General features: G+C 41.7%; 4 protein-coding genes across 11 annotated transcripts in view; 2 read left to right on the top strand and 2 right to left on the bottom strand.

The window, feature by feature from the left end:
- The window catches only part of CADPS (calcium dependent secretion activator), a 479,847-nt gene extending 221,284 nt beyond the window's left edge, over positions 1 to 258,563 (top strand). Inside the window, exons 6-32 of one of the 6 annotated variants that reach the window (XM_081283083.1) lie at positions 1 to 53; positions 55,793 to 55,904; positions 65,362 to 65,501; positions 79,239 to 79,305; positions 90,113 to 90,221; positions 98,548 to 98,760; positions 112,309 to 112,445; positions 115,894 to 116,081; positions 130,144 to 130,245; positions 131,620 to 131,683; positions 132,296 to 132,419; positions 135,077 to 135,145; positions 136,026 to 136,043; positions 145,741 to 145,839; positions 148,973 to 149,079; positions 155,764 to 155,920; positions 156,956 to 157,097; positions 166,319 to 166,465; positions 169,845 to 170,000; positions 174,360 to 174,507; positions 182,875 to 182,889; positions 184,094 to 184,168; positions 185,083 to 185,166; positions 210,295 to 210,327; positions 218,341 to 218,448; positions 253,729 to 253,833; positions 257,323 to 258,563. The exon at positions 1 to 53 is cut by the window's left edge and continues 69 nt beyond it. In XM_081283083.1, coding sequence (XP_081139209.1) covers positions 1 to 53; positions 55,793 to 55,904; positions 65,362 to 65,501; positions 79,239 to 79,305; positions 90,113 to 90,221; positions 98,548 to 98,760; positions 112,309 to 112,445; positions 115,894 to 116,081; positions 130,144 to 130,245; positions 131,620 to 131,683; positions 132,296 to 132,419; positions 135,077 to 135,145; positions 136,026 to 136,043; positions 145,741 to 145,839; positions 148,973 to 149,079; positions 155,764 to 155,920; positions 156,956 to 157,097; positions 166,319 to 166,465; positions 169,845 to 170,000; positions 174,360 to 174,507; positions 182,875 to 182,889; positions 184,094 to 184,168; positions 185,083 to 185,166; positions 210,295 to 210,327; positions 218,341 to 218,448; positions 253,729 to 253,833; positions 257,323 to 257,502 — 2,952 coding nt within the window. In that variant the 3' untranslated portion in view covers positions 257,503 to 258,563. Of the gene's footprint in view, positions 54 to 55,792; positions 55,905 to 65,361; positions 65,502 to 79,238; positions 79,306 to 90,112; positions 90,222 to 98,547; positions 98,761 to 112,308; positions 112,446 to 115,893; positions 116,082 to 130,143; positions 130,246 to 131,619; positions 131,684 to 132,295; positions 132,420 to 133,412; positions 133,449 to 135,076; positions 135,146 to 135,249; positions 135,289 to 136,025; positions 136,044 to 145,740; positions 145,840 to 148,972; positions 149,080 to 155,763; positions 155,921 to 156,955; positions 157,098 to 166,318; positions 166,466 to 169,844; positions 170,001 to 174,359; positions 174,508 to 182,874; positions 182,890 to 184,093; positions 184,169 to 185,082; positions 185,167 to 210,294; positions 210,328 to 218,340; positions 218,449 to 253,728; positions 253,834 to 257,322 lie in introns of those variants that run through there. The other 5 variants (XM_081283086.1, XM_081283084.1, XM_081283085.1 and 2 more) reach the window with 5 other exon arrangements.
- Positions 258,564 to 281,217: 22,654 nt separating this feature from the next.
- On the top strand, positions 281,218 to 285,614 carry FEZF2 (FEZ family zinc finger 2; the record flags this gene model as incomplete). Its single annotated transcript, XM_081287345.1, has 6 exons — positions 281,218 to 281,357; positions 282,264 to 282,361; positions 282,724 to 283,630; positions 283,972 to 284,106; positions 284,297 to 284,429; positions 285,355 to 285,614. Exons 3-6 carry the CDS (start codon positions 282,782 to 282,784, stop codon positions 285,612 to 285,614), a joined length of 1,377 nt encoding a protein of 458 aa, XP_081143471.1. The 5' UTR covers positions 281,218 to 281,357; positions 282,264 to 282,361; positions 282,724 to 282,781.
- Positions 285,615 to 322,017: 36,403 nt separating this feature from the next.
- On the bottom strand, positions 322,018 to 336,041 carry CEP15 (centrosomal protein 15). Its single transcript, XM_081288100.1, has 5 exons — positions 335,912 to 336,041; positions 334,525 to 334,608; positions 332,497 to 332,620; positions 324,328 to 324,402; positions 322,018 to 322,418 (listed from the first exon to the last, which is right to left on the bottom strand). Exons 2-5 carry the CDS (start codon positions 334,575 to 334,577, stop codon positions 322,284 to 322,286), a joined length of 387 nt encoding a protein of 128 aa, XP_081144226.1. The 5' UTR covers positions 334,578 to 334,608; positions 335,912 to 336,041; the 3' UTR covers positions 322,018 to 322,283.
- Positions 336,042 to 358,363: 22,322 nt separating this feature from the next.
- PTPRG (protein tyrosine phosphatase receptor type G) lies at positions 358,364 to 1,073,524 on the bottom strand. 3 transcript variants are annotated; one of them, XM_081285863.1, is made up of 30 exons: positions 1,071,501 to 1,073,524; positions 895,910 to 896,014; positions 663,680 to 663,859; positions 649,705 to 649,853; positions 574,105 to 574,200; positions 520,557 to 520,623; positions 498,119 to 498,276; positions 486,459 to 486,651; positions 464,305 to 464,489; positions 461,021 to 461,129; positions 454,093 to 454,142; positions 451,555 to 452,338; positions 435,112 to 435,241; positions 421,657 to 421,743; positions 409,184 to 409,275; positions 396,974 to 397,065; positions 389,238 to 389,334; positions 384,864 to 384,946; positions 384,546 to 384,680; positions 383,514 to 383,648; positions 381,594 to 381,766; positions 379,786 to 379,921; positions 379,145 to 379,291; positions 376,846 to 376,939; positions 376,201 to 376,277; positions 375,631 to 375,759; positions 372,322 to 372,468; positions 371,545 to 371,687; positions 363,451 to 363,586; positions 358,364 to 362,759 (listed from the first exon to the last, which is right to left on the bottom strand). In XM_081285863.1, the coding sequence occupies exons 1-30, from the start codon at positions 1,071,583 to 1,071,585 to the stop codon at positions 362,613 to 362,615; spliced, it is 4,341 nt and encodes a 1,446-aa protein (XP_081141989.1). In that variant the 5' UTR covers positions 1,071,586 to 1,073,524; the 3' UTR covers positions 358,364 to 362,612. The 3 variants fall into 3 exon arrangements, with proteins under 3 accessions (XP_081141989.1, XP_081141988.1, XP_081141990.1); XM_081285862.1 differs by having other exon boundaries at positions 435,112 to 435,244; positions 1,071,501 to 1,073,520; XM_081285864.1 differs by lacking the exon at positions 421,657 to 421,743 and having other exon boundaries at positions 435,112 to 435,244; positions 1,071,501 to 1,072,904.
- Between the last annotated feature and the right edge of the window lie 79,909 nt (positions 1,073,525 to 1,153,433).

The raw sequence follows: 1,153,433 nt of genomic DNA, 5'->3' as shown, positions 1-1,153,433 counted from the left end.
GTGGAAGGAGGGGAGAAGCTGCAGACGGACCAGGCTGAGGCTTCTAAACCAACGTGAGTGGGGTTCTCTGTGATCCATCTGGAGAGGGCTGGCGCCATCGGTTCCGTCTTGGCCAGCTCCAAGATCAAAGTCGGGTTTCCCCCAGGAGGACAGAGCAGGCACTCGCCTGGTTCATTTATCCAACAAGATGACTTGACTACATGTTTAATTTGGCAGCCACAATAAAGGTTCCAGTCCCTTCTAAACTGAGAACACTAGGGAATGGAAGAAACGGCCTCGTTTCCAGGATCTTTACATATTCTTAGATTGCTTAGCTTCACCGTGTGTGCACGAGAGCTTGACATAAATTGGTTTTGTTATCTTTTCTTTTTTGGGGGGGAAAGAGGTACTGGGGATTGAACCCAGGGCCACTTGACCACTGAGCCACCTCCCCAGCCCTATTTTGTGTTTTATTTAGAGACAGGGTCTCCCTGAGTTGTGCAGGGCCTCACTTTTGTGGAGGTGGTTTTGAACTTTTGATCCTCCTGCGTCTCATCTTCCTGAGCACTGGGATGGCAGGCGTGGGCCACTGCACCCCGCTGGTTTTGTTATTTTTTCTAACTACTATTTGGTTTACAGCATAATTTTTTTTTTCAAGATCTTTATGAGTCCCGAAGTACATTAGCCAGACAGCGTGTTATAGGGGACACGGGACATTAATTCATTAGGTCGACACAGTTTCCTGCCATGTGCACTGTGTCCAGGTGGCATGGAGGAGGGGGAAGGAGAAGGTCCCTGTTGCAGCCATGCAGTGCTCACAGGTTCGGGCGGCATCAGAAAAACAGAGAACTGTAAAGGCAGCAGCCCTCTATGGCTCCATGGGTTCCACGCCCATCAGTTCAACTAACTGGAGTGCAAATGTCTGAGGGAAAAAAAAAAAAAGGTCTGAACTGAACCGGCACAGACCTGTTTTTCTTTTTCTTAAACCCTAAACTACACAGGATAACGACTATTTCCATGGCACTTACATTGTACTAGGTATTGTAAGTGATCTAGAGATAATTTAAAGTACCCAGGCAGATGTGCATAGGCTATATGCAAATACCATGCCATATTTGTAAGGGACTTGAGGACCCATGGATTTTGATATCTACAGGGAGAAAAGGAGGAATCTGGAAAGGAGCCCATCCCTCTAGGATATGAAGGGTCAACTAAATTATAAATGCTGAGAAAAAAAAAAAAAGTCCTTCAAGATAGCAGGGACACTTGAACCAGTTTGTGGGGACACAGTTAGGCCTTCCTTAGGATACCTGAAATGTTTAATATAAATTATGAAAGTCAAAGAATGGAGGTGGAGTGGAGAGCAACCCAGGTGGTGTGAACAGCTTGTGCCGAGGTCCTGTGGTCAGCTAAGGCCTGTGGCAAGGAGGAATTCAAAAAAGGCCAGCGGTGCTGGAGTTTGGAGAGGAAGAATTCCCTAAGCCACCAGAGAGGCAGGCAGTGGCCATCCCAGAGGGTCACGTAAGCCCACAGAGGGGAAAGCTTAGGGATGCGTGGTGGGATATGTGTTTTGGAAGGATCTCTTTGGCTGTAGAGGAAGGGGCCCCGAGGTGACGCAGGAAATCACTCAGGATCCTGGGACCATGGTCAGCAGGAAGGGTGATGGTTAGTTCACTTGGGTCAATAGAATCTCAAGCCTCAAGGATTCATGAGAGATCACTGCTGTGTTCCCTCCCCACCCCCTGCCTCGGTCCCTTCCTTTCCTATCTCTGTGAAGCCACCTAGACTAAGGAGCACCTTTTGTTGATGGTGGGAGTGGTGGGGGTGTGAATTCATCAGAGAGTCCTCAAAAGAGTCCCCTCCACCAGCGGCTCACTGCCTGGCCTCCCCCAGAGCATCCTGAGCTGTTTGGCGGAACAGGAATCACTCACCAGGATGTTCAGACAAAATAGTTCAAAGAAAACCCTGAAGTTTCCCAGGATGCCGGAGAACCAGGGCCTCGTGCCGTCAAGGGGTCCTCCGCATCAATAGGCAAAGCCTGGGGTGCTCAGAAGCTGGGTGCAGTGAATGAGAGCGTGGGGACCCTTGTCTTCAACTTGAGTCCACGCTGACAGTGAGGGCCACCTCTTTTGCTCTACCATGGGTAAAATCCCAGTGTCCCCTGCAGTGCCTGCTCATGATCAACACAGTGATGTTAAGATGACCACTTATAGGTGCTTTTGGGGGGAAAAAATGAGTGGCACTCGGGGAAAGAAAAACATATTTAGTGTTTCTGACAACCTCTAGAGAGGCTGGGCCCAACATGGTGTCAGATAAAGAAGGAAAGAGAAAACCTGCGATGTGCCTAACAGGCTGCTGCGTCCTGGGGACTATTTCGACTCAGTGGCGATTCATGTCATTTTATTGTGTGTCACAGCTTCAGCTGGAAAAGGAAATGATGAGTTGATTTTCCTGTGTTTACAAGCATTTAAAACAATTTCATAAACAAATGGAGACAGCTGGGTGTCCCCACGCAAAACACTCATAGCTCACACCCCTCTTTATATCTGACCCTACGTGAATGTTATCATGTCCACACCCATCAGCTTCTCCCACTGCAGCAGACATGCACTTTTTCTTAAAGATTCCTCTTTCATCATTGAGAATTATTCAAATCCTACAGAGGGTTTGTTGATTACTTTTTTGGTTTTCATTTTGTTTTTGTTTGGTACCAGGGATTGAACCCAGGGGCACTTAACCACTGAGCCACATCCCCAAACCTTTTTTAAAAATATTTTATTTAGAGACAGGGTCTTACTAAGTTGCCTAGGGCCTTGCTAAATTGCTGAGGCTGGCTTTAAACTTGCAATTCTCCTGCCTCAGCCTCCCGAGCCTCTGGGATTACAGGTGTGCACCACCACATCCAGATGGTTTCAATTTGTAGTGCAGGCTTTTAAAAAAAATGTAAATTTGTTCTTTTTAGTTATACATGGTAGTAGAGTATACTTTGACATATCATACAAACATGGAGTCTAACTCCCCATTCTTGTGGTTGGACATGATGTGGAGTTTCCCTGGTCATGTGTTCATATATGAACATGGAAAGTTCTGTCCCATTCACTCCACTGTCTTTCTTATTTCCATCCCCCTGTTCTTCATTCTCCTTTGTCTCATCCAGTGAACTTCTATTCTTCCCTCTCCCCCTTATAATATGTTGGCATTCACATATAAGAGAGAACATTCAGCCTTTTGGTTTGGGGGGATTGATTTATTTCACTTAGCATGATAGTCTACAGCTCCATTCATTTACCAGAAAATGCTTTCATTCTTCTTTATGGCCGAATGATATTCCATTGTGTATATCCACATTTTCTTTATCCATTCATCTGTTGAAGGGCACCTAGGTTGTTTCCATAGCTTGGGTTTGTTATCTTTTCTTTTTGGGGGGGAAAGAGGTACTTGAGTATTGGGAATTGATCTGCTATAAACATTGATGTGACTGTATCACTGTAGTATGCTGATTTTAAGTTCTTTGGGTATATGCCAGGGAGTGTAATAACTGGGTAATTCCAATAATGTAAGCTTTTTAACCAAGATCAAGCCCAACCCCAACTTGCTGGTAGGAGCTACCTAACATTGTGAGCCAAATCTTTCCAGATGAAAAGTGCCATAATTAACTCATAACATCTGCTGTGGGTGAGGAAGAGGTCCAGGTACCCTGTATTTGCTGGGTCTATGGTGTCAACAAGGTCGACCCAGAGTCTGAAATCTGGGTGTTTCTTCACACCTTCCTTTCTGCTATTTTGATTGTCCTTAAAACCTTTCCTCACCTTTCTCCAGATGCTCTTCTGTTCCCTGTACCCTTCTTTCCCCTTCCCTTGGTCACAGCTAGTTCTAGTGGCCTTCCTCGCCTTCCCTTTCCCCGGGAGGATCACCCGGGCTGTTTGTCCGGATCTGTTTTCCGTCTGCCTCCCGAGTTTTGATTTACTTAGAACCCTACATTTCTTTTCTTGGAGTCTTTTTTTCCCTCCTCCTTTTCCTCCCTCTCCACCCACCTTCACTTACAATTTCTTCCATCCCTAACCTCCAGCTCTCACCTGGGCTGCTTGATGTTGATTGTCTCCCTGGGAGGCTCTCTGTCCTTGGTGCTGATGACTCTATCTCACCATTTAATGATTGTAGGTAGCCCTTCTCCTGCCCTGTTCATCTTCTGAATCTCGGTTTTTACTGTTCTTACAGCTTTTCATGCCCGTGCTCTCTGTGACCATTCTAAACCAAAATTCCACCTAACCCCGCTTTGTCTATCCCGCATAAATTATTATCACTAAGTATGACTTGGTACCTGCGATCAGAACAATATTGTCTATTGCTTACAATATTGAGGAATGTGGTTTTGGTCTCTCTCTCTCTCTCTCTCTCTCTCTCTCTCTCTCTCTCTCTCTCTCTCTCTCTCAAGTATGGTCACAAATTCAGGAGTGCATTATATAACCCAGGTTGGCCAAGAGAATTCCCTTTAGAACTGTAATCTACAGAGCCCTCAAGAAAAACAAGGGCAGAGTTAGTACCATGGTCAAGTGAATTGCAGAAATTCAAGACATTACATCTAAGTTATCCATAGTGTATGTTGGCTTGAACCTGCCAACAGTAAATAACCCTGTTTAACTTTATGTAATGTTTAATGATTTCCCCCAAACTTCTTTGAACTAATACCTCTTCACATCCACTGGAAAACACTGGTCTTTGTTGTCAAATGTAGTCGTGGAGAATTCTGCGCTCTAACATACCCTCCTTTTTTCCAATAACATTTCTTCCTTGGCCACCAGAGCCTTGCCCAGCATATATATTGGATCAGTTGCATAATATAAGAATTCTGTGCCCGTGAGTTAAATATATTTCATCGCTAAAGAAACACTGTGACAGGGGTAGAAGGGGCCAACTTTTATACTCAGCTAAATTACCACCCCTGCTCACCCTTCCTTTAATCAATCCGCTACTTGTGGGCTATTTTTACCATATCTCCTCTCAACTGTTTTTCTCCCCTCCTGGTTTTCCCCCCCACACACAAAATGCCTTTATTTTATGTATTTATATTTATGTGGTGCTGAGAATCAAACCCAGTGCCTCACACATGCTAGGCTCTACCACTGAGCCACAGCCCCAGGCCCTCTCCTGGGTAAAAAAACCTCCAAAATGGGAAGAGCCAAGAGAATATATGATCAAAAGTTTCCATGAGCTAGACTTATTCAAAATCATGGCCTTCATTTGCAACATGCTGCATCTGCTTCTTGTGAGAAACCAATGAGCAGAAGGAATCGAAATCCTGTTATTAGTTGAGGAATCTCAGGAAGGCACAGGAATGAAGAAGGGAAATTCTTTGTGGATTCGGAACCAGGTACCTTTGTCCAGGTCCTGTGAGGTAGAGCCCCGCAGCTGTTCTTGCCATATGGAGATGGTTTTCAAAAGGCAATACTCCTTTTTTTTTTTTTTTTGGTACCAAGAATTGAACCCAGGGGCCCTTACCCACTGAGCCCCATCCCCAGCCCTTTTTTATATTTTATTTAAGAGACAGGGTCTCGCTGAGTTGCTTAAGGGCCTTGCTGAATTGCTTAGGGCCTTGCTAAGTTGCTGATGTTGACTTTGAAGTCTTGATCCTCCTGCCTTGGCCTCCTGAGCTGCAACAATACTGTGACCTCTGCTGATGAGAGGTTATGTTAGGTGTTACCCAGCGGGCATCGGGTAACATCAAAAAGGGTGAAGAGGAAGTTCCTCCTTTTCCACTTGATTTTCAGTTCTTCTTATCTGATTAAAGAAAGGAAAGCATTTTAATCTGGGGTCAGAGGCTCCTTGACAGCTCTTCAGGACTCATATATGCACCAGGATCCAGCTGGGATTTACACAGCCTCCCCCATTGTGCTTAACTGTTGTCCGTGGCTGGTGGGGATGCTGTGTCCTTTTGTGGCAGTGACATGTCTTCCTTTTTAAAGAAATATATTAACATTTTTAAAAATGAATTCATTTGAATAAGATATATTAAGTAAATAATAGCACAGGTGGTACCTAGATTTGATAAAAAAAAAAATTGTCCTGAAAATATCTTGGGTTGAAGTATAAGAATAGCAGAGGCTGGGAAGCTGATGAGCAAATCACTTTCATTTAGAAAAATTGATCTAAAGTAACTTGACGTATTCCCTGATTCGAAAGTAGGCTCCAAAATCACAGTCTTTTTTGGTGGTTGGGGGCCGTGTGAATGACCTTCTAAATGAAGCAGGCCCTGAGGATTAATCTGCATAGCAAATTTCATCCCAGGAGAGGGTTGGACAATCCAGCATGTGCAAAAACTGCACCTTCATATTTTTTCTCCCGGGTTGCATTCAAGGGGTTGGAGCACAGGAGATTTTTTAGCCTGACCTGTCTCCCCTATCATCATCACAATGCCATCAACTTTAAGGGAATCCCCACTGTCGATTGTCCCCAGGGGCTCCTTTGAGGCCTTTTTCTTACACTAGGCATATTAATATGCAATGGAGGATGCCCTTCCCATCCTTTTCTTTTTTTGGGGGGGAGAGGGTGTAGTACTGGGGATTGAACTCAGGGGCACTCAACCACTGAGCCCCATCCCCAGCCCTTTTTATATTTTATTTAAAGACAGGGTCTCACTGAGTTACTTAGGGCCTCACTAAGTTGCTGAGTCTGTCTTGGAACTCGCGATCCTCCTGCCTCAGCCTCCTGAGCCTCTGGGATTACAGATGGGCACCCCCATGCCCAGTTCCAACCTTTTCTTTAGGGCTCCTTGAAGAATCCCTTGCAGAGGCTGCCTACCACACATGGTTGGCCCTTCATTTCTTTCTCTTTCCTGGGTGCAGTTGTTTATCCTGCCCATCTCCCCAGGTACCTAGTTTATGAGATACTGTTACAGCAAGAACTGCTTTGCCCCAGTGATGGACATCCCCTGGCCCAAGCGAGAGTCCTGTCTGATCTTCAAAGGGGAGACTATTCCTGTCCCCTAGGGTCATAAACTGACCATGCTGAAACCTACTACCACAGGCACTGAGGATTAAATATCAGCACATTTAAAGACTGTTGCTGAAAAGAAAGGAAGTTTAAGCTAACACATCTGAAAGTATGTCATTCTGAATTGAAACCAAAGATGCCACTGGCCCTTTGATTGTTAAACAAGTCCACCGCCCCCTGGGAAGCCACAGGCTCCATGATGTATGGATTCTATTATTGCCAGGAGTGGAAAACATACACACACACACACACACACACACACACACACATACACACAATCAGACTGCATCCTGCCATTTTTCAAGGGAACAAGTAATAAAATGCCCTGACTGAGAAATCATGCCACAGCTCCAGATTTGTTTTCAAGGACACTTCATCTGATGAGACCACGTGAAAGCCAAAGCCAAACCCAAGGCAGCAAGCAACGTTCTAGAATTTTCTTCCATGAAATAGATTTGTCCAAAATGGTGCAACACAGAATGTGGGCCAGACTTCTGATGCCCAAATTATTCATAGAAATGGAATTCTGTTAAATCGCCCCCACATCGAGTTGCAAAGTCAGAAAAGGAAGTTACTCCTTCTGATGGCTTTGTCTTGTGTACCATCTTCTCAATAGGACTACTTCCTTTCTCAATTTAACCAAAAATATTTTCTGCGTAAAAGGCCCTTGGAATGGTGTAAATGGAAGCAGAACATCTTCTCTGAATGGATCCTTTGAAATGTTGATGCAAATGAATAATATGGAAGGGTGGGTGTTCACGTTCCCTCTGCAAATGTCCATGGAATGTTTATTTTCCTTGTGTCCAGCTAGCACTGGAGCTAGAGCTGGGAATGATATATATCAGGCCTTGACCTTGGAGTCTCTCTCTGCTTCCTTGTGTCATGAACATTCTAATCGAGGACATGGGCGCCAAGCAAATTAGCCAATAAATTTGTTAGGTCATGTCAGATTGTAATCTGTGTTCTGAAAGAAATGAACAGGCTTCTATGACAGGAAGTCATGGAGCATAGGCTGCCCCAGTGGCCATGGAAAGCCCTGGGGTATGTGAAGCTTGACTTAACACCTGAGAGATGAGAAGGAGCCAGAGAAATATCATTTCTAGCAGAGGGAACATCAGGTAAAAAGGTTTTGAAATAGAAAGGGATGTTAGGATTTGGGTGGGAGGTGTCCCCCAAAAGCTCACGTGTGAGACGGTGCAGGAAGGTCCAGAGGAGACATGACTGGGTGGTGAGAGCCTTAACCCAACCAGTGAATGGACCCCTGATGGATTAACTGGGTGGTGGCTGGAGGAGGTGGGTGTGGCTGGAGGAGGGGGCATTGGGGGCGTGGCTTTGGGGTCTCTATTTGTCTCTGGAGAGTGGAGTCTCTCTCTGCTTCCTGATCACCATGTGAGCTGCTTCCCTCCACCACACTCTTCCTCCATGATGTCCTGCCTCCCCTCGAGCCCCGAGGAATGGAGCCCGCTGTCTATGTACTGAGACCTCTGAAATCCTGAGCCCCCCAATAAGCTTTTCCTCCTCTATAACTATTCTGGCTGGATCTATTGCACACATATATTTGCCAGCTATTAGTGACAGAGTGAGAGATCATACAGACATAACCTTTGAAGTTGCAGAGACATGGGAAAGAGCTGATTGGAAAAAATCCAATCATTTGGGCACAATGATATGTTATCCAGGAGCCACCGTAGCTTCTGAGAACTTGAAAAGCCACTGCATAGAATAAGGAATGAGACATCCTGAAAAGCACCTGCTTTCCTGTGGACCTTCCTCAACACCCCACGCTCAAGTTCACGGTGGAGAAGTCATCTGCGTAGGAGAGACAGTGTAGTGGGAACACAGATGCAATTTCTCTTGTTCTCCTTTCCTGAGAAAAGGCTTAAGTTTCCTTCAGAGTTAATTAAGTCAGAAATGGTAAAAAGCCAACGCTGACCCAGAAATTCAATCCTGCTGGGCTCCCAGAAGATGTGTAGGTTGGGAGGAAGGAAAATTATAATCACCGTTTGAGCTGCTTAGAGACAGTTTCTGCCTCTCAATCGAGAAAGTTTGGTCCAGAAACCCCAACATGTATGGAAGAAAAATTTGTCAGCATGAAGGGGAAGGTCCACTCACTGGCAAGACCCAGGCAGTCAGGTAGACAGTAGAAAGAACTGGGGTGCTAAGGAGCAAGCTTCAGAGAGTGAGCTCTGGGTTCTACACCTGACTCCATCACAAAGTTACCAGCTTTCCAGCCCCTCCAAGTCCTGATGAGGAGTATCCCATCCCCCTTCTACCTCAATTCTCTCCTCTAGCTGGGGGAGGAATCATCATAAAAGAACCCAAGGAGTGGAGCCTGCTGCCTATGGACTGGGACCTCTGAAACTGTCATATCTTGCATCTGACTCAAAGACGGTGCAATTTCTCGAATAGGTAGGAGTTCCACAATTGGATGATCAAGTACAGGTTGGAGTTAGATATTGATATTCCAGGATATAAGTGTGAGAAGTCCAAGAAATCTCTGATTTCATGAGTCATTTCATCTTAGATTCATAAGCTACCAGGTTGTACTTTTCAAAATAGCTCTTCAATGGGCTGGGGTTGTAGCTCAGTGGCTGAGGGCTCGCCTCGCACAGGGGAGGCCCTGGGTTTGATCCTCGGCACCACATACAACAATAAATAAATAAAACAAAGATATTGTGCCCATCTACAATTAAACATTTTTTTTTTCAAATAGCTCTTTAAGGACTGACTGACTATAGGCCATCTCCTTTCTGAATGCCTTGCTGGAAAAGATCACCTGCCACTTGTACTATGGTGCAATCTTGGTGTGGGGATCCATTAATGTATGTGGAGGTCGTGGAGGTACAGCTGGGAACTGGCACCATCCACTGACCAGTCTAAGCCAGGTCTTTTATTCCTCCATAAGGATTAATGTATAGCTGTACCAAATTTGCTCTTGCTCCAAGTAAGTAGAGATATGTCTTTTTTCCCCCCCTTGGTACCAGGGATTGGAACCAACAAGTGTTTATCCCCTGAGCCACATCCCCAGCCATTTTTTATATTTTATTTAGAGGCTTAGGGCCTCCCTGAGTTACTATGGCTGGCTTTGAACTCTCGATCCTCCTGCTTCAGCCTCCCCAGCTGCTGGAATTACAGGCATGCACCTGGCTGTAATTACAGGCATGCACTTTTACAGAATGTTCCACACTGACATAGGAGCAACACCTAAACCAAATCAAAAGAGGAAATTAACACATTCGCTTCCCCTTCTCGGTCTCATCTCCTCCTTGGTTTTCAAGGCAGATTATACTGTGCTAGTGGGAAAGCTTGCTACTGATAAAGGTATTAAGGAGAAAAGATTTCAAGAAATAACCCACAGTTGAATCCAACCCCACAGAGCAAGTGAGCCGCTCTCTCTAGATAATGTCAGTGCTGGGTCCTTGGAGTCTTTCAGGAGGATAAATTTTAATTACATGTAAATAAGTCAGGCTCCACTCTAGCTCTACAGTGGAATCTTGGACCCAAGACTCCTCCTGACAGATGCAGCTGAAATAGCTGGTGGAAAATGCAGATTTTGTGCATACGCTTTAAATAATATTTCTTCCGTGACTCCTCTGTATAAGATACTGGGCTCCATCTTATTATTGGGATCATTTTTAAAAAAAGAGTTGATGCTCTTCTGACCAAAAAATTAATGTGTTAATTGCAAAAATAGAAAAGTTAAATATCACTCACAATCTCCACACCCAGAAATCCTCACTGTAAATATTTTGGATGTGTTTCTGATTTGCTTTGCTCAATTTACAGATGCACCCACACCCACCCAAAGATATATGCACATGATAGGTAATCTTTACCTTCAACTATGATGGGAGCTTTTGGATAAATTCCTAAAAATGGTATCATTAATTCACAGCAGATTATTTCCTCCGTGTTGAGGAGTGGGGTAACCAGCTCAGCCCAGTGTCCTCAGAATTTTCCAGTCTTAGCCCTGAGAATCCTGCATCTGGGATAAACTGGGACAGTTGTTCTCATTATTTGAATGAAGACTTGTACTCATTCTCCATCATCCTGTATCTTTGATCTTGCTGATTACGAGAGAATCTTAGATGTTACAATTATGGTGGGGGTCTCTTTGGTGGGGGAACCTGGAGGATGCATCATCCTAGGGGTCAGTGTAGGGCTGGAAATTGCTTGCTGAATTTGTTTGGGGGAGGCCTCTCTCTTTTCGGCTTCCACCATAAGGAAGCTGTCTTTGTCTCTGGCAGACTCAGAGAATTCCTTTCAGCCTGCAAATTCGAGCCTGGAATTAAGACACGGTTCAGCTGTTTGTATACAAACAGCAAGCAACTCTTTGTGCTCCAAGTAAAGTCACTGCCCAGCCTCACTGAGCAATCTTGGTTTGCTCCATTTGTCTGGATACATAAAAAGCTGCATGATGAGAATTATTATATTAATAACAGCAGAGTGCTACTTCATGTGACTAAGCAAGCAGATTACATCATGGTGCTTGCACATGGAGGTGAACGCAATTAACGTCTTAGTTATATTTATGCAGGATTCTGGGTATAAGCAGCAAGAGAAAGCAAAACTGTGGATTAAAATGTATAGCAAGAGGGCTGGGTTTGTGGCTCAGTGGTAGAGCGCTCACGTAGCATTCCTGAGGCACTGGGTTCGATCCTCAGCACCACATAAATAAAATAAAGATATTGTATTCACTTACAACTAAAACGATTCTTAAAAAATATACATATAGGGAGAGACATATACAAGAATGCAGCTTATTGTAGGAGACTTCCAGGGCTCACAATAACTAGCAATGGTATATCTTTTGTAAAATCGAATTTTTGTTCATGTTTTCTCCACTTTCTTTAACGTATTAGTGATCAAGACACTAAATCCATATTGTACATGTTAAATCAAGTAAAAATGGGTGTGTCTTGCTAAACAGGTTTTGGAACCAAGGTTAATTCAGGTGGGTTTAATTACTGTAAACTAAGATAACCTACCAACTTCATTGCCTAACAACTAAACTTTTTTTCTCTACATACTAAAGAAAAACATACGTATTGTATGTACGTGTATATATTTTATATATATTTTTCAATATCTCTCTATATCTATCCATCTCTATCTATATATCTCCAGACCTACTTTGCATTCCAATGTAGATATATAGATAGATATTTAAAGTATATATATAATATATTATTACTATATTTAATGTATTATAGAAAGATAGATATTTAAAATTATATATAATGTATTATATATGTATAAAATTTAGAAAAAGGACTCTGTTTTCCTTTGGGGTTTTATTTATTTATTTTTGTTGTTGTTGTTGTTGTTGTTGTTTGTACAGAACCCAGGGGTGCTTAACCATTGAGCCACATCCCCAGCCTATTTCTTTATTTTTTATTTTGAGACAAGGTCTTGCTAACTTGCCGAGGCTAGCCTCTAACTTGCGATCCTCCTGCCTCAGTCTCTGGCACTTCTGGGATAACAGAGCTGAACCATCATGCCCGGCTTATTATCTTTTCTTAACAAAGCAAACCAAGTAAAAGATTTGACCTGCATTTGAAATGGAAAATACTCAGAATTTAAGAAATAACCTTGAGGACACTCTAAACAGAGAGGCAGTTAACAAGGCTTAATTCTAAACCTAGGTTGCCAGGTGACTGAAAACACAAAGTCTCTTGAAACTTACACCAAATACCTTGTTAAAAAGTGGGAGTAGCTGGGTGCAGTGGTGCATGCCTGTAATCCCTGAGGCAGGAGGATTGCAGGTTCAAAACCAGCCTCAGCAAAAGCACGGTGCTAGCACCTCAGTGTGACCCTGCCTCTAAATAAAATACAAAATAGGGCTGGGATGTAGCTCAGTGGCCAAGTGCCCCCGAATTCAATCCCCAGTACTAGAAAAAAAAAGTGGGGGTTAATCACATAAAACTCCAAGCCAGTCGGCAGTATAACATGTTATTTACCCTGATTTTTTTTTTTTAGTTCCGAAGTTTTGACCACATGTATGAATGTTCTCTGCATGAGCTTAAACCAGTAAAGGTATAAAGACATGGCTTTTTCATAAGAGTATTTACTTTAAAAAGAAAATGAGGAATCATGGATCCACAAGTACTGTCAATTCAACCAAAAGATATGATTTGATACAGAACTGCTCTGTACGTGCTTCAAATCTCCAAACTCACTTCACATTCTGATTTAACCTATTTTTATCCATTCAATAAATGCTTTCATACAAATATGTATTCCACACTGCCCTAAGCACCAGGGTTATAACAATGAGCAAATCGACACTGTCCCTGCTCTCAGCAACACTGTATTCTGAAGGAAGGATACCTAAAATAATTAGATAAACAAATAAGATGACTTCTTAACACGTGAATCATAATAATCAAGGTGACCTGATGGCAAATTACTGGCTGGCCAGGAAGTATTTCCAGGAATGTGCTGTTGGAGTTGACACTTCAATGTCAAGTGCCCAGACCACTGAAAATCAAAACAAATAACAATCAAGGGGGAAAAAAAGAGCCAGTTAAAAGTCTCCAAAGGGATCTGAAGCAGTGGTGCACACCTGTAATCCCACTGACTCAGGAGACTGAGGCAAGAGGATTGCAAGTTTGAGACCAGCCTCAACAATTTAATGAGCCCCTGTCTCAAAATAAAAACAAATCAATAAATAAAGGCTGAGTGTGGTGGCACACACCTGTAACCCCAGCGGCTTGGGAGCCTGAGGCAGTAGGATCACAAGTTCAAAGCCAGCCTCAGCAACTTAGTGAGACCCTATCTCAAAATAAAAAGTTAAAAGGGGTGGGGGAGGGTGGGGATGCAACCCTGTGGTAAAATATCCCTGGCTTCAATACCCGGTATCAAAACAAAAAAGAAAGAAAAGAAAAGAAAACCCCCAATGTAGGAATTAGTTTGTGATACCCAAGGACAGAAATTCTAGCATTGTCTACAGAATGAGCAAGGGGTAAAGTAATAGAGTTAGGCAAGGATCCCCTGGTGGAGAGCCTTGTAGACAATGGAAAGACTTTGTTTTTCATCTTAGGGCAATAGGAAGCCCTGTCACTTCTCACTCAAAGGATTGCCCTGGTGCCTGTGACTCTGTTGACCATGGATTATAGAGAGAAGCAGAATTCTAAATAGTTCTGCAAAATTCTACTTCAAAGTTGAATGGTAATCTTCTGGGAGTTTATTTTAACTATTATGCTTTGAAAATCATGTCTAAGGATATACTATTTAACATCAGAAAGAATTGCAGTCCTGATCTATTCTACAACACATAAGTCTCAAAAAAATTATGCTAAGTAAAAGAAGCCAAGTGCAAAGGTCCACAGTTTTAGTCAGCTTTTCGCTGCTGTGACTAAAAGACCTAACAAGAACAATTGTAGAGGAGGAAGAGTTTATTTGGGAGCTCCTGGTTTCAGAGGTCTCCGTCCATAGACAGCAGGCTCCATTCCTCAGGGCTCGAGGTAAGGCAGGACATAACAAGGCTAGTGATTGTGTTAGAGATAGAATGGGTGTGTGTAGGGATACGCGTGTGTGTGTGTGTGTGTGTGTGTGTGTGTGTGCATGTACACCCATGTGAAATGGGCATAATGAGGACAAGAGAGGAACCAGGTATAGCATCTGGGTTTGGGAGGTTGAGCCATCAGTTGCATTTCCTGAGTTACCGAAGAGCGGGTAATGCATTTGTTATCACCTGCTAAGTCACCATCAGTACAAAGCATATTGCCAGTGATGTTACTAGATTTTGCACACAGTAAAAAAAAAAAAAAAAGTTTTTTAATTAAATATGGAAGATTCAGAGTTATCCTTGTGTTTACAGCTCTTTGATTCCTTTGTGCTTTGACATGTTTGTTTGGAATCTGGAAGACAAGGGCTGTGGGATGGCTAATGTGTACAGACAATCCCATCGAATCCGCATCCCGCCCTGCCCACATCATGGTGCTGAGCCAGGGATGGTGGCCAAGGCAGCACTTACTGCTGTGGATACTGACACCAAGCTCCATGCCTCTGCGTACATCAGAGAGCACATCTTTCCGATCTGGTTATGCCCAAAGAAGCAAATCACACAGCAGAACACCTTCCTAAATTGTTTCTTTCTAATTTGTGAATCTGAACCAAGGAGAAGGAACGCCCTGCCTCACCTACCATAGAGAGGGCATTATTACTGTGGAAAATGCATCTGCACAAACTTCTGTAGGGCAAAGGGTGGACCAAGTGATTCATGAACATGTTATTTACCCTGAGGTTTCTCGAATTTCATGGGACAGTTTGAGACTGGAGAGGTTTGAAATCCCCCAAATCTTGGCTTTTTGAGGAATCCTGCTTCCTCACACTGGTGTTTTAAATATTGATGGTGACACAGCTCAGATGATGAAGGGGAGGGGCCATAAATGCATGCTCAAGTGACCTTTGATGATCAAACTAAATCTCAAAGAGAAAAATTCACAGGTTAAAGTCTTCTGACTCTCTAGATTGCTTAACCAGTGGCACAGGTGGAACTAATGTGTATAGAAACATTTGTTAAAATTCTGTAACACCATATAATTAAAGAAAAACATAAAATAATGGTGTGTTTTAAAGATCTTCCTATTATCCTGAGAGCATTCTTCTGTTTAGTAATTTCTATACTTATAGCTTCAATATAGTTGATGTCTTTTAGATTTGCTAAGTTTGAGAGTTTCAGTTTAGTAAACAGACCATAAAGTAGGTCTTATTTGCTTTCTAACAAATAAGGCAGAACAGCTTGCCCACGAGGGATTTAAATCATAATTTACATTTAAGTTTATTTTTATAGACAGGCCATAAGCACAATTTGCAAAGCTGGATAAAACCGAAGCACTAGAAAATTAAAAAGAGAGATTTATTTTTCCCCTTAAAATTGCACTCGGTTGTAATTTAAAAGTAACTGCTTTAATTATACAGAATAATTGGATTAGGTGGAGGTTTGCATAATTTGTCAGAATCAGAATGTGACAGTTAATGTTTGTTCTTCTGTTGAAAGCAAGATGTGCGCGCGCGTGCGCGCACACACACACACACACACACACACACACACCCCTAGAAGGGAAGCAAAATGTAACATGGGGATGAATCAGAGGAATTAAGAACTTAACATTATATAAGAGTAAATCCTCATATGTACATATTAATGATGAGGTTTTTGTAGAAAAATCTATCCCAAATAAGCCTTGGCAAAGCATTAGCACATCGTATCTACTCGTAAGACACCCTCCCTTTTTCAAATCCCACAAATCTTCAGCATTCATTACAGATAAATGTGCAGGGGCAACATTGGGTACGTCTCTCCAAAACCTGCACCCTTCCTGCCCACCCTCCCAGCACGCCTGTTCACCACCGCTGCCTGTATTGGTTTGATAGTTTTCTTTAAATTCATGCTCACGTTTTAAGTGAACTGTTGGATGAGATCTTGTTCCATCTGATTATAAATAAAGAGCAGGTATAAAAGCAATTCAGTGAATACAGAAGATGTTAGTGCATTCTAGACTGAGTCTGTTTTCTGCAGAACAGTACAAGGCTCCAAATGCCAACTGCCCCTTTTGTCAAACAAAACAGCTTAGCCAGTTTAAGACATTAGAGGTAGCAGTGGTGCTGTCCATGTCTGTTGAATAGTCTAACTACACTCTGTGATTTCCCCCGCTTTGTGGTCATCCGCTTGGGTGTTTTTTTTTTTCTAGAACATTCCATGGTTTCTTTTCTTCTGAGGCCAGCCTGCAAAGTGATGAGGATGAGAAAGACATAGTGAGTTTACTGAATGTGGACACTCAAGGTGAAAGAAAGAAAATGTTTTCCTCCCTAGATGCCTTTGTCTTCTAATTACCTAAATAAAATATCAAATGCAAGTGTTAGCTCTTCAGGCGAATAGCAAAGCAGGCTTTGTGGGGAAGAAAACACTTGACAGAGGCTCTTACTTTTATCTATATTTTGTTTGGATATATACATTAGCATCTTATTACAGTCTTTAAAAAAAGCCAAGATCAAAACTGAGATCAAGAAGTTCCCATGCTACAAAAAACAAATAAATAAAATGAATAATTTTCTTTGATAAATGTCAGTTAAGTATCTACAATAGCACTGTGTAATGCCAAAGATCAAAAAAGAAAAAGAAAAGAAAAAAATCTTGTCCTTTAGGATGCAAAACACACTCTCAAGGAAAGATACATAACTAAAAAGAACCAATAAAACAAAATAATTCCCATAAATTATTAATGAATATAAAATAGTAGGGATTCCATTCTGGGGAGAAATGCAGATTCCTCCTTGTTGGGAGGAAAAAAGTATCCCCAAAACCTAGAATCTTGGAAGTACCAGAGCACAGAGGGAACCTAGGTTCAAAAAAGGTATCAAAGGAGGAAGAGAAGAAAGTGCCCCGGGTTCAATCCCCAGAGTATTGAATAAGCGTATCTATAAGAAGGAGGAGCTCTCTTATTGATTCCTTGCTATTCCCCTTCTCCCTCCCTTTCCCTCCCACCCCTAGTCCCTATCTAGAGGTAATCTTTCTCCCACACTCTCCCTCCAATAAATAAAAAATAAGAAAAATAAAAAGTTATTTTGTTATATTAAAAAAAAGAAGGAGGAGGAGGAGGAGGAGGAGAATTCAATCAATCAATCAAGGGGCAGGGAGAACCTTGAAAATTAAACTAAGGGAGGGAACATGAAGGAACAAGTATATTTAGAGGAGACAATGTGAAATCTGCAGACAGCAAGCTTGTGAACCTCCGTGAATGGAACCCAGCCCCCAGGTTGACCTGTTTCCATGATGTCCCACCCTGAGTTACAAATGCCAGAATAAAGGACCCTGCTTGGCTCGTCCTAGGTCAAATGCTTATCCACAGAGAAGTCAGCAGTGGCCAGGAAGACAAAGTCACTTACACAGACCAGGCCACTGGAGGCCCAAACCAGTGCCCAGAGATGAGATCAGAGAGAAGACTGCCCTGCGCTGGACACTAGTGTCCACCTCACCTCAACCATTCTGTGAAATTGGTCCTAATAGGAAGAACCTTGAGTGTTCTCAGGAAAGAAAATAGAACAGTCTGTGAATTCTCAGTAAAGCAGGAGACAACTTTGTTGGAAGAGATGGGCAACTAATCTCTCAGCTGGGGATTTTTTTTAAGAGACTCTAAGAGAATGGAGAAGTTTTAGAATCTTTTTTTTTTTTTTTTTTTTTTTTGGTGTGTGTGTAAGAAATATTACCAGTCATGGTATAAATGGTTCTTTGCAAAGAACTGTACTCAGCAGGAAACAAGTCATCTGCATTTTCTGGATATCTTTTTTTTTTTCTTGCAGACAGATGGGATGGTCTGATTCAATTCACCAACCAATGGAGCTGGGAAGGTATAAAAATACATTGGGATGGAAATGGGGAGAGAAAAATGGAAGGACGGAGATTTAGGGGCCAAACCTTGTCTCCTACCCAAATGGGAAGAGACAAACAACCCCATCGTTCCTCTGAGCTGTGCAACACCTAGACCTACCCAAAACATCCCTTCCACTGTATGAAAGTGAAGGATTTGGCCAAGGTTTCTGTCTCGGCATTACTGACATTTGGCAGAGCGCTGTCCTGGGGTTATACTAATGTTCAGCATCATCTCTCGACTTTAAGTTTTAAAAGGCTCTGCAAACTTAGAAAGAAAGGAAGAGAAAGAAGTCTATAAATACAGGCAGAATGGATGCCAATAACACCTACACCCCCGTGGTGACAACTCCCCCCAAAAAATGTCAGCCGATATTGCCAAATGTCCCCAGAGAGGGAAAGGGCAAAGTCACCTTGAGAAGCATCAATTTAGCCAATTCCTTTCGTCTGTGATGTCAAACCACTTGAATGCTTTTTTGTTGACTGAAATAATAGTTTGAGAAAATGATTGTGTAGCAGCAGGAAGTGACAGTTCCTCTCCTTTGTCCTTGCTGGCCACATCTTGAGTGGGAAGCTGCATTGAAGACATAGAGCCTGGTGCTTAACTCAGAGAAATCATCAATTCGGGACCTAACCTGTCTCACACTGTTAACGAATGGTGACCAATGTGCCAGTAGCAAGAAAGAAGTCTCAAAATTATTGGAAATCTATTTAGAGCCTGATGCTTAGGTCATATTAATCTTCTTACATGCCCAAAATAAATAAAAATTTATTTGGGTCTAGTCCATTTCCTGAGGGGATCCAGGGATAGAACCTGATGTAAAGGATTCAATCTGAAGCAATGGAGGGATTGTTTCAGTATTCATTAAATACAAGGAAGTTATCAGCCATTTATAAAGAATAATAATAATACATTCCATTTCTAATCTCACCATCTCCCTTCCCTGCTTTTTGGTCTCTCTAAGTGTCAGGTTCCTTAAAGAGTAAGACCTGGACCTGGGTGTGATGGCACACCCCTGTAACCCCAATGGCTCGGGAGGCTGAGGCAGGAGGATCACAAGTTCAAAGTCAGTCTCAGCAACTTAGCAAGGCCCTAAACAACTCAGTGAGACCCTGTGTCTAAATAAAATATTTTTTAAAAGGCTGGGGATGTGGCTCAGTGGTAGAGTGCCCCTGGGTTCAATCCCTGGTACCAAAACAAAAGAATAAGATTCTGCTTCAGCCTAGTGTCTGTCCCTGCAGGGTCATTTTAGGTTCATGGCATGGATACAAGCCTTGAACCCACCTTCACTCCCACATACAGAGACCTCTTCCCAGAGAAGAAACATGGAATTTTATCGAGCTATTTTTACATTTCAGATCACTGTTGTGCTTTTCTACAAAGCAGGTTCATTGAAAAAAATAGCCAAAATATATTTTTGATTCCATATGATTGTTAACTATAACTACAATTCCTCTGTACTAGTCAATTAACTCTAGATGGGTGAATGTGAACGGGAGTTCAGAATACAAAAGACATAGTTCGTTCTTAAGCATTTCTTAAACCAACTAAAAATGTTTTGGAGCCAAAATGTTTCTGCAGTCAATGGAAATATACTTGGAAACTGGAATTTAAATGCACCTCGGCTGAATTGCAGCAACACTCTTTGGAGGTTGACTGGCGACAAAATCAGGGACGCATTTGCAGCCTGGGAGTGCCATCTAGTGGCTAAATCCTATCGCAACCCACAACTCCCCTGCCTTTTTTTCCCCACTAAGCTTTACCAACGTTTTATATTTGTTTCACAGTGTCTTATCCGGGATCAAATCATCAAGCAGGTCAGTGTATCTATGCTTCCAAGTTCAGGGATAACTGAAGAATTATATAAGAAATAAGGATCCCTAAAAATACCAGCACTAGCGGGGCACGGTGGCTCAGGCCTGTAATCCCAGTGGCTCGGGAAGCTGAAGCAGGAGGATCACAAGTTCCAAGCCAGCCTCAGCAACTTAGTGAGTCCCTAAATAATTCAGCAAGATGCTGTCTCAAAATAAAATACAAAAAAAGGTGGTTGGGGATGTGGCTCACTGGTTAAGTGCCCCTGGGTTCAATCCCTGGTACCAAAACAAAACAAAACAAACAAAAAAAAAATACCAGCACCTATGTTTGGCCCTTTCCATTTGTAAGACTTTAAAAAAAAAAAAATTTCTTATTTAATCAAGGCTGGCTGCCTACCTTAAAAATTCTTAGCTAAAACAGGAAAGCCTAAAATAACCATGTCTGGACAATAAATTAGATGCACATATATGCATATGACTCTGATGGTTCAGTTTTTAGAAGAAGTTTGGTTGGCTCAGGAAAAAGAATAAAAATGAATAAAACAAAGACCCGGTACACAAGTAACGATGCTATGTTGGTCCTGTTCTCTGTAGGGTCCCTACTACTCTACGTGGTAGAAAGACAGTAAATGTGTGTAATTGAGAGTGGGTGTCTAAGAGTCAGAGACTTTTTACTCCATTCCATTTCCACCCACCGCACACCCACCCCATCCCTGGTGCTGAGGATCAAACCCAGGGCCTTGTGCATGCTAGACAATGCTCCGCCATTACCCTGTGTCTGCAGCCCTTCCATCTTTCCATCACACCCAAATCCTCTGAGATACAGGGAGGGCCTACTCAGTATTACAGCCCTGGACCAGACGCCCTGAGGATCCAGACCAGCTGCAGGCCAAACATCACCAGGGAACCAATTACAGGCAACCGAGACATAAACTCTACACGGTTTGGGTAATTACAAGAGAAGGGAGCAAGGGCTGGAATTTTCCAGAAAAGAGCAGACAGGGGGATGAAGAGCCATTACTAGTAGAGACAGCAGTCTCAGGAAAGGTTTGAAATGGAGTGGGATTGTGGGGCTTGGGGAGAATGGTCAATATTAGGAGTGAGAAAGAGGGAAGTTGGGAGACTGGGATTCTGCCAAGCCAGTGAGCTTTCCCATGCTTTGAAAGTTGGTGTTCTGCTGTGCCTCAGTGGCACATCAGCTCAGCTCCCTGTAAGCGACTTCTGGCCCCGACATCCTCTCTTCTCTCCCCTCCCCATCCTGCCTCCACCCATCCAGGTAACCATCCTCTAGACTCAGGAATGAGCCCAAGGAGGTTCCCAGAATGCAGCACTCAGAGTTTGCTCCCCAGGGCCACCTGTGGTTCCCCCACATCCAGAGATTAATCTAGACTTAATTCACCCAGCATGGCCTGGAGGATCTACGACACTTGGAAACAGAGACTAAAGGGCAGAAATACAGATGCTGGGACCCCGAAGGGGGTGTGCGTTCATCCAATCCAACTCCCTCCTGCCACTGCTAAATGGCCGGCCAGAGAAGGCAAGCGCTTAGGCTGTCACAGGATTAGAAATGCAGCTGGAACCCGGGCCTCCACCACCAGCCCCGGCCTGCTCTCAAGTCCTCGCTAAGATGGGGGGATTCTGGCCAGGCCCTCAGCCAGAAGGACAGGTCCAGAGGCAGGCTCTGGCTGGCGGTAAAGGCCAGGTCTAACCCAAGAGCCAGGAGCACTGCTTCCAAAGGGTGCTGAGTTTGCTGCATGCCACTTCTACTCCCAGCAGGTGGGCACTTCTGCATTAGCACAGGTTTTTAATCCCGACTATGAAGCCTGTCTGGTCCTGAGTTCCAGCTTCTCTCCTTACCGGTCTGGTCACCTGGAATGGGTTCCCTAATTTCTTTGAACCTCAGTTTCTTGCTCTATGGCATGGTATGACAGCTGTTCCACAGTTAGTGGTGACAGTCAAACAGCATTCAGTGTTTAAAGTGTTTAAAAGGGTACCTGGCAAATTGAATGCTCCATACATGTTAAATTATTATTATTATTATTTACTGAATGATGTTTGAATGATTTTTTGCCTTTTTAAAAATTTGTTCTTTTTAGTTACACATGACAGTAGAGTGTATTTTGACACTTCATACATACATGGAGTCTAACTCCCCATTCTTGTGGTTGGACATGATGTGGAGTTTCCTGGTCGTGTGTTCATATATGAACATGGGAAAGTTCTGTCCCATTCACTCCATTGTCTTTCCTGTTCCCATCCCTCTCCTTTCCCTTCATGCCCCTTTGTCTAATCCGATGAACTTCTATTATTCCCTCTCCCACTCCTTTATTGTGCGTTAGCATCCACATATCAGAGAAAATATTTGGCCTTTGGTTTTTTGGGATTGGTTTATTTCACTTAACATGATAGTCCCTAGTTCCACCCATTTACCAGCAAATGCCATCATTTCACTCTTCTTGATGGCTAAGTAATATTTCACTGTGTATCTGTACCACATTTTCTTTATCTATTCATCTGTTGAAGGGCACCTACATTGGTTCCATATCTTAGTTATTGTGAATCGAGCTGCTATAAACATCGATGTAGCTGCATCCCTGTAGTTTGCTGATCAAAACCCAACTGAAATTGGGTGCAGTGGTACACGCCTGTAATCCCAGAAGCTTAGGAGGCTGAGGCAGGAGGATCCAAAGTTCAAAGCCTGCCTCAGACACTTAGCAATGCCCTAAGCAACACAGTGAGACCCTGTCTTCAAATAAAATACAAAAAGAGACAGGGGGTATGGTTCAGTGGTTAAGCACCTCTGGGTTCAATCCCCATTACCAAAATAAACACACACACACACACCTGAAGTCACACTGTTGGCCTTGAGTTCCAGCTTCACTCCTTACACATCTGATCATCTAAAATAGGTTCCCTAATTTCTTTCAACCTTAGTTTCTTGCTCTGTGGCATGGTCATGACAATAGTTAGTTGTGACAATTAATATATTGTATTTAAAATGGTACCTAGCATATTGAATGTTCCATATGTGTTAAATTATTATTATTATTATTATTATTATTATTATTATTATCATCATCATCATCATTATTATTATTATTTTAGTTATGTTTAGCTGCATGGTCTTGATCAAGTTCCTTCAAGCCTAAATTTCAATATCTTCCTCTGTAAATTGGCAGTAAAGTCTCTCCCTTGCTGTGATCATGGTGTTTATTTAAAAAGAATAATGCAGAAGAAATACTTAGCACAGCACTTAACACCTAATCAGCCCCAATCTGTGTCTGTAAAGAGTGAACTCCAAGCAGTCCCTAAGTGAGAACAGTTTTTCAGTCCTACCTGACATCCCTGCCCTGCCAAAGGAGGGCCTGGACCTGTTTGGTTAAGAGATTTTTTTTCCCAATAGACTTAAATAAAACCCAGTCATATGAACATATCCCAGTTCTCCAAGAGTTAAAAAAAATCCATAAAACTCAATAAATAGTGTATGAGGTATTTTTTTTTGTACATCAATAAATGCAATGCTCTAGCCACGCAGAACAGTCTTTCTACTGCCAAACAAATAAAGGCTGCAAAATAATCCATAATCAGAACCTCAAATGAAGACACGCATCTGGAAGCAGCCTCTGTCCACAAATATTGATGAGCTCCAACAAGGCACTCAAAGAGAGGTCACCAGGGGCAAAGGGGATAAAATAGGACATCAATCAACAGGAAAATATCTGCTTGCATTAGGAAAACTGTTACACTTCAAAAAACTGAAACAAGTAGTACATTGAAAATGTGTTTCTGATCCTTGTAAACTTCAAGTCTTCCAATGAGTCAAAGGGTGAGATGCAAAGACCAAAAATTAGCTAAAAACAGGGGTCTTTACTGATTGCTATCATCTTAGCCAGTTTTCTGTTACTGTAATGCTATAACTGAGGCTGCATTGTTTATGAAGAACAGAAGTTCATCTGATGGTTCTGAAGGCTGGGAAGTCCGAGAGCATGGCATGGCATCTGGTGGGGGCCTTCTTGCTGTGTCATAACATGGTATAAGGCATCCCATGGTGAGACATAGAAAACATGCTAGCTCAGGTCTCTTTTTTTAAAATATTTTTTTAGATGTTGATGAACCTTTATTTTATTTATTTATTTATATGCGGTGCTGAGAATTGAACCCAGTGCATCACATACGCTAGGCAAGTGCTCTACCACTGAGTCACAGCCCCAGACCTCAAGTCTCTTTTCTTATAAAAACCAGTGATGCCATCCTGAGAGGAATACCCTCAGGAATTCATGGTATTCTAACTACAGCCCCAAGGCCTCCCATGAATTTAGGGATGAAGAATTCAACACAGGAACTTTTCAAACAATAAACAAAAAGGCATCCTCTCTTTGATGGGAAACAAAGAAAGACTGCAGGTAGTAGAGAAAGATTCCTCTCCCAGCTATCACTTAAAAGGTCCCACATAGAGACACATTTTTCTGATGCAGGCCATGATTTTCAAACTGAAATATTCATGGAACCCAGAGTCCTATAGCTCAATAGGGAGCATCTTCCTGTTAGATGAACTTCCCAGTAAAATTTAAAGCATCAATTTTATGTTAATACAAGCAGCCATATTCTGGAATGCAATGCAAAATTTGTAGGTTTTTCTTGAATCAGAATATTTCTAATCAATGTTGGGACTTCAGAGGGTACCACCAAGCTCCGAAGAGTTCATGTTTGCCCTTTACTCACCTGGACCATTAATGTTAGAACCACAGAGGCTAAAGGAATTGGCATGAATGTTCCTCCAATAAAATTTCATCTGCAAACCCGGACAGCAGGCTAGACGTGGCTCACAGGCCTTAGGTTTTTTTTGTTGTTGTTGTTATTGTTGTTATTTTGGTTTTTTTTTAACCAATCCCTGGATTAGGTCATCCCCAGCCATCAATACCTAAGTGAGGTTGAATTATTGTACAGCAGTGTTGAATATTAGCTCTTGAGGTCAGGGACCTTTCCTATCTAGTTGCTTTTGAAGTATCTATTACAGAGTGTCAATCTACTAGATTCTAGTAAATGAACTGAATGAATATATGAGAAATTTGAGGTTCTTAAACTAGGCAAAGTTCTGAGAATCTCAAGGAATGGAACTCAGGACAGATAAGGTTGGATTAAGAGTTCTTAATAAATGACTAAATAATGGAGTGAAGGCAGCCCATTTGGAAGAGTAATATGTCAGGCTCTGAGCCCGTGAGTGAGCCTCAGAAAGGAAGGACTGCATAGAAGATGAGAGGAAAATGGAAAAGGAGGAGGCAGATGATAAAATATTGATAGACAGAGCTCTGCTCTGCTAAAGCCTTCTGTTGCTTTTACCAGAACACTAATTCTATTCGCTTGGACTAAGGATCGTATCATTCCGTATAACTGAAGAGCGAGGAAAGTTGCAGGCATGGGTGAATGCAGATCCTCAGATGGTGTCATCAACAGTGTCCCTTCTCTCAGCTGTTCTCTGGGTCGTCTTCATTTTTAGGCAGCTCTTTCCTTGTGGAGGCAAATGGGTTCCTGTCAGTCATTCTTGAGCCACATTCTATGATATAATAACCCCAATAGAAGTAGGATCCCTTTCCCCGTAGTCTCAGCCAACATGTGTGGTTGACTCTCACTGAATCACCTGAGTCAGGTTTCCACTCCTGAACAGTCACCATGACTCAGAAGGCAGTATCAGGAACGGCCACCTCACTTCATGGGTGGGGGCAGCTTCACCCAAAGCACATGAACCAAGGTCAGGCAGCAGTGGTCCCCAAGTGGTTCAGTCAGCTCTTTCACTGCTGTGATGAAAAGGACCCAACTGGAACAATGTTTAGAGGAAGAAAAGTTTATTTGGGGGCTCACAGTTTCAGAGGTCTCAGTCCATAGACAGCAGGCTCCATTCCTCAGGGCTCGAGGGGAGACAGAACATCATGGAGGAAGAGTGTGATGGAGGGAAGCAGCTCACATGGTGATCAGGAAGCAGAGAGAGACTCCACCCTCCAGAGACAAATAGAGACCCCAAAGCCACGCCCCCCAGTGCCACCTCCTCCAGCCACACCCACCTGCCTCCAGCCACCACCCAGTTAATCCCATCAGGGGTTCATTCACTGGTTGGGTTAAGGCTCTCACAACCCAGTCAAGTCTCCTCTGGACCTTCCTGCATCGTCTCACACGTGAGATTTTGAGGGACACCTCACATCCAAACCATAACACAAAGGAAAAGTTGAAATGTTACAACCAAAAACACGGACAGGGATGCTGAGCAAGCAAAACAGCCCATGTCCATGAACTTTTCCTACTTCACCAATTTCCCCTAGGCAAGTCGGCCTGCTCTCTGACAGCCCATTCATCCTACCAAACCGTTCTCCAGCAGCCTGGGCCAGCCGCCCCCCTACAGCCACCAACACTTCCCTGCAGAAGTAAAGAACTGACACCAGATTGTGAGACGTTATTACAGGGATACAGAGCAGAGCAGCCTCTCCCTCCCTTCTGCCCATATTGCAGAGCTTCCAGGTTGTAGGATCCTTTAGCTTCTCTGCTCCTCCTTTCACCACACAGGTCTAGTTCCCTTCCAGCTTCTCTGCCAGCCTAGGAGCTCCATGAAAGGAGGGACCAGATCGTGTCTGTGAAAACCAAGCACAGCAGTGCTAGGTAAATATTGACTGATCAAAGAAATGAGAGCTTGAACTTTACCCTGAGAGCAAAATGAAAGTATTGACAGATGTTCACTAACTACTGATTTCCCCTTCCCCTTTCTGGTGCACTTTCTTTGCCCACCCCAATTTTAACCATTTTATGACCCATTCTGGTTGACACCCTCCCCCATGACAATTCCCAATCCACCCCCACCCATGGTCTCATTGTCCTCTGAAACATAGTCCTCTATCATCTCTGTTAATTATCTATAGACTCCTAGCATGCAGCATTGGGACATTTCTTAAACTGAAGTAAACTGTTTAGGTCCTCTGTGTGGTTATTCAGTTGTCCAGGTAATGACTCAGGTTTTTTTGTTTTTGTTTTTAATGAATTAGGAGAGAAACTGGATGCTAGACATCTTTGTACACCCCTAAAACTTAACATTGTGGTTTATGGAGAGTAGATTATTTTTATGGTTTAGATGTAAGGTGTCCCCCGAAAGCTCAGGTGGGAGACAATGCAAAAACGTTCAGATGGCACCCAATCAGTGCCTCCATCCCCTGATAGGGATGACTGGATAGGAACTGTAGGCAGGCAGGTTGTGGCTGGAGGATGTGGATCACTGAGGTAGACTTTTAGCCTAATATTGTGTCCTTGTTGAGTGAAGCAATCTCTCTCTCTCTCTCTCTCTCTCTCTCTCTCTCTCTCTCTCTCTCTCTTTCCTTCCTGGTCTCTCTCTCTCTCTCTCTCTCTCTCTCTCTCTCTCTCTCTCTCTCTCCTTCCTGGTCTCTCTCTCTCTCTCTCCTTCTCCTTCCTGGTCTTTCTCTCTCTCCCTCTCACCCTCCCTCTCCCTCTCCCTCCCTCCCTCTCCTCCCTGGTTGGGGTGTCCTGAGCTGCTTTCCTCCACCTCACTTCCGCCATGCTGTTCTGCCTCACCTAGGGCGCAGGGCAATGGAGCTGGCCGTCAGTGGACCGAGACCTCTGAAACCGTGAACACCAAATCAACTTTTCTTCCTCTATAATTGTTCTTGTCAGGTGTTTGGGTCACAGCAGCTAAAAAACTAAATTTAAAAAAAAATGTCAAAGAATGTTTAGGGGAGATCATAATCATACACCTTTTCTCAGAGTACCAAGATATTGCAAAATCATAAAACTTAAGATGTCTGATTTTTTTTGCAGGATTTTTTAATAGGTTTAAAGGAACATTTGAATAAAACCAATTATTTTCATAACAGTGTGTCTAAATTCCAATAACAATGCATAAGTAGACCATATCCTGTGGTAAATATATGTGGTCTTGGAGACTAAAAATGTCCCTCAGCCTTGGTGAGTCACTATGACACCCATAAAATAGAAGTAGTCAGACCACTATCTGCAAGGGCTGTGGGAAGGATCCAGGTAGGTGAGGGATACACAGTGCTGACACTGTGTTTAGGACACAGTAAGCATTTAATGTCACTGTTGTTAAGAGTATACAAAATGGGGAATTACAAGCCAGAATGCTATGACAGGATCCAATATTACAGAAAAAGCATTGACCAAGCCAAAGTCATTGGACAAGACCATCAGATGACAGTCTAACTCCTGATGGTCAGATGTGAATACAAATGAAATGCTCAAACTGTCCCTCGACACACTTGCTAAAGTATAGTTCAATCACTCACTTGTGTCACTTGTCTTATTTTTTTTTTGACATTTTTCCCTCTCACCTGCCTCTCCCCCCTGCACAGATCATACCTTTGTTTTCTGCCACCCTCTCATGCAGAAGAAAACACTGCAACACTCTAAACACCACCAATATTTGTGCCTGACACAAAACAGAAAAAGAGGGGAAAAAGAGTCTGAACCAAACAGCTCAGAATTGCCATGTGAGACACATGTTGCATTTTTAATGATGCAAATAATTCATTCAAATTAAGTGCAATCATAATAGATAATAAAATTATCATTCCCGGCTTAAAGTGATGAAATTAGTCACCACAATTCTATGAATTTTCTCAGATGATTTATGGAGGAAATGAACATCAATCATGGTTGTGCTCAGAATGATCGGCCAGAGCCTAAGCTACTGGTGGTCCGTTGGGGAAAGGGAGGGTGTTTGCAGACCCAGAAAAACGATACGTGGACTTCTTAGGGGGAATGGAGGCTGGCGTTGAGTTGGACAGTGGTGGGCAGTGGCCTCTGCTCTACTTCATTGTGAGAAAGGAGCAAGGCTATGCAGCAGCCATCAGAAGGTTCTGGAGTTGTCTTGCTATTTCTGTGAATCTGGAAACTGCAAGATTAGTGTCTGAAACACCAATGGTTGCAGAATTCCAACTTTCAATCCAGTTATTTATCGCATTTTACTCTGAGATGAAAGGGCTTCTTCTGCCACTCCTTCATTCTCTGTTGCCATTATTCTCTCTCTCTTTTCTCCCCTCTCCCCTCCTCTGTCCCTCCCTCCTCCTCCTTGCTCTCTCTCTCTCTCTCTCTCTCTCTCTCCCCTCTCTCCCTCTGACCCTCTATCTCCCTGTCTCCCTCCCTGTCTCCCTCTCTCTCTCCCCCACTCTTCTCTCCTCTCTTCCCTCCTCTCCTTCTCCTCCTCTTCCTCCCTCTCCCTCTCTCCATCCCTCTCTCCCTCTCTCTCCCCCTTCTTTTCTCTCCTCTCTCTCTTTCTCTCCTATTTTCCTTCCTCCTCTTCCTCCTCCTTCTCCTCCTCTTCCTCTTCCTCCTCCTCCTCCTTCTCTCTCCCCCTCCCTCTCTCCATCCCCCTCTTCCTCTCTCTCCCTCCCTCTCTCTCTCCCCCTTCTCTTCTCTCTCTTTCTCTCCTATTTTCCCTCCTCCTCTTCCTCTTCCTCTTCCTCCTCCTCCTCTTCCTTCTCCTCCTCTTCCTCTTCCTCCTTCTCCTCTTCCTCTTCCTCTTCCTCCTCTTCCTCTTCCTCCTCCTCCTCCTTCTCTCTCCCTCTCCCTCCCTCCATCTCTCTCTCCCTCTCTCTCCTCCCTCTCTCTCTCCCCCTTCTCTTCTCTCCTCTCCCTTTCTCTCCTATTTTCCCTCCTCCTCCTTCTCCTCCTCCTCTTCCTTCTCCTCCTCTTCCTCCTCCTCTTCCTCTTCCTTCTCCTCCTCCTCATCTTCTTCCTCCTCCTTCTCTCTCCCTCTCCCTCTCTCCATCCCTCTCTCCCTCTCTCTCCCTCCCTCTCTCTCTCCCCCTTCTCTTCTCTCCTCTCTCTCTTTCTCTCCTATTTTCCCTCCTCCTCCTCCTCCTGCTCCTTCTCCCCCTCTTCCTCTTCCTCCTCCTTCTCTCTCCCTCTCCCTCCCTCCATCTCTCTCTCCCTCTCTCTCCCCCTTCTCTTCTCTCCTCTCTCTCTTTCTCTCCTATTTTTCCTCCTCCTCCTTCTCCTCCTCCTCCTCCTCTTTCTTCTCCTCCTCTTCCTCTTTCTCCTCCTTCTCTTCCTTCTCCTCCTCTTCCTCCTCCTTGTCTTCCTCCTCCTCCTCCTCCTCTTCCTCCTTCTCCTTCTTCTCCTCCTCTCTCTCCATCTCCCTCTCTCCCTCTCTCTCCCCATCTCTCCCTCTTTCTCCTCCCTCCCTCTCTCTCTTCTTCCCCTCTCCCTCTCTCCCCCCTTTCTTCTCTCCTATCTTCCCTCCTCTTCCTCCTCCTTCTTCTTCTCTCTCTCCCTCCCCCTCCCTCTCTCTCTCCCCCTCCCTCTGACCCTCTTTCCCTCTCCCCCTCCCCCTCTCTCCCCCTCCTTCTCCCTCCCTCTCTCCCCTCTCTCCCCCTCCCTCTGTCCCTCTTTCCTCTCCCTCTCCCTCTTTCTCCCCTCCCTCTCTCTCTTCCCCTCTCTACCTCTGTCCCTCTCTCCCTCTCCCTCTCTCTTCTCCCCCTCCCCCCTCCCCCCCTCTGTCCCTCTTTCCCTCTCCCTCTCCTTCTCTCTCCCTCCCTGTCTCCCCCCTCTCTCCCCCTCTCTCTCTGTCTCTCAGGCTGGCCTCTATCTGTTGGACCCTGAATGCTCCCAGCAAAGTGTGAAACAGGAAACCCTTCTCCAGGGCGCTCTTCTTCTGGGCTCCGTTCCCTGGAGCTGGAGTGCAAGGTTCTCAGAAGCACTCAGGCCTCCTAAGCTGGACTGACTTTGTTCAATGGAGACGCGAGCTAGCCAACATCCATGCAGCCCAGGTTCCCTTCTTAATTTACTAAGTGACACCATCCCTGTAAAGCACTGTGCAAGGCTTCTGGTGAGCACGCAGTGCTTTGTCATCACCACCATCGTCTGCCAGGATTGGAAGAGTCACTTCTAACGTCTGACTCAGAGTCGCTCTTGTGGAAACTCCTCCTTGGTGGACATTCCCGTGGACATTATTTCTCTAGCCTAGTAGAGACTTTGAGGAAATCTCCCCCCCCCCTTTTTCTTTTTTTTTACTTTTTAAATTTGATCTAGTTAGTTACACATGACAGTAGAATGCACTTTGACACATCATACATAAATGGAGGATAATGTCTCCTTCCTCTGGTTGTACACATCAGTTGTGTAATCATATATGCACATAAAGTAATAATATTCGATTCTTTCTACTATCCTTCCTATCCCAAAACCCCCTCCCCTCCCTTCCCTCCCTCTAACTAGTCCAAGGTATCTCAATTCTTCCCCAGCTGCTGCCCCCTCTTATTGTATGTTAGCATCCACATATTAGAATATTTGGCCTTTGCTTTGGGGGGATTGGCTTATTTCACTTAGCATGATAGTCTTCAGCTCCATCCATTTACAGGCAAATGCCATCATTTCATTCTTCTTTAAGCTTGAGTAACATTCCATTATGTGTATATATACCACATTTTCTTTATCCATTCATCTGTTGAAGGGCATCTAGGTTGGTTCCACAGTTCAGCTATTGTGCATTGAGTAGCTATAAACATTGATGTAGTCGCATCACTGTATATGGTGATTTTAAGTCCTTTGGGTATAAAGGAGTGAGATAACTGGGTCAAACTGTGGTTCCACTCCAAGTTTTCTGAGGAATCTCCATACTGCTTTCCAGAGTAGTTGCACCAATTTGCAGTCCCACCAGCAATGTATAAGGGTACCTTTTCCCCCACATCCTGTCAACATTTATTATTGCTTGTATTTTTAGTAATTGCCATTCTGACAGGAGTGACATAAAATTTTAGTGTAGTTTTGGTTTGCATTTCCCTAATTGCTAGTAATGTTGAACATTTTTTCATATATTTGTTGATTGATTATATTTCTTCTCCTGTGATGTACCTGTTCCATTCCTTAGCCCATTTATTGATTGAGTTATTTGTTTTATTGTTTTGTTTTGTTTTATTTTGTTTTGGTGTTGAGTTTTTTTTTTTGAGTTAAATATCCTGGGAGATTGATACTGTATCTGAGGTGCTTGTGGTAAAGATCTTCTCCCATTCTGTAGGCTCTCTCCTTGTGTAATGAATTGGGAAATCTCCTTTTGAGGCCACATCCATCCTCCATGCAAACCATGATTTTGAGACCTTTCTTGTCCCAGATAAACAATTACATGCTCCCTGGCCTTACCTTGCTCTGATCTGTCCTGTTACATTCTTAACCAATTATCATCCTAAATCGCATACAGCTGATACTTATCAAGGATTCTCAGAGGTAACTGGCACTACGCTGAGCCCTTAAGATTTTACCAAGCCCCATGGCAGACAGAGATTTGGAGGTGGATATGGGAGCATTTATTCATGGTCCTTCAAATCGGCAGTAACTCAAAAGAGAGTTCATTCATTCACTTAGCAAATGTTCTCAAGATGCTAGCCACCGTCTAGCATCTTGAGAAGTGTACCGTCTCATCGAATCCTCACAACTGTAAGAGGTAGACATTGCATGTGCTCCTGAATGACAAGAAATCTGAAGCTTCAAGATTCAGATGGCTGTTAGCAATTTATTGACACCAGCATCTGACATAGGAAACCCAGGCCTGTCTGATTTCGGAGACCCCCTCCCCAGCTCCTACGGACTTACACAGTGACCCTTCCAATCCTCCCTGCAAAGGTACCCTCCTATTTTCTCCAGCATATATCGCCAAATTAAATGCTTACGAGGGCAACGCAGCAGAAACAGAACACAGAGCCTGGGCTGGGAAGGTCAAGCTAGGGGAAGCTTGTTCTTTCAGTCAACAAACTTCATGCCACCCAGGTAGAATGTCTTGTCACATCCAGTGGCCAGGCCCTGGGATCTCTGCCTTCAGGCAATCATCATCAACATACTTAACAAGTTCCACAAATTGAAGTACTGATCTTTATTGATCTTTCCTAGAGCTTTGCTTCTAAATAAAGACAATTTCTATGTGATATGTGGGCACTGACTCTGATAATGGAGTCAAAAGTTGCATTTTTTAGCCGGGCATGGTAGCACATGCCTGTAATCCCAGCGGCTCAGGAGGCTGAGGCAGGAGGATCATGAGTTCAAAGCCAGCCTCAGCAATAGCGAGGCCCTAAGCAACTCAGGAAGACCCTGTCTCTAAATAAAATACATAAAAGGGCTGAGGATGTGGCTCAGTGGTTGAGTGCCCCTGAGTTCAATCCATGGTAACCCCCACCAAAAAAAAAAAAAAGTTTGATTTTTGGAAAAGAAGAAGTCAAAAGATCCAGGGACTCACAAAGCTCAGCTTAGCTCGGGTGTCCTTCTGACCTGATCATGCCCCGCCCGCAGGCCCATGTCTAGCAGAACTCTTGAGTATTCTGATACCACCCTAAGATCCTACAGTCAATTAATCAAATTGACCAAGAACAGGACTGGAACCTAAGGAAGAGGGGTCACATCTATCTTTCAGCAAATGAGTGGCTTTTTTTCAATCTTCATATTTGTAAGCGTCAGTCTCTGTGTCTGACCCTCACCACCCCATAGCATCACGGTGAGGATTAAATGATGTTATACGTGGACATTTGCTAAGTGAATGAATGAACTCTCTTTTGAGTTACACTTGAAATAGTGCCTGGCTCAGAGCACGTGCTCTGTAGATAGAGGCTGGTAGGCTGAATTGATGGCCATTGTGGTGACTATGATTAAAATAATTATCTCACCCACCCTAGAGTAAAACAACAATCTAAGATGTTTCCAAGCCTTGTGAGAGACAGAGCGTTGGAGGTGGACCTGGGGACACTCACTCATGGTTGTTCGGATTGGCAGTAACTCAAATAGTTCATTTATTCCCTTAGCAAATGTTCTCACCATGCTGGGCATACTGAGACAAAATGACAAAATGAGGACCAAAAGTTCAGGTTCCTCCCTTCTGATGGTGTGTTAGTCAGCTTTACATCGCTTTGACCAAAGATACCAAACAAGAACAACTTAGAGGAGGAAAAGTCCATTTTGTCTGATGGTTTCAGAGGTTTGGTTTGTGGTGGGCCAAGTTCACTGCTATGGGCCTAAAGTGAGACAGAACATCATGGCAGAAGGGCCTGATGAAGGGACACTGCTCCACTCACAGTGGCTGGGAAGCGGGCAGGGAGGGGCCACAGGGAGGATGCACTCTTCCAGGGCACGCCCCCAGTGACCCACCACCTCCCGCCATGCCCCACCTGCCTCCAGTGACCATCAGATCGGATGGACTGATGGGGTACCCCTCATTTCACAATCCACTCATTTCACCTCTGAATATTCCCGCATTCACACGGGAGCTTGGTAGGGACATCTCACATGCAAACCATCACATAGCGGTGCTCCCCTGCCTCATTCCCCCCTTACCTCACTAAAAGAGGGACCAGAGAAAGAGGTTTTGCAATTTGATGGCGACCCCTCCTCTATGTGGGCTCCATTCAAGCAGCATGTCTTCATATATAGGATGTGCCCTGGCCACCCTGCCTAATAGACCTCTTCCCTGGCCACATTCTGCATCATGACCCTGTTCTCCTGTCTTCCTAGCTACTATCATTCTCAAAAATCATCTTTATTTATTTGGTTAGTGTCTGTCTTGCCCAAGCGAGGTGAAATTCTTCCTGAGTTCAAAGACCTCCCCCCCCCTCCTTATTCATCAAGTTTCTTTCCAAGCCTAGAACAGTGCCGGGTTCTCGGTATAGATTGGACAGGTGGGTGGACGGATGAATGGAGGAGCAATAGCAGAGATGACAAATGAGGACTACCAATGCTAGACCAGGACTCCTTCCCTTGTCCCCTGGAAATCCCAAGAGGGTGGCACCATCCATGTCCCATCCATTCCCTGTTATCTGCAATGCTATATTACGGCTCCCATCTCTTATCTTGCTCTTCTCACATGGCCAGGATAGAAGTCCTTTCTTTAGCATCTACTAGTCCATCTTCATTAGAGACCCAACAGCTCCATTTAGCAAGGAGTCCCTTATTTAATTCATTGACCTGGACTAAAATGGATGGAATCAGAGGACTCAAGATCCTCCTGCCTCAGCCTCCCAAGCTGCTGGGACTAAGGCGTGCACTGCCACACCTAGCTCTGTCTATGTTTTGAAGACAGGACCAAACAGATTTGTTGAAGTACTAAGTGTGGAACATAAGCACCAAAGAGGTCTCACAGACAGCTCAGGTTTTCTTCTGAGCCAGCCAGAGCTCACATTTCAAGCCACAGATCTTAAGAGTTCCCTATAGGCTGCACCTGGTTTTGCTTTCAGCCACTGAATTTTCCAAAACATTGGGCCTCAATGTGGTGGAAGCTTTAAAAAAATAAAACGGAGCTGCTGATAGACAGAGTGACGAGAATGCAGAAGCACCCAGGAGCTGATGGGCTCCAAATGGATTTAATTGCATATCTTGTACCCATCTCTAAACAAGGAAGAGGAGGACGCTGGAAATAAAGGAAACCGGCAGACTTGATGTGTCATTTAAAAAAAAATTAAGTCTCCACTGTTAAAGTATAAACTAACATTTGCAAGGGCCTTAGAAGCATTAAAAGGTTTTTATAACCATTATCTACGCAGGGGGTTAAAGAAAAGGTTTGTTATTGCCAAATGCAGAGCAAGTGAGCAAACCTCCAGAGCTGATTGCCCCTTGCACTAGACATGCCAGGTACGCTTCCTTGGGTCTGCCCTCCCTCAAGTTCATGTCCCCCCAGCTACCCAGCAAAGGAGAGTGCAAATACCCGTCAGCAGGTGACATGTGGCAGGAAAATCTGCTCACTTACTGAACCAGGGCAAAGGGCATCAGGATGGTTTTATTGAGAGGAGGTATATAGTTGGCATCAGAAGAAATTAAAATTAATTCTGGCTCTTATCATTGGGTAACCCTTAAATTTATTATTTCAGAATGAAAACTGAAGATCCCATCATAAAATTTTGGGTTATGTATGTCTGGGCCTCTGACAGTATGACCAGCAGGGCCCAATGTTTGTCAAGAGCCTTGGAAATTATCTAACCCTTAGAGGGAAAGGTATTAACTCTGAATTATATAAAGATGACTTACAGAATCATAACCAATATTTCATTAAATTCAATGATTATAGTATAGGTTAAAAATATATAAATGTATTACCTATTTATAACCTATAACATGCATTTATAACATAAGTTATAAATTTAATCTGTCAACTAGTCAATTGCAACTCAATTCAACTTTCATACAGTTTTTTGTTATTTTGTTGGTAAATATTTCTCACAGATGCTCTGGGGTACCTTTTAGTATATTTAATATTATGTGGGGTAAGAGTACCTAGGCCTGGTGGGGAACTTAAAATGACCCAGTGGTCGATGTAAAGAGATTCAGCTCCAGCCGGGAGCAGGATGCACACCTGTAATCCCAGTGGCTCAGGAGGCTGAGGCAGGAGGATAGGAATTTCAAAGCCAGCCTCAGCAAAAGCAAGGCCCTAAGCAACTCAATGAGACCCTGTCTCTAAATAAAATATAAAATAGGGCTGGGGATGTGGCTCCATGGTCGAGTGCCCCAAGTTTAATCCCCAGTATCACACCCCCCCCCTAAAAAAAGAGATCCAGATCTGGCGGGGGACATAGGCAGAATTTTGGCTCTGCAGAAATGGTGTCAACCTATCTGGGTCTGGTTGAGTGATGCTAATATTACTTTACAACTGAGATCCGTCGCTTTTGAAGAACAATCCTCTGCTTCCAGACGGGACCCATGCCACCCATGCAGTTGCCCTTCAGAGTGCTTTCCCAGTGCTTTAAGACAACAACCCAGTCTTACAAAAGGGCATTTGGCCAGCTGGCCCCCTTCCTCATTTCCCTTTGAGACTTCTGGCGGTTTCTCCCAAATGCTGAACAGAGAAAAAATAAAGAACAAACCTCCATGCCAGTCTCTGGGGAAAGCCGTGAGTGCATTTCATAGCATGTCCTCAGAGATCCTCTCTGTAGGATGATGGGAACTCAGCCTGTGGAAGCAGTCAACCTTTTCCCAGTGCAAACCAGCGGCAGCTCCCATAATTCCCTCTGCCAGAGGCAACCAGGGGGGTCTCACGGGATGGGCTGACTGCTTGGAGGGCAGTCAAAGTCCTAAAAGATCAGCCCTGAACCTCTCCAGTGCTGCTACCTCTGTGTGCCACCATAGTTTGTCCCCACTGGGACAGAGCCATAATGTCAGGGACACTCAGGGGTGATGAAGTTGACTTTATGGTTATGGTATCCACTCGAGGGCATTATTCGGAGCACTGTGATGGGGTTGGGGCTTCCCCTGGGAGCTCTGGAGCACTAGAGGTTTGAGAGACGTTGGCTGCCTGCCTTGGCCCTGGGAGATGTTGACACACTTGCTCATTAGGAAACCTAGACAGTGGCTGGGGCAGCCTTCACCAGCACCATCCAGTTCTCACACTGAGGACGAACTCTGCTTCATTTGACACAAAACAGGGAGGTTATGTTCAAGCCAGCAAATTCATTAGGCAGGTATTTCTTGAGAGGCTGCCACAGATTTTACATGACTATGTAAAGATCTGTCCAGGCTCTGCAAATTGTGATATTCCAACCAAGGACTCCAGACCAATCTATGGAACATAGGGTGAAACAGGATGGTGCAAATAATTAAGTACCAGACAATGGGGCTGTATGGGTTAGCTACATCTTCATAACAAACCACCCCCAAATTCAGTGACTTAAAGCCACCATCATTTATTCTCATTCAAATGGTTTCAATGAGAATGTGCAAATTGGTCTGAGGTTGATAAATCCATGTCACGTTCAGCTGGATGGCTGTACTTCAAGCTGTGGGTCTGACTGACCTTGACTGTACTGTACGTTAGGCTCTGATCTATTTAATGCAGCTCACTCTGGGATCCAAACTGAAGGGACAGCAGCTTCCTGAAGGAGGCCTTGATCCTTGATCATGGTGGCAACAGAGGTGCAGGAGGGTAAGCCTGACCCCTCAAGACTGTGCTTGCATCACATCGCAGGTGCCCTGTTGGCCAAAGAAAGAGAAAATGGAAATTTTCTAAATGAAGTTGTAGGAATGTATATTCTGCCCAGAAACCAAGCAGTCACATGGACAAACCCAACATCCATGGGGCCAGGAAAAAAAAACGCTGTCTTGGAGAAGGCAGAAGAGAATGGATCTTATTGAACAATAATCTGATTTACATCTGATGTCAGAAAAGTCTGGTGAGGGAAGATTGGAGAATTGGGAGCAAGAAATCGAGTTCCAGGCACTCAGAGAACACAGAAATGAGTTTCTAGCACTTACTCTTTTGGTCATAGCTGCCCCCCAAAAATCAAACCCAAATTCATATTTCAATCTCATTTTGACCAAACTGAAAAATACACACCACACACACACACACATACACACACGCACACGCAAACGCACACACATTCAGGAAACATTTGCAAGGCCAGTTTCTACCTTAGTCTTTGATTCTAGTGCCAGTGCTTGGACTAACTTGCTTGGAGATATCACGTAATAATTATCACCTCAGTTTCCATTAAGAACATTTATGCAGGCCTTTCTGAGAATCAACCCGAGAAGCATTTTCTCATCTAACATAAGAGAGAGATAAAAGACAGGCATTATAAACATTCCCATCTTACAGGTAACAAAATAGAGGCTTTGAGAGATTCAGACAGAGACATAGAGTCACTTAGGTAGAAGATGGTACAGCTGAATGTGCATCTAGGCCGGAGACCACAAAACCTGCATTCTGAATCCTGTGCTCCGTGGAAAATGCTAGTTGCCCTTGATCTTGAGCTTGCAGCTGGACTTAAATACACAAGCATTACATGGCACTAAGTGGCTCTCAGTTACTTGGGGGTCAAGCAGATAGGTAGCCTGTGAGATAGAAGCTGTCAATGTGTCCATTATACAGACATGAAAACCAAGACCTGAGAGGTCAATGAACTTAGGTAGTTTATAACACACTCTGGGGACAGAAACAGAAGAGCCTGACTGCACGATCCCTTCCCACTGCACCAGCTTCCTCATTTGTAGATGAGGAGTCTCCCCAAGTGGTCCTCGGGACTTTTTTCAACTCAGAGTCTAGGTCTCTGCCTCTCCCAGTTGTTTTTCCTCATTTGGGTCAAACTCTCAGTGGGACTGGTTGCAGTGCCTTAGAATTTGCACCTTATTTTGTGATTCCCCTGGCCCAGGCCTCTTGAGAATCTTGGCCAGCTGTCTGCAGTGTGGATTCTATATATCCTTGTGTCAGCTGCAAGCTTTAAGGTGTCCTGAGACTGATTCCACTTCCAAAGACACAGCTAGTGAGTGAGACAGCCTCCCAGGTTTTTATGGGAATCACGGGTTGCAATTATAATAACCAGATCAAGTTACAAAAGCTATTATGAGAAAACAAGCAGTGTTGGAAATTAAGAGTTGGTTGGCTGAGTCACTGACAGGAGAAAATGAATGAAATGCTCTCCCTGCTCTTCAGCAAGCAGTTCGTTTTCTCTGAAGATCCTCACAAACTGGAAAGTACAGATTTTTGGAAGAAGTCAGCTAGGTGATGGAGATGCAGAATTCTTTTTTTTTTTTTTTTTTTTTTTTTTTTTGGTATTGGGGATTGAACTCTGGGGCACTAGGCCACTGAGCCACATCCCCAGCCTTATTTTGTATTTTATTTAGTGACAGGGTCTCACTGAGTTGCTTAGGGCCTTGCTAGGTTGCTGAGGCTGCCTTTGAACTCAAGATCCTCCTGCCTCAGCCTCCAGAGCCACTGGGATTACAGGCGTGGGCCACTGTGCCCAGCAAGATGCAAAATTCTTGATGGGAAAGAGAGAGCCACCATGCCCAATGACAACAGCTCACCTCCTTCCACCAGGACAGGACATCTTTAGAGGCCTCACTATAAGTTCCACTTCAGAGAAAGAGACACTGTCATTTAAACCCTGTGATAAACCCTGTGATGAACCCTGATCTCTGTGATTTTAGCTTCAGACAGGTCCTCCCCACGCTACCATGTGACTTAGTTGGGAATTTTTTATTTTCCTGTTGACCACCTGTATTTTTTTTCCCTATGAGTCACCCCTCAATACATAATGCATGCCAAACTCTCAAAATATCCAGGTTCTGTACTCTGTTGGCTTCCGGTTTCCTGCCCAGCCATCTGAGGAACTCAGAAGTCCTCATTCCCCTCCCTGCAACCCAAGAAAGAGCTGAACAAGCTGAATTGCAGCAGCTTTTCCGAGATCCATCAGAGAAGTGAGTCCACAGGACAAACCAGCGCCAACCGGGAGTCGGACAGTAGATACAGAGGATCTCCACTGACCCAAGCAGAGGCTGCTGGTAGTGCTAGGTTCCTTTTTCCCAAGATGTTAACAAAATTTGCTTTCAGCAAAAATTAGAAGACATACTAAGAGATTTTTAAAAATACAGTTTCAAGAGACAGAGTGATTGTCAGATAGGGCAGAGATGTTGGAATGACCTGACAAGGAATTTATAACACATATGATCAACACATTAAGAGCTCTCTCTACCACCATCCCTAAGTTAGGGCGGTTCACCTGACAGCTTTTCGACTTTACAATGTTTGAGAGCGATACCCATTAAATAGGAACTCTTCTTCAAATTTTGAGTTTTGATCTTTTCCCAAAGCAGATGATAGGAGATGCCATACTCCTTGGCCCAGCTGGGAAACCACAGGGACTCGCCACTCCCGGCCACCACGGCCCTCAAAAGGGGAAATAGCTGTGCTCTGCCACACACCCTGTGGTTCAGCCAGGATGTTTGGTAGCAAAGGTGCATCGAATGCGTTTCCAACTTAGGTTCGTTTCAACATTCAGTGGATTTGTTGAGACCTTACACATCCTAAATCAAGGAGCATCCATAGAGGGGAAAAAAGTTGACAATACACAGGAAGAATAGTGGTACAAGCAGAGAGAGAGAAACTCCAAGAAATGTTCCAAAGGAAATGCTAGCAGTCATATATATCTCCTTTCCCACTAAACAGTCAGCCAACAGACTCTGCCAATGCCTTGACCAAACACATATAGTTGGTGAGAAAACAAGGGTTGGCATGCAGGTCTCCTATATCTGCATGAAATGTTGTATGTGTGATTCCCTCCAGCCCTGATTCAGTGGACATCATTTGAATGATTCCTCTGCACCGGGCACTGAGCTAAAGACTAGAATACAGCAGTGAGCAACCTGGACCCTCCTGGCCCATTAGGAGGCTTATGATCTAGATTTTTTTTTCTTTTTTCTTCTTCCACCATGTCAAAAAAAAAATGCCCTCGGATAATCAAATATTGGAAAGTTTCACTCTCAACTTGAATCTCAGCTCCACGGATGTGCGGAACACACCTGTGCCCCGCGGGGAGAAGCTCATAGTCCAGGGACTCTATCTCTTCAGCAGGTGCCTGTTGAGAGTTCCTGCGTGCTAGGTGCTGTGCTAGGTGCTGTGCTAGATCTGGGGATCCAGTGATGAATGAAATAGATACAGATTCTTGCTCTGGTGAGTTTACATTGTGGCTATGGGAGACAAAAACAAATAAGATGTCAATCCTATAATCCTGCAAGGTTTGTTGTTGGTGGAGTTTTTTGTTTGTTGGTACCAGGGACTGAACCCAGCAACACTTAACCACTGAGCCACACCAGCCCTTTTATTTTTTATTTTGAAACAGGGTCTCTCTCTCTAAGTGGCTTAGGGCCTTGCTACTTTTCTGAGGCTAGCCTTGAACTCATGATCCTCCTGCCTCAGCCTCCCCAGCCTCTGGGATTACAGGCATGTGCCACAGCACCTGGCTCCTGCAGGTTTTTATTCCTTCTTGGTGTGGTTTTACCTGGCAATCCTACTTCAGTCTCCCCCACCCTCGTCTCGGTCCTTTCAACCTCTCTTTTCCCCTTTATTCTTCTTCATAGCAATGGTCAGATGTGTGATATAGGTACAAGGCCTGAAGGTTCTGGTGATGGGGGTCCAGGAGGACCCAGAGAAGAACACAACAATGAGGTCTGGGTGGCCAGGAGTTCCTTTGACTAAACTGGGGAAGCCTTCGAAAAACAGAGGCGAGGGAGGAAAGTTCCAGCTGAGGTTTGGACACAGTCAATTTCAGATTCCTGGAGTGGGGATGTTCCGTGGATGTGTCAAGGAAGCCAATGGAGGTCTTGGTTTTCTGCCTCTCAGAAAACCCAATCTCTATACCTCAAATGCCTCACTTACATAGGTAAGCGGTGCCTTAGCTTCCTAGTACACCAAAGGCCCCAAATCACAACAGATGCACTTTGATCCCACAGCGGATCTGTTTGGAGTAGGAGACCATGCGGTCCAGCTGAAAAGCAAACCAAAAAATTTTAATGCAGTTGCCACCATGCAATGATTCCCTTTTTCTCTTAGCACCGAGACCCGAGCACTTTTGTTCCTGGAAATGACATCTCTCTCTTTGGAAAGCCCACAGTTCATTTTAGGAACTGCACAGATTTCACACCCTGCTCACATGAGTCGTATACCTTGAATACATGCAAATCCAGTCTTCAGCATGAATTATGGCCTGATGCTGAGCATCACCATGGCAACAAATGACATCGCCCCCTCCTAACACCCCAAGCACCAACCTGCACAAACCCCAATCCTCCAAGGGTCCCAATGTGTCTAACATGGATGTGTTCCTGGCTTACACAGACATTTGTCAATATCACTCTGTTGTCAAAGGTTTGTGGTGGCTGTTTACTGTCATTTGGGGAGGTATATTCCCTTTGTGGCAAATTATTTTTATTTTTATTTATTTTTTTGTTCGTGGGGAGAAAATTCTAATGAAAATTACTGTATTTGATTAGCGACATTTGTTGATAACATATGGTCCAAGGAGGCTTCCGCAAATAAGAGGCTTTAAATAGTAAACAGAAATGCGCTGCAGCCGAACAGATGCTCTCTGCAAACACACAGTACGAGGTTGCTTTACACCGTGGATCTCTCTTGGCTTTTCCCTCATTTTCTCGGCAGATCAAAGTGCTCACTTTCAAAGCAGTGGCCCTGTTCAGTAGATTTGCAGAAATAATGTGCTGTGACTTTAAAAGGCACCCCCCCCACATACACCATGTTGGAATATAAATTATCTGCTACTCATGTTTATTATTTGATATTAATAATGATGTAGTGTGACTCAATGAGTCAGCCTGCTAGAGTAGATCTCAAAGCAGCATTTGGACACCATGTGTCTGAAACGTTCTAGTACCTAAGCTCCAATTTATTAATATGCCAGGAGTGCTGGAAAGAATTCTGTGAAGAATTATGAGCAGCACGTTAGATCCCCCGGGGGGGAGCTGTTCTTCCAAGTTCAGGTTTACAGTTGGTCTTTGTAGATGTGCTGGGTGAGCATACGTCTGCTAATGAAAAGAAAATTCTCATTAGTCTTAGCAGCTGATTTTACTGTTTTTTTTTTTTTTTTGGTGGGGGGGAAGAAGGTACTGGAAATTGAGCTCAGGGTCATTTGATTCCTGAGCCACATCCCCAGCCCTATTTTGTATTTTATTTAGAGACAGGGTCTCATGGAGTCGTTTAGGGCCTCAATTTTGCTGAGGCCAGCTTTGAGCTTGTGATCCTCCTGCCTCAGCATCCCAAGCTGCTGGGATGACAGGTGTGCACCACCACACCTGGCCTGATTTTACTGTTTATAACAGGATTCTGAAAACTTTTTCTAGAAAGGACCAAACAGGACAGGTTTGGGGGTTATTGGCCATGTGCTGTATGTGGCAGAGACTCAGCCCTCTCACTGGAATACAAAGATGGGCATAGACAATGAGTGAATGAGCTAATGTGATTGTGCTAATAAAACTTTATTGATGGGCATGAAATTTCGAATTTCAGATAATATTCCTAGTTCAGAATGTTATCATTTTTATTTGATTATTCTTAGTTGATTCAGCCATTTTAAAAATGTAAAGACCATTCTTGGCTCATGAGCATGGCTATAAGCAGTTAGCCAAACTTGGCCCCTAAGCCAAAGTTCACCAACTCCTGTCTGTATTCCTAAAATGAACACTTAAATTCTTCCATGAATTCTGTGTGTCAGGTATTGAGTTAAACATGGTATGCACAATAGCTCATTCCCAATATATTCTTCCTTCTTTATTTTATTTAATTATTCATATTATTTTATTTGTCTACTTTGGCACCAGGGATTAAACTCAGGGGTGCTTAACCACTGAACCACATCCCCAGCCCTATTTTGTATTTTATTTAGAGACAGGGCCTCACTGAGTTGCTTAGGGCCTCATTAAGTTGCTGAGTCTGGCTTTGAACTTGCAATCCTCCTGCCTCAGCCTCCCAGGCTGCTGGGATTACAGGTGTGCACCACTGCATCCAACATATCCTTTCTTCTTAACCCCAGTTTAAGATGTAAAAACTGGGAGAAGAAGGACGATGGCAGAATAGAGGGGTCACTTCCTTAGTGGCCCCCATGCCATGAACCAAGAAGAGCTCTCAAACCTAATGAATGAAATGGAAAATTAAATACAAGAGGCCTACAGGACCCCAAATATACAAAATTACAACAGATCCACACCAAAGCATATTATAATGAAAATGCCTAACATATGGAATAAGGATAGAATTTTAAATAAGGATAGAGAAAAATACCAGATTACATATAGGGGAAAACCAATATGGATCTCAGCCTATTTCTCAACCCAGACCCTTAAAGCTAGGAGGTCTTAGAATAACATACAACAAGCTTTTAAAGAAAAATGGATGCCAACCAAGAATTCTGTATCCAGCAAAATTAAGCTTCAGATTTGGAGATGAAATAAAAAACCTTCCATGATAAACAAATCTTAAAAGAATTCACTAGAGAGCTTGCACTACAGAACATTCTCAACAAAGTATTCTATGAAGATTAAATGAAAAAAAAAGTGAAAACCAGCAAAGGGAAGAACTACACTAAAGGAATGAATTGTCAATCAAAGGAGAAACTAATTCAAGTTAAAAACCAGCAATAAATCAAAATGACTGGGAATACAAATCACATCTCAATAATAACCTTGAACATAATATGGCCCAAACTCATCAAGCAAAAGACATAGACTAGCAAATTGGATTAAAAAACAAGACCTAACAATATGCTATTTCCAAGAAACTCACCTCATAGGCAAAGATATCCACAGACTGAAGGTGAAAGGATGGGAAAAAAAGGTATCACTCACGTGGACTATGTAAACAAGCAGGGGTTTCCATCCTCATATCAGATAAAGTGAACTTCCAGCCAAAGTTAATCAGAAGTAACAAAGAAGGAAATTTAATACTGCCTAAAGGAATCATACATCAATAAGACATAACAATCATAAATATCTTTGCCCCAAACAATGAAGCAGCTACATACATCAAACAACCTCTTCTCAATTTCAAGAATCAAATAGACCACACCACAATAATATTGGGTGACTTTAACACACCTCTCTTACCACTGGTTAGATCCTTTAAACAAAAAAAAAAAAAGAAACTGTGAAACTATATAATACAATCAATAATTTAGACTTAACAGACATATTTGGAGTATTTCATTCATCAATGAGCAAATACACCTTCTTCTCATCAGCACACAGATCCTTCTCAAAAATATAACATTTCTTATGCCACAAAGCAACTCTTAACAAATCCAAAAAAATAGAGATAATACCCTGCATTCTAACAGATGATAATGGAATGAAATTAGAAATCAACAATGAAATAAAAAATATTAGCTACTCTAACAACTGGAGTCTAAATAATATGCTATTGAATGACCAATGAATAGCAGAAGAAATCAGGGATGAAATTAAAAATGACTCAACAGTAAATGAGAATTGTGAAACAACATATCAAAATCTCTGGAACATTGTGAATGCAGCACTAAGAGGAAAGTTCACTGCATTTAGCGCATTCCTTAATGGAATAGAAAGTTGACAAATAAATAATCTAACATTACATCTCAAAGCTCAAGAAAAGGAAGAATAAACACCCAAAGTAGTGGAAGACAAGAAATAATTTAAATCAGAGCTGAAATCAAGAAGAATGAAACAAAAGAAACAATTCAAAAAATTGACAAAACAAAAAATTGGTTCTTTGAAAAAATAAATAAAATTGTTAAACCCTTAGCCATGCCAATGAAGAGAAAGAGAAAACTCAAAGTACTAAAATTTGCATTGAGAAAGGAAACATTATAATGGACATTACTGAAATACAGAAGATAATTAAAAACTATTTTGAAAATTTATACTCCAACAAAATAAAAAATCTTGAAGACATCAACAAATATCTAGAGACATATGACCTATTCAAACTGAATGAGGAGGACATACACAATTTAAACAGATCAATTTCAAGCAATGAAATAGAAGACACTCTCAAAAGCCTACCAACTATGAAAAATCCAGGATCAGATGGATTCTTAGCCGAGCCCTACAAATTAACACAAGTACTCCTCAAATTATCCCATGAAATATCAAACTCATTCTATGAAGCTAGTATCACCCTGATACCAAAACCAGACAAGGACACATCAAGGAAAGAAAATGTCAGACCCAATATCCCTGATGATCATAGATGCAAAAATTCTCAATAAAATTCTGGCAAATCCCATACAAAATATATTAAAAAGATAGTGCACCATGACCAAGTGGGGTTCATCCCAGGGATGCAAGTTTGGTGCAACATACAGAAATCAATAAATGTAATTCATCAGATCAATAGATTTAAACACAAGAATCATATGATAATCTCTATTGATACAGAAAAAAGCATTTGACAAAATACAGCACCCCTTCGTGTTCAAAACACTAGAAAACTAGGGATAACAGGAACATATCTCAACATCATAAAGGCTATCTATGCTGAACCCAAAGCCAACATTATTCTAAATGGAGAAAAAAATGAAAGCATTCCCTCTAAGAACTGACCAAAACAAGGATGCCTCTTTTCATAACTTTCATTCAACATTATCCTTGAAACTCTAGCCAGAGCAATGAGACAGAAGAAAAAAAAATTAAAGGAATATGAATAGAAAAAGAAGAACTCAGACTATAATTATTTGCTGATATGATTCTATATTTAGAAAAACTAAAAAGTTCCACCAGAAAACTTCTAGAACTAATAAGTTCAGTAAAATAGGAGGATATAAAATTAACACCCATAAATCAAACATGTTCCTATATATCAGTGATAAATCCACTGAAAGAGATGGCCTCAAAAAAAAATAAAATATTTGGGATTCAATCTAATAAAAGAGAGGAAAGATCTCTACAATGAAAGCTACAGAACACTAAAGAAAGAAATTAAAGGAGACCTTAGAAGATGCAAAGCTCTCCCATGTTCTTGGATAGGCAGAATTAATGTGGTCAAAATGGCCATACTACCAAAAGTGTTATACAGATTTAATGCAATTTCTATTAAAATCTCAATGACATTCTTCATAGGACTAGAAAAGGCAATCATGAAATTCATTCAAAAAAATATGAGACCCAGAATAGCCAAAGCAATCCTTAGCAAGAAAAGTAAAGCAGGAAGCATCACAATACTAGACATTAAATTATACTACAGAGCTATAGTAACAAAAATGGCATGGTGTTGGGACCAAAACAGACTCATAGACCAATGGTACAGAATAGAAGACACAGAGACAAATCCACATAAATACAGTTATCTCATACCAGAAAAAGGCACCAAGAACATATTGGAGAAAAGATAGCCTCTTTAACAAATGGTGCTGGGAAATTTGGCAATCCATATGTAGCAAAATGAAATTAAACCCCTATCACTTGCCCTGTACAAATCTCAACTCAAAGTGGATCAAGGACTTAGGCACTAGAATGAGACCCTGTACCTAATAGAGGGAAAAAGTATACCCAAATATGCATCATGTCAGCTTAGGAAATAACTTCCTAAACAAAACTCTTAAAGCACAAGAAGTAAAAAATGAAGAATCAATACATGGAATGGAATCAAACTAAAAAGCTTTTTCACAGCAAAGGAAACAATCAAGAACGTGAAGAGAGAGCCCACAGAATGGGAGAAGATCTTTACCACATGCACCTTGGATAAAGCATCAATCTCCAGGATATATAAAGAACTCAAAAAAACTCAACACCGAAAAAACAAAAAACAAAACAAATAACCCAATCAATAAATGGGCTAAGGAACAGAACAGGCACTTCACAGAAGAAATACAATCAATCAACAAATATATGAAAAAGTATTTAACATCTCCAGCAATGGGAGAAATGCAAATCAAAACTACACTAAGATTTCATCCTGTCAGAATGGCAATCGTCAAGAATACAAGCAACAATAAAGGTTGACAGGACGTGGAGAAAGTTTCATTCATACATTGCTGGTGAGACTGCAAATTGGTACAACCACTCTGGAAAGCAGTATGGAGATTCCTCAGAAGACTTGGAATGGAACCACCATTTGACCCAGCTATCCCACTCTGGTTTATATCCACAGGACTTAAAATCAGCATACTACAGTGACATAGCCACATCAATGTTTATAGCAGCTCAATTCACAATTGCTAAACTATGGAACCAATGTAGGTGCCCTTCAACAGATGAATGGATAAAGAAAATGTGGTATATATACACAATGGAATATTACTCAACCTTAAAGAAGAATGAAATGATAGCATTTGCTGGTAAGGAGATGGAGCTGGAGATTATCACACTAAGCAAAATAAGCCAATAAAAAGAACCAAAGGCCAAATGTTTTCTCTGATAGGTGGATACCAATTCACAACAAGAGGGTGGCTAGGAAAAAACAGAGGGACTTTGGCTTAGACAGGGGGAGTGAAGGGAGGAGAGTTAATATGGGGTAGGAAAGATGGTAGAATGGACCGGACATTACCCTATGTGCATTTATGATTACATGACCATGGTAACTCTACATCATGTACAACCCAAAGAATGAGATGTTAAACTCCATTTATGTATGATGTGTCAAAGTGCATTCTACTTCATGTGTAACTAACTAGAACAAATAAAATAGATAAATAATTTTTTTTTAAAGAGAGAGTGAGAGAGGAGAGAGAGAGAGAGAATTTTTAATATTTATTTTTTAGTTCTCGGTGGACACAACATCTTTGTTGGTACGTGGTGCTGAGGATCGAACCCGGGCCGCACACGTGCCAGGCGAGCGCGCTACCGCTTGAGCCACATCCCCAGCCCAATAAATAATTTTTTAAAAGGTGTAAAAACTAAGGCTCACTGTCTGTTAAGTGTTATCATATCTACACATGGGGTCTCCCGAAGTAGAATGTCATAACATGAGGACACAGCTCTTATTTTACTGACTTTCGGACCTGCAAGAGTATTCATACAGTAATTTGCTCATGGTAGACATTCAGAAAAGACTTCTTCAATGAAAAGCTCATTAGAGGCTTAACACCTAAGCAACAGAAGTTAGAGTGTCATCTAAAGCCATGTGGTACTTGTAGTCCGCTGTGCTATTCATCTATTTAGCCTCCATCTTTTTACAAAATTATTTATTTAGAATAGACACATCTTAATACACACGCCTTCATATTTGGAGGTACCAAGTGGGTGGGAATTTCCATGGTCTTTGCTTATGTTCTTGTGTGTGGAAAGACCAGAGGTCAGAACAATAGCTCATTGTATGACCTGGTGGCGTTTCCTAGCATGGGAGCTATTGGTATCTACAGAGCTGTGGGCCTTTGGCCTCATGAGACAACCATTGTTTGAGCTCAAAGGCTCATCCCTGGCTCCTCAGAGAGCGGTCACATTCATAGTGTTCACTGCATGCACTCCAAATATTTGGGCTGCTCCTAGCAAATATCAAGTCTTCAAGGAGATAGAAGTTCTCTGTTGAAGGAATCAGTCACATCCTTGGTTATCCCATCTCTCTGAAAGCCCCTGCATTTTGTGACATGGATATTCTGAATTTATTACTAAATAAATATTTATTGTGTGTCAGGGCCTGTGCAGGGTACAGGAGACAGGGTTTTAAGAAAATTATTTCTACCCCAAGGTATTCACCCTGGAGAGAAGGAGACAAATGCATGCGCAGATCATTGCTAAACCATACTTGAATACAGTGTTGGGAGTTACCTAGAGCATAAAAAGGCCTATGGTTCAATGCATCGACTTTGAGATTAGAAATTCTGATTTCAAAGCCCAGCTCCTGAAATCCTGGCCCAGTTATTTAACCTTCTCAAACCCAAGTCTTTCTATTTATAAAGGGGGGATAAAAAGGAAAGTATTTTGTTGACCTGTCAGAAAGATTAAATGAGATAATCCATGATAAACCCTAATCCCAGAGCCTGGCAAACCATAAGCACTCAACAATTGGTGGCCATTTTTAACATTTTTATAAGCTACCCATAAGGAGGCAGATATGATAGATACGTAGAAGAAAGAGACCTAACCCATTTTACTTTATCTACCTTCTGTTCAGAGAGAAGTTAGCTACCTTTTCCAGCCTGGGCTTGCAATAAACATTATCAACTGCTAATCTTCTCAAATCAGAATGCAATCGTATGCGGGTGCCATGGCCCATGCCTATAGTGCCAGTGGCTCAGGAGGCTGAAGCAGGAGGATGGTGAGTTCAAAGCCAGCCTCAGCAACTTAGGGAGGTGCTAAGCAACTCAGTGAGGCCCTGTCTCTAATAAAATACTAAAAAGGGCTGGGGGTGTGGCTCAGTGGTTAAGTGCCTTTGGTTTAATCCCTGGTACCAAAAAAAAAAAAAAATGCAATTGTCTTCCAATCCTGGAAAATTTTCACTAAGAGAGAAATTCATTTTCATGACTAGAGCAAGAGGAAAGAGATGGGCAGAGAAAAAAGCAGCATTGAGAAATAAATCCATTTATCTACGTGTGGCCCCACCAAAAGACCAAGGTTTCTGATGCTTCCTCCCCTGGCTAATTTGTCTACCACCAATGTTGCACTCTGTAAGGTGTATTGAACATGGGAAATAAATCCACAGTTAGAAGTCAGAGTGGCCCGAGTCCCGCCAATCTTGAAACAGAAACTGCCCTTCGAGTTTCAGAGATCCTTTATGTTCACTGCAAAGACAAAAAGTACCTAGGGTGGCAGTGTGGTGACGGTCTCAGAAGGTGAAATCAGGCTACCATTCACTCCCTGTGTGTGACCTGGGGCACACTCTCTATACTCTGTGAGCCTTGGTTTCCTCATCTATAACTGTGGGGGTATAATTGTGGACGTCTCACAGACTGCTAAGAGGGTTGCAAAAGATGTAATGTACCCATGATTGTGGACACTAGAGATAGGCATCTGTGCCTTGCACACAATAATCTGAATAGATCCTTGCTGGCTTATTATTTAAAAAGAAAAAATAAATCCGGTTCTCTCTGTGGCTAGAAAAGACAAAGAATGGACATTTTCCTGACTTTTTCCCTCTAAAGGAAGAGGGACAGGAAAGGATGATTAAGCCTGGCAGATTCTTCCAAGAATCATTGACACAAAAGAGCCAGAAATGGCTCCCACAGAAGCCAATGAGCAGCTAGGAGCAAACAATTCCCAATTTCATGGCCGATATTGGTCCAGGCTAACCAGCCTGGGGTGGCATCTGGCTCAGAGCTGGGTTTATGGGTATGCGACCATACAGCTGCACTAGTTATCAGGGACCCACATCTGGTTTGATGCCATCTTGCAAACCTTTTTTTTTTCCACATTGCAGTTCTTGCTAATGGTATCTTTGAAGCTATGTTCATAAGTAACATCCAGTGATAATGAAGCATGCGTTTGAGTGGAGGAAAAGGAAAGGCTTTGTACCTCACGACGTTTCATGGCATTTTTTTCATGTGTTTTTACTTTGCACCGGGCCCCAAAGATGACATAGCCTGTCCTGATTAGGCTAGAGGGTCTCCTTATGTCGGCTTCCCTGGGCCAGCTCACTATGTCTAAGTCTAATAGATAATTCAGGGTGAACCAAGGCTCATGGCAGAAAGACAAAAATATGATTGCAGACCTGGTGGAAAGGAAAAGTGACTTGGTGTCAGGTCGCAGGGGGCTGTCAGGTAACTTCCGGTGGCTCAAATTCTGTCCAGCGAGCAGGACCTCAGAAACCTTGCATTATTACCCTGGAGTCTGAGTCACGTTACATTTACCTGCCTAAGGAGCAGAGCATGCTTGGGTGGCAACAGGGGTTCAGGCAAAGTGCTCAGCAGGCCAGGAGATCCTTACAAACCAGGCCAAAGACAGTATCATGAGGATACAGGTCCCCTGGGACACTGGATTTCTGTCACTTGTACGGCATAGTGTAAAGCTTCTCATTCCAGAATCCTTTTGGCTTCCAGGGGCTTGTTTTCTCATCCCCAGGACCCAGTGTGATGAAGGCTCAAAGAGATTGATAGTCTAATTAATCACAAATAATAAACGAATAGTCACTGTCATCAGTACTGCTGATCACTAGTAAGGCTTATCACTGACAATCATGACAATAATATCAGTAAGAACTATAACTTGGGAATTAAGAGATTTGCCTTCTTCTCCAGTTCGGTCTCGATCCCCTGGAATAAAACAGACTTTGCTTTTCTCTTTAGTTTTCTCACCTGTCGTAGGGCAGCTGTCGTAATTGCATTTACCTGTGTAGTAGGAATGTCAGTATCCATCTTGCTTTATTTGCATGGGGTCCAACACTTAAGACGTGCTGGACAAACATGTATTAGATAGATGACACAAATGTAAGTGACCCCTGCTTTATTCGAGCACACAGTTAGTTTGGGAAGAGAAGGTAGCCAAAATTTGTTGGTTTCCCATCTTGTTCCGAGCCTTTACAACTACTCTGTGAACTGAGCTTATTTTATAGCTGAGGAACTTGAAGTATAGGAATGTTAATTCACTTGTCCCAGATACCCAAGTTTACATTGTAACTAAGCCAAGGTTTGAGCTAAAGATGTCCGGTCGAAAACCTTGTTATGTGACCTTAACTAGAACAGAGGTCCCCTTCTCTTAGGGACGTGCTGCAGATGCTGACAAACCATCAGTAGGAGTTTCTGTCTGTACTTGAGCCACTCTGCAGCTGGGCTTGGAACCTGTCTCTCTGTTCAGTCTCAGGCCCGCCTCTGTGTCTGCTCCCTGTTGCTCTTGTGACGGTTGTGGTTTCTAATTGGGGCACCTGGCTCCCCACAGTCTGAGGCTCGCTTGCTGACTCCCCATAGACACTTTCTGTCTTTTAGTTCAGTCAACGGAATCAACTTGGTGGAGTGCAACAGGGGGACTAGGAGTTAGGTTTCCACAGTTGACACAGGAAGAGATACAAACAACCAACAATCAGAGGGTAAGATATCAAGCTTACTAGTCGCCAAAGAAATACCATGAACAGGTAAATAATGACAAAACAGGGCAGAAGATAGGTGAGGAATGACGCCAGGGCAGGGCAGGAGGAGACCCTTTGAATAGTGCTGTCATGCCCATATGGAAAAGATAGTAACTGCTTTCCTGGAAAGGTTTTTGGAAATAGGTATCATAAGCCTTAGAAGTGTCTGTGGATGTACACAGTTCCTGCAATATCGTAAGAGCTCTGAACGTTTGTTGGTGAATGAAGAGATGTCTCCCTTCTAGGTCTGTATCCCAAGGAAATAATCAGTGATAAAATCAAAAGCTAATGTCCAACTGAATTTCAATGAAAGAACCAGGGTTAAAAAGAAAAAACTATAATGTATCCATAGGTGTGATATTATGATGTCATTTAAATAATATTTTAATAAATATTTTACAATATAGAAATTATTGTAATGAGGGGAAGTAAAAAAGTTTCATATAAAATGTAGCTCTACTCTTTCCTAGTTCTGTAAATGAATATACATTTTGCATCATTTATTCATTCAGCAAACATTTATCACATCTCCTATGTGTCAGGCACTGTGCTGAGTTCTGCGTATTCAATATGCACCAAACATATATGGTCTCTGCAGTCATAGAGCTTACAGAGTATGCACGGGTTCTGCTATTAAACTATCACACAAGTTAAGCAGACCCAATGATTGCTAGAATGTGAAATGAGAAATTGTTACAGAAAATCATGGCACTGGAAAGAGACAAATGGCCCTTGGAGATGCAGAAGAGCAAGGCTTATTCAGCTGAGCACCGCCCATTTTTATGGGGAGGGGTACCAGGGATGGAACTCAGGGGCACTTAACCACTGAGCCCCACGCCCAGCCCTATTTTGTACTTTATTTAGAGACAGGGTCTCACTGAGTTGCTTAGGGCCTTGCTTTTGCTGAGGCTGGCTTTGAACTTGTGATCCTCCTACCTCAGCCTCCCAAGCTGCTGGGATTACAGGCGTGCGACACCACACCCAGTGAGCACCACCCTTTGTTCCCAGTATCTTTTATACAGTACAGACTTCCGTGTTTCAACACTTTCTCATGCAAGGAGCCTGATCCCTCTGCCTTTCTCTGGTTCCTCCACAGCTGCTGAGCAAGTGTGATTACAGAAGCAAACTAGCAGGTTGCAGCTACTAACAGAGATAAAAAAGAAACATCTTAGGAAGGAGTTGATGCTTCAAAATGAAACAGTATGCTAAAGAGTTTCAATCTGGAACCCAATTTAGATTGACAGATACACAGACATCCAAGGTGGCATGTTGGCTGAGCCCCAGAGAGGTAGACAAGTGAAGGGTAGGGTAGAGAGAGACATTCCCAACTGAGGGAGCCACACATGTCATGGGCCTGAGGCAGCAGAATCAGAAGCCCATAAAAATAGAGTGGATGACTGGGAGGTCCTAGTGCAGGCCTGGATTGTAAACCATGTGCAGAGGCACGGGAGGCATGGAAGGGTTTGGGGCATGGGCTCAGTGCTCTTTAGCTACCACTCCCAGAAGGTCTCTCTAACTGCAGATACAGAATGAGTGAAGGTGAATTCTCTGTCAGACAATGATGGGAAAATGAAGAGGCACCCACACAGGGCCATCAGAGGCTCACGGGAGCCAAGCCCTGCACTCCATCCCATTTCCTGGTAAACCAGGCTGAGATGCAGATCCTCACACACCTGAGCAGGGACTGGCAGCTCCACATTCTTATCCTTGAACTTTCCATCCCTCTTTCAAGTTAACAGGATAGATCTCCATTCATTCCATTTGGGGTGGGGGGAAGGGGTGCTACTGGGGATAGAACCCAGGGGTGCTCTACCACTGAACTAAATCCCTAGTCCTTTTTATTTTTTATTTTAAGATAGTGTCTCATTACATGGCTGAGGCTGGCCTCTAACCTGTGCTACTCCTGCCTCAGCCTCCAGAGTCACTGGAATTACAGGCTGTGTCACCATACCCAGTCACTTGTTTCTTTTTTAAACTCATCTCCAAGTGCCAGTGGAAATGGGGCTCCCTCAACCCCAAAGTCTCATTTACAATGAGACTTTAGCTAAAGTGAAGCCTCATTTCAAAATTAAAAACTTTAGTTTCCAAGGACTAGAGATCCAGAATATGAAAGAAATTTTTAATAGATTCCCTGGAATAATGTGTAGCTGTAGCAAATACATGGGGGAAAGTTCTCACCAACTTGATTTCATGCTCATTCCAAGCGATTCCTTACCGTGCTCTGTGAAGACCCTGGAGAGTTTCTAAGCATCTGTCTTTGCCTTTGCCTAATAAGTTAACTAATGCTTTGTCTCTCTGGTAGCTTTGGGGAGGATGGCAGGAGGGTGTGGCGGCCATCCTGCATTCACTCAGCCTAAGGAAAGAAGGAAGATTCCACACTGACCTCTCTGATTCTTTGTCCACAGCTGGGGCACCCAGGGTGACTTCTCCACGACCCACGCACTGCCCGCGGTGAAGGTGAAGCTGTTCACAGAGAGCACAGGTGTCCTGGCCTTGGAGGACAAGGAGCTCGGGCGGGTAAGTGCTCCCTGTCATAAGAGGTATCCAAAAGAGCTCCACAGAATGGGCGTTACGGCGGTGTATCCAACACACAGGTTGCCAAGAAGCAGCACTGCCAAGTTCTGAGAGGCCCAGCTTTGGGGCCTAGCCTCTACTCTACATGAGCTGTGTGACCTTGGGCAGGTCCCTCAACCTCTCTGAACCTCAGGTGGTTCTCCTCTATAAACCTGAACTAACAAGAGTGTGCACTGGAGAAGTTAAGAAGGGATTCTCAACATCATTGGGCCCAGACACCCTTTATAAGCAAAAATTTGGAATACCCTTGACTATCATCATATACAATTCTCAGATTATAGTTATATACTCATTTAACAATGTTAACATTAACATAATGGAATAAAAACGGGGGAAGGGAGGGCAAATTAGTAGTAAACAAAAATTCAAAATGAAGCCAGGTGTGGTGCATACACCTGTAATCCCAGTGGCTCAGGAGGCTGAGGCAGGAGGATTGCAAGTTCAAAACCAGCCTCAGCAACTTAGTGAGGCACTAAGCAACTCAGTGAGAGCCTGGCTCTAAATAAAATACGAAAAGGGCTGGGGATGGGGCTTAGTGGCCAAGAGCCCCTGGGTTTAATTCCCAGCACTCCAAAAAAAATTTCAAAATGAAAATACTCTAGTCCTTAAGAAGCAGTAGTTTGCTTGACCCCACCTGGAGAGTCACCATGAAGGTGACAGCTACCAAGCCCACTGTGGAGTGTTGCTGAACACCAGTAAACTGATTGACTGCAGTGGTGAGCAACTCCAGGCAAAATGTCCTTCATTTCGCTGGAAAAGTGCCAAACACGCTTTGATTTGAAGTGTCGGAGGCAGAATGTAGATTGAGTTTCTTGTAAGCAGATTTTTCCATCCCTGTTCATATCTGATGGCACTATTCAAAAGTCAGGTGGGACACAGGACAGCTCCTCCTTCCAGAGGAGCATCTCACCCTTCCCTGAATGTTGAACAGGCCCCACCCATTCAATGCCAGCCCCATTTATTCTGTCAACCAAACTGTCCTCCAATGTTCTGAAACATCCCCAGGGGTGGTACCAACCCGCTTGGGAACCACTGGGATATCCTAGAGACACCTCTCTTTGCATCCCAGCTTTTGATCTGCACCGAGCAGCCACTAATACTTTCAGATGTTGGATTTGTCACTTGCTGGCTTAATTTGTTCCATCACCCCATACGGCTTCTTCCGAGTCTTCCAGAGGCATAGATGCCTTCCCTGAGTACATGCCAGTCTCTGGGGAGCCCTCTCCTAACTGCCATCTGCACCACAGCATCCCTCTGCCCACCTTCTCCAGATGAGACAGAAAGGGAGAACTCAGAAATCTTGGGAGAACTCAGAAGTCTCCCCCAGTGAATTCTAAAAGCTCCTTGGGAATAGGAACGTAAACTATTTTGTTCTCCACCCAATACCCAGTGTGCAGCAGAGAGACTTTTAATGATTTGTTTCTTTGTTTATACTTTCAATGATTTGTTTCTTTGTTATTTTGTTATTGGGCTGCCATAACAAAATACCACAGACTGGATGGCTTGACCCCGGGAGATGTAATCTCTCACAGTTTTGGAATCCAGAGCATCCTAAATCAAGAGTCAGGAATGGGCAGGTGCAGTGGCTCAAGTCTGTCATCCCAACAGCTCTGGAGGCTGAGGCAGGAGGATCGGAGGTTCAAAGCCAGCCTCAGCAACTTATCAAGCTTGTAAGCAACTCGGTGAGGCCCTGTCTCTAAATAAAATACAAAACAGGGCTGGGGGTGTGGCTCAGTGGTTGAGTGCTCCTGGGTTTAATCCCCAGCACCCCCCCCCCCAAAAAAAGAGGAAGTTCCTCTTTCTGGGAAGCATTCATTTTTCTGGATTTTAGATGGGCACCTTCTCCCTGTGTGGGAGATGGGACATATTTTCTTTTTATAAATAGGTCACAAATCCTGTCAGATTATGACCCCATCTTTATGACCTCACTGAGCTTTTTTTTTTTTTTTCCCTTTTGGCACTAGGGATTGAACCCAGGGGCACTTAACCAGTGAGCCACATCCCCAGGTTTTTTAAAAAAATATTTTATTATTTTCTTTAGAGACAGAGTCTCATTGAGTTGCGTAGGGCCTCACTAAATTGCTGAGGCTGGCTTTGAACTCTCGATCCTCCTGCCTCAGCCTCCCAAGATGCTGGGATTACAGGCGTGTACCACAGTGCCCAGCTTCATTTAGCTTTGATTACCTCTCTCCAGATACAGACATGTTGGTGGTTACATATCTTCAATATATGAAATTTAGGGGAAACGATTTAGAGTTCATTCATACTGGTTGGCTGCATAATCCCTCCTGAAGGCATCCTCTCTGCGTCTCTGGTCTATCATCTAGAGAAACGTGGGCACCCCCAGATGCACGTGGCACACACACCTGGTGGGACCAGCCAGACCTCACTTCCTGTGCTTTCCTTTTCCTTCCCTTTGTGTCTGTGATTTTTCTTTCCTTTCATCTGTAGGTTTTCCCTGGAATCATATTTCTAAAACACAGATCACAGACAGAGGCCAAACAAAAAGTAAATAAGGCTAAGAGCAAAAACAGTGTACCTCCCCAGAAAGGAGGGGACTGAAGGAAAGGGCTTAGCTGTTTCCTTTGAGCAGTGACAGGTGTTCACTTCTGTCTGTCGGGACACAGAGCAGGAGAAGCAGGCTGTCTTTGTCTTTTCCTTCTCTTTTCTCATGAAGGCAGATGTCAAAAATCACGAGACTCTCAGGATCCAGCCTATGGGTGTTGGCAGAGAGGCATGGAACTGGCCAGTACAGGGAGACTCCCCTTGGGTCCCCGGATGGGCTGCACAGAACACAGGGTGCCCAGGAAATGGTCTACAAATGCCACAATACAGGTGATACAGGCACTTTCCTGGTTCTCCATCATTTCCTCTCAGGAGAGCTTAAAGCCATGAGTTCTTCAAATTCTTTGTAGTATAGATGGGAGAACTGATTCCCGTGGGACGAAAGGGGCCCCCAGAGCCCCCAGGTCAGGGAGGGGCCTGTGCGTCCTCCATGCCCCACAGGCCAGGCTCAGCCCCTCAGGGACCCTTCACAAGTGTGCCCACCGAGGCAGGGACTTCTCCCTGGTCTCACTGGTGCAGAGAAGCACAGGACCTAGGGGGTTAAGTAGCTGACGAGGAATGGAGGCAGCTCAACTCCAGGGGACCTTCCCTACGCCACACTGACGCTCTACAGTGGTGAAGCCCTAGGCTCTGCGGTGGCCGAGGCCCCGAGCTTGCCCCAGACCACAAGGCCACTCGTTCCTGGATGATTGACACTTGCTTCACGCCTAAGAAACTTCCACCATCTTCATGGGGCTGGCCTGCCTGCCTCCTCCTGCTGGCTGGGCACACTCTGCCACCGGCATCTGAACAGGTGCTCAGATGAGCCAAGTGCTTCTCCTCCCCAGGGGCTGGCCCTCTGCCTGAAAAACTCTTCCCCACCTCCCAGGCCTTCCAAAGCCACACACGATCTCTCTGAGCAAATGCCAGTCCTCACTGCCATGGACCTTGGGCACCACGGCAGCCCTCTGCCCACATCCTCCACTGGACTGATCGCCAATGAGACTGGGAGGGAGAGCTGACCCTGCTGGACTGAGCAAGCTCCGTGGGGAGACAGCAGTGCTATCTTTTTTTTTGAGGGGTGGGGTACTAGGGATTGAACTCAGGGATACCTGACCACTGAGCCCCATCCCCAGCCCTATTTTGTATTTTATTTAGAGACAGGGTCTCACTGAGTTGCTTAGGGCCTCGCTTTGGCTGAGGCTGCTGGCTTTGAACTTACAATCCTCCTGCCTCAGCCTCTGCCTCAGCCTCCAGAGCTGCTGGGATGACAGGCGTGTGCCACCCGTGTGGCATTGCTGTCTCTTTTTAGGTGAGGTTACTCTGGGGACCCTATGGGAGAGTGCTTCTGTGTGCTGATTCTATCAAGTGGTAGCAGAACCACATTGCAAATCCAAGTGATCCATTCAACCATTTTTAGTCTGTTTCTTCTTTGCTAACTATTTTAATTGAAGAAATAATCCATGCAGATGGTTTAAAAATAATAAAAACGGATACTAGTGGAAACTAATGATCCCTGTTTTGGTCAGCTTCTTCGCTGCTGTCACTAAAGGACCCAACCAGAACAGTTTTAGAGGAGGAAAAGTTTATTTGAAGGCTCACAGTGTCTCTCAGTCCCTAGGCAGCAGACTCCATTCCTCGGGGCTCGAGGGGAGGCAGGACATCATGGAGGAAGAGTGTGGTGAAGGGAAGCAGCTCACATGGTGATCAGGAAGCAGAGAGACTCCACTCTCCAGAGACAAATAGAGACCCCAAAGCCACGCCCCCAATGCCCCCTCCTCCAGCCACACCCACCTGCCTCCAGCCACTACCCAGTTAATCCCATCAGGGGTCCATTTACTGGTTGGGTTAAGGCTCTCACCACCCAGTCATGTCTCCTCTGAACCTTCTTGCATTGTCTTACACATGAACTTTTCTGGGTCATCTCAAATACAAACCATAACAATTTCTTTCACCTTGACCAGATACCACAATGAAAATGTTTTTTGCATTGAAAATGAAAAATATTTTTTTGTAATTCCTGGCATATTCTTCCCAAAATATTCTCTGCACATACATTCATAGCATGTGTGTGTGTGTGCATTCCTCTATTTAAGAAAAGAAAGCACAACTGAAAGTTACTTTATAACTACTGCTCTATCCATCAGTTGGAACATCAGCATATTTGGAAATGAGTCCATTGAGTTCTTTTTTATAGGGCTGTATAGTATTCCACTGTGCAGATATATTTCATTCAATACATCTTCTGTTGATGAATTTTTAGATTATTTCATCTTTGGGTGCATAAAGAATGCTTTGGTGTGTAGCCTCAAATTTATTTATTTTTTCTTGCATATGCCTACAGGATAAATTTCAAAAAAAATATTTTGCTGAACACAATTTGAATTTAACAGTTACTGCCAAACTGTCCATATGCCATTTTATACCTCCACAAAAGGCATGAGAGAGTGCCTGTTTCCCCACACCCAAGCCAACACTGCAATGTTATCAAACTTTTTTTCCACAAATGTGATTGCAGGCCTGCTGTGCCTAATCATTAGTGCCGTGTGCCGAGTAAGCAGGGATAAAAGCAAACAAAAATCATTAGCCTCTCAGAGCTCACAGGGCACAGGAATAAAATCCAGAAATTTCTGTGCAGTGTGGTAAGTGGACAGAAGTCAGTCTGAGGAGCAGGGATGCCTTTCCCAGGGCATGCAAACAGGTAGGGAGAGAGATCCAGGCTCAGCTGTGGAGATCAGCCAGGTGAGGGCCCAGGGTAAAGCAGTCCCCAGCCCGTTCCACTACATGCCCAGGTGACTAGGAGAAGCTGCAGCTGGCTGGGGTGCAGCCTACTGCAGGGGGGCTGTGGTCGCCATACCAGCCACCCCACATCAAAGCCCAGCACACATGGGCCGTGGCTGAGATGACAAAGTGCTTGATTAGCAGCCTGGAATGTGCAGATGAGGTGTCTGATCTGCCCAGGGCTCCCATGCCCCCAGAAGGACCCTCATCACTCAACAGGGCTGACGCTTATACAGGGGCGGTCAAGGGTGGGGACCCAGATGCAAGAGAACCGCAGTGACCTCATCTCTCCACCCACGCTGCAGAAGAAGGCTCCCCAGGGAGTGACCACAGGGAGGGGAAGGAGGTCACTGTGGAGTGACCAGGAATAAGCGGCAGCCATTTGCATCTTAAATGGACACCATATTGCTGGTGGGACACACGCCCAGGATCCATATGGTGGGAGGCTTGTTAATGAGCTCCGGGTGCCCAGGGCACCGCTCCTGTCCTACTTTGCCAAGCGAGAAGGAGCCGAGAAGCCAGCCAAGGACCTTTCCTGCTGCCTGGCTGTGTCTCTCCCACCAGCCCTTCCCTGCCACTCACTACCTCCCAACCTGGCCACTCCTGGGCCAAACTAGCTCAGAACAGGGGGCCAGCTTCACTGGGTCCAGCAGCTCCCTCTTCCCATCTCCAAAAGTGTCAGGACTCCAGATCTAGAATGCATTGTAGGGTGACAGGTGGGCATCCTTAAGGGAAGGGAGAGTTCTTCCCAATGCCATGACACCCCGAGTTCCTCTTTCACTTCCATCATTTGTCCTATGACATATTGGCCCGGAGAGGTTTGCTAGTGCCAGTTTTGTGAACTTAGACATTTACACATAGTTGTCCAATTAACCTTCACAGAATGATCAAAAGGCCTCAAATGATCACAAGCAGAGGGTTCTGATTTGAAGGTGACACTAGTAATGCAAGTTTTAGGAAAAATAGAAAAGATGCCAGAGTCACCACCCAGATTCAGCCTGCGGGGCATGACCACGGAGGACAAGCTGTCCGTCAGGATGGTGTGACAGTATTTAGAAGACTCCCAGAACTATAGGGATTTACTCTATTGGGTTTACACCCAATGTCATTAACAATGCACCTTGCCCTAAATAGAGATGATCCCTTAAAATATAGCTCCTCATAGAACATGGCCACAATGACCAGCAATGATCACTCAGTACCCTGGGGACTGGTTCCAGGACCCCCTGCAGACACCAGAATCTTTGAATGCTCAGGTCTCTTGTGTAAAATGTGTGCTGCTTGCATATCCTCTACTTTTCATCTGCTTTAAACCATCTATTACTTATATTACCTAATTGTTCTAGTCAGCATTTTTGGTGCTCTGACTAAAGGATCTGACCAGAACAACTGTAGAGGAGGAAAGGTTTATTTGACAGCTCACAGTTTCAGGGGTCTCAGTCCACAGACAGCAGGCTCCACTCCTCGGGGCTCGAAGTGAGGCAGGACATCATGGAGGAAGAGTGTGGTGGAGGGAAGCAGCTCACATGGTGACCAGGAAGCAGAGAGAGACTCCACTCTCCAGAGACAAATAGAGACCCCAAAGCCACGCCCCCAATGCCCCCTCCTCCTGCTACACCCACCTCCTCCAGCCACCACCCAGTTAATCCCATCAGGGGTCCATTCACTGGTTGGGTTAAGGCTCTCACAAACCAATCACAAGCCCTCTCACATTGTCTCACCCGTGAGCTTTTGGGGGACACCTCACATCCACACCATAACACTAATAGATTGTAAATACTATGTAAATAGCTGTTGTTCTATTCTGTAATGTTTAGGGAAGAAAGACAAGAAAAGGTCTGTACATGTTGAGTGCAGATTTATTTCCCAAACATTTTCAATCTTTAGTTGATTGAATCCAATTTTCTTGCATCTGGGTCCCCACCCTTGACCGCCCCTGTATAAGCATCAGCCCTGTTGAGTGATGAGGGTCCTTGGAACCTAAGGATACAGAAGGCCAAGTGTACTAGAAATTAGGGATTTTTTTTTCTTGATCTCTATCCCATCATTTTAAAATTTCTACATTTGTGTCTATCTTTGATACATATGATAAGGTAGTATACGAATACAAAGTAAACAAATTTAATGTTAAATGTTGGCATCTGGGTATTGAGCTCATTGCTCAAAAAATATTTCCCTGAAGTAGAGCTTGATCAAACATCTTTGGCAGCCACTGATCTGGAACTCCAGGCCTTCTTCTGTTTCAACCACATCATAAAACACTGGGGAAACTGGAATTTTGTGTTTTGCAAGAAGTTATCAATTTTCTTTCATCATCGAGAGGGAAGTTAATGGAAAAAAGGGTCAGGCCCCAAAGAGAGATGGGTGGAAATATCACACAAAGGAAGCACGTTGCAGTGTTTCTGCCCCAGTCCCCTTCTCTGAGCCCTTATTCAGGTCACGGGGAAGGCCATGTGCACCTGTCCTCCAAGCACAGACCACGCTGGCAGGACTGAGCAAAGCTGAGGCTGGACCAGGAAGGCCAGAGAGTCCACTGCTGAGACTTCGCGTCTCTTCTACCCTCTCCACTGGGGAGAGGAGCCCAGGAAAGGAACCTGCTTTCCCTGCACCTGGGGAAAATAGATGCTTTGAAAGCAGCCCAAGCCACCTGAACAAAGCTGGGCACACTGCCATCGCAGGAGAGAGAGCCCAGTGTTTATTGTGCCCATGTTTCCTTAGCGTAGCTCTTCCAACGACTCCACTCTTCCCCGACTGCATGTTCTGCAGATTCTGTCTGGTTTCTGACAACCAGAGTTAGAAAGTGGATTGCCCAGGTTGTCCACTTCTCTCTCACCTCCAGCCTCTGAGGCAATGAGAACCGAGGTAGGACACCCAGGTCTAAGAGCCATCTCTGACATGCACCTGTGAAAAGCATTTTCCTAGAGCTGATCTCTCACCAAGCTACCTATGCCTCCTTCCATGCCAAGGCAAAGCTGGGTGGTGTGGGACAAGATTGCCAGTCCAGGTGAATGGGGCTGACTGATTTGTGACCCTTAAAAGACCCCTTTCCCTTTTCTACATCTACTTTTTTTTGGCCGGGGGTGGGGGGCAGGATTGAACCCAAGGGTGCTGAACCACTGAGCCCCATCCCCAGCCCTTTTTTATATTTTATTTAGAGACAGGGTCTCATTGAGTTGCTTAGGGCCTTTCTAAGTTGCTTAGGGCCTCACTAATTTGCTGAGGCTGACTTTGAACTCACGATCCTCCTGCCTCAGCCTCCTGAGCCTCTGTGATTACAGGTGTGCGCCACCACACCTGACTTCCTTCTCGCCATCTTAACACTTCTTATCTATTTGATAACATCCTTTCTATTTTCCTCTGCGGGTTTTGAGGAATTTCTCTTCTTGCAATAGTAAAAGATATCCTAAAGAATGGGAGGGGCTGGGGTGTGGCTCAGTGGTAGAGCACTTGCCTGGCATTTGTGAGGCACTGGGTTTGATCCCCTGCACCACATAAACAAATTAAATAAACAAAATAAAGGTATGTGTCCATCTACAACTAAAAAAATATTTAAAAAAAAAGAATAGGGGGGAGAGGGTTTAGTGGTAGAGCACTTGCCTAGCACGTGTTTGATCCTCAGCACCATATAAAAAAATAAATATATAATATTCTACAATTAAAATGCACACACACACATATGTATATATATATATAGAGAGAGAGAGAGAGAGAGAATATAGAAGGAAGAAAGGAATGGAGTACAAGTGGTCTCTAGCATGGCCTCTTTCATTCATCTATATTATTGGATGATGGTAATAACGCTGTTCTCTGATCAGGGTTTCCTTTGTGTTTTTCAACTTTGGAAAAGCAACAAAAAATCACAAAAGTCATGATCCTTACTTTTTTTTTTAACGAACTTGGTCAGGAAAAGAGAGAAGGGAGCAAGAGAATGCCCTGTCTTCAGGCCTGGCCAGCCTCTGTGAGTAGATGACACGTCACTCCACATCTCAGCAGCAAAGTCTCTGATCCACAAAAACATGCCCATCGTGATGCTTGTATTGTCCCACTAACACGTTTGTCCCTTTGTTCCCTACAGGTCATCCTCCATCCCACCCCAAACAGCCCCAAACAGTCTGAGTGGCACAAAATGACAGTCTCCAAAAACTGCCCCGATCAAGACCTCAAAATCAAACTTGCCGTCCGGATGGATAAGCCCCAAAACATGAAGCACTCTGGGTAAGTGTCTCGTCCCCATGTGGTCATGTGGGACACATGTCCACTCCTTTTCCAAGACAGAAGTCAAATGAGGGCTGGGCACGTAGTTCAGCAGGAGAGCAGGTGCAGAGCCCTGGCCGGGTACCATCCCCAGCACTGCAAAAAAATAAAAATTAAAAAAATGAACAAAACAAATACAAGACTGATCTTCAGAGAACTACATGGAAGGAAGTCGAAAACATTCATAAGAGGTTATTAAAATATTTGACTGGGAAGCCAGGTGCAGTGGCACATGCCTGTAATTCCAGCAACTCGGGAGGCTGAGGCAGGAGGATCTTGAGTTCAAAGCCAGCCTTAGCAACTTAGGCCCTAAGCAACTTAGTGAGACCCTGTCCCTAAATAGAAAATAAAATAAGAGCTGGGGATGTGGCTCAGTGGTTAAGTGCCCCTGGGTTAAATCCAAAACCAAAAAATTTGACTCTGAAAGTTACTCTGAGCTTCCTCACTTCTGATGATCTCTGTATTGGCTTTTTGGCCATCAACAGAGAATAATTTCCTTCTCTTCCTCTGAGAGGATTTCCAGTACTATTCAAACCCTGCAGGAAGCATGCGAAGGGGTCTAGTGTGGGGAGTTCTTCTGGGTCCCATGCCCCTTGTCACAGGCCTAGAGCTCATCCAGACTACAAATCACCCACTTGTGCCCCTTGGTCAGCAACTGCCCCCGTGAGCTGGGAGCAGCTGCTATAGCCATGTTGGAGGAGGTCAGTTCCCACTGGAACTTTCTGAGGGTTTGCTGCCACATAGAAATGAATGAGCAAAAAAATAATGAAAAATTGTGATTATCTTCATTATCTTAGAGGTTGTAGTGGAATGAATAACTAGGTAAGTTCAAGGAGGACAGAATAGGACAAGAATAGGTAAAATATGGTTTTATTTTACAAAGCCACTGGTGAGCAATGAATTCCTTAAAAACACAGTCAGACCCAAGGTGGCCTACATCAGGGGTGAACAGCCTAAGCTGCATGAGGAAGTGTTTATTGATGACTGGGCCTATGTTGACACGTGGCCTATTAAATAAGTTGGGAACAGTTGTGCTGTGTAGTGACCTAGGGACGTTTATCAAGTGCTCTGCAGGGGCTATTGGCCAACCAGCTATCATTCTGCTTGGCCTTTCTGGTCACCAGAAATGTCCCCTTAATTCTTTTCCTTTTTTTTTTTTTAATGAATTCTCTTAGGATAGGGCTCGAAGTGGTAAGCCCACCATGAAAACTGAGGATTATCTGTTTGTAGTGGAGGTTTGGGGAATTCAGACACCTGAGATCAAGGCCTAACCATGTATTAAAGCAAGTTGAAACAGAAGTTCATGCGGAGTCCAGGAGGGTGTGACAAGAACAGGAAGAGAACATCCCCTTGGAGGAGAGCCCACCACAGAATGCAGTCAGAGAGGAGAGAACAGGGCCCTCCCCCTAGGGCCTCCATGTTCTTGGGAGCAACCAAATCCAGAGAGGCCAGGGAAAGATAGCTACCTGCCAATCAGGGCACAGAAGGGTTCAGGTCCAGAAGACTCCAGAGAGAGCAGGGCCACGTGTAACCTGGAGAAACAGAACAGAACAGAACAGAACCCAGGCTTCAGTTTGGCCTTGGAGAATTTGCATTGAACTTCCTTGAGACCAGATTATTCCCAGAGCCTGAGATGGAATTATGTCAGGATGTGGGGGAGTGGGCCAGGCCCTGAGTACACACACAGTTGGTCCTTCCTGAGGAACTTCAGCCAGTCTTTCCTCAAATTGGCATCTCAGAAAGCTTTCTTGAGGTCAGCTCTTCTTCTCCCCTATCACACTCCTAGCATATATTCCAGAAACATTAATGGCATTTCTCCCTAACACCATTTCCCTTTCAAGAGTCAATATCCTAGTTTCAAGACAAAGGAATTGAGTATTCTGTTCACTTCCTATAGTATTCATTTCCTTCCACAACGAAAGATCCTGCAACCTTAATAAAACCTGGGTTCATAAAGACTCTGTTACAGTTTAGATATGAGGTGTCCCCCAAAAGCTCATGTGCGAAATGATGTGAGAATGTTTAGAGGCAAAATGATTAGATTGTGATCAGTGGATGAATCCCCATGAATCTCCTCACAGGGGTTAACTGGGTGGTAACTGAAGGTGGGTAGGGAGCAGCTGCAGGAGGTGGGTCATTGGGGTATATAGTTTGTCCCTGGTGAGCAAATCAGTCTCTCTCTCCCTCTCTCTCCTCCACCCACTTCCCTTCTTGAGTCATGACCTGAGCTGCTTTCCTCCACCACACCTCCCTTCAATGAACTTCTGCCTCACTTTAGTCTAAGAGCTTTGGAGTTGAGCATCCATGAGACCCAAATACACTTCCTCTCTTCTACTTGTTCTTCTCAAGTCTTCTGGTCAAAGTGATGAAAAAGCTAACTAAAACGGAGTCTGTGAACATTTGCTAAAGGAACCAGAGTATGAGTGAGCAGGAATGAATGGACAAGGAGGAAATGGCAACGGAAGAGAGAATGGTAGAAAAGAGAATAAGAAAGTGAATGAGTAGATCTGTCCTCTCAACTGCTTCTTTTTAATTTCCTTAAAAGAATCAGTACCTCACCCTGCAGCCTGGGCCCCCTGGAACACTGAACTAGGAGTTTCATAAACACTATTCTCCACAGCAACACTTGGCATGGGTATTGGTGTCCCCATTGGACAATCCCACTTCCCACATTCTCTTTCTTCACAGTTTGAAAACTGAACTAATCTATCTGGACTTCGGAATTTTTCTGTTGACTTTTTTGTAAAAATTAATAAATGTGTTTCAGGCTACCTTGTTGTTCTAAACAACTGAAAAAATATACAGCTTCCTTCTGTCAGATGCCATAACTAATTTGTCTGCTGAGGCCGCCATTTTAAAATGACCAAGAGAGCCTAAAATACCTCTGAAAGTGAGCAATGAGTTCCTTTAAAAACACAATCAGACCCAGGGTGGCCTAAATCAGGGGTGAACACCCTAAGCTGCATGAGGAATGATTCAGGGAAAAATAAAAAATGTTCATGGACAATATTTTTTTCATTTAAGCTTAAAATAGTTTTATTGAGTCCTATTATGTGGGGAAGGGTGATAAAATTATCAAAGCAACATCACAGCTTAGAAAATGAGAGGTGGGGGAATTTTTAAGAAGCATGGCTAAGATTATATATATATATATATATAATATCCACTTTAACACATAAGATGAAAATCAGAATTACTGTGAAATATTCCTCGATGAAGTGAAACAGATCCTTGAATGAACCACAGATCCATCTAGAATAACCTTATTAAAGAGAAAAATGCCAATGAGAAAAATCAACACTGTTTTTTTTTTCTTTCTTTTCTTTTTTTTTTTTTTTTTTTTTTTTTTTGGTCTTAGAACAGGGGTATCTGGGCACATTTGAGAATTAACAACTTCAAAGTGGCTTTCTAATTTTTCATCTTTTACCTCCAGATGGTGCTTTCAAGTTCCAGAAGTATCTTCACAGCCACTTTCTCATTTCATCCCTGAGACAGCCTTTACAGGAATTGGGAAAGATTGCCCCCCCCCCATCTTAAGAAAATGGCCCCTTCCTCCACCCACATGCTCAGACCCACCACCTTGGAGTCCTCTTTGACAAGTCTCATTCTTTCTCACCACACGTCTCATCCATCATCCAGTTCTGTTCGCTCCACCCTCAGGATCTTCTAGAGCTCCCCGCCCATCCCCACCTCCTTCTCTGCACTGGGCCCTGCGCCCCCTTCCCCTCTCCCCTTCACTTGAGCTGTTCCCCTGTTCCTTACTTGGCTTGCCTGCACTCTGTTTCTTACTCTGAAGCCAGGGTGGTTTAAAAAAAAATAGGAGCCTGATCCTGGCATCTGAATGCTAGGAAACCTCCCATGAGTCCCCATCTCTTTCCAAGTAAGGACCAGCACTGTTACCATGGCTACAAGGCCCCGATCGCTGACCTTGATCACCACTGCAGCCCCTGGCCTCCTTGGACCTCCCCAAAGAGGTTCCCATCAGGACCCCTGCCCTTACTGTTTCCCCTGCCTAGGATGTCCCCTTTCCTCCATTTGGACGTCCCTATGGCTCACCTGGATCTCTGCACGTCTCTGCATCTTCTCAGCATGTCCCCTTGGCCCCCTGGGTCATGTGTCCCCTCTCTCCCGCCCTTTCTTCCTTTGCTTTTAGCAGCACTCCTGTCCTATCCTACCCTACCCTATCCCATGTGTTTCTTTGTTCACTAGTTTATTGTCTTTCATCCTTACTAGGCTGTGAGTTCCTTGTTGGAAGGGACACTTGTCTCCTTTGGTTGCAATACCTCGTACAGGGTTTGATATCTTGCAAAACTGACTATTGATTGCATAGAAAAATAAGTGAATGAATGAATCCTCCACTTGACAGATAGAGAAACAGAGGGATAACATGGAACAGGACTCACCCAGGTGAGAGTGAGCCTCAGTCCTGGGTCTACGTTTGTTTACTCCTCTCAGTTCCATCTTAACCAAGGACTAAAACACAGTGTTCCACGTGGCTCTGCTTTGGATTCATTCAAGGAACCACAGTACACCACCCAAGAGTCAGTCACAGATATTCTGATTTTCCATCTACGTGCTAGCAAGCCTCAAAGGAGACAGAGTTTAGAGCCCTCCATCATTAAGATCCCCCTTTCCTCTTCTGTTTTCCTAACTGTGCCTCTGCTCTAGGATTCTTTGTCCTTCAAAACCATCCCAGTCCTTTGTCCTCCCCGTGATCTCCAGGACACCAGGACTGCTGGCAACAGACACTCAAACCAGACTGCCTAGATTTTCGGGATTTGATTTTATCTCCCTGGTTAACTTCCTAACTCTAAATGCCATACCAAGTGGTTTGACCTTGTTGTTCACACATTCTATATTCTTCCTGGTTTTCTAGCAATTCTTGAGAGAAGGCTATCAAAATCTCTGAGTGTGATTGTGGATTCTTGGTTTTTTTTCCTTCTGACCACTCTGTTCATTTTTGTTCCGTGCATTTTGGAGCTTGGCTATTTGATGCCTAAGCATTTAAATGATTATTTCTTCTTGATGAATTGACCTCTTTATCATTATGAAATGGTCTTCTCCATCCCTGGCAACACCCTCTCTTAAATTTACTTTGTGGGACAGGTGGAAGTGGAAGTTAGGTTTCCAAAATCTAACGTTAGCATGGGGAATCCTTTTTTTTTTTTCTTTTGATCTTTGTCTTCTGTCTTAAGAGTTCAAATGTGTCTCTCTCGTAGGCAGTATAGAGTTGGATCTAGCTTTTTAAACCTTATCTGAATCTCCGGATCTTATGACCGATATATTTAGCCTATTTATATTTCATGTGATTACTGACATGGTTTAAATTGATCAGTTTGCTATTTGTCATCTTGCTATTTGTTTTCTTTGCCCCATCGGATCTTGTTTTCTTCCCCCTGCCCCCTTTTCTACTTCCTTTTGAAATAAATGAATAATTTCAAGATTCTATCTTACTTTCTTTATTGTGCTATTATTTCTCAATGCCAATCAGGTCAAAGTGCCCAGAATGGAATCTTTGGCACCACCACTTCCTAGCTCTAGGCAACTTGCTGAACTTCTCTGAACTTCCTTTTCCAGCATAATATGGAGGTAGCATGGTGCTTATCTCATGGGTTGTGGTAAGGATTAAATGAGTTACTCCATATTGGGCACCTTGAGCAAGGTTTGATGCATGGTAAGGGCTGGAGCCACACAAGAGTGGTTGGTGGTGGTGGAAGCTGTCATCTGTGTTGTTTGTCCCATCCCTTTGCACTCTCTTCCCCAAACCATGCTTCTTCCTGCTGGGCAGCTGCCCCACTGGTGAGGCAAATACAGCCTCCCAACCCTCCCTCTTCTCCTGCACTCCCATAAACGAGCAGGAAGCATCCCAAGTGAATTTCTGTCTCACTGTGACCTCTCTCCTTAAAAGAAATTCTCACAAGCAATTTCTAACAAGGAGCAAGGATCAAGAGATCTGTTATATGACATGGTCACTTTGGTTAATAATCATATATGGTACACTTGAAAATCACTGAAAGTATTTTGTAAGTATTCCCATTATTAAAAAATGATGATTATGTGAAATAATCACAAATTATCTAACTTAGCCATTCCACAATGGCTAAGTTATATATAAGTGGTATATATACCTATTTCAAAACATCTGGGTATATATACCACCAATATATATATAATTTGTATATGTCAAGTAAAAATAAATCTAAAAGATTAAATCATGAAGTCATAAAGAAGAAAAGAAAGCCAGACATGGTGGCCCACACCTGTAATCCCAGCAGCCTGGGGGGCTGAGGCAGGAGGATCACAAGTTCAAAGCCAGCCTCAGCAAAAGCAAGGCCCTAAGCACCTCAGTGAGACCCTGTCTCTAAATAAAATACCAAATAGGACTGGGGATGTGGCTCAGTGGTTGAGTGCCCCTGAGTTCAACCCCCCACTACCCACCCCCTGCAAAAAAAATGAAAAAAGAAAAATGAAAGACCCTTTCTCAAAAGCCCCTATGATGCTCCAGGCACTGAGGTGGCACAGGGACATGGAGACAGCAAATGCAGCCATTCCTCCCGCAGGGCCAGGCCACACTCTCCACCCAGACCAGAAGAGCACCAATGCCAGCGACTTTTGACTTCAGGTCCCCTGACGATGAAATGTTGGCCCATCTCTGGTTTCCATGTCCCCTTCAGCCATCCTGACCTGCATAAGTGCCAGGAGCAGATGAATCTGGAAAATGTCTTTTCCCTGCACTTGATGATGCTCATTCCAAGGCATCCTAAAAGAACACGCACCATAAGCCATTTTCTCCATGAGTAGTTACTAAGCACCCACCACGTGTGAGGTGGGTGCTAAGCACAGTAGATGCTTAATGAGCAGATCTATGCTGCCATATGAAGTTCACAAACACCACACAAACCAAGACTGTCCTTGTGTGTGTGTGTGTGTGTGTGTGTGTGTGTGTATACAAATAAAAAGTTACAAGCATTACCACGGTGCTTCCCTGACATATTGCTCCAGGGCAGAGGGACACTGAGGACAGGGTAGTCCTTCATCACTCAGTGACTTTGGGGGATTCAAAACTCTAGGATATAAGTTCAACCCAAACCCGTCTTCCTCTTCTCTTTTTAGTCCTCGCTAGCTCCCTCTCACATAGCTCAGATACCCTCGGCAAATGACAGAGATGCCAATGACACATTGGCATGGCTTTCATAAGATGCTACAAGAAAAGGATAGATTGGAATTGGGGTGTAAAATATGACTCAGAGCTCTAAAACCAAACCTTGCTTGATTTCCCAACAGATGTACACCCAAAAGCCGAATATAAATTCAAATAAGGAGTCCCAAAGTGAACCCTTTATAAAATTGATAGCTCTGTGCTCTTTCTACCACGGCTACCATTTCTGCTGCTATGAACATGAACATGGCAACAGGAAGGATTGACATCTCTGGGATCTCACTGCACTAAACCCTGGACTCACATAAACTCCATAAATCTTCTCAACCACCCTGTGATACTGTGTGTTATGTTATTCCCATTTTACAGCTCAGAAAACTGAGGCATAGGGCAGGTAAGCCAAAGGAGAGTTAATGGCAGGAACAGAATCCCAACTTAGGAGCTGGGGTTGGGGCTGGGGTTGGGGCTCAGTGGTAGAGCACTTGCCTAGCACTGAGGTTCGATCCTCAGCACCACATAAAAATAAATAAAAGTATGTGTCCATCTCCAATTAAAGAAAGAAAGAAAGAAAGAAAGAAAGAAAGAAAGAAAGAAAGAAAGAAAGAAAGAAAGAATTCACACTTAGGTATTGCCCCAGTCTGAGATATAATCAGTAGACCCAACTGCCATGCACAATACTGGAATGCGGATTTATCGAAGACAAATCCAAATTTCCGAATCTCCAGACAATCCAAAGAGAAAGTCGAGGGTACACATAGAGAGATCAGGCTGCAGGGAGAGGTGCTCGAAGGGAGAGCCACCTGTGTGTCTGCAACCACAGAACTGCCATCTGCTCCAGGTACCGCACATTCTGTTCGACAAACGTGTTTCAACCCGAGCAAATGCAGAGCCAGCCCTGACTACGGAACCAGGGCCCTGCAGCTCTCAGCTCTTCTTGGTTTCCACACCTTCTGGCATGTGCCATGGTCGCAAAAAATCCCCAGGAAAACCTCAGAGTGAAAGCCCCACCCTCACCCAGAGACAGTAGGACTTTCCCAAGGAGAACTGATGTAGGGTTTCTCGGATCCCATCAGCTTTTTCTTTCAGAAGCTCTTAACCAGAAAAAGATGAATAGCCATTCATTTTCTAAAATTTTTTTAAATTTGAATTTATTTTTAAAGAATCCATAAAAACATAAAATTGTACATATTTACAGAATCCCATGTAATGCTTCAGTGCTGGTATACATTGTATGGGTTAGACAGCTTTTGGTCATTGTAACCAAAATATCTGACAAGAATATAATAAATCTCTCCTCCTAGGAGGCAAGAGGATCGCGAATTCAAAGCCAGCCTCAGCAAAAGCAAGGCCCTAAACAACTCAGTGAGACCCTGTCTCTAAATAAAATACAAAATAGGGCTGGGGATGTGCCACAGTGGTTGAATATCCCTGAGATCAACCCCCCACTACCCACCCCCTGAAAAAAAAAGAAAAGAAAAATGAAAGACCCTTTCTCAAAAGCCCCTATGTTGCTCCATAAATCTCCTAGGAGAGGTTTATTTTGGCTCATGATTTCAGAGGTTTCAATTCATGGTTGGTTGACTCCATTCCTTTGAGCCTGAGGTGAGGCAAAACATCATGGCAGATGGGTAAAATGGCAGCCAGAAAACAGAGAGAGAAAGAAAGGAAAGAAAGACGCCAGGGACAAGATATAGTCCCCAATGTTACTCCCACCCAGTGACTGTCTTCCTCTAACCACACCCCACCTGCCTATATTTTCCACCTTCTCTCAATAGTCCAGTCAAACCACTAATCTATCAAATGGATTAATCTACTAATGACTTAGAGTCCTCATGATTCAATCACTTCCCAAAATCCCCACCTGCAGGATCTGGATGTTGATGCATTGGGGACCTCAAGTCTTCAACACACGCTCTTGGGGAATATTCTACATCCAAACCGTAACATTATGTAATGCTTAAAGTAAGGTATCACTGCTTATCACATTTTTATGATGAAAACATTCAAAATCCTTTCCTCTAATTCTTTGAAATATATATACGTACACAATTATTATCTATAGTCACCCTACTATGCAATAGCACCCCAGAGCTTCTTGCTTCTTCTACCTGTTCCTTGGTCCCCAGAAGTCATCTTCTCTCTATCTACCTCCATGTTCTTTATTCAATGAAGAAACCCAAGTTTATCATCCAGAATGGAAAGAGGAAGCTCATGGGGGAGAGGCTGCTTCAGAATCAGACGGCTCTGAGTTTAGCTTCTGGCCATACCACTCACCAGCCCTGCACACGTGACTTAACTTTCTCAGCCTCAGTTTCCTCAACTGTGAAATAAGAATAGTAGCCAAGCAAGGTAGTTAGTAGTAACTCTGTGCTTTCTGGGAGGTATTAGTCCAAGAATTTTGTATTTGTGCTTTAATCCTTTCCACCTTTCAAATAGGTACCATGGTTATAATTATGCATTACAACAGTACAATATTATTTTCATAATCATCATAATGGGGTACTAGAATTATCCCCTTTGTATGGATGAAAAACTGAGGCAGGATAAGTCTAATAATTTGTTCAAGGTTGCAGGGACCCTCATGCAACATGGCTCCATCTCTGAGCCCTTAACCCCTCCTGTGAGCATCATAAAGTCATGTCAATGCCAGGATGAAGGACAAGGTAATTATTCAATCTGAATCCCATCCTGTGGTTTCTAGTGAACTCCTTTTTCTCTACTTCCATTCTCATCAATGAAATCTATAAACCCATTCATTAGATGTTGTGGCTTGTGAACCCTGTTATGTAGACACAAGGTAAGAGGAAAGGGTAAATAGTTAGTAGCTGCAAGAGAAAATTCTGGAAGAGAATGAGACTATTATGATCATACCAGCCATTTATTAATCAAAATACAAAATTTTTTTCCCATTTTCTTTTCTTTTTTAAGATGCTGGGGATCAAACCCAGGGCCTATGCTAGGCAAGTGCTGTACCACTGAGCTATTACCCCCCAACCCCCACATTCTTAATTTGATATTTATATAATATACTTCCCTGTGTATAAAAGTCTGAAGAGATTTTTTAACCGATTTAATGATTATTTACTGCTAATTATACATTTTTTCTTTGGACACAGATATTTCATACTAAATTAATATTTATTATCTATCTACCTCTTACCCTAACTCATGCTTATATTTCACAAGTGCTCTCTCATTGACTCCTCACAACAACCCCATGAGCAAGGAGCCATAGCTGCCCTTGTTCTACAGAGCAACAAGAAAGGTAGCCGGGCACAGTGGCACATGCCTGTAATCCCAGTGGCTCAGAAGGCTGAGACAGGAGGATTGCAAGTTTTTAGAGAAGGAAAAGTTTATCTGGCTCATGGTTTCAGAGGTCTCAGTCCATTCCTTGGATCTCAAGGTGAGGCAGAACCTCATGGCAGAACAGTGTGGAGGAGGAAAGCAACTCAGGACATGATCAGGAAGCAGAGAGACAGAGGCTTCACTCACCAGATACAGTATAAACCCCAAAGGCACACCTTCTATGACTGCCCTCCAACTAAACCCTGCCTGTCTACAGCTACCACCTAGTTAATCCATATCACTGGATCAACTACTGATTAGGTTGCAACTCCCATAATCTAATCATTTCACCTCCAAATGCTCCTGCATCATCTCACACATAAAACGATGCACACAGCACGTCCAAACCATAATATATCTTTTGTGTCCATTTCTGCCATGAAGTCATTATTATTTCAAAAAGGCTAAGAATACTGATCAGAACAGCTAGGTGTTCCATGAAATGACATTGGAAGTTGGCCTTGGCAGTAGCTTGGGGCTAATAAACTTTCCAGCCATCCAGCCATGCTGGATGGTGAACCTCAGCCTCACTCCAGCCCCCATCTGTTCTTGCCTGATCCCCTGCCACTGTCTCCCCATGGTCTCTCCATTTTCTGTCTTGCCCCTTCCACCTGCAGGGCATTCTCTACCCAGCAGCTGATGTGATCATCTTAAATAGAAATGTAATTGTGACCAGGCACCGTGGCATATGCCTATAATCCCAGCAGCTCATGAGGCTGAGGCAGGAGAATCTCGAGTTCAAAGTCAACCTCAGCAAAAGTGAGGCCCTAAGCAACTCAGTGAGACCCTGTCTCTAAATAAAATACAGGATAGGGCTGAGGATGTGGCTCAGTGTTTGAGTGCTTCTGAGTCCTGAGTTCAATCCCCAGTACCTCCCCTGCAAAAACCCTTCCATCCTTAACTAAAATGAGTGTACTGATTTACCCTCTTAGAAAAATCAGTCCAGCTACTGTGTAATGAATGCAGCATAGGGGCAAGATTAAGGGGGAAAGAAAGGAGGCCTCTGTCATGGTCCACATGAGGATGGTGTGACTTGACTGGGACTCACATTGGGGCTGGAAAGAGGTGGGATATACTTTGGAAGGAAAGCACAAAAAGCACGGTGATGGATTGCATGTTTATAGACGGCATTTTAAAATCTCATCAAAATATTTATAAAGATTGCTCTGGTTTCTCAAAAGCATAGCACTCAAAATCAAATGAAATATAACAAACAGCCCATAACAAACAGCCATCAACCACTTACCCACTATCAGGAACCCATAGGATTTGAGAAGGAAAAACAAGACTCTATGCCAGGAATTTAGAAAGAAGGACCAGGCTTCCTGCCCTCAAAGAGCTAGCAGTCCCAGAGGGACAATAAATATGATGAAATCATAGCAGAGGAATAATTGTGACCGCAGAATTATCCACAAGCCCCAGAGGTGATGACATGGAGGTGACGGTTTAAATTCAGGAAAAATATAAGCCCTAGCATGAGGACCAGCAAGATGGCAGAGTTACCAGATGTGAAACATTCTGTGTGGTCAGGAATCCCAGATAATACAGCCCAGGCAAATTGAGTCTGGTGAAATGAGCAGGTGTACAAAATGAAGAGTATTTTGTCCCAGGGCAAGATGCTAGACCTGATCCCTCTAAGCTGAAGTCCCCCAAGTATTTGTGCCACCCACAATACATAAGATCATTTCAGTGACATGCAGACTAGCATGCATTAAATAAGTACTTAGGCATTCTAATGTCTGCTATATGGTGTGTCGAGTCTATGCCATAAATTTCCCTTCAAAATAAATCAATTCATGTTAGGTAAGTCAATTTAAAGAAAAAGCATCAAGTAAATCATACAATAGGTAGACAGATGTGGGCCAAGCCATGAGAGTGGAAAGTGAGAGGCCATCATTTGGGGCTCTTGCATGTGGACAGGGGAGACCCACTGAGAGAGTTTGCACAGGGAATTGGTGTAAGAGAATTTGCAGATGGTGGGGTTCGTCTCATGGTCAGGAACAGGATGGAAATCCTTCCTGTGTGCCTGAAACTAATTAATAGGATTATTTTGTTGTCCACAGAAGCAAAAATCATGGATAGGGACTAGAATCGTGGAAATGGGAAGTGGAAGATTGAGCCATGGAGAAACTTTCCAGCAGATAGAATTTTCCAGAAGGTAGAAAATCCATTGCACTTGGAAACTGAGGAATAAGCATGAGGAAACAAAGGGACTCGGGATGACTCCCAGGTTTCTGTCTTGATGTTCTGAGTTGATTTTACAGGGGCATGGGGTGGGGGGCAAGCAGGGAGGGCCTAAGAGCCCCTAAAACAAATCAGACAGTCAAAATTTTATTTAGGTGCATTCTTCCTTATGTTCCAAAAATGGAAATTCAGTCTGCTTCTAGGTGAATGAAGGTTTAGAAGTCGTCCAGTAGGTGTGTGTTAGCAGGTGATGCCAGTTGTGCAACTGGAGAATTTGGATGTATCTGAGTGTCACCAGATCTCTCTCCTCCCTTCAACCTGGAGAGTCTGCCAAGGGCCAGGCTCACCTCCTTTATCACTTCCAGGTCAATGTGCAGGGTCCACATGCCCAATGGGGAATTGGTAATAGTGATCTGAAAATCTCCAGAGTACTTTGAGCTATGCCTCTATAGTTTTTAACATTGCTTCTTATCTCACTTTTCTATATAAAGACAAATTTCCACCAACAGAAGAACATTTGGAAAAGGGAGATGCCCTTCGTTGGTATGGAACTTCCTTCCTGTAATATGCCAGAATTAGAGCAAACGATAGCAAGGGAAGGTTTTCCTGAAGGACGCCTGGCAAGAGGTGACACAGGCGGAATTGTGAGATTTTGCACTCCACCCCACACACACACCCCAGCCTTGCACAATATCTTTCAGGAAATTCCCTACCTAAAAGACTTTTTAGCACATAAACACATTAAGTCACCAGGTGGTTTTCCAAGGTGCTTTCTGGGATCAGTCAATGCATCTGATTCAAGTCTGATGTTGGGACACAGCTCCTCCTGTCCATGGAAGTGAACCCGGCCTGCTGCTCCTTGTTCTCTACTATCTAGAGCTCCTAAATCTTCATTCTGCTCCTGGGCTCCTGCATTTCCAGTGAAGGAGCACCAGACTTCCTGGTAAAGTGTGTTCTCCTGTGCTCTCACTCACACATTAATGCGGCTCTGGTCTTTCTCTTTCCCCTAGGTATTTATGGGCCATCGGTAAGAATGTCTGGAAGAGATGGAAGAAAAGGTTTTTTGTGTTGGTGCAGGTAACTCTTTAACTCAGTCTTAAGAGCTATCCGCAATAAAGATGTGCGAGGAAGAATGAATGCTTTTTTCACTGAGGTGTAGCTTACATACAAGACACAAAGCTCAAACATTGTGCTAGATAAATTTTTACAGATGATGTATCCATGTAAACACCATTCAAAGAAGGAAACAGAACATTTCTAATACCTAGAAGGCTCCCTCTTGCTCTTTTTCCTTTTTGTATCACTTTAACATTTTAAAAAAAATCAAGGAATGCCTGTTATTTTTTTTTCATTCTAACAATACAGAAGTATATCAAATAAATAAGGAGAGAAGGCCTCACTCTGCCCAGTTCTCTGGCAGGGATGGAGGAGGACCCCAGAAAGGAGCCAACATGTGTCTGGTTGAGACAGCAGGGATACTGACATTGTCTTCAAGTAATTTGGTATTTCCGAAAGCCCCGAGGTAAGCATGATGAGCAAGACCAAAATTTAGTCGGACTTTTTGCACCTATTTCATTATTTAATAGATTCAATTTGGAATTATCTGGAGGAGAATACTTCACTCTCTTAGTGAGGGGGCTTTCAGAAGTCTTCAGCAATGCCCCCATAAGCATGTTTGATAAAATATTTTTTTCCAGATCAAAGCTAACCGTAGTCTTCCTGTGTCTCCACAACTTATTCATACCAGCTATTATAGACATTTTTCCACATTTACACACATAGCTCTGGCTCCATCCGCATTTAGTTCTGGATCCATACCCTGTAGAATTTTCCCTTTTTGATGGACTTCTGGGCTTTCTCAATGTAGGTTATTATTAACAATGCCGTCCTGATATCCCAGCAGCTTGGGAGGCTGAGACAGGAAGATCTCGAGATCAAAGCCAGCCTCAGCAACTTAGCGAGGCCCTAAGCAACTCAGTGAGACCCTGTCTCTAAAGAAAATCTGAAAAAGGATGGGGATGTGGATCAGTGGTTAAGCACACCTGGGTTCAATCTCTAGTACCAAAAAAAGAACAATTCTATGAGGAACACCTGTGCATCTATAGCTACTGAGGCAGATGCATATATTGCTATTAATGATACATGGTAATATAAAAAGACTATCTTGGTTCTCTTGAGTATTGTTTCTAAGACAGAAGTTTTTCAGAAATAGTAATGGTGTATCCTTGAAAAGCCTTTTTTAAAAAAAATTATTTTTTGTATCAGGATCTTTTAGTTACAAAAGAATTCGCCATTATTTATTTCTAATTTGCAGACTCCCCCAGAGTATATACACTGCCATTTGGTTTGCAAACTTTTAATGTAAGCTGTACTTGGAAAGACCTCACAGAGTGAGCCAGCTTGTAATTCAGTGACAAGTGGGGCTCACTGGGTTACTTGGCTAGTATTGAGAATACTACCAATCATGAAATCTCACTATAAAGCAGCACCCTTCTAGGTCTAAGTGACCTTGAAAGTTCCACCAACCCTGAACTTCCACTCTTCTACTACTCAAATACCTGCTCTTCCACTATAAGCATCTCTGCTTATAAGCAAGATGCCATCTTTGCTTTCATAATTGCTACAAGGTAAAGCAAAACCATAAAGTAAATTAGCCAGAAGGAAAATTTGGGAATGGTCCCCATCCCCCAAAATAACCCTTAATTAAGCCATGGAAGACATTCCATTCTGAGATGCGTTCCATCAGTCTGTCAACTTACCAATACTTATTGAGCCCCTGCTTTGTGCAGGGCACATTGAGAGGACATAGACAAGAACTAAGAAGTCTGGTCTCACTTCCAGAAAGGCCATCGGTTAGGGTTTTTAATATACAAACAGCAGAAATAGACTCAGCTAATTAAGTTTTTTAAAAAAAGAAAAGAATGTACTAGAAGGGTTGCAGGTGGCACCCAGGATTCTTGAAAAAGCTGAAGTCCAGGATGTCACGAGTGTGGTCCTAGGTCAAATGGGTTCTGACCATTTTTTATTCTGCATCACTCCACTGCAGGGTCAAATTCCAGAGAGAATCAGATTGATCCAGTGTGGGTCATGCACCTGACTTTTAGCAAGGGGAAGGGGTTGCATTTTGACTGATGATCCTAGTGGGCTATTTCCAGTGCAAACTGAGGATGCCCAGAAATGGGCGCTGGGCAGGCAAAAACAGCCAATGTCTGCTTTAAAGACAGCACAGTGTAAATAGGGAGACAGGCCATGGAAAGAAGCAGTGCTGGATGGGGTGATTCTTTCCCCTCCGTGCTTCCTGTACTTTTGGCAAAGCAACTTCTCTTAGAATCCCTTGGGAGGGTGCCTGGCCTCTCCTAGTAGGTGTTGTGCTATTTCAAGACCAGTTCTGTTTCTGATTCACCTCTGGCCTTCCCTTTGCCACCACACCTATACACACTTCCTAGCCAGTGTCTGCTATGGGCATCCGGGACCTGTTTGAAGGAACAGGAAGAAACAGAGAAAAGAACAACTCAGGCAATGCCTGGCTGGTTCTGAGAAAAGACAGAGCACGTGGCCTGGACAGTGGGTGAGACATCTTCCCAGAGGAACTGGACAAGTGACCTTTGTCCCATGGCATGGATCTCCCCTCCACCCTGAGGCCACCAGCAAATGCTCCATGGGATGCGTGACTTTCCACCAGGAATCTTCCCAATGACAAAGTGCTTAGAAGACTTCGCTGATCTCTTACTTTGGAAGAGACTTTAGAGGGGGAAACTCTTTAGGAAAACAGCAAGAGGAAATGGGCCAAAAATCTCAGCGGAGCCGTGTCTGTGCAATCTGTGCTGGACCGAGAAGGAGAGAAGGATTTTTTTTTAGGCTGTGCAACTGGAACACAGATGTTTTAGGCCCTTCACACTGAGCCTTCCTCCAAGAGAAGATGAGAATCACACAGTAGCTCCAAAGCAAGCTGTGTGCTCACTTCTGAAAATCATAAAAGGGCATCTAAGGCTCGGCGGTTTTCCTAGAAAGGCAGAAGAGATGAATTTCAGGATTTTGTGAGGTTTTTTTCATGCAAGTCAGATTCTGATTCATTTTGAAGAGCCATTGAGTTGCGCTGGGTGCCTCCATCCCCCAGGTTAAATATCCCATTTCAACCTACATCAAATTCCTCCCTTACACCCTCAGGGACCTGCAGAGGTGAAATGACAGCCCCATCATCACCAAGTTAATGGGGAGCCTGTATGAGAACTCAGGTCTTCTGTCTCCATCTCTGCCCTATTTATTTATTGCAACAATGCCTAAATCCAATTTTGGTGGCCTACCTAAAAAATAGCGTTTGTATAATTTGGGAGATTTTTCCATTTTTTTTTCTTCTCCCCAGTTTATGTGATCCCATTGAAAAGCACTGTATCAAAATGATAAAGAGAAAAAAAAAACCCCCACTCCCTTTAAAATAACCTCAGTTGACAACAGGGCTGCAGGAGACAAGTTCAAGGTCACCCATCCTGGCCCAATTCAGAGGAAGCAAAAATGGGCCAGGTTGTTTGAAAAATGAATGGCCGTCCAGGCAGTGAATATAGGCCCTCCAATAGCTGCATGCAGTGAAGAATATCATTTGTTGGACATGACAATGATTTCTAGTTTTGTTTTGTTTTGGTTTTAGCCACACTGACACTCAAAATGCTAAAGTGAAACTAGAAGACCTAGTCTGGTCAAATCTGTGAGAAGGTGTGGGAGCTGGGAAGGGAGCAGACTCCCCTAAATCTGCCCTGGTCTCCCAGGCAGCCTCAGTGGGATATGTTGGGGGGACATTATTTAAAAAAAATGAAATAGAATAGTTATTAACCCAAATGACTTTCTGTGTCTTTGTTCCTCTCAGTTCAGATGTTATGTCTTATGCAATCTATTTTATAGAGTTAGCAACCCATAATTCCCAAAATACTTGTGATTTTATACATTAAATTTAATACATGGGCTGGGGTTGTGGCTCACAGGTGGAGCACTCACCTAGCATGTGTGAGGCAATGGGTTCGATCCTCAGCACCACATAAAGTAAAATAAAGATACTGTGTCCACCAAAATAAAAATATATATATTAATAAAAAATTTAATACAGAGGAAATGGTTTGAAAACCCTAAAAGAAAGAGAGGACATCCAATATCAGTATCCCCCGACAAACAGTCTACTTTAGTGTTTCTTACACACAAGTAGTTAAATCTTCCCTACATGAGATCCCTGCCTAATTCAAATACTAGGGGAAGAAAATGATGGATGATAAAAAGGTATCCTTCTAGCCAGGGACAAAGGACATCATCAGAGGGGTGTTGAACCCAAGCATGCACAAGGCCCTGGATTCGATCCCCAACACTACCAAAAACTCATACCCATTTAAAGATAAGGAAACTGTGTCACAGCAAAATTATGTGGATTGTCTGGGGTTACACAGCTTGTAGAAACTTAATGGGTCTGAAAATCAAATCCAGTCTGTACAGCTCAAAAAATGTGCCTCCTCTACCACGCCAGATGGCCTTCTTGACGTCAGTCAGGAGTCTGGGATTGACATGTTATAATCCTTTGTTCACAATCACATCACGTTACAAATGGTCCTTAGTCCCCAGCAGTTGGGTGCCTCATACCATAAAAATTTTGTCCATCCTCAAATCTTGGTTCATTCAGCTACCTTATGAATACCTTGTCCAGCCACCAAGCAGGCCATATCCTCAGGTCTCACAGTACCTTACCAGAGCTTAAATTAAACTATAGAGCCACAGTAACAAAAACAGCATGGTATTGTCACCAAAACAGATACATAGACCAATGGTACAAAAGACACAGAAACAAACCCACATAAATACAGTTATCTCATACCAGAAAGAGGTACCAAAACTTACATTGGAGAAAAAATAGCCTCTTCAACAAATGGTGCCAGGGAAACTGGAAATGCATATGTAGCAAAATGAAATTCAACCCCTATCTCTAACCCTGCACAAAACTCAACTCAAAGTGGGTCAAAGAGGTAAGCAGTAGAACAGAGTCTGCACCTAATAGAAGAAAAAGTAGACCCAAATTTCCACCATGTTGGCTTGGAACTAATTTCCATAACAAGACTCCTAAAACATGGACCTCTCCTGTTATTATTTGTCACAATGAAAATAACACTAGTCTGAAATAATGTGATTAATGTCTATGCTTGACACAAGGGTAGAAATCATGTCTGGGTTTCTGCATCTTTATTTTCCTGAAATGAACACAATACCTAAGTATTTACTAAATGAGCAAATGAGCCATAATAAAGAACTCATTTCTAAAATACATGTATATGGACTTTGGGAAAAACTGGTAACCAGAGCCAGTAAAAGCTACCACTGATTAATTCTCAAGGAACAGCAAGAATAGGGATTTTAGAAAAAAAATGTATCCCACTGTTAAGTTATACATCCAAGTATTTTAATCTTTTATAGACAGAAGGGGAAGGAACTTCAGAGACAATACAGGGCCAACCTTATTAAATCACAACTGGATTGTTCTTGATAAATACACTGGTAACTCAGAGGCAATCTTAAAGGTTTTGGATAGATCCTATATGTTAGAACAGTGAATCTCAAATATAAGTATACATTAAGAAACATCTGAGACATAATCCCAATGGCTCAGGAGGCTAAGGCAGGAGGATCCAAGTTCAAAGCCAGCCCCAGCAACTCAGCAAGTCTCAAAATAAATAAAAAGGGCTGGGGATGTGGCTCAGTGGTTAAGCATCCCTGGGCTCAATCCCCAGTACCAAAAAAAAAAAAAAAAAATAGAAATGACTGAGACAATTATAAAAATGTAAACTCTTAAACTTCACCCTGACCTGAGTTTGTTTTGCTTTTTTTTTTTTTTTTTTTGGTTGGGGGGGTGTGTTCTGGTTTTTAGTGCTGGCCTTAGAACCCAGGGCCTCCAGGTCACGCACTCTACCATGAGGTAGGGCCCAGCCCCCTGACCTGGGAAACTGATCCAATTGGTCTGACTTAAAGACTTTGCCTATTCGAAACTTTCCCCCACCCCAACACACACAATGCACTACGGCAGGTGGCCGCAGGAGGCTGCAGGTCACCTTTTTCTACTTTAAACAGGTATCTGGCAAAGAGCTAAAGGGGTCCCTGTGAATCACAGGTTCAGCCACCCTTACAATAAAGCCTTTATGGCCATCTCCTCAGAAGTCCCAATAGCCAGCAGGTGCAGTGACTGGCACACATCAGTAATCCAGCAGCTTGGGAGGCCGAGGAAGGGGGATCAGAAGTTTGGGGCCAGCCTCAGCAATTTAGCAAGGCTCTGTCTCAAAATGAAAAATAAAGAGATGTTCTTTCCTGAGAGTCCCTGAGGTTTCTTGCTTCAACTTGTTGGGACCCAACCAGGTGCTCCATCAAGCCCCAGCCACTCAGAGCCAGCAGCCATTCACCACCTCTGCACGACACCCTTGAACTGACTCAAGCCATATGCCTTGCAGCTGCCAGCCAGGTAGACCGCGTCCACCTCACAGGTGCAGTAGAACTGCCTCTGGGACCCAGAGGCCACCATCAACTGCCAGATCTGCATGGAGCACTAAGCCTCTGACCTGTTCGTGTCTTACTGCTTGGACTGTGATCATGTGGCTTTGAAGAACTTTGCAGAGAACTTAACATGCTGAAAACAGATGGGGCTGCAGAACCAAGGAGGGACCCCACCAGGTGGTCGAATCTTCCTTCAGGATGTCACGAAACCAGGCCATGAGGACTGGGAGACTCGGCTGAATGCCAGGGAATGTGCTTGGTGCTTGGGAAAAAAGTGTCAGCCAGTCACTGCTGGGACTACACAAACTGGCCACTGACAAAATTGACCCCAGCTTTGTGTGACTTCATGGAGACTCCTTACCTGAATTAGCAGGTGACAATTATCAAGAAATGAGTTGGCCACGTAACCAATTTGTGCAATCTGGGGTGACAAAATATCTCTTTGACAAGCTGTTTTAATCAGAATTTTGCTGTTGTGACCAAAAGACCTGACAAGAACAATCTTAGAGGAGGAAAAGTTTATCTGGGGGCTAAGAGTTTCAGAGGTCTCAGTCCACAGATAGCAGGCTCCATTCCTCAGGGCTCCAGGGGAGGCTGAACATCATGGAGGAAGAGTGTGGTGGAGGGAAGCAGCTCACATGGTGATCAGGAAGCAGAAAGAGACTCCACTCTCCAGAGACAAATAGAGACCCCAAAGCCACGCCCCCAATGCCCCCTCCTCCAGCCACACCCACCTCCTCCAGCCACCACCCAGTTAATCCCATCAGGGGTTCATTTACTAATTGGGTTAAGGCTCTCGGAAACCCAGTCATTTCATCTCTCAGTGTTTCTTGCATTGTCTCACACGTGAGCTTTTGGGGGACACCTCACATCCCAACCATAATACAAGCACACCCTGGGAGACAGTGATAATGAGAGCTAAGCCTTAGACTGACTTCTCCATAGCCACCAAATAACCTCCCTGGTCATCAAGGCAATGTATGCATATTGGGGTTATCTTTTCTACAAGTTGTACCAAAATATCCACTTAAGTACTTTAATTTCTACCATTTCTTCAAATAAAGAAACTTGGTAAACCTTCCCCCGCCCCCGCAAAATAAATAAATAAATACATAAAATAATAAAAGACTGTGGAGGTAGCTCAGTGGTAGAGCATCCCCAGTGATTCAATCCCCAGTACTAGAAAGATTAAATTTTAAAAATCCTTGCCAAGCACAGTGGCACATGCCTGAAATCCCAGTGGCTCAGAAGGCTGAGGCAGGAGGATCACGAGTTCAAAGCCAGCCTCAGCAACTTAGTGAGGCACTAAGCAATTCAGTGAGACCCTGTGTCTAAACAAAACACAAAAACAGGACTGGGGATGCCGCTCAGTGGTTAAGTGTCCCTGAGTTCAATTCCTGGTACAAAAAAAAAAAAAAAAAAAAAATTCTGAAGTCCCAACACCCCATCCTTGATTTTACAAGAAGTTATATACAGCTAAAAATCCCAGTGGTGTCAAAACCCTCGTCCTTTAAGCCCTCTCTCTATAGGGCATTGTCAGAGAGGTTTGCTCTCCTCTGAGCTCCCTCCCTCTCCCCGTCTGCCTCTGGGACAGGGGTGGGGTGACTGACTCTGACTTCTAAGATGCATTCTAAGCTCTGCCAACGATATTGGCATTATCTCATTAACCTTTCATCAAAATGCAATTTTAAGAACTTTTACTGTGACAGAAAAGTATGCATTTCACTGAAAATTGCTTTCACTTAGTGAGTCTTATGGAAATTTAACAAGCAAAAGTTCCTAAATCTTTGCCGTGCCCCCTCCCTTCAAGTGCTGTAGAAAAACGAAGTTTCCCCAAAAATTTGCAAAAATTAAAATCAGTCAAAGATCCTTATCCCCTCCTTTATGTCCTAAATTTCCAGATCCTCAGTTTAAAAAAAAACGCTCTTAGTAAATCAACTCCTATTTCTAAAGAAATCAATCCTACTTCTATAAAGAGATCTGAAGAAACCAAACTCCCATCAGTTTGCCAGGCGCAACTTCACAGTCTAGCCAGAAGAGGGCAGCAGCGAACAGCGGGACAAGAAGCAAGCCACCAAAACCAAAAGGAAAAAGCCCCAACAGTGCAGTAATAGTAAATGCAAGAATTTTGTAATAACACCCTTCTGTTGTGATATTTTTCTAATCTCAAGTGAATATTAGCACCTCTCTGACTAATCGTATTAATGAACTATATCATCTTTCACGTCGCCTGATGAAATAACAGGCATAAATCCCCACTGTACCATTCAGCAGCATCTGTGATCACCATCTGCAGGTGACCTATCCGTGTGCCATCCAGAGGACCAGTCACAGGTTGGAACCCCCAAGTGCTGTGCCTGGAATGACATGTAACTTCAGGGGAAATGTCACTGACCTGTCCACCTCTCTAGAACCAATCAGATGTAATTGGGGAATGTCCATTATATGGTAGCTTTTGTGTTTTTTTTTTTTTAAGAGAACCAAGATGCAGGAACCCAGGGTCCCACCTTGAAAGGATTTATAATCTACTAGGCAAATAGACCCGCTGAGCTACATATTAGAATGTTAGTACAAAAATACAAGGAAGATGCTTACATAAATACAGAAAGTGGGCTGGGGCTATAGCTCAGTTGGTAGAGTGCTTGCCTCACATGCACAAGGCTCTGGGTTCGATCCCCAGCACAACACACTCCATAATTCTCAAGCAATAATAAAATACAAATCAGATGGAAACTCAGGGACTTATGGAACTGGGATGGGAGTCAAGTCTTTCATGCCTGGCATTTTAGAAGCAGGAGATGTTGTTGTCATTCTGTTTATTACTGCAAATTAATTCAGGTTCCCTTACCAAGTGTCTCTTGGAATCTGACCTTCTGTTGCCCATAGGATCCATCAGGGTCTTGACAATGTCAGAAACAGGTTCTTGGACTCCTGTGTTATAAGGAAAGTCGAGTGGGAAGGTAAAGTTTTAATCAGGAACCAACAGAGGGCAGCAACACACAATCCAACCCGCCGGAACATATTTTTGAGAACACCTTTCATCCTGCTCCATGAATTTCAAGATCGGACAGCCAGGGAGATGCTTATTGGGCTGAAGAACACCCATTTCTTATTTTCATTTTAAAACAACAACAAAAAAAAAAGACTAACCTCACCATTGAGGAGACTAAAATTGTCCCCAGCTGGGATCAAAGTTCACTTCGAAAATGTCTCCTTGAATAAGGGGGTGACATCTGACAGCCACGGCTGGTAACTCTGCCTTCGAGCTCACCCGCCAGTTGGGGTGGGCCCAAGGGAGAGAATCCAGGCTGGGTCTGGATGCACGGTGACAGGACGACAGGGTCCTGAAGGTGGCCCTGCAGCCTTGCACGCCCACCCTGCCCTGGCAGGGACACTGCACGTCGGGCAGAGTGAGGGCTGCCACTTAGGGCACCAGTGACAGGGGCCGTCGGGGGCTGGGGATTGCTCCACTGTGACCAGCACCTAGCGATGGAGTGCTCATTGCTTGTGACAGCATGTCACAACTGTGCTTGTCTGAGATGAAGGGAAGACCGAAGCAACCCAGAACACTCCTGCAGTGAGGGTGGGAGCAGAAAAAGACCTGCAGAGCTTGATGCTGAGAATAGGCCTGCACAACTAAAATGCTGCTTAATAAGGCTGAGTCAATGCCTGGTCTCTCACCTGTGTCTGCAAGTGTGTGTGGCAGCCTCAGACAGGGCCCTGGTCTTATTAGGGAGAACCTACAAATTGCCTCCATTCAACCAGCTTTGCTCCACAAAAATGACAAGTGCAAGAGCCAGGTATGGTGGTGCACACCTGTAACCCCAGCAGCTCAGGAGGCTGAGGCAGGAAGATCAGGAGTTCAAAGCCAGCCTCAGCAATTTAGCAAGGCCCTAAGCAACTCAGGGAGACCCTGTCTCTAAATAAAATACAAAATAAGGTGGGGGATGTGGCTCAGTAGTCAAGTGCCCCTGAGTTCAATCCTTGGTAATGCCCCCCCCAAAAAATGGCAATTGCATATATCTTAACTCAGGTATAATTAGAACAGTGATTATGATAATTATGTACCCTTCTGAAGTACTTTCTAAGTGCCAAGATGAGATTCTAATGCATGTGTGAACCCATTCAATACTCGCCATAAGCCAGTGTAGTAGGTGCTAAGATCATACCTAAGCTACAGATGAGGTGATGGGGGACTAGAGAGGTTAAGTAACTTGCTCAAAGACACACAGCCAGAAGGTGGCCAAACTTAATTTGAACCTAGCTGTTGAGTCCAGAGCCTCAGGGGAGAGGCTGTGGTCAAATGGAGAGGGTCTCTCTGGGGCAGATGGACTTTAAAAGAACCACCTCACAATCTGCTTTTCCTTCCCAGGTCAGTCAGTACACATTTGCCATGTGCAGTTATCGTGAGAAGAAAGCTGAGCCTCAGGAACTTCTACAACTGGATGGCTACACTGTGGACTACACTGACCCCCAGCCAGGTACCTGCCCACCCTCAAGGCCATGAAGCCACAAACTCACTCTTCTTAAATCAACATTTGCCGGGTACTTAACTACTTGCTGGGCACAACGAATCCAGTTTATAGAGGGTTTCACAGGTGATCCTGATGGCTTCAGTCCCCATTTTAGAGTTTACATCCTGGCTGATCAAATGCCATCCTCATCTAGGATGTTGGGGGTTATTTTGGGGGGAAAGGGGGTACCAGGAATTGAACTCTGAGGCACTCCACCACTGAGCCCCATCCCCAGCCCTCTTTTGTATTTTATTTAAACACAGGGTCTCTCTGAGTTGCTTAGCACCTCACCATGGCTGAGGCTGGTTTTGAACTCACAATCCTCCTGCCTCAGCCTCCGAAGCCACTGGGATTATAGGCGTGCGCCACCATGCTCAGCCAGGACATTGGGTTTTACACAGGGATTCTCTGGTTAAAAACCCAAAAGAAAACAGCTGTGTTTTTATATTCTGTACCTGTAACTACATCAAATATAGACTATGCCGTTTGATGCTAAAAAGTATTACTGAGAAAGAAGTCCCCAAATTGCATTTCGTGTATCTGTTGGTGTGTGTTGGTTTTCACCAGTGGTGAGTGGCAGATATGTCTTTGTGACCCAGTGAACCCACCCCCCATACACCCACATAACCCTAGCTAGAATCCAGGTACTCACCAAGGTTAGCAAATGGGACTCAGAGAAGCAAAAACCTCCCTAATAGTCTCTTTGCCAAAGACACCAATCCATAAACACAGACATTGATGCTCCTGAGTCTCGTGTAATTACGGGAACCGTGGAAATGGTAGTTATTTCTTGTAAGTTCTACATTGCCCAAGTTCTATATCCTGCCCCCTCACACCTCTCCCCCTACCCATTTTAACTTTTTCCCAGAAAGAAAAAAAATGAATAGAAATCAGCCTCAAAGAACCTTCAAAATGGGGGTGGGGGGTGCGAAATCATTTCAGCATATTAATGAACCACAAGCACCAACAGCCCTCTCCCAGAGAGGTTTATTTTTATGCCAAATCTGCACAAGCATTTCCAACCATACTGCATTATTTGGCCCAAAACCTTTTTTTCTACTCCCATATTGCTCTTCCACATGCAATGAAATACACATAAAAGAAAAAAATAAGAGTATAAGAAGATGGGGTGTTAACCTGAAAAGGTGTGGCAGGGACCACTTGGCCCCGCCCACTTGGAGACAGGGATCCGCCCCACCCCTTTGGACTGCCTGAGGTTAACTGGCCTCTCACCAGAGTCTGAGGGCAGAGCTGACCACGTAGGTCGTGAATTCAAAGCTCTGCCTGGAAAGACTTCATCATGAACATGAGCTGGAGTTTGAAATGAAAAATTTCACAGAGCCTGTCATTGAAAGAAGGGGGTCCAGAGTTACAAAATCCCCCATCCGGGCATTCCCCGATGGTTTGGGTCCTTCTTTAGTCACTGGGTCCTCTTCATAGACTCAGTCATTTCTAAGACCTGCAGCTTCAAGCAAGAAGCTGAAAGGTCAGTATGAGAAAGAAAACTCAGACCGTCCACGGACAGTAATTCCTCTTAAATTGGTCCTTCTTTCCCTCTCTGCAATCGCTTTGGTCCTGACCACAATCCCACAAAGTGGAGGGGGACCTGGATCCCCATCCCACTTTCTAGCTGGGGAAAAAAAACACCCTGAGATTCTGAGCGATCAAAGGCATCTTCATGATAGAGCTTGGACTTGGGGTCTAGCCCAGGTTACCTTATGGCACTTGCTAGGTGCCAAGCCATCGTTGTTATTTATCAGATGAAAGCAAGACTGTCTCCCTTCAGCAGAGGAGGAGGCAGAGTTGGGGAGAGAGCTATTCTGTGGACATGCGGGAAGAAGAACTGTGCAAGTATATTTTTAAAGCTTCTTTTATTTCTTTTTTTTAAAACATTATCCCATGAGATATAGTTTATAAATTCCTTTACAAAAGTGGAAAGTAAATTGATTATGTTCCTGAGGATAATAAGCAGACTCTCCTCCCTGCCTCTCTCTGTGCCAAGTCCTATTTATTTCCCAAGTACTGTCGCCACCGCATTAACGTAGATTCACAAGTATTCCCTACAGCCTCATCTATAGCAAAGTTAAATAATAAATGATTTTTTTTAAAAGTAACACCAGAATAATTTTAAAAGAAAGCTTCACAGAATGGTCTCACCCCACTTTTTTTTTAAATCCTGGAAATTGGACCCAGGGATGCTTTCCCACTGAGCCACATCCCCAGACTTTTTTCTGCTTTTTATTTTGAAGAAGGATCTCACTAAGTTGGTTAGGACCTTGCTAAGTTGCCGGGCGCTAGCCTCAAACTTGCAATCCTCCTACCTCAGCTTCCCAGGTCACTGAGATTACAGGCATGCACCACCACTCTTGACTTGCACCCACTTTTTGCAAAACAAAAATGGCATAAAATTTGCAATACTTATGCAGTGAAATACTGTAATGTTTGATAGAAAGTGAAGATTTTAATATTCACAACTGTCATTTTTTAAAAAGTCTAACACAGAATTATTATTATTATTATTATTATTATTATTATTAGGCAGTGCTAAGGATTGAACCCAGGGCCTTAAGCATGCTAGGCCCTGCTCCATCACTGAGCTGAATCCCCAGCCCCTTAATGCAGAATTTCTTATAAAGTGCGTGACAAAAATAAAACTTCCTTTTGGGCATGGTGGCACCCATCTGTAATCCCAGCCATTTGGGAGGCTGAAACAAGAAGAATCTTAGATTCAAAGGCAGCCTCAGCAACTTTAAGATGCCCTAAGCAACTCAGCGAGACCCTGTCTCTAAATAAAATATAAATAGGGGCTGGGGCTGGGGCTCAGTGGTTGAGCACCCCTGGGTTCAATTCCTGGTAACAAAATAAAAAATAAATAATAAACATAAAACTTCCTAAGTCCCACTTCTAACCTATGAACCAGAAAGAAAGAAGGAATAATTCTCATATTTAAATAACCATTGTAGGTAATTCCTACATGCAAAAAAAGTTTACCAGATAGAGATCTAAGTCCTGCATATTTAGCCAAAGTCCTCAGAGATTTGAGGGATCTAGTCAACCACTCTTTGGAAGACGGATGCAAATCTTGGAGGACATCAGGGTCCATCTTTGCCTTTCCCACCCCTTACCCAGGTTGTTAATGGAACCCACTGGTGGAGATGTTAATGGACTAGCGACCATCATTGCCCATTCTTTACCATACAAAGAATGCAACTGGATGTCTTTGCCTTAGGTTCAGCCCAGGATCCAGATGGTCACCCATCAAAAGCATCTGTATTGCTAGGCACAGTGGCACACACCTTTAATCCCAGCAGCTTGGGAGGCTGATGCAGGAGGATTGCAAGTTTGAGGCCAGCCTCAGCAACTTAGCAAGGCCCTAAGCAACTCAGTGAGACCCTGTCTCTAAATAAAAATATAAAAAGGACTGGGGATGTGGCTCAGTGGGTAAGCACCCCTGGGTTCAATCCTGGGCACCAATGAATAAATAAATTTGTGCTAAATAAATTACACCTGTTTAGGGTCCTCAAAATGTCAATTTGGGGAATTGTTAAATGAGTGTATGTGAGTCTCACTTAGAAGCTCCTCCTTTTGAGCTAAAAAAATGAAAATGTTTTACTTACCTTTCTCTGGAATGATTTGAAGAGTGCATTACAGTGTCTCACTTCCCCAAGCTATGTAATCATCCAGTGAAAAGACATTCACTTAGAATAAATAATTCCATGGTGCAGTATGTTGAGCAACTAAAATAATCATTGACAACTCATATAGACCCCCTTCCCTGCTATAAATAGGCTACAGTGAATACTTATTTAGTGCAAGTTATTGGAAAGGAGTCCCTCCCCACCCCAGGGAGCTGGCCAATACACCCTCCCCTGGTCTGCCTCTCTCTGTTCTCAGATGTGTCCTTGGGTCTTGGCAGGTCAGCATCCGGGGGACTGTGCTCTGTCTTCTCCATAGAGAGGTCATAAAATGTCCCACCTTATAAAAATTTACAGCATCCGGCCCCAGGAATCGCTGCTTTGACTGATCCTGCCTTGATTATGGCCCACCCTTAAGCATGCTAGGCAAGTGCCCCATCACTGAGCTGCATCCTCAGCCCCTCAATGCAGAATTTCTTATAAAGTGTGTGTTGGAAATAAAACTTCCTTTTGGGCATGGTGGCACCCATCTGTAATCTGTTCCCTTTGTGTCTTCCTCTCTTGGCTCTCATTCAACTGCTTTGCTCTTTCTCTCCTTGTTGGTGTTGCTGTGTGTCCTTGGTGTCTTATAGCTCAGCACTTAACATCTATCAGCTCTGCACCCAAATAGTCGGGGTTAGAAGCCTAGCTCTGCTGCTCCCAGGCTAGCTTTGGGTCCAAAGGGTAGTTATCAATATCTGCATGACTCAGTTTTCTCATCTGTAAAATGGGAATACTAGCACTTATATCTTAGGGTTACTTTTTTTTTTTTTTGGTACCAGGGATTACAGGGATTAATCACAGGAGCACTTAAACCCTGAGCCCCATCCCCAGTCCTTTTTATATTTTATTTAGAGACAGGGTCTTGCTGAGTTGCTTAGGTCCTCACTAAGTTGCTGAGGCTGACTTTGAACTCGTAATCCTCCTGCCTCAGCCTATCCTAGGAGCTGGAATCACAAGCATGCACCATTATATCTGCCTAGGAAATTAAATGAAAACCTGAAAATTTAGCATCTTTCTTTGTCTCTGAATGACCACATAATGGAGAGGGCTCTCCAATTCCCAAGGTGACCCTGGTTGTCTTTCTGACAGTAGTACCAGGAACACTGTCTCCATCACCAGCAACAGGCCCTGGGGAAGGGAGACAGCACCCTTCCAGTGAAAGCTAGCCTGACATTTAGTGACTGTAGCAAGGTAGCTTATCCCAAGTCTAGACTACAGTCTGCCAAGCCACTCTTCTTTTAAATGTTTGGTATTCATTTTTCCAGACTGACAGTACCCCTCAAAGCTCTTCTCCTCCCTCACTTCCAGAATTTTCCTTCTTGTTATACCATCCATTAAGTTCACCGGATTTCCCCAGCTCATTAACTATCTGCCATTCTCCCCAAACTATACATGTTTATACCCATCCTAAGAAATGAGACAAGCCAGGTACTGTGGTGCACACCTGTCATCCCAGTGACCTAGGAGGCTGAGGGAGGAGTTCAAGGCCAGTTCAAGGCCAGCCTCAGCAATTTAGCGAGGCCCTAAGCAACTTAGCAAGACCCTGTCTCAAAATAAGAAATAAAAAGGGCTGGGGATGTGTCTCAGTGGTAAAGTGCCCCTGGGTTAAGTCTCCAGTACCCCCACCAAAAAATAAATTAGACAAAATATCCCTCATAATCTTAATCGTCAAAATGCTTTTATTAAAACTTGATATTGTACCTCTAGACTCTCCATATAAAGAAACAGCTGTTTATTGTCCGCACACCCTGGTCTTTCTAAGTGAGAAATTTGCAAAATTTAGATCGTCATCACGATGGAGAAGTCTTACTATCACCAGAAATCGCTTCCAATGCTAATGTCAGACCGGACTGGACCTCACTAGAAATTTGGAGATGCCAGTCACTCATTTAAACTCCTTTGAACTTTGAAGTGATATTGGGATGATGATGAGAAACCTGATGAAGCTTTGTTTCTAGATAGAAAGTTCCAAGGGACCCAAAATACACATAGGGTTCTGGAAATAGATGCTTCCACCTACTGATTTCAACCTTGAAGACTGACTATAGAAAAAGATGGATTTATAGTATATCATTCATTCAGTGTGTGTTTATTGAGCACCTACTGTGCGTTCTGTGTTGTTCTACTTACCAAGCAAACAGCAGTGAGTGAAACAGAAAAACCCCCATCCTCATGAAGCAAAATAAGTGATGCAGTTTGCTGGAAGGTGCTAAGAACAATAGGAAAAAAATAAGCGAGATAAAGAGAGATGGAAATAAGGGGTAGAGGCCAGAAAAGGTCTTGTTGAGAATGTGAATGTAAGCAAAAAATGTTAGGGAAATGGGGATGGGAATCATGCAGATATCTGGAAGAAGAATACTCTAGATTCAGAGAACAGCAGATGCAAAGGCCCTGAGGTGAGAACATGCCTGGGTGTTCCAGAAACAACAAGAGATCATTGGTTTTGCAATGAATGGAGCACAGATGTGCATGAAAGAAAGAGAAAACTCAAGGTGGTGCCCATCAATGTAAGCTCCGGGCTGTGTCAGAAGCTAGGCTTTCATCTCAGTGGAATGTGGAAACTGGCATGTTTTGAGCAGAGAAATAATAGGATCCGACTCTCATCCTAAACCCATGACTGGCTGGCTGCCATGTTGAGAACCCACCATCCATAATGAAGCTGGAATCACACAGATCAGATGGGACGCTGTTCAAATAACCCATAAGAGGGGTTTACAGTGCGATTCAGGGTGGCGTCACTGGAGGTGGAAGAAGCCACGTTCTGGTAATGTCCTGAAGGTAGAATCATCGAAATGTCCATCCATGCCCTTTGGGAGAAACCAGAGAGAACATGAAGAATGACTCCTGGATTGGGAACTTGAACATCTGGAGAGACAAGCCCCATTTCCTGAGATGAAGAGGAGGTCAAGGAGAAAGACTAGGAGTTCCATGTTGCAGAAGGCAGGCTTGGGATGTCCATCAGATACCCCAAGGAGAAGTCCAGGAAGCCACTGCCACCCAAGTCCAGAGCTTAAGGGAAAAGGTTCAGGGCTCAGGAAGAAACATGAGGACCTTCACTCGGCATAGTCCTGGCACTGAAAGTTTAGGTAGCATCGTGGGAGTGCCGTAGATAAAGAGGAGAAGGGGTACAAGGAGAGAACTCCAAGGTGCTCCCACATTTGAAGGTCAGGATGAGGAGGAGCAAGGTAAGCAAGACAAACAGCAGCCAGGGAGGAAATCAGTTTTCCTGGTAGCCAAGTAAAGAGAGTGTTTAAAAAGAGAAAGGAGTAACAATTCACAATAGCTAAACTGTGGGACCAACCGAGGTGCCCTTCAGCAAATGAATGGATAAGGAAAATACACAATGGAATATTACTCAGCCATAAAGAAGAATGAAATGATGGCATTTGCCAGTAAATGGATGGATCCAGAGACTGTCATGCTAAGTGAAATAAGCCAATCCCCAAAAACCAAAGGCCAAATGTTCTCTCTGATATTCAGATGCTAACACACAATAATTGCAGGGGGTGGGGAAATAGAAGTTCATTGGATTAGACAAAGGGGAATGAAGGGAAGGGAGGGGATGGGAATAGAAAAGTTGAATGAATGGGGGACATCACTTTTCTGTGTTCATATGTGAACACATGACCAGGGAAACTTCATATCATGTACAACCACAAGAACAGGATTTAGACTCCATGTACATATGATATGTCAAAATTCACTCTGCCGTCACATATATCTTAAAAGAACAAATTTAAAAAAAAAAGAAGAAGGGAGAAAGTGTAAAATGCTGCTCATTAGATAACAGAAAGAAATTAGAACTTTGACCATCAGACTCAGGGATGGTCATTGGTGGCCTTGAAAAGAAAATTTCAGTCAAGCAGCAGCCTGATTGGAGGGAACTTGAAGCCCAACAGGAGGAGAGAGAGCCCCTTCCTGCTCCAGCTGTGGTCTTCACACCAGCATCCTCTGGAGCTTGTTAGAAATGCAGAATTGCAGCCAGGTACCATGGTGCACACCTGTAATCCCAACAGCTTGAGAGGCTGAGGCAGGAGGATCGCAAGTTCAAAGCCCTAAGCAACTCAGTGAGACCCTGTCTCTAAACAAAATACAAAAATAGGCTGGAAATGTTGCTCAGTGGTCAATGCCCCTTAGTTAAATCCCTGGTACCCACCCCTGGCCCCCCCCCAAAAAAAAAGAGAGAGAGAAAAGAAATGCAGAATCCTAGGCTCATTCCAGAACCTACTGAGTCAGAAGCTACAGGGGATTCTAACATGTACTAGAATTTGAGAAGCCTCAATAGAGATGCCCCTTTTGTTGTAAAGAGAATAGAACAGTCCCTGAAGGGGAGACAAAGGTCAGGAGAGGTTTTGGTGGTGTTTTTAAATCTGAGGGGAAATTGTAGGGCAGATGTTTGGTGACAGTACTGTCACCAGTAGGATTAAGGAAGGGACATGAGCCAGGCTCTTTAACACCATGGTCCCACTCGGTGGCCAAGTGGTTCTCAGGCTCCCCATGGTAGAGTCAAATCCATGGCTCCTCCCCTCCCCTGGCCCAAGGAGAAGCTTCAGGAGCTGCCTCCTAAGGGCTGAGTCTCGGCTCCGCTGAGAAGTTGTATTTCCCTCCTCTTTCAGGTTTGGAAGGTGGCCGAGCCTTCTTCAATGCAGTCAAAGAAGGGGACACAGTGATATTTGCAAGCGATGACGAGCAGGATCGCATCCTGTGGGTCCAGGCTATGTACCGGGCCACTGGACAGTCCCACAAACCGGTACCCCCGACCCAAGTTCAGAAGCTCAATGCCAAGGGTGGGAACGTGCCTCAGCTGGACGCCCCCATCTCTCAATTCTGTAAGTAAATATGCCATTTCTTAAAAGCGTAGCTCTGTACAGTAAAGTGATCTTCCAAAGTTGAATGCAAAAAAGAAAAAAAAACTAGTTGCTTTTATATTTAGGTTTCAAAAAAATCATGTTTTTGGAAAGCATATATGTAGGTGCATTCAGGGCAAAAGTTGGGAGAAAATATCAGTTGAAAATAAATTTTAAAGTGCAATACTTGACCTTCTCCACCAAGGACTGAGCGAAGCAAAGTCTATTTCGAATGTATTTTTATCTCTTTGTCTTTCTTGGTGAGAGAGTTTGGAATTCACAAACAGGTATTTGTTTGAGTTCGTCTTCAAATAGAATAGATTAGGGATGACCCTGCTTCATTTCTTCCCATTAAAAGTTATTCAAAAATAGGGTTGATTTGAAATAAACTAAAATCTGCAATTTAGAACCATTTAAAAATAAATGATGACATTTTCACATGCAGTGGGAAGAAGGGAAAAAAAAAAAAAAACATGGTACCTAAAATCCCATGCTGAGCGAAAATATCAGACTCCAAAATGAAACCGTCTCCTTAAACAGCCCCAGTTCAGGTTCTAGTATCTTCACTGATCTCTGTAGTGGTTTGTCTTCTTCCCCTTTGCCCTTCCCATTTCCTACCTATGATGGACCCCAACACTTCTGATACACAGGGGAAGGCAAAAGCCATCATAGGCTTGGAGATATTTATTAAAACAAAACTGGAGACATCAAGCATGCAATGTTGCAAATATTGACCTCCAAGTGGAGACTGTGCCTTACCCTGAATATCAAGTCGACTAGGGACAACTCAGGTCCAAGTCATTTTTCGCAGTGGTCATGGGGACCTCTGACATCAGCCTGGAGCCCACTTACTGAGTCAAGTTCACTGAACAATTATCTAGAGAGGAGAAACACTTGTAAGAAAGATGCACCAGGTCCCTGCAAGAGCATCCGCCTCCCAGTGGGTACCAAACCAGGCAGCCAAGGTGATAAATTGATAAATACCAGACAATGATCAATGTCTGATAACCCGAGTCAGTTGTATTCGGGTGACTGGTGGGAAATGAGACATTAGGCAGATAGACAACCAAGGAAATCTTTTCTGAGTCCAGGTCCAAATTCTACGGTGTTGGCCCCCCAAATACCTGAGGATTGAGAATTGCAGCCAAAGGAAAAGCAGGTGCCAAGACCCCCCCAAAGCTGTCACATCCCCTTCAGCAGTGCTTTCGGTTTTCCCCTGTTGCTCTTAAGCAAAAGGTGGAAATAGATGGCATAATTTTGCAGCTCTGATGAGTAAATTCCCTTTTTTATGAATTCCACTGCTGTGTCCATTTTTGCTGGACAGAGCTCTGCTCTTACCATAAAATCGAGAGCAGACCTCTATTTTGAATGGCAAACTCGGACCATCTGGTGCTTCCAGGAAGTCCTGTTCAGTACTAGCTGTTTCTTCAAGGAAGAAGCCTTTCTATGGTGGAACCAGATAATCCCAACAGCTTTCCACACAGAAAGTCATGAAAGAGTAGGAAAGACTTAGAGGTCGGATCTGGGAGAGATGGGCGGCCCTCCTGCCCCGACCCCCACCAAGCTCCCACTCCCTGGCTGTTTTCTCTCATATCTCCTGGCACCTAGGTTTATGGATAATACTGAAGAGAGCAGCAGTCATTGATTGCGATCAAAGCATAACGGATGTTCATTTAATTTTTCTAAACAAAAAGCAACGCTGCCTGATAGGCTCATTTTTAAGACATTTGGGGAGAATACCTTCCCACACACCTGAAATGGAACCATCCCTGTACAAGAAAAAAAATTGTAATGATGATCACCATCCAAAGCAACGTCATAAAACATACATCTTGGAATATTTGGAAAATACTGGTTTTATTTCCAAATACTCTCCGATTCTTCGGAGATCATTTCACTTTGAATTTATTATCTCTGTTCTATAATTGGCCCAGTGGAGGAAATTCATCTCTATTAATACTACATAGTTTGTGGTTAGCCCCACTTTTTTATCACAGGTATAGGGAAGACAAAGGACACTCATAAGTAATATTAAATGACAAGGACCTGGAGGCCGAGCTCAGTGATAGAGCACAGGCTGAGCCTGGACAAGGCCCTGGGTTCAATTCCCAGCACCTTCCACCCCCCCCCCCACACACACACACACAAAATGACTGGTGACAGAAGCGACTGTGGAAGGGTGACTTTTCAGGAAAATACACAGGGGCTCTTGCTTGAGATTTCTGCCTGTGATTAGGATCGCTAGCTGTTAGGTATCAAAAAAAGGTGCAATTGGATACACACAGCAAGATCCACGTCACTACCCTGTTTAAACAAAGGGGGATTTTAGTAAATGGGGCATCCAGCAAAATCCTAAAGATTCCATTTGGGAAGAATAAAGAATATCTATCATCTCTTGAGAGTATATAAAGTACATTGAGAGATGAAGGAGAAGGACACTTAACAATACACATCTGGGATTTATTTATCAGAACTGGGTTGTAGGGTCACCTGCTTCTCATGCAACTCCCTACTGCTCAGGATTTAAAATTCTCCAAAGAGCATGAGGTCCTACTGCATGTACCTGTTTCTACAAAAACAAGGCCACCACCAGGTGTGGTGATGCAAACCTATAATCCCAGTGGCCCAGGTGGTTGAGGCAGGAGGATCACAAGTTCAAAAGCCAGCCTCAGCAAAAGCGAGGCACTATGCAACTCAGTGAGACCCTGTCTCTAAATAAAATACAAAATAGGGCTGGGGATGTGGCTCAGTGGTTGAGTGCCCCCCGAGTTCAATCCCCAGTACCCCCCAAAAAAATCATACTCAGAATAAGTTATGATTGTTTTTAGTTTTTAATTTTTTTATGCTTTGTAGTACCCATGACCAATGCATCCCAGTTTGCCCAGGTCTGAGGGACTTACTGTGCTAAAAGCAGGGAAGACTTGGGCAAATCACAATGCACTGGTCACCTTAAGTATGCATTGACACTGGGTTTGACAGAGCTCCCCACATATAAAGCTTGATATGTTTGATAGCTATGTTTTGAACTTAACAAATAAAAGCAGCTGTGAAGTAATTGTGAACTAACCTGATGGTTTCTAAGTCATGGGAACAGAAGCCAAACTTGCTGGAACTCTAGGTGAAATTTTATTTAGTACCTGAACTAGCAAACATGGCATCCAGCAAAATCCTAAAGATTCAATTTGGGAGGGATAAATAATACCCATCATCTCTTGAAAGTATACAAGGAACATTGAGAGATGAAGGAGAAAGTCAGATAACATACAGATTTGGGATTTATTTGTAGGGTCACCTGCTTCTCAAGTGACTTTCTTTTATTTAGAGACAGGGTCTCACTGAGTTGCATAGCACCTCACTTTTGCTGAGGCTGGCTTTGAACTTGAGATCCTCCTGCCTTAGCCTCCTGGGCTGCTGGGATTACAAGCTTGTGCCACTACACATAGCCTAAGTAGCAAATTTTGATTCTTCATTTACATTGGTTGACTTGTATTTTTAAAAAATCAAGTATTGCATTTTAAAAATGTTTCCTTGACTTCCAGAAGGTAAGGGTCATTTTTAAATAATTACACATATCTCATTAAATCCTGTTTTTGAATACTTTTTCAGAGGACTTGCCATTCTTGCTAGTGAATGATTTTTTAACACCTTTCAATAACTTTGAAATTGCTTTATTAGTTTTTACTCTGCAAAAGGGGAGCTATATAGAAATGTTTTGAGGGCTAGAAAGAAAAGAAAACACTCCAATCTCATCATGAACTAACTGTTCACCAGAGACACTTGTGAATGGGACATTTTCTAGCTTGGGAAACTTGGGAGTACTTGGGAATTTTGGGGGTCTCTCTAAATTCAGTTTAATGGCTTTCTTGGTACAGTTTGTATATTTTACAATTTCAAAATGAAAAGACACATCTACGAAAGAGTGGAGTGGAGTGTTGATATGGAATTATTTTAAAAAAAATAGATCCTGCTATTCATTCGTTTGTGTGGGACTCTACAAAGATTCTGGGAGGGTTCCATCAACCTTTAACACTTTTTTGTTCTTTTACGGTTTTTTTATGTCTGTTGTTGATTTATTTTTTTTTCCTTTTTAGTTAAAATTCTAAAAAAATAATAATAAGTTGGTACCTAGTTACCCAACTTTTTAAATAAATCCTTGCAATTCTCTAGTTTTTAAGGCCAACGGGGCTCCCATGGAGAATGTCCAGATCAAAAATCGAGCCAAGCCACCATTCCTTATGCCAGGTGGCCGCTCACGAAGACACCCATTGTGTGTTGGTGAAAAACAGAACCCCGGTTCTCATTTGGAGCAGGGTGGGCAGGAGGGGGTACTTTCAGCTTGGACATTGGGTCAATGATTATTTGATGTATGACTCACCCTGAGTTATTGTAATATCATTTTTCTCCACTAATAACTGTTAACAACATCTGTGATGCCCCAAAGATGGATGTTTCAATGAATAGTTCATTTTCTTTTTGTCAATCCTTGAACAGTCTTCTATGATTAGTGGGGCTTGGGGTTACTATTGGTTTGGGGGAGGTTGATTTCATTTTTCTTTTTCTTTTCTTTTTTTTTTTTTTTTTTTTTTTTTTTTGGTTATGTTGAAGTTTTCTTGTTTGATCTTTGCTCGAACCCAAGAACGTTAGCTGCTAGGTTAGAACTCCTGTCTGCTTTCCTGAGCCTGTTGCTAGTCTTTATGTTATTCTGGTTTGTTCCTTCTTACCCTGCTAACTTCTAGCTGGACAAAAGGGTAAGTGGTCGTCTGTAGCTAGCACAGCTCAGATAATCCGACTCGATTATCTGACGCCTGCAATGTGCTTCTCCCCCTCTCCTCTCCGGTCTTCCTCATGTCTAGACCTCCTAGTCAACTTTTCATGTTATTTTCCTGACCTTAGGTTTGAAATGTAAGCTTCCATACTGAAACTCGGATGCATGTCACGTGTGCATAATTGCCTTCTCTCCTTGGCTTGCATATTGGCATCAAGTGATCCTCTGGGTAAAGCCAACCATGAGCATCTCCTAATTCTTTGTCATTCCAAGATAATTAATTGACAGCCCAATGGAACGGCATCTAAGGCCTTTGCTTCATGGAATTCCCAGCTACCTGACTGCTTTTAATGCCTGAAAACAGATCATTTGGCACTTGGAGAATGCGTTCTTGTTGTTGTTGTTCCTTGTCTAATTCCAAAGATGAGAATGGTCAGTGCACCCAGGGTGTGGTGACTATGAAAACCTTGACCATGGAAAGGTAGGGTAGGAGACCCGAAGACCTTAATGGAGCAAAACTTTTTTTTAAAATGCAAAATACAATGAACAAAGTAAACTTAAAAATGCAAAATGCAACCGGTCGAGTACATTTTTAAGATGTTCAATTTTCCAAATGCACAATGCAATTCATCAAGTCGATTTTAAATTTTAAAAATGCAAAATAGAATTCATAAAGGAAACACATCATTGGAACACTAAAGAATTCCTTCAACCTGACTAAAGGTTTGATTTTTGAAAGGAGAACTATACTAAGTGGGATGGCCACACATAAAAATAGCAAATCAAGGACTCCGTGGAGTCCAAGCACCTTAGTCGCAAATGCTTTGGATTTTCAATTTCACAGTGCCAGAGAGAGTTTTTGACCTCTGGTCTCAAATGTCATCCTGCTCCTCCCCCAAGAACAATGACAACAATAACTTTTTGAAGGTCATTTGTATGTGTGTTAATATTTCTAAAACTACATTTGTAAGAGAAAAAGAAAGATACCTGAAAACTTTAGAAAAATCTTTCTCTTCACTCTTTAAAAAGAGAGCATATAATTCCTTTATACGTGTAGGAAAAAGCTACTCACCAAAAACATGTTGACTGAAGATATGATATTAGAAGGAACTAGAAAAATCAGTCAAGAGAGCAGGCAAATATGTATTTGAGTATTCTGAATGCTGATTTAGATGAAGTAGGTCACATCATTCCTCCTGACCATTCGATAATATTCCTTTGTTCTAATTCTTTGGGTTACTTTAATTTGCTTTTTCTCCCTTTTTTTTCTTTCTTTTTTTTCTTTTCTTTTGCATAAATCTACCCCTGGCTAGCAGACAGAGTTTTTTCACCACGCCAAGCGGATACTTAATTTCACTTTACTTTCTTTTGAATGTCTGATGAGGCATTTTTTAAAAGCTTACCATAGAATGTGAACTTAGTGGGAATTTAGGATTTTTGCTATATTTTTTTTTTGAGAATGAAAGGATGGATGAATAGATGACTGAATGAATTCTGTTTTGAGAGAATTTGCGCAATGCATTGCTATCCTCATAGATTTTCCAGTTTGCCTTCATTCCTTTCTATAATTTATCTTATGAGATTTTTTTTGCTATATCTTCTTGTATTGTCAACTTGCAGTTGCTATGTTGCAGAAAAGAAAATATCAAAGAATGAATTCAATATTAACTTAATTTGCATGGCCCAAAACCACACTGTAAATCACATTTCTTCTCAGTGTTTAAAATAAATGACGTTTTAAAAGGATAGACTCCTACAATCAGGTCCAAAATTTTTCCAACATCGGGATATGATCTAAATAGACCATATGAAATGAAGGTTTGTTTCTTTGTTAACTACTGCAGACCCATTTAATGTGCTATCCATGAATCCGTTGAGCATTTTCATGTCATAGAGTGATTTACAGTATGATTCGTTACTAATTAGTGAAGCAAAAAAAATTACTTTCATTCATGTTGTAAACGGTCTGAAGATGATGATTTGCTAATGTAAGAATTACAAGCAGGGAAATTACTTGAAAAAGTTAAGAATTATGCAGGAAAAAAAAGACAAATCTCTAATTTATTTGTTTTGAGATCACTGACAAAAATCTCTGATATGATTTTTACTCAAAAAGACTGTCTAATAATGAATTCTAAAAATGAGCACTAAAAGAAACATCACATGTTTATCCCTTTGGGTGTATTACCATGGTAGTTTTAAATCTGAGATTCCTGCAAAATGCAATACGGCCCTTGAGAGCTTCGGAAGAAGCCATCCTCTCTCAGCCATTCTGTGTTAGCTTGGTTTTGTCAGAGAGTCTGCAAAAGAATGAAGTTATTTCTCGATTAAGCGGTCCACCCCGTGTGCCTCACTTGGGGCAGCGGGCTTGGAAGGGCCAGTCTTCTGCTTGCTGTGCAGAGCTCAGGCAGAGCACAACATCCCCTGATGACTTGACTCTGCCAAGGAAAACTCTTCTAAAAAAATCTGTAAACAGCCAACTGCCATCAATCATTGTCATTTCTTTATTCCATGTCTTCTGATGAAGCTGACTACTGTCATTGTTCGTTATTGTCCAAACCATACATTCACTCTTGTACTGTCAAGCGGATATGACAGGCACACATTTTCCATATAAGAAAAGAGATACAAAGTCACCTTTTAATTTGCAGTTTGGGTTCACAGATGACTTTAGAGTTACATTAGCTCTTCTCTTGCCTCTAGCATCTATCAGGAGTAGCAATAGCCCTAACCGTGCTCTAAATTGTGATGATAAAACAGCTACCTCTAGCTAACTATGGAAGGGATTCGTGAGAGAACAGAGTCTCTTTCGGACAGTTTGCTAACAGTACAGTTCTAATTATTTTCAACTGTAGAATTGCTTGTTCACCAGCCCATGAAATTTTCCAAAATGTGATATTACCAAATAAAAAGGGAGACTTGACCTTTTGTTTTTAAGCTGTCAGAATAATAGAGAAGTCTCAATAAAATAAAAATCTGAAAGCTCTATTATTCCTGCAAGAAAAGTACATGCATTTGATAGGCATTATTGCAACTCTATTTAAAATATATATATATTTATCAGAAACAAAATCACCTGAGTATACTTGCACTTAAGAGATCATGAAAAATATTACATATTTTTTCCAGTTGTGAGGGGAAAAATGAAATGAATAACGAACATGAAATGAACCCAAATATCATAATTAATTACAGAGCAACATAAATGGCAGGGTGGTCTGTTGAGGGCCATTCACTTGAATTTTCACAAAGCAGATGAAATGTGAGTATAAACATATATAATGGTATCACCCACCTCCACGTAGGAGCCAGTTTCCCTCCCACATTTCTTAAATATCAAACCAAAATTGTTCCCAGGAAAACTTGGGATAAAGGTTTTGATGCATTTCCATTTGAAAGTGTACCTGCTCCCCATAAATCTGCCTGTCCATCATTCTGGTTCTGGATCCTGGATACCATTAATAGGTTTAAGGTTCTTAATGTAGTTTAGGGACCAATATTCATTTTACTCGCTTTAGTTACAAGTCAGTCTCCTAAACATGCAATTAAACCCCAGAAATGAAACCGGCAGCATTGTTTGGCGAGTGTGTTGATTATACCCTTGCTACAGAGCCTAGGCCACTTTTGGATCATTTGGAACCCTTGCAGACAAAGCCAGACTTGAGAACTACTTCCTAAAGCCAGGACTGGAAAAGGTAAAAGTTAAAAATTGGTTCTTAAAGTGCAGTCAATTCTTGATTTCTTTTTTTTTTTTAATCATGTTAATGAAAAAGAACATGAGTACATATCTCCCAAAGCAAGAGATAATCCAAACATCACTGGGATTTTAAACAGCCACTTTACCCTCCTGATTCTCTTTTGCTCAACCTAACGTTCAAATTCATTTTCATTCTCTTGACACATGCCAAATATTGGCAAAGGAAATGATCCCTGTGTCCTGAATTCAGGAATTGACTCTCTCATGCTTTTGCTCTGGGCTGTTTTCTCCCCTGATGATGTCAACATTGGAGTTTTTTTTTCCTTGAATCCACCAATTCCAATTATTTTGTACAAGGAGAAATGAAGTTTCAAAGAGCATTTGCTTTTTCACGTTCGGCGCTCTAGAAGAACAGACTGGGACAGTGCAGGAGTGACTATGTGGTGTTGCTTGGGAAGCGCCCACAAGTTCTTTGAAACAGAATTTGGAACAGCTGGACCACTGCAATGTTTTATTTTAAAATAGACAACATATGTAATGCATATGGTCCTAGACATGTATGGAGACACAGGCAGACAATCTGAATGGTATCCAAAGACACCTGCACCTAGAATTCTGTTTCCTTCTATAAGATTTTTTTTTCCCCTAAGAGCACATGTTCCCACTTTTGGAATTGCAAGATACCATCTGAATCCCCATGTGTGTGGCTCCTTAATAAAGCCAATGAGAAGTTGCCTGCAACGGAGTTGTCGGAGTCAGTGAGTTAATAACCACCTCCTGAGGACTCTCTGTTCTAGAAGCTCGCAGGGGAACCCCCAAGTTGGAAACTGCCCTTGAGGAATGCATTATCTACCAAGGTGTTCAACTGTGTGCCTCTGTCCTCATCACAGAGAAACTGGAACACAACCCAGCAACAACGCAGAGACAGGACATAGGAATTGGTTATACAGGGGCAGAGCACATCCACAAAGCAGAGAGATTGGAAAGGAAATCCAGCTTCCCAGAAATGATTCAAGAAGTAAGGAAAGATGGAACATTAGCCATAAGGCAGAGTCATCTTTGGCTCATGAGCAACTTAAAACAAGTGCCTTTGCAAGCACTAAGAAGCCTGCCTGATTACACCTAACTAACATTTATTGAGCAGCTAGTATGTGCCAGGTGACTTCCAGGCACTTTTTATGAGATCCCATCAACACCCTCCATGGTAGGCTTGAACACTGTCTTCCACTCACCCAAAGGGACAAGTAGACTCAGAAACATTAAGCAACTGTCTCACACTATATACCCAGTACTGGCAGATCTAGCCTCCAGCTCCAGTCTTTGTGATATTCCTAAACCCTCCCACTTACCTCCTTGCTATCTATCTCCTAGCAAATACACTGTTCCTAAGGAGGTTAATGTAACAATATTTCATAAAATCATGAGATAGAAAACATTTACCGATAGGGTGAATTTGTTTATTTTGATGAAATAAATTCCCTGTTTTAACAAATATGCAGCAAGGACCTACTAGTAATCCCAACAGTTAGGGAGACTGAGGCAGGAGAATCATAAATTCAAAGCCAGCCTCAGCAACTCAGCAAGGCCCTAAGCAACTCCATGAGACCCTGTCTCTAAATAAAATATGAAAAAGGGGCTGGGGATGGGGCTCAGTGGTTAAGCACCGCTGGGTTAAATCCCTGGTACCAAAAAACAAAAACAAAAGTACCTACTATGTGCCAGGTACTATGCTAGGTGCTAAGAATATAGTGGAGAACAAAAAAAAAAAAATTGAAATCCCTGCTTAACAATAACAATTGGATCCCTTTCACTTATACTTTGAAATAGCATTCCTGGTCTATTCTCTCTCTCTCTTTTTTTTTTTTTTTTAGATTATAATAAACTCAGAGAAATCTTCAGGATGTCCCAGGAGCCAGCCACCCTTTTAAGTACTCTTGAGTTATTGGAACAATTAAAATAATAAGCCTAAGTCTGAGTAAATGATAATTTTGTGCAAGCAAAAATCCAGGGGCTGCTCGTTTTGCTTGCTGGAAATTCTACTGCCTTAAGCTCTCCCACGTCCCCAGGTATGCGAAGGATCTTGAGGATACTTAAACTACTGTCTTCGACAGCAGAAGGGAAACTGAAAGGTCAACTCCTCTTACACGCAAGGAAACCAAGGCTGAGAAGAGAAACAGTTCATCCAGCACCTGACAATTATTTAAAAGCAGTTCGAACTAGAACCCAGACCTCCTCAATTCAAGTTCATTCCCCACGTGAATCAGGAGGAAAAGGAAAGAGAGAAAGAAGGGGAAAAGGAAGATTTATTTCTTTGGGGGGATTGAATCCAGGGGCACCGAACCACTGAGCCACATGCCCAGCCCTTCTTATCTTTGGAGGCAGGGTCTCGCTAAGTTACCGAGGGCTTTACTAAATTGCTGAGGCTGGCTTTGAACTTGTGACCCTCCTGCCTCAGACTCCCAAGTTGCTTGGATTGTGGGCATGTGCCATCTCGCCCTGCAGGAAGTTTTATTTCAACAGAGTTATTATCTGAAAAAAAAGATGCTAATTTGATACGCATTTTTCTGTAAGCCTGTTTGAAACATTGGTAGAAAAGAAAATTGTGCTTAAGACTCGCTCCTAGCCAAGTATTAGCAGAGTGGAGCTGTCTTCATTGAGCCCTTGGGATGGGTAGAGGGGTGGGGAGTGGGTCTGTAGCCAGGTCTCCCTAGAAGGGCCAAATTGCCTTTTCAGATCCATTTCCTAAGTGGCCCGAAAGGCAAAATAGGTCATCAGCAAAGTTTTCAAACGGTTTTAATAGATAAACAAAGAATAAGACACTTGAAACATGGGCCACATTTTTTCACAGTCACAAAAGAGGCCCCTTCTCTCTGAGCTAAATGACCAGTTGTACCGTCATCATTGAAGAGCGATAAATTAGCCGAGCCAAACTGGCAAAGTGAGGCCCCGGTCGATTTTGTCAGCTTGCAGCCTCTTCCGTGAAATCTGAGAGCAAGAAGCCAATGCTAGCCAAACTGCCTGATCTGTCTGTTAAAATCGGGAGGCAGGGGGTGGATGAGGCTTTTTTCTGAGGACCTAGCAGGATGAGCAATGTATGCACACCCCATGCTTAGTTTTTGTTTTATTTTTCCTGAATTAAGTTGCCCTGGGATGCACAGGGTGGAGGGCAAAGGTGGAGGGCAGAATCTGTTGGAGGAGATGGAGAAGAGCCACCTAGATAGCACCAGAGTCCTCATGTCAGGGGAGACACCTCAAGTTGGAGCAGGTTTAAGATGCTTGCACATCCAGGCACTGGAAGCATTTAGATTGCCCCCAGCCCAGCCCAGCCCAGCCCAGCACCACCTTCCTGACTGTTCGGACTCAGAAGGGAAATGTTTCAAGACCAAGAAACAAACAAAACAGAAGTGATCTCCCCAGGCGAAGCACCCAACCTCAGCTGGAAAGCACTTTCCTGAGATAGAATCTAAGGCAGTTAACACAGCAAAGACAATTCTTGCAGATTCTCTAATAGAATTCCTGCCCATGCGTAGCTCTTCCAAAAGCTTGTGTTTTATCATTTTAATGGAGCGATTTGGCTGTTAAAATACACATTCTTCAACTTGCCTTCTGGAAACCGAGGCTTTTTTGTGTGTCTTGGGCATAAACAACACATCTCGTTCAAACACTGACCACTGCTGCTTCTCGGAAATATGACAGAAGATTTTTAAAATCCAACATAAGAGGGTGTAAATCTCCCACGCCATGCATTTAGGTTTGAACAATACCCCAAATCAATAAGTGGAGAAATCATTGAATTAGAGTCACGCTGTCACCGTAACCCAGCTTACAGCCAAACCCCAAGCATGGGAGACAGATAGGGGGAAAAAAAACAAACTGCCTGAAGCAGAGACCACACATGAAAATATTATTCAAACACCCTTCCAAGTCAGAAATTGATTTTCCCCTTGCCCCGATAGGATTGCTGGTTCCTGGCAGGTCCCCGTACTCGAGTAAAATGTTGCATTCGAGGAGATGAATAAAATCTTGCTCCATTTGATATGAGATTATTTTTCTTCGTAGTCTGCATATCAGGAGACCGAGTGCAGATGAGGTGGAACGAGCCGATTTCCTTTAACGCAAAAGACCTTCATTCTACCTCCTTACGATTTGCTTGGTGGCACTCCAGTTGAATCCTCCGAGTTACATTGCCAGTGGAGGGTAGTATATGTTAGTTCCACATGTTGGGATTAATTAGTTAGCCCTTAGGAGGTTTTGCCTACAGCCCTGTGAGGAAAAGTGTGAATACATTGAGACGATTAATTCACAATAAATGGCAGATCATAGCCCTCGCTGAGTAAATTTCTGTTTGTCTCTTTCATAAGCTTTGCTCACAGACGAAGCACACTATAAAGCAATGCCCTTGGCTGTCACAAACTAAATTCCCATTTAGCTTAACCCTCCAGGTTTCAATGAAAAAAAGAAACTTTTTTCTTTTTCTTTTTTCTTTTCCTTTCCATTCTTTTAGTTTTTAATTTTGGAGGGTGGGGACTCAAACCTTTTAATGCTACACCAAATTGGCCACGGGGATTTGGAAGGGGAGGACCCAAATCTCGTCACTTTGCTGAAAATCAGCAGAAACCCTTTTTGTCCAGAGAATCCCAATAATTGTAGAGAAATTGCTCTAGACATAACCACTGGAATGGCAGAATCTATTCAAAACTTACGCAGCTAAATAGGCTGTTTTAGCAAAGATCCGATCTGCTTTCAGTGTTTTGGTGGAACGCAGGCGAAGTTCCAATCTCGTGTTTAGTTTTTAAAGAACATGAATGCACTGGCATTGTGATCATTTGATAAACATGTTGATGCCAATATATTTTTTGCCTACATGCAGTAAACTTAACCAGTTAAGTGATGCAAGTTGACAATGGGAGGTAAATAGATATATATATATCTTGGGATGTTGGTGGGAGGTACTGGGGAAGCAGCTAATGTTTGTAATGCCTAGTGAATTCCTGTGTATTTGAAATGTCAAAGAAAATGTGATGTGTTTCTCTAAATTGTGTCTCTCTCTACATGTATAAATGAACAGACGCAGATAGAGCCCAAAAGCATGGCATGGATGAATTTATCTCTTCCAACCCCTGTAACTTTGACCACGCTTCCCTCTTTGAGATGGTACAGCGCCTTACTTTGGATCACAGACTTAATGATTCCTATTCTTGCCTGGCAAGTATCTTCTTTGGTCTTACAGCACTTTAAACATAGCTTTTTTTTAATGAAATTTTTCTCTACCTTTATGTCAGAAGCTCTTTTCTCCATGATGGAATGGCTTTAACAATTGCAAATGTGTTCTCCATTTCCCGGGGTTGAGATAGTTTAACTTACCAAAGAAACAAGACTGAGCGGCAGGAAGTTCTCAGAAGAGACACGTCCAAGTCCCCAGCTTCCCCTTCATAGCTTCCCCACTTTTCAGCTGCTACATGAGAAATATTCCGGAGGGGGGTAATCGAGTTTGGCACCTGCTACTGGAGAACTTGCAAAAATTGCCTCCTTATCTTAGAGTTTAAGATGTCCCTCCCTTCCTAGCCCAGACCTGGTGCTCCTATCTCAAAAAGAAATAGACTCTTTACTGTGTCTCTTTTAAAGAGTGAGACGATTCAACAAATAAATTCCACTCCCCATAAGCCTTTATTGACGGGGGTTTGTTTGTTTGGGTGTCTTTCCTTTTTTCTTCATAATATTCAGAGTCTTTTTTTCCCCACCCTTTGAGGGAATTTTTTATGGTGCATTAGAAATTTGGAAATCCAGCTAACCAGCAGGAGTCTCAACATTTTCTAAAATCCTATTTTAAACCTAGGTTTAAATTAGTTAAATTCAAGGGAATGCTATTATGTCTCTTTTGGATTTCTGAAGATACATTTTTGGCTTTAAACTATCAAATTCAAAAGCCTAAAAAAGACTCGGTTTACTTCCTTCTGCAAACCCTCAATTATTACTTCATTTCTTAAAGGTAAAGGCTAGGAATCCCACTTTATAGATGGGAAAGATGAGGGGGAAACGACGAGAACGACTTCATACACAAGAAAACTCTCATCCCTAAATCCAAACACTGAAGTCAACGTGTCTTCATAGTATTAATATGGTATAATTAATTAAGCAAGCTAACACACTATTGATTTCAAATTTCTAATGCACCATAAAAAAATCCCTCAAAGGGTGGGAAAAAATTTCTAAGTTTTATCTTCACTGTATGCTGAATAATTTATATTTCAAATTCCTTTTTTTGTTTCTTTGGGTTTTTGGTTTGTTTTTTTTTTTTTTTTTTTTTTGGTTCCAGAAGCCAATATATAATATATAAAGGGTAAAAATCATCTTAAAAATAGAAATGGGATTCTGTGGAATAATTTATTAATCCATGTCTCATAAATGAAATGTTGATCATCTCAGGTTTAGAATCCCTTCATCGGAAGACTCTGAACTTTGCCAATTTGGAAAAGAACATATCACTTTGACTTCAATGGGGAAAAAAAGTTTACCTAGCATTGCAAGGCAATTTTTCTCAAATGTGTTTCCTACTATTATGTAGCTTACAAATTATAAATTGCAATTATGTAATTATAAATTGCACTTATGAAACTTGTAAGAATGTGCCTCTGCACTTAAATTATTGCCTGTTATGTATAATTCTCTTTCTCTTGAGGGATTTTTTTAAGTATATAATTTTCAAGATTTTTTTCCCCACGTTGCCGTTATTTAAAACAATTTTCTTTTGTTTTGAAATTTACTACAAAGGAGAATCAGCAATGCCCTCTTTAAAAAAAATTAAACCAAAAAGAAACATGAAATATTGAAGCTTGTTTCCATTAGTAATTATCGGCTTAAAAATAGGGTCCAAAATCCAAAATCATTTATGAGTAGAGTAAAATAGCCTTCTTCCCCCATTTATATACCTATATCTATTAATCAGCATTCCAGAGTTTCAGAAAATAACAGAAATTAAAAGAACTTTATCTCCCACTTCTATATATTCCATTTTCTCATTATTACAGACTTTTTTTTTTCAGTTGGTTTTGGAGACGGACCAGCAGGGATACATAAATTTTTCTGTGTCTTCGACTCAGTTCCTAATTGATATTTCTTCAACTCTTTTCAAAGCAGCTATTTTGGCATCTACAAAAGACTTGGTGTCATCTGAGTCGTAGAAAATATATTTTAATCTTTCACAGCAGTGTTGTTTCTAAGATTTAGCATTTGGGGTAGCAGATGGAGTGGCAAAGAAGTTGCCTATAGGGGCAGCCCATTGCCTCGACTACTCTCCCGCCCTCTGCAGTAACTTATAATTTGAAGTAGGAAAGATGCCGCCTTTCGTTGGATGCATCTCTCTAAGCTGCATGTTGTCAATCGAAGACTCCCCCCAGATCCCTAATGCAAGACTGGAGGGTCGCAAAGGCCCCCTTCGCCGCACTTCTCTGTCCTCTCCTCTCTCCTAGTCTCTTTCTCCTCTTGCCCTTTCTCTCCCAAGATGGAGCAACACTCAAAATACAACTCAGAGAAGACCCTCAAAGTAAAAAGGAAGTTCAGATTTAAAACAGTCCTAAATTCCCAATTTACCAAGCACTTCCTGAATTGGTTTATTTCTTGCTCAGCCAGCACTGAAACCAGAAACTGTGATTTCATTCAGGCTCAGCCCAAGGATGATCTTGAGCTGCACACATTTGTCCTTTCTGAGTACCTGTTCTCTTAAGCCCATGACAGAGGTAGTAATTTCTACCCCGTCATGCCATACCATCTAAGTCAGAGACCACATCTGGATTTTCTTTGATAGCAGAATCTCAGCTGGTCTTAGAGCAAATGCATTATAAGAAGACAATTACAGTGGGGACGGGGGTGGGGGGGACTGGAAACCAGGACACAAGAAGTTCCTCTCAGTTTAACTGAATCATTTCTGATTTACAACTGCAAAAAACATAGTCATGCTATCTCTTTGGAGAATTAGGTTATTAACTTCATTTTAAGATTTTAAGAATATTCTTCTAAAATGCAAGGATTAATGAGGCCCCAGTATATATGTAAGAGCAACTCTAATATTTCTTCATGTTCTGGATTAGAGAAGTAGAATACTTGGAATAAAATAGAACTGGATTTGAATCCTGTTTCTGTTTCGTAATATCTATGTGAGTTACTTAACCCGGATTTCCATTACCTTACCTATAAAATGCATGCCATATCTACTTCACAAGGTTGCTAGAGAGCTCAATGGAAAGTTCTTTGTCCAGCATAAAGCACTAACTAATTTAAGGCATTCATGTTATAATTTTTTCTTACCAGCAATCAAGATTTTGCTTAGCCCATGCAAGGTACCTGGTCTAGTGGTAGAGCCCTGGGTTTCAATCATACTATCTGCTAATACAGCTCACCCACTTATCAGGAAATCCCATGTCCTCTCTGCTCTGTTTTCCTGTCCATATAAGAGGGATAACAGAGTCTACCTTATAGGTTTTGGGGGAGAATTAAAACATGTAGTACACACAACGTGTTGAGCACAACAGCTGACACTTAGTAAGCAATCAGGGAGCTGATTTTTAGACCCCTTCCCCAGCCACTCTCAACTCTATCAGTTCTCCAGGAAACAACCTGTATTTAAAAGAAAGTCTTTCCTTCATTCCCCCCACAGGGCTGGTTCAGTCCTGGCCAGGTGTTTGTATTAGACGAATATTGCGCCCGAAATGGAGTGCGAGGGTGTCACCGACATCTCTGCTACCTCAGAGACTTGCTTGAACGGGCAGAAAATGGCGCCATGATCGACCCCACCCTTCTTCACTACAGCTTTGCCTTCTGTGCATCGCACGTCCACGGGAACAGGTAAGCAGGATTCTGGTGATGCTGATCAAAAAGCGGAAGGAAAGCGGAACCGGCAGTGATTGGTCACTGGCCTTGCTTTGACAACCATCCCTAACTGTCTGTCCATCCCCATTCCCTCAGTAGCAAGGGGAGCACACACATGCACACAAGACACCTACAACACACAGAACATAAAGGTCTAACTTAGTTTCTTCTCCTTTGGAAAGACTATAAGACTATTTTTTTAAAAAATGGCAAACAGGTCTTCATTTTTTGCGGGAGGGTACTGGGGATTGAACTCAGGGGCACTCAACCACTGAGCCATATCCCCAGCCCTATTTTGTATTTTATTTAGAGACAGGGTCTCACTCAGTTGCTTAGCACCTCAGTTTTGCTGAGGCTAGCTTTAAACTCGTGATCCTCCTGCCTCAGCCTCCTGAGCCACTGGAATTATAGGTGTGCACCACTGCACCCAGCCAAACAGGTCTTCTTGGGTGACCTCTGAAGTAAGACCATTCAGAGTTCAGATCATGGCTCCTCTTTTCACTAGCAATGAGTCTCCTTGGTAATAACCCCCTCAGTGCCACGGTTTTCTCATCTGTGAAATGGAAATGAGAGCATCCTCAGAGGGTTGTTGAGAGGACACTGGTGGCTATAAAAAGCTCAGCAATATGCCCAGAACACGGCAAGAGCTTAACAAATGTTTGTCTTTGTTGTTCCACTGTTCCTTCCATGAGTGTTTGGTGATTACTTTGTGTCAGACTCTCTGGTACACATTCGATATCAATGATGAGTCAAAATGAGGCACCCCACCAGGGCAGGGCTCCATGAGGATGAGTCCTTGGAAGACAAAGAAGAAAATTCCACGGTCAAATGGAAGCAGGAACATGACTCAGATGGAGTGGCAGGATGGTGGAGGGAGGGGGGAACCTCTCTGAGGAAATGATGTTGGAGCTGAGAACTGAATCGTGTGTAGGAGTTGAGTGGTTCCAGACAAAAGGAACAGCATGTACAACTGTCCCAGGCAAGGAGGGAGGCAGGCACATTGCAGGAGCTGAAGCGAGCTAGGTAAAGCCGGAAGGCAGAGATGCCGACGACACTTACCACGTTCCCTGGAGGTGGGAAGAGCTTTAGAGATCACAGCCACATTATAGATTTTACAGATGAGCCCAGAACGTCTAGTCTCCTGACTCTGTACTAAGTACTCTTTCTTTAGACCTTGCCCAGCTCCTGGAAGGAAAGATCCATGTTCTGAAAAAAAAATGCAAAGAAGCAAATAATTTAAGAACATTGCCATTTGGCTCTGGAGACATGGAATAAATTTCCACGCTGCCACAGCCAGTTTAACATCCCAATGTATATAGCGTCACATTAGTATAACGATAAGCCTACTATATCCCAAAGCACCCCAACCAACAGCCAGGGGAGGTGCACCCAGGGAGAGCAAGTGGCTCTGGAAAATCATCCTTCAATGAAAAATATAGTGGTTCAGGGAAGTCCAACATGGGGGAGGATCCAGAATGGACGACCTTTCTTTCAAATAAGATCTGAGTGTGTGCTCATCTTTACTCATGCCACAACTCTGAATTATCAGTTGGGTTTGTTCTGTGCTTTTCTTTCCTCCGGTGCTGGTAGATTTTTATGAAATGTAACTTCAACATTTAGAACTGCATAACAATAGCATTGTAGGTTTGAATATTTAACAGGCAACAGGGGTACCTTCAACTCCTGTTGTTACAAGATTCCGTAGCACCGCCAATGACCTTTTATTTGCATAAAAGATACTCATGAAAACTCTGATACCTGGGGTGTATCTGTGCATAATTCTGCTTTTTATAAATATGTACACTTTGATGACTATCTGTTACAGCCTCTTGGACTGAATTCTTTAAAGAGAGAGAGAGAGAGAGAGAGAGAGAGAGAGAGAAGTTGCATTATATTCTCCGGGTTGTCACACTGTATTCTACATATGTTACTGAATAAGAAAGTGTTATAAAATAATGAAGTGTTTTTGTAAACTCCCTGGTAAACATCATCATGAATTATGATACACATTGTCTGGATTTCATATTGTAAGACTGCCACTTGATTCACAGTTAGGTTTATACATCTTGTCATGGAAACAGTTTTGGATTTCTTATTTTCTTTTCAGTTCTGATTTTCCTTATGCAAGTTTGCATCTTTTTTTTTTTGCTTATTATTTTAGTTTAAATGCATTTGCTTTTGCTTTTTGATGCATCCTTCTCTTTCTTTCTTTTGTTGGTGCATGTTTGTGTGCCCTTGATTCTCCTGTGGCTGGCCACACTCTGCATGCCTCATTGTTCAACCACCCCTTCGCAAAAGTCAACAAATGCATGTGTACCTTAGTGGGCTGCTGTCAAATGCAGACTCTGCGGGGAGCAAAACTCCCTCCCAACCCGAACCAGAGACTAAAAAAGATACCAAAAGAGAATCCAAAAGGAAAAAAGAGTCCAAAATCCAGACAACTCAGGAGAGCAAAAGGTAAGAAGTTATGTGTGCTATGGCTTGGGCTTTGCAATGTCTTTGACCTTTCCCCATCCTTCCATCCATGATGTCACTTCTGCCTTTGCAAATAGCAAGTTTCATGTATTCCTGAAGTCTCTGTTGCTTTAAGGGTTTTCAAAGGTGTTTTTCAAAAAGAAAGAAAAAAACAACTCTATCAGTGAGCAAGAACATTGTGCATTGGGACTGAATTTGAGTCAGGTGTTTAGTGACTTTTAAAACATGTACATATTGAAAAGACTAATTGAGCAATATGTAAACAGAATTATGAGTCAGATTGCTTTTTTAGTGGCATCTAGTTAGGGACCTGGTACCTTACCAAGTCATTCATAATAAGCAACCCATGCTTGTAATTTTGAAATTATGTTTAAGGAGCAGATAAAATGGATTGGCATCAAATAGGCCTGTACTTTTATAGCATCTCTATCATTTTCACCAAACCCTCCTCAATTCCGAAATCATCTCCCAGAAATGAAACCTGTCTCAAATAATGATTTTTTTTTCGTTTTTGCTTATTTACTCACAGGTACCTACACAAAGCAGGAAGCACTATTGTATATCTTTATTTATATTTTTGCAGTGCTAGGGATAGACTCCAGAGCCTCATGCATGCTAGGCAGACACTTTTTCACTGAGCCACATCCCTAGCCCTTAAATAATGATTTATAACATCGACACAAAATAAAGCCTATCCATAAATTAATGATTATTAGTAGAATCAATTATATATTGAGGTATTTCTAAGTTCTAAAGGTTTGTTTACCTTGGTGCTATTTCCTGTGTCCTTCAGGAATTCTTTCTTTCTTAGCTGATACATTAGCGACTTTTTTTTCCCTTTTAGACATACTTATTATTTTCATGGTGATCTGTATGTCCTTTACCTTCCCCTCACCCCCAATGAATATGGACGCTTTAAAGTTTTGTCGTGGTGGTTTTAGAACTACTGATTCTGCTCCTAGCACTGCCAAGCTGCCCTAAATTCACCAACACATATTCTTATGCTTCAATATAAATGTATTCACTGAATATAAGCCCTGAAATGCATACAGTTCACTTGTAGCAGAGCAAATGAAAATGGAAACATTTGCTTTTGAAGGCACATGCCATGCTGTCCATCAGTGTATGCAGCCACAGTGAAGGCCAAAGAAAACCCTAATTCCATGTGGCCACCCATTTCCTTCATGGCCATATAAAAGAACGTGGGTGACATGCGGTTTCTGTTTGGGTTCCACTGCAAGGCAACAGTCAATTGCAAGCAGTAAGAGAAATTGTAGGTGCCTGATGGTCAGGCCTGGCAGAATCAGGAATCTCTAGAGGGAGCAGGCCTGGCTGCTGTCCAAGGTGCTGCTTTTGGAAGGATCAACATCCAGGCAGAGCAAGAAAGTCGAAAAGCAACACTTGCTCAAGCCTGACCTATTTGCTAGGCCATGAAAAACTAGCCAAATGGATCTCCACTGGTACTTTGACAGGCTTTACGTGTATTTCAGGATCTATGTTTGCACTGCATTTTTTAAATGAAGAAATCATAATATTCAGTATCAGTTGTGTGACCGCCTTACAGTTTACAGGGTACTTTCAAACATTCTCTCACTTGCTGTCAAATTCTCAGGTTAGTCATTTTTGCATCCCTTTTGCAAATGATAACCCTGAGCATCTGTAAATTTAAATGGTGACCCAGATATCCTAAGTCCACTGCTCTTCCTTTCATTGTGTCAGCACTAAAATTCTGAAGACCTGAATGTCAGAAACTGTTTTCTTTTTTTTGGTACCAGGGATTGAACCCAGGGATGCTTAACCACTGAGCCACATCCCAGACCTTTTTTACATTTTATTTGGAGACAGGGTCTTGCTGAATTGTTCAGGGCCTCGATAAGTTTCGGAGGATGGCTTTGAACTCATGATCCTTTTGCCTCAGCCTCCCAAACCATTGGGATTACAGGCTTGTGCTACCATGCCTGGCTGAAACTATTCTTCTTAAATTCAGGAGTGCTCTGTCTTATTTCTGTGCCTCAGTTTTCTCATCTGTAAAATGAGCAGATTTAGTATCTTAATATCCCTTGAACATCTAAAATTTTCTTGTAGGAGTTATGTCATAATTATAAGCACAAGACAATATGAACCCATCCACATATTTGATGTCTTTTAAGAAAGTGCTTCTCAACTTGGGGGTGATTTTTCCCCCAGAGGACTTTTGACAGGACTGGAGACAGTTTGGATTGCCACATTATACTATTGTCATCTAATAGGTAAAGGTCATGGGGATATTGTTATACATCATATGTAATGCACAAGAGAGTTCCTGCAAACAAGGCCCCAAATGTCAGTAATACTAAGGTAAAGAAACACCTGGAAATACTTTAAAATCCAACTCCCACCAGATGCAGTGGTGCATGCTTATAATCCTAGCAGCTTGGGAGGCTGAAGCAGGAGAATGGCGAGTTCAAAGCCAGCCTCAGCAACTTAGCAAGGCCCTAAGCAAATCAGTGAGACCCGTCTCTAAATAAAATATAAAAAGGGCTGGGGATGGGGCTCAGTGGTTCAGCACCCCTGGATTCAATCCCCTGGGTAAATTTTTACCCTTTTCCATAGATTTTGTTTTTCTTTCATCTGAAAGTATAATAGATACCCCTACTGATATTCTGTTTATGCAGTAGTAGCATGCACACCAGTCCAATGGAGGGTTTGTTAAAATTCAAAATATTGGGTCCTATCCTCAAATAATTCGATTCCGTTGGTTTCACAAGGAGCCAGGAATCTGTACTTTTAATACCACCCCACGATTCTAAGACATTTGTTCTTCAGATCATACCTCTTTGAGGTGTTGGTTGTTCAACTGGGCTGCATATTTAAATCACCTGGTGGGGTAGGATGGTGTGAAAATTCAGACGCCTGGGCCCCGCCTGCAGAGATTCTGATTTCGATCATCTGGGATGCGGCCTACGCATCGTGAATTTAAAATCACAGACGATCCTAATATATAACAAAGTTGAAAACTCGTTGATTGAGGGAACATTCGTTTGGGCCAATTCTTTAAACCCATCTTCTCAAAAGAGAGAGGGACAGAAAAGCAACATGTGCGCATGTTCAGCCGGTTGCCTTTGGCGATCATTGAATCCACAGATGTAAATTGCTCTATCTACTCATTTTGAAATCAGCTCCTAAGGTTGCAGTACTTAATTTTCACCATAATATTTTTAGTATTCTTTCTAGATGACATTTAGATTAGCATCTCTTTGGTCACTGTCCCACAGTGACAAGGCAATCAAACAGCTCCGGGGACTGCACCACCGTGCGTCAATGTTCCTTGGATCCCTTGATTATTGGGATTGGAAATTTTTCTCATTTACATTATTATTTAACATTTTCTTGAATGCCAGTGCTGCTCTTCACATATGGCCTGCGTAGAAAGTACATTGTATCAGCAATTAACAAATCCATAATGCCAACCGCCCCAATCCAAAATAAGCTGCATAGATTAATGAGTCTGCAAGCAGATGTAAGAGGGCATACATTCTTAAAAATCCTTTCTCAAAAATCTCTGCAAATGTGTCCAAAGAATCTTTGGAGAGATTTATTTGGAGCCACGGCGTTGCCCATGTTCAGACACCAATCGAACCCTAAAGGGTCAGGATTTAAAACCGTCACGTGGAACTTGCTCCACCCCTCTGTCACTCTGGCAAGATCCCTAAGTAAATAAGCAGTTCCTTTATCCACTTGCCCAAGAGAGAAACTCAGAAGCCACCTTGGACACCTCCTCCCTCTGCAGTAGGTCACTTTCAATCACTACACCCCGTCAACACTGTTGCGTATCTCACAGGTGCCTCCATTTCTTCCTGTCTCTTTTGCCATGACCACACTTTAGATCTCTATCTTCTGTTCCTTGCACCATAAAAGTGGCTTATTTGCCATGTCCTTGCTCCAGCTCTTGGCCCTCACTCCAAGTTCATGTCACATAGTGGCTCTTTTTATTTTTTTGTGGATGTCTATTTAACAGTAAATGAGTAAAATATATATTCCATTCTAATCTCTCTCTCTCTCTCTCTCTCTCTCTCTCTCTCACACACACACACACACACACACACACACACACAGGCATTGTGTCTGGTGCCTTTTAACTCTATTTCCCTTGGAGAGAAAAACAAAAACTGCGAAGAAGAACCAATAAAATTTTTCTAAAAAATTTAAACAGTGTTGTAGGGATAGCTGTGTTTTCTCTCTCTCTCAATGGAGCACATGCTGTAGCAGGCTGGCATAGGTGGGGCATAATAATAAACCCCCACATTCTTGGTCTCATGTTATGCACCATTGCAAGGTATTGCTGCCCTGTGAACATAAGCGCATCTCTAACTGGCCCTCCAGCTGTGGGCAGGTGTTGGTCTTGGTCATGGTCACCCTTGCTGTCTAGATTGTAAAGAGCCAACTAGGTCTAATAGGAAGTATTTATTTGTACGAGGGGAGGAAAGCTTTCAAACCCATTTCAAATAAAAGTAGGCATCCTAAGAGAAGATATCCTAAGAGAAGATATCCTAAGAGAAGTTCCCTTTTAGAGCATGTCTCCTTTGAAACCATGTGACTCGCTTCCTGGAGGAGACTTCCCCCTATGAGAACAGCAGGTTTTTCCTACTCAGACATGAAATCTTGTGAAATGTGCTGAATTATTGCTCCCATTTGCTCAGTCTTTCTGGACCATAGCAAACTAGTAATGTGTATCTTTCATCTTAGATTCCACCAATGTGTCTTCAACCTGTGGTCATTGAAATCATTGGTACAAAAGCATATATTGAGAGGTCCCACCACATCAGCATGAATGAGATACCAAAAAACCACTCATATTACTGTTCTGACCACTCGGTCCAACATAGGGTGAAACTTCAGAGTGGAAAGTAAAGCCTAGTTATATATATTTATCTAGGAATAAAGAAATCCGTCCCCTCTCCTTTTATTCCCCAAATGGAAAAATCCTTGTAGTACCAATTTTGGAAATTGATCCAAAATGATTAATGCGGTTTCGAAAATTGATCCAAATTGATCCATGCAATTTTGGAAATGGATCCTTTCCTGCATTTTATATTATTTCTCAAATCATCTGTTGGGGTCTCACTTCATTCAGTACCTGGACCACCCCTGAGCCCCTCTGATTAATGTTTTTACACCAAAAGCATCTGTATTCTTTGTGACTGTTCACTAGGGAGAAACTTCTGAACCTCTCTGGTCTGATGATAACAGAGTACATGAACCCTCTCCCTCTGTTGGGGTTGTAACTGCCTATTTGGCTAAACTGTGAACAGGTTAGAAAAGACCTTACCAGTTGAATTTTGGTCTCTCCAAGACTCTTTTTAAAAACTGACTAAGAGCCAACCCTAAGGAGTTACAAGGAACATTTATAATGGTGTAGAAATTTCGTGTTGTTGCTTCCTGTCTTACTCGTCATGATAGAAACACTTTGATATATTTGTTTTAGCAGCGTGTCTGAGCCCCAGGGCGTCGGGGCATAATTAGAAAAGGGCACAGACTGGAAGGAAAGGAGAGGGTAGGGGTAAGGCTGGCTTTCATAATGCAGTAGTGACTCTGGCTTTCGAGAGCCCTAATTATAATTTATAATTAACTCAGAATTATACAAACCATCCAGATGAGCAAGCGGGGATGTCTCCTTTGGAGAGGATAATGCTTTGGTGTGAACTTGAATTTGTAGTTATTAACTGCTTGAAAGAAACAAAGAGAAATATTCCACACTGAGATTAAATTCAATTGTATCTCTCAAAAAAAAAAAAAGTAGGGATAAAGTGTTGCCAGGAGAAGCAAATGTTTAAAACAAGTCAAGGTTTAAGAACATTTCGTGTAAATGTCCTGTTTAAAGAACCTTAAGAGGAATACGTAAGATATTCTGTCCCGCTCTGGCCCTTTAAGCTCTCGTGTTTCTGGAACAATTTAGTAGCAAGTAGGATTCAGTTATCATGCTTGTTTAAGGACATTTTCATGGATCCATAATGCGGTCTGCAGGCATGCATCCATTTGGAGAGAGAGAATATATCATGTTTACAGTGCCTCACCAACATATGTGGACATTTGCATTTGGAAATGGAACTATACTCTCTCTTCAGCTGGAGTTTTACCCCTCGTTGGGAGCGACCAGAGGCTTAAAGCTGGTTGTATGCAGAGCGGTGGGCCAGACGCTCCTTCCTCTTCTGTTGAATTCATGCATTTCTTTTCACACCTGGATTTTGTGCTACATCACCAAATAGATGCAATATCAGAAGATGTCAATCACTGTAAGCTTGGAATTAATTTTGCATCCCAGCCTTCTTTTGTGGTTGGGGGTGTACCGGGGATTGAACTCAGGGACACTCCACCACTGAGCCCCATCCCCAGCCCTTTTTTATATTTTATTTAGAGACAGGGTCTCACTGAGTTGCTTAGCACGTCACTTTTGCTGAGGCTGGCTTTGAACTTTCGATCCTCCTGCCTCAGCCTCCTGAGCTGCTGGGATTACAGGTGTGCACCATTGCACCTGGCTCCAACCTTCTTGAAAAGACATCTTACCTTACAAAAGAGGGTTCTGTGGCCCAGATTTCAGCATGATGTAGAGAACCATGCTTACAGGAAAAATCCAGTGCTAGGAATCCTGTGTATTCCTGTGGGTGTGTAACCGCCATCTAATGAACCAGAAGAAGTCAGATAGTTTTTAAAAACATACTGCAGCTGGAATTCCTTGTTCTTGCTTAATCTCAAATATCAAAATCAAAATTAATGTTTTGCATACAGAGCTTCAGCTCTATTGAATTAATCCTACAATAGGCATTCATTAATAAGCTCAAATCAGAAGCATTAGGGGTAAAGGGAAAATAGTTTGCAAAACCAGTAACCCAAAGGATTGGGGACCTGGGTTCTGATAGTTTCAATTGGACCAAAAAAAAAAAAAAAAGAAGGAAAGAAAGAAAGAAAACTGCAACTCCAGATGTATTATCATTTGTGACATGGCTCAAGATGGGAGACTGTGAGGAGAGTGAAGATGACAGAACTGGTGCTAACCACTGTGACAAGAACTTGAAGAGCAGCCGACGTGACATCTTTCCTATCGTGCTGCCGAAAATGTCAACTTTGTGAAGGACAGTGAGAAAATGGTTTGCCGAAAACTTGAAAGGTGGATTCCAGAGATGCCCGCTGTGTCACATGCGATATAGTCTGCTGTGGCCTGAGAGACCCACTTCTGGCTCCAGAGATGGCCTCCAGGTGGAAGACCTTCCGGTCTTCAGCCAGGCTCCAAAAATGACGGCGCTTGACCTGCATATTGTCTCAAGTTTGCAGGATCATGATATACAAGAAGTGAGTTGTTAGCCAGTGTGCAGTTAGGTGGAACCAGAGACCCAGGGGTTGTGTGGACGTGGCGTGCGTGCTTGTTCCTAAAGCTAGATTCAAAGACATCCACAGGTCTAGTAAATCTCAGATGCCTAGGGAAGGAGGGAATGTGTGCTTTGGGGACTTACATCAGCAACAGAAAGGAATTCTGGATAATCTAAGCAAAAGGTAGTTGATCGGGATGATTGCCAAGTATCTCAAAGGAAAGGAGCAGAAAACTGGAATTAAGGCAGTCACAGAAGAGCAAGAAACAGGACCCAAGCAGTGGTTCTGTGTTTGAACAACCTGGGAATCCTCTACAGACAGGCTGAATTGAAACATTGGGGAATTCCTTTCCTGACTCTAAGAGACAGTTAGAGGTCAAGGCCCATCTGTGGGCCACACAAATTCCACCTGTTTCATCTGCCTTTGCCTCACTCAGGGTAAAGATTCAGAAGAAGGTCCAGGTGGCTGATCTTGGAGTCATTCCAGCTTAGGTGGATAGTGACCGTAAAAGGGAAGAGCTGGCCCCTAGGGAGCACTTAAGTATTAGTAATGGGCAGCAGACCCCTAGGGTACCCACAGTGTGGCTGAGGGCATTCCTCCAAACTTAGGAGCCATTAGAATGTGGCAATGGATGCTAAAAAGCCAAAGCCCAGAACATGCACACTCAGCCACCAGAGAAGAGACCTTCAGGCCCTGAATCGTGTATTCTGCATAGACACTTCTCAGCCTGGAGTTTACTAGCTAGAAGTTTAAAATCCAGCTTCATCCCTCTTCTTCTCTCATTTTTTGTGACTCCATGAATGTTAAAAATATTGAAAAAAGGAACAGCACACAGAGCCAGTTTTATGACAATTATAGAAACACCCCCAAATGTTTCCAGGAAGAAAACAAAAACCGAAAAATACAAAAGCCTGGCCCCTGAGAGACACCCATTTCAGTTCCACCATTGCTATTTATTTTGCAGCCGGCGCTGCTTGGATGGTACCCGGGGAACAGTGCAGACGCCAGTTTTGCAAGGGATGAATAAGTGGACCATGTACCTCCAGTGGAAGATTCTGGTTCCAAATCCATCCCAGTCTTAGGGAAGTTCAGAAACCTGAATCAAATGGACCCTTTCAGCAGCTGGAAGAGCCTGCTCTGAGTTTGCTTGTTTGTTCCTCTAGAACTGTGGTTCTTAGCGTGTGGTCCTGGAACTCTATAAGACCAAAGAAGCTGCTGGCAATGCACATTCTCAGGCTCAGACCCACTGATTCAGAAACTCTGGGGTGGGGCCAAGTGATCGGAGCTGTTGCAAACCCTCCAGGGGATGCCAAGACTTGCTTTTGTTAGAGAACCACTGTTCTAGAAAAACTACTTATGGCTTCTATGGCAAACAGTGCTCCGCCAAAATATTGGACCAGGATTTTTCAATAAGTAGTCCTTTCAAGTCCTTTCAAACCTGCACAGTGAACCTTGACCAATGATAAGAAGTCAGTGGAAAAGAAATTGAATGTCTGACAGAGTTTTTAAAATAATTACATGAAACCAAACCAAACAGGGAAAGTTTTGTTTTTAAACTGATATGGTTACAACCTGCGGTCTTTGACCAATTAATTTCCTTGGGGTGGCGGGGCGGGGGTGTCTCCTCCTCAGTTCATGAAACAGCATTTTCCTGTTCCCAGTACCATTTCAGAGCAACCCTGGCAATTACAAACAAATTTGCATTCGATGTCAGCATTGAGATTTGTTTTATCACCTGTTTTTGCTAGCGAGCTCTGTACGACGTGCTCTACAGATTTAATGAGATCGGGTTGTTTTATTTATGTTAAAATAAAACTATTCACACCGACATAGGTGATCAAGGAGCAAATTAAGGAGGCTACAACAGTAAATTGGTAGTTGTTTACTTTTTCCAAGAGTGACATGAAGGCTGTAGAAAGTAGTCCGCAGAGAGGGTGATATGGGAAGCAGAAGCTTCTGTCCGATACCTTAATAATTACAAATGCAATCATAACAACAAAAGGCAGAAAACACAATCACATTTCACATTTGCAATAATATCCTTTGTAGTGAGGATGAGCTGAGAAGTGAGGTACATGTAAATGTTCAGTTTTTATCATCTCACACACACAAATGAAATAGCTGCCTGCCTCAGAAGGGTAATGAATGATTTGATTCACAGAGAGTTTGATCTTCTAATAATGGCTCCAGACATCTCTGGACTGTCCATGGAAATTGGTTTCCATGCTTTGGTTGTGGTCTAGAAGCCCCTCCCTGAATTATAAATTAATATCATTTTTCTCTGGGTTAATTCCACACTAAGAAATGCAATGATTTGTTGTTGTTGGGGGATTTGTTTGTTTGTTTGTTTGGGTACTACTGGGGATTGAACTCAGGGGCACTCAACCACTGAGCCACATCCTCAGCTCTATTTTGTATTTTATTAGAGACAAGGTCTCACAGAGTTGCTTAGCACCTCGCTTTTGCTGAGGCTGGCTTTGAACTCGTGATCCTCCTGCCTCAGCCTCCCAAGCTGCTGGGAAAATGAAATTATTTCAATGACCCCTTTTTCCCCAGTTAAGTGTGTGCTTGTACATGCCAATCATGGTATGTTCAATGCATTAGCAAACTGAATTTTGGGTAAACAAAACTCAAAGGCCAGGGCTAAAGTAAATTCTAACTTAGAAACATGAGAAGTTACCAAGGAAAGTGAAGCATGCATTTTGCAAGGACTAATGGGGGTCCCCCTGAGATTTAAGCACAGGTTCATGGATATTTTTCATGTAAAACAAAAAAAAAAATTTTAAATCAACTTTTTAACATCACATTTGAATTTCTTTTCAGAAAAGTTTAAGATAAGGACTCTTTTACCCAGATTCCATAGACTACTTGATACTTTCCATTTTGTTTCTCTTTGCCCATGAGTTTGGAGAAGTATGAAGAAATAGACAAATTTCTATTTGTTTTTGTTTTTTTCTTTTTGTTTTTCTGTTTTGTTTTGTTTATGAAGTAGGAGCAGAGAAATTTCCTCATTATTCAAATAGGACATTTTTATAATTTAGAGAGAAGGGAAGTTGACCAGTTTACCCCTGACAGGAGGGACTTTGCCATCCATTGCCAAGTCTTCTGTGCCCTCAGACTCTGGTATGATGTAAAGGATTTTCCCAACTTATGCTGGATTCCTGAAAAGGCATATAAACAAGACCATTTGTTTGGTCTCAAGACAACTCACATTTGCAAACTGAGTAATGATCTCATGGAAGTTCCATAGTGACATACCCATCTGCAGACTGGCTCAGCCCCTAGTCAAAAACCAGTCCCGATGAGATTCAGGAAGCTGAAGACTTTCAATGGGTCAGATGATCCTGCATCTAATTGGGCACAGATAAGTTTGGGTTACAGATATGTAACCCTCTTTATACTTTCAACTTGAACGGTCCATAACAAATTGGGGAAACGTGTATGTTTTCAGGGGTGACACAGAAACCTGATATGACTGTGATTCAACTGAAATCACTTCTTTACCCCAGGGTCTACCTTGTTATTACAATGAGCAGTCCTTCCCTAAGATTGGAAGATGGGTGGTGCTTCATTGAATACATGAAGGCTTCAATTCATCTGAACATGTAGTACTATAAACCAAATTTGAGCTATTTAGGGACATTGAACACTGGGCAAGTCAGACATTCAAATGCCACCTGATTTTCATAGGAATTTGTGTGCATGATTCAGGGGTCCCAAACTCAAGTGCCTACAGGAGACAGGTAAGAACAGATTCAAGATGTGGACCAGATGAGCACCCACCCCAACTGAGGGAGGAGCTGTTTGTTGATTCTTGCCCCTTAAGCCAGCTGTTCTGAATTTTCCAGAGAAACTAGAAATCAGAAGAGTATTATAAAGCTTTCCTAATTGAAGAAAATATTGGCAACTAGTTCCATTTTTTTTAAGCTGTGAGCCAAATAGAAGAAGTCTAGGAGCTGGACTTTGAAAAGCATTCCCTGGGTACATTTCACCATTTCCTAAGAAATGAGCTATGGTTCTGCAGATGTCCCCAAAATGACAACCCCCAAACCAACCCATCCTCTTTAGAAGCCTGCCCTGAATAGCAGGGCTTCTTGGGCAGTCACAGTGATCATTGTAATTGTTGCTTCTAAAATGGACAGTTTCCTCCTGCTAGAGATTTGCTGTTACAGTGTCAGCCTACAAGGTAGCTGTCACTTCATAACATGTCTTCCTTCAGGCCTGACGGAATCGGAACTGTGACCGTTGAAGAAAAGGAACGCTTTGAAGAAATCAAAGAGAGACTCCGAGTTTTGCTGGAAAATCAGATTACGCACTTTAGGTAAGGATCTGGGCTTGGACTGATAAGGAGGGTGAAACTGGGGAGGCTCGGTTCCCCTAAACCATCAATCTGTCAGCGATACATTGCATCTCTCAAAATAACTGAATGTGGAAAACCAGCCATTGAACATGGTTCGGCATTTCCAATTAAGTTCATTTTCTTTCTACTCAAAGAAAGAAGCCTTCCTTTTAGGAGATGACATTGGTCATCAGTCTATTATTAAAAGTTGAATTTGAAGCTTCTTTAAGTTCCTGATTAAAAGAGTTAAAAAAAATCAGTGAATCATAATACATGTGGGTTGGGGGGTGCAGTTCCCAGAAGTTTCTGCCTTGCCCACACCCCCAAAAGTAGGATGAGCTGGCTCTGCAGAGCAAGAGAGAGATTTGGATTCACCTGGGAGACCAGATATCCCACACACACTGCAGAAAGATCCAGTACAGGATATTTCCACCACAAAGCCCATTTCTCCCTTGGAGCAAATTGGGCATTTCTGATACTCTGCAAGTGCTTCTGGGCCAGAGATCTTGAAATAGAAAGAGTATATGTAATTTTTCCTATTTATTAAACACTTCCCATGTGCCAGTCACAGAAATCTATTAGCTTATGTTTTTAATTGGGAAGGACTTTGTAAGGTAGTTTGTATAGAATGAGAGCAGGAGTGGTTAAAGAACTTGACCGAAGCCACCCAGGACAGTGTGAGTTGAAGTCACCCATGCCACTTTCGGTATGAAGAGCAGTGGTTTAAAGAGCTCATGACAGCCTGACATAGCTCTTGGGGCTTGTAGGGTTACCTGACATATTTCTATCTGCCACCAAAGTCCTCTGCTTGAGGGAGCAAGATTTCAGTGGAGGATCCTTTGTTGATGACACAGGACAGTAAAATGCACGACCTACAGCCAAAGGTCCAATAAGAAGGAGAAACCTCAAGAAAGAAAAGAGTCAGGAATTCACTCTGAGCTCCCTCTTCTATTTCACGCATTATGCTTGGGGGATTTAATGTGTCTTTGAACTTCAGCCTGTTTCAACAAATTTTTGTAAGTGTCCACCTCTATAATAATAAGGGTCACCTTCGAGCAAACTAATGGTTTTGCTTCACAATAGAAATCTAAACACAGCCTTATGTCATCACTTTAAATATTCTTTTCTGCCGCAGACATTTGCAGAGTGCCTCTTTAGTCATTATTCACACATACACATATATACATTATATACACACATATATGGTGTGAATTCAGATTAACATAACACAATGTGACAAAATAAAAAGCATTTTCCGTTCCTCAGAGAGAGTTGCTATAGGAATCAAATCGCAGCATATTTCCTGCTAAAATGTAATCGATCTGGGCAACCTGAAGAATTTTGTGTCTTTTTTAGGTATTGCTTTCCATTTGGTCGGCCCGAAGGTGCTTTAAAAGCTACTCTCTCGCTCTTGGAAAGGGTAAGAACGAAAGTGAAAGACTGATAAGGAGACTTACACCAAATGGTAACGAAATAGTGTTGTTGAATGACCCACTTTGTCATTTCCAAAGGATTTCTTTACCGTTCATCAAACATCAGAATAAAAATGAGGAAACTGCCAAGTTGCTAGAAATTTTATCTCCGGACCCCCAAATAGTTAGGATAAGTTGAAAAGATGTTCCTGGCCCTTCCCTGATGGGTGGGTGGGCTTTGGCCTCCTAACTGTGCATTACCATTCTATGTTTTTGTGTTGTTGTTTTGGGGTTTTGGTACTGGAGATTGAACCCAGGGGCGCTTTACCACTGGCTACATCCCTAGCCCTTTCCTTCTTTCTTTCTTTCCTTAATTATTGAGACAGGATCTCACTAAGGTACTAAGGCTGGCCTCAAACTTGAGATCCTCCTGCCTCAGCCTCCCATGTTGCTGGGGTTACAGGCATGCCACAATATTTTCTCTTTAACCACATATCTCCATCATTGCTCAATGACCAGGAGGCAATCACAACTAATTTTAAACCCCAAACCTTGGAACAGCATAAAGGAGTAAGCCTGGTTCAAACCTTCTCAATAACCCCTTTTCTTTCTGCCTAAAGGTTTTGATGAAAGATATTGTTACCCCAGTGCCACAAGAGGAGGTAAAAACGGTCATCCGTAAATGTCTAGAGCAGGCCGCTCTAGTCAACTACTCGCGCCTCTCTGAATATGCCAAAATTGAAGGTAAGGTTCCCTTCTGTCCCCAGTTTTGAATTTAATTATACAATGTCTCCCTGGGAAATCCTTTTTCCCCCCCTATGGGCACCAGAAAACAGTGGTCCATCTGAGTATGTTAAGCTGAAACCTGAAAGCACTTGAAATCTAGAAGCTTCTTGGCTGTGGTCCAATAAATAAATAAATAAGAGGCTCAGGAGCCAGCCTTTGCGGGGAAGACTAGTGAATGGAGATGTGATAAGATAACTAAGGTCCTTATAAGAGATCACATTGGCCCTAAATGTCTGTTCTACTGCTAATATTCTCCTAGGAAAGGATTTGGTTAGATTGCTACCTGCCTTTCCTTCTTTAAACACAGGGAAAAGGAGCAGTCTCTTATCTCCTGCTGATAGCATTAGAAAAACAAAAACAGCTGAATAATGTAATGTCAAGGTTTAGCCTTAAGCCTTCCTTCCCCTTGAAAGTATCTTGTCCGAGCTGGGCACAGTGGCACATGCCTGTAATCCCAGCAGCTGAGGAGGCTGAGGCAGGAGGATCACAAGTTCAAAGCCAGCATCAGCAACTTAGAGAGGCCCTGAACAACATAGTGAGACCCTGTCTCTAAATAAAAAATGAAAAGGGCTGGGGATGTGGCTCAGTGGTAAAGTGCCCCTGGGTTCAATCTCTGGTAAAAAAAAAAAAAAAAAAAAAAAAAGAGAGAGAGAGAGAGAGAGAGAGAAAGAAAGTATCTTATCCTTTGAGAGCTTTTGAACTTGATGGCAGGTTGGCATGGAGCCCTAGATGACTCAGGTTGGCTTTAGATCTCATTCATTGCTACTAAAGACCTGGGATGATTGCTACCACTGCCCTCTCAAGTTTTAGGAAAGTGGTCACTGATGATCCTATAATCACCCAAAAGGCACTTTGAGTAAACTCAAGTTGAGAAAGGTAATGGTTCTCTGGGACCTGTTTCTTCGCAGAGGTATTAATCACTTTTCATTGTTACCCCGTTGGCTGCTATAGGGTGATTTGAAAACCACACCCAACTTGACCAGTGGTGTAAGTGTATAAATGTGGGAGTTTTGTGTGCAAAACTTGATGTGTCCGCATTCTGGAATCTAATGTTCTGTCACACACGAAACACACGACATCTGACCAAGTCCAGCAAAGGCACGTTGTCTACCTCAGGACACGACTAGGGAAGAAAATAAAATTTAAAAAAGAGAAAGAAACTAACCTACCACCCAGACCCTACCACTTTACCCTGCCAAAGTCCTTGTTTCCTTAGAGAATTCGGTCAAGATCATGTCAAATTTGCAGCATTCTGTACATCACATATTCTCCCTCTCTCAATTTTGTCTGTCTGATGATGCAAATTGTGTACCAGTGGTAATGAATTCATTGTTATGCATCCAAGGAGAAACACTTAAGAATTGGGCACTAAAAGGATGTTTATCAACTCTTGACTTGGTAATGAGTGATAAAAATAGAGGAACAAGAAGATTGATCGTGAAAGGGCTATATTAGCAGATAATTGTTCCAGCATTGACCGTCCCAGGACATAATGATTGCAACCAATGATTGCATTTGGTCAAGTGAACCAGGTACTGAATAATTCTAGGCAAGGACAGAGATGGGATGGGATCAGAAAACGTTTGGTCACCATGGCTGCTCCCTCGTAGATCTTGGTCTAGCGATTACTTAGTCTTTTGGTAAGATCTGCTCTCTTCTTTCAGATAAATAAATCCAAAAAACAAACTTTAAGATCTGTAAGTAAAAATGCATTCATTTCCAAAGTAGATCAGCTGGTCTGTAATTTCCTTTTGTGCCTCAATTCTTCTCGGTTGTGTTAATTATCTTTTGCACTGTGACTTTTAGGTCTGGGGATTCTTTGAAGAAACCAATCCTTTTTTTCCAACTCTCTTTTCAGAGAAGTACCTCATTCCACACTACCCGCTCTCTTCTGCTTCTCTCCTTCCTTGTCCGTGATTGGCTCAGCCACTTTTTGACGTGACCTCTGCAAAAGTGGCTGAGACCCCAATTTCAAAGCATGCTGGGATTGTTAATTCAGACAACCCAACATCCTCTGGCTGCATGTATCAGGTTTTCTTTCATGAACATAGTCCACCCTGGGCTGGGACATTGCAGCTTCAAAGATATTACTACCAGACAGCTTTCTTTCACAAGGTTCTGATCCTACCCTCAGAAAAGAAATCTTCCATTTTTTTGCATTTGAGCTCCCTCTGTGAGCATGAACAGCTTAGTGCCCTGCGAATTCTGGAAAGAAGTTGTAGTAATATTGCTGGCGACTATGTTTATGAAGAAATACCTCAAAGAGCCTTAGATACTAAAGTCTTAAATCCTTAGTATCTTGGAGCCGTAAATCAATGAGATTCTGTTTCCCCTTGACTCATGATGTTTTTTGGTCATTGTATTCTTGCCAACAACTCTAAAGAGACGTGTAAGATCATGGTCACAATCTCTCTCGTGACTCACGGCATGCTGAATGGTTAATCCAGTAGATTACCAATTTTTGAAACTCCTTTTTTTCTTTTATCTTGTGTTGATCCCAAAATACTCTGTGGCTATTTTCCTTTGAGCTAATGTAACATTTTCCTCTAACCTGTGACCTTTGACCTCTTTACCTCTGACCTAAGCCTCTTGCATGCCCAAATCCTCTTTTATAGGGAAAAAGAGAGAAATGTATGAGCATCCTGTCTTCTGCTTGGCCTCCCAAGTGATGGATTTAACCATTCGTGAGTACCTACCACCTCCTCACCATGCTTTCCTTCACTCTTTTCTGTTTTCATTATTTCAAGAAAAATCCAGGTCCAAACCAACTCACTCTCCTTGCTTCAAGTTTTTTAGCATTGGCTTGTCTGTTGGTTCTGTCTGTGAAACCCAGTGTGAGAAGTCCAGTCACTTTTTTATCAACCTAAAACAGGTTAGACAATTAAGCCATTTGTTTGTGATAAACTCAAACTCGTCTGTAAGTTTTTCAGTTCTTCTCTGTCTGTGACCTGAATGCATTTTTACTTTGCTTGTGTGTGACCCTAATCTGTAAAGTGCTTGTCACTGGTACACAATCCAAAGGTAGCAGCTAGGCTGGGGGAGCAACGCATTAGGTGTCAGATGAAGGACATTTGGGGCAAAGGAATGCCTCCTTCTCCACGTTGGAGAGGTCAAACTACTATGGGTACGAGATCACGTGAGGTGGTCCACTCTCTGTAAAAACTGAGATCTCATTTGCCTCCCCTCTGTTCTCTCTCAAGCTGGGAAGTTTTCCCTTGTTCTCTCTGGAGGGTTTGACTTGTCCTTTGTCCTCGAAGCTCTGGCTAGAACATATGACTTAATTGTCATTTGGAGAGTTCATGTATGTTTCATAGCTTGATTTCACATTAAACTTAATTTGACTAATTTTCTATTTGTGCAGCATTTTCCACCTCTGTGAAGGAGCCTTTTTTTGCTGGCCCCCACACTTCGGGGCGGTGGGAACCCAAGGGCAACCTTTGCTTTCCAATACCATGTATCACACATAAGTTGGGGGGCATTGTGGTCCACTTGCTCATTAATCTTGCATATGTGTTCTTGTTTCTCTCTCTCTTCTCTCCTTGTTGTGCTCTCTCTTTCAAATAGAGAATCAAAAGGACGCAGGTGAACCAATTGTATATGCATTATCGATTATCAGGACTGTTGAGTTACATTCAGTTTTTGTTTCTGTTTTTGTTTTTTTAATAGCTCCTTAAGGTATGTACTCCCAGAGAGCCATGCGGAGTTGCAATAATACTTAAGGAGTTAATTTGTGCTGTCTAAATACATCTCATGCCCATTTGATGTTGACCTTTATAGAGCAGAATTTCCATAAAGGCATAAGCTTTGTAGGAAAGAATTCTGGTTTTGCTGCAGAGATTCATTTCATCTTTGGTTTCAGGATACAGTGATTTGGCCTCATGCGCGTTAAAAAAAAAAAAAAAAAAAAACAAAGTTACTGAACCAAACGAATCTTCCTTTTTGCTTTTCATTCTCTCTCTCTCTCTCTCTCTCTCTCTCTCTCTCTCTCTCTCTCTCTCTCTCTCTTTGTTTTTAGTTTTTGTTTTTGGTTTTGTTTTCTGTTTTCTGCCCTATGGAGAAGTTTGTGTTCTTCGATGAGTGTTTATTGGCCAAGACAGACGGAAGTTGTGTCTGTGTTGTATCTTGTATGTATTCTGTGATGACGTAGAGGAACAGGCAAATGGAGCAGGGGTCATTGCTGGAAGTTTCCCAGAGAGGTGGCTCCTAAGAAGTCCTCTGGCTTCGAAAGTTTTCTTCTTGTTTGGTCCCCAAACTTCTGAGCCTATTTTGAGAGGAGCTCTGGCTAAAAATGTTCATAAATGTATAATATTAGTCATTATTTTTAAGACCTAAGAGTCTCAAAAAATAATAATTGTCAGATCTAGAGTTAACAGTTGAGCTTATTTCTGGACAATTCAGAGAGCATTTTTGAGCCAAGCCTTAGTTTAGCAGTAAATATTAAAAGACTCATAAAACTATGTTCAAGACACATGAGCCTGCACACCCCCCCTCTCTCTCTCGTGGGAAAGGCATTCATTCATTCATTCATTCATTCATTCACTGGACAAATGTTTAGTGAGAGCCCAACTTGACCCGGTTGTTCAAAGCCAGGTACAATGTAAACAAGAGGGAGACAGCTGTTAGCCTCATGGAACATATGTGTGTGTGTGTAATTGACAAATTCAGTACACTGCAATACCTGTTGGTTGAGTGTGTGTGTAAGAGTTGGGGTGCTGTCAGAAAAAACACAAAAGTCTTCATAAGGTGATAAGGCTTGAATTTCATCTTGGCAGAGATGAATCAGAATCAGTTCAGGGGAGCTGGAACTGAAGATTGGGAAGGCATTCTTGATAGAGAAAAATCTGTAAATAAGTAAAACCATATCACTAATCAAAAAAAAAAAAAAACTAAGGCTTACTTAATGCTTATCATACTCCTCGAATGATTCTACATGCTTTGTCTGTGTTAACACATTTAATCCTCAGAACCCCTTGTGGGAGACAGGCTGTTGTTGCTCCCGTTTTATAGATGAGCAGACTGAGGCACAGAGAGCTTAAACATGCACTTCGGGAAACATAAGTGGTAGAACCAGAATCTGAGCCCAGCAGAAGCACGCTCTTGACTACTCTGTAATTGAACATTCTGCAAATCAAAGTAGATGGTGGTAGTGGCGAATGTTGATGACAAAGGTAGGCATGGGGGCAAGATCTCAAAGGCCTTCATATGCCATAATGAGACAGAGCTCTGACTATATCTCATGGTCCAAAAGTTTTCAACCTGAAATCTAAGCCCACTTTTGCATGCATAGGATATTTTTCAGAGGAATGATTTCCCAGGTCTCACCCCTCCCCCAAAAGTGGCAGAGAGCCACCAGAGGTTCCCTAAGCAAGAGACAGCTTGGTGGTTTTCACTCCAGAAAAATCACACTAGTAGAAATGGGGAGAAACAACTGAAGTGCAGGAATAGAGGAAAACTGAATTTACAACATAAGGTCAAAGCAGAGATGGGTTTAAGGCTTGGGACATTGAAGCTCTTCTAAACATCCCAGGTCTCAATCACAATTACAGTCATAGCTTCTTTGCTGACCTTTACATTTTTGTTATTTTCTTCCTCCTCTCTTTTCAATGTCCTCAGGGAGTAGAGCACCAAAATCTGGGTGGGTATGGAGGTAGCAGGACACTGCCAGAGTTCCAAATTGGGTGAGCTGGAATGCGGGGACTAGAATGTGGCAGCACCTGAGTCCTTTAGTCAGGCGGAGCTTGAGAAGCAACAGAATCTGCAGGTGGCTCTTTGGTGGACTTGGGTGTTCTGGCTGGTGGCATTATTAGAAATTAAGAGTTTAATCACAGTATCTCAAAGAGGGGAAAGCTGCAAAGGATTGCTAGTATGTGAAAGAAAACCTGTGACTCCTGCAAATGAATTCTATTATTTTAAATACATATCCACTGAAACCGTCACATGTTCCCCACCAAGCAGGCTCTAAGAAAGTCGACACTACTATTGCTGTTTTGCCTCAATTCTTGGCTAAATACTTGCATAATTTTCTGAGCATCATAACGATTCCACTGGAATTTGAAATAAAGCAACTTTTTCCTTTGAACATGCCAAGGATTTCCAAAATTGGACAGAGATGACTTATAGAGATAGATATATGATAGAGATAGAAATAGGTGGGTGGGTAGATGGATAGATGGGTATATACAAACAGAGATATATAGCTAGATAAGTAGGTGGATGGGTACATGGATGAGTGAATGGTGGGTGGGATGGACGGTGGGTGGGTGGGTACTTGGATGAATGGACAGAAGGATGGATGGATGGATGAATGGATAGATGGATGGATGGACAGATGGATAAATAGTCATCCCATCTCAGGCCCAGGCACTGTGCTAAGGACTTTACATGGAGGATCTGATTGGATCTTCCTTTACCTTATTCCCATGAAGAAGACTTCATTATTGCTCCACATACACACGAGGGAGCTGAGATTCAGGAAGGTAAGTGAGTTTTTCAAGCAGAATTCAACTCAGATCTGACTAAATGCAAGCACCATAGTTTTTGTCTCTTTCTGTCACTCAGATTTTCTAGCTGAAATGGTAGACACTTCAATAATATTCATTCATTCAGTAAATAAGTCCAAAAGTACACACAACCTGTCACATAGGAAGACTACAAAATAATAAAACCATCCCTTTGGGGCCAAATTTATTTTCATCCTAAAGCCTTCCTGAGGGCAGTTGAGATTCCTGAAGATTGCCAAAGAACAAGGGACTTTTTTCTTGTCCAGTTGATAGAAACTTTGTAGAGTGAGTCATATCTATCCAGAGTACTTCCAAGCAGATTCTGTAGTGTGTAGGTTCTGTTTCTTTTCCTATATCAAAGCAAATGTCCCACAAGTCCAAGGCCTTTTCATACAGAGAAAGGACCAAGTCCACAATTCCCACTAGCCCACAATCCAAAGCCATCACTCTGCTTTCTTCCCAAGGGACCAGCGAGGGAGAAGCAGTGCCTGCAAGATCTGGGCAGTTCTTGGAGGAGGACAGCCCATGCTTCAGGTCTTATGCATGAGGAGTTAAATGTTTCTCTTTTCACCCTTTTTGTTTCAGTGATGCTTGCATCAGCGTTTCCAGGCTCAAATTATTCTGTTCTCTAGCACCTTATTTATACTTTACAAAAAGTGAGGGGGGCAAAGAGAAACATATTTCAAAGACCGTCATCAAGAAGGATTCTCAAGGAAGAGAATTTGTTGTCTCTCAACAAATGTGAGGCCAGAGTCTATTCTACTTCCCCCAAAAGATATGATGCCACAGAAATAACTGTCATTTATTGAGAATCTGTTGTGTGCTGAGTAGTTATATTCATATCTCATTTAATTCTTGCAAGAACCACATAAGCTTTTTTATGGACACATTTCATTGACTCTAAAAGGCCATCAGTCATACTATGCATACCAATGGACTAAGTATGAAACAATGCTGTCAACTAAATTGTGACAAGCAAGATATATCCAGATTTCAGAAATGTTAAAATGTGCTATGTATACTCAATTAAATAAGAAGCTATTCTCTTGTGCATGGAAATCAAGTGACTTTCCCAAGGTTAAACAGAAGATTAGTTGTAGCCAGATTTGAACATGAGTCTTTCTAATTCCACATTTTCAACTTATACACTATGAAATGCTTGAACTTTTCCAGCAACAAGATCCCAAAAAGGGGTTTCTCAAATAGTAAAAAATAAAATGTAGGGTTATTAGATAATCCCAAACCCTCATTTAACAGATCAGAAAAGAACCCAGATTAAAAATAAACTGAGTGACTTGCCTTCCACCAGACTCCCTTCCCCTCCATTCATAAGACTATAGTTCCATCCTCAACCCATTACCTATCCCAAGCATCCCACTATACAGCTGATGACATCCAGCATTCACACATTAGAACATAGTTGTGCAGATCCAAGTAATCAGCCCTAACACTCAGAGATTTGGGATACCAAAACTTGAACTCACTTGGCTCCACTGGGTTTTCTAATTTCTGTATCCTCACTTTTATTTTCCACGAAAGGTGCTAAGAATGATTGCTCCCCCATGGGACCATTTTGAAAATTAAGACACATATTCCAAATAAAGCTCTTAGCATAGGGTCTGGCACATAATATGCACTTGCTATATATACACATATACAGACTGTCATTATTTGTTCATTATTATTTAAAAGGATACTCTTCCAAAACCAAAGCTGTGGTACAGACATAGTTTTTTATTTCCAAAATGGAACATAAGACAGAACTTTCAAACTCTAATGTCCAGAGGAATTTTGTTGAAATGTGGATTCTGATTTATTATATTTGTGATGGAGACTGGAAGTCTGCATTTCTAACAAGCTCCCAGGTGATACTGAAGCTACTAATCCAAGGATGGCTCTTTGGGTGTCAGGAAATATAACAGGAGTTGAATTTATCTTTTCATCATACATGTCAAATAAAACGTTGCAATCTAGTTCTACCTACATTTGGAACATTCACTAAGTTCCAGGAGCTATGACAGGTAACAGGAAAGGATACAAGGAGCAAAAGCAGTCATGATCTATGCCTTTATGGAACTAATGTAAAAGTAGGCATAAAATAAGCAAATGTGATGATTATGGCAAAAGGGATGCAAGATGCCAAAGGAATGCAGTGCAAGAGGAGTATGCCCAGGCCAATGTCTTCGATGTATTGCATATTGGGGGCTAGTGCCAAAGGAGGACATCATGAAGGTCAAGGGCTAAGCCCCCAGTAACTGGCAAGAGTTTTATCTGACCATGTTGCTTGTTTGCTTATATTAACTATCTTAAGATGCTCTAAGATCCTGTCCAAGAGAGCTAATGGCTAAGTACATGAATGATTACTGGGGATTGAACAGATCCTTTTTTTTCAATTTTATTTTTTTATTTAATCATTCATTCACTTATTTTGCAGTTGTAGATAGACAGCATCCCTTTGTTTGTTTGTTTTTTATGCAGTGTTAAGGATCAAACCCAATACTTCACACATGCTAGGCAAGCCCTCTACCACTGAGCTATAGCCCCAGCCCTGAATAGATCCTTAATAGTGCTATTAAATCAGTATTCTTGCTATAGCAAGTGACCATAAAGAAAAAACCTCAAATAACTTAAGCAAGCAAAAGGCATATTTTTAGCTAGGAACTTCATGGAGGAATTGGACTCAGGAATGAAGAAGTTTAGTTTGTTTTCATATCTCCAACTGCTAAAGGCTTCTTTAACGTGACTCAGTGTAATATAAGTGTTTGAGCAGCAACATGGCCACAGTTATCCCCAGGCTTTTATCCAAGTTAATGACCCTAGAAGAAAAAGAGCTTTCTGTGTAAAATCCCAGATAAGAGTCTCATTGGCCATCCTGGGTCACATGAGAATATTATGAGCCAATCATAATATCTGATAATGGTGAGGGGGCACTCTGATTGGCTAGGCTAAGCTCACATGACTGCTTCTATAAGATATGTTATTTGACTTTCCCACTAGATCTTTATGGGGTAGAGGAAAAGCTATTCCATGAGAAACTTTTCTGCATGGACAAGGACAACCGATCCACTATAGCATCCATCCAGAATTAAGCTCACTTGTCTTAGGTGTAATAGCTTAGCCCACAGGACAAAGCCTAACTTTGAATACAAAAACACCAAATTGGAGAAGAAAACTATCACCCATAAGTGTCATTTTCCCCTTGTGGGTATATTTTATTTGAATTTAAATAAAAATATTTGGCGTCTGGGGATGTAGCTTAGCATTAGAGCCACCTGCCAATAAATAAAATAAAAATTATATATAAGAAATATTTTTTAATTATCTCACATCATCTTTAATGGCATTAAGATACCTGAAGTTGCTCTCTGACTTGGAAGTTGCAGTTATGTTGATTTTTACCTAGCATTTCAACTTAGTACATCCATTAAGTAACCAGGGGCTTTGGGAAAGAGGTAAATGGTACTATGTGGTTTCTGTGCATACTGAAAACAGAGCATTTTCTTTTCCATGAAAGCACTTTATTGGGCAGGACTCACTAAGGATCCCTTGACACCAATATGTGAGGACCTGCCCAGGGCCAGGCTATGCTCTAGGCACTAGAAAATAGGATTCAGGCCAGGCATGGCTGAGGCAGACGGATCACAAGTTCAAAGCCAGCCTCAGCAACTTAGCGAGCGAGGTCCTAAGCAACTCAATGAAACCTTGTGTACAAAATAGGGCCAGGATGTGGCTCAGTGGTCGAGTGCCCCTGAGTTGAATCCTCAGTACCCTCACCCCCACCAAAGAAAAGAAGAAATACAGGATTCACTGGGTAGAGGGGGAGACAGACATGTATGTATAATCTACTCTTGCAAATGACCATGAGCACTTAAATAGAGCTACAGACCAAGGATTTGGGTGCTTGTCATGAAGACACTGTCTTATTATGGCACAGGAAGGCATAACTCTTGCTAAGAAGGATGCTCTCAAAGGTTTCGAGAAGGAATGTGACGAGTTTGGATGTGTGCTTTGCAAAGATCACCATGGTGCTCCATGAAAGAGAATGAACCACAAAGCAAGAAAGGGACTAACTTAGGCTGGCTTGAGAGTTTTAGCAACGGAAGAGGTGGAGATAATGAGACCTGACTCACGTGCCCACCCATCTCGACAGGAGTGTGGGCATGTTATCCAGTGTGGTGGGAGAAGAGATCAAGAGATGTTTTTAGGGTAAAATAGACTATCCCATCCCACTTAGGTTCTTACGGAGAGGAGAAAAGATGGCTCAGATGGAAAAAAGTGGAGAAGAGAATCCATGATCCATCCATCTGCTTTCCTAACATACTCTTTATACTGCCCTGGAGGTGAAGCCTCCGGAAGCACATTCATGGAGGTTCCAGGGGATCAAGTATATAGCATGAACAGCCTCACCAATGGAACGATGTTAACCCCGAAGGCTTTGGTCCTTGTACCTATCATTCTAGGAGGCCGGGTGCTCTTTCCACCATGATGCATCTATCTGCTTGGCTTTCTGTTCCTCCTGGGGCTTTTATACACCCCACCCCACCCCCCAATTACAGCAAATTTTACAGGCTAGTTATTTTCAGCAATAGCATAGTACAAACACTGGCATCTTCAATGATACATCAATGGCAGGGACTTGGTAATAAGTGGGCTACCCATCTCTCTTGTGATATTTCAGGGACTGGCAGTTTGCTCGCTGGAAGCAGAGATGGTCAGGTTATTTAAGGGATAATTGGAGTGTCTCTGGCTTCTGGATGCTTCTCTTCCTTGGCTTAGCTGAGCATGCAGAGGAATTCTCTTTTTGTTTTTCTGTAGTCACATTTAATTCTCTCTCTCTCTCTCTCTCTCTCTCTCTCTCTCTCTCTCTCTCTCTCTCTCTCTCTCTCTCTCTTTCTCTCTCTCTCTCTCTTTGGAAGCCAAGCAGATTTAATTGTGTAAACATGAGCAATGGTAATTGGGTAAATGAAGTTGGAAACCAAGGTATGATGTTTTTGTTTTGCTCTGTGAGAGAAAAAAAAATAGGGAGCTTGTTTTTCTAGGGTGGCAAACCTCACTGTCAGAATTCTGGACAGACATTTGGCAGGAAGGAATCCGTTTATGAATTTCTCATCAAGACCCACTGAGCTAAAATACGTATCTGCTACTTCTCCGATTGTGGATCAACCCTAGAGATGCTTCATTGTAGTTTGATGCACCCATTCAGTTACCTGGGTGAGAATGGGTAGGAAGTTTCCATGAGAATTACACACTCAGGTAACAAGCATTTATTGCAAGAGCCACAAGTATATATGACAGAGATATACCTAACTTCAAGGCAGTGCTGTCAGCAAAATATAAGGTATGGACTACTTTCTCTTTTAACAATAAAAGGACCGGTTATTGTCTGCCTTTAAATAGTTATCATTTAAAGTTGACTTTGTTTCCAAATTCTATGGACACCCATTTTTTTCTCCTAAACAATTTTAATAAGAAGAAATGGGTAAAGATACTTTTTAGTCCTATATGCCAAACATCAAAGTGGTTCAGCAAGAAAAGTATCCCATGGAGTCTTGCTTTTAATAGATGATATTGCCAGAATATTATAGTTATCCATATCCCCCACTCTTTTTTCCTTTCCTATTAATGTCACTAGAATTCCACTTCCTATACGCCTGCCGTAAAATTCATTTTCCCAATTGAAAATTCACGCAAACCAAGAAGCAAACTTGGCAACAGAGTATGTCCCCCTCACTGTACAGATTGCTTTGTAAACCAGAGCTAGCAGAAAGGAGCGGGTCCAAGGTTAATGAGACATTCATTATGGAGAGAGAACAGTGGACGCCATCAGTGCACCGTGCCTATATGGAAGGAGAGGCTATTGTTACAGGATGTTTGCAGTGCCGATATTGTAAACCACATGACAGATGGGTCAAGTGCTGATTACGGTATTCTAACATTTGGAATAGCAAGTAACATATTTGATAAGCTGGCAAGTTTTTATATATGATTCAACCCACAATATAAAAGCCACGAGAATTCCAAATTGAAAATAATTAAATGAGCTGGAAACAATCAGATACCACACATTTTCCCCCAAAATGACAGATTTTGACATGTTGAAATTCCACAAAGGGAGCAAGAATATTTCCCAGCTAACTTGAACTAATAACGGCCCTTCGTCTGCTTTGGCAAAGCAATTAATTCCAGCCTTCTCACAATGTGGAGGTAACAAATAAACATTTGGAGGCACCTTAGACTTTAGATCTCTCCCATGCCTGCAAGGGACACCGAAAAGACATGAATACTTGGAATTTATAGGTGAGGAAACTAAACTAAGTAGCAGGTGCAAGGTTACCTGGAAAGCCGGTAGGTAGCCTATGGGGGTTGAGAAACCAAATCTTCCAACTATTCAGACATCATGTCCTGTTACCTGGTCACCTGAACGGAAGAAGCCGCTATTGGTACATAAGCTTTCTTCATGGTACAAAAGCATCTCTTCTTTGGGTCAATGATGTTGCCGTCATCATTCATACACATCCATCTAGATGAAGCATCCAGTATTTGCTGTGGGTGTCTCAGTAGGGGTGATACCAGAGACGCTGGTAAGAGTCTGTCAAATAATGTCACGCCTCTGTCACACGTTCAAGTAATGCCGAGAAAGTATCAGCTCTCCATTTGTGTTTAATCATTTGTTGGGTTGTTCTTTTCAGAGTTTGTCACCCTTTGTCAAAGTCACTTTGTCTCTTTTACTTTTTTTTTCTTTTTTTTTTTTTACCGCCTCTCTTCACCAACCTGAGCAGGTCCCCCGCCACCTCCTGGGCCTCCTCCTCCTCCACCCACCCAAACGCAGACCAGCATGTTATATCAGAGGCTCAAAGGCATGCCTAGGCCAACATCAAGTACTGTAAACTTATATTGTTCCTGTACTCAGCAGCTTTCTAGCTTAGTTGGCTTTTCTGTTCACTTTCCCTTCTTGAAATTTTGTTTCAGTTTGGAATACTAAGCTGAGGCTTGGGCTCTCAAGTTTAATGCTGTAGGTTTTGAGATACTCAAAAGAGAGCATTTATTTCCAAATGTCCACATTTTTTTTTGTCTAGCTCTGTCTGACATATGCAACATTTTCAAATCTCAATGTCAGCACAAAATAACATTGTTGTTGCATAACATTTTGCATGACAATTTTTTTATATGTTATGAGCTTCAATTCTGTTGTATGAAATGTTTCCTAAGTATACTGTATTTTTAGTTCTCTTTTGTCAGTGCTCCAGCTAGTGCAAGATTGGGGGACAGGAATATTGCAGTACATTTCAAGACAGCAGAAGTGATGCAAAAAAAAAAAAATCATTTCTAAGCACAAACTTTTCCTTGACCTCCGGGTGGGGGTGGGGGGGAGCGCTGAAGGATTTTACACAATATTTTCTTTAAAGACAACATCTCAGAGAAATCATGTCTAGTCTTTTTTTTTCCCCTCCTTGCCATTTAGCTAGTAAATCAGCTATGCAAATGAACAGGAAAATAGTACTATGTCTCGCTCAAATGGCTTGATCTACAGATAATGGAACCATAATTAATTGATGGTCAACGAAAGTCTGGCTAAATGGGTGAATTGGCAGATCAAGTGTTCTAGATTAAAAAGATTCTTAACCAGCTCACTTGAATGGTTGCATGTTCAAGTAAAATTGAAAAAGGTTTTATTAAACATACTGTCTGTATATATATACATCAGGCATACACATATCTGGTACATGTGCACACACTCTTAGAAAGCCTGTGTGCACATGCACACTTTATGTGTATCTATGGATTTCTATATTGTAGTCAATCTAAAAGTACTGCATATTAAAACAGATCTTCAGGTGGTCCTATCTTAAGCATCTTGGATTTCTCCAAACATAACAAACCATTCATGCTTTTTAAATTTATTTTTTCATTTCTGCATTGTATGTTAGATACAGCAAGAATCCCCTTAGATTTGGTGAGTATTCCATCCAAAAGGAAAATGCTCTCTGTTTTTAAAGTGAGAGATCTCAAAGATGTGTCCCAGTGGGATTTCCTGCAGATTTGTATTAATGTGCAGGCTTGTCTGGTTTCTAAAAAATGTATGTAAGTGTGTGATGTATGTATGTGGGTGTATGTGTCAAATGGGTAATAAGTATAGGATGAGGAATTTGCAAATTGATGTGTAAATGTGAATATCAACTAATAAAAAATAGTAGCCTATGCATATTTACTATCAAAATGCAAATACCTCACTCTACACATATTACCCAAACATATATACGCAGTATGTTTGTAGAAATGCCTGAAAGCCTATTAATGAAATTATGATAGTCTACTTATAAAATTACAAACAGATCAGGGGCCCCAAAAGCACCAGTCAATCTTTCTCCGAGTATTTCTTGCTCTGGACCAGGCAAGAGCTGTCAACACTCAACTTCCACATCTCCTCACTGGCTATTGGCCTTTCTCCATCTGACACATGTCTGATGTTCCCCCAGAACTCCCCTCTTCATGCTCCAACCAGATCCAGCCACATTTCCACCTGGGCATGGCAGAGACAATGGAGATTCCAGTGCCCTGAAAGCCCTTGTCATGCCAGCCACCAGGCCTGGTTGGACAATCTTACCCAATCCTCTTCTCTAGTCTTGGCCCCCAGGGACTCCAACGTTCTTTTTGCATTCTTTTCACCAAATTTATTTTTCATTAGGAAATCCTAACTTACTAATGATATGATAAGAAATACACAAAAGGAAGTTATGAGGCCTTTTACTATAAATTAGCCATCTAGAATTTTGTTTAATCTCCAACCCCTTCCCCCCAAAAAAGAACCTTTTTATGAAGTTTTTTGTTTGTTTTTTGTTTTGTTTTGTTTTGCAGTACTGGGATTGAACCCAGGGCTTTGCACAAACCACTGAGCCACATCCCCAGCCCTCAGCAGTCCTTTTGTGAACCTATATTCCTCCTGTGCAATTCTGCTAAACAACTTCTTTCCATTGGACCCCATGTGTTCTAAATGACTTTGAGGCTTCAAGGTCTGAAAGGGACTCAGCCGGAAATGCAAATTTCCCTGCAAGTTCAGTCTCACTGGCTAAGAGAATCCCTTGATGTTTCAAATATGATTCTTTTCTCCAATAAAAATATGGATAATTTTTTGGCAGTATCATGGCCTTGCCAAACATTGCCAAGTGCAGCTCTCTGAAGGCTGCAATGGAAAGCCAGGGATGGTTCAGTTTCTTCCTGGGCTAGGTGTGGTGCACAGAAGAGAAACTAAAACAAAAGAAAAGAAACCAAAAAACGAAGACATGGTTGCAATCTAATGGATAAATCTTCAATTAGAGCAACCAATGGCACAAACTACTACCACTTTGTGTAATAATCTATCTCCAAAATCCTTTTTGAGAATTCTCTTCTGCCTTCTCCATAATAGCCTGGAAATGTCTATTTTTTTGTTTTGTTTTGTTTTGTTTTGGTTTGGTTTTTTTTTTTCTTTTCAATCTCCTCCCTAGACAACTTGAAGCACACAGAACTTTAAAACTGCTTCTTCAAAATGAATATCCCAATACCAACATAGAATGAAAAAACTATGCTGTAGTATTAAATGCTGGATGACCATTCTAGAAAATAGACATAGCAGCCATCAAGATTAAGCTTCTGTTACATCTTCCCACCTCAGGTAGCCTGAACACAGACTAGAGAATGACATAGGATAGTGCTTTTATGCTGTCTTTAAAGAACATGTGTACAAAACGTCACTAAATTTGAAATGGGCTGTCATAGACTTAATATAGCTTCCTATGCAAATTTGAAGCTGGAGCACTGCTTTTTTCCTAATACCTATTATAACGATGGTGATAATAATAAGAAACGGCTCTATGGTTTGCTCACTACTAATTACATGGCACTTAACATTTGCATGAAACTTTTTTTTAAAAAAGTCAGTAACTATTCAAAATTTCTTATCCACTAGTTCTAATGGCCATGCAACTAGCCTGCCACGTTCGCTGAATTTTAACACTAATTCTTGTACTACAGAAAATGTAGGCCGGTTAATCACTCCTGCCAAAAAGCTCGAAGATACAATACGTCTCGCTGAACTAGTCATTGAAGTCCTTCAACAAAATGAGGAACACCACGCAGAGGTGAGCAGGCTCGGTGGGAAATGTCTCTGAGCTTCCCTTAGCTGTGGTCACAGAGCTGACTCAACCAACCAGGTCCTGAATCAGATGCCTTAACTGCCATTTTCTTTTAACTGGGCTTGCAAAGAGAATCAAAGTGGAAGTTTTGGAAGGAGAAGACTTTGGAAAGTTGCTTAAAGCAAGCACGCAGTGGTTGTGGGTTATACATTTCAACCTTAAGTTTTCAGATGTTTCTAGCAAGAAACTAATGAGGTGAGTTCATTTTAAAGTGAATTATTCAAGCCACATCTGGTTACCATTGTACAGAACACACAAATTCTAGTTTTCTTTCTTTTTATTTTTTATTTATTTATTTATTTTTGGTCTTTTGTGGTTGTTTTTTGTGGCCGCCACTGTTGTTTCAAAGGGTTCTTTGGTGTGTGAATCGAGAGCCATGTTTTTTTAATCTATCTCTGTAACTTATTCTTCTTGTACTAGGATCTCTTTTTTATTTATTTTAGATCACCTGGGTTGTTAAACGCAGTGACAGAAGCAAATTATTCTGTGTCGTTCATCTTGTCAGTTTCCTAATACACACCTAGATAAATATAGTTCACTCTTTTATTTTTCAAACCACTATAAATATTATGATTTTGATAATAATGATAAACAGAGATTTCAAGACCCACTAAATCCCAAACCTATATGGACTTAAACAACCCAACCCTCCAAGAAGTGATTTCTACATTTTATGATGATGAACAGTAATAGCAGTACTCATTTAAAATTTGAGCTTGAAAATCATGTCTCTCTTAAAATAGCCTCTTTTAAAATTACACCAATTCTCCTTCTGCATTCAGATTTACAGAAAAGGGGGAGGGGTAAAAGTGTTCCATAAAAGTTATCTCCCACACACCTAAAGGGATCATTCCCATGACTAACGGAAAACTGACAGACCAGTTAAGTGATACATAATACACCATAAATCCAACCAGCCCGACTAATGCCTGATTGCATATTTAAATTTCCTCCCTGTTTCTCTACTGTTCTATTCAATCTTGGCTGATCGTGGCAGGGGAAAGAGGTATGTGACTAAAACGAATGAACCGGCCACCTGCTGTCATACTCTGTGCATGCCCTTCTAGTACCATGTCTTCTAATGGGACTTTCCCCCCCTGGTGCTCCTGCTTTCTAACACTGACCCAAGGAATGTAACAGCAACTTCCAGTGGACTGCTTGTGACATGGGTGGCCCTCCACGGCAGGGTAAATGTGGGGTGATTCTCTTGTGTGTGCATGAAGCGATTGGTATACCAACAATGACTGCAGTTACATCCCACACACGCCTCCCACCTGCCTTGATTCTGTCCTTAGCCTGTGGTAGTTCCCTATGTCCGTCTGTACTTCCCTTTATTACAGCAAATGAGTCCCAAGCTTAGTAACTAGAAGCTCGTCGGAGTGATACTAATCTCCCTCTAGACTGTCTGTATGTGAGTCATATATACAGTATTTATATATAGAGAGAGTGCCGAAGAATCACCATGGCCCCGAAAGTCCCCTCTGAGGATGGGCTACAGTCCCCTTAGGTGGGAATCATTAACTCATACATCACCTAGCAAGGACCCTCAGCTGTGAGTGACATGGGACATCAAATCAACAACCTCCAGCCATGCACACCTGGGCTGACTTCCTGACCCATGAGTCGAGTTAGGATTTGTCTCTATCACACACGATGGTCTTTTTAGATCAGGGGCATTCAGGGTTCCAGCAATGGTGGTAAGTGTTTTCTTTCTGGGTATTTTCAAAATCATCTCCAGAAGCATGGGAGGGGGCTCCCACCTGCCTTCTCCAGATTTGAGGGGTCCAGGCTTTATCCATACATTTGTGAGACAAGGACCCAAGGAGGACAGTCTGTCTCAGTCCCCGCTGTGCTTTTAAGTGAATAACAGAAGAAAAACAATGGATACACTTGATTAACGATCAAGTTATTATCTGAGGCTACTACAGGCTAAGAAATGATGTTGAGTTTTTCTACATCTCTCAAAAGGGCCACCAAGGGAAAGTTTATATTCTAAGGAAGGCCTTTTTTACATTTCTAAAAAAGGGCTTTATCACTAACTGCTAAACATTATCCCACCTAGCCTCTCTAATCATCAACACAAAATATTTTAACTTTGTATATTTAAGCCATTTAGGGCCAGCACCATGGCACCTGCAATCCCAGTGGGTCAGGAGGCTGAGGCAGGAGGATCACGAGTTCAAAGCCAGCCTCAGCAACTTAGTGAGGCCCTCAGCAAGTTAGCCAGATCCTCTCTCTAAATAAAATATTAAAAAGGGCTGGGGATGTGGCTCAGATGGTTAACCACCTCTGGGTTCAATCCCTGGTACCAAAAATAAATAAATATATATATATATATATATAAATAAAAGTCATTCAGGAATACAAGCTCAAATACACACAATAAATTTGAATAAACTCAAATAAATTCGATTCTGTTTTTATTAGTACCTTTAGAAGTTAGTGAAGAGAACTTTAACACCCTTTGGATTTCCAGAGATCAAATTTTCTTTTAGATCAATGTATAGGATTATTTCCCAAATTAGTCATTTCTCCCCATCACAGAATCCTATTTATTACTCAGTCAGAGCTTCCTATGGAGCATCTTCTATCTGCTGAGGCAAGTACCCTGGTGCTTTGTGAGGGGCAGAAGGGAGCCTTGCCCTTCAAGGGAGAGAATGCAGGGTAGCAAGAACTCAGGCTATGTGCCTGAGAAGCTGTGCTGTGAATTCCTGCTGTGCCTCCTCCTTGCTTTGTTACCTTGACCTGGTTACTCAACCTCTCTTCTCCTATAAATTGGAGATACGGTGGTCCTTGTTAGGAGGCTACTTTAAGCAAAGGATCTGACCTTGTGCCTGACACACAGCAAGTAAAAGCTTGGCTATTGTGGTATTAAATATATGATTGTCCGATCATGCCAAGGACAAAACCTATATGGAAAGTGCCAGATGAATGAGAACAGACAGAAAGTGTTGAAAGAAGAGGGAGTCCTTTCATGGTGGAGTGGTCCTGAAAGCCCCCCCCCCACACACACACACACCTATTTATTCTCAACGTCCCCTTATTGATTGCCATCACCTAAGAGGCTTGAGGAAATTCAGATTTCCAGATCTCGCCCCAGCTCCATTAACTGGCCTATCCTAGGGAGCATCAGTCACTTTTCAAAGCTGCTCAAGTGATTCCAGCACACAGCCCAGGTCGAAAGTGCCAAGGTGCAGCAGAAAGGTGGAATTTTCCCTGGCACACCTCAGATAGGGTTTTTCTTCCAAAAAGAATGAATTTTTTTTTTCTCGTGCCCAGTACTCACTACCATTTTCTCTGAGTGCTCAGTAAACCCCTTAAAAAAATCATTCCCCTTAAAAAAAAATCATTAAGTCCTAAGCATGGGTCTTGACCATGAAGCCATGCTGTTGGGCAGTACTACACGAATGAAATTAACCTGCCTCCGTCCCAAAACAAATAAAAATTAACAATCTTTAAAGCCATATTTAATTCCAAGATAAAGCAATTAAATGTCCCAAGAGAAAAAAAAAATTGCCTTGGCTAAGAACACATTCTATACTGTGCATACATGCCATTTAGGGTAACAATTGTCACATTTCTCTCATTCTTCCAGTTAAATTCTGTTCAAAGAGCCTAATGCACATATGAATTATGCCTTCACATATTGTTGCTTTCTCTTCCTGATCTCTCTCTATGTATACGTATGTATATGTATATATGTATTGTGGTACACAGAGGGGTACATATATACATGTTAGTTTGTGTGCAAAATAAAGTGTGTTCAGTGTGGTGAACTGTACCCCTAAAGCACACAGCTTTGTCTTTGAATAGGGAAAAGCACTGGGTAAGTATTTAGAAGCCAATATGTGACTCTGAATATCTTTGGAAGAAGTTTATTGAGACTTCAAATACCCATGAACATTGCAAATTAGCTCCCCACAAACTCTGAAGATTTGCTCATGTACAAAAATAGCATTCACCTGTAGGAACAGGCACGAAATAAATAAATACGGATCATCCAATTTTTGAAGGCGTCCCTCAAACCAGTCACATACACTTTGTTCATTGAATTGATATTACACTTTGGCTTTTTAGTTATTATTGCCCTTGAGAGGATCTTTATCTCTTACTTGAGAGTCAAATTGGATGATAGGGTTTTTAAAAGAATTACCTTACAGAAATAGCTCTTGATTTTCACTTCTTCTGCAAGTCCCACATCTAAATTCTCTTGGTTCACTCAAATTTTAAATTCCCCCACCAACCTCCATAATGATGACCCATACCACAGTACTCACTGTTCTTTTTAAGGTTGCCAATCTAAATGATTATTATTTCAAGGACTGTAGACACTCGCTTGGTATTATATTAAATTACAACAAGGGATTACGTTCATTATAGGTGGTAAAATTGGCGTTTCTAATGGTCTCCGGTTTGTAACTTTTAAATAAAAGCTGGTAAAAACCAAATATGAGATTGGGTTAAGAAATTTTTAATTTCAGACATTTATGGTTTGTTTTTCTTTTGGTTTTTGGTTTGTTTTTTTTTTTGTTGTTGACATTGTGTCTGGAAAAGCAACGGGGTCTACCCAGCTTTGCTTGGCTCACCCCAAAGAAGTAGTTGATCAATAAAAGAAAAAATACTCACCTTTGTGAACTTTACAAATACCCTGGATCAGGTTTGATGAGAGTTGGCCCTCCATATAGGGTTAAGGGTGGGGATGGGAGTCCAGCAAGTTCTAGTATTTAGAGTCTCTGCCTAAGAGGCTGAAGGCTGGGAAAGCTCCGGGGGGGTGGGCAGGGGATTTCTTTCTCTGCTGGATTTAGTCAGTAATTAGAGAAGCAACCCCAGACTCTAGGTTTCTCACCCCAGATGGTCAAATTATAATAAAACCTCATCAGTTCAGACCCAAATGCTTGGAATCTGTGACAATACTCTTGCAGATGTGGCTTTTTTAGTTTCTCCTAAGTGAAATTTTTGGCATGATCTCAAACTTGCCCTTGAAATTCTAACTGCTCTTCTTACTAGGTAGAGACTTTCCATAGTTTTTCTATCCCATAACCTATGAAATTAAATCCCCCACTTTTAAAATTTTAATTTATATGTTAACATCCATAATTATTAGAAGAATTTTTTTAAAGTACACATTTGTGATACATGGGTATGATAACCCATGTAGACTTCATGAATACCATTTACTTTGGTGCCCAATTACAAACTATGTTCAAAAGCTGTTAAATGATATCTCTGTTAAAAACGCCAACCCTTTAGGCTAAATTTTGGTGACAGACCAGCATTTCTCTTTGCCATAACTCTGAATCCGTGAGGTTTTACTGTACATTAAAAATGGAAACAGCAGGTGTCTATTTCCAGTCAAGCCAACCTTGCAGAATGGTCCATGACTTGATTTTTTCCATTTAATTTGCAAACCAGCCACATGTTGATAAAGGAGAAGTAAGTAAAGTAAAATCTCACAAAAGAAGAGAGGTGGACCTCTGTTCTGCCTCCTAGTGGCTGATAGATTATCCCCTCCAATGACTACTAGATCACAGAAGAGCTTGGCCATTGAACAAACCCTTCCATTTATGGAATTATTTCCATGATCATCTTTCATATTTTCAAATCCCTTCCCACCTTTTTTTGGGGGAGGGGGGAGGGGCGTGTGAATGCTCCGGAAAGTGTTTCCAATGTAAATACTTTACAGCATTGAGTGGGGAGGCGGGGGGCTAGTGGGGCTAGCAATTTGTTTTTCTGCTCTCTTTGAAATCAGCAAAACAGGGCCTGTTGACACTGCCACACATTCTGCATGCTCTTTGCCAGAAATGATTAGCCAACATGCATGCATGCCTTTGAATTGCATTCACATCAGGCTAAGTCTGATGTGAATGATTGCCCTAAGACCCTGCACAATGTTTTCCAAGGGCCCATGTGCATGAAAATGAGTTACTTCACTGATATTTTTTGGTTTTCAATGTACATACATGTCCAACCCCCAGAGAAGTGAAGTCCTGATTTTACTCAGTGTTTCCTAGCTTAAGCCTGATCTTTCCTCCAGACCGGATGCAAAACCAAATACCTCCCTGCTGAAAGAGGACAATTGCAGTAATGGTTGCCTTGGACTTAGCCTGAAATAGAAGTAACATCCCCAACGTGTAGGGAAACACGAGTCCCTGAGTTTGTACGAGACCCTAGACAAATGAAGCCCCAGACATGTAGACTAATGTGATCGATAATGACCAATTTTCAAGTTAGACCAGCAGAAAACCCATAAACACAGTGAAGAAACTCCCCTCTTCTAATATTTTAGAGCAAGAACTAGCCACCAACGGTGATTGACAGCATGACTCCAAACCTACTGAGTTATTGTAAATTGAACAGAAGTTCCACGTCTGTCATTTCTACAGCTGCAACCTCTGACCTCCAGGTCAGAGAAGAGGCTCTCGTGGCAAGCCTGGGATCAGGAGGAGCACTGCCTTGGACCCCGAGAGCCCCCATTTGTTTCCAAAATGCTGTTCTCTTTACAATAAAAATGATCACACCCTGCTGGATGCATAGTCAATCTTGAACAGCGAGGGCTACAGATCACATCTTGTATCCGAGAGAGAAACTCACCGCCTCTTGTGTCTGTTGTTTTTCTGCCACATTTCAAAGGCCTTCGCGTGGTGGTCGGACTTAATGGTGGAGCACGCAGAGACGTTCCTGTCCCTCTTTGCGGTGGACATGGATGCAGCATTAGAAGTGCAACCCCCAGATACATGGGACAGTTTTCCGCTGTTTCAGCTACTGAACGATTTTCTCCGAACTGACTGTATGTATCATCTTGGACTGTTTGACTTTCTGGAATAGTGAGCAAACAGATTGCTAAAACATCTTTACCCCAATGAGACTATGGGTTGGATGGAGAGCTTCATGGTGCTCTTGTGACCTAAACACACATGCACACACCTCGAAGCTCAGGGACCTTCCCTTTCTTCCAGAAAGTGTCCTGTGACAGAGAGGCCCTCTCTTAACTGCAAAGAAAAAAACCCAAGAGCAGTGTGAGAAGAGGTGTCCATGCCTTGTGATTTGTTTGTCCTCCATCAAATGAATTAGCTCACCCTCTTCACACTGGGCACTGTTTATCAGAAGATGCTTTCTCGGTCAGAAATGATTTCTGGTGCAATAGTAACTGCAAGCAATTACAATGTGCCTTATGGAAATAGTAGCTATAAAATAGATTTTCCTTGCCTAGAGAGGGTGAGGGAGGAAGAGAGGGAGTAAAGAATGTTCTTTCTTCCTGGTAACTAAATGGGAGCTAGGTAAACATAAAAGATGGTGTGCATTAGCCAGGCACGGTGGTGCATGCCTGTAATCCCAGCAGCTCAGGAGGCTGAGGCAGGAGGATCTCGAGTTCAAAACCAGTCTCAGCAAAAGCGAGGTGCTAAGCAACTCAGTGAGACCCTGTCTCTAAATAAAATACAAAATAGGGCTGGGGGTGTGGCTCAGTAGTTGAGTGCCCCTGAGTTCAATCCCTGGTAACCTCCCCCCCCAAAAAAAAAAAATGATTGTATGCATTGCTATTGTGTTGTTTCTTGAAGGAACATCATTGTTTTTCCTTAAGTGACACAAAATGAGTAAAGTATTTTTGAATGTCATTCTCTTCCAAAGAGATTGAAGCATGAACTTCTGTTCATGTTCTTTTTTTTTTTTTCTCCTCTTTTATTTGGCAGGGGGGTGGGGACTGGCAGGGACCAGTTCCTTAAAAGCAGGGTATTTAATATAGAATGCCATCATCTCTGTGTGTATGCTGTACTTTGATAAAGCAACTGTGGGTTCTTACCAAGCTTTTGCTTCTCTGTTCTAGATAATTTGTGCAATGGAAAATTCCACAAACACCTGCAAGACCTGTTTGCCCCACTTGTTGTTAGATATGTGGATTTGATGGAGTCCTCAATTGCACAATCCATTCACAGGGGCTTTGAGCGGGAGTCATGGGAACCAGTCAAGTAAGGAAACCTCTTTTGATACCATCGGAGTTTGGGTGCAAATGGCTAGAGAGTCATCCAGAAATGGATTGATGGTGTTACATGACATTTTCATTGTTAGCCTGAATAGAAAGCAAGCACTCTATTTATTTCCTACCATGGTTCTCTTACCTTTCTTGCCCAAATGGGGTGGGAGGAAGAGGTTGAGAAATGTTTTATGAAGTGAAACCTTTGTTTTATTGCACAAAGTTTGATAAGGATGAAGTGATATAAACCTGGCGGTGATATTTGTACTGTATATCTTCCTCAAATTGTGTTACCCCAAGCAATTAGCATTTCCCAAAGTGTGTTCCATAGGGTTAGCAAATTTTTTCTATAAAAGGCCAGATGACTAATCCTGTAATTCCAGTGGCTGGGGAGGCTGAGGCAGGAGGATCTCGAGTTCAAATTAGCCTCAGCAATTTAGTGAGGCCCTGAGCAACTCAGTGAGAGCCTGTCTCTAAATAAAATATTACAAAGGACTGGAGATGTGGCTCAGTGACTAAGCACCCCTGGGTTCAGTCCCTGGTACCAAAACAAATAAACAGAAAATGGACAGATAGTAAACATTTAGGCTTCTTGACTCACATGATCTGCATCACAACTACTCAAGTTTGCTATTGTATATGAAAATACTTATAGACGACTGTGGCTATGTTCTACTAAACTTTATATACCAAACAGGGCATAGTTTGCTATTCCTGGGTTGGGCCCTTGAGACACACCTCAAAAAAGAACTCTACAGCCAGATGACTTCAGGAAACACTACCTACCGAACTCGTCCACCCATACCCTTATCCTGAACAGCCACAAAGCGGGCTAGTTTGCCAACTCTGAGATTCTAGTTACACAGAATCTTGCTCACCTCTGATTAACCCAGAGTTTCCTTAATGTACTGACCACAGTCTGCATTTTAAAATGGATTTTTCTATCCTGCAGGAAAAAATCACAGGACATCCTGTGGGTTGAGTTTGTTCATGTTCACCACTGTCTAGCACATCGTAGGTCCCATTTGATTGTGTTTGGTAGAGTCTGTGTCACCTCCATTCCCCAGCCAAGAAGAGGGCTGTGCCCCCAGGATGCCAGAGGCTCGGCCCCAGCCTTCCCTGTCTGTAAATAGAGATCCCTGTGTGGAGAGTTTGTGGTGTGGTTTGCAAAAGTCTAGTGAAGTCTGGTTCGGGCTTTTCCCTATCAAATTTTAGGTTTTGTTTTTGTTTCCTTTTACATCTTTGGGGCATAGCAATCCATATAGAACAAAGTGGGACTGGACTGTGTCCTAGTGACCTAAAGGAAGATAAATATTCAAGAAGCTTGTTCTCAATATGGAATCTTTGACCTGTTTTTAAGTGATTTCCTAAATTAAGATTCTCCCTCTAATATTCCACTGTATATGACTGACTGACTGAGCTTTCTCTGAGCCACGAGGAATGATTTCTAGCTTGCTCTACTGACAGCAAGTTAATAGGCAGTAACTCTTTATTTGCAAATGCCAAGAAATTTAAATTTTAGCTTATCATCCTTAGGTTGATAATGGCCTCTTGACATGGCCCTATTGCCTTTTTAACTCATGAGGATGAAACTGGATCCCTTGATGGTAAGGCATTAATGAGAGGCTTCTAATTTTTTTCTTTTCTTTCTTTCTTTCTTTCTTTCTTTCTTTCTTTCTTTCTTTCTTTCTTTCTTTCTTTCTTTCTTTCTTCTTCATTCATTCATTCATTCATTCCTGCCTGCCTTTCTTTCTTTCTTTCTTTCTTTCTTTCTTTTTTTTGTGCCAGAGTTGAGCCCAGGGGTACTTAACCACTAGACACATCCCCAACCCCCTGCTTCTTTTTTTTTTTAAGACAAAGTCTCACTAAGTTGCTCAGAGCCTTGCTAAGTTGCTGCAGCTGGCTTTGAACTTGAGATTCTCCTGCCTCAGCCTCCCAAGCCACTAGGATTACAAGCGTGCACCATTGTGCCCAACACTATTTTTTTTAATCACTCACTATAATCAATACAATTCTGCTTTGGAGAATAGCTTTGAAAATAAAATAAAAAATTTAAATGAGTAATACCCCCATTTTGAAAACAGAATGGTCTTGAAATAGCATATACTTATTTGGGTTTAAATGTATAAATGCCAACAAACCTTGGAAGAAATGATCAGTACCCTTCACTGTTCCTTAAAAGGCTTAGATTTAGGACCTCATCATCCAAGGCAAGCACTTGAACAAAACTCTAGTAATTTGCAAAATCGATTTTTTAAGCAGTCCCTACCCAGGGTCTGAGAATTGTCGTGGAGCTCTGTGATAATGTCACTGAAGTCAATTTATAATCTGTTAAATTCTTCAAAAGCCAAACATATGACTGCTATTCCTTTGGAAGCATTAAATATTTTTGGTACTATCAGAAGTAAAGATAGAATTGAAATCGTTTTCACAATTGGAAGTCTTAGTCTGGGAATGTTTTGTTGGGGATATTTTTTACTGAGGAAAAGAACTGGAATTGATGGATTGATGATTTAAAGATCTGAAGCTTCATAAAGGAATCAGAGTTGTGATTTTAATCACCTGGAAATTATGCAGATGCGCGTGTATATTTTAAGGAGTCTTTGCCGTCCAAAACTGTGCTGTTGGCGAGTGAGTGTGATTTCAGTTTGTTCAATTTGTGCTAAAATTGTACTAAACAGTACGTACCTTTCAGAGGATGTGGAGAGATTTCAAAGGACCAACTAAAACACAGACTAAATTAAAATTATTTGAAGCCACACACGTTTTATTAGCTGATTTGTAAACAGAATGAGGAAGGTATGGGACGGCTTTGTAGAATGGCAGAGGATGAAGGGTAAAAATGATTTTTTTGGAATCCTTTTCATCAAGCTCACCCAAAAAACAAGAAACTGACTTGGGTAAATTTAGATTTGCTCATTCCTTTCAGTTGGGGCCCCATGATCCTCCAATACACACACACACACACACACACACACACACACACACACCAGCCTTTCTATCAAACAATTGCTATCCTCAAATAGTTCTTGTTCTCCCACTTTTCAGAAGTCATGGTTACAGGTAAAATGAGAAAGACATTGTAAAAGCTATCTTAGAAATCACCAGTGTTCAAAAACATTAAAGAAAAACAGCTCTCTGACCAGAAAATGCTACCAATGTGTTGAGTTTGCTTAAAAAAAAAAAAACAGTGTTAAAAGTATTATTTTTCCTTCCAATTTCCTCATTTCAAAATAGGGCCCTATAAATGAAAAGGGAGATAAAATTATCTGGGCTTCATGCAACCAACGTTATTTGATGGAAAGGGTAAAATGGCTAAGTCCTGTGGTCATCTTTCCCCTGAAAATCCAGCGGCTGTCTTTCCATCTCTGGGAGGAGAGAAAAGAGAGACTATATCTATTTTCATTGTGCCATATGCAGTCCTGGCTGGGATCTCTGCACATTGGTGGAAGCTGCCCCCGCAGAGCTTCTAACCACAGCTGAAGGGAGACCTCTCTGGGATGTCCATCAGGATGTGTCACAGGATCACCACCCACAGTTGGGCAGGTGGTTTGCACCCCTCCTAGCAGCGCACCAACAAACAGGTGTACAGCATTTCCACAGCTCTTTGCTGTTGGCTCATTGCTGATCGGTCATATGGCCTTGAAAGTGGACGAAATCCCAGAAAGCACCTCATCCAAAGTCTGGTCGAGTCTAGCACCTGCCCCAACCCATCCCCAGTGCCTTTTCCTGACATGTGGTCACTCAGTCTCTCCTTGAACACTCCAAGCACAGGAATCCTTGGCTTCATAGTTATAATTTTAGGTTAGGATGGATTCAAATGGTAAATCTAAATGCTGCTTCATGATCTATGCACACAGTAAAGTCTGGGTCCCTCTTTTCTCAAAATGCACTTTTTTCCTTTCTGCCTGAGATATGCATATGAAAAATCTAAAACTTAATGTTCATTTCCAGATTGCTAATGATGTCAATATTTTAATCATAAGAAATATCAGACCAGAGACAATTTAGCAACGTGTAGATGGCCTAGTGTCAAATTGACAAGGATCAGATTTGGCATGGGAACTCATGTCACTAGATGACTTTGGGCCACCAAGATCCTCCCTCAGTTGATTTTGCTGAGACTCATGCAGTCCTTTATAAAACAAGCACAGAATAACCAAGCTCTTCCAATGCTCACATTCCTTCAAATGTGCCTCTTCATATCTGTACACATCTACACATTAGATTGTCACTATCTCAGCCTGGTACAGTGGCACACGCCTGTAATCCCAGCAGCTTGGAAGGCTGAGGCAGGAGGATCATGAGTTCAAAGCCAGCCTCAGCAATAGTGAGGTCCTCAGCAACTCAGTGAGACCCTGTCTCTAAATAAAATACAAAATAGGGCTGGGGGTGTGGCTCAGTGGTCGAGTGCCCCTGAGTTCAATCTCTAGTATCCTCCCCCTCCAAAAAAAAAAAAAAAAAGATTGTCACTATCACTTTAGCAGCTAGAGCAGGGATCTGGGATATAACCTATGCTCAGTGACTCCTCATGACTAATTGGCATACTGATGAAAGAAGTTACACAGGCTGAAGATTGTAAAGATAACAATAGGAAAGTGATGAGAATAGGAAAGAAGAAAAGATGCATTCCCCTGATTGCAGAGATTTCAATCTACTTGAGCCTGGGCAACATTCACACAAGAAGAATGACTAAATACTTACCAGTGAACAAATACCATAAGGAAGAAATTGGGAGATCATAGATTAGAGGGAGCGAACTGTGAGACCATGAAGGTAATGGCTTGGAGATTAAAATTTCAAAAGGGATAGGGGTGTTGGGAAAAGAGCATGAAATAGAAACAGGGTAGGAAGCAGAGTTTGCAAAAGGAACGAGGAATGTTCTGTTTGGCCATCACGATCTTGAAAGGAGGAAACAAGCCTTGGTGATAGGCTTGAAAGGTTCCAAAATCCCATGAAGTGTGGATATTAATTCTGTAGGCATTGCATCCTCAATTGGGGGCTTTATAATCCCCAAGCTGGTGAAAATTGGCATTTTACAGAGCATAGTAAAGTAGGTTAGTCTTTTCATATAGCTTACCTTTTCTTGCCCATTCCCACAAAACTACCTTTTAGTCCCAAGTAGTGATGTTTAATGGACTTTCCCAAAAAATGAGAAGTGAAAGGATAAATTTGTGAGACACCTGTTTCTTTTACATGCAATACATAAGCAGATAAACAGTATATCTGTGGTATTAAATTCCTATGGAGAAGGAAGTTGGAGGGGGTCATGAATGTTAGTCACTATGGACTCTTGAGAAGATATCAAAGGATGTCCATGCCCCCAAAGTAGGATTAAACCTAAGAACGTTGAGAGAGTTTTGATGCCCAGTGCACCAAGACAAGACAAGATACACCGCATAGCCGGGCGCAGTGGCACAGGCCTGTGATCCCAGCGGCTCAGGAGGCTGAGGCAGGAGGATCACAAGTTCAAAGCCAGCCTCAGCAACTTAGTGAGGCCCCAAGCAACTCAGCAAGACCCTGTCTCTAAATAAAACATAAAAAGGGCTGAGGATGTGGTTGAGTGCCCCTGAGTTCAATTCCTGATGCCCCCCCAAAAAAAGATACACTGCATATATTCATGCAAAAAATGGCTCATAAGAGTAGAACATGTTCTGTATATAGTCTTGCATAGAATAAATTCCAGGAAATAAGGAATGACTCCACCTCTGGTCATTCCCATCAATAGAAATGATTAGACACACACACAGCTATAAACATTCATCCACGTGAGAGAGTAGATGAGAACTTTTTTAATCCAATGCTTCACAGATGGGAATGAAATGAAAGTCATCCTTTTTCATCAGGGTCCCCAAAATGAATGAATCTGGTTTTTAAAAAATATTTATTTAGTTGTAGATGAACATACAGTATTTTTATTTATTTCTATGTGGTGCTGAGGATTCAACCCAGTGCGTCACACATACCAGGCAAGCACTTTACCACTGAGCTACAGCCTCAGCCCCAATGAATCTGATTTTTAACATGTATCCATTTTTAGAATCGCAGTTCACACATCTTGTACTATCCGGTGACATATAAGTTATGATTCTTAACAGAGAAGCATGACTAACTGGTTCTTAGATTATTGATAAAGGGCCCTCTTTAAACATAATAATTCATTACAACCACCAACAGCTCCAGGAGCCTGATCATCGGGACTGAGTGCAACTAGAACATTCTCCCCTTTCCCATGGATAATAGTGAAATATTATGCTTGCAATTCACCTCTTTGATTATTAATACGTTTTTAATACCCAAATGAAATATTAGTAACATCATTGATACACTCTATTATTTTGCTAAGGCAGAAATATCAAGCATGTTATATCATTTTAAAAGTTGACCATTATGATATGTCCCTGAAGGAAATGTCTCTATATGAGGCCAGTGCAGGAGTGTAGCCAAACTGTCATATTTTACAAATATAATATGCTTTGATTAATATAAGTATTTTTTTTAATTTTCGTGTGCAAAATGAAGCTCACTTCTAATTTGTGTACCCACCATCCGCTAATATGTTTAAATTAAGTTGCTTTTCTGCATACATTTGTATGTTATTCATTCCTAGCTACTTTTAATTTGCTCAGAATTGACATTTTAACTTTCCAGGCTGCCATCTCTAGGATCTCCTAATTCCTTGATCATTATTCAGTGTGTGTATCATTTAATGATCACATTTGCTTATATAGGCTTACACATGTCTCAGTGGAAATTGCTAACGGATTTGTTACATGGCAGTGTTTAAGACTGAGAACCACCAGGGACTGAATTCAAAGGCAAATTCCTGAGTTAAACAGAGACACACGGAGGGAAGAGTTCCATTTTTCTTCCTCTACTTAGTACTCATATTTAGCTCACCTTCTCTAGGCCATCCCCACAAATCCACCCTTTCTTTCCAAGTAGGGATGTTTAGTGGGCTTTCCCAAAAAGGAGAAGTATAAAAGATAAATCTGGGAAACACCTGTTCCTCTGACTCAAGGAGAGGATGCCAGGTTGGCAATTTTGCCTTCTAGAGTTTTCGTTCTACAGCCAGGGCTATGTCACCCTTGTGAAAGAGTAACTTGTTTCTGGAGGGTGTCAGGCGTCCAAATGATCTACAAGGGTCCAGAATTTCTGACTTAGAAAGAGGCTTGCCCTGCTGAGCAAGCCCCCAGAGGCAGCTCCAGCCCTCCAGGAGTCCTGTTAGTCAAACAGCTTCCCCGGGGCAGAGCTTCGTTGGCAAACCCTGCTCTTCTCCTGCAAGATCCAAAACCGAGAACCTCAATTCCTTTGCCAAAGTGCTGTCAACTCCACTTAAACAGGAAGGCTCCTCTCAGATGCGGAGCTGGGCTGGGCTCTACCGTGCCAGTGACTTTGGCTGGATAGCACACCCTTAAAATGCCACTCTAGGCATTCAGTGCCAGCTTTTGGAGCAGTCCGTGACATGGACTCTCCAGAGAGAGAGGCAGTTGATTCAAGTTGAGGGGTTTGTTTTGTTTTATTTTCTCTCTTTACTCATAAAACCACCCATCCCTCTTCCATTACATTAATGATCCATCTTTGTTGAAAAAAAATGAGAAAAGGTAACATTTTTAATATTTGGAGCATTTTTTTAAACTGGGTATTGAACCCAGTGGGGTTTAACCACTAAGCCACATCCCTTGCCCTTTTTATATTATATTTTGAGACAGAGTCTCACTGAGTTCCTTTAGGGCCTTGCTAAGTTGCTGAAGCTGGCTTTGAACTTGCAATCCTCCTGCCACAGCCTCCCAAGCCATTGGGATGATAGGCATGTGCCATGGTGTCCAGCAATATTTTCTGCATTTTAAACTGATTTTAACTTTTTATAGAAAAAAATGTGTAGCTTGATTAATTTTCACACAGTGAACACATCTATTTAACAATCACTCATATAAAGAAATAAAGCATCCCCAGCCTCCCCGGTAATCCTGGTTCCTTCCCAGACATATCCCACATCCAAGTGCACCTACTATGTATGACATGAAGTCACATTTGAAATCACTTTTGGTCCAAGAATTTGATATGAGTCCTGCATTTGGGATTCTTTTTTTTTTCCCTAGGTGTCTATTTCTGTATACAAACATTTCTCCATTGTACTTTATCTTAGTTTGGGGAGGGCAGAAAGTTTGCATTTTAAGTATTCTATAAAATTACTCAGAGCTGATCCTTCTTGATACGATTTCTTCTTCTTTGCCATCAACTCTGTCACCCCGTTGCACATACTTCCCAGCTTTAGAAATAGCAGTTGGAAAGAATTCAACTTCTGCATATCACCATTTTGTGTATGTTCAAGGGGATGAGCTTTCTATCCTGTCTTGTATCTAATACATGACCCAAAAAGTGTGTCTCTATGGATAATACCTTATAAATGAGACTAAGAAAGTTAATGTGCTCCATTGTTTCTGTTTTAAATTTTTCATTTATTTTTTTGATGGACACCTACTATTTATACATACATGTGAGGTAGGAGGTGATATTTTGATTCATGTGCACCTTGGGTATCCATGAACTGGGTGGTTAGCATATCAATCCTTATAGATTTTGTTTCCTGTGATGAGTACATTCAAATTCCTCTCCTCTAATTATTTTGAGATATTAAACACATTCCTATTAGTTATACTCCCCCTACATGAACACCAGAGCTTATTCCTCTTAGCAGACTCTAAACACGACACCTGTCAATCAACCTCTCCCCTACCCCCTCCACCTGTTCCTCCGCCTTTGCTGTCCATTCTACCTAATTCACAGCAGCCCCAGCCTGGTCCGCCCACCATGCCAAGAATTAATTCCATGAACTTCAAGTTCTTAGTATGAGGCAAGTTCTCTTCTGGACTCTTTTGACAATGGATTTGGAAACAGAAGGCCCCTCCCGAAGACACTGAAACAATGTGATCATTGCTCATGGGCCCTCTGCGAGGGTCCGCCGCCCTTCTGAGCCACTCCTTGTTGATTTTTTTCTGTTTGTTTCTCCATTAATGTGCATCATTTCTCTCTGCATCCCGAGCCACATCCCAGCTGCCGTCCGTAAGCTGCTTCCTGAAGTGTGTCGCTTGAGTTCTTACTGTTGTCTTGCTGTGGACTTAGCCGATTTATTTACAACAGTCGTTGTGCTTCTGCCACATCTGCATTGTCACTGTGATGGTATTTTTTTCTTTCTGTCTGTTTCTTCCACAGGAGTTTAACCAGTAACCTACCCAATGTGAACCTACCCAATGTGAACCTTCCCAAAGTACCAAATCTACCAGTTAACATCCCTCTAGGCATCCCTCAAATGCCTACTTTTTCGGCACCGTCATGGATGGCTGCTATATATGATGCTGAGTGTGTATTCAGTTCACATTAGATCTAATTTAAATTTAAGTGATCTTGGCATGGATATGTATTGTTTATTTCTATACATCCTATATAACAGAGATGGAGATGGATAATTAGACATATTTTGCTGATCATGCAGAGACAATATTGTTTATTTCTGGCATACATCATGTTTGTAAGACGTTTGCTATATATACAGCACTAACAATTTGTCTTACGCCCACTGAACACTTGAGGACTATGTTTCACTTCCTGAATTCTTTTGCGAAAGGATTTTACCCCCCACCCTTTTTCATGCAGGTGACATGACTCTGGGGAGTTAGTCACCCCAAAATAGTCCAGGAAACCTATTGGATAGGCTGGCCAGTCATTTCTGGCCTGATCCCAGTCTTAAAAGGGAAGCACACTTCCCTAGAAGCTGAGTTTTGATTTTTTTAAAAAATAATAATAATTAGGAGTCTAAGAGACTGTTAGAGCCACAAAGCATATTTCCGGTGTCAGCAAATGGCAGAATGTAGTAACAGTTTCCGCAGGACTAAATGAAAATTTCTGAATGGATCAAGCCCTAATAATGTCAATACTATGTAAAGATTCTTTACTAGATCAAGTTACAGTAAGGCTCTTTTGAGATCTAAGTAGCAAGAAGGTCTCTAAAATTGAAAATGCGAGATTCAGACCAGGCAATATTAAATTTGGGGTAGCCACGTCATCTGTGGTCTGAGATGTAGGGTCATCCTTCATCTCTGCTAATATCAGGGTGGGATGAGGTGAGTTTTCTTGGTGCCTGGATTACTTCCTCAAGTCCAGAGGTTCATGGGAGGAAGCACTGAGTAGCCATTTCTTCTAGCTGAGGAAAGTAATCCTCTCCCCTTTCTTCCTTAGCAAGAAGATCCAGCACCCCTAAATTCTACCTCAGGGAAATTAAATTAGAACCACGTGCATGATTTAATAAGTGAAATAAGGTTTAGCAATTCTATACCCTCCTTTGATCCTTTTCTTCGACCACAGCTAATTATAGGCCAGATAAGCTTTTTCTTGAAAGAATAAATTGGCACGTTTTCAAAGGAAAGTGTTATTATCAAAGGAATGTAAAAAAAATGATCTGAAACTGGCAGTGATGTTTTGAAATCTCGAAATCACGTTCGTCAGGACGGCTGTCAGCTTTTTTTTAATGTTCATAGACTCCAGGTAGAGAACAGGGCATTACAATGGCTTCTTGCTTGGCTTCTCCAAAGCTACCTCACATTTTTAAAAACCTCTAATTGCTCTCAAGTTCACAATGAAATCATATGTTCAACAAATTAAAGCCTTCCAAAACAAAAAAAAAAAAAAGGTATTTCTCAGGAAAAAAAAATCATCTAAGAAAAACATATCATATTCATGCTAAGATGACTCTATTAAAAGTTAGATTAGGTAGCATCTGTTTAAAATTTAAAAGTAAATATCTTAGAGCTTCTCTTACCTTCTTCTCTGCATGCTCTGTGACACCGTTTTTGAAAAGATATGAATCAAGACATTGTAATAAAGCAGATAATGGTCTCCGTTCAATTAATTAAGGCATGAGTGGGAACACATTTTGGTAACTGCTTAGCAATCAAAATAATCTTGGTGCTATTGCCTTAACATTAGCAGTTTATCTTAAAAATAAAAAGAAAATATTCTTTTCCTCATGTCAAAACTTAATAATAAGCTCTTCAAAGAAAAAAAAAACCTAAGAGAATTTTCTGAAACTCTGAAACCAGATGGGTGTCAAAATGTTGTTGTAATAAATACCAATTATTGCATTCATATGTACTTAATGATTTAAAACATAAACCATGCAGTTCCAAAACGGGGCTTAGACTAGACAAAGTTGGGGTTTCTTTTTTTCCCAGGCCTAGGATGGGACAGGGGGGAAAGGCTGAACTTCCGCAAAGAGACAAAAGGCTGAACTTCCGCAGAGAGACAAAAGCATCTCTTCTGCATGATGCTTACGGCAGTATCTGAGAAGGAGGCGTGGATTCTCTATCACCCACCAGGAAATGCCTGATTCCATATCTTTTCATGATTCCAATTTCCTCCTTTTGCCACCTTTCATTTTAAGGACGTGTTTCCATGTTACCTGCTCCTACGTGTCAGATAACATCTACGTACTGACCTCAGACTGGTCTGTCCTGAAAACATTACCCTGTCGGTCCAGGCCGTAGGCTCCCTCCTGGCATGTTGGGAGTTTGCCCCGCCCCCCCCACCCCGCAGTAGCTGTGTATGCATTTATGCACTAGCTATATTTCTCTCTGAAGCATTAATTCAATGCAGCTGGCATCTGTCACAATAGAAACACCCACTCTCATCTGTTTCTATAGACGATGTCAGAACAAGTGATAATGCATGGTGTGTTGGGCATTTTATAAATTACCGTGTTAGCATTAGTGGTATGCGAGGAAGAGGGTAGGGGGGGGGCGGCCACCCCTCAGAGTTCCAAAAGGAATTGTTACCAAACAGAAAGCCAGCAAAGGGCAAGATGAGAGTGGATCATTTCCTATACACAGGCTTTCCATGGATGCCCCAGGTAAAAGTCCCTTAGTCATCATTGGACAGAAAGGAATCACCTCCCATTTCCCCATCTGTACAGAGGACTGGGTAAGACAGTATGGCCGAAAAAAAGAGCTCAGGTTCTGAGCCCTGCAGCATTGCAAATCTCTCCAGTCCACTCACCTCCCCTGCCTCGACTCCCCTCCTCCTGGGGCTGCCTGTGCAGCAGGCTGGTCTGTGAAAATTGGAATGAGAATCAAACTGAACACGAATTTTGGGTTTGGGGTACCCAGGTGTCCCCCCGTCTTGATCCCCCCCACCCAGTTTCTTTCCAGCTCTTCAAGAGAGAAAGCAGGTCCTCGCTCACCACTTTGTTAGCACTAAAACCGAAAAGTCTTGTGCAATCTCCAAGAAGCCTCCGCTCTGGAGGGCAGCTGGGGAAGTGCATGAAACCCTGAATCTTAATAACTGCATGTTGCCATGTAGTTATTATCCGTGGAAACTGACTTCTCCCCCTGGTGCGTGGCCTTCATCTGAATCATCACATGTGTTAATGTGGTTATTGAAGGAAGGCTGATTTTTACCATACGCCATTCTCCTAGTTGCTATGGAACCAACCCCTTCTTCAGACGTCTCACTGGTCTGGAGTAATTGGCAGAGCAAAGATGACTAGGTCCTGTATGGTAAAACTCAAAAGCTGCGGTGGAGATTGCCCCCACCTCCACCGCCAACACGCGTCGTTTTGTATGTGGAAGCCACTGTTTGCCTAAAGCCTCCTAGCCCCCTCCCCCCCCCCTCGGTTGTCTCTGTGTTCATTTCTACAGAGCCTGGGGCCTACTGGGTGACTCTTGTCTTCTAATTCTTGTCCTGCTAGTAATGGATCAGGCACCTCGGAAGATCTATTCTGGAAACTTGATGCCCTTCAGACCTTCATCCGGGACCTGCACTGGCCCGAGGAAGAATTTGGAAAGCATCTGGAACAGCGGCTGAAACTGATGGCAAGTGACATGATTGAGTCCTGTGTCAAAAGGTAAGCACAGGTGGCTGGATAGATCCAGCATGTCTCTTCCACTGTCCACTGGCACCAGAATGGTGTCTTCTCTTTCACTGTGTTTGGGAGTTTAATGGAGACAGTTATTGTTTATAAAAGCCAGCTGGATCGCTAACTACCCGAATCTAGCTTGTATTCACCTGCCACCCATCTGTCCCAAACCCAAAATAACTTGGCTGCCAATTTTCTCATGGTTATCAGAACCATGAAGGAAAGATACACATGTTCTTCTTTTTTTTTTTTTTTTTTGGTATCTGGAATCAAGCCTAATGGGCATTTGACTCGTGAGCCACACTCCCAGACCCCAGCCCATTTTTTAAATTTAAATGTAAATTTTTAATTTTAGAGAGACAGGGCCTCTGTAAGTTGCTGAGGCTGGTTTTGACCTTGCGATCCTCCTGCCTCAGCCTCCTGAGTCTCTAGGATCACAGGCGTGCACCACTGCACCCAGCACCACATTCATTCTTGTTCATCTCTGTATCCGCATTATCTAGCAGTGTCTGGCACACAAAAATATTTTACCTAGTAAGACTTGTTAAATACATGAATGTATGTGGCTAGATGGAGTGTTGAGAGGAAAGAAAAAGAGATGAACAAGCTGGGTATGATGGTGCACACCTGTAATCCCAGTGGCTTAGGAGGCTGAGGCAGGAAGATCGAAAGTTCAAAGCCAGGCTCAGAAACTTAGGGAGTCCCTAAGCAATACAGTGAGACCCTGTGTCTATACAAAATATAAAAATGGGCTGGGGATGTTGCTAAGTGGTTAGCGCCCCTGGGTTCAATCCCTAGTACCAAAAGAGACAGAGAGAAAGAGAGAAATGAACATACAATTCTAGAGTATCCAGTATATTTGGTACAGGTGATTTTCCAGCAAAGTGAGGCTAGACCCAGTCCTGTCAATCATTCTGTATATGTGAAGTAAGCACCTATAGTGTGATAACTATTCATTGTCTCTGCCAGAATCTGATTGGGTATCAGGAAGTGGGCAGGAGACATTAAACATACACTTTACCTTCCCACAAATTGCCCGTTTTGTCACTGTGGCTTGTAGGATTAGGGTAGGACTTGGAACACTGTACTTGAAGTTCCTAAGCCAACTGTTCCAAGAAGGTAAGGGGAAGAGAATGAGGACGACATGCAGCCATTCAACAAAAACTGAGCTCCTCCCGTAGGCCAGACACAGTGCTGAGTCCCCAGCAGGCATGTTGAAAGAAGGACCACCTCCCTTCCCCCATGGAGCATCCATAGCTGAATATCAAGTACAGACGTGAAATCTACTGACTTGACATCCTCATCATCATCACCCTGCTTGCCCCAGGCACAAGCCCCAATTCTTTTTCCAACTTATAACTGTCCCATTATTTTTCCTCATTCAAAAAAAAAAAAATCCACTACAATACAAGCTGCACAGGCTACTCCAGCTCTCCAGATGTTGTGTAGTTTAGTTGATGGATCAGTTGTGGGTGATGGGAGCAGGGTTTGCCTGAACATGCTCCGAATTCATCATCTTATATTTTGGAAGAAGAAAAGAGGAAAAGAGAAGTAATAGTAATCAAAACAGGAAACCAAAAAGGCCAAAGAACATCATGACCCCAGGTAGGTGGACAGCCTCTTGGTGGGAATTGGGGAAGAACTGTGTGCCCTGGAGAATCTGGGCAGGTGCTCAATGCTGCTTCTGAAAGCTTATAGTCCTGGTGATCCAGATCCTGGACTTTGCTTTTTTCTTCTCACTTTTAGACCCAAGGACAGGCCTATTTCTCAAACCCACAGTTTCAAATTCCACCATCTCCTACAGAATCAGTATCCATTTTAACAAAAGCCATACTTTTCTGATGGCTGAACCCATCCACCATTAAACATCTTACGGGAAAGTTCTTTACAGCCAAAAGTCCTCCCCCAATCTGTCCTAGGGGCTGAAAAGCATTCGAATTAAGACTTACCAGCTCCTGCTCTAGGTACACACAATTGTGCAAAAAGACATTTATGTCCTCTGTTGAGAAGCCAGTCCTTTATGTCCTTTGCTCAGAGAAAAGAGGACAATATGAGGATATCAAAGGTAGACAGGACTGTTTTATTCCTTATCACATTACAGTCATCTTAAACAGAGGCAGGGCATGGACCTGGTTCCGTCAAATCTTCTCACTCTCCCCAGGACCTAGAAGCATGCTAGGATTGTAGGAGTTAAGTCACCTTTTATTGGCAGAAGTTGGGCCAACGCACTTGTATGGCTCCTGGACTCCTGAATTTCCTTCAATTCAGGCCCCAGTCACAGGCGCAAAGCAGCCAAGAGCAAACGCTGGTAGAAATATCATCCCTTGACCTCCAGCTTTAGAGGAAGTCCTGGAGAAACCCTTAGGTGTTTTAACCCATAACATCTGTGTTAGAAGAACCTAGAACCACCATGTTTCTCTTTGGGACAGAATAAAATAACCCCTGCTATCGGACAGTGGAGTGAGGATATTGTTTCACAGATGTAAATATGCAATGCCAAAAAGTCAGGCAGGCACTCTTCAGGTCTGAGCTTCCAAGAAATCGAACGCATCCATCTGACAAGACATTTACAGAGCCTCAGAGCCTAGTCTGTGTCAGGTCTGAGCTGAACACAAAGCCAGCTGGGTTAAGTGAACTCTCCATGCCTGGCTTTTGGGTCCCAGAGAGCCCTCTCAGTCATATTAATTCTACATTCATCTTGGTTTTCTCACAGCCCCACACTCCAAGGGCTATGAACAGTTCTCTTGTGAAAACAGAAGACGATTACTTCATTGGAAGGGAGCGATTTAGCATTTCCATCTCTCAAATTGGGCCGGAACTGGCACACAAGCCTCGGAAGATCAGCACAGGGACCTGTCCAACTCAGTTCCCCATCAGGCCTCCTTTTTCACAAAACTAGAAGAGGATGTATTTTCAGCATAGCTTAAAATGATCATCATGATTAGAAAGCTACTTCAGTGTACTGAGTCTTTAGAAGCCAAAATACATTTATCTTTAACATGATCATATAATCTATAGGGGTGTTTGGAGGGTTGGGTTGAGTTTTTTTTTTCCCCCTTAAGAACTGGGCTTCCAACCTTAGAAATTATACTTGGCTTCTCTGCCTGCACCCGGGGTTTGATAGCAAACTGGCATCCTTTCCTGAGCTAACTAGCTGTGTGGTCTTCCTAAGCACTGTTAGAAAACTGCCACAGATCCCTCTTAAAGCAGTGCCTCCTTGGTGGCTACGTGAGCTCTGGAACCAGACAGTGAACAATGCCGATAAGGTGCCTTAGATGAAAGGGACTTTCCTAAAGCCACCAATAACCCTTGCTTTCCTTTAAAGACATGGAACAACGTGACACCGTTCCCAGAAACCTTTTAAAATATAGCTAGGCCTTTTTACAATGCTGATATCAAGAATTAGATCTCACGCTTGTAAATACCAACTAGCCACATCAGATCAGGATTTTCCTGTGAGCAATTAGCACATTGCTGGTGTCCTAACTGGATGTACATCAAAATCAGGTTACATTAGATGATACAATGCTCCAATTGTATATTGTGTGTATCTTACAAGTGAAATCGACATAACATTGTATTTTAAATCTATTGGTTTTAATGATAAAAATACATTCTTATTGAAAATAATACATTGACATTGAAAAACAAAACAAAAAATACAACAGAAATTTCCTAGTCCCACACCTTCTAATCTCACGCTCCTCCCCAAAGGTAGCCTATCTTTAACGGCTTGATCCATTTCCTTTTTTATGACCCTTTAACAAGCAAAAACTGTTTTGGTTTTTTTGGGGTGGTTTTTTTTTTCAGTCTTTAAAGCAATGCAATAAATTTGCTGGATTTCCCCCCCCCCCCCTTTCAATCTTTTTCAAAAGCAGCAAGAAAGAAAACAATAAATGTCACTTAAGATTTCTCTCCACCATGAGGTGTTGAAGATTAGAAACTGCTTTTTTGTGTTGGTTTTTTTTTAATGAAGTGATTCAAGGTAGGCCATTGCCAATGTGAGAGATCTTACGTATGCTATAATGCTATAATCGGGTTTTTGTTAATTCATTCGTTCTCCTGCAATTAGGGTTCTCCGTAGCATGTAAACTATAGACAGAAATACGCCGAGCTACAGGTGTTCCGTGGACTGCCGAGAAAGGAAGGGTGTGCGTGGCTGTCTCCATGAATAGACCCTCCTTAGATGGGGAAGTCATTTAAAAGAGAACACATGTGAAGTCATTGTCGCTTGAAACTGATTACAGCCTTCAATTTTCTTTTTTCACTGGCCTCTCAGAAAAAATGTCTCTTCCACCTGCTGCCATCTGAACACTGAATTGGTCTTTTCCTACTTTGTTTTAATAGAACCAGGATTGCATTTGAAGTTAAGCTGCAAAAAACCAGTCGATCAACAGATTTTCGAGTCCCACAGTCAATATGCACCATGTTTAATGTTATGGTTGATGCCAAAGCTCAATCAACAAAACTTTGCAGTATGGAAATGGGCCAAGAGGTAAAAAAAAAAAAAAAAAAAAAACAGATTTTTTTTTCTGTCTCCATTGATCATGTAGAAGAAAACTTCACAAATTCCTTCCATCCACTCTAATCTGATAGTTTTAGAAATATACTCGGAACATTTGTAGATTAAATTGTGGATGAGTGTTCAGTATCTGTCAAGTAAATTTCCAAGGCATGTGCTGATGAGATTGCCAGTCGCTTGGAAGTGATTCTTGGCTGGAGCCAGGGTGGTCGTAAGGTTTCTTAAAGCTAAATGACGTTTGATGACCTTATTTATTAGGCTGGTATCTCCAAAAGATCTGCGTTTGCCAGCATGCAAGTCATTTTCATGTTCGAAGTGCATGTTAGCACTTGGAACATCTGGACAGCAGGAGAGCTCTTTCTTATATCGAGCAACTCCTCGGGAATATAACTTTAGCTCTTGCTGCTAATCCAATCCCCAGCCAGCAGGTTCTGAATGTCCAAAACAATTGCAGGCTTTCAATTTTCTATAGATTCGCATGGATTGTGAATCTTCCCTGACCAAAAGTTTTCGTCCTTTGCTAAGTTTCCAACTCCAAAGTGGTATTTAAAATGTAAAGGCGAAGGAAACAGCAACTCAGGCTTGATTAGAGATATCATGATCATTTTTCTCCGATGGCCTTAAGCCAGCTAGATATTCATATACCAATTTAGAATTAATTCAGAAACATTTCTGGCAACTGTGTGTTGTTGCCAATTGGCATAAATTGCTCCTAAATCAGATCTTTCGATACCAGCCTTCCATGCTCAGAATTTTTACTAAATTATATTTGCTCCCTATTTGTTATTTATTTTCTCTTTCAGCACCTTCCATTTTTAAATGTGGGTTGGTGGTATTCTCTTTCTGGCAAGATTTTCTTCAACCTTGTATCCCCCACAAGCGTGCTTCCTTAGCCACCCCCTGCTAACTTCTTCTCCTGTCTGATTCTGAGCCTTTCGCAGGGAGTAGGTTCTAGGTCTCAGAGTCAAATGCAGAGGCCCATAGTTCTCTTTCCCAGCCCTATTTGCTGCATATGAATGATCTCCAGCCGTGGTTCTCAAATTCCGTGGGGCATCACACTTATCTAGAGAGCTTCTTAAGACTCACATTGTTGGATCCCATCTGGAGCATTTCTGCAAGGGTCTGGGGTGTGACATAAGAATCCACACTCCTGATACCGGGCCTTGCTGATCCTGTAGTTCCAGAGACCACACTTTGACAACCATTGTTTTGGAGGCTCAGTTTCCAAAATTGAGTTCACAAGAAGGACTAAGACACTTAGACTAGTCCCCTGGGGGAAGGCCTGTGTTGGATGTCCAACCACTTGGATTCTTGCCCTGGTTGCTCTGCAAACTGGAGTTGGACAAGTCAGTCTGCTACTTTAGGGCTCAGTTTCCTCATCTGTAAAATGATAGCACTATTCTAGTTTTAGCCAGCTTGTTTTTAGCTGCAGAATTTGGTTTTTCAACCCTTATGGAGACAGCCAGCCTATGAAACTAAAAATAGAGCTGCTCTGGATGAAGGGGAGAGAGAGGTGGGGAAAGAAAAGGATACCCCAGCTGGTGACTCCTCTCTACCTCTTCACCCCCACATCCCACCTGAGCTTCTCTGGGGGGCCCTCAACACTCTCAGGCTTCACAGAGCCTTGTTTCAAGAAATCTCTAAAATTCATTAAAATTCCTTTGAGCCGGGTGTGGTGGCGCATGCCTTTAATCCCTGCGGCTCTGGAAGCTGAAGCAGGAGGATCTCCAGTTCAAAGCCAGCCTCAGCAAAACTAGGCGCAAAGCAATTCAGTGAGACCCTGTTTCTAAATAAAATACAAAATAGGGCTGGGGATGTGGCTCAGGGGTTGAATTCACCTGAGTTCAATCCTTAGTACCAAAAAAAAAAAAAAAAAAAAAAAAAACCTTTCAGTTTATACTTTCCAGAATGTTGTTCCTCCTGAACTTTTTTCCCTTGGAGTTGCTGCTGCTTTTTATTTAATTGAGATATAATCCCCATAAAATTTTCCCTTTTAAAGTATATAATTCAACAGGTTCAGTATATTCACAAAGTTGAACTGCCATCACTATCATCAATTTTAGGAACATTTTCATCATTCCAGAAAGAATCCAAGTACCTATTTAGTCATCACTGTACCCCTTCCCTTCCCAGCCCAAGGTAAGCACCAGCCTACTCTGCATAGACGTGCCCATTTCTAAGGATTTTCCTATTCTGGACATTTCATAGGTGTGGCCTTGGGTGCCTGGCTTCTTTCACTTAGCATAAAGTTTGAAAAATTAATTCATGTTGTAGCTTGTATTGTTCCTTCCTACTTATGACTCCATCGAGTAGATATACCACATTTGTTTGTCTATCCATCAGCCAGTGGACATCTGAGTTGTTTCTACTTTTAGCTATTACAAATAATTCTGCTATGAAGGTTCACGTGCAGTGTTTCTGTGAACCTATGTTTTCAGCTGTCTTGGGTATATATCTAAGAAGAGAATCACTGGATCATAAGGTCAATGTGTGTGTGTGTGTGTGTGTGTGTGTGTGTGTGTGTGTGTGTGTGTGTTACTGGGAATTGAACCCAGGGGCACTCTACCACTGAGTCACATCCCCAGCCCAGAGTCTTGCTGAGTTGCTGAGGCTAATCTCAAACTTATGATCCTCCTGCTTCATCCTCCTGAATTGCTGGGATTTCAGGCATTTGCCACTGTTCCCAGCCTGTTTAACTTTTTAAGGAAGAGCCAAACTGTTTTCTAAAGTGGCTTTACCATTTTATATTCTCACAAGTGATGTACATACAAGAAATCCAAATTTTCTACATGATTTTTTTTGGTACCAGGAATTGAACTCGGGGGCACTCTACCACTGAGCCACCTCCCCAGCCCTATTTTGTATTTTATTTAGAGACAGGGTCTCACTGAATTACTTAGGGCCTTGCTTTTGCTGAGGCTGACTTTGAACTGGCGATCCTCCTGCCTTAGCCTCCTGAGCACTGGGATTACAGGTGTGTGCCACTGTGCCCGGCTCCACATCTTAGTAAATACAGCCATCTTGCTGTATGTTTCATGGTGTCTCTTGTAGTTTTGACTTTCAGCACTATTTGATATCTTTACACTTGTTTATGGGTCATTTGTTTATTTTCTTTGAAGAAATGACTGACTATTTGTAGTCTTTGCCAAATATTTAAACTGGGTTTTTTTTAATGTTGAGTGACTGGAGTTCTTTATGTATTTTGGACACTAGACCATTATGTACATGATTTACAACTATTTTCTCCCATTCTGTGGATTTTTTTCCACTTTCTTAGTAGCTCCCTTTAAAGCAAAAAATAAAAAGGGGGAAAGTTTTTTTTAAGTTGAATGAAGTCTTATATATATATTTCCCTTTGGAGCTTTTTAGGGTGGGCATCTTAATTGCATTTCACATGGATGACACTATCCCAGGGTAGAAGAGGCTTGATACAGTAAAACTGGCCTTCCGTTCTGCTCCAGTGGCTGCTTCAGACCCTGCCCAGGCTGATTTAATTATGGCCTTATTTAAGGAGTTCCCACATATCTGGCCAGATGGCAAAACAATTCTTCCAAACAAATCAAGTGACTTTGATCTGAACTCTTTTTCTTTTTGCATTGGGGGCTTGGAAAGAGCAGTAGGTATAGGAGATTGTTTAAGATCCACTGAGAATCTGGTGAAAGTTAAGGAGCCACTTCTCAAGAAAGCAACTCTTACACACAGTGTTGCCATGCCAATTTCAGGATAGCTATGACCCTCCAGAGACCAAACCACAGATCCTGGTGAGAGATATCTAATAAGAAATAAGAAGTCACCCTTTCTTTCATTTTTACCACTAATCACATCTGTGTTAAAGTTGAATGACCTTGGCTTAACCTTGGAATCTGGTTTTCTAGAAGAACAAATTGTCTAGTGGTTTCATCACTTTGTCCTATGAACCCTCATCTTAATTACCAAATGCATGAACTTGAGAAAGCTGTTCACTCTGGTGACCTACTGCCACTGTCAAATGAAAGATACAGCAGGTGCCAGGCCTGGTGGTAAATGGCTATCATCCCAGCAACTTAGGAGGCTGAGGCAGGAGGATCTCAAGTTTTAGGCCAGCCTCAGTAACTTAGTGAGGCCCTAAGAAACTTAGGGAGACCCTTTCTCAAAATGAAAAAATAAAAATCGATGGGGTGGGCATTTTACATTTTAATGGAAAAATAAATATTTAAGATGGAAAAGTATGGTTAATAAATGTCACAGCAGCTGCCTTTAGATGAGACATTATTCCCATGCGGAAATTCAGGAAGGGATCTTAAAATTGGAGATTACATCACCTTGACAGCTTTTAGTTGTGGAGGGAGACGGAATCTGGGTGGTGGTGATCAAAAACTAGATCTCTAATATGGACTTACTCTCCGCACTCACAAAATACAAGCTACTTAAAAAATTTTAGGCCAATCTCATTTCTCAAAATGAAAACATTAAAATGTAGCTCAGTGATAGAGCACCCCTGGGTTAAATTCCCAATAACCCCCCCAAAATTGGGGTACATATTAACTTCTGGATGTAAGACTAGAAAGTTGTCTTGGGTTTAGCCAAATAGGAACATTCCAATGCCTCTTTATGGACATTGTTCTATTTGATACTGTAGAAAGGATTACATGTATTTTCCCCCAAGCTACTCAATGTTTTTTAATGAAAACAATAACTGAGGCTTTTCTCAGTTTTTTTTTTTTTGTTGTTGTTGTTCCAATATAATACAGAGAAAGAGATAGAGAAAGGGAGAGAGAGAGACCGACTACATGTTTTCATTAAAGGTCCATCCAATACTGCATTATAATCAATGGCTCTTATCCAAAGGATATGGTTTTTCATAGCCATATTATAAAGACCTACCGTGATATTTCTCCTGAGTATAAAGGAATCAGAGATACTTAAATGACCAGCTTGTGGGAGCAAGGTCCCTTCTGAGCTTAGAAAGCCAAGCATCTGAGAATACACAGGAGGAAACCAGAAGAGATTGTACTTCCTCCGAGTGATTTGGAGCCATAGCTGTGACTTTGAGTAGACCTTCGATGGAAATCCCATGAAAATGGTCTTTCCTCCTTTCCTCATTTTACAGAATGGAGATATTCATCTCCAAAGTAAAAATGATTTGTTAAAACCAGTTGACCAAGGATGACTGAAAACATCCTAAAATCAGGATAAGAATAGCTGAAAAACCCATTTTTTTAAGTAGCTTGTATTTTGTGAGTGCTGGAGAGGAATCCCATATTAGAGATCTAGTTTTTGATCCTGGATTCCACCACCCAGATTCCGTCTCCCTCCACTACTAGAAGCTGTCAAGGTGATGTAATCTCCAATTTTAAGATCCCTTCCTGAATTTCCGCATGGGGATAATGTCTCATCTAAAGGCAGCTGCTGTGACATTTGTTAACCATACTTTTCCATCTTAAATATTTATTTTTCCATTAAAATTTGTGAAGTACCAATAGAGAGGAAATTGTGTATTAAATAGTTTCTCACTTGGTCTAGTGTGTTTTCGTCTCGTTTCCAAGGTCAGATGGTCTTAACAGAAAGACAACATACACACAATCTGTTCCATGACAAGGCAAAATGTGCAGCGCAGGAAGTCAAGTGGAATGTTTTTCACGTCGTGATTGTGAATTTGCAGCAACTTAGCCTGTCGGAAGCAAAAGTGAACTCCGCAAACTTTCCACGCCATTGGAAATTTGTAGTTCCTTTGATAGCTCCCGCCATGATGGAGGGCCCCAGGGTAGAATTCAGGGTTATAGTAAAGTGAATCCAAGAAGGCTAGCAGAGACAGCTGGGAAATGGGGAAATGGAACTGGTGTGGTGTGCACACCTGTCATCCCAGCAGCTCAGGAGGCTGAGGCAGGAGGATCAAAGGAGTTCAAAGCCAGCCTCAGCAACTTAGCAAGGTACTAAGCAACTCAGCGAGACCTGTCTCTAAATAAAATATAAAAAGGACTGGGGATGTGGCTCAGTGGTTAAGCATCCTAGATTTAATCCCCTGAACCCCATACCAAATAAACAAGGCGGGCGGGCAGAATGGGAAAGAGGCTTCTATCAGAATGCAGATAGAACTGGACAATCAAATTACAAGGGTTTGGTGACAAGAGAATCTGGTAGCAGTGATGGTAACTAGAAGATGCCTTTATGCTAGAACTGTGTATCTCCCCAGAAAGAGCAGACTGAAGGCAGAGTCCTGTTGCTTCAGAAAAGCAAACCAGCCAAACAAGTCTCATATATCATAAAAAAATCTGGCAAAGGGGATTCATGCATTTTGTAATCGCTCCAAAAGGAATAGGAGCTGTTTTGATATTTATCCCTTTGCTACTTGATTAGCAAAGTAATTAATACCCTGGCCTACTATCTTCCCAAAGTAGATTTTACTTTAATTAAAATATAATTTGCATACAATAAAGTGTATAGATTTTAGATGAGTTTTGAGACGTGTGCCAACCCATGTAACCACCATGCTGACTAGGAGTGGTTGGACCTCAGTAATGACACTGTCACACAGCACTTGGAAGTTTCTAAACCAGATTCCCATATATGGCTTGGTGACTTGATTAGGTGAATCTGATTTCTACATTCATAGCAGTGATGATTCTAGTTCTGTAGCAGAGATAATAAAATAGACCCAGCAGTAATTGCCCTGTTCAAGTTTCCACTGGAAGTAAGAGACAGAATACTCAGATCAGGACACTTCTCAAGCAGGAAAATGAAAGGAAGGAAAGAAGGTAGGTTCATTATAACAGGAGAAAAGTGAAGAGCATAATATCTGTAAAGATCAAGTTTGGCATGGAAAAAAATCGAAGATAGGAGAGGTTCCCATAATCACAGTGTCCCCAACCTGCCTCCATATGAAAGGACTTGAGGTCCCCCCAGCTCCTGAACAGAAAGCATGATTCTCTTGGCTAAAAGAATGACATCATTAACTCCTCACACCAAGACCTGTAATCTTTCTCTTTGTATTTATCCCTTCAGCCAAGTTTCTCAAGAGAATATTTTGATTCTCAATGATGTTCTTTGCTTGGTTAGAAACCCCTCAGTTAGTATTTCATAATGTATCATTTTGCACACAGCTAGCTTCTCTGGCTTACTTTAAATCCCATAATTAATTTAATAAATGTGACTCATTTCTAGCAATGCAAAGAAAACCTAGCAGAGTGAAGCAGTCACATGGGGAAGGAAAGTCAAGATGTGATTCTGGATCTTATCTCAAAGACCTAAAAATGAATTTGGAGCCCCGTCAATATTCCTGAATTCTTTTGCTCCTGACATCTTTCTTTGTGTTTCTCGCACAGAATTCTGCAGATCAGTTTTCTGCATTTAGCTTCAGGTTTATGCTACTGACAAGTAAATCCTTTCTTGAATCTAGCAATCGAGCCACCTCAGTTCTGATTCACCAAGACTGTGCAAACAGGGTTTGGGATTTGGTTTTTCCTCTAATCAACTAAAACGAGGAGGAGGGTGATACATGATAAGATCCTCTCACCCCATCAGCTATTCAGTGACAAACGGAACAAATAATAACTTTTGAGCTGAAATTACGGTTGACAATATGTTTTCACATCTAGAACCTCACTAGGTCTTCAAAACAGACCTATGTGTTGAAGAACCTGAGTACCAGGAAAGGGTTTGGGCACTGTATTTTTTGAATAATAGGACAGACTGGCTAAGAATCTTTCTTCTTATATTTTTTTTTATTCTTGATAGGTTGGCACATACTGTACATGTTTACAGGGCACGTGGGGAATTTTGATAGGAATATACACCATGTAATGATCAAATCTGGGTATTTAACATAGCCCCTGCCTTAAGTGTGTGTGTGTGTGTGTGTGTGTGTGTGTGTGTGTGTGTGTGTGTGTGTGATGGGAACATTCAAAATCTTCTCTTCTATTTTGAAATACAGATCTAAAAATCTAGGTACAGTGTCTTCTCATTCCCATTCCAAAAATCATAAGAAGAGGGACTCCCTCCTCATATTGGTCCTAGGTCATGATATTATCTGTTTTGCTTTGTTTTTTACAGATAAGGAAACTGAGCTAGATTTTTGTAGGAAACGTGACTTCTCAACTTGGCACTGGGACTTTATCCAAGTCTTCCAATGACAAAAAGACTCACATATCTTTATTCATTCTCAGTGATTCTGACTGCCAGTTATTAGAATATCAAATCCCATTCCTATGGTTTATTATCTGTATGTTTTCATAGCTTCCTTTTTTTAATTTTGGATGGTTTATCTAATTATTTTTTATTTTTTCATATGTCCTTCTTGTCCTAATTTTCATTTGCATTGTTCCTTTGTTTTTTTTCTGTTCCTAATTAATCATCCTCTGAAAGTTTGCTAAAGAGTGGGTAAGTGTGTTTTCCTTTCCAAATAGCAATGTTTTGCATTGTTTCTTTTTTGTGTGTGTTAAGGAAAGACAGAATAATTGAAATGGATAGAAAATTGATCTAATAAATGTCAAGGAGCTGGCATCTCATATTTTGCATTGAAATCGCTTTTCCTTTTTCCCTGGCATGTATGGCAGATTTTTTTTGTTGTTATTTGTGTGGGGGTTTGTTTTCCCATTGCTATTTAAATTTAATCGACAGCCACAGTTAGAGAAATTGAAAAAATTCAGCCACTGTCTCAGAAGTTCTCGGTCTGGATCTGCCTAGGCTTGAATGGAGGAAATGGGTCACTTGCCATAGAGTTCACTGTTACGTTGCCAGGACACAGATTCCACATCTGTAGATAAAAGTGGGCAGCTCCGTGGCATGAACCCAAATCACCTGAAGGTTTCAGAACAATTTTTGCAAAACCAGTGTGTTGGTCAAATTCCCTTTGGATGGATCCAGTTCTATAAGCCACAATCTCCCCTGACCCCAGCAGTTTCCCAAAGATAATTTTCATCTCCTTTATTAGATTATTGTGGCATCTGGCTTTGGAAAATCCAGATCCACACACTGTCAGGCTGTTAAGCCACCCATGCACGTTATTGGTAAATCTGTGTGTGTGTGTGTCTACATATATCAGAGACATCTAAAGCCCTGGGTGAAATATAATGAGCCTGGTCATCTTTTAAAGAGTTTCAGATCTCTCTCCATTAAAGACTTGGAGTGAGAATCTTATAGATGCTCCTGGAACTATGGAAGTAAACTGGGTTTGCAGGCCAGGCTTTATTTATAAATTGTGTGGTCTAAAATTACCAGTGGCCAGGCTCAGGGGGCACACAGCTGTAAGACCAGGGGCTCAGGAGGCTGAGGCAGGAGGATCAAGAGGTCAAAGCCAGCCTCAGCAATTTAGACAGGCCTTAAGCAACTCCGTGAGACCCTATCTCTAAATAAAATACAAAATAGGTCTGGGGATGTGGTTCAGTGATTGAGTGCCTCTGGGTTTAATTCTCTATATAAATAAATAATTATTTTTATATATATTATTATATTACATACATTATATATACATATATACATATATATTATACATATATACACGTATATTATTATATATATATATATATTACAGTGGATGTTATGCCATCCCAAACATGCTAATTTTTTTTTCTGTGTTCCTTAGCATCAATACCATTCAAAAATAGACGAACTAATCGAAGAAACGGTTAAAGAAATGATAACACTCTTGGTGGCAAAGGTAATCAGCCTCTGGTGAAATGCTTCCTTATAATCAGGCTTTGTTCATAGCTTCATTTCCATTAAAATGTAGCACATTAAATAAATTTTAAAAAAAAAGTTGAACCGGAGATTTGTATCTCTCAGGAAACAAGATTGCACACCACCCAGCCGCAGCTCCAAATGATTTTCCGATGATTGCAAGCCGAGTGAAGATAAATTGATCAAGTGGCATATGTTAACTTAATAAGAATTTGTCCCCAAACGTTGCATGAGGTTATACGGGAAATGTTTGTTTTTTCAGCCCTGACAAAGTTAGATTTTTAAACACAGAAAGTTAAACGGTAATAAGGAATTCTGCCATCACGAAAACCCCTTTTTCTCTAGTTTCACATTCAGTGAGAGTCATAATAAAACATAAAAGTCAGATAAAGCTATTTCAGTCACCCTCATGAATTATAGAATTTTAACTAAGTAATACTGAATGGGAAGACATTTATATTTGCCAGTGCTAAACTTCTGTTTCCCCCAAATTACTGATAAAAGACAAATAAAAATAGATTGGATTAAATGTAGTGCTAATATGTAACGTAAAAACGGCTTTGCGCAGTTTTGGATTTTGAAAAGTGCATTTAATATTATCGCACGCTATGCGCAACGCAATAATATTTTGTCACTTTGCACTTCTGTAACCCTCTATATTTGCAATCACATAATAATGAAGAGAAAGCCGGATAAGTCAAATATTTCTGTGTAGAGGCAGAGCCTCTTCTTTTCTCCGAAGGTGGGAATCAAGTCATAGAATTCCCAAATGAGCCGAGGACTCAGCCCCAGTCTCTACGTGGTAGAAAAATATTGTTCTTTGTCATGAACAATTATGGTTTAAAATAATGATTTCTTTTTCTCTTCTGCTGTTTTTTTTTTTTTTTTTACTAGTTCGTTACTATCTTGGAAGGAGTCCTGGCAAAATTATCCAGATATGACGAAGGGACTTTGTTTTCTTCTTTTCTGTCATTTACCGTAAGTCAAGAGCTTCTTCCTTTCCTGGGTTTTGTTTTAGTTGGGGTTGGAGTTTGCAGGTGGGGTGCGGCTGTGCTTCTTATTTTGGGGGATGTCCATGTGTGTTAATTGAGATAAATTATTGATATGTAATATTAACATAAAGAGAATGATCAGGATGTTTCCTAATGGCAGGTAATCCAACATCATTGCTATTTCTTTTTCTTTTTTCTTTTTTTTTTTTATTTTTTTTATTTTGTTGTTGTTACCAGGGATTGTACCTGGGGGCACTGAGCCACTGAGCCACCTCCCCAGCCCTTTTTCATATTTTATTTAGAGATAGGGTCTCACTGAATTGCTTAAGGCCTCACTATATTGCTGAGACTGGCTTTGAATTCTCTACCCTCCTGCCTCGGCCTTCTGAGGTACTGGGATTACAGGTGTGTGCTACCACATCTGGCTCATTGTTGCTATTTCATTTGTGAGTGCACAATATGTGTATGAACACACACACACATCCCTCTATACGTCTGCATCCAAAGAGTTGCCCGACAACACCTGCCTTAGCTATCTCTGGCAAATCACTTTGTGTGGGCCACAGTTTCCTTACCTGTAAATGAGGAAAATTCCCTTTAGAGATTGTACTTGGAAGAGCTGAAGGTCTCACAGTGCTGCAAATAGTTTTATGTGGTCCTTCCCATATCAGGAATGCTTTCCTTGACTGGATTCATTTGCATGTGAACACCAAGAGGCTTCATGAAGCAGTCTGCCTTTCAGGATAGACCTGCCTGGGCTCACAGCCACGCGCTGCCTGACAGAGCCTCAGTGGTCTCTGCAGACGGGACATGTGTGTGCCGACTCTGGGTGGTTTCATGTATTCATACCTGCCCGGGACTGGGAACCATTTGCATTCACAACCTCTAGAGCAGATGACTAGGGCCTTTATAATGTCGAGAGGTTCCAATTCTGTGCCAGAATTGGGCTTAAGCAAATTTGAATAGAAAAGGCAACGTATGTCCTGTAGACAGGAGATCACTGGAGCAGGCCACTGGAAAGGCTGCTTCAGGGACCCAGTTCTCCACTCTTCCTGCTATCGGGCAGATAGTGCAGCTGCTTGTACCCCTCTCATTTTTGATAGCAGGATTTGGCTGGCTCTGAGATATTATAAGACAGACAATCAACTTAGGACCCCCTGTCTGTGAGTCTTTAATTCAGTCTGATTGTCAGAAGGATCTCCCAGATGGGTATTGAATGCAAGAAAAAGCCCATTACAAGGTAGTAGACAGCATATCACCATCTTTGGAAACTAACACCAATTCCATTACCAATATTAACCAACTGTGTGATCTTGAGCAAGTGTCTCACTCTCTCTGAGCCTGTCATCTGTAAGGGAGTAAGGGGAGGATAGGATCTATAGTCCCAGCTTATAATAGAGCTTATTAAATAGCAGCTATTATTAACAGCAGGTAACTAATATGGTTATTATAATATGCATATAACCTCCAAATATACCCTATTTTGCTCTTTCACCAGCCCATACTTTAATCTTCTAGGAATTAAAAAAAAAATGTTGGCAGAAAACAATTAAAAGTTTCTAGACAGCATCCAGTGACAAACTTATCTTGATGTGCAACCCTGACCTTCTCAGACATAAGGACTAGATTCAGTCCCAGGAGTGTGAGGACCCGATCCCTGGAGTTTATTGGTGAAGATGGGGTAGGACAGAGAGAGTGACAATAGAAATTCCATCCAATTTCATTCTGCAGAACCAACTTTAATGTGTCACAGCTAAAAGGAAACCTAGCCATCACACTCCTTTGACAAAGAAATGAAGGCCCCGGGAGGGGGAGTAATTTTTCTGAGGTCACACAGCAGTGGGCACAATGGGGACAGGAGCCCATGTCTCCTGCCAGCTTTCCCCCCTCCAGTGAACAGCTTCCTGGAGAGAGTGGGATTCAGCTGGCAATTGCCTGGCAATAGGAGGCAGATGGGCAAAAGAGTGGGGAAGATTCATAAAGAAGGATTCAGGGCACACGAGTGGGAAATATTAGACAATGTTTCATTTCTGGATGAAATCGTAGAAATGGAGAAAAGGGATCCAATAAATGCAACATTTGTGGAAAATGTCACCTTGATCCCTACCAGAGACATGGCTTTTTCTTGAATCTTCCTTTTGGGCAAATGTATTTACTGCCCTAAAATTGAACCCAGTGAAACCTGGAAAATTCCTCTGGTCTTTATGGTCCCCTCTGTCAATCCTCCAAGGGCCCCATCCTCATTTCAGACTTAGCAAGAGGACAGCTGGAAGGTGGTCCAGCAGCAGGGGGACGCAGGACAGTCTCCCGGGAGGTTTAGAGACAAAGACCCGGAGTGGCCTCTGCCGGAGTTCTCGGTCTCAAAGTCCCATCCCCTCCTCTCCCTTTCTCTGAGTCATTTTGCAGTCTCGCAGCCTGCCTAGCGAAGGCTCGGTAATGCCGAACACTTGGGTGCCTATTGCTGGGCCTGTAACTTCCCTTCTTAGTGACACTCCTCCCCCACACTTGGCCACCTCGGGGCCAAAAGCACCCACTTCTCATTTGCAGCCTATGTTCTCATCTCCTGCCAGGATTCCAGTATTAGAGAAGGCGAGCTGTGCTCAGAGGTGGCACATGGATTCTGAGCTCCTGCCCAAATTTCAGGGGGCCTTTCAAGGTTGCCCACAGCCCAGTTGGGTTGACTTCCCAGGAGCAGAGTGGAGGTCAGCAGGACGGGGGAAGAAGGAGCAGGTATCGCAGAAAGAATCTGAAACCCACGCAAGAACCAGCGAGGGGTCCTAGGACCCTGGACCAGCGCCGCAGAGACGCTGCGCACCTGCCCACCCACAGTGGGCATGATGCCCTTAATCTCGCTCCCATCTCTGATGCCATTCTTCAAGGATTACTGTGCACTTACCACGTCCCCACCTCAGCAGGCCTGCCAAGTATGAGCCATGTGCTCTGCCCCCCAGAAAGCTGACGCGCATCGACAAATATGCCACCCATTCCCCCTCTTTCTCCTGCTGAGCGCCTCCTTTCCTGGGCGGGCTTGATTTCATGGTCCAAGCCAGACATTTTGGAAAACGTCTGCAGTGGCACCGAGCAGGCAGGAATATTTATTTCTCGTCTCCATCTGCATTGCTTCCTCTCTTGGAGAGGAGTTGGGGGAGGAGGGAGGATGAGATGTGGCTTCCTCGTGCCAGCCCGAGAAGCGCCCAAGCGCACCCTCCTCTCCTCCCTCCGCAGTCTCGGCAGTGGTAGCAGTCTGGGATTTATGGAGGCAGGCGCCTCTCGAACTTTTCAAAGATCAGCCCAGTTGGAAGATGCGATTAGCAAGTATCCGCCCATTTCCGTTGAGTGCAAGATGTGCTTTTGTGTGGGAAGCTCGTTTGGAAAGGTCTGAGTCTTGTGGATAGCCTTGCGCTGTTCTTTTAGGAAGCCAAGAAGGGGGGCGAGCAGGTGCGCAGGTAGCTCTCCCAGAAAGTTCAAACGCTTTCCTCCGTCCTGGCCCAGGCATGAACCAATCAACCAGTTCTGGGATTCACTCACTCACTCACTCATTCATTCATTCATTCAATCAATCGATCATTCACCAGAACACCTTTGTGTCAGGTACCGTGCTAGGCGCTGGGCACAGAGCAATGGGCAGAAAAGATGTTCTCAGTCCTATTAGAGCTTGTATTTAGTAAAGGAGACAGGCAAAAGACAAGAAAAGGATCAAATGGAGGGAAGCATGGGCGAAGGATCTAAGCTGGAGGGCAAGAGAGAGTGGGAAGGGACATGACTTGGTTTAGGAGAATCGTCCAGTATCCCTCCTTTGAGGAGTCCTGAGCTTTAGGAGCCAACCATGGATAAAGAAAAAGGGAGAGGTAGGGTGGCACATGCCTGTAATTCCAGCAGCTCTGGAGGCTGAGGCAGGAGGATCACAATTCAAATCCAGCCTTAGCAAAAGTGAGATGCTAAGCAACTAAGTGAGACCCTGTCTCTAAATAAAATACAAAATAATGCTGAGATGTTGCCCAGTGGTCAGTGCCCCTGAGTTCAATCCCTGGTGTGCCAAAAAAGAGAGAGAGAAAGGGAGAATCTTCAAGAAAGAGCAGCAGCTGTGGCCTCCAGGAGGCAGGCAGGCAGGGAGCATTTTCACAGGATATTTTGCAGGTCACAAAGGGTGTTGGGGGTGGAGACCCCAGCAGAGAGGGCAAAGTTGAAAGACCCAAAAGCTATGATTTATTGAAGAGTTCCAGGGAGTCAAATGAAGACCTAGAGTAAGTCAAGAAAGACAGCCTGAAATAGGGAGACCCAGAAGGGAACCCAGCCCTGCCTCTTATTATGGAGCTGGGTGACCTGGAAGAAAGGACATCTCCTTGGCTTATGATTTCCTTCATGGATAGACGCTGACAGATTAGATGAGTTGGGAAGTCTAAAATAACTACAAGAGTACAGCTCCCATTGCTTAAGTACTTGCTAGGAGCCTGGCACACAGCTAAGTGCTTTAAATGTACATCTTCTGTGGAATCCTCAGAACAATTCCATTCCAACAGTGCTCCTTGGCAAAGAGGAAGCTGAGGCTCAGAGAGGCTAAGCCGCCCAGCTCCTTCCACTCAGCTGCGGAACTTCCTCCACAGAGGGATGAAGATGGAACAGCTGTGTTAGCTGTTCACAGCCCTTAGAAGTGAGCTAGGATCTCCCATCAAGCAAATCCATTCCAGGTGGTCACAAACATCACATAAAAGACACTCAGGACCCATTTTAGGACTGTCAGGAGACCAAAACCTACATTATAGCCAATCTTTATTTTTTTTTTGGGGGGGGGGGAGAGGTACCAGGGATTGAATCCAGGGGCACTCGACCACTGAGCCACACCCCCAGCCCTCTTTTGTATTTTATTTAGAGACAGGGTCTCACTGAGTTGCTTAGCACCTTGCTTTTGCTGAGGCTGGCTTTGAACTCACAATCCTCCTGCCTTAGCCTCCTGACCACTGGGATGACAGGCGTGTGCCACCGCACCTGGCTCAATCTTAAATCTCAAGTTCTCGTTCACCTTTTTTTCCCCTTTTGCCAGCATTAGAGATGCTTTGTCACTTAGGAATTTTAAAAAGTAGACCTGCTCCTCCTCACTAGAATCAGTAACAAAGGCTGGATTTGTTGTAAATCAACAGCATTGGCTGCTGAAGTCCAGAGACCTTGATGTCATACCTTCCAACAAGACTGTCACCTCCATCGATGTCAGCACAGGATCAAAGGAGTCCCCCTCTGTCCCCAGAACATGCTGATCAGGAAGCCTATGTGGGGTCGAGAGCAGCATGGGTGTTTTTCTCAGATGGTGTTTCACTGGGCTTTGTCTTTGGGGAGTGTCCAGAGTAGGAGATAAGGCTTTGTACAGTGTGGACTGGCAGTGGGTGACAAAGACAGAGAAGGGCTGGTCCACCCTCCAGAAATAACTTCATCAAATTATCAGCCACTGTATTCATGTTGTTCTGGTTGGTTGCTGGTCTATTTCAGACTGGAGGTGCCTGCCTGAGACACTGTACTCAACATTGCACTCATGGCTGGCATTTATGGGCTACTGTGCTAAGGGATGAACATGCATTTTCTCTCTTCAGTTTCAGCCACTCTGTGCAATAGGTTCCATAATGTTCCCCACTTTCCAGATGAGAGATGTTGAGTAATGCATCCGAAGTCACACAGCTACTAAGAAATTGACCCGATTATATTATTATATTGTATATATGTATGAGACCATCATAACCAATTTTTTGCTTATGTATATTTTTATTGGTGTATTATAATTGACCTAGTTGTTCAGCACCTCACCGTCTGAGTGAAATATTGTGTCTGTCTTATGTTTGCTTTGAAAGACATTCTGTTGTCTGCAAATTATAATAAAATTATAATACACCAATAAAAATATATATAAGCAAAAAAAAAAAGACTTCACCCTAAATGTTCTCCTCTATTATGGCTGGAATGATATTCCCCATAAATGCATGGAAACTCATAGATGTGGTCTATTAGTAACTCTTCCCTAGACGGTCCACTACCTGCTATCATTCCTCAGGGAAGGAATTATCTCTTTTTCAAATCTGACCATCAAAATTATTTTATAAGTAATTTATCCACCAGCCAGCCAGTTGTGCAATAACACCAAAGTAATGGACTCACAATATTCTCCACTTCCTTCAGCCCTTTCACCAATCTTCTGTTTTATATTAGCCCGTTGGCCCATGCATGTTTAATGAGTGCCTACTATTTGCTAGATACGGGGGGCTTAGCAATAAATAAGGGAGACAATGCCTCTTATTTACATTTGAGAGAGAGAGAGAGCTGTTTCCAACAAGATTTGTAAGTGTGATGATATTCGAGAGACAGAGAGAAGTAGCCATTGCAATGGGAATGTAGACCAAAAGGGACCCAATCTCATCTGGGAGGCCACTGAAGGAAATGGCATGGAAGCCGAGACCCACAGGATCAGTAGAATTTTGCCTATCAAAGAAGGAAACTCAAGAGTATCCCAAGGGACCAAAGCCTAGAGAAGAAAGGGAAGGCCTAGTACATTCTGGGAACTCAAAGTGCCTTGGGACCCAAGAACAGGCCACAGCAGAAGGGAAATGTCAGCCATGAGGTTCAAGAGCTACGCGGGACCCTGCTCAGGAAGGAGCTTGCCTATGGTGTGGGATTGAAGGGATTCAAGCAGTAATATTACCAAAATTGATTCCACTGGAGAAGTTCTGAGAGGTCACAGAGAAACTCGCTCCCCAGGATAAGCCAGGACCAGCTTGTGGTCTTCTGATGCTGAAGCTATGAGCCACCATTGGAAGGTGGCTGGGGAGTCACCATGTTTTTCTTCTAATACACTCTGTTCACGGTGGACCCACCAAAACCCCATGCTCTAGAAAGTAGAGCCATCCAACACTGATCTCCAGTGTCTGGTAGTGATTTCTTTCATCGGCCACTCTCCAGTGTTGTAGGATTTGACATTCACTTTGGGTCTGTGACAGATCGTTTTATCACCTAATAGGACACCCTCATTTCCAGTGGCTTCCTTGAAAATGCACTTGACAATTATCACACCTGCTGTCCAGAGCCACCCCGCAGGAACCTCCCCGAAGAAAAAGATACACATCCAAAGTTGACCATTCCCTTCATACTCTTTTGCAGACAACAGAATGTCTTTCAAAGCAAACATAAGATAGACACAGTATTTCACTCAGACGGTGAGGTGCTGAACAACCAGGTCACAGAAGTGCCAGCCATGAGAGAAAGACCTAATGAAGACCTACGTCACTTCAAACAGGCAATAATTGTTGCGAAATTAAAAGTTAGAGATTCTGCCCTGATTCTGACCCACAGGCAGTGGGAAGCTTATCACCATAAAGTTAGAGAGAGAAAGAGGCGGGGGCAGGGGAGGTGAGTAATAGTGAAAACCAGACCTTTGGAAAGGTGAGCAGGTAACTAGCCATTTCAGAGCCTCAGTTTCCTCATCTGTCAAGTGGGAATGCTGCTACTTCTGAGCCATTAGGATCGATGGACACTATAGGCCTTGCATGACATCAAATAGTAATGAGCATTCAATGCATGTTTATTGAGTGCCTACTATGTGCTCTAAACTGGGGGCTTAGTAATAAACGTTATGTGCTACAGTTAGAATTCAAAAAGAAAACAGTAGCTGTTCTGTAAAGAGCCATTCTAAACCTGACCATTAAGTTTCTCAAAACTATAAGAGAGTTACATAACCCATCATAACCCCATGCTCTTTTTCTTTTCTGTTTTTTTTTTTTTTTTTTGAACCCAGGGTCACTTAACCACTGAGCCACATCCCCAGCCCTTTTTATTTTATTTAGAATCAGGGTCTCGATAAGTTTCTTAGGGCCTCCCTAAGTTGCTGAGGCTGGCTTTGAACTCGTGATCCTCCTGCCTCAGCCTCCCGAGCTGCTGGAATGACAGGCATGTGCCATCATACCCAGCTACTCCATGCTTTTAATGAAGCACGTTCTCAACTGTTTAGCTTTAACATACCAGTTGTTTCTCCTATAAATAAATCCTATGCCTTACTCTCCGTAATGATAACAACCCAAATCATTATGACTTTTACATTTCAGCATATTCTTATATTCAGAATTTTGATGGATCAAAGAAAGATATTTTCCATTATGGTTAGTGTAGTGTTAGCAGTTTGAGTCTCATTTAAAATTTTCAAGAATTTTTCATTCATACCTCATTTCTAGAATCCTTCTTTATTCATCAAACTATTGGCTAGGGCTGGGGATGTGGTTTAGTGGAGAGGTGTTTTCCTAGTAAGCAAAGGGTCCTGGGTTTGATTCCTCCAAACCAAAAAATATATTGTATATTTTGGCTTAACCAGAATTGTATATCCCATGCTGTAAGTATAATTCTGGGGTAAATTAGGTTTATACCATGATGCCCTGAGGTTTTTCAATTTATCCAATTTTGCCCCTTTCTGAAGTATAATCTTGGACAGATTAGTTAACCTCTGACCCTCATTTAGTGATTTGTAAAATGGGGATAATGAGATACACATTATGTATTATGCTTAGAATTAAAAGATAAAATACTGCCAGGCACGGCAGCACAAGCCTGTCATCCCAGTGGCTCAGGAGGCTGAGACAGGAGAACAGCAAGTTCAAAGCCAGCCTCAGCAACTTAGCAAGGCCCTAAGCAATTCACCAAGACCTTGTCTCTTAATAAAAAATAAAAAGGGCTAGGGATTGGCTCAGTGGTTAAGTGCCCCTGGGTTCAATCCCTGGTACCAAAAAATAAAATAAAGTACTATGTACGTGGAATGGGATAAGCATTCAATACTTGCTAGATACGGTTATGGAAGCTAACAGTGTAGTTTTTATCACTAGGTAGTAAATATTAGAATCAGTTAGCCAATCAACCTCCATGTTCCCGATGAATGCCATAGGTAAATTACTGAATCAGGAGGGGTAGAGAGAGGAAGATCTTTAAAAAAATTAAAAACTATCTGGGTTGTCTAGAGGGTACTATCTAGGGCTCATACATGAGAAAGAACCTTGGAGATTTCCTGGTGAGTGTTCCAGTGGTGCCAGGTTCCTGCCTGCTGATGAGATCCCATTCTCGCTTCTTGTCTCTGCATGTGTGATGTCACATTGTTAACCTAAAATTTACCATGTGGAGAGTAGTTGCCCCATGGAAATTAGGAAATAGTACCAAACAGGGCTTGAATGGTGTGTGAGTGTGTGTGTGTACATGTGCCCCTTACACCATTATTCCATTGAGTACTTCCAAAGCATAGGACGTGTACTAACTAGCCCTAAGGCCATATCGATGTCAGATGCTACAAAAACTCAGCACGTCATAACACCAGCCACATTGTGAGAGGGTTATTCCCTATGGATTCTTTTCATCTTTATCAAATAGAAGGATTCCATTTAGTATTTCACCCTTCCCTAAAATTTCCAAATTTTTGTGTGTGTCAGAGAGAGAGAGAGAGAGAGAGAGAGAAAGAGAGACCCCTCAGCTTGGCATCCTCAGGAGGCAGCCATGTCTAGCTAGAACTTAGTAACTTTATTTAGATAGTATTTATTTTTACCCTTAATTTCTCTTATTAAGTGAGATAACTGATCTTCCATTTATAGTAGTAATATAAGAAGACTATTAAAGAAAGATGCTACAGATGGCTCATGGGCCGTGGCCAAAACCAAGAAGGTGGTGTTGACGCGGGAAGTTTGGGGAAGCTCAGAGACTTTCTCTCCACCCCCATTTTGCAGATGTGGAAACTGAGACCAGAGGAGGAAAATGACCTGCACGTTTGGTTCCGGAACATTGGGCTTCTAGCTCATCTATGTGTTCCTCTTTTTCACTCTTTACCCAAGAGGAGGAAAATAGGAGAAAACTCTCCTCTGTGTAACAGAACTGGGCTGACCATGACCAATAATTGCCCTTGACAGTGACGATGTAAATTATTTCTACCTTCAAATTCAGTCTGAGACAGCCTGGGGGCTGAGGGAGGGCGTCAGGTGTGACAAGTGACCCCTTCATGCAGAAATGTTACTCTTTGGTAACAACGATGGAGTCTCACCTGCTCAGCACGAAGGCCAAGCAGGAGCCGGGATGTGAGCATACTATGGCCCCCGTCCCCTGAGAGCTTACCATGTATTGGACTTCTTAGTGTTGAGAGACGTTCAAGAGGCAAAGCAAGACCGGGAAAATGCCAGAGGCAGGCAAGGGCTCCCACTTCCAATCAACAACAACAACAACAAAAAGCCTTCATGCTTGATTGAAGTTTTTACAAAATTAATATCTTCCAATTTGCTCTTCTGAGCTTCTTCTAAAATAACATCAGGTCCTAGACATAGACAAAATGGGACAGCCATACAGCACGGCCCTTGAGAGGGCCAACCTGGAGGCCAAGGGACCCCTGTTCAAATGCCAGCTCCATGATGCCATTAGCTGTGGGTCTTTTATGTAGTCACTTAACCTCTCTGATCCTCCGTTTCCTCATCTGTAAATGATGATGATCATCATCGTGCCCACCATTGCCAGGGTTAATCACTTATAAATCACTTAGCCTTCAGCTAGGCAAAGAATAAGCGTGCAAGTGTTGTCTAGTCTTGGCAGCGTTCAGAGGGCGGGTTTGGAGGAGCCCTTGAGACTTGGGGAGGAAAATCCTCTCTGGGAATGAAGGATTGGGACAGAAATGAGGAAAACTGGAAGAAAAACAGGTCTACTTGAATCGGGCATCTGTTCCGAAGCCCTGGGGGGGAAGAGAGATGAGAACATACACTTCCTGGATCTCGTCTCCGCGCACAGTACCCTGAGCAACAGGAGATGAGAACAATCCTCTTGGTTAATGAGGCTGCGGCTCCTAATGGGCGCATGGAACAGAATGCTTTTGCTTAATAGAGATCTTTTCCCTGCCTCTTGCCCAACTCCCTGGCAGCGCCGGCAGCCCCTTTGTTTAATGAAAGGTAGAGACTTTGGGAAGTATGGTGGGATGGGCTGAAGGAGGCATTACTACCCTTATTATTATGCTAATAGTTTAATCACAATCAATATTTATGAACATGCACAGAAACTGTGCAGTCCCTCGGCAGCCCTGCCACCGGGGTTTTATGTCCTCCCTCGTCTAAGGACATTTTGTAGGGAAGCCTGGGATCTCTTCTACAATCCCCTGGCCTCTCCCAAGTTCTGCCGTGGTTCTCAGAGGTCACTTCAGATTATTCATCAGGGTTGCATCATTATTGATGAGGTTTTATTTGTGCTAGGTGGATATTTAAATACCTTTTGGTTTTTGAAGTATTTTGAAGTCTGTCTGATTTGAACCTTTAAATTCTGGTCAATTATCATGTAGAAAAGATAGTAGTGGCCAGGGGCAGTGGCGCACCCCTATAATCCCAGCAGCTCCAGAGGCTAAGGCAAGAGGATCGCAAGTTCAAAGCCAGCCTCAGCAAAAGCAAGGCCCTAAGCAACTCAGTGAGACCCTGTCCCTAAATAAAATACAAAGTAGGGCTGGGGATGGGGCTCAGTGGTCGAGTGCTCCTGAGTTCAATCCCCAGTAGCCGCCCCCCCCCAAAAAAAAAGAATTGAATAAGATAGGGGCTGGGGGCGTAGCTCTGTGGTGAGCATTTGCCTGATGTGTATAAGGCCCTGGGTTTGATCCCCAGCACCACAAAAAAAAAAAAAAAATGGAATTGAATATGACAGTGGATATTAGGCATTCAGTTATTGGTAAAATACATCCATGCTTTTATATGTGACTAGCTATCAGATAGAAAGGATTTAATTCAACATTATTTATAAGAAAACCACAGTTAATTGCTCTTCCCAAGGACACAGCCAGTAATTCAAAGGTCAGGAGTAAGGGTGGAGACTTGACCTATGTTCTCTTTTCAGTCTCTAAAATTGTTTTCCCATTTTAGGCTATTTAGGGATATTGCCTAAAAATTATTTTTTAAAAAAAATAATGTTTCTTTTCTTTCAATTGCGATTCAAATTTCAAAAGCCATGGTTCATTTTTCTGAACTGTGAGGTACTCAGGAGAAATTTGGGGTGTCACAGTTCCCATGTCAACAATTAGAAAGTCCAGCCCTCTTAAAAAAGAAAGAGAGAGAGAGAGAAATGGCCTTATGGTTTGTACATCTATTTAGTGCTCGTGTTTTGTTTTGTTCTTTTAACTTTTTTTTCTTTGTTTTTGGTACCAGGGATTGAACCCAAGGACACTTAACCACTAAGCCACATCCCCAGCCTTTTATTATATATATATATATATTTTTTTTTTAATTCTATTTATTTATTTTTTTAAGAGACAGGATCTTGCTAAGTTGCTTAGGGCCTTGGTAAATGCTGTGGCTGACTTTGCGATCCTCCTGCCTCAGCCTCCCCAGCCACTGGGATTACTGGCGTGCACTCAGCTCCATCTGAACTATTTTCAAGTGTATAATTCGGTGACATTAAGTACATTCTCAATGTCATACAGCCATCACCACTATCCATCCCAGAGCCCTTTTCCTCCTGCAGTACCAAGCTCTGTGCCCATTTATACAGTGTTTGATTCCATGCTTTCAAGGACACAGTCCTCCACGAGTGGCCGACAGCGAGGATATGGCAGTCCCTCTGGTGGCTGAGTTCCACGTCCCCATTATACTGTTTTTGATCCATATTTGTTTCAAGGGTTCTGTTTCTCTCCAGTCCTCAACATTGGAAGGGGCTTCCACTGCAGTTGTCACTTGGCCCCAGGCAGGAGCCACTGAGGTTTGCACAACTGCTCACCCGCACACACAGTCCCAGTACATCCCGCCCACTCGCACATTCTGCTCACCCAAGCAGTCGGTCCCTCCGTTGGCACTTAGAATGTATTCATCTTCCCAAGATGCACTCAGAGCCTCCAGGCTGGGGTGGGGGGTGGGGGTGTCAGGTTTCTCTTTTGCCTACAGAGGATGCATCTCCAGACCAGGAATCCATCCTCAGAGACCTTGAGGAAATCACCCTGGGAAAGGAAGGGTCCTTGCCCACCACCACGCTGTTTCTCCCCTAGAGTCCTGAACATTCCACCATCATATTGTTCTTTTATCAATCACTTATAGGGAAAGTAATATAAGCACTTGGCTACAAGAGGAAATGGTACAGAACACAAAATGTTTTTAAAAGCAACAGTTCAGGCTGGGGTTGTGGCTCAGCGAGAGAGCACCTGCCTAGCACGTGTGGGAGTTGGGTTCGATCCTCAGCACCACATAAAAATTAGAAATAAACGTAGTGTGTCCATCTACAACTAAAAAAATACTTTAAAAAGAAAAAAACAAAAAAGCAACAGTCCTCTGACCTACTTTTTTCTACCCACAATCTTTTCTATCAGAAGGGATCCTCAAGCCCATGTCATAGCTAAACCTTCATGGCAGTAGATACTATTCTTATATAACTTTTTTTTTTGGAGGTGGGTACTGGGGATTGAACCCAGGGGTGCCTAACCACTGAGCTCCACCCCTAGTCCTTTTTTATTGTTTATTTAGAGACAGGGTCTCACTAAGTTGCTTAGGGCTTCATTAAATTGGTGAGTCTGACTTTGAACTCCAGATCCTTCTGTCTCAGCCTCCCAAGCCGCTGAGATTACAGGTGTGCACCGTCTCGCTTGGCATAACTATATCTTGACTGGCCAATTTTAGAGAGTATTTGTCTCCCTGAGGTAGTAGACAGAGTTTTAGCTCCCCTTGCCATTTTTCCCTTCTCCCCTGCCCTCCTTTATTAGTTATAATAAGGTACTGTTGCTCCCTTTGGTATCTTTGTAACTTTTACAATTGTTAATCTCAATTGTGTGTGTGTGTGTGTGTGTGTGTGTGTGTGTGTGTGTGTGTACCAGAAATTGAACCCAGGGCCACTTTACTGCTGAGCCACATCTCCTGCCTTTTTTTTATATTTTATTTTGAGATAGGGCTCACTAAGTTGGGTAAGGCCTCATTAAATTGCTGAGGCTGGCTTTGAACTTGGGATCCTCCTGCCTGTGCCTCTCGAGCTGCTGGGATAACACGCATGCACCACCGAGCCCAGCTTGACTTTTTTTTGTTGTTGTTATTGTTGTTGTTTGGCCCACAAAGTGAGCTTATTAACAACCATATTCTTTTCTTTGCCCTGCTTCCTCCTCCAGTTAATTTCTTGTTACGACATGGAATTCAATGACACACTTCTTCACTCTTACTTATAAATGTGATAACTCTATCAAGGGTTTCTTGAGTCTAGACCATCACTGTCCAATAGAACTTTCAGTCATGATGGAAATATTCTGAGTTGTCTAAAACACAGGACACCAGCCATATGTGGCTCTAAAGAGATGGACACATACCTTTTTTTTTTAATTTACTTATTTTTATGCGGTACTGAGGATCGGACCCAGTGCCTCACATGTGCTAGGCTCTAAAGCGCTTGAAATGGGGCGAGTGCACAAGGGTTGAATTCTTGCTGGGTGTGGTGGTGCATGCTTGTAATTCCAGCAACTTGAGAGATTGAGGCAGGAAGATCTCAAGTTCAAGACCAGCCTCAACAACTTAGGGAGACCTTGTCCCAAAATGAAAAATGAAAAGGGCTGGGATGTAGCTCACTAGTAAAGCACCCCTGGGTTCAATCCTCAGTACATTCTCCCTGGGTTCAATCCTCAGTACATTCTCCCCACCAAAAATAAGTTGAGTTCTTTTCTTTTAATATTTTTTTAGTTGTAGATGGACACAATACTTTTTTAAGAATTTATTTATTTCTATGTGGTGCTGAGGATCGAACCCAGTGCCTCACATGTGCTAGGCAAGTGCTCTACTACGGAGCCACAATCCCAAGCCCCAAAATTCTTAATTGTACTTTTAAAATTCATTTAAATTTAAATAGCTACTTGTAGCCATCAGAGAGCACAAAGTCCACGGAGGCCTTCCATCAGAAAGAATGATAATGACAACCAGCAGAAAGGACAATAATGATAACAAACTCATGTTTCTTGTCGTGCCCCAGGACTGTTCTGAGAAATCAGTTCATAACAACTTTTATAAAGGACTCTATTCCCATTTTACTGAAGCATCGAAAGATTAAGTAACCTGTCTAGGGACTGGTGAAGCTAGAATTTGACCCATGTGTCCAAAGCCAAGGTCTGTGCTCTTAGCCACTTCCCTATATTAATCTGATCTCATCCTGATTAGAAATCAGCACATCCTTTTTCCAGATACAGCCCACCTTCTGATCAATGAGACAGTCTCAGCTTCTCCTGTTATTGACAGCAGTGTTTCCCACGGAGGTTGTGTGCAGGGTGGGTGCCAGCCTGCCCCTTCCATGTCTGTTATAAAAAGCGAGCATAAAACTGGGAGGTGGAGGAGGGGTGTGGACATGTATATGGGCTCCAGGGAAATCAGCCAGGGGCTCACTGCCCAGGCACACAAAGGGTGCTCCTTCCGTCTGTACCCAGAGCCTGCCAGGCCCCACTGTTATGGACCTTTATATGAATCCTCCTCATCAATCCCCGAAACATCCCAAAGAGGGACAGATGTCACTAGACTGTTGCTGGGAATAATCAATGAAGTGGCTCCCCAGAAACACCCAGAACCCATACCCATCTATTTGCATTCCCTTTATGTCTGTACCAAATGTCCCCTACTTTCTTGTCTACTACCTGTGCAAAAAGTCTTTTGGGGGCCAGGGGTAACAGGGATTGAGCTAAGGGCACTCGAGTACTGAGCCCCATCCCCAGCCCTATTTTGTATTTTATTTAGAGACAGGGTCTCCCTGAGTTGCTTAGTGCCTCCCTTTTGCTGAGGCTGGCTTTGAACTCGAGATCCTCCTGCCTCAGCCTCCCAAGCCGCTGGGATGACAGCGTGCGCCACCACCCCCATGAAAATATTTCTCTAATTTTCTTAGAGATGCTAAAAAATTACAGTGATGAAAATTAAAAATCACTATAATAAAAATTACTATATTTTTCCTGGAGTCTTATTTCCAGAACTTCTATTAATGCTAAAATATGAAAGGCCTTTTGCTTTACTACGAGAGCATTGATAACCTTCTCAAGGTGTGGGAAATGTTTCCTCGCCCACATTCTCCCTAGAACCTGCCTAAATGATCCTCTAAGAGTCACAGGCATCTTTTTTTTTTTAATCTGGAAGGAATTTAAGGAGAAAACAATTAACCCACCCTCATTATAATAGATAAGAGGCCAGCATTGTAGTCATCTGGTCAAAATAGGCTTAGAAATTCATGTTTTCTGGTTCTTTCCATGCACACCACTATGGGAGAAGTAAAATCAGAGGATCTAGACACAACCCACAATATTCCAGCAAGAAAGAGAGAAAGTAAGATGGTCAGGCCTCTTGCCCCTGGATGTCTTCCCCTCAGAAGTGTCCTAACCAAGAAACTTCTGAACATACCCAATTGTGTGGTGTTTAAAGGCCAATGACCCCACCCACCAGCAAACATAGCCAATAGTCTTAACCAATGAAATTAACCCCTTTGGAAACAGGGGAGAAAGAGACGGTCAAAATAGCCAAGACTAATTGAACACTTACTATGTGCCAGGCCCTGTGTAAGAGTTGGCGTTCCTTAACTCTTCACAGGCACTAAGTGAATTAATTCAGGTAAAATACTTTGTATGGTGTCCCGAATGTGATTAGCATTTAAGAATTTCTTCTTTTAAATTAATCTATACAACCACCCCATGAGGAGGTGCTATGGTTTCTATTGTCATTAGCTCTACTTTCCAGAGAGGAAGCTGATACCTAGGTCAGTTACCTGACATCCTGCTGGTGTCCTCCTCAGAGTACAGGAACAAGAGACCCTCTAAGTTCTTCTCAGAGAAGCAGCAAAGACAGTTCCCTTTGAACTCATAGTGCCTAGTCACACTTTGCTTAATTGTTTCTTAAGAGTGCAAAAGCTCAGACAATAAAAAAGAAAGTTCTAGAAACCTCTATCCTGGGTACTGAACAGAGTATCACAGTCCAAATTTCCATCCAGTCTACCAGCTTTTATTGAGCCACTACTATACACCTGGTAGTGCAAACACTGAGGAGAGAGATGTTTCTTATTCCTCATCAAATCTATATTCTGGAGATGAAGATGGCAATAAATAAGAATTGAATGAACGAGAGATAAAAAGTTATTTTAGGGATGGTAGCAGCACCAAGTATTAATTTTACATACTGAATTGCCTTGAGTCTTTAAAAAAAAATCCACATCTCTAAGATGTCCTGGGTTAAAGAAGTGGAGAAAGAAGCCAAATAGCATCCTTTAGTCTTATTCCAGAAATGTCAAAGGCCAAACATTGACATGAATGTTGCTGGTCCTTCTAACAGTGGTGTGGTGTGCAGTTTGCAGGCAAAGGCAGAGAAACCAACTCTTATGAAGTCCCACAGGCAGAGTGGAGTCCGTGCAGAGAAGAAATCATTTCCTTGGTATTTTTTTTTCTTTTTTAAGACCAAGGGGAGAAAGAAAAGCTCGAGATGTCACTAATGCAGTGATATCTATTCAGATTTTTTTTCCCTTCCATCTTTGAGCCTTCCCCAGCAGATTTCTATTGGCAAAAAGAACCTAATCCACATTTTTTTTTGGGGGGGGGGTCTGTGCATTGATTTAATAGTATCAACCCCTGAGGTCCTCGTGGTCTGCACCTGGGTTGCTTTTTTCCCTAATGAAGCAAGAGAAGTGGTTTAAGCCCCTGCCGCGCTCCCTATCAAAGCCACACAATGATTAACTCAGGTCCCCTTATTAGGACCAAGTAGAAGAAAATCCCTTAGTCATCAGCATTGTGAAAATCCCAGGATGGTGAGTGTTCAATGAAAAGATTACCTTGGGCACCTGAGAAATAATGGAAGAGCTCAATAGACAGACCATTAAGCCCGTCCACACACGCTCAGTCAGGTGGAGGGTCGAGGTAATTAGCTGCGACATTCAGCCAGAGAATCCATTTTGGAACTTCTGCCCCGACTAGGTCAGTGTGGATAATTATTCCAATCCCTCTGATATTTTTCCTGAAGAAGCCATTTTAGGTTTTGTCTACACACACATACACACACACACACACACCTACACAAACAAGACTAAATATGACTAGTCAGTAAAAGTGGGTGGATGGATATTTTATTTAACTGAATACTAAAACACTTGGAGAATGAGAGGTCCAAAGATGTAACTTTTTTGTTGTTGTTATTTTCTTTTTATTTGTTCTTTTTAGTTATACATGGCAGTAGAGTGTATTGTGACATTATACCTACATGGAATAGAACTCCCCATTCTTGAGGTTGGACATGATGTGGAGTTTCCCTGGTCTGTGTTCATATATGAACGTAGGAAAGTTCTGTCCCATTCATTCCACTGTCTTTCCTATTCCAAACCCTCCTCCCTTCCCCTCATTTCCCTTTGTCTAATCCAATAAACTTCTATCCCCAACCCCTTATTGTGTGTTGGCATCCGCATATCAGAGAGAACATTTAGCCTTAGGTTTTCACTTAGCATGATAGTCTCCCATTCCACCTATTTATCCACATCATTTCATTCTTCTTTATGGTTGAATAATATTCCACTATATATGTATATATATATATATATATATATATATATATATATCACATTTCTTTATCCACTCATCTGTTGAAAGGGACCTAGGTTGGTTCCATCCAAAGCTGTAACTTATTAGTTGTGTGAGTTCAACCCACATTGTTTTATCTCTCTCAGCCTCAGTAGCTTCAACTGTAAGATGGGAATGTTAATAGGCCCTCTAAAAATATTAATATAGTTAATATTGTATTGAATATAAAATGCAGTATTTTTAACTTATATCCTGATAAGTAGTAAGCACTTTTAAAAGGTGACATGTTTGACTAGTTGTTGGAATGGACTAGTTCGTGTTTAGGAGAGATGGAACTTTTGGACATCATTCAAGAAGGGGGTCAGGAGTCTCAGAGCAAATGCCTTCACCCTCCAGCCCTAGTGTGGCGCCTTCATAGGAAATCCATGTCCTGGGTCTCGGGCATGTGAAAGCCCAAACAAGTTGCTCCCTGGTAGTAGCACATCTTCCTGCCTTCGACCTTGGTCTCCATCGGTCTCTCCAGCTGGGTCTCCTTTTCCCTCCTCCCTTCCCAGAACTGGCTCTGCTGGGGTTGGGGGCAGCAGTCTGGGAGCAGCGGGGATCCCTGATAGAGAAGAGATGTTTGTTCCAAAAAGCAGGAGTCCTGGGAAACGAGGTCCAGCTCGCAGTTCTTGCCTCTGTTTTGAAGCCATGGAATCCCTCAGAAGGGTTGCCAGACCAGGAGTCGGGGCAGACCCCTTGCCCTGGCCCTTGTCTCCTGCACCCAGGCACATGGCTTGGTCCCAGAGAGGAATAGATTGTGTTCCTGAAGGCTCTGGCTGGGGGACGTGTCCTCTCTCACATGCCCAGACTCAGCCATCCTGTGGGGGAGAGTAGATCTCTGGCCTCAGCCTCGATGGCAAGTTGTCCAGAGCATGATGTGTCCCCAAAATGACGGAAGGTATCCCAGTCAGGGAATCCCCTCAGATACTTGCTGGTAATCTGGGGAGATTCCAGAATCCTTTTTATAGCCAGAGATGACCAGCGGGCTAGGAGAGTGAAGGGAAACCTACTCTTGCCTCCAGGATGGGGCGCAAACCCTCCATCTACGCCAGTGAGCAGTATTTCCAGAAGCCCTGGTGAGACTTTAGCACAGAGAGTACCATTTGTCATTGTCATGCCCATTTAGGATGTGAGGATTATCTCATTCAGTCCTCCCAGTGTGCCTTGAGGGACATTATGATGGTCCCATTTCCAGAGAAGTAACTTGGTCCAAGTCACCACTCTAGAAAATGGCAAAGCCACACTTCCAATCCAGACAGTCCTAGACCCGTCCTCTAAGCCACTTTTCTGGGAAGATTTCTTTTGAAGTTAAAAAAATAAAATAAAGCTGGCTTCAGTAGCATACTCCTGTAATCGCTGTGGCCAGGGAGGCTGAGGTAGAAGGATGGCGAGTTCAAAGCCAGCCTCAGCAACTTAGCAAGGCCCTAAGCAACTCAGTGAGACCTGATAGACATGGTACCTGGTACATGTTTAGATTTTTCTGGCAATAACTTCAGAGCTCTAGGGCCTGGGAAGGATCTGATCACTCTTTTCTACTTAGAATGTAGCCAGCCAAAAGGTATAACAGATGATGCTTATGGGGAGCTGCTGGCATTATACGGGAAAGGGTTCAAAGGGACCAGAGTTCTGTCAATTTTTTCTTCACTATGCTACAACTCAATTGCAAAAAAAAAAAAAAAAAAAAAAAAAAAAGCCAATTACAACAAAAAGTAGAACTGATGACCACTTCCGACCTCAGGAGGAGGCTGAAATCAGAAGCAGGAGACAGACTGAGATGGGTCTCTCACATAGGAAAGAGCCACATGTAGGGCATCCTTCCTCACAGGGAGCGGGAGGGCTGGACCAGCAGAGGTGGCCGTTTCCTGCCAGAACTGTGTGGGGCTGTGTTTGCATCCTCTTCTGGGTCTTGTCACTTTACTCACTGTTCCTGATTCAGTGCTCGGGAACACCATGACCTCAGTGTAGTTTGATCCTACCTGGAATCTCTTTCTTTCTTTTTTTCCCCTAAGGAAGTTAGTTTTGTGGGGGGGTTTTTTAACTTTTTTTCTTAATATTTATTTTTTAGTTCTAGATGGACACATACCTTTATTTTATTTTTTGTGGTGCTGAGGATTGAACTCGGTGCCTCACACGTGCTAGGCAAGTGTTCTACCACTGAGCCACAACCCCAGCCCTTGAATCTCTTTCTCTGCCATTAGCTCTTCCTTTTTCGGGCAAGATGCTTGCCCCTTCACTGTCCTCATAGAACACACTTCCAGAATATTCTTTTTTTTTTTTTTGTACCCAGGATTGAACTCAGGGGCGCTTAACCACTGAGCCACATCACCAGCTCTATTTTGTATTTTATTTAGAGACAGGGTCTCACTGAGTTGCTTACCACCTTGACATTGCTGAGGCTGGCTTTGAATTTGGGATCCTCCTGTCTCAGCCTCCTGAGTGCTGGGATTACAGATGTGCACCACCACACCTGGCTCAGAATATTCTTTATCCTCATCATTGGTATCCTTCCTAAAATTCAATAGCTAGGAGGTTGGGACTGTAGCTCTGTGGCAGAGTGCTTGCCTAGAATGCATGAGGCACTGGGTTCGTTCCCTAGTACCACATAAAAATAAGTGACTAAAATAAAGGCATGTTGTGTATCTACAACTATAATTTTTTTTAAGAATTTAATGCCAGAACTAAAAATGATGTACTACACCTGCTCCTAAATAACAACAGGGTCATAGGGCCTGGCACAGTGGTGCACACCTGTAATCCCAGCAGCGCAGGAGGATAGTGAGTTCAAAGCCAGCCTCAGCAACTTAGGGAGGCTCTAAATAATTCAATGAGACCCTGTATCTAAAAAAGGGGGGAGGGGCTCAGGCTCAGTGGTTAAGTACAAAAAGATAAAGTAATAATAATAAAAGAGGGCCACAATTTCCCCTGCTTTGGGGAAGCAAGGAAGATCATTAAGACTAAGTGCAAGTCCGTTGCTGTCAAATAAAGATGAGCCTAAGGGACGGAAGGCTGGTCCCAGTCGCAGAGCCCCAGGTTTGCATTCACGACAGGAGCTTGCCTTGTCTTCCCCGAGAGGAAACGGATTTGACTGGTGTCCCTCTCTGGATTGGAACCGCATGTGCGTGGTAAGAGGAGAGTAGGCGTATTTAAAGGTTGATCATTTCAACTGTAGCAAAACTCCCACCAACTGCCAAGCATCAACTTGACAGAGCAAAGGAGGGAGTTTCTAGCTGAGAACAACTCTTGCCAGAGCCCGCTCTGACCAGCCATGCTTGAATCCCTCCAGCTTTTCCACTAGCGACGAGGCCATCGGGAGATCCCAGGGAGGAATTTGGGCTCCGGTGATCCCCTAGGAGTCTGGACTTCTTTGCCTCTTGGCAGAGAGCATGAGAAAACCCAATTCTTAAATTCTAGGCATTTTAGTTGGTTTCCTTGTAATTGGATTTGATTGCTAGTCCCCATTTCCCTTGATGGCTTAAAGAAGAAACTCTGTGAGAAAGTCCTGCATGGTGCAAAGTGATAGTACTGAACCTGAGAAAGACAGAAACAAGGCCCGGCTGTAATCCCAGAGGCTCGGAAGGCTGAGGAAGGAGGATCACAAGTTCAAGGCCAGCCTCAGCAAAAAGCAAGGCACTGAGCAACTAGTGAGACCCTGTCTCTAAACAAACTACAAAAAAGGTCTGGGGATGTGGCTCAGTGGTTGAGTGCCCCTGAGTTCAATCCCTGGTGCAAAAAAAAAAAAAAAAAAACAAGCCACCTTCTTGCCTGGACTCAATTTTGGAAGAGTCATGGAGAGGACAGATTTAGGATGAGGAATCCTTTAGTACAAATGGTAATCACACCAAATCTGGAAAGCTTTCCTGAAATCCCTCTAAAGGTCACAGGGACAGTTTCCTTCTCCCACCAGCTCTGGCAGGCTTTCAATATAGCTATGTTGGTTTTTAGGTTGACCAATCTGGTCTTTTCCTCTGCTTATTTCGCAAGCACCTTGAAGCCAGAACTGGCCACAGGCTTTCTCTCAGTCCCTCCCTTCCCAGATTTTCCCTGAGTTTCCTTTCAAAGTCAGGTAGCCCATGAGTCACAGGGAGATAACTGTTTGCAAGAGTGATGATACAACTTTTGCTCTCATGACATTTTGTGGGCGGCACACATGCAACAAAAGGTACTGAATTGCAATTGCAATTGGTGCTACAAAGAACAAGGGTAGAGCCCAGCACAGTGGCCCACACCTGTAATCCCTGCAGCTTGGGAGGCTGAGGCAGGAGGATTGTGAGTTCAAAGCCAGCCTCAGCAACTTAGTGAGGTTCTAAGTAACTGAGTGAGACCCTGTCTCTAAATAAAATATAAAAAGGACTGGGGATGGGGCTCAGTGGTTAAGTACCCCCAGATTCAATGCCTGGTACAAGAAAGAAAGAGAAAGGGGAAAAAGGAGTAGGTTTCTTAGAGAATCTTAAACCAAAGAAAACAGGAATGATTTGGGTGCTGGCAATAATTCTCCCCCTCCACCAACTTTAAAATTTACTAAGCACTTTCTCCCATATTCTCTCACTTGATCACATATAAGCCGCACAAAGTACGGTTTTATTATCCTATTCTAGAAATCTCATGGAGGCTAAAGAACTTGACAAGGTTTCCCCAGGGTCAACTGGCTGGGACACTTACCAAAATTTTGACACTTGGTTTTGGACTCTTTCTTAGGGCTTCATTATCTGCCATCAGGGGGGAGTTGAAAGTTTGGAAAGGCACACTGGGAAAAGGGGAGAGGATAGGACTCCTCGGGGTGACTTTCTGGGACACATTTGGATAAGGGCTATGAAGACTGATATCGATCTCAACCAAATGGTAAAAAACAAACCTCCCTGAAATGTCAGCAGATATTCTGACTACCCTGTGCCCCTGGCAGTCTCTGAAGTTTCTGGTAAAACTGGAAATGCTCTCCTACCAGAAATACAGTCCCTCCATGCCACACGGAGACACACAGAATATCAAACACGCTCCCTCAAACCCAGCAGTTCCTCAGCCTCTCACCCACGTGTGTCTATGAATCCTTAGTGACAGTGTGTCCCAGGCACCATATCCCAGGACTTTATATGCACTCCCCCTTTCACCAACCCCTGAGAGAGGTATTATTAGTGTCTCCATTTTGCAGATGAGGCCAGTAAGGTTCAGAGAGATGAAATAACCTGCCCAAGATCACACCGTTCCCAGTAGAGCTGGATTTGAACCCAGGTCTGACTCCAAACTCTATGTCCAAACATTACTCTCTACCACATGCACTCTCGCCAAACTAAAAATGAGTTACAGAGCCACTTCCTGCACTTTCCACCTGTTTTTTGTTTGGTTTGGTTTGTTTGTTTTGTTTTAGCACCTAAAACCAGAATGAGGCATAATAGCAGCTTTGGGACAGTTTTGAAAGGCTCTGGTACCCGACCCTCAGACACCATGTCCCTCTGGGTCCTTCACTCACCCCATTGCATTCCCTCCTCTTGAAGATCTAGGTTAATGGACCCTGAGAACTGACTGATTCAATCCAGGCAACCTGCAGCCAAATTACACCAAGGCCCAAGGTGTAAGAAGTGCCAGTAGGGGCTGGGGATGTGGCTCAAGCGGTAGCGCGCTCGCCTGGCATGCGTGCGGCCCGGGTTCGATCCTCAGCACCACATACAAACAAAGATGTTGTGTCCACCGAGAACTAAAAAATAAATATTAAAAAAAAATTCTCTCTCTCTCTCTCCCTCTTTCTCTCTCTCTCTCTCTCTCCCCTCTCTCACTCTCTCATTAAAAAAAAAAAAAAAAGAAGAAGAAGTGCCAGTAATCTTAGTTGCTTCTCTAGACTAGTGAACCCTCTATCCATCCGTTTGGGTTTAGCTAGAGTCATTTTTCTTCTTTTTAAAGATAGATGGTGCACACCTGTAATCTCAGCAACCCAAGAGGCTGAGGCAGGAGGATCACAAGTTGGAGGCCAGCTTTCTCAACTTAGTGAGGCCCTACACTACTTAGCAAGACCCTATGTCATAATGAAAAATACAGAAGGGCTGCGGATGTGGCTCAGTGGTAAAGTGCCCCTGGGTTCCATCCCTAGTACCAACCACAAAAAGAAAGAAAAAAAAGGAAAATAAAAATAAAGATAGGGGGAAAATGCAAATCTCCCACACCAGCCCCAGAATCTCAATCAGTAAAATTTTGTGCTCTTTCTCTCTCTCCTTCCTCTCTCTCTCTCTCTCTCTCTCCCTACCTCCAAAGCAGTGGCTAGGGATTTATTTTCTATTTTATTTATTTTTTTATATTTATTTTTTAGTTTTCGGTGGTTCGGTGGACACAAGATCTTTATTTTTATGTGGTGCTGAGGATCGAACCCAGTGCTGTGCGCATGCCAGGCAAGCGGGCTACCGCTTGAGCCACATCCCCAGCCCAATTTTTTTATTTTTTAGTAGAAAACATTTTATCTTTTCATACCTTTGTGTTTTCCCTGGTCTGTGCTGCGTGCCTGTGTGTTGTTTGAACTTGATCTGTGAACAAAAATATTAAACATAAACACCTGCCTCACCTCCGTTCTTCTTTCCTCCTTAGGTGAAGGCAGCTTCCAAATATGTGGACGTACCTGTGAGTATTTGAAAATTGCTTTTCGTGGGTTTGTTGTTTTGTCTGAATTTTTTTTTTTTCTTGTTTTGGCTTTGCTTTGTTGGTGCTGTTCATTACTTGCTGCTAAACTGTATATTCCCCACTTGATCATCAGAAAGAGAGAAGTCAAGACCCTTTCGTTAGTAGGATCTTTTTTCAGACCAGCGTATGGTTTCCTTCACCAGGAAGAGAGTGTTCCAGCTGCAGGGTAAACCTAGCTCACTTTCACTTGTCTTTTTCTTGATTTCTCTGGTTCTTTTCTTTCTGTTTCCATCCTGCTCACCTCCACCCCTTACATAAACATCTTAAGAGTAGAGCTCTGAGCTAGAAATTTGCACTAGAGTACCAGTATCTTTTTTTTATATATGTATATATTAAACAATATATATTAGTTATATATATATATAATATGTATACAGTAAATTATATTTATATATATATTAGCTGTAGGCAGACAGCATGCCTTTATTTCATTTATTTATTTTTATGTGGTGCTGAGGATGGAACCCAGTGCCTCATACATGCTAGGCAAGTGCTCTACCACCACGCCACAACCCCAGCCCAAACAGTATCTTTTTTAAAGCAAATAAATTCTGAATTTGTTCATTTGGGGGTCAGTTCTGCAGTTGTTTTAAGGAAACCTTACAAAAACTGCTTATAATTAGTGCAGGCCTCATTAATGGCGAGAGCCCTCAAAGTTCACAGATAAAGCACTCCAAGTTGCCCAAAATTTACATTTAAATTGAGGTTAAGTACTATACATGAATGCTAAAAAGTATGGGATTACCTGTGATAAACCAGGGTACATTTATAGACAGACTTTGCCCTGCCTATTAGCAAAATAAAATTGGAGAGATTTAAATATATTCCAATAAAGGAGGGAAGAAAATGATTCTGTTTCTCCATTTCTAACAAAAGAGGTGTGAGTCTATTATAAAATATTAAATTTAGAGAGCTTATCTCAACAGCCACCAAGGGTCTTGTACTGAGCATTTCTCATTCTGAACGTGGTTAAGTACCCTCCTTGTTCAAATACTTATTTGTTAAAATTTGTTTTTTTCTAAAAGGATTTATATTAACATTTAAATTCATTTCCCCAGGAAGCTAAGTGTGTAATGGTTTATTGGCTTATTCCTCTAAGGAAGACAAAATGGAAAATTGGAGTGAATTTAGCATTAGCATATATTTTGTTTGTTTAATGAAAGAATGTGCAATCAATAATTATGCTTTGAATTCATATAATACTTCTCATCAAGGGACCTCCGACTCCTTCGTGTAGGCAGAAGAATGGAGAATAGAAAAAGCTCACAAAACCACAGCAAAGAAGTTAAGCAATTGGCTTTGTCAAGCCCTAAAGTATAAACTTTGGCTTCATGGGGAGTCTCTGGCCCTGGTTCTCCATCTTTAAAATGGAGATACTAATACCAAATTCAATGGAGAACAGGCAGCACCTGACCTGGCACTCAGCAGACATGTCATCAGAGAAGGGTATGCGATGGTATCAATGTCCAAAGTGCAAGTCAGGATGAATGGCTGACATCAGCCCTGCCCTCCCCTGGTCTTCACCAGTGACCGAGATTGAAATTCTCATCTCCCAGTACAAAGATCTGGCATGTCAGTCTGTTTTCTGTAGCCCTCAAAGCAGAGGAGAGATCTCCACATGGAGATCTGGCTGGGTGACCCCGTAGACAAGGCCCATACATGGAGAAATTTGATCCAGCCACTGGTGCTACCAAGCTGTTAGGTTGAACCACATGAGAATGGCATTTTAGAGAAGTCGAAGATCAAGATCAGCAATTTTTAATGGCTCAATATAAGAATTCTTTTTCTCCTTCTCCTTCTCCTTCTCCTTCTCCTCCTCCTCCTCCTCCTTCTCCTTCTCCTTCTTCTTCTTCGTACCAGGGTTTGAACCAGGGGTACTTAGCCATTGAGTCACAGCCCCAGCCCTTTTTTATATTTTATTTTGAGACAGGGTCTCACTAAGTCACTTAGGGCCTCAATAAGTTGCTGCGGCTGGCTTTGAACGTGCAATCCTCCTTCCTCAGACTCCCAAGCCACTGGAATGACAGGCATGCACTCAGCTTAATAATTCTTACAAGCCAGATTCATATTTATTGTGAAGAAGGGGGTAAAATGGACTCTATATTAATATGAAAGTGTCCAGATCTCAGTCATTTAGAAAGATCAAAAGAGAATTTTCAGAGGGCTGGGGCTGTGGCTCAGTGGTAGAGCACTTGCCTAGCATGTGTGAGGCACTGGGTTGGATCCTCAGCACCACATAGAAATAAGTAAATAAAATAAAGGTATTGTATCCATCTACAACTTTTTTCTTTTTTTAAAGAGAGACAATTATCAGTTTCTGCACTCTATGGAGGAAAAAAAAATGAATCACTCAGTATGTCCCCAAATGTGATATATTTGCCATTGAAGATGAACAAAGTAATTAAGGTACCTATAACTACTACCACTGTATGTGCTGGGCACTGTTTTAAGCTCTTTATTTTTAGTCTTCACAAGTGCCCCACTTTAAAGATGAGGAAACTGAGGCCCAGAAATGTTAAATTGCTCCAAGCAGCACAGCCGGTAAACAACAGAGGTAAGATTTAAAGCAATGATCTTAAGCACTATGTCCTGCTGAAAGATGATTTTAGCACATAGACACCCATCTTTATTTGCATAGTTGAATCATGATTTTAGTATCAGAAAATATGATTAGCACATAAGACCCACGACTGCACCAGTTATTACTGCTTAGGAACAATGTTAAAGTTTAAAATTAAGTTCAACAATGTGTACTTTTATAGTTCATCATATTTTAACATGTCTGATGAATACATAATCATTTTATGGAAAATAGTAGTGTACAATACACACATAGACAATATGCACATAGTTTTTTGTTTTGTTTTGGGGGATGGGTTTTAGTCCTGGGGATTGAACTCAGGGGCACTTGACCACTGAGCCACATCCCCAGCCCTTTTTCATATCCTATTTAGAGACAGGGTCTCACTGAGTTGCTTAGTGCTTCCTGGTTGCTGAGGCTGGCTTTGAACCTGCGATCCTCCTGCCTCAGCCTCCTGAACTGCTGGGATGACAGGTGTGCGCCACCGCACCCAGTATTGTTTACATGTAGTAGATAATTATCATTTATTTCTGAAAACAATCCTATGAGGATTAATTAATTTCATCCTGTTTTACAGATGAGAAAACTGAGACAGAGAGGTTAAGTAGCATGCCCAAGTTCACCAGGCGAGTCAGTAGGGAGTAGAAATCCAGAGACAGAACTGTGGGTGTAGCTCAGTGGTGCAATAGCTTGCTTCATGTGAACAGGGCTCTGGGTTTAATCCTCAACACCAAGGGAAGAAATAAAACAAAAAGATCTAGGCTCTCAATTTGATTGTAGAGCCTGAGCTTATAGAGATATGGCAGAGTCTTCAGCATTAGCTCCTAAAAGACAATAGTACATGTCTCACTCCGACTCAGCCTTCAGTGACAGCAGTCTGGTAGCTCCCAATCAACTTTAGTAGGATCATTTACACCATGGGAATTGGCAGACCCTACAAATTGGAGCTTGTTTATCTAATTTTGTTGTTGTTGTTGTTGTTGTTGTTTTGTTTTTTCTGAGAGCCAGTTCATAAGTACTGGCTATCATCAGCAGCCCCCAAACCAGAATATGCAGTAGTTAAACTTGCAAAGATTTTTTTGTTTTGTTTTGTTTTGTTTTGTTTCTTTGCTCATTTTTTAATTGGGATTCCCAGACTTCACCTCTAGAGATTCTGATTCAGTAGTTCTGGAGGGGAGCCTGGAAATCTCTTTCTAAAAAGATCTTCATGTTCATCTGATACATGATACAAATTTGGAAACCAATGAATAAATCAGTGATATTTTTACCTTGGCTGTGTCATGGAAACATCTGGAGAGCTTTTATAAGTATTACTGCCCAGGTTCCTTGCCAGACATGTTAAAACAGAATCTCTGGGCAGCAGGTAGAGGTGGGGCCACAGGCAATCAGTGTTTATAAACCTTCTAGATCCTTCTTGTTTGCAGCCAGGTTTAAGTACCATTGGATACAAAGCCAGGCATAGTGGCGCATGCCTATAATCCCAGCAACTTGGGATGTTGAGGCAGGAGGATTGCAAACTTGAGGCCAGCCTCAACAACTTATGGAGGCCTTAAGCAATTTAGCAAGATCTATCGCAAGAGGAAAAATAGAAAGGGCTGGCGATGTGGCTCAGTAGTTAGATGCCCCTGGGTTCAATCCCCAGTACCAAAAAGAGAGAGAGAAAGAGATGAAGAAAAAGAACTGTTGGGTACAATCATTTCTCAAGTCATGGTTCAAAGTCTGAGTTCATCTGTGCCACCCTCTGAGGTTTCTGGCACATCATTTATTAGTTGAGTTCTGTGTAGGGAGTAGCAATTACTTTAGAGATTTGCCTCTTAATTATCCCCACTAGTGGAAAGAAGAACTGCTACCAGTCATTCCAACCATTGCATAATCCCCAAAGCATCTCTCTGTGTCTTAGATATAAGATTCAACCTTTCGGTATATGTAGCAGATTTGCATTCATCCTCAGGGCTTGCTTGGGATGCTGAAAATTTGGGTTTGTTTTCCCCATGCTCAGACGTATCCCAATGGGGGCTAGCTAAGTTGAAATGTCCCATTTTTCCTAAGCCACAGAATCACTTATTCATGAATCATGTCTTCCACACGTGGTGGTGTTAATTGTACAGATATATATTTATTGTATTTAAATATTTTCTAAAAATTATGTCAGATTCTGATTCTATCCAAGCCACATTTATAAGCTGTCTCTTAAAAGTTGATCCGACTGTGTATGAACAGCAATGTAATATAAAGTTTAATTTATCTAATGGTATCAGTTTTCCAGTCAAGTTTATTTTTCAGTTGTAAATACTTTTCAGCTTATTGTGTGTCGGCAGTTTAGATTTTGTTTTGATTGGAAATCTACTTAAAATGCATTATACATCGTTTCTGCATTTTTATTCCTGTGTGGGGGTTTTTTGTTTGTTTTTGTTTTTTTCGAGGTGTTTTTGGTTTTTGTTTGTTTTTTGGTACCAGGGATTGAACTCAGGGGCACTTAACCACAGAGCCACATCCCCATCCGTTTTTAAAAATATTTTATTTAGAGACAGGTTCTCACTAAATTGCTTAGGGCCTTGCGAAGTTGCTGAGGCTGACTTTGAACGCATGATCCTCCTGCCTCAGCCTCCTGAGCTGCTGGGATTCCAGGCATGTACCACAGCACCTATCCCTGGGTTTTTGACCAGGGAACTATCATTTAATCTTTCCTCAATGGCCCAATGGTGCAGGGCCAGCTCACCCTGTCCCCTTTTGTTCCAGACTCCAGTAATTAGTGAATCTTTGTGTCTCAGGGTGCAGTCTGGCAGCCTTGTCCCTTATGCTTGGCACTCCAGGGCAAAGGACAGGGCCTTCTTACCAGCACACCTGGGTTCCATCATTTGCCCATGCCCCATTCCTGGCCCATCAAGGGATGACAGACAAAACTCATTGGAATTGAATGTGAAGCTGGCTTAAAAGGAAGGTCGTTGGGAGTGAGAGTCTGAGGACTATGATAAGAGAAGTACACATTTTGTGCACAGGCTTTATTATTTTCATCTTGACACAGCTCCACTGAGGACCCTTTTTACATCTTGGGTCTCAAGTAGATTGAAGAAGTAGATAGGGCCCTGGTGTGATATAATATCAGGAAGGGGAGTCAGGGGCTGATGTTGACATTGCAATTTATGGCTTTTGAGACAATTTCATATACATTATTTTAGCTGATGATCATAACAATCCTTGAAGGTAAGTCAGGAACCTGTTATTAGTCCCATTTTACAGGTGGCATAACTGAGGCCCAGAGAAGTCTAATGATTTGCATAAATTCCAAGGGGTTTTTTTTTGGTGGGGGGAGGTGGATTCAGTAATAATCCATGCAGTGTGCCTGAAGAGCTTTGAAAAGGAGGTGGAGGTAGGACTTGCTCATTCATTCATAGATTTGTTCACTCTGCAATTATTTACTGAGCACCTACTATGTGCCAGGCACTATTCTGTGAGCTGGAGGTACAACAGGAAACAGACCAATGGTCCTTTATTCATGTATCTTATGTTTGGTGGGAGAAGACAGACGAAAAACAATCAAATAAATATACAGTACAATGTTAAGCTATTGATTTTAAAAAATATTTAAAAAAAATAAGAGTCAACCGAGCTTCTTAACTACCTGGGTGAGATGAATCAAACTAATTTTTTTTAAATCAGAGCTTTTTTAAAAATTAAATGAAATGCCCCTGTGAGGACAGTAAGCCTTGTTGAAAGAAGGAATGATGAAAATAGCATCCTTCTAGATGTCTGTCTGTAACATCATGGGTTCCTGATAGATCTGCTGAACTTGGCTTTGGATCGTAGCTCTAAGATGGCTGCGTGCACCCAGGAAAAGGCTGCATCTGCCACAAGTATCACAAGGGAAGAAATGGAAACAATAATAATAAGTTTCTCAAGTTCCCCAGGTAGGGGTCCCCATCCTTACCGAGAATGTCCTTTGATGTGCGGCTGCCAAAGAGAGAGGGGAGAGGTGCCAGTTTGGAATTGATAAGCTGACACTCTCATTGGAGAACCGCTATTGTTTCGTATCATAAAACTGCAACAATTATAGGACCATCATGGACCCTGCTCAATCCATTTGCTGAAAATTGCTTGAAAGTGTAACACTTGACTACTGTGGCTTTGGGTTGTCCTCATTGTTTTTCAAATTAATACCTTGTCATTGTTTCAGCGGGTGTTAAGAAATGTTACTAGCATCCCGGGGGCCAGGGATTGGCCCTTTGCTTGATAATTGTTTGCTTTGTATGAGGGGGAAAAAAAATATACAGTCCTACTGTTTCCAAACCTTCCTCATTTTCACCCTGGAAATTACACAGAAGTGTTAACTAACTTCAATTTGCAGTGCCTGACAGTCCCCGTCTTGTAGAGAAATGATACTTTGTGATCTAAGGTAAATCACAGTAATGAAAACTAATCTTTTTAGTTATTAGCAAACATACATATCTATTGTGGAAATTTAAGGGGTTTGTGGCAGTTCTGCTAATGACCCATATTACAGTGTTTTAATAGGTTTCTTTGGAGATAACTTTGATTTTGACATCTCAAGCGGTGTAGATCCTGAGATTTTTTTTTTCTTTTACTTCCTTACAATAAGTCATTGCCTGAGTACTGGATGAACCACCTGCTTACCTTTCTAGAAAATCTAATTTATTTAAAAATCTTCCCCTCCTCCCCTAGCTTGCTGTGGTTCTTGGGATTTTTTTTTTTAATCTTCAACTTTAAGGCTACATTAGAAAAGAAAAACTAATGTCTCCACTTTGTAAACTAATTAGCAAATTCTCACTCTATATACTCAGGTTAAACTATTCCCCAAAATGGACTTGGCCAGCAAGAGTTATAGTTTTCTTTCTTTCTTTCTTTTAATATTTATGTTTTAGTTATAGTTGGACACAATATCTTTTCTTATTTATTTATATGTGATGGTGAGGATAGCAAAGTGCTCTACCGCTAAGCCACAACCACAGCCCCTGATTATAGTTTTCTTTTTTAAGAGGAAAAGGAGACAGATAGTAAAGAATATCCATATGCATCATGGGGGTTTCAATGGAAAGCCAGAGAATATTTCTGGTGAAGATACAGTGAAGATTCATCCATTAGATAAAATTGCCAGAAAACAAAAAAAAAGAATTAATGGTAGGGGGAAAAAAATCTGCAATTCCAACTCTCCTCTTTGCCTGGCTTAATTTCTGAAAAGAACAGGAAGGGCTAATATCAATTCCTACCGGTCTGGGCTGTAAGCTGCAAACCTAGTCCCGCCAAAACGGTGCAGAGGCTAGGAGGGGCTGCGGGTGGGAGCCAGGACAAATGGGTCATCCCTGAAGAGTCACTGTCTGCAAACCCCATTTTCATGTTTTCCTGTTTCTTTGCAGAAACCTGGAATGGATGTGGCCGACGCCTACGTGACTTTCGTCCGCCACTCTCAGGATGTCCTGCGTGATAAGGTCAATGAGGAGATGTATATAGAAAGGTTATTTGATGTAAGTAAATGCCTTCTCCTCCTTGAAGACCAAGGAGGAGACCCTCCAAAATGTGACAAAATAAGAGACAGGAGGATAAGTCACATTTTGAGAAAATGGATTGCTCCTGATTTCAAGCAAAATCTTTTCCTCTTCCTCTGCCTTAGGCGCCTATCTGTCATGTGTCTGTTCTGAACCCACCCCTGGTGTAGCAGTGTCTCAGTCCCAAGGCTGTGTGTTACACGTAGGACAGCACGCAGGCGCGTCCCCGCACGGAGCTTGTGAGGCAGCATCTGTAACTGGCAAAGACCTGATCTTCCTCCTTGCAATCTGGCCTCGCATGAGGGAAGCTGGGGGGGGCTACCTCCCCAATACCAGCAGTGGAATGGCATGCAGATGTGCAGATGTGCAGTAAATGTCACATTATTATGGCTTCAAAGATGATTTCATTTCTACAAGAGCAGAAATCCTTAGCCCTGGGTTTTAGCAAAGTGGTAGGAATTGATATTAGCACTTTTTCCTGCTCTTTTTAGAAATCAAGCCAGGGTTTGGGCAACAGTGACTGGGCCAGGTGCCTGTCTGAACAGTGGTGCCCCGCCCCCACCCACTCACCTGAAAAAAAAATGCATGGAGAAGCAGGTATTCCAAAGTGAGGACGCTGGGCTGCCAGACCCAGGTCAAACTTCAGATTTCTTATTTCCACTGTGACTACATCTGCACAGCAAAGCAAGCCACCAAGGCAAAAAGAAAAAAAAAAAAAAGAATCTGCTTTGGTCTCAAATTGCCTGCCTCTTTCAGACCAAAACAGATGGGGTTGCTTAATATAGCCAGGTATTTTGCTTCCCATTTCCCCCCCAATTTGCCAGTGGAGACCCGGCCAGAGTGCATGGAAGCCAATGTCCTTGTCTCCGTGTGGCTCTAATTGTGCAGACTACTTCTGTCTCGTGAAATGTGAGCTCCTCCTGTCCAGGTTTCTTGTATTTTTAGTGCCAGCCCGAACATTAATGTTTTGGTCTATTATGGAATCCTTGTTTCTATATTTTTCTTTGATTGTGTTCACCAATTTACACTGAGTTTTTGTGTGTGTGTGCGTGTGTGTGTGCGCGTGTGTGTTTTTGTTCCATAGCTAAGTGAGCTCATTGTTGGCACCGCTTTTGGATTCTGCAGCTTCTGACTTTTAAATGCTTTGTCTTCCAGCTCATTTGCTTTCCTAGTGTGTTGAAAAGGCATTTCTCTCTCTCTCTCTTTTTTTTTCTCCCCTTTTCCCAATCGTCCCCTCTCTGTGTTCCATACCCCTCTCCCCCCCATCACCTTCCTGCACCACAAAACCCTTCTTACTTTTTAATTCCCACTCGTCCTCTCTTGGATTAAAATGGAACTTATCTCTCATGTCAAATGTTTTATCACATTATATCAAGTGGCATGAATTAGAATCAAATAATCTTCCTGTGTACATCTTCTACCATGACCCACATCCACTGAGAATGCCTCATACATACATAAAGCTCACCAGCGGGTCCTCTCCCTTCTCTGCATGTGCGCCTTTATCAAAGTCCTGAGCCTAATATATCTGGGGCATAATCCCCCCTCCCATAGGCATTGAAAACAGACAGGCAGCACCCTCGGGGTCTGCAGTTAGGAGTGTGGACACTCTTCCCCTCTCGGCTGAATTCAATTCCAAACCACAAATTTTCAAGAAGCCTGTGGATTGTTCTTTTCAATGCCTAGGTTGCCTTTTTTCTTTTCTTTTCTTTTCTTTTCCTTTGATCGGTTATCTTCTGATTCTCGGTTTTGTGTGGCCCGCGTATGCGTGTGCACCCCTGTATGCATGCGCGCGTGTGTATGCGCGTGCGTGCATGTCCCCGCACGAGCGTGTGTGCCATGATCTTGCTGGAACTTCAAAAACACCTAGTACTGAATTGGAGGCTTCGTCTGCAGTTTAACCTGAGACTTCATGGATATGAAATAATCCCCTCTTTTTCTTTCTTTCTTTTTATTTTTTTTTCTTTTTTGTTTTGTTTTAAATTTCAAAGTAGAAGAAGGGAAAAGAACTTTTTAAAGGTAGTCTTGCAAAAAGCCAGCAAGGCAAATGATCTCTTTGGGGGCTCTTTTTTAAGGAAAGGGACAACCCACTTTTGATGCAAAAAAGTAAAGAGTCCAGCCTTGGCAGCAGATACAGAAGATGAAAGTGGACATGCCTAACTGTGGGCACAGGCAGGCACATTTCCACCCCCTGGGCATGACTGCGAATGGATAACTGAAAGAAATATTACTAAGAAGATGCTTTTCAGAGAGCCAGTTATGTTCAGGGTCATTCAGGAATTCACCAGTGTCTCTGATTCCTCCACATAGTCCACTGCATGAGCAACAGCCTGGGAACAATTGACCTTCTTATTGTCCCAATTTTGTTTTCCCAATGGAGTCCCTAGTGATTTTTAAAGGCTGAGCCAAACTGACCATTGACTACATATCTCTCCCAACCCCACGGAGCAGTCATTTTTTTTTTAATTTTCAGGAGCTTATTTAGATATGAATTTCTTGGCCATTTACTTTTCTCCTTTCCAAATAATAACCTGATCCCCTAATTTACAGAATATATTGGTGCTAGGCAACCTAACTGATGTCGTGCAAAAAAAGTTATTGAATCTGTCAGGGATTTAAAACATTTGTCATTTTCAAAACCCAGAGCTTCTCAAAAAGCTTCATTACCATGCAGCCTCGGTAATTTAATTCAGTACTTACTGTTTTTCTATAATCTAGCAGCAAAACATCAGATTACCAACATGTTTGATTATTTTCGGCTTCTGTTTCCTCAAGCATCCTGTTTATTTCTTTGCATAGATGCTCTTCGAGACTCGTGTCCACCGAGCTAAACTAGAGGGTGGGAACATCAAGGCAGAAGGGGCCTGAAAGCTGCTGCCCTGTGTTTCTGGCTGCAACGAACTTATTCTTTAAACTTCACGATGGTGGTCCTATAAACAATTGGCAGAAACCTTTTGAGAAAGACTTGTTGATCTGGGAGGTTTTGCTTCCAAATTGTTGCATTTTGATAAATGGCAAAAATGAATAATAGCAAATTAGCATTTTGAATGAAGGGGAAAAATTTTATATATATATATATATATATATCTGTCTCTCTCTGAGATTGTTTGCTGGGGGGGGGGGGGGGTGTTGGTTCTGTCGTGTCATTCCCAGGTTCTGTTCTGCTGGCATCTGTCATTCAGAGGCATGTTCTAAGAATTCCTGTTGTGTTTTGAACTGTGTTTCAAGTCTCAGTTTTATTTACCTGGTAAATCCCTTGAGTTCTTACTATTTGGATTGTTTCCTTTTTTGCACAATTGAGTGTGCCCTTGGAGAAAAGGCTGGATGGCTTTAGTGTGTGTTTGTATCTGGGAATATTCTGCATAATAGCTGGTCACTTAACGGTGCATGTTCTGTTTTAGCGAGGCCCCCCCGCATCCAGTAATCTTGAAGTCACTTCCTCTGCCTCATCTTTGTACTTGTGGCTAGAAAAGGGTGCTTGGGGAAGATTATTGGCATAGTATTCAGGGCTCTATTTGGGATGTTCTGCATTTTTATTTTATTATGTAACGTAAGAATAGGCTTTCCAAATTCATCTTACCAAAATTTTTTTTAAAACCAAGCATACTCTAGCTTTATTGGACAAAATACGTTTGGACATAATATTGCATTACCAGATTATTTTCCTGCAACAAAAGTTTTCCCTGTGTATTGATCTAATTGGTTTGTATAGTCTTTCCATAAAACATTAACAATACTTTTTTGATAATGAACTTTAAATGGGACCTAACCAATCCAAAATAAAGTACTGATTAGAAAAGAATCTCCAAACTGTTACCCACGATATTTTAGATGTACATTTTTTTAATCTATATTGTTTTTCTAAAACTCATATATGAAGAATGGTTGCATATTGTTCTCACTTGCTGCAAAGTAAGTTTCTTCTATTTAGAAACAAAATATTCAGAGATTTAAATCAAGAGAATATTCCAATATGTACAATAACAATGAATTGAAATTATATTAAAGTGGTGAATTTTTAAAAGGAAATCAGATTGCTATCAGTCTCAAGGGGAAGCTTGCCCTCCTCAGCAATTATTGCTGATTTTTAAAGAAAATATAAAACATGGATATGAAATTATCTCCATGTTCCTGCAGCAGCAGCTAAGGAGAAAATCACAAGCTCAAGAAATAACTCGAAGATAGCGATTTCAAGTTGGAGTATCTATAAATCATGCAGATGGCTTCCTGCACTCCACCCCCCGCCCCCCTCCCGCCTTCTCTAGTGATTAATTCAACATCTTCCCCAAAACAAAAACATGCTTTTTGAAATGAGAGATCAGATCATCAATAGAAGCACCTAAGATTTTCAAGGTCTAAACAAAAATTAATTTATTTTCTTTCCTCCTTGTACTTCTTGAAGACACAGACTGAGAAGAAAATCAGGATTAAAAGAGATGTGCTTAGGGTGAATTCATCTGCTTAAACCTCACAGGCTCTGAGATGAGTGATTAAAAAGCCATCTCAAACTTGGATGGAATCCACACTGGTGGTGATGCTGCATGACGCTGGCTTTCTGCAGGCCCCCGTGTCATTGTGAACCGGACCCAGGGAACATTTGACTGGAGATGATACATGGATTATCTAGGTCAATTATACACTTAATCTGCCTTCTGGAGGATTAAGTATTTGCAGATTGACTCCGCATTTGGCTTCTCCCTGGCAGTTATCAGATCAGGAAAGGGCCCCTTTACCCAACTGCCTTTAAGAACTTAATCAGGCAGCGCGGTCAGATTCAGATGGAGCTGCTACTCAGTATTCTTTGCTTTGCACAGACTTTAATTTGTTGTTCCATTCTCGAATCGTGTATGTGTCCAGCACAAGAATGGAGTGACTATTTCCCTTTAAGGGGGTAATTCAAAAAAATGAAATCTGCCTATGGAAACATACTGGCAGTATTTGTATAGGAAATCACAGGTCACCTTATTTTTATGACCTTATTGACAGACAAGAGCAGATGTCAATCAAAGCAGGAGTCATCTTGCTCCAGGAAGTACTGAAGAATAGGCTACAAGGAGAGCAAACTGTTATAGCCATAATGTCCATCACCAGATGTCCAGGTGAGAGAAGTGACCTCCCAAAAAATGTAGGTTGCAGTTCTGGGGGTGCTGATTAAAGAAAATCCAGGTAAATGACATAGTAGACACTGAAATAGTGAGTTATCCCCTCTATCAGAGGTAAACAGACCTGAGTGTCCTAAATGGGAGTTACTGTGTGACAATCTCAGACCTTGCAAGCTAGGTGACCTTGGACAAGGTATTTAATCTCTCTCAGAGCCTCCGATGATTCATCTAGATAATAAACAGAGCCTCTCTTGTGGGGTTGTTGTGAGGCTGAAAGGCCATGCCATACGGGGCTGCACCTGGCTCAGAGGACACCTTTGGTAAGTGTCAGCCAACTCCACCCACCACCACCACCACCATCATCTTCATCAGCATCATCATTAATTGAAATGCAAATGATCCCCACCCCAGCCCAAAGCCAGCCCTGTTTTTCTTGCTAAACAAAACTCCATCTCTGTTCTATGGTGTGTCAGGATGTCTGTCACTTTAAGATGCTAAACTCATCTTAAGATGCTTAGAATTCCTTGATGTACAGGAACCTGGTAGTCTTTCTGAATTGTGCAGAACAGTGATGGTCAGGAGGAAAGCCTGCATGTAAGTCAGACAGGAGGAAGAATCCTGGTGTTGCCACCTCTGAGCTGTTGGGCCTCTGAGCTGTTGGACCTCAGGTGAATTTTTTAGTCTCTCTGAGGCTCAACATCTGCTTTTGGCGGGGGCAGAGGAGGGAATTGAACCCAGGGGCACTCTACCACTGAGCTACATCCCCACCCCCTTTTAATGTTTTATTTGGAGACTGGGTCTCACTACGTTGCTGAGGCTGGCCTCGAACTTTCGATCCTCCTACCTAAGCCTCCCAAATTGCTGGGATTACGGGTGTGAGCCATCAAAAAAAAAATTGATTTCTTATAGTTGCTGTGAGGAGTAAATATAATGTAATTAATATAGACTGGCATAGCAAATCATTTCTCATTATCCACATCATCTCTTAGAACTACTTGTTTGTTCAAGGGATTTTTGAAATGGCCTATTTCTGTCTCCCTTACTAAAACTGCAACAAATTAGCAAATAAATCAATCCACCTCCTGAACTTCAGAAGGAATTGAGGTAGGAGGGAGACCAAGGGAAGGAAAGATTCAGACCTTTTATTATGATGATGAAGTATTGTAGACATTCAGAAAGCAGAGCTGATGAAAAATAAAATTCAATTTTGTGTTCCCAGAACTCTGAGATGATTACCTGAATATTTATTCTTTCAGATTTTTTTCTTTGTGCTTATATACCTTATGTACCCTTTTCCCAGAATGAGTAAACAAAAAAGAGTTGCTTTCTCCAAGTTCCCATGCCAGTAAATGTTCAAAATTTCCATTTTCTCCCCTAAATTCTCTCTACAACTGGCTGGTTCAACCAAGATCTGACACAAAGTCACAGGGCAGGGTCGTGATGCCACCTCAGTCTCTTTTTGAGTCATTGCTGGTCCTTTTCCATAATCCTGACTTGTGCAAGGGACCACCATGCCAGTTGTTCTACAGACTGGAGGAGTTTATTACTATCTAAACATAGAACCGATTTGTTGAAGAAAAAAAAAATCATGCTGAATTCAACCAAGTACTTCTCTTAAACATAATTAGTAACTTAGCAGAATTCAACCCAGGGTTTTTTTTTTTTTTTTTTTTCAAAGCTGTTCTCTGAATGTAAGGAGAATGTCTGAAGCCAGTTTAAAAAAAAAATAGCGAAACTGGAAGAAACCCACAGAGGCCAGGTACTAGTTGGCCATGTGAAGAACTGCAAGGATTTTATTTCATGTAATAAGATACATATATCTGAGCTGAGTGGATCAATCTGAGGTTCCTGATCTCCAGTTTCTATGTCGCTGTAATTATTTATTTTTTTTCTTTCTTCCTTTTTTTTTTTTTTTTTTTTTTTGGTACCAGGGATTGAACTCAGAGTGCTTAACCACTGAGCCACATCCCCAGCCCTATTTTGTATTTTATTTAGAGACAGGGTCTCACTGAGTTGCTTAGCACCTCGCTGTTGCTGAGGCTGGCTATGGACTTACAATTCTCCTACCTCAGCCTCCCAAACCCCTGGGATTTCAGGTGTACACCACCACTCAGTAATTATTTTGGTGACATCTTGGTCTAATGTCTTTAATGCACACGTAGCCACACCATTAGGAAGGTCTCTTTGTTAATTCTAAGATTTTTTTTCCCCTGGGGTTATCAATCTGAAATGAAGCCTTCCAAATTAGTCTGATGCTTAACTTTTTCATATTCTTCAGATCAAATGTTAATTGAACTGTAACCTCATCTCTATGAGCCTCAATTATAAGGCTAGAGAGCATATTGCCAGTCTGCCAGGACATCCTGTAGAATCTGTGTAATGATAGATATTGGAATGGAAAACAAATCCAAAATTCAGTTAGGAAAAGGAGAGAGAGTTGATTGTTTCACCATTTTGAGTCTCCCCACACTCCTCTAATAAATTCTTGATTCTAAGTCATGCCCTAGGCCATGTATTAGAGCTGCAGAGGAGTGTCATTCCCCAAGAATTCAGGTACTGTGCAAGAGTCAAGGAAAATGGGAAGTGGATGGCCCATCCCTCTTACCTTGACAGGTAATGTTACCTGCCGTATACATACAAGGGGCAAACGTGCATGCATATGCGTGTTTATGGAGGGTGTATACTGTATGAAGACCAGGATGTGCACATCTGTTTCATCAGTGAGTTCCCTTAGTTAAAGCAAAGCATATATCCAGCCCCATTATAAGTTCTGTTCAGATTCTTACAAGTCCATCACAAGATTTTTTCCAAGCTCAAATTGCAGAACAATCAAAGTTTGTCTTCAAGTGTGTTACCCTCCAGGGCCACTCAAATACCCAGTGACTTCCTGCCACCCACCATCCAAATTTGCTTTCCATGGATTTAATCATTTTCATTGCCTTTCTTGGAGTACTTGCAATTTTAACAAGGTTTTTTTTGTTTATTTGTTTGTTTGGGTTGTTTTGTTTGGTTTTGGTTTTGGTTGGGGTTTTGTTGTTGTTGTTGTTGTTGTTGTTGTTGTTTGTTGTTTGGTACTGGGGATTGAACCCAGAGATGCTTAACCATTGAGCCACATCCCTAGCCCTTTATAATTTTTATTTTGAGACAGCATCTTGCTAAATTGCTAAATTGATAAATTATTGAGGCTGTCCTCAAACTTGCAATTCTCCTGCCTCAGCCTCCCAAATTCCTGGGATTATAGCCACCACACCTGGCTTTAACAAAGTATTTGACCAAAGGAAGAAAGGTTTTGTCTCTCTGTGTATCTCTCTGTAGGATGATAGAAGTAAACCTTATTAGGATGAGAGGGGAGATGACATGGTGTTTTGATGCTTTTAATTGTTCATTGCAATGAATCTCATATTTGAATCCTCTTACCCCATGGCCTCCACAGGTAAATGATAGCAATTAATTCCTTTGATTTGGGAGTCTTAGGTCTGGAAATACCTTCCACATGAACATGAGAATTCTTCTTTCCATGCTGAGAAGTTTCAGCATACAGAACAGATAAGGGGACATTAATAATTTGGACTAATCATCTAAAATGAGTTGATTCTACCTGAAAGGGATTGAGTGTTCATTATTTTTGATGCGGTTGTCCTCACAGATACTCTGGTGTAGCAAAACATCAAACAGTTCTCCTGTAATCTAGCTACATCCTTTCAAAGTCATTCACAGAAATAGATCTCATTTACTTTAGGACAAACCTTACATAAAACCAGCCGTGAATTTTCTCTGTAGCTTGTGTGCCACGGAGAGTTTTGCTAAGTGTCTTTATCAGAACAGCTTTCTGTGTTCCAGGAGACATTTGGTGAAGACAGTTAATTTGTTTTCTTTTCCAGAGGAGAATGTTCCATTAATCACTGTTAGAAGCCAGGCTGATTGCTCTATTACGTTAAGGTCACAGTATTCTTGTTAACATGACCCACACACTACTTTTGTGTCTTAGAAAAGATTTTTTGTTTTTGTTTTTTGTTTTCTGGGTTTTTTTCCCCCATACCACAGACTTAAGGCATAGAAGCAGAAAGTGACAGACTCTTATACATGCTATGCATGTACACACACACACACACACACACACACACACACACAGAATAGCCAAGGCACATTGTGTAGAACAAATATTATCACATTGTGTTGCAAGAAACGAGATGTACTAAATCCTCGGATACTTCCCGTTAATTAACCAAGTCACTATTTTCTCCCTGCCAGGCTCTGTAAAAGCTATGACTTCTATCAAAAGGTTTTGCTGTCTGTCAGCATCTAGACTCTTAACCAATCGCTCAATTTTTTTCTGCATGAATGAATTTAATGTAAGTTCTTGTTATAAGTTCGTGTTATTCAGAGTTCTGTCCATGGACTCTCAAGCTCAGCATTACCTGGGAGTTCATAAGAGATCCATCATCTCTGCCCCAGCCCAACCCCAAACAAGTCATAATCTGCATTTGAACAAGATCTTCTGGTGTTTCAAATGCATGCTAATATTTGAAAAATGCAGGTAAGATCAGTGACTTTCAAATTTATGTTCCCCATAACTTACAGTAAGAAACAAATTTTGAGTCAGGGTATAGCTCAGTGGTAGAATATTTGCTTGGCATGCAGAATGCCCAGGATTCAATCCCTAGCATCACAGGAAAAAAAAAGATTAAATAAAAATTCACTTTGCAACATAATGTATGGATATATGCACACATGTAAAGAAAAAAAAGTTTGTGAAACAATATTTGCCCCTTACTTCATATAATACAGTCTGATAATGTTCTCTTTCATCTTTCAAAACATATTGGTGATAGCAAATGAAACTATTTCACTGTACACTAAGAAGTTATAAGCCTCAACTTTAAAATGCATTTGGGCCAGACACGGTAGTGCATGCCTGTCATCCCAGTGGCTTTGGAAGTGAGGCAGGAGGATGGCAAATTCAAAGCCAGCCTCAGCAACTTAGCAAGACCTAAGCAACTCAGGGAGACCCTGTCTTTGAAAAATCAAAAAAAGGGCTGGGAACATGGATGATTTTGTTCCAAAAAAACAAAAAAAAAATGCATTTGGAACAAAATTTCTCACTCTTGGCTGCTAGTGACATTTTGAGCCAGATAATTCTTTGTTGCAGGTGCTGTTCTCTCTATAGAAGGATGGAGCAGTGTCTCTGACTTCTATTCTAGACACCAGTAGCAATCACAACCCCCCCACACACCAGTGGTGATATCAACAAATGTCCCAGGTAGGGCCAAATTTTCCCTAGGGGGCAAAATCACCTCCATTTATGAACCACTGATCTGGATGAACCAGGAAACTGGTCACTGCTAGATGTGTACAGGGAACCCTTCCTCTCCAGATGTCACAAGTCCCTCTGCCACCCCCACCATAACAAACATGACACACACAATGTAGCAACAACAAAGTCAGGCTTATTCATTGTTAAAATGATTACTAAAGAAGTTCATTTGTCAGCCGGGCACTGTGGTGCACGTCTGTGATCTCAGCAACTGAGGAGGCTGAGGCAGGAGGCTTGCACCTTTGAGGCCAGCCTTAGCAACTTTGCAAGGCCCTAAGCAACATAGCAAGACCCTGTCTCAAAATAAGAAATAAAAAAGGGGTTGGGAATATAGCTCAGTGGTAAAGTGTCCCTGGGCTAAATCTCCAGCACACTCCACCCTCAAATAAAAAGTGCACTTGTCAACCCAAGGAATTAGCTTGAGACCTAGTCTACAAAATACATAATGTCCAGAGGACTTCATGCAGTTACAGGAAAAGCTTATGAGACATTTCAAACTCTCTTCACCTCTCTCATTGGATCTTCCCCGAAAGTTCCGATAGGAGCCAAGGGGAGGAAATGTAGGGGCACGTTAGATCAGCAGTATGGATTCCCTCCATCCTTCTCTTTTCTTTCTTTCTTGTAATTATATGAGGATCTTGATTTTAAAAGAGGAAGAGAAAAGAAAAGAAAGGGGAAAAGAAGTGGTCGCTTCTACCATGTTGCTGCAAGTCATTTTTTTATGTGTATCCAAAAAACCTGAAAAGAAGGCTCAACTTCATTCATTCCAAATTCCCAACTCAGAAGAGTTAACATGTTGCTGCTCTTCTGTTAAACTCTTACTGCTGTTGATTAAAAGTCCAGTTGATGGAGCCTCATGATCCACCTACAGTATGAAGGTTCCTGGATCCAAAGACTCCCGAGGATAGTGTTACCTGCCTTTGGCAGAGACTTTCACTCTGACCATCCCTGGACTAAAGCCCGTCATATCAACAAATCTCCAGGTCTTACCCAGGAGGAATTCTTATTAATTACCAGATCTGTGTCCCAACCAGGGCAGAAAATCCCCTCTCATTAATTTTATAGGAGGAGGAAAGAAACTGTTTTAGAAAAGAACAAATAATATGTAAAATAAGTAACATTATTCATGAGTTGTTTTCTAATGAAACTCTCTAAAATCACCCTTGAAGAAAAAGAAATCTCACTCCCTTGGGTTCAGAAAATTCATTCTGTGGGCCTAGGAAACCTTCCTACGAAAGGAATGAGACTTAAGTGATTAGCTGCTTCCCTAGTTTGAGGAGCTCTAGACCAAAAGAAAAGAAAAGGAAGTTGTTGCTCCTTTTTCCACCTGGGGCGATTGTTCTGTAGAGGACATGGGGCCATATCAGGGGACATTTTGGGTTATCACAATTTGGAGGTTAGGAACATATTATTGGCATGTGGTAGGCAGAGGTTAGAGATCCTGCTAAAAACTGAAATACTCAGCATAGCTCTCCCTACAATCAATGACCCACTCAAAATGTCAGTGCTATAAGAGATTGGTGGGGAACAAAATGTTCTAACACCACCACTTCCTCCACAACCCCCCTTTTTTTTATAGTATCTGGAACTGAACCCCCAGGGTGCTTAACCACTAAGCCACACCCCAGCCTTTTTTTTATATTTTATTTAGAGATAGGGTCTTACTAAGTTGCTTCGGGCCTCACTAAATTGCTGAGGCTGGCTTTGAACCCACAATCCTCCTGCCTCAGCCTCCCAAGTTGCTGGCACTACCTTTGACTTCAATGACTTGGGCTGTTTGAGTTTTGACTTTAGGAAACCCTTATCATTATCATGTGAGTCCTTTTTTTTTTTTTTTAAACCAAGGGATTCTGGTCATTGCCTCTGAAGAATATTGTACGCATCAGATACCTCAGAAAATGATCTCAAAAGTCCTTTTGATAAGCTTCCTCCAAAAAACATCTTTTTAAGGGTTTAAGAGATAAAAACCCAAGGAATCATTAACACCTAACTTTCTCAGCTTGAACTTAAAGCTCACCCATGTGTAGTTCCCATGGAGCTTCAGTACTCCAACAAAATCTCAGATCTTGTCAGTGAAACGAATCACTGCATGTTTCCTCCTAGAAGATGCACCTTGGATCTTTAAGGGACAGGTCCTTCACATCATGCAGACGTTAAAAGCACCCACTTGGCATTCAAACAGCTCTGAGTTCAATTTCTGGGTCTGCCACTCACTAATGCTGTGATTTCAGGTACATTACTTTATCCTCCCTGGGGCCTCAATTTTCTCCTCTGTAAAAATGTGGATTAAACACAGTCCCCAGCTCTTTGGATTCAGATGACTAAATTGAGGCAGGACCTATAAAGCACAAACCACAGTACACGGCACATAGAAACTACTCAAGAAATAGTTCTCCTCCACTTCCTCCTTCTTTGTCTTCTTCTTCTTCTTTCCCTCCTCCCCTTTTCCTCTTCCTCTCCCTCCCCTCACCCTCCTCCTTCTTCTCTTAGAAGTGGTTGTGTAAAAACCAGCATAGAGACTTTACCCAATGCTAAAGTGGCCTTTGCGGCACAGAAAGTTAAAAGTCATGATAAATTCCACATCAATAGTATTTTAAAAGGCAGAGGATATGATATCAGGCAGCAAAAAGCCCAGTTGTGCCTAATCAAGCAAGATACAAATGAGAGGGCTGGGGGTATGGCTCATTGGTAGAGTACTTGCCTAGCATGCACAAGGCATTGGGTTCCATCCCCAGCACCAAAAGATAGAGAAGGAAAAAAGATTCCAATAAGATGAAGACCTCAGAGAAAGGGCCCTGAAGGCAGATATGGGATGGAATTTTACATTTCTAGGATTGGGGGAAAGGAACCAGGTAGGAGTTTATAATTAGACACTAAGCCAGGAGACATTTTGGCTTCCTCTGGAAGCATCCTGCTTCATCAACACTGTCTCCATTAGCCTTAGTTAGAGAGGCTTCTTTCTGGAGATGTTGTTGAAGAACACTGGGGTTATGAGGTCTCCAACTTAAGGGTATAGATATCTGCTTTGTAGGCATTTTCTGTTCTGTAACCTCTGGGGCTACATTTTTATGTTACTGTAGACCGTGTGCTTTCAATATGTGCTTCTTAATCCAGAAATGTGCGTGAGAACTCCTTATGTCCTTTTTTGATTTTAACAATGTCTTCATCCCAGCTATCCACCAAAAATCCCAAGTCTCTAGATCTAAAGGAGAGTTCAGACATCTGTTTGTTGAAGTTGGTTCCAAGAGATTGATCTGGTCCAAAATGATTGCATTAAAGAGGTTCTCCCCTGTGAGTGATTTTGTCCCCCAGTCTGTGTGTATGTGTGTGTATATATATATTTTATTTTATATATATGTGTGTGTGTGTATATTTTATATATATATATATATAAATATCCAGAGACTTTCTGGACTATCACAGTTGGCTGCTGGGTTGGGAGTGGAGATGCTATTGCCCTCTCATATGTGGAAAGCAGCAGATACTCTACAATGCTCAGAGACAGCCCCCTCCAACAACTACCTGTCAGGATGTCAATAGTGCAGAGGTAGATAAATCCTGACATAGAGAATAAAAGATACTAAAAGACATATTGATGAATAAAATGGACCCCATCTCCTGAAACTATGGGTGCTCCCTCCCCATCCCTGAAAGCATGGATTTTGCTTACCATTACATCAGAGTCTGGCATATGAAAGCCCTCAAGAACCATTTGTTAGACAGGTATTGACAGCTTTGTCAAATATATTTTCAATTCTATGTCTAATTCTAACTTGAAAATAGTAATTAAGCACTTTAAGGAATCTCTCTATGAATGTTTTGATGATCACTTAAGTTTTTTTAAGCCTACAAGATATGGTGCTCTGGTTAATTTAATAGGGAATGAATTATTGGGGGCCCATTTGATTCTCTGGTTAATTTGAAGATTCATTGGAAAACATTTTCTCTTTCATCTGCTTTTGAAATGATTTCTAATATGTCTTAGTTCTTACTGAGCATTTGAAGCAGAATCTAATTCTCTGGGTCAGAATATTTTTTATTTTTTTATTATGGCTTCACCCTACTTAGCCCTTAGTGACACTATCTGGTCATAAAGATGTGAAAAGAGTGAATTATCCAGAAATGCACCACTTTTAATTTCTTCAACTCTGAATACAATGTGTTGTACCTTTTCCTATTCCCTGTCACACAGAAGATACCATGCTCAGCAGTCCAAAGCACATTTTGAAACCTTTTTTTTTTTTTTTTTTTTTTTTTTGATACTAGGGATTGAACCCTGGCCTGCTTATCCAATGAGCCACATCCCCAGCCCTTTTTTATATATATTTCATTTAGAGACAGATCCTAGCTGAATTGCTTAGGACCTCACTAAATTGCTGAGGCTGGCTTTGAACTCATGATCCTCCTGCCTCAGCCTCCCGAGTCGCTGGGACTACAGGCATGTACTAATATGCCTAGCTGAAAGCTACTCTTTTGATTCAATCCCTAAGGGGACTTTTGCGGGGAGGAAAAGCAGCAACTTTCTCCTATAAGGTCAAGTGCAAACAGGGAGAGGAATTCCAGTTAATTAAAAGTTCTAACAAATGGCTGTTTAATAATGACAACATGATAACATTTATTTATTTATTTATTCTTTATTTAATATTTATGTCTATTTTCCTAACTGTACATTGCAGACAATAGCACCATTATATTCAAGATACTATACTAAATCCTCCTGGTAGCCCTAGGAGGGACTTTCTTGCTCTCCATTTTTTAGTTTTTTTACATTTGATTGGGGCTGATGAAAGCCAATATTTGCTGGGTGCTACCTGCGTAACAGGTTCTGTTCTGGGCAGTTAAATGTCATAATGCAGGTAATTTTTATGACTTCCTTGATAGGTAGGTAGTTTTTTGCAGATGAAGTTTTTCAGAGCCAGGCATGGTGATGCATGCTTTCAATCCCAGCAGCTCAGGAGGCTGAGGCAGGAGGATTGTGAGTTCAAAACCAGCCTCAGCAATTTAGCAAGGCCCTAAGCAACTCAGTGAGACCCTGTCTCTAAATCAAATACAAAAAGGGCTGAAGATGTGCTTCAGTGGTTAAGTGCCCATGGGTTCAATCCCCAGTGATTTTTGGTCACTGACTGGTAAATTGACTTCACCAAATTTAGAACCCTAAAAAGTGGTCCATCCTAGATCCAACCCTTTTCTTTCTGACCCAAAGAGTGGACACTTGACCCTACGGTCTTAGGGCAGTGGGGAAGCTGTACTATTCAAATATGTGCTTCTCAAATCCAGAAGTCCCTACTCCACTGAACGCTCTGCATCCCAAATCCATCCCTGGGTTTCTTACCTGAATAATCACTATTTCCGAATGGGATCTCAGCAGTATATGAGACAGAAATTGCCATTCAATGATCCTCAGAACGTGGCTTATTAGTCATGGCTTGTCCACTAACAATGACGGGAGTTGCATAGCTAATCAGAGAGACCCCCTTAATGAAAATTCACCATCCCCTGGAGCAGACCTCCTCCTGAACGTGAGGATGTTGTCACTGGGGTCAAGGTCCTTGAATGCTGGCAGAACCTAGGCCTAAAGATTGGGGGGGCGGGGGACAAAAAGCACCATGGTAGCCTACTCCGGGGAGAAACCTCAACTTGACCTAAAGGGTCTAGAGCACAGGAAGAAATCTCACACACCATATGTACTGCAAGAGTCCTTTCTAGCTAGGCCCAATGGAAGGGTTTCAGCTTTCGATCTCTGTCTCCCTCTCTTGTGAGATCTTTTATCCCCTAGGAACAAAGTTTAGAGATTTATTTGGGAGGGGGAATATGATGGTCACACAATGCCATTTACATCCCAGACAGTTGATAAATGGTTTAAGGTAGCAGCTTAAGTTCTTTAAGCAAAGCTTGACACAGTGGTATTATTAAACAACAATGCTCAAGATTTTCCTACGGGGCCCTGTTGATTCTTTTAACTTACCCACATAGCTAAGTTTTGAATGGCACTATGAGGTTTCACAAATCAGTTGTGCTTCACAGGGGAGGAAAAAAGTAATCCAAAATTACAGAATAACATGGTCATACAATCTGTGCATAATACAATCCGAGTTGCAACTAAATCATTACGTGGTCATTATCCAATAATGCCTAAGATGTCAGCAGTGTGAAAATTTGAGATCAGGTATCGCCCAAGCCCTTCCTTGATTTATTTCCAGCCAAAGCTTACAATAAACAATGTGACAAGGTGCAAAAAGAGGGAAAGGGGAAGGAAGGAGAGATGAAAAAAGCAGGAAGAAAAAAAGAGAGAAAGGATTTTACCCCCTTTCTTAAAGGTTTAAAGAGCCAACTCTTGAATGTAGCAAATCCCTTGGCCAGCGGAAAGTGGTGTATAATGCATTGTTTCTAAAGAGTTTGTTTATTCAAAATATGTCTGGTTTGGGTATTCAGGGTTCTAAGGGACTGGGGGCTCCAGGGCAGTGGCTGAGGTTAATGAAGTTCACTCCTGGTGATTTCCTAACGCCACCAAATAGTGGTGACTGAGCACAGGGGGACATGGATGTGGACGTGAGGGAATTCTTCCAGAGGCTCCCCCCCACACACATTTGGCCTACGTGGAACTAGACAAACGGAGGCCTGTGTCATTTGTTGGTGCAGATTAGAAATAAATGTGGGCATTCGGCTTAAAGAACTCACTGACGGCAACATGCCCAAGGAAATGTCATTATGTATTTAAGCACAGTCTTTGTAAGCTTGGCCAGGCAAGGAGGTTTATCAAAAGAAATATGTAAATAACACAACCTGCTTTATAAAGGCAAAGAGAATCGAATTAATCCAAGACATCCGTGGCATAATACTATTTTCTACAACTAGCTTATTCTTTTTATAACTTGAGACACAGAGCCTTGCGGTCCAGGGGGCAAAACAATGGCTCAAACAAAACAAAAACCAAACAAAACCCCAAAACGGAAAAAAAAATAATTAAAAAATAAAATAAAAAAACAAAAAAAGACCCAGGACATCCCTCAGTCCCTACCAAAGAACTCCAAATGAGTCTCCAGCCTCATGCCCAATATTATTATGAAATCTAACATTGTCGTAGCCAAAGTTGGCTTGGTCAAAGTCCACCCCCTTCCCCTTTTCTCTTGTGGGGGGGGAGGGGGAGGAGGAAAGTATTGGGAGAGGTGGAGGAACCAAGCCAATCAAAGTTAAAATAAAGTCTCTTTCTAGCAAGACTACTGTCTATAACATGTTGTTCCTTATAGAAAGTGGGATATGGTGGCATTTGCTTGATTAACTTGCTCGACAAAAGTGACAGCTGCTGTGGGTGCATGCGGATAAGCTGCACGGCGTAGTTCCGCCTTTGTACATCTGTCAGCAAAAAGGGAAGAATAAAGAGTGAAAAGAGACAAATTGGTCCCCAAAGACACTCCATTCAACTTAGGAGGTTTGCCCCATTCAAGCGCTCGCTGTGTGCCTCAAGTACTAAGAGCTTATTCAATTTCATTCACTCATTCGAATGAACCCACAAGTGTTTAATTTCTTATTCTGTCGCCTCAGAAAGGGGGGGGGGTGGTGGTGGTGGGGTGGAGAGGAAGGGGGAGGGAGCCTTGGGGAAGGGAAGCAGGCAGGGTGATCCGGGCCGCACATATTAACTCATGCTTTAACTGTCTCTGTGCCCAGGCCCTAGACCCCGCTGAATGCTTCCCTGAGGGACCTGGCGCCGGCTTCTTCCCTCCTGGCTGATGGATCCCAAAACCATCTGCAGATAGGAGGGACAACCAGCAAAACTGACATGTTTTACCTAGTGTCAGGGCAGTGGTCTGAAATTTGTGCCATTTACAGGAATGAGATGGCTGGTTCCCCCAGGGTAAGGTTTAGGTAAGCGATCTGGCAAATGTGTGGATTTTTTTTTTTTTATAATCCCAGAAAGGGGAGGAAAAAAAAAATTAGAGTCACACGCAGTGTGAAGTAGCAAGAGGGGAATATGGTTTCCTGAGATTAAAAATAAAGCAAGAGGAAAGGGCGACATTGGAGGCAGGGCCCAGTTGCACACGGTAGAAACACATGTTAACTTAAGAAGCAGCATTTTGTCTCTTTCCCCCCAATCCCTGAGCCCCAGCCTCAGAACCTGTTTTCTGGGCCTCCTTTAAACAGGAAATGCTATGGACACCAAATGTTTCCTTTGGGGCTTTGAGGTACCTCGTCCAGGCCACCTGTATGTCCACTGGGCCAGGTCGGGTGCCTTCTCTTTTGAAACTCAACACTCCTTCCAGCTCCTGGGACCACCATCCAAGTATCGTCCCAGCCCCTCCATCCGCCTTTGTTGACTGCTTTTTGGAAACTGCTCAAAGCCATCTCTGGCTCCTAAAAAGATCATGTTCATTCTGATGAGAAATCATTCCCCAAACAGCTCACGTTCACTAAGTTGCCACAGATCTAGTCTGAAAAGCTCTTAGAAGACTTTGGAAAAGTGTTCTGGATCCAGTGATAGTTTTTGAGGTTTGGTTGTCTGAATTCTGGGGCTCTGGACAGCACCTTGTACGTGGTTATCTTTGTGTTCTTTCATGATCTCCTTGGAAATTAGCTGTTGTGGTTTGGCCTGGACCTTTCCAATAACCTCCTTATCTGAACACGCTATATTAAGATTTTTCTATAGCACAGAAATGACGTGAGTATACAGGCTCTGTTTTTGCATAGTGAAGGTAATGATTGGAACCACCTCAGCCCAGGAAAACAGCTTTCTAAAGTCAGTGTGAATTTTCCAAAGTAAGAAACTTCAACTTGGGCTCTCAAAACTAATGATTCATTGTTATTACAGAAAATTAAATATGTGCAAATTATGAAATTAGCCCTAATATGGATAACCGACCCTGTTTTAAAAAGACAAAGTTGGCACTCAGCTTTCTCTTTCCGTTCTGTATATGAGTTACAATCCTTATTTTAGAGTACGATTTCTATAATCATTTCTATATGGTATGCAAATTGCTTTTTCAGTTGCTTACGTCAATCTGCTTGCGAATTAATGCATTTTAACTCTAAATGCAGTTCCCATACCTAAGAAGCAATCAGAGGAGTGGGCAGATGCTGTTGGAGAATAATCTGAATTCAGTTCATACTGAATCCTGATCCTATCTTTTAAGACCTTGTATGCATATCAGAGAATAGTTTTCAGATAAATTATTCCTACTTCTCACATAGTTAATAGGCAGTAAGGATGTGCCACCAAAACTAGAATTTCGTTCTCGACGTAATTGAGCTTTAAATGATTGAGCGGACTTGGAAGTGTGAATTTAGATTGTAACTATACATTTTCTCAAAACAGTGGGTTCCTTTGAGAGGACAGAGGCTAAAGGCATGGGGGTCCATTTTCTCAATGCCCAGGGAGGCCTAAGACTGAATCCCTGACATATCCAGAGAAAAATAGGCCGTGGGGCTGGCGGGGTGAAGATATTGTTAAGGGTGGTCAGTTTGTTAATGCCCAAACTGCACACCTGCCCTGGGAGACCCAGGTGGCAGACAAGGGCCGGTTAGAAGCTGACTGGGGCTTAATCACATTGGCTTTATTATTTATGTCTCTTGGAGAGAGAAATGGTCTGAGCTGAGAAATTTCCAGGTACCTGAGAGAGCAGTTCCTTTCCTCTCAGACACTACAGTTCCCTGGTCCCTTTGTTTAATGTGGTACGTATCCACCTCTGACATTTGTGACAAGAGCTGCTCTGTGTCACAGAACTCTTGATTTTGCTGTGTTGGGTCCCTGCTGATCAGCAGGGGGTGTTAGAACAGCGGGTGCAGGGCCCAGGTTCCTTCTTTCATTGAGGAGTTGACCACTGGTTACATTTTTATTCAATTACTTAGACGCTCAGCAGTTTCAGAAGTCATGTTGTGTCCAGGCAAGCCCAGATCTCATTTTGATATCTAAATTGGATTCTTTCATTCAGGACAGCAGGGCTTTGGGGGCTAATCAAAAGAGACAGAGAGGGAAGGTGTATTTCGCTATTTGGGTAGCAAGAGTTGAACAGTGGAAGGATTTTGAAAGAGTTTGCCTTGCTCTTCATTTACCTTGATATTAAATAGGGCAAGGAGTTCTAGGGGAAAAAAAAATTATCTATCTAGGAAACCCAAAGGCTCCAGATTTTCTGAGGTCAGAAGCAGAAAAAATATAATAAAAATTAAAAGCCACTTTATTACATATGGCTGATTACATTTCTTTCTCTTCCTTTGTCCTATAAAAGAAATATGTATCAATATTATATATCATAGAAGTGTACACTGAGGCTTAAAAAGTCACTACTTGTTTAGGTTGTTAGGAGAATTAAATGTATTTAATTCATATAAACCACTTAGACTAGTCCCTGGCTCCTAGCAAGGGCTCACTAAATGTTTTCTGGTATTATTTTTATTGAAATTGCTAATTATTGTTATTCTTATTGTCACTCTAGAACTTCTTCCCAAAGTGGGTTCCTTGTAGTATAAATACCCTGAAAATTAAAGTAAGTGGCTCATGAAAAGTGGCTCTTCAGTCACTTTCAGTTACATCTGAAAGACATAAAGTTAAATGCATATCTTTATTGCAGAACTTTTCAGAGAATTTAAGAAGTCGATGCCATGCATAAAGTCTAAATAGCCAGATGGGCACAGTGTCACACACCTGTAATCCCAGTGGCCCTTGGGAGGCTGAGGCAGGAAGATCGCAAGTTCAAAGCCAGCCTCAGCAACTTAGCAAGGCACTAAGCACCTTAGTGAGAGCTTGTCTCAAATTTAAAAAAAAAAATTTTTTAAAGGGCTGGGGATGTGGCTTAGTGGTTGAGTGCCCCTGGGTTCAATCCCATGTCCAAAAAAAAAAAAAAAAAAAAAAAAAAAAGTCTAAATTGACAATAGTAATAAGTTGGAATATATAGTATACGTATGTGTATTCACATACATGTCCATGTCCACAGGTCAGTGGAAAATGCAAAGCTAGAAAAGTGTATGCTGATATTACTTTTATTTTCTTTTTTAAAACTTACAATTAAATCTTAACCTGATCTTGTCCTGCGGGCATTTATGCCTGTCAATATGATAAAATTGCCACAGTTCCCCAAAAGAGCTTCCCATGTGGCCCCTCCCAGGTCTTGCAGGCGATACCTGGAGACCTGAGTGGACGACAGGACAGATCCCACAACTGGGGAGCCTGCTGGCCTTGGATGCCCACATGTTCATTTCTTTTTATTGGGCATCATTGTGTATCTTTGTGATCATTTTGAAGGCATGACACAACCCCAAATCCATTAACTTCAGAAGCACCTTGGATTCCAAAGGTGAAAGCTCTTTCCTTGCAATTTCAAAACAAGTACTCAACCTAGATAAAGAGAGGAGTAGCTTTGATTTGGAGCGTTGCAGTCCAAGTATATGTCACCATTTAAATAAATAAAAAGACACTAACTCTTTGGATTGGTACAGCTGGGCTGGGAGCCCTGCGATAAGAGGTCACTGGTGTGAGTTACTATGGTAATTGAGTAGTATCAGCAATAGTTTTGCTCTCATGAGCATTAAAGCACATAATAATAGGCAAACAACAGTGGTTAAAGCAAGCAGGTAGGATTACTATGTTCTTTTGTCAGAAGTATATAATGTCTTGTAGTCAGTTTTAAAGACTTCTCAACCCCCAAATCCACCCCCCCTCCCATCACCTGCTGAGTGATTTTGCGTGCTTAATCTCTTACCCTCAACTCCAAGCTCTCTGCTAATTTGAGGCAAATGGGTATTTCTGACATTAGATAGGGCGGCAAGGGAGCTCTGACCTAGAAAACCCGCATTCTGAAGCACGGAGCAAAAATATTCTTTCAATGATTTTGTTAAGATTCTTTTGAATGACAGGGCTGGGGAGGGGGGGATAGCTTGCACTAAAACCCGAGGTTACAGCCTCCCAAGGAAGACGTATTTTTTTTGTTGTTGTTTTGTTTTGTAGAACAAGAAAGAAGGAAAGGAAAAAAAGAAAGAAAGAAAAAGGAACTTGCCGAGCATCCCCACTCCCAACTTCCCCCATAAAACTTGTCACTTCGCATTGCCATCGCCACCCCAACAATAATCGCTCCGTGCCTATTGCTAATTGCAAGCACAGCTGAGGCCCAGCAGGGAGCCCTTGCACAGTCTCAGGCCTTTATACGAGGCTCAATCTGTTGTATGGCACTTGTTCACACACAAAAAAACTACCAGCAAAGGCAGAAAGAGGCAGAGTCACAGGTTTCTTGTAATCCCTCTGCCTCCCCGCTGACAGCCCAGCCCTAGAAGCATTCCTGGTTTTGTCCTCCTCTTTACAAAATCTGAAGTGACCTTAAGCTACTAGCATGTCAACTTCTGAATGCGGAGCTGCCGGCTCCTTCAGGTGCATTAAGGAGCAGGGGGGGCTACATCTGGCTTCTGCGTGTCTGTTTGCAGCACCCCTGGGGCGAGCTGTGGCTTCCTGTAACATGTAAAATATGAGTGTGAACTCAGGGTTCATGGCAAGGAACAGGAGGTCATGCCTCCATTCAGTTCTAAGTAAAGAAACTGGGAGTTTGCAGATGTTTTTCTGTATGTGTAATGACACCAACCCCCCTCCCTCCCCAGCCACCGAGCAATGGAGCGCCGGTTTTTTTTTTTATTTTTCTTTTTTTTTTTTTTTTATAAAATGTGCCACAATCAGTGTGCTACTTGCAGATTTATTCATATCAATTTTTGCAATTTATATATTCAGAGACAAGATTGCTATTTCGGCAACTTTATGTTGGATGTCGTACGTTTGCGTCTAGAGAAAGAGGGAAGAAAGAAGTATGTGGCAGGGAGGGGTGGGCAGAGAAAGAAAAGAAATTAAGTCTGTTCCCTGGGCCACCGGCTGGGGTGTTGTCAAGGAGACAAAGCATCAGACTGGAGGGTCTGTGTCCCCCTTTTGCCCAGCGGTCACTTCCTGCCCAGGCTGGGAGCTGGGACTTCTATTCTGGCCCACAAGATGGACCATTAGTGGCTCTTGGGAGGGGAGAGTGGGGTTTTTGGGGAGCAGGGAACAATCCCTTCAGTAGATGAGGCCCCAGGCCACTTGAAGAAAGGTCAAGAACAGGGAGGCCCAAGAACATCCTTGGTGTGGCCCCCCATGTGGGCCTGGCAGGGGGCATTTGGTCTTTCCTTTCTGCCCTGCCACCCTCTCAGATAAGCAGGGAATTAAGCCTCCTACGAAATTCCTGCTTGCAGAAATTCCCGTTCCCAGCCCCAAGCCTCACGGGGTATTTTCACGGAAGGAAGGAAGACATTGGTGCAGCGAACACAGAGATTAATCCTCCCAGGCCTGGGGAGTAAACGCTCCGCAGTGGGGCAGTGTTAATTGCCGAGCTTGGTGCAAAGATCATTTTGAGGCATTTAAGAAATACATGATTTTTATTAGTATGACTGTTCCACGTAGGAGTTATTTCTCAGCAAAGGGCAAAAGCTTTGCCTGCCTCGCATTATTAGCCTAATTCTACTTAATTGTTTCCTAAAATACGGGCTTCCTGAACACACATTCCAAACCTTAATAAGTCTGTTGTGGAGGGAATGATTCTAGATGGGGAGCTGTTGCCCTTTTGGACAACCAAAGTCTCTAAGTGACTGAGAGCTATTTGATCAAATCCTGCTTGGAAAATTGGGGGGAGCCCCTATGGGGGACAAGGGAGAGTCTATAGAAACATACAAAGTAACGTGGCAGGCAGTGCAAAAAAAAAAAAAAAAAAGGATTTTTTTTTAATGGATTCTTTTTTGGTTGGATCCAATCCCCTTTGAGGAATCTCTGGGCTTCATTTAATTATCTTTCACAGATTTAGAAATGTTTGGCCCCATGGCATGTTTTAAATAAACCAAATAAATGACTGAGCAAATGCTACCAGATTTGTTCTTTGTTCTTCACACTCTCAAATCTCGACCTTGAGAAACTGTCTCAGTCCTGGGATTAAATGAAATGCCCACATTTATCCTATAAAGAATTTTTTCCCTCTTTTTGGAAAATAGGGTTGAGTGTTCCCAGATAAGAATATATACACAGCTACCCGTCTGAACTTTCCTAAGCAAAGTTTCCTTTTCAGTATGAAAAATGATTTTGATTTCCCATTTTTTCTCTTCTGGTAGTAAAATTATATAATGTCAAATGTACCATCTTGATCATTCCAGAGTATACAGTTCCATAGCATTAAGTAAATTCACGGTATTGTCCAACCCATGTCTATAGCTCCTTTCATCTTGAAAAACTGAAACTCTATAATCATTAAAACACAATATTCTATTTCTCCTCCCTTATCCCCTATCAATCACCATTTCTGTTTCTGTGAATTTGACTTCCTTTTTTTTAAAATTTGTTCTTTTTAGATTTACATGACAGTACAGTGCATTTTGACATATTATACAGACATGGAGTCTAACTTCCCATTCTTTTGGTTGGACATGATGTGGAGTTTCACTGGTCATGTATTCATATATGAACATAGGAAAGTTATGTCCGGTTCATCCCACTGTCTTTCCTATTCCCATCCCTCCCCTCCCTTCCCTTCATTCCCCTTTGTCTAATCCAATGAACTTTTATTTTTCCTGCTCTCCTTATTGTGTGTTAGCACCCACTTATCATAGAGAACATTTAGCCTTTGGTTTTTTGGGATTGGCTTATTTCACTTAGCATGATCATGGTGTCCAGTTCCATCCATTTATCAGCAAATACCATAACTTCATTCTTCTTTTTGGGCTGAATAATATTCCATTGTGTATATGTACCACATTTTCTTTATCCATTCATCTGTTGAAGGGCACCTAGGTTGGTTCCATAGCTTAGCTATTGTGAATTGAGCTGCTACAAACATTGATGTGGCTTTAAGAATTTGATCTGTCTTGATTACCTCATATAGGGAAATCATACAGTATTTGTCTTTTTGTGATTGGCTTATTTAACTTGACATTATCCTAACCGTGCATCCATTTGGGGTTTATGACAGGATTTCCTGGACTTTTTAGGCTAAGTAATATTCCATTGTATGTATCTATGACATTTTGGTTTTCCATCCCTCCCTGGATAGACACTGCTTTCTCCCCTTGGCTATTGTGAATGATGCTGCTCTGAGCACAGGTGTGCAAATATCTCTCTGCGATCCCACTGTCAATTATTTTTTTGTATCAATTCCCAAAAGTGAAATTGCTAGATCACCCAGCTTTCAATAATGTTACCCACTCAGATTGTGGCAATGGTGGAAGGGTGGTATTTGCCTTTGGTTGGAAGTAGTATTTGCAACTGAAAATCACATTTAAGACTCTGTCTTCCCGTCATTGATGTTCCTGTCTTGAAGTAGATATCTCTGAATTGATCTTTGACTTTATTTTCTCATTCAGAGGTGATAAACTGTTCCCAGGAGTATCATGATTATTAGGAAAGAAAGCCTTTCAGAGACCATCGTGTCTCCTTGCAGATGACCGTCCACTTCATCAAGACAGGAGTTTGGGTAGCATAAAAGGGGATTGTGTTATTTGTGGGGTTTCATACAGTCTGGTTGATTCGGCAGCAGCAAAATCATTAACAGTCTGGCTTTGGCTAGCTTGTGTAGCTTGTTGTGACTGCCAACTAGTTAACCAAACCACTGAAAAAACACAGAATATATCTTCCTGAGAGAGATACGTGTAAGGCCCATGTAAGCTAAGCTTTGAATTAAGCTTACCTACTTGGTTGCTTTCTGGAAGGATCCTTCTAGACTCTTACCTCTCCTTGTATTCAGCCCATGCAATGAATATTGATAGGTCTGAGATGCATAAAGAATCCAAGTTTAGATTCACTATTTGGATCATTCGCTTGAAATTTGGATACTGAAGATCTTATTGTTGGATATTTCTCCACATTTCAGGTTTAAAGAGATAAACTTTGCTCATGTGAAAAATAACTGTTTATTTGAATAAAAGAATACCATGGGGCTGGGGTTGTGGCTCAGTGATAGAGTGCTTGCCTAGCACATGTGAGGCACTGGATTCGATCCTCAGCACCACATTAAAATAAAGATATTTTTTAAAAGAATATCATGATATTATTTAGGTCCTTTCCAAGGGGGTTAAAATAAAATTGCTCCCAAATGCTAATTTCCAAGTTCCTACAGAAGTAAGCATTTTAAGCAGTGATAGTTCAAATTCATTTTTTTAAAAAATGTCTTTTGCACTATCCCCCCCCCACCCACCCCCAGTAGGAGAAGAGGCTAAAGGCAAAGGAGCTTTATTGTCCCAGCTCCAAGTTGTAGGTGACTAGAGTGTGAGACGGCCACTGTCTCTTGGCCTGCTCCGTTAGTGAGTCCCCAGAGAGGTGCGGTCCTGCTTTCAGGCTTGGGCCATTTGAACAACTACAGCAAGCTTTGCAAAGACTTCCAACCCAAAGATGAGTTTTTACGCATCCAAAGAAATATAGAGGTAGGAAAAAAAAATCCGTCTTCAGTTGAAAAGGACATTTGGGGCGTTGGGGAAGGTCATGGGGCTACTCCAAGTCCTCCGTTTTGGATGACTGGTTTTGGCTTTGTGCTTTTAGCAGAGCGTCCTGAAGCTGTGGCTGGGAAATACCCATCTCTGATGGGTTTCAGAAGATCAGATCCTCAATGACAGTGACACTCAAGTGGGGCAGAAGCCATTGAATGGCTTGCCCTTTCCAGAAAGCATTCAGATGATATGCCCTTTAGAAAGGGTTTACTTGGACCTTGGGGAGCTCTGACAAATCCTGAGATATGAAGTTTTTTGCCTATTTGGCAGAGATGGCTTGAACGAGCCAGGGATTTTTTTGGTCATACCCTCCCTGAATCTTTGATTAGAACACTGAACACAGATCCCCGAGAGACTCATGGAGCGGTGGAATTGTGGCTTAAGGTGATCAGGCTACGGTTACTTCAGTAGACATTAAAAAGACCCTGGATGATATTTTTCACAGGTTCTTAAATTACCCAAATTGTATGGTAGAAACATGCACAAAAAGCTTTGAACGTGAAATATTTTATTACAGTATTTCAATGCGGCCATTTAAACTGGTGGTGGGAATATTTTTCCCTCCTCATTAATAATAACTCCCCTTTGTCACTAAAAACAAAGCGAAGAGCTTAGTCACATGGGTGTGGTCAAGGGATTATCTTCCTCTTGGACTCCTTGCCAACAGATACAATGTCATTTCTTCATTAGACAGGATGCTGAGCCAGTTTCTCTGATGGATGGCTGCGTTGAGTTGGAGAAAGGGTACTTTCCAGAAAAAAAGATAAAATCTTCCAGCTTTCACTGTGTCTCTTTAGTCCCCAGACACAGGTTGGTTACCACTCTGTTACCAAATTACCTGCTTGCTCAGGCATTTTTAGGAGAATGGGAACTGCTCAGAATGTTTTATACAGCTTGCCCTTGGGGAGATTTGATTTCTTCCTTATCAAGCAGGGTGGGATAACATGGCTCACGTCATAATGGCTAATGCTTCGTATGTGCCTGGCCCATTGAAAGGACTTGAGACATATTGACTCATTTAATCCCATCAACCCTCAGTAGGTTTTATTATTATCCCACTTACCAGAGGAGAAAACCAAGGCACAGAGAGGTTAAAAGGGTTCAATCAAGACTGACACACAAAGCCAGGCATGGGGGCATATGTCTGTAATCCCAGCAGCTCAGGAGGCTGAGGCAGGAGGATCACAAGTTTAAAGCCAGCCTCAGCAAATAAGGCAACTCAATGAGTCCCTGTCTCTAAATAAAATATTTAAAAAGGTTGGAGATGTGGCTCAGTGATTGAGTGCCCCTGGGTTCAATCCCTGGTACCCCCCCCCCAAAAAAAAAAAAAGATTCACACACAGGAGTGCTGGGTCAAGTGAATTCTGGTAGCCACCAGGATGCCATGCCTAGAAGACTTTTGAGTCCCTGATCCATCTCTTGCTAGCTACTACTACTTTACCTCCCTGAGCCTCTGTTTCCTCATCTGAAAAATAAAACTATGGGTGATCCAACTCTACTATGGCACTGTTTAGAGTTAGGCTATGAACTGTATAGATATTAGCTGCCTTGAGTCCCTGGTATATATGGTTTAAACATGCCAATTTCAAAGGAAATGCATATTTAGAATGAACACAGTTCCTGGTGAATTTTAGCTGTTGTTCAGGCTGAGGATATGTTCAACAGAGTCTTGAGTTTTAAAGAGATTGAAGTGACACACATCTGTAATCCCTGTGACTCAGGAGGCAGAGGCAAGTTCAAGGCCAGCCTCAGCAACTTAGTGAGTACCCCTGGGTTAAATGTCTGCAACACACACACACACACACACACACACACACCTTATTTTAATGGTACATATCTAAATATTATTCTCAGTTATAGACACAGGGCTGTGTGCCTTGGCGTATGTGTGTGTGGTTACACGTGCGCGTGTACAAATGCTGTAACTGTACATGTTTGGCCAGAGTGAGATACCTATAATATGCATGTTATACATCAGTAAAAATTTTTCTTTAGGAAAAAAAAAGAAAAGCAATAGGAAGAACTGAGTTTTGCACTGGACTGTTTTCATTATATATGAATCTACCTGAAATTGTTTCTCTGACAGCACTGTCCTATGACATCTTTAATTTTACGAGAGAAACATTTTTCCCCTGATGTGAAAACTCTTGACTGTTTTGCTCTCCCTTTTTTACTAAAACTTTTACAGCATATATAATTTTTTAGGACTGAAGTTTTGATCCATATTATACCTCTTTTATCTCTAACACTGTTAGGAAAACCCGAGCCATTGTGATGAAGGTAGCTTTGTATGCTTGTGGTGAAAAATCTCTCCCACTAGCAATTGCAGAGCTACCAACATAAAATAAGAAGAAAAGGTAGGACTTTGAAGAAAAGGAAAAACTGTGTTAATTCTAGCTAAGAAAGAATAGCCTGGGCTGGGGTTGTAGCTCAGTGGTGGAGTGCTCGCCTAGCATGCATGAGGCACTGGGTTCCATCCTCAGCACCACATAAAAATAAAGATATTGTGACCACCTAAAACTTAAAAATAAGTATTTTTTTTAAAAAAAGAATATCTTTCATCCTCTTACAAATTTTTCTAATCATTTCTGTCAAGCACAATCAAGATTGGTAGCCAGGTGCAATGGTACACGCCTATAATCCCAGCAGCTAGGGAGACTGAGGCAGCAGGATTGAGAGTTCAAAGCCAGCCTCAGCAACTTAGCAAGGCCCTAAGCAACTCAGGGAGATCCTGACTCTAAATAAAATACAAAATAGGGCTGAGGATGTGGCTCAGTGGTTAAGTGCCCCTGGTACCTCCCCACACCGTGTACCAAAAAAAAAAAAAAAAAAAGACTCTAAAGTCTTATAGAATGGTCTGGTCTGACAGGGGGTTTGCATAAGTTCAGGAGATAATAAATTGCCCTTGTGACGGGTGCATATGGAATACAGTACATGGCCCCATCTCCCGTCTGTTCCTTATTTCCATTGTCACTCATCTGTGAGATGTGTTTTGTTCTGAAAACAAATGTCCCCATTAACAGTAATGTCTCTTTAGGACATCAAATTAATATCCATATGTCAGGGGTCAAGAATTAAGACTTATTAAGTGATGGTGGCAGAAAAGACAACATCACTGATTGACATCGCTGATTGGAGATTACCCAGATTTAAGCAAAAGCCCTACACTGGTTCCTATGAACCCTTCCTTGTCCAGTGAGGTGCTAATTATTCATCTTGTCTCTCAATCCTGCATTTTTCTGGGGAATAAAGTTTCCAGTGAATCGAAGGGCAAATGCTAGGGAGGAGTGAATGAGTCACCTCAATTGCAAAATAGATGGAAAAATCTGATACATGTAATCATCAAGATCAATTCACATTTTAATACAACATTTTAAAAATCACAATCAATGCAAAAGAATCCATGGTGAATGAAATATCAAAGTTGTAATTAAAGTCAGTATTCAATCCTGCTTTTGCATTTCGCTGCCTCAAACTAATCCTGGAGGTAGTGAAGCTTGAAGCTACAAAGAGACATGTCATGTGTAAGGATTCCTCCATATGAAATCAGTATGTTTGCAGGCAGAATATGTGACCTGAGTATATCTGCCTGTCACTGACCTCAGCTTCTATTAGAAATGGACCAAGGGGAAAAAAAATGTTTTGTTGCAAACTTGAAAGTCCATATTATGTTTCTGAGAGTCATATGATGGCTAAATTTTATTGAGTGCTTATTATGTGGTAGTCACTGTACTGGGCACTTTACATAAATTATCTCTTTTAATGCTCACACTAATCCTATGAAGTAGGTATGGCATTAACCCCAAGAGGAGACTGAGGGTCAGAGAGTTAAGCAGTTTGCTTGAGGTTATCCAGATAATAAGTCTCCAACCCTGGCGGAAGCTGTACTTATCACCATGGGGTTTGAGAAGTCACTCATTCTTTGAATCCTTTTAACCGAAGACTTTAATCCAGAACAGTATCATTTAAAATGTGCTGTATGCACCCAAGATAAGTTTGGGTGATGATCTACCACGGCATGATTTTCCAACAGAATTGCATCGCTAAGAGTTACTCTGTGTTTGATAAGTCTTATGCATGGTATCGAAACAGTCTGCTTTCTCCCTTAGGGTTTTTTTTTTTAATCCCTTAGATTGAGAGACAGAAAAAAATAAATGAGAAATGATGATGGTGTCAGTTGAGGTGGGGGAGGAGACAGTAATAGTGACGACAGTGGTAGAGGGCTCACATTTATGGCAGCCAGTTACCATGATGCATGAGCATTACTTTATTTACTCATCAGAAAAAGACTAGAAAAAAACTGTTCCGTTCCCATTTTCATCAGGAAACTGAGTCACTGAGATTGTAAGTAACTTGCTTTAGATCACAAACTCTGATATATGTTAGGGCCTGTGCTTTTAACCACCAACCTGTAAAAAATAGAAAAGAATTAAATGGTAAGGATTTTGATCAGCCTTCCAGATCCTTTTATTTTTATTTATTTATTTACTTTGTACCAGGGATTTGAACCTGGTACAAATCTGAGCCACATCCCCAGCCCTTTTTATATTTTATTTAGAGACAGGGTCCCACTGAGTTGCTTAGGGCCTTGCCAAGCTGCTGAAGCTGGCTTTGAACTTGGGATCCTCCTGCCTCAGCCTCCTGAGCCACTGGGATGACAGGCGTGCACCACCACACCCAGCCCAGCTCCCTTTAAATAGAACCTTCAGATGGAGTTGCAGCTACTGGAGAAGATCCAGCTTTTCAAGGGCCCTGAAACCCAGGGACCATACATGTGATGGACATCTCTTTGGGTTCCAAGTGGAAAACTGTCACAGATTCATCCCCCCAGGGACATATTTTAAAGAAGCTCAGGCTACTGAAGATTTTATTCTCTACTGCTTTTTCTTTTTTCTTTTTCTTTTTTTTAGGATTAAAATAACCTTACTTAGGAAGATTTGAATTAATATACCTGAATTTAGAGAAGGCAACCAAGAAGTCGTGATTCAACTTAAATACGTAGTAGTGCATGTTGCTGGCTCGAAATTCTTTTTCCTCCCCATTTAGAGTACATTTTATCAAAAATTTAGTGCCCAGGTGTTAGGATAGCTCCAGAAAAGGCATATCCGAACCAAAGACAAAAACAAAATGGGGAGAACTTAAAATGTTTTATGAATTTCGTCTTTTGAAGAATCATAACAAATCTGCTGCATTAGCATTGATCTCAAATAAAGCAACCCTGATTAATAAGCATTGGGAGCCCCACGAGGAAGAGCAAGAATAACTCAGACACCCGGTAATTCACTGATAAATATTTAACAATTGGTTTCTAGGAGGGAGAAAGCCCTGGTCTGTGGCGTTTGCCTATGTCTGTGGTGTAAAAACCTCCTCTGTGGCCTGTTTCTAACTGTCCGCGTGGTGTCCCTAAATGTGGACTTGGGAGGAGATGCACGGTGCCAGCTCTCAGGACCAGCATGTGACTGTATCTGCATGGCGGGGAGGGAGAGGAATGGATGATCTGCTATTTCAGTCCACTGGAGAGCTTGCCGCTTCTGGCATCACTCAGTGTGTGCTTGGACAAGTCACTTGTCCTCGCCTCCTCTCCCAAGGGTACTCTGGAAGATCCCTTTTACCTCTAACATTTTTAAAGTTCTAGAAGGCAGAGCCTCCTGCTTTCTCCGACTTCCAAATGCCTTTAAGCGCCTTTCTGGAAAAACCAAGTTAGCTCTGTGCTGATTCCAAAAGTGCCTCCAATTTCATCTACTGAGCATAAGGTTTGGAAAGGAGTGACTTACTCCCTTTTGCCTCTTTAAATGTGCAGCCAATGGGGCATCATACATTTTTTACACTTCTTTTGCTAGATGTGAGATCCAGGAGGAAAAGCATGGATGTTCCAGGGTTTTCTTGTTCTCCTGGGGTGGGAATCTGCGTGTGAGGCACTGATCCCTTGCTGTATACTTTCCCTACCTCCCTACTCTTCCAGAAGCAGAGCAAGATGCTTGATAGCAGGCTACCTTTTTATTTGTATTTTTATTTATTTTGGTTTTTTTAAACTATTTTAAAACCACATACAAGAGTGGGAACTGCCTATATAAAATGAAAGGGGGGGGTGCTATTTTTTTTTAATTTCCTGAAAGGTGGCACGTCTCTCAGCAAAGAGAAAAAAGGCATGTTGCACAAGGCTTGCTGGCAGTGATATAAGCCAGCGCCGGTTTGTCTGTTGTCACAGCCAAAGCAAAATGCCACCTCTGCCTAGAAGCCAGAGTGCCACACTCCTCTTTTGTGTCCCAGAGATGTATCCATCATGAAGCCCTGGGCTTGTAGTTTGGCCAGGAAGTCACCAAGGTTGTTTTGAAGGTCATCTTCCAACCCCAGGAAGCCAAGGTCAAAGGCAGAGTTTTTTTTGTTTTTTTTGTTTTTGTTTTTTTCTTGACTCTCAAAATCATCAGATTCAGCAAACAAAGATGAAATTTGAGGCCTGGGGTGAGCCCAGGAGAGTCCCCAGTTGCCTAGAGTAAGGTTAGGCTGCACAAACACCCGTGACCCATGACAGCCCTGTCTCCAGACCCCTTCTTAACAAACCCAGATGCCATAGAAGCAAATGCTCCAGAATCCCAAGGCAGGAGGTGCCAAAAACACTCCCCCACCACCAACTACCACCAAAAAAAAAAAAAAAGTTTCAGTAAAATATTCTCACCCCTAGAGGGGAAAACCTGTCCATGCCTGAAGAAAATTGACCCTAGCCATCTCTCCCCTCTCCATGGGGTGAACTGTACATGTCACACACACACATGCACACCAAAAAAAAAAAAAAAAAAAAAAAAAAATCCCCCACCCGCCTGCTCCCTGGGGAGGGACAGAAGGTTCCTAAAACTGACAGTTTCGCCTCCATGATCTTTAAAAGAGCAGGAGTTGGCTGTGAGGCTTCAGTGCTGCCTCGATTGGGGTAGTGTGGTCTCTGTTGCGGCTGGGCTCCAAAGAGAGCCACAATTGGCTCTGATGAGCAAGGAGCCTAGCTAGGAGAGAGATTGCAAAGAGGGCTTCTGGATGCCATGGCTGAGACTGTGTCGTTTCTTGCAAGGTGAAACTTGGCAGTTCTACCTTGCAAGTAAAAACCCAAATTAATTTTTTTTTAAGAAATTAAGTCAGAAACAAGGCTTCAGAAAAACTGTGAGTGTTAGGCATAAACTGATTTTGGATGATCTTTAGGTGAGAAAGGGTGGAGTTACCATCGGAAACATGTTTTTATTTATGCTTTCTGAGTCCCCACTGCTGTGTGATGTGAGTGTGGTGTGTGTGTATTGGTTAGCATGAGAGTGTGCTTCCTCTCAATTCTCTAACCACTTTTTTCTTTCTTTTTCTTTTTCTTTTCTTTTTTCTTTTTTTGCCTCTTTTCTGTGCACACTTCATATAGATGCCCTATAAATAAATATATAGGTCCGTCCACACCTTTTCAGTTTATTTGTAAATTGTTTGGTATAAGCATCAGAGCGTAATGAAACCTGGTGAAGTTTAAAAGATTAGATTTTTTTTCATACTGACACTTCATAACACTGTTCATATGTCTCCGAGTGAGATTTATGAATATATGAGCAGTACTGCAAAATTATACTGCACCAGAGACTTCCTGCACCACAGGGGTGGCAGTCTAAAGTGACACAGCTTCAAGCATTTTTCACAGACAAGAAGCAAAATTTAACCCCCTTAAGGGGAAGTATGATTTCAACAGCTTGAAATGAGCTCATTTGTAAATGGGTTTTTTTTCCCCTTCTTCTTCCATAATTTTTTGGTGTTAATATTAAAACAGATTGCACAGCCAATATAAGGGCACATGGGCTGCCCAGAGCAGAGTTTGGCCCCTAAAGAGAAATAATCATTCATTGTCTTTATCAGAAACACTCCAACTGGGTAAATGGAGGTAAACGTCTCCCCCAGTTCATAAGGCTCTCAGCCTGATTCCCAGAATTGTACTTCGCAGACAGAGGTCCGGGGCTTTCCAAAGGTAAGTTGCAATGCACATTAAATAGTTCAGTGGAGAAGCCCCCATCTCTCTGGACATCCGAGACAATAGCATTAGGAAATCAGGAATGCTTTGAATCAACGCTGAGTAAAGTAAACCAATTCCAAAGAGAATCAGAAGAGCAAAAGGTGGACTATGTATGGAATGTCTAGAGTAGCGGAGTTCTACCTTAGCTTCAGAGTCCACACCACTCTCATTTAGACCCATCCAGCACCTTGCGGCTTTATGTGAATTAATGTTCATGATCTCTGTGCTTGCAAACTCTCTTTAACCACTTTGTTTCCTCCTGGAACAGAGCAGGGTGCTCAAACGTGGTCTGTTCCCTGTCTGCCCCGTCAACGCTCCACGATGCGTTGGCTGGAGAACTTCTGTCTCTTTTTCAGCAATGGTACAACAGCTCTATGAACGTCATCTGCACCTGGTTGACAGACCGGATGGACCTACAGCTTCACATATATCAGTTGAAAACACTAATTAGGATGGTAAAGGTAAAAGAAAAAAAAAATAATTATTCTCTTTTGCAAATAGCTTACTGAAATACATTTCATTCCCAAGCTGCAGAACTTCCTTAACACAAAGAATATCTACATACATATAAAACACATACAAGATGATTTCTAAAAGAGTTACCTCCCATAAGAAAAACCAATGAAATCACTTCGTGATGCCTGGTTAATTTTTATTTAGACTTTAATAAAAAGGAATTTGATATCTTTATCCAGATAGAAAAATACTTTTATGTATTTGCCATTTAAAAATACAACAGAGGCCACCTCCCTTGCTTTATATTTTAAAAGCTGGCTTTAAGTGCCGTTGATGCTAATCACATAAATTACGAATTTCACTTATGGTTTAATTAAATAAAATTTTGCCACAATTAATTTAATGGAAATATTTACCTCCAGCTATTTCTAAAGATGTCCTGTGATCATTATCAGAATGCAAATCAATATTGTTCTCATAGTTAATTGAAGTAGTGTCTCTTCCAAGGCGTGTATACAATCAAATGTAAAGGATCACAAAGGTGAGATAACATACCCTCAAAGTAGCTTTTTTTCCCTGTTCTTGTGTGTGTGCCTTGAACTAATGATAATTATTTCAGCGTGAAATCTCAGTGGTTTACATGAAATAATAAGATCACAGAAGGGGGTAAATACGTTTTTGATCATTTCAGTTTCCATTTGATGCTTCACCCGTGGAGGGTTTTAAAACATTCGTATGCAAAACTCCTATTCAAAGCACAAAGTCTCTTTTAAAATACTTGAACCCTCAAGGTAGCTGAATTTCTGGGGTTTTAACAGTGTGCCAAAAGTCTTCCCGGCATTCACCCCCACCCCATTTCCTGGTCCCTTTTGGATTAGCAACTACCCCCCTGAAGGTATTCCTGGACCCCAGTGCTGACTTACAACCAATTACTGTTTGGTTGTGTGTAATTAAGGAGCGTTATCATCATCTGCATTTGATCTCACAGAGCGTCTGCCCAGGAAAGGTTACAGGCAGCAAGAGTACTGTAGCTATTTAAAAAGAAACGTATGCACTTGAACTACGAACCTGTCTTTTTCCCTTTTTTTATTTTTTTCTTTTCTTTGCTTCTTCAAGGCAAACTCACTAGCCTCTTGAATTCCATTTTCTGAGTATGAATACGCCTGGGCAGAGTTGGGGTCAGATTTTCTGTTTGACCTGAAAAGAAGACATAATTTAGAATACCTTAAAAATGATCTCCCCATCACTGGTATTTCCAGATCTCTGTTGAGAATTCACCCCATTTAATTAAGAAATGATATGTCAGAGAGAAGCCTTAATGTTCACCATCTGCCAAACACACTCGGGTGCACATACATGCATGCGAGCACACACGAACCACAAGAGGGACAACACGGAAAGGTCATGCCACGGGAGTCCCTTCACTTTCACCAAAACCGGGCCCAGCTGAATGAAGGCCGTGACACAGGGGTAGGAAACAGAATTTCCACCTCTGTGCCAAGTCCATGACCCAGAGGTCTCCTTCTCCAGGGCAAATTTCCAAGGATATTTGGCTTTCTTTCTTGTCTCAACAGACACCCCGTTTATTCATCCATTCATTCATTATTCAGCAAGCATGTATTCATTCATCCAACACTGGGTAACGATGAGGCAAAACCCTCCCTGTGTATCACCAGATGGAGGATTCAAAAGTGACTAGACACGGCCTCTACCCTTAGGCACTCGGAGTCCGGTCGGGGAGCGCACTGCTCTGGAATTTGTATAAAGGGGAGAAATGCTAGAGCTGTTTTAGCTTTATTTTTTCTCTCCTGTTCCGGCAACAATTATGGTATTCTAAGTGGCCATAGAACATCTGATTGAAAAGTTCAAAAATTCCAGTTGATCCACTCATTTTCCGCCTACACCAGGACTCAGACTCCCCCTTCTTGTGCTCAAGGCAGAGACACCACTCAGGCACCGACCTGGCTTCTTCTTCCTGCTCTTCAGAAAACCTGCAGCTTGATCCATGATTTGGGTCGACCTTATACACCCAGTTCATATTAAGAGGGAAGGAAGGCTCTATGGGTAATCCTGCTGGAGCATTGGGCATAAAATAGCAAAGAGGGAACATAGCCATCTTGCACGTAATCTTACATTATGGGGCTTCTCTAAGCCAAGCAGTCATTGACTCTACATCATCATAATGTATGACCTTCAGAGGAGGTTGGCCTTGCAATTGTTAACACTGTGATTGCATTGGATTACTATTGAAAATAGAAATAATGGTCCGGCACAGTGAAGCAGGCCTGTAATCCCACCGGCTTGGGAGATTGAGGCAGGAGGACTGCAAGTTCAAAGCCAGCCTCAGCAAAAGCAAGGTGCTAAGCAACTCAGTGAGACCCTGTCTCTAAATAAAATACAAAAAAAAGGGCTGGGGATGGGGCTCAGTGGTTGAGTGCTCCTGAGTTCAATCCCCATACCAAAAAAAAAAAAAAAAAAAAAAAAAGAAAAAGAAATAATGGCAAGAGTGATACTGAAACAGGTTAACACTCCTTCTCTGGCCCCTTTAGCAAATTTCCTATATCAATAGGAGAAGCAAACAGCAGAATCAGTAGCTAAAATGATATGCAGTGTGATGAGCAGAATTGTAGTTACACAGAGACCTTTTTTTAAAAAAAAAATTATGAAGTAGACAACAGCCAGATGCTTCTGGTCATGTTCAATTAACACTAAGGGATTTCTAGCAAAACAGTCCTTAGGATACCTAAGGAAATCCGAAAGAAATCGCCTGAAGGAACAAAGAAAGAACTTGTGGTACAGTAATCCCAAACCATTGTTCTTGAAAAAGAGCCAAATTTCTTCCCTGAGAGCATAAAGTTGTGAACGGAATCAATACAGTTCTTTCCCAAGGAGATGAGAAATGAGTCACATGCTTGCACCATATTGATGAGGCATTAGCGCTCCATCTTGCCCATAATTGTTGCTGCCCGTAATAGGTTTCATATACCAATATACATATGTCTATCTTGTGAATGAGACAGAGGGATATGGCTCATGCAATTATAAGACTCAAAAATTCCAAAGACCAGACTGTAACTGAAATAATAAAATACCATAATCACTGGATCCATTATTTATACATTATAGCCCCTTAACACTGTCGATCATATTATTTTATACGAACCTAAGAGAAAGAACCAGACCCCCTCCCTCCCCCCACAAAAAAAAAAGAACCAAAACAATCATGGAACATTTCCCTTTATGGAATTGAATAAACACAAGCTTATGTTCTTTGCTTTGTCTCATCTAATACAGTTTATCCTGTCACAGTTTCTCATTTTCTGTCGTTTAATGAATCTCAGTTTTCAGTACAAGTGAAATCTGAGCACAGTGGCTTTTTATCTGGCAATGCATAAAGAGTGACATTTAGCAGAAGGTCACACCTGCTTTGCATCCTCTCCCTACCCACCTTGGAGACGGTATCTCCCTTATCATTTCATCTTTTCCCTCCTTAGAAAACCTATAGAGATTTCCGATTGCAAGGGGTCCTGGATTCCACCTTGAACAGCAAGACCTACGAGACCATCCGGAACCGGCTCACTGTAGAAGAAGCCACGGCCTCAGTGAGCGAGGGTGGGGGCCTGCAGGGGATCAGCATGAAAGACAGCGACGAGGAAGATGAAGAAGATGATTAGACCATTTGGTCCTTCAAGTCCACTGGGACTGTCCTGTAATCAATGCATGTCCTTAGTCTGTTAGTTAACTCCATTAGGGAATTTTCTGTCAACTACCATGCCCATGAGATGTTTACCAATACAATTGCCATTTTAGCTATGTGGTACCAAGATTAGCAAATGACCTTCCAATCCATTGGTTTCCTTATTTCCATGTCTATATGTTTACAAGCAATATGGCGCACCGTTCTTTAAATACTGTTTATGGAGAATACATAGTCCAACTGCTAGGCGGGTCTCTGTTACCAGCCAAGTGAAATGATGCTTCATTCACAAACTGTGTAGATATTGAAGATAAATGGATGTGAAGGCAAGGATGCTGGAGACTTTTTTCTTTGATTCATGTTTGTGGATGCTGGTTATTTAAATGAGTACATAAATAATTTAAGCACATAGATCTGTTTTTTTTTTTAAATAAACCAAAGGCCAGGCCCCAATAGCCAACTTTTGGTTCTTTCTGTTCCCCCAAAACTAAAAAAAAAAAAAAAAAAATTTTAAAAAATGGAATCCTAGCATCCTTGTTGGCCTATCCTTTCATCTATATTCTATCAATATAGTTAGCCATAAAAGGCTACATACTGGCAGATTAATTCTCTTAATTGCCACGGCAAAGGGGCAATCCCATCATGACTTAGCATGGAGCACAGTTCAGAGTAACTGTCTTCTGTCATAAAGTTTATCATCCTAAATGTTAACATTTTGCTTTTATGTTTCAATAACTGTGTATGTAAAAAAAAAACCCACCTGAATATTTAAATGACAACCCTAGACTATAAATGTGTTTATAATAAGATGTGGATATTTCCCTCGGTAGACTGTAATCATAATTTAAATTATTTTGTTCCACACTGTTTTTTATATCTGTCATGTACATTGCGTTTTGATCTGTAACTGCACGACCCTGAGGTCAGCTGCAGAGCGCTCTCTTCCTGTGTAAAGTAGTGGATCCATCTTGCTTTTGCCTTATATAAAGCCTACAGTTATGGAAGTGTGGGAAACTGTGGCTTCTCAATAAATAACCATTCAAATGTCCTGAGAATATCCACTGGCGTCTGTCTTCCTCTGTCTCCTTTGAAAGCCAGACAACAAGCAGAAAGAGAAAGGAAAGGGGAGGGAAGAGGTGGTTTTTCTTTTCTTTTTTAGTTGTAAATGACACAATATCTTTTTATGTACTTTTTTTTTAATGTGGTGCTGAGAATCGAACCCAGTGCCTCACTGGTGTGAAGCAAGCGCCCTACCACTGAGCTACAGACCCAGCCCAGAAGAGGTGATTTTTCTGGAGTGTGCTTAACATTCTTGGAGTGGGTTGTTTTTCAGATGCTTGTCATTTCTCCATGAGAGACTGCTTCGAATTCCATTAATTCAGACTCCACTAATTCAGGATCTGTGGGCATTTGGACATGTTGGGCAGATTACGCTTGCATTATAGGATAAATAAGGGTTTGCTAAGCAAGTGAGTAGTGTAAACGAGAGAAATGTTTCTCCTGTACGAAGAGAAGGCCAACAAACTGTTTTTAAGCACCACTTCAACAGCAGTGTTTGCATTCAAACAAAGTGTGTGCCAATTATATATGATTCTTATATATTTGTTAAAGCATCTCACTAGCTTCTCTAAGATATGGAGTACTCTTCTAACTCCCCAGCCCCTCTGAGCCATATAATCACCTATGTTTGAAAGAAATCAAACACATGTAGCCCTGTTGGCTTTATTTTTATGTCCCTAAATCAGGCTGACCTCTCCTGGGGGCTGAGGTTTTAGGGAAATGACTGCTTTTCTGAGAGGAACAGGTGAAATGGTCACTGGTTGTTCTCTGCAGAATAGCCCTCCAGTGAGCACATTTCACACTACTTGGTCTGCAGGTGCAAATCAGCAGCAATTCTGCCCTATTTATTGAGCAACTAATCTATGCCAGGCATTCTACATGTATTATCTCACTTAAATCTCCTGACAATCATAAGAGGAGAGGGTTGGCATTATCCTCATTATAGATGAGGAAATTAAGGTAAAAAGATTAAGCCAGCTTGCTCAATGGTTACACAAATCCATGAGAAGCATGAATCCAGAGATACCAACATAAAACTGTTAACACAAATAGTGGGGATATATCGTTCAGGTGTGAGAAAATTTTGATGCCTAATGGCTGGCACATAGTTAAGTTGCACTAGCAAACCCAGGACTTTTAAAAAATATATATTTTATGATATTTTGAGTTTTGAAACCAAAGCATATTTCTTGCAACAATTGCAAACAATTCAAAAATGTGCAAAGTAAAGAGGGAGCATCTGCCCAGTACATACGTGTTGGAAGAGAGAAGAAAAGGCTCAGGATCCCTGAGAGGAAGTAAACCAGCAGGTTAGATACCTAACCAAAGGGCATAAAGAGTACCAAGTCAGAAAAGAAGATGTCTCTAAGATCAAAGTTTAAAAAAATACAAGAAGGCAGGCATGATGATTTACGCCCATAATCCCAGTGACACTGGAGGCTGAGGCAGGAGGATCGCAAGTTTGAAGCCAGCCTCAGCAACTTAGCAAGGCTCAGAGCAACTTAGGGAGACCCTGTCTCAAAGTAAAAAATAAAAAGGAGCTAGGGATGTGACCCAGTGATTAAATGCCCCTGGGTTCAATCCTCAGAATGAATGAATGAATGGATGGATGAATAAATAAATAAACAAACAAATAAAACAGATTCATTCAAAAGGAAAATTCGCCATCATCTGGCACCTGAAGATCCTGTCAAAGAGCATCTCCTAGTGTAGTGATATGGTAGAAGGACCAAGGGAAGGAAATGATATCAGAAGAAAACAGAAAGAAAGCACTGACCAATTTTAACCCTGAGGTTATTCTTTAAAAAAAAAAAATATATATATATATATATATATATATATATGTGTGTGTGTGTGTGTGTGTGTGTGTGTGTGTATTTATTTATTTTTAAATTGCATTTGGACACAATACCTTTATTTAATTAATTAATTTATTTATTTGATGCTGAGGATGGAACCCAGGGCCTCACACAGGCTAGGCAATTGCTCTACTGCTGAGCCACAACCCCAGCCCAGTCCTGCCACAAACACAAAGAAGATGGCTTTGGCATCTTGAGCTTCTTCTTTATTTCTTTGATATCTTGAGCTTTCTATGTTTTCCCTTTTTAATCTGTTATTAAAATATGCATGAAAAAGAGTCCACAAGTCCTCAGCATACAGCTCAGTGAATTCATCCTAAAGTGAACGTGTATGTGGAACAGTGACCAAGCTGAGAAAAAGAACATACCAGACAGTCCCTGGCAAACCCCATGCCCCTGCACCACCCCAACCTCTGCTTTCTCTGGACTCCCCAAGGGAACCACCACCCAGATTTCTAATAGCACCAATTAACTTCCCTACTTTAGATCTTGATGAAATTACAGTCCCAAAAAAAAATATATATATATATATATTCATTTACATCTAGCATCTTCGGTCCTACCTTTTGTATTTGTGGTTCATTGCTTTTTTTTGTTGCTGCTTCCCGTCCTGATACATAACATACCATAACTGATGTATCTATATTAAGGTGCCATTTTCCATTTTGAGTTGCTGCGATAAATGCCCTTGTATAGCTCTTTGGGTGCAATTGCCAGGCCATAGAGCAAAAGGTATGTTCACCTTTAGAAAACACTGCCAGTTTTCCACAGAAGGTGAACAGAGTTTGTTCCCTTGTCAACGTCCCTGCCGTTCCCCATTCTCAGCGACATTTAGGTATTGTCCGTCTTCCCTGTTCACCATTCTGGTCAGTGTGGTGGTTTATGATTTTAGTTCACTGATCATGAAAATAAAGTTGATTTGCCTTTTTAAACCAATGGATTAGTTATCTGGGTAGCCTCTTTTGTGAAGTGTATGTTTAGGTCTCCCCCACCCCTTTTCTGGAAAGAGAAAAATTCTAAAGCTATTTGAACTGGGTGATGGAGAAGAGGCCATAGGAGAAAATGTCAGATGGATGGAGAAGAGGTCAAGGGAACCCGTGGCCGGATGGAAAAGCTTTTGCTCTGCTAATACTCAATCTGTGCATAGTTGTGTACACTCTGGTCGAGTACTGAGCTAGAAACACCAGGCCCTCTGTTACCTGACTCATCGGTCAGGAGGACCCTTGTAAAAAGCAAGTGTTATCTTGTCACTAATTAAAAGCATTCTATAACCCCCAATCTTAGAATGAAGCCCAAACTCCTTAAGGTGGTGTACAAAACCATACAGGACCTGACGCTTGCTGTTATGGTTTGGATGTGAGGTGTCCCCCAAAAGATCACACGTGAAACAATGCAAAAAGGTTTTGGAGGAGAAATGATTGGGTTCTAGCCTTAACCTAATCAGTGAATTCATCCCTGATGGAGGCAGGTGGGTGTGGCTGGAGGAGGGGGCATTGGGGGCATGGCTTTGGGGTCTCTATTTGTCTCTGGAGAGTGGAGTCTCTCTGCTTCCTGATCACCATGTGAGCTGCTTCCCTCCACCACACTCTTCCTCCATGATGTCCAGCCTCCCCTCCAGCCCCGAGGAATGGAGCCTGCTGTCTATGGACTGAGACTTCTGAAACCCTGAGTCCCCAAATAAAACATTCCTCCCCTAAAATTGTTTTGGTTAGAGCTTTTGGTTACAGCAGTGAAAAAACAGACTGAAACAGGTTACACAGAACCATGCAGTATCTGACCCTCACCTACCTCTCCAGCCTGCTCAGTTCACTCTGCTCCTCAGACTCTCCGGAATCATCCTGCCGTGCACCTTGGATTTTCCCACCTGGAGCTGTGTCCCCTGAACCACTTTATTTCATCCTTCAAATCCCAGCTAAACTCGGACTTCCCTTCAAAGCCTTTGCAAACCTCACCCTAAGCTCAGCATCTATTTTTTTTTTTTTTTAGTACTTAGCCTTATAAATTCTGCACTTCTCTATAGTGTTCATTATGCTATATGAGTGGTTGTTCACATCATCAGCATTTCCTGTCACCTTTCTACGCTTCAAGAAGGCACAGGAGCTGGGCATGGTGACACATGCCTGTAATCCTAGCAGCTTGGGGTGTGGGTGGGGGGCTGAGGCAGGAAGATCGTGAGTTCAAAGCCAGCCTCAGCAACTTAGCAAGGCCCTACACAATTCAGTGAGACCCTGTCTCTAAATAAAATATTTGAAAGGGGCTGGGGATGTGACTCAGTGGTCAAGTGCCCCTGAGTTCAATCCCTAGTACCAAAAAAAAAAAAAAAAAAAGTCCAGGAGGTACCAGCTTCCCCCATCTATACCCAGTTCACTTAAAAATGCAAACCACCAAATGAAGGCCAGGCAGATACAAATGGAACCCATCCAGTTGCCTTTCTTTTAGACCCTGTGGTCAAGGTGGTTTGAATCTTCAAAAGTCTCCTGTAGATTAAACGTTATAAGATGCAGAAGAGGAAGAAGGAAAGGGAGACTCCCTGAGCTGAGCCTTAAAGAACACGTAGAGAGGCCAGAAAAGGGACTGTGTCACCAGGCTGAAGCTCCACAGAGGCAAGAAGCTGTTTTCTTCTCTCATGAATCCACGGTGCACATAGTAAATGCACAACAAATACATGTTGATGGAAGGCATTAAGGAATATTTTCAGTGAGTTTGGGGTGTGCTGCTTCATGGAGAGATGTACACAGAGGCACAGGAGGGAGTTTGATGGGAAGAGGAGATGTCTTGGGGGGCATTTAGTTTCTTCTAGTCTGGGTTTGTTGATCTGCACAGCCAAGAGCTAACCAATATTTTTTTATTTTTTTCCACACATTTAAAAAAAATTTAAGTGAAAAAAAAAAAAACAAAGAGGACAGAATTCTGTGAGACAAAAAGTTCAAGCCTCTCCCCCACCAACCTATTTCCCATAAGTAGCCATTGCTAACAGATGGGCAAATAGTCTTCCAAATATGTTCAAATCATATACAAATATATGTCACATACATCTTATATTCTTTTTTTACAAGAATGGAAATCATCCTGGACCTACTATTGGCAAATTGCATTTTCTACTTCTCAGTGTAGGATTATTTGTATGTCTGCGCACAGAGACTTTCCATATTATTTTGGTCATAAATGGGATGTCTACTTGAGCCAGGAGTGTGATGAATTTAAAGGAGATTTTTCTGGTCAAAGAAGAAACAGGAGCAAAGTAAGGTAAACTGAAAATCCAAGATGAAGTTAGGATGGATCAAAACATAATGGAGGAAATGAGCCATCTGTGGAAGTGACCCAAGAGACTGTTTGAAAATGTGTGACTGGAGAATTTCTCAAACACCCTAAATCCATTCGCAGGCTGAGTGCACTGCGTTACAGTTGTCTGTTCACGTGTCTGTCTCTGCCTCTCTGCCAACTCCTTGAGGTTGGGGACTGTGTATCCATTTGTGCATACCAGCCTGAGATACAATAGGCACTCAATAAATGTTGATGGAATTGAATGGGTGACCATCAGACAGGCACATCTAGACATGATCTTGACCAAGAAAGCATAAACTAGGCATGATGGTGCACACTCCTGTAATCCCAGCAGCTTAGGAGGCTGAGGCAGGAGGATCATGAATTCATAGCCAGCCTCAGCAACTAAGCGAGGCTCTAAGCAACTCAGCAAGACCCTGTCTCTGAATAAAATATTAAAAGCGGCTGGGGATGGGGCTCAGTGGTTAAGCACCCCTGGGTTCAATCCCCAGTACCAAAAAAAAAAGCATAAAATCAACATATTGCAATTGTTCCACCTATAAAAGAATTCCAAAAGAGAGTGGAGAACCAGGATGGCTTTTCTAAAGCCATCCACCTCTACATCACAATGACCTGGATTTCCAAAGCAGGCAAGGACAATCAACGCCGTCATAAGTTTGGGTTTCTGCAAGAATTTCAGAAAGTCAACCAAACCACAAAGTTGTATCATTAATGACTTAAGCACAACATTGAATAAGTTCACTTTGTTTAAATTTTAAGATCCAAAGTATGTGGGTTCTTTGTGGCCAATTTCCATCGGAGACATGATTAACAAATCTCAAATGAAATCAAATTATGCACCATTCTGCAATTCTTGGTAAACAAAATTTTTTAAAAATCAATATTCATTTTTTATTCAAGGTTGTTTTGCTTCTTCATCTAAATACTAAAATTATCATCTGTTTTCCTCCTTCTGAAACCATGCATTTCATCTAAAGTTGTAAATCTGCATTGGTTGTAACTAAGCAAAACACGAGAGAAGGTCCAACCACAGTGCCATCTGCCAGCAGAGTTCTCTACCCTGATGACAGTACATTGAAGGTCACAGAAAAACACTGAGCAATGAATTAATCACAGCCACCAGCTAGCAGAGGGATGAAACGATTACAATTAATCACACAACTACAAAATAAGGGAAATGCAAAGCGAACCATAAGTCAAAAGTACACAAATAAATTATTTTTCTTAATTTCCTAAGAATGGATGGGGGAACGGCAAAAAGCAATTGTAAACATGGTTAAGTTGGCGTATTTCCCTGTGTCCATCAGAAGCAAATTGGCTTGTTTCCTGGGAGGTGAACACAATTGCAAAGAATAAACAAGGCTTTTGCTTGAGGCAGGAAATGTGTGGTAAAGACAGTACAATCCTCAAAGAGAGTGCTGGAAAATCTGGAATTTATCTAAAAGAAAATCGAAGGCAACAATCAGAAGACAAACACTCGTGCTATTTGGTGTCAATCAAAGTAGAGCTTCTGTGGAAGCTGTGGCTATGTGTCACATTCTGATGCCACCGTATTATTATAAAAGGGACCACCAAACTATATGCCTTGCTAGGTCTCCTCAAACACCTTCCAGAATAGGGCTTTGAGCCTAATAAATTCCTCTGCAGCATTTCGTGGGTCCACGAGTTGATTTGGAAATAAAAGTATCCTTTAAAAAAGAAAACATGAAGATTATAGACTAAAAATTCCAGAGCATATGGAGAGTACTGACATAGTATTTATTTGGAAAATTTGAACTCTTCAGAGCTTTAATTAAACAACAATTTCTGATTTTGTGATAGTGGATGTTGAACTTGTATGAAGTGATTTCTGGCGGGATAAAGAGATATAGTTTTCTCCAAAACTCAAAGGACTTGAATAGTTTTGATAAAATGATTCTGGAGAGGTTGGGGATATAGCTCAGTGGTAGAGCCCTTGTCCAGCATGCATGAGGCCCTGGGTTCAATTCCAAGTACTGAAAAAGAAAATATTCCCCCAGAATTATTCTGGAGAGATTAAGTCAAGCAATGACCTCCCCCACCCATCAAGAAATGTCAAGAAAATGGGTTTCTTGCCAGGTACAGTGGCACATACCTGTAATCCCAATGGCTCAGGAGGGCCGAGGCAGGAGGATCATTGATTCTAAACCAGCCTCAGCAACTTAGTGAGGCCCTAAGTAAGTTAGCAAGACCCTGTCCCAAAATAAAAAAATAAAAAGGACTAGGGATGTGGCTTAATAGTCAATGTCCCTGGGTTCAATCCCAGTACCGAAAGGAAGGAAGGAAGGAAGGAAGGAAGGAAGGAAGGAAGGAAGGAAGGAAGGAAGGAAGGAAATGGGTTTCTTTTAACATCATTAGCTAGTAAAACCATCTCTGATTCATTTCTTTTCCAACTTATATTCAATTCTTATATTTCATTTATACTAAGGCAAAACCTGTTTTCACTTTTAAGATTTTCTAAGGTGGTTTGTATCCTTCCACTGTAAGGAAGCCAAACCGCCTACCCTCTGTTATCACAAAGCTCTGAAACCAGGCTGCTATACACACAGGCTTCAGTTAATATTCTTTTGGGTAATGCAAACTACAACAACAAAGAGAACACGAGATGTCTGTCCCAGCAAAGAGCCTGAGAAGCCAGGGAAGAGGGCTGATGGCAAAAACAGAATTAGGGATGGACTCATCAGTAGACATTATGTAAGGCCTACTCCTCCCCCAATACATGAGGGAAAGATGACCCTTGATGTGGGCGAGACTTATACCCTCTTACTCCAAAGCACAGGGGCTTGAGCCACTTCTTGTAGAATATTGGAATAAAGATAAAAGCAAAGAGCTGCAGGATTTGTAGGGAATCGAGTGACAGATAATGCAGGAGCAATTAGAAGGAGGAGGATAAGAGCAGATTCTAGGCCAGGCATGGTGGTGCATGTCTGTAATCCCAGCGGCTTGGGAGGCTGAGGCAGGAGGATCGCAAGTTCAAAGCCAGCCTCAGCAACTTAGCAAAGCACTAAGGAACTCAATGAGACATTGTTTCTAAATAAAATACAAAAAGGGCTGGGAATGTGACTCAGTGATTGAGTGTCCCTGAGTTCAATCCATGATACCAAAAAAAAGAAAAGAAAGAAATGTAGAATAAAGTACATTACTAATACAGGTGTAGGATAAAAGGTTAAGTATCATCCTCCAATGTCTGTGTGGGTCCTCCTATCAGGGAGGAGTTGGGAGTGTTTGTCTATTTGTTTGCAGTGCAGGGGACTGAACCCAGGACTCACTCATGTGTGCTAGGCAAGTGCTCTAACCACTGAGATATCCACTCAGTCCCTCAAAAGGGTCCTTTACCTGGAGTGTTTGGCTAGGTAGAACTAGGTAGATCCGTGAATCCCATGGGGGTGGGGGTGAGAGGAAGCTTCAAATTGTATTAGTATTTGTGACTTTGTCACTAAACAGAAACCACAGATATTTTTATAGCACACTACAGTTGCAAAACTACAGTTATTAGTGTTTCTAAATTGACTTAGTTATTAGACCTGCCTCTAGGTCTTATTTGGTTTATTTAATGCATTAAGGAAGAAGCAAGCCAGGTGTGGTGGTACATGCCTATAATCCTAGCAGCTTGGGAGGCTGAGGCAAGAGGATTGCAAGTTCAAGGCCAGCCTCAGCAATTTAGCAAGGCCCTAAGCAATTTAGTGAGGCCCTGTCTCAAAATTAAAAAAAAAAAAAAAAAATTTTAAAGGGCTCAGTGGTTAAGCGTCCCTGGGTTCAATCCCTTATACCAAAACAAAAATAAAGAAGCATACCACAGATATTTGCACTCCAACATTCTTTGCAGCATTTTTCACAATAGCCAAGAATTAACCTCAGTGGGTACATGGATAAAGAAACTGCTCTGTTTGTGTGTAGGTGTGTGTGTGTGTGTGTGTGTGTGTGTGTGTGTGTGTAAAACAACGGAATGCTATTCAGCCTTAAAGAGAAAGGAAGTCATGTCATTTGAACAAACATGGATGAATCTGGAGAACACTATACTAAGTCAAATCAACTAGTCACAGAGGACAAAATCTGCATGATCTCTCTTATAGGTGTAATCTATAAGTGTTGAACTCATGGAAGCAGAAAGTAGAACAATGGTTACCAGAAGCTAGGGGTTGGGGGAAATAGGACAATGTTGGTAAGTGTCAGGAACACGGGATGAATAGGTTCCAGAAGTTTCCAGAACTTTAAACAAAGGAAGAGGAGGAGAAGCACTTGTATCACTGTATATCACACATTTATTTTTTAAATATTTTGATAACTATGCATTAAAATGATGAGTATCCTTTGAAATATTACATATTTTATCTTATTTTATTTCTTTATTTAGGTACCAGGAATGAAACCCAGAGGTGCTTAACCACTGAGCCCCATCCCCAGCCCTATTTTGTATTTTATTTAGAGACAGGGTCTTGCTGAGTTGCGTAGGGCCTCACTAAGTTGCTGAGGCTTAAACTCGCGATCCTCCCACTTAGCCTCCTGAGCTGCTGGGATTGCAGGCATGAACCACCACACCCAGCTATCTTTTTCATTTTAAAGCATTATTCTAAGAGATCCACAGGCTTGCCAATCTGTCAGAAGGCTCCATGGGGCAGTGCCACAGGCATAATCAAGCATTCAGGCTCACATAGCAAGGTCAAGAATCTTTCTATGCCAAAGATCTTCCTTTTCTCCATCTCACGCTTTCCTTCATTCACTGACTCTTTTTTTAAATATATTTTTTAGTTTTAATTGGACACAATACTTTTATTTTATTTATTTTTATGTGGTGCTGAGGATCAACCTAGCACCTCGCACGAGCTAGGCAAGTGCTCTACCGCTGAGCCACAACCCCAGCCCTCACTGACTCTTATACCAATTTCCTTAGCTACAAAATTGGGAGTTTGATAGTATCCTTTCTGTGTGTGTGTGTGTGTGTGTGTGTGTGTGTGTGTTTGCAGTGCTGGGATTGAACCCAGGGTCCTGCACACACTAGGTGAATGCTCTATCCCTGAGCTACACTCTCAGCCTCAGCCTCCCCTTTCCCTTTTTACAAAAAACCACATTGGTCAAACACATTTTCCTAAAAGAGAATCAAACCTTCAAACTGGCCCAAATAATTCAACCCATCAGTCTACACTTTATTTTGGCGAATACCAAATGGTCACATTTTTCTTCATAGATAGGGTGAGATAGTTAACAGCCAGGGGGCTTGAGGGTCTCAGCTGGCCAGTTAGAAGTTTCCACTCTGCCATTCAACTGAACCCGTGGCATTGGACTAACTGCTAATTCTCACCAAGCCTCATTCATTCCATCTGAAGTGAGGATAACTGGTCTACCTGCTTTATAAGGCCACCTTGTTGATATATTAATAATTCCTGCTAATAATTACTAAGCTCATATGACCAGTGTAACTCCACAGCATATACAATATTGGGATCTTAATTGGAACAAGTTATACCTATTCTATTTATATGAATATAGCATGTCAAAATACACTCTAGTGTATATCTAGAAAGAATAAATAAAATAAAAATATAAGAGTTTATTAGTAAAGCATCTCAGGATTGCAGAATGTTAATTGAATTAATTGGTTTCCATTGTCCCTTGAATTTTAAAAAAATAGTAAATTTTTAAAAATATTTGACTACTGCTACTACTACTACTACTACTAATAATAATAATAATACTAAGCTTACTGGGCCTGGAACATAGCAAGAAACTAACAACAGTTTCTGGGTAAAGAGATTAGAGATTGAGAATGGCAGGGGAGCTTCATTTTCATTACATACTGTATTATGTTGCCTGAACTCAATTAAATGTTCTTAATTATGATCAATACATCTGAGAAGTAGGAAAGCACAAACTCTCATCTACTAATAAGCCCAGAGTTGACCAATATTATTTTACTTCCTCCTTTGCTCTCTAGTTGAAAGATTAATCTGCAAACACAAATCAAAAGAAAATAGCACATCGAAGTATGTGAAATAAGCAGATGCCTAACCACAAGGATAACAAAGCACTAGCTGTAGCTCCACTTCCTTCTCCAAGCAAGCTCTCGTTACCTCGTTTCTCTGTACTACTTCCATGGCCACCCCAGAGGAACCTGTGGAGGTGGAGGTAGAGGTGGGAGGCAGAAGAGACTCTACAAGAAGTTGTTTTGGGGGTTTTTTGTTTGTTTGTTTTTTATGGTACAGGGATTGAACCCAGGGCCACTTAACTACTGAGCCACATCCCCAGCCCTTTGAAGTATTTTATTTAGCAACAGGGTCTCAATGAATTGCTTACAGCCTCACTAAATTGCTCAGCCTGGCTTTGAACTCACGATCCTCCCCCTGCCTCAGCCTCCCGGGCCACTGGGATTACAGGGATGCTCCACCACACCTAGCTCTACAGGAAGTTTTTATTCTATAAATTAATAAGTGTTTTCTCAATATCCAAGGAAAAGTCTGAGAAGATTCCTCCCTTTGGTTAACATCTAATAGGGAGAACTAAAGTACCAGAGTATGTTTAGGAACTGTAGAGTATAAAAACCCAGTCTGTGAATGACCATCAGGAACTAACAATCAGTTTGAGCTAAATTATTAAGAGTGCATTAGGGGCAAGGTCTGTATTTTATTATTATTATTATTATTATTATTATTATTATTATAATACCAGGGATTGAACCCAGGGATGCTTAACCACTGAGCCACATCCCCAGCCCTTTTTGTGTGTGTGTGTACATATATATATATATATATATATATTTTTTTTTTTAATTTAGAGACAGGGTCTCACTGAGTTGCTCAGGACCTCACTAAATTGTTTAGGCTGGCCTCTGACTTGCAATCCTCCTGACTCAGCCTCCTGAGCCACTGGGATTATGGGCGTGCACCACCACCACTTTCAGTCTTTTGATGCCTCAGCAAACCAAGTATACCTGCTGCTCAGGTGGTGGGTGTGACAGCAGGGACCCTGAGCTGAACAAGAGAGACCCCTACCCTCCAGGAGTTCATAGGCCAGAGGACTTATAGAGCAAAGATTTACCCTCAAAGAAGTGTTTAAGAGAGAAGCACAGCATCCAAAGAAGCAGCAAGTCCTTAAAATTTTCAACATTGCAGGGATGCTCTCCGCAAAACACAGGCTGTGGGAAACTCTACAGGTCTGGAGAAAAACTGATTTTTTGAAAGAAGTAAATTGCAAGGGGAAAAAAAAGAAAAAAAATACTGAGGAACCTATAAATTATAGGACATTAATTGGATCACGCTTTAAACAAAGGGTTTTTTTAATTATGATTTTTATAAGAAAATTGGAAATTCAAAGACTCTATTTGATTATGTTAAGGAATTAATTAATGTTAGTGTTTTAGACAATTAATGTTAGTGTTTTAGCTCCTTAATTTACATATAAATGATAAAGTATTATGTTTGGAACTTGCATTAGAATAATATGGGGAGGGAAGATGGGTACCATGGTGCACGCCTGTAATCCCAGCGGCTTGGGAGGTTAAGGCAGGAGGATGGTGAGCTCAAAGCCAGCCTCAGCAACTTAGCGAAGCTGTAAGCAACTCAGTGAGACCCTGTCTCTAAATAAAATATTTTAAACAGGGGGCTGGGTTGATAGGGTTGTAGCTCAGTGGCAGAGTGCTTGCTTATCGTGTGTGAGGCACTGGGTTTGATCTTTAGCACCACGTAAAAATAAACAAACTAAACAAAGGCATGTTGTCCATGTACAACTACAGAAAAAAAAAATTTAAATAGAGGACTGGGGATGTGGCTCAGTGGTTAAGCACCCCTCAGTTCAGTCCCTGGTACAAAAAAGAATAATATGAGGGGGGAGGGGGATATGTGGTTGTGTATGAATCAGGATTAGCCATGGATGATCTTATTGGGACTGGGTGATGGAATATGGGTTCATTATATTATTCTCTACTTCTCTTTTGTATGTTCAAAATGACTTGTAGTTAAGATTTGGTTGGGTTTTTAATCACTGGATGAGATTCAGCAGAAATCAGAGTAGTAAGGAAAGAATGTGGTTCCCTGAAAGATGGAGCTTTAACAGGGAAATCATCTTTCTCTTGTACTGTAAGTAGAGGCAGGACCTCTGTTCTCCTTTCTAGTACAACTGATTCTTTTTCTAGGCACGGTGAGAGGTTTAGATGGCTCCAGCTGTTCTCAGAGCACTCTTCCCTCCTGGCAGCCAGCTCACATCTGCAAAACATCTGGCCCAGCCCAAACACAGTTGTTTGGGAGCCTATAGGAGAGGCACAGATCACCTTGGTTTCTTCAGCTTGAGGCTAGATCTCCAGCTGCAAGTCAGCACCCACGTGCAGGACCTAGGACAGAAGCTCTAGACCTGTGCAAAGTTCGGCCGCCCATTTCTGATGAAGGGTTCTGAGCAAAGGAGAGTAAGGATGCTTCTCAAGGAAATGTTCAAAGCCTAAAGCAGTTGGGAAATATTTGGATGCCAAAAGTGATGTGACACTGGTCTCCTCTTTCTCTGGACTGTTCTCTTTCTGGGACATCCTTTCCCATATGTCTTCCTCTATTCTGTCACCCAGGTCTGCACCATCATTTGTACATTCCAAGTTCTCCACGATTTGGCAACTGAATCTGCCCTGGGCAAGAACACATGGGCAGAAATAGCAATGAGATACCATTTGGGACCTATCAAAAGATTAAAAAAGAAAAAAAAAGATTATGCCTAGTGTGTGTACAAGGTTCTGGGAAAAGAAATTGTCACGTCCTGCTGATTGGAGTGGGGATAAATATGTACCCCCTTTCTGAAGGGCAATTTGTCAGTTGGTGTCTAAGGCTTTAAAAATGTGTGTATCTCTTGCCATAGTGATTCCACTTCTGGGAATTTATCCTACGGGAATTAGCTATGCACAGAAATCATGTGTGAGAATGTTCCTGATGGAGCTATTGCAGAAAAATTATAAACAACCTCACTCTCCAACAGCAAAGGACTATTTAACTCATGTTGAAGACATAGAGTGAAGTACTACAGAGACATTAAAATCATGTCTTATTAGCATACTTAAAGTCCAGGAAAATGTTCATGCTAGATCAAATGAAAAAGCAGACGATAAAGCTGTATGTCTCATACGATGTCAATCTTGTGAATGCAAAGAAAGAACATACCTCAATGAATTGTCTGCGATTCCTGGGGAGTAAGATGACGTGCAGTTTTCATTTTATTCTTTGCAATTCTTTCCCAATTTTTTCTTTGGTAATTCTTGTCCCCAAATTTCTTTCCCCCAAATTTCTCCATTGGTTACTTTTTAAATCAGGGAAAAAAAATTCACCATATGTACAAAAACAAAAACAAAATAAGAATTTGGTTTTGAAGGGGTTCTGTGGTTGTTCTGTTTTGTTTAATGTTTTGGAGGTTTTTGTTGGTTGGTTGGTTGGTTTGATTCTTGGTTCATTTTGTTTTTGTTTTTTCCCTCTCCTCTTCCTAAAGGATCATTGTTCTCCTTTATTAGTAATTATTGTAACAACAGCACATTCTTGCTGAGGGCTTCCATTGACCCATCACCAAGTAATTGCTGTGCATTTTCTCATTTAATCCTCATCACTCTGTGGCCAGATAGGTGTTCATCTCCTGTGAAAGTCAGGCTCCTTGGGCTTTCAGAGAAGTTGATTAACTTGACTGTGGATACACAGCTAACTAATGAATCAGGCTTCTAATTTGATCTGATTCCAGAAAACACTCCCTCAAAGACAACCCTACAAAGCTCAGGGAGGAATTTGATATTGTATCTTTTTTATCTCAAGAAACTCTATGCCCCAGGGATACCCAAATCCAAGCACTCCAGAATTCTATCTCTAGAAAAAGTGCCAGGGGCTGAGCACAGTGGTACATACCTATCATTCCAAGTGACTGGGGAGGCTGAGGCAGGAGGATCACAAGTTTGAGGCCAATCTGGGCAATTTTCTCTGCCTCAAGAGAAAAATTTAAAAGGGCTGGGGATGTGGTCAAGTGGTAGAGTTGCTTGCCTTGTATGTGCAAAGCTCTAGGTTCAATTCCCAGAAAAAGAAAGAAAGAAAACAAGAAAGCAAGCAACAAGCAGGCCAGGTAAGGAGCTGCCAAAGGGTGAGTCTGCCTGCCCATCACTGGAATGCCCATAGAAACCCACTGCTTATTATTTTGGCCTGGAACTTCTGCCGGAGCGTGAAGTTTCTTAAATTTGTAAACTTCACTACCAGAGAATTATTCTGTTTGTTTGTTTGTTTGTTTTTTACTTTCCCCCCAACTCCACCACTTGAGAGTTTGTATCACCCTGTGTCCATTACCCAGCCTCCAACACTTGGCACATCAGTTGGTTTATAGAAGGCAGCTCTGCATGACTATTGGCTGCATGGCAGAATGTATATTCCATAAGGGAAGGAATTGTGTGAACCTTCATAAGGCAGCTAGATTGTACCAAGTGTAGAAAGTTTCAAAACAGGTGTGCTGGCTAACTAATGTAGGAATCCTTTCGCCTTAGGTCCTACCCCGTCTCAGTTTTTCAGAAGAAAGGATTTATCTTTTGAGTCTATCTGAATTAGGGCATCAGCCCTTCTGCACTCCTTATCCCTGCCTTAATACTTTTTTAGTTGTAGGTTTTTAGTTATCTGTCTTGAGATGCTGAGGTCAGATTTGCTACTGGAGTCACTGGCAGAAAGCAGCATGAATTTGCACAAGGGGATTATAGAGTATTTGATTTGGTTTTGTGTTCCAAACCTTTTTTTTTTTTCCTTTTTTCCTTCTAAAATAAACTTCCCCACTCTCTCACAGAGCAAAACAGCTAGTTTTGTTAACTGGGTCACTTGCCAGAGAGCCAAGATCCTGTCTTTTTCCCTCCTGGTCTTGTCAAGGGCTAAGCCCCATGGAGTTGAGGTCTAAGAACTTGCCAAAGCTTTCTATTAATGCCAGACTCTCTCATACCCTGTACTCCTGCTTTCAACCAGCTCCTTCATCTCTCAAGACAACCAAAAAGATGTGTCTCTGGGAAGTTTGGTGCAGTTCCTAGACCATTCATCTGGAGCCCTAGACCAAGGGCAAGGTACAAGTTTACAACTGCTACCCCTCTGCTCAAGTTGTGGGTGAGGACACTTCAAAAGAACTCCCCCGATAAAGCATACTTGAGCCCATGGAAGGTTCCGTTGGAAGTTGGATCAACTGTGCAACTCCAAAGACAACCATGTTGCAAGTTTGGATACAGGTGGTTTTCTAAAAGTTTGTATGAGAGATCAATTAATTGCCATGGTTATTGGGTCTATCAAAAGAAAGAAATTAAAGAAGCATTACTCAAGAGCCAGGAGAGGGGCAGTGTCTCTTTGCAGAGTTGGTGGCTGGGTGCAATTGAACATACTCATGTTGATTATTCATTTATTTAACAGGCACCTTGATATTATAATACATACATAGAAGTGTAAACGAAAAAGTGTATTTAACAAAGAAGTATAACATATACAGAGAGGTATACAAATAAGCATACACAGCTTGATAAACATTCATAAACCAAATCCCAGGTCAGGAAACATATTTTGATCAATGCCCACTATGCCCACACATTCGCCCCCCCCCCTCGCCGCTATTTTGCCTATTTGAGAACTTTTTCAAAAAGGAATCATGTGGTATCAAGTATTTAGATCTGACTACCTTTGCTCAACACTATATTTGTGAGACTCATTCATGACCTTGAGTATAACGGTAGTGAGCTGACCCTTACTGATGTATTTAGCATTTCATTTTTTGAACACACTACTATTTATTTATGGGTTCCAATCATACTGGCTATTCAATTTCCAATGTAGGGCTACAATGGTCCTGCTATCCACAGTCTAGTACTTGTCTTTTGGTGAACATAGATGCGCATTTCTGCTGGGTATGAACTTGGGAGTGGAATTGCTGGGCTGTAAATAATGGAAATACTCAAACTTGGTAGCTACTGCCAACTCATTTTTCCAAAGTGTCTCAATTTACACTGCACCAGAAGTGTAACCTAGTTGTTTAGATTTGGGTTCTAGGTTTGTAGCATGGTGCTTAGGAGTAAAGGCTCTAAAAACCACCTCTTTTAACCAGTTTTATGAGCTTGTGTTTGTTACTAGCCTCTCAGGGCCTCAATGTGAGAATTGACTGCAGTATTTAACTTAGTATTCTGCCTGTGTACAATAGTTACAAATAATCATCTGATAATCGATACCCTAGCTATATCCCCAAAGAGGAAGGATCTGTGTGTGCTAGGGAAGCAAAAACCAGATTGCCCCATTCTTGGAAGAGCTCCCCTGCGACATTTTTGTAGTTTTCCATTTGTGTTTACCTAAGTCAAACTTTGAAATTCCCAGGGTGCAGCAACAATCAGAGATCTTTACCCAGGTAAGGAAAAGATGGATTTCAGTTGAAGATGTGTGAGCTCCAGAGTTAGGAGCAATAAAGACTTTTCCTATTTGCATACACACACTGGCAAGTGCTTTCCAAAACTAAGCAAAATGAAGCCGGGTACTCGCTTTAATCGTTGGCAACGTTTTGGGTTCTTCTGCAAAACACCAGGCAATTCTGCTCTGCACTGCCCTGTCAAGTTACAGAAGTTTGGGGGAACCTGAAATCGGTTCATCTCACCCTTGGCCCCTGCTGGTCCCTCCTTTTCCCTGCCGGCTTAACTCCTGCTCTCAGCACTTAACGCTAATACCTTTGGGCAGGCTCCACGGCGGAGTTTAACCAGCTGCCAAGTTAAATAACGCAGAGGATCCTAAACCATCTTCCCAGAGAGTCGCAAATCAACGTCTCCCACATACGCAGGGCCCGACACTCACCAAAATGCCTTTTTATGTCATATGTGTATGTATATATAATAGCATTAGAAAAACATAATTGTTCCTTATAAATGATCATTTCCTTTGTGTTCACACCCAAAATCGGGTGCAAGTGGAAAATCCAGGTGCCCTGGTCACCTTCCTTCCTTGTCTGTGCCTGGATAACTGACACGTCCGCTTGTGAATTGCTTCGCTGGGAATATTGGATCAGATTCCTAATTGAATGGCATTTCTAGATTGTCGATAGTATATATATACACATACTTGCATGCATATACACGATAGGCATACATATGCATATATACGATATGCATATATATGTTTGTGATTATATATGCATCCAGGGCAGAGAGGAGAGCGCACCAAACTTGCACGGGTAGAGACTGCAGATCTGCTCTTGTGGGAGACTCCCTCTGGCCTAGGAGCACATACACTGCCCAGATTTCCGAAGACACTGCGAATGTCCTCTGATGTGATCGCGTAGGGTGTTGGGAGGATCCTGGAAATCATGATAGGTTTGTATCATCGCCCCTCCCCCGCCCCCTCCTGCCCCAGGCTGCAAAGCCGGCGGCCCCTGCTCCAGGGTAAAAACCAGTCTGGGTGCATTGAGATTTGCAGACTAGTCCCTGAAAGCAACCAGAACTGCAAAACAGCAGCGGGTACAGTGGGTCAGGCTCTCTGCCACCCTAGCTGCGAGCGGAGCAGCCTCCCAAGAGATGCAAAGGGCTGTGGCCCATCTGTCCTTAGGGGCCCAGGCCTGGGATTGAGCGCTTTCCCGAACCCGGGAACTCTCCGGGCGCTCTGGGCCTCGCTGGGCCAGGGTATCTAGGGCTCTTTGTCTCTCGACAGCTCTAATCTTGAGAACAACGCTCAGGGAAGGCGGAGGGCCCTTGTGCCTTGGACAAACCCGCCACGGGCAAGTCTGGTCCAATGTTTTCAATAAAATGCTTCCTGGGGTTGGGGGTGGGGGTGGGGAAGGAGGGTCACAGAAGAATTTGTCTTCAGAAGTTAATCTATTTTCAGTAGCGGTTAAGCGGGCACGCGGCACCAAGTAAATCAGATTTTAAAAGATCCTTAGGAAGGAAGGAAAGGGGTTAAGGAAGGAAAGAGGGAAGCAATACTTAAACCCTAAAGTTTGTTTGGGTTTGGGTTGGCTTTTCCTCACCACCCCAAACAACTCACGGGGAAGAGGGATGGAAGAAGATCAAGTCCACCCCGTGTGTGTTTCCCCCAAACTCAGAAGGTGAGTGCACCATCTCCCCCAACCAAAAGCTGACACCCTGGGAAGGTGAGCAAGAGGACGATATTATTAAATCAAATGACAAAATGATAATGGTTGAAAGAATGAAAAAGTGTCCCTTGTCATCCAGAACCAAGAGACACAGAATGACATTGCAACCCCTTTTTGGAGTGGTCTTTACCTTCCGTGATGCCAGAAGGGGCCCAAATATGTGAGCTTTTGCACAAGAAAGGGATTTTTCCTCTGAGGTTGTCTACACCGCAGGGAGGCATCAGCTAAGTAATTTGTCCTAAAGTGTGAGCGATTTCTGGCATTTGAAAGTATTTTTCTTTTTTTTTTTTTTTTTTTTAAGTCATCGTTAACAGTGGCTCGGGTTAGTGACCATAAAATGGCCAGAGAGAAAGGGCTGGAGGAGAAGCTCAGCTCTAGCCGGGCCAGTCATATTTAATATGCTTCTTACAATAGAAGCTTCTGTAAAATCAATAGACAGCCGCCAGCTGTGCTTAATACTGCGATTTCAATTAAAGCCCTGCGCTCGGGTCCTTGGGGTTGCGCCCAAATCCCCAATCAGGGGTGTGCGAGTTGTTTGACCTGAGTGTCGCGTCACAAGGCCACGAATCCCAGAGGTCGAGGCCCCGGTCAGGCCCCACGGAGCCGCAGGCTCTGCAGAGTGGGAAGGGAACAGGCTGCAGAAGGGCCTCAGGCTTAACTCTGGCGTTTTCCTACCGAGGCTGGGTGTTGAAGCCCCAGAGAAGGACAGATGGCGAAGAAGCAAGCGCGACTGGATTTGGATGGGGGCTCTCCCAACCAGGCAGGCCTGCAGCTGAGGCCTAGGCCTGGTGGCCCTGTGCGATGGGCACACCCAGTAGAACTGGGCGGGACCCTGCAGGCCTAGGTGTCCATGTTTGCCCCCAGGATGTCTGGGAATACAGGGGAAGAGAGCATACTGCGGCCTAGTAGGTCTCCCTTGGGCTGCGACTACCTACCTCCTGCTCAGGCAACAGATTGTGTCCCTCTCTCCATCCCAGGGCACCAGCACTCCCAAAGTGGACTTGTATGCTTGTCCTGGTTTGGAGAGAGACTCAAGTTCCAGAAGGTCACCAGAGCCCTGGCCCCCACTTGGTTAGAAAAATCACTGCTTTAAATGACAGGACATCATTAGAGGGCTGGTTCTGGGAAACTTTCAGTCCCTGAAACATCTGCTCAGTCCTGGAGTCTGGTGTAACCTTCCGTGTCAGGTTATCTGAGATCCCTCCCCCACAACATACACACTGAAAATATGTAGGCAGGGAAAAACGTCACCCCCCTAAACCCACAGAACTCCAACTCCCTCAAATTGTGAGATTTTAATTTCTATCATCCCTCTTTTTTTAAAAAAAGAAGATAACATTTCAGTCTCAGAAAAGAAAAAAAAATGATGCTTCCTAGGAGAATGGATATGGAGGGTTGGGGGGACAGCAAGTGGAAATCTCAGCTCTCTCTCCACCATTCACCGAGTTTCCCCAGTCTTCTATTATTCTGCCTGAAATCATCTCGTTTACAGAAAATATTTGTTTGCACTATTAGTTGGTACTGGAGTTAATTACTCAATGTGTTAACGTGAAGTAATATGTATAAAAGTAGGATCAGTGTTTATTGTGTGGGTGAGCTGTTGAGCGGTGCTTGAATAAACTGCAATTAGGGTTAGATAGAGATTAATTAACATGTGAGTGGCAAGGTGTAAAATAGTTTCCAACCCTCCACTTCAATATAATCTGCAGGCGAGGGAAGGAGAAGTTTGTGGAAGCTAATTAAATACTTTCATAAAAGCCAGTGTATTCACCCAACATTTGGAAAGAGAGGCACATTAGGGGCAACTTGTTTTTACCCAAATGTTTTCTTTCTGTGGAGGTAGCACTCATTTGTGATGCCTGGGAGAGAGAGATGGCTTATACAGCCACAAAAAAGCACTAGAGATGGCAAGGCAGGTTCACGGGAAGCCTTTGGAAGCCTTTCAGCCTGATGGAGCTTTCAAACCAGCAGATCTTTCAGCTGCTGCGGAGATCAACAATTACCCAATTTGGAAAAAGGGTTGGGGTGCGATGCTGGTGGCGAACAGGATCCACAGGAAAGTCGGATAGCAATTCAGGTTTTGTGAGGTTGCGGGTGTGTTGATATTGTTTCAATGTTGGAGTGAGTGGTTGGCTTCCTGTTTGGTGGGAGAGGAGAGGAGCCTGGGCTCTTGTGTTCCTATTAACATAGGGAAGGGAGTACACTGGGGCTGAAATTCAGTCTCTCTGAACATGTCCTAAATTAAATGGGCTGTATGGAAATTGTTCTCCTCCAGACGGGCAAGCCTCTCTCTAGCTTGGAAATCTGGAATTTGCCGGGGGTGGGGGGGCGGGTGATGTTAAGGGAACAGACTTAAGATTGCTGAATTTAGGGGCAGTTTCTGAGCCTGGCAAAATGAGAACATTAACCTCCTGTAGCCTCCCTCCAAGCCACTTTTCCTCAAAGACCTCTCTTTGTTCCTCTCTTCCCTACCTGTCCATATCTGGTCTGAAATAGCAGACAGAGGAGCTACAACTGGATGGATGGTAGAAGGAAAGAGAAGTTCTACAGGGGAAAAGGGAGTTATTTGCCAGCAGCTAAAACTAGCTTTCCCTGTCCCGTCCCTTGGTGGTTTGGGGGTGGGTGGGTATTTTGCACTGCTGTGGGGCCTAGGATGGGAATGGAACTCAGCCCTTCAAGACCTGTTCCTGAGTGAAGGAAAGGATCTGCCTCCACCAGCACTTTCTCCAGCTCCACATGATCGTGTGTCTTTGGAGATGGAATTCACTATCAAACCCTCAACGCTGTTTGCTCATATTATACCCACCGTAATCCTCTTAAACTGTGGTTGCGGCTACAAAGCTCGTGGTCTTGCAAAAGCCGGCTGGCAAGATATAATTGTCCCGCGAACAAAACCAGCCAAAAGTTTTCAAAAACCCCTGCACCCACCCCTCCTCCTTTCCTAAACCTAATTCTCTCGCTCGCTCTCTTGCTAGCCACCACCCCTCCCCACAAGAACCCTCAGCCTCGACCACTTTTGTTGTCGCCAAGAGCACCCGGCCTGTTGAAAGTGCTGGAGCGTCTTTGAGCAGTTTGTTGTGATACGCAGGTGGAATGGTCTGCAAACAGATGAATTCAGCCCCTCCAAACCAAGCGCGGAGCGCGCTGCTTTTGTGCGCTAGGCACAAAACGCTGAATTCCTCCGAACTTACTTGGGGCCTGTCTAGAAAAGGGCCTTTTCTTCCCTCTGCCTGTACCTCTGGCCACACTAAGTCTCTGCCCGCCCCCCTTCAGGCCCCCTCCCTCTCCCCTCTGATAATCCTTCTCTTTATTTTAGAAAAACACAAAACCCGGTTCCACGCGGTGCTTTAGTGGCTAAAAGTGAAAGAGCTGCCTTGGCAGAATTCAGCTCTATGAATCACTTCGGAAAATTGGTTCGACTGAATGGCCTTAGGAGGAAAAACGTTTTAATAGGATCCAGGGGAGGTTCTGCTGTTTCAATCTGCTCCTTAAACAGGTGGAGATTGGACCTTCTCAATTATACAAACAGTAAGTACCCATCAGTGGGGAGAGCTGCTCTCCGTATCCTCCCCGCACGCAGCCCTAAACCAGCCTCAGAGCCCGGTTTGCCTTGGAAACCCGAACATAAATCAGCAATTCGGATCGATTAGGATCTCAAACAGTCCTCTAGCTCTCAGGGCAGACATCCCCGGCCTCGGGCGGGGAGTCCAGAAAGCCGGAGGCGCACCCGCCCCGCGCAGAGGCCCCGGGGATCCCGGCCTGGCTCTCTCGGACGCTTCGAGGTCGTCCTTAGGCGGCGGGAGCTCTTTCCCGACCTCCGACGACAGCCAAGGCGAGCTCGTTGCTTTTGCATAAATTAATATTTCCCCATTAACAAGTTCCCCCCTCCAAACGCGACGCCCGCGTCCATGCGCCACATCCTAATGAGGTAATTATCATTTGCGCGTGTTCGGGGCTGGCGCCGGCTCCGTGGGTAAATGGCAGTTTATTAGCACGATGCCCAGCTCGGCTGCGGAGGGCTAAGGGATACTTCGGTGACTAGATGGACACACGGGGGCCCTTTGGGGCAGCGCGTCCGGGACTCCCCGCATTCCCCGCGTGCCCCCAAACCCGTAGGCCCCCAAAGTTGTGAATCACGCACGGAACTCTGCCTAGGTTTGGGTTTGGGCTGCCCCCCCCTTCCTTCCACCGGCAAAACCATCACGATTCCTTCCCCCTCCCCCCTCCCGTCTCTTCCCTCCTTCCCGATTCGCAAACCGCTCGCACTTTCCCGAGGGGAGCGCGGGCGCCAGTTGCCTCCTTTTAAAGTTTGAGGGGCGGTGGCGGCGGCGGCCGGCAGGCGCGGGGGAACACAGGGTCCGCTACGGGAGCCGCGCCGCCGCCCATGTCATTCCACTTCAAGTGACTTCATGTGATGTCAGCTGAATGTAAAAGACAGTGATCTCACGCGGAGGGGAAGATGTTTGCCATCAAAATGTGACAGAAGAGACACGCTGCATGGCTCGGAACGCATCTCCTTGGCGGTGGGGGAAAGAGGTAAAAGCGAAGGTGGCTCTCCCGGTCCTCTTTAACTTTGCCCCTTCACTGTCCAGCTCCCAGCACGCGTGGCGGAGGCCTGGGTCCAGGGAAGGGCTCAGGGGGGTTAATTTGAGGCTCTTTTCTCTTTTTTCCCCTCTCTCCCTTTCCTTTGTAAACCCTCCCCCTTCCCCCTTTCATAGTCCCAGGGCAGGGGCTGGTGGGTTCCTTGGCGCGCAGGGTTAATGGGCGGTAATTTGGTACCCTTGGGTGCACTTTGTTCTGCCTCTGTTCATTTGAATGCAAATGGGTGACCCGGCCCGACTAGGTGCTTATTAAATTGCGGTCCCCCCCCCCCCACTCCTGCCTTTTCCGGAATGCAGACTTAGAGGAGAGAGGCTGTGCCCCGGCCCAGCCTGGCTCGGCTCGGCTCCGTGCGCCATGGCCAGCTCGGCTTCCCTGGAGACCATGGTGCCCCCGGCCTGTCCGCGCGCCGGAGCGTCGCCGGCCACCTCCAAGACGCTGGCCTTCTCCATCGAGCGCATCATGGCCAAGACGTCGGAACCCCGCGCGCCCTTTGAGCCCCGGCCTGGGGCACTGGAGGCGGACGGCAGCCAGAGCAAGAAACTGCTCAACCTCTGCTCGCCGCTGCCCTGTATGATCCCCCTCCAGCCCCTAGGCTACGAGGTGCCGTCCAAGACACTGCTCAGTTACTCTGAGCTCTGGAAAAGCAGCCTCCGGGCGGGCGGCGGTGGAGGAGGAGGAGGCGGCGGCGGCGGCGGCGGGGGGGCCCCAGTGTGCGGCGCCAGCGGCTTGTGCAAAACCAACTGTGGCGTGTGCTGCAAGGCCGAGCTGGGCCTTGCACCGTCTGCACTGCCCGCGGGCAGAGTCATCAAGCCGCAGGTCATCAACCAAGCCGTGGGGCTGCCGGCCAGCGGCTCGCTCTACTACTTCAACTACCTGGACTCGACCGCATACCCACCTTCCGAGCTTCTCGGCGGCCACCTTTTCCCTTCTGGCCTCCTCAACGCGCAGGCTCCCACAGCTCTAGCTGCGCATCCCAAGCTCTTTCTGCTGGAGAACGCCAAGCTGGCCGGCCTGGCTGCGGACAAGTTCCCCCATCCAGCTCCCTATCCCCATAAGGAGCGCTTGCCCGCGCCGCTGGAACAGGTGCTGAAGGAGAACTCGGCCCTGACCGCTGAGCGCGGGGTCGTCAAGAGTCACAGCAAGTTACCCGGGGGCTCTGCAGACGGCAAGCCCAAAAACTTCACCTGTGAGGTGTGCGGCAAGGTGAGGCCCAAGGTCCTCTGGGGGCCGGGAGGGGCGACCGGCGAAGGCTGCTTCCCTGGGGCAGCCTTGATCACCCCTTTCTCCAGTTGAGGAGCTCTCCAGTAGCTGCGTACTCAAATTGGGTGCCTGGTTGGGCCTCAGTTTCCTATTCTGTAAAATGGGGATGCCTCTGTCAGCAGTCACACGGTACTTGGTGGAAGCAGACTGGGAAACACTTTGCTAAAGGGCTCTGGTTTCTGAACTGGGGTGTTGGTTGGGGGAGGTTGGCTGTGTGGCCTCCTGGGATTGGTAGCAGGCCCTCTGTGGAACTCGGCACAAAGCCCCCTCTTGTCCTTCTATAGGTGTTTAACGCTCACTATAACCTCACTCGCCACATGCCGGTCCACACCGGTGCCAGACCGTTCGTGTGCAAAGTCTGTGGCAAAGGCTTTCGCCAGGCCAGCACGCTCTGCAGACACAAAATTATCCACACCCAGGTATGTGGCCCCCGGGTCAGGCCTGGCCCGTGCACAACCTCCCACCCCAAGTCTGAGCGATGGGGATAGGATGGCCAAAGATTTTCCCCTTACCCTTTCGGGGAAAACCGTGTCCCTTTTGAGGTGTCCGGGAGGTGGCCTCTGCCCGGCGGTGATCTCAGTCTTACTGTGCGCGCGCCCCTCTCCGCAGGAAAAGCCGCATAAATGCAACCAGTGCGGCAAAGCCTTCAACCGCAGCTCTACGCTCAACACGCATATCCGCATCCACGCGGGCTACAAGCCTTTCGTCTGCGAATTTTGTGGCAAAGGCTTTCACCAAAAAGGTAAAGTGCCCAGCGAGGCCCTCTCCCCACCTCACCTCGAGACTTTACTCTGCGGGTTACGGCCGGTGGGGGGGACGGCAAAGAGGGATCTGGAGATCGGCAGCACAAAAGCCGAAGAGTAGAGCCGAGCGATTCTTTGGAATCCGGTCTTGATGGGTGTAGGTGGAAGCTTTCTGGCCAGGGTTAATAGACCTCCCTGTATTCCAGCCGGATGCACCGGGAGACTGAATTTGGGAGGTGGGAAGGAAGGAAGAGGGCAGAAGGGGTAAAAGTAGGAAAAGGAGAGAGTAAAGCCTTCCAGAAAGAGATTCCCTTTGTATTCGGCTCTCCCTTTTGAAATGGGAAAAAAAATATATATCTAGGGAATATCTGCCTCCTGGGAACAACTTAAGACTTGGGGGGAAACATGTAAGATTCCCAGTTCCCCAGGCCCCGTGCCCTGCTCAGATTTCCCAAGGCACTTTTGGATCTCCAGGTGGTTATTAGGAGACTAGAGGGAGTGACTTTTAAAAAAATGATAAAGGAAAAAAAGAGAGGGGAGGCGAAGGAAGCCTAGGTTCGTGCGAATTTCTTCGAGCGAGGCATCTGCTAGGAGAAGGACACGGTGTGTCTGGGCTGCGAAAGTTTTCCGGCCGGCGGAGCGCGGCAGGAGGGACGCTTCACCCGCCCCTGTGCGGGGCAGGGTAGGGGCTCGGGCCGGCTCCGCAAGACTCAGTGCTCGGTCCTTTAGGGGAGTGCCCCGGGCTTGACGCATACGAAGTTTGACAACTTCTTCACTCGAAGAGGTCGCGCCCGCCTAGCCAAGCGTCGCCTTCTTTGCGCGGGCACCTGAGCCGCCCCCTGGACGCCTTGGGCCCTCTCATTCCACTGCATACCCCTACTTTTTGTTTTGTTTTGTTTTGTTTTTGTTTTTGGTCTCCTGTAGGGAACTACAAGAACCACAAGCTGACCCACAGCGGCGAGAAACAGTACAAATGCACCATCTGCAACAAGGCCTTCCACCAGGTCTACAATCTGACCTTCCACATGCACACCCACAATGACAAGAAGCCTTTCACGTGCACCACTTGCGGCAAAGGTTTTTGCAGAAACTTTGACTTAAAGAAACACGTGCGCAAACTCCACGACAGCGTGGGCCCCACCGCCCCCTCCGCAAAGGACCTGACTAGGACAGTGCAGAGCTGAGAGCTACTGCCTTGTCCTCCCTTCCCGCCCTGTACCACCCCAAAAACAGATCACACGTATAAACTTATTTCTAAAATTAAAAGGAAAAAAAAACTATAGCAGAGAGGCTAATATCTATTTATCAAAACCAGCATATTTTTGGAAAGTTAAACGTTTCCTCGATGACTGGCAGCAAACGCGTGGCTCCCACCTTTGTATATTCAGGAAATTTATTTAAATCCAGTGCGCCGAAACGTATTTAATTCCAGGCCTCGGCTTCTCCTCGGGCAGCAGGTTTTTAACCTCAGCCTGTCACCGTGAGCGCCCCAGAAGAGCGCGGCGTTCCCAGCCATCTTTATACAGCCATGTAATTTCTCCTGTACAAGCGAACACGGAATATATACACATGTGACTCAATAAACAGAATCATTAGTGCGCGTTTTCTTTCCCCCATCCCCTCCTCGAAAGGTGAACTCCGCAACCCCAAAGAACGAATTCGAAATAGACGTTTGTAACCTTTCCCTGCCCCAATACGACTTCCTTTGGAGCACTTGGGCCCAAGGTGAGGCCCAACTGGTGTTCTTGCGGCGCTTGTGTGCCAAAGCACCCAGAAGCGAGGGCAAAAAGGCCTACATCCGCCTCCAGGAGGTGCCAAGTTTTTATTTGGTGACTGTTCAGACGCTTGGGATTCTGGGTGTTGCTTTAATTGGGTGAGAAAAAAAATTTAAAGGGTTAAAGTGACTGAATTTAGGGAGCAGCTTCTGGGTGCTCCAATAAAAAGCGGCGCGCAGTGTAAGGGTTAAAGGCCAGGACACTGCCTCACTGTGGTGCTTCTAGGCACGTCCCTTCCTCTAGGTAACTTAAGGAAGGTAATCACTGCTCCCAGCCTCCCCTGGCGGCTAGAGCTGGAGAATAAGGGACGCGAGAGCTTCCGGGCTCCCTAGCCTGCGCGCTTGGGCTGGGGTTGGCTTCCCGGTGCCGTGCGCCCTGCCGCGGGAGGGCGCGCCCGGGCTCCCCAAGCTCGCCGCTGCGGCTGCCGCCTCCTGGGTACTGATTACTGCGCAGTTAGCCCATTTCCTGAATAGCTATCTCCGCGGCCGAGCACGCTGATGAAATGATCTCACGCTTGCTTTCTAAGTAATGACCCAAATTAAGAGAGAAAACAGAGACCCTTCAAACAGCATTACATTAATCATCTAATCATTCCCAGGAGGGGGCCGGCCGCCGCCGCCCCGTTTGATCCGAATCTGGATAATCAAGAGCTCGGATTACTGGCGCGTCGCGCCGGGCCTGCCCCCCACCCTCCCCACACACTTTTAATATCCGCGCCGCGATTCAGCCCACGTCTTCTGGAACAATGTTACCCAGCGCCGGCAAGAAATGCGGCACTGGGCCCGGGAGTGTGCTTCCACGCAGCCTCCCCATTGAGGGGGCGAGGACAGCTGGGCGCTGACCCCACGCGGATTGCCACTGCGGGGGCGCCTATTTGGAGGGAAAGATGGTTAATGCAAAGGGCCACCCCCCAAGTATCTCTGAAAGTGACTTGAGTGTTGGTGAGAGCCCAATGCGTGGTACACAGTAGGTGCTCAGTGTTGAGAGCTCCAGTGGCTTCCACGAGCGAAAAAACCTCCTGTCCCGAGCACTGGTTCCCAGCCAGGAACCTGATCCATTCTCTCGGTTGTTGACAATAACCCGTAAACTGGCGCTGATTATTCCCACTTTACGGTCGAAGAAATCGAGGCAGAGATCATCTAAACGAGATGCACAGAGTCACCGGGCTAGGTAGGAAGGATTCAAACTCGAGCTTCTAGGCGACCAACGCTGCCTTCAGTCCTAATTGGTGGAGGAGGAATCTGGGGATTGGGGTTCCAGGGAATGACGCTCCAGGGCAGAGTAGAAGATCCGTCCTGGTCTCAGCGGACGGTTCTGTCCCCGGCCCCCGCCCATTTCGAAGACCCATTGCGCAGGGAAGGAGAATTGTCGATTTTGTTTGCACAGAGGACGGCGACAGCTTCCTCAGGCTGTCGCGGGGGTATTTTTAGTACCTCCGATTCAGAAATAGGAACGCGTACATTAGAATTCCATTTCCTGAAAGGAGAGCGTCCTCGTTTTTTTTTTTTTTTTTTTTTTTTTTTTTTTTGTATTTCTCTCCTCCCTCCCCCCACCCCAAGTCTGGGAAAACGCAGCCAGGGGAGGGGGGACGAGGAAGCCAGGGGGATTTTAAATGTTATCTCGTTCTGGCTACAGTTTGTTGAGGGGAGATTGGGACCCAAAGAAATATGCAGATTTTAAAACCTCCCAAATCTCGGTGCATGCTATAAACCTCAGGAAACCCCAGCATGGGCAGACGAGGAGGACTTGGCGACTACGGACGTGGTCGTCTTACTTTCCCCAAGCATTACCCGTGCAGATTGCGTGGGGTTTAGGGAGTCAGCTCTATCACTTGTTGTCGTACAATGTTTTATTAGCCTTAACTGACATTCCCACAGCCCCCTAAGTTCTGGGACATCTTGAGTACTCTATGATAGTCAACCAAAATCCTTTCCATTCTCTGGAGCTGGTCCTTTTGAAATGACTTCTGGAGATGGGAGGACATCAAGCCCACCTCCTTAAATAGCTCCAGAACTTTGGGCAAAGCAGACACCAGGATTTCGAATGCAAAGGGAGAAGTTGGCCTGCACATGAAAATCATGGTCAAGTTCTTCTCTTTAAGAAGAAAAAGATAAATAAAGAAGCCGGAGCATGCCAGTCAGAGAGATAACTTTCTAACCCGTCAAGTGAGAGAACTTTCTTTGAGAGAGTCTCCCTTCTGTAATAAGTTTCTACAGGAGAGAAACTAAAAGGGTCAGCCATCTCCTAAGGAAGAGAGAATTGTTTCCAGATTGGCAGTTCTGAAGAGGGGTGGGGATTGTTTCCTTGTAAAGGAGGCAGCAAATAAGATAAAACTCGTAGGTGTCTTAGGAGGTATTTCTCTCTTGGACTGCTCATCTCTGCAGTCTGGAAGACTTACTGTGGCTCAGGGGTATACCTGCTCAGAGTTCCTTGCACCCTCCAATCTCCTTGAGGATGTTCCCTTGTAACTTGATTGCTTCTTAACCTTCACACCAGCTTCTGTCAATCGCTCTCACCTGAGAAGGTGTTATTTCACATCTGACTGTAATTGTAGATAAACAGAATATTTCTGCATCTATAAGGCTTAGCTCTGCTTTCCATGGGTTTGAAGTCACTCCCGGGTTTGAACGTTTGGATTCCTGTCTGCTGTGGGGTGCAGGAAAGGATTCCTTCACCTGAAAAGCCTTGCAGGGGAGAGAAGGAACCTTGTGCCTGAATTACTACACACCTTTCACTGCCAGCACCAGTTCTGAAGCCAATGCTAAGCCTCTTCAATAATAATCTAAGCTGGGATTCTTCTTAGTTATTCACTATGCATCGGAATTAATGGGTGAAAGGCTGTGTTTTCTGATTTTTTTTCCCTTTCTTAATATTAAACTGTTTGCATGACTTGTAGCTTACAATACTAATAAATGACTTAAACAAGGTAGTCATCAGCTGCATATTAATATTCTAACCTTGATTAAATTGAAGAGGCCACCCTGAAAAAAATATTTAAAAAAAAATCTAGTTGCGGGGGAGGGGAATCCTGTCACAGACACAAAAAAGACTCCAATTATCTTTTCCCCTACAAGATGTTTGTTCTGTCCATGACTGCTCACACTTCAGCAATCTTGCCAGCAAGACTCAAAAAAAAAAAAAAAAAAAAAAAGCCTCTTCCAAAGCCACAGCCTTGTACATAACAGATTGTACAATCCCATTGCCTTAGGCGGGTTAGAGGTTCCTCTCTGCAAAGAGCGAAACGGAGAAGTTGCCAGATCCAGACACATTTTGGGGGGTACTGCGACCCGACCGTTCTTGCCTTGGCTGCAGAGGTGGGTCTTCAAGCCCCTCCCGCCTCCCCCTCCCTCCCCATTTTGCTGTTTGGCTCAGGAGAAGGTAGGGGGTGGCCTGAGTCAGGCTGTAAGTTACTGAAGAAGGCGTGTCCAGGTGTGCAGGTGGTGAATGGGCTCAGGGAGGGAAAGGGATGGGACAAAGTGTGTGTGGGGGGGTGCTGCCAAAGAAGGGACAGGAGTCTTAAGAAAACGCTGGGAAATAAACAACCTCAAGGCAGCTGCGTTGCCCTTTTCCCTGCACTTGCCTCTCAAACGTCTGAGCAACCAGTTTGCTCCTAGAAACATGTTAATTGCCAACGGAGCTCATTAAGGCATGCACATGCAAAACACAGCAAGAAAGATTAAATGGACAAAAGCGCAATAATGAACTGTCAACAATCGGGCCCATCTAGGAGACCAGGATCACTCAAGAATGAGGCATTTAGAGGCAACAAAGGATTGTCTGGGACAGGAAGAAAAGACGACCTAGACTTTTGTTTAGTCAACACAATTGATTACAAATGAGAGATTAACAGGATAGCTTCAGATTTTTTTTTTTTTAAAAGAGGCAGAAAAGAAAAGTCCAATTAAGTCCACCGAATGTTAACTACATTGCGTTCCATGCCTAGCCCCAAAGAAATTCTCATTAAACCATCCCTGGCGATCCCTTTTGGAAAGTAATTTGTCTCCCTGATGGAGCAGAGAAAGAGAATCGTGTAAAAGAAAGCGTTAGTTCTTGGCACAATGAGCTTAGGAGACACACTGGAAAGAGCCAAAGGGGGAGTTAATGAGCATCTGACAAACTGCTTGGATTCAGGCCTAGAGAACAGCGATGAAAAGATGAAATTGGCCAACAACTATTCTTTATATCAAACATAAAAAGGCCAATCTGAAATGGGGCTGCTCAAAACTGGTTGAAAGTACATAGCTCAAGAAAAGGAGCCGCGGCCAGGCCCCTTGGTGGACAGTGGACAGACAGTGTGAAGAACTCAACAGGCCAAGAGTTAGGAAAGAAGCCAGGAAATGAGCTCTCCAGCATAGAGCAAGCTCCCGTCGTGGCCCGGGGGGCCTCTGGAGGTGCTGATTTGAAGTTCTTGCTTCGCTCCCCCTCCCCCACCCACCCTCTGGATGTTTCTTTCATGAGTCAAAAATCTATCAGGCCAGCATTGGAGGGTTTCCCCTCCAAAAGTTCTGGTCTCTGGTAATTAGCCGTTGGCATGTGCCAAACCATCCCTTCTCTTCTAGACCCCTTGGCCCCAGGGGACACCCTGTGCTATCAGCACACACTCAGGTGGTTCTCTGTTCTCCTTTCTCGTAATGACCATTCACAGTTTTGACCCTCAAGTGGTTGGCTTCCTAATCCTGCATGAAGCAGAGGTGGCCAGGAAATGAGGACATTGATGGCACTTGTGTTTGTGGAACCAGGCATCATGGATTTAAATTATTTCTCATAATTGTGCATCTGGGTGAAGAATAGCTTTATTTTAATGTCTCCTTTTTGACCAAAGTAGGCCAAGGGTGTATGTCCATGTGAGACACATTATACTTTAATTAAACATAAGCATCCAGGTATTCCAAAGTCAGAAGCATTTGAGGTTCTTCTTTTTAAATGTTATTATATTTTTAGATTTATTTATTTTTATGTGGCACTGAGGATCAAATTCAGTGCCTCGCACATCTAGGCAAGCGCTCTACCACTGAGCTATAAATGCAGCCCCAGCAGCCCCAGTGTTTGAGGTTCTTTTACCAACACTGTTGAGAAGAGCCAGGTAAACAGAATTCAGAGGTGAGATGAGTGTTCAAGGTGAGTCTCCCAGCTAAGTAATCCAGAATAAAGCCTGTGATTCTTTTCCTTGTGTGCCCTGCACTGGTCCTGTCCCCATGGGGAAGATACTGGGAATTGAACGCAGGGGTGCTGTACTACTGAGCTACACCCCCAGCCCTTTTAATTTTAATTTTTAATTTTTTAAAAAAATTTTATTGGTATGGAGATTGAACCCGGACACACTTTATCACTGAGCCACATCCCCAGCCCTTTTTTTTTTAGTTTTTAAGACAAAGTCTCAGTAAGTTTCTGGGGCTCACCGTAAACTTGTGATCCTCCTGCCTCAGCCTCAGTCATTGGGATTATAGGCATGTGCCACTGTGCCCAGGTGAGTGCTAAGCCTGTGTTTTCTTTCTTTTTTTGCCTGTGTTTTCTTAAGGCCTTTATCTATCCATCCCATCTTTGAGGTGGGAAGGATGTCATTGCAGGTACTAGAGTATAGCATTTGTATCTTGATTCCAGGTTTTGTTCTTTTACTCTTAAATACTTGGTAGCAGTTGTCACATTTCTGAGGGCTTGGCTTACACTCCAGGCTTTGCTCATGCTTCGTGGAAAAAAAGAAAAAAAAATATATTGGTGTCTAGAAGTAAGGAAGGGGAAGAAGTCTACCAATTCAAAATAAAAACAGTCATCTAAGATTAAGGACCAGTTCTGGCTTTCAAAGCATGGAGGTGTGATAGAATCTAGAAGGCATGTGTCAGGAAAGGGAGAAGAAAAGGAACGATTCCATTGGAGGTAGACCAGAGCCTGATATATATATTTGGTTCTTTCTCAAAGCATCGTGTCTAAACCATAAGACCTGACCTATTCATTATTGTTCCCCTCATTAAGTCTTCTTCAGCCCTGAGTCTTATTTGCAGTTCTTTCTCCTCAGAGTTTTAGTGTCCCCAAAGTGGCTGGTGGTGAATTACCTAGGGGAGCATAATAAATGATCTATAAGAATAAAGGAAACTATGTAGTTTGGATCCTGAGATCTGATCCCAGAGCAGCTGAGTTCAAATCCTGTTGCGTCACTTACCCAGAAAAATCACTCTTCTGTTTCCTTGTCTGCAAAATGAGGTTCTTAAGAACACCTCGCTCCCAGGGCAATAGTGAAGATGAAATAAGTCAACATTTATCATTGGAGTCTTAGAATAGCAGCTGGCTCCTGCATGCCTCAGCACACCAGATTGGTATCAGTAAAACTTTAATGGAACACTTTATAAAGAAACCACCTATATTATCTTGTTCATTACTGTTTACATATGAATTGGGTAGGTCCCTTAGTCCCATTTTTATCATTTTTTTTTTTTCATGCTGAGGACTGAATCCAGGGCTTTCTGCATGCTAGGCACATGCTCTACCACTGAACTTCAGTCCTCCAGTTTGAAGGGCAGCAAACTGAGTGGTTGACAGGTCTGACTCCCTTTAGGTCACAGAAGTGGAACAGAATGGAGCTGGGATCTACCTTCAGATGCCTGTGAGTAAGTTGACACAGCTCTAACTGGAATGTGCATGATAATCACAACATTTTTGCTAAGAATGCACATTCTTGCACCTCATTTATCAAAATGTTAAGTCAACAAATCTCTCTGTAGCCCAGGAACCTGCATCCTAACAGATGCAGGTAGTTCCCCGACTTAGAAAAATACTGATGGAGCTAGATGAGGTGGCATATGCCTTCACTCCCAGTGACTAAGGAGGCTGAGACAGGAGGATTGCAAGTTCAAAGCCAGCTTCAGCAACTTAGTGATACTCTGTCTCAAAAACAAACAAACCAACAAAAAACCAAAACACTGAACACCCTTGTCCTTTCCACCAACTCATCATGATGCTGCCTTTAATTGATGAAATAACTTGGTTGACCGCTTATCAATTGACACACTTGATCATTCATTCAACCAACATGGCTTGAATACCCCTTATGCACCAGGCATTCTACTGGGCACTGAAAGTTACCAAGAGGAGGAGGACACAGCCTCTGTCCTGGAGGAGTTTATAGTTTAGCAGAGGAGAAAAACACATACAACAAAAATCCCAGCAGGATACTTGGTTATGAAGATGAAATTGGGCATTCAATCCAGTCTGGGTTGGTGTGTGCAGTGGACATCTGTTATTTTTGCCTGCTGATCATCATTCTCCGTCTGGTAACAACATCCAACAGTTCCTTTGGCGAAGCCACCCCTCCCCCACTCTCAGTCCATATGGTTAAGGTGGGAGCGGTTTCTTGCCTCCGTGGAGGACTTGTGACCCGGGCCGGGCCAATCAGAGCAGAGCATCTTCCTAGCCTGGGGCAAAGGCTCAGGATTGGGCATCTGACCCAAATGGGGCCAATGAGACGCCAACCCAGGACTTTTGCCCGAGGAGAAGGCTTTATAAGTAGGTTGACTGTTGATCTGGAACTCTGGTGTGGGCCTCAGTATTAGAGATGGACGGCGAGAGGAATCGAGGACCCCCGTGATGCAAACTGGATGCACAGGGGGACTTTGCAAGTACTTGCTTTGGTAGCCTCCCGGAGACTCCTGATACTGGGCAGGAGAAGTCCCAGGTGCCTCTGTAGGGAAAGAGATATCTAAGATGTCAAAGAGTAGCAGCTCTTAACCGTGTGGAGAAAAAGATACCTCGGGCAGCTGACGTGAAAATCTAGGAGGAGAAATAACTGGTGGCGAGTTGATGGCACCTAGATGCCATTGCTGTGGCTAAGTGCAATATCAACAGATCTGACTTTGAAACCGAGTTCCGCTTCTGCATAGCTGTGGGATCCTGGGCCAGCTAGAGGCTTGCTTTCTTGCGCCTCCTGAGGAACAGCAAGGAATCCACCACCCGAGGCTGTTTGGTCCATTCTGTGCAATGGGACCAGTTAACCACCTGAACCCTTCCAGGCATTCAGGTAAGTGACGGAAATTATCATAACGGGAAAGTTAACAGGGAGTGACTCACGGGCTAAGATTTCCTGATGGGTCCAATGGAGTGGTCTTTAGAAACTGGAGACATCTTAGAGCAGAAAAAGTACCCATACCCGTGCCCTCACCCCCCCCCACCCCCCCCCACCCCGGGCTGTTTTACTCTAGTGGGATTGTAGATGAACTATCCTAGGCTTTGGAGTCACGGGGAGCAGCTGATTTCAACACTCCCCAGCTGTATGACTGTGGGTGATTTCACTTAATATTGTGAGACCTGTTTGCTTAGTCTTTACAGCCTTTAGAACGAAGAGGTGTGTTCTATTTAAATGAGATAAAAATGTGTAACATGCGTGTCACCTGGGTGGGTATTGAATACATTGGAGCTACTTACTCTTGCTAATCAGGGCTGCTGTTATGACCACTTAAATAAACCTGGGACAGTTGGTCTGCAGAGCAATAGGACTCCAGAGTTGTTTAGCAAGTAAAGTGCTGTTGGGCTACAAGGGCAGGGACTGGGTTGACTGCTTTGTGCCTGATGCCTGGCTTGTAGGAGGTAACACTGAAATTAAGGGTTGGGTGTCAGCCTTCACTCCTCCCCCTGGGTGAGAAGGTTACCCAGCCCAGTCTTCCTAGCAGCTACCTCATGCTCCATCCTGTAGGAATTTGTTCCTAAAACATGTATAGAAGGCTTGCTGTGTGCTGAGAACTGTTGTAGGGGGAATACAGATGTAAAAACAATACCTTTAACCTGAAGGATCATGCATTCTGATGGATGACTAATGATAAACAAACCAAGACACATAATAATTTCCAGTAAGGAAGTAAAAGGGTGACCAGATAGGTCATGTCTGCGCAAAGGCTATCAGAAATAGGAGGTCAGTCTCAAGCTTGGTGGCACTTCAAGTGCCTGATGCACCCAGGAACTAAAAGAAGTATGGATGCAATTGCAATTGGTCCCTCACGTGGATCTGCTTGGATTTAAATTAAAAAATTTCCCCTCCCCCACCGCCCCCCATTGCCCATTGGTGGGTGGGTCCAGCTCACATCTGCTTGGGACTCAGCAAAAAAGGTTCCCAAGGGATACCACGGAAAACAAAGAGCAGTATAGGTCTTTGACCCATTTACCATTTTCCCACCGAATGGAATGGTAATTGATCAAAGTGAAAAATTTTATAGAAAGAGATGCTCTGCTGCCATGTTTTTTCAACCGTGTGTTTCCCAGCCAAGTCTCCAGATGGAATCACCGAAGCAACACATCCTTGACTTAAATGTGACTGTTTAACAGTTATATTGGGTAGGCCATATTTTTCTACAAGGAGGTGGTTGCTTGTCTTAGGAACCCGAGACTCTTAACAGACTTTTGGGTGAGAGCTTTCCAGGATACCACTCTTTCTCTCACACTTCCTGAAGTCACAGAAGTCAGAGACCTAGCTGGGGTGTCAGGAGATGGGAACGACACAGTGAACTGTTACACAAGCTCTGAGAAGGGCTGGGGCTGGGAGGATGTCTTGGTGCCAGTGACTGCCACTAATAACCCTTCCGAAGTGGAAAGATGCTTCAGTTGGTTGTTTGGGGATGTTCACCCTCCACTTCCTTTCTTCTGGTTATCAGCCTTCTGATTCTGCTTTGGAAGAACCGCCCTTGTCCACTGAACTCAAATCATTGCAACTGTGAAAGAATGCATGCCACTCTATGACCACTGGCCAGGGATACACATGGGACCCCAGCTGGGTCATATAGGTGCTTTCTGTGGAATTTGACCCTTGAGCAGAGGGCTGAGGCTGCAGAACAACTGAAGCTCATTCATTCCAAGGAGAATGTGAATCAGACATATCCAGAATGGCTCTCATTGCTGCCCTTCCCTTTGTGACATGGGCACTGCCATGTCATTCCTGTGAGTTTCTTTCCCAATTTGGCCAGAATTGTTTTCTGTGGTTTGTAACCAAAGATTAGTATTAATGACCCACCTTCTCTTTACGGTCCTTAGAAATGGAACATCTAAGGGCCAGGGGCTGTAGCTCAGTGGTAGAGCAATTGCCTAGCTTGTGTGGGGCACTGGGTTTGATCCTCAGCACCATAAAAATAAATAAAGGTTAAAAAAATGTGTTTTATTTTTTTTAAAGGGACATCTAAAGTTTAAGAGTAGGGAGCAATCTGGTGATTTTTTTCCCCTTTATCACTTTCATGATGTAGGAACAACTGGTTAAATGTAGTCTACTGAAAAAGGGGACCTCTCCACATAGACCTGAGAAAGATAGTGGCCTGCAGTCAGACTGTGTAATGGGATGAGGTCTGGTTTCTAGGGATTTGGCTTACAATTTTCTGCTTTGTTTTTTTGGTATTGAGAATTGAACCCCAGGGGTGCTTAACCACCAAGCCCCATCCCCAGCCCTATTTTGTATTTGATTTAGAGACAGGGTCTCACTGATTTGCTTAGGGCCTTGCTAAGTTGCTGAGGCTGGCTTTGAACTTGCCATCCTCCGGCCTCAGTATGCTTTGTTAACTGAAGAATACAAATCCTAAAAACTGGTGCACATTTGGGGCAAGAAGTTTTATTATTCCTTTTTTTTCCTTTCCAAAAATGAATTCATATAATTTCACCTAGAACTACATATGCTCTATAAGGATGTCAGTATAAATAGAAAACCAAAGGAAAAAATACTAGAAAAATACACTTGTCTACGAGGGTTACTGAGATAGAGGATTTGCTTCCACAAACATGGAATCTCCTGGTAACTAGGACAAAAATGGTAAGGACAAATGGGTTCTATTGTCCTGATGTTATTTGAGAGACACCAGAAAAGAACTTCCTGGATCAGATTGCTCGCAGGTTTTCTTTCAATCTCTCCTTTTTAAACTTTATTTTTAATAACTTTATTATTTTTATGTGGTGCTGAGGATTGAACCCAGGGCCTCACACATGCTAGGCAAGCGCTCTACCACTGAGCCACACCCCCAGCCCATACTTCTTCCATCTTGAATACTATGAAGTATGTGCTTATGACTCCTCATAGGGGCTTGCAAATCTTAACCTATAAGATCAAGCTCTTACAGGTTAGCATCAGTTTGGTTGTTCAGTAACAACTAGAAGATACCACCAAGTTCTGTCCTGGCACAGAATTTATGTGCAGAGGTCGGGGTTTGCAGGGGGCAGGTGGTATGCAGGGAGCCTCCTTTATCTGATGATTGTGGCTGAATCATGTAAATGCCTGTCTTCTAGTAAAATTGCCTTCTTGACCAGAATGTACGCTCATATCAATTTCTCATCTTATACATCTGTCATAAAAATGTACAGGGTTTCTCTGGGGAGGAAGGCAGAGTGAGTTGGATGTTCTGAGTGCGCCAGAATAAACATGGGATTTCAACTGTGGGTCTAGGATTAATTTGAAGAAGGTGCACTGGGTCTCTATGGTTTACTCTCAAATCTATAAAATTGACATAAGACCACTGACTATCTACTGCAAAGGAATATTGTGTTGGAAAAAGAATGTAGCGGTGTTTGCACTTGCCTCCCCAGAGGGAGGCTTTTTAGAACTCACAAGTGGCTGCTCGAGGCTTCAACTCCTCATTGCTTCTGGTTAGATCATGCGAAATCAATAGCTTGGGAAGTCAGTGTTATACATTCATCCTCTGGGAGAATAAATACCAATGTGTCTGCGAGAGAGGAGAAATTTGGGAGTTTTGAACCTCGCTGTGAGTTCTTGAGAGGTAGCTGATTTCCTCCTAGGTTTGGTCTTGCCCACTTTTACTCTGCCCAAGGGATGGGTATTCTTTATTTCTCTATTCCTTTGAATCTCTCCTTTTTGTCCTGGGAGTAGCGTATTTCAGAAAAGCCTTTCCTGGAAAGGCAGGAGTTCAGTAATCCTGATGGTGTGGCAATGCTTGCTAGAAGTTTGACTTACAAAGAGACATATATTTGGAAGAGTCTTTACTTCCTCCTCTCTTTGCCCAACCTAGATTTCCTCTGTTTCCCTCATTTCACTACTTTTTTTTTTTGGTTCTGGGGATTGAACCCAAGGGTTCTCAACCACTGAGCCCCATCCCCAGCCCTATTTTGTATTTGATTTAGAGACAGGGTCTCACTGAGTTGCTTAGCGCCTTGCTTTTGCTGAGGCTGGCTTTGAACTCACAATCCTCCTGCCTCAGCCTCCTGAGCTGCTGGGATTATAGGTGTGGGCCACTGCGCCCAGCTCATTTCACATTTCTTCCACTCTTTTCCTTCATAGTATTTATCACAAACAAGGTTCAGACTGTAGTTGTTGCAGGCTCCATGCTCTCAAACTGGGGAGCAGAAACCCAAAGGAGCAGAACTTCTATTCTGTCATGATAACTATAATTTATTTGGCATTTGCTATATACAGGGAGTTTGATGAATGTTGTTTTTATTTTATTGAACCAGAGGCACTGTACCACTGAGCTCCATCCATAGCCCATTTTTTAAAATTTATTTTTTAATATGAATTGTTTAATATTGCAAAATATCCCCTTGCCTCTGACTTACTATGATTAGAATAGGAAGAGAAATAAGAAAATGGTCACTTTTCAAATGAGAGAACAACACTCTGTCCTGAAAAAAATCTACTTCCATTAGTTGAGGAAGGTTTGACAAAATTATTATTAATTGTAGTGAGCCGTTTCTGCGGACTGCGGTCGCCATTACAAGATGGCGCTGGCTCGACTGTGGTTTGTGACAAACAACTCCTTAATTGGGAGAGTTGGTGCGTGGTTTTCTAACACCCTATGAGAAAGCTCCACGTGGCAGCTTCGCATTGGGGCTTGAGATACTTTATTAAGGCTGGTAGGAGCATTCGGGGAGAGAGAGAAGAGGAAGATGAAGAAGAGGAAGATGAAGAAAAGGAAGATGAAGAAGAGAAAGATGAAGAAGAGAGTAGAGTGGAAGAGATCTCGAGAACCTGAATAAACGACTGGAAGAAGATTCCCGGTGTTGCGTCTTCCTTGCGGGCAAGGGGGACGCGACAATTAATGTCTTTTTTTCCCTAAGTACTTTGTTGCTCAGTGCTTTCTTTTTGTTTCTTTAAAGAATGAATACCTATTCTTGATAGTTTTTAAATTCTAATTTGTTATATATGACAGCAGAATGCATTACAATTCATATTACACATATAGAGCACAATTTTTCATATCTCTGGTTGTATATTCATAGCCCTTTGTAAAAATTTGAGATGGGGGGTGGGGGTGGGGGTTGTGGCTCAGTGGTGGAGCATGTGCCATGCACGTGTGAGGCACTGGGTTCCATCCTTAGCACCACATGAAAATAAACCAAAAAAGGTATTGTGTCCATCTACAATTAAAAAGTATTTAAAAAAATTTTGAGACAGGATCTCACTAAATTGCTGAGGATGCTTTTGAACTTGCCTCAACCTCCCAAGTAGCTGCGATGACAGGCTTATGCCACCATGCCCAGTTGAATGTTATTTCAATTCTCCTAAACTTGAAATTGCATGTGTCATCATTTTAGTTGGGGGTGAACAGAGATATCCAAAGGCTCGAGTTTGACCCCAGCCGTGCCTGGCAGCATAAGCACGTGAAGCAGATGCAAGTCCCCAACTGTGTCCTTTTCACCTCCGGGTGATGTCTTCTCCCCTTCTGGACATGGCCAGATCTGATGCACCCTCAAAGTGTAGCTCAACACTGCTTCCTTCCAGGTGCCCCAGTTTTTTGTCTTTAAAACTCAAACCTTTTATTTTAATTTTTTTCTTGTCAGGGATCAAACCCAGGGTTGCTCAACCACTGAGCCATATCATCTGCCCCTTTTATTTTTCAAGATAGGGTCTCACTAAGTTGCTGAGGCTGGCCTCAAACTTGTGATCCTTCTGCCTCAGCCTCCTGAGTTGCTAGGACCCTAGGTGTGCACCACCACACTCGGCTCTCAAACTTTATCTATACCTCTTTTGTGATGTCATGAAAAGAAATTCTAGTTGGGTTAAAACTGCCATCTTGTACCTTGTGTCACCAATTTCATATATAGGTCCCTTTAACAGACTGGTCTGGCTGCAGACTCTGGCTATGAACTCAGCTACCTCTGTCTTCCTTATGCTCTGGAAACTAGCTGTGTGGCTGTTACTTCTCTCTTTCCTGCTAGAATATAAAGTCCATGAGGGCAGGGGCTGAATCTGTCTTGTTCATTAGTATATCACCAGCACAGTGCTTGGCCCACACTAGCTGTTCAGTAAATATCTGTTAGGAAACTTCAGTTCATGTCACTCTTTTGCTCACACTATCCAGTGCTTTACCACTGAACACTCAGAGTGAAAGCTATGTTGTTACTTATGAGGCCCCTACAGCATCCTTTCCCACCTATGTCTCTGAGCTCATCCACCTTCTTTCCCTCACTCCACCTATATTGGCCTCTTGGGCTATATGGGCTATATTGGCCTCTTGTGTACCAAGCAAGTTCCTGCCTCAGGACCTTTACATTTGCCATGCTTTCTTCTGGAACCATTTTCTCCATCCCTTTTCATCCTTCTCTTATGCTTACATCTTGCCTGAATAATAGTATCTTGGAAGGCCTTCCCCTAGCAATCTACTTGAAATGCAGAACTTTTACCTTCCTTTCCTTCTCCTTCCCACACACATTCCTTATTGCCCCTCCCTGTTTTATTTATTGTATTTCTTCCCCTATTAGATGAGCATCAGCAAGGATCTTCATATGTTCTCTTCCCTGCTGCATTTTTTCAGATTCCAGAATAGTACCTGTCACATAGTAGATGTTTAATACATATTAAATGGATGGCTATCTTGTCCCTTCTGATCTGCCCCATTATTCTTCCCCCTAAGTCTCAGCAAGCCTTCATCAAACATCGCTTCAAAGAATGACCAGATGCAACACTACAGTATGGTCCCTTCAAAGAGTATGCTGGTGGGCTGGGAACGTGGCTCAGTGGCAGAGTGCTTGCCTGCCATGCATCAGGCCCTGGGCTCAATCCCCAGCATTACAAAAAGAAAAAAAAATGTCAGGCCTATTGCATTGAAGTGGTGAAGATTTTCAGCAAACACTTGGGGACTTAGAAGAGCCACGCCTGAAATAATACTGCAAAGCTGTAGCTCTTTGCCTTTTGCTGGAATTGATGAATATAGCTGGTCACCAATGAAACAAAATGATGTCTCTGCTTGCCATTTTTCCCATCTCTCACCACTGACACCTCTCATGACTTCCTCTCTGCAAACTCCATCACTTTTCATTATAGACCATCTCTGGGCTAAGCAGCCAGCAGGCTTCTGCAAGTGGGGGCAGTTCTAGCATTCCTTGAATTCTATGAACTTCTGGTTTAGCTCCACTCTTAAGACAGGGAACAAAAAAAGCAATGAGAAAGTTGAGAGATTGAACAATGAGAGAATGAATAATGTCATTCATCGAAAGCAAAAAGCTGAGCTCAAGGGTTGCCTTAATAAACATGGTTTTTTAACAACTGAGGTTAAAAAACCTCAGTTTTTATATGCCAACTGGGCTGTGTGAGTCCACCATATTCAACAGATGTGTCTGAGGGTTTTGCATGGTGTGTGTGTGTGTGTTTGTGAGAAGAATCATTTTTTGTGGCACACGCCTGTGATCCCACCAGCTTGGGAGGCTGAGGCAGGAGGATCACAGGTTCGAGGCCAGCCTCTGCAACTTAGCAAGGGTGTAAGCAACTTAGTGAGACCCTTTCTCAAAATAAAAAATAAAAAGGGCTGAGGATGTGGCTCTGTGTTTATGTACCCTTCGGTTCAATCCTCAGTACCAAGGAGAAAAAAAAATCATTTTATCATTATCATATATATATATTATACAAAGGACCTCTTCACCACTCACGACTGCTTTCTTTGTGCCTCCAACAGCACCTCCTGGGTCTCTCTACCCTGCGTTTTCCAAGACTCGCATTTGCCTGTCTCCTGGTTCTGCCCACCCTCAGCTCTGAGCTTCACAAGCTCGGGGTTAGTGGGGGGTTCCAAAGATTTCATTGAAAAACTTAATGAATATAATGTGCCCCTTTCCTTCTTCATTCGTGATTTGGGTTGCTTGACCTAAATGTGAATCACACCCTAACTGCACTTCTTAGATAATTGATGAGCATAAAATGTCTCATGTCAACATTTTTTTTTCTAAAGAAATGTAGGGCAAAAATGTCTGCAGTATCTCTACTTCTCTGGTTGCCCTAATGTTTTCTTTCTTAGACAGTTAGATGTTAGCATGATTTAAATGCTCCCGGAGAGAGGTCTGATTGGGAATCTCGGCACTGGTTTGTGTTATCAAGTATGGGAATGCATTGTGGGTTTTAAAAAGAATTTTAAAACCATGAGTTTCTGTGAAAACTCACCTTTTGTTCGTCACAGATGCCCCTGAAAGCCAAATACTTTCTCAATCCCACTCCAGAATTTGCTTCTGTTCAGCAGTTCGACTGATCAGTTTTCAGAAATTGTAGGAGAAGAAAATAAATTCTGTCTCCAAATGATGTTTATAATCTCATATCTAAATTAAAACATGTCGATTCCACAGCAATAGTCACTATGGAAATAGAAACATATAGGACTCGATTCTAAATCAGGAGCATGTTTAGCTGGGTGGTATATATTTTCTGTCATGTTTTTAAAAAATCTGTTACAGTGTATGCATTTTCAAAGGCTTGGATTTGATAAGCTTTTAAGAAAGAGTACGTGTGTGGGTCAGATTGGAATTAAATGTACTTTGTACGGTTTCAAAATGGGGTTCTGAGATCTTGTCCCATAAATGAAAGTCCTGTTGCATTCCTAGACTTATTGGATGAGATAAAAAAAAAAAAAGCAAAAAGCATATGTGAAATAAACCCAGAGAAGCTTCCATGGCAGGCAGATATGCTTAAACATTATCTCCATTCAAATTCTTCTAAAATTCAAATGTTGTATTAAGAATACTGACAATTATAGAATAGATTTTAGAGTTTAAATAGAATTGCCACTCACATCACCATTTACACCTAATTATCAAGCTTAATTTAGTTTTTAGAAACTGTTTAAAAATATATTTGCTAGTTCAAAAAATTGTCAGCTTTTTAAAAAAACCCTCCAAGGTAATAATAGAAATAATTTATTCTAATGTTATAGCATGCAACAATACTTTAGGCTTATTTAGAAGTTTTAGAAGTTAAAAAAGCCTTTTCCCCCTATTCAGATGAAAAATAATAAGCCTTTTCCCCCGTCGTTCAGGTGAAACAATAATATGTCATCATCCTTTTAAACTTTTTTTTATTTTTCCTAGCCATGGCTTAACAAATAGTCCTTCAACCTGTATCAGCAGGGCCAGGCACTGTTTTGAAATCGAAGATTACTTCCCAGATCACAGAAAACAAACATATGCTGTGATCATTTTGCTTTAAATATCATAAGCCAAGCATATCACTCTTTTACATAAAATATATCATTATTCTCATTTTAAAATCACATAGTTCCTTTCTTTCAAGGAGCTCAAGATGTTTTTAGAGTCAAAACACATTATCTTCACATTACCCCTCTGAAAAACTGAAACCACGTCCTACCCACCTCTCCTTCCACCAGGCAGGCCTTTCCAAACATTAGAAATGGAAAAGAATTGATTTAGACACTCGCAGTGAAGACAGCAAGGGATAGTTCTGCTTGGTGTTGCCCAGTGATAAAAGGAAGGTGGCTTACTCTCCCCTTAACCATAAAAAGAACTGTTGCCAAATCTCTATCTTCTCTTTAGACTCTCTGTCTCTCCAAGCATGAGATGGGATCAGCATCTCTTCCTCTGCTGATACTTAACTGCAGAAATGGCTGGCTCATCTCCACTGTGCAGAACCATGTGGGGAAATACATGGGTCACACCATCTCATGGATGTGTTCAGAACTTTAGCCATTTGGACAGCCTTTTGAGAGTACAGCTTGTCTCGTCATTAAGCCAGAATGCTGAGATCTTTCTTGGTAGCAGCTGACAAGTTAACAGGCCTGCCTCTAAATGAATTAGAAATAATGATGTGGGAAGTGGAGGTGTGTGAGGTCCTTCCCATTTGTTCTAATAGGGTTAACCTACCTATCACTCCTTTGTCTATTTTTTCTCCTCTGTGTTCAACTCTGTTAATATACTTCAAAACTTTCCAGAGACTTTTGCCTTTAGACGCTTCCCTTGACATCACATGGACTCATACATTTATCTTTTTGTTTTTTGAACTGAGATGACCAGCTGTTTTAGAGTTGCATCGGTCCATTCTTTAAAAAAAAATTGATATTTAATCATTTTGCATAGATCCATTCTGAGTTGAAGCTCACAAATAATGGATTTGAAGTTGTGCCTGAAACTATAAAGCCTATGTGTCCTTTAGAACTCTTAGTTACAAGTAACATGCATATAAGGACACTGAGCACCTCATATTACAAGAAACCCGGAGGCAGAGGTGAGATTCTCTCAGATTGGCCACCTTCTCGCCAAGTTTGCCTTTAGGTTGGTTTAAAAAAAAAAAAAACTGGGCTGAGGATGTGGCTCAAGCGGTAGCGCGCTCGCCTGGCATGCGTGCGGCCCCGGGATCCATCCTCAGCACCACATACAAAGAAAGATGTTGTGTCCGCTGAGAACTAAAAAATAAATATTAAAAATTCTCTCCCCCCCCCACTCTCTCTTTAAAAACAAAAACAAAAACTGTTGAAGTTACAACCTCAGGAGCAGCTCCAGCAAATTCTAGATGAACAAAGTCTTTCTCCTTGGACCAAGAGAGCCTTTTTCAGAAATCCTGCCAGTGGTCTTGCTCTTCTAACTCATTGGCCAGAATGGTATCGTGTTCATTCCTAAAACATGAAATGGCAAAGAGAAGGAAATTGGCATGACTTGTTTAGATCAGTTGCCATAAATCCCCTGGAATTACCAGTTGGGGTGGGACAGCTTTCCTAAAGCCTTCGGTGGCTTAATAATAATAATAATAATAATAAAAGAAGGTGATATTGGAATAAAGTGTAGTGGTAGTAAGAAGGGGGATGTGGGTGGGAGCTGGGATAGACTGCTTTAGAGCCAGTCTAAAGTGTCTGCTAGTCTTGGCTCTGGGAAAGAGGAAGCGATTCACGGAGTCAGGGGAGACTTTTCAGAATTGATGGAAATTTTCCCCCAGGTTAGCAAAAGGAAGGTAGAAAGTGATATATTTATCCGTTGGATTACAGGGTTTTAAGAAATTTACATCTCAGCATAATAAAAGCACTCAATATAGATAGATTTTAATGTTGGAAATTCCCACTTAGTACAAAAATAGAATTTGTCTTTAAAAAAAAAATTCTTTTCAGTTTATATAATTCTCGCTTTGTAAATTAGCCACTCTAAGTAACAACAGAAATCCAACATTTAACCTTCGTGTCCAAAGTTCAGAATATTCTCAATGGGGAAAATTAATTAGCTGAAGTCATCTAAATACATTTTGTAATTTGTTTTCCTTTAAATATGATTTGACATTTAGATTAAACCCAGATTTTGAAAAAAAAAATGTTTTTGATGCTACTTGGCATGTCTTTGTACTACATTATGTGTTGCTGCAGAATTTACAAGATCAACATTTAGATGTCACCAGAGAGACATACATCCTTGTACTGTGATAGACATTAGCAGGCACTCTCAAAGTAGCAGCAGCTATTTACATTGAACTTAAAGAGACAACGATGGAAAATGTCAAGAAGCATTACATTTTTGGAAGTTGGAAACACGGGAGAATTGGGCTTTCTGTTTTGAATTTGCATTCAAGTGACCAGAGAGTGTCTTTTTGTTGTTGTTGTTAGAATGCTTTCTGTATGGGCAGAGCAGAGACCGTAGCTGGTGGCTCAAATCATGCTTTCCAAGCAAGAGACCACGAGTTCAATGAGGGGCTGACCCTCGGCTTTCTTTTTTCCTTCTATTATTTAGTTTCAAATGATAAGAAAAATATCAGAGGGCATTGCATAGAGTAGGGGAAGAATAGATATATTTCATTTGAACTTAATTTTTTCTATTATGAAACTTTTAAATATCTACAAAAGTAGAAAGAACAGCACAGATGAAGCGTCCCTAATCTGAAAATCCAGATGACTTTAAAAATCCCGAACTCCTGGGATCCTGACAGGATGCCATAAGTAGAAAATCCCACAATTGTCTTTCTGTGACAGATCACAGTCAAAACACAGGCACATAAAATTACCTTCATGCTATGTGAAGAAGGTATATATGAAACAAAGCAATTTTGTGTTTAGACTTGGGTCCTTTCCCTAAGATATCTCATTATGTGTATGTAAATATTGTAAGATAAAATCTAAAATATGAAACAATTTTGATCCTAAGCCTTTGTTTTTTTTTTTCTTGGTGGTGCTGGAGATTGAACCCAAGGCCTGTGCATTCGAGGCAATCACCCTACCAACTGAGCTATATCCCCAGCCCCCCATTGACCCTAAGCCTTTCTGATGAGCAATATTCGACCTGTATAATCAGTCCCACACACTGTCACCCAGATACAACAATTGAGTTTTGACCACAATGGTTTGTTCACATTCTGTTTTTGTTTTTTTTTAAATAAGCTGCTGTTTCTTTCCTGATATGTTTAAAAGCAAATACTAGATGTCACTTTATTTCATACTTTAGTCTGTGTCTTTTTTTAAAAAAAAAAATTTAGTTGTAGAGGGACACAATACCTTTATTTAATTTATTTTTATGTGGTGCTGAGGATTGAATCCAGAGCCTCACACATGCTAGGCAAGTGCTCTACCACTGAGCTACAGCCCCAGCCCTAATGTGTATCTTTTAAAAGGACAGATGTTTTCTTTTGAGGCACTGGGGATTGTACCTAGGGCCTTGAACATGCTAGGCAAGTGCTCTACCACTGAGCCATATCCCCAGGCCTTTTTAGTTTGAGACAGGATCTTACTAAGTTGCTGATGTTGGCCTTGAATTTGTGCTCTGCCTCAATTTCCCTAGTAGCTGGGATTATAGGAGTGTGCCGCCATATTTGGATAACATTTTCTTATAAATAATCACAATCTAAATATTATTGTTGCTATTGAAATCAATAATTACTTGATAGCATATAATAGCCAATTTATATTCCAATTCCTCCATTTCACTCTTTAAATAAACATTTTTAAGGTTGTTTTATTTGAAACTTTTAAACTTGCTTTATTTATGTGTCTGTACATCTGTTTGTACAGAGCATGGGGTTCATTTCTTTTCTTTTTTAAAAAATATTTTTTAAATTGCTGATGGACCTTTATTTAATTTATTTATTTATATGCAGTGCTGAGAATCAAACCCAGTGTCTCACACATGCTACACAAGTGCTCCACCACTAGGCCATAACCCTAGCCCTGGGGTTCATTTCTTAATGGGGCAGTCAAAAAATATTTTGGAAAGTTTTTGCTGAAGGTATTGACAATTTTTAGTTTGGGGAGAGAGGAGCAAACTTTGCTTTAAAAAAAAAAAATATATATATATATATATATATATAAATAAATAAATAAATATTTTAGTTGTAGTTGGACACAATACCTTTATTTTATTTATTTATTTTTTACATGGTGCTGAGGATTGAACCCAGCACCTCGCACATGCTAGGCGAGCGCTCTACCGCTGAGCCACAACCCCAGCCCAAACTTGCTTCTTTTAACAGGCAGTTTCTATAGGCACCAAAAGAATACAGTATATTTAAAACTTCTGCAGTCAATGTCTTAATTCTTCTAAGTTCAAAAATACTTTGACTTCATTGTATTTCCATATCAGAATGCATGTATTTTATGAATACTTGTGACATTCATCCTTAGAGGTTGCTTATTTAATTATTCGTGTACTTATCAAGTAACTAAGACTAGAGAGGATGTAAGATCAGGTTTACCTCATTCTCAGATAATGAATTTATAGAGCCTTGTCTGCCAAATTTTTTAAATATTTATTTTTTTAGTTAAAGGTGGAGACAATATCTTTATTTTCCATTTATGTGGTTCTGAAGATCCAACCCAGTGTCTCATTCATGCTAGGTGAGTGCTCTACCACTGAGCCACAATCCCAGCCCCTTGTCTGCCAAATTAAAAAAAAAAAAAAAATTTGTGGGCAAGATGACAAGACCAAGGGTTTTGGACTGTAATCTATTTTTACTCTTTTTCTTCTCTTCAGTTCAACAAATTAAGGAACAGTAAGACAGAGTTTTTCCTAGCAACTCTTTTCCAAAAGGTCCATTGAAATATCACCATTATACCTGTCCAGCCACAGGGCCTTTCCATATGCTATTCTATGTGTCAAGAAGAATGAATTTCCTTACCTACTGCCACTTACACTTTTTTATTTTTTTTCCTTTGAATTCAATCTCTGTTTCCCTAGCAAAGCCTTCTCTGACTTCCCTAAGTCATTTACCCATTATGTGCCTAAACCTCCATGGGTGTTAAAGCTAATTTGTGGCTGGGTGTAGTGTCAAATGCCTGTAATCCCAATGACTCGGGAGGCTGAGGCAGTAGGATTTCAAGTTCAAAGCCAGCCTCAGTAACTTAGTGAGGCCCTAAGCAACTCAGTGAGACTCTGTCTCTATATGAAATATAAAAAAGAGCTGGGGATGTGGCTCAGTGGTTAAGTGCCCTGGGTTCAATCCCTGGTACCAAAAACAAACAAAAGAACCCCCTAATTTGTGTTGCAGATATATATATATTCATTCCAGCAATTCATCTCATATCTCTTTCCCTGCCTAGAGTACAAATCCCATGGAGCGGAGGGCTGCCCTTGCTTATCATTTGAGCCTCAGCATCTATTCCATAGGATTCAAATACTTGATGTACACATGGGGCCGTTGAGGGACCGGATGCTCTCACTTGTACAGAAGTTAAATATGCAGACTGAAAACATCTTTATGATTAAGCATCATTATGCTCCTTTAGTCTCATTCTTATCCTGAGGTCCTGAAGAAGCAGGATATAGATAATTTATTAGGTTCCATAGTCGGTCTCTGTTGGTTTTTTTTTTTTAATGTATAATATGGTTTTAATGAGGGAACTTTAATACATTGTGAAAGGAGCTTACAGATAATGACTATTTTTCAAGACTGTAAGATCACTCAGTGTTTTAAGAAATACTTAAACTATGTGCAAGGTAAACTGTAGTCATGGAGAACTTCCCCATAACTCTCAAAGTTATGACTTGGTGGGTGAATGCGGTGGAATCATTGGATACAGTCCATGAGACTTGGCTCAGGCAGTCATTTCCAGTATTTCTGTCACTCTGTGCTTCCATCTTTTTTTTTGTACCAGGGATTGAACCCAGGGGTGCTTAACCACTGAGCCACATCTCCAGCTATTTTTATATTTTATTAGAGACAGGGTCTCCCTAAGTTGCTGAAGCTGGATTGAACTCGCCACCCTCCTGCTTCAGCCTCCAAGTCACTAGGATTTCAGGTCCGCATTTGCTTCTATCTTTATGCTCTAGCAAGACAGTCTTATTTATTCTTCAAATATGCTGAAGCGGGGTGTGGTGGTGCACACCTGTAATCCCAGTGGCTTGGGAGGCTGGGGCAGGAGGATCTTGAGTTCAAAGCCAGCCTCAGCAATGGCGAGGTGCTAAGCAACACAGACTGTCTCTAAATAAAATTCAGAATATGGCTGGGGATGTGGCCTAGTGGTCAAGTGCCCCTGAGTTCAATCCCCAATGCCCCCCCCCCAAAAAAGCTAAACAATTTCATGTTTCTTGCTGTTAACTCTGTTCTGATTATTGACCCTAAATTAATTTTCTTATACTTTATTATCATTTATTAATAAATATTATCATCATCATTATCATATTGTACTGGGTATTGAACCCAGGGCACTTTACTGCTGAGCTACATTCTCAGTCCTTTTTATTTAGAGAGAGGGTTTTGCTAAATTGCTGAGGCTGGCCTTGATTTGTGACCCTCCTGCCTCAGCCTCCAGAGCTGCTGGGATTACAAGTGTGCACTACTGCGCCTAGCTTCCTTATACTTTACAGAAAATACAAACACTCACAGATTTTTGTGTATTATTGTGAAATACTGAAGCGTTATAAAGATGAGGTCTCCTGTGATGATCTACCTGCTTCTGTGCCCTTCAACTTATAAATATGCATGACCTTGTAAGATGTAATGGTCATACTGTACAAATGAATTTTAGTGTGCATTTTATTTTATAAATTTTAATTCCAATTTTAAATATATTATACATTTTAAACATGTATTTTAGTGTGTGTGTGTGTGTGTATATATATATATATATAATATGCAAATGGCCTTTTTCACTTAAAAGTGTTTTGAAGAGGTGTTTGTATTGTCACATGTAGATGTACTTCATGGCTTTTAAGTATTCTATGATATTCCATTGTATGACTAGACAATGAGATTTTTTTATCCATTTCTCTCTGGAGGGAATCCAAGTTGTTTCTTATTTTTTAAATATTACAAACCAAGTTTCTGTAACCTTTTATTTTGGTACTGGGGATTGAACCTGGGATGCTCAACCACTGAGCCACTTCCCCAGCCCTTTTCTTATATTTTATTAAGGGATCTCACTGAGTTGTTTAGGGTCTCACTAAGTTGCTGAGGCTGGCTTTGAACTCACTAACCTCCTGCCTCAGCCGCCCAAACTGCTGGGATTACAAGCGTGCTTCACCATGCCTAGCTCTTCTTGTTTTAAACAGGGTTATATAGTACTTGCTTCTTTTCTAATTTATTGTAAGTACATTTATTGAGCACCTTCCAAATGCCACATACTGATAGAGGCTGATGAGAAGGGTGGTGAGAAGACAGATCTATGCCATCGTGGATGTTTCAGAGGGAGAAGTAGACAGCAGATTAACAAATGGGTACAGAGATACCATGTCATGCCCTAGGAACATAAGACCTGTAAGATGGTAGAGTTCTAGGGCCTGAAGAAGAGGAATCTTATTTTCGGAAAGGGTCATCAAGGAGGACTGTGCTAAAAGGTGAGGTTTGAGCAGAGACCTGAATGGAGTGAAGGAAGGAAGAGACTTCCCAGTCTACAGATTAGCAGGCACAGAGCACAGAGTCAGACGGGAGCAAAAGACAGTTCATGTGGCTGGAACTCGGAGGTCAAGGGGAAGAATGGTCAGAAAGAACATTGCAAAAGTAGCCAGGATCTAGACCCTGTGCAACTTCCCAGACAGTGATGAAGAGTGTCTATTTTCTTTCAAGGGTCATGGGGAGACTTGGGGTTTGGGGGCAAGAGAGTGTCATTTAGATGACTCTGATTGCTTTGTGTTTTAAAGTATGGAAACATAGACAACAGTCAAGTGGGTATTACGGTATCAGGATCATGGTGATGGGGTTGTTGAGGGACAGATATGGGACATTTTTTGAAAGTGGAGCCAATGTGACTTGCTAATGGATTATTTGCCGGAGGGGAAAAAGATTTGAGGTTAGTGTCAAGATTTTGACCTCAGTTCTTGGAGGGGTAGTGATGGCATTTTTCAAGGATGGAGAAGACTGTGGGAAGAATGGGTTAGAGGGCTGATTAGGGGTCTATTTTGGACATGTTAAATCTGACATGTTATTAGATATCTAAGTGCACAGCAGACATTCAACTCAAGGGGAAAATCTGGATGATACCATAGAAGGAATAGCTAGAAAAGAGAAGAGGGTTAAACACTGAGCTGTGAGGTACTTGATTATTTGGGAGAAAATATTCAGAGAGAAGGAATAGGAGCTGGTAAGAAGGGAGAGAGTGCTTCAAGAACCAGGGAATCATTTGTACTATGTTTTCTTTATCCATTCATCTGTTGAAGGGCATCTAGGTTGGTTCCATAAATGAGCTGTTACGAATTGAGCTGCTGTAAACATTGATGTGGCTGTGTCTCTGTAGAATGGTGATTTTAAATCCTTTGGGTGTAAACCAAGGAGTGGGATAACTGGGTCAAATGATGGATTCATTCCAAGTTTTCTGAGGTGTCTTCATACTGCTTCCAGAGTGGTTGCATCAATTTGCAGTCCCACCAGAAATGGATGAGTGAACCTTTTTCCCCACATCCTCGCCAACACTTGATATTTGTATTCTTGATGATTGCCATTCTGACTGGAGTGAGATGAAATCTTGGAGTAGTTTTGATTTGCATTTCTCTGATTGCTAGAGATGATGAATATTTTTTCATGTTTGTTGATCGATTGTATATCCTGTTCTGAGAAGTGTCTGTTCAGGTCCTTGGCCCATTTATTGCTCAGCCTTAAAGAAGAATGAAATTATGGCATTTGCAGGCAAATGGATGGAACTAGAGAATATCGCACTAAGAGAAATAAGCCAATCCCCCAAAAGAAAAGGCCGAGCGTTTTGTCTGATAAGCAGATGCTGGTCCATAGTGGGGCAGGTGGGTAGGGAAGAATGAAGAAAGATCTTTGGTTTGTGTAGAGAGGAGTCTGGGGAGGGATGGGGTTGTGGCAGTGGAAAGGGTGGTAGAAAACAGACATTATTACCCTCTATACACGTATGATTACACTACCGGAGTGACTCTGAACCATGTTCCTTCAGAGGAATGAGAAGTTCTGCTCCATTTGTGTACTATCTGTCAAAATGCATTCTACTGTTTAATGACTCCCTCGTTTTTTTGGTTTTTTTTTTAATCACTGAGGGAAAAAATCAGTTCATAGGACAGACATTGGTCTTAGTGCAATAGAAGGTATTGATGACCTCCACTTGAACAGTCTCGGTAGAGAAAATTAGAGGTCAGGAGGTGGAGTCACTCATTTATAAGGGGTGCAGGCAGGGAGATGTTGGTGTGGCTTCTCTGCCATGTTAAAGCTAAAGGCTCCTGGCTGACTTCTACTCATCTCTTAAAATGCAGCCCAGGTTTCTCTTCATTCCCAGCTTCCTTATCTCCCCAGCCCATTCACTGCCATTTTCCAGATTGGGTTAGAAGCTGTACCTTGGTCTTTCTAGAACATTCTACTTTACCTGTATAGTCTGCTGACTCCTCCCCCACCCCCCATCAGCCAAGAGCCCTGAGGCAGGCAGACTTTATCCTGATGCACAATCCCTAATCTGTCCTGGGTCTAGGTAACAGGTACTGTGGAATTGGCCCTGAAGAGGGAAGATGTGGTAAAAGGTAGCTTTGTTCTCTTGCTACGCTTCTGTCTTGCCATTTTTTTTTTTTTAGTTGTAGTTGCATACAATACCTTTGTTTTTATTCATCTATTTTTATGAGGACTGAACCCAGGGACTCGAACACACTAGGTAAGCGCTCTACCACTGAACCACAACCCCAGCCCCCTGTCTTACGGTTTTTTGCTGCTGGGACCAAAAGACCCGACCAGAACAACTGTAGAGGAGAAAAAGTTTACTTGGGGGCTCGCTGTTTCAGAGGTCTGGGTCCATAGACAGCAGGCTCCATTCTTCGGGGCTCGAGGGGAGGCAGGACATCATGGAGGAAGAGTGTGATGGAGGGAAGCAGCTCACAGGGTGATCAGGAAGCAGAGAGACTCCACTCTCCAGAGACAAATAGAGACCCCAAAGCCACGCCCCCAATGCCCCCTCCTCCAGCCACACCCACCTCCTCCAGCCACCACCCAGTTAATCCCATCAGGGGTCCATTCACTGGTTGGGTTAAGGCTCTCACAACCCAGTCATGTCTCCTCTGGACCTTCTTGCATGTCTCACACGTGAGCTTTGGGGGGACACCTCACATCCACACCATAACGGCTTCTGAATCTGACAAGTAGGAGAGTAAATAAAGTAGGAGCGATCAGACAAGCAAGGAATCATCCCTTTGATGCAAAAAATGGCACCATTTCTTGTAATGCTTATGTTGTTAATAGCAGCAGGCCAGGGCACTTAGAATCCCTGGTATATCTTTTTGTTGTTGTTTTGTTTTTAATTTAATTTGATAGAAGGTTAATGTAAAGATCTTTGCTCAGAGCTTTCCACTAGTTAGGGATGATGTTAATTCCATTTTGGTCTCTCAGCCTGTTAAGTTTAAGAAGTTAAAATATATAATTTGTGAGAGCAATGTTTCCTTTCAACCTAATTTTAACTGGTAATTGCTTTTCTGTGGTTCCTAGAGAGCCTGTGGGTGTGAACAGGGGAGACGGGAAGCTAAGAATGCTGAGTGCCCAGGTATAAGAAGGGATCCTTGGTGTGATCCCAATGGTGACTTAATGTCATATTGTTTCCATTTCACCATCTGTAATTTGATGATGTGTGGTATTTATCTACAATGTATGTTTCCTGGGAAAGAAAGATGCTTTGCAATCACCAAGTAGTAACATGCTTTTCAAGGATTATCCAAGTCCTCCAAGGAAAAAAATAAACCTTTGATTTTGGTATCCAGCTTCTTTTTTATCTTGTGTCATAAGAAAACGAGTGCCAAATTATTTTATCTGACTTGCTGCCTCACATTGTCTCACTTTTGATAAGTCTTCTCATCAAATGTACTTTAAGAGTCTGGTCAAAATGCAAAGCCTGGTTTTACCATCCCTCCAAAAAACATTTATTGAACATCTAATACCCTCTAGGCATTGTGCTTGGATTTGGGATTCTAAAAATGAGCATGCCTCAGAATACAACTCTGAGGACAAAGCAATCCTTGACCTACAAACTTTTCATACGTGTGTGTGTGTGTGTGTGTGTATATATATATATATATATATATATATATATATATATATATAATTTTTTTTGCATTCTGTTGAAAGTGGAGTATGAAAATCTGTTAAATATTTAACTGTAAGTTTCCCCCCAGATTCATCAACTATAGTACTCAGTTAAATATTAAAGTGGATTTAATGAATGCTTATAAAGTTACTGACTCAGAATTGCAAAGGCTGTTAGGCATTGTCTAGTTTTAATGATGTAGTAAAATATAAGGTGTGTCACAGTAGTAGTATTGAATTTTCTAGTAGCTACTTTATTAAAAAAAAGGAAACAGGTGAAATTAATTTTAATGTATTTTGTATTAATCCATGGAAAATATTTCAATGTGTAATTGAAACAAAAATTATTAACCAGCTACATTATTGTGTTTATACTGTCTTAGAAACCCAATATGTATTTTACACTTACAGCAGCATATCTCCTTTAAGAGGCTAAATTTTCACTGGAAATACTTTTATCGATATAGATTTCATAAAATTTACAGTTGAAAAAAGTAGACCCACATACCCAAGTTGTCCCAACCATACTTAAAATAATTGAAATTCGATTTTCTCAGTTGTACTGGCCCTATTTCAAGTGCTCAATAGCCACATATGGTGGTGGCTGCCATATTGGGCAGTGCAGATGTAGACCATTTCCGCTGTTCACAAAAAGTCCTGCTGGATGATGAGGGTCTAATTCAACTCAGTAAGGAAACTGAGTGACAGTGGTAGACCTGGGACTAGAACTTTATAAGGGGTTTCATAGATTAAAAAAAAAAATTACCCAGAACATCAGCCTTTCAAGTGGCAGGCATTCAAATGAATTTGAAAACATGGTGTATAATGCATTAATTAGTCACCCATTGCTTAATGATGGGACTTGCTGCTGAGAAAGCTGTCATTAGTCAATTTTGTCATTGTGCAAATTTCAGAGTGTACTTATACAAACCTAGATGGTACAGCCCACTGCACACCTAGGCTTATGGGGTGTGTATGTGTTCTCTCCCTATATGTATGTATATGTGTGTGTGTGTGTGTGTGTGTGTGTATAAATGTATATGTATAATAGTCTATAATGTATATTATTTGTAATAATATTATATATCATATATAATACATGTATAATAATATAATATAGATTATAGACTGTTGCTCCTACAGCTTTAATGAACAAAACATTGAGATTCATCAAGCCCAAGAGAAGATAATGAACACAGTCAAGAGATATGGTAGGGGCTGGGGTTGTGGCTCAGTGGCAGAGGGCTTGCCTAGCATGTGTGAGGCACTGGATCCGATTCTCAGCACTTCCTATAAATAAATAAAATAAAGGTCCATTGACAACTTAAAAAAATATATATATATACACATACAAACACACACACATACACACACACACACACAAAAGAGAGACACGGTAAACAGAAGTCCTATTGGCTGCTGCTGGTTATACATGGCATGCTGTTTTACAGTAAACTCTTCCTAAGAAGAAAGAGTACATTCAACTCAGTGAGGAAACTGAGTAACAGTGGTAGACCTGTGACTAGAACTTTATAAGGAGTTTCATAGATGTAAAAGAAAAAAATATATATAGTATAGTAAATACATAAACCAGTAACATAGTTGTTTATTATCATTATTGAGTATTAAGTACTGTGCAAAATTGTATGGGCTCTACTATTGTATGTCTTACGGCATGGTAGGTTTGTTTACACCACCATCCCCACAAACCTGAGTAATGCCTTGTGTGACAGCATCATTAGGTGATGGGAATTATTCAGCTTCATAATAATTTTATAGGACCACCATCATTATGCAATTTGTCACCGATTGGAACTTAGTTGTGCATTGCATGGTTGTGCTTATTTCTACAAGGAATCAACCTTGCTTGTATGTACTGGGTTTTCAGGGGGAAAAAAATAAGACTTAAACAAAATAGCTTATACTGTGGGTGTATTCAGGTCATATTTAGTAAGGGACATTTTTATTACAGTCAACTAAACACATAACACAAAATTTGCCATTTTACCCATCTTTGAACATATGGTTTAGTGACACTAAGCATGTTCACATTGTGTACCCATCCTCTGTGCATCTCCAAGAATTTTTTCATGTTCTCGAATTGAAAAAAAATCTGTGTTCATTAAATGCTATCTAACTCCCTGTGTTTCTTTCCCCCAGCCCATAGCAACCATCATTTTATTTTCTGCCTCTATGAATTTGATTATTCTAGGAACCTCAAGTGAAAGTGGAATTAAACAATATTTGTCTGTGTCTGGTTTATGTCCATAGCATAATGTCTTCAGGGTTCATTCAGGTTATAACTTGTGTCAGAATTTCCTTGCTTTATTTATTTATTTTTTTGTTGATACTGGGATCGAACCCAGGAGCACTTAACCACTGACCCACATCCCCAGCTCCCCACCTCCTATATATATATATATATATATATATATATATATATATATATATTTTTTTTTTTTTTTTTAATTTAAAAACAGGGTCTTGAAGAGTTGCTTAGGACCTTGGAAAGTTGCTGAGGCTGACTTTGAACTCTCGATGCTTCTGCCACCAGGCCTGGCAGAATCCTTTCTACAGCTGATTGACATTCCACCAGATAGCCAGCTTTTTAGACTTTTACCCATTGATGGACATTTGAATTACCTTTTGGCTATTGTGAATAATGCTGCTATAAGCATTGCCTACAAATACTAGTTAAAGTAGTGAGGATTTTTGCTTTTCATTCTTTTTTCATAAACCTGTTGATCATGCAACTTTCAAACTAGTAGCCACAAAAGTGTTGCTACGTTGGAAAACCCCAACTCCAGATCTTTGAATAGGAAAAAGAACTTTGTTACTGTCATGATATCTGAGAAGTGATGAAGTCTGCTTTGTTCTCTTGCATTGAGAGGCTGTGTTAGATATTCATACTGTATTACCCCTTCCTCACCATCTAATACACCACATACTCTTTTTTATGTGTTTATCTATACCTTCAACCCCTCTCTCTGTTGCCTCTGTTGGAATGTTAATTCTGTGAGGATGGGGGTTTGGTTTTGTTTGCTTCTGTATCCTTGGCATTTAGAACTGTGTCTGACACAGTAAACAGTCAGTAGGATCTGTTGAATAAATGAATGACTGGAACTCAAATTTTGCCCACCTTTGTGTTGACTGGCTATGATTTTAAGGGCGCTAGATTTGAGTTCCTTTGGCATATTTCAGTATTTCGTTTCCTGGAGTAGAGCATTCTAGTAACCCCCCAAATTGTATGTGTTACCTTCTAAATGTCTAAAAGTATGAACAATAAGTGGTATTGGGAGAGAAGATAGAGACGTATACTATAAAATCTGTAATCTTCTTTTAATTTGTACTGTCCCTAAAATAGTACTGTGTAAAATATCCAGAAACTTCTACGTTGATATCCTAGACTCAAATGAAAAACATTTCAACCTGAACAATGGAGGTCAAAAGACCAATTATCATAAAAAGAAACGCACTAAATCATCACTTTTCAACATAAGTGCATCTCATGGTTTCCTCTTACTGCAACTAGATATTGATTTTTCTTTTTCTTCCTGTGGTGAGTCTAGATGCCACTTTCACAGATCTCAGTCTTTGTCTGAGAATTTGGGTTTTTAAAATTGCAAAGACTTTCAAACATTGCTATAAACTTAGGAGGGAGCAAGGAAACCTGACTCTGCCAGGCAAGATAAGGTCCGGAAGCATTCTGAGCCTCTGGCTTTGTTGGAGTCGCCTTTCCTTTTCTTGGATTTTAGCAAGGATGTAATCTCGGTTCCAGTTAGAAAGGGCGATCACAATGCCAGATGTCAAATCCACAAATCAATCCTCTCCTTAATTGCCAAAGCTTGACACGTCCCATGTTGGCCTTAGAAAACTCTAAACGAGCTTTTATTAGCAATGGGGGAATTAAATTTCCTATGTAGACAAATTAACTTCTAAATTATAACAGAAACAAACAAAAACACACGTGGGGGTGGGGTGGAGCCCCTGGTTCCAGGATGACGTTTTCTCACAGTAATCTGTCTCCTCTTGAGTCACCTCCCCCTAGTCCACAGTTTTCCTCTGCACTCATTACCAGGTTACTACCTTCTCAGAAGGGTAGATTTGCATCTGAAACTCTTAAAAAGGGGGGAAAAAAAAGATTATCTTGGTTTCCTAATTAAAGTGGAAGCGGTAAAAACTAGAAGACTAATTGAAGAGTGTGTTAGGACATGTAGCATATTTGGCCAGTTCTTGAAAAGGGGCAGAATTCCATGGAGGGGGGGAATCCACAACTTTATTTTAAATTAAAAACATTTTTTTTCTTTAACAAAAAGGAAAAGGCTATAAATTAGAGTAAAAAGACAAATGAATACAGCAATAAAGGAAAATGGAAGAATGTATTTTGTATGTAAGCAAAATTCATGGCCAGTGCACTAAATTTTATGCACTAGAACTTAAATGGTTGCAAACCCTGGTTTTACACACACAGTTCTTGTATTCTGTGAAAAATGATAACATAATAAGTTTTTTATTAAGAATAAATATGCCCACACATCCACTTTATTATTTTTTGTGGAAAAGAAGGAAAGATAGTCTAAAATAGATCTTTATCCTCACCTCAGTCTTAAGCTGATCAGCTAAAACACCTGAACCTAAGCAGAGAAAAAACTGTCCATTTGACTTCAGTTCCACGGTCACTGTCCCCTCACAAAGACAACCAGATGTTTGTTTTCCACAATGTTAGGCATTTTTCCTCAATACTTAAAATTTACTTTTTTAAAGTTTGAAAGAAAACTGCAGCTCCTCTGATCTTTAGCATTTTCTAGTTTAATAATTTCATAGACCAGAAGTGTCTCAGCAGAAACTGAGGTTTGAATATTTATGCATTTGCAACAATCCAAGAAAGGCTTTAAAAAATTTCTTCGAATGGCTTGTATTTTAAAAACTCCCATTTAAAAAAAAGTGGGGGGGGGGAATACAGATTCATAGTTTTCACGGAGAATGGTGGGTTGAGTATGATAAGTACATTGATTCCATGGGGGAAGGGATAAGTAGATGAAATTTCTTTTTTCTTGATATTCCTACCAATTGTAGAAAATATATATATTTTTTTATATATGGTATTCAGCCCTTCTTCCCTGGAAAATAATATTTGGAAATTCCTATGTAAAGCTAATTTGCCATTAAGAGTACAAAGCCCTTTAATGGGATATCCAGGTCCCTATGGAATTTTTTTTTTTTTTTTATACAGACACCATGTGGTGCAATCTGTTACCATCTACAAGGCGGGTGGGGTGGGGGAGCTCTGCAAGGGCCAAGAATAAAGTCGTCTCTGGGAGTTTTTGAGTTATTAGTTAAAATGGGGGGGGGGGATTGTAAAGCTGAAACCTGAAAATACCTTCCTTTCTGCCCTAAATTGCAATTCAGGGTATATTAGACTTAGATACAATGACAAAACAACAAAAAGACCCAGCAAGTTAATCAGTTTAGGAGAGAAAAAAACCTGAACCTTTTCTGAGATGGTTACATTGCCATTCATTTTGTATTTTAATCTAATCTACTGGTGATTTAATTTACAGATCTCAAAGGAAGTGTACGCTCAAATATTTGAGGACGTTAACGTATCAACCACTGTTTAATTTTGGAATGTGCCTACTTGCTTGACACAATATTTTACCAGCTAACAAATGTTTAGTCTTTTTTTTTTCACTTGACTAAAGAGAAATAAGTTTCACATTGCTCCATTTCATTCACCTTCTTATGTGCATATGCTGGGGAAGATTGGATGTTAAAAAAAAAAAAAGAAAGAAAAAAAAAAAAACAACTTCCTCATGCTCCTTCCTACTACATCTAAATCTGTTTACCAATTCAAAGCTGCTAAAAAAACCTGCATTCTCCTGCTAAATCAACTGGATGGCTAGAAACCAAACTGTAATGTAACAGCAAAAAAATTTATCAATTTATTTTCATGACAGAACATTCTCGAGAAGGTATAAAATTGTTCTGGCCGCTATACCAGTTTTCTTATTTCTTCCTTTCTCTGTTTCCTTTTTTTTTTTTTTTTTTTAAAGGCTTTTGGCTTTTAAGCTGATACTTTTTATAGTTATATAACAGTTCTAATATTTTGTGACATTTTGTATTGTGACACCATAGATGAAATTGTTATCGGACTGACACTCTGTGCTGTTTATTCCTTAATTACAACTGTTAACACTGTAGAGAAGTGTGCTAATCTGCCAGCACATATTATGAAAACAACGTTATTGTTACCCACACCAACACCCACTCAACAGGATATTTCCAAGACGGTAGTTTAAAGGAACTTAGTAGAAGGATGGACATTTCAATAGTTTTTTTTTTTCTTTTAAGTTTGTCCTATTGTCCTTTTTTTTTTTTTTAAATACTTTACAATTTAAGTTAATTGAAATGTAGCATAGACCTTTTACTAACAGAGGCTGCCTCTACAGGTAGAAAATTACCATTTTCTTTCTAGTGCTCAAGTACTTGGTATACTAAGAATCTCAAAGCTGTATTGGGTTGTGACCTAAAGCTTTCTGACACTTATTTATTTTTTTTCCTTTACTGTCCTGGGGAGTGAACCAGAGGCTTCTCTACCACTGCACAAGATCCCCCAGCACTTTCTATTTTATATATTGAGACAGGGTCTTGCTAAGTTGCCCAGGCTGGCCTTGAACTTGTAATCTTCCTGCATCAGTTTCCTGAGTAGCTGAGATTATAGAGATGAATCACTGCCCCTGTCTTGAATAACAATCTTTTCAGAAATAATGAAAATAGAAGGGAGACAGAAGGACAGTTTAAAAATGAAAATATTAGGGAGGGATTATTTGTAGTCACAGGGTTGGCAATCCTTAAATAACCAAGTTAAAACCCAAAACCATTTTCAGCTCTGATGAATCTCCTTTTTCAAAACCAAATCTGAGCCTTCCTGAAACTGGCTACTTATCCACTACTTTACAATTCATTTCTTTCCATCTCCAGAATTTTGGAAGATGTGATTACCTGTGAAGCATGAAATTCTGTAAATCTATCTACTGATAAGCATTATACAAAAGTAGCTAAGTGTCCCTGTTTATACATTAAAAAAAAATATTAGGCAACTACCTTAATCTTCTACTTTTGTCCCCATAATAAAGTAATAAAAAGTAAAGATTCTAGAAAACTTAGAACCAACCTATTTAGATGAGAGTGATGTAAATATTTAAAATAGCACACACAATGCAGATTTAGTAACTTGTTTAATAAATAGTTCACCTTTAATATTAGTTTTTAACACTTTCAAGGGTTTAGTAGAAAGCAAATTCATGACCTTGGGATAGTAATAGATGATAACTAGAGACTTCTCAGTAAATTCTTCTGTATTCATTGTCATTTAGGAGTTAACTGAACAATATGAACCATGTTCAATTCCCAAAGTTCTTGCAATTACCTACACGTTCTTTATTCAGCTTTATTAAATAATTAAAAAAAAACAGGATGCAAAAAAGTTATTGCTGTGTCTCATTTTGAAGGGTGTTTTCTGCTTTATTTTGATTTTCAACACCAATAGGATATGGTGCTCTTCCTAAAAGAAACTGTTCCCATTTGGGAATATATTCTTCTACCGATGCCCAGTAACGAGTCTGAAAAAAAAAATCCAAAAGTAAAAAAGCATATCAAGCAATTGAACTTGGCTCTTCATAATAGTCTAAATGTTTATTCACTTAAGTGTGTGTGTGCGTGTACACACACACACACACACACACACACACACACACATATACATAGAATGAATTTCCTCTACAGAATATTTTATGTTAATTTTAGAAAAAAAATCTGGCTACTTACTAGTGTTAATTTTCAAATTTCTCAGTAAAACCAGAGCCTGGCAGGATTACAGGTTTTAGAATTTTATTGTGATTTTACACGCCCTCTTGTGGCCAACCTTGTGATTATTGCCAGTTGTGTCATTCATGGCTATAAATCATTAAATATGTTAGCTTAATGTTCCAGATCTCATACTAAATGATACCAAAATGATTACAGTAAAGTGGTCAAACGTGAATACTTTCTTCAGAATTACATAAAATGATTTGACCTGGGATGAGATCGGGAATGGAACTCTAACTAGTATGTTACAGTCTAGGAGTCAGATGGATTGGCCCCTTAGGTATATGGGAGATATGTATCCATTCTACCTTTTACAAATCCGTGACATTTCAAATTGAAATTTGTCTTAAATTTTTTTTTGTATGACCAAATACTATCAATACAGCTTAACCATTTTTTAATACACATAGCTGGAAATTTGAGATGCTATATTTTTATTGGTTTGACTCTAGTGGCGTCTGGCTTTAGAAGTTCATGTAACATTGCTGTGACTAGGAGCTGTGATGGTTTCTTAGGTAACCGTCCTAAGGAAACTAAAGAGAGCTACTGTGCAAAAATTCTTGCATCATACGAGACCATTTTCTATGAGATCAACACTACCAGTCCCATTTGGGGCAATGTATCCAATGAGTTGGATAGCACTAGGAACACATAATTATTTACACTGATCACTAAAAATGTACAGTGGCTTTGACAATTAAAAATGCTGAGGGATTCTCCATGTCTATACATCTATGCCTGTGGTCTCAGAAGCAGCCTGACGTTTTTAAAATAAAGGGTCATCCTGCTGTGCAAGACTAGCCAAGAAAAATACCATCCAAGGCCTGTGCTTGGGAGTTTCTCTGCCATTCACGGCTGGATTAACCCCTATTGTGTGGGCCCTGTGCTTGCCAGGGTAAGGTATTGGAGAATTCAACAAAGAAAGAGACGCTTGGAGCACGACATTGTACCACAGCTTTTTCTCTCTTCGATCACTGCCTTTTCTTATTACCCTAGATGACATACAAAATTGAGGGCAAAATTCTCATCCTTTAATTTTGAGTCCATTCATATCCCCCGTTGGGCAGAAAGCAAAATTGCCATTTGAAAAGGGTTATTAAAAATACATAATAGAACCTATTCTACATGTAGTAAATTCCCATTCATCACAAACACATTCATATACCAAATATGGTTCATTTTTGCAACCATCTTCTCACCCTGCTCTTGAACTGAGCTAAATCAAACAGACAAAAGCCACACTGTCGTGTATGATAATGTGTACTTAAATAGCTTTGGTTCAATTTTGGTGAAGGGACAGAACTGCTACTTCCAAGAGTTCTAACAGGAAAAGCACTCTGGTTAGGCATGCTGCTGCCTTAAGGTTTACATCATGTTTTCTATGATTTAACAGGACTGTTGTTTCTAAGGGATGAGGGGTAAAGACCTTTAAAAAAAATTCCATTAGATTAAAAAAAAAGTTATTTTCATCAAGATCCTTCCTAATTACTCACTACCTATAAAACATGGTATTGTGGATATAAAAAGATCAATTGAACACATCTTGCTTATTTTGATGAATAAATAAATCTGGGTAATACACACATGTAACCACTGTTTATTTTACAGTACCCTACTGATAGGGTGAGGTCTCGGTTACTTTTGTTCCCTTAAGAGTCTCACCTCAAGAGAAACCACTTCAGGCCGTGGATCTGGGTGAATCCTGGTCTGCAGAGATTTTTCTGCTGCTTCTATATCCTGTATATAGAGAGAACATTTTATCATCAAAGTGTATTTATGTAATACAAATGACACCTATCCTACCAGTATCTACACCCTAAATCTCTCACCTCAGCTCCTCTCTAGACCCACAGTTTTAACTGATGGAGGGACACTGAGGTAGGAGAACTGATTGTAGCTCAATTAACCAGCTTCTACTAAAGAGTGCAGGGATTCTGATTTTAAAATAGAAGAGGGGGGTGGTATTTTTACATTCTGCCTTTTCACTTTGAATAGCTGGTAAATGCCAGTAATTTTTGCAAAAAGAATTTCCTTTAAAAATGCTCAGAGCATTAACTTAGTTTTAAGATGACCTAAAAACAGCCAGATGAATGAAATAATCAAGAATCCAGGGACAAAAACAGATACTCAGGTCCACACTGTGCTAACTTTTAAAATGATGAGTTCCAGTCTCTCCTGATGATGCAAATGGTACATTAATTAGTGGCACACATTTTGTTGGTTCAGCATTTCATCTTTAAATTTTTTATATTGATGCAAACATTTCACATATTTAAAAGAAGTTCAGTGAGGTGCCTTAGTACTTTTTGCCAAGACCTTCTTACTAAGCTATCCAGATTTTGAGGACTAGATTTCGATGTTAATTTCAATGATAAATGTTATTGCTAGGTAGTGTATTATTCAGCTGATGGCATTCAAACACTGTGCTTTAATTTGTAGTTACACTGTGCTTTAATTCGTAGCTTAACTTGTAGAAACGTGTATTTTCTCTCACAGTTGTCAAAACACCTGGATAACTAAACTTATAACCTGGTACAATTTTCTTAGCTTCATACATGCATGAAACATTTGCCCAGTTATTGTAGGATTTTGCAAGTTGTTGCTGAGACCTTTGAACTTCGCTTAAAAACACTCCCCAAATTGGCACCTATTTTTGTCTGGTGTCCACTTACTACGTTTATCAAGGTCACAGAGGCCTGGCTTCAAGGCAATGCAAATTTTGTTTCTCCTTGGAGCTTAGTGAATTGATAGAAAAGAGGAAGTTCTCTTGATCCCCGTGCACGCATTGGAGCAATCTAAGTAGAGGGCTGTTGGACAGACGGAGAGAGATGGAAAAGGGCGTGGGAGTGGGGTGTGAAGAAGCCAAAGCTGAACGGGAGAAAAAAGATAGCAGATGGTAGCGGCGGGAGCAAGGAATGGGTGTGAAATGTAAAAGGGAAAAACAGGAAATTCCCTAAAGGGACTCCCCAAAGTTGCACAACCATTAGTGCACCTGCTGTCTAGAGGAAGGTGATTTGAGGGGGGGGGGAAACCAAAACATCATCAATTTGGGGTTTAAAAAATTGATCTAAATAATAGCATGACTAACCCATCTCATAAGTTTACATCTAAGATGCACACTGTAGAGTGTTTGATGCCAACACAACAGACACGGAAGCCTAACTCTTCTGTGATTGTGCTCAGATTTTACAAGGTCCTGGAAAATTATTTCTTACTTTTAGAAATCCAGTCACCAAAACACAAAGAGAATAATCACACCTTCAATTGTGCCAATATTCTAAGAACAGTTTATAAAGCTATTGTTAGTTGTAGATCTAGGTGTTACTAACACTGTAGACAGTATTATAAATGTTTTTCTTGAAGACCAGAAAATTAAGATGCTGATTATCTCTTTAGAAGAGCAGATTTGCAAACAAAAGAGCAGATACGGGCAGACGCACGTGGGCTGGGAAAGCAGGACTATGGTGAGACAGCCTTTCATGTCTACCCCAAGATTACCACATCTCAGAAAAGCCTCTTTCTTATATTTAGTGATATTTTACATAGATGTTTTTTGTTCACCTCCCTCTCCCTGACCCCTCTCTCTTACCTCCTCTTTCTCTTTAGCTGGCTTCTTTTTCTTTCCTTGCTTCTATGTGTGGGTTTCTTAAGAACTGTGATATCTGTCTTCATATTTTTACCCCATATCCTTTTAAGATTATGTCTCATCTAGTTCCAGGTATGTCTGTAGATGACTGGCCAACCTGGCATCCTAACCCTTACTTCTCAACCGAATGAAAGGAGGCTCATCTTTTTCCCACTTGAATGAGTGCTGGTGGGAATTCCTTACTCAACAAGTACTTACAAAGTCCTCTGACTTATGCCAAGAGTATATATCATTTCACTTCTATCCACACCTGTTGTGAAACTGCTTAAAAGTTCTAAAAAGTGTGTGCTTCTCATGCACAAGGTCCTAGATTCAGTCCCCAGCACAAGCATGCCCACATGGGTATATACACAAAGAGAGAAAAAGAAAAAAAATTCTAGAAGTAAGCAAGGCACAAGTTTTAAGTTGTCTGTCATTTTGAGTAGCAAGAAACCTTGTGAAATTCCATTCATCCTAGCACATGAATCACCCTTTTGTCCAGTGTATCTACAGTGTATATGCTATCTGCCTGTTAGTCACTTAGCAGTTATCTGGGTTATCAGCTTAGCTGCCACAGTATCATAGTGCTTATGTTTAAGTTATCCTCATGTAGTAGCCTGCTGCCATGTCACAATGTCTGTCAGTCACTTTACTTCATCTCATCATACTGGCATTGTATCAGCTCACATAATCATAAAAAGGGTGAGTTAGTATAAGATTTTGAGAGTGAGGGAAAGAAAACATTCAGTTTTTATTATGATATACTGCTATAATTGTTTCGTTATTCTTTGCTGTTGTTACTTTCTTACTGTGCCTAATTTATAGGCTGAGCTTCATAACAAGTTTTTATGTGTAGAAATAAATAGCATATATAGGATTAGGCATCATCTGCAGTTTTAGGCATCCTCTGGAGGTCTTGGAACATATGTCCCATAGGTAAGGAAGGGTCTACTATATGTAGTTATGTTGGTATTGGAAAATTCTTTGGGAAATGGAATTTAGGGTTTGAGAAAAAAAAAATCTATAGGTGCAAGGTTTTAAGTTAAGAAACCTGCAATCCTATAATTAAATTGGAAGTACTGATAGATGCTCTTGTATTTTATCTTTAAAAAATGATCAAATGAAGTTGTAATAGTCCTAGTGCCCAAATTGAGGGCTCTAAATATATTCCTTGCCAAAAGGAGCCAAGACTCCCTGAAGCAATGACCAATTCCTGGTGTGGGCAGCAAACATACCCAGTAAGCCTAGATAGATTACTTTCTTTCAGATAATTTTATCAAAGACTATCGAGATCATATCAAAGACATTCAGGAGCTAACTTGAAGAGGCTTCTACTTTGTAAAAGTGCCATAATTTAAGCATAAATAAGAATTTTAAAAATTGTAATTTTTTAGGTTTTCAAATTCCAGATAAATTTAAAACAAAACAATACCTCAGTGATCACCTCTGGAGGACTGCTGAAAAAACAATCTATTATTTTAAAAACTAAATATAGGACTGTGGCTGTAGCTTAGTGACAGAGTGCCTGCCTAGCTGGCGTGAGGCTCTTGGTTCGATCCTCAGCACCACATACAAATAAATAAAATAAAGGCATTCTGTCCATCTACAACAACAACAACAAAAAATTTAAATAAAAATAACTAAATATAGGGCTGGGGGTGTAGCTTAGCATGTGTGAGACCCTGGGTTCAAAACCCAGAACTGCAATAACAAAATACACACATGTGTGCACAAAGTCACACCATTAAAAATAGGGAAAGATCAGATACTCTGCATATCTTTTCCTATGTGAACTGGATATCAGTGTAACCAAGTAATCGAAGAGGGAAAGATTCCCTTCATATAAATAATCAGCAATTGAATGAGAAGGAATAAAAAAAATCTGAATATCACTCTGTGCAACCTCTAACATAGCAAGGCAGTGCTCATCAATGACTGCCAAATTACAAAAGGAGAGACATCCATCCATTGTAGAAGTTTTTGTTCCCTAAACTTCAAACCTATGTCTGCCAAGGCCCCTTGATCCGCCCTGTTGATACACTAGCCATTAGCCTCCCGTGGCTACCAAATGCTTGAGAAGTGGCAAGTCTGAGTTAAGATATACATAAAAATAAAATATACATGGAATTTTGAAGACTCAGAAAACATTTTTATAGCCAACATTTGAAATATTTTGTATATGCCTCACTAAAAAATTATTTTAGAATAATACATTTCATCTGTTTCTTGTCTTAAAAGGTGGTTAGTAGAAAACTTAAGTAACTGGCCATCCTGGGTGGCAGTTTGGTCAAAGGCCCCATTTAACTGCCAGCTGTCCTTCCAGATCACTCTTCAGAGGAAGCACTCATTGAATCTCTGATCTGTAGGAGTGTTTTCCTCTTCTTTCTTCCTCTGGCGTATTCTTCTGGCTTTCTCATGAGATGACATTACTTTCCACAGAACTGCCTTTCTGTGTAAAACTAACTTTTCTGGGGAGGTGATGGGGAGAAATTACAGTTTGTATCATACATGTATTTATGGTAACAAAATCCTGTTTCTCCTGAAATTCACACTAATTATACTTATATTTCTAAAAGGCAGATAAATTCCACTTAACTAATTCTAATAGAGGAAATGTCTCAGCCTGTGTTTTCCAAGTTAACTTCAGTTTATGACATTTATGACTGCACCCTGATTGTTTCTTCCTTATTTATATTCACAGCCATATATTCACTAATATGGTCAGATATTAGTTGGGATTAGTATGTTCCTTATTCTTTGATATTCTTGACAATTTATTTTTCCAAATGAATTTTCAGAAACTTACTGAGTTCAATGCAAAGTTTTGGAATTAAAAAAAAAAACTATAAAAAACTTTGTGACAAGTGACTTTAGAAAAACAATAGTCTCCCTATTTGGGATTAAGGCATATGTCACCTTTTAAGCTTTCTGCTAAATCTCGTGGTGTAATAAGTAGTTTTATAGTATCATGAATACCCCTTGTTAAGAGCATATCCAAATATCTTAGAATTTTATTGTTAGTGTGAATCTGATCTCTTTTCTGGTTGTATAAATAGAATTGCTATTAATTTTTGTACTTTTAGTCTGTTAATTTGACTCAATTCACAAAACTTAGCTTTTTAAAGTATATAACCATATAATATAAAATGCTGCTGTTGTATCTTCCTTTTCAAAAGTTAAAGGCCATTAACTTTTAATGTTTATTATATTGGTTACAAGATCTAAGAGGTCAAATGATGGATGATAATAGAAGCCATCCTTATTTGTTCCTATCATTACAGTACAGATTTTAATGGTACCATTTTTTAAGGCGTGTGCAGTACTTTAGAAATACCTATCCTAGAGGTAACTTAACTTGTGTCTGACAAGAGGCATTAGGATAGTTACCCTACGGTTTCCTCATCTTGAAAGAATTGGCCAGGATTAGGGTTTTTCGGTTTTTAGTGCAAGAGCCACACATCAAAGAAAGGCTGTGGATGGGGCTTTGGGCCAAATCAAGTCCATTTTTATTTATTTTGTGTCTTTAGAAAAAGTTTTAATGCTAAAAATGTTTTAAATCTTTTATGAGACTCTAATGTAATATCTGTCATTTAAAGTTTCTTCTGAGAGCTAAAGTAGCTCAGTGGTGGAATGACTCCCCTCCCCTGAAAAAGTTCTCTCCCATCTCAAAATTCTGTCATTAACTCCTATTTATTATAGTGACTTATATGGTAGAGCCATGAACATTATTTCCAAAATTGAAAAAAAATGGGGGAAAGCAGGATAAAAATCGTCTAATTATTCAAAGTATGTATTAAAAGAAAAGGGAAAAGACTACTTTTAGCAACAAGCACTATGTCTGATGTAATAGGTGCTCAAACAGTGGTTACTAAAAGACTGAGAGGAAATATACAAAAGTGTACTTAAGTCCAGATGGGTAGGATGGTATGGATATATAGTGATTCATCTTTTTCTTTTAAATGTTTTTTTTTTTTTAATATGAGAATATATTACTTTGGTAATCAGGGGGAAAATGCCATACCAAACTGAAGTTTCTCACAGCTATAAAACCAGGTTCATTATTTTTTCTTATCTACAAACACTCCTTGACTTATAATGGGATTATGTAAAAAAAATCATAATTTGAGACTACAGTGTGAAAATATATGTAAAGCACCCATCCTACTGAACATCCTAGCTTGGCCACACAGCACACTATAGAAAATCACTTGTTTCCCTTGTGATCTTGCATGGCTGGTTGGGAGCTGCCTAGTTCTGCTGCTGCCCAGCATCCCAAGAGTAGCTTACTGCATATTGTTAGCCTGGGTGTCAATTAAATTCACAACATCCTAAAGACAAAAAAGTATAAGCTGAACTATTGTAAGTAGGGGCTCATCCATACATGACAATTTCTTAGCTTTGCTTCTTTAAAAAAAATTTTTTTTTTAGTTGTAGATGAACACAATACCTTTATTTGTTTATTTTTGTGTGGTGCTGAGGTTCAAACCCAGTACCTCACAAGTGCTAGGCAAGTGTTCTATCACTGAGCCATAACCCCAGCTCTTAGATTTTCTTCTTAACTCCAGTTTTTCTATTCTTGATATCACCTTGCATCTAAATAGTAAATGAATCTTTCTTAAACACCCACTCATATGTTTCTGATATTAGTTTGTATTTTTCTTTTGCTTAAACACTGTCACTACTTTATTATCTCTACAATATTATCTCTGCATATTAAATCTCAACTTCTTTCGTCCCACAACATACATTGTTTCCTGTGAATCTGCACACTAGTTAGCTTGTAGTACCATGAACATTCATAAGGCCATTTATTTTTTCTGCTCTTGGCTCTTTTTGCTAAGAATCCAATGGAATACCTTTTTTTCTGCCTATTCAAATATAAATGAAGCCTTGCTTCCTCTCTGAGACCTCTCAGAATATTCTTCCTCTCAAACATTGTTATGTACCTATTATCATATTTCATATCATTTAGTGTTTAATCACATGAAGTCTCAGAGTTCCTGATATTAGGGAGTTTATAACCTTTTATCATCAACTAAGCCTTGATGATCAACTAATTACCTTCATATCAAGCACTATGATTTACAGTTATTGTCTCCACTTTCAGCTTCTGTGCATTCATCAAATACTTTCTCATTAAAAGGACACCACTTGAGAACCAAATATCACATCATTTGCTTCAGGTAGGTAGCAATCAAGCGTTCTAATTTAGTTTTTCTAACTTTTCACAGCAAATTCCAGAATACCCTATATATTTCCATTTAAAAATAAATATTGCTAACACCATTGGGCAAGTAAGACATATGGCAATATAGAATGCTTTGGTAGCACTATGGCTGTGACTTAAATTACTGTGGATCAAACTGCCAGAAGCTGAGAAGATAACTGAATTTTCCTCTTCCTTTATCCTCTAGTGAGGATAGAAGATAACTGTATCATGCCTATCGATGAAAATATTTAACAATAAAAAACTGAAAACACTGCTTTATAACTTAAATAATATAGTCTTACTACCAAATGTTTTAGTCATAGGATCTCTTGGAAGCTTGAATGGAAGCAAACTTTAGGGTTTTAATTATGGATGAAGCCACAATTCTGGAAGCAAAGTATAGCAAGCAGCCAAAAATGTTACACATATGATTTTACTCCAAATGGGCACATTGGCCAAATGGTGAGGCCCTGCGCAATCATACACTTTGACCACCTCCTCCATAACCATCAAAAGGATCTGGGAAATCTGCTATAGTAGACATGAATTTTGTGTGTTGACTGTGGTTCCAAGAGGGCAAAATCAAATTGTTCTTATTTTTATAATGCTTAATGGTTTTGAGTTGGATCTAAGCACATTACAGGTACTTTAAGGTCTTTCAGGATCTTCTTTCAAATGAAAGAAGATGGAAAATGGAAAGGGACACCTTCTGTTTCTTACTTCTTGCCCAATGGAGACTTTAATATTCCTTGTGTAGTTATTGATTTTTCTGGATGTTTGAAAACATTCATTTTTCATGAATTTTTTTTCATCTTGAAAAATGAGAACCCATATGTTATCTGTCTGATGAACATGGGTTTGAAACAAGATACTCCCCCATTAATTCTACCTATTACTCATTATTATTCATTTCATTATAAATGAAAATAATGAAATTCACGTAAAATGTTTTTGGAAAGGTGGGAAACATCTCTGTACTTAAGTCATGGAAGCTTACCTTTAAAAGACTAAGATTCCTTTTAAAAGCAGTCTCGGCTGCTTGCAGTTGTGATCCCTTTTCTGTGTTTTGATTTCCAAATTTATTCTGCATTTGTTGAAGTAATATTAATCTTTGTGACACTCTAGAAAAAGCGAAGAGTAGAAAGAGTGAAAAAAATTAAAAAGCAAACATTTTATTGCCTGCCCAGTATACAAAGCTCATTTCTCAATTGCATCTAATTTCAACTCAAACCTGTTTTGAAAGTCGGATATGTTGTCAACTAATGGGCATTGAGTAACTTAAGTAGTTCAATAAGTCTTAAGTCAACCTGGGTGAAATTATTTTTTATTTTCATTAACATATTCTTTATATATGCTTGTAAGTACATGCTTCTGTTTTTTAGCCTCTGGTCTTCTGAAATTATTTTAGAGTGTTGAAGATATGTTTTAATTTTTGGTGAAAATGCAAACTGTAATACATATCTATCTCCTTGTACACATAGTTATATATACCTCCCCACACACATACATTGATATAACTTGCTATATGAAACCTTCTGCTTAACACTTCAGTACCCCTGAATCTCATGTTACACATTTAGAATTGTGCTAAACTTCCATATGTTTGAAGAAGCAATAAAAATATTTTTTCCCTCTTTTTCCAAGAGAAAGATGATGGTTTGATATATGAGTGAGAGGCAGAGTGTATGTATGAATGCTGACAAGGTAAAACTGTACTTGAAGGAAGATGTAAAAAGTAATTAAATTCTCAAACTACTTCATTATATATAATATACTTAAAATTTTCTTGCTGCTCAAGTACTCATTTAGTCTTAAATGATAAGAAAATATGTCAGATGATTAAAAACACATAAGTCTAGCCATTTTCAGATAGTTGTGGAGGTTTTCAAGAAACACCATTTCACACAGGTGTCTTAAAGGTAGAATTAAAAACTAAGGACTTTGAACAATCATTTTGTTGGGGAGTGAGTAGGGAGACAGGGTTAGAAATTTATTTTAGAAAGCCAAGGAGAAGGACCTGGGTAATTAAGTAAATGAAAGTCTGAGAGCCCATAGTCAGAGGAGGGAGAGGACTAATATTAAATATAAGAGCAAGACTGGCTGCACAATTTGTAGGACCTGGTGCACAATGATTGAGGATTGTGACATCGGGGTATTAAACCAAGTTCAGGGCCAGTGACTGTGTAGGTCACATACCCATGAAGGCCCTCTGGTAAGAGACTTAGAGAAGCCCATGAACCCATTTTGTCCCCTCGTCTCAGATGTGGAACACCTATTAAAAACTTAAGTATAGTAAGTTTATATTTATACATAGTTACATAGTACATAATTATGTAATGATATAAATTAATAATAAAAATATAGGGGCTGGGGATGTGGCTCAAGTGGTAGCGCGCTCGCCTGGCGTGCGTGCGGCCCGGGTTCGATCCTCAGCACCACATACAAACAAAGATGTTGTGTCCGCCGAGAACTAAGAAAAAATAAATAAATATTAAAAAAAAATAAAATAAAATAAAAATATAGGCTCTAGACTGTGATTTTGAATCAGTTTTAATGCACCTTTTCCAATTTCACTGACATATTTGCAGAGTTGAAAATTGGGGACTTACTGGGTTAAGTGTCATTGTGGAGCTAAGGGGAAGAAGAAGAGTGAATTTATCTAGATATTAGTAACAAAAAGTAAAAAAGAAAAGAATTATACCTTTTAATCCTAGTTTTTCTTAAGAAACAATGAAAATTCCTTATGCCCAAATCTTTTTTTATATTTATATTTTAGTTGTAGTTGGACACAATATCTTTATTCATTTATTTATTTTTTTCAATTTGGTGCTGAGGATCGAACCCAGGGCCTTGCACGTGCTAGGCGAGTGCTCTATTGCTGGGCCATAACCCCAGCCCATATGCAAATCTCTTAGGTGTCAGAAAATTAAAATGACACACTTTCAAAATTTTAATCTTCACTGTGTTTCGCTAATGAAATCAGTATAACTTCTATGTTTGCATTATACTTTTTAAAAAAACTTACATTTCCTCATGTCTTTTAGAAAGGCGAACTTCTTGAGGGAAAAATGAAGTCATCTTTAATCAAAGCTGTGGCATAAGCTTTCTTCTAAAATAATAAAAACATTTAAAGTTACTTCTACCACATCCTCAGCTATGCAGTATTTGATTAGTATCTTAACCCATTGGTTCTTTCAGAGGAGAAATGGAAACTTAAGATATAGTAATGTATAAAATCAAAGAATTGCACTTAAATACATTTTTATTCAAGATGATTAGTTTTTCATATGCCAGATCCATCTAAGGACACTATGAGTCAGGTGAATTCAACATACTTAACATTTCTCCCTGTTTTTCTTTTTTCGAACTCTAACCTTCATCAGAATTAAAAACAAGCAGCTGGTACTAAAACGAATGAACACTTTATTGTATCAACAGATAGAAAAAAAAATCCAGTGTAAAATTCAAGGCAGGAATACCATTCCTTATTGCATGTGCACACACACACACACACACACACAAACACACACATAGACAGGCAAACAAGTATGAGAACCAACTGGAAGCTCATGGTCTTTCCTTTACTGGAAGACTGCCCAGTTCTACCACGTCTCTTCCAAATAGGAAAGTATTTTTTTTTTCATGTGTAATTGTAAGGAAAAGCACAAGTTAGTACCTTCACCTTACCCTGGCCACTGAGAGCTCTCATTTTCAAGACACACTTGGTTCACCTTGGTTAAAAAGCATGGATCAGTGCAGATAGAGCTCTAGCACAAAGCTTTCAAGAGCCCAAGCCTGAAGACACATCTGGACGGGCGTAAAACCAGAAGGTGCCTGACCTAAGGGGGGGGCGGGGTAAAAGAAAGGAAAAAAGAAAATTCCTTCCTGGAATGAGAATTTTTTTTCCTAAATTAAACACTGATCATGAATTAGCTGCCTGACTGACCAACATCCAGGCAAAGTCTGAACTCTTCATTCACACACAGCTTTGGCTGTAGAGCGTAGAGCGCTGAGCCCGGCCGAGGGAAGCCGGCGGCCAGCCTGCCTTCATGGGGTTTCCCTCCTAAGGCCTGGCTGTCTTTCCTCAGAACCGAGGACAGCATTCAGTCGCCCGCTAGCCGGCCGAGGTCGAATTACAGATATTTTCCTGCTAAGGCTAATCCTCCTCGTCGCCGCTTCTCTAGCGTCATAGAAACTAGAGTTGATTGATGCAGCACTGAGGCAAGACCAGAAAGTCGGTCCACGGCAACTTTTCGGTACCGGAACCGCTAGGGCGCTTCAGACAGGGCAAATCGCGCGTTTTAAACCAAGATTCGCTCCAAGTTGGCCCTTTGACACCCCGCCCCAACTCCCCCTTCTTCCTGAAATACTCAAGAATTTTTCTCATCACCCGGCTCTTCCCTCTTCCTCACCGGCCCTGCAGACATCCTATGCGGTGGTCTGATAGTCACGCACCGACGCACCACCGTAAGGACTTCGCTCAAGTAGCCCACCGACAAGCTCTTCCGGGAAAGCGCACTGCGCAGGCGCAGAGGACGGGGCGCCATCTTTATGCACGCACTTGCGCCACGACGTCACCACAGCTTTATAAAAGGCGCGTGTTGCCTGAGTAGGTTAGTGACGCGTGGCTGCTTTGAGGAGAAGGTTCGTGTCTGGTAGGCAGTGCGCGGGGAGGTGCCCAAACGGGTACTTAGGAACTTGGGGGGAGAAATTTCTTTTGGTGATGGCTGCAGTTTCAAACTCTTTAATACTGGAATTTGCATATGTTAAAAATACTTCAGAGGGTGGAGCTGGTTTCCTAGGAACCGCTTATGGAGAAAAGCTCTGCAAAGTAGTCCTAAGTGTTGGAATGAATTTCCCGCAGAGTTTATTCAGCAAATACCTGTGGAGTAGCCTGAAGCACCCTACCTTGGGTGTCCCAGCGCTGTCTGCTGTCTGTCTGTAGTTTGCAACCCCAGTATTAAATCCCTACTTTCTGGCTCCCTATCCTCTTCTTCCTACTTATGTTTCTGCACCACACAGTAATGTTTCATATACTTGCTCTTTTGTTTATGAGCACACCCACCACTAGAATCCAAACTCCTTAAGAACTGGTACTTTTGTCTCTTGGGGTGCCGTTTCCTCAGCAACTAGAACTGCTGTAGGTGCTCAGTATTTTTGAGTGAATGGGTGAAATATTCTCACTAAAGCTGTTTCATGGCTCAGGAGGAAAAGGGAAGGTACAGGCGATTGAGACTGGTCACATGAGCATGTGAAAATATGGCACAAGGAATCCCACTGTGCAGTTCTAATGCACCAATAAAAAAACAATTTTCCAGAGCTCTGTCTTCAGTTGGTAGGACTGTTCCATACCCTTAACACTTAGTAAAGATGAAAATAGATTCTGGGTTCCAGGAGTGAATCAGGGCTTTTGCATGGTTACAGGCATTTTATATTTTATGTGAGTAGGTAAATGAAAACTTTTCTTTAAGTCGGTAATAAGTTACATGAAACAGAATACTGAGAGACTGCGCATTAAAGCATTTGTACTTCACACAGACTTTGCTTTCGTCCCTGCTTTGCATATGTTTTCATAGCCGCATGGTTGGGACAAACTGGGGTCTTTCACCTTTGAGCCCAGCTTTTTCAGAGGTCATTGTCTGTCTTAGCGAGGAAAAGTTTGGAAAATTTCTTGTGACATTTAGGAAGATAGTAACCAAAAGTAATAACAGAGACTTAAAGGTTATCAAGATAGACTACTATAATTTATATTTTCTAGCATTCCATAGAAATGCTCCTCTAAAGGATTTACTTTTGTAACTCTCCTTGTGACATAGCAGTATGCTATGAAGCAGTGTGCACAGAAATGTGTACATGAGAGTATGTCTGGGAAGAGCATTGAGAACAGTGTTTTTTCATAGTTTTCACTAGGTTTGAAGGTTTTATTTCTGGTGGTAGGGTATTTAAAAATGGAGTCTTGACAGTAAGAAGTGGGAGAAATATTTGGAAAAGGTAAACTCCTGAGTATAAAAATGCAGACAGACAAGAAAGGCTTCAGGATGGAAAAAGAAGTGACAAACTTAGCCAGATTCAGCGACTATTTTATTTCTTTCTATTTCAAAGACGTCAAGCTATGGGGCCGGGGATGTGGCTCAAGCGGTAGCACACTCGCCTGGCATGCGTGCGGCCTGGGTTCGATCCTCAGCACCACATACAAACAAAGATGCTGTGTCCGCCAAAAGCTGAAAAATAAACATTTAAAAAAAAAAAAAAAAAGAGGGCTGGGGATGTGGCTCAAGCGGTAGCGCGCTCACCTGGCATGCGTGCGACCCGGGTTCGATCCTCAGCACCACATACCAACAAAGATGTTGTGTCCCCCGAGAACTAAAAAATAAATATTAAAAATTCTCTCTCTCTCTCTCTCTCTCTCTCTCTCCTCTCTCATTCTCTCCTCTCACTCTCTCCTCTCTCACTCTCTCTTTAAAAAAAAAAGACTTCAAGCTATAGTAAATTCTGTTATAGTTTACATAGAAACCATTTTTTGTTTTTTTATTTTTTTGCAGTACTCAGTATGGAACCTAGGGATGGTTACCCATTGAGCTACATTCTCAGCCCTTGGTTTACTTTGAGAGAGGGTCTTGTTAAGTTGCCTGGGCTGTCCTTAAACTTGTTAACCTCCTGCCTCAGCCTCCTGAGTAACTGGTATTATAGCTGTGTGCCACCACACCAAGCTATAGAAAGCCATCTTTTGTGTTTTTCTGGGTAGGTAAGTACAAAGAACATCAAGAACTTATAGCTGAAATGAAGCTGATTTTTTTTTTAACACTTTCAGGAATTTGATAAAGCAATCCAATTGCCTGTGTGTCTGCTTTTCTTTATTTTGATAAAAATCATTAGAATTTCAGCTTGTTTCATATTTGTACTCTGATCATTTGTGGGAAAATATTCTACACTCAATATATCTGAAATGTTTTAAATTGGTGGATTTTAATCAGAAATAATTTATAACCAGATACCTCTTTAGAAGTTTTTGTTAGTGAACCAAGTATCATTCTAGGTGCAGTTGTTACCTAAGAGGGGAACTTTGTTTTGTTTTTGTTTTTGTTTTTTGCTGGTCATGACTCAGTTCACTTTATTAACAAGAATAACTCAGTTCCCCAGGACATGCCCCATTTTTTTTCTGGAGGATTTCAGACTCCATGTGCTGTTTCTTTCTTTCTTTTTTTTTTTTTTTTTAATTTTTACATAAATGGAATATAATTTCTCATTTTTCTGAGTATACATATTGTAGAATCACATTGGTCATACAGTTACATACATACAAGTAATAATGTCTGTTTTATTCTACTATTTTTCTTATCCCCACATCCCCTGCCTTCCCCTCCTTTCACTTCCCTCTACCTAATCTAAGGTAACATTATTTATTTTTTGCATTACAATTCTTAATACACATAAATACCATGCTTTTGTATTTCTGTTTGTATATAAAGTATGTTGACATCCAATTCAAGTTTTCATACATGTACTTTGTATGATGACCATCGCATTCCACCATCCTTGTTACTTCCCTACCCCCTCCCTTTCCCTCCCACCCGACTTCCCTATCTTGAATTCATCTGTTCCTCCCATTCTTTCCTTCCCTATCCCACTATGAGTCAACCTCCCTATATCAGAGAAAACATTCGGCATTTGTTTTTTGGGGATTGGCTGACTTCACTTAGCATTATCTTCTCCAACGCCATCCATTTTTACCTGCAAATGCCATGGTTTATCTAAGAGGGGAACTTCTAACTCAGGGTCAGTAGAAATGAAACCAGCCAAGTTTGGGGAATACACAAAGGCAAGGTTTTAACTGGGGTTCCACCTGTAGCGAGACAGCATTAAGTGGAATACCAGGCTGTTTCCTCAAAAGATGTAAACTTGTGTTGTTTTGCTTGAGTTGGCTAAAATTCAGTAATTTTCCACTAACTGGGGCACTTCCAAAAGATGGTGGTCTTGTGAGAGCCTTGAACATTGAACAGTCATGGTCAGTTTATCCCAGGAACTGCTGAGTTACTCTTGCAACTGGTGCCATTATCCTGTGCAAACATCCTGGCCTTATAGCTTAATCTGGGACTTACGATAGGGCTGATTACTTTGATTACCTGGGCTGCTGTATCTGCTGAAAAAGCCCAAGAGCTGGGTAGTAGAAAACGCAAATCAGTTTTAATATGTCTATATTGAAGGCAGTCAAAATATCTATGTGCAGACCTGAGTAGACTCTGACCCAGAGGTTAAAGTTGCAAAGGAGAGAGACACAATATGAAGACAGAGATGTCAAGCCTTTTTATCACATTGCAGTAGCCGATCAGACATCTGCAGGTCCAAGTGAAGAATCTTTTTTCTGTAAAAGCAGGCTTCGGATCCCTGAAAAGTAACGGAGGAAACTTCTGTCACCATAACCTACATGTCAGAGATGTTATCTGCAATAAAACTAGTAGGAAACCAATAATGTATTGCCCAGTTTGGTTAACTTTAAAAGTCACTAATTTTGTAGGTAACTAAGAACAAGTGAAGCTAGAGGTATACTTAGATTTTCCCCCTGGTAACATTCTGTTTCTGTTTTTTTTTTTTTTTTTTTTAAAATCAGGTTCTCATGACAGGCTTGCTGAAAAGCACAAAGGTAGAGAAGCCACATGCCATGCACAAGGGATAATAGTTCATTGTGCTCATGGGGTTTATTTCATCATTCCAGCCTTTTGTTCCTCCATGGTGGTCCCTGACTATCTCACAATCAGATAAAACACTGCAGTAGAGAAATCATTATCACAGATGGTGCATACATTATAGACATTTTTGGCTAACAAGGTCTTGCTGATAAAACTATACTTAACCTTACAGATTTCCAATGAGAATTTGCATGTGCCTTTTCCTTCCTTAGGAAAGTAAATGAAAACCTCACCACTTTTAAAATTGAGTTTAGAAAAAATTAGAAAATTTTCACATTGAGAGCACACATAATTGTTGGAAATCATTTTTGTATGCATGGTAAATATATATACTTCTCATATTTCAGTAATTTAAAGCTCACACAAACATGTCAAAATATCCTCTATTGTTATGTACATCTAAAAAGAAAAATAAAAAAAGCTCGCACAGTTCTTTTGCCTTATACTGTTGCCTTTCTAGCCGTGTATAATTTATAGAAGTTGTGTTATTGTTTTGCAATCCTGTCTCTTTGATTTCACACTCTTACTATATTCACTAGTCTATGACTGTTGAGGGTTTTTTTTTTTGGACTGAGTATTGAACCCAGGAAAACTTTGCCACTAAGCTACATCCTCAATCTTTTTTATTTTTTATTTTAAGACAGGGTCTCATTAAGTTGGTTAGGGTTTCACTAATTTGTCCCTGGCCATGAACTTGTGCTCCTCCTATCTCAGCCTCCCCAGTTGCTGGGGTTACAGGCATGTGCCACTGTGCCCAGCCAGTCTTGAAGTAGGCATTTTCTCATTGTGTCCTTCCTGCTTGGTTCTTTATTCTCTCCATTTTTTTCCCTTTTGCTCTTATAATCTTGTAACTTTATTATTTATGATTGATTAAGCAACAAAGAAAGTTTTAAAAGCATACTTAAACTATGTTTGAATGGTAAGCATTGCCGCCATTCCTATCTTTTCCCCTATCTTTTCGCAATGCTTATTGCGAAATGTCTTGTCTGTTGAAAACAATAAATCATCTTGTACTAGCCAGCTTCATTTTTGTTTGCTATATGTATCCCCTTGAAAACTTTCATATGACTTCCTTTGAAAGAATGCAAGTTGCAGTTTTACTGCTTTGCAACTTCTTTGTTTTAGGATCTAATGATGTGAAAAATATAGTCAGAAAATGTTGTGGTTTAATGCCTTTGGGATAGTTAGTTAAATGAAGGACATAAGTATTTTTTTTTTATGTGAAAACAGCAAGAAGAAAATGTTCTCTCTTTTTTTTTTTTAAACACTTCTTCTGAATACATTGCTTCTAGGGCACTAAGTCTTATTTTCGAATCTTTTTTTTTTTCTTGTAAAAGTATCTCTTGATTTCCCATTATTTCTTAAATTGAAAACTGAGTGATTGTACTGATTTTTTATTCTTGTAAAATCCTCCAGTTTGGTTTTGAATGCTAATTTTAATGTCAGGGTATTTAAAAGTTCACTTGGTTTAATATATACTTGGGATTTGGATAGTTATCAAATTTTTTCAGGGGTTAAAAACATGAAAAAACTCCTTTTTTTGGGGGGGGGGTCTGCCTTTTCTGGACTCTGAAAAAAATACAAATTGGAGATCATAGAAACAGACCATGAATTTATTTTTAATGTATTTTCTTTAGTCCAAATGTGTATTAGATTGCTTATACTGTCTTATTTACATAATCAATAGTAGTGTTTTAGATACATTAAATGCAAGTCTTACTTTTCACTCAACTTAAAATGTTTACAGCAGGTACAATTGTTAATTTGAAAAGCTGAATAATGGTTTTAATTTTATAATTTTGTTGTCCGAAAAAAATATTTGACATGAAATAGAGGTTAAATGTGTTGGCTTATATGCCTAAAATTTTGAAGAAGAATAGTTAGAGGGGAATAGAAATGGATTCATTTTAACTCTAGATGGCAGTTAAACACAACTAACAAAGACCAACTTTTTTTGAAACACAGAAACACAAAAATAGTAAAACACACACATAAATGTGCATTTTGTCTTACCATCCAGTTAGTTATATTCTCAATGTGATGTCTTGCATTGATATACTAAATAAACATGTATAAAATGTAATTATACACAAGTGAAATACATGGTGGAGGCCTGTAACTGCAATTTTTTTGAGCTAGTAATAGTGTATACACCTGTGCATTGCTTGTATTTTCTTTTGTAATTCTTTTCCCACAGATTATTACACATTTAATTATTGAAATGTTCAGATGGAAACAAAGCCATTTTCATGAAAAAAGTGTACTGTTAAAAACTCAGAAATCTAGCATAGATATCCATGCATGTCTATTTGAGATTGCATTTTCTTTTCCTTTGCTTTGCGTTTTAAATACATTTTTATATGTAAGTATTTAATTCACAGTGTTGGCCTGTTGCTTCAGGGTACTAAAATTGTGTTTCTAGCATATGTATAAGGGAAAGGAAAATTGCTGGATCGTGGTTCTCATCTCATAGTCTCAGCTCTTTGAGTGTCTTTTCAATACACTTGTAGAATGGAATTGTCTCTTGTTTATGATTACCATATGCCATAGGATGTCTAGCACATAGTACAAAAAGGACTTAGGAGAGGCCTAAAGTGTCTCATCTGACTTGTCAGATGGCTTAGAAAAGGAAAAGTTTAGCTCTAAACATTTTTATTCTAGACTTTATGGGAAATAACTGACTCTCGTTGAAAGGATTTATTTGATTCTCATTTCTTGTAGTTATAAATTTATGTTTTGAGTCTGTCTAAATGGTGAATTATTGTACAGACCTCAACTAATGCCCATGTTGGGGGGCCTCACTGTCCTTACTCTTGTAGACCTTGTGAAGTTGTTGTAAGGAATGTTGCTTTCAAGAAACAAAGGTGTGGAAGTACAGATGAGCCTCTAGAATCTAGAACCTCATTGAACACTTCAGATCTTAGAATCAGTGATTACCTTCTAGGTTGTTTGTAGAATACATGTTGAGTAGAATCTCCAAGAACTGTAATCACATTGGAGAGCTCCTGTGACAGACTGAAGCCATTTCTCTGGGCTCCATACTTTTTGTAGCAGTTCTTGGTTCCTAATAGGTTCTTGATAAATACCCATTTAAAGTTGATATAATGATACTGCTGTTTTCTTTTTAAAAAGCACAACTAAAAAGTCTTATGTTACCCAAATACTGAAGTGAAAGAATTTATCCATTTCTTTTAGAGAAGCTTGTACTAGAACTTTTTAATTTTTTTAATTTTAATTAGTTATACATGACAGTAGATTGCATTTGTGCACTTTAATATATTATACATAGAGGGAATATAATTTCTTATTTTTCTGATTGCATATATTGTAGAATCACATTGGTCATGCAGTCATATATGTACATAAGGTAATAAAGTCTGTTTCATTCTGCTGTCTTTCCTATCCCCAAATCTCCTCCCCTCCCTTCACTCTCCTCTAATAAAGTAACTCTATTCTTCCCTAATGACCCCCCATTGTGAATTAGCATCTGCATAACAATAAATAGAATTCCTGCTCACCTCCCACAGATTGTTGCCTTGAAAGAATAAAAGATACCAGAGCTGCTGATTTTTAAAATCCAGACAAAAATATGACTTTTTGTGGAAAATCATCTTAATTCCTAGTATTAGTAAATAAGCCAAAATTTACAAAGCAAAGATTTTAAAACATACCAGTGGAGTGACAGTTTGTAAACTTTAGTATGTAGAATTCTCATTTTAGCTCATTTTTATATTTTAAAATTGATTTCTTAAAATCTTTTTTGCAATCCAATCATACTTATTTGAGGATATGATGTAGGATAGAAGAGCCTGGACACCTGAGGCATTTTTTTGAGTCATTTATTTATTTATTTATTTAAAATACATGACAGCAGAATGTATTACAATTCTTAATACACATATAAAGCACAAATTTTCATATCTTTGTATAAAGTATGTTCATACCAATTCACATCTTTATACATATACTTGTTTTTTTGCATTACAATTCTTAATACACATTTATACCACAATTTTTCATATCTCTGTTTGTATATAAAGTAGGTTGATACCCAATTCGTATCTTCATACATGTACTTTGGATAATGATGTCCATCACATTCCACCATCCTTGCTAATCCCTTGCCTCCTCCCTCTCCCTCCCTCCCCTCTTCCCTATCTAGAATTCATCTATTAGTCCTATGTTCCCCCTCCCTACCCCATTATGAGTCAGCCTCCTTATATCATAGAAAACATTCTGCATTTTTGGGGGGAAGATTGGCTAACTTCACTAAGCATTATCTTCTCCACCTGAGGCATTTTTAGGAAGCAGGTTTATTAACTGCAGGGTTCAGAGGAGCTATCTCCCAAATCATTCTCTGTACAGAGAAGCTGGAAATTCTTTGAACTTTATGCCCAGTGGGAGGGGGTTGAAGATTTACATTTTGTAGTTTTATTCTCAAAGAATTACCTTAAATTGAAGTTTTGGGAGTGTCACTGTGTACTACTTACTTTGTGTCCAAAAGCTTAAGTACTAAAGGACTGTGTGATCATTTCTTTATTAGTTTTGTCTTATGTTTTCTTCTACAGTCTTTTGTATGATTATAGTAAACTTACAAAAATGTGAATCGGAACTGGTAAAGTCCCCTTCTTCAACCTCCACACTGGCTTTCCATGGCAGGAGTAAAACCCACATTCCTGCAGGTCCTTGCTTGATCAGAGGTCCCTCTTAACTCTAAAGTCATCTCTTGTCCAGGTTCTGCCTTGTTCGCTGTGGTCTTGTTGATGCATGCCATGCTTAGTCTCATTTCAAGCACATATGCACTTTGTGTTCCCTTTGCCTTAGAACATCTTCCACAGAACTTTACACAGGTCACATCTTAAGAAAGGTCCTGCCCACTTCACCAAAGATAATCCCTTTTATCATAATTTCTTACCTTTATCATTTTTTTTTTCCTCGAACTGGGGATGAACCCAGGGGCACTTAACCAGTGAGGCACATCCCTAGCCCTCTTTCTGCATTTTGTTTAGAGACCGGGGTCTTGCTGAATTGCGTAGGCCTGGCTAAATTGCTTAAGCTGGCTTTGAACTTGAGATCCTCTTGCCTCAGCCTCCTGAGCCTCTGGGATTATAGGCATGCCCCACTGTGCCCAGCTGCTTTATAATATTTAATAGCGCTAACTTTTACCTGATAAATGTTTGCTTACTTGTCTTTTTAACTGGTATATGCATTTTAGGAGGGCTAGAGCCTTGCCCATCTTGATGATAGCAGTATCCTTAATACCTAAAACGGGACCTAGTCCTATAATGCTTAAACAGTTGCAAAATTAATAAAGTCTAGATAGCTGTTGTGATGTTGTATAGCAGAAGAGAGATTTCAAGATTGGGAAGGGCTTCGGACGGGGGACACTACAGATTATGGTCCAGGTGCCTCAGTGTGGTACAATAGACCTTTTGCCCCCCAAAACCCCCCAAAGCTTTTTCTCAGTATTAGAAATTTGACTTCCTATATTGTATGACAGAATTAAAAATGGTGTCAGACATGCTTTATAGAACTAAATTAAAATAAGTGACCTTTAAGTTTTGCATGTGGACTACAAAGGCGCAGAGATTTAAAATTACTGATGTGGTATTTGCTTTGCTTTATATTATCCTTAATATGGGTAAACTTTTGATAAAGAAGCATTTCACAGTAGAGACAGCACAGAAAAATGTGTTATATGGTTAAAATAGTTCAGCCTGTTGATTTTTTCTTGAATATTTTTTGTTATAATTTTGTTTTGCATGTGAACTTTTTTTTTCTATAAAAGATAACAGAGGTGGGTAAGAATGGAACATTCATTTATTTCATACACCCAAAATATATTTACCAAAGCTGTATAATTTTCTAGTTCAAATGAATTTCTGACAACTAACATACATTCAGATTTCTTCTAGGATCACTCCCCCCCCATGATAGCTTTATTATCTGTTGAGTGCTTATGTGATTTTATGGAAAAGTCTGTGAGGAAAAAAAATGTTGTTTATGTAAATTTGCTTCTCTTTCAACTTTTTAAATATATAAATATAGTTAATCTATAAAAATTTCTACCTTGATTGGTTAAGGGTAGACCACACTTAATCAAAACATGTATAAGAAAAGAAATACTGAAGTAGTAAACTCATCTTCCTATCCCAGACGTAATAGAAATTGTATCCCAGTTTGTGCTGTGATTAGAACTAAGAGGTGTGACCTTCACAATTGAAATGTGAGGGCATACTTCACTGGTATTTGGTAGAAAGGCAGTGTGTTGAAATAACAGTATTGCCAAATTAGAACTCCTGGGTTCTGCTTTGGGTTTGCTACTTTAGAACTCAGTTTCACTGAAGGAAAATATTGCTTTCTTTTTCTGCAGGATACTTATGAGGGCCAAATGAGAAAATGAATATGAAAGTGCTTTCAGAATTGAAAGGCACTGTAATGTAAGGTTTTCATGTTAAAGTGGCATTAATGGAAAAATAGATCTATTTTATTAGACTAATCACACATTTTAGTACTAAGTTAGTGTAAAAACCTTATAGATTATTTAATTTGTAACATGGATCTCTCCATGGACTCAGTTTCCCTTGATTATAAGGCTCTGGGGTGTTTGTTTCTGATTTACTATATGAATTTCTAGTTTGTATTTTCCCCTCCCCTCACTGCCTCCCTCCCTCCCTTCCTTCCTCCCTCTTTCTCTCTCCATGATCCTTTTCTTTTCTCCTTTGGTATTGGAGACCAAACCCAGGACTTTGTTTGTGCCAGGCAAGTGCTCTTACCACTGAGCTGTACCTGCAAACCGTGAGCTTTACTTTTTTGATTGAGTTTTGTGAACTGATTTTCCCATGTCTTTTAGACTCATCTTTTGTTCTGGAAAGTTAAAAAACGAATTCTTAAAAGTCACTGATAAGTAAATCTCAACTTAATTTCAAAACTCTTTTAAACTCTGAGTTTCCCCAGAATGTAGAATTAACAAATCTATTTATGTATTTCTTTAAAGCACAAAATAATAATACTGTTTAATCCCCAGATGTATGAAACAGATTCCACAATTTTTTACTTATTCTTTATTAAAACAAAGAAATTTTTCTTAATTAAAAAAATAATCTTCAAGAAAAAGTATAATACTATTCTTTCATTCTGTTTTGGTTTTCTTTGACTATGACAGATATACATAGTAGAGATTTAATAATGAAAGAATCTGTGTTAGATGGGATGAACTGAATTTTTAAACTTATTAAAATATCTGTATTTAGTTCCCCATTTGACTTCCATTAGGTCAGAAGGTGTCCTTTGCTTCTCTTTACGTTGTGTATGTGTGTGTGTGTGTGTGTGTGTGTGTGTGTGTATGAATGTGTGTGTGTGTGTATATTCCCCCCGCCCCATGGTGCTGAGGATTGAACCCGGGGCCTGTGCATGTGAGGCAAGCAATCTATCAACTGAGGTATATCCCCAGCCCTGCAGATATTCCCAATGAGTGTTCCACTCACAAAAAACCCCAACAACTTTCCCTAAGTCATACATTTATAAAGTAATGACTTTGTTACATAATACAAATAAGTGACATCCATGTTTTTTATTTTTTAACCAAAACCCTTTATGTCTTATCCCTTCCTTTATTCAGCAAAATATCTTTAAATCTGTTTTGAATATATCAAGATATTTAAAAGAGCTGTACTATTTGTATTTGAATTTTGCAATCATTCTGTTGGACACATTTTTAAGTAGAGTGAGTCGTACCTAAAGCAGCAGAAGAAAATTGTTACCTGTCTTTGGGAAGAAGAAATATGCTTTTGAGGAAGAAAATTGAGAAAACTGTACTGACTCAGACAAATAGTCCGTTTTAGTCTTTATTTAAGAGTCACCGTGGTGATGTACCTACATCACACTAACCATACATTGGTTCAGTGGTGAGACAGTCTTCAGTGACTGTCATTTTCAGACTAAGTCTAAACTCTTTAGGTTGATAGTCAAGTTCTTCCATGGTATACACTTCACTTATTTTTCCAAGTTCATCTCGTTTTTTTTCCAAACAAAAATTTTGTTTTTGCAAGGCTTTTTCTAACTTTCACACAGACGGAGTGTCCTTTATTATTATTTTGTTACCAAAGATTTATCTATCTTTTAATGCCCAGCTGAAGTATCATGGCCTTCTTGGAGCTTTTTGTCTGAACGCCTGTAGCATTTATTTCTATTAATATCTGTCGACTTGGGACCCATGATAAAACACCATGTATTGTTATTGAGTTTTCAGGTCTGTATCTATTTCATGTGTGTGCTTGTGTGTTTATGCATAGAGACCATGTGTTTTCATCGTTTCTAACTCTTACAGGACTTAGAATATATAGAGATAGGCATATAAAACATGTTCAATAAATGTTAAAGGGATCGTGATAGTTAACCTTTCTGGTGTTGTATTTCTTAGTTGGAAGACTGGTTTAACATTTAAGGATGGGCTGACCTCAGTTTATTCATAGAAGCTAGGGTTTGGATTCTTTTAGCCCAATAGCATTCTTGAACAATACTTCCATTTTGGAAACACTGACATGAGTGTTTAAAACATCATTTAGGAAAATGAACACTATTTAGTCATCATACATTCTCTTTATTTATAGAGTAGTCAGTAACTGAAAGCCCTCATTTCACATACTCCTACACAAGGGATTATGTCCCTGTCAACTTCTCATGTTAAAGGAAAACCATTCTGCCCAAGGCTTTTCATGTGTGCATTGGTCACTTGATGTCTTAATGCCTGTTTCTCTTGCAAGGTAAGACATAGCTCAGGTCTTCATTTTTCACCATTAGCTTACCAGGACAGCCTCTGCTTAACTAGTTGAGGAACAGATCTGGAATAAGTTGCCATAGTAGCAAGAGTTTAAGAACCAAGGGGTTCATCTTACTGTTAAAAAAGTTTTCATGTTAACTAGTCAGAAACTGTTTCCAAGAGAAAGTTATCGCCTGCATGTTGCATGAGAGCAAAGGGGAGGGCATTCTAAGGAAGAGGAGGGATGGGAGGGCTTGTAGGAGTGAAGCAGTGAGCATTTGGGTCAGTGTGTGGTTAGAGTGAACCTACCTGGAGCCAAGGTGTGAGCTGAAGAGGAGAGGAGATAGAGATGGGATAAATGGAAGTAGTAAAGGAGGAGATGATGATATTTTTAAAGACAAGAATTGACATTTTCAGACAGAACTGATCAATGTTCTAAGAAGGATTAATGAGATGAAGTGATTGGTTTAAGGGAAATTAAGAGAACTTTGTACTTGGGTTAGCTAAATGATTGTCAGATATCTCCATGAAGACATTGGCTTGTATCCCTTTTGCCTGTATCTGGTATGGCTTGCAAGTAGCCCAAGCGAGGCAAACTCATTTCTTCAGACTTTCAGCCAAACTGTTGTTTTAAAGATACACTGGTTATTCCTTAATAGTGGATTTAATCTTTCCTTTTAAATTTGTTTTTCTACCTCTTCAATGTGGATGTGAATCTCAGAATAGTCCCAGTGGATTTCATTAACAAAGCAATGAGATCTTATTTTAAAAGCATATTATCATGTAATTTAATAATTTGGTAGCTTTTCTTTTTCCCAATTATAACTCGTTTTTTTTTTTTTTTTTTTTTGTACTGGGAATTGAACCTGAGGGTGCTTAACCACTGAGCTACATTCCACCCATTTTTATTTTTTGAGACAGGGGCTTGCTAAGTTACTGAGGCTGGCATTGAACTTGTGATCCTTTTACCTCATCCTCCTGAGTTGCTAGGATTATAGGCGTGTGCCATCGCACATGGGTCTAACTCAGTTTTTACTTGATAAAAACTGATTTACTGACCTAAGTTTTTCCATCAACAAATACATTAATAACTTCTAACAAAGCTGTGATTAAATTGTACATGTAGAGTATCACATCATCTGGGAACCATACGTACCAAATGTTGACTTTCATTTGGAAAATAGAAGCAGTCTGTAAGGGTATAGCTTATAGTAGAAAATATTTTTTGTCCAGTCACATATTTATATCATTTTCAAAGAGTGACTTCCTATTTACTAGATGTAGAATTCTGGGTTGACAAGTTTTCTTTCAACACTTTAAATATGTTACTCTGTTTTTCTCTGGTTTATTTGGTCATGATACTAAATCTGATGTAGTTTTTCTTTCCTTTTAGGTGATTTTTTTTAAAAAATATTTTTTAGTTTTAGGTGGACACAATATCTTTATTTTATTTTTATGTTGTGTTGCGGATCGAACCCAGTGCCTCGTGCATGACAGGTGGGCATGCTACCATTTGAGCCACATCCCCAGCCCCTAGGTGATGTTTTTATGAATCCCTACAGTGGTCCTCAAGACTTTTTCTTTGTGTTTGATTTTCAGCAGTGCGAGTCTGCTAGGCCTAGCTTGCTTTGTGTTTTCTTTCTTGCATTTTTTTTCTTTGTGTGAAGTCTTTATTTCAAATACTTATCACTTATTATTTATTACCACAGGGATAATGATCACCCCTGCAGAATCTTAAGAACTGTGTGCAGAACTTTACAGAACAGAGGCAGCACTTGAACTGAACCAGGCCTCTGACCAGAGACTGGAGCTGAGGTGGGGAAAGGGAAGGGGGCGTATCTTGTGCTGCCATTGGCAGTGACAGTCCATATCAGCTACTGCTGGGGCATATCTCACGGTGGTCAGATTGTAGGGCTCTGTTTTTGGAAGATTTGAGTACAGCACAGGAGTCCCATTAGTCTACTTGGCTATACCCCTGGCTGAGGTGCCATTAGGTCCATGTCACTAAAATTCCTGGCCAGCTACATTCCCACAGCAGAGTCCCAAATTGAGGATCAAGTTCCTCTGGAAATCATTCCTGTCATGGCAAAGCATTAGATGTCCTGGAGCCAGTTTCCTATGTTGTCCAGAATTTGGGGGGCTTCATTTACCCAGCCAGTGGTGGCAGCCCTCACTGCAATCCTGCCGGAAGCCATTGATATCTTTGGGCTCCCTGATTTGTGTTTTCTAACCTCCTTTGATCTGTGGTTTGGTGCCACTAATTTTGGAAAATGTAGATATTATGTCCACAGATATTCTGCTTCTTGATTTTTTTCCCCCCTCTCCTTCTGGGATCCCAATTATATGTCTCTATGTCACTAGATACTGTTCCACATCACTTGGATTCTCTATACTGCTTTTCTGGTTATTCTTTTCCTATTTAAATTTCATTTTGGTTTATATATATTAACCTGCCTTCAAGTTCATTGATTCTAATAAGTTGACATTGTGGTATTATTTTTGCATTTACCTGACAAAGGTTTTTGAGTTTTTTAATGTTCTTACCTGTTACTCTTTTTATCTTTGATGAACCGGTTCAACTATTTTGCCTACATTCAAACATTGTTTCTTCTCATGTGGCAGGAGCCAGGTGCAGTGTTGGATGCCTGTATTTCAAGCTACTTGGGAAGCTGAGGTGGGAGGATCACTTGAGCCCATGGGTTCAAGGCTAGCCTGGGCAAAATAGTGAGATGTACATCTCTTAAATAAAAATAAAAATTTAAAAATTGCAGAAAATTAATAGAAATAAGGATGATTACTAAGTTTTTAATTTGATTACTTGAATAGATGCTATTGCTAATTTTTTAGGTGTCAGGAGACTGGAGAAGGAAAAGGTTAGGAGAAAAATTTGAGTTGTACTTTTGTCATGTTAAGTTTGGGATGCTTAGTAAAAACTATGACTTGAAATTGAAATTAAAAAAATATTCATTTGGATGTGAATCTGAAATTCATGGTATAGACTAGGGCTAGATGTAGACTTTGTGAGCTATTGACATATATCTTGTATGTAATTCCATGAGATTGGATGGAATGAAATCCATCTCATAGGGAGACTATCAATATACAAAAATAAAAAGGGGTTACTTTGGGGCTGGGGTAGTGGCTCACTGGCAGAGCGCTTGCCTGGCATGTGTGAGGCACTGGGTTCAATCCTCAGCACCACATTAAAAAAAAATACATAAACAAAAGTGTTGTGTCCACCTACAACTAAAAAAATTAGGGATTTCATTTAAAAAAAGAAAAGGTCCATTGGCAACTTGAAGAAGAAGAAAAAAGAGGAATTCTGGGAAAGTGAAGCTTTAAAAAATAAGTAGGGGCGGACTACTTTAATGGGAATGTGAGGCATGCCAGTGCTCACATGTTAAAGATATGAGATGAATCTGATAATGAAGACTTGAGAAATAGCAGATGCTGAGGTACAGAGAAATCTCTTCAAAGCCTGGGCAATTTTTTCTCAGCAGAAATACTTAATTAAGGGAGCTGGACTTGTTAGACCCCAGATGAGTCTCAGAATGTTCCTTACCAATGAGCTAAAGAAACATTCCAAGAAAAGCACAGAAATCAACTACCAAACTTCATTTATCTTTGTAGACAGGTCTGATCACTTTATCATCCCTCATGACTAACTGTCATCCTGCTAAATATTTACTTTGTGTTTGTTATCTACCTAACAGCTCTAAGTTCCATGAAGTCAAGGATTTTACTTTGTGGACTAATTTATCCCTAGCACCTGGAATGCCTCCTGTACCAGCTCTTACCATAATAGTTGGTAAATGTTTGTTGACTGTTTGGAGAGGAAGGTGGTATGCTGAGCAGTGATGCATGACTGCAGGTGCAGCTACTTGGGAGGCAGAGGCAGGAATATTGCAAGTTCAAGGCCAGCTTGGGCAAATTCACAAGATGCTGTCTCAGAATAAAATAAAAAGGATTGGGGATATAGCTCAGTGGTAGAGTGCTTGCCTAGCATGAGTAAGGCCTTGGGTTCATCTCAATACTGGGAAAAAAAATAAAAGAAAGTGCTGTTTTGCTGACAAACTAGTAGAGTTAAGAGTCAAGAAGACTGTGGGATGATGTGAAAAGATTGAGACAGTGGAAGAAAGGAATGGATCTTGTGACTGTAGATAACTCTTACAAGAAGCTGTGTTTTGTCATTATTTTTGCTGCTGCGCTGAAGATTGAATCTAGGCCTTGTGCATGCTCAGCATGTGCTTTGCCATGGAGAGACACCCCCAGCCCTTTCTAAGAAGTTTTACCATCGGGGGAATAGTTAGAATAAGATTAGTTAGAATAAGATTAGTTAGAGGATTCTCGGCATCAAGAGAAAGTATTGTAAGTTAGTAATAATCAGAGTATATTTGTAGAGAAGGATATATCTGATTCAAGTGAGGGAAGGCTCAAGTGAGGGAAGGCTCAAGTAAGAGAAAAGGACATTAAACAGGTGACATTCTTGAGAGGACACGAAAGAATGGGCCACCTATGAGTGGAAGATGGAAGATGGAAGAGCTTCCGAAGTCACAGGGATCCTTCTTCCACTGTGACAAGTGGGAGGCAGATGTGGATTATAGATGCAGGGAGGTTGATGAGATCTTAGGGCTATCTTCAGGCAAAAGCCAACTAAGTTTTTTATTGAAACTTCTTTAGGTAAACTTCTTACCCAGTTGTCAGTGGTGCTGCCATAATATATTATAGAAACTGTCCATATTTTTCTTTGGAGTATTTTTGCAGTATATAGTACCATACCATCCATTTGGGTTCATGTTTTATAAGCAGAAGAATATGGTAAGGGATGTTTAATAAGAGACTAGAGCAATTGCCAGCTGAATCTGTAGTCTACCCACTCCAGTGACATGGTCTTTAGAGACATGGTTTCCTGTGAGTCTAACCCAGAACATTTTCAGAACAGTGGGTAAAAGGGAGCTCTTGAGGGAGATGGGGTGGGGTCACCTGCTTTTCCTTAGTCCTTTTCAGAATTTGAGGGAATATTTAGGCCCACATACTTCTGAGAATAGGCAGGAACTCCTTTATAGGAGTTAAAACTCTTTATAGTTTAAAAAAAAAGCCTGGGATAATTTTGTAAAACCAAAGGATGGGTTTGGAACTATACAGCCTGGGTGCACACATGCACGCACCCACATAAGTCATTTAAGAAGTGAGAAAAACAAAAGAGGAAAAGTAGAAAATGCTGTCTAGGAGAGGGTTTTTGAGTTGGCCCAGGAAAAGCTTAAAAAATGAAGAACCCTGGGTAGTCTACTGGAATGTCCTATTGCAAAGTTCAGTTCAAATATTCTTAGGCAATATGAGAATTTTGTCCAACAAAAGGTATATTGATAAATATCATTGATCATTTTTTGTTTAAGTTCATGTGATCATGGTCTTTCCATGAAAAAATGATGTTCATACCCTATAATCCTATTACAACACCCCATCCTGTGTTAGCTTTTAAACAGTCACTGTAGAACATTGTGTTGGAATATATTTTGATATTTATTGTTAAAACACCAGGAATTATAAGAAAAATAATCACAACTTTGGTTATATCTCATTATTCTTCTTTGAGTCATTAAAGTTTTGACATAGGAACAGATGATCTTATTTGTCTGGTGAGGTACTCTAAAAAGATAGACTTTATTGGCTTTAAAAATATGTTCCTAAAACAGGAGTTGGCCCTCATTTACAGCTAGTTCATCATAATATAATAGTGAGTGGCTTACCAGGCCATGCGTCCAGGATGAGGGATGATGAAGGTTATGATAATGAGAATGATCTGTAGAAAGTACTGAGAGATGTGGAAGATTAAAACAAATCAACTGAGCATATAGACAATTTCACTGTTTATGTTGGTTTGTAGGATCCTGGGGGTACAGAAAGAGCTCTGTTGCTAGTGATAGAAACAGCATTCATATTACTGTGCAACATTCTGCAGTTGGGGCTTAACATTCGCAAGAATCACGTAGCCTCCTATTTCTCTCTTCTGAAATTAGGGAGCTTTTCCTTCTTGGAGCCAGGCACAGTGGCGAACCTATAATCTCAGCTGCTCTGGAGGGTGAGTCAGAAAGATTCCAAGTTTGAAGTCAGCCTAGGCAACTTAGTGAGACCCTGTCTCAAAAAAGAAGAGGGCTGGGGATGTAGCACAGTGGTAGAGCACTCCCTGGGTTCAATCTGCAGTACTATAGACAGACAAAAACAAAAAACGACGACAGTAAACCTTGGATTGTACCAAAATTGAAACTTTAATAAGAGAAATGGGCTTTAAAGTATCATGCATTTTTGTCCATTTCCTGTTTCTGCCCTCACTTTTGTTTCTGAATACTAGGATATAGGAGTTATTTCCACTGTCCACCTTTATCTCCATCTACCTCCCTTGGATATGATGTCATTTGGTGAGCCTCCTCACTGTGGAAATTTCTTAGTGTTAGACTTATTTCTTATTTACTTATGGTACTGAGGATTAAACCCAGGGGTGCTTTCCATTAAACTATAAATAATAATAAAGAACCCAGTTCTTTTTAATTTTTTATTTTTAGACAGGGTCTTGCTAAGTTGCTGAGGCTGATCTTGAACTTGCAATCCTCTTGCCTCAGGCTTCTGAGTTCTGGATTACAGGTGTGTGCCAAGGACAATATTACTATTTAAATGGGCAAGCCACTAGTTGACTTTTTGTTTCATGATTGATGATGGGTCTGCTAAGCAATTAAATAAAACGGGATTATAAGATACTAATGACTAATATTGAGTACTTGCTGTCTCAGGGTCTTTGCACGTATCCTTTACTTAACAGTTTGAGTTTCTATATTTCACAGAAGAGGAAAATGGCACGTAGGTGAAGTAACATGACCAAGTTACTGTCAGTCAGTAAGTGGCAGAATTAACTGGAACCTTGGGTGATTTGATCCCATGGTCCTTACTTTTGAGCCATTTTCCCCCTATGGACAGGTGCTTTCTAAGTTCAAATACCCAGTTTAATATAGAATGAATAGAATTTCGTGATCACAGTGTATAATAGGAATGTCTGTAGTTACTAGTTTTACTTGTTTGCTCATGCTGGTACAAAGTGTGTACTTTTTTTTTTCACTTTTTCTCTAAAAACCTAGAGCCAAATAAATATTTCTGAATAAATTGAAAACGCATTTTAAGACTAAGTTATTTTTGCCTTGTCTGACTTGAAAGATATCCCCAAACAAGAATGTAAATTGAGTAGTATAGTTATGGAATGACTTATGGGATGTTCGTGGAATGGATTCTAACATAATGTTAAAGATGTCTGTTTTAGAATGTTCTAAAGCTTTGCAAGGTCTGTTGGATATTACCACAAAATCTGGCTTTACACCTTGCAGATGATGTAGGATGTGGGGAAGGGAAAATAGTTATTGTATAGGCCTGTAGCAGCAACAAGTCAAATGATTTCAAATTACAACACATAAGTTATGTTAATTTCTTCTTTTACAATTTTTGAGCAAGATAATTGTTAGAGTCAGATGAACTGCAGCTCTTGTGATCTTCCTTGCCAAATTTCACTTCGTAATCACAAAATCTGATTGTAATTTGCCAATAGCCAACTCGTGGTTCCCATCTTCTAAGTTCTTTTATTTGATATTCCCAGCATAGGTAGGTGAAAATATGAAGTCAGTCTCTGAATCCAGGCATGATTATCACTGACTTATTCCTAAATCCTAGGATGTTTCCTAAGTTCCACAACTAGCTGTTTAAAAACTGGAGTTTTGGGGCAGTGCTTTTGCACTCTTATTTCTTTGCCTGTTCTTAGTAGTGGAAGTGGAGCTTCCTCATCTAGGGTTACATGCAGTATAGTAAAAACGATGTAATTAGAAAAGGGATTTAATTTTGAACAGTTGTAACTGCTGTTAAATGACATCATTTTGGGTGGACTCAGTGAGTTAGGAACGTAGGAAACCATTTGCTTTGTTCTGACTATTGGGACTTTAACGATGCAAGACCAATATAAACACTTCTGCTGCCCTTGGTGGTCAGTTTACTGGCCAGAGATGGAAGATGATCCCTTTATTTTCCCTGGGTCCTATGAGCAGTCACTGGTGATCGCCGTGTATAATAGGAGTGTCTATAGTTATTAGTTTTACTTGTTTGCTCATGCCGGTACAAAGTGTGATGTACTTCTTTTTTCATATTTTCACCTACCTATGTTGGGAATATCAAATAAAAGAACTTAGAAGATGGGAACCACGAGTTGGCTATTGGCAAATTACAATCGGATTTTGTGATGGATGATGGCCAGACATAAGGTGACAGGGAGAGATGTGATCTGGAGAGTCCCTACCCAACCGCAAAGGGAGAACTGTTTGAAAGGAGCTTGGAATTTGAATGTAAAGGTTTTCATTTTTTAAATGTTAGCAACTAATATGAATTTAAAAGAAAACCACAGGGCAAAATCAAGTGTGATTCATAGAACAACCAGGATCTACAGACTATCCAATTTGTGACCGTCTGATAACAGTGTTAGAGTTGCTGTGGGTATAGTGTGAGGGAGACTAGGGTCGTGTCACCTGAGAGATGCTTTCTGTTTTGGGGAATTGTTCTTCCATATATTCCTGGATGGGATTAATATACTGTTTTTTAAATTCTCAGTAACTTGGGGAGAATTAAATACCAGCTCTTATATGGAAAGAAAAAGTAGGTCCTTATTAGAAAGAGTTGAGCACTGGATGTGGAATCACTAGAAGATAGAATGGTAGCCCATAGGACTTGTGTATCCCTGTTTGGAAATGTCAGAATTCCCTAGAAGTAGAAGCAATTATATTTATCCTACATATATTTCATAGATCCTCCAAAAGTCTTGCCAGGACATATCCCTTATCCTAGATAGTAAGTGTTCAGAGGGAGAAATTGTGGCAGATGTAGTTGATACGCTGGAGAGAGTAGTAATTCTGTTGTCAGTAGGAGAGCCATGAAACAGATGAAGTTTGATTAATATGCAGGTAAATCTTTGTCAATTCCCTCCTTCCCTCCCTCCTTACTTCCTTGGATTGATTCCCAGGGGTATTCTACCACTGAGCCACATCCCCAGCCCTTTTTATTTTGAGACAGGGTCTTGCTAAGTTGCCCAGGCTGGGCTGGAATTTGTGATCCTGCCATTCCAGCCTCCCAGGTCACTGAATTACAGGCATGCACTACCATGTCCAGCACATTTGTCTACTTTTTAAAGGAGGAAGAAAATGGATAAATCAACTCGGCAAAGCCACTTCCTTTTGGTTTGCTGCCTGTGTAACAATGACTACTAATGTTCACTTCATTGCCATGAAAAATAAGACAGAGGGTTACTGGGTATTAATGTGCTGTTAAGGAAATCTAGAAAGCTGATTTTATCGAGTGTAGACATTCTCACAGAAATGCTCAGCACTAATGAATACATCAAAAACCATACTTTATTTTATGTATAGCAATACAATTTACATATTAAATAACACTATAATAGAATGATTTGATATAGTTTTAAACAGAAGAAAAAAGGGAAAAATTTCAGGTTACAAAACCCCTCCCCCCAGAACAAATTAAAAAAAAAAAAATCACTTTTCCAAATGGGTCAATGCAACGAATGTATTCGGTGACTAATTATGTCTAATTCCTATTGCACAAATGTTCAATGGAATTAAAAAGAAAGCCCAACTTTCACAATCACTGCCTCAAAGAAATAACACGTTGGATTCTTTTGGAATGCAGAGATGGTTCTTGCTACTTCAATACACAGAAAGTTGAATTCACATGTCCACCACAGAAAGAAAAAGAAAGAAAAACTATGACGGAGTTGAAACTAGAAAAAAATTAGCTTTATATGAAAATATAAAATTCTATGATTATATACCATAGATACAAAGTTTCCAGAAGATGCTTACCCAAGCAACAAAATATTTACAGTTTTAATGGTTTTAGCTATTTCAAAATGAAGTGAAAGAAACACGATTCGACATGAAGGGTGGATTCTTTAGAAACAATGGCTGCTTGCTAGTTTCAAATATCCTAACAAAAAAAGGAGTCACTACCCCAAATGTTGGAGAGTTGCGACATTTTATAAAATTGACTGTCTCCTTTTTTGGAGATGTTTATTTCTTAAAACTCAAGATATTTTTCTTGAAATTAATTATCCTCTGTAGAAAATGCTTCCCTTTGCAAATTTTTAACAAAAATACTAAAAACAGTTTAACAGCTAAGACAAAAAGTAGAGGCCAAATACCATTATTACAATTCCTTCCTATTTTTAGCATGCCTTCTTTCTAGAGATAAGGAAAGCCAATATTGTATGTTAAATGGCAACTAAGGGAGAAAGCGCAAAGGGTAAAGTGAAATTACAGCTGCTGGGGGAAAAAAAAGCAGGCATTTTTTCCCCCTTCATATAAAAATTCACTGGCACCACATGAACAGAAATTTTGGAACATAGGAGTTGAAAATGCATTTTCCAGTATAACTGCTAAATCCTTAAGACAACTACATTTTGATTATTTTCTCTTAAATTAGGATGAGATTGGGTCCCCCCCCCTTTTTTTTTTTTTTGCTTAGAATTAGTAATATGTATCTTTGGTAAATTGGTATCTATATTTTAATTTTAAATATAGTATATATGCATTTAAGGAAAAAGTGGTAACAAGGCAGTTGTGCTGTCATTAAAAATAATAATTAAAGTTATTTATGGATTTCAGTGTCACTCTGGGCTAAACACTCAAGCAGCTAGACCTTGAACATCATAACCCTTCTCTGCCCTTGCTGGACTCTTATTTGAAATGGACTCCAAGCCATAAAAAAATTAGGAAAACCAGTGAGCTACTCTCAAATTGTTTTGAAATTCAGACATTAACTTTTTTTTTTTTTTTTTTAAAGTGTAAAAGATTGGTATTGTGGCTATCAGGTACAAGAATGGTCTCCTGGTGGCAATGAGATGTCTTGGATGTCCAGCACAGCTACCTGGTCTGACTATAGTCATTCAGTTTTTTTTGTACGATGTGTGCATTCTGTTTACCTGGTGCTGAATTCAAACACACAGCTTACTTTCAATAGCACACACTGACTTCCAAGAACTATTTCCTTTCCCCTTGAGACAAGTGGTAAAAACCTTGTTATGTCCTTAAGCAATGTGTTCAGACACTGTCTTTGGAACTCTGTGCCTCCAGAAAAGATCTAAGTTTATTTTTTTGCCAGTGAGGAGTGACTAACAGTTGAGGATACACTCTGGTGAAGGGTGAGGGACTAAAGATAACTGGACTCCGTGTAGTGGGTCTGGACCACTTTGGCAAGATGGGCAAATAGGAATTGCTCACAGTTCAGTGAGTTCAGGTCTACAGACTTTGGTTCATGTCTGCTGTAGAGACACAGGTTGCCCACAGAGAACTTCTAAACCATTTTTATCATGTTTCTGTCCTGTTCACTAGCTGTTTTATCATTAATCTGTGCATGTAAGAGTCACAGAACAATGTTGGGGGGGTATGCATTTCAATGCACTGAGCTCTCTATAAATAGCACAGAAGGGAATACTTGCTATTTGCCTCCTAACCAGTGTTTATTAAGAAAAATTACTGAGAGACCATGAATTCCAATTCAAATGTTATTTCTGAATGTCAAAACCACTGCACTATCTACTGAAAAACATTAGCTCATATCAATGCCCTGCACAACTAAAATACCCCACTAAAAATCTCTATAGTTCTTGCCATGATCTGAAACTTTTCCTCTCCTACGTCCCTTCAGCCTCCAGGGAGTTGTAGGGTTCCTATGTTCAAGTGTTCCTTGTGTCAGGTAGAGTCACCTGTGGTGGGAGCAGCGGGCTGTGAAAGTGCCTATGTCTTCTAGTACACACGATTTAGCAAACTTTGTTCACTGGAACACTTTTACTCAAGATAGCCTATACAGTTCTTCAAAAGTAGATTACTCTTTGTGGTTGAATCTGTGTGATGAGAAGATAAGATTAACCCTGATAATTAGGTAGTTCATGAAAACTGTTGTCCTGGCCTATGCATTGAAACCCTTGGACTTGGCTCCGAGACCCTCTCTTCTTAGCAACTATGACAAACTCCATGTAGGCCAACTCAAGGTGAGTAGAACCTCAGTGCTAAACATCATTTATGTTTTAATGGCCACCCTGAAAAATATGATAGCAGTCATTGTGGTCTTTCTGTCCAAGTTTATTGGCACTAAAAATAAGCCAAGCTGTTTTTAATAGGCCCGGTTCTGATGATGATTTCAAGTTTGATAGAAGCTGATGCTCAAAAGCAAACATGCAATAGAAGAAAAGATTTCAACAAGTAGCTTATTTTTCTGACTAAATTTCTTAATAACGTTCCTAATTTTCCCGTTATATAGTGTGGACAAATAACTTCCTTGGGCTCTCTAATGGTTTATCAGCATCTTTTACTGAAGTGTGTATGTTCTTGAGACTAAACCACACAAAAGCATTCAAAGCGGTCTCCTTCTTTTAAAATGACTTGAAAATGTAGACATCACCTTTTGTTCAAGATTCTAATTGTCTTGTTCCCAATAAGATTTATCTAGGTGTGGAAATTTAAATAGTCCCCAAGACACCGGCTAATACAGTATTTTCAACTTAACCTTCCATAGAAGAATGTATGTACTTAAGGGATTTATTATGAAATATTTGGCAAAAAAAAGGAAAGCATGTTAACTGTATAGGTAGTTCTTATTACATTGCTATATGAGTAGGGGGGATTTTTAGAGAACTAGTTTCAAAAATCACATACTTGCACTAATTCTCATTCTCCTACCTACTGTGAGGTATGGTATTATAAACCAAGAAGCATTACATTAGTAGGGATTAACTTAAGGTTCTCATAACTGAGTTGTGGAGAACATTGCCATCTCGCTACAGTAAAAGACGGGCCCAGATTTTAGGGTGTAGCTATTTCCAAGAGTCAAAAAGGAAAGAACACACACTGTCCACATAGCTACTAGGAAAGCTGTAATACAGAGTTATCCTTTATTTTGACACATTTTTGTAAGCTGTGAATATAACTTTAAAACTAATAAGAGATATCTTGTTCACAAGAGGCAACTCTTAAGCCTTCTCATTTCTTAATGGCTCTCTTAACCATTAAAAATGGAACAATTTCAAGGCCATAATGTTGACAGACCTTCTTAGTAGCTCCCTATAGCCTGCAGTTCTAGAAAAGAAAACAATGTTCATCCACTCCACTAAAATACAGAAGGCATTCAGCATTGAACAGTGCCTGAAGAACAGGAGGGGAGGACCGGGAGAAGTACAGCATTGCCTGCTAGTAGAATGACTGCGTTAGCAACAATGACAAAATCAAGATTCACTGTCACAACAAAACCTTCATTGTACTGAACTAAAAAGTTGCATGTCGTCATGGAATGTCACATCAGGGTTTGCTTTAATATTAGATTATAGGCAGTAACACTGATCATATAGTGCAAACTAGGTAAAATTGCGTTTCACTGTGTGAAATGAACAGAGGTGCAAATGCTCAGTAGGATACCATTAAGACATAAAATGGCAAAAAATAAATATCAAAACTTTTATCAGTGTAAAAAAGTAACTGGGTTATTGTATAACCTAGAGTCTGGCAAAAAAGGCCTCAAAAAAGTTCTCTGTCTTCAGAAGTTTACAAATTAAGTGCCCTCTCAGGATTCCAGTCACACCAGAGACTCCATGCTCTCGGCAGGGTCCGATTCATCTGCAATAAGAACAGCACCGTTTTTGTCCACTGTCATGGGACCATTTCCATTTTCTTTAGTGCTGACCAAGCTGAGCATTGCCTTATAGACAAACTGGTATTGTTCCTGAAAAGTAAGAGGAAGACATTGTGAGCCAAAAGAGCTTAGTCATTTCACCTAAGATGAAAATACCAATGAAAAATATACTAAAAAGGCATAGGAATAGCAAAATGCTATCTACGAAAAAGAAACTGACTTGATGCTGGGCATGGTGGCACCTGTCTGTAATCCCAGCTACTTGAGAGGCCAAGGCAGGAGGATCTCAGTTCAAGGCCTTGAGCCTTGTTAAAAAGACCCTCTTTCATAAACAAAAAACCAGAAAGACTGGGATATAGCTTAGTACTACCCCCAAAACCTAAAGAGCACTTGAGTCTTATATAAAATTAAGATCTATATCATCTCCTCTTGATCTCTATTAGTCTGGTAGTTCACAAGAATAGTGGAATATCTACATCTTATAACAAAGCGTTCTGTACTCTAAAGCAGGGTCTCAATGGCAGCTTTACTGACATTTTGGGCTAATTCTTCCTTTGTTGTCTTGGGCACATGAGTATATTTAGTAGCATCCCTGGCCTCTACCCACTCAATGCCAGAGCACCTCTCTGTCCACAGTTGCAACAGCCAAAAACAGTCTCCAGATAGTGCCAGATGTTCCTTGGGAGCTGAATCACCCCTAGTTGACAACCCCTGCTCTACAGGCATAAGTTGGAGTTTCAATTGATGTTGTAAATGTTTTACATACATGCAAACTACTTACAATGTCTGTGAATACTCCAGGTCTCATAAGATTGATCATTTTTGCAACCTGAAACACATCCACGGCATTTTCATTCTCTAGTTGCTGGGACAGGGTAGTAAGGGCACATAACATTCCTGCTGAAACTGCTCCATACCTGGGGAAGGGGGAAAAAAGACACTCAGATTTACTAAGAGAATGTACTTACTGGAACAAAATTACCATCATGTATTTTCTTAGAAACGAACTAGACTGTTATTCACATCTATTCTAGAAGACAAACATGGGTGAACTCTGGACAGGGGGATTTAGAAACTTGCATAAAGGTGACATAAAGTTTATGAATATGAAATTTCCAAAACTGCTTCATCAGGTGCTTAGTTTGATATCTAATATGAAATAAGAGTTTCAAACGTAACTTGGGAGAGCTATAGATTTGATGAATAGTAAAAACAAAACGAGATCCTTAAGTTTAGGCTATTGGATAACTAGCAAGTGGTGAAGGGCTGTGGAAAAAAAAATTTGCTTTTTAACAATCTCAAATGGTTAGATGGAACTTATAGATGTGAAGAATAAAAAATAAGTCATGTACTGGATAAAGACATTTCAGTTAACCACAGACAACACCAATGACAGTCCTTAAGATTATAACGAAGCTATAAAATTCCTCTTGCCTAGTGATGTCATAATAATATCTTCATGGAACATGTTTCGTGTGTGTGTGTGTTGAAACTGGTGTAAACACACCCACTGTGCTGCCATCACATATAGAAGTACAGCATAGACAACTGTGCACGGTACAAAAATACTTGTCTTCATCACTTAGGAGTGAGAGAGTACACTCTGATGTTCCCACAGCAACCAAGTCGCCTAACAGTGCTTTTGGATATTCTCCATCCCCCACCCCCGTCAGACAGATGTAATCAAATGATCCCATTATTAAGTGACATGTGACTGAACATGGCTCAAAGTCTGAATTTTCAAAATTAGTTTCATCTAAATTATTTGGGACAATGAAGAACTTTCCAAATGAGAGGAGATTCCATAAGATCCTTAGAAAAATAAATTTGGTTCTCTTTGATTCACAAAGATGATCAGCCCAGGAATCTGTGATGGCACAGTGTTTCCATGTGTGTAATGAGAAAACAAACGGTTCAAGGTGGTATTGCTTGTTCACAGCAGAAGATAGATCAGTGTTTAGATGCCCCATGCTGCTGTTCTCTGAAGAACTACTAACTAGAGTTTCTGAAATCTTTCTTAAAATAAGATGAAAATATTATGTTTTCGTCATGAGAATGAAGTCCAGTTTAATCGTCACCCAATCTTTAAGTTTTCCAGAGGCAAAAATCTTAGGTACAGCCTTCCAGATTTAGGTGCTTCGATACATGCTGGCCCAGCTCTCACTTCCCCACTGATGGACGTTTAACTTGTGTCTGTGCACTTGAGCAGATGCCAGGAGTAGGACAGCTAGAGCAAAGGCTTGCCCATTTTTTAGTTTTAAAAGATACTGCCACGGTGAGAATACTTGTTGCTTCCTCATCCTTTTAAACTTTAAAATCTCTTGACCGTCTGTTAGGTGAGAAAGTGTATCTTAACCTTTTTATTTTTAATACCTTTATTTTTTTTTTAATGTAGTGCAGAGCATCGAACCCAGGGTCTTGCACGTGCTAGGCGAGCCCTCTACCATTGAGCCATAACCCCAGCCCCTCTTAACTTTTTTTTAATGAACATTTTGATTACTAGGAGAGCTTAATGTTTTTTACTGACCATCTGTATTTCTTTTTCTGAAATGGCTTACTATACTTTGGACAATTTTCTATTAGGTTTTTTTTTTTTAATGTATTTATAGGAGTCATTTTATATTGTCTGTAGTATATGTTGCCACTATTTTTCCCCCATTCTCTTACCATTTTATTATATTGGAGTATATAGTTTTGATACAATCAAGTTTATCAATTTTTTAACTTGACATTTTTAATGCTTTCCCTGGCCCAGTATTGTAAAGGTATTCTCCTGGGACTGGGATTGTAGCTTAGTGGTAGAGTGCTTGCCTAGCATGTGGAAGCACTAGGTTCCATTCTGAGCACCACAGGGGGAAAAAAAAAAAGCATTGAACCAGGCATGTTGGCACATGCCTGTAATTCCAGAGGCTCAGGAGGAAAATTTTGAGTTCAAAGCTGGTCTCAGCAAAAGCGAGGCACTAAGCAACTCGGTAAGACTTGGCTCTGTGGCTGATTGCCGCAGTCTCTCTCTCACCCCCCTGCCAAAGAAAAAGGTGTTGTGGCTATCTACAAGTAAAAATATTTTTTAAAAAATTCTGTATTTTCTATTTTGTTTAATTACTTAATTCATCAGAGTCTTTTTTTTTTTTAATATTTATTTTTTAGTTCTCGGCGGACACAACATCTTTGTTGGTATGTGGTGCTGAGGATCGAACCCGGGCCGCACGCATGCCAGGCGAGCGAGCTACCGCTTGAGCCACATCCCCAGCCCCATCAGAGTCTTGATGATCTGACTTTAGATATTTTTTTTCCCAATGGATAACCACTTTCCAGCATTTGTTATTAAATACTGATCTTTTCTCAGATATTACATTCTCACTTATGCAGCTTGTTTCTGAACTCTGTTCTCTATTTTTTATGCTGGTCCATGTTTGAATTCCTGTAGGTCTTAAATTTTTACATCTGATCGCTTTCTATAATAATTTTGGCTATTTCTTTCACATTGTTTTTAGTGTTTTAAATATCTTACAAATTTTTTTTTTCTGTTTTTGGTGCTAGGGATTGAACCTGGGGCCTTATGCATGCTAAACGTGTTTTAGCTACGCCCCAAGCCCATATATTATGTTCACTTATACATTCACTTACAGGTATTTTTAGCCTTTCACCCCACTCCATCCTGGTTTATAGTTGAGCTTGTATTCAGTCACAGAGCAAAATTTGGTTTGGAAGCTTGACCATAAAAAGCAGAGCCTAAGTTTTCACTACAAAATAAAAGTAACTGGTCTAGGCTTTTTGATAAATACTTACCATTTTTAGTTAGCCAAAAGTATTGAATGCTTCCTATTGACTTTTTGGAATCCCTTTCATAATGTCCTGAATTTACTAATAGATTTCTTGTGACATTTAACCAGCAGTACATCATCAGAATAAATCTTACTTTATAATATGCCATTCTCTGATTATATTTGGGTTTTATTAGACAATTTAAAGTTTCATATCCATAATCAAATATGTAAGATTAGCCTTTGTTTTTTCCTTGTGCCAGCCTTGTCTGTTTAAATCAGGTTTGCATAAAGTCTTATCTGTTACTGTTTAGATGTAGCCTCAGTTAGGACTTTGGGGGTTCTAACATTGGATAACAACTTTTTGTTTTTCAAATTTTAATCATTTATGTGTCAGGTGCTACTCCAGGTATTTTACATGTACCAAATTACTCCTCTCAGTAACACTATGGTGTGGATACTATTATTATCCTGACCTGAGGCTGAAGAAGCAGGGCATGTTCAGGTACACTAGCTGGTTAAGCTCTCATAGTTAAATAGAGCTTAAAATTCAGCTGATGCATGTCAATGGCTAAGAGCAGAGGTGGGCAATACTGTGTGTTCAGCAAACATTATCTTAATGTGCATATCATCAAGGCTTAAAATCAGTTATCAATAAATATCTATTTGTTAAATACACAAATGTACAACAGTACAGTGGCCTTCATGTAGCCATCATTCAGTCGCACCTGGCATAGGGATGCTCCACTTTCATCTGGGTCCTCCCCTCCCCTGTTGACACAATCCAGGTATTTTATTCATAATTATTTTAGTAAAAAAAAAACCTATTAACAATTCTCAAATGTTCTCAATGTAACTACAGAAAATGGTGGTTTTATTTTTTAAACCTTAATTTATCTCCGTTTTTCTTCACATTTGCCGAAGTTGTTATTAGACTTAAATTTTACTTGCTCCTCCTCTTTCATTACTGTTTGCTTAATTCCTTGTATTTTGGGGCTTCTTTAGTTGAAAGCCGTTTATCTTTAATAGATGTAACTTGGGCCACATATTTTTTTTTCCTTCTCCAGAATGTACTTTGCATTTCAAAAACTTAGGCTTTGGTTTCATCCTCCCTTTCTCATGTAGTCTTAAGCATTTTGCAATTTCTATTTTGGTTACCTCTTTAACCCATGAATTATTTATAAGTAATTATAGGTGTAAGACTTTCAGCTTCTAGGCATAAGGATTGGGGAATCTTATTTCAATGTGGGTTAATAATATTAATGCATTGTAATCAACAAGTGTGGCCATGTATGGCATCCAATTTTTTAGGAATGAACTGAAATTACAAATTTTGGCTTTTGTTGTTTAAAGTGTTGAAAAGACTGTGAAGTCTCTCCTTACAATTTCTTCTGGGTACAGACCTCTCTCTGATGCTATCAGAATAGCTGTGGCTTTCAAATCTCTCAGAAGGTTAATTTTGAAAAGTATCCTATCCCGTTGAAGATCTCAATGCCTAGAAAATCTCAGTCATTACTTCTTTGTTGTCCTGTCTCTCTGCAGATCACCTCTCAGGCATATGTTAGGATGTCTGTATTTAGCTTCCATATCCTGGTTTGATTTTTAGCTCAGCACATTCCACTACGAGCCTTTTACAAATAATATTTTTTCCTGCTTCATAACACATATTCTTAATTATTTCATAAAACCTTCCTATAGATCCCTGAGCATGTTATTTTAATCAACTCTGAACTTTGATTTGTTTTTTGCTTACTAGTCATGATGTTCTTTTTCCTCTGATTTCAAATTGTATTGAGTTGACCTTATGTTAGCATAGTATTTGAACTTTACTTGTTCTAGTGTAATAAACTCAGTGGCCCCCACCTTTAGCTCTTTAGAGCCAGTCAGAAAATTTGGATAACAATCCTTACCTTTGTGATGGAGTGTGCTTTTCCCTCGTTGAGCCATTCTTTACACTTACACACCATATAATATTTCACTCAATGTGTGACTCTGCATATGCCTAGGGTTAGCTTCCTGGCTTGCCTCCTATACAACTGCATAGGGCCCTTTGCCTCAATGGACCTGGTCCTGCAGTTGTTGTAATGCTGTGCATTTGCCATGTGGAGATTCTTCATTTTTTTTTTTTTTTTTTTTTTTTTAGCAAGGGGTCTCTATATTATGCTAGAACCTACTAACTATGGACTTGGTTCTGCCCGACACTAGAAGTCTACACAGCTCCTAGGCAATTCACTCTAACCTGTTTACGTGGGGTGGAGATCATAAAATTTCTTAGTGAGACGATTTTGAGATTATGGAAATAAGTGAATGTGCTGTGATTTGTGTGTATCTTTGCACTAGTGGGTACAGAGAGTAATCTGCATTTCTTACAAAATAGAACAGTATTCAAACATACTCTTTGATTTCAGGACCAAATCCAAAGGGTACTTACTGAGCTTTTGCTTATCTGGGCTAGATAAGTCAGTGCTTACTCTACTAGAAATTTATGTTGAAAACATGTTAAGATACAAGAACATGCACACATTCTGCTAATCCTGAGAATGGAATGAAGATCTTATCATATGTCAAGTAGCTCTGTAAGGGCAGCCAGTGTCTTAATAGGAAAAGAGTTTTGACTGCCTGGGTCTCCTGGAAAAGCCTGAAGCCACCACCCTTCCCCCAGTGGTCCTCAACTCATACTTTGGGAACTGTTGTGACATCCAATAGGAAGATAGATGTACCTCCAGAGTGAATAATCAATGTCGAGTACTTACACAGGAAACTATTCCTCATTCTGTGAGTAAAGGAGATGATATGGCTGGTGGGCTAATCTACAATTAACTGTCTACATAGGCTATTTAAAAACTTACAGGAATGATAGTGAATAGAGGATGCTGAGAGTACAACAGTTTGCCTTTAAGCTCCACTTGTTGTCTAAAAGTTGACTTTTGGTGAGGAATTTTATCCTCTGAAAAATGCCTTCCATCTGGTCTATAACTTGAACAGGTGTTATGTCTATGAAGAAGAAATCAGTACTGTGATGTTTATGTACAATAAGGTTGATTCTTTGGGTGTGTGCAAGGCAAGAGTGGTCATTCTTACTTTGGACAGAGCTTAAAAACATCCTGTAAATTGATCTTATAGTTTGCAGAAAAAAATGACTTAACAAGGCTCTGTGGATATAATTCCCATAGGGGCATGTATTCTTAAGAGTTTAAGTCATAACTTAATGTGAAGTACGCATTCATACAATAATTATCCAGATCCACTATGTCCCAGGCATTGGGCTTCACTCTCTAGAGCAACAGGCCATGTACACAAATAGTGCTCAAAGTTATTCCTATGTATCATGTCATACTATGACTGAGAATGTGACATTACCAGCTGTGGGGATGGTTTCGAAAAGTGACTCTTGGACTGTGTGTTAAATAAAAGGGACAAGGTGGTCTGCAGGAAAGTCTTCAGTGGAAGACTGGGATGGCACATGGAAAAGTATACGTAAACTAGGTTGTCAAAAGATGTTGAAAATCATCTTAAAAGAATGTATAGCGATAGGGCTCTGATGGGTTTCTGGTTTGTGCAGCTAAGTGAATGGAGAACAGGAGTGGGGATGAGTTTGGAGGAATGTGCACGCCACCAGGAAGGGATGTTTATAGGTACCAAAAGTATATAAGGTGGAAACTGAAAGTTATCTGGTGTTTTAGGACACTGCACTAGTGCTAGCAACTGTTGAAAAATTCTAAGTTTGCTCTTGAGTAATATCTGTTGAATGAATGAATCTCCCATAGATGAGAAATTAATTAGCATATTTTGGCAGTGGCTTTTCATAGTGTCTGCCTCTATGACACTTGCAGATCCATTGGGCTCAGCTTAATTTGCTCTTTGCCTGTTTCGGGCTAAGAGTAAGCTTTATGTGATTAATTCCAGAGGTGACATGAAAGCTAAACAGACAAGTGAATCAAATGGTTCTGTCTAGTGTTTTGCTGGTTGTTGTGGGTGGTTTTCTTTCCCCATCATGATATATAAGATTAACTGCATTAATGACTTTAGATTGACTTTTCAAATGTATTGTGACCTAGACGGGTGGGGCTCTAGAAGCAGCCCTAATTTCATGCTGAAACTACAGGACAAAGTTCCTTAGATCCAAAGCAGCTGCCTCGTTTAAACACCGATAGTGGTTATCACATCTCCAGGGATGGATCTTAGTGTGTTATTTAGTTAACACTTCAACTAGGATGCTTTTTTAATCTTGCTAATCATGAAGGTGCTAATAAATTGGAAGTCACTATTTTTAATTTTTGTGGTGAGGATTGAACCTGAGGCCTCATGTTAGTCAAGCACTCTATCTCCAAGCCACATGTCCAGCACTTTAAAGAGACCCTGTCTCAAGATAAAATTTTAAATTGCTCAGGCTGACCTTGAATTTAGGATCATTCTACCTCAGCTTCTCAAGTAGCTGGGATTATAGTCATGTACCATCACACTTGGCTAGTAATTGGTCATAGAGGGGATATACTGAGAAGTTGCTGATCTAGGGAGCTTCCTTGGAAGTAAGAGGATGGATAATTGATTCTACACTAGTTAAAGGGTGGTATGATTCTAAAAGATCCAGGGTTTTGCAATTGACTGACAAGTTGACTTCAGCTTTCAAGAGTTTGACTCTTCCATAAGATACTTGATAACCCTTTCCTTATTTAAGTGGAAAGATGCTGGGTTGAATACCATTCTGACCTTCAGAAGCCCTGAGACCAGGCACAAGTAATTTGTTCTCTGTGAGATTCATATTCTTTAAGTCCCCCAGAACAGTGCTATAAACCTTAAACCACATCATTATTATATAACTATCACTATTAAATAACTAAATCATACTTTTAAAAGGCTCCTTCTCTGACAAATGTCTGCTGAAATTCAGTCTAAGGAGTTTAAAATAAATGCAACTTTTCAACCAATGTAAATAGCTAATAAATAATGATGTGATTATTGAAATGTAAATAGAACCATAACACTTTGTGCAAGTACACATTAAAAGTAATCCCAGAGGGAGGGTAGCTTTTAAAAATTCTGCTTTCCTTTTTAACATACATAGCAATTCAACAGGGTCTGGGATTTTAAAATAAACAACAGATACATACTCATCGTGAACAATGGTGGGGCCATCCCTTGTTAAGGCCTCTTCCTTGATGACATTGATCAGTTCAAAGGTACTGCTTATGGGGGCGTCTGGGTTGGGCCATTTGGGACACTGGAAGTGCCGCACTTCTAGGACATAGTCATCCTGTAAACAATATGACATGAGTCACAGCCTGTCTATTGTTTCCTATCAGTCAACTGAATGAAACTTGCTCACTGAAAAGCTATAGGTTACTCTGAACCAATGTCAGGTTGACCAAACTGTAGCTGGTTAAAAAAAAAAAAATTGAATAGATCATGCTAGAATATCATTGTTCAAGTGACAGTAAATTATAAGAGGCTTTATTTCTTACTCTGATTTGTAAAATTAAATAAAAATGGGTTTAAGTGATCATTATTGAAAATGCTACTGTAAGAGCCTCCCATTCTTCTCACAAGAAAGTACTTATTATACACTAAATGTTGTTTACTAAAAAATCCATCATTGGCTCTGTAACACATTGCAAGGCTTACATTTCTGATGGCAAAGAAAATATTGAGCTCTAATTGTTTTTATAATCAGGTCAACAGAGATTTGCAGCATGCACTGTTACTTTCCACCTAGCCCATTGGAAAAAGCACGTATTTGAAGGAATCAAAAAGGGAAATGTACATATTTAAAACTGTCTTACTCAAATGCCTGGGCCTGTCTTGAGGGTGGCAAATTACTTCGTTATTACTTGAAAGAATGATCCAGAGCCAAGGTATGCCTATTACAGAGGAACTGAGGTTTCAGTTACCTGTGTAGCTTCAAGGATAAAATCATGAATGATAATTTGTTCTTCATTAGAGAGGCACAGTCTGTCTTTGCTGATAAGGGTGACAGTAAAGGCCTCACAGTTCATGGATTCTTCTCGACTTGGCCAATACACAAACTCATCTTCTGCCTTTGGAAACAAAGAAAAACGTTTTTTCCCCCCATCTTGCAGTGTTGTCAAACATTTGTTTTTTTAAATTGTCTTGCAAAATGATTTCTTAAGTTTGCCATTTCCCATACCTTTCTAGTTAGAATTATATCCCTTCCTAGTCATGCTGAGTTCAGTGGTGATTGTAGTCTACTATAAAATACATTTTAAGAACCATTTCCCAGCACCTCTCACATGTCATTGTAACAATCCCCAAACACTGGCTCCATTGGGGATGTAGGCCAGTTAATTTTATTAGTTTATAGTTGGTTAAGTACCCAAGTCATGCTGTGAGTTCCTAAGAATTATGTTATTAAAAAAATCTATAGTTGAATATTTTGTAAAGGATGTTTTATTCTATAAAGAATGCAACATGTTATGGGATACACATAGTAAAAAGGTTACTATGGTCAAAAACATTAACACCTTTTTTTTTTTGTGACAACAGCATAAATTGAGTTCAGTTTTAGTTCCTAGACTTATCCATTCCACATTTCTGCTACTTTGTATCCTTTGACAAACTTCTCCTTCCCCTATAAATACTGCTTTGTTCTCTAATTTTTTTTAAAAAATCAAACATTTAGAGAGTGTTCAATATTTTTCTGTGTCTGGCTTCTTTCACTTAACATAATGTTCTCCAAGCTCAATGTGGCGAATGCATGATCTGTGTCTTTTTGGGGGGCTGGAAAACACCATTTCAGGTAGTGTCTATGTTTTGGCTATTGTGAATATGGAAGGTCAGATATCTGTAGATGGTGGTGATGTCATTTCCTTTGGGTAGATTCTTGGTGATGTGGTAGTTTTCACTTTCTTACTAGAACCTCTCTGTGTTGTTTTCCATAACAGCTATTCTGATCTCTAGTTCCAGCAGCATTTCAAGGGGGATAAAACAGAAAGTCCTTCAACTTTACATTAGCTGCCTAAGAAAAGGGAGACAGGCACACATCTTCTCCAACCTATGTAACAATTAACTTTTTCTTAATTAACTCAAATGACAAATTCCAGTTTGTCTGTACTATGTACATATTTATGGGCATATTCCTGAAAATGCCTAGCTACTCTCATTGAAGTCAGAAATAATTCTGAATAATGTTCAAAACAAAGAAGGCTTTGTTTAATCCTACATGGTTGCATTAGAAATGAGCCAACAGTCCAATAAGACTTATCACCCTTTCAAGTTTCAATGTAGCTTATTGCCAAGTACATTTTTATTTTTAAAGCTCAGCATAAGGGGAAACAGATTAGCAATTGGGTTTAGTCTATACAAAAGAAGTCTAACTGTTGTGGGTTTATATTTTCTGTCCAAGGAAATGGAAGTATGGCCCCATAAACAGATATTCCTGGTATAAAGTAATGATGAGCAGGGCATCTAAATTTAAACAATGTACACAGATTAAGCATAGGACTAAGATCGGATGTGATCCCAATTAAGTTAGTCAGTCTTTCTGAGTCTTAATTTCCATGTCTGAAAAGTGGGAATAAAAAAAACTACATACCTCCAAGAAACAGGAATAGTAAATTACCTAAGTAGTTTAAAGGACATTAAAGACATTTTAACTATGGTGAAGGAAAGGCAGAAGAAAACTTTGGAATGGAGAAATCAAACTAGGGAATAATTATTCATCTTGAAAGACTAAGAAATCAAGTGCTGCTTCTTAATTCAGCAGGCATTCTGGAGTCATTATTTTGCTGTCAAATATAGTTCAAAGATGTCTAAGCCTTGATAACAGTGCTTTCTGAGTTAGGAACCAGTGACTTATTGCTACTTGTCTCTACCAAAACTATTTAAGACAATAAGAATCATCTAGAGCTCATTTTTAGAAAAACTGTGCAATGATGAAACTCTTAATCTCACAATTGAGAGCAGACACTTATTCTAGCCCAGCCTCCCGGAGACATAGATGCGTTCGATGGTGGTTCCTGTACCCTTGCCGTCCACAAAACATGTACCCCTTATTGGGTCCAGTCCATACAAAAGAGCTCCTGGTAGATACTTTATGGTGCCTGTCCTCTGTTAAGTGACAATAAGAAAATACTGACTCATCCAACAAATGACTGTTTTAACAACCCTAAAAGCCTCCAATTTCCACATGCCAAACTGAATAGACCCTTGTTGCCAGCTAATTTGAAAATTTACACTCCAGCTTTTGATTCTCAACTTTGCTGCCATTCCACCACACAGAAGCAGCCTTGGTATTCTGAAGCTGGAGCAAAATGCGACAAAGTGAAGAAGTTCCTACTGACTGGGCACACAGTCAAACGCATGTCATGGAGACTAGGGGTTCAATCACAGGCTGTTCTTTCTTGATTAAAAAACTCATTAATCTGACACTCATGGAGGCAGAGCCTCATTGTTTTTATCTTGTGGGTTCACATGTCCACATAGTAACCTTTTAAGACCCAGATAATTCTGAAAGTTAAGTACGCAGGAGATCTAAGAAGAAATGTGTAAATCTATTTTATAAATTTGTTCACCCATCTCTTACAGAGTTTAGGCTTCCATGGGGAATGACTAAAGTAGGGAAAGAAATTGTAGCTTACTCAAGATCTTAAGTGGGACCCCCAAAGCCTCTCTTCCCTGCAGGGCGTCTGACTTACCTATGGAATGCGGGGGGACCCTGATACATTAGTAGTACTTCTGATATGATTTTTATTTATTTATTTTTGCTCAGAAACAATCAATTGAAAGCATGAACTCTGAAGGCAAGATGACTTAGATCCAAATCCTGGCTCCAACTGTTTGTGCATGCTCTTGGACAAGTCAGTTATTTTCTCAGCTACTAGATGAGAGTAGTAGTACTTATGTCATTAAAGATGGTGTGAGGCTTCACTGGGTTAATATATCGAGAGTAAGCATGGTTACAGATTCCATACATGGAATATGACGTACAGCAGCTCAGCCGTCTAAAGTCACCTTTTTCTGAAACTTTCCACCACGCTGCCCCATAGAGTACAACTGAAGGGTAATGTCATCAGCATTAGAGAAGTAATGGAACACACAGGAATAAGTGAAGTGATCCCCCACAGAAAGTCTGTTTCCTCCCTAGCACCTACAGACAGTACAGCCCTGTGGCAAGGTATCAAAGTAATTTATGTTTGTAGCCTCCCGGGCTCATTAATATATAGCAGATGTACCGTACTCACCAAGCTCTGGTTGTCTGGCAGCATGACAATGATCTGCGCATTATGATCCCAAATCATTCGCCAGAAATCTTTCGTAGTATGCGGCAGAGGATGCTGGGTTATAATAAATTCATTGCTCCTGTAATAGCCCTTCAGTTGGGAAGAGGGAAAAATAAGTGATTATGAGGGTTCGCTTCTAACTTTATGACATGACAAAATATACTCCTGAAACAAAACAGCACTGTTTTGACCCCACTAAAATAACTGAGGAAAGCATTCTTCGATGTACTTCGGCTAACACGATACAATTTTCTCTCCAAGTGCAATTCACTTCAAATTACCCCTGCTGTTTTAACTGTAATTTCAACATTTATTCAAAGGTTAGATGGGTGACATTAATTCCTTAAGAAGCATTTTGCTTCATTTAGTTATTTTTGTTGTCCCATTGTCTGGTTAAAAATGTCAAGATACAGCAATCTGTTTGATATTACACAGAATATTTCAAAACCAGAATCTGTGGCATAGGTGGTATCTGTTCTTTTAACACCTTTCAGTTTAATGGACTTTATGTCTGACGGGCCGTTGACTCACCATAATGTAAGAAGCGTTAATGTAATCTGTGCCTTTCATTCCGGGCAATGGCGCAAGACCCACTCGAGCACGCTCCGCTATCACATGGAAAAAAATAACACCATATTATAAATAGGAACCACCAGCTCTTTCTGAGATTTACTTATCCTCTGGCTCCCTGTCCAAGACTTATACCTATATATTTAAAGAAGCTAAAGTGTTATCAGCTAAAACAATGTAAAATGAAATTTTACTGCACATGCTCAGGATAAACATTTTAGGAATCAAAATTTTTTTTACTGTGCAAGAGGTCTTCATAGCAGATCGCTCAGACTATTCAGTACAGACATGCAAGAGGGTTTGAGATTTGGTATTCCTAAAAGTATACTTTGCTCTTTTTTTCCATGAAAGGCTCCATCTCTCCAATGAGCAGCCATGCCTGTGTCTATAGTGCACACCCATAATGTCCTCTACTGTGTCCTGAGATAACATTTCTCGGTGAGCAGAAGATAGAGTTCACATCAGATGGATGACTGCTGGCACCAAAGCCACCCTTCCACTTTGCCTCAGTTCAACTTAACATTTGCCTCTTTACAGATTTTATGAAACCCAATTTAAAAAGATACCAACACACTGAACTAATCAAACTGATTGTTAAGATCTTACATGGTACGACGGAGGAGTTTCTGTTCTTTTCCTTGTTACATTCTTTCTGAGCACTAAAGCATTCCACGTATTTTGCATTACACTGTGTGACAAGCTGAAAGAAAAGCAACAATTTAGTCTGCATTCACGGGTATAACCAATAGTACCTATTAGGCAATTTGGAACAATATCAATAAGATTACTAACAACAACATTTTTATGCCCTGAAGAATGCTCTCTTGCTTCACTAGTAGCACATCTTTCTATGACCTTGATTGTGTCCTTGTCTTAGTTCTTCTGGCAGGGACTGTGTGTAGTAATGATTGAACTGTGTGGAGTTTTGCTGTTGCATAGGTTACTGCTATTGTGCATTTTGTCCATAATTCCACAGCGGCCCATAAGACTCAAGTGACTCTACTCTTGAAGATGAAGAACTTAAGTTCTGGGTACATTTCTGTTGAACTGACATTGTTCTAAAGCCGTTATTAAGAATCAGCCCGGTAGCCAGGTTTGGTGGCATACACCTGTAATCCCAGTGGCTCAGGAGGCTAAGGCAAGAGGGTCAGGAGTTCAAAGCCAGCCTCAGCAACTTAGCAAGACCCTGCCTCAAAATAAAATGAAAAAGGGCTGAGGACCTGGCTCAGTGATTAAACGCCCCTATGTTCACTCTCCCATATTAAAAAAAAAAAAATCAGTAGTTAGGTAAACAGGAGAATAATCGATCTGTTTTGTGTGGGTCTACCTTAATGAGTGTATGGGAACAGTCTTCAAGTGCTTTATTACTACCATCATACACCTTAGAGGTAATTTTCATGATTTAGTTTCTGATTTTTCCTTTTGAGTTCTAAAATGATTAGTGCCTGTAATAACCTGGATTCCAATTGAGCTGATTTCTTTGGAGAATTTTTTCAAAGGGATGTGCAAACTAATACAGGTGGAGTCTCCCTTATCCAAAAATGGGTAGAACTAACGGTGTCATATTCTTTAGGATTTTGGAATATATTTCTGTGTATATGTAAAATTTTGCATTTTAAAGATGGGAATCAAATGGCTTTACAATAGTCAGGATGTTTAACAGCTATAAATTTAAAATTGTTGTTAGGATTGAAATTTGTGTGTGTGTGTATATATAATATCTATCCTGAAGGTAATTTTAAACAAGGCTCATGGTTCTACTTGTGACATTATGGATTTCAGATTTTTGAATTAAGGATGCTGTCTTTTCAATTTTTGTTTTTTTGCACATAGTTCTACATGTGATTTCTTATATTGTGTCAAGATGCAAATAATGAGATGAATCTGTGCAGTTTTAGTTTTCACGGTAACACTTTCCCGTCTCTGAACTCTTCTTAAATTCTGCAAAAGAGATTCAAATGAAATGTTGGTACTTAATATTTTGTAAGAACTCATTTTAAACATTTAAAATGATAAATTATGTCCTCACAATTAATTGCCTCAAATGGTTTTGTAGTAGGAACATTAAGAGCCAGAAATTTAAAATTATTGTTAGGTTACTTTCATTGAATTCATTCCTATTTTCTTTTCATATCACCTGGAATAATTTGCTTGGCTGTCTCATTTCTTCAGCTAAGAGTCAAATGAAAGTTTCAGACTCTGGAAAACCTTACCATTGAAAACTGCAGATTAATTTTTTTGACACAAAATGAGAAATCACATATGGAACACTGTATAAAAAATAGAATTTGAATAGACTAATAAATAGGAAGGCACTCAGTAATTGGAAAGACAGGAGGCATTAGTAAGTTACAGTTACTTCTTTGAGCTTTTCTGGTCTAAATTTATTTGCCCTCCCAGTCCCTCTTTTCCACCTTTACTTCTGTCAAGTCCATATAAACTTTAACTGCCTTTGAACTTCACCATGTCCCCAAAGAAAAATAGCCATTTTAGGGAAAGTTAACTTTTCTATAGTATTGTTTGGTATAGTAGTAACTCTTGTAGTTTCTAAATTCTTTTGGTCTAGTTTTCTAAAAAGGCATATTTTGAGGACAATATATTTACAAATAACCACTGTGAATAAAGGTATCATTGCATAGTTCAGAAGAAACATCTTGAATACTCTTTTGGACCAGAACAAACCATTCAAGTCTTCTGTACCTTGTGGCCAAGATGATGTTTGTTTGGATACAGCTGTAAATTACTCAGAAGACAATACAGCACTGTACTGTCTACTTAAACACCACCAATACATAATGGTGGTGTTTACGTAGATACTCCTTCTATACATTAACGCAAAGAAGACATGATCCCAAACGCAAGGTGTTTTTCGCTTCCTTGCTCAAGAAGTTTTTCAGAGCACTACCTTGAATTGTTTTTCCAGTCGTGTCTTGCCTCCTACTCCTGGTATGAGGATGCTGTTGACATAGCTATGCAGCTGATTTGAAGATACTTCAGTCTCCTTTCCAAGAATGGCTTCCAACAAGGCATCATGGATGAAAATATACTGCTCCTGAAAGGTACGATATGGGGTGATCACCAGTGAGAGATGTGGAGGTAGCCAGCTGTTCACGAAGTCAGCCTTAGGTTAACTCTGCTCCCATAAGGGACTTCCTAGTGAGCTCCTTCAAGCATTTGCCACTAGGTGGTTCCTTTTCTATTATAATTCCACACCATGCCTGGAACAGGTGGTTCAATGCAGCCAGCAATTGAGAATGTGTGCTTAATGAAGGGCTTAAGACCCATCATCCACAATGTTTTCAGGCCAGAAAACATGTTTAACTCCCAAAGCATCTAACACAGCTCTTGATGCAACTTTATCTGATTACTGAGATGATGTTAAGATCCACATCGAAACAGAATCCTATGATCCAAAGAGTGGAATTGTGGTCAGTGTATCTTCTAATACAAACTGTAAATTCCTTCGAGCCCTTAGAGGATGAATCTGTCTCTCCAGTGTGGCTCAACTTTTGCAATCTCAAGAGGGCACTGGCGGTCACTCCTTACCTCCGTCTGGACGAGGTAGTTGCGCTGTGTCCTGATATGCTTCAGGAATCCCAGGACATTGACTGTGCTTTTATCTTTGATCTGTTGCAGCATGCTGTCTATCACAATGTAGGTACCTGTCCTGCCCACGCCAGCGCTGTAAAAAATGAAGGCACTCAACTAGGACTTTATCATTGTTCCCCCCCAATCCATGGTCACAATGCAAGTATCTAATGAAGTGAGAAATAACCCTCTTGTCTAGATAACCTAGTATAAATGACAAAGGATATTCACATAGATTACACCTCAAAACTTTACTAGGACATGTCTCACTTGACAAGGAGTACAGACTTTCCCATAGGAGCTAGGAGACAAAGGGTGTGCACTCGGCCTCCCTTGCAGCTCAAGCAAAGGCACGAGACTCCAGCTGCAAGGGACTGAGGGGCGTCTCATGGCAGCAGCAATCTCCACACCACGACTGGCCTGCTGAGGCACTGTGCAGGCAGCCTTTGAACTTGCACTTGGTTCTCCAACTCTCCCAGGAAGTCTGAGTATGCATTATGCTTTTAATAAACCCCTTTTCTGTGCGCCTGCCTCTGTTGCATACATCTAAGAAACTAATGATCTCATTATTAGACAGTTCCTATTTAAATAAGGGATGTTTTTCTTTAGTAATCGGTTGTAGAATGAGAATGGTACATTCAGAAAATTTGGTTTCTTATATTTGCATTTCTTAATTGTGATTTAAATAAATAGCCAGGAAGATCTGAATTCTGCAGTACTGAATAACAAGCTTGTTTGGGCAGAATGCCCCAGAAGGTTCCTGTCTAGCACAATACCTAGGCTGTTTGACACTTATCTCCACTTTAGTTTTTCACTAATCCATTTAGGAATCACTAGAGTTCTCATGGGATTTCAAGTAGAAGATGTGTTCTAACTTGTGGAAAGGGTTTGTTTTGTGAAAGAATCTTATAAGAACAGCCCAAAAGAAATGCTGAGAAAATGCCATGCAGCTCTGCGACATCAGTCACAGAATAAGTAACATCCATTTGAATACTGAAGCCAAACAAAAACCCAGAAAGTCAAGAATGCAATAGCAAATGAAATGTAATCAAAGCATTTTTAAACAGCCATCTAAAATTATTTGAGTTGAAGGAAAAAAAAAATAGGATTCACTTTTTGGTTTTTTGAGATGGGATCTCACCAAGTTGCTGAAGCTGTCTCTTCAGTCTCAAGGCTGAGTGGCTGGGATTACAAGTGCACCAGCGTGCCCAGCTCCAAGTGCCTTTTTTTTTTTTTTTTGTGGGGGTAACCAGGAATTGAACTCAGGGTCTCACTGAGTTGCTTAGCACCTTGCTTTTGCTAAGGCTGGCTTTCGACTTGCTATCCTCCTGCCTGGACTTCCCAAGCCCAAGTGCCTTTTAAAAGATATTTTGTACGGCATGTATAAACCAGAAACTTTAAAAACATCTTTTCATATGTACTGTAAATATTAGGAGGAACCTTACAGAAAAGCCATAATCTCTGGTGTGGAAAGGTCTTACAATAGGAACTTTTTATTAATAAGATCATTTTATTAAAACCAGAGATTCATCTAGTTGAGCAGATTTTTTTTTTCAGAATTGCAAATGATTTCTTAATGTGCTGGAAATATAGCTATTTGAAAAGACTACAGGTTTATTTATCCCATTTTTAGAGGAAGATTTGGCACAAGTAATCAAAACAGTAGCAGAGTTTCCATGGTCCAAGTTCACAAGGCCCAAGCTCCTGTTCAGCCCCCTTCATGTGTTGAATCCCAGGTAGAAAAAAGAGAAGGACACTGGCTCTACCTGCAGTGCACCAACACAGGGCCCATGTCTGGCATCCGAGCTGCTGAGGATCTCCTCACGAAGGTCAGGACCGGGAGGGCATACTCAGGAACTCCCATGTCAGGCCACTGTGTGTAGTGATACTGGATCACTGCCCTCTCGTTCTGACGACCCTTGGGATTTCCTTTCTGGCCCTGTGAATGGTGTAAGAAGACCTCTTTAATCTGCATATGAGCATTCTGGAAACAAGTTAAGGGTGTTAGGACCCATGCCCTCTGTTTTCATTCCCCCATGTGCTGAGCCAGGTTATTTCATCTTTGTGCCCAATGTTTTTCATGAAATGGAGTCATACTCTAGCATAACTCTAGGTTGTAAAAATTCCCCCCGAGATTGTCTCAAGAATGGGGTTGTAGCTCAGTTGTAGAGCACTTGCCAAGCACATGTGAGACACTGGGTTTACTCCTCAGCCCCATATATAAAGATATTGTGTTCATCTACAACTAAAAAAAAAAATCCCAAGAATGAACATTTAATTCTGGTCTTCTGGACTCTCCATAGTCTTAGAACTATCCAGAGTGCTGGTCAACTTCCTGCAAGGCCTCCATTTTCTAAATGCTGCCTCACTTAGCTTTTATCTGCCCAACTAGATCATGGGCCATGATCCTCACTCTTTGCCCACTGTCTCCAGAAGGGGAGACCTTCTGGAGCTGGAGGACAGGTTGTGCTGTGCATTCTCCAGGAAGTGAAGGGAAAACATTAAGTGTCAGATGATTCTCCATCTCTAGAATCAGAGGCAAGGTCTCATGCATCTGCCACTTTCTCAGAGTACTTTTCCTTTAAGGAACAAACCCTTTTGAATGAAAAGTCTCCTCTGATAGGTCATTGTGTGTACACTTTCATGTTTCTGCTTTTTCTTATCAGGATACAGAATACCTGAATTTCCTACTGATATCTCTGACTTAAGCTGTTTCTAGAAGAAGGTACAGTGGGCCTGTTTAAACACCTGAAGGGTTCCCATGCGTAATATGCTTTGTCTATTGGCTCTGGCTCACTTGGACCAACAGCTATATGATAGAGAATTCAGATACAGAGCTGTCGATTTTCGTGTATTTCTGCCATTTTTGGAAATAACTAGACATAGAAAGGACTGTTAATCTTGGATCACAGATGGGCTTCAGAGCCACCCAAAAATGTATATAAAGTCTGAGTAAATGTACATTCTTCTGGGACAAGGAGGCTACTATTTTATAACATTCTAAACATGTCCAAGATGCCAAAAAAGGTCCCACTGCTACAAACGATTGCCATATTACTGAGCTATTTATCTGAAGAACCAAATATTGTTGTGACAGTCGAGTTTCAGCCGGAAACTGAAACAGCTCAAAAGCAGCATTTCCATGCAGTGTGACTTTTCAGGCTATTAGTAGTTCTATAGGAAGGAGTTTATGGGTAAGTCACACCAGGAATCGGTTCTACAGGTTTCTTAATTCCATCATTCCAGTCACTTGTAATTTCTGTAAATTTCTAAAATGGGATATATGTGAGCTAGCATTCATCTCCCATTCTTACTGAATAGCAGAACTTGGTTTTTCATAAGCATCCATGGGACTACGAATCGAACACTCTTTGGGAAACAATGCTCTGAAGCTGTGAGGAAATTGGAATTAAAAAGTGACATCAACAAATAGATGCTACTGTATTTGCTGAGTGTTATGTTACCAAAACTTGAGAGAATGACTTCCTGGAAGAAAAGAAGAGATCAACAAACCAGCTGGGCCAGTTACATTCTATTAAGTGCTCTGCCAGTACCTCTCCCACCATACAATGGTATATCCAGAGACTTGTGAAAAAATGTCTCAAAAATACTTTTTTTATACTTGTATGAAAACCAACTTGGTTTTTAAAAAGACATCCTGGCAGCCCACCGAGTTCCCTCGATACCTTTTTCACTTTTGTATTTCTGACTGAAAAACGACGAACAGTGTAGCAGGCATGTACTTTTGTGCTCTTCAATGTGACAATTATGTTCCCATACTCCTCACTATTCTCTGTTGGCCAATATTGATCACATTTCCTCTGTAAGAAGAAAAAAGTTGTGAATTTCAAACGACCACCTTAAAACATTCATTTATTTGACTGAAAAAGAAATGGATGGGCTGAATGTGTCAAGGCAGAGAGATCTCTGAAGAAGCTAATGAACTGTGTTAAGTATGGGCAAGATCATCTGAGAAATGGGCCTAGTATTTATGATCATCTCTCCATACATGAAGAACTTTAAAGAGGGCCTAAGAAAGAAACCTATTCATTGAACCTATGAGACATGTGGATACGATGTATTATAAAGGGAATTTAAATGTCATTTGGAAGGCTGTGCTGGATTTATGGGAGGTCTTTCTGTTACAACTTGAGTCCATCAAAGATAAAATTAGGGATCCCATAATCAAAGTGAAGCACTAGTAGATTTTTAAGCAATGAACTGGAGGCTTAGCCTACCTTATTATTGTCCAAGCTTGTAATCCAGTACACTCTATTTATTGCTTTACATTAAAAAAAAAAATTGCTAAAGTCTTAATGATGGCCAGGTGTTTAAGCATTCATTGCTTCTCACTCCTCTACAATCCTGTCCTATTAGTACTTTCTTTGCTACCATATGCATCTTCCAACTTTCCTACTTTTTGCTCTTCTGTTGAATGTCCTTTCACCTCAAACATTAACTCCTTTGAAAGCCTCCGCACCAGAGAACGCATTCCTTCATGTTACAGCAATCTCCTAACACACCTCTATCAGCACATTTAATCCATACTTCGAATGCCCTAGCTCTCTTTTCCACCAGACCACTTTTATGATAAGAGCAAAGCAAACACATCTCTCTTCTGTAACTCTTTAAACCTGGTCAAGTTCCTACAGTACAGCAAGAACTCTTAAAATATTTTGATGGTGCATTAGTAAGATAATAAGCCAAGATGCTCTTACTCTTCCTTTCTCCACAAGGTTTGTAATCATGATGATGATTCCAGTATTTTGTTCCCAAATCATCCTCCAGAAATCTTCAAATGTAGACTTTAAAGGTCCCTGGGTGGCAATGTAGGCTTTTGCTTTGTTGTAACCCTTCAAAGATGACAGTACAAAGTGAGATGAAGGAAGTGTCACGGAAGACCGGTTAATAATTCAAGTCCCTTCCACATTGTGCAGGCTGCATTCTTAGTGAAAGCTCTGTGCGGTACTCAAATACATGCAAGTCTGCAGCTTTCACTGTTCAGAAATGAGTTTATAAGAATCTTTCTGACTTACATCAACATAGTTTGCATTAATGTAGTCACTGTGCTTAGAATCTTTTCCTGGTAAAGGTCTTAACTTCACCCTACTGTGATCATCTGTGGAGGAGAGAAGGCAAAAACAGCATTATAATTAAACCCAGTAGCATTCTAAATAAAAGACAAGGCAATCGGGTGAGGTGCCATCTATCAGAATGTCCTGAGAAAACTGTGGCAGAATAACTATTAAACAGAAATAAACATAGGGCGGCTACTTCCTCATGCTGTCACCTGTGGCATGTTCCAAGGCCTTTGAGGAACTACGCACCTATCTCCTTCCCATTAACAGACAGAAAAAAGTGACTGTTACGGAACAATTGTATTCAGTTGATACCATTCCCTGTCATCTCCACAGAACTTAAGCAACTAAAGAAACTAGTTATTTTAAGAAAAATCTGAGGTCAGATCTTAAGATCCACTATTTTTAGTTTAGGAATAAAACGGTTTGGAGTGGGGAGGACCATCATGTGTCTAGTTGCCTAAAACAGCGAGCTTAAGTGTTTCAAGAGAACAGAAGTAGTGAAGGGAAGCTGAAGTTTAAATTTTCTCTAGTAAGGAACAGAAAGGGCAAAAAGGTTGATGTTTTTTTCTTTTTTTTTTCCCCCTAGTCATCATCAAAAAGAAAAAAGGCTAGCTCAAAATGAAGTCAACTCAGGGATTAGCCTAGGGATAAATGACCTCAGATTCTACCAAGCACTTTTTGGAAAGCTCTCTATATTCTTGGAGCTTTGAATTTTTCTACTGTCTTTGTTATTCTAAGAAACTGTACAGTTGACATAAAATGCAAATGAAAATTTTGTTCTACAGCACCTGGATAACAGCAGCTTATGCCTCACTAGCCATTGTATTGTTATTTCTTAGACTGACAAACAGAGGTGGCTTGATGACATCCAGCTCTGAGGGAGAAGGCTTTTCTGATGTCGTGTTTCTACAACATTGCTATATAAAGGCATTCATATTAAGGGTAGACAAAAGTGACAAGTGATGTGCCCCTAGTCCAAATGACCAAGAAAACAACAAAACCCAGCTGTCTGGACTTGTCAAAATAAGATTCTAATTTGAATTTTTGAAAGTAAAGTAGTTCTTTTAAAACTTGGGCTGGGGTTGTGGCTCTGTGGTAGAGCACTCACCTGGCACGTATGAGGCACTGGGTTCAATCCCCCAGCACCACATATAAATAAATAAAATAAAGGTACCGAGTCCATCTACCAAAACAAAACAAAAACTTGAGGTAGTAAAAGTATCTTTATAGAAATGCACAAAATTGGCTATTAGAATAAATGGGTTCAGCAAGGATGTAGTATACATGATCAATATACAAAAATCAACTATTTTTATAAATTGTCAGTAGACAACAACCTGAAACTACCATAAAGTGAACAATTAGAATATATTTGTCAAAAGAAATACACAGCCAACTACAATTGATGAAAGAAATAAAAGACCTAAATAAGTGGAAAGACCACCATGTTCATGGATTGGAGGATAATATTGTTAAGATGGCAGGGATACCCAAATTAATCTGCACATTCAGTGCAATCAATCCCCATCAAAATAAACCCTAGCTCTTTCTATAGTGATAGACAAGTTGATCATAAAAATCCATATGGAAACACAACAGACCCAGAAAAATGAAAAGAATCTTGAAAAAGAGGACTCATAAGTCGTCTTTCAGGGCTCACAGTTTCTAGTTTCAAAACTTGTCACAAAGCTGTCAGTAATGAAGACAGTACAGTATTGGCAAAAGGATAGACATAAGATTGACAGAATGTGATTGTGAGTCCTGAAATAACCCATTCCTTCATGGCCAGCTGATTTTCAATAAAAGTACTAGGACAATTCAATGGGGGAAAGGAAAGTCTTCTCAAATGGTTCTGGGACATGAAAAGAATGAAGGTGGAATGTCACCATGTAACTTAGCAACTCTATTCCTATGTAGTCACTGAAAAGAACCTCGGACCACACGAAAAAATTAACTCACAGTGGATCAAAGACCTAAATATAAAAACCCAAACCATAAAATTCATGTCAGTGCTCAAATGGGATAAAATGGGATACCACTTCAACACCCAAAGGCTGTTATGTAAAAAATAAAAACCTTGATGTTATATTGGAATAGGCAATTCTTTCTTAGATATGACACCAAAACCCCTGGCCACTAGTAAAAAAAGAAAAAAAAATAAAGTAAGCCGAGTTTCACCAAAATGTGAAGATGTGTGCTTCAGAAGACACCATTAAACTGAAAAGACAATGGTGAAAAACTTTGCAATCTTTATAGTGGACAGTGGACCTGTATCTAGGATATTTGTAAAGAAACCTTGCAACTGAACAGTAAAAGAACAAATAATCCATTTTTTCCCCCAAAAAGCAGGTAAAGGGTCAAAACCAGACATTTCTCCAAGGAAGATATACAAGTAGCCAATAAACACATGCAAATCAAAATTATAATGGGGTCAGGTGCAGTGGGCACACCTGAAATCCCAGTGGCTCCAGAGGCTGAGGGAGGAGGATTATGAATTCCAAGCCAGACTCAGCAACTTACCCAGACCCTGTCTCTAAATAAAATGTAAAAAAGGGCAAGGATATGGCTGCGTGGCTAAGTGCTGCTGGATTCAATCCCCAATACCCACAAACAAAACTCTCCCAAAAGTAAAATGGGATACACTTCACGCCCAGAGGCTGTTATGTAAAAAATAAAAATCCATGTTGGTAAGGATGTAGAGACACTGGCCCCTTCACCTATTGCTGGTGCGGCCACTTTGGCTAACAATTTGATAGTTCCTCACCATGTCAAACTTGGAGTTGCCAGAGAACCTAGCAATTCTTCTCTTATGTATACCCAAGAGAACTGAAAATACATGTCCACATAAAGCCTTGTGTGTGGATGTTCACAGCAGCATTATTATAGCCAAAAAGTGGGGAAAATGAATGAATAACCAATACTTATATATCCATAAAATGCAGTATTTTTTAGCTATAAAAAAGCAGTGGATGAATATATGTATATGGGTACAACCTGGATGAATATTGATGAAATGGCCAGAATATGTAAGTCCCCAAAGAAAATAGACAAGAGATTGCTAGGATATGGGAGATCAGCTAACAGATATTGGGTTTCTTTTTCGGGGTAATAAAAAATACCCTAAAATTGCATTGTGGTGACTGTACAACTCTTGCAATATACCAGAACCCACTGAATTGTAAACTTAAATGGGTAAAATTTATACATACAGTAAGTGAATTATATCTCCCAAAAGCTTTATTACAAAAACTTAAAAGTTGTGTTCAAATTTTAAGTTTTGCGATGCAAACTCTATTACATAAAATTCTATATAATGTGGTCCTTATTGTATGTTAGAGTATCCTTATCTGAAATGTTTGGGACCAGATGTGTTCAAGATCTCCCCCTCTCCTCTCATTCTGTAATAGTTTGCATAGACTTACTGGCTGAGCATCCTAGTCTGAAACTTTTTGTCATGTCAGTGCTTCAAGGAGTTCCAGATTTTCATATTACCAACAATCTGTATTCGTCCAATGACCGAAGTCCTACGTGTCCATGAAAAGTGGCCTTGCACAAAAGTAGCCTAAAGTCTGAGAGTATTCTTTGAGGTTCTATATAAAAAATGCCTGTTTGTTTGAATCCCTAATCTCCAGCATGCCCTTGGCCCTGAAGATAGGCCTAAATGCATGGGCCAAAAGGACTGGAGGCTCATCCTTTAAGGAAAGGCCAGTTAGGAAGTCTTATAGAGACTGCCTGGAAATTCACTTAATTCCACCAATTTTTATTTGTATTATAAAAATTTGGGGGGCTGGGTTTGTGGCTCAGTAGTAGAGTACTTGCCTAGCATGCATGAGGTACTAGGTTCAATCCTCAGCACACAAAAATAAAATAAAGGTAACATGTTCACCTACAACTAAAAAATATTAAAAAAAAAAATGTTGATTAAGGGCTGCGGTTAGCTCAGTGGTAGAGCATTTGCCTAGCATGTGTGAGGCACTGGGTTTGATCCCCAGCACCACATTAAAATAAAGGTATAAAAAGAATACAGAAGAGTAGGTTAAAATCAAGGTCAAGACAGCCAAGTGACATCCAAGCTTTGACTCCCAACATCTGCTGTGCTATCACTTCACATGAAAATAGGCTTGGAACATTTCACATGGTGACAGCCTAACAAGAGGCTAAGGGGGCCGAACATGTCCCCACACTACTGAAGATGGTCTAAGGAGAGGTTAGCTCACAAATATCATTCTTTCTTGGCACCCCGTTTCTGATTGCTTGCCTGTCAGCTTAAACCCAGCATGAAAATGTAATCTCCTCAGAGTCAAAGATGGTTTAAAGTCTGTTACTCACATGCTAAAATGTTGATATATCTGTTTTTGTGCTTGTTATCTGGATGATTGGAATGTTCTGCAGTGATGTTCATATCAGCTGTACAGCGCTGGACTTCCTAGTGAAGAGAATGAACAGCAAGGTTTTAAACAGCCTTTAAAAAACAAAGAAGTTATAGTTATGCTCTGCAAAGCATGCTCAGTGATCCCTACCTGCAGCTGAAAAATTCCCATCACCTGGAAAAGTTGAAACCGTGGTAATACCAGAGCAGGACATGGCTCATGTACTTGTGGCGATGCTGATACAAACCTTGTGCCATACCAGTCACACAAAGGACCAGCATATATACCTTAGCACATGAGATGATGATAATTAACTGTGCACTATATTTTAATCATTATTTTACAACATACACCTAAGACAAGTCACTGTCATTTTAATAACTGCAATAGTGCCACGTGCCTGGTTTGCATCAAGAGGCGATGCTAAGTGACCAAGATCATCAGGTCTATGTTGTTCATACAAGGATGAAACTGCTGAATGACAGTTCTGAGAACTTGTTCTTATTTTTAAGCAATGACCACACACACACTGATAGACATTTTATTGCCTAGCACTGACAGTCACCAGGACCTCCCCAATCCTAATTTCTGATATAATTATAGCCATGATTGTAACAAGCATATGTAGAATATTAAGGTATAATGATTTCATTTATGAATTTATCCATCTCCTTATTCCAGCTTTTGACCTATGCATTGGGATTTAAAAAAAAAAAATCTCTCTGTTGTAGTCTACAAGAAAAAGATTCTGTAGCTACCAAATGTGAACCACAGAAAAGAGGCCTGAAAAAAAGGATGATGGAAGCAAAGACAGAGGTACAGGGGAAAGCTTAAACCAGGAGACGACAACAATTTACTTGTGTCTCAGAAGATAATGGGTATTCCCAAGAAGCACAGTTTCTACCATGATTTGAAATATATTCATAGGCCTTATGGTCTCATTTTATGAGACTGCAAATTGACTAAGAAGACTCAGTCCTGAAATGACACTAATCTGTAGTCTAATTGTCACGTCTGGCTTGGATATGCGTGGCCCTGACAAATTATTTGTGAACACTTCATTTCATCTAAGTGAACTTTCTTTAGAAAAACAGCAGTGGCAGAAACAATTCGACCACCGTCTTGGCCCTGGATATAAACATTATCCATTAGCCAAATACAAGGTTGCCGAAAAGCTAAGTTTTTCCACACTGTATGCTTCAAACCCAGGAAAGGACTGGAGTTAACTAATAAAGGAAGTCATTAGCACTGCACAGCTGCTCCAAAGAGCAGGAGCAAAATAACACAAAATTATCAGGAGAAATGTTTTACACGTAGCAGATGTAACAGAGTTTAGGAGTGTGCCGACTTTTTTTCACAAAGGAGTTGCATAGCAATTACGGATGTTTTCCACAGCATTTACATTAAGCATAATGAAAACAAGGAACTGGTTGTCTTTTATATTCTCAAAGTACTTCCCAGAAAGGAGTCCCCCTTCTCCCTTAAGGAGGGGCTCACTATAGTCAAAGAATGTCAAGTATAATAACAAAGGGTTACTATCTCTTCAAAGGAACTATATTTATGGACCCGCTGATTCTTGAAAATTATACACTGAATTTTTCATATTTGTGGAATTTCCCAGCTGCCCATTTACAAAACAGACCCACAACATTAATTCAACCCGCCTCTTTGGGGAGTGTTTTTGACGTGTTTACTGTTTCTTATCCTTACTAAATGCGATAAGCTCTGCTGCTTTCTATTCTACAATAGTTCATAACTAATGGTTTTGCAAACACTAGTTTAAAGGGCCTGAAGGCTGCCTTTGGCTCATTTCTTTTCAAAGCACGGGCAAAAAGTCATGAGTCTGGATTGGTTAACATCTACAAGAACATAAGCAATGTTAACTGTACTTGAAATAGTGGGACCTCCCTTTTAGAACTACTGTAAACACCCTTTAGAATTGTCTCAAAGGAAGGAAGCTTTTGCAAGTGGATTTGTATTCTGGATGGTATTAATTCCTCTACCTACAAATCCCAGAAACAAACTGACATCCTTGGGTTTGGGAAGTCATACCTCTGGCTTGAGCCTCTACGGGTTGAGCTGTTTAGAGATTTTGTTCTGAGAGATTTTTGCTTTTAGTCCTTTAGTCTCATTCTTTTTGTAATTGATTTTTCTTTCCCTGTTGTGTGGATCTGACAGCCCGAACTACACACTGAGGTTGGGCCTCTATTACAATGTACTGCAATTGACCAGGACAGCCTGGGAGCAGCTGTCTGCACGGTTTAAAACAGTCATTCAATATGGCCAAACTCTTTTGTTATCCAAAACCCTCGGTCTAATCTGTTGCCTCTACTTCACTTTTCCAATTATGTGAATGACAGAAAAAAAGCATAGGCATAAATAATGTTAAATCTGATTTTATTAGAATTCATGGGGTTTGCTGAAGGCCTTTTAATTTATCTTGTGGGTAATAATGTCATTTGTAATTCCTCGCAGGACTGTGTGGCTCATTTAGATGCAGATAATATCATCTGATCCTGGAGTGGCTTTTCTCCATCAAAACTGGCATTTCAGAGTTAATTTGATTATAATAGGTATTAAAACCGTTTAAAATGACACTGGCCAATGGAGTGTATATAGTAAAGTAACCTATTTATTAGCACTGATATTTTAAACTTGTTTGCATTTTCTCTATGTAAGAATCAAGTCTTAATATGAACAGTCGTACAACCAGAGGAGAGGACCAGTGGGAAGAAAAGGAGGTCTAACACAACAAAAATAGTTCATTTGCAAGACTACGAATTGAGAAGCTAGATTACTTCTTGCCTGGAGTTGTCAATGGGAGACGCTGGCTAGAGCATACTTCAAGACCTGCTGTTTTGCCTTCTGTGCTTCCATTAAAAAATAATAATAATAATAATAAAGCTGAACAAAACACATCTGAAATCTTTCACCAAGACAAGACTGAAAGAAAATACGTGGACCTGATGACCCCGTATTGGATTGAGCATATGACCATTGAGGCCCACGGCCGTGGGACAGGACCTGATCTACAGAGGACTGCTTGTCTCAGGTCATGATTGTGGCTCAGTGCTTGACAGGTGCCACATACTCCGCATCTTCCCACCTTTGCCCTCTTCCACTCAGGTCACGAAGTGCTGCCAGCCTGGCCACCTTCCATTGTGTTGACTTGCTCAGAAACCTCCAATTTCTTCACCAGCCTTTTGAGGTCCCAGCCATCTTCCACAAACTGCCTTCCCATGCCCTCTGGAAGATGATGGTTCCCTGTTCTTGGCTTCCCTGCCATTTACCTTGCTAAGAATGCCTCTTCTCTTCCCCTATCCAAATCTGTGTCTCTTTACCTAAAATGACTGCCTTTCCCCTCTGTCTCCATAGAGCACAATGTAGCTGGCCTAGGACATAGAATAATTTTTTTTCCATGTGCAGTTTTTGAAATTTAGCTAGTTCACTTTCTTCGCAGAGTGCCTCCTCTTAAACAGTTGTGTTTTCTTCTTCATAAAAAGGGTCTAAAATGTTTTTGATATCCAAGTCTAAACTGGCATTCTGACACAAAAGCATCACAGAGTCAATTTCTGCCCTCTCGCAGGCAGCAGTCTTGAGGCAGCATTACATCTCTGTCATATGTCATCGGCAACCCTGGAAGTGTCCTTTCGTGACACAAAGTGACTGTGGCCACTACTCCCTCAGAGCATGGGCTCAGGTGATTTAAGAAGATCAGCCAGCCCAGATTTAGCTCAGCTGGTTAATGTAACAGGGGCCATCCCCCAGAGGATCCTGTCAAGGAGCCTGGGACCTCTGGCTTCATCCCTATACCCAGTCTTTAAACTTCTGATTCTTCCAAACCTTGCCTAATAATTTTTCTGGTGCACAGAGCTTTGGAGCTCCCTCCTTTTGAAGGAGAGTGCTGCCACTGCATTTTTGGAGATGTCGTGCATTATGATGGTGGGGGCCAGGAAAGTGGCTGCTCATCCCTTAAAACCACCCTCGGAAGCCATTTCATGAAAAGGAAGGACAGCGAGGGTGAAGAGAACTCGGGTACTGGAATCATCAAATATTACCCTGAGACAAGGATTGATGTTATTGCCACTGACTGCAAAATCTTCTAGAGGTACAATGTCACCAGCTTTCCACAGTGTCCAAAATTTATCTGACAAGGACAAAATGCTAGCTTTCAGCATCACCTCTAGACAAAGACTCAATATTCCCAGTGAAGTTGTTTTTCTTATTCTTGCCGAAGTAGCAGAGCTCTGAAAATATGACAGCTATTCACCAAAATTTTTTACTTCCAAGATTTTTAAACCACATGGGGCAGAAAGAATGTTCACTGAAATAACTAATAAGAATTCCTAGGTGCCTTTCTCCTCTCAGTCCCTCAGAACTCCAGACCTGCATTTTAGCACTGAGTTTTGCTTTGTCCTGTTTTACTATAGTTGTGTAAACACTCTGACCAAACTATTTAGGGCAAGGACTCTACATTTTTTTCTTCTTCTCCTTTTCTGCCTTTCTTTATATAGCCTATTATTAACTGTTAACTAAGGCTGTTTCTTAATGTAGCTCATTACCAAAAAGGTCCTCATGCTCTCTTGATTTAAGAAGATCAGCCAGCCCAGATTTACCTCAGCTGGTTGATGTAACAGAGGATCTTGTCAAGGAGCTTGGGACCTCTGGCTTCATCTCTATACCCAGTCTTTAAACTTCTGATTCTTCCAAACCTTGCCTAATAATTCTGTTGGTGCACAGAGCTTTGCCATAGAGCTACAACCTTGGCCACTATGGTGAAGACTCAGTCCACCATTGTACCTTATGTCCAGAGAGTGGTCTCTGAAGTCCTTAGTAACTACTAGATGAGTTGTTTTGTTGACTAAGTGGTATTCTCTTTTACTCTATGACTGGAACCATGACTAATTCGAGGCCTCTATTCAGATGTTGGGTGAGAGTTTTGTTAATAACATCTGATTTTTTGTGGGACACTAGGGCTCAAACTTGGGACCTTCCCCAGTTTCAGGCAAGTGCTCTATGATTGAGCTCCATCCTCGGCCTTTTTGGAGCCAGGGTCTTGCCAAGTTGCCCAGGCTGTCCTGGAACTTGGAATCTTCCTGCCTCAGACTCCTGAGCTGCTAGGATTACAGGTGTGTGCCACTGTTCCTGTCTTGAAAATCAAAATCTGAGCTAGCTGTACAGGCTCTAGATCACCAGGACCAAATAGTATTCTTAAGAGGGGGCTCTTTTTATATTTTGCCAAGTCCTAGCTTCATGGCCAGTTTCAGAATGTCACTTGCCATCTTGGCTAGTTCTGCTTCTCACTTTGGCTCATTATATAATGAGAATGTGGATGGTCTCAGAATTAACCAGGTAGTTTTGAACCAAGACAGCCTTAGTCTTAAACCCTGCTGCTGCCATTCCAAAAACAGACACCAATGCCTTAGTTATCTCATGGGCAAAGTTTCCTCATTTGAGAGGTGAGGTCAGTAAGCCCTACCTCAGAGGGTATTTCTGAAGGAGTAAGTGAATGCTAGCCATCAACATTCCTTATATGGATCTAGAAATCCAAAGGTGAGAGTACTACTATCACCAAAATAATTAAAAATAAACCCTTTACTTTTTAATCACTACAATCTTTTTTCTGCCTTTCTTTATATAGCCTATTACTAACTGTTTATGAAACAACCTTAGGTGTTCTCTTTTTAAATGTAGCTCATTACCAAAAAGGAATAAATGCTTTTAAAATCTTTCAAATTTTGCTAAATTAGAAGGCAAGATTTTGTACTTACTCTGCCCTTTACGTTCCCCCTTACTGTTCTCTTTAGAAAAGAGAATATTCTTCCTAATCTGAATAGCTTCAATTTTCAATCTTTGAAGCCAGGAAAGATTGTGAGGTGACAACAGTAGAAAGATATGTCCTTCCTGCCTGCATTCCCTGTTCCACTCCTATAAATATCAGCAAACAATATTTAAACTACAAATTTCAGGGGAGGGGGCTAAATTTCTCAGTCTATGTATGTATGTATTTATTTATTTTTAAGGGCACAGATGCCCAGAATTTGTTAACCGTCATGATTTGGATGCAGCAAAGCCTATTTTAAGTCAGACTAAGTACACAGAGGTATAGCTGATTATTTTGAATAATTAAATGGTGTCAAAACCAGCTGTGATGAATAGCACTGGGGTCTCAAATCATAAATAATTGAGAAACCAGAGTTGCATTTGATCATCCTGATCAAGTTCTGCTCTCTAGAGGATAAATGTTTGTCCTGAATACCATCAACATTGTTAAATGCCTCAATATTCTTGCTCAGTCATCCAGCCACTACAGTCAATTGAACTAAATCACTTTAACACCACACACATTTGCTGTCCTCATGAATACAAAATGTTTGACTTAAACCATGTTCACTTTAGTTGAATAGGCACCTTTTTGGGTCGGCATCTAATAGGAGCATTAAGTACCTGACATGCTTTTGTTTGTTCCAGGAAACATACGACTTTGCAGAATAAATCACGAGAGTCCTTTCTACCACCTTTGCCCCTGTTCTGCTCAAAGAGATGACACAAAAACTAAGAGAAAGACTTAATTTAAAATGAGTTGTCAATATAATTGCCTTTCTGATAGCCTTTGGGGATTCCACATTTGCATAGAGACGGGATTTTTGTCCTATTTCTCATTGTTCCTGTAGGATGATTACTCCTCCCAGCTGTGTGGCTCCCGGATGATTCCCCAAGCACTTACCTCCCATCCCCTCACTTGAGCCCCAGAACCAATTGTGTAGAAAAAGAGATGGGCAGGTTAGCGTCATCACCGTCATTTCCATTTTAAAGTAGAAATGAGAACGAGAAAGGAACCGACTTACCCACAAAGCTAGAAGACAGCTGAGCTGCCATGAAAACTTGGCCTCCTCGGCACAACTCTTGCTGCCAGAGATGTGCCTTAGTTAAGCGCCTCAGTGAAGAAAAGGGCAGTCTGTTTAATAGCTCCTCATTGACACCCTGTCACTGCTGAACTGGCACAGAACCCAGAGTTGGCAGGATAGCGCGTGCTGCGCTCTACCTTGTTTCCTATACACCAGTTCTTAAAATCAGAAGGCTGTGTTAACCACGTCTTGTCTCCAAGGATTAATAATCATGCAAACAACCACCATCAATGATTTGCTTGCTTCTTAATAATTAACCCAGCACTTTCAAAGATGCTTATCGTGTATGTTTCGTAACAACTTTAGGATGTGGGCGACATTAGCAGCATTTTTTTTTTTTTCAATGAGGAAACTAGGGATCAGAGATGAAGTGATTGGCCCACGGGCTGTGAAGCTCACTACTGGTACAGCCAGCACCCAGTTCCTCACGCCAACCTGCTGTCTCCACTACACCACGTGCAGCACAGACACGACAAGGAATTGGGGCGCTTAACTATGACTTCCCCACTAGAAGGAAGGTGAAGAAAGAACACCCAAAAATCAACCCCCACTATCTGCCTCTTTTCAACCATTAAGTCTGTTCTTTCACAAAAGCACATGTTCAGGACCAGTGCAACCAATTCCCTTTCACATGATTTTTCTGGGAAGAGAATGGCTGTAAAAATCACATATGAAAAAAATAATCTCCAATTGTCAGTTGTTTTGTTATGCCGAAAATAAACTCAGGTTGACAATAATCTCTGAAGTAAGAGTTAATTTTCTAGAAACTTCCAGTTTTGAAACATACCTCAAAATCCTCAGAGAACCCGTGCTGGTTATTAGAATAGAGCTCCCCGATGTGTTTGACAAACTGTTTGACAGGAATGGCTTCCATATCATCTGGGGGAAGATAGCGAAATTCAGGGTCACACAGAATACTTCCATGGAGCAAACCATACTCATTTAAGACAAATACTCGACTTTTGCAAAAAGTGATAACTGCATTATCTGAAATATTTCCCATTAGGACCTTGAGTACCAATAAACCAGGTAAATAGTAGTTTTTTAAGAAGTAGATAATTCTCTTTACTTTTTATATTAAAGGCAATTTACAAAGTTACATGACATCATACTCTTAACTGAATCTTAATTTACCAATGGTACCTGTTTGCCAAAAAAATTTACCACAAGAATTTGTTTTAATTGTTCACTGGGGTTCTAGCTTAAATTTGGAGCAATTAACTTCTATTTCCAATCTTTGACGTTTATGTGAGCCTTTGTACACAGATCCCCTTGTACTGGCTGGCTCTGGGTACAATGCTATCTCCACGTGTTCAGGATTTTAGTTCAAGACAGCTGTGTCTCCATGATGCCAAATAATCAGTTTGACTAAATTAACTGGATTTGGGGGGTGTTGACAGACTAGGTATAGATTCAGGAAGACTCCACATTCCAACTTGCTGTAGTGTTGTCACTTCAAAAGGACATTTTCAGTTCAGGAGCCCCAAGTATGTCTTAGGTTTATTTCGGGAGACCCCCTCTGGTCCTCCTAAACAACAGCCACACCCACCTCGTTGGAGCTCCCGCCTCCGCCTCCCTTCTCCCTCGACCCTCCCCCGCAAATATTTCCTTTTAAAAATACTCCGCTGAATTTGAGATAAACAACAGACATGACATTTACTTTATTCAGAGTGAAAGATCTTTGGCAAACGCACAAACATCTAAACTGCCACAGATGCTTTTCTTAGCAAAGGGTATGAAGATCTGTATGTGTAAATGAAGTCCTACTTTGGCAAGAATTTTATAGATCCAGGCCTGACAATCTGATTTCTCTTCATCTGGTGACAGTTAACATTGACTATGTCATTCCTTCTCTACTTTCTTTTGAGAGAGCAAAGCTCTAGGGTGGCTTTTTGCATCTATTGACATTTTCAAACTTGAATCATCCTTAGGCGGAAAATAGCATCTCATACTTTGTTTAAGAAAGGTGATTTATATGTCCATAGTCCAAGTTGCTTAGCCTAGAAATACGTTACTTATCAAAGAGGCATTCCTTTGTAAGCACAACTTCTTTCTGTGTGAACAATTAAAGTCCTGATCATTTTAATAGGCAACCTTATGAAAAAAAATTGCCAAGTTATTTACAAATATTTCAGGATTGAAGATGTTCATGAATATGCAATCATTTTGTACGCCCAAGAAATCTATAGCTCCCATGATGTAACCAGCATTAACAGACTAAGCACAGCCAAAATGTTTCCCCAGAATATTTAGCAGATCGCACAGTTCAAGAAAAAAAAAAATTCCAAATTTATCTGATCACTTCACTTAGAGATGTTTAGAAGTAAGCGGATTCCATAGTAATGATCAAGTTGAGGAAAGGGTTAATATGCATAGAGTTAGGGAGTGTCTCAGGGATTTACACAAGGACTAATTCATCTTTGGACAGGAGGCAAAACGGCTGAAGACACAGCCCAATCCCCAAAACACAAGTTTATAAACCATATCAGTTCTCTCCCTATCTGTTTAGAAATGAGATACAATGGGTATAGTTAATAGTGCAACATAGAGAGGGCAATATTTATTCCATAATGTTACTTTGGAATTTTTGATTCCCAATAAAGCTGTAAGCCATGATTAAGGACGTGAGCTATAGTCTAAAACAGGAAAATGTCCATTTTTCCCCATAAAAGATTTTAAATATTACAGGATTCTAGGGTAAAATCAATGGCAATGAAAAGTCACAGCCCACTTCAAATCTTGACAGTCTTTCTGGTTAACCTTTTTTTTTTTTTTTTTTGCCCCTGCAAAGTGCTCAACAGTAACATCCAAGCTCATGTTACACATGCCCAGAAATGAATTTGCCCACTATTCCCCATAGCTAGAAGCAGTAAAATCCAGCAGAGCTCACTATGGTAATTGTGGAACTATGACTATTTTTTCCAATTTGTGTCTTTATCCAAGGAAGTCTAGCCACAGCCCTGGGGTTTCTAGGCACTGCCAATAACGTCATATAACTACTAGGCAGACAGATGCACATACAAATGCTTTTGTACTGACCTCCCTCAGCTACTCAGATATTACATCATTTTTCTCAAGTAACTGAGAGTTATAATTTGTTTTCCTCCATGTTATGGTGAATATAAGGCTATGACCAATTACAAGTACCAATTATTTTCCTCTCATAATTTTTCTATTAAGTTTGTCAGGAGATTATCAAGTTAATATGACTAGCAAAAGGGTCAGCAGTTTAGGGCAGCATCATAGGCCTGATCTATGCAGTTCTTATCTGGAAAGATCCTGGATGTTATAAGAAAATGTCCATGCAGAAAGTGTTCTTTATAGACAAATGTCTGAGTTTCATTCAAAGTTGTGGAACCAGCAGCAGTGCTAACTAGTGACCATGTACTTTGGATGCACTTTATGTGTATTAATATGCAAAGAGACAGGCACAGTTTTCAAACCCACCATGCTGTGAGAAAACAGGTCCAAAATAACCGAAGGCTAAAGTATGGCAGAAGAAACAAGTTGCAGATCCAAAAGGAAAGAGTGCTCCAATTAAGACAGCAAATGGCTGTGGTCTGGCCACAGTGGATGGAAAACGACTGGACACAGCATTGACTGAGCTCTCAGAACTCCACCCGATATTATGGAGATGGTCTCTGCTCAGGGGGTTGCGTGTGTGTCGGAGCAGAGATGAACACAAGAACGTCAGGGCACGCACAGTGTGCAAAGATGTGGTGAACGCTGAGTGCCAGGAGGAAGATGGGTTTGATGACTTGGGGAAGAATAAAGGTCAGTGATGTGGTGGTCGAAGCATATAGAAAACAGAGGCTGGACTCAAAGCAAACATGTTGTTAGTAACTCCAGCCTTGACAGGAGCTGGGTATGTATGGCATAACAAAGCCCAGGGTAAAGAAAGAGCGCTCCCACTAATTCAGCCCTTACTGGTTTCCAGAGACCGTGGAAAAGCTTTTTATACATTCAGGTGTTCAAGAGCCAAATGATGCAAACACACGTATCCTCACAGTCCATAAAAGAAAACTTGAAGCAACTTGTCCCAAGTGACACATTTAGATGGCAGAGCTAGGATCTGAAGCCAAGTCTACCAAACTCAGCCTGCAGCTCTATGCACCATAACATACTGCTTGCTGATCCTTGTCTCAAAGTACCACAGTTTGGAGGAAGACCAAAACATTGAACAGGATATCTTGGTTAACGTCCTCAAAATATTACTTTATAATTTTGTGCCAATGTTTTTATTTATAGAAGTTTCAGATATCTGAGGGTTAAGTTAGGCAAAAGCAGGACTACTACTTGTTACTACTAAATCACCCCATTATAAAATATTTGAAATACTCAAGTGACAATTGGTATCTGAGGAGTGAGCTTACTGCTATTAAACAGAATTATTTATGCTTACTTCCAAGATTTTAGATTTTTGTGGGTAGACTTAAGCTTGTAGGTAAATGCCTTTAATTTGAGTCAATCCAATCCACAACAAAAATTCCCGTATAAGTCTCTGATTTGGAGACACCTCTGTTAGCTTTCCATCACTGTGAACAAAATATGTGTTTTTTTTTTTTGCTCACTATTCCAGAGTTAGTCCATGGGTGGCCAACTCCATTGCTCTGGGCCCACGGTGAGACAGATCACCATGGTAGAAGGTTGTGGTAGAGGAGCACTGCTCCATTCATGGGCAGCCAGAAAGCAGAGAGAGGGAAGGAGCTGAAGATGACTCCTTCCAGGGCATGTCCCCAGTGATCAACCTCATCTAGCCATGTCCACCTGCCCATGGTTACTATACCACCCAGTCCTATTAAAATACGATGGACTGATTGGATTACAGTTCTCACAGTCTGATCATTTCACCTCTGAACATTCCTGCATCATTACAGGAGATTTGGGGGCACACTTCATATTCAAACCAGAAGAGTACTAAAAGCAGAGCATTAGAGGGTGAGCTGAAGACAGTAACTTTTTCAGAAAGGAAAGCACCAGAGCTCAGACAGTGTTGACCTCACACACAACGCTGCAGGTAATAAAGAACTAAGCTAATAAACAGAAGGCAAAGCTGTTTCTGTAATCTATGTGTGCCTTTCTCCTGTACTTGCGTCTTCAGAATTGCAAGAGGCACATCACCCACACTTCATGCTTCTAATGTACTCCTATATGTTAAATTTGCTTTCTCTTCATCTTAAAGAGGAGAAATAAAGAGAAACACTTTGTTTTATGCAATCTTTGGTTTGCTATTAGAAAGGAAAAATAGGCAGCTGAGGCTGATCCTGCATGTACACCACAGGGAGGAGCTATGCGGGCCCACCCTCAGTGCACTGCCCAGCAAAAGGAAGGGCCATTAACCAGGACCTCAGAAGAATTTGTGTATCTGTTACTCTTCTCAGCCCCCACTGATGGAATACTTCCTGGGATTAGGCAACCAGAGGCAATGGTGTGAGCAGAAAGGCCAGAGTACCTGGTGGTGACTCTGCCTCTCAGGGATTCCCTTCCCTTAGCTGTGAAATGGGAACAGCAACAATACCTGATTCGTATGGTGTTATGCAAAGTAAAAAAGTACTTGTAAGAGCGCTTGGTATTTAGTGAATATTTAACAGCTTTGATTCTTTGCCAGGTGCCACTTGCATTCAGTTGAACTCAATGACTTGGGGCTATGATTACTCTACAGATGAAGAAACTGACAGAGACCACGGGAGCCTGCCCAAGGCCCACTGCCACCGTCCACCAATAGGGCCAGGCTGACATACTACATTACCTTCCTACCCTACCTACATTTCAAAGGAACTTCCCGCTAGGGGAAAAACAGAAGGTTGAAATGACATGCTTTAAAGTTAAGCTTCAGTTACCTGGAAAATTCACACTGGTAGACTGGTCACTTCATGATGCCAGGTAATTAGTTACCTAGTTACAAGGTAACTAGTAAATAGTTACCTTGCTATCTTTGGCTTAAGGTCTACTCAAGCAAAGATCCCTACCTGCTTGCTTAGGAAGTATGTGGGTATACACATAAATACCATAAAGATTTCAGAGGTCCTTTAGTCCCCTGCTTTGCAAACAATGCCTGTAAAGTTCATTTAACCCTCAGCAGATCTTCAACCCTATCCCACAGTCCAGTTCACCTGGGGTCACATGGGAGGCCCTAGCACAGTAGGGTGCTTGCCTCAGAGAAGTGCTGCTCCGATTTCCTCTGTCCCCTTATCCCTCACCCCAGTCAGTCCCCATACCCGGGGGCTACCATCAGGTATTGTTAACCACTCCCTCAGTGGGTAGACCTTAGTTTCTAGAAGTTGGGATTTCTCCTCTTGTCTGCCCAAGTGCAGGCCTCTGCTCAGTAATGCCTCTGTGTCAACATAGGAAGATAAAGCAAACAGGAAATAAAGGAATATTACCAAGATTTTCATTCCTAAGCTAGGGCACAACAAATAGATTTTTGTCTAAATCAGTCTCTTAGGATACAAGGAGTGTTGTGGAGATTGGGACATTTTATTTCCTGACATAAAAAGAAATCTCTTTTTCATTTATGGCACAATGAAGTCCATAAGAAAGGGCTTCATTATATTCAAAAGACCAATGAATCTCCTTTGAAGATAATCTCTGTATAAATAAAATATGCCAACAAGGTTGGTTTAATCCCAAGGGTTTTAAAGTGCAGGTTTAAAGCCCCTTTCTATGCTGGCACCCTGCTGAAGCCAGTGACCTTCAAATTATTAAGATGTATTTTAACTGCTGGAAAGGCACGAATCATTTCTGGATTTCTAAGCCACTGGGTAGCAACATTTTGTTTTGTAATGTTCTTATTAGAAAGTTAGATTTTCTAATTTCCACAGAAAAGCATATGTAAGAACATTTGGAAAACTTTTGATATACTAACAGATTAATTTCATGAGCTAAGCCCTAATCTTAAAATGTAATTAAAGTCTAAAAGAATAATGTATACAGTTTATAGTTGACAGGTATAGGGAATGCTTTAGGAATAACTGTAGGAAGAATATTATTCAAGTTTGTTGTTTCAAAAGAATATTCCCAGATCACCAGATTTTTAAAAATTACTTGTCAATTTAAAGATAGTACAGTTCTTTAAGATAGAAATTTGTGACTTCAGTATCTTAGAAGATGGAAAGCATCAGAGATGACCAACAGCTGGGTTATCTCGTTCAATTGTGCTTCATCTTCACAGTGTTTTAACAATGGGAAACAAGTAACCACAGGATGTTTGATTTTCAAAAACCATTCGTGAAAAATATTAGGGGTCAAAACGTATTTCATTCTCTTGCATAATATACACTTGAATTTGTCCTCCACTCCCACTTTTCCCATACATCCTAAGAACAGGCACTATAATTCAGAATCTTCCCAATATGAAAGATAATGTGGATTTCATGGTGACTGGAGACTAACTTCAAAAGACTTCTACCCTGGATAGACACTGTCTAAGTTTTGCTACAATGCTCATCATTTTCCACATTTTACCCGAAGGTAGTGAGGTCAGGAAAAAAAATACCTCCTTTCTTTTAGGAAGACCCTGCCTCTTTAGAGGTAGCTTTCCAAGCTTGCAATATTTATTTTGAGTATAGTGGGGTATTCTTCATTGATTTATTTTGAATCAGTGCATTTTAGTTATACATAAGAGGAATTCATTGTGATATGTTCATACAGGCACATGAATGGTTTGGTTAATTCTATTCTGCTGCTCCTCCCCTTTCCCACCCCTCCTCCCTCTCCCTTATTCTCCTTCCTTTACTCCACTGATTTCTTATTATGAAATCCTTCTTTTAGAAAAGATTCTTTATTTCTCTCCAGCTTCTGCATTTAAGAGAAAACATCTGACCCTTTATTTTCTGAATCTGGATCATTTCATTTACCATGATGTTCCATCCATTTACTAGCAAATGACATAATTTCATTCTTCTTTATGGCTGGGTAAAACTCCATTGTGTAAGTATTCTCACATGTTCTTTATCTGGTCATCGATTAATGGACACCTAGGCTGGTCCCATAACTTGGCTCTTGTAAAAATGGTTATGCATGTATCATTATAGCCTGTTGCTTTTAGTTCTTTTGGATAAATACTGCAGATTGGTGTATTTGGGTCATGTGGTGGTTCCAATCCCAGTCTTTTTTTTTTTTTTCCTTTTGGAATTGGGGATTGAACTCAGGGGCACTTGACCACTGAGCCACATCCCAAGACCATTTTTGTATTTTATTTAGAGTTGCTTAGCACCTTGCCATTGCTGAAGCTGGCTTTGAACTCATGATCCTTCTGTCTCACCCTCCCGAGCCTCTGGGATTACAGGTGTGCACCACTGCACCTGGACATTCCTAGTCTTTTGAGGAATCTCCACACTGCTTTCCAAAGTCGTTGTACCAATCTGCAGTCCCACCAACAATGTATCAGTGTATCTTCTCCCTACATCCTCACCAGCAATTATTATTATTTGTATTCTTGATGACTGTCATCCTAACAGGAAAAAGGGAAAAACTGTGTAGTTTTCATTTGCATTTTCCTGATTGTTAAGGATGTTGAACATCTTCATATATTTTTTGGCTATTTGTAAAATATCTCCATTTTTAAAAGACTGTCTTTGCTCTATTAAACCAAAAGAACATGCCGAGGGTCCTAAATTACCTTTCATTTAGAATTAGTAAAACTGATAACTCAAAGTTCTTCAAAAATGACTATAAACTGCTCTCTTCAAGGGATGCATATCAAAAGTTTGCAAAGCTTTCCTTAATCATTTGCCTATTTTACAATACTTCTAACAGTGTGACTTACTGATTCCACTTGTGGTTTGAGATTTAAATCCTGAGCTGTGTATTTATGAATTTTAACCACAGCAGAATCATCCAAAAGTTGCTGATTTAATGTCTAAATTTCTTCAATATTTAACATGTCTGTGAATTGCTCCCTGAGTCATTTAAATCACACAGACCTGTGTTTGCAAAAGGAATGGAAGTGCAATTGCTGGGCTGGGAGTCTTTTTCTCGGAAAGGAAGAGTACAAAAATAACTAGAGAGCAGATATGCGAGGGAGGCTTTTTTTTTTTTTTTTTAATATGGAAGAAACTTCAACAGAAGAATTATGGAACTCCCTTCAGGAGGATAAAAGAGAATATAATGGAGAAATGAATGACCAGTGTCTGCTAAAGAATATGAAAAGGTTTAAGAACTCAGGAAAAAAACTAAAAAGAACATTACCTGCATTGGCAAATGCCTTGATTTAATGAGGCCATATCCAAATGAGGGGCTCTGAAGTTTTGAGGCAAGTTCTGACCAAGAAGCATGCCGAGCCATTTCTAAGTATCTATGCTTTGAAGTCACACCATGAATTCCAATGCTAGCTCCCCTATTTAGAGATGTAACCTTGGGCTAACTAAACAATGTCTCCTAACCTCAGTGTCCTCATCTGTAAAATGGGGATATCAACTGTGCTTGTTGCTCCAGGACTGTAGTGAAAAGGAGAGATTTGAATGAGATTCTGTGGGCAGAATAAGCATTCTATATAAGCTCTATAAATCTCTCACTATTTTTAGAATCATAACAATGGACTACTAAGGTAAAACATTCTAAACGACCCCATGAAGGTCTCTACAAGAGAAAGCTGTGGTAAAGGCTTTAGTAGAATGAAAATAACTCATGAACCTGTTAAACACTGTGGTTTTCTTACACTGAATTTTCTTATACAAAGTTGCACTGCTATAAGCAGAAGAAACTGAAAATAAATAGGATGAGAGATTGTTAAAAGTGCTTCATAAATTACGATGTTTCATGAATATAGCTATTGAACAGGACTGTGGGGGTTTTACTTAAGAAAAAGAGATTGTGGTGAAGTTGAAAGCTCTTTAAGAAAAGGATACTCGGGTAACTCTGCCAGCAGTTCGTTAGTCTAGGTGTGCCCCTATTAATGACCCTGCCCTCTAGGAAAACTTGAAGGAATCAGAAAGATGGACTTCATGATGTCATTGGGTGAGCCCTGTGACATCACACGGCTGTACAACATTTAAAGTAATTCACTTCCAGAAATGTGTTACCTTTCTTCAAGAGTGCACCTCCCATGTCAAGTGAAGCACAACTGAACACCAGTTAAAATTCAAAGAAATTTTCTTTCCATACACTCACACATATTATCAGTGAGTATCAATTAGGAGAAACTCAAATTGAAAGGGGAGAAAAAGACATGTGTGGGGTTGCCGAGTACTTAACATGGTAATTAAACCAGTAGCTGGCAAATACAGCAGGAAAACATTTCTGGCCTGGGACATCTACTCAAAAGATGCGGCAAGACAGGCAGAATTTATGGCATTGTCAGAGGACTCTAGTGAGCAGGAGATTAAAGCCCCAAAGAAGGAAAAGCAGTTAGAGACAGGCCACGCCTGTGGGTGCAGTTTCGAGTCAGGGAGGATTTTAACATGGCGGCCAAGAAAACACTCTTGTCCTTAAGTTTGGAGAGCTCCCACTTCTGTCGATGTGCATGCTTCCAAGCACTTGTCCACACATCATCTCATGTGGCCTTTCCAGTTGCCACAGGTGTCAGGCACCCTGTTCATTTCATAGATTCTGGAAACTAAGGCTCCGGGGGGGTTCACACATGGACCACAAGATTCATGGTAGAGCCTAAGTGACACCCTAGGTAATGTGATTTCTAATCCAGTGTTTAAAAAAAAAAAACTGAAAAAACAACTGGAAGTATTTCACTATATCCATTTAAAAATGGATTTTAGCCAGGTGTGGTGGCGTATGCCTATAATCACAGTGGCTCGGGAGGATGAGGCAGGAGGATTGAGAGTTGAAAGCCAGCGTCAGCAACTTAGTGAGCCAGATCTTGTCTCAAAATAAAAAATAAAAAAGGATGGGATATGACCCCGTAGTTAAACGCCCCTGGGTTCAATCCCTGGTACCAAAAACAAACAAACAAAAAAAACACAAAACTTTAATTGCACAGCTACTCAACAGCAATATTTATCCAACAAACCAGGCTCCCAGAAACTTCCCAGTGGTCAAAATTTTAGATGATGCAAGAGTATATGCATGTAAGTATATGCACACTATTGTGCAAATCTGGTGGATTAGACAAAACAGCTTATCCCATGGTGATGAAGCCCGATTCCTGTCTGCCTCCTCTCCTCTCAAGGTAAGAGGGCATTTCCACCCAAAGATGAAGGTTCATGGACAGGACCACATGGTAGCACAAAACCTAGCTCCACTTGTATGGCAATCATTGAGCAGCCACAGAATGGTCTGATAGAAATGAGACTTTTCTGTTCTCCTTCTTGCCCTGTGACAAGTTTTGATGAGAAGAGTTGACCAGGATGGATGGAAAACACAGACAATCTCAGCATTATTTAAGAAGTGAACATTTATAAACACTTAAAAGGTCAGTTAAGCTCCCTATCCTAATGACAACTACTGATACTCTGCAAACAAAGCTTCTCAACTCTGAGCTTCTCAACTCTGGCCTTTGAGAACTTGAAGGAAGTTTGGCTGATACTCATTCATGCATGCATCCATCAAATCGAGTGCCTAACTGTGTGCAGAGTGTTACTCTGGCACTGAGAATCTATCCACTTGCCCTTACGGAGCTCTCATTCTAGAGGGAAGGGACAGCAAACTTTAAATCTATTCCTAGGTGGAAGTATATAGACATGAGGCAGATAAGCAGGATGAGGGTGGCACCATAATAAAAGCACGGCCTCTGTCTACAAAGCAGTAATAAATGTCAAGATGGATAAGACATCTGAACAGATGTACAATGAAACTCAGCATCAGAAAGTTCCAATCTGGCAAACGGGAAAGGATACCACATAAAAAACGGTGGGTGAGATCTCCGAAGCCCACATCCTATTTGTAACAACTAACCTACCACCGAACTTTTAAGTATCTATGGCATTTTCTAGGACTCATACTCCACCAATCCTACTCCTAACATAGCCAAGTGTTTTATCCTGAGGACAAATGAAACATGCACCAGACCGACAACATATCCCTAGACTCCCATATCACATCCCAAGAACCAAAACGTCCAATATGAAGAGAAATTATTCTCAGATTTAGGAATCTTAGATGAAAACTTGCCTTTAAAAAAACTATCACATCTATACCCAAAGGACTTAAAAACAGCATGCTACAGGGACACAGCCACATCAATATTATAGTAGCACAATTTACGATAGCTAAACTGTGGAACCAACCTAGATGCCCTTCAGTAGATGAATGGATAAAGAAAATGTGGTATACACACACAATGGAATATTATTCAGCATTAAAAGAGAACAAAATCTTGGCATTTGCAGGTAAATGGATGGAGCTGGTGAATACAATGCCAAGTGAAATTAGCTAATCCCCCAAAACCAAATGCCGAATGAGTTCTCTAATTTAAGGATGCCGATTCATAATATGCTGCCTGGTTGTGGGGGGGAGTATTAAATGAACTCTAGATAGGGCAAAGGACAAAGGGGGAGGGAGGGGAAGGGAGAAGGCATAGGGGTAGGAAAGACAGTGGAATGCGATGGTCCTCATTACCCTAAGTACATGTATGACGACATAAAGGATGTGACTCTACTTTGTGTACAACCAGAGAGATGAAAAATTGTGCTCTGTATGTGTAATATGAATTGTAATGCATTCTGTTGCCATATATAACAAAATTTTAAAAAACGATCACGAATTATGATAAAAGCACAAATTGTTCATCCACATGAGACAGCCTGAGTAAATTACAAATGATTTTTGTATGAATTTACATTTTCCTACTGTTACTTTCCTTTCCTACATGGTGCCTCTGTGCTTAATATTAACTCATAGTTATGCATTCCTCTAAAGAGGAATTTATTACTTTGTTTTGATATGTAAAAGGAGCTAAAATTGCATTAATTACCCTTATTTAAGGATCTCTGACTGCACAAGCTTTGAAAAGTTATAAAAATAATATTTTTTTTCATGGCTACTGCAAAAACCAAGAACAAAAGAGAAAACAACCCATTGGAAGTAAGAGCAGTGTCCTACTTACCCGGAATAGGAATAATAGGAATACTTTCATTGGGGACCACCCGAGGTGAACTGCTATCTTCCACATAGAAATGAGCGGTCTGGAAACATTTTCTGTGAGGAAAACAGAAAAACACATTAATAGTGCAATCAGAGAAACACACTCGGAGTTCATTTTTTAATTATTTCACAGATTTCCCCAGTTTCCTGCATCACATAGCCCTGGGGGCAAGCCCGTGGGAAAGTTGCAAGACACAAGCAGCACAACATTCAGCGGACTGAAGCAGATAAATATCCATTTTATATCATAGCCACATCCAGCCCTGGAGTAAAAGGGGAAAGACTTGGTAGCCAACCACTCCAATATGTGAAAACTTGACTTGGACAAGGTATACTCACTGAACAAACCACAGGATCACCCCCGGGTTATTTTTAGATTTGACCTATTCTAAACCTCTAGCATCAAGTTCAAAACCACACCTCAGATGCCCTCCACGTAGTAGTCATCCAACAGCCCAACTCCACAAAAGCACCACATTGTTTGTGCTAAGCCAAGGCTCTTGAAGCCTCAGACAGCTCTCTAAAGGGGTCACAGGGCTTCCAGTGGGCAGACATGCCAAAATCTGAGGCCCTTATTAGATGGCGTCTAAGACAGGGGCCTGAAGCCCTCCAGTGTCCTCTGCTTATTTTTCTTTTTACCTGTACTTCAAGCAAAGCAGGGAGCACACGCTGGTCATCACAGGACAGGCAGCAAACAGAAAAGCCATCGGCAGCCTGCTCAGCCTCTGCCCACGGATGCTGGCTGGCCCTCAGCCTCCCAGCATCCGCGTCACTGCTCACTGCGGCCCTAATGAGCTGCCGGAAGCACAGGCTGAATATTTAATGAGGCTGCTCAGCGTGAATGGCTATTGTGACCAGAGAAGGGTCCCTGTTCATCTGGCGGAGGGGCTTTACAATAGCAGGCCCTACTGCTGGGTCTTTTAGCCAAGCAGGCGGCATCCTTCTGGTGCTCTGTGTCACTGGGATCTGTCCCACCCCTCTGGCGTCTCACACCAAGCAACATTTACACACACACACACACACACAATTTTTTTTTCTTTCTCTGTATTGGATCCAAATTTCAACTACTAGAGTAAGTCAACTTTTCCTTGGAGTGTCTTTGCTTGTCTAATCAAAAGCATTCTGGGATGATTCTGCTGGATATACTGTGTTTCTACAAAGTTGAAAAAGGGAATTAGAGGGTAAGAAGAAAAAAAAGAGCTCATACAGATTTCTCAATCTCCACTTTCTACTGGGCTATTGTAACCATCTCCAATTGGAAATGATCAAATGTGACAGTATAATGTGCTTTTCTGAAGTGGTGGCTATTCTCTGACAGAAAGTAGCTCGAACCAACTGTACATGTCGGTACTCTTCTAGAATCAAACCAGATTCCTCCTCCATACCCTTAGGGGGTCCTGAACATAAACAACACCAACTCTTGGCACATGTCACTCAGGACCACTCTTGTAGCTGAGGAACAATGATTTCTTCCAAGAATGACATGGCACTTGTAATCCAAACAGTTAAGAAAAGAGTTTCTCTCTTCATTTAGTTATCTTTACCTAAATTTGGCATTAGCACTAACCAGACTTAAGCTACATGGGTATGAAATGGGCATGAAAGAACTCTGGTGTGGCCACATCCATTAAATGAATAATGATGGAAACATGTCAAAAACATTCTGTTGTTTGAAATAATAGGTTTTTTCTGTTTCTAAATTATGTAGATTTTTTTTTTTTGTTTCCTTCCTGCCTCCCTCACCTCCCCAGTGAGCACAGACAACCAGAAACTGCCACTGAAGTGAAAACACAGGCCATGGACTTCACAGTGAGATGGAACCATAAGTGACTGGTGTCGAGCTAAGGCAAATTGGCTTTTGAAGAGTTAAAGCCTCACCATTCAATAGCCTCTAAAAGTGCCCTAAGTCACTGGAATGAGGGGCACACAATTTACCAGGCCAGAAATTATTAAAATAATTTCTATTTTAAGACCATAATTACCATGCCTATTCAGTTTTTAAAACATAACGTGAGTACTAGTAGAATCACGGCAGGCCAAGTCACTATTAAAGCCCCGCAACTTTGGAACAGACTGTACAGTAGCTTTGTTTATTTTCTGGAAAAATAGGCACATAGTCCAGCCGGTCTGTGGAACGAAAGGATCCACATTATCTTTGGGGTGGGGGGGGGAGCAGTGTGTACTGAAGCACATCACACTCCAGTGTCCCATGTTTTGCTGTTTATAATGGATTTTCCCTGGAGCAAAATAACTCTGATTGCCAGAGAAAAAGCACACAACTGCAGATGAGGGTCAGAAATTCCCGGACAAAGCTCTGTACATCTGCACCTTGCTGCACGTTGCGCACGCTTTCCTCCCATAAAAAAGACGTGGGTGGGCAGCTCGAGGCAGAACTTGGCAGGTGAGGGCTTCTGTAAGAATGACGGTTTCAATGCATTCAGGAAACTCTCATTCAGCATCCATTGCACCACACTGGGTGTGCAGAGAACATTCTCTACTGTCCGCAATCCTAAACCACTGCCTTAAACCTGGTGAAGCACTGGAGTAATTTATAAAGATTTACATAAGGATCAGATGAACTTGGCAGAGAAATTAGGAAACAAGAATGAACAAAAGGAAAAAAAAAACTTAAAATCACCCCCAATTCCTCTCCTTGTGATCATCACTGTTAATACTGGGGGCATATCCTTCCTCACTTGTCCTCATTTATTGAGTGAGTGCTCCTTGGTCATGTGCAATAAAGACCAGGATGATAGAAGACAAAAGGCACTGTCCTCATGACCATCCTGTTTTCCTGCAGAAAACAGCAGGGGTAGGAATCAATCACAAATTTGAAAACCAATACTTGCAAATAGTCAGAAACTATTTAAAAAAAAAAAAAAAAGAACTATGGGGTGAAGGAAGGGACTCTGCCAAGGAGGCAGCATTGGAGCTGGATGAGCTCTCGAGTTACAACGGAAGACCACTCTGGCAGATCCAGCAGCTAGTGGCAGCACCTAGGAGCAAAGTAGGCCCAAAAGATGTAGGAATGGAAAGGCAGTCAGAAAAGGCTGGACAGGAGGGTGGGAGCCTATCATGCAAGGGCCAGGAGCCCCCAAAGGGCCTTGGCTGGTGTCTAAGGGCAATAGAAGGTCAGGGAGAGCTTTCATCCATGGAGGGACACATTCTGGTTCACCTCTTTTAAAAACCTCATTTGGGCTGCTCTGTGAGGAACGGATTATTTGGCAGCAAGAATGGAACTAGGAAATCAATCAGAGGGCTGCTGTTGTAATGTCACCCAAATTCTGACAGATGGCCGTTTTCTGCTTTTTCAATTTTTTAATAACAAAGTGCAATCGAACTATACACATCTTCTTGATAACAAATACAGTTGGCATCCTCATTGCTAATGTTTTCTTAATCTTCCATTTCATGGAGATACTACAATGTTGGTATTTAATTTATTGCTTAGGGGTCCACTCTGACCCAGGCACTGATGAGGGTTTTTCACTACCCCACAATACTGTGATGATCCCTTTGCATGTTCCAATTCCCCACAGTGAGTTTAATATTTTAGAAAAGCAGCTGGACATTGCATTTTAATTTGCTCATTTCTGAGAAGTCCCATGGGGGGGGGGGAATTGTTTCTTGACCATTAGAAGTGTCTTAAGAAAACAAAACAAAAAAAAAAAAGAGCCAACAAAGGGATTTTGGAGAACAGGAAAAATATCCACAAGTTTTAGTGCCTCTAAAACTTCTAACCTGTGACAAGTTCCAACATGCAGGTACTATCTCCAATTCCAAATTCAGAGGAATGGAGACAGAATTTCTGAAATGGCTCCAGTGTGCATGGAGTTCCAATTTTCTATTTATCTTGATCTAATTCTCTTTCAACTAGCTTAACCCTAAAAGTTCCTTCAAGTGAAACAAGTTCCTGGGTCACCAAGAGCAATTCTCTAAAATGATCCTTACTTCCAGTGAGCACGTTTACGAAAGTATCATCAACAGGGAAAATAATGGGGCTCAGGATATAGCTGGGGGGAAAGTGCTAGCCTGGCATGTACGAGGCCTTGGGTTCTATCCCCAGCACCAAAAACTAAACCACCAAGGGGGGAAATGATGAAATAGATCATGTTTGGAACAAAGAAATGCATTTATAAGTTTAACAAGGTGTAATCCAATGGGTCTCCAGTATGCATTCTATATTTATAGCTTGCTTTTTTTTTTTTTTTTTTTTTTTAACTTCCCATCCCTCCAGGGTACTTTCTGTCCCCTATAGGGAACTGAGGTCAGGCAACATTAATTTCATTGACCCTGACTGCCCTATTCAGTATCCAAATTAGTTTTCTTCTGCTTTCCCTAACTGATAATTGCACTATATGTTTTTCTGATGTTGAGTTTCACAATTGAAGTTTGTAGGATCCTAATAATCAATCTCTCCCACATCCAAGTTTCAGTCAAGCAGGGGTTATTTAACCAGCAGAACATCTGTCTTTGGTTGAGGGAGTTTTTATTTTTGGGTACTGAGGATTGAACCCAGAGGTGCTTAACCACTGAGCCACCTCCCCAGCCCTTTTTAATATTTTATTTAGAGAGAGGGTCTCACTGAGTTGCTAAATGCCTCACTAAGTTGCTGAGGCTGGCTTTGAACTCATGATCCTCCTAATATTCATGTAGGCTGAGCTCCACTCCTGGTGGTTCTAGCAGAGTAGGCCTGGGGGATGGGCACAGCCCTGTGTATTCTGAACCCCCCACTCCCAAGGGGTCTGGTGTGTACTGTTCCTGGTTCAAAATGACTGTGACAAAGAGAATATGGTTCCTGAGAATCTCCAGCACTGCCACCAAGAAGCCATTTGGAAAAAAACCTGGAATGGCAGGTACCATTAAAGTGCCCAAAAAAGGCAAACGAGAATTTGTTTCTCATCCAATATGGGATCCTGCAGACATCAAGACTTGAAGGGTATTAATATAAAGATCTCAAATACAGAAAGAAAAGTTGTAGAAGTTGAATAGGAATTTCAAGATCTTCTGCTCCTCTCCTGTTTGCCATCCTGATTCTGAAAACTCAGGTTCTATCTCTCAAGTTAGAGCAACCAGTTATGCTACCCACACAGAATGTCTTTTCTCAGGTTACGGGAGAGACTTACGATTCTTAAATGAAAACCTTTTCTCCTAAAGTTACCCGTGAAACCATACTTGTGCAATAATTGTCTGAGAGCAAAATTCATTTTTGTTTCTATAAAGAAATTCAAGTTGTCAGTGTCTACTCCAATTTTAAGTGGTTCAGGATGTCCTGAATCCCAAGTGTCCTGATTTTTATAAAATCCACCCCATCAGCAAAGTACCAACCAAGAAAGAATGAGTGACATCAAATGTCTGTGGAACACGCTCAGATGGGAGAAAGACAATAGCCCATTGTGCAGATGTTATTTCCTAAAATGCAACAGGACAGAATGAAAGTGAAGTAAGTGAAGTGGGTGACGTGAATCTGTGGTCCCTAAACTGGGCACACTCTCATGCCTCCCACAGAGTGAGCACCCTGCTGCACAGAGTGGGTCTTCTGCTTAATGGTATGTATCTTTCCACTTTACTCCTGCATACGACCTGAAAGCATCTGATACTTGATCACGGATGGGTCACATGTTAGATCTATGCACGACTCCAAAGGAAGTTTCAAGTAGCAGACTGGGAACAAGCTGCCTACATTCTTCTTCATTCATATCCCTTCTTAAAAAACCAATGTGAGCACATATATTTTGAAAATATTTCTAAGAAATGTTCGACTAGAAGTCAAGAGTGTGTGTATGGCATCCTCTGCCATAGCTGATGGATTCAGGCTAGTGGCTCCCTTGGTTTCCAGCCCACACCCCACCCATGTGGGGAGATGTGGAGGATCGGCCGTGCCCTCATGGTAGGACTGTGCATGGATGTATGAATCTACCTTCTAAAAGCCCACAGGACATGGGAGACTTATGGTCTTACAGTCATGAGAATTTGCTCCTGGACTGAAATTCCTCGAAATAACTTTCTATCCTTTCAAATAAAGAAGATACTTGAGGATGGAGAGCTTTCCAGAAACAGCAACAAAAAATTTGACTCTTTACAAGGCAGAGTACATCTTCTAATGAGGATGCAGGAAGCATCCACCCAAATTAGCTGTCAATTCCAAGTCCCTGAAACACACACACACACACACACCATCAGCACACGACAGGGTCTGGGGGTTTAACTGGTGCTCTTGACTAATCATGCACATGCACATACACACATCTGCTCTGATAGTGCTTTGTAAGTATTAATACATATTCCAGTTCAAGAGGCTTATCCTTCAAAACAATAAAGATAACCTGAAAATCTCATGACTTCAATGCCCTCCCCCATTTCTTTCTTAAGGCATTAACACCCAGAATGACCAAATTTCTACACAAAAACTTTGCCTTTCTGTTTGTTTTTCCAGGACCTGTTCAGACAGTTTCTGATACGGGTTAACCATTTTCGCAGAACTAATCTCTTTTAAATCTCTGACCCTGTAACCAAGACTTACACAAGCAAAATGCTGACACCGAGTCCATAAAGGTCTTGAATTCCACTCAAGGTTCCTGTTTATCACGAAGCTCCTCTGAGAGTCGGCATCCAAAATTGCTTTGATGACAAGGGGCTTTCAAGGTCTATCGACTTCTTTTCAACAAGTATGAGATGTCCAACTAGTCCTATTCTGGGTCCCTGGCTTAGCCTAACAACGCTGTTCTCCATCAACACTGACTGTTTAGGTCCCGGGCTGGGAGGAGGATCTTCACCCAGTTTCCAGACTTGTGTGAAAACTCAGACCCACGAACAAACCAACTGTTGACAGGGTTAGAAGTCAAGTCACTATCTTCAAACTAAGCTCAATGGTTTGATAATCACAAGAGAAGGCATTTATTAGCAGCATGCAGCTCCAAATTCTAATTGCAGACTACAGCGGGCAGTTGGCTGAGTGGCTGACGAACATTAATCAAGCAATCCTAACTGATCTATAGACTGGCATTTAAATTGACAGTGGCATGTCCGCTAATCATCCCATTTATTCTGTGCTGTCAAGAACAGAAATCACATTACTTTTGCAAATGGCTCTGTTGTATGAATAAGAGCCACTCAGACACAGAAAGGTGGAAACGCTCATGTGCCTTCAAGGAAGATGATTGAGAACTGTGTTAAAAAGACATGGTTGATTTATCAGGGCAAAACATTTAAGCGACAGTGAGGAGGAGAAGGCTATGAGCATCGTTGGGCTTTCCCTCAGACAGGAGTGTCTATCTGCCTGAAGTGACTCTGGGGTTCCACTTGGAAAGGAGCCCAACGTAAGTTCTAAGTTGAGATCTTTCATACACAACAACTTGCTTGCTGTTGAGTTTTCTGTACTGCAAGTTAAGTGATTCAGTTTATACCACTCAGTTTACACTGGTGGTGTCTCCTCAGGAAGGGATCTTCCAAAAAGACAAATTCAGAAATCAAAACGTACTTCTGTTTGGCAGATTTTCCAAACCATAAAAGGGGACTTGAGATTGACAAACGGGACTGTGCTTCTGAGGATAATCTAACAGAGTGCTTCACATCAGGGCTTTCCTGGAAATCCTGGGGCACATGGTTGTCACAGCTTGGGTAAGTAGGGCTTCTCAGATAGGAGGAGGGGAGGAAAGCCAGAAAGGGAGAGAAAAAAGAATGACATCCTCAGACAGATGGATGGTGGTGTGGTTGGGGATGCAGATATTAAATGAGGAGAAAAATGTTTCCAGATATTTTGGATTTCACTTGGGTAGAGAAGCGTGCAAGGCAACTCCTGCTGTAGGTGGAAGTGATACAAATCTGGTTTCCGCAGTGAGAATTGTTTTGGGTGACTCAGGCTGCCTGTCATTAATGTCTTTATGAAGGTGGGAGAAGATTCACAGTAGACATGAAAGTGGTCAAGACAATGAACTCTCTTCTTAAACATGAGCTTAGCCAAGAAATTCTTTGAAGATAGGTAGGAATGACTGAAGTCGAAGCAACACTTTTCAGTAGATCAGAAAGCAGAGGCCACTTTTTAAGCCACATTTTGACAAGAACCCTAACAGGTTTTGTACCTCGGCTGGCTTCAAGAAGTGAGCCCTGCAGGGTATTTCCCAAGGCCCCCCAGGAGTCACCTAGAAAAGATGGCTTGACATCTGGGGCTTTGAGCAGCCGCCTCACCCTTTGGACCTGAGCCTGGAACGTTCTGAACATCTGGACTGAGGCTATGTCCCATCTGCCACTGTGCTAAGGGCACAGACATAACACCCACTGACTTGGGAACAGTCATGCTCATGCGATGGCCCAACTCATTTTGGGGAGGAGGTAGAAAATGAATTCTCATTTTATTTACTGCACATTATTCTTCAGTATTTATAATCTAAATGGTCTGGGAAAAGCCTTTTGGCAACTGCTTATTTCATTACCATCATGATGGACTGATTTGCTATAAAAGTGTTATTTTAAGAATTATTAAGTTACCATGTCCCTCTTTACTAAATAGTCTCTTACTAGTGTATTCCTGAAATATTTGGGACTAACAAGGGTGGGGGAGAATGTTGATCACACTATCGACCAGATTAAATTCCCAATGTTTTCAGAATTTACTATTAAAACTTGAACCCGTAAAAAATATTAAAAAAAAAAAAAACCAAACCAACAACCCTGGAATTGGAGACACTTTCTAACTCAAAATTTGGAAAACAGAAGTAAAAATATAGATACATTTGATAATATAAAAGTCAAAGGAGTATCAACATAGTTAAAAGGAAACTACTAATTGGGGAAAAATATTTGCAATCCATATTACTAATACAGACTCTCTTAATTAGAAAGAGACCAACAATACAAAGGAAAAATAAGTTAAAGTCATAATCAAATTTTATAGAAAACCAAATAGTTCAACCTCCCTTAAAAGGCAGCACATTAGAACTATAGGAGGATACCACCTCTTTTTCATAGATGAAGTTAGGAAAAAACGGCCAGCACACTGTTTGGGAGGCTGTAAAGGAACAGGCTGTAACTGGAACAGGAATCCATGGGTATCCCACCAGAGGTCAAAATGACATCACCCATGTTACAGCGTACCCATCCTGTGATACTGCCAATCTACTGAATTCACCCTGCATTTACATGTATCCACTGGCAGTATGACCTAAACAAAGTTATTCACTGTAATATTGTCTGTGATAGCAAAAGAATGGAAACAACGTCAAATACAGCCTTGGGGACTGCTTAAAGAAATCACGATATGCTGGGCATGGTGGCACACACCTGTAATCCCAGAAGCTTGGGAGGCAGAGGCAGGAGGATTGCAAGTTGGAGGCCGGCCTCAGCAACTTAGCAAGGCCATTAAGCAACTCAGTGAAGCCCTGTCTCTAAATAAAATATAAAAAAGGGCTGGGGATGTGGCTCAGTGGTTAAGCACCCCTGGGTTCAATCCCTGGTACCAAACAAACAAAAAACATGACTCATCTATACCGGAAAAAAAAAAAAATCCATGCTTCTGAATGAGAATAAGCCAATTATATATGTAGAGAGAGAAAATCATGTTAAAGTAGAAAAAAAGAAAAAGTAAGGGGCATGGTAGAATATGCAGTATTTTACTGTGTCAAAGGGGACAAAAGGGATATTATATTTGTTCCTGTGTAAGAGAATTCTGGGAAGAACAGCTGACTGACTAGCACTAGTGGCTACCTCTCTGGGAGCGGGTAGGAACAGTGTGGGTCGGCGACGGGCTGGAGAGAAGGAGTGTATATGATTAAGCTTTTTGGTTTTGAACTGTGTCAATATTACCTCTTCAAAATTTAAATTGGCTTTTTTTGAAAACTTGAACACTGGGCTCCGATTTTTATACTTTCGCCCTCACCTTTCTGAGAGAGTCATCAGCTCTCCCCTCTTAAGCTTTGAGCAATCCTCTCTACTCTGCGACTTAATGGGCACCCAGGGTTCCCTCTCCTGCCACATCAAGGGCTACTGAGTGCCGCGGAGGAGAGAGGTAAGTTCCAGAGCAGGAGCTCCAGTAGCTCTTGCAGCTGTTTGGAGGGTTCTATTTCAGGCATTTTGGGGGGCTTTTTCTCCCATTCCTGGCTGCATTTTGGATGTATATGCAGGCCAAGGGAGGAAATGAGAGGGAGAGAGGGGGCACAGGTGGGACACAGAGTCTGAGGGAAGCACTGCCCTGGTCCATTTCAGCTCCCACAGAAGCCAGGCTTTAGTGGGGCTTCCGCCCTCCAGAAGGCTATCACAGATGGGCAGCAAGGGAGAGCTGGGTCAGGAGGCAGCCCAGAGCACCATGGGACATAGTAGGACAGGACAGAGCGGGGCGTGGGCGGGTGGTTGAAGGTACATGGAATTGTAGCTTTTGGAGGGACAGAGCATGGCAGAGTGGCCAGGACAGGAAGAACAGAGACTTTGGACCCCTGGATCTCTATTCATCACTTCCTCATGGAGGAGCAACCCTAGGATGGAGCAGGGAGGAACAGGCTCAGCCACCTAAGCAGGTCATCTTGCCTTACCTTTACAGAGCCTGTTTCCTCATCTTCTCAACAGGGTGATGTAATCTGTACACTAAGCCTTTTGTATATGCTACCTCATTTAATATTCATGACAATCCTAGAAAAAGGAGCTATCAGGAGACCCATCTTCCAGATGAGGAAATAGAGGCTCTGTAACAGACTTTGTGGTATAAAGCCAGGAGGTGGAACAGCTAGGTGGAAGCACAGCTACCACCCTGCAAACCAATGTGCACTAACCGGTGTGATCCATAGCCAGAGGGTTTCTTTAAATACTCATGGCTTCCCAGGATGGTTCCCAGCTCCTAGACCCAGCTGAAGCTGACCTGTTGTTCTTTCACTCAGAAGACCAAGTGCCCTATAACAGAAGCTGTCACCAAGTCTCTTACAATTTGCAGTGTGACTATAACAAGCGCACCCCCACACTGGGGGCCAGGTACATAAGTGAGATAGTCTTGCAGGCTATAGCATCGTTTCTGGAGAGACCTCGAGATTGAATGGGCATGTATCTTAGTGCTGATCATGAAATCATGCCATTTATGATGCTACAGTGAAAAAGAAAAAGGCACCTTATAATGGACCAAGTATAAAACATTCAAGTGATATTCAAGAGTCCCTTTCTTAAGATGAGCTCTTTGCACAGCTGGGCTCGGTGGTGCACGCCTGTAATCCCAGTGGCTCAGGAGGCCGAGGCAGGAGGATCATGAGTTCAAAGCCAGCCTTAGCAATTTAGGTCCTAAGCAACTCAGTGAGACCTTCTCAATAAAATATCAAAAAGGGCCTGGGATGTGGCTCAGTGGTTAACTGTCCCTGGGTTCAATCCCTGGTACCCACCCCCCAAAAAAGGAACTCTTTGAATCTAAAGCTATAAAAGGGAGGGGGAACCTATTAAAGTTTTTATCCTTCCATTTTGAAAATGTTCTAGAAGTAAGTAAACATAATAAAATAGTTACATTACCCGGGCCAGTAATCATTCACTCCTTCTCTATAAAGCCAAAACTGCACTGTACTGTTTGAAAGAAGATAGGTCATGGACTTTCTCATTAATCTGTCACAATTCCTTTATTATATGGTATCAAATATCATAGGTATATCTGATTATAATGCATAGAAATTTTGTCAATATTCTGATTTATCTACTACCAGTGAACACAAATCATCCATGTAAAATTCCAAATGTAAGTCCTATAAATTGAAAGTAAAGATATTACTCATGACATAATACTAGTGAATTAGCCTACTTATCAATATTAAAAGATTATCATATTAATAGTATACAGTTTGCCTAAGATAAGCCTTACATAAATATTATCAAGAGGCTCAAGTGTGGTAAGATCATGAATTCATGACTTCTTAACATTTGTTGTAAGTCTCTCCAGGACAACGAATTTTCAAAGTATTCAAACTGTCTAGAACACATGCACTTTTGCTTATTAAAAAGTATTCACCCTTCTTATGAAAAAGCACACACATTTGCTTCCCTCTCTCCCCCCTTCCTACTCTTCATTCCTTACTTTTGAATAAATTCAGGTTTCAAAAAGATATTTTTCTCTTATACAGCTAAATACATGCATTTTTAAAAACTAAAAATAGCTCTCAAACATGCAAACATCTGAAAATTTGGAAAGAAAATGGATGCAGCACACACAGACACACAAACACAGGGCACCCCAGGATATACCTGTCTAGAGATACCCCCCCACCACTGCCAAACAAAGTGAAGCAAGCGCACGCATTACTCTACTGCTACCAGCTACCGGCAGGCTGAGCTCATATTTACAAGGCTTACTTTCAAGGGTTGGAATACAACAGGGGAGTTTCAGCTAGAAGACTTGAATCCCCAAGGCAACAAAACAAAAATTCCACAAGCCAGTCCCAGCCATCAAGACCCCCAATAAGCTTGACCGCCCCTCACCTGCTCCCCTTCTCTCCTCTCTCCCCAGAAGAAGGCACTTCATGGAAACGTCTGGGAAAGCCCTTGGACTTTATTTTGTTACACCCTCTAAATAGACAAAAACAAAAGAGAACAGGTGTAGAAGACAGTATTTCCAGTCAGCCACCATAAGCCCCACACAGGCCCTCCCCTTCCCTCTTACACCAAGATCCCAGTTTTCAGGCCTCCTTGGGATTCCCCCCACCAAAGGAGGAAGCTCACAAACAAAGATGGTGTGTTAGAGGAAGATCTCTGATGCTGAGACAGAAATGTGAAATGCAAACTTTGCTCTAATAGCATCTTATCTATCCGTAGGCAGCATTATCCTGGTATTAACAGAGGCAAGGATACTACTATCATGACCATGTCGTTCAGAGACCTCCTCTTCCACCTTCGGCAGCTTCCCTGGCTAACAGGATGGCTCAGAATTCCATGGGAATGAACAGAACCTTGCAGGAATCTCCTGGGGACCATTTGGGCCTCCTTCCTGCTACGGTTCCCTCTCAATTTCATACCATTAGACCAGTGGTCTGGGGTTTCATCTTTTCCCCATGCGTTCCTGTCGTCTCTGGCCACCTTCCAGATTCACAATACAGATTGTAGAATACATAAGGGACGCATCTCAGGGAGATGGGGACAGCAATTGGCAAGATATTACTATATATAAAATCCTATATTTAGTTTCCCTTTAAAATTTAAATAACCATAGCATATGACACTGAGCTACAGACTTTGAAAGAAGTACATATTCCACAGAATACCTGAAAGTGTCTGTTCAATTATACTTGATACCCCAAACCACCTGGGCTATAGGATTTCACATTACAATGATTCCTATTCTTTCTCCAAGTTCATCAGCTATAATGGATGCTCTGTTTTTTGGATGCTCTGCTGAATCTTGCATCAGGTAGGTAGATGCAATATTGAGTCACTTCTTGCTGGTTAGCAGCTTTTCACTTCAAGGAACAAACAGCCTCTAGTTTTTCCATATTAGGTTTTTTTCCCTTCATAAATGTTTTCCTTTCTTTGATAATTATTAATTGTGCATGGGGTAAAAGCACTTGGCACAGGCACCAGAATTTGGAGAAGCCAAAACTTGGGAGTATGACTACAAAGGGGGAGGGACTGCTGTAACTCAGAACTTCTTGTCTCCCTCTGTTGAGAACATTCCGGAACTACACCACTGTCCCCCTAAACGTCACGGGTATGCCGTGTGGCTCCGAACATTAATCTGAAGAAATCACGAGTGTGTTGGAATGTTTTTACAAATTTTCATAAAAACTTGAAATTTGCAGCTTCCTCAAATATTTAGACTTTTTCTCAACCCTTAGCCCTACTCTGAATTCTGCCAGATTCACTCTTTCTGGAGTTTTGGAGCGGAGCCGGCTATCTCCGCAGCTTTTCCTCACATACAATCACAGGCGCTTCAAACTACCACCCGCAAACTGACAACACTTCGCAGAGAAGCAAATGCCACACCATCAATAGCTAATGATCACGGGGGCTACCTGAGCAAATGCGAACCATCAACCCTGTGAGAGAAGGCATGGGATTCTGAGAAATTCAAAGCGGTGACTGCTCACCACACAACATCCAGGGAGTTTCCCCTTTCCTGAAAAGTGAGCTTGCTTCAAGGATGTTATCCATCTTCCCTAAGAGAGTGGGTCCAGTCTTTTAAGTATCATGGAGCTATGTTTAAACAGCAGCCTTCAGCTGTGTCTCCTGCCCTGCTTTTGTCTAATGACTGTGTGTTAGCCTGTTCCAAGAGCTTCCACTGGCATCTCAGGGCCAACTCGACAGCAGGGGGCCGGTTACTATAACAACTGACAGCTCTCTTGAATTCTGAAAGGCCCCCGAGTAGCCATTTGGGAAACAGTTATTGAGCAAAAAGTTGCCTGGGATCTGTGGCATTAGCTGCCACAATCTCCATGCACATTTGTATGGAGGCAAAAAAAAAAAAAAAAAAAAAAGGAGCCACCTCCTGGAACAGCTGGGGACCTCCAAGGCTCCCCTCCCCCATTCTGGTTAGCATCTCAGAGCAAGACAGTTTAACACCAGTGTCATCACAAACCCAAACCCTCCGAGCAAGCCATCTTCTTGCATCATAAACTGTGCTCTAGTTCTCCTTACTGGCTTGACACATTATCAGGCTTTGAAGAGCTGAATGGTAAAAAATTATTTCTAATGATTTAAAAAAAAAAAAAGGTCTTGAAATATAGCCACAAGTTCAAGTTCCAGGAAGAGAGGGGTGGCAGAGGCAGCCACCGATTTTAAAAGTGGGGCAGAGCGTTGGAAGGGGAGATGCCCAGTACATCCATGGGTCATTAAATGAGGTCTTATGCTGAAAAGATAGACGTGATCACATAAAGCCACCAAAAGTTCTTAGAAAGTCTGATCTTTCTCAACATGAAAACAGTTTTACGAAGACCTACCTTTCCATTCTTATTCTCTCAGCACAAGATGACACTGGGCAACTGGAACTGAAAACCCTGTGCCTGTGTACACACAGAATCCCCTGGAAAAGATCCCGATCATTCTTGTGGAAGTAGCTTTTGCTTTGCATACAGGAAGGGTGTCTAGAGGAGTTTGGCCCCTGGTGATATTCAATGTGCTAGGACTGAGCGATTCCAGGTCATTGCACACAGCTGCCTGACTAAACATTTGTCCTTTTTCTTTGTTCTGCAAAAGTCAGAACCCAAACAGCCACTCCTCCAGGAAGCCCTCCCTGACTCCCGCTCCTTCCCACCACACTCTGGCTGTAGTTAACATCCTGGAGCACATGGTTTCCCTTATCACCACGGCAGCCAGGGGGGCAGCCAGGGGAGTCGAATGTAACCACCCACAGGGGCCAGGTGTCAAAGAGCAGTGAGGGCAGAGGCTGGCAGACTGAAGAACCAGTGTCCCCTGCAAAGGGGCCACACACTTGGCTCCAGCCAGCCCAACAGTGCCAGAAGGGGCAATGAGGACTATGTTGCCTGACCTTCTGATTTGCCAAATGAACCCACAAAACTGGGCTTTCAAGTCGAGTCTTATTTCTAAAATAATTCAAAAACTTAAAATGATCAGCTGAATAAAACTGGCTGGGAGACCACTAGTTTGGAGTTTTTGACCTTTATTTGGGATGATCTTTATTTACCTGCTCATCTACTCCTTCAAGCTATACATATAACCCCCTGCAAGAAAGGATCCCTCAAATGAATCTCCTCCGGTGCCTGGCACAACGAGATTCATAAAAAGTGGTGGATGAATGAACAAAGGGAGGACTAAACAGGCCAGCCACACAATACAAAACCCCAGGCTCGAGGAACTCCAAAACCTTCGAGCTGCATCTTCCCAGAAGGAGAAATGACCTACAACTCTCTAGGGGGACAGGGGTGAAGGGCTCCCTGATGGCTTGCTCACCGCCCGTAGCTGCTCCAAGATTCAGTAACGTAGCATGTGTTTTGTGTTAATTCAACCATCACTAGTGATTTCTATTAGCAGCGTTTCCCCTTTGCTATCCCTCCAATGTCACCTGCTTAGGGAAATCCATTCTTATTGCACTGTATGCAAATGAAGAATAATCAGGCTTTCCTGGGGTGGAATGGGAGGAAACATCTAATCCAGATCCCTTCATCAGAAGTTTCGGCCACAGAGCAGATGGGTGTCGCTGCTGCTACTGTGGGAATACAGGAGGGATCTTTGTTCCAGTGAGGCACTGTGGTCAGTCATCCTGCGGGCCCGAGAGGTGTGTCACCACATGCCCACACTCCACTTCCTCGCGCATCTGTCTGTTTGCCCAAGTCTCTGTTATGCCCACATGAATCCCCCACACATTTGCGGTTTGCATCCCTTCATATTTATTACACTCCATCTCCCACTGAACATCCAGGAAAGAAAAAAAATTGCAGTGTCAACAGAACTCACTTGTGTTCACAAACAGCATTCCTAATGAAGAGGCACCATGCATAACAAAAATCTCAAAGTTTAAAGAAGGGACTCCGACTAAAAGAAACCCTTTTCTATGGGCTAAACTGGTGTTGATGGATTTGTCAGATTTACAGATGGCTCAAGTGGGACGTGCATTTTCCGGATCATAGTAGAGCATGAAACTTTTTTTTTTGGGGGGGGGAACAGGGTACCTCAAGGCTGCTCAGGCTGGCCTGGATCTTGCAATCCTCCTGCCGTGGTTTCCCGAGTAGCCGGGATTACATGTGTGCACTGCCTCGCTCAGAGCATGCAACCTTTCTGATATCAGATTTTAAAAAACTTGGTGTCAGATGTTACAATTTCCACATAGAGTTTCCAGTTCTCTGTCCCAGGACCCATGTAGTTAGCTCATACTTATGTGAGAAGTAAAGCTGGTTTATGCTTTTGGGAAGTCCTTTTCCAAGTTATGGTTAATAAGATACTAAATTTATCATCAAGGAAACTGACGAGCTTGGGACTGAGACCAAACAGGTTATATTATACAACATCAAAACCTTCTCAGACTAATGAGGATGTCACTGAGTAGATACATCCTTATTTAGCTTCCAGAATACCTAAGAATATAGTTGGTCCCTGAGGTTTTTCTTCCACTGATCTTGGCAATTCTAAACCCCAAGTACATACTGGTGACCACCACAATGAGAAGGTGGCGCAGGAGTGAGTTCATCTTCCTGCAGGTTTTTTTTTTTTTTTTTTTTTTGTGTGTGTGTGTGTGTGTGTGTGTGTGTGTGTGTGTGTGTGTGTCAGGTGGGGGGGCGGGTAACCAGGGATGGAATCCAGGGACACTTAACCACTGAGCCACATCCCAACCTTTTTATTTTTGATTTTGAGACAGGGCTAAGTTGTTTAGGGCCTTGCTAGAGTGCTGAGACAGGTGTTTTTTTTTTAACTATTATTTTTTTTTAAAGCTGTGGATGGACACAATACATTTATTTAATTTATTTATTTATTTCAATGTGGTGCTGAGGATCAAACCCAATGCCTCATACTTTCGAGGCAAGGGCTCTGCCACTGAGCCACAATCCCAGCTCCTCAGACAGGTTTTGAACTTGCAATTCAGCCTTCCAAACTCCTGCAGCGTCTTTTTGACAGGCGAACACATACAACTGGAGCTGGCTGTGGAATGAAGCGAATGCCGAATGTTTTCCCCCAGGCATGCTACTCCCTCATCTGAGGCAAGATAATGTGATGGGGAAGATAGCAGGCGAGGAAAAATCAGACTAGTTGAGTTCAAGCCCAGGATCCAGAGATTAATACTGTGACTTGGGCATATCACCTTATTTTACCAAGCATTAATCTTCCAATGTGCAAAATGGACACAATACTAACCCACTTCCTAAGATATGCATGCCAATTAGGTGGGAATATTATCTGCTAAACACAGGTCTAGGATGGTGAAAATTCAATCGAAGGTTTTTGGCTAGCCAGGTCTTAAGATGTACAAAGCCACTTCAAAGGCACAACTTGGCTCACCATAAGGAAAAGAGCTACCTTCGATGCAACTTCCTTTAGGATTCCAGGAAAAAAACAACAAAAAAAAATCTTTGCAACTGCATAATTCTAAGTGCACACAAATGCCCTTTTCATAGCAGCTAAAACTCTTCTACAGCATGCTGGTAATGAACACTCAAGCACATGGACTGTACACCAGGCACTTAGCTCCTCTACCAGCATCTACCTCAAATTATGAAAGCAAATCAAAAAGGAACTTTCCCCTAATTTTCCTCTCATCTCTGAGTGGCAGCAGCTACGCAGCTCCAAGTGTTTTCAGGAACATTAATGCCACAGAAACAGCTTGTCTTCATAAGGCAGGGGATCCAACTCTTGGAATATGCTTTCTATTAATTCAGAAGGTGTATGGTTACCATCTTGAATAGTAAGGCCACAACGGCACACTTCAGAAACTACCGAGTTGATTTCTTCATTTTTAAGAGCTCTGAATGCTTTCTAATTGCTCTGAATCATTTGCAATAGCTTGGAAACATTGCATGACTGAGGTAGACTACAATATTTACCAGGCACACAACAGGGCAGTATTTGCAGAATGAGGCAAGCTCTTTTAACTGTTCGTTTATTTTATTTTTATTAGCTACCCACCACATTTCTTCCTAGCTTCACTGCAACTTCTTCCTCATTATGGATTCTGGATCCTACATCTCTTCAAGGTAGACCTTTGCAAGGACCATTCAAAAGACAAATGCAGCAGGCTACCTGTAACATCCCTGCCCAAAGTATTAGAAAATACATTATTTCTCTGGGGGAAGAGTACCCTCCTACAGTGTTGGTGGGACTGCAAACTGGTGCAACCCATCTGGAAAGCAGTATGGAGATTCCTTAACAAACTTGGAATGGAACCACCATTTGACCTAGTTATCCAATTCCTTGGTATACCCAAAGGACTTAAAATCAGCACACTACAGTGATGCAGCCACATTAATGTTTATAGCAGCTCTATTCACAATAGCTAAGTGATGGGCACCTAGGTTGGTTCCTTCAACAGATGAATGGACAAAGAAAATGTGGTAGAACAATAGAATATTAGTTAGCCATAAAGAAGAATGAAATCATGGCATTTGCTGATAAATTAATGGAACTGGAGGCATTATGCTAAGGGAAATAAGCCAATCCCAACAAACCAAGGACCAAATGTTCTCTGATATGCAGATGCTAACACACAATGAGGAGGGGGAACAGAAGTTCACTGGATTAGACAAAGGGGAATGAAGGGAAGTGGGGGAATGGGAACAGTAAAGAGTAGAATGAATGAAACATAACTTTCCTGTGTTCATATATGAATACACAATCAGTGAAACTCCACATGTCCAACCACAAGAATGGGATCCTAATTAGAATAAGCTATACTCCATGTATCTATGGTATGTTAAAATACAATCCACTGCCACATATATCTAAAAAGAATAAAAAATTAAAGAAAATCCATTTCTTCCTATAGACCCACATTGCTACCTGTCAAAATACTGCTCAAATAGTCCCCCAGGGGACTCTTTGCCTGAAATCTCTCAGATATACAAATACCTGAGATTTGTACCCATACTTTGGGGTTCTGACCATGTATGAAATAAGGAGATTAATGACTGGCGCCCAACATGGTCACTTTCAGGAAACACACTGAATGCAGTGACGTCAATGGGCCTCAGTGTTTAAGGCTCTCTGCTGCAGTGCTTCCCAAACACGGGGCACTCTCCTACCTCATCTGGTATCCCTGGGTGTGTGGCCATCTGGAGCTAGTGATGAGTGAATGGGAGCGAAATGTCCACTCCCAGGCCCAGCAGTTGAGAGCCAGCTGCAATGTGGGGGCCACACACTCCCAGCAGAGGAGCCACCGTGGAGGACCTCAGAGCCCCATCAGTCATTGAGAGGGTGTGCAGTTAGGCCATGGGTCTCCTGCAGGGGCTGACGGAGTAAACTCAATACAGCCAGCTCTGAATTCACGAGGCTGCCCTCTGGGCTTCAAAGTCCTGCCCCTGAGTGGAGGTGGGGGCTGGGGTCACATCTTCAACCCAGTTACTCAGGCATGTCCTCCTCTGCAATTGCCTTCGCCCCATCAGGAGCTTCACCCAAACCAATTTCATTAACTTGACTGTCACACATTCCTTTTTTGGCCCAAAATGAATCTGCTCACTTGGTTAACCTACATTTCTACTATATTTAGCTCTAAACGAATGACTTTTCACTATTTCTAGGATGCTCTGTTCAGCTGAGCATTCCAAAGAATACACTTGGAAGGAAATTCCAGAAGTTCCTGACTATTGTTTTATGGAATGGTCCTATTACTAGAAATTGTGTACAGTAACACAATGTGATTACATTTGAGGGATGGCATTTCTTGAAAACTGTAAATTTCATTTTATTAAAAACTTTTAAGCACCTCAGGATCCAGAATTACATCTGCTCTGGTGGCAAATGTCTGTGCATCCATCTACCAGGCACTAGGAGAGGCATTTCCCACAGCAAACACCGAGTCCCCATGGGAACTTGGGTGGCACATTTTTAAAATCTATTTTTCAGAGGTGGAAACTGAAGCTGGTGAAGGAGCTTTCATCTGAGGCTGATTTTTACTGGCACCTCCCAGAATGCTCTGCTCAGGCATCATTTCCCAATTGCCCAACCCCAGGCAATACTAACACCAAGAATACACATCTATACACAATGGAGTATTATGCAGCACTAAGAAATGACAAAATCATAGAATTTGCAGGGAAATGGATGGCATTAGAGCAGATTATGCTAAGCGAAGCTAGCCAAGCCCTAAAAAACAAATGCCAAATGTCTGCTTTGATATAAAGAGAACAACCAAGAACAGAACAGGAAGGAAGAGCATGAGGAAAAGACTACAGTAAACAAAGACGAATGGGGGGAGAGAAACGGAGAGAGAAGGGAAAGCACATGGAAATAGTAGGAGACCTTCAATGATACATAAAATTATAAGAGGTTATGAGGGGCAAGGGGGAGGGAAAAAAAGAGAATTGAACAACAGCAGGGGAGGTAGAGAGGGAAGATGGGAGGGGAGAGGAGGGGAGGGGGGATAGTAGGGGATAGGAAAGGTAGCAGAATACAACAGTCACTAATATGGCATTATGTAAAAATGTGAATATGTAACAGCTGTGATTCTGCAATCTGTATTTGGGGTGAAAATGGGAGTTCAAAACACAATTTGAGTCAAATGTATGAAAGATGATATATCATGAGCTATGTAATGCTTTAAATAATAAAAAATAAATAAATAATAATAAAAAAAAAAGAATACACAGCATATCTGTCTACGTGCTTTATCTGTATCTGTGTTTTACACTCCAAGTCGGCAAGTTTTTTTTACCTTCCTAGAACAATTGCTCCCCTTTGGGGATGGCAGCTCCAATTATGTACCCTTCCTGGTTACACGGTGATGAGTGTGGTACAAACTGTCTCTGAATCCAGGCTGTGACTCAGGACCCATGTTCCCCCTTAAACATGAGGCAAGATCTCTCTCTGATCTGCCTTCCTGTACCCTGGGCTCCTTCAGTGCCTTTCAGTCATCCTCATGGCAAGGCATACATCCTTTTGGGTAGCATCCATTGCCTTCCTGATCTGACCCTTGCTGTCCCACACTCTGCTCTCGTGACAATGACCCACATCTGCTTGTAGAAGGCCAGGCTCTCTCTAGTGTCACCTCTTTATGTGCTCCTCCCTTGGCTTACATCTTCCAGGCTGGGTTGAAGCCCTTTTCCAAAAACTCTTCACACTCATCCATGTCTTCCAATGACTATGAGGGCCAAGGGACATCAACCCTGAATCACCAGGCCCAGCACAATGTATGGCAGGACCTCTAAGGATTGTATAAATAATAAAAGGTTGAAAATGGGTCCATGCTCATGCAATAGCACAAAATGCTTTATGATTTCTTAAATATCAAAATACTGAGCCAAACATTCTAAAGTAGCCTCCTTTCTGGGCCAGGAAGGTCCTTTGTAACCCCTTCTCCAGTTTTAAGTCCCTGGTTTTCATGGAAATGGCACCGACTCATTTTGGACACACATGCATACACACACACATTTTTGGGGCAGAGTTAAATTTAAGATTAGGCCCAACAAGAACAGAGGCCCGATTTGGGGGATGGACAAATGGTGTAAGTCATTCCTGAGTGATGCCATCTTGGGACTTACCTGGACTTTTTTGGGGGGGTGGAGTGAGAGATTGAACCCAGAGGCACTTAACCACTGAGCCACACCCAAAGCCCTTTTTAATATTTTATTTAGAGACAGGGTCTTGCTGAGTTGCTTAGGGCCTTGCTAAGTTGCTGAGGCTGGCTTTGAACTCACGATCCTCCTGCCTCAGCCTCCTGTTAATTGGACTATCAAAGGAAACATCTCTTTCCACGGGAGTGGAGAGATGTAAGTCGCACATGGGCCAGAGCTCACCATGTGTTGAAACAGGCCGAGGCCTGCTTCAGAGAACAGATCCCAGAAACAGACTACACCAGCCAATGCCTCCTGTTCTTGTTCAACCTCCCAATTCCAACCAGGCCTGACATTCCTGAAACTTCCTACTCCATGAATCAACCAACATTTTCCTATTCTGTGTGCTTAAGGCAGTGTGAAATGGATTTTTGTCAGACTGCAACAGAAAAGGGTTCCTTCTGAGCAATATGGTATGAGACAGTACTACCCAGTGCCTGGTCCACAGCAGGTATTCAACAAATGTCAGTTCTCTCTCTCTTCCCAGTTCAAAGAAAAGGGTTAGACACTGTACCCTGCACATAGATTCGTAAGAGCCACATGGGATGGTACCATCCAAGTGCTTGGCCCTCAAAAAGGACCCACTGAACGAAAATCAGAGAGCACTGACATCTTCATACAGTGGAACACGGGTGGGGAGACAGAATTTAGAGAGCCTGGGTTTCATTTCTCACTGCTTCTCCCATTGAATTGCAGTGTCAACGGCTCCAAGTGAACTCACCCAGCATTCTGGAATGCTAGCCACAAACGATCAGGCCCTGGTTGCGGTAGAAACTGCTGTCGCTGGGAGCTGGTGCCAGACCTGCCACCCGAGGAAATGACCCAGGAGGCTTTGCTCTGCCTTCATGCTCTACTTATGTCAAGTCTACTTGCCAATCACCCACTCTCACTGGGCCTCAGAAGGCAGAAGGGAAACAGTGCAGTTCCAGCTTCAACAATGCACGGCCAAAGGGACACGCACGTCTCTTCCTCAAGTGCCAATTCTCGACGTGAGCTCCCTAGCGCCGCTTCTTCCACATTAATAAGGAAAAAGTTGGACAGAAAAAAAGGGCCCTTGTCTCCTCCAGGCTTAGCCAATGCATCCATCCTGACACTAATTCAGTTTTATTTTCTTTGTGTAAGAATTTTTCTGTTTTGCATTGATTTTTGTGCTACTGGCTCTAAGTTTGGTAAAAGCCCCAATCCAGACTCTACTGATGGGGGCGAAAGCTCTGGCTAGTTGAAACCAAGCTATGTATATAATTTTGGAAAGATACAGGCATATGAATATGATTTTCCCCCATATTTATGTATATAATCTTTCCCTAGAAAACTTGTGTATACACATACATACATGCACACGTGAGCATGTGCTCACATACCCCGTTATAAAAATATTCTGGGCAGGAGCTGTTAATATATTTCCCATTTTAACTGAAGTTTTCAGGAGTCTCAACAGCTGTTTTCTCAAGGGAGGGCACACCTTGAGCAGTAGGGTTTTAAAGCCGTCTTCACCATGTCCATAGCCATATAGAAGGAGGTGCAATAAACGCTTGTTTTTTGGACCTTTGCCTGCTAGGTTCATGGTCTTCCTTGGCCCCTGTGATCTGCTCAGGAATAGGCAGAAGACCCAAGGTGGGCTGATCAGAAACAGTCCTGAAGAATTTGCAAAAGTACTGTGTACAAGATGCTTCCTTTAAGCTCAAATTGCTAAACGAGGGTCACGAGTGGCAGATTGCTGCGGGATCTCTGTGCTCCACAAAGGGAGAGGCTGAAACCTAAGCTGCAGAGCCGGGAGCTGGGCATGCGGATCTTTAACTTCCCACACTCACCTGGATGCACTAGCAGCCTCCAGACAAATATTTGTTAGCAAATCACTATTTGCTGGAGAAGGGATGTCAGGGAGTCTATCTTCCTGTGCTCCCTGGACACCAGGCACTTCACAGTCCCGCACTAGCAGCCTTGAGGTTACTCTGGACACCTGGGGGAGGCCCGAGAGGATCCTTTTCTTACCCCCCCGTTCTCAGTGACTGAGAACAGATCCCAGGACACACAACCAGCCTGTCCGCACATTCTGTTGATCCCACCTTTAGGATATATCTATGTGTCATTGCTGCTCACCACTTGCACAATCTCACCAGGGCCCCGGCCACGTCCTCCACTGCAGGGTCTCCCTGATGGACTCTGCTTCTCCCCTGGCTCCTCTTCAATCTATGTTTAGCACAGCCCCCAAGTAATCCTCAAGTCAGATCACAATACCCTTCTACACCCAATCACACTTATGTCAAGGTCAAAGCCTATATGTAAACAGTGGTCCCCAGGCCTCCTGTGACCTGATCCTCCTCTGCCCTGCCTCTTCCTGACACCCTCTTCTACCACTCTCCCTCTGGGCTCAAGTGCTCCAGCTATATGCATCCACTGGGGTAGTCCTGCTCCATGCCAGCCATGCTTCTGCCTCAGGGCCTTTGTACTTCTTTCTTCAGTTTGGAATGTGCTCCAGATGGAGCTCATTTGATCTCATTTAAGTCTTCCCTCAGGTATCACTGGCCAGTTAGACTGCTCTCGACCACTCTGAACACTCACCCCATGCCCCAGCATGCCCCCTCCTCTTTCCCGAGTTTTCTCCATTACATGCCTAACAGCTCAGGAACCGTATGTTTTAATTATTTGTGTGGTTTATCACCTGTCTTTTCCATTAAAATGCAAGCTCCGTGAGCTCGGGGATTTAGTCTGGCTCTGCTTTTGTATCACCAGGGCCTAGAGGACTAGCTGCCCATGGAAAGGGCTCAAAATTAACCGAATGAATGAGAGGGAGGGATGAAGATATAACCCTGTTTGTCATTGGAGACACATTTAAGGTACAGGTCGGAAGCTGCCTATATTCATCTGAGAAGTGCCAAGCGGGCCAGCCTGCCTCAGCTGAGCTGGCTGAGGCTGTACAACTGAAAAACCAGAACTTCAGCATAACTTGCAAGCTAGCTCCACAGGGTGCATCAGAAGTCACTTAAAAGAAGACAAAAATGGAAGGATGGCTTACAATCCACCTTTTTTTGGGGGTGGGGGTACTGGGGATCCAACCCAGTGGTGCTTAACCACAGAGCCACATCCCCAGCCATTTTTTAACATTTCATTTAGAGACAGGATCTCCCCGAGTTGCTCAGGGCCTTGTTAAACTGAGGCTGGATTTGAACTCTCAATCCTACTTTAGCCTCCAGAGCTGCTGGGATTACAGGTGTGCACCACCGCACCTGGCTATAGTCCGCCATTTTAATCTCCTAGGTCAAATGCCACATACCGTGCTGAATATTTTCCTAATGCCCCCCACCCAGTGTAATTTTTGGCAAAAAGTTAGAAAATTTTAATGTAAAGAATTTTTATTAGCTGGATATAACAAAATAAAGCATGGTCTCAGAGACACCAGAAATACCCTGAAACTTAACTCATTTTGCAGGTTCAGAAACCCAGACTCAAAGTGGAGATGGGATTTGAATCCAGCAAGCAGCAGAGCTGGGGCTTGAACAGGAATCTCCCCGATTCTCCAGCAAAACGTCTTTGGCAAAAAGTCCCAAAAGTGTACCTTAAGTCCCTCACCCTGAGAAGTGGCTCTGGCCCCTACTGTCTCCCAGAGTCAACAGGGTCTCCCAGGTGAGAACACTAGAAAAAACACATCTGTCTCAAGTTTTCTAAATGCCGAGGCCCCGGGGTTCTCCTCCCCAGTGAGGAACACCTGCCCAGCGCCCGCTGGGCCACTTACCTCCAGTAAACAAGGACGGCAATGAGGAGGATGAGGCACAGGAAGGTCAAGGCTGACACCACAATCAGAGGGATGATCCACTCCATCCTCCCAGGAGAAGGGCGGCTGATCATTCCTGAGGTGTTCTTCTCTGCTGCAAAGAGAAACCATCCCAGTTAGAGGACAGAGGCCAGCGGAGCTGGGCAGCCAGAACACAGTGCGGAGTTCCACATCCAGTTCTGTCTGGTTTCCGGAAAGCTGGGTGGCCCACTCTGGGCTGCCCTGTGGCAGGCGGGTGGGGTGGAGGAGAACGTGCACCTCTCTCCATTTCCTCGCCTGTCCCAGCCCCAGGACAGCCGGGCCTCACCTGCAGGGTGCATTCTCCAATGGCCAGAGGGACGGATCTGCTGGTGGAGCTGAGGATGTTTTTAAAGAGAGGGGTGTGGAAGGGATATGCAGCTGGACTCAAAGAGTGCTACCCACACCGAGGGGACTCTGGCACACTTGAGCAAAAGCGGTGAAGTTTCCAGGAAGGGACAGGAAAGGGCCACTGGAGCGCCTCCGGGGTTCCCCATGCGGGCAGGAGCAACACCACACTGCCATGGGTTTTGCTACTGGGACCAGGATAGGCAGCTGGGACTACAGGGCCACCTCGCTCCCCTTTCCTAAGGTGACTACACCCCGATTCTATTTTGGGAAAGCACCTCTCCCTAGCAGTCATGGTGGGGCGTCCCAGGTAAATATGGGTCTCCCTGCTCCCCTGGCTGAGGGTGTGTGTGGCACTCTGGCCCTGGAATCTCAACCAGTCCCAAAGACGGACCGACAGCACCCCCGAGGAGCTGGGGCACAGCGATATCTCGTCCTGTTGATTTCCACCACCCAGATCCCCAGCACTCCTGTCTCTCTCCAAATCTTGTTTCCCAACGTTTCCCTAGTTCTTGCACCTACCCGCGTTCCGCTCAAGGGCTCCAACACAATGAAAGATGGGGAGGCACCCCTCGCTCTCCTCGCAGCACAGGACCATCTCTAAGTAGCAGCCGCAGTCTCGGGGTCTCGGGAAAAGTCTACCCACTGGCTCAGGGTTCTCCCTGCTCAGGCGATACCTCCTACCCGCGCAGCTCCTTCCTCCACCTCTCCACTAGCTCAGCAGGAAATCCTATGCTCTTTTGAAGGGCAGGGCCTGGGAGTGGCCAGGTGTCTGCAGTGCAGGTCAGATGCGGGATTGGAGGAGCACAGGTGCGCAGAGCCCACCCCCGCAGGCGGGCGGCAGGAAGCAAAGGTTAACCAGGAAGCAAAGGTTAACCGGGACCCGCAGGGAGAAGCCCCCCTCAGGATCCCTAAGCTGCCTGCCGGCTGACCTGGGCTCGCAAAGATTCCACCTGCTCTGCAAAAATGAGGCCAGCGCGCCACCAGCCAACGGTGTCTCCCTGCAGGATAGACTAAGTATACGGCTAATCAGGCTGGGTTTCCAAGGGAGAGAAGGTGGGCTGAGCGGGAAAGACATAATTGGTGTCAGATGCAAAGACTTAAAGAGCAAGACTCCCCGAGTCACAGGAGATGCATTGCAGCGATTCCCGGGGTTCCTATAGTTACTTCACACCCAACACCTTCAAGGATTCAGTTGGGGTCCTATTTACAGGTAAGAAGATAGAGTTAGGGAGTGAAACACACTGATTACAAGCCACCCAAGAGCACCTTACTCAACAGGACCTTTATAAAAGTACCAATGCCTAAAAAACAAAATAAAAGTACAAATGGCTGCTCATTTCGGTCAACTCCAATTTTAAACTAGAAACACATTTGCCAGGCTCCTGTTTGTCGGTCAGGATGCTATACTCTAGGGACCCAGGGGGCACCTCTGTGCCCATGAGGCAGGTGTCACTTGAAGGAGAGGGGGTGGGCCTCTGAACCATAGCCAAACACAATACACGTGGCACCAGGGGAAACCATGTCCCCTCAGGGGCTCCAGGAAGTGAGGGTGAGATCTGAAGGATGAAGGGCGCCAGTCAGCTTGAATGTTGGGGAGTAGGGGTGTCCGGGAGAGAGCATGCCATTCAAAGGAGAGCCAGTAGGAGGAGGGGAACCCAGATGGAGACTGAGAAGCCAGATGAGCCAGGGCCTCGGAGGGAACTGGTTTTGGCCCCAAGGGAGGCGGACGCTCCTGCAGGGCATGAAGCCCGGGCAACACACAGCTCCTGGCCACTTAATGTTTTTTTTTTTTGCAAAGCAATGGCGACTGGCCAGAGAAACTACAGTTGCAAATGAGAATAATTTTGTGGGGCCCTAGTAGGGGTCGGCTCAGCCAGGCAATTATCTGGCTGGAGGTGGGGGCGTCTCCAAGACCTGGAGGTTCTGATAATGGAAAAAAATGTCAGGAGGGTTGACGACATAGGCCACAGGTCCAATTAGCTCAGTATCTACCCTGGGCAGCCCTCAGGTGCAAGGGGTCTCACAGGGTCTTTCCCACTCCCTACAGAGGATTCTTGCCTGTGCTACTGCTGGGTAGACGGAGATGCAAACTCCCTCTTTTACATCCTAAACCACTGAAAAGGACTCTCGGCCCAAATCATCCTTCACACAATTTCCACTCTTTGGACGTATCAGCTCCATGCTATTTTGGCCATCCTAAAAGCATCTGGTGTGAGGATCAGGGGCATGGTATGTTGTCCCTGAAATCACACATCTGTCCAAATAGCAGTGGAGGAGGCCTCAAGTTGGCAACAATTTGTAGTGTGAGCAACTTAAGGAAATCATCTGACAAAAGTTGCATTTTTTTTTTTGGTACCAGGGATTGAACCCGGGGGTGCTTAACCACTGAGCCCCATCCCCAGCCCTTTTCATATTTTATTGTGAAACAGGGTCTCACTGAGTGGCTTAGGGCCTCACTGAGTTGCTGAGGCTGGCTTTGAACTTGCAGTCCTCCTGCGCAGCCTAACAATTGGATCTTGACCCTGCCTTATGGCAGGCACTGGATTTGCTGGCACGAGAGCCAGAGCATAGTAGGGGTGCTACTGGGTTTCCATGTGGGATGTGATGAAGCCAGTTTTATTTCCATATTCACAGCATTGCTTTGCGCTCGTGGTAACAGGGGCCTGAAACTGGATTCCATCTCCAGGCGACCCACTACTAGAATGCTCCTGTCCCTCTTGACGAGCTCCACATAGCTCAGGAAGACCCTGAGTGCCTGGACAGGGAGAGCAAGGCCTGCCATCCCACCCTGGCCTCCTCTCCTGTCCCACCTGCTGTGTTCCAGCCACGCTCGCCACGTTGGTGACCACGCTGTGTTCCAGTCTCCCCTCTGCCTTGCTCCCTGATATTTCCTCTGCCAGGAATGACTTTGCCCTCTGGCCCCTGGAGGCTCTTTTTTTTTTCTTTTTTTTTTTTATTGGTTGTTCACAACATTACAAAGCTCTTGACATATCATATTTCATACATTAGATTCAAGTGGGTTATGAACTCCCAATTTTACCTCAAATGCAGATTGCAGAATCACGTCGGTTACACATCCACAATTTTACATAATGCCCTATTAGTAATTGTTGTATTCTGCTACCTTTCCTATCCCCTACTATCCCCCCACCCCTTCCCTCACATCTTCTCTCTCTACCCCATCTACTGTAATTCATTTCTCTCCTTGTTTATTTTCCCATTCCCCTCACAACCTCTTATATGTAATTTTGTATAGCAATGAGGGTCTCCCTTCATTTCCATGCAATTTCCCTTTTCTCTCTCTTTCCCTCCCATCTCATGTCTCTGTTTAAAGTTAATCTTTTCTTCCTGCTCTTCCTCCCTGCTCTGTTCATAGTTGCTCTCATTATATCAAAGAAGACATTTGGTATTTGTTTTTTAGGGATTGGCTAGCTTCACTAAGCATAATCTGCTCTAGTGCCATCCATTTCGCTGCAAATTCCATGATTTTGTCATTTTTTAGTGCTTCGTAATATTCCATGGTGTATAAATGCCACATTTTTTTAATCCATTCATCTATTGAAGGGCATCTGGGTTGGTTCCACAGTCTAGCTATTGTGAATTGTGCTGCTATGAACATCGATGTGGCAGTATCCCTGTAGCATGCTCTTTTAAGGTCTTCAGGGAATAGTCCGAGAAGGGCAATAGCTGGGTCAAATGGTGGTTCCATTCCCAGCTTTCCCAGGAATCTCCAAACTGCTTTCGAAATTGGCCGCACCAATTTGCAGTCCCACCAGCAATGTATAAGTGTACCCTTTTCTCCACATCCTCGCCAGCACTTGTTGTTGTTGGACTTCTTAATGGCTGCCAATCTTACTGGAGTGAGATGGTATCTTAGGGTGGTTTTGATTTGCATTTCTCTGACTGCTAGAGATGGTGAGCATTTTTTCATGTACTTGTTGATTGATTGTATATCCTCCTCTGAGAAGTGTCTGTTCAGGTCCTTGGCCCATTTGTTGATTGGGTTATTTGTTATCTTATTGTCTAATTTTTTGAGTTCTTTGTATACTCTGGATATTAGGGCTCTATCTGAAGTGTGAGGAGTAAAGATTTGTTCCCAGGAAGTAGGCTCCCTATTTACCTCTCTTATTGTTTCTCTTGCTGAGAAAAAACTTTTTAGTTTAAGTAAGTCCCATTTGTTGATTCTTGCTATTAACTCTTGGGCTATGGGTGTCCTATTAAGGAATTTGGAGCCCGACCCCACAATATGTAGATCGAAGCCAACTTTTTCTTCTATCAGACGCAGAGTCTCTGATTTGATATCAAGCTCCTTGATCCATTTTGAGTTAACTTTTGTGCATGGCGAGAGAAAGGGATTCAGCTTCATCTTGTTGCATATGGATTTCCTGGAGGCTCTTAATGACCCCTCAGTCCTGGCTTGAGAGTCACCTTCTCTGTGAGGGCTCACTAAGTCCTCAGGCTGTGCTATCTCTGGACAGCCCAGGAGACTTGAGATCACAGGGTCAGTCTCTGGCTCTGCCCCTTTCTGTGTGACCTCTGACCTATAACTCCAACCAGCCAGGGCCTGAAGTTTGTCACCTATAAAATGGGGTTAAAAGCACCTATTTCTTGTAATTGGGAAAATTCAATGACAAGATGTACAGAGAATGCTTAGAAGGGTGCTGGGCCAAAGGCAAAAGATAAGCATGTACCACCATCACCATCGCCTCATGCTGCTCTTACTGTACATGTCACACTCCATCATGACTATCCTTTTGTTACTATGGGTCCTCTGAGCAGGGCTGATTGGCATCTGTATTTAGAACAGTAATATAGCTCTGCCTCCCACTCACTGTGCAACTCTAGGTAAGTAGCCTACCCTCTCTGTGCCTTAGTTTCCTCCTCTGTAAAAGCAGAGAATACTACAGCCCGGTGCACCGTGGTGGTGTGAGGATGGAGAGAGTATGTATAGAACACTCAGAAGGTTTTCTGGCACTCGCCAGTTCCTGGATAACGTGAGCTGTTGTGACTGTCATCACCCCTGTCACCCCGTGATCTGCAGCAGCATGATCATCGTCACCGCTGCCTCCGTCACTGCTCTCTTTCTTCCTCACTAACGTCCTAGCATGGCAACAGGCAGATGGCGGTGCTCACCGGGTGTCTATGGCATCTGACTGCTCCCTGAAACGCCAAGTGCGTAAGTGACAGAAGTACTTCAGACGCGTGGGCCAGGAACTCAGGGGCTGCCTGGCTAGTGAAATGCTAGCACCTCCAAGTTGGCCCCAGATAAGACTGCACTGGAAACGTCTGTCTGAGGCACACACTGTGGCCCAATCCTGCCCCCAGCTGTCCCCGCGTCAACACCTCCAGAGACCCGAATGTACCAGAGACATCCCCCACCTTTTATCTGTAGGGATACATTTCAAGACCCCGGTGGATGCCTGAAACTGCAGATAACACCAAACCCTGTACCAATACATTTATGATAAAGTTTAATTTATAAATAAGGCACACAAGAAATCAATAACAGTAATAAAAAATAGAAGACTTGCAATGACATCATGGAATACAAGTTATATGAATGTGGTCTCCCTCTCTCTTGAAGTATCTTACTGTAAAGCAGATCTTAGCAACCTCAGCATATGATTTTTCCCCCCATACTGAGAACTTTAATTTCTGAAGGAAATACCTTACAGCTTCCCTTTGGCAGATCTGAATGGCCAACTTCCCTACTCTTGTGCTTTGAGATCATTACTAAAATCAGGGTTCCCTGAACACATGCACTGCGGTACTGCAGTCATTCTGATATTCAAGATGGCTACCGAGTGGCTAATGAAAAGGTGGATAGTATATACAGCATGGACACACTGGAGCAAGGAACGACTCCTACCCCTGGCCTGATAGGACAGTGTGAGATTTCCTGAGGCTACTCAGATTGTGTCCCATTTAAAATTGTTTATTTCTAGAATTTTCCACTTAAAATTTTCAGACCAAGATTGACGGCAAGTAACTATGGAAAATGAAACTGTGGGTAAGTCAGGGGACACTTGTATAAATCTTTCCTAGTACAACTGAAATAGTGTGCCTTGAGGGTATGATCCTGTACTTCAGAGTCAGGCAGACCTGGGCACAAATTCTGACTCAGGTCTGTGTATGGTTTTGAGCTAATGACTTCCCATCTTGGAGTGTCTGGTTTCTCTTCTGTCAATGGGAGACATAGATTCAGTTACCTTTCAGGAGATTCATGAGGATTAAATGAGATAATTTATGTGAAGATGACCGTAATTTATGGCTACATGATTTATAAGGCCAGATACAAAATAAAACCATGGGGTCCTTGTTCAAAGTTATTAGTTTCAGGAAGGGGACAGTATGGTGTAAAGGCAAACACAGAGCCCTTCTGAGTCCAGTGTGAGTGCCCAGGTCACAAAGCTGCTCCTGACCTGTCAGGCTCAGTACCTGACCCAGAGGAGGCACCTGGCAATGTTTACTTCCCTTCCACAGATCCAAGCAAGGGTCCTGAGAGGATGATAGGATCTCACCCACTGCCAGGAAGAGAATGGGGAAAGCAGTAGCAGCCGATACCCACCCCACGTGCCTAGACTTGGATCTTCCTGTGGGATCTAGCTGTCTCCTGCAGAGTCCAGTAATTGGGCTTCCCAGTTACTATATGACTCGTCTCCCTTCATAATGCCCAAGCCCTGGCCTGAACAGTCTTCTCTAGTTCATCTGGATTAGGCAGATTCCCCAGCAGGACTAGTCCTTCAATTCTTGTGTGCCACACACTGTGAAATGACAACCCACAGATGTGTTTGGCACAGTACCAAGTCCATTTATCCCCAGTAATTATTATTATATTGGGGGTGGGTGGATACCGGGGAGTGAACTCAGGAGCACTCAATCACTGAGCCCCAGCCCCAGCCCCATTTTGTATTTTATTTAGAGACAGGGTCTCACGGAGTTGCTTCGGGCCTCACTGTTGCTGAGGCTGGCTTTGAACTCAAGATCCTCCTGCCTTAGCCTCCCAAGTTGCTGGGATTACAGGCATGGCCACGACACCTGGCTTCAGTAATTATTTTCAAGTTGTGACTTACCTGCTGACATTTAAATATGAATTTACTTAACTATCAGCAATGGAAGCTTCTACTGGAAATGCTGAAGGCTGACAACAAGAGCCTGAATTTCCACACGGCAAACACATGCTGGAACCAAGCAATCTACTCTCTTTTTTTCAGACAGGGAGTCTAGCCAGTTTGCTGTAGTCCCCACTACTCCCCAACGTCACCTGCTGCATAGGCATTCTTTATCCCTGACTCTTACTGTCAGCTCACTCTAGCTGGCCTACCTTTGGGGTGCAGGATGGTACCCGGACCCAATCAATCAGCAGAAAAGCACTAACTCAGGTCTTTTAAAAAGGCCTCAAGATCAAAAGCAAACATCATGGTTTAATAAACTCCTGACCTTGACCTTGACATTAACTTGGCTCAACACAAGAGGCTGCTTCTGCACACAGCACCTCAATTTATTTTGAAAGAGATTTTATTTTTGACCAATAGGAAATTAACCATGCTGTTTCTCTGCCTATCCAACAAGGTGCATTCTCCTCGACGAATGTGACATTTTTCACACTCTCTCCAGGTCCGCATCTCACTGATCTGTCCCTGAGGCCTGGACTCAAGAGAATGGGCCTGCTTCAGAAATGTGTCCAAACAAAACTCGAAGCAAAACATGAAATATCTTTCCCTGAGCACATGCCGGAGGGAGGCAGGGAAGGTTCGAGGACCTCCCCCCAGCCTCGCCTCCTCCCAGTTTTCATTCCCAGCTTCCGGCAGGACCCAGTGAAGTGCTTCCATTCTGCTTTAAAAAAAAAAAATTTTTTTTAAAGAGAGAAAAGAAAAACAGTTTTCAGTGGCATATGTCATCACTGAATTAATGTTGTTTGCCTTTTACTGGCTTGGCTCTCATCCCAGTAGAAGCAAATAAAAATGGAGTACAATGTACTGTCGATGCTCTGGGTGGCGATGCACGAGATGGACCCACTGAACCATCTCCTGCCCCACGGTTAAGGGCTCAGCCTGGGCCACAGGGCAAGGACCTCTGTGTGTCGGGGATAAAAATAGCTTGGATCTGAGAGGGCACTGTCAAGAGCAGGGAAAAGCACGTTTCTGTGTCAGAGACATGAAGAGAAGGGCGGTTTGCACACTTGTTAATCTATAGTCTGCTTCCATCCCGGGCAATGTCGCATTTGCTCTCAGTAGCACCTGTCATTAATAGCCACCCACTGGAAATGAGGATGGCTGCTTCTTTGTTTGACTGTGATTAAAAAAACAAACAAACAAACAAAACCTGAGCACAGTGGCGCACACCTGCAATCTTAGCATCAGGAGGCTGAGGCAGGAGGATGTCGAGTTCAAAGCCAGCCTCAGCAACTTAGCGAGGCCCTGACCAACTCAGTGAGACCCCCATCTTTAAATAAAATATAAAAAAGGCTGGGGATGTAGCTCAGTGGTTAAACACTTCTGGGCTCAATCTCCAGTATGAAAAATTAAAAAAAAAAAAAAACATGACATAAAATTTACCATTTAAGCACTTCTAAGTACACAGTGTAGTAGTGTTCAGACTATATCCGTGGTTGAACTTCATCTTACAGAACGGACACTACAGCCATTAAACCACTCTCCATTCTTCCTTCCCCCAGCCTCAACCAAACATCATTCTACACTCTCATTCTATGAATCAGCAGGAACTTTCTGGAAATGGAATGGTATAGGATTTGTCTTTCCTGCAACTGGCTTATTTCTCTTTGCATGATGTTCTCAAGCTCATCCACGCCCCACCATGCAATGGGATTTCCCTTCACAGGGAGCATCCTATTCCACTGGATATATACATGCCACATTTCATTCATCCACTCATGTATGGAAGGCCACTTGAGTTGCTTCCACCTCTTGGCTATTGTGTAGAGCAATATGGACCCGGATGTGCAGATCTCTCTTTGAGATTCTGCTGTCAATCCTTCTGTGTCTCTGTACCCACAAGTGGAATTGCTGGATCACATAGTCATATTTTCAATGTTTTGAGGAACTGCTGTACTGTTTTACAGAGCAGTTACACCATTCTACCTTCCCACTAGCACAAAGGCTTCTCCACATTTTTACCAACTGTTACTTTCTGTTGTTTGAATACAAGCCATTCTAACAGGTATGAAGTGATAAAGCAGCTTTTTTTTTTTTAAAAAAAAAAAAACAGGGCTCTTGTAGGTTTGCATATCTATCTATCTATCTTTTTTTTTTTTTCATAAGTCAGCTTTTTGTTGCTGTGACCAAAATATCTGACCAGAAAAGTTTATTTGGGGCTCACAGTTCCAGAGGTTCAGGCCATGGGTGGCTGACTTCATGACAGAAGGGCACAGCAGAGGAAGATGCTCCACTGGTGGCACCCAGGGAGCAGAAAGAGGTGGGGACACGGTGAAGATGAACCCTTCCATGGCACACCCCCAGTGACCCACCTCCTCCAGACACACTCCACCTGCCCACAGTTACCACCCGGTCAGACCATTCAAACTAAGATGCACTGATTAGGTCACAGCTCCCACACCCCAATCATTTTACCTCTGAATATTTCTGCATTAACACAGGAGTTTCTGGGGGACACCTCATATCCAAACCATAAGCCATGCGCTTACCTAAGCCAACTACTACAGAGAAATGGTTGCTTATTGATTGCAGATGCACATATTCTGCTGCGACCAGGCCTGATCCCACGCCCATTTCCACGTGAGCCAAACTAGAGCCACTATTTGTCTCCACTTATTGGAGTCTGGAGTTGTCCTGAGCCAGGCTCCTTCACCATCTCCCACAGGGCCTGTTTCACCAGACCTATATAACCAAGTGACAGCCTGCCATTTCTATTTCAGTTAGATGCTGGGAAAGTGAGGGTTTTGCGAATTCCTAAATTAATTCCAAGCCTCACAAATACAGCCGGTCCTTAACCCACCAGACTGCCACCATCGACAACTGGGACCATCGGCGCTTGGTGGCAGCATCCTGAGGTTCTGAAATTAGTCACAGACAGAAGCCTTAGAATATCTTATGTCAAATGTACTGTCCTCCACAATCTGAATTTCTCAATCCAGTCTCCTCAGTTTTCCACACCAAGAAATGCACAATCCACCCCAGTTCAATGATCACTTTGGGGAAAGGAAACTTCCAAGGACACACATACTTTATGAAAGGAATTTAAACCATATGTGGCAGCTGAATGATCTCTTCATGATGCCTCAGGCGGACCCCTCCCGTCACACCTAGGAAAATACAGCCTGAAGAGGGGCAAACAGAATTCTAAGGAAAGCATCTCCCCCCAAATCAATCTGACAGTAACTAGACTTGGCTGAGAGCAACTTCAGGTAGTCCATACAAGTTCCTGTCTTCATTTATTTTCAATAACATACACTACATTGTTCCCAACAAGCTGGGTACCATATTCACGATTTCTGCCCTAACTCTATAAACCTGCACTAGGATCGACTTTTGTCGCCAGCTGTTTTTCAAAAGGAAACTTCATAATAATACTATAGGTCAGAAGCTGTATTAATGCTAACTTCGTCACTATAGGCATTTTGGACCTGGTAATTGGTTGGTGTGGTGCTGTCCTATGTGTTCCATGACATTTAATGGCATCCCTGCCCTCTCTCCACCAGAGGCCAGTGTCATCCTCCTCCCCAGTCATGACAACCAAAACCTTTTCCAGATACTGCCAAAGGTCCCTGGGGTGAGGAGAAAAATCACCCTGATATAGAACCTTTGATGTATATGGAAAACTCATAGCTTTTTGGAAATATACATTTAAAGAGCCAATTATTATTTCATTGAAATCATCTTGTGTCACTTGCTCTGGGAACTAGTGCCAAAGCCAACAGGGAGGACGCAGAGGTGGAGGAATGGCTCCCCTGCACTGTGGAGCCAGACCCGTGCTCAGATCCTGCCTTGCCCTGTGCTATGTGACCTGGGCATGCTTCTTACCCTGATGAGCCTCGGTTTCCTCACTGGAGTGACAGTAATAATAACAGTGCAGACTGCAAGGGATTGCTGTAGGATAAGTGACACCGGTAGTTGGTCTTTAACACAGGCACAGTCAGCAGGAAATGCTTTAACATACTCAGGCTAACGATGTCTTTTGATAATCAAATGTTTTCAAATTGGATTCTTTGGACCTTGAGGCCTCTAAAGAGATGCCTTAGGTTTCCCCCCAAAGAAGCAGGGTAGACAGAGCTCAGCACCCTTCATTCTGGCTCAAATAAGAAGAGCAGGCCAGGATCGTTGTCTAACTCTCCCTTTCTAACTCATGCACCATATAAAAGTAGGCCATGGGCTAGACTGGCCCTGTGGGCTGCAGTTTGCTGACTTGAGCTGGACCATCCCTTTAGTATCTGCCCAGGGCTGACCGGAAGAAGTGGTTGGTAAACCATCCACGAAACACTGTGGATATGTTGCAGTTCTGAACCAAATTTAATCCGAGTTTCCTTCATTCAAGCAAACAAACGTGGACAAATCCTAGCACAAAATGACGAGTCTGTAGACTGTGCTCTCCGCATGTGTTGCTGGGGCTTGCCACACCCCCACGCCGACCCAAGAACCCAGAATTGCATCAGATGGGTTTTTAGTCTGCCTCCATATTCAGGCAGAGGCTCCTGAGGAGGGACCATCTGCTGGATTTCCATGCAGCACACATCCGGCTGAGGGCTTTGCACTAAATAGATGTTCAAAAAAAGGTTGGTGAGAGGGGAGGAGATGACTGCAACACACGGGCATCCAAAGTGAGGCAAACCATAGCGGTCACCACTGTAACAGGAGCGGAGCACTGGTGGTTCCTGCCTGGTCCAGGGATACGTTTTTCTTTGGCACACGTGGAAAAAAACAAACAAAAAAACTTGGTTTTGAGATTTGAAGTCACTTAAAGCTGGAGGATTCTGCAATAAAACCTGAATCATTTGACTCACCAGGCATTTTCAAAGCAAGATGGAACTGTGAAGGCCCTCTTTTTATTGATATTATTAATTTTTTGGTACCAGGGATGGAGCCCAGGGGTGCTTAATCACAGAGCCTCATCCCCAGCCCTTTGTATTTTTGATTTTGAGACTGGGTCTTGCTAAATTGCCCATGCTGGCCTCAAGCTTGTAATCCTCCTGCCTCAGCCTCCCAAGCTGATGGGATTCCAGGTGTGTACCACCATGCTCAGCTGAGAAGGCCCTCTTGAGAAAAGGCAGGAGTTCCCTAGCATGCTGCAGACCTCACCACTCCGTAATGCAAATGTCCAAAGTCTTTTAAATTAATCACCACTAATATTAAAACAACCATTATTTAAGCTGAAAAAACAAACATCAAGTGGGAGGAGGTAGATGGGGGGCAGGATGGGATGGATGGATGGAGATGTAGCGAGTCCTTGGGGATCATGGACCCATGTGGGCTTGCCATTTTTGCCTTCAAGTTACATCCTTTATTAAACAACACACATACACACACACACACACACACACACACACACACACAAATTATTTCTGCTTAAACCAGGAACCAGCAAATGACAGCTCATGGGCCCCATTGGGCCCACTGCCTGTTTTTGTAGACAAAGTTTCCTGGCCTCCAATCACATCCACTTATTTCTTTTCTGTGGTTGCTGAAGCTGCTGGGAGGCAGAATGGAGTGGTCGCAACCAACACCTATGGCAAAGCTACAAATATTTACTATCTGGTATTTGCTGGAGAAGTCTGCCAAACCCTGGCTTAAACAATCTCCACCACCACTTTAAAATTCAAATTGCCTGAAATTCTGAAGGAAGCACCTCTTTGGCTTTAGGGAAGAGTGGATCTTCCCATTGGCATGGAGAAGCCAGATTTACCAGTGCCCAGGATGGACAGTTCTTCTTGGAGGTCATTTTTTTTTTAGTTGTAATTGAACACAATATCTTTTATTTATTTATGTTTATGTGGTGCTGAGGCTTGAACCCAGGGCCTCACATGTGCGAGGTAAGCCCTATACCGCTAAGCCACAACCCCAGCCCTGGAGGTCATTTTTAAAGCCAGCTAACTGGGGACTAGTCTTGATATGCTCTTCAATGTCCATGGATGTCTGCAAAAAAGACATGTTGTGCCGGGCATGGTGGCACACACTTATAATCTTAGTGATGTGGGAGCTAAGGCAGGAGAATTACAAGTTCAAAGCCAAGCTCAGCAACTTAGTGAGACCCTGCCAGAAAATTAAAAAAAAAAAAAAAAAAAGGGCTGGGATATGGCTCAGTGGTTAAGTGCTCCTAGGTTCAATCCCTGATACCAAACACACACACACACACACACACACACACACACACACACAGGGGGATTCCTCATAGTTGCCGTTATTCCTGCTGAGAGCACCTCCTTCCTTATCACCAAGAAGGAGGTGGATGCTCTTCTGTGGATCTCAACATGGCTCCTCCTTTATCCACATCACCCTTTGCACCAATGGGCTAGTATAATCTCCACATTACAGATGAGGACATGGAGTGAGTAAGGGACTGAGCTAAGATGATCTGATTCCAAAAGCCACTCTCCTCAAGACTATAAAATGTTCTCTAATACCTAGAGATGCACATGCCCCATATCTGGAGCTGGAAATCCCCAAGGTTGTCCCTCGTTTTTTTTTTTTTTTTTCTCCCCTTTCCCTGGAATCCGAATCCAGTGGCAGGAACTCATTGCCACCCACCTGGAGCAATCCTGGACTCCACACCATTTCCAGCCTATAGAGCTGTGACTACTCCCAACCAAGCTCTCAGCAGCCATATTTTTCGAAAGTATAGTCAAAGAAAGGTTTGAGGACACTATTTGCCAGAACCTTTAGTCTAGAGGTCAAACCACACAAGCTCAAAGAACAGTTCCAAACCCACCCCTTGTCTTGGGAGAAAATACAATGGATGGTCCTCGCCATATAACCAGTGAGTCCTAACCAGGGCTCCCCTATGATTTCCATGCAAAGGCCCAAGTGATCTTTCAAAAAAGTTAACGAGATGGACTCTGCCATTGGTTTCCCATTTCAAGTACAACCAATCCTCAGCATGGCCAATGAACCCCTCCCACACAGGACTTTGCCAGCCTCTGAATTCACGCTTCCCTTCTTCCCCCATGTTCTCACTCCAGTGGCCTTCTTTCTGATAGCTCCTCAACCCATCCAAACTCATGCCCACTTTAGGGTCCTGCTATAACTGCTGTTCCTGCAGCCTAGAATGCTCTTCTGTGGATCTCAACATGGCTTCTCGTCAGCACTTGGTCCACTGCTCAAATGTCATCCTTGGTGACTCAGGGTTATACTGTCCCTCTCCCTGACTTCAGCAATGAACACTATTTAAAAGTCATGCATTTGTTTAATGCAATAGTTTTGAGCTCCCCCATTAGACTATAAACCCCAGGAGAACAGAAGTCTGTCTTGATCTAGGGTATCATCCCAATGCCTAGTCCAGTGCCAGGGGTACAGTGGGCACTCATTATTTTTTTCTATGATGTCTTCAAGTGCAAGAAATTCAGCTTTCTCCCAGCAATCCCTAGAGGGAAAGTCATATTCATCAAGGAACAGCTTCATAAGGGGTCCATATTTCCTTCACTTAATTCCACATGAGGCTCCTGAGCACCTTTCCCTAAAGCTGTAACAAACTGAGCAACATCCATAGGGAGACCCCTAGTTTAAAAAATTAGTTCATACCAGCTTTAAGAGGAAAGTAATTCAAAACATGAAAATTTATTCTAAGTTGTATCTTAACATACGAGATCTCAGCTTTAGATGAATTTTAATGTTTACAAGTGCAAAAGCAAATAAATATTTACCAGTTGCCTTTTTTTTTGCACTCTTATAACTCCACAACAGCTTAGACACAAAAAAAAAAAAAAAAAGAAAGAAAGAAAAAAAATTGTTGCTAAACATCTTGTAGTCTGGCAAAACGAAGAATTTCTTATTAAGAAAACCCCTCACAACAATAACAACCCTTCATGCTATCGCTCCCTTGTGGAAACTATCAGAATGGTTCATTAAGAGTTGAGCATATGATAAATCAAAAAAGGAAAAAACTGTCACAGCAAGCAGAGGCCAGACCAGCCACGCCCTGGTCTGGACACTGGTAACTCACACAGCCAATGGCAGCTCTGGGATAGAGGGCCACATTTTGTGGTACAAGACCATGGACTAATAAGGTTTTAGGAGTAGATCCCTGTCTTCCTAATTCTCTTTGATGACATTGTGATTATTTTCTCTGTTATCATTTTATAATCAAAAACTTTAGTTAGAGGGCTGGGGTTGTGGCTCAGTGGTAGAGCACTTGCCTCCCACATGAAAGGCACTGGGTTCCATCCTCAGCACCACATTAAAACAATAAAAATAAATAAAGAAATAAAATAAAGGCATTGTGTCCATCTACAACTAAAAAAATACTAAAAACAAACAAACAACAACAACAAAAAAACCCTTTATAGTTAGGCAGTTTTCTGGCTTGCCACCTAATGACCTAAGTGGATGGCCCTCTACTATTCCTGCTACCCAGCTTCCTGACTTGTGCTCTAGGGAGCTGCTGCCAATCATCTGTCTTTCCCTTTATCCCAGGAGGCAGGCTCTGGGAGTCCTGGATGCAGAATCCAGCCAAGTGCCCCACACAACACTGACTGCCCATGTGCTAATTAAAGGGTTAAGGGATGAAATCTTCATGGGTAAACTTCTTAGGATTACTGTCTTTTTAATTCACTTTTCTCACTGCCTGGTTGAAGTCTTGGGAGGTACTCCAAGGCAAGGACATAAGTATCAAGAAGAGGATTATTTCAGCCAAGATCAGAGGCTAGGTTCTTTTATAGGAATAGAACAGGGAGACACCTGCGGTTGCACAGGCAAGGACACACACGCACTCCTCTTGCTCTAGGGGCACACACAGTACTGAGAGTCTCTACTACTTTCTGAATTTTCATCTTCCACCCCAGATTCTTATAAAAAGGGTTAGACTGGGTCCCAGCAGCACAGAACCTCAAAGGAGGACCGCCCCACTTACCTGGGTTGACAGTGATAAATTTGCTATCCTCAGAAAATCGGTCCCCTCGGGACCCAGGCTTTTTATTAGATGGTACTTCGGGCCTCTTGGGATCGCTGTCTGCATAATGTTCCTCTGTGGCTGTGGGGGGCACTTGGGTGGGGGTGACCACGTCCGAGTCCGGGCCTGGGGCAGCATCCCCTGCCCGGCCTGGCTGTTCTGTAGGGGTGGCAGGATGGTCCTGCCTGCGCCCCGGTATAGTCTGATGCCCGCCCTCCTCCGTAGTCCTGTTAGAAGACGAGGGGGTCGGGGTGGGCATGACCCGATTCTGCTCCTGGGTGGCACGGGTCACCCCGCTCTTCTCCTTCTTCTCTGAGTCCTTCTCTCCTTCCTCCTCGTGCTCCCGTTCTCCGTCCTCACTCTCGTTTTCCTCATCCTTCTCCCCATCTTCTGTGCCCTCGCTGTCTTTGGTGGGTGCCGAATCACCATCGGGTCCCGGAGAAGCCAGGGCCTCCGTGGTCGCAAGCACTGGCCTCACCGCCTGCTTGCTGGCGGAGGCAGCGGTGGGGAGGCGCGTGGGCCACACGGTGCTGGGGAAGGAGGAGATGCCCCCTCCCCCAAACCCCAGGCCTGCAAGGAGCGTGCTGGTGACCACTGAGGCCACGGTGGCTTGGCTTCCACTGGAGGAGGGGCCCATCCCGGTTGCCATGGAAACAAATGAGAAGGGGATGCCAGAGGACGTCCAGGTGGAAGATCCCGAGCTGATGGGGGCCATGTCAGCTGAAGAGGCAGGAGAGGCTGTGGGCTAAAAAGGTCACCGGGAGGTTGCAGAAGCAGCAGAGGAATGAAAAAGCAGACAAGTATCAGTAATTAGGACTGAGAATGAGACTCTGGTTTGCAAAACCTCATAGAGTTTGACTCATCCATCCATGTGGTCCCCCAATGGTTGGTGCAAATGTTGACCATGGGTGGCCAACTCTTAATTTAATGGTTTTATAAATAATTTGGATGCATTAAAACATTTAACTAGTGTAGCAAACACAATGTCACTGATGTTGCTCAGGATGAGGCTAGGTGGCACAAAAGTTAAACATGGCATTCAAGTTGACTTAAAGATAGTGAAAAGCGACAACTTGGCAATATTAGATAGTCTACTATTCTCAAGGTGACAAAGGGCACGAGTTTCATGCTTTTATGTCAACCATTGGAAATTCTGGTGAACACGTAGCTCTTAGGTCTGGAAGGGCCCTAAGGAATCAGGTCCAACTCCACCATCTTGCCCTGAGGGAATGGATGGAGAGAGAGGGGGAGTGGCCTGGCCAGGGGCACTGTGACACAGTCAGGAGCAGGAGTCACACTTTCCACTGCCAGCTCTGGGAACTGGCTTATATTTCTATCTTTCTACACTGAGCCCATGGACATGGTACCTTTCAGAGTCTCTGGGCTGGTCCATGTCAAAATCTATGCCCATGTAGATGACAACATTAACAACAATATCAAGAATTGCACTCAACAAGTGCCAGTTGTGTACCAAGGTTTTCCATGCTACCCTGGAGGCAGATCTGATCCTCACCCCATCTGAGGGTGAGGACAGTGTCCAGGAGCTTACCCCAGGTACAGAGCTAGGAAGATCAGAGGCGTGGCTACCTACTGGCAAATCTCAGCTCATCCTGATCACTGTACTCTGAGGCTCAGTTATGGAGTTTTATTCATATAAGGTATCTATCAAAATAATAAATTTTTCTCTGCCGAGATAGTTTAGTTCTCACAAGCTAGAATCCAAAATTTCATCCCATCATTTATACAATTCAAAACAATAACGGGAGCAACTCAGGTTTCTTGACTTCATCGTCAAGTGAAAACTTGGTACTTTAAGGAAGACCGGGTTAGCAAAGTTGAGTTCTGAAGTTCATTAATGAAGACAAAATACCACCTGAGACTTGACTTGATACAGACAGGTCAGGCTCCCTGGGCCCAGATTGATGACCCCTTCCTTGTTCTCTGGGTGATGCTGGGCATATTACTTTAACTTGATGAACCTCACTTTCCTCATTTGTAAAATGAGGAGAATAGTAATGCAATTTTGTGGCTGTTTTGAGAAGTGAGTAAAATAACCTGTGCCTGAAATTCAGAAGTGCTTAGTGAGTTTTCAGGCTATTATTGTTATAACCACCATGGTTATTAGTTGTATCAGGAATGGGGAAACAGAGATATTAATTCAGGCTCCAGAAATCTGCAAATCTCTGTAACTCTGGGCAGGTGACAAAGTCTTTAATTTTATTTTATGCCAGATGAAGGGCTCAGAACAGATTAACCCCCTTGTATCATCTGATCTCAGGGAACAAAAATAATTACAAAATTATACAATATAAACCTCTAACACTTTGCACAGCTCTTTTTCAAAACGTATCGAAGAGTAAATAATATAATTTTTCTCTATTTTAACCTCTTCAGATTGTACAATTCAACAATATCATACTGCCACCTTGTGGTAACACTCATAACTGCATGCAAATTAACAGCCACCCAGGACAAAGCAACCACTATTTCTTTACTTACCACTCCTGTTTTCACAATCCTGGTTCCCTGGAATATTCGAGTGGTATTAGCTAAAAAATAAAGGAATTGCAATGTAAACCACAGACCATTTTCTTGGGGGGAGGGGAAGTTCCAACAAAACTTTAATTGTGAACACAAATCTGAATCTGATTTTTATACATATATATAAATTATATATTACATATTTATGACATGATCACATGTCATAAAATATTCCTCTGCAGGTTTTGTTCAACCGTTTAGAAATGCAAAAAAAAAAATTTTACCACCACCACCACCATCAACAACAACAACCAAAACCCCAAATCCTTTCTTGCTTTCGAGTCATACAAAATCATGCAGAAATTTGGACTGTGATCCACAGTTTGCTGTCCCCTGTCTTAAGGTGCTGATTAAAATTTAAAAATTTTTTGATAGTTCTGTTTTAATATAGAGGAACAACTTCCATACAGTAAAGTACACAAGATTTAAATATACAATTCAATTTTTTTACATATGTAAACACCTGTGTAACACCCATTTTAAGATACCAAAAAAAGACAGCAAAATTAATTTTAAAAATGTATTTATTTATGTATCCCAATATGTCCAAACTATTATCATTTGAACATGTAGTAAATGATGTTTTTAATCATAAAAAAAAATCTAGACATTCTCTGGTGCTTTGCTGCTGTAAAGGTTTGCTTGCACCCCCCAACCCAGATAATATCCACTCAGCCCCAAAGTTAGCCTACATTCTACTCTGTCAGAATTTTGCCAATATTTGAACTATATTTAAATGAAATTATATTATTCCATTGTTCTTCTCAATTGATCTTTTTGGTCATCATTTCCTGTATCATCCATTGGGATTCTAATATGCCTCTCTTTAATTAATATTTTTATCATCTAAAAAATTAAGCAATGCCTATTTTTCTGTCTTACCCTGCTTTTTCTGGGAGGAGGGGTTCTGGGGATTGAACCCAGTGGCACTCAACCACTGAGCCCCATTCCCCAGCCCTATTTTGGATTTTATTTTGACACAGGGTCTCACTGAGTTGCTTAGGGTCTCACTAAGTTGCTGAGGCTGGCTTTGAACTCACGATCCTCCTGCCTCAGCCTCCTGAGCTGCTGGGATTGCAGGTGTGCACCACCATGCCAGGCATCTTACCCCTTTTGTATGTTATTATTCATTTAATTTCTCCTTGTGTTTTAAAATCTTAAGACATTGCCACTGTTTCACATGGTCAAACTATCTGATATTTAGCATTCATTATCCTTTCAGTGGTGCTCATTTCTTCCTGTAGTTTTGTTTTCCCATATGGTTATAATTAAACAGTGTAACTTAATTTTTTTAAGATAAAAGATACACAATATTAAATTTGCCACTTGATCCATTTTTCTGTGGGGATGTGGGTACCGGGATTTGAACCCAGGGGTACTCGACCACTGAGCCACATCCCCAGCCCAATTTTGTGTTTTATTCAGAGAAAGGGTCTCACTGAGTTGCTTAGCACCTTGCTAAATTGTTGAGGCTGGCTTTGAACTTGTTTGTGATCCTCCTGCCTCAGCCTCCCGAGTCACTGGGATTACAGGTGTGTGCACCACCGTGCCCAGCATGGTGATCCATTTTTAGGTCTATGGTTCAGTAATGTTAAGAATGTTATTGTGCAACCAACCACCACTACCATTTCTCTCTAGAACTTCTTCATCTTGGAAAATTGGAACTCTACATACCTGAAACAACTGCTCATTTCCTCCTACCCTCAACCCTGGCAACCACCTCTCTACTTTCCATTCCTATAAATTGAACTTCTCTGGACATCTAATATAAATGTCACCCTGTGTATTGGTGGTTTTGTGATTGGCTTATTCCGCTTAGCATAATCTCCTCGAGGACAGCCATATATACCACATTTTGTTTATCCATTCATCTGCTTCTACCTTTTTGCTATTATGAATAATGCTAAACAACAGAACTTAAAAACATCAAACACTGTGGTTATTGCAAAAACCGAAAGTGCTGGAAGAAGCGAAAAATCTGCCTCCTACATACACTGCACTGAAAAACTAGCCCTCAAATGCTAATTACCTAAATACCCTGTGCCTGCTACAGTTTTTACCACTACATCAAAAATGTCAAGTGACCTACATATAATTTTGTTTGCCTTGTAAGCCTCTTTAATAAATTGAGCCTATAATCCTAGCAGCTCGGGAAACTGAGGCAGGAGAATCACAAGTTCAAAGCCAGCCTCAGCAACCTGTCTCTAAATAAAACAAAAAAGTCTGGGGATATGGCTCAGTATTTAAATGCCTCTGGGTTCAATCCTTGGTATAAAAAAAAAAAAATAAAATCTTCTCCCAACATTGTAAAGGCTTCCACCTCAAAAACTCTCAGTTGAACATTGATCTGCAAAATTATGATGTTGGCAAAACTGGGTGACTTCCATACAGGGCAACACTTGGCTGGGGCCAAGGATCTGTCACCCCCTTTAGCTGGGCGCATGGTCTCACATTTCCCATGGAGAACCCTCCCTTCATTCACAACCTATCCCATGCCTGCCCCCCACCCCAGGCACCTGAGCGTGCAACCCCTTGACCTAAAGATACGTTCATTTTTCATAGTTGGATACTGAACTATGTAAAGAGGCTCATGTGGGGAAGAGATGGATCTAGAAGGCAAAGCAACTGGGTAGATTCCAGGTCCAACAAGGCAGCCATGGAACAAATAGTGTGGGTCTCACGGGGACTACAAGTGGCTTTCCATGATCATGGAGTTGCCCAGGCATCCAGACCTCAACTGCTTGGTCAGGTGAACACGCCTCCCTCCATTAACACAGGAAGGAAAGTTCTCAGGAGACTGGCCTTTCCTTCCCTCTAGAAAGGGCTCTAACGAAGGCCAATAAACTCAACAGTCACTCCAGCTTCGTGCCAGATTTTTGTTAGTCTTGCACAGTCTTTACTAGGATCAATGGTAGCTCTGGTGATCAGGAACTTTCTTCAAGAACTCTCAGATCAGGAGTCCTTAAACCTGGACCAGGGGCCTAATGGAATGCAGGGATGAGGGGTGGGTGTGTGTGTGTGACATCTATATTCTGGCTAAGCTCCCTACAGTTGTGCACCTCCTGTCGTGAAGGACACCATCTCAGCTGCGTTCTCAGGATCCATTGTTTTCACACTGCTCTGGCATTATAGCAGTTATTTGGGAATATCACTGATGTTCATCAATGCTCAGAAATAACAGCCACTCACAGGACAGCTGTTTGTCATTTAAAACTTTACTACAGTTAGCGAATATACTGCTCAATCTCGGATTGGTTTAAAATATTTTGACAACTGTATTTAAACATAATTGGTTCCTCTGCTATGTATTCTACTCACTGATTTAAAACCATTCTGAGGGAGGATCTGTGAGCTTCTCCAGGCTGTCTCCTGGGGTCTGTGACTCAAAGCAAAAGCTCAGGAACCCACCCCTACCCCCAGCCCTCTTCCTGTGACTGCTGAGATCTGGGAAATGGCTTGGAATACTTAGTCAGCTATTGTTTTATCCTTTCTTTGAACAGCTGGGCTACTGAGTCATAACTCTTTAGGGTGGTCCATGGCTGCACAACAATGATTGGGCTTTAGAATAAGAAAAGAAGTAGATGTGATGGCGCACACCTGTAATCCCAGTGGCTCAGGAGGCTGAGGCAGGAGGATCAGAAGTTCAAGGCAAGCCTCAGCAACTTAGTGAGGCCCTAAGCAACTCGGGCAGACTCTATCTCTAAATAAAATATTAAAATATAAAAAGGGCTGGGGATGTGGCTTAGTGCTTAAGTATCCTTGGGTTCAATCCCTGATACCAAAAAAAAAAAAAATTATAATAATAATAAGAAGAAGAAGAAGAAAAAGAAGAGGAGGAGGAGGAGCAAACTCTACTTAGTAGCTAAATGATTTTCTAGAAGGAGAAGGAGAAGAGGAGGAGGAGGAGGAGCAAACTTTACTTAGTAGCTAAATGATTTTCTCCTTGTGCATCCTGAACATTATTTCCCCATTTATAAAACACATAACCTTAGTGGCTGCCACCAAGTGATTAGTTCAGATGAAGTAATTTATGTAAAAATGCCTGGTAATGGTGAGCCACTTCAAAAATACCGCTTGTTAGTATTATGGCTATTATATTTACCACAGTAAGGTAAATATACTGATTATCTTCTATACATAAATATTGTAATAGTTACTACAATAAGGTAAAATATTCCATGTGACTTTCTCGAGTTCCCAAATCATATGCACATTTATTACTGTGTACAAAGCTGCTATAGAATTCTCTAACCTTTTTTTAAAATTTTTCTTTCCTTTTGAATCTTAAGTTCACATTGATGAATTTGGTACCCTGGCCTCTCTTGCTCCTAACTGCCTACACCTGGCACAGCAGAGAAGCTAAGTAAGCTTATCCGCATCAAGATCTAGGTTTTTACACTATGCACATGTGTTGTAGGAAAAAATGCTGAAGCTATCCTGGGCAGGTGTAAAGAAAGATCCCGCCCCTTGACGCACCTACAGGAGTAAGCACCAGGGCACACGGAGCAAACTCCTGTCCACCTCGGAGCAAAGATATTGGTAGACAAAGGAGACACCAGCCATTTTTAATAAGTCACTGTGATCAGACATTTAAAACACTCTTTGCTTTGAGTTTACAGCTGACAGGGCCTTTTTGAATTGCATTATATTATAAACATTTAATTTTTCAAAGTCAGCGTGAAAGCCAGGCAGCTCAAGGGCTATTCATCAGAAGAGGCAGCTCTGTAGATCTAGAGTTCTTGGATGGAGCACAGGAGAGGCCTAATCATGATTGATATGTCTGAAGTTCCTAGGCCCGGCCGTAGCAAGCTCCCAGTCTGCCCTCCCTTCTCTCTCCCCTTGGCTCATGATCTTAACACTGGGAAAGGGTTAATATATTCAGCGTATGGATAGACAGAGTGAGTGAGATTTACTTATGTAAAACCGCAATCATGCTAATTTTGACTAGTTTAAATAGAAAAGATGAGATCATTAGCAAAGAATAAATACTACGTGCAAAATTTTTGAGCTAGAAAGAAGCCTTGAAAGAAATCTAGGCCAGAGGGCCTCTTGCCCTGAGTTCAACACTTTTTTTTTTTTTTACATCAAACTAAAATACACATTGAGCATTGCTAATCTAAAAATCCAAAAATCCTCCCCAAAATTCAAAGTCCAAAGCTTTATAAGCACTAAGAAATGGTTTTAACTTCTGGATCATTTTGGATCTTGAGTCTGTGTTCCAAAATGATCCAGGATGCTCAGGATGTGTTCAGGATGCACAAGGAGAAAATCATTTAGCTACTAAGTAGGGATGTTTGACTGGTAAAGTCTATGCAAATACTCCAAAATCACCCCCGAAAAACAAAACTTTGAAGTGTGAAACCCATCTGATCATTTCAGATAAGGGATACTCAACCTGTATTAAGGAGATGTCAACAGCACTGCCAGTAATTAACACTATGCTAGTTCTTTAATATGCCTCACCTGTCACTCTACAAGGACCCAGTGAGGTTGGTACTGTCAATACCACCACTTTTTGGATTGGCAGGCTATATGTAGCTCCAAGATAAGAGATGTTCTCAAGAGTGGCACAGTGGCTAACTGGCAGCCAGGACTCATTGGAGACCCTCACTCCAGATCCCCGGCTCCAACCTGGCATTTGCCAGCCCTTAATGTGTGTGCCAGTCACCAGGGGCACCTTGTTAGAACTCAGATGCCTGTGACCATCTCCCTATGCTGATGCTGCTCATCTATGACCTATGATATGTTATAGAGGATTTCTGCATTTTTCAGGGACTCAAAAAGGTTAAGAACCAGTATCCTGGGGTGCAGGTTTCTCATTTTGGAAATGGGAAAGTTGAGGCCCCTAAGATGTAAAGATTCTGAGCAGGAAGGGCCTCAGACTGGCAGAGTCCCATCCAATGCCCTGGTCCTTACTTGTGCACTGCTCAGAGTGCCTATCAGAAAACCAAATCCACAACCTCTGGCCCATAGGGCTGCCTGTTTTTGGAACCAGTACCAAGATTAGGCTGGGGCAAGTAAGACAGAATGCATCTATCTTTATTTTAAAATTTTTATTATTATATGTTTGGTGCTAGCGATTAAACCAAGGGCAAGGTAAGCATGTATTCTACCTACCACTGAGCTACAGTATCCCAAGCCCCTCATCTTCATTTAAAATTCTTTGTACTGATTTTGTTTTCTTAAAAAAAAATATCCCATTAAATAGTTATGTATCTTGTTGGGCACGGTGGTGCATGCCAATCATCCCAGTGGCTCAGGAGGCTGAGGCAGGAGGATCATGAGTTCAAAGCCAGCTTCAGCAAAAGTGTACTGCTAAGCAACTCAGTGAGACCTTGTCTCTAAATAAAAAATACAAAAAAGCACAAGGGCTTGTCTGTGGCTTGCAAGTGGGAAAGGTGAATCATATATTTGGGGCTCTAGGTTTTTTTTTTTTTTTAAGTGTGGTGCTAGAGATGGAACCCAGGGCCTCATGCATGCTGGGCAAGTGCTCTTCCACCAAGCTGCATCTGAGCCCTGGCTACAGTTCTTGAGGGAACAATAGACAGAATCATGTTGGAAATCCAAAGAGGACACCTGCTAACACACTCTGACACGGGGCTAGACAATGGGTAGTGGAAAAGCCCACATGCCTGGTTCCTCACAGTTGGAAAATAACAATAAAATCAATAAGCCCAAAATTGCTTTGCTTTTCTTCCCCTCTTCTGACCTAGGGTATGTCCAACCTCAAAGACAAATACAAATTCCTGGGGCTTTCTAGGTGTGCTTTAAATGCCTACGTGGATCCTTAGGCTGGGTTTGTGTGTTCTTGTGCCCAAACCCCTCCAGGAAAAGGACAAAGCATGAACAGAGGGTCAGGTGGGAACGAGAGGGAAACCAGCCTTACCTTGGAAGAGCATCGTCTGGCTGAAGTCGCTGCGCATGTCATTCCGACACACGGCCTGGACTCGGAACAGGTAAAGGCTGTCGGGTGAGACATGGCTAATGGTGGCTTTCTGCAGGGGAAGAAAGAGGAGGCAGTGAGTTTCTTCTGAAAGCCAGGCACACTTTGTGCTCAAAAGTAAATCTGGATACCCTGGCAAATCCTGGCAGACGTGGTGTTCCCCACTGACCACAGCCTGCTTTGGCAGCAAAGATCACCTTGTAATGACCTTCCCCAGGAATCTGTCTTTAGCACTTAAGAAGAGAAGAAGTGACAACATCATTCTTTCTTTATTTTTTAAAAAATATTTTAGTTGTAGATGGACACAATACCTTTGTTTAATTTATCTATTTTTACACGGTGCTGAGGATTGAACCCAGTGCCTTGGACCTGGAAGGCAAGAGCTCTCCTGCTGAGCTACAGCCCCAGCCTGACAGCATCACTCTTGACTTGGAGGACTTAGTCCTCTTTATTGTTCACAAGGTCTGAATTTCTGTCACAATTACTGTACCATGTAAGCTATAATTATTGGTCCTAGATGGCCTCTAGAGTTATCAACCAAATAATCTCCAGAGCCATGCAGAGTGCAGAACATCAATAAGAAATTCTCTCTTCCTTTGTAGTTTGAGGGTCTTGTCGTATCCTGACTATGTATAACAGGGAGCACGAGGCAAGGAAGAACACTAGGCCACAGGTCATGAGACGTAAAGTCATCACACCACTCACTAGCTGTTACTCAATGGCTTTCAGCCTCTGCTACCTTCAACTGTCAAGTGGGAAGAGGAACAGCTACCTCATGGGTTCTTCTGAGAACTGGGTAACACAGGTCAAGCAAACCTTGTTCATGGTGTACCACACTCAACAGCAGACAGAGCACCACTGGTCTAACACAGGAGGTGGACAGGTCCAGCCTGCAGGCCAGATCCGGCCCCTCTTCTGTTTTTATAAATAAAATTTTATTGGCACACAGCCATGACCTAATTATTTATATGTTGCTGATAGCTGCTTTCACCCTTTAAACGCCCAGATGAATAGTTAGAAGAGACTGTATAACCTGTAAAGCCTAAAATATTCATCATCTGGCCCATTCTAGAAAAATGTTTATGAAACTCTGATCAAATATCACCATTATAAGAGCCTTTGTAGCAGGATTTGGTGGTGCATGTTGGTAATACCAGTGGCTCCAGAGGCTGAGATAGAAGGATCGTGAGTTCAAAGCCAGCCTCAGCAACTTAGGAAGTCCCTAAGCAATTTAGTGTGTGTCTAAAAAAAAAAAATCAATAAATAAAAAGGGCCGGAGATGTGACTTAGTGGTTAAGAGCCCTTGTATATGAGAAAATGGAACCTACCTAAAAAGCAGGTAGTACGTGTTTCCCCAAGAAATAAACAGAAGCAAGCAATTTCCATACACTCCTCCCAGTGGATGAGACGTCACTGACCTGTATGTTTTGGGCACAGAGAGCTGCCCCGTGAGCCTCCCCAACAAGGGCGCTTCCCTGGCACAGCCACTGCACACCTCTGATGGGTATGAACATCACTGTGGTGATGGCTGCTGCTTTTGCCTATAACACAGCTTCCAGATGGGAGCAGCAGGGCAGGGTCTTGTTATTTAACTAAGGCCTCATTTATCTCTTTTGGAAAAGGTGGTGTGACACACATGGCTCCCAAGTTTGTGGACAGGATGTGGCGAAGGGACCTTAGACTGAAGAATGCTATAATCGTTAGGTTCTGCTTTTAGGTTTCTGGAACCAGGGGTGGGAGCACAGCTTTCTGGCCACCAAGTCTGCTCTCTTGATGTACTGAGAAATTAAGAAAATTAATTTTGTGTGTCCCCAAAGAAAATAACCACCCCTAGAAATTCCTAGGGATCAAAACTGGCTGTCAAAGTGTGTTTCTCTCTCTCTGAACCTAATTTATGCCTCATTCCCTAATCTTCTGACCCATCTTCTGTTCAGAGCACAAAATCTTCACTCCATCTATGCAGGGATTTATTAGAATTCACCCCAAGCCAGTATCTGTTCATCTTTGCATGTTTAATTATTTGCCACTTAGAACAAGAAACCGGTTAAGCCAGCGCCTAGATAGTTTCTGCTGATTAATGCAAGCCAGCTTTACTTCAGAGAGGGGAAAATCCCTTACGGGCATCCAGTGGTGACAAGAGAAAGGTTAAAACACATCGTAACCTTGGGTGCCTTTCAACAGATTCCTCTCTGATTTCACGAGGGCTCGAGGGCTCGTCATTCCCTAATGTGACCCAGATAACAAAGTCTAGTGGGGAAATGGAAAATATAAATGGAAATGAAGTGAAAGATTCTCCATCGAAAGAAACAAGAAAAGTATTATTCTATAACTGATTGAATGGTCCCCGAGGACTCTGTATGGAGAGGAGGAAAAAAAAAAAGGTGATAACAGTCATTAAGAATCCCACTAGGTGCCCCGCATTTTCATGCGCATATACAATTACAGGCTTCCTTTGATTAAGGATAAATGTAGCAAATGTGTCACTTTGAGTTTCTGTGCAAGTGAAGACTACTGCTTGTTGGAGGGTTTGCTTTGAGAAGGTAGCTTCTGCATACACCATTAAGAAGGGGCCTTGTTGGGTGCCCAGTGAGAGTGGAAATGGGGTGTGGGGTTGGGGAACTGGGGGTTGGAGGGGATTGAGCCCAGGTCGCTCCCAGTGGGGTCAGATGATCTGGGACCTGGGAGCTGCAGAACAGAAGCTGAAGTTCCATGGCCACAAGGATCCCACAGGAAATGGGAGCATGTAAGATAGGACAAATGGGACAGAAGGGAATGGTGGGGACTGTGGTCAGGGGGGTGGTGATGTGACAGCAGGAAGTTGAAGGAAAAAAAGAGGCAGAGGTTGAGGTGGAGTAACTGTGATTATAAGAGTGAATACTTATGTAGCGCTTGCTGTAAGCCAGAACCTGGGGGATCCTTAAATGCACTAAGCATTTAATTTGTACAGTACTCCTATTGGATGAAAAGGGCCTATTGGAAGCTTTCTATTTGTTACTTATGGCAGCTAAAGCAATCAGTCTTGGAGGGCCACTGCAAAGAACAATTAACTAGCTCTTCCAGGTCAGAGTTCACAGATGCGAGGTCAGGGTGGAGCCCAGCCAGACTCCTTCCACAGTCCACTCCTGTGGCTAGTATGTGGGAGCATAGCCCACGGCAGTCCCTAAGCTCGGCAGGCCCCTCTGAAACTGCAAGGGCTGCAGCCCCTCAATCTGGAAACAGGTCCTTACCAAGTCTTTGTCACTGTCCTTTGTGAATGTCTTTTCTTTCTCGTCTTCGTTCTTGGTCCAGCTGTAGGAGATCATGTAGTTCATGATGGGTGGGTGGTAGATGGTCTCTGGCTGGCTCCAGGACACCTGGAGGGCCGTCTGGTTCAGAGGCTGCACCTTCATGTGGATGGGTGGAGAGCTGCAAACTGAAGACACAGACGGCCAGGCTCAGGGGGCTTCCGGCACAGTATGCCATTCCACCGTGTGCCCCCAAAGATTTCAACCACAAAAAGTTGAACTGATAACATGGCAAACACCCAGACTCCCTTTACCGAAATCCACCTACTACTAACAGATTTGGCCTCATCTGTTCTTCTCTTTCCACCTGCACGTACATACACATACACATACACCTGCTTCTCAGCTAAGTCACTGAAAGCAAATTACAATCATTTTGACATTTCCACCCTAAATACTCTACGAATAAGGACATTCTCCCACATCACCATTATACCACTGTCATACCTAAATCACATACTAGGATAAGCCCAACATGGTGGCTTATCTGTTATCACACCTGCTATCCCCACAGCTCAGGAGGCTGAGGAAGAGGATCATAAGTTCAAAGCCAGCCTCAGCGACTTAGCAAGGCCATAAGCAACTTAGCAAGACCCTGTCTCTAAATTAAAAATTAAAAAAAAAAAGGAGGAGGGGGATGTGCAGAGCTGGGGATGTTGCTCAGTGATTAATCATTCCAGGGTTCAATCTTCCAAGAATAAACAAACAAATAAATAAATACATGGTTGGATGGATGGATGTAGCTCAGTGAGAGATCACTCCTGGGTTCCATCCCCAATACTGAAAGAAAAGAAAAAAAAAGAAAAAACCCACATACTAACTCAGAAGTCCTATCTCATACATAGTCCATATTCAAATTTCTCCCATTGTCTCAAAAATCTTTTCTTGCTCCCTCCCCTTATCCTCTTTTAATCCAGCATGGTCAAATGACCCTTTCTCATGATTGACTTCTTGTTGTTGCTCCTTCTTTTGTGGTGCTGAGGATTGAACTCAGGGCCTCACAGGAGCCACATCCCTGGCCCTCGTGGTAAACTTTTTTTTTTTTTTTTTAAGGGAGAGAGAGGGGAGAGAGGGAGGGAGGGAGGGAGGGAGGGAGGGAGAGAGAGAGAGAGAAATTTTTAATATTTATTTTTTAGTTTTCGGCGGCACAACATCTTCATTTGTATGTGGTGCTGAGGATCGAACCTGGGCCGCACGCACGCCAGGCGAGTGCGCTACCGCTTGAGCCACATCCCCAGTCCCCGTGGTAAACTTTTTGAAGAAGCCGGGGCTTACGGAATGTCCCAACTACAACTGTAGGTGAGATTTTACTGTCAACAGATCAGAGTGTAAATAAATACAATTTAGCATGAGACCTTAAGTAATTTTGAACCAAAGGCACACACAAAAAGGGTGACTTTCTCTGGGGCAGCAGCAGTACCCTGCTTAACGATCCTGATGTGGGGTAGGAGGGCAGGCGAGGCTAATTCTTCCGTTTATTCCTGGTGGCTGGGAGATTTTGAGATATGGAGGGATCTACATCTATGCACAAGCCTACAAAAGGGCTGAGAACATCGAGTGAACCTTTACATGTCTGGGGCAGGCTTTTTTCCTGTCCACACCGGACCTCATGAACCAGATGATTCTTTGCTCCACCTGCTAAAGGCCAGGAGCTCCCTCCCCTTCCCACTGTGACAACTAAAAGTATCTCCAGAGACAGATGAATATATCCCCAGCAGGGACCATCTGCCCCCAGGTCAGAACCAGTGATCTACAAGGGGAAACAGATCCAAGGACAAGATCATGGGGGCAGAGCCGATCCTGAGAGCCAGTACGGGATGGAGGCAGGGGAGAGATGGGTGTTTTCTAAGTATATCTGAGGAGCACTTGACTCGAACTGTGGGCCCAAGGAAATTAACTGGGAAATTGGGCAAGAATGGAGAGCAGAGAAAGCATCAACAGGGACGAGGTTAGCAGGTGGGAGCAAGGCAGAGAAGAAGAGCCAGCAAGGAGCCTGGTTCAGGTGGACTTAGAGGCCAGACTCCAAATCTGATCTTTTTCCTATGAGACCTTGGAAGCCACTAAGAAGATCAGAACCCAAGAATGACAATCAGATTGTTGCTTGACAAAAAGTTCCACGTGCTGGGCAAGTGAAGAAGTCCCAGAATGAAAGAGGGGCTGTTCATGGAGGAGTGGAAGGTTCTAGAGCTAACAGCTGGTAAAGCTGTGAGACCTAGTGAGGGACCAGGTGAGCAGAAGGATGAGAAATGGAGGACAAACAGGCATGGGGTGCAGAAGGTGGGTAAGAAGGAGGTGAGCACTAGACACAGGTGGTGCATGTTGGTAATCCCAGCAGCTCTGGAGGCTGAGGCAGGAGGATCCTGAGTTCAAAGCCAGCATCAGCAACTCAGTGAGACCCTTTCTCTAAATGAAATACAAAATAGGGCTGCAGATGTGGCTTGTGGTTAAGTGCCTCTGGGTTCAATCTCTGGTATTTAAAAAAATTTTTAAAAGGTGAGCCTGCTTGAGTGGGGAAGGAGAACTCAGTTCTGACTGTGGGTGGAGCCGACAGCTAAGCAGCCTACCACCAGCCAGGCCCTCCTATTCCCACCAAGAGCCCCAAACCCAAGGCAGCTCTGGGGAGCAGGACTGTGTTCCAGCCAGAGAAGTGTGGGCCACCTTTCAGGTGCTCTGCTGAAGAAAGGCAGGGATGGGCTTTGACAGAGGCATCCTTTCCCCCCTTCCACTGCAGAACCACACCAGGCCAGTAGCTTTGTGTGACTGAGACAGGAAGGAAGGGATAAATTAATGAGGCTTCCCTACTGCCCGGCAGAACCCCAGGGAAGCATCGCGCTGCCTGCAGTGCAAATGCCACCAGGGCAGGGACATCAAACAAAGAATCTGAAGGGAAGCTTCTCAGATGCTCAGGGTGAAGTGACAGAGCACCGACACTAGGTGGCGCCAAGCTACTGTTTTTTAAACACTTCATAGAGGCTGTTTCTCAAGAGCTCCTAGAGGTTGGGGGAAAGGACCAGAAAAGGTACACACCCGCCCCCACCCCTTTCCAAATACTACTAGTGAACGGGGGAGATTTACATATGGGGAGCTTTCTGCATCTCAGAATGATGACCTCACTTCCATATCTTCCCTCACCTCCTACCATGTTCTTAATTATTTTCCTTTTTTCGAAGACACGCTCTTCCCCACTCCAAGAGGTGAGCTGCAGGAAAACGACATCTCTCTCTAGCAGTTACATCACAACCACACAAATAATTGTTTCATCCACATGCGGATGCAGCCATCCTTCTTATTTATTTCTTGAAATGAAAATAACTGGGTTGCTCTGTGCAGATTAAGATGATTCATGTTAATTAAAAAAAAAAAAAAAAACAACACACGGAGTACAAAAAAGTAAGAAGAAAGTTTTAAAAATCAGCCGAAATCTCAATGCAAATCTCAGATAACCCTGGAGAACATTCTGGGGATCAACATCCAGATAGAGCTCTATCGCTCATACATGTGGGGAAGTCCATAAATACCATTTGATGTAAATGGAAGCATGTGATTTGTAAGCAAATTTGCTGTTGCTGCATTTTGTCCAATAAGCCATGGGTATACTTCCTTGCAATACACAGGGCTTGATTATCATCACTTTGAGGGAAAGGGAAGAATCCCACTGCCTCAACCTATGAGAAAATATTGAGCTCAGATCTACAGGGAAGAGGTGTGGCCATTCTCTAATGGGAATCACCTGCCAGGAAGGGAATTCTGTAATTATGGTCTTGCAAAACCATGCTTGCTCCAGACAACACAACAGAAGAGTCTCAGGCCAGAGGGGACCACAGATTCTAGGCTAAGGAGCCCCTGCCCGGGATCTATGAGAAGCACTGTAGGAACAGAAGCTTCACTTTAGCTGTCTCTTTCTTCACCTTCCTGGACAGGGAGAATGTTTATGGGCACATTGGGACACATTTGGAGGAATAGAGAATGGCAATATTTTTTTTTCTCCATGAAGAACCAAATAGTAAATATTTTCTGCTTTGGTTTCCAGATTTCAACTACTAACTCTGCCTTTGAAGCACAAAGCTGCAAAGGTACTAAGTAAAAATGAGCCAGTGTGACTATGCCCAAGAAAATTTTATTTATGGACACTAAATTTCAATTTCCTATGATTTTCATGTGAAACAAAATTTTTTGTGACTTTTTTCCTACTGTCCAAAAATATAAAACCCATGTTTATCAAAAGATAGTGGCAGGTGAGACTTAGAAGATAATGGGAGAGGCTAAATTATTAACTGAAACAAGTTTATCAATTGCATATTATTATTTGTGTGTGTGTGTGTGTGTGTGTGTTGGGGGGACCAGGGATTGAACTCAGGGGCCCTTAACCACTGAGCCACATCCCCAGCCAGTTTTTCTAAGCTGCTTAGGACCTCACTAAGTTGCTGAGGCTGGTTTTGAACTTGTGATCCTCCTGCCTCAGCCTCCTGAGCAGCTGAGATTATAGGTGTGCACCACCGCATCAGCTCAATTGCAACTATATTCTTGGCAGTGAAGTCCACTCCTCAGTCCAGACTGACAAGCCAGCTCCTCCATGGAACTCAGATTCTTGATAGAATTTATAGCTACAGGGAATTCAATTACTGACTTTGTGGAATGAACTGGAGCAATCCCACACTGGAGTGGAAGTGCCCGAGGCTGGTTCCTTTTCTGCCTTGTTTGATACATATTTCTTGAATCTACAGCAGAAGCCAGCACATAGTAGGCTCACTAGAACAAATCTGCTGAACAACGTGTTAATTGTACATGCAATAAAAATCTTAGTTTAATACTGGCCAAATTAGATTGCTGTGATGTGTGCATGCACAAATATGAAACAACAAATCCATTATATATAACTATAATGCACCAGTAAAAAATGTGGCAAAAGAAATCTTGGTCCTTCTCCTAATGGGGAAGGCCTCTGTGACCCCCCTTCCTGCTTCCATCCCCGCAGCTTTCCAGGTCATTTGTCACTTGCTGATCTCTGGTCAGCCCCACCCCAGCTTCAGGGACGATCTGAACGTCATGTGGCCCCTCTGCCCTGTTCACAGTGTCCAGTACACTGTGTCCTCACCATCTGTTCCTCTCACCGGGCTGGGAGCACCCTCCAGGGCAGGGACCAAGCTCTTGGTCGCTAGTGCCCTGGGAAGAGCTCACATTTCAGAAAAAGAGATATCACTCTTCAGTCAGCACCCAGATGAGATTCCCATCTCCAGGATTAATGCCACACAATTCACTGCTGGGGGGTCACCTTCAGGAGCCTGTAGTTTGTGTGGAGATCATGCCCCCAGTCATTATTAACTCACACCTTCTGCAAAGGGATGTTTGCTAATTAGGAACTCCATTCAGTCTATGGAGGCAACAAAAATCCCAGAATGCTCAGCAGCTGGGGTCAGACTGCCAGGGGACCAGATATGCCCATCAAAGAAGGCAGAAAGAGGCAGCTTGCTTCTAAAGTCCTGTTTGCTTGCTCAGTAATGGAGACCCTTCCTTCCAACACAGCCTCCCTTGGAATTTCAAATATAAAGCAGAAAAAAGAAGCATGAGAGAGTTTTGCATTATGGGGGACTGAGCCCAGGGTTAATCCACTACTGAGCTACATCCTCAGACATTTTTATTTTTAGATACGGTCTTACTAAGTTGCCCAGACTGGCCTCGAACTTGCAATCCTCCTGCCTTAGCCTCCTGAATTGCTGGATTACAGCCGTGCTCCACTGCATGTGGTTGGCATGAGAGACTATGCATTGGCTCGGAAGAGCTGGTGTAAGATAGCCCCTTGGGTTCTCTAAAAAGTGGGTGAGTATATGAGGGACTGTCTTCCTCAAAGGGTCAGGGTGAGGATTACAAGAACTGTGGGTGGATAAACTGGAGGTTGTGGGCCTCAGGCATGGGGGGTGGGGGTGGCGGGGCAGCAAGCTCCTAGGCCCACTCAGTGTTTAAAAAAACTGGTATCTTTTATATATACATCTGGTAATTTGAGTCTGCATCTACATGCAGCAGTGTTGAGCTGCAGCAGCAGAACAATCATCTCTTTGAGACTAAGGGTGTATCCTCCTGTTTGTCACAGTCCCCACTGTTCCCTATCGCCTCTCTCAGCTCACCTCACCTGCAGCTGCCTGGCACCCAGGGCCGGGTGGGTTTTCTGCTGGCCTAAATCATGCACAAAATTGAAGACTATTAACTATGCAGAAGGTGCCATACCCAGTTCACTACACAGATATCCCCCATGAGGTGCCCCTGACACCTCCCTTCTCAAAAACCTGATTACAGTCTCACCAGGGTCTGATTGCTTTTCGCAGGCATCTGGGATGGCGCTAGCTGCCAGCTCTGAGGATTTCTGTCTGCACTCTGAACCACCTTTAATTATGATCCCAGGCTTCGTTAAACAATGAAGAGGCTTCTAGCAGAGCACCCAAGGTCCTCTGATTCTAAATCAATGTCAAGGATATTTTCTCAGCAGTTCCACAAGTAAATGCTAAGTCTCCCCCCAACACCCCACCCCAGGCTCTTCATCTGGGGCTTTAGATAAACTATGTGAAGCCCTGCGTCTGAAGGCCAGTGTCATCTCCAAGTGCCTTCAACTCTTTGGAGTGTAAGGCTCCTCCCGACCCCTCCCAGCATCTGGCCCCTCGAGCTTCACACCTGAAGCCTCAGGCCCACTAGGGACCAGAAGACAGAGAGCCAGGCTGCTTAAACAAAGTGGTTTGGCCTTCATTTCCCATTTCACAATGCTGTCAACAACAACAACAAAAAAACGAAGCCACTATGGTGAAGGGGGTTGTGACATCAGCCACCACACAGAAATGGCCTCTGAGGAACAAGCTGGACCCAAGCTGGCAACACTGTGGGGGAGGGGCCTGCCTGGCTCAGGACAAGAGGGAGCAGGCTGTCTCCTCCTCCAAGAGCAGAGGGGAACAGGGTGGGACAGAGCTGGGAGCCTTACTTCAGACTGTTTTGATGTCTGTCATTTCTGTGGCTCAGGAACCTGAGTCCTTCCTGGGAGCTTTGCAAAGAAATGGCCTCAGGGAAGGATTTCTCTTTTTGAAGGACTGTATCAAAGACATCTGGGTAAACACAAAGTCCCCAACAGTGGGCCACTGCAGGACTTCAAATCAGGAAGCTCCTTGCTCTGGGGTGTCACCTCTTTCACTGTCCAAGAGCTCATGAAGGGCAAACTGCCCTGAGGAAGGTGCTGGAATCAGAAAGGAGGGAATCAAAGCAGAACCCCACCTCGGGTACTTTTGGGATGTACAACTTCCAGACGTGATTGAGTGACAGCTATCTAGCTCCCACGTGCACGCAGCGCGTCCGCCTGGCCTGGCTCTGAGCACGCATGTCAGGTCACCTACGTGTTAGGATCAGACTGGTGAGGTTGGGGGAACATGAAGGTAGGAGAGTAATTCCATAAAGTGGGCCCACGGTGCTGAGCCCCACACACTTTCTTTTCCAAGAAGCAATTTGCCTGCACTGCTGGCTGCCTGGCCTCAGAGGACAGGACATGTCACATTCCTCAGCAAGCTACCTGTTCACTGCAGGAGAAATGCAGGCCCAAGGTAACCTGTTAAGAGACCCAAGTTACCCTGAAGGGAGAGGCTTCTGTGACCAGATCCCTAAACTCTGGAGATAAGGATGGTTCCTGCTAACCATAAAATCTGTAAGAATGTAGGTTAAGAATCCAATTAGAACTGGTGAGCATGTGTAACCTAGAGTTGCCCTAACATCAGGGACTTGAAAGTCTGATGACATTTTGCTGTCAGTCAAAAGTTAAGAGCTGGACCTGAGCAGGAATCTCTGGAAACTTCTGTGGGATTCCCCATAAAACTGGAGTGCAGGGGAGACACATTCTCCCTCTCTTCTCCGAGAGGACCCGCTCTTTCCCTTGAGAGTATCCCTTTTCCCTTTTCTGAGCTCTTCAATAAACTCATTCCTGCTACTCTGAGTGACATGTCTGAAATCTTGACTTGATAGCAAGAATCGGGGTGTGAAGAGGGGGGGGTCTTTGTGCTGCCTCAGTTTCTCAGAAGCCCCAACTTTGTAACACATGCCCACAGTAACCGACTCCAAAAGGTGGGTTCGAGTATCTTCCCCAATAATGATGAAGACACTGGGGTCCAGAAAGACCAAGTCGTTGAGTGGGGCCAAGGACACACAGTAGAAGGAGCATTCAGAACTGGAAGTGGGATAAAAGTGAATATAGGCTGGTGTGGCCCTTGATCTCCTGCAGAAGGCTGTCCAGCAGGAGAAAAGATACCAGTCATTTAATTTTAATCTCCTTTTTTTTGGCGGGGGATGGGCACGGGTGTACCAGAGATTGAACTGAGGGGCAATGAACCACTGAGCCACATCCCCAGCCCCTTTTGGTACTTTATTTAGAGACAGGATCTCACTATGTTGCTTAGGGCCTCACTAAGTTGCTGAGGCTGACTTTGAACTCAAGATTCTCCTGCCTCAGCCTCCTGAGCTGCTGGCATGACAGGCATGCGCCACAAGCCCAGCTAAAACAGACCTTCTTAACGTTAGGTTCCTTAGGGTCTCTGGGGAGAATTCACCCATTCTAGGAACCTGGATGGGGAAGAAGCACACAGGTATTCACTAATCTCTACAATGTAGCATCTTCTTACATTTCAAATGTCAACAAGATTTAGTGGCTTTAGAAGGTCAGTGTGACATCACTAGTTGAGTCTAACAGCTACTAGACCTGCTGCTAAATCTTGTAATTTAAATGTCTTCATCAAGAAACAAATAAATTAGTACATCAGAATCTTAAAACAATTTGATCACATCTCAGGATAATCGGCTTCCCATACAACCAGTCATATGTTACTTTATGCACATAAAATGGACGAATATGTCAAGAGGACCATGGGATCCACTGGAATGGCTACAAGGGTACCCGAAAGCTTACCGTATTTGACACACATGATACTCGCCACTGCATTGAATATATTCACCAACATTCCACACATCCTGATCTTGCATCACAGATGGTTTAGTAATAAATTATTTTTAAGTAATAACTGGCAGAATTTTTTGAAAAAATATTTACATAATGGTGGCACCCATTTTTTTTTTTTTTTGCCAAAATAAATTGGGATAAAATCTGTGTTGATTATGCAAGGAAATACGGTAAACGTTCCTGGCACTAAGGAATACGCATGCTTTTAAGGAAAATGTTATAGGGGCTCTGTATGAGAATTTAATAAGGGACCCTGATCTAGATTTGGCAGGGGGGGTTAGGGAAGTCGCGCTGAGCAGAGGGATTTTGGAGCTGAAATCTGAACAATGAGGAGCTGGGGATCTAGCTCAGTTGGTAGAGTGCTTGCCTTGCATGCACAAGGCCGCGGGTTCAATCCCCGGTCCCAAACACACACAAGAATAATAATAAATCTGAACAATAAATTGGTGTTAATACAGTGAACAGGGAAAGAAGCTTGGGTGGGTCAGACAAAGAGAAGGGCTGCAGAGACCCCGTGGGGGAAAACTGGAGAGAAAGCTAGTGTGTCTGGGAGCACAGAAAGAGAAGGACTGGGTCGAGATGAGGTCGAAAGGCCAGCAGGTGGGGAGCCAGGGTACCTCCTAGGGTGGGTCTGACTCTGGAGGCCAGACTGTGCTGGATGTCCACTTTGCAATGTGGGAGACCTTGGTTTCAGTTGCCCCAAGTTCTGCCAAGCACTAGGACAACTGTTTTCGAGCTTGAAGTCTTTGGTGTCTTAACTGATGTAACCTGTAGCATGAGAACTTTCTCCCACACCGTGCAATGGCCTCTCCTAGCAGCACCAGGCACTGCCGGGGAAGGCAGAGGCTGAAATGCGATTCTCCTGTGCTCCGGGCCTGTGCTTTAGACTTTCCCACATTACGCTATTCCTGACACCCCAGAGCCTTCCAGTCTTTTTTCCCTACACCATGTCTCTCTTCCTCTGCAAGCTAAAGGCCATGGGAGGTGTCCATGTCCTAAGCAGGAAAATAAAAGCATTGTTCAGCTCAGTGCTAGGGGGATGACAAAATTCATAACAATGCATCTTCCTAGCCCTGATGGACATTAACAGCTGCGTCCTGGATTTTGGGTGAGAAGTGGGATTCCAGGCTCTCGGGGCCTTCCCTGCCTTCAACTTTAAAATGCTGTGATTGCCTGCTAAGAGAGAAGAGGTGGACAGGCCCCACCTAGACTGAATGCAGCATCCTCTGCACAGTGTCTCTTCCCTTCCTCTGCTTCCCCCTGCCTGGCTGTGTCATGGGATCTGTACCAGAGACCAGGCAACGGCAGACACACACCCAGCACCCTTGTATTACAGGGGTTTCCCCTGGCTGAGACTCCTGATTAAACTCAGGTGCCCTTGACCACTGAGCCACATCCTCAGTCCTAGTTTGTATTAGTGCCTTGCTTTTGCTGAGGCTGGCTTTGAACTCCTGATCCTCCTGCCTCAGCCTCCTGAGCTGCTGGGATGACAGGAGTGGCAGCGCTAAGATGATATTAAAACTGTAAAGAAGCAGCTGGGTCACTTAAAACAGAGCCTGAAAGCTGCCCTTAGTGATGTGAGACTGATATCCAAACACTATCCAAGATCCAAGAGCCTATAAGCCGGCTAAGTGATCCCAACAGCCATGGCAAGAAATCGGCTAGTCACTCACACAGATGGGCTAAGATAGTCTTTCATTTAAATAACTTATTTAAGATGATTATGATTGAATTGGTCAAGATGTCCTCATTTGTTTTCCATCTGGCCCTTAAAATAATTTCCTTCTTAGAAACAGGCTTGGTACCTACTGTACTTGAAAGGAATACCTGACCCTACACCACACATTCACCAGACTGGCTCTGGAGCTCTGATTCTTCCTAGCTACCTGCTGCTCTCAGTTGTAGCTGAGTGGGGTGAAGTGGTAGGAACATTCCAACCTCACTGCAACCCCCTAATGGAACATTTGGATCCATCAACTTGTCATTTGGTAAGGGTGGCCCTACATTGTATTGTTTTAGGTTTTTTTTTTTTTTTTTCTGTGTTCAGGTAACTGACCTTGGTCAAGGGGTCCCAAGAAGCAAACAGGAAGCCATTTGCATGGAGACTGGACTAGGAATGGACAGCGCCCTCTAGTGTTCCTGGCTGGAAAACAGCAGATTTTGATGCACAAGGAAGAGACAGAGACACAGCTGTCCAGTAGCTGCCTCTAGCAAACAGGTCCATTAGCTGGAGGAGTTGGGCTTTGCGGCTGGCAGATGATAACCTGCCACTTTAAATGGTCAGCACATTTCTCATTGAGAAGGCTTCTGTCTTCTGGGAAGTGCAGAAACCACACGTGTCTCTGCACTTGATAACACCTGACAGCATTTAGTGTCATATACAGGCCAAGGCTTCTCTCTACAGGCACAGATTCGAAATGTGACAGCCAAGACATTCATTCCAGCTCAAGTCAGGGCTTTGGAACCATGAGACTGCCCAAGATAAAACACCGGGCCACTGCCTGTGCTAAGAGGAAAGGACCACTGGCCAGGGTCCCATCTGCTAGGTGGTCACAGATGTTCCTTGATTCTCAGGGACAGGCAGGTGAGACTATTTCTTATGCTACAAGAAAGCAAGGTTCTTTCCGTATTCTTGGGAAGTACCTGACCAAAAAACAACCTCAATCGCCTCAGCTTGAGAATAAAAACTGGGAAGAATGGGGAAGATAAATAGTCTTGTCTCCCGGCTTCATTCCTCCTGTGGCTCTGAGGAGCGCCATGCAAACATCCCGGAGCCTCATGCTTCACGGGCTGTGAATGCTAGTTAGCAAGGAAGGGAAGGCATGTCACTCTGGGAGGAAGGATGCTATTGGCCTTTATTAATTTCAGATTGCTGTTCACAGGTGCCCATGCAAATAAATCCAATGTCAGAGAAAATTCTGGTGAGCAAAGCAAAGCAGAAACAGGAGGAGGGGTGCTACCTTGGCCTTGAACATCAAACTCTGCCCACCTGCCTGGAGACAGAGGATTAAGTAATGAGGTAATATGTATAAAGTTTGAAAATGATTGACAGCCCCTCCTGTGGGTTCCCTGCCTCAGCTCAACAACTCCCAAGCCATGACAGCAGTGGTACCTGGGAGTATCCTGACAATGGTCCCTGTCACCCTAGGTGTCTTCAACTCTCTGCCTTTGGGCTGTTCCTTGGGATAGCAGGGAAAGCCCTCTCAGGATGAATGTTTCCATCCAAAGTGTTTTATGGTCCGAGTGGAAGACAGCTTCTCAAGTAGCTGATGCCTCTGACTGCAGGTTCTAGAAATGGCATGGAATCTAATTCCAAATGCCTAGCTATGTTCTCCCCACAAGAGCGCCTAGCATGGCGAAAGGTCAAATGCCCTGGTTGTGTCAACTCTTGTGGCAATAATCTTCTAATCCTGGTCACCTGCCATGCAAGAGTTAATAATCCATCCACTCATCCATCCATCCATCCACCCACACCTCCATGCATCAACCCATCCATTTCCCATTCATCTATTCAATACAATATTTGTTGAAGGATCATCAGTGATTATAGTACCCTTTTTCCAAGAGACGGGGCGGGGCGAGGGGACAATTCTAGATGGGACAGGAGCCTGAGGCTCTTGAGCACTGAGGACTGCAGTAGAGGAAGCCAAGGGAAGTGACGAGGAAGACGGTCTGGGCAGCGGGCAGGACTTAGCTGGTAGATCACATTAGGGGCCATGGATTTCTCTGGCAGGCTGCCACAAGGGCAAAGAGCCTGGCTTCACTCTTCCTTGAGGAAGCATGATCCCCTCCTTCTGAAATGCATTCTCCAATGTCTGTGTCATATAGTGGCTCTGAGTGTGCAAAGAGGCCACCACTATTCGACAGACCAAAAAGTACAATTATTTGCAGACTAGTTTCCATGTCCCAGACCTTGCACTATCTGTCCTGTGACTGCCTCATTTAAAAGGTCAGAGGCTGATTCGAGGTATTTCTATTTTAGAAACAAGGAAACAAAGGCTTAGATGCCAACTGGATAAGGTCATGTAGGAGTAAATGGTTGGCTGAGGACTGGAGTCCAGCTTTGACTGACTCCCAAATCTCTCCCTATATCTTTTTGGTACTTGGAATTGAACTCAGGGACACTCGACCACTGAGCCACATTCCCAGCCCTATTTTGTATTTTATTTAGAGACAGGGTCTCACTGAGTTGCTTAGCACCTCACTGATGCTGAGGCTGGCTTTGAACTCCCCATCCTCCTGCCTCTACCTCCCCAGCTGCTGGGATTACAGGCGTGTGCCACTGCGACCAGCCCCAATCTATATTCTAACACTGCCTTGTACTGGCCCATCAGTCACTAACGATGGCTGTACCCGGCTGTGTTCTGATGATTCAAGGCTGCACAAGCTCCCCCTCCTAGAAGGTCTCACCGTCCAAATCCCTACTTAGGTGCACCTGCCTCCCAGATACTGAACCCCTGACCAAGGCCTCAGTGACCAGTGTCCTGAGCCCCCAGAATAACTTGACAAAACAGATAAAGCCAAGTAGATAATGATGGAGGCCAGTGGTCCCTTCTTAGGAAGGAAAGAGCATTAGATCCCAGCAGTATGTTTAGTTCCAAATCCCCTTCATTCAGGAGTAATATATGATGTTGCTCAAGCCACCTGATGACATCTATAACAAAGAGGCCACTGCCCTTGGATCCCCTCTGTCCTGCAGGTGATGGAAGGAATGTAGAGGATCTTGGTTCACCACCACTTGGCTGAGAGGCTCCGGGTGAGCTCACCATGTTCTGTGGGTGCTCGACCGCTCAGCTGTTAGGGAGAGACTTGAGACTTCACTTCTCTCTTAGCTTACTCCACTCATCCCTGCCCAAATGCTCTGCTTCAACATCCCTTCCTAGCAGGTCACTTCTGTCTCTATCATGGTAATCCTCAGCGGACCTAGAATGTTCCCTGGCAGTCTCCAGCTGGTCTTGTGGACTCCAAATCCTCTGCCAACACTGTCCACACAAAGTGATAGGCTCACATCCCTGTTCAGGTCATTCTGTAGCACTGCTTAAAACTGTCCAAGGATGGACTGGGGCTGTGGCTCAGTGGTACAGCGCTCACCTACCATGATGAGGCACTGGGTTTGATCCTCAGCACCACATAAAAATAAAGATATTGTGTCCACCTAAAACTAAAAAATGAATATTAAAAAAACAAAACAAACAAACCAAAAACTATCCAAGGAGCCGGGCATGGCAGCACATGTCTGTAATCCCAGCAACTTGGGGATTGAGGCAGGAGGATTGTGAGTTCAAAGCCAGCCTCAGCAATTTAATGAGGCCTTAAGCAACTCAGCGAGACCCTGTCTCTAAATAAAATAGAAAAAGGCTTGGGGGTGTGGATCAGTGGTTAAGTATCCCTGGGTTCAATCTATAGTACCCCCATTTTTTTAAAGGGACAGAATCTTCAAAAGTAAGATAACTAGGAATATTCAGGGTCATAGCGCTTTCCTGTCCTGAAAGTTTCTGGAAGTAACAAGACAATTTTGGGGAAGAATTTCTGGGTGGGAAGTTGCCTATAGAGGAATGAAGCATCTATATCAGAGCTTCTTTTAGTAAGACAAAGTAACCCCAGCATATTAAAAATGATTAACCTGAAAATAGAACAACATTAGTATTTTCTCCAAAAATAGCAAAAAAAAAAAAAAAAAAGTGATGATTTCATGTCAAACTCATTTTTTTTTAAAGCAATCATGGGTTTACTTCTCTGTTTGCTAATTTAGGTAGAAAACGTGACACTCTTCCTCAATGTATTCTGATTTAAAACCAGCTAGTTACTCAGGCATTCTCACATGGAGGTGTGTGTCCTTAAGAACTGCTTTTAGACAAAACAAGAGGCAATCTTTAGCACTGAAAAATGGAGCTGAAAAAAGACATCCATCAGCAGAAGCCAAAACCATTTTCCAAAAAAACCAGCACGGACTTACGAGACTGAAGGGTATGCAGGCAGCCCAGTGTCCTCTCTATTTCCTCTGCTTTTATTACATTACACAGTGTCACTTTAATTAAGCCATCAAATCAAATTATCAGATCAAGTGCTTCTGATTCCACTGTGGGCTGAACAGGTTTCGTTAAATTAATAAACCATATGTTTCATGTTGTTGGAAGCAAAGTTATTTTTCGCCATTCACTGTTCCAAATATCTTCACAATGGACGGTATTCAGCACTTAATCACAGAATGCTCTTCCATGTGCCTGGGACAGGCTGCAGAATAACCGAAATGACAGCCCATTAAATCCTAAAGTCTGTCCAAGTTCCTTACCAACAAAGGGCAGAGTGGCGGATCGGATGTCCCTCAAACAACCCACAGAGTCTAAATATTGTTTCCATTTACTGGAAACTAAAGCGTTATATTCTTTACGGATGACACCCATTATGTCTTTCTTCAGCAACAATCCAATATTAAGATGACTTTTTCTTCCTTTCCCTTTGGTATCCTAGGTGCCCACGTCTCTCCTGCTTGGCACCAAAAGGCTGGATCCTGTTCCTTCTCTTCCAGTTCCTTCCATCATCCTGACAGAGGGCAGGATGGGGATGCATTTCCTCAGGCGCCCACCACAACTGTGCTGTAGTTTATGGTCAGAGCCAGGGGAATGAACAGGGTGGTGAGGGACTATGTTCCGTCTTCTGTGGCTCTGGCTGCACCTCTGATGTGAAAGATGATCAAGTGATAAGGGGACTTGGTAAGTAGACCATGACCAAGCTGAAAAAAATCTCTAATTGCTCTTAGGGTCTTTCGGTGGAATCAAAGAGCAAAACTGATCAACTCAGTCATGGGCACTACCACCATTTTGTTTTTCCCTTAATGCAGAGGATGGGGCCTCAAGAATGCTAAGCATGTGCTTTACCACTGAGCTGCAGCCCTAGCCCCATGACTACCTGTAAGACATTAAGCATTTCCCTTAAAAAAACCTATGATTTCTTCATCTTAGTCTGACCACCCCCTCCCTAGAGCAGGGGTCTGTAAACTGGGATTCCCAGGCCAAATCTGTTCTGTATCTATTTGTGTAACTCAAGTTTTCCTGGAAGACTTTTCCTATACCTATTCATCTGTAAGGTGTCTGCAGCGGCCTTCCTGCCGCTATGGCTACATTGAATCATGGCAACAGTGACCACTGGGCCTACAGAGAGTCTAAAATATTCACTATCTGGCCCTTAGCCAAGAAAGTTTTTAAATAACTCAAGCCTTCCATCATTAATTTATTTTCCTTTCTTCTGTGACAGCAGCCCACTAAATGTATACAACATCATAGTTTTCTTGAGCATTGAAAGCTATCCATAATGATTTAATAGAGAATGTCAATCCAATAAGCTTTGTTCATCTTGAATTACCCAAAGATTGCAGAATACCACCCTTGTCTTCTTGAAATCTTCTTCAAAATCTTTTGTTTTCTGTAGCAGGCTGTGTTGCATCTTTACTGTTTCCATCTCTAAGGTCAGTCATCTGAGTCCTGCAGGATTCTTAAAGACTATTAGCATCTGTGGGGGGATTTTGACCTACAGCCCTGTTGAATTACTCCAGTTTTCTTTGGAGGGGAGGGGGAAGGTAGAACATTTGGTCAGGTAGGGGTCCGTGACAGGTGCATTTGAAGCAAAAAGTAGTATCCTTAATCACTAAGGGAGTAAAATTAAAAAGTACATAACGGCCAGGCATGGTGGTACACACCTGTAATCCCAGAGGCTTGGGAGGCTGAGGCAAGAGGATCGTGAGTTCAAAGCCAGCCTCAGCAATTTAGCAAAGACCTAAGCAACTCATGGAGACCCTGTCTCTTAAACAAACAAACAAACAAACAAACAAAGGCTGGGTATGTGCCTCAGTGGTTAAGCACCCCTGGGTTCAGTCTTGGTACCAAAGGGGCGGGGGAAATATAGAAGAAAAGTACTTCTCATTTACTAGGACACCTGAATTTGAAAAGATGCACAATAACCAGTGTTGGCAAAGACACTGGAACCCTCATACAGTGTTGATGGGAATATAAACAGGTGCCACCAACTTGGAAACAGTCAATTCCTCAACACTATCAACTTAAGATCATGACAGGACTTAACAATTTTCCTGAGTTTATATCTAAAAGAAGTAAAAACACATATTTACACAAAAACTTGAATGTGAAGGTTCAGAACAAATTATTCATAATAGGAAAAAAAGTGGAAAGAAAACAAGATAATACCCAGTAATTAATACACGGACCAACAAAATTTTGAAATCTTCTTCAAAATCTTTGGATCAACAAAATGGGGTATACACAGATAATGCTACATGACTTGGCAGTAAAAATGGAACTAATCTTTAATACATGCTCTTATGTGCATGGATATAAAAAAATTGTTAAGTGAAAGAACCCTGAGATTAAAGTATTCTATGATCTATTTTTATGAAATGTCAAGAATAAACAAATTGCTATTATTTAGATGTAAGGTATCTCCAAAAGCTTTTGTGTTGAACAAATGTTGGAGATGACATGAGATTATGAGAGCTATAACTGAATTGGTGGATTAATCCACTTGATGGATTAGTAATTTCAAAGGACTACTGTATGGGGTGGTAGCTAGTGGCAGATGGGGCATGGTTAGAGGAATCTGGTCACTAGTCACCTGGTCCCTTCAGGGTTTAACTTTTGACTCTGGTGCCTGAATCTCTTTCTCTCTGCTTCCTGGCTCATGAGTTGAGCAGCTGTCCTCTGCCACACCATTCCACCATGGTCTCTCTCTTGGGCTCAGAGCAATGGAGTAGGCTGACCATGGGCTGAACTTCAGAGGCGGTGAGCCCCCAATAAATTTCCCTTCTCTAAGTTGTTTTTGTCAGGTATTTTGGTCACAGAAATGAAAAGCTGCCTAACACAGAAATCCTTAGAAATAGAAAATACATTGTGGTTGCCTAGGGCTGAGGGAGAGAGCAGGGGAGGGCTGAGGGGAAGAAGAACAGGGAGGGAGTGACCTGCTCATGGGATTAGAGATACTTTTTGGGGTGATGAACATGTTTCTGGTGATGGCTATACAACCTTGTGAATACATTACAAACCACTGAAGTGTACCCTTTGTATCTCAATAAAGCTATCAGTAAACCACAAGCAGAGATACTATTCAGCAATAAAAACAATGACCTACTCCTATATGCCACAACGAGGCTGACTCTTAAAATCCTACCACCAAGTGAAAGACCAAGACCAGAAGTTGCCTGGGGTTGAGGACAGGAGGAAGCCCTGACCACGGGTGGGCATGCACAACTGTCCGTGGCCATCAAATGCCCTATACCTAGACAATAGCTAGGGTGGCACGGCTATCGATTTACTAAAACTTACCAGACTCTATATTTGTGATACTTGAATTTTATGTACATCATGCTCTCCCGAAAAGCGTGTTAAAAAAAAAATAGAAGGGGGCTGGGCACATGGCGCACACTTTTAATCCCAGTGGCTTGGGAGGCTGAGGCAGGAGGATGGCAAGTTCAAAGCCAGTCTCATTAACTTAGTGAGGCCCTAAACAACTCAGTGAGATTCTGTCTCTAAAAAAAAAAAAAAAAAAAAAAAAAAGGCTGGGGACTTGGCTCAGTGGTTAGTGGCCCTGGGTTCAATTCCTAGTACCAAAAAAAAAAAAAAAAAAAAGAAGGAGAGTTGAGGATGCTGTTTGGTGGTAGAATGCTTGCCTAGCATGCAGGAGGCCCTGAGTTCAATCCCCAGAACTGGGGAGGAAAAAAAAAAAAAAAAGCAGATTTCCTGTTCTGCAGGGAGGAGTGTAAAGTGATATACACAATCACTTTTGGAACGGTCTGGCAACACCTAACCAAATATCAACATGTGCAGTTTAGGATGCAGCCATTTACCCCCAGATATATATATAGAGATGAGTCTCTATGTTCATGAAAAAGCATGCCCAAGAATTTTTCATAATCACTAAAACTTGGGGATGATCCAGGATTTTGTGTATACTGTAAGATGTAAACAAATTCTGGAACAGTCAACACTGAGAAATTCAGCAGTAAGAAAGAACCACATCTACAGGCAACGACACAGGGACACTCAAAACCAACAGGCAGCCAAAGCAGCATGACACACCGAAGGAACCGCCAGGTGATTCCAGGTACATGAAATGTATAAACAGGCCAAGCCACTTTATAGCATTGGTTACATCAGGATCAGGTGGTTGTGAGTTCGCTGAGGGGCTGGGGATGTTGATTTATTGATCTGGGCACTTGTGACTCATGTGTGTTAAGTTTGGGGATATTTATCATGGTATGCACATGTTCCATGTGACCTTTCTGTGTGTGCGGGACACTCTAATGTTGAAGGCTGGGCATGGATTATACCTATAATTCCAGCGACTCAGGAGACTGAGGCAGAAGGATGGCAAGATTGAGGCCAGCCTCAGCAACTTAGCAAGGCTCTAAGGACTTAACAAGACCCTATCTCAAAATAAAAACACCAAAAAAAGGGCTGGAATTGTGGTTCAGTCGTTAAAGCACCCCTGGGTTCTACCCTTGGTATCAAAACAAAACAAAATAAAATATCAAAGGAGTTCAGGAAATGACATTCCCAAATATGCTACTTTGGGTTCCAAATTGGATGCCAAATTGCTTTCCCTGGGTTCTCCTTATCTGCATGCAGACACATACTCTAGAAGGAACTCCATGGTCATGCATACCCTCCCTGGGAATCTCACCAGCCAGCAAAGACTGACTTGTATCCCAGGGGAGGAGACTAGGGGTTGGCAACATGCCCAACAGACTTCGTCACAGGCTGTTACCTATTCTTTAAGGACACATTTGCCTTTGCCAGACATCATTTCCTCTTCCCTCTCCCATCTGAGGGGAGTATACAAGCTCCCAGACCCCACTGCATATTTGGATACTCAATCTTCTTCAGAGTGATGTGGCTGTATGGCCAATACATTAGTAGACTTTCCCCCATATGAATCTGCCTATAGTTTATTTCACTGACTCAATTACCTGGGGGGAGGGGGGTAAAGAGAAAGTTTACACTCCCCAGTGGTTTAAAAAACAGAACTGTGTCCCGGATCTCTATTTTCTCTGTCCCTTGATCCTGCAAACTGTACACGTGGAAAAATGAGAATCCATACCCCATTTGAATCAAATGTATGATATGTCAAGATCATTGTATTGTCATGAGCAACTAATAAAAAATAAATAAATAAAATAAAATAACCTGGAAAATACAAAAAAAAAGAAATTATTTTAATATTCATACAACACAAGAGTCAGCAATGGGTATAAGGATATTTGGAATAAGCCTTATAAAACATAATTCTCCACATTTAAGGACGGGTCCATGGCACGGTCCAAACTCAGAGAAGGCCTATTTGGTAGAAGATCTTGCCCAGTTTGACACTTTAATGCAAGGAAAACCATTCCATTCTGTCCTGGCTAATAAAGGCCACTCTCTCTCTCTACACAGCAGATGTATCTGTTGCAGGCTCAACCTATTTATCAGTGCCACAGCCTCAGCAATTCTGAGCCACCAAATCTGGTACTCACTTGAGATATAAATTCTTCACCTTCTACATATCTCTTAAGAGTCCTCCTTCTCCCAAGCAAGTTCCCTTGGGAGAAAGTCTCTTGAGCTTATTTATTTTTTAATTTTTAGCTTAAAAAAAAAAAAAGTATCCCAAGTGAGGTTTTCCATGCCCACCTGACCTGAAACCTCTTACGGTTTTTAAGCTTTCTGAATTCTCCCAATGCCCCAACACAGTAATGCCGGCAACACAGTGTCAGCTCTGATGACTTGGATCTTAAGTTGAAATTGAGGAAAGCTGGCTAGGAGAAAAATCAGAGAGGCAGGAAGGGAAGGGTCACATGCCCCCACTTCCAATTCCTCTTCTTCCAGTTCATGTTCAGATAGAAGAGTCTGGAAATGGGATCCTTGTTCTCAAAAAAGTGTGTTCAAGCAATGACCCACTGGTTCCCATAGAATTCGCATACTTAAAAATTGGTCCTTTAGCTGGGTGTGGAGATGCTCTTGAAACAAAATCTGCCCAGTTAACTGATCACACCAAAGACCACAGTTTACACCCACACTGATAAATGACAAAGCTCTTCCCAGGTCACCCAGTTCTGAAGGAAGGGAGCACTGAGCTAGGAAATGCCCCTCTCTTCACACCAAAGGAAACACATGTTCATTTCATGCGAGAAAGCTGAAATGGAAAATATCAAGATGCTCGGGAAGATAAACTTTTGCTTATCAGATATGGGAGTTAGCTGTTGAATAGTGTTAAGCAGCAAGGGGTTTCCAGTGGGGGGTGCAGAGGCGGACCTGGAGCATTTGCTGCTGAGAACAGGAACAGGAAAGCTGCACACACGAGGGGTTGGGAGTAATGCAAAGGCAATGATGTTGAGCTCAGAGAAAAATGGAGAAATTCCACAAAAGTATTCTTCAAATGGCATTAGTTTTGAAGTATAAGGTAAAAATGCAGAGAGGATGACTGATTTATTACTTGTCAAAAGGGCAAATTTGGCGCAGTGTAATACTGGGGATGGAACCCAGGGCACTTATCCACTGAGCCATATCCCAAGTCCTTTTTATATTTTAGAGACAGGGTCTCCTTGAGTTGCTTAGGGCCTTGCTAAGTTGCTGAGGCTGGCCTCCAACTTATGATCCTCCTGCCTCAGCCTCCTGAGCTGCTGGGATAACAGGCATGCGCCACCTCATCTGGCCCAAATGCGTAATTGTTTTTTTCCAGGGTGGGAGGGGTGGGTACCAGGGATTGAACTCAGAGGTACTCGACCACTGAACCCCATCCCCAGCCCTATTTTGTATTTTATTTAGAGACAGGGTCTCACTGAGTTGCTTAGGGCCTTGCTTTTGCTGAGGCTGGCTTTGAACTCATGATCCTCCTGCCTCAGCCTCCTGAGCCACTGGGATTACAGGTGTGCATCACCACACAGGGTTCCAAAAGGGCAATTTGTAACATATCCATGTGACCCAGGTTTTTCCCACAGCCATTTCTATTTATCACCCAAGGCCAGTTTCTGCTAGCAGAGAATGATACACTCTTACACCAAGTTCCAATTCTTGGCTGGCTTTGAACTCCTTTGAATTTAAAGTAACTTCCTCCAGGACAATTTCTCCAACTCTACCTTTAGATGCTTCTGTCCCGAGTGGGTTTTCTAAGAAGTCGGCCATGTCATGGTTCCAGGCGTCCCGGATCGCAGACTTGGACACCACCCTGTCATTCAGTTCCTGCTGCGGTCGGAAGTTATTTCTGAGGTATTCCACCGACTTCACGTGGTCTTGCTGCTCCGTGGTAAAGATGGAATAAAAAGCCTCCAGCTGAACAGAGAACCAGAGAGGGGAGAAAAAAAATCCACATCAATGAAAAATGCTCTGTGATCCAAAGCAGGTGGGGGCTATAGGGACACAGAAGGGTAGGAAGAGCTGCTGGCAAGACTCATCATGAACCCGCAGGACACCTCCCAGGGGCTTATATGGCTATGGTCTCTCAGCTAACCTGGACCACTCTCCATTTAAGGGCTGTGCAGGACTTATTGGAGTCTACCTCAGATAAGGATCCTTTCTACAATGTTCCCTGCCAAGAACTATAGCATGAGGAACAGATTAAAGGTAAATCTGGTAGATCCTGGAGCCAAAGAGCCTGGGTGTGAATTCTACCTTCATTCTTTACTTGCTCTGTGATCCTAGCAAGTTGCTTAACTTCTCTGAGCCTCTAGGCCCTTCAATAAAATGGTAATAACTGTACGAGGATCTACCTGATAGGGTTTTGGTAAATATGAGACAATGACACAACACTCAGGGTACAGTGCTCAAAACAGTTCTTGGCATGCAATAAGAACTTGATGAATATTAATGATTTAGTTCTTATTAATAAGCCTCTTCTGACGAACTAGGATTAAGTTCAGCTAATCACCGAATGCATAGGTAAGTTGAACTGCCCAAGTTCTACATTACTCAATGGCTAGTCATGGACAAACTATTCCAGATTCCTAAAACTCAAGTTTCTTCATCTGTACAACATCTGTAAGAGTAGAACCTATCTTCTAAAGTTCTTGAAAAGATCAAATTTAGTAAGTTTCTTAGCACATAGTAAGCCATCCAGAAGATCAGCTGCTACTATTAATCTTAAGAAACACTTTCCATAAGAATGCTAGCAAAACTTTCAGTGAAAATGAAGAAAAAAAATCAGAGCTCTAGGATCACATTTTTATTATCAAAAGGGATTCTGTACATTCATACCATTAAGAAAGGTCTAGTCGGGCATGGTGGCACTTGCCTGTAATCCCATTGACTTGGGAGGCTGAGGCAGAAAGATTGCTAGTTCAAAGCCAGCCTCAGCAATTTAGCAAAGCCCTAAGCAACTCAGTGAGACCCTGTCTCTAAATAAAATATAAAAAAGGTCTGGGGATGGGGCTCAGTGGTTAAGTGCCTCTGGATTCAATCCCCACTAAAAAAAAAAAAAAAAAAGCGCAGGATTCTGTTTTGTTAGACAAAATGACTTTCTAAAATTATATGGAAGGAATTAACAAAGACCCTCTGGAGATGGTCCAGGGCAAGACCAACCGACATGATTAAAAGGATGGAAAATAAATCCTGCGAAGAAAGGTTAAAGAAAGTGGAATTGTTTAGCCTGAAGAAAAGGCAAGTAAGGAGTAATTTGATTAAAGGCCCTTGTATGTGGAAGATGCTGACCAGATCTTTCCCATGTCCAGAGAAGGGGGAATAAAAGGAAATTGGCTCAAATTAAAGCCACACAGATGTGAGTTGAATAAGGGAAGGAATCTCTTTTAACTCTCAGGATGATATAATTTAGCTTTTTTTAAAAACATGGACTGGGCGAGTTAGACTGGAAATATTCTGGAAGAGACCGCAGTGGGTCCTGAAATAGGCTCATCTCTGAGATGCCAGAGAGACGGGCTTGCAATATGGCTCCAAAGTTGGTTTCTTCTCTACAATGCTTGCTTCTTTCACAGCGAGCCTATATAGTGCTCTTAAGAAGTTTATTTCTGATGCCTCCAAAGAGAATTAGTCACCTAACTGTAAAAAGAGGCAGGTTCCGAATTTAACACACACACACACACACACACACACACACACACACACAAACAAATGCCTTCACTTAAATTGCACTTAGAGCTTAATGACATCCTACATCCGGCTTAAAATCTCGGGCTGCTTCCTGGTCATTAACTCAACTTGCCCAGATTTTGAAGGAAGGATGTGATGCTTCTGAGAGAGAACGGATGACCTGAATGATATTATATTGTCAACTGGATCACAGCTTTGCCTGACAGTCACACACAGCGGTTCCAGGAGGAGCACAAGCTTAGCAGACTCATCAGATGCCCTTATGTAGGTTGGCAGCATCCACAAAACCCTGCCATTCCTCTAAATGGAATGAAGATTGCCAGTAGCCTGTCTCTTTGGTAATTGGCATGCTAGGCCACAGAGTGGATACTGCCATGATTCTTGGTCTGCTGAGGGTAGTCTTGGTTTTGCATGTTGGCAGATGAGTGGCCGCGACCTGGGCCAGAAATCTATAGATGCATACTTCAGGCTGGGCCTGGATTTTCACCCCTGCCTTGATCTTCCATTCTGTTCAATTCCGGGGGTGGAGCACGAGACCACAATGAGAAGGTGCCTCCAGAGCTCTGCAATATGGGAGCCCATGAGGGCAACACAGACAAAGCTGTGTCCCCTGCCCAGTGCACATCTGTGGCCATTCATGTGCTTGACCCTTCCAGATCTGGGTAAAGGACTCCGATGATTCTTTAATAATGTATACAAGATAGGGTAGGCCTCCATTCAACACCAGCCCAGTCTCCCATTCTTTTTTTTTTTTTTAATTGTAAATACAATTTATTCACTTGATTTCACTGTGGAAATTTCCTTACATCATTAAAATTCTTTTGGGGGGTGGGTACTAGGGATTGAACTTAAGGCTACTCGACCACTGAGCCACATCCACTGCCCTATTTTGTATTTTATTTAGAGACAGGGTCTCACTGAGTTCTTATGACCTCGTTAAGTTGCTGAGGCTGGCTTTGAACTTGTGATCCTCCTGCCTCAGCCTCCTGAACCACTGGGATTATAGGCATGCACCACCGTGCCCCACCCTTAAAATTCTTTTTAAGTAGTTTTATAACCAGTCTCCCTTCTTAACTGTGGGCCCCTAATGATGTGGACTGGGTCTGATTCTCCAACTTCAAAACTTTTACTTTTGCTAACTGGGTTCAAAATCTTGTTTTTAGACCCTGCTGCACAAAGGTGTGACCTTGGAAACTTTAATTTAAACTTTCTATGCCTCGGTGTCCCTATTTGTTTAGTAGAGATAACAGCATTACCTATCCCTTGTGTAATTTTTCCAGTAAATGAGTTACTAGATACAAAATGTTTGGAATAATTTCTGATGAACAGTAGGTGCTCAGTAAGTATTGGTATTACTATCACTGTTATTCTTTTACAAAGAATGTGGCAACTATGATTTAATTCAGTGGTTACAACCATTGTAAAGTGCTCTGTTATCTTCCTTCTCTTCTTTATTTAACTTATTTATTTAGTTTTTTTTTGTTCTAGGGACTGAACCAGGACCACTTAACCAATGAGCCACATCCCCAGCACTTTTTAAATTTTTTTTTTTTTTTTTGAAACTGGGTGCAGTGGCACAAGCCTATAAACCCAGCAACTCAGAATGCTGAGGCAGGAGAATTGCAAGTTCAAAGCCAGCCTTAGTGACTTAGGGACACCCTGTCTGAAAAAATGGGGGTGGTGGTGCTAGCTCAGGGCTTAAGAGCCTCTGGGTTCAATCCCCAGTAACAAAAACAGAAGAATTATTTTGAGACAGGGGTTTCACTAAGTTGCTTACGGCCTGCCTAAATTGCTGAGGTTGACTTTGAACTTGGAATCCCCCTGACTCAGCCTCCCAACCACTGGGAATAATGACCAATTTATAACTTATATTTATTAAACCTACTATGTGCCAGGCACTTTGTTATGCACTTTAAAGACATTATTTATGTTTCTAACTTCAGCACAGTAACATTATTAATGCTATTATTACAATATAACATTAGTTGATATTTATTAAGCATCTATTATGTGCAAGGCCTTGTGCAAAAAGTGGTATGTATCTGGGAACAGTGGTGCACACCTGTAATCCCAGTGGCAGGAAGATCGAGAGTTCAAGGCCAGTCTGCGAAACTTAGTGAGGCCCTGAGCAACTCAGTGAAACCCTGTCTCTAAGTAAAATACAAAAAGGGCTGGGGATGTGGCTCAGTGGTTAAGCACCCCTGCGTTCAATCCCTGGTACCAAACAAAAAACAACAACAAAAAAAGTGAAATGTAGTTTTTGTTACTCAACCACCAGAGAAATCCCAGGAGATTGGTGGAGTTGTTATAACTAATAATGTCAGCAGGATTGACCAATAAGGAAATTGGTCTTTGTGACATTCAGTCACTTGCCTAAGGCCACACAGGAACCAAAAGAGGAAGTAAGGATTAAAACCAAGATCTAGACATGATGGCACACACCTGTGATCCCAGCACTCAGGAGGCTGAGGCAGGAGGATCGCAAGTTCAAAGCCAGCCTCAGCAACTTACTAAGGTCCTAAGCAACTCAGTGAGACCCAGTCTCTAAATAAAATACAAAAAAGGGCTGGGAACATGGACTAGTCATCAAGCACCTCTGGGTTTAATCCCCAATAGCCTTCCCCCCTGAAAAAAAGCAAACCCAGGTCTGTGTGACTGTTTCTCTGGCTCTCTGCCACTTCATGCCACGCCCTTTGCAGGCCCTCATTATGACTGAATATGGAGAAAGCAGAAGTCAAACAACTCCCTTCAGCTGACCCTGAGGGTACCAGAGAAAGGGAACCCAGCAAGGGCAGCAGGAATCTCCTTATCCTCTTCTGTACTCTGAAAAGAAGCCAGTGTGGACCATCTCAGAAGGACCTGGGTGCCATGAGTAAATGGCAGGTGCAAAATCAAACGCCTCCCCTCCCCGAGCTCTCTCCTTCATTCACTGTGCCCTCGCCCAGAGGTGGGTATTAAAACACTCAGATTTATCTTTGCTTTAACACAACTAATGAAGTCTTTATCATTTCGTAAAAATAAATGAAAGTTTTTATTTCTATAATATGAAATGGACTTTTTAACTTTTGAAGGGAATGTGTAAAACATTTCTTTCTTTTATCCCTGCTCGGGGAGTTGTAATTGCATTTTAACTGGTGCTGTTTCAAGAACAATTTTAACCTTGAATTGCAAATGGGTTGGCTGGAAGTGTGTATAAATCATTTCAACTTAGTTTTTATTATAAAAGTATTACAGGGAGTAATTAGTTTTTAATCTGTCGCTTCGAATCAAAGAAAAGTTGAAACCTATTTGTGCCATTCCTGTGCAGCAAAGAGTCCTTGTGCACAAGATGTGGGGAGGGGACCTTGTGGCTCAAAGGACAGAAACAGAGGTAACAGAATTATGAACCATTAAAAGAACGATAAGCACAATCCTTTAAGGGCGGGGGTGTATAGTGTCAATTAAACAAAACCAGAGTCCATTATTAGGATGGTAAGAAACCCAAAGATAAACATTAAGATATTGAAATGTCTCACTTAAGGTCACAGAGACACTTTGGCTTCTCAACACATTTGTGGGAAGACAGGGCAGGTCCTGTTTTGTGTCCCTTTATTAAACCAGACAGGAAGGATGGGATATTAAATTCCCCATAGCCTGGAGCATCCAAAGTTTTACTGACTGAACCACAGCTAGCTGCAAAAATGATATCTGACAACAGCCAGGTACATGGGGAGCCAGGTCCCTCCTGTGGCCCCAGAGTGTTTTCCGAGAAGATAGTTATAGAAAGAAAGGGACTTCACCCTCATTAACAAAGAAAGCTGTCTCTTTTGGATTGAAAATGGAATCTTCATGCCACTGTTCAGAAACCTTCTTTGTTCATATGCACCGCACATCACACAGTGTTGGAACAGAAGCTTCCTGAATTAAGGGACTTGCTGGTTGTCACGGCCTTGAAATCAACCTTACAGTGTGACAATCCTCAGCCACACACAGCCACTCCACTAGTAATGTGGCTAGTCTACATTGAAATATTAATATTTGGGATATATTATTAAAAATTAATTTCACTTGTTGTCTATATTTTTTTCAACGTGACTCTTAGAGAAAATAAAATTATGTGGTTTGCTTTACTAATACTGAGCCAGGCTGCCCGACAGGCATGGGGATCATTTAAAAACAGTAACAAAACACAAAATTCACCTAATTATTTTCCAGATACATCCTCTGGATCCAAGCACTTGTATTTTATGTGCACATCAACATTTGATCTTTCTTTTCTTTTTCTTTTTTTTTTTTTTTTTTGTACCAGGGATTGAACCTGGGGCACTTAAACACAGAGCCATATACCCAGCCCTTTTTAATATTTTATTTGGAGACATGGTCTCACCGAGTTGCTCAGGACCTCACCAAGTTGCTGAGGCTGGCTTTGAACTCCCAATCCTCCTGCCTCAGCCTCCTAGGCTGCTGGGATGACAGGTGTGTGCCGCTATGCCTGGCCTATTTGATCTTTCTAATGCCTCCACTTCACCATTTTGTAGATAAGAAAAATGAGGCATGGGATAGTGGAGAAGTTGAGTCATTTGGCCAAAGATCAGGTCCAGGAATGAGAGCAGGCAGTTTGTTGAAAACCTCTTTACTCTTATGACAGAGATAACTGGTTTAAAAGGGGTCATGTAAATAAACCTTTCCTATCTAGTTCAGCTTACCATTAGGGGGAAAGAAAAATCAAAGATTCAAGGGCAAACAAATTAGATATGTTCAGATTTCTTACTACCTTTATGATAGCACCCAGAAACAGCACTTAAAATCCATGCTGGAGGAGATTACAGACCATGTCACATTTCCTACAGAAGCAATAGCCCAGCCCTAGGTGGGATGCATTGGGAAGGCTGCCAACGGGCCAAGAGCCATCCTTTGAGAACCCCTGTTCTAGAATCAAACAAATCCTAGAACACTGGACTCCAAGACACAATCCTTTTCTCTGACTGATACCACAAGACCCAGGTGCTTGTCCTGGTCCTTTGACCTCCCATACCAACACTGAGGGTGCTGCCATTTTGGTTGGGTGCCAAGGTCACAGCATTTCATCCTGGGTATTTACAGCTGATGGTTAGTGTGGCCATAGTAGCCCATGCTGTCCACTGGCCAGCCAAGCCACTTTGGGATTCCCTTGACAATCCTGTAATTTCTGACTAGATCATCCCGCAACCCAGAGAGGCAAAATTCACTGACTAGAGCTGATTTAAGTGTCCAACTTGACTCACAAAAGAGAATGAAAGAGGACAGATAAGTGGCTGCTCATGTATACTCTGCAAGGCTTCAAAGAAAGTCATGTCATAGGTGTCACCAGCCTGTGCAAGCACTGTATCTTAAGGGGCGCTAACTCTCATCTCGATTACTTGCAGGCACCCCCCGGGGATGAAAGAGACAGAAGAGAGGGGACTGAGGCTTTAGGGGAACAGAGGAATGAAGGTCTAGGGATGTTTTCTTTCTGATGGAAGCAGACAGGGAATTCCTAACTACTTGGCTTCTCTGAATTGGCCATTTGCCTTTCTGAAATGAACATTCTGTGCTAAACTTCAGAAAGAATACCGGCCATGTCAGGGTGGGAAGGCCTGAAGCCATATACGTGGATGGCTAATGCTTCCCTGCCAAGGGCTGGCACAGCTTGGGACCTCGTTGAAGGTAGCCAGCAGTTAGGCCACGTGAACACAGGTATCTCAACTCTTGGGAGAGAAACAGGGATGCTTGAGGTAGTACCCAATGAGGCTAAATTAGGATATTTTGCAGTAAAGAAATTGGAGCTGGGCGCAGTGGTGCACGCCTGTAATCCCAGCGGCTCAGGAGGCTGAGGCAGGAGGATCGCAAGTTCCAAGCCAGCCTCAGCAAAAGCAAGGCCCTCAGCAACTCAGTGAGACCCTGTCTCTAAATAAAATACCAAATAAGGCTGGGGCAGTGGCTCATGGTCGAGGGCCCTCGAGTTCACTCCCCGCCCAAAAAATTGGAAATAAAATATGACTAATTTATTTCTTTTGTTTCCTTGAAACAGCATGCCTTAGAGAAGTCATGTATTGGAAGGCAAAGAAAGTTCCAATATGTCTCCCCTTGAGTATCACGGTGGTGGAGGTGGATGGAGGGGTAAATAGGTATTTACAAAGAGCTTTCTACGAGCTCCAGCTACCAGATGCCAAAATGCTTCTAATGATGAATACTTAACCAGGCGGCCAAGCCCCAAACTGTGCCTTAAGTTTGCCCCTGCTCAATATCTACGATAGCATGTGTTAATGCTCTTCAATTCTGTCTTGTCAAGGAACCCTTTACCTCAACTTTTTGTTTTTTAAACCTCATCCTTTACCTCAACTCTTACCAAAAAGTAGCTAAATCTTCTCTCTCTCCTTCACTGATTCTTTTCTTCAATACATCTTTCCTTCCTTCATTTTTTTCTTTCTTTGCAACCTAGGAATTAAACCAGGACTTTGCACAGGCTAGGCAAGTGCCAAACTGCATTTCTTTAACTTCCTTATCTCAAGCCTTGAAATCTTTGAAGATTTTTTTTTTTTATCCTTTTAAAAAGGATCCCTTTAAAAAATTCTTCCTGGGGCTAGGGGGTGGCTCAGTGGTAGAGCACTTGTCTAGCATGTGTGAGGCACTGGGGTCGATCCTCGACATCACATATAAATACATAAAGGTCCATCAGCAACAAAGAAAATATTTTTAAAAAATTCTTTTCTTGGGCTGGGGATGTGGCTCAAGCGGTAGCGCGCTTGCCTGGCATGCGTGCGGCCCGGGTTTGATCCACAGCACCACATACAAAGATGTTGTGTCCGCCGAGAACTAAGAAATAAATATTAAATATTTAAAAATTATCTCTCTTAAAAAAAATTCTTTTCTCTCACCCTTGCAGAAGCAAATATTGCACTGTAATCTTATTTATTCATTTATTTTCTAAGTAAAACAAGGATGGCTTCACCATTAGGAAGAAAACTTGTTTTTCTTGTTTCATTATCTCCCTATGGCTGGAAGATCCTGTTTGGAAGCCAAATTGCCAGGCCTTCCTTTCTCATCAGAGAGAAATGAAAATGACAACAACTCTCAAAGTGCAAAGGACCTCCAATGGCAGAAAGGACAAAAGAATGGGCGCCACACCACCTAATTTCATTGGGAAGGTAAAGAACTCTCCTGTCCCCATTTTCAGCTAGAGAACCTGCCTCATTCATCCCTGGTATAGCCATGCTAGATGTCTTGGGACACTATCTGGTAACCTGGATGACTCACTGAAGGATGGTCACAGGACCTAAGGCCAGCCCACTAGTTGGTTGGCCATCATCTTCTTAAATACTTCACATAGACCCAAACGAGTTAGTAGCTGCTAAATCTTGAGTTTAAAGGTCAACTGACACTAGGGCAATCACAGTGGCCCATGGAATCAAAAGAGAACAAGCTGGGCCAGGCATGGTGGCGCATGCCTATCATCCCAGCAGCTCAGGAGGCTGAGACAGGAGGATCGAGAGTTCAAAGCCAGCCTCAGCAACTTAGTGAGGACCTGAGCAACTCGGCGAGACCCTGTCTCCAAGAAAATACAAAACAGGGCTGGGGATGGGGCTCAGTGGTCAAGCGGCCCGGAGTTCAATCCCTGGTACCCACCCCCCTCCACAAAAAAAAAAAAAAAAAAAAAAAGAGAGAGAACAAACTCAGAAACAGGGACCTGAATTTTGCAAAACTAAAGAATGAATCACAAAACTGCATTGGAAACTCCAAGGTTTAAGAGGCCCCATGAACTAGGCCTGTAATTCCCAGTGACCCCTAGCAACTTAGCAAGACCCTGTCTCATATAAAAAATAAAAAGGGCTGGGGATGTGGCTCAGTGGTTAAGTGACCGTTGGGTTCAATTCCTGGTACCAAAAAAAAAAAAAAAAGAGAGAGAGAGAGAGAGACACACACACACACCTTGTGGTCCTTGTAAGACAGAACCTCGAGTTTCACCTTTTGATTATGGTCTTGCTCAGGATGAGACTCAATTGGCTTCATCTCAGAATGGCTTTCCTAGTGTTTCATTAACTCTTATTTGAGTTACTTTAAGTTGTAGTTTCTCCAAAAAAAAAAAAAAGGCCCAAACAGAATCCTCCCCAACCCTCTGTCTCCCATTACATCTTCCCTGCCCTCTCTGCCCTGGCTAGGAGAATCTTTAGACCGTCCCCAATACCAGCCAGGCTGCAAGGGATCTTGCTGCCTGTGTCTGTCGCTGCATGACTGGTATTATTGCAGAATTCCAGAATTTCCCCCTCCTCTCCACAATGTCCCTATTCTTATCTGCAAAGTTGACAGGGTGAGGATGAGGGACTCATTTCTATGGAGGGCACTGATAAGAACTTTCCATTTTTAGACAGTCCTGGTTGCTGAAAGTCCAACTCACTTTTTTCCAAATCCCACCCATTGTTCCTAGCTCTGTTTTCCAGAATTATGCACAAGAAATCCCACTCTTTTTCTATCTTGGTGCATGCTGAATTTTTAACAACATGTGCTCTCCAAGAATTCTTACCTTCTATCTATTAATCCTGATGAGGTAATTTAAAGGCCCCTCTCTCTGCCTGTGGCTCTCATTCTCCAGGCAATGCCCCAACCCCATTTCTGTGTCATCCATTTTCACTTGCAGTTGGTCACTCAGCCTAACCCTCCCTTCCTGTGAGATGTGTGCTAATCACAGTCAGAGGGAGGCAAGACAGGACAGAGGTCAGAAACATTGGGAGTTCTGGAATCCGACAAAGCCAAGTCTGGCTTCTGGCTTTATCATTCATTAACCGTAACTCCTCGAGCATGTCACCTGACCTTTCCTGTACCTCCATGACCTTGTGTGCCATGTGAGTGGGATCCATCTCTCAGTGCTGCTTTGCTACAGGCTAAGTTGAAATATGTAAAGTGCTTATTCAAAAACAAGTCTGACTGACGTCCATGGCATTCAGAAAGCACTTAGTCAAGGAAGTTTCATTCCATTTCTTTATGTAATTGATATTTTCATCTCTCTAAGCTATGGGTAGGCTCAGTGGTCAGAACTTGGGGAACGGATACCATGGCTGCGTTACCAGCTGTGTGACCCAAGGCATGTCTGCAAAGTCTCCTCTGAACAATGAGGTGCAAAGAGGATCCTCTGCATAAGGCTGTTGTTCATGAAGTTTAATTGGGTTAACATACGCAAAAAATTTAAAAGAGGCTCTGGAAAAACATTTCGTAGGCCAGGCGCGGTGGCCCACGCCTGTTTTCCCAGCCGCTCGGGAGGCTGAGGCAGGAGGATCATGAGTTCAAAGCCAGCCTCACAAAAGCAAGGCCCTAAGCAACTCAGTGAGACCCTGTCTCTAAATAAAATGCAAACTAGGGCTGGGGATGGGGCTGGGGCTGGGGACCTCTGGGTCGAGTGTCCCTGAGTTCAATCCCTGGTACCAAATCCAAACCAGAGATCATCCTGGATGATGGTAACTGCGTCTTTCCAGATCTCAGGCCGGCCATCTTTCTTCCCAAGCTCCCCTCACTGGCAGCCAAGAAACCATATTTTACATTTGACTTTCCTTGGTTTCAAAACAAGTCTGACTGAAATAACGAAAAAAATCCATGAAAAGCAAAGAAACAAGAAAATAAAAAAGTCCTGACTGGTGACATGCAAGGATGTCGGGCAGCCACATGGGTACCGGAGAGGTGAACGGGGGACCCGGGGGCGGACACCCACCTGGTGGTAAGAGATGGGGACGGGCTTCCGGAAGACGATCCACTCCACGATCTCGCTACAGGGCGGGGTGGTCAGGGAGCCCGTGTAGCGATAGTAACTGCCCAGGGACGCGGGCAGGAGGTCTCGCAGGACAAAGGGATCCAGGAAGGTCTCCTTCTCTGTGGAAAAGAGGCAGGAGATGGTGAGAGCCGCCATGCCACAAAGGTGGCCACGCCCTCCCCGCTGGTTGGCACCACCCCCCACACAGGTGGCCACGCCCCCCCGCTGGTTGGCGCCACCCCCCACACAGGTGGCCACGCCCCCCGGCTGGTTGGCGCCACCTCACCAGCCCTGAGAAGCACTGGTTCCGGGGTCAGCTGGGGGCCTCAGACACCAAGGCAGCCTTTCCCAGAGTGTGTTCTGAGGACGTAAGGACCACGCTATGCTTCGTAAAGAATAGATTCTGCTGGGTGCAGTGGCCCTACGCCTGTAATCCCAGCAACTTGGGAGGCAGAGGCAGGAGGATCAAGTTTGAGGGAGGCCAGCCTCAGCAACTTATTAAGAGCCTGTGTCGAAATAAGAACTAAATAAATAGAGCTGGGGATGTAACTCAGTGGAGAGTGCCCCTGGGATCCATTCTCGGTACCAAGAAATAAATAAAAATAAATAGATGATAGACTGAACAATGGGGGAGCCACATTAGAGTCCCTCTCCCACCTCTGGAAACAGAGAAAATACTATGCTATTTCCTGCAGAGATGAAATGGGCTGGGATTCGTTTAACCCACTCCTTCTCAGTGGCATTTCCCCACAGAACCCAACCTGGTCTCTGAACTGGTGCTCATGGAACACACACTGGGACACACAAGAGAATCACTGTGGAAAGAGAAGCAGGAGCCAAACACAACCCAGATTCAAGAGCTGGCCTCAGTTCATTACCACTGCACCTGAGGCTGCCCAAATCAAGTGAGGCCTGACCAAGGCACAGCTCTGAAGTTAAAAACGAGGGTCCCAGAGATAGGCTGCTTCCTGATTCACCTTAACAAAAGAAATGACATGTTTTTTTTTTTTAATTTATTTGTTCTTTTTAGATACACATGGCAGTAAAGAGATAGGCTGCTTCCTGATTCACCTTAACAAAAGAAATGACATGTTTTTTTTTTTTAATTTATTTGTTCTTTTTAGATACACATGGCAGTAAAGTGCATTTTGACATATCTACACACATGGAGTTTAACTTCCCATTCTTGTGGATGGACATGATATGGAGTTTCCCTGGTCGTGTGTTCATATATGAACACAGGAAGGTTCTGTCCCATTCACTCTACTGTCTTTCCCATTCCCATCCCCCTCCCTTCCCTTCATTCTCCTTTGTCTCATCCAATGAACTTCCATTTTCCCCTCCCCTCCCCTTATTGTGAGTCAGCATCCACAAATCAGAGAGAACATCTGGCCTTTGGGTTTTTAGGGATTGGCTTATTTCACACAGCATGACAGTCTCCAGTTCCACCCATTTTCCGGCAAATGCCATCAATTCATTCTTTGTTATGGTTGAGTAATATTCCCTTGTGTATATATACCAGATTTTCTTTATCCACTCATCCCCTGAAGGGCACCTAGCTTGATTCCTTAGCTTAGCTATTGTGAATTGAGTTGGTAGCATCACTATAATATGCTGATTTTAAGTCCTTTGGGTAGATACTGAGGTGTGGGACAACTGGATCAAATGGTGGTTCCATTCCAAGTTTGCTGAGGAATCTCCATACTGCTTTCTAGAGTGGTAGCATTAGTTTGCAGTCCCACCAAGAATGCATGAGTGAACCTTTCCCCCACATCCTCACCAACATTTTTTTAAAAAAATATGTATTTTTCAGTTGTAGTTGGACACAATACCTTCATTCCATTCATTTAATTTTTTGTGGTGCTGAGGATCAAACCCAGGGCTCCCCATGTGCTAGGCGAGCACTCTACCCCTGAACCACAATCCCAGCCTCCTCACCAACTTTTATTGTTATTTGTATTCTTGATAATTGGCATTCTGACTGGAGTGGGATGAAATCTCAGTACAGTTTTAATTTGCAAAGAGATGACACTTAAGGTGAGACCCAGCAATGACGCCTCATGAAAACTCTATGAGAAAATAAGGTACAGTCTGGATTAGTATTTGGCCAAAGTCACAGAGCAATTAAGAAGCACAGTTGGGATACAAGCCAGGTATTTTAACACCCAGGACTGCACTGATCTGATTAAAGGAGCTAAATAAAGTTAATTGGAAGAAAATCGAAAAGTGAAGGAGAGTATTTTAGACAGTGGGAACAATACGTGCAAAGGCCCCGAGGCAGATAGGAATCGTGTAATAAAGATTGGGCACTATCTTATAATTCTCCCAAGCAGGCTCAGTAGATCATCCAGGTTCCTTCGCAACTCAGAGAAAGTTCTAGTTCCTACTTGGATCTCTGGAGATGGAATCCTAAATTTAAATCTGTGACTCTGTCTTCATGCCTGTTAAAAATGCATTAAGACTATTAGAGTCCTGCTAATGCTTTGCCTTGGCTCCTAAACAGCTTCTACTATAGCTCCCAGGATTCTCCTGGGGGACCTCACAGAAGTACCTGTGCCTATTGGAATATTTTTTTCCAAGCTTCATACCTCTCCCTCATCTTCCATGTTTCATGCAGATGAATCAGCGCAGGTATCTGGCCCAATGCATCCCGAGGCTAAAGATGTCTATGTAACTGGAGGATGATACAAAAACCCCAATAGAAATTGACTCTATCAGAACGACTGTAATTCCCCTTTGAAAGAGATGAGCTGGACAGGACAAGACTTAAGGTTGATTTGCACTTTACTATATGTGCTAAGGCATGATTCTATTTATTGGCTTCAAACATTTAAATAGTACTTTCTCTTTTTGGTACTGGGGACTGAACCCAAGGGCACTCAACCACTGAGCCACATCCCCAGCCCTTTTTATATTTTATTTAGTGACAGGGTCTTGCTGAGTTGCTCAGGGCCTCACTCACTTTTCCTGAGGCTGACTTTAAACTTGTGATCCTCCTGCCTCAGTCTCCAGAGCCACTGGGATCACAGGTGTGTGCCACCACATGTGGCTTTAAACAGCCCGTTCTATATGAGCCAGGTCCCACTGTAAAAGCTTTTTACATTTTAACTTATTTGATATTCAGTATAACTTCACCAAGTTTGTCCTAGGATCATTCCCAATTCACAGAGCCCAAAACCAGGTATTTATGTTTACAATCCCTGACCTTCATAATCCACATCACTATGCTCTCCAACTTTCCAGATGTGGGCTTTAGGCCCCAGAAAAGTGACATAATGAGGCCCACGGTCACACGTGAGCAGTGGAGTAGTAATAGCTGTGATTCACAAACCTTCAAGAGCAAAGCTGATTCTTGCAGAGGTTTTTGCTACATTTTTTTTTTAAGGAAAAATTAAGTATTAACTAAAAGATGCAAAAGTCTTCAAATCACAGGGGCCCACGCCAGTTTCTGTTGGATCAAAGGTTGCAAACAGCGGGACTGTGCCTCCACCCACTGGCAAGGCTGGGCTTTAATTTAACCCTGGAACCAGCAGCCTACTGAGGGGGAAATCTCCAGGAGCGCACATGGCTTGGCTGGGAGAAGAAAATATTCTGGCCTTAGCTAAAGCCTCTGCACTTCCAGGGCTGTGTAAATAGCCAACAGGAATCCTGAAGCACTCAGAGGGTGCAGGGGGCTTGCCACCACGAGTGCACACCTGCAACCTTCCCATCTCCCTGGTGGCAGGTGAAGCTGGTGTCACACTGCAGCACACAAATCTGCCTTAGGGTCCGTGGCTCCAAACCAAAGGAGCAGAACAATCTGAGGTGTTTTCCCCCAAGGCCACATCCAGAAGCCCTGGTGAGCCCTCCAGAAGCAGCAGACAACCCCTGCAGAGGAAGGGGGGGGGGCCCTTGCAGCAGAGCTCCCAGGACCACACCCCCCTCCAGGAGGCCACCAGGTTGAAGAGCATCAAAAGTTAAAGAGGAAACACCAGGCACATCAGCAGGGGAGACTCCCTTTCAAAGGGGAACATGGGTACAGCAGGATCAGACTTGCAAATAATGTTCCTTCACTGGGCAGGAAACAGGAAGTGAGACCCCTGTGTGAATGCAGGAGGGCTTCTCTGTCCTTGACCAATCAAGGGCTCTAGAGGCAAGGTACAGGCTTCCACTCATTGAGTGCAATCAGGCCGGGCACCATGGCTTGTGCCTGCAATCCTTGTGGCTCAGGAGGCTGAGGCAGGAGGATCGCGAGTTCAAAGCCAGCCTCAGCAATTCATTGAGGCCCTAAGCAACTCAGGGAGATCCTGTCTCTAAATATATATATATATATTTAGAGACAGGATCTCCCATATATATATATATATATCTCCTATATATATATATATATATATATATATATATATATATATATATATGGGGTGGAGATGCGGCTCAGTGGTTAACCGTCCCTGGGTTCCAATGCCTGGTTACCCCACCACCCCCCTGACCAAAAAAAAAAAAAAAAGTTCAGATGGATGAGTGACAGGATGGGAGACCCAGACTGGGGGACAGAGGAAGAGGGCCTGGCTTCAATGCTTCTTCACACCACCACCATTGTTGGTATGGATTTTAGAACTCTGTGATTCACAAAACGGCTTGGGCTGCCCCAGGGAGTCCACACTTGGAAGTCCAGCACCTCTAAGAGCTCAGGGCACAGCCACTATGGCTGAGGCTGAGTTGGGGACCCAGGGACACTTTGAAAAGCAACAATTTAGTCAAATTCTTTTAACTTTGGAGCTGGGAATAAAAGACCAGGGGGAACTAACAGACCCAATGTCAGAAATTCAAGAATGCAGACTTGAATGGAATTCTTGCTTTACGGAAACCACTGAGGACCTGGAATACCCGGACCAGCGGCCCATGTCACCCAGAGCTGCACGTGGAGTCTAGCCACCACCCTGACCTCATTCCTATCCTAATTATGTATAATTATTCTTCCTCTTATCCAACAAGGTCTTGCCCTGTACTTCCTTGCTTGTTTTGTGAGTATGTATTTTTTAACAACTGCATAACTAGTGCACACACACTGTGTCTGCTATATTCTCCATCGGCCTCAGCAGGCCTGGTGGGAGTTTTCTTTGCTAAATTTCTAGCAAGAGTTTTGGAACCAACTGATATTTAACAGCTGTGTAACTTTAGGCAAAGGCCTTAACATCTCTGAGCTTCTTCTTCGATCTGTAAAAAACGGCAATGATGAGAACATGTATCCCTTAGGGTGGCTGTGCCAATTAAGGAGCTAATTGATGTAAGGGGCTTAACACAGTGCCTGGCTCGCTGTAAGCCTTGATTTGTGAAGGCAAGAGCGCGCCTGAGAACAAGCCCAGATGAATCACAAGCTGGCTCGCTCTGTTTTAAACCAGGGATTAGCAAACATTTTCTGTAAAGCATCACATAGTAACTACTTTAGGCTTTGCAGGCAAGAGGCAAAAATCAAAGACATTGTGTAGGTACTTACATAACTAACCCACTTCTATAATATTAACAATATTCAAAACGCTAATAACAACTGAGGGCAATCTTCAAAATACATGTCCCCTTAAGAAGAAGAATAGAATTCTTTTGGGGGGAAATAGCATTTCACTTAACTAGGGCACAAATGTAAAAACTATTCTTTTCCAGCGGCTCAGGAGACTGAGACTTGGAGGATCGAGAGTTCAAAACCAGCCTCAGCAACAGCGAGGTGCTAAGCAACTCAGCGAGACCCTGTCTCTGAATAAAATACAAAATAGGGCTGGGGATGGGGCTCAGTGGTTAAGCGCCACCGAGTTCATTCTTTGGTACCAAAAACAAAACAAAACAAAACAAAATTATTCTTAGCTCAGAGCCATATAAACATAAGCTGTGGAATGGATCTGGGCTTCAGGCCCATACCTACTTCAACCTGAGTGTAGCAGGAAGGAGTGTCAGATGTTCAAAGGTCACCTTGATAAGCCACAGCCAGTCTTGGGGGCAAGGGAAGGAGGGCCACACGTCTAGGCTCTGTGGTCATTCAATGATCATGTGTTTGGAGAACAGTATACTAAGATTACAGAATTAACTCTTGAGGTGTTTCTGCTCCTTGGTTTTTCTGAGTGCAAGCAGGACATCGGTGTGTAGTGGTGATCTTTCTGAAAATTCCAAGTCCTGCTCAGCCTTCTGGGGTGCACAGAGGCCTCACTCTACATTAGGGGCAGCTTCTGAAATGGTAGCCCTGAATTCCCAGTACTGCCCATGAAGTCTGCTCAACTACCTGGACCCAAGACGGAGACCTCTGAGGACAGGCCCAGGGAAGGAGGAGGAACAACCTTTCAATGCTTAAGGAAGATCATCGTCATAAATGTAGACATTACAAAACAGAGATGCTAGAGCCAAGCCCTGTGGATCTGAATCCTGACCTTAAAGGTCTGACCTACAGGGCTGGGGTGGCTCAGTGGTAAGGCATTTGCGGAGCATGTGTGAGGCACTGGGTTCGATCCTCAGCATCACATAAGAATGAATGAATGAATGAATAAAAGTTATTGTGTCTATCTACAAGTAAAATACTTTTTTTTTTAAAAAAGTGTCTGACCTACAATAAGTTACCAAACTTCTCTGTAACTTTTTTTCTTCACCTGTCAAATGGGATGGCAATACCCACCTCCTAGGGAAGTTCTATTAAATAAGTTAGGAGACATTAGGAGAGTACCTGGCAGAGAGTATGTGTACATATGTGCTTATTAAATAAATCCTGTTATGCTGCGTGTGGTGGTGCACACCCATAATCCCAGCAGCTCAGGAGGCTGAGGCAGGAGGATTCCAAGTTCAAGGTCAGCATTAGCAACTCAGAGGGAGACCCTGTCTCTAAATAAAATATATAAAAAAGCTAGGGTTGGGGCTCAGTGGTACAGAGCTGGATTCAACCCCCAGCACCCAGGAGAGTAAATAAGTAAATAATTCCCATTACAAAAGGCTAGTGGGTCTCCATATCCAAAAGGCTAGTGGGTCTCCATCTCATCCAGATGAGAGCATTCCTCCCCCAATCCTAATTAGCAATTCAAATTCCAAACATGCCTATTCCAGCCACTTACCAGTTGGGAAAAATATTTGAAACACTCTACTTATACCACCATTCATGCATTATGCCATAATTAGCAGGTACTATGCATTCCTAGATAAAAGAATTGAAAAGGAATGAATCTCATCTTCCACACGTTCAAGGATCCTGGGTGCTGTATGCAGACAATATTATATTTTAATAATTAATTGTTCATCAAAGGAAAAGATGAGGAACGGGGACGTTAAATTCAAAGTTATTCAAATTATGAGGATGAATAATGCATGGCTTTTATATTAAATACACACTGTATGAAGTAGTCTGAGACTCACCCAACTCCTTCTTTCATTTTTAAGCATTTTGAACGACAATGTGAATAATCAGCCAGGGGAGGTTTATTTGGCAAAGGAATACCTTATTTGAATGCAAACGGGGTCTATCTGAAGATGATTAAATTTTTCTTATCAATTAGGAAATTCCGTCTGAGGGCTTCAACGTCGTTGGTCAACCCTTCCACCCAGCTCGGCCCTGCTATCTCCGCAGTTTCCTTTCCACATTAAATTCTATCTGGCTGATTCTGTTCAATTTTCTTTCTGAGAGCAGTGCCAGGAGGCAATTTTTAATTAAAGAAAATTTGAAAGATTCAAACATGCGTAATTGGATTAAAAATGTGATCATTAAAACATTAGATGATAATCATCTGATTGATTGCATTTTTTTTTCCAGTGTGTTAATAACTTAATATTCTCAATGCTTTGGTTGCAATAGGCAAAGAGAAGGCTCTTGATAAAACGCGGTGCACAGTCGACATACAGAAGAACCTGCAGGGTCATGAAGAGTGTGCAAAGACCCCCAATACGCACGCATACACGGTCATCAACGTAGTACCCTGGAAGGGATTTGGACAGAATATGGGCACTCCAAGTGGAGAAAATGAACATCACTCTCAATTTCGGGAAACAGCATTGGAGGCCAAGCTTCTGTTTTTAGCACAAGGATTGTTTAGTTTAATAAATGTCTCCTCCCTGGCCCCTGCTTTTTATGTGTGGATTTTTTTTTTTTAAAGAAAAAGCAATTTATTTTTCCTTAAAGGCTTAAGATCATTCAGGCTCATCCACATCTCCTTTCTGATTCTTAGGTACAGCCAACTTGGCCTCTGGGTTCCATGAGTGTACTACCCCAGGGCCTTTGCACTGGCTCTTGGCTCTGCCTCTTCCATTCATGGCTGGGGTCAGGATTCATGCACCTTTGCTGCTGGCAACATCTTGGTATGTGAATGTCACTTTTCTTCTGGTTTAAATCCTGGCTGCAGTGGGGAAGCAAGAGGGCCTGTAGCCACCTGGGAAAACAGGCAGAGAAAGGCTAGTGCACAGAGCTCGCTCCTCCTGGTGTGTGGCTGGGCAGCCACAAGTCAGAGGAAAGAGAGAAGGAATAGTCTCAAACCCCCAATTGAACAGGTTCAAGGATGCTAATCACCAGCTGGGTAAGTATAATTGATAATTTGGCTAAAAACCGTGAAAAGGTCATGGAATGGGGGGGGGGGGGGGGGATACACTAGACACGGGTCGGCAGCTCTGGGCTGAGTCTAGATCTGCCATGCACGCACTGTGTGACCTGGGGCAGTCCTGGGCTGACAGCTGGCGACAGGAGGGCAGGCCAGGCATAGACGGGAAGCAGGAAATACGGACACAAGGGCCTGAGGACCAGAACCTGGGGTTTAGCATCGTGGCACTGGGGGAGGCTGGAAAATAGGAGATTGTAATTAAGATGGGGCAGGGGCCTCCCCAGGGGAGCCTGGAAGGAGGGAATTTATGATCTACATACAAGCAACAATGTCTGGTCTGTGTAATTGGTTGCTTATTATCAGAGGGTGTTTCCTAAGGAGCATGAGATGGGAGGGAAAATGGGGCTGTCCCGGGTTCAAGGAGCAGGCTTCTATAAGGCTCCATGGTACCAGGAACAGGTACCAGGCTTAGGTCATGACCAGGTGTCACTCGGGAAATCCCCCAAGAGTCACAGAGAAGTGGAGGATGTCAAAGGGACTAGAGAATAAATAGAGTCAGGAGAGACTGGGACTTTGGTGTCCTCAAAGGATACTGGTTCCAATTCATTTTAGAAACAAAGGAAATGAGGTTAGAGAGGGAAAGAGACTGCCCCGAAACCACACAGCGACCTGAGGAAGGATTCTGGGTCTCCATTGCTCAGCCCTGGGCTCTTTCTAGTGCCTCACTTTAGACCCCTGGGCTCTTGGTGGCTCATCTGCAGAAGATGTAAACATGATCAGCTCAGTGAAGACTTAGAACTTAAAAAAAACAAAACAAACAAACAAATAAACAAAACAAGAAAATGAATCTTGACACTGCTCCAATTGAAGTCTTGCAGAGCCTTCTCAGTTCATTTAGGATGAAATCTAAACTCCTCACCATGGCCCTGAGGTCCTGTCTACCTCTGTGCAGGGTCTCTCCCCATCTCCCCCTGGCTGCCCACTTGCTCTCTCTGCCTGCAGGGCTCTCCATCCCACCATCTCATGGGTGACATCTTAGCATCTGGGTCTCTGCTCACCACTGCCTGAACATCCACCCGAGGGATGTCCCCTCTGCTATCAACTACCTACGTCCACCTACTCCATTCATTTCCTTTGCTGCTTCCATTAACTTGTTTACTGTCTACTCCAACAGCCCAATTACTGCACCAGGGCCAAGGCCTCTGTGTATACCTAGCAGCTAAAATACTCTGTTCCTAGAACAAAGGAGGTACCAAACCAACATAAGAGAGGGGGAAAAAATGCACATAGTAGCAGTTGGTGCATTTAAAATAACCCCAAATCCAAGATCCTCCATTTCTTCAGTATCTAAGTCAACACTAGTCACAAGATGGTTCGCTATTTCAAAATTCATCGATAAAAGTTATGTGTTGCTCGTTAAACAATGACTTGATAGGAACTCAAAGATGCATCCCGATTTTAGAATTGCGAAGAGAAAGACTTGCAAGGACAGATGAGAATCATAAGGATAGGATTCAAAAGGATTAATGACCTAAGGTCTCATTGCCTTTATAAGTCTAGAAGAAGTGGGGTCCAGAGCTTGTCCTATGTGACTGTGGTGAAAGATGCTCCCAGGAGCAGGCAGACGCATTGATTCTCATCTGTTGATAAAGACTAGGTTTTCCAAGATGGGTGTGGTGGCGCACATCTGTAAACCCAGCAGCTCAGGAGGCTGAGGCAGGAGGATTGAGAGTTCAAAACCAGTCTCAGCAATTTAGCAAGGCCCTAAGCAACTCAGTAAGACCCCGTCTCTAAATAAAATACAAAAATAGGCTGGGCATGTGGCTCAATAGTAGAGTGCTTTTGAGTTCAATCCCTGGTACATGCCCCCCACCACCACACACCAAAAAAAAAAAAAAAAAAAAAAAAAGACTGGGTTCTCCAGCCTCAGTTTACCCTTCACTGGCCTGGACCCCAAGACTCCATCCCACACAGTGGAATACACAGCAGTTTTCCTTTGCCCAGTTTATACTTCTGGTGCAGAAACTGGGTGCCAGGCCCTGCCCTGGCCTTTCTCTACATGAGGTCTCATAACTTAGGGAACAGGTCGAAATCTTCTCAGGGGTGCTGAGAACTCCCTCAAGGTCACGGCTAAACAGACCCAGGCTTAATTTGTAGTCTGTGGAAGTGGTTAATAGCGGTCTCTTACCAGGCCAGGGCTCTATTACATACAGCAGGAGCACATCTCCTGACTGACACCCAGCACAGTGCTTTATAGAGCAGGTCCTTTATAAGAGCTGAAAGAAATGAATCGAACCAAAGCACTAAGAAACTCTTAAGTCAAAAGCGGGCAAAGTATGGCTTATGGGCCAGATTTGGCCTCATGCCCATTTTTATAAATTAAGTTTTATTGGAACATAGCCATGCCTGTTTATGTATTGTCTGGCTGCTTTGGGTCTAGAAACACAGAGTTGTTGGGAAAAAAAGAGAAATATACAACTGGCAAAGTCTAAAATATTTGCTATCAGTCCCTTGCAGAGAAAATTTGTTGATCCCTGCTTCTATACAAAGAGCAGGCAGCAACCAGAAATATCATTTGAAGTCAGACACAGTAGTGCAGGCCTGTAAGTCCCCTGGCTTGGGAGGATGAGGCAGGAGGATCGTGAGTTCAAAGCCAGCCTCAGCAACTTAGCAAGGCCCTAAGCAACTCAGGGAGACCATGTCTCTAAATAAAATACAAAGTAGGGCTGGGGATGTGGCTCAGTGGTTAAGTGCCCCTCAGTTCAATTTCTAGTATCAAAATAATAATAATAATAATAATAATAATAATAATAATAATATAAAGAAGAAAGAAATGTCATTTGAGCATCCATAGGGCAAACTATATGTGGAGGGAGAGGCCTAGAACTTGCTTTTGCTTCTAAGAAAGTCTCCACCAGTGTGCAGTGAATTGAAACTCTATTCTCACCTTCTCCACAGCTACAGTCTGGAGAAAATTTCCAAAGGCACAAATAACTAGTGTGGTTATGGGTCTAGGCAAGGGTCTTGGGGAGAGCAAGCCCTCCTGACAAATCAAATCCTTGGCCAGTGCGATGGTGCACACCCATAATTCCAGCCACTTGGGAGGCTAAGGCCCTAAGCAACTCAGCAAGATCCTGTCTCTAAACAAAATATAAAAAGGGCTGAAAGGGCTGGGATGTGGCTCAGTGGTTAAGCACTGCTGGGTTCAAGCCCTGGTACCAAAAAAAAAAAAATCAGATAGCCAAATTCAAGTGCCCAGAAGTACAGTCCAAGTCATGACATAACCCATTGTGCTAATTTCAATGACATCGAGCTTCCCCGACTTTATTAATGGTTTCCATTGACCAAGTGTGGCATTTTCATATGAGAGTTGGTATGTGAATAAAATATAGGTTGGCATCAATATTTCCAAGGAGAAAGCACACGAAGGTCACCATCTTGTCAACAACTAAGGAAATGAATGTGACATTTAAATGACATGAAGTCCTACATGGACACAACCCCACTATCCCCACGGAGCAGTACCAGGGTCTTCCCCACTCTCCCTGACCAGGTTCTGGTGACCACCCCGGACATGATGTGTGCATTCTTTCAGTTCACTTTTGACACCAGTCAATGAGTTAATTCACAAAGGAGACCTAAGATGCACAAGAATTAAGTGATTTTGACAATAACCTGGAAGCCAGTCGATGCTGGTGCAGCAGAGGAGAAAGAAAATAATACATCTCCAAATCCTAAAAAAAAAAAAAAAAAAGAACTGGATCCAAACCGTGGCTACATTGCAAGAGTTGAGGGAAATGAGCTTATCTCACTGAAATCTCAGTTCACCCATCGACGACACAATGGGACTGAGAATGCTTATCTCACTGTGTGCTGCTGGGATGGACAGGCCTGTTTACAGGGCACCTGGGGGCTGCTTCTTCCTTTCACCCACTTTCTTGTTTTGCTTGCTCTTTCCCTGGATAGCAAAAGAAGAGAAATCCCCAGGATAAGCCGTTAAGGTTGCACTATTATTACAGCGAGCAAAACACACAGAGGTTAAGCAGTTTGTGCAGACTGTACCATTAGTTCAGATCAGGAATGATATTGAAAGCCAGAACCTATGTTCTGGGCCACTGGACAGTGCCTCTCCTATACCAAGGTGACATAAAGAGAGCATAAAATCAAGGAACAAACCATCTCTGTATCCCCAAGTACTTAGCAAGGACCTTTGCAGTATACTCCTGAAGATGTATTTTAAAATCCTCTGTGCTTCACATTTTGTTAAAGCAAACAGGAGAAGGCATCTGCCTGGCCTCCCCTAATCATGTTCAAATAATAAACTATTAACAAAGAATGCTGGATGGGTGAGAACCGGCCCCAGATTCAAATCAAACTTAAAAGGAATCACTTCTGAAGTCTTTTTATGTCTTGACGTTACTGTGAACAATGCTATAAATGATAATAGAAGTTGCACAGCATCCTATTTCCTGGCCTTGGCTAAGGAAAGAACTGGAAATAGCTCACAAGTATGGTCATGATTCTGATACACCGAAATCCAGGAAACTGTGGAAATGGCTTAGGTCTGCCTGTTTCTAAAAGATTTTGAGATCAAAAGTGTTCCGATAAGTATCAGTCCTTCCTGGATCTGTTTGAAAGGGTATGAGCCAAGGCACTGGAGACCAGGTACCGCCTATTTACAGCACACTTCAGGAAAGTTCCACGTAATTAATGCTGCACGCATAAACTTCAAACAGGAAATTTTGTTGTGCATTATTGCATTTGAAATTACCAGTCTTCTGTAGATGGCTTAGTATTGGTTTTCCCATACAAAAGGGAGAAAACAATTTCCGAGTTTCCTTCTTTAAGACAAAGATGAAAATGGACCCTTCATTCACTTGTTCAGAATTTACACCATGATGTGATCAAGATCAAAACTGAAGCCAATCTCTGTGGAGTCTGTCAGAGAGGAGCCATGGCCTGAATGGGTATTCTCATTGTCCTAACATTAACAAACCACTTGGGGAGGGTGATACTGTTCAGCAGAGCAAGCACAACAGCTACCAGACAGATGAGGCAGGCGGTGGACTTTTTCTGTAAAGGGGCCAGTGAGAAAATATTGAAGGCTTTGCACCAGAGAGTCTCTAGGTCACAACTACTAACGCTGCCACCAAAGTACCAGCAGACAATACATACAGAAATGAGTGTGGCTGAGCAATAAAACTCTATTCACTAAAAACAATGTGGGCCCATGAAGATGTGAATACATGAAATTACTTTGCAGACAAGGAACATTGATTTTTGAGTACTAAGAACAGCCAGGACAGAAGAAAGAAAAAAAGAAAAACAAACGATTCTAATAAGACTTTCCCAAGAGCAAGGGGGATCTTCCTTTCACCCTCAGTACACTGACTAATACTTACTGGGCACTTGATGGGTGAAAGGAATAACAGACTCTATGGTTAAAGAAGCTTAAAGTTCATGTGCGAAGAACGGGGAAGAACTCCTCAAACAACATCAACTCATCTCTCTGCTAGAATCTTCTTGCTGTTGGATTATACAACCCAGGCTACCATGTCTGTCTCCTAGGTTAGTTTTTTCCCTGCAGGTCCCCTGTTCCAGAATCTGTCCTCTTCTTCCAAAGTCCTTTCAATATATTTTCAGGAACTCTAGCCATTTAGTCTCAGACAGACTTTTTAATCACTGGTGACAGTTACAATAGTGACAAAGGAACAGTCACGGGGGAAGGTCCTATGACCTCACTGACAGCATAGTTCAATGGTAGAGCACTTGCTAGGCATGCACAAGGCTCTGGGTTCAATCTCCAGTCCCATTTAAGAGAGAGAGTGAGTGATCGAGAGAAAGAAAGTACTTTTTCACTTGCTCCTTTAAGAGACCATTTGATGTGATTCAGTCAATGCTGAAAAAAGTGTGGGGACCTGACAAAGGAAGAGGGGTAATGGACTGTCTGGTTGGGCCTGAGATGGGTGGCTTCTCCAGGTGTGACTCTGGGGCAAGCTGCCAGCCACTGCCTGCTTTGTGTGCCTGTTTCTGCCATGTAAACCAAGGCAAGACCAGAGGCTTCTAGAAGGCTCCGTGATGCTAACTAGAGCTCATCTGGACCTTCCCCTCACAGGGCAAGCTCACACCAGCACTGCAGCAGCGAGGGGCCTTTTGCTTCCAGACCTGTCACCACCCCCTCCCTTTGCTGCCCATTTCCTTCTTCTCAACTCCACAAGGAGATGCTGGCATCCAAAGTCATCTTTTAATGACACAATCCTGAGGCAGCCGCAGCTCTCTCACTGGCCTGCAATCAATTAGCAGAGAGAACAAACAGCCTGTCAAGGGCTGTTACAGCACAAGTTTTTAAGAAAGTCTGGTGGCTCTTGCTGCGTTGCTCACTGTGAGGCCACCTGGTACTCGATGTGTCCCACAGGGGCACGCTGTCTGCGTCTCTCACTTTCTTGTGCTAATCTTTGCCTCTTTTAACTGTGAAACGGAACCCACAGGCAGAAAGGCATGCAAAACACACATGTAGGGCCGGCACACGGTGGCACACGCCTGTCATCCCAGTGTCTCAGGAAACTGAGGCAGGAGGATTGTGAGTTCAAAGCCAGCCTCAGCAACTTTGTGAGGCCCTAAGCAACTCAGAGAGACCCTGTCTCTAAATAAAATACAAAATAGAGCTGGGGATGGGGCTCAGTGGTTGAGTGCCCCTGAGTTCAATCCCTGGTACCAAAAAAAAAAAAAAAAAAAAAAGGTAATAATAATAATAATACCCCCAAAATGTAGCACTGTCAAATAATCTTACAGGGAAACCTAGTGTAGGGTGACCACTTGGAACTGGAGGGGACCTGGCTTCCTCTACAGGGCCAGTCCTTCCTATCCCATCCCATCCCCAAGTAGTAACCACCATTCCCATTTTGAAATAATCATTATTGACTTTCCTTTTAGTTTTCCCTCCCATAGCTTCCGTTTCCTCATTTTCAAACTCATGTTGAAGAACATGCAAAAATGTACTGTTCAGGATTTAGTCTCACATGCTGAACAGAGTGTTTCTTGGGTGCACCATGACATTAGGCTCTCTGTTCCTTTCTATTGTATGACTATAGGAAGTCGTATTGATCCAGTCTGCGAATGATGGATTTCTAAGGCATTTTTATATTTGGGAAATTAGAAATTAACAATGCCACAAACATCCTTGGACACATTTCTGGGTATACCTATGTTAGATCTGAGTTTTTTCTATTGAGCAGGACTCTTGGACCAAAAGAGCTGAATACTACCAAGTGTTTCCAAAGCCTGGTCTCCCTAACTCATTTCACAGTCATCACGAGAGTGCCTGGCACATACATACTTGCTGGTGCTTGACTTGTTTAGCATTTTTAATATTTGACTCTCTCATGCATGCTGCTGGATTTTTTTAAATCTTCATACATGAGAGAGCTTTGAGAAATCCATGTTTAACACATATATATGGGCTACTCTTTAACTATTTTCCAAATAATCAAATCACAAATCGAATGGGACTGTGTGGTAAAGATTTATGACTCCAATGTAATCATCTTCTGGATCAAGATATATTTTTAAGCGGAGTGTGGAGGCATAAGCTTGCAATCCCAGCAGCTCGGGAGGCTGAGGCAGGGGGACTGCAAGTTCAAAGCCAGCCTCAGTAAAAGTGAGGTGCTCAGCAACTCAGTGAGACCCTGTCTCTAAATAAAACACAAAATAAGGCCAGGGATATGGCTCAGTTGTTGAGTGCCCCTAGGTTCAATTTTAGTTACCCCTTCCCGCCAAAGAAAGATACATTTTTATCACCACCCTCCAAGAAAATTTCCTTGAGTCCCTTTTGTATTCCACTATTCTGACCTTTAACACCATGGGCTGGTTTGGGCTGTTCTTAAACTTTACATAAATGGAGCTATGTGGTATGGGTGTTTTTGTTTTGGGGTAAGTCAGTAGTTCATTACTTTTAACTGCTGCATAGTATTCCACTGTATGAATATACCACAACCTGTATTTCTCTGCTGTGGTTTTGGGCCAGTAGAAAGAAAAAAAGTTCACATGCATGAGTCTTTGGCTAGGTGGACATGTCTCTTGATAGGATCTACATATGGCATTGCCAGCCAGGATGGATGGCAAGGTCGATGTGTAACACTGGCTGTCAAAGGTACTATATCATGTACACCTGCAGCATAGGGCTGGTTTCTTTCTAAACAGTTCATCCTGCCACTACCATGATGTGACACGAAGCCTATTGGCTGCTTCAGTAGAACTCAGAGGATCGCCAGGTCTGCAGACACCCCACCTCTCTATGGTAGGAAGCTCAGTCTTGGCTGGTGTGATGGACGGGGGTGGGGGGAAGGAAGTGAGAAGCACCCACTCTTACCACTACCCGGAAGAACTTGGTGGAACAGTTGATACATATCTGCAAATAGACCTTCTTGCTTCCCTTCCCTTTGTACAGGGGCCTGTGCTGAACGCCAGCCACCCCAAGGCTGTGTCCATAGATTTGGTAGGAGATGGTCAGTGTCCCAGGGCAGGGGCAGGGGGGAGGGGGATGGGAGAAATACCTCCTAGGTGAGCCCAGGTAATAAACTGGTAAGTCAGAGAAACTCTTCTGTAAGTTCTGATCTTGTCCAGGCCCTGACTTCCATTTTTAAAAGGAAAAGCTCTCAAGAGCCTCATTTGGGGACATTATCAGAAGGGTGTTTTCAGTGACAATTTATTTGTTCTTTCAGTGATAGCTTTCTTGGAAAAGCTCGGGGAGGGAAGGAGGGAGAGCAGGAAGAGCAGCTGTTCAAAATGACCAGTGGGGGATTCGGCTTTTTTGGAGACAATTTCTTGCTGTCCCCCCTCTCCCCCATTCCCCGAGGGAGAAAGCAGGCTGCCTCCAACTCACAAAGGTGTCAGGTCCAGTGGAAGGGGAGTGGGAGGGCAAGGAGGGCCGCTGGGAAAAAACGGACAAATAGGCAAAGCTGCTCGACCAAATCACCACCGCTACTGAGTTTCCTTTCAGAAACAGAAAAGTGGTCATTTTACATTTGGGAGTACACACACCTGCACACGGACCTCTGGGAGTTCTCTGGGTGGGTGCTAGGAAGAGGACTAGAAAGCATGTAATCCAAAAACTAGAAAGAAAAAAAAATAGATACTTATACTTTTAAATGACCTTGAACAAAATACACCTTTCTTAGCACTGTCCAATTGGGTAACACTAGTAACAAAGAAAGACAATAATTCCATGCCTGTTGCATACAGGTTGCTTTAAAATTTTCTTTTTTTAAGAATGGGTTTTAAGCCGGGCACAGTGGTGCATGCCAGTGATTTGGGAGGCTGAGGCAGGAAGATCATCAGTTCAAAGCCAGCCTCAGCAACTTTGCAAGGCCCTAAGCAACTCAGTGAGACTCTGTCTCTAAAAAAATATAAAAAAGGGATGGGATGTGGCTCAGTGGTTAAGCACCCTGGGTTCAACCTCTGGTACCACCACCACCACCACCACCAACAACAACAACAAAAGAATGGGTTTTAAGCAAATCGGGGGAACTAGACTCAGTTCTGGGGAAACAATGTTTACACAGATGTGGCCACTCATAAGGGCTTGCAAAAGAGAGACAGCGCAAATAGCTGAATTTGACTTCACTGTACTGCATTCACAATTTGTCCCTAAATCTCTCCTCTCCAGTGGATGGTGGTGGTAGGGCAAAGGAAATAAAAAATACATTTTAGGGTTTCCATCTCTTCCTCTGTGGATGGAAAGATAAAAAGAGAACCAAGGGCAAATTACTTTATTCCACTCTCTCCATTTTTCTGCATGGTGCTCAAGTCTGTCATGTTCATAATTTACTCACAAAAAAGGAACCCATAAGAAACAGCACTTCATTTGGCCAAGAGTCTTCTAGGGTACCTCTAGCCAGCACCAGAGAAGCAAGGTCACAGAGCTCAGAGCCCCAAACATACCACAGCCTGACCCACCAGCACACACCATCATCCATGCCGGTGGTGCCTGAACCCTTCCTGCTTGGATGAGCTCTATGCTTTCTGTAGATCTTACTGACCCAAGTCTGAGTGAAGTCGGCTGCTCCCCACTCTAATCACCTGCTTAACTGTGGCTCTTCCCCAAGAATCTGTCAACTCCATGGGACGGATCTGTACACTCCTGTGCCCAGGTTTGTGGTATGTGTACATTAGTAACTCTGGACAGAACAACTAGCGCCATTTATAAGAACTGCTGAGCATTTGAGAAGAGAGGAGTATCATGGTTTGAATGTGAGGTGTTCCCCAAAAGCTCATGCGAGAATGTTCAGAGGAGAAATGACTGGGTTATAGTCTTAACCCAATAAGCAAATTAATCCCTGATGGGATTAACTGGGCTGTGGCTGGAGGCAGGTGGGTGTGGCTGGAGGAGGGGGCATTGGGGGCGTGGCTTTGGGGTCTCTATTTGTCTCTAGAGAGTGGAGTCTCTCTCTGCTTCCTGATCACCATGTGAGCTGCTTCCCTCCACCACACTCTTCCTCCATGATGTCCTGTCTCCCCTCGAGCCCCGAGGAATGGGGCGGGCTGTCTATGGACTAAGATCTCTGAAACTATGAGCCTCCAGACAAACCTTTCCTCTTGTATAGTTGTGTGGGTTGGGTCTTTTAGTCACAGCAGCGGAAAAGCTGTCTAAAACAAGTATCAAGGAGAAAACCCTCCAGGAGTGCGATCAGGCAGGTTCTCTGGAAGGACGACAGAGCTCTGTACCCGACAAGGGAGTGCACCTGAGATCTTTCCTGCAGAGACAAGCTGCACATTCTTGACCCCCAGTGCTCACAGTGAGGCCCATCTCCAGGATGCTCCAGTCCAGGACTGTACACAGTGAGGAACAGACACGGGGTTGTTCCTGTCCGACTGGGGTGGGGCAGCCTGGTTCTGGCTCCTTCTCCTCACTTGCCTCCCTCCGTTTCAGGGTGGTCACACCTGCCGATGAGTCTGGACGCCCTCCCTCTCTCCTCCTAGTCCCTCTCCCCTTTCTTCTCCCTCTTGCATTTAAAAAATCCCATCCTGGCACCTGCTTCAAGGCCGACTCTGATGACCAACCACCAAGTACAGTTGGCTTCGAGGACCAGATTACTCATGGTGCTCTCAGTTGAAGGAACATATTAGATTCTTTTTCTTTTTTAAAAAAATCACTTAATGAGAAATTAACATTCTGAGATATGACTCCCAGAGCTGAAGAAATAAAAGCTATTTCTGATCTGCGACAGAAACCCATATTGATTTCTTTTCCCTCTTTACAACATCTCTATCATCATTCCCAAGCCAGAGTCTCTTCGAAGGGCACAATTATTTATGCTCCTTCAAATTAACAGATCATACAAATCCCTCACAGACCTTCCACGGCAAATGCAAGTTCTTTTAAGCTATTTTAAATGTCTATTCCCTTTCAGATAAGTGAGAAATTCTTATGCCTTTCTCTTCTCAATGGAAGCCAAACTCGAGGAGGCTTTGGTCCCCCTCCTCTTAATCTGCTTTTCTATTTTGAGATTTTTATTGAGGAGTTTCTATGTTTCCTTGACATTCCTCTGGCTAATAGTTAACTGAGCACCTACTCTCTACCAGATACAGTGTGCCATATACTTATGTAGGTAAGAAATGAATTAATAAACAAGCAAGAGCCAGGCATAGTGGTGCATGCCTATAATCCCAATAGCTCAGGAGGCTGAGGCAGGAGGATCTCAGGTTCAAAGCCAGCCTCAGCAACTTAGTGAGGCCCTAAGCAACTTGGGGAGACCCTGTCTCTAAATAAAACATAAAAAGGGACTGGGGATGTGGCTCTGTGGGAAAGCACCCTGGGTTCAAACTCTGGTCCCAAAAATAAATAAATAAGTAAACCAATCAACAAGCAAGAACATTCCAGATGTACTTCAGTGCTTTGAAGAAAGAAACTTGGAAGATATAACAGACAGTGAAGGAGATGGGAAGAGGCAGGCAATCTGACAGAATAACCAAGAACTCACTAAGAAGGCAAGATCTCAAATAAGACCTGAAAGCATAAAAGTGAGATCAGACTGGGTACAAGTGAGGGGAGTTCTGTCCCCACAGAGGAAGCCACCACGGCTGGGAGGTAACAGGAGGAGGGGTCTGCAGCTTCCTTCCCTTCCCTTCCCTTCCCGTGACAGCTGGCCTCGGTCTGCCTTCATGTTTGCTCTAATTCCACATCTGCACAGTATGGGGGCAAAGCAACCTATTATTGCTGAATAAATAAATGAACTTCCTTTGTAGGGAATTATTATTATTGTTTTTGGTCCTGGGGATGGACCCAGGGGTGCTTAACCACTGAGCCACATCACAATCCTTTTAAATCCTCTCTAAATAGAGACAAGATCCTGCCAAGCTGCTAAGGCTGGCTTTGAATTTTCGATCTTTCTGCCTCAGCCTCCCAAGCCACTGGGATTACAGGTGAGTGCCATCGTGCCTGGCTGGGAATTATTCTTTACAAGTCTCCCGATTTCTCAGCTAGACAGCAGGGTCAAAGGCACAACCCAGGCAACTCTGCTGCCATCCACAGCCAGTGAAGGATTCTCGAAGGGAACAACTTCTGCTAAAGGTCTGTATCTCTCCTTCAATCCATCCTTGAAATGCTAAGCCCCAAGGCAAGGGCATTAGGTGGGACCTGTGGATCTGAGATTAGGTCATGAGGTCAGAGCCCGCACAAATGAGATGAGTACCCTTTCCTGAAATTGAAACTTGGGGAGAATCAATGGAAACTTCCCAGATTGGGATAATTTCAGACACTACACTTCCATTTGCATTTGGTTTATCACTATTACCAGCTATACAATGGAACAGTTGGCAGAACTGATCAGTTATTCCTAAATCCCACTTAAATGAACCCTCATAACTGGTTCTAGCTTCCTTGGGAGAGGGAGAGAGGGAGAGAGGGAGAGAGAGAAAGAGAGAGAAAGATAGAGGGAGGAAGAGAGAAGGAGAGAGAGGGAGGGAGGGGAGAGAGAGAGAGAGAGAATGAATGAGAATGTTTGCTAAGCTCTACAGAGTTGGTGCAGGTCTAATGACAACCCTCTCAGAGGGTGTGGAGACACGTTTTTGTCACAGTGGGCTGGGGGTAGGGAGGGGGAAGGAGAGATTTACTAGGGTTCCTAATGCTATTTCTGCCAATGTCTTTGGAATTCTAATTAGATTATTAAAACTTTGCAAATCACTGCATTAGATGAAGACTCCACACCTCCCCGAGACAAGGATACTTTTGAAATTAGAGGATCTCGATGTCACAGGTAATGAGGGACTGCCCATAATAAAACTGCAGGGAGATTCCTCCAATAAAAACCAGTTGGAAAAGACAGAACCCATTCATCTTGCTTTCTCTTCCACTTTTATGCCTGAGGAGAAGATGCACGCCCTGCACAACATCAGTCTAGCCTTTTGCAGTCGTAGCGACTACATCATGCTTGTTCACACGCTACGAAATTTAATGACCTATCCTGGCGACTTATTTTTGTCCCACCCTAAACCTAAGAGGCAGATCGAAAAAATTTATAAGTGGGAAGACGCTTCCAAGAAGAACATTTTTAGGAGAGAGATGAGACAAAAGACAGGTGTGACCCAGTAGAACAGCATCCCTTAAGGCGTTTTGATTTATAACGTATGCATTCAAAAGTGGTGCCCAGAGAGAAACAAATGGATTCCTGTTAACCCAGACCCATTTGCAGGTAATAAATGGGCGTGCCCTTTACCCATCAAATAATGGCTCTAATGCCCTTCAATATCAGGGGATGAGAAATGGGTGTCACCTTCTGTCCTCTGCAAGATAACCTGTTTCCTCTAGTGGGGGACTCAGAGCCCTACACATTCCAGCAAAAGGAAGTAGATTTGGCTTTACTTACCATGATGGACGACACCCTTCAACCCGTGGATAATAGGATCCAGTGCAGAATTATCCCTCGGACTGACCTACATGTAAAGGAGACATGATTGGTTAAATCTATTCTGGCATCAGATACAACAGCCTCAGTTTAATCTTCTAAAAAGAAGGTGGGGAAACAGATGTGATCTACCGAGGCTCTTAGGTCTCACATAGACCCAGGCTCGCACCAAATGCAGGATATTTATGACATAATAAAATCAAGCGAGGAGGTCTAAATCAAAAGAAAGAAACTTCGCAGAATACATAATAACCAGAGAGACATACCATAGTCCTAGCAAAATCTTAAAGGCAACTGCAAGACTTTTTTCTGCTTCATTTTAGCCCGATAGGCTAAATAGTCACTGAAAGAGAGCCATCCATCATCGACTGAGGATTTCAATACCTTCTGGGGTTTTTCCTTCTCCTTAGAAAATGCATCTGTTCCCTGCCAATGGATTCTCCTTGAGAAGGACCCCAGGCCCTGGAAAAATGTCACGACATACGGGGCATTTGTCAGAGTTACTCAAAGCAAGAAGGCAGGGGAAAGAGCTCCAAGAGGCAGTGACTCTGCCTGTTTCCCTGTGTGAACTTAATGCTCCCAATACCAAGCCCTCCTTGGACTTGTCTCATTCTTCCCCTTTACTGCCCCTCATCAGAAATTCTCAATCTTGCCCTTTCTAGAAAATTAACATTTTACCAGCATATTCCAAGTTTTAGATATTTTCCTTAGAATTACATTAAATATTTACAAATGGAATGATGTCTTGAAGGTACTTCAAAACAATCCAAGAATAGACAGCAGGCAGAGCGAGCAGGGTACTGATGCAAAAAGACCTTCACCTTGGGTGATGGGTAGAGATGGGTAATGAGACTTTTTTTTTTTTTGAAACCAGGGATTGAACCCAGGGGCGTTTAACGACTGTGCCACATCCCCAGCTCTTTTCATGTTTTGAGACAAGATCTCACCAAGTTGCTCCGGGCCTCACTAAGTTGCAGAGGCTGGCTTTGAACTTGCCTCAGCCTCCTGAGATGCTGGGATTACAGGCGTGTGCCACTGCATCTGGCAATAAGACATTCTCTCTACTCTTGTGTATGCTTAATTTTTTTTCCCAAAATAAAGAGCTTTCAAAATTCATTATTTGTGGTCAGCACAGTTCCGGTCTTTAATTTTTTTTTCCCTCCAGGGATAGTATTTGCCATTAATCCATTTCTTACATAATGAAGTTATGCGGTCACAACGAACCTTTCAATGTGTGGCAAGACCCAATTTGATGTTTCAAGTTAGTTAATTCAGAGGAATCCAGATCCATCCCTAGATGGAATTCTACACTGACTGCCAATTTCCCACACTCTTTCCTCCTCTTACAGATGTTCCAGTGGGGAACTAGTTTGCACTCTCTGATAACAATCTATATCTGGTACATTTCCTTCTCTTCTGTGCTTCAGCATCACTAGGTAAGAGCTATGTCTTCCAAATTATACATTCCTAAGGGGACACCGACCATGCTCAAAGACATTTTTAGGTGTCACTACTCAGGGTGGACAGGGAAAAGGAGGAGAAAATGTTGCTGGCCTCAAGTGATGAGAGGCCAGGACTATGCTAAATATCCATGTGCTCAGAATAGTACCCCTGTAACAGAATCACCTGGCCTGAGATACCCCTGGTGCAGGGGGTGAGGGTGGGAAGCCCTAGATAATTGCTGTGTGAGTTAACAGTGATCACACCCTAATGTCTTAGTTATGCCTAAATTCAAAACAGAGGTACTATTATGCACAGAATTGTATTTATACACTAATAAAATAATGTGGACCTTGTGCTATATCATAAACACTACAGGTATGGGGAAAAGAAAAAAGATCAACAATTAGGGACCCAGTATAGCAGTCACAAATGTAGGATTCTAGGAGTTGGCATGAGTGTACCTCCAAATTGCCTGAGGACAAGCTCAAGCCAGGGTTGGTACGGGTTGAAGCATCAACATTCATGAAAGGTGAACATGCACAGAATACACCAGATCAAAACTGTATTTGAAGAAATATTGTAATTTGCACCTTAGCCATTGAAATTCAAATACTTGGCCAAAATAGAACTACAACTCAAGAATGCAAGAGAAGAAACTCTAACCAGAGAATGTGGCCAAATTTCAAAAGTCCTGAATACAAGAAAATCCCAGAGAAAGATCCCATGTCAAGTCGAAGTTGTAGGTGAAAAACAGAACCATAATTAGGTTGAGACGAGTGTCCCCATGTGGCACTACTGGGAGACTGGTGGAACCGTGAGGAGGTAGGGTGTTGGTGAGGGATGTGGCCTTAAAGGGAACTGGACTGTCCCCTTCTTCCTCTAGTTTGGCTTCCTGGCAGATGAGGTGAGCTGATGTGCTCTGTCACATACTCCTGTCACGATATGCTAACTCACCTCAGGTCCCCCAACACGGGGCCAATCAATCATGGACCTGAACCTCCCAAACTGTGAGCCCCAATGAACCTTTTTTTTCCTAAGTGAATTATCTCAGGTGTATTTTTACAGTGATGAGAAGCTGACTAACCCAGGTGGTCTCTTCGACTCAGTCTGGTGGAGATATTCATGCCAATTTAACTACCTGTAGTTACACTAATATCTGTCACTCTAAATTCTTCCCATCCGGGCCACAGGCAATGCTGCAGTTTGATTTTGATTTTCCTCCATCAAGAGTGTATAACAATTTCTCCTCCCTTTTGAAATCCAGTTGTCTACATGACTTGCTTTGGCTAAGGTGAAGTTACTGACCGTCATACACACGGGCTCAGACCACCAAGGGAAGAATCCCAGGTTGATCTCCTGGAGGAAGACAGAGCCCTGGGAGCAGACAGAGACAGTCCCTGCCGAGGTCCTTCAAGACCCACCGGTTTACCAACTACCAGACGGGTGAGTGAGTCACTCCAGGTCATTAAAGCAGGCCCCAACCACAAATAACCAGCTGGCCTATCAAATCATGAAATAATAAAATGACTGTTGTTTAACTAACTGGGATCATTTGTTACAGAGCAAAACTTGGCTATTGGAGCTTCTAGGTCTGTGTATAAAGGTAGAGGTTGGGGGATACGCAATATCAATTTTCTTAAGTTATTGCTATGGTTTATCACAGAGACAGCTCATTAAGGTTCTATACGATAAGCCTGATCAACTCAGGTGTTCTTCCAGAACTGTTACCCTTCCTCTACCATGGTGACCTTTCTCAGATACAGTAGTCTCCCCTTATCCATGTTTTCACTTTCTGCAATTTCAGTTACCCAGAGTCAATTCTGGTCAAAAAATATTAAATGGAAAATTCTAAAAAGTAATAATTCTGAAGGTTTAAATTGTATACTGCTCTGAGTAGCAAGTTAAAAATCTCATTCCATCCCACTCAATACTGTCTGGAATGTAAATCATCCCTTTGCCCAGTGTATCCACACTGTATCAGTTACTTTCCCGTTAGTCACTTAGTAGCCGTCTTAGTTAACAGATTAGCTGTCATAATACTTGTGTTCAAATAACCCTATTTTACTTAATAATGGTTCCAAAGTGCAAGAGTAATCATGCTGGCAATTTTGTATTTGGCGGACACAACATCTTAGTTTGTATGTGGTGCTGAGGATCGAACCGGGGCCGCACGCATGCCAGGCGAGCGCGCTACCGCTTGAGCCACATCCCCAGCCCCAATCATGCTGGCAATTTTGTTAGAGTATACTTTATAAGTGTATTATTAGTTACTATTGTTAGACTCTTACTATGCCTAATCTATATCTATATTATGTATATATAAATATATGATACTATATATATACACAAACACATTATATATATATATATATATATATTTAGATTTGGTACTATGTGGTTTCAAGTATCCACTGGGGTTTTGGAATATATCCTTTGCAGAGAAAGGGAGATTACTGTGTTGGATGATCCATACAAAATGAGAGGGGATGTATTATAGTTAGAGGGACACTTGAATGCATTTAGTCTTGTCTGATGATATGAAGTCTCAAAGAAAAGTATCCCTAATCCTCCATGACTGACACCCGCTGATAACATTTGTAGGCCATGCAAGAGAAAAATAACCAGGCAACCCAATCCAAGTTCAATTTCAGTTCACTTGTGCTTACAGCATTTCATTCTTTGTACAACACTCAGATGTGGCCTCATCTGAGCTCAGAGGCCTGACCCCAGATTCTAAGCGAACTCATCCATGGAAAGCCCTCAACCCTGTCCACTCTGCCTCACAGCCTCAACTTCTCGGTTGGGGTTGAAAAGATGGATGAGGAGAAAAGGAGAGAAAATGAAGATAACTGGCTGGTCAAAGACATTTACTGATAATACTGAGCTCATTCTCCAGGCAAGTGTCTTGGTTCCAAATCTCTGGGTGGGAATCCAAATAGCATGCTAATCAGTAGATTTGTTCCAGTAAGGTACAACCCTAACAGAAATAATCCCTTCCACTTATTGTTTCAATCAATTTGCCACTTAAAAATTTGTGGACATAAGCTAAGCCATTTGGGCAGCTTTTAAATACGGCGACAGAAAGAAAGCAGATTTAGCAACCCGCGTTTACGTTTATATTCTGTTCTCTGCCCAGAGTAGACAGGGCAAGGGAGTGAAGAAAAAAATGGAATCCTCAATCAGGCACACATCTGGGGGGAGCTTCAGGGTCCTCATCTGTACAATGGGAACAAGATCTCACCCCATTCTCATGCAGACTGAAATATAAGGTATAGACTCAGGATAATGGTGAACAGAAAGATAGCATCTGCCCAGGGATGGATAGCATCGAGCACCAGGTTAACCTAAATTGTCAAATTTAAACGAATATCAAACAACAGCATTTGTGTCCCTGAGCTTCTCAGCATGCTTGGCTCTCAAAGTGAGGCCTCTTTGAGCTCCAATTTCAAAAGATCCGAATTTACGTTTTATTTGACATCCACTCGATTTTGTAATATGCTGCTCCTTTTAAAACCACATGAGGACTTTTCCTGGCTCTTGAAACTTGCCTCCTCCACTTTAAGATCAAAGGAGTTACGCAGTAATCCCGAGAAGGCAGCAATTGCACAAATGAGCTTAAAATGGTGGGGGAGAAACAGGTAACGCCCCTCTCCCTGCAAAACTTAGCTCCTGCCACTTCCATGTTTGAGCAGATTTCTGTGACATGAGTCATCTTCAAAGAGATGGCACACAGACAGGACTGAAGTTTTCCAACTTGAACCGAAAACCTTCAGTCTTTAGATATACCCCAAATGCACAGAGACATGGCAATAGAGAAAACTAGGACATGTAGGTTTGGACTGAAGGCCAATTTTCTTTCCTCCTCCCTCCTTCTTTTTTTGTGCCAGGGATTGAACTCAGGGGCACTTAACCACTAGGCAACATCCCCAGCCCTTTTGTGTATTTTATTTAGAGACAGGGTCTCACTGAGTTGCTTAGAGCCTTGCTAAATCACTAAGGCTGGTTTGAACTCACGATCCTCCTGTCTCAGCCTCCCATGCCACCGGGATTACAGGCATTCACCACCGTGCCCTGCTAAAGGCCAAATGTGTATACATGTGGATGAAACAGAAACTTCATAAAAAATCTTTCCACATCACAGCTCACCGTATGGATTCAACCAACTATCAAATTAGTAGCAAACTTATCAATAACCTCTAGAGACACGCTCCCAATCCAGAACCTATGGGAGGGCTTGTGTTTATTTCCACTAGAGCCCAGTGAAAAGCAGACATGGAGGCCCCATCAGACCGCACGAGCTTGCCATTTCCTTTGCCTGCCCCCTGTGCCATTTGGCCCTCATCTGGGATCCTAATAATTTTCAATCTATCAAGTCCTGGCCATCTGCTAAATAGGACGGCCAAGAGAACTGACTTGCCTTGAATCCGACACTACCAGCTGCTCCGTTAGACCCATAAACCTCACATCCAGCCAATATCTTCTTGTGGGAAAAAGGATTTATGCCTGCTGTGGGTGGATGGCCACACCATTAACCATGGCTACAGGGGAAGGAATGGACAGTAGGACCAGAGATTCCACACAGCCTTTCCGAATCACAGAGATGATGATTCACCCACACCAAGGTTTAGCAGGTTCCTATGTATTGAGATTTAAAACCACGTGATCAGGCTGGGGATATGGCTCAAGCGGTAGGGCGCTCGCCTGGCATGCACGGGGCGCTGGGTTTGAGCCTCAGCATCACATAAAAATAAAATAAATATGTTGTATCCACTGAAAACTGAAAAATAAATACTAAAAAATTCTCTCTCCAAAAAGAAAATAAATAAATAAAACCACGTGATCATCACAAGGGCAAGTGCTTCTCCTGGGGTCTGATTTCACTTCCGAGTCTCCTATCCACCCATGGCTCTCCTTCCGTGACTCTCACCCCGAGAGCCACAGAGGCGAGGATGTTGTAGTCGGTTCCACTCTGGCTGTAGTATCTTGGTTACCATTCACTAGAATCTCAGTTCAAGTTGCTGTCAAGAAGTTCCTGGCAAAACATTTATAACTTGGCTCCTTGGGAACCACTACTTTTCATTTATTCCTTCCCCACCAGAGGCAAGCACAGACTGGTTTCCTTTATTAAAAAGTTAAACACTTGTCAATAATTTAGGCAAAATGTGTCTACCATGTGTCAAGAAGGCAACGGTAGCATTACACCACGAACTGCTGAGCTCTATTGGAAATACCCTTTCCTTCTCGACTCTTCTTTTTATGACTCACAAATATTGCTTTTCTTCTTCAATAGTCTAAAGACTCAATATGGGATGTAGAAATTCCCGTTTTTCCCTTCTGACACCCCAACATAATTTTCTTTTTTTAAATTTTTTTGTTGTTGTTGTAGATGGACACAATATCTTTCTTTTTAACTTATTTGTTTTTATGTGGTGCTGAGGATGGAACCCAGGGCCTCATGCATGTGAGGCAAGCACTCTACTGCTGAGCCACAACCCCAGCCCCCCAACATCATTTTCTGTTCTCTATTGGGCATCATTTCAGCAAGGGGATTATCAATGGCCTGAGTCAGAGGTGTGGGTGTATGTCGCATCCCAAACTGCCATGGGACAGAGTCAGAGAGGAAAAGAGGGATGCAGTTCAGAAGGAGGCAAGAGAGCTTTGCAAAATGGTAGGATTTTTTGTGAACAGAAGGACTGTATTCTTCCAACCAACTGAAGGCTGAGGTGACCAAATGTGCATTCCTGGCCAGAAGGCTGGTTTTAAATGTGACTATTAAAATCCCAGGACTCTACACTGAGCCTCATCTATATCTACATAATGTCACTGAGGTTTCTCAGCAAAGAGCACTGTTAGAGGGGAAGGGTCTGAGCCCTGGATTGTCACCTAGGTTTTGGCACTTGATAAAGACAGTCTCCAGGGACTGGTTTCCATCAGCAGATGAGAAAACCCCTAATTCCACAACCATGGGCAGGATTCATATGAAAATGAAACACAATTATAAATGCTAATAGGGTTCACCCTCCTCCCTATGAATGCGGCTTGTGCTTACAGACATGGCTTACTTACTGTTAATTCCCAATATGAGCGGAAACTCATCAATTCACAAATTATTATCCCCAAAGAACCGAGATTCACAGCCAGAGAAAGTCTCCAAGGAAATGAATTTTGTGCTCTTGGTCTACAGAAACTGACCGTGCTCTGCGGCCCCTCCGCCCCACCACTGGAGTATGGGCCGTGTAGCTGTCAGATGTGGCTTGGAGGAGTCTATTACTGGAAAACCCAATGTCTGCAGGGCGACAGGGAGACCAGGAGCAGATCTGCACAGGTGCAGATCAAGGCTGCAGCAGGCTGGATCCTTGTCCATACAGGAGATTTCTCATTTTCATGCGAATCACAGTGTTCCCTGGGCTGCATCTGCAATTTCCATTTCCTCTGGCTTTGGATTCACCCAACACTTCAACCCAAAGCCAAAGCAGAGGGGAGGGAGGGTGCAGGCCAGCAGAGGCATCTGGCATATGGTGCTTCCAGAGGGGCCACGTGGTGGATTCTGTCCTCTTTTTAATGCTGTGTCTCAGAGCCAAGAAAGTGGCGGGAAGCTTTTATAGCCACTCAAGAGTGGGGGCCCACAGCCACATGTCCCACCCCTGTCAGTCTTCTGCAAGCAAAAGGCTGCTCCTGATCTGGAAAGAAGCAAAGAAGAAATTCCAACCCGGCCAAGCAAGGCCTGGACTCTTAAGCTACAATGCAAACTATTTCACAGCAATATTGTCGAGACCTTTGAATTAAAAAAGAAAAGAGAGTAAAAAAACTAGGAGATGTGGTGGAGCCTGGGGCAAGAAAAGCTTATTTCAGGTTCAGTGACTCGCCTGCAAGTTTCCCTCGCTAGCGCTGGACAACTTTGACTTTCCCTTGTTACTAATCCCGCCACTCACTGAAAAGCCCCAACAATATCAAAGGCTTAGGGGAGAAAGCAGAGCTGGCTGTTTCCATGCGTAGCAAGTGACTTCAACAAAACCACGTTGGATGTGACCTCTCACCTTTGCTTTTTCATTCCCTCCAAGCAAAATGCTGCTCGGGGCACTGCATTGACAAAAGCCTCCGAAGCCAGAAAGCATCTGTGTGGGGACTGCTTTCAGTCCCCTCCAGGTATGCAGCAAGAAAAACATGAGAGAGACATTACTGGATCAAAGGGCTTGCCAGGTGGATCCTCTGGTTGAAAAAAAAAAATGCCTCCTTAGGTGTCGGTGAGGTCATGGTTCTCCATAATTAGAGGTTTCACATTCAAAGGGAGTAAAATTAGTCTAGGGATATAGCTCAAGGATTCAGCACTTGCCAAGCATGCACAAGGCCTTGGGTTTGACCCCCAGCACTGCAAAATAAGTAAATAAATAAATATCGAAATGATCTGACTCATCTTCTAGTTGTATAAAGAGGGGGGAAACATGCTATAATGGTCTTAGTATATATTTGTGGAGTGGCTGAGCTTGAAGCACTGCATGTTTGTAATTTGGACTAAGCATCTACTGTAAGCTGAGGTGGGCTGCAGCTCCAGATATTTAGACTTTGTGTAATTAAAAAAACAAAAACAAAACTTTTCAAATATATATTTTTTTAGTTGTAGTTGGACATGATACTTTTATTTCATTTACTTATTTTGATAGGTGCTGAGGATTGAACCCAGTGCCACAACCCGAGCACCCCTTGTGTCATTTCTTCCCCCTGAGGGTGGGCTGGATGGGGTGGCTTTTTGGAGCCAAGGTGATGAGACTTCTAGGATTAGGTTAAGAAGATTCTAATCTCTGTCTAGCTAGTCCATCAGTATACCTCACTGCCCAAGTGCGCTTTGGGGAAGTAGGCAGTCCCACGGGAGATGCCCACAGGAAAGTACCTGAAGGGGGCTTCTGGCCAAGAGCTAAGGGGGGAGAGCTCTTCAGTCAAACAGCCCTTGAGCTTCTGAATTCTACCAACACCCTAGTGCACTGGGAAATGAGTTGTTTCTCAGCAGAACTTCCATATGAGCCCACAGCTTAGCTGACATCCTGGTGGCCGCCCTGTGAGAAACCTTGAATCAGAAGACCCACAGAGCCATGAGAAGATCCATGCCTGCTGCCTGAAGTTGCCAGATATAAAATCATTTCTAATCCAGCAGTGGATAACCATGTGCCAGGACCTGGGTAGCAGAGCAGCTCATGCAATTCTGTAAATCCCAGCAAGTCCTGTGTGCCCACAGAACCAGAGTGTAGCTGGATGTCACCAAGGGAATGAAGTCCAGGTTTCCATAAAGAATTCACACGTCGCCATCTTTTTATACTGGAAATATCGAAAAGCAGTTTCCCATTTTTCTGAGTGAGCTCTCACCCCTGAGGGACCCTCAGCAGCTATGTGACATCATAGCTTCTCGAGCTGAGTAAGGAGCAATGTGTTTGGAAGCCAGGTTCCAACCAGGACAACTTGGCAAAAACTAGAAGGCCCCCAAATGGAGCATAATGAACGCCAAAAATCAATTCTGGGACCAAGTTTGCAGTAGTGTTTATGTTCAAAAAAAGAAAGAAAACCAATAAATGGCAGCATGGAATCTAAGGTGTCCATCACGAAAAGAGTCCCTGAGCAAAGCCCAGGCCACCACACAGCAGCGAGGCACCTGCTGTCTCGAGCTCACAGTGACCATGTGCAAACACATCAGGCACCACATCATGGAACACTGATGGACAGATCCCTGAATAGAGCCTCTGAAGATTGATTAAGTATCAATCCAGCCTTGTAGGCTGCTCCCTACGCCCAGCCATGCTCTCAGGTCAATGGCTTGCTGCCTGATGATATGAGAGAGATGTCGGCTCCCTGTCACTGTCCTCTGAAATAAACCTGCTAACTCATCTAAACATCCCACTTGGTTCACTAACACTGCTTTCGGGAGCTCCCTCCTGCCTGAAAGTTGTCTGAGCATCTGATTTAAAAGCTTTTGTTAAGCCATGTTTTGGGGGGTTACGAATCAATTATTTAAGTGGACAAACATCTTTACAGCCACCAATGAGGGGCATTCCTTTCTAGCCAGTGGTCGTTGAAAGCATATCCAGCCCCATCTCAGGGAGGACCTGGATTTATGCTAACCAAACAGTTGGGCTTTGTATTTAAAATGCACCTGAGTTCAACAGAGGATAAAATTAAATTCCAACAAGGAGAAGACAAAATCTTTCCCAGCAGGCCTTGATTGATAGAACACACCATTTGTAGCAGAACGAAATGGAAAACCAGAAAGTTTGTTCGTAGCAATCACGGCCTCACTGGGCCAACTCTGCCTCCTTTGAGAAAATAATATGACTTCTTCATAGAGCATGTAGTCTACTTATTTAAGCAACAGTGCTCAGCCGCTTTCAATTCTTCCAGCAGTTCAGTTGGAAAAAATGGCTGGTTCCACAGGGCGGAGGAAAGAGGGAGTGCAGGAAACATTTAACCAGGAGGCAGCTTATCTTATATAAAACTGTCATTGACAATAACCTGGGGCTAGGCAACTCCTTAGGGGAAACAAATGCAGCTGTATCTTCTACAGTTGAATGCAATTAGGTCATCTTCAACAGCTAGTTGGGAGTATAAGACTAGTTAGTGGTTACCTGCAGGGTGTTTGAAAATAGACTCAGGTTCAACCCCCCTCCCTCCATCTCCTCCTTTCTTTTAACAGCTGGACTTTCATGGGAAAGTTAGTAACAACTTCAAATTCCTCATCTCTAAAATGGGGATTATTCTTGGACCCAACCTTATAGGACCTTATAGATGGTTATATGAGCTTAGCACAGTTTCTGACTCACCTAAGATTCTTAAAAACTGAAGACACAGCCATTCTGCCCCTCACCCCCACCAAAAGACAGTATGCCCTGCAGGTAATGCAACCAGGTATAGAAACACACACACACACACACACACACACACACACACACACACACAGAGCTGGGGATGTAGCTCAGTTGGCAGAGTGTTTGCCTCCCATGCACAAGGCCCTGGGTTCAATCCCCAGCACCACAAACAAAACCCCCAATACACCCTTACTTCTGGTTACAGACAGACCAACTACATTGGGGTCCTGAGATAAATTCAGTCAGTCGGGATCCCTACGACACCACCCTAATCTCTCATCTTCTATTTCATTTCAATAAGATGGCAACCATCAGACCACATTTTCCAACCTGGGAATCATTTTTGTTGTGGTTTGGATATGAGGTGTCCCCCAAAAGCTCCTATGTTAATGTAGGAGGCAAAATGATTAGATCATGAAAGGCATAATCTAATCAGTGGATTGATCCACTTGATGGATTAATAATTTGAATGGTGGTCATTGCGGGCAGGTGGGCATACCTGGAGGGAGTAGGCTGTTGAGGGGGTGTCGTGGGAATTGGATATCTTCTCCCTGGCTCCCAGCACACACACTCTGCTTTCCAGCGGCAAGAGCTGATCAACTTTCCTCCATCACACTCTTCAACCACGAGGCCTCTCTTGGTTCCAGAGCAATGCAATCAGATGACCATGGATAGAACCACTGAAGTCATGAGCCCAAAAGAAACTTTTCCTCCTCTAAGTTATTCTCAGCAGGCATTTTGGTCTCAGGGATACAAAGTTGGCTAACATAATTTTGATTCCTCTCTTCCCTGGCATACCCACATATGATGTTTCAGAAATCCTGGAGGACTCTGCCTCCTAAACACATCTTGAACTTTCCCTGAACTTTTCTTCTAGCTCCTCCACTCTTAACTCCATCCTGGGCCACAACCATCATAACCCGAAACTACTTCCGACATTCTTGGTTAACTCTTGTCCCTACTCTCTGCTGTGCCATCAATTCCTTCTTCGCATAATAGAACAGTGGTCCTCATCCTGATTGCCCATCTTTAATCAGTGTAAAACCATGCATGCACAAGACTGACTATTAAAAAGGACCACTAAAGCAAGGGTCCTTTTTTTTTTTTTTTTTTTTTTTTGGTCTTTTTCCTCTTTCTTTATCAAAATTTTTCTCCTAATTGGTTGGACACAAGTATTCCAAGTCATGCTGCCTTGGTTCCAATCCAAGTCCAAAACTGCCCAAGAGTGACAGAGGTTGGCAAACTGTGGACATTGGGGTAATTCCCACCTACTGACTGCTTTGTGTAAATAAAGTTTTATTGGAACACAGCCATGTCCACTCATTTGCATATTGACTGTGGCTACTTTTGTGCTCCAACAACAGAGTTGAGCAGTTGGGACAGAAACTGAAGTTTCTCCTACAAAGCCAGTAAGTGTTTATTCTCTGGCCTTTAACAGAAAAGTCTGTTAATCCTGCTTTATACCAGTAACTCCTGTGACTTTGCTCAGATTTCTCAGTCTATAAAATGGAGATCCTAACAGTACTTCCCTCAAAGGGCTATAGAGGGTCAACTAAGATAAGGTGCAAAAATATACCAAGTTTAGTGCCGAGTATGTACGAAGAATTCAATCAAATATTAAATGGTGTTAAAATTGTTATGCTAAAATCCACCCATTCACTAACTCAGACATTCAACATATATTTATTAAGTACCTAATAAATACCAACAATTATAGTAAGCTATTTTTTACTCCAGACAAATATACTAGGTTATTAGATGAACAAAAGCCAACAAAAACAAAACCGAAAGCAATAATTAACAACCCCAAACCCAGAAAGTGAAAAAAGAAAAAAATATATTGGGAGATACACTATAAAAACAAGCTCAGTGCCCCTTGCAGAACAGTCTTCAAAAAAATCTTCAATAAATGAGTGACTGATGATTGTCTCACTGGTTTGACTACCACAGAGAGAAAGTCCCAATGGTGGCACAGAATCTGCTGAAGTCTTATGGCACGATGAACCGTGTCCACCTGTAAATATCACGTGAAAATCTCCAAACACCCAGAAACAGCTTTTCACAGGAGTTGTTTTATTCAGATCTTGATATCACTGCAAGTCATTTAGAAAGACTAAGAGGGCGCTGGGAAGTGGGAGAACTTAGAATGCTAAGTTTGCAAAGTTCAACACTGTTATAGGTGCGCTGTGTACCAGTCCTGCTGGTAGGTGACCATGCGGAAGCAGATTGTCAGCCACCTCAGAGAAGATCCTGTGAAGATTTCAAACAATTCTTATCGCTTCAGATCAAAGCTTTACAGAATGTATTGCATGCTTCATTACCTTCTTAGACATAATTTAAGCCTCTGTAAATGACTAAAGATGGTGCTTTTGAATAATAATTGGGTGACTAGGTTCTCATAAAGCAAATCTTGGAGTATAGGCACCCATCCATGCTGAGGGTCTCAGAAAGAAAGACATGTGGAGTTCTCTGCTCAATGTGGTGCAAGTGCTGTAGAGAACAAATGTACTGATGTGTAAATTGGTTCCTCTGAACTTTTAGAATTATTTTAGAGCTGTTGCCTATCAGTTTCTCAAAGTTGTCAGGTAACATAACTACACTTAAGATGTACAGCAATAAGAAAACTCATTAAAAAAAAGATTTCATAACCCACTTGATTCTAATGTATGAAATATGATATGTCAAGAGCTTTGTAATGTTGTGAACAACCAATAAAAAAAAAAAAAAAAGATGCAAGAGGGCCTTAGTCCAGCTTCATAGAAATGGAGGCTCTAGGTGACTTCTGAACTGTGATCTGCCTTTTTTTTGGCGGGAAACGGCGTGTACTGGGGATTGAACTCAGGGGTGCTTTACAACCAGGCTTATATTCTCAGCCCTTTGTGAGACAAGATCTTGCTAAATTGCCCATGGTGGCCTTAACCTTGGAATCCTCCTGCCTCAGCCTCTCAAAATATTGACTATTACTTTAATTGGAACAGGTGCTTTTGACATATGGAAGTCTTGATCAGCTAAGTTGAAGACACTGTAGCAAACTCTTTTGCTGGGGAGGGTGCTGGGGATGGAACTAAGGGCCCTGCACATGCTAACCACATGCTCTAACTGCTGAGCAACACCGCCAGCTTTACTATAACAGTGTTGAACTTTGCAAACTTTACTTTACTTGAACAGCCCTCCTTACTTCTCTCCCACTGTTAGAATTTAGAATGTGCCTTGGATCTATCAATACCTGGTACATCAATGCGTGGTACAGTTACACTCTATAATCTTAGTTGAAATTCTTAGATAACAAATTAATATCACTGACCACATACATAAAGGACATATTAGTTCCTATCTTTGGATTTCACTGACAGTAGAGAGCAAACCCAAATCTCACCGTCTTTCCTCCCTTTTCTCAGAGAAGTAACCCACCTGCTTATATTCCCAACTTCTTGAAAATCTGTTGATACATACCACCGAACACAATTTTACTTGGGAGTGTGCATCCAAGATAAACTGTCTTTTGAATCTCCTGAGGGAAAGGGAAATTTTCTGTGTGTGATTTTTCATCGTCTGCATTCAAGTTGAGAAGATAAACCAATAGGAAGGTTATCTATGGATTTTAGATACTCTATATACACCCTCTCATGAAACCCAAGGGAGATTAAAATTCTGCCTGGTTGGTGGTCAGGCCACGAGGGTACCGAATAATCAGGGGATAGGATGATAAGAGACAAACGTGATGATGTCCTGAAAAATCTATACTTTCCCGATGCCCTGGAAACGTGGAAGCTTTGACTGGGCCTCTGTTCAAGAGAAGCATTCAGCCGAATCCCACTTTAATAAGGCTAAGTCCACTAGTGCAAGCTCAAGAGTATCAAGATTATCAATTACTTTATGTATTTTGTATTTAAAAATTAGTTGCTTTTAAAATTAATATAACTTTGTAGGCTTATTCTGTTTCTTTCTGACTTCTTTCACTTGTTCAGCAGTGTGTGAGGGACACTGATTACATCCAGAAATGAGGATGGAAACTTTAGAAAAGCACAACCTGATGAGTTACAGTTACTAGAGTGGCTCCCAAATCAATATGCCCCATGTTCATGGTCAAGAGAGTGTCAGGCCAATTAGTTAAGAGGGGTAAAATGTGCAGCTACTTTTAAAATTAAAACTAGGGCTAGGTGCAATGGCACACGCCTGTAACCCCAGCAACTTTGGAGGCTGGGGCAGGAGGATTGCAACTTAGAGGCCAGCCTCAGCAATTTACCAAGGCCCTAAGTAACTCAGTGAGATTTTGTCTCTAAATAAAATAGGAAAAGAGCCGTGGCTGTGGCTCAGTGGTTAAGCACTCCTGGGTTCAATCCCTAGTACCAACAACAACAAAAAAATTTAAACTAGGTATACTCTTGAGCCAGGAAATCTATATCTGTGGCTATTTAGTGTTGTTCACCATAGGGGAAAAATGCAAAGTACCACTGATCACTAATTAGTTAAATAAATAAAGACATCACTGTTGGTATAATGTGAAGTGGTTAAACAAGGACAAGAAACATCTCTTAACTGCTAACACGCAGATGTGATCATGGCATATTGCTGGGGTCAAAATCACTTGAAGAGTTGTTCACCCCTCTTAGGTTAGATGTTTGTATAAATGCTTTTAAAACTTCTGACTGCAAAGAGAGTAAACATCAGTGGTTCCCTCTGGAGGGGGTGGGATCAAGGGGCATCCACTTTCCTCTTCTCCTTAAAAGCTGCTCATGTGGCTTGACATTTGTGTGAGCGTCATTACTTTTAGAACATAAGGAAGTTATTGCATGCTGAAAAACATATTGTATTCAGATGTTGCTATATTTTATATATTGATTTTATAGATTTATATTGGCATAAGCATAAAATTTTACATGTGAATTTTGTGATTTGGACCTGTGCATGCATCAGATTTGGCATAGCTTTATTAGATATATTAATGTTAAATCTATTGATTTATATATGGTGGTACTGCAGTAAGCAGGCATTATAGCAAAGACCAACCCCAGGCTGGTGGTGGGAACCGAGCCACCTTGGTATCCAGGTGTGGCTGTGTTTCTGAGGCACTGTCAGACATTGTAAATCCAGAGCCGGATTTCCCGGCGGCTGGTAATAGGCTACATTCCCGCACAACTAATCTTTAATATGCTCTGCCATGTGAAGCTGGCCAGGGACAGAAGACTGCAGGTTCCCTGAACTGCAGAGAGCCCAGCCTCACCCCGATCTGGGCAAGGAACACGCAGACATATATTTACAAAACATAAGAAGCAATTTTCCCAAGTAGGTCCTGAGTGAAATCAGTTGTCCAACAGGGATTCTTATTTTTCTCTGTGAATTGGGATGCATGTGATTCTCTATACTGCAGCAGGCTTTCAGGTGACATGGGATGAAGTGACAGGCAGACCAGATCTAAGGAATGCATCCCGAAGTGACCAATGGAAGGGGTCATTGTACAAGTGTCAAACGTGGACATCGGATACCATAAAGGGGTCTCCAGGACCCTTCCTCTCACACAGTCACACCTTAGGGACCTGGTGGGGCTGTTTCCAGTTTAACCTGGTATTAGTTACAACCACCTTCATTGCACCTGCAGGGCTTCTGCTGCCCTGGCTCTCAGATGGCTTTATTCAATGTCCAGGCAGGAGAAAGCCCGTGCTGGCAACAATCTATTCTTTTTCTAAGTCCCAACAGCTAATATGTAGCCTGGGCTCTCAGAGGCCACACAGCACGCTATCCTAAGAGCTTTAGATCCATTTCCCTTTACCCACAATGACCCATCACAGGAAAACACGTTCCTCCTGGCCCATCAGCTCTGGCAGCCACAGCTTGGACGGAGCAAGAGGTTCAGTGACAGTCACAGCTAGAACACGGGGGTGGTGTGGATCCAACCTACGACCGGGGTGTTTCTGGTGCCGTGTGGGCCACTGCGGACCTCATCACAATTCCTCACCCTCATAGCCGTATTTTCCTTCTGAAAGAGATCTAGAAGGGCCTAGGAGGCCAGGGCAAGGTGGTGGTGGTGGGGGGCAGGGCCAGAACAGAGGAGCACGGAGAGGGTCATCTGATGAGGTCAACTTCCTGCTGGACCAAAGTGCTCGTGGACATAAGCAGGGACCCAATCAGACAGACACTTCATACTTGTGCTGCTAAGCAGGGGAGAAAACCTAAACTAGAAAAACTAAAACAGATGTGTGGACAGAGGGGGCAGCAATCAAAAATAGTGAGGAGACTATTGTCAGGGAGGAGATAGGAAAGGAGGAAACTCCAGAGACCATAAAAAGAACAAGCCAAATCTCCCCTACTGGACTCCCAGCTCTGGGGCCCCTTCTCTTTGGAGAAGTCTGTCTCTGGTCACTTTTGCAATAAACCTGCTGCTTGCTTGGTCTCTCGATGTCCTGCTCGTCAATTCTTTGCTGAGCAGCAACAACGAACCCAGCTGTCTTAGATGGTAACACTTCCAAGGGCTATGATCATTTTTCTAGTCTTTCAAATCCTGAAGGATGGCACAGACTACCAGAAAAGCTGTTAAAAAATCCAGACACACACACACACACACACACACACACACACACACACACGTAGGTGAGTGCTTTGAAGAGAACAGACAAAACAACAGATTCCCTAATTAGTGTAGGAAAGCGAGATAAATGTGGGACAACTGGTAATTGAGGGAAAATAAGGACTCAGAGTGAATATTATTTCAGGAACACGAAGTTAGACAACTACAGGGTCCTTTCACATCGGGGCTCAACCGTGAGGCTTTCTCACATGGATCCACACCACGCTGTCAGTCACAGCCAGGAAGAAGACCCACTAGGCTGGATAGACAGCGTTTGTCATGAGCTGGTCAAGGTCAGGTGTCTTTCAGGAGTCCTGCTCTTCAAGGTGAGTCCTGGGAAAGGCCGTTCTAGTGAATTCCAGAGCATCTCCCTCAGCTCCAAAAGCACAGGCCACCAATGTGATTAAACTTGTTTATAAGAACTATAGGTACAGTTTCACTTGAGCGATTTGCTAGAACAATTCTGGAGAACTCCAAAGGCAAAGCCCACCAACATGATAGAATTTCTCTCTAAGAACTGCAGGGAACACAGTTTCTAGGATGATGATATCCTAAATATGATTCTTCAGAGTGTACATGTATGAAGAGACACCAAGGAGTCATCAGGCTAGCTCCAAGAATCTTTATTTTATTTATTTTTTGAGGAGTACCAGGAATTAAACCCAGGGGCTCTTAATCATGGAGCCACACCCACAACCCTTTTTTATATAGGGACAGGATCTCTCTGAGTTGCTAAGGGCCTCACTAAGATACTGAGGTTGGCTTTGAACTCGCGATCCTCCTGCCTCAGCCTCCCGAGCTGCTGGGATTATAGGTGTGTGCCACTGCATCAGCCAGGCTGGCTCCAAGAAACTTGTGTGCAAATGTTCCTAGTCTAGAACCACTTCACACGGAGCCCTACGATCTCCAAATCACGCCATTCCATGGAGCCCGGCTGCTTCACTCTCCTGGCTGCCTTCCAGTGATTTTATATAGTATAAGAGATGCTTACTAAAGCCCCAGAGTGTGCATATTCAGATGCCACTTCAAAAAATCTGGTGTCACAAACTATTTATTTTCATTGATTACTGAGGATCTACCAATTTATAGCCCTTGCAATTCCTACCAGCAAGTACTGTGTATGTAGATAAAATGGGAAACAATTGAAAAGACAAATGAACGCCCTGGCGCTTAGAAATGCAAACGGATTGTACAGAACAGAATATGGGTGTTCTGCAACATTACTTAGTCAAGAAATATGAAGCAATACAAATGCTAATGGGACTGTATGCCGCCTTGCAAACTCTATTGCATTGTTGGTTAACTTCTCACACACACACAGGTTCTGTCTCCCTGACAAACTTGCAAGGCAGGGCCTGAGTATCATTCCTTTTTTTAGCACCTACTCCAGAACCGAACAGACAGACGCTGCTGAATATATCTCTGCTGAGTGGATAAATGCCTTCATATTACAGAGGCATAAAAGGGTATTTACTTATTTTGTGCTCAATGCAGTCATGATGGCCAAAATATTCAGTACCTGATTATGGAATGTCTGATGTCATCTATACAAAAATAAAATCTGTTATGGAGCACACTGAAAGCAAACAGGGTACTTGGTGGTGAGTTGGCAGTTTGGTGGCAATTAATTCTTTTCGTAGGTGGCTTTTTCTCTTACCCTTCTCCTTAAGAGTCCCATCAGGAGACGGAAACCACACCCGTGATTTGAAAGTGGAAGATTTAATACAAAGAACTGATAACTGATAAAAGGGGGAGTAAACATCTAAAAGAGAAGGAATGAGGATGGTAAGAGGTGTGGGGAATGCTAATGCACAAAGCAGCTATTACCTCTGCAAGATCAAGACAATTGAAAAAGAAGGGCTCGCAGAGGTCAGAAGTGGCCCTTCCTCAAGGCTGACGTTTAGACCTCTGGAGAGAATGAGAACATCACAGGAACACATAGCTCAAGACAAGGAAACTGCCAAAGGATAGACTGGCGCTGGCCTATAGAAATGACCCTGTAGGTAGTCAAGAAGGCTGCTGGAGTGGGTACTGACCAGAAAAGTGCTTCATGTGGTTGGAGAGAAATTTACCAGAATGCACAGGTCTTAGCAGGTCCAGTGTTGGTGCACTGGAGTTGCTCACAGGGATAGCCCGCCTTCAAGGAAGAAGTTGCTGGAAGGTCTGGGCTATTGTGAGAGAGGCTGAGATGAGACCCACTTCAATTCCCTCTTAACCAAGTACCCCATTTGCTTAACCACTGCAGGAAGGGCAGCCCCAGTCCTACTGTCCTTTGCAGTGCTCCCTACCGCCCTCTTCTGACAGAGCCTACCACTGCATCCGATGCTAAAAAAAGACTGGCACAAAGTTGGGCAAAAAAAGGCAAATTTGTAACTGCTCAACTGGAATACTTTCCATGGGAGACATTGAGGGAGAAGGTAGAGATTTCCACTGGTTCATCACCAGCGGGTGCTAAAAATTTTTATAAGCCATTGATTAAAATCTCTTTCCCTCTGTTACTCGAGAATGTGAAAACAATAAGTACTTAATATGATGGGTGGCACAAGTCAGTGCTCAATAAAAAGGTGACAAATGAATGAAGGAACAGATCGATGTTTTTACTGATTTATCTTAAGCTAGGACTCTGGTTAGCATGCCCCTTTCTCAAAAGAGTATCAGCAGGCCCAGCTAGGACAGAATATGTATCTTGCACATTTCCTTTCTTACAAGATCAGTTAAGAAAACTTTCACTATAATATGTGACATATTTTACTCAAAACTCAATTTGTATGGAAAAAAAAAATCCCCAGTGAGGTCTTAATCTATTTTATGCACTGGTATTTATAGCAGATATAAACATTTCTTGGAGTGAGCATGTTATCTTCTGGGACTTAGACACATTTTGGTTGTGTAATAAAAAGTTATCTTCATCATGTTATCTATTGTAATGGTATTTCGTACACTTTTTTTATGCTGAAGGCATATCAATGTACCTTTAATAGCTCAGAAGCTTCCTTTCTATGAAAACTTAAGGAGACACACATCTCTACCTAAATGGGGAGGTGATTAATCATTTTACAGAAGTATGCTTCATTGTATGCGTGATTTACCATATAGGTCTTTGTAACAGTTGGTTCCCTAAGAATCTGATTCCAATTGAGACACAATCCATCATAGCCATGCCAACTGTGAAAGTGAGATATAACCAACCATATGTCTGTAATTTCTATTTCTACAACTAACTGTTTCACATTTCTCTTGTTCTCAGCCTTAATTGGAACACCTTGAACACCTCTAAATTACAGGTTTAGAGAGATTCTGTTTCAATATAAGAAATCAACTTCTTAATGTAAAGAGTAGCCTGACATTGATATTTCCAGAAGGTAATCAAGAAAAGACAGCTACCACTTTTCTTTTTGTTAAGTTTCCTGTGATAATACAAAGGATTAATTTCATCTGATGCAAACCACATGATCCCTCAGACCCTCAGAAAGGAAAATGGATGTGACATAGGCACCCAAAGATATCCAGGGCTACAGAATCAGATAAGGTTCAAAGGATCTTAGCTACATAACCACTAAGATGTACTGCTCCATGAAACACACGAGTATCTCTTCTTGTTGTTACTGGAAAGAAGTGTTTCACTAAAAACATCCCAATGTCATTCAGAGGTTGGTTGCACAGGGGGCTGGAGGTGTAGATCAGAGGGATAGCCCTTGCCTCGCATGTATTACACACCCTGGATTTGGTTCTCATGACTGCCAAAGAAAAGATTGGACTAAAAGAGAATTATATATTGATGCCCTAGGACCAACAACATTTTGGCTACTGGATCCCTGACAACAGTCCTCTCTTTTCTCATCTCACTTTCCTGCCCGAGGTAGGACATCCAGTACGTGGTTATCTGCTGAGATGTTTAACAAAGTGATACCTAACTCTGAAGCTAGTGTCCAATAACACAGAGAAACACAGCTCAACCTGGGGGGCACATCCCTGAGCCTCTTGTGATTTTACCTCTGTCTCCACAATGGAAAAATGATGGTTTCAGTAGGGAATCTGTCCTTAAGGGCTCCTTTTGCTTTTGCTATAGATAATACAGTTGTTACCTAAGAGGTGACTCAGGTTGAGTATTCCTTATAGGAAATGCTTATGCTTGGGACCAGGAGTGTTTCAGATTTCAGGTTTTTCAGTTGTCAAAATATATGCATATCTATAAAAAGATATCTTGGGGATGGGACCAAAGTCCAAACATGAAATGCATTTATGGCTCAGATACTGCCCATGCCCAGTTTGAAGGTAATTTTATGTTTGTTTAGTACGCCTGCATTTTGACTATGACCAGTCACACACATGAGGCCAGATGTGGAATTTTCCTCCTGTGGTGTTAGGCTGGTGTTCAGGCAATTTTGAATTTTGGAAGATTCACAATGTTGGATTCTCTCTCTCTATATATATATTTTTTCTCTCTCCACACACACACACACACAATCAGATTTAGTAGGGCTACTATGAAAAGAAAAATTGGGGAGTTCTAATTTAGATAACGACTATACAAGATCTCTTATTGTGATGTGAAACAGACTTATGAAAAAGATAACAATAATCCCCAAATTTGCTGGGCATGATTCCACACATCTATAATCTCAAGGGCTCAGGAGGCTGAGGCAAGAGGGTCATGAGTTCAAAGCCAGCTTCAGCAACTTAGTGAGGCTCTAAGCAACTCAGTGAGACCCTATCTCTAAATGAAATACAAAACAGGGCTGGGGATGGGGCTCAGTGGCTAAGCACCCCTAGGTTCAATCCCCAGTAACCATCACCACCACCACCAACAAAATTTTAAATTTATGTATGCTACTATGGAAAATAATTCTAGTAGAAATCCTCACAGTAAAGCAGAGATGGTATTCATCAAGTTCATTGCTGCATCCTAAGCAGCTCGTGCAATGTTCATTAAACATTTATCAAATGAATGAGTTAATAAACTTGACAAGAGACCATGACATTCCCATTGATCGATGGACGCTAGGTGACACGTTACTGGGTAATGGACTCCCGATTCTCCCAACGGGTAATAGTAACACAATAATCCCACACCAAGGGTTCCACGTTATCTCTAGGAGTTGTAGAAGCTGTGACTTGGAGTCTGTCGATTGACCAAACCAGAAACACCAGAATCCACCTATCCTGAAGCTCTAACTCTAGGTTTTCAACCAGAGACAATGTCATCATTGTTTACTCCAAGGGGAGACTTCTAGTTTTGGGTTTTTGTTTTTGTTTTTTTCTGCCTCTCTAGGTAAACAAATTAACATACATCTAAAGGGAAGTGAAAACCAAAGTGAGCCTCGCTACCTTACGTCTGTATTCAGAGACCTTCACTCTCCTATTGACAGTGTGGTTTTATGTTGTTGATTTTAGTTGTCTATATTAGAAATTCATTTGCGGCAACACAGTTAATAGTGATCTTGAATTTTCTTGAGTTTTATATGCTAGAAAAGAAATTATGTCAAAGCCTAATAAAACTATGACAGTAATTAACCCAAATCACACACCATAACATTAATATAGCTATTTGGCCACGGCTGCTAATACAGATGCCCTAGAAATACAATGAATTTCCCCCTTGACGATGACTAAAACATGTTATTTGTCTTAGTGAAGCTCCAGTCATAAATATCTGTGGACAACTGTTTCATCCCCCCTGATATCATGCTCTACCAAAGAAGTTCCCAGATCCATTAGCAGAAAACATAGCTATGCACAGCTCCATAATGCCCTTGCTTTTTTAATTGAGATGTTTCCTCCCCTGAACACTATTGTTTAAATAATGTTGAGTTCTCTATTGTAATGGACAAGTTCCCTATTGTTAAGACAAGTTAATTGCAGAAAATTAGAAAAGACTGATAGGCAAACTCAAAAAACAAAACTAAAAAAGTATCCTATTCCCACATTTAAACAGAGTTGCTGTTTTGATCAATAGACTTCTAGTGTTTCTTTTTTGGGGGGTAGGAGAGGGAAGCGGGGTGGTACCAGGGATTGAACTCAGGGCACTCGACCACTGAGCCATATTCCCATCCCTGTTTTGTATTTTATTTATTTACAGGATCTCACTGAGTTGCTTAGGGACTCGCTTTTGCTGAGGCTGGCTTTGAACTTGCTCTCCTTTCTGCCTCAGCCTCCTGAGCCCCTGGGATTACAGGTGTGCACCAGCACGCCTGGCTGTTTTTTTTTTTTTTTTAATGCAATAATCCTAGAACAATACAAGAATTCTAAAATAATGAAATAACGCTAGATTTATTAAAAATTTGCAAAGCTCTCAAGTTTTTGACATACGGCCTTCTATATTATCAGTTTCAGCTTTGATTCCCACTGGTGGTGTATGAGAGGGCTTTTCCCAATGGAACTTCAAGTGAATTTTGAATCTTCATCACCAAAGGAAGAAGTAACAAAGAAGCAGAGAAATAACTTCAACTTCAATATTGTAAAAGGTCCTTGACACTGTAACTATAAACACTAGCCTATATTTCTCCAATGGACATTGACACTGAGATTTAAAAAAAAAAAAAAAAAGAAAAAAAAAGCTTAATGGCACCTGGTGCACACTGGGGACTTCATCATATTTACTAAGTGAATGACTGGATGAGTAAATAAGTCAAGTTAAGGTCATGACCAGGAGAAAACCAATTTCCACATAACAAGGCAAGGGATGGAAAGCCCTATAGATTGGATGTCTCACTAAAAGGTAGTGTGGCAAGGTAATTTTGGCTATTAGAGAAGTTTTCAGTAATTTCGAAAGCTGCAGTATGTCATGTCTACATCTCACAAATGGCTGACAAAGCAAAGCCCAGGACAGTGAGTGAACGGTGCTGCTGTCATTTCACCATGACACTGTGCCTGGGTCTACAAGGTGTACAAAACGGCACTGTAACAGTGTCCTTCTGCCATCTGCAACTGGAAAAAAAAAAAAGTCCCTGGAAACCATCAACCCAGCATTGTGCATTTTGTGATTTGACAGGAAGTGCAGTGTTCAGGGCTCCTTCCCGTGCAGGAGAATGTCTGACTATGGACTGAACCACTAAGTTTTTTTTTTCTTCATAAGTCCATTATCTCAGGTATTTCATTATAGTAACAGGAAGCTGATTAATACAATTAATGATATTCAAGTGAGTTTAAGTATCTAAAATTATCTAAAGATGAATGGATAGACACATTCATTCACATGCTGAATACATATGAGGAGACAGAGTATAATACAGAGAGAAACAGGTAGAGCCAATGGTAAATAGGCTGACTGAAAGAAAATGCTGACTGCAGAAACATTTAAGTGTATTATTTTTCCCTTTCGTCTTGCATCAGAAAAGCTTGCAATGTCAAGAGGTTGCAATTATAAGCTCTTGTGCTTTTGCACTCCCTTCTAGAACATGATCTTGGCAAGAAGTTAGGGTAAGATCTTTGCTAGTGGACTGCTTTAGGTTGGACAGACAAACTGACCGGAAATGACACAGAGACTTGAGAACAGGCACACCTGTGGGAAAGAGCTCCAACCCTTTCTCCTTGCCCAGCTTCTGAGCAGGTATACTGGAAAATCAGTTAAATATGGGGAGTTCATAACCCAATTGATTCTAATCTATGAAATATGATTTGTCATGAGCTTTGTAATGTTGTGAACATCCAATAAAAAAAAAGAATAAACAAGAAAGCAAAGAATAAAGAAAAAAAATATGAAAAAAATACACCTGATATACTAATGCAAGAGCTAGCAGTGTGGGGTAGTTAGAGGAATGACATAATGCTGGCTGTATATTTATTTATGATTTTATTACAACAGGATTCTGCACCTGATGGTGAGAACAGTAAGAAAAACTTAGGGTTCAAATTATGAGCAGGTAGATGTAAAATTTGGGTCTACCTGTACACTCCTATCAAAACTCTGGGCCATTGAGACCATGATGAGGCTCTTTAGATGGTGAGATTTCCAGGTGACCCCTTTCTGCCCGGTCCCCGGATGCCATCTTGGCCTGTGCACCTAGGTTCTCTAGTGACAGGTGCCATCAAAATGCAGATATTCTGCCACCTGGCTTGGGCTTGCTGCTTTATTTACCATCTGTCACAAAACAACTACAGAATGAAAAGAAGAGGATCTGCAGGAGAAGGCATCACAGGCTTGAAATTTCTTCACAGGAAACTGAGGAAATGGAACCCAGTGGAGGGTAATTATATACTCCATTCCTGGGCTGGCCTTTCCAGCCTCAGAAATAACAAAGAAATTGAAAAGAAAAGAAAAAAGTATGGAAGTGGCATCTCAGGTGTTTTAGCTGGACTACATTTTTTTTAACATTTTATTTAGAGACAGGGTCTCACTGAAGTTGCTTAGGGCCTCGCTAAATTGCTGAGGCTGGCTTTGAACTCACGATCCTCCTGCCTCAGCCTCCAGAGCTGCTGGGATTACAGGTGTGTGCCACTGTGCCCAGTTTCAGCTGGACTACTCTTATTTTGTTGTTATCTCACTCCTTTAGAAGAATTCTGGTTGAGCATGGAGGAAAAGAAGGCGGAATTCTGTTCATCAGGATACCTGGTGGAGAGTCGCTGAGGGTGGAGTACTCAGACGTTTAAGAGTTTGATTTAATGAGTTTGATTTAATGGACGTTTACCAAGGCCACACAAACACTGGGCTTCCTCCTGTTAGGAGGGAGTCACACCATGCTACAGAAAGATCACATCCCCAAGGAAGAATGTTCAATACCAGGGACACAAAATAAGGGAAATTTATGGGAGAATGTCTATTTACAAAAGTGATCTTATAGAACCAAAAAATCATGGAGAAAAGTGGGATATTACTCCCCCCCCCTTTTTTTTTTTTTGTACCTGGTATTGAACCCAGAGGTGCTTACTCACTGAGCCACATCCCCAGCCCTAATTTGTGTTTTATTTAGAGACAGGGTCTTGCTTAGTTGCTTAGGGCCGCGCTGAGTTGCTGAGGGTGGCCTCTTGCCTCAGCCTGTCCAGCTGCTGGGATTATAGGTGTGCACCACCATGTCTGACCTGATCTGACCTGACATCCTTTAATCTGCATCTTTATACTCCTCCAATCAGGTTGAAGCAAATCCTCAGCCATATAACCAAATATTTTCCTATGTATTTCTATAAGAAATATTCTTCTCAACTGTTTTTTTGATCAGGCTCCCTAAGCTTTTCTGAGTATCACTTTATCATTTCAAATTAAGAGTTTATACAGGCAAACATTTAAATATGGTGGAAGGTTTTGCATAGAGAGATGGGAGGGAAAAAAAACAACCCACAGAACCCTGGTGCTACTTGTCCCTGCAAAAAAAAAAAAAAAAAAAAAAAAAAAAAAAAAAAATGAACAAGAAACAAATACCACCACAAACAAAAATCCAAAAAAAAACCCAAAATGAGTTGTATTTGAAACAGCTTATAAACAACCCATCTGTCCACAGCTCAATGGAAACAGTGCACCGTTTGAACATTCTCTTCATTATTTTGTAAAGGTAAAATTTCTAAGCTGATTCTAAGCTGCAAAAGTCTGAGTTAAAGTGTAAAAGACCGGGCATTGTAAAGTCTCTAAATGGCGAGGCCTGGGCTAAAAAGTAAAAGACCAGGCATTGTTACAACTCCTCTGCTACCCCCGGAACCTGTAATCTCTGTAGCTGTTAGGACAATACCTGAACTGCCCAGTAAATATTTCTTCTGGTCCCCTGGTTGTTCAACAGTTAAGGGCTCCGAGTAGCACGGCACGTAAGCATCTAGGCTCCAAAACCAATCAGTTTAAATGTGTACCCCGCTTAGGAATGACCAATCACCCCTGCCCAGACTGTTCCCGCCAATGAATGGACTAATCATGTCTCAGAGTTGTTGTTCAATTTTCCCGCGCCTCATGATGATTTGTTCTGATGCATGCAAAGCCCCCCGCCCTCTCCAAAAAGTGTACTTAAGCTCTGCTTGACCTCTGCTCTGGGCTCTGAGCTGCTCTCCCTTCCAGAGTGAGCCTTGAGCCCCAGCATGCTGGTTCAATAAACTCCCTCCTGCCAATTGCATGAAGCTAGTCTCTTGTCCGACGCTCCGCTGGACCCTTACAATTTATTCCACGATGCCTTTCCTAATATTTATTCCCTGGCTAAAGGCCCAAGCATTTAGCCAAAACAACTAAAAAGTTATGACATGGAACTGAGGGAAACAGACTTGGGATCATACATTCCCATATGCTTCTTGGTTCCCCCCCACCCCTGGAAAAACATCAAGTAAATCTGGTCTGTATCTGGTTTGTATCCAGCGGTAGGAGAAGCCTTCACTGTGGTGTGACCACACAGGAAATGAAGATTGGTGAATAACAGGGTGGGGGTGGGTGTGCACTCAGTAACAAGGGAATTCTGGGAGGGCATAAGGAAGTCTTCCATTTCCTTATTTTAAATTGCATGATATTCAAATAACAAAAGGAACATATGCTTTTTATAAGATACAGAAAAGGCCAGGGCAGGAAGAACCTACCGGAATTCCCACCACATAGAACACATACCTAAAACACATTCTGCATCATGGATGAAACATTTGCTATAGACCTTATATTGGGCAAAACAGCAGGAGGGACTGAGTTCAGGGATTCAAATCCCCCCTTCACCACTGTGTAACTATGTGATCTACTAGCTAGACTCCAGGATCTTTGTGTGAACCGGAAGTCACTAAGTGTATCCGTCACAGAGCCATTATGACTGCTGACCTCACCGCGACCTGAGAGATGTTAAGAGGAGAAGAGCATGTCTGTGTAATTACATGCATGTCTGCTATTCTTTATTTTAAAGGTTATGAATTATTGTATTCACTTACTTTTTGTTGTTCTTTTTAGTTATACATGACAGTGGAATATATTTTGACATTTATACAAACATGGGGTACATCTTGTTCTCATCAGGATCCCAGGCTTGTGGTGGGACATGATGTGGAGTTCCACTGGTTGTATATTCATATATGAACCTAGGAAAGTTCTGTCCCATTCATTCCACTGTCTTTCCTATCCCCTGTCCTATCTTCCTGCCCTTCCTTCCCCTTTGTCTAATCCAATGAGCTTCTATTATTCCCTTAACCACTTGGTCGTGTATTAGCATCCGCATATCAGAGGGAATATTGGGCCTTTGATTCTATGGGATCGGCTTCTTTCACTTAGCATGATATTCTTCACTTCCATCCATTTACCAGCAAATACCATCAATTCATCCTTCTTTATGGCTGAGTAACATTCCATTGTATATATATGCCACATTTTCTTTATCTACTCACCTGTTGAAGGGAACCTAGTTTAGTTCCATAGCTTAGCTACTGGAAATTTAGCTGCTATAAAACTGAAGTGGCTGCACCACTGTAGTATGCAGATTTTAAGTCCTTTAGGTGTATACTGAGAAGTGGGATAGTTGTGTCATATGGTGGTTCCATTCCAAGTTTTCTAAGGAATCTCCATACTGCTTTCCAGAGTGTATTCAATTTGCAGTCCCTCCAGCAATGTAGGAGTGTATAGGTTTGCTATTCGTAATTGCTATCTTCACTTTTCATCCTAATGTTTTATCAATAACAGCATTAGTTTATAATGTGACTCATGTCATGAAAAGTCTCCACAAAGCAGGGCTTTTAATGGCTACATAATAACCAAACTCCAGGACAGGGCGAAGTTAGTAATCATTTCCAAATATTTGGGAAATTTCTGCTAATTTTCACTATCATAATAGTGGAATCAATATTTCTGTTCCCAAGTCTTTTCCAACATTTAAGTTATTAAGATTAATTTCCAGGCCTAAAATACCATTTTTAAAGACTAGTAAGTAGTGATGAGTGGTAAGGAATTAAAAAAAAAATCAAGATTCACAGTAAAGGTCTGCTTAAACCATAATTTGTGGTGAAAGCAGAAATAGATGGATATGAAAATCCTAAACTAATCCAACTTTGGATTTTAGTGCTAGACTCTGAATCACAAGTGCAGGCAAATCCTCCTTACATAGTCAAATCCCAGAAAAGGACCTTAATTCTGGCACAATGATGAGAATTCTTAAATGTAGGATTTTTAAGAGCAAATCAGAAAACTCAGCTATGTGTGTAAGCAGGTGGCCCTCACTGCACTTTGGGCCCCCACTCTGAGGTCTTAAGTAGGATAAAAATTTATCATCTCGGATTTTGTTTGTCCAGCGACACTGTCATAAGCACATTTGTTCCTAAAACGTCCTGTCTTTCAAGCTCCTATTCCGAGAGTCAGAATATATTCAGTGGCTGTGGTCCTTCGAGTTCATGGATTCAAATCATTTCCACCACCTACAAGCACAAATGGCTGGGTGCTACCAAATGTTGCTGGCTATCTTCCGGAGAATCAATATAAAAATACTTAGCATGTTTTCTAGAATATTCACTCATCCTGTCCACTCGTGAAACCTAAGAGAAAGCCAACAGCTATAGAAAAATCAGGTTTCCTGAAAGATGATAAACAACACAGGAATAAAAGTTAAAAGTCTAGATACCAGTTCCAGCTTCGCGATCATGGCAAGTCTCACTTAACTAGGATCTTCCCCCTCAAAATGATTAGGAAAGATGACCATGAAACATTCTGGGGTCAGGGGAGAGGGTGGGAGGAGTTCCCGAATGCCTGTGTGCCCACCTATCCTATGGATCAAATAATAGAACAAGTAAAAGGAACTTGATAACTGTTGAGCCCCATAGAAGAGTAACTCGATATTACAATATTTTTTATTCTTTTATTAGAAGGATAATCTCTCAAAAATTCTGTATCTACAAAGATAATCTCTAATCAGGATCAGTAAATCTCTTCAGCATCTCAAACTGTAATTACTAAACCATTCAAACCTGGTAAATAAAGCACGACGGTGGTAGTTATTAGTCTGAGATATTTATCGCTTACTAGAATGTCACAACCACTAGTGTGATATGGTGCATCTAAAAACATTTCAGAATCCCAAATGCCACGTCTCCTAGAAAGGGCTACGTGAGTTCATGCTTGCCTCTTTGTCATGCTACTAAAATACTTCTAAAAACATAAATAATATACTTTGTGTGCCTTATAATAGAAAACTGAATGAGGATCAAAGAGGAAAATAAACACCATTTTTTCTGTATTAAAAATGCATAATCTGATTTAACCCAAGTTTCAAAATAGAAAAGACTACAGTGGAACAGAAATTCTACAGAAGAGATCTTTTAGGAAAATAAATTTGTAGTCTAAGGTGCTTTTTGATCATTCATGTGTATTTACCCCTTTATGTGTAATTTAATATTATTTCCTTTTTATTTAATATACATAATTCAGTGTGTTTAACTATGGGCCTATTAGGACTCTTGGAAGTTGTGTTTTCTAATCATGTTAGAAAAGTCAGTATAAAGCCTTAAGTTTATTTCATATGAGGTATATTATCTAGAATTTTGGGGGGTTTTGGACTATGTGCGGTAGTGTTTTTTAATTTAGGGGAGAGTAGGTCCTCTTTTGCCCTCCAAAGGGGAGCGTCCCTCAATTCACAGTCTCATATCAGTCAAGTGGGTAAATCCAATCACACCATTACTCATGAGTGTTCACTGATTTCCATGGAAATGCTCAGACCAGAAGTCTGTCCACCAGTGCTGTCCTGGAAATGTCACTGACATGTCCATTGGCTGGGCAGGTCAGGGTTCTAAAGTAAGGGCATACTTGGCAGAACATCCTGAACAGTATTTAACAGGAGTTCTGTTCTCACTTCTCACCTGAAAGAGCACATGAGCAGGAGCTACAGGAACCGTGAAGGCCTGTTCTATATCTCGAGATTTTACAACCATTTTCTCCTCCATGGTGCTAAGTGGAAGGAGGCAATCAATTACAGAAAGACTCCTGAGTTTGTCCTTTGCTTAAGTGCGTGATAGCAGTCACATATGGCTTCAGATACTCAGGCCCTATAATTTCAGTTTTCGTTTTGGTTCCGGGTATTGAATCCAGGAGTGCTTAATTACTCAGCCACATCCCCAGCCCTTTTTCATATTTTATTTAGAGACAGGGTCTTGCTGACTTGCTCAAGGCCTTCCTAAGTTGCTGAGGCTGGCTTTGAACTTGTGATCCTCCTGCCTCAGTTTCCTAAACAGTAGTATGACCTGCCTGGCCCATAATTTCACCTGTAAGATGGTTGGTTTTTTGTTTTGTGTTTTTAGGATGGCAAACTGTGTTCATTTAAAAATCCTTCTGCACTAGAAATGAAATCGAGATGGAAGGTCTTTGAAACTGTGAATTGCAATCAAGTCTGAAATGTGTCTGGCTTTAAGGGCCACGGCAAGTAGATACCAACTGGCCGAATTTGTTCTTTAGTGCAGATATTCATACTTAGGCCTCAGCCTGGTTAACAATCTGTTCTGAAACACAGAGGGTGGAGAGATAATATGATGTTGTGAATGACAATTATCATTTTTATGTACTAGACATCTACATCTATTCACAGAAATATACTAATGAAATCCCCAACAAGCTTAATTCCTGGGTTTTACCCTATGGCTGTGAAATTAACTTAAATTTTTTTTTTTTAGTTGTCAATGGACCTATATTTTATTTATTTATATGTGGTGATGAAAATTGAACCCAGTGCCTCACACATGCTAGGCAAGCTCTCTGCCACTGAGCCACCACCCCAGCCCCAAATTAACCTTTCCAATGGAGATTGGTTACTTTGTCTTGCGGAGATAATGCACTGCAGAACACACCCATGAACAGATCATCCTAATCCTGCCTCTGTCCAGCTCTCCAAAAGAAGATAGAGGGCCTATTCGATACACACCATGCAACACACACAAACAAGGAAAGAAATAAATACAACAGGAGAAAACATCAAATGAGAAAAGCAGTAAAAAGTGAGCTCAGAAAAATTGCCAGTATCAAAACAACAATAAGAATGTTGCCACAAGCCGGATCGTGAGCAGCGTTTATAAAGCCTGTCTGACCTGCTTCCCTACTCCTGAAGTGCTATTTTCATTAGTCACCAAGTTGCTTCAAATGCATGCTCCCAGAGCCTGAAACTAATTTTCTTCCTCCTACATAAGAACATAAAATTCTTACAGTCTTGGTAATAGAAAGAGATCATTTTTCCCAAGGTCCCAACTACTACCATCTCTTCTCTTTATGACAAAGGGATGACAGTGCATCCTCCTGGCTTCTCCCCAGCTCAGCCCTCTCCTCTCACCAGGGCTCCTGATCTGCTCAAAATGCTAACCACATTTGTCCCTCGAGTGACTTCCCCAGAAAAGCCCAAGTTCGATGGCCTTCAATGCTGTTCAGGTCAATGCTGCAGCTCCATCCAATCCTTGTGGCTTTCTTTCAGGCCCAGGATCACTCAGCCCTCCTGCCCTGGGCTACTGCTTGTGCTAGGCCCTGGGGACTAAAAACTAGCACCACTCAGCTTTTACCCCCTGATCAATCTCAAAACTGTTTGCTTAGCAGGGTGTGGTAGTGCATGCCTGTAAGCCCAGGAGGCTGAGGCAGGAGGATCTCCATTTCAAAACCAGCCTCAGCAACAGCGAGGCCCTAAGCAACTCAGTGAGACCCTGTCTCTAAATAAAATACAAAATGGGGCTGGGGATGTGGCTCAGTGGTCGAGTATCCCTGGGTTCAATCCACAGTACCAAAACAAACAAACAAAAAACTGTTTACTCCTGGCTGGAATTGCCTGACCCCAAACTGGATTCCGTCCCATGCTCTCAAAAGACTAATTGTCTCTTTCCTTCACTGGACTTAACACAAGATCAATTAGATGGCCACTGGCACATTTCTGTGATTAACATCTCTTCCTGCAACAGACTGGGACATCCACAAAGCCAACTACCACATGCTTATGTTCTTACCTGTGCACTCTATGCCAGCACAGGTGCACACTTGGCTACAAGGAATATGTGGCACATGAATACTGGAAAAGGTCAGGTTATACCTTAAACTTAGCTAGACAGACGTAGATGGTAACACTCTTCTTTCATCAAGAGCGCAGGATCCCACATGCACATGTAATAGGCAACTATCTTCACTTGTACCCCAAAGAGCCTGGTGCTTCCTCAGTCAGGTTCATAACAAGTCATAAAAATCTCCTTTTAAGGAAGGACAGCATCTTCAACAAATGGTGCTGGGAAAATTGGAAATCCATATGCAACAAAATGAAATTGAATCCCTTTCTCTCGCCATCCACAAAAATTAACTCAAAATGGATCAGGGAGCTTGATATCAAATTAGAGACACTGCGTCTGATAGAAGAAAAAGTTGGCTACAATCTACATATTGTGGGGTCGGGCTCCAAATTCCTTAATAGGACACCCATAGCCCAAGAGTTAATAACAAGAATAAACAAATGGGACTTACTTAAACTAAAAAGTTTTTTCTCAGCAAGAGAAACAATAAAAGAGGTAAATAGAGAGCCTACATCCTGGGAACAAATTTTTACCCCCCACACCTCAGATAGAGCCCTAATATCCAGAATGTACAAAGAACTTAAAAAATTAAACAATAAGATAACAAATAACCCAATCAACAAATGTGCCAAGGACCTGAACAGACACTTCTCAGAGGAGGACATACAATCAATCAACAAGTACATGAAAAAATGCTCACCATCTCTAGCAATCAGAGAAATGCAAATCAAAACCACCCTAAGATACCATCTCACTCCAGTAAGATTGGCAGCCATTATGAAGTCAAACAACAATAAGTGTTGGCGGGGATGTGGGGAAAAGGGTACACTTGTACACTGCTGGTGGGGCTGCAAAATGGTGAGGCCAATTTGGAAAGCAGTATGGAGATTCCTGGGAAAGCTGGGAATGGATCCACCATTTGACCCAGCTATCGCACTTCTCGGACTATTCCCTGAGGACCTTAAAAGAGCGCACTATAGGGATACGGCTGCATCAATGATTATAGCGGCACAATTCACAATAGCTAGACTGTGGAACCAACCTAGATGCCCCTCAATAGATGAATGGATAAAAAAAATATGGCATCTATACACAATGGAGTATTATGCAGCACTAAGAAATGACAAAATCATAGAAGTTGCAGGGAAATGGATGGCATTAGAGCAGATTATGCTAAGCGAAGCTAGCCAAGCCCTAAAAAACAAATGCCAAATGTCTGTTTTGATATAAAGAGAACAACTAAGAACAGAACAGGAAGGAAGAGCATGAGGAAAAGACTACAGTAAACAAAGACGAATGGTGGGAGAGAAACGGAGAGAGAAGGGAAAGCATATGGAAATGGTAGGAGACCTTCAATGATACATAAAATTATAAGAGGTTATGAGGGGCAAGGGGGAGGGAAAAAAAAAGGGAGAGAATTGAACAACAGCAGGGGAGGTAGAGAGGGAAGATGGGAGGGAAGGGGAAGGGGGATAGTAGGGGATAGGAAAGGTAGCAGAATACAACAGTCACTAATATGGCATTATGTAAAAATGTGAATATGTAACAGATGTGATTCTGCAATCTGTATTTGGGGTGAAAATGGGAGTTCAAAACACAATTTGAGTCAAATGTATGAAAGATGATATATCATGAGCTCTGTAATGCTTTAAATAATCAATAAAAAAAAAAAGAAGGTAAAAAAAAAATCTCCTTTTAGACGTCTATCCTTTGTACATGGAAGGCCGCACCGGAGATATAATTTTGACATCCTCCAAAACTGAGAGTTTCGCTGCATGACAGGGTCCCCTCTGACAAGGAGCCTGTCTGCTCAAAAACTGCTGATGGGAAACAGCTTGATGACCCAAGCATTTCTGAAGGAAGCTTTTTAACAAGGCTATAATTGAAGGCACAGGACGAGGCTGGGTATCCGGCCTCGTTTTAAACATGTGCTCAACAGAGGAACACTGTGCACCGGTGCATCATTTATAAAGCCAGAGAGAAGATGATTAAATTGGGGATGGGAAGACAAAGACACAGAAAGTGGACTGCCATTGTGCTCTGCTCAGTTAGTGTGTGGCTAGAAGTGCCCCTTTGTGGCAGGCCTTGGACTTCCTGATCTAAGAATATTAAAAAAATAAATAAATAAATTTAAAAAAAATACAAAGCCTCTTGGCAGAAAGCAGTCCAAGATGAGGAGAACTATTTTGGGGTTTCCAAAATGTTTCAATAAATAACGGGTCCACCTGCCTCCTGAGAGGCCTGAGAATCTCTAGTCTCATAAGACAAATGTCCTTCATAGCACAGAACAGAAATGAATTCTCAGAGCCTGACAAGGTGGCACATGCCTGTAATCCCAATGACTCTGGAGGCTGAGGCAGGTGGATCTAAGTTTGAGTTTAGCCTCATCAACTTAGCAAGACATTCAGCACCCCTGTCTCAAGAAAAAAAATGTAGGGTAACTGTGCAGGCTGGAGACATAGCTCAGTGGTAAAGCAGCCCTGGTTCAATCCCCAGTATATATGAATGAATGTATGTATGAATGAATGAATGGCATAAATTCTTAGCATCAGCTCCAGATGGCCTCAGTGGGGACATCAGGCTGGGATGTCTTAGCTCTGGGTACTATGCTGCTTTGCAGATATCACCAGTGCCTGGAACATTGCAGCCCAAGGTATCTGATCTTTTACTGAAGCACTGGGACAAAGGGTGTTGGGGGGGCTATGTGTGGACAGCCTTCAATGCCCAATTTTTATGGGACATTGTGGCAATCTGGAGGCAGGTTTAGGTAAAACCCCAAAGCCATTACAATCTTAGCATCATCCAAATTTCAGGAGGGAGCTATAGGCTGAGGGAATAGTTCAAAACCAGGTTCTCCCCCTACCAAAGACTTTTCCTCAAAGTCCTCAGAATGGGCTTAAATCCCCAGTATGGTCACCATGGTGCCCACCCCAAAGCAATTATAGAAACTTTTAGGTTCCTAGCTCCACAATGGGGAAGAAAAAAGGGGCTCTGGATGGGTCATTTAGAGGATCATAGGAGGCAGCTTAATGTTGACCTTGAGAAAAGAGGAGGAGTCTCTAGATAAGAAAGTCTTGGCTTCAAATCTTGCCGTTCTGTGGTTGCTTGGCTTTGGCAGATCACAGAACACCTGTGCTTTCTGGTTTCCTCACTTGTCAGTTGTGGAGAGAAGTTGTGACTTCACAGGTTGCCCCTCCTCATCTTTAGGGAGGCCCAGGAGGGGTCAGAGTCAGCCCTTCTTCTCTTGCAGGCCCTCCCTCCTTGGCTCCCCAGAAGTGGGAATTACAAATGGCTGGCAGGAAGCATCCTCTCCCTCTCCTTCCTCCAACTGCCTGACACTGTTCCCCCCACCCCACAGGCCTTTCCTTAGGGCAGGGCTATGTTCATCCTAGTACTTAAGCTGCTCAAAAGCAGACCAGGCAGTCCTCTGGGGGAGGATAGGGCACTGTCTCCAGTTCCCAGGTCACACCCAGGCCCACAGACCCAGAGGGGGCCAGGCCAAGACCCGAATCCTCTCCCCTCGGGCCTGGTTAAGTGGCTCGGGCTGGCCTTCTCCGGCTGTTCTGCATCTTCAAAGAAGGAGCAGGAAGACAAAGGGCCTCAGGTCCCTGTCACATCCTTCCATCCACGTTATCAAGATCAAATCTTATGTCTGAGTTTCCTCTAACTCAAATCAGGAAGTGGGACAAATGACATGACGAGGCTCCCGACACCTCTGAGATTATTACTATTTTTGATAATCAAACAAAGTGGGGTCAACAGACAGACACTGGCACTTCCTGCCATCAGTTTCCGGAACTGTCCACAGCAAAATGAAGAGAATGGATGGGTCACTGTTGTTACTCCAAAATGTGGCAGGAAGGAGGATCTGCAGGGTCTCAGGAGTTGAGAACACGCTCTCAAAGAAACCAAAACTCCCAGAGGAAGGCCTGATTCAGTCACCAGAGAGCTAGCTGGGGTAGAGAAGGAGCAGAGGGCTGTGCCAGGAATTCTCAACCTGCACCGCAACTTGGCACTATGCACCTGGCTATAAAAAAAATCGTGATGTTCAGGTGACCTCCAGGTTGTGATGTTCAGGGGACCTCCAGGTTATTTACAGTTGCTTCTCAGTTTCTGTGGGGGACTGACTCCAGGACTCTCTAAGGAATTAAAAAATCCATGGGTGCTCCCGTCTCTTATAGGAAATGGCATACAACTTATGCAGATCTTCCTGCACATTTTAAATCATCTCTTGAGTACTTATATGCCTTAATGAAATGCAAATGTTATGTAAATAGTCACCATCCTGCATTGTTTTAAAACTAATGACAAGAAAAGTCTATACACGTTCAATGCAGATGTGATTTTTTTTTTAAAGTAATTCTGATCTCTGGTTGGACTAACGGGGTATGTTTAACCCACCAATAAGGAGGGTCAGCAGCAGGTGGGCCTCTATATTTAAAATCTGCTCAGTGATTCCAGTGTGGAGCCACTGTTGAGATTAATCATTTTATACATTTTCAGCCCACTGATTCAGGAGAGGAAGAGGAAAAGAAAAAAGAGAGGGAAAAAGAAAAAAACCAGACAGCACATCACAAACTGTCAGGTGAAAATGCGTTTCCTCTTTATCACAAGGCAGGTTAATGATTCTCCCTTGGCACAAGGGCTGTACTTGGTAACTGATTTTTTATCACTGCGTTTATGACAATACATACTACTGTTTAGATTATAATGACAGCTAACAGTTACTGAGGACCCTGGTTCAGCACAGGTTCATTTCACCAGTCTGAACTCACACAAACCTTAAAATAACCTTCCCAAGAAGGTCTCTCCCCATCGGTCCCATTTTTCAGATGCATCCTCATTTAGATGGACACACACAAAGGTTAAGTGAATTTCACCAATCTCTACTACTCTATATGAACAGAATTGCGATTCAGTTAAGCCATCGGGGTCTAGAGTCCATGTTCTCCTCCAAGTTGACTCTTAAGTTATCTCTTATTTTCATTTACCGTCTCTGTGATTGAGAATCTCAACATGAAACAAGGAAAGATCTCTTCCTAAGGGGCGTAGAGCATGCATATGTGCCTACCTATCTGTCTCGGGCCAAGGATTATGGGGTGGGATGCTCCATGGTAACGGGCCATGCTAGTAATTCTCTGGTGGCTGTGCTGGCTGGCCACTCTCTATGGGACACCATAGATATGAAAAAAGGCAAGAGAAAGGATGTAGAGAGAAGCACAGAGGGGTGTGTGGATGGGACAATCTTGTTCCTCCAGACTAGGGAAAGACAGTCAAAACTGTCACCAGCAAAAGAGCATTACTTCTCGTACCCTCAATACCACCTTCCACCCACATCCACACTGGGACTCATGAAATCCATCACTGGAACAAGCAGTAACTCAGAGATCACAGATTCCTTATTCCCAGCACAGATAAGACCTCATAAAGGACTTCTGTTTTCTTCCTTTCTTTCCCCCACACATTTTTCTCCTTCCACATTTTTATGGATGCATTATAGTTGGACATGATGGTGGGATTTACTGTTGCATATTCATACATGCTCACAATATAACAACATAATCTGACCATCACCACTCCCCATGTTTATTACTTTCAAACACACCCATGACTAGGAATTAAATAATCCCTTTGGGTCGAGGGGAAGATCCTATGGGACCTCACGATGGTCTGCAGGCATCTGGGTCCCTACCAGTGTGTCACTCGCCCCTTTCCAGTCAACTGGCTGCTTCAATTAGATAACTATTTATTTCACCATGCGAGGTGTTGCATCTAATTACTTTAGCGTCTCTTTAAAGCACTAAGAGAGACATGTAGATGTTCCTTGAGGAAATTTGAATTTGGTTACCTCCTCCTGAATTAGTGAGTTACAGCACCAATAACAGCCACTTAAGACCTTGTCTCCCAGCCAAGGCAATCAGAGACCTCAAGCACCCTCCTCCTAATCTCAGGTTGTCTGGGAGAAAGCACTGTATATGTGACAGTCCAGAGCAATGTGCTTATTTCAGTGGGTATATTTGAGGCTGAAACTCAGGACAGGGGAAAGGAAGGATTCAAAAGTGAGCCCTTCTGTTTGGGCATTTTGACTCTCATCACTGTCTTCTCAATATCCAAACTACTATTATTTTGTAAGTTTTTATTAAGTGCTTCAAAGACTTTTCCACAGTGCTTTCCTATGCACCTTCTCATGTGAAATTCACAAGCAATCAATCTGATATGAATATTTCTATTTTAGGGATAAAGGAATGGAGGCAGAGGGGAGGATTCAAGGACCAAGTCAGGAAGCACTAAGTCAGAATTTTAGCAGACATACCACTCCAAATCCTCAGACATCAATTTCATAATCAAAGGGACTCTTAGGATCTGGGGAAGTTCCCTTTTTGGTGGGCTGTTATGAGCGTTATATAGGATAATTTACGTACAATGCTTTGCGGAATCGGCATAGAACCTGACACGAGAGCACAGTTCATACACATCAACTATTATTATTATTATTTATTTCATTTATTTATTTTTGGGGGTACCAGGGATTGAACTCAGGGGCACTTGACAACAAAGCCACATCCCCAGCCCTATTTTGTATTTCATTTAGAGACAGGGTCTCACTGAATTGCTCAGCACCTCACTGTTGCTGAGGCTGGCTTTGAACTCCTGGTCCTCCTGCCTCAGCCTCCTGAGCCTCGGGGATTACAGGTGTGCACCACCACACCCAGCTTCACATCTTATTATCACTAAAATTATTATCCAAAGAGAATTAGACACTGAAAGCCTCTCTTCAAAGGACTTTCAGTTTTACCTGTCTGGTCTGTTTTAGTGAGAGGAGGACATCATTTACCTGTAAAATTCAAAATATAAAGTAACCTTAATACTTCAGCTTTATTACCAATAAAGAAAAAAGAAAAAAAGGTGGGTAGTGGTAGCTGGGCTGCCAAGTTCAAATATGACCCTAACCATTCATTTCCTCTCCTGAAAGATTTAGGAAGTGGCTTCGTGTTAGTCAGCTTGTTGTATTTTTCAAGCATCTGGCACTAAATCCTATAATTGGTTCAGTTAAAAAATAAAAAATAAACTAGTGGCCTGGCAGCCACCTTTAAAGAGTGCCTAAAAATAGAAATATTTTACTGAAACCTCATTAGAATGGCGTTCAAGGACGCCGAGCTGTGAGTGAAAACAGAACATCAAGTGGAGCAGGACCTCAGTAATACAGATAAAGACGTCCCCAGAACTGAATTACCAGGGGCACAGAACTCAGAATCATCTCAGGCAAAAATTCCAAACACACAAGATCTAAATTAGCTAGTTGTATTGTTTCTGTTTTGGTGCTGGGGGCGGAACCTAGAGCCTGGTTCAGGCTGAGTGTGTGCTCTACCCCTGAGTTACCTCCATGGCCCCTTCTATTGTATCATTTTATATATAGCTATGGAGCAATTTGCCTGCGGGCGGATGCACAGGCACACACATAGTATGTATCTTTTCCAAGAACACATGAGCTAAGAAAAATAGAATCTGCTAGACTCATGTATCCAGATAAATCAATTGCCTAAGTAGGTTTGAAAGCTCCCACAAATATCAAAATGGGGCGTGGGGGGGAATTTGATATTAATAATTCCCTCTAAAGATATCTGTACAAGTTAAAATAAAGAAATGTTGTGAGCCCCAACCCTGTGCCTTTGCCACATTTAGATGCTTACTGATGGCACGTTAAAAGCCCAGAAGAATGAAATATTTCTAGTACGGGAGTTCTCCCAATAGACTCTGTCTCCCAGTCCATCACAAACCACAGGAGATGCAGTCTTTAAAAAACACTACAGCTGGCAACATGGTGCTGCCCAGATCAAGGTGTTCCAGAACAAGCGGGACCCTGGGGATCAGAATCATAAAGAGTGATTTACAGTTTGTATATGGTTTGGCCCCCAAAATGTGCTGGAGGTTTGGTACCCGATGCAATCACAATGACAGGTGGCAAAAGCGCTAAGAGGAGGGGTGCAGTAGGAGGTGACTAGGTGATGACTGCCTTTGTGAAGGGATTCATGCTCCTCTCACTGGAGTGGATTAGTTCCCACAAGAATGGGTTGTTTATAAAAGACAGGGTTTGGCTCCCCTCAACATGTCAGCTCTTCAGCAGGCTGCCTCTTGATACTCTCACATACACACTATCACCATGGGATGCCATCCGCCGCCATGTTGCAATGTAGCCAGGAGCCCTCACAAGACACAAGTTCCACATCGTTTGGACATTCTAGTTAGTAGAATCATGAGCCAAATAAACCTCTTTTCTTTATACATTACCAAGTATTAGGCAGTTTGGTATAGCATGCAAAATGGACTAAGACACACATGCATGAATAAAATGCAGTTTCTCCCCAAGTCTCCTGTGTGGCATCTATACACAATGGAGTATTACACAGCACTAAAAAATGACAAAATCATAGAATTTGCAGGGAAATGGATGGCATTAGAGCAGATTATGCTAAGCGAAGCTAGCCAATCCTTAAAAAACAAATGCCAAGTGTCTTCTTTGATATAAAGAGAGCAACTAAGAACAGAACAGGGAGGAAGAGCATGAGAAAAAGATTAACATTAAACAGAGACGAGTGGGGGGACAGAAAGGGAGAGAGAAGGGAAAGCATATGGAAATGGTAGGAGACCCTCAATGTTACACAAAATTACATATAAGAGGTTGTGAGGGGAAATGGGGGGGGGCAAGGGAGAGAATTGAACAACAGCAGATGAGGTAGAGAGGGAAGAAGGGAGGGGAGAGGAGGGTGGATAGTAGGGGATAGGAAAGGTAGCAGAATACAATAGTCGCTAATATGCCATTATATAAAAATGTGAGTGTGTAACTTATGTGATTCTGCAGTCTGTATTTGGGGTAAAAATGGGAGTTCATAACCCACTTGAGTCAAATGTATGAAAGATGATATATCATGAGCTTTGTAATGTTTTGAACAACCAATAAAAAAAAATGGTTGAATGGATTTTTACTCAATTGGAAAGATCTCTGTAAACCCGTCTTAAAATATAATCTACGTGGTGCACGTGACATCTGCTTTTGGAACATGGGCTATAGGGACACCCAGAGATAGGTAGACATCACCTGGAACATACTGAAAACAAAAGCTCTGGGTTTCAGATGACTTCAAAACATACCATACATACTAAAGACGCAACAGAGAGAACAAAGTAGCTTCAATGTAACCCTGAATATAAAATCAGAAGAGAACTGCAAGCTTCTCAAATGGTCAATGCTGTGTAGAGCACTGAAGGAAGGTAGTATCAGGATGTACACAAAATTATAAAGAATATAACCCTGGCTGGGCACGGTGGTGCATGCTGGTAATCCCAATAGTTTGAGAGGCAGAGGCAGGAAGATTGCAAGTTTAAGGCCAGGGTCATTTAGTAAGGCCTTGAACAACATTAGAGAGACCCTATCTCAAAATAAAAACAAAAAGAGCTGAGATTGTGTATCTCAGTGGTTAAGCACCCTGGTTTCAATCTCTGGTACAAATAATAATAATAATAATAATAATAATAACAACAACAGCAGCAATAATAATAATATTTATTATTATTATTATTATTATTATTATTATTATTATTATTATTATTGCCATTAATGTCTACCTGGCTAGGTAATATAAGAGTTCAGAAGAGTCAATAACAAACCCCTAAAATAAACCAGCATAAACAGCTTTAAAGTCCTGCCCTAGGAAAATTCTATAATGTGGTGGGAACAGTATCGTGCAGTGATCTGTGGAAGCAGATTCTTCTACAACTCCACAAGAGAGTTTCTTTGAGTTTTTCAAAGCTGGTTCTTCCTGATACCAAGTTCAAAAGCATTTGCACATGCTCTTACCTTTGCTTACTTTTCCAAACCTATGGGAACTGTCTATTATATTGGTGCTGGTTTCAAAAATTATTGCAATCTGGGAACAGATACCGCCTGGGCTCTGGGATTCAAGGACAAGAGACAAACAAGGATTCTCAGAAATAAAACAAGATTTAAAAACGTTAGCAGGTGAACCTTTGCACTTTACATTGAACTTCCTGCTGTCTAAGTTGGCTGGGGGGACCAGTGGACTTCTTGGGTCTGGGATGGTTGGCTCATCCTATGTCCCATTAAACTGCAACATAAACCAAACAGCGTAGATTAAGTCCCTCTCATTCTAGTGACCTCGTTCATGCAGCAGATGACCATGAGGCAGAGGCTGTCACTCTCAGCCGTCCCTGGCATGTGGGGCCTGGTGATCCTGTGTTGCAGGGGACTTTACGACACACTGCAGGGCACAGCAACCTCCATAATCTCTATCCACCAGATTCTAGGAGTGCCTCTGCTCTAGGTGTCACAACCAAAAGCACCTCCAGACATGACCATGTGTCCCCTGGGGAACTAAACCCCTTGTCCCATCCCCACCCATGAGAACCATGGCCACAAAAAAAGTTAATGAACGACCACTGCAATCGTTAAAGTTACCCTGTTCATTTGCTACTCTTATCTAACCACACCACTCTGTCTATACTCTTTATAGTCTTTTTCATGAAAAGAAGGAAGTTTAAGAAAAAAAGCTGTCATCAAATACATAAAATAATTACATGCACAAGCAGAAGAGAATTTAGGATCAAAGGTATTTTCACTTAAGGACAAAAGAACAAAAACATAATTTTAAGTTATAAGAAAGTAACTCTTCTAGTATCTGCAAAATGAAGAGGCCCTAAAGCGCTTATAAAAACATGACAATAAGGGTACAACCCGATATACTTCTCCCTCGCCCTCTTCAACAGAAAACCCAACTGTCTGATTCAGTTCTCCATAGAGAGCACATACCCTGGGGACACACTGCTGCTTTGAAATGTTGGCTCCCATATTTATTGGCCTGTTTAATTTTGAGTAATTTATATTGAAAATCCATACCTCCACTTCTGAATTTGTAAAATGAGAGAAATAATATTTTGAAGGGTCCCAGGGAGAAATAAATCAGAGAGTATATGGCAGGCCCTCAGTTTTAACTTCATGTCAAATTAAATCCCCATAAGTGATAACTTATCAGTAGTGTTTACATTCTACTAAGAAGAGAGGAGAGTTGGGGTGTGAAGAATGGTCAATCGCCTCTAAATGTGGGAGGCTTGTGTGGAGTCCTCTCAAGACTCTCATCAGCTAGACAGCTTGCAAAATCATGCCCCAGGGAGGTCACAGCTTAGGAAGAAGCCACAACTGTACCAGGAGTTACAAAATACAAATTATTGGCTTAGGAGACTGCAAAGAGCTAGAGGATCTGGTCAACCATCTAACCATCTAGCCAGGTTCATTAGCTGTCGTCGTAGGGTGGATTATTACAGAGTGCCTAAGATCTTCTCCAAGACTGGGGCAGTCAGAATCTGATAGGCGTTAGAGCTAAAGACAAAAAGAATTCTAAACTACACCCAAGGATGTACAGCAGAAAAGTACTTGGTAACTGCCCTTGAAGTGCAATGATTTAATTAAAATAGATTTTCACATGGTCACATCCAAAGAACTCACAGTCTCTTAATTATGTAATGCTTCGCCAATAATTAAACAGTCCTCTGAAATGTCCACTGAGAGGAAATTTGAAATACAGGCCATTTGTAGACAGGAGATGTGATGGAAACACCTGATAGGCAATAAATTTGGTGTTGCGTATGCACAGATCTATTCCAAAATTGCATCTGAATATTCAGAATGGCTCTGGCCTCCATTTAATGGTAAATCCTAGGAAATCAATTAGCTGTTAAAATAGTTTAATTGGAACATATGTATTTTAATTTTTGTGTGTGTAAATGAAAAAAAGTCTTCTTAATCAGCCCCAAACATTCTGAAATTGCACTTCAAGGTAATGTAGTGAAAGAATTGAACTTATAACTAGATAAAACCAAGGATGGGGAAAATGTGGGAATGGTTGATATTCAAATAGCAGCAACTGGAAAGGAATAAATTAAGATCATATTAGTTTACTGCGATTATCCTGAAAAGCAGTCTAAAAAGGAATACATAATCTGCCACCACTCTTCAACACAGACTCACAGGTTCTGAGAATCAAAAATATTGGTGTATTTTTGGAGGGGGGAATGGGTAAAATTACAAATTCGTTTCCTTCTCCCCACGCCCAATGGCCCTGATTTCACAACGCCACCAGAAGCAGGTGGAATTTAGAGCTATATATAACAATCATGAAATGTATATTCTTTATTTATTAAAAAAAAACAACAAGAAAAGACTTCTTGGGGAAGGTGTAAAGAGTTGAAAGATCAAAATAGATCACCATGAATAAAAGAAATAATTTCTGCTTTCATGCTGTGTTTTGCTTTTTCAAAAAGGGGGGTGGGAAGACAGAAGAAAACTGGAGAGAGTCCAATTTTAAAATTCTCAATGAGGCAACTTCATGCTCTCTGAATGAAATTTTTATCATTGTAAAAATATACACCAGGTACAATTCTTACACTCTTCTCTTGATATTTTATCTGCCTGACCTGATCTATCCTCCTCCACATCTCCCAGTGACAAAATGACGGCCACCTCTGAAAAAAAAAAGAATTGAAATGCCACCCCTTCTAAACACTATTGGTTCCCAATTACTCTGAGGGCAGGATACAAGACTAAGGGTACCGTGGCAATTTTCACGGAGCCTGGTGTCTGTAAGATACTGCAGAATGAGCAAATGAACTAGCAAATGAGCCTACTGAAAATCCATGCCTCAGCCTCCACATTGGTAAAATGAAAGAATATCTTGAAGGGTCCCGGGGAGGAATAAATCACATAGTATGCAGCAAGCCCTCAGTCTTTTGCATCATGACGAATTAAGTACCCATAAGTGATAACATGTGAGAAACTTTATAAAAACATTCTCAGACACACCCAAATATTCTCAACAGAACACTATTTCATTAGGGCCTCTACTCACATATTCTTTTTTATTTTGATATCAGGTGTTGAACTCAGGGGCACTCAACCACTGAGCCACATCCCCAGCCCTATTTTGTAATTTTGTATTTTATTTAGAGACAGGGTCTCACTGAGTTGCTTAGAGCCCTGCTAAGTTGCTGAGGCTGGCTTTGAACTGGCGATCCTCCTGCTTCAGCCTCCCTCATCACTGGGATTACAGGCATGCACCGTGTTACCTGGCTTTACCCAGATATTCTTGACACTAAAATACTCCATACCACTTTAAGATTCGTTAAATTCACTAGGCGTGATGGTGCACACCTGTAATCCCAGCTACTTGGGAGGCTGACACAGGAAGATCGCAAGTTGAAGGCCAGTCTCAGCAACTTACCAAGACTCAAAATAGAAATTAAAAAGGTCTGGAAATGTTGTTCAGTGGTAAAGCACCCCCGGGTTCAGTCCCCCCAAATTCCTGTTGCTTTTTCACAATTGCAAATATAAATATGGAGAAACATTCCTTCAAAATGTTAGACCTCATGAAGTCCTGGGTCACAGTGATCCTAATGACTCATCAGATGTGCACCTTCATGTTTAATGTCCTTACCCATCTCAAGAAAACCACCATTTTTTTTTGGGGGGGGATGATGTTTACATATTCATCTAGATGGTGCTTTTCCAAAACTACACGTCATTCATGGTGTGGCAGGACCCTGAGAAGTTTCCTTGAACTCCAGCCTCCTGAGCACGTATTTCCCGAGGAACCCTTACAGCAAGCCATTGTGTGAGGGTTAGGGAAATGTGGGTGGAAGAGGAGCAAGATGCAGACCTTTAAGTTCTAGCATTCTCAGGTCCTATCTCTCCATGTCCCTGTTTCGAAAACTCCTTCATGGGTAGGCTATCAGCATGTCTCATTCCAACTCAGGTGAAAAGAGTCTAAACATGTTTCCACCAAGGTCAGTTAAGTATTTGCACAATCAAGTCACAGTGTTAAGGACAAGCAAAAGACACAGTGACAGGCAAACCTGGTCCTCAGTGATCTCAGAGGATAAAGGCTGTGAAGGCAAGAACAGTAACAGGTTCAGTGCCAGATGAATGCTAGGAGTCACCAGAGGTCAAAGGAAGGACAAATCACATCTACCTCGAGAGGCGGGTGTGGAAGGGGGGAAGGCAGGGAAGTGGGGACCGAGGTTCCCTTGCCAGCTCTGGACAGATGAGTCATCGAGAACTCCTCCTGCTTTCTCCATGTCTATAAATAATCCCAGGTGCTGCCATTTCGTTTAATTACGAAGCCTCTCCAGATGGAGGAAAAGAATTAAGCAGTCTGTAGCGCCGACGGGGTATAAAGAATGGGTTAGCAACTTGTGAGACATTTGAGTCCTCAAGTTTCCTTGCAACGGCAACATAAGGACAGAAACGAAGAGAGGGCAAGCGGCTCTGGAGACTTACTGGAAACGGAATGCGGTCAAATTCTGGGTAGAATTTAAAAGAAAGGAAAAAATACTAACAAAAAGGGGCTCAGCTCAGTAGAACCAGAAACACTAATGAGAAATGAAGAGATCAACGGAGTTGCTGGAGATAGGTTGTTAAAAAGATAGACTTTCAAAAAGGTGATCTATAAACAGATGCAATTTATTTATTTCTGAATTGTGTCAGAATACACCTGTTGATGGGTGTGGTGGCGCACCTGTAATCCCGGTGAGTAGGGAGGCTGAGGCAGGAGGACAGCAAGATCAAGGCCAGCCCCAGCAATTTAGTGAGACCCTGTCTCAGAATTAAAAATTAAAAAAGGGTGAGGGGATGCAGCTCAGTGGTAGAGTGCCCCTGGGTTCAATCCAGGAAAGAAAGAAAGAAAGAAAGTGGGGGGAGGGAGGGACTTATTAACTATGCTTATAAATACAGATATCATAATAATTTTATATCTTTGCATATGAATCAAAGATACAGAAGTAACTACACCCAAAAAGAGAAAAGGTCACATGAGAAAAATCTCTTAATGTAGATGATCTGAAACAATTGTGCATTTATTAGTCCAAAGGTTCATATATTCCATGTTGAGTACTCATATCACAATCGGGTAATGAAACAGATGGGACCTTCCCCCCAAATCATGAACTCAGTGATAATCAATATTCTTCATGAAGAAACACAGATATGTAAACATGTAGAACGGGGATGCCATACTTCTACAAGCAACAGATTTCAAACCCATCAACATGGTGGCATGGTCAGACGTCATGGTCAAAAGAGTGTTAAATGAGAAATGGTAAAAGAAACAGATTGGAAGAGAGAAACAATCAGAACTCAATTCAAAGGATGACGATCATGCCTGGGTCTAAAAAATATAGGCCTATTAAAAGGGAAGGCCATTTTGAAAATGGATATTCTATAAACTAAATTAGAGACAACTAAATCTTTTTGTGAATTATGTTAAAAACAAAATACATCTTTCCACAAATTGCTTAATTATCCCACTGACTGAATTTCATGTAAACCTCAGTTTCTGTATTTAACCATGTAGGATATTAGAATAATAGGATATTTCCAAAGAGCACTTTAGCTTCTGGTATTTTCCATTTCTAAAGGAATGCAAATCAAGTTAACAGGAAAGAATAATGGAGACTCTACTTTAAAAAAAAACACACAATTGTTTTAATTTTTGCACACATATTAATCACCTAAACGTGTCTTCATTCTCTTCAGTAGTGTAACAACAAATGCCTCGATTCCTTGCCAGTTGTTTATTTCAAATTTAATTCTTATTAAAAATCCTTTAAATTTACTCTTATCTATCTCCTATCCTACTTTAAGAGGGCTGATAGAACAAAGCTGATTTGTGTAGACTAGAAATAGGTGACAATTGGGGCTGGAAGTGTAGCTCAGTGTCAGAGAGCTTGCCTAACATGTGTGAGGCACTGGGTTTGATCATCAGCACCACATAAAAATAAATAAATAAAATAAAGGTATTTTGTCCATCTACAACTGAAAAAAAAATATTTTAAAGGTGACCCTTCCTCCATACACACTGTCATACTTTAGGAATATTCCACTCAACAGAGGCTATGAATCGAGTTCACCTTCTATAGCTCTGTGGGCCAAGAGGTGTACAACCCTATATGGCTGCCATGATTCTCCACCTTCCACCACATTAGAGGTCCTTCCTTCCCTCCCAGTGTTCACACAGGGAGTCCTGGCTCACCACCTTTCAACACTGCAACCGCTCTTCAACTCTGTTTCCAACAAATGTCCGCTGCCACTCACAGTTGCCAGGGTTCATGCCAGGTCCATGCTGAATGAAGAAGCCCGCTTGGAGACCTCACCCCCTCCACCATACACCGCCAGCACTCTGATCTTAGTCACTGCTAGATCATAAAGATCCTTTTAGGTCAAACCTCCCATATTTAACTGAAGAAAAGAATTTTAAACACTGAAGAGGTTCCACACATCATGCCTATAAGCCACAAGCAGGCGACCTCGAGTCTAGGCCAACATCAGGTTCCTCTGTCGACCATGTGCCCACTAGGTTTGTGATTTTTAAAGTGTTCAGGTAACATGACTAACTTCATCATCTCTCATCACAGAAAAGGCAGAGAGAGCACCAAAATTACCCCGAACAATAAATATACATTGGGTGGGGGGAGGAAGAAAATAGAAACAATGAAAAACTGAAAGTGTAAAAAAAAATCATTATTGGGTATGGTGTCAGTCAACACCTGGACTCCAAGATCTCAATGGAAATTGGGCTTGCCTGGACACGTATATGCGGGCCATTTGCATCATGAAACCCTGGGTAATGAACATGTAGGTTTTTGAGCACCAAGTCAGTCTCCAGCCGCTTTAGAGGTAGAGGAAGGTCTCTGTTGCCTCCTTTCAGCCATTGTCACAAGGGATTGTGACAGGTCCTAGTAGACTGTTATGTTCATTACACTTAATGTAGCAACTACCACCATTTCTGGCACAGACCCTGTGCTGAATAGACAATAAACACTTCTTTAAATGCCAAAACTTAAGATGCCAGGTTTGAATTTGGAATATATAAATATACACACACACACATACACACATACATGCATATAAAGATTTCTTTACTTTGGAGAGAAATACCAAACTCTCAAACTTATTCTTACAGAAAGATTCAAAATACAAAGATCTTAAAATATGGGAACTAAGTAGACTGCCAAATTAAAATAACAATAATACTTTTTTTCTTTCCATTGCATGACACAGTGTGAACCCAAGTGTATAAACACACATGTGGACTGACTTACAAGGAAAACAAAGAGAGTAGCTCAACACAGCTGCTGTCTAAATAAAATTCTGTTTTAGTTTTTATTATCTGCCCTCTATTTTGTGTCTACAGAATAGCAAGCCAAATTTTAGAAAAGGACCAAACAAGTGAAATACACATTAAAATTTCTTCATATGCAAACTAGAAGGCCTGTCCTAGAAATTCTTTAAAAATTCAAAACCCAGATTTCACAGTGAAGTATTTCGCTGGTTTGCCTGTCCAAGACTGTTAATTGGTCTTATATTTAACAAGTGTTTATAGAGCTGGAAAAAAACAGAAAGAATTTGGGTAGAGCATGCTGTGAAATAGTCCTTCCAATACTCGTAAAAACGTATAAAATTTTTATTTTTTGTATAAGAATAGTGTCTGATAAAGTAGGACGTGGTTGGTCTGGACATAGATGGGTGTGACAGAGAAAGGGGAGAGGTGATTAGAGGCTCAGCTACATAAAAAGCAGTATGCAAGAGGGAAATGACAGAAAACTCGGGTTAGGTAGGTAAGTGGGAACTGTTTTCAAGTGGCTTAGACAATGCCAGTATTATCAAAGGCAAATCAATCATGGTTTAGGAACAAGAAGGATGCTGATGAATCCAGGCCATCTCCCAACAGGGTAGTGCCAGAATATACTTCTGCTCATGAAAAGAACACATGGACATCTTAGGGTCCCCAGCCCACAGAAACAGATGGATGGTGTGATAAAGAACATGTGGCATTTACCAAGAGCATACTATGTACCAGGAATCATACCAGTAACTCGTTCAATTACCATTATAATCTTCATGATGTGCCAGTGGTCATCCCCACTTTAGAGATGAGAATACTGAGGTTGGGAAGGTTAAATGACATTACCTTTATGCAGCTGTTAGGTGAAAAAGGTGGGATTCAGAAGCAAATACTTTCTACCCCGATGAAAATAATCTCTTTCAACATGATACTCAACGGCGGTTCATGAAAGTCAAGAGAAAAGAAATGCGTTCAAGAACAATGGGAAGATCACCCCAAGATACAGCATAAACAGAGAACTTCCAAAACTTCCAAGACCCACAGCAAATAAAACACCTTGTTATTATTTTTTAAAAAAGTAAAACATTATATCATCACCCAGAACATACCCGGTATGCATTACTATGTTAAACAACTAAAAAAGTAATTTTAAAAATTATCCATACTATGTGAAATGTATGTTGCTATTTTCCAATTTTTTTTTTACCCATTTATGTTCTCTATTTCATTATATTTAAAATGCTTGTCAGGAGTCAATGAAATGATTTCATAGCCCACCAATAGAACAGAACCCAACATTTAAAATTTGGTGCCATAACAGAACCAAAAGTTTCTGACATCACAATACTAGACTTCTCACATTTTTGCATAAAATCTCCCACTGGAGTTTTCTTCCAAGGGAAAGGAGAGAGGTAGTTAGGAGGGAGAGGTGAGCAACAAAGAGACTTGTCAATCATGTGTCACCCATTAGAAAGGGCAGTAAAATTAATATACTAGAATGCCCCCATCTCAAGTAAGGCTTACTCAAAAAGGCAGACCTGAAAGACCTATGTGGGAGAAAGTCTGAGGCCTTTAATGAATGTCCCTTTGAACTGTCAGGAAGACACAGTTTTCCAACACTGACCCCCTGGTGCAGGACTTCTCTCTAATCCCAGTGACTCCAGAGGCTGAGGCAGATGGATCACAAGTTTGAAATCAGCCCCTAAGCAATTTAGTGAGCCCCTGCTTTAAAATAAAAATTTTTAAAAAAGAAAAGAAAAAGAAAAGAAAGAAAGAAAAAGAAAAACTCTGCATTTCTAAAAATTTAGGCACATTTTAAGATGGAAGAACAAATCATGTGGCTACTACTGAAATTACCTTCCACACACACAAAAGCATCATGTCTCATAGCAGAACATGGTCAAGACACTCACTGACCCACAGTCCTTTAATTAGATTTAACTTATTAAAAACCTGGGCATCACCACCAATGGCAGGACGTCAGATTTGGCTTCTATGTGCATAATCGATTTATGAGCTATGAGCATTAATCACCATAAGCACATTAAAAGAGAAAGGAAGGCTGGGAGTTCACCAATGTACTAACTCAGAAAGAGTCTGAACAAAAACTTGGGTTACCATGGTGATTTCTGGGAGGGAAAGAAAAGGGGTCTCTTTAGAGAAGTGACTGATGCTATTTATTAATCTAGTCTCAAGTAATGTCAAGTTTTAAAGTTGCTCACAACACAAGAAAACCACCTTTTTTTTTTTTTAACAGCAGCCTTTTAATATGCTGGAGGAACCTGTTCAAAAGGCTTCAGCAGAGAAGTAACTTAGATGATAAATGTGTTCTTCAATCTGTGCACCAGTCAAGTAGCAATAAAATCAGAATAATTCATGTAAAAATTTTCATTATGTTTCTAAACATACTTATTTACATTTTAAATCACACATTAGACAATATGAAATATCTTTCATTTAGACAGGTGTGAACTAGGAAACAGATGCATTCATTAAACATGGAACAATTCGACGAATTAAAAAAAAAATACTCAGAGAACTCTTTGGTTGAAGTACTTTAGCCACTGTTAACTTACTTGAAAAAATATGGCCATGGCTCCAATTATTCTGTTCTCAGAAATTGCAGTTTGAAAGCTGTCAAAGTCATCTGGATTGTAAAAGAAAATCTGCATCTGTAAAACAACAATTAAAAAATATATTAGGAAAAATTTTCATACTTACACATAAGTAGAGAAGCGTGTGATGGACCCATATTCCCCATTAAGATTTTGCCATCTATTCATATTTTTCTTTGCTAAAGTATTTGAGAGCAGAGACCAGATACTGTGTGATTTTACCCCTCCATATGCATCACATCTTCTCATGTAACTATAATTCATTCACACTGCTCCAAAACAAATCATACCAATGCCTTCTCATTACCTACTAACCAGGTCATGGTCAATCTCCCTAATCAGACGAAAATTTTTAATGGAGTTAAATATCTTGAAGCAGAAAACTAAGTTTGTGAGATTCAGTCACATGCTAAAATTTTCATACTCAAATAGGGCCACCTTTTATAAATAACTTGCATATTATATACAAATGGGAATTTGAAGGAGTATTTCAGTAGCTTTGAGAAATCGCCTAAAGCGTATATTCCAGTAAATTCACAAAGAAATATGAGAGGAATGATAACAACAGGCTTTATATTTTATAGTTTGCAAAAAGCTACTTGATATATTATTTCACTTAATTCTTTTAGCAACCCTAGGAAGATAAGGCAGACACTACCATACTCAGCTAGAGGCGAGGAAACAGTGGTTCAGGAATCTGACAGTAAGTTGTTGCCTAAGATTAAACATCAGATACAATGTAAATTCTAGGGGCTCTCATCCAGACCTTAAAATACCTCTTCTTATATTTTGCTGCTTATTCAAAAAGCAAAACACAAATGGATCAACTTAATATCACTAAGTCGAATGCCTGAATATACCTTGATATTGAAAAAGGTTTCAAGTACAACAGTGGATCACAGAGCATTGCCCTGAGACCAACTATTTGATGAAAGGTCTAGCTTGCCCTAGGAAAGCCATTTTGCCAGTATCTGGTTCCTCCCATATAAGGTCAAGTTTCTCCACTTGGTAGGGTGGTTGTGAGACTCCAACATGTTGGTGTCACATATAGCACTGTAGTGATACCCCCTTATTCACAGAAAATCTTTTTTAAATTTTTTTTCACAGAAAATCTTAATTGAGCTTTTCCAGAAATCTTCACCATAATTGATCTTAGGACTATCAGCCTAAGAGTCTCTACAAAAGAGTTCAATGTAGTTAAACTTCCTATTTTCCTGTTTCTCTATTTTACTTAGCTATTGGCCTGGAAGAAATCGGCACTCCAGGTGCTGAACACACTCTTACTAAGTTTTACACAAACATTTATCCAGTATAGTAGTTTGTAAAAGTGTGTTTGCAAATGCAAAGGATGATGATAAATAATAATAATAATAATAATAATAATAAAGGCAGATCCTTTAACAAGGCCTTTGGACTTGAGCTGGGCTTCACAGAGATGTCTACATTTCTAAGATAAGAGAAGTTACCAATTGGGCTCCATGGTAACAGCTGGCAGGGGGAGGAAAGAGAGGGGAGAAGAAGCTTTCCCCTTCTCAGGAGTTGTCCTTGAAGGGTTAACTTGCCCAGAACAGTGGAAGAAAAAGCTGCTTTATGTGAACTTCTGCAGACTGGGAACTTCTGAGCCTCTCCCCTTATATACTGGGTATCAAGTTCTGAAACTACCTGAACTCGGGGTTCAGGGGATTAATTTATTACAGCAAAAGTTGTGTCCTCTGAACCTGGATGCACCCACATAAAACTGATTCCTGCTATCTTCAGTGCCCTGCCTCATCTGTCCCCTACAACAGCACCACAGGTAGATCTCATCAGTGTTCCACAGGCCACCAACATGGCTGCTGTTGGTTACAGTGACTATATGGCAGACATCTTGAAATTTCTAATAAGAATGGGTTTCCAATGAATCTTCCAGGATGACCATATTCCTAACACAAAAGCAGATTTCCTTTCTCGTTAAATCTTTCATGACCTCTATTTTACCACTTTTCCAAATGACATGATATCATCTTCTGTAATTGGCTGAGCAACCTCATCCTAGATGGGAATTTGGAGATTTGACATTAGACAACAAAATCCCAGAAAGCAAATATGCCCCAGAGTGACTAGGTGAGGCACAGGTCCAAGGGTAATAGAGTCCTGATGACTGAATGAACCAAGATGCTAGGAACATAATATCATTATTCCGCCCCCCCCCCAAAAGAGTGAAATCAGGTAGCCCAGATCTGGTCTGTTTCTAGGGAAATTTGGGTACCTCAGTAGATAAGGTTAGTGTTTTACTCAGGGTTATCTTCAATGTGACCAAAGGACCTGACAAGATGACTTAGAGAGCAAGTTTATTTGGGGAATCACAGTTTTAGAGGTCTTAGTCCATACTTGGCTGACTTCATAGCTCTGGGCCCAAAGTGAAGCAGAACATCATGGCAGAAGGGTGTAGTGGAGGAAGGCAGCTCAGGATGTGAAAAATAAGCAAGTAGAAAGAGTGACCTCTGCTTATATCAACAAAATACAAACCCTGAGGGACCTACTTCTTCCAGCTCTGCCCTACCTGTCTATAATTACCACCCAGTTAACCCGTATCAGAGGATTAATACACTGATCACATGTCACCTCTGCAAATGTTTTTATTGTCTTCCAAATAAGCTTTTGGAGGCCACCTCATATCTAAACCACAACAGGTTAATTCCTCTGGGAGATTTTCTTTTTCTTAAAGCAAATTCTTTTTCTTAAGACTGTGCCCACCTATTCTGGCAGTTTCTTACAAATGTGTTGTGTGTAGGTTTGGACAGCTTTAGACATCATGAATCCATTCGATGGATTCCACTGGATGAGGTACAGATTAAAACAGCATAATACTGGGTGAATTGCTTTAGGTACAATGCTAGTCACCCAAGAAAGAAACTCCACACAAGTATATTCAGAAAATTACACTTCACTTTCCTTTTAAAACTCAGGCTCTCAAATTAAGTAGGTTCACAGATGGCTTTCTTATACTTTCTCCCGCTAACAGGGATGGCGTTGTTTAATGCATCACCTGAATAGTGTGTGATACAAAATACTTTAAGACCTCTTCAAGGGCATTTTCATTTACAACTAGGTAAGGAAATGCACTTTTGGAAAATATGTTTGAGTCAGGGCTCCACCCACCTGGATAATAAAATGTCTCATCAAGAGAACAGAAGCACAGGTCGGAAATATCAATTTTCCTTGCTGTTTCTCTCAAGTTGTAGCCTGCTGAATTATGTTAACATTTGAAGCTATCTCAGAAATATGAAAGTAAATAAGGAGATGAGATTTGGCTGAGTGAACCGGACTTTGGCATTATTTGGTTGCTCTCGATAAAGAGAAATCCAGACCAAGGCAGGAAATATATTTTTCAAAGTCATCTTTGGTAGGTGTTTGGGCTGGCTGTTAGAGACCTTAAGTAGTAAAAGCCACTGTCATAATTACTCTCAAATAACCCAACTGCTAAACAAAACTGAAAAAAAGATCTGGCGAATACAACAGTAAAGTTTTATTAACTAGTCCATATAGCGCATGCTGAGTATTGTCAATTATTTATGTTTGGTACCATCATATCTCTCTCTCTCTCTCATACGCGCGTGCGCGCACACATACACACACACTCACTCACTCTCACTCCTTATTCCCCCTGAATCATTTGGGAAATGCTCTATCCCATTACCAATGAATATATGTGGGTCAATTCTATGAATAATGATGTTCTCTTAGAGAACTGTAGTATAGTTAGTAAAATTACCAGATTTCATGTTGATGTAATACAATCATCTAATTCACAGTTCATTGTCAAATTCTGGTAGGTGCCCAGAGGAAGTTCATTAGAGGTCATTGCTTGGTTCTGGGTCCAGGATCCAACTAAGGGTTAAACTTTGCACTGGGTGGTCTCCTTCTTTATACTGGCCTCTCCCACAGCTTGCTTTTACCTAAAACAGTACCTCAGCCGATGTCCTTCCTTACTCTTGCAACGGGTAGTGCATATCTCATGGTTTCTGATGATTAGATTCAAGGGTACCTTTTTGAGCAGGTCACCCCAGCAGTAATATTGTGTCTTCTTGCTGCATTTATCAGAGGCATATGGTGAGGGTTTATCCCAGAATTTAGGGTATTTATCTTGACCACACAGTTAGGGTAACATTTGGCAACCTTCTCCACTGTAAAGCTATTAATTTTCCTTTTGAAATTAGAAAGGACTTTGTAGGGAAACTCTTCAGATGACACTAACATCCTGATCCTCTTCAATGTTCAGCCACTAGTTTTAGCATCCGTGGTGATTTTGAAACTCCATTGTTTCTTTCCTATTCATCAATGCCATTTCATAGAAGGAGAAGCTTTCCCTTCTCCACAGTTTATTTATTCATTTATTTATATCCATATGGACTCACTGCCTTTTGTTTCTATTTTATTCAAGCCACTATCATATCCATTATTAACACGGATGCTCAAACTGCCCCAGACTTGCCCAGAAGCAAAGTCTTTAAAAAGATTCCTCTGTTATTCTATAATGTTCCTATCATTTTTTTTTTTTTAATTTTAGCATCTGGTTACCATCAGGCACAGATGTGCTGGACTCAATTTGTATTTTCCCTGCCCCAGACCTAGTATTAGCCACCCGAGGGAGTCCCGGTTCCTTTCAGTGGGAAGTGCTATTTAAAGTCTTAAGTCACTATTTTTGAAAAATGTCTGGGAATAGATGATTTGGGTCCTCGTTTCTTTAAGAACACACCACAGTTTAAGGTCAGTGAATCTATCCTAACCTGAACCTCTCTGCCGAGGAAAGACAGCTGGATCATGCAGCATTCCGTGAGAGGCGCATCCCCTTGCCCACAGACACCAGCTACGGGCAGCTCAACTGAAAAGCCACCGACAGGCTGTGCACAGCAGGGCTCAGCCATGAGACCAGCTCTGCCAACATTCTCCAAGTCATTAGTGAAGACCACAGGCCTGCACGGATCGTCTCCTTAGGCCTGCCGGAACAGCTGGACCGGAAAACCCTCTGGGCATTTCTCTAGCCAGATCAAGGTGATGGAAAAACTAGAGTCTCCCACAGCATAAGCTGATAGCTAGAAATGAGCCTTTCATAGGGGAACATCAAATCACATTGACATCTCCTTGATGAACAGGAAGCGTGGACTAAAATACAGATAGAGGGAATGCCCTCCCAAGGGCAGTGCCACCAAGAACCAGGAAGGAGGCTGAATGGGCAGTGCTGCCCGTGCTCCAGGGTGAGGGGCTGGTGGGACATTTGCGGAGTCACACAAAAGCCCATCTCTTTCCTTGTGTGAGTACAGTTTTCCCCTTATATGTAAAAGGACTCTTTTGGCAACTGATAGATATATAGATATATAAGCATATGATATACATGTATATATTTATACATCTATATATCTATCGATAGCCAATAGAGTCCTGTGTATCATATATATCTATATCCATATCTGCATGTCAATATCTAGATCTATGTATTTATATCTGTCTATCTATCTATCTAGTTTCTAATTTGAGTAACCATCCATGCCAAGTTGATTGAATACAAAGCAATCAATCTGAAAATTAGAGTCTATAAATATACAGATATATAAGCAAATGATATGTGCATATATATACACTATCTGTGTGTATTTATGTGCATATATATACATACGTACATCTGTTATGGTTTGGATGTGAGGTGTCCCCCCAAAACTCAATTCAAGAAGGTTCAGAGGAGAAATGAGTGGGTTGTAAAAGTCTTAAGCCAATCAGTGTTTTAATCCCCTGATAGGGATTAACTGAATGGTAACTGAAGTGGTGGGGTGTGAGTGGAGGAGGTGGGAATCAGGGAATGACTTTGGTCTATATATTGGTATCTGGAAAGTGGAGTCTCTCTTTGCTTCCTGATTACCGTGATATAAGCTGCTTCCCTCTGCTACCTACCCTTACCATGATGTTCAGCTTCAACTTGAGCCCCAAGGAATGGAAACAGCCTTGTATGGACTAAGACCTCTGAAACTAAGAGTCAGGTCCTTTAGTCACAGCAGCAAAAAGCTGACTAAAATAATATCATATGCTTATATACTGACATGTCTATATATCTATATCCCTCCCTCCCTCCCTTCCTCCCTCCCTTCCTTCCTTCCTGTTTGGTATTGTACTAATATTCATTAACAGTCAGTGCAGCCAGGAGCAGGGCCACATGACCATAAGTCCAAGCTGAGGCAGGAAGACCACAAGTTTGAGACCAGCCTGGGCAATGAAGCAAGATCACTATTTCAAATTTTTTTTTTTCAAAAATTAAAAAAGGGCTGAGGATATAGCTCAGATTCAATGCCCAGTACCAACCCCAATCCACAAAATAAAAATCTTAGTGAACTAGGTACCATGATACTGTTCATTTTACAGGCAAAGGATTTTCAAATTTTACAATTTCCAAAATTTGTGTCTTTCTACTTGGCAAGAATATTTGCTCACTGCCTATTTGGCGTAAAGACACCATGACTTAGGAAGGCCCAGTCGATGTTCAGAAAGGCTAAAATATCATTAATGAGACAAGGTTTACTTTTTCTTTGAATACCAAAGTTGAGTAAATGTATCACAAAAGGCCATGCTCAACACAGACAGACACTGAATTAATACAGGTGCTGGGCAAAAAGGGATATTCTCTTAAAGGTGACTTTTCAATTTTCTACTATCATAGCTATGAGTTTTTTTGTTTATTTGTTTTCTGGATTTTTGTGGGCTTTTTTGGTACCAGGGATTGAACCCAGGGGTGCCTAACTACTGAGCCACATCCCCAGTTCTTTCCATATTTTTCTGTGGGGCAAGGTCTCACTAAATTGCTGAGGCTAGCTTTGAACTTGCAATTCTCATGCTTCAACCTCCCAGGTCAGTGGGATTCAGGCTTGTGCTATAGCACATGTCTGTGGTTGTATTCTTGAGTCAGCTCTCAGTGCCATACTGGAAAAATCAACAGTGTTCTCTGCAGATTGAGAAAGCACTACATTTTCATTTTCTTTAGAAAACTTTTATGTCTCCCACACACACCCCACACAAAGCCCAAGAAAAAGTCATGATGAATTAAGTAAGGAAACAGGACACAGACAGCTCAGCAGAAAAGTAATCTAACAGAATGATCCAGCAGATCATTCCAGGATGCTACTGGGATGTTTTAAGACAAAGAAGACGACACAGGCAAAAGTTCCAGAAGAGAACAGCTAGAGACAAGGCATACACAGGAGGAGATAAGGAGAATGATGAAAAAAAAAAAAGTAAAGAACAGATTTAAAAATCATGCAGGAGGCAGCAGGTAACCATACTGAAAAAGTGAACCGTATTTTCCAGATCATGATTGGTGGCCACCTGTGGGCAGCCATTTGGGATGTCTACACCCAGTCAAGGATCTGCTGGTTTCATTTTCTGGATGATTTGCATTGGGTGATGTCAGAATTCAGGCTTTGTGAAATAAGCTCTTAAGCCAACTTGATTTTTCAACTATGTTGGAACTTTAATAATATTAAGCCAGACCACACATGCACATGACACTACACCCTAATTCTGATCAAGCCTTCAGACAGGGATTTCTATGTAGACAGGGTTAAGTCTGCCTAGTTCAAGGGTATGTTCCTGGCACAGTAGTCTTCATTACCAGTACTACTAGTTTATTTCTGGGAAGAATAAAGTGAATGGGGGCTCTGTGTGGCTTGAAGCAAGGATACCTAAACAATGACCCCACAAACACCTTTATTAAGTCTTTTCTATTTTTTTTTAATTTCTGGGTACCAGAGATTGAACCCAGATGTGCTTAATCACCAAGTCATATCCCCAGCCCTTTTTTTTTTTGTATTTTATTTAGAGACAGGCCCTCACTGAGTTGCTTGGGCTGCACTAAGTTGCTGAGGCCGGCTTTGAACTTGTGATTCTCCTGCCTCAGCCTCCCCAGCCACTGGGATTGAGGCATGTACCACCATGCCTGGCAAGTCTTTTCCATCTTTTGAAATAAAACACAAATCAAGGAGCCATCAGGAGACTGAAAGAACACAGAAATTTAAACTACTGCAGTGAATGCTTGGAAAGATACAAACTCAGGCTCAGATCACTGTGAAATGGCTAGGTGGCCCCAAGTTTGGTTCTGCTAAACAGAGATTAAGTTTCTTCCTTTCTCTTTAAATTACAAGAAATTCAAGCCATTTTCTGATGACCTGTGGCCTAAAATTTTAATGCTCAAAAAACATTTATCCATTTGACTTATGGAGAAAATGATAAACACACACTCATATTACATGAAGATACATAATATAAACATGAGTTCAGGACTTTGATAGAATTTTTTTAATTTTTATATTAATTAGGTATATATGACAGCAAAATGCATTTTGATTCATTGTACACAACTGCAGCACAACATTTCATTTCTCTCGTTGTACACGATGTAGCATGGCACCCTAGGTACAGTCTTACATGTACCTAGGGTAATGATGTTTATCTCATTCCACCATCTATCCTGCCCCCGCATCCTCCCCACTCTTCCTCCCCTTTGCCCAATGAAAGTTCCTCCATTTTAACCATGCCTTCCCCTTCCCCTTTCCGTTTTGGATCAGTGTCCACTTTTCATAGAGAACATTCATTTGGCCTTTGATTTTTGGAGATTGGCTAACTTCACTTACTTAGCATGATATTCTCCATCTATTTACCTGCAAATGCCATGATTTTATTCTCTTTTAATGCTGAGTAATTATATATATATATATATATATATATATATATATATATATATATATATGTTATTATTATATACACCACCCTTAGAAAACTTGGAATGGAACCACCATTTGACCCATTTGATTTGAGTGGGATCACTCCTCAATCTATACCCAAAGGACTTACAATCAGCATAGGATAGTAACACAGCCACATCAATGTTCATAGCAGCTTAATTCACAATAGCTAAACTGTGGAAGCAACCTAGGTGTCCTTCAATAGATGATATGGAGTTTTAAAAATTCTTTATTACCTTTTTAAAGAATCTTTGCTATTGTGATAGAATTTGATGAAAATATTTTGTAGAGGTCATAGTCCCCCAAAAGCTCATGTGTGAAAGAACACAAGAAGGCTTTGGTGAAATAATTAGGTTATAAGAGTCTTAACCCAACCAGTGAATGAACCCATGATGGGATTAACTGGGTGGGGACTGGAGGCAGGTGGGTGTGGCTGGAGGAGAGGGCATTGGGGGCGTGGCTTTGGGGTCTCTATTTGTCTCTGGAGAGTGGAGTCTCTCTGCTTCCTGATCACCATGTGAGCTGCTTCCCTCCACCACACTCTTCCTCCATGATGTTCTGCCTCACCTTGAGCCCCAAGAAATGGAGTCAGCTGTCTTGTAGTGAGACCTCTGAAACCCTGAGCCTCCAAATAAACTTTTCCTCCTAAAATTGTTCTTCTCAGGTCTTTTAGTCACAGCAGCGAAAAATCTGGAGCTTTTGGAGCTACTACATATTCAGTAGATGTGATTGATGTCTGGATCAGCTGACTTTATAAGTTGAGAACAGATTACCCTTCATGATGTAGATGGGTCTCACCTCATCTGCTGAAAGTAGGCAATCAAGCCAGAATGACATATATATATATACTCGCGTCTGCATATCACCTGATAAAATGATTCTGACTCAGTTATCTTCTGAGCTCCTTTGAGCTCTGATCTCTATCAACTGCAGTCTCCTCCATCTAAAAGCTTCTCCTAGAGAACACTACCCCGGTTACAACCCAGATCACTCTCTTGTACCCTATGGAACAATGCCTTGAAGTAGGCAGAATTGGATTCTAGGAAAGGAAGATCACACCTAATTTGTATATTGCAGATGCCTGAGATCTCTAGAGCTCAGTGTCCCCTTCTGCAAATCAAGGTCATGCTCTCCTGTAATAAACTTGCACCAAGCACATGCTTTTGATACAGCAAACAAGCTTTCCTTTCCTGTTATCATGGATCCTGATGACTTAATGAACAGAAGGAATATGTAAATTAAGATGAAATCAATCCCTTTCCATGGGCCAGCCAATGTTCCAAGTCATGCTAGGGGAAGCAGCAAAGAAACCAAGTGTGGGTTTCATTTCATGCAATCTTCATCGAAACAGTAATTTTAGAAGAACCAAGCTCCTGAGAATAGTAGGTATTGGGCATCTTTGCAGGCAACGCAGCATTTAAATAAATGTTCTGAAAGGTTTGCTTTATACAATACCATTAATCACAGAGTGCAAGGATCCTTAATTATTTCCGGTTTTTTTCACTTGCCGTGTACTGTGGAATTATCTTCAACTACCTGAGAGCATGGATCCAAGGTTTTGGAATAGAAGAACCCAAAATACACACCAGGGCTATGAACCCTACAAACTGGTGCTGGGACAATGTGGGGATTCCTCACAAGGTCTCTGTGTGTAACTTGTTTATTTCATTATGTCTATTCAACAGTTGATTTTCAGAATTTCTGCCTCAGTGATGCATCTGATTAATCAAATAAATACTTAATCTTGGCATTCTTCCTTTGATACAGAAGAATTCAGGCTGTTGACTCCAACAGTAGGTTACATTTTTGGGGAATTCATGAATTTCTGATACTTAAGTTACTTCTTACAGTTCAGCCTAAGTCTGGATACAAATACGGGGAAGGCTCAACGTATGGCTGTATCATGACCATATTCCCATATCATGTATTTAGGAAAGGGGACAATAAACTACAGCTTTCCCAGTTGGTTACCCTCTCTGAGCCTGATCAACCCCATGATAAACCAAATGAAAACTCAATCAGTGGGTTATAGTAAGTTGAATGTAAAAGGAGTCAAGTAAAGCACAATTCACTATGGCACACTGTTAGTCACCAGTTTGTTCAACTACAAATAAATTAGTGAAAGGGCCATAAGCCATGTGCCCAAATTGGAACCAATCCACACGAGAGCCAACAACCAAACGGCTGAATAAATTACAACAGTTTTACCATAGAAGGTCAAAAGAGACACTGGCCTACATATAGTGAACACAGACGAATCTCACAAAAGTGAATCAAACCACATGGATACATGGTGTTTTGGTCAATGTGCTGTCATCGTGACCAAAATACCTGACAAGAACAATTTAAGAGGAGGAAAGATTTATTTTGGCTCATGGTTCTAGAAATTCAGTCCAAGGTTGGCCAACTCCATTGTTCAGGGCCTAAACTGAGGCACAATATCATGGCAGAACAATGTGACAAAGGAAAGTGGCTCCATGCCATGGAGAGAAAGCAGAGAAAGAGATGGGAAGGGGCCACCTCCATCCACGGAAAGCTCCTCCCATTTGCCTACAGTTACCATCCAGTGAGTCCGTTCAAACTAGGATGGACTGAGTCGGTTACAGTTCTTACAACTGAATCATTCACCTCTGTATATTCCTGCATTTAAAGGAGCTTTTGGGGGACCCTGTCATATTCAAGCCTTAACCGATGGAAGGGAGAGATGGAAAGAGGCAGGTGAGCCAATCATGCAGCATGAGGAAAACTCAGTGGTTAACCCAACAGGGTCAGTAATTAGAGAAGGTGTCTGGAGCTGTTAATAAGTTCCTTTGATCTGGGCATTGGCTATGAGGGTATGAGCACTCATTCAGCTTTACACGTATTATTTCCTCCATGCATATGACACTTTGACAGTGAATAAACAAAATTAGCAAAACTGTGCTTTCGGAAACAAAACAGAGCCGTCTCAGATAACAGAGCAAGGCCAGAGGGTCTGCTTCCCACTTCTGCACCCGTTCTATTTGATTTAGGCAATTCTACACCTAAGGGTAGAGCTAGATTAAATTTATCTGCTTGACAGAGCAAGTTATAGCGACGGGTCACCATGTGTAGAATCGTTCCAGCTGAGGACCCAGCTAACTATTATGTGCACCAAGCACGCCCATGTCCACCCTTCTCTTGGAGGCAGACACCGCAGATGAAGACTAGAGGCAGCTTCATTCCTAAAACATTCTAAGAGGGTGTTTAAATATCCCAACCCCACCCCAAAGACTGGGGATTAAACCCAGGGCTCAGGCATAAGCAAGTACTCTCTGACCAAGTGACACTCGCAGTCCTTTTAGAGACAGGGTGTCTCTACGTTGCTGAGGCTGGTCTTAAATTTGCAATCACACTGCCTCAGTGTGTCCCCAGTGGCTGGGATTACAGGTGTGCACCCCCACACACACACCTAATGTAACCTAAATCTTAACATTGCTTTACATCAATTAATTTCTTTATTCCTTATCACCATTTTCAGGGGGAGGTCCTACGGTTTTTCCTAGTTTACAGAAAGGAAATGAAGCCTGAACCACTCTGTCTTGTCTGAGCAGTAACAAAGCTGGGATTTGAATGCCAGCATTTAATTCACTGACAATGCTCTACCAAACAACATCCTATTCAGAATTCCCCTTCAACAATGAGAACTACCAATAAGTTATCTCTAGGATCCTATCCCAAAGCTTCCAGAGGAGTGGTTATCTTAACCTAGGGGCGATTCTATAGACCAGTGGAAATTCGCCTAGCCAAGTCTAGAGATACTGTGGGTTTTCGCTATGGGGGAGTGCTACTGGCATCTAGTGGGAAGAGGTCAGGGATGCTGCTAGGCATTGCACAATGCACAGCATAGACCCCCCCCCCCAAAGCAAATCATTATTTATCTGCAAATGTCAATGGTGCGGAGGTATAGAAACCCTATGCTGTCACATGAAACATCTTCAATGCACATGGTAAAACACTATGCTTCTCTTTCCCTTCCCACTACTACTGAGGTGTGTTATAGTTTAGATATGAGATATCCCCAAAAGCTCATGTGTGAGACAATGCAAGATTTAGAGGAGAAATGACTGGATTGTGAGAGCCTTAACCCAATCAATGAATGAGTTTCTGATTAACTGAGTGGTGGCTGGAGGCAGGTGGGTGTGGCTGGAGGAGGTGGCATTGGGGGCATGGCTTTGGGGTCTATATTTTGTCTCTGGAGAGTGGAGTCTCTCTGCTTCCTAATCACCATGTGAGCTGCTTCCCTTCACCACACTCTTCTGCCATGATGTTCAGGCTCACCTGAGTCCCAAGGAATGGAGCCTGCTGTCTATGGACTGAGACCTCTGAAACCATGAGCCCCTAAATAAGCTTTTCCTCCCCTACAAAATTGTTCTGGTTGGGTCTTTTTGTCACTGCAGTGAAAACTCTGACTAAAACAAAGGGAGGAACAAATCATCTATAATGGGGCTCAAAGACATCGAGAGTATTTGTCCCTATCCATAAAATAGTAACTTCACAGGACTTTTACCTAGAGGTAAAAACCTAATTCTAGAGATTATTATAAAGACTTCCTTTTCTATCCAAGCCACACTTCTGTGCTTGCACAACTTCTCTCTCTCCCCTAGTACCCCCCCCACCTCCCTCCCTCCCTCCCTCCCTCCCTCCCTCCCTCTCTCTCTCTCTCTCTCTCTCTAATTTGGCAACGTTCAGCAGCACTGGGAAAAATTCAACTTTCTGGGTATCAGAGCACCCCTGGTTTTCTGGAATGTGGTAGAGCTTACTGCCTTGGACACCGTGCTGGGGAGGGCTCTCTAGGTGCATCTGGAACTTATTTGTATTTCAAAAACACAAAAATCACCACCACAGTGTTTGTGCTCTTTGTAATATGAAACTTTTTAGAAATTGCTTTGTACTTGGGAGTAACGGCCACATGATTCACCATGAAATGAAGTCTGGAAAATCATTTTGGATAAATGGACCTATAAATTCAATAGAATTTCCATGACAACATAGAATGCGACACTCAACCACAAATAAAAGGTTATAAATCATTCAAAACCAACCAGGAATCAGCAATATGTCTCCCATTTTGAAATACAAGAAACCTGAAATATAGTTTATTTTTTACTTACTCACCCAAGTTCCCGTTATAGTTCTTTCCTCACTTCCGATATTGTGTTTTCTATCCCATAAGAGGTTCTGGGGGAAACGGCAAGGCCATCAGTTTGCAATTAAGCTAAATAAAATTAACACAGGTGTCGAGGAGCTGGTTGTATCCCCTCCCGTTCTCCCAGCTTGAGGCTTTCAAGAAAGCTCGTGTGCACAGAAAACCAGGGGTGCTCTGATACCCAGAAAGTTGAGTTTTTCCCAGTGCTACTTAACATTGCCAAATTACAGTGTTCATGAGAAACAGGTTTATGCAGAACATTTCTGAGAACACACACGCAAGACAACCTGGAGGCTTCCCAAAGGCTTCTGAGTTCTATAAATCTAAACCACACACTCTGCTGTCCTCAGGAAAACCTCCACCACGAAGCATTATTCTGATGAGGTGGGTCAACCAATCTAGAGCATCTGTTCTTTAAAATAGCTCCCTGGTCCCCAGGTCATCTTTTTATCTCTTCTGGAGGTCTCCTCATTATGGGCTCATCTGGATACGATATTGTGACCTTTCTGAGTACTAGCTCAATGACACTGGCCTCAGAGTCAAGCATACAGTAAGAACTCATTTAATGACAGTGGAATGTGTGAATGGGAGGTATTCTGTCACACAGGAGGAAATGCATCTCATTTCTCCATTTTGTCCTTTTTTTCATTATTCGGTTTCCCATATCATAAGCAATACTTGTAGCTGACTGTCTTGAGGAGCAATTTCTTTATTGAGCTCTGGATCTGGCTTCCAGCGGGGTTGCACATCCCCCCAAATATTCCACACTGCGGTACACGCGTGTGCTGGATATCATCTATCACTTTTCATCCAAGAGATGTACAAGTCTATGACCACATGCTGATCCCCTTTAAGATACATTTTGAGCCCTGATCTCATAAGGTCTGGGGCATTCACTGGAATCTTTAAGGCCAGAAAGGTTGTGAATCACTACTGTTAAACGCTCTGAAAAAACCAGAGTGAGCACAAAAGCCCTTCTCTAGGACACATACACAGATGTGGCTCAAACCATCTCCTGAAAAATATGCACCTTGTACACTTCAATTAACAATGCAGGAAAAAGCCAATCTTCCCACACCTGTGTTAGTCAGTTTTCCATCACAGGGACCAAAATACCCAACCAGAACAACTCAGAGGTGAGGGGAATGTTTATTTTGTCTCATGGTTTCTCAGTGCAGGGTGGGTGGATGCCATTGCTCCAGGCCTGAGGTGAAGGAGAACATCATGGTGGAAACGCATCTTGAAGGAAAGCTCTTCAGCTCCTTGCAGCCAGGAAACAAAGAGAGAGCTCAAGGAGACAGGAAGAAAATCAAGTCCCCAAGGATGTGCCCCCTAGTGACCTATGTCTTTCAACCACTTCCTACCTGCCTATGTTTAGCACCCAGTACTATATTCAAATTATTAACCCATCAGGTGCATGAACCCCTGATTAGGTGATAAGATTATAATCTTTCTACCTTTGAACATTCATACAGCAACATAAGCACTTTTTCAGGGGACTTTTTAATATTTAAACCATAACACTGAATTTATAAACTTCTTATTTTCATCCACTGGATGAATACTTCTGTTTCATTTTAAATTTTCCTAAAAACAACCAATAGGTATAAAAACCAGAACTCCTTTTTTTTTTTTTTGTTAAGTTTCTTCTAATGATAACCCCTTCCATTGTTTAAGGAGGCTATTTATTTAGAAAATTCAATGATTTGCCACAAAGCTGAAAATACAAAGGCAAATATACAAATACTTTTGCCCCATCATTTTGGTCTAAGGAAAAAAAAAACAACCAATCCACCAACCCACCCTCAGTATGTATGATAAAAAAGGAAAGAAAGAAAGAAAGAAAGAAAGAAAGAAAGAAAGAAAGAATTGATGAAACAACTTATCAAAGGGGGAAAGAGAGTGAACTACAGGTGCTAACATTGAAAATTCTAAAAGATAAATCATAAATGGAGAAGTCAACATACCAAATAAATACTGGGTGGTCACATCTGATTTCAGAAATACCAAACATGATAATGCCATAATCATTGAGCACACATATGCACAGACAGACAGAGCTAAAGCGAGGTGAGCCTGGCTCTGAGAAAGTGACACAAATAAACGGGAGAAATCTCAGGGGAGGAGAGGCAGATTGGTTTGAGTCCAAAAAAGGTGTTTGTTTTATCACAACCCAAAATACTTTGCTGGCTCTAACAGCTCACTAGTTAAAAAAAAAAAAAAATCCTTTTGAAATAAGAGTAAGGAAGGAAGGAAAAAGGGAGGAAAAAGGAAAGGAAAAAGGAAAGAGAGAGAGATTGAAAAAGAAAAGAACACTGAAATTTAGAGAGAGAGAGAGAGAGAGAGAGAGAGAGAGAGAGAGAGAGAGAGAGAGAGAAAGGTGAAGCTAATAGATGGAACTGGGGACTCGGCTCAGAGCACCAGCCTCATCAGCAAAGTGCTCCCAAAGAATGAATCTGTCAGCCACAGTGACACACAGCTCAGCATCACTGGGAGTGTGATCTTCCTTTATTCCTGATCTCTCTTTGACACGACTCACTCTTCATTTATTTCTGACTGCAATGAAACATAACTACTCCACTGAAACTGCAAAGGAGGCAGAATGAGAGAAAAAGAGGGAGCTACCATTTCTGATCCACGGAGGCTGTTTAATTCCTTTGACACACTGACTCTGTTGAAGTCTATTTATTTAACCTAATCACTGGTTACCTATCCAGCCACATCTCTGGTCAGAAAGACACTAGAGATTCAGGGAGCAGAACAAGGCCCCTCAAAGCTGGGCAGAGCATCAGTGTTGCCAGTACACGGGTGTTGAAGTCAGCCTTCTGATGCTGTGACCAAAAGACCTGAGAAGAACAACTCATAGGAGGAAATTTATGTTTGCTCATGGTTTCAGAGGGGCCTGAAGTGCGGTAGGCCCTCATGGGGAAAGGGTGTGGCAGAGGAAAGCAGCCCAGGACAAGGCAACCAAGAAGCAGAAAGGGCGTTCCCCAAAGGCACACCCCCACTGACCTACTTTCTCCAGTCATCTCTGGTCACACTCTATCTGCCTATTGTTACCTCCCAGTTAATCCATAAGTGGATTAATCCACTGGTTAGGTTACAACTCTCATAACCCAATCATTTCACTTCACACACAAGAATTTGGGAGACACCTCATTTTTAATCCACAACAAGTGGGTAAAACATGGAAGACATGATTTAGAAACAGGCTGTGGAAGAAGTGGTAGAAGACCTTAGTGGTTTGTAGGACAGGTCTGCCATCACGGTACCTTTGAACATAGTTCAAAATATTCTTGGCTAAAGGATTCTCCTTTCCAAGAATTCCCCTTAGATTGGACTTTGGATTTCAGAACCTCATAACCAGAGAAAACATATGATGGAGTGGAAAATACACTATCATCAAAATTTTTAAGCCAGGCATGGTGGCACATACCTGTAATCCCAGCCACTTGGGAGGCTGAGGCAAGGAGGACTGTGAGTTCAAAATCAGCTTTAAATTTAGCAAGGCCCTAAGCAACGTAGAGAGACCTTGTCTCAAAGTATAAAAAGGGCCTGGGATGTGGTTCAGTGGTTAAACACCCCTGGGTTCAATCCCTGGTACCAAAAAAATAAAAATAAAAAAATCTTAAAAAAAAACCAAACACATACATTTTTGTGGATTCAGTTAATTGATACTGAATCATTTATTACATGAGTTTAAAGTCACATTAATTTTTTATTCTTATTCTGATTCATGTTCTCCCCCTCCAACATTTTGTCGTGACACAATTTTAAATACAGCAACATCTGCCAACACACACGCACGTGCACACACACACACACACATTTACCACATCAATTCCACCATTAACATTTTAATATACTTGGTTTTCAAACAATAGTTCATTCCTTTACCCATTCATCTAATCAGGCACTGAATTTTAGTATGTGGGGGGGGGGGACCCCACTGGCCCTCTTACATTCTAACATCCAGTTGGTGCCAAATTAGTAACCTTGGCATCCAGAGGAAGCCAAGCAGTGTTTGGGTCCCAGCCAGAGGATGCACTGCTGGAGTGTAAAGGGGTTAATAACTCTATTAATGAGGGCATCTTGAGACTCTGATAGATAAATCTCAGCAGGCAACTGCTAATAATTTAGAATAAAAACAGAGTTTCAGGGAGAGGATTAAAAACAAGAAAATATCAAAGCCATGCTTTATGAAACTCAGAATCTGTAGGAGACAGTGTCAGCCAATAATCATGTTATTGATTGGCTCCATCCATGACCTATCCTGATTAGTTAATATAGAAAACATCCAAAAAGACTGCATGTTAAATAATTGTGCTCAAACACTTGTTTCTTTTACTTGTCTTGGATCTATAATACATAATGTAAAAGTGAACATGCCCAAAAGTCTGCCCAGGAAGCGGGCCTGGTTCATTATCTACAAACCTGAGAATCATCCACCATTGAGAGACGTGTTCACAAAACCTCCTGTCCAAAATCTTAATGAAGAAGCTATTTTAAATCAAAAGATGCTAAAAACTGGCTGACTTAGTTGGGCTTCAAGCAGTGCTGTGGATGTTACAGGAGCGATTCAGGAAGTTCAAAAGCCATTATTTATGATGGCAAAAGACTGCAGGAAGATTCACTATCAATAGGAGAATGACTAGACTAATTAAGGGGCATCCATACTGTGAAATATTATGCAGCTGTTACAAAAGAAAGATGTCAATTCTGTATCTGATATGTAAGGAGGCACATGATAAACTGAAATTTAAAAGGCAAGTTATGAGCCAGGCACAGTGGTGTATGCCTATAATCCTGAAGGTTCAGGAGGCTGAGGCAAGTGGATCATGAGTTCAAAGCCAGCCTCAGCAGCTTAGCAAGGCCCTTAGCAATCCAATGGGGCCCTGTCTCTTAATAAAATATTTTTTAAAGGGCTGAGGAAGTGGCTCGTTGGTTAGGTGCCCCTGACTTCAATCCCCAGTACCAAAAAAAGGCAAGTTATGAAAGAGTATACACATGCTCACCCCACTTTTCCAGTAAAGGCATGAAACAAACACACACACACACACACACACACACACACACGGAAAAACCTGAAATAATGTGTAAGAGATTTCACTGTAGTTGTCTCTGAGAACAAAGAATGCAGAGACTGAGATAAAACAATGACTTCAACTTTTACTCCACAAATTCAGTAGTTTAAACATGTGTCAGTAAAAAGAATTTCTTCATAAATATTTGAAGTAATAAATATAAGACAGCAACTTCAAAGAAGGATGGAAACAGGAACCAAACAACACCTGGATGGTAGTAAGTTCTGTTTTCAACTTTAACTAAATACAAACGAACAGAAGAATGCACAGTTCAAAGCGCAATTGTGAGTAACCTCAGTGAAGTTTCAGAGCCCATGTAACCAACATCCAGAACAGGAGATAGGCCACTTCTGGTCCCCAAGATGGACCGGGTGCTCTCATCTGGTCACTACCCCCAACCATCAATATCCCCAACCTTGAGTCACCTTTCCTGACTTTCAGCACAGAGATCCATTCTGACCAGATAACTTTGAAGTTCACTCTAAACATGAGATTCTATGACGCTTTAAATCCTCTTTCACACCACGCCTCAGTCCACATTTTTAAAATAAGGTGGACAGCTGTAAGGTCAGAACTTGGGTTCTTACTCCCTGTCCTGTTTTACAAACATTAGGACCTGGGGAATGGTATAAAAGTCTTGGAGGACAAACCTGAGAGCTATTTTCAAGCCGACTACTAGTAGTTGGATGAAATGGGGGTTCCAAGGAAACAGAATTCAAGAGACTCAAATCTCAAAACCATCATCTAGAATTGTGTGCACTTCACTTAAGCAATAGTGCACAGAGCTAGTGCTTTAAGATTAGGGAATTTCACTTCCACGACAACACTAGGGGGCACTGTTGCTACCCTGAGTTTGAAGCTGGGGACCAACATGCTGGTGAAGTCAGGGCCCTTCTACAGGCTGTGTCTTCCCTGTAGATCCCACACTCCACCAGGCCTGTCAGACACTATAGGCTCATCTGTGACTCTGCCCATCAAGGATGGAGTTCTGGGATTCCTCAGTGCTTTTTGGTCTGATAACCACTCATGAGCAGGTGACAGGATGCACCAGCAGACACAAGGATGCAGTTCAGAAGTTGCAAGAGCCTGGTCCTGGACCCAGAGCTCAATGGCAATGAGTTCTGACAAGTGGGGGTTGTTTTCTTTCTTTTTTGGCCTGGATCATTTTTGTCTCTACAACTTTGGTCAGAATCAAACTCTTACCTGTGGGATGTTCATACTGACTCCAAACTCCACCAAGTCCCTCTGTCTACTAGGGTCCCATTAGGCATGTTCTTCAGCCCAGGACAGACTGCTATCTGCAGACTTGGTACATCGATTTCCCAGATCCATAAATGCAGGGCAAGAACAGAGGTCAGCAGAGTCCATAGGCAATATTACTTGGACATGAACACAAAGAAGGACAGGGATATGGACTTAGGAATAAAAGAACTGCAACATTTAAAGTGAACATCCAAACGTCATGCTGTTCCTTCCTGCCATAAAGCAATGTATCCTCCCTTCAAAAATTGTTTAGTATACAGTATACTCATGTACTGAAATATCACATGGTAACCCAGAACTTTGTAAAGCTTAAAAAACAAAACAAACAAAAACCCTACCAGAGTTCTATGTTTTTGAAGTTATACGTGGACATCTTTATTTTATATTTATGTGGTGCTGAGGATCAAACCCAGTGCCTCACAAGGTGCAAAGCGAACACTCTACCATGAGCCAAAACCCCAGCCCCTTTGCACAACTTTAATGTTTTAAAGTTAAAAAAATTTTAAATTACAAACTTAATCAAATGAGGTTAGGAATGGGTTTTGTACCAGACTCTACACAATGAAGACACAAAACACAGTGGAAAATCTTGGCTGGTTACACACAATTTTCTGTCCTGCCTTCAAAATTGGGTAGAGAAAGGCAGGAAGGCTGGATCTGTGGGAATTTTCACGCTAGGAGAAACACATCTGACCATGCATTATAGTATTTTCAAAGGGGTCTCTGGTGGAGGGTTTTATTTTTATTCAAAGCATTGTATTCTATCTTAATATAGCATGAGCCCTGGCCCAAAGGCTGGAGTCCTGGGTTTTATTATTTCTTCAAACGCCTACACCTCAAGTATTTATGACACGCTGGCTCAATAATTCCTACCCACGGATTCCTCCACACGGTGGTCTATTTGCACTTCACGGAGACACCCTGATTTTTTGTTCCCAGTCTAGGAGCACAGAGGGATGCAGAACTTAGAGCTTTCTGGGATTTCCGAGTCTTCAAAGTCACCATAGGACTCATTGGCAGTTCTCAGGCTTCATACCGAGAGCAAGAGCCAGAGATGCCATAAGCAGGCAGGGCAAAGACCTCAACTGCAACAATTCCTCATACAGACATGTGATTAAGCAGGGCGGAGCACACGCACTACATCCTGATTGGACAGGTGCCGCAGGGTTGAGGAGTGTCTCACTCTGATTGGACATAAGATCGCCCCGCTCTATATGTCATCAGCCAATAGCTTCAAAAGTCACCTGCAGCAATACCATATAAAGTCTAGAAGGCAGAAACCCAAGGGCAACCTCCTGGGTACCCCTCCCTGGTCAGAGAGATGCTTCCTCTTCATTGTTTAAATAAATTCTTGCACTTTGCTCTTACCCTCCATTGTCTGTGAATCTACCCTTCCCGGTGTCTCAGTACCATTTTGGAATGTAAAACAGGCAATTGATTTTTTTTTTTTTAAAGCATTCTCTTGGGCAGTGAGGCCATCAGCACTGGCTGATAGAGCTACAAACGTGTCTGGATACTGCTTTGGCAGAGGTATTTTCGCTAGTTGGCATTCTTTGCAGTGACACTCTGAGTTGATTTTTCAGTTTTTTGAGCTGTGACCAGTGTCCACCACCACATTCCTGGCTGGGGTAATACACAGGGACCAATGTGGGGAGGTGATAACAGCACTGTCAAAGGTGCAGACACCTAGGCACCCCTGAGGAAATGGTTTAGTTTGGTAGTCCCAGCCAAGCCACGTGCAAAGTATCTCTTTCCCAAAGCAGAAGGATACTCCCTTATCTTGGTGGACTGTAGAAAACAGGATGAATTGGAGGATGAAGAACATGGGTGGCCTTAAGTCAGAGTCTGTTGACACTGTTCCAGCGGCTGAGAATGACAGTGGCGTCTCACCTTAAAGGTGAAACTAACAATCTCAGACTCCTACAGGGGTAACCAGGGCCAATCACGCTCTTTCCCTAAAACCTAAGGCATATTAAAACCCTGATTGCAACTGCAAATATTCCCCCAGAGAGCAAGCACAAACATTCACGCGTTTGATTTTTTTTTTCTTGGAAACGTGGATGATCCCTTGCTCAGATGCAGCATCTTTACTTTTATATTTATTCAAAAATCACTGTCTTGCTTTGCTTTGAAAAAAATCAAGTTGATCAAAGAGCATTCATAATGTGCTTTCAGTCTCCAGCTCTCCATGCTCCCTGTCAGCCTCCTTTTCATGTCCATGGATGTCACCTGGCCTCAAGTATGTCATCCTCACACTCTGCCAGCTGCCACTCTGAAGAGACATGAAGTCCTGGCAGAGCCTGGCAAATGGCAGGCAGGCCCAGTTTGGCCACAATGCCTTTCTTCCGTTTCTGATCCAGTGATTCTCAAACATGGTTGACTCTGTCCCATGCTTGGGGGCATTTTGGGTTGTCACAACTGCGGCAGGGGTGCTGCTGACATCTATTCTATCTTAGGGTAAGCAAAGAAGGCTATTAAACATCCTACAATACACAGGACACACACAAAAAAGAGTTATCGCAAACACTCTCTGCCCTCTAAACAGGGCACATAACACATGTTGGTGCATGTCTAAAACTTCAGTTCCACAACAACAAGATTAATGGTCTGAACCAGGGCATACTCTCTAATCAATCCCATCTGGACACGAAGTTCACATCAGGATACTCACTGCTGAATTAAAAAGTGTGCAGTATTCTTGAATCTGAATTCATTTTCCTAATGATTGATGGCACAGCCTCTAGAACCCTGTGCTGCAGGGTCACATGGACTGGAGTTAACATTCAGTCTCCTGAATTTACCAGCGAGGCCAGCCTGGGCAACATTAAGTTCTGGATTGTGCCACCATTGAAAAGACACTGAAGTCCTACCCCTCTCTACCTGTGATTGTCACCTTACTTGGAAGCAGGGTCTTTTCAGATGATCAAATGAAGATGAGGCCCTTAGGATGGACTCTAAACCAATATGACTAAGTCCTTATTTTTTAAAATAAAAATGTGGATACAGAGACAGACTCGGGGAGAGTGCCATGCAAATATACAGGCAAGCCACACAGGCCCATGCCAAGAAATGTCACACATTGCTGACAAACCACCAGAAGCTACTAGACCACAGAAGAGATCCTGTTTTACAGCCCTGAGGAAGAACCAACCCTGCTGACACCTGAACCTTGGACTTCTAGCTTCCGGCACCATGGGACAGTAAATCTCCTTTTGGTGGTGGTTTGTGAAGGCGACTGTTCATGTGTTAGTTGTCTACATCTGAAAAACAGGATTATATATAGTCGTACTTAGTGCTCATGATTGCTGAGAAAAGTAACTGTGATAAAGTGAATCAGAGCAACTGGTCCACATTAGAAGCTCAAGAAATGGTAGCTGTTGCCTCATTAGGAAAGATCTAAGCCGTTTTAGCTTTCCTTCTGCAGAAGGAAACTTCGCTCGTTTCTAACATGTTTTGCAATTCTAATCCAAAATATATAAAAAAAAATTAAGTAAGGTGTCATCTTTAAAATGAGTATAATGCTGTAATAATAGTCCCATAATAATGATTGCTTCAGATTTTGCAAGGCAGTGAAAGCATGGACTCGATTCTGCTAATACTTGAAACATAATTGAGCCTTAATTACAATATTAACCACAATAGCAATTTATGATGTGAGTGTGTCAGTTCAGAACAACCAGAAACAGGAAAGCTTAATATATAATTCTACCTAGAATGCTCCCACCCATCATCTTTCAAGATTCAAATTGAGTGCTACATGCTACCTGAAGCATTTACTGACCGAGGTTCCAGCACTCCCCTGCCCTGGCTCCCCCAAGGAATGTTAGAAGCCCAGGCTACTTTTTGCCCCAAGGAAAGCAGGCAACTCAGCTTTCCTAACTGGCCTGTAAACTCATTTGGGACCCACATGGCTTCTCCTGTGTATTGGTCTGAATCACATCTTTTGAAAGTCCTGTCACATGCTATGGCACAGTTCATAAGTGAAGGTTTAATGCAGTTTTATTAAGATTGAGAAATGTGACCCTAAAGTACAAAGACATTAGGGATTCTCATTTTTGCTTCCATTTCCACATGCTGGAATGAATTAAAATTTCCCAACTTGGCCAGGCAGCTGCCTCCATCTCTATATTAACTTTCTCTTCCTCCTAAAGGGTCTTCCCTACTGAGCCGGTGATGTCAGGTGACTCTGGAAGAACCATGACTTTTCCTGATGATTTCTTTCTTTCTTTCTTTCTTTCTTTCTTTCTTTCTTTCTTTCTTTCTTTCTTTCTATTTTTTTTTCAAGAGAGAGAGAGAGAGAGAATGAATGAGAATATTAATATTTATTTTTTAGTTTTCGGCAGACACAACATCTTTGTATGTGGTGTTGAGGATCGAACCTGGGCCGCATGCATGCCAGGTGAGCGCGCTACCGCTTGAGCCATATCCCCAGCCCCTCCTGATGATTTCTTTGCATAAAATTACCTGGACAAAGACTCTCTCCTTTGGAATACCCATGGTTAGGAAACAGCAAACAGTGAAGATCCAACTATCTTTACAAATGGGTTAGTAGACTGTAATATCTTAAGCTTCTCTGAACTGGCAACATACACCCTAAAGACCAACTAGACAGACAAGATCAAATGGAAGAACAGAATTGTTTCAAGTAGTAGCTGAATAACAGTGGGCCCTGAATATTACTGAAGGTCCATCCACCAGAAGATTCTGGAGGGAGCCAGGTCTTCCTTTCCAAGCTAAAGAAATTGGAGAACTATTCTGCAAGTATTTCAAGAATAATATTCTAACAAGGCACAACAATAACAGCGGCATCCTTCATTGATCTTCAACTGTCCCAAGGGGCCAAAAGAGGATTCAAGTCTGCTTGGCTTTGGAGTAACAGCGAGATTACTGATTGGGAGAGGCTGGAGGGAGCCTTCCAAGGTCAAGGACATGTTCGCCATCTTGCTCTGGATGTTGGGTCCATGAATGTACACACATGAGAAATTTATCAGGCCATACATCTTACATCTGAACACTTTAACACTATATAGCTTATACCTCAATAAAGAGATTTAAAAATTAGCCATGCTGGGTTGGGGTTATGGCTCAGCAGTAGAACGTTCGCCTAGCACATGCGGGGCTCTGGGTTCGATCCTCTGCACCACATAAGTAGATAAGATAAAGGTATTGTGTCCAACTACAACTAAAAAAAAAAAAGACTAAATACATATTCATGCATTGCTAATTTTAATATGTATTTATTCTTTACTATTTTTTATTTATTTTTATTATTTATTTTTATTTATTCAGCTAGCTGGGAGGAGCTAGAAGTCAGGTGATTTAACCATCAGTTTGAGGCCAAGAAACTGGGCCTCAAGACCCAAGGAATGGAGGAAGACTATGCTTTAGTTTACACTGAATTGAGAAGAAATATCAGACCTAGACCATTCTCTGAAGATCCTACAAAGAGCTCTGAGTATAACTTATTGCTTCCTCCTTATCCTCAACGCCACAGGTGTGAGGCAGATGTCACGCTTATCTCTCTCACAGCAAACAAATTCATGCCTTCAGAATATTAAGCACCAGCCAAAGAAGTTTCAAATGCATTAAAAGCCAGGCAGCCAAGTTCAAAATACAGATAATCACTTACAAATTACTGATTTCCTTTGGAGAGCAATTACATTTATAAATATGAATACAGTCTATATTAAACCATGAAAAATGACACTCAAATATCTGTCAAGAGTCTGATGTACCCTTAGGGAAAAAAACAACAACTTTTTTTCCCCCAAAGGCAGAGAGGAATGCACACTAAGATATTCCTTTTATCAAATGGTATTGAAACTGGAAAAAGCAAATGGATTCAAGAGACTGAGTGATAAAAAGTATTTTAAAAATTAATGTGTGGTGAGAGCTGAGTCCAGGCTACTCGGATATCTCCCCCCTTTCTAGGAACAAAGCAATATGTAAATGAATCTGACCAACAGAAAGAAAGCAATTTACTAACATGTAAATACATATGGGGTATTTTCCTTAGGGCTTAAAACTAACACTAAATGACAGTTTAGTACTACTACTACTTCTATTTTTTTTTAAGCAGAACTGGAGATGGAACCCAAGGCCTTCTATTTTTTTTTTTTTTTATGAATACCTTTATTTGCGGGCTAGGGTGTGGCTCAAGTGGTAGAGTGCTCCCCTAGCACACGTAAAGCACTGAGTTCGATACTCAGCACCACATAAGTATAAAATAAAGATATTGTATCCACCTAAAACTAAAAAAGATTTTTTTAAAATACCTTTGTTTTATTTATTTATTTTTATGTGGTGCTGAGGATCGAACCCAGGGCCCCGCATGTGCCAGGCGAGCCACAACCCCAGCCCTAGGGAAGGTTTTCTAAAATTCAGTTATAGCTGCCGCTCCTCTTTGTCCTCTTGTGTCAAGTGACAAGGAAATAAAAGGCTAATCAAATGTTCCAGCATAAGAACTACAAAGACTGGTCCTTTCTTTCTATTTAATGAAGCAGTCGTCTCCAAACCTTTTAGATCATTCACCTACCAATTCCTGTGTATGTACATGCATTCCCAACATTTTTTTATTTACTGACATGTCAGATACATGTATCATTGAATCAGTTTGTGTGTGCACTTATTCTGTTTACTGATAAGTTGGATACATATATCATTGCAGTAATAGCACATTCATTCTTAAAATACATGCAGAAATAAAAACAAAAAATAGATATGGTAATGCAGGAAAAAATATCATTTCCAAATATCATACTCATATTTACATCATTATTTGGTAATAATACACAAAACTGACTTCAAGTGAGGTTCTTGGTTAATAACAGGGCACATGCAAACATATCAAGACATACTGGTAATTTATAATTTCATGCCAGCTTCATGTCAGATCTGATTAGATTCTCCTTGTCTCCCAGCTCCCCCCCCCCCACATACCCCTCCCAAAGATGGCTGACTAGAGAACATGTTGATTAAGCCATTTGTCTATTTGGGGAGTAGCAGTTTAGTTACAAACATTACATTAATAGATTTATTTATAATAGGCACACATAAAATGCAATTGATTGCAATATGCAGAAAGCAACTGAATGCTCAAATACTCTTAATCCCTTTCTTTCCATTGAATACCTAGCAAACAAGACATGTGACCCCCTGGCTCTCAGATGACATGAGAATGCTAGCTGCAAGGCACGTATTGAATATTAACAGAGCTTTCTTTTAATTAAAGAAACATAAAACTTGCATTCTAACAAACACTTTCCCCTGAGCCTCAACAGTTCAATGTTGTACACACCAATTTGAAGAATCATTTGATCATACATCAGAATTCACATGGGTAGCTTGAAGAAAATATAGATTTCTAAATCCGAGACAAGAAATGTGAATAGTTTTGACTGGGGCAGTGGGATCATTATAGTTTGACATGACAATCCCATATCTCATGCTCTGCAGCCCCAGCTTTGAGAAACTCTAACTTGGTTTTCAAGAGTGACAGAAATGATGTGCAAAGCCTTTTCGAAAGACATTTATTCATGTTTGGAGTGCTTCTTTCTTGCACATTCTTTCTTCAAACTGGCTGTACAAGAGCATCACAGGGAGACTTGTTTAAAGATCAGATTTCTGGGCTCCTAGACAGAAACTGTGATCCAGAAATGATTCAGAAAGCTCTTGGAGTTGGACCCTGGCACCTAGAACCTCTCCAATTCACACTGGAATCAATTTGAGAGTGAGACTTTTGGTACTTTCTGCATCTTCTTCATGTATGATACTCAGTGAATATTTGTTGGATTAATGGTCCAGATGGGAAACAAAAAATAGTAGTTGACCAAGTAGCCAGGAAACCTGGAAGTGGTCTTAAATAGCTTTATGTGTTGTACAAAGTTTGACTCTCACCTCCAATAATCAAGTTCTGATTTCCTATAGATAACAATTCCTTCTCCATCCTTCCAAGAAAAGCTGCCTGCAGAGCCTGGGGCTACAAGGAGTAAACAGAATCCATTTTGACAAGGCAGAGGTTATATGGCAACTTTCCTGGAAACATTCAGAGAAGTACAGGAATCCTCTCCTCCAGTGGATTCCAATCAAGCCCAAGGAGAGAGCCTGCTGTACAAACCTGCTTCTCAGTGTCCCACCGAGCTGCCTCTCAAGCCCGTTCCAAGACTGCATTTCTTTTATTCCCGGATCTATTCCGTTTGACCTGTTGCAACCTCTTTTAACAACTTCCCTGTTCAGATATTGTCTGTTACTGTTGACTTCTAAGGAAAAACTCAACAAACTTAATTTCCCCATCCACTGACAGCTTAAAAAACCTCCCTTGTATCACTGTAATCACACATTCATTTCAATAATTTTTAATTATTTCCCCCAACTTAATACTACTTTTAGATATTTTTTCAGAGCCTAGGAGAAACAACAAATGTTAGAAATTCTACATACAGCCACACAAAAAACTACTTCCTAACATCACTTTATTTCAACTTTTTGAGAAAAGTTCTATCTTGTCCCCAAATTCATCTGGACAGCTCAGTAATATTTTCCTTTTAAATGCCCTTTGACTGGCCACAGAGGCAGAGTATTTGGGGAATTCATAAAATGCTGTACATGGAAGTGTCCCTAGAAGTTTTCTCATCAATATATTGTAGTGTTCCAAAAACCACAGGTACTAACAGAAGTCACCTCCCAGCATCTTTTGCGACTTATCTAGCTGTTCCACTCCAGTCAATAATATCAATGGGTGCAAGACAATGAAATCCTACACACCACTTGGAATGTTACTGAGTCAAGAGGCATTTGATTACAGACAACAGCAAGCACCCTTCAAAGCAGACTTCCATCAAACACGCAATTTAATTATTTGAAGCAGGTGGGGACTTTCAAATTTATTCCTGAATAAACTCTTCTCTACCCATACACCAATGGCAAAGCAATTCATTCATTAATTAGGAAATGGTGCGTTCCACTCATCTCCAAAGCAAAATGGAGCAGAGACCTTGAACGGACAGGGAACAGCTCCAGTTCTGAGACAACAAAAGGGTACCTTGGAACTGCACGGAGGGGTTGTCAACGTTTCTATGTTTCCTTTTTTAAAAATACCTTTAAGGGCTGGGGTTGTGGCTCAGTGGTAGAGCGCTCACCTTGCATGCCTGGGGCACTGGGTTTGATCCTCAGCACTACATAAATAAATAAAGGTATTAAAGGTATTGTGTCCTACAACTAAAAAAAGATTAAAAAAATACTTTTAGGAACTTCACCTTCTCTGAATTCAAGGTTATCAACTTCAAATGTGTGTCAAAGTCATTTCTTCTCTTGGTGTCTTCTCATTTGGTTCACAAGGTATTCATTTCTATATAGTGTCCCTTTTGAAAAGGCCAGAGGGAAACAGGCAGCAGAGCCACTTGGTCAAGCTTATCTCAAACTCCTTTTAACTCAGCCCCTTTAATTAAATGAGACTTATGTGCCTTCGCTGGACCAATTTTGAATTATACATATTCTTTGGCTTTGTTCCTGGCAGGAAGGGAGAAGACCGGCCTCACCTTTAGAGATCAAATAAAATGGGATGCCACAGCAATGATGTCATTTCAGGCAACCTGCAGGATTCTAGGTGGACAAAGAAGGATCGTCAACATGTTCTGATGATGGCAATAGACTGCTCATAATGTAGTTCAAGTTTTTAGCCTGCAAGTGCTCTGGGGATCTTTTCACAGTGAAAAAGACTCGGTGGTGAACTAGGTGATAAGAAGCCAAAGGTTTCCTAAGAAAGACTGTCCTTGCTGGTGATAAGGCTACAGCTTCCTTGCATCCTGATTGAGCAAGAGGCGAACTACTGCTGATCGCTGCTGCAGTTCTCTGTGGCTCAGAAGGGGCATTTATTTTCTATCTTTCCTGCACTTAGAGAGGGCACAAAATACATATCTTATAAGAAATAAAGATACCTTCTAGACTGGTTTCTCCCCTCAAAAACTCAGAGGGAAGTAGCAGAAAACTTCAGGACTGACATGTAAGCAAGTCACAACACCCATTTCCCACTGAAACTGAAAGGGTGTTCTTCTGGGCATCTGTGGATACCGCTTCTCCCATAGGTGTAGTTCCTCTAATTCTAACAACAACATATCTGGTCACTCTCTTTTTTGGGGGGTGAGGGGGTGCAAGGGAGATGTTTTAGTTAGTTCTGTTGCTGGTAGGGCCAAAAGACCTGACAAAAACAATTAGAGGGGGACTGAGGCTGTGGCTCAGTGGTAGAGTGCTTGCCTAGCACGTGTGAGGTCCTGGGTTCCATCCTCAGCACCACATAAAAATAAATAAATAAAATAAAGGTATGGTGTCCATCAACTTATAAATAAATATGAATATGTAACAATTAGAGGAAGAAATGTTTATTCGGGGGCTCTGTCCATTCATGACTGGCTCCATTCTTTGAGGCCTGAGGTAAGTCAGAAAGGGAGAGAGAGAGGGGGAGAGAGCGAGGAGAGGGAGAGAGAGAAAGAGAAGAGAGGGGAGAGAGAGAGAGAGGAAAGGGGAGGGAGAGGGGAGAGGAAAGGAAGATGGGACAGAGGAGAGGGAGAGGGGAGGCGGGGGGGGGGGGAGAGAGAGAGAGAGAGAGAGAGAGAGAGAGAGACAGAGAGAATATGCACACTAAACTCAGTTCACAAAATATATACCCCAAAGGCACACCCCAGGGCAAGGGTCTCATAATCCAATCACTTCAACTCTAAACCTTCTTGCACTGACTCACACATGAGCTTTTGGGGGACACCTCACGCTCAAACCATAAATGGGAGTAGGCTTTTTTATCATTAGCATACAATTTACCTGTTTTTCTCCATAAAACAACATTATTATGTTAACATGTTATATTAAATATGAAATACTCGGAGGGAGCTTGCAGAGGTAATTGTCTTACTTTCAGCAGGTTTCTCAGAAAAGCTAGTTTCACTTCCCAATATGAAATACAGTAATTAATGGAGTGTCAGGTTACTAATGCACATTAAAAAAACAAAATAGGAGTGAAATGAGCTATGTACCCCACTGTTTTAACTGCAGACTGGAGCTAAATAACTAGGCTGGCTTTTTTTTTTTTTTTTTTTTTTTTTGCATTCATGTAAGTCTAAACTTCAAATCTGCTTTTAAAAGGCTGGGTGGAAGGATAATAAAGGAAGGAAAAGAGGAAAGCTTACTTCATTTATGAACTCAAAGGCCTCTGCTGGAATGATTTCTATCTAGGTTAAAGGGGTTCTCCCATCCCGAGGCCTGTACTATCTCTGAGGATCTCAGCAGTGACATCCAGGAATGCAACAAGAGGGAAAATACATATTACATAAAGTCACAGCTGAATGGGGTAGAGGAGGCTTACATAATATTTGAACTTCATGTAAGTTGCAACTGTGAGCAAGGCATTCAGGAATACTATTTAAATCATAGGAAGCTGGGTGTGTGAAGCAAAGAATCCAAAAAAAAAAAAAATCTCTGCATTCTAGAAACTCCTTTCAAATGCAGTTTATGTTACCTACTTAACACATTGGTGAGAATTAAGTGGCATTAAGTTCCTAATTAGCTCAGTGCACAATCTTGTATCCTGCAAGTGCCCAGTGAAGGACAGTGGTTGCCATTAGCATATTATTTTCCATGCATTGTGCAGGTTCTTGCCATTCAAAGAGTCTCAGGCGATCCAGATAGATAGCAAACATCCACCTCGAAATATCTAATATCTTTCCAAAAGGGTTTTTCGATACCCTGGCTCCTAATACAAGCATACCAAGATGCTTGTGTGGGGAAATGTGAACAGTTCAGACTGCAGATGGTGTGTGAACTCTTAAAAGTTTTTGATTTCTTAAAAAATCGGCACAGAATAGTAAAGAGACAGAAAGATCCCCAGGTGAAAGACAGGGAAGTAAGACATTAATGTAAATGGAAGGCAGCAAACAGGTTTAATCTAGCATGGGAGTGATGACTAATGGGGGGTGGCTGCTTGGCTCCAATCTTTGACAAGGATTCAGAAATCTGATTAGACTCAGGGGAAAGGACTCTAGGATCAGTGAGTGAGAGTTGGTGTGGGTTTAGGGGGTAATATATAAGGCAACTGTTATTTCTCCATCTGCTGTTGTTTCCCCTGAAGAAAGAGGTCAGTGGTAGGTAGAGAGTCAAAGTAGGGGAGAAAAACAGAAGAAAACCTGCAGGGTTCACCCCTCCAGGTGCCTTCCAAGATGGTAGGCCAGAGAGGAGGAGAATAGGCAAGGATATCCTGGTATTACAGAGCTAGGGCCTTCTGAGAAACTGAGGCAGCATGAAGACCCCTCTTCAAACCCTGATTCTCATGACCAAGTCAGAAAACTTTCAGACATGTTGCTCAGAGTAACAGGAATGAGTTTATTGAAGAGATACGAAAAGGGAAAGGGGACACTCTCAAGGCAGAGAGTGGGTCCTCTCAGAGACGAGACGGACCATAAGTCTCCACCACTCCAGTTCTATTAGGATCCCAGAGAAGTTTCCAGAGAGTCCCACCCAGGTCCACTCTTTGGCTTTTGACTGACGGAGGTGACACCAGACTTTCAAGTCCCCACTGTCATGGCAACTCTAGGTCACCCTGGCCCATGTTGACTAGTTGTAATTGGATTCTTAATCATATACTCTTAAGATTTTATGGTTAGGAGGAACTATTCTTATCTCCCAGGGCTTCAGGATCTGGTCTCCTGGGTTCCTCCCATTGACGTTATCTTGGGCCTGCATTTTTCCTGCAGCGAACAAGTAGTTTGCTGAGGAATGTGACGTGTCCTGTCCACAGAGGCCAGCAGGGCTGCAGGGGAATTGCTTCTTGAAAAGAAAGCACATGGGGCTCAGCACCGTGGGCCCATTTTATAGAATTAACTCTCTTAACTCATGTTCCCACCATCCTCATCTGTCTGTTCCCTAACACTGGGAGGCAGGGGACAGACTAGAGTCATCATCCATCAGTGTCAGCCAGTTTTATAAGGCTTGTTCCAATTTCATTCTTGCCTAATGGGTTATAATTGGCACTTTATGAAACTCAGAGTACATAGAGAGTGCTCGGGGAGGAGAGGGTAAGCAGAACTACCAAAGTTTGATAGGACCTCACTCTTGGCTAAGAAAGACTGTGAATGCTATCTTCTGAAACTAGCTTCTAGGAAGAAGGGAGCAGCAAATACACCTTGCAAAGGCCAACCACCTGCTATGGTCACAGTCTCACCCACGGTAGCCTGCCAGAATAATGCTTTTGAGACTTCCTGGCTGAGGGGTCACTCAGTCTTGCCTGGCCCTTAATGTCGTCCCCTTTGCCCATCCAATGTAAGTCTTGTTTCAAAAATGGCATCAATGACTTCATGCAAACCTTGTGTGATATCTGGCAAAACTAGAGCATGGTAAAATGGAACCCCATCACAGCCGGGGGAGGCAGGGGCTCAGAAACATGGATTATAGGATGGTGAAAAGAAGACAGAACATATTTCATGCAGTCATGATGGCCTTGGGTGACAGGCACCATTCCTTGTATACAAAGCTACTTGAACTAATTACTAAAGGCACTTGTCATGGTATAAAAATCAGAAATGTAGCCTGCCTGGGGCATTGGCCATGCCTATTATCCCAGTGGAGGCTGAGGCAGGAGGATTGCAAGATTGAGGCCAGCCTCAGGAATGTAGAGAGAGAGGACTGCAAATGTAGTTCAGTGCGAAAGCACCTGTGGGTTCAATCCCAAGTACCAAAACAGAAAGAAACGAGAGGGGGAAGGAAGGATGGAGGAAGCAATGCAATCCACTTTAGGTGCCACATGTATTTCTGATGTGCAGAGATTTAAATCTAGAATCTGGACAAAAATGAAGCTTGATTCTACTAATTCATATCTGTTAAAGATTTAAGAAGGGGAAAAAATATATATATGTCCATTGCAGAGAAAAACGGCATGGGTTTCCTTTTCTGTTTCTTGGCTAAGGGTGGAAGAGCTAACTCCACACCAGCTTTGGAGCCTCTGAGTGGGTAAATTTAAATTTCCTTCAGATAAATGTTTTCCCAAATGAGAAAATGCTATTTTTAATGAAACCAAATAGCCTTAATTGGTTGTGATGGGAAGTAAACTCAGAGATAAACACTGCATAAATAATTCAAGGCTTCCCATCTGGGGAGACTTCTTTGTGAATTGGATAACGAATATTCGACCTCAGACAGAGTTTGCATCCTATGAAAAGCAGCACCCAAAATCTTAGCTTTACTTCCAAACACATAGCCCAGGGCCTAGCCAAGAATCCTAGGATTCTAGGACCACCACCTTGGATCCCTGGCCTCACCCCACACTTTCCGATAATAAAAGAAAACTAAAACACATTATCAGGGTCACACTTTTTTTTTTTTTAAAATCCTCTCCTCCACCACAATGCTGTTTAATTTAAAATAATTACCATGCTAGGGTTTGATTAAAAGGATGGGTAAGAAATGGTCCCAAGTTTCCAGGACATACATAATAAAATCCATTAAGTATTAAGGGCTATAATAAACATATAGGGAAAAGTAAATAAGAATATAGAAGGGCAATTAATTCTGATGGGTGACGGGGGAAAAGCTTTAATGGAAGTGCTGGCATTTGGGCTGAGCAATGACATGTCTGAGATTAGGAGGATATTAATAAGAAGGAAAATGTTGCGGCAAAACATATGTTATTGATTCTCTTTATTTTTTATTAATAGCCACAGCTAACTACTTTGAACGTAATAGTTCATTTAATCATTCTTTCTTTCTTTCTTTATTTTGGGTAGCAGGGATTGAACCCAGGAGCACTTAACCACTGAGCCACATCTCCAACCCTTTTTATGTTTTATTTTGCTAACTTGCTTAGGGCCTCCCCAAATTGTTGAGGCTGGTTATGAACTTGCAATCCTCCTAAGTCACTGGGATTAGAGACATGTGCCACCGCGTCCAGCAGCTCATTTAATCCTACAAAAGCAATCTCATGATTGCACTCTGTATATGGGGAACACTGGAAGAAGGCAGCAAAAGACAATGAAAAATATGGTAGACGATATGAGTGCTTTGTCATCAAAGCAAAAATTATCTTCCAAATGCATAGAAAACTGAAAATTGCCACCTTCATATTCCACGTTTCAACTAGAGGTTTCAAAATACTAATCATCAAAGCAGGAGGATTGCAAGTTCAAAGCCAGCCCCAACAACTTAGCGAGGCCCTAAGCAACTCAGCGAGACCCTGTCTTTAAATAAAACATAAAAATGGACTGGGAATGTGCCTCAGTGGTTGAGTGCCCCTGGGTTCAATCCCCAGTTCCACCCCCCACCAAAAAAAACTAACCGTCACCACTGGGCCATTATGATTTTAATAAGCAGCTCGGCTTTCTAATGGCCTTTGATGGAGATTTCAAACTTGCTTTCACTCTCAACTTGGTTTCTTTATTTACATATTTCTTTCTTAACTAACCGGATTACAACCAGGGTTGGGTTCTCAATGTTTCTGGAACCCAGTGGAACCCAAGAGAGCTTATCCTGGTCCCAGTCATTAAAATGAGAAGTTTTAAGAAGAAACACAACCCACGATAAAAGTTTGTTTTTCTATATGGAAACTGAGATGCCAGGATGCATATGAGGTAACCCTCTGAATTACCCAATCTCTAACAGAAAGTGGGGAAAAAAGCCTTATGAATCAAAAGATACACAATAATAGTTTCCTCATCTTTTTAAAACACAACAACTTTCATTCTTTGTGGGCCTCTTTTATTCTCTCATGCACAGGGTTCTCTAGTGTTTGCATAAGGGGAAAATATTCTTATTGCACTGTCCCAAAGCAGAGAGAAAAATTCTTAATAAAATAAACACGACCACATTAAAATCGTTTTGAAATAAATGATAGAAAAATCATTTAGTGACAATTAATGTTGATTTAAAATGTCTTGATGTGGGGCTAGGAATATAGCTCAGTTGTAAGAATGCTTGCCTCACATGTGCAAGGCCCTGGCTTCAATCCCCAGCACCACCAAAAAAAAAAAGTCTTGATGGATGCAGCTGAAGACAGTAAATAGGATATGAGAACCAGCAATATTGTATGTTGGAGAACAAAACACTAAAAGTGAGTCTATAGAGCTGATTCTACAAAATAAATACAGAAATCGAATGGAAAAAAAAAAACATTGGGTTTCCTTGTATTTGTTAAGATAACTTTCATATGATCAAATTAGAATAGGAAAATGTTTTTGCTTTTCCTTATGCCTTCTGTTAAAAATGAAATTTTCAATGGCTCAGGAGGCTGAGGCAGGAGGATCATGAGTTCAAGGTCAGCCTCAGCAACTTAGTGAGACCCTGGCTCTAAACAGGGCTGGGAACGTGGCTCAGTGGTTAAGTGCCCCTGGGTTCTATTCCTGGTACAAACAACAACAAAAACCTGAAAAGCATCTTTCAAGTTGGGAATTTATTTTTACAACAAGTGGTTAATTATACATAAGTAAAGAGCTGGATCCCCTTGAAGGTGTGGGTCAAAGGTAAAGGTCAGAACCCTAATCCTATCCTAGACTTCTTCATGTGTTTCTGAGATACAAACATAACATGAATTCATTCAAGCAGGAAATTAATCTTTACTGAACACCTAACCCTGCACCGAGGTAGACACTAAATGCTCATGAGAGACACAGGGGAGTGTAGGGCATGGAAGAAGTTTCCAGAACACCCAGAGAGGAAGCTGAACGAAATCTGAACTCTTCCAGGATGAAGCCAGTAGGGTCATTTCCCACGGGGATATTAACAATAAAAAAAAAATGGCCAGGGAGGGCAGGAGGTTGTGGCTCAGTGGTAGAGGGCTTGCCGAGCAAGTGTGAGGCAGTGGGTTCGATCCTCAGCACCTCACAAAAATAAACAAAGTAAAGACATGTTTTCCATCTACAACCACACACACACAAAAAAAAATAATAATAAATTTTTAAAAAGATCAGTGGTACAGCAAGAGGAGGAGACCTGGGAAATGTCAGAAGATCAGAAAGGCTCAATTAGGAAAGGGTTTCAGCATAATAAAGACACATGGCAAAAATCACAGGTCATAGACATGGCTACCCTGAGACTTGTTCTGATGCACACAGACACCTGGATTCTACCTTCGAAGCCCAGGTTTGTCCCATGCTGGTCTCTAAACATAGCTTCTGGAGAGGTCAGACCAAGGTTGGAAACACTGCCCACATCCCTGACTCTATAACTGCTGTGGACAGTCCCAGTCAAACTGGTCTGACTCTGAGTAGGTCCCCCCAGACCTATGAGGTCTTGAAGGAACTGGCGTGCTGGCCTTGCCAGATCTCCCAAGCTCCCTGAGAGGCAGCAAAAATCACTTAAAAGCAAGAGGCAGGACTACGTTCTGACCTCAGTCCATCATTTCCTGGGTAACCTGTGCAGAAACTAAAGCTTGTCCATTATAAAGAGGAAGAGTTATGATGCAGAATTAAGAAGCATCCATGAGGGTTAAATGAGATATTACAGACAAAGCACTCGGCCCTGGGCTGGTCACATGGTTGTCAGCACAAGGGAGCTGCCACCCCCACAAACACTACTTTCATCACCACGACCACCAACAACATTGTCATTAAAATCTAAAAACAACAGCAGCAGCAGCACCTTCACTGTCACCATCATAACTATCATCACCATTTTGTCTGGGCACATGGGGTCTGGGGGAAGATTTTGCAAGCAGAAATGAGAAGCTCCTTTCTGTCTCCACTTTAATCCTGGGTCATCTCCCAGAGCACCTGTCTGGAGGCAGAGGAGGGAGAGCCACAAGTGGGAGACATCAGAGTCAGGGGTCTGATGTAAGTTGTTTCTGGAGGAAGAATGTTTGCAGAATTTCTATGGTGACAAAGAGGGAGAAATTCCAGGACACCCTCGATTCATTGTCAACTTCAGGTTCAAAGTTACAGCTTGGAGTTTCTAGAATTCAGAACCATGTCATCTCAACCTTTTGATAACAATCTTCTCGGCCCTGGAAAAATGTGCCATTGTTCACTGGGTGCTGCAAGGGAAGAGACGATGTTCAGAGTTCTGGAATTACCCAATTCAGCCTCCAGAGAGGCTTCCAAGTCTCCACGTCAATCATTCTCTGCAAAGGATTAAGTCTGCTCTGAAATTACACAGAAGAATAATATACTAACAGTAAATATTGAACGAACAATGAATAGATTGTGGGTGCAAAGATTTCAATATGCATCAGCTTATCTGATTCCCAATACAAGCAGCAGACACTGGTGCCCACATCACACAGGGAGATACAGAGACGCCAAGAGGTTCAAGGGCATGACCCAGAATGCATGAGAGAAGCAAAGGAGCCATGACTCTATGCAGGGGCCCTTTAACGTCACCTGTGTCCACATCTATACCTGCCTGTGCAGCTCACCCACCCCAGCGCTTAGCCCCCATAAGAATCTAAGATGGCAAAATTACCCAAACCCAGGCTTTCAGATCTATACCTTACAGAAGGGTTCTCCTAATATAGAAATAAAGGTGTATTCTCAGATCTACCTGATGTCACTAACAAACCTCTGACAAACTCTTACCCGTCATTGCCTTACACACAACTAAAAACTACTTAGGAGAACCACGATCGGTTTCTATGAAGATGAAATGACTTTTCTGCAAGGTCTCAAGAGAGTTTCAATGGGACAAAGCATTATATATCTTAATCAACACCTCAGCACATTCTCCATAGGTGCTCGGTGCTGGATAAACATATTTCTCCAAGTGCACCTTGGTATCTCGCATCTCACAAGACATTGAAACTGAGATTTTTTTTTTGGGGGGGGGGGGTGTCTCCAATTTGTGAAATCTGGAATCTCCTTTGGTCTGTGAATTAAATATGCTTAGCAAATGAAAACGCTTTCTTTCTCACGTTCGTTAGGAGAGGCAATCCTCACGTTGTGTTTTATACACAGATGTACCAAAAAGCTATAAAAGCAACTTTTTAAATATTAAAGACAAAAAGCTGGTTGTCGGCTGGAAAAGTAACTACCTATAAAAAACACTTAACACTGAAAACCATCAGAAACCAACAATTTCTTATTAAATCTATTTAATGTCAAGAGTGTCTCACTGCGTGGAATAACTTTTTAAAATATTTAACACAGAGAGTCACTCGCAAGCTGAGAAGATATTTTTTATTAAACATACTTAATGATTAGCACTGTTCGTAAGGCTTCGGGGAAAGGCGAGCACTGTAACTGTTACCAGCAAAGGCGCCAAGTGTTTACAGCTGCGTTGGCAGTGCGGTGACATCCTTGCAAAGCACATTTAAGGCTCACCAGCTGCAGGAGTCCCTCCACGGCTGATCACTCAAAAGCCTTCTTAAATCAAATTTAACACACAGCCAGCAGGGAGCAGTGGTACATGCTTGTAATCCCCTCGGCTCAGGAGGCCCAACCAGGAGGAACACAAGTTCAAGGCCAGCCCAGCAATTTAGCAAGACCTTGTCTCAAAATAAAAAATAAAATGGGCTGGGGATGTAGCCATTCTGGGTTCAATCGCTGGTACCAAAGAAACCAACCAAACGTCCAATTTCACGTGTGGTCATTTATTTAACCAATCATTTATGAAAAGAACGTGTCGGGATGGCAAACAGTAATTCTGTATATAGACGATCTTCAGATCCATCGAAATCTGGGATCTGAAGTTGCCATTTGTGTACGAGACCATGACTGGCCTTGAGAGAAATGTGGGACAAAACACGTACAGCAGTACTCTGAGAACATTCTAAGCTTTTTCATTGCTATGACTCATCTTGTTTCCACAATTTTATTAGAGAAAAGGATTTTTGTCCTTATTGCAGGAAAACACTTAATTCTTACCAGAGATGGTAAGAAACTTTTCAGAGGTTTCTTAGTGGCTTTCCAAAAATAGTTTTGTTTTTTAATTTAAGTTGTACTCTTAAAAAAAAAAAAAAAAGGCCAATCGCTTTCTCTCTCCAAATACGTATTTCTTCATTATTAGACTACAAAAATTAATATATTTTTCTATCTTTAAAGTGAACCTACAACACCCACATAGGGGGCGTTAGACTTCTAGAGGAACAAAAATATAGGAAAAAATTTATTTCATGTTAAAAATTACACATCTTGGGATAGATTATTTCATTTAATCTCCAAAACCAACCAATGAGGCAACTGATTTTATCCCAATTTAGCAAGTCACTAAATGCACTAACAAAAGTTAAATAATTTTTCCAAAGACTCTAAAAGAGCTGGACTGTCTGTTCCATCCTTCCAATGGATCAAAGCTCAGCAATGGACTGAACGTTTGGGCCTCTCCCTGCCACTCAGATGTCATCCCCTAACCCTCATGGTATCTGGAATTGGGACCTCTGGGGGAAAGTGAGAGGTAGATGAGGTCAGGAGGGTCGAGACCTCACAGGGGGGGTTAGTGCACTTTGAATAGAGGTACCACAGACCTTGCCCTCCCTCGAGCTCCCTAAGTGCAGAAAGAGGACAAGGCAAGTTACCTTCCTGAACTATACTTTGACCTTGGATGGTCTTGATCACTTAGAACCACTTGAAATACATTTTTATTGTTAAGCCACTGGTCTTTGGTCACAGCCCTCTTGGCAGAGTAATACACATAGCCACAGACAACTGCCGCTACACGGATTAGAAGATGAGTAGAGACAAAGAGTTCAATTTGGACACCTGAGAGGAGGTGTATGTTACTTGAGCATCTGGACTACATGTTCTCAAAAGGGGAGATTTTGCTCCCCCGGGGAGTATTTAGCAATATTGAGAGCATCCTGGTTGTCATGACCAAGACAAGGTGCTCCAGGCATCTGACACATAGAGGGATGTCGCCCTATATCCAAGGTGCACAGGACACATGCACTGGGAGAGGTAGATTAGAGACAGGAGGTGAGGGTTGGAGACATCCATTAGCCCATCAGGAAGGACAATAATAAGACACAAATTTCATCAATCCTGCTGGGTGGGAGGCTTGGGAAGCTGATATAGGAGGATTGCAAGTTCAAAGCCAGTGTCAGCAATGTAGGGAGGCCCTAAGCAACTTGGCAAGACTCTGTCTCAAAATAAAAAATAAAAAGGGTTGGGGATGTGGCTCAATGGGTAACACCCCTGGGTTCAGTCTCTGGTACAAAAAAAAAAAAAAAAAAAAAACCTTAAATTCTGTTATCTGGCATCAAATAATTAGAATTGACCTATCAGTATAGAAATGGAATATTCTTGTATCACCTCTTGTACTGCCTGGCATTCCCACCCCACCTGTTATCACCCAACTATCTGCATATCCTGGGCATCACTAATCACGCAAGGCCCCTGGTTCATACCTGCAAACTGAGGACGAAATAGGCACTTTGCTGATAAGGCTGCTGAGAGATTAGATCCTCCATTAAATAATGCCCATCCCTGACTCCTAGGGAACACTGTGTACGGAGCACGCAGGGTGATGGGGACGTGGTGGCAATCGGGTGTGAGTTATCTGAGTGCAGAGCTCTGTACAGGCGTGTGTCATCCCACCGCCACAACAAAGAGCGATGGAGTGTGCCCCGGAGGCCCGGATGATTTGCTCATGGCCATTTAATCAGAGGATGGTACAAATTACCCAGCATTTGTCTTCTGGCTTGTTCTGTAGCACCGCTGCCTTAGCTCTTGCTTTTTTCTTGCTGTTTATTTACACAGTTTCCTTTTGGACCAAAACCTCAGTAAAATTGCTCTAGGGACATTTTAATCTTTTTTTCCTTCTCAAGAAGTTGCATCTATAAGTGAACCTTTAAAACTGATTCAGGTCAGTGAATCACATGGAACAGCAATGAAAGTAAAGCGAAAGCTTGCCTCAAGCCAGCACCCACACTTATTAACTCTTGAACAGATCTCACGACATGCTGTCAGCGTCACACACAGATGTCACATTCAGAATTCTCCTGACTCAATCCAAGTCTCACTAGAGGGGGGAGTGGCATGAGGGTAGGCCACTGGTCCCCCAAATGCCAGGGCTCAGATAGCAGAAAAGAGGATTCAAAAGTTGGAAAGAAAAAAAACCCGAAAGCATGTTTAATTTGTAATAACCCAGGTTTTATTATTTTTTTTATATGCCTAATTTGGAATGCCTGATGGATTTCTGTGATTTGCCAAACGAGACTCACCCCTTTGGAGACCGGGCTTAAACCTCAGTCTCTTCATCTATAACCCCACAACCTCTCCAAATCTCTGACTCAAAAGACTTACCTGAAAGGACACAATATTTTTTTTCCCCAAAAAAGAATTTTATGCCTTACAAGACAGACAGTTATTTCTAAGGTTTTCCAGCTCATCTCCCCCTTGCTAGAATGAGATCCATGGTGGCCAGAATATTATTCTGTTCACTGATACATACCAAGTGGGTTAAGCAGTGTCTGAAACAGAGAAGGCATTTGATGTGTTAAAGGCATCACTACATTAATAAGACATCAATTCTTTACCCATAAAAACTACAGTTAAAAACACACAGTGCCTCTGCCAATTACTGGACACAGGCCTACATCTCTCTGAGGGTTAAGAATTATCCAGAGCCTGGGAGCACAGCTCTTCTCAGCAAGGGCTGCATTTAAAATGAGGAATTCCGCATTGGATGCACCTGCCAACTTCCTGGCTAGAAGCTACAGCTTCTCCATTAGAGAATGATAAATGTCACTGTCATAATCAGAAATTTTCTGTGGTTTTCAATGTGCTGGCTTTTATGCTGAAAGCCAAAGCATTAATAAAGCAATTGAAGGAGTAGGATTATAAGTCTATGAATGTCAGTGGGAAGGTTTCACATATGTCACTTTGCAATAATAAAGGACTTCAGAGAGAGAGAGAGAGAGAGAGAGAGAGAGTTCTGAGGACTGGGCAGAACAGGATGCATTGTATTTTTTAAATAGGGGACACTGAAGACAGGACCAAAAGCAAATAAGTGAGAAAAACGAAGGGAAATTCAATTAGTCATTTTGCCGACTGACACCTTAATGCATTATTGTTACAATTATTCTGAAATGTCCTGGAAGAATCTTCACAGTTTCCCACCCCATGCCACCACATCCACTTTTCAGGGCCTGACAAGCAGAACTGTCACCTTTCTGTTTGGTTTTATGTTGCAAGGTGTCATTCCGTCTTTCAGGGGACGCTAAGGGTTTTGAGCTACTAGCAGGGTCTGGTGACCATGAATTCATGTCACTCTCTCCTAGCTTTGTCTTTTGCTGGTCTCGGAATGCAGTCTGAAAACAGGGCCATTCTCAAGCCCCAAGAACAGCCTTGATGTTCAGATTTGCACTTTAAATGGACCTGACTCAGAGGTTCGGGGGTCTGCTCCTTGGAGCCCCGGGTGCAGGACACTCTCATCCATCCAGAATCAGAGATGCAGTCCTCCTCCCCAAGGAGGAGCTGTGGATGATGATAGCTGCATGGACCGAGTTAATTTAAAAGTAATAGAATGTGACTGTTCCCATTACATTACAGATCTGGCACCTGCCGTTGAGACCAAGTTGATGAAACAGGATCATACAGAAAGCCCATCCAAGTTACGGCTTTGCTCTTACTTATTTTTCAATTATTCATTATTTTCTTCTGCTAGCACAGTCACTAAGAAAATTTCTTTGCAGGGGATGCTGATTTAGGACTGTTGTAATACCTTTTCCTCAAATACTTGCCCACCTTTTTCAATCATCAAAACAGAGAAATGCACCCCAGCTCCTAAGATTTTTTAATAATTATTATTTTACGATTATTATTTTGGTACCAGGGATTGAACCCAGGGGTGCTTAACCATTGAGCCACATCCCAGCCCTTTTTATATTTTATTGACATACAAAGTCTCACTAAGTTGCTTAGGGCCTCACTAAGTTGCTGAGGCTGGCTTTGAACTCCCAGTCCTCCTGCCCCAGCCTCCTGAGCCGCTGGGATTACAGGCGTGTGCCCCAGTTCCTGGCTGCTGGTAAGAACTGTAACTGATACATACCTGGCAGTAACTGTAACTGACAAACTAGGAAGGGGGAGAGAGAGAGAGAGAGAGAAAAAAAAAAAAAAGGCTGTGAAAGCATTCAACCTGCAGACTCAACACAGGGCTTTGATCAGCTGTCTTTCAAAAACACCCCACCATCAGACCTCCCTGAGAAGCTGAGCTCCATCGGCTCTCCTAGATGACTCAACTGGCTGGGTAACCCCAGGTGATTCGATCTCTCTATGCCTCATATAAGTGGGCACAAATTGGCCCTAATGGGTTGAGATGAAGAATGTGATCCTGACACTGTGAACAGCGATGACTCCTCATGCCCTCGAGGAGAATTAAGTTTGTGCCTGTGTCTGGCACCCCTGCCAGTACCCCTTCACTCTTACTCCTTCAGGCTGTTTTCCCATCGCAAATAGATGGCCAGAATGAGCACTGGATCCTCATGTAATGGGCACAGAGATAACACTGACAACTCAGGTTTCCTATGAGTTTTCAGACCATCCATATACTCCGCAAACACACTCAGGAAACATGGAATGGAACGTTCACCTGTGTTAACATTTTCTCTGCGAGAATCAGTAGTCAACATGCTCTCTGGAAACCTAAAACAGTACTAAGGTGGTGTTTAGTCCATTTACCTCCTGCCTCATTTCCATTCACTCAAAAAAAGTACAGGGAGCTGGGCGCGGTGGTGCAAGCCTGTAATCCCAGCAGCTCGGGAGGCTGAGGCAGGAGGATTGTGAGTTCAAAGCCAGCCTCAGCAACTTAGTGAGGCCCTAAGCAACTCAGTGAGACTTTGTATGTCAATAAAATATAAAAAGGGCTGAAGATGTGACTCAGTGACTAAGTGCCCCTGGGTTCAATTCTTGTTACTAAAAAAATACAGGGGACAGGAGATAATGATAGTAGAGAACAAGGAAATTAGATGTCAACAAGAAAGTGAGAAAAGCCTTTCTCCAAAAGTAGCATATGACAGGAAGTCTACTCACAGGCAGAATGAGCTGAGAGAGAAGGTTCAAATGTCCTGAGGTGGAAAGAGGCAAAGGCTTTGGAAGGTAGGTGGTAGCTGGAGCCTGAGCTGAGAAAAAAATTGAGAATATTTCCAGATGCAGCTGGAATAGGAGGCAGGAGCTGGGTTGTGCACAGATAATACTTTTATAGGGCATCCATGCCAGCATGTCACAGGCAAATTGAACATCCAATGTGAGATTAAAACAAGATGAACTCATCGTGTCTCTATCTCAGAACTAGGTCGGTCATTCAACCATTTCAATATTATCTTGCGGGAGCGAATTTATAGATAAGCCTGTGCAAATTCTGCCATCTGATTCCCCTCAGCATTAATAGTTCTGCCTGACAAAACCATCTGCACGGGGCCCCACACTCCACTCTTTAAGTCGCTTCCACATGAAGAGGCGTCATGATTTTTCACTGATCTGAAATTAAAATTTCCAACCATAAAAAATATATTTAGATCCAAGGCTACGTTGTCACTTCTGAAATCCTGTCATTTAAATCACGTTAGGCGTTGAATGAGATATAGGTGAAATTTAACTTTCGCTGCATTTTAGTCTCGATCACGGCAAATTTATAACCCCGGAGTAAATCTTGCTGTCAAAGAAAATGTCTTCACTAAATCAGATTTGCTGCTTCCCTCCTTCCTTCAATACTTTGGTAAAATTGGAATGTTCTTCAATAAAATCCAGTGGTTGCCTTCCTCCCTTGGCTACAAAGGCTCTATTGGGGTTGCCGGTTCAGCCACTGGAAACTTGAGAATTTCCTATAACACTGCATTTCGTATTCAGGTTTGTGCAGCCAATGGGGTGTTGAATACTTTTATTCTAATCCATTTTGACGAAATGTACAGCGATTGCTTGGGCAGGGGTCACTGGTAAGGTTGCTTGTAGCTGGGAGTTTCTTTTTATTTCTTATCCCCACGTGATGTGGAGGGTGTACCCAGCCCTGCTGACTATTCCTGCATTTCTCCAAGCAAATGGATCCTGGGCTTCTGTGAGCACACATTGTCCTTCCGCTTCTCTGGCAATCCCATCTCTGTAGCCTCTGCTCCCTCCCTGGTCCCCCAGGTGTCTCCTAAAGGTCACAGAACCCAGGGGCACCAGTTCACACTCAACCCAACTGTCCCTAGTCACTCTCCTCAGCCCTAAGACATTAATTCCTTTTTTCCATATTTTTTATTGGTGCATTATAGTTGCACATAATAATGGAATTTGTTGTTACATATTTGTACATGCACACAATATAATAATTTAGCCAGTATCATTCCCCAGTATTTCCCTTTTCCCTCCACTCCTCCCTCTCCTGGGTTCCTTTCCTCTACTCTACTGATCTCCCTTGGATTTTCATGAGATCCCCCTGCCTTTATTTCCCTTTTCATCACTAGCTTTTATATAGGAGGGAGAAAACAGACAACCTTTGACCTTCTGAGTTTGGCTTGTTTTGGTTAACATCATATTCTCCAGTTCCATCCATTTTCCTGCAAATGCCATAATTTCATTCTTCTTTATGGCTGAATAAAACTCCATGGTGTATATACATCATATTTTCTTTATCCATTGAAGATACCTAGGCTCAACTGTTTGGCTATTGTGAATTGTGCTGCTATACACATAGGTATGCGTGTACGACTGTAGTTTGGTGACTTCAGTTCTTCAGGATAAATACCCAGGAGTGGTATAGCTGGGTCACGTGATGGTTTCATGCCTAATCTTTCGAGCAATCGCCATGCAGATTTCCCTAGTGGTTGAACTAATTTATGACTTGCCAACAGCGTAAAAGTGTTAAGTCATGGATTCCTATGTGGATGCTAATGCCTTTCAGATCTTCATTTCCAGTTCTGACTTGTCCTTGAGTGGCAGATCCATCCACACCACTGGCTTCTTAGACCTCGGCAACTAGATACACTGCATATGTTAAAGTAGACTTTATCTTGCTTTTCCCGTGTCAGTTCTTCCAAGTGCTCTCTGCTCATAGCAGCACCTTGGAGCCAACTGCACAAACAACAAGACCTTCACATCTTATATATCTTCCATGCACACCCAACCCCAAGACATGCCAACCTCATTTGCTAAATATCCCCTAAATCTGTCAACTTCTTTTCCAGGACCCTGCCTCGGGTCAGATCTGGAGAAGTAACCATCATCACTTAGTTGTATTGCTTCCCGAGCCTCCCAAGGTAACTGTAGACCACGGGCTTCTTTGATCCAATCCACGGTCCAGTCATCTTCCTCAGGGAGCATTCTGATCAGAATGTTGGAAAGGAGTCTCATTTCCCTTAGGATAAAATCCAGGCTCATTATTGTCACATTCTCTATCTACCTGTCCATATTCTTTCATCATGCCAATCTGCCCAACAGCCATCTAAGACTCTTTCTCAAATATGCTATTCTCTCCCAAACTCTTGTCCTTGATTCCCTGGGACAAACTTTTCCCCATTTTTCCTTTCCAATTCTCTCTCTGTTCTGTTTCAGGGAATATATAGCATCTCTAAGAAAAAAGTCCTTGAGCTTCCTGATCAGGTAAGTTTCGTATTTCCTTACCTTCCATATTGGTCTCTAAGTCACTTAGTGTGCTACAATGGCAGTTAGGGTATTAGTCGTACCTCAGACACCTAGCTCATTAAATGGGAATATATTAATGCTCGACACCTATTTCTTGACTGTTAAATAGCTGGGGTCAATCACAGTACATTCCGGTACATTCCAAAGGCAAATCACACTTCATCCTAAATGAAGCAGATAACAATTCTGTGTTTTGTTTAGTATCTTGCGCAATTAATTCCATTATAGAAAATCATGTCATAGCCTCAGATTTGTCTGCAACTCAACAATTCCTCATTTCTTAGTATATGCTGTTCATTAACCGTGCATGAGTGCATCTTGCCTCCCAAACTGGATGCTGTGATTTATGCGTCCCCTACCTCTCCAGGACCTACGCCTCCTCCATCCTCACTTGCTGGTCAACTGATTGATCAATGAGGGTATTTCCAGTAAAAGCCTGATCCCCTTTACCCGTAAAACATGCTCAAGCTGACTAATACCCACTGAACCACAATTCTACAATAAATCCCTAGGCTGAGGTTTTAATTAATAGAAATGTTCTATCATCTGTTCAAAACTACTAATTAGTCTTATGTTTTGTCCGAATCCCTCCCACTAAAAATTCCTTATGGCAGTATTTCAATTAGACCATTTTTAGAAGCAACTCATTTGTGAGAAATCTGACAGTTTGACCTTGGGACACCAGATACATACGAATAATAGGCTGGGTGCGGTGGCCCATGCCTGTAATCCCAGCGGTTTGGGAGGCTGAGGCAGGAGGATCCCAAGTTTAAAACCAGTCTCAGCAAGCTTTAGTAAGGTCCTAAGCAACTTAGTGAGATCCTGTCTGTAAATCAAATATAAAAATATCTGACTATGTGGCTCAGTGGTTAAGTGCCCCTGATTTTAATCTCAGGTACCAAAAAAAAAAAAAAAAAAAAAAAAGATCAATAACATAGTTTTTTTTTAACCTTTATTTTATTTTTATGTGGTGCTGAGGATCGAACCCAGTGCTTCATACATGCTAGGCCAGCGCTCTACTGCTGAAATGCAACCCCAGCTCCGTTTTTTTTTTTTAAACAAACCATACTCCCCTTTTTTGTGTGTGGTCACGTGTCATTATGACCTTCATTCAAAAAATTGCAGAAAGCAACTTAAACTTAAAAAACACAAGAAACATTTTCCCCATCATTTTAGAACTATGTGTATATGGAGAATATATATCAGCAAACAGTTAAACCTGTGTTCGGATATACATGATTTCACTAAAAGCCTCATGCAATTTAAAACTTGAGTAACTCAGGACAGACGAGTGATAGTGGCAAATTGTAAACAATATATTTATTCATAAAACCTATATCCTTCATGGAAAGTGAGGATAATCATGAAAGCAATTTATGAAGTCATTCGACTGGAGCCAGAAAAATGCAAGTTGGAAAATCAGATTGGACAATGCTTTGTGACAGGTGGAAGGTGTCCAGGCAATATGAAATGAGGTGCATTATTTTAGGAATGTTACTCTTGGACGGTATTGGCAATTCTCATTTTATTGTCATTTGTAACATACAGTTGAAAATAATGCAAAGTCTCATAAAAGAAAACTTGATCTCATTGAATAAAAGAGGAGCAGGTTCGTCAGCATTTGTGCATATTTCTGCTTTTTTCCTCTCTCCTTTTAGTGCAGGAAGGATGGGAAATGGCTGGTTGGGATAAGAGGAGGTTTGAAGGTCGCCCCTGATGTAGTCAATTTGCCTTTGGTTTTAATTTATGGGTTTGTTAAGTGTGGACAGCATCCAGATGGTAAGTTTTCCAATAGAGAGGGATAAATTAATAAATAAATAACCCAAGCATCCCATCAGATGACATGCTGCTATTTTGACTCATTCATAAATAATATCTGGGGTTTTAGCCATCTTTAAAGGACGTGCTAGGAAAGACGAGGACACCCCTGGTCACCTTTTGATAATGAGCCCATCTTTAAATAACAGACATTTTCTTGTTCTAGGAAGCAACTTTGAAGCCCATGAAAGTGAGAGGTGTATTCCTGTGAATGAAGTAAGAAGCGTCTCGGAAAAGACTCTTAACTCACACCTCTGTCAGCCCTGCTTCCTGCAGACACTAAACTGTGACCAGATGATGAATAGAAGCTCTTATAATACTATCCTCTTGAGAGCTGATGCTGGCCCAGATGCATCTGGCCTTTCAGAAGTTAGAATACGAACCTTTTTAGTGTGTGAGAAGGGAATGTGGTAAGGAATCTGCCCTGCCACTTTTTCTAAGGAAATGTTCACACAGAGAGAGCACAGGTAGAAGATCGTGTCTGCCATGTTTGTTCTGTATCCCAAGGCCACAGGCAACCAGACCAGGTATGAGCCACCTGACCCAAGGATGGACCAGGGTCTTTGGCTTTAGGTCCAAGAGACTGTCAGTGAGTATCAATCTTTAACCTGTGAACTCAGTATCAGTAACCAGCCATGGCACAGACTGAAGGAGCCTGTTTATAGCAGAAGAAGAAATACTAAGGATGTAGTCCAAATTCTAATCTAGCTCCTCCTCTTTATTCAGTGAGATCAGGTCTTCTTTTATGAGACCTTGCATTTACTTTAAGCTGTATATTACAAGTAATAATAAAATATAAATTATGAATACCATAAAAAATGCCTATCTTTTACCCAGAGGTGGTAAAGTGGACCCTTAGGCTCAGCCCTCAATACACTTAAAAGAAAAAGGAAGGAATCATGCAGATACAAATAGGAACTAAAGATGCAAAAAAAAAAAAAAAAAAAAAAAAAAAGACTTCTACTTTCTAGCTTCTGTCTCCTTGAGCTCCTCAAGACCCTCCTATATCTTTATAATAAACTTTCATCTGCTTAAGCTAACTTGAATGAGTTTCTGTTACAAGCAACCTAGAAATGCTAACAAAGCCAGGTATATGAAGTGATCTGCTTTCAAATTGTGACCTGAATTTCTTCTGGATGGCCAACATGCTTCCCAACATAATACGGCAGGGAAACTTGCTCTGAAAAGTAAGATACGTGTGCTCTTGGAAAAGTGATCATAATATCTCAGCACTCCTATTCCATCTGTACTAAACCATTTTCTTCTGACTAAATTAACAATAGGATCTCGTGAAACCACACATTTCATAATGCGTTTGGTCATGCCTTGCAGTTTTGTTTGGAATCAGAATCACTCCTCTCCCAGAATATGACAGATTAAACTATTAAAAATGTTAGTCAGTAATTAGTGTATCATTGCCAGAAACATGAGAATATTTTCTAGTGGAATGTGGATGTCACCACAGAAAGACCATTTTGAAAGAGCTCTTTATGATAGGGAAAAAAAATGCCTATTTTTCAGCAGGATATTAAAAGGGTATCTTTAAAAAGTGGCTCTCCTTTATATGGAAGACTCTTTTTATCCCTTTTAGAACAAAGAATATGTGGCTTCTGACTTCCAGTAAACTACTGTCTCATCCTTTCAGTAATTAATGGATGCTTTGATACCAAGGAGTCCTAAAGAACATTTTTCAAGTCTTAAATGCAGGCTAGGCTGATTCACACATAGCACATCTAAAAAGATCTGGGAATAAATAATCAGGAATTGAAAACACTTGCCCGGAGTATTTGGGTACCAACCAGATTTCCAACAAGTGATGTGATTTTTTATAGTAACAAGGAAAATTACTTACTGAAACACAAAAAAGTGCCTCTCTTCCTAACCCCTGGCCCTGTCTTATAGATGAACACATACATTTCCTGGGTGATCATTTAGCAAATCCTTCTAAAAAAAAAAAAAGTCACGTTGGCTCTGGGGCATATTTTTTGATGGATTTTGAAATCTGTGCTCATGAAGGAAGTTTATTTCTTTGGCTGGGCTCTGACTAGGGTGAAATCTGATTAAGAAAGCCTACAGGTAAATTTTTGTCAGCTGCTTGGTTTAAAATACGAGTCGGCACTTGAAAATATTTGGACGAATTAGATTTAGCATGGCATACAGGCTTTTCCAGGTAAGTGACAAATTATTTTTTAACCAGTCTTGCTTTGAGCCAGGACCCTGGGCATGTAGGACTGTAGTTGTCACATGGGGTCTCTGAGGGATGACTGATCCGACCACAGCCCACTGCATTTTGGAGAGGCAGGGGGGGAGGGGGGTACAAGGAATGCTGTGACTTCCAAGTAGAGGTGACACTGCCAGTTACCATCTGTGACCCAAATCAGAACAAAGCATTAGTAGTGGAGTTCAGATAAGAAAGACAGTTCTGGGGCAGGTAGGATGCTGGGTGAAACACAGATCTCCTTAGCCTCACAGTGTTTTCCATACCTGTATTTGCCTAGAGGTCCTCTTTGCTCTATGCATTGGTGGTTTTTGAAATCATTTGCAGAAAGATCATTTTAGATTAATATAATGAGCTTCATCCCTAATTTGCCCTATTAAATAGTCCTGGGCATGTGGAGGGATGTGGGGGTACTCTGGAGAAAATAATTTAAACTGTACAGGGCCCTTTTGCTCAGAGACTATCTATGTGGACTCTCATTGATTCCTGTAAAAGAGTGTTGCTTTGACTCAGCAGTAGTAACAATAGTAAGAACAGACGATGATAGTAAAAATTGCTACCATTCATTTGCCCATGTTAGGCACCCTGCCAAGTTCTATCAACATAGTACTGATTCTGCTTTACATAACTATCATCTAAGTGGGGTTTTTTTTATACCTATTTTTGAAAAGAGAATACTGAGGCTTGCACAAGTAAGGTCATATGCTCAGGCCTTTCCAGAGGAGCAGAGGGTCCCAGACACATGTATCCCTCATGCTCTAACTTGCTACCTTATTCTTTTGTGTCTCTTGAGATGAGCATCAAGGACATGTCTATGGGAAGAAACCAGAGTAATTTGAGATATAGAAAAGTCAAGATCATGGAGCATTAAGGATTTGTACAGGAAATAAAAAAATACAATAAAAAGGACAAGTAGTGAATATATAACATATTCAAATGTGCAAAATATTACACTTTTAATATTTAAGTATAAAATTGCTGAAACCTCTGTATCCAAGAAAGCCCAAGACTAATCAAAGGCCAATGCTTAATATAGTCATCATCAAATCCTTGTATATGATAAAAGCTGCTTCAGCCTAGAAATCAATTCCATTATGGCTACTTATGCAGGGATGCTAGTAAATCTATGAGAAATAAACTGGCCTCACTTACACCATTGATTACCCAGGCTTAAGACAGATGGCAGTGCATACTTGAATGCACGGGTTGCAAAATCATTTTTCTCTTTAATAACATACCCTTTATTGAAAAAGAAATCATTTAAGCATCATGACAATAAAGCATTGCAATTTCTATTAACCTTTTGAAAAACTTGTGATTAGAAATGTATCAGTAAAATATGAGAAAGAATATAAAAATGGTTTGCCTTCTAAATGCCAATAACGGAGGAAGCCACTGCTAGAGATTCTCTCTCTTAACTTGATAAAAATTGGTTAGGCCATCATTAAAGATTAGAGTAGGCATGGCCCATACCACCAATTTTTTTTTTTTTCAAATCGGATTATTTTTACTATGTCTTTATGCTAAAACATTTATAACTTTTGCATTAATTCATAAGACAACTGTTCTGAAATTTGGTGGCTTTTAAGGACAACTAGATACTTGAGGTGAAAAAAAATTAGAAAAAATGAGATCACATGAAAAGAATTCCAAGACACAGTATTTCACAATTGGTTCCCATTTACAGTTTTCAATGAAACAAAAGCCTTGCAGCTCTTTGAGGTCCTTAACACTCAATCAAAATAAAGAAAAGATATAAGGTTGATTATTGTAAAAATGGAAAAGTGTTCATCAAACAAAGTGGAATCCCTAAAAAAATATCTACAGTTGTAGATCAAGGGAACAGCAAACTTTTAGAGGACTTCTGTGGTTGCAAAACTAAATTCTTCAACATCAATGCAAAAGGAAAAAGCAAAGTTTCACAACTTAATGTGGACACACCCGCATCACAAATATGCGAACTGGAACTGGGACTGCAGCTCAGGTTTGGAATGCTTGCCTAGCAAGGAGGTGGCCCTGAGTTCAATCCCCAGCACCAGCAAAGAAAGCAAGGCAAATAAACAGTGTTGCTCTCTCTCTATAGGCATTCAGATGCTATAATTTTTTAAAACAATAAAAATCTCTTGAGTGCAGAGGTGGGTAGTGACAACAAAGACACCACATATTAACATTTTTAGTGCTTCTTCCTACTCCTTCTTACACTAACTCTGACTTCACTGCCCACATATGAAAACTTTCTGGTCCAACTCCCAGCCTATTACATAAGGATCTCCCTTCTAACGAAGGTCACAGGCTTAACTTTCAGACTCAAGAAAGATAACTCTTGGAGTAATGAACAATGAGAAATTGCTAAGGTTAGCACAACACGAATGAGGTATCGTCCTGCTTTTCAAGAATGATTACTATGGAAAATGTGGTCATTTTGCATTATCTGGTGGACAGAAACATTGAATGTCAAAAGCCATAAAACAAAGCTCTATTTATGACCCTAAAACCAGTACAATGATTTGAAATCCAAAGCATTTATCTGATTTATGGAATTTAAATTAATTCATCAACTGATCAATCCAAATTGATGGGATAATGCATTAGGGTTAGAAGGAAGATTTGTATCCCCTTCTTTTCTTTCTTTCTTTTTTTTGGGGGGGTTCTGGGAATTGAACCCAGGAACATTTAACCACTGAAATGAATCTCTAGCCTTTTTATATATTTTTTATTTTGAGACAGGATCTTGCTAAGTTGCTTAAGGCCTCTCTATGTTGCTGAGGCTAGCTACAAACTCATAATCCTCCTGTCTCAGCCTCCTGAGCTGCAGAGATTACAGGCATGTGCCAACCTGCCAGGCTCCAAATTTTTTTACTTCATTCAAAAATCCACTTAATGTAAAGGGTAATAATAATAAAATGAACAAAAAATTCTGCAGTAGTGAATGAACTGGGTAAACCACTCATAGCCAATGAAGTTCAGATCCCTTCTGATTTGACTTTAGTATCCATTCTATCTGTACTTAAATAGAGGGAGAACAGACTACCTACGTCTGATGGAATAATCCTAATTAGTTCATTACAATAACAGTTTCAGATATTCTTCTGAAGTTGCCATGTATTTAAAAAAAAAGCAAAACAACTTATGTTCAGAGCTGGGAATCGAACAGTAGTAAACAGCTTGCCTTGTATGCACAAGGACCTGGTTTCAATCCTCAGCATAGAAAAATAAACCTGAACCTTCATTCTATACCTTATATCGAAAAAAATAAAATAAAATAAAAATAAAAACCAAAAAACCCTCACAAAGATAAAGTAGTGGCTTTATCTATTCCTTCCAAAAGAAATTACTTCAACAAAGTATTGCGAGTTCTCCAAAAGCATTTTTGTACAGAGATCTGGACCACCAGGTTGGGTAAACCAAAGGACTGAATTAATGCAAAACGGAAGTGGGAAAGGGTGACATGGGATGTTCAGGAAAAGAATTGGCAATGGATCTATTAATTTGCTTGATTTGGACATTCTACAATGTCTCCATCTATCAAAACATTATGTACACCCTAAATATATACAATTTTATTTGTCAATTCAAAAAGTAAAACGGAAGGGGGTGGGGGAGAGAGGGAGGGAGGAACCAGTAAACAGATACCCTCAAGACAGTGTTATTGGGCTGGGGATGTGGCTCAAGCGGTAGCGCGCTCGCCTGGCATGCGTGCGGCCAGGGTTCAATCCTCAGCACCACATGCAAACGAAGATGTTGTGTCCGCCAAAAACTAAAAAAAATAAATATTAAAAAATTCTCTCTCTCTCTCTCTCTTAAAAAAAAAAAGACAGGGTTATTTCATCACTTTCTTATAGTGACAGAAAGCTAGGCTTCTTTGAGAAAAAGGATGTGCCCTAAGCTAAGCTTTTCATTGAGGACTCACATATTCACCAATAATTAACAACACTATTATCACGGTTAATAACACAGTTATTGAAGGATTATTGTCCAGCATCTCACAATCTTATTCATATTTTATATAAACTTAAATTTACCCAGGGTTCAGTAACTACATTCCAAAACACTGTCACAACCAGCAACTCCTTCACCATTTGCCACAAACCAGGAACCTGCATCTTAACTTCTTTGTATTCAAGGCTTGGCATTGACAAGGTTGGCCCTGAGATCTCAGAACGTTCACTCAATTGACTGTGGATTCCCTATCAACAAAACAGGCAGAATTTATATAAATCCCTAATTCAGGCAGTTACACCATTTTGGCACCTGTGCAGGGAAAAAAAAAATTATTGTTTGTTTGTTTGTTTAGGAGTAAATAGGGATGATACATAGAAAGTAATGCATATTCAAAAATAACCCTTGAAGGAGTGCATAGCGATAAGAAATATTCCAAAGCAGATGGAACACTTACTAGCAACATTAGAACAGAAATGGTTGGAGAAATCCCAGCAGGAAGGTGTAAAGAGACTGAAAGAAACAGGGTCTTTGGCGGAAATTTCCAAGGAGACATACCTTGGAAAACACATTAAAAGTACTCAACACAGTTGAGGAAATGTCCTTGTAATTCTGATGTTGATCAATCCCATCTTTAAGCCAAGGACAAGTTGTGATTTCCTGAGGTGTTCATTAGTACCATGGGGGTGTGAACCACACTCTCTGCTTATTAACATCTCCACAACATCTGAGGTTGATGTGAGGTTGTGTGTGAAGCATACTTTACTGGCAAGACAATATGCATTCCTATTGCTTCCCCCCCCCACCGTTTTATTAAATATTTACAACAGGTAATTTAATCATAACATATGTAACAGTATACAGTATAAAGTTAAGCTGCAGCCTTTCGAGGTTAAATTTGATTAATTAGTGAAGTGTTTTCTTAAGTAATGAGTTCATTTTGTTTTGAATTTATTTATTATATTATTTTAATCAACAGGCGACGAACACATTCTTAAAAAAAAAGAACAGCCAAGGAATACAAAAACCTTGAGATAAATGATATATCACCAAGAAATTAATTACATATTTTGCTAAGTAAAATAACAGCCTTTATTTTTTGTAGAAAAATAGTTCCAACACAAAAGCCACTGATAGCTCATGCACAAAATACCTTTGAAATGCAAGTGGCACTCGGTTTGTTATCTTAAGCTACTGCTAGGTGAATTTCAGACCCCCAAGGCATATCATTCCAGCAGCAAATCGATTCACTAATCCACCCAAGACTCTATCAATCCTGGAGCCAATCTTTCTACCTATCACTAAAAACCAGGGTTCTGTCCCCATTCATAGGGACATTAGACATGTCAAATAAATTGAAGGTCCTATTCAAATCCCAGTTCCCTGCCAGTTCTCATCTCTTCCTCCATCATTCACACCATAATCTACTTAAATTGAACAAAGCCTGTTGGGTAAGACCTCCTGAACTTTCTACCCTCTCCTGAATCAACAGAAGGTGACAAGCTCTGGGCCTGTCATTCAGTGATGTCAAAACAAAATGCCCATTAGCACGGGTACTGGTATGCCAAGTGCCCGTGTTGGACCTAAATGTCATGATAGGGTATCGACATTTTATGATCCAGTTGTCCCAAACCACAACTGGAACACTCCTCAAATGTTGAAATGAAGTAGGAGAAAAAGCAGTGGGTTTATTTTTAACGGAAATTTGAAATAGGTCACCTGTAATACACAAGCCACTCTACTTGGCACTGAGGTTAAGGAAATTAATGAGACAGACGTGGTCCTACCTGCCCATAGGATGCTGTTAGAAAAGTCACCTACAGCAGCCTGCCTGTGACTCTTTAATGCTCAGAAATTTCACATCAGTAATGAGGTGCTGAATTAAATTATAGGTAAGTTTGATATATTCTGTACATTAGAAAGACAATTAGTCCCAAAGAAAAGAAGGATCTGTTCCTTTTTCTCTAGATATTTTATTTTTGGAGGGAGGCTTGCAGAAGAGAAACTGAAAATGATATTTAAATCTGAATGAAGCACTAGATCCCCTCTCATACAGTACAATAAAAAAAGATATGCATATGCACAAAATTTCACACATGAATAGAGGAGATTTATTAGTCTTCTCTTAGGTGTCCTTCTTTGGTATCCTGGTGAAGAAAAGCTATTATACAGAGTTTTAGAATTCACCTATAAATCCACCATTGTTTTAGTCAGTCTTTCATTGCTGTGGCCTGTAGACCTGACAACAACAACTTAGAGGAGGAAAGATTTATTTTAGCTCCTGGTTTCAGAAATTCAGTCCATGGTAGGTCAACTCTCTAGCTCTGGGACCAAGATGAGACAGAACTTCACGGTGGAAGGGTGTGGGAGAGGAAAGCATCTCAGGACATGGCCATCAGGAAGTACAGAAAAAGAGTTTTGCTTTCCAGGGACAAAATATAAACCTCAAAGGCACACACCTACTTCTTCCATCCACACCCTACCTGCCTACAGTTACCACCCAGTTAAACCATGTCAGTGGATTAATCCACTGAGTAGGTTAGAGGTTTCATAAACTGATAATTTCACCTCTGAACATTCTTTCATTGTCTCACACATGAGCTTTTGGGGGGTCATAGCTTAACCATTAACATTATATCATATAGTATCACCCCAGGCAATATTTAGTATAGCATCCCAAACATTCCTAAGTAAGTAAAGGAAAACAAAGACAGCTGTAAGACAAAAACCTTTACAACGGAGAGGAAATGTTCTAGATATGAAACCCTAAGTGATCCCCAAAGACCCATAGGTAACTTGTGAAGGCCAATGCAGTACATATTAACAGAAAGGGGCTATGTCTGTACAAATATAAATTCCTGGATTTTTCAAATATATTCCCAGTTTCGTTTGAAAGTTTAAAGTTCTGACTAAGTTGGTTAATCTTTCCAAATGTTGAGTCAAATAGTATTGTAGGACATCCCTACCTTTCACCCTGGCATCCTAAGCCAGGCCTCTCTACAAGATCTGGGTTCATCCAAAATATATGATCAACCCAGCTGTGACATTTTTTAACAGGGATCAATGGAAGGAGCCCAAATGTCCACCAACAATGTTAGGCAAAAAAATAAATTATGCTGTATGCATTCCATGGAGAGAAGCAAAAAATGTATTGATTACCTACTATGTGACACTACACTAAGTACTTCATAAACACTACAATTTTAATTCCCATAAAAACTCCCGTCAGAGAGGTATGATAAAACTGTGTACAGCATCTGGGCATTTATAAAAGCGTTATCTGTCTGCAAGAAAAACATGCTTTCTTTACCTCACAAGTTTGCTTAAATTATTTTATACTGAATATATATTATTTTGAGAATCTGAAAGCCATGAATGATTTGCATTTTAAGGACAATTTGCTTTTATGATTTTATATTGTACTTGTTCTTGCTTAGCAAAATAAGGTCTTAGAAATGACATTAAATTAGACTCATTGTTCTGCTCTCTTTTTTTATTTCCTATTCTGAAAAGTAAAATGCACTAATTGTGGGGAAAAAAATCTGTAGCATGCAGTAAGGTGTAAGTAAGAAAATTAGATTTAATTTTTAGAAGTTCTGAGAACTTTAACAAAGATGGAAAACAGAAATAAGATTTGAAGTCACACAGTAGGCTAGGAACACAACTCCTGTTGATAATGGCTCTACATACATTGGCCCCTGTCCTTTGCAAAATACTGGAAATGCACCATAATGATAGCATATCACTCTGTGATCAATGAGAAATGTCACCTAACTCACCAGGTTCCATATCTGATTTCTAGCAGGTCCACATTAGATTATACAGAGATGTCTATCAGGATGATCCCTTTACCTTATTTTTGTTTTTAAATTCATAAAGTAGAGATATCGGTTACTTTTTAAATTAATTTTCTTAGTTGTAGATGGACATAGTACCTTTATTTACTTGTCTTTATGTGATGCTAAGGGTCGAACCCAGTGCCTCACATGTGCTAGGAGAGCGCTCTACCATTGAGCCACAACTCCACCCCCAGATACTGGTTATTAAGTGCTTTTTTATTTTCTAATTTTTTCCTAATAAATGATAATTCAATGACAGAATGTATATAGAGCACTGTAAGGAACCATAGTCAAGTACTTTTTGGAAGGTCAACTATCATCATTATCTCAAGAATTGTTTCTTCTTTTTAATTTTTAACTGACAAAGACAAATTTTAAATATATTAGTATTGTGATTTGCATGTGACGTGTCTCCCAAAAGCTCACTTGTGAGACAATGCAAGAAGGTTCAGAGGAGAAATGATGGGTCATGAGAGCCTTAACCCAACCAGTGAATGAACCCCTGATGGGATTAACTGGGTGGTGGCTGGAGGAGGGGGCATTGGGGGCGTGGCTTTGGGGTCTCTATTTGTCTCTGGAGAGTGGAGTCTCTCTCTGCTTCCTGATCACCATGTGAGCTGCTTTCCTCCACCACACTCTTCCTCCATGATGTCCTGTCCCTGAGGAATGAAGCTGGCCTTCTAAGGATTGAGACCTCTAAAACTGTAAGCCCTCTAACTTTTCCTCCTCTACAACTGCACTGGTCGCGTCATTGAGTCACATGAGCAAAAAAAGCTGACTAAAACAATTAGTTATAAAACATGATATTCTTATATATGCATACACTGTGGAATGACTACATCAAGTTAGTATATCTATCATCTCATTTATTATCTTATTTATTTTTTTCTGGGATCATTTTAAAATCTACTCTCTCAGAGCTGGGGTGTGGCTTGGTGGTGGAAGACATTGATCTGGGATGGCATGAGAATGCACAAGGACCTGGTTTTAAGGCCATAAAACAAAACCCTTTCTCCTAGCAAATTTCACATATTCAACACACTGTTATTCACTACAATGACCATGTTGTGCAATAGATCTGAATTTCTTCCTTTTCCAAGGAGCTGTTTTTCATACCATTTTGGGCAATATTTTTTAATTCTCCACACATGATAGTGTAGGTCCCTAGCAGGACAAGTCCCATGGCTAACAGCTGCTGTTGACCCAGGGGCTGTGTCACAAACTGTAATCGGATTCTTCAGCAGAGACCACTTCTGTATATCTTGGTTCCCTCTGGGACATCAATGACCAAGCAGATTGTTTCTCTAAGCGAATCCCTTCAAAAAATGTCAAAACCCTCTATCTGCACACCGCTGTCCATTCCAATCACTTCCTCTGGAGATGAGGCCAGCTCACTCTCTGCAATCCACACCCTCATTCATAACTTATCTGGGTCCTCCTTTCCTGGAAGTGACTCACCCAGGCCTGCCTGCCTTTATTTATCACAATTGATGTCCTAAGCACCTTCTCCCAAGAGATGCCTTGCTCTTGACAATGCTCCACTGGGGCATTATGGGATGAATCCTACTAATGTTTCCAAACCATCTAGAACTCACATTCCATTCCCTCCTTAGGTGAGACTCTGAAAAAGCAGCAACACCTTAGCTCCAAGAGCAGATTATCAAGCACTTTTGAGATTGACTAGGAAACTGACTGGAAAAAGAGAGTGTCACCTCCAAAGTCTACAAATCACATATTCTTTGACTCCAGGACTCCAGTTTCGGCTTACGTTGTGGGATTCTAGTAAATTTTGGAAAGAAGGTAGTGCATATTATAGAACAATGGAGAGGCATTCATAGGAAATGTTGTATGCATTTTATTAAAACATGGAAATGCAGATGAGAAAGAAGAAGAGGAGGAGGAGGAGAGAAGAGAATGTTTTCATTTACCAGGAAAAACAAAAAACAACAACTCAAATGTGCTTTTAAAAGATAAAAAATGTCTACTTCCTTTTAATGTGAATTCTGGTTAAGATTCACTCTGCTGGTCCCTTAGGTTCCATGAGCTCAAGAAGCTGGTTTTTCTTGTTCCTTCTGACACAGCCATGACTGATTCTCAATGAATACAGAGGAAGACACTGATCTGGGATGGCATGAGAATATAGCAACCTCAGGACCTTCTGTGTGTAGGCAGCAGAGCACCGTCCCATGACAGAGCTGCAGAAAAAGGCAGCACACCATTCTTACGGCTTCTGCCTTAGCTCTCAACCAAAACTGATAATCTCAATCTAAAATTCCCAAAGGCGTGCCTTTTAATTCTGCAACAGTAATTGCTCGTGTGCATATTAACAGCTCTCAAAAACCTGGACCTCGTTGACTAATTGGAACAATCTGTCTTGATACTTGGGCGTAATGGTTGTTAATAGAAGAGCTATACTCTAGAAGTACAGACCTTAAAAAAATCCTTTTCTGAGCCACATAACTAACCCTCAGCCTCACGGCATGAGGCAAGAGGATGAATGTGTTTATTTGAGAGTAACTAATTTATTTGGGTCATTCACATTCTTCATACAAGAGGTAGTGTAGGGGGAGGATTTGCTTCTTTAAATATCTTTATAATGAATGAATTAAAAGTTTCCATTCTCAGGAATTCGTTTCTTGCTCTTTAACCAGTGTGCCCACAAGATGAGGATAGAATACAAGAATGTTATTTTCCTAATAGATATGCTTACTTATGCTGTGACGGGACTGTCTTCATTAGTAGCTGAGATTTAGCAGTGAACAGACAGACTCCTTTCCTCCATAGGTTTATAGACAGCGAGTGGGGGTGTTTGAGGGGTAGGAGAGTTTAAAAAAACCTAGTAAACAAATTAATATGTCATTATAAACAGTGGCAGTTGCTATGCAGAAAATAAAAATAAGTAACTGGAAAGGACTGAGTTGGGAGGAGAGAGCATGCTATGTTATACCTGGCAAGATGGTGACAGGAATGAGCCAGGAGATGCAATAAACAGGAAGAGAACATTCTGGAATCAAAGAATGCATGAACACAGGGTGTCGAGGAGTTTAGGAAGGGAGTGGGGGTATAGGAATCAGGTCAAGAGGGCACTGAGGGTCAAAGTATGAACTTTTTATTAAAGATGTGATTGGAAAGCACTAGAAGAATTTAAGCTAAAGCAATCCAAGCATTTAAAAGTAACCTCTCATTACTGTATAGAATCACTTGCTGGGGGCAAGAAAGACCTTTGAAGAATGAGTAGCAAAATGAAAATCAGAGATGGTAATGGCTTGAGCTAGGGTAGAAATGATGGAAAAAGTGTGGTGGTAGGGAATAGATGAATTGAAGATCAGCGTGTTGAGAAGACAATCAAAGTAATGCTAATGGCTGCTACAGAGGCTTCTCAATTTAGAATGGGATTATATTCAAATAAATCCACTATAAGTCAAAAAGTATTGTATGTATGGACGAAGTGGTGAACACCTGTAATCCCAGCAGCTCAGGAGGCTAGGGTGGGAGGATTATGAGTTCAAAGCCAGCCTTAGCAACTTAGTGAGGTCCTAAGCAACTCAGTGAAACCTGCTTAACAGAAACTATAAAGAAGGGCTGTAGATGTGGCTCAGTGACTAAGCACCCCTAGGTTCAATCTCCAGTACCAAAACCAAAAAGTGAAAAAATGCATTTGATATGTCTAATGCACCAATCATCTAGCTTGATAACAAGGTCCACAGCAGAGTGGCTATTGGTCCCTTCATGATCATGGGCTGACTGGGAGCTGTGGCCCGCTGTGGCTGCCCAGCATGAAGAGAAAGGGCTATACCTCCAAAAAGATGAAAATTCAAAATGTGAGGTATGTTTTCTCCAGGCTTTCCTTCCAAATCAAAGCATCATAAATGGGGACCATCTGTAGTGAATAAGCTCTGAGAAGATGTGGGGTCTGGCTCAAAGCACTCGATTTAACTGAAATTTACCCCGTGAGGAGGAGGTTTGCTTTATTTATATTATGTTGAACAATCACATCTCTGTGTTCCATTCTTCTTCAGCATACAGCATCTATTATGCAATAAAACTCGTATGTAATAGATAATAATATATATGAATATTACATAATCAAAAGTTCTAAAGATTTATTTTAAACCTACATGAAATGTTGCAAAGTATTAGGCTGGTTAGTTATCCTGAAGTCTGCTTCAAATTGTACATCATTATTATTATAATTACTATATATATTTTTGGTAACCAAGAAATACAAATTTGATCACCTGTGATAACAATACTATCCTATCTCCCTCTTAGTGAGCACATTCTTCACTCAAAATAGTCCGAACTGGGCTTCTTGCTGGCCGTTCCTGGCCTAAGCAGTCACCTTTCTATTGATCACCATTATCTTTTCACTGAACATCCACAGATATTTCCTACTCTGAAGTGCAACAAGAGAGATGCTTCAGAAATATTAGCCAGATAACATCACTCCTTTGCTGAGAATATTCTAGCTGCTTCAAACTAGCCTGAAGTACAGGCTAGGACTTTCCCCTGGTGCACAAGGCTTCACAGCCTGGGAACTTAGAGGGTTTGCCTGAGTGCATTTCCTGTTTCTATCCCCTCTGCCTCTCCTTCAGGAGCACTGTCCTCCTGGATGTGCTACCAACAGTCTGGGCAAACCTCTGCCTCAGGCCTTCAGCACCTTCTGAAGTTAAAGTCCCTTGAGGGCAGGTCCCTGTGGGTCCCACACAAAGAAGACTCCTCAACCTGCTGAATGAAGAAACCCTGTTGAGGATTCAGGAATTGGAAAAGAAGAGCATTCACAAATAATCTAAATATCTGTCACATCAACCAAGGAAAAGCCCTGCCCTGAATGATTTGGGGGCGGCCATTCCCGAGGGTATTCTCCTCAACAGTAATCTCACAAGATAGACAAATAAGAAGGGTCCCGTTTTAGTCAGCCATTTCCCAGCTGTGATCGAAAGACCTACTGAGCACTGTCGTGGAGGAGGAAACGTTTATTTGTGGGCTCAGGGTTTCAGGGGTCTCATTCCACAGAAGGTCAACTCCATTCCTTGGAGCCTGATGGGAGGCAGAACATCATGACAGATGGATGTGGCAGAAGAAAGCAACTGGGAACATGGCACCAGGAAACAGAGATACCATTCTCCAGTGATAAAATATGTTGTCCCAAAGGCATGCCTCCAATGACCCACCACCTCCATACATACTGTACCTGCTTCCAGTTACCATCCAGTAAATCCCTATCAGGGGATTCAATCACTGATTGGGTTAAGGTTCCCATAACCCATCTCTAAAAACATTCATCTCTAAAAACATTCTTGCATCGTCTCCCACGTGTGCTTTTGGGAGACACCTCACATCCAAACCACAACAAGTTCCATAGTCAATTGGGTTTGAGCAAGTCCCAGTCAAATGAAAATCCCTTAAAATCCTCTTTCTCCTAGAATATTTTTCAAGATGTCTATTCTGTTAGCTCATTATCAAGCTGTAAGAGAAAGACATATTATGCAGAATTTCCTAAATATAACTGACCATAGCTCACATTTCATGTAGACCCATGAAAGAGACTAATGAGAATTCAGAAACTATACAGGAGCCACGCTTATTTAAAGGTATTTTCCTGTGCCTAGTTCTGTCATTTCAGCTCACACATGGCCCACTAATAAATGCGACAAAGAGTGATAAACAGAGAAAGGAGAGACAGAGGCAAGTTCAACAGCAAACACAGAGGGAGCCTGAAAAATGGCTACCTGGATCATGGAATAATAAATACTGAGGCATAAACTAAGGAAATTCCCTGAAATACTGAACTTCCTAACCCAATGCAGTAGAGGATTAAATAAGGAGAATCAGAAGTTGAAGCTGGAATTAAGAAGTTATTTTTCAAGTAACCCCCCAAATCTTCCATGTATTAACCTGAGTGTTAAAGTCCTGTCTTTTAAGACATCCTCAAATATTTAAGAGGTGAAATTTATATTTTTACATAAAATAGGTTTTTGGTGATTTGCCTGGTTGGCTTCCGTGTATCACAGTCAATGTATCCAGAACACTATGTATTCTAGATGGATACACATTAGGAACTTTCTTCCCATTCCAATAAAGAGGATGCTGGGAGTTTCTGTACCAGAGAGATTTAAAGAAGAGAAAAGAAATAGACTTTCTTTTAAACTTGCCTTCTTTCTATTCCTTGTAAATCTTTCGACTGTCCCTTCTGAGTGACGGTGGCACTAAAGAACTTGCTAAAGGCTTTAGATTTAAGATGTTTTGAAACCTTTCTGCTCAAATCTTGACAGGACAAAAAAAAAAAAAGAGGGGGTGGACGGTGGGCGGGGGGTGTTGCTGAACCACATGCCCATAAATCCTCTTGACCTGAACTTACAATACATCTGATCCAGCCACTTGAGGTCTCTACCTTCCGTGTATAAAGGTCTCCCTGGCCAGCTTTATTTGAGTTCTTCAGCTTGGAAATGGATTCTGAGAAGAATAGTGTTCAAAGCTCTGGGAATCAATGTTGTAAAAGTGAAAAAATAAGGGGGAAAATGAAAAGCTTATAAAAGAAAAAAAAAAAAAAAAACCCTGCTATATACCTAGGTGAACACTTTGTGGTTCCAACGGAAAGTTGAACTATTGCATGTGGGTGGGTGTGAACAGATTTTATTGTGTATGTTTAAGGTACACAATGTGACATTGTGAGATAAATATAGAGAATGAATATATATATATATATATATATATATATATATATATATTACTTACACACACATACACACACACACACACATATATGGTCACAAAAGTGAATCATATTAACACATCCAGCATCTCACATAGGTCCCCATTTTTTTTCCCCATTGGGCCAATAGCAACTAAAGTCTGTTCATTTAACAAAAATCCTGAGCATAACACACAATTCTGTTAATACAGTCTTCATGTTGTACATGAGATCTTTAAAATCATTCACCCTCCATACCTGCTATCATGTATCCTCTCACCTGCTTTTTGTTGGTGCTGGAAGTGGAAAACTACCAAAAAAAAAAAAAAAAAAGAAAGAAAAATCAGCTTCTCTTCATCTCCTGGCGAGTCTACCATCTAAATTCCATTAGTGATGTCTGGAATCCATAAGTCTGCCGGATTCCATATGGCAGCCCATACCCACTTGTGGCTTCTAAACGTGTGGAATTTGGAGGTGGCCAGTCCAAGGAGAGACATGCTGTCAGCATGAAATATGAACTGAATTTCAAAGACTTAGTACAAGAACAGAGTGCAATGTATCTCAGTAATAACTTTTTATATTCAATTTCTGTTGGCATCGTATCTTGAGTACATTAAGGTAAATATAATGGATTAAAAATCAGTTCAATTTTAATTGCCTTCATGATGATCAATTATTAGTGTGTGCATAAGCTGCATTTTTATGGCATCATATAAATTAAATAGAAAATAAAATTAATTGTGAAACTCAAATAAAACGACCTGTTTCCTTTTATCTCTTTTAATGTTCCTTATAAAAATTTAGAAGTAGCAAATTATATATATAATATACACATATTATATATATGTATATATATATGTACATATATTATACACACACACATATAAAATGCAGAAGTAGAATGTGTGACTAACATCATCTTGGCTCTCAGGTATAGCTGCTCTAAGTAATGAGATCGGGTAAAAAAAAACCAGTATATTCAGTAGATATTTCTAAGCAGAGAGCTGACAATACTTCCAGTCCCCTTCATGCCCCCTCTCTATGATTAAGTAGTCTGAGCATTTAAAGCCCTTTGGGTTTATTTTTTTTCCTTGCCTGCTTATTATACAATAAACAGTAGTTAAGATTCTAATAAAATTATTTCCATTGCATGGGTGTTTATAACAAAATAGCCTTGAACACCAAAAAGAAAAACAATGAGATTATTTATCACAAAAAAATAGTGGTTCAGGTATTGGAGCTATCAGAGCCTGGGTCCTGGAGAAGCAATAATTAAACTCAGTGAGTAAGAGCACCTTGCTTATAAGACTGATGTGAAAACCTCAGGAGCAAACGTCTGGAAAGTTTTAGACCAAGCAGTGCTTGTTAAGATATGTCTACAACATGGTCACTGTCACTGCCCCACCCCAACTGTAGTACCCACCCAATGCCTTCTCTTGGGCTGTCTGAAGGTGCCCAGGTTTTACCTTGGTGGCTACCTCCAATTTACTGAATGTCTCTTTCAGAAAGTGTCATCTCTTTGACCAGTCCTCAGCACAATTCCATCAGCTATCAACATATCACATGTCAGGGACAGAACATCAAACGGTGCCGAGGCAAGGTCACATCTAAAGATACCTGTGAGGACTGTCAGATACCACACAGGGACAAGGCAGGTTTTAGCTCACAAAAACCTGCTCCCGGCCTTTGCACAACCAGCCAGGGACATCTCCCTGGAGCACACCCTGAGTAGGGGGACCTCCTCAAATGTGCCTCTTATCAACACAGGACGTGCGCATGAAAGATCAGCCAGATGAAAACTAAATGTTTTACTACTAAAACTAAATGTTTTACTACTAATGTTTTACTACTTCTCCAAAATAGAATCTTTATTTCAATAAAGTTGCTGACTCAATTTCAACTCATTCCTTGGCCATTTGACAGAAGTCAATACAGAGCAAACCACGCAGCACCAGATAGCAAACACCAGAGAGCCACGGGACCCTCTCTGACACCTGCAAGAAAAGATCCCATGAAGAGACAGGTGCAGGTCAACAACCAGCCTGGTCATCATCTCCACTATCAAAGGGCTCTGTGAACCCAGGCTGGCGAAGGTGGCCTGCAACAATTTCAGAAAGTGACCCAAAAAGTATACAACGTATGAGAAGAAAAAAATTGGATACCGCAAACGTTATTTTTAATAGAATGGCCCAGTCCCCCAACTTAATAACAAGCATCTAGTTCACAAAGACACTCAACAACTATTTCTTTTTTAACACGTCAAGATGTTTTTACAGTCTTCAGGCCACGTGAAATGGTGAATCCTTTAAGATGGGTGTCTGCAGACCCTCGTGTGTGTGTTCTGCACTACAGCCAAGCATGTAGGCGACAGCACCTTTCCAAAAACAGATTCTGAAATCTAAAACATCTGGCCTCTGAGGTTTCAGATAAGGGCTTCTAGATCGGAACCATATGGTGATATGTACATGGTATATATTAAGAAAAACATCTCCGCTGCTTTTCACTTGATAAGATGCTCTCAACAGAGCTGAAATAAGCCACCGGTGGGTTTTGCTGGAAAGGGCACAATCATTTTGGATCATTGAGGCTTACTGAAGACATAAGCGCCAGTAAGTCTGAATCAACAACTCCTGCAATCTCTTATTATAATCAATAAGATTTTAATTACCTCAGTCAACACACACCCATAGGACCTCTACTTTAATGGAGCTTAGAGGTCTTACCTGGAGGTTTCTCCTTGAATTAAATCCAACTGCAGTTATTAGTGGAGACATGGCCTAATTCAATCCCAATTAGCACTATATGAACCCGTGTTGAGATCACTAACCACAAAACACGGACAGAGCAAGGAACGGGTAGGAGACTCACATGGGCAAAAGAGCTATAAGAGATGACTGTGGTGGGAGAGATCACAGAAAAGTCCAGCAGTCATGGAAGAACTGGAACATTTCATTTCCAGTTACCATTATAACACCACTATCTTATTCTAAGCTTTATGATCTTAAAGGACACTAAATCACACCTACAATTCCCTTTGGCCATGCGAAGGAACATATTCACAGGTTCTAGGAATTAACGAATAGATATTTTGGATTTTTACCAAAACCCACCAGGCATGGTCAGCCCCAGGGCCTTTGGACATCCCTGTCCTACCAAAAGGCTCCAATCCATCTCTTCCATCTGTGAAAATATTATTAACTCGACAACAATCTTTCTTTTTTTAATTATTTATTTATTTTATTTTGTTTTTTTTTTTTATTAGTTGTTCAAAACATTACAAAGCTCTTGACATATGACAACAATCTTTCATCTGTGGCAAAATGTCCCTCTGCTTCTAAGACTAGTCAACCTGGAACTAGATAGCCATTGACATGACTGTTCAATTTCTATGGCATCACTATGTATAAACAGCCTAAAGGCATGGTCTGTGACTTTCTGGTTTACCTTTCTGTCCCCACCCCTCCACAACAAAAGACTCAGGAAAAGCTCACCTTCAGGCAGAGAATCAAGCACAAAAAAGTAAGGGCATTGAGGATGTTTCAGGACCCAAACAGGGTCTAGTCTCTGAGGCTTGGCATTGCAACTACTGAGGTTTTCTTTTCTGACTTTAACTGAGCCGTCCAAAACACTCGCAAAGGAAGAGTTTTTGTTTTCTTTCGTCTTTACGGGACTGTCTTTGGTTAATTATGAAACTGGAAGTTTCTAAGTGTTGCCCCTGCAAAACCAAATCCAGGATTTCAGCCAGGAAAATGTGGAGCGCTCCAATTTCTGAATGCCCACGTTGTAGATGACCTGAGAGCATTCCTGGAAAGCATCGAAACCTACAAGGCAGGCTCGTTGCCACTTACCCCCAGGGAGCAGCTCCAGCTTCATGTGGGGCACAAGCTTCAAATTCAGCCTGCAGGGGCTGAAGGACTGAGCCAGCTATTGAAATTCCCAAGGTTGTGAATCTATGAACAGTAGAGTCTAACAGGCAGGACCAGTCATTCTAATAGGGCACAAGGCAAAGAACGATTCCTCTTAACCACCACAAGAGACAAGTCCTCTTTTTTTTTGTACCGGGGATTGAACTCAGGGGCACTTGACCACTGAGCCACATCCCCAGCCCAATTTTGTATTTTTTTAGAAATAGAGTCTCACTGAGTTGCTTAGGGCCTTGCTGTGGCTGAGACTGGCTTTGAACTCATGATCCTCCTGCCTCAGCCTCCCAGGCTGCTGGGATTACAGGCATGTGCCACTGCACCCATCAAGTCTTCAGTCTCCAAATGTGTTTAAAAGACTCAGTTCCACTCAACACCCTGCTCTCTCTGATCCTGTGGCTCATAGTGGTAACATGAGTAACATCTGGGTACCAGATGCAGTGGATACTGGGAAGTTGTGGAGCATCCCTGTCTTCTACACACTAGAATCTAATAGCATATCCCTGCTAACATGGTGTGATCAAAAATGTCTCCAGACAGTGCTTCCTGGACTTTGGCCAGGGTGACAGGGGATAGGACATCACCCTCAGTTGAGAGCCACCACTGAATTATTCTACCAGTCCCAGTGCAATCTCCTGCAATGACTGTCCCCTAGCCCTCATGCACAGTACATACAGGATAAATACTATCCTCAATGCTGCTAAATTATTCCATCACACATTCATTATTTTTTTTTAAACTTTCACTCTAGTTTCTTGAAGTATGATGTAGTTACATGAAAAGAAATAATCCACCCCGGAGATGTTCAAACAGTATAAAAATTTCAGAAAGAGCTAGCATTAATAAAGAGCTCAAATAAAGCAACCTAACATAAAAAATTGCAGACACGTTTTGGACAAAAGTGAGCAACTGGGTTGTGCATATTTTAAAGTTAAATTTGCTTCTGTTACCTCTCATCTCTGAAATTCGAGTTCCTCCAAAGATACCACTAAGAAATTGAACGTGATTATCACATTTGCAGAAAGCAAGCGTGCAGCCTGATGGGCTTGGAGGAGAAACCCAACTAATATGGGCATCCTTACCTACCATCTGATAAAAAGAAAAAAAAAACAAACCTTAAGTGACTTGATCAAAACAATCAGTCGTAGATGCCACCGTGGATTAGCTTCTGAATGCAATGGTTTTAAGTAATGGAAAACTGAGACACTTATTTTAAAATAAGTAATAAGGTTTCATGAAAGTATGCATGTATTCTGTGCATTTTTCCACAATAAAATATGAGGAGGAGACAGGCTGTCTAGGTATTAGAGGAGGTGGTGACAAATGAAGTTGGGGTTCCCAGTTCCTAGCTCCACAGACTTTTTCCTTGCCAAGGTAGCTGCCCGATTAAGTTTTTTCAAGCTTTCAAGCACAGGTCTTTTGTCCAGAAAAACATGAATGGAACAAATGGTAACCCAATTCGAAGACAAAGAGGCTTCTGAGCAGAGCTGGCTGGACCCAGACTGCCCCTTCCACTCTCACTGCCAATGGGAACCCGACAGCAAGACCAGAAGGGAAACCCCACACTTAGAAAAGCATGATGTCATTTGGCTTCTTGAAATCAAGTTTTCCAAGTATAAATAAAGCAAGACTTCTAAGAAATGATTCATCCCATTCAAAGGGTGGAGAGAAGTAGAATCCCTCCACAGGAAGACATATATAATTAGTGTGACTAGGACAGGAAGTCCAGAGAGAGAGAACTCCCAGTGCAGGGAGAGGATTTGGGTACTGAGAATCTGTCAGCTCAATGAGAAAGAGTATGAACTGTTTTCCCAGAGTAGCAATCGCTGGTTTCTTCAAGGAACAGTGGGTGGGAAGACTTCTTTGTGCGTCAGTACGAGCATGTGGTCTTAAGATATGCATATTTTGGTTTCCATCCAGGATTCCTTATCCCTTCTCCAAGGTAGACCACAGAAACTAGAATCCCTTCCCCAAGTTGAGTCAGAGAAACTCTACCTTTCTGCCTTGGAGCTGCCCATGAAGAAATTCTGTAACCTGTTATGATGGTTTGGATACAAGGTGTCCCCCCAAAAGCTGGCATGTTAATGCAGGAATACTTGGAGGTAAAATGATTGGATTATGAGAACTGTAACCTGACCATTCAGCTCACCCTGGTTTGAAGGGACTCACTGGGTGGTGACTGTAGGCAGGTGAAGTGTGGCTGGCAGAAATGGGTCACTGGAGACATGTCCTGGAAGGGTGCATCTTCCCTGCGGCCCCTTCCCCTCTTCCCTCTATTCTCCGCTTGCTGGTTGCCATGAGGTAAGCAGCCGTCCTTCTCTGGACCCATCCACCTTGATATGCTGCCTCACATGGGACCCAAGAGACATTGGTTCCGCCGTCTATGGACTGAGACCTCAGAAATCATGAGCCCCCAATAAATATCCCCTCCTTTAAGGTGGTCTTGTCAGGTAGTTTGGTGACAGAAATGAAAAGCTAATAAACCTGCCTTGTATGCTAATAGATCCTAAGACACCTCTTCTGTACCCAGGCGGAAAGAATATTGCACAGAGAGGCAGAGGAGCACAGAGACAGGATCAGCAATGGTTCACATTCCTTTTGTCCAGTTACCTTTCCTTAGGGCTGTCCGTGTTTAAATGGATCCTCTATTAAATCCCAAGGGATAGGGTTTGCAGAGTGCTAGGATTTGGATCTAAAGTGTCTGCCAAAGCTCATATGTTAAAAGCTTGGTCCCCATGGCAGCAGTATTCGGAGGTGGGCCCTTGGGGAGGAGACCGGATCATGAAGGTTCTGACCTCATTCATGGATTAATCCATTCATGCATTCATAACTTCATGACCTGGTGGGAGGTAGTGGAAACTATGGAGGTGGTGCCTTCTTGGAGGGAGCACATCACTGCAGATGTACCCTTTCATTCCAGGTCCCTTCTTCTAACTCTTTCCTTTAGTTTCCTAGTGACCAGGAGATAAGCTCCAACAGGCACTTCCCTGCCATGATGCTCTGCCTCACCACAGGCCCAGAAAAAATGCAGGCAAGTGATCATGGACAAAAAACCGACCATGGAGATCTCTAGGACAGATGGATCCCTGGCATCTTACAAGAAAGTGAACAAGGACTAAACCATGTGCAGGAAGGGTGCCACACCCCAGCCCCATGGAGACAGAAGCTCTTGTGCTCAGGACCCTTCTAGACGGTGCCCTATGTATCTCTTCATCTGCCTGCTTGTGTGCATCCCTTAAGATATTTCTATTTCTATTTTCCTGAGTTCTGTGAGCCACTCAAGCAAATTAATGGGATGCAAAGAGTGGGTTAAGGGAGCCTCAATTTGGGTTGGACAGACGTTCCAGAGACCTAGACTCCAGACTGGGTCTGAAGCTCTATCAGGTAGAAGGTGTCAGAACTGAATTGATAGAGAGAATGCCAATCTAGAATCTGCTGCAAAAATGATTATGTAATTTTTTGGGGATCACAGATTTGGGGAATCACAGAACTGACCTGGAATTTTTTTCCCCTATTATCTTTGAAAGTTTCTATAATCAAAGAGATTTTCCCCATCTTATAGGGCACGTTCACCTAAGCTCCAAGGATACAGAGAAGGTCCAAACACAGACATGAGGCGCTGGGCTGAATAATAAAACCCTAGAAATTACATGCAAGTCTATGTGGTTAGGGTTTGGATCTGGAATGTGCCCCAAAGGCTCACAGCAACTAGAAGCAAATGAACACCTCTGTGTGGATACGCACATGTATTTTCTTTGTGAAGGGAGCCTCAAGTATTTGAGGGAGATATAGAAGGGCCGAGGAGGCCAGGGCAAGATGGTGAGTGAGGAGGTCGGGGCGGGGCCAGAACAGAGGAGCACAGGGAGGGGCTTCTAATGAGGTCAAACTCCTGTTTGACCAAAGTGCTCATGGACACAAGCAGGGACCCAATCAGATAGACACATCCATACTCGTGCTGCTAAGCAGGGGATCCAAGAGAAAAACTAAAACAGACGTGGACAGGGGGGCACACATGGACAAGGGAGGAGATAAGGAAAGGAGGAAATTTCAGAGACCATAAAAAGAACAGGCCAGAACTCCCCCACTGGATTTCCAGCTCCGAGGCCCCTTCTCTTGGGAGAGGTCTATCCCTGTCAATTTTGCAATAAACCTACTTCTTGCTTGCTATCTGTGTCTGTTCTTCAATTCTTTGTTGAACAGGGACAATAAACCCAGAACCCCTAGGTGGTACCATATTCATTGGATTCACAGAGCAGGACAAGAAATGTTAAAGGTTGGAAATAGTCCTTGGCCACTTGGCTCCTTGGATGATAACATGCTACCAGTTCAGAGTCACTCCATGGTTGGGTAGAATCACAGACAGGAAATACATTCATTTTAGACCTTCCATACACTTGTAAGAATGACCACATTGGGAGCCAACCAACACGTTTATCACAGCAGAAGAATATTCACAACAATGAGTCAGCCACAGAAGGGAAGTCGCATCCCTAGCTAACGTTAATAATGGAGTTGGTGACCAGATCCCTCTCCTCCCTGCACATCAGCACCGAGGGTCTGTAAAAAGGTGTAAGGTATGTCAGGACTAAAGCAAAATGTCATCATCCATCCAGGCAAAGTTAACAGGGATGCAGGCCACTAGCAGAGCATCTTTCTCAACAGCAGCCAGGAGCAGAAAACCCTCCAAACAACTTCACAACTGAAAGAAGGTTTTGAGACCCTTCTTCATATGTCACTAGTTTTCCAAAGAGTGACAATGAAAGTCACCCAAGTGTCACACAAAATGTTGGCTTCGGAGAGCAATGAACGTTTCAGAAATGAACTGTGAAAAGAGACTGTCAAATCAACAAATGATCAATTGCATTGACGAGGGGAGAGTCCACCAAACCAGGATGCCTGCAATTTCCCTATTTCTCCTCTTGAACAAAGGAGGAGAGGCCTGGTAGGAAGCATCCAGATAACATGCTATAGATATGGGCTTTTTTTTTTTTTTTTTTTTTTTGGTACTAGGGATTGAACCCAGGGCCACTTAACTACTGAGCCACATCCCCAGCCCTGTTTTGATATTTTTGTTTAGAGACAGGGTCTCGCTGAGCAAATGTCCTTGCAAAGTTGCTGAGGCTGGCCTTGAACTTGCGGTCCTCCTGCCTTAGCCTCACAAGCCACTGAAATTACAGGCATGCATCACGATATCCAGCCTATGGAGGATTTCTTGGCAGAAATGTTTCTTTTTATCCAGTCTGATTTGTACAAAAAATGAAGGTAAGGAAAGAGCATGTGATTAACATCAACATTCAAAGGATAGCCATGCTTGCAGATCTCTAGAGATCTTCTCTCACCTCCACAGGAAACCTCCTGCCATTGACGCTGTGTTCGGAGCCCGCAGAGCCATTGCTGTGGCCCCAGTGAAACTCCACCTTCTCGGCTTTGAATCTGCCAGGCAGGCCAGCACCACTCACAAAATAGTCGTCTTTGAGAAGGATGGCCACTAAAAGAGAAGGGGAACACACTGTGAGTTTCACACCCTGAGGAAGGATTGCTTCTGTTGTTCATGATTGTCATGGTGGAAATTATCTCCTCACCAACCTATTAAACAACAAGTCAAAACCACCGGCATGAAGAAATTAGGGCATTCTAGCAGCAGAACACGCTTAGATCACCCGTAGGTTCTCCATCATGACAATTCCCAGAGAGAGAAATCTCAGAATTTTTTATCCATTTAACATATGAGAGAGAGAGAGAGAGAGAGAGAGAGAGAGAGAGAGAGAATATATGACAAACTAAGTTGGTCTGCAACAGTGTCTCCTAAATTAGCATGACAATCAAAACTATCAGGAGTGAGATGTTTCTTTTTAAGCACTGTTTCCTGGGGCTACCCCAAGATTCAAGGTTTGAAAATGAGACAGGAAATATATACATTGAGCCAGATGCATGAAGCATGTTTCTTTGATCAGAAAACACAGGCAAGATATCAGGGAGGGAATTTGCAAGTTTTCCCAATATTAATGCAAAAATTAGAAGACAATTAGGACTGGCAATGGCAGTCTTGACATTTGATAAACATGCCCAGGAAACTGCAGTGGAAAAATCTACTTATTAAGTCACTTGAACGTTGCAAATTGGAACTTCTCTACTCTTAATTCTAAACACATGAATACTTACTTCCCTTAGTCCACGAGGGAAAACAAAATCGTGAGAGCATGCACAACATTGGGGATCTCTACCTGATCACAGCCTTCATTGCAAAAACACATCTTTCCTTCTCGAACAAGGAGAAAGAAAATTGGAGAACAACTTGGATTAAGGCTCTTGGAGAAATTTTGGCAAAAGAATCTTAATATCTAAATGCGTACATATTGGTTTCTATTTTAAAAGGGATACATTTTCTTTTTCCTAAAGTGGATCCATTAGTTCATTTAACACATCCTTACTAAGTACATGTAAGATGCCAACCAATATACCAAATGGCTTATGACCAAAAGCCAAGCTTGTGTGGGCCATGGGAAAGCTCTCAGATCCTCATTGTCTCCTCTTGCTGAAGAGATCCCAGTTAGAGCTTCAGAGAGAAACCCTGCATGCAAATGAGGTCTCCATAAAAGATAGGGACTAGACTAATGACCCATTTCTAAAACAGGGCAATTAGTTTCAGTACTTCTTCTATATAAAGGAAGCATTAAACGCAAGAGAAGGAACCCTAGTCATATAAATCCCTTTTTATTGCATTCAAAAGGCAGTTTTTCTCCAACTTCTGAGAAAATATACAGGGAACGTTCAATTAGTGGGACAGCAAATTAAAGGATGAAATGAAGTAAAAGCAAGTGTTTCTTGTGCCAATTAAACACGCTAGGGTATTATTCTAATTTTTTTTTCCTGTTTGGGGCATGTTTTAGAACAGGAGTTGGCACACTTTTCCCGTTAAGAGGCATTTGGTAAATATTTTAGGCTTAACAGAGTAGTCACCCTCTCTGGTGCACTTATGAGGTCTCGGCTTTATGCCACAGAAGCAGCCAAAGGCATACCCAATGACATAACTGAGGCCAGCCTCCTGTGAAGCTTCGCTTAACCACATGGAAATCTGAATTTGATATGATTTTCACAGAGTGCTTCCTCCTTTTGATTTACTAACCACTTAAAAAGATAAACAAGCCAGGTGTGGTGGTGCATGTCTGTAATCCCAGCAGCTCCGGAGGCTGAGGCAGGAGGATCTTGACTTCAAAGTCAGCCTCAGCAAACTCGAGGTGCTAAGCAACTCAGTGAGTCCCTGTCTCTAAATAAAATACAAAATAGGGCTGGGGATGGGGCTCAGTGGTGCAATGCCCGAGTTCAATCCCTGATACACCAGAAACAAAACAGCCAGGCATGGGCTGGGGCTGTAGCTCAGTGGTAGAGCACTTGCCTGGCATGCGTGAAGCACTGGGTTCGATACACAGCACCACGTAAAAATAAAATAAAGGTATATGTTCACCCACAGCTAAAAAATAAATTAAAAAAAAAAAAACACAGCAAGGCATGATGGTGCATGCCTGTAATCCAGGCAACTTGGGAGGCTGAGGCAGGAGGATCAAAAGTTGGATATCAGCCTCTGCAACTTAGTGAGGCCCTAAGCAGCTTAGCATGACACTGTCTCAAATTAAAACATTAAAAGGTAAACAAAAGCAAAGAGATTGTCCTTCCATGACCTGGAAAATGTAATATCTTGGAAGAGAAAATATTAGCTAAGATAATATCTAAACTGACATATACATAAATATATAGCTTCCAAAATATCAGATAATACATTGCACATACCTTTAAATCCAATGTCAAACACCCAGGTATTAACTCAGTAGAGTCCTAAATACTGTTGTTTATTCTCATGCTGCTATAAATTCAATATATCAAATTTTACATCCAGAGAAGGAAGGCAAAGATTCTGAGTGCATCTGTTACAATACGCGCAGGGAGTCAGCGTCATCCTATAAATATTTGATTTTATCCTAAATCATTTATGTCTCTGTCAGGGGTCATTTTACTTGTTTTATATGAATAATTAAAGGCATAATTAGGGAACTGTACAATCTGAAACATTAATCTTATTTTTCATTTTATTGTATTTCTCACTAGAGCACACAGCGTGCCTCACGCACATTTGCCCCTTTCAAGAATGAATTCTATTTTTGTTTACTTATAAAACTGGGGAGGGGGCATCATCCTGGCTATCCTGTAACAATTTTCTAATGACCCCTGAGGATGGTCATCATTTCAAAACAGAAGGGAGCAAAGGTAGTTACCGGAGAACACAGTAGGTCCTGTGAGCTTCAGCTCCGAGAGGACTGGCATCTCATCCTGCCACTTGGCAGGGGCGCGACCTCAGGCAGGTATCCTACCCCACTGATCAAATGGCAATACCAACACTGCCTGCCTGCGCTTCGAGGCTCCTTTGACACTTAGAGGCAATCACATTCCCAAAGAGCTGAGTATAGTGCCAGGAATCTGGCAGGTATGTGAGCAATGGGGGATCTGTCAACTATTTCTAGAATCAAGCCTGGAACGTGGGTACCGCACAGGGAGTGGGGTGGCCACACAGGTGGAACTGTCCCTTTAGATAGAGTTCAGCATGAAAGCAACATGGTCTTGGAAGAAAATAAGAATCACATTAGCTGCAGTGGCACATGCCTGCAATCCCAGCAGCTGGGGAGGCTGAGGCAGGAGGATCGCAAGTTCAAAGCCAGGCTCAGCAAAAGCGAGGCCCTAAGCAACAACTCAGTGAGACCCTGTCTCTAAATAAAATACAAAATAAGGCTGGGGATGGGGCTCAGTGGTTTAGTGGCCCTGAGATCAATCCCCAGTACCACCATCCCCTTCTCTCCTTCCCACCCAAAAAAGAAAGAAAATAAGAGGCATCATGACATAGGACCACCACTAAGGCCAGGTATAGCCCAAATACTCTCTTGGAGCAGATCTTTTTTTTTTTTTTTTTTTTTTTTTTTTTTAAAGAGAGAGTGATAGAGGGAGAGAGAGAGAGAGAGAGAGAATTTTTAATATTTATTTTTTAGTTATCGGCGGACACAACATCTTTGTTGGTACATGGTGCTGAGGATCGAACCCGGGCCGCACGCATGCAAGACGAACGCGCTACCGCTTGAGCCACATCCCCAGCCCTGGAGCAGATCTTACGGGGTGATTGATACTTCTAGTTCACTAAAACACAGCTGTTAAAAAGATATTTGCTCTTATGGATTCTTTCTATCCCTTGGATCACGTAAAGGAAAAGAAAATCTCCTGTTTGGTGCTCTACAAATCCTTGGCACACACTCCCTTCCCCTTTGCCCCGAAAGTATTAAACTAGATTTTGATAACATGGGAAGCTGATTTATTTTCCATAAACCATGCACATAAAATTTCTCACAGTAACTCTATCCATGTCAAAGAGCATGGGGTTTTTTCCTACGGATGATGCTCATAAAAAGCTTTCTTTTAAAATCCATTTGACTTCATGAAAACAAAATAAGCAAACTGAAAAATAAAAGCGAGTATATAACATTACAAGAATAATAAACAAAAGCAGATTTTAAAACAAGGGCCATTAACAGCTGAACGTAGATATGCAAGATGGTCCAAGATTGGCCTCATAGCCTGTGATCGAGCTCCCCCGTCATGGTTTAGGTAGGAGGTGTCCCCCAAAAGCTCTTGTGGGAGATAGTGCTTTCGAAAGTCCAGGGGTGAAATGACTGGGTTATAAAAGGTGTAACCTCATCCATAGATTAATCCCCTCGGGGGTTAGCTGGGTGGGAACCATAGGCAGCTAGAGTGTGGCTAGAGGAGGTGGGTCCCTGGGGGCCTGTTTTGGGGGTATATACTTTGTTCCTGGTGCTATGTCCTGAGCTGCATTCCTCCTTCCGCCATGATGTTGTGCCTTATCTCAGGCCCAGAGCAATGGAGCTGGCCAACTATGAAATGAGACCTCCAAAACGATGAGCCCCAAATAAACTTTCCCTCCTCTAAATGTTCTCATCAGGACTATTGGTGGTAAATTTATGGGTGGTAAAATGAGCTCACTAATATACCCCCCCCCCCCCCCCGCACACACACACAAACTTCATAAACTCAGAGCCTGATCTCCAACATGAGGGAATTAGGAGGGAGTGGGGCTCATGGGAAAGGGATCAGGTCATGAGGGTGGGGTCTCCATGAATGGGATTAGGGCCCTTCACAAGGACCTGAAAGAGGACCTCCCTATTGAAGACACAGAGAGAAGGTGCCCTCTTCACAGCAGGTCCTGACTAGACAGAGTCTACCACTGCCTGGACCTGGGATCTCCAGTCTCCAGAACTCTGAGGATTATTTCTGGTGGAAGCCAACTCACTGAAATGGCATTTTGCTATGGCAGCCTGAACTGACCAGGACGGATGGGGAGAGAGGAGGAGGAGGAGGACACTTGGAGGCAATCACATTCCCAAAGAGCTGAGTATAGTGCCAGGAATCTGGCAGGTATGTGAGCAACGGGGGATCTGTCAACTATTTCTAGAATCAAGCCTGGAACGTGGGTACCGCACAGGGAGTGGATTGTCTAGAACAGGCCCCGGGGGCTAACACGGCTTATGGTAAAATAAAGCAGTAGGATAGAGAAAGCAGAAGAAGATGGGAGCTTCAGGTCAGGTCCTCGTAACCCAGAGGTCAAAAAAATCCACGGTGGCAGCCACCTACAGCGCTCTGGATCCATGACCCCTGAAATGAGAAGTCACATTCTGAGCACAGCTGCACTTCAGGAATCCAGGAGTCGGAATTGGAAACCTAGATTGCACATGGTCCATGTTTTAAGAAAAAATGCATCTTTTGGTACCTCTGCTCTGTAAGACTGGAATAAGACAGCAAGGACTTCACAGATTCCGAAAGAGGATCACAAAGGTGGACACAGGAAGAATACTCAGAAAAACCATTCACACCAATGTCCCAGTCGACAGCCGGAAAACCATTCACACCAATGTCCCAGTCGACAGCCGGCTCCAGGGAAGTGCTGTTTATCAAGTAATTAACCCAGAGAGAGGATCCATGGCTCTCCCCAGATTGTCCCCGGGTCTGGCGACCCCCATAATATAAGGAAGCCATAGGTTCTGCTCAGGAACAAGGGTCAGTGAGGGAGTCAGATTGCTGGGTGAAGACAGAATTGCATTGGTTTCCTTCTATCTCTGAAAGGATGACCTAAGCCCTGGCATTCGGGGCAGTTTTTCACAGGATAATCAGCAAGAGTTGATAACTGAAGTTGGATGTGTGTATATAATGCCGGGCTAAAGCAAATGTTCACACCACAAATCTATGTAAACAGCAGTTGGTGCTAAAATTTAAAAGAAAAATAAATGGGAGGCATGCCAACTGCTCGCTATCTGAACCCCCCCTCCCATTTGCAGCTCTGTTCAGCCAGCAAAGCCTGCGAAACTGGATCTGAACACAGGACCCCAGACCACCCTCTACCATATTGACTTCTGTATTGTCCTGGGGCTCTTGGTGAAAAGGAAGGGCCAGGGTCTGAAAGCCAGGAGGCCTGGGATCTAGTTCCAGTCTCCCACCAAGGCAGGGTCTCACTGAGTTGCTAAGTGCCTCACTAAGTGGCTGAGGCTGGCTTTGTACTTGCAATCCTCCTGCCTCAGCCTCCTGAGCCTCAGGGATAACAGGCCCGTGCCATTGTGCAGACTCAACAAATAGTTACAGAATAATTGCTGAGGAAGACAAGTCAGGAAAATCAGACATAGTTCCTGCCCTCTGAAGGTCAATGGGAATGACAGGCACTGAGGACTAAACAGATCGCAGAAACAAAGGTTCTAGGAAATGGGTATCTAACTCAGGGTATGTCAAGATTTGATAGGAGCTGCCTGATCAGGAGAGCTCCCTGGGGAAATGCTCACAAGAAGGGACCAAGTCAAGGGAGAGAGAGTTTATGCAAAGGTCCTGTGGTAGTGGAAGTGGTGGGAGTAGGACTGAGGAGGAGGAAGCCAGAGTGACTTCTACCCAGAAAGCAGGATGTAGTAAGAGGCAGAGATAGTGAGCCACCTGACTCTATACCAAGAATAATGGGAAGTCATTGATATGGTTATCAAAGAGAAAAGGAAAGAGAGATGAGCAAGATCAGATTAGAGAACTAGGTAGATTCCTATGGCTACGCTATAGAGAAGGTTTGAGAGGAAACCAAAATTGGTCAGTAGAAAACAAACAAAAAAAGGTTCCTGCAGTTATTCAGAAAAGACACTGGACATGCTGTGTTGGAACAACAGACATCCAAGAGATGACAAGCCACAGGATTATCCTAGGTCTCAGTTAACTCACTAGTAAATGTAGCACAGATGAACAACATGGACTTGGTAACCCTCTGACCATGGAGGATATGACAGATAGGAGTCTCGCAGAAGATTCTGCACCATAAAAAAGAAAGGGGATTTCCAAAGTGACCTTGAATTTCAGGGCAAGTGGTTAACTGTGCTTCTGTCTCTGCAGCTACTCTAACCTACAACCTGAATGCAGAGTGTGGGGCCGAGGGGACAAGAAAAAGGAAATGGAGCTTAGCAGACAAGAAACAGAGCTTGCGGTACCTCTCACTCAACAGAAAAGCGGGGAAATCAGTCCTAACTGAATCCCAGGATTCAGATAAGATGAGATAGTTAATAAGCAGAAAGAAACAATGATTTGGGGCTTCTGGAACAAAATAATTTACAAAGTTAAGAGCCAAATCATGCCTAGTATTCCTCAAAAGAATGGACTCCTTTTGTATACCAGAGGAGGACTCTTTATATCAGAGCATTAGAATTATATATAGTAATTGGGTTCATCCTGACAAAATCCTACATGCATGGAATTCAATTCCCATCTCACCTCTCCATCTTGATCACTTTCTTGTACACCACTGATCTTCCCTGTGCCTGAATGTGACCCTAGCCTTCCATCAACCCTTCTGTCCTTTATTTTATTCTAGCTTCCACATAACAAGAGAAAATACTCAACCTTTGAGCTTCTGAGTCTGGTTTATTTAATTTAGCATGATATTCTGTTTCCATTCATTTATCAGCAAATGTCATAATTTTATTCTTTAGGACTGAGTAGAACTCCACTGCATGCGTGTGTGCGCGTGTCTGTGTGTGTCACAATTTCTTAATCCATGAATGGACTTACAAAATTTTAATCTTAAACTTTCTCTTTTGGGCCACCTTGAGCTAAGCAGAGATGACCCAGTGTAATACGCACACAGGGTCAGGGATGCCCAGTACAAATGATGCTGAATCAGAGATTTTTCAAAAAATCCATTTTTGTTTGTGTCCATACGGATTGATGGCTAAGGAGCTTGGCAGCCTGCTTAGCCATCAATCTGTAGCGACACCAACAGAACTTGGAGATAAAAAGAAATGAGGAATTATGAACCCCAAACTGGTCTTTCTTCCATATCCCACATTCATACCAATTAATGGTCATTAAAGAATTGAAGTGGGTTTGGGGATGTTGTCATAAAAATAAAGGTAAGGATTTGGCACAAAGCAAGTTGGAACTCCTAAGGAAATACAGGTGAAGAATCGTCTGTCAACTGAAATGATCCAGGTCCTGGTCAGCCAAGAGGATTATTAGGGTTAAGATAGATCTTAATGAGATGAATGGATAAAGAAACTGTGAGATATATATATATATATATATATATATATATATATATATATATATATATATATATATATAGTATATAATGGAATATTACTCAGCCTTAAAGCTTGAAATTATGGCATTTCCAGGTATATGGATGGAACTGAAGAATAGCATGCTGAGTAAAATAAGCCAATACCAAAAAACCAAAGGCCAAATGTTTTCCCTGATATGTGGATGCTGGTGCATAATGGGGGTGGGTAAGGGAAAAATGGAGGAACTATGGATTGGGCAGAGGGGAGTGAGGGAAGGGGAGGGGAAAGAGAGTGGGAAACATGGTGGTTGAGACTCACATTATTATCCTATGTACATTTATGATGGAATGAATGGTACGACTTAGCATTGTGTACAGAGAAATGAAAAGCTGTGCTCCATTTGTGTACACATAAATAAATAAAAATTCTAAAAAAAACTGCCAGAAACAAAAAAAGATAGTTCTTATTGAAATGAGAATGAATTTAGGGTACTGTCAATACCAAAATCTCTGCTCCATAGATATTATGAATTAAAACAGTTTTCTCAGTTGTAGATGAACATAATACCTTCATTTTATTTATTTATTTATTTATTTTTGTGGTGCCGAGGATCGAACCCAGTGCCTCATTCATGCTAGGCAAGCACCCTACAACTGAGCTACAGCCCCAGCCCTAATACATTTTTTTTTAAAAAACTTTGATTCTTGGGGCTGGGGGTGTAGTTTGGTGGTATAGCCCTTGCCTGGAGTGTGCAAGGCCCTGGGTACCAACCCCCAGTGGGGATTAGAGGCAGGTGGGTGTGGCTGGAGGAGGGGGCATTGGGGGCGTGGCTTTGGGGTCTCTCTTTGTCTCTGGAGAGTGGAGTCTCTCTCTGCTTCCTGATCACCATGTGAGCTGCTTCCCTGCACCACACTCTTCCTCCATGATGTCCTGCCTCCCCTCAAGCCCCGAGGAATGGAGCCTGCTGTCTGTGGACTGAGACCTCTGACACCCTGAGCCCCCAAATAAACTTTTCCTCCTTACACTTGTGCTGTCCAGGTCCTTTACTCACAGTAGTGAAAAAACTGACTAAAACACTTCCTTTCCGATCTCCAGATGGCAAAGGCTCTTGCCTGCAAGTGACATTAGGGTGACCAGGCAGATACGGTGATGGGGTGGGGCTAAGCAACATAACCCATGAATTTGGGAGGGAGCTCATGTATCACGAAGAATGCACCTGAAAACCCAGTTGGGCACCCACTGTGGCAGCCCAGTGCTGACACTCAAGAGCCAGGCTTGGATCGGTGTCTCTGCGAACCTTGGAAGAGAACAGCGACCCTTTGGACTGCACAGAGGCAATAGGTGAGCTCCAGCTCGGGACTGCAGGAACCCGACCATAGAGCAAGTTACAGCATTAGACTCTCACTGCTCCGTGGGGTCTTACCCCTGTGTATGGGCAAAAGGGCAAAGCCACATGTTTCTCTGCCACTCAACCTGGGTCTCACAGTCACGTGGGAAGACAGTGTATAGAAATAACCAGGAGTAAGATTCTGTGTTTCTCCAGCAATTTGTTTGTTCATAAATGTGTGTGTTCTTGTGCTGATACTTTCCCATAAAAGTTCCAAGACCAGGTGAAATAAAGTGAGTGCAGTGCTCTTTGGATGCTCATCTGAATTTTATGAGGAACATACTAGGAAATGGCTCCTGATCCAACTATCTACACCCGTGCTCTTTGCCATCCATCCTTTTTAAATTAGCACCTATTTCTGGAATAGAACTGTGGCCTCTGCACTCCAATAGGAAAGAATGTAGGCTGGGTTAGGGGGAGTGGCTCAGTGAGCACTTGTCTAGCCTGTGTGTGGCACAGGGTTCGATCCTCAGCACCACATAAAAATAAATAAAATAAAATAAAGGAATTGCATCCATCTACAAATAAATTAAAAATAAGAAAACAGAATGTAGGCTAACAAGAAATACAGCAAACCAACAGAATGTGAGGGAAGTACTTCATGGAGAACATTTCCTCTTTATCCTTAGTGCAGAATTTAAGAAAAAGTCGTGGAAAGCCAGGTGTGGTGGCACATATCTATAATCCTAGCAGCTCAGGAGGCTGAGGCAAGAGGATTTCGAGTTCAAGGCCAGTCTCAGCAACTTAGCAAGGCCCTCAGCAACTCAGTGAGACCCTGTCTCTAAATAAAATATAAGAAAGAGCTGGGGATGTGACTCAGTGGTTAAGCGCCACTGGGTTCAGTCCCTGTGTGTGTGTGAGTGTGTATCAAAAAGCACACCTAATAGTTAAAATTTACGGACCATGGTTATTAACACACATCCAAAAAATGCCATCGAAGTCTTCAATTCCGAGCGTTTAGCAAGAAGCTAATGCTAGCAACAGCAAGATCATTTTGAAGTGCTCCTGATGAATGCATTATCTTTTCATCCCTTGAAAATGAAAGAGAGAGAAATAACTTTAGATGAGTACTGGCACAACGGACAGTTAGTTATGGCTCCTTGGGAAGAAATAGAGAGATGCTATCTGTCTTGTAAAGATATTTGAGACAACTTTCGAGAAGTGGGCGAGGTGAAACGAAGTCGCTCTATTGATTCTGCTGGATGGGGATATATAGCAGTCTCGGGGGTGAAGACAGATCTGAACATTAAAACTGTTTTATGGGAAAGTTACTGTCTGTATGTAATAGGCTGCTTTAAATATTAACTTTCTATATTCATATTTTAATATCCAAAGACAGAGTCTATTTTACAGATAAGTGACCTGTAAATTTCCATTACGGAAAAATAAATAAATAAATAAATACTCCCTCTTGAATTTACTTTCTGGAAAGATGAAGTTCACAAAAATACTTGGAGAGGAGAAAAAAAAATCTGTGTTGCTTAAAAATTAATGATTTAAGCAAAAGAAGCATTTTCTATAACAAGGTATGAGAGGCAGATATAAAGTGAATGATTGCAGTCAAGACAAGACCATGTGGCTCCTGTCAGATGTGTTATTTAAAAATTTAAACTTTTAATTTTTCAGGTAATTGTAGATTCATGTGCAGTTGAACTGCCTTGAAATGTCCTCTGCCAGGTAATTAGTTGTATGAAATACCTTGCTCCTACAGCTCTATTTCCTTCACTCATAACATCTTTCAAAACACATAATGATATGTGTGCTTTAAAAAAAAAGACTGCAATTATTCAGGTTGCCTTCATTTAATATATTAAATGAATTCTCGTTTCTCTTAAATACTCGAATATTGATGAGCTAATGTGGCATTTCAAGATATACAGAAGGAAAGCTTCCTAGCCTTCTGCTTATTAAAAAAAAAAAAAAGCAAAAAAAGAACAACAACAACAAAAAAAAAAAACCCACAAGTTGATTTCTGCATCAGACTTTCTAAACGACTGCGAATTGACACTTTGTGAAATGAAGAAAACAATTTCATGTTCTTGTTTTAAATTGCATATAACTGGCTGTCGCTTTATAAAAACCCCTCCTCTAAAGCCATCTCAGAGGATTTATGAGATGGGGGCCTAGGTAGTATGAATTTTCACAGGAATTTCAAGAATTTTCACAGGAATCAGTACAGTAGCAGGGATTTATTCCTGCGGCTCAGCGCTGAGCTTCTGAGCTTGCTGAGACAGATGTGCACGGATCTGGCTAGCTGGGCTTTCAAACCAGAAGCATGCACTCCCAGAGAGGCAGCAAGTTGTGGATCACTTGAGAAAGTCAGCCGAGTGACAGAGATTGATAATCAGCTTCTGGAAGACCAAGGGTCATGAATCAACTTCCACTGAGTGAACCCTATGCACGTCTCAAACCTTTCATTGGTGATACCCAGCTGTCAGTGAAACGTGCTATCTTTGCAGAAGGCTGTCAAGTGTGGTAAGTCAAGTAGAAAACCACATCAGAGAGCCTAGCGCATTCCACTGACAGGCCCCCAGAATGGGCCACTGAGGTGGCTCGGAGCTCTGAGCTCTGATCACACCCATTGTGGCAAAGCTCTCCTCCGCTATGATCAGATGGTCAAAGAGGAGTGTTCCCACTGCAGTTCTTCAAGGGACAGCTACATCTGACATATAAGCCAGGAGCACGGGTAGATGCTGTGAAATCTAATGATAAGCACACAGCCCAGGCTGAGGAGCAGAGGTGAATGGATGACAGGTGGGTACGGCAAACACTGCAGGTACACAAAGTTTTTCCATAGCAGCTACTGAAACAGATGAATGAAGGTAGAGGAGAGGGTAGCCAGCTGGTAGATGGGAAGAACTGTTTATGAAAAAGCCCAAACTCAGGAATCACTGTTCTGAATGGGAAGCAATTCTACGAACAAGCCAGGCTACGGTCCATGAACGATCTCAGGCCATGGCAGGCACACAGGAAGAAAATGGATCCCCCAAGCTGCATGGGCAGCCAGCCAGGTTAAGAGAAAAGTCAGCTCTGGGGCTCACACAACATGCTTCAAACCAAAGGGTTGAAAGTGAAGTCATTTTAGCCCAGCATGGGGCCTCAGGCTGTCCAGGATTTAAAAGGGATTGCTCAGAGTGGTTCAAGTACAGGGAAAGGAAGAAAAGGAGGAAAAGAGAATGTGTTTTAATGGGTTAAAGTTGTAAGAAGTGAAATAAGAAGATGTAGAAAATATCTTTAGCCATCAATGTAACCCCAGGCAGCAGAAAGCAGGAGTATAATATCACATCTCAGTGTTTATTTTCAGATCGGACACTGGGGACACAGCGACTTACAGGGAAATCCTGAAGCTGAGAGCTACCCAACACTAATGAGCGGGGAGGCCACTCTCCACATTAACCATGGTAAAAAGATGATGACACCTACTCACAGATCCCCAAAGGCCAAGGCGGAGAGGTAAAAAGAAAGTGGAGGGATTGAACCACACAGAAAACACACCAAGGGAGGAGAAGTTCACCCACGCTTTCATAAGAAATGTTAACAAAGCCAAACCTCAAAGAAAATCATTTTATTTCCATCTGCACATAGGGCCCAGTGCTATCCGACATAACTGTCTCTATATGCAATACAATACCAGTTGCTAAATGCGGCTGCTGAGCTTTGGAAATGTGCCCAGTACAACCAAGGGGCTGGATTTCCATCTTATTTAATTCTTAATTAAAACTTGAATTTAAATAGCCACATGTGGCCAGGAGCTACCATACTGGATAGGTATTGGAAAGATCATACTATGTACCTTACATGTTTTAACTCGTTGAGTCATTACAATGCTATGAGGGTGAAACAATGTCATTGTCCAAATATATATATATATATATATATATATATATATATATATATATATATATGTTTTTTTTTTCCTTTGTGTGGGAGGGTACCAAGGATTGAACTTAGGAGCACTGGGCCACTGAGCCACAACCCCAGCCCTATTTTATATTTTATTTAGAAACAGATGCTTAGTGCCTTGCTTTTGCTGAGGCTGGCTTTGAACTAGCGATCCTCCTGCCTCAGCCTCTCATGCAGCTGGGATTACAAGTGTGTGCCACCACGCCCAGCCACATTTCATATATTTTTGATAAAATTGAAGCTCAGAGTGGCTGTGCTCTTTGCCCAAAGTCACATGATTAATTTAGGCTCCATATGGCAATGTGCACTATTTAAGAGCAAATTCTGGGAAAGGTAAACACAAGCGATTACAAAATATTTCCTGTTGATCCACAGACAAGTAAAGATGCCTACCTGTTTTCCCTGTGTTTTTCATCCACGTTTTGTTAGAAGATTCATTGTCAAAACCATCGAGTTGTAGCTCCTGGTATTCTTCACCAACACGTGCATGATGGTCTAAGATGTCTATTGGGGACTGGTGACGACCCCCACAGCTGACGCTGGACGTGACCCAGTGCTCAGGACCATAGGCACCTGTCGAAAGAAAGCAACTTCAATCTCCGGGGCTCAAGGATCAGAGATGGAATGAATAAGACTCAGGAAGATGGACCCCACATCTACCAAACTACATTTTCCAACACATGCCAACTCTAAAGAGGTCATATTGTGCAGTATTACACGTTATAGGTTGATGCCATTGGTTTGATTTCAGAAAAGATGAAAAAAAAAAAGAAAAGATATATGACCCAAGATAGTTTAGCTTCTTGATATGCAATCAAAACATTTGCTATGTTTAAAAAAAAAAACTTTAATATCTTTATTTGTTTTAATGTGTTACTGAGAATTGAACTCAGTACCTCACATGTGCTAGGCAAGTGCTCTATCACTGAATTACAACCCCTGCTAACTTAACCTGTAATCAGATTCAGGGAGTTGCACAGAAGGGCTGTCAAGAGTTGTTCACGTTTTTGACAATTTTGAAACAAGTTTCTTAAAATAAGCAGAGTGTTCATTCACAAGGAACTGACTTAATCAACTTAGCATGTTTTGTTGATGTGAACAGTATCCGAACCACAATTTTTTTCTAACAACACCAAAGTCTGTAAACAGAGAAAGGAAAGGGAAAAAAAATCAAAATTAAAAGTCACAGAAACGCACGCCTGTAATCCCAGCGGCTCAGGAGCCCAAAGCAGAAGGATTGCAAGTTCAAAGCCAGCCTTGGCAACTGAGTGAGGCCATAAGCAAATCAGTGAGATCCTGTCTCTAAATACAAAAAAGGGTTGGGGGTGTGGCTTAGTGGTTAAGTGCACCTTGCTTCAATCCCTGGCACTCAAAAATAACTAACTGACTAACTAAATAAATAAAGTAAGTCACAGAAAACTAGATGAGATTTATTAGAAATGATAAAAACAATAAGGCAGGCTTTTCTTTTGGTGAATTGTGACAGATTTCCCAGTTTCATTAGTTTGTGGTCTGAGATGTTAAACTATTCTTTTTCTCCAAACCTCTCTCTCTTCAGAGAGGGAAGTATGAGATTGCCTTCAGATTGGATTCAGGGCTCATAGAAATAATAGACACCTGGGGAAACCATATGCCATAAAAATAAAGAGGTACAATTATACAGCATGATTCTTATAGGTCCCAATCCAACGCGAACACAGAAAAACCCCTATATTTTCTTCTCTGCCCTATTTGGAAATGAAATGTTGTGGGGTCAATGTCTGTTAAGTGGATAATGAGCTCTTAGGATTTTCTGCATTCTACTTTTAACCTTGTCAATATAACAAAGCAGGGAAAGACACAATCTTTGCTAAAGAGATTAGGAAGAATCTCCTTTTGAGAATGAGACATAGAGTAAGTCTAAACTGGACAACTTTAGGTAGATAAAACCCAAGGTTTTCAGATAAGAATGTTGAGTATATGTAAATACACATGCTAATATATGTAAACATGCAGACACTCATAGAAATGTCTTCACAGATCAGACAGAAGAGGAGAAGAGCCAGGGGACCAACTCGTTCATCCACTGGTATTTCTGTACATTAGTACACATCCAAGCTTGTGCAAAGGAAGATACAGGTCTTGCTACTTGAAAATTTCCCCTAATTGTCATCCCAAACAGTAAGAAAAAAAAACACATATAAAGAACATCCCCTGGGGATGGCAAAGATGGGCGATCTTGGGACACTTGTAAGTCATTTGCAAATGCCATAATACTTCTTGGAATAAGTCAACTTTCCTTACGGTAGCACTCCAACTAAACTAGGAAACATCATGAGCATTTTATTCCTGCTGTATCACCTCTTGCTGGAATTTCCAAGAAGGTGAAGCACAGACTGTGCATTTCCATATCTTACCCAAACTTCACTTTCACCTTACACACACACACACACACACACACACACACACACACACACATACTTTTCTGTCTTCTTTTTGTTGTTTTGAAGTACTGAGGATTGAGCTCAGGGTCTTACCCATGCTACACAAGTACTCTACCAGTGAACTACATTTCCAGCCCCATGCATCTGTATAGTTTAAGAAAAAGGTGGGGTGAGAGAATGTGAAGATGGCCTCCAATTACAGGGACAAGTTTAAATTTTCTTCCACATGTCCAAAGACTAAACAAATGAAAACCAATCAAACAAGGTGACAGAAATACAAATTTTAGTTACTATAACTGGGCCTGTACGTCTAAAACATGGGAACTCATTTGTTAATATTGTATGTGTGTATAATGTGTGGTGTATATATACACAATGGAATATTACTCAGCCACCAAGAAGAATGAAATTCTGCTTTTGCCTGTAAACGGATGCATTTGAAAGCTATCATGCAAAATGAAATAAGCCAATCCCCAAAAACCAAAGGTCAAATGTTCTCTCTGATATGTGAATGCTAACACATGATAAGGGGGGAGGGATAAAAGTTCATCGGATTAAGACAAGTGGGAATGAAGGGAAGGGAAAGGGGAATGGAAATAGGAAAGACAGTAGAATGAATCTGATATAACTTTCCTAGGTTCATACATGAAAACACCCAGTAAAAGTCCACATCATGTGCAACCCCAAGAGTGGGATACTAGTGAGAATAACATATACTCACTGTTTGTATAAATATGCCAACATTGACTCTACTGGCATGTACAACTAAAAAGAATAAATAAATAATGCCTTACAGGAATTTACTACTACAATAAAATCACACTAAATGAGGAATAAAGGAACAGAAGATAGTAAAATACACCCAAACACATACGACTCCAAAGGAATAATAAATGCAAGTCATCCTTTACAAAAACACAGATACCTGATAATGATCCTACCGCCAACAACAACAATAATCTGCAGTATCAGAAAGGACTTCCATTCATGCCATTTCTCATAACCTTCCAGATATGAGTGAGATATAATTTAGCGCTCTATAAAAGTATAATCAGGGCTTGGACTCGTGGGGTTCATTTATTCAGTGGTAACAATCTGAAGGTTTAAGCTGACGCCATGCTTACTTTCACACTTGCACCAATAGACGTTCAAGTGCAATTTTAATTGAAACTGATCTTCCACTTCAGATTTTAAATTAATTCTTCTTTGGAGCGCGTCATGCTCCAGACACTCTTGCCTTGCAAAAACCCCTATGTCATTAGTGGAGGAAATAGAAGCCGTTTCTCCAAGCTTGCAGATATTGATTACCTATTCTCACATCCAAGCACTACCACCATTGCACACTGTATAAATCTCTCTGTTGTTAAGACACTTTATAAAGGGCTGAGAATTACATCATTAATCATTTGCACTTGCGCGGAGACTCCTAGTATTGAATGCTTTGTTTTTGAGAACTTTGAATAAATGTTTCTAAGTAAAAAACAGGACACTAAATAAAGACTGTGGTTAGCTGAAACCTAGGAGTAGGGATGGGGGACCAAAAAAAAAAAAAAATCCCCAGCAAGAAGCCTTCCTTCCTTAGGTATGATGTTATCCATCTAAAATAGAAGTCATTTACACTTTAGTTTCCTCTTACTAGCTTTCTTAGAATGCAGGATATCTGCATATTGGCAGCTCATCTCATTCTGAACAGCTAACCAACTCTGACATCACTACCTGATACACAAGCCTACACTCTGAGAGAGGAAAAGGGGAGGGCAGAGGTAGGACCTTCGAGGCAGTTTGCGAATGCTGAAAGCCATTTCCCATCCACCTGTTACAAATCTTGTAAGAATGAGCCAGTGCAGTAGCACACTCCTGTAATCCCAGAGACTCAGGAGGCTGAGGAATAAAAGTTCGAGGCTGGCTTCAGCAACTTAGTAAGACCCTAAGCAACTTAATGAGGTCCTGTTTCAAAATATAAGTGCCCCTGGGTTCAATCCCCAGTATCCAAAAATCAAAAAATCAAAAAAAAATCAAAAAATAAACCTTGCAGGAATGAGATCTGGATACAGACATTCTGCCAACCGTTCAATACCAGGGGAATCTAACAAGGCTTCATATTCAACAAATGATGAGAAATATTCCTTTGATCTCAGGGTAAATGTCCTTTTCTCGGGGACACAGAGAACAGAGGGGTGGTATGCGATCCTGGCATAGACGTGTGGGTTTCCTATGAGCCTAGTTATATCATCGTTGCAATTTAGTGTTTATTATACACTAATAAATATATGTACAAAATATATGTCTTGCCCACTAGAGGGAAATTCTGTGAGAAGTGGTTCCTTTAATATTTTGTTCAATTTGGTCTCAATGCCTGACACAGGGTCTTCCACATAGTAAGGCCCTAAAACAATTTATAAAACATGAATGATAATTACAGGAGGAGATCAAAGAGTGGCCGAGCTCTGTCTTCTAATTGCACTACGGAAACCTCTTTGTGCGTGATTTGGTGTTAATTTTACCCATCTCTCTGAGGACACGTCACTGAAGAAAATGCAACTTTTTTTTCACTATTACAGGGAGTCAGAACATTATCTGAGGAGATGGGATACACGTATCCAAATCTATGTGCAAATTTAATAATTTGCACAAGGGTGACTTATTATTTTCTTCTTTATTTAGTTTGCAACATTTTTGTAGAACATAGTCATGTTTCAACTTCTCTTATTTCATGTATTCTTTCAAAGACTTCTCTCATCAAAGAAGGTCAACTGAGGAGGAAATTTAGTCTTATTAACCAATCCATCAGTGTTTCCATTCCAACACTGATTGGATGGTTGCATAGTACCAGGCATGGTCCTGAGAAATGGGTTTAGAGAACAGGGCTACCCCAGATTCCTTAGGTTCCTTTGGTCAACTTAAGCCTTCTGTGGCTTAGGCCCCTTATCTGTACAGAGGGTGCTTGTGTGTGCAGATTACACAAGATAATCATGTAAGTCAAGTTCATATGCAGTATCACTCAACAAAATGTCACCAAGTGGTTGCTCTTTATTGCTGGGTTACAAAATATACTGCAGGCTGTATTCCATAGAAGAAATGGAAATGCAGTCCAACCAAGGGCTCCCGAGGTGGATGCAGGTATTTTGGGGTATACAAAGAAAGAGGAGGGGCCTCACCTCCCACAGTGGGAACAAGCAGAAAAGGGACATTTGAATGATATTACTTCCAGTGCACCCAGGTTTACAAAGCTCAGGTCATTTAATTCAAGGATTTCCCACTTGGGGAGAGGCCGCTTGATTCCACTGGGAAATGGAGCTGAATCCCAGCTTCAGCTAGTTAGTGACTTGCTTGCAAAGATTTAAGCAGGAAAAGATAAATACAGTAACTTCATTCAAATGCAGCAGCCTGACTAATTAATGTCAGCTCAACTAAAGGTAAAGGAAGACATCACTGACGAGACCATGATGCTAGTGTGGCCGTCCTCATGGGATATGCTAACCTGGGTGGTACTCTTTCCAAAAGTCCATAGACCCCCTCAATCACAAGGAGTACACATGATAAACCGAAAGTGAGGAACAATGCACAAAACAATTCACCATCCCTCCTCAAAAACATCAAGAACATGGGAAACATGGAAAGAGTAAATCCCTGTCCCAGAACAGAGAAGAACAAGGAGTTGTAATCATAAATACAATGTGTTGTTCAAGATTGAAGGGTCAAACCAAAAATGGGAATTAATGGAAAAACTCATGAGCTCTGAATGAAGTTTGAAATTCAGTTAATAAAACACCAGTGTTGATTTCCCAGTCGATCTCGGACCAAAGGTTATTTTTAGTGGCTATTCTGCAAACAAAATGAAAAACTACTTTTGAAATCGTCCACAGGTACTAGGCTTGTAGCTCAATGGTAGAGTGTTTCCTTAACATATGTGAGGTACTGAGTTCCATCCTCACCACCACATAAAAACAAAGGTATTGTGTCCATCTAGAACTAAAAAAATGATATTAGAAAGAAAAAAAAAAGAAATTGCACAGAGACTGGTGCAGTGGTGCACCCCTGTAATCCCAGTGGCTCGGGAGGCTGAGGCAGGATGATGGCGAGTTCAATGCCAGCCTCAGCAACAGCGAGGCCCTAAACAACTTAGTGAGACCCTGTCTCTAAAGAAAATACAAAATAGGGCTGGGGATGGGGCTCAGTGGTCAAGTATCCCTGAGATCAATCCCAGGTACCCCACCCCACCCCCTGCCAAAATAAATAAATAAATAAATAAATAAATAAATAAAAGAAAAAAATTGAACAGAGGCCAAGTACGTTTTTTAAAATGACTTAAAATTTAATATGCCTATTTGATTGCATTTGCTAGTATGAATTTGTGACTGTGTCTAGGGCATAACAGGTGGGGGATAAAAAAGAGATGATATCACAGCACCTTTCCTGCAGGAAGGGAATTTGCACAGAGAAAGATGGAAGGGAGGAAAAAAAATTAAAAAAAAATTTTAAAACCCACTGAGCTAGAGAAAAAAAATCCACTGAGCTGGTAGGTGATATTTCATTATTTAAGGTTATATAAAATTGTATAATATATAAAGTTGGAGAAATTCACCTTTAAAAATTGTAGTTAAGAAACAACATTATGAGCTTAATTTATGGCTCATTTGTGCCTTAAAATAACCCACTTTTCCTCCTCGGTGTGCCATTAACAAGTCACTGTGGTTTTTCTCATTTTGAGAAGCTACAATTTAGTTGACTAGCATCAGAAAGACATATTTCTATAGTATGGAGCATAAATCATGCAATTGAAGATTAATTCCAACTGGCCTCTTTAAGGCAGACACAATTCTCTATGCAGAAATAATAGCAAATACTATAAATCTAGGCTCATGTCTGAGAGTCAATTTGATACTCAATGTTTTATTTTTTCCTTAGGCAGATTCAGCCCAAGGAATCTGGTTGCCATGTATGAGAGAAGCATCTAAATTTTGTTCCACCTCCACCTCTACCCATACCCTGAAGCATTCCTAAAAGTGCAGATAAAAACAGAAGCTGGGTGCACACCTATAATCCCAGCGGCTTGGGCGGCCGAGGCAGGAGGATCTCAAGTTAAACAGCCTCAGCAAAACAAAGTGTTAAGCAAATCAATTAGGCCCTGTTTCTAAATAAAATACAAAATAGGGCTGGGGGCATGGCTCAGTGGTTGAGCGCCCCTGAGTTCAATCCCAGGTACAAAATTTTTTTTTTAAAAAAGTCAGCAACAAGAGTTTTGTAAAATTTAAGAAAAAGTATTTTTTGAGCATATTAATCACATCTTTGTCTAAGACCAAGGAATTTCAAATACCCACCTATGATTTGTATTCCAAACAATACTTTCTTTAAATACATAAGAGGTATTTTGCTGAAAATAAGCATGCATCTTGAATTTGTTTTACCATAACACATCCAAATAATGGTTTCTATTCACTAATGAAAAGCCATTAAAAATAATTAATTCTGTCCAAATCTAATTAAAAACAAAACTAATATACATGTTATCTGCTGTTTCTAGTCAAATATGCTTATCGATGCCCCCCTCAGGGAACTTTTATTAAAAATAGTACCTGGATCTAGGCTTATTACTCTGCATCCTGGAATCTACTTTTAACCAACATCAACAATCCAAAAAATATGTGCATTCATTTTTTACCTAGCATTATAAGTAATGCTTTTTCTCCCAATCTAGTATACATCTTTAAACTATTCCATTTTTTAATTAAACTCCTTTATGGGATTTAGCTTACAATTCCTTTGCATATTGTAGTACTGGTAGGTTAATTTCCTTTATGCATTTATTGTTATACAAATGAAAAATGGGAAAAGCACTAAAACATGTTCCTGTTACTCTCCACTGTTTTTTTACTTTATTAATGTATGATTATGAAGTTGTTCAACTTTGTTTATAGGAATATTGTTAATTGTTGAATCAATTAACAAAATCTACAGTGACCCCAGATAACAAATCACAGTTTCCAAAATTTGAGGTTCTGAAATTACAGGTATGAAAACTTAATTCTTCCATTCCACATCAATGGTGCGCTTTGAGGAAACTACTGATAACTACCCATAATACCAGAAATACCAGCAGACAATAGCACCAGAAATGAGAGCTCCTTTCTTCATTTTTTACCACCATTATCTGTCTAATTTCCCAGGGTACCTATTTGAGGGCTGGATGTTAAAAGTAATTTCAGGTAAAATTTTATATAGGACCATCAAATTTGACAACTTCCACATTCGACTCCTCTCTCTCTACAGAGTTAAAATAGGAATGGAAAAAGCAAATGCAGGACCTGGCTGTCGCCAACTGCCCCTCTTCACCTTTGACAGGTGTGTGTCAGCTTTTGGGGGCTGTGACCAAAATATATAACAAGAACCAAGAGAAGGGGAAAGTTTATTTTGGTTCAGGGTTGCAGAGGTTCAGTCCATGGACATCTGACTCCATTGCTCTGGGACAAAGATAAGGCAGAACATCATGTGGAGGGGCGTGGCAAAGGAACACTTCATGGCATCCAAGAAGCAGGGGGAGACGCACCTTCTCCAGCTACAATCCATCTGCCTATAGTTACCCCCCAGTCAGTCCATTCAAACTAGGATGGACGGATCAGGTTACAGCTTTCAGATTCTAATCATTTCACATGAATAATTCTGCATTAACCCAGGAGCTTTGGGGAGACACCACATATCCTAACCCTAATATTAGGCACTGCTAACAGATCTAGTTTTCAAGGATCCTAGGATAGGTGAGTCATCTAGAGATAGCCTGTGAGTCACAGCTATGTGTCACCCTTGAACTAGGATCCGAGTTGCTATCTTCTTTGCCTAGTGCTCTTTTCACCATACTGTGTGACTTTCCTAGTTACATAGTCCTTAAAATCAGGGCAGGGAATGTGGGGGGGTGGGTCGGGGGGAGGAGGGCAGGAGGGGGGGGGTGTCCCAGGTTCTAATCGTAAGGCTTTCTGGATTCTATTTTGCTATTTTGAAAAATGAGGATATCTTAAAGATAGGTCAGTTGAAAGGTTGAAGCCACCAGGAGCCTATGTGGAGGCTCCATATGAGTTGATTACCTGGGTAGATGAGAGTAGTAAAACTTGCACCATGAACATGCCTGCAATTCATACACCCAAAGACTCTCGGTTCTTCCAAGTCATAGTCTGAAAGCATGCACTATCAGATCCATCTCAGACAAATAGATGTAACTTCAAATTGCATCCATCCTGCATCCAAATATTTAATGAAAGTTCCTACCAAGCACTGGGAATATAGCTCAGTTGGTAGAGTGTTTGCCTCGCATGCAGAAGGGCCTGGGCTCAATCCCCAGAACCAAAAAAATAAATAAATTTTAAAAAAATCCTACCATTAATTCAGACCATTTATTCACTCAAAATTTAACTACTATGGTTTCAAGTTGGGGCGCCTTTACTGTTACATCTTCCAGTTGCAACATGAAATTGGTTAAAATAAGCCTCTGAGTTACTAACAGGGTCATCACATGTTTTACTGTCCCAATGCCAAACATATTATATTTTTGTATAAAATGGAGCTAAGCAAATTCCAGATCTAAAGCTTTCAACTTTCAAGGGAGGTACACCTTCAGGAATCCTTGCCTTGTATCTGACAACAGAACTAATTTTTTAAAAATTCTAATTATCTATACAAGCCATAACAATAACAATCACCCACATACAAAGTCATAGAGCATAGAGAAAAGAGCAACAGTCAAAGATGCTAGTAACTAGAGTTCATCTTCAACAGTGGCAAGTGAGTTTTGACTAACTCGTTGGCTCTCAATGTCTCCCAGATTGTAGGATTCCTTCACCATGAGGGCCACAATACACTAGCAATGCCTGTCGTGGCTACCAAGGGACAGGTGGGGACAGCATGTCACACAATTGCTCTTTCCCCTCAGGTTTCAATTCTGGAGAGTGCAGTTGACAGTGGAAGGAGTCAAGTTCAATAATGATTCAGTTTCTTTATATGTAAATTACAAGGTTACATCACCTCATCTCCAAAACTCCTGAGAGTTCCCAATTTTATAAAAGCATTTCCAGTAACACCAGAAGAATCAATCAGGCATGTAAGATATTTGTGGATAGTCTCCAGTCAATCTCCAAACCCCGCCACTGCTTCTTCTTTCTTTCTTAAAAGTTAACTGCAAAGATATGATGAGTATTAAATAATTATATCGAAAGCTTAGCCAATAGTGCTTAGCATACAGTAAATGCTCAATGAACAGGTTTCTCTATATTTTCCTCTAGGATAACCACTTCTAAACCTTTATGTCTGAAAGACATGACCCTGACCCATCTCCACTATAGCATTTGGCAATTAGCAGAATATCATCCTTCTTGATGGGAGACTGAGCCACGAAAGTGCATTAGCATGGGCCCAACCCTATGGGGGTACAATATCATGTCCATACAGTGTATGGTATCCATTGGGATTTCCCTGCTCAGAGAAACTACTTTGGTCTGGTATTATTCACAAGGCAGTGAGAACTTTCAGAGTCTGTGGGAGGAAATTACTTTCCAGGAGGTACATAAAGAAGAATGGGCAGTGAAATCAATGCAAGAAAAATTAGAAGGCAAAGTGATTGGGTTAGGAGAGTCACAACACAATCAGTGAATTCATCCACTGGTGGAGTAACTGGGTGGTAACTGCAGGAAGGCAGGGTGTGGCTAGAGGAGACAGGTCACTGGGGGTGTGCCTTTGGGGTATATATTTTGTCTCTGGTGAGCAGATCTGCAGATTGATACCCCTCCTTCTCTGCTTCCCGGTGGCATGTCCTGAGGTGCATTCCTTCTGCTATGATATTCTGCCTCACCTAGGGCCCAGAGCAATGGAGTTGGCCATCTATGGACCGAGACCATTGAAACCATGAGAACTAAATAAACTTTTTCCTCCTCCAAAATTGTTCTTGTCAGGTCTTCTGGTCACAGCATAGAAAAAAACAAAAAGAAAACAAAAAACCTGACTGCAATAGGCAGGAACTCACCTGAAAACAGAAGAGAATCAGCTTAAATCAGCTGTCAAGTGCAAAGTCAGGAACATAAGGAAGGTAAAAGAAATGGAGGCAGGGACCCAATGAAACCATACTTCAAATTTAAATCTGATCTCCATAGTTTTCTATTTCAAGTGTCTTTGCATTCAAACCCACTGGAGTAAGCTCTCTGTATTTGTGACTAACAACATAGGGTGTAAACAGAATGTTGGTTTAAGAGACCAACAGTTAAGTTATTCAATGCTTTCTTCATTCATCACTAAGACGAAAATGTCAAATTATAAAGATAAAAATCAGGAATGTGTGCTGAATGGAATATACACAGATAACATCTCCTGCTTCCTCTTTCTTCCTATCCTCTTTCCCCATAAGAGAAGAATAAACTAGGGTAAGGATTTAAAGATCTCATTTAGACAAAAGGATAGGAAATAGGCTCTCGGGTCCCTTGCCATAAATTTTTACTCAGGTAACACTGGGGTCATGGGATAAGAACCCATGAGAGACTAAATGCGAAGAGTTGTATCTCACTGAAGTTCTTCACCTTACAGACCAGCCACAGCTCAGGCTATTATGTGGGGAAGACCCGTTAAGGTGACCATGAATTATTCTGCAAGGTCAGAACTACAGCCCAAAGTGCAAAATGAAACCTGGTAGTTGAGTCTGGATTAAACATGGCTGGGATTCTTGTCTTTCTCAGAAAGGACTTTTTCACACGGCTTCTCTACCATCAATATCTTATGCCACAATGCTTTGTTTATTCTAAGTCACTCTAGGTCATCAGAAATTCCTTCATAATAAGACAGGGGTGTGGGGGAGGATTCCCAGAGACATCATTTAGGAGTTTGGGAGAAGAGAAAGTCTTATACCAACCCATCAGAAATGAAAATTAAAAATATGGACCACGTCACTGCTGAGGGTACGCACAGGATGATTGACACCTTTGTTGTGACAACTAGAAAAAAAACAAAAGCGATGTATGTTCCAAAATACATTTAACTATTAAACACCATCGGGGCAATGACAGGAAACAAAGTGCCCCATTTACCAGGTGAAGCCAGAACAACATGAGGGAGTCCCTGTGTCACTCTCACAGGTGAGGACTAGATGTTAAGTTGTTCTTTTCTCTATTTCGATAAATTCATAGTATAAGCAACTTCCAACAACTGGGATACAGAAAGAAAATTAGAGAAAATTAGTCAAAGTTGTAGGGATAAAACCCAGCTACCGAAGGGGCCTCTCCCCTTGACCACTAAAATCGCATCCCACCCTCTCTGTTTACTTCACCATCTGACTCCATTTCCTGGTATAAGGACCAGTAGCAAAGAAGGTCCCTGAGGTCACAGACAAGTTCACTTTCAATACATATCTGCTCAACTGGGATAGGAGTAGAGCACCTACCATAATCCTACTTATCAACATTATATACTATATTTTAAACTGTAAAATACATGTGAAAAACATCCATTATAAGCAAAATATCAAAATTTTAAATAAAGATAATTAAGAGTCTGGGGCCAAAGGAGAAAATGAGGAATTAAAAATGTTGCTCTAAAATATAACTGACCTTCCCTCATTGCTATACAAAATTACATATAAGAGGTTGTGAGGGGAATGGGAAAATAAACAAGGAGAGAAATGAATTACAGTAGATGGGGTAGAGAGAGAAGATGGGAGGGGAGGGGAGGGGGGATAGTAGGGGATAGGAAAGGTAGCAGAATACAACAATTACTAATAGGGCATTATGTAAAATTCTGGATGTGTAACCGACGTGATTCTGCAATCTGCATTTGGGGTAAAATTGGGGGTTCATAACCCACTTCAATCTAATGTATGAAATATGATATGCCAAGAGCTTTGTAATGTTGTGAACAACCAATAAAAAAAAGAAAAAAAATATAACTGACCTTGATGACCGAGTTTTGGCAACCTTAGTCATAGTCCTGATATTAACTGATCGAGAGACTGATAGTTAAAAGTAGATACCAATAGGATGACATCAACCATGCTTCATCAATGGACAGAATATTCACTGGCAATGTTCACTATATTTTACATTTTTCTCATTTTACAGATGGGAAAATGGAGGCTTCCAGAAGCTAAGAAACTTGCCCTCCTGTAGTAAGTGACAGATCAGGAAGTCTCATCTGCTCTAGAAAATGGGGTTGCCACCTATGGCTTATTGGCAAAAATCTGGTCTAACACATGTTTTTTGTAAATAAAGTTCTTCTGGAATACAACCATTCCATTCATTTACATATTGTGTGTGGCTGCAAATTGTCATAGCAGAGTTGGGTAGTCATGAAAGAGATACCACACGAAAATATTTAGCCTCTGACTCTTAAAAGAAATGCTTCCTTTCCCTGGCTTTAGAATACCATAAAATGTTGCTTCTCTAGCAGAAATAGAACATATGTAAATATTCACCAGAAGGGATTTGCTAAACTGATTGTGTTCAGTACACAACATTATACAAATCGTCCAAAAGTAGATAAGCTTACTGTGGGAAAAATTCCAAATGAATCCACATTTAAATATTTAAAATAAATAAATAAAAATGCAAGAAGAAACTGTAGGAAAATATGGAGGAGGAAAAGCATTTCTACATGTTACCTAAACCCTAAAGTTAGACAACTAGTGAAATGAAACACATTAAATAATATTTAAATTCCTGCATTGCAAAAACTATTGTAAGACACATTAAAAAAATGAACGACACTCAAAATATATTTGTAACCAAAGGAAATATCACATTATTGAATAAAAGCCTCTTTACTGTAATAAGAAATTACAGAAATCAATAAATCCAAAACCTCATATGAAGGTAGGCAAAGGATATGAACCCATAATTTTAAAAAAAGAAAATTTTAAAAAAGGAAATGCAAATTATCTCTTCATAGGGTGAAATTGGTTCTGAGGAATAATGAGAAACATATACTACAATTAATAGGAAAAAATTGGCATACTAAATTTGCAAACATCAAGACTTTTGATTCCACATAGTTAGCAATGATGTGTTGAAATAACTACTTTCATTTATCACTACCCAGATATTAATACAACCCTCACAGAAGGAAAATTGGTACTAGCTATGAAAATTACAAATATAAACTACTTAAGACCCAGTAGGTGTTAATTCTATAGAAATGTTTGCATTTGTATAAGCTTAAAGTTAATTAGCAAGATCAGTTTTTGTGACTGGAAACATGATAAATACACGTCACTAAAGGGCTGGTGAACCAAACTATGGCAAATCAATTCAATGAAATAATCTAAACTTGAGGGAGGAAAGGAGATAATTGTTTAAGCTAAAAATGGAAAAGTTATATTTTTAAGTTAAAAACCCAACATGTATTATAATACGCTGTTGCTTGTTTTAAAAATGAGAAAAAAAAAAAAAACAGATGACATCAGTGATAGAGAACTTGCTAGGTAAGTGCAAACCTCCAGGTTTCACTGCCTAGCATGATGAAACGGAAAAAGATGAAAAAAGAGGAGAATAAATGACTGTAAGTATTTACTTATAGATGTATCAAATACTTTGCAAGCATATTTAAAAAACTGTACCACCAATGAAGAAGAACTAGCGGGGGGGGGGGGGCAATTTTTCACTGCTTATTCTTTTATACTCTTTGAACATTGAACTATATAAACATTTTTCCTACTGTTTAATTTTAAACAGTAGGAAATTTTAAACAGTACACAGAAAGTTAAAATGGAGATAGGAGTATCTGACACCATTCTCAAGAAGAAGAAAAAAATCCTGAGTTATGATTACAGAATTACATGATAACATGTAAAGAAAAAAATAAATAAATACAAATCACAACAGAAAATAAAACAGGATTAAGATGAAGCCTGTTGCATGTTTGATAATGATCACCTCTGAAAAGAGAGTCAAATGAGAATAGCATGATGTGGGGTAACACTTACTGTGAATATTCAATTCATTTTGAGGATACATATGTTATTTCCCCAATTAACCAAAAAAAAAAAAAAAAAGTGTTTGAAAATGTGGAAAAATACACTCGCCAGACCTTGACCCCTGAGCACTCTGGATGGAATCTGAAACTCTGCTTTCATCCCAGCATGCACTCTCCTGGGGTAGCATTGTCTCTAATGGAGTTGAAGTTTGCACTTGGGAAGTTAAAAGAGCTCACCATTTTTTACCTTTAAAGCACATAAATCTGGAGTACATCATCAGATATACAATCTACCTGTGATACCAAAGTTTCATGTGCTGGGCCAGTAGACGGGGCAGGGATTAGGAAAGCTGTATCTGACAAGGCAAAAATTAAAACACAGGGTTGAGGAATAATACCTTGTGGAATGATGTGGGGACATAAAGGCATCCTGGGCATTTTTATGTGACTGTCAAGTGGGATCATATTTTAACCTAAATATGAGACAAAGGAACCCACAATTATGAGAGGTCAACAGGGTGCTCACTTTTGCTTTGTACTTTAATCCCACCTGAAGACCTGACAAATTCCCTATCCACAGACTACTAGAAACGTGCACTCGGGCCTCCCTCACGGGCTGAGCAAGGGCTGAGGCTGTGATCTGAACCCACAGCAGCACAGTCTGCTGTACTGCCTGTTGCTGCCCTCCTCCACTACATTTCAGTTTTAGTCATCATTCCCACCCTTCAGAAACTGGGAAGATCCTGATTTTGTCTTTCAATTTGTGACCCGTCCCTCCCAGCAACATGCCATTCGCAAATTTAATAAATCTATCTCCTTTGTCAAGTTGTTTGATACAAAAAAAAAATCTCAAAAGGCCAGGGTCAAAGATAGAACTCTTCATCATGAGAGTGGTGCTTTTTCCAGAATTCCCTGGGAAGGATTTTTCAATCTGTTATGAATCCTCCTGTCTCCCTCTCAATGCTAAGAATATCAAGAGAGAATCTGTCAAGGTTCTTGTTGAAATCCAGACACCCATGTCGGCTGAACTTGGAAAATCAAGTCGTGTTTTCAACACACTGCAGGGTTCCAAAGCAGCGGGTAACAGAGACTTCCTGAGTGAAATATCAGAACACTGTTCTCCAAGGACCAGACACTTCAATCTCCTCGCTTTGGTAGACCAACAGGTGACGGAGTGGGCATCCAATACAGGAGGGCTAAACAGATCATTGTAGAAAAAAACAATTCAATTACAAGACTTACAGAAGACTGATATCTGCTAAGTATCATATAGAGAAAAACCCTGGAATGTGTGTGTGTGTGTGTGTGTGTGTGTGTATTGGGGATTGAACTCAGGAGCACTTGACCGCTAAGCCACAACTCTAGCCCTTTTTTTTTTTTTTGTACTTTATTTAGAGACAGGGTCTCACTGAGTTGCTCAGCACCTCGCTTTTGCTGATGCTGGCTTTGAACTCACGATCCTCCTGCCTCAGCCTCCTGAGCTGCTGAGATTACAGGCATGCTCCAGTTGAAATTTTATTTGTAAGTGAAACACACTTTCTGTTTAGGATTTATATGGCAAGACACTGAGCATAGCTGGGGATAAGGAAGACAGGGGTTCTAAACACTGAACCAAAGCCTGTTGCTTGGTGTTTGGGACCTGGGAACTTCATTACAAACAAAGTCCACATTCCTCAGGCCTCATATCAGCATCACCAACAGTTAAGGTAAAGGAAAATGTGCCTTAAGAATAATGAAAATATCCTTGAAACTATGAGCTGACATGGAGTGCTAGCTGTTAGCAGACATTTGTGCAAAGTAAAAGAATCATCTCACATAATTCTCAAATCAACTATAGGCCAGAAATTCCACTATTACCCTTGCATTTTAGATGGGGCAGGTGAGGGTATGAGGGTTGAATAAGCTGTCCAACATCTCTGCCCCAGTAAACAGGTGTCAAGTCCCCACCCCTCCGAAACCATTCTTTATTAACAGGTAATATATACAGGCCAATGATAATAGTCTAGGTCCACCGACGATCTTACTTGCTCCCGCCAAAAAATGATCTCCAATTTTTATGAATGGAGAAAACATAGCCTAGAAAGATCAAGCTCTTTAGTATTTACATCAGACCATAAGAAAGTGTAGAGGGGCTGGGGATGTGGCTCAAGTGGTAGCACGCTTGCCTGGCATGCACGGGGCGCTGGGTTCGATCCTCGGCACCACATAAAAAAATAAAGATGTTGTGTCCACCAAAAAACACCTAAAAAATAAATGTTAAAAAAAATAAAGTGTAGAGGCAAGATTCAAACTCAGAGGGCTCCAGATGTCCTCTTAACATTCCTACTACAGTCCCATTTAAATGAGTAAGTCCTTCTGGGCTGTTCTGGTGTTAGTTAAATCTAGAGGTCAATTTCAACTCTAGATCTTTATTAGGTTTGAAACCTGAACCCATTACTTAGCAACATCAAAGACTGGATAGAATCACCTATTGGCACCTTTGAAAATAAGAAGACGCTGATAATTAATTACCCAAGTACTTGCGAAAACACTGTAGTATTTTCAATAAAACTATGTGTCTGTAGGCGGGGAACAAAAGAAACAAGTGAGTTAGCAACTGTTTTTGTTGTCTGAAGACAACCAGCCACAGAAAGACACATACTCCCTAATTATCACACCACCTTTGAGAAGACTCATGCCACAAACACGGAGAGATTAAGATGAAAGGAAAAAATTGATGGAAATGTTACCTTAATGAAAATTAACTAATATCATAGACTTTTGTGTATTAACAGGTTCTGTACAATTTAAGGGAATAAAATCCTTAAGAAACAATACCAACCCGATTATATGAAGATTGTTATGAGGGATTATGGTCAGTAATTGCAGTCAAAACATGCTGACTAGAATTGATGAGAAAAAAACGTGGCCTTCAAATGTGACTCTATAGTGTGATTCTGCAATCCTTCAAACTTTTATTCAAGTATCACTAATATCACGGAGAAAAAAATTGTCCCTGATGACAGTTTTTTGACACCATGAATTGACAGTTTCATGGTGATCTCTCTCTATGTTTAAAACAGAGAAGAAAAAGGAAAGAAAGGAGAGGTAAATATCAGAAAGGAATAATTGTTTGAGACAATACAAGGAAGAAACATGTTTGGCAAGATGGATCTAAAAAATAGGATTAATAGGGAAGATCTAAGTTTGTGACTAAGCAGGAGGCAGAATATACTTTTTTTTTCCTTCCAGATCCTAGAACTGAACATTGACAGCTGCAAGCATATGTCAATTCCTGTCCACCACATTGATGAACCTAGCTGGAATTCTTTAGTTCAAGAGCTCTGGTCCCCCCAAAAAATGCTTAGTGATTTCCAAAACAGTTGGATCCTGCTTTTTTTTTTTTTAAAGTGCTCTAATTAGCAAATTAGAAGTCCTTTCTTTGCAGATAAAACTGCTAATGCAGACAAAGTCTCAATATAAAATAACCATTTTCAGAAGATACTGGACAGAGGAGGAAGCATGCTGTAATCAGTTTATATTCTCTTTGCAACCTTGGTGTTCTACTGCAGGACTACTTTTTAAGGGGAAATTGAGACCTTTTGAGCATTTCAACTAGGCGAGTTTGTTTTTATTTATTAGCGTCAATTTTTTTTCAGTAACTCTTTCCAAAACACTCATCTCAGAAAACCAAGAGGAAAAAAAATATTTGGTAAAGAACAGACAATTCTTTGAGCAGGAACCTCTGAACCATGTTTACCGAGACAGGTCACATAAAGAAGCATCACTTAATACTGTGCTTAATATTAAACTTGAAATTTCTATAAGGATGGATACGGTATAGGTTGTTCCTCTCTCTGAGATCCAAAAGAGAAGCAAATTGCAGGACACCAAGAGAAATTGATCAAACCACTCCAATGGCTCTTTGTTCCTGGCAGGCTAAAGTGCTTGTGATACCTCTACTCAGCCCCAGTCTCAGGAGGAACATGCAGGCATGATTGGAGCAGGACCACTTCCAAACATGAAGACTTTCTCTCTCAGGCCCAGAGTAATGAAGGTATGAAGATCTACTTGATATTATTTCTGACATTACATTAGCTTCTAAATGTAGCAACAACAAATTTGAAAAGGCAACTGTGTTTTCTTCAGGCCACATTAGATATTTCCCTCAGTTTTCTTCATTAATTTGGTGGTCATTTATAAAAACATGGACTCATATATAGACTTCCCAACATAAAACACAGATACAGATGAGAAGATGATAGGAGTTAAAAGCATTCTTTCCTCTTCCTCTTGAGATGCGGAGTTTCTCAGTACAATTTAAAATGCCACCCAGGTAGCCTACGCTGGTGAATTAAAATAACTTGAGTTGACATGATAAACACAAACAATCAGAAGATGGATCTCACATCATTCCAAAAAAAAAAAAAAGTAGCACTTCACTACCTCCCTTAAGGATATTTACGACCAAAGTCAAATGAACAATTATCTTTGCTAAAAGGGATGATAGGAATCTATCTACCACTGAAGATCATTCTGCCTCAAAATTCAACTCAGAATGATCTTCAGCTCATTTTGAAATGCATTAATCTCAAAACAACCTCATTGGTTTCATATTAATTTGCACTCCCACATAAATTAATCTGTCCCACCGGTGTGATTGAGAAGGCACACAGGCACCTACCACCCATCCAGGGCCACTTTCCAAGGTGAAAATCACGATCCCTGTGTTCCTTCTCTCCTGTTACGCCTCGAGAAGCTCCCCAGGCTGTCCCTTGGCAGGTGCAAGATGCCAAATGTATTTGTGTGCTAATAGCCAGACGTGCACACCAGGGTCCACAAAACAAGATAGAGGGAGTGGAGGACCCTGAATCTGAAGTGTATTTCCAGGGGCGGGGCGGGGGGGGGGGATTTTACCAAGGTTCATCTTGCCAAGCCCATAGCTATCTCACTTCCTTGCTTTAGTCCCAATCATCCTCTACTATCCACCACACCCACTCCCTGCTTCCCTGAAGGACATTTACCCTGTTTTCATCAATCTGAGAAAGATAATTCACATAATTCACATAATTCAACATGAGATTACTATTTGCCCAACTATTTAATTATCTTACTAATTCAATAACATTCCCCATGAAAATAATCAATTCATTTGCAACATAATTATTTGTTACCACTCTTATTATATATTCATTAATCCAAGTATTCAAAGCATTTTTCAAGTTATTTATTTATTTATTTGGTGCCAGGGATTGAACACAGGAGTACTTAACTACAAAGCCACATCTCCAGTCTTTTTTAAAAAATATTTTATTAGAGACAGGGTGTCACTGAGTTGCTAAGTGCCTCACTTAGTTGCTGAGACTAGCGTGGGGTCCTCCTGCCTCAGCTTCCCAAGCCATTACACCCGGCAGGCCTCATATTTCTCGGGACCTGCATCCAGGATACATTAGACTATGAGTGAGGGATAAGGGTCTCTGGCTCATGAAGAACACTCCTGTGCACACAGCTCCTACCATTGCTGTGGTTTTCACTACCTCCCAGGAACCTTTCACTGACCCAGGTAGCTGGCCTGCATTGTTGATTTTATTCCTCACTCTGTCCTAAGTCAAATCTAGTATCACTTTCCCATTACACAAGTATGTAAACTCATGCACCAAGGCAATATAGCACATGTGGTGAGAATACAAATCCTAGTGAATCTAAGACTCAAGGTTTTGCTCTTGATCTTAATCCTACATGACCTCATCTTTTCAGTAAAATATGCAGAGTGCAGACACCATCTCTCAAAGAACTTCAGGGTTTGAATGAAGGTGAAGCTTTCTTCCACCAGGTCCTTCCACCACGATGTTTCTAACTAGGAGCCAGCTGACCTTGGCCTAAATCCTCTGACACCATGAGTCAAAATAACAGGAACATGTTGTTATCAGGATTCTTCCCCCCCCCCACCCCGCCCCTTTTGGTCACAGGAACAAAATGCTAACACTAGTTAGTCATAATATGTATATAAGATTTTTTAACAAATTTCACACTTCCATCCGATGAGTCCACATGCAGGAATATAAGAATCTAAGAAAATGCAATTAAGCAAAGGAGCAGTTATGCCCAGATAAACTTCCTACCCCTATTTTTAATGTGAAAAAGGGAATAATAGACTGCCTGTCCCAACAATGAGAGGATATACCTCGTGGGATGGTACCAGCAGAGCTCTGAAATATAGAGGTGAAGGCCATTGAAGAAAATCAGAGCATGAAATTATATATCCATGATTGTAAAAATCACCACTCTACAAATGTTTGATAAAATATGTTTTATGCTTAAGGGTTCTGACCATTTTATGAGTCAAATGTAGTACTTGTTCAAGATCCAAAAGGCAGCAACCACTTAGCTTAAAGTCTGCACCAATTATTTCATGGAAGAAATAAACATGTTCTTGTGAACAGTTTTTCATTATTCTGACTCAACTTCCAACTGGGACTGCTTTATATATTTTACAATGAATATAACTTCCTCTTTTATCTCCCCATAGAAGTGCAAGAAATTTTTTAAAAAAGTATTCATATCATCATTATTAGGAAAATGCTTGTTTAGCATGCTCTTTAGAGAAAAATCAGAAATCAACTTATACATATATATTACCAAAAACTCGCATAACATTTTGCTTAGACATACATCCATCAACCTTGTTTAAAAACATCAATTCTCAGGCTGGGGTTGTGACTGTGGTAGAACACTTGCCTAGCACATGTGAGGCACTGAGTTCGATTCTCAGCACCACATAAAAATAAAGGCCCATCAATGTGTTTTTAAAAAATTGGTTTTTTAAAAAATCCATTCTCCTTGTCCCAGGAATTCTATTTTAAAAAATGTTTTCCTACAACATTATAGACACTATTTCTATAACCTGTCAAATAGGCATGGCCAATCTTAGCCCAGCAAGGGAAGCATCTGCTCAAATTAGCCAAATTTATAATCTGTGTTCAGTGGCAGCTCTGTGCACGGAATCTGGCAGAATGTCACCCATTTCTGATCTGAAGGCTATGATTATAAATTATTATGTCATTAGCCCTTTTCTGCTTTTAAGTATATACCTTTCCTTCCCAAGAAGGGAATGAATCGAGACATCTGAAATGCAGCTACTGTAAGACTTAGGGTATTGATGCATTACTAACATTTGAAATGAGGCTTGAGACCATTCCTAGGGTGGGTTAATATTTCTCACCACTTCTGACAAGGAGATTAGGGAACTGAAAAGGCTGAGATGAATTGAAGGTCTTGATGATAAAAATGAGTTAAGAACAGTTTTTTTTTTTTCTAATGGAGGTCTTAACACGCCAGTCTCCCTAGTTTGTTAAAAAGCCTCTATGATCAATGCAAGATATCCAATCACAATCAGAGGCCCTTGTTAACAGGGCCCCTCCATCTCCCCACTAGGAATATGGAGACAAGTAGCCACATTCCTCCTTTGACCAGCCCTGTATGGGGTCTCCAGTGACAGCCCAGGACAGGTATAGGATCCATGTCAAATCTCAGCCCAAGTTTCACTTCTTCAAGAAACTTCCTTGAACCCTTATCCTAGATCAGTCTGCTCTGTCATAAGCTTCAGAAAACTATCACTTTCCTCTGAAACTGTTAATCCCCTTGATTCGCTTGAAAGCCTTTGAGCCTTTGAGTTTGCCACAACTCCTACCTCCTACAGGCCTGACTGTAATTTTTACAGCTAGGAGAGAACTTTGGCTAAGGGGCTACCCTTAAATGACATTATAATAATCATGCAAGTAAGTAAAAGCAAATTGCTTGCTAGACCACTGCTGAATCAAGACACATTCTGTAACTTCCACACTGTAGTAGCTAAACCTTAAATAAAACTTCTAGAGCCACCTGTCCTTTTTGCTCCCACTTGTTCCCCTTATATCTGGATGGACCTCTAAATAGATACCCAATAGATCTTTCTCAAATTCATAAAGTAAAAAAATAAAACAAACAAACAAACAAAAACTATTAAATAAATGAAAACTAAGTGACTGTGCCTGATCCCTTTAAGAGATGCTTTTCATATGGGATGGAAGTGGCATTATCAATACTGAATCCCTGTCCTATAATTTCTACTGGTGCCACCACATGACACCCTCACAGCAGCACGCCAGAGCTTAAAACAATGATTTGGTTCAGAGCCCATCCACCTTCCATCAGAACCAACATTCCTTTAGATCAGAGCTGTACTTGGCCTTCTTCACATTCTCTATTTCCCACTCATCAAAATGACTCATTAACAACCCAATATCAGATGTCTCAAGTAATATCTCATCCCTGAATTGCTTGTGGCTGCCTGTTTCCAGCACTACCTTGCTGTGCTCACCGGTAATTAACTTGCAATGTTCCACTGGCTCGGACAAGTCCCAGGGCACCAAAGTATTCGCCAGCAGGTAGCTACGCATGCAAGGTGCTGCCCAAGTTAAACTCCATAACCAAATATCACATGCTAAGTGCCAGTCAATATGGAAGACCTTCTTGACATGCAAGTCACAAGTCAGGTGGAGAGACATGGTAACCGTGCCTAAATCACTTTCCTTCAAACTCTGTTAATTTGAATCCTGTGACAACACAGGCAGAACTAGAATAAAGACCTGTTTTTATGCTATAGAGGTCAGGTTTGCTTCGAACTAGAATAAAGACCTGTTTTTATGCTATAGAGGTCAGGTTTGCTTCGAGAATCCTAAAAATAAAACTGCATGGATCCAGTTCAACCAGATAAGTTCAATAAATAAAAGCATCATATAGCTATATGCTATATGACCATGAATACAGGAGTTAGAGCGGTATAAGTGGCCCTGAGAAAGTTACCTAAATACTCTGCACCTTGGTTTCTTTGTCTGCAACATGGGGTTCATAACCGTACCTAACTCATAGCAAGGGATGAGATTAAGTGCTTTAAATGGTACCCTGCAAACAGCATGCTATATGGTTAAGTATTAGCTGTTATTAATTGGAGCATACAGTTAGGATTTTGAAGTGTCCCCCAAAAGCTCATATGTGAGACAATGCAGAACTGTTCATATAAATATTTTTATATTTTTGCCCCTGGCAAGCTGAGCGCATGCATGTGCTCTTATTCTCTCTCTCCCCCTTTCCTGCCTGTCATATCCCGAGCCACTTCCCTCCACCGCAGCCTTCCACACCATGAGGTTCTGCCTCACACTGGGCCCAGAGCTATGGAGTCAGCAGACCATGAACTGAGACCTCTGAAACCAAGAGCCAAAATAAACGGTTCCTCCTCTACATTGTTCTTGGCCAGTTATATTGGTCACAGGTACACAAAGTGGATGAAAACAGAGCTTTATTATTGCCCAAGGCTGAACACACAGTCGGACCATGATAAATACCCATGGAAGAATGACGGAATGACTGAGCACACCGAAAACTATCCTTGCAGGGACTTTAGAAAAACCCACTTCAATAACTCAAACATTCTTCATTCATTAATAATATCAGCCCACCCCAAAGGTTCTCAGTGAACATTGTCGTTGTGGATTCTTTCTTTACTAACTACACAATCATTACATTTTAGTTAATTTTTTTTTTTAAGAAAAGGATACATAATTCAGGCACTGATCTCTACTGCATTCCTTCTGAAATTCTAGGTCACTGAGATGACACGTAATCCAATGACAATAGTGTGGGCTGGAGGATAGAGCACCTCATCAAAAAGGCTTTAAAAAGAGCAGAGGGAATAAAGTCAGAAGCTCAAGCTGAGCCATGCATGGGAAGCCACGGACACAAAAACTGTAACCAAGAGCGGAAAAGAGGGGCCAAGGCAGTCAAGACAAGAGGAGATCCACATGAGTGCAGAATTATTGGCTTTAGAGGTTCCTGGAGAAAAGCGGAACAGCTCCGATCGCTTTTCCCTCCAGGGAAGGGCAGTGCAGCGATTTAGAATTCAACTCTTGTTTTGATCTCTCCTAAACCTTTAGTTCTGAAATCAGGGTGCAGGGGGGTCATTAACTTGTAACCCACCGTAAATAAATGTGGACCGTGGCAACACTGTCCAGGAGTGAGCCATCCGAGCAATACCCCCCTGGGCAAGAAAGGATGGCATTACCTACCTTGTTCCCCACATTAGTGAAGAAGGCTAATTTTATCCCAAGTCATGGTTGATATTATACAGCCTTTCTGCAGTATCTTTGGGAAAGTCTCCAAACTGCTTTACTGATGATAGAATAAAACAGTTCTCTCAGTCCCATCAATTTAGTTCCACATTCCTGGAAAAGATAACGCACCATGTGCCCAAGGCCCCACCAACTTGTCCCACAGGACAGCGTGGGTTAGAAGCACTGAGCCCATTTCACACCACTGCTTACAATTCCACTGATACTTTTCCAGGTGGCTGAACGCTACCTGGAGGCATTAAATGAGTAACTGTTACTAAGGTACTACATAGAATACTATCTAAAAGAACATATGGAATTACATTTGATTTTGGGGGGCGTTGTGGGGGGTAAGGACGGGATACCAGGGATTGAATACAGGGGCGCTTAACCACTGATCCCCAGCCCTTTAAAAAAAATATTTAGAAACAGTGTCTTGCTGAGTAGCTGAGGGCCTCGCTAAGTTGCTGAGGCTGGCTATGAATTCATGAGCTTCCACGATTACAGGCATGCGCTACAATTTCTCATACAATTTATTATCGTCTCTTCTCTTCATCTCCCAAGTGGGACAGGAGCACCAAAAAAGCATGGATCTTTCCTAAGTAGCCCTCTGTGATGTCCCCACCCCTATCTAGAGCAGCGCTTCATAAATATTAAGCATCAAAAACCATTTCCCTACCCAATTCAGTAGTTTATATCTGTGATTCAAGTGATTTGGGAGGCTATGGCAGTAGGATTGCAAGTTCAAGGCCAGCTTAAGTAATTTAGTGAGGTCCTAACCAATTTAGGGAAATTCTGCCTTAAAATTAAAAAATTAGGAAAATAAAAATAACTAAAGTGGTAAAAATAGCTCAGTACAGTGTCTCTGAGTTCAATCCTTATTATCAAAAACAGAACAAAACAAAAAAACCCAAAATGATTCATGACATATGTAGTATACACATGATTGATATATGACAAACTATATGTTTTTTAAAAATAATCTACAAATAAGCTTCTCATTTTCGTCTATGATTCCTAAAATGTGCATTTATTCTTCAGAAAGTTTGATAAATTTGATTATAGATAGGAAAAGTGAACCTTCCAGCTAAGGAGGTGGTTTCTCTATTTACACCACTTAAATCTCCACGTTTCTCCTTGAGATGAGTTGTGTTATACCCCTTTTATAGATGAGGAAAGTTATACTCAGAGACGATAACAACGCTCCTCGAACCAGGCAATTTCAGGAACAAAGACTTTGCAAACAGGTAACCTGATTCCACATCCTATAATTTGCTAGTATGTTTAGAAAAAAAGGTGATTTACCTTTTATTTTAGGGAATAAAATTAGGACCTTCTTTTGAGATAGTCCACCATCCAGGGTATGTGCCGAGAGTCAGCATACCTGTCAACAGTCTTCTGGGGTGTTAAGCACACTCCTGGAGACATGTCCTCTCCACCATGTATTTTGACTTGGGCTGAGAGGAGCTTAAAGGAGTTAAGGAGCTTAAGGCATCAGACCTACTGAGGCAGAACTCAAAAGAACTAGAGTATATCACAACCCTAAAATCCTTAAGACCTCACACAAAAAATGTCTCCAGGCACCAGGAAGGTAATTAATTCAATGATAGGAGCCTACTACTGCAAGGCAGCGGGGCAGAGTGGAGACTGTGGAAAACTTCAAAGCCCAAGTTCAGTCTGCAATAGCTTTTTAAATTCCAGCCAGATGGGCATCACTAAAGGGCCTCCTCAGAGGTTGCTGCACCCATCGTAGAGTGTCTCAGTGTGCAAATATGCATTTTGCACACATCCCTAGTTGATGTGATGCTGTTGGTCTAGGGATTGCACTTTGAGAACAACTGGTCTAAAGAAAGCCACTTCTACTCAGTACTAGTTGATTGGTGAAACTGAGAAAAAAAAAAATACCCAGAGAAGGTTTCTCAAGCAAGGCTGAATTTTCCCAGTCTAAGTTTTTAAGATAGGGTATAATTCAGTTAGAACAAGACTTCCAGACAAGAAAAGAGTGTCCAAACCAAAGGAACAATGCCTAACCATTCTTATTTGGGGCATTAAAGGGTCACGCTACAATTACCCCAAGAATACCGAAAAAAAATGAGCACAACTAAAGTGCTAAACCACGGTATGGTTATTGGAGGAACTAATTTCTGCAAATTGTAAACAGCAAGATTCTGTTTTTTAAAAGATTTTTCAACTTTTCCAAGGAGCATGCAGATTGCCCCATGGACCAGCAAGTTTGACCTAAAGTCACTGAAGAAAAGAAAGTTCCCTGTTTAAGGCCTCATACATATTATTTGCATCTCATGCCCCTGATTTAAAACCTGGAACAAGCATTTGGTGCATGTGTAACAAGCAGTATGGGCAAGGGTTACAGTCAGTCTTTCCCTGCTGTGACTAGAAGATCTGACCAGAACAATTTTAAAGGAGGAAAAGTTTATTTTAGAGTTCACAGTTTCAGAGATCTTAGTCCACAGAAGGCCAGCTCCATTCCTCAAGGGCTCAAGGTGAGGCAGAACATCATGACAGGAGAGTGTGGCAGAGGGAAGTAGCTCACATGGTGATCAGGAAGCAGAGAGAGACTCCACTCTCTAGAGACAAATATAGACCCCAAAGCCACACCCCCAATGCCACCTCCTACAGCCACACCCCTCCTACCTCCAGTTTGTTACCACTCAGTTAATCCCTATCAGAGGATTAATTTACTGATTGGCTTAAGGCTCTCACAACCCAATCATTTCTCCTCTGAACCTTCTTGCATTGTCTCACCCATGAGCTTTTGGAGGACAACTCACATCCAAATCAAGGCACAGGAATCTGTCAATCACTCTTCATCTAGCTGAAAGCACTCCTAACAAGAACACCATCAAAGGTAAACAAACAAGTCAGAAGCCCACAAAAACCCAGATCCTTGTGGAGCCCACAGATGTGTTTACCTTGCAGCTTCTCATCCTCCAATAAACAAACTCACTTAATTGCTTCTCTTTGTGTTGGTGGATTCTCACTTCCTGTGCACTGGCCATCACCAGGCTCCATGAGGAGTCCCACTCTAAAAGTTTGATTCTTCCACTACCCAAAGTGCCAAGCTTAAAACCATCTTGTCCTCTGATCCCAAAACAAGGAGGCCAAAACTGTCTCTCTCACTCCTCAAAAAGTAAAAATAAAAACCCCATCCCTTGTCATATATGGACCATTAGTCCTGCATTTAGGAGGCAAAATACAATGACTCTAGTCAGCGGTCAGGTAGAGTATATTAAATTTCTTTTTCCCGAGACAGATCGCATTGATCTGTTTTACTTAGACTCAGTCTCCAGAGTAGACTTCATAACTTAGGTTTATGACTTGATCCAATGATGCAGAAAAACAACCCCAAAAGCTCAATGATTGTATTAGGCTCATAATGGAGTGCCACATTCATGGCAGGGCAGCAGACTGAGAATTAATCGCCCTCATGTAGATGGCCTAACAGAGGGTTCAATGTCAGTTGTTCAAAAGAATGAGGCCCCAGGAGATGAATGACAACCACACAGATGCACGTGAAAGAAACATATATGGAGCTCCCACTGTATACCAAGCAATGAGCCCCAAGGGAAACAAGGCAGAAGAGACTTCAGGGTCTTGTAGTCTAGAGAAAGAGAAAGGCATTAATGGATTAACCGAGCACCCATTTGTACAACTCCAACTTGTGAAAAAGAAAATGAAATAACAGAATGGGAGGTGCAACTATCTGGGAGAATCCACAACAGCAGAGGGGATCTGGAGAGGTGACATTGCAGCCCAGCTCTGATGGCTATATGAAGGGCCACATGGAAAACAGGAACAAGGGGCAACATGGCCCAGGGTTGGAAACTCAGGGGGATGCACTTGCCGAGCATGTGTGACTCTCACAAATAGGAATAGATCATTCTCTAAAAGCATAAAGAAAAAACTAGACCACTCTGGGCTCCAGTGTTCCAGAAGGGTTTCTTATATAGGATGGCACATGGATCAAATATTGCAGGTGGTACATTTGAGAGAAGTAAACACGACTTTGGCAAGGATACAAAAATTTGAGGGAAAAAACCAAACATGGGCATTATTTTCTCCCTTCGAATATGTTCACTGCCCAAGGTCTTTGTCTTTGGTGAACTGTACTGTAGATACCAAGCACATGATTTTACCAATGACTTCTGTCCATCTATAGTCACCCCTTAGAGAACCCATCTATCTGAGGGCAAGGTAGCTCTCCAAATCAGATGACACCTTTTTTTTTTTTGGTATTGGGGGTTGAATCGAGGCATGCTTAACCACTGAGCCCCATCCCCAGCCCTTTGTACATTTTTATTTAGAGACAGGGTCTCAATCAGTTGCTTAGGGCCTCACTAAGTTGCTGACACTGGCTTTGAACTCACAATCCTCCTGTCTCAGCCTCCCAAGACATTGGGATGACAGGCGTGAGCCACTGTGCCCAGCTAGAATGACCCTCTGTTAGATGTCTTTCTTTCCCCAAGGCTTTGGATTAATCCACCACCCTGCCCTCCAAAAAACAACAACAACAAAAACAACAACAACAACAACAAAAAAAAAAAAACCACAAAAAACAAAACAAAAAACTCTGGATTCACAGAAAACCCATAGTATTGTCTCTACAGGGAATCTGAAGTTAGGCTTATAGAAACTGAAGGAAACACAGCCATCTGGATAGATCCTTACTTAATGGGACAGAGGGACAGAGCTCTATGGACAGGGAAAGATGCTGTCTCCATAGACTGACAGATGCTGATACAACAGATCATGAATCACATGACAGTCCATGAGCGATAGTGCAGGGATCTCAGGACTCTAGCATAAACTGTCTCTTTCCCTGAGTCCTGGCTGGATGTGCTGCCCAGCTGAATCCAACAGACCCACTCCTGTATTCTCCAAGTAAACTCCTGCCTTTGCTTTAAAGAAACTTTCTACTGATTTCTATTTTCAACACCAAATGGTCCTTGACTGATACAATGAGGGTCCAGAGGGTATTTAGACTTGAAGAACTTGACTGTCTCCAACTTAACAAGTAATTATCAACTGTATATTCTATGCTTTGCAGCAGGAAACAGAGATGAGAAGGACTCCATTCCTGTATCTGTAGATTCTGCCTTCCAGCAGCGAAGCAGATCATAACAGCAATGTATGTAAAGCAGCATATAAAAGGGGAGGAAAAAACTCTAACAATGGATGCATACCAAAGACAGCAATTAATTTAAAGAACAAAATCAAGAGTGGCCTCATTAAGACCTTTGACCCTCATCAGTCCTGAGAGATACCATCAACACCACTCCCTTGCTATCATCTTACCAGTTTCAAAAAAAGTTCTTGACTATTAGTAACCCTCCTAGGACAGGCATATTTTTTTTAAATTTTCTTAGCTGTAGATGGACACAATATCTAAATTTTATTTATTTTATGTGGTGCTGGAGATCGAACCCAGGGCCTGCTAGGCAAGCACTCTACCATTGAGCCAAAACCTCAGCCTGAACAGGGTGAAATTTAAAACAATAATAAAGTCCATAATAGTTTGCTTGGGGGGGATGGACAGGATGTTCAACAAAACAAGGAAACATATAACACCTCAGTAAGGCAAGTCCTCCAAGCCAGGCAACAGAAACAAAGAGTCACAGATTATTAACCAGCTATACACACTGCTTTCAGATGAAGCAAGGGGTGGCCAAACCACTTAAGTGCCATTGTCTCAGTCCAAAGACCCTAACTGAGGCTTCTAGGTGGGAGGGGGCGGAATCCAGGGTATAAGGCTGGCAGCTGAGAATCAATTAAAATGGAATTGAAGTCAGGTGTGGAGGTGCAAGCCTGTAATCCCAGCAGGTCAGAAGGCCGAAGCAGGAGGATCCCAGGTTCAAAATCAGCATTAGCAAGTTAGCAATGCCCTCAGCAAATTAGCAAGACTATCTCAAAATAAAAATAAAAAGGGCTGGGGATGTGGTTCAGTGGTTAAGCACCCCGAATTCAATCCCTGGTGTCAAAACCAATCAATCAATAAAATTTAAAAAAGGAATTGATATGACAAGGAGTTCTTTACATCTTCTATTTTAGATGAAACAGATATAACAGAAAAGTACAAAAATTGCCTGCAGGACACAAGATGATATTCTGAGTAGCGTTTCCAGATGAAGTGGAATAAATTCCTCCCATCTGATAGATATTACTGAAGTACACCAGAACTAAGAGAAGAGAGAGCATCACCTAATTGTCCACTGGATGGGAAAGAATTGGCAATCACCAACACCAGAAGACCTCTGCTCAGTGATTACATGTTTGCACACTCTCCCTACCAATGCTGCATCCAAGTCAATAAATTTGTGGAGTGAATTATACAGCACAGTACATCATTCACCTAGAACTGCACAGCCAAAGAAGCAGAGCAGATGGCAAGTGCGAAAGAAATATTGATCACCATGAATAATTTTTTACTAAAAAGCATATAAAAACTGGATTTTAAAATATTTCAAAATAATTTATTCACTGTGGTCTCACTGTTTTACATTTCTGTTTATAAATATTTACAATGCACTACCTTCGTAAAATAATTATTATTCAGTGTTCACAGTAAAGAGAAAGGCATCGGAGACTTGACTGTGTGTGTGTCTGCTTCTACTAATCTGTGTGACAATATTTTAATTTAGCATTAATTCTCAACTGTTCCCAGTTAAACATACACGGTTTAATTTGCTCTCTTTTTTCAGGTGGTATTTATAGACAAGCAACATGCATCACAGTATCAGTTTTTATTTGTAGTGATTCAGTGATACGAGGGGGAGATTTTGAGTTAATACTAATGTGGAATCCTAACAAGTCTTCAACTCAACTTTCTGTATATGCTCAACAAGGCAACAGAATAAAAGAGAAAAATCAGAAGAATGGTACGTTCCAATGCAATTTCATTAATGAGTGTTTTAAGGAGGTTAAGAGTCACACTGTGGTACTATTCCAGGGTGAAAAAAAGATAGCTATGACATGAATAACCAAGACTCCTTCCCATGTCACACTGTCTGTCAATGAGAAAGGACACTATATTCAAAAATGGTTTTGAAAAGAAGTATAAAAGTGTCTTCTTCAACTATTGACAAGTGAAAAATCCCAACACATGGATATAAGAAGGCAGTGTAGTTTTTCATTTCATTATAGCAATACTAAGTCTTTTTTTTTATTTTTTCTTTTGGTGTGGGGAGGGTGCTGGGGATGGAAACCAAGGCTACTGAGCTCCACCCTCAGCCCTGTAATTCTTTTCTTGTGAAACAGAGGCAAAGTCTCACTATATTGCACAGGGCTGGCTCCAAACTCTTGAGCTCAAGAGATCCTCCCCCATCAGCCTCTCCAGAAGCTAGAACCACATGCACAGGTCACTCCGCCTCATAAGATCCTTTCTGTCCTGCTTCATCTTCTTTATTGTCTTTCAATTTCCTTACATTACCCTCTAGATTGACTGTCTGGTAGAGCTACTGAGTTAAATGTTGACCTGGCTTTGAGATAGGAATTAGTAAATAAATAGATGGTCTTTCTTGGTCTCTTTAACTAGACAGGGATGTTCTCCATCCTTCTGAAACATTTTTCCAAGGGCAGTAGTGCTACCTCTAACCCACAGATGTGATAAGAAGGTTCTGACATGGTTCTGCACATAGCTGGAATAGAACTTTCTAGAAGTGTTCCTTCTGTGATCTCTTCTTGGCAGAATAAACAGGTGAGGATATAATGGGGTGGGGGAGGGGGTGTGCCAGGGGGGGGGTGTTCAAGAGCTGGGTATTACACTGATATACAGTATATAAATAATTAATGAAAAGAAAATTAAAAGTAATTCCTCATGGCCCATTTCAAGGAGGGGAATCCAACATCTGCTGTGGGGAGAAGAAAAAACAAGAAAATAACTACAACAACTCAAAGACAGAACATTCCACTTTTTAATAGATTTCATTTGTTCACATGCTCTTTCATTGCGGGAGTGGGTTGGTGTATTTGTTCCTTTCCCAGAAATAATGAACTTGGCAATTCCATCCCTGAAATTGAAACTCTGTTCTTTAATGAGCATAACATATTATGTTGTCTTACCTATTTCAGGAGTGCAGAAAAAAAAATAAGAATGGTATGACACTACTCAGTGATAGGAAACAAAGCTTTTTTAAAAAGTTTATTTCAGACAATATTAGAACCATCTTTTGTTAAAGGGGAACTGTCTCAAATACATTTATGTATACATGTAGATACGTGTGTGGCGGTGAATGTCATTATTTTAGTGAAACTGAAATATAATATAAAATTTTTTAACTCCCTAGAGTAACACAAAATGATAATCACCAAGCACATTCCCCTGACAAAGTAAATTTAAGACACAGATATTTTTAATAATGGGAAACTGTAGGAGAATCTGACATTTTGTATAATTGGTACAGGCGGGTTTTTAGCCAGACACTGACATTGCTTGGGATGCAAACACACATAGGAAGAGATTTAAGCCATTTTTATGCCTGGTGCCTAACTTACATACATTTATGTAAATGTTCATAAATTTTTCCTAAGTCTGAAAAGCAACAGAATAGCATTGCAGGTTATAAAAATTATTTTACAATTAAAAACAATTTGAATATCACCATCATCATTAGCTAATGGTTTTTTATCATCCTCTGGGACCATAAAAGCATTAAAGTTCAATTTATATAACATTTACTTCTCCTAAGCGTGGAGGGGAGGTGGCTGTTAACATTTTCCAGTTAAAAACATTTAACATCCTATTGAGCCACAAATAACAGACTCAGTTTCAGGGATGAAGGTTTGAAAACACTGAAGCTGAAAAAATAAATAAATGAAGTCCAAGGATATGACACATTATATATAGGTCCAGAGTACCAGAGCAGCCAATGACTCTTATCTATCATGTTTTCAGCCTAAACCATACTTTATGTCCAGGAACTAAGGTGGGGGTTAATGTTAGATTAATTGTGGGGAGATGCTATTATGTAAGGTCATTAAATTAAAATAATACTATGATTATAACTATTAATCATGAGTTAATTCATCAGATCAGTATTAGACAAGGCTGTTCCTTCCCCAGGATAAGTTGGTGCTGTTCAATCAAACTCAGATGCACACCATCCCTTTCACCTCCACTGATTTCTCCTCAAGCTTCTCCTTTCCCATCTGATTTCTTAAACTGCATTCCACCTCTCACTGAGATGTTCTCACCCGTACATCCTGATCTTCCTTCTTCAAGGCACCAAATTCCCATAATTTCACCACAAAGTATTTCCAGGGGACCCCTGAGATACATTAGTTCACCAAAGAATCATGGATGTAGTTTGAGATTTCCTAAGGGATTAAGAGGGAGGTGTCTTCCTGCTGAGTCTCATCTGCCATTCTCCTGCTTGCTTTTCTTAAGTCTGGTCTCCCCACTCCAATCTTGCCTGTCCAAATGGTGCAATTTTTCAGGGCTGTAATAAACATCTCCCCAGTGAATCTCTGTAGGTCCCTATTGCTTACTTCATTAAATAGAAAAGCTCTACAAGCCAACCCTGTCTTTATCTATCATTTTATCTTATACAGGCCATCAAGGTGGTGGGAGCAGATGGTATTTATAGCTTTCCCCAACACTCCAAGTGTGGGAGCCTGTGTTTTATCACCCTTCCCTGCCCAGTTTCTCTCAACATTGCGTTTGCTTGTGAAAAATCATGGGCAAATTTGCCACTACCTGGCTTCCCAGCACATCCGAGTTATACAGAAATGAGCATCATACAAGAGGAACTAATGGGGATCTCTCCAGACCCTCCCACCTTAACCAAAGGCCAGGGTATTTGGTGGAGGAGGGGGGCTGGGAATGGATGGAATCCGGTGCTGATGTCAACAAACTATTAAACCAAGCAGAGTATCATCAAAATTATTCCTCCAAAGTCCTTCAGAAAGACACAAAAGTCTGCCCTCTCTCCAGATTTCCAACTCAACCTTCTGCCCAGGGAAGTATGAGAGACAGCAACTGGCTTGCAATTTAACCATGGGTAGGAAATAGATGTAGCCAGAAATGAAGAATCATGGAACTCACTGGATGAACAGGTTGAAATATCTGACTGATTTTATCAGTCCCCTGAACTTTCTCTGGGGCATATGTACTTCAGGGTGGAGTGACCAGTACAACTATGAGCACTGTATCTATGGGCGGGTTTTCCTTTCCCTCCTTTCCCCTTATAATAAGAGTACATATTATGGGCTAAAGAAAAAAAAATGGCACCCATCTGATGTCCTTCTATACTGGAGGAGAAATGCTGCAGTGGGCCCTAGGCAAGAAATTATGTTAATGAGAGGAGCAGGAGGAAAGGAGCCCACCTTGTGGGAAGAGTCTCTCTAGCCCCACAGAATAACCTTAACAACCCCATTTATTACACTGCTTACCTGCCACTGCATCTGACATCAATTTCCTAGGGGGCTCTTAAGGAAAGCTTTAGAAGTAAACTTGGCATGGAGAGGTGCCTCTGCAGGAGCAGGGGGCACTGACATTCAGTGTTCTACCCAGGTTTGCAAAGACCAAGGGACAAAGTCAACTACAGCAAGTTGACCCCTCAATTCCTGGTCTAACCATGCCTTTTGCCTGAATGCCTGTGCCAGAACCTCACTTCTATTTCTGCCCCTTTCAGGTCATCCTTCATTGTCAGTTTTATAGCAGAGCAAAGAAGAACAACCAATTAAGGCTTACCTGGGGGCTAGGGAAGCCTCCTAAAGAAGGAATTTAACCTGAGCATCGAAGACTGGGAAGAGTGAAAGAGGGTCCCAGTAGAGGTGGCTGCAGATGCAAACCAAGTGCATGGAGAGAGGGTACAAGAGAGGTAGCAGGGCTAGGCCGTGTTGGAATGCGCCCCGAGACAGATGGGAATCCACTGACAGGGTATTTGTTTATTTACTTTTTCACCTGAAAGGTTGCTGTCCTAGTCAGCTTTTTCATGCTGTGATGTAAAGACAAGACAAGAACAATTTTAGGGGAAGAAAAGTTTATTTGGAGGCTCAGGGTTTCAGAGGTCTCAGTCCATAGACAGCAGGCTCCATTCCTCGGGGCTCCAGGGGAGGCAGGACATCATGGAGGAAGAGTGTGGTGGAGGGAAGCAGCTCACATGGTGACCAGGAAGCAGAGAGAGACTCCACTCTCCAGAGACAAATAGAGACCCCAAAGCCACGCCCCCAATGCCCCCTCCTCCAGCCACATCCACCTGCCTCCAGCCACCACCCAGTTAATCCCTTCAGGTATTCACTCACTGGTTGGGTTAAGGCTCTCACAACCCAGTCATGTCTCCTCTGAGCCTTCTCACAGGTGAGCATTTGAGCATTTGGGGGATCCAAACCATAACAGTTACTGACACCATCATGTGTCCATTAAAAAAAAATAATCCTCCAGATTTCTGTGCAGATAACAGCAGGTCCCAAGAGTAAACTTGGAGAGACCATTACTGAAAGGTGGGCTTGGGGGTGGGGAAAAAGAATGGATTCCAGGGACACTGAGAAGGAAAACTGACAGGAACTAGCTCACAGGGAATGGACCTTGGATTCTGCCTTTCACTGGAACAGGAAGAAGAGGAGGTTGGACATGAGGAAGTAGAAAGCGGGAGGGGCAGGTACTGAGCTAGATTTGAAGGTACCCTGAGAACCCCAATGTCAAGGAGGGATCAGGGAGATCTCAGCCAGAATTTGAGAGTGCTCTTGGGACAGACAGTAATTTTTGCCATGAGGAGGCAGCTTGGGGAAAGAAGTGAACAGAGTGAGAAGAGAAGGGCCCCCAGATGATCCTTAGAGGAATTCCAACAGTTAAAGAACTTAATGAAAGACAATGATTCGACCCTTTTATCATTCAAAGCCTTCACTTGGCTAATGATTTGTCATTCCTTGATCACAAATCTACAGAGTAGGCCCCTCCACTGCTTAAAGCAACATTGCCCACAGAAGTTTCAGATTCCTGGCTTAGAGACTGGGTGTCACTGGGCTCTGTGTGATCATCAACAGGTCCCTGCAGCCCTGTGCTATCTTACCCCTTAGGGATACTAAGCATTCACTGCCTGCAGGTTTGAGGAACAGTGGGATTCCACTGAAGTCTACCAATTCTTATTTGGGTTTGAGTTATATGTTAATTTCAGGCAGACAAAAAGGACTTCACAGAACCAAATGAACAACTCTTTGTCTGCTCAGTAAGACAGTAGGAGCCATTCAACTGCTCCCTGGGTGAAACCCTTGCACCTTCCCAAGCATCACTATTTGCAGACTAGCTCTGAAAGGGAAACTGGAGATACCCCAGAAAATGAGGGCAATCCTCAGCCCTAAGAAGACCAGCAGGGGAGACTGGGAGACATCATGCTGCCCAATAATCCAGACCAAACATGGGAAGACTTCCTACGCACACATAAATATGAAGAATGTTCCTGGAAAAAAAAAAGTCTCCCAAAGTAACACTACCTGGTACCACATTTCCCACATGGAGAGAAATATCTTGCTCGATCAGCACAAAGGCAGATGATCATCCACCGTGGGCTAAAGAACTTTTTGAAAAAACTGAATTCTTATGAAACTCAGACTAATAAAAGCTGCAGGTCAAGCAGGTATTCTGATCTGCTTGAAAAGGACAGTTTCAGCACAGACCTCAGGAAACACTGCAGCAGCTGAATGAGAAGTTGGCCCAGGGGGATGGAGCTCAGTGGTAGAGCATTTGCCTAGCATGGGTGAAGCTCTAGGTTCAATCCCCCAGGACCGCAAAGAAAGAAAGAGAAAAAGAAAAAAAAATCAAGAATTGACTGTCAATTCCAATTTTAGTAACTGGGAGAAAAGAGTACAATTAGGGATTAGACAGCAGAAGGTTCTTTTCGAATATAAAATATATGACCAGGAGGGGCTAAAACACTCAGAAGAATTTCTAAAGTCTGAATGCACATACAGATAAATGTTATCACATCTGACACCAACTGCTGTCTCTCTTAAAGTTGGGGACAATCTTTGGCTTCCTGCACTACTCAGGAAAGTTACATTTAACCAGTTCCAATTTCCTGCAATGAAAATTCTGCAGTGAGCTGGAGGGAGAGATGGTAGAACCTGGGTATGCCAGGGTTCACCTACACAAAAAGGACTCTTCCATATTGCAGGAGAAGGAACTACGTAGTTCCTTGATTTATCCTTAAAAGGCTTATATCCTTATCAAGCTACCACGATTTAACCTAGAATTTTTTTTCTTTAATAGGAGACTGTTTGTGAATACAGCAAGTCATGTAGCAACCAAGCCCTCTTCCCAGTTGTTATGCCTCATCTTAATAAATTCAAACTAGTGATCTAAAAATATCAATTTTCACATATTCTTTGGCAACCATAAATATGATAAAATAAAAGGGGCTTGAATCAGCCAGCGGAACTATGAATCAAAACTTCCCAGGTGAATGAACACATTTTCATCCAATTACCAGAGGCACAAGCATACCCAATCTCCCTCAAACAATCATACAGAAAGAACTTATAGCCAATGAGTTTTTCAAAATATTAATAGAAATCATTTAAGGCACTGTTCCTCCTCCTACACTTCATCTTGGAACTTCAGTCCGAAAAGAAATACTAACAACTGCTGGGTGTGAGCCTATAATCCCAGTGATCTAGGAGGCTGAGACAGAAAACTCCAAAGTTTGAGGTCAACCTCAGCAACTTGGAAAGGCCCTGTCTCAAAATTAAAAAAAAAAAAAAAGAAGAAGAAGACAAGGGCTGTGGATGTGTATCAGTGTTTAAGCACCCCTGGGTTCAATCCTCAGCGTGTGTGTGTGTGTGTGTGTGTGTGTGTGTGTGTGTGTTGGGGGGGATACCAATAACTAATGAGCCTCTCAAACCCTCCATTTGCACTTTTCCTCCAGCCTTCACTTCACTGTACATTTACCACGTGTAAAACATGCAGATGATTAAAAAAAAAAGAAGATACAATTTCTGCAAGACCGGAACATCTGAGAGTTCCTGCAGTCAAGCATTCAGAAGAAAAAAATGCAAGTTGGAGGCAAAAATATCATCACAGGTATAAGCAAAATTGCATGGACACAAGACAGACAGACACCAGCAGGTGGGAGATGGAAAAGAGGAAATGGTTCAGAGCGGGAATGTCAATCATCAGCTGGATCAGGCTCAGAAAGCATCTTGCAATCCATGCAATGGAAGGCTCCATTTTACCAGCTCCACCAGGCCATCCAGGGGGTTTCTCTCGAGGATCCTGACCTCATTTGCTATGATGACCAGTACAACCGGCCCTCTGTATCCATGGATGACACCTCAGCATTTTCAACCAACCACGGCCAGAAATATTTTTTAAAAACTCCATACGTATTGAACATTTTTCTATGTCAGTATTCCCTCAATGATATAGTATAACAACTATTTACATAGCATTTACATTTTATTAGGTCTTACAAGTCATCTAGACATGATTTAAAGTATACAGAAGAATTGCACAAGTTATATGCAAATACTATGCCATTTTATTTAAAGCATTTGAGCATCTTTTGTTATGTGTGAAAGATCATAGAATACCATCCTTGGTACCCAATTCCCACTGGATACCAAGGGACAATGGCATTGAAAGCATTGGGGGAAAAACCAGAAGCAAAAAACCAAGCAAACAATCAAAAAGCTCAAAAAAAGCTGGCACAGTTGCCCACACCTATAATACCAGCAACTCAGGAGGCTGAGGCAGGAGGATCGTGAGTTCAAAGCCAGCCTCAGCAATTTATCGATGCCCCTTGCAACTCAGCAAGACCCTATCTCTAAATACAATACAAAAAAGGGATGGGGCTTAGTGGTTAAACATCTCTGGGTTCAATCCCTGGTTAAAAAAGAAAAAAAAATCAACAATAACCATAACAACACCTCAAAAGCTTCAAGAAGTGGGATAAAAATGGGACCTTGTAAGTTAGCATTTGCCAACTGAGCAAACTTAGTTCCCGAACCTCTATCACAAATTCTTCACATGTGAAATTGGGACAAACTGGTTCCTGGTGAGTTATGAAAACAGTAAGACATCTCACCCTTGTGTAGGGGTGCAGCATGTGACAAATGCCCCACCAAAGCCTTGTTTCAACAATGGATTCTGCCAACCAGGGACAGTCCCTGATTCTCCTCTCCTCTTGATTCTTGCTGCGATGTCCCTCAGACAGTTTTTATCAGATGCTCTCCTTCCCGTTGGTATCCCTCAAAAAATAAATCCTCATTCTGCTACCATCAACAAGAAACACATTATTTTTATTTTTCCATCTGTTCGTTTAAATCTGTTTTTCCTTCAGTTATAAATACCCCCATCACACCTGTTTTTGTTTTCTCTGGTTTAGGTTTTTGTGTTTGTTTGCCTTATACGCCATCAGGTCACACTCTGAAGAGCTGAGACCTTTGGGGGCAAAAACTCCAGGTATTAGTGAGACCATTTGCACACTCGAATTAAAAGCCTCCACGTGTCAAGGTCCCGAGGCAGGTTTTAGCTTCTGTTTTTTTCCGCTAAGTGCCTTTGCTTTAGCAAGTTGAGCTGAGTTACTGATAGTGAAGGAGAAATGCCTTTCTCTTTCCCTGACAGCTATATTCCCACTGTGACAAAGATAATCATAGACATTAACAGTGGTAACAAGCTATTTGATCACCAACTCGTGCTTCTTCCAGGGCAGGCGAAACATCTAAAATAATACAGTATCATGACTGAATTTTCAAAAGTAAATACATTAACTCTCCCGCTCCCAATTAACCAAAAAGGCTTTTATGCACCGGAGTTAAACCCCTCTGTGCTTGATAAAATACACCAGGTACCCACTGCCTGCTTCCTCTTCAGAAGTCCTTAAACCTCTCTCCATCCTTGTTTTCTAAACATGCCCATCTCCTGTTCCCTCGATTTCATTTCACAGAATTAGTCCACCCCTCTGCCCTTTTCTGTAGCTATAGCAACCAACCACTCAATATCTGGGAACAATCCCCACTCCTGACCCCCCAACAATAGCATGAAGACATTATGAGCTGCAAGAAGAAAGGGGCAGCAGGTGTTTTGTGCACTGCTGAACTCCCTGCACCTAGAACAATGCCTGGCCATAGTAGGTGCTCAATTTTTCTTTGGTGAAAGGAGAGAGCAAATGAATGGATGAACAGATTGCTTTTTGATTCCCTGGGAGACAGGTGTTCTTCGTGGCCTGCATCAATTTCTCTTCTTTTCAAGACATGCTTGAGATTCCTTTTGGAAGTGACTCCCTCAATCCATATTCAGCCTTTCTGAAAGGCAAACAGGGTGTCAGGGGTCTCCTCTGACAGAGGAGTTGCTAGATCTGGATTTCCACCGGCTATCTATTTCCATCCGACCACCAGATGTAGAGTGTGACTGGTCCAGAGATCAGACCTCTGCAGGAAAGTATAGGTCAAGGAGCTCTCGTTCCATTGACATTGTAAGTTCTAAGGATGATTTAAGCTCACTGATGCTAGAGGCCACCATGAAGAAAGAGCTGGCTAGGAATAAAGCCAAATCAGGCAGAACCCTGCAGGTGCAGTGATGGGGGAAGGCAGAAACCGCCTCAGACTTTGCAGTTACTTTAGTTAATAAATCTCAGTTTTTGCTTCAATCCAGTTTGTCCTGGATCTTCTAGTACATGCTCCAGATGGGTCCTAATGAACAGAGACATATACCTCCTCACCTTCACCTGGGTAACCTCCTGTGCTTCAGTCCCAGGTCAGTGACATTCCTTCACACAGCATCTCTTCGAATTTCACCTCAATCCATCATTAGCACGGTGCCCAGGCACATGTCAGAACCACAACTTCGGAAATGATTCCTTCCCTGTGTCATGTATTTTGTATGTATAATTCCTAGGGTGCAAATCATGTACTGTCCTTTCCAATCTAAGATGGTTTCATAAATTGTTGTTCATGATTAAATAATCACCCTCTATGCTTGGAGTGGATGCTTGTTCACAGGCAACCACAAAGCTGACCTTTAGCCCACCAGAGTCTCTCTCCTTCTGCAGGCTCACAAATTAGCATGGGATCAAAAGCTCAAATGCAGACGCAATTAGGTTGGGCTAATTATCTTTGCTAATAAAAGGACTGTCACCCTGGTGGATCCACTTGGGTGATTTTGGAAAGCAACGGGGGCCTTTTCTATTAGAGAACTGAATCTCTGTTGAAAACCCTCTGCGACTCTTCCTTACTTAACCCCCAGCACACATCCCCCAAGCAAGGATCACAGCAGAATACTCTTTCCATTATTAGAAGCTGTCATTTCTCATCATGCTGTCTAAATTTGCTCAAATGTTTTCACTAATTTTCTGACAATTTAGGAAAAATGTTCTAGAAGAGAGAAGATACCGCAAAGAACTCTAATGTAAGAACAAGCTCATGTCCTACCAATTGAGGGTGCTTAAAAAGGTCTCTGAGAGTTGAAATTAAACAGATGTCTTCGAATTTCTGCAACAGAAGAGTGGGGTGCCAAAATAGCACACTGATGCTATAAGCAACACTAATTACTGAGCACAGGTATTTCAGGCCTCTCATTTACAAAATCAAGACAGCTAAAATCCACTGCCATGGACTGTGGTATCTGTGCTTGGCTTACCTGTGGGTAAGCATCCCATCTGGATTCAAATATGCTCACAGCAGTTCATGGGGTTCAGAGGACACCTTCTGAAGGTGGGAGTCAGCTCACTATCGAACAGTTCCACAAAGAGTGGGGGGGGCCAGGCAGGGCCTGATACTTTCCTTCAGTCTTCTTAATTATAACCTAAGTCTTCATGAAATCATTTTCAAATTAAATCCTTCTGTGCTCCCTAAATTAAATCCTTCTCTGTTCCCAGATCCAAATCTCTTAGGCATAGCAGGCATTAACATTTTTTTTTTATTTATCGCATTAAGATATATATGTTGTTTCCTCAGCTTCTGCCAATTGTGGAGTTATTTGTTTGCAGAGCCCAGCCTTAACCATGCATCTGATAGAAAGAAAATGTGAACCTTATTATCCAGGATGATTTTATTCACTGCTAGGCAAAGTGGAATATACTATGGAATTCTAAGATGATGACCCCCCCCCCCCCGCAACAAAAAAAGAACAAAGAAAAACGATTCCCCAATTGGTGCTAATAATCTTCCAGCAAAGTATTATAAGTGGCAAATCAAATAAACAGTGAGAAACAATTGTAAAAACAACGATGATGATGAAGATTGAAGGAATCAGTCAGGAAACTTGGCTGAGCCGAAGAAAGCACTCTTCGACAGCCATGTTTAATAACTCTACAGTCTGGGCAAGCCACTTCGTCTTCCTGAGCTTCATTTCTCCCCTCTATACAATAAAAAGAGCAATCTTGTCTACTGCAATGCAGGTCTTCCTGGCTAATGCCCTCAGTTTTTACTCTACATTTACAGATCTCAGGACAATGCCTAGGTACCCATTAAGTGCTCAATAAATGGCAGCCTTTGTTGGTCTTATTAATTTAGCAACATTTCTTGACTAGAGACAATAAATTATTGTTTGCAGTTCGTCAATATCCTTTTCCGGAAAAATTCCATCTGTTCATTTAAATCATTTTTTTAATGATTTGTAGGCGCATCTTTTCTGGCTCAGATGAGTTCATGAAATCTTCTTGCAAAGCCCTGATTTAAGTTTTCCTTGACTGAAGGGCTTTCAGTGTCAGCTGGAACAGAAGTTTGCCAAAAGCATACAAAACTTCCTACTAGATTCGGAAGTTCCTGGTACTGTGCATAAAACTCACTGGCCAGGTCTGCACCCCTTGTAACATACATTGATTGATATTCTACTTCCTGATCGTAAACTTAGCTATGTCCTTTACTGTCTGTTCCAGTTTGTGTGAGATGTCCCCCTAAACCTCCTGTGGTAGATTCAGAGGTAAAACAATTAGATTGTGAGAACTGTGACCTATTCGGTCCATCCTAGTTTGAATGGACTGACTGGGTGGTGACTGTAGGTAGGTGAGGACGGCTGGAAGAGGGGACATGCTCTGGAAGTGTGCATCTTCTGGGGAGCCCCTTCTCTTCTGCTTCCCGGCTGTCTTGAGCTAAGCACCCTTCCACCACACCCTTCCACCATGACAGTCTGCTTCACCTTACACCTGGAGCAGTGAGCCTAAATAAACTTTTCCTCCTCTCAGTTATTCTTATTAACAGAATGAGAATATTTTAGTTCAAGATAATAATGATGGTAAATCAATGGCATGTTGAAAGTTCCCCTGTCGTGATAACTTTTTCACTTGTGTTTGTTGTTGGGGATCTAAGGTAGGACCTAGCACATGCTAGGCAAGTGTTCTACCATGAAGCCACAACCCCAGACCAGTATTTTTCATTGCTGTTGTTGTTTTGATGGTTGGAGACACCAAGTTGCCCAGGAGGGACATGACTTTCCAATCTTCCTGCCTTGGTCTCCCAAGTCACTGGATTGCATGTACCCCTGTACCTGGCTGAATATACATCTTGTCACTTTCAGTGTGTTCTTCAGTACTATGCAAGCATTACAACCCTAAATGGTGAGTGTGTGAGTGTGTGTATGTGTGTGAGTGTGTGTGTGTTTTCCCTCAGTGTGGGAATGAAACCCAGGGCCTCATGCATGCTAAACAACTACACTATCACTGAGATACATCCCCAGCCCCGTAGATGTATTTTTATGATCATTTACATATTAGGATTTTGGAAAAGCAGGCTGACAACAATAAAATGAACCTCAAAACTCCAACCAGGAATTCAATTTGTTCCATATGACAAATAATGTATCTGTGTTTTATACAGGCATTTTTCAACATCTGGTACCTGAAATGAGTAAAAGTATTTGTTAGGAAAACAAGGGTTTACACGTGACTCCCTTCAACTTTGGAATAACCCAATGGCACAGCTGTAGTATGGAATGTTGCAAAGTGAAGTCAGTTCTCTACAACTAGTGAACTGTGAGTTTGTCTCTGTGTCTTCTATTATGTACCACTGCTCTACATGTCTATTTTGGTGTCAATACCATGACATTTTTGTTACTATAGCTTTATAGTATAGTTTAATGTCTGGTACTGTAATGCCTCCTGCTTCTGACTATTTGCTAAGGATGGCTTTCGCCTTATTTTCCTTATTTTTCCAAATGAATTTCACAATTGCCTTTCCTATTTCTATAAGAAATGGCGATGGGATTTTAATGGGAGTCGCATTGAATCTGTATAGAGCTTTGCATAGTATGGCCATTTTGACCATATTAATTTTGCCTATCCAAGAACATGGGAGATCTTTCAATCTTCTTCAATTTCTTTCTCCAGTGTTCTGTAGTTTTCATTGTAGAGGTCTTTCACCTCTTTTTTTTTTTTTAAGGTTATTGTAGTTTTCCCAATTTCTCTTTCAGAGGATTCATCACTCATGTATAGAAATGCCTTTGATTTATGGGTATTGATTTTATATCCTGCTACTTTGCTGAATTCATTAATTAATTCTAGAAGTTTTCTGGTAGAGGTTTTTGCAACTTATAAGTATAGAATCATGTCGTCATATCCCTTTAATTTCTTTTATCTGTCTAATTGCTCTGGCTAGAGTTTCAAGGACTATGCTGAATATAAGTGGTTAAAGAGGGCATCGTTGTCTTGTTCCAGTTTTAGAGGGAATGCTTCCAATTTTTCTCCATTTAGAATGATGTTGGCCTTGGGTTTAGCATTGATAGCTTTTAAAATGTTGAGGTATGTTCCTACTATCTCTAGTTTTTCCTAGTGTTTTGAACATGAAAAGGTACTATATTTTGTCAAATGCTTTCTCTGCATCAATTGATATAATCATATGAATCTTATCTTTAAGTCTATTGATGTGATGAATTATATTTATTGATTTCCATATGTTGAAGCAAACTTGCATCACTGGAATGAACCCCACTTGATCATGGTGCACTATTTTTTATTGTTTTTGTATGTGATTTTCCAGAATTTTATTGAGAATTTTTGCATCAACGTTCATCAGGAATATTGGTCTGAAATTTTCTTTCCTTGATGTGACTCTGCCTTGTTTTGGTATCAGGATAATACTAGCTTTGTAGAATTAAACCAATCTGGAAAGCAGTATGGAGATTCCTTAGAAAACTTCGAGTGGAACCATCATTTGACCCAGCTAACCCACTCCTCAGTCTATATCCAAAGGACTTAAAAATAGCATACAATGATAACAGCTACATCAATGTTTATAGCAGCTCAGTTCACAATAGCTAAACTGTGGATGCCCTAGATGCCCTTCAATATTGAATGGATAAAGAAACTCTGGTACATCTACACAATGGAATACAAATAAACATTAAAAGAGAATAAAATTATGGCATTTGCAGGTAAATGGATGGAGTTGAAGAATATCATGTTAAGTGAAGTTAGCCAATCCCAAAAACCCAAAGGCTGAATGTTCTCTCTGATAAGTGAAGGCTGATCCATAATGTGGGGGATATGGGGAAAATGGAGAAACTTTGATGGGGCAAAGAGGAGGAAGGGGTAGGGAGGTGGCAAGGGGTAGAAAAGATGGTGGAATGAGCTAGACATCATTACCCTAGGTCCATGTATGACTACACATATGGTACAACACTACATCGCATACAACCATAGAAATGTAAAGTTGTGCTACAATTGTATACAATGAATCAAAATGCATTCTGTCATATATACTAATTGAAATAAATTTAAAACAAAAATTCAGAGAAATTTTAATAAATAAATAAATAAATAAATAAGGTCGGCCTAGGTCTGGGTGAAGGCCTAGTTCCTCTGTTTAATAGCTGTATAAATTAATGTTGGTTCACCAACCTCTCTGAGACTCATTTTCTTCATTTCTCAGATAAAAATGAAATAATACTCATTATCATCCATCTCAGAGATTGGATGAGAGAATTAAATGAGGTATTGAAATGTACCCAGCACAATTCTTGGCACAGAGTAGACGACGAACGTGTCTTGGGACTGAATATGACCCCAAAATAAAGTCAAAATGAAAAAAAAAAGCAGTCATACAGTAAACTTAATTAGTGTTGAAGGAAATACTGGATGTTCTTAGGATGACTGTTGTTTCCTCTTATTTAACAGATGCAAGGAGAAAATATGTGTTTACTTCAGGGTTCTGATTTGCATATTTATGAAATGGGACTTTTAGAAGATTGGACAGGGCTATCGTTTTGCTTAAGAAAATACAGTAACTGTTTGCTAGTGTTGGAATCTGTCAATCCATGCACCCAAGTAGAGAAATTCTCCCTTCAAAGCCTATGTTCTACCATCAAATAATAACAACCTACTGAATAGAAAGAAATCTATGAAAACCAGAATGCAACTTGGTCCCGTTCCTAGAAAAACATATAATCCTACTGATGGAAAAAATCTTGAAATCATCATAATTCACACAAGCCCATATCCCGGGTCAGATGCAGAAACATCCCTGGCACAAACTAGCAATTGGTGAAGTTGGAAAAATAAAATAAGATCTTGGAAATTCCTCTAGAATATTCTCAAGGCTGTGAGATTTTAGGTTCAACATCATTTCTTGCAGTTCATTCATTCGTGTACAACCTTTGCAATTGTTGCCATAAAACTATAAACTGATTAATTGGCTTCTTCCTAGAAAATGGCCTTTTCTTTACAAGAAATCAAAAAAAAAATTAATGCATGCAACTGCATTAAATACAAGTTATTGATGAAGCCAAGAACTGAAATCAGTGCAGACTTTTTCCCAGTCAATCTAAAAGGTTTATAGAAATTTGTTTTACTCTAGCTCTGCATCTAACATGGGTGCACACCCACTAAATGCACTGTGGTCAGAAGGCCCCAAATGAAACTGTACATGCAGTTTTAGGTTCAGAAACTCAACACTCTCCATGAAAGAGATAGGGTTTCCCATTCGGCTTTTCAAAACAGGTAACTGGTATTCCTCAAATAATAAAATTCAGCATGTTATCGAAACCTTTAGATTAAAGCAAGAAAATACAGTCAAACATAACCTTCAAAATATTTCCTGTACTATTAACAAAAACTAGAGGTGCATCATTTTAGAGTATGGATTGCCTTCTCCAAAATGCAGGCTAAGCCTGAAAAACTTTATAATATTTCAAGCATTTTCTCTGTATTTGTCTGGTGTTTTCCTATGATGGCAGATTTAGCAATGTATCCTCACAATGCAATTGGATCACACATTGTCTTTTTCTTTAGGGTCCACCATTTATGACTTTTATGAGTCTTGCATATATTCACTCAAGTTTGCTCTATAGTCATCCTCTTTTGATACTTACTGGAGATGAAGAGATTCTCTGAGGTCTGCTTATAAGTGCAAGATGTCAAGGTTTCCACTGCACTTTGTAGAACTCGTGTGAATTTATGTAGAGCTACTTTGTGTCATAAAATAGTGGTATTTTAAAAGTTTCCCTAATTTGTGCGAAAACTTCTCCAAAATACACTGTAAGTGTGACTACCAGTTTATTCTCCTCTGCACAGTATCCAAACAACTGTCAAAATCCTGTGTGTGGACGTTACCACTTTCCCAAGTTCTCAACCAAGTTCTGGTCCCACTTGCTTGAGGAATTTCTACTTATGATAATTAAAATGACATATTTACCATGAAGTGCAGTGGGCCATTTCCAGCAAATGTTACTGATGCCTGAATTGGTTTTTCCATTTATAAAGAATAGTTTTTCCCATTAATTATGATGGGGATTAATAGCCACTTAAAAAAGTTATCACCCCAAATGCAAAAATCCAAAGACCAATGGTTATTGGATGATGAAGACGTTAAGCAACACTAATGGTATCTCCTTCCAAAAGATCTGTTTATTTCCTCTAGAAACATGGACAACTGTAATTAAAAGTTTCACTTTCCACTTTAGACTTGTCTAGAGCAACTGCAAATATTACAATTGAGTACACTGTCCATGAACAATTGGTAATGGCTTTCATTAGTAGACTCTTCTGAAAGTTTATAGGAAAAATAACTAATGTAAGTGAAGAACTTACACATTTCAAACACGAAGTGTTGAATGCTAAATCAATTTCCCTTCTCTACTGGCATTTACAGATTCTCAAGAACACCTAAAATAGAATCTGATTCATAATAAATTTTAATTTACATAAAACTCCAGGGAAATACATGAGCCATTCCTTAAATCCTTTTCTAGATCAGAAAGTTTCTAATTTGCAGGATAAGAGGGTGCAAATGTTTTCTTAAAACCCATTTCAAAGTTTATAGCCATACAGAAAAATCTTATACACCCATATACCATATGGTAATCCAACCAAATCTGGAAAGTTTTATAAAAGTAAAAAACTTTTTTTAAAAAAAGACAGAAAAGGGGGCAAAATGTAAAAAAAAAAAAAAGTGTCTGGGGGTAAAAGGGATACATATTAAAGCTTTGATAAAAATCAATCATTCAGATTTGGTTAACTATAGAGAAAAGAAATTTAAATGAAAAGGAAGAGTATTTTTAAAACCTTTACTAAGATAAGATAGATAACTTCAAATGCAGTCTTAGAACAGTAGGAAATCTGAAGACCAGACAGAAGAAAAAGGGTAGCATTATAGTTTTAAATTCCAATAAAAAGCACTCAGGGCACAATTCTATTCCAAGATAATTCACTGCAGAAGGGGAGGGGGCGCCCAAGATCAAATGCAAGATTGTTTTTCCTTTTCATTTACAGCTTTAAAAGCTTCTTGGCAGCACTGGTAATCTGTCAGAAAGGGTGAAAAATGGTGCTTAATAGATAATTTTAAGACTTTACTCAAAAAGATGTTAATAAATACATGGGAGCCAGGACTTGGAAGTGGCACTAGGAGTACCATGAGCACAATGTTCTCCCTTTGCCGTTACCTGTTATAAATCTAAAAATGCCATCCTCTCTGACTGCATGTTTCTTGCCTCTAAAATAAGCAAGAAGCTGTGAAATTGTTTCCATGTTTCCCGGGCTCAGAAAAGAGAAGGGCAAACTCTGAGTGCTTCAGCCGCCTCCATCAAAGGCAAGTTGGTCTTAGATTTTTAAATGTTTGTGCTGAATAATGGAAATACGATCGGGTTTAAATCCTAAGTGTTTCAAACAGCTTCTCAGTCTCTAGATCTGATAACCAACATGTACAGACATCCTGGCCCAGGAAACGGGTTTCAACTGTAAGAGACCTGCCTCTCATAAATGTCCAGGAATGTGAATGAGTGTAGCAAAGCTCACCTGAGATCTGAAAGGCCAGTTTACAATAGTCACAAGATCTGAGTGAAAATGAAATGGCCAGTGATTCTCACATGAAGAGGAGCAGGCAGGGAAGCCAAATTTGCTGGGCATCCCGGCTCAATCTCTTTGCTTACCTTGCCTGACATCCCAGAAAGCACCCCGTCACGTAGGCTAGGTTCCCCCTCCAGGATTGCAACATTCCAGGAAAGAGTTTAGCCAACTTTCTTTGGATACTACCTCTCATCTAAATGAAAGTGCACTATTTTTAGAGAAAACGGTTCCTATTTTAGCCGACTGTATCCTGGGAGATGTCTCAAAAGAAAGCCTTGTTGGTCTGGTCATTGGAATTGAGGGTTAAAAGCATTTACATGTACATCACTTTTCTGAAGTTCAAGGATCATAAAGCTTCTGAGCCAACTATCCTTTTCCCTCGGATGGCTTTTATAAGGAGGTGTTTGCACAGCGGTTGTTTTTTGATGGAGTAAAACCACAAAGGGTATTCCCTCCTCATTACCACTTCTGGTAATTTTCTTCATGTGTCAGCTATAAATACCATACAATTTCCACATCCAGAAGATGAGACTCTGAGATACAATCCGGAATCCCCACAGTGTTAAGAAGATGTGAAATGCAATTGATTGTCCCCATTTCACAGCAGGCATGTTAAGGAAAAGCAAAGAGAGGCATGATTGGCGCAATGTAGATACCATACAAATCAGCCCTTCCAAACACACAGCTCTGATATTGGTCCTCTTTCTACTGGGCACAGTTCTATTTTGGGGTATGTACCTGTGTGTACACAGTTGCTTGTGTATATGAATGTGTGCATAGGGAACTCATTTCTTTTTTTAATTTTTTAATGTATACATGGGCATAATCTTTATTTTGTTTGTTTGGTTATTTATTTATTTATTTATTTAGAGTGTGTGTGTGTGTGTGTGTGTGTGTGTGTGTGGTGCCAAGGATCAAACACACTTTCTCATATGCTCGAGGGAAGCACTCTGCCACTGAGCCACAATCCGAGCCCAACTTTCATTTCCTTTATGCACAATGAACTATGACAACAGTTACAGCGAGCCTAGGTTAACATCGAACTTCAAGGTCACAAGTGTATACAGAAGCGCTCAATGATGGCTCAGGGTGATAAGTTCTGGAATCAGTCCACCTGGTACTGAATTGAATCTCTGCAAAGGAATCTTGCACAAGTTACTTGCTTCTCTTAGCCTCAGTTTTCTTAAGGAAGAGGAAAATGATTTCCACTCCACAGGGTTCTTCAATTAAAGAGTCTACATAAAGTTCTTCAAAAAAGTGCCTAGGACAGATCAAAGATTAGATGAGGGTGGCTACTGATAAAATAATTCAAAGACATGTATAAGTAGCCAAAGCCCTTCCTTGGATTTGAGACATTTTATAAACGTGCAGAAAGTAGAACATAAAATTATTTTTAAAAAGTGAGAATGAGAGTAAGAAAAGAAAGATGACATTAGAGGCCAAGTCAGGAGTCAAAAGGAAATTCCACAGATCCCAACACGCTAAGAGTGACACACAACGGACCAGGGACCAGCTCTCCCTCACACATGGGAAGTTCATTCCTTCCACCTCCTGGGAGGCTCACTGAATGTGTTTTCAGTGGGCAGGGTGTGGGGGTGGGTGTGCTCGCACGTGTGTATCTCTGCCAATCTCCATGACACACAGGGAGAAGCTGCAATCAAGAATTTGGAGAAGACAGGGTGTCCATCAAAAGCACATGGAGCAGACTGCTTTCTGTCCATCTGTTAACTTGCAAAACTGAGAAGCTGTGCTTCATTCTGTAGATCACACTTTGAAACGAGAAATGAGCAAACTGGAATGTGTTTGGAAGTGAGAGACAAGGATGGGGGAAGGACCTCAGTTTACAAAAGTGCACAACAGTTACAGGGAATGTGGGTGCAGGGCCTGGTGGGGGGGCAGAGAGAGGAAGAGGCTGCACATGGCAGCTGTCTTCAAACTAAGTTAAGCACGGGCGTGGGAAGAGGGGGGTGTTGTGTAAACCCATGGCATAGAAAGAAGAGTAATGAAAAGGAGGTGAAATCAGGATTTGTTGGGAACTCCACACTCAGGAAGTTCCAAAGATGAAATGGCCTCCATTTCATTCATTTATTTAAGGAATATTATTTCATGTATTGATGATATGCCTCCCAATGATAGGAATATCCAGGAGCCAACACTCAAGAGACCAATAGGCTTACCAGGGTGACATTATAAACCACAACAACTCATTTGGATGAAATAACTAACAGAACTTTGAAATGTTACCTGGACTAATGGCCACCCAGGCTCTATAGTTGCTTTCCTAGCAACCAGGTATATACATGTGACTAAATTCTGGCCAATAGGAAGAGAGTAGGGGTAGCACATGTTCTTAAAGGGATGGGAAACACCATACACTGTGCATTTTCTAAGTGAGACTCCTACTTGATGAATGGGCAAATAATAAGATAGGGAGAGTCAGGATTAAAAATAATAATAATAATAATAAATTCCCAGATCAGCCCTGAATGGCTTGCTGCAGACTATTCTATGAAAACAAAATTCACCATATTGGTTAAGTCAGTGTTCCTTGGATTATCACAGCAGATGTATAGCATTGCAATTATCCTTACCTAAAAAAAATACTCGTATTTGTGACAAAACTGATATTTAAAAATCCAAGTTTTACAGCAAATTTGAGAATATAATCTAATCTTCAGATTACTTAAGCTTCCACCTTCCATGATTCAAATTCACAGTGTGTGTGTATGTGTGTATTCACTTTCTTTGTGTTGCACACACATACCGCTATACATGCATATATAGAACTGAATGTGACAACCTGTTTAAAGGAGGTTCCTGCTAGGATACATAACTTAGATGAGCATCCCCCCTTCCACTGAGAATCTAAACACCCAGTTGAACAAGCTAAATGTTCTCACAAAGCAAGGTAATTATAACTGCATCTTTGAGTCAATATTATATTCAGACACAGAAGCCCAGGTGCAGGATTGAAAGACTGGGCCTGGCACGACCCACATGTGGCTCCCTTGCAGAGAGGAAATTTGCTTTCCCTGGGCTCGATGCACAAATATCTAACAGGGTGAATTTCTAGAGTGGAGACTATTTTCAAACTAGCTGATCTACTGATTATATGTTTGATATAAATGCCAGAGAAAGAAAAGACTGGTGTCATTGAGGAGATAAGGGGGAAATCAATTAGATTATCTTGTCATTTTCTGTGGCTACTGGTGAGATACAGTGCCTTAAAAAAAAAAATCACTCTAGAAAATGTAGAGAAACAATGGGACTAAGAGTGGCCATGGGCCAGGGATGTGACTTAGTGGTAGAGCATTTACCTTGCATAAGTAAGTTCCTGGGTTCAATCTTCAACCTTTCAAAAATAATTAAAAAACAGCCAAAGATAAATGACTGTTTCCAATGTCAATGTGAATCACACTTTAATGATCTCTTCCAAAAGATATTTGCTTCCAAAAAAAGCAAAAGGAGTGATACAATAGCAATCAATTATTCAACTTGTGCGAACTATTATCAATGGTCAACACTTCTGCTGGAACCTATACTTGCCAGACTATAAGCCAATGCACTTTGGGAAGAATCTCATTTTTTTAAATGATTTTTTAACATATGACAGTGGAGTACATTACAATTCATATTACACATAAAGAGCACAATTTTCATATCTCTGGTTGTATATAAAGTATATTAATACCAATTCATGTCTTCTTATATGTACTCTGGAAAATGATGTCCATCACATTCCACCATCATTGCTACAGAGCAAGGAGAGTCTCATTTTTTCTACTAAGGTGTTGAACTGTTATGGTGGCTAATTTATAGATGAGGAAACCAAGGTGCATTCACTCAACATATTTAAGAAGTGCCAGCCAAGCACCAAGCACAATAATAAAACATAAGGCCTCTGCCTCTGAAGTCCTGCATCCAAAATGCAGAAGGCACAAACTCATATATCTTGGCAACATTATGACCGACCACCAAGTTGTCACTTGATACAGTTCCTTTTTAAACCTGAAGTTGAAGAGGGAAAGCATGGTTCCATGTGGACTGGGGCACCCTCATTTCCTCCTGTCTTACACCTTCCCTGTTTTACATATTTATAATGCTTCAGGGACCCCAATTATAGGATTGCAGCAGCGGCTATGTTCAGTTTTGCTTGTCTGACCACAAATTCTTAGCCATATGGGTTTCTTAATTGGCAGTCCTTCTCCAGACGGCCAGCTTAGCCATTCTGGACTTCAGCTTCTTTAGCTAAAAGTAAAAGGAGTGTGTGGGTGGGTGGGTGGGTGGGGGGTCTTGGTTGCTTCTTGTTCTTCTCTTGATCCATAGGACACCCTTATGAGTCCCAAGCCATGCCTAATCCCTGGGATATGGTAATAGGGAGAACATGAGCAGGTGACACTTGAAAAATTCACCAGGGAAAACAGATCAAAATCAAAAAGTGACAAAAGAAGTCCTTTCTTTCTGACTATGAGACCAGAATATGCATGGGTGTGGTGGATACAAGCTTTGGAGTCCAAACACATGGGTTCCCAGCCCATCTCTCTTCTTTGCAGTGCACTTTAGCCAAGTCTCATGAGCTCTCTGAGTTTCCATTCCCTTAGCTGTAAAATGGGAACAGAACAGACTATGCTGTTGGTTTGAAGACTACCTGTGACAACAGAAATAGAATCAAGAAAATGGTGCCTTGCACACGTGGTAAGAACTCAGAAAATGACGGTATTAGAGATTTTTATATTTGACCCTTTTAAAGGCTAATGCCAAAGGCACTTGGTCAGCTCACACAGGGAAGCTTATAATATATTTAAGTATTCATATTCTCCTACATCTCTCTCTTGGCTAAGGCGCCCGAGGCGGCCAGAAATAATCACACTATTTGTGATCCTATGTTTATGCAACAGAAATGAAATGGAATTTTATGGTCCACTGTGTTCAACACTGATGCCCACAGTAGGATAATTCCATGCCATGCGGTATAACAAGAATCCAGGCAATACCCCAGCCAAAGATGCAGCACTCAGGCCAGCAAGGATTTACCAGACCATTGGCTTAAGCAAGTGAGTCCCACATCTGGAGACTACATCTTACATGCTCTTAGTAGGAGATATTCTGCTGAACTGTGGAGTAAATCTGATCATCATTTTTAAACAGGTATCAGATATTGATAGGGGAAAATATTTTTAAACCACAACTAACTCGCCTATTCAATAACAAAAAAAATAAAGCTCATAAAATGAAATTAGAAATAGTGAATAAATGTCGTCTATGGGGGTACAGGAAACCCTGCTGGTTGATAAGAAAGGAAGACAACATAAATGGCCATGTTTCATGCATAAGCTTACAAAACATTACACCCATAGGTCTCAAGTTGGAGCAAAATATAGGAATACTGAGTTGTTATCCAAGATGAAAGTTCATGCTAATATCTACCTGGGACCTCATGTGAATTATTATTGCCAAATGATGACATAATCATCATTCTTGAAAAATCTACTAGCATTTTGTTTTCTTTTTAGTAGTGGTTACTTATTTTAATAAGCCACCAGAAAATAAACAGCATTGATTCCATGGTTAATTTGAGTCTACCCAAAAAAATATAACCTCAGTGGATCATGAGCTTCAATGCTGTACTCTCTGGGTGGAGAAAGCTGAGGACCAGCAGACTGGGAGGGGTTGGCTTGTGCTTGTGCCTGCAGGGGCATTCCAGAAGATTCCATGAGAGTCACGGAATTCTGAAAGAAGCATGGAGGGAACTGAGTCAAAATTTAGCAAGAATCCCAAAGCTTCACCATCTCAGTCTAAAATAAACTGGGAAAGACTTTGGTCTGCAAAATTCCACTCATCATTATCTCCAAGAATTCATTTCAGAAACATGAATGCTACCCTGTAAATATGAAAATTACCTTTAATTAAATACTGTAGGGTAAAAAAAATGTATGCATTCATGCAACAAGTTCTTATGGCGAACTCTGTCTGTGGAGGGGAGCAGAAGAACATGAGGGCAAAGGAATGATGACAGGGTCTCTTCCTCTAAGAATTCACATTTGTGAGGAGGAAGTGAGAAAAGCAATTCTAGAGCAACCGAAAAGTCAGCAAGGGTAATGTGGAGAGGAGAGAGAAAATTGGCACAGCAGCAGGTGCTGCAGGGGCATACAGAGCAAGACAGCAGAAGGCAACAAGTTGGGGAGGCCATGGGCAGCCAGAGCGCACAGCACATGGTGTAGGCAGAGGCTGTGGACCCTCTAAGTGATGGATCACAGTCAACCCATTTTTGCATGCTGCCTTTTGTATGGTTTCAATAGCACCATCACCAGGATTCTTTCTCCATTATAATTTTCCTTTAGGAACACCAATGGATGACACCCAGGATGATGCCTGCCTGCCTACACAAAGCGAAACCACAGGCCACCAAACATCCAGAGCTTTGAGGTGGTGTGGATTTCACACAGCTTTTCAGTCTTCTCTCCCTTCCTGCGTGCAATTGGTGCGTAAGTGACTGCTAAAGGAAACAGTTGCTCACAGAGGCCACAAGTAAGAGGTGATGGGTAAGATCCAGTCCTGCACCGGAATGAATGGATGTGACCCTTCGTGTGTGTAGAGCTGCTGGGTTCACGCCTATGGGGACGCAAGGAGCTACAACTCTAACCTGCAGAAAATCACTACCATTCTCCCAAATAGAAGTTATTGGCACGAATTTACTGGTGTCCTTGCATCAAAATCACCATGGACCCTCAAATGAAGTGGACATAACTTTCCTATGTTCATATATGAATACATGACCAGGGAAAGTCCACATCATGTACAGCCGCAAGAATGAGAAGCTAGACTCCATGCATGGATAACATGTCGAAATATGTTCTACTGCCAAATATAAGTAAAAAGAACAAAAAACGTAAAAAAAAAAAAATCCACCCTGGAAAGTAGAAAGCTACATGATTTTTTTTTTTTTAAACCCGACTTGAATAAATACTAATCTATATTCAAATCTTCCTAAAATCTTGCACATCTGATATAAACAAGATGGCTCTCATCTTCTCACTGGTATGTACAGCTGTATTTATAGACATCTTGTAGGTAGCTCCAGCTTTATCTTTCTCTATAAATACTATGCTTGCAATTGTCAACCAATTTGTAGGAGTAAAAAAAAAAATCACATTCTCTGTTATTCTATTATTAATCATGTCAATATCCAACTACCCAGGGCGAGAAAGGACATTACTAATAATTTTAATTAAAGCCTACCTGACATTTCATTACTGACAATTTGATGCCCTTTATCTAGTTGAAGTGGTACCCATGATTCTGTTCATAAAATACAATGGAGACAAATAAAAATCACAAAGCTGAAGGAAAATAAAAATCTTGAAGCTAAAACTTTAATGCCATTCAAGGTCAAGAGGATGTCATGTTGCACAGAACCTACCACCAGCTCCTGCTACTCAACACTGTACCCTGGCGCCTGCAGCAGTGGCATCTATACAACCACACATCTACATTAACTCTGATGGAAATGCCGATGCCCTGTTTCTAGAAAATCTAGGCTGTATTTTCTAATATACTTCCATTAATCTCAGGTCACAAATAAAATGAGTTTAAGGATTTAATTCATCACCTTTTGGTCAGAAATTCACAATAAAGAGCTAACATCCAAAAGGACAAGCTAGCTCAATTAATGGGCTTTTCTCAAAGGAAATACAGAATGAAAAGCATATGGAACCTATAAATTAAATATTGAGTTCCAATCTAGGAAAGGAATCAAAGTACTACACATTGGGTGATTTGAAAAATCACTGGATTAAAAGAGAAATGGTGTTAAGGAAATCATCAGGTCAAAGCAGTATAATTTTTAGAATCATACCCAATTCTAACGCACATTAGAATTTTAAAAGGTGAAAAAGCACCTTAGTGTTCAATCCCAAAGAGAAGGCTACCTCTAGGAAACAGTATTGCACATCAACTTGACATTTATTATTTTAAAAAATGGTGCTCACCTGGGCTTGGTGATGCGTGTCTGCAATTCCAGCTACTGGGAGGCTGAGGTAGGAGTATCACAAGTTCAAGGCCAGCCAGGGCAACTTCATAAGTCTCAGTCTCAAATTTTAAAAAAATGAAAAGAACTGGGATGTAACTCACTGAAGAGCACCACTGGGCTTAATCTCCAGTACCATTAACTAAGTTAACGTAACTAAATAACTAAGTAATTAAATACAACAAAATCTGCATTGTGTGCTGTACTGTGCCTTGTGTACCACAGGATGATTAGCGCCATCTCTGGCCTCTACCTACTTGGTGCCAATAGTAACAACCTTCTAGTTATGAATGAAACATCTCTCTGGACCCTGCAGGTTCTCTGTGAGAGGTGAAAAAAAACTTTCCTGTAGTTGAGAACCAATGGACCTCTCCAATCAACTGTTTGTTAGTGAAATGACAAATCCTTACATTTAGAAACTGTTGGATTATACTGAATATTATTATATAAACATATCAAGCTGAAAAAAAGAGAAATAATATTTTCCAACCTTGTCTCCAACATCTTTGGAAATTTAATTAAAAACTTTGAATACAGCAGTTAAAAGCAAAATGACAAAAAAGTAAATAAAATAAATCACCAATATCCTTGTCTTCTCGGGTTCCTATTATCACAGCAGTGTTAACATATTCATTGGATAGAGACTTTCAAACAGCATCCCAAAATTCAAAAGCAAACAAACTTCATCAACTTGTTCTAGCAAATGTTGACCTTATCCATGAAAAAGGAATAAATCCCCAGTTCATACAATCTGTCAACTGCTATGATATTTTTTTTTCTTTCAGTAAATTCATGTAATTTCTTTTCCAGGTAGAAAGGAAGGGATTTTTTTAAAAAATAGAAACAGGTAAAATAATAACTATGATTTGGAAAATGTAATTGGATTTCATTCTACATTCACTTGGGAGTTTAAACTGACCATCCAGATCTTACAAGGTGACAAGGAACACACTGGTTAGGTTATAGCTCGTTATCGAATTGTTTCACCTTTGATCATCCTTGCATTCACACAGGAGTTTTGGGGATACCACACGTCCAAACTCCCATCATCAACCTACGTGATGTTCACCCACACCTCCACAGAAAACTGTCCTTTGATGCACACAGTAGGCTAAAAAAGGAAAACCCCTGAGCCACACAGGATTGCTCAACACTGTCAACACCTTTGCCATCCACACCCACATTCCACACCTCCTTGAGTACAAGTCCACTTCACCAAGAGATGGGAGAAAGGTTCAACTTTACCAAACAAATAATTATGAAATCTTTCTGGAGGAATTTAGTCTCCAGTTTCTGGAGAAAAGACTACCCTAACCAGCAGACGCTAATCCTATTTCCAAACCAGAGAAATGACACCACATTTCAAGGAGGCTTCAAATTTATCAAGCAAGAAAATCCTATTGTGAGCTTTAAAAACCTTCCAGATGAACCACACCGCATACAGCCCCAGGGATACCTTGTCCCGTCATGCTTAAAAGACATCATTCTGCAGAGTCAAGATGGTTAGGTGCAAACCACAGTGAGCTTCCAAATGAAGTCATGCACTTCTCAGAACCAGCCAGCAAGGGCACAGAAAGAGGAGAGAGGGCTTCTGGCCCACTCTCATGGCTAAGTTCATCCTGTTTCCACAGTACAGGATGCAGCCATTCTCAAACCAGCCAAGTGGGAGACCTGCCCAGCTGGCTGGGAAAATCTCCAATAGGCCTCTCCCCGTATTTAGCTCACAATTGCATGCCAGATAATGCAATTCCAATGAATGGTTAAGAGCGCTGCCTTGGACCATGTCACAAAGACGCCCAGAGGTACAGAGCTTTGCTCTGGGACCTGAAGATATACCCTAAGATCAACCCCATCTCCAATTAGCTAGGCAGTTACTTCTAGGAGAAGCCCTCAGTGTTTTGAGCAGAACATATAGCTGGACTGCGGGGGGTGTGGGGTGTAGGAGGTGTGCTGATGGAAAGGATCAAAGGAACAGAAGAAACAAACAGAAGTGGAATTCTGAAATAGAATTCTGTTGCTTAACTGTGGAGTTCTCCTGTAAACGAAAATAGAATCCAGATACTTGATACTCTCATGCATTCATGAAGTGGCACATCAGGAAGGACAGCAAATTATTTTCAAAATAAAAGAAATTCCATGTCACCCTTAAACCTCGTAATACTATGGAAAGTGAAAAGAAAAAAAAAGAAGTTTATGGACTTTTGTTTTCCTCCCCCTGGACCTTGTAAAGGGGGAGTTCCTTTTTGAATTTTCAACCTCTAATACCATTAGGACTTGCTGGAGGCAAAATGGAATGAGTAGGATCCTGTAAATATCTGGGGTCCACTTTGAACATCAAACACCATCAAGTGTGCTAAGATTTGGATTAAATTTGAAATGCCATTGAAAACTGACAAAATTGTCATGACACTACATGAATGGGAGTCAAAGCTGGCCAGTGGAATCTCCTGGAGCCTGGATTTCACCAGGGATTTCCTGAAAATGGCCTTCTTTGACCCCTCTTAGACAAGCACTTCTCAAAACTTGATTGCGTGTGCACACACCCTAGGGAACTGATGGGTTCTCCCAGGGGTTTTGAGGTTCTGCAGTTCTAATAAGATGGCAGGTGATGCTGAGGCTGCTGGTCAGGAACCTATGTTTTATCAAAGACTGTTTCATAGTTTCCGTCCCCTTCTTTAGCTCTTTGATATAAGGCATTTAGAAAGTGCTAAAAATGACTGGTCTTAATATAACCTCCTGTTAATAATAATAGCCTCCATTTCATCCTCCACAAACCCCACTTCCTTCCTGTGTAGTTTTCCAATTTGGACTTGGTCATAACCAGAAGCAGTTTTCTCTATGACCTGGAAGTGTAGGTCAGCAACTGTAGGACCAGCAGCCTGAGATGTAGCCAACTCAAGTCCACAGCACAGCAAGAGCACAAAATAGCAGGCAGCCTCTTGTGAGCCCAAGAGAAAACATAAATTGTGAGAAAGGAAGGAAGGGAAAACCAAACAGGAGATCCAAGGATGGTCAAAGTCCCAGCTTCCTGCAACATGAGAGTCACTGCAGGATATCTTAAAGAGAGTTCTACAGATGTTTATAAGATTGTCTTGTAGAAAAAACAGAATGCTGTAAATCAATATCTACCAGTTGTAAAAAAAAAAAAAATATCTACCAGTTGTTTTCAAAGACAAATTTTTTCCTTGGTAAAATTAAGACTCAATGTATGTGTGTGCATATATATATATTTTGCACCAGGGATTAAACCCAGGACCATTTAACTAATGAGCCACATCCCCAGGTCTTTTTAGAATTTTAATATCCAGACAGGGTCTTCCTAAGTTGCCCAAGGCCTTGCTACATTGCTGAGTCTGATCTCAAACTTGTGATTCTCCTGCATCAGCCTCCTGAGCCACTGGGATTAAAGAAGAAGTTAATGTACCTGTTAAATTTTGTAGAATAATATCACAGAGATTAAACACAAAAACAAACAAACAAGCAAAACAAAACAGGCAGTGGAGTAAGAACTTGGCTAGACTATCTTCAAAGGGACCTGGGTGAATCTTGTGGGCTCTGAAGAGCCTCTATTTTCTACTCCATAACATAGCCATAAAAAAAAAAAAAAAAAAAAACACAACCTTTCTGACCATGCCCATGTGTTATTGCTATAAGAGAATGCCTGAGTCTGGGTAATTTGTAAGGGGAAGAGCTTTATTTTGGCTCATGGCTCTAGAGGCTGTGAAGTCCAAACATATGTTGGCTGCATCTGGTGAGGGCCTTGTGCTATTTCAAATCATGGTGCAGAGGAGAAGGGCAAACAGGTAGTGCGATAGGTAAGAGCACAGGAGTGTGGTCTTGCCTTATATCAACCTGCTCTGGTGGTAACCAGTTCAGTCCTAGAGAAGCAGAAATTGGAGAAAGGCACTCATCCATTCATTTCTGAAGCTCCACCGCTATGACCACACCTCTCAGTAAGCCCGACCTCTCAATACTGCAGCATTGAAGAATTAGGCCCAGACATGTATATTGATTGATTGGGGGAGGGGGACCATTCACAACAGAGCACTCCCTTACAAAATTATGGCATGAATATCATATGGCAGCAAAGCATTATTGCTGCTATTTCTTTTTCTTTTTTTCTGGTTGTGGGGGTGGGGTGGGGGGAGTACCCAGTTGGGGATTGAACTCAGGGACACTGGAAGACTGAGCCACATCCCCAGCCCCATTTTGTATTTTATTTAGAGACAGGGTCTCACTGAATTGCTTAGGGCATTGCCATTGCTGAGGCTGGCTTTGAACTTGTGACCCTCCTGTCTTAGTCTCCCAAGCTGCTGGGATTACATGTGCACCACTGTGCCCAGTTATTTCTGCTATTTCTAAAATGGTGTTTCTACTGGCATTTTCGTCCTCCTGTTTCTCCCTGCCCGATTTCCTGTATCAGAAACAATATTACAAACAACTTATAATAGAATCAGTTAATAATCTATTATAGACTGTGGGTATTCCCCCCAGAAAGACAAGCCTGAGAAACAGTTTCAAGGGGAGACCTCTGCTTCAACAAGTAAAGAAATACCAAGGAGCAGAAAATATCATGTATCTGTAAGACCACTCTCAGCACTGTTCTAAAGTCATTGCATATCATACAGCTCAGGGCTTCCACCTACACACCTGTAAAAACCCAGATTAGTTTTGCCATGTTTGGGGAAAACAGACACAAATAGTTAAAGGACTCAAATTATGGTAAAGAGTGAGCTGCTCTGTCAGCATTAATTAACTTAATAAACTTCAATCAGTACCTACCAAGCTCTAGGCAGTGGGAAAACAACAGGGTATACAGAGTTAATTTTTTATAGGAATAGGACAACAGATACACCAAGGCCTGTGGGAAAACTGTTATGAAGAATATTTTTAAAAAGATGGGAGAAAGGTATAGAGCAGGGTAGAATTTTTTTTCTTTCTTTTTTTTTAGAGAGGCCACAGACAAGAACAAGGCAAGCTCCAGAGCCTGTGCCAAAGAAGGCTTCTTCTTGGGTCACACACACAGACCAGCCCAAGTGTATGCACCTCCCAGCTCCCTTGGTTCTCAGGGTATCTGTCTGCTATTTCCACCTTGCTTAGCCATTTTCCTCCCTAGACCACAGCCTCTGTAGGCACAAAGCCTGTATGCTATCATGCAACTCCAACACAGACCCAAATGTCTGTTGAACGACTGAGCAAACTTTCCAGATCCCTATGCAGAAAGGGGATCCCAGGAAAATGTTTTCCACAATTATTTGTAAATTACATTTTACCCAAGATTCAAAGCCATTAAGGGGATTTCAGTTGCTTATGGCGAATGAGAATCATCATGTTGCTGGGGAAAAAAAAGATCACCTGGAAAGTAAGCAGCTTGATTGCAGCACATCCTGCTCAATTAATTGGGCAACATTTACATTTTAGAGCTTCCTTTACACTAAAGGCAGGGTCATGATTGATACAATTAAAAACAGATCTGGATGCTTAATTTATCATATTAAACACACAGAGGCTATAGGAACGCAAGTGATGTGCGATGTGTGCAAATGTTGAGATGCAGTTTAATTAAATTCTACATACATGGAGACTCAGCTTTTTGCTTCCTGTGAAGACATTCTGGAAGGAAACCAATTTCCTGTCCTGTAAGCACAGAAGCCAGGAAAACCTCTCAGCAAAGGTGAACGATCCATCTCACAAACCTTTGCACTCCAGCAGGGTGTTTTCCATTTCGGTTTTCCGCTACCACCTCTGACATTCTTTCCTTCAACCTTGTGTTTTCGGCACTTAGCTCCAACTCAAGATTTCTCTATCCACATGATGAAATTAATTCCAAGGAAATACAAACTTCCTAAAGCCAAATGAGACATCTGTCCAATCTTTTTCTCTAAGCTGTTCTCAATCAGGCAAGGAGAAAGAAGAAGAGAGAGAAGGAATTCAGAAAAGAGGAGAAGAGAGAAGTGAAATGAACCAGCTCAAGGATTTTATTTTAGCAAGAATAGGCTGTAGCTCCAGGGTTCCAGCACTTGCTCAGAATGTGAGACCCTGGGTCCCTCCCCTCCCCAGCATTGCAAAAATAATAATAGAAACATTAATATTTTTATTATAATGATACCCTCATTTTGATGCAATATAAAGTACCTATCATAAGCCAAAATTTGGGATGTTGAATAGAAAATAAATAAACAAAGCTCTTTATTTGGGGAGGTTTACAACTGAACAAGAGAAGTCACCGTTCACCTAAGATCCTACCAATTTGAAATTCACCTTCATCAAATGTACATTAAAATGTCTTAAGTACTGCTAGTCCTACAATAAACAGTAAGCCAAATTTTAAAAATGTTGAAAGATGGAAATGTCTATCTCAGGGGGCATACAAGATATTTCTATGCCTTTCTCTCAGTTGTTCACCGGACCTGAATTTGTGGTTTAAAAAAAAGGAAGTCTAAAAAAATATCTATCTGAAAGTGGAGAATTAGCAACTATCAAAACACTCTGCAGAAGCTCATCCAACCACAAACTGTAGCATTAAAACACTGGGGAGGGGCCTGGGAATGATAAACAGGGTAGTTTCTGGACATGGCCTTCCACCAGCATGGATTCCGGAATGCATTCCTGAGAAGGGAGACAAGGCTTGCTCTAGAACTGAGATGCAAAGCAAGGAGTCACCTCCCTCCATAGGAAAATATCTCACCCCAGGACCAACTTCCTTTCCCAAATCAGAACTGTCACACCCTCTTAAGATCACTTCTGAAGCTGGAACAGGCTCTCGTTTCACACTTCTGGTTATGGTGAGAATCAAGAGAATTTCCTACCCCATGCCTGAGATCCTTTTTTTTCCTGCTTCTCCTGGGTAGTGAACAGGATTAGTAGACAGGAGCCCCTGGTGACTGTACTTTCAAGGGAAGGGTGGAAGAGAACACAGGCAAGCACTCTTTACGCAATCCCTGAAGACTGCATTTAAACACACTGTGGACAGGAGCTTGCTGCTTAGAAGGGGTACATGAAATAGAGAAAATTCTTTCCATGATTGCATGCCACTGGGATTCCCGAGGGAACAGAACAGGACGATTCAGAACCATTCCCGTTCACCTAAGTTCATAACCCTAGACTGAGCAATTTCCCTTACTGTCTGACAAGAGCTGTGGGTTCCAAGTTCATGCCCATTATCAAGCAGGAGATGTCAGAAGGGGACAGGTATGTGGAGTTACTTGGACCCAGGAATTCCACCTATAGCGACACACATTGCAGATGACCACCTGGATACTACAGACATATTAAATCTGCTTTCTGAGTATTGCAGAGCAAACATTTGCCCATTCTCCAAACTTACTGTTGTTTCTTTTGGAAAGACCCCATACACTCGCTTACTCAACTGTGTGTGACCAATCACATCTGCACTGTAACCCTCTTCACAACACCTGGATGAAGCAGAGATGAGCAAAAATCAGATGGCAATTCCCCCATGTAAAACAGCACCCCCTTTCCAGCTCAAACCCCAGTGCTTCCCAAGGAGAGCATGAGCATCATGCCCATCCCTGGCTTTACATACAGGGATCATAAGGGCACGGCCAACCTGTGGAAGCATTGCAGAAACGGGGAACAGAGTTAAAAACTAACTCTCACTACAGCGTGCCAGCAGACTTACAGAGATCTCCCGGTACCCTTCTCACAACTGCAGACTTCTTAAGAGGCCATTAACGGCATTTACAGAAGGATGAAAGGCATTTGCAGAACAACACTGTCCCCAGGAAATGAGGCAGGCTTTTTGAATCATAGCGCAAAATAAATCTAAGAGGCAATAGAAAAGTTATATCAGACCAAAAGGAAGGCGCGATCGAGAGAAGTGGTCTACATAGCCACCACACTGAAGGGATGGCAAGGGCATTCCCCAGCCCTGCTCCTGATGATCCCTACACAGGGTCCAACTCAGAGTCAAAGTGGCAAGGAAGCTATTCAAAGCACCGTTCTTGTCCATGTGACTCCAGAGCTTATAGATGAAACGAGCAGACCAAACTGATGAATTTTGCTAAATACAAGTTGCTTTTCCATATTTCTTCCTGCTTTAATACCATTTGTACAGGGGGAGAGATACGATGCTCAGGTTACGATGAAGATTGGAAAGATTAACTGCTCTACCTTAAGGTCACACAACTAGAAAACTACAGAGGTTAATATCATATCCAGCTCTACCGATCACAACACCTGATGATATTTTCAGAGCACCATGACCCATCCCTGGGTAGTTAAAAATGCCCATACACATATATTCAACATGTGTATTCCATTCAATAAAGAATTTTTTTCTTACTGATTAACCTAAGCAGTCTAAGTATATCTGAGTCTTTATGATATCAATTAGGAATGATGTACTTAGTTCCCATTTCTTTCGAACTTAGTCTCCCAAGAATGCCTAGCTTTCACAAAGACCTCAGAATTGCCACGTTTCTACCTGGGGCTCAGTCCAAGAAAGTCTTTATTCACTATCATCCTTAAATTATCTCTCCCCCATCATGACTTTGTCCCAGTTTCTTCCCCTTTCCCCCTCATCACTGGTTAAGTTATAGAGAAACATATACAAGACCACCATAAGTTGCTTCTCCCTTCCAACTTCTAATTTACTAAGTTGCATGATCTGTTCCTCACAGGATGCTGTTACCTCCTCTATCAGTGCACCTGGATTCTTGACTCTGATCCAAAAAGCCACCTAAATTAAATGACCCTTGTTAGCAGGACGTGTAACTATCATTTTAATGATCATTGGATGATCATCCTGCTCTCAGAAGCCTCCAGATAGTGACGCATCCCAAGAAAGCTTGTCGGAGAAAAGGTGTGTCACTGAACTTCATGCAAGGCTCACACAGCGGCAGGGTGTCATTTTAGTTAGACGCAAAGAACCTGCAAGACGAAGATGAGTTAGACGTGCGGCAACCACTAGGCAACGTGACATGTTCATCGCTTAAACACCCCATTTCGTTCCAAGGTACCAAAACGATAATAGACTTTATTCTAATTGGATTGTCTGCAATGAGCCAATTTAAGTGCTAAATGCTGCGAATTATTCAGCCTGACACAGCAATGCACTGATGTGAGCCACTGCAGGGCAGGAGGTTTGTGGAAAGTGTGAGTTCCAGAGCATAATGAAAAGCTGCGAGTCTCACTTGGCAGACCTCCATGGCGCAGATTCATCCTGTCGCAACAGCTGTGGGAGACCCAAAAAGCACTGGCTGCCACCTTGACCCCAAATGCATCTGCCACCAGCCAGTACAGCTGATTCCACAGCATTCCAGTCCCTACATCACCAGGACCAAGACAGGTCAGAGGCTTCCTCAGTCAATGGCTCAGAGTACATGGAAAGAACTATCCAGAAGAGTCTCATTCACTGTCCCCGTAAGGCCCATTATTTAGACGTTCTCAGAATGTTATTATATTCAAACATAAAGCTGGCTAGCTGGGGTTTGCGGATTATCCCAATGACTCTAAAGGCTGAGACAGGAGGATCACAAGTATGAGGCCCAGCCTCAGCAACTTAGTAAGACCCTGTCTCAAAATAAAAAAAAATAAAAAGGGCTGAGGATGGAGTTCAGAGGTAGAATACCCCTCAGTTCAATCCCTAAAACCAGGATAAAAAGAAAGAAAGAGAACTGGCTAGGGTTTTGTAAATACTCCTACACCTTAGTTTCTTTAAAAGACAGCAGTACCTGTAAGTCATATGGCTCTGTTATGAGATGTCAGTATTCACAGTAGCCACTCTTAGCCACAAGGTGTCAGTTACCCATCACCAACGGTGTTTGAAAATAGTACATGGAAAATTTTGGAACAAAACAATCCGTACCGTTTAAAAATTATTTTCATTCTGAGTAGCATGATGAAATCCCACGCCATCCTTCCCGAAACATGAATCGCTCCCATTGTCCACGATATCCATCCTGGATATACCACCCTCCTGTTAAAGTCAGTTAATAGTTGTAGAATTTACCAGCTTGACATAGTGTTCAAGTAATCCTTATTTTCTCTAATACAAGCTCCAAAATTCCAAGAAGAGTGATAATGGCAATTTTAAGACAGTCTATTGATTGCTTTATTTTGCCATTGGCTATTGCTGATAATTTCTTTGTCTAACAGTAAATAAAACTGCATCATAGGACTGTATGTATAGGAACAATAGTATATACAAGGATCGGTACTATCCTTGGTTTACAGGCATCTGCTAGAGGCCTTAGACCATATCTACTGGAGATAAAGGACTCATACTCTATAGGGATTTTGTACATGTTTCGAACTCACCACAAGATAGCAATAAACATATATGATAATAAAATAAAGATATCTAATAACAACAATAAAGTAAGCTTTTAAGTTTTCTTCCACAACAGGTTTTAAAAACTATAACAAAACAGGCATCTATGAAATTCCCCTTTAAACTAAATGACCACCATCTCCTATCAGAATACATACATACCTGATTTCAAAGTGAGATTTTATTCTCAGCATAGTTTAGCCATAGCTTCTAGATATCTTTAGTATTTTTTTCGTTTTTGGTACTGGGATTGAACCCAGGTCAACACGTTCTACCACTGAGCTATACCCTAGCCTTAGAGATTATTTATTTAAAACAGTGCAGGGAACCAGGCATGGTGATGCAAGCCTGTAATCCCAGCAGCTCAGTAGGCTGAGGCAGGAGGATGGCAAGTTCAAAGTCAGCCTCAGCAAAAAGCAAGATACTAAACAACTCAGTGAGACCCCGTCTTTAAATAAAATACAAAATAGGGCTCAGGATGTGGCTCAGTTGTTGAATGCCCCAATTTCAGTACCCAGTACCCCCCCCCCCCAAAAAAAAAGGAAGAAAGAAAGAAAAATTATTTAAAATAGTTCAGGGGAAGGCCTGAAATAGATGGTCTTTTGGTACTCTCTAGCACTGAAATTAGGATTTGCAAAATGGGTTTAAATTATGTTAACCTGGTTACTTAAATAATTTCCAGCACCATTGCCCAACGTCTGAATCAAACCATATTTTCATTAAATATTATGACTCTACACACAGCCAAAAATACATCTAGAATCCTGCGAAAAACTCAATTTGCAAAAGCCAACAAAGAAAAATACATAGCCAACTTTTAATGGCTCATGAGGACAGTATTTCTTCAGTGTCCTGACTCAAGGGCAAATTAAATTTTCTCCTGTGGCAAATGCAACTGCCTTGGTTGGGGTTCAGACACTCAGGTGCCACAAAAGTCCTGCCTGACGGCAAAGACCCATGTATACCTTCCATCCATGAGAATTAACACAGTCCAGGGGCCTCCCAAATGACTTTTCCCTCCCAGGTGCTAAGTCACAGGCTCAGACACATTAATTCAGGAACAGGCTCAATTATTGGAGCTGTTTGGCTAGGAGTTATAAATGCAACCCCAGCTGCCTTACATCCAGGTGTCACCATTTGCAATTTCCCATATTATTCAAGTTCAGGTATTTGATTTTAAATCAAGTGATAATGAGATGCTTTGCAAACTTCAATAATACCTCCTAAGATTTATTGCTCTTGTTGAAAAATTAATTTCCATTTACATAGAGTATCTGAAAAATAACCAGACGCATATGCTTGTTGAACTTCTGTCCCCCCAATAAGGAAGAAAATTTCTAAGGCCTCCCTCTGTAAAAGCCTGGAGCCACAGCTTCTGAAAGCGGGCTCACAAACTTTTTGCACTAGAAACAGGTGGAGAAATAAAATAATGACAAATAAGATGCATTTGCAGCTCTAATTACAGAACAACAACGCCTTCCTCCAACTCAGAGTGATCTCTTGCTAAAAACAGTAAAGACACATGAACACTTCCACATTCATCAGGATTTCGGCTCTACTCCCCCGCCACTGCCACATTGCAGGGGAGAGAAGTGAGAGCGAAGTCCTGAAATATTCAGAAAACGCAGAACAGGAAAAGTGGGTGAGAAATACTGCCCCGTTTCAGAAGGTGCAAAGGCTAAGGAAATAAAGTCTTCAAGTGATTTTCACAATCTTGTTCTCTTTGTTCTTACATAACTAATAGATTGGCACTGTATGGGACACACATTATGATTAAGTTTGGAGAAATAGAAAATGCATCCTACAAAGAGCTCACATGGTCCTCCAGGCAGGGCTTCTCCTCACCAGAGGAGAAGTAACAATGACTCTTGGTTTTTCACATATCTTTCTGGTCCTAAGTTCAACTAACTTAAATGCTGGGTTGATCATACTTTCCCTTTACCATCAACATCCTTGGTCAGGTGCTAGGAAGAAATTTGAGCTAATAAAAACTGGAAGAAAAAGAAGAAAAACTAATTTTATTTCAGAAGAACATCTTTATTCAAGCAGATGGGCAAGCCTCCACTGCCCACTTTACTGTATTCTTAGCACGAAAAAGAAATAATTGATAATAACTATTAGGAGGCCAGTGGCCACCATATATGGCTGAGAGTCCCCAGCACATTTCTTTCAAAATGAGCAGGGTGCAGAACCCCCCTCCCTATGAGGGGGTGAGTGTGGCAGATTTAACCTGAGGCTTAAAGTAGAAGATGTACATAGAAGAACATCAATAAACTTCCTGTCTTACTCCAGCTGCCAACATGGGATTGCAAACAGAAATTAAGTAAAAGGAACCCTTTCCAACACAGAAAAAGTGGGTCATGAAAGGGAGGAAACTGGAGACCAATGGAATCTTGATCTTGACCTTTATCTGATTGGGGATGGGGATGTTAACGGTGGGATCATTCACCTGGAGTCTTGTTCCACTCAAAATATGAACTACAGAGGAACTGGGTATGAGAATAAAGGCAACTCCATGACCCAAGGTTTCCATTCAGGTGGGAAATAACACCAGAGCTCCTGGGCTCCCACTGTGATTCACACTCAATTAGGCTGAAATGGGGAGGGGGGTCCTTCTGTTAGAGCACAGACACAAAAGAGGTCTCTTTAGCCAACTTGTACTAATCCCTGCAAGCTGGGGTCTTTCATAAGACCCTGTGTCTCTGTTTACACAGCTTTGTAAAACCAGACATTCCCTGGGGAGAAGAAAGCTATATGAAGCTCCAACAGCTGAGGAGCTCTCCCTTAGAGATGAGTCACATAACTGAGGGCCCTCACTTCAGGTTAAATGTGTGGGTTAACAAGGATGCAGCCAAGAGTACTGGATTACTAAGGAACTCACCATTTTGGGGAAAGGGATCACTGCATTTCCCTTTCAAAAGGCCACAAAGGCAAGAACAGGAATGAGATCAAGGAAAGGAACCCCACATAGAAATGCAGGACCCAGAAAACTGAGTGACAGCTATAGTCACATCCACAGGAGGAAGCTACCAGCTCAGAGTTCATTTCTGTGAGTGAGAAAAAAAAAAGTGTCCCTTGTTCTGGATTGCACCTCATGGCTGGTGCTCTTGCACAGTGAACATCTGGCCCAGCTGTTCACTGTAGTCTTTCACTTGTAAAAGAGAATGGCCCATAAAGAGAAAAGAAATGGGAAGGAAACAAAATTAAACAATGACAGAAAAATGATTTAATACCTAAACATTGTTTTCACTTGATGGAAATCCATGCAGCCCAATACCTCCCAGTAAACCAAACTACCCACATCAAACCACTCGTGAAATGCTTCTAGGTTTTACATAATTTAAATGCTGTAGAGGAAACCTCTAACTGCATGGAGAATAAAGAAATGCCAACCTCCCAAACCTAGATCCCAATTGACAAGAATAAGGGGAATTAAATATCAAAACTATGCAGATTATTCAAGTATATCAAACAAAAAAGGCAAGAGATCAAAACCAGCCATGAAAGTTCTGGAAAAGATTGCCAGTCTTCTGTGCCCAAGAATCAATCATAATGACAAATTCCAATGGATTTTTTTTCTTATTTTCCCTTTACGTGAACGAGTAATTGAGTCATGCTAAAGTGAGGTCTGCAGTTTGAGTTCAGTAACCAAAGCCTAATTCTAAATGATGCCGAGGCCCTGTGGAATGCAAACCCATAAATAACTTTTGAATTTAAAAGTAAACCAAGAACACAGTCTCTGTTACTTACAAATGCCTATCTTTTCCGTGGGACATTTCTCAATCAGATGAAGAGAGGAATCATTTTGTTTGTACTGTTTGGGTCTTAGAAGTAGTAGGGGCCACAACTACATTTAAACAGGAATTATTTATAAATGAAGGGAGACTGGAAGGCTGACTCGCATCTCATACATATTTTCTAAGAGTATCACAGAACACTCTGCAAAGCCAATCCTGTGAGGTTCCAAACACACTTCAAAAAATAGTGTGCAGTGCAATAAGATCCTGACTTCTCGCTCTTTAGACCCACTCACAAGAAGAAAAGATCTAATTGCATGAGGAGGACATCAGAAAACATACCCTGACTATTTAAATGGAGGAAATTGAGGGCGTAAATCATTCTGGAGGAAAAAATGCACAGATTTATCAGCAGGGAGAGAAACACAAATGGAAACAATTTGAAAGTTATACTTCAGAGCTATTAAAATACAATGAAATTATAAACCTCAATTTTGATGGAGCTCTAGATAAACAGGAATACACTGCAGCAATGAAACCAACTTCAATCTTCCTAAACCATGGAGCAGCCTTTAATAAGAACAGCAGATATCCCAAAGAAATAACTGGGGGAGGGAAAGAAATTAACTTACACCAAGAAATATCATATTTTCTTATAATAATAATGAAACTTAAAACCCCTTCGTGCTTCCAAATAGGAAAATGATTATAAAAACCAGAAGCCAAAGAGTAGACATTATCCAGATGAAAGAGTGCACAGAGAGGGAACAGGGAATGCTGGTTCTAGAGAAGACACTGGGAATGGGAAACAGAATCAGACTCTGAAATCATGAATAGAGGGGTATCCAGACCTTGCAAAGATTCAGACCAGGCACCAAGCACCAAGGGAGGTGGCTCAGAGAGTGAAGCCTGTAGGGTTTGTGCACCTGAGGCAGGAAGCTATTTGGGGAAAGCAGGAGGCTAATAAGAGCACAGGTGCAAGCAGGACTTTGGGTTTTTAAAAAGAAATGAGAGGGGGCTGTGGTTCAGTGGTAGAGCTCTTGTCTAGCACATGTGAGACACTGGGTTTGATCCTCAGCACCACATTAAAAAATAATAACGCCTGCACTCCCAGCTGCACGGGGGCTGAGACAGGAGGATCGTGAGTTCAAAGCCAGCTTCAGCAAAAGCGAGGTGCTAAGCAACTCAGTGAGACCCTGTCTCTAAATAAAATTCAAAATAGGGCTGGGGATGGGGCTCAGTGTTCAGTGTCCCTGCGCTCAATCCCCGTTACCCACCCCCCAAAAAAACCCTAAATAAAATAGTTATTATGTCCATCTACAAATGAAAATATAAAAAGAAACAAGAGGAGAAAATTTCAGGTGGTATTTCACAGCCTCAAAGTCTGAAGGATGTTCTCACACAAGACTTCATACACAAATTTAAGAAAACAGTCATTGTTGGCAAGAAAATGCAATTTTAAAACAGGACAGAATGGAATAGGCAGTTTCCCAGGGGAAAATTCAGTAGTTAGGGATATCAAAAGGTACAACAACCATAGAAGAAAAAGGACATCATTGAGTTACCATCTTATACCCACTGGGTTGTCTGAAATCAATATATGTCAATCACTGGCATGCTCATATGAATCTTCATATACAAAGAATACTGGACCAAGAAAAAAAATTAAACAGTCATTTCAGAAAGTGAGAAAGCAGATGTTTGTGACTAGCCACCCAAATGACTGAATTTCATCAATTCACCAAAAGCCATTTTTGGATAGGTTTCGAGAAACCCATTTTTGGATGGATGCAAGAATAGATGGTTACATACACAAACGTGTGGGCGTATGTGTGCGCACATATGTAAAGATCTGTAGGTGTGAAGATACGCATAGCAGTACTGAGTTCAAAAACCAAGGTGGGGGCTGGGGATGTGGCTCAAGCGGTAGCGCGATTGCCTGGGTTTAATCCTCACCACCACATACAAACAAAGATGTTGTGTCTGCCAAAAACTAAAAGATGAATTATCAATAATATATGATATCTGATTTGTTAAAAAAAAAAAAAAAACCAAGGTGGCCTTATCTGTGGCAATAAGTAAAATGGAAGAACAGATGCATGGAATTCCACAGGGCAATCAGAAGCAATAAACTTGCCAGGCTCTGGGGCAGGGGAGTGGGCAGGGCATTGGCCTGTAATCCCTGAGGATCAGGAGGCTGAACCAGGAGGACTTAAATTTTGAGATCAGCCTCAGCAACTTAGCAAGACCATAAGCAACTTAGTGAGATGCTGTCTCAAAATAAAAAATTAAAAGGGCTGGGGATGTGTCTCAGTGGTTGAGTGCCCCTGGGTTCAATCCCCAGTTCTAAATGAGTAAGTAAACAAACAAATGCAATGAAAGAGATGTGTAGAAGGCAACTCAGCTGTTGAAAGATGGTATTTATTGCATTAAAATGTGCAGAAAGAGATGGGGCTCTATAACATAAAACCACTGGGTGAATTAAAAACACTAGTAGTAAATATCTTTGGGGGGAAATGAAAGGAATTTGAGAGAAAGAAACATAAAGAAGTAAAACACAAAGTACAAGGGTCCCTTCACAAATGAAAAATACTGACTTAACTTTCAGAACCTGGCATTTACATTTTTTAAATAAAATATCTAAGTAATTTGGAAACTATTCTTTCTCATAAATATAAATCTCACTTGATATTTTATCAGATCAGAACATCATGAAAGTAACATCAGCATCTATATTTTTCAAACAAAGGGTATACATTCTTATTGTTATTTTCTTCCCCTTCACATTTAATCACATTTCTTCACACATTTAAAAAAAACCCACATTGACAGGTGTTATGACTAGGAATGTGAGGTGTTCCCCAAAAGTTCACCTGTGAGAGAGTACAAGAAGGTTCAGAGGAGAAAGGATTGGGTCAGGAGAGCCTTAACCCAACCAGTGAATGGACCCCCTGATGGGATTAACTGGGTGGTGGCTGGAGGCAGGTGGGTGTGGCTGGAGGAGGGGGCATTGGGGGCGTGGCTTTGGGGTCTCTATTTGTCTCTGGAGAGTGGAGTCTCTCTCTGCTTTCTGATCACCATGTGAGCTGCTTCCCTCCACCACACTCTTCCTCCATGATGTCCTGCCTAATCTTGACCCTGAGGAATGGAACCAGCTGTCTATGGACTGAGTCCTCTGAAACTGTGAAATTCCAAATAAACTTTTCTTCCCTAAACTTGTTCTGGTCAGATCTTTTTATCACAGCAACAAAAAAGCTGACGAAAACAACAGGGAGTTGCATTAGTTAGCCAAAAGAGGTCCACTTAGCCTTAGAAATAATTGCGTAACTTGTATTACTTGCTTGAACTCTTAAAATAGGAAATCTTGGATTCTTCGTCTGTAATCTTAGAAGTTTCTACTGAGGAGCTGTGACAATGTATGTGGGTTCTATTGTGCCCCCCAAAATCATCTCCATACTGGCCAAGAAATGAAGCAAAGTACAAACTTGCTAATAAAATTACCTAGTTATCAAAGGGGATAGAAAAACCCAATTCATTCCTAGTTTATGAAAAGCCATAAAAGTCTGTTTAGCTTTCCCAATTGGGGCAGAGCTATTTAATGAATAAGAAAGTCACTTAAAGGAACAACACATCTTGCCTGGTATAGGCAGGACAGCATTCCAGATCCCTCCACCATATCTTGGCTTCCATGTTATGTCCAACAAACTCAGGTACCTAAGACTCTTAAGTGTAAGCAGAAGTCTGGAAGTGATTTAGATCTGCAATCACAGCAACATAATTGATGTTCTTCTTTTAATGTCCATATTATTCATTTTTATGTAGATTGGTGGGAACTTCTACCTCACCAACAGGTTCTCATTATGTCTGCTTAAGTGTATAATATCAATTTAATTTACATTTGCTTTCTTTCTCTCGTTCCTTAATTTCTGTCCAGAAGAAACACTGAAGCAGAAGGTTCCAAGGTTTATTAATGTGTCGAGTCACTAAATTATGCAAGATAGAACCATGAATCCTAAATTGCTCAAACTCGAACCATGTCCTCCAAAGCTTATGTGGGTTCAGAGTTGGGGCCAAATGGCCAATGGCCTCCCCGCATATATTTTACAAGATTTCTGCTCCAAAACACTGATTTAAAACCTTGATTTGCTTTGTGCTTTGGTCTCTCTGCTCGAGAGCTATGCAGGAAACAAATACTTCACCTTCACCATGATTAGGAAAGAAGAATCACTGACAGGCTGATTTCAGTTACATCAGAGCAATAGAGGATTTTCCTAGGACCCGTGTCTGTGGCCTCTTCATTATAGGAGCATCTATCTACTGTTTGCTTATGTTTCTACGGAGTGTGGGAGTAATCTTCCTTACTAGAAATAGAAATTCGTAAAAGAAAAGATTTTCTGTACTTCCTTTCAGTGCCAAGTTCTGCCTATCAGAGGACTTTCAATAAAAACATTTCATTCAGGGGGGACTAACAGACTTCATCTTGAGTACCAATTCAATGTGACTGACGGAGGTAGTTTGCACAGGAGTGCTGGGAAGAACAGGCAGGCACTTCTGGGCTCTGCTGGGAAGACTGCCTGATCGATGTCTTCCAGGATCATGGAACCAGAGAGACTCACCAAGCACCTGCAGGTCCAGAATGAAGGCTTTCCAAGTGCTCAAAATGCTTCTAATAGTCTGAGATTTGGGAGTTACCCTTTAGTTTCTCTTACAAGAATACGAATAAGCCATGCAGCAAACCCAGACCAGTCGGTGTTATATTCTATAATAAATACTTCCTATGAAATACAATTAATATGAAAAAGAATGGGGAGAAACTGGGGAGGAAAAAGAAAAAGTAACAAATATAAAATATCCCAGACAACGCATTTTGAGAAAGGGCTTTAAAAATCTCCAACCATGTGTGTTTTACTTTGCTCATCGAAAATATTCAATAAATTCATTTATTGGTTCAACTAACTTGGTTTTCTATGAAAAAGGAAAAAAAAACTATATCTTGCTCTTTCCCAAAAAGAAATCTGGAAAATTTTCCTTATTTTCAGAGCCAGAAACAATAGTATTGAGACAGAGCTTTCAAAACCTAACCCAAATATGTTCAATTCCAGAACAGTAACATATCTATCACATATTCTACATGAATATAACCCCATCATTTTCCCATCTCAGATATTAAGGTGTCAGTCTCTTCAAATATGACCTCATTTTCTTCATGGAAAAACAAAAGAAGTCTTCTACCTTTAATGATGTCACATGCAACTATAAAGTTAAAGGAAAACCTAATATATTTGTCTCTCCAAAATGGAATGTATTAATGAAAACAGTCAGATTTATAGGATTCCTTCAAAAGAGAAGAACCTACAAGAGATCTCCTGATAGGACATATTTAATGTTACCGCTGCCTTTACATGAACCTATTTCCTAAAGAAGAGGAGTGTTTGGAAGTCAAATGGACACAGACTCTCCTGCATTTGCTGCCCATTTCACTGACCACTTAGGAGCTTTCTAGTAGAACCTTCAGCTATCCCTGTTGATTGCCCATATCAAAAGTGAAAAATGACCAAGTTGGCAAGTATCGGAAGCTGCCAAGCTTGACTTCAGAAGTTTGCTCTTCAATCTAAATGTTCTGAAGAGGCAAATAAGACACTCTCAGTCTCTAGGGACTTATGCTAAATATACAACAGCGAAAAGAACTAATAGATACAGCCAGCCCCTGTCAAAGACCACCTTTGGCCAGGCATGGTGGTACACTCCTGTAATCCCAAGCAGCTCCAGAGGCTGAGGCAGGAACATCGGGAGTTCAAAGAAGCCTCTGCAAAATCAAGATGCTGGGCAACTCAGTGAGACCCTGTATCTAAATAAAGAACAAAACAGGGCTGGGAATGGGGCTCAGTGGTTGAGTGCCCTGGGTTCAATCCCTGGTAACTCCCCCCACCCACCCCCAAAAAAAGAAAGAAAAAAAAAAAGAAAGGAAAAATACCACCTTTAGCCAGAGAAGATGAAACTTCAACCTGGAAAATAAAGTTTGGAAGGGACATAAATCACCCTAAGGGTTGCATCAACAATGTCAAAAGACAGAGGGGAAGGGAGCATAAAAGAACTTCTCAGTTATAGATGTGGTCTTAGAAGATTATCATGTGATTGCTGAAATGGGCACAAGAAGGTTATTTAAAGGATAAATCGAGCCATAGTATACTTGAAATCTTGGCCATGTGACCCCAAGCACATAGCCTCCTGTCTGTAACTTCATTTTATCCCACTGAAGTATAAACACTCTGCATACCTGTCATGTGTTAATAGACATGACAGAGTGACATTACCTACATGAGTCAGAGTAATCAGGTCATCAAAATAATTTTCTGATCATTAAATATAATCTTGGATTATTGACAATGTGTCAATCTTTCAAAAAGAGAGAACCCTATTTCTTTAAAATAGGGTTCACCTGGGAGGTCTTCTATGGGCTTGGGTAAGACTTCACCATCCATGTGGGGGAAAAGGTGGTTGCCAAGGACAATTTCCAAATGAATGATGACTTATTCATTTACAACTCTGCTCTTAAGAATAAAGGGGGAGGGGAGCAAGAGGGCGAGAAGGGGAATGCAAGAAAGTAAAACAAAGAAGTAAAATAGAAGAAACCCAGGACAAAATTTTTAGGCTGGTTTTTGTAGAAAATCAGAAAAAAAAAGTCTGAAAAATTTTAAATGCTGACTGTACCCATATATATATATATATGCCATTCACAGCTTTTACAGACTGAATTTACACCTTTTTTTTTAACCACCTGGGGAAAAGCTTTTTAATAAAGTCTCCATAAAATTCTGAGTAACAATTGAAAGACAGGAAAAAGACCACGACTGTATGCTTAGGTATTACGTAAGAGCTAGAAAGCTGACCACAAAACTAGGGAGACAGGCTGGACATGGGGGAGGCACGCCTATAATCCAAGCAGCTTGGGAAGCTGAGGCAGGATGATCAAGAGTTCAAAGCCAGCCTCAGCAACTTAGTGAGGCCCTAAGCAACTTAGTGAGACCCTGTCTCTAAATTAAAAATAAAAAGGGGTAGGGATGTGGCTCTGTGGTTAAACACCCCTGGATTCAATCCCCAGCACCCCCTGCCTTTCCTCCACCTAAAAAAAAAAAAAAAAAAAAAAAAAAAGGGAGATTGATTATTCACACCTACAAAAGGGAGTCTAGAATCACATCTCACCCAGGAAAATCCTTCATCCAAGATACTTCCCAGAGTCCTGGGAGGCTTGGTCAGCACTGATCACATTTGCCTGGGCCTGTAAGGATATGATTAGTCAAATGACACAAGAAAACACAGCAGCACAACCACTGGCCCTGCTGCAGAGGCGGAAAGCAGAGGGTGTTTGCACGCCTTCCTCTTGGCACACATTTTTTCCTCTTCATGAGACTTTCACAGTCTCTGAGTCTGGAGAAAAGCTTGGCTCCTTCTGGATAGAGAATCACAATCGCAGCAGGGCCCAGTTTCAAGTGGTGGGTACTGGCAAGCCAGAGGCCACTGAGTGCCCTGCAGCTGCACTTGGGCGTTAAAAACGCAGAAGGACAGGATGAGGTTAGGGCCTAGCAGAGCACTAAGCGGCACACTCTGGAGCTGTCCTGGGTGTGGAAACTCCTGCCCAAGGCTCATCAGATTCCCTGAGCCCCAACTGGAGAAAAGAACACCCAGATGTGAAAGAGCCTATTAACAGAAGCACCTCTTCCTGCCAAAGCCTGAGTGACATCCATCCACCAGCTGACAAGTTCCCCTCAGTCCAGCAATTCAGGAGACAGAGCAGATATACCTATAAAAAGGCATGAGGTGAGAAGAGCTGTGGGTATTGAATGGCTGGCTTCCAGTTAATAAAACATAAAAATAATTCAGTAGGCACAGAATGCGGTATGGCCTCCATGGAAGGAAGGCCCTGGACTTCTTTTGTTTAAAATATGGAATAAAATAGTCTCCCTTTATCTGTTCTTTGGGGTAGGGGGGGAGTTGCTTACCCACCATCAACTGTGGTCTGAAAATGTTAGATGGAAAATTCCAGAAATAAGCAATTCAGACGTTTCAAGTTGCAGGTCATTCAGAGGAGCATGATAAGATCTCATGCCATCTCACTCTGTCCCTCCTGGGAGGTGAATCAGTCTTTTATCCAGCAAACTCAGGCTGCAAATGCCACTCACCCACTGGCCATGTAGTAGGTGTCAGATCTGCTATAGTGGCCCACTGGCTCTTGTGTTCAAGTAACACTTCCTTCAGTTAATAATGGCCCCGAAGCAGAAGAACAGTGACACTGGCAATTCAGATATGCCCAAGAGAAGCTAAAAAGTGCTTCCTTTTAAGTATCATCTTGCATTATCCCTAAAAGAAGAAGCATGCATACAAAAAGATATTCTGAGAGAAACTACGTTCATTTTTATGGTAGAATATTGTTTATAACTGTTGTCTTTTATTATTGTTGTTAATTTCTTATTGTGCTTAACTTATAAATTAAATGTCATAGCAGGGTGTGGTGGCACACTCCTATAATCCAGCAACTCAGGAGACGGCGGCAGAGGATTGTGAGTTCAAGGTTAGCCTTAGCTTTGCAAAGCCCTAAGCAACTCAGTGAGACCCTGTCCTAAATAAAATATTTGAAAGAGCAGGGAATGTGGATGGTGGTTAAGTGTCCATGGGTTTAATCTGCTACACACACACACACACACACACACACACACACAAACACAATTAAGCTTTATCATAGGTATGCACAGAAGGAAAAACATTTTATATTTAGGGTTCAGTATTATGTATAATTTCAAGCATCTACTAGGGAGGGGTCTTGAAATGTATTCCCTGAGGATAGAGGGGACTACAGTTGGCTTTCATAAAACCAGCCAGAATGATATATTCAGAACAGACCATGCAGAAGCAAGAACAGGGCAGAGAGACAAGGTAGAAAGCTATTTAAAACTATGCATGTGCATAAATAACAACATGTATCCTTGGCCTGCAATGATTGTTCACTGGGCTTCCTTGAAAAGTCTACATCCACATGACTGCAATTTTCAGTAAGCACCACCCAAGAAACCAATGCAAAGCAGTGTGGTAGAGAAGGCCCAGGAGGTAAATTCAATTCTGGTGGAAGTGCTAGGAAAGGCACCAGCAAAGAGGCAGCTTCTGGAAAGTACTGGGAAGAGCTGCATTCATGGCTAAAGAATGAAATATCAGATGAGGAGTGGGGGGCACAACACAGAGAAAGGCTTGGAAGTCGAGATGCACGGTCAGCCTCGTCAGAATATGGGTAGGTAGAAAAGACCGCAGGGTCTTCAGACTGTGGGCACTCAGGTAGGTCTCCCATGTGCAGGTGCTAATGACCCAGGCATTCAACTCCAAAAAAATGGGGCCAAGGACAGGTTCTAATGGGAAAGGAGAGCTGAGTTCAGGGATCATCATATGGGCTACTAATGTGATGGGTCTGGAGTGAGCCGACAGAATAGACTATAAGACCCAGCAGAGCCAGGATCTATGACTACTCTGTTTGCTGATACAGCCCAATTCGCAGAACAATGCCAGCTCAGTATCATGCACTCAAAAAGACTGAGCCAGCTGGGCACAGAGATGCATGTTCTACTATATATGTGAAAACTTAGAAAAGGCTAGGGATGTGGCTCAGTGGTTGAGTGCCCCTGGGTTCAATCCCTAGTACAAAAAACTAACAAATGAAGAAGAAAATAATAGGAGGAAAAATGGCTTAGAGAATAACACGAATGATTACTGAGTGCTCACAATGTGCTTAGATAGAGCAGACATTTTACAGGTGTGAACTACTGTGGCTCTTATAAATTTATGATGAAAGTGCTTCCATGTTTGTCAAATGACATCTTTCTCTCTCTGATATCAAAACTATTTTATAATAGGTGGTATCTGAGCAATGCAGAAAAATTTGATTGGTAATGACTCTTCCTCCTTTGTGGTACATAAAAAAAATGGTAAGTCTTGCTGGGCACAATGGCACACACATGTGATCCTAGAGGCTCAGGAGGGTGTGGCAGCAGGAGTATAGGTTCAAAGCCAGCCTCAGCAACTTAGCAAGACCCTAATCAACTCGGTGAGACCCTGTCTCTAAATGAAAGTATTATTAATCTCAAAATATAGGGACAAGGTAAATCCACACTGGATGACAATAATTTGGTATATAGTCAGTGTTTTCATTGTTTCCATCCCAAGCTTATAGGACAGTGGAGGACCTTCTCATGCAATCTGCCCTTCATTATCCAGCTTCATTATAAGAAAAAAAAATTCATTAAGAAAGAGGGAGTAGGCATATAAATTGGCAATCATATCTACCAGCTAATGCCCTTTGTAAGTGTCATTTTAATTTATTAGCTTCCTTTTGCTTTTTTAAATGGGTAGATCCTTGGCAGTGATATCAGTGTTTCAAAATACAAGTAAAACAAAAGGCAGTCCTAAACTGGGGATCTTGAATTTGTCTAAAACAGAATGGTTCTGCCCCTAGGAGCAGGTGGTCACTCAGGGCGAGCAGGTGGCAAATTGGCTAATCTCAGGAACAGTGTGAAAAGGATCTAAGCTTGCTGCACTGGATAGTATGGGATGCTGTTAGCACTCCACCCCATCTCAAGGAGGGCACAAAAGGCAAATGCTTCGGCATAGATTGCGGAATCTGCAGTTCACATTGGGAGCATATCCATTCTGCATGCCTCACACAAGTTCACCTTCCAATTAATAGTTTCCAAGAGAGCTGAAACATCAAACCCACGTGTTTTTCTTATATTATTTCCAAGTCTACCAGTTCTCAATATATATCATCCCAGAGTGGACCAATAATAACATTTTCATAGCATAGTCAATAGAGAAATTAATTAAAAGTAGGATGCCATTTAATAACTTTTTGCATGGAAAAACTAAACCAGAGTTAGCAGCCCTTTGCTTGCTGATGTGTTCTTTGGTCATCTTGTCTGTTAAAATAGTTGAAATGTAATGTCCATAAAACCACCCAGAGTGAGGCTGCTATCTGTAGAGAAAACTAAATACGTACACGATAATAGCTAAATATAATTTCAAAGAAAATGTAGCAAAATGTAAGCTGTACGTGTAAATAAATGTATTGGTATTAGTGCTTAAAGATATTTACATGCAGACAGCTACAACCTTTGAAACTTATGAGTCTACCCCTTTTGCCTTCTCTTCCCACAAGGGCACCAATGCCTCTGTCAGCCTACAAGACTGCTGAGCTACTTGAGCACTTAATACATCCCTGGCCCCAAACTAAGGATTTTCATTGCTTTTTCCCATGAAGCTTCAAGGAACTTTGTGAAATCTTTACTTGTAGCATCCCAACATCAAAGATGAGTTAAAGGAGGCTGAATGTGATTAGATTGCTTGCCTTATGCCACAATGGGGCCAGTACTTGTACCTGGCCCATCCAACCCTGAAAAAACTATTCAGTCTTTCCACCTACATTTTTAAAAAATGACAATATGTACATATAATGGTGAGTGCCTACAGTAAAATAGTTCTGAACTCTGACGGACTTTCCCCTGTAACTTGTCAGATACTTGTTATCACCTTAACAATCCTGCCACAAAATTTTGATCTGTCTATCCCCAATCCAAATGGCATCCATCACCATCAATAGGCCTCTAAGCATCTTAGTAGTAGAGAATGGGTTTTGGGGGAGAATCTGTGCTGGCAGATTTTAGGAGTTGACTTTCGAGGCACTCCAACAGGGATGGATGAGCGACAGGAGAATACACTTCACATCAGAGGACAGGGATGAAAGGTGTCTTTGCCAGCTCTGCAGGTGTACACCAATTTGCAGAATTCTAACAGATCCACAGATGTGCCTGTGACTAGAAGAGCGAGACTTTAATTGAGAGACTGGGATGGGGGTTGGGGGGGAGAGATTAACAACACAGCAGCAATGGTAGAAGTCATTTATTTTTCTAATTAAATTCTCAAACTGGTGGGAGTAACCTATTAAAATCACAAAACAAAACAAAATGTGGATGTTAGAGGTTAGCATCAGCATTATTTTTTAACAAAGACACAGATAAAAGAAGAGATTACAATTTTATGTTGTTTCCTTATTGCCTTCAACTTTGGGTATTAAAAATATAAGAAAACACCAGTTCTAACCATCATACCATGTCACTGGGTACTTGTAATTTGAGCGGATGCACTCCATAAGACTATTTGTGTTTAAAGCTGTTACAAAATTATGTGGGTTTTTTCCCCAAAAAAGCGTTTATAGAGCAATTTCTATTTGTAAAATGCTTTGCAGTCATTTTTAAACATCATTCTTAACAACCACCATGTAAAGTAGGTCAGAGTTATTATCCCTTATGTCTTCTCTTTCAAAAGGCTGAGTCAAGGAAGGTACAAAAAGGTTAAGTGATTTTCCTGGGGTTACACACCAAGTCGGTAGCAGAACTTAAGATGTTACTGCAGCCACTGGGTCCCAAATGATGATGTCACTCCAACGGTTCCCATTCATTCTCTGGCCCCACATCAGAATTTCCTGGGGTGGTTGTATCAGTGAATATATACAGATTCCTCACCCCACTCCAAATCTACTGAATTAGAATAAAGAAACAGGTTCTGAAAATACAGTAGCAGGTGTTCCCCAGATGAGTCTGCAGGAAAGTCTGGCTTGGGACCAATTACTGCCTTCTGGAAGGTTCACATTCTCCCATGGGCAGTATTAAGAGAAGACAGCAAAGTTATAAGCCAAACTGAGACCTTAACAAAGCAGAAACTGACAGCTCTCCTCATGAAGGGGCCATAAAATATATATATATATATATATATATATATATATATATATATATATATATATGTAAGAAATAATGATTCAATGTAAGTTTTCCATATGTTCATGGTGAAACACAACTATTTCAGGCATTTTGAGCTTTTTCCCTGAAAAGATTTCCCTTAGGTTTCATTGACCTAAAAATATTAACTGTTTTATATCAGCCTCCATCCTACAGCCTCCCTCTTCTTTCCATCCTCCATCCCTACTAAAATCCCTATTGACGCACTCCATATGTAACTCAGGGATTGAGATCAAAACTGACCACTGATCATGAGGATACCAGACACCCAGGCAGTGGGCAGAGTAGGCGACACACATGATTTCATTTAAACCACCCTGAGAGAGGTCACAAGGAGTGGAGCACATTGCCCAGGGACAGACACACTATGACCAATTCTGAGAACCAAGTTTCAACCCAGATTAACCTGACCCCGCAGGCACCAAGATCATTTTCTCTTGGTCTTTGTTTCTTTCTGAGTTCCTCTGTTCTTATTCTCTTCAATAGCAAGGTGGACCATCCAAAGGAGACTTCTCCCTGCTGTGCTTTGGCCAATGACAAAAGACAATCCACTGGCAGACCAGAGGAGGAAGAGAGGTGTGTCAGGGAAACACAGGGCAAGGCTACATGTCACCTGCTTCAACTGCTCAATCAGAAGAGCTAGGCATGAAGGAGCACGTGGGTGGTTCTGATGCACCACCTAACAGTATGCACCCCAACTTTTCTGCTCTGGGCTGAAATATGTGGTGCTGAGGATCAAAGCCAGTGTCTCATGCCTGCCAGGCGAGCGCTCCACCTCTGATTCACAGCCCCAGCCCAATCACATTTCTTTATACAACTATCCCAAAGAAAATTAAATACTTAGGTATCAATTAACAACAACAACAACAAAAAGCAGGGTGTGGTGGGACAAAGCCAGCGTCAGCAATATACAGACACCTTGTCTGAAAATAAAAAATAAAAAGGGCTGGGGATGTGGCTCTGTGGTTAATTGCTCCTGGTTTACATTCCTGGTATGAAAAAAAAAAAAAAAAAGAAAAAGTTAAGGATATGGTGGCTGAAAATTATAATGATACTGAAAGCAACCAAAGAATACTTAAATGAATAAATAGAGAAATAGAGAATAAATAGAGAAATAGACTGACTCAGCACAGTAACATCAACTCTCCCCCAAACTAATCTACACTGGTAACGCAATTCCCATTAAAATGCCAGCAGCACATTTTAAAAAGACAGGCACAGTGGCTCATGCCTGCAATCCCAGCAGCTCTGGAGGTGGAGGCAGGAGGATCACAGGTTCAAAGTCAGCCTCAGCAACTAAGCAAGGCTGGAAGGCTGTAACAAACTCAGTGAGACCCTGTCTCAAAAAAAAAAAAAAAAAAAATACAAAAATGGACTGGGATAGGGCTCAGTGGTCAAGTGCCCCTGAATTTAATCCCCAGCACAAATAATATAAATAAATAAATATCTAGATAGATATCTAGATAGATAGATAGATAGATATAGATAAATGGATGTAAGGAGTTTTAATTTTGTTTATTTGTTTGTTTATTTATTTATTTATTTGATACGAATCAACTAGACGCGATATTTACATGGAAAAGTACAGGCCCTAGGATTGCTAAAAATAATTTTGACCAATAAACTCACCACATAGGTAAGGTAGCACTTACCTACAGCAATCAAGACAGCATGACTTGTGGAGGGATAAGCACAGGAATCCATGGAACAGAAGACAGAATTCAGAAACAGACCCACACAAATGTGCTTGCATCCTTTTGCTGAAGTTTTAAAATCATTGTTATACAAAATTATATATAAGAGGTTATGAGGGGAATGGGATAACAAACATGGAGGGAAATGAATTACAGTAGATGGGGTAGAGAGAGAATATGGGAGGGGAGGGGAGGGGGGATAGTAGAGGATAGGAAAGGTAGCAGAATACAACAGTCACTAATATGGCAGTATGTAAAAATGTGATGTGTAACCGATGTGATTCTGCAATCTGTATTTGGGGTAAAAATGGGAGTTCATAACCCACTTGATTCTAATGTATGAAATATGATTTGTCAAGAGCTTTGTAATGTTATGAACAACCAATAAAAAAAAAATTATTGAAAGAAGGTCAGTCTTTTTCAACAGATGGTGCTCAAGTATCTAAGACACTCAGGGACCAAAAATGAGAAAAGGCGACTAAACCTCACACCTTAGAGAAAAATTAACCCAAAATGGATCGTCAATTTAAATGTATAATGTAAAGCTAGAAACCTGTGAGGAAATCATGGAGAATATTTAGAATATAGGGCTTAGCAAAGAGTTCTTAAACTAAACCTCAAGAGCAGGATCTACAAAGGAAAAATTTGGTAAATGGAGCCTGAATGAAACTTTTAAATTCTGCTCTGAGAACATTTATAAAGACAAAGTCAAAGAAAATCAGACAAGTTGCAGAGTGGGAAAAATACTTGCAAGCTACAGATTCAAGGAAGGACTAGTATTTAGAATATATGAAGAATTGTGAAATTTTAGAAGTAAAAAGAAAAAAGTTAAATGAAATTGGAAAGTGAACATAAAACATTAACAGAACATTCAAGAGAATACACAGATAGCAAACAGCACATGGAAAGGAGTACTAGATCTTTACCTAGGCATGAAGAAAAAGCAAGTTACAACGACCATGAGATATCACTTACACCCATGAGGAAAGGTTAAAATGATATCATCAGCAATAGGTAAGCTGAATCTCACAAATGCTGTTGAAGGAACAAAAACTGGTACAGCCACTCAGGAAAACCATTTTTCCATTTTTTATAACACCACACATGCAACTACCACATAACCCAGAGATTGTTCTTGTGGACATTTTCTCCAGTGTACTGGAATTGAACATTCACTCAAAAACAAAGGTCCACAGCTCCTTCATCGATAGTAGCCCCAAAGTGGTATATTACTTGACAATAAAATGGAACCAACTTTTGATCCATAGAGGTTGGCTGAATTCCCAGGAATGATTCTGAGTTGGGGTAAAAAAAAAAAAAAATCTTGAAAGATATAAATCCTATTTGGGGCTGGGGATATAGCTCAGTTGGTAGGGTGCTTGCTTCATAACAAGGCCCTGGGTTCAATCCCTAGTACCACCACCCCCAAAAAACCCCCAAAAAACAAAAAACTATTTGATTTCATATAAATAACATTCTTGAAGTTGTGAAAGTTTTACAAATGGAAACAGGGCATTCTAGATATCCAGAAACTAGGGATAGAAGAGGGCTATGGATGAGATTGTTTCTACACAGGAAACATGAAACTCTTAGGTATGGGGAGTGTTCAATATTATATCTTGACCCCAGTGGTGGATTCTCTAAAATTGATAAAACTGTACAAACTCTGGGGCTGGGGGTGCACGTGGTTAGAAGAATACATGTGCAACAAGGCCCTAAGAACCATCCCCAGCACCCAACGTATACATATTATTTGGCAAAATTTAATGAACACACAAATAAGTCTACAAGTAAAACTCAGGGAATTTTAATAAGGTCAGAAGATTATATCATTGTCAATATGCTGTGATAAGCTGCATTGTTGTTTTGTAGAATGTTATCTTGGGGGAAACTTGGCAAAGTATCTAAAGGATCACTCTGTATTATCACTGCATTATTTTGTACAACAGAATATGAATAACAGTTAAAAAAATAAGTTTAAAAAAATATATGCTGCTGAGCAGGCTAGAGATGTGGCTGATTGGTACAGATCCTGAAATAGAAAATGGATTCACTTTCAAATTTATCAAAGCCAACCCCAAAGCAGTGTTTGAAAAACAAAGAACTCATTAGAAGAATCACCTGCTAATACAATGCCTTCTAAATTGAGATTTGGAAAGAACCCTCTGAACACTGGCAGAACTCGCCCAGAGAGCCAACTTTTGCTTATCGGCAGCAATAGGAGACCAGCGTGACATAAAAACCAAATCCCATCCTAAAATCCCGAACTTCAATTCTATCAATTATGCCAGCCCCTATTCCCTACAAAAGCTTGTTATAAACTGCTACCATCAAGTCTAATAAACAGATATTTAGCAACACAAAACCTGACTTCCTAAAATTAAAACGCCCTCCTGGTGACACTTTCAAAGTCAAGAGGTGGCTCCCAGGTCTTAAGACATGTGGATAATTGCTCCTTGGTTTATAAGGTCAAAATCCTATGCATTTATATGCACAGCATGTGATTTAACAAGCTGGGAAACGTGGAGCCAATCATTAGCTGAACTGTAAACTTAATCACTGCAAGAAGACAGGCCAGCAAATCTAAGAAAGATGGAAAGGATTGGGAAGAACAGCTTTCTGGTACCCACTAAGGTAGTACACTCTGAAGCAGAGCTGCCTTCTCTGGCAGGATGTGAGGTTCAGCTTTTCATGGCCAATTCCTCTCAAAGTAGGGTCCAGGACTACCAATCCCTATGCAGATTTCCTGCCTCCCACCTACACTTGCTAAGTCAGGGTAATGCTCAGGAAGAACCACTTGGACAAGATATATCAAGTGACTTTTCCACAGAGACGTCTCAGAACTCCTGTTTGAATATTTATCTGTTTATGATTTATTGTTATCTTCTTCATTTAGAGTAGTGGTTCTCAACAGGGACCAATTCTGCCCCAGGAGACTTTTAGAATGCCTATCAAGGGACATTATGGTTGTCACAACTAGGAGGATGGAGGGGATGGGGATACGGCTCAGCACTTGACAGTGCAGCAAAGACTTATGGGGTCTAAAATGTTAGTGGTGCTGAGGTTGAAACTGCCTGATATAAAAGAATATTTTCATTGAGTTTTCCTCTTGCATTGATGTAAAAGGAAAACTCAGAAGATATGAGAGCAAGTGTAAAAGTCTGGATCTTGATTATCCCCCAGAGGACTATGTGTTAAACAGCAGGTCACAAGTCCATAGAGCTACTGGGAGATGGTGGAACCTTTAGAAGATGGGAGCCAATGAGAGAAAGTTAGGTCATTGGGGGTGCACCCTTGAAGGTTACACTGGGACCCCAGCTCCTTCCTGCCCCTTTCTGCCTCCTGGCCCACCATAAAGCCACCAGTCTGTTCTGCGACAGGCTCCTGTGATGGTGTGCTAGTCTGCTGCTGGCCCAAAGCAAGAGAGCCAAGATGGAATGAAACTTCTTTCCTCTTTACAAGTTGTTCATCTCAGATGTTTTATCATAGTAACACAAAGTCAACAATACAATAAGCTTAATAAATTAGAGCTACTTAGTGATGGTGACCTTCAAGGACACTTGGCTAAGCATGTCAGGGGAGTAACAGCTAAGGGGGATTCATCCCAATGATTTTCTCTGTGATCATGAAGCATTTTAAGAACACCGATTCTGATACCATTAAGGATGAAGTTGGAATCCCAGTTTTGATACGAAATATCTGGGTGACATTAAGTAAGGCAATTGTCTTTTGCAAGAATGCATTATCTCATACATAAGTGGACTGTTCTTTTGAGAGCTGTTAGAAAAATGAAAATAAATAAGATCTACCTAAGAATGTAGTGTAGATCCCAGACAATAAACATGAATCTTTATTACCAATGGACTCTCTTTCTCACTGATCTTTTCATTTCTCAGCTGTCCAGTGAGTAAACAATTTCTCATTCTCCCTCTTTTTCAGAATAAACTTGATTACTCTTTTAACTAGTTTCTGTTCCTCCAGTGCCAGATAAAACCTGGTCATTTCTTTTTTTTCCTTTATTAAATTATTTATTTATTCTGATTTGTTATACATGATGGCAGAATGAAATTCATTTCATATTACACATACAGAGCACATTTTTTTCAAGTCACTGGTTGTACACAACTTATTTTTACACCATTCATGTCTTCATACATGTACTTAGGGTAATGAGGTCTAACTCATTTCACCATCATTTCTACCCCTTGTCCCCTCTCTTCTTTCCCTTCCCTCACCTTTGCCCTATCTAAAAGTTCCTCCATTTCTCCTATGTTCCCCCCCACACACACCGCATCTCTGCCCTTGGTTTTGGGGGGATTGGCACAGTGCGCTTAGTATTATATTCTCCAACTCCATCCTGCAAATGCCATGATTTTAATGCTGAGTAATGTTCCATTGTGTATATATACATCACTGTTTCCCTATGCATTCATCTACTAAAGGACATCTGGCTTGGTTCCACATTGGTATAAACATTGATGTGGCTGTGTCCTTGTAATATGGTGTTTTTAAGTCCTTTGGGTATAAACGAGGAGTGGGATAGCGGAGTCAAATGGTGGTTCCATTCCAAGTTTTCCAAGAAATCTCCATACTGCTGTCCAGATTGATCCCACAGAGGTGGCTCCTCCTCGCAATAAAGACAAGGGTTAGAAGGAAATGTTTGTACCTACAGATTCCCAGATGCACCAGGAACACTAAAGAGATTACGGAAGACTTTTCTCTTAAAGAAAATATCACCCTGTCTCCAAATAGCATGAGCCATTAAAAATCACAGAGACAGCAGAACTACATGAAATCTAGACTATGGCTCTTTCCATCTAGAGTCACTACAACTTATCTACCCATTTAGGTCTTACATGCTCAGAGTATTAAAAAGGAATATTAACAGAACTCATGTTAATATGGGGTTCTTATAAGGATTAAATTAGATAGTACATTTAATGCACGTGAATGCTACCAAGTTCTCAATAGGGGCTTTTATCCTTATTAACAAAGGAACTGGAATTTCCTACCCTTGCATCCTGCAGATCTCAAATTTTCACTGAGTGCACCCGAACATCTCTCAACAGCTTGCAAGTACACTCACTTTCCCAAAATATGCTACCTCCTAAAACCTTGATAAGTTCTTAAATTTTCCACATTCAGAGGTTCCAATCAGAACTTCCTCCCCAATCGCACATGGCTCCCAGCAGCAGTCGCCCGAGATTCATCAGCAGTCGCCGGTAATGATGTGCCGCCAATCAAGGTAACAGTTTAGATGTGAGAACATCTGTTACAGCCCTATGTTCCAAGCAGCCATTGGAGGTCTCCAATGCATCTGACTTTCATTCTCATTCTGTATTATGCCTTTTCTTTATCTAACCAACCTCAATCTTTAAGATGGTCTCATTTAAAAAAAATGAATTAAATGCCCCTAATTTTTAATTTCATCATTAATACACACAGAAGTTGAGAATCGACTGGAGGCATAGAAGGACCTCAGTCGGCATTACTATGACATAGTAATGCCAACCTGGTGTCTGCTACTGTAAGTAGTTGAATGGACAGGAGAATGTTCCATAAGCTGAGATAGCCTTTCTCATCTCCAAAAGGGAGTCACTAATAGTACTTCACAGAAATATTAAGAACCTCAAATGAAAAAAAAAATATTTCTTAAGAACAGTGTATGTTTTCAGCAGATAGGAAAATGCAGTATTTTTTAGTATTTTTTTAGATGTAGATGGACACAATACTTTTTAAGATTTTAATTATTTACTTTTATGTGGTGCTGAGGATTGTTCCCAGTTCCTCACAAGTGCTAGGCAAGCACTCTACCACTGAGCACAGACCCAAAATGCCATATTCTTATAGTGGCAACAACGAAGTGAAAGTTCAGCTGAATATTTTCACAGTTCAAAGAATTAGCAGTTTGTGTTAGCAAATTAGTGAAATGATAACATCCCAAGGGACTGACATGCATGTAGGTGAACATCTTATGTGTATTACTGCCATTAAAGTAAGAAAGTGAAACTTTCCATAACACATAAAAGGGTCCAAAGAATTTTAAGTGCTAGGTATGTAACGGCTTAGAGGGTACCTTGGCCTCTCTCGAGAATCTGGACGAATGTGAGGGCTTTTCCACTTTAAAACCAACTTCTGGTCATCCCTCCTGTCTGGAGTTACCCCATGAGGTTTCCATAAGTTACCCTATGACTATATAAATTTGGGGGATGTTATTGAGGACTGAACCCAGGGAAGCTCTACCAGAGCTTTTTAATTTTTATTTAGAGACAGGGACTCCCTAAGTTGCTTAGGGCCTTGATAATTTGCTGAGACTGGCCTTGAACCTGTGATCCTCCAGCCACAGCCTCCTTAATCTCTGGAATTACAGTTGTGCGTGACCACGCTTAGCTAGAACTATTTCTTTCCCTTGGACTTCATTCACTGACTTGTGTTCACCATTATTAAGCAATTAACCAGGTTGACTCAACAACCTAAAAAAGTTCAACTTTTAAGACTATACAGCTGTTTCCACCATCAGACAGAAATTAAAGTTTTCATACATTAAAAATCTCCAGGTCGGTCTACACATTTCAGAAGATACGTCTCCAAAACCCAAGCCAGCTGAGATGAAAGGCAGGGTGGGACAGATGGTAAGAAAGGCCACTGATATTATTAAAGTTTTAAAAATATTAAACATATTAAGACAGACATCTAAAATCATCAGCTCTTATCCATCAGATCAATTTCCAAACTCAACATTTGTAAAATACGTATCATACATTAAAAAAAAAAAAAAAAGAGCTGTCTTTTCCTACCGAGGAAAAGGAACACTTGAATGCAATTCACAAGGGTGTCCTCACTCTCTAGCACATTTAGGTAAGCACAGCCTTCCTTCAGAAATTCAAGAGCAGATGGAATCTGCTCATGAGATTTCAGAGGGTGAAGAGTTAGGTGAGCACAGCCTTCCTTCAGAAATTCAAGAACTGTTAGAATCTGTTCACAAACTTTCAGAAGGCAAGAAGCAAGGTGGGTTTCAAACAGGAAGTGGAGTTCAAGTGGGATTCAGACCTCTGTGCAACATCTTTTTTTATATTTTAAAAAGCCTTTCTTAAATTGGGGAGTTCCACAAATGTGGTGGTGCATGCCTGTAATCCCAGAAGTTGGGAGGCTGAGGCAGAAGGATTGCAAGTTCAAAGCCAGCCTCAGCTACTAAGCAAGGCCCTGAGCAACTTAGTGAAAATCTGTCTCAAAATAGAAAATTTCAAAAAAGGCTGAGGATATGGCTCAGTAGTGAAGCACCTCTGAGTTCAACCCTTGACACTGGGGGGAAAAAATTGGGGGAGTTCAAGATGAAGACTTGACTTCAATTCCTTTCACATTTAGAACAAAAACGGATAGAAGGCACAGGGACAGCTATTTCAAGGAATGCCTATAATTTTCTTGCCAAAACTTCCAGGCTTCTTTGCCCAAAGATGATGGAGTTATTCAGCTAGGAACTGAAAAGACAATTGAAAAACCTGAAGAAGAAAAGAAAAGAAAAAAAAAAAAGCAAAACAAAGAACAAAAGCAAAACCACAAATCCATCCATCACTCACCATCTTTGATGGTAGAAGGCTTGGCCTGGTTAATCCAAAGGTCTAGGCCATCCTCAGGAAAGAGAAACCAGGGGAGGGAAGACAAGACATGGTGACACTCTTCGCTAAATTGTCCTGGTAGTTAAATTTGGCAATCCAGTTAACCTTAAATATCAAGCTATGGATTCTTTTCCATCCACTAAGTACCTTCGGGGTAACAATTGAGTTTCAAGTCTGACCTTCAGATGGCAAAATGAATCATACTCTGCTACTAAAAGGAAAAAAAAAAGCAACAGCTGTCCCCATATACCCTGCAGAAAATCTTAAGTGGGAAAAACTCAAAATATCTTTCTACAAAAATTATGAGAATAGTTATGTGCAGAATTCTCTCCATTTGGCAGCCTCTTAACAGAATACTTGTGAAAAGAATTCCATGTGTTTCAGGGAGAATGCCCCCCCACCTTTGTCAGTTTTTCTGACATTCTTCACTTGTTTATAGGTAAGTCTTTGTAATACGGGCTATCTTTGATTTTTTTTTTTTAAAGAGAGAGTGAGAGAGGAGAGAGAGAGAGAGAGAGAGAGAGAGAGAGAATTTTTTTAATATTTATTTTTTAGTTCTCAGCGGACACAACATCTTTGTTGGTATGTGGTGCTGAGGATCGAACCCGGGCCGCACCCATGCCAGGCGAGCGCGCTACCGCTTGAGCCACATCCCCAGCCCCTTTGATTTTTTTATAATTAAATTCAGATTATGAATATTGGCCTGCTTCAGAAGGGACATGGGAAATAAGCTAACTATTAAAACAAAAAAGAAGTTTCTCAATGGCATCTGCAATTCATGATGCAAATAGTTTAGCAGGGCATGACAGATTTCTGCAGCAGGGTGCAATGCCATCCCCCTAAGAACGACCCACTTATTGGAGGATTCTGCTTAAGATAGTATTAATTAACTTTAAGTAGACTATAATGTCTAAACAAACTCACAGCTCAAGCATACAAATGGGAAATAAAAGCAAGAGCCTTTTGTATGAACAACAAAAAAATACTGATGGAAGACATTTTAATGGAGAGACATTTTAATGGTCAAGTTTTCGCATCATGGAACATAAATGTATCTGCCTACATGAGTGTGTGTGAGTGTGTGTGTGTGTGTGTGCGCGTCCATTCGCGCGCACACACCCATTGTGGTAAAATTTAACTTGCCGAATCACATCTGGCAAAGGAATTAGCTTGAAGGATCCCACTAGCCCAATCAGAGACAATCAGTGTAACCACCAAAACCATAATAATCACTGAATAAAGTAACAGATTATAATCCACTGAATAAAATATGTGAGTCCTAATGATAAAGTCAATGAATGAATAAATATATGGTTAGAGGAGAAAGAAAGTACCTCCATTCAGAAGAATACCAACTGAAGGTAAAGCAATAAATGCAAAGAAATCATAGAAAATTATCATTTGGCAACCATCACAGTAACATCAACATTTTTTCAATAAACCTTAAAGAGATGAATAACATTTGAAGGGAAAAAAAACCCAGAATATTAACACATATGCAAAACATCACCTGACAAATCCCTTCTTAGTTGAGAAATCTGGGGGAATATGTCTAAGCTTCTATGAACGTCAACAACAATGATTTACAAACTGACTTTCAGTTCCTCCTGATACAATGCACTGAGAAAAATACAACATTACCTCTGAGCATTCCCACAAGAGCTAAATGGAAGCATAAGGAAATATCAGCAAAACCACATTTGAGGTGCATTCTGAAAAATTACTACCCAGTACTCTTTAAAATGTCAGCCTCACAAAAACTCAAAGGAAGACACATGAATGGGACTAAAAGGACATTGCATGGAAATGAAGGGAGACCCTCATTGCTATACAAAATTACATATAAGAGATTGTGAGGGGAATGGGAAAATAAACAAGGAGAGAAATGAATTACAGTAGATGGGGCAGAGAGAGAAGATGTGAGGGAAGGGGAGGGGGGATAGTAGGGGATAGGAAAGGTAGCAGAATACAACAATTACTAATAGGGCATTATGTAAAATTCTGGATGTGTAACCGACGTGATTCTGCAATCTGCATTTGGGGTAAAATTGGGAGTTCATAACCCACTTCGATCTAATGTATGAAATATGATATGTCAAGAGCTTTGTAATGTTGTGAACAACCAATAAAAAAAAAAAAAGACTAAATGCAATGCCTGGTCCTGCATTAGAGCCTAGATTGAGGAGAGATTTGCTATAAGGGACAAATGGTGACTCTGGAATATGGATTTCGATGATGGTACCATATCAGCAATTTCCTAATATACACAGTCATATTGTTGGGTATGTTGTATTAGGAGGGTCATGGTAAAATATTTGTAAGGAGACATACAACTTTATAAATAACTCAATAAACACAGAAATATAAAACGGGAAAGTCTGAATCAGAAGTTGGTTTTTGCACTATTCTTTCAAGCTTCGTCAATATTTGAAATTATATAGAAACATAAAGACATTCAAAAAACTCTTAGGGTGCAGAGAAAGACATAGATAATTCACCATTAGGCAATGACCTACATGGAATTTTCCGTAGCCGTGACTCTGTTTGGCTCCATTTTAAAATATAAATATATATATATATATATTGTTGTAGATGGACACAATACATTTATTTATTTTTTAAAATGTGGTGCTGAGGATCAAACCCAGTGCTAGGCAAGCGCTCTACCACTGAACCACAACCCCAGCCCTGGCTCCATTTTCAAAAAGACATATTTCCCTTATTTGATCTTACCTTAATCCATTTTGGTATTCTCCAGAACTCTCTGATTGAATCTATAATATGGTCCCTATGAAAAAAATTAGATTTTGAGCAATGTTCCTCTAATATCTTTGCATTTCCTGGAATGAACCTCAGCAATATTCAGATAAATGGTGTATTAATTTTTGTTTAAGAGAGAAGACCATATGCAAAATATCCTGAGGTCTTACTGTGCTTTAAATAAATATGGATGATGTAAACATGTGCTTTTTTTTTAATTACTGAAAGCCAATATCCATAATTAAGTTCCGGTAATATATGGCTTAGGATTCACAAAACAACAGTAGTCAAACTCCATAATGCCCTTACTATTCTACACCACCACCCAATTGAACAAAGAAGGTCAATCAGGTGCTCACATCAAAAGTCGCAAGAGTTTCATTAAATGGTAAAGAAACTTCCCATCTAGTGTAGGGGTAAATTTTGTGTGATTTTGTTTGTTTTCCTATCTGAATACATTTCAAGACTGAAGGGGATTAGTAAATCTTTAAGTGAGAAAATCTTCAACATCTTGCTGGATTCTTAGCACACATTTTTTTTTTTTCACTGTGTCTAGAGGTTCTGTTAAAATTAATTCAGTGACCCTTCGTTAGGTCAAGAAAATGACTTCCAGGGGTTTAGAATTCACAGGAGAGTCTCATCCTATAGATTTTTATTCAAAATTATCTTCCTTTCCTCACCCATAGCTGAATTTGTTTTACCAGACGAAAATGAGTATTTAATAGTGGCACTTAAAAATAAAATACTATGGTTATATTTTCAAAACTACTATTTACAGATAGTGTTTCAGTGGAAAACAATCAGAAAATTGGAACCCGAGATTTTTCCTCTTATTAGCAGAGCATACAAGATGCTTCAGTGGTTTGCTTGATTGTCCATGAACACTGTGCACTGTTTGTCTTCATTCCTAATCAAAACTTCACTTAAGGAAAAAAAAAAATAGTCCAGTCCTGTTCTGATCAATTCTCCCAGAGCAGAAAAACACCAAAAAACAGAGCTAGTGAAGCAAACATGTAATCAATTGTTTACACTCAATTAAGCAGAAAATAAAACCCTTCTATTTGGAAGAAGATTATCTATAAAACACAAATCTAAAAAGAAATAGCAAAAGGAAGGGCTAGTTAATGGAGCTCAAAATGGTCTTGGGTTATAACTAACTAGGAAATATAAACCCAGCAATGAAGCTTGTATCAAGTAACTTTTTTTTAAATAGATTTTTTTTGGTTGTCAATGGACCATTATTTTATTTATTCATATATGGTGCTAAGAATCGAACTCAGTGCCTCACACATGCTAGGCAAGTGCTCCAACCACTGACCCACAACCCCAACCCTCAAGTAACTCTTCTGATCAACTTCCCTATGCGCGATTCAGGCTCTTTACCTCCATATCTTTGACTTCTGCAGATCCTAATAGTATAGGGTGGGCTCCAACCCGAAAGCAGGACGATACGTAGACCACCCAATATGAGATATTCCTTCTCCTGATGACTCTCCTACTTCCTCTAGGTCACAGATCTCCAAGATGATTTCCTTGTGACCTCAAAGAATACTATTCAATAAAAACACAAAATAACCCTCCTCCCACCCCAAAGCCTATACAATTATAGGCAAATTAAATTAACCATTGGGTAGTCCTTCAATACCATCTGAAAATCCAATTCAGAAAGGCTTGCTTTTATGCCTTTCCTCAAGGAGGCTTGGAAATACATGGTTTTAACCTGACACTCCCTGAAAAAAAAAATTAGTAATTTTTCATCTCAATCCTCATGGCCTATTCTGTCTGTAGACAGCAAGGAGGTTTTCTGATTTGAAACAGGAAGGAGGGATCCAGTGGATATCAGGACATATCCTTCAGATTTTCTAACTGCTTGAATAACTTGTATGTGACCAGTTCTCTTTCTACAGGTGACATGTGACATGTCACTGTAGAGCAGAGCTCTCATTATCCTGGGTCAGAATCTCTCTACGTGTGTGTGTGTGTGTGTGTGTGTGTGTGTGTGTGTGTGTGTCTTCTATTACCTTCTACTCTGAAGGCAATGAGACACTGAGAAAATGACCATCAGTGTACCTGTCTCAACAGGGATCTTCTCTACACACTCCATCTCTGCATGAGGAGGTCCACGATTTACACTCAGTGCAAAGATATAAAAAGGCTCTACCTCGATTATAGATCTAAGCTGTCTTGTGCAACCCTGCCTGATCACTGATAAAATGGATAGTTTGCTCATACACCAATAGAGGCTAGCTCTTGGTCTTACAAGCATGAGGAACCATGTTTGCTTTATTTAGGCTTTAATGTATTTTTCAAGTAACCCACAGTATTTAAAAAAAAGAAGAAGAAGAAAGAAAGAAAGAAAGAAAACCCCACACAGGTATTTTGGTTTTTCTGTGTTGGTTGCTTTTTGAAAAGAGCAGTACAGAGATTGGTGGGTAAAATTCAAAACACATTTTGCATAGCGTCTGGTTCTAAGCAAAATTGTCACGGTGTACCCTGTTATATGATCTATGAAATTCACAAATTGGTTGAAAAGACAGAAGAAACCCCACCTCTACACCTCATCTACTTGTATTTTCATAAAAGAGCATGGTTTTCAATTTGGCAGAGTGAAATAAATGACATTTCGCTCCAGCCGGCAATGAAAGCGAACACCACATGTCAAGATTATTTACTGACTACATACGCAGGACAGAGTTGGGAAGCCACTCTGGGCCCAAGAGCAGGGATTCTGATTAAACCTGAAGCATCCCACTTTCCCATGCTTTAACCACATCTTTCCTCTGGGGTTTTCTTTAGCTGGGGGCATTTTAAGTCTGCCAGGAATCAAATATGAAGATCACTCTCTTAGAGTTTAGTAAAAGTGGCAAGTCAGAAACTTGGAGCAAGATGCAGCCTGTATCAACAACTGCTTTTTCCAACGAGAGAGAGAGAGAGAGAGAGAGAGAGATAAAAGGACAAAGATAAATGAAGTTCCTATGACATTAAAGAGAATTTTAATTTCGCAAAGGAAAATAAGTTCAATTATTATTCTGATTCCATAGACATTTCTCACTTCTTCAAATAGCATCCCTGAGGGGCTGGGGATGTGGCTCAACCGGTAGAGCGCTCGCCTGGCATGCGTGCGGCCCGGGTTCGATCCTCAGCACCACATACCAACAAAGATGTTGTGTCCGCCGAGAACTAAAAATAAATATTAAAAATTCTCTCTCTCTCTCTCTCTCTCTCTCTCTCTCTCTCTCTCTCTCCTCTCTCTTTTAAAAAAAATTAAAAAAAAAAACACATAGCATCCCTTAAGCCCTTGGGTAAACTCTTCCACCTACCAAGGACTACTCCCCACAACAGAATTTCCATTTTTTTATGATGGTTTAAATGCTATCTTGAAGACCATCTGTAACTTTCCTTCTTAGAGGATCCAGGGGCACACAAATTTCTTCCCTTCCAAATACCTGACATGTTTTCTAGTAACTTAGTTAATCTGCTTCTTTACTTACCGTTAGCAGTGCCCCTATGATGGTGTGGATTTTAATGTTCCCCAACAGCCCAAGACTTAAGAGCTTGGTCACCAGTCTGTGGTGCTAAGTTAAGCCACTGGGGGCAGGTCCTTGAAGGTTCACTGGTATGCTCCACCCATTCCTTTCTCTCTCTCTTTCATGTCCCAGCTGGCATGAGATGACAACCTCCTCTCCCACAGGTTCCCCACCAGGATGTACCAGGTGGCCACAAGTCCAAGGCAACAGGGTCAACCAACTCTGAGCCAAAACTTCTGAAAATCCTAAGGCAAAAGTAAATGTTTCCTTCTTTTAAGTTGATTATCTCAGGTGTTTTGCCCCAGTGCTAGAAATGTGACTCGGGTACCATCTCTGATTAAATTGACGTACTGGAAGGCAGACACTACATCGGATCACATCATCTTAAAATCCCCTTCACAGAGGTGGTAATGCCATGTGCTTTTATGCCAAGTGAAAGACATCAACTTTAAACCCATTCCTAAATCAGTACTCTACCTGCCATAGCCTCTGAGTACAATATATATATTAATTTAGCAACTATATAGGAAAGGTTTCCAAAAAGGGGGTGGCAGGAGAAAACAATGAAAAAATTCTGAAATAATTTAATACAGGAGAGAAGAAAGAGGGGAATGTAAATGTCCTAAAGATGTCATGGATTTGCCATTGCCTTCTGCCATTTTAATCACCAAAAGCTTATAAGCAAAGATAACAAGCACAGAACTCAGAATACAATGAGATGGTACAATCATCCATAAAGGTATTTCAGGATGTATGACGTGTATTTTTTTATATAAATCTTCTTTCTGGACTTTTTTTTAAAATCCTAATTATAGAGATACAGTTCTTTGTTCCCATGGAATTCTTATTGAATCCTCCATATCCCTGTAAGCTCTTTAAATTCCTTTTTTGGAACAAGGCGAGTTATTAATTACTAAATAAGGAGGGTTGTTATTTCACAAGTATTTTAAAAGGACACTCAAGCAGGAGACATTAATCTGCATGGAGCCACCAGAGAAGAGTTTTTGGAGGATGGGACGTTGTTCCTGGTAGGCCTTGTGGGATGGGTTGGAGCTTACCAGATGAAGAACCATAGAGAAAATCACAGGGTCATGGGGAACACCAGGAGCTTCGGCTAGGTACAGGCAGCAAGGTGCATTAATATATAAAAGAGACTAAAAAGCTCAGGAGTAGTTTAGTCAGAACATAGCGCACGGGGTTCAGAATATAATTTTTTAATAATTCTTTTTCCTTCTCTTTATAATGGTATTGGAAGGGTCAAATAAAATTAGTCACCAAGAAGGACACACAACCTGGGGACCCACCTTTAAGAACCCTGCCTGCGTCAGTGGTCACGGATTCCAATGATCGAGGGGGGAAAGACACACGGATGAACAGGCAGCTTCCACACGTTGTAATAGGGCTTCTGAGGTGAAAACACAAACAGCCCTGAATCCAGAGAGGAACATTCTAGAAAGTAGGAGAGCAACTAGCCTGAGGTGGGGAAGAACTGAGATACGAAATTATAAGAATTCTCACTTTCTTTTCCCTTTAAATATTATTTATTCTTTTTAGTTAAACATGACAGTAGAGTATTTATTGACACATTTGCGGGGAGGGCGGCGTACTAAGGCTTGAACTCAGGGACAATCAACCACTGAGCCTCACCCCCAGGACTATTTTATATTTTATTTAGAGACAGGATCTTGCTGAGTTGCTTAGGACCTTGCTAAGTTGCTGAGGCTGGCTTTCAACTCATGATCCTCCTGCCTCAGCCTCCTGAGCCCCTGAAATTATAGACCTAAGTCACTGAGCCGAGCTATACTGACGTATGTATTCAAACATCAAGTATGTCTTACTCTAATTAGGGCCCAGTCTTGTGGATGTATATGATGTGGAGATTCACGGTTAGGTTCTTTTCACTGTTGACCTTTATTAAAAATGTGCTGGACTTTTCTAGAAAGAATACAGATAAGAGAGCTGACACACACTTTAAAAGCCCTTAGTGTCTCATACTAACTGTGCCACCAAGACGGGACTAAGCCAAACCATCCTCTCCAAGGTTCAGACTCCCCTCTCTCACATCAGCAAGGATACCTTACTAAGTGCAGGAGCGTAGCTTCCAAACATACCCCATCAGAACCACATACTTTCTAGGACATTCTGGCTTCTGAAAATATAATACGAACCAATTTAACAATCCCAGCCTTTTGGAAAGAAAATCCATCCAAGCATGCCGTTCGGCTCAAAGGAAACAGCTTTCCAACTAGTTTCTGCTGGCATTGTATGAACGACAAATGCAGTGGACGGACCCACAATTTATGAGTTACCCAGATGCTCTTTAATTATGTTTCAAAATGCCAAATGATTTTTGCGTTTGGAGAACGGTTCCCAGCTTATGTTCTCAGGAAATGAAAGACTTGGCATGTACGTTCTCGAGAAGGGGAAACACGGTGACTACTAACACCATGAACCAGGTGGTAGTCAAGAGTGGTGCTCTTACCCCTGCAGGCTGCTCCCGTGAGGAAGTGGCAGCTTAGTCACATATGCAGAGGCTGCAGTGGGGCAATAGGGACAGCAAGACCATGCTTTACAGGGGTGGGTGCAACGCAGGGTTGCTAAAACTCTAAAACATTTCTTTCAAAGAAGTTACTGGAATGTTTGGAAATAGCTGTGCAAAAGGAGTTTCAGACATAAACACCCTCTCAAACAATCTAAATCATCCATTGTGCTGTTTACATTCCATCTTTAAGATCTGCAATGCGACGTGCTACACCCATACTTACTTCAAGGAGGAAGTTGTGACTAAAATTCATCTTATGAATATATCAGAGAAGCTTCAGAGGCATCAATCTCGAAAGTTGAAGCTTCAACATTCAAAACTACTAAATGTTCTTTGATGTTTTTCGGTATAGGATCTATATATCTATTGAGCAATTTAGGGAAGTCCTATAAAATTTCAAAGGTTTCCTATACTAAGGATGACGGGATATAATGGGATTAAGACCGAAAAGGCAGAAGCAAACCCCTAACATAGACCCAGGAGTTCTTAATCAGAGCCCATTTTGACACACACACACACACAAACACAGGGGATAATGTCAATGTCATCAACCATTTGTGATGGTCATGACTGATCCTGGCGTCAGGTAGGTAGAGGCCAGCAATACTGCTGATGACCCTACAATGTAAAGAAAACCCCACAACAAGGAATTATAGTCCCCCTAAATGTCCACAGTGCTGAGATTGAGAAACATGATTATAGAGAAAGGCAGACCTTAAAAGATTACCAGATCCAGGGATTCTCCAAATCAGTTCCATGGCCCTAAAAAAGCCCCATCAGGAGTGAAGACCATGAAAGAGAAGCCAAGAGGATATGATATGGACAGAAGTGACGGTCCTATGTTCACTTCTTCATAATGGAGTGTGGTGTAAGGAAAGTGTTCTGTAGGAATCTAGCCAATTCCATGGGGCAGTCACAGCTGCTTTTTGGTGACTAACTTGCTCTTTGACAACCCTAATGGCTACAAAACCCCTTAAAAGGATAATGGTAAGTGAAAAGGAGATCAATAGGGAATGGTAGGGACTGTCACGAACGAACGAACACACACACACACACACACACACACACACACACACACACACACACACACCCTGTCTAGAGAGGTCATTGAGAACTGAGTCGGGAGATCCTCTGGTATAAAGAGATCCCAGTCTCTTACAGGAGCACCCACTACTCAGTCACCATAACATACACCTCCCTTCTCTCCTCTCCTATATCCCAACTTGCATGGCTAAACATCATGTAATCACTCCTCTTCCCATTCTAGGGCTTCAGGGCTTCTTACCAAACCATAGTTCCATTTCTGTACAAATTTTAAAACACAAACTGTAGAAGAGATGGTGCTGGGGAGACAATATTCAAAACAAATTTTACTTTTATAACTTTTTTACTTTGCCTCTAGTTACTCAGCTCGAAGTTTCCTACAAATTGTTGTTTCTTCAGACCATCAATTATGTTCGGTATTTGGTAGGCACTCAATAAATGTGTGATGAATACATGAATTAAAATGTCCTTATTAGTTTGCCAGAAGAGAATATTCTATTAATGGAGCCAGAGGTTGGAGGGGCTCTATGGCCCAGTAAAGAGGCATAGAGCTACCATTGGGTCACTTTCCATGGGAAGGACCATGAAAAGGACCAGCAGAGACAACCCTCGATTCAATTTTCCACATCCTAAACTATAAAGTGCATTTTTATTTGCATCTTTCTATCATAAAGGCTTACAAAAGCACTGGGTAAGAGAGTATATATAGCCTGAGCTGTATTATAATTAAAAATGTCTCTGTACATAAACTGCAGAAGAAAACAACTCCCAGAATACATTAGGAAATCAAGGATGTCTAGTCTCACCTCATTTATTCAACACTGTGCTGGAGGTTCTGGCCATAGCAATTAGGCAAGAAAAACATAAGGCATCCAGATGGGAAAGAAAAAGAAAATCCTAAGGCACCCACAACAACTATTAGAGTTAATAAATAAACTCATCAAGTTTGCAGCATACAGGAGAAACATAAAAAAATTAAGCTTTTTTTGGTATATATGATCAATTAACAATGCAAGAATGAAATTAAAAAAATAATTACATTTGGGGGCTGGGGTTGTGGCTCAGGGGGAGAGAACTCGCCTAACACACGTGAGGCGCTAGGTTTGATCCTCAGCACCATGTAAAAATAAATAAATAAAATAAAGCTATTTGTCCAACTACAACTAAAAACGATATTTAAAAAAATAATAATCCATTTGGGCTGGTGTTGTGGCTCATTTGGTAGAACACTTGCGTAGCATGTGTGAGGCACTGCGTTCGATTGTCAGCACTGCATGTAAGTAATAAATAAAGGTCAATCAATAACTAAAAAATTTTTTTCCATTGAAGAGAGCATCAAAAATGATAAAACAGGAGTTGGAAATCTAGCTCAGTGCTGGAGTCCTCTCCTGGCATGCAAATTGTCCTGGGTCCAATCCTCAGTGTTGCAAAGACATAAATATGAAAAAACCTAAAATAAGGTAAAACGCTTAGAAATAAGAGAAATGCAAATATTGTATATGAAAAACTATAGAACACCTTGGAAAGGAATGGAAGATATATATAAATTGGAAAGCTATCCCATGCTCATCTTTCAGAAGATTTCATATTGCTGCAATATTCCAGTCTGAGCTAACGATAAGGAGACAGAGCAAACATAGTCTGAGAATCTCACAAGAGAGTCCCTCAGGATATTCACTGAGTGATTAATCAAGACTCTAGGTGTCTGATCACCACGGAAAGAAAAAGGCCTTACAGTCCTAGCTCACACTGTCGATGACATTTGCAAGGAATTTTTAGAACTTTGGTTCATCTCTCATCACAAATGAAAATGAGGTTGATGTCACAGATGTATTCCTGGTGAATTAGTGTTGCATCCTTGTGATCTAGACTCTAGATTTTCTATCTGTTTCTATATGGGCATAGTTGAATAGACCCAAAGATTCCAAGACACGCAGGTTAGTGATCTTTATATAATTAGATGTGCTACGAAGGCCTCTTAGCATACCTATAGACTGTGGAAGCATGTGAAAATACCATATAATCAGATTTATAAGTTGGAGGACCATTCCACTGTGTTTGAAAAGCTGGGGGAAAGTCAAGTACTGACCAAAACAGAAGTAGAAAACCCGTGTTCAAATTGTGAATTCCTGAGCAATCAAAACCTAAATGGAACCTACCATAAGAAGAGAGAATTAAATCCTATGGCTCACAGTTGCTACTACTATTGTACCCAAAAGTCTCTTTGAAGCAAATGGGTCTAAACCTCAGAAGGGCTGTCAAGCTTCCTGAAATTAATGTCTTTCCATGTGATCCAGCAAATTCCCCAATATTCATAAAAGGCTCCATCAATAAAACTGAAAATGTTAAGTGTTTCAGTGAGTTTTGGTGACAAATGCCAGCATATGAGTAACAATTCTGATACCCTGACATGTCAAGTGAAAATTATCTCATACAAAAAGGCCCAAATTTAACAACAGAGATCTCAGGAAGTACTTCTCTCACTTAATGACCCTTGGCAGCATTTCAAATTAAACACTCCATTGTGCGGGGAGCTAATTATGTTCAGATTAAACCCAAAGAACGATAGGGGCATTTACTGTACTTAGAGTAATCGTGCGAGTCTGCTAGATTCAAAATTTCAACTCATTCTTTCTTATGTTCAGTGTTGTCCTGACTAACCCCCCAAATTCCACAACACACATATTGTTTGGAGTGTAAATATTTTGCAGATGATGAGATATTTTTCTTCACCAACTAGGAGTCATTTTATATTTCCTCCACTTTACTATCCTGATTGGCCTGACATTGGTTCTACTGTGAAAAACATGTTGGCATCCTATAAGCACATTTCTGAGATTCAAGTAAGCAAATACAAAATATGTATTTATTAACCACTCAAATATGATACATTTCTGTAAACCCTCTGATCAGCTGTTCTGCAACACCCTCTCTGGTGTAATGATAAACTACAAGCACACCCTAGGGAAGACACCTCTGTGTCTTCTCTGTGGTTGACTTATTAACCTCCTGCTGGGAGCCTAAGCATTTGTACCAGAGTTTAGAAACACAAAATTAACTTCTGAGGACAAGGCCAGCCTGTTCATACACCTCTCCATTACCCCAGAGCAACTGCATTCTCAATATCCAAATGCCAACACACCATTCTACCTTCCTATGCGCGACCTAAGTGGTCCAAAACCTAGAAAGCCATGGAATTTAAATAGGGGTGGTCTTCTATTTGCAGATTCAAATGCAATATGTTCTCAGAGATGGGCCGAGATATTTGACATCTAGGAAGTTAAATTTTAGCGACAAAGAATTTAAAAGGAATGTATAGCTTGCACAAGACAAAGTCCTCGCTCTCCTGATACATGAATATCAGTGCATTGCAAAGGTGATTCTTCAAGTCTCAAGGTGGCTCAATGTGGAGGGTGGACAAAGAGGAACTCAAGGAGGTTAACACTTTATAAATTAATACTCAAGAGAGAGCTATAATTAAATAATCACATTATAACAAAATTGTTTAAAAGGTAATGTTTTGCGGCAGAAATGTATGTACTAGAAAAAGCCTTGAATCACCACTGGTGAGAGATGATCCCATTCTGTTTATATACATAAACATGTATGAAATAAAAATCCTGTTAACTATGGCACCTAACTTACCTTTGGGAGGGGCATACTGATAATGTAAGGAGGAATAAAAACAGGAATTCAATAGAATTCTCATTTCTACTTTGCATTATTTAGATTTTGATAATAAGCCCATTACATTTGCATTTTTAAATGTCAGATACTAAACATCAAAAAGTTTACTAGTGTATCCTCCCGATTTTAAAAATTAATCTGTCATTTGATATTTGGAACCAATACTTTCGTAGTTTTGCAATTCATAAGACAAATAGGTGTGAAAACTATTTATATGAAATGCTATTTAAAATCCTATCTGGATGAGAAAATAATAGAAATGGCTTAACTTAGTTTGGTTATTATACACATTAATTCTTGATTTTAAAAGAATATTTATTCCCATGAAAAAAGTCAAGATCTACAGAAAGGTGAAGACAATAGCAGAGTTTCCATATACCCCTGACCCAGAGTCCCCAAAGGCTGACAACTAACATAAACACATCACAGTGATCAAAACTAGGACATCCACGTCAATATGACACTATTAACTGGATGTCAGATGTGATCTGAACTGTCCTAGATTTCCCCCCTAATGTCCTCTGTCCAATGCAGGATTCCATCTACGACTCCAAATTGGTCTTAGTTGCAATTTCTCCTCTCCTTAATCCACTGTGTAACAGTCCCTCTGTCTCCTGGTCTATTAGAATCTTTGCAGAAGAATTGGGGTTAATGATTATTATTATAGAACAAGCCCCAATGTGGGTGTATCTAATGTGTCTCAAGATGGGAGTTAGGTTATACATTTGTCGAAATCATCCTATGTCTTTCCTAACCACTATTTTTGGACAGACAATGGGTTATTGAATACTCAAATCCTAAAGTCCTTATTTATAAAGACTTTTATTAAAAAGGGGAAAAACACTTTAAATCAATGATGATTTAGACCATCAAAAGTACGGACATGTCAGGTGCAATGGTGTACACCAGTAATCCCAGCAGCTCGGGAGACTGAGGCAGGAGGATCTCCAGTTGAAAGCCAGCGTCAGCAAAAGTGAGGCCCTAAGCAACTCAGTGAGACCCTGTCTCTAAATAAAATTCACAATAGGGCTGGGGGTTAAGTGCCCCTGAGTTCAATCCCTGGTACAAAAAAAAAAAAAAAATAGGGATAACATTTCAATGCTGCTAGTCGGGTCCCTTACCTTGGGTTCTTACCAAATCAGGACAATAACAGATGGACTGTGGCCTATGTCTCACCCTAATTCCAGGAAGAAGGTGGGAGTAGGAAAGGAACTCACCTAGCTCTGTAAGCCTTGTTCTCCACGCACAATGGCACCCTTAAAAAGCAATAAGGCTTTGGCCGAGTATGTGTGAGTGAGTGAGTGAGTGTGTGTGTGTGTGTGTGTGTGTGGCTGAGACATGCCTCCAAAGGGACAGCTCTCCATCTGACAAGCTACCCACGCTATAAAACACAGATACAAAGCAAGCATCTCTCTGGAGCCACTAGGCAACCTTCCTTTTGTGACGCATCCCAGTTTCCCTAATATAGAAAGATGGCACTTTACTGATCAATAGAGTAGCCTGTAGAATTAACATTAAAAACATGATGATTCCTTTAGTTGAGTCCCTCACCCCCTCAGCATTTTGCTTTGCAGATGGAACCAAGTACCTCTGACGTGGACCCGGGTAGTCCAGGCCCATCTGTAAAGGGTAAAAATGGGCTCTACACCCTTCCCAGTGCCAGCTGGTGATCCAGAATACAGAAGGAGGCTTCCACCTGTATCTACACCTTCCATATTCTAGGCAGCTCAGTACTATTGCCAGCACCTTGAATCCCTTTTCTCATATCAGGTCATTACAATAAAAACAGCTGACTTTATTCTGTGCGGAACACAGTCATACTGTCCAGTACTTGAATCCAGAGAGATAATCTCATTCAATCCACACTACTCGGCTGGTCAGGTTTATAGGTCAAGCAGTGGGAGGGGGATTGAGTCTCCCCAACCCATTCCCATAAGCAAGAAGAACAGTGACTAAGACATAAACCCAGAAAAGAGGGCTCGTCATTCCCACTGTTCAGAATGGGGGTCAGGTGATATCAAGCTCCTATCCCCCAAATACCCACATTCCCTCAAAACATTCCCTGGGACACATACTCCATTTTATTTCCCTCAAGGAAACAGTATATTGTAAAATAAAAATCAATGCCAACGGGCCTGGGTTGTAGCTCAGTGGTAGAGCGCCTGCCTCGCATGCGTGAGGCCCTGGGTTCGATCCCGGCACCTCATAAAAATAAGCAAAATAAAGGTATAGTGTATCCATCTACAACTAAAAAAAATTTAAAAAAAATCAATGCCAAAATAAACTCATAACCCATCTACAGAATATTTCTTCTTTTCCACCAGCTATCTAAAATTAAAAATGGTTTCACAGAGCAGGGAGGAAGAGTAGGAAGAAAAGATTAACATTAAACGGAGACATGAGATGGGAGGGAAAGGGAGAGAAAAGGGAAATTGCATGGAAATGAAGGGAGACCCTCATTGCTATACAAAATTACATATAAGAGGTTGTGAGGGGAATGGGAAAATAAACAAGGAGAGAAATGAATTACAGTAGATGGGGTAGAGAGAGAAGATGGGAGGGGAGGGGAAGGGGGATAGTAGGGGATAGGAAAGGTAGCAGAATACAACAATTACTAATAGGGCATTTTGTAAAATTCTGGATGTGTAACCGACGTGATTCTGCAATCTGCATTTGGGGTAAAATTGGGGGTTCATAACCCACTTCAATCTAATGTATGAAATATGATATGTCAAGAGCTTTGTAATGTTGTGAACAACCAATAAAAAAAAAATTCAAAAAAAATGGTTTCAAACACCCAGAAATAATTTAACTGACAGCCACAAAGTCACCATTATTTAATAAAATTTAATGTTTTGCTATGTTTGCTTGAGATCTGTTTTAAGATATGAAATCTTACAGGTAAAATAAAAACGTACTCACATTGATCTCTTGGTCCTGTTTACTCATTTCAGTGGTTGTGTGGTCTCCCAAGGTATAAATAAACCACAGCACATTTACCTATTGCCTTTGATAGTTGCTCAGGTTGTAGCCAGTTTCCTCCCCCGCCCAAAGTGCTATTATAAATTGTAAACCTTCTGTACCTGTCACCCCAGCTGCATGTATCAAAAGTTTCTCTAAGTGACTAATGGTGTCATGGATCCTCCACGTAGACAGAGTTTCAACTTTACGGAAATACTATATAGTTGCCCCAAGTGGTTTTATCAATTTATTCCTACTCAATGGCTCTTCTTTAAAAAAAAAAAAAAAAAAAAAAAAAAAAAAAAACTTTTAATTCATTCTCTGAGTTTTTGTTATTGCGCTGATGGATGGCCCTGATCCACAATCACCTTCACACACCTAATCATTTACCTCTGACTATTCCTGTATCAACAGCAGCTTTGGGGGCCCACCTGATACCAAATGCTAACAACATCTTTCCATCTCAATGGAGTGCTGTTATCAGGCTCCCTGTTTTAATTCTGCTGGGACTTCTGGATTATTCTGGGCACACAGGACTGCAAAAGCCTCATATCCAAACCAGCTCAGAGATGGTTGGCTCCCAAGAAAACCACATTACTGCAGTCACACACAGCAGACAGCTTTAAAAGCTCCCTAAGAGAAGTAACAATGGCCCTTTTCTTTTATTCTTTCTTTTTGTTTGTTTGTTTGTTTTTTTGTTTGTTTGAGGGAAGTACCCAGGATTGAAATCAGAGGCATTCAACCATTGAGCCACATCCCCAGCCCTATTTTTGTATTTTATTTAAGGACAGGGTCTTATTTTTGCCAAGGCTGGATTTGAACTCGTGATCCTTCTGCCACAGCTTCTGGAGCCACTGGGGTTACAAGCGTGTGCCACCATGCCTGATACTATGGCCCTTTTCAAACATATGATCATATACCATATGAATGGTCATTGAAAAAAAAAAAAACCAGTTAGGTCCTTATGAATGAGCGTTGACTCGGAGCCAGGCAAGGCTAACACAGCCAGATCATGCCCCTGCCTCATGACCCCAGCTCAGAAACAACTGTGATTCCCATTTTACAGATGGGGAAATATGGGCAAAGGTAAATTGTCCAAGATCATAAATACAAGTGTGCCTCGAAGCCAAACGCTAGCACCAATTCATCCCAACACCAGATCTAACATTCTGACTGCATTTCAAACTCCAGCTGCACTAGAGAAACCACCCTTTTGTGCAAGCACACACTACTTTCCACAGTAAATACACTTACTTGGCCCAATCCTTTCCATAACACGGCACTTTGGAAAGTGCCTCCTTTACTGAGGATTTCAACCGTCCCTGGAGGATAGGAGAAATTGTTATCCTACAAGCTGGCCTGGCTCCCCAGGATGAATAGAGCAAGGGGGTAATTCAGCAGTGGAGAGCTTTAGCTCTAAGCTGGGCTTCTGCAAGGTTGGGCAAGAGCACCCAGCACTGAAACACAGATCCGTGGATCCTTAATGCCCAGCGCCTTTAAAGTTAAACAGCCTTGCAGAGAAACAGGAAGAGAAAGAGGGAGAGAGAGCAATTTATCTCCTTCAAACAGCAAGGCAAGCAGGCAATGTTGCTTGGGAGCTGCAATTCCGAAAGGCCTTGGAGATTTCTAGGCCCTGCTGCCCTGACTACCAAAGCGACTTCCCCAGAATCAATGGGAAGCAGAGCACGAGAAGAATTCTCAAATATAAGGCTGGAGAGCAACAAAACTTCACATCACCCAAACTGTCCTCCTCTCATGGAAATCACCAGCTATTCTGCCAAACAGTATCATCCATGATCCAGCATAGCCCACAGGATGATACTTCCTTCGTTCATTAGAATCAGACACTGGTGGAATGGTCAGCATTTCTAAGGTTCTTAACAGTAAAAGGTAGTGTGGGGAGAGAGGCCGACACAAGGAAAGTGAATACCGCCTGACCATCCAAAAAACCACTCTCAGTTATTCTTAAAATTGCCCAATTGGAATATTTATCTGTATGTGATTCTAGCCCACTGTTGGCTATGAACAGTCATTTTTCTTTTTAAATTTCCCAGTACCATTCATTAATGGAGCTTTCAGTAAATGGCAAACTTACTGCATAAACAGAAACCTAGCAGGGTTCAGTTATTTCTCCTATGGTTGCCTCAGTTTTAACCAACACTTCTCAGGGGATTTGAAGGTTTCTTAGATTTTACATGACCGTGTGATGATGCCCAAGGCCGGGAGGTAAAGAATTATCTTTTCAGCTAGGCACAGTGGCTCATACCTATGTTCTCAGTGGCTCAGGAGGCTGAGGCAGGAGGATCATGAATTCAAAGCCAGCCTCAGCAACTTAGTGAGGCCCTAAGTAACTGAGTGAGACTCTGTCACTAAATAAAATACAAAAAAGGGCTGGGGATATTGCTCAGTGGTTAAGCACCCCTGGATTCAATCCCTGGTACCCCCCCACCAAAAAAAGAGAAAAAAAATTATCTTTTCAATTTTGCAATGGAAAATTTAACATCAAAGTAGGTTTTGTATAAAAACTGTCTCCTGAACAAAAAGAAAAGAGAATGAAGATTTATACAAGAGCATCTATGAACACTTTTGTCCTAAGGTCATAGAAACAGGAGCACTGGATATTTCTTACTATTAGAATCTAAATGCCTGTGCTGCACCCCCACTCCCAATTCATGTTGAAAACGAACCTCCAACATGATGGCCTTAGGAGGTGGGGTCCTTGGAAGGTCAGGCCTGTGCCAAGTAGAAGCTCCATAAACCATGAAGGTAATGAGGTGGAGGGAACAGGAGAGGAAGAGGACAGTGAGCACTACGGGAAGAAAGACAGGAGACAAGGAATACTTGGGTGACACAGTCCAGAACAGACCCATGGCTTCTGAGCATTCTTATGGTTACTGGGAACGAGGGAACACATGAAAGCAGCCACTGAAGTTGTTCGGAGCGGGTGCAGCCCCCTGCCTGGGAAGTAAGGATTCCTTGTGGGTCTTGACCTTTTTTTTAGTCATGCAGCCAAAATACTACAGTGTGATTTCATCTCTCCCCCCCAGATCTGCCCACAGACTGACCTCAAGATGTTCTTCCATTCTGTGCTTCCTGAAAAAGAGAGCCACACCCAGAGAATGGCAGGAAGACGCCCTTAGGTCAAATTTAGAAATAAACTCTGAATTATATGCAAACACCCAAGAGAAGAGGAAAATCTCCTTGGATTGAGATCTGGGTGCTCCTCCTCTGGTGAGTCCAGTCCCTCATGGGCAGCCTCAGTGTTGGAAGGTGCAAGGGACAGATCGGCTAAGTAGACCCCTTAGAGGTCCCTCAGAGCTAAAATTCCGTGAGCAGGAGGAAAGGCCAGGGACAGGCTGTGAAATTCCATTCTCCTAATGATCTGAAAATCAGGAAAGAGAGGCAAGATCAGACTTCCTTTACCAAAAATGGGCTTGGAGAGGACACGCTCAAAAGGCCAGAAGGCCCCATGATTATGCCAAAATTCTTAAAAAAAAAATCTGGGCAACTCATCAAACTAGACCTCATTATAAATGTGTGTGATGAATTCAATATATGAGGTTATTTCAGGTAGAAAGACACATGCCCAAAGGAGTCCACAAGAATACAAGAACTAGAGCCTGGCCTTAGAAACCAGGAAAAGTAGTATTTGACCTCAACCTAGGATTGTTCACCTTATTTGTGACTTTAAAAAAAACAACAACAATGAAAAAAAAATCCTTCTTTTTCAAACATTTTCTGCTATAAATTGGCCTCAGGGCAATTCTATAGGTCAAATGTGTTCACTTTGCCAAAAAAAAAAACAAAACAAAACAAAAAAAACAAAAACCTCTGAAGTTGAATTCACACAAGAATTATTCAACAGAAAAAAAGAAAGACTGGAAGGAGAGATGAACAGAGAAAGCCAGAACAGGAGTATTAAGGGACAACAGAGAGGCCAGGGGGCTTGGAGCTGAGTGGCAGGGAAGGAGATCAATGAGATAACAGGGTCAAGATCTTATGAGGCCTTTCTCTAACACATTGGGATTTTGGAATCAATTCTGAGAGGCAAGGCATTGGGAGAGGGGCCTGAAGCATAGAAGTGACATAACACCTACCAAAAACTCTCTAATCTTGGTGTTTTACCTGTAGTGACAAGGTAAAACAGAATCCAGAGTCAAGAAGAGATGATATAACTAGCAATGGAAAGATGCAGTCCAAACCCCAGCACAGAATGGGGGCTCAGGACAGGTCTCCCCATTCTTCTTGGTTAGGGGAGACTTTGGGGCTTGACTTAAGGAGATCAGGAGCCCATGTATGTTATACTCGCCAATCCTATGTGTTCAACCGTATCTATGGGATAGCTACAGGAAAGGGGACATTCTGGCTCCTAAGGCATACTTGGTGTACTGAAGAAATGCTCTGAGCCCAGATTGCAAGGGGGGAAATACAGCACTCAAGTTTTAATATTGTACCCAAAGTTCCCCCAACTCAGGTGGAAACCTGGCAAAGGGCTTTGTTCAACCCTGGGTTTCCCCACCTTATGAGGAGCCAGGAGGACTTGTTTTCCCCCTCATCGGAAATGTGGAGCTCCTTAAAGGAAAGTCTCTCTGGAACTATGCTGAGGGCCATTGCCAAGTAGGAATGACGCATCGAAATTTCCTTGCCAGCGTACCCCATGTTAAATGGACTTGCCTTGGAAATTCGGTGTGACATTGCATGTGTGTTTGAGAAAGGTGACCCTGCTCAAGGACGAGGGTGGATCCAGGTTTAGGGTGGATCCTGCAGGTTTTAGGAAGTATCCCGGTTTAGGATAATTTGGGTTTAGGGCGTTCCCGGTTTAGGACAATCTGGGTTTAAGGCAGTTCCAGGTTTAAGGTTATTGCTGCTGGGAATAGGGCGTATCCTGCTGCCTGAGTTCCCGTTGAGTTCTCCTGGAATTGAGAAAGTATTTGGGACGTGAATTGTGGGACAGAACTGGGATTTCCCCAGAACGTGTGTGTAGAGGCCGGTGTGAGTTCGGGAATAAAGAATTGCTGTTTGAATCTACAAAGCTGTGAGTGGCTCGTGATTTTGTGCCCAGCCAAGACTGCGGCAGAACTAGATCACCTCACCCCATCCCACCCCACCCCACCCACAACACAGGAGCTCAGAAAACCTCTAAAGAAGGGGGGGGGGGAGGAGCTGAAGAAAGACACAGAGAAGAGGGTTAGAGTGAAGCTTGGATAGTCAAATCAGAAGGACCTGCCCTGAGACCTAGTTTCTGCCACTAATCAAAGTGTGTGACCTTGGGCACTTCCTTTCACCTCTCTGATTTCCTAATTCCTTAATTTTAATATAAAGGTCATTGTAACTAAGGAGCTTAGGGTCCGACTTATAAAAAAGTAATGAGTTGGGCTGGGGATGTGGCTCAAGCGGTAGCCCGCTCGCCTGGCATGCGTGCGGCCCGGGTTCGATCCTCAGCACCACATATCAACAAAGATGTTGTGTCCGCCAAAAACTAAAAAAAGTTAAAAAAAAAAAAAAAAAGAAAAAAAAAGTAATGAGTCAAATGGGCGCAGTGGTGCATGCCTATAATCCTAGCAGCTCAGGAGGATCACAAGTTCAAAGCCAGCCTCAGCAAGTTAGCAAGGCCCTAAACAACTCAGTGAGACCCTGTGGCTAAATAAAATATAAAAAAGGGCTAGGGGTGTGGCTCAGTGGTTAAGCACCCAGGTTTAATACCTGGTACCAAAAAAAAAAAAAAAGTAATGCATTATGAATGTTATTAAGGAGAGAAAAGGCCTACTTTGAAAAGTTATTCAACTACATGTGCATAGCCTCTCAAGCTAACCAGTTACCCAGCAGGTACCTACTTCCCTTGGCTTTTTGTTTCCATCAATTACGATTTAACCATCCTCACTTCAGGCAACCAAGTCAGCTCCATGGGGAGGCTGCTGGTAAGGCTCCATATGCAACTGCTCCTTGGCCATAGAGGAGGGCTGCAGAGAAGCAGGCAGGGGGCGGGAGGCCATGCCAGGCACCCGGAGGGGCCGCCATCACTGCCTGCTGTCACAAAATCACAGCTTGGCTCCAGAAGGAACTTTTGGGGCCCGGAGGCCATCTGGTACTGATCCCTTTCCAATCCCAGGCAATGGGATGAAGGAAGACTTCTGACTCGGAGGACGAGGTTCTACCAGCCAACGAGAAGACCTGCCATGCCCAGCCAACCCTGCCCTGAACAGGGCTTGAGCCTTCCTATGATCTGTCTTCCATTCAAACAAGTTTCTGTTAGGAGAAAACAACCACCAATTCCAAACAGGGACCCCTCTAAATAAAAGTGGTTTCTACAGAAAGGAGCTGGGTTCATTTCTCTTAGACAGATCTTCTAGAATGGATACCGCAGCCCCAGCCCCACACTCGCCCGCACAGTAGAGTAAAAAACCTGCCGAAGCCTGACCAACACAACCTTCTGCTGCTCCTCTGTGAGAAGCAGGAAGAATGTTGAAGAAGATGACCTGGGTGGTATGCCAAAAGAAGCACCTGTTACCATGGCAAAATGAAAGTATTCCATCTTCATCCAAATAGGAACAAGGGAAATCAGACATTATTAGATGGACAGTGTAGAATAACACAGTGATACCCGGTGAAGATGGCTGGAAGCAGCTGCCCTCAAGAGTGGACAGATGGCCAGGCACAGTGGTGCATGCCTGTGATCCCAGTGGCTTGGGAGGCTGAGGCAGGAGGACCGCAAGTTCACAGCCAGCTTCAGCAACTTAGTGAGGCACTAAGTAACTTAGCGAGATCCTGTCTCTCAATAAAATATAAAAAGGGCTGGGGGTGTGGATCAGTGGTTAAGCACCCCTGGGTTGAATCCCCAATTTAAAAATAAAAACTGGACAGATGAAGGTTAGCCACTTCTTGGTAGACGCAATGAGCAAGGCAATGTGTGAACTGTTACCCTGCCTCACAGGAGCGGGCACCCAGGAGCGCTCTAGTTCAATTATGAATCTGACCTTTGAACTTCCCCCCGGCCTCCTCACACTGGTCCTTAAAGGGGCTGCAGATGAAACCTATGAATGAACCAGGGCCCACCCCCCTCCCTGCCCACCCGACTTGTAAAGAAGGCTGTCTTAGCCCCGACCCAACTATGGAGACTTGTTCTGGCAGGAGCCTACAGGATAATTACATGTCAGTGCCTTTTGAACAACTGCTGAATCCCCACATTTTCTAGAAGACTACAGATTCAGCCAGCAGAAAATGAAGAGCAGTTCACGCCCCAGGCCATCAGTGCCTGCTCCAGCTATGTGGCCATCAGGGAAAATATGTTTTCTCCTGGGGCAGTGCACACCAAAATCTGGCTACAATAGGAGGAGACACATGTGCACAGAGGAAAGAGAGGTTTTTTTCTGATGAGAAGGCCAAGGGGCTCTGCCACGCTCATGTGGAGGAAGCAGCTTGCGGCCACCTGTCCTGACAGCATGGGAGGCAACCAGGTCCAAGACAGGATGATTTTATTATGAGCGTGTATGAGGCCATCAGAAGGGGGACAGGCCCCTAACCCTATCTACTGCACAGTAGCTTATAATAATAGTAGTGAATGATGCACAGTCAGTATTAACCGGGTTACTAGGTGGTTATGACCTGACGTCAGGTCTTGGCTGCACCATTTACAAGACACGGGCCTTGGAATAGAATCTCTAATGCTCATGTTTTGTTTTGGTTGCGATTGTCCTACTCCCACCTCCAGCCAGAAAATGGGAAAAATAAATTCCCCATGGGAATTCTGAAGGATTAAATGAGATGTTGAAACAAGGCCTCACTCCAGGCTGCCTGGAGACTGTTACCATTATTACCATCACGACCGCCATTGTTGAGGTGGTTGGACAAGCATCAGTGGAGTGGAGAATAGCACTCTTAATTTGCCTGGTATTAAACCCACAGAAACTCAAGGCATTTCTCTCCTGGACACATACAAAAAGTGACTCTGCAGCATGTGTCAGGACAAAAGCACCATCATCCCCAATCATCAGCACAAATGACCCCCTATTTCCAGGCACCCGATGACAGCCCATCACTTCAGCATGTCACATTGGAGGGAGCAAATATAAAATGGTCTCAGAGCAGGGAAGGGGGAGAGAATAACTAACTGAACACACGCTGAACCAGAAGGCCCTTCAAGACACCAAAATACCATCAGAGAGCGTTAGGAAAACCATTTAGACAGAAGTGCGGCAAGAATCACTATGGAACAATCTAGTAAGAATGAGAAAATAGATACTACATGTTGCGAGGCGATGGAGCCTGTGGTATTTTTGTCCTTACTTCCCAATGTATTCCTAAATTCTGGTCTCCTCTCAATTTCCCGATGTTATAGAGACAATGCCTGGGAGATTTGAATGCATTGGGTGGCTGCTGAACCGAATTTAAAGACAACAATAATAACTAGAGAATGACAACTATAAGGTAAAAAATTAAGAGCTGAAATAAGATTCCTTTCAGCCTACAAAGCTGAACTTGATTATTTATTAAGAGATCATGTGACAAGCAAACGACTCTCATTTTCTTATCCCCCTCGAGTTTACTTTAATTGTCCTAGAATTCTTAAGGTACTCGGTTGTACTTATTTTTCTTGTTACTAGACAGAATAAGAAGGTTGGGAAACTCCATAGCCTGCAATCAGGGACTAGAGAATGTCATTGTATGAGTCTATTTTCCGCTGCTATAACAAATTACTCAAGACTGAACTATTTGTAGGGGGAAAATGATTTACTTAGCTGAGTTTGGGAGGCTGAAAATCCAAGGTCCAAGGTCAGGCAACAGTATTTGTTGGTTCTCTGGTGAGGGTCTTATGGCAGATGGCGTTAGGGCAAATGGCGTTATGGCAGGAGTATGTCGGAGGAGGAGAGATCACAAGATGAAACAAAAAGCCAGAGAGCAAGGATAAGGTCCCTCTTGCTCTTTTACAACATTTCTAAAGGTGAATAACAGGTGCTTAGAATTGCTTTAATCCTTTCTGAGGGTAGCACCTTATTACTTCCCACTAAGCCCCATGTCTTTAAGTTTCCTTTACTTGAATACCAACACTGAGGACCAAACTTCCTGGAGGCGCATATTCAATGTGCACCCAAAATCACAGCAACTACCCAGTTATCCATTCTTCATATAAAGATCACCTCTAGAGATCAATGGCCCCGAGACAAAGTCTCCCCACTGCTATGAGCTATAAGGATGTCTTTGTCTGTTGGGGTTCTAATAAAATAAATCTGGGGGGAAAATATAGGGGTAAATGATAGAATAGGCTTTACTTATACAGAAAGAGGACACGTTGATTGAGAATTATCAAGACAGGTGCAAAGACACGCTCTTGTAGAAATTGCTTGATTTTGTTGTAATAACATCACAAGTTAAGTATTTTCACTCTTATAAATGTGAAGCACTGGAAATTCAGAAGCTGACTGACTTGTCTAAGTTCCATAATTCAGGGCCAAGCAAGAATCGGGATTTGGACCTGGAACTATCAGGCTCCATTGCTATTTCCCTTAAACAGCATCAACCTAACTAAGCGTGGGTAACATGTTTAAAATTGGTACAGGAAAGTGAATTCTGTACATGCATAAGACAATACTGAGGTTCCTTCTAAATCTTTCCCCTCAAACTGCTGAACAATCTTCTAGAGAAAGGGAAAGGTTTCACCATGCTTGTAAAGCTCAGCTCTCCTATTACCAGTTTAAATGATATAATGACAGGGGAGGGGGGCCTTAACTCATGCAAACCTCAAACAGCAGCAGGGTGGCAGCACCCCTTCTTAAAAAGCCAGAGTCTGAGGGAACAGTACTCCTGAGCCCCACATCGAAAACTCGGATAACTGGCTGGGCTCAGTGACGCACACCTGTGGCTCAGGTGGCTTACACAGGAAGATCGCGAGTTCAAAGCCAGCTTCAGCAACTTAGTGAAGCCCTAAGCCACTAAGCAAGACCCTGTCTCTAAAAAAAAAAAAAAAAAAAGGGTTGGGGATGGGGCTCAGTGGTCTAGTGCCCCTGAGCTCAATCCCTAGTACCAAAAGGGGGGTGAGGGGCAGGATAATTGCCTTGCATAGCAACTAAGCAAAGAAGCCAAAGAGGAAAAGAAACCTTCCTTTCCCCATTTACTAATTCCTGCCCTGCAGACAACTGACCTTCCAAAGGAATGTGGGTCCAAGAAAGCCAGGAATCAGGTCTATGTCACTTAACCTGCAGCTAATAAACACATGCTCTAACTTCCTCCCCCAGTTGAAGCAATTTAATTTCTGCTAGATTTTCTTAGTTATTGTTTTTCTACTTGTCATTATGGAAACGTTCAAATATATTTAAGAGGTTTAAAGAATTTTACAGTGAACATCTTCATACCTACCACTCAGATGTCGGCCTTAACATTACCAAGGAAGGCATGAGAGGAGGGCAGGTGAGACCCCTTCTGACTGACGGAGACGGGTAAAGAAAGTGAGTCCCCACACAGTTCTGTGGTAGTCCGCCTCCGTCACCATGACCAAAATGCCTGACAGAACAACTTAGAGGAGGAAAGATTTCTTTTTGGTTCATGGTTGCAGAAGTCTCAGTCCAAGGTTGGGCTGGCTCCAATGCTTTGGGCCAGAGGTGACGATAGCCTGGAAGCAGAAGGGTGTGGGCTGGAAAAGATAAACCTCTCCAAGGCATATCCCCAGTGACCTGCTTCAGCCAGATGCCCCATCTGCCTGCAGTTTCCACCATTTCCCAATAGTCCATTCAGCCACCAAGGGATTAATCCATTAATGAGGTCAGAGCCCTCATGATCTATCACTCCTCAAAAGCCTCACCTCTGAACACTGCTGCCCTGGGGACCAAGTCTTCAACACATGAGCTTTGGTGAGGACATTCCAGATCTGAACCATAACACAGTCCACTGTCTTCAGATAAAGGGAATCTACCTGTAGTGTCTCCAAATACTGGCAGCCCCAGGAGACACACAGGCAGATTCCCTGTATCTGAGGACAACACAGGGCCAGAGTCTTCTCCAGGAATTCAAGGCCACCTCATGCATAATCAGTCTCTTCAAGAAAAGGTGCCAGGTCTTGTATTATATACTCTCCAATCTCACAGACTGTTACAACATGAGGGGAATTTAGGGGGCATCTACCGAAATCCAAGCTTTAGCTTTACCCTAGAGGCAGGGAAGGCCCTGAGAGTTTCACTATCATGCTCAGGGTCACAAATACAAGAGGACTTAATCCTAATGGGGTTGAAGCAAAGCAAACAGGAGGGAAGTGCCTAAGAGATTGACAAGAAGGTCTAGAAAATAAAGTCTACATAAGAGATAGGTAACTCTCTTCCACCCAGGGGAATTGAGTATTGAACAAAGACACAACCTATTAATGAGTGACATTCTCGACCCTTTTAATTTTTTTTTTTTTTTAAATTTTGAGAGAGGGTCTTGCCAAGTTGCGGAGAATGGTCTCAAATTCACAATCCTCTTCCTGAGGCCTCCCAAAGCTCCCCATGATTCAGTGTCTTTGCTTATTTATAAATAAAAATGTCAGGAGTCTGAACCAGTTCCGTGGTTTCACAAATAAAACCATGGACCATTAATGGAGGCTGCCAATAAGAAACCGCCCTTTGTGTTAACTGTACTTGGGGCTTCCATATGATTTTACTTGACCAACGTTTTCCACAGTTAAAGAAAGGAACAAAAATGGGATATGGGACTAGTTAAGAAGTAAGACTTCAGTTCCTAAAGGGTCTTTTTCCTTGTTATAAGTCACTAGGATAACAATCCTATGCCACCATGCCCAGCATTTTTTTGGGAGGAAGGGGTGGTAGTGAGGGTTGAACCCAGAGGTGTTTAACCATTGAGCCACATCCCCAGCCATTTAAACATTTTATTTAGAGACAGGGAGTCCCTAGGCAACTCAGCGAGACCCTAAGTTGCTGAGGCTGGTTTTGAACTCATGATCCTCCTGTCTCAGCCTCTGGGATTATAGGCATGCACCACCACACTTGGCTGCTCTTCCATTCTTTAGGTCTGTGAAAAATCCACATTTAAAATAATCCTTTAATTCTAGTTATGGGTCCTTGGCTAAAGCCCAAGGGAGGCCATTATTCTCAGTGCCAATATCCAAGAGTTCCAATACATTTTTTACTAGATGAGTAATCCATCGAGTATTACAACTCCAGAGTGTCAGAACATTCACCCCTTCTGCCTCCGCTTGTACCTTATCTTAATTCTGCCCCCATCAGGTTCTTTCAATTTCATTTCACAACTCAGATCGCATCTCGGAAACAGCAGTGCGCTCCTACCATCAGGTAGAATGGCAGAAGATTTAAATAGTGCAATAAAACCCACGGGCATCAGCATGCATTAAATGCCCTACCATCCCAAGGACCACTGCGGAATGCTCTCACACCATTTAAAGGAAGCATGCTGGTGGAGAGTGCCAACCCAGGCCATCCATTGCCCACCTCTGACTAATTAACACCACTCTAGGCCTCCCTATCAGCCTTGTGAAAACCACTGTGACTGATCTGGGCTCACCTGGAGCTGAAAATTACTTTGCCAATAGCAGAGAACAATACTTTCCACATAAACAACAACAAAGACAGGCCTCTTTGGTGGCCCCAGCATCATTTCCTTTTATGTGGAGCACTTCTCCAAAGCTTTGAAGACAAAGGACAGGCTTCTACTCACAGCCAACAATAGTGACACAGGAAAAGGAAGACAGCATTTTTTCTCCCCTCCAGGACTGACTCCTACAGGGATACCTTTGATCAATACCTTCATGGGGTTTTTCAGCCCCCAGTTTGACAAAAGCTTTCAGGGATGATGCCTATGTTATTTGTTTATTTATTTTAAAAGCTATACTCTACTGAAACTCTAAAACAACAGCAATTAGGACAAACATTTCTGCCTTTCTACATATGTCCCTGCACCTTGCATACTGGAGGCTCACTTCCTGATGCACCTTCTTAATGCAAGCCTATTTTAAAAACTCAGCAATAAAAAGAAACAAATTTTTGACATCTGCAACAATTTGGGCAATTCTCCAGCAAATTGGACTGAATTAAAAAAAAATGCCAATTGCAAAAAAAGTTACTTATTCTATTATCCTTTTGTTGGAATGTTTTAAAACATCAAAAATTTAGAAACAGAAAACAGATGAGAGGTTGCTCAGGATCAGAGACAAAGATCAGGAATCAGGAGGAAGGCAGGCCTGGTTGGTAGAAAGGCAACACCTCTTAGGGTCTTGGAACTTGTTTAGGATGTTGATTGTGGTGGTGGATGTGTGAACCTAAGAGGTAATGAACTTGTGCACCACACACACACACACACACACACAAACACACACACACACACTCACTCACTCACACACAGAGATGTAAGAATTTTACAAGAGACTTCTCTTCTTATTTCATCCAGCTATTTGTAAAACAGTAGTTATCTGAAAAGTTTTAATGTAAAAAGTGAGCTATGTTTCTATGTCCTGGGGATAAACTTCACATTTTGTTCATCAATCAATGATCTTCTAAGGCAGAGAAGGACTCTTTGACGGCTGGAAGAACAAGACCCACTGTCAGAAAGATAGGAAATGATGATGGGAAGATTTAGGGGAAGAAATTCTTCCACAGTCCAGGACTCCTGACCAACTGTTTTAGTTTCAGATCCTTACCTTGAACTTTTAACTCTGAAATGTACATAGAACATTTCCTCCTGTATGGCAACGTTTCCTCCTGTATTCCTCCTTTCATGACCTGACTAAGCAATTATACATGATTTTAGAAACTGACATACAAGCGAGAATCACTCAGTGTTTTCCAGAGTTTGCTAAATTATAAAGGAAAGGTTACACAATACAGGATCTGTTTCATTGACCAAAACTGAGAATGCCCCAAGATGAGCAGTTGCATACAAAAGGTTAATGATACACTCATATATCTACACAAAAGTTTTCTGAGCATATACTATGTGCCACGGACTATATAAAGTGCTAAAAATATACACTGAACAAGGAAGTCTGCATTGTAGTTCAGAAATATACAAGTAAAGAGACAGGAATTAGACACACAAATTAAATGTCATGGGCAGCAGTGTTTGGTTATTTCAAAATACTTGGGGAGAAATGTCATTTTCCTAGCGTTTTTCAAGACTATTAGATTCAGGTCATTTCTTTAACAACAGCTCAGTCATTCATTGGTCAATCATGAATCCTTCCATAATTCAATTTCTTTGCTTATTTTAAAATAAAAGATAAGAGTCCAAAATAGTTCAGTAGGTTGATAAATGTAAGTCTTCAAAGCCAAGCATCCATAATGAGGGATCATCACACAGGACCTAAAATAAGAAACAGCCCCTTGGTCAACTTTACTTGGGCTTTCCATATGGTTTTAAGAAATAGGAATGTTAGGGACATAGGAATAGTTAAAGAGTAGGCCTAATTTTTCCTTCTTATGACATCCTTTGACTTTATATAAAGGGTTAATTCAAAATTAGATCTTGGTTTTAGTGTGATTTAATAACAATGGGACATAATGATCCTTCTTGTTCATTCCTACAAAATCATTGTAGGAAATAAAGAAAATGTCTCCCAAGTCTTCAAGAATATTTGGCATATAGTAGGAAAGCAATAAATGATCAATAGTATTCACGTGATAAAGAACCCACACATCTCTAAATGTTTAAAAATATTAACATGCATTTTAATTGTAATGATTTTCAAAGGAAACGTGATCTTCCCATTCGTGATTCTCCACAAGACTAAGCTTTATTCTAGTTGAGTCCTAAAAAAGTAAGACATATACCAAAAAATTTTTAAATGTTCATTTAGCAACTTTGAGGGGAAGGGTCTTCAATTCCTAATTCTTTCATCATGCCCTGCATACATAAAAAGAAAAAGAAAGTATTTATTTTAAAATTTATTGGTAGACAGTTTATTAAAGAGAGTTTGTAATGAAGCAGTCTATCATGCTAGCTGTTAGCACTGTGGATATAATTTTTAAATTTCAATTTCAATTTATAGTCCTCTCCAAATACACACAAAGGCATTATAATTAAAAGTTAAGGCAATTTTACTAGGAACAGAGGCATTGAGCTGCCATAATTTCAGTTCCCCCTAACTGGCATCTCATGACCTGTTTTCTAGAGAAGCCATATATTATAATAGTGTGCTTCTTAATTAAAGTACTAATAGAGAGTAAATATTCATTTACTTGTTCAAACAAATTTACCTACAGAACACCTAACATCCCCAGGAAAGGTGTGGGGAATATCTTTTTCAGTTCTGCACTAAGAAAATAATTGGCACATCAAAGTTCACTTGGTTTAATCCCATGATTAAATGACATTTCCATTATAAATACAATATTGGTTGTAGGCTTATTTTGTAAACTACATGGTAAATGGTGTTCATTTTTTCAGAACAAAATTCGGTTAAGCAAAATATTCTTTTGAGAAAAATAAGAGAATGAGTCAGTAATACTATTAGTAAAAATGGATTGAAACACATTCCTTGTGCATACTGCTTCTTCCTCCACTCCTGAACTTGGCTTCTGGTGGAAGTGTGCCACCTATTGTTGTAACATGAACTTCTATATTCTTGGGTTTCCTGCTCGTCCAATAGGGAGGGAGGCCAGCTACTCTTCCTAATGGTAAAGAGTATTCATTTTCCCTCTATGCCTTGCTGTTCTAATTCCAACACTTAAAATACAAACAGAACCACAGAGAACACAATCATTTAAAACATTTAGTATAACCCATTAAAAACATATATCCAGTTAACCCAGTAATTCTATGACAGGGGTGATTTTGCCTACAGGGGTATTGGGCAATGTCTGGAGAAATTCCCAGTAGCCCAGCCTGGGGAGGTGGGGGGAAGAGGAAGATGTTACTGGTGCCAGTGGGCAGAGGCCACATCCCAGAAGTCCCAGATCAGCCCTCCCACAATCGAGATTTATCTAGCCCCGAGATCCATGGTGCAGACAGTGATGGCCATGTTTAAGCCAACCTATATCATTTTTTCCAAAGAAAAAAAGACAGCCATATTCAACTGCAGAAAGAAAGGAACCAGTTTCACAAACTCAACATAGTCAACGGCACTATACTGGTTAAAAAAAATAGAAAACACAATAGTAATTAATTAGTGTTCCTGAGGGTAATATAAAGACACTAATAATGGCTCCAAATTAGCAACTTATAATTCAACCACTTAAAAATAAAATTAAAGAAAATGTCAGCTAGTTGGTCCCAAAGCCTTAAGACATGCAGGACCTCAACCTGTTTGGTCCCTGGGCTAACTGAGATATGATAATTCTATAGCCACACTCCAGAATCATAGATGTCAATGTGCTGTGCTGGGGTGAAAGCAACCCACGACACACATACCAGTCTCTTGGGGTGACTCCATTCAAGGCAGACATCAGTAATCAATCCAAAGCTGTGATTTACTCTCCTATGGTACTCAAGGCACCCTCTACAGGAAGGAGTTTCCATGGGACAGACAGTATCTGGCATCCACAATGGGAAATGAATTCATGAGAGGTGGGTTCAAGTCTCGCCATGGCCACTGGAGGGCTGTATGAACTTGAGCAAGTCACTTCAACTCTCGGTATATTTCTTTACATTCTAACATCAGACACTAAGAGACCTCAAGGGGACTTTTTAATTCTAACTCTAAATAAGATGTTGCAATATGAGATTTGGGAAGTAATGAGGTATTTGTACCTCAACTACAAAACTGCCAAATACTAAATGTATGTGGCTATTTGGAGGGAGTAAAGAAGAAAGATTAGACACAAGCAGGAATATGAGAGCAGGTTCAGAATTAATCAAAGAGCCAACGAAAAACAGCATTTCATCTTTAAAAACAAAGGAACAGCGTGTGGAGAAAACTCACTGGAATTGGAAGGAACTGATTTGGAAGACAAGAGTGTGAGTGACAGTGTCACAGAGTACTACTATCTTCGTGATGTTAGGGAAATGACTTGCCCTCTCAGGTTCAATGTCCTCACATAGTCAAGAGCCAGCCCTCATCACAGAACCTTTCCTTGATTAATGATTATTTCTTCAAAGGGCCTCCAAGAGCAGCAAGATCGAGAGATTTGTGGACTATTCCCATCATAAAACACCACAGAGGGGTTTTTTTTTATGGGGGGAGGTGAGGTAAAGACTGAACCTAGGGGCAGCACTCAGCCACATCCCCAGATCTTTTAATTTTTTAATTTTGAGACAGGGCCTCCGTAAGTTGCCCAGGCTGGCCTCAAACTTCCAATCCTCCTGCCTCAGCCTGCCGAGTGGCTGGGATTACAAGAGTCTGTAACCGCACCTGGATACAGTGTTTTATAGAGGAAATGAGCTAGAACTGTTTGTAAGGACCTAGAGACAAGCTCATAAAAGAAACATGGAAGGAGATTCCAGCACACACCTGGCACTGGGGCTGGAGGTGGAGAACAGGAATGCTGAAAAAGAAGGGTAACATGGTAGAGAAGACTGTGGGCTGCACATGAGCATTCCTCTTGGCTTATTCTTACACTGGAGCTTAAAAGGCAAATATTGATTGTCTTTTTTTTTTAACACCTACACAAATGCTTAGTGTCAATAGATCCAGGGGCTGAGCAGAGCAGAGAATGAGGCATGACTGCCGAATGGGCATGGGGACTCCACTGAGGGTGAAGAACTAGATGCATTCATTACATTGTGAATATATGGCTGCTGAAATGTACATCTTCAATTGTTAAAACGGCAAATCTTATACGTAGTCCACAATTTTATAATGTCGTGATCTTAATGTTCTACATAAGTAGAAGAGACTGAGATCACCAAGACCAACTACCATCCCTAGTCACCTCTACTCCTGGATAGCAAGACAATATGGCAGAAAGAAAAAAAAATGCACCCAGGAGGTCATAGAGTCACCTGTTCTTCCATAATGCAAGGAAATCTGACTTCATTGTTCCTTGAAGCCCAGGGGCAGACACTTTCTAAGCTTCCCTGGTTTAAAACCCATCAACTGCCAAAGTCTCAGAACCCCCAGCAAGACAGCGGTCATACATATAGCTTGAGCCTTGCTTCCTATGCAAATCTCCTAATGCTAGGCCCAGAACACAAGGCAACCAAGAACTTAGGGGTGCCAGGACAGAATTCAGGAAGAAAATTATCACCATCACATATAGGGCTCTACTTTAAAAAGCTCAACTCCATCAGATCAGATTACTTTACACCCTAGAAAAACATCTCACAACTCTACTTTCACATGAACTTTCAAAGCCTATTTTGAGTCTTTCTTCCAACTACATTGTGAAGTTTTACATGGAAGACCCAAATGCAGAAAGTAAAATTTCCCAAGACGCCCAGGAACCACAGAATTCTCACAAACACCCCGAGAACCAGGCAGGCTGGGCAAGAGGCTTACTGTGTCGAAAGGGCTGTGAGGACATCTTTACACCATGAAAGCAAAGAGGGATTCATTATCAGTCTGGAGGTGTAAACTCCAACAAGATGACTTTAAATTCCGAGGCACAGAGAGAGATGTTTGGGGAAAAGAGTGCCTTCGGGAGGAGAAAAGAAAGATGAACCAGAACCAAACTACAGTGGTAAAAGCTCCACACTCATTAATTTTTCCATCTAGGTCTATGACTTAAGGCTTGCAGCCACGATCCCAGAAAGCTTGGTAATGCTTTCAGGAACCTGTGTAGGGGTGTCTCTCGGACAGGGTTCCAAGTAGGTTCCCCAAAAGGGAGGTGGACCTCGATTCAGGCAGCGAGGGTCCTTGATGTTGCCACAAAAAGCAATTCGAGGCCAGGTCTGGTAGTGCATGCCTGTAATCCCATCAATTCAGAAGACTGAGGCAGGAGGATCAGGAGCTCAAAGCCAGCCTCAGTGAAAGTGAGGCCCTAAGCAACTCAGTGAGACCCTGTCTCGAAATATAATACAAAATAGGGCTGGGGGTGTCGCTCAGTGGTCAGTGCTCCAGAGTTCAATCCCTGGTACAAATAAAAAGGTCAGTTGAGGACAAGTCAACTTAAGGCACAGACCAAATTTATAGACAGAAAGAACACATCCCCAGAGACAGGGCAAAACTCAGGTGTTGGAGAGAACGCACTAACCACAGGTTCATAGACATTCACTGAAGAGGGTTATTTACAGTTCTTCTTTGTGCTGGTGACTGGGCATGTCGTCCATTACCAGGATGGGGGTCATTTACTGACTTTTGAATTCACCTTTATTGGAATGAGATGCTATCCTCTTCTTTGGTTTGGATGCATTCTGCTTTGTGAACACAGCATTACATGGGTGTACCTTGTAGATAAGGTATAATAATTGATTTAATAGTGCTGTAGGTGACCTCTAAGTATGGACTTTTTTAGTGGGGGCAGGTACTGGGGATTGAACTCCGGGGCACTCGACCACTGAGCCACATCCCCAGCTCTAGTTTGTATTTTATTTAGAGACAGGGTCTCACTGAGTTGCTTAGGGCCGTGCTAAGTTGCTGAGGCTGGCTCTGAACTCCTGATCCTCCTAGCTCTGCCTCCTGAGCCACTGGGATTATACGTGTGTGGCCATCATGCTCTGGTATACATGGACTTAATCCATGTCAAAGTGGATATTAAATCTGGACTGTACATCGTGGCCACTCTTGTGTGGCCCCTCGTCTCCTTTCTACCTGTCTTGATTTCTTCCATCCTACCAAACTGGGCTGGGCACAAAACTAGCAAGGAAAAGCTGGTGACAAACACAAGAACTGCAAAGGAGTCGCTCACCTTCTAAAGCAATGAAAATAAGAAATATTAAATCTCTAAAAAGACTTCATACCGAAGTAAGCCAGCAACCCTCCAGCTTTACTACAAAAATTAAGGCTAAAAAGGAACACAGTCAGCAAAAAGAAAAAAGTAATTCCAAAACACATGGAACTTTGAATCTTAAATTCAGAAGCATAACAGGGAGATATACCTATTACTGGTGAACCAGAAATAGAAACTATCCCTCCCTATCACAGTATCAGCAGTAACTTTCTCTACACATTTTACACTAGAGGTTGTTAAGGTACCTGGATCCTCAAATACCAATATTCCTCCCTGACAACTGTTTGAGACCTCCATTTCATACTGCCCATGCAGGCTGCTCCAATTACAGGAAATGAGGAAATGACCCTGTTGGATCTTATCTATGTCTGAAACGCTAGCACAGTTTTGGTAACTGCCAATATAGCACACACATTACAGTGTACTAGGGAAAGTCTAAAAGTATGTATGCAAACATGCACATGTACACATTTATTAATTTATTTGCAAACTAGGGACTGAACTTAGGACCTCTCATATGCTAGGCAACCACTCTACCACTGAGCCACATTGCCAGCCCTGTTTGCATTTAAGAAGCAGAAGCTTCAAGAGATAACATTCTCAGTTCTTTAAAATAAAGTAGAGGGTCAAGCGAAGAAGAAGCAGAAATCTTAACTGTTTTGGGGGTAGAGCTAGGTATTAATATGCACATCCTTATGCATATTAGGCAAACCACTGAACTACACACCCCATCCAATCTTAACTTTCTGCCTCACTCTGTAACTACATACCTTTCCTAATAACTTTTCACCGCCAAAAGTAGGTGAAATCAGACCCATTTGTTTTATAGATGAGAAAAATGAGGACTGATGTGTTTTTAGATTAAAAGAAAGAACTCAGGACATGGGCTGAGAGTGAGACAAACCTATTGGAAAGTGGCCTATGTGAAACAAATCTAAAATATGTAGGGGTTGGTGGGGCATGGTGGTGCACACCTGTAATCCCTATGACCTGAGATGGTGAGGTAGAAGGATTGCAAGTTCAAAGCCAGCCTCAGTAACTTACAAGAGCCTGAGCTATTTAGCAAGACCCTGTTTCAAAATAAACTATGAAAAGGAGTGGTGTCGTAGCTCAGTGGTGAAGCACCTCTGGGTGTATATAGTGTTGAATACAGAGCTCAGATTCTCTCATCTGCTCATTCCGTCAGTTCAATACTGTCAAACAGGCACCTCTCTCTGCATAGTCCACCCATGCCTCCTAGCTAATGTTTCTATGGGCATAGAGAACTCAGGATACAAAGGACTTGGACATGGTAATTTGAAGAAAACCACAGAACTAAGTTTCACTCAATGGGCCTTGGACACAACAAGTGCATCTCTCATTACCAAAGCAATCTTAACACCCTAAATGACCAAGCCTGGGTCCATTCCTAGAGCACACAGAGGGAAAATGGCTCATTCCAGAATACATCAACAGGAGTATAGTCATTTCCCCAAACGCACTTTTTATAGAAAGGATTTCCTCTCTCTGAGTAATCACGTGTCTTATAGCAGAAGACTCCAGAACTCAGTAACTTAACACCTCAGTACATATTTAGTATCTATCTCAGTCTCCACTAGTCAGTAACTTAGTGATGGCCAAGTTGCAGGCTGAGACTCCAGGTATCTAAGACAGTTGCAGCAAAGATGTCACCTGGGCAAAAAGTCACCTAAGGCTGAACTGGCCCTGGCGGTATTAATTCCTATGAGGGGATGAATAGTGCCAGTTGATGGCCAAGTGATTGGATGGTTGGCCTGGTCCATGGGGAAAATCCCCGAGATAAGTTAAAAGCCACAATGCCTGGTCTCAGGAGTCACAGATATTGATCCCACAAACCAGCTTCGATCCTTTGTTGAAAAGACTAGAAAGGTATGAATAACAAGAAGAAAGGCTCAGTGGAGGCCACTCGAAGGCCAGCAGATGCCTTCTTTCAAAATTCAACTTTCTCCTTCTCCCAGTTCCCTTCTCTGCTTTCTCCTTCTCTCCTTAGAACTGATCACAGCGGAGCATATTTTATTCATTCACTTGACTCATAAACTCTTTCCTACCGTACAATGCAAGTCCACGAGGACAGCAGTTTTTGAATGTTCCATTCAAGATTCTATCCGTGGCATCTGACACAGCAGCTGGCATGCAGAAGCCATTCAATAAACGGAAGTCAGATGAACAGATGAAGAGAAGACGGGAAATGGCTGCCAGGCGAGCGATAGCAGGAGATGTCCACTTCACTCATGAAGTCAAGGTCTTGAAGAAGTCCAGCCTTCTGGACCATTGCAAACACTGGCATCATGTCCTTAGACTTTAGTGTGAGGAAAACTGCTAAATAGACACCTTGAAACAAGAGGGAACCAGGCGATTTTCATAAAGGAAACTGTTCCACAGTTCTAGCACACGTGATATTCAAAGCTCATGGTCCTCAGGAGCCAGCCTGAACTTGACCAAAAACACAGGTACCATGAAGCACTGAGCATTGTGGAAACCAAGAGCACCCAATTCTGGTCTCAATTCTACCCCTACAAGGAAGACTCATCACCTCCTCCTATGAGACTTGGCGTTGATGTACGTAAAACATAACATACTTGATAACTCTGGTCTCACCCCCACTTTATAATATCTCTGGAGCTGTTTAAGTCAGGAGCACAGGATGTGAAGTGACATAAATCAGGTTTAGAAAGACAACTACTGCATGTGATCACTTCAATGCAGATGCTAAAAGGTTAATCTGAAAGAAACAGAGAACAAAACAGTGGTTACCAGAGCCTAGGCTTTGTTTGGGGCAGCAGGAAGGGACAGAGTCTGCTTAATGGGTTCAGGCATACAGTTGATAGGAGGAATGACTTCCAGTGTTTTAAAACACAATAGGACAACTACATTAGACAACCAATAACCCAATATTTCAAAATAGGTAGTAGATAATATTTTGAATGTTCCCAACTCAGAGAAACGACAAATGAGGTGATCGACATACCAATGACACTGACCTGATAATGACGCCATTGTATACATGTACTGCAATGTCACCCTCTCTCCCACAAATATGTACCACTACTGAATCAATTAAAAATATTTTTTCTGGGCTGGGGATGTGGCTCAAGCTGTAACACGCTCGCCTGGCATGTGCGGGGCGCTGGGTTCTTCAGCACCACATAAAAATAAAATAAAGATGTTGCGTCCACTGAAAACTAAAAAAATAAATATTAAAAAATTCTCTCTCTCTCTTTAAAAGAAAAAAAATATATTATTTCTAACTTAAAATAAAATCATAAAAACACTTCAGGGGAAAAAATTGGAATTGGGCAAGCGGATATGTCTAAACATAAATCTGCATCTTAATGTCAACTTCCACATTTCAAATCCTGAGGCCACTTTATAATCTTTGTAAATAAGAATTCAGTCCTAACAACCTGTTTGCCAAACAGGCAAAGAAACAAGAATTAGATGTGAAAGTCAAATTTTGAAAATGTGAGGCAGCTCTGATACAGAAAGCTTTGAGATACAAGGCCAAATGTATTTGTGGGAAACCGTTATTGTGTATTTTTCTGAGGACTCAGTATTTGCATTCCTCATTCTGCTCAAAGCAGTTGGATCTTTCTTTTGCATTAATACTTTCCCAACCAGATACTTTCTGTAGGAATCTTTCATTCAAGCAGGCAATCACTCTCCCTAGAGTAGGACCGTCCTACCCTAAAGAGATTTGTAAGTGGAAAAGAAAAAAATTCGGGTCAGATTCACCACTGATCTAATCTCTTCTGACCTGGATTTTTCCCATTTTCCCACAGGTTTCACCAGTTACTTTATCTTTCTCCAACAAAGTACATCCCTGCTGCTGCTGAGCATTCTGCTGTTTGCAACAGTGAATGATCCATGTCAACTTTTTTTTATTGTTTGAGGACTCAGTTCCACATAGTGCTTGTTCAATAGCCAGAACACTCTGTTATCAGTGGGCAGAAAAAAACAAGGGAGCAGTGCTATGAACCCATCTATCCTGGTAACAACCTGCACAGCAGTGTACACTCTAAGATACCTAGTCACAGGGACCCATGCATCTATTGTCAGACATAACACAGGGAAGTAAACCTGGGATCCACCTTTGAATATATCCTATTTCATACAAAGATATGTTTTGCTTTGCAAAAAGCATCCCTAAGATTTGCTTTAAAATGGTGCTCGCATTTGCACAATTAAAATTTTAAATGTGTAGGGCATGGTGGTGCATACCTGTAATCTCAGTGACTCAGGAGGCTAAGGCAGGAGGATCAAAAGCTCAAGGCCAGCCTCAGCAACTGAGTGACAACCTGTCTCAAGATAAAATGCAAAAAGGGCTGGGATGTGGCTAAGCACCCCTAAGTTGAATCCCGGATACCAAAACAAAATGAAATTTAAAATGTGATTACCATAAACATTGTCATTTATGTAATGGCGGCAGGGAGACAGATGTTAAGGAAAGTATCACTGTTAATGTCAATAAAATATAAACAACCTAAACATCTCATGACAAAGAACTAATAAATCAGCATAAAATAACCAGAGTAAGAAAACCGTCAGCAGTAGTTTGAAACATGAAGAAAATAGACACAAACTACTGTAGAAAAGGCACAAATAAGGTAAAGTCAATTTTTAAAAGCATATTATTCATACAGACCCACATGTACACACAAACATTTCCACATTTAAAAAGAAAAACAATATTAAATATCTTCTTTGGGGACATAGATACGTACACACAATAAAAGCAAACAAGTAATATACAAACCAACCCAGTGCTGGATTTTTTGGTACTAGGGATTGAACCTTGGGGTGTTTAACCACTGAGCCACATTCCCAGCATCTTTTATTTATTTTTTTTAATTTTGAGACAGGGACTTGCTAAATTACTTAGAGCCTCCCTCACTAATTTGCTGAGGCTGGTTTTAAATCCTCCTGCCTCAACCTCCCAGGCCACTGGGATTACAGGCTGATACCACTGCTTCCAGCATATGTGCAGGAAGAAGGGTCTGGGATTAGAGAACATGTGGAAGGAATGAGACTAGATTGTATGAACCCGTCAATCTCTCATCAGGACAACAGAACCACACATTGCTTATAATAATTAAAAACTATTCATGAAAATAGAGTAGCCTCAAAACACTTAATCAGCTTTAGTCAACTTAGCTATTGGAACATGGCCAAAATAAGCCTAAAATTAAAGGAGCCCTGGAGGTTTTAGAAAAATGACTACAGGCACTGTGTTTGGGGTTAACTAGATAAGCACCCCAATTCTATCCGAACTTGGGTGTACCTAGGATTTGCTCTTGAATAGTTTTGGCTACTCCCTTAGAGGCAAGCGAAGAAAACTTCAACCTGTAGGAACAGGTGTCTTTTGATTGCTGTGCAGGCTGTCACCACAAGGAGCTTCAACATCATTAAGTTGATCACATTTTCTCCAGTATCACTGAACAATACCCGGGCTGGGCCATCCTCATCACTTACCGTGCTATACCCCATTTAATGTCCAATCCATTTTCCAGGGAAAACTTTCAAACAGTTTGAGTTATATAGCACTCTCCTACCACAACTCAATGTATATTTTCACTACATTTCTAGTTTATAAAATAAAACTCTCTAAAATGATTCATGAAATTTCCCCACGAGGCAGGTTCCAATAATCTGTTCAGGTTAAAAAATGCCTAAGACAAACCCTCTGCCCTTATGCTGATCTGAAAGCCCTAATTGTGGCCGTGGTTTTAGGAAGAATGCTATCTATTTCCATCCCGTACAAATTTAGGAGAAACTGCGGTTTCCTGTTCCAGGGTGTTGTCCAAAAATGACTCCACAGAAGTCTGTAAAAATAATCCTGGGTGTTTTGTTTCAAGAGGACTACTTTGGAGCATTTCCCGCTGAGAAAGGAAATGGGCTTGTCCCAACTCCAAAGGACCCAGTGTGCTCCAAAGGTTGCGAGAACAGACACAATTTCGGTTGGAACAATATTTAATGAAATCACTGTTTCCCAGGCACTGGGTGAGGGTGGGGGTGGCCAGAGTGTCAGCTAAGTTTCATTCTGTTCTTCAGCCAGGAGAACTGTTAAGGAGACCCTCAAACCTCAGTGTCCCCATCTATGACATGGGATTAATTTCAGTCTCTGTAAGATTTACTGGAAGGATTAAAAATGAATGTATTTTTGCAGAGTGCGTGTGCAACATAGTAGGGTGTTATTTTATACATCTGTGTACAAACAAATGTGAATGTATGTTTTATCTTAAGTATCAGATTAAGTGTAAAGCAACCAAAGATAACAATGTCCTGAGCTATTTAGGGAAAAGCAACTCTTTAGGTTCCTTGTTCATTATGGAAACAACTTCAGTTTAGCCAAAGCCTTAATGAGTAAAAATAGTCTTGAATTACATTCCTACCATGAAAAGACAAGACACATTTTTGGAGATCATGAGTTGCTATAAAAGACATTGAGATCCTCTAAAGTATAAGCCTACTTTTAAAAGTACAACTGGAACTTGAAAAGGTAGCACATTCTGACTCACCAAAGGGCAAGTTTGCCAACAGAGTCATTTCAGGGCCAAGTGGAGGCCTGACACGCAAACTGTTCCCACATGACCGAGGACAGTGACCGGGTCAAGCCTGCAGAAAGGCCCATGACCTCCATCCCAGCAGAGGTCACGACCACCTGCAGATACATATCCCAAAGAGGAGGAGGTGGACAGCCAAGTCTAGAGGGTGTCACCTCTAATCCAGGCCTAAGAGGCCCTTCACTGCCAGCTATATGTCATGAGCCACTCTGAGGACAAGTTTTGCGACATCTGGGCTCCAGCCAAAGCAAGGGGGCACCAGAGTTTTGCCATGTGTCCTCAGCCACAGCTCAAAACCAGGGAAGGCTCCATAACTCTCCCAAGGCAGAGCAGTCAGTCACCAGCCAGAGGAGCAGGCCCTCCCTGAGCCTATTTACAGACCACAACAAGGGGGGGGGGGTGATTCTTTGCAAACACTTTTATAGAGTCTGAAGAAGACAAGGGGAGAAAAGCAGAGCTCTATATATAGAACGCAATTATGTAAGACTTTAACACTGGAAGCAGATGAGAGATTCATCCCGCACAGGAGACAGGGCCATCTCAGCTGCTGTCTCTACCTCCTCCAGAGCAGGAAGTCCCTGTCCATATGGGCCACAAGGACTACCCTAGGCTTAAGGTAGATTTTATTGATTTATTTATTTTTAACCATTTATTACTTTTGCTCTGGATTTAAGGACAAAGAATAAAATTCATATAATTCATTCCAATCCTTCCTACTTTTTAAAAACTGCAGTTTTAGGGGCTATAGACAACCTGGAATCCCTAGAAGAATCTTGCCCACAGGGACTTTCTACAGTGATCCTCATGTTCAGTGTCTTCACTTTCCAAGATGGTAGTCGCAGGTGGCTGGTGAGCCCTCTGTATACAGCTAGCTGGGCTCGGGGTATTAAGTGTTCTTGGGCTGCCTGCCTGAACCAAGGACCACATCCTGGATGGCGTTAAACAACAGAAATGTAGAGTCTCACAGTTATGCAATCAAGGTGCTGGCCACCAGGCTGATTTCTTCTGAGGCTCTAAAGAGAATGTCTTCCAAGACTCTGTCCTAGCTTCTCACAATTTGCTGGCAGTCTTTGACATGTCTTGGCTGGTGGATACACCATCCTGATCCCTGACCTCAAGTTCATGTGCTGCTTTACCTGAGTATCTCCATCTAAAGTTGCCCACTTTGTATGGATACCAGAGTTGCCAGATTAGGTGCTCATATGATTCCAGTAACACTTTGTATTAACTCATTTTATCTTTCATACCTCTATTTATTCTAATAAGGTCCCTTTCTAGGGTTCTGGGTACTGGGCATTTGGGCTTTAAGCCATGCATATAGGAAAGGGAGGTCAAATTCAATCTCGACCAAGGAGGTAGTAAATTTTAAATTTTATTTTATTTGCACACATCTGGCTAACATGTGGTCTCTTTCACTGTGTTCTCTGACCACGGTTTGGTCGGTTCCAGGCTTGGTGGCAAGCTCCATGCACAGAAGGATTTCTACCACCAGCTACCCAGGGAGGAAGCTCAAATTCAGGGAGGAAAGTACCTGTACTTCATTCAAGGTCCAAAAGCCTGTAAGTGACAAGCTCAGAGTCAGGATGTGATTCCCAGTAGGTCTTTTTTGACTCCAAAGACTATATGAAGCTGCTCCACCCATTAGCTCTGTCCTTTGCAATTTAACTCTAAAAGTGCCCTGGGACACACGATAATCACAAGGTTGACTACACTGCGTAGCTATTTCTTATAGGAAGACAATTCATCACTCAGATATTAATTGCTGTCATACGGATTAATTACTTGCTATTGTAGTTTTGAGTCTCAACAATGTAACAATAATTATCTCTTAAACATTACCTGTAGAAGTAATAAAATACAGCAGATCAAGTTTGCAGAGCATTTAGACACTAAAGTGAGTGCTTGATATAGACCTTTTAACAATTCTCAACAGTTACCATTGTTACCCTGGTTTGACAGATGTGCTGAGGCTTTCAAAGGTTAGGCAATTTGCTCCAGGTCACAGAGCAAGTGACTGGTCCATCTCATCTAGGATCCAAATTCACATTGGTTGGGTTTGCCCAGGGGAAGAATAAAAAAAAACCCTCTCTCCCAGGGCCTCTCTGCCATTTGATTTCGGACAACTTATACATATGCTTACAAACCAACAAATTAATGAAAAATGCAACATGACAGGATTATTTCACAGCTTCCAGAGGGAACTGGTAAAGAGTCCAACCTGTTTCACACTGGGAACAACAACAACATTGGATTCCCCTGCCCCCTCATCTTCCACAATATACACAAAGACACTGAATGTGTTCCTTGAAGACACTTCTGGGAAGACAGTTTTAGCACAAGTCATAGCTTTGCATGAAAGTTTAAGGATAAAGAATGTGATTTTAAAAGCAACGTCAAGGGTTTTCAAGAGGAAAATTGAAAAGTTATTTCAGGTCCCTGGATAATAAGATCAATAGACAATTTCCCAGCGGAGACATCTGCCTCTGACTGCCTAAAGCAGCAGTCACTACTGTTTGCCCCAAGAGGCAAAGGAGAGTTTAATCATCCTCACTGTGAGGCTGTTGGTCCTCCTCTGGAGCCTAGAATGCTTTCTTTCAAATTTCAGCATGGTAACCACGAGCTGCTCTTTCAAATACTACTTCAGTGTACTTGCACCCACTAAAACAATTGAATATTTCACTCACAAGTCTCCTACCAGTGCCTTTGAAATCACAAATACTGTAAAAACACTAGGAAGAATGGGAAACAAGTGCCATCGACAAGACCTTTCAACTGCTGTGGAGAGTGTGACACAATGAAAACGAACAGAATGACAAAATGAATGAATGAATTTCATTTTATTCACCAACATCCATATAAGAAATGGATATTGGATATTGGTGACAGACTCTGTAATAAAATCAAGAACAACAAAATAAGCCAATGCAGCCTCATCTCATCCTAGTAAATGGAGCCAATAAGTCTTCCAACTATGGGACGTGATGGCACATGCCTGTAATACCCAGAGGCTCAGGAGACTGAGGCAGAAGGATCACAGGTTCAAATCCAACCTCAGCAACTTAGCAAGGCTGTAAGCAACCTAGTGAGACCCTGTATAAAAATAAAAAATAAAAAGGGCTAGGGATATAACTCGGTGGTTTAAGTGTCCCTAGGTTAAATCCCTGGTGCCCAATAAATAAATAAATAAGATCTTCCAGCTACTGCAATTATTTCATGTAGGTATCCCTAAATGATGCAACCATTTTATGTCTATTTATAGTTACAAGATAAAACAGCTCTCAAAACTACAGTTGTTAGAGCAAACAGAATACAGATACCCAACTAAATCTAAAGTTCAGATCAGATCATTTTTTTAGTATGTCCCACTCAGTATTTGTGATAGCTTATACACAAAGTTATTTGTCCTTTACCTGTGATTCAAATTTAACTGAGCATATCTATATCTTAGCTGGTAAGCCTGACATATCATTTGGTCAAAAGGAAATGTGAAATAGAGATTTTTACTCCCAGAGCTGGATGCATTAATAACCACAGGCAAATCAGCTCATAAATCATCCGGTTTACAGCGTGGGAGAGGGACACAGGAGAACCTGGGTCACTACATGGTTCCATGACAGCTGCTCTGAGTGGCAACCCCCAGTGATGTACAAAACACCCACCCTGAGTGAACAAAAAAAAAAAAAAAAAAAAAAAGAAAGAAAGAAAGAAAGAAAAGGAAGGGATAACCGAAGTTTTCTTTGTGAGACTGCACTTTCTAGTTGTATTTGATAAATACACTTACAGGAACCAGAGCTGTGTTGAAAAGGGCAAGAGAAAATCAGACTGTATTCCAGTGGGCTCTCAGACTCTCGAACCCTATGCCACATTTAGTACCAAACAGTCAAGGTCGGCCCCCTGCTTCTGCAAACATCCCTCAGGAAGGCCACACGTGGAGGATGGTGAATCCCCTGCAACACATATATATTGAACCAGCAATGCTTGGCTCAAGTCCTTATTCTGGACTGTCAATGCCACCAATATCCTCAAGGGAAGATGGTGCAGATCTACATTCACTACATGGGTCATCGTTTATATCAAGGACTAGTGAAGAAAGCTGAACCAAGCCAACTGACTTACATATATGCAAGACGTTTCAAAAATGCTATAGTGGAGGCTTCTACTGCTATGAGAAAAATCTGTTTTTTTCCTTCCTATGACAAAGATGAAGTAAGTAGGGCTGGTGATCTAACTCCGTGGTAGAACACTTGCCCAGCATGCAGTAGGCCCAGGTCTGGGTTCAAGGGCCAGAAACACACACACACACAGTTTCCCAAACTCCTTCACTGCAGTTAAGGTGTGGATGGCAAAAGTGTTTTAGGACAATGGAATTTTGGCACGTGCAATAGGCACTACTTCTGGACCTGACCCATATAATGTTCTGAAGCTAAATAGGGACACCAGAGCTACAGAACTATAGCCCAGATAGGACCTGAGCCCCTAAATGACAACCTGAAGGGAGTCTGGTGAACAGACACACTTGTAATAAACTTTGCATGAATTAGAAACAAACTTCTACTGTGTTGAACCATCAAGATCTGAGAAGCTATTCCAGCCACTGACATTATCAACCTATGCTTAAGACGTTGCAAAGCAAATGAAGACTCAAATTATATTTCATAAATCGACTTGCATCTCTTTTAGAACTGGATCACACCAGCCTGATACTATAATGCTTCCCACTTTATAGGAAAAGTCTCTGTTTCTTTGTTTCGTTTTGTTTTTTGGTTGTTGTTGTTTTTCCTTTTCTTTCCTGATTTTGTTTTTGCTTTTTGGCAGAACTGAAGATCAAATGCAGGGGCATACTACCAGTAAGCTACATCCCAAGTCCACTGAGCAGGGCCTTCCTAAGCTTGAGCAAGGCAATGCTAAGTTGCACAGACTGGCCTTCAACTCCTGACCCTCTTTTCAGCCACCCAAAACAATGGGATTACAGGTATGCACCACCACACAACACCAAACCTAGCAAAAAGTCTCTTCTTTATGGCTTTCACACTGATTCATTTTGCAAAGAAAAGCCAGTTTGACTGCATATGTCGATTTAAATTTTGATGAGCTACATGACCACCAATATCTGGAAATATGTAAGTTAGGTCTACAGCTCATAGGAAGCAGGAACCATCAGAAAAAAAAGTTGATTAATCAAATGTAAATATTAATGTTTTTATTACAAGAAAAAACATACTCTAAAGCTCATATCTGAAGAAGCATGGTATTGCCAAAAGAAACCACTAAAAAAGCTAGGCACCACCTCATACAACTGTAATCCCAGCTACTCAGGAGGCTGGCACAGGAAGTTGGCAAGTTCAAGGCCAGACTCAGCAATTTAGCAACACCTAATAAATAAATAAATTTATCAGGTTTAAAAAACCTAATAAATAAAGGGCTAGTGATACAGAGAAACCCAAGTTCAACCCCCAGGATCACATACACATACAGAAACAGATTCATGTATAAATGAAAAATGAGAGAAAGATGAATGAATATAAGAGAAAACTTACCCCTCAGGGAATATGTTGATAGGGAAAATTAATTAAAAAGTTTTGGTAAAAAAGTGGCATTTTAGCTGACTCAGCATTTATGTCAGGTATTTTAATAATTTTGGCAGTTCTCAGATTCTCCAGTCCTTTCCAAATCCAGGAGGTAAATCTCTGGGGTAATTTCCCTTCTCCTTTTTTATTACCATACCCCAAATGTTTATTCTATCAGCAAGATTCCATTGACCAGAAAGGGTTTTTCATTTACAACTCTGAAATCTTAGCTCAAATCTTTCTCGGACACAGCTACAGTAAAACGATTATTCTCCAGTGGTGATAGTTGACACCTGGTATGCACAGCAAAAAAAAACCTCTTAAACATTAGATGTTTCTTCAAAATAAAAGTTTTCCAAGTTATCAATTCCATGCACCGAAAATACTGCAAAACTTAGATAATTAAAACAACAATGTAGTTTCTGTTTACATCAAGAGCTTAGGAAATTCATATTCTATGGAAGGAATAGCTTTCCAAACTCTCCATGTAGTCATAACTTGAATAAGCAAGGCAAGAGGCCTGATGACCTCTCATTTTCATTTTATGCCAACTTCATTAAAGTCTAATTTGCCTAAGGTAAAATCTATTAATTTTCATTGCACAATTTGTTTATTTAGCAAAATAATAAAATTGTATAATCAGCATTAAAAGCAAGATATAGAATACTCCCATCACTCCTCCCCCACCAGGTTCCCTGATGCCATGAAATTGTAGTCAGTTTCTATGCCAACTTATACCTAGTTCCTGGAGATCACTCATCTGATTTTCCTTATCACAGTTTAATTTTTTTTTTTTTAGTTGTAGAATTTTGAATTAGTGAAATCACATAGTACATCATCTTTTATGTCTGGCTTGTTAGACAAAACATAATATGTTTGAGATTCACCTATTACCAGTTCCTTTCTGTTGCCAAGGTGGATTTCTGAGCATGGATGTACCACAAATGCTTATTCACCAGTTCATGGACACTCCAGTCTCTGCCAATTATGAACAATCATGTACAAGTTTTCTGTGGACCTCGTGATTTGGTTGCCTGGAGCCTTATGCAAAGTTTTCATATGGGATACGTTCGGTCACCAATTTTGTTCTTTTGCCAATTTGTTTTGGCTTGTCTACACCATCTGGATTTCTGACACATTTTGAGTCAGGTGGCCAAATTTCAGTTTTAAAAGTCCTGACATTTGGATTGGATTCACCAAGAATCTAGGCATCTAATTTTAAAAGGTTCTAATAGGTGCGTTCTCCTTCCATCCTAACCATCTCCTGCCTTTGACAGCCTTGGTACTGTGCATTTCAACAGAGCCCTGAAAGCACCAGGCTGGGATGGACCAAGGGAGGGCCTGGGCATCCAGAGGGCCACAGCCTTCTGATCTAGTTCCCAGCGGTGGGCCTCGCCTTCCACAGGACTCCTGACATGCCCCAGTCACACAGCTGCGGACTCTCACTTGCCTGGGAGTACATACTTCTTCCTTGGACCCGTAAAAACTACTGATTCCTTCCAGTTGCACCCCTAAAAGCAACCTTGTGCTCTGGCATCCTCTGCCTCCAGCACCCCAGGATAGCTTGTCAGGAAGATCATGTCTCCTAAGTCAAGTCCACACAGAGGTGGCCAGGAAGAAGACAGCTCTGTGAGCCCTCAATGCCAGAAATCTGTGGACATAGTGAGGGCCCCTGGCACATGCAAGGCTCTTTCTTTATTCACATGTTTGTCTTATACTTGAACAACTTAACCACCCCATAGCTTTCTCTTTTCTCCCTTACTTTTAGTTTATTTAGTAAATTGCCAATAGATGGAAGCCACAATGGTTCTTTTGTGGGGCCACTTCCTTAGCATGAAAATAATTCTTGGGGACAGCAGTGTGGGGGTGGAGGTGGCTAAGTTTAATCACATCTTGTTTGACCTGACAGAGAAAAGGATTCAATAAAAAGGCTTACAAAGACTCCACCTTGTACCTCAGGTTAGTTCAATGCCCCATTCGTCCCTGTAATGACTTTATACCTCCCGGACAAAGTCCCCCCCCCCCACACCCCACTCTACTTCTTAGAAAGAAACCTCACAACACTGAAAATCATTGAAAAGAAAGCAAAAGGATCTTAATTGTCTCTTCTCTACTGGAAGTCCTACCTTGAGCTCCTGTCTTTCCAACAATCATCTGACTTAGAGCGCCAAAAGGTTTTTCAAATACAATAACCCCTCCCGCAACTATAACATATAAAACAGTTACATATAAAACACCTCTTTGACATTTTTTTTGCTTAAAATTTTATAACAGTCATGCTTTTAAAATTGTTTCTGTACGTTGAACTGAGTAAAAAAAGTATAACTCCGCTACCTATATCATGTATACCTTGCATCCTGTCTGTTCAGATGCCCTCTTGCTCCCTCCAGAGTAAACTTCAAAACATAAAACACATCCCATCCCAATCATGCCCACAGAGAGGGTGACAGGTCACTCACAGATTCCTTGACAAATAAAGAAAGATTTTATTCCTAGAGTTCAGATTGGCATGACCCAGGCAAGGAAGTCTTACACAATTCACACTCTGACATCATTTGTAATGAAATCCAAATGATCCTCATTAGACACTCATTACCTGCCTATTAAATCACTACCTTTGAGAGGAAAGCTGCATTGTTTTTTTTTTAATTGTCATTGTTGCCCTAGAACAATATTTGCCCAGTTCTCAAGTCAGTGTGTAAGACTTTCATTTCATAGATCAGGATGGGTACCCACCTCTCACTATTTTACATGTTAAAGATTTGGTAACTAGAAGAATATAGATCAAAATGGGTTCTGGATATTTACATATAGAAATGATCCAAGAATATTCTTAAGAAAGTTACCTATATTTAGTCAAAAGAGTAAAAGCAATCAGGATGACTGACAGAAGCAAAATCCTATCAATTAAAACATAAATCACATAATGTGATCTCGCCATTGAAAGGGCCTAGACCTTCATACTACTAGGAAATTGCTTATGATCTCATATCAAGGGGGAAATGCAGACACATCTAAATCTATATGTGGATATAAACTGTAAGTGTAGACATAAATAAATGTGTGCTGTATTCCCTAAATTGTAAGACTCCATGAATTTTGAAATACACAGTCATTTTAATAGCAGCTTTTTTGGAAGAAAAAGAAATAGGACCACATAAAACCACGACAACTCCTGAGATGCAGTTGGATTACAAAATAAACCGAGTGTACAGGGGTTGTGAGTTTTATAATGAAGAAATTGCTGTGTGGGAAGGGGGAGGGGGGAAAATTGAGAGGGTGGGAGAACAGAACAGAAAGAAAAGGCACAAAACATCAAAAGTGGTTCTTTTTCCCCAATTTAATGAACTATTATTTCATTTCTCTAAAAATTTTGTTTTCTAACTTCTCTCTCTCCTGAGCACGTGTGGCCTCTATAATCTGAAAATCAATCGCATCAAAAATGTTTGAAAGCATTTTTCCCCCCAAAGAATGCAATATGGCTTTATAAGGTTGTACTGTTTTGTAAGGCAAATTCCTGCCTTTGTAGTTCAAGCCCCAACTCTGTGAAGGCTGGGTTAAGGCATGTCATTCAGGCTGTGGCTCTTAGAGCTGGTCCTTCCTAGAAGTTTTTCCTGGCAGCCAGAGAACATTGACTGTTTGACTTTGGTTTGTTTTTGCATTTGTCTTCCTTGCTGATCTGGGACTTTCTGGAGCAGCTGGACATATTTTTAAAGAAACAAAACCACAGAACATTCTCTTGTGCCTACTGCTCTCCATGCATCTAAAATAACATTTGTTCTACAAAGGCCAAACTCATATCTATCTGATAGATAGTATTCAGGTGTACTCAACTCAAGAGCTATGTAAACATATTTCACACATCAAATGAACTTCTCTTGCCACCAATAAAAAATAGTTTATTCAAAAATGTCTTTTCTCAGCAACATTTCTTACTTTAAAGCACAGAAATGAAAGGTTATCCATTATCTTCAAGAAGGGATATGTTGGTTTTCGATTTGCTTACAACATTAAAAATTCTCTGTTAATAGCATATAAATCAGAAACTCACACATTTCTCTCAATCCTTACTGAATTCATAAAGCTTTGGTTTTTCCAGACATTTTAATTAATATCTGCTAACTTCACACTATTGTTCACATAAAGACCAGCCCATTCAAACATGAAAAGCTTAGATTTTATATAGCTCCTTTTAAAATGCAAACTCTCAGAATTCTGGAAACAAAGACACTAATAACATGCTATCAATTTTATTTACAGAAACACAAGACAAGAACTAATTCCAAATGACAGTTGTATCAGGAGAAAACAAATGAAGAAGAAAATGCTCAGGAAGAGTGGTGAGGACACTCAGTGCCCCCCCACCTCTCTCTCTGGTCCAGTCATTTAACATAGGATATTCTGGTGATTTGAGATAAAATTTTATCACCTATACTTCTTAAGTTTTTCTAACTTGATCTTTAGTTCAAAAGGTCTAGGACAACAGATTGAAAGCATCCCTTATTTAAGACATCAGACTTATATACAGGATTTGAAGCCATAAACCACTCTGTTGAATTTTTTAAAAGAAAAGCCTGGTTTAATCACCATGTGGGTCAGAACATCACACTGCAGGTTCTGTTCATTCACTTCAGGCCAGCCATCTACAGAGAGTTAAATTTACTGAGTCTAGCACATCGAAATCTCCAAGGCATGCTGAAACTTATTAATTCAAAGTTAAATTTGACAATCTGATTTTGCAATTACATCCAAAAGGCATTTTTCAAAAGGATTAAAGGAAAAATAAAAGCATGTACATCCATTTATTTTTAGTGGCCTGAATCTATAGTCAGTCCCAACTTCTAGGATCCATCATTTCATGTCAAAAATAACTCTGGGACTGAGCTCAGACAGGCAGCCCAACAGCAAAACTTCTCAAGAGTTTCTTAGGTAATAAGTATGGAATAATCATTCTGGTACCTTCATCCTTTGTCATAGAAACCTTGCTTTTTCTTGGCCCAGTTCTACCCTATCTGGTCACGGGTTTCACTTCCCCAGACCCTAACATCAATCTATGGATGCTCTTTGATTTACCATGAGACTAGGTCAAAATTGGAAGTGCAGTTTTCACTGAATGCTTATCACTTTTGCACCACAGTAAAGTTTGTGAAATCCTAAATCTAACCATTTAAGTCAGAAACCATCTGTATTTTGAGATATGGTTTTTAAAGAGGTAATTTAAGTTTAATAAGGTCATAAGGGTAGAGCCTGAGTCAGAAAGGACAGATGTCTCCATAAAAGGAGAAAAAAGAAAAAAGACCAAATGAGGACAAAGTAAGAAAGTAGTTGTTTGCAAGCCAAGAAAGGGGCCTCAGGGGAGACCAAACCTGCCAACACCTTGATCTTGAATTTCCAGCCTTCTGAAATAAATTCCTGCTCTTTAAATCACCCAGTTTGTGGTACTTTGTCATAGCTGCTCTAGGAGATGAATATACCTGATATCAATATTTTCACTTGTTTTTCTTTTGGTACAGGGATTGGACCGAGGGGCACTTTACCACTGAGCCACATCCCCAGCCCCCTTTTCTTCTTCTTCTTTTTTTGTATTTTAATATTTTATTCAGAGACAGGGTCTCATTAAGTTGCTGAGGCTGACTTTGAACTCACGATCCTCCTGCCTGAGCCTCCCAAGCTGCTGGGATTACAGGTGTGTGCCACCAAACCCAGCCTTCATTTATTTTTGACAATCCATACACTGAAAATCTAAGGCCAAACTCAAACTCTCCTCTGATCTGGAAGATGTCCCTGCCCTTCCGGATTGATGACTTCCTTTCAGACTGCAAGTCTGTACTCAGCCACTGACAGTCTGGTACCCTGAGCAACCCTGGTATTCTGCAAGATGCGGGCAAATGGGAACCCTCTTGTGAGTCACACTTTGTGTTGTCTTCCACTGTTTCACATTTCAGGAGGTTTTCCTGGGTAACTGTCAAAACCTCAAGGTCTAAATAAAGGCAAAGACACCTGAATTCACACTGCACATCGCCTACGTACAAACTGCACCATATTGAGCACGTTATTCATCCTGCACCTCTGTTTCTTCAACTACAAAGCGATGGCAATAGATATCTGATATCTTTCATGTCAAAACTGGATTTCAGCAATGTCTTAGAGGCATTAAGCAATGTGTGTAAGATAGCAGAGCACAGTGAATGAGGTGAGGGGCTTGTTCAGGAATGGAGCATCCTTGTACACTAATACCATGGCCCCGAATGGAATGACCTTGAAAATATTCAGGACAACCATGTCCAAACCTGTGAAATGTGCTACACACTCAGGAAGCAAGGAGAAAGGGGAGGAAAGCCCACTCCCCAGAGGTCAAGGGCAAGTATATGAAACACACAAGAGATACACTCTATGATAAACAAAGACCAATGGTTTGGAAAGGAGAGAAGAGACCGTAAAGGTGAAGACCCGCCAGTGGTTCCCACAAACAGTTCCCAGAGCATGGACCAGGCTCAATGCTCGAGTCACCCAAAGATTAACTTACAACAGGGCCCAGGTGCATGTGTGTGTTTTGTTTTGTTTTTTAACATATGCTCAACGTCATCTTGGTGGCAGGGCAGGCTCAAGAACCACTGATGTTGACTTGAGGTTACAAACAAGGTTGATCATCAAGAACATGGATGGTGGTAATGCCACGATCTGATTAAGGAAGAATACTGATTTCCCCATTTATGGAAAAGCCCAGAGCAGAGAAGGTAAACACAAGAGGTAGAAGGATAACCAGAAGCAGATGCAAGCCTGGCTGCCCATTTCTCCCGAGAACTGAGAGGCAGAGAGTCACAACAAGGAGCTAAAGCAAGGCAGAAGGCCTATCTCCCAGAACAAGAGACACCGGGAACCCTCCACACTTGACAGCATCATTTGGACTACAAATACAAATCATCTCTCAAATGCCCTGACATTTATGCTGCCCGATCTCGGGTGTATTTAGATTTTACTTCTACGTTTAGCCGAATTAAAGATGGAATGCAAAGTTAAAGATTGTAAATATGAAACAAATCCAATAACATAATAATAACAAGCCCACAAAAGCAAACCTTTATGGGCTTGGATTGACAAGCTAGCTGAAATAAAACCCAACTGTCTAAATCCTGAGCCCCAGATTTCTGATATGTCCACATTAAAAGGCATTCAGTATGAAAACCAAAATTCACACCTCACATCAGAACCAGATTTTTAAATAAATTAAGCTCAACAGTGAAGACAGTTCTGTACTGTAAATTGCCCACCTACCAAGAGAATATCTTTGAGAGAAAAATCATCTTAAGGCCAAAAAAAAAAAAAAAAAAAGATCATACTTGACTTGACAGTATAAATATTCCAGATGATTCCAAGACGGATTTTTATCAAAGCTTCATCTAACACTGTAACTGCAGGAGATTTTTTTTTGTGGAGAAACAACTCCAGAGAGGCAACATGTCAAAAGAAGATGCTATAACAAATAATTTCTTTTCAAGGCAGATGTCTTCTTAGACAAATAACCTCAAAGAAAGAAAATAGGAACAATCGACCTATGATGTTTACTTCCCAAGAAAAGGACCTCCTAAAGTTCTAAAGCTGTCCTCTGCGTTATTAATCCTATCAAGTTACTGCGCTGTGACTAATTGAAGAGTAATGCAGAGGAGAAGAAAGAAAACCCATAACCTTATGGATAAGAATGTCTAACATTTGGACAGAGCGCTCCACGTTGAGCGATCCTGAAAAACACTTCAATGCTGAAGGAATGAGCTGTAGAGAACTGGGAGAGAAATGGCAAAGGTTAAAGGAATTCCCCAGGGTAGGACATGAGTGTTCAGGATGTCCTTGCAGGGACCAATGGGACTAGCACTGCCACAAACACTGGCCCAAGCATAAAATCTAAATTTCTGAAATAAACTCGATTAAACCAGTAAAAGCTCTTGAGATTTCTTCCACTAGCTTTTAAGCAGATTTGCTATATCAAAAATAGGCATGCTTAACTTGACAGATGTACCAAATTGCCCCCACAAAATTGAAGGCATTAAAGTATACATTCTATAGAATTTGGAGAAGCCACAAAAAAACTTTCAATCAAGAGACTCTGCCCACACATCCAGCCCACTCTATTCCACTGGCCCAGGAAAAAGCTTCAGGTGCAACTGGGGTGTGACTCAGTGGCAGAGTGCTTGCCTAGCACGTGTGAGACTCCGAGTTCAATTTTCAACACTGCAAAAATAAAAATAATAAATATAAAAAGAAGCAGGTACATACGAAGAACACCCACTCTTTTTATTTTTTATTTATATTTTTTAAATTTTTTTGGTCCCAGAGATTCTGAGTCTTGGATTTTCTTATCCCTAAAATAAAGAAAATAATACCCACCTTACAGGATGCAGAGGGAAATGGGTGAGAAAAATGACATGAGGGCCAGAGACCCCCTCCACAAAACACCACTGAGCTCAGCTGTAGGAGTGCAGTCTCTTCTCAGCTGTGTGACCCTGGACCAAATGTGCACCCTCTGTCTGAAGACTCCTTTGCAAGATTCTAACGTACCTATCTCCTAGGGTGGCAATGAACATTAAATGAATTAGTACAGGCAAAGGGTTTAAGCGGTGCCTGGCAACTAATAATGCTTTTTTTAAATTTTTTAATGCTATTATTTTAGGCAGCAAATTCAACATTCCAAACTTCATTTCCAAATCCAATCATTTGAAAGCAGGGCTTCTATCACCATGTCAAAACCAAAAGCACAGCTGTGGAGAGAATATGCCCATTACAGCTAAATGGAAATGTGAATTCATTTGCATGGAATTGTGCATGCAAAGCACCTCCTCCTCCTTGTTGACTGAACAACATGATTACACGTATTTTGGCAGATATAATTTCTTGATTGACTCTTTCTGGGATATTTATAAGATACAAATGTATAAATCGGTGTATAAATATAATCCCTCATCTAGAAACATTATAGAAATATTAAATTATTTTTAAAAAAACATACCACCTAGAATAGTTATGATCGAAGACCAACAAGTCATTTTCCTGGTCTTCTCATTTGAAGTCATTAGAAACTTTGATCACATCAATATCTGTGGTGTGTGTGCGTGGATATATGTACCTTTGGGTTTAGCTATTTATCTAGACACCCAATAATTCTTACTCAAAATGATCTCTTTTTTTTTTATTTCCAGTGGGAAATCAAAACCATCCTTTCCCATAAGAAGAAGAGGTTAAAAAATAACCAAAATTTGGTAGAGTTTTGGCTCTGTTCAAATGATCACTGGCTTTCTCCCAGATCATCCATTCCTAAAATTCCTAAGTTATGAAGGCACAGAAACAACTGTCACCTGGATTCATACAATGAGAAGATAAGAGATGGATGCCGTCCAGGACCCAAAAGGAACACTGGCTTGAGTTTCATTTCATTTCCACCTGGATTAAGTATCAAGCAAGGGAAGAAATAAGAGGTCTAAAAAAAAGTGTGTGTGGGGGTATGTCACATAAAATTTAAAAAATGGAACAAAAGACTGTTTCTGTGTATATTTACAATATGCAAAAATTACTCCCAATGATTATATATGTTACATGACATAAAATTGTTCACTGTTTCAATTCTTAAGAGTGAATTCCTTCTTTTACCATAAACGCATATTATGTTCCCTCTCAAAAGTTGTGAGACAGATGTTTATATGTATAAATAATATATTTCGGTGGAAACGTCTGCACCTTCAGGTAGGAGCATCTTGGGTTAATGCCTGAATTTGATCCTTCCATAGAACTAGGATAGATACACATAAAGGCCTTAGCTCAGAGAGATGAAGAATGCACGTGATTGAAGGAAAATACAGCTAAATGTTCATCAAACCCCTGATGTTCTTCAAATACTTAGTATCAAGCTACGGCACTGAGTGTTGAACCCGCAATAGTCTCACTACATCTTTAACAAAATTAAAGATGCCAATGCGTGAAAATGAAGTACAAACTTCACTTTAACTCCATGCATTATGATGAAACCCTGATCAAGAGAACTATCACCAGTTGAAGATGAAGAAAAGACTGTCAATAAACCTGTCAAGCGTCAGCAAACCTGGGAAGGAGGAAAGAAGGGGAAGAAAAGAAGGGAGGGGAGGACATGGGGTGGGAGAGAAGAGGAAGGAGGGGAAGGAGATTTCTTTCTGATTTTGAAAGAAAGGAATTTCTTTTTTTTTATTTTAATGGTAGAATTCAATCACTCATTTAAATTAAACATTTTTAAGCTGAAAAATGATAGCATTCTTTATTATAGGACGGTAACATCATTCACACCAGACAATTCCAAAGCATAAGAGTCTCAAAATTCACACAGTCAAGTTTCCAAAAATATGGCAATTCTGATTTGCTACCCAGGTTTCTAGAACTGGCATAAGTCCCAGGGTTGTGCCAGATGACATCACAGCCTTTCTGAGAGCTGGCTTTTAAATGCATTTTTAAGTGAATAAATTTGACCAGCATCTGATATAAATCTAACTTTTAAGGACAACTACTCAGTGTGGAAAAGATGCCATCTTCACACTGCAGTGTTTAAATCATCAGAACTAAACCCTCTCCTTCCTCCTTTCCAGGAGCTGTGCCCCAGGGAACCTGATGGCATTCTTTAAAAATAAAATAAAAAACCCCATGGATTCTCTTCAGGTCCATGCAAATCTGAGAGCCCTTAGAGATTTGAAGTAGTCAACTTCCCCCACAACACGCACAGGCATTTCTGTTCTTTCATCCCACGTTCAGAACCATGATACACCAAAAAGCACTGCTAAGTGATATTTCTGAAGTGTCTGTCTCTTACTTCAAGGACAATAGAAGATATCATAAATAAATAAACAAACAAATAAAGCTATGGCATATGACAACAAAATGGACCAAATCCTACAAGTAGCATCAATATTGGAAATAGACTTTTCTGATGGAGAAATACGCTAATTCACTTTCCCTGTCCACAATGTCAAGGGTCTTGACGGAAACTCTACTGGGGGCTGAGGCCGTGGGTCAGTGGTAGCGCGCTCGCCTAGCATGTGTGAAACACTAGGTTCGATCCTCAGCACCACATAAAAATAAATTAAAAAAATAGGTATTGTGTCCATTTACCAAAAAAAAAAAAAAACTTGCAAGGTTGGTGTGTGGATGAGAGAGAAGGAGAGGAAGAGAGAGAGTGAGGTGCTCACAGCAGGAAGGGAGGGTCAGTATTTGCTTTGGAGTATTTAACCCCTGAAGGCCTTCCCCTGGCCTGATCCCTTAAGCTGGGCATTTCCATGGTGGCATCCTTTAAGGCAGTGATCCCACTAAGTGAGGCATGATAAATGGCCCCCAGCCTGCACCGGTGTCCACAGAGGCCTGTTTGGCCCTGGCCGTGGAAACAGAAAGGTCATTCATTACCCAATGTGAACAAACAGAATGCACATCTGTGATAAATAACGGTCATTATTGAACGACAGTGCTCTCTGGGAATTCCTCAACACTTCCTTGACATTAATGCACTATTTGTGGAGGGCTCCGCAAGGCTCTCTCAATATTATTTAGTGCTTTGTGTTTTATGTGGGACACCATCGACATTTACTTCTCCTTTGTGGGGATACATGAGTCACAACAAATACTGAATACCTCCTTTCCCGTGGCACACTAAGTCCAGTCGACCCCCGTCACACGTGTGCACGCATGCCACAGGTAAAGAACACAGATCTGCACATGACACAAGCAGAGGCCAGCAAAACACACACTCTACACAACACAGATGGGGTCTGTAGTTGGCTGTGACCTCTTCTGGCAACTGTCAGTCACAGGTAACTATCTTTCACTCTTGACCAAGAAGAACTAACAGAGCAATAGAAATGATATTGGTCCAAATAAACAGATGCCTCAGGGAAATGAAAACTACACTGTACCTATTTCCACATGATCCTTGCCATGGTGCCTTTGCACAAGCTGTCCCCAGTCCCAAGTTATACACCAAGCCCAATGCCACTTGCTAGGGTCCCAAACCTCCCAAGCTGCATCCTTTCCAATGCATCACATTCAGCTTGGCGCAGTCCCTCCATCCCTGGGTTCACCCAGAACCTCCTGCAGAATCCAGATGAAGCACTTGGTGGTGGTGCTAGGTAGCTGTAGGTACCAGATCCACACACCAGCTTCCTAGCTATTTGGTGTTAATCATGTGCCAGCCGTGCAAACAAGGGGACAGGTCCTGCACAAAATTGATCTGTCTACCTTGTTCTGGTCTACAGGCGTCCTTTTAATTTGTATGTATTTAGATGTTTCTGAGGACACTCGGTACAGGGTAGTTGCATAATACAAAGAAGTTAAAGGATAGACACAGGTATAGACTGATACTATCTTCCATACTGTCACACAGGTTCGACGGCAAATGAGAAAGTAACTTCTCCCTTTGTCTCCTCAATATTTTAAACCTTTAAAATGTGATGACACTTATATAATCTCCTAGCAAGGCTTGGAACACAGAATACATGTAAAAATACCTTTATATTCTGAGAAGCAAAGGCAAAGAAAAATGTAGCTGCAACTCATGACTAACAGCAAAACAACATGGAATATAAATCAATAATGAATAATTGACTTGATCTAACAATCATCAGTTGATTGAAGGAAATGACTAAAGAAAACACATTTTCATGTTAAGGAAAGCACTTCAAATTTACCAATAAACAGAAGACACTTCACTTTAAGTAGTACGTATAAAGTAACATGATATTATGTCTTATTATAAACATTTTAAGGTACTAGAATATGAGCACAGCAGGCACTCTATTCTTGAAATAATTTTATAAAGTGGATAATATCTTACGTCCTTAGATGTCTAAACTAGCTATGTAAGGATAGAGCCAGCAATTGTGATCTGTATATTAGAAGAGGGGGAAAAATGTATTTTATCTACCTGACATTAATATTATGTCATTTTGATACTTATACAATGTAATGAAGTTAAAAATTGGGAAGGCTATACATGCCCAACTAGATAGATAATTGGTTGATTGATAGATAGAGATTTCTCATATTAAGCTGTGATTAAAGCCAGTACCAACTTCTCACTTCCTTATCTCTTCTCCCAAATGAACTTGGCCATCTTGGAGGTGGACAGAGAGAGAAGATAGAGCATGAGGAGGCACAAGAGAAACAGTGGGAACTGGGGACTGAAACCCTTTTCCAAAACCATAATAAATTATATGAAAGACTAAACATAAAAGTCTTCTTTTGGCCTCAAGATTTCTGGAGTGAATCAGATTATGTGGCCAAAACAAACAGTCATCCAGAACAGAAACTTGCACCAATATGGTGCGTTTTCTTCTTCATGCTCCAAATGAACCATTTGGAAGATGAGGCTCAATGTTTCCATCAGGTCCCCAGGCCAGGGAAGCTCCCCTTCAAGTTTCCCTATCTGCAGAGAAAAGAAAAGTCTTCACAACCAAAGCACACCATCCGGCTTCAAGCTCCCACCTAAAGGTAATAGCACTCTTTATACTCGCTTGAATTCCATTTCTCTTAAGCTAGGGTGACAGGCAAGCCAAAATAGGAGAGATAGCAAGTTCAAGGCTACCACAGGAGTGGAAGTGGAGAGTCAAATATCTCTTGAAATATAGTGACTACTGCTCAGATCACCAATGATTTTGGGACACACTAGGTTTGGGGGGTAAAATGGGGGTGGTGGTGGGGTCCATTTTTTAATAATTTTTTTTTAATTTTTTTTTTTAGTTGTTGATAGACCCTTATTTATTTATATATGGTGCTGAGAATCGAACCCAGTGCCTCACATATGCCAGGCAGTTGCGCTACCACTGAGCCCCAGCCCCAGAATGCTTTTTACCGGGCCACACCGTCTCACGAGCTCTAGACCTGTAGTGCTTAACAGATGAGGAACAGAGGAGTCAATCATCTTTGCTTATGAAAAGAGGTTTTATAGGAGATGTGCAATGGAGGTGGTTGAGGAGAAGCAATTTGCATAATCATCAAGAAATCCACACCTAGGGCTGGTGGTAGAGCTCAGTGGTAGAGTACTTGCCTGGCACATTGGAAGATCTACAATCTAGCTCAAGGAAGGGAAGGGAAGAGAACTATAATAGGAAAACCGAAAGAAGATGATCATACCTAGATCCAGGCTGCCACTAACACAAACATTAAGCCATTCTTACATATTTAACAAAGCAGCAATCACCGAAAGTATAGACATTCCATTTTTAAGTTCTGGAAGATGTGGAGAAATGGCCAGGGTGACCCCAAGCTTCCTGTCAAGCACTTTTATGGGGGTGGGAGGGTCAGGTGAAAGGACAAATGCACTTCCCAATGATTCTCCAGTGACCTGGATTAATCAGCAGTAACCTCCATGACAACCTCCATGTCATTACCATGTCAGATCCACTTAGCATCACCGTGGGCCAGTCCCCCGTGCTCCCAGGACTTCTGCAGATCTGCATTGATATTCTGTACATGCAAAGCACCATGGGAGACAGTAGACCCTTTGACAGAGGGGATCAACGTCTTTAGCAAATACAAACTAAATTTCCAGAAGGGAAACAAAGAAGCTTTCCCCCAGCTAAATCATGCAAAGTCAATAAAAAATAAACTTTAAAAAAAAGAGTTTTATTTCAGATATTTATTACATCATTTCAAACCATGGGGATAGTTTTTAATTCTAACTACGGTTAAAGATTTCTGAGCATTCACTATATGCCAACCCCATTGCATGCATGATTTCTGTGACTGTTACAAAATTCTTATTATTAGCTTCATTTTATTACCAAGATCATGGAATTAGCAAGTGATAGATCTGAGATCAAATATTGGTCTTACACTAGGCTCATGATGTTTCTTTAAATACCCTTTAAATACCCCGTCTCCTATTTCATACCTAGAATCTAATAACCGACACCCAATGTAGCTTTTTTCAATACTATGGTACACATTACAAAATTACCAAAACGATAGGTATGCAACACTTACATTTCTATTTTTACCCTGCATATATTCTAGTCTTTACTGGGACGTCACCAAAAACAAACTGATCTCTTAGATTATAAATCCCCATCTGCATTTTTCAATATTTTTACTATTCGGTGTGCAATATGAACAGTCTCAACACCTGAAGCATTGACCTTACCAACCTTTAAAATAAAAGCTAGGAGAATGATAAGCCTATTTGATTTGTCTTCATTGGTGATTCCAAAAAGCACTGAGATATATTGATGTACTGCAGTTTAAGCCAATTCAGACCAATAACTTGGAACGTGTGTCCAGCCTGAGGTACGTTGACTGGCATGTCTTCGCCATCCTGGCCTTTCTCACCAATTCACCCTCATAGCAGACACAGGAATCAGGGTTAAAAGCAGCTTCCCTGTTCTCTGCAAGGATGCTACCCATTCTGCCCCACCCACATCCAAAGGATGATTCTGGACCTCATGTGGCTAAACCAACAGGTGCTGGCTTGGATGGGTTGTTAAACCTAAGGAATCCAGTTGGACCTTGAATGGTTTTATCAACATGGCAAGCAGGTAGTTAAGGGTTGTGGTTAAACTCATGTATCATGGTTTCTTGGCTGTGGAGAAATTACATTCCATGAGACTACAAATCTTTACGTGGAATCAGCTTGTAGCTATGGTTTTTCCTGCTGCAAGGAGAGCCATCTTCAATGTAAATTTTAGTTTTCCCCCACATAATTCCCTACTTGAGCAAGCCCATGGTAGAAACCTCGGTGGAGTTTATGGGTAAAGGCTGCCTACTCTTTCATGAAGCAAAATCTTAACACCCACAGAAGTAAACGAATAAAAATGCAACCTGGTTTCTCAGGCAGAATTAACAAGTTCATCTATAAATATGACAAGTCTTTTCTGCAAAAAAAGCCTGGAAAATGTCTTAAACTAACTCAACAGGAGACTGGTTTGCAAAAATTATTCAAGGTCTCTGAATCAAATCTCATAATTAGCAACCAATTTTTCTCCATCATTGTATCACTGATATTTATCATTGGGGCATTTGCTGGACAGATAGTTCAAAAAAACATAAATGTTTCTCTGTTATCAATTCCTCTATACATTGTGAATCTACATACACTCTACCTGCACAAAGAACAGGTACTTTACCTTAAGAGCTAACCCTACCAAATAAAAATACTACAAATAGCCATAATAATCTCTCAAAAGTTTTCTCTCGCTTGTGTTAAGATAAAATTAATTTCATTTTTTAAAATTACAGACATCATACACCAAATATTCCTGCCATTCTACTCGTTCCTCTGCACTGGAAAAAATAATTTCACTCACCAAAAACTCCTCTGCAACTGATTCATGAACTCTGCCCTCATCAATTTCCCAACGCAACCAACTTTGGGATAAAAAGTACATGTAAAGTGCATGCCTATAATCCCAGCTCCTTGGGAGGCTAAGGCAGGAGGGTGGCAGGTTTGAGGTTGGCCTCAGCAACTTAACAAGACCTTGTCTCAAAAATAAATAAAGAAAGAAAGAACTGGGGCTGTAACTCAGTGGTAGAATGTCCCTGGGTTCAACCCCCAGTACCGGGGGCGGGGGGGGGGGGGGTAAACAAAAGCCATATAATGGGTTGGGGTGGATGGTGGTAAATACCCTTAGAGACTGAAAGCTCTCAGGAATTCTTAACTAGGGATTGTTGCACAAGGACTAAGGGATGCTATCCCGAACAGCATCAGAGAATGGACGGCTCCCTTCCCCTTCACTGTCCACAGAAGCAAAAACATATTCTCAAGCACCCTTATGTTGAGAGCCACAGCCAAAGGGGCCCCAGCAAACTTCCAGCTGCCAGCAAACTTCCAGCTGCCAGCTGATGATTGGCTCACAGCAGCCCCAGCAACATCTAGCTGATTGGCTCTTCTGCGGTGATGTTCATTGGGCTGTTTCCCCGCCCTTTAGACTGCCAGCTGATGATTGGTTCACAGCGGCCCCAGCAACATCTAGCTGATTGGCTCCTCTGCAGTGATGTTCATTGGGCTGTTTCCCTGCCCTTCAGACTGCCAGGTGATGATTGGCTCACAGAGGCCCCAGCAACATCTAGCTGATTGGCTCCTCCACGGAGCTGCTCATTGGGGGACTTCTTTGGCTCCACCCACGCAACCCAGCCAATTGGCCTCAAGAACAGGAGGATTGTGGGAGGTGCTGAGGGTTGTGTGGGGGTGAGAGGCTTGTGGGAAGCCTGTGGTGGCAGCTGGGCTCTGAGGGTTTTTTCCTGAGGAGCTGTTTTGTTTGGCGATTGTAGTTCTAAAAATAAAGTTAGTTTCTTTTGACAAGTGGCTCCTGAATTGTGCCCAGCCAGACTGTGGCACCCTTAGCCTTGGAAAATTCCATCTAAAACGAATATTCCTTTCCTGTGACTCCTTCTATGGGGAAGGTCTGAAGAGGCTGTGACTGAGAAAAGTCTCCTTCTGTGTGTGGCTGGAAGAGCAATACATCTGACTCAAAGGGTAAAAAGGTTGCTACACTAAGGAGCAGCAACTACTTTTGCACCAAAAATATCCTGTTCATGGCCATGTGAAAATAGTCTCACACTGGAAAATTCCTCTTTGCTTCAGTTGGCAAGGAAATCTCTGGACGATGAGAATATTCACGAATATAATGCTCTTAAAGATGTCCCTCCTTTCCTTCAAGTCTCTGATTTATTTTTCTTGTCCATTTGGTTTTTCCAAACAAGAAGGATCCCTGCGAAGACAGAATTTCTTTTTTTTTTTTTCTTTTCCCCTTCCCCTTTTCTACAGAAGATTGGTGTTCTGCATTCACAACCAGGACTGGCTCTGGATGCTTCCACTAGTGAGCTATTGTAAAGAAAGTTCAGGGGCAATGCTGACTTGTGAGTCTTCCTTAATGAAAAAGTGAAATCTAAACTCAGGGATGAGAAAGAAAATAATTCTCTTAACATCAAACTGAGGTTTCTCTGGGGCCAGAATTATCTTCAGGCCAGAATTATCTTCAGGCCGGCTTCTACTTTTTCCAATTATAACATGAAAGCCAATCTCTCTATTTCACATTTGGGAATGTGGGAGGAAAGACAAGAGGTGAAACAATAAGAAACAGGCCACGAAGTCAAAGAAACAGAACTGAAGGGACAAGAATTTGGCCTTGCAGAAGCTGTTCCACAAACAAAAGTCAGTGAGCAAAGTCATAATGTTTCCAGAAAGAACATAAGAGATTCCCTTCTTGGCTCTGCCTCTCCATTTTAAGTACTTAGGCAAGTTGCTTCACCTCTCTGGACCACAGTTACCTAAACCCACGGAGATGAAGGAGTAAGACACAGACTAAGGTATGTTCCAGAGGCAGTCCAATTACAGGGTCACAGCCCTGCACTGACTAGGTAGCACCTGCCCAGTTCAACTTACAAAATCTCCAGGTGACTGTTTACTCCTCTGGACAATGTAGAAACTCTCAGCCCGATTTTCCAGAAGAATGTTTGCTGTCGCTATCATGGTTAAATGTGTCATAGCTCATACAGCTGTTCATGAATCTCCCTCACAGCTCATGACTTACTGCTCTTCATACCTCCTTAACCTATCTATCCTTCTCCTAACCTTTCTCCTCTTTATTGTACCCTTCCGGTCATCCTAGCTTTCCCTCATTGCCTTTATAATTCATAGCATGTCACTTATCATTTTAGCCCCAGTTTTCTGGCATGCAACTGGGAAGCAAAAAGCCTACCCATGATCCAGGATGACATCATGTAAAACAATTCTTCTGTCAACCTAGGAAGGTCATACAGACAAGAACTGGTCACAGTGAGTATGATTTTTGTTGTTGTTGCTATTATTTACTGTCAGAAATGTTGACAAAGTAGCAGCTACCAATAGTTAGAACAAATGGACACTGAAATGAAGATTACATACATACAGTTATGGTGGTGCATACCTGTAATCCTAGTGGCTATGGATGCCGAGACAGGAGGATCTCGAGTTCAAAGCCAGCCTCAGCAATGTCAAGGTGGTAAGCAACTCAGAGAAACCCTGTCTCTAAATAAAATACAAAATAGAACTGGGGATGTGGTGCAGTGGTCGAGTACCCCTGAGTTCAATCCCTGGTACCCAAAATTAAAATTAAATTTAAAAGCCTGATTAAGGATAGCAGTATTTGAAATACTTGGTATAGGGAACAGAATAATCCCATAAATATTCCCAGAGAATCAAAGCATACCAAGTTTAACAAAGGTGTTAGAGGTAACAAGTACTTAAGTTCTCTAGAGTGTCCAAGCGACCCCAAGAAATTCCACTCATATACACTTTTCCATCACAATAACAGATAATGCAAAAAAAAAAAAAAACAGTTCCACTGAAGATGAATATCAAGCCTGTTATCTGAACAATCCCCAGTGGTCAGGAGCCTCACTACTGAACTGTAAAATCTGATTTTCCATTTTGATGACCACAGTGATTCAAGACCAATAAATAAGTGTTTGATCACTTATAGCCCCAAGGACCAAAGGAACACAGGAATGAAAAATAAAAATGGAGTGTTTTCTACCAGGATGGGTGATTTTATATGTCAACTTGACTGGGCCCTGGGGTACCCAGGTATTTGGTTTAAACAGTGTGTGTCAAGGTGTTTCTGGATGAGATAGCATTTGAACTGGTGGCTGAATAAAGCAAATGTAGGTAGGCATTGTCCGATTTCCTAATGTCCAGAATTAAACAAAAAGGTAGAGAAAGGAAACATTCACCTTCTCTCTACCTGAGTGAACTGAGACATTGGTCTTCTTGGGACTTCAAATTCAGATAAGAACTTACAACTGGCTCTCCGATAAGTTCACTTTGAGGATGGCAGATTGTGGGACTTCTCAGCCTCCATAATCACATGAGACAATTTCCTACAGACCTAGTATCCCTTAGCCAAATTGTGTGGGAACAGATGTGTTTAAGATTTTTGAATTTTTTTCTTTTTCAAACTCCGGAATATTTGCAAGTACATAATTAGGTATCTTAGGGATGAAACCCAAGTCCTAACATAGAATCCATTTCTGCTTTATCGGGACCTTGCACACATAGCCTGAAGGTAATTTTATGTAATATCCTTAATAATTATCTTACATAAAGCAATATCATGGTGTGGAATTTTCCACTTGGGCAGGATATAAAATCAACATGCATATATCAACATGCATATATAAAAGTGGCAGGATATAAAATCAACATGCATAAATCAAAGACATTTCTGTATATCAGCGACAAAACTTCTGAAATGGAAATGAGGAAAAACACTCCATTCACAATATCCTAAAAAAAAAAATAAAATACTTGGGAATCAACCTAACAAAAGAGGTGAAAGATTTATACAATGAAAACTACAGAACCCTAAAGAGAGAAGTAGAAGAAGATCTTAGAAGATGGAAAAATATACCCTGTTCATGGATAGGCAGAACTAACATCATCAAAATGGCGATATTACCAAAAGTTCTATATAGGTTTAATGCAATGCCAATCAAAATCCCAACGGCATTTCTTGTAGAAATAGATAAAGCAATCATGAAATTCATATGGAAAAATAAAAGACCCAGAATAGCAAAAGCAATTCTAAGCAGGAAGTGTGAATCAGGCGGTACAGCAATACCAGATTTCAAACTATATTACAGAGCAATAGTGACAAAAACAGCATGGTACTGGTACCAAAACAGGCGGGTGGACCAATGGTATAGAATACAGGACACAGAGACTAATCCACAAAGTTACAACTATCTTATATTTGATAAAGGGGCTAAAAGCACGCAATGGAGGAAGGATAGCATCTTCAACAAATGGTGTTGGGAAAACTGGAAATCCATATGCAACAAAATGAAACTGAATCCCTTTCTCTCGCCATGCACAAAAGTTAACTCAAAATGGATCAAGGAGCTTGATATCAAATCAGAGACTCTGTGACTGATAGAAGAAAAAGTTGGCTCCGATCTACATATTGTGGGGTCGGGCTCCAAATTCCTTAATAGGACACCCATAGCACAAGAGTTAATAACAAGAATCAACAAATGGGACTTACTTGAACTGAAAAGTTTTTTCTCAGCAAGAGAAACAATAAGAGAGGTAAATAGGGAGCCTACATCCTGGGAACAAATTTTTACTCCTCACACTTCAGATAGAGTCCTAATATCCAGAGTATACAAAGAACTCAAAAAATTAGACAATAAGATAACAAATAACCCAATCAACAAATGGGCCAAGGACCTGAACAGACACTTCTCAGAGGAGGATATACAATCAATCAACAAGTACATGAAAAAATGCTCACCATCTCTTACAGTCAGAGAAATGCAAATCAAAACCACCCTAAGATACCATCTCACTCCAGTAAGATTGGCAGCCACTATGAAGTCAAACAACAACAAGTGCTAGCGAGGATGTGGAGAAAAGGGTACACTTGTACATTGCTGGTGGGACTGCAAATTGGTGCGGCCAATTTGGAAAGCAGTTTGGAGATTCCTGGGAAAGATGGGAATGGAACCACCATTTGACCCTGCTATTGCCCTTCTCGGACTATTCCCTGAAGACCTTAAAAGAGCATGCTACAGGGATACTGCCACATCGATGTTCATAGCAGCACAATTCACAATAGCTAGACTGGGGAACCAACCCAGATGCCCTTCAATAGATGAATGGATAAAAAAAAATGTGGCATCTATACACAATGGAGTACTATGCAGCAATAAAAAATGACAAAATCATAGAATTTGCAGGGAAATGGATGGCACTAGAGCAGATTATGCTTAGTGAAGCTAGCCAATCCCTAAAAAACAAATACCAAATGTCTTCTTTGATATAATGAGAGCAACTATGAACAGAGCAGGGAGGAAGAGTAGGAAGAAAAGAGTAACATTAAACAGAGACATGAGATGGGAGGGAAAGGGAGAGAAAAGGGAAATTGCATGGAAATGAAGGGAGACCCTCATTGCTATACAAAATTACATATAAGAGATTGTGAGGGGAATGGGAAAATTAACAAGGAGAGAAATGAATTACAGTAGATGGGGTAGAGAGAGAAGATGGGAGGGGAGGGGAGGGGGGATAGTAGGGGATAGGAAAGGTAGCAGAATACAACAATTACTAATAGGGCATTTTGTAAAATTGTGGATGTGTAACCGACGTGATTCTGCAATCTGCATTTGGGGTAAAATTGGGGGTTCATAACCCACTTCAATCTAATGTATGAAATATGATATGTCAAGAGCTTTGTAATGTTGTGAACAATAAAAAAAAAAAACAAAAACACAAGTGACAAAAGGATAAAATAGATAGATTGGAATTTATCAAAATTTTGTGCTTCAAAGGATATAATCAAGAAAAAGAAAAGAAAGCCTACAGAATGGGAGATAATATTTGCAAAATTGTGTATTTAATAAGAACTTGTATCCATTAAATCTGTGTATTTAATATGAACCTGTATCTAGAGTTGACAAAGAACTCTTACAAGTCAGTAGTAAAAAGATAAACTTAATTAGATAAAAAAAATATTCATGCATGATGATAAATCGATGTGTTCTTCAATCTCTTAACCCCAAAGTCCCCTTTTTATCTTCTTATACCCCTGTTGTTTTGTGAAGCTTCCCATGTTCAGGATTTTGCCAGTTTGCTTAATTGCCTGCCCATCCTATCAAGAAACATGTTACCATTTTATTTTCTGTTAATTGGTAAGATTCAGAAGCTGGATCAGACCATGCACATTTTGTTGGCAGAACTATTTAACAGATAATGTTGAAGATTTCTATCAGGAAATATGTAAGATCCATATATATTTCCCTAGTGGTGACACTAGTGACTCTTAATGATTTTCGCCATAATAGTTACAAAACTATGTAGCTTTCAGTGCTACCTCTCCCCAGTTCACTGAAAAGTCCATGATGATTAGCTGCTACTAATCCCTAAAAAACTCACATGGAGGGGCTGGGGCTTAGAGGTAGAGCATGTGCCTAGCATGTGTGAAGCACTGGGTTTGATCCTCAGCACCACATAAAAATAAGTAAAACAAAGGTGTTATATCCATCTACAACTAAAAAAAATATATGTATATTTAAAATAAATTAACATAGAAATAAAATTTCTTGATTGCTGGTATATTCATAATCACCTGCCTTATTTATATTGCAGATCAGCTTGGACCATTATGAAATTCATGCCCATATTTTCGTCCTTGCTCATCCTAAATTGATATTGCATTGTTCTTGTTTTTTGGGGTATTACAACACTGTCAAAAAAATTCATCAGAATTCAGTTTCCTTTCCTGATAAATAGTCTTTTTTCCCATGATGCTCAGAGGATTTGCTTGTTTTTGCCTTTTGTTAATGATCCATCCCTCCACTATACTGTCTCAGAAGTGATATGAGATGATTTTCTGAGGAATACAATAAACCTTTCCATGTAGATTTCAAGGACTTTTATTTCAGCTGGGTACAGTAATCCCAGTGACTCAGGAGGCTGAGGTAGGAGGATTTGAAGTTCTAGGCCAGTCTTAGCAACTTATCAAGAACCTAAACAACTTAGTGAAACTCTATCTCAAAATAAAAAATAAAAAGGGCTAGGTACCCTGATAGTGCCAACTATCTTGTGGGGCTATCAGTGGTTTAGCACCCTTGGGTTCAAACCCCACTCCCAGAAAAAGACTTTTATGCCAATCAGGTTTTCTTAGGGTATTATTATTATTATTTCCTGTTTATTTTCAAGTTTTTTCTTTTGAATAGTCTGATTGCGTCTATTTTCTCTTTGATTATTAAAATAATCCATCATAATTGGGTGTGGTGGCATAGACCTATAGGGCACTCACCTAGCACATGTGAGGTACTGGGTTCACTCTTCAGCACTCCATAAAAAATAGTAAATAAAAATGTTAGTAAAAAAGAATAAAAATAAAATGGTTGGGATGTAGCTCACTTATGTAGTGTATATACCATCAAAATTAGAGAGACAGGGAGAGGAAACAGAAAAAGGAAATTATATCTGTTAGCTCTACTGTTCTTTTCTTTTTCGGGGGTATGGGGTGCAGACTGAACCCAGGGGTGGTCTACCCCTGGGCAACATTCCAGACCTTTTAGTTTTTTGAGACAGGGTCTTACCAAGTTGCTGAGGCTGGTCTCAGATTCTCTCCTGCCTCAGCCTCCTGAGTCACAGAGACTACAGATATAAGCTACTGAACCAGTTCCTTGACTTTTCTTGTAGTAGTGCTACTGTTGGAATCTAAATTGTCCCCAATAGGCCCATGTATTAAAGACCCGGCCCCCATCTTGACACTATCAGGAGGCGGTGAGGCCTTAGAACATCTGGAGGCTCATCCTCAAAGACAATAATGAGACCCCAACCCCTTCCTATCTCCTTGTTTCAGTTCAGGCCAGCACAAAATGAGAAGTTTGCCCCACTAAAGTGGGCTCTACCACAGGCCCCCAAACAATGAAGCCAACAACCCACAGACCGAACCTCCAAAACTGTGCACCAGAATGCACCACGCCTCTTTATATGCTGATTATCTCAAGTATTTTTTAATATTTTTTAGTTGTAGTTGGACACAATACCTTTTTATTTTACTTATCTATTAATAATTTATATGTGGTGCTGATGGAACCCACAATACCTTTTTACTTATCTATCTATCTATCTATCTATCTATCTATCTATCTATTTATTTGTACTGCTGAGGATCGAACCCAGGGCCTCTCCCATGCTAGGTGAAGCTCCATGGCTGAATCACAACCTCCAGCCCCCAATCTCAAGTATTTTATTATTGTAATGGAAAAATTACTAATGCAATTACCACTTGTGTTTACTTCCTTTTGTGATTTTTTTTTCAAGTTTACTCTTCACTTTCTAAAATTGTTTTCTTTTATTTCTCTGCCTTGCCTGAATTCGAACTTTTTTTTTTTTTTGGTCTCTTCACTTCTCTAAGACTAATATATCAGGGAACGTAGTTTTCAACTCTAAGAGACTGTTTCTTTATAGGAGCTTTGTTGGGGGTCCAATTAGAATCCCTTTCTTTTGTTCAAGGTAATGTAAAACAAACATTGCAAAACAACTGCTGAACATGCAAACATCTACATCTGCATTTTCATTATTTTCACAAAATGATCCTAACACCTGTGACCTGCTTTCACAAATGTCTCAACACCCTTCTTGACAGAACCATCCCTTCCCTGGACCCTGAGCCTCCATCTAAAGGTTCAGTTGGGCTTCAACTCCCAATAGTTCCTACTGGGTGGGGTGTTTTGCCTTAGAAGGGAAATTCAGTTTGTTAGTTTAGAAATGGGGAAAGCCTGGCATCAGCAAACCTTGCTGTATACCACAGACAGTCTCCTTGCCCTGATCCAGGAACTTAGCATCCTGTGGAACCATTCCCAGTCTCAGAGGAACATTCCATATGGGCACACCACACTTTCCCATGGGTGCCTGTAATCTGCAGCTGATCTGGGGGTGCAGGTCTTCTGTCTCTTCCCTCCAGGGATAATTCCACACAGTCCCATAGCTGTCTGTGATTTATCCCTTCCACATGTACTGTGAGATGAACAGAGATACCTCATAACCCAGATTTTAAAAAAATTTTAAATATGTCTTTAGTTGTTGATGGACCTTTATTTTATTTATTTATATGTGGTGCTGAGAATCGAACCCAGTGCCTCACACTTGCTAGGCAAGTGCTCTCCCATTGACCCACCACCCCATCCCCTCATGACCTAGTTGTATTGCAGATATGTTTGTGATTTTATAATTTAGCTTCCCTAGTTGTTTCAATTTTTTTTTTTTAATGGAGGAATTTGAGATTGAAAAACTGTCACCAGGGCTGTTCTCTTTTCAGAAAACACTGACAACTCAAATTATAATGTTTCTCAAGACAAAACAATCAATTAAACATTTCATTTTTCTTAGAAATATTTAAAGGTACATTAAAAAATGTCTCAACTGCCTCCAAAAGGCAAAAAAAAAAAAAAAAAAAAAAAACACCACCTACCAATGTTTTCTGTGAAATTGTTCAAGAGCTTATTCCATGGGAAAAAAAAAAAAAAAGTTAGTGATTGAAATAAAAGCATTACTTTTATTTCACATTATCAATAGCTGTTTGTAAGTATATCCCCAAATAGACACATAAGGAAATTGATCACTGAAAACACTAACTACAACAAGCTTCTTACCATTAAATTTAAATATCTCTACTCCAAAAGCTGCATTTCAATGAGAATTTACAAGTGAATCTGTTCTTCCAGCACCACCACCCAAACTTCAAATCTGGTCACTTGTCCCCTCATCCTCAACCTGTCATCATCTCTCATTAGAATTACCAAAGAAACAACCCTCCACATCCCTCTTCAAACCATCTTCAAAAACTGTATAAGCAATCTGAATATATGAATTCATGGGGCAATTTCTGTGGGGAGAAGTTTTCCAAGGAGTTGTTGGCCCTCAAAACCTTCAGAACCGGGAAAGCTCAAATGTTCAGTAAATGACCAACGGAGTCTGCCATTTGTTCTGCATTGTGGATTCTGCTCAGGAATGTCAACCTACCAAAGCAGCCTGTCAACCTTGCTTCTCTGAACAGAGTAGCCTTGTTATTTAAACGTGACCTCAATGTGCTCTCCACACAGATGTGGAAACTTGGTAAAGATGATCTTGAAGTCACCTTAGAGACTTCACCAACAAGCTTAAAAGAGGTGTTCGGCCACCCACAAGGACACTCATGGGTTCTGCTCTTGACAGAATATCTTCAGGGGTTCCAGGTGGCCAGTCGTCATCTGGATCTTAGGACATAAAACAGCCTAACTTGAAATAAAAATGAATAGGATGAAAAGGCCCCTGTACAATTTCCAAAGACTAATTAGGCTTCTATAACAAATCACGATCCTGACCAGCTTTGTTCACTCCTGTATCTCCAGTGCCTATACCAGTGCCCAGCATGGACCGGCAGGAGCTTTATAAATATGTATTGGATGGCTGCATGGACCTCCTTTAACCTAATAAATTGTTACTGTATCTTTCATCTTGCTCAGTAATAACTGCAACCACAGAGCAATATGGTTCTCCATAAGCACTTGCAATAAAGAATGGATAAACTACTTTTGCTCAGTAAAACAAGGAAGGCCCATGATCTGGGTCCCAACAATCTTGCCATGATATAAGCTCGTATTCTCTGATTAGCTCAAATGAGAGGTGACACAGGGAAATGGTTATCCCCATCATAATGTATTCCATCTCCAAGATTGTACTGGAAACAGGGTGGCAGCCGATAGAGACAGAAAAATGAAACAATGAGATTTCTTTTAATACTAAACAAAACTAAATCTGGGAAAGCAGTAGCCATTATCTGCCTAATGAGCAGGCGGGTCTTAGAACCGGAATCTGAGGCCGACCTGCAGAGGGGAAAATGGACCACATTGAAAGCCAGGCAGATGTGACTTTAAATCCTGTCTCTACCACTGGCTAGTCTAAGCCTCAGCGTCTTTATTTACATTATAAAACTATAAATTGCTAGTTCCCTAACAGAAGCCACCAGGGGTAAATGAGATCAGATATGCCAAGCACTCTTGTTATGTACCTGACAGAGAAGAGTCATGGAACAAAACGCATTTTCCCAAGCCCTTCCAGAAGAAAATTAATTTTCCCCTCACTCTAGACGAAACAAAAAGAAGAAGAAAGTGAGACACGGGTAGAAAGCAATAGACACACCCTATAGGGGCACCCACATTTTTCTATATACTTTTTCCATGTTGCTTATGGATGAGGCACCCCAGGTATCTAATCCAAACTTTCTAGAACTGTGAGCAACCTTCTCTGTGACTCACATTTCCCTGGGGTCTGAGGAGACCGCAATAGCAGTTCTGAAGTTACAAACAAAGAAAAACTCAAGTGGCGCTGGGGCTGAGGCTCAGTGGTAGAATGCTTGCCTAGCATGTGTGAGGCCTTGGGTTTGACCCTCAGCACTTCATATAAATCAATCAATCAATCAATCAATCAATCGCAAGCAGAAACTTTGTGTTTATTAGAGACACTGTACACCAGCAAGGTCATATACCAACAATGCAAATGACCATTACACTGAGGTCTCCTGGTAGATTTCATATAAGCTGTCTGGGGTGGAAGCAGTCAAAGCCCATCCCTCAGTTTGGTAATTTATTTACAAGTTTTATTGAACAGTTACTGAGCAGGTGCTCTTAACCAAGAAGATACGGGGTCTGGTTCAAATACTGCTCCTCCACTTTCAACAGGTCCTTAAACTTACTGCACTTGAATGCCATTGCTTTAAATATAGTATCTGATGTTTCTGTAAGAACTGAAGTAATACGGGCTGGGGCTGGAGCTCAGTGACAATGTGTGAGGCATTGGCTTTGATCCTCAGCACCACATACAAAAGTAAATAAAATAAAGGCATGCTGTCCATCTATAGCTATAAAATTTTTTTAAAAAAAGTAATACATGAAGAGGGCGTGTTACAGCAATATATAAATGGAACGTACAGAACCTTCCTTGGAACATGGACTTTGCTTCTTTTGCCACATGAGAAAAGTAATAACTGTTTCATCTTAGGTCTACTAGGCTAAATCAAACAAGATGTTCCATGGGAGGAACCAGGAACATACTACGCATTCAATAAATGCCTACTATTGGTGCTGGAAGTACAACCCAGTTAAATACTGTGTGATAAAAATGCATGCTCAGTATGTACAGAGCCCTGGGTTTGATTCTCAGCACCAAACCCCCTCCCCAAAATGAAATAAATAAATAGCTACTATTACTATGACTATAACTACCATGATTATAGGCATCCAGAACTCTTCATACCTGGATAGCTAAAAAACAAAACAAAACAAAACAAAAACCAACGTAAACCCCTCCACACATAGAAAAACACAAATAAGACTTTACTTCTTGGGCTGGGGTTGTGGCTCAGTGGTAGAGCGCTCGCCTATCATTTGTGAGGCCCTGGGTCTGATCCTCAGCACCACATATAAATAAATAAAGATATTGTGTCCAACTAAAAAATAAATATTAAAAAAAAAGATTTTTACTTCTTAAATTCCATAGTGTCTCTGTAGCCTCAGACCCTATCCTATCCCATACTAGAAAAAAAAATTCCCTATTTCACCTCACTCAACTGTCCAAGTACCTCCACACACTGGTCTTTGTTGAACAGTAATTGGCGGAAACCTGTCACCATAAATCACAGGGGCAGCTCTACAGATCCTACAGGCAATTATGCACATTTAAGTGAATCCAGGATCCTAAACCAGTAGGTCCACATTAAATATTCGTCAAACCAGCAAAACAGCTGTTCACAGCATCCTTGTCCACCTGGGTGTCCTCCAACACTTCCCACGCTCCTTGCACATCTTTGAAGGAACTCACAGATGAGCCAATATGGAGAGAGTGGGAATGAGGAAAACCTTGAGAGTGCTTGTACTTCTTTAAAAATTTGGATGCGGGCTGGTGATGAAGTTCAGTGGTAGGGCACTTGCCTTGCATGCAAGAGGCCCTCGGTTCTACCCCTAGTGTTTCAAAGAAAACAAACAAAACCCACAAAGACCCGGGAACATTTAGCCAATCTTGCCATCCCCTCAAAATCTCTACTTTGAAAAGAAGCTTGAACTATCTGAATCCTACGGAAATGTAATGACAAGTCTGAATTTAAATTGGTATACATAGGCACCCCATATCTATTCAGAAAGAGCCACAGGCTCCACTATGGAAAGCAACTAAGTTGGGCGCTAGGAGGCAACACGAAATTTAGTAACAAATCTGAGCTTCAACTCGTGAGTTTTCATTGTACTGCTAAAAGGTACATATCCGTTTTGAATAATCTTCAACCTGTGTAAAAGACTATTAGGTATAAAAGAAAAATTGGCCATGCCCTGAAAAGATGGAGAATAAATATTTGCTGAACGGCTGGCCGACGGATTGACAAAGGGTAGGAGATGCATGAGTGCCAGCAACTATTGCTCAATTACCCCCGAGACAATAAATCTAAAATCATGGTTTTGACGTGCTGAAAACAACCAACTGCAGCTACCAGAAAGAAGGTGCCAGAAAATCTATTCTTTGTAGCAAGGATGTGCTATATCAGGTAACAAGTATCTCTTCATTGGGCAAAACCACACATCTATCTGCAAACCTGTTATATCCTAGCAATTTTCCCTCCTGAGATGCTGAAGACAGGTCTGTGGTTCGCCGCCCCCCCCCCCGCCCCGCCATGTCCTCAAGCACATTTGGTAATAAAAGCCTTTTTTGAAGATGGGCTGACTAATAAATTAAATTATTTCTGTTATGCCACAACTAATGGAGAGAAAGCACAGAGCTCAAGATGAACAATAATCGAAACCGTTAGATCTGATTTGTAACCTAATGATATTCTCGTACTGGCACAGGAACAAAAACAAAACCCAAGCTATAATAACAGGCAAGGTGTGCTGTCAGCACTATTGAAGGAGTTTTTTATATTTAAGCTTGTGGGAATTTGGAAAAGGTCCATGGCACCATTTTCTCCCTTACCTGACTGACACGGCTGATTACACCTTTAAATTAACACTAATGATATATATTGCCTTTGTTAATCAGAATATGAAAGCACAAGTTGTGGTTTTATTTTAAAAGAAAAGAAGATGATCACTGAATACTAAGCACAGGCATGATTGACAATCAGTGGTGGTCCAGTGGAGGGTGGGCTCTGTGACCCTAGACACGATGGATTCATTTCTCACGTCACTGCCCATTCTGGCTCCTCTCCGTCTTCTGGCTGAAGAGCAGATAGAAGAGTCAGCTTGCCTGCTGTCTAGGTCAGATTTCTGCTGGGATAATGCAGTGTGGCCAAAATGAATGGGCAAAGAAAAAAACAACACTGGTAGTGGACAAAAAGAGACATTTATTTCTTGCTCGCTAGTATTTGGATACACTGGGGTGATTGACAGCTGTGCTACAGGCTAGGTCCTGGAAATTCCACACCTCTCTTATTCTGGGACCAGCAGCTACCAGGGACCCTAAGTCATGGTCTTCTCATGGCAGGTAGCAGAAGCAGAGAGGCTGAGTCAAGCCAAGAAAGCACGTTGGAGCTCTCTCTTCATATGCCTTCCACAACTTTCCACTGACTAAAGAGAATCACAGAACCCAGTCCAAGGTCAACAGGGCAGGAAAATGTCCTCAGTAGGCCCAGGTGAGAGGAATGGCACAGTCATCCAATAAGGGAATCATAATAGGATTATTCCTGAGTGTCAAATCTACCCACCAGGTTCAGCACACCTTGGCTTCCAAATTCCTTCTAACCTACCCTCCTCTAATACTCACCCATGCTTCACCACAGGTAGGCTAAGGAGGAGATGATTCTTGCAGATGATTCATGCAGGGGAGATGATTCTTTGGCGGGCAGGTGGCCAATCAGACACTCATTCTCCCTGCAGTGTCACCTTGATAGCGGAAAGTTAGTAAAGCCCAACAGCCGCCCTCTTTGCAGTATCTTCTTGCGGATGGAGATCTCCATTCGTCCTTGAATTTGCTTACATTAAATTATAAGAAATGCTTGGTTCGTCCTGTTTCGTTTCAGCTGGTCTCTGTTACTCTCTCATCAAAGGACCAGCGAAAGCAACTGAATTTCTGCTTGGAGAAGGAGACAGGAATGGGGGCAGGAAGTGGGGTGGGCAGCCAAACCCAAGAACCTGCCTTCTAGTGGCTTTGCATCATCTACAAACTGCTGCTTTTACTGAGATTACATTACTACAGAGGAGATGAAGAGATTTTTACGAATGTTCAATGAGGCACCCCTGGGTGTTGCTACTTCCGATAGAGAACCGAAAGGGAAATTATTTCCTTAGGCTTGTTATTCCTTTCTTATTCATTTTTCTATAATCTTTCCTTAGTTGGGATTTTGACAACCGTCCAAGTGAATGATAGTCAGAATAATACTTCCAGACCTGTGCTCTGCTCCTAAATTACTCCTACCTGTGGATCTCTTCCTCCACCATATCCGACCTGCACCTGAACTCACTGTGAGCCTACAAGCCAAAGGCCCCAGCCTCTCACACAGATGTCTTCCCTTCCTCCTCTCTGAGCCAATTGGATGGATTTTTTGATCTTCTGCAATCCCTGTAAAGTACACTCCCACATGTCTCTGGTTGCTTGGCCACAGCCAAGAGCCATATGAAGTGGAGACAGAGCTCATGACCAGCTACAGAGGCTCATCAGGATACTCCTTGGCATCCCTGTGCACCTATCAGATGAGCACGGATCCAATCCCAAGCAATACATCCCTGTTGGAAAGGAGGTGTGGGGGGAGAACATGGTCCCTTCTTGCTGTTCCCAGAGGATGTAACCTTGAAATCACCAGAGAGCAGAGTCTCATTGTCTACACACCCCATCTAAGAGCTTCCATGGATCTCAAGTCCTAATGAGTAAAATCTCAGTATTAAAATGTTTCCATTGCCTGGTCCACTCTTTTATTTCTAGTCCTATATCTTCTCTTCCCCATCATAGAAACAAAGAATAATGACATTAATGTCTTTTCAACCTTACAGTGTGCCAAATATCCTGCTGAGCACATCACATATGATATTCACCTGGTGCTTCTGCCCCTCGGGGGTCTTCATCATAACAACCATTTTTCAGAAATTTATAAGAAAAGACTAGTTTCTCTCCCCATCAAGCCCCATGTTTTTCCGCCATTGTTTGCAGGGTACTTTCTGTGTGTCAGATACTGTCACATCATATCATTTCCTCTTCCGGTTTCTTCCTCTAGTGGTCCCAGCTCCTTCCCCCTCTAACTTCAGCTTGAAAAGAAAGTCCTTCCTTGGGGGATGAATGTCTCCCCTGAAGAGTCAGCAAAAGGCCACCAGCAGTCACATCTCCTTTGGGGACAATGCAATCATTTTTCTGTTCTATTCTGAGGGCCTGTCATCCTGCCTACCAGCGCTAGGGTATATAATTCCACCTTATCCCAAATTTGACACTGCAAGACAATAGTTGCTGTCCATTTGCATTGTAACCTCCCAATCCCCCACCCAGGATGATAATGTGACACCACAGTTATGGAGCCTTTGCCAAATGGAAATAATGAGCTAACGCTTTACGCGTGCTTCCATTGATTCCTACAATAACTCTATGGATTCCACTGAACCCATTCAGCTCGTACAGAAACAAAGTGTGGCAAGGTTAAAGTCACCTGCTCCACGTCACACCCCTCCCTCATAGGAAGCAAACACAGATTCAAAGCCGACAGAACCAGGAGAGGGAATGGAACATTCTAAAATGGTATATTACACCTCGGTCTTCACCAACAAAGACACAAAAGGTCTAGACTTTAAAGCACTAGGATCAAGAGGCTCCATTAGGAGTGGACCCAAGTCTTAAAGCCCTTTTCACTACCAGATTTGAACAACAGGCTTGGTTTTAAGAATAGCCTTCACAGTGGTTCTCTTGCCAAGTTCCATGTGGGAGGGCAGGAAAGGGAGGACTTTAATTCAGTATTATCTAGGCCAGAGGATCTGTGCCCAATGTACTATATGTTCCAAAGACTTCAGGCCTCACTTGATATCTGTGTTTTGTAACAAGGATCGTCTGTCCTATATAATAAAATCTGCTGTAAGGGCCAATATTGCATCATAAAATTTAAATGGCTCAAGGAAATTGATTCCTACTTGGATGGCTTATGATGAGGTGGATAACCTATTTTAGGATTCCCAAAGTGGACCAAGGTCCCATGAGAATTATCTTTCTTAGTGGGTTTTGTGGATTGAACTCAGGGGTGCTCGACCACTGAGCCATATCCCCAGGCCTATTTTGTATTTTTTTAGATAGAGACAAGGTCTCACTGAGTTGCTTAGCACCTTGCTTTTGCCGAGACTGGCTCTGAACTCGTGATCCTCCTGCCTCAGCCTCCCAACACGCTGGGATTACAAGTGTGCACCACCACACCTGGCAAGAATTATCCTGATAGATGAAAAAAAGGTAGAGGTGTCCAAGTTGGAATAAAGGTAGAAGCCACTTACAAAGCTCCCCAGAGGTTTCTGGTGAGATGGAAGATTTGAGAACCAGTCCATTCCGGTTCATACCACACCTTAACAGTGAATCTAAAACACATCTATTTATAAAATAACCCCCCCCCAAAAAAAAACAACAACAATAACAAATCCAATAGAGATTCTCAGAATTTTTAGCTTCTGCATCCAAAACTACCACAGATTTAAGTGAAGTAGTTTATTTTTATTTGGATTGACATGAAATAATACTATGTATTTATTAGGTTCAATGATGCAATGTATATAACATGTAAGGATGAGATCAGGGTAATCAACATATTCAATTTATACCCTTATCATTTCTTTGCTGTAACAACATTCAAAATCCTCTCTTACACCTCTTTGAAATATACAATGCATTATTGTAAAGTTATCCTCCTGTGCACCAGAAACACAAGAGCTTGTTCTTCCTAACAGTGACGTTGTACCTGTTGGCCAATCTCTCTCCATCTCCCCAGCCTTGGGTAACCATTACTCTACACTTGACTTCTCTGAGATTAACACCACCAATTTTGAAAAAGCTGCAAACTGCGATTACTAGGTCACCTACATTACTTGGTCATACTGAAAGGTTGAGAGCTTTAGTCTGTTGAGAGCTCTGTTTGTTCAAAGCTATCAGGCCTGGGCCTGGAGAGGATGACACAAACTCTGGGAGCAGCAAGCACATTCTGAGGCAAGCAGCTTGCCCTTCAATAATCTGATAAACAGGCGTTAACAGCAGCAGCATAAGGACTGGATGCCTAAGCCTTCCAGACTTTGTTGAAGCAGATGTCAGAGTGCTCCTCGCTCTACACAAGATCAAAAATGTCATCTCCCAGATAAAGTCACTCTCTGAGCCTCTTTGCAGAAAGGAAGGAAAGAAAGGGTTCGCTTATAAGAAAAGCATCAATAGCCTCAAGACACGGTTCAGAGTTTGAAAGGATAAACCATCATCTGGACAAGATTCAATATATATGCACGCACACACACACACGTACACAAACACACACCAATCAATCACGATGCAAAATATGCAGTGGTGTGTGCATTTACAGGGTTTACGCACATGTATATAAGTGTATGCTACTAGGCATTTCCTGGAACTCAGATTACTTTAACCACTTTGTAGTTACAGGCTTAAAAAAAATTTTTTTTTAAATGAAGAAAAACACAATCTAGTTAACCACTGGGACTTCTATTGATCAACTTTGTGACACAGAATTGATTACAAATTTCTGTATGATGAAAGAGGAATGGGAATAGAATCGAAGAAAAACACACAGCTCTGGAGGTCAGATCCAAGTTCTGACAAGGTCACCTGCAAGCAAACACTCTGTCCCAGCGATAGTGTAGCAAACTGGAATAATGACAAGTAACTTTAATTGAGCTCTCCCTTTGCTTACAAGTCTGATGAATTTCAAAATGCACTGGTTTGCCAAGCCAGGGTCTCCCAGACTAGCAGTTCTCTCTTATTAGTCTTTGACAGACTTCCCATTTTCCCCCTGACCAATGGTATAACCTCTTTTGTCCCCAGGATATACAAGTCACCTCAGAAATTAGAAAGTGATGCACAGCCTGAGCGATTCATTTTTTAAAAATATTTTATTTAGAATAACTATTTTTTTTTTTTACTTTCTTGTGTGGGGCTGAGGATCAAACCCAGTGCCTCACACATGCTAAGCAAGTGCTCTACCACTAAGCCACAACCCCAGCCCAGCCCAGGCCGCAATTCATTTTAATAGAAATTCAAACAGCTTTTCTTTTCCTTTTTCTAAACTCAAGATTCTGAAGTGTTCTCCCTGCACCATATGATCAATAACGTGGGTGCAGAAAATGAAGAATTTTTAAATAGCAAGATAATAGGCAGGATCTCGTGTTCTCTGTTTATGAAGGGCCTGCTCTCTGAAGTGATAAAAGTTGGGGTCCTGCTGTGTTTTCACAGCAAAACTTGTATGACGTTCCACCAGAACTTAGGAAAGGGCACACCAGCCACTGAGCATGAAACCTCATGTTCACCTCCATTCATCTGATTTTCCTAAAATTACATCAACAGCAGAAATCAGATACATGGCAGCTCCTGGTTTTATCAGGACTTCTAAGAAGTAGAACTCTACTTTAGTATTTAAAGAATAATTACCACTCTGGTACTCAGCTTGTACCTACCTTCACGGGAACCTTGCTCTGTCACCCTGTGTTCCTTCACTAGCCCACAGATGTAATCGGCACAACTGACCCTACATTCTATCACATTTTTTAGTCAATTAAAGGAGGGGGGAATGATACTCATTAAGATGCCCTGTAAACCCAGAAGTGCATGTGCGCCAACACACATACACACAAAATCATAATATCCAAAATTCAGAAACCAAAGGGACTTAATAATTAAGTTCAATTTTCCACTCACTGTATCTAAAATGAACCACAGAGCAGGCAGGGCATGTGTATTTAGAACTTGGAAGAAGATGAAGGTGAAATGAAGTCTTTAACCCATCCATTACAAATATCCACTGAATTATTCCAGGGAGACTTCTCCTGGATGTGCTTGTGCTGACAGATGCACACGGGCTCACTACCTTTCAACACCCAACTTTTTTTCTCGCCAACACCGTTATTTCCCACAAAGTCCATTCTAAGATCAATCAAGTACGCCTGCAATAATTGGATTGCCTGACCCCTGCCCCCACAGCCACTGTAAAAGACCAGAATGATAATGCTCAAGATCATTTCAGTTTCCCCTGTCTCCTGAGATCAAGTTCTCGTAGAGATCTCAGCAAGCAAAATTCTGTTTAATTCATTTGATACTCATCAATTTCAAAGACATCCGCTCCAAAGGCCTGTTCTGAAACTTTAGCAATCATCCTACCAAAATTTGTCACCATGTACTAATATTTACAAAAAGGGATTTCTATTTATTTATCTGTCTGTTTATTTATCTAGTTATTTATTTATTTATTGTGGTGCTGGGGAATGAACCTAGAATCTCATAAATGCTAAGTAAGTGCTCTACCACTAAGCTACATCCCCAGCCCAAGGTTTTCTTTTCCTTAAATGGCAAAGAGAGAATATGATTGACAGCTTAATAGAAGACACAGTCTAAGGTATAAAAACTAAAGGTCACGTCATACTTTGCAAAGCACAATATTTGTAAATTCAATACCCACCTCCCTTCACTACCCAACATTTATCCTTCACAAGAAAGTACATAAGACTACAAAATATGAGTTGTGTTCTGGGCAAGAACGACTAAAGAGCAACCCTTTCTATCGAATCACAAAATAAAAGCAATATGAGATTTAACTGCAATTACACATCCCACGTCCTAATGAAGGGGTTTACCTGGGGGCTGAATCGGTGACAACCTTGAACACAGACTTTGCAACCTTTTAGTTTTAAGCTAAACCCCCTCTTCCGGAAATGCCACCATCTGGCAACCTGGGACCACTTGGATTTTTCTTTCCCATTTTCAGGAAGAGTAGACTTGAAATTTCTTTAAGAGGCAATTTTTTATGAATATACATGATGGCTCTTGACTTCATGGCACATTTTGAAGAGCAAAAGGAAGAAAAAAAAAAAGCCATATAAGCCACCACTTGATTCTAGAAAGCACTCCTGATAGTGGCATTTCATAACCTTGGCACTATTAACAACTTGGTGAAGATTATTCTCTGCTGGGAGGACAATACTCAACACTGAAGGATGTTTAGTGGCATCCTGAACCTTGGTCTAGTATACTGCTGGCTCCAGTCCAGTTATAATAACCAAAACTGTCTCCACACATTGCCAAATGTCCCCACGAGGGTAACAATCACTCCTAAGGCAATAAAGCACTGCTTTTGGACAAAGAAAATAGCCCCTTAAAAATGACTAAGTTTGGCCCTGATGATGTTATAAGAATGTTGCCAATCTGTCCTGCCTCTCTGGGTTTCTGTCACCTGTCTCCCCATCACTACCACCAACAAGAAATACAACAGACTTTTAAGAATCCATCAAACTCTTCATAATGTCTTAACATAAAACTTGAACCCCCAAGTGGAAAATGTGTGCGCTTGCAGAGGGGAAAGGAGAACTGGCATCTATACATCAGGAAAGGGGAAAATCTGGGCTTCAAACCCGCTGTTCTGGCAAATGTCTAATGCTATGAGACTTATTTTTAAAGGAGGGGTGGAGGGCAAAGAAATGGAAGAAATCAAAGTATGTTTATAATATCTTTTCATGGTTTTGACATATAAATGAAGGGTTTTTTTTGTGTGTGTGTCTTTCCTTTTCTTTGGGGGAGAGAGAAAAGGGGGGAAAAGTCAGTACATCCTGCAGTAAAAATAAAAAATGAGCATATGAACAAGTAAAGCTAACCATCAGCACTTTTATGCTATCCTTAAACAAAAAGACACTGATGAGACAGATTTATTTTAACCCCTCGGCAGGAGAGGTTGCCAAATACAGTCTATTGCAAAGTACCATTGGGATAAAGAGGGTTCCAATTCCATTTGGGAGATATAAAAGCAAACCAAGTCTGGCAGCTTTAAAGCTAAGACCTAAAATTACCTTCCCTTTCCTTAGAAATTGGACTACTCAGGTGACATAGCTCACATTCCAGGAAGAGGATATTAACTAGTTCTCACCCGTTACCCCAAGTTGTCCCTCAAGTGAGCACCTTTCCAATAAGAGAAGGAAATCCTGCACCTTATGTCTTTATTTATCAGCCTCAAATACCAATAGAGACCTGAGATTAATCCAAAAGAACATTTGGTAGTGAGTTGACCCTGTGCAATTAACACTGCTCCCTTACATGTCTGTGTGAGTTACTAGAAGACCCAAGGAAGGACAGCAAATAGGTAAACTTACAGAAAGCCTATAGTGGGAATTTCAACTTTTCCCTCCCCAGGGAAATTGGAATTTTCCTTCGCTTTGAACATGCATTTTCCAGTCCACGAAGGAACCTAGCATGGTTTGCACGAAGCATTTTTCCAGAATTTCCCACTGAACCGTAAATCAACTCCAAGGGAAAGATAGTGATTAATACAACAAATGGATCTTGCCGTGGTAGATTTTTCATACCTGACAGCTATGTCCTAGAGGAAGCACAAAAGACCCTGGCGCTGCAACTTTTAACTTTTCAAATGCTTGGTGATTATTCTAACAGGCCCAGAAGAGCCAAGACAAATAGGTAATTTTAAATCTCTTGAAGAAGAAACAAGTTGGAGCCCCAGAAATCTGGTATATGGAGGTTTGTCACCCAGTGGGAGAGGCGGGCCGATCTCCAGACACTCACAACCCAGCACTGGAGTGGGGTAAACCACCATCATTCCACAAGAATAAAAATAAAATTAAAAAAAGACATCATTTGGGAGAAAATTAATGTATGTAATAAAACACAAATAGGAGTTTAAAGCCAATAGAAGTTAAAGTAACTCAGAGTAATGATTCAGGCCCAATCTCTATAAACCACATTGTCCAACAGAGTGGGCTCCTCGCCACTGTGACCACTTAAACACTCAACCCGTGGCATAGTCAGAATTGAGATGTGTTTATTCTGGATTTTCAAACACTCCAGCAGGAAAAAGAGAACATACAACTTCTTGCCGATAGTTTCATTGATGGCAGGCTAGATTGATAATCAGGACATAATGGGTTGAAGAAAATACTACTTCATTTCACCTGTTTCTTTTCACTTCCTAAGTGTGACCTCTAGAAAATTTTTAAATACATTTGTGACTCACACTGATGGCTCAAAGAATGTAGCTATTAAAAAGCAATGTTCCAGAACAGGAGTCAGCAATCTCCTCTAAGCATCTGACAAAAAAACAAATTTTAGCCTCTGTCTGGAACTATGGTGCCAAAGCAGCCACGGATAAGGTGCCAATGAACGGGCGTGGCTGGTTTCCAATCATGGTTTATTTGCAAAAGGGATTGAAAGCTAAACTTGGCCTTTGTGTCCTCATTTGCTGACCTGGGGTCTACCAGCACTTTCCTACAAAGAGGAAGATGGACATACCAGGGATCCATGGTCTGAATGTGGCTGGCAACTACATGTTTGTATCCAGCTTGGGTTCTGGACAAATCTACATGAGAAAAGCCTTTGGACTGGGCATTAGTGTTTCTGGTCCCCAGAGTGCCTGTCACTCACAAAACTAACTGGTCTTCCAAGCAATGGCCGTGTGTGATGGTTCAAATCCAGATGGTCTGGGCTGGGGATGTGGCTCAAGAGGTAGCGCGCTCGTCTGGCATGCGTGTGGCCCGGGTTCGATCCTCGGCACCACATACAAACAAAGATGTTGTGCCTGCCAAGAACTAAAGAATAAATATTAAAAAAATTCTCTCTTTCTCTCTCTCTCTCTCTCTCTCTTTCTCTCTCTCTCTCTCTCTCTCTCACACACACACACACACACACACACACAGACACACTCTCTCTTTAAAAAAAAAAATCCAGATGGTCTGTCAAAGTTGGGTATTGACAGCTTGGTCCCCAAAGCAACAGTGTTTCAAGGTGGTCGTTTGGGGAAGCGATTAAATCAAAGGGGTTCTGACCTCATCAGTGGAAAGATTCATATTTGATGGTATTTGGAGAGAGAGAGAAAAATGGTAAATGGTGAAGAAAATAGATCACTGAGGTCATGCCCTTAGGGACAATGCCTTTTCTCCCCAGTATCTTTCTGTCTCTCTCTCTCCCTCTCTGCTTCCTGGCCACCATGAGGTGAGCAGCTTTGCTCTGTGGAACCCTTCTGTCATGATGTCTGCCTCATCCCTGGCCCAAAACAATGAAGTCAGCCAACCACGAAGTGAATACGCTGAAAACCATGAGCCCTAATAAATCTTTCCTCCTCCAAGTAATTTTTCTCAGGTATTTGTTCCAATGACAGAAAACTGAGTGATACACCCTGTGCCTGCCTTAGCATTTCTGCTGTAGAGCTGGTAGTACAGAAAGAGGCACCCCAAGGTGACAGGCAGTCGGGAAACCTGATCGTGGACATTCCTATCAGGGACTGAGAAAGATGTTGGCCAGACAGTTTATGCTCCAAAGGAAATCAAATTTGAGAAGAAAAGGAGGGGGCCTCATTAATGATTATAACTGGAGAACACACTTCAACAAGGATGAGTCCAATGATACTATTGATAAAAGAAATAAAATCTGCAATAAAGCTTCCCCAAAACACAGACATCAACAGTGAAGGAAACTGCAGATTATATTTTCTTTATAGCACACTAAATAAATACCAAAAAAAAAAAAAAACCCTTCCTCTAACATGTCCATCAGGGATGGACTCCCAAAACAACCAAGCAATAAACACCATGGTTACATTCCCAGCATTCATTTCACCTTCTCTTTCCTCATCTTTGGAAGCTTTATTTTAGCATCTCTGGGCCACAATCCTGATTTTAGTCTAGGCGGTCATACTTTCTTTGTCTGAATCATGGACTGATGATTAAAAGAAAAAAAAAAAAAGAGCCCAGGCTGGGGAAGGAGCACTGCGCATATTGGAGCGCCATGGCACCATAATGCCCTCTGACACACTGAGACCCCAAGGCTCCCAAGAAAGTTCTTCCTTCCAAACAAAACACAGCAACATGCACATCAGGAAGCAGAGCCAGAGTTAAAATGGTGTTTGTACTATGGATGGCAAAGTCCTGAACAGAAAGAAGACAGGGACCCTAACAGTCCTGGGGTGCTGAATCTTACCAAGAGGAAGACCAGGCCAAAGTTAAGTCTTTTGCTGTATTGTTGAAACCAACTGCACCTATTGCTGGTGTGGGACATTGATTATTCTAGAACCATCCCCCTCGTCTCCTAACTCCCCTTCCCTGTTCCACCCTTCAGCTCTCTATGTATATGTGTGAAAAAAAAAGTAAAATGATACACAAGCACACACTTCAGGGTCTCTATCTGGAAGGTATATGTGGATACCCTGCCTGTGTCCGTTATGGGTCCCTCAGTGTGTTTTATCGACCCCTGAGGGATAATCATGAAAATGTGTGTGTGCTTTTGAAGCAAAATTAAGCAGTCAGAAGCCATTTCCCTCCACAGGAGCGTTCCCCTGAGCTGCTGGGACATCTGTTTCCCAGAAGCATCTGGTTACACACTTTTCCCCTCACCAGGAAGTCACTTCCCAGAGGAAAGCTGGAGCAGGAGGGCCTGAGGCTGGGCCTCACCCCAGGAACACAGCAAACAAAGCTTTTCCCGTGGATTCTGCTTCCTAGCAGGCTTCTCCCTCCTAAAGGACCTGTGCACAGAGTTTGGTGGCCACTCCACTCACTCTTCTTCCTCCACTCCTGTTACCCTAGCAAAACTCAGCCTGAAACACTAATCCCAAGAGAGGAATAAGAACACCATCTAACTCACAGGGAACGTTAGGCCCTGGAGGCAACTCATGCAGAGCCAGCATCAACCTCTGAACCCACAAAGATATGCAGAAGCATCCTTAAGAATGTTCCTCCGTCCTTATAGCCACTAGTCTTCTAAGAGGAACTTTTTAATTTCTACCAGTGCTCAGGGCAGCTTTGACCCACAGCATCTTTTCTATTGGGAAATTGGTTCTGCAGCCACGTATCAGTGGTCTTTAACTCACTTGGAATACCCACCATCTTCTACAAAACTGGTTCAATCGGAAAACAAATTAATTGAGAACCAGTAGGACATCCACCCAAGCCGCACGCCAATTCACTTTGTTACATAAGCTCAATATTAATAAGCAGTTCTAATTTGATAGGGAGGGGCCTAAGCACAGTGCCATAGATTATTCCTAGACTATTATTTTACTGTTTACTATGTCTTTTTATTAGATCCCTATTAACAGAGGAGGAAACTGAGGCCCAGAGAGGTGAACTAACTTCTTGAGATAGATAGCTGGATAGGTTAAAATCTAATTTGGCTTCTGAAGCCACCCGTGCCACTCCAGCATGCCAGGTTCCACATTCAGGCTCTGTGAATTCAAAGCCAGCCTCAGCAACTTAGTGAGGCTCTAAGCAACTCAGTGAGAGCCTGTCTCTAAATATAGTAAAAAAAAAAAAAAAAAAAAAAGAGCTGGAGATGTGGCTCAGTGGTTAAGTTCCCCTGGGTTCAATCCCTAGTACAGGGGGAAAAAAAAAGTCCCTGAATGGCTAGAGGGGACCTAAGAAACCCTCAAAGTTGTTGGGCCTCACAGTGAAGGGAATGGAAGGCACCCATCAGTCAAAATCCCATGATGCTTCTGGTTTGGTCTGTGGATCACTTCACCCTCTAGTTGCTACTGAAACATTAAAGCAGATCATTTAATTCACTAGTCAAGTCTGTTCCTCAAACTCTCGAGTCATCTGACCAGATGTTTTGATCCAAGAACTATGGGAAGACCCTTAGAAATGAAAACACCTCCATCAGCCATCCCTGCCAAAGCAAAAGTAAAAAGAAAATGATTCAAATCATACAGAGATTTAAAAAGGAAAGGAGAAAAAAAGAAAACCAGCAGCTGAAATACCACTTGAATGCCCTAGTATGTTGGTAATAAACAGGCTTACTAAAGCCAAGTGACATTGAAAGAATTTATTTCATTCTGGGAAATGTTTTGTATACAAGTCTCAAAGAGCAATGAGTTGTAGACAATTTTGATGGACACGACACTGAAAAATTCATGCCTGATATTATTTTCAATATCCAAAGAGTCTTTCTTAATCTACCAAAAGAATTAACTAGATATCATTTTAGATCATATTTTACAACATTTTGCAGGGAGGGAGTGTATCTGGGGGATCAAATGTTGAGCTAGTATTTTAGTATTTCTGTTACACTTGTGTCCACTACCTTCCATAACCTTCTGCAGTGGAAGTGAAATTTTCTTTCCTACATCACAGCCAAAAAAAACTTTTTTGGGGGAAAAAAAACAAAAACCTACCATATGTGGGCATAGATAGTCTTTATGGGAAAAGTGTATTCCTGTAAGAGATAATTAATACAATTATCTCCATTAAAATGCAGACATGTATTCTAAGAAGGGACAAAATTATGTGCCCATAACTGTTCCAAGAGAATGACTGCGTGATAGGATTCAGTAGGAAGACTCAAAATCCCTGCTTTCCTTTATCTTATGCTGGGAAGGGAGTGCCACTGATTCTTTGTTCTGATAGCTCTCTCTCTTATTCTTTCTCCCTCCTTCCTTACATCCCTTCCTTCCTTTCCTCATTCTTCTCTTTTTAACACTAGAAATTGGAGCTAATGCCTAATAAATCCAGGAGTGGAATGTAAGGCATTCTCCTGCCTGCATCTTCCTCCAGATTTTTCTTTTTCTTATTCTTTTTTTCTTTTTTTCCCCCTGGTAAGGGTTATTATGCTGGGGATTGAACCCAGGGGCACTTTACAACTGAGCTACATCCTCAGTCCTTTTTATTTGGAGACAGGGATTTGCAAAGTGACCCAGGCTGGCCCCAAACCTGCAAATGTCCTGCCTCAGCCTGGCAAGATTACAGGTGTGCCTTGCCACGCCCCAAGGCACTATTGATCCTAACATGGGCCTACAACCTCAGTGCTTGGCAGCACGATCTTTCTGAATACCAGGCTCCAATAAGCAGCTGTCAATCAACAGCACCCGAAATGAAACCTATTTCCCTTGCCCGAAACCCAAAACCCTGATTTATAGAGGACACAGGGAGGTAAAATGACAAGAGGTTAGTGCCAGCCCTAGACCTGAAAGAGCCTCGCCTCAGGAACCAGGCCCGAGCTCCTCCTCCATGGGAAGGTGTCCTTCTTTCTCCGGGCAAGGTCTGCACCTACATTTTTTCTCCTTTATTCCAGAATAAAATGATAACATCTAGCCTCACCCATATCTCGCCTGCCACCATTACCTTATCTCAAGAATTCAGCCTTTGCCCCAAGTTCCATAATGTTTAAACATATGAAATATAAAACAATTCCTAAACATGATGAAATGAAAACTACCTTCTGGATTTCAAAGTATTAACCAAAAAAATCAGCAACAAGAAAATGTGCTCAATCCTTGAAGACTCCGAGGACACTGATGACCGAGGGAGCACCCTTTCTGTACTTCCAAGATGCGGGCCATCTTGGCCCCTGGGGGGAGGAAGATCTCTCACCTGCTCCCTGGGTCTAAGAACCTGACAGCACCAGGCAGTGTGTGACATGCAAGTTTTCATAGAGTCCCTCCATGGGCTTCTTCGAGCTGATCAAGTTGGATCCCAAAACTAACTCCTTACCCTGGGAGAAGAGAGATGTAGACAGTGGTTTCCTAACTACATATGGAATAAGATAGCAATTGATGTTCATGCTCTAAATGGTTTTGGGAACTAAGTTCCCCACCACCATCCACCATCCTGTCCTGGGTTATGCCCTAAGATGGACAAATGGGGGGGGGAGGGGAGGGGGAGAGGGAGGGGGAGGGGAGGGTGGAGGAGGAGGAGGAGGAGGAGGGGAGGGGAGGAGGAGGAGGAGGAGGAGGGGAGGGGAGGAGGAGGAGGAGGAGGAGGAGGAGGAGGAGGAGAAAGCAGAGGGAAGATGCTCACAGGGCCAAAAGATCTGGGCACAAAGTGCCAAGGAGCCATCCCCTGTTGCCCATACTGTCCTCTGGTTCTAGATCACCCTCTGGACCTGCACTAAGTGCTATGCAAGATTTCATCTCTTCCAGACAGCTTGGACCTCCAGGAACCAAGCTCTGCCATTCCAGACTCCTGCCTAGACAACTACCAGCTCCACTGTAGGCAAAATTCAAGGACGCCTATTTAATAACCCCAAGGTCAGAGTCATTATTTATCACAGTCCTCTTGTTCTGAGTCATGTAGAAGAAAAAGTGTCAGTGATCTTTGCTCTAGGATGGGTTTCTATCACCTTCTTTCTGCAGGGTACTCAGGAAACCTACCAGCAATTACCAAGTGTAGACTACAGGAAAGACACGCCTACCCTGGGCCTCCTGGGTCCTCTGTCCCTTTAATCTTGCTCAAGACTTAGCATTTGAGGAAGGCTCCTTTGTCTCCCACACACATTACTTCCTGCTTATAAGCTATGAGGATGTCCCCTCTAGTTATCAAATTTAATGTGGTGATTATTAAAGGGAATTTGCTAATATTAATGTCCACTTTCAACGTGAGGGCCTGAGCTACAAATTTCTCCTCATTTTGGCTGGTAGAGAAACGGGCTTAGGATGAAATCTGAATAAAGTGAAGGAGAGATCTGCTATTCTTCAATTATTTAATATATCATGTAAGACAGAGGTAGTGAAGCATTACCCGCCCAAAGATATGATTACACTCAACTTTGACTGTCCAGAGGCCCCCTCATAGCGGAGGCAAGGTAACAAACACCTAAAGTTCCATGGTGGAATAGTAATCGATAGCTTCAAAAATAACAGCAGCTGGTTATTTACTCACCATTTACCAGCCGGGGATGGGCATTCTGTCATTTAACCTCTCAACGTAGGTAGATGCAATTCCTGTCTGCATTTACAGCTGGAAATAACGAAGATGCATCGTCTTGATCTTCACAGCCTGGACTCTTACAAAGCCCTTCACCAGGGGCGATGAGCATGGACCATGGAGACTGCAGTCCCAACCCCATTACAAATGAGCCCTGTGGTCCTAGGAAAGCTGCTAACTACTCTGAGCCTCAATCCCCTCATCTGAAAAATGGGAACATCATAGGGATGGACACCCAGAGCTGAGAGAAAGTCTAGATAAGACATTGGGACAGGATCAGCAATAAATGCTAAGTGTTCAATTAATCTGTTCATTAATACCAGCTGAAAGTACAAACAAGGCTTGTTGTCGGAGAAAATGCCTGTTTATTGAGGAACAGCTCTGCATATTTATAGAGCCGGGGGTGGCTTGACAGTTATGACAGTTTAACGGTTGAAAGGTTTGACAGTTGGCATGGGGTGCTTTCTGATTGGTGGATAAGGATCATGTGAGCCAGCATGGCTAGTCTGATTGGTGGGTAAGGATCATGTGAGCCAGCAGGGCTCACCATTGGGTGGCTCTTCTGGGGGAGGGGGGATGAGGAAGTTAGTCTTTGGAGCCCATGACTCCCAACACACTGCTGCTATTGCTGCTACTAAGTGTGATGGGACATTCCTAGTCGACATTTCAATACCAACAATACCAAAATGATGGCCATGCCATTCCAAATGCCACCACTGACAAAATGTGAACTAGAAATTATGGGGTATAACTCACACACACACAGAGCCACTGCCTTCTCATTCTCATATACAAGGCAGAGTCTATTCCAAAGTAAAATCCCACCATTGGAAACCAATTCAGAACCAGGTGTGGTGGTGCACCCCTGTAATCCCAGCAACTCGGTAGGACTGAGGCAGGAGGATCAAGAGTTCAAAGCCAGCCTCAGCAGTTTAGTGAGGCCCTAAGCAACTCAGTGAGACCCTGTCTCTAAATAAAATACAAAATAGGGCTGGGGATGGGGCTCAAGTGGTAGCCCGCTCGCCTGGCGTGCGTGCGGCCCGGGTTTGATCCTCAGCACCACATACAAACAAAGATGTTGTGTCCGCCGAGAACTAAGAAAAAATAAATAAATATTAAAATAAATATTAAAATTCAAAAAAAAAGGGGGGGGCTGAGGATGTGGCTCAGTGGTTAAGTAACCTGGGTTCAATCCCTGGTACCAAAAAAAAAAAAATTAAAAATTAAATTCAGAGAATTAAAATGCCCATTTCTAGACATCTAGTGGCTCAACAAAAACCGTCACCTTAACCTGGAGCATTCACTCCATCTTCAGAGCACACAACCTGTAGATGATGGTTAAAATGCAAAAGGGAATGTTCCATGTTTTAAAGACGTTTGCATATTCCACTTGTAAGCAGCAATCTGGTCTGGTATAAGCAATGCATGCTATCACTGACGGCTTATATTTCAATTTTCTTTACACCAAAACAACAAAATATTGAAACAGTTAACATCTGCTCAAAGACCTAAGAGATGAAAGATTTCCGAAGGCATAGGCGGTGTGTTGACGGAGGAAAAAAAGTCAAATTACACAGGGGCCAGATTTCTAAAAGCCTGACCTATCGTGGCAGAAGAGGAGAGCCAAATGCCAGGAAATGTATGGAGGGAAAACTGCAACCGTAAACAATCTGAGAATATTTGAAAGAACAGATGGCAATGGGAAAATAAAGACAAGGAGGATTTTTTTTTTTAAATAATAGTCATCCTAACACATCCTTTAAAGGACACCCAAATACAGGCCATAATAACTAATCGTGATAAATGCTATTAGGATTTTTATAAAGCAAAATCGGGGGCGAGATGGGAAAACGGGAAAGTGGTGGAAAAGATGTGATTTAGATAAAAGCATCGATGCAAAAGGATCTTCGGGGCTGAAACGATGGGGCAGCTGAGCCAACTGAACAGAGAGGTGAGCCTCCAGCTACAGGCAGATTCACCAAACCTGTAGCCTCACCCACTAACAGGAATATCACCTCCTGCACAGCAAAATCAGTTTGCTCCAACAAGATCCGGTGGAAACAACCTCAACATGCCATGGAAAAACAGCAGCTTGGCTGGAACGGAATAACTGAGGCGGCGATATTTATTTCTGTGTGGCGGGGAGAAACAGAACAGCTGATCCCCCGTTTCTTTTTCACAACCTAACCAATCTTGGAATTAATTTTGCTCTTCATAGCTAAAAGAAGACAGGCAAGGGGTGGTAGGAGGAACCAGGGATTGGCGGGTGTGGTGGCATTGACTTCAAGCAGACAACATCCCTGAAGTCTGTATCCAGACTCCTGTTATTGTGTAGGTGAAGGCTTGAGTTAGTTAAGAGTGTTCTGTTTTTTGTATCAGCAGTATTTTGTACCCACTTCCCCAGGATATTACTTCTCTTTTGAGTAAAACATAAATCTATGTCAAAAGTATACAGAAGGGGGACTGAGTGAAATAAAAGTCCATCAACAACTAAAAAAATTTTTTAAAAAGTATACAGAAGGGAAAAAAATAATTGATCAATTTAAACATTTTAAGTGTTTAAAGTAAAAGGCTTCAGGTACAGCTGGTGTCACCATAGCTCAGGTCCCTTTTGTGCCTTTTTTAGGCTAATATGCTGCCTTCACAAAGCCAAACTCTTCTTTGGCTGAGAAATAAAATCTTTTAATAAATTTTAATAAATTTAATAAATAAATTTATTTAAATAAATAAATTCTTTAAATAAAATTTTTTATATTTTTTAGTTATAGATGGACACAATAACTTTATTTTATTTATTTATTTTTATGTGGTGCTGAAGATCAAACCCAGTGCCTTACACAAGGCTAGTATTCTACCACTAAGCCACCACCCCAGTCTGAGAAATAAATTCTTAAGAAGATACATGCTCTGTTTAAGGGGAGTAGCAAACTCAGAGAAGATACTCATTAGCCTTACCAAGGCACATGACCCGTCTTGAAACCATGCCTGTTACTCCAAAAAAACCCATGTTGAATACCCACTTGTGAGAGAACAGACGAGGCACGTGGTCGGCTCCTGTTCTGGTCACAATAATCGACAGCCCTCCCTGGGCTGTGGAGGGTGAGGACCAGCAAGGAACCTGAGAGGGTGTAGGAGGGCCCAACAAAGAAACGTCCTGACACGCTCAATATTCACAACCATGCGGTGGATCTTATACTTGCTGTGCAACCCCAAAGCACTTAAAGTTACAAAATCATTAACAAAACCTAAACCATGAGATGAGATTTATACAAAGAATCCGCAACACCTAAAATTCATTTTAACCAAGAATATTCTTGCTAACATACAATAGGTCAAAAAAATCTGAATGTACATATACTTTATCTTACTGATTTTCATAGATGTATCAATAAATCAACCAACTACCCATGACAGAAATGTATGACTTATTCAGACATATGTTCCTAGATAATTCATGAATAAAGAATACACCACACTTTTCCCCTATTTCATTAATAATTTAGCAACAAGCATGACAACCATTAATTATTGTGTTAGCCTAAAAGGCCCCCCCCCAAAAAAAAGATTGAGAGCCATGATGATACTAACTCAGCCCCTGGAGCCAGCTGTACCTGAAGCCTGATACTTTAAATACCTCTGAAAACAAAAGAATGCCTTTAAAAAATGTCACATTCAGCACAGAGATTTATAATGTACAGAACACTCATTCAGTATTAAAAATAATTTTGTTGCAAATAGAGCGGGCTTGGGAACCTAAAACTGTTACAAATACCTCACCAATCTTGACCTCAAACAGGGGATCTAAGTCACAGGATCATAGGATCCTTTCTGTTCCTAAAGTAACTTGGAGATGTGACATCAAAGGCTGGAACACCACGTCTCTGGGAACCCATCGTTGCAAATGGGAGATATTCCCCAGCCTCCATGGGAAATCTAAGAAACAACTCTTTCTAAATACTCAAGGCAAATGTTGATTCTGTCTTTCCTGAAAGCCCACTGAGAAACAATGGTTTCTGGCTTCCCAAACCTGTCCTCGAAGTTTTGAGATCTACCAGCTGAAGACCAATTATGTGTAAACATATGTGGAGAAGTCAAGTCAAATAAAAGAAAATGACACCACACTTCTCTGCTGTTCGTTAATAACTTAGGAACATGAAAACAATTGATTAGACTATCTTTTTAAATGGATGGCCAAAGTCTTATCTTAACACAGTAAAAGGAGAAAAATGAACTGATTTATAATTCATTTTATTTGAGTGTGGTGCTCGGGATCGAACCCAGGGCCTTGCATACACTAGGTAAGTGCTCTAGCATTGAGCTATGTCCCCTGGCCCTCTGATCCATTTTAACCAAGGATATCCTTGGTGATAAACAATAATTCAAAAAGTCTGATTTCACATATAATTTATCTTATTGATTTTTAAAGGTAGATCAACAAATCAATCACCAATCTATGAGAGAGTAAAATGACTGATTCAGATGTACTTTTCTAGATGAAATAATTAAATCATGATGTGAATACATAATGTTATGAAAAATTTATAGCCCCCCCCAAATATTCAAAAACCAAAGAATTTTAGAGATGAAAAGGGAGTGACTTTTTGCAACTGGCATGTGGGGTTTGGGTAATGTTATACTGTGAACCAAAGGCAAAGTAAATAGCTGTAAAGATTCTGCTCCAGCACTTTGGCGAGCATGTAAGGAAAGTTATAATCTTATATATAAACTTAGTTAAAAGCAAAAGAATGTGTTACCTATGAAGGTCAGCAAACTACCCACAGCAACAATGTCCTCCATGAAGGTTAGTTTTTGGTTTTGTTTGTTTGTTTGTACTGGGGACTGAACCCAGTGCTGCTTTATAAGTGAGCCACATCCTCAGCCCCTTTTGATTTTGAAACAGGGTCTTGCTAAATTGCTGAGGCTGGCCTCAAACTTCCAATCCTCCTGCCTCAGCCTCTAGGCCTGTACCACTTTACCCGGCTCATGATGGTTCTACAATTTAGCTCTACAAAGTTCTAAGAAATTCAATACTGATGTTTTCAATAAAACAGCACAGTTTCAGTTTTGTCACCAAGTTTGATTTTATTCCAAACCACTGGACTAAAACACTTTTTGTTCAACTGCAAATTTAGAATGAATAGGTGACTGAGACAGTTACGAAGACGAGATGGCTCTTCTGTGTACCTCATGCTTGATTAAGGAGGGGACAAAAAAGGGGAAGAAACAAAGGCAATGACCCCAAGAGTCCACCAGCAAGCAGTGTATCCAGAAACATTAGCAGGTAAGGATTTTCTAAATTATGAGAAATGCAATAAACGCATCACGAGCCAGAAAGCGCCAATCATGGGGAAAGGCATCATCTATTAGAAGAAGCAAGGAAACAAAACCCACTGGGCATGCTCACCCCGATGGTAGCTAGAAGCTGGAAATGAAATCTTTTATAATACAATATACAGGGCTCGACCAGGGTAGACATGCCAGATGCAAACACTCCCTCCAAGAACAAAATCTACTCCCCTGAGGTTAGAGGACTAGGATTTTGAGCATTATCTTTATCTCATCTACCTAACAATAGAAGCTTAAAATAAGGGTCAACTCATTTGAAAGAAAGGACATCCATGATTTTCTGCACATAAACTTGTATTATCATAATCTAAACAATGAGAATTTCTCAGCTTTTTGCCCATTCAAATAAAATACTTAACTCCAATATATACTCATAATGACCTTCAGGGGTACTGGGTCATAGAAAGAAACAAAGAAAAACACTTTTCTATAAAAAGTGTTGAATGCAAAGTACATGAGGGCATTTGGGGGGGGGGTCACCATTGTTTCAAAAACATTGTATGCTTAACTATTACAGCAATGATAATCTGTTTACCCACGCATTGCACTTCTATGTTGGTCCATACAACTAGTGTGAGGTTCTGCAAGGTGAGAGAATCAGTCATAGTCACCTTTGTATTCTAAGAAACCAGGCCTATGAGTACTCAAGTTATAAGTTTTTTTAAATTAAGTGTAATATCAAACTTGAGAGGCCTAAGCAGACTGAAAAAGAACATTGATTAAGGCCCCAAATGAGAATGTGCCAGTCAGGACATGGAATAAGCCTTGGCAAGAACAACCTTCACCTTACAAAGAGATCAGTCAACTATAGCCCATGGCCCAAGTCCAGCCCCGTGTCTGTGATTCTAAATAAAGTTTTATTAGAACCCGGCCTAAACCAATCAATTCAGAATTGCCTATGGCTGCTTTCATGGGGCAGAGTTTCAGAGATGCAGGAAACCAGAAATATTTGCCACCTTTCCCCTTTCCGAAAAAGTTTGTGCCTCCTGATCTAGAACAAACTGCAGTTAAAATTCCAGTGGTCTATGAACTTGCAATAAGAAAGAATTAGTCTTTATCTTCAACAAGACCTATTTGAGGTTATTGAAGATAAGGACTAATTTTCTTATGGCAATTAGTATTTCTTAAGATTATGAATGTAGAAACAGGCAAAGTACTACTACTAGCAGTACTTGAGAATTTGTCCTCATTTGACATTACTTTACAGTTACAACAGGAATCTCAAAATATCACAGGCGCTCATGATGACTTCAATGTGGGGCTACTTGTTAGACCGGCTAGTGAATCTTGTAATGTGTTAATAAAACATTTATGTATTGCCGGTCACAAACTTTAAATGTTTGGATAACAATCTCAATATAATTAGTTCCCTCTGTAATCCCATGTACTCTAGTTGATACAGTTAAAAAATATTTATAATGAATCTAAATAATCCTAAGGGCTTGGACTTCTTTCTGGTAGCTAGCAGTGAAGTGTATCTCCTTGCCTTGATACTCACAAGGCCCCAAGTGGAGCACGCTGAAGCTGGAAATTGCAAGTCTGAACCATCAGGGTAAATCACTGTGACAGCTGGGTGGGGACACAAGGTGACCAACATGCTAATCCTGAAGACAGAGGAAGAACCAAGGGACAGGCAGCTCTCAAACTTGGAGCCTCTGTCTTGGATCGTTTGCACATCAATCTTTTGCTCAAGATCAACTCACAATCTCCCTTAAATTGGGATGTATCTTCAAAAACAAAAGGACAGTCTGGAGACGCCTTTGTTAGGGAACAGGTGGCCCCATTTTGAGAATTTTAACGGAACATCACCAGGTAAAGAGGATGATCATGAAAGCCGTCGTGACCATGAGTGCCTGGCTAAGAAGGTAATTCTCTTAATGAAGGGAAACAGCTTCACAGCCCATCAAGTCAATAAATTGGACTTTTAAGAAGTTTCTAAGAACAAATTGACTTTAACAACTCCAGGGGAACTATTGAGATATAATGTTCGCCGTGCTGAAATTACAGGCTTTCAGGAAATCAGGAATGGACATTAAAGTGCAGAACGGGCAAAGAGGGATGTTGAAGGTCCAGGAGGTCAGTGATGGGAGTCAGAGGAGCCTTCTAGAAGGGCCTAATCAAGCAGATTGTGCTGATGGAGCACCTGTCTGTGCAGCTCAGGGGCTTCTGAGGTCACAGCCCACCAAAAAATGGAACAGGGATCCAACTTTTCAACACCCACACGATGATCCAGTCACCAAAACTAATCACGGGGAAGTTTTTCCAGCAGGGACAATGTAATTTTGACAAAGCTGCCTTAGATGCATTCAGAAAAAAGTCAGAAAAACAACTGAGAGAATAATTCAGTGATTCTAAGTATGGTGTTTTTCATTTTGCTGGACCCTTTCCAAAGTAATTTTCCTTAACTTTAACCATCCTTGGAAAACACAAATGAACACTAAGAGGCCACCAGGAATTATTCAATGCTATAATTCCTTCTTTCCCAATCACCTTATTGGGAGCGGGGGGGTGAGGGGACATGGGTGAGCTTAACTTATTTAAGTCCCAAGTTTTCTTTTTTTTTTAATATTTATTTTTTAGTCTTAAGTGGACACAACATCTTTATTTTACATTTATGTGGAGCTGAGGATTGAACTCAGTGCCTCAAGCATGCTAGGTGAGCACTCTACACTGAGCCACAACCCCACCCCACCCCCCGCCCGGTATTCAATTCCATGAATATTTCAAAGAAATTGACATGAATGGTTTAAAATAGGTTGGAAATCACAATCTAGAGGTTGTATTATTAATCTATCAATTAATATTTTATTATAATTTTGTGATTAATTAGCATACAATGTTAAATATTATATATTATGTTTAAGTTTTTAGTGTGTTTTGCCTCTGGGGTAATGGGAAAAAATGTGCTAAAAGGTCAACTCCACAAGGTATTTGTTTCTTAGGTTAAAGATCAATCTCTCCAGCTGGGCATGGTGGCACACGCCTGTTATCCCAGTGGCTAGGGAGGTGGGGGCAGGAGGTTTTGAGTTCAAAGTCAGCCTCAGCAATTTAGCAAGCTCCTAAGGAACCCAGCAAGAGACTGTCTCTAAATAAAATATGAAAAAGGGCTGAGCTCATGATTAAGCACCCCTGGGTTCAATCCCAGTAAAACTTCCCACCAAAATAAATATATATATATATATATATATATATATATATATATATATTCAATTAATCTTTCAAACAAAGGATCCAGATTGTTACAAAGGAAAATATTAGAGATTCTTTTAGCCTATTTTATAAAGCACACTTGAAGAAGCATATTAGATCACTATTTCCCCCTTGAAATAGTGGGCTATGTTAAAAATTCTAAGTGCACCTAGATTATCAGGGAGGCCAGCAGTGAGACATGAACAATCAAGGTATAATTCAGAAAGGATTCAAACACATCTGTTTTGTCCCTGTCTTTTAAGCACAGTTGCATTGAATATAGCTTCTATTCCCAGCGGGACATTTCAAAGACACAATGCTAATTTTCTTCAGTTTTTAGCATATTCTAAATCTACCTGATCTAATCAGACAGAGAATAATTATTTTAGAATATATTAGTCCCAAAACTTGATAGACATATGTCATCTCTGGTGTTTAAAAATAAAATCATGAGACATGAGAATAAAAATAGAAGGACACCAAAGGTAAAAGGGGGCCTTTTTTGTTCCCTCCCCAAAATAAGAAGCCTGCCTGTTCTTGACACTCCCAGTGACATGCATTCTGCTTTGGAATCTACTGCTTTCCTCCCTTCCTACCCTGTCTCTCCAACCACCCTTGAATTCCTACAATCATTATAATAACCAGCCTAGTTGGTTGAGAATTTCTCTCAAAGCCCTCTAAAGACAAAGAGCCATAAGTGTGACTGATAAGGAAAGACTTCTCTCTACAGCCCTTGGTACCATGTCAGCTCACAGCCAGGCAGTGGACTCAGATCTTTTAGCTGTGATCAAGCCATGCCATAAAGCAAACCCACACCATAATCTGTGTTCTTTTTTTCCCATTCAAAGATAGAAACAGTCAAGCCAAGGGGTGGTGGTGGGGGGGAGCAGAATGAAATTTTCAGGAGCTCAAATGAGAAGTGCCAATTGCCCAAGGCAAATCGTCTTTTCATTTCTGATACACCACCGTGACGCACACATCTGACACCACCTACTCCACCCGCCTCACATCATGGGGTACGATGTGGATTGCTTTAAAAATCCCACAGTGAAGGGTAAGGAAAAAGCCAGAGGCACATATGACTTTTAGAGAACTTACGTATGACATTTACTTAAGGTGGCATTTATTTATAATTTCAGTGGCTGTCACTTTCAGTTTTGAGGGGGCTATCCAAAAAGTCAGATTGGGGAGAAGGGTTGGTTACTTTCAGATCCCGGGAAAGGACAGGATTAAAGAAAGGGAAGGTATGGGGTGAAAGTGGCAATGCTTCCCTGAAGTATAGCCTATGTATACGTATATGAGTGTGTGTGTGTGTGTGTGTGTGTGTGTGTGTGTGTGTGTGTGTGTCTGTCCATCTGTCCATCTCTAAGGCAGACTGCTCATTGAAGTATTGTTCTCATGATCCTATGTATACGTTCAACCCGGTTTTCAAGGTTTCTTAAAAATTTATGGATCTAAAGACCCCATATTCTGAGATGAGTCCACAAGGACCTTCATGATGTCAGTTCAATATTCAATCTCTTATACTTCCCTTTTTTTTCCTCCCCTGAAGATATCTATTGATCAAACAGGCACTATCCGTTGAACCCAGGTCTACACCAGCAAAATAGAGCAAGAAGAATACAAATTATAAAGCTAATTTAACACCAAAAAATTGACTGCTACCAGAAACACATGGCTAATGAAGGTCTGCAGATGTGAGAAGGACTTTAATTAGCCTGAATTATCTGGATAATTACATTGATTTTTGCTAAAGTGGATCCATTCTTAATTGGTAAAGCTAATGATATAAACATATATCTCTTCCACAATATTCTAGATTTTTCGAATCAGAGTTTTCAGTTCAATTTTTTTTCCAGGTAAGCGCTACATTCCACGATTAATTTTACATTTGTATAAACAAACCCCTGATGTGGACCCGACCTGGGGAAAAAAAAAAATTAGTATATCTCCTGAATTGTCCTTCCTGTAATTGCAACCTTCTAAGACCAAATACACCAGAGGTTAATGTGCAGAACCCATACTTAATTCATAAACATGGGTTGGAAAAATGGTTCGTGGTTGGCGATGAGAAGCAGGGCCTTGGAAATTTCTTTAACATTCCTGCATGTAATTAGCCTCTTTTTTTCTCCCCTTAGCTATTTATAAATGCATAAATATACCTGCGCTCTACGTAACGATGACAGACAGTGACAACATATTGATATACAGTGCCACTTTGTAGTTGGAAATGAATATTTCATTAGCTGAGTTATCACGGCTGGGTGACGACCTTCAACTCTCTAATTTTAAATTCATCCGTTTTCAGACTATTAAGCTGTTCTTGAGCACACCACAGAAATTACAGATGTAGAGGTAAATTTGCAAGATGATTTTTAATTCCCAAAAAGGTCAAGGATATGCATACTAAATTCTCGAGAAGAATTGTATCGAGTAATGAGAGCAAATGGATCATTTTGGTTGTTAATGATATTTGCTTCTACACATGAAGATGGAAAAGCAAAAGACACAGATCATGGTCACTGAATGAAATTATCGGGCCCCTAATTACGTAGTACCATGCACAAGAAACTTAAAAGCCAACAACCACCTAGAAGTAGCACATGCCTCAGGAGGATTTAGAGAGAATCAGCTGCCAGCATCTAACTCAGCCTCAATGTCCCCAATCTCAGTACTGCTTCCAGGAACAAACCTCAGGATTCCCAAGGTTAAAAACAGGTCTCTACAGAATCAAAAATGTATTTACATATTATCATAGACATTAAGAAAAAAATTATCTTTTCAAAAAATATGGAAGAAAGAAAAAAAGTTTGTTGATTGACAGGTGCTTCTTGCCTGATCCAGCTCTGCCTAACCTTATCCCAGGCCCCATGGTGCAGTGCTGCTGGTCAGATCACCTGCTAGGAATGGAATGGGAGTGTGGCTTCACTCACCCCATCCACTAAAGTCCTATTTAAAACATCCAAGCCAGTTTGGGGCTCACCAGATACTCTTTTGACTTTACTGGATGCATTTCCCTGTCCCTAGATTTCCCTCAGTGAGTTCCTCTTGCCTGTTCAGCTCTTTAGTACCCAGGAGACCGCTTGGCACAAAGTGGATAAGTAATAAGTATATATACATTAAAAAATAAATTACAAAGGAAAATAAAACCATACTCATGCAATTATTACCTGGGAAGACAGAGCAGATGCTGAATAGACCCCTCAGTTTTAAAGATCACATCAGCCAAGAAAGATTAGAGGGTAACTAGGTTACATATTCCTCTTCATTCTTTCCTTTTGAGTTCATCTCATGGGATCATGCTGCCTGGCTTCACATCAATGTCTCCCTTCCTTAAGACTTTAGTTTCTGGCCCACTCAACACCCTCATTGAGCTGTTCACCAAAATTCTTCTTTGCACACCTCACACTTTTATGTCAACAAATGATGACAAGACTCACTTGGTTCTTGTCTTTCATACAAACTATGTTTTGCCACAGGTAGATTCATCAGACGGGCTTGACGATTCATATTCAATTTACGGACAGATTTAACACATGATTCAACCAATGAATAGAGCATTGTCTTCATCTATTATTAAATTAGCACTGATAGGTTCATCAAATTACCTCAGGGACACCCTGGAAAACTAAGAGCACCTAAGATTGAGGAGATGCTGAATGAGATAGGTTCATTTGAGTACCCTAACACAAGTTTGCATTTGTTGGGGAGGGTGGGACAGGGGGAAGGGGGATAGGGGTATTCTTGGGAACTGCTCTACCACCAAGCAACATCCCCAGCCCTTTTTTTATTTTGAGACAGGGTCTCACTAAGTTGCCCCAGCTGGCCTCAAACTTGCAGTCCTCTTGCCATAGTCTCTCAAGTTCCTGGGATTACAGACACATATTACCACACCAGGCTTAACACAAGCTTTAATGAAAGCCAAGGAAAGATGGAAATAAGAAGTAGCTCAGTTCTGAATTACACCGGAACTCTACAGTGGTGTTTCCTAATGTCATGCATGGTGAGCCAAAAAAAAAAAAAATACTTTGCTTAGGGCTGGGATGACGCTCATTCAGTGAGGTGCTGCTGACCATCATGGGCTCAGCAGAAGCTCTGACAAATTAAAATCATGTTTATTAAGAAATTGAGGAGGGCTGGGGTTGTGGCTCAGTGGTACATTGCTCATCTAGCCCGTGTGAGGCCTTGTATTCGATCCTCAGCACCACGGATGGATGGATGGATGGATGGACAGATAGACAGACAGATAGATAAATAGATAGTTAGAGGTGTTGTGTCCAACTATAACTAAAAAATAAATGTTAAAAAAAGAAATAGAGGAAAATGACTAATTACATAATGTACTCAGTTCATTCAGTAATCGACATAATAGTTGAACTGAAAATCAACTGTTATCTATAGTAGGAATTAGTGTTATGCTTGATAAGAAGCAATACAAGAATCATGAATGAAAATTTTGTTGAGCGGAGGACTCGCTCAGGATACATAAAGGGATGGAAACTATTTCAAAATCACCGATCTATACAACATAGAGTATTCCCCATGAGTTTCAAAAAAAAAATAGATTAGAAATAATCATCGATCAGACAGTCATCAAACTGGAGTTATAGTTTTTATCTATCATTAGAGTTTTAGAAAAATTGACTAAATGTTCATATCCCATCATCCTTCAATGTTTCATCTGCAGAGAGCATATAACTAAAATCATTTTATATGGAACAATTCGCGATTCATTAGCTCTTCTGCTGCTAAGGTTTATGAACTTGGTGAATAGGATGGGAGCTTAGGAATTCATACTGAATTCCACACCAGGTACAGTCATGGGGCACCCTTCCTCCTACGAGATCACCATGAGCCTTTCCTACCCAAATCCTTTTCAAATCCATGTGATCCCCTCAACATTTCGCCAGATACTCCACACCATCTGAAATTAGCTAACATAACTAAGGAGACCCAAGTCAGGCACTCTAAGAACTACATAATTATAAAACTTCCTCCCCATTCCCTTGGAGGGCACGTTCAGGGACAGCTCTAAGCTAATCCGTGTTTGGTTAACAAAATCCCATTAACTTCTAATATCACTTCATCAAGTAGACCACCCTCTACAATAAAAAGGATGGACATAGGCTCACATTTTAATTCCAAAGATCTTTTCTCTTCATATTTAAAGCTAATTGGCAGGAGTGCCTCAGAATTAAGTTTTTCAAAGAGTTAATGAACTGAAAACAAATTCTGAGATCACAGATGCAAATTCTACTGTCTCACGGGGCCAGGCAGATAGTATGAATGGCATACTTCAAAATATTCCTGAGCAGAAGGGACTGGGTAGGAGGAATTGAGGACATGCAGAAATGTACTCCCTGTTGTTCGACTGTGTGATTTTTATCTCCTTTATGAAAATGTGCACGGTGATTTTTGACACGAGATATTAATATTGAGCTTTTAAATTAACATTCCCAATTTTTTTAAATGTGGGAAACTAATTCTAAAACATGAAACACTCTCACACAAAATATTTGCAGAGCAAATGCAGCCCACAATTCAAGACAATTCCAGTTTACCGGTAGTGATTTAGTTCCATGCATAAATTCACAACAGCTTCCTTAAGCATTCCCAAAATTTTCACTGAGCTTCTGAGTATCCACCTGTCCCCAACCCAAGAGTCAAAATATTTTTCCACCTTCATAAAAGGATCCCGTCACAAAACAAAGGGTGATCATCATTACCTAGAGGTGCTGATTAAATGACTGATTTGAAGCCACTTGTCACCACTTGATTATACCTTGGCTGTCCTATTCAGAGAAACACACTTAGGCTTCACGTGTGACTTCCAAGGCTGTCAATAAAGCTTTGTGGACCATGAAGCTGTTGAATCAACTTTTCTTGAGGTAGAGCACCTTAGGCTCTACCTAAGGATTCCCCCCCAACAGGGTCTGAAACAAAGATTCAAGTACCAGTACCTGATTATGAGATGACCCAGAAAACAATAGGGGTGGGTTAGAGGAGGTAGGAGTTCCAGTCAACTTTTTTATCTCCGTGACCAACACACCAGACGAGAACAACTTAGAGGGAAAAGTTTATTTGGGCTCAAGGTTTCAGAGGACTCAGGGCATAGAGAACCCACTCCATTGCTCTGGGCACTGGTGAGACAGAACACCATGGTGGGAGGGGCCATCAGAGGAAGACTCTTCAGCTCATGGAAGAATGGGGAAGCAGAATGGTAACACAGGGAAGACACAGGGTTCTGGGGCACACCTCTAAGGGACCCACCTCCTCCAGCCATGCCCCACCCTCCTATCCTTACCATTTATATATTCAAACTAGGGTGAACGGATTAGATTAGAGCCCTCACCAATCCATCATCCTACCCCTGAACATTTCTGCATTAACACAAGAATTTTGGAGAGCACCTCTAATCCAATCCACAATAGTAGGCAAATGAGTGATTTCCAACTCTGATCAATTACTGGTTCAAAGTTGTTGTCCAAGGGACATGGATCTCCCCAGCCCTCCTAAACTAAAAAAGGTAGGTTCCTATTTTTTCCAGAAAACTCAAAGACAGAACAGATCAGCATGCACAAGAAAGATAGTGAAATGTAAAGATGGGTAAGGAAGTAACAGAATATATGCTATGTGGACTTTGGGTATACCCGAGTGACCCTGAGCAAGGGCTAAAAAAAGAGAAGTCCCCATGCCTAATGCCAGAAGGTTTGATGGGACGTCTCCTCTCGGAGCTGGATCGTGCATATGTACAAAAGAATACTTATATAACCTCCATTCCTCAATCTCTACCTACCTCTTCAATGGCCAAAGAGTTGCAAAAATAGACTCATCCTTGGGAGATATTTTAGTCTCAGCTCTCCTGGGGCAAGTAAACTATGATGTACAGTGCCAAGCATCAGGCCTCCAGCCCCCTACACTGGCAATGTGTAATTAGGAAGGGAATTAGGAGCAATCACACTCTTCTAGCAAATTACTGCCTCTCACAGGGAGGCTCACTCTTAAAATTAGACCTGGAGTCAAAACCTACTTGTGCAGCATTATCTCCTCCACTTTTGTCTTTCCAAGGATTCATCGGATGTTCCCCCCAGCATACTTAGCTTCAAGGACTCCCAGGAGTGTGTAGCACTCTGCAGTTTCCTAATGGATTTTAAACTATGGCCAAAATGAGGGTACCTCAAAATAGCAATGTGACTAACCCTAAGAAGTGGTCAGTAACTTCTCAGATGAAGTAGAACATTACAAACTTTCCTCCCTTAGAATGAGTTGGCCGTGTGTGCAAACATCCTTGATAGGAATGCAAACTCTGGTCCTTACCTTGAATAACTGTTTATCAACTTTGGAATTTTCTTCCCTCCAAGGTCCTCTGCAAGACCTAGGTCTTTCCTTCTTCCTCCTCTCCCTTCTCAGATATCATCTTCCACTATTCCCCTCTACTTCATCACACTTTAGCCTCCTTGGTCTTCGATCAAATGCTGGAACACATCATGTACTTTCCCCAAAAGTTTTAGCGATGGCCGCGGTGGTGGCAATTGTCAGATAAATATAGCTTTCTGGGGAAACCCTGAATAATTAATAGCATTTGGCTGAGAGTCACAGAACTGGGAAAGTCATGGACTTTGGAGTTCTGTCTTTTATAAGAGACTTTCTTCAGAACCAAGATGAGGAGAACAGGTCACTTAATTGCCACCTGCCATATTTCACAAACCTATAGCTAATGACCTCCCCCACCACGGCCAAAACTTAATACTTGCCATCCCCTCTGCCTGGAATTCTTTCCCCTTAATTGATCACGTGACTGTGGGTCATCATCTAAAACTAGTTCCCAGTGCTGCCACCTAACACAAACCCATTCGTTTCCTTTATGGCTAGAATACAGGAGTTTTATCCATTGATGCATTTGTTAGGGTTTAGATATGAGGTGTCCCCCAAAAGCTGACTTGAGTGAAAAGATTATATTTTGAGAGCTTCAGCCTTATCAGTGGATTAATCCACTCATCTGGATTAACTGAGTGGTAACTATACAAGCAGGCAGGGTGTAACTGAATAAGTCACTGGGTTTAGATGTTTGTACTGAGCTCAGGGTTTATAACTTTGTCCCTGGTGAGTGGAGCTCTCTTTCCTTCCTGGTGGCTATGGGCTGAGCCACTTTCCCCTCCATGCACTTCCACCATGATGCTCTGCCTCACCTTGGAGCAAGAACATTGGAGTCAGCCAACCATAGACTGAACCTCTGAAATTGTGAGCCAAAATAAACTTTTCCGTCTCTAAGTTGCTCTTGTCAGGTCTTTACGTCACAGTGACTCAAAGCTGACAGTGTTCCGATAGTTTCTTGCCTGACTGCCTCACTGAGATGTGTGTCATGTCAGCAGGGACCAAATGGGTCACATTCTCCAGTACAGCCGAGGTGCTAATGAGCAGGCCAGTAAGCATTTGCTATAGAAATAAGTAAATGAAAATTTCCTTTGTAAGTTGGATGTGACAGGTTTTGCACTAGACACTGGAGATCCAACTATAACTCTGCATATTTAAAAGTGTTTGGCTGAGGGTCAAACCCTGCACAAATAGGATTTTAGGTATTTGTACTGGGCAAAGTATTAGCAATTCAATGCTCTTTTACAGGAGACTTTCTTCCAAACAAACAGGTAACTGGATTGCTACTTGCCATGTTTCATAAACCTATAGCTAATGACTTTGCCACCATGGCCAGTAAACTGTATTTACTGTTCTCTGTGAAGACCTCCTTGACCTGTCCTGTCATGGCCTGAGTTCCAAGGTTTGCACCACAAAGAATCCTTGGCTTTAAACCAGTCTCTTCTATGTCTCCCAAACTGCCTGTCCATCCTGACAGCACTACATTTACTGTCCAACATTAAGGAGCGATAAAATCTTGGCAGTCCCTCTACAGTACTGTGAACATGTCTCCAGTTCTGGAATGAACCAATGCTTCTCAGTATCCCCAGGGCTTAGAAAATGGATTGCCACCTAACAAGTGCTTCATAAAGATTACTGAAATAAAGCAGGAAAAGATCAAGATCGAAAAAGCTTACTCCTCTGCCTTCACTAACACGGTAGCCACTAGCAGCACGTGGGTATTTAAAGTTAATTAAATGAAAGTAGATTCAGTTCCTCAGCTACACTAGCCATATTGAATGCGCTTGATGATTATACGTGCCCAGTGGCTACGGTGTTAGCATAGAATGGAACATTTCCTTCATGAAAGAGAATTCTATTGGACCAGTGTTGGTATGGATCTTTATACAATAAACCCACAAGTAAACACTTTATTAGTTATTGACTTAGAAGAGCTGTTATTTCTAACATTCCACAGAGATACTTAAAAATGTTTCAAACATATACTGAGGAACTTTTCTATGTGCGGCACCAGATTAGGCCCAGCAGAGATTCCAAGGAGTAAGAACTTGACCCTCAAGAATTTCACAAACCAGCTGGGTGTGGTGATACATGCTTGGATTCCCAGGGATTCAGGAGGCTGAGGCAGGAGGACTGCAAATTCCATACCATCGTTAGAAGCACAGAGATCCTGTCTTAAAAAATAAAAAGGACCAGGAATGTAGCTCCGTGGCTAAATGCCCCAGGTTCAATCCCCAGTATTTAAAAAAAAAGAATTTCTCAAACCTATATGCAAAGCACCATACACCAGTCAAAAGTCACCAACAATTCAGTACAAAACCAGTTCCTAAGCTATGAGGACAAGCAATTATTAAATCAAAATGGAGAATGGAGTCAAACTTAAAATTCTAGCAACATTCAGGCAAGGAAACAGTTTTTGAGATACTCCTTGAAGATAGGGAGGGTTTTAACAGAAAATAAGAAGCCATCCAAGATTCAAAAAGTCTATATAAGTTAAGAGTCAGCTGCAGGAAAAAGAAAAAAAATCAAGAATGTTCAGGAGACAAATATTTTTGGTCCTCAAGAATGAAGTACAAGAGAAACTGTGACAAAATATGAGGTTACAGTTCATTGCAACCAGGCAGTCTCCAACAGGCTCTGGTTAAAGGATAGAATTTCTTGTGCAGGAAACTGGGTACTGTATTACTTAGCTTTTTGTCACTGTGACCAAAATACCTAAAACAAGAACAACTGAGCAGAGGAAAAGTTTATTTGGGGTACACACTCACAGAGGTTCATTCCATGACTGGCCAACTTCATGGCTCTGGGCCCAAGGGGAGGAAGAGCATCTTGGCTGAGGGAAGTGGTGGAAAAAAAGCTTTCAGCTCCTGGCAGCCAGGCAACAGAAAATAGAATCCCCAAGACCATGCCACCAGTGACCTGCTTCCTCCAACCATGCCCCCGTCTGCCTATACTTACCACCCAGTAATGCACTCAAATCAGTCAATCAAATGGATTAATCCAATGATTAGATTACAGCTCTCATAATCTAATCCTTTCACCTCTAAGCACTTTTGCATTTCATAACATGAGCTTTTGGGGAGACATCTCACACCCAAACCATAACAGATACTAGCCTGTAAATTCCTAGGAGAGAAAGTATCTCCCTAGTTCACTATGGATCGTAACCTCTCCACTTAAATTTTCTGAGCCTGAGGAACTGGACTCTCAAAAAATTTAAGAGCAAGACACAAACTGATTCCTTCCATAAATATGAAGGGTTTCCTTTGGATTCCTGAATATGCCTGGCAATGAAGGGGAAAACACCTGAGTTGATAACGATCTGTTCAAGGAAATTAAATTGAAAATCCCAGTAATAATGAGAACTTGGGGTTAAAAAGTCATCCAACCTTTTAATGAAGTAAAATCCAGTTTGTGGCTCACATCCCTGCCAAGAAAGCACTGGCAGGACACTTTGGGGTTGGCCAGCAATACCAATCCCTGAGCAAATTGTGACCTTGAGGCTCCACATCACTCCCCATGATGCAGACTGGGGGATAAAAATCTGAAGATATGAAGTTGTCAGCCCAACCTAATCCACAGATGGTATCAGAACCTCGAATTCTCAGCCAATACCTTTAGTGTTTGCCATGGACAGCAATGAGCTATTAAGTGAAGCTATTTTTAAGATGGTTGAGCATTTGATAAGACTATTTTTACTATCCACTAAAGGATAAAAAGTGAGATTTCTATTCTGAGGAAAATATTTTTCAGGCAACATTATTTTAGCACTACTAAAGACACAAGACTCGTCATCAGCAGGGAAGGCAGGCCACGGGTGCTTTGCGAGGTTTGCTAGCATCTTGCAAGTTTGAAAATGTTGAAAGAACATTAAGAAATAAAATGTCACACAATCACAAACTAATCAACCATGTTAACTGGGTGTGGGGAATGCCATTCTTCTGCTGGCGTTGAAACGAGAAGGCCCAAGAAAGGGGTTTAATTTGGAATTGTACAGAGTGGACATTGACTAAAGAATAGATTCTCCATTTTGAGGATAAGTCTGACACTATGCAATCCCTGGGTCACTTGGCCACCCATTTTAACCTTGTTTCAACCAAAAACCCTTTTAGGGCTCTGTTTTCTTAATAAATTGAGAAGCAACTCAACAGCCACCTGAGGGTGGGGAGTGAGGCAGAGAAACCAGCCAGCAAGCATCCTGCACCTCCCTCTACCTGTGAGCACAGAGCCAGAGAACACATCTTTTATGCTGACTCTATTATAATTGACAACAATTTTAACACTGCCTAATTATGAAACAATGATTTTAACTTTGAATCTCCCAGGAGAGTAGTCAAGATACATCCAGCCTTATAATCGGAAAATAAGGCAGAAATGACCAGATTTGCATTGAATCCAGGCTGCCAGCATCCCAGAGCCTGACTGTCCTCAGGTGTCACTCTGGACTTCATAACCGATCTGGACTCTTATGCGATAGTTCCAGTCCTCGCTATCACATTACTTAGGTAGAAGCCAAATGTTTAAGTGCCAGTGAAGAAGCTCTAAATGGAGTATTAATAAAATCATCAGCAAAAGTGATTAGCCAAAGCACATAAACACTTAACCACACAACCTGAGCCCAGGTACACTTTCCTAACACACTGGCAAGATGAGCATGAATATCTCATACTTCAGGGATTCCTAGGAACCAAACTCATTTGCACTTGACCTTTGAGTTTTTTTGTTTTTTTAAACTTGGGATTGAAAGCCAGGGTACTCTATCACTGAGTCACATTCCCGGTCTTTTTTTTTTTTTTTAATATTTTATAGAGAGAAAGTTGCTCAGGGCCTCGCTAAGTTGCTGAGGCTGGCTTTGAACTTGAGAACCTCCTGCCTCGGCTTCCTGAGCTACTGGGATTACAGGCCTGTGCCACTGTGCCCAGCTCAAGTTATTTTTCTGGCTTTGGATTTTGCTTTTATAAAACCTTCCTTCTCAAACTAATTTTTTTCCCCCTAAGCACACACTATGTGCTAGGCCCTTCTAAATGCTCTCAGCCAAAGTAGCGATAGTTGGGCAGGTTTCTTAATTCTATGAGTCTTACTTTTCCACATCTTTGTCTTAAGAATGCCGGAAAATATTAAAAGACATTATTCACCTCAAACACATTTACACAAAGCCATAAATTATTTATCCAATAACTGTCCTTGATCCCAAAAGCCTCTCATTTTACTCAAATGGTATCGTATTTTTTCAAATCCACAGCATCCCTAGAACTTTCTACCACTTCCTCCCCCAGAGAGCTGGAGTCTTTTATTACCTTGCTTTCACTGTTCATGAGTTATATATTAATCTTTCCTCTTGCTCCCTCGTTTCCTTCAGTTCAAGTAAAAAAATGTTTTTCAAAAAGACAAACAACATATAAGACACGCAACAAACCAGAGGATCTCTTCCAATTCTCGAATTTTCTCTCTCGTAAAAACCCTATCTCCTATCTCTCTAGTTAATTAGTTAATTGTTACTACAGAGTCTTTGTCAGTTTCTTCTGAAAAATTTCCATGGCTGACTACATCTGCCAGATACCCTTCTGAAGATTTTATGGGGTACAACCAAGTCCCTCAAAGACAAACCTCCCAGCCCTCTAACCTATGTACACCAGCCCTCGATCCTCTTCTTTATAAGACACACACCTGTGTGTTTTGATTTTAAACTCGGCACACCAACATGTGATATTTAAAATGTTACCTCTGCCTATAAAAGTAATTCCTTCATGGTTGATCAATTCTCCCATTTTTAGTCTAATATTAGTTGTACCATTCATTCATTCCTCCCATTCTCTGATGGAGAAAATCATCAAATCTGAAAAGCCCAATACTGAATGGCAGGGGAGAAAGCAACACGTTTTAATGCAGGAATCTCATTTTGACCATTTCTCCATCAATGGCAATCAAACAAACAAACAATAAATAAATAAATAAAGTGTGTGAGAGTGCACACTGCAGCTTTGGAAATATCCAAGAATTATGTACAATTAAATGTCTATCAAGAGGAAATATTCAGAGTTATTTTTTTTTCAAAAGGATTGTTTTATGTATTGACTCAGATGACTACAGATTCTATGGATATGAGAATGATGCTATCAAAGAACAAATAGGAAGGAAGGAAGGAAGGAAGGAAGGAAGGAAGGAAGGAAGGAAGGAAGGAAGGGAGCGAGCAAGCATGCTCTGTGGTATGCATGAACCAAGATTAGAATGGCTATCCCAAGAAGGCAGGATGAGAGGAGGGGATGGCCAATTTCATCAACCATTATTCCACTGATTAATTCACTAAATGAAGCATGTTATTTACAAAATATAAAGAAATGTAAATCCAGCATCTCAGGAGACTAAGGCAGGAGGATTTCGAGTTCAAAGCCAGCCTCAGCAATGGCAAGACCCTAAGCAACTCAGTGAGACCCTGTCTCTAAATAAAATACAAAATAGGGTTGGAGATGGGGCTCAGTGGTCCAGTGCCCCCGAGTTCAATCCCTGGTACCCCCTCCCCCCAAAAAAAGGGGAAACATTAAAGATCCAAGAATCAGGCATTATGCAAAAGAAGTGATGTAATGCTGAAGCATATTTGTAATTCACTTTGATAATCCTATCACTAATGATGGGCAGCAACAAAACAGAAGCTTTCCCCAACTCCCACAAAACACTCCAGATGTGCTTCATGGATTCTGATGGAGGAAACACTTCTCTCCTCCCTACTTATCTCCCTCGCCCTCGTTCAATTGTGTAATCTTCAGGCAAATCCTGGTTCTGCCCTGATGGGTCCTGGTGAGAAGCTGGAAAGAGGGAACTTCAAGATGGTTCAGAGGCCATCACAACCCCCCACCTGCTCAAGCTGCCTCCAGTCTACTGGGGTTCAGAAGGAGAATTACTCTAAACAAAGACAGCGCACTGAAACCCATTAAACTGAGAGAGGAAATACGAGATGTAGAGGCATAATAATTATTTTTGGTATTGGCTGTATATCTCAACTCTGCAGCAATTAAACTGTAAAAACAAGTTATGAGGATGCCAAAGGATTCTAGTAATGAGCCTAAGCATGTTAATGATCTTTAAATGTGAGTTAACACATAGACAGAAGTCACATGGAATGCTCAGCTTGTACGGTCTAAAGGAAACTCAAAGAACTACTGAAATATAAAATTAATGCACATTTTTTACTCTTGTCAGAGATTTTTTTTAAAAAACGACAAAAATAAAAAGACCCAAAGAGAAAGCTCTCAAGTTTCTGCAGCCCCTTGTTTCTGTCCCATTAGAAGCCAGAATAAACATAAGCTGCACAAAGAGCAAGAGGTTTGGCAGATTTTTCTGACCTCAACTCCACATTACGGAAACTAAAAGCTTCGTTATGGGAAACTGCCAAAGCTTCATTATAATGCATTGTATTTTCTTTGTTCTTTTCCTTTTATTTTTAAAGGCATTGCTTAGTGTAAAACAGGTAAGAGTTCAATTTCTTTTCATTGAATTCAACTCTCCCCACCTGCCAAACTCTCCCAAATGAAAAATGTCCAGAAGAATCAGAAGCAACCATAGCAATGGCGAGATGGAGCCGAGCTAGGATACAATCTGGGGCCAGAGGAAGGCAGACTTTATCTGCACCAGAGGGAGAGAAAGGGAGAAAGCAGAAATTGTGCCAGACATCATTTTAGACCCAGCACACCAAAAAGATTCTAAGTAAAGATTGTTGACAAAGGGCACCCCTAGCCATGCCCAGGTGGGGAGGGGGTAGTACCCCTTGGCAGACAAAGAAGAGTTGGGGGGGGGGGGGAAGCTTTCCTTGTGCCCTGAAACAGCTAACTTTTGATTGCATTAAGATAGGAATTTGAGCCAGTCATGTTGGCCCATCCCTGTAATCCCAGCAGCTCAGGAGGGTGAGGCAGGAGAATCTGGAGTTCAAAGCCAGCCTCAGCGACTTGGTGAGGCTGGCAAGGCTGTAACAAACTCATTGAGACCCTGTCTCTTAAAAAAAATTACAAAAACAGGGCTGAGGATGTAGCTCAGTGTTTAAGTGCCCCTGGGTTCAATCCCCAGTACAAAAAAGAGAGAAAGAGAGAGATAAAAGAGATAGATAAGAATTTGAAAATAAATTTAAGAGCTCTTAAGTTATAATTCCAGATAAAATTCTAACCCAGACAAATGCAATTTCCATTTTTAAGAGTAAATCTCCAGTCACAGTTCATTTCCAGCTCTTTATGGAGAAGCCACTCCTCCCGATATTAGAGATGATCTGAAAGAAAACAGATTAAATGTGGGAGGCAGGGAACATTTATGCAAAATTAAGAAAATCATTCAACTAATAAGCCCCAATCTCCACAAAAAAAAATGTATGTATACACACACACACACACACACACACACACACACACACAGCTGGATATCATATACACACGTGTATATATACATGCATATTCTGCCGTCTAACATACTCAAATAGTTTTAAAAAACAGGATTGTAATGTTAATATCAATTATATTGTAATATTATATTGTAATATTAATTATATTGTGATATTAACTATATTGTGATATTAATTATATTGTAATATTAATATTAGATTTCTTCCATAAATGGAAAGAAATTCCGTCAACTACAATCCTGCTAACATAGTCAATGTCGAAAAACAAATCCACTCACTCATCCTACAATATTAAACTCAAACGATAATTACACAGACTGACACCTCTGACCTTAAAGTCATTTTCCATCTAAACTATAATCCACCTCACCCAAGCTTCCCAGGGCTTACATAGCACAAATTAAAGGGAAATAAAAACCAACCTACCTCATTTGCTGTGACAAATGATAAGAAAGGGTTAAAATTGGCCCACAATTGGCTTTTTACAATTATCTCCAAAAACTTGGGAGGTCAAACATCATGGCCACATTGACCAGTTAGAAATTCTACACTATCCTGTGTCATTGTTACCTCTTAGCATTTCATACCTGTGATTCTCCCCCAAGAGGGATTCTGCCCCTACCTCTCTGGGGGACATGGGGCAACAGACACACTTTTCCCAATGGAGGGAAGTGCTACTCTTCACAGTCACAAAGAATGAAAGGACAAATTAGAGAATCACATTACCGTATTCTTCCTCTATAAATAATCTGCAAGTCTATTTCTTCCCTAGGAAAATTAAATTTCCAAACTTAATCTTCCTTGGGACCCTCACCACTAAGAGCCAATCACACATGGTCTAGCTTCACTAAAGTCTTTAATTTCTTGTTATCAGAAATTCAACTGGGTGGGGGGGGTGAATTATTCCTTTCAGCTAGTCATTTGGGGCGATGATTTTATGATCCCCAAAATCAATATGAAATAAAACTCTCATACATCATCACTCTCTTAAGGAAGGGAATACATAAAAACATGTCCATAAATTTGAATATAGTCATTTCGAGTAAATGTTTTCATTTATAGTGATTTAAACACAGATTTTCATCACATTAAACTAAACAGCGTCCCATCCCCCAAGGAATTCTTTAATATACAAAAGTTCCATTTCAAACAAATAAAAGAGGAAAATATTTCTGATGTACACTGGCATAGTCTTGCCTATAGCTACTTTATGCTAAGTGTGGGAATCACTGGAAACTCATCTTTTCAGACTGAAATTTCCTGGTCACAAGGAAATTTCAAGGTCAAGGGTAGGACAATTTTGAGCTGTTGGGAATTCACTAATGAAAGCAGACATTGACCCAGCTCAGGAGAATCAACCTCTTACCTCCCACCTGCTGCACACTTGAACACACACACACACACACACACAACACACACATTTTCTTCTTTCTTTCCTTTTCTTTTTAATATTTTTTTAGTTGTCAATGGACCTTTATATTTTATTTATATGTGGTGCTGAGAATTGAACCCAGTGACACACACATGCTAGGCAAGCACTTTACCACTGAGCTACAACCCCAGCCCTCCTTTCTTTCTTAAAGGAATGTCTAAGTGCACAGTGAAGGAGAGCATCAAATTCTGTATGAGGAGTACAGATAAAGGCGCCAAGATGTCCTCCAATAAAGAAAGCAGCATTACTGTCTTTATTCAGCATTTCCCCATCTTCCTCGGTCACCAAACCTTCCTTCCATGAAAGGCCTATTAACAGCCAACTCCACTAATCTTTCAGGTGCAGACCTGGGGAAATCACCCTGAGCAACCAACCACCTGTACCCAGCTCCTTGCCAGAAACTTCCACATAGAATCAGTAGTGCAGGGCGGGTCATCAGAGAAGGACTCAATTCTGCACTAATGATATCTGTTTTGTATAGAGGACTCTCCTCCCAGAGACGAATGCCAAGAAACCAATGAAATTATTGAAATCTAGGTGGCTCCACAGTTAAAATGACTGTAAAAGTCTCCCAATGTCTGAAATTAATTCCTGTCGTAAATGTCCCTACCAAAAGAAGACATTCATCACACCTGTGAGTTGCAGAGATATAAATTCATGATCAGTTGTGATAAATGGTGAGACTGGTGGCTTTTTTGATGAATAACTCTCTGTCTCAATCAAATTCCAAGACCATAAACATGGATTCTAATAACTGTATTTATGGCTACTATTTTACAGACAAAAATCTAAACTCAATTAATATATTTCTAATTATTATATTGCCTGTCCTGACACATAAATCTATTCTTTTCTGTAATGAGAAGAGAAATAAAGTATCAAATATTCCTTTTTACTCCCATGTTAAGTATTCCACAATACACTAAAGTGTCTTTGAACAGTGAAAATGTGTGTGTGTTCCACTTTTTCTATCAAAGCTTTACCTAATTAAAAATAGAATACTTAAGTACCATGTAATTAATATTAAAGAACACTACAAATGCTCTTAATATTTTGTAAAGCATTCTACAAATGGCAGAACTCGTTGGAAGCCAACGTAAGGAAAATTATTTACATAGGAATCTTATACATTTTAGAATCATCAGTGTGAGGAGAATTTAAAAAAATAATTTAGTACAAGAAAATCACCATGTATTTAAATAAGCAAAAAGGAAATATGAGCAAAATAAAATAACATGAGATAGCTCTCAGACCACTAAAAAATTAACATTTAAGAAATGGGGTGTGGTGATTCTTTTTGCTCTGAAATAGCAAGCTTTAATAATCTTTGGCTATTTTATTAGCATTTAAATTAAGAAAATGTTTTAACATAATAATGGGGTTGAACACTACATCCTTGATAAGCAAGTGTTTTCCTCTTAGCGGAAGTGAAGGACAGTGCTGGGGATTGATACATGCTAGGCAAGAACTCATACATGCTAGGCAAGAACTCTACCACAGAGCCACAACCCCAGCCACCATCTTTCCTTTTGAAAATGCAGTCTTTATTTCTATCAGAGAAATGGGATATCCCAAACCTACCCCTTTTCTATATAGATGGAGACCTGGAAAATGCAGTATCAATCAGGGATGTTAGACTCACAATCTATAGGAGAAACTTAAAAGTAAATATGTCTCCAAAAAATGAAGTCTCTTTAACAGTATGGACTGCACAAACTAAATTGTCCCATAATTTTTGGATTGGGAAAAAATCCAGAGCAGGAGAAAGATGCATCTCCTATAACCTTCATCATCAATTTTCCAGATTTCAGCTTTTAACTGCAGGAACAGAGAGAGCTAGAATAACACATCTACATACAATTTAAGATGACCTGTCAATCCTTGGGTATGACACTATCCTTCCAATTAAGTGTGTGGGTGTGTGTGTGTGTGTGTGTGTGTGTGTGTGTGTGTTTATTTCTGGGTGGCCCTGGTATATGAATGATCTTATACATTGTCAAGCTCTTAGAAATAGATAGACCTATGGGTCTATCTGTTAACAGCATGATAAACATATTTGGTCTTGGTATGTTTGACCTTCAGTGGCTATCACTGATAATAAAATTTCAGTTTCAGAAGAAAAGAGACTCTGAGCTTCCCGGAACAGTGACCAGATGAATCCATCTTTAAAATCACACATGTACAAGAGGGCTGGCAATGACGACCAATCTGCGCTGTGGAAAGTTAAGGCACTAGAAAAGGAAGAGATAAACAGACTTGCCTTTAAACCCCAGCAAGATGCAATTTTGGTCTAACCTGGACACAATGTTGAAAACTTGATTTTGAGAGGAATCTGTGGCCATTACTACATTGATGGAACTCATCAAATATTAAGGTGGTGGCACATGACAAAAAAAAAATGATCTGTCAGTCACCATTCATAGTTCTATTTCCCTTTGCACCCCCTTTGTTAAAGATATCCTTTAAGAAGTGGCTATTCCTCACGCAGCCCTGAAGTGACTTGTCAAGGTTTACCACTGGATGACTATAAATTATCTCACGGTACTGCAACAACATGGCCAGCTGATTCTTCAGGGTCCTTCATGGTTAGTGATACTAAAATGGATATTATTTTCTAACAGCCTCTTAGATCAAAGAGTTGATACATGAGTAGTCATCAGGGATCTCAAAAATAACACAACAATGATAAAAGCAATCTCACCACTACCATCCTTTGTCACCTCCACATGACAGGAGATGAAGGATTCTCATGGTGATCAGAAGTGTGATTCATGCCATGATGGTTTCATGCAGTGACTTCTGCAATATTCAGCTTATCAACTTTCCATTTGGGGGGCTGGGGATGTGGCTCAAGTGGTAGCGTGCTTGCCTGGCATGCATGCGGCCCGGGTTCGATCCTCAGCACCACATACAAACAAAGATGTTGTGTCCGCCAAATACTAAAAAATAAATATTAAAATTCTCTCTCAAAAAAAAAAAAAAACAACTTTCCATTTGGATTCTCCATTCTCCAGAGACATGACTGAATCCCGGGCCACTCACTTGCTACTGTAATGTATCAGCCCTCCTGCACAATATAGTCTGCTCTGCTCTTGCCACACAACACTCACTCAAGGAAAAATCTGGGTCAATAACTGGTTAGTCAACGTTTAACTCTCACAACATCATGATGACCAAGTGCACAGAAGGGATGAATTCTGGTGAGCTTCTAGACCAGGATTCCTCAACCCTGGGACTCTAGGCATTTGAGACCACATAATTCTTTCGAATAAGGACCGTTCTATGAATCTCAAGATGCTGAATAGGATTTTGTGCCTCTACCACAAAATACCAGTTACCTACTCAGTCACCCCCAATTGTCACAACCAAAAAAAAAAAAAAAAAAACAATATTTTCAAGGGCCGGCCTCAATAAAGCATGACTGTAATTCCAGTAACTCAGGAGGCTTAGGCAGAAGGATTGCAAGTTCAAGTCATCCTCAGCAACTTGGTGAGACCCTGTATCAAAATGTAAAATATAAAGGACTGGCAGTGTATCTGTGTGGCAAGAGACCCCTGGGTTCAATCCCCAGTATGCACCCCCCACACACAAAAAAAAGTTTGTTACCAGAGGGGACAAAATAGTCCCTAATTGAGAACTACTTCTCCAGCACAAAAGAAAACTTTTTCCCCAAACTCCAGAGACAGAGGGTTCCAGAATGAGGCCTAACTAAACTTAAACAAATTGAAGTACATCATCATTTAATCTTTCCAAGGTCAGTGTCTGTCCCCCTTCCCTTAGCCTGGGATGCCCACCCCATGGGATGCAAAAGAGGGCTCAGTCCCTCATTACATTTAGGTCTTTGCTCTCATTAGAGAGATCTCTCCAGGTTACAGACTGGCCTCTGCCAGTCTCTATAGCATGACCTGACTTACTTCACGCACTATGTGAGGAGACTGCACATTAATTTTGTGTATTTTTCAATGTCCATCTCCACCAGGTAGAAATGGAATTCATGATATGTCTCTGTTGCCATCTCGTGTTTAGAACTCAGCTGGCCACCTGGCCAGTGCTTCATAATACTTTCTCAGTGAATGACTCAATGAATGAAGATGGGCCATCGCCCAAAACACCCTACTTACTGTTAAGTTGCTGATTTATTTAGCCCAAGATGGAGAACCTTGGTGAAAATGATGCATAGGAGCTATAATTTAGCCTCACTTCTTGAGTCCCACAAAGGGGGGTGGGGGGATCAACATGGGCCACCCTGATCTTAGAAGTTTGCATACTTGGGGCATTTTGCAAGCTTTTCGGGAAGATCACAAAGCAACATCTGGACCGCATGCTTTCCATTGAGGAGAATGTCCCACTCCCCAAATTCAGTCTTGGTGATTGGGAAGGTAGAGTGGACAGTTGGTGGGAAGTTTCTCACTTGCTCCCCAAGAAGCCACTTTCCCTTCCTCAAAAAGAGCACAGCTCTGGGGATTGATAGGAACATCAATTTAGACAGAGTGCCAAGGAGTGGTGACCCGTGCCTGAAGCCCCAGCTACTCACAAGGTTGTAGCAGAACAGACTGGACAACATAAAGAGAACCGTCTCAAAAAAGAAAAAACAAGAAACAGCACACCAGCCCAGTGCCTGGGACTGAGTCAGTGCTCAGTAACTGTTCACCTACTGGCTCCTCTGTAATTTCTACATCCTCTGAACGGCACTGTCCAACAGAACTTTCTGCAAGGATGAAAACATTCTACACCTGGGCTGGGCAGTCGGGTAGCCACTTGAAATGTGCCCAGTGTGACTGGGGAACTGGATTTTAAATTTCATTTCACTTTAATTAGTTTAAATTTCGATAGCAACCTATATGACCCCTGGCTACATAAGTAGACAGAGAAACTTGAATAGTATAAAGCACTCCAAATTCAGAGATTTACTACTTAAATTATTTGCGATGAGGAGGTCGGCCTTCTGAAATCAAATTTCTATTTCTAAAATAAACAAGCTTCTTTATTTATAACTTCCTTCATTCTGAAGCCCTGTTGGGTTGCCTAACCTTAAAGACCTGGAAAAGTTGCCAAGTGTGTCAGCAACCAAAGGGTATTTATCCAATAGCCATTTACTCTGACTTTGGAGTTAAGTCCTGACCAGCCTAAGCCAGTCATGCTAATCTCCTTCTTCTTGACAGAAACTGGTATAGTTAGCCTGAGCAGGTGATCTGGGTCTGGCCAATGGGTTGACTCCACAGGGGGCGTAGTGCTTATTACTTGCTTTTAAATTAAAACCAAGAAAGGGACACTTTTCTATCGCTGGACGTGATAAGTCACCTACTTAACTTCTAGAACTCCTAAAGCCAAGTGATCCTAAAGACCAAGCATATCTGCGAAAGCAGGGCCAAGTATCCAGAAGACGAAAGTGTACCTTACAGATGACAGAGTCAGGACAAAGAGGTGGCCCAGAGTTTCCTTGTGACACGTGAGATAACAAACAGCCTTGTTAAGCCATATCTGTCAGGGTTATTTTTTCAGAACCTGCTCTTGGAAATGACTTCTGTGAGATTTTAAGAGAAAAAAAAAAAAAGTCCTGGTCGCGTTGCGAGCGACAGTGTACTCAAGTGACAAAAGGGAAGTGGAACCTCCACTAGTTCTTTCTGGCACAGCAGGTGAGCGGCCCAATTGGCTGTGAGTGTGGAAACTTCCTCTTCACGCCCTAGTGGATGGTGAGAGCAAGGGCAATCTGTACATGAAGAGGCTGTTATAAGACAGCTCATTAGGAGGTGGTGTAAGAACATAAAAGCCACAGGACCTTCAAAAAGTGTCAAAACCACTCCCCAAGAGGAGAGTGGGGACTATGTACTTAACAACAGTGAGAAAAGAGTACCCCCCATTAGCACCGTGAGCTGCAGAAGCAGAAACAAGCCCCAAAATGGCTTTGCTCATCCTTAACAGATGTGAGTCGAGCAGCTCAGCAGAGGTTTGTGTTTCATTTCCCTGCTAAAAATTTCTCAATAGCCAATCGATACTGATTGTACTAATGGCACGTACACCCTGCTCAAAGGAAGAACAACGTCCTGACGTTTGGAACTACAGGAAAGGCTGGGACAGAGAGAAGTGCCAGCGATAACCAGCAGAGCTACTAAATGGTACCTTTGGGAGCAGCAAAGTTTCACACAGCTTCCAAAGGAGCTTATTTTTCCTCCCAGGGAATGGCCTGCAAACTGGGAGAATGTGAAGCAACATGTACAAGAAACCTGTATCCAGGGCCTGCCCAACTTCCTGGACAATCTCAAGCCCAGACGTGGAGGACAGGGTTGGAAACACATCCAGGACCCTCAACCTATTGCTCGCTGAAATTCCCTCCATCGTGACATGCAGAGAGGACATTTAAAACATTTGAGGAACCAGAGGTTTGGGATGGGTGGTGGGGATGCCTGTGGGGGTCCACTACAGGACCCTGAGGAGACCCCACCATAGAGGAAGCAGTTTTCTTGAGCAGTGGCAGAGCAGCAATTCAGAGGGGAGGGGTCACATGTAAACTGTTAAGATTTGTAACTATTCCCTATTTACACATACTAGAGCCAGTACTTACAATGAGCTGTGGTTTCTGAATCAGGACACTAAATATTTTCCTTAATTTGTAAACCGATTCGAGGAATCTCCATACCCTTTATATTTTTTTATATTGCAAACCAGTTTGATTGCATGGCAGGAAACAGGTGGCTTTTCCAAGTCCTTCCAGGATGCTGAGAAGACTTTCCACAGAAGAAAACCTCTGCCTACCCAACTGGAATACCAGCTGCACAACTGTTTAGATAAAAGTTGTCTTTAAAATGGCCCACTTTTAATAAAGTCTTAACTAGACTTTAATAGGAAACAGAGCACACCCAAAATGGAAAACTAGCAGGGCTTGCTAAATAGAAGGAGTACCAGGAAATGATACAATGCACATGGTCAACCTTTCACATACTCTCCCTGCTAAAGACTCTGAGCCAGTCCAATTGCTTTTTGGTGGAAAGAGCTATTAGCAAGTAATCACAAGGTGCTAAAGATGTATCCCTACCAGAGTTTCTCTTTGATTAAAAATCCATGCAAGAAGAAATGACTGTATCACATTTATTATGTCAAATCCTTGTAGCACAACAGTCACATCCAATGTTAAAGTTAGTGAAAATATATGGTAGAGAGGCATTAATGAAAAGTGAGTATTCCAAAAGTTACTACCAAGTATTTCACAAAAAGGGAAGATTCTAAACTACGTGCATACTACTGTGAGTTTTTTTTATCTATAGGTCTTTGTTACGTAATAGGAAATGGGGTTTAAAGTAAAAGAAACATTTCTGTTTAAACAGCATGAAAATTAACCCAAATACAAAAGTCTGAAGGCTGCTGATCTCAAATAGGTTTGGTCATAAAAGAGTACCACCGGATGAGAGGTAAAGGTGAGGATCATTTTAGAATCAGTCAACAAACCCCTGGAGCATAGCACTGTCACTCAAAGAAGACTCCAGGTGCTATGGTTTTGATCTTGAACACCCCCAAAGGCTGATGTATTAAAGGCTTGGTCACTGACCTGTGACATTGCTGTAAGCAGGTAAAACCTTTAAAAGGAGAAGGTCTAAGGGCTGGGAATACAGCTCCGTGGTAGAGTGCTTGCCTAGCAAATTTAAGGCCCTGGGTTTGATCATCACCAAAAGACAGATGGATGGATGGATGGATGGATGGATGGATGGATGGATGGATGGATGGATCTATTGGGAAGAAGCTGGGATCTATTGGGAAGAAGTTATCTCATTAAGGGAGTGCCAATGAAGGGAATACTAGACCCTCTCGATGGCTTCCCAGCTACTATGAGGTAAGCAACTTCCTTTACCACTCACCACCACCAAGATGCAATGTCTACTCATGGGCCCAGAACAAGAGAGGAATCTCTGAAACTATGCACCAAATTAACCTTTCTCCTTGTAAATTGATTGGCTTGGGCCTTTTGTCACAGTAACAGACAACTGACTAACTCAACAGATGAACAGACCATGTAAGACACATTTTTAATCCCAGCAACTTAACCTTGTGATTGAATTAGTTTCTGCATTGAAATAGAAGAAAAAAATTTATGCATACATTAGATGCTTAATCCAGCTACATTCTAGCAATATTAAAAGTTCACAATCCAGTAAAAAAGCTCCCCCATAATTTTACTTATTTTGTTTATTCGTGGCAGTACTAGGCAAGCACTAACCCTGAGCCACATTCTCAGGCCCCTTCCATTGTATTTTGAGACAAGGTCTCAATAAGTTGCTAAGGCTGGCCACAGACTTGTGAACCTACTATCTCAGCCTCCCAAGTTGCTGGGATTAAAAACGTGTGTCACTATGGCTGGCCCTCCCTTAACTTGTTACACTACCATCAAGACTACCTTGCCAAGAAAAGTAGGAAGACTTCAACTTAATAATTTCAACAAGGACCAACAAAGTGGTACCCAGCATGGCACATACCAATAATATTTTATTTGTCAAAAGAAAATTCTACAAAAGGTAGCTTAACAATATCTGGAGGGAAAGACAAAATTTTCATTTGTTGTATATCAGCAGAAAGTGGGTTTTGTGAACCAAATCAGATACAATAAATGAGTACATTTTGTCAGGTTACAAAGTAAGACCTGCAGCCTTTAAGGACATCACACAGCATTTGGGAATCTGTTAGGCACATAGTGGGCCAGGTATACTTTCCCTCCCAACATTTAAATTAATCACATCCTCCCCCCCGCCACACTTCCTCCAGGCCTCTCCCCAAGAACTCAGTTTCAAAGGTGAGAGAAAAATCATCATTTCAAATTTACAACCAGGAAAAAAAAAAGAAAGATGTTTGACTTTGATCCATCACAGATATGAAAAATATATACTTAGATATAACTCTCTGTGTGCCTTCTGTAGATCCACTAAACTTATAGATTAATGAATATAAGAATTTATGTAATGTCAAAGTAAATATTGACCTTATCTCTGCCTGGGTCAATATTTACTGCTTTGCCCAATAAATCTCCATGTTCATTTTCACACTGAGTCAATATCAGTTCATTAATTTCTGCATGGTTCGTATCAGCGTTTTATAAAATTTGAATTGCCGGTGAAAACATCCACCTTAAAAAAAAAAAAAAAAAAAAAAAAACTAGATACAGCCAATTAAAGAGAGAAAAAGGCTTTTGCTTTCCCTCTGGCTTCCCTCTTAAACTGGGCACAGTGGCGCACACCTGTAATCCCAGGGGCTTGGGAGGCAGAAGGACTGACAGTTCAAAGCTAGCCCTAAACCTAAGAAAGGCCCTCTGCAATTAAGTGAGATCCTTTTTCAAAATAAAAACATTTTAAAAGGCCTGGGGATGTGGCTCAGAAGATAAGTGCCTCTGGGTTCAATCCCTGGTACCCCCCCAAAAAAATTATATACATTTTACACACATACATACACACACACACACACACACACACACACACACACATATATATATATATATATATATATATATATATATATATATACACACACACACACACACAAACTATAAATACATGGGGGCTGGGGTTGTAGCTCAGTGGTAGAGTGCTTGCCTAGCATGTGTGAGGCACTGGATTCGATCCTCAACACCACATATAAATAAATAAATAAATGTTTTGTGTCCATGTACAACTAAAAATTTTTTCACTATAAATACATACTTTATTTTATATATTAATAAAATGAAATATATTATGTATTTTTTAAAATAATATATATAAGTTTCCATATTATGGATATATTGGTAATAAGAAACTTGATTCTTGATATACTTTCATAAAATATTGAACAATTTTAGAAATAAGAATGTAAAGATGCAATACATCTCACTTCTCAGTAATACCCCCACAATTAACTTTGGTGGCCAGTCTCCAAAATTCTCGACTGTATTCATGAACAGGACCATTTTACCCATATTATCTTAACTCCTCCTCTAGATCGACCTACTTTGTTTTGGTGGCTGTTAGGTAAGTGTTTCACCATAAGAATGTACTATAAATACCCAAATCCCTCCTGATGGTCATTTAGATTGCTCAACACAGTGCCACTTAGGGGACATGCACAAGTGTATCTAAAAGATAAGTCCCTAAAAGCAGAAGCGCTGGAGGAAAGACTATCAATATTTAATTTTTTCACAGATGTTACCAAAAAGCCCTCCAAAAAGGCTTCATTAAAATTCTCAGCCTTCCATTCGCTGGTGTTTCAAAAGCCCCATTACTGCTGCATCATCACGGACGCAAAGCACTTGATACCAACGCCACATTGGACAATAGTTCCTCCTCCTACCCATCAGCATCCGTGAACTTTACAAACGCTTATGAAACTAGCTCCAGGAGTAGCAAGGATTCAAATACAGCTCGGGAGAAGGAAGGGAAAAAATACCTGAGCTGAGAAAACAACTTCTTTCAAATGGTAAGAAAAAAAAAAAAGGCAAAGTGGCCCAGTACTGAGACAAGTTCAAGGTCCCCAAAGCCAATGTTGGCACATTTTTTTTCCCTTATATACTGAAAGCCCTGACGAATATGGGACCATGTAGTTTTTTTTGACTCATTCTTTTTATCCCTATTAACACAGATCGAACACAAAAGAAGAAGAATACCAACAGGAAGACAGTTTGTCCTACAATGTGTTCCCTAGTTTGAGGACCTCCTACCCCCAAAACATGGAGATAGGAACACGGATCGAGGAAGATTAATTACAGACAAAGGTACTACTCAAAGAACAACGAGACTCAAGAACACAGGATGGGCAGAACACTACAACGCATCTTAATTGGTTCAAGTCCAAACTGTACAACTATCCCACTCTCCTGTTTCCTTTCACTCATTTTAAATTAAATGCAGTACTATCTTCAGTCACCCTCAGGGATTAGGCTAGACAATTCCTTTTACTTTCTCTTCCACGTACAAGCAATAATAAATCCCCATGGAATATGATTAGTTCTCAACATTCTTCTTCTCACACTTTTCCTTCCTCCAACCAATCCTCAAACGGTGTTCATAACTTCCTAATACCTCTGGAAAGAAATTCTAGGTCCCTGGAATACTGCAACCCTCTTCATATCCCAAATCCAATATTCTGCATTAATCCCTGAACTTTCCTTGGCCTGCTACATGCTCTGGATATACTAAGCCACTTCCAGTTCCCTTGTCACCATCTGAGCGTTTCAGGTCTCAAAGGCCCGTGAGCCTCCTTATCCACCCTTAAAGGTAGAGATTTGGCAGAAGCAATTCTGCAAAGTAGCTGCTCTGGTACCTCTTGTGATAGCACACCTGGCAGAGAATAAGCAGTTAACAAGCATGACAAACAAGTAACTCTGACTTACAAAGTGTCATCGGATTAATATGGACGTGGAAAGAAGATGGAAAGTAAAATATAAAGGAGACTCGGGAAAGATGGATCAAGGAGGACCAAAATAGCTTTGGGGCTGGGATGGTCAAGAGTGAATGCAAGGCTGATCTCTACCCAGCGATGTGGCTCTATTGCAGCAGAGATGTCTACTGCAAAGAAGAGAAGCTCTCTAGGGAGTGATTCCCTTAAGAGACTTCGTAGGAGGCTTTAGGAGGGGTGCAAATAATCTGACAATATTAACATTAAACCTTGGGGACTCTGCCGTGCCTTCCATTCTTCTAATGACAAAGGCAGACATCTGCAGGCATGCATATTTTGATTTACCCTGCACAGACCTTCTTAAAAATAGGTATGGAAATGAAATTTTAAGGAATTTTAATTATATCTTTAAGTTCACCAGGGGAGCTTGTTACTGGAAGGAATCCAACAGGGAAAGCTTTTGAGAATCACCCTCTATTGTATCAGAAGCTCATGGCAGGACCTCCCACCCCCCCAGAGTGAGTGCCTCAGCACAGACTGTCAAGATCTTCATTTATCTGTCCATCCCTCTGTCCATTTGAAAACTGTGCCCCGAATATCCACAAAAGGAGATGTTCTGACACAGCAGGAGAAGCCAGGTATCCTAAACTATAACCATTGTCCTCAAAGATTCTACATTTAGCAGGAGCAATAACACACACATACTTGCATCTTGCTACAAAACAAGATGTTCACATGAACACATAGTGGGGTGGAATATAATTGATAGGCCGGGTGCAAACCAAAAATTATACCACGTGCTGGCATACATCAAATCCTCCAAGTCATCCCATCAAGTGTGTCCATTTATCTCCCGATGACAGCTGAGCAAGTCATCGACCATGCATGTCCCCTGGTTTAGGAAGGCATGCCTCTTAGGCCACTTGACCTTCATCTAACCCCAATGCCAGAACTTTTGCAAAGGTCAATACATGCTTCAATTTTGGATTCTTCTAATGATGACTTGATTAAGTTTCTATTTTATTTTATTTATTTTTATTTCTTGGTACTAGGGATTGAGCCGAGGGATACTCTACCCCTGAGATACATCCCCAGCCCTTTCTAATTTTTTTCTTTTTGAAACAGGAACTGGCTAAGTTACCAAGACTGGTCTCAAACACGCCTCAGCCTCCCAAGTTGCTGGGATTACAGGCCTGCACCACCACACCTGCCTGACTTTATAGTTCTTTAAACACAGAAGGAACATGAGATGTAGAGTATTAAAGATGTGGGGGGAAATGGGGTGGCGGAGACCACACCTGTTTTTCTCTAAGTATCTGAGGGAGAAAAGAGAAACTGCTTTATAAAAATGCCTTGAATTTCCAGTTGGCTTGTCCCAGATTTGTTTCTCATTCCTCTTTCCAGCAACAGTGACGTACCCAACATGTGTTACTTTTCGTGTAATAATTACAGAAGTTCTGGGAAAACTCCAAAAATTCATGAGCTGTCATCACTTCAAGTCACAGAGAAAAAGTATCTACATCTTAGCTGGGTAAAACAAACAGAAGAGAAATTGTTTTAATATTCCCATTGAGATATGTTTTTAAACTATTGTATTTTTTCCTGATGTCATTCTACATGAAATATATTAAAGGATCATTCCCTTTGATTCCCGCTCTGTGTCAGCATGTGAAAAGAGAAATCCAAGGACATATAAATCAATCTTGAAATTATACTCCTATTACTAAGAGTTAACAATAATATCTTCTTATCTACCTGATGGATGATTTTTTTCTCCCACTGAGCTGATATTATGATCCCTTTGTACAGGAGACTAAATTAAGAACCACAAAGGTGACCCATATAGATGACTATGACAGAACTGAACAGGTTCTGCCATCCAGAGTCCCCTCTGCTAAAGTTGCAGGTGTTCACAAAGGAATACTTGGATAAGACTATGAAAGCAAAGTTTTTTGACATTTCAAAGATAAGTAGATGTCTCCATTATCTAAAGTGACACAGGGGAAATGAAATAGCTAGGCTCGTCCTAAAACGAGAAGTGAAGTGTTATCCCAATATTAACGAACTATGGGTGATATGGAAGATGTCCCAAAACCAAGCCATACACGATCAGAACCTCATGCAATTATCTGTCAGGTCTGGGAGGGATGTCATCAGAATAACAGAGTCAATATCAATCAAGCTTCACTCCACACAAAGGTGACTTAAGGAGCAGAACACTGTAACCCAAACCAGGCAACACCACTGGTCACCTTGACCCAGTCCCCAAAACACCACCCTCTTCACTGGCCTTCCCTGCTCCCAAGTGCATCCCAACAGAAGGATCACCAGAATCCACTGAGAATGCTGTGGAAAAGGCTCAACACAAATGGGGAAACTGAGGCTGCAAGCAATTAGGTGTCCTTCCAAAATCCTAATTGATAAAAACTGAGATTCCCCAAATCCCAACTAGACAATTCTTATGAATAACAGCTGAATGAATCTTGGGTACTAGCTCTAAGTATTACCTAGTAATTGACCCACTGTCAATCACGACTGCCCAAAGAGAATTTGATGAACAACTTCAACAGCAGCCAAATCGTGTAACAGTGTCAGCAATAAGTACTTACTGATAATGTTAAACTCAACCCCACAACAACCCTATGAGGGAAGTCCTGTTAATCGTTCCCCATTTCACAGATGGGAAAACTGAGGCATCGAGCAACTACATGTACTTGCAGAATCTTAACTGATAAAACCGTGGTCTCTCTATATGACTACAAAATATATACTCTCAAGGCTGGGATATAGCTCAGTTGGAAGAACACTTGCCTACTATGGACAAAGCCCTGGATTCAATCCCCAGCATCACCAACCAACCAACCAACCAACCAGCCAATAAACCAAACCATACTCTCACACACCACACCCCCCAAAGCCACCCAAGACAGTATCGTAGGAGAAACCAAATGAAATCAGAGAATAAGACAGGAAAATAAAGTATGGACCATTAATCCAACCTTTCAGAATGGCCTGCTTCAGCTTAGCTAAATTTAAGAACATTTCCCCCAGCCAAGAGCCTGACTTCATTTGTCAGTCTTATTTGCCAAGCAACATTTATACCTTGAAATTCACATGTGCAACTACTAATCCTACATCAGGGTGTGCTATAGTTCTAAGTTGTTGAACTGCCAAAAAATAACAGGCTCCAACTCTTCCTGCCCTTTCTTTATTGGCCAAGTGTCTCTGATGGACCCCACATCTTCCTGATGTGGAAATCAGTACCACCATCACTTTGGCATGTGATAACTACTGGGACCGTGGAATTCTCAGCAAGCACCATCTCACCCATGATGATCGCATACAAGTTAAGCATCCCTGACTCAAAAATCTAAACATCTCCATGACCCAAAACTGAGAACAAACATGATGCAACAAGTAAAAATTCCATAATGACCTTGTGACATAGCCCAGTCAAAACACAGACACAGTAAAAATGTCCTATAAAATCAGCCTCAAGCTGTCTATATAAGGTTCATATGAAACAAATAAATTTCATGCTCAGTCCTGGCTCTCAATTCCAAGACATTTCATTTTATATATGCAAATATTGCAAAACCTGAAATCACCAGGCATGGTGGCGCTCTCCTGTAATCCCAGTAGTTTGGGAGGCTGAGGCAGGAGGATCGCGAATTCAAAGCGGGAGCTTCAGCAAAAGCGAGGTGCTAAGCAACTCAGCAGGACCCTGTCTCTAAATAAAATACAAAACTGGGCTGGGGATGTGGCTCAGTGGTTGAGTGCTGCTGACCTGGTAAACTGTCCCCCCACCAAAAAAACTCTGAAATACTCCCAAGCATTTTCGATAAGGATATATGGATATCAATCTGTACCATTATCTGATATCTGTCTCACTCTCCTTATTTTCTCTATTACACCTAACAAACCAGTTCATAGCCTCTGAAGGATTCCTCAAATCACTATCCTAATCTGAATTTCAGAGAGAAAATATCAATTAAAACAAGAGTTGACAAGCGGTGGGCCTGTGAACCCTATCTAACCAGAAACCTGTTTTTGCACAGCCTGTGAAGAAAGAATGCTTTATTGTAGTTTTAAATGGTTGGGTGGAAAAGTTGAAAGAACAGGACTTCCTGACACAGACAAATTCAACAAAACTCAAATTCATAAAGTTTTATCTGAACACAGCCCTGTACTCTCTGTGGCTGCTCCGACCCCATAACAGCCAATCTGAGTAGCTGAAACCGAGACCACGTGACCCGAAAAGTCCAAGATGTGTCTTTTCAGAAAAAGTGTGCCAGTGCCTCAACTTATGCCACTGGCAGACAAGGTACCCACATCCAGACACCGTGCATTCCACGGGGACCAAACAGAGGCTGTTTAAGCCCACCCAAAGAAGGACATCAATCATGCCTCCATCCCAAAGATAGCATCGCTTATGTCCATTCTTAACTGAATAAAGAGAGAAGTTTTAGGCCTTTCCTTTCTTTGCCTCAATGGCAATTGGAGATGCTGATAGGATATAACTTCCAATTTCCTGAGTAACAGCATTATCATTCTAAATTGACGAACTGTAAATAGCAGGCCACTTTACACTTCTTCCTGACTGATATCAGAGCCGAAAAGAACAAAATGATAAATTTTCTTTGGGTTTCTTGGCATGAAGCTATATAATATATATATATGTAATTTTGGCCTTCATCTCCCAATTTCCTTCATTTATCAGAAATGGTGACAAAAAGGCTCTAATTAGATAATTCTAATCACAGAGAACTGGATGTGATGGAAGACTTCAGAATCACTATCTGCTAGGAGCAAAACAAAACAGATAGGCTTTTCTCCCTGTAGGGGCAGGAGATTTATCAATAGACAAAAGGATGCAAAAAGCCAATAGATAAGGTGTAATTAAAGATCAGACCTATAAATTTTACACTGACACAAATTTAACAGGATTTGCAGGCGGAAATTCAGAATTTAAAACCAGAGCATTCACGATGAAAGGAGAGCTTTCGGCTCTATATGCAACAACATTGCATAATGCATAGATTTATTATTAAGACTAATACTCTATGACTTTCAGCTCCTTCATATAAGCAATCCGAATTTTTCAGTGTCAAAGTAATTTCCAAAGTGGTCTATCTTCCTCAAGTATTCTTTCTTAATTAGCTATAATCCATTTTCCATATATTTTTGAGCTTTGCAATCTCTTTATGAAATCACAATCCACCAGTCACATTTTGGTTAACTGTGGGGACCCTGTTGTAAAAATGTCTCCATATGGTATATCTCTATTCCTCCCAACTTAAAATGAAAGAAAATTATTTCCAATATAATTGTCAACACAGCTGTAGCAAGGATCTCTCATTTCACTGGCTCAAAGGCTAATAGTCAAAATATAAATAAAAACTACTGCAGTCTACGGAACTACAATAAATTCCACAAACAAGAGTGATTCGAAAATAAAGATAAAGCATAAAATAAAGCATGTCTCCGCTTAGTTTTAGATATCTAATGCTTTGTAATACTTAGCAGAAGTTTAAGCAGCTGAAGACCAGCCTTACAATTTGTGATCTCTGAAAAACATAGCCACCAAAGAAACAGAAAAGAAAATGGTGCATCTTCAGGAAAGTCACAAGTTAGGTACAATAACTCATGAATGAGTTCAGAAATAAATGCAAATTGAGGGAGAAAACAGGTGGGAAAGATTAACAACCTTGAGAAAAACAGGTTTGAAGATTTTCAACTTCACTAGTAGTGAACTATAAAAGGGTGCAATAAACAGAACTCAGGTGTGAACGTGATACAAGCAGGATTTTGAGCCAGACTTGACCAGATGCCTATAGTGCCAATCCCAACAGCGTGACTTACCAGAGTAGGCCCAGTATGGGTCCCCTGAAGCCTTGCGTCTGCGGATCTGCACTGAGCTGCCGTGTCTGCTGTCATGCAGGGTCCCGACGTAGCCTTCCGTCAACGCTGCAAGTGGGAGAGGAGACCCACAGTGAGACAAAGTCATCACCCCACCACATACACACAGGGGGTCTCATGAACAGATCTGAGAGACTTCAGAGAAGCAAAGACCTTGGAGAATCCACAGATTATCATGACTACTGCTCATATAATAACAGCTTACCATGAGCCCTTCACTTTGTAGCAAAAGCACAGGACATTAACTCCTTTGTATGCACTATTTTTTTTTTTTTTTTTTTTTTTTTTGGTCTGCAAAACACCACCCTGCAGTAGAACAAACAATGAGCCAACTGAAGTTTCAAGAAGTGGTTGTAACTGTCACAGGCCCAAGGTCAGATAAATAGTAAAACTGGAATTCTATGACTTTGGTTCTACTTACATCGATAAGCCCAGTTCCCCTGTCCTATGTGATCTTCACAGAGCTGGGGCTCATTCTACTTGTTTTATAAGTAGAGGAAAAAATTCAGAAACACATACTGGTCCCAGGACCCATAGGTAAGCATGGAGACCAGGGTATCATGGCCTATGCCACCCAAAGAAAGCACAGTGTGACACGAGAATGACTCCCGTGGTGCATACCCGTGTTCCACACCCTTGGGCCCACAAATAGTCACCTGCAGTACTGAGCCCCCGAAACAAGAAGCCCCCGCAACAATCTCAGAAAAGAAACACCACTTAATGATGTATTTTTTGGAAAACTCGAAATGAATCGGATCCGTCAAGCAAAAGCAAAAATATTCAACCCCATTATGAAGAGTTCCCATCTGCCTGCTCCTGTGTTCAAAGACCCTTCTCCCAGCCTCTTCATGGATGCAAATTTCTCTTGTTGTGAATCCACACCTGAATGCACTGATATATTAGATGAGAAATATCACAGGTGCCCGGAATCCAAAATGAAACAGAATTATACTCCAACAATACCCACCACCTGACGATGTTAATATTCAAATCCACCCAAACAAAATCAAGTGCTTTGCAAAAGTAAAAGAAAACGGGGAGAGGAACTGTATATTCAATTTAAGATGAAGAGAGCCACGGGAAAACACAATACATTTTCCATTCCAAATTCGTCAATAATAATAATATTATGATGTAGCTTTGATGAGGATGTGACAGGCTGGAACAGAAAAATCAGGAAAAAGAAGTACTTTGTGCTTCCACTTCAAGTGCACAGACAAGCTTTAACACAAGTAATGCCTGAGCAGAGAGATTCTGTAGAGTATGAGCCCTTTAGAGGAAAGGGGGAATCTGATTAACCCCAAAACATAACCAAACAGTAGACCTAGTATCCCCATATTTATTCACTGGTCCTGATTAAATTACTACCCATCCATAAACTACAATGAAGGCTTAGGTACCCATCATCCAATGTATCCTGCAATTCTCGAGATGTACCCTTCAGAGCCCCAGGAAGTTGGCCATTTTGAGCTTCTAGAGGTCAAAAGTTAAGTTTCTCACATTCTAGTCCCCTAATCCATTAACCCTCCACAAAATAAACTGAATTATTAATCATTAGGATTATTTGTGTTCTTTGCATATGGGAAACTTTTTTATTTGCCTATTTTCTCTGCTTTAAGTAAGTTCTGTCAATTAACTCTTCTTGTTGTGTCCACACAAAAGGAGTAAAAACGACTGATTATACAATGCTTTTTAAATGCCTGTAAAGAAATGACATTTTGTAAGTGGCCCTGGATTTAGACTGAGGCCAAGAGACCACACCTACATGTAAGTTTAACCACAGTAACTGAGCTTTGGCTGGGTGCAGAAGCACCTGCAGCCAATTAATATTAGATTGCAAACAATTAATGGGTAACCAGCCAACCAGGTGACTGACTAAGCTGTAGCCTGTTAAGTTGTTGTTTTTCCTCTGTCTCACCTTCATTTCCCTACAAATGCCGTCGGATCACATATTGGTTGGAGTTCTCAGAACCCACTCAATCCACAAATCATTTTTGGTTTTGTTCAAATAAACTCTGCTAAATTCAATTGACCTAAGGATGTTCCTTTTAACAACACAGTAGAAATTTACTACACAGTCTCCTCATTTGCAATAATAAACCTAAGTGGGTATTACAGATTGGACAGCCACTCCCTGTCATCCCCAATCTTGCCAGCTCTAGCGATAGACTTTGTTTGGTTTCAGCCTGTCAATCATTATATCATCTCCCTGTTCCCACTGATGCATCCTGGCCTAGGGATATCAGCCAATCAGAGATTCTTCTTTCCTTCTAGAGGTGTTATAACATTAGCCCAGAGCCTTGAGAGAGTGGCCAAGGATCAAGTAAGGTATCAACAGAGGAGATAAAAAATGGAACCAAGTCAGAGGAGGCAAACCTATAGATGAACACTCTTGATAATGTCTATGACCTGGACAAAGGCAATTTAAAGCCAGCCCTATCTGTGGCTTTATAGCTTCATGAACCAATTACCTGTTCAAGTGTCTTTTTCTCTTTCTCACATGCAAAAGATACCCCAGTGAGACCCACAGTGTCTTGTAAACAGTTGCTTCAACTTCTGATTGCCAATTTCTCCATTCATAAAGGGCCATTATTAGAATAGTGGTCTGAACTGCTTTTAACCAAAAAAGCCAGGTGTGGTGGCACACGCCTATAACCCCAGCAGCTTAGGAGGCTGAAACAGAAGGATCCCAGGTTCAACACCAGCCTCATCAAATTAGCAAGGTCCTAAGCAACTTAGCAAGACCCTGTATCAAATTTTTTAAAAATAATTTTTAAAAGGGCTGTGGATGCAACTCAGTGTTGAGTACTCCTGGGTTCAATCCCTTATATCAAAAGGGGAGAGGAAAAAACACAAAACTATACCCTGGAATTTGGATTTAAGTGGTCTGGGGTGGAGCTAAGACAGCAGTTTTGGGTGTTGCTATGTAGCTCAGGCTAACCCCAAACTCCTGCCTCAGTATTCTGGGTAGCTGGGGCTGTGGGAATGAAAAACTGCTTCTGCCTCAGTGTGATTCTACATTAAAGCCAGAGATAAAAACCAGCAAATGTCCCAAGGGAGCTGGGCCTAAGGTCGCCCTTATCTTTGACATTCCCAACTCTTGTCCTCAAGGTCTGTAACTTCACAGCCAAAGGCTTCACACTGTTGCAGGGTTGGCAGAGCACAGGGGGAGCTGGCCAGCTGCAGAACTGACCAAAACATGGCTCCAAACTGAGCAAGAACAGAGTTCTAACCTGAAAGCTCACAAACAAACCAGGTGGGAAATTAAGGAAGGAATGGGGTGTTCTTCAAGGATATTAATTCCTCCCCATGCTCTGATGGAACTCAGACTCGTAATCCCCACTACCCCCGATTCCCAGAACCTCTGGGATCATCAGGGTAGTGCAAGGTGCACAGAGACTGCCAGGAAGGTCTCGTATTGGAGGAGCATCAGTGCTGCCCAGTGGCAGGTCCACAGCTGAGTCAGGTGAGCCCAAATCTCCAGGCCCCTTGCTTAGATCAGGACCTGTATCCCAATAGCCTTGAAGAAGTTTGCATTGAGGCCATCAGGTTTGAGGTCCCACCCTTAACCAGCTCCCGAAGCAAACTAAATTATTAATGCAAAAGCAAATCCACAAACATATATCCAGTTGAAGAAACAGAGAAGTTGACACCATAAGATCCTCCCCTATGCACTCAATACCCGTAATGGGCAGTCACCTTCCAAGTGACATAGGGAACATGGATCTGAGCTGAGCAGCAGAAACTGCCTGTCTAAAGATGGGTCTCTTGGGACAAAACAGGAGCTGCCGTAATGTCGAACACAGCCTAGCTGACAAGTAGTAACAGAAGAGCTGAGGGCCACCCCAAGGGAGATGGGTCCCCCTTGTCTTGCTCACTCTCCCTCAAAGTACTGAAGTACAAGGTGTGTTTCACATAACCAGGGCAGCTTGGGCAGGAAAACTTGCTTCTGAAAGCCATATTCCATGGGTTCTGAAGGACTCAAGGGACCCAGGAAAAGCGCATGTGTTTCCTGGACTACTGCCAAAACACCCCCAGAATGGAGCTTCCCCACATACTGTGTGTTCATGAATAGTGAGTGAATGAATGAATGACAGAAAAGTCCAAGGCGACTACTCTGGCAGGTAGAGGATGTAACACTATGTGTATGTGTATGTGTATGTGTATGTGTATGTGTATGTGTATGTGTGTGCATACATAACAAAAACGCCACCTTCTCCTTCAGAAAGATCTGAAGCAGGAACCATCCTGACTACCTAATAAGCAAACCCTCAGGGAGGCCATGCAGAAAGGAACAGTGTAGCCAAGGACTCTATCACTTGGCACCAGATTTGTTTTGTTCAACACATAAATTATTCATTAAAGGTGTCTATATTTAGTTTTCCCTTTTATTACATCTGTCAGTAATGTGTGATTCCTTACCCCAACCCCCAATAAAAACATCATCATGTGTTACTGGATTGCTGCATAAATTAAAACAAAATTTTAAGTTCTCTCCTCAATGCACTTCAGTTAATAATAACATGATTCTAAAAAAAATAACAATTTTCTAGAAACTATTATTTGAAAAGCAGTCAAAATGTATATAGAGTATATTAAACAACTTCATATTGTATTGGCAAGGAACAGAAGATTTGCAAATAGAAACAGTCTGTGGTTCCCAAGTAAAGCTACAGAGTCAGCACACCAAATTCAAATCAATTTTAATACTCTTTGTACCTTCCTAAGCTCAAACAGCCAACCGATGGCGGCATGGCAATGATATGGTATGGCTATGAATCATGCTATTGATTTTCAATATCTTCTGTGCAGAAAATTAAATTATGCAAATGCATGCCTTTACGAATCCTTACCTTAATGTGAAATTGCATAGTTGCTTATGTCAGCAACTTAATTACACAATTAAAAATGGAGCATGCTTATGAATATATGTAGCTTCACTTCAGAACAGAAAATAAGCGTAAATCTGCCTATGGTTATCATGGGAGGGAGGACTGGGTTATGCAAACATGTTATTCGACCAGGTTCTACAGCACCAAACCACTATGGTTTATGGAGCTAAATTCATTTGTCAAAGGAAAGCCCAGGAGGACTTTTTATCATATTATAACATTGCAACTTACTGGAAGAACAGTTATATATGGAGACATATACACAGCTGTATATCTCTTCAAAGTGGTCAATTCTAGTATTATTTGCGCCCCACCCCCACCCCGCCACACACACACCCTTGGTGAGGTGACAAACCAGAGCATAAGGAATTTTGAACTTAAAGTTGCCTTTGAGGGTTGGATCATGTGCAAGGAAGATTCCAGCCACTCCCATCCTCCAGGAGAATCTGGGTCTCTCAATTCCAACAAGATGAAAGCGGAGATTTCAAAACCAATAGTATTAACTAGCCAGGGATGCTTACATCTCCCTCAGCAAGAGGAATCTTAAGTCAACCTGGTTGCTAGGCAGAGAGTTAAATGAGTGACAGGTATTTTCATCAGGGAGTTTTCAGAAACTCCATCTCCTCTCAGAACTTCTACGGAGCCTACCTCATTTCCAGCCTGAAGCGAAAAAGATAAAAATGTTTCCAGCCCCAAAGGCCCAATCCTTTCCTATAAAAATACACTACTACTGAAGATATCAACGCAACTGCTTCCTATGTGCATGATTTAATTTCCCACAGCTACCGGACATAGTTTATAAGAATAAATGTTTTTATTCTGGGAATATTAAAGCAGATGTGTAACCCATCTGCCTAAACTGGATCTTCAGGAGAATTCTGTGTAGTCAGTGTTCTCAGTGTTTCACAGATATTTTGACTTGGGGGTGGGTGGGTTGGGGGGGTACTTCAAGCTGTGTTAAATCTTTGATATTTTGTAGGGAACCTTTTTCCATCTAAGAGCCTTGCCCCTTTGGGCATATTAAATAATGTTCTTGACATGCAGTTCTTAGGTTTTCCCACCAGAGAGAAGCAAGAATCACTGAGTCCGGATTAGATTATAATAAAGTCACTACATGGGGGTGGAAAACGTTTTTCTTCCATAATGGAAATTAGAGAGTACAATGCCCTATTTTCTTTTGACAAAGGCGGTCCATTTCTATGTGCATTTGTATACGGGAATGGGAATAGAAGTCCAAGATGTCCACCAAGAAAAGAAGACAAGAGGCCACCAAAGATTTCAAAAGAACCACTCACTGTAGTCCTTCATCATCCTGGACAGACCCACAACGTCCACTTGATCTCTGCTGTCTTGATCTTCCGTGGGGAAAAGTGGGCACACGGCACAGGTTATACATAGGTGAAGGCAGATAATCAGAACATCCCAAACTTCCTTCTACAACCTGACTGGACATCTTGGGCCCAAAGCCAACTACAGCATTAATACATGAAGTTATTTCCACTTCACCCCATAGCCACTTCTAGATCATTCCACAGGATGAAGAGCTGGGCAGAATAATTCAACTCCCAAACACCAAACCGGAAAACAGCCGAACACAGAAGTGTTGAGGCCCCTGTGCCAGAATGTAGAATTACTTAGGATGATGGACAGGTCACACTCACATCAAGAGTTTTCTTTCTTCCTCCAGAGTCACTGCCAAAAACGAGCCCACTAAAAATAAGCAATAGGCACTCTCATTTTCGAGTCCGGAATACAGATTTTCAGAATGGCAGACAAGCAGTGAAGCAGGCTGTTTATATCTATTATAACTGCTCATACAACAAACAAATTAAAGATCCCTCAAGGACGGCAAAATCTGCATTCAAGCACAATTTTCTCCAAATTTTTAAAGAGCATTTAAGAACATGAAATCCCACACAATAGTCTGAAATGAATATATCTTTATCTTTTTTTGTGCCTACAATAGGCAAAAGGATCAAATTATAGTTAAAAGTAATTAAATATTCCAATCAGCCTCTCATTTCCTTTGTGCCTGTGTTTCAATTAATTGTGTTAAAAACGTACTTGGTGAGTGTCCCAAATAGTAGGATCAAGAAGTGTGTTCTACTACTGCATTACAAACGGTCCTCCTAGCTGTTTGTGATACTGAGTTAACCTCAAATACAATAGATAATATTACAGTAGATTGCCAATTTTATCATATTCAAATGTCTCTATTGTCTCAACTAAGAAAATTTTTTCATCATCTAAAGTGATAAAGAGATCTAATATAGAGCCATGATTTCTTTCTTTCTTTTTTTGTTTTGTTTTTGAGATAAGTAAAATGAATTACTAAAACTCAGAGGCAAAAGGAAAAGGAATCAGACAGCAATGTTGTATCCCAAGGAGCAAAAGAAACACAAACTGCCCTTGTAAAAATGAGTTGTCAGGTGGGAGAGCAAAATACTGAGTTTCTCTTGTGAGTTTATTAAAAAATAATGTAGACCCAAAAAGGTAGAACCCATTTTTTAAAGAAATAAGGACTAAAAAGGGACCCCCTCCCCCAAAAAAGAAAAATCCATCCCTCTGCTATTAACTCTCATAGTTTAAAAACTTATGAAATTAACACACACACACACACACACACACACACACACACACATATTTCCAACAGGTCTAGAAAAAGCACACTTAGAAAATTGATTTATAATGAATGGGCTCATTATACATTTGTAAAGAAACTGAAAATATCTTTCTTTCATAGAAAAAGCATCTTTAAAAAGAAAAAAAATATATACCCCCAGCTTCTAAAAACTGTACAACATCGCATAGAAATATAACAACCCCTTCGAGCATAGTGTAATCCTGTAATCCAAGGGACTAGGGCATCTGAGGCAGGAAGATTGCCAAGTTTAAGGCCAGCCTCAACCAGTTTGCAAGGACCTACACAACTTAAAACACCCAGTCTCAAAATTTAAAAAAGTCTGGGACTGTAGTTTGTGGTAAAGTGCCCTTGGTTTCAACTGAGTATTCTAAGTAGGTAGGTAGGTAGGTAGATAGACACACAGACAGACTCACACAGAGACAGTCTGTTTTTATCCTGTGGTTTGAAATGAATCAAGTCTCTTGATTCTGTTATTTATCCAGAAATTGAAGCATGTTCATGGAGAGCATTGTGGAAATGTCCCGGGCTGTGGATAGGTACTTCCAGTTTGACAACTGCAGCATCTCTTTCAACATCTGAAAAATGTGGGGGATCCAGCCCAGAGATTGCATGGCCACCATACTGAACCTACCCATGCATCAGATGTTTTATCCTGTGTGTGTGTGTGTGTGTGTGTGTGTGTGTGTACAAGCAGGTAGAATTTCCAAAGTAGGAAAAGGCAGGGGAGAAACCGAATGTCATCTTTGTTTGGGGATTTTCTTTTTTTTTGTGAGTGTGTATGGGGTGGGGGGTCCTGGGGATTGAACCCAGGAGCACCTAACCACTAGCCACATCCCCAGCCCTTTTTATGTTTTTTTATTTTTTGAGTCAGGGTCTCCCAAATTTGCTTAGGGCCTAAGTTGCTGTGGCTAGCCTTGAACTTGCAATCTTCCTGCCTCAGCCTCCCCAGTCGCTGGGATTACAGGCGTGCAACATCAAGCCCAGTTTGTCTTTTATTTTTTAACGGGAGATCTGGACCTTATTCCCAATTAGCAACAAAATGCTACATGAATTTTCTCCGTAGAGAAGAGCCAAGAATTTCCAACCGGCTCCTATCTCCACCCAGTCCCAGTTAATCAATTATATTTCTTAAATAGTCTACCTATGGCCCTCTGAGCATGCCCCTGTGGCCTGGCACAATTGTGATTTATTTACTAAGTCAATTACTGCCCATGGGTTGAGTACAGTTAAAAGTATAATCAATACACTGGCTCATGTAATTCTTCCAATAATCCTAGTTTACGTACAACATTTGGAAAAGATGTTACTTGCCCAAGAACACAGAGACCTGAGCCAGATATTACTCTACAGACTGTAGAGTTAACACTACTACAATCTTTTTAAATTTACTTTTTATTTGTGTGTGTGTGTGTGTGTGTGTGTGTGTGTGTGTGTTGCTGGGGATGGAACCCAGGGCCTCACACATGATAAGCAAGTGTTCCACCACTGAGCCACACCTTTGGCCTCTTACAGATATTGGTCACAAAACTGAATTTTTCACATTCACAAAAAGTCTTTTGAGTTAATAGCTACTCCACTTGCTCAAAGGTAAATAACATCACAAGTAAATTCCTACATAAGCCTCAGACAACTAAAAATAGAAGAATTTCAAAAGAAGGAAGCTATCTAGACAACTCCTCACACCAAAGGGAATTGTCAAAGATAAAAAAGCAAATCCCCAATACTAGAAGGAGAAAAATAAAAAAGAATGATTTTTTTTTCTACCATGTTGTTGAGGATCTCCAATTACAACTAGGCAAACATTGGTTATTGGTCTACAAAAAAAAAAAAGCCACATCCATACCAAGTGGAAATACATATTGTTAAAATTTGGAGAAGGAATACAAAAATGATATATGGATTAACAAATTCTCATCTTTCATATTCTTTTGCATAAAATGTGTAACTGACTACTGGATATATTTTTTTATTCTTAAGAAATGAACATTAATTTCAGCCTTTTATAGAGTCCAGTCAACACACACACACACACACACACACACACACATTCTATGTGAAATATTGAAATGCAATCAGTATTTTTTAAAAGGACAAAGAGTAGATAAATCCTACTTAAAAGTGGCTGGGCAACCATTTGCTGACCTCACCACATCCACCAACTCCACCACAATACAACATCACCAAGCAGGTGATTCACAGCTCCAGAACTCGGAGCAGGTAAGTGCAATGGTTTGAAAACTGTCCCCCAAATTTCATGTTTTGGAGCCCTAAGACCCCAATCTCTTCATTAGTGGTATTCAGAGCTGGGAAGTAGCACCTGTGGGAAGTGACTGGGTCATGAGGCTCTACCATCATGGACAGATTAACCCATTAACGGGTTAGGGAGGAGTGACTTTATTATAAAAGCCAGTTGTGTCTGGCACGCTTGCTCTGTGTCTTACCACATGAGGCCCTTCCACCGTGTTACAAATCAAGGTGACCCTCACCAGATGCCAGGGCCATGTCTTTGAGCTTTCCAGCCTCCACTAAGTAAGTTAAATAAACTTCTATTCTTTATAAACCACCCAGTCTGTGGTATTCAGTTATAGCAACAGAAAACAAAGACAGTAACCTTCACAATAACACAAATATCTACAGAGATAATCCCCAACCATGGTAAATTGTAGGTAAAAGCCCAGGCCCTACATTTGAGGATCAAATACAGAAGGCACTCCATACATCCATCTAATCAATTTTGAGACCTGTGACCTCCAGGGCTAGGTTGGAGACATTCTTTAAATTCTGTCTGGCCAGTCAATTCAGGAAACTGACTATTCCCCAGACATATGGACGACTGGTCAACCAGTTTCTATTCTCCCTCCACACTTAAAGAGAGTTTCTGTGGAGTCTGGGATCTCTCCATGGTAGTATGCTACTGTATGGAGCGTCTATCCATGTCTACTTACACACCCTCCTGCCTGCCCTCTAGGGCCTTAACTTATAAACCTGGTGAACAGAATGCAAAAATGGAATGAAACAAATGGCACAGGTGGGGGAGGAATATAATTGAAGAGAATGATCAGGGAAGGAGATGTTTTAGTGGAGGGCACTGGCAGGGAGGGAGGGTGGACTGGGGAACAGCCTACATAAGGATGTAAAAACGGAGTAAAATGTGGCCTAAGGAGGCTGGTCTGGTGGAAGCTTCTCAGCTGGGGAGCTAGTAGGGGGAAATAGAGGAAGAAGAAGGGCAGAATCCCCCAGGACCTCAGGGGAGACTGGGGAGCTCAATGGTGGCAGCCAATGTAGTCTCGTGTATCATATCCTTTAAAACAGCTGTATTGAGATATAATGGGTTTTAGTGTAATTACGGAGTTGTGCAACCATTACCATAATCTAATTTTAGAGCATTTTTACCCATGTATGCTTTTAAAACATGACTCTGAAGTGCAGGGAACAGATTGGAGGAAAGCTGGTGGGAGTCAAAGCTAAAGCTGATCTCCCTAGCCCCCGGGAAGAGGGGGGTCAGGACAGAAAATTCACTAAGTGTATTCCTGCACTTGTGCAAAGCAAGTCGGAGACATTCTCCCAGAAGCTAAATGTTGGAGAGCAAACATTTTACCCTAATATGTACATTTTCTGTTGTTTTCTACGGACATCACTTGACCATTTTCACTTGAATTAAGAACCATCTATAAATGAGTTGCCAGGTGCAGTGGCACGTGCCTCTAATCCCAGTGAGTCAGGAGGCTGAGTCAGGAGGATCACAAATTCAAAGATGAGCTTGTGCAACTTGGCAAGACCCTAGGCTGTAGCTCTGCGGTACAGCATCCCTGGGTTCAGTTCTCCAGAAGGGGTGAGGGGTTGCTTATGCAATAGCACTTTAAAAGATAGCAGTTATGAGAGTCAAAGCAGATACAATTATTTACGAATACAATAAGGAAAAGAAAGAAGCAAGAATGATCTTTCTCACTATATTCTGTCAGAGCTACCTACTGCATAAAACTACATATCTGCAAGATCATGTAAAAAAAATAATGATGATAATAAGCGCCTGTCTGTATGATCCTTGGAAAGGAACTGATTTACTGTATTTCAGAGGGACCCTAGAGGGAGATATTTTAAAAACCCATTTTATGTTTAAGCAGGAATGAAAGCATGGCTTCAACCCCAGCTCTCCCAGAAATGGCTCTGGAGAAGAAGAAAACAAAAAGTCTCCCACCACAAGTAGAGCTGAGCAACTGGAACAGAAGGTAACTTAGACAAAGGCCAATTGATAAATGAAATCAAAGGTAATTCATCTCTACACAATGATAAAGATTTGTCTTTAGCAACTGTTGAAGATTATCCACAATCATGCAAATGCACCCAGGGATAAACATGCTAGGCACTGATAGGGAGATAAATGACCAAAGAGGCTGCTTCCTCCTTCCTCTGGAGTCCCCCTGGAGGATTCTCTGCCTCCTGAAACCCTGAAAAACAGGCCAGGGGATGGCCTTCTTTGATTCAATCCCTGACACCTGTCCCTGGCGTTTAAAAGAAAAATAATAATAACCCACAGAACTGGGTTAGTATTGCCCAGGCAACCACTTTAATGCTACTAGCCAGAATATCCCAGGGCTACAAGTTCATTTTTTTGTTATCTCCATTTTTATTAAGTGTTAGATTTGCTTCCATTCCAGCAAGAATGAGGTGGGCTTTGTTCTCTTCAATTGCAGCAAAGAAATCCTCAGAAGAAATATCTTGCATTGTTTTTGCTTTGCTTGAAGAGGAGTTATTAACTTGAAATAACACAATACAAGTCTCGAGGAAAATAATTTAAGAGGGCTATTACGATCTTAAATAAAACGATTTAATTAAAAAAATCCTAACCACATAAAAATTTTCACCAGATCACATCAAGATGGCTAAAGCACTTATCTCTAAGTCTATTTAGATAGCTCTAAAAACAATTTCTTAAATAATTATAAGGAGGGGGGTGGAAATTCCCCATTTTTAGAAAAAGAGCTATTTCACCAAAGTCCTTTTCCTGATGAAGAAAGGGCAGCAATTAAATAAGCAAGGTTTGTTTCTTTTTCCTTCCCTGGTTCTGCTTCTTCTAAAATCTTCTCAGGCTCGGACCAATTACATTACAAGACCCATCAAGAGTCAAATGGAAAAGCCGTTTTATGACTTTAGAAAGCTCAACTCCAAAATTGAAAGTTTCAGTTCAATATCTCCTCCCTCCCCCGCCCCCGCCCTCAATACCTATCTATATACAAGAAGCATAGTGAAATCAATTTCAGGGAGACTTTTCTACTCTAAATTTAAATTCTTTTTATGACTGGAAGTCAGTCAAACATGGGACGGGAGGGGAAATAAAGAGACAGTGTTATCCTATTGGTTTAAAATAAATATTCAGGCAACTTTTATATGTCTTTTGGGGGGGGGCTCAGTATCAGGCAAAATTGAATGAAGCCAACTCCTCATTTGATTTTGCACAGCCGATAAGGATGTAGCATATGCAGTTGAATATTCTGGAACAAATTGGTACAACACGTGGGCTTAAGACTGCAGGGCCCTTGTTGACAGAGATTCTGAGTGGATTCTGAAAAATCAACACTCCTTTAAAATATTACTTACAAAGGTCTATTCAACAGATGGGCTCTTAAATATCACCGCTGCATAATCTGCAAGGGAGTATTAAGTGAAGAGCCAGGGAGGTACTAGAAGCAAATAGAAACCATGGGATTTTTCTTTCTTGCTGTTGTGTTCAAGATTTGGTTAATCCATCCTTTGTTGTTTAACACAATGGAACCCAAAACTGGAGAAAACCTTTTGCTGATTTTAGATCTTGTAGAGCCCCTGGGATGATATCTGAGGTTTATTCCGGAATTAGTGCTATAGAAAAAGCAAGAAAAAGAAAACACAGTGGGAGAAATGTATTGGGAACTTTTATTTTTTAAAGGTGATACTCTAACCAGGAAGTTCTTATTAAAATAATCCACCCAAAATGAAGAGATACTCAATTCCAGCATAAAACAGTGGAAGGAACAGAGAAATGGGATTGAAGATACTGGGCCAGAAGGAAGGTTTTTTTAACATATGTTTGGGGAAGAAATACAGATTTTTTTTTTTAAACTCCATCTCAATGTCAAAGAAGTATATCCATTCCTAAAATTTCTCTTGCATACACTGCTTAAATTTCTAAATTTAATAAAGATGCCGGGAACAAATAAGATTTCTTTTGCAATTACTGTGGAACAGGAGGGACAGTGCTGGGATTCCTTTAACTAGATGACCTCAGGCTGACATCAGCAGAATGTCACTCCCAGGTTCAAAACCAGGCAAACACAGGTCAAAGTGGTGCCCACCTGTGATTCCAGCAGCTCTGGAGGATTAGAGTTCAAAGACAGCCTCAGCAATGTAGGAGGCCCTAGGCAATTTAGCAAGACCTTGTCTTAAAATAAATATAAAAAATGCTGGGGATGTGGCTCAGTGGTTACGTGCCCCTGGGTTCAATCTCCAATACAAAAAAAAAAAAAAAGGCAACCAAGGTCTAAGTCCCTTGCCAAAGCACTTTGTATGGGAAAGGAATTCAAACCCAGACACTAATAATAAGAAATAATAAGAAAATAAATCTCCACTGATGCTCCACTATGAATGGTATAGATCTAGGGATTTTTTTTTTCTCAAATAAACATACACAAAGACCTAAACACAAAATTCCAAAACAACATATTCAGACCAAATGTAACAAAGTGACCTTTAAACCAGAAACCTCCTGAGGATGATACGAATGTGACATATTCTGTCTCAAGGATTCCACTAAGGCACTTAGATGCCCAACCCTATGTCCCAGAAGAAACAGAATGTGCTTTTGATCATCCTTTTAAGTGATTTCACACAGTAAAGTCCCTCTAGTTGCACCAAAAGATACTGTAATAAAAGTGATAATTCCTGCAAATTATTACAAGGCACACAAAGAGAATTCTAACACCACAACCGACACAGGAGGCATGACAATATCAACTAGCTGCAGAGAACACAAGACTCAGGAAGGGAATGTTCCACACTGGTAGATGTTCACACAGTCACTGAGACCTGGAGATGAGAGGAGTCTCTAATACCCCACCATCCCACACAGAACCCCTGGCCACACGGGCTTAAGAAAACACGCGAAACTAAGCAAGGAAAGGAGGCGAAATGTCCCTACAGGGTTTCATTTTGATTATATGTTAAAGTGGTTTTTGGATATATATATATATATATATATACACACACACACACACACACACACACACACACACACACACACTGGACCACATAAAATAAATTATTAATTTCATCTGTTTCTTTTTACTTTTTGATGACTGTTGCTAGGAAAGTTAAAAGCAGCTGGTGGTGGTAGCACTATAATCCCAGAAGCTTAGAAGGCTGAGGCAGGAGGATCCCAAGTTCAAAGCCAGCCTCAGCAACCAAGTGAGACCGGGTCCCAAAATTAAAAAAAAAAAAAGGTGGTGGGGAGTGTGGCTCAGTGGTTGAGCATCCCTGGGTTCAATCCCTACTACAAAAATAAAAAATAAAGAAAGAAAAGAAAAGTTAAACACATCTGTGCAGCTTGTTCACATTAGGTTTCTATTGGAAAGCACTAGAAAAAAAGTTAGGAAAGCAGTGGAAGAAAGAAACCACCCTTTCCTAATCTAATGTGTCTAAAAACCTGTTGCTCTAAATCCTGGAGTGGCACCAGGGAAACCAGCTAGCAATGCCACCGGTTGGTGACATACTTGCTACTTGTGTTCCTTCCCTAGAAAACAGCTCTTTGGTCAAACTCTTCCTTTCCACTTACTCTATTTCCACAAATTAGGAGAACTCAATTTCTGCTCTTTTGCTATTTAAGAGACTGTGAATTCATAAGAGTGGGAAGAATTTTATGTAGCCAAATGGTCCCTGGTCTATCACTGGGTTAGCATCTGAAACATAAGGATTATAAATCCATCAGGAGCTCTATAGGTCTTGAAGAATACGGGAACAATAGGAAAGGTGTCTGTAGTTTTTCAGAGGGAGCCAAGTTAAGGGGGCACACAGTAAATAAAAAATTCCAATTTAGATATTACTATTTCCTTCCCCCACACATACACTTTTTTTTGGGGGGGGAGGTCACCAGAAGCACTTAACCCTGAAGTCCATCCCCATCCCTTTTTATGTTTTATTTTGAGACAGATTCTCACTACATTGCTTAGTCCTCAGTAAGTTTCGGAGGCTGTCTTTGAACTCATGTTTCTCCTGCCTCAGCCTCCAAGTTGCTGGGATTACTGGCACATGCCACCATGCCAGTACTACCACTGAGCAACGTCCTATCCACTTTTTACTTTTGGCTTTGAGAAAGAGTCCCACTAAATTTCCCAGGCCTTCTGGACCCTGCGATCCTCCTGGCTCAGCCTCCCAAGTGATTGGGATTACAGGTGTGACAGGTGTGCATCACCAGCCCTGGCCACAGCAAACCTTCTAATAAGACCAGGCATTTCTGGGGGTGCCCAATTCACACATGACTGCACATCTCATTTTCAACTTTATACCTTCATGTCTCGTTCTCAGAGAAAGTTCTTATGGGCACAGAGTCCCAAATACCCAAATGACTAGTATAAAGTGCTACTGGCAGCTAGGTGCAATGGTGCACCCCTATAATCACACCTACTCGGGAGGCTGAAGCAGAAGGATCCCAAGTTCAAGGTCAGTCTCGGCAACATAGCAAGAACCAGAATAGAAATAAAATTTCTCTTGAGGCTCCAGAGTACATTTTCTAACAAACTTCTGATTGGACACAAGTAGTCCACAAACCACATTCCAAGCAATATTCATTGGCTCAAATCATTGACAATGTAGGGAAGACGTTGCTAAAGGAAGACAAAGAAAGGGAAAATCTTTGAAAATATTTTTTAATAAGCCCCGTTATATGACTTGTTTGCCGAAAGCCTGGAGATAAAAAAAAGTTTGTCTTTGCCTTTCTTCTTGGTCTGGGTTTTGAAGGTCACAGAATTCGCAGCAGATGTGGCCTGGTTTGAACTATAAAGGTCTGCATGGCTAATAACAGTTAGTGTAAAAATACAACAGCTGGGACACTGTGGCATCAACAGTTGGCAGGCTTCTGCCCAGCAGGACGGACTGGCTCTGCCACAACAGACGGCATCCCCCGCGGGCAGGCTGCCCAGGGGTGGCACCAGCTACTCAGATGTCACCCTGTGGTGGTCTCAAACCCATTCTGCCAAAGAAATCACCGCAGACCTCAGGAAGACCCTGGCAAACATATCTAAGGAACAAAGCAATATGCACTATCATTTTTCTGGAGCAAATGAAATAGTGAATCATTATTTGCTGGCAACACTCTTGGGGCGGTGGAACTGATCAATAATCATATTATCACACATCTAGTCATTTCCATGATAAACTCTTTTTTTAAGAGCATTTATTGCTTTTTCTGATTATAAAAGCAATAAATATTCATGATAGGAGCACATTAGGCAAAGTACATTAATGAGCAGAGTACATTAAATAGACAAGAGAGTACATAAAAAGCATAAACGAGAAAATAAAAATAACCATAAACACTGTTCCGATTTGGGTGCATTCCCCTCCTCTGTTCCAATAATCAATAGGCTCATTTGTTAAATGCATGGCAAACTGTCCAAAAATGAGTCTGTGCCAACCTTTATAACCCACCCCCCATGGAAGGATGTGTAAGAGTAAAGCTCATTTCCATAAAAACATGTGGCTTTCACAGCTCCATACCTTATAGACATGTTAGATAATGGTGGGTTCTTTCCTCCACCTTTTTTTTTTCCCCTAGTACTCTCCAAAGAAGTTAACATGATTGAGTCACATAGATGCTTTTAACTTTCCTAGTAACAGTCATCCAAAACTTAAAAAAAATAAAAATAAAAAAACAGTGGGATTAACTTTCACCACTAATGGGACAGAGGACTCTGCCCAAATTCACATCCTTGTCTCCACAGCAGGATACTGGGGAAATGACTGTTACAGTCACTCAAGGTCTGACATGATCTGAGTTAAATAATGTATGTTTCTTTTTGTTGAATCAACCCAGAGCAGATGGAGCAAGCTCAAGCCAACTACAGGGCACCCACAAACCTGGCACATTTTTTATGTCTATCAGTTGTCCACATTTACACAGGGGAAAGAACACATGAGAATTCATAGGAAGCCTCACTGAGTCTTCATAGGGAGCCATTCTGCAACACAAGGTGACAACTGCCTCAAATGCCCCAGGGGTGGGCCACCTTCCCATTCCCCTTCCCTATCACCCTGCATGCAAGATTCTCTGCCCAAAGGGGACTCCAGTTATCAGCAGTTGTCCCCTCCCCTGCTGACTTCTGCCAATCCTCTGAGTAATCTAGAGTATACCTCCATGCTCCTTTAGAGATCCAAATAACAGTCCAGAGCTCTCAGAGATGATCGTAACTGAAAACTTTCTCTGTCTAAGCAGGACTTTTAATACTAATTTTAATCCTTTAATCCTCACATTATCCCTTCAAAATAAGCACCAGTGTCGGGCCCATCTTAGGCGATTTGGAGAGACGGGCTGGGTCACAGAGGTCGTGGGTGGTAGAGGCATGTCCACACAAGGCTGAGCCCAAGACAGCAAAGACCCTGAGGGATGTTTCTAGAATTCAGTCTTCTCCAGTAGCCCAGTATTGGGTACCAGCACTCTCAGCAACTAGGAGGGGTATAAAGTACTCATCGAGATGAACAAAGTGATGAAGGCTGAGACTGAACTTGCTAAGTGTCAACAGAGAAGGAGAAAAAAAAATTCACAAATGGGTCAGCTCCATGATTGGACAGACTTTCACCCTGCAGACAGGTAGACCAGCCTTCAGTACCAGCCAAAGGCAAACAGTGAAGTCGGTCAAATCCAGACATTTGCTATTGCCTTGAAGCTTCACAAACCGCTGATGGGGGGGGGGGGGGTCCCAAAATTGGAAATAACATAAAGAGAATAAAGCATGCCCTTTCAATGTCATTTGGGTCAGAACTGTACAAGCTTACCCCCAAATTATTTAATTACCCCCGAGAACATGACTTTGTTTGATTTGCTGTGCACTATGATTAAAGACAAGACTTGATAAAGATACAGATTAATGTGTAGATTTAAGTTCAGTTTGAAGTAAAACAGGTTATAGGTTTATTATCCTATAGACATTAACCAGTGTTGGATAGAATCTATTAATCACATCCCAGTATTCTTTTTTAGCCTATAGACAGCCAATTGTTTAAAATGCCTTTTTAGCCAGATTTATCATATTAATATTTTCTTTATTAATGATTTGAATTTGATATGTATTTGTTTTATTTGTATAAAAGCCATGTTTTTAACTTTTTGTAAATCATGATTTTTCAAGGTTAGGGACTGCCACCATTCTCCCAAAATAGGCCTATCCTTCTCCATGCTTCCATTCCAAACATCTGCACATTTAAAAAAAAGAGAAAAAATTAAAAAGGCTACATAAAATTAAAAGTAAATTCAATAGTCCAATCTCAGGTAGGAACAGCTTACTATATCATGAACCCAGGTCAACTGTCAACCTAACAAGATTTCTGGGGATGCAAACATACCATAATAATAATCCTCACAGGGGAAACTTCAGGCATCAAAACAGGCAATTTAGAACAGACACTGGAGTAGACAGTGTGCTACAGCAGGAATGAATGGATTATAAAATGACCTTGACTGTACCTCATAAACCCTAAGTAGGAAAGTGTCCCCTTACCGTTCTATTTAATAGCATCTATTTTTTATCATCCATTAAGGGGCCGGACATTTCCATTATAAAAACTCTCAATAACAATGAGGTCTGATGTGTTGTTTCCTCCTGAATGATTTGCCCCATTGCTTTAGAAACATTCTGAACAAGGAACATGTTCAGTCACAATCCCATACACACTTCTATCCAAGCTGAGAAAGATCCCATGCAGTTAACAATGGAGAGACCCTTGCACTTGAAAGACATGGTAAACAAGCAGCCAGCAGAGTAAGCAGAGGCTCAGAAGAGAGAGCCACAGCACACCAACCACCATAATGAGATCTGACTGAAGTCTGAAGATGAGCATTGCAGCTCCACGCAGATTTGTGTTACAGGGTCATGCAGGAAGACGATTCATGGGAAATGCTTAAACCAGAGAGGTTAAATTAAAAGTGCGGGGAAGAGGCCTTCTCTGCTCCTCTCCAAAGCAGTCAGAAACTTCTGGCTCTTTTCCAGCTACCACTTGCCGGTGCCTTGTTTGAAGTCTGTAAGTCAAACACCAAGCACTGTGGACACCATGGGCCTCTTCTAAACTCCGAGTAGCTAGGACTCAAGGATCAGAGCAGTCTCCCACTGAACTGGGTCTTGTCTTCTCCATGTGGCTCAAAATTGGATTCCAGAAAAAGAATGAAATGCAACAGATGATAAGCAGACATTGCTAATCCTTTGGAATTGGCCATCAGGAAAAGTGCCACATCAAAGGGCCTTGAGGTCATTTACAGGAAGAGAGTCATTCCCAGCAAAAACTGGGGGGGGGGGGGGGGGGGGGAGAGGCGCGGCGCGGCAATACCATCAAAAGGGAAGAGCCAAGTAGGAGGAACCACTCTGTCCAATTTTCAGACCTGGCCAGGCTCAGTGGTGCACGCCTGTAATCCTAGCAACCTGGAAGGCTGAGGCAGAAGGATCGGGAGTTCAAAGCCAGCCTCAGCAAACTTAGAGAGACCCTAAGCACCTCAGCGAGACCCTGTCTCTAAATAAAATAAAAAGGGCTGGGGATGTGGCTTAGTGGTTAGGTGCCCCTGTTCAATCTCAGGTACCAAAAACAAAGATTTTTGAAAGAGGTGCAAAAAAACTTTAACAAATCGTTCTGGAACAATTGGCTGATCCATAGGCAAAACAAAATCCAAAACAAAAACAAACAGGGGTAGTGGGGTGGATCTCCACCTAATCCTTAAACTTTATACAAAAATGAATTCAAAATGGATCATGAATACAGATGTAAAATATAAAACTTCTAGGAAATAAAATAGGAAAATAAATCTGGACCTGGGGCTTAGGAAAGAGTTTGGGGATTTGATCCCCTGTGCCGGCCCCCATCATCCCCCCAACCGCTCCCCCCTCCCCCAACAAATAAAGCATGAGCAGAAGAGGCAAAATTAATAAAGAGGACTTCATCAAAAGTTAGAGCTTTTGCTCTGTGAAGGGCCTTGGTGGAGGAGAAACAGAAAAAAAAAAATGTATCTGACAGGTGACTGCCATCTAGAGTGTACAGAGAGCTCTCAAAACTTAACAGTAAAAAATAAATTAATAAACAATCCAATAAGAAAGTGAGCAATGGGGATAAGCAAGAATATTAACCTCAGGGAAATACAAACTGGGACCGCCCTGAGGTATCTATAAAGTGACCAGAATAGCTAAAATCTGCAGGGCTCAGTGACACACACCTGTAATCTCAGCAGCTCTGGAGGCAGAGGCAGGAAGATCTCGAGATCAAAGCCAGCCTGAGCAACTTAGTGAGACCCTGCCTCTAAATATTATATTTTCAAAAAGGGCTGGGGATGTGGCTCAGTGGTTAAGTGCACCGGGGTTCAATTCTGGGAACCAAGAAAAAAAAAAAGAATAGCTAAAGTAAGAAAATTCTGACATATTGGGAATTTAGAACAGTAAAAAATATTGAAAGAGAGTCTGGAAGTTTCTTAAAACGAAGAAACAAACAAAAAAAACCTAAATATACACTCACCGTATGGCCCAGCAATTATATTCCTGGGCATTTATCCCAGAGAAGTGAAATCTGTTATGTCCACTCAAAAACCTATATAACGCTGTTAAAAACTGACTTCGGAGCAGGAAGGAAGTAGAAACAACCAAAGTTTCACTCAAAAGGTGAAAGGTTGAAAAATGGTACGATATCCACACCATGAAGACCTACTTCGCAAAGAAGCTTGCAGATTACTGGTACACTCAACAGAGATAGAGAGGAGGAGGAGTGTTGTGATGATCAAAAAATGCTGACTAGCAACTTGGAAGGCTGAGGCAGGAGGAGGATCTCGAGTTCAAAGCCAGCCTCTGCAACTTAGCGAGGCCCTAATCAACTCAGTGAGACCCTGTCTCTAAGTTAAATATAAAAATTGAGCTCAGGATGTGCCCCCGTGGTTAAGTATCCCTGGGTTCAATCTCAGGTACAAAAAAAAAAACTTTTCTGTCTCTCCGGATGCAGTGACCCACACCTGTAATACCAGCTACTCAGGAGGCTGAAGCAGGAAGATCTCGAATTCAACTTTGGCCTGGACAATGTAGCAAGCCCTTATCTCAAAATGAAATAAAAAGGAGTGGGGATGTAGCTCAGTGATAGAATGCTCCAGGTTTCAATCCCCTGTACCACACACATGCACACAAAAAGTCAATCTCAGAAGTCATTCACTATATGATCCCACGCATACACTATCCTCAAAATAGCAAAATTATAGACAGGTAGAACAGATTAGTGAATGCCAGGATGGGGAGAGAGTAGAAAGAGGGAGGTGTGACTGCAACAGAGTAGAAAGAGGGATGGTGGTGATGGAATCACTCAGAACCTTGATTTCAGTAGTGGTTACACAGTGCGTGAGATAAAATATGCAGCAAAGAACTATACATGTAAATAAGCCAAGCACAGTGAAGCATGACTATATTCCCTGTGACTCGGAACACTGAGGCAGGAGGATCACAATAAAAAGATAGCTCAGTGGTAAAACCAAGCACCAAATATAATTAATTAATTAATTAAAACAATGAGAGCATGGTTATTTTTTTCTTTTCTTTTTCCCCCCATTTCTTACACACATATTCTATTCATAAATTGATCCTAAAAATTAAAAAAAACAAAGGGAAGAGGACATGAGGGCTTCTGACACTTAGCAACCTCTTAGAAACATACTTCCACAGATAATCAGATCAAGAACATCAATAATGCTGTGATTGGGGTGGAGGGGTAGGGGTAGAAAACCCACCTTACTTTAAATGTGTATTTACTATTGATTATCTTCAAAAATACAGGGATATAAAACAAAGTGGGTTACCACACATGACCAGACCTTTGAACCACATGCCAGTTAAAGGATGAATTATGTGATTTTTACAAAACAGTCTTTTCATGAAAAGAACACATAAGCAGTCCTAAATAATTCCACCTAGACAGAGGCAGAATCCTGAGGAGTTATAAAGACAAGACAAGCTACACCTGTAATCCCAGTGACTTGGGAGGCTGAGGAAGGAGGATCACAAGTTCGAGACCCAGCCTCAGTAATATAGCAAGACCCGGTCTGAAAATAAAATAAAGAAATAAACAGGGAATGGGGATGTGGCTCAGTGTGTAGTTTGGTAAGAAAGCATGTGCCTAGTTTAAGCAAAACTCTAGGTTTCATACTAAGTACTCCCCCCACACCCCATGAGCAAAAATCAACTGAAATCAAACAGAAATTGACTTTTAAAATTCACCATTATTAAATTACCTAAGCAAAATAGCAATATGAAATCAAAGAAAAATGGAACTAGAAATCGGATATTAACTTTGATATCTCATATAGTAGCTTAAAATATAATCCTGGAGAGATTTTTGCATAAGCCCTATGTGAATACCAGTAGTTGGGCCAGGTGCCAGTCTTGTATCTTCTCCCCACCATAAACTGACCTTGCCTCCTCCTCCAGATTAGAGTGAATTCAGTCCCTGGATTCTCCGGCCCCCTACCTCCAGTTGAGAGCTCTAGGAAGTTCTGAATGGATCTATCAAAGTGCACTTGTTGAAAGATTTGGGAGGTGGGGGGAATCTCGGGGGGGGGGGTTTAAGAGGAAAAAATCTGACTTCTCAATGCATTTCCCCACTTAAGAAAATATGTGACATACGGTGTTGATGGACAAAAATTGGCCCTAAAATATAATGCTTCTTCTTGATTTTTATTGACTGTATAATATTCCATCCACAGTCACTTGATATGGAACTTCCTGTGAGTTAGAAAAGGTTTTCCTTACTTTGGATACTTTTCTACCATCTTCCAGGACAAAGGCCCAATAACTTTATTCATCATTTACAAAGTGACTCTAGTGAATGGCACATCCTTGAAACTGCAGACAACTTTACAGCCGGAGAAGCCATTGCAGCCTTGAACCCATCATCAAATCTCAAATGGTGAGCAATATAATCAGATCTGATGACACTCTATTACTTAAAGTACTAAAACAACTCAGGTTGCAATTCTAATGCAGGCAGCCATGTGGAACAGTAACCAACTCTCAAATAGCCCCAGAGACTGGCTAGTGACCAGAAGCTGAAATGCACAATCATTTCAGCTAGAACAGAATCAAGACCGAAGGGGAAATTTTGGTGCAAATTTATCATGCTTTGTTAAATTTACAATGCAGTCAAAAGGTAAGAAGAAGTTAAATAATCCTGTAAGACGACAATCACCAGAGAGATGTCTGATTAAGTGCCCAGCAAATAGAATAGACCATAAATTAAAATTACGAGCCAGAAGAGTGGACCTAAAGAGATCACAGGTAAAATACTTAAATAATCAAGGCCAACGCAGCAGAAACAAGTGACAAATCTAATTGCCCTGAGTTAGAGTGGCCAGTGTCTTGCCATCGGATAAAACTTCAAAAGCCTCTAACTGCATTTTCCAAAGACATAGATTAATCCATAAATAGAGATCAGCTTCCAAAATCCAGCTACCTCAGATATGCAGGTTTCTCTGCCAGTATGTGTATGTGTATGTATGTATGTGTGTGTGTGTGTGTGTGTGTGTGTGTATATATATATATATATATATATATATATATATATATATATATATATCTTTTTTTTTTTTTTAATTCTAGGGGCTGGTGACACTCGTGTGCTCCGGCCCTGCATCAAGCTGTCCACTGTAAAGTCTGCACTTTTCTCATACGTGTATTACGATTCAATAAAAATTAACAAAAAGTTCTCTCTGCCATCGGGCACCTACAGTTTCAAGAGGAAGAAAGTCAGAGACAAGGAGCAAGATTAAAAAATAAAAGTAAAATATATAGAATGACAAATGGCACTCGGCAGGGGAAAAATAATAATAAAACGGAGAGAGGAGACAGGACAAGAAAAAAGGGGGCTGTAATTGTCGACAGAGTAGCCACATTGGGCTTTATGGAAATGTGCCTTTGAGCAAAGAGCCACAAGGCAATTCAAAGCAAGCCATGCAGGTCTCTCAGCAAAAGAACATTCCAAGCAAAGAAAAAGCAATTACAGTAGTCCTTCTTGACTCCCCGGCTTTGCTTCCTGATTTCAGTGCCTGTGGTCAACTGTAGTCTGAAAATATTAAATGGAATATTCTAGAAATAAGTAATTCCCAAGAATTAAATAAGTTTCATCACACAATTGTTATTGTTCATCCCTTAGTCTGTCAATGCATAAATTAAAGGTTATCGTGGTTAAATATGTACAGGGAGAAAAAAATTCATGAACTGCAGAGAGTTTGATACTGAGTTTTTCAGCAGCCACGGGGGTGGGGAGGGGTCTTGCAACATGCATTCCCTGCAGATTAGGAGGATGACTGCATAAAGAGCTGAGGCATGAAGGTGCTTGGGAAATGTGAGTCCCAGGGACAGGGACAGGGTACTTCAGAGCCAAGTTTGCAAGGGATCCAGCAGAAGTCAGACTCTGATGGGGACCAGATGTCCCCGGTGCTTGGTGCTCTAAGGAAGAACTCTTGCTTGAGCCAGACACAGTGGCACACACCTGTCATCCCAGTAGCTCGAGAGGCTGAGGTAGGAGGATCATGAGTGCAAAGCCAGCCTCAGGAATTTAGCAAGGCCCTAAGCACCTCAGTGAGACCCTGTTGCTAAATAAAATAGAAAATAGGGCTGGGGATGGGGCTCCATGGTTAAGCGCCCCCTGGGACCAATAAAAAGAAGTCTTCCAGTGGTAATAACTGAATTCATCTTGTAATGGTCACACAGGGATTTCCAAGGCAGAGAATCCTTTTGTCTTTGAACCAACTTTCATGTTGACAGTACTGTCCCCGTGAGGGTGCCTACAGGAGACACAAAAACTCCCCTTTTAAAACCTTTTCATTTAGCCCACTTACTTGGTAAAGCAAGAAGATTCATGAATCGACTCAACATACATTTTTTGACACCAAGTTTCTATTTTTTTCTACCTTCATTCCTTTCGCAATTAAGCAGCACACTTTCAACGATCTGCAGGTATCTACAGAGGCTCTACTATGTGTCCAGCAGAAGGTAAATAAGACAGGCGGAAGGCTCTGGCCCTTGAAGTCACAAATAAGACACTGGGATTCAAGGACTTTGAGTGACAATGAACATCCTGAAGCTGAACTTGAGGCACTGAGGTGGCATCCAGGGGAAAGTGACAGATAAGGTGAACCCCAAAATGGCACAGTGCAGAGGAGATTGGAAAGATAACACAGCACAAAAATGATTTGGCACAAATGATGAATCTGAGCTATTGTTCATACCATGGGAACACCAGTAACTCCAAGTCCCTACTCTCAGTCCCGAGTCAACCACACTATGGATCATTCAGACTTTCTGTCAATGACCCGTAACTGGCATGACTTCCAGGGTATAAAGCCTCCAGTTCAGCTGCGTGCAGTGGCACACACCTGTAATCCCAGAGGCCCAGGTCGCTGAGACAGGAGGATCACCAGTTCAAAGCAACACAGCAAGACCCTGTCTCTAAATAAAATACAAAAAAGGGCTGAAGATGTGGTTCAGTGGCCGAGTGCCCCTGAGTTCAATCCCTGGCGCCAAACAGAGGGGGAGAAAAATACCTCCAATTTGGAATCCACTAATTTGGAACTGGTGGGCCTTTGGGGAAGCAATTAAATTAGCCTTGTCTAAAAAGAGAGTTTGCAATACAAATTAAAAGGACAATGATTACCAGTTTAGGAAATCAGATTTACACACTTCAGAAAGCTAAAGCAGCAATTAATGCATGTGCCAGGCAAGATGGGCTCCTGCTTGGCCCAGTGAGATGTCTCAGGGGAAGGGGGTTTGCAGTCTCAGAACCCCCAATGCTTGGAGCAGGACAAGACTCTGTAGGGGGTCATTCTACTAGCAACACAAGCCTCTATCCACTAGATGCCATTAGCAAAACCCTCCTCAGAAAGACAAGCCAAAATGTTTCTAGGCATTGCCAAATGTCCCCTGGGTGACAAGATCTCCCCAGAGAAACGCTGCAAGATACAGAAAACAACAGACCTTTCAGAGTTTGGAAAAATAAGAACAAGAATATGCAAAAAAGTGGGGGCTCCGCTGATCCTCCCAACCCATGACACATTGTGTCATTCCTCAAACAACCATGAAAGTGAGGATCAGGATACTGTTTTAGTCATCTTTCAAATACCCGACCAGAACAATTGTAGAGGCGAAAGAATTTATTTGGGGGCTCAGGGTTTCAGAGGTCTCAGTCCACAGACAGCAGGCTCCATTCCTCAGGGCTCCAGGGGAGGCAGGACATCATGGAGGAAGAGTGTGGTGGCGGGAAGCAGCTCACAGGGTGATCAGGAAGCAGAGAGAGACTCCACTCTCCAGAGACAAATAGAGACCCCAAAGCCACGCCCCCAATGCCCCCTCCTCCAGCCACACCCACCTGCCTCCAGCCACCACCCAGTTAATCCCATCAGGGATTCATTCACTGGTTGGTTGAGGCTCTCACAACCCAGTCATTTCTCCTCTGAACCTTCCTGCACCGTCTCACACATGAGCTTTTGGGGGGACACCTCTCTTCCACACCATCACAGAACCCAACCAATCATTAGCTCCACTTTTCCACCCTCTACACACACACAGGCTCAGGAGTGGGAAGCAGAAGATCAAGGTCAAAACAACGGAAGCAGGCCACCACTGGCTCATTCTTCCTTCTCCTGTCTCTAACACTACCATGCCAGCCGCCAAAGACCCCCACTGTCATGGAGGAGGGAGACTTAGAAGAGCCCAGAAGCCAACCACAGCTGGGTAAACAGAAGGTGACTGCAGGCCTGGAGATGCTGAAGAGCTTGTAAAGGACACAGAGGAGGCCTGTCCCCAGTACTCTAGTAGGAAAAGACCTGCACATCACAGTCACCAGAGGCCCCTGGGGTAAAGGCCCAAGGCTGCAGGTGCTTGATAAATGCCTGTACTGGGCATTGAACCTAGAGATGCTCTACCACTGAGCTACATCCCCAGGCCTTTTTTACTTGCAACTCTCCTGCCTCAACCTCCCAAGTAGATGGGATTACAGGTGTGCACCATGCCTGGCTCAGAGTCTTTTACTGAAGAAAGTAACCCCAGGAACATTCTTCAATTGCATCATTATAACACAAGTTGAAAAGAAGAATGGAGGGAGGGAAAAACCTCTCCTAAACTTCTACAATTCACAATCAAATGAAAATTTCTCTCCCTCTGATAGTTTGCTTTGTTTCAGGCTTTTGTTTGTTTGTTTGTCTGACTGTTGGCAATCCTGTGGATTGAACCCATGGCCTGGTACAGGATAAGCAAGTTCAATATCACTGAGCCACACTCCCAGGCCTCTGCAATAGCTATTTTTTGATTTTAATCTATTTGTTTGTTAACTTTTGGTTGTAGATGGGCACAATACCTAATTTTTACGTGGTGCTGAGGATCAAACCCAGTGCCTCACACATGCTAGGCCAGCGCTCTACCACTGGGCCATAAACCCAGCCCTGTGATAAGCTTTTTTATGGTTCAGCAGCAGGAGAGGCAACACAGTATTTCAAATATGGAATCCTTGCTGCTCATGAAAACTTTTGCAGGAGCCGAGTGGACTGGGATTTCTATGACTTTTGAGAAGCCAGGTGGTGAGGGGTGTGTCTACCATTCATGATGGATCACTGGGGGCATTTTAGGAAGCCACCAAAGCTCTAACAGGTAACAATTCAAAGCTGATGGTGTATCCTCTTTCAAGGTAAGAACCAAACTCCAAATTCATTGTGTGCCTCACAATTCAAGGACTATTCAAAGTCAACAGCATTGAATTTCAAGCTTGTATTACCTAATGGAAAACTGACTCCAGGAAAAAGAGCCCCAGGCCAAGAGGTTATCAAAACCTGGGCACAGAGGCTCCACTTGGCAAGCTTACCCACCTGTCCTCAGTCTCTGGGCCCCTTCAAATTCCTCTGCTTTCCAGAGGCCCCAGTTTCTAAACCCCTAAGAAGAGCTACTGAACCTCAATAGCAAGCAAGGTATACAGGCTGCTCATGGAGACCCACTGAATTCCTGAGTTTGTTTCAAAGCAATGGAAATAGAGGCAAAAATTCTACTCTCCACGCTTTGTGTTCACCTCCAGTAACCATTATAAAACAGTCCCCTAGCAGGTGAAGTGGTGCTCCTCTGGAATCCCAGCAACTGGGGAGGCTGAGGCAGAGAGTGACCATGTAGCAGAGACTGGCTTCAAGATTTCAACTTTACCATGGTGTTAACGTGATATGCATTCAGTAGAAACCACACTTTGCATCTGAATTGTGATCTTTTTCCAGGGCAGGGATATGTCTCAAAATCAAAAAGGACTGGGAGGTAGCTCTGGGGTACAGACAGCATCCCTGGGTTCAATTCCCAGGACTCCTGCACCGCCCCCCCAAAAAAAAATTCTCAGATTTTAAAGCTCAATATCAAAACACCATCATACCATTCTTACTCTTTTAACCCACTAAAGTAAAAATACATTCACAACATGCAGATCCATGCCTTCCTTCTCCAGACTACAGGACGAGTCCTCTTGGCACTTTCCAACTAATTTCTGTGACCCATTATAGCTGGCCAAGGCAAATAGCAAGAAAGACTATGGAAAGAATTTTTCTAACACGTTCTTCCCTGACATGAACAGGCCAATCGAAAGAGAAGGAAGTTGGAGATCCTCTGGGTCAAACAGGAGTTTAACACATTCTGTTGCAGGTTGAGTATCCCTTCACTGCAAGGCTTGAGGCCCAGAGTATTTCAGGTTCTGGGGCGTTTCCAGATTGGGGGGGGGGGGGAGAATATTTTCAGACTTGAGCAGTTGAGCATACACCTAATCCAAAAGTCCAGAATCAAAAAAGCTCTGAAACCTGAAACTGTTTGAGCACATGGATCAGCCTGTATTGTAAGGATGCTCAACTTGTCCCTACAATAAATGTAATTTGGCCAGGTAACCTGTAATTCCAGCAATGTGGGAGGCTGAGGCAGGAGGATTGTGAGTTCAAAGCCAGCCTCAGCAATGGTGAGGCTCTAAGCAACTCAGTGAGACCCTGTCTCAAAATAAAATACAAAATAGGGCTGGGGGTGGGGCTCAGTGGTTAAGTGCCCCCAAGTTCAATCCCTAGTATGCCACATCCCCCTCCGCCCCCACAAAAAACATAATTTGGTCCTTGCTGTTACATCTGCAATTTCTCCTTCAAGTAAAAATGTGCAGTGGACATCAATCTACTAGGAATGGAGAAACAGAGGAGTGATATGGGTTTCCAAGAGACAGAGATCTCTCAAGTTCCAAATCTGTCGTTGCCTTTGGCCCTGAGAACTTATATGGGCTCTGGTTTCGTCATCTGTAGAACGGGAATAATAACCGTATGGCCCTCGCAGGGTAGTGGTCAGGATTAGATACTGTCTAAAGGAAGAACTCAAAAATTTATAACCTTTACCATTATGATTACTAGCCTCCTTTCCTTTGGGCATTCAGAGATTAATTGCAAAAGGCACAGAAAAACAGACATTATGGGCTTCTAGGCTTAAGAGGCACAAATTTTGCAGCATGTGATTCCAAGAAATCTATACAGATGGTCCCCAAGTTAAGATGGTTTGACAAGATTTTTCAACCTTACAATGGTGTGAAAGTGACATGCATTCAGTGGAAACCACACTTTTGCATATGAATTGTGATCTTTTCCCCAGAGTGGTAAATCTCTCCCAAGATGCTGTGCAGCTGCAGGAAGCCACAGCTCCCCTTCAGCCAGGCAGTTCAGGAGCTGAAAACTCTATCTTCTACAGTATGCTGACTGGCCCAGGGAGGATGGGAGCCAGGTTAGGGAAGATTGTCAATGGACAAGATATTCAACCTACGATGTGCTTACTGGGCTGTCGCCCCATCACAAGTCAAGGGACAATCTGATTATAAAAATTGGACAAGAAGCTGAGCATGGAGGCACACACCTGTGATAACAGCAGCTTGGGAGGCTGAGGGAGGAGGATTGTGAGTTCAAAACCAACCTCACAACTCAGCGAGACCCTGTCTCTAAATGAAAATTAAAAAGGGCTGAGGATGTGGCTCAGGGGTTAAGCACCCCTGGTTTCAATCCCTGGTATTAAAAAAAAAAAAAAAAAAAAAAAAAAAAAAAAAAAACATTGGACAGGAGTATCAATGTACCTTTTCCAGAAAGAGCTAGAAAATCTTAAGGCAAAATAGACAAGTCATCAGTTTATGAAGCCAATGTTTCTGGAAATTTTTATTTTAAAAATTCAGGTGATTATTAAAAGGGAGGCACTGCAGAATGAGATTGCCCAAATTACGCTACAGGCATATTGGAATATATCACAGTAAATTACACTTTTATGGATAACTACAATGCACCGATTTTTAAAACTAAATTAACAGAAGAAAGATCCATAGACTAGAGGAAGGGGGCTGGGAGAAGGAGGAGGGGAAGGACATGGGCAGTACGGGGCACTGAAATGGAGCCAGTGATGTTATGTGCATTTATGAGTATGTCAAAACGAACCCTGTAATTATGTGTAATTTTTAAAAAAATGAATGGAGAGGAGCTGGAGTTGTGGCTCAGTGGTAGAGCGCTTGCCTCTCATGTGTGAGATTCTGGGTTCGATCCTCAGCACCACATAAAAATAAATTAACAAAATAAAGATATTGTGTTCATGTATAACTAAAAAAAAATTCAAAAAGAAATAAAGGTGTATCAACAAATAAATATATATAATATAAATATATTAAATATATTATATATGCATATTATATATTTTTTTTCTTTTTTTAAATGAATGGAGAGATACACCATTTTCATGGGGGTGGGGGAAAGGCAAGTATTTTTACAACATGTGGAGTACAGATCTGTCACTGGGCTCGAGACCCTGGGAACACAGGGCCCATCATCCCCCAACAACACAAGCAGATCATAAGAACACATATAAAAAGAGTAGCAAATATGCCCTTTTCTTTATGACACAGGATTGTAATTTATTCCTATATCTATAGCCTTAAGACTTAAATAATCATCATCCACAATGCTTATAAAACAGCCTGTTTTTCCCAGAGGGCAGGTGATCTTTCATCTGTGTGTTTTGCTTCGTAATAAGAAATTGATCTCGCTCTTGCAGTTGGAGATACATCCTTGATAAACAACGGGATCCACTGTTACACAAAGGTATCAGGACTCCACGGGTAAATTATTCATGAAGAACAGCCATAAAATTACCGCGCAATGGCACTTCAGAGGCAAGAGCCGTACTTCTGCAGGGTTGGGGAGGATACTAGAATCTCGGAGTTGAGACCTGATCCTGGAGACTCTGGGGGCAAAAACAAGTCAACCATTCCCCAAAAGGTTAGAAGGGAAGGGGAGCGGGAAGGAGCAGGTGGACAGAGGGGTCAGAGCCACTCTGGCAGCTTCCAGGGGTCTCTGCAAGACAGGACACCAGACACACTGGACAGGGAGAGCCCACCCCATCCAGTCTGTCACAGTGCCCCTCTCTATCTTCCAGGGCACCCTATACAAAGGGGACAGTCGATGAGGATCTGCTGATGGAACTGCAGACTAACAGATCTGGGTTGACAGAGTTAGCACTCGCCTCTCTTTTTCTTTTTAGTTGTAGGTAGACACAATACCTTTATATATATACATGTTTATTTTTAAAGTGGTGCTGAGGACCAAACCCAGCGCCTCACAGGTGCTAGATGAGCGCTCTACTGCTGAGCCCCAGCCCTGGCCCAGCACTGCCCTCTTGATGGTAGAGAATTAAGGACCAAAAAAGAAAAAGAAATCGGGGTGGGAGGGGGTGTTGGAAACTGGTTTTCCACTTCTGACTCTAGAGCTGCAGGGGTGTGATCACATATATCATCTTTATCAACTTATTTTCTTTCTTTCCTTGTTTCTCCTTCTGGGCTGCTTGGCAGGCATCCCCCCACCCCCATCTGCAGCTCCTTTTTTTTTTCTTTTTTTTGGGGGAAAATGTGTTCCCTCCACTGCAGGCACTGAGACAGCTGAGCCAGAGGCAAGCCACCTTACTACAGAAGCAGGAGGCAAGGGGCAGGGTCTTCTGCTGCCCAGCCCAGCAGTCAGGGATAAGACACAGGATCCAGGCTACAGGGAGTGGACAATGACCTCCTGGGATCACTGAGTCCTGCTGAGTCAGAACGGGTTCCTTAGACAGAGCTGGGGACTGCTGACCTGCAGGAAGAGGCCCATAGTGGACAGACCCACTCCACTCTGAGTTTCACTACTCCAAGTACCAAGCACCCTTCCCAGCCTGGCTCCTGGGGATGTGCCATTTCTTTGTCTCTTCCCTGTGACCAACAGGGACTCTCCAGTCTGCCTCTCTAATCCCCGAGCTCCTGAAGACAAGAACTTACACTGCCTTCAACAACCCATATTTGCTTCCTATTATTTACAAACAAATCAATCCAAAGCGACCCTTTGCAAACATAAAGAGTGATATATTGGTCAGGATTGGGCTCCAGGTATGGATAACAGAAAATGACAAAAAAGAATCGATATAAGACAAAACAAGATCCTTCTTGCTGTTTTTCTCTACCAATAACGTAGTGTAGAAGTAGGATGTTTGGGATGGTAGGTCATTCCACAGCATCAAGATTCTTAAAAAAGTTAGGAAAAGGTCTCCAGAGCCCTGCAGGTACATGGTTTACCAAACACATGATTCATTTATCAAATAAATAAATAGGTAGATAGATAGATAGACAGAAAGATAGATAAATAAATAAATAAATAAATAAATAAATAAATAAATAAATAAATAAATAAATGGAAATAACTCCCGCCCAATTACACAACTTGGGAAAACAGAGCCTGGGTCAAAGTTCAACCCCTCGTATACAACCCCCCCAAGTCTTTCTGTATAACAGAATATTACAGTCCTCTCCAAACTATTTCCTTTTTATGACTGTGCACCCAGTACCAACCTCATGATCCCAAATGGCTGCCTAAGATCCAGTCACCAAGTCCACATTCTAATGGAGCAAGATAAGAAGCAGCAAAAAAGGATACGCTCCTATCCCATTTTAGGAAAATTCCTGGAAAGTTCCATGTCATTTCCACTTATATCCCACCAACCAGAGCTTAAATCATAGCTAACTCCAAGAAAGGCTGAAGTCTGGTCTTTATTCCAGGTAACTCTGTGCTCACCTCAAAAACAAAGACATTTTTATTATTGAAATATAAAAATGAAGACAATAAGCAGCCTCTAGACCAGGGCCCGAGGTTCAGTTAATGCAGCGGTATGATGAAAAACAGGTCAGACGTGGGTTCTCCTTGAGGTGTGCAGAAGTGGGGCACAGTTGACTTCTCTCACAGCTGTAGAGCTCGTACATTGAAAAGCCAGAGTGGATTTTAGAGATCATTCAGTTCAAACCTCTCATTTGGATATTAATGTTTCATAACTAGACTACTTTATGCCGAAATGTAACGCTATATTTTAAAAATATGGCATTATCATTCATTTGTGACCTACGATCCCTTTGTTAATTATTACAACAAATGCTTTAATGCCTTTTTAACATTTAAATCACCCGTGCAATTAGCACCATGTCTAATAACAAATGGGCACCGAGTTTTTGCAGGCCATTTCATAAGAGCGTGGATGCCTCATTGCTGGGTAATAGATAAGGTGACCACCTTTTATGAACCAAAAAATCAGGACACCTGGGCCGGCCACACACAAGGATGGCATTAACCATCGCCAAACCCCAAGGCCCACACAGAAAACCTGGGCCTCCTTCGGACTGCATGCATTGGTCACTTCTGGAAAAATCCTATGATAGTAAATGGAGGGCAAAGGATGAAAACTGGAATGACCTTAATACCACTTCTTTGGGGAAAAGGGGCATGTCCATCTCGCTCTCATTCTCTACTGTATGCCTCTCGGGATTTAAAAATTTGTATTGCTTCCAAGATTCTGGTCAAACTCTCTGACAAGAACTTAAAGCTCTGACCCCTAAAGACATGCACTGTAGGAATCAGACAGACACTGGAAAATCCAAACAAAACAACCAAACAACCACAAAATCCTGCCGGGCACAGTGGCACAGGCCTATAATCCCAGTGGCTCTATAGGCTGAGGTAGGAGGATCCTGAGTTCAAAGCCAGCCTCGGCTAAATAGCGAGGCCCTAAGCAAGTTAGCGAGACCCTGTCTCTAAATAAAATACAAAATGGGCTGGGGATGGGGCTCAGTGGTTAAGCAGCCCTGGGTTCAATCCCTGGGACCAAAAACAAACAAACAAACCAAAAAATCCCATCTGAATCAAATCAAATCCCATCAAATCAGCAGGGCAGGGGTGCCTGAGAGTGTTCTAGGTGTTGGCATGAGGTTAATGTGCTGCCTAAAAATTCCATTGCAATGCAGAGAGAGCCAGGGGTCTATTCCCATCACTTCTCACAAAGGACTCTCTCCATCATCTGTGAACACATTTAACAATGACATCACACGCCAAAGCCACCACTCAGGATCTTCCACACATGCTCCTGTAGTCTGGCCACAATAAATAAAATGAGAGATCACGCTGGGCTAGAGAAGGAAGGGGTGTGTAGATATTTAGGAACTTAGTAAATCTCTAGTGCTTTCTATTTCTTAAAACAAAAACCTCTTAAGCAACTGTGACAAAATATTTGCATGTCTGGTACATTTTCTCCACGTAAAAACTGAACAAAACTCGAATTTAAGAAAAACAAAGACAGTGAAACTCAAGAGTACAGGCTTTGTCTAGGAAAATAATGGCATTGATAATATTGTACCTGTAGGAGCCATGTTTTCCCCCTCAGAATGAATCTTTTGTAATTTTAAAGAGACAAACAGGATGCACTTAACATAAATCCACGTGGTAGCTGGGGAGGAATATTGAGGCAGGATGTTAAGGGAGGGAAGGGAAAGTTCTAGCATAAACAAGGTCCATAAACAAGTAACTCTGACAGACACTCCTTTCTCCATCTCACTAAGCTCCAGTTTACTTTTTAAAATGGTGGTAGTGCCAGGCATGGTGGTGCACACCTATCATCCTAGTGTAGTTTAGGAGGCTGAAGCAGGAGGATTGCAAATTCAAAGTCAGCCTCAGCAACTTACTGAGAGGCCCTAAGCAACTCAGTGAAACCCTATCTCAAAATAAAATACAAAAAAAGAGCTGGGGATGTGACTCAGTGGTTAAGTGTCTCTGGGTTCAAACCCTAGCACTGCCCCTGGCCCCACCAAAAAAACAAAACAAAACAAAACAACAACAACAACAACAAAAATGGAGGTGCTAAAATCTAGTCTATTAGGATTGTTGTATTCAGTGCAAAAGATTCAACAGGGAGTCTAGCTTGGCACCTAAGTGTTACCTACAGCTGACAAAGTATCATCATTGACACCAATGAGCATCATTTAAATACGAAAAAGGCTTAAATATGTATTAAACCACTCCAGTGACTAAAAATATTTAAGAAGGAAAAGCTGAAGTAGTTAAGTCCTCCATTTTCATATTGTAGAATTTGTTGGTGTCAAAAAAAGAGCCTTCTATGATTAATGCATGTACCCTACTCTACAGCTCAAATTGGAAGGGGCCACTCCCAGTCCCCCCAAACTGGAGGGAGAGCTGGCAGCTCCTTGGTAAATACGGTATCTCCCAGGTCCTCCTCCAAGGTCAATCCTGGAGCCTGTGGCCTGGGGGAACAGCGCCCCCTACCTCCACTGAGAAATGACAATTCTCAGGCCCCACCCAGACCTCAGGGCTGGACCTGCCCCTCTGTACTTGAACAAAGCCTTCTGGGTGTTCTAACCTGTGCTGAAGGTGCACTGGGCAACAGCTTCAATGACTTCTCATCTGACCCAAAAGATTTCAGTCGTGGGTAGTGGAGAAGGGACACCAGTCAACAGGAGGGACTGCAGGAATTTTTTTTGGCAAACAGTTAGATGGTACACATCTCTCACTTTGAGGGCCAGATTTGCAGGTATTTATGGAACCATTTAAAACACAATCACCCTGGGCTGGGGATCTAGCTCAGTTGGTAGAGTGCTTGCCTCACATGCACAAGGCCCTGGGTTCAATCCCCAGCACCACAACAAGAAAAAAACATAATCACCCAAAGAAGCCAAAGCCATTCCCAGCTAAGGGCTCTACCAGGCAGGAGGTGGCTACCTGATTGACACCGAGCCAAGAGTTGTTTTGGGTCTGACCCACCTTCCCTTCTACATGCTGTGCATGAGCAGCAACTACCTCAGGAACCTCAGCTGCAAAATGGGACAGAAATAGCTCTGGATCAGCAAGTCCATGGGAAGGACTGAGCACCAGGATGGACCTGGTGCATGGAAAGTGCCAGACCTAGAAAGGCACAGTTCCGGAATAACCTACCTAGGGCCGGCTGCCCTTATAACTAACGTTGACTTCCCTGGGACAGAATCCAAACCTGCCACGCCACGTGACTTGGATATATTTTTTTTAATTATTCGATTGGCTTTCTGTTCTTAGGGAAAGTCCCTTCCAAGACAGTTTGAAGTGGAAACATGAAGAATAAGAAGTTTCCAGAACATTCTTCAAAAATCCAAGGGGGGGCGGGGTAGAGGTTTTAGCTCACTGGTAGAGCGCTTGACTTAACACGTGTGAAGCACTGGGTTCGACCCTCAGCACCACATAAAAAGAGGCTAATATTTGAAATCTGTGGGCTGAATAAAGCAGAGCACCTGTAGTGTAGGTGGGCCTCATCTAACCAGTTAAAGGATTGGATAGAACAGAAAGGCTAATCCTCTCCTAACAGGTAATCCTCTCCTAACAGGTAATTCCTCCTGCCTGATCACCTTCATATTATGAGCCTTCCTGGCCCCTGCCTTCAGACTGATATTGAAAACTCAGCTCTACTTGAGTCTTAAGACTATTGAACTTGAACTGGAATGATGCCACTGCAATCATGTGCTCTATAAACTATGGAACACTATGTAGCTATGGAATACTATGTAGCAGTGAACTATGATGCAACTACTATCCACTATACACAATAACTTGCACAGATTTCCAGGAGATATTAGGTAGGAAAAAAAATTTACTAACAATATGAACATACTATTTGTGTAACATAAAAATTAGTTATTTCCCCATAGGTAAATGCCCACAATTCACAACAATTTTCTCTGAGAGAGTTCTGGAATCAGAAGGATTCTAGTGTGTTTCTCTATTTTTTTCAAATTTTCAAACATCATTGTATTCATACATCACTTTATTTAATTTAAAAATCCAACAAAACTATTAATATACTGGCATATAAGATAAAATGCAAAGAAACCGAGGGGATGTAATTTTCACTGTCATTCTCCAAGCACCAAATTACGCTATATCCTAGCTATACATGCTCTATCGCTATATGTTTTCCAATGATTAGTAAGAAAAATAGGTCAGAGCCTTGGTTTAAACTGCAGACACAGCTCATATTGGGCACTTAATCATCGGGACCTCTCCCAGATACAGCATTCTCCCAAGATATTTTTTTAAATAGGATATTTTAACAATAGGTATCCCCCAATTCCAAAAGCTCTCCTTAAGTGTGAAAGGCAAGGCATTTCAAAGTGTCGACAGATCGCAAGCAATTAGTCTTGTCTGCGTTGGCAGGGATCACATGCCCCACATTTCAATCCTCAGCCCCTCTCTGGCCTGGGGATAGGGATGATGAGGTTGGGGATGGGGAAAACATAATTGTCCCTTGAGACACATGCCAGCAATAGGAAACAAGATGCAGACTGAGAGGTTTAGATAGGTGGCTGCAGTCATGCTAGCTACTTAGGGAAAGGTTAAAAGCCAAGGATGAAGTGGCCACACCAGTAATCACAGCCGCTCGGGAGGCTGAGGCAGGAGGATTGTGAGTTCAAAGCCAGCCTCAGCCACTTAGTCAGGCCCTAAGCAACTCAGTGAGACCCTGTCTCTAAATAAAATACAAAGGAGGTGGGAATGTGGCTCAGTGGTTAAGCACCTCTGGATTCAATCCCTGGTACACAAAAGAAAAAAAAAAAACACCCTCGCCCAGGGGCCACCAGGGCCAGGCCCCTGCGCCCACACCTCCAGCAGCGGGAGTGCTCTCGGGGCAGAGCTGCCAGGCTTGAACATGACGTCATGGGTCTGCTTGGAGAAAGGACCACAAAAGCAGAGCCTGTTCACAGGAAGCCAGGGAAACAGAACTGCAAATGGGCAGGGGGCAGCACTGTCACGTCACAGAGGTCAGGGGCAAGGGCCATGCAGAAGCGACAGGAAGGAGGTGGGTACCTACCTTACCTGAATGACCACTGCGAAAGCACATCCATAATTCAACAAGAGGCCCAATGGGAACAAACAAACTGTGCTACCTGGGGTTTCCCCCCCATCAATGGGACAACCAGGCAGGGAATTCGAGCTTATTTAAAGAACTGGGGGGGTGGGGGGGGGCGGATATTGAACCAGACATGCTTTACACGAAGCCATGTACCCAGCCCTTTTTTATTTTTATTTATTTATTTTTAAACAGGGACTTGCTGAGGTGCTGAGGGTGCTACCCTCAACTTCGCCACCCTCCTGCCTCAGCCTCCAGAGTCACTGGGAGACTCGACCAGCTCAAAGGACATTTTCTTGAAGGTAACAGTCAGTGTGGGCTATAGCATGTAGAAGCTAATTGAACCTAAGACCAATGGTTCTCAAAAGGGAGGGGGAAGTGGGGTACAATTCTGTCCCCTGCTTGGGACACTTGGCCATGTCTAGAGACATTTTTCATGGCCATACTGGAGGAATTGAGAGAGGTCAAGGATGCTGCTAAATGCCCTACAAGCACAGGACAGCCCTCCACCACAATTATGTGGCACAAAGTGTCAAATAGTAGAAAGAAATGGCACTCCCTCACTCAAAGCACCAACAATCCTATATGATGGGTGGGGCAGGGACAAGTAGCTAAGAAACACCTCAAAGTTCAGATCTATGCACCCTTTCACACACTATCCAAAACATCTCTGGCTGAAGTTCAGATTTTTAAATAACAGGCGGCAACTGAGGGTATAGTGATAAAGTACCAAACCTTTGGGGACGCAGAATCAAGGCTCAAGTAAAGTTTTGTTTCTACCTAGCAATTCCCTACAGGACACACCCAAGGGAACCACACACAAACATGCACAGACCCGATTGACAAGAACACTCTTCGGCTTTATTCCTAAAAGCCTAAAACTAGCTGAGTGCAGTGGCGCATGCCTGTAATCCCAGTGGCTCCGGAGGCTGAGGCAGGAGGATGAAGAGTTCAAAGTCAGCCTCAGCAACTTAGCAAGACGCTGTCTCTATATAAAATATAAAAAAGGGCTGGGGATGTGGCTCCATGGTTAAACACCGCTGGGTTCAATCCCCAGTAGCAAAATAAAAATAAAGTCTAAAACTAGAAAGACCTCAGAGGCTTAACAACAGGAAATGGGTGAATGGCTATGTATTCACACAATCCGACAACTCAAGAGTAAATACCCCACACCACATTATGAGTAACTCTTGTAAAACAAAATATTTTTTAGTTGTAGCTGGACACAATACCTTTATTTTATTTATTTATTTTCATGTGGTGCCGAGGATGGAACCCAGTGCCTCACACATGCTGGGCCAGCGCTCCACCGTTGAGCCACAGCCCCAGTGAGTGATTCGCATCAATGTTACATTGGGGACATAAGGACAAGAGAGAAAATGCTGCAGGCTGCCCTTACTTGAGGTTCTATGGGCAGTATTATCTATGATGAGTGAGATCACAATAGTGGTTCCCTGGTGTGCGAAGGGGGAGGGGGTGATAAGGAGCATTGACCCAGGTGGCTAGGATGATAGCAGTGTTAATGGTCACCTACATAAGTGTCTCCAGTCACAAGTTTCAGATGTGTGCACTTTACTATAGATAGATAAAGATATGTACATTTTAACTCAATTACCAGAGAAGTTTAATTGTTTAAAAAAAAAAAAAAAACATGTGACAGCTACTTTTTTTGGCAGGGAAGAGCTACCATGAATTGACCGCAGGGACATTGAACCACTGAGTCCCATCCTCAGCCCTATATTCTATTTTACTTAGAGACAGGGTCTCACTGAGTTGGTTAGCACCTCACTTTTGCCGAGGCTGGCTTTGAACTCACGATCCTCCTGCCTCAACCTCCCGAGCTGCTGGGATTATAGGCCTGCACCACCAAGCCCAGCAGACTCTATCACTTAACAGTTGAAAGACTCAAGGCCAGGTACTTCACTTCTTAAGCCTCAACATTTCTAAAATGAAGACAGTAACTAGTTTTTAATCCTATCAACCTGTGGTTAAATTTTTTTTTAATACATCGGCGACTGAACTCAGGGGCACTTAGTCACTGAGTCCCCAGCCTTTATTGTATTTGCTTTACAGACAGGGTCTCACTAAGTTGCTGAGGCTGCCTTTGAACTTGTGATCTTCCTGCCTCAGACTCCCCGGCAACTGGGATTGCAGGCATGTGCCACCACATCCACCTGTGGACAAATATAAAACAAGGTTTGGGAGTAGATTATGGGAAGTCTGAGTTTTTCCATTATACCCAAACAGACCAGAACAAACCAAGATAGAGTCATTCAGGCTAAGCAGCACCTCATCAAACTGAACCCCCAAACAGGCCAATTCTTCCTGAAAACAGGAGATTCCAGTGTACCCCAGTCCCTGTGATAAGAAAGTCCCCTCTGCTGGAACACTCCCAAAAATGTAACCTGATGTTAAACAAGTAGCTTTTTCCTCCCTATTCTTCTGTTTTCTTGTTTCTACTTGCAAAACTCACCGTTCTGCCACTGCCCAGTGGGAGCTGGGATTCTATTCCAAAGAAAGGAGGCGGCCCCCGTTCATGCATGAACAAAAGTTAATTCAATTCATAACTAAATTTGTTATAATTTTATCTCTTGACAGCATGCAGGCTGCTATTTTTTTCTATCATGATTATCATTATAATAATTCTTGTTTGCTTGGGGTACTAAGAATTCAAGCCAGAAGTACACTACCCCTGTACAAGATCCCCTGCCCCTTCAACACCCCTTTTTTTTTTTAATTTAATTTTGAGACAAAAGTCTCACTAAGTTGCTGAGCATCTTGTTAAGCAGCCAAGGCTGGCCTTGAACTTGCAGTTCTCCTTCCTCAGCCTCCTGAGTCCCTGGGATTACGTGCATGCACCACCACGCCCAACTACGACAATAATAATACTTCTATATTTCTTTACTTGTCTTTGTTCATATATTGCCAAGGTGGAAATTAGCCCCTGCATGTAGGCTTTGCTCACCACACCACTTTGTGCAAAATAAAAATAATAATAATAATAATAAGTATCATAACAACATAAAATTAAAGATGCAACAGAAATCAGAAAATGTGACCTGGGCCTCCTCCAACTCGGACCTTCTAGAGACCTGAAAATGAAACAGGCCCAGCAGCCCAGCAGCCTCCCGGGGTCTTCCATCCCCTGGGATCCAGAGGAGTCCTGGGGACCTCAGTGGGGACAAAGGCAAGAAATGTGGCAGGGATGTTCTGCATGTTCTGACAAGACCAGGAGGAAACAGGGTCCCCAGGGAATCGAGAGCCCAGCGTGCCACCTGATTAATCACCAGAGGAAAGAGCCCAGATCCGATGGGGAGGGCACAGGGAACACACAGGGAGAAATGTGCAGCCAGCAGGCACCCAAACACAGGGGCCAACGAGCAGGGCTGGGGACTGTGGAATCTCCCTGTGCACGTGGGCCCAGGACACCAGGAGCGCGCCCCACCGGCCTGTCTTCACTTGGGGGCTAACGGCTGGGGTTCCTTCTATGTCAGGGCCTTCTGACCTGGATGGAGGCAGAGCTTACAGCTGTGGCTCGAATGATAGGAGCGCACATTTGTTTCTCAGCAGTCTGAGGGGTTCTGCTGTTCCATGCACAGAGTATCCTTAAGTTGCTGAGGCTGGGCTTAAACGAGTGATCCTCCTGCCTCAGCCTCCCGACCGGAACTATAAACTTGCATCTGTTACTAAAAGCTCAGTCCTTGTCCCCGATGCCAATCCAACAAAGAGGACTCAGATTGAGAAAAAGGAAAAAGAAGTTTTATTGCTTTGCTAGCCCAGGAGAAGCACTGGGGACTCTGGTCCCTCTAGAGGCTGTGACTCTGTCCGTCAGCAGGAACAGGGGGACTTTTAAAGTGGTGATTCAAAGGTGAGGATCCCCATGTTCTCGGTCAGGAGTTGTAATGTGCTTGTTAATTTGGGAATAGCCATTGCTGAGATCTTCTGGTGTCCTCCCCAAAGTCTGAATTACTTCCATCCAGTGGTGGGTGTGAGATTAGGGTTGGGGAAAGAGTAGGAAGGAGGAGGGAGAGAGGAATAGAAATATGCCCTTTTAAAAGTAAGTCACAGTGGCAGAGCAGCAGGGGCTAAATTCAAAGCATAAAATGGGCCACTGTTGCAGGTCCAAATTTCCTTCCTCCCTTCCTTCCTTCCTTCCAGAGGCCCTAGAATTCAACCTCCAAATACATCAAGTACACTTCACCATCTTCCAAATACATCCCCACATCCTCACTGAAGGAACAGGGCTCTATGAGGTAAATTAAACAGAAATATAGAAATAAGTTATAATGGGTAATAAAAGTAGTCAACCAGGGAATTCATTGAGCCCAATTTAGTTATAAATTTCTTTTAAAGTTAAGCTAAATACAAAGAAAAGGCAATTAGGTACAAGCTTTTAGCGCTGTGCTGAGTGACTTTGAACAATCATTCCCATCTAGCCAGGACTTCTAGGAGAAATCTCAGGGTTCAACCACCTCAACTGATCTGCCACTTTATCCCCCAATCTGTTTACTCACAAATATCTAAGAAAATAGGATGAAATAATTTTTGCCTTTCTGTAGGGAAAAAAAAAAAATCTCACATATGTAGGTTTCCATGAGGATCTCACAGCAGGATCTCAGCCAGGCCCAGTCCAACTTATTTCTTGGTTGAAAAGTCAAGTTTACACCAGCCTGGGGAAATGCCTGGGGTCTAGACAGAGGCGCTATGAGAACACCCCAGGTCTCACAGCCACCTGCTTGTGACATAAGGATGCCTTCTGAGCGGCCCACAGAGATAGAAGCCAGATTTTAGACATCTTTGCCCTGGATGGTTCAAGGGCCCTCAACACTACCATGTGAAACATTTATTCTTGAAAATCCTGAAAAGTTATTTCAAAAGCCACCACTTGGAGGTTGAGAGTCTTTTGTACTTAACCTGATTTTTTCTGGGAGCTCTTCCAGTGTTTCTGCTTTATGCAAATCGCTCTTTGGGGGTTTCTCTGTCATCACAGGCCTCTGAATTCAGACTATCTCCTGGCTTTTGTTTCTGGGCCCCAGTGAAACTCTATTGTGATGCAGAGTCAGACAAGGGAAGTGAAGGTGACAGTCATTTCAGAAAATAAAGCATTCCTGCTCTCATCAACTCCTACCACAGGACTACAGATGCCCTCTGCAGGAAGGGGGGTGGGGGGGGACCAGACAAGGGAACACACTGCAGGGTTCCCTCCCAGCTCAGAAAAAAAAAGATGACAAAGGAATTTTGAAATGGCAGGTAGAAGCAGCTGGTATTTACCAAGTAAGGGCTCACTTCATTTCCATTAATCATGTCTACAGAACAGAGATGCTCGGATTGTGGTCCGGAAACCCAAGACACGTGGGGGAGGTAGGTACAGGGGTCTTTTCCAGAGATGACATGACTTGGAACATCACAAGGGACTGGATGCAAAAGCAGTTATGAGAATCGAGCCATCTCCTGTTGAGATGTGCAAAAACTGTAAAGTCAAGGAACTCTTTCCCCTCACGTGTTTTGTTTTGGCAAATAAATCCTTTTCACAAAAATGTGCCATTTAGGGCCAATGAACTGAACAGGCCCTTCACAGAAGAAATATATTTGGTTAGCAAATGTATGAAAAAATGTGTTCAACATCTCTAGCAATTAGGGAAATGCAATTTAAAACTACACTGAGTTTTGTATTTTTTTTTTAGTTGGACACAATACCTTTATTTTATTTATTTATCTTTATTCGATGCTGAGGACTGAACCCAGGGCCTCACACATGCTGGGCAAGTGCTCTAGCACTGACCTACAACCCCAGCCCTATACTCAGATTTCATCTCACTCCAGTCAGAACGGCAATTATCAAGATACAAGCAACATAAGTGTTGGCATGGGGAACAAGGCACATTCATTCTTTGCTGATAGGACTGCAAATTGGTGCAACCACTCTTGGAAAGCAGTATGGAGATTCCTCAGAAAAACTTGAAATGGAACCACCATTTGACTCAGTTATCTCACTCCTCAGTCTATAGTCAAAGGACTTAAAATCAGCATACTAGTGACACAGCCACAATAATGTTTATAGGAGCTCAATTTAAAATAGCTAAACTATGGAACCAACCTAGATTCCCTTCAACAGATAAATGGATAAAGAAAATACGTTATATAAACACAATGAAATATTACTCAGCCATAAAGAAGAAAGAAATTATGGCATTTTCTGGAAAATGGAAGGAGTTGGAAAATATCATGCTAAGTTCAATAAGCCAATCCCCAAAACCAAAGGCCTTATGTTCTTTCTGATATGTAGATGTTAACTTAAGGTAGAAGGGAAGAATAGGAATTCACTGGATTAGACAAAGGGGAATGAAGGAAAGGGAGGGGCAGTGGGAATAGGAAAGACAGTGGAATAAATGGGACAGAACTTTCCAATGTTCATATATGAACACACGACCATATCATGTCCAACCACAAGAATGGGAAATTAGACTCCATGAATGCATGTTATATGTCAAAATACATTTTACTGTCATGTATAACTAAAAAGAATAAAAATTTTTTAAAAAGGATCATTTATATTAACATGCTATGGTGTTCATATTGTTAATTTAAATGAGTTAATAAATTTTAAGTTTCTGGTTTTGATTTTTAAAATGATAAAGATCAATGGATAGAATACATGTAAACAAAAGCTCTTGGGGGTAGGGGTACATATTGATATATTTAGAGTGACCCTGGAGGTCAAACCCAAGGCCTTCATGCACGCTAGGCAGGCCATCTAATTCAGAACTACATCCAAGCCCATGTTTTATTTATTCTTTTTTTTTTTTTTTTTTTTGAGACAGGGTCTTCCTAGGTTGTCCAGGCTAGCCTCAACCTAGTGATACTCCTGCCTCAACTTCCCAACAAAGCCATCCATAATAATTTTTTAAAATATTATTGTACTTCTTATACCCTTATTTATATATTTATGTGGTGCTGAGGATGGAACCCAGTGCCTCACACATGCTAGGCAAGCGCTCTGCCACTGAGCTATTGCCCCAGCCCCCTCCACAATAATTTGTAACAGTGTGGAGAAAATGTGGAATTAAAAGGTCTAAGAATCAGTCCCACAGGCCAAATCTAACCTGTCTGATTTTGTAAAACAGGATGTACTGGCACACAACTACATTTGTTTCATATACAATTAATGGGTCAAATACAATGTGTATGTTTAAATAAAGTTGTATTGGAACACAGTCACGCCTATGGGTTAACATGTTGTCCTTTTTTTTTTTTTTGGCTACAAGGGCATAGCTATAGTTATTACTTGCAAAGCCTTAAATATTGACTCTGTGGCTCTTTTTAGAATTTATAATGGCCAGATGCAGGGATGCATACCTATAATTCCAGTAGCCTGGGAGACTGAGGCAGGAGGATCATGAGTTCAAAGCCAGCCTCATTAAAAGTGAGGCACTAAGCAATTCAGTGAGACCCTGTCTCTAAATACAATTTTAAAAAGGGCTGGGGATGAGGCTCAGTGGTCAAGTGTCCCTGAGTTCAATTCCCAGTAAGCCCAGAAAAAAAGAAATGATAATGAAGGTGGTAGTGGTGGTGATAAGCCACCCTAATTAGCCATCTTCCATGAGCCAGGCACTGTGTGCCACAGGCGGTTTACACAGACCCAATAGCAAGTGAAAGAAATATTTTTTTTTTCTTATCCTAGGTCCATGGATGAAGCACCATAAAACATAAAAGACAAGGAGCCCTGACGACCCTAGGATGCAGGTCAACGCCTACACTGTATGCCTAGGTTTGACGGGGAGTGACAATCACAGGAAACAGGCTGGAGGACAAACAGAGGTGATCCAACAAGCCATGCAGAACGGGGAGAAAGCACAGCCTGTCTGCTCAGATCCTTCTCAGAGTCTCTCGGTGTCTTTGGTGGTAAGAATGTGCCTTCCCTCAGAGTAAAGGGAAGTCCAGACAAGCACACGACAAAGGCTGAGAGGGACCTTCCTGCTGCTGCTGTTCTCTCAAATGCCAAGGTACCAGATTTCTGAATAGTGTATTCTGAATCCCGACAAAATCAATCTTCCTAATAACTCCAAGAGGGAGACCCTGTCTTCATCTTCACTACATACAGAAAAAAAGAAAAAGAGAAATTAAAGCTCACAAAGTTGAGGTGCTCTCAGGTCCCAAGGCTGTCCCAGTGGAGAAGGCCACACCATGCAAACGCAAGACGCACTCCAAGATCAACCAGGAGCCAGTTCAAGTATGAAAAGGAAACATGGCTAACTTTTCCTAAAGCCTTCTTGCACTCCGATTTATACTGCCCAAATCCAGGAAAGGAACCTCCCCACTGACGACAGCACAGGAGTCCAGTCATTTCCACTGGACGGGTGGTTGCTAGCATCATCAGCTACCTGCTCCCCAAGGTATCTGGCCAGTGTGGACACAGAGCAGAGGATGTTCCTGGAGCCCATCACTGAGGAAGCCTTATAAAGCTGAGCACGGGCTCACCTTAGAAATGAGCCTGAGGTTAGAATTTTCTTTTTAATGCATATGTACTTAAGATGTCAATTTATGAAGGTTTACAAAAAAACAAAAATAAAAAGCAGGACCACATAAGCATTAGAGGGAATTTAGGGACACTTTGATACATAGAAGAAACCCATATTATATTCTCCTGGCAACATCTTAAAAGTCTTCTTTTTTAAGAACATGTAGCTAATCGGGCACATGCCTGTAATACCAGCAGCTAGGGAGGCTGAGGCAGGAGGATTTCAAGTTCAAAGCCAGCCTCAGCAAAATCAAGGCACTAAGCAACTCAGTGAGACCCTGTCTCTGAATCAAATACAAAATGGGGGGGGGGGGGGGGAGGGTATGTGGTTCAGTGGTCGAGTGCTCCTGAGTTAAATCCCTGGTACACCTGGCCCGGGCCGCTAAAAAAAAAAAAAAAAAATTAATGCAGCTGTATTCCAATCAGCCCAACCCCATATTGACTGCACCATAAAATGTGCTTAAAACATTTCCTTAAATCCCTGTCTCATTCCATCCCCCTTGCTAACCCATGATCATTCCTCTCATTCTTTCTAACATTTTGAACGTGGGGTGTATTTATTAAAATCAATATATATTTAATATAGCAGTGTTTTTAAATCTCCAAAATGACTCTGCACATCATATAATCAATAGCATCCTTATTATAATCATTGCTTACATGACAAAAACAGGAAAATTAAGATTCAATCAACAAGAAAGTCCCTTCTGAGATACCCCACCACAAACTGGAACAAATCACACTAGCTATAAAATGCATCATTTCAATAGAAATGTTTGATTTTTAAAACACCTCTTGATAATTTGGGGTCAACATACCTTATATGGTAAATTATCATAAGTGGTGTATTAAGAATTGTAATGCAAAAATAAATAAATAGATAGATAAATATTTTAAACATTTTAAAAAAATAATAAAACATCTCTTGAATATTCAGTAACTGAGAAATCAAATTGCCAAACATGTGTGAGGCCCTGGGTTCCATCCCCAGCACCACAAAAAGAAAAAAAAAATTGTAAAAATCTCATATAAATGCCTAAAATACAAGGGGGTATGAAGTGGGACCCTGCAAGGTAATGGATTTCCCAGGGGGCAAAGGAACAGAGAGATCTTCCAGTTAAAGGGAATTGTTTTCAGAAAAAGAAAAGTGAGATACAGAAACAATCCAATGTATCAGGGCCTTTCAGGATAACCTGTTGGCACATTTCAATGCTTTTACTACATCAGAGAATCTCGAGTCAATGTAGTAATTTCTAAATTTTGAAGAGATGAGAATTTCTGTTAACAACAACAACAACAAAAAAAAAAAACCAGAATTCAAAAGACTATAAATAAAAAGTGTAGTAATAAAAAAAAAATGTAGATCCTCTCCCCAGAAGCCACCTTTAGTAACAGTTTTCCAAATCCTTCCAATGAGGATGAGGCATAGAGAGAAAAAGAATGCACACACAAATATGTTCCTGTCTCCCATAAACTGAAACAAACCGAATACCACACCAAGTCGACTTCTGGCTTGTTTTTTTAACTCATTATGCAGATTGAAAAACATTCTAGATCAATACATGGAAATGCCTCTTTTTCCTATAAATGCCTGCCTCATGCCCCATTACACAAGTATGGTCAATTAAAAAAAAAATCACAGATATTTAGGTTGTTTCCAGTCTCATGCTTTTCCAATAGCTGCCACAATGGCCTTCTCTGAACCTCAGCCTTGGTACCGACCTGTAGGTTTGTCCACAGGATGAATTTCCAGAAACAGCATCGCTGAATCAAAATGCATACATAATTTTACTGTCTGTGGAAATGGGTAAATTTCCTCTCAAAAATCACTGATATATATTCCCACTGGCATGGTTGCAGCCTGGTAGTAATTCAGCAAGAAAGTACTTTGATCCACATCCTTATCAACCTAGTGTTTTGTCAAACGTGTTCATCTTTGCAAATCAACATGAAATAAATAATGTTGTGGTTTTGATATGTAAGGGACTTTAAAACAACAACTATTACTACTACTGCTATTCTTATGAGGGCTCATTAGTAGCCATAGTCTTTTTTTTTGGGGGGGGGGGGGCGGTGCTGAGAATTGAACTCAGGAGCACTCCATCACTAAGCCACATCCCCAGCCCTATTTTGTTTAGAGACAGGGCCTTGCTGAGTTGCTGAAGCTGGCTTTGAACTCACAATCCACTTGCCTCAGTATCCCCAGCCACTGGGATTACAGGTGTGCGCCACCGCACGGGCACAGCCAGGTCCTTCATGAACTGGCCTCTGGCCTACCTTAACCTACAGTCATCTTCATTACAGCTTCAGCCACTCCTTAACCACCATGTCCCAGTGTGCCATATATAGGACACGTAGGCCAATGTACACAACAAATATATACATTAACCTGTACTCCGTTTTTCTATAGGGGTTCTGTGGATGCTGGGATATAATGGATTAAAGAATTAAGTGGCATTTTTTGTGCACACGTCTTAGCACATGCTCGTCTTCTATGTAAAATGCTATCCCCTCACGCTGAAATGTCACGGCTGGTTCTCATTTGCCTGGGAATAATCCCCCACTCAACCCAAATACCCATTATATTTCAGTCTTAACCTCTCGTAATCTCTCTCCACACACAAGCCTAGAGTCAGGTTTCATTAGTTCTTCCTTTCACACCCAGATGCACACATCTTTTTTTTTCTTTTTTTTTTTGGGGGGGGGGGCAGGGTGGGAGGTGGGGTGGGTGGCCGGGGGATAGTACCAGGGATTGAACTCAGGGGCACTTGAATACTGAGCCCCATGCCCAGCCCTATTTTGCATTTGATTTAGAGACAGGGTCTCACTAGGTTGCTTAGCACCTCACTCTTGCTGAGGCTGGCTTTGAACTCGAAATCCTCCTGCCTCAGTCTCCCTAGGCACTGGGATTCCTAGCTTGCACCGCGGGTCCGGTATGCACACATCTTTCAAGACCTTTGTTTTGCGGCAGCCTGTAACTTCATCCCTCCCCCTGGAGTATTGGAAGACACCTTTGTAGGGCAAAAGTCTCAGCCTCTTTAGGCACTCATGAGCACTGAGACCAAACACCTTAATGGACAGAACATATCTGCTGAGTCCTTTGGATATGGGCTCACAGACACCACCCATATGAACGCATACTCAATTACAACACATTACCTAGGCATTGAGCTCAGAATATATTAGGGAAAAAGACAGTGCCAACTCTACAGACACATCGTGGGTAATAAGTAGAAGAATTTGAATTTTCTCTTACAGAAAATATATTATTTCCCATCACAAAACTTAATGGAAACATAAAAATCATTTATTCTAACAAGTTTTGGACAGGTATTAAATTCACAATTTCTTGTATATTAATCATTTATACATCTTGCTAAATAGTTAGACCTTAATAAGATGCCTATGTCTCTATAAAACTGCAACAGCTGATGTAATGAATGGCCAAATCACGCTTTTAATATTCTTCCATTGTTAATCTTTTTTTCGTTTTTATTCCAAAGAATAGAAACCAATTAATAAAAATTCTTAGTCTCACATCAAATCCAACTGCTATAAAAACAACTTATTACCAAAAAGAGCTGGGAAGGAAATGAACAATATATAAGAAAAATTTTACTACACACTTGCATAGAAGCAGCTACCTTTCGCTATGAGATTTTCAGTTCTGTGCTTTTTCACGGTATCACACACAGTAAAGGCGGTTCATATCCATTCAACAAGACACGCCACCAACTGTACTTTCGTCACTCTCATGAACTATTTCATATTTTTTTAATATTTTAAAGTTGTTGATGGACCTTTATTTTATTTATTTGAATGTGGTGCTGAGAATAGAACGCAGTGTCTCATGCATGCCAGGCAAGTGCGCTATCACTGAGCCACAACCCCAGCTCCCCCAGAACTCTTTCATTTAATACATCCCAACTCTGAGGGGCTATGTCATTTTGTCATTTACTTTTTAGAGCTGAAAAGTCTAGCTGCAAGCTTAACACAAGGATGTACTGTTTGGTCCCCAGCTGTCTGATGGAGACTTGAACAATGATCTGTCCGGTTCCATGGAGCATGCAAATAAAACAAATGTTATTTGCAACTTAAGTGTAACATGAAACTCTTCATCAAGCCAGTAACCTGACTGTACCTACCGATGGGCAGTTGCATCCTTAAGGGGACACAGCATGGTAGGAAAAGAAATTTCAATATTTGTCATTGATACATTATGTTTAGCATTGGAATGTACTCCAAAAATAATAATATATGCGAATACAGAGTGGAATACTCATTCTATTTACTTTATCTACTCTCTACAACCTAAGATGTGCTCATCTGTGTGACCTGTGTATGCTAACATATCCCTTTTTGTCTTCCCATCAGTAAGTTCATTATGAATCAGGGATTCAAATGTAAGCCCTTTTAGTTAATGTTTAGTTAATGTGACTCTACTGTACCTGCCAGATCTTGGGGAAGGCCACATGCTTTCCAAAGTATTCACATTTTACTGAAATACTGAATGCTAACTTCTGCTCTTGATAAGAACCAGAATGGTAGCCTCAGGTAAGGTACTTACTGTCTGCATTACTGATCTTGCTGGGAGATTTTCCAGAATTTGTATATCTATGGCATATAAATATATGCCTGTTGTGAGAGATTAAGACAACACATAGGTGTAAGTGAACACAGTGATCACCCTCTGTCCTCTTCTAGCCACTGTTGCCCCGTACCCCTGAGGAAACACAGTTTTGTTCCTCTTTTTGTCAAATTTTTAAAATAAATATGCAAACATATGCAGAGATATGCATACATATTTAGGCAGATCCTGAAATTCATTTATAAGGCACAAATAAGATCAATCTCCACATAGCTCTGCCACTTGCTTCTATCTCCCAACAACACATCAGACATTTTTCCATGTCATTATACACATTTATGACACTTGAGGGTACATAATATTCCACATTTTGGGCATGCCATAATTTTAATTCAACCTTTCCTCCATCGACAGATGATGTGATTCTACTTTGTCTATGTAAAAACACAGCAGTTCCTTCCACCAATCAATCATCCCCTAAGCAGTTCCATCTGAGAGATGTAAAGACACAATAATGTGCCTTTCGAGGAAGACGGCTCCGAGATCTAAAACTGTCTGGCATTGAATGTATCATCTATTAATTTCCTTAGAAAAAAAAGAAATCACTCTCTAGCAAAAAGCCTGACACATGCTCAAAAGCCAACAGAGGGTTGCTGTTATTCAAAGAGCTTTGTTTCTGGCCAAATACTTAGAAGGACTTTTCAAAGAGAACAGGAGTCAACTATCAGAAAGGATGTGAGCGAATGGTTTTCTCTTAGGATGTACAACCTGTGAATGCACATCGCTGGTGGCCTTGGTGCCTGATGATAGGGAAAGGGGATGAATTTATCTCTTGGTGCACCTCCAGGGTTTTAGGGACCTAAGCCTTACTTAAATTTGTGCATGTTGATTCAACCTGTCTTCTACCCTTTCCTACATTCCCTCCACTTTGCATGCATCAGAGGTCCAGGAGAGGGAAATCAAGGCAGAGAGGGTCCCCAAATAGCTGCTATATAAACACATGCCCATGGAGCACAGGGACAGCTAGGCACTTACCTTTTGTCCTGGAGAGAAGCAGCAACAATCAGAAAGAAATGTGGTGCTTCCCCTTTGGGGAGTCTCTGCCATCCCCCTCCACTCCCTTCTTGGGTTCAGTAGCCTTGAAGAACCTAGAGGTCTCCGAACTTCCAAGAAGTGATAACAACCACAGGAATCGCTGCTTTGCATTCCAAGCCATCTGCTTGCCTACAGGGAGAGCTGGTGACACTGTCACAACAAGTAAGGCCCACCACCTGGTTAGAGCTAATGCCAGAATGAGGTCTGGCGAAGCTGTAGCTCATCACCTAACCCAGGGGAGGGCTTGGAGGGCACCCAGAGGAGGCAAAGACATGGAAGCAGGCAGCAAATGGAAATTACAGTGGGATTTGCAAGAAGATGTGCCCCTTCCTTGCCTGATGGTGTGTCCAAAGCTCTTGAGAGGAACATTACTCTGAGCCCTATGAAGAGCTTCCTACCTAGAAAATTATCAGAATACAAGCTGAGACTCCTGAAATGCCTCCAGTAGAAAATAAACAGAAGTTGACGGAGACTTGAGTCTCTGGGATCCATGCATTTAGGTGATGGGGATAATCACAGAGACAGACTGCTAGTGCTTGTCTTCACTGTGATGATCCTGTTAGTCTGTCCTCTTCCTAATGGCACTGCACCTGGGCTACACAGAAATGCACCGGAGAGAAAGGAACCAACGTCCAGAATTCACATTTTCTCTTGACGCTTCCAACTGTGTTGCCTCAGTTTCCAGAGACACCAGGGTCCTCAACATCCTAGAGCAGAGATGAGATCTTCCCAGCCACATGGGCCTCTTACTCTCAATTTTAGCTGCCCTACAAGAGAATCCCTCCTTTCCTCCCTCCCTCCCTTCCTCCTGCTCTCCCAAGGCTCTTGGTATGGTTTGGATGTGAGTCTCCAGAAAAAATGATGAGGAGAAGTGAGCATGAGAGTTGTAACTTCATCAGTGGATTAATCCATAGATTAATAATCAGAATAGACAACTGAGTGGTAATAGTAGGCAGGTGGGGGTGGCTGGAGGAGGGATGTCACTGAGGAGAGGCATGTCCTCAGGGATTATCTCTTCTCCCTGGCTCTGCTTCCCTGCTGACATGAGCTGCTTTCCACCACCACACCCTTCCACCATGATGTTCTGCCTCATCTTGGGCCCAGAGAATGTAGGAAAAGAGATGGCCGACCATAGACTGATCCTCTGAGACAGTGGGCCCAAGTTAAAATTTTTTATTCTTTTTTTTAATACTTATCTTTTAGTTTTAGGTGGACATAATATCTTTGTTTTAATATTTATTTTTTGGTTGGACACAATATCTTTATTTATTTATTTTTATGTGGTGCTGAGGATCGAACCCAGTGCCTCATGCATGGTAGGTGAGAGCTCTACCACTGAGCTACAACCCCAGCCCCCTCTTCTCAGTTATTCCCGTTAGGTATTTTGGTCAGAGCAACAAAAAGCTGACCAACATGGTTCCCTCTAAAATGAACTTCATACATGCCATGCAATCTACATTTTAACTCGGATGATCATAACTATGTATCCACATTTCACTGAAAATCCTTCTAGAATTTTTTGTAAGACCTACTAAAAAAAAGATGGTAGGTTTATACACATGGGTGTCTGCACACATGAATCACTGCCCCCAAAATTGGTAATTCCAATCACCAAATGGCTTCGGAATGGTGTTAGGGATGTTTGTGATTAGCAGCTCCAAATATGAATTGCCAAAAATGTTTTCCTTCAGCTAATAGTAAGTATAATTTTCATTCCTAGAACATAAAGTCTGGAGTGATAAAATATTACAGTAAGAATAGTCCTTCAAGAGAAGTAAGGTATGATTCATAGACAGCAGCTCCTTGGCCCAGGGCAAAATCATTGCCAAACTTCCTCAACCTCTGCCTCTCTGTCCGGTTCAGGATCACAAGGGACATGTGCAGCTATTTCTCCTGAGGTGCTGAGAAGAGAGACAGGACAAATATGAATGTGGCAGACAGGTCAAGGTCAAGGCACCCTATCTAAGCTTCTGCTAGGGACAAGGCTCACGCACCAAGTAACCCAGAAAAAGAAAGCTGGGATATGGAAATGTTTACCATGGACTAGGCAGTGACCCAGAAACAGGGAAAGGACACAGAATTTAAAGCAGCAGCTGACAAGGGCACTGACAATTGAATTTTGCAAACATAAATGCTAAGTTCTTTGGTATGGAAAACACAAGGGGGTGGTGGGCTATTGGATCCTTTCTCTTCCTTGAGTTGCCTGCATCCTGCCCGGTGAGGGGCCAGATTAGAGGGCTCCAATCCACCAAAGAGCTTCCCAGAACACAGAGAAACACGGAGAGCCTTCCCTGCAGTGCAGCTAATCACTGACAAAGCTGAGACCCTGCTGCCACAGCTGGTGGCCTCTGAGTCTCCGGAAAGATGGAGGGGAAGAGGAAAAAAAGAGAGCCTTGATGAGCTCTGGCTTTATCAGCTGTAACTCCTCAAAGATCCCTGGCGGGAGGACAAATGCCTGGACACAGCCCTAGTCCAGCACAAAGCCCTTTCTGGCTTGAGGACCGAAAACCATTTCCCAGGGTGACACCTGCCTAAATCCTGGTCCCTGCCTAACCCCTGTAAAGAGAAGACCTGTGGCTGGAAACATGGGGAAGTCAGTGTGTGTGTGCGCGCGCGCGCGCGTGCGTGTGTGTGTGTGTGTGTGTGTGTGTGTGTGTCTGTCTGTCTCTCTCTCAAAATAAAGTCCTTGCTTGGTAGCCCATCTTCCCTAACAGCCCACCTTAACAGACTTGTTTGTGGTGGCCAAAGTGATGTCACCTACAGTTTAGCAAACACCTTTAGAAGAAGGGGGGCTGGGTGGGCACATACCTAAACCATGGAATTAATTACAGGCCTCTGCCAGGAAGCAAAAGCTGGGCATCCAATTCCTCTCTCTCCGAGGCACGTCTGATCTTCCCACACCCCTATCAACATAATGGCATGTGATTAAACTGTCTTATTCTGTTAGGCCTGTAACAGACATGGGAACAAAAAAAGTCATAATCCTACTACAAAGCTGTCATATTCTGAGGGCTATTTAACAAATTGATTTCCCAAAAAGAAGCAGGTATTGCTGTACATTTATATACCACCCCCACGAGTTTCTCTTAAGTGAATGCAAATTGGCCTCTACAGAATTTGTCTAATGTGTTAATAAAAAGATTTCTATGACCAGCCAAGCTACAAAGTCCTGCTTAAAAAATAAGGCACACTTCCCTTACTCCTCATTATTTCCCTTACTTTTTGTATAAATATAAAAGATAACAGTTTCGTTTTCTTTTCAAGGCAATCATTTGCTTTTGAAGGAGGAAAGAATATCAATCACTTAACCTCCAAGAGGGTCCCAAAGCCACATTAAGTCAGATAAGGGCCAGGAGCCCTGATGTCTGGACCCAGGGTATTCTAAAACAGTTGCTTTTGCATATAAATTTTATAATAATCTTATCTGTATCTATAATACTATTTACCACCTTGACAAATCCATATGGAAAAAAGTAGGCTTCCCCCTCAGCACTTTCCAGAAGAATCACCAATCACAGTTACATGAATATATGATGCTCTTACCCTGAATAGGGCTACCATTGCACATCTGGGTTCCAGGGCAAATGGTCAAGGACTTACATAGGGTGTCACTGAAAGCCCTAAAGGAAATTCCAAATATGACTTTCAAGTCAAACCATTCCCAACATCTCTTCCAAACTTGGAGGCAAATCTCCCAGGTGTTCTGCTCTGGATGGGAAAGAAACAAATGCTGGTTTATGGTATATGTTATCTAACTGGTAAACTATGAATCATCTTTTTCTGGGTCCTAATGACCAATGACTGGTTCATTTGGGGTTAGTGGGTTTTGGAGACCTGTTAACTGAATTTATTGTTTTGACTTGACGATGCGTGCATATACAATTTTAAAAAAATCAACATCATAGGTAGAAAAGGACGGACAATACAAACTAGACCCTCTTCCCTCATCTTTCCCAATACTATTCAGCGAAATGCATATGTAAATCCCATAGAAATTTACCCTCATCTAGATCCTGTTGTACGCTTTGTTCCCCACCCCCATTAACAAGATATCTCGGGGAAATAGATATGGATAGATATATGGGTAAACATATGTATCTGTTCATAGGGAGATGCTTTGCTAATTGTAACAGCTGCACATATGCCGCTATTTAGCAGAGCATAATTTATTAAAACTGCCCCAATTAATGGGCTGTCAGGTTGCTTCCAACTTCTTTTTTTTCCAAATCCAAACACTGCTGCTACGACTAACCTTGACGTGAGTCATTTTGTACTTGTGGACAAGCACCTCCGTATGGTAAGCACCTGGAGGGCAGAGTTGCCAGATCAAAGGGTATATCGCTCAACTGCAATGGACACAGCCTAGTCCCTTCACAGACACTATACCAGTTGGAAGTCCCCACTAGTGACATCTAAGATGACTCATTTCCCCATAGCCTCACCAGCTATTAATGGCACCGGCCAGTTTTAAAAGGCCATTAACTCTGGCACAGAGAACAATGAGAAGTATCGGAGGGCAGGTGTGGGTCAAATTTTCCTTCTGTTTGCTCACTAACTCCCACTTCTACCTGCCACCTGATAGCAGAGCAATTTAGATGGCAGGCATGGTGGGATCCTGCCAGAGAGCTAAGGTCTGGTCTCTGCCACTCCTGAATCGTCTTAAATGTCTTAAGCTCTCTCAGGGTTGGTTTCCTCATTCATCAGGTGGAAATGTATGCATGCATCCTTCCAATAAAAGCCAGTCAGTCCCTTCCCAGAATGGACTGCTGGAATGAGAAATCATACACTAGCCACTCACCAAAATGCACAGCACTGGCCAAAGCTTAGCAAATGCTTACAACGATTGCATTGCCGCTCACAGCCCAACACGTGGTATCTAATCTTTTCAAGCCCAAATGAGAGGCGGTGGCAGTAAGAGACCTGACACATTGTCGGGCAGGCTGCCAAGAAATGCCCACATCTAAGCCCCATCCATGTGCCTCCATGAGCAAGTATCCGAGACTGACAGACGCCACACTCTGGGGACCGAAATGAACTATGCAAATTTTTATTAATATTGATAAAATGCTAAAAAAAAAAAGCAATAAACATGACGCTGTGCTAGAAATGATAAGCTAGGAGCCCCAACTGACATGCAGCCCTAGAGGGACAGCAATTGCTGCTCCCTTTCAAGAAAGAACTTGTTGCTCCAAGGTAAGGAGCCTCCAAGATCCAAGCAACATTTGGGGTCACATCAAAGTTCATCCGCAGCCCCAAGGCTGCCCAAGTGGACTCCGAGGAGTCATCTATCAGGGAACCATGGCTCCTGAGCTTCCCCTTGCGTGGGCTGAGACTGTTACATCTGCATCCTGTTCTGAGTCTCTCCTGCCCAATCCTGACCCCCCACAACCCTTCTTCTGTATCAGACATTAACCTCCAATAAATACACTGCAACACTAACTTAGTGCCTGCATCCTTTAATTGGTTCAATGACACAGATGGGGTAGTCGGATCCCTGAGGGGACCATAAGCACCCCTAATTTTAATGAAACCTTCTCACTGCTCAGAACTCCCGAGGCCTTGCTTTCTTTTTTGTGTGTGTTTATATGTGCATGTATGCATGCACACGTTTGGGAAATGAACTCAGAACCTTAGCATGCTAAAAGCACACACTGCCATGAATTGCATCCCTGGACCCAGACCTTCCTTTCTGGTACTCTATCCTGTCCATCACAGGGCCCTGCGTGGAATCCTTCCCTGTCCACGTGTCTGCCTGCGTATGCTCGTCTCCCTGCCTGGCATTCCTCCTGCCCCCACTGATCACTTCAAAATCTCAATTTAGTAAATGCAGACATTTTGGTCCAATTCTTCACATGCCCTTCTATCTCGCTGAATTTTGACAATGTGATAATGTGGGTAGGTGCTCGCATGTTAAAAAAAAAAAAAAAAGAGTAAGAGGGCGTCCGGGGAGATGAATCCATCTCCAGAAACCAGATAGGTCCCCAGAGGCAGGGAAACTCACACCCAAGTGCTTCTGATGACAAAGATCATGGTCATATTCACCATCCTCTGTTGTTTCTTCTAAAACCTGGTTCCCCAACCTAACTACTTCAGAACTCCAAGCTGCTCAGGCAAGTTTCGCTCTATTCTAATCACCATTGCTCATTCTTGGCTTTGAAACTGCTCTGGGCTATTACACATGGCAATGAAATCATTGTAAGCATTTGCTAAGCTTTGGCCAGCAGGGGTGGCTCCTGAATGAAGTTGTATAAAACCTAAGGATCAGGGGTCACAGTGTGTGTTTTTCCCAGCACCTGGTGATACAGACTTCCCACAATACCAAACTATACCCAGTTTGAGAGCTCCTATCATGTCTTGAGACAGGGCCCCTCTGGCTTGGACTCGCACCAAAATGACTGTTTTTGTTTTTGTTTTTGTTTTTTTAAAGGGCCACAAATGCTCCATTCAGAATACCCAAAGTGAGAATCTCAACGTAAGTTCAACTACAGAGAACAGCCAACTGTCACGGGGTATTACGGTGGTGAGCAACCAGACTCTTCCCATAGAAAACAGTGACCAACGGAACCATGACTTTCCCGTGGCTGCTCTGCCTGCAGGGAACCTCAAACTAGAGGCATCTACAAGACCATGTTCCAGCCATGCTGCCAATACCACAGAACTGCTTTATCTAAGCCACTAGATAAAGTCACACATTTCTAAATGTTACCAATATAGCAACACATTCTAATCACAGCCCCAAGATCATAATCACATAATTTCTACTTTGTGCATAAAGGTTATTATTAAATGCCTAGACTCGAATGGGAAGGCTTCTTGATGAACTCAATTTACCATGTTTCTAAGATGTGGGTTTAGTTCTTCCACTGCTAATGCCAGACCGTAGCCCCAAGTTTTTGTCTGATGTTTCCCAAGGGTCCAAGCGGAGGGTTAAGTCATAATTCAAGAGAGCATGAGAAAAGAACTAAATATAATGGATAGAACAAGGGGACGCTATGTCCCAGGAAGAGGAAAACAACTCCAAGGGATTTCCAATTTAGTTTGGCTACTAAGACCATGGTTTTCAAAAAGGCCACAAACTTAAAGAGTACTCCTGAGACCGCCAAATAACCCTCAGGGATAAAGGAGCTGTTAAGTGTCACTTGCAGAGGAGAATTTGGATGCTTGGTTAACTGAATAGTATGGGAACCACATGTTTCCTAAAACAGGGGGAAAATATATCCTTCGACTTGGAATTGAAAATTATAGACCCAGGGAGAATTGACTACTAATTTGGGGGCCAATCCACAGCAACAGCTGTTACCCGTGTTTCATTCAGAAAACTGTCCTGAGCTAAGGATGTCATTCTGGCACTGCTGGCCTCACCCAGGACTTCCAGGTCTGGACTGCTGTCAATTATCAGCCCAGCTGTCTGCAGCCATCAGGCTGATCTTTACTGGTTGACTTTTGCAATGCTGAAGGCACCGAGCAATCCAACTTTATGGGAAATGGAAACACCTCAATGGCTCCACAGTGACCCACTTTTCAGCCCAGGTGTGACATCCCTGTAATTAGTCAGCAAGACACCTTGAGCTTTGAAAACAAATCCATTTATCTAAGTTATTCTTGCCACGTGGAAAATTTAGTAAAAAGGAAGTGGTTGGGGGGGGGGTGTGCCTCCACTTAAAGACAATTTGGCTAATAGATCACATATGTTCGCCTTTGTCTTCTTCCACTTGTGTTTTTTCTGTTTTAAATTTTATTACCCTGGGGCATTTGCACCAAACAGAATCTTCCTCTACGTTGCTTAGGAATTAATCCGCCCCTGCTGTTTATTCCTCATCTGAGTCATAATCCTCCATTTGTGACATCACAATTAGCCACTTGTGGTGATGATTATAATGTCATGAACAAAGGATTATGGCTGGGAGTTGGAAACGAAAACAGCAGGGGCACTAACTATGGTGAGGAAGTTCCTCTTGTCAAATAACCATCTCCAGGAATGAAGAACTGCAGGTTTGGGAAAAGAGCAGGATGGGGAGACTAATTGAGAGAAATTCATCTTTTTATTTTTTTTTTTATTTTTTGTTGTTGTTGGTGATACCAGGGATTGAACTCAGGGTCACTTAACCACGGAGCCACGTCCCCAGCCCCATTTTGTACTTTATTTATTTATTTATTTATTTTAAAGAGAGAGAGTGAGAGGAGAGAGAGAGAGAGAGAGAGAGAGAGAGAGAGAGAGAGAGAGAGAATTTTTTTAATATTTATTTTTTAGTTCTCGGCAGACACAACATCTTTGTTGGTATGTGGTGCTGGGGATCGAACCCGGGCCCCACGCATGCCAAGCGAGCGCGCTACCGCTTGAGCCACATCCCCAGCCCTTGTACTTTATTTAGAGACAGAGTCTCACTGAATTGCTTAGGGCCTCACTTTTGCTGAGGATGCTTTGAACTCATTCATGATCCTCCTGCCTCAGCCTCCTGAGAGGCTGGGATTACAGGTGTGCACCACCATGCCTGGCCAAACCCGTCTTTTGAGAGAAAGTTCTATGAGAACTGAACTGATAATTTTACCTGGTGAATAAACAAGGAACAATTACCAGGTACACTTTCCCTGGCCAGCCTGCTTTATTCAAATCTTTTTTTTTAAGATTGAATATTCCAACAAACTCCACGCCATTATTGTCAACACTTAGCAGCATCTGCTTTAAAATTCCTAGGCACACACTTTTTCTTGAACCCTCTGAGAGTAGGCTGCAGATATCATGTCCCTTCCATGCCAAATGCTTGAGTGAATGTCTTAAAACAAGGATGTGCTCTGATGTAATGATCGTAATGATATTCAGGAAATTGAACCTTGCTATGATGTGATCTAATTTATAGTCCATATCTGCATTTTACCAATTATTCCCCAAATTTCTTTTATGCCATTTGTTTTCCTGACCCGATCACTTCCCAATAATTACAAAAAAGAAACCATCATCCTTTGTCAACTTTCCTTCATTGTTAATAACATTGCTAATCCAAAATTTAGAACTTTAAAAAATTAAAATCCGGGGCAAATAAATAAATAAATAAACAAACAAATAAACATAACAAAACTCAAAACAGCTCCTGTTTCTTTACAGCTTACTGTGTGCCAGTGGCAAGCACGTCACAGGAGTTACCTCAACCCCTTGAAGACTCCACGGGTCATGAGTCCTTCCCGACCCACATTCTGCAGGAGAGGAATGAAGCTTATATTGGAAGTCCTATCAAAGTGAAAGGAACAGCCTCATCTTCTCCCTGTGACAATGTTTCCTCTAAGAAGCTCAGTTCAAGCTGGTCCCCACAGGCACAAATAGATCTCTGAGATCCCGTCACCTTCAGGACAAACTAAAAGCAGATCAATACCCCACGGTAAATGAAAACTGCAATTAGCCATGCAGATGGGAGGGTCACGGCTGATTGTGATGTTTCAGCATCTGATCCTTAAAGAATATTCCAAACATGTCTTGCCCTCCTGGGCAGCTTCCAGGGCATTATTAACTGCCTATTTTACAGATATAGGATTGCCATTTATTCTAAACACAGAGTAAAGGTTTTAAAAGAAAGAAAAAATAATAATAAGAAGAAGCTTTGCACAAGCTAAAAGCTTTTAGGATAGGATGGACCTTAAATCGCCTATTTTGCAGAGACACAAATGGCTCTGAGGAAACTTGACATTATTGCATCTCTTTTTTAGAAGAATATAAAGATATAAGATTAATTCAACTTGACTCAAAACCAAAGCTGTTCGTCTAAACTGGTTGTGGAAATGTACAAAAATTCACAGCCTAAAAGCCAAGGCCACATTAGCAAATGATGATTTCTGTATTGCTCGTTTCCCACATATTAAACACATCCCACAGAGCACATGGGATGTGCTCCACACAGATTTCCATTCCCCAGCCAGTTACACTCGATAGATCTCAAACACCAACCCAGGGACAGCAGGGTCCACCAGCTCCTTCACCCTGCTGTCCCCTGATCCACACCTCACTATCCGAAAGGGCTACAAGAGGTTGCGGGAGGGGTGCTGGCCTGTCATCCCAGCAGCTCAAAAGGCTGAGGCAGGAGGATTATGAGTTCAAAGCCAGCCACAACAAGTTAGTGAAGCCCTAAGCAATTGAGCAAGATCCTGTCTCTAAATAAATATTAAAAAGGGGCTGGGAATGTGGCTCAGTGGTTAAGTGCCACTGGGTTCAATCCTCAATACCAAAAAAAAAAAAAAAAAAAAGCATATAGGAACAGTCTCCTTGCTCACCACTGTACCGCAGTCCTTGTCAAAGGCTCGGATCTCCATGACATCCCATTTTCCCCCTTCATCTCCTGGTTTCTCCTTTTTTTTTTTTAAGGAATGAGTGGAAAGCTTCATTCCAATCAACCAAAATATCAGACATATTTGGCTGGTGCTTTTATAAAACTTGATAACTGCCAACCTTTTATTTATTTATTTTTTAATCTGGACATTTAAAACCAGGACATTCACCTAAAAATCCAGACTTCTGGTCTTTTTGAAACTCATCTGGGACAACAGTGAAGTCAACATTCACTGGTGACAAGGATGTTGGAGCAGGCTGCCAGCTACCCCCGCAAGATAAGGTCCTCTCCTGCTCAACCACCCTTCTCCAACTGCACTGATGCTGGCTCTAGGGTGGCCTCGTCATTAACTGTCCATGGACACTTCTGACCACAGAAAGAGGAGCTGATAATAACTGCACTAGGACAAGCTGGCTGGCACTCACCGGACGTCGGCCACCCTACCTGGGTGGCCCATTCTGGCTCTGGTTATCAGTCTGTGCTCACCAGATCCGCCTTCATTCTTTTCTAGCTCAACCGGTTTGTGCTCATCCACTTGGCATTGGGAATGAGAGGGTAGAAGTTTTAATGTCTAATTAGTAAATTGCTGAAGGGGACAATCAAAAATGAAAACAGAGACAAATGTCCCAGTAACCAGGCAGGTCAGGAAAAAGTGGGACACAGGGAAATAGGCGAGGTGTCGCAGGTTTTACTCCTCCTGAGGATCACCTTCGACTTCCCATCCAATTCCACAGAAACCCCTGCACCTCAGCTGGAATCTAATCAGTGGACCTTAACGCCCAAATGGTAAGGGTCACTCTGCCCTATACAGGCCTGGCTCTTTCGGGAGGGGGAGATGCTAAATTTCTGGAGTCTTTTAAGGAAGAACAATACAAAGTCTTCCAAAACTGAGCAAGTACTCAGAAACCTAGCATGCACTCGGTCCCTCTGATGGGCTGTCAAGATCTCCTTTTATAATGAACCCGGCGCGCAGTTGGGCTCCTCGCCAAATGTAGCGGCCATTAGTTTGAAAACAGTTTGAAATGCTCCAGCTTTGGAATCAGTCATATAATCAAAATCAATTAATGTACCATTTGGGAGTTTGTATGTACATCCATCCCTAAGGCAGCACGATTTGCAAACCATCCAATTTCACCGTGGCACGGGCTCGTGTCTGCAATCCCACAGACTGGATATTCTCTCCCCTTCCACCTCAGATACACTGAACTTAGGGTGATTGTCTTCACTGTAGGGAGGAGGGAATATCCATTATTTCAGAGAAGCCTTCAAGAAAGGAAAAAAGAAAAATGAATGTATTTTATAGGATCTTTCAGGACGGGTAGGCATTGGAAGTCCTCCAAAATTTGGGGGTGTGAAAGAGGACACTGGCTATTACAATAAGCATCTACTTTTGGAAAACAAAATGTTTTACTCAAATAACCATAAAGAAAATGGGTGAATCTGGGGTTGTTTTGATAATGATCCAAATGGGACATGGTTTATAACAGGATTGTGACTCTTTCTACAAATGAGATACCTGGAAACCAATATGGGAAATTCACTTTGGGCTTTCTATCAAAGAATTTTTGGCTTTTGTTTGTTTGTTTGTTTGTTTGAGACAGGGACTTGCTAAGTTGCCCAGGCTGGACTTGAACTCAACATCCTCTGGCCTCAGCCTCCAGAACAGCTGAGATGATAAGCTTTGTGCCACCTTGTCTGTCACCAAATTATTGAATAATTTTTACCAAGGAGGTAGCAAACTGGTTTGGAGAGACTTTGAGCTGGAGCAATCAAAGATACAAAGACAGAAGAGAAAAGCTACCATGAAGTACACTTCTTAAAAATAGGGGGTGGGGTGGTGAGGATGAGGGGAAACACCAGGGTATATGTGCCAATTCCATTCACACCTGTCTTCTTCCCCCTTGTGTATTCAGATGACAGTGCTTGTAGACAAATAAGCAGACATGCTCAAACACCTATTGATTATGTCTTCCCTGGACCAATCTTAAAGATCTAGCCCTTCCTTCATTTTACAAAATGCATCAAACTGCCCATCCGGATATTTAGAGGAGTTTTCTGTTGATTTTGCAGCAATAGTCATTTATATCCACCTTGAACACAACACACCTACCTGGCTTGCTTGAATAGAGCCTGCTCATCCCAGCCCAGCCTCTACTTCTGGCTGGTCTGTGCTGTTGGCCTAATGATGATAAAGCATCCTAATCTACTCAACATCAAAACTGTGCTCTGCACACAGCATGTTGTTTGCAAGAGCAGTGCCCGTACCCCTGGGTATCGAATTTCCCGAAACAGCTTTCATAAATTTTAATCCATGAAGAAGGGCTGTATACAAGCAGCCTATAGAAACTCTACCAGTCATTTCCCTGCCCCCCCAACCCCACTCTCAGCCCTCATAAGCACACTTTTTTTTAATTTTTTTCCAGTACTGAGGATTAAATCCAAGGGCACTCTAACACCCAGCTATATACCCAGACCTTTCTAATTTTTTTTTGAGACAGGGTCTCACTAAATTGCTGAAGCTGGCCTTGAACTTGTAATCCTCCTGCCTCAGACCTAGAGCTGCTGAGATTACAGGCGTGTGCCACCTTGCCCAGCTTTGTAAGTTCTCTATAATTGACTTACGGTCTAAGTCTTCTATATCAAAGAGGGCTGCCAATGTTCAGAAATTCCTAACTTAAGAAATACGTTGAATAAGCAAACCACTCTACTGCCCCCAGAACCCTGTGTATTTGAGATTTGTTTATTCTGAATCAAATTAAGGACAGAAAATGGAAAGTTGGCAAAATTTAGCTATAGAGGGCTTGGATAGAAAAGAAACTTTCAGAATCACCAACATGCAGATTTTAATCATGGGCCTATATCTAGAACTTCCATTTGCACATATTATAATCAAGAAGGAAATGCACATCTATTAAAAATCTATCACTGATACATCAGGATCCTGATCGAAGCCACTAAATGGGTTGTTAACAGTCTCCAAAAATCTGTACCTAGTTAAACAAGTTATTTTTTCCTCTCTAGTCTTAGTTCTTCACTTATAAAGTAGGGAGAAGACCACAGCCTGCTCCCCAAAGGCTACTGCAAAGAGTCAGTTGGATACAGTAGGTAGCGATGTGACATAGCACCTGTCCCATGCTACACACACATAAGAGGTAGTGATCATTAATGGACTGCTGTCACCCAAGCTGGACTGAGTCTTACAAAACAGATCATTGTGACCTCAGCATGAAAGGAGATAACAGAGAGAGATCACTGGCCCACGATGGGAGAGTCACCCCATCTCTCTCTGACTCTACTGCCCAGTAAAGCTCTCTGCTGAGAAATGGGAATTAATTGTTGGTGGTAAATAAACAAAACCACAGGAAGACAGATCAAACATGAACTATCTACTTTCCATTTCCCAGTAGATGTTTAAAGAAGAGCCACTGCATCCCATGATAAAATATATCCAAGGTACCAAGACCTCTGCTAACAAAAACCATCAAGAGGACGAAACTTCTGTGTGTGTGCATGGTGCGTGTGGGTGTGTATATGAGCGTGTGTGTGAGTATGTGAGTGAAACTACACGATGCACTTGAATTACAACAAAGTACCCAGACATTTTAACAATTTCATAGTTATTCATAGTTATTGTTCAGTTAAGTAAGTAAAATACCAGCCAATCTCTTTGGTTACCAGGATTCAAGAGTCTTTGTTGGGTTATGAAAAGAATAAAACTTTAACCTACAAGTTCTCCTGAAGAAGATGATCCAACAAATTTTCACCCATTGATAAGAATGGTCTGAGGACAGAGGCATCAGACTATAGGATATTGACTGAATTAATGGTTCATGCTCAATGGACGGAAACGCAGCTTACTAGAGTAAGAAGGACATAGATGTGAATGTGTAGACCTTGGGAGAAGTTCATGACTATGTGACACACAAAATGTTTTTATTAAGGGAAATTCAAACTGTGTGCCAAAGCATCAGAATATAATGAACCCTCATATCCCCACTGCCCAGCTACAAAAATTATCCCAATCTTTTTTTGCGAGGAAAGGATACTAGAAATCCAACCCAGGAGCACTTAACCACTGAGCCACATCCGCCCAAGCACTTTTAATTTTTTATTTTGAGACAGGGTCTCACTGAGTTGCTCAGGGCCTCACTAAATTGAGGAGGCTGGCTTCAAACTTGCAATCCTCCGGCCTTAGCCTCCAAAGTTGCTACGTCCACAAAACTATCCTAATCTTAAAGCTAATCTTGTTTGAATTAAAACAGTAGTCATACCCTCAGTCGTCTCCCTGATTGTATGGAAAGCAGTAAGAAATAGTAAAGCAATCATGATATTAAAGAGGGAAAAAGACATAGGACTATCTAGAAAGCATATTTGTTCCTAAGAAACTAGCCAAAAGTACACACACGCAAGGGGAAAAGTCTTTGCACAGAAATACTAACCATGGGTGACATGAATCCAGGGCCCAGTTTTGAGATGATGTGTTTTTACTCAACCTTTTCTGCAACAAACAGTACATTATTGGCATTAAATTAAAAATTAAACTCCAACTCATTCTGTCCTTTAGAATGCAAGAAACAAAACCATCACGGGGAGTCACTTCCATTAAAAATACCCAAATTTACTTGTCAATCTTGCTTATCCCTCCCCCATCCTCCAAATACAAAGTTATCCTGGTCAGCCATGGAAAGGTATCAAGAGAGAGAACAATTCACACACACAACAAACATATGTGCACACTCAGTGATACAATAGTTTCCTAAAGAACATTGCCCACTGTACATCATGTGCCAGTTTTTTTTTTTTTTTTTTACTAGAAAAGAAATCATTATTCAAAAAATGTTAAGAGTTGATGCAAATTTCTAGGGCACCAGCACTGAATGACAGACATCTGCGGTGGGGTAATGCTAGGCTGTTTCTTGCTTTGTTGATTCAACAATCAGCACTGAATGTCTTCTGTTCTAATTTATTTTAACTTCTGCTTAATTAAATGCATAAAAGAACTAATGTGTTGGATTTGGGGATTTAAAATGACGTTCACCCAGCTGTTTTTAAATGCACTAGGAAATTTCTGGAATATAATTGTTCTTTTAGAGGAAAAAAAAAAGAAAAAAAGCAGACTGTAACCATGACATTCACACAGAGGGGAATTATCACCTAGTGACACTGGATGACAACTTCTAAACAGTAATTCCCCACCCAGAGTTTGAAACACATTCCAGGACTTTCCCAGCGACCTCATGAGGTGATGTAAACATTGCAAAAAAAAAAAAGAGAAAGGGTTGAGGAAAAAATTATTTTGGATTCATTTTTGGATCAATTCGACCTCTAAGTAGTCAATAAACATTTGCTAAACAAAAGAGAACTCAGTAGTGTATCAAGTCTCACTTTTTTTTTTTTTAAAGAACTAGGGAATCCTCTCCTCCTTCCACCCATGTTTTCAATTGAATAGTTACAGAGTCTCATTATGGCTGTAAATGCATCAGGTAATAGTAAAAATCTAATAATGGGGTGGGGGAGATGGATATCAGGACCCATATCTTTTTATTCTTTTTAATTGTTGTAGTGTAGATTGAACCCGGGGACACTCTACCACTGACTACATCCCCAGACACTTTTCGTTACCATTTTATTTTGAGACAGGGTGTCTCAGTAAGTTGTCCAGGCTGGTCTTCAACTTGCCATCCTCCTGCCTCAGCCTCCCCAACAGCTACTAAGATGAAGTTGTGTGTGTCACTGTACCCAGCCGGGTTCCAGTTCTTTCTACAGAAGCCAACATTAATGTGTCTTTTTCTCAAGCACAGCCCTGTGGAGTTTTTTCCAACCAAATCTTTTTGCAGGGTAGAAGGGGTACTGGTATTAAACCTAGTACCTTTTGCATACTAAGTGAATGCTCTACCACTGAACACCCCTACCCCTCTATCATGCTGGTTTTTGTTTTATTTTTTTATAGCAATTCTTTTTTATTATTATTATTTTATTTATTTATTTTTATGTGGTGCTAAGGATCGAACCCAGTGCCTCACATGCTAGGCAAGGATTCTGCCACTGAGCTACACAGCCCCAGCCTCCTCTGCCATGTTTTAACATAAGGAATTTACGTTGTTCTTACTCCAGTCTTCCCCATCATTCAAGTGTTGCTCATACATTCATCTCTATTGAAAAAAGAAAAACTTGTAGGGATCTATTATTTACTCATTTTGATGCCCAATGGCAAACCAGGACTCAATGACAGCCCTGAACTTCACTGTCTTCAACATATCATCCTTCTTCCACACACTGACAGATATCTCAAGAGCTCAACTTTCTAAGTCTCAATCTGGCACTTTATCCCTTGGGACATTGAAGCACTTTTGTCATTTACCAAAGCCTCTAACCTAAAGTTTTAGAAAGCACCTTTGCCCAGGTTGTCAATCCAACAGGAATTTCTATGATTTTTCAGAAAGCACAGAGAACTTGGTTATCACGCAGGACAACTTCTGCTTTACGTGGGAACAACTTGGAACATTTCAGACTCCAAATACGAGGCGCTCTTCCAAAGAGTTTTCTCTGCAAAACAGTCACACTATGTCAGGATGAGGACATAGTGAAAAAGTTGATTTTCCTACAGATGCGTTTCTTTCCTTTCTTTTCTCCCCATTGGTCTCTCCTGGACCCCTTCACAGCCTGGAGACAGACACACAATCATGTTCTCAAGCTGAATCACAGTTTTGGCTGCCACAAACTTAAGCACTGCCTGCGTGCTCCAGTTTTTGCAAAATTTCTGCTTCACACCGCCCCCATGTCAGGGCAGGCCTGCTGAGGGCTGAGATGACAATAAAGGGCTCTTTTCTGGGTTTCAACTTAATTATTTCTCAAAGAACTTAGTCATAATTTTCAAATGACAACACAAACCCAACCAGGACAAATCCTCCCGTGTTGTGGAAACTCGCACCAAATCTAACACCTATCACCAGGTCTCAGGAAAAAGCAACGGGGCAGAAAGAGATTTTTAAACCCTCAGCCTCCCATAGCGAGTTCCCCTCTGGAAGGTTTGAATTTGGTGTCAAGGAGGTTAATGAGTTAGTGGGACCCTTCTAGGTCTGGCTTTGGAGTCTGACCATATGGGAAGCCGAGATAAGCAAGTGTAAGATGTGGCGTTGATCAATATGGGGGCAGATAATACCATTTTGAAAACAGATTACACGTCCACAATGCACTGTAACATAATATAAACAAATATAACAAAATGGATTCCTACCAGGCAAGGTGCTCTTAAGAATAACTCAGATGTGTCTGGAAGCCACAGTGACATTTTAAGACCCCTGGAAACTAGTTAATTCTCCAACAGCCTTAGATGAGACCTTGCTGGCTGGGAAGAATTAAAAAATTATTAAAAAAAAAAAAAAAAACACCTGATGGCAGGATAAGCCAAACTCCCCATCCTGGGTCTTCCAAGTTTTTGTACCTTAGCCACTGAGGGCAGACAGGGTCCCAATGCAATTCAATCAGTTCAAATATAATGCGGGGAAACTAACACTGAGAATGTACCAACCAGCAAGACCCAGCGCTGGGCTTGTAACACCTTGCAAGGAGCTATGCATGAGGCCAGTATTTATCCCCATCCAAGGAACGAAGAGGCGAATGGTCAAGGGCTTCAAGTTATCCAAGGTCAAGGCACTCCTGGAGCAAGTGCGTCTATGAGAAATCTAAGTTTCTAGACTTCATAGCTGAAACTCTTAAATAACTGCCTCTTCCCCCAAAAGCAACTCCTGTGACTGCACTCATTGATCTCCACCTGCACACACAGGCAGCACAGGCTCTGGTCTCTGAAACCTCCTAACCAGTTACCATGACATTGCCCAACCAGGGCTTGCCCCAGTCCCTTCTCAGCCCCATGGCATGCCACAAGTGTCTGAAGAACAATAGATAGATTTTTTTTTTTTTTGCAACAATGGAGGGAATATATACCACCAGAGCTGGAATGTTAAGATAAACCTGTGCAATGAGGAAACTGCAAGCAGGAAATTCCATGAAGAAATATCAGAACATCCGTTCTTTTAACAATACACTATAGGCGCTGGGGTCCGACAGGCAACCAGACTAACTCTGAGTCTGAAATAGACAAGACTGTAATGAACAGTGGGGGTCGAGTCTACAATGAGAAGAGTCAGAGGGGCAGGGTAGATGCCTGAAGGTCACAGGACAGCTACAGGTGTGACTGTGTAGCCACTGTCATGTACTGCATGTCACTGTCCTGAGCTCTTAATCCCCTACCAGCATTCAAGCATGGTACACTATGTGCGTGTGTGTGTGTGGTGTGCATGCATTACACACACACACACACACACACACACACACACACACTCATGTGTACACCAGTGTGCTGGAGACCTAACCTAGGGCTTCTGCATGCGAAGCAAGTGCTCTACAACCAATCCCCAGGACCCATATTAAGTTTTCCATTAATTAACTTATGTATTATTTATTTATTTATTTTTCAGCATGAGGAGGGCCACCCAGGGCTCACCTGGGCACTCTAGCTACACCTCCAGCCCCACGCTGCACCGTCTGAAATTGGTCCTTGTGACCTGATCCTATATCTCAAGTTCTAAACCACAAACATCGCCCATCCACACCCCACGGGAAATGATGCACTGAAAAGACCCTTCCTGTCTGGATCCACAGAAGCTCAGGCCACGCCCAAACAAAAGCCAGAGAGCAGGGTGACTGATCCTAGGAGCAGCCCCAACTTCTTCACTCCAGAGGGCCTAGAAGGAAATGTCAATAATAAAAATGCCGTGCACAGTATTACTAGATTTACCAGGGGACAGAACTGTAATTATAAAGAATTTCCATTTCACTGAAGTTCAGCATAATACATGAGCCTTAAAAAAAAAAAACTAGGCCACCACTGGTTTAGTATACACTAAAATAAGTAGGTCTGCGGACTTGGTGTGAGCTCAGGGCTTCGGGTTGCACCTGTCAGTCATTTCAGATAAAGAGACGCTCGTGTGGTGGAGTGAATCCTCCTAATAAGGGACAGTCTAGTGTAACACCCTTTTAGCCTAAGATAACACCACTTCTCGAAAATATTCAAGAGTGACATTTGTGGTGACTCTCCTCCAAGATCTCATTAAACTTCAGGGAGTATCTACAATGTTCAGCAGAGGCAGCAGAGGATAACGTGGGCAAAGTCACTATTTTTTTTTTAAGCAATAAAGCCATGAAACCAATTAAAGCCATACCCATTTCCTCTAATACTTTTTGAAGAATTTGCATAATTTCGGATTTGACAAAAGAAACTCATTTCTTGGTCTCCCCCTTCCCAACCTTGACCTTCTGTGATCTAACACCCATACACTGCTTGCTTTCTTTTCTTTCTTTCTTCCTTCCTTCCCTTTCTCCTCTGTTGGTACTATAGACTGAACCCAGAGATACTTAAACCACTGGGCCACATCCCCAGCCCTTTTTATTTTTTTTTTAATTTTGAGACAGGGTCTCACTAAGTTGCTGAAGCTGGCCTTGAACTTGAGATCCTCCTGCCTCAGCCTCCCAAGCCGCTGGGATTACAGGCCTGCACCACCAGACTTGCTTGCTGGGTGCTTTCTATAGGACGTTTTCTATGAAAGAAATCACTTACTTTTCCCAACCTGTTGCAGAAAAGCAGCAGGAAGAATGGAAACTTTTAGAGTATTATGTTCAAATTTTGCAAAGACGGCAAGCCCCACACTGAGAGTAAGACCGTCCACCCTCACTTTCCATTTCTGCAAGACTTTAATTGCATACTCTCTGTCTATCAACCTGTCTGTCTCTGTCTATCAACCTGTCTTGCCACATTCACTCCCATGTTTCATGTATTCAACTTTATCTGTTCCTTCCCCCTTTTCTCAGGTAGAATTGTTGGGAATGCCCTGAGGAAGAGGTTTGTACTATAAATGTTTTAACATCCATTATACCACCATGCATGCCATAAAATGTATAAGATGAATTTTAACTAAATTGCATTTTTAAATTTATGGAATTTGGGAGATTTTTTTATTTTTTTATTTTCTCTAGACCATACATATGGATGAGAATATTTTTGTAGAGGAATGCAGACGTTTTCGGTGAAGAGCCATATAGTGGTGAACAGTTCAGGCTGATCGTGTCCTGTGGCTCTGTTGCAAACACTCTGTAGCAAGAGAACAGCACTGATAGGAAGGAGTGGCCATGTTGCAATAAAACTTTATTTACAAAACTAGAGAACAGGTCAGCTGTTTGCCTGTGGGCCACAGTTTGCCAACCCCTGATGTTGTGGATCCAGTCTTATAATCAACTGAATAAAATATGACTAGTAGCCAAACTAATATTTGTGAGCTAGGTAGTCCTGGACTAGTCACCTAGCTTCTTCACTTCAGTTTCCTTATCTAGTAAATGAACAGGGAGAAGAAAGCCTAACAGAACCTCACCATAGGCTTATTCTGAGAAGCCAGGAAACTGAAAGTTCAAGGAAAGGAATAGTAGCCGTTACATTATTAAGCTGTATATTGGGGGGAATAGGGTACTAGGGATTGAACTCAGGGGCACTCAACCACTGAGCCACATCCGCAGACTTATTTTGTACTTTATTTAGAGTCAGGGTCTCACTGAGTTGCTTAGGGCCTCACTGTTGCTAAGGCTGGCACTGAACTCGTGATCCTCTTGCCTCAGCCTCCCGAGCCGATGGTGACGAGATTATAGGTATGTGCCACCACACCCAGCTACATGCAGTATTTTTAAAATATATTTTTAATTATTGATAGACCTTTATTTTATTTACTTATTTATCTATTTGTTTGTTTATATGTGGTGCCGAGAATCAGACCCAGTATCTCGCACATGCTAGGCAAATGCTCTACCACTGAGCTATAATTCCAGCCCTACATGCAGTATTTTTAATATAACTAATATCATTACTCAAGAACCATTAACAAACGTATATGTTTCTTTCTGTTAGAATTATGTCAAAGATGCAGTTTTTCTAGAAAAACTTAAAAAGAAATTTTCTTTCCATCCCTCTGACAATCCATGGGTATACATCTTCAAAGCAGAAAACTTTTTAAAGAAATTTATAAAGTTATGGTTGGGGAGGTAGCTCAATGGCAGAGCACTTGCGTTAGATTGCAAGAGGCCTGGGGTTCCATTCTGATCACTCCCAAACAGGGAAAAATCATAGAAGCTAAAATGTCAAATCAAATACATAAGTCACGCACCCCAAATGTACACACTGAAGTTTGGGGCTTATTCCTGGGGTATTTGTGGTTGTCTTAGGATCTCAGTTCTTTTGTTGTGATTTAGGATCGTAGGACACCATTTCCATTATTGTTTTCAAAATCATCCTAAAGCATTTATTGCTGCTTTCCAGCAAAAAGAATGAGGAGATGGCTGGGCTGAAGTTTTAAAAGCACCTTTTCAATCAGCAACTCAATGAATTGGGAGTGGGGAAAGCAGTGCCATTATACAATTTATTCATTACATGTAAAAGCAATTATTAAATTCACATCACCCATGCCTTCCAAGTACTATTCTATACCAAGTTTTCATAAAGAGAAAATCTGACAGCAGGTTTTCATAAGCACGTTTTCGTCAGTGGTAAGGGCCAAATTTATCTGGAGGAATCTTTGGGTGACAAAGTAGAGTGGGGTGCGATTGGCATCTGCCAAGGAAGTCAGTGATACTCCTAACACCCTTCAATACACGGGACGGTGCCCCACCATAGATATCATCTAGATCAAAATGTCAACAGAGTTAAAACTGAGAAAACACTGTCTTAGATTTGGAGAAAAGTATTGAGAAGAAAACCACCTGTCAGCTCTTTTTTTTTTTTTTTTTTAATCGTCTCATTTCACCTTCATAACAACCCTACAACACAGTTTTGTTTTCTTCGTCTATCAACAGAGACCAGGAAAGATGGCACAGAGAGGGTGAGCTGCCTGTTCCACGCTGCACAGTCCTAGACTAACATCAGGAACTGAACACAAACTTGGCGGGCTTGCTGCACACATGGCCCAAAGTGGAAAATATTCAACAATTCAAGACTGGTAGGTTCAACTGAAGGGAAATAAGATATCCAAAGTCTCTGAGCTGCTATCAAATGAGTCCCCATCGCTGTCAAGCCCAGAAGTAATTCAGACAGATAGCAGAAGAGAGATCTCATCACCTTAACACGGGGAAGGAGCCTTCAACAGCCCTTGATCTTGACCAGCCGGCACAGGAAGAACAGGCCCTTATCGAGCACCTGGGAGCTGATTACACGCTGCAGCTCTTTCTCCTTTATAGGATTTTCTCACCAAACTCAACAGACACCAGCATTCAGGAAAGGTTAACATCATTCTTTATTTACCCAAGTAAGATGTACAGCCACCTGTTTCTGACTCCCAGTATAATTAGCCATCTTATTTGAGGGGAAAAAATTCATTTCCAGCTTCCTATTGCTCAAATTCACATATAAAATTCCAACTGAGAGCTTCCATCTGCATAGCTCCTTTTTAGAAAAAAAATAAATCTTTAATTAATTAATATATTTATGTATGGGGGAAAACCAAGGATTGAACTCAGGGGCACTAGACCACTGAGCCACATCCCCAGCCTTATTCTGCATTGGATTTAGAGACAGGGTCTCACTGAGTTGCTTAGGGCCTCAGTTTTGCTGAGGCTGGCTTTAAACTCATGATCCTCCTGCCTCGGCCTCTGGAGATGCTGGGATCACAGGTGTGGGCCACGATGCCCAACGTATGTATTCAATCTTTAAAACTTGGTATCTTTTGCTTTGAACGTTTTCAGTCCTAACTTGGTCCTGACTTGGCAAGGAAACTCTGAGCCTCCATAAAATGAAGGCACATCTCTATAAAATAACTATTTAGCCAGGAACAGTGGGGCACACAGGATTCAAGTAATCCTGGCTACTTGAAGCCTGAGACAGGACTCTGATCATACGTTCAAGGCCAGTCTCAGCCATTTAGCAAGTAGCTTAGTGGTATAGCACCCTGGGCTCAATCTCCAGTCCTTGCTCCCCCAACAAATAACTGTTGACTCACAGAAGTCCACCTATGTGACTCTGCAATAAATGCAAAACCACATTAAGCAGGAAGAGACAGACAGCAAATGGACAGACAGGCCAGTATCACTAAAGGCCCCATGATGTATTTCTGGGATCCCCATTTCTTACTTTATCCAGGTCTCCAGTCCTCGATGGCAGACAGGCAGAAACTAGTGTGGTCAGGGTTGTCTCCTGCATAGAACACAAGATGACCTTCCCTCAGAATTTCACCCAGGAGCACAAACCAGAAGGAATCTGACATTAAACATGAATCCCATCATAACTCTCTATTTACAGGGTGACAGGGAGAGGCACTAAGATTTATCAGCAAACTCCACTTGTCAACGTTAGCAAAAAACAGAAAAAGAAAAAAGAAAGAAAGAATGTGAAACACTGGCTCAAGAGGTTGAGGCAGGAGGATTACAAGTTCAAATCCATCCTTATCGAGGTCCTAAGCAACTCAGTGAGACCCTGTCTCTAAATAAAATATTAAAAAGGGCTGGGGATGGGGCTCAGTGGTTGAGTGCCCTGAGTTCAATCCCTGGTACCAAAAAAAAAAAAAAGTTAAAAATGGGTGACATCCCATGCATTAGATAAGGCTCACAATTACTATCTTCAGCACAAAGGTCAAAGTGAGTTGTTTTTCCTGAAAATGTACACTAGGTCACTTTACTGGAACAACCACAGTGAAGGAAATAAAAGACCATGACAAGCTTGGGGACAGAAGACTGTAGTCTGTACAAGAAGTGGGCTCCATCCGATCAAGAGCTCTATTCTCAGCCACCAAGTCGGTCCTGGGGATGTGGCTTCCTGCTGGAGAGCTGTCAAGTTATCCCTTGGAAGGGAGAGGTCTGTGACATTAGCCTCAGTGCATGGAGTATGTACAGTGGGAACCTGGCGATGATCCACTTAACAGGATTCAGCCATGAAGCCAAAGGCAACTGTTCCTTTTCCGAATTCATCACTGACAACTTAAAGACCTGAATGACTCAGACCATTTCTGCCCCAACAGAAAGTGCAACATGATCCAGGCTCCACGGTCATTCTCTGACCATCCCAACCAGAGTGAGTTCCGAGCACCTGGGGAAATGCAAGCCCGACGACTACAGGCTAGACGTGGCAGCAGGTGCTCTGAACACACTTTTTCCGGGCCTTACAATGACCACAAGAGGTAGAGGTGAGGTATCCCCATCATACAGAACAGGCAACCCAGGTTCGGAAGGATGTCATTTGCTCAAGATCATGCAAGGACATCCATTCATCCTTTCAACAAAGATCTACTGAGAACATTCCATATTCTATGGCGACAGGTACTCAGGCATGAACCAGACACCCAATGCCCTGCATAGAGACGTCAATCATTCAGAGGGCCAAGCCAAATTTCTCAACAAAACTCAACTGGGGTCCCAACATCCTTGCTTCTTCACAGTGGGTTTTGAAAATTTAGGACAGGAGGCACATCAGAAGGTACGTGGGTTTAAAGATGAATCAGAAGCCAGGTTTTGAACTCTCCATCCTGTTCTGAATCCCCCTGCTCACCCCCACACCTGCATCCTGAGAGCCGTCTGCACCAAGTGACCATCCATAACTCTTAAAATTGCTATGGGAACAGATCCTCCTTGTTTATGCTAAATACCAAATTTGATCTGAAAACACTCCCTATTCGGCCTCCAGGAAGATGTCACCCAGATAATCCACCATGGTTGGTCCATTTATAGGGTATGTACACCAACGAGAGTCATCTTATAGATGCACTGGTCAGTGACTGCTCCTGTCCACTTGACTCCCAAGACTATTACTGTGTAACAAATGAGCCCACAACAGAGGGGCCTCTATCAGCAAATATTTATCATCTCAGTTTCTGGCAGTCCGATTCAAGAGCTTAACTAGGTGGTTTTGACTCAGGATTCCTCATGGGGTTAGTCGAGCGGTTGGCTATAATAAGTGAGTTGGGATAGAGGTTCACACTCCAGGCTCACTCACGTGGCTAGAGTAGGAGGCCCCAAATCTTCACCACATGAGCTCTCCACAGGGCAACCTGCTTGACCTCACATTACAACAGGTGGCCTTCCCCAAAATGAGTAACCCAAGAGCACAAGTCTTTCTAGAGACTCATCTCTAAAGGTGCAATCCTTTTTCCTTACTGAGACCATTAGAAGTGAGTCACTAAGTCGAGTCACATACTCAATGGAAAGCGAGGCTCTGGGTTCAATCCTCAGCACCACATAAAAATAAATAAAATAAAATAAAGGTATTGTGTCCATCTACAAGTAAAAACTAATTTTTTTAAAAAGAGGTTATTTACCTGGGGGCTGGGGTTGTGGCTCAGTGGTAGAGCGCTTGCCTAGCATGCACAAGGTACTGGGTTTGATCCTCAGCACCACATAAGTGTAAAAATTAAAGATATTGTGTCCACCTAAAACTAAAATATAAATTTTTTAAAAAAAAAAAAGGTTATTTATCCTATTCAAAACAAAAGAGAAGGGATTTATAAATGAAAATGAAAAAACTTCTTCGGTTCCTAGTGTTTGGGGTATTTATAGCATGATAAAATGTCTCGGCCTAGAAGGGGCCATTCACCAAAGACACTGCGATTTTTAAGAAATATTCAGTTGCATGAATGCTTATATATTCTAAACTGCCTCGGGCAGCCAGATAAATAAGACATACACAGCACAAGAAGGAACACATAGAAACTGGGGAAGAAATAACATATTCGCCAATGTCAAGGTCGCTGCCTCCTCCTCCCCCTCCTCCTCCTCCTCCTCCCCCTCCTCCCCCTCCTCCTCCTCCTCCTCCCCCTCCTCCTCCTCCCAGAAATAATTTCTTCCCTCCCCACAATAAAGGGGGCAAATTTGATAATATTAATAAGACTTCAGTCTCAGCCATCAGGAAGGTCAACCACCTCTGTTTTAATATAAGGGAGAGGTCCTGGCAATTATAGCTAATGGTAGATTCTGTGCTTAGCAGGTGCAAAGCCTTGGGCTCAATCCTTAGCCCAAAAGGGGTGTGGGACGTCAACGAGGGGGAAATATTTAAACCTGTTTAATGAACTGTATAAGGTACCCGATCCCAACATCACCATCGTTGCCACCAGGGGCACACTGGGTTACACCCAACCAGGTGCTACTCTGGATGCTTCCTCTGAATTAGCCCTTTAATCCTCACATCAAAACCCATAAAATGGATATTATTATTATTCCAAGTTTAATACAAAGGAAATTAAGGCTCAGGGGAGAATTTGCACACTTATTGGTCTTGTGAACACAGGACAGCAAGGCATTCTCACCATGCCATGTGCTTTGAGAAGACTCTAGTTTCAGGTGTGCCTCCTGATCAAGAAAGAAGTATACGGGCTGGGGTGGTGGCTCAGTGGCAGAGCGCTTACAAAGCACTGGTTCGATCTTCAGCACCCCATAAAAATAAATAAAATAAAGGTATTGTGTCCACCTACAACTAAAAAAAAATTATTTTTTAAATAAAGTTGTTTAACAACAATGTGGTATCTCTGTGATACCTTTAAAAAGCTGCCACGTGGGCTGTGGCTGAAGCTCTGCAGCAAAACGCTTGCCTCGTATGTTGTGAGATACTGGGTTTTATCCTCAGCAATGCATAAAAAAAATAAATAAAATAAAAGCAAACTGTCCATCTACAACTATTTTTTTTTTAAAAAAGCTACCACCTGCTTCCAAACCCCAAATCAATCCTGTTGGACAGGTTAACATTCGTCTCTAGCATTTCTAGAATTTCTATCTCATATGACCTTCATAATCTCTGCCATATCTCTATGTCCTTAATCTCTAACTTACTCTTATTTAAAACAGCATCTCAAGTCTTTCAATTAAATGAATCTATTTTAAAAGAAACTTTATATCACATACAGGAATGAAAAACTAGTCACATCTGGTTTAGGTAAATAAGTCACCTATAAGTCTCATCAGGACACTTTCCCAAGGAGCCCACGTGTGACTTCAGAATCCTTCTCAACAGAGGGTTCCAAGTAGTCTCTACCTAATTATCATCAATGACACTCAAATGAAGTCTATTGGCTGCATTGCATTGAATCTAATAAACTCTTTAAAAAAAGAAGAAGAAGAAGAAACTTGACCCTCAAAGGCTTAAAAACAAATATTTAACTGCTTAAGTGTTTTAGGGGAATAAGCTCTCAAAATCAGGACTCTATTCTGAATCTGCTTCCTGCAGCAGTCCACCATGCGACAATCTGCAAAGCCTGCTCCACTTGAAGAGGTGCACACAGCAACTTCACCAAAGCATCCTCCTCTCCAACGAGCAGAGCGCAGTCAGTCAAGAGCTCCTGAAAATCAAACTAGAAAACACACAGCTGAGCGGCACTGTTTGGACTTGCACAATTACAGCCTTTGTCGATGAGAGAAAACATACATTTTTCTATGCCTATATAAAGACCTAATCAGACTGACAGCTTTGGGGCTACCAGAATAAAGCAACCAGTATCCTGTCTTTGATGTTCATGGGACCAGGGATCAGGACCATTAGAAACAGAGATCAGCAAGGCTTTCAAGCTGGAGGTACCAAGAGGGGTCCCTTCCAGGCCCAGGGGGCACTGTCTGAGAAAGGGGAACAGGACAGGGCAGGTAGAGAAGAGCAGAGCTCATGCCCCTGAGTTGACGGCTGTCAGCGACAATTCCCAAAGACATCCTCCAAAGCAAGCCACAACAAAGAGTGATCAATTATTCATCTGCAAACAGGCACATAGGTTGAATGCCAAGGCCACAAGGGGCAGAATCCACGATGTCTGAAAGGTTTACAGTCATATTCAGATTGCCCATCCCCAGGTCCTAACTCTGAAATTCAAAATGCTCCCAAATCCCAAACAGAGAGCCAACAAGATACCCCAAGTGGAAAATTCCACATCTGAGCTCATGTGTGAAGCTTTGGTTTCAGATACAAAATTATTAAGAATACTAGATTCAATTACCTTCAGCTCTGTGTATGGGGTGTTGACAGAACACAAATGAATTTGGGGTTTAGATTTGGGTGCCACCAAGACATCTCACCAGGAATCCACCAATATTAGAAAATCCAAGAACCTCTGAAATCTGAAACACTTTTGGTTCTAAATGTCTCCAACAAGGGATGTTCAACTTGCTCTGTGCTACGTACATATGATCTTTCCCAGATGTGGCCAAGAAATAGGGCAGGGTGCACAGGCAGGATCGTGGTCGTGAGCTTGCAGTGAACCCATCCTTCATCTGATAAATACTTTCCCTGATAAGTCCAAGGTACAGGGACTGAGCAGTGAACAAGACAAATCAGTTCCCTTGCTCTCAAAAAACCTATATGCTAGCTGGTGAAACACAGAGCAAAACAAACACCTTATTTCAAGGATGAGTGATAGAAAGAAGACAGTGTTTAAAAATGAAAGGTGACAGAGGAGGAAGGCAGAGAACAGAAGCCAGGGAGCTGAGTGAGATATCAGACCCTTATTTCAAAGATGGGGAATGCTGGGCACAGTGGCGCACCCTGTCATCGCAGCTGCTTGGGAGGCTGAGGAAGGAGGACCGCGAGTTCAAAGCCAGCCTCAGCAACTTGGCAAGGCCCGAAGCAACTCTAAATAAAATACAAAATAGGGCTGGGGGTGTAGCTCAGGGTTAAGCACCCCTGAGTTCAATCCCCAGTAACAAAATGACAACCAAAGATGGAGACACGAGATGAAATTGTTGTCCAACTTGGCCAGGGTCACATACATAGCTAAGGGCAAGCTGATATTTGAAACCACAGCTCCCCGACTACAGGACCAACCCAAGTTCTCCCTCTGACTTCAAGCTGACCCCTTGAACCTGTTCACTGTCTTAGGACACTCTCCCATCAGGGCCACCTAGATTCACAATGTTCAGCTGTCCTGTGAACAGGCACTGGTACCTGAGTCAGGCCAGAACCCTTCTATCCCAGAAGTTTGGGCAGCCTCTGGGATTGAGGACAACGACACCACCAAATCCTTGTCAGAACAGTCATTAATTAAAAAAAAAAAAAAAAAAAAAAAAAAAAAACACCTCTTCAATTCCAAATCTGGGATCCAGAATCAGGTCCTGTCTGCATTTCCTCCCAGAGCCCATAGCTCTTGGATTTCCCAAGCAGGTCCATCATGAAGCTGTGTTGACCCTTGTTCAAAGCCAGCGCCATGAGCACAGTCTAGACAAGCACAGGCACACACCCCCATCAGGTCAGTGGAGACAGGGCCCCCCTGGCCCCAGCTGCTCTGAAGCCCTCTTCTTCACAAGCAAACTCTAAAGCACATTCCCCGCAGCCGCCTGCTATCGATCCACTTCAGGACAAAGAGAAGCGGCCTCCACAGAACTCTGGGTGGCCCTGTGAACGGTGCTCTTTAAGTGGGGACATCTAAATGCTCCGGTTGTGAATAACTACTTTAAAAGACTCTTGAATCCATTTCATTTTTAATCAACTGATTATATTGTGATCAAAGAAAGTTGAAGAGAGGAGAGGAAATGCAGGAAATGCAAGGTTACAATGAATCCCAAGAAAGATACATGCCAAGATGGAGCTACAAGAGATGCAGGAGACCAGGACACAGTGTCCCAAAATAGGGTAACTGAGGTTACTGAGAACAGCAGGAATAGGTAGGTCTCTGTGATCGTCCCCTCCCCTGCCCCCAAGCTGACATTCTCCCCTACAAGTCATAAGACCCCTATTCCACGGGGGTCGTCGTCTCTGGAGACACAGAAATGCCAGGAAGAATCTAAACAAAGGTCTCTTGAGCTCCCCACCCCTGATTTATTACCATTAGATCATGACCTTTGCCCTTCAATCAGAGATCCTCATGAAGGTCCATAAATTACAGCTTCCCTACTTCTTTGGCTCTTAATTTTTGGAGGCTTCCATGCCACAAAAAACAGATTAAAGAAACTAGGCGTGGTGGCCACATCTGTAATTCCAGAGACTCAAGGATATTGGACAATATCCAATACCCAGGGAACCTATTTCCTAAAAGGTAAAATTGGCATTTCAGAATCCTAGAGATTCTGAGTCTTAATAGATCCATCAAAAGAAATCACATCAATGCGTTGTTACAAGGCTGAATATACCTGAAGAAGCCTGTATAGTGGATTTTTAAAATAATGTAGTTAAAGGAGAGTGAATGGCATTGGTACCAAGCACAGAGCACCGGTATTTCCTCCTTCCTCTGGAAAGCTGCCCATCCTAAGACTCATTCCTTAAAATGCAATTCCAGTTACATCCCACTTCCTAGAAATGTCAGCTCTTAACTGTTCACCTGTAACTTGGGGATTGCACAAGTGTTTCCACTCTGATTGTGATGATCCCTGAGATCCAGGGCACTTCTGCATTGCCCAGCCTGAACACGAAAAGGCAACACTAACTCAAAGAGGAAACACTTCCATGAAATAAATGGCACCATCCATTTGGACAAAGCCAATCGGAACAACCACCTATTAGCACAAATCAGTACATCTTCAGGCAAAACAACCAAATCTAGCTGACAATTATTCCCACTTGAGAAGTTTCAGTGACAATATTCATTCCACATACATTTTTAAGCGCCTGCCACACAGGCGCTCTTCTATGACCGTATGATACGACAATGACCAACTGATAACAGCTCCTGTAGATCTTCATCTAAAGGGTAAAGGAAGATCGTGAATGAGACAACAAAGAAATGGAATAGAAGTTGCAACTATAATTAAATGCCAGGATGATAATCATCAGGGATTGAAATGAGGAGAAACAGGGAGAGGGAGAGATGATGTCTATTTCCTGTCACTGAGAGGCAAGTGCATGGCACTCAAGGGACTCAGCAACTTCACTTGTAGGATGACTCGTCAGGTGACCAGGAACACCTCTGCCCCACATGGTCAAAATGGTCAAAAAGCAAGAGTGAATCTTCTTCTTTGTCACCAGGAGGAAGCTCAGCCCATGAGGTCCCAGTATGCATGCAAGATACAATGGCCAATACACCAGAAAGATAGTGTCAAGGTCTATTCGCCAAACAGAGCCCCAAAATACAGGAAGCACAACCTGACAGAACTTCACCTACATCTCCTAGGTGTGCTCAGATGATTAGATCAGAGAACACACGTCAAGTTTCTGGCCCATGGCAGATACCTATACAAAGAGGCCCTCCTGGGCTGGGGATGTGGCTCAACCGGTAGCGGTAGCGCGCTCGCCTGGCATGCGTATGGCCCGGGTTCGATCCTCAGCACCACATACCAACAAAGATGTTGTGTCCCCCGAGAACTAAAAATAAATATTAAAAATTCTCTCTCTCTCTCTTAAAAAAAAAAAAAAAAAAAAAAAAAGAGTCCCTCATAAGACCATCTAGAGGTGAGAGCAGCTTGTTCTCTTGAGGAGCCCCCAGTCCCCTGACCCCATGATGAATGCTTCTCCCATGTCTGATTCAATTCTCACACCAAATCTAAGAAGCACAACGCCAAACTGAGGTCGGAAGACACTAAGTAACTTGCTAAGTAACACTAAGTAACTGGGAGCCTTTTGAACCAAGGTTTATTCTAATCTCACAGGCAAACAGATTCTGGAGCTTTCTTTTCATAGAGATCAGGTCCTTACACAGGAAGAGTTTGCCTTGGAGAGCAAGGAAAGTTGGATGGGTACAGGACAGCACCTATGGACAACTACAAGGCACAATCATTCCTCAACCCCAAAACAAAAGATGTACGCTAAGTCATAGTGACAACTGTGTAGCAAAACTGTAAGACCTATGAGACTGGACATCTATTTAGTTCACCATTCCATCCTGAGTGCCTTACAAGAGGAGTGACTGGCATACGGTACAGTGTAAATTAAGCATTTGGGGAGTAAATCAGAGCATTATTTATGCACATGCCTGTAACCCCAACAACTTGGGAGGCTAAGGCAGGAGGATCCCAAGGATCCCATGTTCAGTGCCCTGAGAAACCTAAAGAGATCCAGTCTCAAAATGAAATTAAAAAGAACTGGGGTGTAGCCCCAAAAAGGCATTATAGAAGCATAACATAAAAATTTTTATGTTAATTTTAAAAATTAAATTAAATGTCCATCAACCAAATAGGTTGTTCTAACCTAAGGGAACTCTAGGAGCTGGAGTCTAGGGAAAGTTGGATGGATAAATAAACATCCCATAATGCACAGGGCTGCAGAATTATCTGGCCCCAAAATGTCAATAGTGCTGAGGTTGAGAAACCCTGTTTCGAGGTATTAGAATGAAAAGCATTCATTGTTATGAAGCAGGGGGTCTGAGTTACCTATCCTAAATATAAATGATAGAAGAAATATTATTCTTGAAATAACATCAGGTATTATTAATAGAAGAACAAGGTTCTAAAAGGGTAAAAGGGGACACTCGTGTTCTTCTGAGCATGCTTTAACCCCAACACAAGGCAAGGACCCGCATCAGTCCCCCCTAAGAGGTAGCATAGAGCAGCACCCCAAAGGCAGCTCCAACTTCAGAGCTTGGCGGGGCAGAGGGGACAAGGAACTGTGCCACTGGCTAGCACAGTCTGCCTCTGCAGAAAGGGCCCCATAATGAGTGCTACTTATTTATCTCTTAAATGACTTACGTGGGTTAATGCCTATCAAGCTTCTAATCATGTCCAACATACACAAAAAGTACAAGGTTAAGAAGCAACCTGCTACGTACAGACTTCCAACATGTTGGTGCATGGAATCTGCTTGGTTTCGACTTTAACATCAATGAATCTACAAAAGCTCAGTTCCCAAATAGGCACATTTACATATCCCCCCAAGGAAGCTATATCCCAGAGCCTCCTTCTCTAGCCTCAATAGGCCTGTTCAGAATGACCTACAGCTTGTCTACCAGCATCATCATGAACCTGTGAACAAACGACTACTACTATCTATCACCAATAAGTTTTGTGCCTAAGAGTCTTTAAAAAGTGCCCCTGGGTTCAATCCCCGGTACAAAAAATAAAAAATAAAAATAAAAAATTAACCATGAGACAAAACATAAATGACAACCTTTATTTTTTTTTTTTTTAAGTTGAAATCCAAATGAGATGAGATTACCTCTGCTGAGGCTGAAAATCAAGACCCAAGAACTTAATCAACTAAACCTCACCAAGGTACCAGATGGCCTGTTAAGTATTTGGGGATTTTTTTTTTTATCTTACAGCCAATATACCCATCTGGTAGCACATAGAAATTATGGTTTTCTTCTAAAAAAGAGAGAGAGAGAAAGAGTGTCCAAACACACCCATATAATTGAGGTTGATGAATAGGATTCTAAAAGTGTAGGCAGAGAGAAAAGAAATATAAACATACACAAAGATAAATGTGTGATTTATCTGAGTCATTAGAGTCAGCAGAGCCATATAAACTTTTTACTAGACAACTCCAGAGCAAAAAGTATAGGTTCAAATTGCTGAATCATTGTTCAGATGTAAAAGGGATTCCTAAAACTTTTATAGGTAGTTAAAATTAGTTTACAACATCAAGAAGAAAACCAAGCTATAAGCCCCCTGGTGAAAGACCCTTCCAGATGCACAAATCTCACAAATTAGTTCATTTGCAAATTAAGAGTTAAAACAATAGGAAGCTCTTAGCACAGTGTAAAGGCCCTGTTTGTAATCCCAACCACTCAGGAGGCTGAGGCTGGAGAATGGCAGGTTCAAGGTCAGCCTCAGCAATTTAGCAAGACCTTTCTCAAAAAAGGGGTGGGGGGGGCACTCTGGCAATATAGCTCAGAGGTAAAGCACCCTTGGTTCAATCTCCAGTAAATAACACATGCACACACAAGCACACAAGTGTATATATGAAGCATTTGCAAATGATCACACAAATAAAAATTTCAAAAAAAATTAATGTGGCCGATTACTGTGGCACACATCTATAATCCCAGTGGCTCAAGAGGTTGAGACAACAGGATCATGAGTTCCGGCTGGGGCCATAGCTCAGTGGTAGAGCACTTGCCTAGCACATGTGATGCACTGGGTTTGATCCTCGGCACCACATAAAAATAAATAAATAAAATCAAGGCTTAAGAAAAAAAGGATCATGAGTTCAAAGCCAGCCTCAGCAACTTGGTGAGGCACTTAGTAACTCACCAAGAGTCTGTATCTAAATAAAATATTAGAAATAGCTGTGGATGTGACTGAATGGTTAAGCACCCCTGGGTTCAATCCCTGGTACCAAAAACAAAATAACAACAACAACAACAAAGAAAACCTGACTATGTGCCTGGTGATGAAATGTTTATTTGATTCAATTTTCACACTTGTGCTAGAGAACATTTATTCCAAGGGAAAGAACACTACTGGTTAAAAACACACAGACTCAAAGACAAAACTTCCTCCTCCCCAATTATCATCCTAGATCCCACACACCTCACCTCTTCAGGAAAACCGCAGATGCATCCAAAGGTTGGATAATTATTGCATCCTAATAAAGCCAGGTACCAAATTCCCCTTCTCCTGGCCGGGGCTCCCTCATTCATGAGCTCTCTTTTGGCTGCTTCTCAGAAGGTTTGTGCAGAACTCGCCACTCTGCTTTTTGAACATGAGTCTCATTCCACAAAAATCTTGTATGACACATTCCTGTTGCTGTTCCCAGTGTGTGGCAATGGCAAATTCCAAGATACTTCGCTGGCATTCGATGTTTTGAGGATTGCGGTACATGATGCCCCCACTCTTGGTTGGCTTCCTCGATGCTGTTTTGCAACCTCGATGCACAAAGACCTCTCTCTCTCAGCAGCAGCGTATAGCCCTGGTTTTTGTATTTTCACTATGTATCGCTGCATTTGTACAGGGGGACAAAAAACACCAAGCACTTTAATTCCTGATGCTTGTGGGCATCATTTTTCCTTTTGGGAAGAACAGAGTGAGGAATTAAGGACGGACAAAATGGAAAGAAATCGGAGATGATTCATAATAAGTTCAATAGTAATGTAGCCAGTTTACTAGGACTTTCAGGCTAATCTCTGTAAAAGGGGTTGTTTATAGTCTGCTTTTCATGAACTAGAACACAGCATCCTGCTGAAATAATGGAGTTAGAGATGTTTAAAAAAAAAAAAAAAAGCAATGTTCAAGCTCCAAACACAGCCTCTATCAGTTACAGGCCCTATCACCTATCACAGGATGTGTTGCAAAAACCAAAAACTTTCCTGTCAGTTTGCTCATCTATACAATAAGATGATCCATTTCTAAGGAGTCAAGATACAAGGCAACTACCCTGTGCTATGGTTAACATAATAAAGCCTCCTTGCTGTAATAGTCTGACATCCCTGGTGTGTTTGAGTGAGTCCCCTCCAATATTCAGGGAAAGGACTGGGGATGGAGCTCAGAGGTAGAGTACACTGCCCAGTATCCAATCCCCAGGGCTGGAAGGAAGGAAGCAGGCAGGTGGGGAAAGATGGGAGGGAAGGAAAAAAGGAATGAAATAAATTATCCCCTGCAAAGAATCAGGAGTGAGTCATATTTTACCTAGGAGAGTTACCACCTCTGCATAGAGTGGCCCCTATTTTTCTACCATAAAGCAGGTACCTCTACACACAGTAAGTTAGACAATGGACTCTGGAAGTAGGAATTATTATCCTAGTGGCAAGGAAAATAAACCAACTCTACCAGATCTAAGAAAAATAATTTATTACAAGAGTTCAGCAGCCCAGCTCCCAGGTTCACTTGGTGGGTGAGATTAGGAATTGGCAAATGATAATCCAGTCCAGCCCAACTGCCTGTTCCTCTAAATAAAGTTTTACTGGAACACAGCCATGCTCATTCATTTACGTACTGTCTATAACTGTGTTTCTACCACTAGAGCAGAATTGAGTAGTTTCAGCAAAGACTGTATGGCCCACAGAAGCTGAAATATTTACAATCAGGCCCTTCATAGAAATAATCTTCTAACCCCTGGGCTAGATAACGGAGCTCAAGAATCGGGCCAGTTAAGGCAGTGAGGCCCCTCTGTCACCACTGTGTCCCTGTCAATAAAATATAGCCATTGCTAAAATGTCTTTTCCTCTGGGGCGGATCCAAGCGACTGGTAGCATCCAGGTCCTTGCCCAAATAGCTGCAAGGGAGGCTGGAAATCTGAACATCAGATAAATAGACTCTGTGCCTCCAACCAGGACCCACAGCAGGCCAGGCAAAACCCAGGAAGGGATTCCAGACAGCAAGCAAGCAAAACCACAGCACAGGAGGGGTGTGTGGAATGTGGATAAAGCTATGAACCTCCACCCAAATGAATTGGCTGTTACTTTCTGTGGCTCAACCTGAACACTGGGTTTTCTGCCAACTTGACCACTAAGAGGTGGTGTTCATCATTGTCAATATTTGCTGAGCCTGGGCTTCTAATCTGTTTACTTTCCTCTTCAGTTTTCCCTTATTTCTTTTACTATATTTTTATTCCTGGGTGAGACCTGCTTCATTTTTTGTTGTTGTAGTTTTTAATACCCTTAATTTAGTAGGAGGCAAAATAACAATACCCAAGCTCAGACCCTCTTCCATTGTGTGTTTTTAGGATGAAGTTGATTTTAAAAGACAAAGCAGTTGGGTGAAGTGGCACACACCTATAATCCCAGCAGCTCGGGCATCTGAGGCAGTAGGATCGCAAGTTCAAAGGCAGCCCCAGCAACTTAGCAAGGCCATGTCTCAAAATAAAATATTTACAAAAGGGCTGGGGGTGTTGCTCAGTGGTTAAAAAAATCCCTGGGTTTAATCAGTAGTACAAAAAAAAAAAAAAAAAAGGAAATCAGGCAACCCAAATATTCTAGAAACATCCTAGCAAAAATGATATGTCAATCATAAAGTAACACCATCTCCTCTTATTGGATTGGCTTAAAGACAAATGAATGTTCTGCCCATTCAAAAAGAAGTAATAATTCCCAACGATCTAAAGCTTACAAGTAACTAAAGATTTTTTTTATTATTTTTTATTTTATTTTTTATTGGTTGTTCACAACATTACAAAGTATCATATTTCATACATTAGATTGAAGTGGGTTATGAACCCCCAATTTTACCCCAAATGCAGATTGCAGAATCACGTCGGTTACACATCCACAATTTTACATAATGCTCTATTAGTAATTGTTGTATTCTGCTACCTTTCCTATCCCCTACTATTCCCCCTCCCCTCCCCTCCCATCTTCTCTCTCTACCCCATCTACTGTAATTCATTTCTACTAAAGATTATTTTTAAGGAAGGTGGGGGGCAGTGTTTTCAACGATAATCTTACGCAAATCACCTTTTAAATTTTACAGAGTTCCTTCATTTTTAAATATGAAGAATCATTCCCAGCATCCCAACATGTATCCAGGATTTCCAAAGTAAGGATTGTTTCCAGTTAACTAAAGCCACACTAATTCCGATTGGGACAGAGACAGAACAACTAATAAGAAGGGAGCAAATAAGAGGCACATATTTTTAGTGCCGGAACTAAGTCTTGCAAGGTCTAAGCTCAAGGCCCTTTAAAAATGGTTATCTTCTGTGTTAGTCAGCTTTTTCACCACTGTGACCAAAGACCTGACATGAACAATCTGAGAGGAGGAAGTTTATTCGGCACTCACTGTTTCAGAGGTCTCAGTCCACAGATATCCAGCTCCATTGTTCTAGGCGATCACTGAGCATCATGGAGGAAGAGTGTGGCCATCTCAATATGGCCATTAAGAAGCAGAGTGACAGCTCTGCTCCCCAGGTACAAAATATGTACCCCACAGTGACCTACCTCCCCCAGGTATACCCTACCTGCCTACAGTTATCACCTAGCTAATCCATTTAAGTGAATTAACGTACTGATGAGGTGAAGGCTCTAAACCCAATCACTTCACCTCTAAACTTTCTTGCATTATCTGACACATGAGCTTTGGGGGAACACCTCCTAAGTAAACCAAACCACCAAGAAACCACCAAGCTTTGGAATCATTCTTGAATTTCCTTCAGCAAAGTCCTTCCCTCTGCAGAGATAAAACACTCCTGGCCATCCTTCGCCTGCTTTGGAAAATGGTGCATGGAATTATTATTTAGGGGAAGGTACATTGGTTTTACAGGAAGGTTTCACTCGGCACCAATAAATAAAACCAAAACTTAGGGGAAATGACATTCAAAACCTAAGGCTTGAAAGTTAACCTTGGCACATCTGCCAAAAATGATTTTCCAGAGTTAACATGACAGAGGCCTGACACAGTAGGTGACACCTCTTTTTCTGCTCTAAGAACTTCAGGGCACACAATTAGCATCCAATTAGTTATTAATAATTTGACATTCACACGAGCTAAAACTCTGGAGGTGCTCAGGATAATTTAAGTGTGACCACCATCATCTCTCTTAGGTGGGTGCTGAGTCCATAATGGATTGAGTTCCACAGATCCCAGAGGAAGAAAAACTTGGAGGAGCCATTTGTTCCATTCTACAGGTGTCAATGGTCACTCAGAAAACAAAGGGTATTCCAGTTCATTTGCAATAAGCATGATATAGCATACAATCCAACCAAGGATTTAACAAGAATTTACTGGCATCTGCCATTTACAATCATCGTGTTAGATAACATGTCTTAAAAGAAAGCCAGTGTAAACATAATAATTAATTACATGCCAGGAACTGTTCAAACCATTTCAAACATACGTATATGGCTTCATTCATTATTTCATTAACCTTCATAGCCACCTGGTGAAGGAGATCCTATTATCATTTGCCATTTTACAAGTGAGGAAGCTGAGGCATTTTGATTGTGACCCATCACGTGAGGTTAGGGGTGCAAATGTTCCATGTTGGGTGTCATGTTAGCATTCAAAAGGTTTCAGATTCTAGAGCAATTCAGACTTTGGATTTTCAGATTAGAGATGCTCAAATTGTATTGTTTCCCTGGTCCACGGAGAGAGGATGAGCTCTTAAATGGAATTTGGAAGTGCAAAGCAGCAATTCCATGTCCATCTATAAAGCATGATCCAGTCTTGAACTGGAAAAGGGGAATACAGGTCAGGTGTCTGGGCGGTGTAGAGCAGCCCTCTGATCACAAAACACATGTTTCTATGACATGTCATCAACCTCACAGCTGGCTGCACCCAAGCCACCCAAACAAAACTAAAGCATTTTAAACAATGGTGGTGGCATTTATTAGTAAGGTTTTTTGCCCCCCTCAAACATGCATGGGAGACAAGCACCGCAGAGTCATTTCCTTACCAACTGACCTTCGGTGCTCCATGCTTACAAAGGAAAATTTTACCTTCAGACTCATAAATGTCAGAGCACAGGTTGGGTCTCCAATGTTTCTTTTAAGCTTGGTGAAAATGTTGACTATTCCTTTTATTTTTAAAATGCTACATGGACACACTCAATTAATAACAATGTCATCATCACCAATCTCTAGTAAGAATTCCATCCCTTGCAGATTCGGGGAAATACAGGCAATGGAGTGAACATTGGTGAACATCTAGACAAGGTGTTCACAAAGCACAAGAGATTTTGAAAATATGGGGCCTGGCTTCCAGACCGGTATAATGCATGAAAGAAAGTGAAATCCTTGCGAGAGGCAGTTAAGAAAATCTCATAAGCAAAGCACATGCGCAAAAGCTACTAAGGATAAATATGGGTTAACACTTCCAGGAAATTTATTTTAAAGAAAGATGGATATGTGTTGAGATTTATTTAGAAAGACTTTCGTCACAGGGCTCATTATCACATCCAAAATTGTAAGCACCATTTACTTAACAATAAAGGAATGGTTAAATAAAATCATGGTATAAGCATTTCTCTACAGTCAATTCTAAAGGTTTCAAAAGAGATGTAATAGCCTACAACAACACTCAAAATAAACAGATCAATGAAAAGGGCAGATTACTAAAGCATACAATAGTATTTGCTGTCATTTTTTTAAACGGAGATATGTATATGCACATAAACACATCAAGGTATTCAAAGCAAGTAACTCAAAGAGATTTATGTTATCTGTATTTATTACAGTCAGCACATGTGGTTTTATAACCAGCTTCTCTGGTTATACCTTGCCATATTTCCCTTGTACATTTCAATTATGAAAAATTTCCAACACAGGCTAAAATAAATACTGTAAAGAAGTGCCACTCCCATGCACTCACTACCCAGCCTCACGACTATGAGCTCATGGCCAATCTGTTTCAGGGCATACCTACCCACATTCTCCTTCCAAATAATTTGAAATAAATCTCAATTACCTTCATCCACTAATATTATTTAATGGGGGGAGGGGGACAGTACAGGGGACTGCACCCAGGGCACTTTAACCCTGAGCTACATTCCCAGTACTTGTTTTATTTTCTTGAGATAGCATCTCCCTAAATTGCCGAGGGTTTCACAAAGCCACTGAGGCTGGCCTCCAACTTGAGATCCTCCCACCTCAGTTTCCTAAGTTGCTGAGATCATAGACCTGAACCACCACACCAACTCATTCACAAATATTTAAAATAAAGACACCAAATCATTGTTGCACCTAAAAAAATTCAACAATTGTTCCTTTGTTATGGCCTTATTTCCAATTAGTTTTCAAATCTCCAAATGCCTGGTTTTTACTGATTTCATTTTAATCAGGATCCAGTTGAGGTCCACACAGGGACTGGTTACTATGTCTCTTAAATGTCTTTGGTCTATAGGTTTTCCTATCTCCGTATTTCTTTCATTGAAGTTGGCTGGAGATAATCAAGTATTCCACCACCAGGGGCACATGGCTGTCTCTTTTAGGGACATTACCAACTGTGGAAATTGCAGGCCCAGATGGGTCACTATATTAAGGGGCTACAAAATGGCTCTTCTTCCATCCTCTGTCTTCATTTGTAGCTATGATGATTTTATAGAGAAAACTTTGCCCTCATCTGCAGCTTGGGTTACCCAGAATTAAAAGGCTGTGTATGGTTTTTGGTTTGGTGGTGGTGGTTGTTGTTGTTGGGCGGGGCGGGGTGTGCTGATGATGGAACCCAGGGCCTAGTATACGCCAGGCAAGCATTGTACCACTGAGTTACACCTCCAGCTCCAAGTACTATTCTTTTTCTTTTTTAACCAGGGACTGAACTCCAGGGTGCTTAACCACTGACCCACATCCCCAGCCAATTATTTTTTTTTTTTTTGAGACAGGTTCCCACTAAATTGCTGAAGCCGGCTTTTGCCATCTTCCTGCCACAGCCTCCCAAGTGCCTGAGACTACAAGGGTGAGCCACTGCACCCAGCTCCAAAAACTATTCTTAATGGATTTTTTGGTTTGGTTTGGTTTTCACGACATGTCTTGCTCAGGCTGGCCTCGAACTCATGATCCTCCTGTCTCAGTCTTCTGACTATTTTAAAATATTTTTTTAAATACATACATACCATACATCCAGACTTCCACCACATGGAGTATGACCAGAAGCCACCTCCAAAAACCTTGTTATTTTTAAGTCAATTCTCAGGTTCAGGGGGAAACCCCTGGCCCAAAAAAAAAAAAAAAAAAAAGGAAGACAAGATGGCCACAGACATGTGTCTATGTCCATTCGGTACAAAGGGCAGTAAGGAAAACAGGTGGAGTGGGAGAAAACTCAGGAGGCCCTCTTATTCTGCTGCCTGGGGCATGATGCCGACCTCTCCCAGGGGTTGCCAACCTAGCCATCCACCCAGCCACCTGCTGGGGGAACCAGACCAGACCTTGATTGCTTTCCCAGAGTCATCAGGGGATCCTGAGCTGTTCCCCACACCCAAGGCAGGCATGGGTGACCTGAACAGAGCATCCCAGAGGCGGGCCAGGGAAGGTCCTAACACAAGAACAGTGAACAGTGCAAAGTGCACACAGGAAACATGAAATCAACAGTCTCAACTTGATTGAGCAACAGCCTTACAAATTGGAAGGCTGAAGGCCCGAGGTGTAGACAGGCACACACCACAGCACAGGATCAGAGCCTATTACTAGCATTGTGGTTAAGCAGAGACCGCTGGAGGGGCTGAGTTAATAATCAGAGGCTAGGCTCAGTGGTGAAGCCTGTAATCCCAGCAGCTTGAGAGGATGAGGCAGGAGGATCACAAGTTCAAAGCCAGCCTCAGCAGCTTAGCAAGACCCTAAACAACTCAGTGAGACCCTGTCTCTAAATCAAATACAAAATAGGGCTGGGGATGTGGCTCAATCCCCAGTTCTACTCCCCTCCAAATAAATAAATAAATAGATTACTCAAGGTGAGCACTTGGGCTTCTGCCTTGGTCCTTTGATTTTTAAAAATTAACAATCCAGCCAAATGGGAGGCATAACAACAACTCCATAGGTAAACCCTGCAGTGGTCTCTCTGGGGATTCTAGATGGTGAGGCGGGACAGGCCCTCCCTGTTGCCACCAAGGTCCCCTCCGAAGGCATTCATTAGCTAAATGTGTCCCAGACCACAGGAAAAGGGCCTAGGCCATTAAATATAAATGCAAAATAAAATTAGAGCCATCCATTCTAAATCTCAGACCTCTCAGGCAGGCAAGGTTTCCTTGCTGATTTTAATTTTTCTAAAAGGCATAAGCACTGAAATTATGGCCAGTGGGCTGCTCCTGGATTGGGGCCGGCCCCTCCCAAACCACACAGAGAATTGTGGGGTTTTTGTTTTGTATCAGATTTCCCAAGGACATCTGTGGGCACTCTTAAACCTGGATTAAAAGTTTCCCTGTAAGTACTGAAGGCCCATCTTCCCCACAGAACCGCATGGTCCATCTGCAGTGGGGAGGAGACACAAAAGCTGATAAGCCTCCGATGAATTGGAAACATTGATGTATGAACTAACTCTGCGATTTTCCTTTAGAAATACACCAGTAAGGGCTGGGGTTGAGGCTCAGTGGTAAAGTGCTTGCCTAGCACGTGTGAGGCCCTGGGTTCGATCCTCAGCACTCCATGTAAAAATAAATAAGTAAATAAAATAAAGATAATGTGTCCATCTACAACTAAAAAAAAAAAACACACTGGGTAAAATGGGTAACACCTGGCAACTGTCCTTTTCCCAGATTAATAAGGGGAACTATTGCTTAAGCAAATCTAGGTGCCATGACTGTGGCCCACAGGGTAACTCATGCTGCAGGCCCTGCCCTGCCCTCCTGGAGTTTCCACCTTGTCCCCAGAGAGAACTGCCCAGGGGGCAGGGGTGTTTGCCTGCTGCTGTCTCACTGTGACATCCCAGCACCACAGAGGAAGAACTGCATTCCTTTCTCCAAAAGCAGGAGGCCTTCAGAACTAAAAGGGGACCCCCAGGAGGGGATGATGGGCAAGCTTCAGATTCTTCCCTGTAAATCAAAAATAACCAACCTGGACTTCCCCCCTGGCCAAAGCTGGGACACTCGTTACCTCATCTCCTCCATCTCCATGCCAAGTTCCCTGCAAACCCCTCAGGAGGCCAGGGGCACCCCCAAACCCATCAGGAGCTTCTCTCCTGATGTTCCAACACCCCCCCTACTTGGGACACAAAAAGGAAAGAAAACTTCTCAGAGCCTGAGCCACTGTTTCCTCCACAACCCACCATATTCAGGAAGTGATCCGGGAAGAAACCAGAAGGGGGAACGTAAAATATCCAGAAGCCAGGGGATCTTGAGTAAATCACTGTAGTGTCTCTAAAAGAACTGTGGCTTCCTTAAATCCTGAAGGCCCCTTTTACAGGATGGTTTACTGGTAACCCTCAGGCTCCGGGCCACTCAGCTCAGACACTTGCTAGCCCAGTGGTTTCTTTCCCCCAAGATGTGCACCTCATCTGACCCATGGGATGATAATGGCCCCTCTGGGGGTTATAGGTGAAGGGAATACAGGCTCTCAGGACAGAGCCCCACCCTTGGTTTACATTCAACAAGTTGTGCCTCTAAGGAGGAAGGAGAGAGGAGGACAGGTCAACCCCTACCCCACACTGGAGAAGAAGCCCATTTTAGTGTTGGAAATAGAGGGCTATTTGCCCCTGTATCCTTCTCCGATTTTTCCACAGGGAAGCTTTTGTTTGGGGAAAAGACAAGACAGGGATGGCCACCCTCTCTGCCCACCAACCACATGAGCTTCATTTGTCCCTCAAAATCGCTATGAATTTTCATGATCAGAAAACCGGGCTGTCAATCATGGGCCATGGGTAGGACTCAAAGGATAGATAGCCCTAAGGAAAGAAAGGTCTGACTGGCCAGGACAGAGGAGGGACGACAGACTGGGACTCTCCAGTGGAATGCAAACTCCAATAGAGAGACACAGAGTGTCCACAGCACACAGAGGGTGGCCCCCACACACACCCCCCACCTAGAACATGATCAACTTTTACTGAATGAAAAACAAAGAATAGTGCAAAAGTAGCCCAACAATATCACCTCCTTCCTGAGAAGGAAAAGTGGCAGCTCTAGAAAGTTCTACTATGCGCATAGCAGTCTTCATGGATGCTCGTGCCAGCTCTAAGCAATCTAGTAGTTGAGGTCATGGTCATGGGCTTACCAGGGCTTCCAAGCCCCTGAGGCCTGGAATTTTGCAAATACTCATTCTATGGTACAAGAGTAAATATCACCTTACGTGGCAAAAGATGCCATTAAGGATTCTGAAAGGAGTTTATATCCCAGAATGCCCAGGCGGGCCCTAAACCCAGTGACAATTACCCCCAAGAGAGGGAGGCTGAGAGACAGGCAGAAGACAAGGAGGCAGTGGGACCAAGGAGACAGAGCGGGGATGCCAACACCACATAATCTGCAAGTCCAGAGATGCCAACACCACATAATCTGCAAGAGGCAAAAAAAAAAAAAAAAAAAAAATCTCTTCTAGAAGCTCCAGGGAACAAGGCCTGCCAACACCTTGATTTGTGGCCTCAGGTCTCCAGAACTGCAAGAGATCAATTTCTCTAGCTTAACAATGCTACTGGGTTTGTAGTAATTTGCCGTGCAGCCCTAGGAATCTCAGATGTCCAGGCAGTAGAGTTAAGGAATCACCTCCTGTTCCTTAAAGCATCCAGAAGGCACAAACTCAACCAGGAAGGTTCCACATTCTGTCAGGCAGTGACAAATTGGCAGTCCAACTCAAGGCAGCTGAGGCAAGATCTGCATGCAGAGAGGGTCCAAGGAACCAGGGCTGGAGATAAGAACTCATGATGTTAAGTTGATAAATACATAGTTGAAACACACACACACACACACACACACACACTCACACTCACACACACAATTTTATTTTTAAAATCGTCCTCCAAACTAGCACCCCCTACATTACCAAATCCCACAAGAAAAGAAAAAAAAACGTCTCACAGTCTGACCCAACCTTCAAGAAGGTACAACCTGGTCTCTCCTCCTCAGGGTTCACCAGGTCATCCTTTTCTCCCAGGGGCAGTGTTTCTCAAAATGAGATTGGAAATCCTCAGGAGTTCAGAGGTTCAAGTTTCTCAATTCCATGATACTCTAAAAATCAAATAAATACTCCCATTTGTGAAGACCAAACCAGAGAAGAGCCTTGAAAGCTGGCAGTCAAGGTATTTTCGAAGGCTGGATGTGGTAGTGCACGCCTATAATCCCATCAGCTCTGGAGGCTGAGGTAGGAGGATCACAAGTTCAACACCAACCTCAGCATCTTAAGGAGACCTGTCTCAAAACATAAAAAAAAAAAAAAAAAAAGAGGGCTGGGAATGTGGCTCAGTGGTTAAATGCCCCTGGGTACAATTCCCAGTATAAAAAAAAAAAGTGTGTGTGTGTGTGTGTGTGTGTGTGTGTGTGTGTGTGTTTATACCTACCTTAGGCTTGTAGGGTGTGGTAAATTCACAGGTTCTTCCAATGTGTTTTCCTGTTGATCATTAATTAAATTTGAGAAACACATTGCTATAGTATGGTCTCAACATTTTTCTAAACCACACAGAAGGAAACAACCATATACATATACTAATTTAAATATCCTTATGGTGGGTGTTCTTGAATACCAAACAAGAGAGCATTTCCATATCAGCATCCGAAGAGAATTAGCAGAATTAGATACCTTTCTTCCCTCGGCATTTTTGGTTTTTATAAAAATACCTGCAAAATATAAGCTGTGCATCCCTAATTCAAAAATTCAAAATAGCCTAAAAATCTTCTGAGCACTGACAAGACACCTAAAAAGTTTTGCATTTGGTAGCATTTTGTCTTTGTGGATTTTCAGCTAATGACTGCTCAATGGGTAAAAATCTGCAAATATTCCAAAGTCCAAAAAAGTCTAAAATCTGCAACATTTCTGGCCCCAACCATTTCAGGAAAGGGATACTCAACCTGTAATAATTCCGTACCACAATTTGGAAAGCAGTGCCCGAAGATTTAATAGCTCTAAAGATAACAAATCCCTTTTTTAGAATGCAATCAACATTTTTTTTAATTTTGCCCTTAAAATTACTTAAGACCCAGTCACAGTTCCAAGAGATAACTGAAATCCGATTATGATGCAGAGATTCCACACAGTTCTCTTAACGAGATTATTCACAGGCTTGAATGAGAAGATGGCTATCCTCATTTATCCACCTCACTAGGGAGATGAGGTTCTCCAAACACTGGGCCATGTTTCTGGGCAGGAGATTTCTCAATGGCGAAACCTGAGGAGCTTCAGCCCATTCATTCATTTAAAATTGTAAATGGCACAATGACTTAATTTATATTTATGTGGTGCTGAGAATCGAATCTACTGCCTCACACATGCTAGGCAAGTGCTCTACCACTGAGCCACAACCCCAGCCCCCCTTTTTTATTTATTTTTTTAATTTTTATTTTATTTTTATTTAGAGATAAGGACTTATTAAGTTGCTTAGGGCCTTGCTAAATTACTGAGGCTGGCCTCAAATTTACAATCCTCCTGCCTTAGCCTCCCGAGTTGCTGGGATTAGAGGTATGCACAATGGAGCCCTGCCCTACAGGGTTTCAGATGTGACTGACATCTCTGTTTGTGGTGCATGGCCAAAAAGGATAAACACACACACACACACACAAACCCACCACTGACCACAATGTTGAGGAAGGAGCAGAATGGAAGCCACGTAAAGCAAACCAGGTCAACCCCTAAGAAAGCTAAGAGCCCACAGGTGTGTGTTTCAGCATCAGTAACAGATTTACTTCCTTCCGGAACTGAAACCTTTAGGGAACAAGGCTCCAATGGAACAGAAAATTCTCTGGCCTCCGTTTTCTTGCTTGAAATACGGCCTTTAGCAACGAACCTGGCACATGATGTGAGCTTTATTATACAGACTGCTCCATGCAATCCTCTCAATATCTTTGTTCGGTAAGCCCTACTATTGTCCTCACTTTCCAGATGAGAAAATTAACTAAGCTAAGCTTCAAGTAACTTGCCCATGGTCATTCTGGTACTCAGTGGTACTAGACCCAGAATGCAAATACCTCATATCAGCATAAATAAGTGCTAGTCCCTTCAGTGCACAGAAGCCAACGGTTAGAAGGATACAGCCACCCTGCCATCGCCATAGTACCAAGGAATGTGGCAGAGAACCAACCTCACTCTGTTCAATGCTGTGATCTATGAGCTGGCTCAAGACAGAGAACGGAGATGAAACCAACTGGCATAGCACAAAGGTTGGAATGGACACATCACAGAACCGGCCAAAGAACCAGAATTTCATACTTCTAACAAGATGGAACCAATTCCAACAATACTTGATTTTACCAAGTATGATATTATATTCAGATGAACCAACAAGTAAACAGGGCAGAAGCAGGGAGAGACCTACTCCTCAGTCAAAAACTTACCTGCAAAAATACCTATACTGGCACTCATTCATAACAGTTAAAATGTAGAACTAATACAGTGTCCATAAAATAATGAATGGGGAAAAAAATGTAGTGAGTGCATCCATACAGTGGAGTAGTATTTGCCCATAAAAAAGAATGAAGTTCTGATACCTGCTATAAAATGGACAAACTTTGAAAATTTTATGCTCAGCTGGATGTGGTGGCACACACTCCTGTAATTCCAGCGGCTAAGGAAGCTGAGGCAGAGGATTGCCAAATTCAAAGCCTCCTCCTCCTCCTCCTCCTCCTCCTCCTCCTCCTCCTCCTCCTCCTCCTCCTCTACCACCAACAGAAAAGATGGCTAACATGAAATAGTGAGCTCCCCAGTACTAGAAGCATCCATGTATGGGTTACCTGAGTCTGGGTCATGAATACTACCAAAGGGATTTATTTCCATTTGGTTCTCAGAAACTATCTTTAAGATACTAAGAATCTAATCTTTTTTATGGATGATATTGTAGTGACTATAAGAGTCATTAATAGGTATAATTTTATGTATCAGTTAAAAAAATAAATTTGGAGAAAAAAAAGAGTCTCATGCAACCAAGCCAGGCCTGTAATCTGACTGTTTGACAGGTTCCAATGAGGACTTCACAGGTGGAAGTGAAGTCCTCATTACTTCTCAGGAAGTCCGCATGTGTATTTTACAAGGTCTCGGCTCTCCTTTGAACCTTGTCTATTATAAATACAGGCTTTAGATATATTCTCACTTTGAGATCACTTACACCATTGACTATTTGCAGGGCAAACGAATTCAATCAAACACTAAAGCTTCAAGGAGATTAGACCACTGCCAAGGTCTGAACTATATCAACAGCTCAAGATCACTCCCTCAACAGCGTGGTGACAGTCGTACACCTGCAAAACAAACAGCCACCCTGTGCTCCTCAGAGTTCTCCCCAGGGGACAGCATCTTTCTTGGACAGTTAACCTGAGACAAATGCCGCTCCAGGTGGTTAGTGAGGTCACCAGAGGCAAGGGCAGAACTTTCAAACCTCTGCCGAGTCAGGGTCAGGAAGGAAAGTTCTACAATGCGATCTGTGCTTGGTAAAATATATATATAATGTTCCTCTAAAAGTTTAGGTTTCAACACCATTTTATGATTTAAAACAACACCACTCAACAAAGCAGGAATAAAAGAGAATTTCCCTCAGCCTGCTAGAAGGCATCTGTAAGAAGCCACAGCTTACATCAGACTCACTGGTGACAGGCTGCTTCCCCCTAAGATCAGTAACAAGATAAGGCTGTCTGATCTCCTATTTTCTCTCCTGGAGGCCACTTGTATTCGCCCCTGTACTGGAGGATCCAGCCGGGGTGATAGCAAGAGAGAAAAATGAAAGACATCCAGATGGAAAAGAAAGAAGTAAAACCATTTGCAGATGACATGATCAAAAATCCTAAGGAAGGGGCTGGGGTTGTGGCTCAGTGGTGGAGTGCTCGCCTAGCATGCACGGGGCACTGGGTTCGATCCTCAGCACCACATAAATGTAAAATAAAGGATCTTATGTCCACCTAAAACTAAAAAAAAAAAAAAAAAATTTAATTTTTTTTAAAAATCCTAAGGAATACACACACACACACACACACACACACACACACACACGACACACTCACACTCACAGTCACAGTCTCCGAGATCATAAAACACATCAAGGTTGTAGGATAAAAGATAAATATACAAAATGTGCTCCCATTTCTATACATCAGCAGTGAATGATCCAATCATGAAATGAATAGTTTGTGCTTCGCATCACCTTGTCCCCCCAAAATCCTCCCAATGATTTTCACTTCTGGTTCTTGGTAAGCTACCTTAAAGTGTAATTTAAGCAATTGTCCATTTAATAGATTTATATAGTGCTTCCTATATCCCAAGCAATGGGGATATATAATGTTAAACAAAACAAAATCCCTGTCAACCCCCAGCATGAAACTCACCTATAGTTGGAAATGCTGGGAGAACAAATAGATGAACAATGATAACTTCTCGTATGGCTAAGTGCCATAACCAAAATAAATCAGCAGCTGAGGATGATGGCAAGTTCAAAGCCAATCTCAGCAACTTAGCGAGGCCCTCAGCAACTCAGTGAGATCCTGTCTCTAAATAAAAAATAAAAAAGGGCTGGGGATGTGGCTCAGTAGTTAAGGACCCCTGGGTTCAATCCCTGGTACCCCAAAATAATAATAAATAAATAAAGCAGGGCAGAGAGGTGGGGACTGGTAAGAAGGGAAGCATGCTTAGATGTGGAGGCCAGGAAAAGCACCCATTCTGACAACGAGCCAAATCAGGAAGGGAGGTGGCAGGATGGCTTTCCATGCAACTGGAACAAGGTGTCTTAAAGACCCCTGAGTTGAAAATAAGTTTAGTATATTCCTAAAACAGCTGACCTCCAGGGTAAGCAAGGATGCCCATACTGGAGACAGCTGCACCCCATCCGTTCACATGAGCAGGAAGCAGGGTGGCATAGGGGAGGCGAAGTTGAAAAGAAGTGACATAAGGTGATCACTCCACTTCTTTGTGTACTAAATGGTCAGAAATGCTCAACTCAGGTGCAAGCTCATATATTTGCTCACTGTGTGGCCCTGGGTCTATTTCCTCCCTCTCCTACCCACTAAGTAATTTATCTCAATTGCCTCCCACATTTTTCATATGACTAAGGGACTATAATCCGTTCATAAGGTGGTCCTCTATCAAATTCGCAGCCTCAACTAACAGCAGACCTGACAAACCAGGGATTGATGGGGGGGGGGGGGGGGCAGGTAAAAGGGCGGGGGGCGCCAGTGGAGAATGATCACATTTGTCCTGAACGTGCACAGACATTTTTCTTGTCTTTATTCCATAAAACAATACAGTAAAACAGCCATTTACATAGGAATAGTATTGCATTAGATATTATAAGTAACCTAGAGATAATTTAAATATATGAGTAGATGTGTGAAGGTTCTATGCAAATTATTATACAATTTTGTATAAAGGATTTGAGCATATGCAGATTTTGGAATACCCAGGGGCTCCTGAAACCAAACCCTCACAGATACAGAGAGAAGACTGTAATTTCTTTTTCTAGAAACAAAGAGCACTTTACCTGCCTACCTCCTTTAACTCAGCACTCCCTATCCAGTATTAAGTGCATTGTCTATGAGTCTTCTAATTTCTTCTACTACAGATTCTTGCTCCAAATCTCACCTGGCTCCCCACACACACACACACTCTAAGTGACAATCAGAACAGCTACACCATTGTACTGCAACTGATTGTTGTTTAAATATCCATCTTTTGGTAGGGTATCTGTAATCCCAGCAACTCGGGAGGCTGAGACAAGAGGATCTCAAGCTAAGGCCAGCCTCAGCAATATAGTGAGGCCCTAAGTAACTTAAGGAGACTCTGTCTCAAAATGAAAAATAAAAAAGACTTGGGTTGGGATGTAGCTCAGTGATGAAGCTCCCCTAGGTTCAATCCCTGATAACAAAAAAAGAAAAAGGCTGGCAATTATTTACCAATTGTTTATTCCTGTCTCCGCAGGATTTCAGGTGTGCACCAATGTGCCTGGCCCAGCCTTTTTTTGTTTTGTTCTTTGTTTAAGTGTACAATTTCAAGGAAGTAAGACCAGTCAGTAGCCAGCTTTGATTGCTCATTCCCAATAACAGTTTCCTACCCCAAACAGTCTGAAGATTTGAATATTATTAACTAAGGATATATAAATTTTGAAGTAGCTACAAATTACTACCACATTTTGAGGAAAGCTCACTAATATTTCATTCTATTCTCATTGCCAGAGATTGGAAATAATAAATATTTTGAACCACGTCAGATCACAGACACATTGCAAAGAATGTGCACTGAACTGAAAAACTCCTTTGGCTGAGCCAATCTTTAAAAAGATCCCCTATGAGCTGGAGGGGTGCCTGAGTAGAGCCCTTGCCTAACATGAGACAGGCCCTGGGTTTGATGCCTAGCATCACATACACACACACACACACACACACACACACACACACACACACACAGACCCCCTAAAGACCTCTCTAAAGAAAGAAAGAAAGAATTTTTTTTATTAGAGGTGGATGACATCGGGGGAAAAAAAAGTCACTCTTAACAAGGAAGCACAGAATACTTAAGTATTCCAGATACTTTATAGTTTAGTGCTTAAGACACTAAAGAAAACATACATGCCTTATTCCTAGGTGACATTTGGTATTCACACAGCTGGAAGGCCAGCATGCTCACGCTACACAAGTTAGCTCACGTCAACTCCCTGAGAATGAAGCTCAAGACAACCTCTAAATGAAAGGTTACCCAAAATCTATAGAGGACCCAGAATAAGGTGCAGCACACAAGTCGATACTCACTGTTTTATTTCCTACCAATAGTATCGTCCATTTGAAGTGCACATCCAGCTGACTGATTCCTACCACTGATACCTTACGTGGACCCACAAAGCACCACATCAATGCACATCTGTCATGAGCTCTGCATCTTTGGGCCCTTTTCTGCAGCCTGAGTAACTTCTACTTCTATGACTTATTCCCCATTAGCCTGAAATGCACCCTCCATCAACACTGCTTAGCAAACATTTTGCTTTAACATCCAACTTTGTCCCTGGCATGGTGGCCCACAGCCTGACAGAGAGGCCCTTGAAAGGCAGAAAACTCCAAGCTGAAGACACTTCACAGCATGAAGATCTTTCCAAGGGACCAGCTGCAACCTGCTTCACCACCAACTCCACACGCCTTCCAGACAAACTACAGTGATCCTTTATTTGCCCCAGACCACAAAAATAATATCAGTTACAAGCCGGAGGAGATAGCATGCTCCTATCAATGCCTGTGATTTGCAAGGAGACTTGTTCAGAAAATCTCTCTGTGTTACATCATGGAGATGTTTTAACTTTGAGGTTAGAACAATGCAGCGTGTAGAAAAACAGAGTTATTTCACAGTAGCCAAACCTATCAGTGTTCATCTTTCTTTTACTCAGAAAATTTTTGAGCTCTAAATCTAACCGAGGGAATCTTAGACTTCGTGCGGGTGCCCTAAGAGAACTGCTGAAAGGCTCAAATGCCTCTACTTCCTAAATGTCCCCGTCCTACCTCCTTCTCTGCTTCCCGTGATGGAATCAATGAAAAGCAACATCATGGTGTAAAATGGAAGATGTGTTGTTAAAAACTGCCCAGGCTGTCCATCGCCCCACAGCTAAACAGACTTGGTAGTTACCATCAAACAATCTTATGAGCCATGAGACCTTGGCCGTGGCTTAAGCTCTGAGTTTTCCTTTTCTTCCTTATAAAACAGCAGGACTTGGGGATGAGATAAATGAAGGCACACGGCACAGGGTCAGAAATGGATGAATGGGAGCCATTCAGCTTCCCCTACCTCACCCCATCTGCAAACCACTTCAACTTAACCACATCATCTTTTTTCTTCTTCTTCTTCTTCTTCTCCTAAACCCAAACAACTGTCACACGAACGTTATATCATCAGAAATGGAGAGGGCGGCGCTGTTAGAAAAAGAGAAAGGGAGGGAGGGGGGACATGGGAGGAACAGAGGAACTCTAGATAGGGCAGAGGGGTGGGAGGGGAAGGGAGGGGGCAGGGGATTAGCCAGGATGGTGGAATGTGATGGACATCATTATCCAAAGTAGATGTATGAAGTCACAAATTGGGTGTCAACCTATTTTATATACAAATAGAGATATGAAAAATTGTGCTGTATAGGTGTAACAAGAATTGTAATACATTCCGCTGTCATTTATTTTTTTTAAAAAAAATCAATTAAAAAATGAAAAAGAAAAAGAAAAGGATGCCAAGACAGGACAAGAGGAACCAGAAAGAAGGCAAAATATATATAATTTTTACTTGTCTTTTTCCCTGAGGGCCCAGAACACAGGTGAATACAGGAGAGGAAGTCCACAATGTACTTAGACCATGAAATGAAATGCAAAAAAAACAAAAAAGGAACTAGTGGTTTCATGCAGAGACTGGGGACAAATCTGTCCACAAATATTCAAACCTTAAGATCTATGGTATGACCCTCAAACCTTGGCATTAATGCATCCTAGGTGGTCTCTCTTCACAAGGAATGTTTGATCCAAAGGCAGAAAGATTTCACTTTGGCTCATTTTACGAGGGAGCTGCAAGACACTGAGCCACACGTCACCTGACCTTGATAAACCCAGATTTATTCATTTCCCCCCAAGTTCCTCCATCTGATTCTTTCATATTTTAAACTTCTTTTAATGACTTTCTACTGCATTCGGCAAAGGCAAATAAAGAATCCTCCTATTGATAATTAAACACCTGCTAATTCCTACAAAGGCATGCTAAGATTTAAAAATTTTTTAAAAAGGGGGGAAGAGTCTAATGAATAAAACATCCCCTGTATTCCATAGGGCTTAGTTCAAATAAAGGAAAATGGGTCATTAAATAAAACCTGTCCATTCTGCAAGACTTGGTTGCTGCAGTAAATGGCCAGACTTAAACTTAAGAGTATTCTGAGGTGAAAGGTTATATATTCAAATATTCATTACCCCCAGAATATTTAAAAAGAAGTTAGTCTTGCAACATCTGCAGTCATCATGAAGAATAGGATACAGGTATGTCATGATTACTTTTTTTAATTTTGTACCATGAAAATTTCCAGTATTTAAAGATAGAAGAGTGTCCTCATACACCTTCAAAAATTGCCACATACCGCAAACCTTATTTCTTTTGTATCCCAACCTACCACTTCCTACTCCAACTGAATTATCTTTTTTTTTTTTTTTTTTGTACTAGGGATTGAACCCAGGGGCACAGCGATCCTGCAATCCTCCTGCCTCATCCTCCCCAGTTGATGGGATTATACTAAATTATCTTAAAGTAAACTCTAGATATCAAATTTTCCCCTATAAATAATTCAGCATCTATCTAAAAGATAGGGACTTTAAAAAATAGAATGCCAACACTGTTCTCTCATTTGATCTGTACCTAAAAAGTGGTAATTCCATAAAACAGATGATTTTTTAATTGCATTTTTTAGCTGTAAATGGACACAATATCATTATTGTATTTATTTATGTATTTACTAACTTATTTACTTATTTTTCTGTGGTGCTCAGGATCAGTGCCTCACGCATGTGTGAGGCAAGGGCTCTACCACTGAGCTACAACCCCAGCCCAAATGGAATAATTTGAAGTGTACAATTCCCCTCCTTCTAGATCTTTCTGATTACATTTGAGTTGTCTCATTTTACTTTATGCTCCATTCCCAGCATGTGATCCAGGTTTGATCTGATTTGAGTTGTTTTTTTTTTCCCCTCAAAAATACATCATAGTTGGTCACATGGGCCATGAAAATGAAATTGGGAAACAAATGTAAAATGCCTTTAATGATTTGCCAAACAGCACTCCTCCCCCCACCCCCACCCCCCACGCATCCCACACCTATCCCAGGCCAAGGCTAGAAAGCTGAGATTCTAGAATCTCAGGGCTTGTAAAGGCTTCCTCCTTTGGACTCCAGCGTTAGGAGACATGGAGCAACGGATGCAAGTGGTGACCTTACCTCCCTGGCTGGGCTCCTGACTCTGAGCCCAAATGCCACCTCCGGAGCTCACATTTAAACATGCCCAATTCCTTGGCATATGTGGGATCTGAACATTCTCTTAATTGAAAAAGAAAACCTTCGAGTCACCTACCTATCCATTCCACACTCTGCCAATATGGAAACTCTAATCCTTTGTATCTTATGTTAAATAAAAAATGTAATCCTGGCGATCAAATCCCTTTTTAATGGCACACCAGCAGGCAAATATAGATTTTCAAGCAATAAGCAATTTCTACTATCGTTGCTAAGGGAGGGGAGGGAAAACAGCCTTTCTTTCTTTTTTTTTTTCCTGTTGTCAGGATGGACGATTAGAGTAAAGAAAAATGCTTTTTTAGTTTTTTAAAAAAAAGCTTTATCAGGAAATAGGCCACCATAAAGTAATTCATCTACACAGCAATAAGGGATGTCATCAGTTTTACCTTACACTTGAATCGCACTCTTGATTCCTATTCAGCTGTATTTCAATTACTCCTTTTATTTGCAGACAAGCCCCTACAAATACAGAATGTCGCCTAAAAGTGATCTTTGAAAAAAAAAAAAAAGCAAGTCGCGTCAGGAACATTATTTATTTAATGCATAAGCTACCGTGCTGCACTCAGGAGGTAATGTCCTCAACGCCTGAAATGTTTGCAGAGAGAAAGAGAGCAGCTAGAAGAACCCTGGGTTCCAAATTTAATGGGAACTAAAAAATTCTGCCAAATTATGGAGTCTCCTGTATTTTGTAATATTGCTGATATGTTCAGTAGCATTGTCCAATATCCTGAGGTAGTCCGTCTTGGGCATCCTGAACCATGAGGCTCTGGGGTACACCAAGAGCACCTGCCACCGGACCACATGAATGACTTTGATGGTGTTGATGCTTTATGAAATACACTTGTGAGCTTGAAACCTATTCAAACCAATGCCCAAACCCAGGAGCATCATAAAAGCTGAAAATCATCACCCCTAAAACTATAAAAGGCCTTTTTACAAGCCCTGAGATTCTAGAATCCAGAGATATACATTTAAAAGTCATTTATAAAGCTGGGCATTTGGAGGGACATTTTTCATGGACAAATATTTGATCCTGCCCCCAACCCCTGATCGTAGGGATTGAACCCAGAGGCACTCTTACCACTGAGCTACAATTCCAAGTCCTTTCAATTTTTTTTTTTTTATTTTGAGGCAGAGTCTCACCCAAATTTGCTGAGGTTGACCTTCAAACTTGTGATCCTCCTGCAGCCTCCCAAGGAGCTGGGATTACAGGTATTTGATTTGTTTGTAAAGTTTCTATAATCAGCAGGGCTTAGGAGGCTAAGGCAAGAGGATTGCAAGTTCAAAGCCAGCCTCAGCAACTTAGTAAGGCCCTCAGCAACTTAGCAAGACCCTGTCTCTAAATAAAAATCTAAAAAAGGGCTCAGTGGTTAAGTGCCCCTGGGTTCAATTCTCACTACTAAAAAAGAGAGAGAGATTCTATAATCAGAAAAAGAGTGAAAGATAAAGCTTCACTGGCAATATTTTACATAGGTACAATTTATGGGTTCAATTGTGCCCTGAAAAAAAAGGTATGCTGGAGTTCTCTGCTCTACCTAGTAACCTCAGGACATGACCACATTTGGAAATAAGCTTTTGTCTGGGTAATCAAGTTAAAAGGAGACCTCAGAATGGACCCTATATCAACATGACTGGTACCCTTGCAATTTGGACACAAGACAAGGAGAGAAAGGATATGATGTAAAAAGAGTGAAAAGACAGTAATCTGCCTTTAATGAGCCATCTCTTTCAAGGAGAAAGATCCCAAACAGAGCCTTCCCTCCAAGTCCTCAAATTTAACCAACCCTACCAACACCCTGATCTTAGACTTCTAGTCCCCAGAACCGCAAGGCAATAAATAAGCCATCAGCTTGTGGTATTTTGTTACAGCAACTCTAGCAAACTAATACTTGTCACTATGCGCTATGTGACAATAACTTAAAGTGAAAAGTACCAGCTGTTGGTTGTCAGTGCAGGGGCAGATTGCATGTTTTCTATGAATCCTGAGAAATGACCCTACAAGGTAAGAGCTGGTATCCTCAGTTTCCAAATGGGAAACCTTGAGTTTTGGTATCAGGAGCTGTATTCTGTTCCTGCTCGACTTATTTATTCAAAAACCCTAAAAGGGTTTCCATCCTGCAACAACATCAAAATAAAATGATGGTTTGAAAATATAAAACCAACTCTTGTAACTATATAACCATATCCCTCCCCCTCCTACCTCTACTATCAACCCTATTGGAGGCCCATTATAGGGGATGCAATACTTAAGGATTGATTTCTTTCAGTAGCTACTGATACACAGCAGTGTGAAGAAACCCCCAATCTCTGTAATTCCTTTGGCTTTTCCCTCATGGTCCCAAAATGGGTGCTGCAGCTCCAAGTTATTATATCTGTTTCACATCTGAAATGTAAAATGTGAAAAATCAAAAATAATATTTCCGGATGCCCCAAACAACAAATTTTACATGTAACTCAACAACCATCCCTTCTGGCAGGGGAGCTGGTGAATATCATTCTTTTTAGGGGTTCATTATCATCACAATAGCAGATTCAATTAAGAAGGAAAAAAGAGGTGATGGCTCCTGATTAGGCAAAGCCAGCAAAAAAATCCCAGTTATGCTTTAGCTATGAGGTGTCCCCCAAAAGTTCATGTGCCAGATAATGCAAGAATTTTCAGGATCAAACCCAGTGCCTCACATGCGGGGCAAGCACTCTACCGCTGAGCTACAACCCAGCCCACCCAACTGTTCTTCAGTAGTCTTTTGGTCACAACCCACAAAACTGACTAAAACTGACCCAAAGAGGTTAAAAACATGCCCAGCTCTTTAGTGGGAAAGTAGGATTCATCAACACACACTCAGAATCTCCAGACTGTACTTCATCCCCAGAAAACCCAAGACCTGTATGAAGGGGTGGTCCTATGTGAAAGGGGGTTGTAGAGTCTGGCTTCCCAAGAGCTGCTTCTGAGCTCAGTGGCCTCTCCTTGGGGTTTCAGGGTAAACTGAGAACCTTTTGGCAACAAGTCCAAAGAAGGAATAGAACGAGCAGAGCCCTCTCCCATGCCCCAACCTTAAAAAGAGCTTTTTCCAACTAAATATGAGAGGCTGTGATCGGTGCTGGACAGTGAAATTTGGGAATAGACATGCCTGCATGCTACCGTGCCCTCAGGTGCCCTCCTTGTTCAAGGAATCATTAAGATCCTTAAATAGTTGAAGGCTTTCACAGGTACACCTTAACTTGGCTTCTACAAACAGCAACTGGACGTTTTCTTTGTGTCTTCTTTAATTGCTCCTTTCTAATTATAGAAGGCCTATGTTTCCAAGCATCTGCTCCATAGCACTGTCAATACTTTATCTTTGCTAATTAAGAGAGATTTTTCTTTCCCACTTTGAGACAGCATCACTCAGAAACCAATTCTCTAGCCTGGGGCAAAGGTAAAGAAAACGAGGCGAAGCCATCAGTTACAGAACTGGCAATGCCTTCCGGACAAGTCCATCCTTAGGGCTTGAGTGAGGAGGCTCAGAGCCTGTTCCGGCACCCATGGTTGATAAGCCACTCTATGACAGAAGCCCGGAGGGACAGAAGGCCCAGCTGTAGTTAACTCCATGGTCCTTTCCCCACTTCTCCATGTCATAGCTCCCAATGTTCCCTTCTGTTATCCATGCAAGCATCTTGTCCCCCCCACCAAGCTGGTCAGAAGCTTTCCCAGAGAGGGATCTGGGTGTTGAGTGTCATCCCTAAAAAGGCAACATAGTAGGGACCAATTCATTCGAATACCAATTGTTCCTCAGTCCCCACTGTTACTAGCTCCTGTACTTTCCAAGGTTTGATGATCCCACTCTTTTCCTTCATCCTGAGAAGTCTGTAGAACCCTTCCAAAGCCAAGTCAGTCAAAACCCACTCTGCTGCCTGCAACCAAGAATTCTGTCTGCAACCAAGAATTCTGTGTCATCGGCTTGAAGTGCATTTGAGACACATCCCTGATTATTAACATACATGGTGCAAAATTTGATTCTCCTTCAGCTTCAGGGGTTGATGCCTGGAATTCTAGAATGAACAAATAAGGACATTATTGCTTTCTACTAAAAAAGAGCAAAATATCAATCTCTCTGTCTTGTATTTCAGGTGCAAATGTGCTGCGCACAGTGGTACACACCTGTAATTCCAGTGGCTCCGGAAGCTGAAGCAGGAGGATCACGAGTTCAAAGACAGCCTCAGCAAATGGCAAGGCCCTAAGCAACTCAGTGAGACCCTGTCTCTAAATAAAATACAAAATAGGGCTTGGATGTGGCTCAGTCGAGTGCTCCAAAGTTCAATCCCTGGTCCCTATCATCCCTCCCAAAAAAAGGTGCAAATATGCCTTACCAAAGACAACTTGGAGAAAAGGAAGTAGCTGCGGCATTCAATCTGATACATTAAAAGGCAGCTGCAAACCGGAAATAAGCAAAATATGCTGCCCTTCATCTTTGCTCAATAATCCACAAAACTTGTACTTCTTGCCTATTAAGGTAAGACCGCCTCAGATGAAGCCAGAAAACAGATTCTAAAGGACATGAAAAATTTTATTCTGCTCAGTTACAGGATTTACACTTATCTGAATAATAAGTCAGAGAAAAACACCTTCAGTTACAAGAGTAATTTTTAAGATCCTTAAGTCCCTGTTATTTAGTTAAATGAGGACTTTACCTGCAGTATCTAAAATTCAAACAACATAATTTTTCCAATCAAAATGGGTGGCAGGTCCTAAAATACATACTGCAATCTGTCACTTAAAAATAATAGCAAAAAATTTTTTTTTCTTACTGAAAGTGATTGACATCAGAAAACTACAGAAATGCACCAACTTCTGTTCAACACTAATTACAATTAGCAAAATCTCCTTCCTGAGATCCTTCCTGCTCCTCCTTTCCTCATTCAACTTCTGTAATACTAAAAACAACTCCTCTGATCCAATCTAAAGCCATACTCAAACATCAAAAATTCCTTTTCACCTGACAACTAAGGATTAGCTGTTTGATTTCCCCATTCGGCCTGGTGTTGGGGAAAAGGTAAGACACATGAACCGTAATAGAAAGTTAAGATTTAATTCCAACCCTCCAAAAACCAAGAACACCAAAGTGAATGTCCCAGGCCCAGTATATATGTCTCAGTTATCACTTGGTTATATAAGATGTTCTGAGGTTAAGTGAAGGCTTTAAAAAATATTTTAAACCTTGGCATGGTGGGCACAGGCCTATAATCCCAGGAGCTCCGGAGGCCAAGGCAGGAGGATGGTGAGTTCAAAGCCAGCCTCAGCAACTTAGCAAGGCCATAAAAACAACTTAGAGAGATCCTGTATCAAAATATAAAAATCCAAAGGGCTAGGGATGTGGTTAAGCACCCCTGGGTTCAATCCCTGGTGCCAAAAAAAATAAAAGAGAAAGGAAACACTTTGAAGACTTATAGGAAGGACAAAACCACCATGAAGTGAGAATGATCACACCCACCAAGATTAAATGAGCCTTTACACAATGCCAAACCCTGTGCTGGCTACGTCACATGCCCTTTACTTAAACCTACAGAGAAGCACCTAGGTTCACATGGCCCACCATTAAGGAAATGTCAAATCAGAGGCTTTACCAACTTGCCTAAGCATCACAATGTGGACTACGGGAACAGATCCCAATATTCATTCATGCAACTTATTCAAATACAGCAATCACTGTAACTTCAAAGCCCACACTCTTAACCCAAAACTCTGACCTCAGAGAAGAAATATGGTGCCCCAGTCTCCCCAACAACAAAAAGAAGTAAGGTTTAAAAAGGAGTGAAGGAGTCAGAAAGAAAGGGAGGGAGAAAGTAAAAAAGAAAATATTGCAATGAATCAGGAAATGAACTTCTTAAGCACTGCATCCAGGTAACACATGAGGGGTGGGTGCACTTCCTTTGGCTGAATTTCTTCCCAGCCCACACTCCACAGCGGAGGAGACGGCTTCTGAATCTTCAATACTAACCCACCCCTGTCTACAGCTCCCACCACATCATAAGAGAAAAGGCTCAGGATGAATTCATGTATCTCAGCCAGTTGCTACACTCTGATAGGAAGGGCAGCCCGGCCAGGGTCCTCCCTCATCGGCCACAGTCACCACCTAAAGCAGTATTAACTAGCGAATGTCATTTCCATCATGAGCACCTAAGGGTGCGTAAGAAAGTGCACTGGGCTGGTGAGAACAGATACCTACCCTTCATAACCAGTAAAAACTATTTTTTCCTTCAGACTTTGCATTTTTTATGTTTTCTACTTTACATAAGATTTCAGCATATGAACACATATACATTACTGATACAACAAATGATGCGTGTATTTTATATATTTATAGAATACATATATTGGGGGCCTGGGTCCCATTTCCTTATCAATAAGATAATGAGATTAGTGAAGATCCCTGATCCAACTTCACTTATCAAAGGGGGTCATTCTGTTAAGTTTGCACATCTTTGATAGCCCAACTAAATGACATCAACTTGGAATGACTTATTTGCATTGAAGGAAAAAAAAATTCTTTTAAAGCCCTCAAGTCTCATTTCAGTCTCTGCTCAGAAGATATTTGATTTCTAGCTGATTCTGGGCATAAACAATGGCTGACCATTACAAATGTGTGGGGCCACCTCATTATGAGTTCATACTGCAACCAAATCCCATTTTCCCTCTGCAAATTCAATTCACATCAATAGCCCCATAGATCACTGGCTACTGCTGTTGGCTGCCTGATTTTGAAACATAAAAAAATTTTTTTGAAAGATTACTGCCAACACATAATAGGCAAACTGCAATTTCAATTCCCTCAGCACGTGCCTAAAGGAGGCGGGTACACGAGCTACAAAATGTAAACGAAGCCTGTTGTTATCAGCTGTTTATAAACCTCATGACATCCTTATTCCTCCAGTCACGGAAGGCAGAAAGAAGTATCCAAAGTGCCACCATTCAAGAAAGTCCTTTTATTATTCTACTCAATACTGGTTCCCTGGGTCTCTTAATTTTCTGAGCGGGGTATAAAAGTGTAATAAAATGAAGCAGTGGTGGCCGTACACAGCCAATCCTCATTAGGCAGAATTCAGTGTGAACGATAACACAGTTGTGGGATGTTATTTACTAGGGATGTTTTCATAGCACCTTTGCAAGAATGCAGCACTCAGGAGAACTAATGTTTCCGGGACAAGATGGGCCCTATGAAAAAGTTGACTTCTGCTGAGTGCAGTGGGACAGCAATCAGGGCGGCTGAAGCAGGAGGACCACCCAGCCTCAGCAACTTAATGAGGCCCTACCTAAGCAACTTAGTGAAACTATTTTGAAATTAAAAAAAATAATAAAATTAAATAAAATTAAAAGGGCTGGGATGTGACTCAGTGGTAAAGAGCCCCTGAGTTAAATCCCCAGTACCCACCTGCAAATAAATAATTTTTTAAATTTTAATTTGTAGATAGACACAATACCTTTATTTTATTTATTTATTTTTATGTGGTGCTAAAGATCAAACCCAGTTACTCACCCAGGCTAGGCAAGCACTCTATCACTGAGCTACAGCCCCAGCCCCTAAATAAATTTTTTTTAAAAGTCGACTTCCTAAATCCGGGGCGGTGGCACATACCTATAATCCCACAGGCTTGGGAGGCTGAGGCAGGAGGATCGTGAGTTCAAAGCCAGCCTCAGCAAAATCGAGGCCCTGAGCCACTCAGGGAGACCTTGTCCCTAATAAAACACAAAATAGGGCTGGGAATGTGGCTCAGTGGTAGAGTGCCCCTAAATTCAATCCCCAACACCCCTCACCCCCGCAAAAAAAGGCAACTTCTAGGGATCAAAGCATCCTGTTTCCTCAGAGCCCACAAATCAATCCACCACCTGGCCTGTGTAACCTCTGCTTTGGTCCAGGATACCAGTTACCCAGTTCAAAACTGATTCATGGCTCAGCTCTGACTTCCTTGTTGACTTCTTCCAGAAAACACTTTTTTGGGGGGTGGGAAGCAGTATTATGAACCAAACACAGGACCTCAAGCCTGCTAAATAAGCACTCTACTACTGAGCTTCACCCTCAGCCAGAAAACCAGTTCTTATCAAGTCACATTTAATTCACTAGACAACCCACGGGTACTGTAATGAGAGGATAAGATACAGTAGGTTCACGGTGATTCCAAGTCCATTTGTACAGTGGAGACCAGGGGAGGCACTATAGCCTCAGGGTTCAGTGCTGGGTTTTCCAACAGCTGCACTCTGGATGTGTTGCAGTAGATAATTCTTCCAGGAGGCAGGGGGCTGTCCTGTGCACTACAGGATATTTGGTGGCATTCCAGGCATCCCAGCCTCTAGCTAGCAAATGCCAGGGACATTGGCCCCTAGTCCTGACAATGGAAAATGCTGGCAGAACAAAACTGAAATCCCAATTGTGAACCACGGGTCTGGTGGATTTACACACCATTAACAGGTAGAAACTGGCGCTGTATATCAATCATTTCTATCCCCAGAGAACTCCATGCACAAACCCATTCCATACCCAGGCAACAGCCTATCACACCCACATTTCCTTTCTCGAACCTGGAACAAAGAGTTTGTCTCCCTAAACCGAAGGATAAAGTAAGATACTGACTGTGATCCTTAACAGGGCACTCATGGTCCAGCGGGCTCTTTGCCATAAAAAAAGAACAGGCCCCGTGTTGTGGCTCACACCTGGAATCCCAGTGATTCCCCCAGTGACTCAGGTGGCTGAGGCAGAAGACTGGCAAGGTCAAGGCCAAACTGGTCAAATCAGAGACACTTTATCTCAAAATAAAAAGGGCTGGGGATGTAGCTCAGTGGTAGAATGAGTTTAGACCCCAGTACAATCCCCCAAATTTGCCAGTTTATATTGCATTGGCTCAAAAATTATCCAGAGAACAACATCTGGACGACACTTATCATGAATTTTCCATATCCATCAAGAGAAAGTCTCCAGAAGTGTTCAGTTGTGGGGTTTTGGGGTCTTTTTTTCTTTGTTGTTATTTTGTTTATTTGGTTTTTCTTTTTTTGGGTACCAGGGATTAAACTAAGGGCACTCTACCACTGAGTCCCATCCCCAGCCCTAGTGTGTATTTTATTCAGAGACAGGGTCTCACTGAGTTGCTTAGGGCCTTGCTAAGTTCCTGAGGCTGGCTTTGAACTTGCGATCCTCCTGCCTCAGCCTCCCGAGCTGCTGGGATTACAGGCGTGTGCCACAGCACTCAGCCAAAGTTCAGTTTTAAGGTCCAAGATTTCTTACTTGATCCATTGTTCAGAAAATCTTAAGAAAAAAATTTTCAGAGGCAAACAACCTTAGTAGGGAGATATGCTGTGATATTTAGTTGACTGGAAATATAGAGGTGAAAGATATCCTTCCCTCGGTAACTACTTTTGAACTTTCACAAACTAATACTAAAAAAGACAATTTTTATTTAAGAGTTAAAAAAAAAAACAGCTTCCAAAAGCTCAATTGCCATTTTCAATTATAATCAGTCCTAATTTAGAATACCCCGCCATGTTTTAGTCTTAATTAAAAATGGCATATCCTTAGGAGGGAATAGGAAGTGAATTCACAGTTCAAATGTTAGCAGGACACACTACACACCACACACCCCAAATGAGAGAGTCCAGGCTTTATGACTTAACTCTTTTACCGGTTTCTTAATGGATAGAACTCTGGCATAAACTTTATGGAACTTTTGTATTTTAAATTAGAAAGGCATGTTGGATTCTATTAAGATAATTTGCCAAAAAATACAAATGGATTTTTAGAACCTGCCATCTTTCACACAGCACATGGCTAATCCTGTATTCTAGCCACTATTATTTTCACTCCACATAAAAGGCACAATGCTTTGGCATAATATTTCCACGATGCAAAAAAATGGTTTTTCTGCCACACTAAATAATCAGATTTACCAAGTACCACTTGGCCTCTTTGTAAGCTTAATAATTAGTTAGAATAATGTGTTCCTGCACATTTTACAATGCAGCATAATTTTTATATTACAAGTACTAACTCTGGTCCGCGGCACTACTGGGCCTCGGCCTATAGGACATGAATGCAGACATTCTCCAAAAAAAAAAAAAAAAAAACACCATTTGGAACTCCTCCCACTGCTGCTCGAAGCCATTTAAAAGAGAACATAGAATGGAGGAAGAAGAACCTCATGGACACAACTTGAACTTCACAGAATTGAAGGGTCTCATACCTATTAGGTGGCGACTCCTTGAAAAAAAAAAATCCAACTTCTTACAAAAGTCTTCAGTTATTAGATGCGGATCCCCCTGCTGGAGCAGAGCCCTCTGGCAAGGGAGGCAAGAAGGGGGCGAAAAGCTGTAAACAATAAACTTGCCTCCCCTATAAGCCTCTAAAATTAAGCCTTTCTCAGTTGGACAATTAGTTTTATATAGCTAATCAGGGAGAAAGAAATGAAAGCCATCTGGTTCTTGGAAGATGTGTATCTGATTAACACCATCTTCTTGAAAGTAAACTTCATTATGTACAAGAAGGCAGGAGAAAGGGGAGGGAGAGAGAGAGAGAGAGAGAAAGAGAGAGAGAGAGAGAGAGCAAGCACAAGCCCTTGGAATCACTTGTACACCCCAAGAAACCCACATACAGATCAAGTCCCTGAGTATTTTATCCAGAAGACATGGAGGAGTGTATGCCATCAACTAGTTGGACAGACCTCATTGGATTCCTAGCTCTACCACTTATTGAAGAGTTGGCCTTTGGCAAACAACTTGACCTCTAAGTGGACTGGATACCTGGTCCCTGTGTCCAGGTCCTTGGCCAGGTACCTTCACAGCACCTCCCACACAGTGCACCACTCTGTCCCTTGTCTTGGGGCTTTCCATGTGACTTGGCAGTTTAACTTAGAGATAACTGTATTTTAAGAATACAGGATTGTTCCTGCCAAGAGCCTCAGACACAAACCAGGATCCAAACACAAACCCATGCTTCCAACAGTTCTCTTTCTCCGTCCCTTCTCTGCCCTATCAGTTTTATTTCCTTCTCACTGAGCCAAGATTTTTGTCTTCCACCGTTAAGACCAAGAAGTCAACTACCAGCCGCTGTTTCTCCAATCTCCTTGGTTCAACACAGTGATGGCAGCCACAGCAGTGGCATCTCAGTCCCAAGGTGGGTCAGAAGCCCATCGCCATGGGCCAATCAACTGAAACCAGGGACCAAGAGTCTTCAGGGTTGCCACATAAAGTTGGGTGCTTTATACAGAATACAAACACGCAGGGTCAGCTAAGGAAAATGACATGGAACCCCCACACCTTGCTTGCTAAACTGAATACACATTAGCATGGCGCTGCTGTCCACCCAGAAGGGTTTTACTGCCCAAAGGCATTCTCTGCCCAGAAGAGACATCCAAGTGGAGTGAGGAGGGCACCTGTACCCTGCAGGAAGAACTGGTGTGAAGTGTTGCTGTCTAGCAAACTTGAGGAGGATGTCTATACAGGGAAGTAGCACAACATGAGGTACAATGGACTGACGAGATAAATACACAGTGAGAAGAAAGATTTTCCCCTGCTGCAAAAAGGACTTCTACATTGTTGGCTTAGATAGGAGGTGTCTCCCAAAAGCTTATGTGTGAGACAATGCAAGAATGGTCAGAGGTTAAATGATTAGATTATGAGAGGCGTGACCTAAATAGTGGATTAATCCAGTTACTGAATGGTAAGTATAGGCAGATGGGGGTAGCTGTAGGAAGTGGGTCACTGGGGGCATGCCTTTGGGATTTGTTTTGTCCTTCTGTTGGTGAAGCACTCTCTCTACTTCCAGCCTGTCCTGTCCTAAGTAGCCTTCCTCTGCCACTCCCTTCCCCATGTTTTGCTTCACCTTGGACCCAAAGCTATAGAGTTGGCCAACAATGGACTGAACCTCTGAAACTATGAGCCAAAATAAACTTTTCTTCTTCTATGCTGTGCTTATCAGATCTTAGGCTCACAGCAATGAAAAAGATAACTAAAACACATATCTACAAAAGAGAATATACCAAAGTGAACTATGCAGTGTTTAACTGAATTAGAGGTATCAGTGTGAACTTGTGATTTTTAATACATAAAATGGTAGGGGGGAAAAACAGATTTGAGTGTGTGTAGAGATATGCATGGACATGTTTATTAATCACTCAAAGGTTTAGGAGCTGCAACATTCCAAGAATAATGAGGATACCTAATGCCCACATCTTGGCTACTCAATACCATTCTTCTCTAAAAGAAATCAGAGCTCCTTGGCTCTTCAGGTCCTTGGCCAAGAAATCAGGGTTGTGTCCAGCAAAATACATGAACCTGGAACTTCTTGATCCAGAAACTAAGAAATATTCAAATAATAATGGAGATATGTCTCAAAGGACATAGAAACCCACTGAAAGGAATTTCCAATATCTAAATGTGGGGCAAACTGAGTACCATATTTTGATAACTTTAAGTTCAAACACATGTAATACATGAATAAACTGAAAGTTGGAAGAGAATGGTTTCAAAGTCCCTGCAAACAAAATGTTTACCAAAAGGGGGGAAAGAAAGTAACTCAACAGTGGAGAAACTCGGCAGATGCTGACTTTATCAAGTGACCAAAGTTAATGCCACCAGCAAGGGGCAAAGCAAAATTATGTGATGGGAGGCAGCAGGAAGAAATAAAAAAGGCCTTCTGTGGCGTTCTGCCCGACCCACAACCTGAGTCTAATCAAGAACAGAGACACACAAACCAAAACCAAAGGGCAGCCTATCAAGGAAATGGCGTGTTAGCTTCAAAAGTGTCAAGGCCATAAACATCGAGAAGAACCCGAGAAACTGCTCCAGGGCTGAAGGAGACTTAACAAGTGACACAGGATTCTAAGTCATTTCTTCTTATTGGGACATTCAGGGCAAATTTGAATGGCGTCTGGGGATTAGATAGTATGGTGTCCAGCTAATTTCCCAATTTTGACTGATATGTTGTGGTACTGTAGGAGTTCTTTCTTTGAAGGAAATACATATTCAAGTGCTCAGAGATGATAAGACACCAGGTTGGCAAATGAACCCAAGTGGTTCAGCAGAAAAAAATTCTTACATGCTGTTGTGATTTTTTTTTTTCTTTTGGTACCAAGGATTGAACCCAGGGGCACTTAACCGCTGAGCCACATCCTTAGCCCTTCTTATTTTTTACTTCCAGACAAGGTCTCACTGAGTTGCTCAGGACCTCACTAAATTGCTGAGACTGGCTCTGAACTTGAGATCAGAGCCTCCTACCTCAGCCTCCCAAGCCACTGGGATTATAGGAATGCACCATGCATCAATGCCCAGCTGATTTTTAATTTTCTTTTTTAATCTGAAATAGAATGCAAGGTATGTTTGGAAGTAGGAGGTTCTTTCCAGAAGGTAAAACAGGGAAGTCAAAAAGAAAGAAAAGGGCACTTGAGCTAAGATGTGCAAGAGATGGAGGTGCCCTATAAAAACTCGAGGAGCAAAGATGATAATTACAATAGGTATTTAATAACAAATCAGCAGCAGCATCTAAGCAGTGCTTACAAATGAGAACAAAGTCATGGCTTAAATTCTTTCCGTATGTTAAATCATTTACTTAAAGAGGAATTATTATTATTAAAGTTGAATTATTTTTACCCTCAAAGATGAGAAAACTGAGACACAGAAAGTTTTCAATAACTCACCCAAGGTCACAGGTTGGTTAGTAGCACAGCTCAGATTTGAACCTACCATTCTAGCAACTACTGGACCATCAAGGCAAACCCAAGTCACTAACTGCAAAGGATTTTGAGGCAAGATGGAAACAGATCCATTGGAGCATCTCAGCCACAAAGTCTGGAGCAGGAGCAAATTAAAGAAAAGGTGAAGGCAGATCCTTGGCTCAGAGTTCAGATTTTTAGCACGTGTAATGGGAAGATATTTCTGAATACAGAAACATACTTAAGTCACCATATTTTAACTACAAGAGGACAGACAATGTCCTACCAAGTCAGTAGTGGTAGGGATAAAGAGCACTGGCCACAGAGACCCTGACTTTTTTTTTTTAATATAGTTGTAGATGGACACAATCCCTTTATTTTGTTTATTTAGTATTTTTCATGTGGTTCCGGGGTCGAACCCAGTGCCTCATGCATGCTAGGCAAGCCCTCTGCCACTGAGCCACAACCCAGCCCTAGATCCTGATTTATTTTGGAGGAAAAAGTCAAAGGACTTGGGTAATGATTCTGGAAAAGTCACACCAGGAGATCATCTTTTAAGTAAAACTGTAGTCCCAACCAAATTCCTTCAGTGACACTCTGCAATACAGAGGGGTCACAGTATCGATTGCTGGTGGGTTTTTGTTCTGTTCATCTCATGATTCTTGCCCCCCCATAAAAGCACAACTAGTATTTCGGTCAGCTTTCTGTCACTGTGACAAAACACCTGAGACAGACAACTTAAGTTGAGAAAAACTGTATTTGAGCTCAGAGTTTCGGAGGTTTGGGCCTTGGTCCATTGGCCTGGTTGCTTAAGGCCCTATAGTAAAGCAGAATAATCAAGGCAGGAGTGCATGGCAGAAGAAACCTGTTCATCTCATGGCAGCTGGGAACCAGAGAGAGGAAGGGGCCATAGTCCCGATATCTTCTTCAAGGAGACCCCTCCCAATGAGCTAACTACCTTCCATAGGAGTTCACTAGCTCCCAAGAACATCATCAGGTGGGGGCCCAAGCCTTCAATGCATAAGCCCTTGGATGACATTTAAGACCCAAACCAGCCAGGCACAGTGGCATAGGCCTATATTCTCAGTGCTTGAGGACGCTGAGTCAGGAGGATCAAGAGTTCAAAGCCAGCTTCAGCAAAAGTGAGGCCCAAAGCAACTCAGTAAGACCCTGTCTCTAAATAAAATACAAAATAGGGCTGGGGATGTGGTTGAATGCCCCTGAGTTCAATCCCTAGTACCAAAAAAAAAAAAAAAAAAAAATCCAAACCATTAACAACTAGCAAGGAAATCACTACTTCCCCCCTTCTATAGTGATGCCTTCAGTCACCCAATAATAGCTCGTGTCTTATCGGGACTACACCGTGTTCAATTTATGTAACTATTTTTCCCTTCATAGTAAACAATGTCCAGTTCATTCTGATTTCATAGCCTCGCCTTCACACAAAGAGAATCTGTGTCCCACAGATGAAGTCGTTTGTTCTCCCTAAGTCTCATCAGAGATTGTCCCTAGCACTGTAATTGGGAGGGATTTAAATAGATAACTTAACCTTGAGAGGATGTTCATTTGACTCAACACATTCTTCCAATCTAAGAAACACACCAATTCCCATTCACCTCAGCATGCCTGTCTTTAATTGTGACAGCAGTGCAGAGAAATTCATTTTCAAAGAGCTGATTGAGCCACGAGGGAATATTAATACCTAAATATTGAAGCAATCCTGATGCTTTGCTTAAAGGGAAGCTGGCTTTGCAAGATGAAAAGGTTTCAGAATGTCTCTGATCTATCTCTTTAAAAAAAAAAAAAAGAGCATGTTTTTAGCATATTTTTATCTCTCCGCATTAAGTCAGAAAGTAAAAAGCACAGTTTATTCATTGGAAAACAGAAAAGGCCCTTCACTTTCTATTGCCAGCAACTGCATTTTGCTAGGATGCTGCCAGGCTTTTGAGTGTCCTGGTCGGAAGGGTGTGATTTTCTTCATTTTTGAATATGGAGGAATAAATGTGCTTTCTACTTTTTGACAGTCTAAGTAGAAGCCACTCCTCGGTGCTGACTGTGGCCACCCAGAAGCATTGCCCATCTCAAGTGAACGGGGACAGGGAGAAATGGAGGGAAAGTGCTGCACAAAGCTGATCTGTTCTTTAGTCATCCTCTGGCTCATGGCAAAGGCTGTTCTACCAGATGATTACAAGTGGGGGGGGGGGGGGTTAATTCCAGGAACCAGAGAATTCAGAACTAGAAAGAGTAATAAGATCCACCTCCCCACACCACCCAAGCTGATATCATCAAATACATGACTTACAACCTGGCGATCTATCTCTTTCCATTGATTATCCTGCTATTATGGGATATAACTGCTCTCTGCCCATTCCAAGAACTCTGAAGTGTCGAGCTGAGAATACATTAACACACCTTTAATGTAGAGAAGACAGGCGAGCATGAGGGGAGGGGTGGGGGACGCCAAAGAAAGAAAATCGGCACAGGAATGACGGCACAAAGCTGAAGCTCTTTCAGAGGAGCTGGGGGGGAAGCTGACAGCTTTTCAGGGTGGCCATCTGCAGCTTCTGGGGCTCACAGTGTGAGCATTGGTAACTGGAAACACGCTGCATGCTACTCTGCCCACAACTACCTGGAACTGAACTGGGAAGAAAGCATGAGTGCATCTCACTTTAGGCAAAGGCTGACCAAGAAAACAGTTTCTCAACAGGATCAAATGGCAGAGACCCTACAAATATTACAGAAAGATGCTTTACACCCAAGATGTTCACCATATCAGGTCTTTTTTTTTTTTTTTTTTTTTTGGTACTAGGGATTGAACTCAGGGGCACTCAACCACTGAGCCACATCCCCAGCCCTGTTTTGTATTTTATTTAGAGACAGGGTCTCACTGAGTTACTTAGGGCCTCATATAGTTGCTGAGGGTGGCTCTGAACTCTCGATCCTCCTGCCTCAGCCTCCCAGGATGCTGGGATTACAGGCACACGGCCAGGCCAGGTCTTTAAATGACAGCCTCTCCCCTAGACAGGTTCCAATGCCATTTATCAAACCCTTTATTGCAGGAGGTAACAAACTTCAACTTGTTGGCACTTTTTGTACGATCCTCAAGTGAAGAATCGTTTTAGCATTTTTAAGTGGTTGAAAATTTCAAAAGCATGAAATACAAATTTCAGGGTGCATAAATAAAGCTTTATTTGTACACAGCCAGGCCAGCTCACTGATGAATGTCTGTGGCTTCATTTGTGCTGCAACCCACTGAGTGGGAACAGATAAAATGGACAGCCCACAGGCCCTAAACGTCTTCTCTCTGGTTCTTTGCAGAAAGTTTGCCAACCTCTGCCTTGACTCACCCACAAATATCAAGAAACAACCCCAAATACACTAAAAGCCCCTTTAGAAAAATGTAGTAACTTAGCTGGGTACAGAGGTACCTGCCTGTGATCCCAGCTACCTGGGAGACTGAGTCAGGAGGATGGCCTGAGCCCAGGAGTTGCTAGGAAACAGTGAGACCCTTTCTCCAAAAAAGACAGGATAAAAATGAAGTTACTCATGAGAGAGGAAAAAAAAGTGATTTTTTTTTTTTTAGCCTAAAAATAGGCTCCCATCTCAGAAAACTCTACCGGAAATATCAGAAAGAAAAAAAAATAGCACACCATATAATAGTCCTCCAAAAAAGTTTTCAGGTTCTCTGACTTGGTAGCCAAAGATGCTGGTTAGAAATAGACCAGAAAAAAAGAGGAAGAAAAAAATGAGAATGTCACAGTGCTGGTCACTTTACATACGTGATTCCATTTGATTCGTCCAGCAAGCTTCTTGAGAGATGCAAGTCCCCATTTCACAGATGAAGTGACCGAGTTCAAGAGAGATTAATAACCTCCTCCCTGGGTCACAGCACTCCACGATGTCTTCGGAGTTCATGTACAGGTTTTACTATTTGAAATCCACACCTTTTCTACTACAAGATGATTAGGATTGGTGACTGCACACTTCCACATCTCTTAACATTCAGAAAGAGAGTGGGTGAGACAGAAGAAGAATAATGATAAGTAAATGAAAGGAAGAGCTTCACCTAGTTCTGAGAGGAATGGCCATCTGCCAGAGAAAGGTTTGTCTCGCTAAATGCCACACGCTTTGATGTTGAGCTCTTAAGTAACATTTCGCTCCTGTACTTACTATCACCCTGAGGACAGCCGAATCCATCCTAGGAAAACTCACTATATAATCTCTTTATCCATCTGCCATGAAGACAGTTGGCTACAGCCCAGTATCCTTGTCCCAAGGATGCTCCTTCCCCCAGGCTCACCCCCCAGGGCATTTTTTTATGTATAGCAATAGATCACTTGTAATCTAAGACACAGTGACAATACATCTACCAAATGATTTGGGTCTTCCAAAATCTCTTAACGGAGACTGATGACACAGTCAGCCTGAGTAGAGCAGATTTTATTACTATTATTTTTTGACTATGCCTAACAGCAAACACACAGAGAGTGCACCAGACACTGTTCCAATGACTTTAAATGTACTAAGGCATTAAATTGTTAATTCTCATATCCCCCCCATGGTTGGTCCCAGAATTACTTTTGTTTCACAGATTAGGAAACAGGAATGTGCAGAGATGTGGGGTGCTTCAAGTTGATTTATTTTCATAGAGAACCAATGGTCAGGCAGGAATTGCTTTTCGGTTGTAACTTTTCTAAGTACCTGAAATTTTTTGGATTGCACTGACTATAATTCAGCCTCCCTTGAAGGGTGAGAGGCTCTTTCCATGATAAAGGGACATTCTGACGAATAATTTTCATAAATGGAAAAGGTCACAGTTTTTAGTTAGTATTCATCTTTATCTAATCCTCTGCAGAGACCCAAGTTCTTGGGATCACGATCAGGCTGGCCAGATCCTGAACCACAGATGGTGAATACAAGATGTCACTGACAGTCCTCACCTTGAGCCCCTGAAGCAAATATAACTGATCATATTCCTCTTCTCCACCAAGTCCAGAAAGGTGGGTTCTTTTTCAAGAGAAGGATGAAATATTGCTTTTGATCATCTTCCAAAGAGCTAACAGCAAAGGATCAGCATAAAGATATAAGATAAATATACTAGTCTGGCGCAGTGGCATATGCCTATAATCCAAGCACCTCAGGAGGCTGAGGCTGGAGGATCTCAAGTTCAAAGCCAGTGTTAGTAACTTAGTGAGGCTCTAAGTAACTCAGCAAGGCCTTGTCTCTCAAGGCGAGAGTTGTGCTTAGTGGCGAAGAGCCTCTGAGTTCAATCCCTGGAACCTGATAACAAACCAAAAAAAGAGAGAGAGATAGTGAACTGGGAATGTGGCTCAGTGGTTGAGCACCCATGGTACCAAACACACACACACACACACACACAAAAAGAAGATAAAAATCCTTCCACCATCATCTAGCCCCTAACTCAGCATCAAGAAAGGCATTCTTTATCAACAAATGTTTCTGAAGTCAAGGAGTGGACTGGAACCTCTCCCCAAGTCTGCTGCTGAGGCCATCTCCAGCTGTCTTCAACAATAAAGAAGGGCAATAAAGAATTTATTATCTCCCACAAATAGAAGTCCAAAGAAAGGACAGGTTTCAGAGGCAGCTGATTCAGCAGCTCAAGAGTCCAGGTTTTTCCCTTCCCTTCCCTTCCTGGGCGGGACTCCGGACTCCATCAGTCAGGCAGTCAGCTGCAGGTGGCACATCCCAATAGCCACTTGAGCAAGCTTCTCAGGATTCAAGGAAAGTGGATGTTTTCCAGGGGAGGGCCCAACAGCAAACCTTCCCTTTCATTGGACAGAGCCAAACCACATGATCAGTACTGAACCAATCGTGAATAAGGGATGTTAACCCAATAAATCCAAAGCAGAGCTGGGGTTTGGCTCCTCCCTAGCTAAAGGGCTCCACAGGGAAAGGTGGGCACCCATGCAAACCTGAATGTCTAGTGGGGTACCGTGGCACAAACCTGTGAACCCAGGTCCCGGAGAAGCTGAGGCAGGTGAATGACAAGTTGGAAGGCCAGTCTGGGCAACTTGGTGAGACTCTGCCTCAAAGTAAAAAAGGATTGAGGATGTAGTTCAGTGGTAGAGCAACCCTGGGTTCAATCCCCAGTACCAAAAACCAACTGAGACTCTATAAGGGAAAAGACAAACAGAAATGGATGCCCCAAAACTTTCCTACCTGGGCAAGACACAGACCAGAGATCAAAATTGGTTACCCATAGGAAAAGCCTAAACCAAAGACAGTATTTTCAGGCATCATGATATAACAAAAACAATTTGTTAGCAAAATTAGGTGAAATTTCAGATCTCTAGGTTCTACAAAAGTACTAGAATGAACAAACGGCCCACACTCAAAAACCCACAGAGCAATACCAGCCTAAGACTGAGGGAGCTCACCTTTAAGAAGAGGCAAGTCTTGTCCAGTTCTTTGTTGCTCTCCTACCTCACTTCTTGTCTTTAGCCTCCTGAACACAATGGAATTTATTTGAATAGGCAACCCCTGCATTAGTGACCACAGAGATCTGCAGAAGAAAGTGGGCCCTCAAACAGAGAAAATCCAGTAGCTAGAACTCCCACCTCTAGGTCTCCTCCCGGAGCATTTACTTCCAAGAAGAGGCAGGAGGGGTCATTGAGGTTAATAATCAAATTCCTAGCCACATTCTGACATCTTTGCTCAGATCCTCCTTCCAACCCCCACCTCCCCCCCAAAAAAAAATAAAAAATAAAAATAAAATAAAATGTAAAGACTTAGTGGATAGCCTTACTGTGGGAAGGAAACCCAGTGAAATGAAAGCAGCATAGAGATGTGGCCCAAATCGACTTTAGCATTTGATGCATCTTGCTAGCTTTTGGCTCTGGGCATTCTAGGTTTAACGAATCCCAAGGAACACAGCTTAATCTGCCTTCTGATTAAGTATTTTCTCAGGACAATATTCAAAAGTATTTAAAAGGATGCCGATGTCAAGAAGACAGAGGACTTATACCAAATCAAACACCTAGCAGGGATGAACATTTAACCCCCAGCCATCTGGGGCTGTCCACACCGCTTCCATCTTCATCAGCTGTAGTAGAGGCCAGAAGGACAGAGTTCCAATTCTAGACCCATAGAACTATGTCAGGTCCATGTGGAAGATGTGCCAGTCACCCCAGGTTCCAAGGCGGGCATCTGTCTTTCTTTTGTTTGGTACTAGGAATTGAACCCAGGGGCGCTTAACCACTGAACCACATCCCCAGCTCTTTTTGGTATTTAATATTTAGAGACAGGGTCTCACTGAGTTGCTTAGGGCCTCACTAAATTGCTGAGGCTGGCTTTGAACTTGCAATCCTCCTACCTCAGCCTCCCAAGCCACTGGGATAACAGGCATTTACCACCATGCCCAGCAGCATCTGTCATTTTTATTGGTACATAGTCATAGTACAGAATGGTGGGTTTTCACTGTGGCATATTCACACATGCATTTAACATCATTTAGTTAATTTCACTCCCCAGTCACTCCTCCTATCCTCTCGTCCTCTCTTCTCTGCTCAATCCCTCTCCCCTAGTGGTCTCCCTTCTGCTTTAATGATGACCATTTATTTTTTCCTTCTAGCTTCCCCATAGGAGATAAAACATACAATCCTTGACCTTCTGAGTTTGGCTAATTTCCACTTAATGATCTCCAGGTCCATCCATTTTTCTGCAAATAAATTTATTCTCATAGTTGAATCAAACTCCACTGCAAACATATACCACCTTGTCTTGATCCACTCATCTGCTGACAGACACCCAGGCTGATCCCGTAACTTGTCCACTGTGCACTGTGTTGTGATAAGCATGGGTATGCATGTCTCTCTAAAGTGGCATCTGTCACGTTCACATGCTAAAAGGATACTGCCCTCTTCTCTTGGCAAAGACTTCTCTTTCCAAAGAAAATGACACTTGTGACTCAGCAAAAGAAACTGTATACACCAGATGTACTGAGAGTTGCCAGCCAGCAGGAAAATGGCAGAGACAGAGGCGGGACCTGGTGCCCTCCCAAGGGCATGTGGCTGTGGTGGACTGTTTTCTAGTACTAACACTTGAACTGGTGATGTTTCTTTTCAAGGTACAAGTCATCCCCTAACAGCCTGAGCACACGGACAGGGTTTCTTCAATACTTATTAACAGAATGAGAAAACAAATGTGTAGCTAAATCCTCCACCAAGGAGAAAGACCAGGAATGGGAGGTGCCAGGTTATCAGATGTGGGATGTGCTCAAGGTCAATGTGAATGTGCTCAAGGATCCCATAAGGAGGGTCTGTGAGTCAGGAGAAACCTGAAGCCCATCTCAGCTTGTCATGAGGACTGAATCGGGCAATATATATGTCTAGGCCCTCAGCTTGTTGCCTGAGAGTATGAGGAATTTTATTTAAAAAGCAGGCTGGGTGTGGTGGTACATGCCTGTAATTTCAGCAATTCAGGAGACTAAGGCAGGAGGATCACCAAGTTCAAGGCCAGCGTCAGCAATTTAACAAAACCCGTGTGGGGGATAGAACTCCATGGTGGAGCACCCCAGGGTTCAGTCCCCAGTAACTAACACACACACAAACACACATACACACACATACACAAGAAACAAATAATAACAAAATTTAAAAGGAAGAAAAATATATAAACATATTGTACATGTCGTGTGCATGTGTATATATACATGCACATGCGTGAGAGAGAGAGAGAGAGAGAGAGAGAGAGAGAGTGTGTGTGTGTGTGTGTGTGTGTGTGTGTAACCTCCCTCACCTCTCCTACCTCTCCTATTCTGCCATAATTGGCCCTTCGTGTGGACTTGCCACAACTAATGGGTTCTGGAGAAATAAAACTCATATGACAGTGGCTGGGGCTGAGGCTGGGGCTGGGTGGTAGAGCGCTTGCCTAGCACTTGTGAGGCGCTGGGTTTGATTCTAGCACCACGTAAAAATAAAATAAAAATAAATTTTAAAAAATAAAACAAAGGTATTGTGTCCATCTACAATTTAAAAAATTAAAAAAAAAAACCCTCATGACAAATTGATGTCAGACACTAGATCTGGTCACAGATCTGGGTTCAAATACCTAATATGCTATTTGCTACCTAGAATATCTATTCCCCCTTTCCCAGACCCCAATTCCTAGTCTGTTAAATGGGACCGATGTCAGTTCATTTTCAGGAGTTTGAGAGTGAATGGGTGCAGGAACCCACTTGAATTATCATGGAAGGTTCTTACATTTACTTACCTGAGCTGGGCTCCTACACAGGCAAGGTATCCCAACAGGCAACTGAAGACCACTGAGGGGTATCTAAGAGGTTAACCTTGAGCACAACTCATGAGCAGCCCAGCCCCCAAAAGATACATTAAAACTCGAATCCCTAATCCCTCACCATGTGAGGGATGTGATTTGGTAATAGGGTTGTTATAGTTATATTTAGCTAAGATAAGTTTGTTCTGGAGAGTGGTGGGTCCTTCAGCCAACGTCACTGTGTCCTCATGCTAAGGAGAGACACAGAGCGAAGGTGCCCGTGTGAAAACAGACACAGGGAGTGTCAAGAGCAGGCAGAGACAGAGATCACAGGGACACACACAAGCCAAGGAATGCCAAGGACAGCCAGGGAGGACCAGAAGCCAGGAAGAGACAAGAACGGAACCTCCCCCAGAGCCTCTGGGATGGAGCCAAGCCTGCCAACACCTGGACTTTGGACTCTGGCCTCCAGAACAAAAAGGTAACAAATTTCTGTCATTACTTTGTTATGGCCACCGTGGGAAACGAACACAGAAGATGATCCTGGTCAGTGGTGTTTTGATACATGATTACCACCCAGCTCTGGAAAGGCAGCTCATTTTCTTTTCTTTTCTTTTTTTTTTTTTTTTAGTTGTAGTTGGCCACCTTTATTTATTTATTTTTATGTGGTGCTGAGGATTGAACCCAGGGCCTTGCCTGGGCTAGGCGAGCACTCTACCACTGAGCTACAACTCCAGCCCCAAGGCAGCTCATTCTCCATGGTCAATTTCAAGCTACCAAAATGACATGGTATTGCCGGATGTGGTGGGGCATGCCCATAATCCCAGCAATTCGGGAGGCTGAGGCAGGAGGATCGCAAGTTCAAAGCCAGCCTCAGCAACTTAGCAAGGCCCTAAGTAACTCAGCAAGACCCTGCCTCTAAATAAAATATTTTTTTAAAGGGCTGGGTTGTGGCTCAGTGGTGAAGCACTCTGGGTTCAATCCTCAGTACCAAAAATAAAATAAAATAAAATAAAACAAGAAAATTAATTTTTAAAACGCCAAAACCAAAAAACCAAAGTGAAGCAGGAAAGAGAAGTGCAGTAGCAAACAGCATTATTTCTTCTCCTTCTCCTTCTTCTTTTCCCTCTCTCTCTCTCTCTCTCTCTCTCTCACACACACACACACACACACACACACACACACACAAGACATAGCCTCAGGAGTACAGATGATAGAAAACGTAGTGAAATAATTAGAAAGTGATGAGTTTGGGGGTATTCATTACTTCTTAAATATAATTTAATTGTAAGTTTACACAATTCTGTGTTTTTTAAAAGACTATTTAATAACCAGCTCTCAACATTCCTGAATATGCAATAATCAGTTCTCACTGAGACAAGAATCTGAGGATATGAAAAAGAAAGATATATTGAGTCTCAAAAGAGAAGAGCCCAGGAAGCCTTGCAGGAAACACCCATGAACCTTTGAAATGCAAAACAGGCAACTCCTGAGCAGCCCAGCCCAGTCCTTCCTTAGCCCAAGTCCTTAGCAGGTGTCCTGGCAAGCGAAAGAAAACAGACTTAGGCAATATCCCAACACAGGAAAAACGAGCTGAAATTATGTAACTCTACCCTGACTCCACCTCTAGCCTAGCCACTAGCTGCAGCTGGGGCTCCTGTAAGCTGGGGCTCCTGTCTCTCCTTAAATATCAACACCCTAGACAAAGAAGTTGCTGTCTCTTCCTCTGGAGATGACTGGCATCCTCCTTTGAACGTGTGCATCTGCCTCCTAAATAAACCTGTGTCTCTGACCAGTGTGTACTGAATGTTTTTTTCCATCACATATGCCAAGGACCCTACTGGCCCTGAGTCCAGGTCTCCTGGCCAGAAACTCCTCTGGTGACCTCATTAGCCAGCACAAGCAGTGTCCCCAGCAAGGAGATGAAAATCAGAAAAGAAGAGCTCACAATACAAATCCCCCATCCTCCCAGGACTCAACTACACCTGGCCCTGGGAACATGGTCTTCAAAACAAAGCCCCTGTGCAGAAGAGGTCACGCTGGCTGTCACATGGTAATAGACAGTGTTTGGTTAATTAAGCAGGTTTTACTGCAGCTAAAACCCTGGGCCTATCTTCTCCCTGATCCCATAAAGCATTCCTGGCAGTTCGGTTTTTAACCAATACAGGAGTAATTTGAAATCAATTTCCGCTCTCCTTGATGAACAATGGACTATTTAGTGTGACCCACAGAGAAAATTAGAGGCCTGCTTATGTAAGGCAGCTATGGGAGCCCCAGCTGCAGCACAGCTGGATGCTCCACTGGTAGCACCAGGCAGCAGCCAGGCTTACTCCCCAGGGGCTCTGGGGACTGTTTTCTTCGCATTGCTGCCTTGGGTGTTTGAACCTCTCGCTAATTACATAGGGGGCGGGGGTGGGGAGGACTCCATCTCTCTTGGTCAATCCACACATGGACAGTGAGCAAGGACCCTGATCTAGGCACCCTCAAGACCATGTGAGCAAGACAGACACAAAAGCCCCGGTCCTCCTGACACACAGGGGCTGGCAAAAGGCTAGAGAGAGCCTGAAACAGAAGCCCCAAGAAGGCTCCCATCAATACAGTCACAGACACTTCTGTCCCATTAGCCAGGTGCATCTAGCACAAAGCCACCCACTGGCTGCAATTCCACCCCTGTCTCCTAGCCACCTGGTCCTGGACAACTGAACTTCAGCCTGGGCAGTGACACTTCCCCCTCTTGCAGGGAGGTGTCTGTCCCTCTGCTCCCAGATCATACAGGCTTTACTTTCCTCCTTCGTATTTTTGCCAAATGTCAACTTTTTCCAAAGAGGCTTAATTAAAATAGGTGACAACCTATCCAACTCTCCACCTCCAGGAACTCCCAAACTCCCTTATCCTTCTCTCTTGTTTCCTGACACTTACCACCCTCCCCAATAAAACACAAGCCCCATAAGAACAGGTATTATTTATTGGTTTTGTCATTTTCTCAGTGACCTAAAAAGGGCTACAGCACATAGGACGCACTCCACAGATGGATGAATGGATGAACTATAGGAACTCTTAGGAGATTATGTATTGTCACTGATCTTCAAATCTCCAACATCTTACACAAATTACATTCAATTTTTGCTGAATAAAGAATACACCATGAACACTGATTTGAGAACATAAATAACCTGCGACAACCCAAAGCATAAAATATTTGTACTTATTGCAATTTTCCCCTAGGTATTAAAATGCTGGATCATGGGCTGGATTGTAGCTCAGTGGTAGTGTACTTGCCTAGCATTTATGAAGCTCTGGGTTCAATCTTCGGTATCCCCCCAAAATAAAAAATAACCAGGCTTGGTGCGGCACACCTGTAATCCCAGCAAATCAGGAGGCTGAGGCTGGAGGATCCCAACTTCGAGGCCAGTCTCTGCAACTTAGTGAGGCACTAAATGACTTAGTGAGACCCTGTCTCAAAATAAAAAGTGCTGGGGCATTAGTTCGGTGGTAAAGTGCCCCTGGGTTCAGTCTCTAGTACCAAAACATGAACAAAAAAATAGAAATCACACACACAAAACACACACACACACACAGAGACACACACACACACACACACAAAGACAAACAAGCTCAAGATTTCTCTAAGTCTTCCCCAACCATGTTCTGGATGAAGTGAGCTCACTAGCTTGCCAAGGAAAGATGAGGAGGAGGAAGAGCTTGACCAGAAGCCTCTACCCTGAGTTCATCAATGAAGCACTTTTTAAAAATCTGTTTTTATATTGATATTTCAAATATGATTTTATTTGCAAAACACGTTTCACTGCTAAAGGTTCCACTGCTAAAGGCAGTCTTGAAAACACTCAACTTGAAGACATTTTAAAACAAAACAAAGACACATTGTCACCAAACTCTGGTAAAGCCAGTCAGTACACAAGGTTTCAGTCACAGTCAAAATGACCCTTGACGAATCCTTTGAATAGCCCAAACCAAAGTACATGTTTTGTTTAATGTCTACATTTGCCACCCACTGAGCTGGATTAAAAATCAAAGGCTTCATGTAAAAGAGTGGGGATTAGAATTGCTTTTTGGTACCCAGAAGAGAACACAAGGTGAGTAGAAGATTCTAGAGCCTGTCCATTCACCTACAGGGTTGTTCTCTTTTATTCTACTAAGAATGCCTCTGCAGCTTCTGGACACATGAACACAGTTGACTGTTGTGGTAAGGAATGCAGGGTGTGTGAAAATCCTGAAAATAAATCCTGACATTGCAGGTGTCTCCCATTTTAAATCTGTAAGTTGCTTGAGTCACTCTTTTTTTTTTTTTTTTTTTTTTTTTTAGTAGCAGGGATTGAACCCAGGGGCCCTTAATCACTGAGCCACATCCCCAGCACTTTTTTTAAATTTACCTGGAGACAGGGTCTTGCTGAGTTGCTTAGGGCCTTGTTAAATTGCTGAGGCTGGCTTTGAACTCACCATCCTCCTGCCTCAGCCTCTCATGCCTCTGGGATTACAGGTGTGCACCACCACACTGGGCTGGGGGTCACTCTTAATGTAGATTTTTAGAGATACAAAACTAGTTATGTTTCTATCCACGATGAGTTGAATCGTGTCCCCCAAACTCCCAACACCCTAACTCCCATTGTTTAATCTCAGTGAGTGCCTTGAAATCTGTCCTTAATTGCAAACGGGGCAACCGCAAATGTAATGAGTTAAGATGAGGTCATTAGGGAGGCCCTTCATCCAGTAAGGGCCGGTGTCCTTACAAAAAGGGGAAAGCTGGAGAATGTCACATGAGCAAGAAGGCAGACACTGAGGTGGTACTTCTAGAAGCCCAAGACTGGCAGCAAAGCCCTAGAAGCTAAAGGAGAGGCACTGAACAGCCTTTCCTAGACAACTGTACCAACCTTGACCTCAGACTCGGAGCCTCCAGAACTATGAAACGCTCCATCTGTTGTCTAACCCACCCATGCCGTGTCTTGTTACAGGGTCCCTGAAACACACTAAAAGCTCACACTTTCTTCTGCAGCTTGAGTCTACCATGGCTGTCAAACCCAAGTTCTAGGGGACTGTTCCTGTCTACCTAAGCGGTCTTAACAGGTGGCTGAGTTTCATGAGTGTGATTTACACCTCCTTCCCTCCTTGATCGAGTAAGGAGCCCCTCAAAAATAAGACAGGGAGGGGACAGCACAGGGCAGCCAACTTCATACCCAAGTCCACATGGAAGAGGACGAGGTAAAAAGACAGAGAAACTAGTTAGGTGGCCCCAGTCCGTGGAGAAGGGCCGGTCTCCATTCCTCTGCTGAGCTGAACCTCTCCTTTTCTTGCTGCGGTGAATAAAAACACCCAAGGGGAAACGCGGACCCATTCATCAACATTCCTCGCCAGACAGGGAGCAGCTTAATGGCCTTATCGATTCCTTGTTTTACTCTACATTATGTGTTACATTGGCTCCAGAAGTCCATACAAGAGGAATCGAGATGGTGTTGGCAAAAGGGCATTATTTCATTTTAAGCTTGTTTCCACTGAGACGAGTCCACTCCGAACAAGGGGAGTAGAATTTCACAACAAGCATGTGCAGAAGCTCCAATCCCTCAGTGCCCATGGCTCCTTCCCAAGGCCAAAGCCACTCATTTTCAAAGTCATATCTTTGGTTGGTTTTAAAAAAAAAAAAACAACTGTGGCAACAAACTGTGCCTGTGAAGTGGATTGGCCATGCCGGGATGATGTTTGGTTTTTTTTTTATTTTATTTTATGCTCCATGATAATGGCCATGAAATCTTTAAGAGGATAAATTTCATATTAGTGAAATGACCCTAATTACTAATGCAAACCACTCCATTTCCTTTTCATGTAAATATCAATAGGCGGCCAAAAAATAAAGTCATTAAAGGGTTCGCAAAAATCTGTCCAAGAAATTCAGGATCTTCAACGTCCTTTCGGATTATTTAATGGATTAAATGAAACATGACGTGAGCATGTAACACATAAGATGTTAAAACAAACCCATTATGTTGAAGACAAGGACCTGACATGAAATTGTACATGGTACAATTAAATCAGACCCTTGGCCAGGGGAAGTGGTGCAGGCCTGTGATCTCAGCAGCTTGGGAGGCTGAGGTACAAGGATCACAAGTTCAAAGCCAGCCTCAGCAACTTAGTGAGGACCTAAGCAACTTAGCGAGACCCTGTCTCTAAATAAAAAATAAAAAGGGCTGGGGATGTGGCTCGGTGGTTAAGCGCCCCCACATTCAATCCTTGGTAATAATAATAATAATAATAATAATAATAATAATAATATCAGGCCCTTTAACAAATAACTTTGGCAGCTGGTGATATCTTACACTAACAGACCAGGGAAACCTTCACCATCATTTATTTCAATCATATATGCATTGCTCTGGTTTGGAAGAATCCCCCACATTTTATGGATTAGAAACTGGAGCCACAATGGTAAGTGAGGCCTAAGGGAGGTGTTTGGGACGTAGGGGTACTGCTCTCACGATGGGTCACTGTCATCCTGGAAGTGGGTTCATGATGGCAGGATTGGGTTCCTCAGAAAAGGACAAATTCAGAAAATTGAACAGAGATCAGCAGAATAAAGAAAAGGTACCAGACAGAAGGAGAAGGGGGAGGGAAAGGGAAAAGCCTGGGGAATGGTTTGGTCAAATTTTACTGTTCTACTGTGTGTAAGTACAAACACGTAACAACGAATCCCACCATTATGTATAACTCTAATGCACCATTAAAAAAAATAATAAGTCAATAAATGAAAGGACAAGTTCAGGGCCGTGAGACCATGTATGCTTGCTTACGTATCCAATTGCCCTTCATCTCTTTGCCTTTCAACCATGGGAGGCTGCATTGAGAAGGCCCATGCCAGATGCCAGCCACCTGATCTTGGGCTTTCCAACCTCCAGAACAGTGAGCCAATAAGTTTCTGGTCCTTAAATGACCTAGTCTCAGTTATTCCGTTACAGTAGCAGAAAATGGACTAAGACACAGTTACTTAGAGTTACATGAACCTTGAGAAAATTATTTGCTTCTGTAAAGTAAGAGACTTTAAACTCAGATTCATGCAATTTCCATTTCTGTTCATCTTCCTGTCAACACAGAAACAATCATGAGCTAGCAACTGAAAGAGTTGGGTTTCAAATCCAATTGTAACTCACTGTGATCTACGATGGGTCTCAGACTCCTTGGACCTAAGTTTTTCTCTCATCAGGAGTGAGAGACGGTTTCCACTAGTTCAAAAACAAACATGTGTTGTTAAAGCCTTATGATAGCGAAGGTCTCATTCTGCTGCTGCCAGATCATTGTCAAAGGGGAGGTGATGCAATGTGGTTCACATACTGTGTTTCAATTAAAAAATAACAATAATAAGGTTTAATAAAAGGATTCTGAACCAGGAATGGTGGCATACACCTGTAATCCCAGTGACTCAGGAGGCTAAGGCAGGAGGATCAAGAGCCAGCCTCAGCAACTTAGTGAAGCCCTAAGCAACTTAGCAAGAGCCTGTCTCTAAATAAATAAATAAATAAATAAATAGCAGGCTGAGGATGTGGCTCAGTGGTTGAGATCCCTGAGTTCAATCCACCCTTCCCCACTTCCCCGCTCTCAAAAAAAAGGAAAAAAGGGATTCTATACTTGGAGAAAAAAAGAAAAAAAAAAGGATGAAAACCACTGGTGATATCTAGATTTTTTTTTCCCAAAAGAAAAAAAAATCCTGTTACTTGTATAAACAGATTTGTACACATTACCTCACTCATATGTGAAAATAACCTAAAATTCCACTCAATGTTAAGATAAATGTGCACATCCACTGTCTTTAGATACAGAAAGACAAGTTGGGCCTGATATTAGAGGGTTCAAGAATACAGATGACAACATATAAATTTTTACATTGCATTTCAAATCTTGGCAGGCTAGGGAGAGTGTGCGAGTGTTGTGTGTGTGTGTGTGTGTGTGTGTGTGTGTATTGGCAATGTAGTGCAGGCTGTTTTGATGAGTTCAATACCCAGCACCCACCCCCCCAAAAGAGAGAGAGAGAGAGAGAGAGAGAGAGAGAGAGAGAGAGAAGCAACTCTTACAGAATATTCTCTGCCCTATAATAATCTCTGGCCAACGTCACCAAAAACTGACTTAAAACACATATATTTTCCATTTCTAAAACCAGCCTCAAACTGAGATGGTTCATATTTGTTTTCAAAATGAATTGCCCTCTGCCTAAAGACGTTGTTGCCTTGAGGGTGGGCTATGTATACATTAAATGAAGGAGGGACAGTTTCCTTTTCAAAAATATTTTCCACTTTCCCAGGTCTTGCAAAAGTATACAGTGGTGGTAACCTTCCAGTCGCTGCCTCAAACGTCATTTATGAGTGGAAACAAAAGCAAAAAAAAAAAAAAAAAAAAAGCAACATATGAATTATCTATACCTTTACTCACATGTGAACATTAGCTAGACTTCTTGCCTATCATAAAAACCATTACTTACATCTGTACAACTGATAAAGACTCAAGTCCAGCTGTATATGTAGATCTTAAACACAGCCCCAACAGAGCTTAGCAGCTGCTGCCTAAATATAAACACATATGTTTACATATAAACATATTTACATTCATATACATCCATATTACACAAGTATACATGTGCACATATACATATATGTAGACTGATTAACTGATGGATTAATATTCAGTGCTCCAGCCTGCCAGGTTATGAGTATGATGTATTTTCATTTAGCAGCAGCATCAAGGCCTAAGATCAAACCACTTAACTATCAAAATGAAGATCTCTACCACCTTCCCCCTGCCCCCATAGCTGCAGGAAATGCCTGCTTTGCCCAAGTTGTGACATCTAGACTTTTCTTTGAAACTGTAACACTGCTCCAGCCATGTGTCTTGCAGAACATCCAAACTTTGAGGATATATTCCTGACTATAAGGACACGAATTTCAATCCCCACGGTTTTATTTAGTTGGCTTCTTTGCGTGCAGGAGACAGAACATCTTGAAGTGTTAATATGACTGGGCAGCCCCTACCATCCATCCAGCATAGAAACAAATGGTCCATCAGCACACACAGAGGCCAAAGCTTCTACCTTCAGGGTAGAAAGGAAACACCCCCACGTTGTTCAGTTCTGTCCAGGGAGATGGGGAGATTACTGCTGCTGTCTGTAGGCAGACCCGAACAGCATGTCCAGATGGAAACCGGAAAATGTAGACCATCATCTGTGTGTTTTGACTAAACGACAAACATCTGTAAGCAAACAGACCAGCTTTCTCACGTTTCATCTGGATTAAGAAAAGGGCCTTCATTTTCCAACAACAAAACAACCACCACTAATTGTAACGATTCCCTGTGGATTTCAGACCTGGCTCTGCTTAGATCAGGCCAATTTTGTTGCAACATCTTGTTTCTTCCTGTAAACTATTTCCTTGAACACACTGTGCAGATTTCCCTATCGTGCTTTATTGATAAAAGTCAGCTTGAAAGCAGGCTGCCAGATTATTAGCATCGTGTAAATTAGGGGCACGCAAAGTTTTGGTGGATGTCCATGCCACCAGCAAAACTACCCCAGCAGCAGATCTGAGGCTCAAACCCAGGGCCTGGCACAAAGTAGATCCTTAATAAATAACCGCCAAACTGAAACTTCAGTTCTAAGCGCTTGGACAGAATTAATTGATTTGGATGGGGGGTGGGGGGATTGGGAGGATACACTCATCCAGCCTCTGAAGTTGCTTACCCTCTAAATAAATAGCATTTGCAATAGCTGCTTCTTTCTGCTAGGACTCCCAGGGTGGGACAGTCACAACAAAGGCCTGACCTGTTTTTTTCATTGAGACTACTTCAGCCACCAATTCAATTCACAATTGCAGGGCTCAAAATGAACACATGCCCATAGAACTAACAACTCACAACTGCACCCTGCACAGGCCAAGATGCAGGGGGTCCAGGTTGGTTATCTATCTACTTGGCATTGTTTTTTTTAATCCTCTCACTGTTTTTGTTTTTTTAATAACAGGGATTGAACCCAGGGATGCTTAACCACAGAGCCACATCCCCAGCCATTTTTATATTTTATTTTGAAACAGGATCTCCCCAAGTTGCTTAGGGTCTCACTAAACTGCTGAGGCTGGCTTTGAACTCGCGATCCTCCTGCCTCAGCCTCCTGAGCCACTGGGATTACAGGCATGCACCTAGACACCTGGCGCTCTCACTATATTTAAAACCATCTGGGTCCATGACATTCTGATATGTCTGCTCCGGCTTCCAAATACTCGTTCATTTCATCCAGATGCTCAGGAGCACGTTGGGTACTCAATTTACGAAACATGCTTAGTACATAGTTTAGACTCTGCTTTCAAAAATCACACTTTTTAAAAAAAGTAATTCTCACAATCAATACGAATTCATTACATGCCACAGTGAACACCATGAGAGGTGTTTTATTTTTTTTAACACAGCTGTCCATCTGCTGTCTACCTTGCTGATAAAGCTCTAAGTGATTAAGGAAAAATGAGAATTTGTTCGCTGTGATAATACACAGAACTGTGTATCTTTACAATTGCCTTCAAGGTTGAAATAAATGGGGCCTTGATGAGTACCAGCCAGCTATTAATTAGATTTAGTAGCAACAAAATATTACTTTTCAAGCACTTTAAAGAACTGAGAAGGGCTACGGAGCTCAGCAGAATTTTTCTTTCTGTGTGTTGGTTTCCCTGACCCCTCCTCTCCTCCCCCCCTTCCAATTCCTTTCCTGGTTAAAAAAAAAAAAAAAAAATGCCTCCATCTGAAAAGGAAATGAAGACACAAGAGCTGGTGAGTAAATGCAAGTGATTATTATAAAAACCTCATTCATCTTCAATTTTTGAAAGCCATTTCATTTTGTTTAGCTAAGGGAAGAGAACTGTATACACAGCTTATTCTGAAGGAACAGACTTGCAGCCTTTCAAGCAGCAATTCCCACCCATGAAACCACAGTTATTTGGACTATGAGGAAAATGTGGGCCTTTTTTTTTTTTTAAGTGTCATTGTTTTTACCTAGCTAACAAAGAAAATGCTGATTCCTGCACTAAATGGGCCACCTGAAAGCAATTCCCCAACATGGCGTCTCTCTTGACATACAGTTGTATCCTTTCAAAGTGTCTGCAGGGGACATGCTTGGTGGATGTGGGCGGAGTGGCCCTGACTGGTCCCAACCAGGTGCATCTCAAATTTCCCATGTGGGGGTGGAGTGGGAGTAGCTCATAGTGGACAGCAAGAATTGGCATAAGTAAGGCCCTGTGTTAAAAGAAGAATGTTTCAATGTGCCTAAGAATCACTTAGAGTATAGGATTTTGATCCAGGAGGTCCCCGTGTGGGGGCTAAGAGTCTGAGATGCTGCATCTTACAAGCTCCCAAGTGATGCTAACACAACCAATCAGAGGAGACTGAGAAGTGAGACACTACATAGCCCAGAATGCCCTATCCCCATACAGAGCCTCTGCTGGTTTGACCCCCAGCATCCTTCTCCCTAGGAAACTACCTTCAGCAGGTCCCCTTGGCCACCACACTTAGGCCAAAGAAGAGACACCACACTCCAAACAGGTGCAGTAAGAATCAGTCCTAAGATTCTGCAATTCATGCTCATCAAATAGTAATTCTGACTTACAAGGAACTTTGGGGGTGTTAGGTGTTTTTTGTTTGTTTGTTTTGGCACCAGGGATTGAACCCAGAGGTGCTTAACCATTAAGTCACATCCCCAGTCCTTTTTTTTTTTTAAGTTGTTGATGGACCTTTATTTTATTTATTTATTTATTTATTTATTTATTTATTTTTATGTGGTGCTGAGAGTCAAACCCAATGCCTCACACATGCTAGGCAAGTGCTCTACCACTGAGCCACAACCTACCCACCCCTAGTCCTTTTTAAAAATGTTTATTTTGAGATGGGGTCTCGCTACGTTGCTGAGGATAGCCTTGAACTTGGAATCCTCCTATCTCAGCCTCCCAAGCCACTGGGATTACAGGCGTGTGCCACCGCACCCTCCTTACATGGAAGTTTGTAACCAGGAGCATTCTAGGCAAGAGCATGTCTTAGTTACTGAGTAAACGACACCTAGCAGAGAACTAATAACTAACAAGCCTCTAAGTTTGAGGTGCGTGTGTGGCACTTGATGCCCATCATCTTCTGGGTTATGTCTACTTTGAGGAATGAGTCTCAAAGGATCCTCAGGGAAGTCAAGGCTCAGAGCAAGTTGACTGGCTAGGCTGGTCGTGCATTGAATGAAGATTTGAACCAAATCTACCTACCCAGCTCCAAAGCCCACCACCTGCCCTCCCACCCCGTGTTCCTCTGAAACTATATCATGGGATTCTCGAGAATATTTCTCATCGGGAGCACATCCTATATTCAGGATTCTCTCTAATTCGTCCACATTTCTCACTGCCCTCCCTCATCCCAGGGCCCTCATGACCTCCACTGCCTAACTTCCACCTCTTATCACAGACTCCCTGAGATTGCAAGTCTCTTGCTCTAGTCACTTTCTGTTAATCTAATCTAATAGCTGACCTTGACCCTATGTTCCTATTCCACTTTTTTTTTTTTTTTTTTTTTTTTTTTTTGTACTGGGGAATGAACTCCGGGACACTTGACCACTGAGCCCCATCCCCAGCCCTATTTTGTATTCTATTTAGAGACAGGGTCTCACTGAGTTGCTTAGGGCCTCACTAAGTTGCTGAGGTTGGCTTTGAACTCACGATCCTCCTGTCTCAGCCTCCTGAGCCGCTGGGGTTACAGGTGTGTGCCACTGCACCCAGCCCTATTCCACATTTTATTTTCATGCTGGGTTGAGACATCTATCCATCCATTGGTCAACTCCTCACCAAGCACCTGCCATCCACCCAAAGTGCTATGGACCTAGACATGGGCTGGGCAATCTTGACCATGCAGACCAGCCAAGGGGCCTGGGCTTCTCCCGGTAACCTGTCCACCTGTCACCTGAATTCTCAGCAGTGCACAATGACGTTGAGTCACCAAGAGTCAAAATGCAAACAGCCCTACCAATGACCAGCTGTACAAGTAGGGGAAGACCTTTCTCTCTGGAAGCCTCTAAGTTTTCTCATTTCTCATTGAACTGGCTTAGGAGACCCCCATCTCAAGGGGTTGCAGTGCCATTAATTAATACATGCCAAAGGCCAAGTCCAGAACCTGGAAACATCTTTCACTTAAAACGTCACTTTAATGAACAAGGCGGTGTTAGTACAGGTCCTGACAATCTTATTCTGCAACAACTTCAGGGGTGTGGGCTATGCAGGAATGCGGCATTGTGATCCTGCATTTCAACAAGGGGGCAGGGCTGGTTTCCAATGAACTTTCCTGATGTGCCTTAAATCTGAATGTCATCATTTTTTTTCTACTGAAATATTATTTTTAAGCCAGGCACAGTAGTGCACACTTGTAAGCAGCTTGGGAGGCTGAGGCAGGAGGATTCCAAGTTCAAAACATGCCTCAGCAACTTAGTGAGGCCCTAAGCAACTCAGTGAGACCCTGTCTCTAAATAAAATACAAAAAAGGGCTGGGGATGTGGCTCAGTGGTTAAGCTCCCCTCGGTTCAATCCCCAGTAAATAATAATAATAATAATAATAATAATAATAATAATAATAATAAATTTTAATTATTTTCCATACTTCAAAAATGTAAATACATCTTAGCTCACTAGCTATATAAAACGGTCTATGAGCCAGATTTGCCCCTGGCTATAGTTTGCTGACCCCTGTATTAGAAGAAATCCTATAACATAGAGACCAATGACTACCAACCTATCCCATAATAAGCTTTTCCATCATGTGGAGAGCCGTCACTGATGGTGCCTGCAGAAGCCTCCAGCACCAGGCTACTTAAAGAAATAAAGAGATCATTTGAATACTCAGACATACAGGTAGTTTCATAGGTACTTGTATAGATACATATGAACACATTACATAAATATTAATTTATCCCTCTTTGGAGGAATGTTCTATGATGTATGATATCAGTATAGTGGTACAGGTATAATTTATAAAATTAAGGATTTTAGGAGTCTACTTTCAAAACTTTTTTCTCCCCCCCCCAAAAGAGAATCAGATCCAAAAGTTAAGGTGAGGGGACTGGGGATCTAGCTCAGTTGGTAGGGTGCTTGCCTCGAGTGCACAAGGCCCTGGGTTCAATCCCTAGTGCCACTGGAAAAAAAAAAAAAAAAGTTAAGGTGAGGTCTAGGTGTCTCTTTTCAAACAGGACACCTGACTGCAATACAGAGCAAACCACAACCTGAATCAAATCATGAAGACGTGTCCCACAAACCCAGTAAAGGGAGAGAGTCTGAAATGTAAGAGGCTGGTCCTTGTCATGGGGCAAGTTCCAGATGGAAGGAGACCAAAGAGGTAAAATACAGCAACGGAACATGTGATCATGGCTGTGACGACGGGAACAGATTCTGGGGAGGGAACTCAGGGCCTCATGCATGCTAGGAACACACTCTACCACGGAACTACAGCATCAGCCCCAGGGAAAGAAAGTTAAAAAATAAAAAATAAATTTTAAAAAAACTTTAAAAATCTCTTGGTTTTATACAAAGAGCATTAGTGGAATGATTGAGCAAATATAAATAAAAACTATCAATTCGATTACAGAACTGTATCCTTATTATACTTATGTAAGAGAATTGTTTTGAGGAAATACACCTTGGTATTTAATGGTACAGGAGTATGGTATCTGTGACCTACTTTCAAACTGTCCAGAAACAAACGGGGGGGGGGGGGGGGGAGAGAGAGAGAGAGAGAGAGAGAGAGAGAGAGAGAGAGAGAGAGAGAGAATGCATAAAGAAAAGACAGAGGGAGAGGGAATAAGAGAGAGACTGGGTATGTGTATATAACGAGAAAAAAAAATATGAGAAACTTAATATTGGGAGAATCCTTTGGAGACTTCTCTGGAAAGCTGAAATTATTTCAAAATTTAAAGACAAAGAACAAATGATATTAAAGCCCTTGGTAGAGAGAGCACACCTGTTTGCTTTCTAGGTTTTTACCTTATAAAACCAGGTAATGTGATATCTGCCATTCGCACTGCAAATAAGCTAACACCAAGATTGTGCCTAATGTCACCATAGGCCCTTAATTTCTGCCCTGAGCAAAATAAAAGGAATCAAAGTGCTTCTCCCAGCCCCTTTTATATTTTATTTTGAGACAGGGTCTCGCTAAGCTCCTAAGGCCAGCCTCAAACTTTCCATCCTCCTGCCACTGCCTCCAGAATCACTGGAATTACAGGTGTGCACCACCACACCCATCTTCTCCCATCCTTTTAACAGTGACCTCATCACAAATCTCTCTCTGCCCTTGGCAGTCCCCAAGTGAGTAACATCCCACTCTGCACCCATGAGAAGGAACAGTGGAGCTTTAGTCTCCTGTCAGCGAAGGATGGCAATCCAAGGCAAGGAGATCTAACAGCATCCCCAGCTCCCCTGCCCAGAGAAGGCAATCACCGGTTGCAGTATCATCCTCATACACCAGGGCCCAATCCCAAAGCCCTTACATGAACATGACCTGCTAATTGGGTCCCCAGTGCCTCCATCTTAAATAGATACCACAACAGGCGGTGTAATTAGCAAGCAGCCGCTACCAAGACAACCACCTTTTTTTTTTAATCATCCTCCCCCTCCCCCTCCCCCTCCCCCTCCTTCTCCTTCTCCTTCTCCTTCTTTTTTTTTCAATTTCCCTGCTGAAGAACTTGTCCTTGCTGACCTTAAGTTTCAACTCCAGGATATAGTGGGATAGAAAATGTCTACTCAATCAGAGGAATCTATCACCTAATGAAAGCAATTAAAGATGCAATTAATTCAAAATCCATTCAGGAAAAACAAGGCAATAAATAGATTTTAAAACGAGGAAAATTAAACAAAAAGCAAACTATGTGAATAATTTCCTATGCCTCAACTGTCCAGAGGCTTCATAAAAAAAAAAAATGCATGCTAGGGGGCTGGGGTTGTGCCTCAGTGGGAGAGTACTTGGCTGACACGTATGAGGCACTGGGTTCAAGTCTTAGCACCACATATAAAAAAATAAGTAAGTAAATAAATAGGTAGATAGATAGATAGATGAGCGAATAAATAAATAAGTAAAGGTCTATCTACAACTAAAATTATAGAGAATTTTAAGAAAAAAATTGAAATTCCAATCCATGCCTTAATTTCCATTAAAGGAATCAAGTTGAGATTATCCACTTGATTGACATGATGGTTCCATCAGACAGGGAGAAGCATCTGGCACATAGTAGGTCCCCCATAAATACTACAAGATATGAAAAGAGAGAAGAACTCTGGAGGTGATCACACTCCACTGACCTCCCCTCTAAGCAGTAGTTAAAACACGGGGTGTGACACTCGGATTTACATTCACTCATCCCTCAGAGCTCCTTAACATTGTGGACTCTTTTTTATTATGTTTCAAATTCTGGCTCTAAACATCTGGATAAAAGTCAGCTTTCTCCAAAAAAATCTTCTGCCACTGATCAAAGGAGAACTTGAACTTTCTGAGAATTCCCGAAAATTCTCACCTTCACCTTCCTGAGAATTAAGCTTTATGCGGAAGATAGCTTCATATTCACAGTATGAATCTATAGCTTTCTTTTTTTTTTTTTAACGTGCCCATGACCCACCAACAGGCCACAGACCCAGTGGTGAGCCATGAGTTATCCCTGTGTGTTGACATTACAGATGATTTCTATTTTTTCCCATGTATCTTTAAGAAGTCTTTTGTTTTCTATAATGAACATTTGTTACACTTCAATAATCAGTGAAGAAATGATGAAAAAAAAAACAAGAAGATTAAAATAACATTCCCATTCAGAGAGCAAGCCTTCAGACTCTGCAGTGTACCAAATTGCCTGGGGAGCCAGTAGCAATGCAAATTCTAGTTCTGCTAGCCAGGGCAGGGCTGGGCTCCTGCATTTCCAACAAGATGCTTTGCAAGGGCCCCACAACCCTCATGGTGCTTTGATTGCTAAGGATCTATAAAACACAAAAACAATTCAGATGCCAACAATCCCAGTTTGTAACAAAATCAAAGCAGGGTTTACACTGAAAGTATATGCTTTTTTTTTTCTTTTGGTACCAGAAATTTAACTTCAGGGGCACTTAACCATTAAGCCACTCCCCATCCCTTTTTATTTTTTATCTTGAGACTGGGTCTCACTAAATTGCTTAGGGCCTTGTTAAGTTGCTGAGGCTGGCCTCGAACTTCTGATACTCCTGTCTCAGCCTCCTGAGTCACTGGGATTACAGGTGTGCGCTATTGTGCCTGGATGAAAATCAATGTATTTTGAACACCAGCTAGAAGGAGTAAAAATAAAAACGAAACCGCCCCCCAAACTGAACTTTACTTGGAAGTACAGCGCTCAGCTGAAAATGCTCATCTTCGTAGTTAAACACAAATGAAATTGCTTCTTATTGATTTTAATTTAGGTTAGAACACTTGCTGCCCAATAATGCCGGAAGAGGAAACGGCTCATGAGGACCCGACATGATAAGGGAGGACTCTGGGGGCAATGAGACACTCCGCTGACCTCCAGTCTAAGCAGTAGTTCAGTCTAAGCAGTAGTTAAAACATGACCAGAAGAATTAGGTGTGACACATGGCTTTGCGTCCCTCTCATCCCCCAAGGGCCTCTTAACCATTACAGACTCTTTTTATTATTATTTTTTAAATTCTGGCTGCAAAAATGTTGTTCAATTAAGTTTTACTCATTTCCTTCCAGATCCTTAGGATTCTAATTTTCAAATAAAATCAACAGAAGCAGTTAAGGCTAAGTGTTAGCAGCGTGTCTCCTCAAGAGAGGCTGTTCCCTAACAGCAAAAGAAAAGTCCTTGGATTCTTACAAAAAACGTCTAAATGAATGAACTCGAATCACCCAGCCGACAGGAACAAAACTACTATGAAAAGGCTATTTGGGTCAGGCAGGAAGAAGGTTCCTTTTCCTTCTCAACATCCAGGCATTCATCTTTTTGTTCCTTCCAGTTGAGATTGGGGACCTTTGATTGAAAATGACCAGAATCAACCAGAGATAATACAGGCAGAGAAAGAATATACTGAAAGGAACCTGGACATCTCAAAGAATCCAATCAACCAGCCAACAAGCCGCCTTCGGAAAGGGCAGGGATCAGAGCGGTTGTGAGGATTCAGGGAGTTGGAACTGAGAGAGAGATAATGGCATCCTTGTGTCACCTGGCTGGAACAATCAAATCCGGGGAGAAAAAGTGTGACCAGTCTAGCCTGGGCTTTGTACCACCCTCGATCAGGAATGACACAGCCCCTTGATCTGCAGACGGTCCCTCAGTCAAGGGCCATAAAAAGCATCCAACACTGGTTCCCATGTCTCTCAAATCTCAGGGAAGAGCAGCGGTGCACACCTGTAATTCTAGGGACTTGAGAGGCTGAGGCAGGAGGATTACAAGTTTGAGGCCACCCTCAGCAATTTAGTGAGGCCATAAGCAATTTAGCAAGACCTTGTCTCAAAAATAAAAAACAAAAAGGGCTGGGGATATGGCTCAGTGGTAAAGTGGGTTCAACTTCCAGTACCAAAAAAAAAAAAAAAAGAAAGAAAAAAAAAAAATCTCTGCAAGCACCCATCTGTAAATCTAGTTGTGTAAGGACTCATTCCATGAGAAGAAGCAGAGACACAATGTAGACAGGGGTTCAAGTCCCAGAGGCATCTGACTTTGCCCTAGGAGGAAGAGCATTCACACACTGGCCAACTCTGTGAGCTGAGCCACTGTTCCCTTTACTAGTTGCCCTACTTCGTGCACACATGTGAAATTTCCTTCAAAAGTTCACAAAACCTCCTCCTCTCAGGGAGGTATAGGAGCTCAATTCTCTGTGGCTCCTGAATACTTTCAGATCTGAATCAGTATCTCAGCACTTTATGATCTTCAGCTACCCAAGCTGTTTTAGGGACCTGTATCTTAGTTCTCAATTTGCACACATTCTCAATATGCACATACCCATCACCCCAGGCAAAGTGCTAACTCATGAAGTTCCCACTAAGACTTGACTTGGACTGATTCCTTCCTTGGAATCATGTGCAAGAGTCACCTCAGTCAAAAAACCAGCCTGTCCCATCAGACTGCTCAAACCTTCATTTCTGTCAGTACAGACCAGAAAGAGAAGTGTCCCAAAGTCACCTGCTTCAACCAAGAGTGGGTCTGGTCATCCTCTGCCCCCCTTCCCAGCATCCAAACAGAAAAGCCTAAGGCAGCCAGGAGAATCACAAGTTCGAGACAGCCTCAATAACTTAGCGAAGCCTTAAAGCACTTAGCAAGATCTTGCCTCAAAATTATTAAAAAAAGAAAAGAAAGAAAGAAAACAAAGGAGGCTGGGGATGTGGCTCAGTGGTTAAGTGCCCCTGGGTTCAATTACCGGTACCTGCTCCCCCCCCCACCCTGAAAAAAATCATCCACAGCAAAATTCAACACTAACCCCACTCTTGTCAAAATAGGCAAGGTGTCCTCAGTTCAAATTATGCTACTTCTTAGCCCCTAGACTCGCCCCATTACTCACAGAGAAGCAGCTTCTGAGAAACAATATATTAAAAACTCTTCAAGGGCTGGGGCTGAGGCTTAGTGGTAGAGCACTTGCCTGGCACGTGTGAGGCACTGGATTGGATCCTCAGCACCAGGTAAAAATAAATAAATAAAATAAAGGTATTGTGTCCATATACAACTAATATATATGTATGTGTAAAAAAAAAACTCTATAAAGATTTTGGTCACACTTAGTTACTACCCTTATAATTTTCATCTCTTATATACAGGTAGAAAAAATCCCAAATTCAAAATGCTTCAAAATGTGAAAATTTTGGCCCGTCAATGTGGCCCGTGGACAGTGCACACCTGAGTGCATGCCAGGGGCCGCAGTCAAAATGCAGGTGCACTGAAAATAGCATATAAAAATTACCTCCAGGCTCTGTGTGTACAGTGCATGAGACATCTGTGAATTTCATGCTGGGACTTGGATCCCATCGCCAAGCTACCTCATCATGAATATGCAAATATTCTAAAATGGGGGGGGGGTGATCTGACATCTGATCGGATGCCAGTGGTGTGCATTTCAGATCAGGGATCCTCAAACTGCACTCAAACACATGTAAATAAGCATTATGTATTCCACACTCCCAGCCAAAATAAAAATAAAGGTGCGGCAGCTGCCAAGGTAAAGAAACAACCCGGCTTTTCACATCTCTTTCTTGCCCTCCTTGGCCTCTGGATACCCCAGCTCACGTTCTTTTTTATTTCCTTTTTTCAGTTGAAGATGGACACAACACCTTTATTTTATTTACTTATTTTTATGTGGTGCTCAGGATCAAATCTAGAGCCTCAAACGTGCAGGGGAGCGCTCTATCATTGAGCCACCACCCCTGCCCCGCCCCATTCCGCTGTCACATTCTTAAATCAGTATGCACAAACCCAACATCACAGGACACAAATGCCACACAGCCAGTATGATGCACTCAGACGTGAATCACACACAGCATTAGGGAACTCAGGGGGAGGGGGGAGCCCCCACCAAACCTTTCTATTAAAACAAGGGCTTCCACTGTGTGTGCAGAAAGACAACCTGTCTGACCTTCCCAGTTACCCCTGGGCTTTCACACTTGCAGTCCGATTAACTAGAGTCTGCAACTAATTAACAGGTGTGGCGAGAAAGAAAGAAACAAACCAACCTTGGCAACTTGGAATTGATGTGTGGGTTTGCAACACAGAGCTCCTGCAGGCTAGAAGGAACTGCTGGCATCCCGAGGTGGGATTCATTATTCAAACAGTGTCCACCTATTCAGCCTTCAGAAGTATCCACTGCCAGCAGAAGTTCAAAATTGATTCCTGGCTACACGGTTGCCTCCTTGGTTATAGATACATGGTATCATCAGCAAAAGCCCCTGATTGGAGCAAGCCCCAGAAACAGAAAAGTCAGAGGGCCAAGAACATGTGTTTGCCGTGTTCCCTGACTCAGATGGCAATGAAGGAAACACAAATATTTTCTCTCCATCAAAAGACATGACTTCTTTATATCTACTTGGAAGCCTCCAGAAACCAGTCCAAAACACACAATACCTTTTACTAACATGCCCTCTGCAGACAAAGGGTGTCATTATATCTGCTACCCAAGGCAAAGCGTTAAGAGCTCTGGAAGGGTTTCTGCAGCCAGAAGAAAATAATTAGCTTTAAGTCCTTTTACCTAATTCTTGAACACAGGAATCAAACACACCTGGGCTGGGGGCAGGGGGGTGGGGTGGCACATGCCTGTAATCCCAGTGACTTGGGAAGCTGAAGCAGGAGGATCACAAGTTCAAAGCCAGCCTCAGTCACTTAGCAAGGTCCTAAGCAACTTAGCCAGGACTTAAGCAACTTAGTGAAACCTTATTTCAAAATGAAAAATAGAAAGAGCAGGGGATGTGGCTCAGTGGTTAAGCACCCCTGGGTTCAATCACTGGTACAAGAAAACAAAGGAACCAAAAACCCAGCAAGATTTATTTTTTTTCTCTTAACTCTTATTAACATATATGTCATTTACTAAATTTCAAATGCATTCGAGCATTTCATCACCCCTAAAGCATATTCAATGACGTAACCCTACCCTATGGATCCCTATGGTGGCCAAGTGCCACCGAATTAAAACATCTGTCCAAGTTAGCCTTCGGTTCTTTCCTCTTTTCAGAACTCAGCCCCCAGCAAAGTACTCAGAGCTTAAAACGGTAAGTGCAATTCACAAAGGATGTGTAGACCGTTATCTATGTACGAATAGAAGCACCATGGTGTCTGAAAGATGGCAAGCTATGAAGCCAGCGCTTTTAGTTAAGAAACTTTCGTAAATGCAAGGATGAACAGATAAGGTGTATGTATCCTGACCTAAAAGGAGGCCATTCTATTTTACTGGTTCACGCTCACAGTAGGTGCTCAATACATGGTGGTTTCCCTTAGCTGCATTATGACAACACTGTGCAAGGAGTAGCAGCAGAATTTCAAGACTTCTTCCCTGACCCTACAAGCTGGATGGAAGGGAGATGGCTCAGGGCTTACAGTGGAAAATACGACAGTGAAGGGACAGGGAAGAAAGCAGTTGTCACTGGGGAAGATACAGGCCACCACAGCCCTCTCCACAAAGGGGTTTGCCACCTACCCAACAGGGGAACCAGTCTCCTTTAAGAGTCACTCTGAAGTCTGGCTGAGCTGCAGAGTGTGAGGAAGTCCTCAGAGAACTCCTTCTCTTCCCCCCTCCCACGTGGGCAGCACAGCTGCTAAGAGAGCCCTCTCCTGGGTTTCCAAGGCAGCCTCCTCCCACACCCCCAGCCACCCTCACTGGAAGACTTGAGCATCCTTGTTTATTCCTTGTAAAAGAACTTCCAAGTGAAACCCAGATTCTTATCACCTGCACCAAACAAAGGAGTAGGTATCCACTGGGCCAATCTCCCTGCAAAGGAAGTATTCCCAGTGGGAACCTGGAAAACAATTAAAGAGGGATGGCCTTTTTCCCAGCTGTCCCTTGGCTTCCCTCCCCAGCACAGGCCACCCTGGACCACATTCTTGGCACAATAACACAACAGGATCCCATGCTACAGAGCTTCTGGGCAAATCTAACAGAGCTTTCTGTCAGTTCTGTTGGCCTTCTATGTCCATGGGTTCCTTACTTACCAGTGCCTTACCCATGGGTTTTGCAACTAAGAATCAAAAATATTAGGGATCCTGGGGCCTAAACATGGACGCCTGAGGCACTTCCGGATCCTAGAGCCTAAACATGGATGCTGAGGAACTTCCGGACCCGGTGACTTAAACATGGACGTGCGCCTGAGGAAGTTCTGGATGCTGCGGCCTAAACATGGAAGCCTAAGGCACTTCCGGATCCGAGGGCCCAAAGATGGACATGCACCTGAGAAACTTTCAGATCTGGGGGCCTAAAAATGGACATGCACCTGAAGAACTTCCGGATCCGGGGGCCTAAACATGGACGTGCACCTGAAGAACTTCCGGATCCCGGGGCCTAAACATGGATGTGCGCCTGAGGAACTTCCAGATCTGGGGGCCTAAATATGGATGTGTGTCTCAGGAACTTCCGGATCCGGGGGGCCTAAACATGGACGCCTGAGGCATTCTAGATCATGGGGCCTAAACATGGACGCCTGAGACACTTCTGGATCCTGGAGCCTAAACATGGATGCTGAGGAACTTCCGGACCTGGGGGCTTAAACATGGATGTGCACCTGAGGAACTTCCAGATCCTAGAGCCTAAACATGGATGTGTACCTGAGGCACTTCTGGATGCTACAGCCTAAACATGGATGAGCGACCAAGGAACTTCTGGATCCGGGGGCCTAAACATGGACGTGAACCTTTGAAACTTCTGGATCCGGATCCGGGGGCCTAAACATGGATGTCTGAGGAACTTCCGGATGGGGGGGCCAAATATAGACACTTGAGGCACTTCCGGATCCGAGGGCCTAAACATGGACGTGTCCCTGGAACTTCTGGGTCCTTGTACCTATAAAGGGCAGGGCGTGACTCTCAGAAGGGATGTGGCCCATGAAGGGAAGCTGAGCTGTCGCACCCTGAACTTGAATGTGACGGTGGTGGCCTCACTTCCCGGCCTTCCCCTGGGTGTCACTTCCTCCCCTTCCAGGAGGAAGTGAGACCAAGCACAGGGGCCAGGCCCTGAGGAAGAACACCGACTTTCTCCTCGCTTAGCCAGGCGCCCAGCCTGGCTGGGGATGTCCCGTCTTATGGCACTAGCTGCCTCCTGCATCCCTGCCCCAGGACCTCAGGGACCACAGGTGGGGAGCCATTGACATGATTCTCCCCTGGCCGTTGACCCTCAGCCCTGGGGGCTGCCCAGGGAGAGCTCTGTCTCCCAGAGAGTCATGGGGCCCCAGTGACCTGCTGCTCCTTACCCACCGTCATCCTGGGCGAGCGAAGGTCAGGACACCAGAAGCTACTGAGAGTGACATCTCCTGGATGGGTGGCTGGGGACTTTGCCTCTATCCCGGATGATCCCTCCCAGAGACAGAAAATAACCCCACACTGCCCAAGACTTATTCTTAAGCTTTGGATTCTGAAAATTTCCTGCTGCCACCTTCTTTGTGAAGCCAGTTTTTCAACAGAGACAATATTCCGAAGGGGGTGGGGGGACAACATGGAGTCAATCAAACCAAGCTGACACACCTGGTCCTCCAAGAGAAATCTGGATTGGAAGGAGAACAGCCATTCTCAACCGGTGAAATAGTGAAGTTCCCTTGTCCTTATTTATTTTCTTTTTAAGAGAGAGTGAGAGAGGAGAGAGAGAATTTTTAATATTTATTTTTTAGTTCTCGGCGGACACAACATCTTTGTTGGTATGTGGTGCTGAGGATCAAACCCGGGCCGCACGCATGCCAGGCAAGTGCGCTACCGCTTGAGCCACATCCCCAGCCCCCCCCCTTGTCCTTATTTAGTGTAAGCAAAATAAATAATCTGATGTTAACTCATCAAATTTTTTTTGATGCGTGCTTGGCTCATAGGAAAACTGATTCTGTTTTATGGAATGAAGTGTTACCTGATTTTAAAATTTAAAATGAAGCCAATTAGGATTGTTAAATTACACTGTCATAATTCTGTTGAGAATTTTGATAATTTGAGAATTTTTGATAGCAGAAATAAATAAACCTTTTTTTAAAAAAAGAATATAAGTAACAATAAATGCTAATGAGGATGTGGGGGAAAAGATACACTCATAGATTGCTGGTGGGACTGCAAAATAGTACAACCACTTTGGAAAGCAATATGGAGATTCCTCAGAAAACTTGGAATGGAACCACATTTGACCCAGTTATCCCACTCCTCAGCATATACCCAAGACTTAAAATAAGCATACTATAGTGATGCGGCCACATCAAAGTTTATAGCAGCTCAATTCACAATAGCTAAACTATGGGACCAACCTAAGTGCTCTTAACAAATAAATGGGTAAAGAAATGTGGTCCATATACACAATGGATATAACTCAGCCATTAAAAAGAATGAAATTATGGCATTTGCTGGTAAGTGGATGGAACTGGAGAACATCATGTTAAGTGAAATAAATCAATCTGAAAAAAAAATTATAAATAAATAAATTTCCATCTCTTTTAACATGCACCAACTTTTTCTCTTATCACATTCCCTAAACAATAAAGTATAACAATTATACAGTATAACAATTATTTACATAGTATTTACATTTTATTGAACATCAGAAGTAATCTAGAGAGGATTTAAAGTATACGGGAGATGCACAGAGGTTATATGCAAATATTATACCATTTTGTTTAAGGAACTTGAGCATTTTTGAATTTGGATGTCCTTGGGCAGTCCTGGAACCAGATCCCCACAGATACCAAGGGATGACTATAGCAAAGTGGAAAGTACAGAATATTTACTGCACTTGAAAGAACCACTCATTTATGTTGGAGAAAGGAAACAAACATCCTTAAAGGGAGTTTGGGATGCAGAGACCACCACCCAATCCTACTGACCAAATAAACCCATAGCTGTATTGAATAAAGCCTGGACCCCTGGAAATAACGTGGGGTCCAGAGCTCAGATCCTTCTGGACTTTAAGACACTAAACATGGGAACCTGGGCTTGGATAAAATAAAATAACCAGGAAAGCAAAAGCCAGGCTCTGGGATGGGATATGAGAAAAGATTACAAAGTATCCTCCATCAGGCAGGAGGGATCAGGGCTGCTACCCAGGGGCACTTTTGTCAAGGATCTTGTGTGGGCCACGTGCAATGTCTGAAGAGCTCCAAGGTCCCTTCTGCATTTCACACTGCGGAACAAGCGCTCCATTAGAATGCTCAAGGTGTCCTGCTGCCTCTGGATTTCTTGGGCAGCAGAGGCCAGCGTGCTTTGCAATCCCCCACAAGACCCATGACACATCATCAACAGGAACCAGAGGGAGAAATCAATGCCAGGAACTCTGCTCAATGCTCAGTCGAAAGCAGGTAAAATGACAATAAAGGCTATTATTTCCAAGTGCTTTCTCTATGCGTAGCAGTGCCCCTGTGCCTGTTACAGCACCTTCTATGGCCTTGGTTTTAGTCAGCTTTTCACTGCCAGGACCAAAAGACCTGCCAAGAATGATCTTAGAGGAGAAGTTTATTTGGGGGCTCAGGCTCAGAGGTCTCGGCCCATAGACAGCTGACTCCATTGCTCTGGGCCCAAGATGAGGCAGAACATCATGGCGGAAGAGTGTGGCAGAGGAAAACAGCTCAGGACATGGCCATCAGGAAGCAAAGGGAGAGAACTCTGCTCAACAAGGACAAAATATAAGCCCCAAAGACACCCTTCCCAAAGACCCACCTCCTCTAGCCACACCCTGCTTGCCTAGACTTACCACCCAGTTAATCCACTCAAGTGGATTAATGCACTGATTAGGTTAAGGCTCTCCAATCATTTCACCTCTAAATTTTCCTGCACTGTCTCCCACATGCACTTTTGGGGGACATCTCATATCTAAATCCTAAGAGCCTTACTTAATGCATTACTCAAACAACCTCAGGGAGCAAGGGCCATCACCCCACTTCACAAACAAGGACACAAAGCTAAATAACCCAGCACCCTGTCCTGATACCCAGACTCCCATGTTTGCTAGCCACAGTGTCTTCCAGAAGGCCAAGAGTTTCTCTTGGCTCTAAGTTTTGAGGGGGTAAGGATGGCAGAAGAGGTCATCTGAGTTACACAGGACTGTAGTTCTAACCCGCTCACCCACAAGGTAAGATAAGGTAAGGCAGAAGGGAGCACTCCAGATGATCACGCAGATAAAAACACACGGTGTGTACCCGGATGACACGGGCTGTGCATACGAGCCCCATTTTAAGCTTCTTTTAATTTAAAACTTTAAGCCTTATTGTAGTCCCACGAAACAGTACAAAGAAACAGATGATATTAATTTTAATGGTATTTTTCTACCTGTTATATCTAAAATACTATCATTTCAATAGGCAATCAATATAAAACTTTAATAGGATGTTTTACATACCTTTTTTCCTGTGTCTTTGAAATCTGATGGGTATTTATACATAAAGCACAAAGAAAATCAGACAATTCACATTTCAAACTTGTAATAGACACATGAAGGCTAGCAGCTACCAAAGTAGACACAGCAGTTCCACAGACATTTCCTGGTAAATGGTCAAGATGTTACCATCAGAGGAAAATTTTGGAGGAAAAACTGCACATCCAGGAACCAAACCAAACCTGGTGCCATCTGAGTATTTGGTCTGTCCCATTCATTAATAATGGGTCTCATGTCAGTTTCACAAAAAAATACCTTTTGTCTTTCATCCCAACTCTCAAATTCCCTTACAAAAATAACACTCATCAGAGGACTACTCAAATTTTGAGAAACAAGCTACCCTAAAGGTAACAATGAACTTATTCAGAGTAAACACAAGATACTTACCCAGGTATAAACAACAAGAGGAAACAGACCCATTAAGTCAGTCACAGTTTTAAAAACTGCTGTCACCAACCCCATACTTAACACTTACTTAACTAGCTAAGAATTCAGAACAGTGTCGCATTGGAATACAAACAGTCCTGGAGTGCCATAATCTGATGCAAAACTGCAGGGCTTTAAAGAAAAGAAAAATAACCAAGTAATTTTAGATCCCCTAAAACTCCACGAGTAGATCTAACCAATTACAATATGATGTAATCACCATCAAGAGATAGATTGAATTTGTTTTTTAACCCTGAATAAACATGATTGAGTCAAACACAAAACCAACTTCATAGATCAGAGAACTTTAAAAATTGCCCATTTAGCAGCACGACTAATTCCAAGGATGTTAAAGACTTTGGGTGTGGTTCCCCTTGTTAACAGCATTTTCAAAGGTAGGCTAATATGCCTTTAGTAGAGCACAGAAAACTCTGTGATCGATTAGCAATGTCTGCCATGGCTAAGGGACTGGGAATCCTGGGCTCAAATGCCAACTTCTAACCCTGTGTAGAAAACTTGCAAAATAATGCAAGAATAAGAAGAAGACATGCGCTGCTCACTTGCACTGTTCCTATGCACCCAGAGGATATGATGGGCCCCATTTTTATCACAGAGCTATGTAACAAGGAATATGCATCCAGATAATTTCAGTAATACTTCCAACAGTATTAGGAAGAAAAACCTATACCTATAAACCCATTTCTTCAAACTATGGGGCATACAGAGTAGATTAAACTTCAACAGCTGTTAACAGTTTGAATTTAAAGTGTCTTCCAAAGGCCCATGGGTTAAAGGTTTGATCACCATCCTGCGGTAGGACCTTGAGGAGGTAGCTGAATCTTTGGACCTTGAGGAAGTGGTTCAACCTTTAGGAAGTGACTTCTCAAACACTCAAAGGTGAACACACTTCCTGCACTCTCTGCTCCCACCATTATGGAATGCCTTGCCACAGATCCAAACCAGCATGGACTGAGCCAAAATAAACATTTCTTCTTTTAAGTTGACTATCTCAGGTATTTTGTTACAGCAAGGGAAATGAGCCCCACAAGAGTCATCTCTGCTAAATTGCAGTCAATAAAAAATTCCTGAGTAGCCATGGGGGCCTTAAATTCATCTTCCATCAGCTCTCTTAACAAAGAAGAAGCATGACAGCATCCAGCGAGCCAGTTCCAACCTGGTTCTGCTACTTCAATATCTGTGGGCTGCCCACTCTCGCTGAGCTTCAGCCCCCTCGACTCTTCGTGGTATTGCATAGCGTTCATTAAGGGTGTGTTTATGCAAATATTTGTTGCCTATATCTTGAAAACAGCTAATAAAAACAGGTACAATTTATAAGGTTCTGTATCCCCAATGCTTTTCTGGTGATTTGCCCACAAATCTCATTTCATCTTCACAAGGAGCCTAAGAGTTTGAAACTCACATTATGAGTTTACAGATGAAGAAACCAAATAGGCTGAGTAACTAGACAAAAGTTAATAAAGTACAGCCAGGCACGGTGGCACACACCTGTAATCCCAGTGATTCAGGAGGCTGATGCAGGAGGATCACAAGTTAGAGGCCAGTCTCAACAACTAAGTGAGACCCTGTCTCAAAATAAAATTTAAAAAAAAAAAGAAAAAAGGCTGGAGATGTGGCTCAATGGTAAAATACCCCTGGGTTCAATCTCCAATACCAAAGAAACTGAAAAATTCAAAAATTAAAAGGAATAGCAGCTAAAAAGTTACTCTTCTAGAAAGCATTAAAAATGTTTAAGAGTTGCAGTTGTAGCTTAGTGTTGGAGCGCTTGCCTAGTAAGTGTGAGGCACTGGGTTCCATCCTCAGCACCATAGAAAAAATAAATAAATAAATAAATAAAGGTAGTGTGTCCGTCTATAATTAAAAAAAAAAAAAAATTTAAAGTTCAAAAAGAATTCTAATGCCAGACTGACCCAACTCCTATCACGCGAAATAATTTCAGCAGTTTCTTCTAAAATTGACCAATTGAAAAATGATGGACTGATGCCTAAAACTGTCAAGGGATAGTCCACACCCTCCACTCACATCTTTACACTCATGCAAGAAAAAGGAAAAAAAAAAAAATTCTAGCTGGATCAAGAATAAAATAGGCCAGGCACAGACTAGCCAATTTCCTAGAAATGTGTTTCTGCCCAAACACATTTGGAATCAGCCTGACACACAGGCCAAGGTGTATCTAACTGAGGGCACTAGCCAAGGTGGGTAGGCCAGTCAGTACTTGTCACCCAAGCAAAAATGGTCACTTGTAGTGTCCTTCTCCTAGACCGACCTGCTCAGAGCTATCTCTAAGCAACCGATGAACATGCATCTTCCCGCCACCCGGTCAGCTGCAGCAGGCTCTGCTGCCCTCTACATACCTCACCGTCCTGTTTCTAGAACAACCAAAGCAGAAATGAGAGTGCTGCTTCTAGGTAACACTAAAGCCAAGGCCGTTTGTGACACAATGACCACCAGAAGAAGAGAATGTAGCCTAAGTTATTCCAGAAGAGGGGGTGAGGTTTGCTACCACAGCAACCATCCAGCCCCACAACCCTGACCTTGAACTAGAATACAGCCTGTCATCAGCAACAGACAACCTTGCTGGCCAGCCACGGAGGTACAAATTGAGCTTTTCCGTTTTGAAAGACAACATCTACCCTCCAAATTCTCTTAAGGAAGACGTCCACCTCTGACATCATCATCTCTCTAAAAGGACACGATACACAAATGTGAGATGTCTGGGAACAACATGCAATGATATCAGTGTCTTGTAAAATGTCCTGTGGTCCTTTTGGAGAGCATGATGCTACTCATCCTGTCAGTCCTCAAATGTGACTACTGCCACCTGGACACTGAGGATACAACAGGTGGGAGAAGGGACGTGGGCCTGTCCTCACCGACCATCTAATCAGGCGTGGAGTCAAAGATGGGGAATCCATTCCCTCAAGTTTTCTGTCTGTCCAAGTCAAAAGCAGGCAACTCTACTCAATACAAACCACAGGCTTTCATAGGTTGTGTTGGAAAATTTAAAGTATGTGACACTTCTATCACTTATTAGAAATCCGTCTACAAAAATTAGGGGTGCAAAAATTTAAGTGGCAAGGGACCCACTAATACAGCATCTCCAATACTGATCTATTCCAATTAGACCATATTGATCACTGGCCTCCTTTATTGGCCCATGTCATGGTTTAGAAATATAGTGTCCCCCAAAAACTCATGCAAGAATTTTCAGAATTGAAATGATTAGGCTCTGAGTCTTAACCGGTGGATTAATCCACTGGCATGGATAAACTGGGCAGAAACTGTAGGCAGGTAAGGTGTGGCTGGAGGAGGTAGGCCACTGGGGGCGTGCCTTTGAGGTTTACATGCTCTTCTGCTTCCTGTTGTCACATCCTGAGCTGATTTTCACCTTTGGCCCAGAGTTAAAGAGTCAGCCAACCATGAACCGAACCTCTGAAACCATGAACCAAAGTAAACTTTTCCTCCTGTACATTGTTCTCATCAGATCATTGGGTCCCAGCAACAAAAACCTGACTAAAACACCCCACATCATCCCCATCTTGCATACTTTGATAACAAGAAAGTCCCAAGAGAGCCAATTCTTCCATCAAAGGAGAGAGTATTTGAATCACTTCTTTTCATTGATCAAGCTAACAGTTATTTAGATCATCAACAGATGTCAACATGTGACTGTGAAACATGCAGGCAGCAGGCCATTTGCAGAGCCAGAAAAAAGGACCCAACTAGCCCAGTGGAGTTTCAGCTTCATAGGCTAGATGACAGCAAAAAAAAAAAAAAAACCATTGATTGACAGTTAACAATCCATGTATGCTTACACTAGTGCCTGTGCACATACATGCAACCAATCCAGGCAGTATAAACCCTGAACAAGCATTTAAAAAAAAAAAAAAAAAACTATCTCTCAGGTAGTAATCACCTATCCAAGGGCAGCCAACACCTCCAGGGATCAGCTACTGTTGTAAATAACCGCTGCGGGCCAGGTGCGCACCCCATCCCAAGGGGCAGCGGCTATTTAATTCTGGCTTAGCGACGTTGCCAACCAACGAGGAGGCTGCCTAACTCCCGATTTTTCCAAAGTAACCTAGCCTTTTATGGGAATCTCCCACGAGGGCAGGAGGTTCCATCTGTTTTAGTCACCATTGTCTTACCAGTGCACAGAACAGCACCTGGCACATGGGAGGTTCTTGGAAGACACTCTAAGGCATGAATGTGAAAGGCTCCATTTTTTTTCTCTCTTTTATTTAAACCCAGTCTGGCCAAACAGAGCATCCGTTGGCTAAATGCCCTCTACCGAAATCCAGATCATCGAAATAACTGTCCCCTCTCCACTTCTCTTTTCTACATTGAAACCAAAAAAATCCAGAACTAGCCTTGATTTCTCAATTTAGAGATTCCTTCCTCACCACCCCAACCATTAGATTTTGTTGTTGTTGTTGTTTTATTTTAGTATTGGGATGGAACCAGGAATGCTCAAATGCTCAACCCCTGAGCTATATCCCCAGCCCCCCCCCCTTTTTTTTGAGCCAGGCTCTTGCTACAGGCTGTCCTTGAACTTGTGATCCTCCTGCCTCAGCCTCCAGAGTTGCTGGGATTGCAGGCAAATGCCACCCCACCCAGCAACGGGTATTTTTAAAGTCAGTTTTAAGAGTCATCCCGTAACTTCATTGGCATGCACAAACCTCTGGTTTTATTAATCTGGAGTTTTGAAGAAATAAGGTTGAATGTTCATTTAAAAAACAAAACAACAAAAAAAAAAAGCAATCCTGGGACCGTGTTACTGAGAGGTATTATACATGCAGTCATGTTTCCTGAATCAGTATTATTATCTTGTTTTAATGTAAAGAAACTCAGTCTGACTCCTGCTGGACTTCTGTAGCAGCGCTGTTATCTTTGGGGTGTGCAGCCGGGATCCGGGTCCTTGGTGTCCTGAACAAAGAACGGAGCAAGACACACAGAAATAATAGCAAAGTACAGATCAGTTGAAGGCAAAGGTAGAAATAGCCCTCCAAAAGGTATAGCAGAGTGGGACCAGCAAGGGAGAGACTCAAGGCCCCATGTCTGCAAATTGGTACTTCATATGCTGAGCTGTGAGGCGTTCTCTTCCCTGTAGAGACCTGATAGAAGACCTTACTCCGTTTGCTCCCATTGATTACCTTATGACACCTGACCGAGATGAGTGTCCAATTTTCCCCCATTGGTTACTTTAGAACACCTAATTAGAATACTGTCCACTTGCCAGGCTCAATGGTGCACCTGTAATCCCAGCAGCTCGGGGAGGCCGAGGCAGGAGGATGGCGAGTTCAAAGACAGCCTCAGAAAGTTAACGAGGCCCTAAGCAACTCAGCGAGACTCTGTCTCTAAATAAAATATTTAAAAAGGGCTGGGGATGTGGCTCAGTGTATAAGCACCTCTGGGTTCAATCCCTGGCACCAAAAAATAAAACACTGTCCACTTTACCCCCATTAGTCATTTAAGAATACCAACCCTGTGGCAGGAGTTATCATGGGAAGTTATCGTGGGCGATAAGTCCTCAGTGGCAGGAGTGGTCATGCTAATGGGACTTGATGCCTCATCTCCAGGTCTTGACAGCAGCATTTTTGTTGTATCCTTCCTGGGCAAACTTGGAGTCCCTGAACTCCTACTAACAGCATCAGTTTGTAAACCTGATCTCTGTCTGATGTCATGCCTTTGATCTGCACTTCTGCTGACATTTAGGGCACACTGTCACCTACTCCTTTCGTTTTATGTATGTATGTATGTACATATGTATGTATTTTTCAGTAACAAGGATTGAACCCAAGGGTATTTTACCTCTGAGCCGCAACCCCAGCCCTTTTTATGTTTTATTTAGAGACAGAGTCTCAGTGACTTTCTTAGTGCCTGACTTTTGCTGAGGCTGGGTTTGAACTCACAATCCACCTGCCTCGGCCTCCCGGGCCACTGGGATTACAGGTGTGCACCACCACTCCAACCCACCTTCTCCTTTTTCACAACTAACCCTCTGCAGTTGACTTGGTGCTTTTTCACCCACATTAGCTCATTCATGTCACCAACATAAACACCTCCTGCTTATTTATAGCCTCAAAGACCAAGAACTCTGATCCCCAATCAGGGTCAGGTCCCTGGATTACAAACTCTTACTATTATACCCTGGAATGGCTTTGCTATTCACTACTGTAATTAAATGCCACGAAAGCAGATACGAAAAGTAGACGCCGTTTATTATTATTATTTTTTGTGGGGCCAGGAATTGAACCCAGGGTCTTGTGTATGCTAGGCAAGCACTCTAAAAACTAAGCTAGATCCCCAGCCCTACGAAAGCAGATATGAAGTCCTTCTTGTTTACCACTCTATCACTACTCCTGGCCCATAGGTGCTCAATAAATAGCTGCTGAATAAATGAGTTTCTGGGGGTAGGGAAACTTACAGCATTCCATTAACCAGAATCTGCCCACCATCTTGTTACTACTCCCTGGAGATATTTTGTTTTTCCCCTTTTTAAAAAACATTTTTTGCATCACGCATTGAACCCAGGGGCGCTTAACCACTGAGCCACATTCCCAGCCCACTTTTTTAGTTTTCATTTTAAGACAGGGTCTTGCTAAGTTGCTCAGGGGCTCATTAAATTGCTGAGGCTGACCTTGAACTTGAGATCCTCAGGGCTCCTGAGCTGCTGGGATTACCAGAGTGCAACACCTGCTCAGCTCAATGGTACCCTCTTGAAACTGTACAACCTATCAACAAAAGTGGAGGCAATATTCTCTTCCCTTTGGGATTTATAAAACACCTGGCTTTCCTGGAGGTAACAAGGTTAGCAAAATAATGGAAGGGATCTTAGCTCTGTAGGAAGCAAACTCACAGGAAAAAGGAACAGGAAGTGCACCTCACAAATCACAATAAGCACCAGGCACCTGACTTGCACATTGCAAAAGGGCCACAACCCTGCCAAACTACTGAGCATAGGGTCCATATTCTCTAAAATTCCAAAAGAATTTTAGAAGCTATTTAGTTAAGGGAGAAAACATCCCCAAAGTAATCAAAACCCTTCACATGCTCCCACAGCTGCCTAGCCAGCCACTTTGACAAAACTCCAGAGGAAAAAATCCAAAATCCAAACCATCTCTTGCCAAGTTCATGTCTAGCTCCCTCAGACCTGTGCCTGAAGTCACACATGATTCAGAGCCTGTAGCCCGCACTCAGATGATATACGGGATAATAAAAATACCACATTATCACCAAGTAACTATAGTCAATGCCCCCAAACAGTAGTTCTCAAACGACAAATCAAATCAATTTCGATTACTCTTAAGAGGAGTCAAAAAAAAAAAACAACCTCACCACCAACAAATTCACTCTATCTACAGTTATTATCTGCTTATTCAGAAGCTGAAGTAATTTGCTAAAAGGTCGTCCCTTTATATGTAACCAAATAAAATCCTATGCTAATTGCATTACTTCCTTATTTAATTGTAGCAAATACAGGAAGACACCTTTATTCTACCCAGCATTTAGGGGACTGACTTACATAGGAAAAATAATATAGGATAAGGCGTAAAGCTGGGTCCTTTAATCGTCTCTCCCGTGCAACTAGGAAAAACTGCAAACTGCCTTCAAACAGCAACTGCTCTGAAAGCCAAAATAATCCTGAGAGATGATTAGAGAAACCTACTATAGCCACCCTCACTCACTGCCCAGGTGACCTCAGATGAGTGAAAACTTCCCCCTGCTCAAGTTTGCTCATTCCAAAGTGGCAATAGGTATGGTTTCAATTCCCAAGGAGAATTAAAGGCATATAAAAAACCCAGGCACAGGGTCTAGACTGTGCACATGCTCGGTGAGTATGGGCTATTATAACCACTGCACCCATTTTAGAGATGAAAAAGCTGAGGTGTGTTTGCCCAAGGCAACCACTACAATGGACCTAGAAGTCCAGCCTCAGGGTGTGAGGACTTGGTATGGTTTCTAAATAAAAGGTATATATACCTGGAATTCCCAGACCCTCAGCACCACCCAATCCCACTTCCAAGAGACGTTGGGTCACTTGCCGAAGGGAGTGTTGCCACCCAGTGCCAGCACTAAGAACAGCCACCAGCCCTGAGCCTCCACAGTCCCCAAATGGCAACACTTCAGAAAAAAAGGGTATTATTATCTATTTATTTATTTTTGGTACCGAGGAATGATCCCAGGGGTGCTTAACCACTGAGCCACACCCCCGTCCTTTTTATGTTTTATTTAGAGACAGGGTCTCGCTGAGTTACTTAGGGCCTCCCTAAATTGCTTTGAACTCTTGATCCTCCTGCCTCAGCCTCCTGAGCTGCTAGGATTACAGGTGAGGTATTATTTTTTAAATGGACAGGACTATTAATACATAACAGACCCTCCTAAGAATTTTGAAAAAGTTTTAAAGACAATCTTGACATCAACAGCATGTCCCCTACTCATCGAGACTCTGCTTGGTAAATGGCTTCTGGCTGCACCCCACCCACCCAAATTATTCCAAATTAATGAGTTTGTCTGATTGAAGTGTGCCGAGGAATTCGGGAGGCGGCAGCAGCATGAGAACTCAGCTCTTTGATTCACAGAGTAACTGATATGAATTCCTCAAAAGCAAACCCGCTACATTATACAACAACCACTCCCCGCTTGCCTTGTTAGAAAGATAGTATCACAGACCCAAAAATAAGACCAGTTGTCCTATTTTCTTCCATGGAAGTGTTACATATTCCATGAACTATGCTTTTATTCCTCCCTTTTCAGTTGCTAGATTTCAGCAGCCAACTGTGTCACTTTGCTACGCCCCAAAAATAGCTAAACCGAGTAGTTTAAAAAATCACATTTTGTTGTTTGGCCAGAAAACCATCAGGCTGATTTCAGTCTGAAAGAAAAAAATAAAAGTGATCAGAGGACAGGGGCCGCGCCTGGACCTGGGGGTTCCCTCTCGACCCCTTGGCAGATCTGGATCTGTGAAAACAGGGAGACAGGGACACTATGTGTTGTTCCAGGGTCACCCAGGCGCAAAGCGAGAGCAGCCAGTCAATAGTACTGTTTGCTTACCATCGGTGGCGCCAAATTAAAACCCCAGAATGCCAGCGACAGAGCACAGGTCCGCAGAAGAGGAGCCAGCACCAAGCCATTCTTCCTGCAGGGGACCTGGGAGACGCACATGGAGCATTTTCAGCCTTCGGGAAGCATTTTTCCCATTGGAAACAGAAAAGGCAGAGACACTCTTTGCAATGCGGAGGAGGCAGTACCTTACACCTGGTACAGACGATCTCATCTCTTCAACCTCAAAATTTAACAGTTTTACTCATTTGACCCGGGATGATCTCCAGCCAGTCCTTCTTTCCCAACCCCAGTAGCAAGGCTAGGCATAAAAACCCCCTTATAGGGCTGGGGATGTGGCTCAAGCGGTAGCCCGCTCGCCTGGTATGCGTGCAGCCCGGGTTCGATCCTCAGCACCACATACCAACAAAGATATTGTGTCCGCCGAGAACTAAAAAATAAATATTAAAAATTCTCTCTCTCTCTCTCTCTCTCTCTCTCTCTCTCCTCTCTCACTCTCTCTTAAAAAAAAAAAAAGAAAAACCCCATTATATGTACATTATACAAATAAAAAAAAAAAAATGTGTTTATACCTACATGGTCTTTGGCTCCGTTCTCCTCTCTCCATACACTCCTATCCAAATCTCTTTCATACACATGAAAATGGTGAATGTATTGAGACTCACTATTTATCATGTAATGATAAGTATGATACTTATAAATGATAAGTCCTTAACATGCATTTTCATTCAAGTCGCATAATGATCTGAAGAGTCAGGATCCGATCACCATCTCATTTCACAAAATGGAAAACAAAAAAGAGAGGCACAGAGATGTTAGGTAACTTGTCTAAGGTGACAGAGCTAGTTAGGACAGAAGCAAGCTGGTTCCAAAGGCCCAAGTTCTTAGTCCTCTAATAATCCATACAACTCTCCAGGGGAACCTGATTTAGAAAAAGTTAAAAGCATTAACAAGTTCCAAACTACTACAGGATTTCTTCTTGCTCTGTGCTGGCCAAGACTCTTCTAAACTGGCCGACACATACCAAAGTTCTCATTCTTGGTGTGAATCGCCTCCCACAGGACCAACCCCAAGGATAACAGAAACATCGCCCAATTCGAGCTTCCAAAAGAGAGCACTGTGTAGAGAGAACCTGATGCGCTCTTATTACCCAGTCTAAAGAACACTTGTTAAAATGTTTTTTAAATGTTAGTCATATCAAGTGCCCATCAAAACCACGAGCCCGCACAGACCTAGTAAGCCATATCCCGTTGATTTTTTTCTTCTGTCTGAAACACTAAACATTTTGTACACCAAGTAAAATGGCCCCTCCAATTACAGGTGTCCCTAAAGGGGGACATTGTCCATGGCATCCTCTAGCTAAACCCACCAATCCTGCACAGCCACTGCTTACAGAGCTGGCCATCCCTCTCAGAATAGGGGTCAAGTGTGAATCACCTGCTAGACACTCCTGGCATCATGGACTTCCCTCCAAGTGAGAGTCACCGGAGTTACTTCCAGATTTTTATTCTTCTAAGAGATTAACAATTCTTTGGCTCTGGAAATTTGAGACAGGAGCATTGTAAGGGAAAAAAAAAAAAAAACAGGGGGAAGTAAACACAGAGTGGTGAAACACATCATTTTTAGAACGACTGTATGTGTGCTGGGGATCAAACAGGGGGCCTCATGCTAAGCAACTCTACCATTGAGCCAAGCCCCCAGCCCTGGGGTCACTACTGTTTTGTTTGTTACAACTTAATATAAACAGCATTAAAATAAGTCAAAGCAAAGTCAGTAGCCAATCATCTTTTTTTCCTAAATGCAAAGAACATTCTCATAGTCCCTGCACTTATCTGGTTCTTTGCAGGCAAGAAGGTTGCCCCCATTGCTCAGACAGGGAAATAGAGGTACTTGATCTTTTAATCCTTTGCAAATATTTGCCAAAAGCCAAAAGCATGCACAGACAACTTTGGCCTAATATGTGCCCAGGCCACATTGTTCTGGGACATATTCAGTGACAGTTGCCAAATTCCACGAGAAGGTCTCACAGTCTCTCTCGGAACATTTCTCACTTGCCTGAGCCCCTCCCTCTACCTCAGCAGTGGCTGCTGGCTTGACCCAGATTGAGCCCTGGTGGAGAATTCAGAGTTGGGACCCTCTTTCTTGGCTTCCACTACATTATTAGATTTTATTCCCTACACAGGCGCAGCCAAGAACACAGAGCAAGGGATTCCCACTCATCATCTGATAGCAGCCAACCTCTAACCAAGGTGTACCAAGGACTTACTGAAGGGCATTAAATACTGTTGAGGGAACTTCAAATGTCCCCAATTTTCCTCATTATAATATGACCTCTAGAAAAGTGTGCCCCCAGGATAAAGGGTCAATCGTAACTTCTAATCTCCAGATTCCAAATACACACTCACAATCTTCAACCTGCTTAGAAACAACATGCATAGCCCCACATACTGCTAGTAAAACACTGGATGCAAATTAGATTAAAAAACACCACCACACAGAGTGGTTGTGCATGCCTATAATCCCAGAGGCTTGGGAGGCTAAGGCAGGAGGATTGCAAGTTTGATGACTTAGCAAGTGACTTAGCAAGACCTCAGTGACTTAGCAAGACCCTGTCTCAAAATTTAAAAAAAAGGGGGGGGATGGGGATGTGGCTCAGTGGTTAAGCATCCCTGGGTTCAATCCATAGTATTACCAAAAAAAGAAAAGCAACCACCACCACCTTTCACAGTCAAAGGCTAACTGTAAAAACAACCTACTAGCTACCAATGCTTAACCCAGATCAGATCAATTCCAATGCCTAGACTCTTTTTTAGAGTAAGAAGTTGCCCCCCCCAAAAAAAATGGGAGAGGAGAGGTAGGAAAAGATAACAAGTAATAATGATCACATTAGGGCATTTAAAATGATATTATTACGTGAACAGCAAGGAATTGGTGCACAATCATAACCCCATACACATGATGTTTATCTTAGGAGATTTTCAGAAGAAAAGTAAATCTGGAAGGTTTTTTTGTGTTGTTGCTTTAAATTGTCAGCATTTCCTGGACAGCTTCATGTAAACAACATAATTTGTGTCCAGTGAAAACAGGGACCTGTTCTCAGATTCACCATGGGACAGCACCTTTCATATGCTAACAAACTTTTCCTACACCCTTTCTTCCTCCAGGGACCCTTACTCCCTCTATTTCAAAAGATCCTGTAACATCTATTTGTATTAGTGTTCCTGCTTCATCAACCCTCTCCCATGAACACTGTCTAGGAGGGAATATCAAAAAACTTATTTCATAAACATTGTCAAAAAAAAAAGACCTAGTTTAGAGACTGAGTAAATAGTCTTCCATGGATACATTTGACATGGAGGATAGGGAGACCCTGTGTGATCCCTCACACAGTATCTGAGGGTAAGATGGCCAACTTTCGAATATTACTTTTGCCTTCTACTAAGAAGGCCAGGAGGGATACCCATCAGGACTAAAGCATGCAAAAACATGCAAATGCAGGAAGAGATGGCTTAGGGGAAATTGAGATTCATAGGACATCAATCATGGATCTCCCAATTCTGATATATCAGGCTATACAGCTGAGCCTGTCCATCCCAAGTATTTCGAACGCAGCCACCTGGATGCAAAGGAATCACGGTACAAAACACTGGAATGAAAAAGAAGTTTCACTCGGAGGGCCAAGAGAGAAATCTATTTTTAAAAAGAGTTTGTGCTGAATAGCTGGAGAATGCAAAAGAGATAAAAGGTTAACCCTTCCAGGTAACATGATTTTTCATCCTGTGACTGGAGATACCGTACCAGATATTTAAATTAATTGTAAGTAGGATTTGCTTTAAAATAATGAGCGGAGACAGGCAGAGCAAAGAAGCATGACCAGAGAGAGGAAACTGGGAGGTACTTGGGAATGAAATTAGCCAAATTAACTGTTATATTATGTGCATGTACAAATATATAACAAGAATCTCACTGTTGTGTATAATTATAATCACCAAAAAGAAGAAGAAAAAAATATTTGGACGGGGTGGGGTGGGGTGCGAAGGGGGCATAGATGAAATCAGACTGAGTTGACAATTGTGGAAGCCCAGTGAGAGATAATAGAGGTCCATTACAGTCTTATGTATTTATGTTTTTTATAATAATTTTTTTGAAAAAAGATATAGAAGAATGCAAGATGCACAATATCAGGTTTGATAATCCTTCCGCTTTGTGCTTTGAAAGCCATCACTTGAAGCACTAAAGGGGAGGCGGATTCCACACCTGCCCTGCTGTTCAAAGAGTAAAAGCCACCCTTTGCTGATTCGGATCCCCTGGGGAAAGACCTATGCCAGGGGCTGTTTTCAAAGCCCTCTTCAACTACAGAGACCCTGAATCCCGAACTGGATTTGGGTTAAGATCTCAAAAAGAAGACCCTAATCCAATACCAGAAGCATTTTTATCCCTCTGGTCAAACACTGAAATGCTTCAAAGGTATCATGGGAGTCCTCCAGAGAACTCTGGACACCCCGCACCACACACACACACACACACACACACACACACACACACACACACACGATTTCGGACGTCCAAGGAGCTGCAGAGCAGAGCACTGGCCCCCTCCTGGCGCCCAGGGGCCTCGCAGCCCCCCAGCCTCGAACCTGGGCGGGTGAGCCCCATCCCCGCTGCGTGGAGGTGGCGGAGGCCCACCAGTGGAGGTGGCAGGAACACGATGAGTGGCTCGGGGGCGCCCCCTGAGGTCCACCGGCGTCGCGGCACCCTCGGAAAACCGAAAACCGGTGTCTTTCAGGGCTCTGGTTCTAAAAGCCGCGACACACTCTTCTGGCTGCACTTTTTCCAAACCATGCCTCCCACCACCGCCCCTTCGCTTCCTACACCCCTCGGCTCCCGGACAAGGATAAAGACTCTTTATCTCGCATCACGGGCACAATAAATAAATAAATAAATAAATAAATAAATAAATAAATAAATAAATAAGAGGAAAGTGGTCCAAGCCCCACTAAGGCAGCATCCCAGACAAGTCCCATTTTGGATTTCAAGCTTCCTGAGACAGAGAGAGAGAGAGAGAGAGAGAGAGAGAGAGAGAGAGAGAGAGAAAGGAAGGAAGGAAGGAAGGAAGGAAGGAAGGAAGGAAGGAAGGAAGGAAGGAGAAAAGAAAAGAAGAAAAGAAAAGAAAAGAAAAGAAAAGAAAAGAAAAGAAAGAAAAAAGAAAATCACGGTGGGAACATTAACTCCATCACCGAATAAGAAGGCCAGAAATGACATTGGGAATTGGTTTCTCAAGGCTGCCCTCCGCTGCCTTTCCCCTTCCCCTATTTAAGGGTGGCCCTCACAAAGCCCCTGTGTGTACCTGAACCCACTCAGTCGCCAAGTCGGTGCCAAAGGAGCTCCTAGCAAGGGGAGACGACTAATACAAACACTGACTGGTGGCCTTTAAGGGGGAAAGGGTGGCTCTTTTTTAGGAGAGATGCCCCATGGTCCCCAGTCCCGTGGAGGCAGGACTTTGGTGGGCAGATACCAGGCCTCCAGGTTACTGTGGACATACATCCTCTCTCAGCCTCAGGGCTGGGTTTCTGGACTGTGGCAAGTGCTCAGTGCAGCTCCGGGGACTGAAGGATGCACAGAGAAAAAAAAGGGAGTGCTGAAAAAAAGACAGTGTTTTGCCTCTCTGTCCCTCAAGGCCACCCCGGAGCCTGCAAAGGATGCACTCGCAGCCAGTCCCTCTGGAGAGGGTCCCCGAGGGCAACCAGGACGCCCGCGCCCTGCTCTGGGGCGCACAATGGGGCTACGGGACCCGCTGCACCAAAACCTGGCGCTCTGACTGCCGGGGACAGGCGGCTGTTGCCAGGGAAAGCAGAAACATCGGGACATAAGCCTCTTTTTTCTTTTTTTTTTCTCCAAGTACCCAAGAACTGGTGGATGAGAAGGCAGAAAAAACGGGGGATTCTATGTCCTTAGGGGAGTGAGAAATGAAGAGTCGCCTCCTTTTCCCCCACTCTTTCCCCCAGGCTAGGGCAGAGGACGTGGCCTCCATCCCCAGGGAAGGAGCTGGACAGCTTCGAGGGAGCTTGGGGATGCAGCACGGGGGCCCAGCCAGAAGGGAGAGAAAGGCAGCTGGCCTCTGCCCTCCCGAAGCGGGGAGGGTGTCTGCCGGCTGGGGCAAGTGGAGGGTCGCCGAGCTGCACACCGTTACGTGCAGTGATTTATTATTGTCACCAGTGGCCAATATTGTTCCTGTCTTAACCTGGCCAGAAAGGAGCGGGTCTGGGTCTGTCAGCCGCGGACAGCCTGCAAAAGGGCAAAGATGAAGGTAGGCAGGGCGTGCGAGGCAGGGAAAAAAATCCTCCCTGGCGCGAACGGCAACCCAGACGCCGACCCGCCCCCTGCGCCCCGACCCTGGCAGCCGGGCAAGGCAAAGCAGCCAAGGAAAGGGGGTCGCGGGACAGGAGAGAACCGATCTCCCTGAACAGCCTACTCTCTGCCCTCCCACTGTGCCCAGGCCCCCACGCCCAGAGAGCTGCCTCGCGCCAGCACCGAGGCGTAGCCCGCGCCCCAGACCCAAGCTGGGGTAAGGAGAGGCGCCCCCGGCCCCTGGAATCAGAACGTGGACTGTTCCCCATATCCTAATGCTACGCGGCCAGCCTCCAGCTACCATCCCCGAACACCAGCGCTTCCAAGGGGTCGGAGAACTGCAAAACGAGCTCCCTTTAAGAGCTCTTTCAATCCCCGCTGGAGCGAGGGAAGCACCCAGGACCCCCCCCCAAAAAAAAAAAAAAAACCTACAGAAGCATCCTTCTCATGGCCTTAGTCTCGCCAACCGTCCTACAACTCTAGCCTCCCGATTGGCGCCGGATCAGCAAAGCAAGTCCCCTTTTCTCCAGACTCCAGCTTCCCGAGCCTCCCCCCCCCCAACACCCCAAACCACAGCTGGAGCAGACCCCTGGTTTACAATCCTCCTACCGGGCTGGCACCTGCTTTCACCCTCTCAGACCACCAGCCCCGCCAAACGTCGCCAGAACCAGTGAAGCAGATCCCCTTTTCCTCCCCGAGGAGCCCGGTCCCCCACCACCCTCTCCAGGGTCTCTAGGACTGGCGCCCAAGCTCCGCGCTTCGGCAACAACTCGGCATACCCAGCGCGCGCGGGCCGGGGCTGCGTCCCCTCGGCCGCCGGCACTCACCGGGGAAGCACACCACATAATGGAGCACGGAACTGGTGATTTTCAGGAACAAAATCCACCAACACGGTTCCAGTAACCTCCGCATGTCCGAAAACGCACATCGAAAAGAAGAAAGCAGGGGGGGGTAAACTTGTTGAATAAGTTCTTGCTTCCGTGCGAGCCTCCGCTAAGCCTGGGCGCTTTCCCGGCTCGCCAGCTCCACGGGCCCCCCACGCTCAGCGGCGAGTCCCCCTGGAATCCGGGAAGCCGCCGAGCGCCCCCCCGGAAAATCTCAAAAAGTGTCTGAGGATGCAAAGCCACGCTGGGGACGATCCTCTCGGCGGAGAAGGGCTGGTTGCCGTTCAAACAGGAGCGAGCCGAGCGGGCAGGGCGAGGAGTGGGCGGACGGCGACGATGCCCGGGGCCCGGGGCAGGCAGGGACCGCGGGCGGCGACGGCGAGCAGCCAAGGATCTCCAACTTGAGTCGGCAGCACAGCGCAGCCGGAGAGCCGGCGGGCGGCGGCGGGCTGATCGCGGCGCGGTGTCTCCGGGCTTCAGGCAGGCAGCTCCTTCCAGGGCCCCGGGAAGGAAGGAGGCATGTTTGCGATCGGGGAAGGGGAGGGCAGAGGCGGGGGGATCGAAGGGCCCCCCCAGAATAGAAACGGCCGGAGGAAACGCAGGAAAACACAAAGGATCTCAGAGGGGCGCTGGGGCGAGGGCGCCTTCAGTCCATGCTCCTGAAAGTTGTGGCTCCGGCGCAGGCTGGGGAGGAATCGGGAGCGCGGGGCTGGAAACTGGCCATGCCTCCATACAGGAAGTAACATGTGAGCATGGATCCTGGCAGAGACTTTAAAGCCGGCGAGCGGGCGAGCGAGCGAGCAGGGGGCGCGCAGCGGCGGGGACGCGCTGTGACGACGGGGGCGCGCAGCCCGGGGCAGCAGGCGACGGGAACGCGCGCTCCGCGCTCTTAAAGCGGCCACGCTTGGCTCCCGCCTTCCAAAGGTCCCACAGCTCAGCTTTGCAAGCGCACCCTGGGAGCTGCGAGCTCTACTGGGAAGAGTTTTGGTGGCTAGGGGTGACTCTGGCTCAATCTCGGAGACAGAGGAGGGCGGCAGCCTTCAGGGGCTGACGTGCCTGCCAGATTCCGCTTGTGCGAGGTCTCAAAGACGCTGCGCACTCCGCGCGTTTGGCTAGATTCCCTAGTCCGCGTATCTCGCTGATCCCGGACTTGGGGTGGGGTTAGGGGTGGCTTGGCCCGAGTCTGGGGAAAAGACAGAGGCAACCAGCTGCCTGTTCTAAGGCGAGAGGGTTTCCTGTTCGGCTTCACTGCCTTGACAGCGCCGCGGTGGGGCGCACCATCCGCGCCCCCTGTTCGCGCCCCCAGCCCAGCGCATTCCCCCGCCTTGAAACAAAGCCTAGCGGCCTTTGCACTCGGGTTGCCTTGATATTTAATTTTTCCCCCCTTTTCGAGCTTCCATTGGCCGAGTCCACAACTGGAGAGGGGGGAGGGGATGGATATCGATCTCAGGCTTACAAAATCTAGCCCTTCCAAGTCCCACACCCCCTTTCCCGGAGCCACTAAGAATAGGTGGCGGAGTTTTCCCAACTCGCAGCTCCTCAGGTTCGTGCACCCCAGTCTGACCGCGGGGAGGGCACAGGAAGTGCGCCTCTTACCCCTGGCGGGGTGAAAGCAGCGCCGCGGGGCAGGACTGATTTCCTGCAGCTACCCGGGGAGCCACTGCTTCTTTAGCAATGGGGAGAGGCATCCGGGGGAAATGGGAGGACTAGGCTTATCTGTAATGAGTTTTGTCCCTTGGCTCTCGGTGAGAAGATCTTTATCGCTTAGACTTCTAAGCGCCCTATTTTCCTTCTTACGCTAATACTAAAAGTGGGGGAGGCGGGCTTTTGATTAAATGTGTAATTGAGCCAAGATAATTAGCCATTTGTAATTTTTGCCTAATTTTTCTGCCTCTGTTTAAAAGCGCTGTTGACATGTTTTTAACGTGCCCCTGCAGTTTCATCCCACCCCGGCAGGGTCCCACACACGTCCAAACGTCCCAACCGGATGCTCGGTTTTCAAATAATATACAGATGTTCGGAGATCCTCCCACAAGATGTGATTAGGGAAGCAATTTCACACCCACGCTTCCAAAGCAAAACCTTTGAAAAGTTAGGTTTGGGATGACAAACTAATAAAAGCCAGGAAGTTCCTGGGGAGGGCCCAAGCTCTATCTTTAGCAGAACGGGGTGAACACCCTGCGCAGGGTGGGGAATGAGGCCAGTTTGTTTGCTTTGGAATTTGGTCCTTCCTGGTTTTGTTGGAGTCCTGAATCCTTTTTGAACGCTTGTGAGGGCCCTTTTTCTTGGAAGTGTTGTGTTTAAGGGACGTTCGTGTGTTAGTAGAGGTTTGAGACAGGGTGGAATGACCCCAGCGAACCTAGTTCTTTAAAGGTTAAGTGATACAATGGGAGGTAATCTGTTGAATTTAAAGAACTCTCAGATCAGCATCCTGAGGCGAGTTTCCTCATCTGTAAAATGGACATAATAAAAGCTGCCCTTTGTGAAGCGCTTACTGTCTACCAGGCACCGTGCCAAATTCCTTCTATGAACTGTTCGCTGCTTCAACAAAGTTATTGAACACTGACCTTGCAGAGCATGCTGGGAACACCACACACAACTCTGATAATGAAAAGACAGGTCTTCAGAGTCCCAGAAAAAAACTCAGGGCGGATTTGGAGAGTGAATCACCACTGTGCAGGGGCCTCATGCTAAAATTTCATCTCATTGTAGGTCTGGGCCTGACTGCCCTCAGGCCCCAGTTTGAAGTTTACCCCAAACTGCTCTCAGAAGCACAAACCAGGGCCCATCTGTTCTTATTTTTAAAAGTTTTACAGGTATATTACACAGATATGTTTCCATTCATTCTACAACCAACCACACAGCATAAGCACCAGACACTCTTTCAATACTGGTGCCCCAAGATTAACAGGCAGTGACCTTGCCATGCTCCCACCTGATTACAATGTGCACTACCCCCACCCCATGTGGCTGCTGCACAGTCCAGGAAGCAGAGCTGGCCTGAATGTCTTGGGGATGGGAGAGGAGAGAGGAGCTCACTTCCTTGATGAGAGGATGGGAAGGCTTCAACGAGAAGATGTTGTGGTCCACAGCAAATTACCCTCCATTTAGCAGCTGAAAACGGCACACATTTATCTTGCAAACCTAAAAGTCTGAGTTTGGGGCTGCGGATGTGGCTCAGTGGTAGAGTGCTTGCCTAGCATGTGTGAGGCACTGAGTTTGATTCTCAGCACCACCACATACAAATAAAATAAATAAAATAAAGGCATGATGCCCATCTACAGCCACCAAAGAATTTTAAAATAAAATACAGGTATTGTGTCCATCTACAATTTAAAAAACAATACTTAAAAGCCTGAGTTTGGGGCACAGCAGAGCCGGATCCTCTGCTCAGGGTCTCATGTGACTGAAATCAAAGTGTGGGCCAGGCTCTCTCCTTAGTAACTGGGGGTCCTCTTCCAGTTACTGGCAAAATTCAGTTCCTTGTTGTTGTAGGACTGAGATCTTCATTTTCTTGCTGGCTCTTGGCCCAGGTTGTTCTTCGTTACAAGTTCAATTCCACACACAACATGGCAGCTTCCTTCTTCCAAGCTGGCAAGAGAACCCTGTGTGATTGGCTTGAGAGTAACTATCTGTCACTTTTGCAATATGAACGACTAACTCACTCTTGGGACAAGAGGATTGTATATAAGGCAGTGGGAAATTTAGGGACCATCCTGCTAGTGACCTGTGGGGAGTACAGATCCTCCTTAACATATGGGGTTACAGCCTGGTGGGGTTACAGACTTACCCACCGTAAGTCACAGATACCATGAGGCAAAAAAAGCATTTAGTACACCTACTGAACATACTAACCCAGCAACACAGCAACTGCAGAATATCTGTTCCCTTCAGGATCACGTGGCTAATTAAGAGCTGCTGCTGCCTAGCATCTCAAGAACTCGCACTAGCCCCTGTCAAAGTTTAAACTTCAAAATTCAAAGTATAGTTTGTACTGAATGCAGATCACTTTTTTTCACCATCATAAAGCCAAGCCCTCCTAAGTCAGGGACCACCTCTATAGACAGGTGGTTAAAAGTACTCGTTCTCAAGCTACCTTAGCTGGGTTCTGGTGTGGCTTATTTAAGTGTGGCCAACAGCAAACTTAACCTCTTTGTGCCTGGGCTTTCTCATTTGTAAAGTGGGAAAATAACAGCATCTACTTCCAAATTGAGAGGATTAAAAGGAATTAATATACATAAAGTACTCAAAGTGGTGCCAGGCACCTAATAAGCATTTAATAAATGTAAGCTATTACTGTTATCTATTCACCCAGCAATGCGATAGAGAGCAAACATCTGTTATTTTCTAGCTGTGCAGGCTTCCATTTCTTCTAGTAATAACACCCCGGTTTCCCTATGTACAAATCTCCCCAGATGGTCTTGGTGAGTCTCCTCCAATCTTTCTCCACTCCTTACTCTCTGCCTCCCTACTTCACTTGCTGTGGGGAGCAAGCATCTCAGCCCCCCAACCTGACCAGCCCTGTTTCCAGTTGCTACAAGGAGAGTCAAACTTCCTCTTGGGTTGGCCAGCCTGGATGAAATGGACGGAAGGAAGCAGAACAGAGCAGAGGTGGGGGCCAAGGAACCCCCAATATCTTCACTGGAGTTCTTGAATTAAGTTATACCTGAAGCCGGAACCTACTGGGCTTTTCAATTACCTGAACTGATAAATTCCTCTTACTTGGTTATTCCTCTTTGAGTGGAGTTTTATTGAAACTAAAAACCTGAAATCTGGAACCAAGGGTGACGGGTACGTAAAATGTCCACATGTCACCAAAGAAGGAGGCAGATAGAACTAAGTGATTTAGTTGAGGTGATTGAGATGGTCAACCACAGAAGACTCGAGCTTCTGACACCAGATCTATTGTATCAATCACTTATTGTCAGGTTCACCAATCACTCCAAAATTTAGTAGCTTGAAGCAACACCATTTTAGCTTGTTCTCGATGCTCTAGACTAGGAGTTTGGGCGGGACCCAACTGTTCAGTTCTGCCGGCCTGAGGTCATTCGTGCAATGACAGTTCCAGCATGCTGAGCCTCCCCTGGGGCCACATCATTTAAGAAAACTTCATTGCTTATGCAGTGTGGTGCTGGCTGTTCACATCCATTTGTCTTTGCAGCAGCCCATCTTAGATCCATTCTCAAAAAGATCTTAGGACTGATGGATATCCAAGCCAATAGCTACCAGACAACAGGAGACCCAGGCTTAGCAACCGTATGACATCACTTCCACTGCATTTTATTGGTCAAAGCAAGTTGCACCCCCAGGTCAGACTCAGGCTCTTGATGGGAATAATAGCAGAATTGCATCACAAAAGGACGTGGCTGTAAGTCTGGGAGGAATTGTGGTGACCTTCTTTGCAAATGAGTTAAGTCATCTACCAACTGTTATTAAAACTAATTGGTGGGGCTTAGCATGTACAAGGCCAGCATTGAGAAGAAGGAGAAGGAGAAGGAGAAGGAGAAGGAGAAGGAGAAGAAAGAAAACCGCTTTGGGTTTGTTTGTAGCACTGGGAATGGAACCTGGGGACACTTTGCCAATGAGTTACATTCCCAGCCTTGTATTTTTCATTTTGAGACAAGAGGTTGCAAACTTGCAATCCTCCTGCCTCTGCCTCTAAGTTGCTAGTATGGTAGGCATACACCACAATGCCTGTTCTAACTGCTTTTTTTCCAAGCCTGTTAGGGATTGAAAGTGCTAACCTTTGGTGTTGAAGTCCTAACTTTGGGTTTCTCAGAATGTGACCTTATCTGTAAATAGGATCTTTACAGAGGTAATTAAGTTAATCATTAAGGTAGGCCCCTAGTCTAATATCACTGGTATCCTTTTAAAAGAAGAAGTTTGGACCTAAATACCAGCCAGTAGTACACAGTGAAGACACAAAAAGAAGACAGCTATGTGACTGTAGTGATCATGCATCTAGGAGCAAAAGAGTACCAAGGAGTACCAGCCACCAGCAGAAGTCAAGAAGAGGTCAAGAATTCCCTAAAGGTTTTAGAAGGAGCAGAACCCCATCCACACTTTGATTTTGGACTCCTAGCTTCCAGAACTGTGAGAAAATAATTTTCTATCATTTAGAGAAACCTAGTTTCTGACATTTTGTTACAGCAGCACCATGAAACTAATACTGAACCATCCTTTTCCTTGCCCTCCTTCCCTGACTCCTGGTGACTGCTGTTCCTGAAATATTTTTAGTGTTGATTCCCCCAAAAGATGTCATGATTTTTTTTTCATTAGATATTTATTCTTAAGTTTTAGGTGGGCACAATATCTTTATCTATCGAACCGAGTGCCTCATGCATGCTAGGCGAGCACTCTACCTCTGAGCCACAACCTCAGCCCCAAGATGCATGATTGATCTTGAGTTCTATAACCCTGCCTGGACCAAGGCCCTAGGATTGGCCAACCTGGTAGCAAAAGAAAAACTCACTCCTGGTTTTCAACACTTTAGACAGACAAGGAATAAGAAAAAGTCCGATGGGAGAAAGTGACCGCGATCTCATTTAATTCTTTTTTTTTTTAAAGAGAGAGAGAGAGAGAGAGAGAGAGAGAGAGAGAGATTTATTTTTTAGTTTTCGGCAGACACAACATCTTTATTTTATTTTTATGTGGTGCTGAGGATCAAACCCAGGCCGCACGCATGCCAGGGGAGCGCGCTACCGCATGAGCCACATCCCAGCCCCTCATTTAATTCTTGACATCAGCCCTGTGAGGTGGGAACTGTTATTATTCCTATTTTGAAGGTGTGGAAGCTGAGGCACTGAGAAGTTAGGTAATTCAAAATGAAGCTTCCAAGGAGAAGCTTTGGAGAAAAAATCTTTGCCACCAACACCTCAGAGAAAGCATTCATCTCCAGGGACTCAGTTGCTGGATACCATAGGCTCAGAAATAAGCTGTGAGGCCTAGTTACCAGACCTCAATGCTGAAGTCAGAGTTAAATCATTGAAACATGGCACATTAATATCATAGGCCCAGCGTGACCAGATATAGTGGCAATTTATAGAGAAGCATCTTCTTCATAGCATTTCAAACTAAAATGTCTCTAACTATTGGGGATCAGTTTAAACAAATCATTGTGTAACTACTTAGTGGAATATTATGCTGCTATTCATGATGAGGATTTTAAAATTGATCATGTTAAAACTTAAAACAGTTTTCACAGCCATAACAATGCTTTCCACAATTGCAGAAAATAAGGGGACTTTAAATGAAGTGTGTGAAAACAATGTTTTTAGGATTTCTGTGTAAGTTTCTTCCACGTTAGTGAAAAAAAGAAGGTTCCCAAATATTTTTCTGAAATGATTGATTTCTATACACATAATATCTCTGCAAACCCCCACCCCACCCCCAAAAAGCAAGCAAGCAAACAAACAAAAGTGTGTGGGGAATTCACATGCAAAATATTCATTGATAATACTAAATGCTGGTAAAAAAAATGCAGTAAAAAGGGAACATGAATTGATATACATGTTCTGAAAAACAATTGGTCTGTTTTTCATCGCTATAACAAAATACCTGAGACAAGTTACTTTATAAACAAAAGAGGTTTATTTTGGCTCATGGCTCTGGAGATGCAAGATCTAGAGGTCTCATCTGGTACAAATCTTTTTGCTGGCATAAAGTGGTATAGAGCATCACATGGCAAGAGACAAAGCCATGAGGAGTCAATCATAGGAGCTCCATTGTAATGATCTTATTGAATCCTAATCACCTCCTGAAGGGCACACTTCCAAACATCTCAGTCAAATTAAATTTCTACCCTGTAAATAGATCACAATGGAGATTAAATTTCTGCATGAATCCAGAAAGCCAAATCATATTCAGATCATTGCAGTAAGTCTGTATCAAGAACCTCAAACATCTTCATATGTTTTTGCCCAATAATTATACTTTTCATACTCTCTTAAGATAGTGATAATAACAAGAATGTGAAGAGATCACCTACAGAACAGGAGAAAATCTTGTCCAGCTGCACCTCATCCTAGATATACAAATAACTCAAAAAACTGAACATCAATCAATCAATCAATCAATCAATAAAATAACCTAATCAATAAACAGACAAAGGAACTGAACAGGCACTTCACAGAAGAAGAAAAACAATTGATCATTGATCAACAAATATATGAAAAATATTCAACATCTCTAGCAATTAGAGAAATGCAAATTAAAACTACACTGAGATTCCATCCCACTCCAGTCAGAATGGCAATTATCAAGAACACAAGTAACAATAAATGTTGGTGAGGATGCGGGGAAAAGTACACTCATACATTACTGGTAGAGCTTCAAGTTGGTGCAACCATTATGAGAAGCAGTATGGAGATTCCTCAGAAAACTTGGAATAGAACCACCATTTGACCCAGCTATCCCACCCCTTGGTGTATACCCAAAGAACTTAAAATCAATATACTATAGTGACGCGGCCACCTCAATATTCATAGCAGCTCAATTCACAATAGCTAAGCTATGGAACCAAACTAGATGCCCTTCAACAAATGAATAGATAAAGAAAATATGGTATATATACACAATGGAATATTACTCAGCCATAAAAAAAGAATGAAATTATGCCATTTGCCAGTAAATGGATGGAACTGGAGACCTTCATGCTAAGTGAAATAAGCCAGTCCCCAAAAAACAAAGGCTGAATGTTTTCTCTGATATGCAGATGCTAGCACACAACAAGTGGGGGCACAGAACAGAAGTTCATTGAATTAGACAAAGAGGAATGAAGGGAAGGGAGGGGATGGGAATAGGAAAGACAGTGGAGTGAATAGGACAGAACCTTCCATGTTCCTATATGAACACACGACCAGGGAAACTCCACATCATGTCCAACCTCAAGAATGGGAAGTTATACTCCATGTATGTGTAATATGTCAAAAAACATTCTACTATCATGTATATTCAAAAAGAACAAATAAAAAAATTTGTTAAAAAATAGTGTTAATTGCAAATGGATCCAGGCATGGTGATGCATGCCTCTAATCCTAGCTACTTGGAAGGCTGAGGCAGGAGGATCACAAGTTATTGGCCAATCTTGAAAACTTAGTGAGACCCTGTATCAAAATGAAAACCAAAAGGTCTGGAAGTGTAGCTCAGTGGTAGGAAGGCTGCCTCACATGCACAAAGCCCTGGGTTCAATTCCCTTTACTAAGGGGGAGGGAAGGGGGGAGGGAAAGGAAGTCCCTCAAAAATACTTAGGAAGATGTTCCTTTCAACAATATTTATAATAGCAAATTACAAATGCACAACAATATGTTGAAAAACCTTCTAAAACCTACTATCCATATAATAGGCTATTGCACAGACATTAAAATTAGGTTTACGAAGACAGAGAAAATAGTTTAACTTGCTCTGTCAGGTAAGAATCATGGCATAAATTTAAACACATGGTTGTAGTTCAATTTTATAAAAAAGCTACATGCATATTTAAATTATTAGAAAGAAAAACACTAAAATATTTACACTGATCATCTCAGGGTGGTGAAATTCCCAGTGATTTTATTTTCTTTAAATTTCTTACTTTTTTTAACTTTTCTACAATGAAAATTTTAACACAGAAACATTTACTTTGAAAAAATTTAAGAGACTGTTGCCTTGAAATTGGTTTGAACAGAGAAAATTAGAAAGTCAAATAACAGCTCTTCAACTGTACAATAAACCCACTTAATTCTTATTTTTATGTGAAAATATGAGGTTCACTGCTCAGCCAGCCCTCATTAGAAGATTCTCAAAGACCCTAGAAACATATTCCTTTCAGCATATCAAACAGGAGGAGAGTGAGAAACTAAGGGATTATTTGAGGAAATCAAATTGTTTTAAGAAAAATTATCTGTAACTGCCATTTTGTACTGTACTTAATAAGCCACCAAATATAGGCAGACTTGTATGAGACATAATAAAGAATACTATGACAAGTTATCATTAACCTTAATTATTCTCTTCTTTTTAACATCTAATGGCCATCTACAAGTGTCACTTGTCATGCTTTATAAACAATACTTACCATTGCACAATCCTGTATTTATTTTTAGTTTTTGCAGAGCTGGGGAAATACTGGATTTTTATGTTATGGCAAATGTTCATGGCCCAAACAACACCTCTTGCCCTTTCTTTCTCCTAAGAGAACCCTGATTTAGTTTATAGGACTAATGGGTCCCCTCTAGGTCCTGCTCACTCTTTTTTTTTTTTTTTTTTTTTTTTTTTTTTGGTACCAAGGATTAACCCAGGGATGCTTAACCACTGAGCCACATCCCAACACCTTTTATTTTTTCTTTATTTGTTTATTGTGTGTGTGTGTGTGTGGGGGGGGTGTTTCTGGGGATTGAACTCAGGGCACTCAACCACTGAACCCATCCCCAGCCCTATTTGTATTTTATTTAGAGACAGAGTCTCAGAGTTGCTTAAGGCCTCACTTTTCCTGAGGCTGGCTTTGAACTTGAGATCCTCCTGCCTCAGCCTCCTAAGCTGCTAGAATTACAGGCATGCACCACCAAGCCTGGCATTAGTTTTTATTTTGAGACAGGATCTCGCTGAGTTGCTTAGGGCCTCATTTTTGCTGAGGCTGGCTTTAAACTTGCGATCCTCCAGCCTCTGTCTCCCAAGCCGCTAGGATGACAGGCTGTGCCACCCCACCCAGCTTTTTTTTTTTTCTAATGGTAGTGGGAATTGAATCCAGGGGTACTCTACCACTCAGCTACCTCCCCAGCCCTTTTAATTTTTTTTTTTTTTTTTTTTTTTTTTTTTTGGAAAGGGTCTTGCTAAATTGCCAGGCGGGGCTCCAACCTGCCATCCTCCTGCCTTCCCCTCCTGAGTAGCTGGGATTACTGGTGTGCACTACTGTGAGCACCTCACTTTATATATTTGACTTCCCAGTGTCCTTTGCAACTAGGCATAGTCATATGATCTAGTTCAGATCAATAAGATTGAAGCAGAAGGTTGATGGGCAGGAGAGGCAGAGACAGAGTGTTTGGTGGAGCTTAAGTTTAACCTGCCTCCTGAGAGAAGACTACACCCCCACTTATAAAATAATGTTCTAATAAATTGGCCCAGCGCAGAAACACATGCTTGTAATAATCACACAGCAACTTCAGAGGCTGAGGCAAAAGGATCTCAAGTTCAAGGTTACTCTCAGCAACTTAGGGAGAATCTGTCTCAAAAGAAGAATTAAAAAGGGCCAGGAATGTCGCTCAGTAGTAGAATGCCCCTGGGTTAAATCCCCAGTCCAAAAAGTGAAGCAAATAAATTTTAAAAATTAAATATGAATCTGTGAATCAGATGGAGCCTGTAGATTCAACTATCATTTTATAGCAAATACAGAACGAAGAAAAATTGATTTCATGACCTCACATCAATAACATCAGAACCCTGACCAAGGAAAACCAGGGGAAAGCCTTATTTTATCAGCAAACTCATTGCGAAGGAAGAAAAACAGTATAATCTGTAGATTTAAAAGTGACTTGAGAGTCATATCAACCATTAGCAGAGGCCCCGAATTCAAAAAAAGGATGAAATTTGTAAGAGTAGTGATGATATTTAGCATTTTGTTCATGCCTCACCTTTGGTTTTGGAGATGAATACTAAAATGTTTGAAAATGAAATAATAGTGAAGGCTCAGACTTGCTTCAGAATATCTTTGGAGTGGGAGAAGTAGATAGGGAGATAGATTAGACCATTTTGCCTATTGGTTGATCTTCCTTGAAACTACATGATGGATACATGGAGTTTGTTACATTTACTTGTATACTTTGGCATAAGTTTGAAATATCCCAGAAAATGTCTTAAAAGTGCACGTGGTGGGTGGATTTAGCTGATATTTTCCTTTCTCTCCTTTCCCTTCAGTTGGAAATGGATGTGATGTTGAAGCTCTAGCAGCATTCCTATAGCAGACACATTTGTATTTGCTTAAGCTACTATTGCAACAGTTTTCTGTTAGTTATTGTCCAAAGCAACTCTGATATAATTGCTATGTAATAAATCTTTCTCAAAACTGAGGTTTCCATGTCCTTCTCCACCATTATCTGGAATGTAAAACTTCTTTATAAAAATATCTATTTTAAAATATATATATATATTTGGGGATTGGGGACAGAGCTCAGTGGTAGAGTACTTGTGTAACATTTGCAAGTCCCTGGGTTCAGTTCCTAGTACTGCAAGAAAGGAAGGAAGACAGGTGGTAATGAGTAAGTGAGTGAATTTGGTATGGAGAGTTGGTTGTTAAGCAGAACAGTTTAGACAGAGAGATTTAATACACAAAATATATCAATTTTTGCTTAATTTTAAAAATTAAGGTGTAGAGGTATAAATTCTGATGTGGAAAGACATCCAAAATTGTGCTATCTAATGTGGAAGCCCAAAGTCACCCATGGTGACTAAATACATATTTTAAAAATTCCATTTCCTAGCTGCTTTCCAATCGCTCAGTAGCCATCAGGGGCTAGTGACAGCCAAAATGGAGAATGCAGATTAGAGTGTTTCCGTCACTGCAGGAAAGTCCTCTTGAATAGCACCAGTCCCAGAACTATTTCACAAAGATGTAATAATGATGTCCCTGGAAGGGCCGCGTGGGTTGCATTCGGAGGAGTTTGGAAATAAAGTTTGTTCCTGCTTGAATGGCTCGTGATTTTTGCCCAGCCAGACTGCAGCAATTGGTGGCCTGTACGGGGACACCACACACCGACGGGAACCCCCTCCACCGGAACTTCACCAACCAATGCAAACTCCCCAGGAATCCCCACAAGAACTCCAAAGTAGCGGGCACCCTAGGCAGACAGCAGGTGTCTATATACAATTGAATACACAGCCTGTTTCAATCCAGGATCATCCAGTCACAGCAATTATAGACAGCTTAACTTAATTATCATCATCTTAATGGCTCACCTCTCAAACATTACTTTTGGCAAAATGCCAGGGGCCATTCTGACTCAGCTGTGGCTCTCAGCAAATACCTTATTCTGCTGAGGGCCATTGCCAAGTAGGAATGACGCATCGAAATTTCCTTGCCAGCGTACCCCATGTTAAATGGACTTGCCTTGGAATTTCGCTGTTGACATTGCATGTAAGGTAACCTTGCTCAAGGACCAAGGTGGATCCAGGTTTAGAGCTGATCAGGTTTGAGGAAGTATCCCGGTCCTTGGGTTTAGGGCATTCCCAGTTTAAGACAAGTTTAAGGCGTCCCGGTTTAAGACAATATGGGTTTTAGGGAAGTTGGAGGTTGAAGATTATTGTTGCTGGGATTAGGGTGTTCCTGCTGCTTGTTCCCGTTGAGTTCTCGTGAGATTCAAATGGGATTTTGGGAAAAAAGCCTCATGGAGTAGGTGAATGGGGCGGCAGCAGAACTGGGATTTCCCCAGAACGTGTGTGTAGAGGCTGGTGAGAGTTCGGGAATAAAGAATTGCTGTTTGAATCTACAAAAGGTGTGGTGGCTCGTGATTCTGTGCCCAGCCAAGACACTGGCATTTGGTGGCCCGTGCGGGGAACATCTGAAGAGAAGGTAAGTGAAATTGCTTGCCCCTGAGGAAGGCAAGAGAATGGGTGACCATTTCAAAAAACAATGTGTTTTTGTTTTAATTTATTTTGTTTTTATTTCAAGTTGCCTGTTCTTAGAACTTTCTCAGGCAAACTGGGGAAAATGGTTGACTCAAGGTTTGAAGTTGTTTGCCACCGAGGAAGAGAAATTGTTAGAGGAAGGAGGCACCCCACTAAGACCAAGAACAATAAGGGCATATGTTGATACAGTACAAAAATGTAGCCCATGGCTTTTTAAAGACGAGTTATTAAGTATATCAGTGGAACAATCATGGTATCCTGTAGAAGGATTTTTCTTCAACTAGAAAGAGATAGCTAGTTCTGTTTACTATACTTGTCTAAGATCTTGGTTTTTACAGACATCTGATTAATTTACAAAGCTAAAGTGTTAAAATATCAACCACTAAATATAAAATCAAGTACTCTTTACTTATTAAGTTCCATAAGGTAATATATTTAAACATTATGTGTGTTTTCATAAATTGGTAAATGGAAAAAAAGTTTAATATTGCTTTGGTCTGTGTCTTTGCTGAAACAAGGTTACTAAGTCTTAAGATTCTATCAGGTGTAATTTATATACAAAGAGTATAAGAAGTTTCAGTTGGGTTTCAATTACAGTATTATAGTACCTTAAAAAACATGAAAGTATTTCATCTTATTAAAGTGGAGTAATTTGTCTAAATCAGAAATTTTATAAGGGTTGTTTCAGAATGTGAATTTATAAAAAGGGTTAATGGTTAAAAAAGAGATAAAAAGATTCAAGATGTGGAAATATATTTTAATATAAAGGTTAAAAAAAGAAAGAAATGTTTCTAGATGAGATAATCTCTGTGTGGTAAAGTAAAAAGTTGTAAAATGCCATTTTAAAAGATTTTGAGGGAACTAGACTTAATTTAAAAGCTTGAGAAAGGAAGAAAGAAGAAAAAGATATTTGTACATGGCAGATTGAGACAAAGCTTCTTAATGGAGAAAAAAAAAAAACCTTTGATTGAAGGGCAGCCATGTAAACTAACATTAAGCGATTTAAACAGAATCTAAGCCTCATTTAAAAGAGTGAAGCTGTAAGTGGTGAAAAAGTACATTTAAAAGTACAGTATAGATGATAATTGGAAGGCTTTAAAAGGTTAAATTGAAGGTGGTCGAGATACCTTCATGGCGGAAAAAAGATTGCTTTACTCATCAAACTATTGTAGTTATTAAACCAAAAAGAGGGAGATGAGATAATCTTTGTGTGGTAAAGTAAAAAGTTGTAAAATGTCTAAATAAGTTGCAAAAGGCTTTAAAAGGTTAAATTGAAGGTGGTTAAGATGCCTTCATGATGGAGAAAAAAAAACATGAAAATGGGAAGATAATAAGATAAAAGATATTTAGATAAAGAAGATTAAAAATTTGAAGTGAAAAACTTTAAAGACAGAAGTACAGAAAGGTAAAAAAAAGAGAGAAGATGTAGAAAGATAAAAAAGATAAGAAGATAAAAAAGATGTAGAAAGACAAGAATTTTAAACCCACAAAATAGGAAACAAAAGAAAACTAGGAGAGAAAAAAGCAACTAAGGGTAAATATAAAAACCTTAGAAGAAAACTAGAAGATAGAAATAAGATAGAAAATGGTTGAAAATGTCAAATAAAGGTATTTCAGATAGAAAATACAAAAAGCTAAGACAACTATTAGATACAGACATTCAAGATAGAAAAAGGTAGAAGAGAGAATTTTAAAATCAAATATTGGATAAAATAGAAGAACAAGGAGATTATTAGTAATTTTTTTTTCAAAAAGCCCATCAACTTTAATTTCTGGTGGTGCAGAAATTAGAAGTCTCAGATGAGGGTGTTAAAATTTATAGGCAAGAACCAATTTAGAAAACGTTAAACTAGAAGGAAATTAGTTTAAAACCACATCAAAAAAATTAAAAGGACTAAAGTAATTCTAAAAAACTAAGAATGCTTTTGAAAGACTTAAATTTAAAAGGATCTTTAAGGGGTATATATCCCCCAAAGATAAACTTAAAATAACCCTTTTTACTCTAAACTTTCTAAATTTGGATTCATCAGGACTTAGTGCTGCGGAAAGACATATGTATCCAGAAAATGTACATAAGCCTAAGGTACTTTGGAAAGATATTCTAACAGGACAATGGAAAGGTCCTGATCCAGTTATTGTCTGGAGTCGGGGCTCTGTCGACAGTGATTAACCAAGGTGCTTTTTTCAATATCTATTTTATTATTGCATTTTTCCCACATCATAAAGTTCTATTTTATTTTTGAGCTCATACAAACCTAGGTTAATGTTTTTCTGATTAGTTTTATTTTTTGACTGTGTTTTATTTTTTGACTGTGGAGTTTTTAAACATTGCAATGGAGATTTCACCTAGGTAAAGCTATAAGGCCTTTATTGTCTTATGTGTTGTATGTTATGTGTGCACTGTTTTGTGTAGTATGTCTGTATGTGTGTATGTCCATATTTCTTATATGAAGAGCACTCATGAAAAAATGGATCCGAATTTTTTTTTTATTCACATGATTTATATGGTTTAATTTAAATTAGGTAAAGAGCTGTAATGATTGTTTTTAAAGGTGGTTAACAGATCTGTTTGTTTACTAATTTAAATTAGGTAAACAGCTGTTAAGGATTGTTTTTAAAGGTGGTTAACAGATCTGTTTGTTTACTTTCACCTTTCCTTTTCATTATATTTAATAATTCTGTTCAGGATAATGTCTCTTTAGCGTCATTGCCAGAATTCCCATCTCCATCCCAGTGCCGGTGAATACTAAGATAAAACCAAACTACAGCTTCTATGATAGTTATCACAGTAAACTGTATAAACTGATGCATCAATGAATATAACTCAACAAGTAATGCTCAATCAAGGACTTGATTTACTTTGGGAGGAAATGGACATATTGATAGACTCCTCTGATTTGAACTGCTTGCAGAACTTGCCTGGACTATATATCAGTTGTATGCATTGTGAAATATCGTCTCGTGCAGCGAATTGTGGTACTGCTGGCATATCTTTGCTGATGGTGTCACCAGTGATGCAATTTCCTTGCCAGCGCACCCCATGTTAATTGTGGTAATGCTGGCATATCTTTGCTGATGGTGTCACCAGTGACGCAATTTTTCCAAAGGAGCCGTCAATTGGCTTGGTGTCGTGGCATTTCTGTATCTTCCTCCCTTCTACTAGTGATGGTCTAAAATTTGGGGGCCAACAGAGGTGAGGAAAAGAACCTCACCCCCCCCACTGGCACCAAGGCTAAATTTGGGGGCCAACAGAGGTGAGGCAAGAACCTCACCCCCGCACTGGTGCATAGGCCTTTCCACAAGCATGGCCGAATGCTGGACCGGTAGTCAGTGACGGGTTGATCTGATTGCAGTGGTATCAACCTAAGACAGGAAGCTGACGCCTAAAGGTCAGTTTTCCCATGACGGGTAAGAACCATATGTTGAATTGGACAACCTACCAGGCACGGTCCTTAAGCCACATTGCTTGTTGTTTAATTAATCAGAATGGGGGAGATGCTGAGGGCCATTGCCAAGTAGGAATGATGCATCGAAATTTCCTTGCCAGCGTACCCCATGTTAAATGGACTTGCCTTGGAATTTCGCTGTTGACATTGTATGTGTGTTTGAGAAAGGTGACCCTGCTCAAGGACGAGGGTGGATCCAGGTTTAAGGTGTACCCTGCGGGGCGGGGGGGGGGGGGGAATAGGGCGTATCCTGCTGCCTCAGGCACGCCCGATCCTTGAGCAAGGTCACCTTACATGCAATGTCAACAGTGAAATTCCAAGGCAAGTCCATTTAACATGGGGTACGCTGGCAAGGAAATTTCGATGCGTCATTCCTACTTGGCAATGGCCCTCAGCATCATTCAATAAATGGAGCTGGAGCAATTGGGCATCTGCAGTCAAATATATAAACATATAGCCAGGCACAGTGGTGCACACCCATAATTCCAGTGACTTGGGAGGCTCAGGCAGAAGAATCGCAAGTCCAAGGCCAGCCTCAGCAATTTAGCGAGTCCCTAAGCAACTTGGTGATACCCTGTCTCTAAATAAAATATTAAAAAGTGCTAGGGATGTGGCTCAGTGGTTAAATGTCCCTGGGTTCAATCCCTGATACAAATATATATTTCCCAATATATAAAAAAATTAGCTAAGTATATCATATACTTAAATGTCAAAGTTAAAGTTACAACAATTTGGAGGAAAAAGAGAGAGAACATCTTTAGGATCTAGAGCTGGGCAAAGAGTACTTAGAATCAACATCAAAAGCATAAGAGCCTGATTAAAATTTACCTCATCAAAATCAACAGTGTTTGCTGTGCAAAAGTTCATATGGAAAGGTCAAAAAGACAAGGGTAGGAGAAAATATTTGCAAACCAATTATCCAACAAAGGACTAGTATCTAAAGTATTTAAAGACTGCTCAAAGCTCAACAGAAAAAAAATTAATCAATAAACTAATTAGAAAGTGGGCAAAAGACATGAAAAGACCCCACAGACGGCCAATGGGCTTTCCCCGTCAATATCCTGGTTGTGATATCATGATATATTTTTGAGAGGCGTTACCATTTGGACACCTGGAATCTCTCTGTGTTCTTTTTTTTTTCTAATAACATTTTTATTGAGATATTATGTTAGGGTCTGTAAACAAGTCAAGATGGCGCCTGGCATTTTGCCAGAGGGAGTGGTTTGTGAAGTAACACCATGGAGCCATTAAGTGTGGAGATTCCTTATTGGTTGACTGCTGTATCTAGTTTATGTTAATTAAGATAAGCTGTGTGGAATGTATAAATACTGCTCCTGTCCTACAATAAACGGCTCCCACTCCTGCTGCATCAATGTACACAAGTTGCTCATCACCCCCCAGTTATTTTGCCCAGCCAGACTGCGGCAATATTATTCACAGATTATAAAACTTATGAAATTTAAAATTCAGAAATGCACAATTTGTTGGCATTTGACATAGTTACAAGGTTGTTAGAAGATTTTCATCACTCCCAGAACAAACCCTATGCCCAATAAGTATTCACGCCCCATTTCTCAACCCTCCAGCTCCTGAAAACCCCCAATCTTCTTTCTGTCCTACAGAAATGTCTCCCTATTCTGGACATTTTATGCTGCCTGTACATATGACCTGTACAATCTCAAAAAGTAAAGCTACTTCAATTATAAAAACAACTTACTTTTGTGATGTAAGTCCAAGAATATGAATTAAAACAACTATAGGAAATTCTACAATAATTTAATTCCATCACATTTTTTTTGTTTATTACTTCTTTTTTCTCAGTACTAGAGATTGAACCCATCACTCTACCACGAACTACATCTTAATTTTTATTTTGAGACAGGGTCTTACTAAGTTGCTGAGGCTGACCTCAAATTTGTGATCCTCCTGCCAAGTAGCTGGGATTAAGGGCATGTGCCACTGTACCCAACTACTATTTGTGACAGGTATTACATACCTCTTCTGAGTAATCGTCCCTGAATATAACATTCAGAAATTATTCTACTTTCTTCTTAGTCCTCACACTAGTTTCTTGAACCTATAGTTGTAAGTGACAGAAATATAACTTTAACTGGCTTAAACAAAAATAAATAAATAAATAAGGACTGGAGATCTAGCTCAGTTGGTAGGTTGCTTGCCTTGCATGCACAAGACCTTGGGTTCAATCCCTAGCACCACAGAATAAACAAACAAACAAATAAATAAATAACGAGACTTTAAAATCCTCAACAACATAATGGCAAATTGAGTTTCACGAATTTATAACAAAAAAATGAATTAACTAATAACTAATTGTGATTAATTAACAATAACTAATTGTGATTCACGCTAGGAATCTAGCCTGGTTCAATATTTGAAAGTAAGTCGATATATTACATCATTCATATATATGCAAATGCTCTACCCCTGAGCAGCATCCCCAGCCCTTTTTTTTTTTTTTTAAGGAGAGAGAGAGAGAGAGAGACAGAGAGAGAGAATCATTTTTGGAGATGGACACAACACAATGCCTTTATTTTTTTACGTGGTGCTGAGAATCGAATCTAGGTCCCGCCCGTGCTAGGGGCATGCTCTATCGCTGAGCCACAGTCCCAGCCCTCCCCAGCCCTTTTTAGTTTATTTTGCAATAGGGTCTCACTAAGTTGCACAGGCTGGCTTTGAACTTGGTGATCATCATGTCTCCACCTCCTGAGCAGCTGGTATCATGAACCACTGTGCCTAGCTTATTCTATCTTATTGACAGATTAAAGAAAACTATATGATCATATCCATTAGGACAGAAAAGGATGTGACAAAATTCAAAGTTCATTCATGACAAAAACTCTCAGCCAACTAGGAACAGAAGGGAAGTTCCTTAATGTGGTAAAGGGCATCTGTTTTTTTGTTTTTTTTTAATAGTTAATCTCATATTTATTTGTCAAAGACTGAATTCTTTGCTTCTAAAACTGGCAACAAGGCAAGGATATCCACTGTCACTACTTAGTCATCATTACACTAGAAATGCTGACCAGTACAATAACACAAGTTACAAAGTAATATATGGCTGGGTGCTTGGTGCATACCTATAATCCCAGAGGCTGGGGAGGCTGAGGCAGGAGGATCGAAATTTCAAAGCCAGCCACAGCAACTTAGTGAGGCCCTAAGCAACTTAGCAAGATCCTGTCTCAAAATAAAATAAAATAAAAGGGCTGGGGACATGGCTCAGCAGTTAATCAACTCTGGGTTCGATCCCTGGTACCAAAATTAAATAAATAAATAAACAAACAAATAAATAAATAAATAGACATATATGTTAAAAAGGAAGAAATAAACCTGCCCCTGTTTGCAGATGGCGTGATTATCTACATGGAGAGACCCAAGGAATCTATAAAAAATATCCTAGTGAATTTAGCAAGGGTCTAGGATACAAGGTTAATCTGTACACACCAGTTGTATGTTCACTTATGAACAGAAAATAATTTGACACTGAAATTTTTTAAAGCACATTTACAATAACACCCCCCCCTCCTCAATTAAACACTTTGGTACAAATCTAGCAACCCATCCACAGGATCAGTATACTGAAAACTACAAAATGCTGATGAAACACAGAATACAAGTTAAACAAATGATAACTATACCATGCTCATGGATTGGAAGACTCATTATAGTTCCAATGTCCCTTTTCAATCAATCTATAGATGTAAGCATTTCCTAACAATATTCCAGAAGGACTTTCCATAGATAAAGGCAAGCTGATTCACAATATCACTACACACCTGTGAAAAGGCTTTAAGACTGACAAAGCCCAGGGTTGCCTGGGATTCATAGTAAATTGGACTCTTATTCATTGCTAGTGGGAATGTAGTATGCACAGCTATTCCGGAAAACATTTTGGCAGTTTTCTAAGGTTAAATATATTTTTATCATACAACCCAACAATCTCATTTTAGGCACCTACCCAAATGAAATGAAAAACCTATGTTTGCACAAAACCTGGTATGTGAATGTGATCACAAGCTCTACTCATAACCACTCAAAAATTGGAAACAACCCAAATTCCTTTCAAAGGGAGACAGATAAACAGTGATATGTCTTACCCATGTAATACTTCTCAGCAATACAAAGATATGAATATTAATATATGTAAGATCTTGGGTGAATTTCAAAGGTGTCATCCTTGGGGGAAGACATCAGTCTCAAAAAGTTAAATTTCCATGGTTTTACTTATGTAATATTCTGGAAAAGATAAAACTATAAGGAAAGAAGCAGAACAGTAGACAAGAAGGGTTAGGGCTATGGAAAGAGTCTGATTATAAAATCACAGGGGAGGGAGTTTTAGAGGGTAATGGAATTGTTCTGAATCTTAATTGTGGTGGTAGCTACATGAATATATGATGTGTTAAAACTCATTAGAACTATGGATGCTTTCCTGCATGTAATTAAAAAAATATATTTTTAAAAAAAAAAATGGGATACTGACTTCAGGCATGGTTGAATCCAGGAGCTTAAACAATGCCAATAAGACTTAACCTCCTCCAACTCTTGTCTCTTTTGCTCTAAGTTATAGTCTAAGACAGACTTTCTTTTTTTATATTCATATTTTCAATATAAATTTATTGAAGGGCTATTTGTAAGCGCTACACTGTAGCAAATATAAACCAATGCACACACAATTAAAATAAGTACACATTAAATTGCCTTTGCAAAAAGATTCTGTTTGTTCAGACCAATATCTCTAATGAACATAGATGCAAAAATTATCAACAAAATTCTGGCAAATCAAATGCAAGAACATTAAAAAGATAGTACACCACAGTCGAGTGGGATTCATCCCAGGGATGCAAGGTTGGTTCAACATATGGAAATCAACAACTGTAATTCATCACATCAATAGACTTAAAGAGAACCACATGACAATCTCAATAGAATAAAATCATGGCATTTGGAGGTAAATGAATGGAGTTAGAGAAAATAATGATCAGTGAAGTTAGCCAATCCAAAAAAAAAATTGCCAAATGTTTTCTCTGATATAAGGAGGCTGATTCATCGGATAGGGAGGGGGAGCATGGGAGGAATAGACAAACTCTAGATAGGGCAGAGGGGTGGGAGGGGCAGGGAGGGGCATGGGAGGTAGAGACTTTCTTTTTAATGGGGTTGATTGTCTTTGGACCAATGTAGGTCATGTGTACATCCTGGGATCGTGGACCATGCTCACCTGTGGCCAAAGGAATGGAATATGCTCTTGGCTGGGCTCGGGTCCTGTGCCCACACCCAGTGGTATAAGGGTAAGTGAGAATCAAACTGATCCAACCTATACGGACTGAGAGTGAGGGCGAGGTGGTTCCAAATAGGAAAGAAACAAGCTGTTATTTACTAGAACAAATATGTGCTAGACAGATCGGAAACTAGAGATATCTCTGGCTTCCACCTGGCATTTCTTACATTCTGCATTACATGAGGCTCTGTCAGCTCTGTGATGCCCTCCACATAAACCACAAATTCTTTGAAACCAAGGACTCTGCCTTATTTTTCTTTTCAGTTTTGAATACTGTACACATTCTCCTCCACAGAGTAGTAGTTCCATAGTATTAGCAGCATGCATGACAGAGAACCAAGCATTTATGAATATGTTTATAAAGCTATATCTTTGTGTGAACACGGAAACAACCTCTGAAGGCACATTATTTCATGTTTCTCTGCAACCACATTAATAGCTACGTTCCCGTTCAATCTTGCTTCTCTCGATGAGGTTTTAACATGTACAGCTCGGTTTTCCAACAAGGGCCAATCAATCATTACATCATCATCCATCATGTCTGAGCTCTCGGTAATGAAGGTGTCTTTCTTTCCACATTAGCAATTTAGGTGGGCGAAAGAGCCATAAAGATGTATGACAGAAAACTGGAGAATTGGATTAAACAAGGTTAAACAAGATTCCATTTTCTGGGTCCCTCTTTGCTGCAGGAATTTTGTTGATCCACAGAATGAAGGGGCCAATTGTTTGCAAGTTCTTTTTTCCCCCCAAACTCTTAGAAGAAAATTGTACTGAAATCATTTTTTTTCTCCCTCTGTTATTGGAATAGCAGAGAGCTGGGAATAGCAACCGGCATAGAATGACATGTTTATTTTAAAGTTATTAAAGGAAGTACCCTGGGGCAGGGGGTGCAGCTCAGTGGTAGAGTGCTTGCCTAGCACGAGTGAGGTCCTGGGTCTCATCCCCAGCACCACAAAATAGAAAAAGAAAGAAAGAAAGAAAATCCTAAATTGTAGCTATTATGGGATCCAGGTTAATTGTTCCAAACTACCACAATGGAGGTGTACTCATTGTCACTCACGCCCAACAATGTCCCCTATGATTTGCTCCCCAGGCCTTCTGCCTCTCCATCCCTCTTTCACATTCCACTCCTCCCAGGCCTCCCTCCTTTTCCAACCATATTAGCCTTGTGCCCATTTGTCAGATGTAGTTTATTCTGGCCAGGTGCGGTGGCGCACGCAGAGGCTGAGGCAGGAGGTTCGCGAGTTCAAAGCCAGCCTCAGCAAAAAGCGAGGCCCTAAGCAACTCAGTGAGACCCTATCTCTAAATCAAATACAAAATAGGGCTGGGGATGGGGCTCAGAGGTCGAGTGCCCCTGAGTTCAATCCCTGGCACCCCCGTCAGGGTCTTAGCGGTTACCTCATTTCTCACCCCATGCACCACTGACATTTGAGGCCAGATAACTCAGGGCTGTGGCTCTGCCGCGTGCCCTGCAGAATGTCTAGCAGCGTCCCTGGTTGCTTCCCACTGGATGTTAGCAGCCACCCTCCTTCCTCTCAAGATGTGACAACTAAAAATGTCTCCATATACTGCCTAATGTTCCGTGGGGACAAAATGCCCGCCGTGGAGATGGCTGTTTTCGCCGGAGTCGACGCTGGGTGGTTCCATCTGCACTATTCCAAGCTCAGCTTCACAGAGGCGTCCCTGAGCACCCTACCAACGGTTCACTTTCAATCCCAGCGCACAGGCCCCTCCACAGGAACTCACTCCATCATGTATGAGCATGACCCTGTTGCTCTCTCCCATCAGTGTCCCTTCTTCTCCATCCACCCTGAACCTCATCCGCACTATTCTGGTCCCCAGAACCTGGAGCAGAGCCTGCACAGGATTAGGTTCAATGCATTCAATCACATATGTTGGGTTAATGAACCAAAGAGAGTGGGTGGTTAGCCACCAGGATTTTCACCAGTTCATTTGTTATCATTTTCACTGCGGAGAGTTTCAGCTTTTCGGAGATTATTAAATTTTTCATTTATTTGGTACCAAGGATTGAACCCAGGGGTGCTTAATCACTGAGCCACATCCCCAGCCCTTTTTTGTATTTTATTTAGAGACAGGGCCTCACTGAGTTGCTTAGGGCCTTGCTCAATTGCTGAGGCTGGCTTTGAACTCCTGATCCTCCTGTCTCAGCCTCCCCAGCCGCTGGGATTACAGGCATGTGCCATGGCATCTAGCTTATTTATTTATTTCTATTTTTGATGCTGGGTATTGAACCCTGGACTCTCAATTAGTGAGTTACATCCCCAGTGCTGCTGTCCCCCTTTTTGAGACAGGGTCACACTAAGTTGCACAGTCTGGCCTGGAACTTGCAATCCTCCTGAATTTGCCTTCTCCTAGCATTTATTCCTTCCTTCCTCCCTTTTTAGTTGTAGATGGACACAATATCTTTATTTTACTTATTTATTTTTACGTGGTGCTGAGGATGGAACCCAGGGCCTCACATGTACCAGGCAAGCGTTCTCCCACTGAGCCACAACCCCAGACCTCTCCTAGCATTTCTTGAGCCTGAATTTTCCCCCCTATTTATTTTTTTCTTCCCATGTTTTTTTATTGGTGCATTATGTTTGTACCTAGTGATGGAATTTGTTACATATCCCTATACACACACCACATAGCAATATAAACTGGCCAGTAACACTTCCCAAGGCTCCCCCTCCCTCCCCTACTCCCTTCCTTGGGTCCCTTTCTTCTATTGATCTCCTCTTGATTTTTCATGAGATCCCTGCCCCCAGCCCCTTTTCTTTTCCTGTTTCCTCTCTGGCCTCCAACATATGAGAGAAAACACTACCTCTGACCTTCTGAGTTTGGCTTACAGAGCCTGAATATGTTTTACATGTTTGCTCAGGATAATTCTTTTTTGGGGGGTGTGTACTGGAGATCGAACTCAGGGACACTCAACCACTGAGCCCCATCCCCAGCCCTTTTTTGTATTTGATTTAGAGACAGGGTCTCACTGAGTTGCTTGGCCCCTCGCTTTTGCAGAGACTGGCTTTGAACTCGCGATCCTCCTGCCTCAGCCTCGGTAGCCATGGGGATTATAGGTGTGCGCTCTGTGCCTGGCCCACTCAATGTAATTCTTAATCTTCCAACCTGACTTAATTTCACCTCCCTCAACAGGCTTTAAGTGTCAGTAGTACAGGTACCATTTCTCACCCTTAATGTCCACTCACTCCAACTTGGCCTCTTCCATCCCCCCCCACACACTTCCCTCCCTTCCTCTCATCCATTCCTCAAGCGCCCATTGTGTTCCAGACCCACAATTAGGCCATAGAGATACTGAGATAAGGTTTCTGACCTCCCAGTCTTTTTAGCCCTCCCAAGGGCCCCGGCAGTGGACAACTAATTATAACAAGACGAATAGTATTTGCATTGTGAACAGAGAATACAAGCAAACTCCCAGTGGACCTGAACGCTTTCAGAAACATCTTTCCCATTGTGCCCATATTAGAGATGCTCATATATGTAGATTATTCTCCCTTCTAGGATCTCGAGTCCTTTGGGGACACTTTATATTCTCCTCACTTTAGGTTCCTTCTATAGTACTCAGCACGGTATCTTTAACACAGCAAACACTCAATAATGACTCATTGAATCAGTTAATATAGTTAATAAAATACTGATAATAAAATACTGCTTTTAAAATACTGATGTAGAGGGCTGGGGTCGTAGCTCAGTGGTAGAGGGCTTGCCTAGCATGTGTGAGACACTGGGTTCGATCTTTAGCATCATATAAAAATAAGTAAATAAAATAAAGGTATTGTGTCCATCTACAACTTAAAAAAATAAAAAAATACTGATGTAGAGAGGTCGCATCTCTTCTTCTCTAATTTTAATAGAAAACACATTTTTTCCCCCAATCACTTTGTTTAGCATCAAGACATCTCCACAGGGAAACAAATACAAAGCCTTTTTATTTGATCCCTCAAAAGACAATAGAAACTTGAAATTGAGACTCAGGTACCAGAATGGGAAGCATGGGAGGAAAATAGACAAATGTTAAGAGTAATTCAGATGCGAGAGGGCTATCGAACTAAAAAACTCTTCATGGTGTTAGTTTCCCGTGTGAATGGTTAACCATGACAAAGAACAACGGGGCACTGTTTTTTTATTTTTTATTTTTTTGGCACCAAGGATTGAACCCAGGGGCACTTAACCACTGAGCCACATCCCTAGTCCTTTTTATATTTTATTTAGAGACTGAGTCATACTAAGTTACTTAGGGCTTCACTAAGTTTCTGAGGCTGACTGAACTCATGATCCTCCTGTCCCCAGCCTCCCAAACTGCTGGAATTCCAGGTGTGCACAACCTCACCTAACTCTTTGGGACAGTGCATTTGTCAAGTCAAGAAGCCATGGCAACTTTTTTTTTTTTTTTACTTTCAACTTAATATATATATATATATATATATATATATATATATATATATATATATATAACTTTTATTTTTATTTTACTACAAAAAGGTTGTTTTGGTTTAGTTCATACAGTCGTGTGATTTATAAACTTCCAGTTTGTCCCATATGGATAAATGCAGAGGATCTGACCTTGTAGTTCCTAAATCCTGTTATCAGGGGTAATCAGGGGTATCTTTTCTCAACCTATGGTTGGTAATCCTCTGGCCGAGTGTTCTGAGCACTGAAAGTCAGGACCTGGAGAACTGGCTGAGATTCAGATGTGGAGCAAGCGAGGCAGGTGGTGAGAAGAGAGGCGTTTTATTTCAAGGTAGACATAGAAATGCGTGGTGCCGGCTGTGATTTATGACGACGTGAGGACGATTAATCCAGAGCACCGGAGAGAAGCAAAGTGGGTGGGATGCCCATCAGAGGTAATGAGGATAAGGAGGGCATTGGCGGTGCAGGTCATGGATGGTCTCAAATTCTGCTTTGCTAAGCAGAGAGCCTGACACCAAGCAGAGGAATAGGGTTGCTGGTCTCAGAATACTTATTTTTAAGTGCCCTGATCTGACAATATGAGCAAGGGATCTGCTAGAAGCCAAACAGATTCCTGGAAATGATTGAGCATCATTGGGAAAAGACTTCAAGGGACCCCACATCCAACTGGGCTCCCTGGGCGGTTCACATCCCTCAGTAATGGGACGCCATATACTGAACACCTGGCATGGGATGGGCTAACGGTAGGCGTTATTACTATCCCTATTTTTCTGGTGAGCAAAAAGGACCAGAGAGGTTTTGAAATGATTTGCTGAAAGTCACACAAGATAGAAAGTTGCAAAAGCAGAAATCAAACACCGTTCTTTCTTACAGGATAGTGTTGATTAGCCATAGAAGAATAGTGGGCATTATCCATTTGTACTCTTGCTACTTAAAGGGTGGCACCAACAGCATCAGCGTTACCCAAAGGTTTCAAGGGAATGAAGAACCTGGGACTTAACCCAGACCTGCAGAATCAGAATCTTCTTTTTAACAAGATCCTCAGATGATTCGTATGCTCATTCAAACTGAGAAGCACGTTCTAGACGTCAATCTTTGCTATACCTTGGAATCACCAGGGGAGACATTAAAACCTTAGAACTCAGGGACCGCCCCAAATAATTCTATCAAATTCTCTGAGGGTGGAGTATGGACTTGTTTTTTTTTTTTTTTGGGGTGTGGGGGGGTAAGCTTCCCAGCAGGGCCCTGTAACTGAAGCTCCTTTGCAAGGCAAATCCTAAAATGGAAAACGAAAGTTTATTTTGCAAGTAAGCGTTGTCAACTTGTTCTAGGCTGTGCCCTAGGAGTGTTTCAGGGATTTCTCCTTCTGTGGAAATAGAAGGTAAGTACCTTCAGGATAGGATGTAGGATGATATAAGGAGGAGGGAAGGCCTGTATTTGAGGCTCATATGAAGCCCTGGCCTTATTTCAAGCCAGCATGTGGAATTCAGTGGTTCTCCACCCTTGCTACACACCAGAACCACCCCAAAGCTTTTAAAAAGTCCTGATGCACAGAGTATGCCCCGTACCAATGAAATCCTGAGTTCTACAGGACCCAGGCATCAGCAATTTGTAACGTTCCCAAGCATTTCCCATATGGAGCCAGGGTTGAAAACCCCCTTTCTAATTAGAATCCCAGGGACTCTGAATCTTACCAGTTTTCCAGCAATAAGTGCCAGTTTTCAGGAAATATGGGGAACCTAAGAATGAGTGAAAACAACACTATGGGGAAGCAATCACGCCAAGTTGAGAAAGAGGGACAAAGAGCCCCGATAATCCACATGACCCAGTTCTTCTAACAAACACGTCAGTGGCATTAAAGAAAGGGAAGAGGTCCGATGTTTTTCTTCCTCTATTTTTGGGTATAGATGCTCACACTTTAATGACAAAATTTTTATTTATTTATTTTTCGTTTTAATCTCTAGGGTTTAAGCCCAGGAATCTGTAATTTAACCCTGTTTCTGGGGGATCCTGGTGAATCACTCCACTTTGAAGGCTTCTGCTGTATACTAGAGAATTCATTATGCACCTGGACTGACTTGGAGCTCACCCAAAAGGGTTCCAGTGCTAAAATCACAGTTATCCTCAGTTGGCCAATAACATTTGTATTTTTCTTAAATTTTTGCTGGGATTGTATAGACTTGCGCACCCAGTACACAGGATGAGATGCTATGTAAGTATATAATACAGGGCTGGGGATGTGGCTCAAAGGGTAGCGAGCTCGCCTGGCATGCGTGCGGCCCGAGTTCGATCCTCAGCACCACATACAAACAGAGATGTTGTGCCCTCCAAAAACTAAAAAAAAATAAATATTAAAAAAAATTCTCTCTCTCTCAAAAAAAAAAAAAAAATTTAAAAAAAAGTATATAATACACACCAGATCTCAAACATTCCGTATGGAGAAAAAAGGAAAATATTTCATCAATAATCTTAGGTTGATTACAGAGTAAGTAGGAGTTATTTTAGATATGTTGTATTAAATAAAATATTATCTTTACTTTCGTCTATTTTTTTTGGAAGATGGCTATGAGAAAATTGAAAGCTACATTTGTGGCTCGCCTCACATGTCTATTTAACAGCATAACTCTAGAACCTCGATACTCAAACTGGGTTCCAGGGACCAGCAGCAGCCTCTGGGAGCTGGTTAGAAATGTAAACTGAAAACTCGGCCTGGTGGTACACACCTGTAATCCCAGTGCCTTAGGAGGTTGAGACAAGAGAATCACCAGTTGGAGGCCAGCCTCAGCCAATTTGTGAGGTCCTCAGTGATTTAGTGAGACTCTTGTTTCAAAATAAAAATAAATAAAAAGGCCTGGGGATGTGGCTCAGTGGTAGAGTGGCCCTGGGTTCAACCCCCAGTACCAAAAAAGAAAAAGAGATGTAAATTGAAAGCCAGGTGCAGTGGCACATGCATGTGATTTCCAGGTATTGGGGATTGCAAGTTCTAGGCTAGCACCAACAACTTAGTGAGACCTTGTATCAAAAAAAATTTTTTTGAGAAGGGGGTGGGGGAGGCTGGGGATGTAGTTAATAGTAAAGAGCCCCTGGGTTCAATCCCTGGTACTAGAAAAAGGAAATGTGTGCCAGGTGCGGTGACGTATGCATGTAATCCCAGCGGCTTCAGAGGAGGAGGCAAGAGGATCGTGAGTTCAAAGCCATCCTCAGCAAAAGCAAGATGCTAAGCAACTCAGTGAGACCCTATCTCTAAATCAAATACAAAAGAGGGCTGGGGATGTGGCTCAGTGGTTGAGTGCCCCTGAGTTCAATTCCTGGTAACTCCCCCTCAAAAAAAATAGGGGTATGAGTGTGGCTCAGTAATCAAGTGCCCTGTACCCAAAAAAGAAAAAAAAAAAAAGATAGAAATGTAAACTTGAACCACATCTAGGCACAGGGAACTAGAATATGCACTTTACTGAGCAAGTGCCTTGCCTCTGCCTGCCTCAGACTCTCAGTCTGAAACACTGGGAGAGAAAGAAGTCTAACAGACTCATTTATTCCATTCCCTTTCCCAGGCAGCATTGCATCCAAACTCCCCGAGTACATCAACATCATCAAATTACCCACCTTTCTAATCAGAGCCAGGAAGCAAAAAACTTCCTCTTCTTTCAACCTCTTTCCTGCACTTGGAGACTTGGATTTCCAGCTCTGCTCTCAATCACTGTAGAGCACCAGTTACTATTTTTCTTTTTCTTAATACTTCCTGTTCAAGGTCCTCTTTAGATTTTGTTTTCTTTTTTTCTCAGCTAATTTCGTCCTCGTCACATGGGACTCATTTCCCCCTTCTCCTCCTCCTCCTCCTCCTCCTCCTCCTCCTTCTTTTTTTTTTTTTAAAGAGAGTGAGAGAGAGAGAGAGAATTTTTAATATTTATTTTTTAGTTCTCGGCAGACACAACATCTTTGTTGGTATGTGGTGCTGAGGATCGAACCCAGGCCGCACACATGCCAGGCGGGCGCGCTACCGCTTGAGCCACATCCCCAGCCCTTCTTCTTCTTCTTCTTTTTTTTTTTTTTTTTTGTACCAGGGATTTGATCCAGGGCACTCAACCACTGAGCCACATCCCCAGTATTTTATTTAGAGACAGGGTCTCACTGAGTTGCTTAGAGCCTTGCTAAATTGCTGAGGCTGGCTTTGAACTAGCGATCCTCCTGCCTCAGCCTTCCTAGCCACTGTTTCTAAGCCCTTTTAATCATCCTCTGTCCCTTGACAGAGGCACACCACTGTACCCCTCAAAACAATTCAACAAATGCTGGGTATCCCTAGCTTGTTTTTTAAGTAAAATTTAAAAAATGGCTGGTGTTGGGTAGAACTCTTGGAAAGAGGACTTTGGTAAATATTCCTGTCTGGAAGGCCAGACAAAAGGAAAAAAAATAAGAATAGGGAGGGGTGGAGTTCCTTGGAGACCAAACAGGAAATGTGAAGTGGAGTGCACTTTTGCCTGGAATGAAGTGGGCTTAGAGGAGCAAGCACAGTGGGCAGGAACTCAGTGATCTAATTTTGGTTCTTTCATTAGCTTCAATCCCAAACTCAGGAAAAGTTTAGTCACCAAGCTCAACCAACTGCCTCCATTTCCTCCCATCCATGGAGATAATGTTCTTCTTCTGCCTCATGGGGGAATCTTCAAAGGTTGGAATAAAAATAAATAGATATATAAAAATTAGCAGTCTTTAAAAAAATAAAAGTGAGCCAGCATACTTGGTCATTATCAACATTGATTTCTACGTGGGTCATGAACAATTTTTCTCCCCATTAGGAACGTCTATGTCAATTTTATTAGTCAAATGGATCATACTTGCATTTAGCAAAACCAAACAGTTCTCTAAGCAAATCATTATTCTACAACACCTTACGGATAGGAACCAGCTCATAAAATCTGTGACACTTCTTTGGTGACTCAGGCCTGGGCCCTCACTTCCACAAATGGAAATAACAGTTTCAGACTGAACCGAGCGAGAGTCCCTTAGTGACACAGAGAAAAGTTGCATTCTATTATGTCCATATTAAAACTAGAGATATTCAATAGTGGAAATTTTTGGAAACTGGAAACATTCATTTTAACTAAAGAGATCTCATAGAGAAAGTAGCCCTATAAAATTCCTGGTTTCTTTTTATTCCAATTTTTAAGAACTTGGTTCAGCTTTCAAAACTCTTTTTAGCTGTGCTCCATATGAACCCAGGTCTCTGAAAGCTCAGAATTACCACCACCATGTAATGTTTTCCTGCAAAAAAAAAAAAAAAAAAGGCATTAAAGCAGTTATATTCCCTCTACAGTGTGATTAAAATTTCCAGTGAACTTAACACTTATGTTTTACCCTTTAAAAACTAACTGTATTTTGCATTTCCAAAACACTTTACTTGTTCTAATTAATATCACAGCTGGGAAAGTGACTTTATTCTTCTGTCCAGGCAAATAAGCTGAGAGTTTAAGTGAGGAGGTCAGGGACAGAAGACCAGGATTTGAACCTCTGGGAAGACGGTTGGGGCAGTTTGTCAGGGACTTAAAAAACACATACCTTGTGATGTTAAAGAAGAAGTGAAGAAAACAGCTATTGAGCTGGGGTTGTAGATCAATGATAAGGGCGCTTGCCTGGCATGCATGAGGCACTGGGTTCAATCGTAAGCACCACATACAAATTTTTTTTAAAATGAAGGTACAGTGTCCATAAAAAAAAAAAAAAAAAGAAAAGAAAAAGAAAGAAAGCAGCTGTTGGACCAAATTGTAGCCTACAAGGAACAGGTAGTTTTAAGGGTAAGAAAAATCAAGAGGTGGGTGAGTTGACTCCTTTCCACAGACAGCCATATGGAAGGCACGTGACCTGGTAATGACAACCGCTGACACAAAGCACTAAGGATCATATATCTCCAATATCATCTTCATTTTGCAGATTAAAAGATAAAAAGTTTAGAAAGATGGAATAACTTCTCTAAGGTCAAAGGCTAATTTTGGTTTTATCCATTCCTTTTAGCCCTCCATAACAATAGCATATTCAATGACATAATTATAAAAGCATGGAATATAATTTATTCTAATTCAGTTTCTAGTATTTTCATTTCCCCACCCTTTTTCCCTACCCCTGTCTCCTTCCCCCAATTCTGCTGATCTTTCTGCTATTTACTTAGAATTTTTTTTAACTTAGTGTCTTGTGGATGTACATGATGGTGAGATTAATGTTCATATATATACATGAGAATGTTTGGTCAGATTCATTCCACTGAATTTCCCTATCCCGTCCCTCCTCCCTTCCTTTCAGTACCCTTTGTCAACTCCTCTGATTTTATTTCTATTCTTTTTTTTTTTAAATCCACCCCCCTCTTATTTTGAATTAGTTTTCACGTATCAGAGAAGACAATTGATCTTTAATTTTGGGGGACTAGCTTAGTCTACTTAGCATGATGGTCTCTAGTTCCATCCATTTACCAGCAAATGTCATAAAGTCATTCTTCTTGATAGCTGAATTATAATCCATTGTGTATATATGCCACATTTTCTTTATTCATTCATCTGTTGAAGGGGCATGTGGTTGCTCCATAGCTTAGCTATTGTGAAACTTGCTACTGTAAACATGGCTGTGATTGCCTCACAGTATGTTGATTTTAATTCCTTTGGATATACACCAAGGGGTGGGATAGCTGGGTTGTACAGTCATTTTGAGGAATCTCTGCCGTAGTCTGGCTGGGCACAATTCAGGAGCCACTTGTCAAAAGAAACTAACTTTATTTTTAGAACCACACAGGCCAAACAAAACAGCTCCTCAAGAAAAACCCTCAGAGCACAACTGCCACCACCGGCTTCCCACAAGCCTCTCACCCACAAGCCTCTCCACCTCCCCCAATCCTCCTGCTCTTGAGGCCAATTGGCTGGGTCATGTGGGCGGAGCCAAAGAAGTCCCCCAATGAACAGCTCCGTGGTCTGAAAGGGCAGGGAAACAGCCCAATGAGCATCACCACAGAGGAGCCAATCAACTAGATGTTGCTGGGGGCGCTGTGAGCCAATCATCAGCCGGCAGCTGGAAGTTTGCTGGCAGCTGGAAGTTTGCTGGGGCCCCTTTGGCTGTGGCTCTCAACGAATCTCCATATCGCTTTCCAGAGTGGTTGCACCAATTGGCAGTCCCACAACAATATATGAGTGTACTATTTAGGCATATACTCAAAAATATTTATTATTATTTGAATTCTTGATGATTAACGTTCTGATTGGAGTGAGATGAAATCTCAGTGTAGTTCTAATTTGCATTTCTCTAAATGAGAGGGATGCTCAACATTTTTTCATATATTTGTTGACCATTTGTAGTTCTTCTTTTGAGAAGTGTCTTTTTAGCTCCTCTATCCATTTCTTGTTTGGGTTATTAGTGTTTTTGGTGATGAGTTTTTGAGCTCTTTGTATATCCTGGATATTAATGCTCTACCTGAGGTGCAGGTGGCAAAGATTTCCTCCTGTCCTGTAGGCTCTCTCTTCATGCTCTTCATTGTCTCCTTTGCTATGAAAAAGCTTTTTGATGTCATTCTATTTATTGATTTTTAATTTTACTTCTTACACTCTAGGGGTCTTCTTAAGGAAGTCAGTCCTTGAGCTGACATGTTGGAGTGCTGGGTCTACATTTTCTTCTAGAAGATGCTGGGTTTCTGGTCTAATTCCTAGGTCTTTTGTCCACTTTGAGTTGAGTTTTTTGCAGGATGAGAGATAGGGGTTAAAGTTCATTTGACTACATATGGATTTCCAGTTTCCCCAGCACCATTTGTTGAAGAGGTCATCATTCTTCCAACATATATTTTGGCACCTTTGTCTAGTCTGAGATAACTATATGTATGTGGGCTTGTTTCTGTGTCTTCTATTGGATTCCATTGGTCTTCGTGACTGTTTTGGTGTCACTAACATGCTGTTTTGTCACTATAGCTCTATAGTATAATTTGAGATCTGGTATTGTGATGCCTCCTGCTTCACTTTTCTCACCAAGAACTGCTTTGTGTGTACTGACCTCTTATTTTTCCAAACAAATTTCATGACTGCTCTTTCTGTTTCTGTGAAGAACATTATTGGAAATGTGATGGGAATTATATTGAATATGTGTAGTGATTTTGGTAGCTTGGCCATTTTGACAATACTGATTCTGCCTGTCCAAGAACATGAGAGGTCTTTCCATCTTCTAAGTTCATCTTCAGTTTCTTTCTTTAGTGTTCTATTTTTTTTCAATGTAGAGGTCCTTTTGCCTATTTTGTTAGATTGAGACCCCAGTATTTTTTTTAAGGATATTGTGAATGGGGATAATTTCCTAATTTCTTTTTCAGCAGATTCATCATTGGAATATAGGAACATGATTGATTTATGGGTGTTTATTTCATAGTCTGTTACTTTGCAAAATTCATTTGTGAGTTCTAGAAGTCTTCTGATGGAGTTTTTCTGGGTCTCCTACCTAGAGGATAATGTCACAGGCAAACAGAGAGAATGTGAGCTCATCTTTTCCTATGTGTATCCCTTTAATTTCCTTCTCTTGCCTAGTTGCTTGGGCTAGTTTCAAGGACTATGTTGAATAGGAGTGGTAACAGTGGGCATCTTTATCTTGTTCCTGTTTTTAGAGAAAATGCTTTCAGTTTTTCTTCATTTGGAAAATGTTGGCCTTGGGTTTGTCGTATATACCCTTTACAAGGTTGAAGTAGCTTCCTTCTATCCCTAATTTTTCCAATGTTTTAAACATGAATGAGAGCTGACTTCATCAAATGCTTTTTCTGTATCTATTTAGATAATCATTTGATTCTACCTTTAAGTCTCTTTATGTGATGAATTACATTTGTTGATTTGGGTATACTGAACCAACCTTACATCCCTGGGATGGATCCCACCTGGTCCTGGTACACTATCTTGATGAGTTTTGCCATTATTTTATTAAGAATTTTTGCATCTATGATCCACAAGGATGTCAGTCTGAAGTCTTCTTTCCTTGATATTTCTTTGTCTGGTTTTGGTATCAGGGTGACGATGGCTTCATAGAATGAGTTTGATAGAGTTCCTTCCTTTTCTATTTCATGGGATAATTTGAGGAGGATGGGTATTATTCTTCTTTTAAGTCTGGGTAGAGAATCCATCTGGTCCTGGGTTTTCCTTTGTTGGAAGGCTTTTGTTAGCTGCTTCAATTTCATTACTAGAAATAGATCTGGTCAAGTTTTCTATGTCCTCCTGATTCAATTTGGGTAGGTCATATTCTCAACGAATTTGTTCATATCTTCAAGCTTTTTTATTAGAGTATAAATCTTCAAAATAGTTTCTGATGATCCTTCGAATTTCAGTAGTGTCTGTCATGATATTTCCTTTTTCATGTTGGATTTGGACAATTTGAGGTTTTCTCCCCTCTTTCTTTTAGTTTGGCTAAAGGTTTATCAATTTTGTTTATCCTTTCAAAAAACCAACTCCTTGTTTCATTTGTCACTTGTATGGGTTTTCTTTAATCTCAATTTCTTTGATTTTGGCTCTGATTTTAATTATTTCCTGTCTTCTACTGATTTTGGTATTTGATATTTTTCTTCTTTTCTAGGGCCTTAATATTTGCAATCTTTCCATTCTTTGAATGTATGAGTTCTATGCTATGAACTTTCCACTTAAAACTGTCTTCATAATCTACCAGAGATTTTGATATATCGCATCACAGTTCTCAGTTACTTTAGTATAAAAAATAAATATATTTTTAAAATTTTGCCCTAATTTCTTCTGCTATCCATTCATCATTCAATTGTGTATTGTTTGGGGCTAGGTGGCTCAGCGGTAGAGCGCTTGCCTAGAACATGTGAGGCACTGGGCTTGATCCTTAGCACCACATAAAAATAAATAAAATAAATATATTATGTCCATCTATAACTAAGCAAAAAGAGTTTATTGTTTAATCACCAGGTATTAGAGTGGTTTCTACTTTTTATCTTATTGTTTATTTCTAATTTCATTCCATTATGATCTGATAGAGTCAGATCGGGACTCACTGCCTAGCTCTCCTCCCAGTTCTCGTGATTGTACTTCTAATTCAGCAAGCGTGAGATGGGGTCTCAGGTATCTCTTGTCTGTTGGGTACGTTGTTCAAATCATATTTCCGGTCCTCATAAATACACCATCTCAGGGAAGACTGATATAGGAGAGAGAGAGAGAAAGAAAGAGAGAGAGAGAGAGAGACAGAGAGAGGGGATTGGGAAAATATATAAACATCCCCAGAGTTCAGATAGTGTGTCCTTTCACCCCATCAGTACCCTATATTAAGTGTGTTAACATACCCTATCTTTTCCCTTTTGCTTGACACTGTGTGTGTGGTTGTTTTTATTTTGTTTGGTTTGTTGGGGGCAGGGTACTTGTTTGTTTTGGTACTGAGAATTGAACCTAGGGGCCCTTTACCACCGAGTTATATCCCAGTCTTATATTTATATACATATAAGCAAGACCCTCTCTCAAAATAATATATGTATATACATATATATGTATATATATTTTTATTTTACTTTTATATTTTATTTTTTTGTATTTTTACTTTACGTATTTTATTTTACAGCAAGACCCTATCTCAAAATAATATATATATATATATATATATATATATATGTATATATATGTGTGTGTGTGTGTGTATGTGTGTATACACATATATTACATATATAATATATACATATATATTATTTTGAGACAGGGTCTTGCTAAGTTACTGAGGCTGGCCTCAAATTTCAATCCTTCTGCCTTAGCTTCCTGATTCTATGAAATTATAAGTGTGCACCACCATGCCCAAGTGAGTCTATGTTTTTAATTACTATAATGAACCTTATGATCTGAACATATTTTTTTTTTTTTTTTGCCGGGCCCGGGGTGGGTACTGGGGATTGAATTCAGGGGTGCTTGACCACTGAGCCACATCCCCAGCCCCATTTTGTATTTGATTTAGAGACAGGGGCTTACTAAGTTGCTTAGGGCCTCACTTTTTGCTGAGGCTGGCTTTGAACTCGCCGTCCTCTTGCCTCAACTTCCCAAGCAGCTGGGATTACAGGCGTGCACCACTGCGCCCGACTCTGAACATCTTCTTTTGGTTGGAAGACTCTCAGGTAAGTGACCTCCTAGTTACCTAACTTGGTAGCATACTTGAAACTACATTATATGATAGTAATTTCTCTCACATCTCTTAATTTTACTTTGTCTAAAGTTTGTTGGCAGTGCTATGGATGGAACCCAGTGCCTGACACATGCTAGACAAAAGCTCTACCACTGAAGTATGACCCCAGTTCTAAAGCCTAACTTAAAGTACATCAGGAGTCAGGCATGATAGCATATGACTGTAATTCCAGTGACCCAGTGATAAAGGAGGCTGAAGCAGGAGGATCACAAGTTGAAGGCCAGCCTTGGCAAGTTAGTGAGACCCTGCATCAGAATAAAAAATTATAAGAGTTTGAAGTATAGATTAGTGGTAAAGTGCCCCTGGGTTTGATCCCAAGTAAAAAAAGAAAAATATAGAATAAAATATGTCAGAAGAGGGCTGGGAATGTGCCTTAGTTGTAGAGTGTTTGCCAAGTATGTGAGAGACCCTGGGTCATTCCCCAGCACTGCAATAAATAAATAAATAACGAAAGCCGACATGTAATATTCATTCACATTACTCCATCACCCTATTAAATGTTAATAGAGTGCCCTGATCAAGAATCTACACGTGTTGGCACCTGAGGCTTCTCATCAGGAATCAGCACACCAAGAGCTTCAAATATCCCTATCTGAATCAGCACCAGAAGTTTTATTAATTAACACAAGAAGTGTTAAAAATAAGTTTTCTTTTGTGGAATGATGTGAAGTTGGCAGGAAACTGCCCCAGCGTCTTCACTTTGGCACGGCTGAGGTATCATTACCTGGTGAGCCCAGAAGCCTAACGCCTCCTGGGTATCATCCTGAGGTTAGGACTCAGTTCAGTTCCATGTCATGTCTGCTTACTGACTGGAAGACTCTTTCATCTGATCCAACTGTCACCTGGTCACAACAGGGTCCAGTTTGTCTCCGAACAAACCTTTCATGCAAAATGCTGTCAGGGTGCCTGAAATGACAGAAAACAGGGCTACAGCACTTGAATGTGTGACAGTTTTGTATCTGCTTGTTTGCTTGGAAGAATCAAACTGCAGCCTCGCCTTTTGTTGTTTCCATTCAGTAATTATGTCAGGAAGAACTGCTAGTCCTCCCCCTACCCAGACTATTAGGACATGTGTCCATCAAATACAACCCATGAATTGTGAACAATCAAATTTACTTAGATTATCTTGAGAGATAGTAGTGATTTATTGCTTTTTGCAAAGTATCCTCAAACTTAAGTTTGGACAATAAGCATTGATTCTCTCACAGTCTCTTTGGATCCGGGATTCAGAGGTGGCTGGGGCATGGGAAGGTCCTGGTTCAGAGTCAGGAGGCTGCAGCCATGTCCACAGTCACCTGAAGGTTTGAGTTGGGTGCAGAGATGCTTCCAAGGCAGATCACTCTCAGGCCTGGCAGGATGGTGCTGTTGGAGGCAGGAGGCCTTAGCTCCCTACCATGTGAATCTCTCTAAAGGCCCAGGTAAGCAATCCTCAGGATACTGAGCCTGCCTTTCGTTCAGACAAGGCAGCAAGGTAAAGTATTAATATCTGTTTTGGTATAGACGCAAGAATCACAGACACTGTATCGACCACAATCAACTCATTAGCAGTGAGTGATGTCTCACACTCAAGGGGACGAGGATTGGTCTCCACCTTTTATAGGAAGAAGTGCCCATGGAATTTGTGGTGTTATTTAAAAGCATCCATAAGAAGTTGGGTGCAGTGGTACACGCTTGTAATCCCAACAACTCGGGAGCTGAGGCAGGAGGATCACAAGTTCAAAGCCAGCCTCAGCAACTTAGTGAGGCTTGAAGAAACTTAGTGAGAACCTGTCTCTAAATAAAATATAAGAAGGGCTGGGGATGTGGCTCAGTGGTTAAGAACCGTGGGGTTCCATCCCTGGTACCAAAACAACAACAACAACAACAAACAAACAAAAAAACAAAACAAAACAAAAAAAAACCAAAAACCATCCATAACACCCTTACTTGATTCTTTTATAAGTTAAAAGGAATTGTTCCCATTCCATCCATATTCCTGCTGTAAATACTCTTACAAGTATTTCGTATGTGCCAGGCCTCGTGATGGGTATTAGGAATGTAGCTCTCAGCAAAGCAGATGACCCTGGGGAAGGACAGGATGGAGGAGACAGGCCTGGCACATTTCCAGGCCTTCTTATTTTTTACAAGAAGGTACAAATATATGCAAATATGCAAAATTTCCCTAGTTTTAATTTAGCAATTAATTCAAATTTTTACAAAAACATATGAGGGGGGAAAAAAAAACTTCAGCCTCAATTTAACCAAAGTTTTCCATTTTACTGTGTCTAATCTTAAAAGCAAACAAAAATAGAAAACTCAGATTTCAGGATGATGTGAGCAAAAATAACAGAGCTGTTAGCAAGTCTAAGTGGTAAGGTAACACTTAGCTAAGGACTGAAAGATGAGCCCTTGCACACAAACATCAAATAAAGTGTTCATATAAATTAATAAAAGCTCAGGTAAAAGTTCACTTAAGAGCTGCATTAGCTGGGTGCAGTGGTGCATGCCTGTAATCCCAGTGGCTCAGGAGGCTAAGGCAGGAGGATCGTGAGTTCAAAGCCAGCCTCAGCAACATCAAGGCCCTAAGCAACTCAGTGAGACCCTATCTCTAAATAAAATACAAAATAGGGCTGGGGATGTAGCTTAGTAGTCGAGGGACCCTGAGTTCAATCCCTGATACGTACCCCCCCACACACTAAAAAAAAAAAAAAACTGTATTGTCTTAGTGCGACTGAGAAACTTGAATTCTAATTGATTCCTATGTTTTAAAATAATATTAGTATTTTTAGTAAAGTGTAAGAAGAAAGATCTCTAAAAAAGAAATAGAGTAGAAAAAATGGTATAGTGGAGGAAATTAGGACAGTATTCATTTAAGTAAAGTGAGTTCACAATCAAGTGGGCAATATCCTGAATTACATTTTGTCCTGACCCTTTAGAAGAAAACAGGACCAAAGGATGGAAGAAGGAAGGGAGAGAAGGAGAAACAATTATGGTGAATAAAATAGCAATAGAGAACTGGAGGTATATTTATGTCCTAAACCTAGCTTGTTGCATTTGGTGATTAACAAGTAAGAACTAACCTGGGTGTGGTGGCACACACTATTAATACCAGTTGCTCCAAGGCTGAGGCAGGAGGATCGAAAGTTGGAGGCCAGCCTCAGCAATTTAGCAAGGCCTTACAGAATGTAGCCAGACCCCGTCTCAAAATAAAAAGAGGTGGAGATATAGCTCAGTGTTCAGTGGTAGAGTGCCCCTGGATTTAATCCCTAGCACCAAAAGAAAACAAAACAAAACCCAAAACTATCAGGCTGGAGATGCAGTACAACAGTAGAGAGCCCTCACTTGCCCAGCAAGTGCAAAGCCCTGGATTCAATCCTAGTACCATAAATAAACAAATAAGTTTCAATATTCTTAATTGGTCATTCATTCTTCACGCCTCCGAACTATTTATTCTGTTTTCGGTTGGCAGTTTACAGTTGAGAAACAGAAATGGCATTGGCGCACATGCTGCCTTAATAACATAAACGGTCGAAGTCAAAAAGATTGGATCCACCATGCTTTTAAATTTAAATAAGAACTCATCGCGATGACTGACGTTCTGTACAAGAGGCAGAGTGGGTACGGGAAGTGAAATGACTTTTATAGCTTCAGAAAGTGAATGACTTTTGTAGATATAATCACAGGATTCGAACCAAGAGGGTATTGGTTAGATTATGAGTTTTCCGCTTCAAATTCTTGATTCAAATATTTGCCTTTTTTTTTTTTCTTTGCTCTCAGAAGATGGTGGAAGCAAACTAGGCAGCAAGTCCAGATCTCTGCCCACCATGGAGAGGAGGCAGTGAATAAAAGCAGAATTGAGAGGTGTGTGATAAAATAAATGCTCTGGGATTCGATGCTACATAGTTGGAGATCTGGAAAGACTAGAAAATAGGTTACCAGAGGAGGAAATAAAACTCAGAGTGCCCTAACCTGAACCTGTGGATGGGAGGGGGGAGGGCATCAGAGAGAGAAAAAGAAAGTGGGTGGGAGAGGACATTCTCTTAAACTCACCCACTTAAAAACTGTTGGAAAAGCGTTGCAAAGACAGACAACATTTGAAATGCAGAAGGTTCCTTAAAACAGCACACATTGGGGGCTGGGGTGGTGGCTCAGTGGCAGAGCACTTGCCTAGCACGTGTGAGTCGCTGGGTTCAATCCTCAGCACCACATTAAAAAATAAATTAATCAATTAATTAATTAATTTAAAAAGAGCACAAACTGCTTAAAACCAAACTGTGATAAGAAAGCTGAGCAGATGGCCCTCAGGCCACAGCCAACCAGTCACCTTCTTGAATCATCTGAGCGTCTTCCCACATCTGGACAGCCACACTTGAAACCAGAGAGGAGCCCTTTGCAGTGGTACTTCTTGAGAATGTAGCCAGAAAGACCATCTTGAAGTGTGACTGACGGGAGACAGATTGGGTTCCATGAGTCAAAGGACATACATCGCAAACACAAGTGAGTGGGAATTTTACGAAGAATTAAAGTATTACTAATAGGGCATTATGTAAAATTGTGGATGTGTAACCGACGTGATTCTGCAATCTGCATTTAGGGTAAAATTGGGGGTTCATAACCCACTTCAATCTAATGTATGAAATATGATATGTCAAGAGCTTTGTAATGTTGTGAACAACCAATTAAAAAAAATAAAATAAAATAAATAAAGTGAGAGAAAGATCCAGAAGCCCAAACCAGCATGCCTTCGAGGGGCCAGGGAGCTGGGTAAGTCTTGCAGCAATCCTCCTTAGAAAGGCACATGAGGGGAAATTGATAAGCTGCTCTTGTTGGGTTTTGATAATTCAATTGTCCCGTGGTGGGTGCGGGATGGAGGATGGAGGATGGATTGTGCACGCACTTTTGGCGGGATGGCATTTGACACCCCTTCTGAAGAACTATTTTATAACATATTGGGCACGTTACAATGGGTGTCCTGGTGCTGCCCTCTTGTCCACCTTTACTGTCCCTTCCCTACTCTCTACTGCCTGTCCTTTCCTATCTCAGGAGGACCACTACTGGATGTAAATCTTGCAAGTTCCCTGTCCACCAGCCCCCTCACCATGAACCAGGGGAACAGAGTGGGCTGGTGGGGACCTGGGCCAAGGAAGTGCAGGGCTAGTGCCCCTCAGCCTCTGAGCACCAGGCGAGGGTGGAAAGTTCAGCATAGGTTCCCTCAACTCAGAAGCCACAATGAAGCAACTTTGAACTAGAACGAAGGAAAGTTGAGTCACCAGGTCCCAACCACCGGCACTGCAGGGGAGGCACCATGGGATTCTGGGATTGCAGCTCCATTCCAGTGGGAAACTCCCTGATACCCAGTGACTACAGACCCATCGGGAAATTGCCAGAGACTGTACAGCAGAGGGGGTTGGATACCAGCCTGAACAGTGATTGCAACTGGCAAGTGACAGGGCATTGTTTATTTACTTGTGGGACCTTGCACCAGACTTATTAAGCAAAGGGAATCAACATCCACCATTCATAACCTGGGGCAGTGGAAACTAGAATCCGGATGAACCACTAGAGACCCTTCACTATGGCACTTCACACAGCGGAGGCAGCAGGGGCAAAACTAGAATGACTGTGGGAAAACCCACAGCCACCGTTCCTGTACAGCTACCGGTTTCTTCACTACCACGAAAAGGATTTGGTAGAGCAGAAGAGGCAGACCCCCCACACCCACAGCGAACTCCGGGGCACTTCAGAGTCTGCATCCCAAATTTTGGCAACCTTAGAATCCGCCAACTCACTGCGCTGCAAGACTATACACAACTCTAATGTCAGCTTTGATTATCTAAATAACTCCTTAACTTGGATAATAATCGTTAACTCAATAGCCAACGGTGTGTGTCTCCAACCCATTTGAATGTACTTCATCTAATGGTTTAAAGCATTAATTGGAATCAATCTTCCTATCTCTGTTTTCCTTACTCTAGTTTTACCTGCCTCTCTTACTCCCACTCATCCTCTTGCACAATCCTGCTACAACCTCAGATAACACCCATTCATCTATTTTTCCTTTCTACCTTGTTGTAAATTACCCTATTATAGTTTCTCTCTCCCTCTATCTCAATCTGTCTTCTCTTTCTTTCTGTTTTCCTCCCCCATTTGCCCAAACGTTCTTCCTGCCCCTTTTAAACACTCATTTAAGGTTTATGGTTTAAGCTTACTAAATTTAACTGCTAATTTTCTGACCTCTTCCAGAACTTTATGATGCCAAAATTTGAGGGACTGCAGAGAACACCTGCAACCAGTTTTTGTTCTTACAAGGTTGAATAGTATGAGGCTTGGCTCAGAAGTGATTACAGTATATAGGGCTCAGTGGTGTCTCTTCAAGTGGAGCTAATGCTGGGGTCAGCAGAGGTCATACATTGAATTAAAATATCCTAGTCTAGACATCCACCCAATCTCTGGCTCTCAAGAATAAGTAGCTCACATAATAGCCCTTCACTTAAAAGAAGAAGTCAGAACCATACTGATAGATGGGTGTATGAAAAAAGCAAGGGAACAAGCCACCCCAAACAACCCATAATGCTTCAACAACAGACTCCATTGACAGGACAGTAAAAGAAATGTCAGGGATGGAATTCATAGTTAAACTGTTCTATGAGCTAAAAGATGATGTAGGGAGTTAAATCAAAAAGAAAATACACGAAGTGAAAGATCACTTAAATAAAAAGAGATTCTGTAAAAGAATCTAATTGAAATCCTCAAAATGAAGAAATCAATTAATCATGCTACAAATTCATCGGAAGGCATCACCAATAGATTAGACCACTTTGAGGACAAAGTATATAATCTTGAAAATAAAATTGACCACGGAGAAAAGATGTTAAGAGAATATTCAAGAATTCTGGGATAACCTTAAAAGGCCAAATTTAAGATTCACTGGGGTAGATGATGGCTGAAAAACACAAACTAGGGAATATGCAATCTTTTCAATGAAGTAAAGTCAGAAAAATTTTCAAAACTTATCAACGAAATGGAAATTTAAATACAAGAGGCATTTAGAACTCCAAATCTACAAAATCACCACAGATCTTCTCCAAGACACATAATTATGAAAAGGCCTAACATGTAGAATAAGGATTGAATTCTACAAGCTGCAAGATGAAATGACTGGTCAGGTTTAGAGGTCAATCAAACCTGATTTCAACTGGTTTCTGAATCCAGACCCTGAAAGTACAGAGGGCTTGGAAAAATATATACCAAGCTTCTAAAGATAGTGGATGCCATCCACGAATGCTGTGCCCAGAAAAATGAAACTTCAAAACTGAAGATGAAATGAAAACCTTCCATGATAAACTAAAGCTAAAAGAATTCATAACTAAAAGTCTGCTCTACAATACATACTCCAGAAAATATTTCATGAAGAATAAATGAAAACCAGCCTAGGGAGGCATTACATTAGAAGAATAGTCAATCAAGGGAGAATGAAATCCAATGTAAACACTATAAATAAATCATCATGGCAGGAGAAATAATAATCTCTCTCAATAATAATATTGAATGTAATGGTCTAAACTCACATATGTTGACAGATTGGGTCTAAAAAAAGACTCAACAATATGTTATCTATGAGACACTCACTTCATAGGAAAAGACATCCACAGATCAAAGGTGAAAGGATGAGGAGAAAAAGAAAACAAAAACAAAAACATACAACCCATATAAACAATGAGGGGTCAGCATTCTCATTCCAGATAAAGTGGACTTCAAGTCAAAATTAATCGGAAGAGACAAAGAAGGTCATTTGATATCTCTTAGAGGAATCACACATCAACAAGCTACAATGATTATAAATATTCATGCCCCAAATAATGGAGCATCTACATACATCAAACAAGCCCTTCTCATTATTAACAATCAAATAGATCACAATAAAATAATTCTAGGTGACTTTAGCACGCCTCTCTTATCCCTTGGTAGATCATCCAAACAAACATTAAATAAAGATTATTTTTAGAACTAAAAAATACAATTACTAATCTGAACCTAGCAGACATCTTTCAAATAATTTATTCATCTCTTTCTTCCCAGCGGTACATGGAACATTTTCTAAAGTAGACCATTTTTTAGTTCACAAAGCAAATCTTAGCAAATACAAACAAATAGAGGTAATACCTTGACTTCTATCAGATTATAATGGAATGAAATTAAAAATCAACAATAAGATAAAAAATAGAAACTACTCTAACACCTGGAGACGAAACAATACACTCTTGAATGATGAATGGATAGCAGAAGAAATCAGGGCAAAATAAAAAAAAATACTTAGAGGTAACTGAGGACTGTGTTACAATATATCAAAATCTGGGACAGTATGAAGGTAGTTCTAAGAGGAAATTTCATATCGTTGAGCTCGTACAAAAATGGAAAGAACGAATAAATAACCTAACGTGACCACTCAAGACCCTAGAAAAAGAAGAAGAAAACTACAACACCAAAATCAGTAGAAGATAGGAAATAATTAAAATTAGAGACAAAATCAAAGAAACTGAGATTTAAAAAATAAAATACAAGTGATCAGTGAAACAAGGAATTGTTGGCTTTTTGAAAAGATAAACAAAACTGATAAACCCTTAGCTAAACTAATGAAGAGAGAGGAAACCCTCAAATCATCCAAATCCAAAATGAAAAAGAAAATATCATGACAGACACTACTGAAATTCAAAGGATCATCAGAAACTATTTTCAGGATTTATATACTAATAAGCTAAAAAAGCTTCAAAGTATGGATAAATTCCTTGAGATGTATGACCTACCCAAATTGAACCAGAAGGACGTAGAAAACTTATGCAGATCAATTTCTATCAATGAAATCAAAGCAGCCATCAGAAGCCTTCCAACAAAGAAAAACCCAGGACCAGATGGACTCTCAGCAGAGTTTTACCCAAACTCATTCTATGAAGCCAGTATTACTCTGACACCAAAACCCTGATACCAAGGCGAAGACATATCAAGGAAAGAAATCTTCAGAACAAAATCTTTGAGGAATATAGAAGCAAAAAACCCTGTTTTTATTTTAAAGGGGGTGGGGATTGAACACAAGGGCACCAGACCACTGAGCCACATCCCCAGCCCTATTTTGTATTTTATTTAGACACAGGGTCTCACTGAGTTGCTTTTAGCACCTCAATTTTGCTGAGGCTGGCTTTTAACTCACGAACCACCTGCCTTCTGCCTCCAGAGCTGCTGGAATTGCAGGTATGCGCCACCCTACCCAGCCACAAAAATTCTTAATAGTAGCAAACTGCATACAAAAAACATTTAGAAGATAGTTCACCATGATCATGTGGGATTGAGCCCAGGGATGTAAGGTTGGTTCAACGTGCAGAAATAAATAAATGTAATTCATCACATAAATAGACTTAAAGACAAGAAACAATGATTATCTCAACAGGTGCAGAAGAAGCATTTGATGAAGTTGGTGCCCATTCATGTTTAAAACATTAGAAAAACTAGGGATAGAAGGAAGCTACCTCAACATCTATATATGACAGGCTGTATATGACAAACTCAAGGCCAAAATTATTTTGAACAGAGAAAAACTGAAAGCTGTTTCTCTAAAAACAGAAACAAGACAAGGATACCCACTTTTACCTCTCCTATTCAACATAATCCTTGAAACTTGAACAAGCAATTAGGCAAGAGAAGGAAATTAAAGGGATACAAATAGGAAAAAAATGAGCTCACATTATCTCTGTTTGCCTGTGACATTATCCTCTCTGTAGGAGACCCAAGAAAACTCTACCAGAAGAGTTCTAGAGCTCATAAATGAATTTCACAAAGTATCGAACTATGAAATAAACACCCATAAATCAATCAAGTTCCTAAGCTCCAGTGATGAATCTGCTGAAAAAGAAATTATGAAACTACCCTATTCACAATTGCCTCACCAAAAAAAAAAGTTACTGGGGACTCAATCTAACAAAAGAGGCAAAATGATGTCTACATTGAAAAACATAGAACAATAAAGTAAGAAATTGTAGGGCTGGGGCTGTAGCTCAGTAGTAGAGCACTTGTCTAGCATGCATGAGGCACTGGGTTTGATCCTAAGCACCACAAAAAAATAAGCAAATAAAATAAAGGCATTCTGTCCAAAGAAAGAAAGAAAGAAAGAAAGAAAGAAAGAAATTGCAGACTTTAGAAGATGGAAAGATCTCTCATGTTCTTGGATAGGCAAAATCAGTATTATCAAAATGGCCATGCTACCAAAAGACAATACATATTCAATATAATTCCCATCACATTTCCAATAATGTTCTTCACTGAAATAGAAAGAGCAGTCATGAAATTTGTTTGGAAAAATAAGAGGTCAGTACACACAAAGCAGTTCTTAGTGAGAAAAGTGAAGCAGGAGGCATCACAATATCAGGCCTCAAATTATACTACAGAGCTATAGTGACAAAACAGCATGGTAGTGACACCAAAACAGGCACAAAGACCAATGGAATCCAATAGAAGACAAATAAACAAATCCACATACATACAGTTATCTCATACTAGACAAAGGCGCAAAATATATGTTGGAGGTATGATAGCCTCTTCCACAAATGGTGCTGGGAAAACTGGAAATCCATATGTAGTCAAATGAACTTTAACCCCTATCTCTCACCCTGCAAAAAAACTCAAAGTAGATCAAAGACCTAGGAATTAGACCAGAAACCCTGCATCTTCTAGAAGAAAATGTAGACCCAGTACTCCAACATGTCAGCTCAAAGACTGACTTCCTTAACAAGACCCCTAAAGTGCAAGACGTAAAAGTAAAAATCAATAAATGGAATGACATCAAAAAGCTTTTTCATAGCAAAGGAGACAATGAAGAGCATGAAGAGAGAGCCTACAGGACAGGAGGAAATCTTTGCCACCTGCACCTCAGGTAGAGCATTAATATCCAGGATATACAAAGAGCTCAAAAACTCATCACCAAAAACACTAATAACCCAAACAAGAAATGGATAGAGGAGCTTAATTCACAATTGCTAAGAGATACTTCTCAAAAGAAGAAATGTGAATGGTCAACAAACATGAAAAAAAAAAGATGTTCAACATCTCTAGCAATTAGAGAAATGCAAATTAAAACTACACTGAGATTTCATCTCACTCTAGTCAGAATGGCAATTATCAAGAATACAAATAATAGTAAATGTTGGCGAGGATGTTGTGAAAGCATACACTTGTTCATTTTTGGTAGAACTGCAAATTAGTACAACCACTGTGAAAAGCAGTATGGAGATGCCTCAAAAAATTTGGAATGAGGGGCCTGGGGTTGTGGCTCAGTGGTAGAACACTTGCCTAGCATGTGTGAGGCACTGGGTTTGATCCTCAGCACCACATAAAAATAAATAAATAAAATAAAGGTATTGTATTCATCTTCAACTAAAAATAATAATAATAATAATAATAAACTAGGAATGAAATCACCACCCTATGACCCAGATTTCCCATTCCTTAGAATATGTCCAAAGGAGTTAAAATCAGCATACTACAGTGACACAACCACATCAATGTTTATAGCAGCTTAATGGATAAAAAAATTGTGGTATTTATACAAAATGGAATATTACTTAGCTATAAAGAAGAATGATGAATTTATAGTATCTTTTGGTAAATGCATGGAACTGCAGTCTATCATGCTAAATCCCAAATAAGCTAGTCCCCCCAAATTAAATGTCGAATGTTTGATACACAGAAGCTAATTCAAATAACAGGAGTATAAAAAGAAAGAATAAGACTAAGGTCTGATAAGTATACAGAGGGGAGTGAAAGAAAGGGAGGGGATGGTATAAGGAAATTCAGTGGAATAAATCTGACCTGTTTCCTGTGTTCATATAAGAATACACCACCATGAATCCCACCGTCATGGACATCCACAAACACTAATTAAAAAAAAAACTATAATAGCAGAGAGATCAGTAGAGGAGAGGATAGGGAACGGGAGGGAAGAAGGAAAGGGGAGGGGAAATAGTGGGGACTGAATTAGAACAAATTATATTCCATGCTGTTATAATTGTGTCGTAGAATATTCTATTATTATTTGTAACTAAAAAACCCAGTAATAATAATAAAAACGAATCACACTTGGAAGTACCCCTGGCCAACACCTGTAGGTTGCCAAAAATCCTGGGGAGCAGCCATTGATATTTCTTGGGCATACACCTTGTGACTAGAAAGGGTGTCACCCATGGGAGCCCACTTACGACCCCATAGATTGAATACTGAATGCCTCCTCTCTCTGGAGTCCAATTGTACGAATGCAATTTTTTTTGCACAACGTCTCTTTTAAAAAGCTCATCTCTAATGCTGGGTGCAGTGGTGCATACCTGTAATTCCAGTGACTCCGGAGGCCCGTGGATGGCAAGTTCACGGCCAACCTGGGCAACTTAGGGAGACCCTTTCTCAAAATAAAAAGGGGTGGGAATGTAGCTAATGGTAGAGTACTGCTGGTTTAAATCAGTAGACACCCCCCCAAAAAAGCAAACCAAAACAATAACAACAAAAACTTGTCTCTAACTTCTACTGTAGAAGGAATACTTGGTACTTGGTATTTGTTGATCTTTCCTGCCCCTCCTATGTATGTTAAACCTGTGTCTTGCTCTACTTTGTTTATATCTAATGAGTCTCATAAGCTACTTGCTTTTATGTTTAACTTCATCTCTTTTTTCTTATTTATGTCTCTTATTTTCTACTGCAGAACTGAATAATCTTAAATAATATGGCAAACACACATTACAAGAGATTATCATAAAATTAAGAGAGTTTGAAAAAAAATGTTTGTTTTAGAAATGATGATGGAAGCTATTATGTAAAATTCATTTAGCTTATCTATCTTTGGAAATAGCCAAGGGGAAAACTTTTTTTGTTGGTGGTTTGTTTGTCTAGGGATTTTTACCTCTGAAAGAGAGGGCTTGGAGCAAAGAAGACACGGTAGAATTAAATTCTAAGTGGGTTTGTGCAAATGAAAACATTGGACCCAGGGTAAGTCCATTGATTTCTATTCATACCATCAGTGGGACAGGAACTGTGACCATCAGATGAGATGCAAGAAGTCAAGTGAGGGAGGAGGCAGGAAACCAAATGGAGTTTCCAGAATTCCAGCTTCTACAACCACAAGAATATTCTCGGTGGAGTTCTGTAGGGCAGCTCAGTATCAAGACCTGTGGTTCCTTAACTGAGGCCAATACCTGCCATAGAAGACGTTCCACCAGGGGGAGCCGATTTGCCTAAATGAGTGAGCCATTTCATTTCGTAAATCACTGCTGGTAATTCACCTGTTTTTCTTTCTTTTTTTTTTTATATATTTTTTCTTTTTTTTTTATTGGTTGTTCACAACATTACAAAGCTCTTGACATATCATATTTCATACATTAGATTGAAGTGGATTATGAACCCCCAATTTTACCCCAAATGCAGATTGCAGAATCACGTGGGTTACACATCCACAATTTTATATAATGCCCTATTAGTAATTGTTGTATTCTGCTACCTTTCCTATTCACCTGTTTTTCTTGAAACTCAGCCACCTCTGAGAATTCTGTATTCAATGAATAAAATTCAAAAAAAAAAAAAAAGAAAAAATTGTTTCTCTTGGAGCAAAAGAGGACAGTAAGAATGAAAAGCAGTTACCAAGAAGTTTTGCTAATGTAGAGTCTTATAGGTGGATCCCCACCGTGGGATTCAAATAGGCTGTTTATGAATATATACATGTCCCAGTCTCACCCTAAACCTCATCTGTTGAATTGATCCTGCCCTGCAAACAAGCTGCAAAAGGTGTTCTGAACACTGACATTCCATCACAGAGCTAAGGATTTATTTTAATAGCACAAAGAGAGAGAAATTTTGCTTGCATTTGTACAAAATGAAAGCCCATTTTTGTCGATTTGACCTTTTACAATTAGAACCATGAATGGGTGCAACTGAAGTGCAATGAATATTTCCCCATCATTATTTTTAAAAATGGGTTTCGCCAGGGGTGGTGGCACAGGCCTGTGATCCCAGCAACTTGGGAGACTGAGGCAGGAAGGTCACAAGTTGGAGTCCAGCCTCAGCTCTAAGAAATTTAATGAGACCCTGTCTCAAAAATACAAAATAAAAAGCTCTGGGGATGTGGCTCAGCAGTAAAGTGCCCCTGGGTTAAATCCCTGGTACCAAAAAAAAAAAAAAAAGAAAGAAAGAAAGAAATTAAAAAAAAAAAGAATAAGTTAGCTATCATCACCTGATTGTGCCATGGAATACTAGAGTTTATTCCTCCCATCCAGCTGTAATTTTGTACCCATTAACCAACTTGTTCCCCACTCCTCCCCTTCCCATTCTATTGTGTGTGTGTGTGTGTGTGTGTGTGTGTGTGTGTGTGTGTGTTTACTGGGGATTGCACTCAGGGTGCTTTACCATGGAGCTACATCCCCAACCCTTTTTATTATTTATTTTGGGACAAGATCTCACCAAGTTGCAGAGAATCTCCCTAAATTGCTGAGGCTGGCTATGAACTTGCCATCCTCCATCCTCCGCCTCCTGAGTCACAGATTACAGGCAAGAACCCACGTGCCCAGCTTGATTCCGTATCTTAAAATCTAATGATTTTTAAAAGGCCTAAAGTGACATTTCCAGATTGAGAGATTAGATTTACCTAAATGACAGTTTTAAGCTTAGACTCCTTCCTATCTCTTCAGCTCCCATTAGCTCTCCTACTATTTGACGCCTTGTGCAGGCTGCTAAACTCTTTGAGCTTTGGAATCTTCATCTTGTGAAATGGGAAAAATAACAGTGCACACCTATTCTTGCTTTCAAGAAGTTTAACAGTAGCCACGAAAATTATGGTCCCTGAACTGCAGTTCTTGAGTTTCCATCTTGTGCTGTAGCCACTAAGAGCACAAGTCATCTCCATCAGGGAATAGGGAATAGCTGGGAGAACTTTATTCTTAAAGAAAATAATAAGAACCACGACTCTTCCAATTACACATTTGTCTCAAAAAGTGAATTTGCATTTCAGCAGCTTGCTAACCCAAGTGCCTCCTGTTTCTGTGGCTTTTTAGCCACTAAAACAAGAAGTACCTGCGGGGCAGAGTTTTCCAAACTTCCCTGCTCAAGACTCACCAAGAGTGCTTAAAACAAACAACAACAATACAACAACAACAAAACCCACACAAATTCTAGATCTAGAATACGAATATAGATCCTCATCTGATTTAGTAGTGTGGGGAAAGAGGCAGGCATCCTGTTTTAATGAGAGTCCTCAGGCAAGCCTTATCTGTTGAGAATGTCGCTGGAGGACATTGCTGTCCCTTATTAGTCACAAAATTGATTTCCCTTGTGTTATGGTTTGGAGCCAAGGTGTTTCCCCAAAGCTCCTGTGTCAATGCAGGAATATTCAGAGGTGAAATGATTAGAATATGAGAGCTGTAACCTAATCCTTCCCTCCTAGTTTGAATGGACAGACTGGTTGGTAACTGGAGGCAGGTGGGGCCTGGCTGGAGGAGGAGGTCCCTGGGGGCGTGTCCTGGAAGGGTGCATCTCCCCTGCAGTTCATTCCCCTTTCCTATCTCTGCTTTCTAGCTGCCTTGAGCAGAGCAGCTTTACCTGTTCCACGCCCTTCTGTCATGATGTTTCATCCTTACCTTGGGCCCAGAACAACAGGGAGTCAGCTGACCACGGACTCAACACATGAGCCAAAATAAACTTTCTCTCTTATCAGTTGTTTTTGTCAAGCTGGCTAACAATACCTTGTAAAAACATTTAGCTGAGGCAAACTAGTTTGAATGGGATGGAGCAGGGTGGGGGGTAGTTTTTTACTTGACCATGACCTCTACCTGTCTCAGACCTTCAGCTGTTGAAGATGGGGTAAGCTGGCCTTGGGCAGGGGTGTGAGGAGGTTGAGCAGCTGTGGCTGATAATAGGCATTTAATAATCAAAGGGCATATGACTAAAAAACTAGTGTTTCTCGAATGTTCATTAGAGGTTTCTCAGAGCCAATGCCTAAAAGGGGCTCTTCTGTTTCTGACTGGGCCAGCCAGCCTTGTCTGGGCGCAGGGAACTTTCCAGAATGAAGCCACATGAGGTGAAGGGAAGCAGGCGGAGAGAGCCCCTTCCACTGTGCTTCCTGTCACCCTCCCTAGCTTGCTACAGAAGATAAATGAGGCCTGGTGGTACGCTCCATTTCAGAACTTGCCTTGAACTTTTCTCCTGTTCTTTGATGTCAGATGACCTTGGTGAAACCATTCAGGGAGCCAGACGCGCCTCCTGTGTCTTCTTTTGGCAGGTGGCAGCTCTGGGCACCATTCCCACCCACACTCAATCTCCAACTTGATCTCCATGGCTCCAGAGTGCCCAGTGGGCATGCCCAAGAACAGGCTGACCTCTTCCAAATTGATGGGAGGTGGTCACAGAAAGCACTTGGTTGGGTGTGACGGATCTAGAACCCAGGGACACTTCTACCATCCTGTGTGACTGGTATAGATGTCTCTAGGTTTCTACATCTTTACCTGTGAAAGAGGGGGGTGGTTAAACCTCCCTCATGGGGTTCTGAAGAATGAATAGGAGAGGATATAAGGAGTGCCAGAAGGTGGAAAACACCCACATTTTAGTGGTTTTTATTTCTACCAATTTTGAGAAACTTTTTTTTTCACATTTCAAATTTTTAAAATGAGGGAGCCTCTTACAATTGGTGGCATTTCATAGTTGAGCTGGAAGTGTTTATTTCTTAGCCGTTCTTTAAAAAGTGGCATGTTCTACAATTGCTATTGTCCTAGTTTGGGTGAGAGATGGCAGCAATCATAGCTGTCATGATAGGACTTGCATCTTCGGCCCGTGGGGCCAAGTGTATTTCTCTGGTGGAACAAAGTAGCACGGTAGAGGCAATTGTGTGTGTGTCTGGGGGGGGAGGGGTGCTGGGCACTGAACTCAGGGGTGCTTAACCACTGAGCCACATCCCCAGCCCTTTTTAATATTTTATTTAAAGACAGGGTCTTGCCAAACAGTTGCTCAGGGCCTCACTAAGTTGCTGAGGCTGGCTTTGAACTTGAGATCGAGATCCTCCTGTCTCAGCCTCCACAGCCGCTGGGATTACAAGTGTGCGCCACTGTACTTGACATTTTGTTCTTTCTTTCTTTTCTTTTCTTTTTTTTTTTTTTTGGTTCTGGGGATTGAACTCAGGGGCACTGGACTACTGAGCCCCATCCCCAGCCCTATTTTGTATTTTATTTAGAGATAGGGTCTCACTGAGTTGCTTAGGGACATTGCTGAGGCTGGCTTTGAACTCGTGATCCTCCTACCTCGCCTCCCAAGCCACTGGGAGTACAGGTGTGCACTGCTGCGCCCGGCTCATTTTTTGATATGATGGTTTATTAATGAATTTTGTCTCTCTTTGGCTCTGATAAATGTGCAAAAGGACCCACAATGATCACTAATTCAGGGTGCCCTGTTCAAGAGAATATTATCCTCATCCTTAAGGAGTGCTTTGGTTCATCTCCAGTGGAAGCTGACTCTCTCATTGCCTGCAGGGACCTGAGCCTAAAGCTCTTCTCCAGGCTTAACACGACAGCATGACACCTGAGCCCATGTTGCTCTCTCCAACAACAGGCCATAGAGAGAGAAAGCAGGAGCGGTCCTGGGCTCCTGTAGCTGGAGGGGGGCTTGGGTAATTGGCTGTGGCACAGGCTGATCACCATTCAGAGCCATTATTGTGCTCATCTGGAAGATCAAAGTGCCACCACCCCGCCCCCCAGTGCGCTGGCTCACGTCCATCCTGTCTAAGGACCTGAGTGTGCCTGAGTTATCCATGTTGACATTCTTGGTCCTGGAGCTTGAACTTTATTAAGCACCTGTTTAGCTACATCATCTCATTCAGCACCTACCTTGTCTCACTGAACTCTCTGACCAGCTTTATAAGGCAGGTGTATGTACCATGTCATAAGCATTTTGTGGAGGAGCAGTTATCAAGACCTGTGTTCAAATTTCAGCTTCTCTGCTTACTACCTGTGTGACTTTGGATAAATGAAATAACCTTTCTGAGTTTCAGTTTTCTATTTATTGTATTTTTGACAGTACTGGGGATTGAACCCTGTAAAGCCAGATTTAAAGAGAGGTAGTTAGTGTAGCTAGGTAAATCAGGTCTGCTATCCAGTCTAATAGAGAAAAAAAGGAGTCAGTCTAATAAAGAAAATGGAGTCTGGTGTGAGTTCGGGAAATCAGAAACTGCATCTGGAAGATTGAAATGTTAATGTCCCCAAGGCCCCCTGGCCCGTCCTAAAGAACTGTTAATGACGCAGCTCCCAGCAGATAGAGAGGTGCTAATCAGTTCACCCCAGGCCCTTCCTGCCCCATCACTCCTCCCCCAGCTGCAGGGGCCCATCTGTTTCCCACCTTTGGTCTTCCCTCCTGCATCCCCCATCCCAAGTAAGATAAAGACCGGAATGTAGAAGGACAAAGAAAACCTTAAATATAAAAGGGAGGGACTTCCTATTCCATGGATTTCGGGTCCCCTTCTTCCCCTGGGGAGAAGTGGGTTTCTACTCTCCACTTGCCTGGGTGTTCTTCTCTGGTGTTGGGGAAACAAGGACTCATCAAGGTAACCGTCATCTGAGTTGCTCTAGCACTGAGCTACATCCTCACCCATTTTTTATTTTTTATTTTGAGATGGGGTCTTGGCCAGTGGCCCCCATTGGCCTCAAACATGCAATCCTCCTGTGTCGGCCTCCCGATTAGCTGGGATTACTGGTGTGTACCACCCTGGCTGGCTTCAGATTCCTATCTTTAAAACACAGGTTTAAAACACTTGCCTCTGAAAATTCATATGGGGTTTAATCATCTTCATCCCGGGGGCTTGCTAGATACAGTGGGTCATACTGGTTATATTCCTGAAAGTGGTTACTGCCATTCCCCCGGTATGCTACCTGGCACATAGTAGGTACTCAATAAAAACCTCTTTAGAGAGACAGTACACTAAAGAGTGACAGTTCATCAGCTGATCAATAAGAATGAACTGTCTCCTTGAAGCCTAACCCTGTCCTGGGAACTGTGGGGGTCCAGGTGAACAATGGTGACAATTTGTGTATATGTAGTGTTTTATAACTTACAAAGTATACTAATATTCTTTCTTTTACAACTCCCATCAAACCCCAGACAAGAAGGGTATTCTTATTAGTGTCTCTGGAGTTATCCCAGGAGAGGTTAAGGAATGGCTGAGCCCCTTAAGGGCTTCCCACACACGGAGGAGAATCATTACAGAGCAGAGGTCAAGGGGTCTAGCAATAAGGAGGCACTTGGTGACCTTCCAAAACGCCCTTTCAGGAGAGTGGTGGGGACAGATGCCAGGGCTTGGTCACTAAGGAAGGTGTGGGCGGGAGGAAATGAGCATCAACCTCCTGGCAGCGAGGCAAGGCAGAACTGGGACAGGAGCAGATCCAGCGATGGCTTTTCCAAAATAAGGGTGACCTGTGCATGGTTACCCCTTGGAAATGACTTGTTCTGGCTGATTCGTGACAGCCCAAACTTAGAAAGGGATAAATCATGGCAGCTGAAGGATCACTTTGAAAAATGACTCTCCTTCTCGAGAGAATTCTCCATAGAATCAAAGTGTCTGGTGAACACAGAAAAATACACTCGGCCTCCATGTAAAGTAAGCACGACTTTGAGGAAGAATGAGAGGCCGTTTTTGCTGATAAGATTGACCAAGAGGAAACAGTGTGATAGGACAGACAGGAGGTGAGAAAGTGGGCAGGCGGCCACCATCACCCATACTGTCGGGAGTGGAAGTGGGTGCATTTTGGGGGAGAATACATTTTTAAAATGTCTACTGCATTTGATGTGCACATAGTCCACCTAGCAAGTTTACAATTATCTGGTGAGTATACTATATATTATCCCATAGATATATGCATATCTGTTGCTATGGTGTGAGTATGGTTTGCCCCCTCTGAGACTATATTGAAATGTAATCCCCAATAAGGGGTATTGAGAAGGTGGAAACTTAATCCATCTATGGGGCCCTTTGAGAGGTATCTAGATTAAAGGAGATCACCAGGATAACATCCTCATGATTAAATTCTGGTGTCCTAATAAGAAGACAGAGGGAGATCAGGACAAATACATAGTGGGTGTGTGCTCTTTCTCTCACCATGTGATGCTCTAGGCCACCTCAAGACTCTGCCAAGCAAGAAGATCGTTCATAGATTTGATCTTGGACCAAAAGCATGGGTCAAAATAAACCCATTTTCTTTATAACTTACCAGTCTGCGGCATTGTGTTTTTAGCAACAGAAAATAGACTAATACGTTTTAATATATGTATAAAGATATATTCACAGAATATATTTACCAAGATGTTCACTGGAACATTTGTGTGTGTGTGTGTGTATATGAGAGATCCAAGTTACACAGACTATAGATACTATGATGCATTCATTCTGTCACTGCAAGAAAGGTGGGGTATGTCTCCTAACATGGAATGGTGCCCATCATGTATTAATAGGTGGGGGAAAAAAAAGATAAAATCATGATGGGACAGGCACTTAAAATGGCTGGAAAGGGCTGGGATTGTAGCTCAATGGAAGAGTGCTTGCCTAGCATGTGCAAGGCACTGGGTTCAATTCTCAGCACCTCATAAAAGAAAGAAAGTTCTATCGACAACTAAAAAATATTTTTAAAAATGGTTGGGAAATAAGAAACGGTTAAAACTGATTATTTTGAAGGAATGAGAAGGGGCAGAAGTGACTTCAACCTCTCATATTATTTTCCTCCTCTACTTGTGTGAATTTTAACATTTAAAATAAAATACTGGCAAGGCGTGGTGGTGCATTGCTGTAATCCCAGCAACTCGGGAGGCACCAGGATCGTGAGTTCAAAGCCAGCCTCAGCAAAATTGAGGCCCCTAAGCAACTCATTGAGACCCTGTCTCTAAATAAAATACAAAATAGAGCTGGGAATGGGGCTCAGTGGTACCCCTGAGTTCAATCCCTGCAAAAAAAAAAATTGAAAAATGCCGCATAAAATCCCTTTAAATCTCTAGTTCTCCCATAATTAAAAAAAAAATTTCCATTTGAAATATTTGATTAGTCACTCCTGTTTCTGAAGCACATCTGCGTTAAGGAACACCAGTGTGGTTAAATGACCCCCCCACCAATGGGTTTCTGTTAGCATCTTCTCTGCTGTGGAAGCTGGCAAATTGCCAGGGGGTTAAAGAGTACCCCAAACTATCATCAGAAACCTTCCTACAGTCTCCCTGCCCATTCAAAGCAAGTTCTATTTTTACAAATGATTGACAAGTTGAGGACTTTGTCCTATTCTGCATTGGCAGATGGAGTGTCCCAAATCTAATCTATCATGATAATCACAGGTGTTTTTTTTTTTTTTTTTTAAGACACACTCCTTTATCATCCCTTTCCTCTTCTGACCTAGTACATCTAGACTGGGTCCCTGAACCTTTTATTTTTCCAAGTTCTCAAGATGCCTCAATACAGAGCCAGGTCAAGGAATTACAGCCTTGCTCTGCTTGAGAATTCTCTTGACTTGGAAATTACTATGCAGTGTTGCAGGTCATTCTCTCTAGAATAGAAGTCCCTGTTTATTGGCTCAGCGACGGGAACATACCCACAGTTGCCAGAAGCCTATTGATAGGCAGAGGAATGTGCACGGAAGGACTGTGTTTCTTAAGCTTTTCCAGTTGTTTCTCCTATAGAGAATACCCTAGCAAGACCGCAGCCTTGATTTCGGCTGAACCCTGATTGAAGGAGGCAGCACTGATGAGACCCATTTAAAGCAGCCCTTACCACCCACCTGCTTGTCCCAGAGGTCCAGGGAGAAGTGGAGGCCCTTACTGAAACAACTTTGTCACCTACCTTTGTCAGAGTTTTCCTTGTGGTTAATTTCATGGAGATGGACACCAGTCTTAGAGGCAACTCAGCCTGGTCTTGAATGTAGATACCTTTATTTTTTTTTAAATTTAAATTTATTTATTTATTCTAAGTTGTCATATATGACAGCAGAATGCATTTCGATTCATAGTACACATATAGAGCACAATTTTTCATGTCTCTGGTTGTATGCAAAGTGGAGTCACACCATTCGTGTTTTTTATGCATGTAGTTAGGGTAATGATGTCCATCTCATTCCACCCTCTTTCCTACCCCCATGCTCCTTCCCTTCTTCTCCCTCCCCTTTGCCCTATCCAAAGTTCCTCCATTCCTCCCATGTTCCTGCCCCCCCCCCCCCATTATGGATCAGCATCCACATATTAGAGAAAACATTTGGCTTTTGGTTTCTTGGGATTAGCTTACTCAATCCATTTACCTACAAATGCCATGATTTTGTTCTCTTTTATTGCTGAGTAATATTCCATTGTGTATATAGGCCACATTTTCTTTATCCATTCATCTACTGAAGGGCATCTAGGTTGGTTCCACAGTTTAGCTATTGTGAATTGTGCTGCTATAAACATTGATGTATGTAGCTGCGCCCCTGTAGTACTCTGATTTTAAATCCTTTGGCTAACTAACCCCATGAAAAATCCTGAGTCAAAACCACCTAGTTAAGCTCTTGAATATGCCAAAAACCAAGGGGTGGGTTAGCTGGGTGAAATGGTGGTTCCATCTCATGTCAATGTAGATACCCTCTTGAATGTGGATCCCTTTGTTCCCTCCTCCACACTCTGCCATTTGACACATCATGCAGATGTTGGTCCCAACTGATAAGAGAACTGTCTCTCAAGACCTTTTGTTGCTTTTCCTCCCCTGCTAGAGACTTAGTCTGCTTTTCTTTGGCTCACATTCATTTAAAACAAAAACTGCTTTCCTACCAAAGGAAAGAGTATTTGCCGGCCCTTCCTGTCTCTCCAGATTAATTGCTCACTGCCCCCACCGCTTTTGTACCTTTTGCCGTGACCCTTCTGAACCCAAGGTGGTTCCCTGCAGGCTCCAAAGCTGCCTGCATGCTGTGCCTCTGCACCTCCTTGCCCTTCCAGTTTGGCAATCCCTGCCCTTCAACTCTAAAGCAAGCCTGTAGGGCAGATTTCCCCAACCCTTGCTCCAAGTTAGGCCCTCTGTAAAAGTCCAACTCCACATTCAGTAAATATCATTTTACTTTCCAAAAATTCCAGTTGTTTATATTTGCATAGATCACCTCTGAACAAATCCTAAAAATCAACAATCGTTTGGATGGTTGAATGGCTAAGGGATGGGGTGGAAGGGAAATAATTCATGGTGCATACAAAGTGTTTCTTTTGAACTTTCATACTCTATATGTTTATTAACTATTCCAATAAATACAATTCAGATTTAAAAACATCAGCATAGGGCTAGGGTTGTAGCTCAGTGATACAGCACTTTCCTGGCATGTGTGAGTCCCTGGGTTCGATCCACTGCATATAAATAAATAAATAAAATAAAAGATCCATTGACAATTAAAACAACAACAACAACAACACACATGTGAGCTGTAGAAGAAAATTCCATTCTGTACTGTTCTCAGATTAACATCTTATAGGCAGATTTCCAAATCTGCCTCTTTTTAAGATCTTTATTTTTAATTTCACAAGTAATATGTAAATTTCCTCCATTGTAAATGCCAATGCAAATTAGTCTTTCTGCTACAAGACTCTTCTGACATAATACTCATGTAATTTCCATTCTGGTCTTAAATGTGTTTTAAGTAGGGTATATTAAAGGCATTTTTTTTTCTGGCATATATCACAAACCTGGAGAGGGACAGTTGTTTATAAAACGTAGACTTGAGGTGCTTTTAAATTAGTAATGTTGGGTTTTACTGAAAGGGGTAATTAGGGTGGTCAACTGTCCCAGTTTTCCTAGTACTGAGAGGGAATGTGAGACTTTCAGTGCTAAAGCGGGAGAAGTCCCAGGCAATCAGGGATAAATTGGTTACCCCAGATTAAACAAGGTGCTTTGCCAATCAGAGTGACTACAGGCTCAAAGAGAGGGATGTTCGCTGTGAAAACCCCGCACTGGGTACAGATACATGGCGACTGATTACCAGCTCTGGTTGTATAGTTCTTTCCTCATCCTTCTGGAAGCATTGTTCATCAACTCTATGACATTTCAAAAAAAAAAAAAAAAAGACCTTCAATTCTACTTTAAACTTCATAATGACATAAGTAGCATAGAGAAGGGATTTCTGTGACATTTGATGCTATTATGTTCTTAACTGAAGTTGAGAGATTTATCAAATTTAATGGTGCATGCAGAGTCAATCTTATTTTTAACTTTAGACCCCTTGAAAAAATACCATTTTGACATTTTTTTTTCTCCCCCTTTTTTCTCTGAAATGGCTCAAGGTTTACTAAGAACTACTGAATACTGTTGGGTTGCAAGGGTAGAAATAAGTAATTAAAAAGTAAATTAGCAGATGAAAATAATGAGTTTGTGAGAAGGAGGGGCAAAAGGGGCCATAAAAATATATTCCAGCTGAGAAAAAAAGTGAGGATGAGTAATTTCAGTGAGAGGTTGAGATAGCTCATTGCACTTTCACCTGAACCGGCAAGGCGTGCTGGGTACGGTGGGTCTGGAATTCATTAACCAGTAATCTATGCACAGAAGAGTAACACGGAGCAAATCAATGTAGCAGAGCAAAATAAATACGTTTCTCAAAATAATGTCTTTTAACCGCAGTTGACTAATTAGTTAAAATAACAGAGCTCCAGAAAGCGAGTCTATGCAGAAGATTTCCTCTTTGATGTTTTCTTCTCCATCACAATTCGAAACAGTACCTCATTTCAGGAACCTACAAATAAAGGGAGCAATTTCATATATTCTGTGCATCTTTTTTTTTTTTTTTTAAGATGAAAGCTACAGGCTGGAGGCTTTGTCTACAGACGGGTTAGTCAGATCACACCAAAGCAACTTAAAATGCTTTACCCTGACCATTTCAGCTGGTTTTGGGGGGACTGAGAGTAGGAATTCTTAGAAACCTTTCTGGAGGGATAAAATCAACTGAAATTATTTGCAAACTTCTGATATACCCATGCGTGTTCTCTTGCAGGGGAAAAAAATATATCCTCAGCTTTCTTTAAATTCTCAAAGGGTTCTGTCATTCCTAAAACATTTAGCGACATTTGAAGCGACACACAGAAGCACCTTAGTGACTGTCAGCTTTTGTGAGCTCTTGAGTTCTCCCTTCTCCCTGACCTCTCCTTGCCCCTCTTCCTGAACCCTGTCTGTCTTATCTTTTGGAGAAAGGGTTTGGTAGGATTTGCCATTTGTTTTACTTGCAAAATGCTGAGTGAAAGATGCTTATTCCTGACCCATGGCCTACACAGATAAATACATGCTATGGATAAGTAAATAGATAAACCTGCCCAGAGAGGGCAGATTTACACAGGGGCTAATAAAAAACCTTTATGGTAAAAAGAATCTAAATCCTAGAACTTTCCCTTTCTGCTTTAAATACAAAATTTCAAATGGACTTGGGTGGCTCTGAATGAGACCAGGTGATTTAAAGAAAACAAAAAGGGGAGGGCACAAATCTTGGCCAGGTGTGGTGGTACATACCTGTAATCCCAGTAAGTCCAGAGGCTAGGGTAGGAGGATGGCAAATTTGAGTGACGTCCCAAGCAATTTAGCAAGACCCTTTCTCATAATTAATAAAAAAAAAAAAGGAGGGTAGTTGCTGGGGATGGTGGTAAACCTAGTTAAATCCCCATTACAAAGAAAGAAGGAGGGGGGCTGGGGTTGTAGCTCAGTGGTAGAATGCTTGTCTAGCATGTGTGAGGCACTGGTTCAATCCTCAGCACCACATAAAAATAAATAAATAAAATAAAGTTTTATATATATATATATAAAGGCGCTTTCTCTAAACGTGAAAGTAATCCCCAGTAAGGGTGAGGATGAAGTCTCAATCAGTAACGTGGACTCTGCCAACAAAAATATCCAAACCTTGGAAATAGGGTAGAGATTACGAGGTGTTTTTTTTCCAACGCAGTGCTGGGTTGATTTCCTTTGTTGGGGCCATTTGTCAACCCACAGGGGCAAAGGTGAGCGAGTAGATTTTTTTCTGTTTGAGTTTAGCCAGAAGAAATTAGTTTCTGTCTGGTGGAACAGATAACATAAAGGTTCCCATTTATGGTCTTGTTGGACATTTAACTAATTCTTTATAGAATACGAGTGAAATTCCTATAATGTAAAATCAACCATTAACTATTTTATCTATCTATTTATTTATTTATCTATCTATTTACTGTGGTGCTGGGGATCGAACCCAGGGCCTTGTGCAGGCAAGGCAAGCACTCTACCAACTGAGCTATACTCCTGGCCCTCCATTAACTATTTTAAAGTGTATAATACAGCGCTACTTTGTTGATTTGAAATATTGTGCAGCCATCATCTCCCTACAGTTCTAAAAAGTTTTCAACACTCTGAAGGAATCCCAGTCCCACCATCTCCCTACTCCTTTTGCAGCCATGAATCTGATTTCTGTCTCTGTGGATTGACTTATGTTGAATATTTCATAATATTTCTGGCTGAGGTTGTGGCTCAGCGGTAGAGCGCTCACCTAGCTTGTGCGAGGCCCTGGGTTCGATCCTCAGCACATCATAAAAATCAATCAATAAATAAAGGTATTGTGTCCAACTACAAGTAAAAAATATAAAAAACTTCATAATATTTCATAAGTGAAATCATACAAAATGTAGCCTTTTGTGTCTGGTACCTTTCATTGAGCACCACCTTTTCGAGGTTCCTCTGTGGTGGCTGTGGATATACCATTGCTACATTCCTTCTTATGACTAAATACTTGCTCCACATATGGCTCTATCTCATTGTGTTTAGCCATTCTTCTGTGTTTGGACATTTGGGTTATTTCTACCTTTGGCTATTGTGAACAGTGATACATTAAAGTTTTTGAATACCCATTTTCAATTCTTTGGGGGGTATATAACTAGGAGTGGGATTTCTGGGTCATGCAATGATTCTATGTGTAACCTTTGGAGGGAGTACCAAACTGTTTCCATAGCAACTATATCATTTCACATTCCTGCCAGCAGTGTATGGGGATTCCTCCTTCTCCAAATCCCATCAACACTTACTTTCCTTTTGTGGAGGGTTTATGGACATCCCTGTGGGTATAGCGTGGCATGTGCTTATAGTCTTAATTTGCATTTCCTAATGATTAAAAACACTGGGCACTTTTTCATATGCTCGTTGGCCACTGGTGTATCTTCTTTGGAGAAAGATCTTTTCAAATCCCTTGCTAGTGTTACCTTGGGTTGATTTGTCTTTTTCTTGTTGAATTTTAGGAATTCTTTATGTATTCTGCATATTAAATCCTTACCAGATATATAATCTGCAAGTATTTTTTTTCTTATTCTGTGGATTTTATTTTTCACTTTCTTGAGTTATTTATTTATTTATTTATTTATTACTGCTGCTGCTTGTTCTTGTGGTGTCAAATATAGGAAACTATTTCTTTTCTCCTCCTTCTTTTTTTAAATTTATTTTTATGTGGTGCTGAGGATTGAACCCAGTGCCTCATACATGCTAGGCAAGCGCTCTACCACTGAACCATAACTCCAGGCTTTTTATTTTTTACTTTGAGGCAGGGTCTCACTAAATTGCTTAGGATCTTGCTAAATTGCTGAGGCTAGCCTCAAACTTGGTGATCCTTCTATCTCAGCCTTCTGAGTTGCTGGGATTATAGACATGCATCACCAGGCCCAGCCTAAGAAAGCATTTCTAAATTCAAAATCTTGAATATTTATTTCCTTATTTTCTTCCAAGCTTTATATAGTTTTAGCTCTTACATTTAGGACTTTATTTATTTATTAAAAATATTTTTAGTTATGGATAGACACAATACCTTTATTTTACTTATTTATTTTTATGTGGTACTGAGGATTGAATGCAGTGTCTCACATGTGCTAGGCAAGCACTCTATCACTGAGTTATAACCCCAACCTCTAGGTCTTTATTTTGAAGGTTTTTTGGTATATGATCTGAGGTAAGGGTCCAATTTCATTCTTTTGGAGTAATAACCAATTATTTTGGCTTAATCAGTTTAAATGACTGTTCTTCTCTCAATTATTTGCCTTGCCAAAATTCAAATGTCTGGGGCTGGGGTTGTGGCTCAGTGGTAGAGTGCTCACCCAGCATGTATGAGTCCTTGGGTTTGATCCTCAGCACCACATAAAAACAAATAAATAAAATGAATGTATTGTGTTCAACTACAACTAAAAAAATAATTTAAAAAATTTTCAAATGTCTATAGGTGTGTCTATTTCCAGACTCTATTCAACTCCAGTAGTGTGTGCATATCTTTTACCAGTCCCATACTGTTTTGAGCACTATGGCTTTGTAATAATATTTGGAATTGGCAAGTGAGTCCGTCAACTTTTTTGTGCTTTTCAAGATTTGTTTGGTGATTTCATGTCTCTTGGAATTTCATATTAATTTTTTTTCATTTCTTCAAAAAAGGACATTGGGGGAGTTGGGGTGGTGGCTCAGTGGTAGCCTACTTACCTAGCATGTGTGAGTCACTGGGTTCGATTCTCAGCACCACATATAAATAAATAAAATATAGGTCCATCAGCAACTAAAAAAAAAAAAAAATTAAAAAAAAGAATATTGAGCAAGGCCTGGTGGTTCAGGCCTGAAGTCTCAGTGGCTTGGGAGGCTGAGGCAGGGGATCACAAATTCAAGGCTAGCCTCAGGAATTTAGCAAGGACCTAACCAACTTATCGAGACCCTGTCTCAAAATAAACATAAAAGGCTAGGGATGTGGCTCAGTGGTTAAGCGCTCCTGGGTTTAATCCCTAGTACCAAAACCAAAAAACAAAATACCACCATTGGGATTTTAATAGGGATTGCATTGAATCTGTAACTTGCTTCAGGGAGTGACATTAATGAATTTTGTATGTAATACAACAACCTTTTTCTAACATCGCCTATAAATATTTAGCTCCCCAAATGCTCTTTGAACTGGTTTTGACATATTACTGGCTCACTCATTGATGAGTTGAACAAACTTGACACATTCATTTTATATTTGCATAAGAGTCATGATTTTACCTTTTTGAAAATGATATTTTAACAATGAGGTCACACATTCTGTTAGGGAAGTGATTCTCAACCTCATTATGATCACTGGGGGTATTTTACATGATACTGTTCCTTGGGTGGCACTTCTAGGCCATTCTGATGTAACTGCTTTGAGGCATAGTGTGGCTCCTGGGGGTTTTGTTTGTTTGTTTTTTAAGCTCCCCAGGTGATTTTAACTGTACTCAGGAGAACGACTGTCTTAGGGGAAAGTTCTGGTTAAACCATTTCTGATGTAGTCTCGGTGATGCTGGGGATCCTCACTGGGAAAAGTGGCCGTGAAGAGAGGAAGTATTGGGAGCTCAGAATTCTGTTAGCTGTGAGTGTCCTTAAGTAAAAGGAACGCTAGGAAAGGAGGTATTTTCCTTGTATATCATTCCACACTGTGGCTCATCTCTGTTTACGAAAACTGAAACTTCATCCTTGTCATATGCCACCAAAAGGGTCATGGTCTCCAAACAAGTGCCTCCCACCACAAAAAAGAGCAACCGTCAGGCTCAGATCTACCATGTGGCAAATACATTATTAAACAAACAAAATGCAATGAGGGATTGCATAGAGTGAAAGTAGGAGCTTTGGGAAGAGAGATTAGTAACCTCGGCAAGCTGGTGAGGGAGGTCTTTTGATTAGAGTGATGCTTTTGCTTCTTTCCAGAAAGAAGGAAATACAAGGGTATCGGACTTGGAATGACTGGGTGACACAGGAAAGTCACTTGCGTTGTTGATCACTTTTCTACTTGTGGCCTCTCTTTCTTTCTCCGCTGTCCTCTACCCATCTGTTCTCCAGATTAATTCTTCTTTCCTGCCTTCACCTTAGATTTGGAAGGAAACTTCCAAAGTTTCGGGTGGGTGCAGTGGTGCACACCTGTAATCCCAGTGACCTGGGAGACTGAGGCAGGAGGATCGAAAGTTTGAGACCAGCCTCAGCAACTTAGTAAAACGCTATCTCAAAAAAATAAAAAATCGCTGAGCATGGTGATGTATGCCTGTGATCCCAGTGGCTTGGGAGGATCACAAGTTCAAAACCAGTCTCAGCAACTTAATGAGGCCCTAAGCAACTTAGTGAGACCCTGTCTCAAAATGAACAATAAAAAGGGCTGGGGATATGGCTCAATATCCCCCGTTCTTTCTATTAAAGTGCTCCTGGGTTCAATTCCCAGTACTAATGGGAAGGGGGAGGAAGTTTCATGTAAGAGTTGGGCACACAGTGTTTGAAACTACAGTGCCAGGGATCACAGCCCAGCTCTGCTACCTACAAGATGTCAGATGCTGACTTACCTAATGCCTCAGCCTCCTGTCTATAGAATGGAGGAAAATGGTATTATCTTCTTTATTTAAGCTCTTTCATTATTATTGCCTAGGAATTAATGTCCTCAGTTGGAATAGCAGTTCAGTACAGAATTCTTCAGGTCCTTATAGATAAAAGTCTCTGAAGAGGATCCTTGGAAGAACCATGGAGTATACGTGGCCTTGATGCCCAACAATGAGAAATTCTGTACAATGAATGACTTACATGAGAGACAGATTGGATGGATTGGGTATCTGCTTGGAACAGCTGAATGGGTTCTATTTTACTGCCTGTGAATCGGCCTGGCCCATGCGGATTCCCTCTGGGAAATAGAGCTCTCTCTGGGGAGGAGCTGTGAGTCTCCCAAGGAGGATTTCACCCTCTATTTCCAGCCGCCATGGTTCTAGCACCTTCCCAGATCACGCAGGATAACACAGAACCTTTCCTATTCGCATGCCTAACACTTCTGCAACACTGCGGCCATCCTCCTATCTCTGCCAAAGATGTGAACGCCACCTACCCTTCCTCTTTGTCCACCCTTTCTGCTCAGCTTCTCAGCAGACCACAGACCTCTCCATGTCCCAAGGAAAAGCCTATAGAAAGTCACAGGCAGGCGACTCCAACGAGGGGTTCCCATCTGATGAGGAGCCCAGGTCATTTCCCTCATATGGCTCTGGCACTCTCAGTGTATCAGTGACACGTGTCCCTCTGTAGCTGCAAGGTGGCCGCTGTAGCAGCAAAAACCTACAATGTTCAAAAGCAGTTAGGGTGGGAGAGGCATTTCATTCATTTATCTCTTTATTCCAGGAAAGTTCCTCCTGTCCAATCCCATCAAACAGCACAGGGCCACATAACTATGCCCTCACTTAAGAAGGCTAAGAAATTGAGTATATGAATTTTCAGCTTCTTAGAAGTTGAGGAAGGGGCTGCCAGCAATAAAAAGAAGGATAGGGAAATGGCCATTAGATTGGCACCTAAAACGTCTGTGACACAACCAGATTGCCGCTTGGTGTAGAGGATTGCTTTGCATTCTGAATGACCCCACTTGAGTGGCCTAACATATCTATTTGGAACAAAATGAATTTATTTAAGGATGCTATTGTTTGAAGCTTCTGATTCTAGGTGACCAGCCCATCAAATCAAGTCCTGATCCTGTGTTCCAAGTGGCTGGGGAGCCCCCTGCGTCTCTGTCCGTTAGCTTTCCATAGAATTTGCAACCCCCAACAACCAATTTCATTTAATTAACCTTATAAAGTACAGCACAGGAGAGGGCTGCTATGGTGCTACATTGCTCAGGAGGTTGAGTTGTATTTTTTTAAAAATTTTGATTAAAAATCCAATAGATCAAATAAGTTACAATCTATAATTATCATTAACCCCAGAGAAGATTATTTTTGTGAATTTATGGGAAAAAAAGATACTCCCAAAGTATCTATAAGAGTCTTCTGTTATAGAAGAAAACTTACCAGAGAGTGCCTCTTTATCTTTCTTTGAGGTTCTGTTCTTTCCCAGTGTTAGTAAGTGTAACCATATTTATACCGTGTGTGTGTGTGTGTGTGTGTGTGTGTGTGTGTGTGAATGTGTTACTGGAGATGGAACCCAGGAACTTGCACATGCTAAGCAAGTGCTCCACCATTAATATACTGAGCCCTGCTTTTTTGATTAGTTATTTGATGCTCAAGCTTAAAAAAGAAGCTATTGTTTAACAGTAGTTATTGGTGATAAAAGAAGATGCAAATATAGAACTCTAAAAAAAAAAAAAGTGAAAGCCCCCTTTCTTCCCCCGAAAGAGCAATATAGAGCAATATATAATGTAGATTTTTAAAGGCGTGCAATTCTACATGTGTATATGTATTTGCACAGGTCAAGATCAAGAATGAAATTGTTAAATACAGACAACTCCGGTGGAGTTCCTTCCTTCCTTCCTTCCCTCCTTCCTTCCTTCCTTCCTTCCTTCCTTCCTTCCTTCCTTCCTTCCTTCCTTCCTTCCTTTCTTTTTCATTTAACAGTACATCCTGGTCAGTATTTTTTTTCCCATATGCTTATAGACAGACTTAATTCTTCTTCATTAAGATATATTTTCAGAATATTTTTATCTCCCACCCAAGTCTTTTTTTCTTTTCCTTAGAAAAGAGTTCCTTTTCACTAACACCATAGAGACTCTATAAAAAGTTTTTAAAACAACTCTAATGAACTTTTTTTAGTACAAAAGACTTTAGAGAACACAACCTTCTCTGGCATGGAACTGGTTAGAAGGGGACTCTCCCTCTGATAGAATAATGATAACTGTTATGGAGCTTCCTACTTGTGTGTATGTATTTTAAGACAAATTTCTATAAAGGATTACACTTAAACGTCATCTAATGGTATTTTATTCTGGAAGCACCTGGAGGTTTTCCTGATAACTATTTTTTATTGTAATAAAGTCTTACAGTATGAGCTGGAAACAGCATGATAATGTTGTTATTACTACCCACACAGACATGATTTAATAAAGATGAAAATTAATAGCTCCAACATTACTCTATACCCTGTCTTGCCCAGTTGTGAGTCCCAGTTGTTATATTTCCTGACTCTATCATGCTGCTTACTACTTCTGAGCCTCAAAGTACATGAAGAAAAATTGACAGAATTAAAGGGAAAAATAATTCCATAATTGTAGTACTGGGTTATAATACCCCATAACAACTGATAGAAAAACTAGACCAAAAAAAAAATCAATAAAGAATTAGAAAATTTCAATAGCACTATCAGTCAACTTGATCTGATATATATGTGTGTGTATATATATATATATATATATATATATATATATATATATATATATATAAAATGTATCAGGAACTGCAGAATATACCTTCTTTTCATTCATACATTAATAAAAATAGAGCATAAGGGCTGGGGTTGTGGCTCAGTGGTAGAGCGCTCGCCTAGCATGTAGGAGGCACTCGGTTCGATTCTCAGCTCCACATAAATGTAAAATAAAGATATTGTGTCCACCAAAAACTAAAAAATAAATATATATTTTTTTAAAAAACAGCATAAGCTAGGTCATAAAAAGAGTTGCCATAGATTAAATTAAGTCATATAAAGTATTATTTTTGACTGCAGAAGAATAAAACATTAATTAGCAATACACCATCTAAGTAAACCTGAAACATCTGGAAATTGTGTTTCTAAATAATTTTTGTTTTAGGGGCTGGGGATGTAGCTCAGAGGTAGAGCGCTTGCCTAGCAGTTGGAGGCACTGAGTTCGATCCTCAGCACCACATATAAATAAATAAATAAAATTAGGGACCATCAACAACTACAACTAAATTTTTTTTTAAAAAAAGTAACTTCATGTTTTAAAGAAAAAAAATCAGTGGGGAAATTAGAAAACTTTTTGAGCTTTATGATAAAAAATACACATATGTCAGAATTTGTGAGGTGAAACTAAAATCACTCTAGATGAAAAGATTGAACTTTAAATTCTTATATCAATGATGGTGCCAATTTTTTTGTGGGGGTGGTACTGAAGTGCTTAACCACTGAGCCACATCCTCAGCCCTTTGTTATATTTTGTTTAGAGACAGGGTTTTACTGAGTTACTTGAAGACTTGCTAAGTTGCTGAAGTTGGCTTTGAACTTGTGATCTTCCTGCCTCAGACTTTTGAGCCACTAGGATTACAGGCATGTATCACAAGATTGTGTATCAAGATTGTGCTTTCACAGCAAGTGTCAAGAATACAAGCAACAATAAATGTTGCCAAGGATGTGGGGAAAAGGTACACTCGTACATTGCTGGTGGGATTGCAAATTGATGCAACCACTATGGAAAGCAGTATGGAAATTCCTCCGAAAACTTGGAATGGAACCACCATTTGACACAGCTGTTCCATTCCTTGTTTATGCCCAAACAACTTAAAATTAGCATACTATAGTGACACAGCCACATCAATGTTTACAGCAGCTCAATTCAAAATAACTAAGCTATGCAACCAAACTAGGTGTCCTTCAACAGATGAATGGATAAAGGACATGTGGTATATATACACAATGGAATATTACTCAGCCACAAAGAAGAATGAAATGGCATTTACGGGTAATGGATAGAGCTGGAGAATATCATGCTAAGTGAAATAAACTAATCCCAAAAAACTGAAGGCCAAATGTTTTCTCTGATATGCTGATGCTAACTTACAATAAAGAGGCTCTAGGGAAGAATAAAGCTATTTTGAATTAGGCAGAGGAGAGTGAAGGGAGGAGAGGGGTATGGGGGGAGGAAGGACAGTAGAATAAATTAGACTTTATTACCTATGTGAATATATAACTACATGACCCCTGTGATTCTACATCATGTACAACCAGAAGAATGAGAAATTATACTCCATTTATGTATGATGTGTCAAAGTATATTCTACTGTCATGTATAACTAATTTGAACAAATTTTAAGAAAAAGGATTGTGCATTCACAAGAAGCTAAAATAAGAGGAACAGAGTAAGCCCAAATAAGTAGAAGAAAGAAAATAATAAAATTAAGAGCAGATGGATGAGAAAAACAAAATGAAACTCAGAGAAGTAACAAGAAAAATTCACTACTTAAAACTTTGGTTCTTTGAAATAACAAAATTAACAACCCTCCCAGGTAGAATTGTCAGGGAAAACCAAAACACACATCACCAATATCAGGAATCAAATATGTTAGTTACAAATCCTACACCCATTAAAAGGGTAATATAATATCACAAACAACTTTATGCCAAGAAACTTAACAGACTGGATAGAAATGACAGATTTCCTAAAAAAAAAAAAAATACATCTGACTTAAAGTGATACAAGGTGAACCAGAAAATCTCAATAGCCCTATAGCTATTTGAGAAATTGAATATATTATCATAAAACCTTCCACAAATAAAATACCCTCCAGGTCCGGACAGTCTTACTGTTGAATTCTACTAAATATGCAAGGAAGATGCAGAGCCACTGTTACACAATCTATTGGGAAAAGAGGAGAGTCCACCTCCATCTATTTTATGACACCTAAACCAGAGGAGAGTCAGTACAAGAAATTATAGTTGGTATCCTTGAGAACCTCTGATGCAAATCCTGAGCAAAAAAAATTAAGGAAATTGAGTCCATCTTCCAGAAACGCAAGATTGAGTTAACACTTAAAATTTAACTGATAGGGATAGGGATATAGCTCAGTTGGTAGAGTGCTTGCCTCATATGCACAAGGACCTGGGTTCAATCCCAACACCACCAAAAAAAGAAAAAAAGAAAAAATGCATTTGATGTCTCTTTTTCTATTACATACCTGAGACTATCCATTTCTGCTCAAAGATACCAAAATGGGTATATGGAACTTACAGGAGCACTTGTAGTATATTAGGTGACCCAGTCTAGAAGCGTCTTTTTTTTGTCGCCATAAATCCACACTCTCTTCCCTCACCTACAGATACCAAAGCAACAGCTGAAAAATATCTAAAATCAAATCCCATCTCATTCCCCTCTCACCAAGAGACATCTGGTAGCCCAGTGTGGGGAAAACTCTTTGGTCAATTTGGACAGCACCAGAGTCAGTAGGCAAACCAAGCAGAGCAAAATTACACCCCAAAGTCTCTGAATATTAAACTGTCATTGAAACCATAGTTTGGACCATGATCAGTAGACCATGATCCTTGATCCATGTTCTAAAGCTAAATAAGTGATTGACCACTAAAATGTGAAGATTTACATAGGATCCAGAGTCTTGTAATGATATAGAAATACATACAGAATACAATTGAAAATCACCCCAAAATCAAGAATGAAGAAAAATAATGATTTGAATGAGAAATGACAATCAATTGATAAGTCAGATTTTAAAACAATCATCATAAAAATGTTTCAGCAATCAAATACAAATTCTCATGAAACAAACTTCAATGAAAAATGCATACAATCTCAGTAAAGAAATCAAAATTATAAAAGAGAAGATATTGGGAATCCAATATCTTCTCTTTTATAATGTGGAAAATATAATGTGGAAATTTTATGAACTTGCTGATCGGGCTTAATGAGTAAGAGGATAGAATCAGTGAATTTGAGGTCAAAACAACGGAATTCACTCAATTTGAACAGAAGAAGGAAAATAGGTAGAAACAAACAACTCTTCATCGACCTGTAGGAAATAATAAAGGATCTAATATTTGTAGCATCAGAGTTCCAGAAGAAGAGGAGAAAGAGAGTGAGGCTGAAAGACTATTTGAAGAGATATGATGGAAAACTCTCCGAATGTGGCTAAAGATACAAACAGGTCCATGAAGCTGATCAAATCCAAACCATAATACACCCAGAGAAATCCATGCCAAGACATACCGTAATTAAACCTTTGCAAACTAAAAATGAAGAAGGCTGTCAGACACAATGCCTCACCTACAGAGGACATTAATTCAAATGATGGCACATTTCTCATCTGAAATCATGGAGGCCAGAAGGAAGTGTTACCTTATTTTTGAGGTGCTGAAAGAAAAAACAACTACCAACCATAAAATCTAAATCTGGTGGAACTATTATTCAGGAATACTGGGAAATAGGAAAAACTAAAAAAAAAAATTGTTACTGCTAGAGCTACTCTTAGTTTCTTAGTTAAAGGAGTTTCTTCAAATAGGAAGGACACAATACAGAAAGAATCTTGGAGGGTTAGGAAGGAAAAATGAAGAACAGAAAGAGCAGAGACATGAATACACATTTTTTTTGTTTTTTAATATCCTTTTTCTCATGAATTTAATAGATTTTATTTAATGATCAACAACCAAATGATAACACCATTTTATGTTCAAGGCACAGGTGGGAAAAGTTAAAGGATCTAAGTGGATTTGAGATGTCTATATTCAAAAGTGTAAAGTAAAAATTTTAACAAAGGGCTGGGGATGTAGCTCAGTGATAAAGTGCCCCTGGGTTAAATCTCCAATAGAGAAAAAAAAATTAAAAAAGGTAAAATGAGCTGGGTACAGTGGTGCATGCCTATAATTCCAGCTCCATGGGAGGCTGAAACAGGGGGATCAAAGCCAGTCTGGGCAATTTACCAAGACTGTCTCAAAATAATACCTAAAAAAATGGGCTGGGGGTGTAGCTCAGTGGTAAAGTGCTTGCCCAGCCTGCATAAGACCTTGAGTTCAACCCCTGTCCCCTCCCCTGCACAAATAGCTAAATGATACCAGTCAATGTTATGTCACATATATGTATTAAAATATCCAGAGTACCAATATACACAGGTATGTATTCAAAAATTCCAAAATAAGTTAAGTCAAGATGGAATCCTAGAATATGTCTAATACACAGAAATTCAAAGCAGAAACAGTGAAACGATATTGAGAGGAAATAGATAAAATGAATAATAAAAGTGAATAATAAAATTGTAGATTTGTGTGATCATATAAGAATTGCCTCAAATGTAAATGATCTAAATATATGCACAGAAAGACAGATTGTTAGAGCAATATAAGAAAATGCGACCCAACCTTATGGAGCATGTAAAAAACTCCAAATCAATGACACAGGTAGGTCGAAAGAAAGGGTTGGAACATGACACCATGCAAACAATCAGTAATATCAGGAATGTTATTAGTATCTGATAAGGCAGGTTTCAACTAGAGAAAATTACTATAGACAGAAGGGGCATTACAGAATGATAAAACAATCAATCTTCTAGGAAGACATAATGGTCCTAAATGTATATGCACTGAAGAACAGAGCTTCAAAACCCATGAAACAAAAATTGACAGGGTAGAAAGGAGAAATAGACAAATCCTCAGTTACATGCATCTTGGCAGAGGCCATCCGTGCGATTTCAGCAACACCATCAACCCACAGAGCCAGCTGATATATAGAACATAATCGCAAAAGAGTCTATTGAACATTCATCAAGACAGGCCATATCCTGAGTTTTAAAATAAACACCAATAAATGGAAAATAATTGAAATTAAATAGTGTCTTCTCTGAACATACAGGAATCCAACTAGAAACCGATCACAGAAAAACAAGAGGCAAATCTCTAAAACAGGGAAATTGAACAACACACTCCTAAGTAATCCATGACTCAGAAAGGAAGTCTCCATAGAAATTTAAAAATACCCAGGACTCAAGGAAAGAGAAAACACAACTTATCAAAATTGATGGAATGCACCTAAAGTAGTGTTGAGAAGGACATTGAAAGCACAAGTGATTATGTTAGAAACGAAAAAGATCTAAAATCAATAAACTGCATACCTACTTCAGGAAATTAGAAAAGCAAGAGCAAAGTAAACTCAAAGGAAATCAGAAGAAAGAACATAACAAAGAAAAAAAGCAGACATCATTGAAATTGAAAATAGAAAAACAAAAGAGAATCTCTATGGGAAAAAAAAAAGACCCTGGTCCTTCAAAAATTAATAAACGTATAAACCTCTAGTACTGAAAAAATAAAAATAGAGAAGAAATAAGTCACCAATATCAGAATGAAAAAAAACTATCACTACATGTCTTGCAGACATTAAAAATACAGTAATAGAATAATACTGTCCACACCTTGATCCTCATGAATTCGACAACTTAGAGGAAATGGATCAATTCCTCAAAAACCGTGAACTACCAAAGTGCCACAACAGGAAAAAGACATTCTGATTAATCCTTTAAGTACTAAGGAAATTAAGGTCATAATTTTAAAATTTTCGGAAAAAGGAATCTTCCATCCTAGACGGCTTCATTTGGAGAATCCTAAAATACACTGGAAGAAAAATTAATCCCAAATGTATATAATCTGTTGCAGAAAGCAGAAGAGGCAAATTTCTCAACTCGTTGGAGGCTCTTACTATTACTAAATGCAGATAAAGACAATGTAAAAATTTTTAAAAAAAGGAGGGAGGAAGAAGTAAAAAAACTACAAATCAATATTTCTTATAAATCTAGATATAAAGATTCTCAACAAAATATTAACAAACTCAATTCAATAATGTCTTTAAAATTATACACCATATCCAGGGAGCTTTATTGGAGTTATGTGAGGCTTATCCAACTTTTGAAAATCAATTGAATCAATCCCTCATATCAACAAACCACAAAAAATATCACAATATGTATTTATATGTGTATGTAACATATAAAATATATTTAGATATGTGTCAGATGAATTTTATACACTATCGACAATTAAGAAAGTAAAGTTTAAATTTTAATTATAGTAATGTCTGCAAATACAAAATACTTAAAAATCAACCAATACTTTTTCACTGAAAGTATGGCTGAAATTTTAAAGAAGACCCAAATAAAAGCCGATATTATACCATGTTCATGTGTTGTAAAACTAAATATTGCTAAACGTCAATTCACTCTAAGTTGATATTTGATTCAACACAATTCCATTCTAAATTTCAGTCATCTTTTCAGTAAAAATGACAGAACAGATTATAAAATTAAATGTAGAAACAAGCAACCTACAATTGCAAGATCAATTAAAGAACAAGATTGAGGGACTGGGGCTGTAGCTCAGTGGCAGAGCGCTTGCCTAGCATGTGTGAGGCACTGGGTTCCATCCTCAGCACCACATAAAAATAAACAAATAAAATAAAGGCATTCTGCCCATCAACAACTAAAAAAATTTTTTAAAAAAGAACAAGATTAAAGGTCTTTCCATATATTGAATGAGAATTGTCTATGATTCTATTGTATTCATCCTTTTACTATAATTATTATTAATATAATGTGTGCTCTTTGTGGAAAGGGACCATGACTTAATTATCTCTGTGTCTCTTAACACAAGCACAAATATTTATGGTAAAAAATGTAGTTCTGGTTAAAAATAAAAAAAGTAACTGCAATTTTGTACTTATATGCTTTTGATTTGAGAAAAATTGGGCATCTCAGTTCCTGAGCAGGTGGGCAGGGCTCTTTGGTGATAATGTCACAAGTATAGCCAGTTTCTTCTCTTTCCAAGATCCAGGTCCAGATCCTTGGGACTGAGGTTTCCATTGAACACATGGTCATCTTCCCTTGAGGTTATTCAGTGGGTTTGGTTTTCCATTAAGGAATTACTTGGAGTCTGGCTTCAGCCAATCCTAGATTTAATTATTCATGATAAATATTGCTTGCCAATTGACATCTTTGTGCATATTGACTCTGATGATTCTGGTCTTCAATTGCATATGGCTTCTCTTCCTTTAACATTACGCATAACTCAGTTCTCCAAAGTGAGACAGAGGGCCCTTTTTGAGCATTTAAGGTGACCTCAGTTCTGGATATCAGCCCATGAATTTTACGCCTTGCCAATTCTCAAATACTTTATTCTTAATCCACAGCCCTCTGGACTTTTATAAATAGCTGTGAGAAATCCAAAAGACCACCCACTTTGTCTTAACAAAAGTTGCAAATTGGTATCTGTCCATGTTTGCATATTTCCAACCATTATTCCTACCCAAAGTTGTTTATTTGTGATGAGATTTGGTCTAGTTTAGTATCCAATGAGATTATCCATGATGGCTTTTGAAATCATCTCTTCTTTGATTGTTTATCTCCTAGAATCTTCACAGCATACTAAGGAAGTCATCCCTGCCAAAGCCTGTTGTTCTTTCCATTAGGTCATCAAGGATACCACCAAATCCAAGCATAAGAAGCTTTTCCCATCCAGAATAGAAAAAGATGCTCCTTTTGGTTTTCTGGGTTTCTCATTCTTACATTTTCTGATTAAGAAGACTTAGACAATGTCAAGGTGATGCAAAACAATTAGTCTGTTTGGACAAATCTATTCAGCACCGTCTACTCTGTGGATGGCCAGGAACAAAAACAAGTCACGTGCATTGAGTTATCAGATTCATTTTCATCTACTGGAGGATGCTGTAGTTTACAGGTAGCATCAAATATTTGTTGAACATCTGTGATATGCTGCATTAAGTGAGAATTCTGAAGATGAGAAAGATAAAGTCCCCAGATGCACATATGCAGACCAAGCAGAGGAGTACATGATAAAGATCCATAGTTACAAACTAATGCAATATGAATGCTATTGGAACTACAAGGGAAAGAACATTACAAATGGTCAGACCATAGGGAATATCGTTGGGGAACATGGTATTTGAAGTGGACCATTAAGAATACATAACTGTTCCTTTGGGAAGGAAGGATATGCCTATGGATGAAATAGCACATGCTAAGTCAGAAAGCCATGGGCTATAGGCATGGTGCTGTGGTCAGCAAAACTTCACTATGCCAGCCACTTCGTTCATAAAAGTGAAGAAACAGGAGGCAGTTGATGGGTTACAGGAGCCACTCAGGAATTGCTCATTTGAAGAAAAAAAAATTTTGGTGGTGGGGTGTTAGAGTCTGTAAACAAGTCAAGATGGCGCCTGGCATTTTGCAGAGGGAGCGGTTTGTGAAGTAATGCCAGCGAGCCATTAAGTGTGGAGATTCCTTATTGGTTGACTGCTGTATCTAGTTTATGTTAATTAAGATAAGCTGTGTGGAATGTATAAATACCTCTGTTGTCCTACAATAAACGGCTCCCACTCCTGATGTATCGATGTACACAAGTTGCTCATCACCCCCCAGTTATTTTGCTGCAGCCGGACTGCGGCAGTGGCGGGGGGGGGGGGGGTACCAGGAATTGAACTCAGGGCACTCAACCACTGAGCCCCATCCCCAGCCCTATTTTGTATTTTATTTAGAGACAGGGTCTCACTGAGTTGCTTAGGGCCTCACTGTTGCTGAGGCTGGCTTTGAGTTCGTGATCCTCCTGCCTTAGCTTCCCAAGCCACTGGGATTCAGGCCTGTAACACTGGGCCTGGGTCATTTAAGGAAATAGATATTCTTTATTAAACAATAGCATATGCATGCAGAAGAATATAAACTATATGTAAAGATTTTGCCTTCACACAAAACTGGGCACCTGATTTCTCTGTTAACAGGTTTGAGGAAGTTAGGAAATAATCCTGCTTTGACCTGTGCAGAGTCCTCATTGTTAGGCTGAATGAGAAACAAGGGGCTTCCCCCAACATGGAATTCAAGAGAACCATGAGCCACAGTATTTGAAGCAATTTGTCCAAGATTGTTCTGCAAGACTGGCAAACAATTTGATCTCAAACTGATGTCCCTCAAATTTCAATTCAGTCATTATCCACACTAGGGAAGAGAAGAATTTGATGAATAGCTTCAACTGATTTTACTTGAACTTGGAATGTGATCTTAATACCACCTTTATTCTGCTTTTATATAATTTAAAAGAAAAACTGACTTCTTATATATTTTTTTGGCTTAAGCTAATATTAACATTAGTTTGTAAAGTCTGAGTTCATTTTTTCAAATATGACTATCAGATGTAGGAAAGAAATGTGCTGGGATTGAATTGAAAAGTAGATATAAATATTAACATGCAATATTTATGAGTAAGTATTATGTGCAATGTCCCAAGATAAATGTTCACATATATCATCTCACTTAATCCTGACAGTAGCACTCTGAAGTAGATACTACTACCTCTATTCTACATTAGAGGAAATTAATACATAGTTAATTAACTTGCTTAAGGACTCATAGCTAGTAAATAGAGGAGTTAGTAATGTAGCTCAAGTCCATATCCTCAATTGCTAGGCTCAAGTCCATACCCTTATTCCTGGCTAGAGGTAGTGATGATCTGTCTCTCATAGAGTTGTTATGAGTATGCCATAATATTTGGTGCATAGTAGACACTCAATGAAAATTACTATTGGAAGACAAAGTTACTTCCCTAAAGTAGCACATGGCTAGGTTGACAAAAGAGCATGGCACCTTTACTCCTTAAAATAATGAGTTTGTTGTTGTTTTGTTTAATTTTGCTTCAAAAACCTTAACTGGTTTATTTTTGCAGGTTTGCAAAAGTAAAATTTGAGTTCCACATTTTTATGGTTCAGTTAAGGTCCCCTGAAAAGCTCATGTGCTTGGCAATACAGGAATGTTCAGAGGTGAGATGATTAGATTTTCAGTGGAAATGATGATTAGATTAATTCATTGGATAAATTAATAATTTGAATGGGCTACTGGATGGTAACTGTAGACAGGTGATCCATGGCCGAAGGAAGTAAGTTATGCCTGCCATTGGACTTCATCTTCTTCCTGGCTCCTAATGTGCTATTTCCCCCCCTTGTGTGTGTGAGTGTGTGTGTCTATCTATCTGTCTATCTGTCTGCCTATCTATCCATCCATCCATTCCTTTCTCTCTTTCCTGGCTGCCATTAGCTGAGAAGCTTTCCTCCACCAGCCCTTCTACCCTGATATTCTGCCTTACCCCAGGCTCAGAGTAGTGGAGTTAGCTGACCATGGACTGAATCTCTGAAACCATGAGCTGAAAGTAAGCTTTTCCTCCTCTAGGTTATTCTTTTCAGCATATTGGTTCCAACAATGCAAAGCTGTCTAACAAATACATTCAATAATTACAAACGAAAGTAAATACAGATGATTCTTTCAGTTGCCATGACTTGAGTATTTATAAAACATACATGCTACACCCATGTTCATATCAGTATTATTTTTACAAGAACCAACAAAGTAGAAGCAATCCAAGAGCATATTGATGGATAAGTGGATAAACAAAATGTGCTACATCCATACCATGGAATATTATCCCACTTTAAAAAGGAA

Source organism: Spermophilus citellus (genome assembly GCF_964194105.1).
Source record: "Spermophilus citellus genome assembly, chromosome: 3".
Classification (NCBI taxonomy): domain Eukaryota; kingdom Metazoa; phylum Chordata; class Mammalia; order Rodentia; family Sciuridae; genus Spermophilus; species Spermophilus citellus.
The sequence above is the reverse complement of the archived record's forward strand: the minus strand, read 5'-3'. Positions and strand labels throughout refer to the sequence as shown.

Excerpts from the sequence above, each read along its gene's own strand:
- PTPRG (XM_081285862.1), bottom strand. The coding sequence starts at position 1,071,585 with ATGCGGAGGTTACTGGAACCGTGTTGGTGGATTTTGTTCCTGAAAATC. Across the intron at positions 461,130-464,304 it reads AGGACAGTGACAAAGACTTG|AAAGCCACCATTAGCCATGT; the intron begins GTAAGGACCTGT and ends CTTCCCCTGCAG. Across the intron at positions 384,947-389,237 it reads ATATATCAACATTTTAGCAT|ATGATCACAGTAGGGTGAAG; the intron begins GTGAGTAACAGA and ends TCTCCTCCACAG.
- CEP15 (XM_081288100.1), bottom strand. The coding sequence starts at position 334,577 with ATGACTTCATTTTTCCCTCAAGAAGTTCGCCTTTCTAAAAGACATGAG. Across the intron at positions 332,621-334,524 it reads TCTAAAAGACATGAGGAAAT|AGTGTCACAAAGATTAATAT; the intron begins GTAAGTTTTTTT and ends CGCTTTTTCTAG. Across the intron at positions 324,403-332,496 it reads GGAATCTTAGTCTTTTAAAG|GATATAGAAGCAGCAGAAAA; the intron begins GTAAGCTTCCAT and ends CTCTATATACAG.